Genomic DNA, 1,119,473 nt, shown 5'->3' with positions numbered 1-1,119,473 from the left:
ATCCTGTAGATCTTCCAGCAAGTTTGATCCTCTAAATTCATGCTACTAGTTGGTAGTTTAAAGAATTCATTTAAACCAATGCTACGGGTAAATAAACAGATAAAGGAGATGGATGATTGTTAAAGAAGGTCAACTTGAAGGGAAAACTATTGACAACTCTGAATAGTTTGAATTATATCTGACATATTGAAAACAAGTCCAAGAGCCATCACAGCCACATTGATGAGGAAAGTGAACCGTTTCTGAGGAATGGCAGACAGCTAATATTTTTACCATGAACTAATAATCTACTGTGTTTATATCTTACATTATTATTCATATGGTCTTTCTTTGTCTTTTAACATAGATTGTAATGCTTGGTAATCTGTACCTGTTGTTGTAGATGGGTGCCCAGCACTCCGTGAACATAACTGTTTTTATAAATAGCAGGGAGCAAAGAGAGATTGTACCAAAACATGTGTTGGTAGTACTCAGCTGGCCAGGCAGTATTCTACAGGAAGGAGAAATATTTTGATGAAGAGCCATTGACTGAAATGTTAACTTTGTTTCTGTCTCCATGGAGTGGAGCTTGTTCTGCCAAGTCCTGCAGCACTTTCTAGTTTGGTTTCAGATTTCCAGCATCTGCAGCCTTTATTGATTTTTCCAACTACACTAAACAAACTTCAGATCCTTTCACATCTGCTGGCAGGCCCACCACTTGACTGGAAGTAACTTATCCCTTCATTATTGCTACTGAAAGAGAACTCATCATGTCATACAGGGTACATCTGTCCTTTCAGGACTTCAAAGACTTTCACTCTGGAATCTCTGTAATGCACGAGGAAATCTCTGAAATAATCACATTTCTGTTTTCCATTTGTAAGCTTAGCACAGTATTTTTTTAAAATTTTGTGTCATGATAACTATGTGAATTCCTGTACCATCAGACAAGATTCAGTATGTTATGGTGATGGTTTGTCGGCATTCTGAGAAAATATCAGTACTTGTGGTGTGGGGCATGCTCTTTCTCACAATAAAATCTGAAAGACACCAATTTATAGAGGCATCACATTAACTCTAAAAGTGTGAACTCCTGACATTGCCAGCTGCAACATTTCATTCGTGCAAAGATGCCTCCCATCCCCAAGCACTGCTACAAAGAGAAATCAAATTGTTGTTACTGACTTTACAAGACTTGTTAAATGACTTAATCAACACTGATCATCTGTCGTAAGCAAACTAATTTAATTTTCAATGCAGGACCAATTTTGCTTTGGGCTAACACACTAACCAATAATCCCTGGTATCTGGGGTGCCATCTAAAGTAACAAAGAGAAATTCTTTGCTATCTGGTGATGAACAGTTTCAAACCAAATAAAGCTGAACTGTCGCGATCTACTTAAACCCGAGTTCCCCAGGATTTAAGTATCAGGTTGAACAAACTCAACCAGAAAGGAATTTGTGTGTGTGTGTGTGTGTGTGTATGAGAGAGAGAGAGATATCGGTATTTAAAGCATTAGAAGCTATCCTTCACCCAGAATATATTCAATATATGTGGATAGAAAAGTACAGGAATTGTTGCAATTTATAGCATGCAACACCAACCAGAAAATGTATGAACATTCATGCCCGAGAAACAAACTAGAGAATAAAAATAAACAAGAATGCTGCCATTTCAAATCTAGATCCTCGATCATTGTTCTGCTAGTAGAATGAGGTAATCACTATGGCGTTATTAGAGGTGCAGGAAGAACTGGATTCCAGCCCACATTGTTAATTGCATCCTGTAATATGAATACATTGAACAATGTTTTTTTTCACAGGGAGATGTAATATGCGTTGTCCATACTTAATGGTAAACCCTAAACGGATAACATAAGGGAGTTGTTTGCTTTTCCTTTTGTAGTCAGGCATAGGGTAATAGGATGGTGATCGCAATAGATCAGCAGCTAAGGGAAAGAGAAAGTACCAGTGTTTGATTTGGACTCAATTGTGGTCTAAACATGGAGAGAAAATGAATTTTACTTCTGATGGTTATCAAAAGAACTGGGTGGGGCGTGGGAGGGGGTGGAATCCAAGGATTTTTTTTCTACTCTGCAGCAGTGACCTCAAAGAACTATAAATGCTGCCTGACCTGCTGAGTTCCTCCAACATTTTGTGTGTGTTGAGTACAAACCTTCAGTGTTCTGTTTATCACTTTGTAGGATATATTAAGGACAGAGAGCTTTTCTGAAAGGTATTAATGAGCCTGTTGGGTTTTTACATTACAACAGCTTCATTATACCAACCTTTCACTTAATGGAGTTTTTTGGTTTGTTTTAATTCGAATTTTCAAATTGTCAAGTATTTGTGTTTGAGCTTTCAGCCTTTGGATTATTGCTCTAATTAATTACCCTCACCTGCTGCATTATTGTACTCATTCAATGAGCGTCAATGCATGGTTGAGGACCTATGGTGTGCTATGGTGCTGTAAAACTACTAGAGACAATAAGCAATCAGAACCATGGCTCCAGAATGGTCTGAGAACTTTTTCCTTTTTATAATTTTCTTCTGTGCTGTCTTGTTTACATATAACTGTGCCAGAATCGTAGTTGTCCTTACATCATGATTGTGAATTACAAGCAATACCAATGTCAGGGTATGGTTAAGCACATGAATACTAAAGACAATGCTGAAGAGTTTACAATCACATGTACCCAGAAGTGCGCAGTGAATGATCCGGCTGAGTTTCCACATGCAACCCTGCTGTTGAGAATCAGCCATATTTCTGCATTCCTGCACCAGCCTGGACCTCAACTGCCAGCACTACACTTGGTGCATTTCAGATACCTCCCTCCTCTTTCTTGACCTTTTTGTCTCCACCTCTGGAGACCACTTTTATAAACCTACCTATTCCCATGGTTATCTTAAGAACAGCTCTTCCCACCTTGTCTCCTGTAAAAATGCCATTCCCTTTTCTCAGTTCCTTCTTATAGTAAATAGTTATTTACTATTAAATGCCTGAACACTATTGTATATGGTCTGTCAACTATTTATTCAAGTTCCATTGCCTTCCTCAATTCACCACTCCATTAATAAAATATAGTTGTCCAAGAAGTGGGCAATGATGGCCACACCTGTGGCAATGTAATGCAACTTCCAAGATTGCTTCTGAAAGAGGAATGCTTGGGGGAATGAGATCATTCTCTGTGCAAGTGATCCATCTTGAATGAGGTGAGCGTGGGTACGAGTGGCCCTGTTGTATTTCCAGAGTGAAATAAAATATTATCTGAGAATTGCTAGGGAATGTGAAGTGGCTACTATAAAGTTTAATTCAAAATATCAGATACCAGATTTGAAGTTATTATTGACTGAAGCATCTTTTGTGCTTAACTGCTCTGATGAATTTTGGATAAGTTTGGTGAGGATTTTCCCACTATGTTTGACAATTGTGCTAATTCACTGATGCCTTACAGAAGGAAGGATTTGCTTGAATGGAAGCACAGATTGTACATGGGCTAGTTGGGAATGATGTACATGTATCATATACAGTCCATGTTTGCTAAGTTGTGTGGGTTTGTTATGTAGCCAGATACAAAATCCTTCTACAAGCAGGAGTACTGCTGGACTTGTCCAGTTGCTTGGTTTGGCCACCTCTGAGACTAGGCCTTTTGCATTTCTCTGTTCTTTATGCAGAGGGCCTGACATAAGTGGCTCCAACATAAAACTGAACTCTTCCATTCAATTTGCAGCCAATTGTACGTTGCAATACATAAAAAATTACCATAAGTTACAATAAGAAATATGAAAACTAAATAAGTGCAAAACAAGAGCAAAAGGTGGTGCAGTGTTCATGTCCATTCAGAAATCTGATGGCAGAGAGAAAGACGCTGTTCCTAAAATGTTGAGTCTGTCATTAGGCTCTTGTGCCTCCTCCTTGATGCTAGTAATATGAGGGCATGTTCTGGATGGGGAGGGATGTGACAGTTCAGGCAAGATGTAGAATTAGTACTCAACATGAAAATGCAAACTTTCTCAACCTGTATTTCTTGACATGCAGATGATGTGGCCTCATCTATGGAAAAAAACATGATACAGAAGGCTGTCTAGGAACATAAACTCCCCTCGCCCCACCAAGTCACGTAGGGGCTGCTTGTACTTTTAATTTTTTCCTACTGTCTTCTGCCTCATTCACTTGAGCTGAACTTCTTAGGTGGGCCAAACACAAACTTGCTTAATTTGGTTGGTGTTAGATACTTCTGACTCAATTGCTTCAGTTCAACTTTAGAAGCCACATTTGGTTGAACGAAGGTTAAATGTGTTCCTTTCAAGTGGTGTACAGAGGTAGTGAGCAAAGTTGCTCTGTCCTTCAAAAAATTAGCTATACAATATTGATGCTAAATTTGAATTTCTATACCTGCTTCTCGAGAGTTTCCTTAATTTTGATTAACTTTGCAGCAGCTTTATTTGAGGTTAGTGTATTCTGATGCTGCTCTATTTTATAAAGTTTGCGGATTGAGTAAATTGGAATTGAGGATTATTGCAGGAAACAATGTCATCCCTCTACAGCTTGTTGGATGAACTCATTGCAATCGATTTAGAGTAACCATTGACCATTACCTTCAATATGCCATTCCCTTTTAACAGAAATTGTAATATACTCTGAAAATGAGTCAACTACAACCAAAGTAGGTTTTGTCTTGTTGTTGCAAGTATAGGCAATGCTGCATTTGCTTACTGTTAATCCAAGGTCACTTACTAAATCTTGCCAATAAACAATGCTTACATTGGCTTTTATTCTGACTATTCTTATGTTCAGAAATCTTGCTCAAAAGGTTGGTGTTACCATTCTATATTCCCACTTGAGCACCCACACTCATCAGCCCGCTAACAATGAATATGGAAAGTTTCAGTTCCTTTTCTGTATGTTAATTAAATTGGATCCTTCTTTTCATTGGCAAGCCCTAGATGAGATCTGACAAACGGGAAAGACCATCAATTATATTTAGTGTAGGTCACACTCTCACTTACAGCATTAGAGCTACATTGAAAGCTCGCATGTCTATACATGTATTGACGTGATGTTCTGCTTGAAACACTCAGATGCACTTTTATTTTATGATGGAAGAATTGCCTATCTTTTCATGGTTTAGGTAACTATTATAGAAACGTAGAAACATAGAAAATAAGTAGGCTATTCGGCCCTTCAAGCCTGCACCTCCACGCAGTATGATCATGGCTGATCATCCAACTCAGAACCCTGTACCAGCCTTCCCTCCATACCCCCTGATCCCTTTAGCCACAAGGGCCACATCTAACTCCCTCTTAAATATAGCCAATGAACTGGCCTCAACTGTTTCCTGTGGCAGAGAATTCCACAGATTCACCACTCTCTGTGTGAAGAAGTTTTTCCTAATCTCGGTCCTGAAAGGCTTCCTCTTTATCCTCAAACTAGCTGATGTTGATTGGGATGATACACCATTTGATCTGTAACCAGGGTAAAGATTTAGTAAACACTTATGAAATTTCAGTTCCAAAACTATTTCAAATAATTCCTTTTCAATTTGTGCATTTTACATTTGTTCCAAGAATATAAAGTGAAAACAAGAAGTTTCTTTCACATAACACCCATTGTGAGTTATTATTGCATCTGTTTCCTAATGTGATATATCACAGCAATTTCAACTTACAAGTAGCTCCTCATGACTACCCTGCCATTCAACATGATGGATCTGCTTCAGACTTCATCTCCTCTTCTGTGCTGGTTCCCCACAGCCCTCAATTCCCTGATCCCTGAAACTTGCCTTTTTAAAATACCCCCAGTGATTTAGCATCCTGTCTTCCAAGGTATAGAATTCAAGAGATTCTCCACTTTCTGCAAGAACTTCCTACACACCCCAGTGTTGTATAACCATCCCCTAATCTTGTAATTAATAGTCTTCTATCACAGAAATGGAATCATCAAGGGAAGCTGAATTTACTAACATGTTATTGAGTTATCACATGCACCTTGTTGCTCCTTAGTCTACATCTATTTCACAGTATTTTTCAATAAATAATGCATAATGAGAGCTCGATGTTTGGCCTTTAATGTTGACAGTGGCCTGTTCCTATCCTTCACTAGTTGTAGACCATTGACTTGCATCACATTGTAAAATTATATTTGCTTTGCTTTAATTTCAATTTGAGTTTGTGTAGTGTCTGAACACTTCCTTCAAGATCAGATTATCAAATCATAATCATACTTTGAGAGACTACAGTATGAATACTCACAAATGCACTGGTTATTACCAACACTTTCAACCATTTACTATAATTAATGCTTATGACATAGATATTGCTTTATCCCAGTTTTTCACTGTCTGAATGAAATTCTAAACCACGAATCCCTCCTTTTTTATTGTTATTTAAATTGCCACTGAAGTTGCTTTTGTCAAATACACCGTGTTTCTTAACCTTGGGTCTATATGCCACAATATTTGATCTAAAATGACTAGGCTGCAATGAGTGATATTCTAATAAACCAACTGACTGAACTAGTCTCAGCAATGTCTTGTACTTGGCTCCATAGCCTTGGACATTGTGGACTGGAGCTGAATCAGTCACTTGTGGTAGATGAAACTTAAAGCACATGGTATTGGGGGTAAGGTATTGGTGTGGGTGGAGAATTGGTTAGCAGACAGGAAGCAAAGAGTGGGAATAAACGGGACCTTTTCAGAATGGCAGGCGGTGACTAGTGGGGTACCGCAAGGCTCAGTGCTGGGACCCCAGTTGTTTACAATATATATTAATGACTTGGATGAGGGAATTAAATGCAGCATCTCCAAGTTTGCGGATGACACGAAGCTGGGTGGCAGTGTTAGCAGTGAGGAGGATGCTAAGAGGATGCAGGGTGACTTGGATAGGTTGGGTGAGTGGGCAAACTCATGGCAGATGCAATTTAATGTGGATAAATGTGAAGTTATCCACTTTGGTGGCAAAAATAGGAAAACAGATTATTATCTGAATGGTGGCCGATTAGGAAAAGGGGAGGTGCAACGAGACCTGGGTGTCATTATACACCAGTCATTGAAAGTGGGCATGCAGGTACAGCAGGCGGTGAAAAAGGCGAACGGTATGCTGGCATTTATAGCGAGAGGATTCGAGTACAGGAGCAGGGAGGTACTACTGCAGTTGTACAAGGCCTTGGTGAGACCACACCTGGAGTATTGTGTGCAGTTTTGGTCCCCTAATCTGAGGAAAGACATCCTTGCCATAGAGGGAGTACAAAGAAGGTTCACCAGATTGATTCCTGGGATGGCAGGTCTTTCATATGAAGAAAGACTGGATGAACTGGGCTTGTACTCGTTGGAATTTAGAAGATTGAGGGGGGATCTGATTGAAACGTATAAGATCCTAAAGGGATTGGACAGGCTAGATGCGGGAAGATTGTTCCCGATGTTGGGGAGGTCTAGAACGAGGGGTCACAGTTTGAGGATAGAGGGGAAGCCTTTTAGGACCGAGGTTAGGAAAAACTTCTTCACACAGAGAGTGGTGAATCTGTGGAATTCTCTGCCACAGCAAACTGTTGAGGCCAGTTCATTAGCTATGTTTAAAAGGAAGTTAGATATGGCCCTTGTGGCTACAGGGGTCACGGGGTATGGAGGGAAGGCTGGGTTCTGAGTTGGATGATCAGCCATGATCATAATAAATGGCGGTGCAGGCTCGAAGGGCCGAATGGCCTACTCCTGCACCTATTTTCTATGTTTCTATGTTTCTATGTTTCTATGAAATTCTATTGAATCCTTGGATGCAGTTTCCATTTTTACACCAATTTTACATGCCATTCACAAGTCATGAGAGGTTACAGGTAAACATTACAAAACAATAAAATAGTTTTGATGGAACAAAAGTCCTTCAGTATCCTAAATATAACCACCAAGCCTATCACCAACTTGTAATGCTTTCACAAATGCATTGTCACAGTGTACACATGCAGAAGTATAAATTTACAAGTCAGCACATTTGAAATTATTCATGTATTGAGTTTTCAACTATTGTGTAAACTGAATGATCTCCACTGTCAATGACAATGTTACAACAATGCCGGCAGGTAAGACCAGTGTTAAAATTTACACGGATACAGAGAAAGCAGCATGTTGCATGCTTGAAGATACACTGCAGATCAGTAAATAATCTCAATATCCTGGTGAAATCTAAATCTGCTTGTTCCCTGGTTGATTTGAACAAACTGCCCCAATTACATTTGATGATCTGCAAGGCCATTTTTCCCCAATTCCATTTGTTCAATCTACATGAAGATCAATTGCACTGAATTATTACAGTATCTTCTCCATTCTCCATCACCACCCCACCTGCACCCCAATTGTTTCTTGTCCAGCATGTTGCTATTATTAAGGGTTTATAGACTGGATTCACATGCTATTTCTTAGCTCCTTCCAAATCTGATTCTCACTGCTGTGCTAATCTCATCATTCATTGTGTTACTTCACCTTTACCTTTCTGCCTCTCCTCTACCCTGGAATATTCACTTTGCAGGGCTTCACCAAACACATCTCTATGGCTATACCACCACTTTTATTTATACCGTCTATTTATCTACCACTTATCAGTGCAGTGTTCATTCAGATAAAAGGCATTGATTTTGTTTTCTAATTTCTTCACCTGACCATGTTTGGAGATTTGGAGATGCACTCTTGGGTATCTACACTGTTTCTTTCTGTCATACTCTAGTTTTCAATACCTATATTTGTTTCCCAACATTGATGTTACTCTCTTATTAGCTATAAACCACCCCTGTAGGTTTCTACAGACACCTTTAAGTCAATTCTGTCCATGTCAGAAAATACATAAAAAACACTTATGGCATCAAAAACACGCAAGGTTGATAAGAACATAGAATTACTAAGAGTAGAGAGATGAAATTACTTCTGCCATTCATAGGAACAAACATATTTTTGTTTGCTTTCCTATAAAAGCACACAGACTTTTGAATTTATTAACAATACAGAGATTCTTATGTAGAGTTGTCCAGAAATTGGACATTCATAATCTGTGAATGGCCTATATCTCTATTTACTCCCACCTGAGCTTCCTCCCTAGTTAGAGTTTAAAACCCTCTTGTTATTCAACTTGCCTAGACACAGATTCCAACTCTACTCAGGTGAAGTCCTTACAGAAAGAACACATGCTCCTTTCCTAGTACGGTACTAATAGTCATAGTCATACTTTATTGATCCTGGGGGAAATTGGTTTTCTTTACAGTTGCACCATAAATAATAAATAGTAATAGAACCATAAATAGTTAAATAGTAATATGTAAATTATGCCAGTAAATTATGAAATACGTCCAGGACCAGCCTATCGGCTCAGGGTGTCTGACCCTCCAAGGGAGGAGTTGTAAAGTTTGATGGCCACGGGCAGGAATGACTTCCTATGACGCTCTGTGCTGCATCTCGGAGGAATGAGTCTCTGGCTGAATGTACTCCTGTGCCCACCCAGTACATTATGTAGTGAATGGGAGACATTGACCAAGATGGCATGCAACTTGGACAGTATCCTCTTTTCAGACACCACCGTCAGAGAGTCCAGTTCCATCCCCACAACATCACTGGCCTCACGAATGAACTTGTTGATTCTGTTGGTGTCTGCTACCCTCAGCCTGCTGCCCCAGCACACAACAGCAAATATGATAGCACTGGCCACCCAGACTCGTAGAACAACCTCAGCATCGTCTGGCAGATGTTAAAGGACCTCAGTCTCCTCAGGAAATAGAGACGGCTCTGACCCTTCTTATAGACAGCCTCAGTGTTCTTAGACCAGTCCAGTTTATTGTCAATTCGCATCCCCAGGTATTTGTAATCCTCCACCATGTCCACACTGACCCCCTGGATGGAAACAGGGGTCACCGGTACCTTAGCTCTCCTCAGGTCTATCACCAGCTCCTTAGTCTTTTTCACATTAAGCTGCAGATAATTCTGCTCACACCATGTGACAAAGTTTCCTACCGTAGCCCTGTACTCAGCCTCATCTCTCTTGCTGATGCATCCAACTGTGGCAGGGTCATCCGAAAACTTCTGAAGATGACAAGACTCTGTGCAGTGGTTGAAGTCCGAGGTGTAAATGGTGAAGAGAAAGGGAGACAAGACAGTCCCCTGTGGAGCCCCAGTGCTGCTGATCACTCTGTCTGACACACAGTGTTGCAAGCACACGTACTGTGGTCTGCCAGTCAGGTAATCAAGAATCCATGATACCAGGGAAACATCCACCTGCATCGCTGTCAGCTTCTCCCCCAGCAGAGCAGGGCGGATGGTGTTGAACGCACTGGAGAAGTCAAAAAACATGACACTCACAGTGCTCGCTGGCTTGTCCTGTCCAGGTGGGCGTAGACACAGTTCAGCAGGTAGACGATGGCATCCTCAACTCCTACTCGGGGCTGGTAGGCGAACTGGAGGGGATCTAAGTGTGGCCTGACCATAGGCCGGAGCAGCTCCAGAACAAGACTCTCCAGGGGCTTCATGATGTGGGAGGTCAATGCCACCGGTCTGTAGTCATTGAGGCCGCTGGGGCGCGGCGTCTTCGGCACAGGGACGAGGCAGGACGTCTTCCACAGTACAGGAACTCTCCGGAGCCTCAGGCTCAGGTTGAATACATGGTGAAGTACTCCACATAGCTGAGGGGCACAGGCTTTGAGCACCCTGGTACTGACACCATCCGGTCCTGCAGCCTTGCTTGGGTTGAGACGTTTCAGCTGTCTTCTCACCTATTCAGCCAAGAAGCCCACCGTGGTGGTTTCGTTTGGGGTAGGGGTATAGTTATGAGAGCAGGGTGGGGGACTGTGAGGAGGGGAGAGTGGAATATGTGTTGGTTGGGGGCCGACACCAGATGGCTCATGTGGGGCATGGGCACGGGTCACAATGTCAAATCTGTTAAAGAACAGGTTAAGTTCATTGGCCCTGTCCACACTGCCTTCAGCTCCTCTGTTGCTAGTTTGCCGGAACCCAGTCATGGTCCTCATCCCTAATGTTCTTGGACTAAAACTATTTCTATCACACCAAATACTGAGCCATGCATTCAAGAATGATTTTATTAACACTATGCAAATTACACACAACAAAGTAGTAATCTAGAGATTATTACCTTTTCGGTTTTTTTAAAATGTAGATCCTGGCCTTGACTGGTCATTTTCCACAATATAACCTCTTAGTCAAACCCATGTCACTGGTACCCATGTGGGCTCATACAGGCAGAATTTCAATGTAAGGGTAAAGTAGGAAATGCGAGTTCAAATTAGCCTGGTATCTACAACAAAACAGTAGACAAAGTACTTTACTTTGCAATATGAAACAGAGGAAATTTTGGTTATACTTGATTACAACTCTCAGTAGTGTGTAGGAAATAGATTCTCCATTTATAGGCTCTGAGCAGGGACATCTGGTAGGCATGTGTCCAATAGAAATAACAGTTGAATGATGAATGTGCAGTTTTTGTGATCTCAATCTAAACTAAACTTCAATCGACTGCAGTGGCTGCTTTAGAACAATAAACTTATATTTTTAAGCCTCAGTTACATCAGTGACTTGCTTGTTATGTGGTAAAGATATAAATTTGCAGTTACTGTGTTTCTTTGGTCTTGAAGGAATGACTAGTCTAAACACCGACAATTTGGAGTAATTTTACCTTGTTTTAAACACTACGTCCAAAGCACATTGGCAGCAATGTGTTCAGACAGGTTAAAGTATTGTTGACAGCCTTTGCTGTACACTCAACACTCCTGGTAATGGTTTAGTTCAATAAGCCAGGGAGTAACATTAGTGGGAAAGAAGCAATAATGGTATTTAGAAAAGAGAAAGTGATCGAGACCCAACATTTAATTGAGTGTGTGATGGAGCTGTCTGAAAAGATTGTTTCAGACAAAACACCATTCTTTCACCCAGAGTGATTAAAGGCTTGGGCAGACATAACAAGAGCCAATAGTTCCGTATCTCAAATGAAAAATATTGTGCAGCACCAAGAACAAATCAACAGGAAATTAACTCAAGTTAGAAGTATGCAGCAAGGGGATTTTCAAAGATCTTATAGCACCACCTCTAAAGGAATGGGGCATTTTTTTAGGAGCCTGGTCAACATTTATTAACACCTAATGGTAATCTAGACACTTATTTAATTGCTGTTAATGCAACATTTCCTAAATTGTCACATTGACCATTCTTCATTGGATGTAAAGTGCATAGGGATTAAGGAGAGTAATGGTCTTAACCTCATGAGGGTCATATATAAAGAATAGTGTATTATGCTTTAGTTGTGCAGAGCTTTGATAACTTGCCTGGATGAGTACAATTCCAGCACACAAAAAGCTGAACAGTACAATCCACTTGACAAATAATTCTTCCTCCAGAGACTAAAGATCAGCTCCATTCCCTCCAACACCAGCACGACATGGATGAACTATTTACCATCTACATAATCCAAAGACTTGTTCAGTAGTACTTCCCTGGAACACTTTAACCAATGGTACATCACTGCAGCAGTTCAAAAAAAGGCGATTCGGAAACAATAGCATCATCCATAAATGTCTGATTCCCTTGTGAAACTTGTGGCTGTAGAACCAAACATAGTCAAGGGCAGCAGCTTAGCCTACCTCTTGATTCCAAGGCACATCTCCAGTCAAGTTCCACTGGTCTCCAATGTTTGTTTATAGTTGATTTCACCCAAAGAGCAGCCAATCACATCACACTGTATTTAGTGAGATAAGAGGCTTAAAGTCACCAACTCTCTTTTTCATCCAATACTACATAAACTTCACTGCTCTCTATTTTAAAATGAAAAGTCAGAATAATTATTTATTTACATATAATTACAGATTTAATCATATTGTGGGTCTTCTCATTTTGTTGAAGCACTCTGCAACAGTGCTTCTCTAACCAAAGTCACAAAGGTTGGTCCTTTTCAAAGGCTCAAAGGCTCATTTATTATCAAGGTATACAACTCTGAAATTCTCCTTCTCCAGATAGTCATGAAACCAAGAAAGAAAGAAAGGCAGCTTGATCAACATTATGACTCCCCAGAATTCTCTCTCTCTCCCCTACCTTTTCCTCTTTAGCTTCTTGTTTTATAATCATACTTCGTTCAAGCCCATCATTCCAGCTTTTTAATTTTTTTCCTCTCCAAGTTTACCCTCCATGTCAAACTTGAAACTGGTGACAAATGTCCAGGTGCATGATTCTTGGAGGATGAGATAAGTAAATAGTGACACACCTCTTTGAAATGCTGCTATCTCTCTGGCTTTGAATCTTCTGGCTTTATCACCACTTCAATAATTCTTGTGCTTGGCTCAAGCACAATCAAGATCAGATTCAAAGTCAGACGAAGTGGGAGCAGACCATTGGCTATGTTGACTTTAAGCACTTATTTACACTAATTGTACACCAGTCATTTTATTCTCCCTAAATTCCCTTCAAATCCTCTCAGAATTTGTTACTCGGGGCAATGTACAGTGGCCATTTAATCTAGCAGTCCATACGATTTTGGGACATGGAAACGAACCAAAGTGCCCAGAGGAAACCCATATGGAAATAGGAAGAACATGAAAACTCCACACGGAGAGCAGCTGAGGTCAGGATTGAACTTGGGTCACTGGAGCTGTGAGGCAGGAATCTTCAAATGATCCACTTCAGGTACTCTTGCCTGTCCTGCTCCAGGAATTTTTGTCCTCTTCGCCTGCTTCTTTTGGAGTTTTATTGTACATGGAAACCATATGGTTATCCACAACTTCACTAATTGCATTGTTGTGTTTCAGTCCTTGAATGTGTTGCTACAGTTCACGTGTTGCATTGAATGAAGACTGAAGTCAATAACAGTGGAGGGATCATACACCCCATTGCTCTGCTTCTGTTTCGGTGCACTTTCTGCAGCCTCTGTTTTTAAAATCAGCATTTGTAATGCTTCTCTAGTCTGCTGAAGGTCACTTGAAGAGCCTTAACTTTAGATGATGACACAAAAACAAAATGGCTTTGCATAGAGAAACCTGGTGAACTGTGACTATTTTTTACTTTATGTTTACAGGTACTGTTGAGAGGGGCAGAAAGTTAATTAGGTTACTTATAGGTTGTAAACATGAGATTCTGCAGATGGTGGAAACCTTGGGTGACAGATACAAAGTGCTTGAGGAACTCAGCAAGTCGGGCGGCATCTATGCAGAGGAATAAACAGTCAGGCTATTGTCTCCCACACCATCACTGACCTTATTACCTCTGGAGATCTCCCATCCACTGCCACCAGCCTCATAGTTCTCACACCCCACATCTCCTACCCAATATCCACAAACCCGCTTGTCCAGATAGACCCATTGTTTCAGCTTGTTCCTGTCCCACTGAACTCATATCTGTGTACCTCGACTCTGTCTTAACACCCCCCCCCCCAGTTTAGTCCCTTCCTACCTACATCTGTGACACATCACACGCTCTGGATTTTTCAATGATTTCAGGTCCCCTGGCCCCCATCATCTTATGTTCACTGTGGATGTCCAGTCCCTATACACCTCCATCCGCCACCAGGAAGGCCTCAAAGCTCTCCGTTTCTTTCTGGACACCAGACCTAACCAGCTCCCCTCCACCACCACTCTCCTCCATCTAGTGGAATTTGCCATCACTCTTAATAATTTCTCCTTTGGCTCCTCCCACTTCCTTCAAACAAAAGGTGTAGCCGTGGGCACTCGCATGGGTCCCAGCTACGCCTGCCTTTTTGTCAGCTAGATGGAACAGTCTTTGTTCCAAGCCTACACTGGTGTCCATCCCCCACTTTTCCTATGCTACATTGATGACTGCATTGGTGCTGCTTCCTGCACCCATGCTGTGCTTGTTGACTTCATCAACTTTGCCTTCAACCTGCCCTCAAATTTACCTGGTCCATTTCCAACACCTCCCTCCCCTTTCTCGATCTCACTGACTCTATCTCTGGAGACAGCTTATTTACTGATGTCTATTATAAATCCACGGACTTTCACAGCTATCTGGACAATACCTCTTCCCACTCTGTTACTTGTAAAAATGCCATCCCCTTCTCTCAATTCCTCCGTCTCCACAACGCCTGCTCTCAGGATGAGGCTTTTCATTCTAGAACGAAGGAAGTATCCTCCTTTTTCAAAGAAAGGGGCTTCCCTTCCTCAATCATCAACGCTACCCTCAACCACATCTCTTCTATTTCGTGCACATCTGTTCTTACCCCATCCTCCGACCATGGATAGGGTTCCTCTTGTCCTCAACTACCACCCCACTAGCCTCTGCATCCAGCACAAAATTCTTCGGAACTTCCGCCACCTCTCCCACTTTCTGCTTTCCCCAGAGATCTCTCTGTATGCGACTCCCTTGTCCATTCGTCCCTCCCCACAGACCTCTCTCCTGGCACTTATCCTTGCTAGTGGAACAAGTGCTACACCTTCCCCTACACCTCCTCCCTCACTACCACTTAGGGCCCCAAACAGTCCTTGCAAGTGAGGCAACACGTCACCTAAGAGTCTGTTGGGGTCATATACTGTGTCCAGTGCTCCTGGTGTGGCCTCCTGTATATCCGTGAGACCTGATGTAGACTGGGAGACTGTTTCACTGAGCAGCTACGCTCCGCCCACCAGAAGAAGTGGGAACTCCCAGCGGTCACCCATTTTAATTCCACTTCCCATTCCTATTCCGCTATGTCAATCCATGGCCTCCTCTACTGTTGCGATGAGGCTACACTCAGGTTGGAGGAGCAACACCTTACATTCTGTCTGTGTAGCCTTCAACCTAATGGCATGAACATCGATTTCTCGAACTTCCAGTAATGGTCCCCTCCCCTACCTTTCCTTCTCCATTCCCCGTCTCCTTTTCCCTTTCTCACCTTATCTCCTTGCCTGCCCATCACCTCCTGATGTTCCTCCTCCCCCCTTTCTTTCTCCCATGGCTTTCTGTTCTCTCCTATCAGACTCCCCTTTCTCCAGCCCTGTATCACTTTCATTTATCAACTTCCCAGCTCTTTACTTCACTCCTCCCTCTCCCAGTTTCACCCATCACCTTGTGTTTCTCTGTCCTCTCCCCCCACCTTTTAAATCGTACTCCTCATCTTTTTTTCTGCAGTCCTGCTAAAGAGTCTTGGCTCAAAACATCGACTGTACTTTTTTCCATAGATGTTGCCTAGCCTGCTGAGTTCCTCCAGCATGTTGAGGTTCCTCCAACATTGACTTCTCTAACTTCCGCTAATGCCCCACCTCCCCCTCATACCCCATCCGTTATTTATTTACATACACACATTCTTTCTCTCTCTCTCCTTTTTCTCCCTCTGTCCCTCTCACTATTCCCCTTGCCCATCATCAGGGTTTTTCCTCCCCCTCCCCCTTTTCTTTCTCCCTGGGCCTCCTGTCCCATGATCCTCTCATATCCCTTTTGCCAATCAACTGTCCAGCTCTTGGCTCCATTCCTCCGCCTCCTGTCTTCTCCTATCATTTTGGATCTCCCCCTCCCCCCGCCCCCCACTTTCAAATCTCTTACTAGCTCTTCTTTCAGTTAGTCCTGACGAAGGGTCTCGGCCGGAAACGTCGACTGTACCTCTTCCTATAGATGCTGCCTCGCCAGCTGCGTTCACCAGCAACTTTGATGTGTGTTGCTTGAATTTCCAGCATCTGCAGAATTCCTCATGTTGTGCGTGTTTGCTTTTTATTTTTATTTTTATTTTATTGAGACACAGTGCAGAGTTAGCCCTTCTGGCCCTGCAACCTCTGGTTTAACCCTTGCCTAATCACAGGACAATTTACAATGACCAATTAATGTACCATCAGGAAAGGGAAGATGGAGGGGTGGTGGAGAGCCAACAGGGGCTGGAGTTAAGATCAGGCATGGGACCAGAAGAGTGTAATAGGAGACAAGGGCTCAGGGTAATATGGCAGAGGGAAGGGGACTTGGAGGAGGAAGGGGTTGGGGTGGTGTTAGAGGTAGAGGTGGGTGGGAATGTGTGGTGTGATTGACACAGGGTAAGAGCAGTGGGACTCCACAGCAGGAAAGCAGAGGGTTTTCTTCTCTTATTTCTTGATTTCATCTTGCATTAAGAGTTTTTTTTAAAGAGGGTTTGATAACAGAACTCTTAGAAATTGTCAACAGGATTTACGAAAATCAGCATGGATTTGTGAAAAAGAAGTTGTGACTGGTAAACCTACTGGATGTAACTGAAAGAATAGGTGAATGAGAAGCAGCTGATGTAATGGTTTTGGTTCAGAAAATCTCTGATTAAAGCCTCATCTAAGGGGTTAGCGAGCCAAATTAGAGCACATCAGATTGTAGTTTAATATACTGATTCTTCTTCTTCATGTGCCTTGCATGTTACACTCTTGGGCGATCATGGCTTTCCACATCGAACAATCTCGTGCAGCGTCAATGATATCTTGCACTTAGATCTGTTAGTTCTTTCACAGTGTCCATATATTTTCTTCTTTGCCTTTCTCTTCCGCGTTTCCTCGTAATGTAAGGCATTCTATTTCTCCCTTTCTGATGACATGGCCCAGGAATTTAAGTCTCTTCTCATTTAATGTTCTCATTAAAGATCTTTTTGTATAGGCACGTTGGAGTACTGTCTCATTAGTTACCCTATCTCGATATGATATTTTCAGCATTCTTAATATACTGATATGACTGAAAATTTAGTTGATAAGTATAGAAAACTGCATGTACAAATAAGAGTGGTCATTTTCTGGGTGTTGTGATTGCTCTCTAGCTATTCACCATTGGATAAGGGTGACATTTCTAAAATAGTTGATGTGAAACTGGGTGGGAATGTGAGTGGTGAGGAAGCTGCAGAGACATAATAATAATAACAATAAATACCTTATTGATCCTGAATGGGAAATTCTTTCATTACAGCAACTACTTTTAAAAATACACTTAGCAGTGTGCAGACTTAACTAATAATCAAGTACAGAATAATAATGTAGACAATAATAATTTGCCAATGTGCAATCATTTGAAATGCTGTGCAATAATAATGTATGAAATAATAAAACAGAGACCATTGTACTATGATGTGTGTTCTCCTGTCACACAGAGATGAACTGTTGTAGATGCTTACTGCATTTGGTAGGAAAGATTTTCTGTAACAATCCTTGTGACGGGGAGCTGAATGAGTATTCGAAAGGATGCTCCGCTGCTTATTCAGTAGGTCATGAAGAGGATGTGCCAGATTGTCCAGAATAGATAACAGCTTGTTAAGTGACCTCCTCTTCACTACTAACTCAGAAGAGTCCAGTTTGTAGCCAAGGACAGATCCAGCCTTTTTGATGAGTTTACTTAGGCTTTTTGCATCACCAGCACTGATACTGCTCCCCAACATAAAGCCGCAAAGAAGACTGCACTTGCTACAACAGACTGGGAGAAGATCTCTAGCATTCTGTAACACACAGTTAAAGGATTTCACAGTTGGTTTTCCAGTCAAGTCTGTTGTCGAGGCAATTTCAACGCGAAGAATGACTGTACAAATCTACAATGGATGCAGTTTCACATGAATAAATATGAAGTTCTCAGCGTACTGTTTAAATGATGATAGACTAGAAAAGTCTGCTATTCAAAGATTTTAGGTGAACTTGCACACCATTGAAAGCAAATGTGTGGAATCATCGTCATGTTAGGAAGGTTAAACAGAATGCTTCCCTTCATTTCAGGTTCCCTTCCCTATACTCACCCTCCCCCCACCCCACCAAATTCCTTCATTGAGCATTTTTGCCCCTCACGTTCTCCTGGTTCCATCCACTTCCTGTACACACATTTCCCCCACCAAATCCACTCCCCCTTGTGGTTCCATGGTTCTTTCTGCCCTTTATGTCTCCCCTAACTCCCCATATTATCAGCTGATTTACTTCAACAGATTCCAACACCGGTAGCGCTTGTGTTCCCACTTCCAGCAGCTGTCGCCCATCCCATCCTCAACAATTCCATCCCTCAACTCTTCTGTCCCTCAACCCTTCCGACGCTCAACCACTCCATCCCTCAACCATTCTATCTCTGAACAATTTCATCCCTCAACCAGCTGGCCTCATCTGCCCATTGGTCTTTACTTCTCCTCAGTATACTTATCATCTACTGGACCCTGTCTTACTCCTATCCCTCTCATCTTTATCTTCCCCCTGCACTCTCAGTCCTGATTCAGGGTGTTGATCTGAAATGTTCAGTTCCTTCCCCTCCAAAAGATGCAGCTTGCCCTATTGAATTCCCCCAGCAGGTTGTTTTTTATTGCCTCTTTGCAAGATGTTTTGAGTACAAAAGCAAGAATATGTTACCACAATTATATAGGGGTGTAATAAGGCCAGACCTGGAGCTTTGTGTTCAACTTTGGTTTCCTTACCTAAGAAAAAAATACACTTACAATGGAGGGTGTGCAACAGTGACATACCAGAGTGATTCTTGGGAAGGCAGGTCTGTTGTTGTGGAGAGGTTAGTCTGACTAGGTCTGTAGTCAGTCGAGTTTGGAAAAGTGAAAGGGCATCTCATTGAAATGCACACACTTCTGACAGGGCTTGACAGACTATGATTCCCCTAGCTAGGAGGTCCAGACCGAGGGTCACACTCTTGGGACAAATGGTAAGCCAGTGACAGAGTGCAGGATGACCTTCAATTTACTTTACACAGGAACACATCCAGAGTTATATAGTCAGATACCTGCTTCTCTTTGAGTATCCACCAGTCTAATATTTCATGTGTGACCCAGCTGTCATTCCACATTTTTCTCACAGCTCCATCTAATGTCTATATTCTTCTCAGTAGGGTGCGTGGAGTCCACTCACCCTAGCAGTCAACTATTTACCAAGTTGCCATCTGGGAGATGTGACAAGTCCATCACCACCAAGACTACACGTCATCCCTGTAGTTATCCAGCTTCTCAACAAAACTCACTCAGGTGTAATACCCTAACTGTCCCTGTCCAACGTCCATTAAATGGTCTTTCCTGCTCTCCTTGTTCTGTTGATAATTATTAAGTCTGTTCACATTTATTTAAGTTCGATTATTGACATTTGCACATGTGAACATTCTGCTAATTGTTGATTGCTCATGGCTGTCTGCAGTATTGTCTTGTAAATTGTTGTCTGTTCTGTTTTGTCCTGTGTTTCACATTAGTCACTGAACCACAATTAATTCTGGCATGTTTCACATACTGGCAATAAAATGATTCTGATTTTGAGTAAATACAAAACTTAATTCGAACTATATTTCTGACCATACATTCATGTTGTTTGCTAGCTTTTTCCACTATTTCCAATATGACCAGCTGATTGAGTTAATGCAGTTGGGAAAATAATGAAAATGATCACTATCTCTGAGGACCTAACCTACTATGCTGAGAACAACAGGAATTCTGCAGATGCTGGAAATTCAAGCAACACACATCAAAGTTGCTGGTGAACACAGCAGGCCAGGCAGCATCTGTAGGAAGAGGTGCAGTCGACGTTTCAGGCTGAGACCCTTTGTCAGGACTAACTGAAGGAAGAGTGAGTAAGGGATTTGAAAGTTGGAGGGGGAGGGGGAGATCCAAAATGATAGGAGAGGACAGGAGGGGGAGGGATAGAGCCAAGAGCTGGACAGGTGATAGGCAAAAGGGGATACGAGAGGATCATGGGACAGGAGGTCCGGGAAGAAAGACAAGGTGGGGGGGGACCCAGAGGATGGGCAAGAGGTATATTCAGAGGGACAGAGGGAGAAAAAAGAGAGTGAGAGAAAGAATGTGTGCATAAAAATAAGTAACAGATGGGGTACGAGGGGGAGGTGGCGCCTTAGCGGAAGTTAGAGAAGTCGATGTTCATGCCATCAGGTTGGAGGTTACCCAGACGGAATATAAGGTGTTGTTCCTCCAACCTGAGTGTGGCTTCATCTTTACAGTAGAGGAGGCCGTAGATAGACATGTCAGAATGGGAATGGGATGTGGAATTAAAATGTGTGGCCACTGGGAGATCCTGCTTTCGCTGGTGGACAGAGCGTAGATGTTCAGCAAAGTGGTCTCCCAGTCTGCGTCGGGTCTCGCCAATATATAAAAGGCCACATCGGGAGCACCGGACGCAGTATATCACCCCAGTCGACTCACAGCTGAAGTGTTGCCTCACCGGGCAGGACTGTTTGGGGCCCTGAATGGTGGTAAGGGAGGAAGTGTAAGGGCATGTGTAGCACTTGTTCCGCTTACACGGATAAGTGCCAGGAGGGAGATCAGTGGGGAGGGATGGGGGGGACGAATGGAAAAGAGAGTTGCGTAGGGAGCGATCCCTGCGGAATGCAGAGGGGGGGGAGGGAAAGATGTGCTTAGTGGTGGGATCCCGTTGGAGGTGGCGGAAGTTACGGAGAATAATATGTTGGACCCGGAGGCTGGTGGGGTGGTAGGTGAGGACCAGGGGAACCCTATTCCTAGTGGGGTGGTGGGAGGATGGAGTGAGAGCAGATGTACGTGAAATGGGGGAGATGCGTTTAAGAGCAGAGTTGATAGTGGAGGAAGGGAAGCCCCTTTCTTTAAAAAAGGAAGACATCTCCCTCGTCCTAGAATGAAAAGCCTCATCCTGAGAGCAGATGCGGCGGAGACGGAGGAATTGCGAGAAGGGGGATGGCGTTTTTGCAAGAGACAGGGTGAGAAGAGGAATAGTCCAGATAGCTGTGAGAGTCAGTAGGCTTATAGTAGACATCAGTGGATAAGCTGTCTCCAGAGACAGTGACAGAAAGATCTAGAAAGGGGAGGGAGGTGTCGGAAATGGACCAGGTAAACTTGAGGGCAGGGTGAAAGTTGGAGGCAAAGTTAATAAAGTCAACGAGTTCTGCATGCGTGCAGGAAGCAGTGCCAATGCAGTCGTCGATGTAGCGAAGGAAAAGTGGGGGACAGATACCAGAATAGGCACGGAACATCAAACCCAACAAAAAGGCAGGCATAGCTAGGACCCATACGGGTGCCCATAGCTACACTTTTAGTTTGGAGGAAGTGGAAGGAGCCAAAGGAGAAATTATTAAGAGTAAGGACTAATTCCGCTAGACGGAGCAAAGTGGTGGTAGAGGGGAACTGATTAGGTCTGGAATCCAAAAAGAAGCGTAGAGCTTTGAGACCATCCTGATGGGGGATGGAAGTATATAAGGACTGGACATCCATGGTGAAAATAAAGCGGTGGGGGCCAGGGAGCTTAAAATCATCGAAAAGTTTAAGAGCGTGAGAAGTGTCACGAACATAGGTTGGAAGGGATTGAACAAGGGGCGATAAAACCGTGTCGAGGTATGCAGAAATGAGTTCGGTGGGGCAGGAGCAAGCTGAGACAATAGGTCGGCCAGGACAGGCAGGTTTGTGGATCTTGGGTAGGAGGTCCCAACTTATCTAGACAGCTATAAAGAAGGCAAGACTGTGGCTATATTTCATCAGGAGTTTGAAGAGATTTGCTTTGTCACCTAAGACACTTGAAAACTTCTGCAGATGTACCATGGAGAGCATTCTGACCGGCTTCATTACCGTCTGGTATGGGGGCAGGGGGTGGGGGAACTACTGCACAGGATTGAAGTAAGCTGCAGTAAATTGTAAAATTAGTTAGCTCCATCATGGGTACTAGCCTCTGTAGTATCCAAGACATCTTCAAAGAGTGATGCCTCAGAAAGTTGGTGGTGTTGTGACAAGATGACATGAAAGTTGGTGGTGGTGTGGATGGTGTAGAAGGTTGTTGGAGGTTGCAGAGGAACATTGACAGAATACATTTCTGAGCTGAGAAGTAGTAAATGAACCCAGAAAAATGTGAATGATTAATTTTGGAAGGTTGATTTTAAAGGCAGAATACAGGATTAATAGTAGGATTCTTGGCAGTATGGAGGAACAGAGCGACCTTCTGGTCTCTGTCCATAGATCCCTCAAAGCTGTTGCACACACTAAAGGCATTGTTAAGAAAGTGTATGGAATGTTCATCTTTGTTAGTCAGGGGATTGATTCATAGTCACGAGGTAATGTTGCAGCTCTATAAAACACAACCAACAGGAATTCTGCAGATGCTGGAAATTCACGCAACGCACATCAAAGTTGCTGGTGAACGCAGCAGGCTAGGCAGCATCTCTAGGAAGAGGTAAAGACGACGTTTCAGGCCGAGACCCTTCGTCAGGACCAACTGAAGGAAGAGTTAGTAAGGGATTTGAAAGGGGGAGGGGGAGATTCAAAATGATAGGAGAAGACAGGAGGGGGAGGGATGGAGCCAAGAGCTGGCCCTTTGCCAATCACCTGTCCAGCTCTTGGCTCCAGCCCTCCCCCTCCTGTCTTCTCCTATCATTTTGGATCTCCCCCTCCCCCTCCCACTTTCAAATCCCTTACTAACTCTTCCTTCAGTTGGTCCTGACGAAGGGTCTCGGCCTGAAACGTCGTCTGTACCTCTTCCTAGAGACGCTGCCTGGCCTGCTGTGTTCACCAGCAACTTTGATGTGTGTAGCTCTATAAAACTCTGGTTAGAACCACACTTGGAATATTGTGTTCACTTCTGTTTGCCTCATTTTAGGAAGGCGACTGTTAGAGAGGGCGCAGAGGACATGTTCTGTGTTCTATGTGAGTGCTTGACTAAACTAATCCCTTCTGCCTACAGGATGTTCGATCTCTCCATTCTCTGCACATTAGATTATGAGGACACACAGTCCTCTTTTATTGTCATTTAGTAATGCATGTATTAAGAAATGATACAATATTCCTCTGGTGTGATATCACAGAAACACAGGACAGACCAAGACTGAAAAACTGACAAAACCACATAATTATAACGTATAGTTACAACAGTGCAACAATACCATAACTTGATGAAGAACAGTCCATGGCACAGTAAAACAAGTTCAGAAGTCTCTCAAAAGTCCCACATCTCACGCAGACGGGAGAAGGAAGAAAACTCTCCCTGCCATGCCCAACCACAGTCCGACTCTGAGTCATCCGAAAACTTCGAGCTCTGATCAGCCCTCCGACACCGAGTACCGAGCACCATCTCTATCCGAATGCTTCGACCTCAGCCTTGGTTGCCAGCAGCAGACAAAGCCGGGGATTTTGGGGCCTTCCCTCCGGAGATTCTCGATCACACAGTAACAATGGCAGCGAAACCAGGCATTTCAGAAATTTCTCCAGATGTTCCTCTGCTTCTCACGTCTGTCTTCATCAAATCAGAATTGTCCACGGCCCCTATTTAACAGATATGATATCATTTCACCGGAGAGCTGCGCGCGCTGCATCGTGCTGCCATCTTCTCCTCCCGCCTATAGATGTGCCTATCGAAGAGTTTCCTAAGCACTTCTATTATATTTGTTTCTATTACCATCCCTAGCAGGCCATTCCAGGCACCTACTAATCTGCACAAGATAACTTCCCCTGCAAATCTCCTTTCAGCCTCTCACCTTAAATGCATGGCTTAGTCTTAGTGTTAGACATTTTAATTTTGGGAACAAGATACTGCTGTCTACTCTATCCATGCCTCTCATACACTTAAAAACTTCTATCAGGTCTTCCCTTTTTCTTCGTTGCTCCAAAGGTAACGACAAGTTTGTACAACCTTTCTTTATAGCACATGCTCTCTAATCCAGGCAGCATCGTAATAAAACTGTTCTGCACCCTCTCCAAAGCTTCAGCGTCTTTCCTATTATGGGATGATCAGAAATGAACGTAACACTTCAGAAGTGGCCTAACTAGAGTCTATGAAGCTGGAGCGTAACTTCCTGACTCTTTAACTCATGTTGCAACTAATAAAGACAAGCATTCCATATGCCTTCTTTACCACTCTATTTCCACCTTCAGGGAGCTTAGAATTTAGACCCTAAGATCCGTCTGTATATCAAGATTATTCTGTCATCCAGATCATTAACACATGAAAATTAACAAACCCCTGCGGAATACCACCAGTCACCGGTAGCCAACCAGAAAAGGCCCTGTTTATTTCAACTCTTTGCCTTCTGCCAGTCAGGCTATCTTCCTTTCACACTGGCATTTCTCCTGTAATACGATGGACTCGTATTCACATCAGCCTATTTTATCATGTAACTTCAAGTACCCCAAAGCCTCATCCTTAATAATGTACTCTAAAACCTTACCAACCACTAAATCATGCTAGCTGGTCTATAATTTCCTGTCTTTTGCCTCCCTCATTTCTTAAAGAGTTGAGTGACATTTGAAATTTTCCACTCCTCTGGAACCATGCCAGAACTTAGTGATTCTTGATAGATTATTACTAATGCCGCCACAGTCTCTTCAGCTACCTCTTTCAGAGCCCAGGGATGTAGTCAATCTGGTCCAGGAGACTTACCTACCTTCAAACCTTTTAGCTTCCAATACACTTTCTTAGCAATAGTAATTATACACACTTCTGCCCCAACTCTCAAATTTCTGGCATACTGCTAATGTCTTCCACAGTAAAGACTGATGCAAAATACTTATTAAGTTTGTCTGCCATTTCTTTGTTCCCCATTACAACCTCTCTAGCATCATATCTAGTGGACTGATGTCCTCTCTTGCCTCTCTTTTACACTTCATATTTTTTAAAAAAGGAACTTTTGCTCTCCCCTTTTATATTATTGGCTAGCTTACATTCATATTTCATCCTTTTTCTCCTTGTTTTTTAAGTTGCCTCTCTTGTTTTTTTAAAGTTTCCCTCTAATTCTTAATATATTATACACTCTCTCTTTTGTTTTATGATATCTGCAACTTCCCTTGTCAGTTTTCCTTTAGAGTGCTGCTTCTTCTTTGGGATGAACTGATCCTGGCTGTCCCGAATTACTCCAAGAAACTCCATACATTGCTATTCTGCTGTTATCACTGCTAGTGTCCCCTTTCATTCATCTTTGGCCAGCTCCTCTCTGATGCCTCTGTAGTGACCTTTACTTAATTGTGAATCTGATACATCTGATTTTAATTTCTCCCTCTCAAAGTGCAGGGTGAATTCTATCATATTATGATCACTGCCTCCTAATGGTTCATTTACTTTAAGCACCCTAGTCAAATGAGGCATCCATTATTAAGGATCCTCATCACCCAGGACATGCCCTCTTCTTATTGCTACCTTCAAGAAGGAGGTACAGGAGCCTGAAGACACACACTCAATGACTCAGGAATAGCTTCATTCCCTCTGCCATCAGATTTCTGAATGGACAATGAACCCATGAACACTAGCTCACTACTTTTTTTTTTCTTTTTGCACTATTTATTTAATTTATCTTAAAAAAATATATATATACTTACTGCAATTTACAAAAAAATTCGTGACATATGCCAGTAATATTAACTCTGATTCTGATTCTGGGTCTGGGTCTGGTTCATTGCACAACACCAAATCCAAAACTACCTTTTCTCTTGTGAGCTTGACCACAAGTTGCCCTAAGAAGTCATCTTGTATGCATTCTACAAGTTCCTTCTCTTGAGATCCAGTACCAACTTGATTGTCCCTATCTATCTGCATATTGAAATCCCCTATGACCATCATAACATTGCACTTTTTACATGCCTTTTCTGTCTCCTTTTGTAATCTGTACCCCACATCCTTGCTACTGTTCGGAGCCCTGTATACTGTATAACTCCCATCAGGGTCTTTTTACCCATGTAGTTTCTTAACTCTGCACATAAGGATTCTACATCTTCTCATCCTACATCAGTTCTTTCTAAGGATTCAATTTAATTGTTTATGAATAGAGCCTTGTTCACCTGCCTGACTTTTTGAAAGGATGTGTATCCATAGATGTTCAGCTCTTGGTTATGATCTTCTTTCAGCCACAACTCTAGAATGCCTACAATATCGAACCTGCTAATTTCTAACTGCATTGTGAGCTCATTTACCTTGTTTTGTATATTGCATTTCTTTAAATATAACACCTTTACTATCCATCTTGCCTGAAGTTAAATGCTTATACCTTTCTAAACTTGCTGTCTTATTTTTCTTTCTGGAGACTTCAGTAACCTCTCCTGCACTCTCTTTCCCCTTTACCTTATCTATATTTTTCCTATCTGTGGAACCCAACCCCTAGTACTTAAAATCACATCCATAATCCTAGTTCTGCAATTCACCAGGGCTCTGGTCTCAGCATGGTTCAGGTAGAGCCCATCCCATCGGAACAACTTCCTCCGTCCCCAATGCTGATGCCAAAATCCCATGCATTCAAATCCACTTTTTCCACATCAGTCTTTCAGCCCCACATTTAGCCCTCTGAATTTATTAACCCTGTTTGCAACTTGCATGTGAATCAGGTGGTAACATAGGGATTATTACCATTTTGGTGCTGCTTTTTAATTTAGTTCCTAGCTGTTCATATTCCCTCAGCAGAGCCTCTTTCCTTGTTCTACCTTTGTCATTGGTTACAATAATTGGTCATTGTAAGTGGTCCTGTAATTAGGCTAGGATTAAATCAGTGGATAGCTGGGCAGCACAGCTTGAAGGCTGGAAGGGCCTACTCTATGCTTGTATCTCAATCAATAAATAATTGATGGAAGGGAAGAAGCTGTTCCTAAAATGTTGAGTCTGCACCTTCAGGTTCCTGTCTCTTTCCTGATGATAGTAGTCAGAAGAGGGCATGTCCTGAATAGTGAAGGTCCCAATGATGGGTGCCACCTTCTAGAGACACTGCCTTTTGAAGATGTCCTCGATGGGGGGGAAGCTACTTCCCTTGTTGAAGCTGGCTGAGTCTACAACCCCCAGCAGCTTTTTACGATCCTGTGCATTGGAGCCTCCAAGTCAGGTGGAGAAGCATCCACTCAAAACGTTCTCTGTGGTACACCCGTAGAACTTTGCTAAAGTCTTTGGTGATGTACCAAGTCTCCTCAAACTCCGAATGAAGTATAGCTGCTGACATCCTTCTTCATGACTGCATCAATATGTTGGGCCCAGGATAGATCCTCTGCGATGCTGATGCCCGGGAACTTGAAGCTGCTCACCCTTTCCACTACTAATCCCTCAATGAACACTGGTGTGCATGTTTTCCCTACTTCCCTTTCCTGAAGTTCACAATCACTTCTTTTGTCTTACTGATGTCGAGTGCAAGGTTGTCGTGGTGACAGCACTCAGCCAACTGAGCTATCTTATTCCTGTACACCCTCTCATCACCATCTGAGATTCTGCCAACAACAGTAGTGAATTTATCAATGGTGTTTTAGCTGTGCCTAGAAACACAGTCGTGTGTTTAGAGAGAGTACAGCAGAGTGCTAAGCATCCTTGAGGTGCACCTGTATTGAATGTCAGTGAGGAAAATGTGTTGTTTCCAATCTGCACTGACTGCGGTCTCTCGATGAGGAAGTCAATGTCCCATTTGCAGAGGGTGGTACAGATCCGACTTAGAAGCTTGTTGATGAGTACTGAGGGTAAGATGGTGTTGAATGTTGGGCTTTACTTCATTATCAGCAGCCTGAATAGGTATTGCAGTTGTCTGGGTGGTCCAAGGTCAGGTGGAGAGCCAATGAGATTACATCCACTGTAGACCTGTTGTGGCGATAGGCACACTGCAGCAGGTCCACGTACTTGCTAAGGCAGGAGTTAATTCTAGCCACACCAGCCTCTCAAAGTACTTCATCACGGTCGATGTGGGCACTGAAGCAGATCACCCTGCTCTTCTTAGGCACCAGTATGATTGATGTCCTTTTGAAGCATCGGACACCTCTGACTGCAACAGTGAGAGGCTGAAGATGTCCTTGAACGCTCCAGCTAGGTAAGGTCAAGAGGAACCCTATCCCTGGTAAGGTTGGAGGAGAATGGGGTGAGGGCAAACGTGTGTGGTTGAGGGCAGCCTTGATGGTGGAGGAAAGGAAACCCCTTTCTTTGAAAAAGGAGGACATCTCCTTCATTCTGGAATGAAATGCCTTATCCTGAGAGCAGATGCAGCAGAGACGGAGGAGTTGGGAGAAAGGGGTGATGTTTTTGCAAGTAACAGGGTGGGAAGAGGTATAGACCAGGTAGCTGTGAGAGTCCATGAGTTTATAATAGAAATCAGTAGATAAGCGGTGGAGAAAGGGGAGGGAAGTTCACCTACCACCCCACCAGCCTTCATGTCCATTACATAATTCTCCAGAACTTCTGCCATCTCCAACGGGATCCCACCGCCAAGCACATCTTTTCCTCCTCCCCCACCCCCCCAAATTTTCTGCTTTCCACAGGGATCACTATATGTGCCACTCCCTTGTCCATTCATCCCTTTCCATCAATCTCTCTCCTGGCACTTATCCTTGCAAGCGGAACAAGTGCTACACCTGCCCCTACACAACCTCGCTCACTACCATACAGGGCCCCAAACAGTCCTTCCAGGTGAGGTGGCACTTCACCTTTGAGTCTGTTGACTGTGTCCGGACTCCCGGTGTGGCCTCCTGCATATCGGTGAGACCCGATGTAGATTGGGAGACCACTTCGCGGAGCACCTACACTTCGTCAGCCAGAAGAAGCGTGATCTCCCAATGGCCACTCATTTTAATAATTCCAGCTTCACACCCCCATTCCAATATGTCAATCCATGGCCTCCTCTACTGTCACAATGAAGCCACGCTCAGGTTGGAGAAGCAACACCTTATATTCTATCTGGGAAGCCTCCAACCTGATGCCATGAACGTCAATATCTCGAACTTCCAGTAATGCGTCCTCCCCTTTACCATTCCCCATACCTTTTTCCCTCTCTTACCTTATCTCATGCTCATTGTCTCCCTCTGGTGCTCCTGCCTCCTTTTCTTTCATGGCCTTCAGTCCTCTCCTTTTAGATTCCCCCTTCTCCGGCCCTGTATCTATTTTACCAATCAACTTCCCAGCTCTTTACTTCACCCCTTCCCCCACCCGGTTTCACCTATCACCTTGTGTTTCTCTCTCTCCTCCCCCTCACCTTTTAAATCTACTCCTCATCTTTTTCTCTCCAGTCGTGCTGTAGGGTCTTGGCCCGAAATGTCAGCAGTATTCTTTTCCATAGATGCTGCCTGGCCTGCTGAATTCCACCAGCACTTTGGGTGTGACACTTTCCTTATTTCTAAGTTTTACCCATATAACCTCACTGGACGTTCCCTTAGGGATACAGTAAGTATGGCTGTGCAGTTCTCCATAATCAATACTGTAAATCCCCCTTCTCTCTTACTTCCAGCTTTCATGTGTGTAATGCCCTGGAATTCTGAGCTACCTGTCCTGCCTATCCAACCCACTGAGGTCTTCAAGAAGACAGGGTCAGATGGGTGATGGTGGCCGATCTGAAACTGAGGGGTCAGTGCCTGTGTAGAGCGACTCTGTAGTATAATTACTCAATAATAGGTAAAGTGGGGATGCCGGTTGGTCCACAGTTTGTTGAAAGTAGGACTGAGGAGTTGAGATTGATGAACAAGGTGAGCTCCGATAGGGAATGAGGGAAAAGGGGAACAAGATGATGGAGAGTTATGAATTCAGGGTAAAGGTAAGGGCACATAGCACATTATAGCCAGATTGATTCATTGGACTAGGAGCCCAGATGGAAGTGGGCAACATGTTTGAACTATTATCAAACTATGTGACAAAGAAATCCACAGGCTCCTTTCATTTGTTGTTAGAGTCTGTTTGCAGGGAATGACGAGGGAGAATGAAAGAAACACTATGAAGAGAAGGAGGTATTACCATCACAAAGATCCTGCAACAACACAGAGTGTTGTCAGAGATGAGCACGAATGAGTGGTGCTTTTATTGGTCCAGGCCTGTATGGACATGAATAATTAGACCTATTGTCCAGCATAAAAGTTTAAATCTGCATTAGAGATTGGAGATGGTGGATGACCATGGAATGACTGGCAGGAGCCAGTGAAATGAACAATCCGCTCACTTTTTGATTGATGTGAGAAGGTGCGATGCAACAAAGATCTGGTGATCTGTGGACAGAGGGTGGGGCTGGGCATTTGGTATCAGAGGGTCATGTGCCTATGAGGAACGTAGTAACCTGCCTCAAACTGTGTGGCAAAGAAATCCACAGGTTCCTTCCAGCTGTTGTTAGAGTCTGTTTGTAGGGAATGATGAGGGAGAATTAAAGAAACTGCGGGAAGAGAAGGAGGCGTTACTGTAGCACTTATATCCATAGTGATAAAGAGTTTTGAGATACTGATGTTGAAACACATCAAGTCCTGCCTGAGAGGCGACTTGGTTCCAGTTCAATTTGCCTACCAAGGCAGCAGGTCCACTGCAGATGCCATCTCATTCACTCTTCACTCAACCCTGGAACATGTGGACAGCAAAGATGCATACATCAGGATGCTCTTTGTCAAATACAGCTTGACATTCAATACCATCATCCCCTTAAAACTAATCAGGAAGCTAGAAGATCTTGGCCAGCTACATAAATACTGTGACAAAGTGGAGGTCAGACGCTGGGTATCCTTCAGTGAGTAACTCACCTTGTGGCACCCTGAAATGTTTCCACATTTAAAGGTGCAAGTCGGGAGAGTGAATACTCTCCAATTGTACCGATAAGTACAGCTCCAGCAGCTATCATGAAGCTTGATATCATGGAAGACGATGCAACCAGCTTGCCTGGTACTCCATTCACCCTACTCTGAACATTGAATTTCTTCCACACAGTGGCTGCATGGCATTTCTTACCTGGTCTAATCTGGCATTGTCTCCAAAGAGCAATATGGGAGCATCACCACTGCTCTAAAGTCACACTCCATCATGACTTTGCAGACTTCATCCTTGCTAAATTCAATAACTTCTTGCACATCAACACTGTGAAAATACTTTCACCAGAAGGTCAAAAAGGAACTTTCTCAAGGATAATTATGGGAAGGTATTAAATAAAGATTGCTACCAATCCCCAGAAACTGAAAGATGAATAAACTAAAAACAGAAATGGCCAGCATTAAAGTTTGATCTGAAGGATAAATCCTCCAACTTTATAGTACTGATCAGTGTTGTTCTGATGCATTATCCTCAAGACTCCAGAGTAGGACTTAAAGCCATCATCTCTGATTCTGATGAGTGAGATACTGGATCGAGAACCTGAAGTAGATAAGCCTGTCAATTGTTCTATGTGGCACTTGGCTCTGTGCAAACCAGCTTGAAATGCTTTGTGATATGTTAAGACAGCATAGCCAGCTGGCTGCTTCTCAGCTGTAGCTGTGCTGCTTTGTAAGCTGTTTTGCAGAAGGTGTGTGGATCCAATAGTATGAATCATTCACAGAACAGTCTACAGTAATATCATTCTTTTGTGTATACACAACAGAGCCTGATCAAAAGTCATCCTGAGAATGAGAATGTTGAATGGTGATGTAGTTCCAGACAATTTACTGCCATTTTAACAATATTTACATGCAAAATATAGCCGAGGTACATTGTCCTTCAGAGGTCATTCCTAACTGTTCTTTATGATTTCATGGGATTATTCAAAAGAAAAGAAGGGAAGTTCTCTTTGTGTATCGACCAACATTGATTGAAATTTTAGAATCTAGCTGCGTGAGGTGAAGTCCTTGTTCCAATCTTGCTGGAATTGGACATCCCTGTTCCTTCCCACTGGTACTCCATTCAACCCACTCTAACTATCCAATTTCATAGTGTCACAGTGACTGGAGGTACTCTGAGAGAGCAAAACCAGACCGTGAGTGGTGGGTTTTGGGAGAGTGACTTCTTTAAAGATCAGGGGAGGTGAGCAGGCATGTGACTGACATTTAGGGAGAATGAGGGAGGATGTGATTGAGCATCAGGGAGTCAGGGAAGTGAGACTGAATGAGGTGAGTGCTGGTGGTGAGGATGCGAGGGGATGTAGAGAGGGATATGATGAGGGCAGAGGAGAGAGACATCCTCCAGTTCTTAATGGATCAACGGGAGGATGTCACTGCAACCAGGAAGAACCCAGACCAGGTTTGGATTGGTGCCACGTAGATGCCAGGTTGGTCATGAGCACTGAGGTTTATGGCAGGGACATTGGCTTTTTCCACCTCATTGCTCATCTCTGCTCAGTCCTTGTCACCAAGTCTACCATCGCATGCTTCCTGAATAGTTCCTGCTGTGAGCTAGGCTCGGTTACTGTTTGCCTCCCTCATGCTGGGCTCATTGCCAGAACTTGCTGGCCAACAGCCTACAGGCCTCAGCTGAAATCAAGGCATCCAGTTGACATATCCTGCAGTCTGTGGATCTGCCTAACAGGCACTGCTCCCTCTGAGGAAACTGGCTGGTAAGATGGTGGTCCAAGGTTGTAACAGGAGCAAGCCACTCTGTTTCTTAGTGGATTGGGCTGCCCTTAATAATATATTATTCCTGGTCGTGGTGGATTCATATGTTGAAATCCTGCAAGCTCCATTTGTTTACTTTAGCTAATGTGCCAACACTGGTGAGAAACTAATCACAATCGTACATGGTAATGGCATAAGTAAATTCTCTCCATTGCTTGATTATTTTGAGCAATGGAAACACGGTGTAATTCAGCAATGTTGTGCCACAAACAGACGGCTCTTCCTATCAGTTTATACAAAACACAATGCCTCTGACAATTGGGGTGTTGCTGCTGACAACAGCACTTAAACCAGAAAATGCTGGTTGTACTCATCAGGTAAGGCAGCAACTTTGGAGAAAGAAGCATCAAATAGTTGGAAGCAATTACCCTTCATCAGAAAGGGAACAAGATGCAAATAAATAAATTGGAAGGAGAAAGTGGAGCAGAGAAAGGGCTGTTCTGTGACTCAGTAGGAGGCAGGAAAAGTTCAATGGCAAACCAAGCTTCACATAAGGCAAGAGGAATGGACCTTGTTTTACCTGACCGGTTACACTTCCTGAATGTAAATGGTGAAGTAGACTTGGGCTGCTTGCTGCTTAATATTCTACTGAAGTTCAGAAATTTTCATGAAAATCAAAAATACTGTAGATGCTAGAAAGCTAAAACAAAACAAAATCTGGAAATAGTCTGTATGTTAGACCACATCTTTGGGAAGAGAAACAGAGCTAATGTTTTGGGCTGAAGGCTGTTCATCACATTTATTTCAGATTTCCATTTGAAAAGTTCTTTATGTTGAACATGTACCTGTTCACTTCAGTATTTAAGTCTATTTCTTCCTTTTACATCTCTGGTTGAGTGGGTTAAAATAAGATCATCAGACTTAAATATAGACAAATCCCACCCCTGCTAAGTTAAGAAATTTCATGACACATGCCAGTGATAATCAATCTGATTCTGATATTGAAGTCCTCCTGCCAGCTAGTGTAAAGTTATTGTTATTGACGAATCAAGACAAACAATATTCTGATCAATTAACCTAAAACAGATCTGGACATAAGATGAGGGAATCCATGGCACTGAAAAGATAGGGAGAAGGAGAGGGAGAGAGATATAGAGATATCTTTTGCACATTAGTTGTTTGTGAGCTCCTGTCAGGTGATTACAGTGGACATTATATCTCTCAATCCTTATTTCTTTGTTATAAAGGCCCAAATGGCTACGTTCTATCTTTTTTATTTGACATCAGGTCAAAAGTAAAGCCTCATAGACACCATTGCTTATTTCCTACACCCCTTTGTACCTCCTGGAATTTCTATTATCTAGAGAAAGAGTATAATTGACTGCTGGTGTGATGATAAAACTTTTGGTGGATGGAGTTTTCAATGTTTCCCTCTTTTAGCTACAACATGCAATGAAAAGTCAGCAAGCTCCTCCAACCAATCAGCACTGTTTGGAATATTTGACAAGAGATATATCAATCAGATTTTTTTTCTATCAGGAGGCCATTGTTATATCTGCCCAGCCAAATGCAATGAAACAACATTAAAGTGATGATGAGTTCAGGCAGATTCAGAGTTCTTGACTTTAACTCATTTCAGAATCAAGTTTTTAAAAAAAAAGATGCCCTGTATTAAAGAGTCTTTCCATGAAAATTCATTTTCCAAAATATATATTTTTAATTGATGGCCCTGTATATCCAGCGCTGTCTGTTAGCTGGTCATTTACACAAACATACACACCCACAGACACCACTACACTTTCACATCTACTATACCTCTCCAGATCTCCACCGTGTTCTTTGATACTTTGTGAATCCATGGTCATTGACCCTAGCAGATCTAAACATGCATGCCACAATCGAAATACTCACACCCCCTTAGACTACTGAGGTCACTGGCTATGTAATTGGGTTACAAAAGTATCCCAGATGAGCCCCCAAATGTTGTGAATGTGATTGAGTCACTGGAAAAACTAGAGAAGTTGTGGATACAAAAGTCTTTATTTATCACGACAAATAGACATTCTCTTGGAGACCATCTTGAGTCCCCCAAACTCAAATGTATGTCACTTTTTATATCCTTAAGATCAAAGGTTACAGTAGGTAATTCAACACAATTTCAATAGTTACAATGACATTGTTTACTTCAATACTTTGGGTTGACGGTGCTTCCTTTGAATTGCATGTCTACAGTGGGAGATACCTCTGAGTCTTCAAATACACTTGCCGGGAGAAACTAATTAACATTGATAGTCTTAAAATTTCTGAGGACAGAGAGCCCAACTCCTGATAAATTAGCTATTTGATGTGCTAAGTGGCAGTATCAGACTGCTCTGCAAGTTTCCTTTAACCTGTTCACCATGGTGCAAATTACTTAAATGCATAGTTGCCTGGACTGATGCAGGCCAGTTAACACAACCCCATTGTCCTAACATTTGGCTGATACATATGCAAACTATCGGTCACCATTTTGCAAACCATATCTTAGTGTGTGGGCCAGTCTGTGTTCCACAGACAGTATTGTTTGTTTGCAAAGGTATGCTTTTAACTTCAATTTACTGCTTGCAATTTGCAATAAGAACTAAAGGCTTATTCTTGCTTGTATTAGTATCTGTTATATTCACATAACTCCAGAATACCCCCTAACAATAACTTTACAAAACACTGGTTTGACTGCAGTTTGGAGTATGGGGTGCAGTCCTAGTCCCACACTATAGGAAAGATAAGGTTGCACTGGAATGAGTGCAGAGGCATTCGCCAGAATGTTGCCTGGATTTGAAGATTTTTAAAGATTTATAGGAAGAGATTGGAGAGACCAGCTTGTTTTCCCTGGAATGAAGAAGGCTGAGGGGTGACCTGATAAAAGTATTTATTATACAGGCTTAGATAAGGTAGATATTCAACATCTTTTTCAGTAGGGGTATTAAAATGCTTAAGGTGATTTATAGTAAGCACTGAAGTAAAAGAGATCTTAGCATTAATTTTTTTCACAGAAAGTGGTTAATTTCGGGAACACTGTATCAGGGAAGGTGGCAGAATCATCTTTTGTGTTTGTCTAAATGTTTAGAACACATTGAGACAAACACTTAAATAGACAAGGTACAGAAGAGTATGGGTGGAATGTGAGCAAATGGGAGTGGACAGATGAAAAGCATGAATCTGATGTGCCAAAGGGCCTGTTTCTGTGCTGTACAGGTCTGTGACCCTATGAGGTGATGTGTAGTCCAGGCTAGTATTCTCTGTCATTTTGAAGGATGAGAGGAAATCATGTTAATTTAAACCAGGCCAGGACACACAATGAATGGCAGAGCCAGGGTAGTATTGTAGACCAGAAATTCCTTGGGGTACAAATACATATTTCCCTGAAATTGGTGACACAGTTTGACAGTACATGGCATGTTTGTCTTCATCAGTCAGGCATTGAGTACATGAGTTGAGATGTCATGTTACAATTATGCAAATGTTGTTTAGACCCCTTGTGTGCATTTCTGCTCACCACACTATAGGAAGGATGTGATTAAGCTAGAGAGTGTATAGAAAAGATTTGCAAGGACGTTCCTTGTGAATAGATGAGGACAGATATAAAGTTGAAGATGTACCTGGAGGAGATGTTTATGAGGGACATAGGTAGGGTAAATAGTCACTGTTGTTTTCCCAAGGTGGGGGAGTCTAAGACTAGAAGACATGGATTTAAGGTGTGAGGGGAAAGATTTAAAAGGGATCTAAGGGGCAGGTAGTGGATATGGGAAGAAGCTACCAATAGAAGTTAAAGAGACAGTTTCAATTACAACATTTAAAGACATTAGGAAAGTTTCATAGTGATGCAGGTCAAACACAGGGAAATGAGATCAGTTTAGATGGGCAACTTTGTTGGGTTGAAGGGACTGTACATGGGCTGCATATTCTTTGAAATCTATTTAAGTCTTATTGAAACTTACAAATTTGTTTCATAGCAACACACATAAAATGCTGGAGGAACTCAGCAGGCCAGGCAGCATCTATGGAAAAGAGTAAACAGTCGACATTTCAGGCTGAGACCCTTCATCAGGACTAGAAAAAAAAATGAGAAGTGGGGTGGGGAGGAAGAAGTACTAGGTGATAGGTGAAACCGGGGTGGGGGGCGGGGGGGGGGTGAAGAAAAGAGCTGGAAGTTGATAGGTGAAAGAGATAAAGGGCTGGAGAAAGGGGATTCTGATAGGAGAGGGTAGAAGACCATGGAAAGAAATCCTTGCAAGTGAAATGAGTGCCATACCTGTCACTATACCTCCTCCCTCACTACCATTCAGGGCCCCAAACAGTTGTTCCAAGTGAGGTGACACTTTACCTGTGAGTTTTTTGGGGTCATCTACTGTATTCAGTGCTCCTGATGTGGCCTCCTGTATATCGGTGAGACCCAACTTAGACTGGGAGACTGCTTCACTGAGTACCTATGCCTTGTCCACTAAAAAAAAGTGGGATCTCCTGGTGGCCACCCATTGTAATACCACTTCCTATTTCCTTTCCAGCATGTCAGTCCAGGGCCTACTGAACTGTCATGATGAATCATCAAATGCTCCGACAACACTCAGATTGAAGGAGCAACAGCTTGTATTCCATCTGGGTATCTTACAACCTGATGGCACAAACATCGATTTCTTGAACTTCTGGTATTTGTACACACCCCTTCACCATTCCCAATTCTATCTCTCACCTTATGTCCTTACCTGCCCAACACTTCCCTCTGGTGTTCCTCCCTTTTCCCTATCTTCCATGGCCTTCCACCCTCTCCTATCAGAATCCCCCCTTCTCCAGCCCTTTACCTCTTTCACCTATCAACATCCTAGTTCTTTACTTCACCCCTCCCCTCTCCCGGTTTCACCTATCACCTACCACATCGTACTTCTTCCTTCCCTCTTTCTACTTTCTTGTTGTAACATCTCATCTTTTTTCCAAGTCCTGATCAAAGGTCTGAGCATGAAACATCAACTGTTTACTCTCTTTCATAGATGCTGCCTGGCTGTTGAGTTCCTCCAGCACTATGTGTGCATTTCCAGCATCTGCAGATTTTTTCATTCTCCAGTTTGTTACAGAGTGTGCTAGGGTGAATACAGGAAGGATTTTCCCATGCCTGAGGAGTCTTGACCAGTGCTCATCGATGATAAGGGCCAGTCTATTTAAGGAAGGAGATGAAAAGAAATTCCTTCTGGTAAAAGTGCTAAGTCTTTACAATTCTCTACTCCAGCATCGGTGGAGGCTTTGTCACTGAGTTCATTCAAAATCAAAACAGAGTGATTTCTGGAATATCAGGGAATCCAGATATGTGGCTAAATGTATTTAGCATTAATTTCAAGAGGAATAGAACATAAAAGCAAGGATGTAATGCTGAGTCGTTATAAGGCATTGGTCAGACTGCACTTGGAACATGGTGAGCAGTTTTGTCTAAGAAAGGATGTGCTGGCATTGGAGAGGGTCCAGAGGAGATTCACAAGAATGATACAGAGAATTAAAGGGTTAATTTATGAGGAACATTTGATGATTCTGGGTCTGTACTCACCAGAGTTTAGAAGAATAAGGAGGGAATCTCATTGAAACCTATTGAATATTGAAAGGCCTAGATAGACTGGGATGTGGAGAGGATTTTCCCTATAGTGGGGACTCTAGGACCAGCGAGCACAGCCTCAGAATACAAGGATGTTTCTTTAGAACAGGATGAGGAGGAATTTCTTAAGCCTGAGCATGGTGAAACTGTGTAATTTATTGCCACAGACAGCTGTGGAGACCAAGTCATTGGTGGAGAAGACTCGATGGGCCAAATGGCCTAATTCTGCTCCTATTTCCTATGGTCTTATATGTGGATTGTTAAAAAATAATGGCATTGTGGCAGATCAGCCATGATGAATGAACTGGATAAATCATGGAGCAGGCTCGAAAGGCCTACTCCTGCTCTTACCTCTGATAAATTATTTTGCAAGATATGAATAGAGTCAACCATCATCCACCCTGGGCATAGGAAAATGAGGAATTATAACACTTACAGTCTAGAGCCATCTATTCCATTTGGATTGATTCCAAGAATGCTTTTATCGATAAATCTTATCAGCAAGTCTCCAGAGAAATGAGTCATTCGTTCCTAAAGCAGCAGTACCCACACCCTCTAACGTAATTTGAGATCGCAAGGGAGGGGCAGGGTGTGGAGCAGGGGTCAGAGAGAAGACCACTTCTTTTAAGTGAATGTTGAAAAGTCTTGATAGACTGAATTTGGAGAGGATGTTTCCTATGGTTGGGGAGTCTAAGACCAGAGGACATAGCTTCAGAAGAGTGGGGTGTCCTTTTAGGATGGAGATGAGGTGGGATTTCCTTAGCCAGACAGTGGTGAATCTGTGGAATTTGTTGCCACAGGTTGTCAATGGGTATTTAAAGGTGGAGGCTGATTGGCCAGGGCATGAAGTGATACGGAGAGAAGGTAGGAGATTGGGGCTGAGAGGGAATTGGATCAGCCATGATAAAATGGTGGAGCAGACTCAATAGGCCAAATGGCTTAGTTCTGTTCCCATTTCTTCTAGCCTAATTAATTGAGGATAAATAGTCTAATCTTGATCTTGATATTGCTCCCTCCATGATTCCATTATTCATTCATTCCTCCCCTCTAATCTCCCTCCTGTCACTTATCCCTGCAAGTGGCAGAAGTGCTACACCTGCCCATTCACCTCCTCCCTCACCTCCAGTCAGGGCTCCAAGCGGTCCTTCTAGGTGAGGCAACACTTTAGCTGTGAAGCTTTTAGGGTCGCCTACTGTATCCAGTGCTTTCAGTGCGATCTCCTCTACTTTGTGAGACCCAACATGGATTAGAGGAATGTTTTATCGAGAACCTTCAGTCTATCCGCAAGAAAAACAGGATTTCAAGGGGCCAACAATTTCAAATCCCATCCCCATTCCCATTCAGACATGTCAGTCTACAGCCTCCTCTTCTGTCATGATGAGACCACTCTCGGGTTGGAAGAGCAACACCTTATATTCTGTCTAGGTAGACTCCAACCTGATGGCATAAACATCAACTTCTCCAACTTCTAGTATATTTTTTTACCACTCCCTCTTCCCTCTTCTTCATCTCTCCACTCTGGTCCTCTTCTCCTCACCTCCCTATCAGTTCCCCTAGTGTCCCTCCACCGTCTCTTTCTCCCATGATCCACTCTCCTCTACTATCAGATTCCTTCTTCTCCAGCCCTTTATCATTTCCACTTATTACCTTCCAGCTTCTTACTTCACCACCCCCCCCATCTAACTTCACCTATCACCTTCAAACTTGTCCTCCTTCCCCTCTCCCTGCTTATTCTAGCATCTTCTCTTCCTTCCCAGTCCCAATGAAGGGCCTTGGCCCGAAACACCAACTGTTTATTCATTTCCATAGATGCTGCCTGACCTGCTGATTTCCTCCAGCATTTGGTGTGTGTTGCTCTGGGTTTCTGCCCTTATGGAAGCCTGCTTGTTCCTCGGCAATGATGTCTTCTGCCCGAGGTCTCAATCTATTCAAGATGATTCTGAGCATTACCTTGCTTACATTGGCTGTTCAAACTGATGGTACGGTAATTCTGGCAAAGTTGGAGATTGCCTTTCTTGGGAAGCACAGGGATCAGCGACTGAGTCCAAGATGTTGGCCATTCACCTGTCCGCCAGATCTTATTGCAGATGGTGGTAAGCATGTCTATTGTGGTCTCTGTGAGAAACACCTCCAGCACTAGAGAGAATTCTACCACATCTTCATAGACTTCAAGAAGGCGTTTGACAGAGTCTGGCATGATGCCTTATGAGCCACCATGAAGAAATTCAACATGGGGAAGAAGCTGATACATAAAATCCAGCAGCTTTACGCCAAGGCAACCAGTGCAGTACTCGCTCAGGGCACCATCGGGGAGTGGTTCCATACCTCTGTAGGGGTCCGTCAGGGCTTCCTCCTCTCCCCCACTCTCTTCAACGTCTTCCTGGAATGAATCATGAGTGTTGTCCTTGAAGACTATGTGGGCGCAGTCAGCATCGAAGGGAGGAACATCACAAACCTAAGATTTGCTGACGACATTGATGGACTTGCATGAAAAGAGGACGAACTGGCCAACCTGGTCAGCCATCTTGACAGAGCCTCCACAAAGTTTGTAATGGAAATAAGTGCCGAGAAAACCAAGCTCATGGCAAATGCCAATGGTGCCATCACAACAGATATCTCAGTCCATGGTCATAAACTTGAGACAGTGCAGCAGTTCAAATACCTGGGGGCATTCATCAGTGATGAAGGATCAAGACCAGAAGTCCTGGCAAGAACTGCACAGACAATGACTGCACTATCCAAACTCAAGACAATATGGAGGGACAGCAACATCACCATGAAGTACAAGGTCAGACTCCTGTGTGCATTGGTATTCTGCATCCTCCTGTACGCATGTGAGACATGGACCCTCACAGCAGAGCTACAGAGGGCAATACAGGTATTGAAAATGAGATGCTATTGCAACATCTTGGGCATCTGATACTTGGACCACATCACAAACGAGCAAGTCCGCAAGACCATCCAACACCACATTGGCCCCCATGAAGACCTTCTCACAACGGTGAAGGAAAGAAAGCTGAGATGGTACGGCCACGTAACAAGATCCAGTGGCCTTACAAAGACTGTTCTACAAGGAACTGTGGAGGGGAAAAGAAGGAGAGGTAGACAGAGGAAAAGATGGACGGACAACATTAAACAGGGAAAACATTTGCGGTGACCTAGGCTCTGGCACACAACCGCGACAGATGGAACAGACTGGTGCAAAGCTTGTCATGACGGTGCCCCGACGACTCCACCAGGAGTGAAGGGCGCAAGGCATGGGTTTCCAGCATCTGCAGAACCTCTTGTGTTTATATTCTGATCTTGAAGTGTTTCCTTAAAATAATATCTCACGAAAAACATCTGGCATAAGAGTGATGGCTTAAGTATCGGATACAGCTGAAAAAACATTTTTCAAATATTGTAGAGTGTTTAACATGTGCCAATTATGGAGGTACTATTTTCATCAGTATTTTCAGCATTTAAAAACTCTCAATGTAGTGTTTAAAAGGGCAGATACTGCCTTATATGGTAACACCACAATGAATCCGAAAGATTACTGCAAGGAAATGAATTTCGGGATTGTATATGGTAACGTATACATACCTTGTTAATAAATTTACTTTGAACTTTGATGTTGGAGGCCTGCCACTGGTTGTTGAATAGCCAAATGGAGTGGATCACAACTCCTAAAGTGAGTGCATCAACATCATGTTGATAAAATAACAGAGTCGATATCAAGACTAGGAAAGTGGTTGGAAGTTTCAGAGAGACGTGGAAATCCTGATGGTAGCAACTTTAGAAGATTGACTCAGCCACAGAACAAGTAATGGTATTGGGATTAGCATGGAGTGTTATTTAATGATTGCCACGGACATAATAGGTTGAACGGCATGTTTCTGTGATTCTATGATTCTTGTCTGATTTAGGCAGACACCCAATAAGGACATCTCCAGAGGGGCCTGGGACATGGTGGTAGGAGAGCTGCCAGCAAGCTCTCCAATTGCACACTGTAGGATTCAGTGCCAGAGGAAGTTTTGTGGCTTAATCTGATGTTATTTTGAGATGATTCTTCAGAAAATGATTCTTAATTTAAATGTTCAGCCTGCAGACACATTTTGAGATAGCACATAAATACCAAGGTATTCCTGTACTTGTCCTAATTGAGACACTTGGATTCCCATGAATACATTTGTGATAAGACTTAGTCTCACGTAATCTAAAATTCAAAGTTGAAAGTAAATATATTATCCAAGTATGTATGTATATATCACCATATACTACACTGAGATTCGTTGTCTTGCAGGTATTCACAGTAGGAAAAAGAAATACAATAGACTTGATGAAAAACTAAGAAAGACACAAAGATTGAGAAGCAACCAATGTACCAAAGAAGACTGTGCAAACACAAAAATAATAAATAAATAACTATCTAACTAACTAACTCCAAGAACTTGAGTGGTAGAGTTCTTGAAAGTGAATCCATATGGTTGTGTACAGTGATCAGTTCAGTGTTGAGGTGAGTGAAGTTATTCACACTGGTACAGGAGCTTGATGGTTGAAGGGTAATAACTATTCCTCAACTTGATACGTGGGACCTAAGTCTCCTGTACCTCCTTTCCAATGGCAACAGCGAGCTGAGAGTATGCCTGAACAGTGGGAGTCCTTGATGAGGGGTGCTTCTTTCTTGTGGCAGAGGTCTCTTGTCCATACATCCCTTATTAGTGCAATGAGACTCTACCACACACACTCCTCTCTCACAGGCTAACCTTACCAGGAACCCTAGACTGTCCTTTCAAACTGATCAGGAATCATGCAGGAAACAAAGGTATGTGTGGAGGGTGGGGGCATTGAGCAGGTCAGTCAGGAGGCTGTCATCGATGGATCAGCAGACCCTGTCATGAATGGGGAGAAGGCACTAGTGTTGATGTGCTCCTTCTGTCAACCCACACTTCCTCAGGATGTGGGAGGAAACTGGAGCACACAAAGGAAATCCATATGGTAAGAGGGAGAACATGCAAATGCCACACAAGTAGCAACTGAGGACAGTACTGAACTCAGGTCTCTGGAAGCATGAGGCAGCAGCTCTTATGAGAGGAGACAGATGAACGCTAAGAAAAGGAATCTCAGAGGAAGAAGTTGGAGGTGATGCACATTGCCATTAGTAAATCATGGCTTTGCTGCAGCTCCTGGAATCTACACAGGAAGCTATGTCCCCGCTGATGCACCATCAATCATTCCAAAAGACTGGAAGTAGGATAAATACTGAAAGGCTTTTATTCGCAGTAAAATGTGACTTCCAGGATGCTGAGTGTCTGCCCCTGGACTGAGGAGGAGGAGGAGCAATGACGAAATCGCCTTTATTCAGGGGTCTGTGGGAGGAGCCACAGGGGCAGTCAGCAGAGGGGCGTGTCCAAACAGGTAACCCAGTTACAACATATATATATGGTTTACCACACCCACTGTTGTAAAAAAAAAATGCTTACTACTTATGACGATGATTAGTGCGGCACAGAGAGATCTGTATTTACTGACAAGTACCTTTATTGTTTAAACTAATTAAGTATGTGAATTCATACACTAAATATCTTGTGTGCACACTTGCTGGGTATCCCTGACTCTCCTGAATAGTCAAAGAATAGCGAAGGTATTACCCAGGCACGGGAGTTTACGCTGGCCAGGCGTTCCTCGTTGTCCCGATTCACTCGCCACGTGTTTCACACAGGGTTGCTTACGCTTGTATCTGCGGTGGTTATTCTTCAAAGTTACTGCTGCCAGCACACACGAAGCATCCACTTTTATATCTATTCCTTATCAATTCAAATATTGCATTCCAGTGTCATTGCCACAGGTCATGTGTCTGTCCTTTAAAATCTTGTTATTGGCTCTGCTCCAAGCCAGCATCCATTTATTGCCTTCTTCCCATCAAGTGACAGTTGATAATTTATGGTTCTTTGTTCTCAATTAGCAATGAGTTCAAATCACTTCAGGCAGGCATCAACCCCAACATTCACAAACCAAAGACCATCTCACAAATAACTTCTTATTTGGAAATGATCTCCAGTCCAGCAGATTACCTGAAGAATCATCGTGTCTTCTTTAAAACATTGATCAAGCCCAGCATGTCAAGCTCACAAAATGGAGAATAGAGTGTCTTCACAAAATGGCAGCCTCTATCCCTAAGCATGCAGCAAGAACAAAGACAATTAGTCTGTCTGTTTCCACTGTCCTTGATTCATTTGAATTCACTGATTTGTAGATTGTCATTCTTTCTGGCCAACGTCTTCCAACTTCTGGATGACCCTGTAATTTCAGCCTCTATAGCAGATGTCCAGGCACCCTTCAAGGGGGTGAGTCCGTAAAGGACACCTGGTCCAGATGGTGTACCTGTCCGAGTACTAAAGATCTGTGCAGACCAAGTGGCTGGAGTACTTATGGATGTGTTCAGTTTCTTACTTCTGTGGTGTGATGTTCCCACATGCTCCAAAAAGATACCTATTGCCAAGCAGAGTGTGGTGACTTGCCTCAATAACTACTATCTGGTAGTACTTACATTAACCGTAATGAAGTGCTTTGAGAGGTTGGTTATCGTGCAAATTCCCCTCTGAGAGATGATCTGGATCCACTCTATTGCTCACCATCATAATAGAACACTCTGGCTCTTCACTCTGCTCTGGACCATCTGAACAACAGGAACTCATACATCTTCATCGACTACAGCTCGGTGTTCAGCACAATCATCCCATCCAAACTCCTCATCAACCTTTAAGATCTGGGCCTCTGTACCACACTGTTACTGGATACTGGACTTCTTCATTGACAGACCTCAGGCATTGAGGACTGGAAACAACATCTCCTCCTTGCTTACCTTCAATACAGATGCACCCCAAGGCTGCATACTTAGCCCCCAGCTCTTCTCTCTATATACATCAGATTCAAATTCACCAAGACACTTCTGTTGTTGGTCGAATCATAGATGGTGATGAGTCAGCTTACTGGAATGAGATAGGTCACCTGGTTGAGTTGTGTCACAGAAACAAACTTTCACTCAACATCACTGAAACTGAAGAGCTGATTGTTGACTTCAGGAAGGGGAATGAGGCTGAACATGTCTACATCGTGGGATGGCTGTGGAGAGAGCCAGCATCTTTAAACTCCTGGGAGTTTATATATAGGAAGACCTGTCCTAGGCCCAGCACATAGATGCAATGATAAGGAAAGCACAGCAGCATTATACTTCCTCCAGAGATATTTCGCTTGTCATCGAACACTCTTAACATATTTCATCAAATGTACTGTGGAAAGCACCCTGACCTGCATCTTGAACGTGTGAGAACATAAGAAGTTATAGGAAGTAGTGGACTCTGCCCAATACATCCCTGCTCACCATTGGTAGTATCTAAAGGAGTCACTGCTTCAAGAATGCCGTCTTTTTGCAGCTACCATTGAGCCAGAATCATAGAAGCTTGAAGTCCCACACCACCAGGTTCAAGAACAGCTACTTCCCTTGAACCAACCAGAAAATCCCTATTGATGACTCTACTGCCCTCACAGTGCATTGTATACAAAGTTAGGCAGTGAGTTAAACACCTTCTCAAAAATCACCAAGTTGGAAGTTTTCTTCAGGTTTTTCAATTAGGAAACTTTGTGAAACTATAGAAGGCTAAGTAAAACATGTATTAAATTCAATATGGAATTGTCATGCACCTGAATATACTAATATTATTGATTATTCTCACAATCATCATTAAACAGGGTAACACATGCAACATTTTATAGCTATGCAAGTACTGGAGTGAACTCATGGGGCAACGATAGCTTATGAGCGAAGAACAATAAACATAATACTTGCTTTAAAGTACTTCTACTATATGTTTACCAATATTAAGAAAACTTAAGTCTCACAGATAATTCTGTTTCAAGAGCAAATGAAGAGTGAATGTCTTTCTACCATGTGTGCTCCAAGTTGAAATACAAATTAGCTCACACAGGAAGTGATGTTTATACAAAACGAACTGCATACCAAACAAATAGTGCCTTTAAAGACAGAACTCTCCCTGCCTGACATCCATGATGCCAAACTTAACTAAAAGTCAGATGATAATTTGATTACATTTTTTTTTACTGTCTCAGAAACTAGTCTTGAAATATTATAACTGCAGAGTCTTTAACTGTTCTCCCTTCAAAAATGTCATCCTTGAATACATACTTGTTCATGGTAATGTCTGACAAGCAGACTGGTGACATGGAGCTCACCCAGATGACGATTAGGTAAGATACCTCAAGTGAGTTGTGCTTTCTTAATAGGTACTCCAATTCATAGTAGCCCATCAGAGTCAAAAAAGGGACAGAATTCACTAAGGTAACTTCAGATTGGGAGAGGTTCCTGCTTTTTGATGCATTGCCCATCCTCCTCATACGCTTGTCTTTGAATAACAAGGATTCTAACCTTTGTCCAATTCATTTGCTTTGCACTGAGACATTGTTATAAGTGTGCCAACCACAGCAAGGTCTGTCTTTGGCTACTCCTACAGTCTTATCTTTCATATAGATAGAACTTCCACAAAGTCTGAAATTGCTTTGGCGCCCATTCTCCAGGATATTAGTTTTAAGTACACTGGCAGTGGGCTGATAAGCACCATCAAGGCAGATTTCACCCTCTATGACCCAATCTAGGTCCAGTCGTTCAGTCGTTGGGCATAAGGTGCATTTAGCTGACCATTGCACAGTTCATGTACCTTGTGTGCATAGACGGTGTCTCTGCCAAGCAACGGGAGAATCTCAGCAGAAGAGTCGAGTAGGAGACCTTGTCAGCGATGTCCTTATGATGTGAAAGACCATGTGTGGCTTCAGGAATCGGGGTTTCATCCCTGTTTTTGGGATTGTGGTCATAGTCAATGAGAGTTGGCAGGCTAAGCAAACCTTCCTTCCTATTGACTCCATGACAAATCCTCCGGCTCTGTTTCTGGTAACTTCTGATGTTCCAGCTGTGACGAGAATACACATAAAAATTAAGATGTTTGCTGGCCTGGGTTAGCATCAGTGACATCAGCAAGTGGTCTGCCACCTGCCCTCAGGGGAAGGAGAGATAAGGAACAATGGAGCAGCGTCTGGAGATGTGTAATGAAGGGACGTGGGAGAGAGAGAGCTGTCTGGAGCGGCTCCCCCTTTGAACCCTGAACTGTTTGAAGTGATGGACAGGCGATACCCCAGCAGGGGGATAAAAAGGGACAGGTTCGCTAAGGCGACACACACACGCCACCCGAGGTAACGAGACCCTGGAAGCGATGCGCCTCTCACGAGTGGGTGAGAAGTATCAGACAACGGCCAGGGTGGAAAGGTACGATCAGCGGGAACCCGGTGTGTGTCCGCCCTTGCCTGGGTGCTGGGTTCACTGCAGAGGATCGACTGCATCTGGAGGAGGGGTCACAGTCGGTGACCTCAGGTGACATCACCAAGGACCCGCCCAAAAGTTGCTGGTGAGCAATCTCGCCGGTCTGTGAGTGAAGCCGTTCTGAATGATCAGTTGTTCCTGTTCTATCTCTCTCTTCCCCCACGTTGTCCATCGCCATGGCAACAATTACTGCGAACTGAACTACTAACTGGACTGAACTTTGAGTCACTTTGAAATTTGGTCATTTACCCCTAGACAACGATAGAGCTTGATTGATGCTGTTATCTTAATTCTGTGCACATGTGTGTTTATCATCGCTGAACTGTTGCATTTATTATCCTTTCAATTACTGTGTTGCTTGTTTCTTTAATAAAACTTTCTTAGTTCTAGTACTCCAGACTCCAACTGAGTGATCCATTTCTGCTGGTTTGGCAACCCAGTTACGGGGTACGTAACACAGCACATGCCTTTAGAACATATGGGGAAGTAGCTGATGATGCTCAGCTGCCTCCCCCCCTCACCATGGTCTACTGTGGGTGTGCTGGAACCAGTAGCCCAAGGTGCAGGCCTTGAATTTACAGCCGTACCTGGGTCGAAATCTTCTGAAGCGTCAATAGATTCTTGGCACAGTTACCTGGAGACCACTGGTGCTCGCTGCACTGTGTGTTCATCAGGGTTTTGCAATATATTGTTACTGTTTCTCCAGTTCTTCTTGCTACCCTCCCCAGATTCTCCACCACTCTCTGGATGACCGTCTTGTCCACAGTCAGACTGACCCTGCCTCAGGGCTTCTCTGGCCAGACTCAGCATCTCACTCACACCAGTGTTCAATGGGGATTTACCTGCACAGCCTGGGCAGTGAGGGCTGTGCAGTTGGTTCTGTGGTAGCTTCTGTTGAAAGGTGAGCCACTGATGCAGTTGGTGCACTATTCAGCCCTTCTCTGCCCAAGTTGAGTGACTTTGGGCACTTCCCAATTTGTTCCTTAAATGATGATTCATCGTCTTTTGGGTTTGAATCTGAAACAGAAGATGCAATTTCAGGAGGAAGACTAGGTAAAAAATTGGTGTGAAGCATAGCAGGAAGCTGGTTCTTATCTCTGTCTGTCACATAAGGGGGTGGCTGGGAACGGACCCAAGTGCAAAACACAGACACTGAAGTACTAGGGACAGGACTAGGAAACAGGGTGGGGGCTAGGACATGGACACGAAAATCGGGAACCCAGAACAGGACTGGAAAAGAGAGCTAGGAGCCCAGGCTTGGACTCTGAGCCAGAGACTGGACAAGGACCCAGAACCTGGGTCTTGCCTCTGGCTCGGACCCCAGAACTAGGCAAGGACTTGACTTGGCTGGCAGGCAGGACGAGGCTGGTGTCTTCAGACTTGAGGCGAGGCTTGAGACCAGAGACTTGAGGCGAGGCTTGAGACCAGAGACTGGAGGCGAGGCTTGAGACCAGAGACTGGAGGCTTGGGGTCTTGAAGCTTGACTTGGGGCGAGGCTTGAGGATTGGGGTCTTGAAGCTTTGCTTGGGGCGAGGCTCGAGGCTTGGGGTCTTGAAGCTTGGCTTGGGGCGAGGCTCGAGGCTTAGGGTCTTGAAGCTCCTCCTGGGCAGGGCGCGGTACTCCTGGGCAGGAAGCGGATCTCCACCCGACGGAGACGAGGGACAGGAAGGGACAGAACCAACCGCAGGGTAATGGCAATCTGGCCTGACTTACCCGACGGAGACGAGGGACAGGAAGGGACAGAACCAACCGCAGGGTAATGGCAATCTGGCCTGACTTACCCGACGGAGGCAAGGGACAGGAAGGGACAGAACCCACCGCAGGGTAACGGCAATCTGGCCTGATTTAGCCAACAGAGGCAAAGGACAGGAAGGGACAGGACCCACCGCAGGGTAACAGCAATCTGGCCTGGCTTGCCCGACGGAGGCAAGGGATGGGAAGGGAGCTAGGTTCAGGGTGGCTCCAAGACAAGAGTTCAGGCGAGATGAAGCGAGAGTTACCAGCAAGACAAGGCAAGGCTTCAGGCAATGCAAGGCAAGACAAGAACTTCAGGCGAGGCGAGAGTTACCGGCAAGACAAGGCAAGGCTTCAGGCGAGGAAACAGAAGGCAGGGGATGGGATACAAGGAGTAAGGACAAGAACAATCCGGCAGCCACGCACTGGTCTCTGGAGGTATTTATGCAGCCAGCCCAACGAGAATCAGCTGCCTCAATTAGTGCTCAACAGGAACAGAAACAGGGTAGACAGGAAAACCTGGAGCAAGGGTCGATGGACTGGACCGTGAACCAGAATGCGGACTTCACGGACTGGACCATGACAGTCTGTAGCTTTGATTTCATCCTCTGTTGAGGGCTTGCACCAATTGTCGGTTCTTCAGTCTCCTTCCTTGAGAGATGACCACCCCCGTCTAAGTCAGTTGCTGCTTCCTACACCTTTGCCACTGCAAAGGCAGCCTCAGTTTCATGCTCCTCCTGGAGCACCCTGAATGTAGCCTCTACATAAGCATGTGTGCTTTCTCAATGTTTACATGAGCTTTTTCAATTAGCTTTTCAGCTTCACACCTAGCATATGTTGCTTTCATTTTTGCCGCTTCATCACTGATGTGATCGATTCACCCCATTCTGATTTCCAGAGATCGGCAGTCAACGTTGCTGAGGTCAGAAGCTGGCATTGTACTGTACAGCATTCAGACACGTCTCCAATCTTTTCACTCTACTGCCCTTATAGTGCATTGTGTACAAAGCTAGGCAGGAATTTAAACACTTTCTCAGAAGTCATCTGAGAAAAGTGTGTGAAACTGCAGAAAGTAAAACACGTATTACATTCAATCCAGGATCGTTGCACACCTGAATATACTAATATTATTGACTATTCTCATGGTCATCATTAAACAAGGTAATACACATATACAGCATTCTATAGCTAATTGTGGACTAGAGTGAACTTCAGCTGCAATGATAATTTATTAGCGATGATTGATAAACATAATACTCCCTTCAAAATATATATACTAAATGTTTACCAATATTAAGAAAGCCTAAGGCTCATAAATATTGCCTTTTCAAGGGGAAATAAAGAGTGAGTGGAGATAGAAGTTTTCTACCATGTGTGCTTCAAGTCAAAATCTAAATTAGTCCATGCAGGAAGGTTCGTAAGGTATGACCTGCCCTTGACAAAGCCATGCTGACTATCCCCAATCAGATTATGTCTCTCCAAATGCTCATAAATCCTGTCTCTCAGGATCTTCTCCAACAATTTCCCCACCACTGAAGTAAGATTCCCTGGTCTATAATTTCCTGGGTTATCTCTACTCCCATTCTTGAACAAGGGAACAATGTTTGCAAACTTCCAATCCTCTGGTACTTCTCCCATCGCTATTGATGATGCAAAGATCATCACCAGAGGCTCAGCGATCTCCTCCCTCGTTTCTCACAGTAGCTGGGGTATATCTCGTCCGGTCCTGGCAACTTATCTAACTTAATAGCTTTCAAAACATCTAGCACATCCTCTTTCTGAATGTTTATACACTCAAGCATTTCAGCCCACTGTAAGTCATCCCACAATTGCCAAGACTTTAGAGATGGATTTTCTGATGCATTAAGAGAGAGGCTTGTATGTGGCATGCATAGTCAAAGCACTCAAAAGAGGCTACTATACAAAAGAGACATAACTATAGAATGGGCATTGACCATTTCAATATCATTAGAGACTTAAGCAAAGTATGTGAAAAGTGAAATGCACAATATGTCCCTTAATGGTGCAAAAAGCCAAAGATGTTATTGATGTGGTAAATCCTCCCATGATGCAAATCACTGTTAGTTCAAAGAAAAAGTCTGCAGAAAGTGTCACAGGTAAGGTGACATGGAGAGAGTGTGCAAGGCAGACAAAAAGCACAAGCAAGAGAAAAGTCTCAAACACAAAACTAAGCAAATGCATAAAGTTACCGAATGTAAAGCAAAATCAGACAATACAGAGTCTGACAAAGGTGAACTATCATGCCTAGAATTGCACAGTATAACTGAAACAGATCTCAAATCATCTGGATCACAATATTTGTGTCTGGTGTAAAACTGAAAATGGAGCTGGCTACAGGATCAGCTTTGTCCATAATTCCAGAGGCTGACTACAATAGACTGTTTTCTAAGATATCATTAGAGAAGACCTCAGAAATGCTAAAGATCTACACAGGTGAAAAAGTGTCCCCCAAAGGTAAACTGAAGGTAAATGTGATGTATGGAGGCCAAACACAGCAGTAAGAAGTTTATGTATTGACAACTAGAGAGCCAGCACTTTTCAGTCAATAATGGTTGAGAAAAATTCAAGTAGACTGCCACTCAATCAAAGCTCTCAGTGTGACATCAACAGGCAACTGCAGCCCGAATGGTAGCACTAACCAGAGACTGGCACAGCTGTCTAATGCTAATCAGAGGTGTTTGAGAAAGGAATAGATAAACAGATCAAAGACTTGGCCAAAAGCTGTTTGGGATGCCAAAATATTGAAAATGCACCCCACAGACACTGTTACATTCGTGGGAGTGGCTGTCTTTATCACAGCAAGGAGTATATTGACTTTGCTGGGTTATTCATGGACTCCATGTTCCTGATTGCTGTGGATGCTCATTCAAAGTGGTCAGAAGTCATACCAATGAAGTCAACCACCTCAGCAAAGACTGTCTCTGCTTTGAGGTTAATCTTCCACCAGAAACGGCTTACCAGAACAAATTGTGAGTGACAATGCATCACAATACATGTCAGAAGAATTTTGACTGTTCATGAAGAGAAATGGCATCAGACATTTCAAGTCAGCTCCTCACCACCCAACAATGAAAGGGCTAGCTGAAAGGTTTATCCAAACCTTCAAGGAGTCCATTAAAGCAATGGTCAAGGAGGACATTTCTCTACAGCACAAGGTGGACAGCTTTCTTTTTGTGTATCGGAACTCTGTTCATACGACAACAAATCAAACACCTGCAATGCTGTTCATGAACAGGAATCTCAGATCTCACATAGACCTCCTGAAACCAGACCTATGGAGGGAAGTGCAGAATAAGCAGTTCATCTAGTTGCCAAGTGAAGCAGCAAGGAGCTCTGAGATTGGATTGGAAGTCCTAGCACGTGATTACTGAGAAGACAAGTGGACACCCGGTAGGATAGTTACAAGAACTGAACCATTGATGTACACAGTGTATGTTGGAGATCAAACATGGAGACATCATGTGGACCTGAGACCGGATGCTCAACCAAAGAACACACCTGCATCTAACAAGACGGACACATTACAATCACCAGATTTACCTCCCAGTGATGATGCTACTGACAGCAATGTGACACCAGAAACCAAGAATGATGTTTTAGACAAGACACCTACCAAACCTGATGCCACTCCATTGGTCCAGAGGCGCGATGAGAACATTATTGTAGATAAGACAACTACCAAACCTGATGCCACTCCATTGGTCCAGAGGCGCGATGAGAACATTATTGTAGATAAGACAACTACCAAGCCTGATGCCACTCTATTGGTCCAGAGGCGCGATGAGAACATTATTGTAGATAAGACAACTACCAAACCTGATGCCACTCCATTGGTCCAGAGGCGCGATGAGAACATTATTGTAGATAAGACAACTACCAAGCCTGATGCCACTCCATTGGTCCAGAGGTGCAATGAGAACGCTATCATTGACAAGATACCTGCCAAACCTGATGCCACTCCACAGGTTCAAAGGTGCTATCCTGAAAGAAACAGAGCACCACCCAAAAGACTGAATCTTTAGAACGGTGAAGCTAGTTATGGACTGTTAATTGTGAAAGCATGTTGATTTGGAATATGGGTTTATGAAAGGGCAATTGAATATTTTGTACATAGGTAGTTTTATATTGCGTTAATCTAAAGGGGGAGGAAGTGTAATGTATGGAACTATATCTTTTAGAGCAATGACACCCTCCCAGCACTCTGTATTGATCTGTTGTCTATACATATGCATTGCTCTCTCTCACTGCAATGTAAATACACTAGTTAAAGCCAGCTCCCACATGCATGTTTTTATTTAATTGATATATAGTTGTGCACAGACACAACAGCAATCATACATTTGATTTACTTGGAAAATTCTCTACTTCCAAGTGGAAAGTGTATGAAAACTTCATGAAAACATTATGCATAATATAATGCATAGAATAAAAGCTGAGAGGAGAGAACAATTACTGTATGTATGTAGAGTTTCTGTCACCTCAATGGAACTTTAATTACGTTTTGCTTGAAAGAAGCATTAAAGAAATTACAGTTGGAACACACCAATGAGAAATGATGCATATTGCTATTTCACTGTTAACTGTTGAGAAGAAGCAGTGGGAATCCTGCAGTTGCCATGGCCTTTGCCCATCCTTTCCCACTTCCTTGAGTGAGGCTTTAACTCATTTTATCTTCACCAAATTGCACTGTCTGGCATAACTTATTATACAACCCTCTGTGGCTTTCAGTATTTCAAGGAAGCAGTACATATTCGGTTTCAACCTTAAAAATTTTATGCAGGGGTTAACATTTCTTTTGATGCTGAGCCTGTGTGTATACTACTCTTTGGAGAGATCCAGGAATGAACTGAAACCTGTTCTTGCATAAGGTCAGGGGACATGGATACTTGGATTTCCCCCTTTCATGAGGCCCCTTTTGCTAACATTAATGTCTGTGATGCATGCGTCCTTTGCCAGGTCCTCAATCTAATTTCCCATACCAGAGTGCTGTGAGGTCTTTCATCCAGCATATCGTGGTAGAATGAAAATTCCACTATGATATGCAATTTTAGCATTCTTTTCCAGAGGACTAGAACATAAAAGCAGGATATAATGCTGAGACTTTATAAGATATTGGTCAGACTGCATTTGGACTATTGTTAGCAGTTTTGGGCCACATATCTAAGAAAAGATGTGCTGATATTATAGAGGGTCCTGCATAGGTTTATGAAAATGATCCTGAGAAATGTACGAAGAGTGATGCTGTGGGCCTGTAGTCACTGAAATTTAGAAAAAAAGGGGAAACCAACCTAATATTGAAATGACTAGATAGAGTGGGAGAGTCTGGGACCAGTGGCACGGCTTAGAATAGAAGGACATCCATTTACAATAGAAATGTGGAGGAATTTCTTTTGCCAGAGGGTGGAATTCATTGCCACAGATGGGCACGGAGGCCAAGACATGGTATCTTTAAAGTGTAGGTTGATAGGTTATTGATTAGTAAGGGCATCAAACGATATGGGGAGAATGCAGAAGGATGGGGTTGAAAGGAAAACTAAATCAGCCATGATGGAATGGTGGAGCAGACTCGATGTAAGGGGCAACAGTGTCACATCAAAATCCTGCACACAAGAATCATTTTCTTCAATGGCCAGAATTCTGTTACATAATTCATGAGAGCCACCTTCACTGATTGCTGGGAATTCTCACGTTGCTTCTGACCGCAAACAGTGATCACTAGCCCAAGTGAGTCATTAGTTTATAACGGCTTGGGATAACTGACAGTATGTAAAAGCAAGTTTGCAGATGCTGGAAGTCCAAAGTAACACACACAAAATGCTGGAGGAGCTCAGCAGGTCAGGCAGAATCCATAGAAATTAATACAAGATAGTTGATGTTATGCAAGTTAAACAGACCAGGGCTTTACAGACACGGTGGAGAGCACAGAATCTTCCTGTCCCACATTTCACATGCACCCGTACAGTAGCTGCCATGGTGAAAATTCTTTTGTTCTGACCTATTTAACTCCAGCCGTACAGCAGAATCAAACTCTGCATATGGAGTCCTGACAGAGCTTCCAAACACTACCTTCCACTCACTTTTACCCAGTTTTGCACACTTTTGGGAGACTGGGTGGGTTTTTGCTCTGTATCTTTCTCATGTAGAATGCAACCAATATGTTGCTGTCCCATTCTGTGCTTTTACTTATTGCATCACTACTACATCATAAACTGGGGCACTGAAGGTGCAAGGTTCCTTCACCAACACCTCTCAAAATTCTGAACACACAAGGTCAAAATCCTGGTGAATCTTTCCTAGACTACTGCAGTTGTAGAGGAATCTTCACCACCTTCTCAAAAGCAGTGAGGAAAATGTAATAAACATTTGCCTTGTCAGGAACTTCCACATCCCAGAAATGCATAATAGGTCTGAACAGTTCTGAATGTGAAATGAGGAAGCTATTTTAGTTTATTTCTTTGAACAATTCTCGTTGCATTAATGCTGATGACCAAGCATGGCAGTCAGAACAAAGCTCAGTAAAAACTGAGTTGAGTGCTTCAATCTCATGCAATGTAAAATAAAACCTCAGAATTAAAAGTAATTCAGCAATGATGAGGCTAATTGGGATTGGGATGGCAATGTTTGAATCAGTAAGGGAAAACTGTCTTCAAACCAGATGAAAGATTGGTGCCTGAGAATTACATTTTATCCTTTTCTGGTGTACTAGATGAGTGATGCCTTTATGTTCTGTTCAGTTCCTTGCAACAAATTGTGAGGCTGGCAAACAATATATTTAAGGTTTAGACCCTGAATCCTGAAGTAATCCATGATCCAATGGGCACTGCACACAAAGATCCCATTGAAGTGCTCAGCAGTGGGATGGGTTTTAAACCACAATGAGTCTCCCCTATGACTGCTTCAGAACAGGCGAAACAGAGGGGAGGAGGCATTCCCGCCACACCATCTACTCCGCTGTAAAGTGCATCATGATCAAGTGGCCTGTGATCGCCTCATGCAGTTTTGATATGAATTGTTTGAAAGGGTACAGATGTCGGTGAAGCAGGCAGTGAGGTTTCCATTACCCTGAGCACTAAAAACTGAGGTTGGCTGGTGTTCTAAGCAAGATAATGATGTGGAACATTTAAATGTTATTGCATTGCTGTCCATGCAAAACATCTTCCTTTATTTGTTGATTGAACCCAAATATTCCAATTTATGACAGTAGGGGAAGGAACGTGGGTGGCCTTGTAATGCCATTATGTATGTGACTGATGCTCGGCAGAAACTCATTGAACAATATACACAGAAACAAGTCCTTTGACCCACAATATACGTGCTGAACACAATGTCAAAGTAAACTAAATCTCTCTACCTGCACGTAAACTACATCCTTCCACCCTGCATATTCATGTGTCTAACAGCCTCTTAAATGCCCATATCATATCTGCAGCGAAGTCCATTCAAAAGTACCTCAGCCAATTTAGTGATGAACATGATTTCACCTGGAGATGATCATATATACGAACTTACCTGGGCAACACCTACACAAGAGATTCTGCAAATGCTGGAAATACTGAGCAACAGACACACAATGTTGGAGGAACTCAGCATGTTAGGCAGCGTCAATGGAAAGGAACACACACAAAAAATGCAGGTGGAATGCAGCAGGCCAGGCAGCATCTATAGGAAGAGGTACTGGCCTGCTGCATTCCACCAGAATTTTTTGTATGTGTTGCTTGAATTTCCAGCAACTGCAGATTTCCTCGTGTCAATGGAAAGGAATAGTCTTTTCCAAAAATGCTACCTGATTTGCTGAGTTCCTGCAACATTTTGTCTGTGTTGCTGAGTAACGCAAAATCATTTTGCGATTTACATCTGAAAAATGTGATAATGGAGCTAATTTTGAGGTACAGATTCCTCACCAGTCCTTAACAGAAGAAACTATGTACAGTTTTCCTGATGGTAATATACTCCTTCACCACCATTTTTGTTCTCCCCAAGTTCATCACCCAATTACACCACACAATTGCAAACATTATAATACATTTCAAACCCAATACCATCAATTTATCTGATTATAATCCAACTAAGACAGAACTCCTGAATATCTCCAGGTCAGTCACACTTGCTTCCTGAATATTTCCAGATCAGCCACACTTACTTCCTGAATATCTCCAGGTCAGTCACACTTGCTTCCTGAATATTTCCAGATCAGCCACACTTACTTCCTGAATATCTCCAGGTCAGGCACACTTGCTTCCTGAATATCTCCAGGTCAGGCACAGTTGCTTCCTGAATATCTCCAGGTCAGGAACACTTGCTTCCTGAATATCTCCAGGTCAGGCACACTTGCTTCCTGAATATCTCCATGTCAGGCACACTTGCTTCCTGAATATCTCCAGGTCAGGCACACTTGCTTCCTGAATATCTCCAGGTCAGCCACACTTGTGCCAATTAAGAAGTCTCCATTATTGAAGAATACAAGGTTGTCACCAATGACACTCGCTTATTTCTATGGATGTACAGTGGAGAACATTCTAACTGGTTGCATCACTGGTATTGGGGAGGGGTGGGTGTACTCTGCATAGGAAAAAGCTGCAGAAAGTTGTGAACTCAACCAGCTCCATCATGGGCACTATTCTCCCCAACATCGAGGACACCTTCAAAAGGCGATGCCTCAAAATGGTGGCTTCCATCATTAAGGAACCCCATCATCCAGGATATGCTCTCTTCTCTTTGCTATTATCAAGGAGAGAGTACAGGAGCTTAAAAAGACACATCAGCATTTCAGGAACAGCTTCTTCCTCTCCACCTTCAGATTCCTGAATGGACAATATACTCATAAGTACTACCTCACTATTTCCCTCTAATTTTCATAATTTAAAATTTAAAAATATATACTTATTGTAATTTATAGAGTTTTATTGTTATATATTGCAACGTACAGCTGCTGCAAAACAACAAATTTCATGACATATACCAGCGATATTAAACCTGATTCTGATTCTGACTCATCTGAAAACCAGTGGTTAATCACTCAAAGCTTGATGATCAATATCACAGCATTATCACCTGATCTAAATGTTGCAGTGAACCTACTACGGACTTTTAAAATACAATCGTTCGTAGCACAACAAACAAGGTAATACCACAAGCCTTTGTCTTTTATTGCTTGAAAGAGAACTATAATGTCTAAAATTTCCTATTCAAAGAAAAGGGTGTGTGCCACTAACCAGAAGGCAACAGGTGGTGTCAAATGCAAACAATAAATCTGGACATGCATCAACTGCGAATGGTCAGGCTGCAGGCTGGGCAGAACAACTGAAGGAGGAATTTTGTGACTTCCCTTTTCTACTTCTATTCAGAAAGACTTCACACAGCTACAACATGACAATAAGTTTTTAAAAATTCATTTGAACTTATGGTTGTTCTGTGTAACAGACTTCACATCAGTTGCTCTCCAGAGCTTCCTGAGTGATGAAAGAGATACAAAGGACAAAAGAGACTGGTCACAAAAAAAAATTAGAAGGGAATTGAATATTGAAGTAAGAGGGGCAAAGACACTGTTTGACAAATAATTACCTGGATCCTAAGAGGGGGAATTTGTAGAATGCCTTTTTAGAGCAGTTTGTGGCTGAGCCCACTAGGAGATCAGCTCTTCTAGATTGGGTGTTGTGCAATGAACTGGAATTGGTTAGAGAGCTTCAGCTAAAGAAACCCTTTTGGGGTAAGGCCAGCATAAATAGGAATCCAAAAGTGTTCTAGATATAAATTATAAAACATTGTATATTGTATTGTATTGTTTTATTATTGTCACATTCACTGAGATACTATGAAAACCTTTTATTCTGTGTTCCATTCAGGCAGATCAATTCATACATGGAAGTGTAGGACCCATTCAGGACAAAAAAGGGATGAGAAAAGAATCTGCTAGGAGAGGACAGTGGACCATAGGAGGAGGGGCACCAGAGGGAGGTGATGGGCAGATTAAGGAAAAGAGAAAAGGTAAGAGAGGAGCCAGAATGGGGAAATGAAAAAGGAGAAAAGGGTGGAGGTGGTTACCGGAAGTCAGAGAAATCGATGTTCATGCCATCAGGTCGGGGGCTTCCGAGATGGAATATGAGGTGTCCTCTGACTGCATATAATACATCCCAGAATTTTGAGGAAAGTGTGGAAAGAAATCATGGGGCTTATGGTCATAATCTTTCAATGCCACCCACATACAAGATAGTGCCAGAGCATTGAAAAGTGGCGAATGTTTATCCCTGGTTCAACAAGGAGAGTCAGGATAAGGCCAGCATGCCAGGCACTTTAACCTCACCGGTGGAGTGGGAAAACTTTTAGAAACATTAATTTGAGACGGGATTAACAGTCATAACCACAAGAAATTCTGCAGATGCTGGCTATCCAAAGCAACACACACAAAATGCTGGAGGAACTCAGCAGGTCAGGCACCATCAATGGAAATTTTAAAAATAATTGATGTTTCAGGCTGAGATCCTTCCTCAGGACTTGAAAGGATGGAGGAAGATGCTAGATAAAGGGAAGAAGTTTATCAATAAGAAAATTGCAGAGGTCTTAACTAACAATCAAATCTCAGATAAGAGAACGGCCCTGCAGAAAAATCAGGAACAATGTCCAGCTCAGAGCCTGGTGGAGACACCAATGTCGAGCTCAGATTCTGGTGGAGACACCAATACCAGAGGACTCTGAAGATACAACGGTTGGTAGTGAGGGAGCTGAACCATTGAGAATCATAGGGCCCCAAAGTGTTCTTCCAGGTGACCTGTGAATCTGCTGGCGTCACCCATTGTGTCCAATGACCCAATACAACCTCCTCTACTTTGGTGAGACCCATTGTAAATTGGAGGACTGTTTCTTTGAGCACCTCCACTCCATCTGCCAAAAGCAGAACATCCTGGTGGCCAAATATTTTAATTCTGGTTCCCATTTCCATCATGATATGTTGGATCATGGAGTCCTCTTGTGCCTCGATGAGGCCACACTCAGGCTGGAGGAGCAACACCTTATATTCCATCTCGGTACCCTCCAACGTGACAGCATGAATATCAATTTCTCCTTCCACTAAAAAAAATCCCTCCCCCTCGCCTCCTATTCCCAATTCTGGCCTCTTACTTCTATCACCTGCTTATCACCACCCCAAAGTCCCCTCCTCCTTCCCCTTCTCCTATAGCCCACTCTCTTCTATTAGATCCCTTCCTCTCCAACCCTTTACCTTTCCCATCCACCTGGCTTCACCTGTCACCTTCTAACTAGTCCTCCTTCCCCTCCCCCACCTTTTTATTCTGCATTCTTCCCCCTCCATTTCCAGTCCTGAAGAAGGATCTCAGCCCAAAATGTTGATTATTTATTCATTTACAAGGATGCTGCCTGACCTGTTGAGTTCCTCCAGCATTTTGTGAGGATTAACAGTCACTTTAATTAAGGAAAGCCAGCACTAATTAGGTCAGGGCAAATCATGCTTAACCAGTTTGATGAGAGTTTCTGATGATTAATAGATGTTGTGCACATGGACTTCCAGGAGGCTTACAGAAGTGCCATGTAATAGCTAAGTTGAAGCACATGTCATTAAAAGTTTTTTGATATCAAAGGTATGATATTATCAAATGTACATTTAACATAGGGTCATGATGAATCATTGTATTTCAGACAGGAAGAAGGTGAATCTTGCTATTAGTGTTAATAATGTTAACATTATTAATCATGTTAATAGGATTGGTATTAGGAGCAGAATTAGGCCATTTAGCCCATCAAGTCTGCTCTGCCATTTCATCATTTTTCCTCTCAGTCCCACCCAATCTCCTGCCTTCTTCCCATACCCCTTCATGCCCAGAGTAATCAAGAATCTATCAACCTCTGCCTTAAATATAGCCAATGATGACCACCACAACTGCCTATGGCACCAAAGTTCACAGATTCACCACTCTGTGGCTAAAGAAATTCCTTATCTCCATTCTAAATGGACATCCCTCTGTTCTGAGACTGTCTCCTCTGGTCTTGGACTCCCCCAACACAGGAAGCATCCTCTTCATATCCACGCCAGTGGCCATCATTTTCGTTTTATATACTGATTCATGACAGCAACGGGGTTGTGAGCCACTATTTCTAACTTTGCAGGGGACACAAAATTTGGCAGCATTGTGAGCTGCAGAGGATATTATCAGACTGGTGGAACAAAGGTTCATTCAGAGAAATGAGGGGAATGCATTTTAGTTGGAAAATGAGGAATAAAGGATGCTGTTACAAAGGGAGTGACCCGGGCGCATGGCTACACAATTCATTGAAAGTGATAGGATAGGTTGAGGAAGGTTTAATAAGGTATTCACAGTTCTGGATTATTATCAGTAGAGGCACAGAGTGCAACAACAGGGAAGTTGTCTTGAATTAGTATTAAGCATTATCTTTTCCATTCTGGGAAGGATGTGAAAGTGTTTAATGAAAGTCCAGACAAGATTTGTGAGAATGGATCCTGGGTGACAGACAGCAGCTACAAGGATAGATTTAGAGCGAGTGGGATATTTTTCTCTGGAGAAGACAAAGCCTGTGAGAAGATTTGCGTTAAGTTTATAAAATGTTGAGAGGTCTGGCTAGCATGGAGAATGGGTGACAGTTCCTATTGAGGGAGGGCTCAAGATCTAGAGAACACAGTTATACAGGAGGAAAATTAGTAGTGACATGAGATAAAACATTTTTACACAGCATATGTTGGAATCTGGAGCACACTGCCTGTAGATGTGGCTGAGGCAGATTCTGCTATGTCCTTCAAAGGGGGAAGCTGAATAATATTTGGTGAGGAAGGGTTTTTCGAGGCTGTGGAGGAAGAGCCAAGGGTGAAACTAAAGAGTTGCTTGTAAAAAGATAGCATGGGCACAATAGGCCAAATGGCCTTCTGTGGCCATTTCATTTTCAAACAAAATGTTGTGACTGAAATATATGCAAAGTTGAAGGAACAATTTATATTAGCGGAGTTATACTGTATATTTGATACAAGAATGCAGGTAATGTGTCAGGAATGAGCATCCAATTCTGGTTGTAAACACAAAATAATCTGCAGATGCTGGGGTCAAAGCAACACTCACAATAAGCTGGAGGAACTCAGTAGGTCGGGCAGCATCCGTGGAAAAGATCAGTCGACGTTTTGGGCCGGAACCCTTCGTCAGGTTCCGGCCCGAAACGTCGACCGATCTTTTCCACGGATACTGCCTGACCTGCTGAGTTCCTCCAGCTTGTTGTGAGTGTTGTAATTCTGGTTGTGATGGAACCTACATACTTGTTGAATTTCCTATCACATGCTTAGAACAAAATTCTGCCATAACCCATTTGCTTGTTCAGTGGTTATCCATACTCTGGGAGGCCCCCTGTCCTATTGATAACCTCTGAACTTTGAGAGCAGAAACTGTTTCACTTCAAACCCTGACCTGGAGGTTCCAAATGTGAGTCTGATATCAACATCTTGGACTTTGATTCTAAATATTTCTTGATGTTTTCAATATTAATAGTTTGAAAAGCTTCTCTAGTTTCACTTGATACCTTAATGGGGTATACTTAAGGAAAGCTCAATAAACATGTCAGAGAAGAGACAGAAGAACGTGAAGAGACAGAAGAACGATTAGGTAGGGTTGTAACATTGAACAGGCCTGCTGGGCCAAGCAGCCTACTTTTTCTGGAGTACATTCTATCCATTTCTATGTAAAGTATATAAAATAACCAAGAAAATACAAAGAAATTACAGCATGGCAATTAGCCACTGGGAAAAAAAATTGCAGAGACTGAACACTGGAAATAAAACTGAAAATTCTGTGGCTATCCACATATCAGACAGTATTTGTGGAGAAAGAGTTAAAATTCAGTGCTCCTCATGGAAACAGGCCAACTGGTTGGACCAGTTTTTTCTGTTGCTTATGTGCTACAAAAGAAGTTAGCTTCAAATACATCTACGTTCAGTGTCCCCAAATAGACATTACAACAACATTTCTATTAAAGATGTGATAAGTTTTTGGAATGGGTGGGATGCCTTTCTTCTGTCAACCTTTAGGTGAGGAGGAGTAGGTGTTATCTTTATTGCAGATAGGTAGACTCAAATGTCCTGGCCAGTAGTGCAACAGCAGGTCAAGATGGGCACAGCCATTTGGACAATTGAATTTGAATTACTTAGCAAAATGTAGGATGTCACCAGAATGACAAGAACCATGGGAGCTATAAGATTGTTATTAAAATCGAACTAATTCACTCATGTCTTTCAAGTAAGAGAACCTTTTGTGACTGTTCTGCTCTGCCTGGCATAGGATGGCAAGCCCATCTAATGTGTACAATTTGTATAACCTCCTGAAGAATAACCAGATTGCCACTTCATTGTCAAGGTAAAGAAAGATGAACAAGTTAAAGAGGGTGATTAATAATACCATCCAAGCTCAGTGTCAGCACTCTTACGACACAGTGTTGTGTGCTGAAATCCCATTCTGGAGCACTTCATTGAAGCTGACACTTCCAAATGTAACCAAGAAAATGGAGGCATCATAGTTGAGATTAAATGTGAAATGGAGACCCGAAGTGATTCTCTGAAATCATCTGTGGAACTTGTCCTATTTTCCGGCTACTGAAGTATTTCTTCACCAGCTTCATGGAAGGAGATTAAATGGTTATCATCACAAGAGGTTTGTTGGGAAAAGAATCTGTATTATTGGTGATAGAGTGCTCTATCCAGAGGTCTTAAAATGCATGACTTAATATAAGCCTTTGTTTTTGTTTCTCATGTGATCCTCACATTTATAACCTTACAGAATCAGCATGTGACACTTCAGCTGGCTAGATAAAAAGCCAGTGCTTTCTGATTATCTGGTAATTATTTTGTTTATTACTGATTAGTGGTAGATATTAAGTGAACACAGACATATTCACATTTAGTTCTCGTGCTGTCTTACCACAAGGGAGGAGGCAATTTGCCTATCGTGCAGGCTAGCTCTCAAATTAGCCTATGTATTTCCCTATAATCTATTGGTATTCACATATCCATCCAGTCCCAAGTCTCCTGTTACCCACCTATACTTAGGGAAATTTCCAGCTGTCAATCAGCCTACCTGCACATCTTTGGGATGCTGGGGAAAATTAGAAGACCTAGGGCAAACCCACGTTGACACGGGGAGAATGTCAAACTTCACACCAACAAAACTACAGGTCAGGACTGAACCTGGGTGTCTGGAACTGAGAGACAGCAGTTCATACAACTGTTTAAAACAGTTGCTTCATAACTTCACATAAGGGTGATTAGCCAACACTATTGTTGGGCTTCGTTCCAGTGCTGTTTTTACAACCTGAATGAGAATTATTGTTAAATGCACTCACTGGAATCTTCAGACACTGTGCGGAACATTAAACACATAGCTACTGCAATGCATTAATGAGTGAACAAGCATTTGGAATGCACTCGCTGAAGTGTTCTGTTTCCTATAATACACACAATGGGACTGTAATGTAGGGCTCTGCTCTGGCTGCTGTGCTTTGTGTCTGTGAGCTTCACGGTGATTTGTCCTGCTCATATGATGAACTGAGACCGAGGCTTTGGGCCCACTCCGGATGCTCCAGGGATTCAGATCTAAGGACTCAATTTTATTCAGAATGCTGCTGCTTGCTTCTATTGTTTGCATGATTTGTGTTTTCTCTCTTTCTCTGCACATTGGGGCTTGGTCTTTTTTTTTTAAGTTGGGTTCCTTTGCTTTACGGTTACTGTAAGCATTCAAATTTCATGGTTGTATAATTTATACATACTTTGATAATAAATATACTTTGAATCCCTGACACTGAAGGAATCATTGGGCTTGCCAGGTCATCAGTCTTATGTGCAACTCATTGTGGCTCCTTCTGTGTTTCAATAGTTCAAATTTGTTCACCCAATATGTTTAGAGAGCAGCATTTCTTAGGGGAGAAGACACTGCCATTAGAATTTGGGAGGCTGTGGAACAGATAGTATTTGCATGGGGAATTATTGCAGTATGGGACGTGCATGGGATCAAAATTGCTGGAGCACGGACATCTTCAGTGTGGAGACGGAGGAGAACTCAGAGATCAGGAGGGCTGAAGGGCAGCCAAAAGTGTTGGTAATAGAGCTGCTATCTCACAGCTCCACTGACTTTGGTTGTGCAATTTTCACATTCTCCCTCAAACCTTTCCTCTGGGTGCCCCGATTTCCTCAAATATCCTGCAGATTGATAGGTTAATTTGCTGCTGTAAATTGCCCCAAGCGTGTTGCTGAGCAGGGGAGTCTGGAAGAGGGGAGTGGCGAAGATGCGGAGTTATGGAACGTGGGCAGAATACAATGGGATAAGTGTAAATAAGTTCTTGATAGTCAGCAGGGACTAAGTGGTCTGAAGGGCCTGTCTTTATGCTGAATGACTCTGAGACTTTAAATAAGAAAACGAGGATCAGGATTTAAAGCAAAGTTGCCAGGAATCTGAATTCCCTCTTCTCTGTTTCACTAAACACAGTTTAGGGCAGTGCTCTGTCTAATCCAGTTCCCCTGAAAAGATTGGATAACTGGTCCCGAACCAATAGGAAGCAGTACTGGTGTCATTTCTTCCTAAAACCATGTTTTGAAGCGAAACTCATATAGGTCTGGAGGGGACCACTCCCAACCTACTGAGCTGTCAATACTTACTTCCTCACCCATTGATTGGAGAAGGGCAACACACACAAAATACAAGTTCGGCAACATCTATGGAGGAGAATTAACAGTTGATGTTTCAGGCCTAGATCTTTCACAGGATGGAAAGCAAGGGGGCAAAAGCCAGATTAAGAAGGTGGGCAGAGGGGAAGCAGTTCAGGCTGGCAGATGATGTGAGACCAGCAGAGGGGGATGGTGGGTGGGTGAGAGAGAAAGCTGAAGTAAGAGGCTGGGTTGTGATTGGTGGAAGAAGCTGAAGAAGAAGGAATCTAATGGAATGAATGAAAGGGAAGGAAGAGGGACATCAGAGGGAGGTGATGGGCAGATGAAGAGAAGAGAAGGGTAAGAGGAATCAGAATCAGGTTTATTTTCACTGGCATATACCGTTAACTTAGGAGCAGCAGTACAATGCAACACATGGTAATACAGAAAAATAAATAAGTAAATCAGTTATAGTATGTATGTGTGTGTGTGTACGTATAATATTTAAATTAAAAATAACGCAAGAACATAATTAATAAAAGTGAGGTAGTGTTCATGGGTACAATGTCCATTTAGGAATTGGATGGCAGAGGGGAAGAAACTGTTCCTGAATATCTGAGTGTGTGTCTTCAGGCTTCTGTACCTCCTTCCCGGCAGTAACAATGAGAAGAGGTCACGTCCTGGGTGGTGGGGATCCTTCTGTGATGAGAGTCCTTGACAAGGATGGCTTGGACCCAAATGCTGGCGTATCCAAGGCTAAGATCGAGACACATTCTCAAACAGGATCAAAAAACTGAGCACAAAATAAACGCTAGATGGAATCACCACTGTTGGCTTACTATTGAGCATTGAACCCATGTTCAAGTGTTCCTCAAATACCCAATTTTGGTGCCCAAAATATGATTATCAATTAACGGAAGAATCTTAAGCCCTTAAAGAGCCCGTGCCGGCTATCCGTACTCCAGAGAGTTAGAGTGTTTAAATCACGGAAGCTGGCATGGTTGGGAGAGTCTTGTAACAGGAGCCCCTCCCCTACAGCCGACTCCTGACGGCCCTGGTTGCTCGGAGAGGCGGTGATGGTAAGAGTGGATGAGAGTCAGATACAGGATGTCTATTTCTGGCACCCAGCACTTTTCCTGCGGTCCGAATTCCTCCCAGTCCAATAGGTATTGCCGAACACCTCGAACAGTATGCGAGTCCAGCAGTCTTTTCTCCATGAAGATCTATTCCCCCTCAATAAACCTGGGTGGTGGCAGGGTGGATGGTGATGAGGCTAAGGGGCTGGTGCAGACAGGTTTTAATTTAGAGATGTGGAAGGTGGGGTTGATCTTTAGGGTCTTGGGGAGCTGCAAGGTGTAAGTCACTGAGTTTACTTTCCTTAGGATCTTGAAGGGACTAATGAACTTGGGTGCCAAATTTCTGGATTCTACTCAGAGAGGCAAATCGTGAGTGGACAGCCAGACCTGTTGCCCAGGCTGTAATGTGGGTCCCAGACTTCTCCTTCAGTTCGCCTTGGTCTCCGCTGTCTGGGTAGAAGCCAGCAAAATCTCTTTTACTGCCATTCATTTCTTCTTGCGGCATCAGACAAGATCGTCTGCCACAGGGACCCCAACCTCGGCCTCTTGTCCCGGAAAGAGAGGCGGAGGGTAACCAAATTGGTACTCGGAACGGTGACATCCCATGTGTCAAGTGCTGTAAGGTGTTGTGGCTGACCTCTGCCCACAGCAAATGGTCACATCACCCATCAGGTCTTTCCGAGGCATCTCAGGGTACATACCAAATATTGGTTGGTCCACTCTGTCTGGCCATTGGACTGTGAGTGAAACTCTGAAGAAAGGCTCTTCTGTTGGCCCTATCAGTTTACAGAAAGCCTTCCAGAAATGTGATGAGAATTGTGGACTATGATCCAAGACAGTGTCCAATAGGGAATCCATGGACTCCGAAGACCTGGTCCAGGACAATCTCAGCCAGCTCCGCCACGGAAAGTAGCTTCTCCAATGTAATGAACTTGCAGGCTTTCGAAAACCAATCGACAACCACCATGGTGACTGACTTCCCCTTAGATGACAGGAAACCCATGGCAAAGTCCAAGGAGATGTGTGCTTAAGGTCCTTTTGGAATGGGTAGGGGGTGGAAGTGCCCTTGAGGTCGGGTACGGGCTCCTTGTCCTGGGCACCTACCTCGCATGCCTGCATGTACTGTCGAACTTCTCTCATCATTCCAGGCCACCAGTACCTCCTCTTGACAAACTCAAGGGTCCTGGAAATTCCTGGGTGTGCAGTCATTTGTGACAAATATCCCCATGGCAGTACCTGGGACTGGATGGAACTTTGGATGAACAGCCGATCTGGAAGTCAGTTCTCAGGAATCTCCCAATAGACAATAGGTGCAGGAGTAAGCCATTCAATCCTTTGAGCCCTTCCCCTTGTACTTGGGCCTTGTGAACAAGCGCGTTGATTCCCCAAAGATTGGCACTACCACCCTGGCTTGGGGCAAAATGGTGGTAGGCTACTCTTCTCATTCCGTTTCGTCAAACTGGTGGGACAGGGTATCCAGCTTCTGATTCTTAGATGCTGGTCAATAGGTCAGGATGAAATCAAACCGGTTAAAAAACAAAGACCACCCGACCTGCATGGAATTCAGCCCCTTGGCCTGCTGAATATAGGCCAGGTTCTTGTGGTCAGTGCAAACAATAAAAGTGTTCCAGGCCCGCTCCAGTCAGTGACGCCATTCCTCCAAAGCTAACTTAACCACAAGAAGCTTCCGATTTCCAATGTCATAGTTCCTCTCTGCCAGGGAGAGCCGCCTAGAGAAGAATACGCTCGGGTGCAGTTGACTGTCTGAAGGTGATTGTTGAGATAAAATGGCACCTACTCTGATGTCTGAGGTGTCCGATTCCACAATAAAGAGAAGGCCCAGGTTAGGAGAAACCAAGATGGGAGCTGATGTGAACCACTGTTTAAGCTCTGCAAAAGCAGCCTGTGCCTCAGTAGTCCAGACAAAAGTACCTGTGGACTTCTTAATCAGGGCTGTCTGTGGAGCTGCCACCAAGCTTAAGTTACTGATGAAGAAGATAGTGAACCCCAGGAATTATTGGACCTGTTTGATATTGGATGGTGGTGGCCAGTCTCTGTCTGCCTGGGTCTTGGTAGGGTCCATCTCAAGATTACCATTAGAGGTGATGAAATCCAAAAATGAAACAGTCGTCAACTGAATCTTGAACTTCTCCAATTTGACGTAAAGTCCATGGTCCAGTAGCCTCTTTAGAATGTCCCTGATGTGAGTGATGTGCTCCTCCATGGATTTCGAGAAGATTAGGGTATCATCCAAATAGACCAATGCATACTTATGGACAGTATACTAGAGCACGTCATTGATAACGGCTTGGAAAATGGCTGAGGCGTTCACAAGGCCAAAGGGCATAACCTGGCACTCATAGTGCCCTGTTGGTGTATCAAATGCCATCTTCCTCTCATCTCTGTCCCTGATATGGACCAGATTGTAGGAAATCCAGGGTTCTAATACCCTCACCCTTTGCAGCATCTCAAAAACCGTATTCATAAGAGGAAGGGGGTAGCAATTCTTGGTTGTTATGCAGTTTAATCCTTTGTAATCAATGCACGGCCACAGGCTCCCATCTTTCTTTTGTATGAAGAAGAAACCTGCACCAGCAGGTAAGGTGGAGGGCTGAATGAAGCCTGTGGCAGAAGCTTCCTTCATAAACTTCTCCATGACGCTTCTCTCTGGGCCTGGGAGTGCGTACAATCGAGGACAAGTATGGGGCAGCAGGTCTATGGCACAGTCATAGGGTCGATGTGGTGGAAGAGTCAAGGCCTTTCCCTTGCTGAAGACCTCCTCTAAGTCCTTGTAAACAGAGGGGATTTCAACCAGTTTGGATGTTGCTATCCGCTCTGGACCTTCGTTTGAGGATGAATCCTGATAAGTGGTTATTCGATGGGCTTTAGAGTCCTCTCTCTGAGCTCATAAAGTTCATCCATGGAAACAGTAGGCAAATCCGAGTCCAACTCCCTGTCTGTATCCACGGGCAATGGTAGTGAGGCATTAGAGGGTTCTTGCATCCCCGGGAACAGGCTTCAAGGATCAAATGGAATTGAGAAGTGAGCACAAAACAAATGCTAGATAAAACACTGGTAGGCTTACAATTGAGCACTGAACCTATGTTCTGGTGTTCCTTAAATACTCAATTCTTGGCTCCCAAAACACGGTTATCAATTAACGGGAATGTCCTGAGCCCTTAAAGAGGTTGTGCCAGCTACCTGTACTCCAGAGAGTTAGAGTGTCTAAATCTCAGAAGCTGGCATGGTTTGGGAGTGTCTCATAACACTTTAATGATGGAGTCCACCTTTCTGAGGCACTGATCCTTGGAGATGTCTTTGATACTATGGAGGCTGGTACCCGAGGTAGAGCTGACTAATTTTACAACTTACTGTAGTGTCTTTCAATCCTATGTAGTAGCAACCTCATACCAGACGGTGATGCAGCCTTTTAGAAAACACTCCATGGTACATCTGTAGATGTTTTTGAATGTCTTATGTGACAAACCAAATCTCCTCAAACTCTTAATGAAATATAGCCACTGTCTTGCCTTCTTTATAACTACATCGATTTGTTAGGACCAGGTTAGATCCTCAGAGATATTGACCCCCAGGAATCTGAGATTGCTCACTCTCTCCACTTCCGATCCTACTATGAGGATTGATTCATTTTCCCTCATCCTACCCTTTCTGAAGTCCGTATTCAGCTCTTTGGTCTTATTGACGTTGAGTGCAAGATTGTTGCTGTGACGCCACTCAACTAGTTGGTATATCTCTTTCCTGTACACCCTCTTGTTTCCAGTTGAGATTCTGCCATCAATGGTTGTATCATCAGCAAATTTAGGGATGGTATTTGAGCTCTGCCTAGTCATGGGTATAGACAGAGTAGAGCAGTGGGCTAAGCACACATCCCTGAGGTGCACCAGTAATAATCATTAGCGAGGAGGAGATATTATTGCTAATCCGCACAGATTGTGGTCTTTTGGTTAGAAAGTCAACGATCCAGTTGCAGAGAGAGATACCAAGGCTCAGGTTGCCTAGCTTAACCAGAGGAAAACCAGAATGTGTAACGAGAAAAGAGATAAGGAGGGAGAGGGGATAAATGACCAGAAGTTAGAGAAATTAAGTTCTTGCCAGCAGGTTGGAGGCTACCCAGAAGGAATATGAAGTAGTGCTCCTCTAACCTGGTTTCACCTGTCACCTAACAATTTGTACTCCTTCTCCTCCTGCACTTTATTCTGATGTTTGCTCCCTTCCTTTCCGGTCTTATTGATGTACCCCTCCTGACTTGCTGAGTTCCTCCAGCATTTTGTGTGTGTTGCTCAAGATTTCCAACATCTGCTGAACCTGTTATGTTTACAATTAGAAAAGGTTGCCAGCCTTTAAAGAAGCCGGACAGCAGCAGCACAGATAGGGATCGCAAGGTTCCCTGTGAGACACATTGAAGTACTGGTAAACGATGTGCACGAGGAGGAAAACACATGGTCAACGTACCCATGCTGACAGTAAACAGCAGGACGTCTGTCAAAGTTATCTCAAGTGCACCTTACACATTGTTCTTTAAATCTTACAGACACGCACACACAATCATTCAGCCCTGCTCCTACACTACCCACATCGCTGCACACTACCTCAATGATAGTTACCCCCTCCACACTACCCTTAGATCAAGCCTATAAATGTATAATTAAGATAACATTGATGAGGCAGAAAGGACAGAAGTGGAAAGAAGGCTGAAGGGGTCTTCATGACCACAGCGGCAAGAGGGTCCAGATTGATTCTCCGGGAAGTATCCTCTTGTCTGACCAATTCAAGCTTTTCATGAGTAGTGTCCAGTTGCCTCATCAAGTGGCCTGTTGAGAGTCAAGTGCTCTACAAGTGGGCCTAAATGGAGAATGCAATAGAATGTGGTCCAAATTTTCTTCTGACTGCCAAGTGAGGTGTTTACATTGGGTGGGCTTCAAGCATGCATTGGGTGTTTTAGCCTGATTCTGGTAAAATGTTGGACATAGCAGTGGAAATCACAGCTGGCAGTACACAGTGGAATTTCAAAGTTGGTGCAATTTTGCCCAAATTAAACCAGCTTTCATCAGTCTGGAGCACATACAGTGCTGGAAAAAAACCCCACAAAGCATTATGCAATTCCATTTCTTGACTAATATAAGGTAAGTAGTAGGTTGTGCTCTATATATAGAACAGAAAAGCAGAAAGCTGCTCTTTCCTCAACAGATTGAAACAAAGCTTGCCAGTAAATCTTCCTGTTCCATACACGTCATAATTAAGTAATTTGATCTTAATGTGCCATTTGATACATTGTTGAAAGCCAACGAAAGGCAGAGCTGGTTGTTCTTTTTCATGCAACCCTCCTTGATGTCTGGTGTAGACATTCTGGGAAATATTCCTCTCCACCACAAAGTAAAGTAGGAAGCTTCCTCCCTAACCCCAGGTGAAAATAGAAGGGAAATTGGGTGATCTCTTCCATCATCTTCCTTGCCTTGCACCTGGAAGAAACTCAGGAAAATGGCCCCGCAGAAATTTGGGGGAAGCCCCCTCACATTGGAACAATCTGCGATTAGGATTTTCAACCCCAACTCCAGAAAACCAGGTTGAGTATTATATATGAACATAAAGAGGAGCATCAGGAACTGGTCTTGTTGCTGCTTCTGGCAATGGAAGTTAGTTCAGGAATACCTCCCTTATTGGGAGGGCTTCTATGTCAGGGTGAGGAATGAACTAGTACAAAGGCACTATAACCGATAATTCAATTTTCATTCATGGGCAGCACATCTCCAACTTGGCTTCTTCTATTTTGTGGCTGGAATGAAGTGACAGAGACAAGTGCAGTATTTAATTCAAGTTTAATTGTTGCTCACCATGCATGAATGCCCATGTATACAGCCAAATGAGACAGCAATACTCCAGGGCCGAGGTGCAAAACACAGAATGAACAATCACACAAAGCACAAATAGCACATAAAAGGTAGCAAGCACATGTAAGATATCAGTAAAATACAGCTGTGCAAAAAAAATAGTCCAGATCCTGAGTCTAGTGAATGCTGCAGAAGTCTGAAGTCGATCACAATTTGTTCACTTTGCAGCAGCAGAACAATGCAATACATTATATTTTAATATATATATTATATTTAAAAACTGCAAGTTACATTAAGTGTATATATGTATATTAAATAGTTAAGTAAGTAGTTCAAAAATGGAAGTAAAAAGTAGTCCATTAAGGAGCTGTTCCTGAATCACTGATTGTGTGCCTTCAGGCTTCTGTATCTCCATCTTGATGGTAACAATGAGAAGAGGGCATGAAGCGGGTGGCGGGGGTGTTTAGTGACGGACATCTCCTTTTTGAGACACCGCTTCTTGAAGATGTTTAGGATATTACGGAGGCTAGCACTCATGATGGAGCTGACTAATTTCGCAACTTTTTGCAGCTTACTTCAATCCTGTGCAGTAGCCCCCACCATACCAGACGGTGGTGCAGCCTGTCAGAATGCTCTCCCTTTAGAAATTTTTGAGTGCTTTAGATGACAAACCAAATCTCCTCAAACTCCTAATGAGATATAGCTGCCGTCTTGCCTTCTTTATAGCTGCATTGGTATGTTGGAACCAGGTTAGGACCTCAGAGATATTAACACCAGGAACTTGAAATTGCTCACTCTCTCCACTTCTGATCCCTCTATGAGTACTGGTGTGTGTTCCTTGAACTTACCCTTCCTAAAGTCCACAATCAGCTCTTTGGTCTTTCTGACATTGAGTGCAAGGTTGTTGCTGCGACACCACTCCACCAGGTGGTATATCTCTAGCTCCCAGAAAGTGGTTACACAGGTTGATAGTGATTAGAAGGCAAATGTCTTGCTTGTCTTTATTAGCCGAGGTAGTGAATTCAAAAGTCAGTTAATTTCAGCTTTTTAAAGCTCTAGTTTGGCTGCATCTGGAGTATTGCATACAGTTCTGTTCACCCCATTACAGAGGGCATGTACTAAAATGAGATGTTGGACAAACTTGGGATTTTTTGGAGCAGCAGACACTGAGGGCAAATCTGATGGAGGTTTATAAGGTTATGAGAGGCATAGATAGAGCAGACAGACAATATTTTTTTCTAGAAGGATGAGAACAGGAGATACCTGCGAACACTACCACTTGGAAATATCTTCTCCAGGTCACTCACCATCCTGACTTGGAAACATATCGCCTTTCCTTCATTGTCACTGGTTCAAAATCATGGACTCCCTAACAGCACTGTGGGTGTACCTACACTCAGGGATTGCAGCGGTTCAAGGAGGCAACTTCTCAAGGGCAACTAGGGATGGGCAATAAGTGCTGGCTGAGCTGGCAACACTCACATTGAGTAAATGAATTTTTAAAAATCTGATCAAACTTCTGTTCTCATGGCAAATCAACACAAGGTGGCTGTACTGTTGGATTGAAAGTCAGCTGTTTATTCCAGACAGTGGCTCAAATCCCATTCTTTCCACAAGAACTTGGTTGTGGTGTTCACAGAGGCAAAGAAATAGTGAGCTGGATGTTTTGTTGAATTCCAGTGGATGGAAGGATCTGGACTGATACTCACACAAACAACCTCCTTGCATTGAACATATGTCTGAGGAACAATATTGATGACATCAGTAACAGCTGACTGTTGCGAATTTCAGGCCGGGATTGAGATGTGAGGGGTTAGAGATGAAGGGAGGGAAAGTTATATCTATTTATAGATAGAAAAGAAGTATAAAAGTCTGATGTTTTCTTTCTGTCTTACCGAAGTGTGAGGAAATGATGATTCAGTCAGAAGGAATGCTTGGAAAATACCTTTGCCAGATGTACTGATGGTCTCCATGCTGTTATATTTTGGGCTGCATATTAAATCCACACATCTGTTTGAAATTGTAATTCAAGTAATTCTTCATAGTATTAACATCCCCAACAGATTTAACCTTTACAACTGAACCCTCAGTCTATGTTGATACAAATCTGCATTAGCAATATTTTGATTGATTGTTTGTCTGAGTGTATAGTTTAGAAGAACCTCTGGTGTTTACTTGTTTCACTGTTGAGGCAACTTTGCTCATTTCTCAGAATCTGACAGAGACAGAGTGTCAGGAGGAGCCTTGATGCACAGGAAAGAGATGGAGGTGGGCAGAAAGCAGTAATTTTTCTCACAGTACAGTACTTTGGGGCAACTCTCCTTGGTCAAGATACTGGTTGTTCTGTATTGAAGGGACACCTCCTATTTTCTGTGTTCCAAGGTCATGGGAAATAATGTGATAACAAATGATGCAAAACATGTTGCAGTTTTTATAAGGAGACAATTCAGTGAAAATACCATTCAGCCATATGTATTACAGTTCCAACAGGCACCTTGTTTCTGAGTTGTAACTCCCTGTGAGTCACTCTACTTCAAAACCATTATGTATCCAAAACAATCAGCAGATCAGGCAGCATCTGTGGGGGAGAAACAATCAGCATTTCAGGTCAATGGTCATTTTTCAGATCTTTCCACAGATGCTGCTTAGACATCCTAATATTTTTTGTTTTTGTTTCAGCTTCTCTACATCTTCAGTTTTTTGCTTCACAGATGGACTTTACTTGCCTGATATCTTAGTATTGGCTGGGATTTTGCTAGAGCATACTGCTGTTCCACCTCTCTGCTGAGTTATCAGTTGTGCACCCTATCTGACATATGTGGATTTGCTGAGCTTGCTGAGTGAGGTTGGACCTGGATCCTGTGGCCAGGCCTTGGTCAACTGAAGAGCCTCACACACTGACCTTGTGTGGAGGGGCCACAATAAGCCATACCCAGCTAATAGCAAAGAACACCTCTGGTGGATGCAAAACCACGGCCCCAACATTGTTTAGTGCTTCACTACTGAAAATAATAAACAATTAACCCGCTTTAAAAAAAGATAGCATTATCTAAGACACTTTTTAAAATGTTACAGCAACAAAGTAATTAAAATGAATAACTTACTGCATGAACATAAACCTTCTGACCATTAAATACCATGAAGAGAGGGTGCATCAAGAAAGCAGCAACCATCATTAAGGATTTCCCCACCTGGGACATACCCTCTTCTTGTTACCACCATCAGACAGAAGGTACAGGTGCCTGAAGGTCAACACCTAATGATTTGGGAACAACTTCTTCCCTCCATCATCAGAATTCTGAATGGTTCCGTAAACCCATGAACACTATCTCATTATTCCTATTTTTCCACTATTTATTTGTTTTAGTAATTTATAGTAACTTTACATTTTTGCATTGTACTGTTGATGCTGATTGGGCGGCAGGGTGGAGATGCGTCTCCACCAAAGGAGGTGTAAGGTGCTCCTTCCCTCTGCTAGCCTACAGGTTATCCTCGTACAAGGTGTAGCACCCATTTAGCTCCGATCATGGTCACGTGAAACCATGGGTGCAGGTGGTAGATGGTTGTATGAGCAGCTGGTGCAAAGGTTCCCACAACCTATGGACTCACTTTCAAGGATTCTTCATCTTATGTTCTGGATATATTTATTTATTTATTTATTTTCTTTCTTTCTTTCTTTCTTTCTTTACACATTCTGTTGTCTTCTGCACTCTGGTTGAATTTCCAAGTTAGGTGGTCTTTAAGTGATTCTGTTATAGTTATTATTCTGTAGATTTATTGAGTATACCTGCAAGAAAATGAATCTCAGGGTTGTATATGGTGACATATATGTACTTTGATAACAAATGTACTTCGAACTTTAACATTGAATCTGTGAGAAATTTCAGGATTTTTGACAGTGAGATATGAACATGCAAAGTCCCAAAGCTTTTTGATATTGACCTGAATAAATATTGCTCATTCCATATGGAATTATGGCTATTTTCCTGCCAGTTTGAGGCCATTATATTAAAAATCACACATGACACCTGATAGTTGTAATTTAGTAGTGACAAAATGACTGCTCAAACAGTGTTTTATTACTTGCTCCTGTTCACACATCTGTTTCACAGCTTTCATTAATTAGAATTTATTTTATTAAATTTTAATTGTTGAGAAATATCTAGCATTTTTTATTATTCAAGATACTTTTTCTGAAGTGAAAAGATGAACAGCACTTATCTAAATATAGTTTGAAAGTTGTTAGTTCATTTTCCTGACAGAGAAGTGATTAACATTTTAGTATTTTTAATTGTGCAAAAGATAAATGATATTTTGCAGCAATTCTAAAGCGAGACTCTAGGAGCTCATTATTCACTTGCACGCACAATTTTAACAAAATCTCTTATCTATACAACCAAACAGAAAGGAGGGCTTCTTTCAAAATTAGTTAAGCTCCTAACTATTTAATGTGACGGAAGAGCAAAGTTACTTCATGGATCTCAAAGGCTTGTACCAAATGCGGCATCTTAATTGCTTCACCAACAACTGTTCTGAACACAGTGGAAGCCTGTAAAGACCCAAGATTGTACGCCTGTAGACAGGCTGCAGTCAAGTGGAATGTGAGAGGGGATTCTACAGAATGTCCCAATTCAGTCTGCAGCATGCAAGACAAAAGAAAGCACAACTGCAACTGTTCAAGGCAGCTGACAATCCCAGAGGCACACGAGGATTAGAGACTACAGAAGGTTAGAGCTGTATCAATGAATCTATTCAAAACAAATCGGAACAGTAGTGAATTAGGACAGAGTTGACTTCAGACACTGTCCACAGATCGTGGAAAGACAGAGTTACTGCCAGGTGAATTAGAAGCAGCAGTAGGTAATATTAGTCTGTAGCTTCTGCCACCAACAGTGCTCCTCATTTAATATAATAGTAGAAGCAATTTCAGGTAAAATGGCATCAGCAACAGCTAGAAGTGTCTCAGTCCCTTTCTCCTATGGGAGTTGGTTTCCTACCCTGTATTTATTTTTGCTCTAGAGTTTAACTGGTGTGAGATAGTCCCTGTTCATCTGCTCCAGGTGTGTATGGATGGACAAGGAAGAAGGTGGTGTCCCTGGGTGCTTGAGTACCTTCTCCAGATCCAAAGACCCAGGCTCAATCCTGATTTCTGGTGCTGTCCGTAAGTCCATAAGATATAGGAGCAGAATTAGGCCATTTGGCCCATTGAGTCATCTCCGCCATTTCATCATGGCTGATCCAATTTTCCTCTCAGTCCCATTCTCCTCCCTTCTCCCCGTATCCCTTCATGCCCTGACCAGTCAAGAATCTATAAACCTCTGCCTTAAATATACATAAAGACTTGGACTCCACAGCTGCCCGTGGCAAAAAATTCCACAGACTCCCCAACCTCTGGCTAAAGAAATTCCTCCACAACTCAATTCTAAAAGGGCGCTCCTGTATTCTGAGACTGTGTCCCCTGGTCTTAGACTCTCCCCACATAGGAAACATCCTCTCCCCATCCACTCTATCAAGGCCTTTCACTAGGTTTCAATGAGGCCACCCCTCATTCTTCTGAATTCAAGTGAATCCAGTCCCAGAGCCATCAAATGCCCTTCATATGACAAGCCATTCAATCCTGGGATCATTTTTGTGAACCTCCTTTGAACCTTCCCCAGTTTCAGCATATCCTTTCCAAGACTTATCTTTCTAAGTCTTTCTAAGACTGGGGAAGGTTCAAAGTCCCTAAACTACACACAAGCCTCTAAATAAGGGCTCACCAGTGCTTTATGAAGTTTCAACATTACATCCATGCGCTTATACTCGAGTCCTCTTAAAATGTATGCTAACATTGTATTTGCCTTCCTCACCGCAGACTCAGCCTGCAAATTACTCTTTAGGGAATCCTGCACAAGGACTCCCAAATTCCTTTGCGTCTCAGATTTTAGTATTTTCTCTCCATTTTGAAAATAGTCAACCCTTTCATTTCTTCTAACAAAGTGTATGACCATACACTTCCTGACACTGTATTCCATCTGCCATTTCTTTGTCCATTCTCCTAATCTGTCTAAGTCCTTTTGTAGCCTCCCTACTTTCTCAAAACTGCTTGTCCCTTCCAGCTATCTTCATATTTTCTACAAACTTTGCAACTAAGCCTTCATCCAAATCATTGACATATAACGTAAGAAGAATCGGTCCCAACAGAGACACTTGTGGAACCCCACTAGTCACTGGCAGCCAGTCAGCAAAGGCTCCCCTTATTACCACTGTTTGCTTCCTGCCAATCAGCCACTGCTTTATCCATGCTAGAATCTCTCCTGTAATTCCATGGGCTCATAGCTTGTTAAGCAGCCTCATGTGTGGGACGTGGTCAAAGACCTTTGAAAATCCAAGTACACAACCTCAACTGATTCTCCTTTGTCTATCCTGTTTGTTACTTCTTCAAAGAATTCCAACAGATTTGTCAGGCAAGACTTTTCCTTGAGGAAACCATGCTGACGATGGCCTATTTTATCATGTGCCTCCAAGTACCCTGAGACCTCATCCTGAATAATCTACTTCAACATCTTCCCAACCACTGAAGTCAGACTAACTGGCCTATAGTTTTCTTTCTTCTGCCTCTTTCCCTTTTTGAAGAGTGGAGTGACATTTACAATTTTCTAGTCTTCCAGAACCATTCCAGAATCTAGTGATGCTTGAAAGATCATTGCTAGTGCCTCCACAATCTCTTCAGCCAGTACTTTCAGAACTCTGTAGTGAACACCATCTGGTCCAGGTGACTAAACTACCTTCAGACCTTTCAGTTTCCCAAGACCCTTCTCTCTAGTTAGGGTAACTTCCCACACTTCATGTCCTCTGACACCTGATACTTCCACCGTACTGCTAGTGTACATACCACAGTGACAACTGATGCAAAATACTTACTCAATTCATTCACTATTTTGTTGTCCTCCATTACTACCTCTCCAGCATCGTTTCCCAGCAGTCCAATATCCACTTCACTCTTGCCTCTCTTTTACACTTTATGTATCTGAAGAAACCTTTGGTATCCTCTTTACCATTTTTGGCTAGCTTACTTTTGCATTCCATCTTTACCTTCTTAATGACTTTTTTAGTTGCCTTCTGTTGGTTTTTAAGAGCTTCCCAATCCTCTAAATTCCCCCTAATCTTTGCTCTATTATATGCCCTCTCTTGGCTTTTATGTTGGCTTTGACTTCTCTTGTTAGCCATGGTTTCCTAAGGAATTAGATTATGAGAACACTCAGTCCTCACTTATTGTCATTTAGAAATGCATGCATACATTAAGAAATGATACAATGTTCCTCCAGAGTGGTATCACAGAAAATAAGGACAAACCAAAGACTAACACTGACAGAACTGCATAATTATAACCTATAGTTACAGCAGTACAAAGCAATACCATAATTTGATGAAGAGCAGGTCATGGGAACGGTAAAAAAAGTCTCAAAGTCCCGATCGACTCCCGAGTCCCCAATAGCAGGCGGCAAAAGGGAGAAACTCCCTGCCATAAACCTCCAGGCACCAACAATTGCCGATGCATTGGAAGCACCCGACAACAGCTGACACTGAGTCCATCCATCCTAAAACTTTGAGCCTCTGACCAGCCTCCCGAGCGCCTTCGACCTCGGCCCAGCCGCCAAAACAAGCAAAGCCGAGGATTTGGGGCCTTCTTCCTCTTTGGGATGTATGTATCCTGTGCCTTCCGAATTGCTTCCAGGAATTCCAGCTATTGCTGCTCTGCTGTCATCCCTGCCAGTGTTCTTTTCCAATCAATCCTGGCCAACTCCTCTCTCATGCCTCTAATTCCCTTTACTCCATTGTAATACTTTTGTATGGGTTTGCTCCAGGTGCTCTGGTTTCCTCCAACATTATAATGATGTGCAGGTTAGGAGAATAATTGGAGACTGTAAATTTCTCTCAGGATTCAGCTGAACAGTAAAATCTGAGGGGAATTGATAGGAATGTTGAGAGGATAAAATGTAGGATTAATGTAAATGAGTCAGCAGAAACTGGGTGGGATGTAGAGTCATTTTCCATGAAGCATGTTTCTAGGATTCTATGACTCAAATGATCACTCAGATAGATTAACTCACCAGTGGTGAGTTCTGTGACATATTTCATCAATAACAGCTTGATGATGTCTGCTGTTATCCCAAACAGTTTCAGCTAGTCTTTAGCACAGCAGTTGCTGGGATTAATATCAATTGGAAGTACACGTGTGGACCTATTAAAAAAAATACAACAGCAAATGACTGGGTCTATTACAAACATGCCATTGTATAACAGAGTGACCAGTCAACTGCAGAGTGATTGATAGCTGAGCCTGCCCTGTGAATGTGGCTGTCTGTTTAAAAATTATATGAAACAATTCTTTTATCGAACCAATTATATCTCTAAACCAAGTTAAGGTAGTTTTACAATGTATTCAACTGAAATAAAAGAAAAACTCCTTGAATGAAGGGTTTAATAAGCCAGAAATGAAAGTGAAAGTCAAAGTAAATTTATCGTCAAAGCACGCACATGACACTACTTTGAAATTCGCTTTCTTGCAGGCATTCATAGGAAAACAATGAGCTACAAGAAAATTTATAAAAACTATATATTAACAAAGACTGACAAACTAATGTGCAAAAGAAGACAACTCGTGCAAATAATTCAAAGTTCAAAAGTTCAAAGTAAATTTATCATCAAAGTACATATATATCACCAGATTCATTTTCTTGTGGACATACTCGATAATCCATAATAGTATCAATGAAAGACTGCACCAATGAGTGTTTAACCAGCAAGCAAAAGACAACTAACAGCAAATACAAAAAGAAATAACAATAATAATAAAAACGCAATAAACATCAAGAACATGAGGTAAAGTGTCCTTGAAAGTGAGTCCATAGGTTGTGGGAACATTTCAATAATGGGGCAAATGAAGTTGAGTGAAGTTAAACCCTTTAATTCAAGAGCATGATTGTTGAGGGGTAATAACTGTTCCTGAACTTAGTGGTGTGAGTCTTGAGGCTTCTGTACCTTCTTCCTGATTGCAGCAGAGAGAAGAGAGCATGTTCTGGATAGTGGGAGACCCTGATGTTGGATACTGCTTTCCTGTGACAATGCTTCATGTAGATGTGCTGAATGGTGGGGAGGGCTTTACCCATGATGAACTGGGCTGTATCCACTACTTTTTGTAGGGTTTTCATTCAAGGGCACTAATGTTTCCAAACCAGGCTGTGATGCAGCCAGTCAGTATACTCTCTGCCACACATCTGTGGAAGTTTGTCAAAGTTTTAGATACCATACTGAATCTTCACAAACTCCTAAGGAAGTAGAGACCCTGCGGTGCTTTCTTCATAATTGCACTTACGTGCTGGGCACAGGACAGGTCCTCCAAAATAACATCACCAAGGAATTGAAAGTTGCTGACCCTCTGCACCTCTGATCCTCTGATGTGGACTGGCTCATAGACCTCTGGTTTCCTCCTAATGAAGTCAATAATCAGCTCCTTGGTCTTGCTGATATTGAGTAAGAGGTTGTTGTAATGTCACCACTCAGCCAGATTTTCGATCTTCCTCCTATATGCTCATTCGTCACCACCTTTGATTCGGCCTACGACAGTGATGTCGTCAGCAAACTTGAATATGGCTTGGAGATGTGCTGGGACACACAGCCATAAGTGTAAAGCAAGCAGAGCAGGGGCTAAGCACACAGCCTTGTGGTGCACCAGTGCTGATGGAGGAGATGTTGTTGCCAATCTGAACTGACTGGGGACTGCAACTGAGGAAATTGGGGATTCAAATTGCACAAGGAGGTAGAAGCCAAGGTCTTGAAGCTTATTGATTAGTTTTGAGGGGATGATGGTATTGAATGCTGAGCTGTATTGGATAAAGAGCATCCTGATGTATGTATGTTTAAAATTATAATTTTAAGAAGTAAATAAATAATACTGAGAATGACAGTTGTAGAATACTTGAAAGTGGATCCTCCTACCACCCCACCAGCCTCCACATCCAGCACATAATTCTCTGTAAATTTTGCCATCTGGAGCGGGATCCCACCATCAAGCACACCTTTCCCTCCCCCCCCACTTGCTGTTTACCGCAGGGATCGCTCTCTACGCGATTCCCTTGTCCATTTGTCCCTCCCCAATGATCTCCATCCTGGCACTGATCCTTGCAAGCAGAACAAATACTACACCTGCCCCTACACTTCCACTCGCTATCATTCAGGGCCCCAAACAGCCCTTCCAGGTGAGGTGACACTTCACCTGTGAGTCTGTAGAGGTCATCTACTGTATCTGGTGCTCCTAGTGAGGGCTCGTGTATGTTGGTGAGTCCCAATGCAGACTGGGAGACCGCTTCGCCGAGCACCGACACACCGTCTGCCAGAAAAAGCGGGATCTCCCAGTGGCCACCCAGTTTAATTCCACTTCCCATTCCTGCTCTGACATGTCAGTCCCTGGCCTCTTCTACTGTCATGATGAGGCCACACTCAGGTTAGAGGAGCAACACCTTATATTCTGTCTGTGTATCCTTTAACCTGATGGCATGAACATCGATTTCTCAAACTTCCAGTAATGCCTCCCTCCCCTCTCCTTCACCATTCCCCATTCCCATTTCCCTCTCATCTTATCTCCTTACCTGCCTATCACCTCCCTCCCTGTGGTGCTTCTGGTTTTCTTTCTTCCATGGCCTTCTGTCCTCTCCTATCAGCCCTGTATCTCTTTCACCAATCAACCTCCCAGCTCTTTACTTCATCCCTCCCCCTCCCGGTTTCACCTATCACCTTGTTTTTCTTCCTCCCCTCCCCCGCACTTTCTTAATCTGACTCCTCATCTTTTTTCCCAAACCTGCTGAAAGGTCTCGGCCCAAACCGTCGATTGTACTCTTTTCCATAGTTACTGCCTGGCCTACTGAGTTCCTCCCGCATTTTGCGTGTGTTGCTTGGATTTCCAGCATCTGCAGATTTTCTCTTGTTTGTTATAGGTTGTGGAGTCAGTTCAGTGTTGAGGGGAGTGAAGTTGTCCATTCTGGTCAGGAGCCTGATGGTTGTAGAGTAATTACTATCCCTGAACCTGATGGTGTAGGACCTAAGGCTCCTGTACCTCCTGACCGATGGTAGTAGTGAGAAGAGAGCATCGCCTGGATGATGGGGGTCCTGAATGATGGATGGTGCTTTTTTGTGGTAGCATTCCTTGTAAATTTGCTGAGTAATGGGCAGGGCTTTGCATGTGCTGGACTGGACTGTATCTACTACTTTTTGTAGAACTTTCCACTTCTGTCAAGATACACTCTACTGTGCATCTATAGAAGTTTGTCAAAGTTTTAGATGACATGCCAAACCTATGTAAGCTTCTAAGAAAGTGAAAGTGCTGCCATGTCATCTTAAGTTCCTTCATTCATGTTAAAACAATAACACTGTTACAAAAGTGCAAACCATGATCAACTGATATGAATGATATCGTATGTGTTAACTAGGATGCCGTGCACAATCCTGATTTGATGGAGACAGCTGTGAGAAGCATGGAGGAACACCTGGAGAAACTTCTGAAATGCCCGCTTTGCTGTCGCTGATACTGTGCAATCGAGACTCTCCGGAGGGGAAGGCCCCAGATCCTCGGCTTTGCCTATTGTCTGTTGCCGGGGCCGGTGTTGAAGTGCTCAGCAGAGATGGTGCTCGGTGCTCGGTGTCGGAGAGCTGGTCGGCGGCTCGGAGTTGGACTGTTGTCAGATGCTTCCAGTATGCTGCATCGGCAAGTTTGCGGCGCTGGAGGTTCACCGTCTGCGTGAGATGATGGGACTTTCGAGAGACTTTGAGACTTTTTTACTGTGCCATGGTCTGTTCTTATCAAATTACGGTATTGCTTTGCACTGTTGTAACTATATGTTATAATTATGTGTTTTTTGTCAGTTTTTCAGTCGGTTTGTCATGTGTTTCTGTGAAATCATTCTGAAGAAACATTGTATCATTTCTTAATGCATGCATTACTAAATGACAATAAAAAAAGGACTGCGTGTCCTCATAATCTAAAAAATTGATTCAGAATTTAGACTGCAATTTTCATTAAGGAGCATCTGCACTAGTGTCATTATTAAATTTATCAAAAATGAAAGCAGCATTTCTTCACAGAGAGGACTTAAGGGACTGCACGAGCTGAAATCGAAAGCAGAGATGAAATGGCTGGAGGAACTCCGTGGGTTCAGCAGTGCCTGTGGAGGCAAAGGAATGGCTGATACTTTGGGTCTGGACTGTGATGCAGTATCTCATCCCTCTGCCTTCACAGATGCTGCTCGATCCACTGCAGTTTGTTTCTATCGCTTTAACTTGTGACGCCCTGACTGATCAAGAACCTATCCATCTCCATTTTAAATATACCAAATGACTTGGCCTCTACAGCTGGCAATGGATTCCATGCCCCCGGCTAAAGAAATGCCTCCTCATTTCTGTTTTGAAGATATGTCTGTCTGTTCTAAAGCTGTGCTTTCCGGTGCTATATTCCCCCATGATCAGAACCACCCTCTCCACATCCATTCTATCTAGGCCTTTCAATATTCAACAGGTTTCAATGAGATGCCCCCCACCCAACCCCAACCTCATTCTTCTAAACTCCAGTGAGTAGAGACACAGGGCCATCAATCACTTCTCATACATTAACCCTTTCATTCCTGTGATAATTTTTGTGAACATTCTCTGGACCCTCTCCAATGGCAGCATATCCTTTCTTCTATAAGGGGCCTAAAGGTGCTCACAATACTGCAAGTGCAGTCTGACCAAAGTTTTCCAAAGCCTCGACATTACATCCCAGCTCTTATATTCTTGTCCTCTTGAAATGAATGGTAATTATAGACCAGTGATGGGAAAGCTGTTGGAAAAGATTCTTAGAGATAGGATCTATGGGCATTTAGAGAATCATGGTCTGATGAGGGACAGTCAGCATGGCTTTGTGAAGGGCAGATCGTGTCTAACAAGACTGATAGAGTTCTTTGAGGAGGTGACCAGGCATATAGATGAGGGTAGTGCAGTGGATGTGATCTATATGGATTTTAGTAAGGCATTTGACAAGGTTCCACACGGTAGGCTTATTCAGAAAGTTAGAAGGCATGGGATCCAGGGAAGTTTGGCCGGGTGGATTCAGAATTGGCTTGCCTGCAGAAGCAGAGGGTAGTGGTGGAGGGAGTACATTCATATTGGAGGATTGTGACTAGATTCTGTTCTGGGACCTCTACTTTTCATGATTTTTATTAACGACCTGGATGTCGGGGTAGAAGGGTGGGTTGGCAAGTTTGCAGACGACACAAAGGTTGGTGGTGTTGTAGATAGTGTAGAGGATTGTCAAAGATTGCAGAGAGACATTGATAGGATGCAGGAGTGGGCTGAGAAGTGGCAGATGGAGTTCAATCCGGAGAAGTGTGAGGTGGTACACTTTGGAAGGACAAACTCCAAGGCAGAGTACAAAGTAAATGGCAGGATACTTGGTAGTGTGGAGGAGCAGAGGGATCTCAGGGTACATGTCCACAGATCCCTGAAAGTTGCCTCACAGGTGGATAGGGTAGTTAAGAAAGCTTATGGGGTGTTAGCTTTCATAAGTCGAGGGATAGAGTTTAAGAGTCTCAATTTAATGATGCAGCTCTATAAAACTCTGGTTGGGCCACACTTGGAGCACTGTGTCCAGTTCTGGTCACCTCACTATAGGAAGGATGTGGAAGCATTGGAAAGGGTACAGAGGAGATTTACCAGGATGCTGCCTGGTTTAGAGAGTATGCATTATGACCGGAGATTAAGAGAGCTAGGGCTTTACTCTTTGGAGAGAAGGAGGATGAGAGGAGACATGATAGAGGTGTACAGGATAATAAGAGGAATAGATAGAGTGGATAGCCAGCGCCTCTTCCCCAAGGCACCACTGCTCAATACAAGAGGACATGGCTTTAAAGTAAGGGGTGGGAAGTTCAAGGGGGATATTAGAGGAAGGTTTTTAACTCAGAGAGTGGTTGGTGCGTGGAATGCACTGCCTGAGTCAATGGTGGAGGCAGATACACTGGTGAAGTTTAAGAGACTACTAGAGAGGTATATGGAGGAACTTAAGGTGGGGGCTTATATGGGAGGCAGGGTTTGAGGGTAGGCACAACATTGTGGGCTGAAGGACCTGTACTGTGCTGTACTATTCTATGTTCTATGTAACATTGCATTTGCCTTCCTTACCTTCAATTCAACCTGCAAATTAACCTTTATGGAATCCTCCCAAATCCCTTTGCACCTCTGATTTCTGAATTTGCTCCCCATTTTGAAAATAGTCTATGCTTCATTCCTTCTACCAAAGTGCATGAATATACACTTCCCTACACTATGTTCCATCTGCCACTTCTTTGCCCATTTTCCTAATCTGTCTAAGTCCTTTCGCAGAGTCCTTGCTTCCTCAACACAGCCTGCCCCTCCATCTACCTTTGTATCATCCACAAACCTGGTCACAAAACCATCAATTCCATAATCCAAATCATTGACATGTGATGTGAAAAGAAGCTGTCCCAACATTGACCCCTGCAGAACCAGCAGCCATCCAGAGAAGGCCCCCTTTATTCCCACTCTTTGCCTTCTACCAGTCAACCACTGATTTATCCGTGCTAGAATCTTCCCTGTAATACTGTGGGCTCTTATCTTGTTAGGCAGCCTCATGTGCAGCTCCTTGTCAAAGGCCTTCTGATTCCAAGTAAACAACGTCCACTGATTCTCCTTTGTCTACCCTGCCTGTTATTTCCTCAAACCAACAGATTTTTCAGGCAAGATTTCCCCTAAGTAACCCATGCTGACTTTGGCCTATCTTATCATGTGTCTCATAAACTTGACAGTGGAGGTTTCAGGATGGAAGTGAGATTCTGCAGTTCCCTCAAGCAGAAAGTTGTTGAGGTTTAGGGCAAATGAAAAATTCAGAACTGAAGTAGATTTTTATTATAATGGAAAAGGAACGGAGGAAGAAAAAGGAGGGGAGATATATACCAGCATCAAAGGCAGGTAGAAGTGATCACCTATGTTCTAACATCCTGAGAAAAGAACCATTCTAACAATACACCAATAAAACTAATTTTCTTGCTATCTTTTGAGGATTGCTGACAGTGGAATTATGCTTCAGTGAATAGTTTCTAGTGTGTATAGTTTCTGCTGTGTCAAATGCAATAAATCTACTTTAGTTTCTTGTTTTCAACATTTTGGTTAACATTGTATTTTCCTGCACCACAGCACACAGTAGTGTTTCGCAGATTCAGACCTTGCCTCTTAGCTCTCAGCAATGATATTGCTTTACAGCAATATTTGCGTATATTTTGACTTGCCTTTAATCCAGAATCATACCTTCAACGTCTCCAGTGAAGCAAACGGAAAACAAGATGCTTAGCCAGTTAGAGTGGGTAACAATGCTGCAGCAGAGACAGATTTGGAGACTGTCACTGCAACAGATAAAGGTGGCGGGGTTAGGGCAGAGGATTCTTTGAAAGGGATTCTGACAACACTTCCCAGGACTGAGACGAGTAGTGTTACTTTATGAATTTTTGAAATGCTGAACCGCAATGAGCTGTAGACGGTAGTTGTTGAATACGTGTATTTTGGTCTGAGATTGGTCAATCTTTGGACTCCAGGAAAATAAAAGGAAGTGTGATGGCTTTGAAAGTTGGCTTGAGGTGAACTATCATCCAAGATTCAAGATGCAACCCTGAGATTCATCTTCCCACAGACAGCCACGAAACAAAGAAACTATTGAAACCCATTCAATGAAAAACCTCAAACCCCCAACGTGCAAAACAAATAACAAATTGCACAAAAGGCAAAAAAAATTTGAGTGAAAAACAGAATAAATATAAAACATCAAACCAGAAAGTCGGCGAAATAGTCTGGGAATGTTGAGTTTCAGCTCAGTTCAATTTGATCTAGCACTGTATTGTTTGTTGCCTACAAGCTGCAGAGCCAGTCCTCCCTGATCAAAACTGCACAAGAAACATAAAACGAATCAGCATGATACAGGCCCTTCACCCCCGCAAGGCCATGCCAACCATGGTTCCCACCCAACTCGCCCCAGTTTCCTACGTTCGGCCCATATACCTTTAAGCCTTGCCGCTCTGTGTATCTATCCCAGTGTTTCTTAAGTGACACTATTGTAACTGTCTCAATTACTTTGTCTGGCAGCTTGTTCCATATACTCATCAACCCTGGTGTGAAAAAATTGCTCAATTCCCTTTTAAATATTTCCCCTCTTACCCTAAATCTACGCCCTCTAACTTTGGACTCCCCTACCCGAGGGAAGAGACTGCTACATTATCTATGACCCTCATGATTTTATACACTTTCAAATTTTAGCCCTCATTTTCTTGTGTTCCATAGAATAAAGACCTAGTCCAGCCAACCTTTTCCTATAACTCAGGTCTTCTCGGCCTGGCAATGTTCTTATAATTTATTTTTGATTCTTTCCAGTTTAATCATGTCTTTCCTCTAACAGAGTGACCAAAACTTTGCACAATACTCCAAGAAATTGTAGACAGTACTCTAAGTTGAGCGATGGAATTGACATAGCAAATGGAGTGATGGAGTGGATGTGAGGGGATGGATAGCCCATTCGTACACCTGTTTCACACTTGTGGTTGGAATTGCTAAGCTTAGCTACTTTGTGACACCTGAGCCCCTCATAAGAATTGAACAGAAATTCCTCTGAAATAGCAGCTGATGTAATGTCATCACAGAGTCATTATAAACTTCCCCCATTGTGTAATATCAGCATAAGGCATTTTAAAGGGTTGTGTTAAAAATGAACAAAGTATAATTGATTTTTGGAACAGGAACTTTGACATCCTTTACAATGCATTAGCATTGTATAATCCCTAATAATGAATCGAACACAAATCCACATTCTGTGTGCATTGTCTATAAAAGGGAAGTGTTGTCCAACATAGTGCTGAAGTTTGTTGGTGTGGTTCCATTTCATTAAAGTGGTTCTATTTTAGTCTACTCAGAATTGGCATCAAACTCATCCAAATTCTTTCAGTGAATTCTCCGTCTCAAACAAACTTCTGTCATTCACTTGTACACACCTTGCTCTGACTCTTTTTTACTTTAGAACAGTACTATTTTTGAGCAAAGTTTCACTTACATCTTCTTCATATCTGTTTCTAAATAAAAGGTATTTTCTCACTTTCGTTTACAAAGTTTTTCTCCAACTGATTAATACGAAGAGGCTAGAATTTTAGGTAAGTATTGATATTACAAATGACACAGTAGCTATTCTCCAGTGCTTACAACAAACCTCACAAAGCTTTACCTTAGTATGGTGGCTTTGTCGTGCTGTTGATCCTTTGCTAATTGGCTCAAGACTAGTCTAATTCTTGGTCATCTCTCACTCCAACCAGTAGTGAACACAAAGAATATGTTTCAACAGAACCCGATTCGGATTCGTTTATTTCATTTATCACATGGACATCAAAGCATACAGTGAAATGCATCACTTGCATTAACAGCCAGCACAACCTTACAATGAATGGGGGCAGCCCACAAGTGTCACCACACGTTCTGGTACCAGTAGAGCATGCCCACAATGCTCAACAGAACAATACAGAACACAACAAGCAACTAAACAACAACAGCAAAACCATCCTCATTCCTTCTTCCCATGTACACCCACAGTCATACAAACCCGTGGCAGGCCGTTTTTGGTCTCCAGTGGACTGTGGATTCACAGTCGGGGCTCAACCTTCCCCTGCAGACTCACAAATTGAGGCTTCTACAGATTTCTGGACTTCCGATTGAGTATTGTGCTTCGATCTTCGGTATGGACCCCAGGACTCACCACTGACAAACCCAGACACCAAGCCTCAAATTCTGCAATCGTCGATGATAGGACCCAAACACAAGGCCTCAAACTCCATTCTCACCGATTCGCATACCTGGGGGGTCACTGAAGTCCATGTTTCCTGCCCACATGAAACTCCAATTCGGGAACCCAACAACGACTCGCTGAGCTGGGGGAAGGAGAGGGGTGCCACCAGCCAGCCTGACATCCAATCACACATAACTGGACTCAAACTTGGTACCCTGGACTAGACTCTGGCCTGACCTCTAATTCCCCATATCCCTGTCCCTAAATCCTAACCTGACCCCGAACTCCCCTCTCTGTCCCCAAAACCATCCCTATGAACCTAAAACTATAACAAAGCAGGAAATGAGAACAAAAAATGCTGCAAATATTTAGCAGGCTAGGTAACATCAGAGGGAGAAAGTGATCTTTCAGCAGATCACAGAAAGTGATCCCTACCAGCAAATCAGTCAGTAAGGACCCTCAGGATACAGATTAAATTACTGGACAAGGGATGTATCTAGTGACCTGATTGGTGGAATTATGTAATTTAAAATATAAAACAATGATAATTAGGCACAAAGCAGACAAAAATCTGCCCATTGGAGTGAGTAACCTACTGTGCTTCCCAGCTGTGGTCTCTGTGTCAGCTGGTGCTTCAGACATGACCCTAGTGCGGAGTGAGAGACACTGAAGCAAGTGGATAGATCACAGACTTTAATGTGAATAGAGTTAGAGGGAAAAGAAAATAACAAAGACTAGGCCAAACAAGGCCATTGACTAAAACACTCAAATGGAAAATGAAGTCTACACTGCAGCCGAAAAGAATAGCTAAGAATTAAATGAATATCACTAGTCTGGAGGACGAAATACTGGAAGAATTTAGCATGCCAGACGGCATCCATGGAAAGGCTTGAACAGTAGACATTTCAGGCTAAGACCCTTCAGCTGCTTCACTTGCCAGGAATGCCTGGATCCCTCAAAATAAATAAAAGCATATAGTTTGTATATATATATATATAAATAAAATTCTCCCACTTTCAAATCTCTTACTATCTCCTTTCAGTTACTCCTGACGAAGGGTCTCGGCCCGAACTGTCGACTGTACCTCTTCCTATAGATGCTGCCTGGCCTGCTGCGTTCACCAGCAATTTTTATGTGTGTTACATATAGTTTGTGGCTGATTTTGACAGATAATTGACAGCCACTCAGAGGAATTGCCCTTACTCTTGGCCCATCCACATGCACCCATGTGACTGAAGATCTGGCCTCTGTGTCCCTACCTCAGGACACCCAGAAAACTACAAGGGAAAGTTTGAGCTAAGTTTGACTTCTGTCAAACCTAATAATTAGTTTTAAGTTTTGACACTTCGAGAAATTTAATACACTATATTTGATTAGAGCAATGGAAAAATATATTCTAAAAGACTAGACAAAAACCACTGAAGTCAAAGAATTTAAAAGAATAGGCTAATTTTTTTTCATATTCTTTTTATTTTTACAAACAAAAAAATCAGTACATTTACAAAAACCACGACCTTAACAAAATCTAATTAAATATTGAGCAGCAAAAGAGAGAAAAATATTAAGGCAAAAGTAAACATACACAGCAGAGGTGCACCGCACCAAAAAACCTCAGTCCTCACCCCATGAGAAAGTCCAATACAGGGCCTCATATCCTTTCAAAGATATAACTATATAACCAAATAAAAATTACAGCACGGAAACAGGTCACCTCGGCCCTTCTAGTCCATGCCGAACTCATACTCTCACCTAGTGCCACCAACCTGCACTCAGCCCATAACCCTCCATTCCTTTCCTGTGCGTATATCTATCCAATTTAACTTTAAATGACAACATCGAACCTGCCTCAACTACTTCTGCTGGAAGCTCGTTCCACACAGCCACCACTCTCTGAGTAAAGAAGTTCCCCCTCATGTTACCCCTAAACTTTTGCCCTTTAACTCTCAACTCATGTCCTCTTGTTTGAATCTCCCCCATTCTCAATGGTAAAAGCCTATCCACGTCAACTCTATCAATCCCCCTCATAATTTTAAACACCTCTATCAAGTCCCCCCTCAACCTTCTATGCTCCAAAGAATAAAGACCTAACTTGTTTAACCTTTCTCTGTAACTTAGGAGATGAAACCCAGGCAACATTTTAGTAAACCTCCTCTGTACTCTCTCAATTTTGTTGACATCTTTCCTATAATTCGGTGACCAGAACTGTACACAATACTCCAAATTTGGCCTTACCAATGCCTTATACAATTTCAACATTACATCCCAACGCCTATCTCAATGCTCTGATTAATAAAGGCCAACATACCAAAAGCTTTCTTCACCACCCTATCCACATGAGATTCCACCTTCAGGGAACTATGCACCATTATTCCTAGATCCCTCTGTTCTACAGCATTCTTCAATGCCCTACCATTTACCATGTGTGTCCTATTTTGATTAGTCCTACCAAAATGTAGCACCTCACAGTTTTCAGCATTAAACTCCATCTGCCATCTTTCAGCCCGCTTTTCTAACTGGCCTAAATCTCTCTGCAATCTTTGAAAACCCACTTCATCATCCACAACGCCACCTATCTTAGTATCATCTGCATACTTACTAATCCAATTTACCACCCCATCATCCAGATCATTAATATATATGACAAACAATATTGGACCCAGTACAGATCCCTGAGGCACACCGCTACACGCCGTCCTCCAATCTGACACAAAGTTATCCACCACTACTCTCTGACGTCTCCCATCTAGCCACTGCTGAATCCATTTTACTACTTCGATATTAATGCCTAACGATTGAACCTTCCTAACTAACCTTCCTTGTGGAACCTTGTCAAAGGCCTAACTGAAGTCCATATAGACAATATCCACCACTTGACCCTCGTCAACTTTCTTAGTAACCTCATCAAAAAATTCAATAAGATTTGTCAAACATGACCTTCCACGCACAAATCCATGTTGACTGTTCCTAATCAGACCCTGTCTATCCAGATAATTATATATACCATCTCTAAGAATACATTCCATCAATTTACCCACCACTGACGTCAAACTCACAGGCCAATAATTGCCAGGTTTACTCTTAGAACCCTTTTTAAACAATGGAACCACATGAGCAATACGCCAATCCTCCGGCACCATCCCCGTTTCTAATGACATTTGAAATATTTCTGTCAAAGCCCCTGCTATTTCCACACTAACTTCCCTCAAGGTCCTAGGGAATATCTTGTCCAGACCCGGAGACTTATCCACTTTTATGTTCCTTAAAAGCGCCAGTACTTCCTCTTCTTTAATTGTCATACTTTCCATAACTACCCTTCTTGTTTCCTTTACCTTAAACAATTCAATATCCTTCTCCTTAGTGAATACTGAAGAAAAGAAATTGTTCAAGATCTCCCCCATCTCTTTTAGCTCTGCACATAGCAGTCCACTGTGATTCTCCAAGGGACCAATTTTATCCCTCACTATCCTTTTGTCACTAACATAACTGTAGAAACCCTTTGGATTTATTCTCACCTTACTTGCCAAAGCTGCCTCGTATCTTCTTTTAGCTTTGCTAATTTCTTGCTTAAGATTCTTTTTACATTCTTTATATTCCTTGAGCACCTCATTAACTCCAAGCTGCCTATATTTATTGAAGATCCCTCTCTTTTTCCGAACCAAGTTTCCAATATCCCTTGAAAACCATGGTTCTCTCAAACTTTTAACCTTTCCTTTCAACCTAACAGGAACATAAAGATCCTATACCCTCAAAATTTCACCTTTAAATGACCTCCATTTCTCTATTACATCCTTCCCATAAAACAAATTGTCCCAATCCACTCCTTCTAAATCCTTTCACATCTCCTCAAAGTTAGCCTTTCTCCAATCAAATATCTCAATCCTAGGTCCAGTCCTATCCTTCTCCATAGTTACACTGAAACTAATGGTATTGTGATCACTGGACCCGAAGTGCTCCCCAACACATACCTCCGTCACCTGCCCTATCTCATTCCCTAACAGGAGATCCAACACTGCCCCTTCTCTAGTTGGTACCTCTATGTATTGCTCCAAAAAACTATCTTGCACACATTTGACAAACTCCAAGCCATCCAGCCCTTTTTCAGAATGGGCTTCCCAGTCTATGTGTGGAAAATTAAAATCTCCCACAATCATAACCCTGTGCTTACTACAAATATCTGCTATCTCCTTACAAATTTGCTCCTCCAGTTCTTGGTCCCCATTAGGTGGTTTATAATACACACCTATAAGCGCCACAACACCTTTCCTATTCCTCAATTCCACCCAAATAGCCTCCCTAGATGAGTCCACTAATCTATCCTGCCAGAGCACCGCTGTTATCTAAGATAGTGAGCAGTAAAGATGTCAGGAAAGACAGGCAGCCATTGGGATGAGTTGCAGTGCAATAAAGTTGCAGTGAAATCAAAGCGAAAAGTACCAAATACTGGTCTTAAGGTGTTATACTGAAATGCACGCAGCATAAGGAATAAGGTGGATGATCTTGTCGTACAGCTACAGATTGGCAGGTATGATATTGTGGCCATCACTTAGATGTGGCTAAAGGATGCATGTCTCTGGGAGCTGAACATCCAAGGATACACGGTGTATCGGAAGGATAGGAAGATAGGCAGAGGGGGAGGCATGGCTTTATTGGTAAGAAATGATATTAAATCATTAGAAAGAGGTGATATAGGATTGGAAGGTGTAGAATTTTTATGGGTTGAGCTAAGAAATCGCAGGGGCAAAAGGACCCTGAGGGCAGTTATTTATAGGCCTCCAAACAGCTGCAGTGATGTGGACTACAAATTACAACAGGAAATAGAAAAGGCTTGTCAGAAGGGCAGTGTTATGATAATTGTCAGGGATTTTAACTTGCGAGTGGATTGGGAAAATCAGGTCAGCACTGGATCTCAAGAGAGAGAATTTGTAGAATGTCTGCGAGATGGCTTTTTAGAACAGCTTGTTGTTGAGCCCACTAGGGGATCGGCTGTACTGGATTGTGTATTGTGTAATGAACTGGAGGTGACTAGAGAGATTGAGGTGAAGGAACCCTTAGGAGGCAGTGATCATAACATGATTGAGTTCACTGTGAAATTTGAAAAAGAGAAGCTGAAATCTGATGTGTCGGTATTTCAGTGGAGTAAAATTATAGTGGCATGAGAGAGGAACTGGCCAAAGTTGACTGGAAAGGGACACTGGCAGGAAAGACGGCAGAGCAGCAGTGGCTGGAGTTTATACAAGAAGTGAGGAAGGTGCAAGACAGGTATATTCCAAAAAAGAAGAAATTTTCGAATGGAAAAAGGATGCAACCGTGGTTGACAAGAGAAGTCAAAGCCAAAGTTAAAGCAAAGGAGAGGGCGTACAAGGAAGCAAAAATTAGTGGAAAGACAGAGTATTGGGAGGTTTTTAAAACCTTACAAAAGGAAACTAAGAAGGTCATTAAGAGGGAAAAGATTAACTATGAAAGGAAGCCAGCAAATAATATCAAAGAGGATACTAAAAGCTTTTTCAAGTATATAAAGAGTAAAAGACAGATGAGAGTAGATATAGGACCGATAGAAAATGATGCTGTAGAAATTGTAATGGGAGATAAGGAGATGGCAGAGGAACTGAACGAGTATTTTGCATCAGTCTTCACTGAGGAAGACATCAGCAATATACTGGACACTCAAGGGTGGCAGGGAAGAGAAGTGTGCGCAGTCACAATTACGACAGAGAAAGTACTCAGGAAGCTGAATAGTCTAAAGGTAGATAAATCTCCCAGACCAGATGGAAAGCACCCTTGTGTTCTGAAGGAAGTAGCTGTGGAGATTGCAGAGGCATTAGTGATGATCTTTCAAAAGTCCATAGATTCTGGCATGGTTCCGGAGGACTGGAAGATTGCAAATGTCATTCCGCTATTTAAGAAGTGGGCAAGGAAGCAAAAAGGAAATTATAGACCTGTTAGCTTGACATTGGTGGTTGGGAAGTTGTTGGAGTCGATTGTCAAGGATGAGGTTACAGAATACCTGGAGGCATATGACAAGATAGGCAGAACTCAGCATGGATTCCTTAAAGGAAAATCCTGCTTGACAAACCTATTACAATTTTTTGAGGAAATTACCAGTAGGCTGGACAAGGGAGATGCAGTGGATGTTGTATATTTGGATTTTCAGAAGGCCTTTGACAAGGTGCCACACATGAGGCTACTTAACAAGATAAGAGCCCATGGAATTACGGGAAAGTTACATACGTGGATAGAGCGTTGGCTGATTGGCAGGAAACAGAGAGTGGGAATTAAAGGATCCTATTCTGGTTGGCTGCCGGTTACCAGTGGTGTTCCACAGGGGTCCATGTTGGGGCCACTTCTTTTTACATTGTACATCAACGATTTGGATTATGGAATAGATGGCTTTTGGCTAAGTTTGCTGATGATACGAAGATAGGTGGAGGGGCCAGTAGTGCTGAGGAAATGGAGAATTTGCAGAGAGACTTGGTTAGATTGGAAGAATGGGCAAAGAAGTGGCAAATGAAATACAATGTTGGAAAGTGTATGGTTATGCACTTTGGCAGAAGAAATAAATGGGCAGACTATTATTTAAATGGGGAAAGAATTCAAAGTTCTGAGATGCAACTGGACTTGGGAGTCCTCGTACAGGATACCCTTAAAGTTAACCTCCAGGTTGAGTTGGTAGTGAAGAAGGCGAATGCAATGTTGGCATTCATTTCTTGAGGAATAGAGTATGGGAGCAGGGATGTGATGTTAAGACTCTATAAGGCGCTGGTGAGACCTCACTTGGAGTACTGTGGGCAGTTTTGGTCTCCTTATTTAAGAAAGGATGTGCTGACGTTGGAGAGGGTACAGAGAAGATTCACTAGAATGATTCCGGGAATGAGAGGGTTAACATATGAGGAACGTTTGTCTGCTCTTGGACTGTATTCCTTGGAGTTTAGAAGAATGAGGGGAGACCTCATAGAAACATTTCGAATGTTGAAAGGCATGGACAGAGTGGATGTGGAAAAGTTGTTTCCCACGATGGGGGAGTCTAGTACGAGAGGGCATGACTTAAGGATTGAAGGGCACCCATTCAGAACAGAAATGTGAAGAAATTTTTTTAGCCAGAGGGTGGTGAATCTATGGAATTTGTTGCCACGGACAGCAGGGAGGCCAAATCATTGGGCGTGTTTAAGGCAGAGATTGATAGGTATCTTAGTAGCCAGGGCATCAAAGGTTATGGTGAGAAGGCAGGGGAGTGGGACTAAATGGGAGAATGGATCAGCTCATGATAAAATGGCGGAGCAGACTTGATGAGCCGAATGGCCGACTTCTGCTCCTTTGTCTTATGGTTAGTTATATATTCTCTGACAAGCAATGCGACACCTCCCCCTCTTGCCCCTCCTATTCTATCACACATGAAGCAACGAAATCCTGGAATATTTAGTTGCCAATCACACCCCTCCTGCAACCACGTTTCACTAATAGCTACAACATCATATTTCCAGGTATCAATCCACGCTCTAAGCTCATCCTCCTTTCTTACAATGCTCCTAGCATTAAAATTGATACATTTAAGAAACTCTCCACCTCCCACTCTCTGTTTATCCTTAATGGAGCAAACAACTTTGTTACCTTTTTCTTACTTTTCCCCTACATCTTTGATCTGATTGCTCCTGATCTCTGTCCCCTGTCTATCCTCCCTCACATACCACCTACCTGCCTTCTCCATTTGTGAACCAACCTCCCCTCTCCTAGTCTCCCTAATTTGATTCCATCCCCTCAACCATTCTAGTTTAAAGTCACCTCAGCAGCCCTCGCAAATCTCCCCGCCAGGATATTGGTCCCCCTATGATTCAAGCATAACCCGTCCTTTTTGTACATGTCACGCCTGCGCCAATGATCCAAAAACTTGAATCCCTGCCCCCTGCTCCAATCCCTCAGCCACGCATTTATCCTCCACCTCATTGCATTCCTACTCTCGCTGTTGCATAGCATAGGCAGTAATCCCAAGATTACTACCTTTGTGGTCCTTTTTCTCAACTCCCTTCCTAACTTCTTATATCTTCTTTCAGGACCTCTCCCCTTTTCCAACCTATGTCATTGGTACCTATATGTACCGTGACCTTTGGCTCCTCCCCCTCCCACTTCAGGATCTCTTGGACACAATCAGAAACATCCCGGACCCTGGCACCAGGGAGGCAAACTACCATCCGGGTCTCCGGACTGCGTCCACAGAATCGCCTATCTGACCCCCTAACTATCGGGTCTCCTATTACTACTGCCCTCCTCTTCCGTTCCCTACTCTTCTTAGCTACAGGGCCGGACTCTGTGCCGGAGGCACAGCCAGTGTTGCTTCCCCCAGGTAAGCTGTCCCCCGCCAACAGTACTCAGACAGGAGTACTTATTGTCAAGGGGCACAGCCACAGCCACAGGGGTACTCTCTATTACTTCACAACACGCTGGAGGAACTCAGCAGGTCGGGCAGCATCTGTGGAAACAATGAGTCAACGTTTCGGGCCGGAACCCTTCGTCAGGACTGTAGAGGGAAGGGGCAGAGGCCCTATAAAGAAGGTGGGGGGAGGGTTCAGAGAACTGGGTCAGTTTCCAGAAGAACACAATTGAAAGACAAGACAGTTGGATGATTCTTCCTATTCCCCCTCCTAACCGTGACCCACTTGTCTGCCTCCCGTGGCCCTGGTGTGACCACCTGCCTGTAACACCTCCTTATCAACTCCTCACTCCCCCTGACAAGACAAAGGTCATCGAGCTGCAGCTCCAATTCCCTAATGCAGTCTCTTAGTAGCTGCATCTCGGTGCACCTGGCGCAGATGTGGATGTCCGGGAGGCTGGGAGACTCCACTACCTCCCACATCCGGCTCTGAGAACAACAAGCTGCCTTTGCACTCATACTTCCCCCTCTCCTCAAATAACAACAAAAAATGAATATCAAACCTTCGTCGCCTTTCCCGTTTCTGCCTAAGCCCGTTGAGCCAAAGCCCTTTAAGCCTTCACTCTGCTCCTGGCTCACTCCGCTGCCCACAAATGACCTGCCCGCTGTATAAGGTTGTGTTCCTTTAAAATCTTCCGTGCTTCACTCCCCGACGTCACACGCCTGCGCAGTCCCACCACTCTCAACGCCAATGGAAAAAAAAATGAAAAATTCAAAAAAGGCTTCCTCCGCACTCCCGCTCTAATTCTCAGACCTCCTTCTCCGAATGTCCCCTCTGTCCTCATTACATAGTCTCAGTCTCTCCAAATGTAAAGTATTTGCCAGTTTTCTCAGCCACAGATCGTACATAGGCACAGAGTCCATTTTCCACATTTGCAGGATTAACTTCCTAGCAATCACTATGCCAAACAATGCAGCCTTTTTTTCATACTTATTGGCTGAAGATAGGGAGTTTGTTGCTTCAAGGATGGCTTCCCAAAAGCCTCAGAGAAACAGTGAAGAATACTTTTCCAGTATGCATAAAGCTTACAACATGACCAGAATGAACGTGACAAGTTACTGTTCACAGATTTACATCTATTTCAAACTGGTGAAACATCAAGGTAGAAACTGTGCAACTTTTCTTTGGAATAATGAAGTCTATGTATTGTTTTAACTGTCTAAGTCTGTGTCTGACGTTGACTGAACAATCATGTATACTCATTAAACACCCAGACCTCCTCTGTCAGTTCTGTACCCAATTCATCCACCCATGCCTGTTTAAGACCTGTAGTATTCACCCGAGCTCCATTATGTAGAATCTGATAAAAATAGGATACCGCACTACGAGTAACATTTATTTATTTATTTCCTCCAGGGGCTCATGTTTGTCTAAAACTTCGTAGTTAGGTATATATTTCCTAACATAATCTCGAATTTGTAAATATCTGAAAAAACTAGATGCAGGGATATTGTAAACTGCTTGTAACTGCGCAAATGAGGCAAAGTTTCCATCAATATGTAAGTCACCTACACTACAGATGCCTCTCTGTTTCCAGGTAGGAAAAAACAGTATCATTCAGGCCAGGCAAAAAGGAATGATTGTCACAAATCAGAGTGTTAATATAAGTTTTTGGGGCCTTAATGTGTAGTTGGATCTGCTTCCAAATTCTTATAGTGCTGCCAACCACGAAGCTGTTACTAAAATGTGACTTATTAACTGCAGTGTGGCTATTAAAGAGAGCTGGTGAGGAAGTCTTCTTACAAAGCACCCACTCTATGAGTAACCATGCTGGGCACGAGTCTGAGGTAGAGGGTGGGCCTTTTTTCCACCATGCAAGAATGGATAGGTGGGCAGCCCAGTAATATATTTTAACATCCGGTAGGGCAAAACCACCTGCTTCCTTGGGCTTTGACAAGTGCTTTTTAGTAATTCTAATGGCTTTATAATTCCAAATGAAGGGTATAATAAATGAATCCAATTGCTTAAAATTTGACAGAGGAATAAAACGTGGAATTGACTGGAAAAGATGAAGAAATCATGGCAGTACAATCATCTTGATTGTGTTAACCCTCCCCACCAAAGAAATTGGAAGGGTTTTCCAAAAGTCAATATTGCGTTTAACCTGCTCAACTTTGTTTCGCCAATTCACTTGCAAAAGGTCATCTGGGTTTTTTGTAATAATCACACCAAGATAGGAAAAATGATCATAAGTTATTTTAAAGGGAATGGACTGTAAGTACACTGTATTAACCACTGCAGTGACTGGCATTAGTTCACTCTTATCCCAATTAACAGAATATGCTAATTTTATCCTTTGCTTCCCAAACCCATTGGTCCAAAATACCGATGGCATCAATGGGGTAAAACTGGGGAGTTTCAGCAAGATTGGGGATACTGGCAGAGAGTAGCAACAACCCACAGCATCCTGCACAGTGTCACTCAGTTATACCCAAACTTACTGGGTCTGAGACTCAGTTCCATTGGAATGACTGCTGGTGGATGGTTCACTTCAGAACTGCGAGTGATCACCAGGAATATTCGACACATCCCATTTGGGGTGCTGCTATGATAGGACCATATTTAGTTAATGCTATCAGAGTTTTAATGAGAAAGAAAGCCAGTTGTTTCATTCCCCTCTTCTTCAGGAGAGCACCTATTAAGTTAACACTGAGGAAATTCACGAAAACAAGATCTGATCTTTAAAGAGGTACATAAGCAGGCAGAAAATAGGCCTTATTCAGTGGCGGGGAAGGCAAATGCAATGTTAGCATTCACTTAGAGAGGACTAGAACATAAGGCCAAGGATGTAATTCTGAGGCTTTATAAAGCATCGCACAGAACACTTTGGAATATGGTGAGCAGTTTTGGGCCTCTTATTTTTTTAAATTCAAATTTTTATTATTATTTTACAAAGCAGCACAGCATATCACAGAGCAGATACAGTACAGCATATTCACACAGCCATCCCATGACAGGAAAATAAATAGAACTTAGAAACAGAAAGAAGTTCTAATTTAAGTTTAAATTAACATATAAACAAAATTGATCCCACGTGTCTTGCACTTTTCCCTCACTGTTAATTCTTCCCAACATGTGTTCATATGATGAAATCTTAATCATTTCCTCAGTCCATTCCCTCACAGTGGGACATCTGGGTTTTTTTGCAGTTTTGCAATATAATTCTTGCAACTATGATGAGACCCACCTTTAAAATAGTAAATCTGTCATTGTTTACATTAGGTATCATTGTCCTATCACCCAAGAGACAAAGCCGTGGGTACAAGGGCAGTGTGGAACCCGACCAACTCCCCAACAGATCAAGAACTTTACACCAAAATGGACGAACCATGGAATACTCCCAAATCATGTGAAAATATGTGCCCACCTCATTTTTACATTTCCAGCATAAATTATTATCAACAATCCCCATTTTGTACAGTCTGATTGGTGTCGAATAATGTCTGTGTACTATCCTATACCGAATAAATTTCCCTCTCGTTTCCCTAATATGTCTACCCACATCTGATAAAACATTTGACCACTCATTATCTTCAATATCGCTTCCAAGATCCTTCTGCCATACTGCTTTGAGATTGTCACATGATTCACCCACAGAGTGCTTGAACATTTTATAAAACACTGATGCTTTGTGAACTTCCTGTGGTAATGTAAAGTATTCAGCTGTAGAGTTACTTTGTGGGTCACCGTTCTTAAATATGCTACTAATACAATGTCTTATTTGTAAATACTTCCAAAAATTCCCTTTACCTACAAATTATATTTCCTCTGCAAATCCACATATGACATAAAAATCCCATTCTCATGAAGATCACCTACTGTATTTACATCTTTAATCTTCCATTCTTTCCAGTACACCATTCTTTTCTTTTGGGCCTCTTATTGAAGAAAAGATGTGCTAGCATTGGCAGGGTTCCAGAAGACGCTCATGAGAATGATTTTGGGAATGAAAGGGTTAATGTATGAGAAGTGTTTGATGTCTCTGGGCTTGTACCCACTGGAGTTCAGGAAAATGAGGGAAGATCTCATAGAAACCTATCAAATATTGAAAGGTCTAGATTGAGTGGATGTGGAGAGGATGTTTCCTATAGTGGGTGAGTCTTGGACCAGAGGGCACAGCCTCAGAGTAGAGGGACATCCATTTAGAACAGAGATGAGGAGAAATTTCTTTAGTCAGAGGGTGGTGAATCTGTGGAGGCCAAGACATTAAATATATTTAAAGCAGAGGTTGATAGGTTCTTGATTAATCAAAGGTTATGGAGAGAAGGCAAGAGAATGGGGTTGAGAGGGATAAGGGATTGGCCATGATGGAATGGCAGAGCCAACTCAATGACCTCATTGGCCTAATTCTGCTCCTGTGCCTTATGATCTCATGGTCAGAAAGACACAGAAGGGAGGCATAAAGTTTCATCGCATTTTCAGCAGTCCCTGATAATGATCTGTGGAGTCAATGGGCCAAGATCTGGAAATAAAATGACCTGGAGCTCATTTTACAGATGGCCAGAAAGGCCTCATGCTAAGATACAAATTCTTCTGATTGTATGACCCACAGATAAGGTCAGAGAATTTTGGTGATTCATCCATAAGACATAGGAGCAGAAATAGGCCATTCGACTCATTGAGTCTGTTCACTTCAAAAAGATCTGCTGCATTCTATAGGAAGACTGGTGTCACTGCAGGCAAATAAACTTATTCTCAGGCAGTTTATTGGGATAGAGAATAACTTACTTTGTTGATTTTTAGATGATTGAAGAACAAATGTTGGAACGGCAGATTCTGGCGTAATTGGGGCAGGAGGTTTTGACGAGACAAGAGTGGTGGTGTTCCTTCCTCCAAAGACAGGATTATACTGTGTGGCCTCAATGTTCTCAAGCACCATCGGAGCGCTTCAGTTATGTTCTTCGGATTACCTGGAATCAATTGGGATGTTATATTTCTTCAAGGAAACTTAGACACTTCTTTGAAGCAATTCTCTGTCAGCGTGGTTATCTCTTCCCACAATAGAGAATCAAGCAACCCTACGTTCATTCTGAGACACCAGAACATGCAAAGCAAACTGCTGTTAATTAGAGTCACATTTTATTGTTCCAGTGCAATGTGACCTTTCCTGTAGTAACGTCCAGGAGAAGTTGATAAACCTCAGAGATCTGCACAAGCTTTCAGTTTGTCCAAGATCACCAGGAAACAGCCGACACTGCCCCCTTCTGGTCATCCCACAATTCATTCCACACTGCAACCCTTTGGCATCAGTTGTCTTCAACAACTGTTCATCACAACTGGACTACTCGTTGCAATTTTTTTTGTCTTAACGATCTATGTATTTGCTGCTGTCAATGTATTAAAGTAACATTTAAAGAACCAATATATGGTTATTGCTCATATATTGTTCTTTAAGGTGCAAAATCTCATCAGGGAAAATGGTCCAGTTGTGGCTAACAACAGAAGTTGAAGAAACAATTTTCAAAGGGAAAGGCTTACAGTATTAATGATAAGAGCAATAAACCTAAGGACTAGGAAACTTTCAGAACTGAGCAAAGCAAGATTGTGATATTGATAGGGAAAGGGAAGAAAGAATATACAGCAGGTGCGAAACATATTGCAGACAGGAAAGACCCTTCTATGTATAAATGTATAAAGATTCACAAAAACTTAATGTGGGGTTTCTACAGGCAAAATCATGTTGGGAATTAAGAAAAAAATAATTTTTTGTCTGTCTTCAATGAAGAAGTCACAGGAAATTTTAAGAAATAGTGGAGAACAACTTGTCTGAAGTGAATGAAGAATTTAAAGAAATTAGCACTAGTTTAAAAAAGGTACTAATAAAATTAATGACGATAAATCCTCAGGATCTGATGGTCTGCATTGGAAAGCTTTTGGAGATTGTTGATAATACACCATTGTTGGCAGGATCTCAGGTGTGACGAGAGGGCGTACAGGAGCGAGATATACCAGTGAGTTGAGTGGTGTTCCAGCAACTACCTTGCTCTCAACATTAGTAATAGCAGGGAGTTGATTGTCAACTTCACGAACCAATCCTCATCGAGGGATCAGAAGTGGAGAGACTGATCAATTTCATATTCCTGGGTGTCAATATCTCCGAGGATCTAACCTGGTCGCAACATATTGATGCGGTTATAAAGAAGGCAAGACAGTGACTATATTTCATTTGGAGTTTGAAGAGATTTGGTTTGTCACCTAAAACACTCAAAAACTTCTGAAGATGTACCATGGAGAGCATTCTGACAGACTGCATCACCGTCCGGTATGGGGTGAGCTACTGCACGGGACCGAAGTAAGTTGCAGAAAGTTGTAAAATTAGTTAGCTCTATCATGAGTGGCAGCCTCCATAGCATTCAAGACATCTTCAAGGAGTGGTGCCTCAGGAAGGTGGCATCTATCATTAAGGACCCCCGCCACCCAGAATATGCCCTCTTCTCATTGTTACCATCAGGAAGGAGGTACAGAAGCCTGAAGGCGCACACTCAGCGACACAGGAGCAGCTTCTTCCCCTCCGGCATCCGATTCCTAAATGGACAGTGAACCCATGAACACTACTTAGATTATTATTAGATTAGATTATTAGATTACATTCTCAATACGTTTTTAAATTTCTGCTTTTGCACTACTTATTTTAACTATTCAATATACATATATATAATTACTGTAATTAGTTTCTTTTTCTATATTTATCATGAATTGCATTGTACTACTGCTACAAAGTTAACAAATTCCATGACATATGCTGGTGACATTAAACCTGATTCTGATTCTGATTCATCTTCCAAAATTGGATCGAAACCGAAATGGATGCCAGAGATTAGAACATAGTGAATTGTTGGAATTCTCTATGCTGTAAAAAGTTGTGAGAGAGAAACTGGGTGACAATAGTCCTATTAGATTGACAACAGTGGTACGAAGAATGATAGAACCTCTCATTAAAGAAGTGGTGGCAGGGCTTACAGAAAATGGTAATAGATACAATACATCAAGGTGAAATCCCATTTAACAATCTGCTGGAGATTCTCGAGGCTGTATGAGCAGGGTGGATAAGGAATAACCAGTGGGTGTGATATAGTTGTTCTTCCCAGAGGCCTTTGATAAGATACCGTACAAGAGCTTAGTTACTAAGCTAAATTGGAGCATATGGGTTTGGTTGAAATATAATTGTAATGCCCTGGTTAAGATTTCTGCTGCTATAATGTGAGGTAGTTTATATTAGCAGTTTTCTGTAAAATCAGTGTGCCATGCTGGAAAGTATGCTTTGGCTTCAGCTAAGAAGCCACATTGTCTAATTTAGGAATGCGTGTCAACCAATCAGGATTGTGGGATGTGAGAGAAGGTTCTAAAGAGCTGTGAGGAAGAGTTTTCTGAAGGACGGTGGTCTGGTTTGGGTTTTTTTGGTGGGAGATGTGGAGCAGGGCACAAGAGAAGTTGCTGCAGAATGCCAGAATGCTGAAGAGTCCTTGAGGCAAGGAGTGCTTTGTGCAGATGAATGGCTTCAAGGTGGAAGGGCCAATATTCCTGAGGGACAGCCAGTTCGTTTGCAATGGCCTTTGAGGGGAGTTTGGAATGTGGTCGGTGCTTTCACACAGACTGTGGTTCTAGCACGCAAGTAAGAGATACATCCCCGAACACCCCAGTATGAGCTCCAACGTTATGTGCACATTGGACTGGTTTAATGTAATGTGTCTTTGTAGTTTTCTTTTCTTCTTCTGTAACAATTTGTTAAAGGTGAAAATTTGGTAAATATACTTACTTTATAACTTTATGTTGGTGTATGATCTGTCATTGGTAATCATTTTCCAATGTTCTATAGATTCAGGATCAGTTCCTGCAGATTGGAGGGTGGCTAATGTTGTCCCTCTCTTCAAGAAGGGAGGAAGAGAGAAAACAGGGAATTATAGACCGGTTAGCCTGACGTTGGTGGTGGGAAAGATGCTGGATTATAAAAGATGAAATTACGACACATCTGGATAGTAGTAATGGATTGGTCCGAGTCAGCATGGATTTACGAAGGGGAAATCGTACTTGACTAATCTTATGGAATTTTTTGAGGTTGTAACTATGAAAATGGACAAGAGAGAGCCAGTGGATGAAGTGTACTTGGACTTTCAGAAAGCCTTTGATAAAATCCCACATAGGAGATTAGTGGGCAAAATTAGGGTACATGGTATTGGGGGTCAGGTACTGACATGGATTGAAAATCGGCTAGCTGACAGAAAACAAAGAGTAGCGATTAACGGGTCCCTTTCGGAATGGCAGGCGGTGACCAGTGGGGTACCGCAGGGTTCAGTGCTGGGACCACAGCTGTTTACAATATATCTTAATGATTTAGATGAGGGAATTAAAAGCAACATTAGCAAATTTTCCAATGACACAAAGCTGGGTGGCAGTGTGAAATGTGAGGAGGATGTTATGAAAATGCAGGGTGACTTGGACAGGCTGGGTGAGTGGGCAGATGCAGTTTAATGTGGATAAATGTGAGGTTATCCACTTTGGTGGTAAGAATGGGAAGGCAGATTATTATTTAAATGGAGTCAAGTTAGGAAAAGGGGAAGCACAACGAGATCTAGGTGTTCTTGTACATCAGTCGCTGAAAGCAAGCATGCAGATACAGCAGGCTGTGAGGAAAGCTAATGGCATGCTGGCCTTCATAACAAGGGGAATTGAGTATAAGAGCAAAGAGGTCCTTCTGCAGCTGTACAGGGCCCCGGTGGGACCACACCTGGAGCACTGTGTGGAGTTTTGGTCTCCAAATTTGAGGAAGGACATTTTTACTATTGAGGGAGTGCAGCGTAGGTTCACAAGGTTAATTCCCGGGATGGCGGGACTGTCATTTGTTGAAAGATTGGAGCGACTGGGCTTGTATACTCTGGAATTTAGAAGGCTGAGAGGGGATCTTATTGAAACATATAAGATTATTAAGGGATTGGACATGCTGCAGGCAGGAAGCATGTTCCCGCTGATGGGTGAGTCCAGAACCAGAGGCCACAGTTTAAGAATAAGGGGTAGGCCATTTAGAACGGAGTTGAGGAAAAACTTCTTCACCCAGAGAGTGGTGGATATATGGAATGCTCTGCCCCAGAAGGCTGTGGAGGCCAAGCCTCTGGATGCTTTCAAAAAAGAGATGGATAGAGCTCTTAAAAATAGTGGAATCAAAGGTTATGGGGATAAGGCAGGAACTGGATACTGATAGTGGATGATCAGCCATGATCACAGTGAATGGCGGTGCTGGCTCGAAGGGCCGAATGGCCTACTCCCGCACCTATTGTCTATTGTCTATTTCTGGGCTACCGATAAATGTGTATGGGTAGTTTTACACAACATTCATTCAGATCGAGGTTTCTTTAATCGGGACATCACAACATGCTTGTTTGGTTGAACCCAAAATCATACTGACCCTAGACATATATAGTTTATGACCTTCTCACCGTTGAGTCATCTAGCTGTTAGCTGAGTTAGCTAACAAGCAAGTCTTCTGGTCAAAATGGTGCCTGTGTACAACACTCCTTCAGTCAACATTTTCTGGATAGATCATGAAACCATCTTTTTCACTTATTTTACGTCTTTTACATTTGTTTCTCATCTTGAATATGATTAAAGAACTGATGGAGCCTATGTTTTGCCGTTTGGAGATCATTTGGGTGTTCCAGCACTCTGCAGTCTCCGAGAGGATTCCAGGAGACAGAGACAGCATGCAGGAATCTCATGGTGGGCAGGCTACAGGATGGGGCACAAGCCAATGTTTGGCTCCATTCCATTCCAATTAAAGCGATGAGGGAGATTGAAGCATCGAAATGAGTGTGGAGGGGTGAGCGCTGGCTGCCTGTCTTGAAATCATTCTGTACCAGAGAGGGAAAGGTCTCATCTTAGGCCCAGAGAGTGTTCCCCTGATTTTACTGCATTTTGGATGTGGACTTTGGACTATAGACTCTTTTTTTTCAGTCTTAATTTTTTTTATTTTCTGTGGTTTTTTTTCACCTGATCGTACTGTTTTTTTGTGCGGGGGGGGGCTCAACATACCTGCCTTTTTTCTGTGGGAGGAGGGATTTGGGGGTCAATGTGTGTGCCTGATCTATTTTGTTTGTTTTCTGTGCGGGAAGAGTAATTTGGGGAGTGGATGTACCTGCCTTTTTTGTGTGAGAGGAGGAATTTGAGGTCGATGTACCTGATTTGTTTTGCTCGGTTTTTAAGCAGGATTAAGGATTTGGGGGTTGATATTTGTGCTGCCTTTCTTTCTTGGTTTCATGGCTACCCGGAGAATTGAAAAATTGAAAAATTTCAGTGTTATATACTTTGATAATAAATGAACCTTTGAAGTTTGCATTCGAGCCCCAGTGAGAGGGTTACATAATGAAGAATAGTTTTGAAATAGAAAAAAGCAAGTAGAAATAAACAGTTCATTTTCAGTTTGATTGGCTTTGACTAGTGTTTATTAGTTAATCATTAGACTCATGGGATTCAGTTCTGGGCCTCACCTTCCACAATCTTTCATATCGGTGATTTGGTTGAAGGGGTCAAGTTTAATCTATCTATGTTTGCTCCTCACACAAGGCTGAGTGGCAGGGTGGATTGTGAAGGAGATCCAAACAGGCTGTGGTGAATGGAATATAATGTGGAAATTGTTAGGTTGCTCACTTTGGTGGAAAAACTTGAATAGTGGGAGTATCTGTGAGAGGAGTTCAGGAAGATCTGAGTGTATTCCATTTCCTGTGTCTGACTGTTACATTCATCTTGTACATGTATCACTGAAAGTTCACAGGCAGATGCAGGAAACAATTCAGATGTCTTTTATTTTGCAAGAGGATTTGAGAAAAGAGTAAACCCTTCTAAAATTAAATAGGCACAAGATATTCTGCAGACGTTGGAAATCTAGAACAACCCACACAAAATGCTGAAGGAACTCAGCAGGTCAGGCAGCATCTATGGAGGGGAATAAGTAGTCAACGTTTTGGGCAGAGACCCTTCATCAGGATTAGGGTTACACTGGACCCTGGTGAGACCTTATTTGAAATGTTATGGGCAGATCTGGTCTCTGCCTCGCAAAGGATATTTCAAATAGTGAAAATTCATTGCAGGTTCACCAGACTGACCCCAGGGATAGGGTATGAATGGGGTGGGTGAGGGATTTACAGGGCAGATGTTGGGGTAATATCTTGCAAAGCTGGAATGTCAAGAATCAGTTCACAAACAAGGGAAAATCAGCAGATGCTGGAAATCTGAGCAGCACGCACAAAATGCTGGAGAAAGTCAGCAGGCCAGGCAGCTTCTATAGGAAAAGTACAACCAACATTTCGTCAGGTGTTTCTCTCTCTCCTCCCCCCCATCTTTCAAATCTACTCCTCAGCTTTTTTCTCCAGTCCTGCCGAAGAGTTTCGGCCTGAAACATCAACTGTACTTTTTCCCATAGATGCTGCCTGGCCTGCTGAGTTCCTCCAGCATTTTGTGGGTCAAGAATCAGACACAGTCTTAAAATAAAAGGTTAGCTTTAGATAAGAAAAAGCTTTTTTGAAACGTATGGTTGTAGATCTTTGAGATTCTCTTTCCCAGAGCTTTGTGGATGGTCAGTCACTGAATATATTCTAGTGATTGATAGATCTTGGGCATTCAGGGAATTCAGAGATGGTGTTAGTGCAAGAAACTGTTGCTGAGGGAGAAGAGCTGAGCTAAATAGTAAAGTGGGCACTTGGGGCTGAATGACCAACTTTTTCTCTTATATTTTGTTTTAAAATCTAATAAATAATATTGTTTTCCAGAAAGGAAACATTAAATTATATCCCAGTGTCGTTTACATCTGAGTGCTCACTCCAGTCCCCACTGTTCCCACCTGCCATGAAAATTATCACATGAACATTATGTTATCCTTCCCTTGGGCTACCTGGACAGAGGTAGGGACCCAGAATCAATTTGTCACTGACCATATCTAACTTTAACTCCATGTGGGTGAACATTGGTCATGCTGTGTTACATATCACAGAGCACCAACAGAAGGAAGCTTTGTTAAGCTTCTGAAATGTGGCCTATGGATGGATTGTGTATTTATGTGCATATTTAATAAGCAGTCCTTCCAGCCAATCAGTTGCAAGTTTTAGATAACAGTAACAACAAATATTAAAAATACAATTAATTATTTGAAAATAAAGAAATTCATGACAGTAATTTTTTTTTTCCTTTCAAAACTTTGGAAAATACTAACCATAATAGGATTTGTTGCCTCATCAATATAAGATCAAGCACCCAACGCGGTGAGATCATAAGACCATAAGACATAGAAGCAGAATTAGGTCATTCGCCCCATTGAGTCTGCACTGCCATTTGATTATGGTTGATACATTATCCCTCTCAATCCCATTCTCCTGCCTTCTTCCCGTAACTTTTGACGCCATAACTAATCAAGAACCACAAATTCCACAAATCCAGCAACCTCTGGCTAAAGAAGTTCCTCCTCATCTCCGTTCTAAAAGGACGACCCTCTATTCTGAGGCTGTGTCCTCTGGTCTTAGACTCTCCCACCATCAGAAACATCCTCTCCATATGCAGTCTATCAAGGCCTTTCACCATTCAATAGGTTTCAATGAGGCCACCCCTCATTCTTCTGAATTCCAGTGGATACAAGCCCAGAGCCATCAAAAGCACTTCATATGACAAGCCATTTAATCCTGGAATCATTTTCATGAACCTCCTTTGAAAACTGTCCAGTTTCAGTACATCCTTTCTAAGATAGGTGGCCCAAACCTGCTCCCAAAACCCCAAGTGAGGCCTCATTAGTGCTTTATAAAGTTTCAACATTACAAACTTGCTCTTATGCTCTAGTCCTCTTGAAATAAATGCTAACATTGCATTTGCCTTCCTCACCACAGACTCAACCTGCAAATTAACCTTTAGGGAACCCTGCACAAGGACTCTCTAGTCCCTTTGCTCCTTAGTTTTTTGTATATTCTCTCCATTTAGAAAATAGTCAAACCTTTAATTTCTTCTACCAAAGTGTATGACCATACACTTCCCAACACTGTATTCTATCTGCCATTTCTTTGCCCATTCTCCTAATCTGTCTAAGTCCTTCTGAAGCCTCTCTACCTCCTCAAAACTACCTGCCCCTCCAGCTATCTTCAATAAGCTCCAAGTCATTGGCTCAATACCTCCTTGTGCAATTGGATCTTCAATATCCTCACTTGCTGACCCCAGTCAGTTCAGATTAGCAATGACATTTCCTCCATAATCACATCAGCACAGGTGCATCACAAGCCTGTGTGCTTAGCCACTGCTCTACTCGCTTTATACTTATGACTATGAGGCTAAATGCTATATTAAGTGTGCTGACGACACCACTGTCATTGGCCGAATCAAAGGTGGTTGACGAATCACCATAAAGGAGGGAGATTAAAAATCTGGCATCTCACTCAATGTCAGCAAGACCAAAGAGTTACAGAAAAAGGAAATTGGAGGTCCATGAGCCAGTCCTCATCGGGGGATCAGAGGTGAAGAGAGTCAGCTACTTTAAATTCCTCAGTGTTATCATATCAGAGAGTCTTTCCTGGGTCCAGCATGTAAGTACATTACAAATACGCAGCATGACAGCTTCTCTACTTCCTTAGGTGTTTGCAAAGACTTGACATGTCATCTAAAACTTTGACCAACTTCTGTACATGAGTGGTGGAGAGAATATTTACTGGTTGCATGATGGCCTAGTATGGAAATACCAATGTCCTTGAACAGAAAAATCCAAAAAACAAAGTAATGGGTGCAGCCCAGTCCATCATGGGCAAATCCCTCCCCACCAATGAAAACATCTACATGGAGTGCTGTTGCAAGAAAGTAGCATCCATCATCAAGGACCCCTATCAAGGCACGTTCCCTTCTTACTGCTGCTACCAGGAAAGAGGTACAAGAGCCTCAGGACCCACACCATCAATATCAGGTATAGTTATTTCCCCTCAACCATCAAACTCTTGAACTAGAGGAAATAACTTCACTGGCCTCAACACTAATCTGTTCCCACAACCCATGGACTCACAATCAAGGACTCTTTGTCTCGTGTTCTCGATATTTAATGCTGATGTATTTATTATTTTTTCGTTTTTGGATTCGCAGTTTGTTGTCTTTTGCACGTCAGTTGTTCACCTGTCTTATGTGTGGCTTTCATTGATCCTAGAAACAGAAACATAGAAAACCTACAGCACAATACAGGCCCTTTGGCCCACAAAGTTATGCCAAACATGTCCCTACCTTAGAAGTTACTAGGCTTACCCATAGCCCTCTATTTTTCTAAGCTCCACGTACCTATCCAAAAGTCTCTTAAAAGACCCTATCATATCTGCCTCCACCACTGTTGCCGGCAGCCCATTCCACGCACTCACCACTCTCTGAGTAAAAAACTCCCCCTTGACATCTCCCCTGTACCTACTCCCCAGCACCTTAAACCTGTGTCGTCTTGAGGCAACCACTTCAGCCCTGGGAAAAAGCCTCTGACTACTCACACGATCAATGCCTCTCATCATCTTATACACCTCTATCAGGTCACCTCTGATTCTACGTCACTCCAAGGAAAAAAGGCCGAGTTCACTCAACCTATTCTCATAAGGCATGCTCCCCAATCCAGGCAACATCCTTGTAAATTTCTGCACCCTTTCTATGGTTTCCACATCCTTCCTGTAGTGAGGTGACCAGAACTAAGCACAGTACTCCAAGTGGCGTCTGACCAGGTTCCTATATAGCTGCAACATTACCTATTGTGTTTCTTTGTATTCATAGTGAATGCCAGTAAGAAAATGAATCTCTAGTTGTATATGGTGACATATGTACTTTGATAATAAATTTACTTTAGACTTTTGAATGTCCATATATTCTGAGCATGTGTCCACTCCCACTCATGGACACAGCCACTCCATCCAGGCCTTTCAATATTCAGTAGCTTTCAATGAGTTACCTCCTCTTTCTTCTAATCTCCAGTGAGTACAGGCCCAGAGCCATCAAATGCTCTTTATACATTAATCCTTTCATTCCAAAGATCATTCTTTTGAACCTCCTCCGAACCCTCTGGAACTCCAGCATATTCTTTGTTAGGTATAGATCCAAAACTGTGCATAATACTCTAAATATGGTCAGAACAGTGCCTTATAAAGCCTTAGCATTACTCCTTTGCTTTTATATTCTAGTCCCCTAGAAATGGATGACCACATTGCATTTGGCTTCCTTATTACAGATTCAAACTGTGATTTAACCTTTACGGAATCCTGCCCTAGGATTCCCAAGTCTCTTTGCACCTCCAAGTTCTGAATTTGCTCCATTTAGAAAATGGTCTATATCTTCGTTCATTCTACCTAAGTTCATGACCATACACTTAGAACTACTGTATTCTATTGGCCACTTCTTTGCCCATTCTCTGAACTACCTGCCATTCTACCGCCTTTGTATCATCTGCAAACCTGACCACAAAGCCTGGATCATTGACATAAGCTGTGAGAAAAAGCAGTTCCAACACTGACCTCTGTGAAACACTAGTCCCCAGCAGCCAACCAGAAAAAGCGCCCCCCCCCCACCTTTAGTTCCACACTTTGCTTCCTGCCAGTCAGCCAGTCTTCCGTCTATGCTACTATCCATGGGCTCTTGTTTAGTAGCCTCATGTACAGCATTTTGTCAAAGGCCTCAGGTTAGGAGAATGGGCAAAGAAGTGACAGATGATATACAGTGTAGGGAAATGTTTGTCATGCATTTTGGTAGAGGGAATAAAGGTGCAGACTATTCTTCTAAATGGGGAGAAAATTCTGAAATCAAGGTGCAAGGGGACTTGGGATTCCTCACGCAGGATTCCCTAATCGTTAACTTGCAGTTTGAATTGGCAGCAAGAAAGGCAAGTACAATATTGTCATTCATTTCCAGAGGATTAGAATATAAAAAACAAGGACGTAATGGTGAGGCTTTATGAGGCATCTGTCAGAGCATTTGGAGTATTGTGAGCAGGCGTGTAAGGAAGGGTGTGCTGGCACTGGAGAGAGTCCAGGTGGTTTATGAAGATCATCCCAGGAATGAAAGGGTTAATGTATTAGTGGTGTTTGATGGCTCCGGGCCTGCACTCGCCGGAGTGTAGAAGAATAGCCAAAGATAGGTTCCTGATTAGTAAGACATCAAAGGTTTTGGGGAGATGATGAGAAGGGATAAATAAATCGACCATGATTGAATGGTGGAGCATACTTGATAGCACCAATGGCCTAATTCATTTCCTATATCTTATGGACCATAACTGAAAAAGTAGGATTGCAAATTTTACCAGGATCCCCAGTAATATTTCCTACTCATAATTGATCAGGTGCTGCGGTGAAGAAAAATATCGAGGGCTTTTAAAATAGATTTTTCTCCATTTATTTGCATAACCTTTGTTTTCCAAATTACTAAATGGAGACATTTTCAAGAATCGTCCTGCTGACATAGGTGACTGAAGTCAGGAGATTGAATTCTGAACCTTCCAGGAAAATGAACAGCCAGGCACCAAGGAAAGCTCCCATTTCAAGCACAAAGTCTTGGTTAGAGTTGAGGGACCTAAGTACATTGTCATTTGCCTACTTATTCTGAAATATAATATGACAATTTAGCCCATCAGGTTAATGCTGGTTCCCAGAAGATCAACCCCATCCATCTCATTCACTCTCTTATTTCCCTCTAACCTTGCACTTTACTCTCCCTCATGTGACCAACAATAGTTCTGTTTCCTTTGTTACTTACCTGAATGGAGTAACTTACAGTGGAGATTCACACCAACCTGCATACATTTGGTATGTGGGAGGATAGAGAGTACCTGGAGAAAACCACATGATCACAGGGAAAATGTGCAAACACCGTGCAGGCAGGACTGGAGGGCAGGATCAAATCTGGGTCCCTTGCACGGTGTGGCAGCCTCACTATCTGTTGTGCCACCATGTTATATATAGCTTCAGGCCAGAAAATATTCAAGTCAAAACATTAACTTTGTCTATTCTCTCTTCACAGATGCTGTCTAATCCATCGAGGGCTTCCAGCATTTTGGGTTTTCATTTCAGATTTCTCACGTCTATGGTTTGTATTTTCCTGTTCCACTGTATGCTTGGATTCTAGTCAATAAACGTCCAGGGTTTAGATCATGCATAAATATTCCTCTGTAAGAAATGTCTGTCCAAAAATTGCCACCAAGCCTTGCTGCTCAACCACAAGAGGGCATTCTTCAACATAAAGAGAATTCTACTGAACAAATAACTACTTCAAACCTTGCTAAAACATCAATTTTAATATAAAGAATGAGTCATTGGCTTAATGACATCATACTTACTTCTATTCCCTTTTGTAGATGCATTTCAAACTGTTCCTCCAAAGAGAGAGAGCCTATCAGTAAAAAAAAAGTGACGGCTAGGGAATCAGAAAGCAGGTGTCAGATGAAGAAACACAGAAACTACCAGGAAAAGTCGTAGAGATACATTGAGACCTAAAGAGAGATTTAATGATGGAGATAGTGGCATGAAAATAGACAGGCAGAAGCTGATTGACAGGCACAAAGGTATGCAGGCAGAGAGATAAGCAAACAACAAAGAAGATGAAATGGGGAGTGACGGATGGTGGAGAGAGGGGGAAAAGGGGAGAGAGAGGGTGAGGGGAGAAAGGAGAGAGGTAGGGGAAGGGGAAGAGGGAGGGGGAGAGGGAGAGGGAGGGGGAGAGAGAAGGAGGGGAAGGGGAGAAAGGAGAGAGGTAGGGGAAGGGGAAGAGAGGGGGGAGAGGGAGAGGGAGGGGAAGGGGAAGAGAGGGAGGGAGAGAGAGAGGGAGGGGAGGGGGAGAGGGAGAGAGAAGGAGGGGAAGGGAGAGAGAGGGTGAGGGGAGAAAGGAGAGAGGTAGGGGAAGGGGAAGAGAGGGGGGAGAGGGAGATGGAGGGGAAGGGGAAGAGAGGGAGGGGAGGGGAAGGGGAAGAGAGGGAGGGGGAGGGGAAGGGGAAGGGGAAGAGAGGGAGGGGGGAGTGGGGAGGGGGAGAGTGAGGAGGGGAGAGGGTGGAGGGGGAGAGAGAAAGGGAGGGGAGGCAGGAGAGTGGGAGGGGAGGGACACACATAACCCTAGGTATATATTGACAGTCACAATTGAGACTTTGAGGAAATAACCTTCTTAAGATGGCCATGTGTTCTAATACCGTAAGGGGCTGAGGCAAAGACAGCACAACCTCAATCACATTCGAGTATATATGTCAACCTTAACAATCTTGAAACTTAAAGAACCCTGACAAAGTCGTATTTCACTTCATGGAAAGCAAGGAATTGGGAAATGGAATTATTTGACACAAGTCCAAGTCATGCCTCAGAAATTGGACCCATTCAATGGAACACAGGAGAGGTTTGCTCTAAACAATTTGAAAGTGTTATGGGTACCTACAGTGACTGGTTTTATTTCATTCTCTGATGTAACTAGTGTCGCCTCCATTGACTCCATCTAATTGTCCCGCTACTTTGGGAAAGCAATCAACATTATCAAGGACCCTGTCATTCTCTCTTTTCCTCCTTTCTGTTGGGAAGATGGGACGGAAGCTTGAGAACACGTACCACCAGGCTCAAGTACAGTTTCAAGCCCTTTCTCGTAAGATTCTTGAACGGATAAATCTTGTGCGATAAAGGTGAATTCCTGACCTTTCAATCTACCTCATTGTGGCCTTTGCACCTTATTTGTCTATGTGCACCCATGCCTTCTCTGTAACTGCAATAGAACATTATGTACTGTTATTATTTTCCTTTGATACCACCTCAGCGTAGTTAAATTTGGAATGAAGCTATTACCAATTCAAGGTGCGTGATTTACTTTAATTACTTAATGACAGAAACTGGATTGAATGTTTGCAACTACAGCACTTAAAATAGCTCACAGTAAATTAAGTACATAACATTGAAAGTACTGATGAATCTGTTCACTAAAGTGACCCTGAGGACAAGGTTTTTAATAGGCAAAAACTTTATCTAACACATGTAACCTTAAGATTAAAACGTCCCTGCCAGTAGCCTGTATGAAGATTGTTGAGTCTGAGTACTGTTAGATTCAGTGCACAGATCCCTCGATCTGCAAGCCCAACACCTGATGCCAAATGACGGGGCCTGAAGCCATCTGCAGATTCTTCTGACTCTATTGTCATAGAGACCAAAAGCAAAGGCACAGGAGGGGGAGCAAACCATAGGAACAATTTCCTAAAGCAACACTGTCCCAATTTAACATTTCTTTAGTTTCAGATTTCCGGTCAGAGACACACACGAAAATAGGAGCAAGCGGAGGCCTTTCAGCCACTCGATCCTACCCCACCATTCATGACAGGTCAGTGTTGTTCTCAATTCCTCTTACTTGCAAGTTCCCCGTCACACTCAATTCCTTGAACATTCAAATATATATCTACCTCCAGCATCAACATATTGAATGATCTGGCCTCCATCACCTTTGGATACAGAATTCCAGAGATGAATCACCCTCTGTGAGATTTTTCCATGCCCCTCAGTTTGAAATGACTGGCCTCTTACTTTGTAGCAATATTACATTGTTTGCGACTCTCCCACTGTGAAGCAATCTCAATGTCTACCCTGTTCTGGATCTTGTGCTGTATACTTGATTAAGATTATCCCTCACTCTTCTAAACTCCAAGGATTATAGAGCCAAATGTCTAAGTCTCTCTTGATAAGTCAACCCTCTCATCATCAGGAATTAGCTTGTGTATCTACTTCATGCTGCCTTCAATGCTGATATTATGATGCAGCATTTTGATATGAAGCATTAATTCTTTAGCCCCGCAGATACTATATGACCTGTTGAATTCCTTCAGCAGATCGATGCACAATATTCCAAGCATGGCCTCCTCAAGCTCTGTATAACCGTAACAAACCCTACCTATTTTGAAAGTCCAACCCCTTTGTAATAAAGGCCAACATTTCATTTGCCTTAACTTCGTTTGGACATACCTGTTAACTTTCTGTGGTCCACTAGAGCAGTATGGCTCTTCAAAGACCACGAAACTTCATACGACAGTGTAGTCATATACCACAAAAGCCGACATTTTTGAGAAGCATTTTTGCTTCTTCATCATTCTGAATTTCGATAATTTCTTCTTGCAAGTTCTTTTCCTGTTCCTCTACCTTGCAAAGAAATGGGGCAATTATCCAGATCAGAATTTCCAGGTTGTTCAAATCCTTGATTCAATTCTGAAAATCCTTCTCCAGTGACGGCAGGTGTAAGCAGTACTCTTGCAAATCACTGTCTGTGAAAGGGAGTGCTGTATTTTCCATTCAGGGAAACTGTGAGACCATTCTTCTCCCAGTGTTTTGCTTATATATTTCCAATTTCTGATAAAAGTGGACTCTGCAGTTTTTAACCTGGATTAAGTTGAAATTCTCACCCTACAGTTTCATATTTAGAATGTTCATTTTGTCATACAAATTGGCTAGGTATGCCACATCTCCACGTAGAAGTTCAATCTTGTCTCACAAGCTTCTGTCGACTTTAAGCAAACATTCAATCAGTGTCAAAAAGATCAGAGAAACATTTTAAGCAGCAGCCTTTTGACAGCCAACATACTTCAGTGTAATGCAGCAAGTGTTCAAACGCCTCATCATTATCTTGGCAAAACATTCTGCTATTTAGTGGATGAGCTTTAATTTTGTTGATAGCAAATACTACAAGAGTCATTTTTGAAAAAAACTTGCTGGCTGAGGTTTTATCCTTTTACTAGTTGTATGTATGACAGTATCCACACTTGGCTATCATTTTGAAAATATGAGACCACTATCAAAGTCATTTTTAGCTTTCTTGGCAATGACTCGAGTGTACAATGCTTTTCAAATGGATTAGCAGGATTAGAATTTAAGGCTTCACTGCCTCCAGACTCAGAGATTGTGTCATACACATGTATCCATCATTAATGGGGCAAAATGGGAAATGCCTACTGGATGTTGATGGCAACAAGTTGACACGAATGGAATGATGGTAGTGATGCACAAAGGAATGGCGAGGTGAAGATGAAGACGATCACAACAGAAAAAATTACATTGACAACTATTCAGTTTGGAATCTGAATGTTAGTTGGGGTAGAGCTGGTGTTCAGCAAGCTACCTTTATACTATTCTTGTTAGTGTGATTGACCAATCACCTAAGGTCTTATAATCACCAAAATTGGTTCTTGACTGCACATACAAACCTACGATTGAACACCTCAAGAGGAATCCTCGGGGTTGGCAGGTTCACTGATTGGCTCTATTTACCATTTGGTTCTGTCCAGTGCTGTATCGTTGTGTGACCTGTTTTCCATAGATCTGTAGAGAAAGTTGAGAGGGTGTACTTGACTTAACAACTGTTAAATTGCATGAACTCATTCTGTGCCACAAGTCAAGGAGAACTGTTGGGCACCCTGGTAGTTAATTTATGCACCCCCAATAATGTCTCGTTGGTAAGGTTGGATGAGATTGCCAAATTTCAGACACATTGTGACGAGTGCTCACTGCCTGCAGAGCTATGGTTCTTCCTGTGTTCCAGTGCCGCCTCTGTTGTTTTGGAAGTGCTACTAACCGTCTGTCAGGTCTTGTGCCTCAAAGCTTGGGTGCCACTTACCACCCCCGCCCCCAAGAATCTTGAGCGCCCCCCCCCAACAACTTCTATTTCTCCTAATGACCCCTTCGGACATGTAACCACCCCCGCTGGGAATCACTGCACTAGAACATCTTCATCCCTCTGTTCAAAAGAGTGCAATGGCCAATTTCAAGCCAAAGAGTGATTCAGAGTTAATGACGTTTTGCATATAAGGTGAGGAGGCAGGATCCAATTTGCACACAAGATCCTACTAACAGACATGCCATTAATTAACATATAATATTTCTCTGAGTGATGCCAGACACTGAGAGAATTCCTCTTTCTCAGACAGAGTTGTAGGAACCTTAATGTTAATGTCAGACAGACTAGGCTTCATTTATTTGCAAAGTAAACTCTGATGTTGGATATTAGGCCAAGCAGGAACATCAGCCTCATCTGTAGAGTTGATCGGAAGTAGTAATGTTCTGCCCCGGAGTATCAGCTGATTGGTTGACTAGCCACTTCAATCAATATATACAAAGATTCCTCTCCAGTTAATAGAGAGATAAATGTAGCAAACCTAAACCTACAGTCCTGGATGTGTGGATTGCTGCTAATAGTATGGGGAAATGTGTTAACATTTATTAGGAAAGTCATTTATATCGTCAAGAGCAAAAATGATAAAGCTTAAAGAAATTTGCATTCCAGATATGGCACCCTCTCTGAGAAAGGAACATCTGTGCAGTTTACTTTTGAATAATGAGCTAGAGAACCTTATATGCATCAATAAAATTGTCCTTCATTCTGTTAAATTCCAGAGAATACAGGTTCATCTTTTACAGTTCAGGATAGGAAAGCCCTCTCATCCCAGTATACGCTTTGTTTTTTTAATTACCCGCTGCACCACATGCCAGGACTGTGTTTCGTTCATATAATCATCTAGATCCCTTTGTACTTTACTCATCTATAATCTTTCTAAACCAATCTTTAGATGTATGACCACACTTCCCCACATTGCTCTAAATAAAGTAAGAAAAAATAAACTCCATTTTCCAGGTTTTTGACCATTCAGCTCATCTATATCCTTTTGCAGAGTCCAAATATCCTCATCACCATGTCTTCCCACCTATTTTAGTGTTATCTGTAAATTTGGATGCCTTATACTCTGCCCCTTTACCAAATCATTAATAGTAAATAATAAATAATTGAGAGCCAAGGTCTGATCCTTGTAGCTAGTAGAATACCTCGTCTTTACAGTCTGAAACAGGCTAAATCATTCTAACTCTGTTTTCCATGTGATAACCAGCCTTCCATCCATGTTGACACATTTCCCCATACTATTACAAACGTTTGTAGTTTTTTTTTTCTTGAGCATTCTTCCTTTATATGGCAGCTTATTGAGTGTCTTTGGAAATACAAATATTCAATTCCCTTAAACCAAAGTCTGTGTCTTTGTTATTGCTTTGCTCACGCTTGAGTGCTCGACGGTGCTGCTGATGCTTGCTTTTTTTTGCCAGTGGAGGGAGGGGAGCCTGGGGCGGGGGGGGGGCCTTCGGGGTTCTTACGTTTAACTGTTGTTCATTCCTTGGGGCACTTCTCTGTTTTCATGGATGTTTTGCAAAGAAAAAGCATGTCAGGATGTATATCGTATACATTTGTAAGGGGGTTTCGTCTCTTATGTTACTGTGTAGGCTAATTAAAATGGCTTCTTTGTTATGTTATACTTGGGAATGCTTCGTTACGTTAAACGCTGAGAAAGTCCTTCCCGCTAGCAGTTTGTTGAATCACAGTACTGATAAGAAGATGTTATGAACCAATTGCGATAGTTGTTATGGTTTTGGTGTATTTGAAGATACTGTATGCGCGGGGTTTTGGGGCAGAAGGCCGGAGAGAGGGACAGAGGATGAACCAGGTGCTGTGATGTCCGCTAAAGGGGTCGGACCCCGAGGAGGGCGTTCGGCGAGGAGACGGAGACGGACTCGTGTGGAGTGTCTGGTCGACCACCGTTGTTGGTCCCAGGCGGCCGGTTGAGGTGGTCCGAGGGGTCGCAGGGTGAAGAAGAAGGGTCCCGAGCTCCAATTGTTTGTGCACGAAGAGATTGAACTTTGATAAGTATGGCACCTTTTATTTTCCTTCTATATTTTATCCTCTATTAGTTATATAGTTCCAGTAATATCTATAAACTGTAAATCATTTAATCGTATCTGGTGTATTGTCTGTTATTTGGGCGGGGTGGGGTACATTACACAGCATCCACACAAACTAATTACCCAGTTTGGCAGGGCCGAGGGCCGTTTCCCTAGACGACAGCGAGCCGAGCAACCCTGAGGGTGGCCAGGAGGCTACACATTTCTCTGACATTAAATTGAACCATTGAACCATTCTCCCCTTGAAGATGACTCACTCTGCACATCACTGTTCTTCAAATACAGGGAAATAATCCTTTCCCTGTCTAAGTTGCTAACATCTCTACAAATGTTCCAATCGTTATACTCCAAAAATCCAACATTCTCTTTTACACAAGGGGGCAAAAAATTTAAGTGATTGGAGGTAAGTATAGGGAGGAACGTCAGAGGTAAATTCTTTACACAGAAAGTAGTAGGTGTGTGGAACACCCTGCCAGGTGTGGTGGCAGAGGTAGATACATTAGGGGCATTTAAAAAAACTCTTAGATAGGGACATTGATGACTGGTCAAACACAGGCAAACGAAGCCAAACACCTGCCCGTCCTCCCCTCTTGTCCTTATCAACTTCAACCTTGCTTGACGCCCTAATTAGAGAGAAGCAATGGAGTTGATTGTGGCCTCACGCCTCACCTTCAGGCTTCTAGGCCACACACTTTGCCCCAAACCTCACCAAACTCTCTCGTTGACAAAAAAGTACCAGATCGCTCAGCTGGCCCAAAAACACACCAGCAAAATGTAAATCACAGGTTCCCATTGCACACAGCTTAGGAGTAGTTTCCTGAACTGTCTGCAGGACATCGCTGTGGGTTGCATTGTTTGCTAGCTCCATCTTGACTGTATCCAGAAATTGGGTAGAAGTTTCATGGATGACCTCATTTGTGTGTAGCCAGATGCAAGGCCTTACCAGAGAAAACAGATTCAAGCAAATATTATCTGACTTGGTGTAGCCAGATGCAAGGCCTTACTGAAGAAAACAGATTTAAGCAAACACTGATCATAGTTCAAAGTTCAAGCAAGAACTAAGAGCTCAGAGACAACTAGTATTCACCCTGTCTTGCTTCACCTTCTGGAGCAAGTTGTAATCCCAGCACCTTCACTATCAGTGTATGACCAATTTGGAACGACCATTCAACCACCCATTTCCTAACTATTTTATTTCCTTTTTTTTGTACATTTGTAAGTAGTGTAGACCATATTTGAAAATGAATACTATGAATTATATAAATGAAACATCATGAACATTCTGCATTCTTGGCCGCTGATCTTATCAATGGGTAATTTTAGTTGTTTTAAACAAACAACGTTAGTTTGAAGGTGCCAAACTGTAAATTCAATATTCAAAGTACGTATAATGTCACCATATACTACCCTGAGATTCATTTTATTGTGGGCACTCAGAGTAAATACAAAGAAATACAAAAGATTCAAGGAAGAACTACACATAAAGATGGATAAACAACCAATGTGCAAATATAAAAAGAAAAAAAAAATAAATAGTAATAAATAACACTAAGAACTTTTCTTGCCATACACCACCGATTTGTCAATATGACTTCAAACAATGAACCTCATTTTCAAACTTCAATGGTGCTAAAGTGAGCAACATTTAAAAACTGTAACCTTGTGGTCATTTTATGTCATTAGAATATTTTGAGTAATTTAGGATGGAAGTAGGTTTATAAAGTCCCTGGGGTCTCAGCCTTGGTCACTTGTCCTTCGTCCCACTGCCTGCTGGACTGTCCCATACCAGAGTCCAATCCAGTTCTGCCAACAGTAGGACTGCTGTGTTCACACAAAGTTTTCAGAGGTAAGCAAATCTAACTGGGAATCTTTCAGATCCAATGAAATCCAGGCCTAAGAGGCACTCTCTGAGCACTCCAGATTCACATTATGACCCCAAAGCCAAAAACACACCTCAATGCAGACCAACCCTCCTCATGTAGATGACTCTCTTCAACTCTTGAGATGCTAAAAGCAAAATTGGCAATGTTGTGCAAGTTCCAATCTATTGCAAGCAATACCTTGGGTGTTGTTTCCAACAGTTTTGTATTTCATGTTCTCAGACAAAACACACACTGAACCCTTTACATCACAGGTTAATGTGCCTACATGAAATGACAACAAATTCAAAACGCGGATTAGGAACTAAATTTATTGTCACCAACCATTATGCAGTGGATATTTTACACAAAGTAGCTGCTTTATCCACAATGATGGAATCACAACATTGACATCTGAATCTAGGATTACATGACAAGTTAGTATAATGTCTTCCCTCTTACGGAAAAACCATAAATATCAAAAATATTTGACAAAGTCAGAGTATACCAGCTTAAGGACCTGGCTGTTGCGCTTATAAAACTGGAGACAAAATATGTAAGCCACTCTTTAACCATTTCCTTTTAGTATTTCTAAATTCTTCCTTTGCCTTGTATTTGTATTTACTTTGGCATGTTAATTCCTTGGGTCCTGAGAAATTCCATCTTTTAACTAGTGCATAGGATTCCTGATGTGTTCCTTTGACAAATGTGCGGGGATGTTAAAAGCTCATTTCATGTTGTACTAATAAATCACAAGATTTACTGAAATAATAGTGAATACTAAATACTTTCGAACAACTGCAACTTCCAATTACAATGCATACTAATTTTGCAGTGGATTCTCAATGCAAGACCAAGACCAAATGAATAGCAATCATAAAACAGCCAATTCAGGCACAACCTCCCCCAATGCAGTGAAATGTTAAGATTTATATCAAAGTAAGTTTGTTTTCTGATTGTAAGCAGAAAGCCATTCTTATGAGATAGACAGGTTTTGTCAAGCTCATTCTGCGCGCGGGTGTAGTGATGGAACAGAGACCCGTATTCAGAAATCAAAAACACATCTTTGATGCTGTACAAGATGATGTTTTAATTAAATGCAAGGAGTGGATTTTTGAGAAGGGAGACATTGATAGATTTAAAGAAATTCAAAGCCACCCACAAGGACAGCGTTGTTAACAATATCAGTGAACTTTAAGTTTGGGAAGGAAATTCAAAACATTCAGCTGTTTCATGAAAATGGGGCAAGGGGGGAATTCTCATGGGTGCCAAGGACAGATGATGAAGTGATGTGGGAGGGAAACTAGAGAAAGATCCAAGCTTGGAGGTAAGACATGTGGTATAAGGACAAGAGAGCCAATATTGTAATATTAGTCCAGTAAATTATATGATCTTAATCTTAATGATGCTTTTTGCATTTTATTCAAAGTAGAGGAGAATGGAGGGGGATTAAGTTTGCAAATAGAAAAGTAAACAATCGCTGTTCTATTTTCTAGATGTAGCCAATTGCTTTACGAATGTGTAGAGTAGACAGAAAACAAGCTTGTGTATTTATTACAATTGTAAATTGAACACAAAAAATTTTAAGCAAGAGACAGGATTATGAACACTTCTTCAAAAAAATCAGAGATACAAATAAATAGGCACCATACAATAAAGTAACAACATATTAGCATAAAAGGTATAATTTGATTCTCTAAATTTATGAACTTAGACAATACCAACAGATTCAAACACTATAAATTGCAAATTTATGTAGTAGTCTTGGCCCTTAACTTCGAGTGCTGTATAAGTCTGTATCTTCAGGATTTGCCTGACCGTGGTCTAGCAAATTAGGATCAAGTGGATTCATGAGTTTTTCTGTTGTATTAAAAAAAAAGAGCATTACTTTATGCTAGATTTCTAAAACATATTTTGTAAAAGCACAGGAAAAGGTTCCTGACAATTGAAAAAAGGTGAATCAAAAGGTGCTATTTCTAGTGTGGAAATGGTATTTTTCAACATTTTCAAACATTATCCTTGAAAAAGATATTAAATAAACTCCAGTCTGATATTTAACTGGCCTGAGAACAATTAGCCTCAAACTGACTCAGATTGATACAACCATACATTTAGCATTGAACAAGCTACAATGTAAAAGTAATATAGTAGATTATCTGTGAGATGGTTTGATCTTGCTGTCTGAACAGTCACATTGTCTGAGTTACTGGGTGAGCAGCACTAAAAAGGGAGGGGAGGAGATACACAGAAAGAAATAGAAAGCAAATGCATGCAAATGGGAAAAGGAAGCGAACAGACTATAGGGAAAGGGAAATTTGTATTTATAAAAATAATAACTGTCCCAACACTGACTACACACAATTCTATGTTGAAGAGCAGGTTGATAATCTGAAATGGTTGAGAGTGGTTAAAAAAGGTGATCAGTACCTTCTGCTGGTAGAAAAACAATTTCTGATATTGTCGGCTGCTGATTCTCCGCCAGTGCAGGGTAATTGTCTCCTAATCGATCAAGTTTCTCTGAGTTTGTCTGTCTTTTAGTGACCTGAAAAGGAAAAATTAATAAACCTGTAACAAAAACGCAGCACCCATTTTCAAGCAGAATTTTTCAACACCAGTTCAATAATTCTTGATTAACAAAAGTTAACTTCGTCAAACTGTACACAATGGGCATTTTGTTTGGTGGTCAAACTGACATAATAAAACTGACTAGTTCAGATCCTGGCAGATGAGCTGTTTTATGTCTGATATCACCACACAGCTCCCACAATCTTGGTCAAGCACAACTTGATTTTACACGTCTGTGTCCCGACTTGGCCCAAGATGAGCTTCAGCACTTGCACCCCATTTTCATATCCAGTACACAACTAGAGCTACAGACTATAATCGAGAAAACATCACCACCACTGTTATGCATGTCATGATTTGTTCATGCTTTTTTAAAAAATAGATATCATGTATGTTCGTTATTTTTTTTTCTCCAACGGCTTTCTGAGAGGCGGGACTGCGCAGGCGTGTGACGTCGGGCAGTGCAGCGCGGCAGATTTAAAAGGGCAGACATCCTGCTTCGGATTTGATTCGAAGAAGGAGTCTGAGAGTCTGAGTGGGAGTGCCGAGAAAGAGATTTTTGAAATTTTCGTTATTTTTTTTTCTCCAACGGCTTTCTGAGAGGCGGGACTGCGCAGGCGTGTGACGTCGGGCAGTGCAGCGCGGCAGATTTAAAAGGGCAGACATCCTGCTTCGGATTTGATTCGAAGAAGGAGTCTGAGAGTCTGAGTGGGAGTGCCGAGAAAGAGATTTTTGAAATTTTCGTTATTTTTTTTTCTCCAACGGCTTTCTGAGAGGCGGGACTGCGCAGGCGTGTGACGTCGGGCAGTGCAGCGCGGCAGATTTAAAAGGAACAAAGCCTCATAGAGCGGGCAGCGTAGTTTGCGGGCGGCGGAGTGAGCCGGGAGCAGAGTGAAGACTTAAGGGCTTCGGCTCAACGGGCTTAGGTGGAAGCGGGCGAGGCGAGGAAGGTTTGACATTCATTTTCTGTTGCTATTTGAGGAGAGGGGCATTATGACTGTGAGGGCAGTTTGCTGTTCTCGGTGTCGGATGTGGGAGGCCCTGGAGTCTCCAAGCCTCCCGGACGTCTACATCTGCGCCAAGTGCATCGAGATGCAGCTCCTAAGGGACCGCGTTACGGAACTGGAGCTGCAGCTCGATGACCTTCGTCTGGTCAGGGAGAGCGAGGAGGTGATAGAGAGGAGTGGAAGGCAGGTGGTCACGCCGGGGCCACGGGAGGCAGACAAGTGGGTCACGGTTAGGAGAGGGAAGGGGAAAAGGCAGGTGATGAGGAGTACCCCGGCGGCTGTGCCCCTTAACAACAGGTACTCCTGTTTGAGTACTGTTGGGGGGGACAGCTTACCCGGGGGAAGCGACAGTGGCCCTGCCTCCGGCACAGAGTCTGGCCCTGTAGCTCAGAAGGGTAGGGCAAGGAAGAGGAGGGCAGTTGTGATAGGGGACTCGATAGTAAGGGGGTCAGATAGGCGATTCTGTGGACGCAGTCCAGAGACTCGGATGGTAGTTTGCCTCCCTGGTGCCAGGGTCCGGGATATTTCTGATCGTGTCCAAGATATCCTGAAGTGGGAGGGTGAAGAGCCAGAGGTCCTGGTACATATAGGTACCAATGACATAGGTAGGAAAAGGGATGAGGTCCTGAAAGAAGAATATAGGGAGCTAGGAAGGGAGTTGAGAAAAAGGACCGCAAAGGTAGTAATCTCGGGATTACTGCCTGTGCCACGCGACAGTGAGAGTAGGAATGCGATGAGGTGGAGGATAAATGCGTGGCTGAGGGATTGGAGCAGGGGGCAGGGATTCAAGTTTTTGGATCATTGGGACCTCTTTTGGCGTAGGTGTGACCTGTACAAAAAGGACGGGTTACACTTAAATCCTAGGGGGACCAATATCCTGGCAGGGAGATTAGCGGGGGCTACTGAGGTGACTTTAAACTAGAATGGTTGGGGGGTGGGAATCAAATTAAAGCGGCTAGGTGTGAGGAGGTTAGTTCACAACAGAGGGATGGGAACCAGTGCAGAGAGACAGAGGGGTGTAAAGTGAGCGTAGAAGCAAAAAGTACAAAGGGGAAAAGTAAAAGTGGCAGGCCGACAAATCCAGGGCAAGCATTAAAAAGGGCTAAGAGAGTTGTAAAAGAGCGCCTGAAGGCTTTATGTGTCAATGCAAGGAGCATTCGTAATAAGGTGGATGAATTGAAAGTGCAGATTGTTATTAATGATTATGATATAGTTGGGATCACAGAGACATGGCTCCAGGGTGACCAGGGATGGGAGCTCAACGTTCAGGGATATTCAATATTCAGGAGGGATAGACATGAAGGAAGGGGAGGTGGGGTGGCGTTGCTGGTTAAAAAAGAGATTAACGCAATAGAAAGGAAGGACATAAGCCGGGAAGATGTGGAATCGATATGGGTAGAGCTGCGTAACACTAAGGGGCAGAAGACGCTGCTGGGAGTTGTGTACAGGCCACCTAACAGTAGTAGTGAGGTCGGAGATGGTATTAAACAGGAAATTAGAAATGTGTGCAATAAAGGAACAGCAGTTATAATGGGTGACTTCAATCTACATGTAGACTGGGTGAACCAAATTGGTAAAGGTGCTGAGGAAGAGGATTTCTTGGAATGTATGCGGGATGGTTTTTTGAACCAACATGTCGAGGAACCGACTAGAGAGCAGGCTATTCTGGACTGGGTTTTGAGCAATGAGGAAGGGTTAATTAGTGATCTTGTCGTGAGAGGCCCCTTGGGTAAGAGTGACCATAATATGGTGGAATTCTTCATTAACATGGAGAGTGACGTAGTTAATTCAGAAACAAAGGTTCTGAACTTAAAGAGGGGTAACTTTGAAGGTATGAGACATGAATTAGCTAAGATAGACTGGCAAATGACACTTCAAGGATTGACGGTGGATATGCAATGGCAGGCATTTAAAGGTTGCATGGATGAACTACAACAATTGTTCATCCCAGTTTGGCAAAAGAATAAATCAAGGAAGGTAGTGCACCCGTGGCTGACAAGAGAAATTAGGGATAGTATCAATTCCAAAGAAGTAGCATACAAATTAGCCAGAGAAAGTGGCTCACCTGAGGACTGGGAGAAATTCAGAGTTCAGCAGAGGAGGACAAAGGGCTTAATTAGGAAGGGGAAAAAAGATTATGAGAGAAAACTGGCAGAGAACATAAAAACGGACTGTAAAAGCTTTTATAGATATGTAAAAAGGAAAAGACTGATAAAGACAAATGTAGGTCCCCTGCAAACAGAAACAGGTGAATTGATTATGGGGAGCAAGGACATGGCAGACCAATTGAATAATTACTTTGGTTCTGTCTTCACTAAGGAGGACATAAATAATCTTCCAGAAATAGTAAGGGACAGAGGGTCCAGTGAGATGGAGGAACTGAGCGAAATACATGTTAGTAGGGAAGTGGTGTTAGGTAAATTGAAGGGATTGAAGGCAGATAAATCCCCAGGGCCAGATGGTCTGCATCCCAGAGTGCTTAAGGAAGTGGCCCAAGAAATAGTGGATGCATTAGTGATAATTTTTCAAAACTCGTTAGATTCTGGACTAGTTCCTGAGGATTGGAGGGTGGCTAATGTAACCCCACTTTTTAAAAAAGGAGGGAGAGAGAAACCGGGGAATTATAGGCCGGTTAGCCTAACGTCGGTGGTGGGGAAACTGCTGGAGTCAGTTATCAAGGATGTGATAACAGCACATTTGGAAAGCGGTGAAATGATCGGACAAAGTCAGCATGGATTTGTGGAAGGAAAATCATGTCTGACGAATCTCATAGAATTTTTTGAGGATGTAACTAGTAGAGTGGATAGGGGAGAACCAGTGGATGTGGTATATTTGGATTTTCAAAAGGCTTTTGACAAGGTCCCACACAGGAGATTAGTGTGCAAACTTAAAGCACATGGTATTGGGGGTAAGGTATTGGTGTGGGTGGAGAATTGGTTAGCAGACAGGAAGCAAAGAGTGGGAATAAACGGGACCTTTTCAGAATGGCAGGCGGTGACTAGTGGGGTACCGCAAGGCTCAGTGCTGGGACCCCAGTTGTTTACAATATATATTAATGACTTGGATGAGGGAATTAAATGCAGCATCTCCAAGTTTGCGGATGACACGAAGCTGGGTGGCAGTGTTAGCAGTGAGGAGGATGCTAAGAGGATGCAGGGTGACTTGGATAGGTTGGGTGAGTGGGCAAACTCATGGCAGATGCAATTTAATGTGGATAAATGTGAAGTTATCCACTTTGGTGGCAAAAATAGGAAAACAGATTATTATCTGAATGGTGGCCGATTAGGAAAAGGGGAGGTGCAACGAGACCTGGGTGTCATTATACACCAGTCATTGAAAGTGGGCATGCAGGTACAGCAGGCGGTGAAAAAGGCGAACGGTATGCTGGCATTTATAGCGAGAGGATTCGAGTACAGGAGCAGGGAGGTACTACTGCAGTTGTACAAGGCCTTGGTGAGACCACACCTGGAGTATTGTGTGCAGTTTTGGTCCCCTAATCTGAGGAAAGACATCCTTGCCATAGAGGGAGTACAAAGAAGGTTCACCAGATTGATTCCTGGGATGGCAGGTCTTTCATATGAAGAAAGACTGGATGAACTGGGCTTGTACTCGTTGGAATTTAGAAGATTGAGGGGGGATCTGATTGAAACGTATAAGATCCTAAAGGGATTGGACAGGCTAGATGCGGGAAGATTGTTCCCGATGTTGGGGAGGTCTAGAACGAGGGGTCACAGTTTGAGGATAGAGGGGAAGCCTTTTAGGACCGAGGTTAGGAAAAACTTCTTCACACAGAGAGTGGTGAATCTGTGGAATTCTCTGCCACAGCAAACTGTTGAGGCCAGTTCATTAGCTATGTTTAAAAGGAAGTTAGATATGGCCCTTGTGGCTACAGGGGTCACGGGGTATGGAGGGAAGGCTGGGTTCTGAGTTGGATGATCAGCCATGATCATAATAAATGGCGGTGCAGGCTCGAAGGGCCGAATGGCCTACTCCTGCACCTATTTTCTATGTTTCTATGTTTCTATGTTTCTATGTACAGTTGCAAGAAAAAGTTTGTGAACCGTTTGCAATTACTGGTTTTCTGCATTAATTATACATAAAATGTGGTCTGATATTCATCTAAGTCACAATAATAAACACAATCTGCCTAAACTACTAACGTACGAGGGATTGTACTTCTTGTCCATACTAAGTACAGCATTTAAACAATCACTGTCTAGGTTCAAAAAGTATCCGAACCTCTGGGGTAATACCTTCTACAAAAGCTATTTGGAGTTAGGTGTTCCAATTAATGAGATGAGATTGGAGGTGTGGGTTGTAGAGGTGCCCTGCCCTATATAAAAAAAAGACACACGAAGTCAGGTTACTGACAGAGCCTGCTCTTCTCAAGAAAGATCTGTTTATGTGCACCATGCTTCGATCAAAACAACTTTCAGAGGACCTTTGAAGAATTGTAGAGGTGCATCAAGCTGGAAAAGGCTACAAAAGCATTTTTAAAGACCTGAGTGTTCATCAGTCCACAGTGAGAGAAATTAATTACAAATGGAAGAAATTCAGTAATGTTGCTACTCTCCCTAGGAGTGAGCATCCTGCAAAGATCACACCAACAGCACCACATGCAATGCTAAAGGAGGTGAAAAAGAACCCAAGGCTAACAGCAAAAGACATGCAGAAATCTCTAGAACTTGCTAAAGTCTCTGTTCAAGTGTCCACTATAAGAAAAACACTGAACAAGAATGGTGTTCGTGGAAGGACACAATAGAGAAAACCACCGCTCTCAAAAAAAAATAGCTGAACTTCTCAAGTTTGCAAAAGACCACCTGGATGTTTCACAATGTTCTGTGGACAGATGAGATGAGAGTTGAGTTTTTTGCCAGAAATGCACACCACTATGTGGAAAAAAGGCACTGCACACCAACACCAAAAACCTCATCCCAACTGTGAAGCATGAGGGAAGGAGCATCATGGTTCGGTGCTGCTTTGTTGCCTCAGGGCCTGACCAGTTTGCAATTGTTGAGGAAACAATGAATTCAAAATTGTATCAAGACATTTTACAGGAGAACGTCAGGTCAGCGGTCCGTCACCTGAAGCTTAATAGAAGTTGAACGATGCAACAAGACATTGATCCAAAACACAGGAGTAAATCAACAACAGAATGATTTAAAAAGAAGAAAATCTATGTTTTGGAATAGCCAAGTCAGTGTCCAGACCTTAACCCAATTGAGATGCTGTGGCCTGACCTGAAGAGGGCTGTTCATGCAAGGTATCCCAAAAATATTGATGAACTGAAACAGTTTTGTATGGAGGAATGGTCTAAAATTCCTCTCTGCAATTGTGGAAGTCTGATCAGGAGCTATAGGAAACATTTGGTGCAAGATATTGCTGCTAAAGGAGGTTCTACCAGTTATTAAATACATGGGTTCACATATGTTTCCCAGCCTGGACTGTAAATGATTAAATAATCTTCAATAAAGACATGAAATGTAAAATTGTTTGTGTGTTATTAGTTTAGGCAGATTGAGTTTGTCTATTATTGTGACTTAGATGAAGATCAGACCACACTTTTTGAGTAATTAATGCAGAAAACCAGGTAATTACAAAGGACTCACAAACTTTTTCTTGCAACTGTATGTTTCTTGCACAAAAACAGGTCGAAATACAAAACTTTGATCATGGAGGTCTCAACAAAAATGCTGAGCAAAAACAGTCATTCCTTTTCCTTTACATCAGTAGTTGGAAGGATTAGTAATAGTAGCCACTGGAATGTATGCTCTTCCTATGGGAGATCAGGGAGAGGTTATATGTGCCCATGGCTATGGCTCTAGCTCTAGGAAGTGTGCTCAGAAGCAGCTACTTTCAATCTACCTGGTTGGGGGGAGCATACAGGAGGCAGAAAGTGTCATAGACAGGAGCTTCAGAAAGATGGAACAGCACAGGGTCAGCCGGGCGATAGATGGTGATTACCAGGAAGGGCAGACAAGCAAAGCAGGACTCTTCTTGGGCTATTCTCCTCCCCAAGAGGTTTATAGCTTTGAATATTGTTAGGTGGGTGGAGGGTTGGGGATGGCCTGTCAGAGGAAAGTAGCAGCAGCTAAATCAGTAGCAACATAACTGGCTCTGCTGTACAGCAAAGAAGGACTATGTTTAGACAAGCAGTAGTGAAAAGGGATAGGTGTTTCTGTGGCTATGTGTTAGACTCCAGGATGCCGTGATGCCTCCCAGCTGCCATGTTCAAGAATGTCTTGGAACATTCTGAAAATGGAGTGCAAGCAGGCAGAAGTCATGGTCCATATTGGTACTAATGACACAACCAAAAGGATGTTAGACTATACTTGGTATATTGTGTATAGTTCTGGTCACCACATTACAGGAAGGATGCGGTACAATAAAAGTTGCAGAAGAGATTTGCCAGGATGTTGGCTGTAATGGAGGGCTGTAGTTATAAGGAGAGCTTAGAATAGGTTGGGTTTATTCTCATTGGAATACAAGAATCTGAGTTTTATACTAAGACATACACAAGACATTTTGTCAATCCCAGGGAGTGGTCTCAAACTGGAGGGTACAGGTTTAATGTGAAAGGAGAGAAACTTAAAGCAAATTTGAGGGATAAATTTTTCCACACAGAGGATCGTGATTATCTGAAATGAGCTGTCTAGAGATGGTAGTAGAGGCAGACACAACTGCAATGCTTAAAAGGTATTTGGACAAGTACTTGGATAAGAAATATGTAGAAGGATACAGACCTAATGCAGGAATATTGGATATCATAGATAGGAACCACAGTGGTTATTTACAAATCGGGCAGTAAGGGCTTGTTTCTGTGCTGTACATTTCAATTAACTCTATGATTCTAAGATGAGAGATGTGGTGCTGCAAAGGTGAGTTGGGCAGAAAGTTGAAAAGCAGGATCTCTAGTGTTGCAATTTTTGGCTTAATCTCTGTGCACATTCTAGTGAGACAAAAAAATAAGAAGATAGTACAGATGATATGGCTATAGAGAAGGTGTGGGGGGAGTGGTTCATGTTTTTGTATCACTGGGAACTCTTCTGTGGTCAGGGACCTTTGCAAGGATGGATTGCCCCAGAACTGGAGGGAAACTAATATCCTTGCAGCAAGGTTTGTTAGTGTTACTCAGAGGGTTTAAACGGGTGAAGCAGTAGGGTGGGATCCAGAGTGACAGTCCAGGTGGGAAGTTGACTCATATGTAGAAAATAGAACAGGCTAATCCAGTGAGAAGAGCAGAGGGTCACAACAGGGGAAGGATGAGAGAGTCAATAGGCTTCACTGTGTTTACCTGCAATCAATGGGCCACATAGGTAAAACAGATTAGCTAAGAGATTGGTTAAGGACAGACAGGATTAGCAGCTCAATGATCCGAGCTAACAATGTTTCAGGTGTGGCAAATGAGATTGCAAGAGGGGAGAGGGTGTGGGAGAGCGTTACTGTAAAACTGAGGAAGAATATCTAGGAGGGATTGGCCAATGAGGCTATGGGGATAACATTTAGGAATTGGCATTGAATCATTTTAGGATGTAGGACAGAACTTAAACGAGGGAGAAAGGCGGCAAGAAAGGCCATGGCAAACATGATTATGAATACGATTAAGCATACAAGCATCCAGGGATACATACCAGATGCTAAATGAATACTTAACTGTTTTTACCGGAGAGAAGGTCATGGAGACAGGAAAATTAAGGGAGAGATATATTGATATTCTGGAACATGTCTGGCAGAACACAGAATAGCTGGCAGCGATCTCAGGTGGAGAGGTTAGTGAAAGCAGCATTTAGCTTGCCTTTGTGGGCCAAGGCACGTGTATAAGAGTTGGAAGAGAAGAACGAAGTTACAAGGAAAGATTAAACAAGTTGGGTTTAATCTCACTTGAACATAGAAGGCTGATGGGTGTGAGGTTTATAAAATCTAAGTGGCCTTGATAAGACAGATAGAATCATTTTCCCAAGGCAAATGAGTCTAGATCTGGAGAGCACAGGTGAGAGGAGAGAAATTTAAAGAACTTAGGGGTAAAATTCTCCATACCATGTGCATTGATTGTCTGGAATGAGCTACCAAGGGAGATGGCAGAAGCAGATACAATTACATTTAAAAAGTACTCATATAGGTTCTTAAGATAGGAAAGGCATAGAGAGAGAGAGAGAGAGATCGGATATAAACAATGAGATTAACAAAGATAGGCATCACATTTGGCATAGATGACATGTGCAGGAAATATCCATTACTGTGCTGTATGACCAATACAAATGTAGCAAGTTGTTGAAGAACACTGCATTTGCATTGTCCCTGCTGGACAGGCCCTTAGTAAATGATAATTAGCATTGAGTCATAGGAGATACAGCATATTATTAATAATATAGTCAAAAATGCATTTAGATAAATTGTAGAGATTTTGGAGGTAACAATTTTCACAGCTAGGAGCAATGTAGCTAAAAGCATAATACGGAGTAAATTCCATTAGAAATAAATATATTTAAAATGTCCTATGATTTGAACACTTTTTAGCCAGATTTTAGTCAGCTCAATGGCTTCATCGCCCAGGTATCTTGACTTAGTATGACAGCCTTCTGTAGGATCATGGAATCACTTCTACTTTATAAAGTCAATGATACAGTGTTAGGCAGGTGGCCAAGTGGTTAAGGCGTTCATCTAGTGATCTGAAGAACGCTAGTTCGAGCCTCAGCTGTGCAGTGTGTTTGCGTCCTTGAGCAAGGTACTTAACCACAGATTGCTCCAGGGTCTGTGCGAGGAGTGGTACCCCACACAGACTTCCAATCTGCACCTTGTAAGGCATGAAAATGCCTGACGCAGGTCTCTCATGGTCTGAGCCGACGTTCCCCTCCCTGAGAGCCTTAGAACATTAATGCAAGGTTTTGATGACCACACTTGTAAAGGAATGTGCATCTACTTTAGTTGAAATGTTTTAAAATTTTGTTCACAAATGAAGAATAGCCTCATTGCTCAGCAATGTACATGGAAAAAAGACATGAGAAGTTTTGCACAGAATCTCACTTGCCTATTGATGATAAATATACAGGCATCATCACAATTATAAACAAGATCAAATGTAGAATAGATAACTTGAGCAGGAGCAGGGATAAAGGCATATGTGAAGAGGAGAGAGAGGAGAAATATTAGCCAGCTTGTACTATATTAGTCATTAACTCATGCTGTTAAGATATCTGTATAGATGGCAGATGAGGATATTTCTATGCCTGTGGTGATGCCTCTACAGCTCAAGAAGTCACTGAACCCCCAATGAAAAAGAAGATATGAAAACATTGTACTGGAGATGTTTGTTCTTACAATTAATACTTATACACCAGGGATGAGATTCTAAAAGTCTGAGGGCACAGGATTAAATCTAAGAAACTGAATGAAAAGAAAGCCAATCCTTGTGACAGCTGAGGATCATGTTTGCATTTTTATGTGAAATACAATTACTATACTAGCAAATTTGTATTTAGGAGAGGTTCATTGCAACCTTGGAAGATCATTGTTTTATGTAGATCACATTCTAAACCATATAAATAAAAGCATTACTTTTAAATAGCTCCAAGAAAAAAATGTCATTCCTGAGAAGTGTTTGATTAAATATTCCATGGATTTCATTCCATTCTAGATCAATGTTAAGAGTTCAAATTTGACAGAAATCTAATTTACCTCCAGGTCTTCATTCTTCGTCATTCCCTTTTTTTGTTGAGGACTCTGTTTCCAAAGGGATCGAATTGCCTCATAGCTCCCTTGACTAATGGCATACATTTTCTGGCCAGAAAACTAAAGAGAAAAATGCAATATTTACAACTTCACTAGTTAATGCTGCTTCCCCAAAATTAAAGATTCCAGTGCTAAACATTTAAATGGAATTAGCACAAACCTACATCACCCTTGAATTTGGAATGTTTAAAATAATTTGTTGTTGAAAAAAAACTACAAAATAAAGGTGAAAAAATAAAGGAGCTTCTCAAATGCTTAAAATTAAAGAAAACCGTCCCAGTGTAAATTATGTTAAATAATTATTATTCTAAGATACACAGTGGTGTGCAAAAGTTTGGGCACCCCCGGTCAAAATTTCTGTTACTGTGAATAGCTAAACAAGTAAAAGATGACCTGATTTCCAAAAGGCATAAAATTAAAGATGACAAATTCCTTTAATATGTTAAGCAAGATTACTTTTTTATTTCCATCTTTTACAGTTTCAAAATAACAAAAAAGGAAAAGGGCCCAAAGAAAAAGTCTGGGCACCCTGCATGGTCAGTACTTAGTAACACCCCCTCTGGCAGTATCACAGCTTGTAAATGCTTTCTGTAGCTAGCTAAGAGTCTTTCAATTCTTGCTTGGGGGATTTTTGCCCATTCTTCCTTGCAAAAGGCTTCTAGTTCTGTGAGATTCTTGGGCTGTCTTGCATGCACTGCTCTTTTGAGGTCTATCCACAGATTTTCGATGATGTTTAGGTTGGGGGACTGTGAGGGCCATGGCAAAACCTTCAGCTTGCACCTCTTGAGGTAGTCCATGTGGATTTTGAAATGTGTTTAGGATCATTATCCTGTTGTGGAAGCCATCCTCTTTTCATCTTCAGTATTCTTACAGATGGTGTGATGTCTGCTTCCAGAATTTGCTGGTATTTAACTGAATTCATTCTTTCCTCTACCAGTGAAATGTTCCCCGTGCCACTGGCTGCAACATAAGCCCAAAGCATGATCGATCCACCCCCGTGCTTAACAGTTGGAGAGGCGTTATTTTCATGAAATTCTGCATTCTTTTCTCTCCAAACAAACCTTTGCTCATTACAGCCAAAAAGTTCTATTTTAACTTCATCAGTCCACAGGACTTGCTTCCAAAATGCATCAGGCTTGTTTAGATGTTCCTTTGCAAACTTCTGACACTGAATTTTGTGGTGAGGATGCAGGAAAGGTTTTCTTCTGATGTCTCTTCCATGAAGGTCATATTTGTGCAGGTGTCGCTGCACAGTAGAACAGTGCACCATCACTCCAGAGTCTGCTAAATCTTCCTAAAGGTCTTTTGCAGTCAAAAGGGGGTTTTGATTTGCCTTTCTAGCAATCCTCTGAGCAGTTGGCTCAGAAAGTTTTCTTGGTCTTCCAGACCTCAATTTAACCTCCACCGTTCCTGTTAACTGCCATTTCTTAATGACATTACGAACTGAGGAAATGGCTACCTGAAAACGCTTTGCTATCTTCTTATAGCCTTCTCCTGCTTTGTGGGCATCATTTATTTTAATTTTCAGAGTGCTCAGCAGCTGCTTAGAGGAGCCCAAAGCTGCTGATTGTTGGGACAAGGTTTGAGGAGTCAGGGTATTTATAAAGCTTTGAAATTTGCATCACCTGGCCTTTCATAACGATGATTGTGAACAAGCTAATTAAGGTCTGAGACCCTAGTAAAAGTTATCTGAGAGCTCAAATCTCTTGAGGTGCTCGAACTTTTGCATGGGGCTCCTTTCCCTTTTTTTCCACTCTAAAATTGTACAAAACAAAAATAATACACTAATCTTGCTTAAAACATTGAAAAAACTTTTCATCTTTAACTTTATGACTTTTGGAGATCAGTTCATCTTCTACTCACTTAACTATTCACAGTAACAGAAATTTTAACCTGGGGTGCCCAAACGTTTGCATGCCACTGTATATGATGTCTTTTCACCACAGGGCTTAGCACCTGCATGAATCAGCACTTTTTTTAATTACATAGGTTCAAAAAAATTAGAAAACTTTGAATCAAAATTTCCTCCTCTTCCAGAACATTGACTCTTCTCCCCGGTGTTCTTTGAAATTGAAGTTTCTAAAAGCACATCTGGGATGCTATGGTGGACCATGCATTCAGTTGTTCTAGTTGAAGGAGGATGCAAAGTCTTCAGCTTTGCCTTTTATACTCATGTGCTAGATTTCACCTTTATTCTAATGATCATAGATTCATTTCTGTGTGAACTTTCACTTAGTTTCAATCTGATCCTTTGCTGTGGCATCACTACTGTTTCAATTGTTTCACTTTCACGTAGGCATATGTTGTAGCTTAAGCAAGATAATCCTTATTTTCTGGTATGGTTGTGATGCTCTTGGTATGTTCTTACTGACTCCTCATTGAACAACTTCGTTATCTATTAAAATGCTTGATTCCGAGGTTACTTGGCTAGACTGTGAGGTAATTACACTGGAGCTACTGACACCTCTTGCTTAAGTATACCCAAATGAAACATAGAAACATAGAAAATAGGTGCAGGAGTAGGCCATTCAGCCCTTCGAGCCTGCACTGCCATTCAGTACGATCATGGCTGATCATCCAACTCAGACCTCTGTACCTGCCTTCTCTCTATACCCCGATCCCTTTAGCCACAAGAGTCATATCTAAATCCCTCTTAAATATAGCCAATGAACTGGCCTCAACTGTTTCCTGTGGCAGAGAATTCTACAGATTCACCACTCTCTATGTGAAGAAGTTTTTCCTCATCTCAGTCCTAAAAGGCTTCCCCTTTGTCCTCAAACTGTGACCCCTCGTTCTGGACTTCCCTAACATCGGGAACAATCTTCCTGCATCTAGCCTGTCCAATCCCTTTAGAATTATATATGTTTCAATCAGATCCCCCTCAATCTTCTAAATTCCAGAGAGTACAAGCCTAGTCGATCCAGTCTTTCATCATATGAAAGTCCTGCCATTCCCAGGAATCAATCTGGTGAACCTTCTTTGTACTCCCTCTATGGCAAGAATGTCTTTCTTTAGATTAGGGGACCAAAACTGCACACAATACTCCAGATGTGGTCTCACCAAGGCCTTGTACAACTGTAGTAGTACCTCCCTGCTCCTGTACTCGAATCCTCTTGCTATGAATGCCAGCATACCATTCGCCTTTTTCACCGCCTGCTGTACCTGCATGCCCACTTTCAATGACTGGTGTATAATGACACCCAGGTCTCGTTGCACCTCCCCTTTTCCTAATCGGCCACCATTCAGACAATAATCTGTTTTCCTGTTCTTGCCACCAAAGTGGATAACCTCACATTTATCCACATTAAATTGCATCTGCCATGAATTTGCCCACTCACCTAACCTATCCAAGTCACCCTGCATCCTCTTAGCATCCTCCTCACAGCTAACACTGCCGCCCAGCTTCGTGTCATCTGCAAACTTGGAGATGCTGCATTTAATTCCCTTGTCTAAGTCATTAATATATATTGTAAACAACTGGGGTCCCAGCACTGAGCCTTGCTGTACTCCACTAGTCACTGCCTGCCATTCTGAAAAGGTCCCATTTATTCCCACTCTTTGCTTCCTGTCTGCCAACCAATTCTCTATCCACATCAATACCATACCCCCAATACCGTGTGCTTTAAGTCTGCACACTAATCTCCTGTGTGAGACCTTGTCAAAAGCCTTTTGAAAATCCAAATATACCACATCCACTGGTTCTCCCCTATCCACTCGGATAGCCCAGTAGCTGCCTGTCAGGTTTATTCCTCCCAGTCAGTGATCTTACCACTGAACCGGTCTTGGTGATAGAGATTTGTCACCCAGCTCCAATATACTGAGTCTTCTTCCATCTTCTGTTCCTTCCTGGGGTTAAATACTTAACCTGAACCATTGAACTTTCATGAATAATCTTGTGTTTCATGTCCAGTTTGCCACCCCAAAACTACAGTCTAAGATTCCTCTTGCCAAACTATCAGCTGGTCTTAGCTTTAAACATACAGTGGATTGCTGTTAATTGGGCCATCGGTTAATGAGGGCAACTGCTTATTTGGGACATTATGCCTCGTAACTGGGACAGAAGACTGCTGCCGAACTACCATCAGTTGGGTGCACTTGTGTGCCCATTATACACTACACTGTGCTTACAGCAAACAGCTTTTAAATACCTTCAGTTATGCATGCTTCTGTTATGTTATCTATTTGGGCTGTCAGATGAGAATTTAAGAAGGAGTGACTTTTGATAAGTTTGCTTTTTATTTTGACAAAAAAAATTCAGACCCTTAAGATGCCACAAAAAGATTTGACACTAGCCAATTGCCCAAAATATACTGGCCCTGATGTGTCCCAATTAACCAAAATCCAATGTACTACAGAAAAATTGCACAAAAATCTCATCTCATCTCTTAAGCAATAGTACTATAATTTCGGTGACTACAATGCTAGTTTTTATCGTTCCTCTGAACAAGAGTGACTATTGACTAATTGTCTCTTCATCAGACAAACCTTATCTTGGGATTCGAATCAGGTGAATCTGTGCTGCATTATTGCCAAAGCATATATACTGTTTATTCTTTGACAAAACAGATTGTAAATGTGCACAGTACTCCCACTGAGTGTCAAACTCCAACATATTCTCAGTAAGTTCTGCATTTTTAGTCAAATGCTCTTGAAATGATGGTTAATGTACCATTCTCCCTAAATATTTAGTAGGTTTGCTGTATCCCACTGAGTGTCAAACTCCAACATACTCCCACTGAGTGTCAAACTCCAACATATTCTCAGTAAGTTCTGCATTTTTAGTCAAATGCTCTTGAAATGATGGTTAATGTACCATTCTCCCTAAATATTTAGTAGGTTTGCTGTATCTCATTAAGCAGCTTTTCCTAATGCCTTGATACATCAACAACCCCTAGTTTCCACCCCTTTACAGAAATATCAGTGAATAATTTCATATTTTATCATATCACCTGCCACCTTGTTGTCACCCACTTAACCTATTCCTTTACTGGTTATAACCTTTTGGTACAGTAAACGGGTGCAAGGTTTAGGTCTAACACCAAATCAGTTGTCAACAATAAGTTGTTATAGGAAAACTGTTTCACAACTTGTTATCATTGACTACTCCTTGTCAGAAAAATGAAAACTAGAATTTGCTTTTCATGATGATTTCTGTTTGCTGGACAGATAGCAGGTATAGTGTCCCATACCAGACCGATTGCGAGAAAGTGGTGTGTGCTCACAGCCAATCGATCACACAGTGAATTGATTGGGGCTCCTAGTATGGGAGGCCCTCTCTTATGGGTGGAGAGTTTTGAGTGCCTTCCACACTCAACACTTCCGGAACAACTTCTTCCCTTCTGTCATCAGATTTCTGAATGGTACACATACCCATGAATACTACCTCACTATTTTGCTCTACATTATTTTAATCTATTTCTTATTGTAACTTACAGCAAGTTTTATGTATTGCACAGCACTACTGCCGCAAAACAATGAATTTCGCTACATTTGTCAGTGGTAATAAACCTGATTCTGAAAATGCTTTGTGGAGTAGGGAGGCACGAATTCCATGAGCTGCAACAGGCCATGGGTGAACTGAGATGATACTATGCAGTCTCAGCCTCACCCCACTCCTAAATGTACACGATAATGTGCCTTTTGCCTGCATAACAGGGTACAGTCAGAGAGGGTGATCATAACTGTTACTAGCCTTAATCTAATTTATCTAACTTATTTAATTGTATGAGTTCAAGACCCAGCTTCCAAAATGGAATTAATAAACCTGATGTCTAGCATAGTACCAAAACTATGTTGTTGACTTTCCCGCAAATACCTCCAAGGAAAAAAAATGCTCTAGTGCCACACTCTTCAGCCACCAATTATGAATTACAAAAATTATATTTTGTTGGTTGTGCTTGTCAAAAAGCATTTTAAAAGATTTTTATTTTGAACTACTTTAGGTAGGAAAACATGTAATAGTGAAAAATATTACCTTTACTACGGGTATAGCTTGCTGGGGGTAGCAAATGGCCATTCCCACAGCTGCAAGTCCTACTGGATATACCATTTTCTGAACCCGTGAACCTGTGCAAATTAAAATCCATTAGTGCCATCAGGCCACAAGAAAGTGACTTAAGGCTTATGCAAGTTTTGGGTAAGTTAAACTCAAATTGTAGCATTTTAAAGACTGAGACTGAAAGCAAAGAATCACACTTATTATTAATTATTGGGCAGAAGGGGAAGGTGCTACATCAACTTGAAAACACTTGTTATTCCTATTCGGGTGCACTTTGCTTATTTTATTGTGAATTTAATGTTTGTTTTCTTTGCATTCAAAGTCATCCGTGTGCCCTGAATCACAGCAGTGACTGCAAGTTTTGAAAGACTACGCCCACCTGGACAAGCCAGCGAGCACTGTGAGGGTCATGTTTTTTGACTTCTCCAGTGCGTTCAACACCATCCGCCCTGCTCTGCTGAGGGAGAAGCTGACAGCGATGCAGGTGGATGCTTTCCTGGTGTCATGGATTCTTGATTACCTGACTGGCAGACCACAGTACGTGTGCTTGCAACACTGTGTGTCCGACAGAGTGATCAGCAGTACTGGGGCTCCACAGGGGACTGTCTTGTCTCCCTTTCTCTTCACCATTTACACCTTGGACTTCAACTACTGTCATTTTCAGAAGTTTTCTGATGACTCTGCCATAGCTGGATACATCAGCAAGGGAGATGAGGCTGAGTACAGGGCTACGGTAGGAAACTTTGTCACATGGTGTGAGCAGAATTATCTGCAGCTTAATGTGAAAAAGACTAAGGAGCTGGTGGTAGACCTGAGGAGGGCTAAGGCACCGGTGACCCCTGTTTCCATCCAGGGGGTCAGTGTGGACATGGTGGAGGATTACAAATACCTGGGGATACGAATTGACAATAAACTGGACTGGTCAAAGAACACTGAGGCTGTCTACAAGAAGGGTCAGAGCCGTCTCTATTTCCTGAGGAGACTGAGGTCCTTTAACATCTGTCGGACGATGCTGAGGATGTTCTATGAGTCTGTAGTCGCCAGTGCTATCATGTTTGCTGTTGTGTGCTGGGGCAGCAGGCTGAGGGTAGCTGACACCAGTAGAATCAACAAACTCATTCGTAAGGCCAGTGATGTTGTGGGGATGGAACTGGACTCTCTGACGGTGGTGTTATGAAAAGAGGATGCTGTCCAAGTTGCATGCCATCTTGGACAATGTCGCCCATCCACTACATAATGTACTGGTTGGGCACAGGAGTACATTCAGCCAGAGACTCATTCCACCGAGATGCAACACTGAGCGTCATAGGAAGTCATTCCTGCCTGTGGCCATCAAACTTTACAACTCCTCCCCTGGAGGGTCAGACACCCTGAACCAATAGGCTGGTCGTGGAATTATTTCCCGGCATAATTTACTTATTACTGTTCAATTATTTATGGTTTTATTACTATTTAATTATTTATGGTGCAACTAACGAAAACCAATTTCCCTCGGAATCAATAAAGTATGACTATGACTATGAAATCATTGCATATGCTTTAAAGAGAACAATGAACCCCAATAAGAGTAAGTCATAGCCATAGTTGCATATTTGAGTTCGATCAATAACTTCTTGGACGAAAACAAGACAGACACTAATGTTAGCATTTTGAGCATCTCATTTTTTGGGAGAACTCACACAGCCAAAAATGCAAAATCATTCAAATGTGAAGCAAAATAGATAAAGGTATATTTAGCATGACTTCTTTAAAAAGTGCTTTGAAAGTGGATTGTGTAAGCATTTGGTGAGCCAAAACAGATGCCTTCTTATTTTCACAACACAAACCAGATTATCAGTTATGATTAGGTTCATGTAGTTCAACTGGTACAAATTGTTTTCACGTTATGATGCAAAGTTTCTGATTTTATTACATTGCCCCACACTGTGGGTTGTTTCTCAAGACCAACTCTTTTAAACATTCTCCCTCAAGCATTCAAGTTTCTCCCTCACTGCTCAAAGCATTTGATTTTTAAATACGGAAAGTGATTCACTATGGATCTCTCAGTTTCACCTTTTGCTGATCACAGGCAGAAAATCATCAGACTTTCTAAAACAATAAGTTTGAAGTATTTAATGAATTGTTGAGTCAAACTAATTGATTACTTGTTCTATAAGCTGCCTCATTGGGAAAGTAAACATACTTTATACTGAAACAACATGTAGGAAAGCACTTCCAATAAAAAAGAACAACAGACAGTGATGTGTTACATAACAGTTCTTTCATCCTACACAGGATAAAAAAAGTCATCAAGTATCCTTTTAAATATTTGGCATTAAAAGTTCATAAGACTGGAAACTGATGGGAATATTTTACATAAACTTCGTAAGTAATAACAAAAACAATTATCTCTACAGCTGCAATATGATGAAATCATGTTTATTTCCCCGTTGAACCTCAAAGTGCAGCACTTGGTTCAAAGATTACTGAGAGACCATGTTCACCCTTTAAGAAAGAAAAAATAATTCTTTTGGGTTTTCTGATAATAAAATAGCCTCTGATAGAGGGAACTACAGATTTCAGTCTTTTAGTTACACTGCTCATAGTTAAACCAATGCACTCTTTCAGAATGTACCCTAAATAGATAGACATTATTTAAGGCTTATCATGTCAGGCTATTTTAAACATTGTTACTGTTATTTTACTGTTATATCAGACATGATGACCTTCTATTGTCCTCTGATTCTAAACATTAGTTATGTTTCAGATCAACAATACTGTTCAGCCACATCAAGGCTGATTAATAGTTAAAATATGTTCCAAATCTTGTTTGGAAATTGACTGCTTCTGCTTCGTGAGGGTTCGGTGATCACAAAAAACCAAACTGAAATATGACAAGATGGATCAATACACACACGGATCCTGGAGGACAGCTCATTCGTTATATCTTGAAGGAACTACTGTGATCACTACGCACCTTTTGATGCCAGAATTAGTCCAGCCAACCCGGATACTGTTATCACACTCACTCTTGGAAAGAAACCTTCAGGCGGATTCTTGAGAAAGACATAGGCACCTTCAAGAAATAAACAGATTAATGTTTTCCTACTGTGCCCTTGGAAGGACATTAATACAAAGATCAATAAAATTGCAACATATGTCTAAGAATCCTAACAGGAAACACAGCTATCAGTAATTAATTAATTTATTTTTTATTGAGATCGAGCTTGGAGCAGGCCCTTCTGGCCCTTCAAGCTGCCCTGCTCAGCAATCCCTCAACTTAACCCTAGTGTAATCGCAGCTCAGTTTATAATGACCAATAAACCTATGAACTGGTGTCTCCTCGGAATGTGGGAGGAAACCAGAGCACCGGAAGGAAACCCACACGGTCACAGGGAGAATGTACAAACTCCTTACAGACAGCGGCAGAAATTGAACCTGGGTCGCCCATGCTGTAAAGCGTTATGCTACTGTGCCACCCCAAAGTAATGAGCCAAATTTAATTAATAATTGAAATATCAATAGCAAAACACAGTACGACAAAATTCAGCATGGTGTTTAAAATAAGCAACATCAAATGGATACTAATACCCTGGATTTCAGTCAAGGTTGACTTTGATAAAGATAAAACAAAGAATGTGCATAATCATCAACATAAAATTGTTCATGGGTAAACCCACCAGAGAGGTGAGAGGTGTTAAATAGTTTACTGTGAGATGGAACATTTATATCCATAAGGGAGAAGACCTCCAACTGTCGAAAATACAACCAAAACTAAAGGGCAAGTTCAGTGTTGAAGTAATAGCAAAGGCCAACAATAGGCTGAATGAGTGGAACTTCCAGTATGGCAGAGATACACAACTGCAAAATCCTTCAAAACAGAATATAAGTGGTTATATACAAAGGGAGCAGGATAATAAAATCAAAAAGAAACAGTTTTACATTTACAGCAGGAAAAACAGACTAAAGTAGGTTCAGATATTGCCACTGAGTTTTTTTTTAAAATGGCAGACATGATTTCTTTATATCAGTGCTTACAGAAAAAAAGGTGCTGCATCCTTCACATCGTAAGACAATTCATATTAAATCTAGGATGAGGACTGGCCAAAATTATTGTAAGCTGGATGTTGAAAGCAGTGAAGAAAATTATTGGAGTAACAAATTTTGGTGACATGGTTCCATCTCAGGATGTAGAGGAAAATGGTGAGAAAATTCCACCCTCTCCTATTTAAGGACAGCAAGTTGGAAAGCTGGGGAAAACAGTGACAGAGCAACTTTCAAAATTTAGTTGATCAATGATAGCATTTCTAATAAATCTAAGTGAACTTACTGAGGGAGATGGTTGATGTAGTGAACAGTGGGATGTCCAAGGATCTCACTTATAACCTCCAAAGAATAAAGATATTTAAAAATTGAAGCTTTTAAAAATTGCAGAAGAATTTATATTTTTCTTTTGGAAATTGATTTAGCAGGAGACAGGGAGCAAGGACAATGCAGGATGGAATCCGTTAAGTTCAAAAAGGATCTGCTGGAGGGGCTTCTCGAATGTATATAATTTCCTTGATGAGTCATTAAACCATGTAACCAAGCTCGCCAATGGTAATTAGAGTGATTAATTCTTGGGATGACGGGCAAGTTCAAGTTCAAAGTAAATGTATTATCTAAGTACATATACAGTATTTCATTATATACTAACCCTGAGATTCATTTTTTGCAGGCATTCACAATAAAACAAAGCTACTTGCTCTACTCGTTTTATAGTAACACCTATGAGGCTAAACACAGCTGCAATGCAACATTTAAGTTTGTGGATGACAGCACTGTCTTTGGCCAAATCAAAGGTGGTGACAAGTCAACATATAGGAGGGAGACTGGAAATCTGGCTTAGCGGTACCACAACAACAACTTCTCACTCAGTGTCAGCAAGACCAAGGAGCTGATTATTGACTATGGCAGGAGGAAACCGGAGTCTATAAGCCAGTCCACACTGGGGGATCAGAGGTGCAGAGGATCAGCAACTTTAAGTTCCTCAGTGTTATTATTTCAGAGGTTGTGTCCTGGGATCAACACACAAGTACAATTATGAAGAAAGCATGATACGCTTCTCCCACCCCATCACCGAACTGCTTCCACAATCTACGGACTCACTTTCAAGGACTTGTCATCTCATGTTCTTGACATTTTTTGCTTATTTATTTACAAATGTACTTATTTATTTTCCCTTTCATAGTTTCAGTTTGTTGTCCTTTATGCATTGGTTGTTTGTCCGTTCTGTTGGGTCCGTTCTTTCATTAATTCTATTATGTTTCTTGGATTTATGTGTATGCCCACAAGAAAAGAATCTCAGGGTTGTATATGGTGACATATATGTACTTTGATAATAAATGTATTTTGAACTTGTCTTGCTGAGAATCTCCAAACATTTTATCTCTTATACCAGATTTCTAGCATCTATGTGAGGGAATAAACAATCAATGTTCTGGGCTGAGACCTTCACTCCCTTCAAAGAACCAGAGTTCTTTGGGCACAGAGCTCAGAAAAAAAGCGACGCAACGGACTTATAACAACGTAAATCAGTGAGTTGTTTGTTATGTCTCCCTTTTCGCTGTGAAATAGAGACACCTCTTTTTCCCTTATTAGGGAGAGAGAGAGCCTGTGGTATGTCAAATTACCGGATGAACGAGTAGTCTCTGGGGCACTGCAAGTCTGTGTCTTTATTGATGTTTTGCTGCACGCTTGAGTGCTTGGTGGAGGGTGCCGATGCTTTTTTTGCTGGTGGGGAGGGGGGATCATTGTTTTGCTGCTGCTTATGCGTGGGGGGAGGGAGCTGGGAGAGCTTTGGAGTTCTAACACTTAACTGCCATTCATTCTTTGGGGTACTCCTCTGTTTTTGTGGATGGTTGCGAAGAAAAAGAATTTCAGGATGTATACTGTATACATTTCTCTCACATTAAATGTACCTTTGAAACTTTACAACCATTGTTTTTTGAAACCCCAGCTTATCGCATGACCAATATACCTTGATTAATCACACTTACTTTTGTAACACCCTGATAATAGTTTTACTGCTAATGTTGTAGGGTATTTCATGTAATGGTCTTTCTGTAGAAGCAGTGTTTGAGTTACTGTTAAAGATAAGGGATGCTTAGGAATGTGGGCCATCCAATCAGGACAGTGGAATGGGGAGAAGGTTCCAGAGAAGGCTTGGGGAGTGGCTTTTGTGACTGACAATGGTGTGGGGCTTGGTCTTTGTTTAGTGGGAGATGAAGAGAGAAGATCTGGGGAGAACCGATCATAGGATTCGATCTGGTGGGAAAACACAATTTGATGGAGCCAAGATGCAGAGGTCTACTGAGGATCGGTGAAAATGGTTTTTGGAAGACTTGAGCTCTAACCTGTGCACATTTGACTGTTTAATTATAATGGGTGCTTTTTTTTTTCTTTCTTTTCTTTACTCTTTAGTTAGATTAGATTAGATTATGAGGATACTCAGTTATCGTTTATTGTCATTTAGAAATGCATGCATTAAGAAATGATACAATGTTCCTCCAAAGTGATATCACAAAAAAAAAGGACAAACCAAAGACTAACACTGACAAAACCACATAATTATAACATATAGTTACAGCAGTGCAAAGCAATACCATAATTTGATAAAGAGCAGACCATGGGCACGGTATAAAAAAGTCTCAAAGTTCCGATCGACTCCTAATAGTCCCGATAGCAGACGGCAAAATGGAGAAACTCTCCCTGCCGTAAACCTCCAGGCGCCAACAACTACCGATGCATTGGAAGCACCCGACCACAGCCGACTCTGAGTCCATCTGAAAACTTCGAGCCTCCGACCAGCCCCTCCAATACAGCCTTCCAAGCACCATCCTCTGCCAGGTACTTTGACCTTGCCCCGCCCGCCGAGCAACAAGCAAAGCCAAGGACTCGGGACCTTCTCCTCCGGAGATTCTGGATCACACAGTAGCAGCGGCAGTGAAGCAGGCATTTCAGAAGTTTCAGCAGATGTTCCTCCGTGCTCTCACATCTGTCTACATCAAATCAGGATTGTACACGGCACCCTACCTGACAGATAACAGATATCATTCACCGGAGTGGCCGCTGCACCCTGCATTGCACCGCCATCTTCTCCTCCTCCTTTAATGTTCATAAATATACTACTTTATAATTGTATGCAGTGTTATTTCATGCTACGGGCAATTTCAGAGCACTCAATCACACAGCATTCCCACAAACCGAAGTTTGGCCGGGTGAGACATCTCAATGTCACGGATTTGGTGGGATGAACGTCGTATATACTCTAGATGTATGAAGCCAGAGAAAGTTGGGTTTTCTCGGCGTGGAGGCCCATGTCTGTCAGCGAGGGGCTAATGAGCCATTTCTAGAGATGCCCAGTAAAAAGGGGTTTCACTTTCAACACCATGACCATGGTGCTATAACAGCTTGAAATACATGCACTGGAATTAATGAATATTCCCACAGTTTTCTAATTCAGACTGTAATTCTGCTAAAACAATGCTGTGAAGGAATAATAGTGCTTTATCACTTTCTTATCCCATATTTAGGACAATAACATGAAATAAAGTCATTAATCAGAGATCCAGCGCACCAAGCAGCAAGTATTAACGGAAAGCATGCCTGCCAATAACCTATCTTCTTCGGCAGTCTGTTGGGATTGACGATTCTCTGGTTCCACTCTGCTTTTTTGGGTTCTGAAATGACTGATGAGGCTACTCTGAGAACTGAAGACCATTCTACAGATGAGGCAGGAGGAGACTGACAGGACAGGTGTGTGTATAGTTTGTGTAGTAATGCATCCCCTAATGCACAGCTCAGGCATTGCTGATGCATTAACGTGAAGTTCTCAACATTTGATCTGTATAGTTAGAAGCCTGGGATTGCTAGCCATCAGTGGGGATATCAGATGCTGCACTGCATTGACTTAGAGGAATCATAGGGTGCAAGTCTATTGCTCCCTGCATGTGGAAACACAGGATAGTAAAGAAGACATATTATCTGATTGCTTTCATCAGTTGGTAGAGAATATGACATTGGGGAAGTCATGTTGAAGCTGTATAAAGCTTTGGTCAGGCTACATTTACAATATTGTGTATAGTTCTAGTTGCGTATTACAAGAAAGATGTGGAGGTTTTGGAGAAGGCGCAAAGAAGATTCACCAGGATTAGAGAGTATTAGCTACAAAGACTGTTTTCTCTGAAGCACTGCAAGTTGAGAGCAGACTTGATAATATTATGAAAGGCATAGATGGGATAGACAGTCTAAGTCTTTTCCTCAGGATAGAAATGTCAAATACTAGAGCTCAGAGGTTGAAAGTGAGGGGGGAAATATTCAAGGGGATTTACTTGGCAAGTGTTTTTACAGAGTGGTAGGTGTCTGGAATGCACTGCAACAGGCAGTGATGGAAGCAGATATGACAGTAACGTTTTCAGAAGCATTTAGAGAGGCACATGAACAGGCAGGGAATAGAAGGATATACTGTAGAAGGTTATATGAGTAGTCAGATGTGCAGGTTAAATTTGGCATCATGGCCAGTGTAGACATCATGAGCTAAAGGGCCTGTTCTTGTCGTGTACTGTTCTATGAGCCTTTGCATTCATAAGTAGCAGCTGAGACACATGAACCCCAGAAGGGCCCAGTGCCGATAAATATATTGTGATAAGTTATTCAGAGCAAAGACAACAGTAGGATACTACAAATATTTTATAGAGCTCTGGAAGAAGAGAAACTAAACAAAGCTACTCTTACCTTTGCCAAATGCAATAGAGTTTTCTGCACCATTTTTAACAGCATTATATGCACCCTAGAAAAATACCAATTAAATAAATATTAAAGTTAGTCAACATAATCAAAGAACTTTTCCCTCACATTTAAAACTATATGTACTTTCATAAATAAAATAAAAATCCTGGAGAGTTAAAGAGTGAAAGAAACAAAAGAAAAGAGAAATTTAAAATGACATTGCAATAAATTTAGAGCAAACATATTGTAAACGCAGAATACATAAGCTACAAAAGTAACAGAAAAATTGGCCAAGACAAAGGGACAAAGGCAAATCAGCAAGACTGTTATAAAAACAGTAAGATAAAAAAAGTTTCAAAATAATTACTATCTTTAAAAATTATTTCTGGAAATCTTAGGGAAAAAATGGAATAGGAGGAAGAATTTTCTTCATTAGTCATGGTGGTACTAGGAATACGAGGAAGAGATGCAGCAATCCATCTTCAAACACTTACCTGTAGCCTTCTATGCCTAGGTGATGAAGTGCTCATCCACTTCTTAACCACTCTTCTAGACATTTGTTAAATAGGAAGGGGAATGGGAAATGCAGGGTTGGTTAAATATCTAAATCTAAATCTCTTGCCCCTACTCTAAACATATGTCCTCCAGAATTATTCACCTGGGATAATTCTACACCCAACTTAACTTTATATACTTTAATCATGTCCCCGCTTGACCTCCTGCACTCAAGGACAAACAGACCTAGTCAACCTAGTCTCTCCATTCAACTGAAACATTCTATTCCACACCGCTTCCTAGTGAATCTCTTCTGCACTGTTCTCACATCCTTCCTACATTGTGAACAGAACTGTATCGAGTACTCCAGCTTGGGTCTGACCAAAGTTTTATAATCTCAAGTATAGCCTTTGGCGGACCAAAGGCCTTCATTCCATGTTGTGTAACTCTCTGACTCTGGGAATCTGGGGTGGACAGCTTTGGAAGTTTTTCACCTCTGCGTTAAATTTAGATGAAGTCAGTGAGGCGGTATTTCTGTGTTCCCTGCCTCTCTTCTGTCCTTTTGTTCCTAAAGGGCCCTACAGAAGGAGCACACAACTTTCATGTGACATTTTCCCATGATGTGGAAACAGTGGGGACTGAAGTAAGCACTCAAATGTAAATAATATTTCGACTTCATGTAAAAATGGAAAATGCTGGAAACATCCATCAAGGAAGGCCAAAATCCATGGAAAGAGAAATAGTTGAGTCTGTTAATGTTTCATCAGAAGTGGAATTGAAATTAGGTTGATTTTTAAAGCAGCTGAGAAGGTAGGGAAGGCAAAGATCTAGAGACAACCTGTGACCTAAAGAAGACATGGTGAGTGTAAGCAGTGCGAGTGATCCAGCAACCAACCATCAGCCATGACACGCACTGGTCCTTTAACAATGATAGGATCACCCACAATCCAAAGATTGAAGGTCCAAACTAAATAACAGCTTCTACATCCTCCTCGAGAACCAAAAATGAAGAAGAACTTAACGAGGAAGTTAACATTCTGTTAGAGCAGTTCCATTAACTCCTCAACCATGGCTCTGTCCTTGATTCTTTCAAATCTACTCCCAATATATTTTGCCCAGCCTGCGGCCATTTCTGACCAACAAGTACTCAAAAACATGCCATGCCGAATAAAAAACAAGGACCCAGGAGTAAGTGGCATCATTGCTGAAGCTTCGGAGTCAAATTCAATTTCATTATCCACATCTGTGAAGAGGAAAACCTCAGGAATGCCACCATAATCACCTTCAAGGAGAAATATTCAACTATGGAAACCACAAGGTTACTGCACTGTCTGCCACAGATAAGTCATTACCAGAGTACTCATCAATTGTTTCCTCCCAGTGTTCAAAGCCAAAAGAAGCCATTCCTTGAAATAGGAGCTTGTAATGCATCAACACAGAAGTGTAGTGGACCTGATCTTCACCAGAAAAATGCAGGGAGCAGCACCAAGTATTGAACATGGCCTTTTTTTAAGCCATGTTCAATAGCTGGTACTAGAGGAACTGTGGGTCAGTAGGAAATGGAATGTCCAAAAAAAGGGTCTTAACATGAAACACCACCTGTTCATTTCCCTCCATAGGTGCTGACTGAACTGCTGAATTCCTTCAGCTTTTTATGTGCTGCTGAAGCCCACAAACCACCCCTTTGTTGGTCCTAATCTTTGGAGCTTTGCTCTTTAGTCTCTGCCTCTATTTGGGTGGAAGGACAACTAAGTGATCAGATTTACCGAAATGTGGTCTGGGCATGAAATGGTAGGCATTCCTTAGCTTAGTATACCAGTGGTCTAGTGCCCAGGTGATCCTGTGATATCAGTCTTTGAGAGCCATGTGTGAGCAGCCTTCAGGAGGGTGAACCAATGAAAAGCATTTGGCTCAGGTGGAGTACCTGGCCTTTACTGAGGACCTGTACTGATCAACTGGCTGGAGTGTTCACTGAAATCTTTAACCTCTCACTTCAGTGGTCTGAGGTACCCACCCACTTCAAGCAGACTTCATTTATTCCAGTGTCTAAGAAGAATGTGGTAACCTGCCTCAACGTGGTATCTTCCAGTAGCACTTGCATCCACAGTAATGAAATGCTTTGATAGGTCGGAGATGAAACATGTCAACTCCTGCCTGAGAAGTGGCTTGTATCTGCTTCAATGTGCCTACCGGCACAACTGATCCATAGCAGATGCCATTTCATTGGTTCTTCACTCAACCCTGAAACATTTGGATGCTCTTTATTGACTCCAGCTCAAAATTCAATATTATCTTCCCCTCAAAACTAATCAATAAGCCTCGTCTTCCTATTTGTAACTTGCAAAAGATATCAGGGTCCATGGCAATGACCCTCCATTATATTACTTCCATTTCCATTTTGCTGCACGGATAGTCTGATAATATCCAATTTTATACTGGGAAGTCCAAAGTCACTTCTTTAGAACCCATCCACAAATTCCATTCCCTAACCACTGATTTTATTCCTACTTCTGCTAAAGTTGGAAGCAGAATCAGATGATTGAAGTTTGGGAGTTATTATTTACCAAGGGCAGTTTCCAACTGGAATCTAAATACATACTTTTGGTGCCCTTAAACTTAATAATTTCTAAGTTTTCCTACTTCTCACTCCATCTAAACAACTGCAATTCCAAAGCGCTGTTGCCTCGTACTCACTCACATTATTGTCCAATTTAGCCATTACCCCCATTCTGAGTATGCACTTTAAATTTCAGCCTGGGTTCCTCCCAAATCCTGCCCCTTCTTTCTCCATAATTTACAATTATTCTTCTGATTTCTGCAGCCCTTTAATTTTGGTATCTAGAACATTTACAAAATTAAATCCTTCCACCACTGGAGGGTATGCTTTCAGCTCCATAGGTCCTAGGTCAGAAATTCTCTTCTTGAATTAACCTGTCACTCTTATTTATTTTAGGTTCCAATCAAGAACAAATCCTAGTTGACTAGTGACCAAGCTTTTGGCCATTATCCACATTTTTTCATCCGTCATTTAGACTCAAAGTCTGATTAATTACAATTCAGAAAAGACCTGGAACATTCTTTTAAGTTACAGGTGTTCTAAGAATACATTGTTGTTTCAAATGTTTCATAAAACTAACCCCTCCTATGCTTACTGGCACACCAAATAATATTGTGCAATACAGATCCTGGTCCTTTGATCCATTGCTTATCTGATAACTTTTTGTACTTTCTATCATTTTCAGCTCACTTATGGCCTGGAACATAACATCCTTTACAGGTCACATACAGCATATATCATTGAGGTGTTTCATAAGTTCACCTGCTCTTAAGCATTCTGACATGTTAGTGATGACTGCAATTGCACTAGTCTGTGCTTCATGTTTTCACTGTTCACAATTTTTAAAAAATAATCTGGTTCTATGTGGCTTTCAAATGTGTATGTAACTCCATATCTCACAATTAGAAGTGAAGTTGAATTGAAGGTAGCAAAATCTTCACTCTCATTTGACAAAACAAACATTTTATAGAATCACAGAAAATTAACAGCTCAACAGGTCATTCATTCAGCCCATAATGTTCCTTGGTTAAATGGAACTACCTAGCCTAATATCGCTTTCTAAAAGTAGATTTGTAGCCCAATGGGTCACTGGTTTTCATAATATTCTGTGTACTGCCATTTCAGGCATATGCAAAGATATAGCTTATTTCAGCCTGTTAGATTCTAGATTTGCTTGCTACGTACAAAGCAGAAAGCCACTCGGCCAGTTTAAGCAGTGATAGCGAAGCACGAGCAGTGCACGTATCAGAGTGTTTCAGAGAAGAACAAAGGGTTCTGAAGGGCAGGTGATGGCTGAGAGATCTGTGGCAGTTTTGCAATGAATTGAGCTGAGAGGTTTGATATACTGTCAAACTCCTCAGCTTATCGCTCCATCCCAAAAATGAAAATCAAGTACTGCAAATGCTGGAAATCCGAAATAAAAATAGAAGAATGCTGGAAACACTCAACAAGTCAAGAAGCATCAACAAAAAGAACAAGTACAATTATTCAGGTCAAAGACCATTTACCAGAACTGGGAAAGCAAGAAGACTCACTTGTTGGAAGTTGCAAAGGGGGTGGAAGAGGGATGGACAGGGCAGATATATTGCCTCTGATATTGGTACTAATAAATACAAGCCAAGCTGTTTTGGGGGATAAGCTGAAGATGGAATCACCTAGTTAATGAAAGAGTGGGAGCAATAGGGAGCAAAAACGAGAGAGAATGTGCAGAGGAAATGTCCAGTAGATCAGGCTGTACTAATGGAGGGGGGGAAAGTGAGCCAATTTCACAGCTAGTTAGTAGAACTGACTAGTTCCAAGAGAAACAAAGAGTTACCTGAAGTTAAACATTAGCTTTGTCACATGCACATTGAAACATGTGTTGTTTGTATAAAATCAAATCAGTGAAGATTATGTTGGTGCCTCCAAGTGTCACCATGCTTCTAATGCCAACATAACATGCACACGGCTCACTAATCCTAACTATGTTTTTGGAATGTGAGAGGAAACCTGAGGAAACCCACACAGTCATAGGTTAATGTACAAGCTCCTTAAAGGCAGCAGCAGGAATTGAACCATGAGTGGTGATCGCTGGTGCTATAATTGTGTTACACTAACCGGTATGCTACTGTGCTGCCCTCTACGGTACTGTGTCACCCCATTAAGTCCAGATGCCACAATGTGCCCACATAGAAGATGAATGAGGTACTGTTCATCAGGCTTACACTGGACCTCATTATGACACTGCAGGAAGCACAGAAAGATTGGCCAGAGTGGGAGTGAGATAGCGAATTAAAGTGGCAGGTGACAGGAAGCTCAGGGTCAGCCCCAAAGATTGAATGCAGTGTCTGCAGAAAAGTCACCCAATTTAAGATTGGTATCTCCATTGTCCAGAAGACTGCATTAAAAATGCCAATTAGAGTACAACAGATTAGAAGTGGAAGAAGAGAGTTGCTTCACTTGTTTCTGTCCTTACATGGTAAAAAATTAGTAATAGACAGGTGCTGCATCTCCTGCAGTTGCAAGAATAAGTGCTATCTGGAGACTAGTTAATGGAGTTCAAGGAGTTGTAAGGGGTATGCCTCCTTCAAATTGCAGAAAGGGAAGGGGATGCATCTTGTGAGGGATCTTGTGGAAGCTGGTGGTATGAAGGATGGCCCATTGAATGTCGAGGCTGGTGGGGTGAAAGTGAACAGTGGGAGGAATATATCCATCTCTATCCAGAAAAGGAGGTGAAGTGGTGCAGGAAATAAACCAGATATGTCCAGGGGCTGTGTTATTGTCCAGAGGGCAAGAGGCCAAAGGGAGATGTCCAGGTGAATTGTGAATTCTGAAGATAAAGGTCTGGAGTGAAGACTCCTGGCCAAAGAAAGAGGTAAAGAGGCCAATGTACTGAAGAGTTCCATAGCAGGCCTAAAATTTACTACAATGGGAATGTAGAGGCATGAAGCCGAGGTCTCTTCAGAGTCCTACTTCAATATAAGAGAAAGAGAAAACTGAAAGCAAATTTGTTTATCCAGTCCTGATAAATCTTAAGTGACCAACTTATCACAATGTTAAACCCCAGCATCTTCCAACAAATGATGCTCAGCAGTACCACTGCCTTAAGGATGGGTATTATTTATTGATGCAAACAAACTTTGCCCAGTCAAATAGTTACAATAACAAATTACGCAGCAATCAAATTCAATGAAATGTGAGAGGAAATAATTCAAATTATGTTTCTCGTATTAAGTTTAATTTAACTGTAGTGAAGAGAAGTCAACTGAGATCTTGATGAAAACCAGTAGGGCTGAGCTTGTACCTTTTACAAAGAAGTTGGCCATGGTTGTTGGAGCTCAATTCTTCCATTCTCAGGACATCACTGCAGAAGTTCCTCAGGGCAATTACCTTCAACTACTTCATAAACTTACCTTCCTGCAATAAACAATCTGTTGTAGGAACTCAGTGCGCTAAGCAGTATCTGTAGGGAGTAGAGGGGTGAGGGTGAGAAAGAAGGAAATGTTTGAACTCTGTATCAGAATTGAGTTCCTCCAACAGATTGTTTGCAGCTCCAGATTCCAGCTTCTGTTGGCTCTTGTGACTCCTCAATATAAATAAATAAATAAGTAAAGCAGTTCATGCCTTCAGCCATCAAGAACAAGAACAAGAACAAACCAACATGTGCTGATATTTGGCAGGGACCTGTCATGCCACAAAAGTGCCAAGTAACAACAAGAGAGCAATCAGCTACTGTTAGCAATTATCAGCACTACTATCACAGTGTTCCCACCATCAACATCCTTGGAGTCAGTGGTGACTCCAAAGAATCAAAATCAGTTTTAATATTATCGGCAAATGTGAAATGTGTTGTTTTGCAGCAGCAGTACAGTGTAATACATATTAAATTAGTAAAACAATAGAGCAAAAAAAGTGAGGTAGTGTACATGGGTTCACTATCTATTCAGAAATCTGATAGCAGAGGGGAAGAAGCTGTTCCTACAACATTGAATGTGTATCTTCAGGCTCCTGTACCTCCTCCTTGATGGTAGCAATGAGAAGAGGGCATGTCCTGGGTTATGGAGGTCCTTTATGATGGATGCTACCTTTTCGAGGCATTGCCTTTTGAAAATTTCCTTTATGATGAGGAAGGCTAGTGTTCATGGTAGAACTGGCTGAGTTTACAATTCTCTGCAGCCTTTTCCCGATCCTGTGCAGTGGCCCCTCCACACCAGTTAGAATGCTCCCCACAATACATTTGTGGAAATTTGCTAGTCTTTGGTCATATATCAAATCTCCTCAAATTCCTAATGAAATATAGCCGCTGTTGTGCCTTCTTTGTAACTGCATCAAAGTGTTGGGAAAGATCTTGTGACAGGACAGATCTTCAGAGATGTTGACACCCAGGAACTTGATACTACTTGTCCTTTCTACTGCTGATCCCTCAATGAGGACTGGTGTGTTCCCTCTACTTCCCCACCTGAAGCTAACAATAACGTGCACGGTACCGTAGTAGTTAGCACACCGCTTTACAGTACCAGCAACCTGGCTTCAACTTCCACAGCTGCCTGTCAGGAGTCTGTACGTTCTCCCCACGACCGTGTGGGTTTCCTCCTTCAGTCCAAAGACTAGGGAGAGACAGAGAGACAGACACTTTTGAATAGCCATACTAGTGCAACTGAGCAAGTCAGATGCTGGTTGACCTGTAACCCACCTCCTGATAACTCAAAGCCATCTATAAGGCATAAAAGAGGAGTTTGCTGGACTCCTTACCACTTGCCTGCATAACACTCAATGAGCTTGATAACAAGCAGGACAAAGCAATGTACTTGATTGGGTCCTCTTCCATTATTCTAAATATTCATTAACTCTACCAGCATCAGAGTAGTGTGTCTTACTCATTAAACACACTGTATTTCCATATCTTATAATTTCTGCAAAGGAGATCAAGGGTCATCTACGTGTTACCTTGTCAACAACTGCTAACTACCAGAGTGGATTCGAGTCCAGGTAAGCTTTCTGTAACGTGCCTGGTGTACATACAGTAAGCAATTATAAACATCTGTTTGTCCACTCTATGCCTCTCTCCAGTTCAGTGTTCAAAAGCAGCCAAGAAAGATTAGATAAAATGAGAGTCCATTACCCAGTTCCTTCAAGGGATAAAGCTTTTCATCACTACTCAAAAGAACAAATGAAGAAGGCAAACTTGTTCTGATCCTAAACAAGTCTTTCGACTCATCTCATTTCACAGAAATCAAATGTGTAGCCATGGGCATTTACATGGGCGTTAGCTCCACCTGTTTCTTTGTTGGCTTATGTGGACAGTCACTGTTCGAAGCTATCTTGTTCCACTTCCCAACTCTTTCTCTGCTTCTGCTCTTACTCTACCTCCCTCCAGCCAGAACAGAGATAATGCTCCTCTTGTCCTAACCTTTCACTCTATGAGCCTGCACATCTAAGCACATCATGTTTCTTCATTTCTGCCAGCTGGAACAAGATCTCACTACAAGCCACACTTTTTCTTCCTCACTTATTTTGTTTTCTGCAGTGATCACTCCTTCCATTATTCTCTGGTCCATTCATCCCTCTTCACCCAGCCCTCCCTGACCATTGGCATTTTCATCTGCAGCTGCCATTGGTGAAACAACCGCTGTTACCCCTCACTCACTGCAATGTAGGGATTTAAAAGGCCCTTCCAGATGAGGCAAAGACTCACGTGTACCTCCTCCAAACTCACCTACTGCTTGTGGTGCCCCATATCCAGTCTCCTTTACATCAGCAAGACCAAGTGCACATTAGGTGGCCGATGTGCAAGATACCTGTGGTCTGTCTGAAATGACCATCCCAAGCTCCCATCACATATTATTTCAACTTCCACTTCATTCCCACACTAGCCTCTATACTCTCAGCCTTCTTCACTGCCAGGGTGAGGTCCAATGCAAATTAGAGAAATATGGTCTCATATCTCTCCTGAGTGGTCCACAAGCCAATGGTATGACACTAAGTTTTCCAATTTCAGTGTTGATAGATTTTACATCCTACTAACCACCTGCCAGTTTTTTCCCTGCACTTTTGTAAATATAGCTTGTTAAAGTACTGCCAGATTTTCTGAATTAAGTTCTTTCTGGCAAATCCACAAAAAATAATGACAGCATGCAGCTGGCTCATCCTTATCCTGACCAAATATTTTTGCATAAACACTTGATTAACATGTTAAAAGTTTAGCATATTCATTTGCCTTTGTACTAATTGTATGTGTTAAAAGCAATTATTGACAGCATTCATTTTTTAATTTCACTAATATATTTTAAAATGTTGCTAATAGATTACTTTAACATTTGTCTCCATATAGAACCTATTAAATTGGTGTTAGAGTCCTGCTGATTTTGGCCTATCTCAAAAGAAAGACATTTTGAATCTCATCAATAAAACGTGCACTCAAATTCAGCAGCACAAATGAAATAATTGGTGTGTCATACTGTACCTTGCATTGAGCAGCATATGGTTGAATAGACTGTCTCAGAGCAGAAATTCCCTTTAACAACTGACCTGGCTGTTCGACTACAAACTTGCAGTTTGTTGAAGGTTCATTGTAAACTGAAAGCTTCAAAAGAAAATATTTCATTAAAATTAGCATTTTCTTAAGAATAAGTACTGTAAACATCTTTTACAACAATGATTCTATTTCTGAAACAGGTTAAAGTAGCACATGACTAAAAAAGATACAATTTGGTCTTTTGAGTCTTACAAAGCTGATTTCCAACCATCCACCATGATTGATTTTCTTTGTCAACTTTACCATCACACACTTTACTATACATCTTGAATCTTGTTATTTAAAAGATACGTTCGAAGACTTTTAAAGGTCGAGAATTAAAAGATGTACAGTCTCTTAAAAAAAAGATACCTAATGCCTGAGTGACCAACTTCTTAAGCATCTACTCTGAATAAAGACTCTCCAGTAACTGCAAAATGCAAAATCACTGAAAAATGTTATCCTTCAGTTAAATCACCTTTCTTCTAAATTCTCTAAGTTAGAAGCTTAATCCATTTCCTCTCTTTTCTCTCCACACACCCAGCATCCTAGTGTAGCCCCCCTGGCCACCCTCAGGGTCTCTCGGCTCCCTGTCGTCTAGGGAAACAGCCTCGGCCCCGCCAAACTGGATAATTCGTTTGTGTGGATGCTGTGTGAGGTACCCCACCCCACCCAAATAACAGACAATACACCAGATGCAATTAAATGATATACAGTTTATAGATATTACTGGAACTATATAATTAAAAGAGAATAAAATATAAAAGGAAAATAAAAGGCGCCACACTTATCAAAGTTCAATCTCTTTGTGCACAAAAAAACCGCTGGAGCTCAAGGACCTTCTTCTTCACCCTGCGACCCCCCTCGGACCACCTCGACCGGCCGCCTGGAACCAACAACGGTGGTCGACCAGACGCTCCACACGAATCCGTCTCTGTGCCGAACGTCCCGCTCGGGGTCCGACCCCGTTAGCGGACTCACAGCACCTCGTCCATCCTCTGTCTCGCTCTCCCACCTTCTGCCCCCAAAACCCCCTCGCAAACAGTATCTTCAAATACACCAAAACCATAACAACTATCCCAATTGGTTAATAACGTATTTCTTATCACCCTCTAAACCACAACAAGCTGCTAGCGCAAACTTTCTCAGCGTTTAAGACAACAAAGCCGCATTCCCCCGATTAACATAACAAAGACGCCATTTTAATTAGCCTCTGTAGTAACATAAAAATCGAAACCCCCTTACACTAGGATTTAGTTCAGTGACCTGTTGTTCTTTCCTGCAAGGCAGGTAAACTCTTCTTTAATCACGGACATAAAACTGGACACACTATAGCTTTTATAACTGAATTAATAGTTAAACTCCAATTCTAAATCCTTCATTAACAATAGGCAAACATGTAACTTGCTTTACTTATAGCTTGCCGAGCGTGGAAAATTGGTTAAAGAGTTTAGATTACTGAAGATATTCGAACAGGAGATGATCTTTGAAAAGTTGTGGACTTCATTTTATTTATTTAGAGATACCATACATAATAGTCCCTTCTGGTCCTTCGAGCCACACTGCCGAACAACCCAGATTTAACCCTAACCTAATCATGGGACATTTTACAATCACCAGTTAACCTATGCGGTTTATCAATGGACTGTGGAAGGAAACTGTAGAACCCAGAGACAACACATGCATTCCATGGGGTGGACATACAGAGACTCCTTACAGAGGATGCCAGGATTGGACTCTGAACTCCGATGCCCCGAGCTATATAGAACTGGTGTTTACCCATTTCACTTTACAGCATTTGTGTCATCCTCAAAACTTACTTTACATAGTTTTATATTTCCAAACTTGTTTGATTCATGCAATATTCCTTCATCTGGGCGCCTTAGAAGCCCAAAAAGAAAAGATTCAGACGTGTCAATGAGTTTGACACTTTATTTAAGTCTAATTCTGTGTAATAGGCTAATATGACCGAAAATTTCCTTGGTACGTGGTACCTCAAGAGCAGTAGCAGATTTGTGCCACAGGGTGGTGCAGACACACCAGCATAAGCCAGAGCCTCCGCAACCACATGCATGAATTCAGCTTGGTGAATCTTGCATTTGGTTGTGTACATACATCTACTGATACTTCTGGAATCATCGGGTGTTTCGGGTCTTTCAACATCATACAACCTCCGCCAGATGACCCATCTGGGGCTGATCAGACCCCAGCTTGCGTCCAGATGGCTAGCTACTTATGACTCCATGGCTCCCCTCTTTTGAGCCACAGCCATCTCGAGGCCCTCTCTGCCACATCGGTGGTACTGCAGATGGCTCTCCTCTTCCTCTCTCCCTTGATGCCCAAAATGCTGAAGGCTCTAACTAAGGAACGGGCTACGAATCCTCTACAAACAACCTCCACTGGGAGACACCTCGCTCTCCATCCAGCCTGCTGACAGTTGATGACCAGTCCTGCGTACTTGGAGAGCTTCCTTATGGGTACTGCTTTACATAGCATAAAAAGGGTTTACATGCCATTAAAGCAAGACCTGCAATTCGCAGATATCATTTAGTCAGTGTAAGACCAAACCAAGACACACACACACACACACACACACACAATGCTGGAGGAGCTCAGCAGGCCAGGCAATATCTATGGAAAAGAGTACAGTCAATGCTACGGGGCAAGGCTCTTCAGCGGGACTGAAGAAGAAAAGATGAGGAGTAGATTTTAAAAGGTGGGGGAGGGGAGGGAGAAACACAAGTTGATAGGTGAAACCGGGAGGGGGAGGGATGAAGTAAAGAGCTGGGAAGTTGATTGGTGAAACAGGGCTAGAGAAGGGAGGAGACTGATTGGAGGGAAGAGTAAGGCCATGGAAGAAAAAAAGAGGGGGATGGAGCACCAGACGGAGGAGGGATGGGCAGGCAAGGAAATAAGGTGAGAGAAAATCAGGTTGGAGGCTACCCAGATGGAATACAAGGTGTTGTTCCTCCAACATGATTGTGGCCTCATCGTGACAGTAGAAGAGGCCATGGATTGGCATACTGGTATGGGAAGTGGAATTAAAATGGATGGCCACTGGGAGATCCCGCTTGTTCTGGCGGACAGAGCATAGGTGCGCAATGAAGTGGTCTCCCAATCCACGTCGGGTCTCACCGATATACAGGAGGCCACACCGGGAACACCACACACAATATATGACCCTGACAGACTCACGGGTGAAGTGTCGTCTCACCTGGAAGGACTGCTTGGGGCCCTGAATGGTAGTGAGGGAGAAGGTGTAGGGGCAGATATAGCACTTGTTCTGCTTGCAAGGATAAATGCCAGGAGTGAGATCAGTGGGGAGGGATGAATAGACAAGGGAGTCTCGTAGGAAAGCAGAAAGTGGAGGGCAGGGAAAGATGTGCTTGGTGGTGGAATCCCGAAGCAGATGGCAGAAGCTCTGGAGAATGACGTGCTGGACATGGAAGCTGGTGGGGTGGTAGGTGAGGACAGGAGGAACCCTATCCCTGGTAGGGTGGCAGGAGGATGGGGTAAGAGCAGACACGTGTGAAATGGAAGAGTTGCGGTTGAGGGCAATGTTGATGGTGGAGGAAGGGTACCCCCTTTCTTTGAAGGGGAGCATCTCCTTCATTCTGGAATGAAAAACCTCATCCTGAGAGCAGATGCAGCAGAGACGGAATAATTGAAAGGGATGATGTTTTTATAAGTAATAGGGTGGGAAGAGGTATAGTCCAGGTAACTGTGAAGAGTCTGTGGGTTTATAATAGACATCAGTAGATAAGCTGTCTCCAGAGAATACCCAACAGTTGCTCAGAAAGTGATTGGTTTAAGAGACTGCAACTCATGCTTGTGCTGGCACTTCAGAACAATGCTGATGGAGTGCTGCACCATCAGAAAAGCAGTTTTCAAATCATCTTCATAGAAATAAAGAATTTGTTGCTCTATCCAAAGTTGCACACAAATTTGCTGCTGGATTTGCCCTCAATACAACAGTGACTACTTTCTAGAAAGTGTTACACTGGCAATAAAATTCTTTGATACGAAAGGTGCATTATAAATACCAGAGGTGCTTTGGGGAATTCAGTTTGAATGCTATGACGTTATCCCACATTACTAACAGCTAGGCATCCAATCAAACTTATTCTCGGAGGGAGTTAAAAACGCAAACACGAGGAAATCTGCAGATGCTGGAATTTCAAGCAACACACATAAAAGTTGCTGGTGAACGCAGCAGGCCAGGCAGCATTTCTAGGAAGAGGTACAGTCCTGACGAAGGGTCTCGGCCGAAATGTCGACTGTACCTCTTCCTGGAGATGCTGCCTGGCCAGCTGCGTTCACCAGCAACTTTTATGTGTGTTGCTTATTCTCGGAGGGTATCATTTCCATGGGTTTCACCATTCTCCCCGCATCTGAATCAAAACTTAGAACTCAATCACATTGATCCCTGATGCCAATGAACTGAATAAAGATTTGTCTCCCTTTTACCAGTAAATTAAGATAGGGAATATTTATTTTAATGGAATATTTTTTCAGGTTGCAAGATCTCATTTTAAATTATTCAGGTCCAACGTAACCATGAACTTGCGATACATTCAAAGTTATAAACAAACAAAAAATTTTATTTATTAAAATACTTCCTAAAATCAGATGAAATCCAAAGCAGCAAAATAAAACACCCACACCTGTTCAGGTTTGATGAGATCCTTGTCATATTGATTTTTGCTTGAAGCATATACTCTGAATGACACTAGTCCAAGACATGCTGGAAGAGCTGACAATCTGACAACCTGAGGAGATTTAAAAAAAAATTTAGTCAATATTCTTACCAACTGGAGTCATTATCAACACTCAGAACTAAATTTATCTGTTTGATCTCTGCTTGTATTTACCATGCACCATATTACAAACAATTACAGCTTTGGCTTTGAAAATATTTAATCAACAGACACACTTCTGCCCAATAAAGTTCTTTGCGAAGTACTAATGCTACAACCTAAAATGAAAGAAATGTGAAGTATGTCATTATTGGCATTCAATTTGCTTTTGTTGCAAGTTGAAGGAGAATAATGACGTACTTCATATTTCTATGATTTTAGATTGTAGTCCATGCTTATGTTTGCTTGATGATTTACATCTATGAACAACTGGATTCAAATCAGGAGTATAATGGAATTTGGTCAAGTGCTGTTGCAAAACTAAACTCTAATTTCCTGCACATTTGTGTGCCTAAGAGCCTTCACCACCACCCCAGAGAGCATTCCAGGCACCCCCACTTGGTGTAAAAAAATGGACATATCACCTTAAGTGTATACCTTCTGTTATGAGATATTACAACTTTAGGAAAATGATACTGGCTGTCTACACTATCTTCCTTGACTTCCTAACCGGAAGACCACAATCTGTGCAGATTGGTGTTATTATCTCCTCCTCGCTGACGGTCAAGACTGGTGCACCTCAGGGGTGTGTGCTTAGCCCACTGCTCTACTCTGTCTATACCCATGACTGCATGGCTAGGCATAGCTCAAATACCATCTATAAATTTGCTGACAATACAACCATTGGTGGGTGGTACAATCTCAGATGGAGATGAGAAGATGTACAGGAGCAAGATATGCCAACTTGTGGCGTCGTGTCACAGCAACAAACTTGCACTCAACGTCAGTAAGATGAAAGAGCTGATTGTGGACTTCAGAAAGGGTAAGACGAAGGAACATATACCAATCCTCATAGTGGCATCAGAAGTGGAGAGAGTGAGCAATTTCAAGTTCCTGGGTATCAACATCTCTGAGGACCTAACCTGGTCCCAACATATCGATGCAGTTATAAAGAAGGCAAGACAGCGACTATACTTCACTAGGAGTTTGAAGAAACTTCTACATATGTACCATGGACAGCATTCTGACAGGCTGCATCATTGTCTGGTATGGAGGTGCTACTGCACAGGACTGAAAGAAGCTGCAGAGAGTCGTAAATTTAGTCAACTTCATCGTGGGTACTAGTCTACAAAATACCCAGGACATCTTTAGGGAGCAGTGTCTCAGAAAGGCAGCGTCCATTATTAAGGACCTCCAGCACCCAGGACATGCCCTTTTCTCACTGTTACCATCAGGTAGGAGGTACAGAAGCCTGAAGGCACACAATCAGTGATTCAGGAACAGCTTCTCGCCCTCCGATTCCTAAATGGACATTGAACCCATGAACAGTACCTCACTTTTTAATATATATAATTTCTGATTTTTTGCACGATTTCAATATATGTATACTGCAATTGATTGGTTTGTTTACTATTATTTTTTTCCTCTTCTTCTATATTATGTATTGCATTAAACTGCTACTGCTAAGTTAACAAGTTTCACGACACATGCCACTGATAATAAACCTGATTCTGATTCCATGCCTCTCAGAACCTTAAAACCTCTATCAGAGGATAAGGCAGGAATTGGATACTGATTGTGGATGATCAGCCATGATCACAGTGAATGGCAGTGCTGGCTCGAAGGGCAGAATGGCCTACTCCTGCACCTATTGTCTGTTATCTATTGTCAGCTCTCCCCTTAGCCTCTGGACCTCCAAAGAAAACAACTCAAGTTTGTCCTACTTGTCCTTATAATACACCCCCTCTAATCCAGGCAGCATGCCATTAAAACCTCTTCTGCACCCTCTCCAAACCCTTGACATCCTTCCAATAATGAGGCAGTCAGGATTGAATCAATACTCAAGATATGGCCCAACTTAAGTTTTACAAAGCTGCAACATAACTTCTTGACTTTTGAGCTCAATTCTTTGACTAATAAAGCATATGCCTTCTTTACCACCCTATCAACCTGGGTAGCACACTGCACTATATGCTCAAATTTACTTTTGCAAACATATGGTGTGGTGTGCTGCCATAACTTAATCATGTTACACTGCAGTCCCAACAAGAGACTTGTTTTTAATGACACCCAAACAAATACTGTATATCAAAATTAATGGTCATCAATGAAATTCACAGGTTCCATGTTAAACCATCTCAGCCTTTTGTTAAGGTTCCATTCTCAGGATTTACAATCATATGCATTTGGTTATTTCAGAATTAATAATATTAAATGGTATCAAATATGGTTTCTGTGAGATCAATGTCTTTACTCCTAAGCTAAAGCTATTTATTGCTCTTTAGCACACAGTGCTCTGAATGAGCAACAATTCAAAGTTGCTTCAAGTTGGCAACAAATACATACAGCTTTATTTCATTGTGCATAAACTGAAGTCAATTCTTTCTCGAGCAGAAATCTAAACACCACTATATTAAAAATACAAAAGGAGCACATTTTACACATAATATGCTCTTAAACAGTTACAGACCTTGCATAAAACTATTACACAAGAACCCAACTATTAGTTGGAAAATGTTGCTAAAAATTAAAATTTCTATTCACAGTTCTTATTTCACAGTAAGTCACCTCAAATCAGGCACTTTCATTTGAATAAGCTTAGAAGAGCAAGAACAATCATTAGAAAGGGCAAACTGCCATGAAGGCTGTTGTCCTATTACTTTTGTTACTATGCTGGTAAATGCTATGGCTGGAAGTTTCTTACATAGAGAAACTTTTAGGTGGTCTTCCTATGCACCTGCTGTCCTTGTGATTTTAAGTGGCAGATATTGTGAAGTGTTGTCAAAGAAGCTTTATAGCATGGAATGAATGAAGCACAGAGTACACTGATGATGGAGGGAGAAAAGAGTCAGGCCAGTGGATTGGAAGCTATCAAGCAGGCTACTTTATTTTGATGGTGTTGAGTTTGAGAACTCATACGGGCAATTCTTTCACGCTCTTAAAAGTCTGTTTTGTTTATGATGGAATAGAAGGTGTTTGGTTTACTTCATTTTTCCCCAGCCTTGGATCTACTCTTGTAACCACAGTATTTGGCTGACCCAAATCTATCAATGGTGACCTGACCCTTTTTCTACCACCTTTGTTACACTGGTGACACAATTGTATCAAGAGCAGACATTCATTGTCACTTGCAGCACCATTCAGTTATGAACAGCTTCATTTCTCATGAACTCCAAATATGGAATAAATAGCAACTATCATCACTATGTCCTTATGCCATTGGTGAAGAAGCTGAAGACAACTGGGTTCAAACATTGACCCAAGAAATTCCTGTAGGAATATCCAGGGCAAAGTGAATAAACTTCAATAATCACAACCATCTTCCATTTCAGAACATATAATTTAAATCATCAGAGGATTTTCCCCTTGATACCCAATTATTTTAGTTTTACTATGGCTCCACGATACCCACCACTGGAATCCAGCTCTTTTGACCAAAGCTTTAATGACACCTGGGAAAAGATGCCCCTCTTTCTCAAAATTAAGATCAGACACCTTGTGAAAACCTGGGCTTAAAGAAAATTAGAACAGAGGTGCCTTTTTCAAAAATTAAATTACAGAAAATCACTCAAACCCAGACAGCCTTGAATCCAAGATGCTACTCTGAAAAAAAAAGTCTCAACTTGTTTGACTTTTGTACACATCAGGCTTATCTTGGATAGCATATTGTTATTTATTTCCTATATGGAAGTTAAGATTCTCCTTCCTGGCATTTATCCCTGCAAGCAGGACAATTGCTACACCTGCCCCATATCTCCTCCCTCACCGCAAGTCAGAACCCCAAACAGTCCTCCCAGGTGATGCAACACCTCACCTGCAAGTTTGTTGTGTCATCTACTGTTTCTGGTGCTCCCAGTGTGGCCTCTTCTCCATCAGAGAGACCCAGTGTAGACTAGGGGACTACTTTGTCAAGCACCTTTCTTTCTTCAAGCAGGAATTGCTGGTGGTCACCCATTCTAATTCTATTTCTCATTCCATCATATAACCTCCTCCACTGTCACGATGAGGCCATTCTTAGGTTGGAGGAGCAACACTTCAAACTGCACCCAAGTAGCCTCCAACCTGCAGCGTCAATATTGATATCTCAAACCTCTGATAATTTCTCCCCCATCTCTGTTTTCCACTCCCTATGCGACTTCCCTCTTACTCCTTTTCACCTGCCTAACACCCCCCCCTGCTGTCCCTCCTCCTTTCCTTTCTCCCATGATCCACTTTACTTTCCTATCAAATCTTTCTTCTTGAGCCCTTTACTTTCTCTACGTATCCCCCCCCCCCCCCCCAGCGCTGTATTCCAAAGATTACAGTCCTAAACTTACTGGGAAAAGTTCAAAAGCCAAAGATTCCATTTCAGCCACTTATAACTCTTCCTTATTTTGACATGATTGTGTTTTATGGTGAAATTATTATTCAACTTTAAATTGGAGTGGTTTCTCTTTTAGATCATCAAAATATTGAGTATTTGAATGATTCACAATATAACTCACCATCCACAATTCATTCTACTTGGTTGCAGACTGGACAATAAACATTTTTCTATATGACATAAGATCCAGTAGTAAGTAATCCAAACAGCTGGCACTGGGATGTGGTCTCAGAACAATCAGTACTGTATCTCAAGAAGTACACAGATGTCAACCAAGGTGCTATCTTCCCTGTCAGCAAAGTTTGTTGTCCTCCTACATACAAGACAGGATGATTATTGTCTAAAGATGGAACTGCATTTACAGAAAGACTTGTTCCACTGATTTATTTGAATGTCTGTTTCAGAATTAATCTCCTCAAACATCAATAATATTGAGCTAGAATTTTCTGTCAAAATAATTTCAAGCGTAGAACATTTGTGCATTTATTTGAATTGTATCACAAAAGAAGGCATTACCAAATCCCTCAATTTGTTTTGATATTTGGAATTTGTTATATTTTGGACAATAAATTCACCAGAGAAAGCTACAAGCAGAGAACCCATTTAACAATGTGTTGTATTAGTCATTGTAAACTGTTTTGACACCATACATAGAGTGTGAACTATTCAAACATTTTGAGGTTCAAGAAATGCTAAATCAATTCCTGTTATTTTATCTTTGTTGGCTCAATTTAGTAATTTTTCTGATTATAATTTGAACCTTAATAAGAGTGCATTATTTCCCCTAAATAAGCAGGTTTCTATTTATGGATGCTTACCATTTAAATTGGTTACTGACTCTTTTATATATTTGGGGGTTAAAATCACGAAAAAACATGAAGATTTATTTAAAGCTAATTCTTTACCCTTAATCGACCAGATTAAGCTTTTGTTTACTAAATGGTCACCAATGTCCTTGTCACTGATCGGTCGGATCAATGCTATCAAGATAATTATTTCGCCTAAATTTTATATGTATTTCAATCAGTACCAATTTTTATTCCAACATCTTTTTTTGATAATGTTGATTCAAAAATTTCCTCGTATATATGGCAGAATAAAAACCCTAGGTTAGGTAAAAGGCATTTACAGAAATCTGAAAAAAAAGGGCAGGGGGTAGCGCTCCCGAATTTTAGATTTACTATTGGGCAATTAACATTTGATACTTAAAATTTTGGTTACGGGACTTGGATGTAATTTCAAGCCCACATTGGGTAAATCTTGAATGTAATTCTTTACAAGGGTTTTCACTGGGTTCTATTTTAGGGACTTCACTTCCTTTTATTCGTTTTAAATTGTATAAACAAATGAATAACCCAATAGTTAAACATACTTTACGTACATGGTTCCAACTTCGAAAATTTTTGGGTTTAACCAATTTATTTTAGCAAGTCCTATTATATCTAATTTCTTTTTTCAACCCTCCACTATGGATCAAGCTTATTTAGATTGGAAAATCAAATGTATCGTACGATTTCGTGATTTATTTTTGGATAATTGTTTATGTCCTTTGAACAGTTACCTAGATCTCACTTACCATGAAATACAAGTTTAAAATGGAACTATCATATACTAAAATGACTTTAAAATGGGAACTGAATTAATCCTATTTATGTTAAAAGGTAAAATTACCGACCAATACTTAAGCATACTCCACCTTGGTTTTGACTATCAATGACCACTCCCCACTGCATACACAGCTCCAACATGGAGAGAGTTAGGAGTAACAAGTTTGTGGGAGTGTACATAACAGACAATCTCACCTGGTCCCTCAACACCACTTCTTTGGTTAAGAAAGCACAGAAGCGTCTCCACTTCCTGAGACTGGGACCAGTGAGCGACCACCCACCGCCCAACCAATTTTTACAGGGGCACAATTGAGGGTGTCCTGACCAGTTGCATCACCGTCTGGTACAGGAATTGCAGGGCATCTGACCTCAAGTCCCTACAAAGGATTGTGTGGACTGCTAAAAGGATCATCAGGGTCTCTCATCTATCTAGTAGAGATATTTATCAGGAATGCTGCATATGCAGGGCACTGAGCATTGTCATGATCCTTCCCATCCATCCAGCAATGTCTCTGCTCCACCCCCACCCCCATCAACACAGGAGGCACCACTGCATAAGGATAAGGACTACTCAGATGAGAAACAGCTTCTTCCCCCAGGCCATAAAACTACCAAACTCCCTGCCACCACATACGATTCTCACCATGTTTTCTGTAAAACTTGTCTCATATATGTGCCTTATTATTTGTTAATTTATTTGTGGTAATATAACTGTGTTATGTGCGTGAGTTATATGTACTGCATTGTGCACCTCGGTTGGGAGGAATGTTGTTTTGTTTGGCGGTACACATCTGTACAGCTGAATGACAATCAATTGAACTTGAACTTGTACACAGTTTTTTGAGCATTTATGTGATATCTTGATTCTTCTATGGGACAGTGCTACAAGTAATAATCCATTTAATCCTCATTTAGATGTATCAAATCTCTAAACTAATGAACTTTGCACTTTTGGCACTGTGAGCAGGGTTTGAACGCTTGATATTACAGTTAAATGAAGACTTCCTTACAATTGTGATGGCTTGTTACTTAAATATCGTAAAGTAGGCATGCTACTGTTCCTCCATTCCTTGAGTAATCATCTTGTTTTAAACATGAAGTAAGCTCTATGTTAGAAGTGGAATGACAGTGCGCGCGCGCACGCACACACACACAAACCCTTATACCTTAGTATGAGAAGGTTGTGGGTTCAAGTCTTTTTTGGAAGCTTGAGTGTATGACTTAAATTTTGAAGGAACTCTGCACTGTCCATAGAAAGAGCAAACTAAATTCCCAATTGCCCATTCAATTAGGTATTATTTTAATGAAAACCTCCGTGCATTACCTGATGTTTATCCCTCAAAGAGAAAAAAGTTTAAAAGTAAGACAAATTGCTCCTTACAGACTGGTTTATTCTGCTGTAGATAAACTGGCTGCCATATTTCCTACAGTACTGTGACGATTTAGTTTTAAATGTAGTTTTGTGATTTGAGATGTTCCAAGATTGTGAAATACATTGTAGTGAATTTAAAATCATTATTATGCCTTTCATGCTCTTGGAGAAATGCCTGCATATTTGTATGACACCAATATTCACTTTTGTTTAAACAAAAAGAATTTTTAAAAACCGTTTTGCATTGGCAAACTGCATATTTTAACTCTCCCCAAGACCCTGCATATTTTAACTTCACCCTAACTGGCTGATTATATATCTGTATTAACAAGCAGGTGTACAGGTGTAAGTGGCCACTAAGAATATAAGCACTTTATTCCCCAGCGTGCACAGGACCAGATGGAGAAAATACAGCAGTACATTTCTATACACAAGGTTGTCCATTAACCAAACTCAATGTTAAAACTGAAAGACTATTTTGAATAACTTACACCCAAATACTGCTCAAATAAGATACCATCGACTAAGAGTAATTCTCTGCTCACAGTGTAGTCAAAGCCTTGAAACAATTTTTAATCATAACCATTCCACTTCAAAAAATACCAAGTTTGAAAAGTTGTTAAAAAAAAGTCGATATCATGAATCATTGAAATTATTTCTACCCAACAGAGTAATTGAAAAGTAAACTTTGTTACACTGATAGAGCATTATTGGAGTTGTTCACTGATCAGTAATGCACTGACAGAGTATTATTGGAGTTGCAAGTATAAACGTAATTTTTTTTATGACAGAAACCTACATCAGGTACTGACTTGGCTTAGTTACCATCAAAGAATCTCATTACATTCTGCTCCAGGTCACAATATGTCTCACCTCTGGACTTAAGCCTATTCTTATAACTACAGTGAAACTATTCAACAAAAGGTTCAAGTGTAATGTAAATACATCTGAGCTTTTCCCAACACACATAAAAGTTGCTGGTGAACGCAGAAGGCCTGGCAGCATCTCTAGGAAGAGGTACATTCGACGTTTCGGGCCTCCCCCTCCCATTTTCAAATCTCGTACTAGCTCTTCTTTCAGTTAGTCCTGGCGAAGGGTCTCGGCCCGAAACATCGACTGTATCTCTTCCTAGAGATGCTGCCTGGCCTGCTGCGTTCACCAGCAACTTTTATGTGTGTTGCTTGAAATTCCAGCATCTGCAGATTTCCTCGTGTTTGAGCTTTTCCCAAATTCAATTCAAAGGACTTGGGCTCACCAGCATTTATTGCCCTATCACCAATTACACTGAACATTGTTTACTTAGGAAGGTGCAGCCTATGATTAATGTACCTTGATTAAACTGTTGAAGATCCAGGAGTTTGAGGCAGGAACTTTGAAAAAAGAGTAGATTTCCAAATCACGACAGTACCTGCAGATGATGTTTCTATCTAACCATAAAAGGTGCTGAGTTACAAGTTGTTGCAATTAATCTAAATCATGAAAACGCTGTGGAAAAAGAGCAGAAGTTCACTGCAAATTTACAGCACTACATTCCTCTGGTTAATACTGCTGGGTAATGGTTATATTCCACAGGGCAAACTGTACAGCACTGTCTGTAAAGAGATCTGAAGATGGTGCTACAGACAGTACCTAAACAACTTAATTAGATTTTAGCTCTACTGTGGTCTTCAGTCCATTAATCTCCATTTAAATCACACAGATTTCAATAAGCAAAAGCAAATGTCAAGATGCCTCACTACGATCAGACTGATCAGCTTTGCAATACAAGAAACACAAGGCTAGTCACGCTTTAGCTCATCAGGACATACAGCTACTAACATCACTTGAGTTGCTTTTGAGTTTTTATAACATCCATGAATTTCAGTAACATATACAAGAAAAACTATTAAAGCAGATCTTCACTCACAATTTTTCCTGCAGTCAAACCTCATCAAAAGCATTGTGGAAGCAAGATCTGTGGGTTTGACCTGAGGTTAATTTGCCACTTGGACCTCAATACCTGATTCAAGAGTGTGAAAAGCCAGTAATTTGAGCACACAACAGCACACCAGGCAAATGCAAGGACTATAAGTGATGGGCTAAATCCAACAAGATCTGAATCAAAGTTGGCTTTTATTTTTAACTTCTATGTGTACAACATTGAAATACTGTTTTGAGGAACAAGGAAGTAAGTTTTTCATTTTCTTTTTTAGTTCAGATAATCTGGTACTGCCTACCAGATGACAATCTCAACCACTTTATGCACACTGACTTAATGAACCTGAACTATAAGAAAGGGTTTTATTTAAAGTAATTTATCACAAAGGTTTTACTCACTAAAAATCAATGTTTCTGGCTACTTACTTTAAAACACAAGTCTGTGAAAACTGGTAACATTTAATAATTGTTTTAATCTGGATAACAAGTCAAAACATCCAACGTATTTAAAATGTAAAAACTAACTTCTGTCAGATTATCAACAAAAAATGCTGGTGGAACGCAGCAGGCCAGGCAGCATCCATAGGAAGAAGTACAGTCGATTTTTCGGGTTGAGACCCCTTGTCAAGACTAACGGAAAAAAGAGATAGTAAGAAATTTGAAACTGAGAGGGGGAGGGGGAGACCTGAAATGATAGAAGACAGGAGGGGGAGGGATGAAGCCAAGAGCTGGGAAGTAGATTGGCAAAAGGGATACAAGGCTGGAGAAGGGGGAGTATCATGGGACGGAAGGCCTTGGAAGAAAGAAAGGGGGACGGGAGCAGCAGAGGAAGATGTAGAACAGGCAAGGAGTTATTGTGAGAGGGAAAGAGAGAAAAAATAAATAAATTTAAAAAATTGAAAATAAATAGGGATGGGGTAATGCCCCTCCTCCCCTTCTTACCCCATCCCTAATTTATTATTATTTTTTTTTTTGGGTGGTTCTGTTGGTTAGAAAATTAAATCAAATCCTGAGAAAGAGATAACATAGGAGTTATATACATGCCACCGAAAAGTAGCCAGGATATGGAGTACAGATTACAAGATAAAAAAGGCATGTAATAAGGGCTATGTTACAGTAGTCAAGGGGGATTTCAATATGCAGGTAGATTGGGAAAACCAGGTTAGTACTGGATCCCAAGAGAGGGAGTTTGTATAATTTGCAGAAAGGAGCCCTGAGGAAGCTGTGATCATAATGATAGAATTCACCCTGCAGTTTGAGAGGGATTACAGAGGCACTAGAGAGGAACTGGCCACAGTTGATTGGAAGGGGACACCAGCAGGGATGATGACAGATCAACAATGGTAGGAGTTTCTGGGGGCAATTTTCAGATATATGAAAAGTAAAAGACAGGCAAAAGTACCTAATAAGTATGTATTTTACATCAGGCAGAAATTCAAGAGTGTCAGAAAACAGAAGTGAGTGTAGTTTCTATCACTAAGGAGAAGGTGCTTAGGAAGCTGAAAGGTCTGAAGGTAGATAAGTTACCAAGACCAGATTCTGGAAGAGGTAGCTGAAGAGATTATGGAGACATTAGTAATGATCTGTTAAGAATCACGAGATTCTGGAATGGTTCTGAAGGACTAAGGGAACTGATGACTTTGTGGCCAAGTTTGAGACAATACAAAGATAGGTGGAGAGACAAGTCGTGTTGAGGAAGCAGGATGCTTGCAGAAGGACTTAAGACAGGTAGGGAGAATGGGCAAAGAAGTGGCAGATGGAATATAGTGTAAGGAAGTACACAATTAAGGCGTAGGCAATTTTCTAAATGGGAAGAAAATTTAAAACTCAAAGGTGCGAAGTGGCCTGAGAGTCCATGTGCTGGATCTCCTGAAGGTTAACTTGCATGTTGAGTCGATGGTAAGGAAGGTAACTGTAATGTTAGCATTCATTTCGAAAGGACTAGAATACAAGAGCAAGGATGTTACACTGAGGCTTTCTAAGGCATTGGTCAGACTGCACAGAGTATTGAGAGCAGTTTTAAGCCTCTTATCTAAGACATTATGTGCTGGCATTAGAGAAGATCCAGAGGAGGTTCACGAGAATGATTCTGGAAATGAAAGGATTAGCATATGAGAAGCATTTTATGGCTCTGGACCTATAGTCGAAGGAGTTTAGAAGAATGAGGAGGAATCTCATTGAAACCTATTGAATATTGAAAGGCCTAAATGAAGTGAATGTGGAGAGGGTGTTTTCTATAGTGGGTGAGTCTAGAACCAGAGCACATAGCCTCAGAATAGAAGGATGGCTATTGTTAGTGATTTTTGGGTTTAGGTTATTTGCATTTAGGAAATGGCTTTGGCTACCAGTCTTCTGTTCCTCGGATAATGCATTGCAGATTTAACCTGGAACAATGCATTTCCTAAAAGCTGTGAATCCCAGTCCACAGATGATACTCAAACAACAGGAATTCTGCAGATACTGGTGTCTGTGGGGTGGATGTGAACCAGATGTGAAGCTTGCATGTAGTTTCAAAGAAAGCATTATCTATACTTCGTAAATATGGTGTTCAGCAAATAAATATCGAGCCCCACATTGGGCCAGCAGACCTTTCCACCGAAAGCATCTCCGTATGATGCCTGCTGTAGCTGGTTTTGTCGAATAAAGAAGCTGCTTTGTTTCTACCAGTGATTTCATTCACGCAACAACATTTGGTGTCAGGAGTGGGATACCTTTGTGACCCATCGTGTGGCCAGCGATCTTAGCAGTCTAAGTGGGTATTTTCTAAAATAGCACTTACACTTGGATCTGTTCGGGTCGGTGGTACACGGGAACACGAGGTATCACGATCGCGGAGAGCTGAACTGGTAGATATAAAAGTAGTGTGCGTGCATGTATGTGTGTTTATGTAAGTGAGGAAACTTTGCGTGTTAACTTGGTGAGACAGAGCCATCAGTTGCAAAGGGTGGTTACCGACAGTTCGGGACGCTAGAGTGGGGGCGTGCACACTCGTTCAGGGAGCTCCATTTTAGTGTATACGTTTTGCAAGTGTGATGCAAAGGAGTACAGCAGACATCATGAGTTCAGGTGCTCAAAAGTGGCAGATTGTGGAGTAAATAATTTGCAGTTTTAAGTATGTGCTGTTTAACTGGCGCCAGTCCTTTATATTTTGCGTAGTGTGGGAATTAGTGTGGCAATATCTCAGGGAGAGGTTTTACCCAGATATATCTGCCAGGATGGCACCTATTGAGGTCAGGCAACGTCAGGTTGAGAATCCTGATGATCCAAGCCAGCTCTTGATAATGATTACAAACATTCATAAGCCCTTCTCCCCCCGGGGAGAAACAGAGCATTTTGTCAGAGTTGCCCTCACTTAAAGTCCCCTGTGGGAATTCAGAATCCTGGCGCAAGCTTGTGGAAATGGTTGAAATTCACCAGATGCACCCTAAAGATATACACGTGTTGGTAAAAGCGAAGCGCCCAAGGAATTTGTGGGACAGGGTGGCCTAGTGGGTGTGGGATGGTACCTGGGCAACTACTGGGAACACCAACAATGAAGAAAGATATCGCTCTTTTAAAGGGGAAGTGAGGCAGCGACTGAGGGGAGGTGAGAGTAACTGGGGAGCAATAATGGCAGTGACCCAGAGGGCTGATGAGACGGCCATGGATTATGCAGAATGTAAATATCAATTGTATGAGGAGTATTCCGGGTTAGATAATCCAGGGAGAGACGACCAAGTCTTCCTGAAAATGCTGAAGGAAAGTCTGAGCTCAGCCCACCATGAAGTTTTAGATTTAGGCATAACGTTGGGGTCAACCTACTCTGCGATAGTTTCATGGGCCAGTGAGATAGACTGAAGAAAGTGCAAGAGAAATCGCAAAGTGGCTATAGTGGATGCAGCTGCTGTGATGTCCCAGAGAGTTTGTTTTGTTTGCCGGCGAGCAGGGCACGAAGCAAGGAACTGCTGGAATAGACATGGGAGGGTAAAGGAATTGATAGGCTACAGGTGTGGCCATTTGGGACATGGTCGGAGGCAGTGTCCAAAACAGAGGAAAGAAAAACAGGTGAACGTCACAGCAGACACGCAATCTCTCACCCCATCGGTGCCCAGTCTGACCAATCTGACTGTCAATCGGATCATAGAGCGAGTAAAGACGGCTCCTAGGTCAGAAAAAGACATGGCAGAGGGCCCCACTGCCAGCGCTGGTGACCCACGGATGTACACGACGGCATTGTTAGGGGACGGCAATGCAATATGTTAGTGGACACGGGGACATCGGTATCAATAACAGACCTACCCTTGCCAACAACTGGACAGGCCATTTATAACAGGAGTGTAGGAGGGAAAACGTTGAAAGCAGAAAGAAGTGAGTTGCAAATACTAGAAATCAGGGGAGTGCAGCTTCCAGTGTACTTCTGAGTCTGTCCAGATATCGAGGGCACTATCCTTGGAATAGACATCCTAAGGGAAGCAGGAGTTGTTATAGATTCGGGAAAAGGAGAAATAACACGGACAAGTCAGGGGCAGCGAAGGTGTACAACCAACACCTGCCTAGCATAGTCGCAGCTGCCCCGATCACGAGAGACTGGAGTCAGGATGGAGTCTATGGGTTACTTTGTCAGCAGTTCCCAGCAATGTGGGCTAGGCACATGCAAGATTGTGGTCGAGTACAGATAAACCCAGTTAAAATAGAGGAGGGTCTATATAAACCCCATAAGCAGTACCCAATAAAAACTGACGCACTGACAGCTGTCCAGGGTATAGTGAAGGAACAAAAACACCAGGGGATACACAGAGAGACTGAGGCCACTACTAATTTGCCTGTATGGCCAGTAAAGCCCAGTGGATCATATCCATTAACAACTGGCTATACCGTCCTTAAGACCAAGCCAAGATTGCATCCTATAGTGTCGGGCCCTGCAACAATCCTGAATGGCTTCTCTCCAGAACGTAAAGTTTTTCCAGTCCCTCTGAGAGCAGACATTACTGCGAATAAGGCAGCAGGGGGACAAGAAGCAATTGAAATTGCAAGTGCACAGGAAGAAACGACAGAAGTTTAATAAAATTATATGAAGAGGTGGAGGCAGAAGAGGAGAGCTGGCGAAGAAAGGGAGCAAAGGAGCGACCAGATGGGAGCTGGGCACACGGGGTGGAAAGAGTTGCGGTGGCCCCACCATGTATTAAAGATTAAAGTCTGTCACGAGCCTCGTGGTCCATCAGGCCGGTGCTTATGCTGGTTTCCATGCATGAAGCGACTGAGAGTACGAGACTCCCCCCCAGATAGGACACCAGTCTATTGCAAAGTTAACCCCCAGCATTTTTGCCGGACCAATTTTCAGCTGGGTAGACTGAAGCATTGTGTGGTTAAGTGCCTTGCTCAAGGACACACATGCTGCCCCGGATGAGGCTCGAACCCACAACATTCAGATCGCTAGTCCAATGCCCTAACCACTTGGCCACGCGCCACACCCCACCATGTATAAGGCAGATATTACTGAAAGTTATATCATGGGGTAATTACGGGTTGAGGGGAACCTGGGGCTTACAGGGATAGAATGGCACAGAGAGCGTGACAGAAAACCATGAATAGCATGCTAAAGTGTGATGACGGTACTCTGAAATGAAGGCTGGTTGCTGAAGGGAGATGATTAGTTTAATAGCATAGAATAGAAAAGCTATTGGAAAATAGATGGGGAGGGATTTTTAAGTTAAAGTAGAGACAGCAAATTCCACAACTTCGATGGCATTTCAGACTGCACACGCCATCTGAAGACAGTCACCCCCAGTCTGAATGAGGAGCTGGGCCCTTTCAGCAGCCATGCTAGTGATCGACTAGACAGTTCAGAAGGGGATGCCACCGGTGAGAGGTCCTTGCAGATATTTACATAGGGACCACTCCAACCCCTTCCTGTACATCGATGAGGGGGCCTGTGGATGCTCCTGGAAAGAGAGTTTCAGTGACCAGAGAATGAAGTGGTGAAGAGAAGGATTGCGATTAAGCTGCAATCAGCCTACAGGTAAAGAGCCGACAAGGCACACGAAAGAAGCCGCATTTCTAAAGACTTCTTCAAATTTTTGGAACAACCTGTCTGCTTAACATTTGGTAGGTAGCAATTAGGGAGTGCTAGGGTAGATATCAAGGCACACAAAATTGGGGGGGGGGGGGGAAGTTTTGAGGCAGGGCGTTTTTGCTGCCCTATTTGAGTAGATCCTCCTAAATTGGCCTTTCTTGGTACAAATTTATTTTTGTTCAGGAGGGCCAAGAGGAGGGACTGTTGGAATGATTTTTGGGTTTAGGTTATTTACATTTAGGAAACAGCTTTGGCTACCAGTCTTCTGTTCCTTGATAAAGTATTGTGGATTTAATTTGAAACAATGCATTTCCTAAAAGTTGTGAATCCTAATCCACAGACGATGCTGGCGTCTGTGGGGTGGATGTGAACCAGAAGGTGTGAAGTTTGCATGTAGTTTCAAAGAAAGCATTATCTATACTTTGTAAATATGGATTTGTCCTTTGTGTTTAGCAAATAAATATCGAGCACCATGTTGGGCCAGCAGACCTTTCCACCGAAAGCGTCTCCGTATGATGCCTGCCATACCTTGTTTTGTCAAATAAAGAAGCTGCTTTCTATCTACTCTCTCTGGTGATTTCATTCACGTAACAACAGCCATTTAGAACAGAGTTGAGGAGGAATATCTTTAGCCAGAAAGTGGTCAATCTGTGTGAAATTCACTGCCACGGACCACTGTGGAGACCAAGTCAGTGAGTATATTTAAAGCAGAGACTGTTAAGTTCTTGATTGGTCAGAGGGCCAAGTGGCCTAATTTTACTCCTATATCTTATGGTCTTATAATTACAGCAGTATAGAAAATTACAAAATGTAGATTTTTCAAACAGAGGCACATACATATCCAAGGCAATGGATGTTTCAGCAACAAACAAAAAAGCTAGAGGTACATAGCAAATCAAGTAGCATCTAAAGAGACAAAATGCCCAATTGACATTTTGGTTGAGACCCTTCATTAGGACTGGGAATATCAAAAGGTGAAGGGAAGGTATGGACCAAGAGGTGGTGGGCGATAGGTAGATCCAGGTGAGGGAAAGGAGAAAGTGGAAATGATGGAAGAAGCTGGGAGGTAATTGTAGAAAGTGATGAAGGGATGAAGAAACTAGAATCTAATAAGACAGTGGACCATGAAATAAAGAAAAGGAGGTGATGACAGGATCTAATGGGAGGAATGTATGGATGATGGGCGTATGAAGAAGGCAGAGGAGGGGAAAGAGATGGGATGGGATGATGAGAATCAGTGGGATAAGGGGAAAATAAAGACAGATGGAAATGGTTACCAGAAGAGAGAGAAAGTAATGTTCATGCTGTTATGTTAGATATACCAAGATGGAATATGAAATGCTGTTCCTCAATCTGCATCTAGTCTCAGCCTAGCAGCAAAGGAAGTCATAGACAGTTTGGGAATGGGAAGTGGAATGAAAACAGTAGGCCACTGGGGGATTCCAGCTGATATGGCAGACAGAAGTCGGTCATCAAAGTAATCCCGTCATCTGTGTTGGACCTCATTGAAGGCTGCACCGGGAGCACTGAATGCAATAGATGGCCATGATGGACTCAAATATGAAGAACTGCCTCACCCACAAGGATGGCTTAAGATGTTCCATTTTGATGCTTTGAAAAGTTCACCAGACTTGATAGAAATGGAACTTTGTGCATCATATATTAAAGCTTAAAGCTGACAATTAAGGTCTAAATAAAAGTACTGGAGTAGAATATTTCACATAAGAGAAAGAATAACTAAAGATACATGACTAGAAAGTTAGAATTCAAAGGTGCAAAAAAACCCACGAATCTTGGGCACAGATACAACTTTACATTTCAAAATCAGTCTCAATCCCACAACCACATGAAACTACCCCAAATCTTGCAAGATCACTTACTCAGAGACTCTACTCCCAGATCACTCCTGGTAGGCTTTGAGAGCAGGTGAAGGTGGGATGAAGATTAAAAGTACTTAATATCCGCCTTCATATAAAATATAAAAACCCCCAGAAATACTGGAGAACTTACAGTCCACAGCAATTTTTAAATAAAATAAGGATAGAAAAGTAGAAATTGAAGAGGTCGAAAACTGCTAAACACCAAGGACCTGATGATCTGTACACCAGAACGTAGGAAGAGCCAGCTGGCTACAGCTTGGGTTACAAAATTCTACGGTTTCGAATAGCTCCCGCAGATTGAGGAAGAAGCAAGTATTATCCCCAGTTAATAATGAAGAAGGAAATATTAGGCTGACATTAGTAACGAAAATAGTAGAATCAATTACAAAGCATGTAATACCATGACATTTAGAAATGAATGATCAAATAAGGTCAATGTAGATTTCTGAAAAATCAGGGCAGATTAATTGTTTGCAGTGTTTCTATAATATTTAGTTGAATAAACCTGTGACTGGTGTATTTAGATTTTCAGAAGATCTTCGATAAAGTTCCAACTAAAGATAATTAGAAAAGGAACTGTGGGTAATACAGAAGCATAGATTAAAAAAATAAATTCTTCTCACACGGGCATGCTATCACTAGTGGACTACCACTGGCATGGGTAATTGGGCTCCAAGTATTTAAAAGCTAGATCAATGATTTAGCTGAAGGGACAAATGTAATATTTCCAATTTTTCTGATAGCATGCAACTAAGTGGGAATGTGAGTAACAACAACAAGAGTTCACGGTGTCACAGACAGGCTAAGTGGGAATGTGAGTAACAACAAGAGTTCACGGTGTCATAGACAGGCTAAGTGGGAAAGTGAGTAACAACAACAAGAGTTCACGGTGTCACAGACAGGCTAAGTGGGAATGTGAGTAACAACAACAAGAGTTCACAGTGTCACAGACAGGCTAAGTGGGAATGTGAGTAACAACAACAAGAGTTCACGGTGTCACAGACAAGCTAAGTGCACTCACCTACCATGTTATTGTCAACTCAATGTGGAAAAATGAGTTTACCAGCCACGGAAGAAAAATACGTATTACATATAACCAGAACAGGTATTGCCAGTCTTAAAGCACATTGAGATGGATAAATCCCCTGGGTCCGACTCAGTGCACCCTTGGACCTTGTGGTAAAGTCGGGAAGAGATACATACATCTTTAGCTACATGTGGAGTTCCAGAAAACTGGAAGGTAGCTAATGCAGTACCATAATTTAAGAAAGGCAGCAGAGACAAGCTAGGGGACTACAGACCAGTGAGCTGATAGTAGTGGTGAGAAAGCTACTTAAGGGGATTTTGAAGGACAAGATCTACCAGCATCTTATTAGGGATGGTCAGAACAGCTTTCTGCATTGGAAACTGTCTCAGAAATCAGTCTCTGGAAGAGGTAACCATGAGGATTAATGTGAGCAGGGCAGAGAGCATTATCTATATATTCTGCAGCAAAGCCTTCGATGAAGCCTTGTTTAAAAGGTTAGACCCCTGAAAATGCAGGAGGAACTCAACAGGTCAGACAGCATATACAGAAATGAATAAACAGTCATTTCGGGCCAAGACCTTCATCAAAACTGGAAAGGAATGGGAAAGATGGCAGAATAAAAAGTTGGGAGAGCATAAGGAGGACAAGCTAGAAAGTGATAGGTGAAACCAGGTGGGTGGAAAGCTAAAGAGATAGAGAAAAAGAAGTCTGAGTGGACCATAGGAGAAAATGAAGAAGGAGGGGTGCCGGGGGATGTGATAGGCAGGTGAGAAGAGGTAAGTTGTAGGGGAAAAGAAAAAAAATAAAAAATATAAATTACCAGGAGAAATTGATATTCATGCAATCAGGTTGGAGACAACCTAGACGAAATATGGGGTGTTGCCCCTCCATCCTTACAGCGGCCTCAACGTGGCAGAAGAGGAGACCATGGACTGACATGTCAGAATGGAAATGGGATTAAGAATTTAAATGGTTGGCCTCCAGGAAACTCTGCCTATGGCAGGTAGAGCAGGGGTATCAACAAAACAGTCCTCCAATTTATGCCAGTTCTCACCAATGTAAAGGTGGATACATAATTGGCTTGATTAGTAGGATGAAGAGGATAAAAGTGAAAGGTTGTTGCTCACTGTAGGCATGTATGAACTGCAGGGCCTAGGTTTAAGGTGAAAGAGGAAAGATTTAAAAGAGACTAAAGACGCAACGTCTTCATGCAGAGGTTGGTGTATATATGACACAAGCTGTTAAAGTAAGTGGTTAAGGAGGGTACAATAACAACCTTTAAAAGATATTTAGACAGGTACATGGATAGGAAAGACTTTGAGGGATTTTGACCTAATACGAGCAAATGTGGATCTTGGTTGCCAAAGATGATTTGGGCTAAGGACCTGTTTCTGTGCTGTATTACCTTATAATTCTAAGTATTGAGTATTTTGAAATAGTTGGAGATTGCATGCTAATGTTCAAATTTAACATGGAGGTGCATATGACAATTTGGAACAAAAAAATGCCACATTGGCCTTTAGTGTAAAAACGCATCTTGGCAAAACCCTGCACAGTTTAGGTGTTTAAAGAAAGATATCCTTGTCTCAACAGAAATACATCAACCATTCACCGGTCTAGTTACTGGGAAGGCAGGTCCGTCGCATGAAGTAAGATAGAGACAGCAATGCCTATATTTTTGACAGTTCAGAAAAATGACAAAACTATTAGGTGGACACAAAAGATAAATGCAGCAAGGATCTCTTCCTTGGCTACAGGGTAGAAATAAAGATCATTTTCAAAATAAGGAGCAGTTATTTAAGACTGAATTAAATATAAACTTCATCATGGAGAATGGTATTTGAAATTCTCTACCCTATGGGGCAATGGAGGCCAAGTCAATGATTACAATCAAAGCCAAATTTACAGATTTCAATATAGAAAAATAATTAATACAAATTGAAAAAAATGGTGCAGTTTGAGCGGCCAAATGGCCTACTTCTATTATTTTTCATTTTAGCTCATATATTATTGTCATATGTATCGACTGAAGTGAAAAGCTTTTGTTTACATGTCATCCAGATAGTCACTAAATACATAGAGGTAGTACAGAGAAAACAAAAACAGAATGCAGAATATACTGTTATACAAAAAACTGTGCAAGTAGACAAATAAAACAAGTATTTGCCTTTACAAAAGCTTTTAAAGCCAGTCTAATTGCACTGTGTTTTTTCTCATTAAGTGCTGTTGTGACATTCACACAAATTGATATGTTTAAAAAAGTGGAGACTTTACTTTTATCTATTTTGTGGATATGGTGATAGTCCTTCAAATGCTAAAAGCAATTCTATTATTATCATTACCCTTCCATATAACTTTTTCCAGAGTTTACTCTGCAACTATAAGAATAATATAGTGTTACATACTAAATAAGGGCAATATTAACATCTTACTTTTGTTTAGAAATATTATAAATTTTAAAAAAAGCCCTAAACTTTGGATTACAAAACTAATATTCATTCTTCACTAAGACACTTCTCACAATCCAGCTCTTTGACCAAGTTTAACCTCCCATCCCAGTACCTCCGCCTCCAAAACTGTCAGAGCATTTCTGAGAATCACCTGGGTACATTTCATTGCTAAAAAGGAACAAGTTGTATATACTGAAGATGTGGGGGCTGAAGATCAAACATCAAGAATCTAACAAGTTCAGCTCTTTGCGACCAGAGGCCGGGCGATCGGCCTGCACTCAGCCCAAAGCCGCGCCGTCGGGGACCGAACACACGGTACTCGGTTCAGCGGCAAAGCACCGGGGCCTGGGGCCGCCAACGCCCTCACCCTGCACCGTCTGGAAGGTTCCGGGCCTCTCTCCACCCTCAAGTCAACGCCTGGGCCGAAGCAGCGCCGCTCACCTGAAACGCCATAACGACGAGCTCCGAAGTCCGGGGCCGGAGAGAGCCGAGCGCCAATTGACATGCGCACTGGGCGCCCGGGCTCTGACTGAGACCGTTACCGTGGGGTAGGCGCGGTGTCAGGCCAAGTTCATCGCAATGCGGGCTCCCCAGTGAATTCTATTGATCCCCCTGCTGAGCGGAGACAAGCAAGTCTACGTCCTGTTCTCAGCCTCTCCTTCCGCTAATGTTAAAACGCAACAGGTTCTGCAGATGTTGGAAACGCGCACAAACTGCGGGAGCAACTCAGCTAATCAGGCAGCATCGACCTAGGGGGATGAAGAGTCGACATTTCGAGCCGAAGGGTTTAATCAGGACAGGAAAGGAAGAGGGGCAAAAGCCAGAATAAGATGGGGGAGGGAGGGGAAAGAGTACAAACTGGCAGGTGAAGGCTTGGCTTTATAGGCATTTTGTGTAAAGTCCGTCCTTTCCAGCTCCTCTGTGAATGAAGCTGTAAAAGAGAGAAGGAGGGAGTAATAACCAGAAGTTTAGTAACTTTCGGTAATTACCCTACCCTACCCTTCCCTTCTGCTATTCCCCATTCTGGCTTTCCTTTCACCCTTCCCATTAGCTCCTGCTGCTTCCCATTTTCCCTTCCTTCCATTGTCCACTTTTTAAAATTCCTACTGCAGCCCATCATCTTTCACCTATCACCTCACAGCTTCTTAATTCACTCCCATCCTCTACTCACCTGCCTTCCCTTCACCTATCACCTGCCAGTTTGTACGTTTCCCCTCCCCAGATCACCTCTGCCCCCTTCCTTTTCAGTGCTGATGAAGGGCTTTGGCCGAAATGTTGACTGTTTATTCCCCCACCAAAGATGCTGCCTGATTTGATGTGCTGCTTCTAATGTCATGCCTCCTTATCTAGCGGGTTGCTGCTGGAATGGACCTAATTCACAGGATATTTGGTAAACTGTTGTAATCAATCCTGATTAAGTGTGACCTCTCTCCATTGCTTTGCAGATGTGTGCATTCAGAGACCAACTTTTGAATCAACCACTGAGGTGCTGGGAGAGGATGGATCTTAAATAAACTGCGTAAAAATCCATGGTTCTTCCCCCTCCCCCCCCCACTAATGAACTGCTACTGCACAATGTCACCCCCACTCAGGAAAACACAGATCAGCTGGAAGGGCCTATTCCACCCTGTATCTCTAAATAAATAAATAACAGACAATCCATCCTGAACACTGTCACAGCCAATGTTACCAAGAGCACAGAAGAAACATTTTTATGATGTTTTCAAAACTTTGTTGAAAAGACCCAAAGCCAAGACTATAACTAGACACTCCCGAGTTATGGGGCAGCCCACTCTGCTTCAGAACTTTAAGAAGGGAACAGCAATTTGCCATATGGATCAGTTGAACCTACTCCAGGTATTTCAGATCTGCCCAGAGGATATCAAGTCCAGATGAATCCATTCCAGGTGTGTCCTTAGGGAGTCACTTAACCTTCCAGTGCAGTAGCTCCACTCCAATACTGACCAGATGCAGCCTTTTATCTCAGAAGTGCGGTATGTGGGCTGGGCTGCAGGTGACACTGGAACAGTGTGGGTTCAAGCTCCCCCCCCCAACATACTACTGGCTAATGTCCAGACCATTGAGAACAAAGTTGATGAAATGAGAGCAAGACTGACATAGCAAAGGGAATGAGGATCTGCTGTGAGCTATTTCCCACTGAAACGTAGTCCACCTGCTTCACCTGACTGTGCCATACAAGCTGAGGGCTTCTCAGTGGACCATATGGCAGCTTTGCCAATGACATTAACCAGGCCAGCTTTAAGAGTTTGTTACCAATGTCATCCTGTCCTACCAGAGGCTCAAACACCCTTGAGCATTGCGACACAACCATTGTGGGCATCGCATTAGTGTAGTGGGTATTACAGCTCAGGGCATTACAGATTTCAGAGTTCAATTCGGGTGTCATTCTATAAGGAGTCTCTACAAAGTTCAAGGTATAAAGCTAATTTTATTGTCAAATTATGCATTTACAATACAAGTCTGATATTTGTCTTCTCCAGATAGCCACGAGATACACATGAAAAAGTAAAAGAAACAAAACTTGCAGACCCTAGAATCCATGACCCCTTTCCCCACAGAATAAAACAGCAACAACAACAATCCCAGACCCCCCCAAAAAAAACAGCAACAATAATCCCCACATTCATGGCCCCGTGTCTCATCTTTGTTTTTTTCACAAGTCAGCTTGTGTTCTTGGTCCTTTGTGGGTTCTTGTCTCTGATCTCCACAAGGCAGCTCTCCGGACATGGCATAACACAGGATCCTTCAATGGAGATCTAAACAGTAAATCACAGGAGCCAACAGTTTCTATAACACAAGCAACACAAAAAGAGCAAGCAGAAGATGCTATTACATCTGAGGGCGTTCCAGAGTTCAGAGTTCAATCAATAGACTATAGAACTATTCTGTAAGGAGTCTTTGTGTATTCTCCCCACAGAATCCATGTGTTTTCTATGGGTCCTCAGATTCCCTCCCACAGTCTAAAGATGTACTGGGTAGGTTAAATGGTCATTGCAAAAATTGTTCCGTGATTAGTTTAGGGTTAATCAGGTTTGTTGGGGGTTGCCGTGGTGGCGTGGCTTGAAAGGCCAGAAGGATCTGCTCCACGCAGTATTGTGAAATCAATAAATAAATAGAGAGGCTTAGAGGAAAGAGAAGCAGAATAAAGGGTGTAAAGGTAGGAGGGTAGAATGGCTAAAGCGCGTGTATTTCAATGCAAGAAGCATCAGGAACAAAGGTGAACTGAGAGCTTAGATACATACATGGAATTATGATATAGTGGCTATTACAGAGACTTGGCTGGCACCAGGGCAGGAATGGATTCTCAATATTCCTGGATTTCAGTGCTTTAAAAGGGATAGAGAGGAGGGAAAAGGGGAGGAGGGGTGGCATTACTGGTCAGGGATACTATTACAGCTATAGAAAGGGTGGGTAATGTAGCAGGATCCTCTTTTGAGTCAGTATGGGTGGAAGTCAAGAACAGGAAGGGAGCAGTTGCTCTATTGGGAGTATTCTATAGGCCCCTTGGTAGCAGCAGAGATACCGAGGAGCAGATTGGGAGGCAGATTTTGGAAAGGTGAAAAAATAACAGGGTTGTTATCGTGGGTGACTTTAACTTCCCTAATATTGATTGGCACCAAATTAGTTTCAAGGGTTTAGACAGGGCAGAGATTGTTAAGTGTGTCCAGGACAGATTCCTGTCACAGTATGTTGACAGGCCAACTAGGGGGAATGCCATACTAGATCTGGTATTAGGTAACGAACCGGGTCAGGTCACAGATCTCTCAGTGGTTGAGCATCTGGGGGACAGTGACCACCACTCCCCGGCCTTCAGCATTATCGTGGAAAAGGATAGAATGAGAGAGGACAGGAAAATTTTTAGTTGGGGAAGGGCAAATTATAAGGCTATGAGGCTAGAACTTGCGGGTGTGAATTGGGATGATGTTTTTGCAGGGAAATGTACTATGGACATGTGGTCGATGTTTAGAGATCTCTTGTAGCATGTTAGGAATAAATTTGTCCCGGTGAGGAAGATAAAGAATGGTAGGGTGAAGGAACCATGGGTGACAAGTGAGGTGGAAAATCTAGTCAGGTGGAAGAAGGCAGCATTCATGAGGTTTAGGAAGCAAGGATCAGATAGGTCTATTGAGGAATATATGGTAGCAAGAAAGGAGCTTAAGAAAGGGCTGAGAAAGAGCAGGAAGGGGGCATGAGAAGGCCTTTGCGAGTAGGATAAAGGAAAACCCCAAGGCATTCTTCAATTATGTGAAGAACAAAAGGATGACAGGAGTGAAGGTAGGACCAATTAGAGACAAAGGTGGGAAGATGTGCCTGGACGCTGTGGAAGTGAGCGAGGTCCTCAATGAATACTTCTCTTCGGTATTCACCAATGACAGGGAACTTGATGACGGTGAGGACAATATGAGTGAGGTTGATGTTCTGGAGCATGTTGATATTAAGGGAGAGGAGGTGTTGGAATTGTTAAAATACATTCAGACGGCTAAGTCCCTGGGGCCTGATGGAATATTCCCCAGGCTTCTCCACGAGGCGAGGGAAGAGATTGCTGAGCATCTAGCTAGGATCTGTATGTCCTCGTTGTCCATGGGAATGGTACTGGAGGATTGGAGGGAGGTGAATGTTGTCCCTTTGTTCAAAAAAGGTAGTAGGGATACTCCGCGTAATTATAGACCAGTGAGCCTTACGGCTGTGGTGGGAAAGCTGTTGGAAAGGATTCTTAGACAGAGGATTTATGGGCATTTAGAGAATCGTGGTCTGATCAGGGACAGTCAGCATGGCTTTGTGAAGGGCAGATCGTATCTGACAAGCTTGATAGAGTTCTTTGAGGAGGTGACCAGGCATATAGATGAGGGTAGTGCAGTGGATGTGATCTATATGGATTTTAGTAAGGCATTTGACAAGGTTCCACACGGTAGGCTTATTCAGAAAGTCAGAAGGCATGGGATCCAGGGAAGTTTCGCCATGTGGATTTAGAATTGGCTTGCCTGCAGAAGGCAGAGGGTCATGGTGGAGGGAATACATTCAGATTGGAGGATTGTGACTAGTGATGTCCCACAAAGATCTGTTCTGGGACCTCTACTTTTCGTGATTTTTATTAATGACCTGGATGTGTGGGTAGAAGGGTGGGTTGGCAAGTCTGCAGACGACACAAAGGTTGGTGGTGTTGTAGATAGTGTAGAGGATTGTCAAAGATTGCAGAGAGACATTGATAGGATGCAGGCGTGGGCTGAGAAGTGGCAGATGGAGTTCAACCTGGAGAAGGGTGAGGTGGTACACTTTGGAAGGACAAACTCCAAGGCAGAGTGCAAAGTAAATGGTAGGATACTTAGTAGTGTGAAGGAGCAGAGGGATCTGGAGGTGTATGTCCACAGATCCCTGAAAGTTGCCTCACAGGTAGATAAGGTAGTTAAGAATGCTTAGATTTCATAAGTCGAGGGATAGAGTTTAAGAGTCGCGAGGTAATGATGCAGTTCTATAAAACTCTGGTTAGGCCACACTTGAAGTATTGTGTCCAGTTCTGGTCGCCTCACTATAGGAATGATGTGGAAGCATTGGAAAGGGTACAGAGGAGATTTACCAGGATGCTGCCTGGTTTAGAGAGTATGGATTATGATCAGATATTAAGAGAGCTAGGGCTTTACTCTTTGGAGAGAAGGAGCATGAGAGGAGACATGATAGATATGTACAAGATATTAAGAGGAATAGATGAAGTGGATGGCTAGTGCCTCTTCCCCAGGGCACCACTGCTCAATACAAGGGGACACGACTTTAAGGTAAGGGGTGGGAAGTTCAAGGGGAATATTAGAGGAGGGTTTTTCACTCAGAGAGTGATTGGTGCGTGGAATACACTGCCTGAGTCAGTGGTGGAGGCAGATACACTAGTGAAATTTAAGAAGCTACTCGACAGGTATATGGAGGAATTTAAGGTGGGGGGTTATATCAGAGGCAGGGTTTGAGGGTTGGCACAATAATGTGGGCCGAAGAGCCTGTACTGTGCTGTAATATTCTATGTTCTATGTAAATAACCAACCAGTAAAGATGCCCTTCAAGCTACTCTTTATCCATGTTTTGGGCAAATATCCTGTTGGGTGTGGTCTTTCATTGATTCTATTATGCTTCTTAGAGTTATTGTTTATAACTGCAAGAAAACAAATCTCAGGTCTGTACATGCTGATGTCTATACACTTTGATCATAAGTTTACTTTGAAAACATGCCAAAGGCTGGTTTCCTTCTGCCTGCATACAAACAGAAGCTGAAATGTGAGGATCCAGTACAGAAAGTCTTTCACGGCTGGTCTAAGGAAATGGATGAGCTTATGCTTGACTGCCTTGAGTCAATAGACTGGTCCATGTGTAAGGGGTTTCTGCTTTTATGTTACTGCATAGGCTAATTAAAATTGCTTCTTTGTTATGTTATAATTAGAATGGCTTCTTTGTTATCTTAACTGCTGAGAAAGTTCTCTCGCTAGCAGCTGATTGGGTTATATTATTGATAAGAGAGCGAACAAACCAATTGTGATAGATGTTGTTCTTTCTAGTGTGTCTGTAAGCTATTGTAATGCACAGGTTTTTGGGGAGAAGGCGGACCCGAGCTGGACCCGAGGTCCAGGGTCTTCGGTGAGGAGAGGAGACGTAGACAGACTCGTGTGGAGCGTCTGGTCGACCACCGTGGTTGGTCCCAGGTGGTGGGTCGAGGTGGTCAGAGGGGATCGAATGGGGGAGAGAGAATTGTTACTAGAGCTCCAACTGTTGTGCACGAAGAGATTGAACTTTGATAAGTTTGGCGCCTTTTATTTTCCTTTTATATTTTATCTCTATTAATTATATAGTTCCGGTAATATCTATAAATTGTAAACAATTAATCATATATGGTGTTTCGTCTGTTATTTGGCGGGGTGGGGTACATCACACAGCATCCACACAAACTTAATTACCCAGTTTGGCGGGGCCGAGGACTGCTTTCCCTGGACAGTGAGTTGAGCAAGCCTGAGGCTTACCAGGGGGGCTTCATTTGTTTAAAGACTCAGCAACCAGCTGAGATGAGTACGTCACTACCATCATGGGCTTTATCAGCCAATGTGTTGCGGATTGTGTGCCAAAGAAGACAATCCAGGTGTTCCCAAACCAGAAACCGTGGAAGAACCAGGAGATCCACATCCTGCTGAAGTCCAGCACTGCAGCATTCAAGTCGGATGTCCTTGGCCTTTGCAAGAATTTGAGTTACAACCTCTGTAAGTCTGTCAGGAATGCCAAGAGACAATAGCAGTCCAAAGTTGAATTCAAGACCATCCATCACTTCTGGAAGGGCTTACATGCTACAATAGAACATAGAACAGTACAACACAGTACAGGCCCTTCAGCCCACAATGTTGTGCCAACCCTTAAACCCTACCTCCCGTATAACCCCCTACCTTAAATTCCTCCATATACCTGTCTAGCAGTCTCTTAAATTTCACTAGTGTATCTGCCTCCACCACTGACTCAGGCAGTGCATTCCATGCACCAGCTCTGAGTAAAAAACCTTCCTCTAATATCCCCCTTGAACTTCCCGCACCTTACCTTAAAGCTATGTCCTCTTGTACTGAGCAGTGGTGCCCTGGGGAAGAGGTGCTGGCTGTCCACTCTATCTATTCCTCTTAATACCTTGCATACCTCTGTCATGTCTCCTCTCATCCTCCTTCTCTCCGAAGAGTAAAGCCCTGGCTCCCTTAATCTCTGATCATAATCCATACTCTCTAAACCAGGCAGCATCCTGGTAAATCTCCTCTGTACCCTTTCCAATGCTTCCACATCCTTCCTATAGTGAGGTGACCAGAAATGGATGCAGTACTCCCACGTGTGGCCTAACCAGAGTTTTATAGAGCTGCATCATTACATCGCGACTCTTAAACTCTATCCCTCGACTTATGGAAGCTAACTCCCCATAAGCTTTCTTAACTACCCTATCTACCTGTGAGGCAACTTTCAGAGATCTGTGGACATGTACCCCCAGATCTCTCTGCTCCTCCACACTACCGAGTATCCTTTCATTTACTTCGTACTCTGCCTTGGAGTTTGTCCTTCCAAAGTGTACCACCTCACACTTTTCTGGGTTGAACTCCATCTGCCACTTCTCAGCCCACTTCTGCATCCTATCAATGTCTCTCTGCAATCTTTGACAATCCTCTACACTATCTACAACACCACCAACCTTTGTGCCGTCACAAACTTGCCAACCCACCCTTCTACCCCGACATCCAGGTCGTTAATAAAAATCACGAAAAGTAGAGGTCCCAGAACCGATCCTTGTGGGACACCACTAGTCACAACCCTCCAATCTGAATGTACTCCCTCCACCACAACCCTCTGCCTTCTGCAGGCAAGCCAATTCTGAATCCACCTGGCCAAACTTCCCTAGATCTCATGCCTTCTGACTTTCTGAAGAAGCCTACCGTGTGGAACCTTGTCAAATGCCTTACTAAAATCTATATAGATCACATCCACTGCACTACCCTCATCTATATGCCTGGTCACCTCCTCAAAGAACTCTATCAGGCTTGTTAGACACGATCTGCCCTTCACAAAGCCATGCTGACTGTCCCTGATCAGACTATGATTCTCTAAATGCCCATAGATCCTATCTCTAAGAATCTTTTTCAACAGCTTTCCCACCACAGACGTAAGGCTCACTGGTCTATAATCACCCGGACTATCCCTGTTACCTTTTTTGAACAAGGGGACAACATTCGCTTCCCTCCAATCCTCCGGTACCATCCCCATGGACAACGAGGATATAAAGATCCTAGCCAGAGGCTCAGCAATCTCTTTCCTTGCCTCGTAGAGTAGCTTGGGGAATATTCTGTCAGGCCCCGGGGACTTACCGTCCTAATGTATTTTAATAATTCCAACACCTCCTCTCCCTTAATATCAAAATGCTCCAGAACATCAGCCTCACTCATATTGTCTTCACCGTCATCAAGTTCCCTCTCATTGGTGAATACCGAAGAGAAATACTCATTGAGAACCTCGCTCACTTCCACAGCCTCCAGGCACATCTTCCCACCTTTATCTCTAATCGGTCCTACCTTCACTCCTGTCATCCTTTTGTTCTTCACATAATTGAAGAATGCCTTGGGGTTTTCCTTTCCCGGACTCGCCAAGGCCTTCCCATGCCCCCTTCTTGCTCTTCTCAGCCCCTTCTTAAGCTCCTTTCTTGCTACCATATATTCCTCAATAGACCCATCTGATCCTTGCTTCCTAAACCTCATGTATGCTGCCTTCTTCCACCTGACTAGATTTTCCACCTCACTTTTCACTCATGGTTCCTTCACCCTACCATTCTTTATCTTCCTCACCAGGACAAATTTATCCCTAACATCCTGCAAGAGATCCCTAAACATTGACCACATGTCCATAGTACATTTCCCTGCAAAAACATCATCCCAATTCACACCCGCAAGTTCTATCCTTATAGCCTCATAATTTTCCCTTCCCCAATTAAAAATTTTCCTGTCCTCTCTGATTCTATCCTCTTCCATAATAATGTTAGAGACCAGGGAGTGGTGGTCCCTGTTCCCCAGATGCTCACCTACGGAGAGATCTGTGACCTGACCCGGTTCGCTATCTGATACTAAATCTAGTATGGCATTCACCCAGTCGGCCTGTCAACATATTGTGACAGGAATCCATCCTGAACACACTTAACAAACTCTGCCCCGTCTAAACCATTGGAACTAATCAGGTGCCAATCAATATTAGGGAAGTTAAAGTCACCCATGATAACAACTCTGTTATTTTTGCACCTTTCCAAAAACCGCCTCCCAGTCTGCTCCTCGGTATCTCTAGTGCTACTAGGGGGCCTATAGAATACTCAAAATAGAGTAACTGCTCCCTTCCTGTTCCTGACTTCTACCCATACTGACTGAAAAGAGGATCCTGCTACATTACACACCCTTTCTGTAGCTGTAATAGTATCCTTGACCAGTAACTACAATAGAAATCAGGCAGCATTGCCGACAACAGAGCATCTCTTCCCAATGGGGACCACGGTATAGGTTTCTTCAACGCGGGAGTGGGAGGGGTTGGGTGGTGGGGAGTATACCCCTCAACAATGATGTGGTCAGGTGAACGACTGGAGTGCCACGTGGGTGGCCATAAGTATGGATATGTACAGACTATAAGGGAAAGTATGTAAAGGATGGAAAGTGATTGAGGTTTATTGTATATAATTTCTTTTTGAATAAAGTATATTTTGAAATTAAAAAAATCTCTTCCCAATGAGCTTAGCACAGTCTGAACAGAAGGAGATTGGAATATCACTACACACTCCAACATTCTCCAATGCACCTGAGCCCTCAGTCACCATTGCAGACGTAAAGAATGAACCCATGAAAAGCATCTGGCTTGGATGATGTCCCAGGACATGTGCTTAGATCCTGCACAGATCAGTATCCTGACAGGGATACTCTAAATATCTTTAACCTCTCTTTGATTCAATCTGAGGTTTCCACCACCTTTAAGAAGACCACTAACATCTCAGTACCTAAGCAAAACCAGGTACCAGGTGCTGGAGGATTGGCATATTGCTCATGTAGTTGCATTGTTTAAAAAGGGTTCTAAGAGTAAACGTAGCAATTATCAGCCTGTAAGTTTGACGACAGTGGTGGGTAAATTGATGGAAAGTATTCTTAGAGATGGTATATATAATTATCTGGATAGACAGGGTCTGATTAGGAACAGTCAACATAGATTTGTACATAGAAGGTCATGTTTGACAAATCTTATTGAATTTTTTGAAGAGGTTACTAGGAAAATTGACGAGGGTAAACCAGTGGATGTTGTCTATATGGACTTCAGTAAGGCCTTTGACAAGGTTCCACATGGAAGGTTAGTTAGGAAGTTTCAATCGTTAGGTATTAATATTGAAGTAGTAAAATGGATTCAACAGTGGCTGGATGGGAGATGCCAGAGAGTAGTGGTGGATAACTGTTTGTCAGGTTGGAGGCCGGTGACTAGTGGTGTGCATCAGGGATTTGTACTGGGTCCAGTGTTGTTTGTCATATACATTAATGATCTGGATGATGGGGTGGTAAATTGGATTAGTAAATATGCAGATGATACTATGATAGGTGGCGTTGTGGATAATGAAGTAGCTTTTCAAAGCCTGCAGAGAGATTTAGGCCAGTTAGAAGAGTGGGCTGAAAGATGGCAGATGGAGTTTAATGCTGATAAGTGTGAGGTGCTACATTTTGGTAGGACTAATCAAAATAGAACATACATGGTAAATAGTAGGGTATTGAGGAATGCTGTAGAACAGAGAAATCTAAGAATAATGGTGCATAGTTCCCTGAAGGTGGAATCTCATGTGGATAGAGTGGTGAAGAAAGCTTTTGGTATGTTGGCCTTTATAAATCAGAACATTGAGTATGGGAGTTGGGATGTAATGTTAAAATTGTACAAAGCATTGGTGAGGCCAACTATGGAGTATTGTGTACAGTTCTGATCACCGAATTATAGGAAAGATGTCAACAGAGTACAGAGGAGATTTTCTAGAATGTTACTGGGGTTTCAGTACTTAAGTTACAGAGAAAGGTTGAACAAGTTAGGTCTTTATTCTTTGGAGCATAGAAGGTTGAGGGGGGACTTGATAGAGGTATTTAAAATTATGAGGGGGATAGATAGAGTTGACATGGATAGGATTTTTCCATTGAGAGTGGGGGAGATTCAAACAAGAGGACATGAGTTGAAAGTTAAGGGGTAAAAGTTTAGGGGTAACACGAGGGAGAACTTCTTTACTCAGAGAGTGGTAGCTGTGTGGAACGAGCTTCCAGCAGAAGTGGTAGAGCCAGGTTCGATTTTGTCATCTAAAAAAAAATTGGATAGGTATATGGACAGGAAAGGAATGGAGGGTTAGGGGCTGAGTGCAGGTAGATGGGACTAGGTGAGAGTAAGCGTTCGGCACGGACTAGAAGGGCCGAGATGGCCTGTTTCCGTGCTGTAATTGTTATATGGTTATAGGTAATGTTCCTAAATGACTACTGCCCTGCTGCTTTATCATGCACAATCAGGAAGTGCTTTAAGAGGCTTCAATTAACTCCAGTCTTACAGACAGCCTTGACCCACTGCATTCTGCCTACTGCTGAAACAGATTTACAGCAACTTCCATCTCCCTGGCCCTATACTCATCTCTGGAGCATCTGGACAGTTGTTGTTAAGTGCTAATGAGTTGTTGTCGACTGATGGCAGCCCTATGGATAGTTGCCCTAAATGAGTTTTGATCCTCACTTAGTTACCAAGCAAACTCATCTCCAGTCTCTTGGACCTGGACTTTAATGTCTCCCTACCAACAGACTGCAATCAGTAAGGAAAAGCAGCAACACCTTGCCACAATTAGCCTCAACAGTGATGCCCCATTGTTGTGACTGTGATCGAAGTCACTGACGCCGGTGATATAGAAGGTCTTTATTCAGCACAACAAGCAGGCATCATTCTGGAGATACTCTCAGTAGAGACTCACAATCTCAAAGGTACATCACATTTTTATACCCTTAAGATCAGAGGTAACAATACTATTTCAGTAGTTACAATGATATTGTTTCCTTCAATATTTTGGGTTGACAATGCTTCCTTTAAGTTACACTTCTACAGTGACAGACACCTCGGAATATTCAAATACCTTTGTCACAAAGTAAGTCATACAAATAGTCTAAAAGCTTCTGGGGAAAGAAATCCCAGATACCCAAAATTAATGTTGTCAGGACTATCTCTGAGAACACAACTATGGTAAGTACGCAAAAACTATGGATTACCTGTTCCTGTGACAATGTTTGATATGCTAAGTACAGGAAATGGGATGTTGAAGTTGAGTAAGACAATGGTGAGGCCTAATTTGGAGTTTTGTGTGCAGTTTTGGTCACCTACCTACAGGAAAGATTGAAACAGTGCAGAAAAAATTTGCAAGGATCTTGAGGACCTAAGTTATAAGGAAAGACCGAATAGGTTAGGACTTTATTCCTTGGAACATCAAAGATTGCGGGGAGATTTGATAGAGGTACACAAAATTATGAGGGGTATAGATACAGCAAATGCAAGCAGGCTTTTTCCACTGAGGTTGGGTGGGACTACAACCAAAGGACATGGGTTAGGGGTAAAAGGTGAGATGCTTAAGGGGAACATGAGGGGAAATGTCTTCAGTCAGAGGATCGTGAGAGTGTGGAATGAGCTCCCAGCACAAGTGATGTATGCAAACTTGATTTCAATGTTTTAGAGAAGTTCAGATAGGTACGTGGATGGTAGGGGATGGAGGGCTATGGTCTTGGTGCAGGTCAATGGGAGTAGGCAGTCTTAATGGTTTTGACACAGACGAGATGCGTCAAAGGGCATGTTTCTGTGCTGTTCTTCTCTATGACTCTATCTGTCTGGTCTGACAGCTTGAACTGAGTCATAATGGTGCAAATAACTTTACCTACGCTGCCTGCTTTGATGCAAGCCAATTAACGCAATCCCATTGTCTTAATATTTGGCTCATGCATATGCAAATGTTTCATGATCACCATTTTGCAACCACATCTGTGGACTTTTAACTTCAATTTGCTGCTTGCAATTTACAATAAAAACTGAAGACCAATTGCAACCTTCTTGAACTTATTTACGTTTACAATAAGAACTGAAACCTGGTTCTTGTTTGTATTAATACATGTTATATTCACAAATCTTCAGAATACTCCCTAATATCCTCTTGGCCTCTGGACAGAGATCTATCCCAGGAGGCAAAATTTTAAGGAGGATCTGATTAAGTGAGGAAGCATAAATGGCCTTCACTTTGGATCTCTTCCCTAGTTACTAACCTACCTATCATGTGCCCGTGTGTACCTACATCTAAACTATCTAACATTCCTAATTGGCTATCTACGAGATGGCAATGAGTTGTTCGAGAAATTTGGTCACATCCTCTTCGTCCTTTCAATCTCAGATAGCTAGAACTATCAGTTGTGGCTGTCAGTAATTACTCTGCGAGAAGGGTCACAGCAAGGTGACTTTGCTTCAGGTTCGCATGCAACTGTTCATATTCCATTTCAGGACAGAAGATCGGCAGAATTGATCTTGACAGCCAATCTTTTTGATCGATCTATATGAGTGTTTGGGATCGTCTCTATTTGAATAGTAGCAAGGACCTTGCCCCAATGACACTCCCACCCAGACTGTCCTTTGATCGCTGGCCCAACCACTGAAAGTGCCCATCTCATTTGTGTTCAATCCTGATACAGCTGAGGTGGCTGCCTTCCATCGCTGTGTGCAATTTCTTCTCTCTTTCTTGGTCTGCCTTGCCATTGTGGTTGTGGAACTTGATGTCTCTTGCCTTAACTCAGATCCCTTCCCATCTATTTTCCCCAAAATTTTATTTCTCTAATCTTCTACCTCCAAGAACCAGCCATTGTTACAAAGTAAAGTTACCATCACTTAAACCTTTATTCGCAGTTCACTGACACACGCTGTCTCTGTCTTCGGCATTTGCACTTCCATTCTCTTTCATCTACTTCCATCAGGTGTGGTCAGATGTGACACAGCAGTCTGGTGTTCATCACTTGGACTCTCTGTTATGGGTGGCAACGCACACAACATGCTGGAGGAACTCAGCAGGCCAGGCATAATCTGGGAAAAGAGTACAGTCGACGTTTTGGTCTCTTGTCTGTAAACGGGTAGATTGATTCCTTGTTCTGTCTGTGAGGGCAACAAGAAGGTGAGTCATACGGTTTAGCCTGAGACCAGTATTTCCAGTGGTTGCCTCACTCATACAGGTGTCATTTGACCAGAGAACCACCAGTGGCCCTGTCCAACTGGGAGCAAAACCTGCACTTTCGGGCAGCTCCCTGACCATGACTTGGAGGACTGTAGGAGGACTACCTTCTCTCTTGCTGGCTTTCACTGATCAGCAATATGTTGGGTTGTTTTGCTCAATCCCTCTATGCGTTACCCTGGTTACAGTGGTTCTTCACATCTCCATATAGTCTTACTAAGTTAGTCTAGTAGTTTCTTCCTCCACACTTCCAATTTCTGTCATCCCATGTTCTTCTACCGCTCGCCTCGCTCTATCATCTGCACACTCAATCTCTTTCTGCACTTACTCTCGCCTTTCTGCTGTGTCTTTATTTTAATTGCTGTTACCTCTACTGGCAGCTGCACTGCTTCTAACAGCTCTTCACTGTGTTTTGCCCCTACACTTGGGACCTCCTGGGATGATTCACAATCATTGTCCCATCTCCTACCCCTGCTTGGGCCTGCTATCTTTCTGTGAGCCATACTGTCTGCTCTGTGGACCACACAAGTTTGCTGTTCCTGTCCTGTTCATGTTATTTCTCCTTTTCCTGAATCTATGCTCGTGCCTGCCTTACCGAGTGTGTCTATCCCAGGACTGTATACTCATTGTTTGAGCACACCCACTGCACTCCCTCAATCTCAAGAACCTGAGGCTTACTTCTCTCAGCCCTCCTTGTTTCACTCCCTGCACTGGTAATGTAAGTCTCCTCTCCAGTCATTGACAAGGGTAGATCAGTTATCAATTCTGAAGACCCGCTGTCCACTAACATATTGCTTTGCCGGCTCCCTATAAAACCTTTTTGGTACATCCGTGAGTGACCACCACTGGCAATAGAGGCTGCTGCCGGCCATTTGTCTGAGCTGGATGCTGACTTCACCAGCTCCATTGTATGGCCAACAGTCCGATCAGGCAGAGAGGGTGCTGCAGTGGCTTCGCCTGTTTTGATGAGTGATTCTCACACTTCCCTCACTTTTCAGGCCACTGCCTCTAACCTTAACCTGAGAGGTCACAGCTGTAACATATCATCTCCTTTTGTCATGCACCCTTTGAACCAGTGAGGGGCACCGGTCTCAATGCACCTGCGCGTTATTTATTGGAGTTTAATGGAGTTGTTTCATGACTACTTTTATCATTAAGCTGTCACTGTGTTTTTCATGACTTGTTATGTAAATACAGTTTCCTATGCTTCTCGTACTTAAGTGATTAGTTTCTAATTTTGGCCTGCGCAGATTTCCTGTGTTTTCTGTTCTATTTAAGGTTATTCTGGATCAGCGCTCATTGCTGAGCCCGGATTCAAGTTCAGTGTGAACTACCATTCTGTGTGCTCAAGTCCCACATAAGTGAGCTCTTAGTTTGATTATTCCCTGTGTCATTCTCCAAATAAACCTTCATCGTTAATTTCTACTATTGAGTCCTGAGTTTGTGCTGCACCTGGGTCTGCTCATCTGAAGATCGTTACACCTTTATCATTCTACGTCTATTCTGGCACCTCGTTGCTAGGTGCCCTGGTAGCTGGCTCACAAAGCAAATCCTCAGTGTATTCACAACGGCTACATTCACTTTACGACTTCTCTTCCACCTCCTCTGGTCTATCTCACCAGCCCATGATACTACCATGGGATAGGTCAATCCCACTGCTATGCCCAAATCGAAACCTTCCTGGTGGGCTGAGCTCAGGCCTTCCTTTAACATTTTCACAAAGAATGCATCATCCCTCCCTGGATTGTCCAACGCAGAATACTCCTCATATGCTTGATATTTACATTCTGCATAATCCATGATGGGTTCATCAGCTCTCTGAACCACTGACCACTAATTATCATTCCCCAGTTACTCCCACCTCCCCCCAGTCGCTGCTTCACTTCCCCCTTAGAGAAGTGATATCTCTCCTCATTACTGGCATTCTCAATAGTTGCAATCCCACACTCCCTGGGCCGTACTATCTCACATTTTCCTTGGGCATTTCATATAACCAACACATGTATATCCTTGAAATGCATATGATGAATTTCAATCATTTCCCTGAGCTTGTGCCTGAATTCTGAAATCCCACAAGTGAATTTGCGTGGGGCAGCTCAGACAAAATGCTTTGCTTTGCTCCAGGGGTCAAGGGCTGGCTAGGGCTGTCAGGATTCTGGAGCTGCCATAGTCTGAGGTTTGTCACATATTTATACCCTTAAGTTTAAAGGTAACAGTAGCTGATACAATATAATTTCAACAGTTACAATGACATAATTTCCTCCAATATTTGGGTTAACAATGCCTCCTTTCAATTACATACTGTATCTACAGTGGCAGACTCCTTTGAATGCTCAAACACCTTCGTCACAAAGTAATTCACACAAATAGCCTAAACGCTTCGAGGGGTGGGGGGGTGCTGAAATCCCAAACACTCAAAATTAATGTTGTCGGGGCTGTCTCTGAGTGCACAAAAACTATTGATTGCCTGTACCTGTGACCATATTTGATATGCTAAGTGACAACAACACATCTTGTCTGCCAGCTTGAACTCATTCACAATGGTGCAAGTGGCTTAGCCCATGTTGCTGGTTTGATGCAGACCCAATTACACAGCCTCATTGTCGTAATGTTTGGCTGATGCAGATGCAAATGTCTCATGGTCACCATTTTGCAAACCATATCTCTTAGTCTGTGGGCTTTAAACTTCAACTTATTGCTTTCTATTTATAATAAAAACTGAAGGCTTAATTACAAGCTTTCTGAACTTATTTACATTTACAATAAGAACTAAGCCTGGCTCTTGTTTGGATTAATATCTGCTATCGTCACATAACTCCAGAATACTCTCAAATGCCCCACAAGGCTGTGCCCTCAGCTCCTTGCTTAACTCCATATAAACTGCCCTAACTTCATCTACGAGTTTTCAGGTGATATCTCAAATAATGATGAGTTGGACTACAGGACGGAGGTAGAGAGCCTGTTGATGTGGTGGTCATGACAACAACTTTTCCTTCAATGTCAGCAAAACAAAATAGTTGATAATCAGGAAGAGTGGTGGTGTACATGCTCCTGTTCACATCAACAGTGCTGGGTTTGAGAGGTTCAAGAGCTTCAAGTCCCAAGAGTGAACATCATCAAAGGCCTGTCCTAGTCCAAGTATGTCGATGCCATTGCCATAAAAGCTTACCAGTGAGCATTGTTTCTCAAGGGGTGAAAGAAAGTTGGCATGTCCCCATTGACTCTCACCAATGCACCAATGCATCTTACCTGGATGCATCCCTGCTTGGCATAGCAACTGCTCTGCCGATGACTGCAAGAAACTGCAAAATGCTGGACACAGTTCAGCACATCACAGAAAACAACCCTCCCTCCATGGATTTTGTTTCCACTTCTTGCTGCCTCAGTAAAGTAGCCAGCAAAATCAAAGTCCCCTCCCACCCTGTGCATGCCTGTCCCATTGGGCAGAAGTCTGAAAGCATGTATCACGAGGCTCAAGGACTGCTTTCATCCACTATTATGAGAGTATTGAATGATTCTCTAGTGCAATAAGATGGACTCTTGACCTCACAATCTAGCTCATTATGCTGTTAAAACTTAATGACTATCTGCACCATAGTTTCTCTGCACCTGTAACACTTTATTCTGCACTCTGCTATTGTTTATCTTTGCACTGCCTCAATACACTGTTGTAATGAGTTGACTGTATGAACAGTATGGAAGACAAGAAGTACATGTGACAATAATAAACCAATTTACCAAAATGCTTAACATCAATACCGATCCTTGGGAATCTGACCCATGACTGATTAAAGTAAGCGTGGAGCCTCCAGAAAGAAGCAAGTGAATGCCCAGCAGAGCCAAAGGGAGTGCGTGCTCCCCATACTGTCCATCTTCTGGTTCTACCAAAAACCTCCTGCTCCACCTGCAGATGCTATAAAGTGCCTTCCAGATAGCTCACAGCACTGCACTGGAAGCAGACCATCCACAATTCCAAGTCTGCAGCTTACAAAGAACAAGAGTATGGATAAAGCTGAAAAAAAAGCTAAAATATGCATCAAATTAAAAGGATACCTTTCCAACTAATTCAGGATCTTGCTGTTAATGCATATAATGATTTTGTACCATTGTTGAATGGTGCTGCAACATCAACCTCTCACTCAACATCACAAAGAGCTGATTATTGATCACAGGAGGAAGAAACCAGAGGTTCCTGAGCCAGTCCTCATTAGGAGGATCAGTAGCTTTAAATCCCTTGGCATTATAATTTTTGAGGATTTGTCCTGGGACCAGCATGTAGTTGCCACTACGAAGAAGGCATGGCAGCACCTCTACTTTCCTAGAGGTCTGTGCAGATTCAGCATGTCGTCGAAAACTTTGACAAACTTCCATAGATGCACAATGGAGAGTATCTTGACTAGTTGCATCACAGCCTGGTTTGGAAACACCAATGCCTAAAAACATTAAAGCCCACCAAAAAAATAGATACAGCCCAGTCCATCATTCACCATTGAGCACACCTACATAGAGCGTTGTCACAAGAAAGCAGCATCCAACTCAAGGACCCCCACAATCTTGTCATGCTCTCTTCTCACTGTTGCTGTTAAGAAGGAAGTTCAGGAGCCTTGGGTCCTACAGCTCCAGGTTCAGGAACAGTTATTACCCTTTCAACTTCAGGCTCCTGAATCAGTGTGGGCAACTTCACTCACCTCAACACTGAACTGATTCTTCAACCTATGGACTCACTTTCAAGCACTCTACAATCCATGTTCAGTGTTATTTATTTATAACAAGTTTCTTTTTGTATTTGCGAAGTCTGTCTTCTTTTGCACATTAGTTGTTTGACAGCCTTTGTGTGCAGTTTCTTTATTGATTCTATTGTATTTTGTTCCACTGTGAATGAATCTCAGGATGGTATATGATGACATACTGTGCACATACTTTGATAATAAACTTACTCCGAAATTTGCGTTGCCTGTAATTACCAAGATGCAGCGAGTGTATCAGTTTATACCACACTCCCTCTTTAGGTCAGTCCAGGTAATGACAGGCATAAGAACTCTTCCTACAGATTACTTCACAGTAAGCAGACACAACCAGCACTTCAAGATACATTACTTCAAATAACAACAGGCAACCAGAGATTCTCCACTCATATGTTTGCACTCATCTGTCACATAAATGTGGAAAACCAGTGTGCATTCCATTAACAATGATAACTTGATTGACTCATTCCTCAGAAACTGATTGGAAAGCTGAGCCTACTGGGCCTGAACACCTCCCTCTGAAACTGGATCCTAGACTTCCTGACTGGGAGACCTCAGTCAGTCCGGATTGGTAGCAGCATCTCCAACACCATCACATTGAGCTGTACTCAGTCCACTGCTGTTCACTCTGCTGACCCACGACTGTGCTGCAACACACGGCTCGAATCACATCATCAAGTTCGCCGACGACACGACCGTGGTGTGTCTCATCAGCAGGATCGATGAGTCAGCATACAGAGAGGAGGTGCTGCAGCTAATGGACTGGTATAGAGACAACAACCTGTCTCTGAATGTGAACAAAACAAAAGAGATGGTTGTTGACTTCAGGAGGATACGGAGCGATCACTCTCAGCTGAACATTGATGACTCTTTCGTAGAGACCGTTAAGAGCACCAAATTTCTTGGTGTTCACCTGGCCGAGAATCTCACCTGGTCCCGCAACACCAGGTCCATGGCAAAGCAAGTCCAGCAGCATCTCCACTTTCTGCGAAGGCTGAGAAAAGTCCATCCCCCCCCATTCTCACCACATTCTACAGAGGTTGTATTGAGAGCATCCTGAGCAGCTGCATCACTGCCTCGTTCGGAAATTGTATCATCTCAGATCACAAGACCCTGCAGCGGATAGCGAAGACAATTGAGAAGATCATTGGGGTCTCTCTTCCGCCATTACAGACACTTACATCACACGCTGCATCCGTAAAGCAAACAGCATTATGAAGGACCCCGCGCATCCCTCATATAAACTCTTCTCCCTCCTGCCATCTGGAAAAAGGCACCGAAGCATTCGGGCCCTCACGACCAGACTATGTAACAGTTTCTTCCCCCAAGCCATCAGACTCCTCAATACCCAGAGCCTGAACTGACACCAACCTACTGCCCTCTACTGTGCCTACTGTCTTTATTATTTATTATTATTTATTGTAATGCCTGCACTGCTCTGTGCACTTTATGCAGTCCTGTGTAGGTCTGTAGTCTAGTGTAGTTTTTGTGTTGTTTTACATAGTTCAGTGTAGTTTTTGTACTGTTTCATGTAGCGCCATGGTCTTGAAAAAGTTGTCTTGCTTTTTACTGTGGACTGTACCAGCAGTTATGGTTGAAATGACAATAAAAAGTGACTTGACAGGCCGGCTGGTGGCGCAATGACATCAGTGCCGGATCCGAGAGCGGAGGTTCCCGGGTTCGAAACCAGTCAGGTCCGCTCCCGAGTACGCTTTCCATCCGTGCTGGGTTGAATGTTGAGATTGCAACTCGACCTCGTAAAATAAAGGGAAAAATACTGCGAAATGTCTGTGTGAGGAGTGGCACGTCACACAGTCTCTCTCTCACTCCGTGCCTTGTAAAAGGTAATGAAAAAGAATTCATCACGGACGCACGCAGGCACACGCAGGCACACGCAGGCACACGCAGGCACACGCACAGACTCACACGGACACACACACAGATGCACACGCACAGACTCGCACACACACACACACAGATGCACACGCACAGACTCGCACACACACACACACAGATGCACACGCACAGACACGCACACACACACGCAGATGCACACGCGCAGACTCGCACACACACGCAGATGCACACGCACAGACTCGCACACACACACACAGATGCACACGCACAGACTCGCACGCACACACAGATGCACACGCACAGACTCGCACGCACACACACAGATGCACACGCACAGACTCGCACGCACACACACGCAGATGCACACGCACAGACTCGCACGCACACACACACAGATGCACACGCACAGACTCGCACACACACACAGATGCACACGCACAGACTCACACACACACACACAGATGCACACGCACAGACTCGCACGCACACACACGCAGATGCACACGCACAGACTCGCACACACACACACAGATGCACACGCACAGACTCGCACACACACACACAGATGCACACGCGCAGACTCGCACGCACACACACAGATGCACACGCACAGACTCGCACACGCACACAGATGCACACGCACAGACTCGCACACACACACACAGATGCACACGCACAGACTCACACACACACACACAGATGCACACGCACAGACTCGCACGCACACACACGCAGATGCACACGCACAGACTCGCACACACACACACAGATGCACACGCGCAGACTCGCACGCACACACACAGATGCACAGACACGCACGCACACACACACAGATGCACACGCACAGACACGCACACACACACAGATGCACACGCACAGACTCGCACGCACACACAGATGCACACGCAGACTCGCACACACACACACACACAGATGCACACGCACAGACTCGCACGCACACACAGATGCACACGCACAGACTCGCACACACACACACACAGATGCACACGCACAGACTCGCACACACACACACACAGATGCACACGCACAGACTCGCACGCACACGCAGATGCACACGCACAGACTCACACGCACACTCACACAGATGCACACGCGTAGACTCGCACACACACACACACAGATGCACACGCACAGACTCGCACGCACACACACACAGATGCACACGCACAGACTCGCACACACTCACACACAGATGCACACGCACAGACTCGCACACACACACACAGATGCACACGCACAGACTCACACACACACACACAGATGCACACGCACAGACTCGCACGCACACACACACACACACACACACACAGATGCACACGCACAGACTCGCACACACACACACACAGATGCACACGCGCAGATGCACACGCACACACACACAGATGCACACGCGCAGACTCGCACGCACACACACGCAGATGCACACACGCAGATTCACACGCACAGACTCGTACGCACACACACACGCAGATGCACACGCGCAGACTCGCACGCACACACACAGATGCACACGCACAGACACGCACGCACACACACACAGATGCACACGCACAGACTCGCACGCACACACACACACAGATGCACACGCACAGACACGCACACACACACACACAGATGCACACGCACAGACTCACACACACACACACAGATGCACACGCACAGACTCGCACGCACACACAGATGCACACGCGCAGACTCGCACACACACACACAGATGCACACGCACAGACTCGCACGCACACACACACAGATGCACACGCACAGACTCGCACGCACACACACACAGATGCACACGCACAGACTCGCACACACACACACACAGATGCACACGCGCAGATGCACACGCACACACAGATGCACACGCGCAGACTCGCACACACACACACAGATGCACACGCACAGACTCGCACGCACACACACACAGATGCACACGCACAGACTCGCACGCACACACACACAGATGCACACGCGCAGATGCACACGCACACACACACAGATGCACACGCGCAGACTCGCACGCACACACACGCAGATGCACACACGCAGATTCACACGCACAGACTCGTACGCACACACACACGCAGATGCACACGCGCAGACTCGCACGCACACACACAGATGCACACGCACAGACACGCACGCACACACACACAGATGCACACGCACAGACTCGCACGCACACACAGATGCACACGCACAGACTCGCACACACACACAGATGCACACGCACAGACTCGCACGCACACACAGATGCACACGCACAGACTCGCACGCACACACACACAGATGCACACGCACAGACACGCACACACACACACACAGATGCACACGCACAGACTCGCACACACACACGCAGATGCACACGCACAGACTCGCACACACACACACACAGATGCACACGCACAGACTCACACACACACACACAGATGCACACGCGCAGACTCACACACACACACACACAGATGCACACGCACAGACTCGCACACACACACACACAGATGCACACGCACAGACTCGCACGCACACACAGATGCACACGCACAGACTCACACACACACACACAGATGCACACGCACAGACTCGCACACACACACGCAGATGCACACGCACAGACTCGCACGCACACACACGCAGATGCACACGCACAGACTCGCACACACACACACACAGATGCACACGCGCAGACTCACACACACACACACACAGATGCACACGCACAGACTCGCACACACACACACACAGATGCACACGCACAGACTCGCATGCACACACAGATGCACACGCACAGACTCGCACACACACACACACAGATGCACACGCACAGACTCGCACACACACACAGATGCACACGCACAGACTCGCACACACACACAGATGCACACGCACAGACTCGCACACACACACAGATGCACACGCACAGACTCGCACACACACACACAGATGCACACGCACAGACTCACACACACACACACACAGATGCACACGCACAGACTCGCACACACACACACAGATGCACACGCACAGACTCGCACACACACACACAGATGCACACGCACAGACTCGCACGTACACACACAGATGCACACGCACAGACTCGCACACACACACAGATGCACACGCACAGACTCGCACACACACACACACACAGATGCACACGCACAGACTCGCACACACACACACAGATGCACACGCACAGACTCGCACACACACACACAGATGCACACGCACAGACTCGCACACACACACACACAGATGCACACGCGCAGACTCGCACGCACACACACACAGATGCACACGCACAGACTCGCACACACACACACACACACACACAGATGCACACGCACAGACTCGCACACACACACAGATGCACACGCACAGACTCGCACACACACACAGATGCACACGCACAGACTCGCACACACACACACAGATGCACACGCGCACAGACTCGCACGCACACACACACAGATGCACACGCACAGACTCGCACACACACACACACACAGATGCACACGCACAGACTCGCACACACACACACACACAGATGCACACGCACAGACTCGCACACACACACACAGATGCACACGCACAGACTCGCACACACACACATAGATGCACACGCACAGACTCGCACGCACACACACACAGATGCACACGCGCAGACTCGCACACACACACACAGATGCACACGCACAGACTCGCACACACACACACAGATGCACACGCACAGACTCGCACGCACACACACACAGATGCACACGCAGACTTGCACACACACACACAGATGCACACGCACAGACTCGCACACACACACAGATGCACACGCACAGACTCGCACACACACACAGATGCACACGCGCAGACTCGCACACACACACACAGATACACACAGATGCACACACGCAGACTTGCACGCACACACACAGATGCACACGCACAGACTCGCACACACACACAGATGCACACTCGCAGACTCGCACACACACACACACACACACAGATGCACACGCACAGGCTCGCACACACACACAGTTGCACACACGCAGACTTGCACGCACACACACAGATGCACACGCACAGGCTCACACACACACACAGATGCACACACGCAGACTTGCACGCACACACACACAGATGCACACGCACAGACTCGCACACACACACACACACACACACAGATGCACACGCACAGGCTCGCACACACACACAGATGCACACACGCAGACTTGCACGCACACTTACAGATGCACACGCACAGACTCGCACGCACACACATGCAGATGCACACGCACAGACTCGCACGCACACACATGCAGATGCACACGCGCAGACTCGCACACACACACTCAGATGCACACGCGCAGACTCGCACGCACACACATGCAGATGCACACGCACAGTCTCGCACACACACACATGCAGATGCACACGCACAGACTCGCACACACACACACAGATGCACACGCACAGACTCGCACGCACACACATGCAGATGCACACGCGCAGACTCGCACACACACACACAGATGCACACGCACAGACTCGCACGCACACACACACGCAGATGCACACGCGCAGACTCACACACACACACACACAGATGCACACGCACAGACTCGCACACACACACACAGATGCACACGCACAGACTCGCACGCACACACACACAGATGCACACGCACAGACTCGCACACACACACACAGATGCACACGCACAGACTCGCACACGCACACACATGCAGATGCACACGCACAGACTCGCACACACACACACACTCAGATGCACACGCACAGACTCGCACACACACACGCAGATGCACACGCACAGACTCGCACGCACACACACAGATGCACACGCACAGACTCGCACGCACACACACAGATGCACACGCACAGACTCGCACACACACACACACACAGATGCACACGCACAGACTCACACACACACATACGCAGATGCACACGCACAGACTCGCACGTACACACACAGATGCACACGCACAGACTCGCACGCACACACAGATGCACACGCACAGACTCGCACACACACACATACGCAGATGCACACGCACAGACTCGCACACACACACATACGCAGATGCACACGCGCAGACTCGCACGCACACACACAGATGCACACGCACAGACTCTCACACACACACAGATGCACACGCACAGACTCGCACACACACACACACAGATGCACACGTACAGACTCGCACGTACACACACAGATGCACACGCACAGACTCGCACACACACACACACAGATGCACACGCACAGACTCGCACGCACACACACACAGATGCACACGTACAGACTCGCACGCACACACACAGATGCACACGTACAGACTCGCACGTACACACACAGATGCACACGCACAGACTCGCACACACACACAGATGCACACGCACAGACTCGCACACACACACACACACAGATGCACACGCACAGACTCGCACGCACACACACAGATGCACACGCACAGACTCGCACACACACACACAGACGCACACGCACAGACTCGCACACACACACAGATGCACACGCACAGACTCGCACACACACACAGATGCACACGCACAGACTCGCACGCACACACACACAGATGCACACGCACAGACTCGCACACACACACACACACAGATGTACACGCACAGACTCGCACACACACACACACACAGATGCACACGCACAGACTCGCACACACACACACAGATGCACACGCGCAGACTCGCACGCACACACACACACAGATGCACACGCACAGACTCGCACGCACGCACACACACAGATGCACACGCGCAGACTCGCACACACACACACAGATGCACACGCGCAGACTCGCACGCACACACACGCAGATGCACATGTACAGAGTCGCACACACACACACGCAGATGCACATGTACAGAGTCGCACGCACACACAGATGCACACGCACAGACTCGCACACACACACAGATGCACACGCGCAGACTCGCACGCACACACACACAGATGCACATGTACAGAGTCGCACGCACACACAGATGCACACGCACAGACTCGCACACACACACAGATGCACACGCGCAGACTCGCACGCACACACACACAGATGCACACGCGCAGACTCGCACGCACACACACGCAGATGCACATGTACAGAGTCGCACACACACACACAGATGCACACGCACAGACTCGCACACACACACAGATGCACACGCACAGACTCGCACACACACACACACACAGATGCACATGTACAGAGTCGCACGCACACACAGATGCACACGTACAGACTCGCACGCACACACACACACAGATGCACACGTACAGACTCGCACGCACACACACGCAGATGCACATGTACAGACTCGCACACACACACAGATGCACACGCACAGGCTCGCACACACACACAGATGCACACACGCAGACTTGCACACACACACACACACACAGATGCACATGTACAGAGTCGCACGCACACACAGATGCACACGCACAGACTCGCACACACACACAGATGCACACGCACAGACTCGCACACACACACACACACAGATGCACATGTACAGAGTCGCACGCACACACAGATGCACACGCACAGACTCGCACACACACACACACAGATGCACACGTACAGACTCGCACGCACACACACGCAGATGCACATGTACAGACTCGCACACACACACAGATGCACACGCACAGGCTCGCACACACACACAGATGCACACACGCAGACTTGAACGCACACACACAGATGCACACACGCAGACTCGCACACACACACACAGATGCACACACGCAGACTTGCACGCACACACACAGATGCACACGCACAGACTCGCACACACACACAGATGCACACGCGCAGAGTCGCACACACACACACACACACAGATGCACACGCACAGGCTCGCACACACACACAGATGCACACACGCAGACTTGCACACACACACACAGATGCACACGCACAGACTCGCACACACACACACAGATGCACACGCACAGACTCGGACACACACACAGATGCACACGCACAGACTCGCACACACACACACAGATGCACACGTACAGACTCGCACGCACACACACGCAGATGCACATGTACAGACTCGCACACACACACAGATGCACACGCACAGACTCGCACACACACACAGATGCACACGCGCAGACTCGCACACACACACACACACACACAGATGCACACGCACAGGCTCGCACACACACACAGATGCACACACGCAGACTTGCACACACACACACAGATGCACATGCACAGACTCGCACACACACACACAGATGCACACGCACAGACTCGGACACACACACAGATGCACACGCACAGACTCACACACACACACACAGATGCACACGTACAGACTCGCACGCACACACACGCAGATGCACATGTACAGACTCGCACACACACGCAGATGAACACACGCAGATGCACACGCGCAGACTCGCACACACACACACAGATGCACACGCACAGGCTCGCACACACACACACAGATGCACACACGCAGACTTGCACGCACACACACACACAGATGCACACGCGCAGACTTGCACGCACACACACAGATGCACACGCGCAGACTTGCACGCACACACACACAGATGCACACGCACAGGCTCGCACACACACACAGATGCACACGCACAGGCTCGCACACACACACAGATGCACACACGCAGACTTGCACACACACACACAGATGCACACGCACAGACTCGCACACACACACACAGATGCACACGCACAGACTCGCACGCACACACACACAGATGCACACGCAGAGTTGCACACACACACACAGATGCACACGCACAGACTCGCACACCACACGCACAGACTCGCACACACACACAGATGCACACGCACAGACTCGCACACACACACAGATGCACACGCGCAGACTCGCACACACACACACAGATACACACAGATGCACACACGCAGACTTGCACGCACACACACAGATGCACACGCACAGACTCGCACACACACACAGATGCACACGCGCAGACTCGCACACACACACACACACACACAGATGCACACGCACAGGCTCGCACACACACACAGTTGCACACACGCAGACTTGCACGCACACACACAGATGCACACGCACAGGCTCGCACACACACACAGATGCACACACGCAGACTTGCACGCACACACACACAGATGCACACGCACAGACTCGCACACACACACACACACACACACAGATGCACACGCACAGGCTCGCACACACACACAGATGCACACGCACAGACTCGCACACACACACACACACACACACAGATGCACACGCACAGGCTCGCACACACACACAGATGCACACACGCAGACTTGCACGCACACTTACAGATGCACACGCACAGACTCGCACGCACACACATGCAGATGCACACGCACAGACTCGCACGCACACACATGCAGATGCACACGCGCAGACTCGCACACACATACTCAGATGCACACGCGCAGACTCGCACACACACACATGCAGATGCACACGCACAGTCTCGCACACACACACATGCAGATGCACACGCACAGACTCGCACACACACACACAGATGCACACGCACAGACTCGCACGCACACACATGCAGATGCACACGCGCAGACTCGCACACACACACACAGATGCACACGCACAGACTCGCACGCACACACACACGCAGATGCACACGCACAGACTCGCACACACACACACACAGATGCACACGCACAGACTCGCACACACACACACAGATGCACACGCACAGACTCGCACACACACACACACACAGATGCACACGCACAGACTCGCACACACACACACAGATGCACACGCACAGACTCGCACGCACACACACACGCAGATGCACACGCACAGACTCGCACACACACACACACAGATGCACACGCACAGACTCGCACACGCACACACAGATGCACACGCACAGACTCGCACACACACACACACACAGATGCACACGCACAGACTCGCACACACACACACAGATGCACACGCACAGACTCGCACACGCACACACATGCAGATGCACACGCACAGACTCGCACACACACACACACGCAGATGCACACGCACAGACTCGCACACACACACGCAGATGCAGATGCACACGCACACACACAGATGCACACGCACAGACTCGCACGCACACACACACAGATGCACACGCACAGACTCGCACGCACACACACAGATGCACACGCACAGACTCGCACGCACACACACAGATGCACACGCACAGACTCGCACACACACACACACACAGATGCACACGCACAGACTCGCACACACACACACACACAGATGGACACGCGCAGACTCGCACACACACACACACACAGATGCACACGCACAGACTCGCACTCACACACACACACAGATGGACACGCGCAGACTCGCACACACACACACACACAGATGCACACGCACAGGCTCGCACACACACACACACACAGATGGACACGCACAGACTCGCACACACACACACACACACAGATGCACACGCACAGACTCGCACACACACACACACACAGATGGACACGCGCAGACTCGCACACACACACACACACACACAGATGCACACGCACAGACTCGCACGCACACACATGCAGATGCACATGCACAGACTCGCACGCACACACATGCAGATGCACACGCGCAGACTCGCACACACACACTCAGATGCACACGCGCAGACTCGCACGCACACACATGCAGATGCACACGCACAGACTCGCACACGCACACACAGATGCACACGCACAGACACGCACACACACACACACAGATGCACACGCACAGACTCACACACACACACACAGATGCACACGCACAGACACGCACACACACACACACAGATGCACACGCACAGACTCACACACGCACACACAGATGCACACGCACAGACTCGCACGCACACACATGCAGATGCATACGCACAGACTCGCACGCACACACATGCAGATGCACACGCGCAGACTCGCACACACACACTCAGATGCACACGCGCAGACTCGCACGCACACACATGCAGATGCACACGCACAGACTCGCACACACACACACAGATGCACACGCACAGACTCGCACACGCACACGCAGATGCACACGCACAGACTCGCACACACACACACACAGATGGACACGCGCAGACTCGCACGCACACACACACAGATGCACACGCACAGACTCGCACACACACACACAGATGCACACGCACAGACTCGCACGCACACACAGATGCACACGCACAGACTCGCACGCACACACACACAGATGCACACGCACAGACTCGCACACACACACAGATGCACACGCGCAGACTCGCACACACACACACAGATTCACACGCGCAGACTCACACGCACACACACACACAGATGCACACGCACAGACTCGCACGCACACACACACAGATGCACACGCTCAGACTCACACGCACCCACACACACTGATGCACACGCGCAGACTCACACGCACACACACACACAGATGCACACGCACAGACTCACACGCACACACACACACAGATGCACACGCACAGACTCGCACGCACACACACACAGATGCACACGCACAGACTCGCACACACACACACAGATGCACACGCACAGACTCGCACACGCACACACACACACAGATGCACACGCACAGACTCGCACACGCACACACACACACAGATGCACACGCGCAGACTCGCACGCACACACATGCAGATGCACACGCGCAGACTCGCACGCACACACACAGATGCACACGCACAGACTCGCACGCACACACACAGATGCACACGCACAGACTCGCACACACACACACAGATGCACACGCACAGACTCGCACACGCACACAAGATGCACATGCACAGACTCGCACACACACACACAGAGGCACACGCACAGACTCGCACACACACATGCAGATGCACACGCACAGACTCGCACACACACACAGATGCACACGCGCAGACTCGCACGCACACACATGCAGATGCACACGCGCAGACTCGCACGCACACACACAGATGCACACGCACAGACTCGCACACACACACACAGATGCACACGCACAGACTCGCACGCACACGCAGATGCACACGCACAGACTCACACACACACACACAGATGCACACGTAGAGACTCGCACGCACACGCAGATGCACACGCACAGACTCACACACACACACTCAGATGCACACGCACAGACTCGCACGCACACTCACACAGATGCACACGCACAGACACGCACACACACACAGATGCACACGCACAGACTCGCACACACACACAGATGCACACGCACAGACTCACACACACACACTCAGATGCACACGCACAGACTCGCACGCACACACACACAGATGCACACGCACAGACACGCACACACACACAGATGCACACGCACAGACTCGCACACACACACACAGATGCACACGCACAGACTCACACACACACACACAGATGCACACGCACAGACTCGCACACACACACACACACAGATGCACACGCACAGACTCGCTCGCACACACACACAGATGCACACGCACAGACTCGCACACACACACTCACACAGATGCACACGCGCAGACTCGCACACACACAGATGCACACACGCACACAGATGCACACGCACAGACTCGCACGCACACACACAGATGCACACGCACAGACTCGCACGCACACACACACAGATGCACACGCACAGATGCACACACGCACACAGATGCACACGCACAGACTCGCACGCACACACAGATGCACACGCACAGACTCGCACGCACACACACACAGATGCACACGCACAGACTCGCACACACGCACACACAGATGCACACGCACAGACTCACACACACACACACAGATGCACACGCACAGACTCGCACGCACACACACACAGATGCACACGCACAGACTCGCACACACACACACACACAGATGCACACGCACAGACTCGCACGCACACACACAGATGCACACGCGCAGACTCGCACACACACACAGATGCACACGCACAGACTCGCACACACACACTCACACAGATGCACACGCACAGACACGCACACACACAGATGCACACACGCACACAGATGCACACGCACAGACTCGCACGCACACACACAGATGCACACGCACAGACTCACACACACACACACAGATGCACACGCGCAGACTCGCACACACACACACACACAGATGCACACGCGCAGACTCGCACACACACACACACAGATGCACACGCGCAGACTCGCACGCACACACAGATGCACACGCACAGACTCACACACACACACACAGATGCACACGCACAGACTCGCACACACACACACAGATGCACACGCACAGACTCGCACGCACACACACAGATGCACACGCACAGACACACACACACACACACAGATGCACACGCACAGACACGCACACACACACACAGATGCACACGCACAGACACACACACACACACAGATGCACACACGCAGACTTGCACACACACACACAGATGCACACACACAGACTCGCACGCACACACATGCAGATGCACACGCACAGACTCGCACGCACACACACACGCAGATGCACACGCACAGACTCGCACGCACATGCAGATGCACACGCACAGACTCGCACACACGCACACACACACACACGCACAGCACTCGCACACACGCACACACACACAGATGCACACGCACAGACTCGCACACACACACAGATGCACACGCACAGACTCGCACGCAGATGCAGATGCAGACGCACAGACTCGCACACACGCACACACACACAGATGCACACGCACAGACTCACACACACACACAGATGCACACGCACAGACTCGCACACACACACAGATGCACACGCACAGACTCGCACGCACACACATGCAGATGCACACGCACAGACTCGCACACACACACACAGATGCACACGCACAGACACGCACACACACACACAGATGCACACGCACAGACTCGCACGCACACACAGATGCACACGCACAGACTCGCACGCACACACACACAGATGCACACGCACAGACTCGCACACACATGCAGATGCACACGCACAGACTCGCACACACACACACACAGATGCACACACACAGATGCACACGCACAGACTCGCACACACACACAGATGCACACGCGCAGACTCGCACGCACACACACACAGATGCACACGCACAGACTCGCACACACACACACAGATGCACACGCACAGGGTCGCACGCACACACACGCAGATGCAGACGTACAGATTCGCACGCACACACACGCAGATGCAGACGTACAGACTCGCACACACACACTCAGATGCACACGTACAGACTCGCACACACACACACAGATGCACACGCACAGACTCGCACACACACACAGAAGCACACGCACAGACTCGCACACACACACACAGATGCACACGCACAGACTCGCACACACACACACAGATGCACACGCACAGACTCGCACACACACACACAGATGCACACGCACAGACTCGCACACACACACAGATGCACACGCACAGACTCGCACACACACACGCAGATGCACACGCACAGACTCGCACACACACACACACGCACACACGCACAGACTCGCACACACACACACACAGATGCACACGCACAGACTCGCACACACACACGCAGATGCACACGCACAGACTCGCACGCACACACACAGATGCACACGCACAGACTCGCACGCACACACACAGATGCACACGCACAGACTCACACACACACACACAGATGCACACGCACAGACTCGCACACACACACACACAGATGCACATGCACAAACTCGCACAGACACACACAGATGCACACGCACAGACTCGCACACACACACACACAGATGCATACGCACAGACTCGCACGCACACACATGCAGATGCACACGCACAGGCTCGCACGCACACACACGCAGATGCAGACGTACAGACTCGCACACACACACAGATGCACACGCACAGACTCGCACGCACACACAGATGCACACGCATAGACGCGCACACACACACACACACACAGATGCACCCGCACCGACTCGCACGCACGCACACACAGATGCACACGCATAGACGCGCACACACACACACACACACACAGATGCACACGTACAGGCTCGCACGCACACACATGCAGATGCACACGCACAGGCTCGCACGCACACACACACAGATGCACACGCACAGATTCGCACGCACACACACACAGATGCACACGCGCAGACTCGCACACACACACACACGCAGAGGCACACGCACAGATTCGCACACACACACACACACACACACAGATGCACACGCGCAGACTCGCACGCACACACACGCAGATGCACACGCGCAGACTTGCACGCACACACACGCAGATGCACACGCGCAGACTCGCATGCAGACACACACAGATGCACATGCACAGACTTGCATGCACACACACACAGATGCACACGCGCAGACTCGCACACACACACACACAGATGCACACGCACAGACTCGCACACACACGCAGATGCACACGCGCAGACTCGCATACACACACAGATGCACACGCACAGACTTGCACACACACACACAGATGCACACGCACAGACTCGCACACACACACACACAAATGCACACGCACAGACTTGCACACACACACACAGATGCACACGCACAGACTCGCACACACACACACACTCAGATGCACACGCACAGACTCGCACACACACACACAGATGCACACGCACAGACTCGCACACACACACACACACAGATGCACACGCACAGACTCGCACACACACACACACACACGCAGATGCACACGCGCAGACTCGTACGCACACACACACGCAGATGCACACGCACAGACTCGCATGCACACACACACAGATGCACACGCACAGACTCGCATGCACATACACACAGATGCACACGCACAGACTCGCACGCACACACACACAGATGCACACGCACAGACTCGCACACACACACACACACACACACAGATGCACACGCAGAGACACGCATGCAGACACACGCAGATGCACACACACAGACTCGCACACACACACACAGATGCACACGCAGTGTGTCGCACGCACACACACAGATGCACACACACAGATGCACATGCACAGACTCGCACGCACACACACACACAGATGCACACGCATAGACGCGCACACACACACACACACAGATGCACACGCACACACACAGATGCACACGCACAGACTCGCACGCACACACACACAGATGCACACGCGCAGACTCGCATGCAGACACACACAGATGCACACGCGCAGACTCGCATGCAGACACACACAGATGCACACGCACAGACTCGCACGCACACACACGCAGATGCACACACACAGACTCGCACACACACACACAGATGCACACGCAGTGTGTCGCACGCACACACACGCACACACACACAGATGCACACACACAGACTCACACGCACAGACTCGCACACACACACACGCAGATGCACACACGCAGATGCACACGCGCAGACTCGCACGCACACACACACAGATGCACACGCACAGACTCGCACACACACACACACACACACACACACACACACACAGATGCACACGCACAGACTCGCACGCACACACATGCAGATGCACACGCACAGGCTCGCACGCACACACACACAGATGCACACGCGCAGACTCGCATGCAGACACACACAGATGCACACGCGCAGACTTGCACGCACACACACACAGATACACACGCGCAGACTCGCACGCACACACACACAGATGCACACGCACAGACTCGCACGCACACACACACAGATGCACACGCGCAGACTTGCACGCACACACACACAGATGCACACGCGCAGACTCGCACGCACACACACACAGATGCACACGCACAGACTCGCACGCACACACACACAGATGCACACGCACAGACACGCACGCACACACACACAGATGCACACGCACAGACACGCCACAGAGAAAGTGACTTGCCTTGTCTTGACTACTTTCAAAAATATAAAGAAGTGGTTGACTGTTCTAGGAAGTTTCCCTCTGCATTTGGGGAGAACTTGGCTGCCTATGTAGAATTAGGTACAGGACAGAGAAATCATGCTTGTTTCTGTAAGTTCTTTTATTTAAATAACCACTATTCTCCAGCATATGGGTGAGTAAATAAAAAAAGTAAACTGAGACGGATCTCACATATCTCTCCACCAAATGTTTTACAGATGTACTGTAGTTTAGCTGCCTCTGAATCAGCAAGCTGTTAGTGTAAGTCTCCTCCAGATTTGAAAGTTTGGAACTCTCAGGCAGTTCTCCGGGATGATAATTGTAGGCGTTACTTGATAAATGGGATAGTAGAGTCTTTAGTGGGTAAAATAATTATTCTGCACTCTGCTATTGTTCCAATGAATTTATTTGTATGAACGGCATGCAAGACAAGATTTTCACTGTACCTTGGTACCTGTGACAATAATCAACCAATTTAGCAAATTTACCCGTTACTTTAAAGAACAGGGAGGTACCCTGACATTGCGATCAATGGTTATGTCCCAATCAACATTTCTGAAACTGATTATAACCAGATTTATTATCACTGACTTAGATTTTTGAAATATTTTTGTTATTCTGTTCGCCAGCACCAACATCCATGATCTGTTACTAATTGCTCTTCTGAAGGTGCTGGTGAGTCAGCTTCTTGAAATGCTGGTGTCCTTCTGGTGAAGAGATTTGTACAGGTGCTGCTGAGTAGAAAGTTCTACAGACAATGAATAGATGATGCTATGACTTGAACGGGAAGCTGAAATTGGTCGTGTTCTTATCTGTATACTGGCTTTGCCTTGCAGGTAGAGATTACAGGTTTGGAATATGCTCTTGGAGTAGGCAAGGTGAAAGATTGCTGAGGCAATGAATGTTTCAGGTGATTAATGTGGTACCAGTGAAGTGGATTGTTACATCCTAGAGGCTTTGAGCTTCTTGAACATTTTTGTAGCTATATTTAAAGATCAAAGTGAATTTATAATCAAAAGAACACATATGTCACCATATGCTGCCCTGAGATTCATTTTCTTACATTTACAATAAATACAAAGAAACACAATAGAATCAATGTAAATCACACACAAAATGGACAAATAACTGATGTTCAAAAGACAACAAACTGTCCAAATACAAAAAAAGCAGACAAAATAATAATGATAAATAAATAAGCAATAAATATTGAGAACATGAGACAAAGAGTCCTTGAAAGTGAGTCTATAGGATGTGGGAATAGTTCAGTGTTGGGGTGAATGAAATTGAATAAAGTTACTCCCTGGTTCAAGAGCCTGATGGTTGATGGTTCCTGAACCTGGTGGTGTAGATCTTGGGGCTCCTGATGGCAGCAATGAGAAGTGAGCATCGTCTGGGGTCCTTGATGATGGATGCTGCTTTCTTACAAGAGTGTTCCTTGTAGACATGCTCAGTGGTGTGGATGGCTTTGCAAGTGATGAACTGGTCATAGTCATAGTCATACTTTATTAATCCCGGGGGAAATTGGTATTCGTTGTATGCAGGCTGTGATGCAACCAGTCAGTTTACTTTCCACCACGCATCTATAGATAATCATCCAGTCAAGTTACCAGGCTCCTGACACAAGCTTCGTAGATGATAAAAAGGGTTGAGGTGTCAGAAGGAGATACTCCCGCCACCGCAAATTTAGCTTCCTAGCTGCTGCTGTTGTAGCCATAGTATTTATGTGGCTGGTTGAGATGAGTACAAACTTTCTTTACCATTGACTAGCCTATGTCTGAATAATTTCTAGGACATGTTGTATGTAGCCAGAGGCTGCTCTATTTGCTGAGGAATTAAACCACATTCCATAACTATACTTTGGAAGTACTCAATTGTTTGTTAAGTGCTTTTGGACATCAAAGGTGCTATATAAATGCAACACTAGTTTGTTCAAAACACAATAATCACCCATATACAACCCATTTCATATTCTGATGCACATTTATGAACTTAATAGATAGGAGGATCCTACCCAGGAATTCCTTGTTCCCTATCATGCTTGAGATTACTGCAGCATACTTGTACTTGTGGACTTCCTTCATGCAAAGGCAGGTCATCCCCTTTTTCCAAGTTCTGTGATTTCATATTCTCTTGGTTAGTGTTACCTTATATTTTAAACTCTTTTTTTGTCTTTTACAGCTTCATGTACAATAATGATTGATTTTCTGAGAAATACAGAAAATAACGGACCTTAGACACTTAGTTCACAGCAGATGTAGACTCAAGCTTTGAATTTTACTAAATTCACTTTCCTTTTGAGAATGACTGACTGAGCTATATCATATTATGGTTGCACATGGAGTACAAGGATCCCAGTCAATGACTTGGGGTGAGGTATTGTAGAATATGGCTATGCACCACAAATGATAATGTAGAAGAGAATTCATCTAATAAACTACAATTTGATTAGCAATGCCCATTCTCAATGGGAGCTTTCATCTTGCTAAGCTATAACATCTTGGCTCCAAATAAATTTTTATGCTAATCCTCTGCCACTAGTTGCCAAAAATATAAATGCTGCAAATGGCTGCAATTAGAATTAGAAAATATCAGTCTGGGAATTGAGTTGTTCTGCATACATTCTGCAGGCTTTAAACTGTTACCTAAGAGTCTATGACAACGGAGGGTAGTTACTCTCATTCCTTTTCACAGTCTGCTTCATGGTTTGGGTCGCAGATAGCTGTGTGAAATTGTTGTTCATTACAATACTTATGCAATTTGATCAGAGTGGACAGTAAGGCACTTCCCAAAGGAATTGTTTCAGGAGAATCATTGAGCCAGGAATTGAAGTTAAGGAAGGGAGATGGTCACTCATGGGAAGCTGTTTTTCGTGGAATCATTAATAGATTGCCTATGGAATTATTACTCATGTAATGCTGGTTGAGCTCATAGCAAAAAGAGGTACAGAGTCATTAAAATGATTCTAACTTCAGCTGTTATATTAAGATAGTTGCATTCTCACAACCTTGAACAAAGGCATTCTATCACAGAATAAAGTGTTTCTTATTACTTGCTGAAAATCCTAAGTCAGTTCACAGTGATCACATTTTTGGCTGTTGTAACTGATCCTGCCCTATACAATCTACCTATCGTAGAGCACTACAGCACAGAATCAGGCCCTTCAGCTCATTCAGTCCATGCTGAGCAGCTATTCCGCCTAGTCCCAGGGGCTCACCTCAGAACCATAGCTCTCCATACCCCTCCCATCTATGTACTTTTTCAGCACGCTTCAATCTCTGCGAGCAGATGCTTGTAGGTGAGTCAGCATGAGATTTTAAAAGAGCATGGGGTCTTTCCAGACTTCTTGGTGGGCTTCAATTATAGCGATCTATTAGACACTTGTCAAAGACCAATATAAAAAATGTTATGTGTAAGCAGAGCGGCCATTTTGTGAGTGAGAAAGTGTTCGAGTTAACTACTCTAACACTAGTGTTAGAGTTGGCTAGAGTTAACAGAATAAAGGATAGCCTCACTCAACTTCACTCATTCTAACATGTTTCCACAACCTATGGACTCACTTTCATGGACTCTTCATCTCATGCTCTTGATCATTATTGCTTAATTATTTATTTGTTATTTTGTTTGTTCTTTTTGTATTTACACAGTTTGTTGTCTTATGCATATTAGTCGTTTGTTCATCTTGTTGTGTGCATTTTTCATTGATTCTATTGTGTTTCTTGCTATTTACTATAACTTCCCACATGAAAATTAATCATAGAGTAGTATATGATGACATATATGTATGCACTTTGATAATAAATTTATTTCCAATTTTGAACTTTAAGTGGTTTGTCCAGACTTTGGCTCAAGAGGCTTGTGCGAGAAGGAGTGAAGGATCTACGTAGTTTCTGGTAAGTTTCTATCTTTCTTTGTCTACTAGTACAAAGCTAGTGTAATGAGCATGGGTCTAGGGTCAGTAGTATGGTCTTCATGTGGGAACTCTGCAAGACCCCCAGTCTCTGCACAAGGGTGCATCCAGTTGCAGCTCCTTACAAAGCCTGTTAAGGAACTGAAACTGCAGCTGGATGTCCTTCAGCTCCTATGGGAGAATGAGGAAGTGAGAGATAGGAACTACAGGCAATTAGTCACCCTTCAGTTGCATGAAGGAAATAGATGGGTGACAGTCTGGAGAGGGAAGGAGAATAGGCATCCAATGCAGTATACCCCTGTGGCTGCTGCCCTCAGTAATAAGTACACTGCTTTCGGTACTGTTGGGGGTTAACCAACTGGGGAAAGCCATAGCAATCAATTCTCTGGCACTGCATCTGGCTCTTTGGCTCTGAAGGGGAGGTTGGTCGGGGGGGGGTGGGGGGAGAGGGGAGTGCAGTAGTGATAGGGATTCCATAGTTAGAGGAGCAGACAGGAAATGCTGTGGACTTGAAAGCCACACCTGGGTGATATTATTGCTCCTATGTGCCAGTGTCAGCGACATCTCTATAACATTGAATCAGGTTCGCATGTCTGGCGAGGGAGACAGAAATCATTATTTGCGAACAAGTATATCAATAATTTATTTATAAACAGTAAAAATTCAGCCAAACATTCATGTTTCCCGAGTTACAGAAACTACAAAGCTGAATATTCAACAAACATACAGTACATTCAGCAAATATACTTAGTTAAAATCACGGGCAGAGCATACCTTCCCAATGGTTATATGCACTGCTTGTCCTAAACAAAAGCTCTTCCACATGCTAGTTTATATCTGGGATATTTGAAGCTGGACACCAGGCGGCTAACCAATGGGAAAAGCAGCTGCAGTTTCTAAACTAATCAATCATGACAAAGCGATTTTCGACAATCAGAAAAAATCACGCCACCCCCTCCCCACAGGACAGTCTCAGATTAGGTCTGCAGCATTCTAAAGGGGGAGGGTGAATATCCAGAAGTTGTGGTACATATTGGTACCAATGACATAGGTAGGAAAAGGGATGAGGTCCTGAAGAGAGAATATAGAGAGTTAGATAAAAAAATGAAAAGCAAGACCTCAAGGATGATCAGCTCTGGATTGCTGCCTGTGCAACATGCCAGTGAGGGTAAGAACAGGATATTTAGTAGAAGAATGCATGGCTGAGGAATTGGTGCAGGGGGCATGATTTCAGATTTAGTGTCAAAGAGTCGTAGAAGAGTACAACACAGAAACAGGCCCTTTGGCCCTTCTTGAGCCATTTCTGGATCATCAGGATATCTTCTGGGGAAGGTATGACCTGTACAAAAAGGGCTGTTTACACCTGATCCTGAGGGGGATCAATATCCTTGTGGGCAGGTTTGCTAGAGCAGTTGAGGAGGGTTTAAACTAATTTGGCAGGGTGATGGGAACTGGAGAGATAGGTCAGAGAATAGAGTGGTTGGTATTGAAGTAGATGCAGTGTGAGGTGAGACTGTGAGGAAGGATAGGCAGATGATAGGCAAAATTGGAGTCAGTAGGATGGGTTGAGGAATTTCTTTATACTAAATAGCTGGTTCAACACTTCAACAGTTTGGAAAAGTGAGGGTAAAGTAAAAGGGAAGGAGAATGCAGGAGAGGTACTAAAATCACTAGAATAAATAAAGCGACAAAAAGTTTACAAAGAGATAAGATTTTTTTCTTCTGGTAACATAGAGGCATAATTGAAAAAGGTGAAAAATACAGGACTGAAGGTTTTATATTTGAATGCATGCAGTACATGGAATAAGGATCTTGTAGCACAGTTAGAAATTGACAGGCGTCACTGAGTTGTGGTTGAAAGAAGATCATAGTTGGGAGCATAATATTCAAGGATATGTACTGCATTGAAAAGAGCTTTGAGCAGCTGGCAATTGGAGAGACTGGAACCGTGAGAAGACATAGTTCACTCGGGTTTGCTGAATGAGTAGGAAAGGCAGTTTTGAACCCGCCTAATGGTTCGAGGGATTTAGAGGAACAAACTTGCAGAGATATCACAGACAGTTGCAAGAAACATAAGGTTGTTATAGTAAGTGATTTTAACTTTCCACTTATTGACTAGGAGTCCCATACTGTAGAAGGACTAGATGGGATAGAGCTTGTCAAAAGTGTTCAGGAAAGTTTCCTTAATCAGTATGTAGAAGTCCCAATGAGAGAGTCTGCAATACTTGATCCGCTATAAGGGAATGAGACAGGGCAGGTGACAGAAGTTTGTGTAGGGTGTCACGTGACCGGCAACAATGAATATCAATTGAGTCAGGTTTTATAAAAACAAACAAACATTTATTAAACTCTGCTCAAAAAAAAATAGCGAAATGTATTTAAAAGACTGACTTAACCGCAAGTTAACTGCTATACGGCAACTCTGGAACAGTTCCTAAAAGGGTAAATGTGAAAGCAGTTCTTAACATGGTAAATTCGAACACAGTTCTTAGAATAGTAAATTTGAAAGTCTAAGAGATTTATACAGTCAATTAGGAGAGACTTTCCTGAAGTAAAGAATTCCTCGAAGACATCACGTTACTGTTGATCCCAGCTGGAACCTGCCTTGGCCGCAGGATTCATAATGAAGGAAATAAAACGGTTTAAAGGAACTGAGCTTTTCCTCTGGAGAATAGACAATGCACTATCCTTCCTACTTTAGCAGGGGTTATCACAGTTGTAGGTCACTGTTTCTTGACCAAAGACTCAATAAGGTCGATCCTTTATGAAACTGCTAAACAACACCAACTTTTCTCAATCCTTCGGGTCTTGTACTTTTATAAAGATCTTCACTCTCTGATATTAAACCGCAAAGGCAAAACTAAAACAAAAACCTGGCAGATATTGTTGAAACTGCCAGCACAGAGGTTCTACCTTAAAATAGAAAGTAAAACTCCGGTTTAAAAACAAACTGCGTCATAAGACGAATACGTAACATAATGGAGTATCTAACACAAAACTAAACTGAAAATTAACGGCGCCACACCAGGGGTCTTCCTTATATACCTGTTGAGAACAGGTCATCATGTGACCTCACTGGCGGGAAAATTACATCATGTAACCTCCGCAAGACCATTACATCATGCTCATAAGATACTCAATTACATCGTGGTCATAAGATAGTCACAAGACATCCACGAGGTATGTAACACCTCCCTCCAAAAAAAAATTGGTCTTTTAAGAGCAAAATTTTATCTATTAGCTATTTACAAAAAAAATACAGATGTATAAAATTTACAACTTACACAATATATACAGTATTATCATACAGCATTTTGCAAACTAATATACAGTAGGAGTGTTACAAACATAAAAATACCACTCCATAAAAAATTTACCTTGTACATTTAACATCTAGATAGACAATCAGTGATCACATTATCTTTACCTTTAATATGAGTTATCAAAATATTACACTCCTGTAACATCAAACTTTGTTGCCAAATTGGAGTTTGATTTATTTCCTTAACCATTTTCTTTAACTGAGTCTGGACCTACAATATAACCAAGGTGAGTCACAGTGACATGACCAAATTCACTTTTAGCTAAGTTAATAGTTAAGTTAGCTTTTGAAAGTCTTTCAAATAGTTTCTCCACCACAGTAATATGTGCTTTCCAAGTATTATTTCCTATAACTAAATCATCAATGTAGGCATCTGTATCTTTTACTCCATGAATCACACTATTAATCATCCACTGGAAAGTACCTGGTGCATTCTTCATCCCAAATGGAAGAACATTGTATTCATATAACCCGGATGGGGTTACAAGTGCAGAAATCTCTCTACCTCTATCCGTCAATGGAACACACCAATAACCTTTTAACAAATCAATCTTTGTAAGGAACTTTGCATATACATATAAATAGGTGAGGACGCTTGCGAGGCTTCAGGTGAAAGGTAGTAGGCGAGGCTTCAGCCAAGGGCTACAGAAGGAAGGGAAAGGAAAGGGAACAGTCCAGCAACTGAAGCTGAACCCCGGAGCTGTTTATGTAGCCAGCCCAAAATGAGAATCATGTGCCTCAATTAAGGCACACAACAGGAGAAGGGAAAACCGGAAAACCTAGAACACGGATCGATGGACCGGACCATGAACTGGAATGCGGACTTCACGGACCAGACCATGATACCTATTGGCCTTCATTAGACAAAATATTGAGTTTCGGAGATGGGATGTTATGTTGAAGTTGTATAAGATGTCGGTGAGGCCTAATTTGGAATATTGTGTGCAGTTTTGGTCACCTACCTGCAGAAAAGATATAAATAAGGTTGAAAGAGTACAAAGAAAACTTACAAGGAGGACCAGAGTAATAAGGAAAAGTTGAATAGGCCATGTTTCCTAAAGGGGGAAGTCTTGCATGACAAATCTGTCTTAAATCTTTGAGGAAATAACAGGCAAGGTAGACAAAGGAGAGTCTGTGGAAGTTTTTACTTTTATTTTCAGAAGGCCTTTGACAAGGTGCAGCATATGGTGCTGCAACATATGAGGCAATGGTATTACGGGAAAGATACTGGCATGGATAGAAGATTGGCTGCTTGGCAGGAAGCAGAATGGGAATAAAGGGGCCTCCCCTGGTTTTCTGCATGGAATTGTGTTGGGCCTTTTTTTTTCTTTGATATAAGTCAATGATTTAGATGATAGAATTGATGGCTTTGTGGCCATGCTTGTGGATGATAGAAAGGTAGGTGTAGAGGCAGGAAGTTTTGAGGAAGCAGGCAGTTTGCCAAAGGACTTAAACAGATTAGGAGAACGGGCAAAGAAGAGGCAATGGCATATAATGTATCAAAGTGTAGAATCATTTTTGGAAAAAGAAATAAAGACGTAGAAAATTTTCTAAATGGGGAGCAAATTCAAAAATCAGAGTTGCAAAGGGACTTGGGAATCCTTGTGCAGGATTCCCTAAATGTTAACTTGCAGGCTGAGTCAATGGTAAGGAAGGCAAATGCAATGTTAGCATTCATTTCAAGAGGACTAGAATATAAAAACAAGGATTTAACACTGAGAATTTCCAAGGCTTTGGTCAGACCACACTTGGAGTATCATGAGTAGTTTTGGGGCTCTTATCTAAGAAAGGATGCTCTGGCAGTAGAGAGGGTCCAGAGGAGGTTCATGAGGATGAATCCGAGAATGAAAGTTTTTGATGGCTCTGAACCTATAATCATTAGAGTTTAGAAGACAGGTTGGGGGGGTGGGGAGCCCTGGATAAAGTGGACATGGAAAGGATGTTTTCTATAGGGGAAATCTAGGACCAGAGGGCAAAGCCTCAGAATAGAATGACATCCCTTTAAAAGAGAGATGAGGAGACATTTTTTTAGTGGTGAGTCTGTGGAATTCATTGTGACTGACAGTTGAGAAGGACAAGTCATTGGGTATATTTAAAGTGGAGGTTGATAGGTTCTTGATTTGTAGGGTCATTAAAGGATATGGGGAAAAGGCAGGAGAATGGGGTTGAGAGAGATAAAAGAAATCAGCCATGATGAAATGGCAGAGCGGACTTGATTTGCCGAATAACTTAACTCAGCTCCTCAATCTTATAGCCTCACTTATCCAAACTTCTTCTGAATGTTGTAATCAAACCTGCACCCACCACTTTTGTTGGTAGCTCATTCCACACTCGCACTACTTTCTGAGTGAAGAAGACCCCCCTTGCGCACCCCCTTCCTGGTTCGCCTAAAAAATTTCACCTTTCAACCTTAACCTATGATCTCTAGTTCTTGACTCACCTATCCTCATTGAAAAAGCCTGCTTTCATTTACCCTATTTATACTCCTCATAATCCAGCACATTTCCTTCAAATTTCTCCCCCTCCCCCCCCCCACCCAGGCTCCAGGGAACAAAGTCCCAACCTATTCAACCCTTCCCTATAATTCAGGCATTGTAAATTTTATCTGTACTCTTTCAACCTAATTTATATCTTTCCTCTAGGTAGATGATCAGAAATGCACGCAATACTCCATTTTGGACCTCAGCGAAATCTTATGCAGCTTCAACATAACATCCCAACTTCTGTACTCATTATTCTGATTTACAAAGGCCAATGTACCAAAAGCTCTCTTTAAGACCCTTTCTACCTGTGACACCACTTTCAAGGAATTATAGATCTGTATTCCCAGATCCCTTTGTTCTTCTTATCATATAGCTTCCCTGATGGTTTCTTTGTCCACCTTTTTCCCATCTATCTCAAATCTCATCTTCAACTGCAACATTTACTCCCTTTCTGTGAACACAGTGGTGGGCTGATTCACTGAACACAAAAGGACACAAGACAATAGGAGCAGGAGAAGGCCAGTAAACCCATAAAGCCTTCCCCATTATTTATTGAGTCATTTAGTAATACAGCAGGGAATCAGGCCCGTCAGTTCATCTGGTCCGCGCTGACCACAGCATCCTCCCTGCTTAAAAGACCATAAGACTATAAGGCATAGGAGCAGAATTAGGCCATTTGGCCCATCAAGTTTGCTTCGCCATTCAATCATGCCTGATCCTTTCTTTCCTCCTCCTCAGCCCCACTACCCAGCCTTCTCGCTGTAACCATTAGTGCCATGGCCAATCAAGAACCGATCAATCTCCACCTTTAATACACCCAAAGACCTGGCCTCCACTGCTGCCTGTGGTAATAGATTCCACAAATTCACCACCCACTGGCTAAAGAAATTTCTGTGCATCTCTATTTCAAATGGATGCCCCTCTGTCCTGAGGCTGTGCCCTCTTGTCCTAAATACCTCCATCATGGGAAACATCCTTTCCACATCTACTCTGTCTAGGCCTTTCAACATTCCAAAGGTTTCAATGTGATCCCCCCTCACCCTTTTAAATTCCAGCGAGTACAGACCCAGAGCCATCAGACTTTCCTCATATGATAACCCTTTCGTTCCTGGAATCATCCTTGTGAAATTTCTCTGAACCCTTTCCAATACCAGCACATCTTTTCTTGAATTAGGAGCCCAAAACTCTTCACAATACTCAAGGTGAGGCCTCACCAGTGCCTTATAAATCCTCAGCATAACATCATTGCTCTTATATTCTGGACCTCTTGAAATGAATGCTAACATTGCATTTGCCTTTCCCACCACTGACTCAACCTGCAAGTTAACCTTTAGGGTGTTCTGTACAAGGACTCCTAAGATCTTTTACATCTCAGTTTTTTGGATTTTTCTCTCCGTTTAGAAAATCATCCCAGTTGCCTAATTTCAGTCTATATTCTCAAATCCCTCCCTTCCATTTACCTATCCAATGGTACACGAGTTCAATTTCTTTTTACCTCACATCATTGCATTTGAAAAGCATTGGTGTGCTGTTGCCAGATCTGCATTAAACCCAGGCTTTCCTTTGAGCCTCCCCTACTCAATCCAACTGCCCTGAAGCTACAGCTAGCCTCTCTTCTTCACATGGAGTCTCTGGGTTTATGATTGACAATGCCTGCTTTGATGCTACTAATGAGACAATTGGACCAATTTCCCATTCTTCTGCTAATGGCTTCATTAATTGAACGAAGCACTCCTGCAAGGTCATATCCCTTCTACTGATTTTTTTTCAAACCTATTAAAATATTGCAGTTTTAAATAATTCTGAAGGATCTTAATTTTCATTCTCTTCTTACCTTCAAGTTTTCTGGTCTGCATTTAGAAATTGAAAGCAAATCAAGTAAAAAAAATCCTGTGCTTCTGATTGAGACAGAGATCAAATTTAACGTAGACTTTCGCTACAAAGGTTTGCATTTTCTCTTTAGAGTATAGCTGTACTTTTACAGAAACAGAAATGGCACCTGACATATGCAGTGCATTGTTACCAATCTATGAAATGACAACTGAAATGGACGTGGAATTTATTTTAACAAATTGATAACTGATTCCAAACTTTAAATAGGTGAATGTGATGAAAATGTGCACTCTGCTGTATTTAGTCACATCACTTGGCTGCTTCCCAAAATACAGCAGACAATGCGTGAATGGATGGAGCATAATTTACTCTTCCGTATTGTAGATTTGAGAGCACATTCCCTTAATGCAATATGATAGTTGTTGATTCCTGATAGCCCTGTATATTTACTTAGGGAATGAAACTTTAAAGCTTTGTAGCTCCTGCTGTGGGACAGGTAATACAATATTCCTGCAATGTCAAATTGATCCATTCCGAATCTTAATATAATTGTTCAGTGTCCCAATCCTGTCAACTCTTATTACTTCTTGTACTTAACCCACTACAACTGAGGATATTGCATGAGGTTTACAGTGGAATACAACTTTAACTGTCCTTATATCTGTAGGCACCAGTGAATCCATTTAATGGAAATTCAGATTGGAAATGGCAAGCTGCTAAAACTGGCATGAGTTTCTTTCATCTTTTCGGTGATAAAAATAGCTAAACAGACTGAAATGAGACAAGCGTTAAAATCTATATGATGCAGATGTGGGACAAGTTTTACTTGAATTTGAGTAAAGATATCAAATGTACTAGGGCAATGAAAGATTATTTGGCCTGGGCCTGTAACTATTATTAGGAACAAATCTGCGTATTAATACATGGACATGGTTTTTGATTGCCACACCAATCTCCTTGAATTTTTGTAGTTCCCATTGGGCAAGAAAAGCTCATGTGATATATTGTGCCAGGATTTCTGAAAACCCTTCCAAGAAAGGTTGCTAAATAGGTTGACTAATGAATATTTTAAGTAAAATACACTGAGTGGCAACTTTATTAGGTACACCTATACACATGCTTGTTATTGCAAATATCTAATCAGCCAATCATTTGTCAGCAACTCAATGCATAAAAACAAGACATGGTCAAGAAGTTCAGTTATTGTTCATTCCAAACAGCAGAATAGGAGAAAAAATGTCATCTAAGTGACTTTGACCATGCAGTGAAGTTGGTGCCGGACCGGGTGGTTTGAGTATCACAGAAACTGCTGGTCTTTTGGGAATTTTCACACATAACACTCTTTATAGTTTACAGTGAATGGTGCAAAACAGCTAGTGAGGGTGAAGATGACTTGTTAATGAGAGGTCAGAGGGGAATGGGCAAACTGGTTCAAGCTGCCAGGAAGGTGACAGTAACCAAATAATGACTTATTACAGCAGTGGTATGCAGAAGAGCATCTCTGAACACACAACACGTTGAACCATAAAGTGGATGGGCTACAGCAGTGGAAGATCACAAACATACACTCAATATGTAGATGTACGAAGATGTACAAAGAATTGACGATAAGTGAAGTGAAGTTATTCAACCTAGAATAACATTACTCAGGGCTGTCTTATTGAGTGATACCTTCTGCTTCCAAAGCACATAAGACATTATAGACTGAGATATCGATGGGGTGGTTACACCCAGAGTACAGGCTTCAGACAGTAGACGGGTGACCACCAGGGAAGGTAAGGGGATTATGAAGTCAGTGTAAGCTTCCCTTGTAGCCATTCCCCTCAGGAACAAGTATACCTTTTAGGATACTGCTGGGGAGGGGGGGTGACCCATCAGGGCACAGTAGCAGCAGCCAGGCCCGTGGCACTGTGGCCAGCTCCGAGGCTCAGCTTGTACAGCTCTTCTGCACAGATACTGCTGCTGCCCAGGTTGGGTCCCGGCTGGGCTTGAACTCAGGACCATTTGCCTTGAAGTCCAGTGCTGATGCCACAACACCAGCAGCCAGCCCAGCAGGGAAGGGTAAAGTCAGGCAGTATGATCATTGGAAACTTTTCTTGGGAAGGGGTGACCTGTCCAAGGGGGGTGTGTTGCTCTTGAACTGGAGAGAAACCAATATCCTGCCTGGGAGGTTTTCTAATGCTACTCGGGAGGGTTTAAACTAGCTTTGCAGGGACTGGGAACTTCATCAAAAGTCTCAGGTCTGTAAGTGAAGGATCAGATAGGAAAGTAGATGTCAGGGAAAGATTGATAGGCAAAATCAAAACAACAGGCATGATGGGTCGGATAGTTTGAAGTGTGTGTATTTTAATGCTAGGAGTATTCTGGGTAAGGGTGATGAACTTAAAGCATGGATCAGTACATGGAACTACGATGTTGGAGCCATAACTAAAAATCGGTTGAGAGAGGGGCAATGGATGAGTACTGTCCCAGAGTGTTGATGTTTTAGAAATGATAGAGAAGGAGGTGGGGGGTGGAGTTGCAATACTAAGCAGGGGTAGTATCACAGCTGCCCTCAGAGGAGACAGTCATGGAGGGTTCAGACTCTGACTCCATTCGGGCAGAACTCACGGATAGGAAGGGTGCAATCACACTGATGTGATTATGCAACAGACAACCCCCCCCCCGCCCTCCCGCCAATAGACTCCTGGACATTGAGAACAGATATGTAGTCATATTAATGAAATGTGTAAAAATAATGGGGTTGTTGTCATGGGGGATTTCAACTTCTCTAAAATAAACTGAGACATTCTTAGTGCAAGAGGTTTAGATGGGGCAGAAATTGTTAAGTGTATCTAGGAGGGTTTCTTAAATCAATATGTAGATTGTCCAGTGAAAGGAGGGGCTGTACTGGATCTGGTGTTATGTGTGGCCAGGTGACTGACCTTTCAGTGGGTGTTTGTCCATCGTCGATGTTGATGAAGACCTCAACACCATTGTGATGGTGTTGAGACTAGCGCGTGATTTGAATTTAAGTGAGGGAGAGTTGCGCAGCGTCAGCCTCACTCTCTCTTCCCAATTCCCATCTGGATCCAGTAGAAAGACAGAGTCAAGACGGCTGAAGATGGGACTAGGCGCAGTGGATGACCAGGACATCTTCCATGTGTTATTCTGCTCTACACGTTCCACGACGCTTGCAGAGACTGCCTTCTTGACTGTTAGACCTTCCATTGTTCTCGTCCGCTCAATCCGCTGGAGTCTGTCTTCACATACTGGGATAGACAACTCCCTGTCTCACCGAGGGTTTAAAACCTGTCGGCTACCCTCACCTGGTTTATCCTGCTTGTCGAAGCCGTTGCGTGGGGTGTGGCCACTGTCGCATGCAAACAACTACGGGGAGCCACAGGTGAGAGCTGAGTGCCAGGTGGGGACCAAAGGTGGACCAACTGCCTTGAAAATACACGAGATGTTCCCCCACCAGAGGTGCTACCCCTCCCTGACCCCCCATACACCCCCAAGGAGGGTGAGCAGTTAGGGAACAGGGACTACAAGTCCTAACTTTCAGGATAGCTATAGATAAGGATAGGTATGGTCCTTGCATGAGAGTCTTAAATTGGAGTAGGGCAGATTGCAAGAGTATTAGGCAGGAACCAAGAAGATTCAATTGCAAACACATTTTTCTCTGGCAAGTCCACATCAGACATGTGGAGGGTGTTTAAAGATCAATTGCACAGGGTAAAGGAAAGGTATGTTCCTGTCAGAAGGAAGGATGGGGATGGAAAGATAAGAACCTTGGATGTCCAGAAAGGTGATGAATTTGGTCAAGAAGAAAAAGAAAAAGTATGAAAAGCTTCAGAAGTCAGGATCAAACAGAGCACATGAGGAGTATGAAGAAGCCAGAAAAGAACTAAAGAAGGGGATTGGGAAAGCCATGAGATGTGATTATAAGTTCTTGGCAAGTAGGATTAAGGTGAATCCCAATGCATTCCATAAGACTGTAAAACATAGGGGAAGAATCAGACCATTCAGCCTACTGGGTCCGCTACGCCATTTAATCATGGCTAATCCGTTTTTTCCCTCCTGAGCCCCACTCCCTGATTTCTCCCTGTAACCTTTGATGCCATGTCCAATCAAGAACCTATCAAGCTCTGCCTTAAAAACACCCAATGACCTGGCCTCCACGGCTGCCTGTGGTAACAAATTCCACAAATTCACCACCCTCTGGCTAAAGAAATTTCTCTGCATCTTTGTTTTAAATGGACACATCTCTATCCTGAGGCTGTGCTCTGGTGTCCTAGACCTCCTCACCATTGGAAACATCCTTTCCACATCTACTCTGTCTAGACCTTTCAACATTCAAAAGGTTTCAATGAGATCCCGCGCCCCCCCCCGCCATTCTTCTAAATTCCAGTGAGTACAGACCCAGAGCTATCAAATTTTCCTCCTATAATAGCCCTTTCATTCCTGGAATCATCCTTGTGAACCTCCTCTGAACCTTCTCCAGCACATCTGTTTTTAGACAAGGAGCCCAGAACTATTCACAATATTCATGGTGAAGCCTCACCAGTGCCTTATAAAACCTCAGCATCACATCCCTGCTCTTGTTTTCCAGACCTCTTGAAATGAATGCTAATGAGGCATTTGCCTTCCTCACCACTGACTCTACCTGCAGGTTAACCTTTAGTGTGATCTGCACAAGGACTCCCAAGTCCCTTTGCATTTCAGAATTTTGGATTTTTTCTCCATTCAGAAAATAGTCTGCACATTTATTTCTTCTACCAAAGTGCATGACCATGTATTTTCTAACATTGTATTTCATTTGCATTTTCTTGCCCATTCTCCAAATTTGTCTAAGTCCTTCTGCAGCCTACCTATTTCCTCAATACTACATGCCCCTCCTGCATACAATTGTAATTGCAATCTGCATACCATCTGCAAACTTGGCAACAAAACCATCTATTCCATCATCTGAATCATTTGTACACAGCATAAAAAGAAGCCTTGGACATTCAGCTCCCAAGATCAACCGCTGCAGAACACCACTAGTCACTGGCAGCCAACCAGAAAAGGATCCTTTCATTCCCACTCCCTGCCTCCTACCGATCAGCCAATGCTCTAACCATGTTAGTAACTTTCTTATAGTACCATGGGCCCTTAGCTTGGTAAGCAGCCTCATGTGTGGCACCTTGTCAAATGCCTTCTGAAAGTCCAAATATACAACATCCACTGCATCCCCTTTATCTATCCTACTTGTAATTTCCTCAAAGAATTCCAACAGGTTCATCAGGTGAGACTTTCTCTGAAGAAAACCATGCTGACTTTGTCCTATGTTATCCTGTATTACCAAGTACTCTATCACCTCATCCTTAACAATTGACTCCACCATCTTTCCAACCACGGAAGTCAGGCTAACTGGTCTATAATTTCCTTTCTGCTGCCTTCCTCTTTTCTTAAAGAGTGGAGTGATATTTGCAATTTTCCCGTCCTCTGACACCATGCCAAAGTCCAATGATTTTTGAAAGATCATTACTAATACCTCCACAGTCTCTACAACTACCTCTTTCAGAACCCTAGGGTGCAGTTTATCTGGTCCGGGTGACTTATATCCTTAGGTCTTTCAGCTTTTTGAGCATCTTCACCCTTTTATTAGGAACTGCACTCACTTCTCTTCCCTTGATCCCTTCAGCATCTGGCACACTGCTAGTGTCTTCCACAGTAAAGGCTGATGCAAACTACTCACTTAGTTCATCTGCCACCTTCTTGTCCCCCGTTATTATTTCTCTGGTCTCACTTTTTAGTAATCCTGTGTCCACTCTCATCTCTCTTTTGTTTTTTACATACTTGTAAAAGCTTTTATTATCCACTCTGATATTGTTTGCTAGCTTACCTTCATATTTTATCTTTTCCACCCAATGATTCTTTTAGTTGTTCTCTGTAGGTTTTTAAAAGCTTCCCAATCCTCCATCTTACCACCAATTTTTGCTTTGTGTATGCCTTCTCTTTTGCTTTTACATTAGGTTTGACTTCCCCTGTCAGCCACAGTTGTATTAATTTGTCATTTGAGTGTTCCATTATTTTGGAATACATCTATCTTGCACCTTCCTCATTTTCTCCAGAAACTCACACCATTGCTGCTCTGCTGTCATCCTTACCAGCAGCTCCTTACAATTTACCTTGGCCAACTCCACTCTCATACCTCTGTAATTTCCCTTACTCCACTTAAATACTGCTATGTCAAGTTTTGCTTTCTCGCTATCAAGTTTCAAGTTGAATTCAATCATATTGTGATCACTGCCTCCTAAGGTTCTTTTACCTTAAGCTCCCTAATCACCTCCAGTTCATTACATAACACCCAATCCAGATAAGCTGATCCCCTAGTAGGCTCAATGACAAACTGCTCTAAAAAGCCATTTCATAGGCATTCAACACACTCACACTCTTAAGATCCATTACCAACGTGATTTTCCAAATTGACCTGCATGTTGAAATCTCCGGTGACTATCATAACATGGCCCTTTTGGTATGCCTTTTCTATTTCCCCTTGTAAGCTTTGGTCCACATCCCAGCTGTTGGGAAGCCTGTATATACAGTAACTGCTGTCAGCATCCTTTTACCCTTCCGGTTTCTTAACTCAACCCACAAGGATTCAGCATCTTCCGACCCTGTGTCACATCTTTCCACTGATTTGATGCCATTCTTTACCTGCAGAGTCATGCCACCCCCTCTGCCGACCTACCTATCCCTTCAATACATCGTATAACCTTGGACATTCAGTTTCCAACTAAAACCATCCTTCAGCCATGATATTATATATATTCATCAAGAGCAAGAAGGTAGGGCCACCCAAAGATAAAGAGGGGAGACTTGCTTGGATATGGAGAATGTGATTGAGTTACTTAATGAGTACTTTGCTTCAGTATTTACCGGGGAAAAGGATTTGGAGGACCAGAAGGTCAGTGCTGAGTACTTAAATATGTTAGGGTGATTAGAGGTCAAGGGGAGAAAGTGTCGGGTCCCTTAATGAGTATTAAGGTGGATAAGTCCCCAGAGACAGATAGGATTTACGCCGGTTTATTGAAGGAGGCAAGAGAAGAGATTGCTGGGCCCTTGACCAGCATCTTCGTGTCCTCTCTAGACACAGGCGATGTCCCGGAGGACTGGCAAGTGGCTAATGTTGTACCCTATTTAAGAAGGCAACAAGGGAAATTCCTGAAAACTATAGACCAGTGAGTTTCATGTCAGTTGTCGGGAAATTGCTGGAAAGAAGTTCTCAGTGATAGAAAATATGAGCATTTGGAAACCCATGGTCTAATCAGAGAGCCAGCATGGCTTTGTGCGGGGCAGGTTGTGTCTTACCAATTTGATTGAGTTTTTTGACAAGGTTATGAGAGAGACTGATGAAGGTAGAGCAGTGGATTGTTGTCTACATGGATTTTAGTAAGGTGTTTGACAAAGTCCCTCATGGGGGGCTAATCCAGAAAATTAGGATACATGGGGTCCACAGCGAATTGACTGTTTGGATTCAGGATAGTGGCTTAAAAGGACTTATTTGAGCTGGAGGTCTGTCATTAGTGGTGTTCTGCAGTGATCTGTGCTGGGATCATTTCTGTTTGTGATGTTCATAAATGATGAAAGTGTAGATGGGTAGGTTAGTAAGTTTACAGATGATACCAATATTGGTGGAATTGCGGACAGTGTAGAAGACTGGCAAAGAATGCAGCACGATATAGATCAGTTGTAGATATGGGCAGAGAAATGGCAGATAGAATTTAACCCAGAGAAATGTGAGATGTTCTACCTTGATAGGGTAGGGCAAATGCAAGGAGACAAGACCCTTAACAGTGTTTCTGAGCAGAGAGATCTTGGAGTCCAAGTTCATAGTTCCTTGAAAGTGGCTAGATAAGTCAATAGGGTGGTAAAGGAACTTTATGGAATGCTTGTTTTTATTAGTTGTGGCATTAAGATCAAAAGTCTGGAGGTTATGTTGCAACTTTCTAGAACTCTGGTTAGGCCACATCTGGTGTATTGCATACAGTTCTGGTCACCCCACTGCAGGAAGGATTTTGAGCTTTTGGAGAGGGTTCAGAAGAGGTTTACCAAGATGTTGCTTGGTTTAGAAGGCATGTGCCATCATGAGAGGCTGAGTAGACTTTGGTTGTTTTCTCTGGAGTGCCGGAGGCCGAGGGGAGATCTGATAGAGGTTTATAAGATTATGCGAGGCAGACAGTGAGGATCTGTTTCCCAGGGTAGATGTGTCTAATACCAGACAGTATTCATTGAAGGTGAGGGGGGGTCGGTTCAAAGGGGATACGAGAGGTAAGATTTTACTCTGATAGTGATGGAATGCCTGGAATGCCTTGCCTGTATGGTGGTAGAGGCAAATACTTCAGAGGCTTTTAAGAGACATTTAAATAGGCACATGAATATGAGAAAGATGAAGGGATATGCACATTGTGATGTCACAACCACAGATTCGGCAGTGCAGCAGATACGGCACGTGAATGTGCACGTGTCACCTAATTATTATTTAATTGTGATAGTATTTAACTCCATTCATTCTGTCGTAGTATTTGTTGAGACTTGAACACAGCAGCGCTTCGCTGCCTGCTTGCATTCTGCCTTGCCTGAGAAATTGGACTGTCGAATCAACTGACTCTGAAGACTGGCGGAATTCGTTTTACTCTTAGTTGTTCTTTTCAGCTGCAGTGTAGGCTTCGTTTTCCATTTGAGAATTTTAGTTAACAGCCCTATTTGGCCTAGCATTTATTGTTTTCTTTTCCCTTTAACACTGTTCGCATTAAAGTATGTGAACTATCGACCTGCTTCAGTGTCTCTCTCTCCGCACTTGGGCCATATCTGCACCAGGTGTCATGTGAAGGTAGGAGGGATTAGTTTTTGGAGGTGTTTTGATTTACTTTTTATTCTGTATTCAGAATCACAAATGAACAACTGGCTATGTTTGCAATTGATGGTAAGTTGGGAGAGGATGACCATTAAGGATTGGTGAAACAACGAAGGAAATACAGAAGTATTAGAATAAAGCAAGGATGTGGAACTGGGACAAATGAAACCAGTGCATTCAGATGCAGTGGGCTAACAATTGGAACATAATCAAAAGAGAATCAGGGATTCACAGTGAAATGAGCACATACCACGTTGGGTTTTGTACATCAGCAACCAACAAAAGTACACAGAATGAGAAGGTATGTTGTTAAATTAAGAGAGAACTCATCTGAATGTATTAAACTGAAACTGTACCATGTAACACAAGTAGGGCATTTAGTTCTGGCCACAAAGGTCTGAAGAAAGTATCCAAGGCTTAGCAAAGATGAAACAGATTGCCTTCCAGCTCTGACATGTAAGAAACTTTGTTAGTTCCAAGTCTCTGGTCATGTGCCCAGGAAATTGCATATCAGTGCACACTCAGCTGTTTGGAATCCACCAGGCATATTATGTCTCAAAGAAGTAGGTCAATATGCATGAGAGCCATTTCATTCCAGTTTAGGGAGTAGACAAAATGCTGAGATTGAAGTGTTTATTGTGGATTAAGTTTAAGTGAACGGATAATATCTGGTGAATCATTTTCAATGCAAGTTTTTAGAACAAGGGAGGCTATGCCGTGTGTCAATGCAAGTTATATACCATGTATATTATAGAGTTAAGCAATAATGAATCCTTTGCCTAGATCACTCAAGAGATCTATTTAGTGTTTAATATTCCATTGAAGAGCAAATATATTTTCAAAATTCTTTGTCTCAACTAATTTCATAAGATAAGCAAAACCAAATATTCATAGTTTTGAACTAAGAAGGGCAAAAAAAAAGTGGAAATTTCAAGCATCCTCTTTTTTATGTAAGTTTTACCTGCTGTTAAACAACACTCCAGGGTGTTGATGAGAGAGCTTCAGGGGAAGGGTTAAAAATCACACATCTTTACGCCTCATCTTTATGGCAGTGGAGAGGAAGGCGAGCACGTATCCTGTCTTGGCAAGACAACACACATAATTATAATGCTTTAATCAGGTTCACAATGTAAATTAGGAAGCCTGATTTTGATGTAACAACCGTGGGCTAGTTTTTCCACAAAATATAGATGAGAACAGGACAGTTCTAGAAAATAGCTAGTTTTTATATGGCAGTCCAACCAGCTGGGAGAAGCAGGATGATTTACATAACTACTCAAGAACTCTTCTGCCGATTATGCCTCTCTGCACAGCTAGTCAAGCAAACAACTTATATTACTGTGAAAAGTCTTAGGTGCATGTATATGGTTCGGGTGCCTGAGACATTTCCACAGTACTGTAGTAATTTTACATATTGCACTGTACTGCTGCCGCAAAAAGAAACAAATTTCATGACATATGTGAGTGATGATTAACCTGATTCTGATAAGGGTCTCCATTGTGGACTGAGAGTGGGAAGGGGCCAGGGAGAAGGGAATCATGGCTGGGAAAAGGTAAAGGAGCAGGAAGCAGCAGTGAGACATTCTATAATGATCAATAAACCAATTGTTTGGAATCAAATGACCTTGCCTGGTGTTTCAGGGCTGGGTGTGTCTGCACCTGCACCACTCCCTCCCACCCCTGGCACTCCCTCTCTGCCAGCTGTCCCACACCCCTCCCATGGGGATCCACCCTCACCATTCCCAACATCCTTTGCTCCCACCAGATTTCTGCTCCACATTGACAAAAGCAGTGCTGTGCAAAAGTTTTAGGCAACCTAGCCAAAGTGACTTGCACAGTACTGCATATAATCATTTATTTCACATGCCAGTCCACAAATTATACAATTAAATGCAGTTTCATTACCACAAGAAGTTCTGCAGATGCTGTAAGTTCAAAGCAACAGACACAAACTGCTGAAGGAACTCAGCAGGTCAGGCAGCACCTATGGAGAGGAATAAGTAGTTGACCCTTTGGGCCAAGACTTTTCTTCAGTACTGAAAAGGAAGGGGGAAGACATCAGAATAAAAAGGTGGGTAGAGAAGAAGGAGGATAGCTAGAAGGTGATAGGTGAAGCAACATACACAAAATACTGGAGCAACTCAGCAAGCCAGGCAGCACCTATGGAAAAAGCACATTCGATGTAGGGTCTTGGCTCTCAACGTTGACTGTACTCTTTTCCATAGATGCTGCCTGGCCTGCTGAGTTCATTCAGCATTTTGTGTGTGTTGCTTGGATTTCCAAAATCTGCAGATTTTCTCTTGTAGGTGATAGGTGAAGCCAGGTGGGTGGGAAAGGTAAAGGGCTGGAGAAGAGGGAATCTGATAGGATAGGAGAGTGACGATAGGAGAAAGGGAAGGAAGAGGGGGACAAGGGAGAAGTGATAGGTAGGTAAGAAGAGGTAAAAAGCCAGAATTGGTAATAAAAGAAGAGGGAAGGGAGAAGAGTCATTTTTTTAACCAGAATGAGAAATCAATGTTCATGCCATCAAGTTGGAGGCTACTCACATGGAATATGAGGTGTTGCTCCACCACCCTGAGAGAGGCCACATTGTGGCACAAGAGGAGGCCATGGACCAATATGTCAGAATTGGAATGGGAATTAGATTTTAAATGTTTAGCCACCGGGAACTTCCACTTTTGGTGAATGGAGTGGAGTTGCTTGACAAAGTGGTCCCTAAATCTACGACAGGTCTCACCAATGTAGAGGACCCCACACTGGGAGCACTGGATACAATAGACGACCCCAACAGATTCGCAGGTGAAGTGTTGCCACATCTGGAAGGACTGTTTTGGGCCGTGGATGGAGGTGGAGGAGGAGATGAATGGCCATGTATAGCATGTGGCCACTAGCAGGGGTAAGTGCCGGAAGGGAGATTACTGGGGAGGGATGAATGTGCCAGGAGGAGTTTCATTAACCTGAACAGTGGAAATCTCAAAGCTACTAGATTACTGCATCCAGTAAAATTACCATTAAGTTTTTTTTACAATTTAGATGTAGCTATAGAATAATAATACATCATGACAAAGCCTTGTGCTAGCATGGAAAAATGGTAATATGTTAAAATGTTGTATTTGAAACTCCACTCAACCCCAGCACTCTATGACAACTTAAAATCCTAATAGTAATTTAATGTTAAATAACATATTCTCACTTAATACATCATGTCCAAAGTTAAATAATTAAAAGAGATAGTATTATGTTTCCATGCCAAGACTAGATATGGAAATTATCAGCAATTCTGTTTCTTTGTCTACTCTGTATTAAATGGTTCGATTAGATTTAGAGAAGAAAATATTATCCACAGAGAAGATATCCTATGTAGTTTTTTCCTGATTTTCCTGAGGAATCATTAGGATATATCATTCAAACTAAATATTATAGAGGTAATTGCAGTAAGTTATTTGGATTGTTCAATAAATATTTGATCATGATTACTCAAAGTAAAACAAATCTAATTGTGTCTATCTGTAACAACGTGGACTTGCCAAATTAAAGGCTGGTAAAAGTTCAAGATAATGATCCAGCTGTGGTGCAGTAATAGCAGTTAAACCAATACAGAGTGGGAACTGAATGTAGATCCATTGAGCCTACATACTGTCATTGGATACGGTTCATGGATAAATGGAACTGTGGCTATTTGGTCCAGACTATGTCAGTGATTATGTTCCATATAAGCATCATCTAATGCTATGGCACTTCATTCAATCTGCATACAGTAAGGCCTTCCATTTATTGTGTACTTTATTCTTTTGCTTAAGCCCTCTCCAGGTAAGACATTTCTCCTGAATTACTTGTAAGTTTATATTGTACCAATGTAAGTTATTTTGTATCAATAATCCCTGGTTTTAGAAAGATTGGAATACTTTGACTATTTGAAACACAGGTCCATTGAATCTTGCTGTGTAATTGAAGTTATTTTGAATAATTTAGCTCTATCATGATTATGATTGGCTGTCACACAAGGCAGACAGAAATGAATACAATTTCTTTAGAGGAATAGGATTAAGATAGTCAAAAAGAAGACTGTATCACAGCGAGTTTAATGAAATCAGAAGTTTTACAACTCAATTTTACAACTTTTTAAAAGGACTAATTTTAAATCATGAAGAATAACTGTTCCTTTCAATGATGCACAAACACCTGTTAATAGTTAACCATAGCATTGCAAAAGTAAAATTTTTGTTTTTATTGTTGTACAACTCATACATTGTGTAACATATCATGAGGTATGCACACAGTGGAAAACGTACAATGAAGACCTACAGTTGCCAGAAAATCTACTTATAGTCACAACAAAGTAAAAGAAGTGAGTTAAATGCTTTCAGTAACTGATACGTGTTGTCCATTGATTTCAAATCAAAAACATATTGAATTACATTCTCAATTTTTTCATGGATAAAAAGACTCGATGAGGTCTTCAAACACTTATAAGGAATTCTGTTAACATTAAGTGATGCAAATGATTATTATCACAGTTTCATAATACTCCTTCTCCTCAGCCTACAGTTAATGGTGCAAGTAAAGTGCAAGCAGGAAACACAATTAAATGGCAACACAATAATGTGTTCAGGTAAGTCTTACTATTGTGTCTTTTTTAAAGGTACAATGTGATCTAACAAGTCTTCTGTCTACTTGCATATAATTAGAATAATTACCCTAGGACCCAGAACTAACTTCTGCCAGTTTACCATTACTAACGGTACAAAATTCAGACACTATATTTCACTTTGGATGTATCAGTGGTTCATCCATCAAACTCTGGGTCCAAGTAATAAGTTTTGAGTCAATTTCTTAACAAGCAACTGTATAAAAATTGTGAGCAGGGAGTCATATATAAATATTAATACTTGTATATTTTTAGTCATTTTCATATACAGCTTTTAGCTATAGTTTTAATAAAAGCAGGTTGTTTTCAAAGGGACATCAAAAATTACTCTTATTCATTCAGTGTTACACTAGCAAAACTTTACATACTTTACATACATTCAGCAATTTGTATGTTCAATGCTTACATAAAAACAAATGGTCATCTAAAACTGTGAGTAGATTAAGACATTCCCCTCTGGTTCATCAGAGATTGTTATCAACCACTATTCCCCAGTGTTATTCATTAAGTGCGCTGAGTTCTGTTGTCAGTATAAAACTTTGGAACATGTAGGTGCTGTTGACTAAAAGCTTCATTTTATTTTAGTACAACATATGCATATGTGCATACTAATAATTTTTATGAGTACTATTCTCGACCCTTTCAAATGCAAGGTTGAAAGCACACAGTGTTGGCAAAAAAAACAGAGAAAACTTGGAAGAAACAGAATACAGACGTTACATCATGCACATATTAGGCATCCTGTGACACTATTGTATTATCTGATCTATGTACAAGAATACTGCTGAATATATTATGTACAAATATACAATGTGGATGCTAAACATTTGATAGCTTGGTGAGATGCTGCTGTCTGCTGGGCTGTGTGCTCCTGTTAAAAATCGATTCACACGTGAGTTTCAATGAATGAGTGTGTATGGGTCAAGAGTGGTGCTGGCGATACCAGTTCTGACGCACCATTTTGTGGCTTCATTACAGAACTGTATCCACAAATGTCCAAGAAAAACTCATGATTCAGCCGCTTCCACTCCCTAAATCTTTTGGATGACAGATAGGGATCTTCGAGAATCTGGTTGATTACCGCCAGGTCTCCTTCTTTTGCCTGGGTAAATAAATAGATTCAAGTGAGAAAAGCAAAAGTTCTCAACTTCTCAGAAGACTTGGCTCAATGAACAATAACTCTGAACTTTATTCTTTAATACCTCATGTATAGTTTCCAGTTCGATTGTTTTCCTGCTTCTGTGTATCATTTATTTGCAAATGAATTTGATTTGTATTTTGATTAAGAAAATTTATCTGATAATAGTAGCGACATTTTTTAATGTTTTTACAGGATATATTTCACCATAAGACAGTAACTGTTCCTCCAGAGCATGAAGTTTCAGAACGTAAGAACAGTTTTCCTTTTGTACTTGTTCTTGGGATGACCTTGGAAAAGCAGCAATAAAAATCCTATTCACTCTGGAGGGTATTAAAATCCAATGTTGTAATGAAGGACTGAAGCATGTTCAGAGAGGACTGGAAGATTTCCTTCCCTGACTGGCAATAAAGAACCAGAAGGCATTATAACAATCTCATAGTCTCATTGCGACCTTCACAAGATAGCTTAATCAGTACCAGATTTATAGACACCATTTTCATAAGGGGGAGCATGATCTTAAGCTGCAAACTCACATGCCTTGGATTGTTTGTCCACAGCAATGTCTACCATTGTTTCGTTGAAGATCTGATCTGTCCTGGAGAAGGATCATATTTGCTGTATTCACAATGTTCACAAGATGAAGCATTAGAAAGGAACTGAAACTATATTAAATTTATGTAATGGTGGATCTGGTGGAGTGGTATTGGTGGTTGTTATCCACAAGAAAACTCAAGCCTAGCAAAATACTCAATAGCACACATTTACCCCTGAGATCTCAATAGGAATAGGGACCAAGTCTAAGGTCAGTAAGTCCTTTGTGTTGTTGACATCTGCACATGAAGTGTTAAATTTGTTCACTTTTAATTGGGCACTGATGATCAGAAAGCTTCAGGTATTGATCAATTTAAGTTGATACTTATTGATTACTATCAATATGCAGCTTGTTTATGTTCAGGATTGAAAATTGGCTATATTTGCTTAACTATATCAGAAATATACTGTATATTTTGATGCCTTCTCAGCGTCTAATGGAAATAACAAGTTTTAATTTGAAAAGATTTGCATCAGTCAGGAGAAATTACTAGTCTATCCAGAAAAGATTCTTCATTGGTTTCAGTTACTGAGATGTTGGAGATTTAAATGTTCAAAAAAATGGCTTGGGGAGATTGTCCATGCAGCACATTGCAGAGAACATCGAGGTCTACTAGGTTCAAAGTGTTGGCACGTGGCCAAGAGGTTAAGGTGTCGGTCCAGTGATCTGAAGGTCGCTAGTTCGAGCCTCAGCTGAACTCAGGCAGTGTGTTGTGACCTTGAGCAAGGCACTTAACCACACATTGCTCTGCGACGACACCGGTGCCAAGCTGTATCAGCCCTAGTGCCCTTCCCTTGGACAAAATCTCAAAGGTAATATAGCTAGGTCTGGTTCAGAACCTACAATCTAAACGTCCAGCTTGTTTAAGGAGAATTTTTCAACACACCTTTTACATTACCGTGGTAGCGTCGTGATTTGTGTGATATTATTACAGCTCAGGGTGATGTGGAGTTCAGAGTTCAATTCTGGCAAGGTTCAGTAAGGTGTCTCTGTACGTTCTCGCCATGGAATGTGTGGGTTTTCCTCAGGTGTTCCGGTTCCCCCCCCCCCCCAACGGTCCAAAGACGTATCGAGTAGGTTAATTGGTCATTGTAAATTGTCACGTGATTAGGTAAGGGTTAATTGGGGTTGCTGGGGCAGCATGGCTTGAGGGGCTGGAAGGGCATACTTCATATTATATCACTAAATAAATAAATAAGTCACAAGCCCAACCTTCCTTCCAAGGTTGCTGTAAGGGAAGGAAAGTAAGAAAAAAATCCTGCCCTTTCCAAAGAAAAATATTTGAAGTTGACATTTTCTACAATCCCACTTCAGTCAGAAGAGGTAAGCTTCACATTCATATGTATTAAATGAAGTTTAATATAATGCCTAAATGCATTTTTTGCTGGATCTCTGATTCAGTCTGTTTCATTAATGCTTGAAATGATACCATAAAACATGGCATAGTTGACATTTCTATCAAGAAACAAGCATAAATTTTGGTTTGGAAATGTGTGATATTATGTATAAAGTATTTGCGGATTTAAGCTTTTTTACACCTAGGATTATTTAATGATGAATTCTCACTCCTTGGCAGCCTTAGGCTAACCACATGAAATTTAAACATTGGCAAAAGGATTGTCTATTGTCTTCTTGATATTCGCATTAATAAAGTGATAAAAATCAAAATACTTTCCTTTTGTTTTATTCCATTGAAAAGTGACATTCCCCTTGGTCAAATACAATAATGACCATTTCTGGGTTGTTTCCTATTAGACTAGAAATTCAATTGGGCCTTTGTATTTTCAATGTGACTTCCAAAACTCTGCTGATACCAATCATCCGAACCTCTGATCTCCTAATGATCTTGAACCTCTAACTCTCTGAATCCCTCAAGATGCTTACTTCTACCTCATTGATTCCTCTACATCCTGGCCTCCTGATCTCCTGAATCTTCATGATCCTAACTTATCGACCACTGGTGTTCCTGTCACCTTCTGTCTCTGAACCACAATGGCCATATCACCATTGCTCTGATTTCATGATGTTCTTCACCTTTTGATTTCCCTGATCTTACAATTCTCCTATCCTTTGAAACGTTAATGGTCCCAACTATCTCAGCACCAAGAAGACCTTCCCATCTTCTGAGGATCCTCTGATGATCTAGTTCTCCAAGAGACCTCCATGGACCTTCCAATCCAGTAGCATCCTTCCTCCACAATACCCCAAGACCTCTGACAGAAGCATGCGTCTCCACACACTCTCAGCTTCTCAACTGATCTTCATATCTGACCATTGACTCCCATCATTGTGGAATATTCTCCTCAATTCTCAGCCAGCTGGATCTGCATCCTAATCCCAACTCCTGAATCCAGCCTTCATCCTTATGGAGAATTTCTATCCTGGACTTGATCATGTTGCTGAAACTGCTGTGTTTGGCATCTTACATATCTGGCATTTTTTTCCCTCTTTTTGTTTATTGGAACAAAAAGCAGTACAGCACAGGAACAGACCCTTTAGCCCAAAGTGACGTCAACACGAACAACAGGAATTCTGCAGATGCTGGAAATTCAAGCAACACACATCAAAGTTGCTGGTGAACGCAGCAGGCCAAGCAGCATCTATAGGAAGAGGTGCAGTCGACGTTTCAGGCCGAGACCCTTCGTCAGGACTAACTGAAGGAAGAGTGAGTAAGGGATTTGAAAGCTGGAGGGGGAGGGGGAGATGCAAAATGATAGGAGAAGACAGGAGGGGGAGGGATGGAGCCAAGAGCTGGACAGGTGATAGGCAAAAGGGGATACGAGAGGATCATGGGACAGGAGGTCCGGGAAGAAAGACAAGGTGGGGGGGGACCCAGAGGATGGGCAAGAGGTATATTCAGAGGGACAGAGGGAGAAAAAGGAGAGTGAGAGAAAGAATGTGTGCATAAAAATGAGTAACAGATGGGGTACGAGGGGGAGGTGGGGCCTAGCGGAAGTTAGAGAAGTCAATGTTCATGCCATCAGGTTGGAGGCTACCCAGACGGAATATAAGGTGTTGTTCCTCCAACCTGAGTGTGGCTTCATCTTTACAGTAGAGGAGGCCGTGGATAGACATGTCAGAATGGGAATGGGATGTGGAATTAAAAGGTGTGGCCACTGGGAGATCCTGCTTTCTCTGGCGGACAGAGCGTAGATGTTCAGCAAAGCAGTCTCCCAGTCTGCGTCGGGTCTCACCAATATATAAAAGGCCACATCGGGAGCACCGGACGCAGTATATCACCCCAGTCGACTCACAGGTGAAGTGATGCCTCATCTGGAAGGACTGTTTGGGGCCCTGAATGGTGGTAAGGGAGGAAGTGTAAGGGCATGTTTAGCACTTGTTCCGCTTACACGGATAAGTGCCAGGAGGGAGATCAGTGGGGAGGGATGGGGGGGACGAATGGACAAGGGAGTTGTGTAGGGAGCGATCCCTGCGGAATGCAGAGAGAGTGGGGGAGGGAAAGATGTGCTTAGTGGTGGGATCCCGTTGGAGGTGACGGAAGTTACGGAGAATAATATGTTGGACCCGGAGGCTGGTGGGGTGGTAGGTGAGGACCAGGGGAACCCTATTCCTAGTGGGGTGGAGGGAGGATGGAGTGAGAGCAGATGTACGTGAAATGGGGGAGATGCGTTTAAGAGCAGAGTTGATAGTGGAGGAAGGGAAGCCCCTTTCTTTAAAAAATGAAGACATCTCCCTCGTCCTAGAATGAAAAGCCTCATCCTGAGAGCAGATGCGGCGGAGATGGAGGAATTGAGAGAAGGGGATGGCGTTTTTGCAAGAGACAGGGTGAGAAGAGGAATAGTCCAGATAGCTGTGAGAGTCAGTAGGCTTATAGTAGACATCAGTGGATAAGCTGTCTCCAGAGACAGAGGCAGAAAGATCTAGAAAGGGGAGGGAGGTGTCGGAAATGGACCAGGTAAACTTGACGGCAGGGTGAAAGTTGGAGGCAAAGTTAATAAAGTCAACGAGTTCTGCATGCGTGCAGGAAGCAGCGCCAATGCAGTCGTCGATGTAGCGAAGGAAAAGTGGGGGACAGATACCAGAATAGGCACGGAACATAGATTGTTCCACAAACCCAACAAAAAGGCAGGCATAGCTAGGACCCATACGGGTGCCCATAGCTACACCTTTAGTTTGGAGGAAATGGGAGGAGCAAAAGGAGAAATTATTAAGAGTAAGGACTAATTCCGCTAGACGGAGCAGAGTGGTGGTAGAGGGGAACTGATTAGGTCTGGAATCCAAAAAGAAGCGTAGAGCTTTGAGACCTTCCTGATGGGGGATGGAAGTATATAAGGACTGGACATTCATGGTGAAAATAAAGCGGTGGGGGCCAGGGAACTTAAAATCATCGAAAAGTTTAAGAGCGTGAGAAGTGTCACGAACATAGGTCGGAAGGGATTGAACAAGGGGTGATAAAACAGTGTCGAGGTATGCAGGAACGAGTTCGGTGGGGCAGGAGCAAGCTGAGACAATAGGTCGGCCAGGACAGGCAGGTTTGTGGATCTTGGGTAGGAGGTAGAAACGGGAAGTGCGGGGTGTGGGAACTATAAGGTTGGTAGCAGTGGATGGGAGATCCCCTGAGTGGATAAAGTCGTTGATAGTGTGGGAGACAATGGCCTGGTGCTCCTTAGTGGGGTCACGATCGAGGGGTAAATAAGAGGAGGTATCCGCGAGTTGTCACTGTGCCTCGGCAAGGTAGAGGTCAGTACGCCAGACTACAACAGCACCCCCTTTATCAGCGGGTTTAATAATAATGTTAGGATTAGTGCGGAGGGAGTGGAGAGCAGAGCGTTCCGAAGGAGTGAGGTTGGAATGGAGACAAGCTGCGGTGAAGTCGAGACGGTTGATGTCCCGTCGGCAGTTGGCAATAAAGAGATCCAGAGCAGGCAGAAGACCAGAGCGGGGTGTCCATGAAGAAGAGGAGGGTTGAAGACGGGAGAAGGGGTCATCGGTGGGGGTGGAAGAGTCCTTGCCGAAGAAGTAGGCTCGGAGACGGAGACGGCGGAAGAAAAGTTCCGCATCATGGCGAACACGGAACTCGCTGAGGTGTGGGCGAAGGGGGACAAACGTGAGGCCCTTACTGAGAACAGAGCGTTCTGCCTCCGACAGTTGAAGGTCGGAGGGGATGGTAAAGACCCGGCACGGATGAGAGCTGGGATCAGAGGGGGGAGGGGGGAGGCTGGGGGTGTCAGTGGAGAGGGGAGGGTTGGGGTGAGAGGAAGATGGAGCCTCTGAGTACCCAGGAGCTGACGATGGGATCTGAGGAAGACGGGGCTGCGGAGTGGTGGTGGGGGAAGGGGAGACGGGAGTCACAACAGCAGCACATAAAGACCCGGCCTGGAGTTCAAGGCTGGAGTCGCAGTTGGTGGTTGCGTAATCACTGTGAATGTGTCCATGGTCGTTGTTGGAGTCCGGGTTTTGAATATGTCCTGAGGTGTTGGAGCCGTCGAGACCAACGGCAAGGGCCGCAACCGAAAGTTCATGCCTGCTAGCGTCGGGGCCGGCAGGCTCTGGAGTCCGTAGATGTAAGATCTTGCGATCTTTGCCTAACATGACAAAGTCAAAAAAACGGCGATTGCAGGCGTGGATCCGACGGAGGATGAAATAGCGGGTAGGATGCCAATTGAGCCATATCTCTTTTACCTGTGCACGGGTTGCACAGTAGCGTAGTGGTAGTGGCACAGGAGACCCGGGTTCGTTTCCCACCGCTGTCTGTAACGAGTTTGTATGTTCTCCCCGCGACTGTGTGGGTTTTCTCCGGGTGCTCTGGTTTCCTCCCAAAACGACGTACCGGTTGGTAGGTTAATTGATCATTGTAATTAGGCGAGGGTTAAATCAGGGGCTGTTGGGCAGCATTGCTCGAAGAGCCAGAAGGGCCTGTTCCAAACTGTATCTTATGATCCATATTTATCCTTTTATTGCATTTTCATGTGTCTAACAGCCCTTTAAATGTCACTGTTGCATCTACTCCTACTACTCCCCCACCAGAGCCTGCAGCAAGCCCCTACAGCTCCCTTTGTAAAACTCTCATAATCTTCCCCCTCTCACCGTAAATGTATATTCTCTTAAATGTGCTTGTTCCTTCCTCTATCTACATCTGCCAATAATTTACCTGGTGCTCACCTTCCTCAACCAAAACTATGTTAGCCTCTTCTTCTTAGCCTGCACCCTCTCAGAAAATCCCCGTGGCCCTCTAACTTCTCTGCAACTTAAGCCTTGCCTCTTTTCTAACCTTTCCCACTGTAATGAAGTATCATTGACATAAAACATATCTTCTATAGATTTTACCTGACCTTTAGAGAGTTCAAACTTCTCTGTTCATACTTTCAATGATTTCCAGTTTAAGATGACGCTGGTGAAGCTCAGAGACTACTTGTCGGCAGCAAACAAAACAAGGAAAACTACTAATTACTCTATTAATCACACTTTATCTGGTAAACGGTCACTGCAATCAATTGCTTGTAACTTTCCTTTCAGAGTTGAGCTTTTGAACCGTCTGTATAACCTGGCATTATTGTGGTGTGGACTGAAGTCTCAAAGGTTCAGGATGGCTATGCATGGTGTATACAGGCCAAATTGAGGTGGTGGGGTGGAGGCCGGACAGCGGGGAATGAAGAACGTTTGGTCGTTTCTGGAGCGAATCTGGAGGCGATTCGATGCAGCAGGACAGAGGCGAGGCAGAGCCCAGGGCCAAGAGCAAGGGAAGTCCCGAGGTTTGATTGATTTAAGTACGAGGCCAAATTGGAAAGGTGGGTACAGGCTGAACTGAGTTGGCAAGGCCTAGGCCCAAGAGTGTATAGAAGTGCAGGGCGGGGTCCAAGAGTGAGAAATAGCCTAAGGTTTGGACAATTTAAGCAGTGGGCCAGTTTGAAAAGGTCAGGGTGTCGTGGCCGGAGGCAAGGGATAGAAGGTTCAGCTCACTGCTCAGCAGGGTTTATTTGTCTCTGCGCTGAGCTGAGGCTGTGGCCCACAATTGATGGGCTCCTGAATTGGCAGGCTGCTGGCATTGTGTCTGTGGACTCACTTTCATGAACTTCAGTTCTGAACGCTATTTGCTTACTTTTATTATTTGCACTATTAGATTTTTTTCTGCGCATTGGATGTTTGACGGTTTTCATTTTCTAAAATGGATCCCATTTGGTTTCTTTGTTTGGTGGCTGCCTGTAGCTGGCCGGTGCTATACAGGCATCCACACTGGATGTCCTCCAGTACCTCTGATCCCTCTGATATCCCATCATACAGATGTGATTGTTTCTTTAAACAACCATGTCATCACATCCTTTTTTTAAAAAGGATATTTTATTGGCATTTAATTCCCACTTAATTACGATGCACCTTATTTTTTACCTTCACTGGCTTAAACACCCAAATCAACTGCTTAATCAATCCTTAAACAACATTCTCACAGCATCCAATCTCCGGGCGAGCACTTCACAAATGCAGCTCTCTCACCAGACTCTCACATCCTTTTTTGTTGACATATCTTGTCTTAAAACCCTGTAACCAGCAGGTTCAGCTGCTTTAAGCCATGTTTCCATGAATGCTATGATATTACACTGCTATGTGTTCAACAGTCTCCTTTACTGCTGACATTTCTTCACTATAATCTTCGCATTTTGGTGTAAATCACTGAACACAGCCATACTCCTTTTCTTGTTTGTTATCTAATATTTAACTCTCCTTCTAGTGTTCTACCTTTCATTTCCAGTTCTGTTTGTCTTCCTTACAGAATCTTTGTTCAGCTTCTCTTCCCTGCCAGGCTAATTTAAATCCTCCCCAGTGGTTTAGCAAACCTGCCAGATATTGGTCTGGTCACATAGAGGTACAATCTATCTAGACCGTGCAGGTTCTCCCTCCCTCAGGATTAGTTCCAGTGATGCAGAACCAGTGCTTTCTCCTGTCTGACTTTTCATGTGTCCTTCCACAGCATATTATTGCTTCTGAGTTCACTGGTGCACAGGACTGGGAGTAATCCATACATTATCATCTTTGAGGTCTTGCTTCTTAGTCCTTCCTAAATTCTCAAAATTACCGGTAACGCCCCACATGCCTTTCCCTACTTACAATCGCAACCATGGCCATCCTTCTTCACCAACCCCTTGATAATGGGCACCAAGGAGGCATCATAGCAACCACAGAAACGTCCGCCTGCCCCTCTGACCGTAAAACTCCTCGAGTTGTTGCTCCCATACCTTCCCCCTCAGTCCATGTGCAGAGGAGCCCCTGTGATGCGACAAAATTGAAGTCTGGCTGCACTGCCAGTGGAGTACTTTTCCACGTCACTATTTAGAAATGAATGCTAGTTAGCTAGCAAGAGGGCCTCAGGGATTTCTTGTACTAGCTGCCTGTTTTTAGTTTGTCTGTCAGTTTATCACCAGTCCACCTCTGCCTGCCCTCTCTTCAGCAGCTGGATGATATACCCTGGAATGCACTACCCATAAAAGGCCCAGCCTCTCAGTTGGACCTTAGTGACGTCAGCTGCTGCTCTAGCTTCAAATTCCAGAGATCAGTCCCTCCTACTGAAGATACTTCAGGGACTCTTGGTTATCCTGTGATACATGTTACGGGAACTTTTATGCCAATTTGTAAGGCTTTGCTAACATTTCTTCAGAACTATGTAATCTAAGCGGCAGAATATTCCCCCAGTTCTGTGGGGAAACGTGATTGTACACTTCTATAAATGGGAAAGGGATACAAAGCGATTCACAGGTGAGACCTCTGATTGAGCTGAACTGATCACTTCACACAATGCACCAAGTTAAGGAAAATATTAAGTATCTTATGATTTCATTTCTCAGATCATGCTACTGATTGTCAAAACTTTAACAATTAAAGAATGAAATCTTTCAGAAAATGTCATGAAAACAGTTCTAAAAATATATAAAACTCAATATTTCTTCCATGATAATGTAATGGAAATATTTCTATGTTTCCAAACAAAAATCTGCTGGATAAATAAAATATCTTATTTTTAATCTAACGTTGCTTGCCTTCATGAGTTTTAACGGTTATGATTTGAACAGACACCAGGTGCCTCTGTTGAGCAATGCATTCTGCGCCAGGACTGACACACAGGAGAGCTAGCTATGTGTCTCCTGCTGATACAAGGAGCATCATGATTGAATTAAGTGCAAGTAACCTGAAGAAGGGTTCACGGTGGCTGAAATCCAAGGCATAAAATTCCAAACTTTCACTGAGCTGACTTGCAAAATACTGGAGGCAAGACTAGATGAAGAGGTGTGAAGTTGCAAAAAGATTCAATGTTATGGTTCAACACCAATCCTTCAATTTGCTGTGTTGTGGAGTTCTAAGCTGATATTCTGTTGTCATACTGACCATGGGACTCAGTTGGTAAGTGCAATGATCATGGCTAAAGGTTGCTGTGATGGATATAACTGTGAGGGAAATTATTGGGCTAGCAAAAATTAATGGGCCAAAGACTTGAGTTCAAAACCTTCGCATCAGATACAGAATTTAAATTCAGTTAATCAACTAATCTGGAGTTTTAAAAAGCAGCTCATATCAGTAATGATGACTATTAATTTTCAGATTCTTTTGAAAACTCACTACTGCCTTGCAGGAAGGAAAATAGATTTGCCCTTATTCAGCCTGACACATAAGAAGTAGAATCTGGAGAGGGACTTTTCCCTTCTCTTGCTTCTGCTATTCAATAGGATCAAGGTTAAACTTTTTACCTCATACAGCTTCCTGCACTAACACCACATTCTCTTAATATCTCAAAACCTATTGACTCCTGTCAAAATGAACTCTACTCATCTCTTAGGCAGTGAATTCCAGTCTCCTGCTGAAGGAATTTTAGTGCCATTAATTTTCCTAATGCTCATTTAAAAATACTAATTTATCTGTATTCCTTCTTGAGGCACAAGATAGTCATTCAATGTCCTTGCTACTTTTTAATTCCAATTTCTTGTATCTCAGTCTGTAAGGGACTCATATTAATACTTGATAAATTTTTCCTTTTTATGTAATTAGAGTAATTTTCATATTCTTTTGTTTCTTACTAGTCTACTCCCCTATTCTACTTTTTCTTTCTTTATGAGTACCTTCACTTCCTTTGCTGAATTCTGAAGGCCATTCAATCGGGTTTAGAAAAGATTCAAAACTGAATATCCACAAGGTGAGGTTAGACATTAACAGCAGCAGAACTGTATTCCAGTTGGCCTGATAGAACATTGGTTCAGTGAGGACAGCAAAGTGGGAGAACACCAGATGTACCCGAAAATGAAATCCAAACCTTAAGAAGTTGCTACAAAAGGCTTTATATGTGCTAAACTGCAAATACGGCCAGCAGTGTACAAAGCCATCGCTGCAGCCGGGGAATCAGATTAAGATGCCAGATCCAGTCGTGAAAGCTGGTGGATCATTTAGGGGTCGTAGGGAGGGCGACACTCCAAGGAAAGCCCTGTCCTCAACGTTGTCTGGGTGAATGTGAATATTACAGATGCATTGAGTGCAAGCAACTACCTCATGCAGGTAGAGACCCTACCAGAGTGATGACTTCTCAGCTGTGGCCCCAGCAACACACACGGCCAATACTATTCTGGACAATGCAAACAGCTTCATTTGTACCCAATGAAGCACCCAAGACACTTATTCCATCAACCTGTAGTGCACGGTAGCTCCAGTGTATTCTAGGGCAGCACACACAAAATGCTGGCGGAGCTCAGTAGGTCAGTCAGCGTCTATGGAAATAAACCGACAGTCAATGTTTCCAGCCAAGTCCTTTCTTCAGGACTGGAAAAGATTAAAGAAGATGCCAGTAAAATGGTTGGGGGGAGGGGAATGAAGACTAGCTAGAAGGAGATAATGAAGACAGATGGGAGTAAAAGGTAAAGGGCTGGAGAAGAAGGAATCTGAAAGGAGAGGAGAGTGGATCATAGGAGAAAGGGACAAAGGAGGGGTGGGGAGGGGGAGGTAAAGATGAGTTTAGTGGTAGGATCCCACTGAAGATGGCAGAAGTTGCAGAATATGATGTGTGGTAGATGCGAACGCTCATGGGGTGCTAGGAACTCTATCCCTGTTAAGGTGGTAGGGAGATGAGTTGAGTACAGAAATGGAGGAGATATGGATGAGGGCAGCATCAATGGTGGAGGAAGGGAAAGCCTGTTCTTTAAAGAAGGACATCTCTCATGTCCTGGAAAGGAAAGCCTCATCTTGGGAAAAGATGTGGAGATGACAAAGGAACTGAAAAAAGGGAATTGTATCTTTACAGGAGACAGGCTGGGAAGAGGTATGGTTTAGGTGGTTGTGGGAATCAGTAGGTCTATAAAATATGTTGACAGAGGTCTCCGAAGATGGAGACAGAGAGGTCGAGAAAAGGGAGAATGTGTCAGAGATGGACCAAGTGAATTTAAGGGCAGGGTGGAAATTGATGGTAAAATTGTGAAATTGATGAGCTCATCATGGATGCGTGAAGCAGCGCCAATGCAGTCATCAATATATCGCAGGAAGAGTTGGAGAGCATTGCCAGTGTATTCTATCTATAAAATGCATGCAGTGTTTGCCCTGGAGGGCACCTGCTAAACCGGCAGTATGTACTACCAAGGAGCAGACGGTGGGGGGAACACTACTGGTAATCTCAGTTCCCTCACAAGCAACAAACACTGCCTCCAGCAAGCAAACAGAAAACCCCATCCACGGGGAAAATTGCTTTTACTTGTCAATTACATTGCAGGAATGACAGAAGCCAAGTAACCATCAATGCGTTTGACCTCCTTGATAAAACAAGTTCTTTTGGATTAACTGCTGGGGATTGGTGATGGAGGGATTAGGTATCTGTGGGATAACCAAAAGATGGATTCAAAATGGCTCATGTTGGAAACTTTACAAATGCAAGGGCACAAAAGACCTCAGGGATATACAATAAGCAAATTTATTTCCATTGTTATGTAGTTTTATCGACTTTATTATTCACAATACATGCACCAATCACTTTATTTTATGTTTCAATGACATAATCGATAATCTGTACCTCACTTACATATTCTAATTTTGAAAAAAAAGCAGTCAGTTTTGAATATATCAATTGTCTTCTGGCATCCAATATCATTTGCTGGGGTATGGGGGAAGATTGGGGAAATTGATTTAGATTATGATGTGCTGTGTAAAAATAATCTTTCTGGATTTTGCTCCATAATGACATGGCTTTAATTTTATTATTGTATCCTCTTAGTTTTGATTTTATATGACAGCATCTCTGTATTAGCCGCACCAAGTCCATACAATATTCTATTATGACAATCAGATCAAACCTTATTTGTCTAACTCAAGGAATATGACTTGAAGCATTCTGTGCTCACATTTTCCAAACTTAACATTTTTAAAGGTCTACTTTCATGTTGAATTTGTACTGCACCTTCATGCTAAGAATGAATGCATTTTCTAAACATTCTCCAATAAGGTATTGCCCATGTTTGCATAGCAAACTGATATAGAAAGTGCTCTCATAGTGGGAATTGCATTCGTCAGGTATTCTGAAAAAAAGATTGCCTCTCACCTTGATCGTACTCCTCAGCGCCCTAATATGGTGTAGTTTCTCATTGACAACTGGATCATTACATCTTTTTATAAACGACCTTCGGAATTCTTGTTTGGTCGAGGGGCGTTGCTCTCCAATTGCAGATAAGCTCGCCTGCTCCAAGGATCTGTACAGCTCCTGCAACCCATCTGTAGATCTTCTGGCTTCCGCTGTACTTTCTGCATAGGAGTAATGTAGATTTTGACATCTTAGGATGCACACAAATGAAATTGCAACCAACACAAAACCTGAATTTTTTTGGATGTTTACTAAGGAAAGTGTCCTAGGTATGTTTATTTTCCTTTTGACAGTTTGGACCTATAGAAGACAGATCCTCAACTGAAAAGTTCTCTCCAATGAATCTCCAATCATTTCAGATCATACTTAGTGTGACAAAGGATTCACAGTATAATTGAAATGAGTTAGCCATCATTTGAACAGTTCATAGAAAACACAATTCATTATTCATCAATTTGTAATAAAATTAAGCTCTTTAAAACTGAAATGCACATTTATATTTTATTAGTACAATAATATGAAACATTTAAAAATCTAGTTTGCTAACTTGCTGAATAAATGTGTTGTTTAAACAAGATCTAAGGGGCTAAGCTCAATATTGAAACTAGTTACAAAAAGCAGACTGAATTTACATCTGTCAACAGATTTCTGTTTGCAAAGAGACACAGTGAAAGACATCTATTAAAACTCAATAATCTTGTGACAGCATGGGAAATCATCCAGTGACCAGTACAAGTCAGCATGATGGCTATTATGCTACTCAGGAGCTTCAATTTACAAATTATATGACATAGTTTACAACATATTATCTACTGTACAATGGAGGCAGTCACAAGAGTAACTGATATATATTATATGAAGAAAAAGCAAACAGATGACTCAAGATGTGCCTTTTAAGATTACAATAAAATTAAAACAGGACCAAACATATTTTAACATTTATGAATTGGTCACTGCTCCCTCTTACCTTACAAATTCTCCGTTCTTGAGCTGTTTCCACTGTTTTCAGACATAAGCAATGTAATCTCGTGGGGATTACATTATTTATGTCATGTGACTGCGGCCTTGCTGATCGGCCTGAAACAGGGAACAGGGGATTTTTAAAGTAAGAGGGGGCAACACTCACTCCTTCATTGAGTTGCAGGTTATTAACGGATGATTAATTAAACTGTGACATCTATAAGATACATTATTTGCATGCACTGCTTTAGCTTCTTTAAACAATAATCTGATAATATTTGTTGGTGGGAATTACTGGTTCAAGGCCATTCAGTCAAGTTCTCACACACACAAATGATGCAATGGATAGAAATTCAACACCAGACTTGCCAAATTCAAATGCATGCAAATAAAAGATGCAGTTTAATTTCTTTTTATATCTAAAGTTAGAATGACTGGATTCAAGGGGAAATAAAAATAATGCAAATTGCAGTTGCAATATTCCCGCAATGGCATGAACTAAAAGCACAAATTGTTAATAGAACAAATGCAATGTTTGTGGCCAGAATTTCATTGAGAAAGAGAAAGATTGGGGTAAATTCTGTGAATTAAAGTTGGCACTAAGAAAGCTCGCTGATCTGGAGCGAAGATCAAATGTGCTTGTTTTTTTTATTGCTTCTGATGGTGTTTGAACATTGGAAAGTGAGGAGGTGTGTGAGCTGGGTGCACCAGCCTCCAAAACCTTTCAAGCACAGTGGGTTCTTCTCAGAAGGTAGATACCAGTTTGTCAGCACCCACACTATTGAATAAAGATTTCAGGATACATTCCCATCGATCAAATTAATTTTGCTGCCTGATGGAAATGGCAAAACAGCCAACGTGACTCTAATAATTACAACTGAATTTAGTATTTGTTGGCATTTTCACTTTCTGTTTCTTATTTGGATAATGATTGATAGACAAATTACTAGAAGCGAAAAGCATGAAGGGTCCGTGGGGAGTGGGGAATATGGTATTAAGATAGAACGAGAGGCCATTGAGGCGATAAACCAGGATGTTGCCTTGGATGGGGAGACTAAATTGGCAGGGTTTGTTTTCCATGGACCAGAGAAGGCTGAGGGGAAATCTGGTTAAGGTGTACAAAACTATGATGGTGTAGATAGGGCAGAGAGTTTTCCTTCACCAGAGGAAAATATAATCAGAGGCAGTTGTTTGAGATAAGGAGTAGGGATTTAGAGGGGATCGGAGGAAGAGTTTTTTCATGCAGAGATTTGTTGGAAACTCAAAACCACAGCCAGAAGGTGTTGGAGGGAGAAACTCTCACAACATTTTTGAAGTCTCTAGATGAGTTTGTGAAAATGCTATGGTATAGAAGGTAGGAGGACTAGAAATGGAAAATGGGATTAGTATAAATAGATGTTTGATGGCCAGCATGGTCCCAATGGGCCGAAGGGCCTCTCTCCATGCTGTATGACTCTTGGATCAGCCATATACGGTGCAGCAGGCTCGGAAGGCTGAAACCCTACAAGTGTGGTTAGGCCACACTTGGAGCACTGTGTCCTGTTCTGGTCGCCTCACTATAGGAAGGATGTGGAAGCATTGGAAAGGGTACAGAGGAGATTTACCAGGATGCTGCCTGGTTTAGAGAGTATGCATTATGATCAGAGATTAAGGCAGCTAGGGCTTTACTCTTTGGACAGGAGGAGGATGAGAGGAGACATGATAGGGGTGTACAAGATAATAAGAGGAATAGATAGAGTGGATAGCCAGCGCCTCTTCCCCAGGGCACCACTGCTCAATACAAGAGGACATGGCTTTAAGGTAAGGGGTGGGAAGTTCAAGGGGGATATTAGAGGAAGGTTTTTTACTTAGAGAGTGGTCGGTGCGTAGAATGCACTGCCTGAGTCAGTGGTGGAGGCAGATACACTAGTGAGGTTTAAGAGACTACTAGACAGGTATATGGAGGAATTTAAGGTGGGGGCTTATATGGGAGGCAGGGTTTGAGGGTCGGCACAACATTGTGGGCCGAAGGGCCTGTAATGTGCTGTACTATTCTATGTTCTATGTTCTATGTTCTTATTTTCAGTGCTTCTATGGAACTTTCACCAGGTCCCTGCAGTTACTGTCTTGACATTTACCTCTTTCTGCTTCATGATTGAGCTTGTAACCGACAAAAGAGTTAAATCTCTACTTCATTCAGATGTAGCTCTTCAACTGAGGTGGGTTCTGAGCTGGAACTCAGTGAAGTGACAATGGAATCATTTTAACTCCACCCTGTGTGAAATTGTTGCAATTCAATAATACATCTGCTTTAACAATTCAGAAGTAAATTGGGATGATTAAAAAGAATAAGCATTTGAACTCTTTGTGTCAATTTCCCTTCTGCCAACAGGTTAGATTATACTTGGTCACTTAAAATAGTACTGGAGTCTTTTTATAAATCATCCATTATTTGAAATGTTATCAGCAGGCCTGTTACAAGATTTTAGCCAATGCCACAAGCAAGGAGTTGGATGAGTTAGGAATTTGCAACGCATTTGCGTTTTAACACTGTATGCTAATTTGTGAACCTTACACCAATTAACATTTGGTGCAATGTTATACTGCTAAAGTGGACTGACACTTATTTCAGTTAGTACCCATGAAACCACTGCTCAGGTACTCTTTAATGGATAAAGCATGCACGGCTGTTGTGTTTGAATCTCCAGTTTCTTCTCTTGGATCAACCCCATTTAATTCTGAGAAAACACCTGGCTAGGTGCACGAGCCTTCCAAAGTTTTCATCAAGCACAGTGGGTTTCTTTTCAGAAGGTAGATACCAGTTTGTCAGCACCCACACCATTGAATAATGATCTCGGAATACAATCCCATGATCAAATTAATTTTGTTGGAAATGGCAAAACAGCCAGCATGACCCCAATAATTACAATTGAACTTAGGATCTGCTGGGCTTTTCACTTTCTGCCTTTTATTTGGAAAATGATTGATAGACAAATTACCAGAAGCAAGAGGCATGAAGGGGAATGGGGAATATGGTATTGAGATAGATAGAGAGGCCACAGAGGAGATAGACAACTTCTCTTTTCCTTTACACTTCTGACACTATCAAGTGCAATGAGTAGTTAAGGGAAATGAGGTACAGAATGCGGAGCGTGGTGTAACTGTGTACGCTATTGTGTCAGCAAACTAATCTGTGTCGTGGAATTTGCATTGTGTTTGCTTTCATATTTGTCAGTCTTTAGTCTGAGTGTCTAGCTCAGTGACTGGCCCAAAATAGTGAAGGGATTCCCTGCAATAGATACACAAGGGTTTTGCTTTCACCCCTTGCCTCCCAGTTATGTCCAGATGTGGGATCTGCCTTTGTGGGAAGACAGGGAGAGGAAAACAAAGGCAGGATTACTGTGGGCTCAGTTTTACAACTGGATGAATGAAAACAGACAGAAGATCAATAAACGAGGAGTGATTGATATGTTCGTGGCCTAAGGTAGAAGGAGTCAGTTTTAGAAAATCTAGCACATTTATTTTTTGACATAGTCTCCTCCTTCATTTACACACTTACTCCAGCGGTCGTGGTGCATACGGATCTTGGACTTCCAGAAAGTGTCCACAGCAGGGGTGATTGATAAGATTGTGGCCTAAGGTAGGAGGAGATGAATTGTTAACTTCAGCCTTTGATCTTTGATCACTCAAAGAGTTGAACTGCATGTGCATGTAACAAGAGCTGTATAACTCATCTCCTTCTACCTTAGGAGGGGACTATGTTGAAAAACAAATGTGCTAGGTTTTCTAAAATTGACTCCGTTTGCCTTAGGCCACGAACTTATCAATCACCCCTCGTAGATCTTTGCCCCTTCGACTCATTTGTCCTTTGAGTATCATTGTCTTTTTTCAGTAGAGTTTATAAATTAACACAATTAACTGGGCCAGCAACAAATTGATACTAGTTGACAGATATGTGTCGAGCCTCATTTCAGCAAGTCAATAGAGCATGGGAACAGGTCCATCAACCCAGTGAGCATATGCTGACCAATCAGCAATTAGTTACACCAATCCAACACTAATGGTGCTTTATTCTCCCCACATCCACAGCAACTCCCTCAGATTCTGCCACTCACATATGCACTAGCAGCAACTTTTAAAGTTGACCCAAAAACCTTGAAGCAATTGTGAGCAGGTAGAATGAGCAAACTCCACATAGACAGATTAGGATTGAACTATGGTGACTGGAGCTGTGAGGTAGCAGCTCAATTAACTGTGCATCTGTCATCCTTCGCAGTTCTAGAATGTAGTGATGGGTACTCTCTGATAACAGTTATTTTTCAATTGAGTCACTTAAAAAGTCCTTTAGTGAAACAGTGTGGGATAGTACTTACTGTCCCTGAATGACTTCAGCAAAGAGGCAAGGGTGTTTGTTATAAAACTTCAAAACCTGCTGTGTTATTAGAATGTTGAACCAAAATAGTTGATATGACAAAGAAAAAAATGTTTTAAAATACTGCGAGCTTGAAAGGTAAGAACCATACAAAACTTCGATCTGACCTGTTCAGAAAATGATTCATCAAAAATATTCCAAACTTCTTCTTCATCTTCCAGTAACATTTAATGTCAGTTGGCAGACTAACATGGGGTGTTTATCACCATTTACTGAGCATTATTCAAGCACACCAAATACTTTTCTTTCAGAGAGTCTTCCTCCACCATTCCTTTCACATCTGTGTCACTACAACCTCGCATAGTACTATGAACATTAAAATCTCTTGACTATTACCTAACAAGCTTCCAGTATTCCATTATAGCACTTTAAAAAAGAGGAAAAAAGATTAATAACCCTTCTTTGACCATCAGCAAACAAACTTCTACCATTCCATTGTAAAATAAAAAAAGGAAAAAAGAGACAAAAAAGAAAAAAATGAAAAATCATAAACAAACCTTTTCTGAAGTCCGAATATTATTTACCTCTCCTTGTAAAGCACCATTAATAACTTCTAGAGCTAAGTCTTTTATTTCTAGATGTTTTCTACACCTTTTAATATAAAGTGACGTTCCCATGTTGTGGGAGAGGGGCATGGTCGACAGCCCACCTCAGCATTCCTAATGACCAGCGCTATTTATTGTTTTAAAATATCTTCCTGGGATTATGGCAGGTTGTTCAAGTTCATTTATTGTTACATTTTAGCTTGGGTTACACAGTTATTCTGCAGTGTGTTTGTGGGTCACCCTGACTGTAACTAGGGTGTGTGATTATCACCTCCCTCACTGTATGTAACTGAGTGGGTTCTCTCCCTGGGACATGGTGCCCAGTCAGTTTTTGTGTTTATCGCAATAAAAACGTCAGTTGAGATAAATGAGCCTTCTCGTCTGACATCATGGACTGAACGCTCACCACATTGGTGTCAGGAGTGGGATTGGAAATTGGTGGTGAGGTTGGAGAGCTACCTCGTTGGATGGAGCCCAGGGAATAAGTTGAGGGACCGAGCATGCCCTCCGCACCTTTGTAAAGGCGCTAGTGCCGGAGTGCCTTTGGCAGCATGCTCGCCTGACAGCGCCATCATCGCTGGCCAAGAACGGTTACAGAGACGGAGAGGGCAGAAGCAATTTTAGCCCCCCAAGGTGTTCGAGGGTCCCCTGCATGCTGCCAGCCTGGGCATGTGTCACTGAGGCGGAGAAGGAGCCCATGCAACAGGCCTGATCAGTGCTCTGCTGACCCTGCCGTGGGCCATGGAGCAATCTCTGCTATTGGCGTGGCACAGCAGGCCATGCGACCTGTGACTGCCCCCCCACCAGCGCCACGCCACGTCACAGCCCAGTGCAGTCATCAGGAAATGTCATAGGGGTGGTACTGCTCGAGACCTCCGGCAGAATCCGTCCATTGTCACCTCTCTGGTTGGGCCGTTTGGGTGAAGAGTGAGGCTTATATGAAGATTGCGTGGTCGAGGGCATCAGATGTCAGGTGTTGGAGGACACGGAGTCAACCATCACCATCACCCGTTCTGGTGTTCTCCCCAACATGAACCAGCATCCCCGCCTGGGTGAACAACGACGGCGGCCCAGTTGGCCACAGTCACCGGCGACTGTGCGATGATGCAAGGGACGAGGGGCTGCACATCGCAGTGGGGAGAAACACAATGGAACGTGAGAAGTAGCTAGCTGACATCCGGGAGCCCTGCTTCATTGGCCTGGGCCTGCTGTCCCACTGGGGGGCGGGGGGGGGGCCTGTGTGGATGTGTCGGGGTCGATGGCTGGAGTAGGCAGTGGTCCCTGCCCTAGGTCCAGAGACCAAAGCCCTATACTCTCAGTGGGGAACGCTGGAGATGCGCGGCAGGTTGCTGTTCCGGCGATGGCAGTTGTCTGGCAGTGACAGATATCTCCTGCAGCTGGTGACCCCCCAGGGGCTCCGCGCCACAGTGCTGCGGTCGATGCACGGGCTGATGCGGGTTCACCATTTTGGGTTGCAAAGATGAGGGGCAGTCTGTGCAAACACTTCTATTGGCCTGGGTACAGACAGGATGTGGAGGTGTTTTAGGTGTTTTTAACTTTTTCACACAGAGGGTTGTGGATCTGTGGAATGCTCTGCCTCAGAAGGCAGTGGAGGCCAATTCTCTGGATCCTTTCGAGAAAGAGTTAGATAGAGCTCTTAAAGATAGCGGAGTGAAGGGATATGGGGAGAAGGCAGGAAAAGGATACTGATTGTGGATGATCAGCCATGATCACAGTGAATGGTGGTGCTGGCTCGAAGGGCTAAATGGCCTGCTCCTGCACCTATTGTCTACTGTCTATTGTGTTCATGCACTGCCGCGCTGCATCAGGACCGGCTGGTGCGGTAATGGCCCTTGGCCACCACCGGCCCAGTGAGGCTGACGGAAGAAAGAGCCACTCCGGGTGCCCTGCCTCTTGCGTCACCAAACTGTGCCTCCCAGTGTTTCTCCAGAAACCCCCCTCCCCCCTCCCTACCCCCAGCACCCCAGGCAGCAGCGTTGATCATGATCCGGACTTTTGGACTTTGTAGTGGATTCTCAGGTGGTCGGGGACAGCTGACCCCTCAGGTGGGGCCAGTGTGGTGCTCCACGGGGGGCGGGGGGGGTGCAGAGATATGGTCGGCAGCCCCACCCCAGCATTTCTAATGATCAGCGCTATTTATTATTTTTGTTTTAAAATGCCTTCATGAATTATGGTGGGATGTTCAAGTTCATTTATTGTTATATCTTTGGTTGGGTTTACAGTTATTTATGTGTGTGTTTGTGGGTCACCCTGACTGTAACCGGGAGGTGATGTGTAATAATCACCTTCCCCATCTCTATGTGACTGAGTGGGTTCTCTCCCCAGGTCATAGTGCTCAGTCTGTTTTCATGTTTTTGCAATGAAGATATCAGTTGAGATAAACAAGCTCTTCTCGTCTGTCATCATGGATTGAATGCTCGCCACAATAATTTTAATTTTTTCTGAACTGTTTGTAGTGTACAATTTACCATTTCTGCCATGAAAATAAAAAAAATAGTTTATCAACAATAAGAGAATCCTTTGTTATAAAATCATGCACTTCAATCTATCAGTATTCTGGATATTAATAAGTCCCATTGACCGTCTTCTGTACTTTCTGAAGAGCCTTTTCATATATATGCTCATTTCTACTTGAACATGCTGCAATTCCACACCCTTCTTACATACAGGATGCCCTGCATAAGCAGAATTATGTTCTCCTCTACAATTGCTACATATTGGCCTAACATCTTCTCCATAATTGCCATAATCATGTTCCCCACCATATCAACAACACTGCTTTTTACCCCTACACATAGTCGCTACCTGACTCAACTTCTGGCACTGGAAACATCCCGGGCACTTAGACTTGAACTATATAATTTATATACCCAAAATTAACCCCATCCAGCAACTTTTTTTCCCATGAAATATAAGCGATCTGTGCTTACTCTACCATGAAACTCTTTAAAACATTTAGCATCTACAACTATTTTCCTGACTAAATTATTTTTAACTTGGTCCATGGATACATCTAGTATCTAACACTTATGTAATTACTCCCCAAGACCACTGTTGTTCAATATAATTCCTTGATGTTACTTTCCCTCCTCTTCTAGTTTTTAACCCTACAGTTATCTCACAAACAACAGGAATTCTGCAGATGCTGAAAATTCAAGCAACACACATCAAAGTTGCTGGTGAACGCAGCAGGCCAAGCAGCATCTGTAGGAAGAGGTGCAGTCGACATTTTGGGCCGAGACCCTTCGTCAGGACTAACTGAAGGAAGAGTGAGTAAGAGATTTGAAAGTTGGAGGGGGAGGGGGAGATCCAAAATGATAGGAGAAGACAGGAGGGGAGGGATAGAGTCAAGAGCTGGACAGGTGATAGGCAAAAGGGGATATGAGAGGATCATGGGACAGGAGGTCCGGGAAGAAAGATGGGCGGGGGGGAACCCAGAGGATGGGCAAGAGGTATATTCAGAGGGACAGAGGGAGAAAAAGGAGAGTGAGAGAAAGAATGTGTGCATAAAAATAAGTAACAGATGGGGTACGAGGGGGAGGTGGGGCCTTAGCGGAAGTTAGAGAAGTCGATGTTCATGCCATCAGGTTGGAGGCTACCCAGATGGAATATAAGGTATTGTTCCTCCAACCTGAGTGTGGTTTCATCTTTACAGTAGAGGAGGCCGTGGATAGACATGTCAGAATGGGAGTGGGATGTGGAATTAAAATGTGTGGCCACTGGGAGATCCTGCTTTCTCTGGCGGACAGAGCGTAGATGTTCAGCAAAGCAGTCTCCAAGTCTGCGTCGGGTCTCGCCAATATATAAAAGGCCACATCGGGAGCACTGGACGCAGTATATCACCCCAGTCGACTCACAGGTGAAGTGTTGCCTCACCTGGAAGGACTGTTTGGGGTCCTGAATGGTGGTAAGGGAGGAAGTGTAAGGGCATGTGTAGCACTTGTTCCGCTTACACGGATAAGTGCCAGGAGGGAGATCAGTGGGGAGGGATGGGGGGGACGAATGGACAAGGGAGTTGTGTAGGGAGCGATCCCTGTGGAATACAGAGAGGGGGGGGAGGGAAAGATGTGCTTAGTGGTGGGATTCCGTTGGAGGTGGCGGAAGTTACGGAGAATAATATGTTGGACCCGGAGGCTGGTGGGGTGGTAGGTGAGGACCAGGGGAACGCTATTCCTAGTGGGGTGGCGGGAGGATGGAGTGAGAGCAGATGTACGTGAAATGGGGGAGATGCGTTTAAGAGCAGAGTTGATAGTGGAGGAAGGGAAGCCTCTTTCTTTGAAAAAGGAAGACATCTCCCTCGTCCTAGAATGAAAAGCCTCATCCTGAGAGCAGATGCGGCGGAGACGGAGAAATTGCGAGAAGGGGATGGCGTTTTTGCAAGAGACAGGGTGAGAAGAGGAATAGTCCAGATAGCTGTGAGAGTCAGTAGGCTTATAGTAGACATCAGTGGATAAGCTGTCTCCAGAGACAGAGACAAAAAGATCTAGAAAGGGGAGGGAGGTGTCGGAAATGGACCAGGTAAACTTGAGGGCAGGGTGAAAGTTGGAGGTAAAGTTAATAAAGTCAACGAGTTCTGCATGCGTGCCGGAAGCAGCGCCAATGTAGTCGTCGATGTAGCGAAGGAAAAGTGGGGGACAGATACCAGAATAGGCATGGAACATAGATTGTTCCACAAACCCAACAAAAAGGCAGGCATAGCTAGGACCCATACGGGTGCCCATAGCTACACCTTTAGTTTGGAGGAAGTGGGAGGAGCCAAAGGAGAAATTATTAAGAGTATGGACTAATTCCACTAGATGGAGCAGAATAGTGGTAGAGGGGAACTGATTAGGTCTGGAATCCAAAAAGAAGCGTAGAGCTTTGAAACCTTCCTGATGGGGGATGGAAGTATATAAGGACTTGACATCCATGGTGAAAATAAAGCGGTGGGGGCCAGGGAACTTAAAATCATCGAAAAGTTTAAGAGCGTGAGAAGTGTCACGAACATAGGTCGGAAGGGATTGAACAAGGGATGATAAAACCGTGTCGAGGTATGCAGAAATGAGTTCGGTGGGGCAGGAGCAAGCTGAGACAATAGGTCGGCCAGGACAGGCAGGTTTGTGGATCTGGGGTAGGAGGTAGAAACGGGAAGTGCGGGGTGTAGGAACTATAAGGTTGGTAGCAGTGGATGGGAGATCCCCTGAGCGGATAAAGTCTAGCAGTGGATGGGAGATCCCCTGAGCGGATAAAGATATAGTCTGGCATACTGACCTCTACCTTGCCGAGGCACAGCGACAACTTGCGGATACCTCCTCTGACTCTCACAGCTATCTGGACTATTCCTCTTCTCACCCTGTCTCTTGCAAAAATGCCATTCCCTTCTCGCAATTCCTCCGTCTCTGCCGCATCTGCTCTCAGGATGAGGCTTTTCATTCTAGGACGAGGGAGATGTCTTCCTTTTTCAAAGAAAGGGGCTTCCCTTCCTCCACTATCAACTCTGCTCTTAAACGCATCTCCCCCATTTCACGTACATCTGCTCTCACTCCATCCTCCCGCCACCCCACTAGGAATAGCGTTCCCCTGGTCCTCACCTATCACCCCACCAGCCTCCGGGTCCAACATATTATTCTCCGTAACTTCTGCCACCTCCAACAGGATCCCACCACCAAGCACATCTTTCCGTCCCCCCCCCCTGCATTCCGCAGGGATCGCTCCTTACACAACTCCCTTGTCCATTCATCCCCCCCATCCCTCCCCACTGATCTCCCTCCTGGCACTTATCCGTGTAAGCGGAACAAGTGCTACACATGCCCTTACACTTCCTCCCTTACCACCATTCAGGGCCCCAAACAGTCCTTCCAAATGAGGCAACACTTCACCTGTGAGTCGACTGGGGTGATATACTGCGTCTGGTGCTCCCGATGTGGCTTTTTATATATTGGCGAGACCCGACGCAGACTGGGAGACGGCTTTGCTGAACATCTACGCTCTGTCCGCCAGAGAAAGCAGGATCTCCCAGTGGCCACACATTTTAATTCCACATCCCATTCCCATTCTGACATGTCTATCCACGACCTCCTCTACTGTAAAGATGAAGCCACACTCAGGTTGGAGGAACAACACCTTATATTCCGTCTGGGTAGCCTCCAACCTGATGGCATGAACATCGACTTCTCTAACTTCCGCTAAGGCCCCACCTCCCCCTCGTACCGCATCAGTTACTTATTTTTATGCACACATTCTTTTTCTTACTCTCCTTTTTCTCCCTCTGTCCCTCTGAATATACCTCTTGCCCATCCTCTGGGATCCCTCCCCCCCTTGTCTTTCTTCCCGGACCTCCTGTCCCATGATCCTCTCGTATCCCCTTTTGCCTATCACCTGTCCAGCTCTTGGCTCTATCCCTCCCCCTCCTGTCTTCTCCTACCATTTTGGATCTCCCCCTCCCCCTCCAACTTTCAAATCCCTTACTCACTCTTCCTTCAGTTAGTCCTGACGAAGGGTCTCGGCCTGAAACGTCGACTGCACCTCTTCCTACAGATGCTGCTTGGCCTGCTGCGTTCACCAGCAACTTTGATGTCAGTTATCTCACAATCTTTACAAAGGACCAAGAGTAGCCCATCTTTTAAAGGTCTTGCACCCACAATAGCTCCTAATGCTTTTTTTCAAATCCTTAGTTAATCTAATTGGATTGATATAAGAAACAGGTTCACATTCAAAACTCAGCAATACATTAGAGTCTTCCTTGCTTCTTTTATTTAAATCCTGTTTACTGCCTTCATCACTAGTCAATAAACCTTTACCATCCTCAATTAGCTGCTAATTTTTCTGTTTCCTGGAAACCTGCCATTTACCTTCCTCCAGACAACTCCTACCACTGAATACCTTCTCCAATTTGCTACTTCCGTCTCCTTCATGACTTCCTGACAACTCTACCTCACAATCCTTGACTGAAACCCTCTATCCAGCTCTACACTCTACAAAGACTCCAAACAGTGAGATATCAATCATTTGAGTGAGAGTTCTTTGTATTGAACTCCTGTTTCTGAGGATATTAATATGCTTTGATTGGGGAATGTAAGCTCCAATGCCTGAAAGACTTAGCTTTGTTACCTTTTGTGACATTTCTGTCAGGATATTCAGCTGTCCTTTGAGTTTCAGATATACTCACATAAAGATAATGATGGTGCGCTAATACTGCAATAACGGTGTGAATGCAACACTGTCCAAAGTTGAAGTTCTATCCACCAAATGGAGTGAAGCTCTGAGAGGAGGGATTCTCAATCCAATTTGCTTTGGAGGAGACAGAGCCTTAACATCTAAGCAACATGGTGTAGTTTTGAAAGATTTCGATTGCATGGGTTTCTTCCAGGGTAAAATCTTATTCAAGCCTCATGACCCATTTTCTGTCCTCACCCAACGTAAAAATTCTTCAGGTTCAATGCTAGAATTTTGATGAAGGAATTTAAAAATGAGTAATGTGAGAATCAGCTCATTTGGATATTTAAAGTGCCCATGAAATATGATACTTGCAGCACCTGAACTAAAAACTACTTGATAAACTATGGAGTACAAAATGGATCTTAGAATGCAAAAGAAATCTGGGTGACTTCCTTCCTAAAGTTTTTAGATGTCTTTAGCTCAGAGGTAGAGCTCTCTGTGTCAGAAGATCATAGGGCAAAAACAAATCATCGGGTGGAAATTTGTCTCCAATTATTAGACTGATCACATGCGCGCGCGCACACACACACACACACACACACACACACACACACACACACACACACACACAGTGTGGTTGCTGCATTTCATCATCCACTTCTACATGTCTTACCATAAGCAATTGGAAACAGCGATTTCTTTACTCAAGATTCGAGCATACAGTATAATCTAGGTTTTAAATTGAATTGACTTTATTTCTTACATCCTTCTCATACATAAGAAGTAAAAATCTTTATGTTATGTCTCCATCTAAATCTTCACCCAGTACTGAAGCATTGCAATGCTCTCACTTGGATGAGAGGATTCTTTGGGGATAGCTGGCTGCTTTCCGGCCATGCCATAAAAGGAGGAAAAACAGTGAAGTTACTAGTATTCTAATCCAGGAATACCAAAACCATTCATTTCTCATTCATTCATCTGCGGTTTGCTCGACCTTGCTGCAGACAAAGCAACAGTGAAGGCAAAACCACACAAGATTGAAGATGCTGGAATTTAAAAATAAACTGCTGGAAGAATTCAGGGGTCAAGTAACCTTGCTGTCAAATTCCTCTCTATTATTTAATGCTTCTCCTTTTCTGGATCTATATTCATTTCGGTAGACAATGTGTCATTGATATTTGCTATAAACCTATGGACCTCCACAGCCACCTCTTCTGCACTACCTTGCACCGTTCCTTCTGTAAAGACAGCATCAACTTCTCTCAGTTTCTCTGCCTTCATCTATTCTCAAAATGAGGCTTTTCACTGCAGGATTTCTGAAATGTCATCCTTTTTTTAGGAAATGTGGCTCTCTTTTTCTGATAGCCCTCACACGCCTCTCCTCCATTTCCCACATGTGGGCTCTTACTTTCACTTCCCTTTCCCTGGACAGAATAGAGTTCCTCACTTTTCTCCCCACAAGGCACTGCATCCAGCAAATTACTCTTCACCAGTTCTGCAAATTCAACAGGATTCTTCCATCTGGCAGATCTTCCGCACTCTCCTGCCTTTCTGTTTCCCCAGGAATCACTCTTTCCATGACTCCCTGGTCTAGTCATCCCTCCCAACTCCTTCCCAGTTCCTGACACTTTCCCCTGTAACAGTTGGAAGTGTTACATCAGTCCTTACGCCTCTTCCCTCAACTCCAGCCAGGTACCGAACAGCTATTCCAGTTGAGGTGGAGATTCATACGCACCTCCTCCAATCTTGTCTATTGAAGTTTGAGCTTGTGATGTAGACTCCTATACATCAATGAGACCAAGCATAGACTAGGCAACGCTTTTGTAAGGCACCTGCACCTTGTCTGCAATGGTTTTGTGCTTTAGCAGCATCGTAACTCCTTTCTCATTCCCATACCTGTCCGTCCTTGGCTTTTTCCATTGCCATGGTGATATCAAACACAAACAAGAGAAACAGCACTTTGTACTCCACTTGGGCAGCCTTCAGTCCAATGGTGGGAACTTTCCAGTTTAATGTAACCCTACTTATGTATTCCTTGAGCAACACACACAAAATGCTGGAGGAGCTCAGCAAGTCGAGCAGAATCAACTGAGGGGAATAAACAGTTGATATTTTGGACCGAGATCCTTCAATGCCTGAAATGTTGACCATTTATTCCCTTTCATAGATGCTGCCTGATGTACAGAGTTCCTCCAGCATTTTGTGTGTTTTGCTAAAGATTTCCAGCATCTGCAGAACCTCTTGTGTCCTTATGTCTCTCTTCCTTTTCTTTGTCACCCGCTATCATCTTCCCCTGTCACCTGGCTCCACCTGCCCACACTATCTACCCACCTGCCTTTTTCCTCGGTTCTCCTTTCTATTTCCTCCTGCACCTACCTGCCCATCATCCCTCCATTATCTGGTTCCACCTATCACCTACCATCCCCTACTTCATCCCTCCCGCTTGTTTCCATTTGCTGGTTACCTTCCCTCTACATTGTCCGTCCCTAAACAGTGCCCACCATTTGCCCCCATAGATGATGATTGACCTGCTGAGTTCTTCCAGCAGTTTATTTTTTGCTACGACAGCGACAGATTGGCTATGAAGTATTTTGGGGTACACAAAGAACATGGAATGTGATATCACAATGAAGTAAATCCCAGTCACACAATACTCTCCAGTCACTCTGTCAGTGTGGTGTGCAGAAATGTAGCTGATACTAACCTTGCCTACTTGCACCATTTTGCTTGATACCTGGAATCTCATCATCTTCAGATCTTTCCTCAGCGAGTCCAGGAGGCAGCATGTGCCCTCTGATTCTTGCTTCTCTATTCCTGGGCAGACTTTGGCTTCGCTGTTTGCAAACTCTATTGTGAGAACCTGGTCCCAGCTCACACTCTACCAATGGAAAAGGCCCATCACCGTCATGGTTGTGGTGTCTCTGAACAGGCAACGTTGCCTGTCTTCTCCTCTCGGGTGACATTAGTCCTGTTCTACCAGTTACATACTCTGTTTCGAGAGGGATAGTCTGCAAGAAGTGCAGCCCCGAACTGGTTAAAGGAGTTTCAATCAGATCCTGCCATGACCGTCGCTCTCTGTATGAAGATCTGCAGCCAGATGAATGGGTACTTCCTGATGCATCGTGTCTCGAATCCTCAGCTGATGAGTGTGAGTACGTTGACTCACTCGAGAAGTGACGTCCGTGCTTAGATTCAGGAAAGGGACTTGACGAATTCATCTGTGGAGAGTAACCAGAAGAGTTAGCCAGTACTGAAAGAATAGGTTATCGGCATAAATGTATGCATAGTTCTGTAGGTACAGTATGAGCCGTAAATTGCTATTTGTCATATCCTTCCATTGCAAACTTCTCTTCCTCTTCACCCTATGCGACTTCAGCACTTGTCTAGATCTAGACTCCTGCAGTCCCTGATTTTTTCCTCCCGACTGCATTTGTCCTTAACCAAGTTTTTGTCATACATCCTGAAATATCTTGAATATATCATAGAAACATAGAAACATAGAAAATAGGTGCAGGAGTAGGCCATTCGGCCCTTCGAGCCTGCACCGCCATTTATTATGATCATGGCTGATCATCCAACTCAGAACCCCGCCCCAGCCTTCCCTCCGTACCCCCTGACCCCCGTAGCCACAAGGGCCATATCTAACTCCTTCTTAAACATAGCCAATGAACTGGCCTCAACAGTTTGCTGTGGCAGAGAATTCCACAGATTCACCACTCTCTATGTGAAGAAGTTTTTCCTAATCTCGGTCCTAAAAGGCTTCCCCTCTATCCTCAAACTGTGACCCCTCGTTCTGGACTTCCCCAACATCGGGAACAATCTTCCTGCATCTAGCCTGTCCAATCCCTTTAGGATCTTATACGTTTCAATCAGATCCCCCCTCAATCTTCTAAATTCCAACGAGTACAAGCCCAGTTCATCCAGTCTTTCTTCATATGAAAGTCCTGCCATCCCAGGAATCAATCTGGTGAAACTTCTTTGTACTCCCTCTATGGCAAAGATGTCTTTCCTCAGATTAGGGGACCAAAACTGCACACAATACTCCAGGTGTGGTCTCACCAAGGCCTTGTACAACTGCAGTAGTACCTCCCTGCTCCTGTACTCGAATCCTCTCGCTATAAATGCCAGCATACCATTCGCCTTTTTCACCACCTGCTGTACCTGCATGCCCACTTTCAATGACTGGTGTATAATGAAACCCAGGTCTCGTTGCACCTCCCCTTTTCCTAATCGGCCACCATTCAGATAATAATCTGTTTTCCTATTTTTGCCACCAAAGTGGATAACTTCACATTTATCCACATTAAATTGCATCTGCCATGAGTTTGCCCACTCACCCAACCTATCCAAGTCACCCTGCATCCTCTTAGCATCCTCCTCACAGCTAACACTGCCGCCCAGCTTCGTGTCATCCGCAAACTTGGAGATGCTGCATTTAATTCCCTCATCCAAGTCATTAATATATATTGTAAACAACTGTGGTCCCAGCACTGAGCCTTGCGGTACCCCACTAGTCACCGCCTGCCATTCTGAAAAGGTCCCGTTTATTCCCACTCTTTGCTTCCTGTCTGCTAACCAATTCTCCACCCACACCAATACCTTACCCCCAATACCGTGTGCTTTAAGTTTGCACACTATTCTCCTGTGTGGGACCTTGTCAAAAGCCTTTTGAAAATCCAAATATACCACATCCACTGGTTCTCCCCTATCCACTCTACTAGTTACATCCTCAAAAAATTCTATGAGATTCGTCAGACATGATTTTCCTTTCACAAATCCATGATGACCTTGTCCGATCATTTCTCCGCTTTCCAAATGTGCTGTTATCACATCCTTGATAACTGACTCCAGCAGTTTCCCCACCACCGACGTTAGGCTAACCGGTCTATAATTCCCCGGTTTCTCTCTCCCTCCTTTTTTAATATCGTTTGATAATTATTTCTTTAACCCTTTTTAAGAAATTATACTCTGTGTGAAACTGCTACATAAGTAAAGGGTTTCATTCTTGTTCTGCGCAGCTCAGCTTTATACAGCACGAAAGGCCATTTGGCTCTTTGAACCTGTACGAGCCCTTGGAAAAGAGTTTCCTTCCATATATTTCCTTTTACAGAACGTATCCAAAATCCAGTTAATATTGAATCTGCATCCAGTCCCCTTCCAGTCACTGCATTTCACAGTACTTTCTTTTCCAACTGTCCACACTGAAGTTTGATCACTCAGTTTTCCAAATATGTCAACTTTGGATTCGTTGATACTCTCATGAATGTGAGAAATCTGGAGATTCTAGCCTCACTCCAAGTCTTGTGCATGAATCAGACAGGCACTTCCATGCTGTGCTGATGAACATTATGTGAGCGTATGAGATGTTTGTATGCTTATATCTTAAATACAAATGAGCAGGACAGCTTTGATACTTACTGATGGTGTCCGGGGATAGGTGTCACACACAACTGAAGGGACTTCTGCTTTCACAGCTAGGGAATCATTAACATCCTCTTGGTCACTTTCACTCCAGTAGTCTAATGAGGAATAAAAACACCTTATAACAAATCATCATTCAGGCCCGCAATGGGGGGAATGCACAGCCTTGAGAGATGCAATCTCACAGATTGGGACTTTGCACTGGAGTCAATGAGCAAAGAGGTTGCTGGTGGGAAGTGAGAGAAGAAATTTCTAGGATATTGATGGTGATTAGAGGGTGGCAAATATTGTTTCATTGTTCAAGAAAGGTCAGAGGATAACCATGGGAATTATAGACTTGTGAGTCTTATGTCAGTGGTAAGCAAACAGAGAGGATTCTTAGGGACAGGATTTATGAGCACTCAGAGAAGCATGGTCATATTAGGGACAGAATGCATGGCTTTGAGGGGGCAGGTTTTGTCTTCTGAACCGGATTGTGTTTTTCAAGGAAGTAACAAAGCAAATTGATTGAGATAGAGCAGTGGATGAGGTGTATATGGAATTTAGTAAGGCGTTTGACAAGGTTCTCCATGGTAGGCTCATCCAGAAAGGCAAGAGGCAAGAGGCAAGAGGATCCATGGCTGCATAGATTCGAAACTGGCTTGCCCACAGAACACTGATGGTGTTAGTCGATGGAGCTTATTCAGCTGGAGTCCGTGAGTACTGTTGTTCTGCTGGGATCTGTTCTGGTTTGGTTCCCCTACTTTTTGTGACTTTTATAAATGACTCTGATATGTTAGTAAGTTTCAATATAGCATGAACATTGGAGCTGTTGTAGATATTATAGAGTGCTGTCAAAGATACAATGGGATATAGACAAGGTACTGATTTGGGTGGAGAAGTAGCGGGTGCAGTTCAAACTAGAAAAGTGTCATGTGATACACTTTGGAAGTTCAATTTGAAGGTAGAATAGAAGGATTGGCAGGTTCCTTAGCAGTGTGGAGGAGCAGAGGGATTTTGATGTTCAAGTTCATAGATCCCTCAAAGTTGCCAAGCCAGTTGGTAGAGTAGGGAAGAAGGATGTTAGAGGTACTGAAAGCTTTTCACACAGGGAATGGTAGGTACCTGGAATGCAGCTGCACGGAGTGGTAGTAAAGGTTGATACAATGGAGACATTTAAGAGACACTTAGAGATCACATTGGATGTAAGGAAAATGGAGATTTATGGGTAGTGTAGGATAGAGTTTGATTGATCATGGAGTAGTTTTATACTGGTCAGCACACCATCATGGGCTGAACAGCTCATGCTATGCTGTACTGTTCTGCAACCTATCAACTTTTTTTTACTGACAGAACTTTCACTCCTGTTCCTCCTCTTTTGACTACCTAGGCTGAAAGGTTCATTAAAAATCTAGCCCTTTATATGGAAACTATTGACTCCCCACTATTTGCTCAAGTTGTTATTTGTGATATTATTTCAGGAAACCTATGAAAGATCCTTAACATGATCTCTTCTATTTCTCTCTCAGCAGGTGCTGCCAGACCTGGGAAGTATTTCCAAAATTTTCTGCTTATACAAACGTTTGTACTTTTAGTTACTGTAATTAATTCAGATAGATTTCTGTAGTGAAGAGTGTGTTTGCATTTGGAGGATGCCAGTGTACTGAGAAGCAAACTACGATCCTTGGTTTCTCCATGTGTGTTATCTTGATTCTAATAACATGCCATGCAAGATGTAACACTTTGGTCTGTTTGACGTTAGACCAAACTTTGTATGACTGAAGTTTTGAAAGAAGATGTCCACGATCATAGAGGATTCCTTCTATCTTCACTACCAAGATTTTTCCATAGTTAAGAGTTAACACTGCTTGAGGTAGCACATTGAAAGACTGAAAGGCTGATTTTGTGACTCTACTTGCATCTTGTGCAGATATTTATCTATTCAGGATCGGGCAGTATTCCCAGCTTTTGGCCCATATGAAGTCATTCCAGTTATTTAATGGACATTCATAACTTAACTCAACTTACCTTGTTGTCTAGGCAGAATTATATTTTCACTTTTATGCCATTAGCTATTTTTCTGTAAAAAGTGAAGCAGCATCTAGAAATAAGTATTTAGGTGAAAACCCAAAATCTGGAGCATTTGTTTGGACGTACTAGGGAGAAGGTGCTTGGGAAGCTAAGAAATCTGATGGTAGATACATCAACTTCACCAGATGGACCACACCCGAGGGTTCTGAAAGAGGTAGCTGAAGAGATTGTGGAGGCAGTAGTAATAATCTTTTAAGAATCAATTGATCGTGGCATGGTTCCAGAGGACTGGGAAATTGCAGATGCACCCCACCCTTTGAGAAAGCGGGGTGGGGGGCAGAAGAACAGAAATTATGGGCGAGTTAGCCTGCCCTCTGTGGTTGGGAAGATGTTGGAGTCGATTACTAAGGATGTGGTTTCAGTATACTTGGAGCCACATGATAAAATGGGCCAAAGTCAGCCTGGTTTTCTCAAGGGAAAATCTTGTTTGACAAATCTGTTGGAATTCTTTGAAGAAATAACAAGCAGGATAGATAAAGGAGAATCGGTTGATGTGTACGTGGATTTTCAAAAGGCCTTTACAAGGTGCCACACATGAGGCTGTTTAACAAGTTTTGAACCCATGGTATTACAGGAAAGACACTAGCATGGATAGAGCTCTGGCTGATTGGCAAGAGGCAAAGAATGGGAATAAAGGGAACCTTTTCTGATTGGCTAGTGGTGTGCCCCAGGGGTTGGTGTTGGGGCCAGTTCTTTTCACATTGTATGCCGATGATTTGTCAGAGTTGATGGTTTTGTGGCCAAGTTTTGTGGATGATACAAAGATAGGTGGAGGGCCAGGTAGTGTTGTGGAAGAAGGGAGACTGCAGAAGGACGTAGACAAATGAGGAGAATGGGCAAAGAAGTGGCAGATGGAATACAGTGATGGGAAGTGCATGGTCACGCACTTTAGTAGAAGAAACAAAAGCATAGACTATTTTTTAAACATGGAGAAAATTCAAAAATGAAATGCAAAAGTACAGGGAGTCATTGTGCAGGATTCACTGAAGGTTAACTTGCAGGTTGAGTCGATGCTGAGGAAGGCAAATGCCATGTTAGCATTCATTTCAAGAGGACTTGAATATCAAAACAACGTGTAATGTTGAGGCTTTATAAGGCACTGGTGAAGCCTTTCTTGGACTATTGTGAGCAATTTTGGGCCCTTTATCTAAGAAAGGGTGTGTTGACATTGGACAGGGTTCAAAGGAGGTTCACAAAAATGATTCCGGGTTTGTCATTTGAGGAGCGTTTGACGGCTGTGGGTCTGAACTCGCCGGAATTTAGAAGAATGAGGTGGTAGGCATCTCATTGAAGCCTGTCAAATATTGAAAGACCTAGATAGAGTGGATGTGGAGAAGATGTTTCCCATAGTGAGGGAGTGTAGGACCAGTGCGCATAAACTCAGAGTAGAGGGAAATCCATTTAGAAAGGATATAAAGAGGAATTTCTTTGGCCAGAGGTTGGTGACTCTGTGGAATCATTGCCACAGGTGGCTGCTCAGGCCAGGTCATTGAGTGCATTTAAGGTGGATGTTGATAGATTCTTGATAAGTCAGGATGTGAAAGGTTACAGGGAGAAGGCAGGAGAATGGGGCTAGAGGGAAATTGGTCAGCCATGACAAAATAGCAGATCAGACTTGCTGGGTTGAATGGCCTAATTCTGCTCCAATGCCTTATGGTAATTGCCTAGAAATTCATTGGTCCATTGGTTGGGAGATTGTGAGTGTGTTCTTTTTTCATTTATTCATTCTTTTGGGATTTGAGCAACACTGGAAAAAGTACGGAGCTGTTAATGCATTTTCTGGTAGATATCTTTTTGTAAATATTGGCAGTTTTATTTTCACTATTTTCACTAACTTTTGTAAGTTTGATTTTTGATACACTTAATAAAAACCCTTGCACTATAGTGCTAAGGGACTCCAACCACTTTTTTCTTTGCTTATAACCCACAATCTAACAGTTGTGCTTCCTAAGGATCTTATGTGTTCAAGGAGTGCACATAACTTGCAGGACAGAAAAGGGGTTGGGTCCTGCCAAAGGGTCTTGGCCCAAAACGCCGACTGTACTCTTGTCCATAGATACTGCCTGGTCTGCTGGGCTCCCCCAGCATTTTGTGTGTGTTGCTCAGATTTCCAGCAGCTGGCAGACTTTCCCTTGTTTGTGAAGGGGTTGAGTCTGTCTGTGAGCAAACATTTGGAGTTGGTGGCTAGTAGCCAGTGTGAGAGAAAAGGACAATACACATCCCAACTTGCTATGAAGTAACATACATCAAAGTTGCTGGTGAACGCAGCAGGCCAAGCAGCATCTATAGGAAGAGGCGCAGTCGACGTTTCAGGCCGAGACCCTCGCTATCACAGCCATGTATCCTTTCTTGGAACGTGCCTCCGTCGCCAACTTACTCCAGTTGGCTTTAGGATTCGTTTCCAAGCCTCTCAATTTGGATTCCTCTTCCTATAGATGCTGCTTGGCCTGCTGCGTTCACCAGCAACTTTGATGTATGTTGCTTGAATTTCCAGCATCTGCAGAATTCCTGTTGTTTGCTATGAAGTAAGGCAGCAGGGGAACTTCTGCTGCAGGGGCCTCAGGCTGACTGTCTGTTCATTAAAACTGGCTTCTCTTCATTTTCCTTTCTGACATGACATAAAATGATGGTCAATAGAATGAAAATAAACAAATAAAGAATCTGAGATGTATTCTGCTTCAACAGTATTTTCAAATTGTTATTTCCATATATGTTGCTTATCCTGCTGAGTGTTTCCATTTTTGTCTGTTTTTTATTTAACATTTCCTGCATCTGCCATTTTATGACATTTATTTCCAATGATCATTCTTTCACCCAAAGTAGTTATTTACACACAACATACTGAAGAAAATGGAGTATAGCTTTAATATTGAATTAGCAGACAGTACAGGAGGGAGATTGAAAATTTGGCTGAGTGGTGTAATAACAATAACTTCTCAGTCAATGTCAATAAGACTAGGGAACTGATTGTAGAATTCAGGGGAGGGAAATCAGAGGTCCATGAGCCAGTAGTCATTGGAGGATCAGAGGAGGTCAGTAACTTTAAATTCCTCAATGTCACTATCTCAGAGGACCTGTCCTGGACCCATCATATAAATATAACTGCCAAGAAAGCACAACAGCACTTCTACTTCCTCAGGAGTATGCAGAGACTTAGCATAGCATCAAAAACCTTGGCAAACATCTATAGGTGTGTGGTGGAAAGTGTGCTGACTGGTTGCATTTCGGCCTGGTATGGGAACACCAATGCCTTTGAGTGGAAAATCCTACAAAAGGTAGTGAATCTGGCCCAGTACATCATGGGTAAACCCCCCCCCCCCGCCAACCATTGAGCACATCTACATGAAATGTTGCCGTAGAAAAACAGCATCCATCATCGAAGATCCTCACCACCCAGGTTTTCTTGCAGTTGTCATCAGGTAGAACATACAGGTACCTCAGGACTTGCAACACCAAATTCTAGAACAGTTACTACCCCTCAATCATCAGGCTCTTGAACCAAAGGAGATAACTACACTCATTTACTTCTGGTGTATCCACAACTGATGGTCTCACTTTAAGGACTCTTTATCTTGTTATTTCATGCTCTTTTTATTTGTTGCTATTTATTTATATTTGCATTTGCACAGTTTGCTGTTCATTGATCTTGTTTGTAGTTGTTGATCTATAAATTTGTAAAGTCTGCCCACAGAAAAAGAATCTCAGGGTTGTATGCGGTGACATGTATGTACTCTGATAATGAATTTTATTTTGAACTTTGAACTTATTCTTAGAAATGCTGGGAGATGAAAAGGATCTGAGGGGTAACTTCTTCACTCAGAGTGTGATAGATATGGAATGATCTGCCAGAGGAAATGATTAAAGGGGAAATAGTTACAATATCTCAAAAACAAATGGATAAGTACACGGATGGGAAATGTTGAGATGGATGTAAACCAAACCCTGGCAAATGGGATGAACTTAGGTTGACAGTTTGGTCAACATGGAGAAGTTGGGCTAAATGAACCTGTTTCTATGCTGTGTTACAATATGACTCTGTGTCTCTAAGTCCCAAACAGAATTGTAAAAGAAAATGGAGGTAATTATTTCATTATTTCTCAGACCCTGAACTGCTTGTTTATAGGAACGGGACAATATCCTGGAGCTGGATTTCTGGATGTTTGAGGGGATAGAACTGCAGTATAGTGATGAATTGTCAGCAGAGCAGTTAAGTTACAACACCAAAGCCAGAGCTCTGTTACATTGATTCAGAGCGGCAGTTGGGGGAACATAAATTCATGCCATTAAATATATCTGGAATTAAAGCTCATCTCCTCATCTCATTAATGGTAAGTATGAAACAACCAGAATGTTGTAAAAAAATTCTCACCTGGGTCATTAATAGTCTTCAAAGAAGGAAGTGTGTGCCAGCCTTACTAAGTCCTGCCTATGTGACACTCCAGGCCTAACAATGTACTTAACTATCCTCAGTGCTAGGCAATTAGGGATGGACAATAAATGCTGAAACTGCCAGCAGTATCCTTCAGGAGCCTTACCAAGTCCTGGGAAATGAGCAACAATGACAAAGGGTACTGTACACACAGTCATAATTTAAATTTCGTAGGCCTTTCCATTCAACCAAGTAATCTCTTTCTGGACTTGTTATACCATTGAGATTGTGACTACTTCTCAAATTAAAGACAAGCATTCCAAGGAGAACTAAGGAAGAACTGTCAATATTTTCAATAATTTTTGTTCACCTCTTCAATGGTTGCCTCGATGAACTACAGTGATTATCTCCATGCTGCTTTGTAATATTGTTAATTCAGCACTGCGATTCTATCTACTGATAATCGGCTTTTCATTGAGGGACCAGATGACCTAACCTGTGCAAAACCAGGTGTTGATCTAGTTGGTGAAGCACTTTGCCGAAATGACAGTCCTTCACCTACCAATCGGAATACTGTCATGCTGTTGGGAGCTAAATTTCTATGTTGGTGGGTGGCATCCTCTTTTGGAAATCTAGGGTCTGCCGGGAAGTTTCAGTGCATGTGGTGGCAGGGCTCAGACTGAGAAGTCCCTGGAAATATCAAGGGCACCAGCTCAGTCTAGAATGTGGGGGATAAATGAAGGTGCTGTGGGGTATAAAAGAATTGGTGTGAGTAGGTGGTGTTATGAAAAATGGAGATCATTATAAAATAGAAAAATATTATATACTTTGGGAAGATTTTTGGTAGAGAGAATTAAGACATTACTATTTGTAACTTTTCTATTGGATTGTGTAATTGTGCCCTTTGAAAGTGCCTTGGGTGATTAAAAACCAGCACTGGTCTTTTTTCCCAAATGTCGCCAAATTATTAGCCTGTTCAGCACCTATAAACAGCTTCACCCACTTCGTGTTGGGAGATTTTGTTCACGGTAGGGGAGGAAGAAGGTGGAGTGGGAGTAACCATATCACAGGTTCTGGTATAAATATAAACTTATCTTTCACATAGGTGAGAAAATGCAAACAAGCCCACGCAATGTCAACCTCTTGTGAAAGCCTCAATAAAAAGCTGCATAATGTGGTTTATTGTAGTTGAATGTTTCCACTGATAAATCCAGTTTCAAATGATAAAGCTTCTGTTCGTATTATTTTTATTCAGTAGTATAGAACACCAGTTAAACATTTCTGAACTGCATTATCCGTTAGTTTAATTAATAAAATTGAACTAAAATTTTAGTTCCACTAAAATTGCATAGACTTCATCTATTTAAACGTAAAATTCTTTGATAGGGGAACTTTCATCTGAAAGGTCTTTTGTTGATTACATTCTTTTGTTCTTCTAAAGAAATGTTTAGTGGTGAATATTTTGAAATTGATAGGTAGATATTGATTACTAGAATGGTATGTTCAAACCAGAACATTATCAGCTCCAAAATCATGAAGCAAAAATTGGCTGAGGTACAATATTCCAAGATAATACTCTCTCTCAAGAGTCTATCCTTTAAACCTGGGTTGAGACTTTCAGTTACATTCATTGTGTTATGAATTATGACAACACAATACACTTGCGTTCTAACCTTATGCAGTAAATTACTTACAATGTTTATCTAGCAACTTTGCAGTATGCTCCTTTCAAATGGATAGCCAGATGATCTAGTAAAATTCTATCCAATCAGGCATGAGGAATAATGGGAGTGGTCTAAGCCATGAGATATATTGGAATATCTCCCTTCAACGTTCCGAGAGATGTGCACGTCACCACTTGGTGTCCCTAGACTGCACAATATATTATCACTTCAATTTTAGTCTTACCATGCCTCATGGGAGTTGGGCACTTGGGCAGCAGAGGTTCAAATGTAGACATAGAAACCTCGAACAGTACAGTACTGGACAGACCACTCAGCTCACAATGCTGTGCCAATTTTGGCTAAATATCCTCTTCCTGTGTGTCATCTATATCCCTCTATTCCCTTCATATTCATGTGTTTATCTAAAAACTTCCACTGAATTGCCTGATTCCACAGCTACCCCTTGTAACCCATTCCAGGCACCTATCATTCACTGAGTAAAATAACTTACCATTCAAGTGATATTTAAACTTCTCTATGCTAAACTTAAAAACATGTCCCCTGGTTTCTACCTGACATTTCTAAGCTGGGGAATGATAGGTGGAGGAGGTATAGAACTGACAGAGAAGGAATCCGATAGGAGAGGATAATGGGCCATAGAAGAAAGGGAAGGAGGATGGGAACAATAGACAATAGGTGCAGGAGTAGGCCATTTGGCCCTTCGAGCCAGCACCACCATTCACTGTGATCATGGCTGATCATCCACAATCAGTATCCAGTTCCTGCCTTATTCCCATAACCTTTGATTCCGCTATCTTTAAGAGCTCTATCCATCTCTTTCTTGAAAGCATCCAGAGACTTGGCCTCCACAGCCTTCTGGGGCAGAGCATTCCATACATCCACCACTCTCTGGGTGAAAAAGTTTCCTCAACTCCGTTCTAAATGGCTTACCCCTTATTCTTAAACTGTGGCCTCTGGTTCTAAACTCACCCATCAGCGGGAACATGCTTCCTGCCTCCAGTGTGTTCAATCCCTTAATAATCTTATATGTTTCAATAAGATCCCCTCTCAGCCTTCTAAATTCCAGAGTATACAAGCCCAGTCGCTCCAATCTTTCGACATATGACAGCCCGCCATCCTGGGAATTAATCCCTGGAACCTGAAGGAGGAAGATGGGTAAGTGAAGAGAATAGAAGGGGTGAGAGAGTAACCATACTGGAGAAATTATCAGAAGCTAGAGGAATTGATGTTCATGCCATCTGGTTCGAGACCATCCAGATGGAATGTGAGGTGCTGCTCCACCAACCTGAGTTTGGCCTCGTCACGGCAGTATAGACCGCGGACAGACATGTCAGAATGGGAATGGGGAGTTGAAAAAAATGGATCCCAATGCCACTCTGTGCCTCAGTGCTACTAAGGGGTCAACCAGTCATTAACAGTATACTTTCTCCTTGTATTTGACCACCCAAAGTGCAACCTCACTCCTGCCTGGATTAAACTCCATCTGCTACTTCCCTGCCGTGTCTGTAACTAATCTATATCCAGCTGTATTCTTTGATAATCTTTTACACCGTCTGCAGCTCCAGCAATCTTGGTGTCATCTGCAAACTTGCTAATCCACCCATTTACATTTTCATCCAAATCATTGATATGTCATCACAAACAGAGGTCATTGCAGAATATCATTGGTCATGAGCCTGCAGCCAGAACAACAGACTTCCATTTCTACTCACTGTCTTCGATGGGCAAACAGTTACAAATCCAAACTTGCAATTCCATTGGAATTGCATGTATCTGAATCAACTTACCATTAGGGACTTTATCAAATGCCTTACTAATAGATAATGGCCACTGCCTTGCTGTCATGATGCACATTTGGCACCTCCTCAATTGTTTGTACAGCATAACCTGCTCCATACTAAACCAAGTTGATTGTCCCTAAACAGGCCACGGGTTTCCAAATGTGTCTAACTCCAATCCCTAAGCTCCCTCTCCCATAGCTTCCTTCCCACTGGCTGACCATTTCCTGGATTGTCCTTATTTCCCTCTTGAACAAAAGCACAACATTTGTTACTTTCCAGTCTTCTGGGACATCACCTGTTGCTAGTGAGGCCAAAAATATTCTTGTCAAAGCCCAGCAATCTCCTCACCTGCTTCTTTCAATATTTTGGAAGATATACCATTGGGCTCTGAGGACTTATTCACCTTAATGTTTTTCAAAAGACTGAGCATTAGGTCCTCCATAATCTCAAAATGCCCCAGCGCATTAGCACTATTCTCCTCAGCAAATACCGACATAAAATACTCACTTGTTTTGGCTACAAACACAAATACTCCTTCATTTACCCTTGAGTGAACTTATTTTTAGTTATCCTCTTTATTCTGAATGTAATTTAACTTGCCTTGATATTTTCCTCAATCCTGCTTGTTGAAGACATATTCATGGCTCCTTTGGCCTTCTTTATCTCCTGCTTGAGTACTTCCATGCTATCCTTATATTCTAGCAGGGCCCAGTCTGACTTTAGATTCCTAAACTTTATGTATGCTTCTTTTTATATCTTGATTAAATTCAGGACTGTTGAGTCATCCAAATATCTGATATATATCACGAACTTTACAAGTCCCAGCCTTAACATCTTTGTTCTTACTGCCTACCAGAATATGCCCATCCTAAACTGTGATCAGCTTTTTTAAAACAGCTCTGACATCAGATATGGACTTGTCTGGTAGCACCTGCATCCAATCAAAGCTCCTTAGCTTCTGTCTTATCCTGTTGTAATTTTTCCTACCTTTCCTACAATTTTATCCTAATTCATAACTATCTTCAAACAATATGGATTGTGGTCTCTATTCCTTAAACATTCACTCACTCTTAAGTCAGACACCTAGCTTAGCGCTTTTCCCAAAACTTTCCTCTAATTGGACTCTTCACATACTGTTTCAAGAACTCCTCTTGGGTGCACTGAAGAAATCTTGCTCCAGCTGAGCTTTTGTATTAAGGGATAAATACAATCAATCAATACAGGAGAAGTTAAAGTCCCCCACTTAAGCAACCCCATTGTTTCCGCACTTTTTCATAATCTGTTTACATATCTGTTCCTCCACCTCTCACTGGCTATAGGGGAGCCCATAACATATTCCCATCAGTGCAATTGCAGCTTTCTTATTATTGAGCTCCACCCAATTGTGTCAATGGATAAGCCTTCTAGTATGTCCTCTCTGAGTGTTGCTGTGACATTGTCTCTTATCAATCAACCACTTCTTTTACTCTCTCTCTTTAATGCCCAAAACAATGAAACCCAGGAATGCTGAGCTACCAGTCCTGTCTCTCATGCAGCTAGGTCTCGTAATAACAGCAACATCCATGTACTGATCCAAACTTTAAGTTCACCTCCTTACCCATGATGCTTCCAATGTGAAATAAACACAGTTCAGCCCATCAGTCCTACCATGTCTGTTAGCTTGTCGCTTGCTTTCCTTCCTGTCAGTCTTACCTGTAATATCAACTTGCTTGCCCTCAGCCCTTACCACCTGTTGCCTTGCTTCTGTTAGTTCTCACCTGCCTGCCACTCATTTAAACCCTCCTGAGTAGCATTAGCAAACCTCCTGGAAAAGATATTGGTTCTCCTCCTGTTCAGATGCAAACATAGGAAAAATTTCTTTTCTATAATGCTGAAAGGTAAAAAAACATTTTTCATTTTTATCCCATTGATACAAATTGCTTCATTGTCAGGATACTGATGAAGCAATCCCATATTACTGCTTCTAACTCTGGATTGGCAGCTTGCAGACCCGATGTTCATGAAAGGCAATGTTTCCTCAGCAGTCTGAATGAGCTGCAGAAGTCAATGGTTCCAGCTGGATATAAAGTTCATGGCTCCACAATCTCTAAGAAGGCCTTGGACTGAAAGGGTATTTATGAAAGAATGGAAAAGCTGCAGCCCAGGCTAAATAAAAAGCATATCCTTCTTCATCAAGACTTTGCAAAGCGTCATTTAGAAAAAACTGTAAAGATGTGGAACAAGGTCTTGTGGTCAAATAAGACTAAAGTGCAACTTTATGGCCTCAACGCAAAGTGGTACAGAGGTAGAATCATGCTATGGTGATGTTTTTCAGCAGCGGGGACTGGAAATCTGGTCAGGATTGATGGGAAGATGAATGCTGCTAAATTCAGAGAGATCCTGGGTAAAAACCTGCTAGCCTCTGCCAGAAAGCTTAATCTGGGAGGAAGTTTGTCTTTCAGCAGGACAACGACTCAAAGCACACTGCCACAGCAGTTATGGTTTCAAATGAAGAAAATTGATGTCCTTGAGTGGCCCAGTCAGAGTCCTGACCTTAACCTGATCAAACATATCAGGCAAGACCTCAAGGTTGCTGTCCACCGTTGCTCCCCAACTAACCTGGCACAGCTTGAGCAACCTTGCAAGGAGGAATGGGCAAATACTACTCCATCACGTTGTGCAAAGCCAGTAGATACTTATCCAAAAGGACCACTGGATGCAATAGCTGCAAGAGGTGGTTCAACTAAGTACTGACTAAAGGGATGTGAACACTTTTGAACTACTGTTATTTCAGGTTTTGAATTTTCAGTTTTTCATGCTTTACAATTTTCCATGTTTTTTGGAGCTCTACTGTGGAAAAAAAGGAGCAAGTGATTCACAAATAAAAATTCTCAGTTGAATTGATCAAAATCCTTGGTTGTAATATTTATTTACATGAACAAAGGTTTGGGGGCTGAATATTTCTACAAGGCACCGTACCATCAGAACACTTTTAATAGCCAATCATTCAATGAGCTATTTCTTTCACAATATTGCCCTTTTATCTCACCACTCAATTGTTGTCAGTGATTCTTATTTAAATTTCTTATTTCTATGCTCTACCCTCCAGCTTGTTTTCAGATATTTTCCATTGCAGTGCCAGACTTTGATGTACAGAAAGGCAATAGGTTTCACTTTCTTTGATGATGAAAGCTTATGTATGATAGCCCAATGGCTAAACTTCTGGCCTGGATTTGACAAGGTTCACTGCTTTTGTGCTTTAATGAGTATTGAGGCTAGAGACAGCAGTACTAACCAAAACAGAACTGGAAATGGAAGATGGCTCACTAGCACACAAGTGTTAAGAGAATTCATCTCTGACTTTGAAGTTAAATCTCTCCATTGGCTTCTCTGTAAACAGGGTGCTGAAGAATGCGAGATGCCCTCGCTCTATCAACTTTTCAATAAAAGAGAACTTGGAGTTCTAGAGTTCAAAAGTAACATGAGCAGAACTCCAAATAGGTGCTCAGGCTAAATCACAGTCATGATCAAGAAAAAAAATGATACAGTGAAGAAAGAAAATGGAAAATATCTTATTTTGTTCCTCAAAGAGTCTTGAGAAGAATTGTTGACAGCAAGTGCATTAAATAATGGGATGGTGCTCTGCATTGGGAGCGTGAACCCAGGGGCATGAATTGAGCAATAGCTTAGGCAAGATAGTTGAGATTTAAGGATGACTTGAAGGAGACCTTCTGCTGGTTTGAGGGAATTTGAGGATGGTGAGTACCTCAGTGTACTGCTGGAGAGAGTGGTGGAAGCAGAATCACTAACGGACCAGCACTTGAATCACCTCAGCATTGAAGAATACAGGCCAATGGCAGTGAGATGGGGTGAATATAAGACCGTAAGATGACATGCCATAGGAATAAAATTAGGCCATTTGTCCCAACGAATCTACTCTGCCATTCGATCATGGCTGATCCTTCTTTTCCCCTCCTCAGCTCACTGCCTGGCCGTCTCCCTGTAACCTTTGATGTCATGTCCAATCAAGAACCTATTGATCTCTGCCTTATATACACCCAATGACCTGGCCTCCACAGATGCCTGTGGTAACAAATTCCACAAGTTCACCATCCTCTGGTGAAAGAAATTTTTCTGCATCTCTGCTTTAAATGGACTAACCTCTATCCTGAGTCAGAGCACTCTTGTCCTAGACTCCCCCACCATGGGAAACATCATTTCCACATCTACTCTGTCTCGGCCTTTCAACATTCAAAAGATTTCAATGAGCTCCCCCCCGCCCCCACTATCCATCTAAATTCAAGCAAGCACAAACCCACAGCCATCCAACGTTCCTCATATGATAACCCTTTCATTCCTGGAATCATCCTTGACAACCTCCTCTGAACCCTCTCCAATGCCAGCACATCTTTTCTTAGATAAGAAACCCAAAACATAAAAACATAGAAACATAGAAAACCTACAGCACATTACGGACCCTTCAGGCCACAATGCTGTGCCGAACATGTCCTTAGCTTAGAAATTACCTAGGGTTACCCATAGCCCTCTATTTTTCTAAGCTCCATGTACCTATCCAGGAGCCTCTTAAAAGACCCTATTGTATTCTCCTCCACCACAGTTGCCGGCAGCCCATTCCATGCACATGCCACCCTCTGCGTAAAAAAACTTACCCCGGACATTTCCCCTGTACCTACTTCCAAGCACCTTAAAACTGTGCCTCTCATGCTAGCCTTCTCAGCCCTGGGAAAAAGCCTCTGACTATCCAAATGATCAACGTCTCTCATCATCTTATACACCTCTATCAGGTCACCTCTCATCCTCCGTTGCTTCAAGGAGAAAAGGCTGAGTTCACTCAACCTGTTTTCATAAGGCATGCTCCCCAATCCAGGCAACATCCTTGTAAATCTCCTCTGCACCTTTTCTATAGTTTCCACATCCTTCTTGTAGTGCAGTGACCAGAACTGAGTACAGTACTCCAAGTGGGGTCTGACCAGGGTCCTCTACAGCTGTAACATTTTCTCTCGGCTCTTGAACTCAATGCCTTGGTTGATGAAGGCCAATGCGCCGTATGCCTCCTTAACCACACAGACAACCTGCACAGCAGCTTTGAGTGTCCTATGGACTCGGACCCCAAGATCCCTCTAATCCTCCACACTGCCAAGAGTCTTACCATTAATACTATATTCTGCCATCATACTTGACCTACCAAAATGAGCCACCTCACACTTATCCGAGTTGAACTCCATCTGCCACTTCTCAGCCCAGTTTTGCATCCTATCAATGTCCCACTGTAACCTCTGACAGCCCTCCACACTATCCACAACAGCCCTAACCTTTGTGTCATTAGCACATCTACTAACCCATCCCTCCACTTCTTTATCCAGGTCATTTATGAAAATCATGAGGAGAAGGGGTCCCAGAACAGATCCCTGAGGCACACCACTGGTGACCGACCTCCATGCAGAATATGACCTGTCTACAACCACTCTTTGCCTTCTGTGGGCAAGCCAGTTCTGGATCTACAAAGCAATGTGTCCTTGGATCCCATGCCACCTTACGTTCTCAATAAGAATGGCATGGGGTGCCTTGTCAAATACCTTGCTGAAATCCATATACACTACATCTACTGCTCTACCTTCATCAGTGTGTTTAGTCACATCCTCAAAAAGTTCAATCAGGCTTGTAAGGCACAACCTGCCTTTGACAAAGCCACGTTAACTATTCCTAATCATATTATGCCTCTCCAAATGTTCATAAATCCTGCCTCTCAGATTCTTCTCCATCAACTTACCAACCACTGAAGTAAGGCTCACTAGTCTATAATTTCCTGTGCTATCTCTAATCCCTTTCTTGAATAAAGGAACAACATCTGCAACCCTCCAATCCTCCGGAACCACTCTTGTTCCCATTGATGATGCAAAGATCATTGCCAGAGGCTCAGCAATCTCCTCCCTCGCCTTCCACAGTGGCCTGGAGTCTATCTCGTTTGGTCCCGGTGACCTATTCAACTTGATCCTTTCCAAAAGCTCAAGCTCATCCTCTTTCTTAATGTCTGTATGCTGTTCTCAATACTCAAGGTGAGGTCACACCAGTGAGTTAAAAAGCCTCAGCATCACATCCCTGCTCTTATATTTTAGACCTCTTAAAATGAATGCTAACATTGCATTTGCCTTCCTCACCAGAAACTCAACCTGCAAGTTAAATTTCAAGGTGCTCTGCTCAAGGACTCCCAAGTCCCTTCGCATCTCAGATATCTGGATTTTCTCTCTGTTTAGAAAATAGTCTGCACATTTACTTCTACTGCCAAAGTGCATGGCCATGCATTTTCCAACATTATATTTCATTTGACACTTTCTTGCCCATTCTCCTAATCTGTCTAAATCCTTCTGCATCTTACCTGTTTTCACAACACTACCTGCCCCTCCACCAATCTTTGTATCATCTGCAAACTTGGAAACAAAGCCATCTATTCCATCATCTAAATCACTGATATTCAGCATAAAAAGAAGTGGTCCCAACTCCGACCCCTGTGGAACATCACTAGTCACTGGCAGCCAAGCAGACAAGGATTCTTCTATTTCCACTCGCTGCCTCCTACCAGTTAGCTAATACTCTAACAATGCTAGTAACTTTCTTATGATACCATGGGCTTTTAACTTGGTAAGCTGCCTCATGTGTGGCACCTTGTCTAAGGGCTTCTGAAAATCCAAATATACAACATCCGCCACATCCCTTTTATTTATCCTACTTGTAATTTCCTCAAAGAATTCCAACACGTTCCTCAGGCAAGATTTTCCCTTAAGAAAATCACACTAATTTGTCCTATCTTGTCTTATGTCACCAAGTACTCCATAACCTCATCCTTAACAATCGATTCCAACATCTTCCCAACCACTGAGTTCAGGCTAACTGGTCTACATTTTCTTTTCTGCTGCCTTCCTCCTTTCCTTCAAGAATCATTACTAATGCCTCCACAATCTCTACCGCTACCTCTTTCCGAACCCTAGGGTGCCATTCATCTGGTCTGGGTGACTTATGTACCTTTATGTCTTTCAGCTTTTTGAGCACCTTCTCCCTTGTAATTGTAACTGCCCTCACTTCTCTTCCCTCACACCCTTCAACATCTGGCATACTGCTACTGTCTTCCTCAGTGAGGACGGATAGAAAATACTCATTTAGTTCATCTGCCATCTCATTGTCCCCATTATTATTTCTCCAACCTCATTTTCTAGTTGTCCTAAATCCACTCTCGTTCATTTTTTATATACTTGAAAGAGCTTTTTCTATCCACCTTGATATTGTTTGCTAGCTTGCTTTCATATTTCATATGGTTGGGTGCCCATTGGTTGACATGGATGTAGTGGGAAGAATGTCCTTTTTCCATACTGTATGACTGCGTGACTTTATTGGTGGTGGATAAGAACAGAAAAATATTCCTAACTAACGATAAGGACATTAAGGATATCCACCTATATATAATGGTACATTATATATCTGTTTAATACCATCCTGAAAGGAGTAAAACATACATTCCTTAACGTGCTCCTGAACACACCCTGTTCCAAGCTGGAAACAATTGGGCCTACCTTGTTGCTCGAGGCTATCAGTTCTAACAGTGTCTCCCTCTCCAGCTCCTACTAGAAAGTATTTCTGTAGGGTATGAGATCTTTCTTATAGTTATAAAATCTTCAGCTCACCTTCATCTGCTCTGGTCACCTTATCATCAGGTGCATATCCAATAGCAGCTAGTCCTAGTCGGTTCATCCACCTACAGACACAAGAGCAGGGCAAAGAGATAAAGACAGCTTAGGTGGGCTTGATTACAAATTCAAGACCAAAATTAATCAATCTTTACAATGACAGGATAAGTAATGATTCAGTTATAGTCTTCACAAGCAGGGTACTGAATTTGTGATCCAGTCTGAATCCCATATTTAACTTCAAGTAATTAAATCAAAATTAAATTATTGGATTGATATAACAAAAAAAATCTGGTTCACAACTTTGGGAGGAAATCTGCCACCCTGACCTGGTTTGGCCCAAAGTGACTCTAGATGTGGTTGACTCTTAATCACCTCTTTGGTTCAGATGTAATCAGGGATGGACAATAAATCCAAAATTACTTGTTATGCCAACATCCCATCAGCAAACAAATCAACAAAAGCAGCTTAAACACACAGACTATGTTTAACAGACATCTGAGATGAATTCTAGTGGAAGGTGACCTATATCATATGAGAAATCCTGTTACATTTCTTTAATCACATTTTTCTTTTCAAAATCTGAAATTTTCAGTGTTGATGGCATCATTCTCATCACAGTCTGCTTTCTCTTTTCCATTTTGATATCCATCATTAGAGCTGGTGGGGGCACATTTCATGTCACTGAATTTTATTCCATCTTACCTAAACTAAAAGCACAGAGCTTCAAAATGATTCTCCTGAGCAATGATATCATGAACTTCCTAAGCCATGATCTCATATCCCAATTAAAAAGGTGTGAGCATTTCATGAACTCCATTATCACTGAGATTTATCAGTCACCTCATTTTGACCCATGTCCATCTCACTCTCCAACCCAACATTCTTCCTCACTTCCTACTGCACTAGCATCAATTGAAGTTAGATCTTCCTGTTCTCTCTCTATATATATATCACCTTGTTGATCTGAGGCAAAGCAGTTCCAAAAGTTACTTCTCTATTGGCAGCACTATTACCAAAGCTCCCAGATGACCTGTCCTTATTCCCATCCTGTCCTGTTACAGTCAGAGTCATACAACATGGAAAAAAAGCAGTTCAAGCCCAACTAGTTATGCTTACCAAAATCCCCATCTAAGCTAGTCCTGTTTTCCTGCGTGTCTCATACCTAAGCCTTTCCTATCCATGTACCCGCCCAAGTACCTTTTAAGTGTTGTCAATGTACCTACCTTAACTGCTTTCTCTGGCAGATCATTCCATATACTGACCATTCTTTGGGTGAAAAAGTAGTTCTTCATGTTCCTATTATATCTTTCCTCTCTCACCTTAATCCTATATCTCTTGTTCTTGATTCCCCAACCCTGGGAATCTAGTGCAAATGCCTGTGTGTATTCGGCCTAAAAATGCCCCTCATAATCTTATACAGCTCCATAATGTCACTTCTAATTTCCTATGCTTCAATGAAAACAATCACAACCTGCTCAATCTCTCTCCCTAACTCAGTCCCTTGAGTTCTGGCAATATCCTTGTATATCTGCTATGCATCTTTCCAGCATTTTCCTATAGCAGGACAACAAATGTGGCCTCACCAATGGTTTGTTCTTCTTTGGCAATATGATCCAAACACGAGGGATCAGCTTCCACATTTCTGTCGGTAAAACGTAGCCTTACTCATCTTGACTGCTCCATTGTCGCGGTGACACAGCAAGTAGAGTTCCTGCCTCACAGTGTCAGTGACTGGGTTCAATTGGCACTTCTGTTGCTGTCAGTGTGGAAGTTACACATCTTCCCAGTGACCATGTGGGTTTTGACAGCTGCTTCCGTTTCTTCCCACATTCCAAGGATGTGCACCTTAAGAGGCCACTGTAAGTTGACCTTTATATAGGGAAGCCATAAAATGTGGAGGCAGTTAATGGGAGTGTAGGGAGATTAAAGAAAATGGGATTAGTATGAGTTGGTGGTTTATGTTTGATGTTAAAATAGTGGGCAGAAAGGCCTGCTTCTTTCTTTGACTTCAAATATTATATGATCTACAATTTCTTCCAGTTAAATCTTGGAAGAATGAAGTCATTATCACTGGCTCCCACTACTCTACACTAACCACCAATTCCATTCCCTTCCTTATCCAGTTTTCAGGTTAATTTGAACTGTCCACTGTCCTACTGTTTAACTTCTGTCATACTTTCTTCATAACCTAGGTTTCCATCTTCACTGTAAAATTTTCTGTTTCTGGCCCTGAAGTTGAGACTGAGATCCACACAATTTCCCCAGTTAAAAGTTACACTCCAGCTGTACTGAGCATTAAGTTGGACAGAGAGTTTTTGCAGTGCCTCTATCACAACCATGGACCCTGCCGCGGAGTCCGTGCACCCTCGCAGCCGGGCAGCTGAAAGAAGATGGCAATCATGCAAATGAAAATGCACATTCCAGCCTGTTAGGGCTTTGGGCTTCTTTGTAATTGTATTTAATCCGTTCCTTTCATTTCAGTCTTGATCGAAGCACAATAGCAACGATATTCCCTGCTTACCTTAGTCTACGTTCAGGGAAAGAAGATGAGTAATTTAGATAAGCACTGTTACTGGAGTGGTATTAATTTAGTTCTAGGTTATCGTGGTGACACCATTAGTTTTTAGTTAGTTTGCGAGCTTTTAGTTAGCGACCCTTTTGGCCTAGCGTTTATTATTTTCCTTTGTACTGTACTGTTCTTATTACAACTGAGTGAAGAGTTCATTCTGTGTCTGTGTCTCTCCCTCCGCACTTGGGCCAACACTGAACTCTTATGTCAGCAAGACTTGACCATAAACAGACCAGGCAGAGAGAGAACAGCTGAAAACCGTCGCTGACTTCATTTGTCAGGTAGGGGAGAAGTTAAGGTCAGTGGAGGCTGGGTACAGAAATGGCTCCCACAGTGTGATAACTACTTGCGGAGCGGCAAGCCCAGTCCGAGATGAAATAACAGGTGACAGCGCTTGCAACGATGGTTTGGTAACTCACAACAGAGAGCCGGAGTCAGGTGGCAGCCATTACTGCTCTCACTGCCGCTATTCAGAAGCCCTTTCCTAGGTCAGTCCCACTTCCAGCCCCGGCACCTCCACCATCCTCCTCTAGTGCAGTTTCATCAGCTTCAGCCACTGGTGCCCCGATTCACTTGGAGTTTTCAGGACCCGAACTGAACATTCCTCCGGAAGGCAGGTGCTCTGGTGTCCCTGATGGCTGCAGAAACTTAATTACCCAGTGTGAGCTGAACTTCGAAGCCCAGTCAAGCAAGTTCACTGATGATACGCGTAAACTGGTTCCTGCAATTTCTGCACCAGCCTCCCACAGGGTCGGAGGGAACACCTTGTCAGGTCCCGAGGATTTAACGATTCTAATTTGCCTCAAAACAGCAAAAATCTCTTCCTGTGTAAGCTTATCGGGTCCATAACCTCACTGCTGCATTTCCTCACTTCTATAGACTCCTGAGTCCATCTCCTGAGTAAGTACAGATGCAGAACATGTATTTAATATTTCCCCCATCTCTTTCAGCTCCACACATACATTACCATTCTGATCTTGCAGAGGACTAATTTTTTCCCTTGCTAACCTTTTGCTCTTAGTATACTGTATTTCTAAAAGCCCTTAGGATTTTCCTTTACCTTGTCTGTTAGACGCAGAGGTGGCCAATCTTTTACATTCCATGCGTCAATTTTTTCACTCATAAGTTCAGATGTGCCGCACAACTCTTGTACCCCCATTCAATCCCTGTAAAAATATGTTAATATAGAACTCGTGTGTGAAAAAAATCACTTCTGAACTCGTGCGTGAAAAAATTGATGTATGGAATGTAAAAGGTTGGCCACCCCTGTGTTAGGGCAACCTCATGTCTTCTTTTAGCCCTCCAGATTTCCTTCTTAAGTGTTCTTTTGCATTTTTTATACTCCTCAAGTACCTCATTTGTTCCTGCCTGCCTAAACCTGCTATGTACCTCCTTCTTTTTCCTAACCAGTGCGTCAATATCTCTCAAAAATCAAGGTTCCATAAACCTGTTATCCCTGCCTTTTATTCTGACACAAATGTACAAACTCTGTACCCTTAAAATTTCGCTTTTGAATGCCTCCCACACACCAAGTGCAGCTTCACCAGAAAACAAGCTATCCCAATCCACACATGCCAGATCCTTTCTGGGACCATGAAAATTGGCCTTACTCCAATTGAGAATCTCAACCTGAGGAGCAGACTAACCTGAACCTTGACTGTTCACTCGTTTCCATAGATGCTGCCTGGCTTGCTGAGTTCCTCCAGCATTTTGTGTGTGTTGTTTGCATTTCCAGCATCTGTAGTTTTTCTCTTGTTTCTGAGGACCAGAGACTATTGTTTTCCATAATTACCCTGAAACCAATGGAATTATGACCACTAGATGTAAAGTGTTCACCTACACAATCTTCTGTCACCTGCCCTGTCTCATTCCCTAATAGGAGATCTAGTATTGAACTCTCTCTAGTTGGGACTTCTATGTACTGATTGAGGAAACTTTCCTGAACACATGTGACAAATTCTTTCCCATCCAGCCCTTTTACAGGATGGGATTCCCAGTCAATATGTGGAAAGTTAAAATCACCTACTATCATAACCTTATGTCTCCTGATGTCTACAAATTTGCTCCTCTAAATCCCACGGATTGTTGGGGTGGTCTAAAGTATAATCCCATTAATGTGGTCATACTTTTCGCATTCCTCAGATCTAGCCATAAAGCCTCAGTAGACAAGTTCTCCAGTCAGTCCTGACTGAGCACTGTCATGACATTTTCCCTGACTCTTAATGCCACACCTGCCACTTTCTGGCATGGACAGATCACAAAAACCTCACCTACAATTGTGGCACCAAGAGATTTAACTCCTGTTAAGTCCATTGGGTTCTCTTCTTTACCTGGTTTCATTTCCCCCTCACCTACCATCCTGGCAGGAAGACCAATGCTCTCTCCTGTGGATTTGACATCTCTGAGGACAGTGCCAATCCAGAGGCCATCCTTCCCTACACATGTTTAGCTTCTCTGGTGATTTGAGGAATAGAAGCAGACGTAAAGACTGCCCAAGAGTCAGATCCAGACCCTAGAGCACTGGAGTGGAGTCATTCTTGCTGTCTGGTTCATCACCTGGGCAGTCAACAGAACCTGGAATTTATAAAGAGACGATTCTGGTGGCTGTCTATGTCCCTAGATATCTACATCTTCACCTCTGCCTGTCCCAAATGCCAAACACATGCCCAGAACAAGTCATCACGTCAGTGTCCTCCTGGGCTACTCTGCCTGCTGCCTGGCCTGACGTCTTGGTGGATTTCACCACTGCTCTGCCTCTGTCAGATGGGAACCCTGCCATGCTGGTAGTTGTGGACTGGTTCTCCAAAGCAGCCCACTTCGAGCTCCCAAAGCTCCCGTCAGCTCGTGAAACTACCATCACCATGGTTCAGCACATGTTCCGGCTGCACAGCTTCCCTCAGGACATAGTGTCTGATGAATGACCACAGCTCACGCTCCAATTTTAGAAGGATTTCTGTTCTCTTCTGGGAGCCACAGCCAGCCTGTCATCAGATTTCTACCCCCAATCTAACAGGCAGGCTGAGAGATTGAATCAGGAGCTGGAGACACCCCTGCATTGCCTTGTCTCTTCCTGCCCCACAATATGAAACTTCCAAATGGTTTTGGCAGTGATTGCCCACAAAAACCTCCAATAATCCTCCACTGGCGTGCCCTCTTTGAATGCCAAAAGAAATTCCAGCCATCAGCCTTCCCTGACCAAGAGGTTGACATGGGAGTTGGTCCAACACTGCAAGTGCACATGGAGAGGGCCAGGGCATCTCTGCTGTGCATCCACAGACAATATTCCCAGCAGGATGACTGGCTCTGCCAACAGTTCAGGCCTCCCAAGTCAGAGGAAAAAGTCTGGCTGGTATCTAGAGATCTTCTATTGAGAATAGAGACCTGCAAGTTGGCTCCATGCTCATATAGGCTGTGTCTATCTTCATCCATGAAGATTAAGCCAGTGTTCCATGTTTTCCAGCTCAAGCCAGTGACTTCCTTCCCTCATTGCTCCAGCCTCTACCCCTCCTCCTCCTCCCTGCTTGGTGAATGGGTCCCTTGTCTATTTTGTGCAGTGCATCTTGGCATCTCATCAGGTGTGGGGCAGGGTCCAAAACCCCATGGATTTGGAAGGGTATGACACAGAAAACCATTCTTGGGTACTGGGTCAAGACATCCAAGACAAGTCTCTCATCCGGGACTTTCAACGGGCACAGGTGCCTCGGGACCTGCACCTAGGAAGGGAGACCTTGGCATGACCACAGACCCTGCCACCGAGTCCGGGCGCTTTCGCAGGTGGGCAGCTGAAAGAAGGTGGCAATCAGACACGTGAAAATGCACATTGCAGTCAATCAGGGTTTCTTTGTAACTGTACTTAACTCCTTTCCTTTCGTTTCAGTCTTGACCGAAGCACAGCGAAGACAATTCTCCCTTTTAACCTTAGTCCATGTTCCAGGAAAGAAGATCAGTGATTTAGATAGATGCTGTTAAAGGAGTGATGTTAATTTAGTTCCAGGTTGCTGCTTTCGAGCCACAGTGACAGGGTTCGTTTTTAGTTTGCTTTGCAAATTTTTAGTTAGCAGTCCTGGTGGCCTAGCATTTATTATTTTCCTTTGTACTGTACTGTTCTTGTCAGAAGTGAGTGAAGAGTTCATTCTGTGTCTGTCTCTCTCCCTCTGCACCTGGGCCAACACGGATCTCATGTCACTTTCAGTATTTATCAAGAGCCCTGCAGGGCGTGATTACGTTTATGTGATACATGGAGTGTGTCAGTGGTTGTACCCAGGGAGGCTTATTGTGAGTTAGCAATTTAGGGAACAGTTTGAGTGAGTTAGTACTGTTAGAGGTTCCCTGGCAAAGTAAGAACAGAAAGCAGCCACACTCAAAGACTGCTCGGGATTCCTCAGTATTTATGGGGAGTCCTTTGAGTGTAGAGAGTCAGTGGCGCCTGCGGAAAGCTGGTAGTGCTTTTTCAAGTCTGGCAGAAATTGTTAGGTGTGCATCAATTAGCATCTGTAGTCTGTGGGCTCTGTATGGTCAGTATGCTGTTTAGTTTGTAGAGGTACTTAAAATTTGTTGAGATGCTACAGAGTATGTCTGTATTTGCTGTGAATCTCTGGAGTTACTTGTGGAGGGTCACTAAATGTTGAGAGACTTTGTAGTATGCCCACACTTGAGGGATTCTCTTGCATGTGTCAGTATGTTGAGAGCCTGCACTGTGCTTCAGAGAGCCTCTGGTACTTTTTGGACCATCCAAGAGTGTGTTAGTTTTTGTAAAAAGCCCATGATACTTTCACTACTTAAAGGAGTGCTTGGAGTGTGTTTGTACTTGCAGTGAGTTCCTGGCATGTGTTCGTATTCAAATGGAGTCTCTGGCACGTGTTAGTACATAGGTGTGCCCAGTGCTTGTAGGGAGTTGTAGGGAGTCTCTGTGGTACATCTACAATATACTGTACAGAATCACTAGTGTGTACCATTTCTCTGGGAGAATCCCTTCCGTAGTAAGTGTGGCATATTTGCAGCATGTCAGTGCTTGCAGTGAATGTCTGGTGCTCATCAGTTTTACAAAAGAAAAGTTATGGAATATGTCAGTATGCAGAGGAACGCGTGAGTCAGCATTTGCTGTGTCATTGGAACAAGTCAGTACTTGTAGAGTCTATGAGTGTGTAACTATTGAGAGTGTCTGAAGGGTAACTGTCCTTGTAGAGAGGCACCAGTATATGTCTATATTTGTAGCGAGTGTCTGTTTTGTTTAGGTACTGGGGGAGTGGGGGGGAGACAGGAGGGAGGAAGGAGGAGGGAGGAAAATCCCTGCTATACATCAGTGCTTCTTAAAGAGTTTCTGGTGTGGGTGGATGTACGGAAATGTGTAGAGGAGGAATATTTCCCTTAGATGCCCTTTAAAACTCTTTCATCTGACCTTGAACTTACCTCTTCTTGTTTTTAACACTTCTACCATGGGGAAAAGATTCTATCTACCCTGTATTTCTCATAATTTTATACCAAGTCACCGCTCAGTTCCCTTGCTCTGGGGCCCAGCCTATTCAATCTTGTCCCGTATCTAAAGTTCTCCAATCCAGGCAACATCCTAGTGAATCAACACTGCACTCTCTCCAGTGCAGCTGTACCCTTCCTATAGTGTGGTGACCAGACTGCACACAATATCACAGGTGTGGTCTAACCAGCATTCGTAAAGTTGCAATATTATGTCCCACCTTTTATGTCCTATGCCTCAAATGATAAAGGTTAGCATGTTGTATACCTTCTTCACCATCCCATGCAATAGAGGAGGCTGACAGAGGTCTTTATTGCATCTGAAGTATTTTAGGGAGTGACTAGGAAAGTGTTATTTCTCTAAGTAATAGGGTCAAAAGTTCAAAGAATTAGAGGGAAAATGAAACAAAAAGTTACACCCAGAAGGTTATTTAGGTTTGGAACACCTTACTCGGAAAGACGGCAAAGGGCAAAACTCCACAAAACAAGTAAGTAATTAGTGCATATTGAACAACACACACAAAACACTGGAGGAACTCAGCAAGCCAGGGTGCATCAATGGAGGGAAATAAACAGCTGAGGCTCTTCATCAGGAAAGGAAGAGGGAAGAAGCTGAAATAAAGTGGGAGGAGGGAAAGCAGTACAATTTAGGAGGTGATAGCTGAAATCAGGTAAGGGGGAAGGTAGGTGGGGGGATAAGTGGAAGGTGTAAGGGGCTGAAGGAGAAGGATTCTGCTAGGAAAGGACAATGGACAATGGAAGAAAAGGAAGGAGGAAGGGCCTCAGCGGGAGTTGATGTGCAGGCGAGGAGAGAAGGGGTGAGAGGGTAACCGGAATGGGAATAGATAAAGAGAGCTGGGAGATATTACCAGAAGTTAGAGAAATTGATGTTCATACTATTAGGTCAGAGGCTACCCAGACAGAATATGAAGTGATGGTCTACTTGTTGTAGAAGTGTGCTTGAAGAGCTGGGCACTTGATTCCTTATTTGTAGATAATGAATATTTGTAGAGCATCTGGAGTGCATCATTAAAATTTCATGAGATGATGGTTGTAGAAAGTTCTTGGAGCAGATTGGTGCTTAAAGGTATCCCTGGAGCATGAGAATATTTTTAGTGAAACCTCAAGTTCTTTTGATAGTTGTGGCTGGTGCTCTGGAGAATACCCGTAGTGTGAGGCAAGTACTACTCAGAGTTAAATTTCTGGTGCATCATTAGAGTTGAAGAGAATAACCCCAAATGAGTCCAAGGTATCTGGAATTGAGAGTATTCTGGATATATGAAGATCAGATGGCAGAACCTCACACACTTGTGTTAGATTTCATACAGTACATTCCTGACGTTCATAACTAACTGCACCTGTTATCAGTTTGTTATGAACGTCAGCATTCACTGTTGATAAACATCATGAATCTGTTCCCTCATGTAGGTCACAGCTGGGCAATAAATCCTTAAATCCACACAGCTTATTCTGAAGATAAATGCTATTGAGTGTGTTGACACCTTTGCTGTTCTTATTTCTTTAGGTTCAAGAGTGTACTGGTATAATTTGAATAAACAGTTTTAATATATTGTATGTGTTCTGTAAGGGATGTGATTGGGTATTTACTGAAGAGAGCATAAATTTTAAACTTTCACCATAAACAAGCACATTAAGGCTTGAAATAGTCAGTTGCAGATAGAATGTATTTTTTTAAGAGTTACCCTCATAATTCAAAGCAAATAAAATATTTGATTGCTTTAAAGTTTAACATGAATTAAAAATGAAAGAAGCAATAAATAATTCAGGAAGAAATACATTCTTAAGCATATAGATGAACCATAAAAATCCAAAGCCATTTACTCAAAGCAAGAATGTGGAATTTTATTGCATCACATTAACGAGCTACTTTTTGTGAAGCAAGATAATCTTTTCAATTTCTTACAGAAACAAAAGCCTATTTGTACCAAATTTAAAAACATATACTAGGCAGCCTGCTGTGATCCTCCTCTCAAACCAAATATTCTTCCATGGAGCAGGAATAAAGCATTCCTCAAGACAAATCTCTCATTGTAATGTTTGGCCTCCATCTCTGTAGATAGAATACAGAGACATCAGGTCATATTCATGTCCGACTACACTCGAACCAGATCATATTCTTCACTGCAACACAGGAGCACCATATCACATCAGTGACAGTGCAGCAGGGCCACATCATCTCCATAGCTGAGGAAGAGAGAACCTACATCATTTCTATGATCAATTTCCCCTTCAGGCTCCTTTGTTCCAAAGGAAACAATCCCAGCCTAACTAGTTTTCCCTCATAATTACAATTCTTCAGCACCGACAACATCTTGATAAATTTCCTCTCCAATGCTATCACATCCTTCCTGAACTGTCTCAACCAGAACTCTTGGCGTGGTCCAATTAATGGTTTGTGCAGTTCTTGAATGTTCTCTCTGCCTTGGCCATCAATGCAAGTTTGCTACGTGCCACTTAACTAAATTATGCATCTGCTTCCAAGCTTCCTGAACCTGTGGACAAGAATTCAGATATCCCTCTCTGTTCTTACACATATTGCTGTGATTTGCCTTGCGCTGTTTCTCTTTCCCAAATGCAATACTACACACTTTTACGGACTGAATTCCATTTGACATTTTTGTGCCCAGCTCATCATCCATCGCAATCATTCTGCAACCTACAATTTTCTTCCTTACCATTCGGCACCTTGTTAATTTTGTTATCATTTACAACGTTAAATGCAGTGCAAACATTGATTCCTGAGTCATTTGTAAATGCAAGAAAACTACAATGGCTTCACCAACCTTACAACCACTAAAATTTAAATCTGTTCTTTGCTTCCTCCCACCAAATAAATTCCATACTGAAACTCTTCCATTCCCTTAAATCCCAAGGACTGTCTGAACAATGTGAGTCAAATGAAAGACTACAAATTTATTTACCAATCCTCTTGGCTACTCCTCAGAAGGATAACCTGGTATTGAGAGATCTACAGTTAATAGGACAATCAACATGGACTTAGTAAAGTAATTTGTAGAAAAGGAAACTTTTCAGCATGCTATTTTATGTGATACAAATCCATGAAAATTAAAATATGAATGAAAGGGGGATATTTGTAACTTGAGACTTAAAGATCACAATCTTCTGCCTGGGCTTCCCGGTGTATCGTATCTTCAGCACAATATGTGGAGGTTCTTGGACAGATGCAAATACTGTGTCCTGCACATTGAATGCCACATTTATTTATGATGAGTGTCCCAATGTTACTTGCCAGCTATGATCCAAATCCCAGCATCCCTGCCATAAATGACAGTCCCTACTCTGATCACTAGCAGTGCGGACGCCTGCCCACTGCTTCCCATTCTCTCCCCAAAGAGTATCCTTGAAGTTGGGCTGCTGGACCTCTTTCAAATCTGTGCTACTATGATTTTATAAATGGAATGCCCAATTGTTGAGTAATTAGAAATATTTCTTTTAATGTTTGCACTAGTTTGTCTATTGACAAATCTTTTAATCCAATTACCTACATGTTCAAAGCCAATTGGCTCTGATATTTCCTGAATGAACTAACTTAAATTCAAGACCCAGATTTCTGACTATTTTTAGTCCCCCTCAAATGGCATTCAGAATTTTAAAATACTGTAATCATATTTCCCTTGGATTCCTTACTATTATATTGTGAACTAACTCTGCTTCTACACAGAAAATAAGGTCCAAGGGAACCTGCTGTCTAGTGTTTCCACAACAATATGAGGCAGATCATCCATTGCATAGCTAAACCTAACGGTGGAGTTTACTTGGACCTCCATGTTCCTGGCACTGGAGAGATCTAAAGATGTGGCAGCATCTTCCATCCTTCCAGTCTTTTATCCACATATAAAGTACGTTTGGAATGGCAACCCTGCAAATTGAAGTTCTTTCAAGTCACTATAAAAGCCTAGAAATAACTAGTGAAGGATTTTACATCCCTGAATGTAGTTTCTGATTTCAGCACTATCTTGAATGAGATAGAAATGCAATCCACTGTTCAACAAGCATTAGAAAGTCCACAAATAGGCAAAATTTCATTTGGCACATTGTTAAACCAGAAAAGTAGCTTCGTTGTTTGATAAGAAAAATATCAACTAATATGATGATGGTCAATAAATATGGATAATCAGTAAATATGGATAAGATGTATATCTTGAAACTGATAAGTTAATGGCATAGCTTAACTTATAGTTAACTGATTACTTAATTACAACTGTTTAACTATCAGCATAGTCAACTCACAGCAAGCTAACCTCAAGGTTGTATAACTTATACATTCTTTGGCAATGAAAGTACTTGAAATTGAAATTGAAATTAATAAGCTGTACAGTCATGCTGCTTATTTTTAATAGAAATAATACTGACAAAAATAAACTGCCCAAAATACAAAAATTGACTGCAATTAATTCTAGCGGGGGAAGGTTGATCAGCACAATCACTCCGATTCAGCTGAACTGATGTTTGGACTTGGTGCCAATGCTACAAATTATTGGCTCCATTTTAAACAAATCTGAGTATCATCACTATAGCTCCCTATATGTAAGCGTGGAAGTAATTAGCATTCTCCTTCCTTTAATCACTCTCCAATGCTTCCAGTTTCTTTTCAATGCCTTTTATTCAGAGGATATTACAACACTTTGTTTACTATTCTGAAAATAAATGCAGCCATTAAGCAATTGCTGCCATCTGGGCCAAGGGCATTTTGGATGCAGTTAGGAGTAATACTAATCCATCAATGGCAAATTAGATTTCTTTGTAGCAGGAGTAAGTGATCATTGCGATATAGAATGCACTTATGAATATCAACCAATTTACGAGTGAATGCTTCAAATTCAGCCAGCCAGACTTCAAAAGGTTGTCTCAAGATGGACCTGTTCCAAGTAAAATGTACCCACAGGAGGCAGCTCTCATTTTTTGGCAACATGGACAAGATTTTGATTAAATATTTATATTAAAATGCCTATATTAGGACAAACTCTCAATTGAGTATCTCAGCATGTGTCAGCTCTCCATTTAACACATTAATTTCAACACAGAAATTTTCAACGTAGTTTATAGCCTATTGACATTCAAGATTGTTCAGTGTCATTTCCAGTACACAAATATAAAGGAGATCAAAATAATGGTTACTCCAGATCCGATGCAGCATAAAAAAAATTCACCGTAAGATGAAGAAAACAGTATTTAAAATAAAAACAATTAACACAAATACGTAAGATAAATTATATACATAGATTGATTGTATGTTCATAAAGTGATGCTAGGCACAGGAGTGTTTTATAGACTTAACAACTTAGTTCAAAAAAGCCCGTCAACCCTTTGCCTTAGTATCATGAAGGAAAGAGTGTGGTATGATCACTAAATCCCCTGATATTATTGGCAGTTATTTGCTGGTATCTTTTGATTCTGATTATTTCCTTCCACTGTTAGGTATGAGAGGTGTTGGGGGAATTTGCAAAAACGACGCAGCACCACATTTCTAAAAATATACAAAATAATGTCTGAGATAATATCTTGTCATAGTCAACACCTCATCAAGCAGATGTCATTTCAAGCCAGTGACCACCCTCCCACCCAACCTCAACCTTCCTGACTTCCTTTAGCATTCTTACCTACTTATAGAAACAAGTGAGAAAAAAGACTGTGGGGAGAATTGATCAAAGCACTAGTACACATTCATAAAACATGCACTGCAACCAGGGTCCATTAATAGAATAGAGTTCTTGCCTATGCACAGCCTTTTACATGTATATCAAGATCTTTATCATTCTCAGCATTTTGCTGTTGAAAGCTGTCCAAGCTAGTATCACCAAAAATAACAGATAGCTCTCAGCAAGAGCTATTGGATTACCATAACCGTTGTCTTTTTGCAACTCCTCATTATAATTCATCACTGAGGTAGCCTCTTAAACCATTGAGTCTTACTTTCAGTTCATTCTCCAATCCTTCCTTCACCTTTTATTTCCACTTTTCCCCATTTCTCAGGTACTCTGTCCTCTCAATTTCTCTTTCAACCCTTTAGTATTCTTTGACCTTGCACTTACAGCTACAAAGAGCTGTCTCCATACAACCAGCAACCCGAGTGTCGCACCCGAACGATCATTCCAATCCTTAACACCAAACTTTTATTTTTTTGAAGTTCCTCCCTCACTAACCTGCCAGGCTCTCTGAACTTATGTGGTCTGTAAATTTAGGTATGCTTTGTTGACCCAATTCCCAATTCTCTTTCCAACTCTGGGATAGGTGAGATTGTCAGTTCTCTCTCCTCCAGCACTGCCACTTCTCCTTCAACTCTGTCACAATCACCACTCTCAGAAATGCAAGTGCTTCTCCACAATCTAACATTTCTTTTCTTCACCATATCTACAAAGTTCTTCCGTGTTGAAGAACCCCTTCTCCAAGTCATCCCCTGACTTACGCAGCTCCTTTCTGGAGCTCTTATAGTCAGATTTTTTGTCTCTTCACATATGCATGCTGGAAATCTTGAGCAACACACACAAAATGCTGGAGCAACTCAGCAAGTCAGAGAGCATCTACAGAGAGAAATAAATAGCTAACCTGTGGAGCGATATATACAGTCAACATTTCTAGCCGAGACCCTTAATCAGGACTGGAAAGGAAGGGGGCAGAAATCAGAATAAGAAGGTGGAGGGGAGGAAAAGGAGTATGAGTTGGCAAGAGATGAGTGAAACCAGGTGGAGCGTAAAGCAGGTGGGTGGAGGAAGGAGTTGAAGTGAGAATCTGGGAGGTGGAAGAGATAAACGGCTGAAGAAGAGGAATCAGATAGGAGAGGATAGTTGACCATGGGAAGGAGAAATGGAACCAGAGGGAAGGGATGGGCAAGTGAGTTGAAGAGAAGGGGTGAGAGGGGAACCAGAATGAGAAATAGGAAAAGAGAGGAGGGAGGGTGAGAGATTACTGGAGACTGGAGAAATTGATGTTCATGCCATCAGGTTAGAGGCTACCCGGACAGAATATAAGATGTTGCTCCTCCAACCTGAGTTTGGTCTCATCATGACATTAGAGGAGGCCATGGTCATACACACTAGAATGGGATAGCACAGACATGATGGGTCAAACTGCCTTTTCTATATCTTTCTGTGATCCTCTGATTCACAGCTGATTGCTGTTGATTTGGTATAGAATTAAACTTCAGATATGTGGGTGTGGATGCCTGTTTCCTGAGGCTGAAGGGTTGAAGAATGGAGCTAGAAACCAAAAAAAATAACATCTCCTATGATCTGGGGTGCCTGTATGGAAAAGTGATGGAAATAAATGTGATTGTATCATTCAAAACAAAGTTAGATGAACACTTAGAAGAGAAAAGAATATGTGGATCTAACTGGATATCCATGACAAAGAGCCTGTGCATATATTATTGACCAAATAGCTACTTTCTATAATTTTATAATTTAGTGAAGATCAGCTTATTATTTTTGTCGTGTCAAACATTCTACTGGGTAAAGAGATTTTTGATTATATAAAATTACAGTTTAGATTAACTGAATTAACTGGTTAAAATGCTTTGTATTTAATTATGTATAGTGTTGCTCTTGAACAGCAAAGCTTCTTTAAAAAGATAAATAAGTAAATTATTTACAGAGACTCTCATGTAGAAATATTCTAGGCACAGATAAGGCTTCCGCCTCTTCTTCAATGAAATAAAGCTAATGACACACAGTAAAATTCAATCAGCGGAAATCTGAATACTTGCTCAGAGTAATTATGTGAGCAGAGCAATGATGAGTTTTAGAGATTAATTGCATGCCTGGGAAGTCCAATGTATTCCACTCTTAAGGCCAATATACAGAAAAGATAACGTGTAATTATTTGGTATCATCATCAGCTTGTTTTCTTTCATCTCTGAAGATTAGACCATAGATTAAATAGGAGCAGAATTAGGCCATTCAGCCCATCAAGTCTGCTCTACCATTTGATCTTGGCAGATTTATTATCCTTTGACGACCATACTAATCATGAACCTATCAATCTCCGCCTTAAATATACACAATGATGGCCTCCAGAACTGCCTGTGACAATGAATTCCATGGAATCACCACCTTCTGGCTAGAGAAATTCCTCCTCAACTCTGGTCTACATAGATGTTCTTTTATTCTGAAGCTGTGCCCATTGGTTGTATACTCTCCCCCTCTATCTAGACCTTTCAGTATTCAATAGGTTTGAATGACATCTCCCCCACCCCCCACCTCCATCATTCTTCTAAACTCTAGCAAGTACAGGCCCAGAGCCATCAAAAGCTCCTCATACGTGAACTCTTTCAATCCTGGGACCATTCCCAAGAACCTCCTCTGGACCCTCTCCAATGTTGGCATATCCTTTCTTAGATAAGGGACCCAAAACTGCTCACAATACTCCAAATACGGGCTGACCAATGCGTCCAACATCTTATAAAGGCTCAGCATTAGACCCTCACTTTTATATTCTCGTCCTCTCAAAATGAATACCAACATTGTATTTGCCTTCCTTACCACTGACTCAACCTGCAAGTTAACCATCAGGGTATCCTGCAATAGGATGTCCAAGTACCTTTTCACCTTCAATTTCTGTATTTGCTCCCCATTTAGAAAAATAGTCGACGCCTTTAGCTTAGCACACACTCAGTAATTCAAGAACAGCTTCTTCCTCTCTGCCATCCGATTTCCAAATGGTCATTGAACACGACCTGACTACTACTTTTTTATTTTTCTCTATATTTATCATGTATTGCATTGTACTGCTGCCTTAACGTTCACAAATTTCATGACATATGCCAGTGATATTAAACCTGATTCTGATTCCTTCATTCCTTCTACCAAAGTGCATGACCATAGACTTCCCTCGACTATATTCCATCTGCCATTTCTTTGCCCATTGTCCTAATCTCTCCAAGTCCTTCTGCAGACTCCCAGGTTCCTCAGTGCTACGTGCCTCTCCACCTATCTTCGCATCATCTGCTAACCTTGGCCGCAAAGCCATTAATTCCTTCATCCGTATCACTGATATATAAGGTAAAAAGAAACAGTCCCAACACCAACCCCTGCAGAGCACCACTAGTCACTGGCAGCCAACCAGAAATGGCCCCCTTTATTCCCACTCTACGCCTCCTGTCAGTCAATCTTCTATCCATGCTAGTATCTTAGCTTGTTAAGCAGCATCATGTCCAGCACCTTGTCAAAAGCCTTCTGAAAGTCCAAGTAACATCCACTGAATCTCCTCTGTATATCCTGTCTGTTACTTCCTCAAAGTATTCCAACAGATTTGTCAGACAGGATTTTCCCTTAAGGAAAGCATGCTGACTTCAACCCATTTGATCATGTGCCTCCAAGTCCCCTGAAGCCTCATCCTTAATAATAGACTCTAACAACTTCCCAACTATTGAAGTCAGACTAATTGGCTTTTGCCTATCCTCTCTTCTTAAAGAGTGGAGTGACAACTGCAATCTACCACTCCAGAAACTAGTGATTCTTGAAATATCATTACCAATGTCTCAACAATCTTTTCAGCTACCTCTTTCTGGATCTTGGGATGTTGCCCATATGGTCTAGGTGACTTATCTACCTTCAGACCTTTTAGCTTCCCAAGCACTTCCTCCTTCGTAATAGTGACTGCACTCCTTCTACTATCTGACACTCTCAAATTTCTGGCATACTGCTGATGTCTTCCATAGAGAAGACTGACGCAAACTGCTTATGGAGCTTGTCAGCCATTTTTTGTCCCCATTACTAACACTATGGCATCATTTTCCAGCAGTCCAATATCTACTCTTTCCTCTCTTTTTCTCTTTATATATCTAAAAACAACTTTTGGAATCCTGTTTTATATGATTGGCTAGTTTACCTTCATATTTCATCTTTTTTCTCTTTGTTGCTTTTTAAGTTGCCTTCTGTTGGTTGTTAAAAGCTTCCCAATCCTCTAGCCTACTACTAATTATTGCTATATTGTATGCTCCTCAGAATTAGACACAAATATTTAAAAACAATTGTGAAAATTAAAAGATTGTCCCCCAGAAAACTGCAGGTCCTCATGTAGATGATATTACATGCTTGGGTTTCTGAGATCATTTCATGATTTTCACCTTAACCAACAAAAAACTTCATATTTTTGTTGGGTAGAATTATAACGGATTAAGTTTTTGGTGGACTCCTATAACTTCCAAACTTTAACCATATCAGGATTGCTATAAAACTAGTTAACAAAGACTGACAACTATGACCCTACTTTCAATAATAAAGTTGCTATGAAGCAGACCTACCTTCCAGTATTTCTCCTGAAACCTTCAGGAACACTACCACTACCACCACCACACCTCCTCCTCCACCTCCTCCTTCTCCTCCTCCACCTCCTCCTCCTCCTCCTCCTCCTCCACAACAACAACAACAACTTCATTAAAAGCACAAGTTCCAAAGATATTCCAAGGCAGTCCATAGAATTTTATCAGTTTTATAAGGTCAAGCCACACAAGACAGATTGTGAAATAGTTCATCAATGATTTAATGAGAGACATAAAAGTGGAAAGAGAGGTAAAAAGAGAAATTAACAGGGAACTTCAGGCTAGTTGCCAGAGTCTTGGCAGTTGAAGGCCTGTCCTTTTATTTTACATACTTAATTTCAGGATTTGGAGCACTGAGATATTCAAGAAGGCTACCGGACTGGGAGAGATAATAGAGAAAGGGAGGGGTTTAAGGACAAGGTTGAGAATTTTAAAAACAAGTCTGGATCCTTTTATAAGTTAGTAAGCAAAAAATGAACACAGAGGCAGCAGAGCTTTGGAGGATAACATGCTATCCAGCAGTGCATTGGAATTGACACGGGCACATGGACAGAGGTCTCTGCAGGAAATGAGCAGCGGCAGGAAAAGAGATGGTTAAAGCAGTCATCGTGATGACATAGATACATGCACTGAATCCCACCTTGGGATGCCATGTAACAGTAACTTTGCAAACTCTCTGGTCTAGTCTTGGAAAGATGAGAAATGGAATTGGGACTGAGTGCATCTGGTTTTTCCAGTATTCAATTTGAGATGAGATCTGCTCATCCACAGTTTGATAATGGTCTGACAGCATTGAGATTGGAGAAAGACTATGAGAGTGATGGTGAGGTTACTCTTGGTATACTGTAGAAACAAAACCAGCTTTCCAATGTGAAGATTTCTTGAGTCAGATGACTTGACTAGAAATTCCTTGACAGATACTTGTAATAGGATTATCCTAACAACAGTGAGTTAATTCAATACTCTTGTAATATGCAAGCTAATACCAAGAAAATTGGCCATAAAAGCTGCTGGCTCTTTCAATCCCCAGGCAGGAGTGGAATGCAATATATCTTGTCAATACAGTAGTGTCACCCTAAAGCATCACAACTTTTTGGTTTACTTTTGATTCATTTAGCCACTCCTTTCCCAATAAATTGCCTGCAAGCCATATTTAATGATCTGTAAATATTTAGTCAGTGTATGTAGATCAAAATGAAATGGGACCATGAGGCACTGCATTTTGAGCAGGCTGCAGGCCAGCAGTGGCAGAGAGTTGATACAGACATGTCAGAAGGTCTCTCTAATGGCCACAGTACAGTAAGAGACTTGAAAGAAGAATGAGAGATAAGAATGAATGTGGCCGTAAATATTTTGCTCTGTATGTAGTAAGAAATTGGATTTGTTGATTGGCTGGTGGTAACTGCAGTCAGGTGATTTTTACTTTTGTTCAGGGGCTTGTTTAATGAAAGCCTACCTTGACATTATGCTAGAGATTAATCTAGCAGGGCCCCCCTTCACAGATATTGCTAACTGCTTATGAATAGATACATAGAGTTTAAAATTACAATGCACTCCAGCAATTTTTAAATTATATCCACAGCTGTTTTGCAGTGAAGTTATTTTTCAATTCAGTAAACTGTGCATAGCACCATATGCAGTGCCTATTCAAACCCCCTTGCGGGTTGCAAGCATCTGATATACTTCAGGGATGCTGTTGTGGAAAATTTTACAAGCTGCAAATCGAAGGGTGGGTGATGCACAGTATGGAGAAGTTGATGAGATAACAGATTTGTATAACCAGATATCCTTCCTGTTTCAGCAGCTGTGGAGCACTGGAAATGAGCCGTACAATATCTGCACAGCATCAACTTGTCTGATTCCATGCAATCATTCATCAAGCGCCCTCTGCATCATGTTGCAGGTAAGCCAGAAAGCTGTGAGAAGGAAACCATTGACAAGCCTCACCCCCACACATTGTTTGAATCCAGCAACAACAGAAACAACATTTAGTGGTACTAAGTGACTCTCCGTCACGTGCCAGTTCCAGGGATTTGGAAGGTTTCATTTAGCTGAAAGCTAAGTTATCTAATGAGAACCATAGAACAATGCAGCCCAGAAGGAAAGCATTTGGCTCATGTTGGCTCTTCGGGTAGAGTGATCCAATTGATCTCCCTTCCAAGCTGAGTAGAAACATTTCCTCATGGCTTTTCTGGGTACTTTGCCAGTCACCATAAATCCATGCCCTCTGGTTACCAACCCTTTTGTACTGAAAACAGTTTGCAATTATTTAATGAAGCAAAATAATTCATGATTTTGAGCACTGTATTAACATTCCTCAGTCTTTCCTGGTCTAAAATCAGCAGTCCCAACCTGTTTGGTCTCCTCACTCAACATCCCTCACCTTTCATTAAATCTCATCCAATTATTACTTGTAATTTCTTTTCACATTTTATTATCAAAGTATGTACATGATTCCATATACTGCCCGGAGATTCATTTTTTGCAGGCTTGAAGGATGTGAGTCTCTGATTGTGGTTTGAGATGTAGTTCAAGATGAAACATGAAGCACATGAATCACTGGCTCTATCTGCAAGTAAACACTCAACACATTCGCATCAAATCAAGTGAGGTTATACGTTTTCAGGAAATGGATTTCAATGGCTGTGCTGAAATAGTAGATGATGATTTACTAAGAAATTTGCTTCATGTACTTCTGCAGAGAACAGCAGTAGCTGTTAGCTCATAAGCTTGGTCTTACTGACATTGAGTTGTAACAACAACTTTACACTCAATGTAAGACCAAAGCATTGACTGTGGACTTCAGGAAGGAGAAATTAAGGGAACACACACCAGTCCTCAACCAGCAGTTAGCATTGAGGTCAGTTTCGAGTTCCTGGTTGTCAACGTCTCTGTGGAACTATCCTGGGTCCAACATATTAATGCAATTATGAATAAGGAAAGCCAGTAAGAGTTTGAGGAGAATCAGAATCAGGTTTAATATCACTAGCATATGTCAATGAAATTTGTTGTCATGCAGCAGCGATACAGAGTAAACATATAAAGAAAACTATAAATTACATAAAGAAAAATATATTTATTTCTTAATGTAATTTATAATTACATTATATATGATACTGTGCAAAAGTCTTAGGCACGTATATTACCAGAGTACTGTAGTAATTTTATGTGTTGCACAGTACTGCTGCGCAAAAAAAAAACAAATTTCATGACATATGTGAGTGATGATAAATCTGATACAGATGTGGGTTTGTATTGAGGACTGAGAATGGAATGCGGGCAGGGAGAGGGGATTCATGCTTAGGAAAACGGGAAAGGAGAGGGAAGGGAGTGGGAAGCACCAGAGAGATATTCTGAAATGATCAATAAACCAATCGCTATGAATCAAATGAGCTTGCCTGGTGTCTCATGGCTGGGTGTGTCTACACCTGCACCATCCCCGGTCTCAGCACTCCTTCTCTGCCACCTGTCCCCCAACCCTCCCACAGCTTTCCACCCTCGCCATTCCCAACATCCTCTGCTCCCAGATTTACAAACTCACTCCCTACTCCATGTTGACAAATTCAGTGCTGTGCAAAAGAAGTCTTAGGCATCCTAGATAGATATTTCTACAGGTGTACTTGGAGAGCATCTCCATCTGGTATGGAGGGGCCACTGCACAGGATCGTTAAAATCTGCAGAAAGTTGCAGACTCTGCCAGCTCTATCATGGGCAATAGCCTCCCTAAAGGCTGAATGTCGTTTATGCTTCCTTTGAAAGGGAGAATAAAGCCACAACTATGAGAATCCTCGCAGCATCCACTGATCCTGTGATCTCTGGTTTGGAAGCCAAAATTAGGCTGTCTTTCAAGAGGGTGAACACTCGCAATGTGGCAGGGCCTGATGGAGTATGTGGTAAGGCTCTGAAAACCAGTACCAACCAAATGACATCGTCAATCTCTCTTTGCTATGGTCAGAAGTTCCCACCTGCTTCAGAAGAGCAATAATTATACTAGTGCCCGAGAAGAGCAGTGTGAGCTGCCTTAATGACTATCATCCAGTAGTGCTCACATCTAAGGTGATGAAATGCTTTGAGAGGTTGATTATGATGAGAATCAACTCCTATCTCAGCAAGGACCTGGACCCAATGTAATTTGTCTATTGCCACAATAAGTACATAGCAGAAGCTATCTCAATGGCTTTCCAAGCAGCCTTGGATCACCTGAACAATGCAAACACCTATGTCAGGATTTTGTTTATTGACTATAGCTCAGCATTTAACACCATCATTTCAACAGTCCTGATTGAAAAGCTACTGACTCTAGGCCTCTGTACCTCCCTCTGCAACTGGACCCTCAGCTTGCTAACTGGAAACCCACAATCTGTACACATTGGAAATGACATCTCCTCCTTGCTGAGGATCAACAGTGACGCACCTCAGGGGTGTGTGCTTAGCCCACTGCTCCACTCTCTACATACCCACAATTGTGTGGCTAGGCACAGCTCAAATACCATCTATAAATTTGCTGATGATGCAACCATTGTTGGCAGAATCTCAGCTGGAGATGAGAGAGCGAGTGGTGTCGCAGTAACAACCTTGCACTCACTGTCAGTAAGACTGAAGAGCTGATTGTAGACTTCAGAATGAGGGAACACGAACCAATCCTCATAGAGGGATCAGAAGTGGAGAGAGTGAGCAACATCAAGATCCTGGGTGTCAATATCTCTGAGGACCTAACCCGGACACAACATATTGATGCAACTATAAAGAAGGCAAGACAGCGGTTATATTTCATTCGGAATTTGAGGAGATTTGGTTTGTCAACTAAAACACCAAAAACCTCTACAAATCTACCATGGACAGCATTCTGAGTGGCTGCATCACCTTCTGGTATGGGGTGGGGAGCTGGCTACTGCACAAGACCAACATAAGTTGCAGGAATTTGTAAGATTACAAGTCATGGGTACTAGCCTCTGTAATATCTAAGACGTCTTTAAGGAGCAGTGCCTTGTGAAGGTAGCATCCATCATTAAGGATCCTCACCACCCAGGACATGTCCTCTTCTCATTGTTACCATTGGGAGGGAGGTACAGAAGCCTGAAGGCACACACTCAGCGATTCAGGAATAGCTTCTTCCCCTCTACTATCCAATATTTAAATAGACATTGAATCCACGAACACGACCTCACTACTTTTTTTCTGTTTTTTTTGCAGTACTTATTTTAGCTTAACTATTTAATAAACACACATGCATACACACTTAACATAACTCAGATTTTTTTCTCTATATTTATTTTTCATATATTTCTTTGCATCGCTGATATAAAATTAACAAATTTCATGACATACTATATGCCGGTGATATTAAACCTGATTCTGATTCTGAGCAACTTGCATATTTTGTTTTAAATCTATACTAGGTGTTCATTCACAATGTGTTAATGGAAGCTCAGTGCAAGTTCTATGTGATTTCATCTGTGATATTAATAATAATATCACTATCAGTTACTCTTCATAATCTGCCATTTACATGAAACAAAACTGGCTAAACACATTACTCTCTACGCATGATGTTACTATTCAAAACCTTGAATATTACTTCTCAGAATGGAACTACTTTACCTGTTCATTTCTTCCAAGGAGTCGGTTGCAAAGTAGAAGCTCTTAATTTTTGGATGACAAGCCTTGAAGGCACTTCAGGGAAACAAAATGTTACAGTCACACAACACTGACCAGAAAAGAAGGAAGATTATTACTTTTAGCGAGTAGTTATTAAGCAAAGCACATTGGTTTTGGTGTTAGTTCTTTAGTCCATGCAATATTATAAAATTATTGACTCAGAAATCTCTAGCCTGTTCCATCTACAGTTTTCCCAAATTTCTACTGACATCATTTAGGTGGGAAGTTAAGCAGAATGCCAAACATCCAGGAAATGAAAACATAAAATAAAAACTGCAGATGCAGAAAATGCTGGAAACACCCAGGCAGCATCTGTGGAAGGAGCAACAGTCAATGTCAAGGACCTGAAATGTTGGTTTTGTTTTTCTTTCCACAGATGCTGCCTGACCAACTGAGTATTTCCAAACGTTTTCTGTTTTTGTATCAATTATCATCTTACTCATCGCAAGATCTGCTCTGTGTGTTCAGAAATATATATTTTTTTCACTTTTGTTTGACCTTAATTAAAGAAGGGAATTAAAAGACAGATGTCTGCTCTTTGCAAATTCACAAACAAGCACATAGGTAAGTTACAGTATAACTGCACAAACTAGTTTATTTAATTCTCTGTGTGTTCCTTCATCTATGATTGTATCATAGAATTGTACAGTGCAGGAATGGAGCCTGTCGGCCCACCTCATCCAGATTGATCATGATGTCAATGTACACTAATCCCACTTCCTGCATTAGGTCCATACCTTCCTCTCTGTGTTCATGGGCAAATTCCTTCTCAATGCTAGCTCTGCCATCTCCTATGGCAGCTCAGTCTAGATAATCACCACCCCCTGTGGAAAACTTGCTCCTCAGATCTCTTTTAAATTTCTTCTTTCTCCCCTTAACTAGTGCACTCTAGTTCTAGGGTCCCCTTTCAAGGAATGTATTCTACCTATCCTATCTGTGCCCATCAGAATTTTATAAACCTCTACAAGATTATTTCTTTACCTCCTATGTTTGTGTCAGTACAAACCTAGCCTATTCAATCTCTCTGTATAACTACAAGACTCCATTCTGGGAAACACCCTGGTGAATCTCTTCTGCATTCCCTTTATTGTTACCACATCCTTCCTGTAATGTGGCAACTAGAATACTACAGAATTCTACTTCAATGTGATCTACCCAAAGCTTTTTTTGACAACTGCAACATAGTATTCCCATACTAATACTCAGTGCCTCAGACTATAGAGCCAAACATACCGAATGCCTTCTTCATTATCCTATCCACCTGTGTCACCACTTTCTGCAAGCTTTGGAATTGCACCCTGGCTTTTTCTGTATCAACATTCCTAAGGCCCCCGCCATTTACTCTAAATGTCTTTTTAGAAATATATGAATTCCCAAACTGAACTACCTTACTCTTAGAGAGTCATAGGAAACTACAGCACAATAATGGATTCTGCGGCCATCTAGTCAGTGCTGAACCATTTAAACAGCCTACTCCAAATGACCTGTACTCAGATCATAGCCCTCCATGCCCCTGCCATCCATGTACCTATTCAAGCATTTCTTAAACATTGAAATTAAGCTTGCATGCATCCCTTGCGCTGGCAGCTCATTCTACACTCTCACAATCCTCTGAGTGAAGAAGTTTCCCTTCATGTTCCCCTCAAACTGTTCACCTTTCACCAAAAACTCATGACCTCTGGTTGTTCTCCCACCCAACCTTAGTGGAAAAAGCCTGCTTGCATTTACCCTATCTATGCCCCTCATAATTTTGTATGACTCTATCAAATCTCCTCTCAATCTTCTATACTCCAAAGAATAATGTCCTAACCTATTCAATCTTTCCTTATAACTCTGGTCCTCTGCTAGGGCACCAGCAATTTCTGCAGTTGCCTCCCACAGGATTTATCCATCCTAATTTGTTTCTCTTCCTCTGTAATATCTGTACAGGGCCCATGAAGTTATACTGCTTTGCCTCACTTCTAAAGACACTGTGTCCATCTTCTGAGTAAATACAGATACAAAAAAATTATTGAAGATCTCTCCTATCTCTTTTGGCTCCACATGTAGATTACCAGTTTGATCTCCCAGAGGACCAATTTTGTCTTTGCAATCCTTTGCTCTTAATATATCTGTAGAATTCCTTAGGATTCTCCTTCAATTTGTCTGCTACATCAACCTGATGCCTTCTTTTAGCCCTCCTGGTTTATTTAAGTGTTCTCTTGCATTTCTTATACTCCATAGGCACCTCATTTGTTCCTACCTGCCTATACCTATTGTGCACCTCCTTTTTTTCTTAACCAGGGTCTCAATATCTCTTGAAAACCAAGGTTCCCTACACCTGTTAGCTTTACCTTTTATTCTGATTTGTACATTCAAAACGTTACTTCTGAGAGCCTTCCACTTTCCATACACTTTTGCCAGAAAACAGCCTGTCCCACACCATACTTGCCAGATCCTTTCTAATACCATCAAAATTGGCCTTCAAATTAGAATCTCAACCTGCTGACTGGACGTATCTTTTTATATATTTACTTTGAAACTAATGGCATTGTGATCACTAGATGCAAAGATTTCCCCTACATGAACTTTTGTCACTTGCTCTGTCTCATTCCCTAATAGAAAATCAAGTATTGCACACGCTCTCATTGGGACTTCTATGTACTGATTAAGGAAACTTTCCTGAACACATTTAACAAACTCTATCCTAACTAGTCCTCTTACAGTATAGGGCTCCCAGTAAATATGTGGAAACATAGAAACATACAAACATAGAAAATAGGTGCAGGAGTAGGCCATTCGGCCCTTCGAGCCTGTACCGCCATTTATTATGATCATGGCTGATCATCCAACTCAGAACCCCGCCCCAGCCTTCCCTCCATGCCCCCTGACCCCCGTAGCCACAAGGGCCATATCTAACTCCCTCTTAAATATAGCCAATGAACTGGCCTCAACTGTTTCCTGTGGCAGAGAATTCCACAGATTCACCACTCTCTGTGTGAAGAAGTTTTTCCTAATCTCGGTCCTAAAAGGCTTCCCCTCTATCCTCAAACTGTGACCTGTTATAAACTCACCTGTTATAACAACCTTATGCTTCTGTGATCTCTCTACAAATTTGATCCTCTAAATCCCTCGGATTGTTGGGTGGTCTGTAATATAGCCCCATTAACATGGTCATACCTTTCTTATTTCTCAGTTCCACACATAATGCCTCACTAGATGAGTTCTCCAGTCTGTCCTGACAGAGCAGTGCCATGACATTTTCCCTGAATAGTAACTCCACCCCTCCTCCTTTAATCATTTCTGCTCTGTCACGTCTAAAAGAATGGAACCCCGGATTACTGAGCTGCCAGTCCTGCCCCTCCTGCAACCACGTCTTACTAATGGCTACAATATCATAATTCCAGGTGCTGATTCATCTCCTGAGCTCATCTGCCTTTCTTACGATATTTCTTGCTTTGAGTTATACACAGCTCAGGACCTAGTCACACCATGCTTAACCTTTTGGTTCTTGACTTTGTGTCTCAGGTCTTAACAATATCTGTCTCCACAATCTCTCTGCTCACTGTTCTGGCACTATGATTCCCATCCCCCTGCAAAATGCTGGTGTGCTCCCTCCTGCTTGTGTTAAACAGTATGAACTTCCTATTTCTGGCCTCACTATCACGTGGCACAGGTAGTAACCCTGAGATCACAGCCCTGGAGTTCCTGTACTTTAACTGAACTGCTAACTCTCTGAACACACTTTGCAGAACCTCTTCACTCTTCCTACTTATGTCATTGGTACCTACATGGACCATGGCCTCTGGCAGCTCACCCTCCCACTTAAGAATGCGGAGGATTCAATCGGAGATGTCTCGGACCCTGGCACCTGGTAGGCAGCATACCATCTTAGAATTGTCCACAGAACCTTCTTTCTATTCCCCTGACTAATGAATCTGCTATCACCACAGCTCTTCTCCCCGTCCCCTTCCCTTCTGAGTCAGAAAGCCAGACTCAGTGCCAGAGACCCAACTGCTGTGACTTTCCTCTGCTACTGCTCTAACTGTACAATTATAAAGAAGGAAACAATAAATAAACTGAAAAAAATCCACCTACAGTTTTTTAATCTTCTCTCTCACAAGCCTCTCCTCACTGAAAGCTCGAAGAGCTAAAGCCTCAAATAACCATTGTCCACTCCAACATCTTGGAACCTAAACAGTAATTCAGAGTGGAATTAACTTATCCACAAAGAAGGAAGAACAATAAACTTGTCTGCATTAAATTCCATTTGCCACTGTCCTGGCTAGACTTTTAGCTCATCTATGTTCCAGTGTATCCTTGAGCAATCTTCTTCATTATCTATGACTCCACAAATATTCTGTCATCTGCAAAGTTATTAATCAGACCACCAACATTTTCATCCAAGTCATTTAGATTGATTTTCTCACTGTTAATTTTGGTGTGATATTGCAGGTTTCAGTTTCAAATTGGCCAAAATACAAGCAATTGCCCACAGTCAAGAAATTTTATCTTTAGATGTTTAAAGTTGAGCAAATAATCCCCTTGTTTTACAAATTCTACTTTCAACACTTACTATTTCCGTCTGCATTCAATAGCTCTATCAATCCGAAACTCTGGTAGACTGATAAATCCCTCTGCCTTTTCATCCTGGCAAAACAAGGACACAGAGCCTGTTATGTTGTTCTGATGTTTAAAATAAAGTTCCTGTTTTGATAGAAAATGCGTCAAATTTTGCACCATTTAGGTTTTGCCAAAAATGATAATTAGTGGAAGTTAATTTCTCCACCATGGGCACCCAGTCATTAATGTAGCTAGAACTGATCTAATTAAATCATAAACTGTTTTAATTAATTTATTCTAATTGTGATTTTGTGTGATAAACCTCAAATTGCAGAATTGCGTCAAGTTGACTTTATGTTTGCATTATTTCCTTAGGAGTGACACAATGCTTTGCATCATCCATCAAAAATTATTCACAGAGGTATTTTGAACAATACCCAAAAATTGCCTTTGTTGCTGAATTGTATCGTTAGAGCTTTAATCCTTTCATTTTGGTGTAGTGGTGGCCCCTCATACAACAGCTAACAGATAAATAAAGCCAGTCTTTATTGGCTTTATAGTTGGCTTGTAATTTCCCTTGGTATCAGGGCCAAGAAATGACATCTGCCCAGGGTATGTGGACAAGGGACTTCACCCAGGCCAAGACAGGGTTTTCCCAACTAAATTCACTACATTAAACCTTGTTGAGATTCGACTTAGTTGGTATCAGTTTGTGGAATTAGTAGTTCACACAGTAAGCTCGCGATTCAAATTTCACATAACAATAAGCAGAATCAGGTTGATTATCGTTGTCTTTTATGATGTGAATTTTATTGTTTTGTGGCAGTTCCAAGACATAAAGTTATTTCCCCCTTTTTATTGTTCAGCTTGTTCCCCTTCATTATCAGATTTCTGAATGGTCCGTGAATCCATGAACACTAATTCGTTATTCCTGCCTTTGGCCCTATTTATTTATTTATTTTGTAATCTATAGTGATTTTATGTCTTCCACTGTACTACTGCTGCAAAACAACAAATTTCATGTCATACATAATAATAAACGGATTTCAATGTTGTTCTATTTTTAAAAATATTTGCTTGTGACATTTGAATTGTAAATATTACAATTTCACAAATGAAGGTGAATACTGATCTCTTTGCCCCTGTAGTAGATGCTAAAACCACCTTCTGTCCATTGGTGCAAGCAGGTTATATGATGTGACAGGGTAGTGCTTTTCGTGTATGACATTATTTAACAAGAATATGAAGCATTGTAGTTCTGTTGTGCACATCGTTTTTGAAGGATTAACCTTAACATAAGTATTTTTTTCCCGAAAATCACAGGAGATTCACAAACATGCATATAATTGACGAGAAAAGGCAATTAGTCAAAACTGAAGGCTTTGTGCGAAAGACCATTTTGTAATGACGCATTATTTATTTATGTTTATTCTTGCATTCTGTGGATTTTAACGAGATGTGAACTGCTGAATAAACACTGCTGCCTCTGCCAAGAGAACTGGAGCACTGGGCATTTTGTAGATGCCCTTCCTGATATTGACATGAATGCTGGTTTCAGGAAGTCATTGTGTGTGGAGCTCATGTAAGCAATCGGCTACTTAAGCACAAAATGCTAAATGCTGAGAACAGGATACTGCATTGGTTGTTTACAAACTCTTTCCAGAACTCACTTGATCCATTCTAAAGCAACCCACACAAAGTGCTGGAGGAACTCAGTAGGCCAGTGAGCATCTATGGAAAAGAGTAAACAGTCAACTTTTCAGGCTGAGACCCTTCATCAGGACTTTTTTCATCAACTATATGCAGATTTGTGAAACTCCTATGATTTTTGGAAGTCTGTCCTGAAACATTGACTCTTTTCCATAGCTGCTGCCTGGCCTACTGAGTTCCTCCAGAATTTAGTGTGCGTTGATTTGGATTTCCAACATCTGCAGATTTTCTTGTGTTTTTGATCCATTCTACTTCTGCCCTTTCCAGTCCCTTTCATCTCTTTCACTCTCAGATTCACAACTTCACACATGTAAACGTAAACTTAACACACGTAATCTTAGAGATGGTATATATAATTATCTGGATAGACAGGGTCTGATTAGGAACAGTCAACATGGATTTGTGCGTGGAAGGTCATGTTTGACAAATCTTATTGAATTTTTTGATGAGGTTACTGGGAAAGTTGACGAGGGTAAAGCAGTGGATGTTGTCTATATGGAGTTCAGTAAGGCCTTTGACAAGGTTCCACATGGAAGATTGGTTAGGAAGGTTCAATCGTTAGGCATTAGTATCGAAGTAGTAAAATGGATTCGGCAGTGGCTGGATGGGAGACACCAGAGAGTAGTGGTGGATAACTGTGTGTCAGATTGGAGGACAGTGTCTAGTGGTGTGCCTCAGGGATCTGTACTGGTTCCAATGTTGTTTGGATAGATATATAGACAAGAAAGGAATGGAGGGTTATGGGCTGAGTGCAGGTCGGTGGGACTAGGTGAGAGTAAGAGTTCGGCATGGACTAGAAGGGCCGAGATGGTCTGTTTCTGTGCTGTAATTGTTATATGGTTATATAAATCTTTAGTGTCTCAATGTTACTCTTGCAAATTCTCTTCCTAAAATTCTGCCCATTGTAACACTTCGTATTAAGGAGCCTCCTTTAATAGTTCTCCTTCTAATGCTCAACTGCTTGGAATGTTACTATTGTTAAAGATTCTTTATCACTGTGAGTAATTGTCACAGAGACAGAGTTAACTGGTAATATAAGGGATTGCATTTGCTTCAATGTTCACATTTTTCACAAAATCTGAAATTGCGAACTCATAATGTACTAAAACTGTAAAATATAAATGGCGGTCTGATGATTGTGGTACACATTTTACCTCAATTGTACACCAATTATACTCACCATAAATCAATTTATTAAGTTGGGAATTTTTATCTTATCATTTGAGATGTTGGGACTGGTGGCAAAGTGGTGGTGAGCTGCCTTTTTGAACTGGTAAGGTGTTTCTGGTCAATAGTGCTTTTTAGTAATGAGTTCCAGGAACGAGAATGACTGACAACAAAGGAACACAAAAGTACAAAGCACAAAGTACAAAGTAAATTTAATATCGAAGTATATGTGTATATGTCACCATATATAACCTGAGATTCATTTTCTTGAGGGTACACTCAGCAAATCCAGGAAACATAATAGAACCAATGAAAGACTGTACCCGACAATTCTAGACACGGAGCAATTTCAGGTACAAAAGGATTTGGGAGTCATTGTGCAGGATTCACTAAACGTTGAGTTTGTGGTCAGGAAGACAAATGTCATGTTGGCATTCATTTCAAGAGGACCAGAATATAAAACCAAGGATGTAATGATGAGGGTTCATATGGCATTGGTCAGACCCCGCAACTGGAGTATTGTGAGCAGTTTTGGGGCCCTTATCTAAAATGTCCTGGCATTGGAGAGGTTCACAAGATTGATTCCAGGAATGAAAGAGTAAACATATTAAGAGCTCTGGGAGTGTACTTGCTGAAGTTTAGAAGAAAAAGGGAGATCTCATTGAAACCTATCAAATATTGAAAGGCCCAGATAGGGTGGATATGGAGAGCATGTTTCCTATAGTGGGGGAGTCTAGGAACAGAGGTCACAGCCTCAGAATACAGGGATGGTAATTTAGAACAGAGATAAGGAGGAATTTCGTTCGCCAGAAGCTGGTGAATCTGTGGAATTCATTGCTGTGGTGGTCAAGTCATTGAGTATCTTTAAAGTGGAGGTTGATTGTTCTTGATCAGTCAGGGCATCAAAGGTTATGGGGAGAAGGCAGGAAAATGGGGTTGAGAGGGATAATAAATCACCCATGATGGAATGGCAGAGGAATTGCGATGGGCTGAATAGCTGAATTCTGCTCCTATATTTTATGGTCCTATGGGTTCACCCTCTTGTCCTGAGTTATTAATTAGTCATGTGCAACTAAGAGGTCAATAAATTGCTGAGCACTGTTGAGAACAGAGAATGCATTCAGGAGAAGGCATAAATGAAAGCATTCAGAATTTATTTAGCTTTGGAAGAATTGGGGATAATGGTATGTTGTAAAGCCTCTTTCAGAAAATTAGAGTTCAAAGTACTCAGTACACACGTAACTGGCATTCTATCATTTCCTTTAAGAATTCTGTTGAATAGAATGTTGGGGTAATGAGCTACCCCTGAGTGTTAGATCTATATTCAGCATTTCTATGCTTACTCAGACTCTTTGCATAAAGACCGCTTTCTCCCAGTTCTTTTAAATAAAAAGATCAATGGAAAGAGAATTTTCCCCTTACATTTTGGTTTGTGTACCAGTAGAGAGATGCTTCCTTTAGAATAAACCAGTACTTCTTCCATTTCTGGGTGAAGTATCCTTTTGCATCTTTCTTCTTCCACAGCCAGCCTTCACAATCTCCATGGCCCAAGTCCTTGCAAGAAATTCGCCTCCTGCTGCCACTGGTAAGGGAGCCTGATGGAGGAATCAAATATTAAATTGTATCTGGTAGTAATGCACACAATGATAGCAGATGCATTGAACATTTCTATTCATTCTGGATGCTGTAAAGTGCCATCTAACTTTAGTTGTGATTTTCAATTTGGAATATTATCAGAGCCAAATGTCCAACACAGAATGGTTACAGATGACAACTGGCATCAAATCAGGTTTAGTTCATTCACTTTCATGTGAATTATTCAGACAAAGCACTGGAACTGAGTTTGAATTAGTTTCAAATTTCACTTATGATGTAGTAGAGCTGGGAAAGATGAGGAAATGGAAAATGTTGGGTGAGGATATAATTAATAGTGTAAATGTCAAAGGATTGAAATTACAGGATTGACAAAAGTTAATACATTCCCAGGACATGCTACAGTTTGTGATTTTAAACAAGGAGATAACCTGATTATTTAAACTCATTAATTCATCCATTAAAAGAGCAGGGGAGGAATATCTAACCACATCAGGCACACATCATCAATATCAGAAATAAATGTTTACATTGTGTTAGGCTTGTCGATCTAGTTTGATTGTGATAAATACAGGAATTATTGCAGGGTTTAGGTACCCCTGTTCACCTGCTTGTTCGTGCAAATATCTAATTAGCCAATCATGAGGCAGCAACTCAATGCATTAAAAGCATGCAGGCATGGTCAAGAGGTTCAGTTGTTGTTTAGACCAAACATCAGAATGGGGAAGAAACGTGATCTACGTGACTTTGACCGTGGAATGATTGTTGGTGCCAGACAGAGTGGTTTGATTATCTCAGAAATTGCCTATCTCCTGGGATTTTCACGCACAACAGTCCTTAGAATTTACAGAAAATGGTGCAGGAAACAAAAATCAACCAGTGAGTGGCAGTTCTGTGGGTGAAAATGCCTTGTTAATGAGAGAAGTCAGAGGAGAATGGTCAAGTTGACAGGAAGGTGACAATAATTGAAATGACCATGCATTACAACAGTGTGTGCATCTCTAAATGCACAACATGTCGAACCTTGAAGCGAATCGTGGCAGCAGAAGACCATGAACATACAGAAATACACTCAGGGGCCATGTTTCTCTGGTACCTCCTGAATGACCACTGAATGTATCTTCCTACATCCTTTCAGAAAAGGATTAAAAAGTACACATTCCCAAAATCAACAATTCTCACTTATCTTAAAGGGTTGGTGTCTCAGACTGGAATTCACTAGTTAAAAAATCATTTAAAACAAAAAACATAAAAATACAGGCAGTAACGAAGCATACTCTGCGTCCCATTTCACCTTGTGCTTCATATGCTTTTAACAGTGCATATTTTGATTTAATGCTCATGTCTGTTGCTTTCACATACACCAATAAAGTTTCATTGATTTTTGCAAGGGCTTTTACATTTGCAACACTAAGAAGAATTTTGGCTGAGGCATGTAAGGGAATTCAATATGATAATATTGATTCCCTCCACATGGGAAACTAATTGTTATGAGGGAAACTAATTGTTATGAGCATTTCAATGTTGAGAATATCACAAATCATTAAAGATGATAGACAGAGATATATATATATGCTGGCAACTATGTGAAGAGCATTGGAAAAACATAGTTCAGTCTGTAAGGAAATGTTGCTGACTGGTACATCCCAGGCTGCAGGAATATGTGCTGAAGGACACACTGAGGCTTGGTGCGGCCAACACAAAGGCTTTGTGAGGAAGGCCTGCAGTCTGGGTAAAGTCTTTGTGGCATTAGATATAGAGGGGCTATACACTGTGTAGAAGCCCTTTCAAACATAGGAAGTTTGTAACTTCCTGTGAGACCACTTGAGTAAAAAATAGTGCTACGTATGCAGAATAACACAGTAAATGTACAGACTGAACAATATTACAAATGGCTTTATATTTTGTGTATTTCGGCATGATCTTCCAGGGTTGTTGTGCAGATACATAAAGGTTGTGGGAATCTTGCTTAGTTTCTTTTGAAAACTGTAGTTTGAGGGTTTTTAACAAAATTTGATAGGCAGTTAAACTTCTGCTGTGGAGGAATTAATGACAAGGGGCATCATCTGAAGTGGAGCAAGGGCTTCCAAAAGAACAATTAGGAGCAGTTTATCTTAGAAAGAGTTGCAGTGAGTTGGAAGTTGCTTGATAAAGTCTGGGCTTAGACTTCTCAATTATATTGAACTACTTCCTATAGATAAAATAATTTGAATAAACAACTTACAGTAAGTGCAATGCGATAACTGCGGTTGGCTGAACTTTTGGGTGTTGTTTCTGTAGCCGGGGAATAGGGGAAAGAAAGCACACTCATACTGTCAGGAGCAGTGGATTGAAGCAGCGTGCTTTTGTGCAGTGAAGCTTTCAATCTCTCTCCGTTCTTGTTATTCCATTTGTGCATGACTACAGATACCAAAGCTCAAAGGGATCATTTAATTTGTTCTCATTTCTGAGACTGCACTGTACACAAGTCTTACATAAAAAGTAACAGCAGAAATATTGTTTGAATGTTTATAAGATTACCAAATGCACATTACAGACCATTAACAATTTCAAGAAATGCAGCAAAATGACAGCTAACTCAATAATAGCTTGAAGGATGCAATTCCACAATGTGAAAGATGTCTCTACTTTATAATATAATAGCTTAAACACGAGGAATTCTGCAGACACTAGAAAATCCTAGGCAACACATCAAGAAAGCTGAAGGAAATCAGCAGATCGGGTAACACCTATGAAAGTGAACAAACAGTCAACATTTTGGCCTGTAACGATGACTGTTTATTCATCTCCATAGATGCTGCCTGACTTGCTAGTTCTGCCAGCATTTTGTGCGTGTTGCCTAACATAATAGCTTATAGCTTTTCAGCGAAGGATAGAATTCAAATCATAGAGTAATGTGGAGGGTTAGGAAGTGTGGAGGCCAAAACACCAATATCTGCTGGCTCTTTCTCCAATTGGTCTCCTCCTCTTATTCTTTCCTATAGCCCCTACAACTTATTTTCATTTTCCTGCACAATTCCATTGCTCTTTTGAAAATAGTGGTTTGACAGATTATAGTAGCACATTTTGCTACTTCTTCCTGGCTCTTTGCCAATTAACTTCAGTCTGTGTCTTCTGGGCTTGTAATTTTGAACATCTTTATTCAATAACCCTTCAATTTTCTCTGATTTAATGTGATCAATTCCGGCTTTTCCTTTCTTTTCACTTATAATATGCTCATCTTTACCACCAATCTAATATACTTGAGCACCCTTTTGAAGGTCTTGACATTTATGATACTCCAGTTGAGGTCTAACCAATAACTTTTATCATACCACCATAACTACTGATAAGCTCCACCAAAACATAACCTGGTTCAATACTTTGTGTCTTTATTTACGAAGCTGACTTAAAATAAAACAGTTTATAATTGACTTCTTTGCATGTTTCCTACCTTTTTGTCTCTTCTTGGTTTTTGACCTCAGAGAAGCATAATGAAAAGACTGCAAAAATTAAATGAGACAATTAAAATATTACAGACAATGTGTATCTGCATGTATATAAATATGGTGCTTGAAAAACAAATATTAATCAAGATTGGTAGTTTTTGAAATGAGGTCCTATTAATTCTATTTCACGGATTTAAACTAACAGATCAGATGCACCAATCACAAGTAATGCATTTGCCAATATCACTAGTTTCGGTACTGGCTCTTTGGTGACCAAAGTTGTGAACCACAAGACTTTAAGACATGATTGTAGACTGGAGACATTGTACAAAATTGCCCTGGGATCTTGGAATCCTTCATTAGTCCTAAATGATACACAGCAGCAGGGAATTCGGCATGCAAGTACCATTAGGTTCCAATACTGTTAGTACAAAATCAGTAATAATAATACACCATTTACAAAAGACAATGGAGTCCACATTTTCATAAAATTACAGTGTGTAATTAACCATGATTCTATTTGCAGGAACAGTGTATCGCTACAATTTCCACATTGAAATGATGAATGTGAAAAATCTACCTCTCTTTTCAATCATCCCCACCCTCACCTCCGTTCAGGGCCACAAACAGTCCTTCTAGGTGAGGTAACACTTCACCTAGGGTCATCTATTGTGTTTGGTGCTCCTCTACATTGGTGAGACCCTTCGCAAATTGGAGGACCGCTTCGTCGAGCACATCTGCAACATCTGTCACAAGCAAGACTTCCCGGTGGCCAAACATTTAAATTCCGCTTCTTATTCCCATTCTGATGTGTTGATCCATGATGTCTTCTAGTGCCAATATGAGGCCACCATCAGGGTGATGTAGCAATTCCTTATATTCTGCCTGGGTAGCCTCCAACCTGATGGCATGAATGTCTACCTCTCCTTCTGGTAAAAAAAAATCCCCCCCCCCACCCTTCCTCCATTCCCCATTCTGAGGTGGGTGGACTCGAGTTCGGTGTCTCCGCAAGAAATTTGTGTGTCGTGGGAGACAGAAGATTGAAAGCAGCAAGTTGGCTGCTGGCTGTGTGCCCAGAGACTCGAGTTCTTTGGGCACAGAGCTTGGAAAAAGTGACGCAACAGAGCTTTAACATTGTTGTTTGTTAAGTCTATCCTCTCGCTGTGAAATAGAGACATCTCTTTTTCCGTTATTAGGGAGAGAGGGAGCCTGTGGTATGTCGAATTACCAGGTGAAAGAGTAGTCTTTGAGGTACTGCAAGCCTGTGTCTTTATTGATGCTTGCTGCATGCTTGAGTGCTCGGTGGATGGTGCTGTAGCTTTTTTGCTGTTTGGGGGGGCATTGCTTTGCTGCTGCTGATGCGTGGGAGAGGGGAGCTGGGAGTCTTTAGGGTTCTTACATTTTACTGTCATTCATTCTTTGGGGCACTCTGCTTTTGTGGATGTTTGCAAAGAAAAATAATTTAAATGTACCTTTGGAACCTTTGAAACCTTTACTTCTTTTCACCTGCCTATTTCTTCTCCTGGTCCCATCTTCCTTCCCTTTCTCCTATGGTCCACTCTCCTGTCTCATTAGATTCCTCCTCCTCCAGCCCATGAACCATTCCCACCCACCTGGCTATACCTATCACCCTCCAGCTAGCCTCCTTCCCCTCCCTCCACTTTTTTATTCTGGTGTTTTCCCCCTTACTTTACAGTCCTGAAGAAAGGTATCAGCTACCTGTTCATATCCATGATGCTGCCTGACCCGTTGCACTCCTCCAGCATTTTGTGCATGTTGCTTTGGAGTTCCAAATCTTCTCATGTTTATGACCTCCCGTTGTTACACTGGAACTAAAGGGCCATTTGGTGTCACTGGAGGCTTTCAGGAGTTTTATTTGTTTTGCCAATTGTTGTATCTTTATTCTATTGTTCATTCTTATTTACGAGCCTGTTATCAATATTTCTTGACACGCTCACCTAATACAAAGATATATCATTTGAGTTTCAAAAGCCCCAAATGACCAGCATTTCGATCTTTTGAAACCTCTATTAAATGTGCAAAAATGCTTCCTGATTTCAGCTAACCTAATTTATAGTAGCTCCAGATTTTAATATTCTTTTCCCTTGTTCATGATTTATCACTGTAAGAAATAACTTCCCTCGGCCTGCCTTATTTGGTTATTTTATTATTGTAATTATTAATAACGCTACACATATTTTTCCATGAAATTTCATTTGCAGCCCTTTCCAGCCTGTCAGTATCTTCTTGAAGTGTTTTAATGTTCTCCTATGTTTCCAGCAAGTTGTGAAATTATTCATTGGACTCCAAATGATTAATATTTTTCAAAGAAAACATGATCCTACCATGACAATGAAATGCACTAGATCGGCCCAGTGTAGGACTCTCGATTTGTGATGATATTTTATTTATGCTGCCTTTGAATTCTAACTTTTTTACAAGTGTGTTATAGGCATGGGATTTAAGATTGCCTCTGGAGGTCCGTATACAGAACCTCAGTTGTATTCTCGTCAGAAAGTTCATTCAGGTTAGTTAAGCACTACTTGCTTTTGCTAAACCAGAGCTGGTTTCTTGCACTAACTTGCACTCATACTAGTGACTGCATTTTGTTGCTGCTGGTTTCCTTACCATTAATATTAAGTTGATTGACCTATTGTTGGTCTATTCTTTCTTCTATTCCTTGGCACAGCCCTCAGACTAAGAATTGGAAGATAATGGTGATGAGCAAGAAGGGGGCATGAGAAGGCCTTGGCGAGTAGGGTAAAGGAAAACCCCAAGGCATTCTTCAATTATGTGAACTCCTTTTGCAATTTCCAACCCTATGTTGCTCAATAATTTTACAAGCTACCCATTCAAAACTGCTGTCTCACCAGTAGCTTATCCAATATATTTGCTACCTCCCATTTTACTGCAAGTATGGAGGCATCTTCTTTGATGGTAAAAACAGATGCAAAGCATTCTTCCTGAACGGTGGCTTCTTTGCCGTCATGGAGAACTGAGTCTTTTCTGCACCTCTGCTCTTACTCCTTCTCTCCTGGACAGAATAACTACAGAGTTCCCCTGGTCCTCATCTTCCAGCTCACCAGTTCATTCAAAGAACCATTCTTCACAATCTATTCACACCTCCAACAAGTTCCAACACCAGGAACGTCTTCCCTTCCCTCTCTTATCAGTATTTTCAAAGGTCAGTTTCCTCTTCTGCTTTGTGTGATCGAGGTTTTGAAAACCTTTATCTTGATTTCAGCCTTTGGAAAACCAATACCTGAATTAAATTAAAAGCAATAAACTCTCCAAATGTAGACTGGGATTATAATAGTGTAACCGTAAAGCAATGCATTTAGGATCAATTTCATGATCAGTATGTTATGCAAGGAAGAGCTGCTGAAAGTGAGTTGGAGGAAAACTGAGTGAACAAGGTCAGTGGGGTAATAGTTAGAAAACAACACAGTATTGTTATGTTCAGGTGGAAGGGACAAGGGGAAAACTTCATCTTTTGCCACACTGGAACCAAGAGAGAGGCATGAAGGAAGTCAGCCAGAGACTAGAAAATCTACCGCAACCTATCAAATTGTGATATTTCTGTAATGAAAAATATATATAGCCTTTATTCATCATTTAAGCAAGATGGTATTTTATTAAAAGTATATAAGATAAACATACAGTAATTGCACTGGTCTTTGCATGTAGCCAAAAACAAGTTCATGGTGAACTGCCGAATAATTTTGATGTGTCTAGTTTCCTATAAAACAAGGCTGCTTATTCACTGACACGAGAAATTCTGCAGGCACTGGAAATCCAGAGCAAGAAACACAAAGTGCTGGAGAAGCATTTTGTGTTTCTGTGGAAATGAAGAAGGGTGTCAGCTCGAAACGTCGACTGTTTATTCATTTCCATAGATGCCACCTGACTTGTGGAGTATCTTGAGCATTTTGTGTTTGTTACTAATTCACTGAGACTCCATTAATTCTGCCTCCATTGACCGAGTGTATCCTGTAATTCCAAAAGTGGCCAAAAAGAAACAAGTTCAAATACGTTTGTAGAATATATCAAATAAATTGCTTGCACTTTGACTGCAGGTAATGATTTCTGTTTTGGGTGTCATAGCAATGAATTAGCAGGGAAACAATGGCTCAAAAATTCAACACTATGGTGCTCATTCTTCAGGCCCCGTGGATGTTGATTTGGTTCCAATTTACAAACCAGTGCATCCAGGTACTTGTAGGATAAATCATAGCAGGTGCTATATGTGTAAAGAGATTAGTACATAAATCTAATGTCTGCAGGTAGGAGGGTGAGCAGACAGATCATAATTTTACTCCATGTGCAATGTGCACAGTGCTGATAAACTGGAGTTTAGCTGAGAGCTCATTCTGTACCAGGGCGAGAATCACATCAACAGTATTAATAGGGATCAGCAGTTACTTTCAGGTCAAGTGTTGACCTGATTCCATTTGAGTGTTTCTGTCTGTCTTCAAAGCCCTGGTACAATCCAGTGATCTGTAATGTTGATGTGGATTGACGGGAGAGCCAGGTACCAAAAATCTTTACCTTGGCTTCAAGCTTTTAGCAAACCATTAAGAGGCATTACCCTTAATATACAGCGGGGAGAATGAGCAGAGTGTGGACAGAAGAAATCATTGGGCTGGAAGAAACAGAAAGTGGAGGCTGAAGGATTGTGAGAAAGGCATATTCACATGGGAATATCAGGAAGCAACTTTCGAAGCTGAGCCTCAGTGAGAAGCAGGGTCCCAACATTAATATGGACTGAGATTCCCAGCCATAATTGCCACAACAGAAGAGGAGGAAGAACATCATTACAGTCACCACGGCTGAGAAACGTTATTATGATGAGCTCTCCTGGGCAGACTCTGAAGATGTCTGTATTACCCAACGGCGTGTTATCCACTTCCATTAGAACAGACACAATGTCACAGGCACAAATAGTCCAAAATATCACATTGCCTTTACTATAGACAACTGCAGAGCTTCCTTTGCCTAAACAAACACCTGACGCAAAGTAGTAAATTTATAAATCAAAATCCCAACCAGTTACCCATGCACACTGATGATTTCCTCCATTCAGCCCGTTTACATCTCTACACTGTACTACCTCTGCAGCTGTAACATAGCTGGTGGGAGGTTGCTGACTTTCAGCACTGGCACTCCCCTTTCTTTTTATTTTACAAAAATCTTAGGGATCTGTTGGAGAACGGAAAGCTGGACTGCCAGCTGCCTCGAACACTGTGCCTACAACATCAGCTGGCACAGCAGTAGGTCAAGCTTCCACTGAAGTACTGGGACCTTGGGTTGAATCACCGGCACCTTGAAGTGTAACAGTTAGTGCCACACTTTATCATGCCAGCTGTAAGATTGGTGTTTGGCCCCTGCCACTGTCTCTAAGGAGTTTGTACATTCTCCCCGTGACTGTGTGGGTAGGGTTGCCAACTTTCTCACTCCCAAATAAGGGACAAAAGTAGCAATCAAATACGGGACACTTGTATTTACCCCGAGAAAGACTACCATGACTATGAAGCCTTGCGTGTGCACCTGTGTGCGCATGCGTGATGTGTGCATGCATGTATGTGCTGATTTTTTTTCTACAAATCGTTTCTGGTGACTCTGTTCAGTGAAACTACACTGTACGTACATTATTTCTACTTTATATAGGCTGTGTATTTATCATATCATTCCTGCTTTTACTATATGCTATTGTTATTTTAGGTTTTATGTGTTGTTTGGTATGATTTGGTAGGTTATTTTTTGGGTCTGGGAACGCTCAAGAATTTTTCCCATATAAATTAATGGTAATTGCTTCTGCGCTTTATGCCATTCCGGCATGAGAAGTTTCATAGGAACGCTCTACCTTAGCGGGGGAATATGGCACAAGAGCGGTCCCGTATGGGACAAACCAACTTAGCCCAATAGATGGGATGTCCCGGCTAATACAGGACAGTTAGCAACCCTACGCATGGGTTCTTCCGGGTTTTCTAGTTTCCTCCGTGTTCCAAACAAAAAGATGTATGGCTAGGGTTAGGGAATTGTAGGCATGCAGTGCTGGTTCCAGAACTGTGGCAACACTTGTGGGCTGCCCTGCCTAATCCTCACTGAACTGATTCGATGCAAATGACGTATGTCCCTGCTCAACATCCTGCTGAAGGGTCTCGGCCCAAAATGGCGACTGTACTCTTTTCCATAGTTGCTGTCCTTTCTCAGTGGGCTACCACGTTGGCCAACTCTGAAGGCAGCAAGGATTCAGAATATACTCCAGGCTGTGAAATTCAATGTCTGCTGCTGATTGGATTGATAAAGCCTACACTACCTAGACTGTAAGACAGGGACTGCGAACCATCTCGTTGGATAAGTCTACCTCAGGGGTCCCGAACCTTTTTTGCACTGCGGACTGGTTTAATATTGACAATATTCTTGCGGACCGGCCGACCGGGTGGGGGGGGGGGTAGGGTTGCCAACGAACAAGAGTAGCAGTCAAACGCGTTGTTTACCCAAAAGACTACAATGACCATGAGGCCTTGCGTGGGCACCAATGCACATGCACGTTGTGACCTGCCAATTTCCCTCCCCCCAACCCCCTCCCCCCCGCCCCACAAATCCTTTTTGGTGATTCTGTTCATGGGGGTGGGTGTTAATCACTACCGGAATATAGGTGATAAGTGGGTAATACACAATTTTGTTTCTAAAAGGGTTTATCTAACAAATTTAATATTAAACACACAGCGCATATTTTCCTCACATGGATATAATGATAAGTCAATTATCAGGGGAGCTTGAAGTGTTGAACGAACTTCCAGTAGAAGTGGCAGAAGCAGGTTCGATATTATTATCTGAAGAAAAATTGGATAGGTATATGGACAGGAAAGGAACGGAGGGTTATGGGCTGAGTGCAGGTCGGCGGGACTAGGTGAGAGTAAAGTTCGGCACGGACTAGAAGGGCCGAGATGGCCTGTTTCCGTGCTGTAATTGTTATATGGTTATATAGGTCACTTATAAGTCAATAGCATCATAACATTTTAAGTAATATTTGGATATTAAACACACAGCACATATTTTCCCCGTATGAATATATAAAATCATTGCAACACACCAATATTGCTGAATCAGTGGGAGCCCTGGGCTTGTTTCCCTGCAACAACACCGTCCTATTGAGGAGTGATGGGAGACATCGATACTCGAAGGGGGTTCCTTATGTCCAGTCTAATCCGCAATTTAGTTTTCGTTGCATGCAGTGCAGCAAACTCTGCTTAGCAGAAAAATGTTGGAAATGGAAGCAACGTTTTCAGTGCTTTCGTGGCTATCTCAGGATATTTAGCCTTGACTTTGATCCAAAATGCCGACAGAGATGTTATGTCAAACATACTTTTCAGCCCGTCGTCATTTGCAAGCTCGAGCAGTTGACTGTCTTGCTGCCCTGACACGGATGACGTGCAGGTCATGACCTCGCATGTGTAATGGCTGATCAGTGGCCGTGACAGGGAATGAGGAAAAGTGCAGCTGACCAAATCATATCGCTTGCTCGCGGCCCGGTAGCGGTCCGCGGCCCAGTGGTTGGGGACCGCTGGTCTACCTGACCTTGTCCTCACCTGTCTACCTGTGGCATCTGCCCTTGGCACCAGAGGGAGATGTACCTGTTGTTCACTCCTATGGAGACAACTATTTCATTTTCTGAGGTGACATGTGAGGGCAACTGTGTGGAGATACAACATGCTGAAAGAAGTAGACCAATGACATATCTGGGGATCAAAACTGGGCATCCATAAAGCACTATGGACCACCAGCAGAAGCGGAAATATCTACCAGCACAAAGTGAGATATGTATCTCACTTTATCCTTGCTATCAAGCGGAGAGATCCAGCTCTAGTATAATGAGGAATGCAAATAAGTGAGCTTGGAGCAACCTAATAAGGCAGAGGGGGGAGGGAACGGGGTGGGAAACCTGGTGAAGCTGCCACAACAGCAAAAATAGCATATGTGACAAAAGAACCAGTTATCAGAAGATTGATGCCGATAAGAGGACAATGGGGGAACATGCAAGGTGCTAATAAGAGAGAGACGAGAGAGATTACCAAAGGGAGACACGGTTCCAAGTATTGTCAGAGACCGGTGGCTTTGAACCCTGAACTGTTTGAAGTTTGATGGACAGGCGATACCCCAGCAGGGGGATAAAAAGGGACAGGTTCGCTAAGGCAACATACACACACGACACTATGAGGTAACGAGACCCTGGAAGCGGTGCGCCCCCACAAGTCGGTGGGACTTTTCGAGGTCTGGCGCGCGGGACCAGCCATAGACGAACAGGGTGGAAAGATACGGTCAGGTGGGAACCCGGTGTGTGTGTCCGCCCTTGCCTGAGTGTCGGGTTCACCGCAGAAGAACGATCGTATCTGGAATGGAGGGGCCACAGTCGGTGACCTCAGAGGACATTACAAAGGGCTCGCCCGAAAGCTAACTGCGAGGAATATCGAAGGTCTGTTTGGAATCCATTTTTGAACATTCATTTGCTTTCGCTCTCTTTCTTCTCCCCGACCCAACGGATAGAGCTTGATTGATCCTATTATTCTAGTTCTGTGTACATGTGTGTTTTATCATTGCTGAACTGTTGCATTTATATCCTTTTGATTAGAGTACTGTGTTGCTTATTTCTTTAATAAAACTTTCTTAGTTCCAGTAATCCAGACTCCAACTAAGTGGTCCATTTCTGCTGGTTTGGCAACCCAGTTACGGGGTACGTAACATATAGAACAGACAGAATTAAAGGATCACACAGCCAGTGATCAGATCAAAATGCTGCCACGTTTGTTGCTAATGGTGGTGGACAATTAAACAGCTAATAGAAAGAAACTACAAGATCATTCTTGTTTTCCAAGGCAGTATGTGAATAATGAAGAATAAAGCACTCCAAAACCATCTGTACCTCCACCCAAACTGGTCAACTACATTTACAAAACTAATGCCTATCTGTAAAAGTGGGAAATAGTCCAGGTACAGTATGTGCTGATCACAAGAAGGAAGACATATCCATTTGGGTCAATTACTGCCAGTCTACTCTCAATCTTACAGACCTTACGTACAGGAAGTGTTATAAAAACAGCCTACGTACAGGAAGTGATGCTCATACAAAATGAGGCCAGAACACTTCCCACCTGCCATCCATAGGAGATCAAACTTAACTACTGAAACTAAAGGTCAAATAATCATTCCACTAAGTCTTTGGAAGTGATGCTCATACAAAATAAACTGCACCTATCGAGGCCAGAGCAGTAGCGTTGTGTTTACATAACTGGATTAGTATCTAAAGACCTGGGCCATTCATGGGCGGCTAGTAGGGTTGCTGCCTCACAGGTCCAACAACTTGGGTTCAATCCTGAGCTCTGGGGCTGTCTGCATGGCATCTGGCCTGGATTGATAGGTGACAAGTAACATTTGCACCACACATGCCAGGCAATTATGACATACAGTGTGAGAAAATCTAGTCATCCATTCTTACATTCAATGATATTACCATCACTGAATCGCACTGACCTAGTGTAGCAATATACACAGCGTGGTTATAAGAGTAGGTCAGAAGCTAGGAATCCTGTGATGAGCAGTTCATTTCCTAACTCACCAAATCTCTCTGTTGACCATCTACAAGGCTCAAATCAGCAGTGTAATAGAATACTTTGCACTTGTCTGGAATTCAGTTTCAATAACACGCAGGAAGCTCGGTACTAAGTAAGACAAAACAGTCCATTTGATAGGTACCCTGTTCACTCAATCCAGTACCGAGGCATTTTGTTCAAGATCTCCAGAAGGCACTGCAGCACCTCACCAAGACTGCTTAGATGGCACCTTCCAAACCCACAATGTCTATGGTTTAGAAGGACAAGGACAGGAAAAGGAAGGCCCCATACGGAAGTTGCCCTCCAAATCAGATACTATTCTGACTTGGAAATATATTGCTACTCCTAACCAGTCATTTAGTCAAAATCCTGGAACTCACTCTCTCCCTCCCTGTCAGCATTGTGGGTATACCCTCCCCCCACCCCCACAAAGACTGCAGTAGTTCGCAAAGGAAGCCATCACCACTTCTCAAGGGCAACTAAATGCGGGCTCAGCCTGCAGCACCCACATCCCGTGAAGGAAGCTAAAAACACAATTCGCATGTGAAGGAATGCAACAAAGCTGCTGAGAGCTGTGGATTCAGCCCCGTACATCACAGCTACGTCCCTCCCCACCATCCAAAATATCTACATAATGTGCTGTCTTAAAAGCCAAATGTCTCATCAGAGATCCCCACCATTCAGGCCATTTCATCTTCCCACAGCTACCACCAGGTAGGAGATACTAAAGCTGGAAATCCCACAGCACCACTTTCATGAAAAGTGACTTCCCTTCAACCAACACAACATACACTCTTGTGTTTTACCACACTCTTATTCACTATTTAACTAATAATCAATGTTTGCTTCCAGTTATTTAAAAGTTGAGTTCAAAACCTCCTACTGCAATGATGGTAGTATTTGGTGGTATTTTCAGCTGAGCCATTGCCTGGAATCAGTGGCAAAAATGCTTAACTCTAAGACAACTCATCTACTGTTGGTACAGAGTGCTGAAATGTTTGGGCTTCTACCCCTGTAATTTGTTACAACATCAGCTGTTATATACCTCTTGGAGCTGTGGCTGTGGTAACTCTTGTTAGAAAATAACAAGAAGAGAGTTTGCACAATGTGAACAAGATGATGCCAGGTAATGAGCTACAGACAGCAAAGGAAGCAAAAGAAAACTTTCACGTCAGCACTAGAGCCCATAAACACAAGATTGTCACTAATCACTCCTGCAGGAAATTCAACAGCAACTTCAATTGCAAGCTGGGAGAAGGTCATGCTGTGATTGACAGGAAGCCATGCTGTGATTGACAGGAGGTCATGCTGTGACTGGCAGAAAGCCTTGATGTGGTCAGCGGGAGGTCTTGGCACAGTTAATCAGACGAGGTCTCAGACCTGATCTGTGCATTTAAAACAGAAGACTGCTTCCTTCCTGAAGACAGGGCCAAATTGAAAAGTGATATCGTGAGAAGAAAACGGAACTGGACTCCCCTTTCTTTCGTTACATACCCTGCCATTTTTCGGCAGGGGCTTAAAAAATGAGTCAGTTATCATGTACCATCAAAATGATAAAGAGTGAGTGTTCCTTGAATCTTTCACGTTCATTGGTCTGTTTCTTATGGATATTACACAGATAATGACAAGATTATCAGTTTCAGGAAGAATTTTATTTATGATCACCCTGATCGATGATTTACTTTGTCCCTACCAAGACCCTCATAGAGAACGAAACTAGGTAACTGGTAAGAAACTCGCCACAAGCACAGTGAGCTGTTTACTATTTACTGTTTATTTATGCTGCACCCTACTGTACATGCACTTTGAATTATATTACATTTGATTAACTTATTTGTGGTATAATTTAGTTTTATGGGCTGTATGAAGTCATTTTTGTGGGTGTACCGTGGTCCGGAGGAACATTGTTTCATTTGTTTGTATATATGTGCAGTCAGATGATAATAAACTTGAATCTGAATTGAACTTTAATTTCAACTTGTCTTGAAACGTGGTTAGTCAAAGAGCTACTCTCAAAACACTGGAGAAACTCAGCAGGTTAGGCAGCATCGACCTTTGTTAAGATGTTTGGTAACAAAATAACTTAGGCTTTGTCTTGATTTGTTGAGTTAATAGAAGTGTGGCAATGTACAATTATTGCTACTTGTTTTGTTCATTCAATATATAAACATTCAATTAAATGTATCTCTAATTACACTTTATTATCTAAGCAAGTTCTCATGAAAGGATAACAATTTTTGAAAGGAGACAGGAATGCATGTAGCAAATATTAAGAGGTATTCGAGTGAACTTGACATTGTAAATAAGGAAATGTAGAATTCAGATGATGATCAATGTGCACTGGTTTGCACTTATTGAGTTTGCTACAGTCTGAGTCTAACAACATCGCTATTCATGATACATCATATATCTCATGACAGTTTGTCTATAACTAGCAATTGGATTGCACCTCCTTTTGGTGGATAAAATCATCTTTGTACTTAATTTTATCCCTGCAAAACTTATGAAGTTGTGTAAAATATAAAAGTGAAATGGAGTTTGTGGTTTACAGCCAGAAACAAGTGCTGGAATAGGATGTGAGTTCCCAGTGCGACTCTCACTATGCTGCTGTGCAAAAATCAGGAAGGTCTCATGATCCTTAAAGGCTGGAACCTCTGCTGCTGCTCAGGCCACTGGATGCTTCAGACCAGCAATGTGGACAGTCTGGAAAATACAGACTTTGGTGGAGTCAAATGGACAGAGCTACGATGGCGCTAGAGGGCAGCTTTTTCAAGCTCATCCGCAGAAACAGCTTAATTTCTACCTTTAATGTCTCTCTTTTTCCTTTTCAATGTGGATGGGTCTTACATTGACCTGCACTGCACTCAAACTGCCGTTCCTCACAGTGAAGGTTCTTGCTCCAAGGTTTCACCATCCGGCCGTTTATTGATATCCCAAAGGTGCAGCCTAAAAGACAAGCATGCCCACGCGGCTCCAAGGCTTTGGACGCTGTGGATGAGCTGATTTTATGTTGGTGTCACCAACTGAAGCGTTGCTGGAGAAAATGGGATATCAGGAACAGCGGGACAGCTGCCGCAGGTCTCTGTACTCAGTGAACTGCTCTCTCTCGCTCTTTCTCTTATTGGTGGGGTAGGTTTGCTGCCGAATCTCAAGTCAGAGAACTCAAAAAAAGCAACGTGGCAGACTTTAACACTGTAAATCAATGAGTTGTTTTGTTTTTGTTGGTCTCCCCTCTCATTGTGTGACACCTCTTTGCCCCTTTGTTAAGGCAAGAGAGAGCCTGTGGGCATGTCAAACTGATCCGGTAAACGATTAGTTTTTCCTGTACTGCAGATCATGATCTCTCCTGGGGGCTTTGCTATTGCTTGCTATGTGGGTGGAGGGTGAAAGGTGTTTACTGAAGCAAGTGGGGGAGGGGGAGTGTTGATGCTTCGTTGCTGCTTGTGTGTGGGTGGAGGGGAAGTAAGGGGGCTTTGGGGTTCTAATGTTTTTACTGTCACTCATTCTTTGGACCACTGCTGATTTCATGGATGCCTGTGAGGAGCAAGAATTTCAGGTTGTATATTGTATACATACTCCAATATTAAATGGAACTATTGAACTATTGGAAAATCATTGAGGATAGAGGCTGGGTGGAGAGGGAAACAGGCCCTCCACTTTACTTATAACCATCTATGAGTCCAAATCAATGAGCAGTGAGCTACATGACAAGAAGGGGATCCTGAGTGCTTCAGGGACCAGGAGGCTTGCAAGACTCACCAGAAGAAGAGTCCAATTGGAAGTGCTCATGGTCATTTCCTCCAGGATTAAGACCACCTGCACAATGCGGAAAGAAATATTACTTTCTCGCAAGATATGCACCTCTCTTCCCACCTATAGAAGGGAGATCATGATCAGGAGGTGTCTGAGTTCTTTAAATGAGGTGGCATTTCATCTAGAAATACAGAAATGCTGTTGGAAACCATTATAGTAATTGGGGAAGAATAACTCCATTGTGTGGAAGAGCAAGTTAAGCTGTAGGCATGATGGAGAGATTTTTACACATTTTCTGGACTCCTTTATCTTTTTTTTGGTGTCATACATTGGTGGTGAGGTGTGTCGCAAGCCACTTGACTTGCCTTGGAGTGCAGGATTTTCTAGGTTCCTTCAGAGAAGCAGCTTTCTCTCTTTCTTTTCAGATCTTTTTATTATTTTTTTCCAAAATAAACATGAGTACATCGAAGTAAACAACACTTACAACGTCTCAAGAAAAAAAACATTATATAAAGATTGAAAAAAATTTTGTGATTAAAAAAAACCCTACTAAGCAAGAAAAGTGGGAAAAAAGAAAAATCCCATTAGGTGTTCAACCCCAGAGCTTTGCATCATAAAGAAAGCTTCTAAAGATAAACATCAAACTGCCAGCAAAAAAAAGTACCAGAAATTTACAATTAGATTGTGGAGAATCCATCAATTAACTCAATTAATAATGAAGCAGTTTTCTATCAGTGAGTGTCTTGTATCATAAAGAGCTGTGTTACTCTCTTCTGCTGAGCTGGGAGAAAAGACTATAGATCCTACTGGAAACACAATCTGGTTGCTATCTTCGTATCCTTGACATGTTTTTTAAAACTTTCTGCCTTGTCAAAATAGCACTGAGTTGTAGTCTCCATTGAGATTGTGACTCAGACAGGGATGTGGAGGAGACAGAGATCAGACAGTGTGGATGGATAACAACAGATGCTTGATTCCATGCCAGTAATGTGGACGTGAGCCAAAGGGCATCTGGAGTCTATGCCTTCACTCTATGTTTAAAGACCAGGAATGTGGATGGTTGCCGAAGTATATCCATGGTGTTGGGCTCTCCCGGGTCGGTGGTTCCTGGGATCAGGGGTGAGCAGGAGGCACAAGAAGACATGAGGGTTGGTCAGTCAGCACACCTGGAGTTTGAGCCTGAAGTTTGAGGTTTCGTGATTGGATAGCCTGGTGCTGGTATCAAGAACTGGAGTCCAAAGGTCGATCAGAAGTCTAGAAGCCAAAGCCCAATGGTTGAATCCTAGAGACAAGAGATTAGAAGCCTGTCCTAGGATTGGAGGTTTGTCCATGTGTGGGTGTGAGTGGGAGGGAGCGAGGGAAGGAAGGGGTTTGTGTTGCTGGTGTTTTGTTGTTTGTGAGCATTGTAGGCATGCCTTGTTGGTGCTGGAATGTGTGGTGACATTTGCAGGCTGCCCCCACCACATCCTAGATCTGTTGGTTAACATAAACAACACATTTCAGGATCTGTTTTGATGTACGTGTGATATATAAATCATATCTGAATACGATTATCTTGTTCTTGCTTTGCCTCAAGCTTTGCTTTATGGGCCTTACGCTCATGGGCGGCATGAAACAGCGGATGCCGAAATTTCCACAAATGCTTAGTTCGGATTGAATAAGACAATGTACAGTAAGCTCTTCCGTTGAAGACCTGGGACTTTTCCTCCACCATTCTCGTACATATCCTGTTCTTGGATTGATGCTCTGCAGCTGCCATTGTGGAATATGCTGCAAAGAAGAAGATGATGAGACTTTTGCCCCAGGACCCACCCCTTCTTCTCAAGGTCACCACTTGGTGTTCAGCGATGCAAACTCTAGAGGGCAGAGGGGTCAATATGCTTCGTGGAAACATGGCGCTCACCTTGACAGAATTCTTCTCATGGTCCATGTCAAATTACAGACAGAGGGAGAGAGTGAATTTTTGTTATGGAAAGGTCTGGATTATTGAAAGGAATCCTTTTTGGGGCCCTGAGTTCTATCAATTTCTGTCTGTGCTTGTGATGCCAGAAAAGCAGGCAAATCTTGGTGCCCAGTTCCTCAGTGGGATCAAATCAAATGAAATCACTTTCTCATGAACAGCTTATTTGAAGAGCTCTGGTAGTATTGGACTTCATATTATGAGCCATGGCAGAAAATTGCTGTGATTGCTTGGAAAGATCATGTGGGAAGGAAATTCAGAGCCAATGTGGAATTGATCTCCATGGAGAGAGCAGTGTAGGCACAAGACCATAGCCATAGGCCATGGCAAGAAGACACATATCTCAGTGAAGAAAACCTTGGAGAACTTGAATGCACTGTCCATCTGGGAAATCTAAAGAGAATGTGGTAAAACACTGGGGGTAGGGTTTCTCCCAGGGGCAGTATTTTCATACTGTCCTGAAGCCCACAGCACATGCAGACATAACAGCCAATGCCATGGGAATGCTATAGAAATGCACGGCTGCCATGGAACGTGTACCTTAGCGGCTAAACCTCAGAAAAAGCACCTCACCCTTTACCTGCAACCATCAAGTATCTGAATGGTCCGATGCAGAGCTGCCTGAAGGGATTCAACATTAAGCTTGGGTTCACCCATGATCAAGAGTGACACTTCAGCCGTTACTCAAGTTCACTGCATGCAAAAGCTCTGCATTTCAATACATCTAAATTAGCAATGTGACACCAGAAAAGGTGACAAAGCCCATAAATGCAGAGATGAATGCACCATTTATAACAAAATTATACTGCTACAGAAGATTTCCATTACACAGGATATTTAGCCATAATTTATAAACCAAAGTACTAGGGATAGTAAACTTGCACTTTCAAGTTGCACTGAAGCAAAGACTTTTCACTGATTCAGATCTCACTTTTTGGAAAGCCATGAAAAGGCACAAAACCCAGCTCTTAGAGTCCAGGTAGCGAAAAGCACCAAATGATAATTAACCTCCCAATGTGTAATCACAGTTACTTTTAAAGTGTCAATTATGTCCTTTGAAAAGAGGGTCATAACCATAGAGCACCACAGCACAGAAACAGGCCCTTCGCCCCATCCAGTTCGTCCTGAACTGTTATTCTGCCTCGTCCTATTGACCTGCACCTTCTCCATAGCCCTCAAAATCCCTCCCATCCATGTACTTATCCAAACATCTCTTAATTGTTGAAATCAAACCAGCATCCATCATTTCTGCTGGCAGCTCATTCCATGTTCTCAGCCACCCTTTGAGTGAAGAAGTTCCCACTCACATTCCCTTTAAATATTTATTTATTTAGAGATACAGCATGGAACTGGCCCTTCTGGCCCTTCGAGCTGTGCCACCAACAAACCCAGACTTAACCCTCGCCTAATCACTGGACAATTTACAATGCCCCATTAGCTTACTAACCGGTAAATCTTTAGACTCTGGGAGGAAACTGGAGCACACAGAGGGAACCCACACATTCCATGAGGAGGACGTAGGAACTCCTTGCAGAAGATGCCAGGATTAAACTCCAATCTCTGATGCCCTGAGCTGTAACAGCCTTGCGCTAACTGCCACACTACTGTGACACCCTACGGTATTTCACCTTTCACTCTTAACTTGTGACTTCTAGTTCTAGTCTCAGTGGAAAAATGCTTGCATTTACCCTATCTATAGCTGTCATAATTCTGTATACTTCTATCAAATCTCCTCTCGTTCTCCTACACTCGAGGGAATAACATCCTAACTTTTAGTCAACTTTTCCCTAAAGCTCAGGTCCTCAAGTTCTGACACCATCCTTGCAAATTTTCTCTGTATTCTTTTAATCTTATTGATATCTTTCCTGTAGGTTGGTGACCAGAATTGCACATAATACTCCAAATTTGATCTCAGCAATGTCTGATACAACTTCAACATAACATCCAAAATCCTGTACTCAATATTTTGATTTATGAAAACCAATGTGCCAAAAGTTCTCTCAACAACCCTGTCTACCTAAGAAGCCACTTTCAATGATTATGCATCTGTATTCCCAGATTCCTCTGTTCCATTGCAACCCTCAGTGCCCTACCGACCCGATCACTGTGTAAATCTTACTTGGGTTATCTTCCCAAATTGCAAAACCTCACACTTCTCTACACTAATTCCACCCACCATTCTTCAGCCCTCTTTTCTAGCTGGTCCACATCCTGCTGGAAGTTGTGATAGTTTTACTCAATGCTTGCTATGCCTCGAATCTTGGTGTTATCCGAAAATTTGCTGATCCAGTTTACTGCATTATCATCCAGATCACTGATACAGATGGAAAATAACAACGGACCAAGTTTCAATCCCTGCAGCACACCACTAGTCACAGACCTCCAGTCAGAGAAAGAACCCTCTACTACTGCTCTCTGGGTTCTCCTGCAAAGCCACTGTTGAATCCAGTTTACTACCCCATCCTGATTCCTAAGCAACTAAAACCTTCTTGACCAGCGTCCATTCTGAAATTTCTCAAAAGTCTTCCTAAAGTCCATGTAGACAATGTCCACTGCCTTTCCTTCTTCAACTTTCCTGGTAACCTCCTCAAAAAATTCTATGAACATGATCTACCACACACAAATCCATGTTGACTATCCATGATCAGGCCCTGAGAGAAGGAAATCGGACACTCTCTCAGCTTATCTCCATATCTGCCCATCACCCCCCTCTGGTGCTCCTCCCCTTTCCCTTTCTTCCCTGGCCTTCTGAACTCTCCTATCTGATCCCACCCTCTCCAGGTCTTTACCTCTTTCACCAGTTGACTTCCCAGCTCTTTACTTCACCACCTCCCCCCCCCCCACCTCCCGGTTTCACCTATAACCTACTACCCTGTATTCCTTCCTCCCCTCCCCGCACATTCTGACTCTGACTTCTCATCTTTTATCTCCCGTCCTGATGAAGGGTCTCAGCCCTGAAACATCAATTGTTTACTCTTTGCCATAGATGCTGCCTGGCCTGCTGAGTTCCTCCTGCATCTTGTGTGCGTTGCTTGGATTTCCAGCGTCTGCAGGCTTTCTCTTGTTTGTGATTAGCTATCCTCCGGTTCTCTGGCACCTCGCCCATGAGTAATATTGTTTTAAATACCTTTGTCAGGGCCCCTGCAACTTCTGTACGAGCCTCCCACCTTGTTCCATGACCCCACTACTGTTTTGCCTCAGTTGCATAGACCCTGTGTCCATCTCCTGAGTAAATACATACGCAGAAAGTTCATTTAAGATCTCCCCTATCTCTTTTGGTTCCTGCATATCTGACCATGCAGGCTTTCAGGTGGTCCAGTTTTGTTCCTTACTATCCTTTTGCTCTTAACATATCAGGAGCATCCCATCACCTTGTCTGTCAGAACAAATTCATGCCTTCTTTTAGCCCTCCAGATTTCCTTTTTAAGTGCTCTTTTGCATTTCTTAAATCAGATTTAAAGAATTTAATTAATCTATCAACTTGATGGAATTTTGTTAATATTTTTTGATTTTTTTCCATTTAATGTTTTGATAAAATTTTGTTCAAGTGGCAAAAAAATACTAAAGTGTACTTTGCACTTTTATTATTCTATGAGTGATAAAAACAGACGTTGTGACATGTACAGATATATTTCAATGACTAAAATTTTCATGAATGATATACAGAGAACAGTTTTCATAAGCCTCACCTTCCTCATTGTTGTGGTGCCTTGTCTATCAATGCCAGCACTTGCATACCTGTAGAAAAACAAATATGCCTTTTTAGAGCTTCTGTTCAGGAGAGCGGAAAGCCGGCCTCCTGCAGTTTCAGCTGAAGGAACGATTTGTTACCTTAATTATACCAGAAGGCATCAATGTATTCATATACTTCAAGTTTAGATCACAAAAATGGTAATTGCTGTGGCCCATGTTTTTATCCTTCAAAATAAGATAACCATAATTTGAGAGGGAACTAAATTATCCAAAGGAATTTTAAAGAATACGCTTCCCCTTTGAAAGGTCCAGAAAGAAAACAGAGTGAAACTGCAGGACCGAGTCAAAGAATTGATCAATTTCTTTGGTCATCATCTTGGCAGCTCTCAGCCTCTTCTGAATAAGTGTGTTTTCATCAAGTCTTTTCAATTAGAAAGCTGTGACACTTCCAATTTTGAGCAAAGATCTTAGCTCTAAGTGCCTGACTTCTGTTTCTCCATGGTTGCTCCCTGACATCGTGACAGTTTTCAGTTTCTTCTGTTTTTTTTTATGAACTATTCAGGGAATCCTTTTCTACAGTTGCTGTGGATGTTCAAAGTTAATATCTTTAAAATTGCAAGCTCTCACACTTTTCACACAACTACTATCGAAACCACCGCTTTGCACCCATGACTGTGCTCCTGCTTATGCCACCAACTCCATCATTAAATTTGTAGATGACCCACCACAGTGATTGGGTTGATTACAAATAACAACAAAGCAGCATACAGAAAGAAGGGGCAGAAACTGTCTGAATGGTGCAGTAACCATAATCTTTCAATCAACATAAAAAAACCAAAGAAATGATTATCGATTTCGGAAATCAAGAAGAAAGAACTAACTCCACTGCTGATAAAGAGTGAAGCAGCAGAATGGGTCTCCAAATTTAAGTTCTTTAAGGGCATCACAGAGGAGCTCCCTTGGACCACCGACACCTCCCTGATAGTAGGAAACGCTCAGCAGCATGTATCCTACCTTAGGAATTTAAAGAGAGCAAATCTGCCCCAAAACCTGCTGGCAAACCTTCATCTTGTGTAATTGCGAACATTCTGGTTGTTACAGTATGGCATCAACAAGATCAACCAGAAAGTACTTTGATGAGTGATCAAGAATTCACAGAACATCACTGGGACACAACTACCAGATAGAGAAACCATCCACGACTGCGGGCTTGCAAAATCATAATGGGTTTTACCCACCCCAGTGACCACCTGTTCAATCTCCTACCATCTGGCAGGTGATACAGAACCATCTCTGCACAGACATTCAGACAAAAAAGCAGCTTTTTCCCCAGGGCTGTCCTGCAACTGAACAATGACCCCCTCCCACCCATAGTCCATAGGTACAATGGACAGCCTCTAAGTGCAATACATGGCCATAATTCCTGATGCTACTTTACATTTAAGCGTTGTATTTTATAACACAGACAAGTGCAATACTTGAATGAGGCAGCCACTTTTTCTTGTAATTTTAGAGCAGCTTGTTTCTAATTCAGCTGTAACTCGGATGTCACTCTAAATAACTCCGATGTTAGTTGAAATTTAGTCGTTGTGTTTGTAGTAATTGAATTGCCAGTATGCTGTTTTACACTGAGTGGAGGAGCACTGCTATCTCGTTGTCTTCAGCATTGACAATGAAGTAATTTACTAACTCGCTGGTATAAAATTCTGGCACTAAGACCAATGTGCCAGAAGTTATAAGTTAAGCTTAAATTGTTCTGAACTACGATGAACATTAATGGAAGAATAGAGGTAATAAGTCTCATGAACAAATTATAAGGTTTCAGGGTTGCAAAGCTCCAGTGAGTATGAAACCTCAGGTATGGTTTTTCTCTTACATTCACTTACATAATTAATATGTTGTGTGATAGTTTAATCCCATCTTGTGAGATCTTGGTCGAGGCTTTCACGTGTATTTCAGGGATGGGAGGGTTCTGTAGTGCACATCTGGAACTCATGCGCTGCTCTGACCACACCACTGGACAGTCTTTGCATCGAGACAAGAAGGTAAGGGTGTTGAGAAATCAAGGGCATAATTCCGGGTAACTGGCTTAGATAAAGCCAAATGTGAAAATATTATACAATTGAGAAGCAGTAAAAATAAATGATTTTTAAGTTAGTGGGTACTTGGAATGCAACGCCAAAGGAAATGATAGAAATGGGAAAAAATCATAACTTTCAAAAGGCAATTGGAGAAGTGGGAAATGTTTAGGAGAATATGGACCAAGTGCAGGCGAATGGGGCTAGCTCAAGAAGGCACCATGTATGCTCAAGGGAAAATTTATTTCAAATTTATGGCTAATGTTTTTTTGTGAAATTACACATAAAATTAACATACAGCTGTACTATGATTCAAGATTCAAGATTATTTAACCTCATTGCCTGTATGCAAGTGTAAAGGAACAAAATAATTGTTACTCCAGATCCAATGGAACACAAAACACTACAAAAGATAAAGAACACAGTAATAACAAAAACACAATAAATATAAATACACAAGATGGCTTACATAGCTAGAATGATGATGTGTCCATAAAGTGATGCTAGGTTGTACGTAAGGTTACGTAAGGTGCCAAACAGGAAACAAGTCACAGGAGCAGAACAGGCCATTCATCTCTTCGTGTCTGCTCTGCCATTCCATCATGGCTGATTTATTATCCCTCTCAATCTCATTCTCCTGTCTTCTCCCATAACCCTTGATACCCTGATTAATCAAGAATTTACCAAGCTCTACTTTAAATATGCTCTCTACATGGCCCTCCACAGCTGTCCTTGGCAATGAATTCCACAGATTGACCGCCTTCTTGCTAAAGAAATTGCTCCTCAACCCTGTTCTGAATGGGCATCCCTGTGCTCCAAGACTCACACACTGTAGGAAACATCCTCCCCACATCCACTCCATGTAGGACTTTCGACATTCGATAGTTGTCAATGAGATGCCCCCTCATTCTTCTAAACTCCAGCAAGTAATCAGAATCAGAATCAGGTTTATTATCACCTGCATATGACATGATATTTGTTAACTTAGCAGCAGTAGTTCAATGCAATACATAATCTAGCAGAGAAAAATAATAATAATAAATAAACAAGTAAATCAATTATGTATATTCAATAGATTAAAAATTGTGCAAAAACAGAAATTCTGTATATTAAAAAAAGTGAGGTAATGTCCAGAGATTCAATGTCCATTTAGGAATTGGATGGCAGAGGGGAAGAAGCTGTTCCTGAATCTCTGAGTGTGTGCCTTCAGGCTTCTGTACCTCCTACCTGATGGTAACAGTGAGAAAAGGGTATGTCCTGGATGCTGGAGGTCCTTAATAATGGACGCTGTCTTTCTGAGGCACTGCTCCCTAATGATGTCCTGGGTACTTTGAAGGTAAGTACCCAAGATGGAGCTGCCTAGATTTACAACCTTCTGCAGCTTCTTTCGGTCCTGTGCAGTAGCCGCTCCATACCAGACAGTGATGCAGCCTGTCAGAAAGCTCTCCATGGTACAACTATAGAAGTTTTTGAGTGTATTTGTTGACAGGCCAAATCTCTTCAAACTCCTAATAAAGTATAGCCACTGTCATGTCTTCTTTATAACTACATCGATATGTTTGGACCAGATTAGATCCTCAGAGATCATGACACCCAGGAACTTGAAGCTACTCACTCTCTCCACTTCTGATGAGGATTGGTAGGTGTTTCTTCGTCTTACCCTTCCTGAAGTCCACAATCAGCTCTTTCATCTTACTGACATTGAGTGCCAGATTGTTGCTGCTGCACCACTCCACTAGTTGGCATATCTCACTCCTGTACGTCCCCTCGTCACCACCTGAGATTCTACCAACAATGGCTGTATCGTCAGCAAATTTATAGATTGTACTTGAGTTATGCCTAGCCACACAGTCATGTGTATATAGAGAGGAGAGCAGTGGGCTAAGCTCACACCCCAGAGGTGCCCCAGAGTTGATCGTCAGTAAGGAGGATATGTTATCACCAATCTGCACAGATCATGGTCCTCCAGTAAGGAAGACAAAGATCCAATTGCAGAGGGAGGTATAGGCCCTAGTTCTGCAACATCTCAATTAGGATTGTGGGAATGAAGGTATTAAATGCTGAGCTATATTTGATGAACAGCACCCTGATGTAGGTGTATGTGTTGTCTAGGTGGTCTAAAGCCGTGTGGAGAGCCATTGAGATTGCGTCTACCATTGACCTATTGTGGTGATAGGCAAATTGCAATGGGTCCAGGTCCTTGCTGAGGCAGGAGTTCAGTCTAGTCATAACCAACCTCTCAAAGCATTTCATCACTGTCGATGTGAGTGATGATAGTCATTAAGGCAGCCCACATTCTTCTTCTTAGGCACTGGTATAATTGTTGCCTGTTTGAAGCAAGTGGGAACTTCCACCCGTAGCAGTGAGAAGTTGAAAATGCCCTTGAATACTCCCACTAGTTGGTTGGCACTGGTTTTCAGAGCCATACCAGGTACTCCATCGGGACCTTCCCCCTTGCGAGGGTTCACTCTCTTTAAAGACAGCCTAACATCGGCCTCTGAGACGGAGATCACAGTGTCATTAGGTGCAGCAGGGGTCTTCACAGCTGTAATTGTGTTCTCCCTTTTAAAGTGTGTATAGGAGTAAAAGCACACGACCATCAAATGCTCCGCATACATTAACCCTTTCATTCCTGGAATTATCCTTGTGAACATACTCTGGATTTTCTCCAATACCACTACATCTTTTTTTAGATAATGGGCCCAAAACTACTCATAACAGTCCAAATGCAGTCTGAACAATATCTTATAAAACCTCAGCATTACATTGTGCTCTTATGTTCTAGTTCTCACAAAATGAATGCCAACATTACATTTGCTTTCCTTGCCACCAACTCAACTTGCAGGTTAACTTCTAGGGATTCCCCTTTGTCTACCCTGTCTGTTATTTCCTCAAAGGATTCCAGCAGATTTATCAGGCAAGATTTCCCTCTAAGGAAACCTTGCTGACTTTGGTCTATTTTATCATGTGCCTCCAAGTACCCCGAAACATCATCCTTAATAATGGACTCCAACATCTTCTCAACCACTGAAATCAGGCTGACTGGCTTATAATTTTCTTTCACCCACCTACCTCCCTTCTTAAAGAGTCGAGTGATATTTGCAATTTTCAACTCATCCGGAACCATTCTAGAATCTAGTGATTCTTGAAAGATCATAATTAATGCTTCCACAGTTAGTTCAGCACCTCTTTCCAAATCTTGGGTATTAGTCTATCTGGTCTAGGTGACTTATCTACTTTCAGACTTTCACCTTCCCAAGCACCCTCTCCTTAGTAGTAGAAACTGTACTCACACTCTCAAGTTTCTGGCATACTCTTGTGTCTTCCATAGTGAAAACTGATGCAAAATACTTATCAAGTTTATCCACCATTTCTTTGTCCTCCGTTACTACCTTTCCAGTGGGCCAATATCCACTCTTCCCTGTCTATTACTCTTTACCAATTTGAAAAAAAACTTCTGATATCCTCTTTTATACTATTGTGTAACTTACCTTCACATTTCATCATTTCTCTCCTTATTGCTTTTTTAGTTCCCTTCTGTTGATTTTTAAAAGCTTCCCAATCCTCTAACTTCCCACTAATTTCTGCTATATTGTATGCCATCTCTTTTGTTTTTATGCTGTTTTTTACTTCCCCTGTCAGACATGGTTGCCTCATCCTCCTTTTAAAATACTTCTCCATCTTTGTGATGTTTCTATCCTGTGCCTTCTGAGTTGCCCCCAGAATCTCCAGCCATTGTTGTTCTGCTGTCATCCCTGACGGTGTTCCCTTCCAATCATTTTTGACTAGTTCCTCACTCATGACTCTGTAATTCCCTTTACTCCACTGACTTTGTTTTCTCCCTCTCAAACTGCAGGGTGAATTCTATCATACTATGTTCACTGCCTCCTAAGGATTCCTTTACCTTTAGTTCCTTAACCAAATCTGGTTCTTTACACAGTACCGAATCTAGAATTGCCTTTCCCCTAGTGGGCTCAAAAAAAAACCCCATCTTGTAGGCATTCTAAAAATTCCCTCTCTTGTGATCCAGCACCAACCTAATCTTCCCAATCTACCTGCATATTGAAATCCCTTATGGCTATCGTTCCTTTGTCCTTATTATATGGTTTTTCTATCTGCTATTGTAAATTTATATCTAATATCCTGATGTAACTCCCATCACCATTTTTTACCTTTGCTGTTTCTTAACTCTACTCACAAGGATGCTATATCTTCTGATACTATGTCACCTCTTTACAAGGATTTGATTGAATTTCTTACTAACAGAGCCACCCACCCCCTCTGCCTTCCTGCCTGTCCTTCTGATACAATGTGCATCCTTGGATATTCAGCTCCCAACTATGATCTTCTTTCAGCCACAACCCAGTGATGCCCGCGATGTCATACCTACCAATCTCTAACTGCGCTACAAAGTCATCAAACTTATTCCGCACACTGCTTCCATTCAAATTAACACCTTTGGTCCTGCATTCATCAGCCTTTTTAAGTTTGTCCCCATGTTACACTTCAACTCATCCCTCTGACTGCAATTTTGTCCTATCATTTGCCCATTCTTCCTCACAGTCTCACGAAACAATGCATCGACTTGTATACCAGTTGTCCTATCCTCAGCCCCATCGTTCCATTTCCCATCTCCCTGATAAATTAGTTTAAACCCTCTCCAAGGGCTCTAACCAACCAGCCCACAAAGACATTGGTCCCCCCTTAGGGTCAGGTATAAAATGTTCTTTTTGTACAGGTCATACTTTCCCCAGAAGAGATGCCAATGATCCAGAAATCTGAAACTGTGTCCCTGCACCACTTCCTCCGCCACTCATTCTTCTGGGCTGTCGTCCTATTCCTGCCCTAAGTAGGACATGGTACTGGGAATAATCCAGATATTACTACCTTGGAGGTCCTACTCCAGTCTCTACCCTAACTCCCTCTGCTCACAGTGCAGAGCCCCTTCCTCCTTTCTGCCTATGCTATTGGTGCCATGAGCACCACAACCTCTGGCTACTCACCCTCTCTCTTAAGAACCTTCTGCAACCACTCTGAGACATCCTGGACCCAAGCACTTGGGAGGCAACAGACAATCCTAGCATCTCTTTTGCAGCCACAGGATCTCCTGTCCGTCACCCTAACTATGGCCTGACTGTACCCTTCCCTGTTGAGACTCAGAACTGGCCTGGCTGCTGCTGTTGAGCACTGACAGATCATAACCCCTGGTAGTATCCAAAGGTATAGTATACTTGTTGCTGAGGGGTATGGCCACTGGGGAAATCTGCACTGACAGTTTATTACCATTGTTCTCCAGGTGGTCACCCATCTACTATATGAAGCCTACACTCTGGGCATGACCACTTCAGTAAAATGCCCTGCTGGGTTTCAGCCTCCTGGATGTTCCTGAGTAAATCCAGCTCCAGCTCCAGCTCTTTCACCTTGTCAGTCAGGAGATGAAGCTGGGTACACTTCCTGCAGATATAGTCATCAGGGGGACTGTCAGCTACCCTGAAATTCCACATCTCACAGGAGGAGCCTTCCACTGCAGTACTGTGCAAAGGTCTTGGGCATATATACAGCTAGGGAGCCTAAGACCTTGCACAGTACTGTATTTGTCAACATGGAGCAGACAGCGAGTTTGTAAATCTGGTGGGAGCAAAGGATGTTGGGAATGGTGAGGGTGGAGGACCATGGGAAGTGCAGGGGACAGGTGGCAGAGAAGGGGTGGCCGGGAGGGGGATGGCACGGGTGCAGACACACCCAGCCCTGAGGTAAGGTCATTCGATTCCAAGCAATTGTATTTTTTTGATCATTACAGAATGTCCCTCAGAAACTTCCTGCTCCCTCCCCTCTCCCTTCCCATTTTCCCAGCCATAAATTCCTTCCCCCTGCCTCCTTCCCTGTCTCGGACCATAATGGAGACCCATATCAGAAGCAGGTTTATCACCGCTCACATTTCTCATGGAATTTGCTTTTTTTTTGTGGCAGGAGTACAATGCAATCCATAAAATTATGACAGTACTGTGCAAAAGTTCTAGGCACCCTAGCTATGTATATGTACCTAAAACTTTTGCACAGTACTGTACCTTCCTGCCTACACTGGTTATACCTCTAACTTCCCAAGCTTAAGTTTTAGCCTACTCCTGTTCTCTCCTAAATCTGCTGAGCCAAAACTTGACCATCCTAACACTGGCCCTCTCACACAATGCCTGCTCCATTTTACATCTCACTTCCTTTTATTGCCCCCTGCCAAGTGCCTGAAAGATCACAATGTTTGCAGCCCACCGAAAGGCCACGAGCTCTTTTTAAACCTCACGCAGCCTCACCAATGAACAAAAGTGATAAAGTAGTGGTGGAGTTTGTGGTTGGAGGTGTTGATCAGCCTTACTGCTTGGGGAAAGTAACTGTTTTTGAGTCTGGTGGTCCTGGCTTGGATGCTATGTAGCCTTCTCCCTGATGGGAGTGGGACAATCACTTGACGGGCAGTGTGGGTGGGATCCTTAATGATGTTACTGGCCCATTTCTGGCACCCTTCTGTATGTATGTCCTTGGTGGAGGGTAGGCTGGTCCGGTGATGCATTGGGCAGTTTTGACTATCTGCTGTAGAGCCTTCCTGTCCACTGCAGTGCAGTTACTGTCCCAAGCAGTGATGCAGTTTGTTAGCATGCTCTCCACTGCAAATCGGTAGAATGACGTGAGTATGGATGTACAAAGTTCAGCTCTCTTCAGCCTCCCCAGGAAGTAGAACTTTGATGAACTTTCCTTACTGTGTAAGATGTGTTCTGCGTCACTGAGAGGTTGTGTGAGATGTGCACTCCCAGGAGTCTGAAGCTGCTTGCAGTTTCCACTGCTGTGCCGCGCATGTAAAGGGTGATGCGAGTGGTGGGGGTTCTCCTGAAGGTGACAACCATCTCCTTTGTCTTTAAGGAAGAGGTTGTTCGCCTGGCAGCAGGCCTCAAGTGCTTGCACCCCTCGGTAGGCCATCTCATCATTGTTGGTGCTGAGCCTTATCACTGCCGTGTCATCGGCAAACTTGATAATGCGATTGCTTGGGTGTTTGGCCGTGCAGTCGCATATGAGCAGAGTGTACAGCAGTGGGCTCAGCACACAGTCCTGGGGGGTGGTGGAGGGACCCGTGTTGAGGATGCTAGGGAGGGTGAAGCGGTTGTGCATCCTGTCTGTGGTCTGTTGATTAGGGAGTCCAACACCCAGTTGCACAGTTGTGTATTTAGACCGAGGAGTAGGAGTTTGTTCACCAAGCTCTGGGGGACAGTAGTGCTGAGTGCTGAACTGAAATGCAGAGGCAGCATTCTGACATAAGTGTCCTCGTTTTCTTGGTGTGTCAGAGCCAGGTGCATGGCAGGTGCTGGAGTATAAATGGTCTAGAAGTTGTTTAACATTGGTCACAGAGCAGTTTTGTCAGTTAGCATAGTGGTGAGTGTCCAATGAGGCAGCATTGGGGTATTTGATATGTGCCATTATCAGCTGTTCAAAGCACTCATGATGATTGTTATCAGTGTCACTGGGCAATCGTTTACTTCTGAAGACGTACAGTTCTCTGCAACAGGGATGAACGTGGTGGATTTGAGGCTTGTAGGGGCAGTAGCCTGGATGAGTGAAGTGTTGAACTAAACCTCGATATGGGGAAGAAATGTGCGCTCAGTGACTTTGACTATGTAACGATTGTTGGTACCAGATGGGGTGGTTTGAGTAACTCAGAAACTGCTGATCTCCTGGGATCTTCATGCACAAAAGTCTCTAGAGTTTACAGAGAATGATGTGAAAAACAAAAAAAAAGAACATCCATTGAGTGGTAGTCCTGTAGGCGAGAACGCCTTGTTAATGAGAGAGGTCAGAGAAGAATGGCCAGACTGGTTCAAGCTGACAGGAAGGTAACAGTAACTCAAATAACTATGTATTACAACAGTGGTGTGCAGAAGAACACCTTTGAATGCACAAGATATTGAAGCTTGAAGTGGATGGACTGCAGAAGACCATAAAATACACTTAGTGGCCTCTTTATTAGGTACAGGAAGCCCAGGAAGCACACTGTGTGTACTTCCATCAGCTCCGTATGATAATTATTGTTACAATCTACATCATCTTTGCCCTTGCATCTACACTGCTTTTCCTCTGTAAATAGAACACTATACTCTACATCCTCCTATTCCTAATACCTGAAAGTACTTACGTTTTGAAATTATTTGTATGTATGACTTGAAAAAATAAGTTTTCTCACTATATCTCGGTATATGTGACAATAACAAAACCAATACCATGTTGCCCTTCAGCTTCTGACATCCCAGAGAAAACAATTATCCTCAGAGCTAATACCCTTTAATCCAAGCAGCATCCCCATGAACCTCTTCTGTATCCTCCTCGAAGCTTCCACATCCTTTTTGCTTTTGTGATGTGGCAACTCAAACTGCACACAAAGCTTTGCATGTGGTCCAACCGAACTGTAATACAGCTGCAACATAACTTCTCAGTTTGCATACTCGGCACCCCAACCGCTGACACACCTTCCTTACTACCCTTTCGAACTGAGTTGCCACTTTCAGAGAGATATTGACTATATCACCAGTTCTTCCTGTCGTGTATTACAAATGTGTCCTTTTTAAGTGTAGCTGCTTTCCTGTTGGTATAGAATCAATATTTCATCGCAGAATAAATTGCATCATAGAAGAATTTCCTTATCCCTCAGGGTTTCTGCTTTCTTTGGTTACTGATCCTCTGTCACTTTGCAATTTACTCTGTCATGATAATTTTGAACATTTCAATTAAGCCTCTTCTCTCATTGCAAAAGAAGACATGGTAATTTAAATGAGTGGGTGGGGGAGGAGCAGTACTTTATACAGGAAGCCCAGAGGTTCATGCTTTTTAGCATTAACCACAGTGTGTGAAACTTGTATCTGACAGGTTGCTACGCTTGGTATTAGTAGAGTGAGTGTGGTGAGGGGATGGGGATGGGGAGGGGAGGGATGAGAAGTTTGGTGAGTTAGTTGGAAGAAGGAACTGGAGTCTTTCTATTAGGGGTTTAGGGTGCAGTGAACAGCGGCTGATGTGCATCAGGATAACGTTGGTAGAAGGAGTTCTGCTCCTCCCAGCACAGGAGCCATGCTGAAACGTTACCTCTCCCTGAATTGGTTCTTGCTTCCTTTTAGCTGGTGATTTTTGAAATTAATACTGAACCAGGATACTGCCTGGTTTAGAGGGCATTTGCTATCATGAAAGGCTGGACAAGCTTAGGATGTTTTCTCTGGAGTGGCGGAGGCTGAGGGAGAACTGATCGAGATTTGTAAGCTTATGAGAGTCATAGGTAGAGTAGACAGAGAGTATCTGTTTCTCAGTGTGGAAATGTCTGATACCAGAGGCCATGCATTGAAGGTGAGAGGGGCTGGTTTCAAAGGGGATGTGAGGGGTAAGTTTTTTACTCAGAGAGTGGTGGATGCCTGGAATGTGCTGCCCATTGTGGTGGTAGAGGCAAATACAATAGAGGCTTTTAAGAGATGATTGGATAGGTACATGGATGTGAGGAAAGTGAACGGATATGGACGTTGTGCAGGTAGGAGGGGTTAGTGTTTGGGGGTTTTTGATTTACTTCTTAGGTGGTTCAGCACAGCATTGTGGGCCGAAGGGCTTGCTCCCGCACAGTTCTATTCTATGTTCTCTGTTAAAATAAGTCTGGAGCACTATCCCATATCTATACCTCAGTGAATTAACATCACCAAACAGATTATACCTCAGTGAATTAACAATACCTATATCTATACCCCAGTGAATTAACTATACCTGTATCTAACTGTATCTATACCTTGGTGAATTAACGTCACCAAACAGATTACACCTCAATGAATTAACTATACCTGTATCTAACTATATCTATACCTTGGTGAATTAACATCACCAAACAGATTGTCTGTTTGTGCCAGTTCACTTGTGCAGAACCTTTTAGTATTTACACGACATCAGCAAATACTCTTCCAAATCATGTAATTGCCCACTGAGGTTATGGCAGCTGCACTACACATCACTTATCATTTATAAAGCACCCTTTAAGTTGTCTGAAACACCTCACAAAAACAAAACTGACACCAGACTACAATACAAGAAATCAGCAAATATACAGCCAGGTATGTTTTAAGGAACATCTTATTGAAAAAAGAGAGGTGGAGAAGCAGAAAGGTTTAGGATGGAACTGCAGAGCTTTGGACTTGTTGTGGCAATCCATGGCTGGGCAATCAAATTTGGGGATGAACTTGAATTAGAAGAGTGCAGAATTCTTGGATAATAGGACTAGAGCAATTTCCAGAGGTAGGAAGCATAAGAGATGATGGGAGAGGTTTAAGAGCAAGAATAAAAACTTTAAAATTGAAGCTTTGTCTAACTAGAAACCAATATATAAGAGTAGCAGGTGGAAACTTCAATTGGATGACTCCAAGTTTTCCATGGTTAGGTCAAAGCAGTGCTAACCAGATCAGTGGCACTTGGAATCAAATCAGAATGGCAAGGTTATTTTAAATGATAGAGAATTTAGAAGCACAAGGACTATTGGAGTATTGTGTGCAATTTTTGGTTAGCCTGTTATGGGAAAGATGAGCTGAAAAGACTGCAAAGAAGATTTATGAGAATGTTGCAGGACTAGAGGTCCTGAATTATAGGGGGACACTGGGAAGGTGAAGACTTTATTCATTGGGCTACAGGAGATTGAGCTGTATAAAATCATGACGGCAGAGATAGGATGGATGCATACAGTCTTTTACCCAGAAAATGGAAATGTAAAAAACTAAAGGGTATAGGTTTAAGGTGAGAGGGGAAAGGTTTGAGAAGGACCTTAGGAGAGTCTTTTTCACACAAATGAGGTCAGTAGGTGGAACGAGCTGCCAGAAAAGTGTTTGAGGCAATATGATAACAACAGTTAAAATGCATTTGGACAGGCACATAGAAAGGAAAACTTTTAGAGGGAGATGGGCCAAATGTGGACAGCTGGGATTAGCTTAGATGGGCATTGTGGTTGGCAAGGACAAGTTGGGCTCCAGAGTCTGCTTCCATGGTCTATTACCTCTGAGACTGATAAATCACCTGTGAAAACATTGCATGGGATGTCTGGGCTTCTTTTTCCTGGAGCAAAGGCTGAGAACTGACAGAGGTAGATAAAGAAAAGCAGAAACAAGCTATTCCTCAAAATGTAACTGTCAAAAATAAGTAAATAAACACTTAAGGTGGATGGAAGGTGTTTTGAAGGAGATCTGCGGGGATTTTACCGAGAGAATGGTCGTCACCTAAAGCGTTGTTGACAGTGTAAATTCACTACATTTCAGAGAAATTTAGGCTGACACTCGAATAGATGGAGCATAGAAAGACAGGGCTAATGTAGGCAGTTGGGATTAGGAAAATAGTTGGCATAGGTCTAATGGACTGGAAGGCCTCTTCTAAGCTATACCATTCTGTGAGTTTAAGCAAAGCAACAACTTTTCCATTTTATAGCAGAGGGAAGAACTGATTGGAGAGTTTGGAACAAGAACATAGGAAGCAGAAGCAGAAGGACATTATACAGCCACTAGAGCTGTCCTGATCACCAGTGGGATTATGTCTAATCTGATTTTTGGCTTCAACCTGAGCTCCCTAACCCTTAATTTCTCTACAGTTCAAAATGTTAACCTAGCCTTGAATATGTTCAACAACTCTTTGCAGAAGAAAATTTCACAGATTCACAACAAGTATATGGTCTTTTCTTGCCTCAGTCATATAGGGCTGATTCCTTCCTCAGTATCTCCTGGTTCCCGGTTCTACCACCTGAGGAAACATCATCACAGCATCTTTCCTGCCAAAGTCTCCCAGAAGCTTGAATGTTTCAATGAAACTAAGTCTTAATCTTCAACATTCCCAAGTACAGGTTCATTCTGCTCAGTCTTCCTTCATAAAGCAACTTACAAATCCCAGGTCTCCTCTATTTTTCAAAATGGTGAGGGAAGTGATACTCTGTCTCTGTGCTTTTAATGGTTTACCACCTTATCTAGAGCAGATGCCCTTGACCTCTGTGCTCTGATGGCATATAATCAAATGGTGATGAAGCACAAGTGTACGCATCACAAATTTATTTATTGATTGATTGATTGATTGATTAATTGAGATATAGTGCCGAATAGGCTCTTCCAACCCTTTGAAACATGCCACCCAGCAATCCCCAGATTTAACCCTAGCTTAATCACGGGACAACCTACAGTCACCAACTAACCTACCAATGGGTACATCATTGGACTGAGGGAGGAAACCGGAGCACATGGAGGAAACCCACGCGGTTATGGGGAGAACGTACAAACTCCTTACAGACAGTGGTGGGAATTAAGCCTGGGTGTCTGGTTCTGAAAAAGAATTGTGCTAACCACTATGCTACTATGCCACCTCACTGTACGATTCTGAAGGACTACTTATGTTAGCTGAGTTAACAGCTTTTTCATCTCCTAATCAAAAGTTTGAATACCTAAGATCCATTGATAGCTGAATATTGTACTGAAGGAATACTGCATTTCAGAGTTATCAGCTCTTGTTTTGAACAGAAGTCCTACATCCTGTCTGGTGGTTTAGGTGGATATTTAAAACAAAAATCATTGCTCAAAATCATGAACCTCACTTCATGGTTAAAAAAAATGACAATAGCAGAATTGGACAGTCCTTCCACTGGACTTAATGACTCTCCTTTACAGTATATGTTTTCTGTAGCAAAATGTTAATTGTAAGTGCTACCAGAGAAGTATATCCTTGAGAGGTCACACACGGAAATTGGTCTGAACCAGGTGCATCTTGAGATACGGAGAGAACAACGTAAAGGTTGAAATTGCAAAGATACTGGCTAGAACCTTCTAAACTTCCTTAGGATACAGAATTGGCACCCAAGGACTGTAACCCATTTCAGAAACAACAGATAATTCACTTCCACTCAGACAAATTTGAACCAATAACAGAGAACCAGACAGATATTTTTAAATGAGGAAAGTTTTCTGGACTGACTTTTTAAGACCTTTGATTAGATAACAAAGAAGACAAATAGGGGTAATGAAGATGATCTTGTGGACATTGGGATTTAAAAAGCTGCTTAGCAAAATATCTCATATTAGATCCTGATCAAAGTTTAAAAGTGGCAGAGATAACATTACCAAAGAATAGAAGATATAAATTTGTGGTGGATGATACTGAGCTGACTGGAAGAAAACTCATAATGTTGATTTTAGAACACTGCCTTCCTTGATATGCATTAATGATGTGAGCTTGTGGGTATCGAACAAATTTTGAGATTTGCAGATAACACACAACTTTAAATTACATAACCAATGAGAAAAATAGTATGAGATTTTCTTCTCAGGCAGACCCTCAAGATGATTTGCTTTCATCTAAGATCTGTGGGCTCAGAAAATGCCGGAAATGTTTAGCAGGGTTGGGCAATCTTTTGTGTGAGAGGAACAGAGTTCATCTTCCAGGTCAATCACAACTGGCTACCCAGAGAGGCCTGTGTAGGGCCTGCAGACTCAGTCAAAAGGGCAGAGATGCCTGATGTAGCAGATGGATGCACGTGCCTCGCTCCTTCTGCCATTTTCACTTGGCCTACGGGTGTTTTCTTATCAAAGAGATTAGAGGTTCTCTGTGTCATCCCAAATATACTTTCTCCATTTTGAGCAGTGATGTGTTAGGGTATTGTTGAAGATGTTTCTCTTTTTCCATACATGTTGGGAACTTCTTTCAGCAGTTTCTCTGTCTTCTTGCGGTCTCATGCCATGACAGACCAAGGAGTAGTTGTTGGGTCTAAGAATGGCATGGCCTATCTAATGTCACTGACTTAGTGTAATTAGAGCCTCAAAGCTGGGAATATTGGGGTCAGAGAGAAGCCTGAAGTTAGTTTGCTTATCTTGGCAGTGTGCTTGGAGAATTTTGCTGATACAATGTTGGTGGTGCCTCTCAAGTGCTTTGGATGCCTGCTGTGAGCAGTTTAGATTTCAAAAGGTATAGGATAATGGGTATCACTGCTGCCTGGAGGATCACTGCTGCCTGGCTGCAATAAATTGTGTGCTGTGTTAAAAGTCATTGAGTCATAGGAAAGTACAGCAGAGAAACAGGCCCTTCAGCCCCTCTAGTCTATACCAAACCATTTAAACTGCTCGCTCCCATCGACCTGCCATAACCCTCTATACCCCTACCATTCATGCATCTATCCAAACTTTCCTTCAACATTGAAATTGAGCTCACATGCACCACTTGTGCTGGCTGCTCATTCCTTCTGACCCTCTGAGTGATGAAGTTCTTCCTTACATTCCCTTTAAACTTTTCACATTTCATCCTTAACCCATGACCTCTAGTTGTAGTCCCACCCAACCTCAGTGGAAAAAGCCTGCTTGCATTTACCCTATCTATACCCTTCATAATTTGCATACCACTATCGAATCTCCCCTCAATCTTCTACATTCCAAGGAATAAAGTCCTATCCTATTCAATCATTCCTTATAACTCAGGTCTTCCAGTCCTCACAACATTCTTGTTAATTTTCTCTGTACTCTATCAATCTTATTTACATCTTTCCTGTAGGTAGGTGACCATACAATATTCCAAATTAGGCCTCATCAACATCTTATACAACTTCAACATAACACCCCATCACCTGTACTCAGTACTTTGATTTATGAATGCCAATGTGCCAAAAGCTTTCTCTATGACCCTGTCTACCTAAGAAGTCACTTTCAAAGAATTATGGGCCTGTATTCCCAGGTGCCTTTGTTTTGCAGCACTCCTCAGTGCCCTACTGTTCACTGTTTAACACCTATCCTGATCGGTCCTACCAAAGTGCAATACCTTGCACTTGTCTGCATTAAACTCCATCTGTAATTTTTCAGCCCACTTTTCCAGCTGGTCCAGATCCTGCTGGAAGTTGTGATAGTTTTACTCACTGTTGACTATGCCTCGAATCGTGGTGTTATTTGAAAATTTGCTGATCCAGTTTACTGTATTATCATCCACATTGTTGATATAGATGACAAACAACACTGGACCAAGTTCCAATCTCTGCGGCACTCCAGTAGTCACAGGCCTCCAGGCAGAGAGGCAATCATCTACTACCACTCTCTCGCTTCTCGCACAAAGCCAATGTCTAATCCAATTTACTGCCTCCTCGTCTTGAATGCCGAGCGACTGAATCTTCTTGACCAACCTCCCATGTGGGACCTTGTTAACTGCCATTCTAAAGTCCATGCAGACAAAATCCACTGTCTTCATCAACTTTCCTGGTAACTTCCTCAAAAAACTTTGTAAGATTGGCTAGACACGACCTACCACACACAAAGCCATGCTGATAATCCCTAATCAGTTCCTGTCCATCCAAATACTCATATATCCGGTCCCTTAGAACACCTTCTAATAACTTCCTCACTACTGATGTCAGGCTCATTGGCATATACTTTCCTGGTTTACTATTTAGAGCCTTTCTTAAAAAAGCAGAACAACATTGGCTATCCTCCAGTCCTCTGGTATCTCACCTGTTGCTAAGGATGATTTAAGGATGCTAGGGCCCCGGCAATTTCTGCAGTTGCCTGCCACAGGGTCTGAGGGAACACCTTCTCATGCCTGGGGATTTAACCACCCTAATTTACCCCAAGACAGCGAACACCTCCTCCTCTGTAATCTGTATAGGGTTCATGAAGTTGATGCCACTTTGCCTCACTTCTATAGACTCTGTGTCCATCTCCTGAGTAAATACAGCTGCAAAAAAATTCATTTAACTTCTCCCCCATCTCTTTTGGCTCCATGCATGGATTACCATCTGATCTTCAGGATTACTAATTTTGTACCATGCAATCCATTTGCTCTTAACATGTCTTTAGGATCCCTTAGCATTCTGCTTCACTTTGTCTCCTAGGGCAACACGATGCCTTCTTTTAGCCTTCCATTTCTTATACTCCATAAGTATTTCATTTGTTCCTACCTGCTTATACCAGATATACAGATTTTTTCTCTTAACAATGACCTCGCTATCTCTTGAAAACCAAGGTCCCCTAAACCTGTAATCTTTAGCTTATATTCTGACAGGCAAATACAAGCTTTGTACTCTCAAAATTTCATTTCTGAAGGCTTTCCACTTACCAAGTGCACCTTTTGCCAGAAAACAGCCTGTCCCAATCCAGGGGATCTCCCATCGCACTGACTTTATCCGCTCAGGGGATCTCCCATCCACTGCGACCAACCTTATAGTTCCCACACCCCGCACTTCCCGTTTCTACCTCCTACCCCAGATCCACAAACCTGCCTGTCCTGGCAGACCTATTGTCTCAGCGTGCTCCTGCCCCACCGAACTCGTTTCTGCATACCTCGACACGGTTTTATCCTCCCTTGTTCAATCCCTTCCTACCTATGTTCGTGACACTTCTCACGCTCTTAAACTTTTCAATGATTTTAAGTTCCCTGGCCCCCACCGCTTTATTTTCACCATGGATGTCCAGTCCCTATATACTTCCATTCCCCATCAGGAAGGTCTCAAAGCTCTCCGCTTCTTTTTGGATTCCAGACCCAATCAGTTCTCCTCTACCACCACTCTGCTCCGTCTAGCGGAATTAGTCCTTACTCTTAATAGTTTCTCCTTTGGCTCTTCCCACTTCCTCCAAACTAAAGGTGTAGCTATGGGCACCCGTGTGGGTCCTAGCTATGCCTGCCTTTTTGTTGGATTTGTGGAACAATCTATGTTCCGTGCCTATTCTGGTATCTGTCCCCCACTTTTCCTTTGCTACATCGACGACTGCATTGGCGCTGCTTCCTGCACACATGCTGAGCTCGTTGACTTTATTAACTTTGCCTCCAACTTTCACCCTGCCCTCAAGTTTACCTGGTCCATTTCCGACACAGCCCTCCCCTTTCCAGATCTTCCTGTCTCTGTCTCTGGAGACAGCTTATCCACTGATGTCTACTATAAGCCTATTGACTCTCACAGCTATCTGGACTATTCCTCTTCTCACCCTGTCTCTTGCAAAAACGCCATCCCCTTCTCGCAATTCCTCCGTCTCCGCCGCATCTGCTCTCAGGATGAGGCTTTTCATTCCAGGACGGGGGAGATGTCTTCCTTTTTTAAAGAAAGGGGCTTCCCTTCCTCCACTATCAACTCTGCTCTCAAACGCATCTCCCCCATTTCACGCACATCTGCTCTCACTCCATCCTCCCGCCACCCCACTAGGAATAGGGTTCCCCTGGTCCTCTCCTACCACCCCACCAGCCTCCGGGTCCAACATATTATTCTCCGTAACTTCTGCCACCTCCAACGGGATCCCACCACTAAGCACATCTTTCCCTCCCCCACCTCTCTGCTTTCCGCAGGGATCGCTCCCTACATGACTCCCTTGTCCATTCGTCCCTCCCATCCCTCCCTACTGATCTCCCTCCTGGCACTTATCCGTGTAAGCGGAAGAAGTGCTACACATGCCCTTACACTTCCTCCCTTACTACCATTCAGAGCCCCAGACAGTCCTTCCAGATGAGGCAACACTTCACCTGTGAGTCGGCTGGGGTGAATATACTGCGTCCGGTGCTCCCAATGTGGCCTTCTATATATTGGCGAGACCCGACGCAGACTGGGAGACCGCTTTGCTGAACACCTACGCTCTGTCCGCCAGAGAAAGCAGGATCTCCCAGTGGCCACACATTTTAATTCCATATCCCATTCCCATTCTGACATGTCTATCCACGGCCTCCTCTACTGTAAAGAAGAAGCCACACTCAGGTTGGAGGAACAACACCTTATATTCCGTCTGGGTAGCCTCCAACCTGATGGCATGAACATCGACTTCTCTAACTTCCGCTAATGCCCCACCTCCCCCTCGTACCCCATCCGTTACTTATTTTTATACACACATTCTTTCTCTCTCTCTCCTTTTTCTCCCTCTGTCCCTCTGATTATACCCCTTGCCCATCCTCTGGGTTCCCCCCCCCCAACTTGTCTTCTCCCCGGACCTCCTGTCCCATGATCCTCTCGTATCCCCTTTGCCAATCACCTGTCCAGCTCTTGGCTCTATCCCTCCCCCTCCTGTCTTCTCCTATCATTTTGGATCTCCCCCTCCCCCTCCTCCTCCCACTTTCAAATCTCTTACTAACTCTTCCTTCAGTTAGTCCTGACGAAGGGTCTCGGCCTGAAACGTCGACTGTACCTCTTCCTAGGGATGCTGCCTGGCCTGCTGTGTTCACCAGCAACTTTGATGTGTGTTGCCACACTTGCCAGATCTTTTCTGATACCATTAGAATTGGCCTTTCTCCAATTTCGAATCTCAGTCCATGGACCAGACCTGTCTTTTTCCATATTTACTTTGAGACCAATGGCATTATGATCTCCAGATGCAAAGTGGAACACTACGCAAACTCTGTCACCTGCCTCATTCCCAAACAGCAGATCAAGTATCACACACTCTCATAGAGAATTCTATGTACTGATTAAGGAAACGTTGCTGAACACATTTGACAATCTCTACCCCTTCTAGACCTTTTACTGTATGGGAGTCCCAGTCAATATGTGGAAAGTTAAAATCATTTACTGTAACCACCTCATGCTTCTTGCAACAGTCTGCAATCTCTCTACAAACTTGTTCTTCTAAATCCCACAGACCATTAACCTGGTAATACTTTTCTTATTAATCAGTTCCATCCATAACGCCTCACTAGACAAGTTCTCCAGTCTGTCCTGACTGAGCACTGCCGTGACATTTTCGCTGACTAATAACACCACTCTTCTACCTTTAATCCCTCCCACTCGGTCGCAGCTAAAACAACAGAACATCATAATATTGAGCTGCCATCCCTGCCCCTCCTGCAACCAAGTCTCACTAATGGCTACAGTATCATAATGCAGGTGCTGATCCATGCCCTGAGCTCACCTGCCTTTCTGACGATGCTTCTTGCATTGAAGTATATGCTGCTCAGGGCATTAGTCGCACCATGCTCAACCTTTTGATCCCTAACTATGTCTGAGGTCTTAATAACATCTGTCTCCACAAATTCTCCACTGTCTGTTCTGGCATTCTGGTTTCCACCCCGCCCCCCCGCCCCCTGGAACTCTAGTTTAAACCCCATCCCACCCTGTGCAGTACTAGCAAATCTTCCCACTAGGATATTAGTCCCCTTCCAGTCCAGTTGCAAACCATCTCGTTTGTACAGGTCCCACTTTCCCTGGAAGAGAGCCAAAGATCCTAAAATCTGACATCCTCCCTCCTACACCAACTCCTTAGCCATGTGTCAAACTCTATAATCTTCCTATTTTTGGCCTCACTATCACGTGGCATGGGTAGCAATCCTGAGATCAAAACCCTGGAGATCCAACCCTTTAACTTAGCGTCTAACTCCCTGAACTCACTTTGCAGAACTTTGTCGCTCTTCCTATCTATGTCATTAGTACCTACATGAACCATGACCTCTGGCTGCTCACCCTCCCACTTAAGAATGCTGAGGAATCGATTTGAGATGTCCTGGACCCTGGCACCTGGGAACCAACATACCATCTGGGAATCTCGTTCTCATCCACAGAACCTCCTTTTTGTTCCCATAACTAATGAATCCCTTATTACCACAGCTCGCCTGTTTTCCCCCATTCCCTTCTGAGTCACAGAGACAGACCTAGTGCCAGAGACCTGACTGCTATAACTTTCCACTGCTAGGTCATCCCACCCACAACAGTATACCTGAAGGGGCTAGCCACATGGGTGTCCTGCACTGACTCTCACCCAGTTTCCTGTGTCCTGCACCTTGGGTGTATCTACCTCGCTACATGTCCCACCTATCACCTCCTCAGGCTCTCGCCTGATCTAGAGTTCATCCTGTTCCAGCTCCAGCTTCTTAACATGGATTGTTAGAAGCTGCAGCTGGATTCACTTCTCGCAGGTGTAGTCATCAGGGACTATGGAGGCCTCCTTGCCTTCACACGTCCTGCAAGTGAAGCATTTAACTATCTTGCCTAGCATCCTTACTGTTCTAACTGGGCAAACATATAGAAGGAGAAACAATAAATAAACTGTGGAATAAAAATTTACCTACAGCTTTTCGCTTTCTCTCACTCAAGCCTTGAAGAGCTAAAACCTCAAAATCCCCACCATAACTATCCACTCACCCTATGGCTGCTCTGATATTGGCCACTCTGCTTGTTCCTGCCTTATTTTAATTTGTTCTTACCAATCAATACCAAACTCTGATTGGCCACTGCTGAAAACACCAATCTGCCGTGAGTTGATACCTTTCCTACTCAATCGGTGAACCTGAGTGAGCTACGTCTTCTCACATTTCCAATCTCTAATTGGCTATTGCCCAAAGTCTTGATCTTCAGTCCTTTCCTCAGATGTGCTGGGACAATAGAGGCAGTTGACAATTTTGTCACCTGTCTGTGATTCTCATTGGGACCTTTGGTTTTCTCAAATGTGGCTTACCTCATGGAATTTCATCTCCAGCCCATGCCTGTGACATATAGGTTGATAGCAACCAATGAGTCAATTGCTCAACCAATCTCAATGCAGACCAAAGTCAAACAAGGTTCTGTTATCACTTCAACTGTCTTCTCAATCTTCCTTGCTGCAAATACCACACCTTAGATTCAACAAGCCTCCTGCTAGGGTAGAGCTAGTCTACAGGCTGAAGGGGTTCTAAATCAGAATCAGGTTTATTACCATTGTTTTAAATGGTGTGAATTTTGTTGTTCTGCAGCAGCAGTACAGTGAAAAGATATAAAATTGATAAAATAGGTAAATAGTACAAAAAAAGGAATAATGAGGTAGTGTTCATCAGTTCTGAAATCTGAAGTTGTTTCTGAATCATTGAGTGTACTATTCACTCAATCGAGCAGGAACAAGGATACTGTTCAAATTCTTATCATCTTTACTCCTGAACTAAAGTCATTCCAACCTCAGTCACTGAGGTGAAATATGTGAGTGATGTATATCTGCTTTAGGAGATCAAACTCCAAGTTATGACTGACTTCTTCATAAACCAAGAGTACACAAACAGACTGGTTTATGGGTGGACTCATTGTAGGTGAAATTTAACCCTAAAAAATGTGAATCATTGCTGTTTATGCACATATCTTTGAAACTGGAATCAAGATTATTCAATCATCAAAATCGTTTAATGTCATTCCTGTACACAAGCGTGAACCAGAACCAAGTAATTGTTACTCCGGATCTGATGCGGCACAAAGAAAACACAATAATATAAAACACAACAAATATAAGTACATAAAATAACCTCTATACATAGATTGATTGTACTGTATGTCCATAAAGTGACATTAGGCACAGGAGTGTCTGTACATAAGGTGACTCTGACAGGAGAAGATAAATTAGTGATGGTTGGATGTTTGGAGGGGTGAGTTAGTGGGCGGAGGTGTGAATCAGACTTACTGCTTGGGGAGAGTAACTGTTTTTGATTGTGGTCGTCCTGACGTGGATGCTACGTAGCCTCCTCCCTGATGGGAGTGGGACAAACAGTCCATGAGTAGGGTGCCTGAGCAGTCCGTATGTTCTACAGCAGGGGTTCCCAACCTGGGGTCTACAGATCCCTTGATTAATGGTATTGGTCCATGCCATAAACAGAGTTGGGAACCCCTGTTCCGTGGTATTTGGTAAAGCATATGACATGCTTGCATTTATTCATCGAGGCATTGAGTTCAAAAGTCAGGAAGTTATGTTGCAGCTTTATAAAACTCTAGTTAGGCTGCATCTAGAGTATTGTGTACATTTCTGGTCGCCCCACTATAGGAAGAATGTCGAGGCTTTGGAGAGGGTGCAGGATGTTGCCTGGATTACAGGGCATGCACTCTAATGAGAAATTGGGGAAACTTATGAGGTTGGAGACAGCAGAAGCTGAGGGGAGATCTGATCGAGGTTTATGAGATCATGAGAGGCGTAGACAGACAGTATCTTTTTTCCAGGGTAAAAACGTGCAATACCAGAGGGCATGCGTTTATGGTGAGAGGGGGAAAGTTTAAGGGAGATGTGAGGGGCAAGTTTTTTTTCCACAGAGAGTGGTGGATGTCTGGTATGTGCTGCCTGGGGTGGTGGAGGCAGAAACATTGGAGACTCTTAGTAGATGATTAGGAGGGCACATGAACGTGAGGGAAATGGAGGGATATGGACATTCTGTAGACAGAAGAGATTGGTTTAGTTGGCAATATGATTACTAATTTAATTAATTAGGTACAACATTGTGAGCTGAGTGGCCTGTTCCTGTGCTGTACTATATTGTGTTCTATGTTCTATATGTGACTGAATAAAATGCTTGTGCTTATTTATAAAGTTTACAAAAGACAGGGAACTATGTTAAATCATTATAAAGCACAGGTGCAAAGCAAGCAGCAATTACTTCTCAGTACTGGAAATTGGAAGTAGATGAAGCCTTTTAACAAGGTACAGAAGAGATTTATTAAAATGATTCATGGAAAGAAGACTTTGGTGCATAGGCCAGGAAAATTAGGGTTTTCTCACTTAGAAAACAGATGACCCACAGGTGATTTAATAAGAATCAGGAATGTGTAGATCAAATGAAAGTCTAAAGTAAAAACAGAAAATGCTGGAAACATCCCTGTCACACAGCATCTGTGGAAATATTTTTTTCCCTTTCCACATATGCTCTTTAACCTACTGAGTGTTGCCAGCACTTTTTCAGCATAGATTTAAGGTGCATATGAACCAGTCAAAGAGAGGCAATATTTTACACAGAGTGGGTCAAGATTTAGACTGCAGTGTGGAATATGTTCAAAGTTGGGTGATTCAATGGCAGATTTCAAATGGTAATTGGATAAGCAGTCAAAGGAGAAAAAGTTACAGGGATGTGGGGACATGAGGCGCATCAAATAGCTACAGATGCCAAATGGTCTGAGTGTCTTCTCTTGTGCTGTACTTCCTCTGTTCTGCTATGATTTACCTACAGATTAACTGCTGGGTTTATAGAGCTATTTTGTGAAATTTTGTGCTCACACAAGATGGAAGCAGTTCATGGCATTCCCATGATTAATGATCTGAGATGACGGACTGACACTCAGCTCTGGCTACAGGTAAGCACTGTGTAAGACTACGCTCTGACACAAGAATGGGAATAGTTAAACCTTGCACTGAGATTTTAAATGATCGTGAATTGCAATTTGAATTCATGTAAACGTGGAGGGAAAGTGGATAAACTCGAAGTCACCAAGCCCTTCGGCAAGTGGGAAATATGAGTGTCATATTTGATTCTAATTAATTTTTTTCTGACTGCTTTCCACCCTGAAAAGCCTTTAAATTACACTGGACATTCCTAATTAGAGATCACATACTGTTTGAAGCTTGTGAAGACTCATCACATACATCAATAGGATTTCAAGATTTTTAAGTGTAACTCAGAATCACAGAGTTATGAGATGAAAAGGAAAATATTGGAGACCTTTATGTCATGTTCTGATAAGAAAACTACAATAATATCTGTGCGTAAATATAAATTATTTTTTGCATCAGTGTGTATGGGTTTTCTGTCATTCTGAACTGTACTGAAGGTTTGTAACAATGCAAAATTCAACAGACATGTTTCCTTTCCTGAACATTTTGTGCTTTTGTTTAGGAGGCACTAAGTATTGTTCCCCTCTGGCTCCCCATTCTGACAACTCTTCACAAGGCATTCAGTACCAATGGCTGCAAACGTATGGGGGAACAATTTGAGTGTGACACTGCTTTTGCCTGATGCAGCACTGTCCAATGGGGGTGGTGACCCTGCGCTGCAAATCTTTCCTTCCATAGTGAGGGGATCTAGCTTTAACAGGCTCTGTAAACCTCCTGTGACCAGCGCGTAGCAATGACTCAGGTAGCCAAGGCAGCAGAACTCAAGAGACTAATAATGCATTCAGATTCTGAGTGCATGAATTAATACTCAAAATGATCCTGCAGAGTAATTTGTGCCGCTAGTGTTATATCACCCCACCTCAAAAATATTTATAATCATAAACATTAAAACAGTGTGCTTTTACTTTAGTTAGTAGTTTTACATTAAAGTGTGCTCTCTGCTCATGGAAAAACAGTTCTGTTGCATTTCAGTCAATCAATCACTATTTAAAAAACATAGCAGAAGGGAAAGATTTACCTTTCTGTCTCCCCAACAATAGAATCCCCTGCTCGCTGAAACAACAAAAGATGGAGAGAGAGAGAGAGAGAAAAAAAACAGTGTTAAAGCCTTTACCAGAAATGGAACAATCCCCACTTCCCACCATGAAACATTCACCGAGGCTGGTCTGACATACGGGAAATATGAGGTCATGAAGTTCTGCAAGAATGAGCAATATTTATAGAAGATATGCAAGCTGAAACCTGATAAATACCTGCCTGCCATTTCTGCAGGCTGGCTCTCCGCACAGACATTGTTCCACTAACAGGGGGCTTGAGTTATCTGCTTTTCAGAACTCATGACTACATTTTAAGCTTCAGACTCTGAGCCCTTCAGGTGAAGACACATGGCAGAAGCTGTGGGAGATACAGAAGGAATGAACAGGGCTCAAAAGTGTTCTTTAGTACACACAATTCAATGAGTTGACTGGTTTCCTTGATTGTAATTTCTCCATTTTCTCTACGAAGAGAGGCTGTTCACTCTTTCTTGACAATACTTTGCCCAGAAGATTTCAGAACACTCATGTGGCAGTGAGTTGCCATGAGTCATTTTCACTGTTGGCCTTTTGATATATACTTCTCTGTATCTTAGGTTGGAATCAAGCCACCCAGACATAAAATTCCAAGTTTGCAATGGGAGGTCAATAGAAACAACACCCAATGGGTCTGTACTTAGGCTGGGGAAAAGGGAAGAGCAGAATTTGTGGTGAGGAAAGGTGAAAAGGAAGACACCAACATTTGTGGAGGAAATAGACAAAGGACAGTTTCCATTTGTGGAAGAGACTGAGAGGTGAGGGAAGACAGCAGTAGATGTGGAAAGGGTTGGAAGAAGTGATTTATGTCATTTGTGGAGGAGGTTCAGAGAAGGGAAGACGCTGCCATTTCTGGCGGGGATTGGGAGAAAGTGAGACATCTGCACGGGATCAGGGGGTTGGAAGTTTGACACGTGGTAGAGATGGGTCTGTTTGGGGTGGGCAGAATTTTAGATGGTGATGAGGAGGCATATGGGAGCCAAATAGATCAGCTGGTTGAGTGGTGTCACAACAACAACCTTGTGTTGAATGAAGAGGAGTTTATGGTCTGGAGGGGAAGATCAAGCCTGAGATTATCAGAGTTTAGATTTTTGTTTAGTACAGAGGGCAGAATTAGACTCAGAATCAGAATCAGGTTTAATATCACTGGATATAATGTGAAATTTGTTGTAATGTGGCAGCAGTTCATTGCAATATATAATAAAAAATCTATAAATTACGATAAGAATATATACAAAAATAACTAAGTAGTGCAAAAATTGAGGAAAATACTGAAATTATAATTCAGAGATTATGATGGTAGTTGGGCAGAAGCAGCTCCTGAAATGTTGAGTGTGTATCTTCAGGTTTCTGCTGGTAACAATGAGAAGAGGGTATATCCTGGGAGATGGGGGTCTTTAATGATGTATGCCACCTTTCTGACGTACCACGTTTCGAAGATATCCTGGATGCGAGGGTGGGGGTGGGTATGTCCATTGATGGCACTGGTTGAGTTTACAGCTTCCTGCAGCCTTTTTCAATCCTGTACAGTAGCCTCTACATCAGATGCTGATGCAACCAGTTAGGATGCTCTCCACAGTACATCTATAGAAATTTGTGAATGTCTTTGGTGACGTAACAAGTCTCCGCAAACTCCTAATGAAATAAAGCCACTGTTGTGCCTTCTTTGTAATTGTACCAATATGGTGGGCCCAGGTCTTCAAAAATGTTAACACCCATGAACTTGAAACTACTCACCCGTTCCATTGCTAATCCCTCAGTGAGTGTGTGTTCCCATCACCTCCCCTTCCTGAACTCCACTATCAATTCCTGGGGCTTACTGACATTGAGTGCAACACCACTCAGCCAGCTGATCTATCGCACTCCTGTATATTTCTTCATCACCATCTGAACTTCTTCCAACAATAATTATGTGTCAACAAATTTATAGATAGTGTTTGAGCTGTGCCTAGGCACACAGTCATTGGAGAATTGGAGAGAGTAGAGCAGAATTGGAGAGAGTAGAGCTGTGGGCTAAGCACGCATCCTTCAGGTGTGACAGTGTTGATTGTCTGCAAGGAGGTGTTATTTCTGATCTGCACAGACTGCTCTCCTGATGAGGAAGTCAAGGATCCAGTTGCAGGGGGAGATTCAGAGGCCCAGGTTTTGGGGCATGGTGATTATAACTAAGGGCAATATTGTGTTGATCGCTGAACTGTAGTTGATAAACAGCAGGCTGATGTAGATATCACTATTGTCCAGGTGATCGAAGGCTGAATGGAGAGCCAGTAAAATTGTATTTGCTGTAGACCTATTGTGGTGCTAGGCAAACTGCAGTGAGTCCAGGTCCTTGCTGAGGCAGGAGTTGATTCTATCCACGACCAACCTCTCAAAGCGCTTCATCACATTCAATGTGAGTGCTACTGGGTGCTAGCCATTGAGGCAGATCATCCTGCCCTTCTTGGGCACTGGTGTGACTGTCACTCTTTTGAAGCAGGTGGAAAAGTCCATCTACAGTGTGACAGATTGAAGGTGTCCTTGAACAGTCCTGCCAGTTGGTTGGCACATGTTTTCAGAGTCTTACCAGGTACATCGTCAGGGCCTGATGCATTGTGAGGGTTCACCCCCTTGGAAGATTTTCCGATGCCAGCCTCTGAGACAGAGATCACAGGGTCACCAGATGCACAGGGATAGTTTTGTACTCTCTTTCAAAGTGTGCATAGAAAGGATGTAGGTAAATAATTTAATTATTTATTTACAAGTAAGTTATCGTTTACTTATGTTGTTATTAATTTACTTATCCCAGTCCAACACTGTGCTAAAAGAGCATCTTATCCTGTGAGTGCCTAATGTGATTCACTCCATGTGGGATGATGGGGGAAGTTATGTCAGGTTGCAAGGATGACTCATGCCAGAGGGCATTTGGCAGAAGGGTGGCAGGGTAACATAGTGGTTGGCACAACAGGTGACTCGGGTTCAATTCCTACTGCTGCCTGTGAAGAGTTGATACATTCTCCCTGTAACCGTTTGGGTTACCTTTGGGTGCTCTGGTTCCCTCCCACAGTCTGGGCACATAGCAGTTGGTAGGTGAATTGGTCATTGTAAATTATCCCATGATTAGGCTTTGGTTAAACTGGTCATTGTAGATTGTCCCATGATTAGGCTTTGATTAAACTGGTCACTGTAAATTGTCCCATGATTAGGCTTTGGTTAAACTGGACATTGTAAACTGTCCCATGATTAGGCTTTGGTTAAACTGGACATTGTAAATTGTCCCATGATTAGGCTTTGGTTAAACTGTTCACTGTAAATTGTCCCATGATTCGGGTTTGGTTAAACTGGTCACTGTAAATTGTCCCATGATTAGGCTTTGGTAAAACTGGGGGTAGCTGGGGTGGAGGGCCTATCCCATGCTGTACCCCAATAAATAAACATAAATCAGTTTTCAACGTGAAGTGGAACAATTCAACAATGGTCATGTTTCACTCTGAGAAAAGTAGATTTCTAATTGCATAATGCTGAAATAAAAGAAAGAAATTACACATTTGTATTTCCAGGTAGATATGCTCTTTTTCTGCTCCTGCAAGTATTAACTTCTTGATTAATTTTACCTACGGTATCTCAAGTTCCAGAGCTCTTTATGAAGAAATTGAAGCTATCTAGATAACCTGTTTCTTGGGCAGGGAAACGTCTGTGTTCCGAACTCCCCAAGACGTTTATCTATAGTACTTCATATCCAATCAAGGAATGCCTCTTGAAAAAAGTCCTTAACAAAGTGAAAGAGGAAGGCTAATTAAACTGCCACTGGTCACAGACACAAATTATGCAAGCTCTGAGCTAACAAGATAATTAAAGCTAATACACACAAACATGTATAAACACACATCCTTCATCTAAATGGAAAAACTAGAGAGGCTGCAGTTTTCGTTGGCTGGCTAAATCCTCACTACAATTGGATGACATTTTTTATAAAGGTCATGTGACCTCTAGAGTACACAAGGACCTTTAGTTACAAGGCATGACATTTGTGATTGTCATTTGCAGTGGTCTGAAAATCAGATTGCCAGGGTTCCTTTTCCCACTATTTTTAAAGATGTCATAACCCACTGATTTCAAATCGATTAACCCCTTTGTGGACAATAACTAGCTTTCAAGTGAATACCGAGATTGTACATACTGTAAAGAGATGTACAAAAATATTCAAGGTCAGACAAATGCCATTGAGCTTTGTCAAAACTCATTCAGCTGGAGAATGATATAGATAAATCCCTGATCTTCTTCTAGGTGTCCCTCAGCATCAAGGATGACTTGCATCCGCTCCAGTATTGTGGGAGACAGATGAGGCCATTGGCAGACTATTCCACAGATGGTGCAGGTGGTAGATCACTTGCTGAACGAGTGAATGGTGTGTGAGGGGTGCACCCCTTTCCACTGCTTATGCAGGACTCCCAGTATACAACCTCAAAATTCCTAAATGATCCCTTTCCACGTTGAGTGGTCATGGGCCTGAGGAGTCAATAGGGATGTTAAACCTTTTCAAAGAAGCTTCGAACACACTGTTGAATTGTTTTCTTTGTCAGCCTAGTAATCTCAAGCCATGACAGAGCTGCAGATTGAGTGTCTGTTCAGGAAACTAGAGTTGGGCATGTTATTGACAATTCCAATGAACCATCATTCTCTCGTGGCTATGAGAATGGAGGATCTGTTCTGCAGTATAGTCTTATCTCAACTAACCATCCATTTGAGCATGGTGTATCAGGCTTAAAGGTTAGAATGGTGCTGACTCTGATAAACCACAATCGTATCACATCATTTACTGAGAGTAATCACACATTTTATATTCATACATTGAGACCAAGAACCCAACTTCCTTCTCGGTTACTCATTAGAACTTTGGTGTGGACAACACTACAAAGATTGGGAAAGGTGAATGAAATTACACAAACTATAATGAATAAAGTTCTTAATGTAATTTTAGGAAATAGAGTATTATGAGTTCATGCAACAAGCCATCATAAAGCACCAATTCAAAACTGAGCATTCAACATAATTATTTTCAAAAATGGATAGTTTATTTATAATTTACTTATTAAGCTGACATCTGAGTCCAACATAGTGTTATGAAGAGCGTGTTATTCTACGAGTGCCCAATGTGCTCTAGTGATTCGCTCCATGTGGAACGCCTGAGGAAATTATTTGTGTAAGGATGACTTATGACGGAAGGCAGTTGGCAGAAGGGTAGTACAGTAGCGTAGTGGTCAGCACAATGCTCTACAGTACCAGTGGACCAGGTGCAATTCCCGCCACTATCTGTAAGGAGTTTGTACGTTCTCCCTGTGACCGCGTGGATTTCTTCCAGATGCCAAACAGAAATCATTTCATGTTCTTTATGAGCCCTTGATCTGCTGTGGTTGTTGAGGCCATTAGTTATCTATTCAAGTGTAGTCATGGAATATTGTGTTACAGACAGATCCTCCACATACAAGTGTAGTGATGGAATATTGTATTACACACAGTTCCTCCACATACTTCTCTCATGTTTCTCAATGTCACCATTGCCCACACACACATAAAAATAACCATATCACTTTCTTCCCCAACATGAAACTTGTAAATGTCCCCACATCAAAAGATTAATCTTCTCAGCACTGTGACTTAACCATAAATATTCATCATTCCTGTCTTAATGCATGACACACCAAATGAATCAAACAGAATAAAGGGTTTACAAAGCATTCTTGTTCAAGTACACCAATTTTAATATTATAAAAAATAATCTTGTTTGAGACAATTTCGGTGGTTTATTTTAATTATTGTTTTCATAATTTATCTCGTAATAACACATAATTCCATATAGAATCACAGAAAAGCACAGCAATGAACTTTGGCCCATCTCGTCTGTGCTGAACCACTTAAACTGCCTAATCCCATCAACCTGCTCTGGGACCATAGCCCTCCATACTTCTACCATCCATGTACCTATCTAAACTTCTCCTAAACATTGAAATTGAGCTCACATACACCACTTGTGCTGGTGGCTCATTCCACACTCCCACAACCCTCAGAGTGATGAAGTTTCACCTCATGTTCCCCTTAAACCTTTCATCTTTCATCCTTAACCCATGACCTCTAGTTGTAGACCCATCCAAACTCAGTTGAAAAAGCCTGCTTGTGCTTACCCTATCTATACCACTCATCATTTTGTATACCTCTATCAAATCTCCTCCCAATCTTCTATTTTCCAAGGAATAAAGTCCTAACCTATTTAATCTTTCCTTATAACTCAGGTCCTCCTGACCTGGCAACATCCTTATAAATTCTGCTTTAAGAATACACAATTACAGATAAATAGTACTAATTATGGTAGTGGTGTTGTGATTCACTGAATGTCCATTGGCCAGATTTTCCATTCAGTGTGCAACAGGTTTACACTTACAAGATTTATTTTATGGTCCATGTGGAGAAGGCCAGTGATATACCATTTTGCTACCAAACAATGGTCCTCCCAAATTGAAAAGAATTTGGACTCCATTTTTTTGGAATAAATACAACTCAATATCTTTGTATAAACTTAATCACATATCAGCTATTGAATTTTAATTTAAAGAAACACACATACCGTAGGTCCCATGAATGTAATGATAATGGAATATAGAACAGAATAGTACAGGGAAAGACCCCTTGGCCGACAATGTCCATGCGATGCATACTGTCAAATAAGATAATCCCATATGCCCACATCTGGTCTGTATCCTTTCAAAGCCTGCCTCCTCATGTGACTGAATAAACATTTATTGAACACTGCTCCTACAATATATCTATTTCAACCACTTCTCCTGGTTTCATGTTCCAGGAACCTACCACTCACTGTGAAATAAAAACTTGCCTTCTTTAATCTTTCAGCCTCCTGCCGAAAAGCTATGCCTTCAGGTATTTGACATTTCTACCCCAGGGAAAAAGACTGATTATCTACCCTGCCCTACCTATGTATTTCATAGATTTCTGTACTTTTATCAGGTAACCCTTCAGCTTCTGTCACTCCAGATAAAATAATCCATGCTTCTCCAACCTTCTTTACTCTCTAAAGATGTTTGCCTGTCGGTGCCAACAAATCTCCAGTTTCTGGAGAATTTCTGGATATGTGGCAACTGAGGGAGCAGCTTTTGAAGATACTAGGTTTGGGTTTGTGACAGTTTTGTGTGTGGGGATAACGGGTGTGTGTCTTTTTAATATATATTTGTCAGTTTAGGTGGAGGTCTTGTATGGTTATCATTTCAATGGAGTCCAGTTTATTTGTCAGTTGTGGTGGGGTCCTGGTTAGTTGGCAGTCTCTGAAAGGATGCAGTCCTCCCTGCTGAGAACCTTGTATGTGTATTAATCTTAGCGGAGGCTTCCAGCAGTGTATCAATTGGTTCAGGTGGTGCATCCACACAAGACAAAATGCTGCTATACTGGAGTCTGAAGAGTAAAATATTTCTCCTCCACAGATAGTTAATGCCTTAATATTTCTCATTTCAGATTCATACTTAGTTCTGATCAATAAAAGAAGATTCCTTCACCTGAATAACTTGCATTAAATGGTGCATGAAATTCCCGATGAAATTATATGAAACAGTATATGTTTGTCCAATGCTGTATGACCACAGTTATTTGCAAACTGTAACAAAATTACTATGGGTATCAATGTTGGCCATTATGGGGCTTTGATTACTCTCATGCAATGGGAGGTTGTTTCTCCTACACGACACCCTCGGTGTTATTTAGTAGGATAAGTATACAGAAAGTCTGTACCTCTCCATTTTTCTATATATTTACACTCTGTTCAATGCTGTCACTTTACACACCAGATCGGTAAGTTCTGTAATTTACATTATTAGGCCAAGTGGAAACCTCAAGCCTATTCCACCAATCATATTATGGTTGATCTGTACTTGAAGCACACACTTATCTTGATTATTTGCTATTAAATGATCTTCATATCTTTGCTGAGCAAAACCTTTCAAGTTCAGTGTCACCATTTGCAATTAATCTATCAGCAGCAGCTTTCTAGGGTAAAGAAGTTCAAATTTCTACTCTTCCCATTAAAAAGAGTTTTCCAGAAGAAATCCAAGCAAAAATAAAACTGTACAAATCTGAGCCACAAGTTTGGAAGAGTCTTGGTGTTGATGCTTCATTCAGGATTTACAGATGTCTCCTTGAGTCTTCATCACACCATTTCAATATAACCTTGATCCCAGGTCTGCAGCAAAATCCGACTCCCCTGTTGCTGTATCGGTCAGACGAGGATTCGCATATTGCCAAGAATAGTGTGAATTCCATTCTCCTGCTTGGCTGACTGTTGGTCCCAGCACACCTTTCCTGTGCCAGAAGAATTCACAGAGTCCAATGGGACAGTTGCAACCTGTGCAGACTTCTCAGCTGTGCTGGCGGCAGATGAAACTTGACGCAAGTACAGCAGTCACATGAAAGTGAATGGGAGAAACTGGCGGCTGTGCTCTATGCATGATTTAATTCAGTTGGGTGTGGCTGGTAGAAAGGTGCAGCTGGATCCAACTGTGATCCCCACTTCGAGTGATATCTGCGTGGAGTCTTCATGTTCTCCCTGCTGGGGCGTGGATTTCTTGCAGGTGCTCTGGTTTCTTCCCATACCTCGCTGTGGGAATCAGTGATAGAATCACGGGGGAGTTGATACAAATGTGAGTGTCATCAAATAGGTTAGGGTTGGAACGGTGTAAAAGTGTCTGGTTAAAGGTCAGCACAGACTTGGTGAGCTTGTTCCATGTTGTATCTCTTTGATTTGCACCTGTGAATGCGGGTGAGGCCTCGGTATATTGGTTTGCCTTAAAGGAGGCATCTTTGACTGTGTAGCACTCCAGTGGAGTGCCAGCCTTAATTTCAAGTTCATTGCTCTTGAACGCATGGCTTTCGGAGTGAGAATGCCACTCACTCAGCCACGGTTGACATTTTACCACAATGGCATTGAGGTACAAAGCGAGTGGTTAACGCCAACACTCGACCACCTGGTCTCCTGTTTTAGGACAGGGATGATCTTCCACATGCATGATAGTCAGGACAAAAATCAGTCTGTATTCATTCAACTGAAATGACACAATGAGATGAAATGCAGAGGGGAGAGCAACTGGGGTATCTGTAGAGGGTTGATCTTCTTGGCCTCCTTGATCTTCACTCCTCCTTTTGAGGAAAATAGAAGATATGTGCAAATTCCGGAGGCAAATTGAAATGCTGCAATATTTCTTGTTAATGTATTTTTAAAGGCATTTTAATTTTTTATTCCGTTTCCACAGAAGTTAAATATATAACTGAGGGTTGAGAGAATGAAATGTTCTGTAGCCAAAGTGGGCAGTTAATCAATTTCCCAGTTCTGCCTAGCTGTGAATGTCTCACCTGACAACTCACTCTAGGTGCACACATTATATATTTTTAATTTGTCTCCATTGTCAGATACCAGAGAAATGTCAGGATCTAATACCTTACACAGATGAGTGGCAGAGTGCAACACTCAAAATGCACAAACTTTAGAAAATAATGGCTGTTCTGGTAAATGTAGGGAAAAATCTCTCTGCATAAAATTAAATGGATGAAAATAATTTAGTCCAGTAATCATTGTGCTTAGATTTCTGACGTGCTTGGACTCTACTGAAAGATGAGTCCTGGGGAATACTTAATCAAGACATTTATTCTCATCCATTAATAAAATTGGATTCCTGACAGAAGAAACCAACCCCTTCTGACATACGCGATTTTCTGTTTTTGCTGAATTTCCATTCATATGTAAGACCATAAAACATAGGAGCAGAATTAGGCCACTCAGTCCATCAAGTCTGCTCCGCCATTCCATCATGGTTGATCCCAGATTGGGAATTGTTTATGTCAGGCCACCCACAGCCAGGAACAGAAATTAACACATACTTTGAATGGAGTTTATGACACTACAGATCGATTTCCTTCATATGTCAGTGTTAAACTTCAGGTACTTCCCACAAAAGTAGTTTAATTAAAGAAAATAGAATCAGTTCTTTTGTAATTCATGCCTTTTCACATCGTTTTTTTAAATAGTTAAGTTTCACAGGTGTTGCTAGGGAAGTCCCTTTATTTACAGCTGTAATATCCTCACCTCATAAAGATGGATTTAAAGATGAAACAAAACAAAAGCAGTACACAGCACTTGTGAGAGAAAATAGGATCATTTTCTTGTTTTCTGAAGTAACTCATTGATACTGCTCCATCAGTACTACCACCACCATCAAAAGTGTTATGGCTGACAGTCCTTACAGGCAGTTTGTTAAAGCAATGGTAATTGGAAATACTAAATGCCAGATGTTATTTATTTCAGAAGTATATAAACTGTTCATTAAGAATATACAGCAGAAAGTAAAATTTATGGGGCTTCACTTTGTTGCAGAGCCCTTCTCAAAGTGGTTGTCGAAAGCCCCCTTCCTCATACAACTCCTTTTCTCCCCACTTCTCAAAGGAGGGATCACTCCCAACTGCAGGAGTCTGGATACTGTTCTCTAATCAGCTGCTCCTGTTCAATCGGCAGCAGGAGTAGAGCTTTACAAAGTTTACCTTTTCTAAGGCTCTAGGTTCTTAAGCAGACCTTGAAATTCTGGCCAATGATGACCTGATAGATCTAACAGAAGAAATTAGGCAAGAGAGCAAAGTTCCTAAGATTTTTAATTTTCCAGCATAGTTGTCATGCATTGGTGTTTTTTCCCCAAACCCCGCCTCATTCTATTAAAAATATTTATTGCAGTTTTGCTGAAGCTGTGTTATTCAGCAGTGCAATTTTGACATTAGAGTTCCGGCCTCTGTATGACACACACAGGCCACCATGACAACCTGTGCAAAAAGATTGGTGCAAAAAAAAACAAAGAGACAGGAGAGATGAGGGGTCCCACTCTCAAGTCATTGATGAAATCTAGAGAGGTCTTCCAGGAGAAGATCCAAGACTGGTTGGGAGGAAAGAACACGGGGACTCAGTTATGAGTGACACTCCCTGAGTATGAAGCAGAGCAGGAAAACATTGTATGACCCGATCCAAAATGCTGATTTAAACCCTCTACATCTTACGCTTGCTGCTGACGTGTTATCATTAACACTACACTATAATCTCTTATATAAAGCTTTCCCTGACAGCCTGATACTGATACTCTGTACCGTACTTTCCCCCACTCTCCCCAATTACACACAATCATTTTGCAACCATCTTTTGGGTTCATTTCAATGGTTTGATTCCTTATTTTACAGGCCAACATCACACAGAATCACCATGGCCAAATAAAGATCGCATTTTTGTTGTCGAACTATGAACCCTGAGTCTGCCCTGTGAGTCAGCAGCAGGCCAGTGTTAGAAGGGCAGAATACTTCTCAGTGGAAACACACAGATGCTTCTTTGCAGCCCAAAGCAAGCTGACAGTTTCCTCCTGGGAGGTGTTTGTCAAGATTGCCAGATGTCGAGATGCTATTGTGACAGTATGTGGGCCACAGCGTGCACCCTCTTACCTACCCAGTCTTATGTGAGAACCAGTGGCACTGCGAGGATTCAATGCCTTGTCCTCAGCATGTCATGGTATCAGGATACAGAGCTTGGACTGTTAAATCCACTTTGGAAAGCTGGCACTGTAATACACACTAGGGTTTATAATATTACTATTGAAACAGGAAGTTTCATTTATATTAATTTGCTGTATTTTCACTTACTTCTATTTAATCTTTTATGCTGAACAGAGAAAACACTTTTGTTTAAAATTTCCCTTCTAACTGCGAAAAGAATGATGGAATTGTTCAATGGAGAGGGATAAATTCATTATGCAATTTTTTAATATTGCAATGAAACACCAGATTAATTCTTCTCAACATGAAGTTGGATGGTAACTTATTGAACCAAATACCCAGTCATTTTCCTACATCATAATTAGTGCTGTTATCAACTATCTGGGCTGAACAGACTGACCATTGTCAAAACTGGGTACAATTGTCTCCCACTGTAAGAGGTGCAGAAAATTATCTATGCTGCCTTATTGGAAATATAAACATTTATAATGAAACCTTTGGGCTCTGACTCTGATTATGAAACATAGTCCATCAGGAATTGTCTCCAACTAAAACTCAGTGCCTGGATCTCAAAGCTGACTCATGGATCAACCTCAAAGTTGACTTATTACTAAAGAAGCAGGAGTCGCTCTACTTGTCATACACTAAATGGAGCAAGACACGTACCATCACATCTCATACCACATTTGAACAGTCCTTTATTATTGCTACAATATGGCTACAGAGTTCTGAAGATCAGAATCAATTGGTCAATGAGACATCAGACTGGCTTCAATTCCAATAATCTCCCATCCTTATAGTTGTCTCATTACACAAAGCTCAAAAGGGCCCCCTTTGGAGACACTGAACAAGTCAGGTGGCATCTATGTAAATAGAAACAGCTCTTCACAACCCAGTTTCTGAGGCTGAGTCAGCCTATGACAGCTTGAATCCAGAGGAAACTGGCAATGTTGCAGATCCTAGTGCTTAAAGGGAAAACAGAGCAGTCACCAGTCTCAGGCTAAAGTACCAACAACCTCAGCAATGCTATGGTGAGCAGTAAACTATAAGATACAAGCAACTGGTTTGGCTAGTGAGCAAGTTAGTGATCTTGAGCTCAATGGTTAAAACAGAGCAGACACTAGGAGGAGTCTGTTCCCGAGGACACAAAAGCTACAGTTCTCTGTCACAACTGCTTTGGTAAACCTTAGTTTCCATTAGTACCAGTCCACAGAGAAATAGAGTTGCCCACTGAATCTGTGGGAGAATTGTCCTTAGCTGTGAGATATTCAATACTATTTCACCCAGAGTCTCTATGGGCATCCCTGTAGTGCATTTGGTCCAATTCTATTTCTTCCAGTAACACGAGACTTGCACCCAGTGGCATCTGCTGCAAGTACAGTAATTGTCAGGTCCCAACATGCAGTGTAACACAATGGGAACATTGGTGGTGAGTGAAATGAAAAACCAAAAGCAGCTTGCCCTGAGAGTTCCCTGAAGCAATAGCATAATGAGAGAATTCAGATGCCTTTCTAAGTATTGCCAATGCAGAGTGAACAGTATTAGAAACCATGATGACCCATTTCAGAACAACAGGAATGAATTTCAGCAGAAGAACTTCAGACAACACCAACTACTCACATGCATGGGGATTCTATTATAGAATGGTGAGTTTCTTTTGGTAGCAGGGTAAAGTACATTAAGTTGGAATTCAGAAAATTAGTTTCTTCGCTGAAAAGCAGAGACATGACAGCTTTAGCAAAAGACAAAGTTCTGACAGAGTCTGCAAACCAAGAAAGAAAAGAGCAGAGATGCAACATTTTTTGTGGGAACAAGCGTGACAATCCATATCACTGCTTGGGTCACTTGTATGAAACATTTTTACTTTAGCCAGACAACCAAAATCTGATGATCTACTCCCCATTGTCCAGACGTCCTGATGGCCTAGCATCTAGCACACTGGGTGCCTTTCACCGCACCCTTTTAAACCTGCCAGGGCTCCGTCTTCTGACATCTCTTTGAATTCCAGGATGCCATTTCCCATATTAATCTCACTAGGACTACTCTGGCATGTTGCCCTTAAACTCATTGGGTTCTATGGAAAATTTATTACTTATTTGGTAACATCTTGAAAAGGATTGAATTAAAAGTGTCAGCATATTAAAGCTAATAGTCTGAAAATCTGCCAGTTCACCACCATTAAAGTCCCAAGATTATTAGATATCAGAGTATTGATATATTGTATACTGATATCAGTATATTGATATATACTGTATTGATTCCTATTGTCTAATTTCTAAAATCACATATACTAGAAAATACTAGCAATCTATTTTGGATTTAAAATTGAAAACACTCAATGGCATCCGAAAAAAATTCCTTTTACAATCCAGAGAAATATTATTTGTGATCTATGTCTTTGCTTGAAATTCTTATTGACCAATTATTATTTATACTGGACTCAACAGCAGTATATATCCGTATATTAACAATAACTATTAATACTGAGTGCATTGTCTATTAATAATAATAGATATTATTAATAATGTCCCACCCTACCCAAACCATCTCCTGTGTTTATCTTTAATTTGTACTGTGATGTTCATTATTTGACACTCTGTCCACAGAGGTCTTGTCCGGATCAAGCAACTGAAACTCCAAGAATTTTACACCACCCATCTCTGTTAGCTCTACACACCACCCTGTCAAGATCAACTTACATTTTCTACATTCCAGATATAGTCCTTTGGGGTTACATGTAGTTTGACAAGGACAAAGGGAACTGTAGTGTACTTCAGTAATATTTGAGTAATATTGCAAATATATTGATTGATTAAGCATTCTTTGTTTGTTTATGGAATTCATTATGGGCTACATGTAAGAAGTACGTGAATGCCATACTTTATTATGTCACCAAGCTATATGTGAGCACCTCACTTAAAAAAGGGAAGATAAAAACAAAGTAGACCAGTATCTCAGCTCTTGTATTTTTTCTTTTGATTAGTTTCTGGAGTTACAAAACATAACAGTGGTGACAAGGGCATTTTGATATGAACCCAAGACGATTACCTACCTTTTGAAGCACAGCATGCTTTTCTTCAGAAGGGGAAGGGGACATGCGAGTTTTCAAAAAGGTAGAAAACAGATGAAAATAACAAGCAACAAGTATGGCCATGGGTTCATAAACAGTGAGAACCAGGTGAGAATAATAATATATAAACAAACTTGCAGAAATGACTGGCTACATCAGAACAGACAACAGGACAATATACACTGAACAAATTGAGCAATAATTTGAAGCTAATTAAGTAGCTGATGTAAAACGAGTGCCAGTGTTGCTAAGTGCAATGGGCGCAAAGGCATACAGTTTGCATCAGAGTTTATCTGCTTTAACCAAACCAACCAAAATGAGCTTTGCTGATATCATGCAAGCAATGCAGGAACATTTAGAACTGAAACCATTGTTGATTGCAGAACACATAAATAGAATCAGGAGGAAGGGGAGTGAACCGAAGAAGTTGTCTGAGCATTGTCAGTTCAGTAATGGGTTTAATAATTCACTGAGAGATTGTTTAGTTTGTGGAATCTTGCAAGAAAGAATTCCTAACTGAAGTACAACACAAATTTAAAAGAGCAGTTGAAATTGCTGTACCAATAGAAACAGCAGCCAGAGACAGAACTGAGTTGTAGTCAGGAATGAAAGTAAGCATGAACAAAATTGCAATGTCTAAACAGAAACCTGCCTGGCTGAACAAATTATATTACTGTTGTAGCAGGGCTCACAGACACTAGACCAAAGCAGGCTCAAAGATGAAACTTGCAGAAAAGGCAACAAAGTAGGACAGTGGTCCCCAACCTCCGGGCTGCAGACCAACACCAGGTCGCAAAGCATGCAGGGGTGCAGCAGTAGGTGATTGCCACAATCGCTTCTGATCTGGGCCGACATTTACTTGCTGGGCGGCACCTAATTAATTAGCTTGTTTATTTTGGCTTTTTTCTTAAAGATGTGCTGGGTGCCTCCTGGCTACCATTGCACCCCTGCTTGCTTTGTGACCTGGTATCAGTCTGCAGCCCGGAGGTTGGGGACCACTGAAGTAGGATACATACAAAGACCATGTTGGACAGACAAAAATAAATGGACTGCACTGGGAAGACATAAAGATAAGAAGACAAGTTTCAGTTTCAAAAAGGGTCAGCTTTAAAATCATCTGCATGCCGTTGATGAAAAATCTGATAATGATGAGAGTGACACAGAACTGTGTATCATTGAGATTTACAATGTGAAAACTAACAAGTTGAACTTGACCTTGACGGAGGTTGCCTTATGAGGGGATTGAGAGTTCTTGTACTATCCAAGCTGAGAGCTAAAGTATCGGAGGAGCTAAAGGCAGGTCATCTGGGTGTGGTCAGAATGAAATCATTGGCTCGAAGCTTTGTCTGGGTGGCCTGGAATAGATTAGCAGATTAGGCAGCTTGTTTGGGATGCCAACGTATCCAGTTGATGCCAAGAGCAGTGCCTCTTCATATGTGGAAATGGCTTGCATAGCCCTGGCAAGAGGATTCATGTGGATTTTGCCAGACCATTCATGGACACAAATGTCCTGGTAGTATTGGATGCAGCTACATAGTAGACAGAAATGTTCCCAACAGCCTCACACACTATTAATGTGTTGAGAAGCCTCTTCACAAGGACTGGTGTTCCAGAACACTTAGTCAGTGACAATGGATCACAGTTTGTTGTGGAACAGTTTCAGTCACTCCTAAAAATGAATGGAATAAGCACCATACCACCCAGCTACAATGGTTTGGTGGAAAAGTTTGTCCAAGGTCTAAAGAATGCACTGTGAGCAATGTCAGAATCAAAAGCTCGCCTATTTCCTCTTAGAACATTCAGAAAATTGGAATGATCCAAGTCGCTCCTCAGGTGGGAGTCGATATGCTTCATCGCCAAGCTCTGAAAGCACTTCATCACAGTGCTACTGGATGATTGTGGCTGAGGCAGGTACAATAATATAATGTGATAAGCACTTGGGTTGGTACATGGAGGGGTAGACCTTGAAGGATAGGGCCCAAATGTAGGAAATGGGGACTAGTTGAGCTGTAGGCCCTGTATCCATGCTGTATTGCTGTTTGACTATGACCATGGGAGAATGGCAAGGTACACGATAACCACATCGGGAGCAGGTCCTGATAAAAACGATTAAATGGCAGTCAATAAACTTTTAAGTCAGGGGAAAGTTCGGAAGGAAATGGTAGTTTTGATACTCATTCTAAAGTGAATACCACTTATCAGCTTCTCAAAGGCTTTTAGGGATAGGTAGTAAATCCTTGCTTTGCCAACAACACCTATTCATCTAATGATGAATCATGCAAAGAAAGCTACAAATGAAACTTTAAGCATGATGGATAAAGGGAAATCTAAATGATGTAATGGAATTAATACAGGGAAGAAAAAATGTGCAAATAAAATACTCAGAATAGCATGCAATCTGTATGTTCTTTACAAAAGCAGAATATATAGAGAAAAAATCAAATGCGTTACAGACATAAATTCAGCTTGATGGTCAGTGCTGAGACACAGCTACTCAATCAGGTGTGGAAATAAAAGATTCAAGGGGAGATGAGCAAAGGAAATTGGTAGAGAGAAAGGAGGATCCTCAATCAAAATGAAATGAGTGATGAAGAAAACTGAGGCCTAAGCAATTGAGGAGACTTCAGGGTAGAATTAAGGAACATTAAATATCAGTTTTGAGTAGGAAGTGTACACAGGTTCTCAAATAACAGCTGTAAGATAGCATAATGCATAAATGCAAAAATAGGCAAATATGCTGAATGTTTTGGATGTGCAAATAAACTATTGTAAGATAGATCATACATTTATGTTGGATGTACGGGATAGTTTTCTGGAATTACATGTTCAGCACAGCTTTGTGGGCCGAAGGGCCTGTATTGTGTTGTAGGTTTTCTATGTTTCTATGTCCCATAACTAGCAAGGGAGGTGGCACATTGTATTTAGAAGTGAGTAACCGACACATTTAGCTAATAGTGATCATGAGATGACTGAATCCCATCTGTTATTTGAAGGAGAGGAACACAAAGATTGTAATGAAGTAGACATTGCCCACAATAAAATTATCGAATCTGAGAATGCCTAATCCCATTGTAGATCAATAAATTTACTGTGGTGCTGCAGTAGTCTATAGTTAGAAGGGACGTGAACTTTAATTCTGTGGACAACTAAGGAAGCAAGGTAAGGGCTAAGGTCAAAGATAAGGATTCAAAGAACAGAATAAGATGATAAAATAGCGAGAGTTACAAAAGAAATGCACAAAAATAATCTTTTTAAGGATACTATTAATAAAAAGAAATATAACATTACATTCCCAGCGAAAAACAATGATGGATGGAAATTACAGACAGGTAACAGGATTACTATAAATGTACTAGGGAGAGGACATACATGGTGAGTGATTACTTAACATGAATATTTTAGTAGAAGAGGTCAGTAGCATCTTAGACATCATGAAAAAATGGAAAATTGAGCTTTCCAAAGTTAACATACAAATTAACTGAACAAAATTATTATGGCATCTTCAAAAAACAAATCACCAATATCGTAGCTTTCCACCACAGGATTTTAAGGGTAGGATGTGAAAATAATTGAGTGTTCTAATAATAACTCTCTTTAACTTAGGAACTATGCTTATAGTTTTGAAAATTCCATTTATAAGTGCATTAGTTGAAGTTAAGAGTGGGAAGCCAGGCTATTATGGATAATTAGGCTCACATCTGTAGCTGAGCTATTATCTGAATCTGAGATCAATATCTGTTACCAGAATTGATACAGAAAGTAATGACTTTCAAAATTTTCATTTGATCAGAGAAAAGCAGAATTAATTGACTTGATAAGAGAAACCATGGATGAGGCTTTCAGCTATACCTGAATTCAGCAAGTTATTAAGATGGCTAGACAATAGGAGTCAGAAAGTGGCGATAATGGACAAGTAGTTAAATAAGCGGAATGTGACCAGAGATTCTTCAGAATGTGTTGGAACCTCATATTCAGCAAATTTATGAATGACTTTGTTGATGGGACTCAAAGCCAAGTGCCTAATTTTTTTGTTGGCATAAAGACATGTGCCATTGTAAGCAATGAACTGCTGGAGGACATCATTGAGTCAGGCAGCTTCTGTGAAGGGAGATGGACAGTTCATGTTTTGGTCAAGTTCCTCATCTGGACTAAAAGAGTAGAGCAGAGATAACAAATATAAAGAGGTGAGGGGGTAAAGTAGGGCAAGATCTGGCGAGAGAGAGAGAAGAGAGAGTGGAGAGGACAGAGGAGAGAGAAAGAGAGAGAGAGAGAGAGAGAGAGGAGAGAGAGGGAGAGAGGAGAGAGAGAGAATCATTCTAAAATTAGTTCATCCCTTGCACTTCCCTCAGAAGCTTTTAAAGCCTTGCCTTCCATAATCCAATTTCTCTGATTTCCGATTTAAAATTTAGCACCAACTGGAAATTGCCCAGAGCTGACATAGAATTGACAGATACCAAAACCAACTGTCCTCTTAGATTCAAATTAAACTCTGCCTGCCTCTTCTGAGGTCTGTCAACACTGAAATCATATTGCTTGCCAGTCCCAGTGCATCCTGAGGGATAGAACAAGCTTTGTAAACTAACATATCAATGGTGGATGTTGCTGATGATAATGAACCCAGCAATAAAGTGGAGAGGGTTAGGGTAGAGGAAAGTGTCAGTGGAGGTTCATAGGAAATGCGGAGAAAGAGTCACTGAGTGGGAAAGAGAGCAGAACACTGGCTTTAGGAGGAGAGGGGATTGGGGAGGAAGCCAAAATATTGTGTGGAAGAGGACTCACAGGAGGAGGAATGTAGTTTCGGGTAAAGGAACAGTATATGAACTGGGCAGGAGTGGTGGAGGATTGGCAACTGATCCCCTGAGAGCTCGGGTTGTGTATCAAATCTATATTGTTCTATAAACAAATGAGAAAGAGTGTGTCCGACAGAGTGATCAGCAGCACTGGGGCTCCACAGGGGACAGTCTTGTCTCCCTTTCTCTTCAGCATTTACACCTCGGACTTCACCTACTGCACAGAGTCTTGTCATCTTCAGAAGTTTTCTGATGACTCTGGCATAGTTGGATGCATCAGCAAGGGAGATGAGGCTGAGTACAGGGCTACAGTAGGAAACTTTGTCACATGGTGTGAGCAGAATTATCTGCAGCTTAATGTGAAAAAGACTAAGGAGCTGGTGGTAGACCTGAGGAGAGCTAAGGTACCGGTGACCCCTGTTTCCATCCAGGGGGTCAGTGTGGACATGGTGGAGGATTACAAATACCTGGGGATACGAACTGACAATAAACTAGACTGGTCAAAGAACACTGAGGTTGTCTACAAGAAGGTTCAGAGCCGTCTCTATTTCCTGAGGAGACTGAGGTCCTTTAACATCTGTCGGACGATGCTGAGGATGTTCTATGAGTCTGTAGTCGCCAGTGCTATCATGTTTGCTGTTGTGTGCTGGGGCAGCAGGCTGAGGGTAGCAGACACCAACAGAATCAAACTCATTCGTAAGGCCAGTGATGTTGTGGGGATGGAACTGGACTCTCTGACGGTGGTGTCTGAAAAGAGGATGCTGTCCAAGTTGCATGCCATCTTGGTCAATGTCTCCCATCCACTACATAATGTACTGTTGGGCACAGGAGTACGTTCAGCCAGAGAACGTCATAGGAAGTCATTCCTGCCTGTGGCCATCAAACTTTACAACTCCTCCCTTGGAGAGTCAGACACCCTGAGCCAATAGGCTGGTCCTGGACTTATTTCCTGGCATAATTTACATATTACTATTTAATTATTTATGGTTTTATTACTATTTAATTATTTATGGTGCAACTGTAACGAAAACCAATTTCCCTCAGGATCAATAAAGTATGACTATGACTATGACTATGAGAAAATCTGCAGATGCTGGAAATCTGAGCAACACACAAAATGCTGGAGGAACTCAGCAGGCCAGGCAGTGTCTATGGCTTCCTGCCAAAGAGTCTCGGCCTGAAACATCAACTGTACTTTTGTCCGTAGATGCTGCCTGGCCTGCTGAGTTTGTCCAGCATTTTGTGTGTGTTGTTTATATTGTTCTATAAATATAGAATATATTCTTCTATATATTAGTTGCACACACCAGAGTAACAGCCATGTATCACACAACAGCAATTTTCCTCAGAATTATCTGAGAGAACTGTTGCATGAGACCATTGAGATTTAAAAAAAAGTGTTCATGGGTTTTCGACATTATTTCAGTGGTCCAATCAAATCGGGAGAGGAGGAGGCAATTTACAGGTCAACGAGTGGGATTTTAAGAAGGTACGTTCACAGGCTTTTAGTATTTTCCAGCGACCCAATCAAACAGTGATTCATTTACAAGAGAAAATAAAAATAAAGTAGGGACAAATGAAGCAGCCATTTTTGGAGTGGCCATTGTGTGAGTGGACAAGTGTTAGAGGGGGGAAGCTTTGGCTCAACAGGCTTGAACAAGTTTGGACAAGGTATCTGGTAAATTGCTTTTTCTTCATTCTTCATTCTTTATCTGTTAGCACATAGTTAGAGCAGTGAGGATGACTCCAGGGGCTGGGCTGTGTTCTTTGTGGGAATTCTGGGAAACCTCCACCATCCCAGATAACCACATCTGCGCCAGGTGCACCGAACTGCAGCTCCTCAGAGAATGTGTTAAGGAACTGGAACTGCAGCTCAGTGACCTTTGGCTCATACAGGACACTACGGTGATAGGTTGGAGATAAAGGGCGTCACCATTAAGTGCAGGAGACAGGTACCTGAGTGACTGTCAGGATAGGGATAGGGAAAGGAAATGGGCAGTCAGTGCTGAGATTCCCTATGACTACTCCCCTCAATAATATACATACTGTTGAGGGGGTCAAACTGCGGGTGGGAGGGGGGAGGTGGTAGCGGAAACTCTAGCACTGAGTAGCTCAGCAGGGACGTTGGGGGAAGAGGACGACTGTTGTACTAGGGGATTCCACAGTTAGAGGAGTACACACAAGATTTTGTGGATGCGATAGAGAGACCTGGATGGTTGTTGCCTCCCAGGTACCAGGGTCAGGGACATCTCAGACTGGGTTCACAGTATTCTAAAGAGTGAGGGTGAGCAGCCAGAAATCTTGGTACATATAGGCACCAATGATACTTGTATGAAAGGCAAGGAGGCCCTAAAGAGAGAATTCAGGAGTTAGATAGAAAGCTGAAAAGCAGGACCTCCAGGGTAGTAATCTCTAGTTTGCTGCCTGTGCCATGTGCCACTAAGGGGAAGAACAGGACGATTTGGCTGGTGAATATATGGCTAAGGAAAAGGTACAGGTGACAGGGGTTCATATTTCAGGATCATTCGAATCTCTTCTGGGGAAGGTATGACCTGTACAAACTGTATGCAGAATAAGATAGACGATCTTGCAGCACAGTTAGAGATTGGCAGGTATGATGTTGTGGGCATCACTGAGTCATGGCTGAAAGAAGATTGTGGCTGGGAGCTTAACATCTAGGTATGCACATTATATCGAAGGGGCAGACAGGTAGGCAAAGGGGCTGGGTGGATGTTGTGTGCTTGGATTTTCACAAGGCCTTTGACCAGATGCTGCACATGAGGCTGCTTAATAAAAGCTCATGATATTCCAGGAAAGATACTAGCAGGGCTGGAGTATTGGCTGATTGGCAGGAGGCAAAGAGTGAGAATAAAAAGAGCCTTTTCTGATTGGCTGCCAGTGACTAGTGGTGTTCAGCGGGCTTTGGTGTTGGGACTGTTTTCTTTACCGTTATATGCCAATAATTTGGATGGCAGTATTTATTGCTTTGTGGCCATGTTGCGGATGATACGAAGATGGTGGAGGGGCAGGTAGTGTCGAGCAGTGGATATGGAGAGGATATTTCCTATCGTGGGGTGTCTAGGACCAGAGGGCACAATCACAGAATAGAGGGACATCCATTTAGAATGGTGTTGAGGAGGAATTTATTAGCCAGAGGGTGATGAATCTATGGAATACATTGCTACAGGCCAGGTATTTAAGGCGGAAATTGATAGATTCTTGATAAGTTAGGGCATGAAAGGTTATGGAAAGAAGGCAGAAGAATAAGTTTAGAGGGAAATGGATCAGCCATGATCAAATGGTGAAGCAGATTTGATGGGCCAAATGGCCAATTTCTGCTCCTATATCTTATGGTCTTATGATCGCCACCCTGTGACCCTCATTGGCCATCGTCAGGATGAAGTCTGTCAGCAAAGCCCCTGCTTTGCAGCATTCTACTCTCTGTGTAAAGGGAGCACTGAGGTAAGGTTTCACACAATGTAGATGTTTGCACAATTTATGGCAGTGACATGTTGGCTTCTTTGGGAAAGGTTTAGGATTGGAGGAAACCATGGAGGGACAGCAGAGTAAAACAAAGAAAGCACTTAATGGAGCCACTCGGTAGTTTAGCAGCACCTGTTTAACAGAAGATAGAGTTAACATTCTGGAGGCCAAAACAATCTGCTGGAAGAACACAGTGGGCCAGGCAGCATCTGTGAGTGAAGACCCTGTATAACGATGCTGCTCCACCCACCGCATTCTTCCAGCAGTTCGATTTTTCCTCATATTTCAGCATCTGCAGTCACTTATGTCTCCAGTTAACATTTCATCTCTGGCTTTTGTCATCAGTTTTCAAATAATAACTTTTTCCACGCATACTGTCTGACTGCTCAGTGTCTCCAGCTCTCTTCTTGACTTTATTTGAGCATTCAGACTTCTTTTGATTTTCGTATACTGAGTGGAGCCATTTTGCGCAACATGATCAAATTAACTCTTAACATAATCTTTCTACATTGAAAATCATTATGTTTGAAATGGGTCACATCATCTGTTAACATCAACAAGGGAAACAGTCATATGTTTGCATTGACGTAGTAAGAATAACAGTCACAAACTTCTAAGCGAATACAAATTAGAAACAATGAACATACAAGTAAATCACCTGCATGCCTAAGCAGATCTAAATTTAAGACATTTAACCAATAATCACTGTCTTAATCTTGCTCCAATTCGCTTTGACTGTAGGTCTCTGATTTAAGTGAAGTAGATAAATATTTATGCATGATGCCATCTTCAAACAAGAAACATAGTCAATAGTCAGTGATTACAATTAAGATTGTTTGAAGAAAACCCTGCCCAGTTACCATCAGCATATAACCAGTAGCACCAGAGGACCCGGCGCACTAGACCACTGTTATACTAAGATAAGGAATACCTACTGCTCCACTCCCAGACTGTTGGTAAATCAGATCACTTGGCTGTCCTTCTCTGACCTGCACACAGGCAGAGGCTAAGGCGCAAAGTTCCAGAGATTAGGAACACAAAGACATGGTCGCAGGAGGCGGAGGAGCGGCGACAGGAGAGCTTTGAGTCGGTGATCTGGGTTGTGCTCAAATACTCATCTTTGGATCTGAATGAACACACCATGGTTGTCACAGACTTTATTAAAATGGTTTTAGATAAATTCATCCCCACAAAATCATTCAGAGTCTTCTCCAACCAGAAGGCCTAGATGAACCATAAGATCCACAACCTGCTGAGGGCCAGATCAGTGGCATTCAAGTCTGGTGACCAGGAAAGTTACAAGAAGTCCAGGTACAATCTGCAGAAACCCATTTCATGGGTGAAGTAACATTTCTGGACTAAACTTGAAGCAACAAAGTATGCTCAACAGTTGTGATAGGGCTTGAATACCATCACCTCTTAAAAAGTTAAATCAAGCGACATAGGAGACAGCAGGGCTTCAATGCTGACTATGCTTGCTTTGACCGTCTAAGCATGGATAAATCATCACAAACTCCCACAGCCCCTGATGATCCGGTGATTTCAGCCTCTGAGGCTGATGTGCCAGCAGCCTTCAGGAGGATGAACCTACAAAGAGCATCCAGACCGGACTTGGTACCTGTCCATGAACTAAAAAGCTGTGCTGATCAACTTGCTAGAGTGTTCACTGAGATCTTTAACCTCTCACTTCGGCAGTTGGAGGTACTCACCTGCTTCAAGCAGGTTTCAATTATACCAGTGCAGAAGAAGAACGTGGTGACCTGCCTCAAAGACTATCGTCCAGTAGCACTTACATCCCGAGTGACGAATTATTTTTCGAGGTTGATGATGAAACATATCAGCTCCGGTCTGAGGATCTGCTCCAATTTGCCTACCAGACCAAGAGGTCCACAGCAGATGCTACCTCACTGTCTCTTCACTCAAACCTCGAACATCTAGACAGCAAAAATTCATATGTCAGGATGCTCTTTATCGACAACAGCTCAGCTTTCAGTACCATTATCCCTTAAATTCTAATCAATAAGCTTGAAGTCCTTAGTCTCAGTACCTCCTTGTGCAACTGGGTCTTGGATTTCCTCACTTGCAGACCCCAGACAGTTGAGAAAGGCAACAGCATTTCCTCCACAATCTCCATCAGCACAGGTGCACCACAGAGCTGTGTGCTTAGCCCCCCGCTCTACTCACTGAACACTTACGACTGTGTGAATAAGCACAGCTCCAATGCCATATTAAGTTTGCTGATGACATCAGTATCGTTGGCTGTATCAAAGGTGGTGGTGGATCAGCATAGAAACAGAGAACATAGAAAACTTACAGCACAATACAGGCCCTTCAGCACACAATGCTGTGCCAAACATGTACTTACTTTAGAAATTACCTCGGGTTACCCATAGCCCTCTATTTTTCTAAGCTCCATGTACCTGTCCAGGAGTCTCTGAAAAGACCCTATTGTATCTGCCTCCACCCGTCACCAACAGCCCATTCCACGCACTCACCACTCTCTGAGTAAAAAACTTACCCCTGACATCTCATCTGTACCTACTTCCAAGTACCTTAAAACTGTGCCCTCTGGTGTTAGCCATTTCAGCCCTGGGGAAAAGCTTCTGACCATCCACATGATCAATGCCTCTCATCATCTTACACATCTCTGTCCGGTCACCTCTCATTCTCCGTCACTCCAAGGAGAAAAGGCCGAGTTCACTCAACCTATTCTCATAAGGCATTCTCCCAAATCCAGGCAACATTCTTGTAATTCTCCTCTGCACCCTTTCTATAGTTTGCACATCCTTCCTGTAGTGAGGTGACCAGAACTGTGCACAGTACTCCCAGTGGGGTCTGACCAGGGTTCTATATAGCTATAACATTACATCTCAACTCTTAAGCTCAATCCCACGGTTGATGAAGACCAATACACCGTATGCCTTCTTAACCACATAGTCAACCTGTGCAGCAGCTTTGAGTGTCCTATGGACTTGGACCCCAAGATCCCTCTGATCTTCCACACTGTCAAGAGCCTTACCATTAATACTATACTCTGCCACCACATTTGACCTACCAAAATGAACCACCTCACACTTATCTGGGTTGAACTCCATCTGCCATTTCTCAGCCCAGTTTTGCATCCTATCAATGTCCCGTTGTAACCTCTGACAGCTCTCAACACTATCCACAACACCCCCAACCTTTGTGTCATCAGCAAACTTACTAACCCATCCCTCCACTTCTTCATCCAGGTCATTTATAAAAATACAAAGAGAAGGGGTCCCAGAACAAATCCCTGAGGCACACCACTGGTGAATGGCCTCCATGCAGAATATGATCCGTCTCCAACCACTCTTTGCCTTCTGTGGGCAAGTCATTTCTGGATCCACAAAGCAAGATCCCCTTGGATCCCATGCCTCCTTACTTTCTCAATAAGCCTTACATGGGGTACCTTATCAAATGCCTTGCTAAAATCCATGTACACTACACCTACTGCTCTTCCTTCATTGATGTGTTTAGTCACATCCTCAAAAAGTTCAATCAGGTTTGTAAGGCATGACCTGCCTTTGACAAAGCCATGCTGACTATTCCTAATCATATCATGTCTCTCCAAGTGTTCATAAATCCTGCTTCTCAGAATCTTCTCCATCAACTTACCAACCACTGAAGTAAGACTCACTGGTCTATAATTTCCTGGGCTATCTCTACTCCCTTTTTTGAATAAGGGATCAACATCTGCAACCCTCCAGTCCTCCGGAACCTCTCCCATCCCCATTGAAGATGCAAAAATCATTGCTGGAGGCTCAGCAATCTTCTCCCTCACTTCCCACAGTAGCCTGGGGGATATCTCGTCTGGTCCCGGTGACTTATCCAAAAGTTTCAGCACATCCTCTTTCTTAATGTCTACATGCTCAAGCTTTTCAGTCCACTGTGAGTCATCCCCAAAACTGCCAAGATCATTTTCTGCAGTGAATACTGAAGCAAAGTATTCATTAAGTACCTCCGCTACTTCCTCCGGTTCCATACACACTTTTCCACTGTCAGACTTGATTGGTCCTATTCTCTCATGTGTTATCCTCTTGCTCTTCACATACTTGTAGAATGCCTTGCGGTTCTCCTTAATCCTGCTCATCAAGGCCTTCTCATGGCCCCTTCTGGCTCTCCTAATTTGATTCTTAAGCTCCCTCCTACTAGCCTTATAATTTTCTAGATCTCTATCATTACCTAGTTTTTTGGACGTTTGGTAAGCTTTTCTCTTCTTATTGACTAGATTTTCAACAGCCTTTGTACACCACGGTTCCTGTACCCTACCATCCTTTCTCTGTCTCATTGGAATGTACCTATGCAGAACACCACGCAAATATCCCTGAACATTTGCCACATTTTTGCCGTACATTTCCCTGAGAACACCTGTTCCCAATTTATGCTTCCAAGTTGCTGCCTGATAGCTTCATATTTCCCCTTACTCCAGTTAAACGCTTCCCTAACTTGTCTGTTCCTATCCCTGTCTAATTCTATAGTAAAGGAGATAGAATTGTGATCACTGTCACCAAAATGCTCTCCCACTGAGAGACCTGACACATGACCAAGTTCATTTTCCAATACCAGATCAAGTACAACCTCTTCTCTTGTAGGCTTATCTACCTACTGCGTCAGGAAACCTTCCTGAACACACCTAACAAACTCCACCCCATCTAAAGCTCTTGCTCTAGGGAGATGCTAATCAATATTGGAGAAATTAAAATCGCCTACCACCACAATCCTGTTATTGCATTAGAGTTATAGACTATAGCACAGAAATATTACACCTTTCCAGAATCTGCCTCCCTATCTGCTCCTCGATGTCCCTGTTACTATTGGGTGGTCTATAAAAAACACCCAGTAGAGTTATTGACCCCTTCCTCTTTCTAAGTTTAACCCACAGAGACTCAATAGACAATCCTTCCATGACTTCTTCCTTTTCTGCAGCCGTGACACTATCTCTGATCAGCAGTGCCACACCCCCACCTCTTTTGCCTCCCTCCCTGTCTTTTCTGAAACATCTGAAGCTTGGCACTGTAAGTAGCCATTCCTGCCCCTGAGCCATTGAAGTCTCTGGAATGGCCATAGCAAGTACTGATCCACACTCTAAGCTCATCCACTTTGTTCATGATACTTCTTGCATTAAAAAGTCACATCTCAAACCATCAGTCTCAGCGCATCCCTTCTCTATCACCTGCCTATCCTCCCTTTCGCACTGTCTCCAAGTTATCTCTATCTGTGAGCCAACTGCCTCTTCCTCCGTCTCTTCTGTTTGGTTCCCACCCCCAAGGGATTCTAGTTTAAACTCTCCCCAATAGCCTTAGCAATCCTCCCTGCCAGGATGTTGGTCCCCCTGAGATTCAAGTGCAACCTGTTCTTTTTGTATAGGTCACGCCTGCCCCAAAAGAGGTCCCAGTGATCCAGAAATCTGAATCCCTGCCCCCTGCTCCAATCCCACCTTTGAGGTCTTGCTTTGCAGCCTCTTTCCTAACTCCCAGCAGTCTGTTTCCAGGACCTCTTCCCTTTTCCTACCTATGTCGTTGGTACCAATATGTAGCACGACCTCTGGCTGTTCTCCTTCCCACTTCAGGATATCATGGACACGATCAGAAACGTCCCGGACCCTGACACCTGGGAGGCAAACTGCGTGTTTCTTTCCTGCATCCACAGAATTGCCTGTCTGACCCTCTAACTCTATAGAGTCCCCTATCACTGCTGCCCTCCTCTTCCTTTCCCTACCCTTCTGAGCCACAGGGCCAGACTCTGTGCCAGAGGCGCGGCCACTGTTGCTTCCCCGAGGTAGGCTGTCCTCCCAACAGTACTCAAACAGGAGTAGTTATTGTTCAGGGGGACAGCCACTGGGGTACTCTCTAGTATCTGACTCCTGCCCTTTCCTCTCCTATTTGTTACCCACTTCTCAGTCTCCCTAGGCCCCAGTGTGACTACTTGGCTATAGCTCCCCTCTATCACCTCCTCACGTTCCCTGACCAGGCGAAGGTCATCGAACCGCATCTCCAGTTCCCTCACCCGGTCCCTAAGGAACTGCAGCTCGACGCACCTGGTGCAGATGTGGCTATCTGGGAAGCTGGGAGTCTCACGGACATCCCACATCTGACACCCAGTACAGAACACCAGCCTCACAGACATACTTCCTATTCCTATTCTTCACATGTAACTTACATCTCTTTGATCCATTATTGCTAAAGCCCCATTGAGCCAAAGCCCTCCTACTCTGACTCCCTCTACTCTGTCACCCACTCTATAAAGCTCTCCTCCTTTTGAACTCTTCCCACTGGTCTAACTTGCTGATGTCCATGCGCCTATGCAGTTGTGCCTCAAGCATATAGGAGGGAGACTGAAAATCTTTAAATACCTCAGTGTTATTATTTTGGAGGACCTGTTCTGGGCCCAGCACAAAAGTGCAATTATGAAAAAAACACGGCAGTGCCTCGATTTCTTTAAGAGTTTGCAAGGATGAGCATGGCATCAAAAGCTTTGACAGATTTCTGTAGATGTGTCATGGAGAGTACATTGATTGGCTGCATTACTGCTTGGTATGAAAACAACAATGCCTTTGAATGGGAAATCCTATGAAATGTAGTGGATACCGCCCAGACTATCACGAGTAAAGCTCTCCCCACCATTGAGCACATCTACACGAAGCAGTACACGAAAGCAGCGTCCATCATCAGGGATGCCCACCATTCAGAACACACCTTCTCGCTGCAACGATCAGGAGGAAGGTACAGGAACCTCAGGATTACATCGCCAGGTTCAGGAACAGTTATTACCCTTCAAGCATCTGGCTCTTGAACCAAAGGGGACAACTTTACTCATCTTCACTTCATCATTGAAAGTTTCCCACAACCTATGGACTCACGTTCAAGGACTCTTCATCTAATGCTCTCCATATTTATTACATATTTATTTATTTTTTTAATATTTCTTTCTGTTTGTATTTGCACAGTTTGTTGTCTGTTTTACACTGGTTGTACGCCCAAGTTGGTTCATTCTTTCATTGATTCTATTATGGTTATTATTCTATTATAGATTTACAGAGTATGCCCACAAGGAAATTAATTTCAGGTATATGTACTTTGATAAAAATTAACTCAGAACTTTGAACTTTAAAATATCTTTTGCATTTTTTTTGTTTCTTATACTTTAATGTGCAGTACCTTCATTCTGAACACCAAGAAAATGAATTATATAAAGCCCATTGTCAGGTATAGTGCAATGCCACAATTTTCACAATAGTATACTCATTTGTGATGGATTCCAAATGGCACACAGTGTTCCTATCATCAGGCAAACACGTTCAACAAGAACATAGAAAAGTCCTCCAAAGTGCTTCTGTATTTTACCACATTGATGACGAGATGTCACAGTTTGTTACAGGTACCCCGCAGTTTTTTTAAAGGGATTTAAAGAGAAACATTTGCTTCATGCTGGGCACTTGTCACTCGATGCCAGACATCTCCGATCTGAAGTAAAAAATTAATACCAAGCCTCAGTGTTTCTGACCCCGAAATTTACGTACTAAATATAATACAATTGTCCAGAATTTTTGATTCATGAATACCTCCCCAATAGGAATATCTCAACAGTTTCATTATTGTAAGGGGCAGGAAAATCACTGTGTATATCCCAAGAAAAAAATGAATGAAAGAAAGAATTTACAATGATATCGTGCCCTTTCACAACCACATTGTGCTAGGAAGGCAATTAAGTACTTTTAAAATGGAATCACTATTGTCACCAATTTGCACACACCAAGGTCATACAAAGAACAGATAAATAAATGATTCGATGATTTGTGTTCAGTTACACTGGTGGAAGGATAATTATCGGGTGAGACACTGGGGAGAGCTACCATACACTTCTTTGAAAGAAATTACTGAGTTCATCAGAAAGGGTGAGTGGTGCTTCAGTTTAAGAACTCATTCAAAAATCTTAATGACTAAGAGTCCACCTATCCTTCAGTAACTTAATGGCATGTCAGCATAACTTGGTGCTTAAATCATTGGAATGGTCTTTTGATTGGAGAGGGTCCAGAGGAGGTTCACAAGGATGATTCCAGGAACGAAAGGGTTATCATACGAGGAACGTTTGATGGCTCTGGGTCTGTACTCGCTGGAGTTCAGGAGTGGGGATCTCATTGAAACCTTTTAAATGTTGAAAGGCCTAGACAGAGTAGATGTGGAAAGGATGTTTCCCATGGTGGGAGAGTCTAGGACAAGGGGGGCACAGTCTCAGGATAGACGGGCACCTTTTCAAAATAGAGATACGGAAAAATGTCTTTAGCCAAAGGGTGGTGAATTTGTGGAATTTGTTGCCAATGCAGCTGTGAAGGCCAGGTTGTTGGGTGTATTTAAGGCAGAGATTGATAGGTTCTTGATTGGACACTGCATCAAAGGTTATGGGGAGAAGACCAGGAACTGAGGTTGAGGAGGAGAAAAAAAGATCAGCCATGATTGATTGGTGGAGTAAACTCAATGGGCCAGATGGCCTAATTCTGCTCCTATGTCTTATAGTTTTATGGTCTTGACTCAAAGGCCCTGGGGCTATCACTGGGCTCAGACTGATATCTTATAGCTATGCCAGGGAAGTGAAACCAATGTTCAGAGGATGTGCCAGAGACACAATTGCATTCTCACACACGTGTTCCCATCAGTATAATATACTTAAATTAATGAAATGCTTATGTGCTATGTTTAGACCTTAGAAATCTTCATTCCTCTTTCAGGAAATTGCATTATTTTAATAACTAAGTTTGAATTCCCATAAACACTAGAAACAGTCAGTGTCATGCTTGTGGCCTGTATTTCTCAACAAGCTCTCTGCCAGCCCTAAAGCCCTGTCAGTATTGAAGGGTTAAACACCACTCACTGTCTGTAAAGTGGTCTCTGGTTCTAAAATTCAAATCCAGGTCTCAATCGAAACCTTGCAGTGCAACTTCACCTGATGTTCTTTTGCTAGTTGGATTAATTAATAAACATCCTGGTGTGCAACTGCAACATATAAAATCTTCAGTTATCTTGCAATGAGCGGGGAGATACATTCTATAGAAAATTGTTGAGCATTCGTAGTTTAAATAATCAGTCTGGTTTCTATTTATTTGGAGATACATATTTTATGCAATTTGTTTGAACTTTAACATAGTTAAATATAATTCTGTCTATTCCACTCAATGTTTATTGACATCTAAATCTGCTACCTTGAGGTTTACCTTGATTGACTCCATGTGGTGAATGTGTAATTCTGTTGTTAACTCTGGAAGACTGGGGCACAGGAGCCTACAACCATTTATTTAAAGTAATTCACTGGCATAAATTTGTTTTGCCCTTTTCAGCCCTGCAGGGTATTTACTAGGGGTGATTGATAAGTTCATGGCCTAAGGTAGAAGTAGTCAATTTTAGAAAACCTAGCACATTTACTTTTCCTACATTTACACACTTAGTCCAGCAGTCGTGGAGCATACGGATCCCTTCTTTGTAGAAGTCGGCGTCTTGAACCTGCAGAAGTAGTCCACAGCAGGGGTGATTGATAAGTTTGTGGCCTAAGGTAGAAGGAGATGAGTTATTAACTTCAAACTGTCTGCATTTTCACTCAAAGAGTTGAACTGCATGTGCATGTAACGAGAGCTGTATAACTCATCTCCTTCTAACTTAGGCCATGAACTTATCAGTCACCCCTGTTGTGGACCACGTGGAGGTCCAAGACGCTCTTGTTGCATGCATGTGCAGTTCAACTCTTTGAGTGATAATGCAGAAAGTTTGAAGTTAATAAATCATCTCCTTCTACCTTTGGCCACAAACTTATCAATCACCCCTGCTGTGGACCACTTCTACAAAGAAGGGATCCTCATGCTCCATGGCCGCTGGACTAACTATGTACGTGTAGGAGGGGACTATGTTGAAAAATAAATATGCTAGGTTTTCTAAAATTGACTCCTTCTACCTTAGGCCATGAACTTACCAATCACCCCTAGTACATGCATTTTATAGCTTTCCTAACAAAGACGCTGCACAGAACATGAAAATGCTGATGTGCTAAAAAACAAAGGGCTCCAATGAAAAGCATGAAGTGGAGTTTGTAAATAGAAAACAGAGAAGGGCCCAGATGCAAGGAGACATGTAGAAAGAACTGGCACTCAAAGGACCCTTGCCCAGATGCAACAAAGCTGCATGTTTGGCAGTCAGAGGGAGCCACCGGAAATACCCCACAGAGTGCAAGAGCGAGGAATAAAATATCACACATTAACAAGTTAATAATCTCAGATCATCTGACTGGACTTTTCAGTACCTGCTGGCAATTCACACCAACTCTAACTCAATGTTAAGCTTTCTGAAGCCCTATACGTACAGTATATTTGTTTCAAATGGAACTTCCAGTTAAGAGCCTTTACAATTTAATGTCATCAGACAATTTGCACACATAACCAATGTAAGAACAAAGAATGAACAAAAATTAGAAGAAGTACAAAGAAGTCTTGGTCATTTTATACTATGTATGGCCACAAGATCTTCTGGAGTCTGTGTACTCCTTTGTCATTTGGCATGTGCAGCTTAAGGCTAGACCTCTGCCTACCCAAAGGAATGATCTGTATTAGAGAAGAGTCAAAATTGCCCAAGATTAACTTTGAAAAAGCACCTAGTTTACTTCTCAAACAACAGGAATTCTGCAGATGCTGGAAATTCAAGCAACATACATAAAAGTTGCTGGTGAACGCAGCAGGCCAGGCAGCATCTCTAGGAAGAGGTGCAGTCGACGTTTCAGGCCGAGACCCTTCGTCAGGACTTCTCACTTATTCTTGAAGACCACAGTCAAATTAAACTACCAGACCTTCACATATTCAGCACAAATGCCATGTTGTTCTCATTTTTACTTACTATCATCACTCACACAGAAACATATTGCACAACAAAGTCACACTATCTTCTGCAGCAATAATTCTTTATTCTCACTGATCAAATGGACACTGTGTATGATTTCAGAATTCTCATTTTCATGTCGACATCTGTTGGATTAGAACGTAAAATTGTTATTTTTCATGTAGTCTAACTTTTCCTTTGGTTGTTTGTATTTTTATACAATCAATTATATATGTGTAAATATTCAGCGAAGTTTTCAGTACAGCTGATTTCATATTTTTCTAGAAGTTTCTCTGCAGCATGTGTTATGTCACTGAATCTAGTTAATTCATCAACTTTTCTTATCACTGAGATGTCTCATTTATTTTATAGATGTCTCATTTCTTGTATAGATGTCTTGTTTATTGTACAGATGTCTTGTTTATTGTATAGATATCTTATTTATTGTATAGATGTCTAATTTATTGTATAGGTATGGTCCCATAGCTGCTCCAACCCAGCTTTGAGACCATACCTATATCTGGGAGAGAGACTCAGAGTCCACATTTACCACTATGACAGGTACATAATTGATAGATAAGCGTATTGGTTTATACTACAGTTAATCCTATGGCTGGTTTAGTAGAAGGGGCGGCCAAACAGTCAGGTTTGACCTGTGTCAGCAGTCCAGACTTCGTGCTGAGGTTGGCTGGAGATGAATTTGTATCTATCTAACTCCCTGGTGCCCCAGTGCCAAGATTTAACAGCTATCTTGATTGTTACCAAGTAGATGTGTCAAGCCCTGGAAAGACATTGGTGGCATTGTGACAGGATGCTTTAGAATACAGTTCATCTCTTTGACATGCTTTCTTCCATCTTCCACCACTTAAAGCTTCAGAGACTATTTTGAATGCTTCATAATCAATTCTCCTTTCAATTCAATTTGTCTTTCTAATTAGCTGGAACTCTGTAATAGGCTCCTCTCTGTTAGAACTACTATGAATGTTTGTATTATAGTTCCCTTTGATGTTTTCCCTTTTTTTCAGTTCTTTTCAACTGAACTTAGCCTTCCTGTAAACCAAATAATAATATTTGGCATCACATCATCACTGGGAATTGAAAATTCTCCAAAACAAAAAATTAAACATATTTATAACAATATATGTCTCAAAAAGTAAAAAAAAGTACACTTTAAAGTCTGAAATAATGGCAAATAGCTAAAAATTTCTTCATCTTTTTAAAATCCCATCACCATGGAGGTTCCCTCAGTTCTATTCAGAGCACAGTGTGAGAAACTGAGCTCATTACGAAATAGTGTATAAAATAAGCATTGTGCTTCATTTCCCCTTCAATATTGCACTGCAATGTTCATTTAAAACTTAGGTCTCCTATTACTGGAGTGGTATGGGTGTGGTACTAATGGGTTACAACCGATGTCATAGATGCATTCACAGATTAATAGTCTAAGAACACCCATGAAGATCATCCAGATGTCTTATTTTCAGGAGATTCAGATTTAAATGAACATAAGTAAATTTTTTATTTGATTTCAGTTGCAGCCTCAATGTTCTACAAATCAATATTTCTGTGAGTTTAACAAGTGGCCATGATCATCATGTAGCTCAGAACTTGAGCAAACATAGTTAAAAATGACAAAACATATTCTGTTCATTGTATGGTTTTTGGCAATCGATTGAACGTTTACTGTTGCCCTTAGAAGTTAGCAGAAAGCCATCTTCTTCAACTATTGATCACAATTTGAATTCCAGGTTTTGGATATACCCAGCAAGGCCGATGTTTAATGCTCACACCCAATTGCCTTTGAGAAGGTGGTGAGTTGCCTTCTTGAAGCATTGCAATCTTTTTGGTGAAGGTGCTTCCACAGTGTTATTTCCTGGGGAGTGCTGGGACAGAGACAGAGGGATGATGAAGGAATGTGAATATATTTCCAGGTGAGTACTTTGTGAGACTGGGGGAGAACTTGCACTCATAAGCCCTTTCAGCAGCTGTGTTTCTGGATGGCAGAGACTGCGGGTTTGAGAGGCGTTGCTGGAGAAGACCAAGCAAGAAACTGCAGCGAATTTTGTAAATTGTCTATCAGAGTTTCAGGTGATGGGACCATCCAGAAGCCTGGCTGTACCACTATGGCTTATTTCTTCATCTTCTAAAGAGACAGTGCAGCAATTTTACAAACTATGACTTGGAATACAAAAAAGAGCAATGCTTTCAGCTGTTCCTATTTTCTCTGTTACCAAAATGATGAGCCCCTCAACTGAGTGCACTGCACTCCAAGAATCAGAGGCTTCTCCTTGTCCGCAATTCCCACCTCACTGGCATTCCTATTCAGGTGGAGGATGAGCCTCCACCTGCAGTGCCACCTACAGGTGCATCCTTCCCTCTCCTCTCTGTCAGCATTCCAAATATCCATTCTCTCTGGTTTGCCCGAGTTCAACCAATCTTCTCCACCAATACCTATTCCCCATTCACTGGTGCCTACACATGCCTTTGCAGGGGATGTATCAATTGCCTATATATCTTGTCATTATATCTAGGGCCCAAGCTCTTTTTCCATGGAAGACAATCATAGGCGGGAGGAGAAGATGGCGGCATGATGCAGCGCGCACGGCCTCTCTGGTGATGATATCTGTTATCTGTCAGGTAGGATACCGTGCACAATTCTGATCTGATGGAGGCAGACATGACAGCACGGAGGAACATCTGGTGAAAGTTCTGAAATGCCTGTTTCGCTGCTGCCACTACTGTGTGATCTGAAATTTCCGGGGGAGAAGGCCCCGAATCCTCAGCTTTGCCTGTTGCTTGGCGGCCGGGGCCGGGGTCAAAGTGTTCGGCAGAGATGGTGCTCGGTGCTCGGTGTCGGAGGACTGGACGGAGGCTCGAAGTTTTTGGACGGACTCAGAATCGGACTGTGGTCGGGTGCTTCCAGGATGCTGCATCAGTAAGTTTGGGGCGCTGGAGGTTCATGGCAGGGAGAGTTTTTCTTCCTTCTACCATCTGCATGAGATGATGGGCTATCGGGACTTTGAGACTTTTTTTTACCGTGCCCATGGTCTGCTTTTATCAGATTACGGTATTGCTTTGCACTGTTATAACTATATGTTATAATTATGTGGTTTTTGTCAGTTTTAGTCTTGATTTGCGTTGCGTTTCTGTGATATCATACTGGAGGAATATTGTATCATTTTTTAACGCATTCATTTCTAAATGACAATAAACGAGGACTGAGTGTCCTCATAATCTAATCTAATCTAATTTACCTGTTTCTCTTTCAAGTAAGTGTGCTGAATTTTTCCCTCCACACTGGGGAGTCCAAGAGTAGCTCTGCAGAATATCTTCAATTAGTCTGGAAGCTTCAGGTTGTCAGTCATTTTAATTCTGCTCCACTGACCACTGTGTCCTTGCTCTCTTACTGCTCTATCAAAGCTTGAAGGACAGCATGTCATCTTCTGACCACACAATTTACAGCCTGTTATAAACCATACTCTCAATTTAACCATTTCAAGTACATTCCTGAGATTTATTTTTCCAAATTTTCAGCATTCCTTCCAATTCTTTTGGTAATTTCAGTTAATTGTTATTCATGTTTTTTACTTTCTTCTCCATCCCATCCAATCACAGAGCTTCCTTTTTCTTCTCTCCTTCTCTTCTACCTTATTCTACACTTAAATAATCAGTATAATTCGATCTATTACCAGTCCTAATGAAAAGTAACTGGCCTGAGGCATTAGAATGTAAGGACATGACAAACAGAAGCAGGAGGCCACTCAGCCCATCTCTGTCACTTTGTATTCAATAAGATCATGGCTGAAATCTTATTTCAGTGCCACTTGCCTGCATTCATCCCAGATACCTTGACAGTTTCAATTTGTAACAGATTGCAATGAAGAACGGCAGAGTTAATTATACTGCTGGTTTGTCCTTCTTGACACAGTGCAGTGCTGTTCTAATGATCTGGGTGTGATAAACTGCTGTGACAGTTAGCCTGGACAACTAGTCATTATCAGCAGGTGCATCTTGTCTGTGAAAATCCTCAGTTTCATTCAATAATCAATCTCTCATCTTAGCAAACAGAATGAAAATGGAGCAGTCCTTCACAAGGAAGGGGCAAAGTACACTAAGGATTTATAATGAAAAAAGGCTTGTATCTTTACTTTAACATCAAGTCCTAGCAGCTCTACTGCTACAAATTAAAGCTTATGTTTTTTTTGTCAACTTTTCCTTCCACTGACTGCTCATTTTATTTTTCATTTTAATCTCTGTTCTCATCCAAACTGTTATATTCTTTGAGAATGGAGCAGTTTTATGCTTCACATTCGATGTGAGTCACCCAGAAATTGTATTTCAAACAGCCTAAGGTTTGATAACAAACAGAGCTCTTATAAGATCTCAACACCAGAATTTCAATTCAACATTACTGTCAAGAAGCTGGGTGGCAGACTGCTGTTACTTTTTTCAGCATCGTGTGATTGAAGATCTATTAAATCTGTCTGCCACCATTATTTGGTTGAATCATGGCAGTGGGCAAATCCAGTTTAACTCTTCCTGTGATCCTGATGATCTTGACCTCTTTGCCTCATCAGGGAGACATGATGATCTCATTGCCTAATGCCTTGTTAGATCATGTTACCCACCTTGAGCACTCTGCAGGACAATGGGGTCTGAATCCTGCCACACTGACCTCAGAGATAACCAGAGAACTCCAACACAACCAGAGGAAACCAGGGTGCTGAAGGCTCAGATACATGCCAATGCTATTGCCCTCAATTTCTCAGCTGTTCTGCACAAATTCCTTATATTTCCCAGGGTTTTTTATGTGCTTTGAATTCACATTTTGATCATTATTCAAAGATTTGATGTCTTTGAATCATGATGACTTAAAACTGTATAAATCAGCTCAGCCTTTGACAGAAGGTAAAGGTTCATCTCACTTTATATTCATGACGGTGAGATTAAGTACAGCTCCAATTGTGTAGTTTCTGTTCTACTGTGAATGCCTGCAAGAAAATGATTATCGAGATAGTATTTGCTGACATATACGTACTTTGATAATAAATTTACTTTGAGCTTAAAAACCTTGAATTCTGCCATTTTTCATTACATCTGGTGACTCAGCACATCAGTGCCCAAGCCCCACATGTCCATGGGACCTTGGTCAGACTTCCTTATCTGGATCTGTGGAGCATGGGGCTGGCATGCATTATCTGTGAGGTTTGGCCTAAACTCCTTTCAATGCCACCAGGCTTTGGTCTGGTAGCAATGAAACCATTGTTACAGTTCAGAGCTTTCTCAGCATTTTCAGTTGTTCTCTAGCAAAAAGAAACTCATCACTCAGACATTTTCTAATCCATACATGTGGTACCAATTAAAACTAACAATTAACTCTTCAGTTAGATTTTATGGTTGGAATGGCTGTGCATGTCTTCCTACACACTTTAAAAGATGGTTTATAATATTGTATTTTAACTAAGTGATTCAGTGACAAGAAGGTTGACTATATTGGACCAGTGATTAATAATTAATGCAAAAATGATAAAATGATGAAGAAAGCACAATGTTATAAGAGATTAAAATACACTCTTCTGCACAGATTATTTATGCATGTAGTTTATTTATATTCATCAAATAGTCCTTTGTACCTTCTTGGTTTGATGGCTGTGTAAAATACGCAGTGGAAAATTCCTGCTCACTTTACAACCCCCAATTGTAAATTAGAGTGAATTGGAGATTGGGGTGATTTGGTAGCATAGTGGTTATTGCAATAGCTTTGCAGTGCCAGCGTCAAAGATTGGGATTCAGTTCTGCTGCTTCTGTTAGGAGTTAGTATGTTCTACCCGTAACCAAGTGGGGTTTCCTCCAGGTGATCCGTTTCCTCTCTCATTCCAAAACAGCCATATAGGTTAGTGTCAGTAAGTTCTGGCCATGTTATGTTGGTGCTGGAAGCATTTCACTACATGTTTCAAGGTATATCTGATAAAGAAAGCTAATGTTAATATTTATCGTTATCATTGTGAACAGTTTGGACAGATTTTTTCTCCAGTCCTGCTTAAGGGTTCCGGCCCGAAACATCAACTATACTGTTTTCCATAGATGCTGCCTGGCCTGCTGAGTTCCTCCAGCAGTTAGTGTGTGTGGCTCGGATTTCCAGCATCTGCAGGTTCTCTGTTGTTTGGACAGGTTTCCTCATCCTTAAAGAAGTTACTATTTCATGCACAGCTCTTATTGACCACATTCGCTGCCTTACCCCAACAATGCAGTCATGAAAAAGAGACAAAATATCCACGAGGCATCATCAAACTGTTATCAAACCTCAGTCAAAGATTGGTACGATACAGAACTGCATTCAAGGGCACTTATTCCAGTTCCCTGAGATTTAGATCAGTACTGCTCAGGAACAGGCCCTTTGGCGCACAATGTCATGCCGAACCAAATAGACAAGTCACCAAATGGTCAACTAAACTCATGCCCTCTACTTACACAATATCCATATGCTTCCATTTTCCTCACATTCATGTGCCTATTTAAATGTATTTTAACAGTTTCTAATCTATATGCTTCTACCACCACCCCAAGCAGTGCATACCACTCTCTGTGCAAAAAACTTGCCCCTCACATCACCTTTGAGCTTCCCTCTCTCATCTTAAATGCACGTCCACTGATATGAGACGTTTCAACCCTGGAAGAAAGATACTGTCTGTCTACTCTGTCTATGCCTTTCATAATCTTATAAATCTCAGTCAGTTATTTCTGCAATTACCACAGGAAGACATCACCAAAATTCTTATTTTGTTTCCTACGTCCAAACAATGATTCACTTTGACGAAATGTTGACCAGCTATTAAACTAATTTTGCTCTGCTTATTTTTTGAGTCCTGCACTTACACAAAGATTGGTTAGATTTAATTAAAACTGGGGGGGGGGAGGGGGTGTTGGTCAATCATAGAGTCCCAGAAGCATGCAACACAGAAACAGACACTTTAACCCAACCCATTAATGCTGGCCAAAGTACCTATGGAAGCTGATCCCATTTACCTGCAAATGGTCTATATCTCCTTAACTTTTCCTACCCATATAGCCATCCAAATGACTGTTAAACCCTCTTCTACAGCTTCCTCCGGCAGCTCATTCCATCCACCCACTACCTTCTGTGTGAAAGACTTGTCCCTTTGACTTCCTTTAAATCTTTCTACTCTCACTGTAAACCTCTGCACTCTACGTAGTGATTGGTAGGTGAGGAGAAGAGAAGAGGTAAGAGGAGAGCCAGAATGGAGAATGGAAAAAGTGAAAATTGCATGAAAACACTTAAAGATTGTAAAAGGTCAGGAGCAGTGGATCCCGAGGTTGTGGGTGGACAAATCATTGGAAATGGTGGGGCAGGTTGATAAAAAGGTTAATAAGGTATGCACAATGTGGGGCTTTATCACCAGAGGCACAGAGTATTAAAGCTGAGAAATCATGTTGAACCTTTATAAAACACTTGTCCAGCTTTACCCAGAGTACTGTGTTCATTTCTGGTCAATTAATTATTGGAAGGATATGTCAGCATTAGTGAGGTTCCAGAAGAGATTTTTGGGAATGGTTCCTGGCTTGAGGGACTACAGTTATGAGGGAGATTGCAGAGTTTGGGTTGTTTTCTTTACAGAAGAGGAGGCTGAAGAGGGCATATAAGTCCATGAGGGTCTGGAGAGACTGTCTAACAAGAGGTTGTTACGATTGGGGAGCTGAATACAGGAGGTCAAAATATAAAGGGGAAGAGAATAAAAAGTGACATGGGGAAAATACTTTTCATACATTAGGATCTGGAGTGCACTGCCTGCACATGAGGTGAAAGCAGATTGAACTGAGACCTTAACATGATTAACAACATGTGAGGAAATATTTACAAAGTTACAGGGAAGAGAGCAGGGGATGAAACTGGTACAGAGCTAACATGAATATGATGAGCTGAGTGGTTTCTTTTGGTACATAAACATTCTATCAATCTAGAAGGTTAAAAGCATTTAACCCTCCAAATCTCTTTTCTAGTGAGACTTGCATAATTTGCACATTGATTCCACCCCTACACCCCACGTTATTTGGCGTGTTTTATTCTGTATTTGGCATGTGTATCATTCCCCAGCAAAGATGTTCTTTACAGGAATTTACTGTACTGTAACATCTAAGTGCACTTATATTCTGCAAAAATGTCATTGTTTGCCCAAACATTTAAAAACATTAAAGTACGATTAATCATCAATTCAACATTAATAATTTCCTTAAGACTTCCCTGTGAAAATTGGCAATAACTTAGGATGGAATGTGTAAAACAAGAGAAAATCTGTGGATGCTGGAAATTCAAGCAACACACACACAAACAATGGAGGAACTTGAGCTTGGCACATGTAAAATCTCTTAGCATGGGAATGAGAGATCTCACTGTGGAGATCTCACCTCATCAGTAATGTACAGAGTATTAAAGCTCGGAAGACTGAAAAGGTGGGAGGGCATGACACCTTGTTTGACTGCAGTTGGTGGATAGAAACAATGCACAAAACCCAGCAACTTGATGACAAACATCACAAACACAGAACATTAAACACTGACTTTGCCAATGACATGAAAATGGGAAGAATATCGACCTTCATGCTTTATGTGCTTCATGATTTATTTTTTCCAATTAAAACTTTCCCACCAGTCGTCAGGCTTGTTGCTGAGTAAGTCACTTGTCCTCTTATAAATTTTGGTTAACTTTACAGCTTTCTTGTATGGCGAGTTATTGATCACACTTGCAAGATATTTGAATTCTTATTTTCTCCATACAACCCTTCTCAGCATTTAATCGTACAATAGTTTAACAGAAGAGGAGGATCTGAGTTCAAGGGGCAGAAATTTACTTCACAAGAAAGCACGTGCCAAGTTAGTGCTGAAGAGTGGACTTACATGTGTTTGTGCAGAAATCATTGCAGAATGATTTTCATCGGCACACCATTCCAGACTGTGTGTGTTGGGCAGCAGGTGGTGGTCTCAATTCTTTGCACAGTTGTGCATATTAGAGAGAGCATATTAGGAATTACTTTCTGCACAATTCATGTTCATGAAATTGCACTAATACCAGTAATTCCTCAAGTGACAGTGCTCAACTACGACAACTGCTGAAAATGACTGGAGATTTTAGGCTGAACCGTTTGAAACAGTGATGAGCCATGCATCTGACGCCGATTTTGTGGTGATGGCTAACCAGTGGGGGAACTGACTTGTTGCAGGACCATCTACTCAATAAAGCAAAAACAATCATAAAACAAAACTGCTTGGGGCATTTAGCATATCTTGTTAAAAACACATAGGATTACACTAACAAAGCACCACAGTGCCTCTGCTTCCTCAGAAAGCTGAGGAAATTTGTTATGTCCCCATCGACCCTCATCAAGCTTTACAGATGCAGCATGGAGAGCATCCCATCCGGATGCATCTCAGCTCGGTATGGCAACTGCTCTGCACAAGATCATATGAAACTACAGAGAGTTGCCCATCATGAGAAACAGTCTCCCTTCCATTGTCTCTGTCTACACTTCATGTAGCCTCGGCCAAGTAGGCAACATAATTAATGACCTCTCCCTCCCTGGACATTCTCTCTTCATCTCCTTCCAACAAGCAGAAGATACAAAGCTTGAAAACACTCATAAGCAGGCTCAAGGACACATCTATCCCATTGTTATAAGACCCTTGAATGCAGGGATTCCCAACCTTTTTTATGCCATGGACCAATACCAGTAATTAAGGTGTCTGTGGGACCCAGGTTGGGAACCCCTGCCTGAATGGATCTCTTATAGGTTAAAGCTGACCTCACGATCTACTTTGTCATGGTCTTTACACCTTACTGTTGATCTGCACTCCACTTTCCCTGCAACTGTAACTTTAGCAGAATATCCAGCATTTTGTTATTCTCCTTCTCTTTGTACTACCTCAATGTACTTACGTTTTGAAATGATCTCTATGGATGCCATACAGAACATACTAAACCAATTATCAATTAAAGCAGTATGCCCTGGGATTTAATTTCTACCCCTGTGCCCTCTTGGGCTTCTCCAGAAAAATGAGAAGACTCACATGGATGTGATGCAGCTCGACGAGGATATGTAAAGATGGAGAGTGACCATTGCTCAGACAAAGCTCATTTCACAAAGTCAGAGGAAATAAATACGATCTGCCCTCTGTCCATTTTAATTGCCATTATTTTTCCTTCTGGACACTTCGAATTGCAAACATTGTATTTAAAATCAGGCTTTCTATTTGAATCCTCAACTTACTGCTTGTGTCTTTGTGTTCATAGCGAGTGTTGAAAGTGAAGAGCTGAGAGACTGTCTGCTTTCCAGTTCAGTCATTCACCCACATCAACACCAATAAAAACAGCCACACTTCCTCCCCATCTGCACTGCTTCATCCACCCACCAACATCCATCAATCACCTGCTCAAAGGAGATCATCTCACGTCACTCCCAGGCATCGTGTTTAATATATCTGGGTTTAGTGACTTCTCTGTGAACTAGTCTGGGTAGAAACATTTCTAAACAAGGTCTCAGGAGTGTTAGATCATACAGCAAGGGGAGAATTGGATAATGAAGAACGGAGTGCAAAGTAATAAGTGCAGGGGAGGAGCAGGAATAATGCAGAGTAGTGTTCGTTTATTCCAACACATGAGAATTAAGTAATAAAGGTGGGAGTGTGTTTAGTAGAAATGATCTTTGAGTAACAGGACTGAAAACGTCAAAAATGTCTCAAGGAAAAGGAGTATTTTGCCTGGAAAGTGATTTTTAACAGGGCGGGAAGTGTCGTTGGTGAGACTGGAATACGAGAAAGGACAGTAAACAAAAAAGAACATGATTTCACATTGAGCTGTACATTTGTATCAGAGATAAACCTGAACTTATTCAGCCTCAAAAACTACTGCTGTAAGAAAGCCCCAGAATGGATTTCAGGAGTACTCCACCTTTCATTGTTGCCATTCATCTGGCAGGGTACAGGTGGGTGGTTCCAATGCACAACATCATTCACATTCTATCTCTGCTTATGTTGTACAGCCGGCAGGTGGTATGTCTGTGTATCATGGGCTAAAAATGACACTATTATTCCCACAGGTCTCGTGACTTCCATCTTATCCTGAACTTTACAGATTTCCCGGCCTCACCATCTCTCCTGATCCCCAGTCTCACCGTTCCTCCCAACCTCCAATCTCTTCCCAGCTGCTTTGCTCATCAGTCTTCAAGGCCATCCCAGTCCTTTGATCTCCAGCCTTACCCTGGTGAAAACGTGCTGAAGTCTGGTTCCCAGTATGTGGCCACTGGGGGCCCATCATTGGGAGATCGATGCCAGAAGTACATGGAAGAAATTGCCCACTCCTGTGACTGGCAGGCTCAGGCAGCCTGTCCACCATCTGGGCCCGTTACTGTGCTTCTCTCCTCACTGAAGCTTCAACTCCTCAGACCCTGCTCCGTTTCTGCTCTGAGTGTGCATTTCTTCAATAATCTAAGCATCTGACTATGTGACATCTGGTCCACTCATTAATCCAGAATATGAGTCATGGGTCCAGGGACCATGGCCCAGAGGTGTAACTGGGGTGTGTGGCTGGAGCCACAGACACTTTACACTTACTTTATGCTTTATACTTTATTGTCGCCAAACAATTGGTACTAGAATGTACAATCATCACAGCGATATTTGATTCTGCGCTTCCCACTCCCTGGATTACAAATATTAAATATTAAAAATAGTTAAAATTAGTAAGTATTAAAAATTTAAATTATAAATCATAAATAGAAAATAGGAAAATGGGAAGTAAGGTAGTGCAAAAAAACCGAGAGGCAGGTCCGGATATTTGGAGGGTACGGCCCAGATCCGGGTCAGGATCTGTTCAGCGGTCTTATCACAGTTGGAAAGAAGCTGTTCCCTAATCTGGCCATACGAGTCTTCAAGCTCCTGAACATTCTCCTGGAGGGAAGAGGGACGAAAAGTGTGTTGGCTGGGTGGGTCGTGTCCTTGATTATCCTGGCAGCACTGCTCCGACAGCATGCGGTGTAAAGTGAGTCCACAGACGGAAGATTGGTTTGTGTGATGTGCTGCGCCGTGTTCACGATCTTCTGCAGCTTCTTTCGGTCTTGGACAGGACAACTTCCATACCAGGTTGTGATGCACACAAGAAGAATGCTTTCTACAGTGCATCTATAAAAATTAGTGAAGGTTTTAGGGAACGGGCCAAATTTCTTTAGTTTTCTCAGGAAGTAAAGGTGCTGGTGGGCCTTCTTGACAGTGAACTCTGCTTGGTTGGACCAAGTCAGGTCATTGGTCATATTGACCCTGAGGAACTTAAAGCTTTTGACCTGTTCCACTTGCACACCACTGATGTAAATATATGGAATGTGACTGAGACTGGGGTCTGGACTGTGGAACAAGGGGTTGTGGCCTGAGCCAGCAATATAGCACGTCTTGCAGCTGGAGCCATGGTCTGGAGTGCTTGTATATTTCCAACCCCCTTTTACTGGAACATTTATTATATTGCTATAATACTAAAAAGTGACATAAAAGTGTGTTTAAGTTATTAACAGGAATAATATGCAATAATCTCGAAAACTTGCTCCCAGTCCCAGTCATTCCCTCTTGTCTTCCCTCCTGCCAGATGATGTCAGGAAATGTAGAGGAGGCTAGACCCAAAAGCAGAGCAGCAGGGATGACTTAGCGGTGAGCAAAAACTTCAATAACCAACTGCAAAATAACAGGCTGTGAGGAAGCCACAAAACAAGCAAGGACAGGCACTAAACTCACAGGCAACTAAGTAACTGAAGGCTGGGAGCAACTGGTTGAGGCTGCCTGGCTCGCGGTGAATGAGAGCAGGGTTTAAATAGGCTGCAGGTAATGAGTTAAAAACTAGTGTCAGGTGACTCCTGTTAGCTGGGTGGAAGGAAAGTGTGAGGTGCCTGCCATACAGGCCTGACAGAAGATACAAGAGCCCAAAGAACATTAACCATCGGACTCAAGGGCATCTTCTATCCTATTGTTATCAAACTCTTGAATGAACCTCTTATATGCAGTAGATGAACTCTTGAAATCTGATCTCTCTATTTACACTGTCTACTGCACTGTATTTTTCGACTTCCTCTACATTTTCTCTGTAGCTGTGACATTATTTTCTGCTTTATTTTTTACTACCTCATTTTGCTTATGTAGTGCATGGTCTGTAAGGGTGTTTGGCGTGCAAGACAATAGCTCTTCACTGTTTCTTGGTATGTGTGACAATAATAAACCAATGCCATTAACCCAGTGCCACCAACGTTCGAGCGTGCCAGATTGTTAGAACTTTACTTGATATGTCTCTTCCATTTCAGAATTTTCTTCATATTGCTATTGAACAATCTCATTTCAGTAATCATACCAGGTTCTCTCAGACCATTCAATGCTAACTTCAGCAGCTATTTATCCAGCTGCCTCATTTCCAATCCCAATAAACAGGAGCTGGTTAGTCATTGCTGGGGAATTGCTGCTCAGTTAATCTGCAGCTTCTGTACCTGAGGCCCTGCTCATCAATCTACTTCAGCAGTCTGGTGAGATTGCACTGGCAGATTTATTACAGTAAGGCTAAAAATAGATACAGCTGGTGAACCATTCTGATGTCTTATGTGCTAGTCTTTGCATATTTCAGGAGAGTAGCAAAAGCTAGAATGCATATCACAGAATCAGCACTGTTTGATGTAAATTATTCAGATAATTCATTCTGACTTTTACTTCCAAGCTGTTTTTTATTAAAAAACTAGCAGTCTGATCCTTCAAAAAGCTATAGTAGGACTGACAGAAAAAAATCCTGCTTTTTGATTGCAGAGATAATTAACTGTTTTACAAAACAGTCCAAGTTACTTTTGAACTTGCATTCACAACCTGTAGACAATACAGGACTATTAATTTATTAATAAACAATGTTATTGGAAATATCTAAACCAATTGCTTTGAAGATATTTTCAATTATTTGATGATCTGATGTAACTAATATTTAAAAATACATCTTCATGTCTCATTCACATGTAATCTGTAACTGCTTTTAAAGCCGTTAAAGGCTCACTTTAAAAAAAACAAGAGGAAATTGTAGTGTGGAACCTCTGCTTTGTTGGTTGGGAGGGGGAGAGGAGTTGTGTCAGGAAGGATGGAGGTGGGGATGCTGGAGACTGAGGACTCTTTTGGACACTTTGACAGACTGTGAGGCTGCAATTATGAAAGATCAGTGGTCAGAGCTGAGTTCTGGACAACTGTGGGCTTAGGGCCAGTTGGGATGGAGATTGGAATGCTGTTGAGGGAACTGGTACAATGAGTGTAGGGAGCAGGTGCTGCCTGAGGAATGAAAGGAAAGGGATACCTGAAACCGGTGTCAATCAAAGGCCATGCTGGAACACCCCAATTGTTCCAGGAGTGGACTAAGTTTCTCAAAATGTCTTCAAAAGGAGCCTTACATGGGAACAGATGTCTTCACAATCAGCCCAACATGAAATTCACATCAGAAGCACAGCTAGTCATCAAGTTTTTTTTGATCATTAAGTTTTATTTTACCATTTTTTTTCTAAAGCATCTTTCTTTCTTGGGACTGCTAAAAATTGATGTAAAGTGATCATTTAGTGCTTCATCCATGCCCTTTGCCTCCAAAAGTAAATTTCATTTTGGCACGATTCTCCTCTTTAGACCCTGTTCATAACCTTCCTTTCTGCTTGTTATTAGCCTCACATTCTCTCTTTGCCTTCTTAGATTGCTTTTTACTTCCCAGCTGAATCTTCCACATTTATTCCAGTTCTGACTGAGTTAATAACCCATGTTGGTCTCTTTTATTACCTATCCCTTTTGTCACCCAAAAACTTTACATTCCTTCTCGTTGTTCTCATGAAAATGTTCTTGGGCTGCAACCAGTACCTTACTGCTTTAAAGGCATCTCATTATTTTGCCAACAAAGTGACAATGTAATTTAGCCAGGCTACAAGGGCTTATATCATGGTTCATCCCAAGCAGCTGTATAACAGAGGACTCCCTGACCTGTGGGCTGTTCCCAAGGACCTACAGAGATGCAGACATCAAGTGCTGCTGGAAGATCATCAACTCAATGAAAGCTGCCCTTTGGTCTGCCCAAAGCTTGCTGCTCTCCCATCACATTGAGCTGTTAGTAGAGGAGTGCTGTCAACTGGCACACTCCAGGCGGCAGGAGTGCACGCCGAAGCTTGGTGCGGCCACCATAAGGGCTTGGTGGAGAAGGACCACTGTGGATAGTAAGGGCCAGGATGGCCAAGGAAACCCAGGGGGCCACATGAGTGACAAATATGCTACTGGTTTTAAACAATGTAATTTAACACATTGTCTACGAATGTAAGAATGTAAAGACATTGCACTGCTTATTCTTGTAAATATTTTTATTATTAATAAAGTTAATTTTGGCTAATAAAAGAAAATTATCCAGGCCACATCTTTTCCTATTGAAATTGCCCTTTCTCCAATTTCCTTGGAATGGTCTAAATTCATTCCCAAGGTTATTTTCTATATCTTATGATGTTATGGTTGCTTTTTCCAATGGATATTTGCTCCATAGCATCACAGGATTGTACAGCAGAGGAGCAAGGCCTTCAACGCATTCCCATCCATGCTAACTGTGATGCCTATCTACACCCAGTGGTCATTTGATGAGGTAGACCCATACACCTACTCATTCATGCAAATATCTAATGAGCCCATCATGTGGCAGCAACTCAAAATGCATAAAAGCATGTAGACAAGGTGAAGAAGTTCAGCTGATATTCAGAACCAACAGCAGAATGGGGAAGAGATGTGATCTCAGTAACTTTGAGCATGAAATGATTGCTGGTGCCAGATGGGGTGGTTTGAGTACCTCAGAAACTGCTGATCCCCTGGGATTTTCACACACAGCAGTTTCTAGAGTTTAAAGAGAACGCTGTGAGAAATAAAAAAAAACATCCAGCGAGTGGCAATTCTGTGGATGAAAATGCCTTGTTAGTGAGAGAGGTCAGGGGAGAATGGCCAGCCTGGTTCAAGCTGACAGGAAAGCTTCAATAACTCAAATATCCATGCATTACAACAGTGGTGTGAAGACGAGCATCTCTGAAGGCACAACACATCGAACCTTGAAGTGGATGGGCTACAGCAGCAGAAGCCATGAACATACAGTCAGTGGACACTTTATTAGGTAGAGGAGGGACCAGATAAAGCGGCAACTGATTATATGCTAGCCCCATTTGCCCATGTTCAGCCCATGATCCTCTAGTACCTGCTCAAAAGACTTTTAAATATTGAAATTGTATTTGTCTCTACCACCTCTTCTGGCAGCTCATTTGTACAACCACTATCTTCTGATTGAAAAAACTGGCCCTCCAGATTTCCCTTTAACTTCTCCCCTCTCACCTTAAATTTGTGCTTTCTAGTTTTAGACTCCTCCATTCTTGTATAAAGACTCTCACTATCTATCCTATCTTTCATAACTGTAAACACCTATGAGTTCATCTGTCAGCCTCCTGCAACCCTTTGAGAACAATCTTAGCCTATCCAATTTCTCCTTGTAATTGATCTGCGTTCATTTCCCCCCACTGTCTGTAAAAAGCTTGTATGTTCCCCCTGTGACCACGTGGGTTTCCTCCAGTTCCTCCCACAGCCCAAAGATGGTAGATTAGTTGGTCATTGTAAATTGATCCATGATTAGGCTAGGGTTAAACTGGGGGACTGCTGGGCAGTGTGGCTCAAAGGGCAGGAAGGCCCTACTCCACAGTGTATTTCAGTAAATAAATAACTGATGTACTTCAATACAGGCAACATTCACTTGGATCATTTCCAGAACCAAATCCAACAATGCTTTTTTCCTTGTTGGGCCAGAAAATTATTGATCAATAAAATCCCCCTGCACACAACAGAAACCCCTCATCTATCTTGCCCCTCTTATTATAATCATTTCATTGTATATTTGGATAGTTGAAGTCCAACTTAGGGTGGTCGATGGAAAGTGGGGAGAATACAATGAGATTAGTGTAGCATTGCTATAAATAGATGCTCTATGTTTGGTGTGGATTCAATGTGCCAGTGGTCCTCGTTCTGTGTGACACCTCCAATCTGACTTCTCTATTTTGTTTGCACGTGTCTGCAATTTCATTGTAAATTTGCTTCTCAATATCTCTCCCAGTACTTGACAGCCTCGAGGTAAATCCAGTTCTGATGAGGAGTAACTGACCAGAAACATAAACTGTTTCTCTTCCCCCAAATGTTGCCTGAACTACTGATCATCCAGCATCTTTCATTTCTTATTTTCTGATTTCCAGCATCTGCAGTTCTTATTAGATTTCCATGCAACATTAAGCCCAATAAACTTGTACATTCATTGTTCATACCACTATTTCAAGCTCACTATTCTGATGTGGAATTTACAGTGAGGAGCAATACTTCAGCAGAGGAGCAGAAGCAATAAGAGAATGACACGTGGTGCCTCAGCTCTGCTTTGATTCGGTAATTTTGTGGCTATATTTTGTGCCTCATGTCCAATTTGTTGACTCATGGCTTTTCATTTTTTTTTAATCTCGGTCTTGAATATACTCAACAACTCTATCCATAAGCCTCTGAGATAGAAAAATCCAAAGATTACATTCTATTGCATAAAAAATTCTTCTCATTTCAGTCCTAAAAATAACATTTTCTCTTCTAAGTATCACAGTGAGCTTCACAGCTGAATTTATGAGAATGCGCTCAAGCTTGTTTCAGATCAGAAATTCATTCATCATTTGGAACCATTTATATTTTCACTATTGAGAAACGGAATATTGTCCAACTTTTTGCAGCTATGAAGTACTTTCATTTCCTTCAGAAGGTTTGCATAATTGGGCAGAATTTTTGACCGATCTTTGCATGCTCATTTTGTTTCATGGATGCCACATGCAACCTGGCATAAATAAAACAAAAACTGCCAGTGGATCAGAAATAAAACAATGATGATTGAAAGCTAAAGGGAATAACTGGAGAAATACTAAATTAGCTTTGGCCAAACTCCCACCATTGGCCAGTTCCCACCAAACCAACTATGATAGAACCGAGGATGAGCCAACAGGTTTACAAGTGGATGATGTCAAATGTAATATGAACGTCAGGAAGAACAAGCCAATGATTGGGTACAACTGCAGACGGTGCAAAGAGTTAGGTTGTACCACAGAGGCAAAATTCATAAGTGTGAAGAGTGAATGTGCTGTACTTAAATACGCGTAGTATTGGAATAAGGTGAACGAAATTGTGGCGCAGTTAGAGATTGGTTGGTGTGACGTTGTGGGCATCATTGAGTCATGGCTGAAAGAAGGTCATAGTTGAGAATTTAATATCGAAGGATATACTTTGTATTGAAAGGACAGGCAGAAGGGCATAGGTGGTGGTGTGGTTCTGTTGGTAAGACATGCAGTTACATCTTTAGAAAGAGGTGACATAGGGTCAGAGAATGTTGAATCTTTGTGGGTGGTTTAAGAAACTGCAAGGGTAAAAAACCATTATGGGAATCATATATAGGCCTCCAAATAGTAGCCAAGATGTGGGGTTGAGATTGTAAAGGAAGCTAGAAAGGGCATGTAAAGAGGGCAATGTCATAATTGAAATGGGGGACTTCAATATGCAAGGGGTTTGGGAAAATCAGGTTTGGTGTTGGATTGCAAGAGAGGGAATTTGTTGAATGCCTATGAGATGGCTTTTTAGAGCAGCTTGTGCTCGAGCCCACTCAGGGATAGGCTACCTTAAATTGTGCGTTGTATAATAACCCTGATCTTATGAGAAAGCTTAACATAAAGGAACCCTCAGGAGACAGTGATCATAATATGATTGAATTCATACTGCAATTTGAGAGGGAGGAGCATAACTCACATGTATCAATATTGCAATGGAATAAAGGGAATTACAGAGACATGAGGGAAGAGCTTGCCCAGGAGGATTAGAGGGGGATCCTGGAGGAATGTCAGCAGAACAGGTGTTGCTGAAGTTTCTGGAATAGTTCACAAGGTGCAGGAGAGATATGCTAAATAGAAGAAGTTCTCAAGTGGCAGGGCTAGTCAACCATAGTTGACAAGGGAAGTTAAGGATTGCATAAAAGCCAAGGAAAGGGCATATAATGTGGCAAAAGTGAGTGGGAAGTTGGATGATTGGGAAGCTTTTAAAAGTCAACAAAAGGCAACTAAAAAGCTATAAGAAGGGAAAAGATGAAATATGGGGGCAAACTAGTATATAATATAAAGCAGGATACTAAAAGTTTTTTCAGTTATATAAAGAATAAAAGGGAGGTGAGAGATGATATTAGACTACTGGAAAATGATACTGGTGAGGTAGTAATGGGGGATGAAGGAATAGCAGATGAACTTAATAAGTACTTAGTTTCTGTCTTTACTGTGGAAGACACTAACTGTATGCCAGAGGTCCATGAATGTCAGAGAGCCGAAGTGAGTGCCATTGCTATTACAAGGGAAAAAGTGCAAGGCTAACTGAAAGGTCACCTGGACCAGATGAACTACATACTAGAGTCCTGAGAGAGGTTGTTGAAGCGATAATGGATGCATTGGTCATGATCTTTCAAGAATCACTTGATTCTGGCATGGTCCCGGAGGAGTGGAAAATTGCAAATGCCACTCCACTCTTTAAGAAGGGAAGAAGGCAAAAGAAAGGAAATTATAGGCTAGTTAGCTGATCCTCAGTGGTTGGGAAGGTGTTGGAGTCCATTATTAAGGATGAGGTTTCGGGGTACTTGGAAACTAATGCTAAAATAAGTCAAAATTAGCATGGTTTCTTGCTGGACAAATCTGCTGGAATTCTTCAAAGAGGTAAGAACCAGGGTGGACAAAGGATAGGCATTTGTGACGAGAATACACATAAAATTAAGATGTTTGCTGGCCTGGGTTAGCATCAGTGACATCAGCAAGTGGTCTGCCACCTGCCCTCAGGGGAAGGAGAGATAAGGAACAATGGTGCAGCGTCTGGAGATGTGTAATGAAGGGACGGGGGAGAGAGAGCTGTCTGGAGCGGCTCCCCCCTTTGAACCTTGAACTGTTTGAAGTGATGGACAGGCGATACCCCAGCAGGGGGATAAAAAGGGACAGGTTCGCTAAGACAGACACACACGCCACCCGAGGTAACGAGACCCTGGAAGCGGTACGCTTCTCACGAGTCGGTGGGAAGTACCAGACAACGGCCAGGGTGGAAAGGTACGATCAACGGGAACCCGGTGTGTGTCCGCCCTTGCCTGGGTGCCGGGTTCACTGCAGAGGATCGACCGCATCTGGAGGAGGGGTCACAGTCGGTGACCTCAGGTGACATCACCAAGGACCCGCCCAAAAGCTGCTTGTGAGCCATCTCGCCGGTCTGTGAGTGAAGCCGTGTCTGAATGATCAGTTGTTCCTGTTCTCTCTCTCTCTCCCCCCACGTTGTCCATCGCCATGGCAACGATTACTGCGAACTGAACTACTAAACTGGACTGAACTTTGAGTCACTTTGAAATTTGGTCATTTACCCCTAGACAACGATAGAGCTTGATTGATGCTGTTATCTTAATTCTGTGCACATGTGTGTTTATCATTGCTGAACTGTTGCATTTATTATCCTTTCGATTACTGTGTTGCTTGTTTCTTTAATAAAACTTTCTTAGTTCTAGTAATCCAGACTCCAACTGAGTGATCCATTTCTGCTGGTTTGGCAACCCAGTTACGGGGTACATAACATAAGTGGGGTTCTCGTCCGCGATTTTGAACGCTAAATTTGGGACGGAGTAAATTGATTGGGTTAAAATTCCCGAAAGAAAGAAAAGACAAACAGCAGAAGTGGAGGCTGAGGAATTTATAAAGGCGCCGACCTTGGAGGCATTAGAGGATGCCAGGAAATCGGAATTGGTAGCTGTGGCCAAATGGTTGAATCTTGCTAAGGTGAAGTCGATAATGAGGAGAGAGGAGATACACAGAGCTATTGTAGAGCACTATGTATCTAAAGGTGTGTTTCCCCAAGGTGAGCTGGGGGTGGTGTCTATTGAAAAACCTGCTGGAGACGCGGTACAGGTACAGCTTGAAAAACTGAGACTCGAGCACGAGTTCCGGGTACGGCAGTTAGAACACGAAGAGAAAGAGAGGGACAGACAGATGGAGAGAGAAGAGAGAGAGAGGGACAGACAGTTGGAGAGAGAGGAGAAACAGAGGGAAAGGGAATTTGAGCTGGAGAAGTTAAAGATAAGGGCCGAGCAGGGGCTCGTGCCGAACCAAGGTGGAGGGTTCCGGGCGACCCAGGAGGTTAGGCTGGTTCCCCCATTTGACGATACCGACGTGGATCGGTACTTCCTCCACTTTGAAAAAGTGGCTATAAGTCAGGACTGGCCGAGGGATAAGTGGGTTGTTTTACTTCAGAGTGTACTGAAAGGGAAGGCCCAAGAAGCTTACTCCGCTTTGTCCTCGGAAAATGCCCAGAGGTATGAGGTGGTGAAAGAGGCCATCCTCAGGATTTATGAGTTGGTCCCGGAGGCATACCGGCAGAGGTTCCGGAATGCGAGGAAACAGTGGGTCCACTGTTAACTGTGCACGTATTTGGAGTTTGCCCGTGAGATGCAGACATATTGTGAGCGTTGGTGCGCCTCGAAGGGGGTAGAGGGGGATTATGACAGACTGCTGCAGCTGATTCTGATTGAGCAGTTTAAAGGTTGTGTCCCTGAGGGTATGAGACCCTACCTCGATGAGAAAGAGGCAGCCACGTTAGCCGCAACTGCTAAGTTAGCGGATGAGTACGCGTTGACGCATAAAATGAAGTTTGCCCCGAGTAAAGGCTACCAGAAGGGTAGTCAGGACGGCGGGGAGAGTCCGCCGGAAAAGTCAGAAAGTAAGCTGGGGACTAGTGAAAAGGATAAGGTAGACTGGGAGCAGTCTGGTAGGAAGTCTCCTGGGGTCGTCTGTTATAATTGTGGGAAAGTTGGACACTTTGCGTCCAGGTGCTTTGCCCCAAGGAAGGAATCGGGGAAAGGAAAAGCGGAAATTTTGAATGGCTATATTGAGCTGTTAAGCGAACCGCTAGGGAAGGACAGGTCTGAAAAAGTCCAGGAAGGGCGCGAGAGGTTTATCTCGGCCGGACTGGTGTCAGTGAAGGAGAGGTTAAAACCAGTTCCAGTGCGGATCTGGAGAGACACGGGAGCGTGTCAGTCACTAATACTGAAGAGTGTATTAGAGTTTAGCTCAGAGACCCAGACTGGGGAGGTAGAGGTCAAAGGTGTTGGGGAAGGGACAGAGTCAGTCCCTTTGCACCAGATACACTTACAGAGCAACCTGGTCTCTGGACTAGTCACGATCGGGGTGAGGTCCGAATTACCGATGAAAGACGTGGAAGTCTTGCTCGGTAATGACATCGCCGGAGGAATCGTGTTCCCAGTCGTGAGATTGACAGGTCAGCCTGCCAGCATTGAGGCCCCGCCCATGGACTTACAGGTACATCACGGGCCCGCGATCGTGAATTTAGCGGAAATGTTTCTGCCAACCTTGTATGAGACAAGGGGTAGTGAGGGAGCTGAGACGGACGTAGCAGTAGCCAGGAAAGAATTTGTGCAGACGCAGGAGCGAGACGAGGGGCTGATGGTTTTGGCAGAGACCGCTCTCTCTGACACAGCCTTGACAAGGGAACTAGTAGGCTATTGTGCGGAGGAGGAAGTGCTAAAAGGGAAATCAAGTACAGTATCCGCAGGTGAGGAGTGGGGGGTGGTGCAAAAGAGTTATGGGGATGAGGTTTTTAACATGGCCCACGAGGTGCCCCCCGGTGGACATTTTGCGGTGCTGGAGGAAACAGTTGGTGGAATCATGAAAGAGATTTACCGGCTGCCCAGGGGGAAGAATGTTATTGATCATGACCGACGGGAACTGAGACGGTCACCGGCTTTTGATATGCTAACAAACCTAGTCGGTGTTAGCGTGGAAATCAATGAAGCTAGGGGCCCCCTGATAAGAGAAAAAAAACATTTTGAAAAGATTAGGATGGGATCGATCAGATGGGAGAAGGCTATTTTTTTGGCCAGGTCTACTGATAAGGTCTCTCCCTTAATCCCCGAACAAAGCGAATCTTTAGAAGAAGTAATTAAACGACTCGTACCCGTGTGTTTGATTGTTCCGAGGAAATGCAAAGAACTGGGACGTTGGGTGATGTCTGTTACAATAGGGCAGCCTAGTAAAGAACACTCATATATAATGAGTAATTCAGTGACTAAAGGGCTGATGAACACAGAAGTGTGTATTGGCAATTTAATACGGCTGTCTGAAGCCAGCTTGATAGTGAACCTTGAAAAAAATGAATTCGGCCACACGAGGGTCACTTACCTGGGAATTGTGGTGACACAGGGGCAGCTGGCAGCGATGCAAGCTACAGTGCAGGCTATCGCTGACCTCTCAACCCCGACAGACAAGAGGGCCCTCAGAAGGCTCTTGGAGATGGTGGGGTACTGCAGGAAGTTTTGCAATAACTCTGCGGTCAATACCCGTCCCCCTCCTACTAAGCCCTTGCGAGAGAAAACTGAGTCGGAATGGGATGACCCTTGTTATTGTGGTCCGGGACAAAACCAAATGAGAGGTTACCTTGGTCGCAATTCATCAGTGTTTTTGGCCACTATGAAGTTTGCTGAGTTGGAGCCTGGTCTAAGGGATTATTAATAACACGTGTAAAAAGAACAGAAAATGTGATGACTGTCTGTCAAGGTGTTGACAGCTTCAAACTCGCTGTGTTAGCCAGATAGCTGATAAAGATGTATATTTGTGTATGTATCAAATAATGTATTCATGTTTGTAATTTTTACCTCCCGGTAAAAATCCTTAAAAGGGGGGAAGTGTGACGAGAATACACATAAAATTAAGATGTTTGCTGGCCTGGGTTAGCATCAGTGACATCAGCAAGTGGTCTGCCACCTGCCCTCAGGGGAAGGAGAGATAAGGAACAATGGAGCAGCGTCTGGAGATGTGTAATGAAGGGACGGGGGAGAGAGAGCTGTCTGGAGCGGCTCCCCCCTTTGAACCTTGAACTGTTTGAAGTGATGGACAGGCGATACCCCAGCAGGGGGATAAAAAGGGACAGGTTCGCTAAGGCGACACACACGCCACCCGAGGTAACGAGACCCTGGAAGCGGTACGCTTCTCACGAGTCGGTGGGAAGTACCAGACAACGGCCAGGGTGGAAAGGTACGATCAGCGGGAACCCGGTGTGTGTCCGCCCTTGCCTGGGTGCCGGGTTCACTGCAGAGGATCGACCGCATCTGGAGGAGGGGTCACAGTTGGTGACCTCAGGTGACATCACCAAGGACCCGCCCAAAAGCTGCTTGTGAGCCATCTCGCCGGTCTGTGAGTGAAGCCGTGTCTGAATGATCAGTTGTTCCTGTTCCCTCTCTCTCTTCCCCCACGTTGTCCATCGCCATGGCAACGATTACTGCGAACTGAACTACTAAACTGGACTGAACTTTGAGTCACTTTGAAATTTGGTCATTTACCCCTAGACAATGATAGAGCTTGATTGATGCTGTTATCTTAATTCTGTGCACATGTGTGTTTATCATCGCTGAACTGTTGCATTTATTATCCTTTTGATTACTGTGTTGCTTGTTTCTTTAATAAAACTTTCTTAGTTTTAGTAATCCAGACTCCAACTGAGTGATCCATTTCTGCTGGTTTGGCAACCCAGTTACGGGGTACGTAACACATTCACTTGGATTTTCAGAAGGTATTTGATAATGTGCTTCACATGAGGCTACTTAAAAGATAAATTCCTATGGTGTTACAGGAAATATATTGGCATGGATAAAGGAATGGCTGAAAGGCAGGAGACAGTGAGTGTGGAGGGGACCTTTTCTGATCGGCTGCCAGTGACTAGCGGTGTTCCTCAGGGGTCAGTATTGGGACTGCTACTTTTCACATTGTTTGTCAATGATTTGGATTATGGAATTGATGGCTTTGTGGCAAAGTTTGTGGATGACACAAAGATAGGTGGAGGGGTAGGTAATGCTGAAGAAGCAATGTGATTGCAGCAGGACTTAGACAAATTGGGAGAATGGGCAAAAAAGCGGCAGATGGAATACAGTGTTGGGAAATTTATGATAATGCATTTTGGTAAAAGGAACAATAGGGCAGACTATTATCTAAATGGAAGAAGGATCAAACATCAGAGGTGCAAAGGGACTTAAGAGTCCTTGTGCAAGACTCCCAGAAGGTTAATTCACAGGTTGAGTAAACATAGAAACATAGAAACATAGAAAATAGGTGCAGGAGTAGGCCATTCGGCCCTTCGAGCCTGCACCGCCATTTATTATGATCATGGCTGATCATCCAACTCAGAACCCAGCCTTCCCTCCATACCCCCTGACCCCTGTAGCCACAAGGGCCATATCTAACTTCCTTTTAAACATAGCTAATGAACTGGCCTCAACAGTTTGCTGTGGCAGAGAATTCCACAGATTCACCACTCTCTGTGTGAAGAAGTTTTTCCTAACCTCGGTCCTAAAAGGCTTCCCCTCTATCCTCAAACTGTGACCCCTCGTTCTAGACCTCCCCAACATCGGGAACAATCTTCCTGCATCTAGCCTGTCCAATCCCTTTAGGATCTTATACGTTTCAATCAGATCCCCCCTCAATCTTCTAAATTCCAACGAGTACAAGCCCAGTTCATCCAGTCTTTCTTCATATGAAAGACCTGCCATCCCAGGAATCAATCTGGTGAACCTTCTTTGTACTCCCTCTATGGCAAAGATGTCTTTCCTCAGATTAGGGGACCAAAACTGCACACAATACTCCAGGTGTGGTCTCACCAAGGCCTTGTACAACTGCAGTAGTACCTCCCTGCTCCTGTACTCGAATCCTCTCGCTATAAATGCCAGCATACCGTTCGCCTTTTTCACCGCCTGCTGTACCTGCATGCCCACTTTCAATGACTGGTGTATAATGACACCCAGGTCTCGTTGCACCTCCCCTTTTCCTAATCGGCCACCATTCAGATAATAATCTGTTTTCCTATTTTTGCCACCAAAGTGGATAACTTCACATTTATCCACATTAAATTGCATCTGCCATGAGTTTGCCCACTCACCCAACCTATCCAAGTCACCCTGCATCCTCTTAGCATCCTCCTCACTGCTAACACTGCCACCCAGCTTCGTGTCATCCGCAAACTTGGAGATGCTGCATTTAATTCCCTCATCCAAGTCATTAATATATATTGTAAACAACTGGGGTCCCAGCACTGAGCCTTGCGGTACCCCACTAGTCACCGCCTGCCATTCTGAAAAGGTCCCGTTTATTCCCACTCTTTGCTTCCTGTCTGCTAACCAATTCTCCACCCACACCAATACCTTACCCCCAAGAAGACAAATGCAATGTGACATTTATTTCAAGGGGAGTAGACTATAAAAACAAGGAGATAATGTTGAAGCTATATAAGACACTAGTCAGGCCGCACTTGGAGTATTGTCAACAATTTTGGACCCCATATCTCAGAAAGGATGTATTGACATTGGAGAGAGTCGAGAGGAGGATCACAGGGATGATTCTGGGAATGAAGGGGGTTAACATATGAGGAGTGTTTGGCCACTTTGGGACTGTACTCACTGGAATTTGGAAGAATGTGTGGGGATCTCATTGGAACCTACCAAATGTTGAAAGGACTAGATAAGGTGGACATCTGTGGTTGCGGCCAATTCCGTGGGTATATTTAAAGTGGAAGTTGATAGGTTCCTCATTGGCCAGGGTATCAGGTGTATGGGGTTGAATGGGATCTGGGATCAGCCATGAAGAAATGGTGGAGCGGACTTAATGGGTTGAATGGACTAATTCTGCTCCTATGTCTCGTGGTCCAACTGTCCATATACAGTACTGTAGAACAGCTGACCTTATGGTCTAACACACATCAACTCACTTCATTCAGAGGCTTTGTATTCCAGTTTTCAATATTGTATTTCCTCATTCTCCTCAGTGCCACCACGCTTTCTTATGTTCCTTGAGGCAATCAACCAACTGGACTTCGCGAGACTCAATTTGCCTATATTTTTATTTATTTTTACTCGCACAGACTTTATAACAAAAAGACATCAGCTGTATCAGAACTGTTGAGTTCTTGTATAACTTTATCCATTTATAACATTAATGCAATGTTTCTTTCTCAGCAGACACTGCATGATCCGTTGAAAATTTTCAGTATCCTCCTTTTGTTTCAGGTTTCAGAAACAACTCTGACCTGCATTTCACATTTGTACACATCCATTTATCTGCTTTTGCTTCCTCTAACTGCTCTCATTAACCAGATGAAACTATAAACAATGAGAATCACTTTGTCAACCTTGGCCATCCCCCTGTGACAGACATCCATCTGTCCTTCTTCCACTGTCTGTGCAATTTAAACCAACTTGACTTCTTTTACATTCTGAGCTCTCAGGAATGGTCTTTAATCTATAACGTTAACTTTCTTTTTTCTTTTTTTCTTTTTATGGATACTAACAAATCTGGTGAGTGTTCCAGCATTTTCTGGTTTAATTTTAGCAATTACTCAGCATGCAATATTATGAAGTGTAATCATATATATATATATAAAACGCACATTTCTAGACTCAGAAGTGTTCTGATAAAGAGTTACAGTTGAAAGCATTTATTTATTTTGGAGACAAAGAGCTCAGTGCTTCATTTCTTCTCAAGAATCAATCATTTTGAACAGCACAAAATGAGTCATATTTCTACAGTGGCGACAAACCAGTGGCACGCTGGACCGCAAAAGATAATGGTCTGGAAACTGAGATGTATAACGTTTTTGTTCACAATAGAACACCAATAAAAATTGGTTGCTTCCAGAGAGGAACATGATTGCAACAATTTCTGGATGGAATTATGTCTCTCCAGAAAACTCAGCTCAGCTTCTGGTTATGAAGAATATTTGGAGCAATGATGCAGTTTTGAGGTTGGGTGGCTATGAAATATGTAACACTGTGTTGCCTGCTATACATATAGAACATAATACAGCAACAAGCCTTTCAGCCCACAATGTCTGTGCCGACTGTAATGTCAAATTAAATGAATCCCTTCTGCCTGCAAATGGCCTTTTCCTTTCTCTTCCCATCTAGTTCATTTGCCTCTCTAAATTCCTCTTAAATGTTGCTATCCAGCACCAAAAGCAGTTCAGAGCTCAGGACCCACTCAGCAGGAATGACTTTGGGTTCATCCAATAGCAGTGACTCCATACCAACCAGTGGCTCAGCAATAACCCTCTGATTTTTGCCAGCTCTCCAAATCCCCAACCACCCAACCACCCGGATTTATCTCAGCCTCTGGCCCAATCCAAAATCAACCCTAGACACACCAACCAAATCTTCAGTTCAACCCCCCACTCCTGACTGATCTCTGGACTCAGTCTCTAACTCTGGGTCATTCATCTTCTCCTTCCGGTGACACTCAGGCCTGGCTGGACTTAACTGAGATACTCATTTACAATCATAATGAGATATAGCATGGGAACAGACCTTTCAGCGCAACAGGCACCTTTGCTCGTGTTTGGCCCATATCCCTCCAGACCTTTCTTCGCCAGAGTATCTTTGAAAGATTGCAATGTACTTGCTTAACCACTCGCTCTAGCAGCTCACTCCATATACTGACCATTGTCTGGGTGAAAAAGTTGTCGCTCAGGTTCCTATTTAATCTCTTCTCTCTCATCTTAAGGTTGTTATAGCCAGGGGTGGTAATGGGGACAAGCTCTCACTACTTATTAAATGCTTCCAATGGCGTACACCTCAAATAACCTCTGACAGCCAAGTCCAGCTCCTGGCCTTCACGTGTGGCTTAGCTACTAAGACTGGCAGAACTGTTTCTACGGACAGGAGAAAGGGGCAAAGGCAGGTCATTGTTGCCTTAAAACTAGTCACTTCAAGCAGATGGGCTTGTCTCCACAGATGGCAGCTCATCTAGGAAAAGGAAAACTCTGATCTCAAACCTCCGCTGCCTTGCGACTATACCCACTCAAGGGGAAGGCTTCGGGAGTAAACCCTGAGGGAAACATCGGGAGCTGGAATTCCTCAGGCAGTCTTAAGTTGAGTTCAGTGCTGACTGGTGACTCCTGTGACACTGCTGGTACCAAACTGTATTGGTCTCTGCCGTTCCTTTGGTTTATCAGATGCTTGGAGAGGGGAAGCTTGCTATATAAGCAACAGTTTGCTCTCCATATTGTACTGCCCAGGCTTTCTAGACAGCTGGAATGCAACATCCATAGTCGCCCCTGACTGATGGAGACCTCACTCACTCTCACCTTAAACCTATTCCCTCTACTGCTTGATTACCCAATGCTAGGAAATAGATGCCATGGTGTAGCAGTTCAGGGCATTCCGAAGCTTGGAGTTCAATTCCAGCACTGTCCTGTACATCCTCCCTGTGGAATGCACGGGCTTTCCGGAGGCTATTTGGGTCATTGCGTCTCTGCTGGTTTCCAATAAAGCAATCCCATCGGCCTCAAAGTCAAAGTAAAATATATTATTGAAGTATGCTTATATTACCAAATGCTACCTTGAAATTCATTCTCCTTACAGAAAAATAAAGAAATACAATAGAATTTATGAAAATCTATACATTAGTAAAGATCGACAAACAACAAATGTGCAAAAGAAGAATAACTGCAAAAAATAATACTGAGAACATGAGTTGTTGTGTCCTTGGAAGTGAGTCTGTAGTTGTATGATCAGTTCTGAGTTGTGGTACGTGAAGTTATTTACAACGGTTCAGGAGCCTGATGGTTATGGATGCTGCTTTCTTGTGTCAATGCTCCTTGTAAATATGCTCAAGAATGGGGAGGGCTTTTCCTGTGATGGACTGGACTGTATCTACCAGCTTCTGTAGACTTTTCCATTCCTGGGCATTGGTGTTTCAATATCCAGCTGAGATGCAACTAGTTAGGATACTCTCCACTGTGCATCTATGAAAATTATCAAAATTCATTCCCTATAGTGTCTTGCAAATTATTCCCTCCCCATTTGGCACTTATCTACAATGAACTTACGGCATACTTTTGGGACTCAGGAGGAAACTGAAGCACCCAATGGAGACCCCACCACGTGACTGTAGAATGTGCACATACCACACAGGCAGCACCCAAGTTCAGGACTGAGTCCCAGTCCTTGGAGATGTGACGCAATAACTCTGATGGTTGTATCATACCACACTTTCACATGCTGTCCCACTATGTAGTGCCTAACATCCCATCAGGCATGCCCAATGCCCCAAGCACTGGATGGTACAGAATCAGGGCACCAAAAGTTCTGGTAGCAGCTTGATATTGATCCTTCAATGTATTAATAGATTTCCAACCCAAATCAAATCAGGTTTAATTATCACTCAAGCCAAACATAAATACAGCTGAATGAGACAGCGTCCCTCTGGGGCCAAGGTGCAAAATCTTCACAATTAGCAAGCAAACATTCAAAAAAATGAGAAACAAATTCAAAGAAGTGTATTTACTCAAAAAACATATAAAAGCAGACAGACAGACACACACACACACACACACACACACACATTCCAAGACTCACGCAGTGTACAGACTCACGCAATCCAGCCTGTAGTTCCACTAACTGAACACGTGAGGGCAGCACCATGGGAAGAGGCCAGGCCCCACCCGAGCTCAACCACGCTGTAGTGCTTTCACGTCTCTCACCTGGTCTGCAGCAGAAGGCAAGCCCAAGGCTGAGGCCTGGTTCTCACTACAACCGAGGCTACACAGCTTCCATGTCAGCTGTCCTTCCACCAGACAAGGGTAACAGGCAACTTACATTATCACTGTCCAACAGTTCTGTAATTGCAAGTGAAATATCTGAGACAATCTCCCACTGCACCAACTCCGATGCTTCCGAGTAGTGGGCAGCAATACAGTCCGCAGCCAGGTCAGCTCCCCTGAACCCAAACCGGCTCCTCCAATATCCCGGTGAGGTCCTCTGATATCCCAACCGGCTACTCCGACATCCCGATGGTCCCTTCGACACCTCAGCCGACACCAGCTGCTCTGATCAATGAGCAGCTTGCTGATGGAGTAGTCCTGCAGTACCCAATGTTCTCGCAGTAGAATTGTCCTTGGATAGTAAAAAACAAATTTCATAAAGAGAAAAGCACGTCTGGTTGGCCCCCGAGAGGCCGCTGCACCGCCATCTTACTAGATGTTCCAAATAACAGAAGAATTTCATCTTCAAAGCTTTCAGAAAAATACCAATGATTCTGGATGAGGTCATACAGTCATACAACACAGAAAACACAGACCTTTTGCTCTGCTGACCATTAACCATTCAATTACACCGATCCTACACTATCCTCTCCAGAAGCTTGTCAACTCTCCCAAGGTTTTATTACTTACTTACATTCTAAAGACAACTTTTACCAGCCAGCTGACTGACTAAGCCACATGTGGGAGGAGACTGGAGTACCAATGAAAGCACACACGGGCACAAATTCTGCACATAGAGGACTGGTGGTCAGAGTTGAGCTGGAGTCTCTGAAGCTGTGAAGCCACAGCTCTACTGGCTGTACCACTGTGTTGTCCCCACACACAAACAAAACACTGTAGATGCATACATCCCAACTTCTTCCTGAAACTCATCACAAAAACTTCATAATTCAGAAGGGAACAAACAAATCACAGCAGCAGGACAGAATGCTTCTTCAAACTTTCATCAGTCACACTAGAACACTCAGTAGAACTGGCTTTGGTGGTCTCTTTAAAGAGCTAATCCATTTCAATAATATTACCTACAAATACTTACGATGATATTTTGGTTAGGGTTCAGCCAAACAAAAAAGTTGGTATCATGAAGTATATCCTTGCCCTATACATCCCGGGTGCCAGGGTCAGGGATGTCTCAGAGTGGGTCTAAAGGGAGAGAGTGAGCAGCCAGAAGTCTTGGTGTATATTGGCACCAATGACAAAGGCCTGAAAGGTGAGGAGGTCCTGAAGAGAGATTTTACAGTGTTGGGTAGAAAGCCGAGAAACAGGACCTCCAGGGTAGTAATCTCTGCATTGCTGCCTGTGCCATGTGCCATTGAGGGATGTTTTGGCAGATGAAGGTGTGGTTGAGGAACTGGTGCAGGGGGCAAGGGTTCAGGTTCACAGATCATTGGGATCCCTTCTGGTGAAGGTATGACCTGTACAAAACAGATGGGTTACACCTGAACTTGGTGGGAGGGAGCAATATCCTTGTGGGCAGGTTTACTAGAGCTGTAAGGGAGGGTTTATACTAATTTTGCAGGAGGATGGGAATCAGAGTGATAGTGCTGAAGATTAGGTAATTGGTTTGCAAACAGAGCCAATGTGTAGTGAGACTCGTAACAAGGACAGGCTGACGATAGGACAAAATTGCAGTCAGCAGGATGAGTTGCAACGTAGAAGGCGGACAAAATCAAAAAGGGTGAATACAGGACTGAAGGTGTTATATTTGAATGCGTGCAGTGTACGGAATAAGATCGATGAACTTGCAGCACAGTTACAGATTGGCATGTATGATGTTGTGGGCATCAGTGTATCGTGGCTGAAAGATTATAGTTGGGAGCTTACAGTCCAAGGATACACATTGTATTGAAAGGACAGGCAGGAAGGCAGAGGGGTTGTCATGGGTCTTTTGGTAAAAAATGAAATCAAATTATTAGAAGGAGGTGACATAAGGTCAGAAGGTGCTGAATCATTCTTGGTAGAGCTGAAGAACTGCAAGGGTAAAAAGACCCTGATGGGAGTTATGTACAGACCCCCAAACAGTAGTCAAGATGTGATCCTGTGATCTACAAATTATAACGGGAGATAGAAAATGCATGCCAAAAGGGCAATGGTATGATATTCATCAATGATTTCAATATGCAGGTAGATTGGGAAAATCAAGTTGGTACTGGATCCCAAGGGGGGAAATTCTAGAATGCCTATGAGGTGGCTTTTTAGAGCATATTGTGTTTCAGTCCACTAGGGGATCAGTTATTCTGTATTGGGAGTTGTGCAATGAACTGGAATTGTTGAGAGTTTAAGGCAAAAGAACCCTTAGGGGCCAGTGATCATAATATGATAGCATTCACTCTGAAATTTGAGAATGAGAAGCTAAAGTCAGATGCATCAGTATTACAGTGGAGTAAAAGCAATTTCAGAGGCAGGAGAGAGGAGTTGTCCAAAATTGATTGGAGGGGAACACTAGCAGGGATGACGGCAGAACAGCAATGCCTGGAGTTTCAGGGAGCAATTAGAAAGGCACAGGATATGTACATCCTCTAAAGGAAGGATGACACAACCATAGCTAACAAGAGAATTCAAAGCCAACATAAAAGCCAAAGAGAGGCCATATAATAGACCAAAAATTAATGGGAAGTTAAGAGGATTGGGAAACTTTCAGATACCAAAAGAAGGCAATTAAAAAAGAAATAAAGAGGGAATATGAAGGTAAGCTAGCCAGTAATATAAAAAAGGATACCAAAAGTTTCTTTGGGTACATAAAGTGCAAAAGAGGGGCGAGAGTAGATATTGGACCGCTGGAAAGGTAGTAATGAGGGATAATGAAATAGCAGACAGACTGAATAAGTATTCTTCATCATTTTTTACTGTAGAAGACACTAGCAATATGCCGGGAGTTTGAGTGTCACAGTGCAGAAGTATGTGAAGCTGCCATTACTTGAAATAAGGTTCTTGGGAAAATGAAAAATCTGAAGGTAGGTAAGTCAACTGGATCAGATGGTGTACACCCCAGAGTTAATTTTCAGATTGAGTCGATGATAAGGAAGGCAAATGTGATGTTAGCATTAATTTCATGAGGACTAGGATATAAAGACAAAGATGTAATATTGAGTTTTTATGAAGCATCGGTAAGGCCTCACTTGGAGTATTATGAGCAGTTTTCGGCCCTTTATCTAAGAAGGGCTGTGCTGACATTGGGAGGGTTCAAATGAATTTCACAAAAATGATTCTGGGATTGAAAAGCTTGTCATATGAGGTGTGTTTGATGGCTCTGGGCCTCTACTCACTGGAACTCAGAAGAATGAGGGGTGACCTCATTGAAACCTATTGAATATTGAAAGGTGTCAATGGAGTGGATGTGGAGAGGATGTTTCCTAATGTTTCCTATGGCGGGAGAGTCTAAGACCAAAAGGCACAGCCTCAGCATTGAGGAGCGTCCTTTTAGAATGGAAATGAGGAGGAACTCTTAGCCAGAGAGTGGTAAATCTGTGGAATTCGTTGGGGATATTTAAGGCAGAGGTTAATAGATTCTTGATTATTCCAGGCATGAAGGGATACAGGGAGAAGGCAGGATATCAGGGCTGAGAGAGAAAATGGATCAGCCATACTGAAATTTTGGAGCAGACTCGATGAGCCAAATGGCCAAATTTTTTCTTATCTCTTAGGGCCTTGTGATCTTATAACACCAGTAAACCTCAACTGAACATCAATGAGATTTTCTATAGTTTTGGTTACTTGATTGGTTAAATTGTTTAGATTAGATTAGATTTTAGATTAAATTCAATTTTATTGTCATTATGCCGAGTACAGATACAAAGCCAATGAAATGCAATTAGTGTCTGGCCAGAAGTGCAAAAGAATAGTATTAATTACAAAATAACTGCGAATAAAAAGTAAGTGCTACAGCACACAAATATAAGAGTACTGAGACAGTACAATATGGGTGCAATACTGCTTAGCGCTGTGATGTGAGGTTCAGCAGGGTCACAGCCTCAGGGAAGAAGCTCTTCCTGAGCCTGCTAGTGTGGGAGCAGAGGCTCCGGTAGCACCTACTGGATGGGAGGAGAGTAAAAAGTCCATGGTTAGGGTGAGATGCATCCTTGATAATGCTTTTCGCCCTGCCCAGGCAGCATTTATGGTAGATGTTCTCAATGGTGGGCAATTGGGTGCTGATAATCCGCTGGATAGTTCTCACCACACACTAGAATGCTTTGCGGTCCGATACGGGACAATTGCCATACCACACTGAGATACAGTGGGTGAGTATGCTCTCAATGGTACAGCGGTAAAAGTCCGTCAGTATCCTGGGACGGAGGTGAGCTTTCTTGATGCTGTTGCGCTTTTTTGATCAGGATGGAGGAGTTCAGGGACCAGGTGAGATCATCGGAAATGTGGACACCAAGGAATTTGAAGCTTGATACACGCTCCACTACAGCTCCGTTGATGTAGATGAGGACATGAGTGTGGCTCCTAGCAGCCTGAAGTCCACAATAATCTCCTTGGTCTGCTGGGTGTTAAGGGCCAGGTTATTATCGGCACACCACTGTTCGGTTTACCTAGTGTCTGAAATTTGTGTGTAATCAAATAAGACTGATAAAGGAGGTTAGGACTTCTGTTGCTTGCATCTACCTAGGAAGGTGTTGTGGTGGTGCAAACAAACTGAAACAATAGGGAAAAATATGCATGATATTAGAGTATACAACTTTCATTCCCTAAATAAAACAACAGGCATGTCGTGTTTGATAATCAGAAAATGGCCAATTTAGTTCCTTGGAGAGGAAAAAAAGATAAACGATTGCTGCTAACTTTGTGGAAAAGGTCCCTCAAATGGATCATTAATTTCAAAGGACTCATGCCAATTTATCCTGGAATACTGCATTATGGAATTGCAGAAAGGCTCTGTGATTGGCTTCACCCGGTGACTGTGAGAGCGGCTCTGTGATTGGCTTCACCCGGTGACTGTGAGAGCGGCTCTGTGATTGGCTTCACCCGGTGACTGTGAGAGCGGCTCTGTGATTGGCTTCACCCGGTGACTGTGAGAGCGGCTCTGTGATTGGCTTCACCCGGTGACTGTGAGAGCGGCTCTGTGATTGGCTTCACCCGGTGACTGTGAGAGCGGCTCTGTGATTGGCTTCACCTGGTGACTGTGAGAGCGGCTCTGTGATTGACTTCACCTGCTGGCTATGAGAACAGCTCTGTGATTGGCTTCACCTGGTGACTATGAGAGCGGCTCTGTGATTGGCTTCACCTGGTGACTATGAGAGCGGCTCTGTGATTGGCTTCACCTGGTGACTATGAGAGCGGCTCTGTGATTGGCTTCACCTGGTGACTATGAGAGCGGCTCTGTGATTGGCTTCACCTGGTGACTATGAGAGCGGCTCTGTGATTGGCTTCACCTGGTGACTATGAGAGCGGCTCTGTGATTGGCTTCACCTGGTGACTATGAGAGCGGCTCTGTGATTGGCTTCACCTGGTGACTATGAGAGCGGCTCTGTGATTGGCTTCACCTGGTGACTATGAGAGCGGCTCTGTGATTGGCTTCACCTGGTGACTATGAGAGCGGCTCTGTGATTGGCTTTCATAATCTTGACAAATTTATAATGGTTACAGGATGGGCACACAGTTGATGTAGGCCAAGGCATAATATTGATTTCACTGCTTAACAGAGAGGATGGGCACAATCAAGACTCATCATCCACACCCTCCCACCCCCAATTCGCTTTATAAACAGAAACATTTGGAGAAGATAGGGGAGACCAGAAAAAGATTCCAGAGGAAATAGAGACAGGGTGGAAGACTACGGATGGATCTATTCTCTAAAGGAGGCCATTGTAGAGATCAGTAATCACAAGTACTGGGGCAGAAGTATTTGCACAGTCATTCAGATCCTGAACAGAGTGTCAGTCTTAGTCTAATCAACATTTATTGCTTATTACTTCAGTAAAACAGGTTAAAGTACTGAGCATTTTCCAGAAGAATGTTCCATTGGAAGGCATGCCTACCTTTGAATCAATTATGCTTCTTACACATCAGTAGGTAGAAAGTGAAGATAAAAACTAAGTGAATGTCTCTGTAGAAAATCAACTCACACTTTGCTTTGTGCTTCAGAAACTGGGAATATTAACATCATTATCAGTGGGAGCATAGATATGAATTTGAAATCAAAATTCTTTTCTTGCACTGTTGAAACATAGAATCTACTGTATATTGACTAATTTTGCGCAGCTAATCCTTTCCATTCATAAAAACCCATAGTTGTAGTCACTGAAAGATGCCTGCATATGGTGTTCAAAATTCAGATCAAGGTTATATCGAGCAGCAAAAAGAGTTTTATCCATCAGCAAAGAGCAATGAGGAAAGATGATCAGCTGATTGAACCTATTTATCCAGAAGCCATATGGTTGGCTTACTCAACATTCTGTCCTTTATGCTGTGAAATTTCTTCCTGATCTTGATCATTATTTAGCAACTCCCCAAACATCAATTTAAATCAGAAATAAATGGACTCCATATGTGAAATCGCATAGTCTCGACAGGATCAGAAATATTCTCTTTCAGATCACATTGCGTCTGTCTGCCTAATCTTATTTTTTATTAAATTTATCTTCAATACAGTTACTCTCACTTGGTTCACTTTTCTTTGAAATAATTCAGAGGCTGAATATTCTTGTAGTCTATCTTCAATTTTGAGAGCAACACATAAAAGGCTGGAGAAACTCTGCTGGTCAGGCAGAATCTATGGAGGGGAATAAACAATTGATTTTTTTAGGCTGAGATCCTTCATCAGGACTGAAAAGGAAGGAGGAAAGAAGGCAGAATAAGAAAGAGTATAAGCTGGCAGTGGGTAGGTGAAACCAGGTGAAGGGGGAGGTGGCTGGGTAGGGGAGGGCAGATGAAGTAAGAAGCTGGGAGGTGATAAGTGGAAGAGGTAAAAGGCTGAAGAGGAAGGACCCAGATAGGAGAGGACAGTAGTCCATGGGAGAAAGGGAAAGAGGAGAGGAAGCAGAGAAAAGTGAGGAGAAGAGAAGGGGCGAGAGGGAGCCAGAAATTAAAATAGAAAAAGAGAAGGGGAAAGGGGGAGAAATTATTGGAAGTTAGAGAGATTTATGTTCATGCCATCAGGTTGGAGGCTAGCCAGACAGAACGTGATGTATTGTTCCTCCAACTTGAGTGTTGTCTCTTCATGGTAGTAGAAAAGGCCATGGACGGACATGTTGGAATGGGAGTGGAAGTCAAAATGAAAAGGGTGACGATTGGGAAATCCCATCCTTTGTGTCGGACATTGTGAAAGTGCTTGACAAAGCGGTTCCCCTCATTTATCTCTGGTCTAAATGATGTAGAGCAGGTCTCATTGGGTCACTCAGGATACAATAGATGATCCCAACAGACTTGTCCCGTTTTCAGGAATAAGTACCTGGAGGGGGATTAGTGGGGAGCGATTTGTGGACAAGGGAGTCATGAGGAGAGTGGTCCTTGAAGAAAGCAGAGAGTGGAAGAGAAGTGAAAAATGTGCTTAGTGGTAAGAGCCCATTGTAGATGGTGGAAGTTATGGAGAATGTTCTGCTGGATACGGAGATATGTGGGGTTGTAGATAAGGACAAGGGGAACCCTATCCCTGTTATGGCAGTGGAAAGATGGGGTGAGGACAGACATGCAAAAAATGGAGGAGATATGGGTCAGGGTAATGAAAGAGAAACCCCATTCTTTGAAGAAGGAGGACATCTTGGAATGGAAAGCCTCATCCTGAAAACAGATGTGACAGAGACAGAGAAAATGAACAATAGCATTTTTACAAGTGACAAGGCAGGAAAAGTTATAGTTAAGATAGCTGTGAGTCAATAGGTTTATTTAAGATATCAGCAGATAGTCTGCTTCCAGAGAGACAAAGAGAGTCCGAGAAAGAGGAGTGAAGTGTCAGAGATGGACCAAGTAAATTTGAGGGCAGGGTGGAAGTTGCAGGAAAAGTTACTGTACTTGATGAGCTCAGCATGGGTGCGGGAAGCAGCACCACTGCAATTGTCGATGTAGAAAGAGTTGCGGAGAGTTACCAGTATAGGCTTGGAACGTGAACTGCTGGGGTCCCTGTGAATGCCCATGACTACATTTTGAGTGTGGAGAAAGTGGAAGGAGCCAGAAATTATTGAGGGTGAGGACCAGTTGTAACACTGTGCAAAAGTCTGAAGGCACACATATATAACCAGTGTGCTTAAGACATTTGTGCAGGATTTTATTTGTCAATGCAGAGCGGAGGGAGAGTCTGTAAATCTGGTGGGAGCAAAGGAATTGGGAATGGTGAGGGGAGACCCACAGGAGGGGTGTGGGACAGGTGGCAGAGAAGGAGTGCTAGTGGTGGGAGTGGTGCAAGGCGGACACACCCAGCCCTGACACACCAGGCAAGGTCTTTTTATTCCAAACAATCGGTTTATTGATCATTACAGAATGCCTCTCTGGTGCTTTCCAGCTCCCTCCTGTCTCCCTTCCCCTTTTCCCAACCTTGCTGCTTGCCACTTGTGAGGTTTGCTCGTCTCTGCCTTGAACTGAGGCCGTTGCTTGCAATCAACGGGCTCCTGGATCGACAACCGTGACTGGCTTCGTGGCTGTGGACTCATCTACGTCACCTTCTGTTCTGAATAAATGATCTAGCCCAAAAAGAGTTTATTTGTTCAATTCTGAATGCTGTTTGCTTACTTTTATTGTTTGCATGATTTGTGTTTTTTCTGCACTTTGAGTGTTTGCCTTCATTTTTTAACGGGTTCTATGGGTTTGAACAACCATGGTTTCCCTCTCCTTGCCCCTTCCCACTCTCAGTCCACAATAGAGACCCATATCAGAATCAAGTTTATCATCACTCACATATGTCATGAAATTCGTTCCATTTTACAGCAGCCCTACAGTGCAATACATAAAATTATTGTAGTACTGTGTAAAAGTCTTAGGCAACCTGGCTATATATACGGGCCTAAGGTTTTTGGACAGCACTGTGTGCCAGATGGAGGAAGGTGTGGTGGAGGGGAACTGTAAGGGTTGTGTTCTGGGAGGAAACAGAGAGCTTTCAGGCATTCTTAATGGGTTGTTTGGTTGATTAGTTGCCACTTTGAGCTGGTCATTAACACAGAGCTTACAATTCTATGAGCTGACTTTCAATGAAGTGCAACTTTCAATCAAATAACTTTGGCGATATTTTACAACTAAAGTTCTGTGGTCCACTCAGAACTGCTGCTTTTGAACTGAGTAATGAGGTGGGAGTTTGGGACACCCAAAGGAAGCAGAAGGACCTGACTTTACACTTGGCTGATTGATGGTGCCCAAGACATCAATGATCCAGGTTAATCTGTTGCAAGCCCAGCGAGACCACTCATTGAATCTTCATGGAAAAAATAGCCATGGAGACAAGGGAAAGTAAAGGGTATTTTCCCAAAATTTTCCCAATTTTTAATTCCACTGCTTTAATAGTCTGTAATTGTTTAGTTACTCAATGTTTTAAATTACTGTTTTTTATCTTCAATAACTTTTCATTAGAGTCAGTCATTGACAGGTCTGTCGCCTGTGGGGATGAGGATGTGGAGATGAGTACAATTGCTCACTAGATATAGGGTCTGACATCCTCCTCAGGTGTTGGTCCCACACAATGTGAACTCTCCTGAAGAAATGCCTTCCGTGCCATTCTATACCACACAAAGTTATGCCAGATATTAGCTGTTCCTGCACATTCTCCATTTCGTTGCTTTCCCCTGCCATCTGGTCATACTGCGGCAATCCGTTCTGCCATCCAGCTGTGAAGAAGTCTTCAGTGGTGGGTCGTCTCTTTAGGCAGGAATCATCCCCCTTTACATTGGGAATCTGGGGTGGAAATTGTTGTGCAGGGCAGTGACTGCAAAAGGCTTTTAAGTTGGTTCCTGGACCCTTAAGCCATCTGCCATTTCTGTGACCTGGAAGAATCCATGTTCCATGTAAATAGAGGTAATCCTAGCGTTACAGTAGCTGAGTAACAGAAATTTGCCCCAACAGTATTTACAAATCAGTACCAAAAATGGAGATATGGAATAACAATTTACTTTCATGAAACTCTTATGAAAGTAAACAAATAAATAAACACATTTCTTTAAAACTCACATTTCTTGATGCATGCAAATTACATTATAGAAAAATTGGGATATGAACCGTTTTCTTGCAAGGCAAACCTCTCCGTAAGATGGGGGTTGTCTCTATAGTAAGTTTGAGAGGTTGCAGCCCCTCTTTGTTTGCTTGAGGTGGCTGTTTCCGAAGGTTTAGCTGCACTTCAGTTCCAGGCTCCTGATCTTTGCACACCTGGTGTAGGTGGGTGATCCGGTCAGGGGAGTTTGTTTTCCGTCTGACCCTGTCAAGATGGCCATGTACTGGTGCAGGCAATAGGCAGTCATAGATTCTACTCGAGCTGCCTGTCTGTTCCTCTTCCCTGGATATGTTCATGAAGATAGGCATAAGGTGACAAGTGGGTCTTTGGAGGTCTGCCGGGAACAGGCAGTACCCACCATTCCTAGAAGGCTTTCAAAAGCAAGAGTGCATCCTGCACAAGGGTGGTTGTGCGCTAATTTAAATTTTAATCTTGCATGTACTCTGGTGAAAATGATATACATACTGTGAATATGTACGTTTGAAGAAATGGGCATGGCTGGGTTGGCTCTCAGAGGATTGTGTCAGCAGTGCCCTTCAGTTTCACTATCGAGAGATCTGCACTCTCCTGACCCTCATTAATCATCTGGGAATGGGGTTTCTCAGAGAAGATTTCCACCAGCAGATCCATTCCAGCTGAAAGAAGGCTTCAAGGGGAAGTTACTGGCAAGTTCAGCCACTGCAATAGGCAGGAAAAAATATGGCCAATGTTGTGTTTGGTAAACCACCCACAGCAGTTGTTCAGCTCGATCTAACCTGCAGCCATAAGACGTTAAGTCCTTTACAATTATTTATAAATACTGTTGTTTGCTCAGGCTTTTTAAAGGCATATTTGAACCACCGACATTGTGGTGAAATTACATGTTTGCTAAGTGAAATATGTACAGTTTTGTGATTGATAATCTGCAAGTACAAATTGAACTTAAAGCAAAATAGTGCAGATATTGGGAACCTGGAACTAAACAGACAAAACCATATCTGTGAATAAAGAAACATAGGGAATGTTTCAGATCCATAATATTTTATCAGAGTTCTGATATCAATTAGAATTAAATATAATTAGATACAAAAAAGAAAGAAAACTGTGTATCTTTCAAAAATGTTGAAAGCATATAAAGAAATAAAAACTTAATCTATTCACCAGATCTAATAATTTATTCTATATAATTTACATTACCCAAAGATTCCCTGTGTCTAAAGTTGGAAAAATTCAAAAGAACATTAGAATTAAAAACAAAAGTGGGCCATTTTACTTTCTTGCCTGTTCTACCATTCACGATGGTCATATGTGATCTTTTATCTCAGCATCACTCCCCCGCCTTAACCAATATTCTATGCTTCAGGAAGGGTAAAATGAACAAACACATACCAATCCTCATTGAGGGATCAGAGGTGGAGAGAGTGAGCAGTTTCAAGCTCCATGTTGTCAATATCTTTGAGGACCTAACCTGGTCCCAACATTTTTTTGCAGCTATAAAGAAGGCAAGACAGTGACTATACTTCATTAGAAGTTTGAAGAGATTTGTTATGTCAACAAAACACTCATAAACTTCTATAGGTATACTATGGAGAGCATTCTGACAGGCTACATCACTGTCTGGTTTGGGGGGAGGGGGGCGGGGGCTACTACACAGGACCGAAAGAAGCTGCAGAGGGTCGTAAATATAGTCGGCTCCATCTTGGGTACTAGCCTATAAAATACCCAGGACACCTTCAAGGAGCATTGTCTCAGAAAGGCAGAGTCCATTATTAAGGACCTCCAGCACCCAGGGCATGCCCTTTTCTCACTGTTACCATTAGGTAGGAGGTACAGAAGCCTGAAGGCACACACTCAGTGATTCAGGAACAGCTTCTTCCCCTCTGCCATCCGATTCTTAAATGGACATTGAACCTGTGAACACTACCTTACTTTTTTAATATATATTATTTCTGTTCTTGCACAATTTTTAATCTATTCAATAAACATATACTGTAATTGATTTATTTATTTAGCTTCTATATTATCATGTATTGCATTGAACTGCTGCTGCTAGGTTAACAAATTTCATGACACATGCTGGTGATTCTGATTCTGATTTCTGATTGCCTAAAAATCTATCCATTTTCTGATCTGAATATACCTCATGACTGAATCTTCATACACCTTTTGGGTAGAAAATCTCAAAGGTTTACTATGCTCTGGCTGTGCAACTTTCTTTCCATTTCTGTCCTGAATGGCTGACACTTTATAGTGAATCTGTGACCCTTGGTTCTTGCCACCCCAGCCAGGAGCAACATCATTGTTGCCTTTAGCCTGTCAATCCATGTAAAAGTGTTGTTTGTTTCTGAAATCACCTCTCATTCTTCTAAACTCTGGAGGGCATACTAGGTAAAAGCAGCTGCAAGAAGCACTCAGCTCATCTCTAGTTGATCCAACTGGAAATCTTTAAAAATAACTCGCACGTCTGAAGTCTCTGCTAATTTTAGAGACAATTTTATGGAGTTTCTTTTTGATGTCAATTCTGAGCCTCGTGTTAGGGAAAGCCTATAAAGTATAATTCAGCAGAATTCCTCACACCAGTTTTTTGACAATTGTCAAAATCTTGTCATTAGGTAAGCTGCTTTTCCTTTCATGTTCAAGATGTACACATAGATGAACACAGCCGCTGAGCAACTTAATTCCCTGTTCATTGTTGCCAGCAGGAGTCTGTTAGCACAATTCTTTCCGTGGCTTCCTCAATTCAAATTGAAATGCTCTTTCTAAAATATTTATCCATATTGCAGACATTAAATCTCAGGGTAGCATATGGTGAAACATATATACTTTGGTAATAAAATGACTTTGACTTTAAAACTTTAAATTCAGCAGCAAAGAGCTCACCAGTCAGGTGCACAACATTGATTCTTAAAGGATATATTAATTACAGTAGTATATTTTGCTATTGTGAAGACATAATGGACAGACACTTTAGTATCCTCTTTGTTACTTGTGGTCTTCCTGTTTGTTTCTGAATCAAATGGCTGAATTAATTCACAAACTGAATTCTGCACTTTGAACCACAGTCCAATGAATATTTAACTGCAGGCAAGTGATCAATGGTGTTATACAGAGGATTTTAGCAGGAAATTGTATGCTTGAACTACTTACTTAAACTCAAGAAAATTTATATATGCAAATAAATTAATATTAAACAGTTGGTGCCGAGTTTTCCTTTGATTCCTCCTGGTTTCAGTCTTGTTAGCATTCTTGATACTGTTGGAGACATCTTCTTTACTACTGACTGAGGGGCCTGGTGGACCTGAGAGGACTTGTTTTGCAATGTGTGAACAGAACGCATCGGGATAACCTACTTTGCCGAGCCGTATACTTGAGACAGAGCTTGATCTTGAGCATGATTTGGGCACTATAACCTACCACAGCCAGACTGCTGCCAGATCCCTTAACTGTTGCTGTATCTGATATGCTTAGCACTCTTTTCCATTTTAAGTGGAACATGTCGCATTTAATGGCAGACAGAATAAAAGCCCTCAAAACAAGGAACCATTTAAATTTTTCTTCTTTATCAGGAAACACACTGATGTGAAGCAAAGCCTTGTCATTATGATCACAAACAAGAGAAAATCTGAAGATGCTGGAAGTGACACACACAAAATGCTGGAGGAACTCAGCAGGTCAGGCAGCATCGATGGAAACGAGAAAACAGTCGACATTTCAGGCTGAGACCCTCATCAGAACGAGAAAAAAATTAAAAGCCCAATTAAGAAGATGGGGGGAGGGGAGGAAGAAGTTGAGGGTGGTAGATGAATAGGTGAAACTAGGAGAGGAGAGGGGTTGAAGTAAAGAGCTGGGAAGTTGATTGATGGAAGAGATAAAGGGCTGGAGAAGGGAGAATCTGATAGGAGAGGGAAGAAGATCCTGGAAAAAAGGGAAGGTGAGAAGCACCAGTGGGAGGTGATGGGCAGGTAAGGTGATAAGGTGAGAGAGGAAAATGGGAATGGAGAATGGTGGGGGGGGGGCGCAATTACTGGAAATTCAAGAAATTGATGTTCATGCATCAGGTTGGAGGCTACCCAAATGGAATATAACGTATTGCTCCTCCAACCTGAGTGTGGCCTCATTCCCGCAGTAGAGGCTGGCCATCAAGAGATCCCTCTTTTAATGGCGGACAGAGCGGAGGTGCTCAGTGAAGTGGTCTCCCAATCTACATCGGGTCTCAATAAAATACAGGAGGCCAAAAGGGGAGCACCGGATACAGTAGATGACCTTAACAGACTCACAGGTGAAGTGTCACCTCACCTGGAAGGACTGTTTGGGGCCCTGAATGGTAGTAAGGGAGGAGGCTTAGGGGCTTCTGTTCGAGGGGTAGGTAAGAGGAGGTATCTGAGAGTTGTCACCTGGCCTCAGCAAGGTAGAGGTCAGTCTGCCAGACTACAACATCACCCCCCTTATCTGAGGGTTTATCCTGTTCGAGGGGTAAGTAGAAGGAAGTGGATCAGCTACCTGGACTATCTTCTCGATCCCACTGTTTCTATCTCAGGAGACAGTTTATCCACTGATATCATTTATAACCCACTGACTCCCACAGCTACCTGGACTATATCCCTTCTCACCCTATCACTGGCAAAAATGTTATCCCCTTGTCTCAGTTCCTCCACCTCTGCCGCATCTGCTCTCAGGACGAGGATTTTCATTCCAGAACTAATGAGGTGTACTCCTTCTTCAAAGAGAGGGGCTTCTCTTCATCCACCATCAATGCTGCCCTCACCCACATCTCTTCCATTGATAGGTTAATTGGTCATTATAAGTCCTGTGATTAGGCGAGGATTCGGGGGGTTGCTGGGTGATGTGGCTGAAAGGGCCGGAAGGGCCTATTCCAGATTAAATTGGAGTTTGCTGAGTGATACAGCTGAAAGGGCCGGGAGGGCCTATTCCAGATTAAATCGGGGTTTGGTGGGTGATGTGGCTGAAAGGGCCGGAAGGGCCTAGTCCAGATTAAATCGGGGGTTGCTGGGTGATGCGGCTCAAAGCGCCAGGAGGGCCTATTCCAGATTAAATCAGGAGTTGCTAGGTGATGTAGCTCAAAGGGCTGAAAAGGCCTGCTCCATGCTGTGTGTTAATAAATCAATAAAAGTGGGATCTCCCAGTGACCAGCCATTTCAATTCTACTTCCCATTCCCATTCTGACATGTCCATCCATGCCCTCCTCTACTGCCGTGATGAGGCCACACTCAGGTTGGAGGAGCAACACATTATATACTGTCTGGGCGGTCTCCAACCTGATAGCATGAACATTGATTTATCAAGCTTCCAGTAACTGTCCAAGCCCTCCTCTCCTTCACCATTCCCCGTTCTTATTTCCCTTTCACATCTTCTCTTCCTATCTGCTCATCACTTCCGTCTGGTGCTCTTCCCCTTTCCCTTTCTTCATGGTCTTCTGTCCTTTCCAATCAGATTCACCCTTCTCCAGTCCTTTATCTCTTTTGCCAGTAAACTTCCCAGCTCTTTGCTTCACCCATCTCCCTTCTCCCAGTTTCACCTATCATCTGCCACCTTGTACCTCTTCCTCCCCTCCTCCAACCTTCTTATTCTGACTTCTCATCTTCCTTTCCAGTGCTGACGAAGGGTCTCAGCCTGAAACGTCGACTGTTTACTGTTTTCCATAGATGCTGCCTGGCCTGCTGAGTTCCTCCAGCATTTTGTGTGTGTTACTTGTCATTGTGAGTTCCTGTTTCTCAGCTTGCTAATTTATAAAACCAACAAACCTTTGCAAGCACAATATATTCTCAATGGATCTAGTGAGACATGAAGAAGAGAATACCAGCAATTACACGCAAATTACCAAGAATATTTTGTTTTTAGCATCTGTTTTCAGTGAACAATGAAAAAGAATGTGTCTATTATGTTCAGCATTAACAGTACAAATCACTTCAAATTTAACCACCGTTCCTTGGAGCCTACTACAGAGACACTTAAATTGTTCCTATCAACACAGATTTCCCATGGTTTTTCTAATCTTTTCTGCATTACACAAATAAAGTCAAAGTTGGCAACTAATTCAAGTCAATGGATTATGTCCTGTAAGTTTTCACAAAAATCGGCTAATCAGGCATCAAGATTGAACTTTGCATCAAGGCAAAGGAAGGAAGCCAATTAAATCTGGTATACTGTATGAAAAGCAGACTTCTCTAAACCTAAGATAGTTGATAAGTTCTTACTCATTTTACTAAGAATAAAATTTGTGCAATGTTTTGATCAATAAAACAAATTCACTCACAGTGCTAACAAAGCATTCTAATCATGAAATGCGCCATTCACTGGTGAGTACAGCCCCTCTGGAAGTGAACTGACCGTATTCCATAGCAGCAAGACTGGATGGATTTAGCTGATAATTGGCTACAGGTCATAACCCAAAAGTCAGCAGCCTATCTCCCTGCAATCACTGTGCCACCTGTGCAGTTCCTCCTGCATTTTGTACATTTAATCCTACACTGCTGCCAGGCAATCACCAGCTTCCTTTGATAGTATTCTTATCACTGACTCTTCGACTATCAATATCCTAACAAGGAACTCCCTGGAACACTCCTGGCTATTCAATCAAGTCAGAGATCGGGTATTCTAAACTGAGGGTGTCCTATCTCCTTAAAGCCTCTTCACCAAGGCACAACACAGGAGTACTTTCCACTTTCCAGGATGGGTGTAGCCACAAGAGCACTTGGCACTTTCCAGGACAAAGCAACCTGTTGGACTGCTTGTGTCCGCTTGCAATTCACTATCAAGAACACAAGGAGATTGAAGCAGGAGTGAGTCACTCAGTCCCAGTGGCCTGCCCTGACATTCAACATCATCACGGTTGGTCCAGAAACAATCGACTGGAAGAACTCAGTGGGCACAGCTGCATCAGTGTGTGGGGGGTGGGGGGGATTAGCAATGTTTCAGGTCAAAGCCTGCACCAGGACTGAGAATGGAGAGGGAAATGTCCAGTACAATGGTGAGAGGAGAAGTGTCGAGGTGGGGGTCTGAGGTAATTGGTGGACTGAGGAGAGGTGAAAGATAATGGTTATGTTGTGGCTGGTGTGGGAGGGATGTGGGTTAAAGCTGTGGGACGGTGACAGGTGGATGAAAAATGGAGGCAGGTTAAGAGAAAAGAATGAGAGGCAAATGGAGTGAGGTGAGAGGAGGCAAGTGTGAAAGTTGCAGACTGCTGTTGGAGGGTGAAACCTTGATTATGCAGCACCCTCCACTAGTGGTGCATCCTGGACCCAGGACGCAGTACCTATAAGATGAACTGCGGCACCTTACCTGGACTTCTTCAGCAGTGGTAAAGGTCACAGCCTGTACTGTGTGTCAGGATAAAGGTGCAAAGGAACATCATCATCCCTTAATTCACCACACCATTGCAAATACCTTCGTTATCACGAGACCAAAATCTAGGATCAAATATCATTGTTTGACTGCAGAAAGTTAAGAAAAATTTAGTCCCCTCTCCAAGGCAGTTAGGGTCGCAGCTAGGAATGGTGATAAGATGCCTGTACCTATATTAACAAATTAAATGATAAAAAGTGAGACTAAAGAAAGACAGGTTCTGATAATTCAATGAAGCAGGAGGTGGAATAATAACACAATCTGGTCTGTCCCGTCAATTAGGTCCAGGTTCAGGATGGATCTGATTTCTGCTTCCTGTAGGGAGATGTCAAATGGCTCCGAGAATACCCTTTGGACTTGTTAATATTACGTGAATGATTCTTGATTGTCAAGGGATTCCCAGACTGACAAAATAAGATATTTATCTAGAGATTGGCAGCAATAAATAAAACAAAACAGAAAGCCCTGAGTTCTTTTTCTATGTGCTAACACTCCAGGCAATAGATTAACAAGATGAGCCTCAGCATATTGGTACAGCTGGAGGATGTGAAATGCACAGTTCATATGTTCAGTGGGTGTGAATAATTCCATTATTTTGGCACTGTAGAATTGCTACCTGGTGACCTATTAATCTACAGATCACTTTGGGCTGTTGACTAAATTAAATTCAAGCACAGGATTCTTCCTCATTCTTCCTTCTTCGTCTCAGATCTTCTGTGCAGGAAGGAAACACGAGCTAAGTAACATGGTGTCATGACAATGCTCTTTCCATAAGACCATAAGACATAGGAGCAGAATAAGGCCATCTGGTCCATCGAGTCTGCTCCATCATTCAATCATGGCTGATCCTATTTTTTTCTCCTCCTCAACTCCAGCTCCCAGCCTTTTCCCCTTAACTTTTGATGCCACATCCAATCAAGAACCTATCACTTTCTGCCTTAAATACACCCAGCAACCTGGCCTCCACAGCTGCATGTGGCAACAAATTCACCACCCTTTGGCTAAAGAAATTTCTCCGCATTTCTGTTTTGAAAGGGCGCTCCTCTATGCCCTCTTGTCCTAGACTCTCCCACCATGGGAAACATCCATTCCACATCTACTCTGTCTAGGCCGTTCAATATTTGAAAGGTTTCAATGAGATCTGCCTCCCCATCCTTCTGAAGCAAAACTAAAGAGCTGGCCACTGCCTTCAGGAGGTGGCGGGGGGGGGGGGTGGTGGGGGATGATTGTGCATGCTCCAGCCTACATAAACAGCATTTAAGTTGAGAGGTTTGAGAGATTCTAGTTCTGAGGAGTGAACATCATCAATAGCCTGTCCTGGCCCAACCACAAAGACTAAAGCTCAGCACTGCCTCTACTTCCAAGAAACCCGGCATGTCCCTGCTCACGCTGACTGATTTTTATTGATGCACCATGCGTTCTATCTGGATGCAAAATGGCTAAGTGTGGAAGCGGAGCTTGACTGTCATCACCAGCAGAGAGCTGTAGACACAGCTCAGCACATCCTCTCCTCGATGGACTCAGTCTATACTTCCTGCTGCCTCAGTAAAGCAGCCAGCGTAATCAAAGACCCCTACCACACCAGACGTTCACTCTTTTCCTCTGGCATTCAGCAGAAGATATATAGCCTGAAAACACGTACTGCCATTCTCAAGGAGAGCCCCTACCCTGCTGTAAAAAGACCATTAAATGGTTTCCCAACAGGATAAGATGAACTCCCGATCTCACAATCAACCTCGTTAGGATCTTGCAATTTATTGTTTATCTGCACTGCACTTTCACTGTGGCTGTTACACATTATTCTATTATTGCTTTACCTTGTTCTTTAGGGTTTCTTTGTTTTGTGGCTGCCTGTAAGAAGACGAATCTCAAGATTGTACGTAGTACACATACTTTGATAATAAATGTACTTTGAATCTTTGAAATAGAAACATAGAAACATAGAAAATAGGTGCAGGAGTAGGCCATTCGGCCCTTCGAGCCTGGACCGCCATTTATTATGATCATGGCTGATCATCCAACTCAGAACCCCGCCCCAGCCTTCCCTCCATACCCTCTGATCCCCGTAGCCACAAGGGCCATATCTAACTCCCTCTTAAATATAGCCAATGAACTGGCCTCAACTGTTTCCTGTGGCAGAGAATTCCACAGATTCACCACTCTCTGTGTGAAGAAGTTTTTCCTAATCTCGGTCCTAAAAGGCTTCCCCTCTATCCTCATATGATGGACAGTGTTGTGGATGGTGAGGATCTTGTCCAAAATGCAGCAGGATGTAGATTAAACAGAAAGTTAGATGGAGCTTTGGTAGATAGAATTTAATCGCTGACAATTGTAAGCTGATATATTTTGGAAAGTCCAGTGGGGTAGGACATATAGTTATTGGTAGCATGCCAAGGTTGATTAACAGAGAGACTTTGAGGTTCGTATCCAGAGTTGGAACATGGCGACATGGTAGAAGGAGAGATAAAGAAGGCACATGCTATTTATTATATTTATAAGTCAGGGCACAGAATATACAAGTTGGGATGTTCTGTTGCAACTTTAGAACATTGAACATAGACAATACTGTACAGGATGTTGTGTTGAACTAATTAAGCTTGTAATTAAACTACTCTCTTGTGCCTACATAATGTCCCTATTGGTTATAGGGAGAAGGTAGGAGAATGGGGTTGAGAGGGATAATAAATCAGCTATGATTGAATGATGGAGCAAACCTAAAGGGCTGAGTGGCCTAATTCTGCTCCTATATGTTAAGGTTGAATGGTCTTAAATCCGTCCATTCTTTGCACATACATGTGCCTATCTAACAGTCTCTTAAAATGCCTCTTTTGTATTTCCCTCCACTATCACCTCTGGCAGCACATTCCTGGCAGCCAGCACCCTCTGTGTAAAAAAACTTGCCTCACACGTTCTTTAAACTTACTCCTTCTCACCTAACATGCATGCTCTCCGGTATTAGGCATTTCAACCTTGTGGAAATGATACCGGCTGTCCACTTTGTGCCTCCCATAATCCTGTAAACTTCTATCAGATCTCCCCTCAGCTTCTGCCACTCTAGAGAAAACAGCCCGAGTTTAACATAGAAACATAGAAACATAGAAAATAGGTGCAGGAGTAGGCCATTCGGCCCTTCGAACCTGCACTGCCATTTATTATGATCATGGCTGATCATCCAACTCAAAACCCCGCCCCAGCCTTCCCTCCATACCCCCTGACCCCCGTAGCCACAAGGGCCATATCTAACTCCCTCTTAAACATAGCCAATGAACCGGCCTCAACAGTTTGCTGTGGCAGAGAATTCCACAGATTCACCACTCTCTGTGTGAAGAAGTTTTTCCTAATCTCGGTCCTAAGAGGCTTCCCCTCTATCCTCAAACTGTGACGCCTCGTTCTGGAGTTTGTCTAACCTCACCTCATAGCACACGCCCTCTAATCCAGGCAGCATCTTGGTAAACTTCTGCACCTTCCCCAAAGCCTCCACATCCTTCCTATAATGGGCAACCAGAACTGAGTGCAATACTCCTGAAACACACATCAAAGTTGCTGGTGAATTCCTGTTGTTTGCAATACTCCTGATGCCACCTAACAGAGGTATCAAACACTGCAACATAACTTCCCAACTTTTGACTTCAACGTCTCAACAAATAAATGTAAACATGTCATATCAACCTGTGCAGTCACTCTTGGGGAGATAAGATCTGGACCTCAGTTCCCTCTTTACATTAACTGTCAATGGTCTTTCCATTAATAGTATTGTCTCGATTTCCTAAAGTGCAACTCCTCGTACTTGGCCAAATTAAACTCCATCTACCATTTTTCTTCCCACATTTGGAACCGATCTATTTCCCACTGTATCCTTTTGGCAAATAAGCTTCTACATTATCCAGTCATTGTATTATCTACAAACTCATTTTACCGTGAAACCCATTGATGGATTTGAATACAGCTGAAGGCTAATCCCATTTGCCTCAAACATGGCTTCCCATTGGAGACCTACAAACTTGGAGCAGTTGTTGCTCTTCAATAGAGCCCAGTGCTTGTCTACAGGCGGCCACATGGCTGCATGCTGGGGAGAAGTATCCCTCGACACTGTCATGTGTGCTGGTAGCAAGTGAGTTCTTACAGTGATAAATATCACATAAAGACAGAAAATGCTGGGAATACACGTAAGATCAAGCAATAGTCACAGAGAAAGAATTAATGATTCAGGTCTGAGACGTAGAACATAGAAAGGTACATCACAGGAACAGGCCCTTTGAGAAATGTGCCAATCACGGTGTCAAATAAAGTACACCCATCTGCTTGTACATGGTCTATATCCTTCCGTTCTCTGGCTGATCATGTGTCTCTCTAAATGCTGCTTTTATGTCTGTTTCCACCACTTCCTCTGGCAGAGTGTTCCTGGCAACTACCACAGTGTAAATAAAAAAAACGTGTCTTGTACATCTCCTATGAACTTTTCTCTCACAGCATATACCTGTGCTCTCTACTGTTCGACAATTCCACACTGGGGAATTGATTCTGACAATCTACCCTGACTATGCCTCCCATAACTTCACATACTTCCATCTGGTTGCCCCCTCAGCCCCCAGCACAGCAGAGAAAACAACCCAAGTTTGTCCAATCTTGCTTATAGCTAATATTCTCCAATTCAGACAACAGCCCAGTGAATCTCTATTGTACCCTCTCCAAAACCTCCACACCCTTTTGTAATGCAAGGATCAGAACTGAACACAAAATTCCTTGTGTAGCTTAACCAAAAGGTTTATGCGGCTGCAACATGACTTCCCAACTTTATACCCAATAACCCCACCAATAAAGGCAAGCATGCTGTATACCGACTTTACCACCCCTTCTGCTTGTGTTGCCACTTTCAGGAGCTAAAACTTAAACCTCAAAATCCTGTATATCAATTCTCCGAACAGTCCTACCATTCACTGTAATACTTCCTGACACTTCACAAAATCAATCCAGGTTAAACTCCGATGGCCATTTTTCTGACCCTTCATCAGAACTGGGAACTCATTTCACAGAAGCTGCCTGATCTACAAAGTATTTCCAGCATTTTCATTATTTTTTTAAATTTTAGTTTCCAGCATCTTCAGCTTCTTCTTTTCTAATTGAATCTGACAACTGCCTTGGTGGAATTTGAACTCAAGTACCCAGACTGGAGTTCCGGTAGTTTAATGACTGGTTTGGCACTAATCATGCTTCAGCTTGATAGAAGTTGACATTTCTTCAATTTAGAACCTTTAATCCAGATCTAAGTCATCTATTTTTCACAACTACATATGTATCCAGCTGGATTCTGACCCAAAACTCTCTCCCAGGGCAAACTTTTTCACTTGCCAGGTTCACTTCCAGGAATTAAATCCAGCATTAGCCTTTCTTCTGTTTACTGTATTTGGCAGTGATTAAAAGAGCTGTCTTGATTAAATTTCAAGACGTCTGCTCTCTGGATATCCTTTACTCTGTTAAGGTTAATGCTGGAGTTCCATCCTATTATTGCCTTGCACTCCATACATTTCAGTTGTCTGTATACTATATTGGTTCCTTAAGATTGTCATAGCTGGAGGTGGTAATGGGGTCAAGCTCCCACTGCCTTTTAAATGCTCCCAATGGCGTGCACCTCAAATAGCCTCTGACAACCAAGTCCACTTCCTGGCCTTCACATGTGGCTTAGCTACTAAGCCTGGTGGAAGTGTTTCCAGTGACAGGAGAAGGGGCAGAGGCTGGTTACTGATGCCTTAAAACCAGATGCTTTGGGCAGATGAGGCTTGTTAGCTATGGTTGGCAGCTCATCTAGGAAAAGGTCTGATCTCAAACCTCCAGTTTCTTGCAGCAAGCACACTCATGGGGAAGGCTTCAGAAGTAAACTCCGAGGCAAAACTCTGGAGTTGGAGTCCCTAAGACAACCTACATTGAGTTCAATGCTGACTGGCAACTCCTGCGACGCTGCTGGTACCAAGATGTATCTGTCTCTGCCTTTCCTTTGGGTCCATCAGATGTGTGCAGAGGGGGAGCTTGCAACATAGGCAACAGCTTGCTCTCCATATCGTACTGCCCAGATTTGCGTATCTAGACAGCTAGGGTACAATATCCATGGTCAACTCTGATCAACGGAGACCTCATACTGTATATATTTGCTCCAATTCTGTTCCTTAGTTCACTAACATGACTTCATAGAGTCAAGGAGTAATTCAGCACAGAAATAGCCCCTTGGAACAATCTAGTCCAAGTGTAAGGGGTTTCTTCTTTTATGTTACTGCGAAGGCTAACAAAATGGCTTCTTTGTTATGTTATACATAATTAAAATGGCTTTTCTGTAATAATAACTGCGATGTAAGGAGTTCTCTCTCTCTCTCTGCTTGTTTGGGTTATATTATTGATAAGAGAGAGAATGAACCAATTGGGATAGATGTTATTCTTTCTTGCGTGTCTGTAAGCTATTGTTTTTTGTAGGCATTGAGGCGCGATGGGGACAGAGAGAGGAGACGTGATACTGTAAGCTAGGCGGTGGGATGGACCCCGCGTGGGAGTCTGAGGCCCAGGGTCTTCAGTGAGGAGAGGAGATGAAGACAGACTCATGTGGAGCGTTTGGTTGACCACCATGGTCGGTCCCAGGCAGTTGGAGTGGATCGAATGGTGGAAAGAATACTGCATTAAATGAGCTCCAACTGTTGTGCATGAAGTGGTTGAACTTTGATAAGTTTGGCGCTTTTTATTTTCCTTTTATATTTTATCTCTATTAATTACATAGTTCCAGTAAGATCTATAAAGTGTAATAATTTAATTTGTATATAGTGTACTGTCTGTTATTTGGCGGGGTGGGGTACATCACACAGCATCCACACAAACGCGATTACCCAGTTTGGTGGGGCTGAAGGCTGCTCCCCCAGACGAAAGCGAGCTGAGCGAGCCTAAGGCTTACCAAGGGGCTACACATGTTAGTCCAGTATTTTTGCCTAGTCAAATTTAACTTCACCCAGATCATAGTCCTCCATATCTTTTTAATCCATGGACAGTATCAATCCAAACTTCTCTTAAATGTTGCAATTGAACTTGCATCAACCATTTCTGCTGGTTCTAAGTAAAGTTATTATCAATGTACAAGTATGTCACCATATACAAACCCCAGATTTGTTTCCATGTGGGTATACACAGTAAGTCCAATAACCATAACAGAATCAATGAAAGACCACACCCAAAAGGCCGGACAAACAACCAATAAGCAAAAGACAATAGAGAAAATAATAATGATAAATAAACAAGCAATAAATATTGAGAATCTCAGGGCTGTATATGTACTTCAATAATGAATTTACTTCGAACTTTGAGCATGAGGTGAAGACTCCCTGAAAGTGAGATTCTGATCTCACCCAACTTAGGGGGAAAAGCCTGCATGCTTTAACCTGATCTATACCCCTCATAATTTTGAATACTTCTGTAAGATCTCTCCTTATTCTCCTGCACTCCAAGGAATAAAGTCCTATGCTATTCAACTTATCACTGTAACTGAGGCCCTCAGCATCCGTGTAAACTTTCTCTGCATTCTTTCAATCTTATTGATAGCTTTCCTGCAGGTAGGTGACCAGAACTGCACAAAATACTCTAAATTTGGCCTCAAAACTTGTCTTATACAACTTCAACATAATTTTCCAACTCCTCTAATTGATTTATGAAAGCCAATGTGCAAAATGCTCTCCTTATGACCCCATCTACCCGTGATTCCACTTTGAAGGAAATATGGACCTGTATCCCCAGGTCATCTCGTGCCCTACCATTCACTGTGCAAGTCTCAGCCCAGTTCATCCTCCCAAAGGGAGGCAAACTAGGGCAAGGCTTGACTGCATTAAAATCCATCTGTCATTCTTCAGCCTACTTTTCCAGATGATCCAAATCACTGTGCAAGCTTTGGTAGCCTTCCTCACTGTCCAATATGTCCTCAATTTTAGTGTCATCCACAAATTTACTGATCTAGTTCATCACATTACCAATAGACCAGGAATCAGTTGTTGATTGCCTGAGCATATCTTCTCTCAATATTTCAATATCTTTACCTCAACCAATGTGTGGGCACGTGGCCAAGTGGTTAAGGCATTGGACTAGCACCTTAAGGTTGTGAGTTCGAGCCCCACCCGAGGGAATGTGTTGTGTCCTTGAACAACTCACTTAATCACACATTGCTCTGCGACAACATTGGTGCCAAGCTGTATGGGTCCTAATGCCCTTCCCTTGGACAACACTGGTGTCGTGGAGAGGGGAGACTTGCAGCATAGGCAACTGCCGGTCTTCTATACAACCTTGCCCAGGCCTGTTGCCTGGAGACTGAAGACTTTCCAGGAGCAGATCCATGGTCTCACAAGACTAATGGATGCCTTTTACCTCAACCAACATTGCTGCAACCCTTTATTATATTACCTGTCTCTCTGTCTCATATGATAACGCTGAAATCAGTACCGTGGAAAACGTCAACTTTCAGTGATTTATACTCAGACTAAACTTTAATGGAATTTAATTTATCGGCACAGCTTTAAGCAATATTATGGCAATGGCCACAATATTATGCAGTCATACTTTTATCGGTGTTTTTATTTCCTTGTTTTCTAATAGAAACCACTGAACACGTTGGACTGTTTTGTTTCTGTTAGTTTCCACTGGCTTCCAAAGTCATACCTCTGCCTCCCATACTTGATTATTAATCAACTATCTTCCTCAGACAATATTGTGACAGTGTCAGTTCTATTTCTCTTATAATCGAGTTTAAAACTTCCCCGAAGGCACCAGCAGACCCCGTAAGGACAGTGGTGCCAGCTCTGCTGGGATGACTGCCCATATTACCCATGTACTCTCTTCCCCCAGAGCTAGTCCCAATATCCTGGGGACCTGAGGTAATCCTCCAACAACATCTCTTCAACGTGCATTCATTTTTATTTTCTTCTTACTTGCCTGCCCACGGGGGCTTGACAATATCTAATTTGGAGGTGGAAATCAGAGGTTCTGCCATATCCTGAAGAATAGCTAAAGAGTTTTTTGTCCCATGCTCTTATAACATGAATAATACCAGTATTAATCTAATTGACCTTTTAGCTATTATCTTATTAATTGTGGCTTACAAGTTATTTATCATTAAAACTGTGATAGACAGTGGATCGAGTATCCCAGAGTTAATACAGTTGATCATGTAGATGCGGATTTTGATAAGGTGTTTGAAAAGATACCATAAGTTACAGTAGATATCAGTAGATTAAAGTTATGGGACTCAAGGAACAATAGTGGCTTGGTTACAAAATTGGATTAGAGAAAGGAAATAAGGATAGAGGTGAGTCGGCATATTTGAAACTGAGGAACAAATCCAGTTGTCTTCCCCAAGGGTCAATTTTGCACCCATTACTCTTCCTACTATAAATTAATGATATGGAAAGATATACAGAGCGTAATTTCAATGTTTGTTGAGGATACAAAGGTCTCAAAGATAATCAACAGCAAGAGGCCAGAAGCATGACACAGTGATGCATTTAGTACAGCTGTTGCCTCACATTTCCAAAGACCCATGTCCAATGCTGATCAATGGCATTGTTGTGTGGAGTTTGCACCTTCTCCCTGTGGCTGTGTAGGTTTCTTTTGGGTGGTCACCTTCCTCCCACATCCCAAAACCATGCCGGCTGGCCAATGTGAAGTTTCTTTGGTGTTCAGGTACGTAAAAGAATCTCGGGAGTGAGTTGTGGAGAAGATAGGTTACAGAGAATATTAATGGAGGAATGGAATTGCTCTATGAACCAGCATGGATGCAATAAACTGAATGGGGTCTTTCTACGCTGTAAGTATATGTATCAGGACATGAGATGCTTGAGAAACAGACAGACACACGCAATTCAAGACTAAAGGAGAGGAGTAGTTTACTTCAGTGGGCAGAAAGTGTGGATGGATATAAACAGGCCCAAGGAAGTGACAAAACAAGTTGAGAAATCGGACCATGAAGTATCCAGATTCTTTCTGTTCATAATTAGAAACACAGCAGTACAACCAAAGAAGTTATGCTAAATCTTTATAAAACACTGTGGTACTCCAGCTGGAATATTTTGTTCACTTCCTGGGATCACCACCTTTGGAATAATGTCAAGGACTAAGTGATTGATGAGAACAAGAACAGGATGAGAGAGTGCAGTTCTGTGGAGGCATTGGGGAAACTGAAGTTGTTCTCTGTATTTATTGGTTAGGGCACTGAGTACAAGAGTTTGGCCATCATATTGCAGCTGTACAAGACATTGGTGAGACCGTATTTGGACTACAGTGTGTAGGTTTGGTCCCCATACTATGGAAAAGATGCTAAGCTAGAGAGGGTGTAGAAAAGATTCACAAGGATCTTGTTGAAACGAGATAGGCTTGAGTTATTAGGAGTGACTGGATAGGCTGGAACTCCTTTCCCCAGTGTGAAAGAGGTGGGGTAGGGGGAGAAACTTAAAATGATAAAATCACGAGGGATATAGGTGAGGAGGATGGTCACAGTTCTTTTCTCAATACAGAACGAACTGGAACTAGAGGGAGTAGGGTTAATGTGAGAGGGGAAGGATGAAGGGGGACCTGTGGAGCAGGTATTTCATGCAGATGACACTGGGTACATGGAATAAGTTGCCAGAGAGTAGGGGTGGGTACAATTGCGTGATATTGGGATAGGAAAGGCTCTGAGGGATATGGGCCAAATGCAGACAATGCCGACTTGCTCAGGAATGCACCTTGGTCAGTAAGGACAAGTTGGGCTGAAGCGCCACATTTAGTGGTACACAACTCTATGACTTTCTGCAACACCCAAAATGCTGGAGCAACTCAGTAGGTCAGGCAGCATCTATGGAGGGGAAAGTAACATGAGGATGCTTTCCTTCTTTCTGTGGTAAGTTGGTACGAACTGGAATTGCCTGGCTGAAGAGGCACTGGAAGCATATTCAACTTTAATTTGCAAAGTTAATCGAATAAACAAATGAAAAGTAAAAACATATAATATTATACTCAAAGAGTCTTCTTCTGCAATGTGTTAATACATTAACCTTCATGGCTTTAGAATGTGTTAGAGAGTTTTAAAATCAGTGCTTTTTGAGGTCACTGTTGTAGGAAAACACAGCAGCCAACCTAAAAATAGCAATATTCCAAAAATAGCACTGAGGAGGATGATCAGCATTAGCTGTTGTTTCAGAGTAAGATATTGAACTATGAATTAAAAAGGTGCAGAGTACAGTGATAAGTCAGTGGTTCTAAAATCTGACAGATATTATACAAAACAGAAGCTGGCAAGAAATAGATTGTAAATAACAGCATGTCAGCAAAAATGAAATTTCCCCGTAGACTGACAGTGACAGCAACAAACTCTCAAGCTTTTCTTAGAGGTATTCCATGAATACCTGACAGTATTCATCCCCCACAACTACTTTCACACTTTACTGTCTCAGCATCTAAATTTAAAATATATTGAAGTAGGATTTTTTGAGCTAATCTACAAAACATTATGCATCATGTCAAATGAAAAAAGATTCCAAAACCTGTCAACAATTTACTAAAAATTAAAAACAAAAATTGAGAGGCTGACAAAATATTCATTCCTTTTGTAATTACTACACTAACTTTCCTCAGGTGCAATATACTTTGACACCATAAGTCACTATAAGTGAGCTGCAGAAGTCAGTGACTTCAATTGGGGGTGAAGTTGCTAGCTCCACAATCTCTAAGGCCTTACACAAAAAGGTTATTTATGGAAGAGTGACAAGAAAGAAGACCCGGCTAAAAAAAAACATATCTTTGCCTGTAAAGACTTTGCAAAGTGTCAGGTAGAAGATACTGTAACAATATGGAAGATGGTCTTGTGGTCGGATGAGACTAAAGTGGATCATTTTGGCCTCAACATTAAACAACATGTGTGGTGTAAATCTAATAGTGTGCATCAGCCAGATAACACCATCCTGACAGTAAAGTATGGTGGACGTAGTATCATGCTATGGTGATGCTTTTCAGCAGCAGGGAGTGGAAGTCTGGTCAAGCTTGATGGGAAGATGAATGCTGCTAAATCCAGAGAGATCCTGGATAAAAACCTGCCAGAAAGCTTAAACTGGGGAAAAAGTTTATCTTTCAGCAGGACAACGACCCAAAGCACACTGCCAGAGCAACCATGGAGTGGCATCAAATGAAGAAAATTGATGTCCTTGAGTGGCCCAGTCAGAGTCTCAATCTTAACGATCGAACATCTCTGGCAAGACCTCAAGATTGCTATCCACCACTACTCCCAACTAACCAGGCACAGCTTGAACAATTTTGCAAGGAGGAATGGTAAAACCTTACTCCATCACATCAAAGCTAATAGAGGTTTATTCAAAAAGACTGCAGGCTGTAATAGCTGTGAGAAGTGGTTCAACTAAGCACTGAGCAAAGATGGATGAATACTTTTAACCTGCTGACATTTCAAGTTCTGAATTTTTAGTTTTTCATGCTTTACAATTTTCTCTGTTTTTTGGGCTTTGCTGTGAAAAAAGGAGCAAGCAATTCACAAATAAAAATCTCAGTTAAATTGATCAAAATCCGTGGTTGTAATACTCATTTATGTGAACAAAGGTTTGGGGGCTGAATACATTTCCAAGGCTCTGTATATACATTCTGACATCTCAGACGTCTCCCAAATTAGCAATGCATCACCCAAACTCCTTCTGTCTCTGAATTTCATGGTTTCCTTTTCACTTATAAGCAAATATATTGTTCTTCCCTGTTTAGTCTTTTAAAGAACCCTTTCGGACCATGGAATACAGTTGAAATATTAATGTCATATGACAAATCAATGTATAACAATTGGCAGTATTGGTTAAAACAATTATTTGTTTTCAAAAACACTATTGCTAGCAGTTACGTGAACACATGCTCTTCACAATCATAATCCCAAGCTACCTTTTCTTAGTTTGCTAGACAAATGGGCTTCACAGCTAAGTTCTTGGTAGGTCATTGACTACAATAATTCTGCAGCTGTTGATTCTGGGGTAAATTACAAAGCACTACATTCTTTTTAAATCAGTTAAAACATATAACCATGACCTGGAGAAGAGAGATTTCCGACAGAGGTGTTAGCAGAGTTTTGCAAAAATGTTAAATGCCACAAATCAGCCACATGTGCACAACAAAGTATATCTTGACAGCTCAAATAATATTTGCTCTAAAAAACAATTGAGACTATTGTGTAGCCAATTAAATTACTGAATGACTATTAAAAACTCAAGTTAAGATGCACCTAATACCAGCAACGCTTGCTATGTAACGGATGGCTATTACGAAGAGACAATAAGGATTTATACACAGTTTATGCAGAAAGGGAAGCTAAGGCAGTGCTTAGTTTTCCTTTGGGAATTTTTTAAGGGGACCAACAACATAAAATTGCCTCTGATAGGAATAATATCTGCCTTTTCTGTTTTAAATTACTTCCATTGGTATTAAACAAAACAGTTTAACTACCTTTTCAAGCCATTTCTGTCTAAGCTATTCTTCCCGATGAATAGGGTTATTCCATTCCTGAATGATTGCATATAAATTACAACTAGAACTGTGGAGTGCATTTTAAAATGCATGGAACATGAACCCTTTGCTAAGCTTAATATCAAAACGTAACATTTTAAATTTGTGTCCAAGAAACAAAGTGGAAAATAAAACCAACAATTTGACTTTAGAACTTACATGGTAGAGAGGCACCGTGTTGCTTTCAGGCAGTGGAAAGTTCAAGATCTCCTGGGGAGTGGGCTCGAGTCTCACTGGGGCTGTCAGTACAGAGGGACTAATAGGGTAGCTGGGACTACCTGGGTTCTTCCTTCTCCTTGATCTCCTGCCTGTGTCTCTCTTGCTGTCCCTCTGTGTCATAGGCTCCTCTTGAATGATCAGAACCTTATCATCACTCAGGTATTGTAGAAGTGAATCCTCTGGGTCAAATGAGGAAAGAACCAGAAAGTAGTGAGTTCATTTGCAAATGCATCAAAACACACAAGCTTGAAAAAATACGTTAAAGAATCACTTCCTTTAAAAATTCAGGCAACCACAAGGCAGCATCATTACAGCCCACAGCCATATGATCGAAACCATGTTCGGATACACCCAATCGAAACTACTAACTGTTCCATTACACCAAAAGCTTATTTTGTAGGTACTGGTAAAGTTACCATAAAAAGACATTGTGCAGTTTTATTTTCTGTCATATTGTGCATGAAAAAAAACAAAATATGGTTTAGGCTAGTTAGAATCTGTTTTGTAACTACTTGCTTCTGTAATAGCATATAGCACCTACGCATTTGGCAGTGATCTATTTTCTCAGAAGTTTGTGAAGATTAGGCATGACATCTAAAAACCTGACAAACTTCTATAGAAGTGTCTTGGAGAACACATTTACAAGGAGTGTTGACATTTACAAGGAGTGTTGTTGCAGGAAATCCTCAGGGACCCCCACCACCCAGGTCATGCTCCCTTCTCACTGCTACCAAGAGGAAGGAGGTACAGAAGCTTCAGGACTCACACCACCAGGTTCAGGAGCAGTTATTACCCCTCAACCATCAGGCTCTTGAACCAAAGGAGAAACTTCACTCAACTTCACCTGCCTCATCACTGAAATGTTCCCACGATCTATGGTCTCACTCTCAAGTACTCTTCATCTCATGTTCTCAACATTTATTGCTTATTTATTTACTTATTATTTATTTATTTTTGTATTTGCAAGTTTTGTTATCTTTTGCACACTGGTTGAACGCCCATTAAGTTCGTTGATTTTGTTATGGTTATTTTTCTATTATGGATTTACTGCGTGAGCCTGCAGAAAGGTGAATCTCAGGATTGACAATGTGTACTTTGATAATAAATTTACTTTGAACTTCGACATTTACTTTATTTTAGGCACTACGCTAACAGTCATGTGAATATTTTTCATGTTCAATTATAATAAGAAAATCCTAAATAATGACATAAACTGTGCTTGTTTAGATTTATAATGTATAACAAAAGGTGACAATGCTGGATAAGCTCAGCAGGTCAGTCAGCACCTGTGGAAAGAGGAAGTTAATGCCTCAGGTCCAGCACCCATTCCAATGAAGTATTACTGAACCTGAAATGGCCAGCATTTCCTATTTTTATTTCGGATTTCCAGCATTAGCATTATCTTTTCAATTTTTTGTGCTTGTTACAGATTTACAAATTAATTTTCACCCTTTGAGACTTTTTAGTGCAGACTGAATCAAGAAGGGAGTACAAACTGTGGTTTATTTAAGAATGCTCCTCACCTTTCAAAGGAAAGTGTTCCTGTTACACCGCATAATTTTACCTCCTGCATACAGATGGTTGAGCCTGAGGTTGAAATCATACAACGACAAGGCCGCCAACCACCGATGGCCTGTAGCTTCCAGTTTCGCCGACGGCAGGATATAAGTAAGTGGGTTGTTGTCTGTCTTCACCTCAAACTTGGCCCCGTAGAGATAATCACTCAGCTTATCCACCACCGCCCATTTCAATGCCAGGAATTCCAACTTGTGGGTGGTATAGTTCCTCTCGGAGGGCGACAAACTCCGGCTGACAAACACTGCAGGTCTCAACCCGGCACCCTGATCTTGATACAAGACGGCCCCTAATCCCTTTCGGCTGGCATCGGTGTGTAGTACATAGGGTAACTGGGGGTCCGCAAAAGCCAGCACCGGTGCCTGGGTCAGTAACTCTTTCAGTGATTTAAAAGCCTCCTCACATTTTGCATCCCACCTCTGTCTGAAGGGCTCCGACGGGTTGAGATAGTCTCCAGTCTCCCGTCCCCTTTTACTTTTCTGCCCCGGGGGGTAACCATGTAGAAGCTGGTTCAAGGGATGACTCACTTTGGCGTAGCCCTTCATGAATCTCTGATAATAGCCACAGAACCCAAGAATGAGTGCAGAGCGCTCACAGTCTGGGGCCTTGGCCACGTAGTCACCGCTTCTATCTTAGTCGGGTCTGTATCTACTCCATCGCATCAGATTATGTGCCCAACATAGCTAACAGATATCTTGCAGAACTGGCATTTGTCCAGGGAGAGTTTTAACCCAAACATGCTCCCACAGAGAACTCCTTACTCAGCAGTTAACAGTAAGAGAAACCATTTTATCTTAACACTTCAGAGAAGCCATTTTGTAATAGGCAATTAACAGGTAACAGTCCATCTAATATTACTGAGAACACTACACAAGGATTGGCAGTGTCAACTAAATCTGTGATGTTGGCCCTATACATTTCTCAGTCTTCCTTACTGCAGTGTTGTCCCTCATCTCCAAAAGACTTCAAGAGAGAATGGAACTAGTCATCAGAGCTAAGGGAGAACTGTTCAACCTGTAATGATCACACTCCAGAACCAAATTCACTTAAACCTCTCTAGTTGTGTTGTTGTATACAGATTTTGCTAACATTTGCATACAATCACAGGCCAACCTGCAGGCCATCAGTAATACTTTCATCAAAGCATACAAAAAGGTGGCCTTGCACTCAACATCCACAAGACAAAGGAGCTCTACCACCTTACTCCTGCTGCATCAAGTATAATGGTTCATAATGACCCTGTAAAAAGACTATCATCATCCAAGTGTTGGAGCAAACCCTGCTGAAGGTAGTTATCATTGAGGAGATTCAACATTTCTTTCAATGCACAAGTACAGTCTTTGGTTGATTAAGGAAAAGGATATTCGAGATGAAGACCTCAAACCTGGTGCTAAACTTAATGATTCATTGGGCAATAGTCATCACTGCCCTTCAATAGGTGTGTGAGACTAGGTCTATGTAGGCATCTCATGGCATTGGAAAATAGCAGGAACATGTCTTTGCTGGAAGCCGGTATAAGCAATGTCAATATCCTCATCCAATCCAAAATACTCAGCACTGAGTACTATCATCCATGTGCCTATCTAAGAATTTCTTAAATGGCCTCAACCACCACCCCTGTCAGGCATTCTGCGCGCCCACCACTCTCTGTGTAAGCAATATTATCTCTGACACTCTCCTATACTTTCATCCAATCACATTAAAATTATGCCCTTTCGTATTGGCCATTTCTGCTTAATAAAGCTGCAACATCAACTTGTATCTCTTGACCTCAATCCCTTGAATAATGAAGGCAAATACACTTCCTTAACAGCCCTTTCAACTTTTTCAAGTTGTAACCCGTATCGACCACAATGTACTTAACATTTCCTCATAAACCATCCCATATTTCAGGAAGCAATCAGGTGAACCTTCTCTCCATTGTCTCTAGTGTAGGTACAGTGAATTTTGGTTAATTGCATCATCGGTTAATCGGGCAGCCGCTTATTTGGGACAATTCTTAAAGAACAAAAGCAAGTTGAGAAAATTGCTGGCATTCCCTTCATTTATTTGGGAAAATCTGCTACTTAAGCGCCACAGGAGACACCGAGCAGGTTCTAACTAGCACCATGCTTAGGGTGAACGATTTTTAAATAGTGTGTATTTGTGTCCAAAAAGCAATAACTTTTGTCACTGATAGTTGGCAAAAGATAATCAACTAGACAATACTGAACTGTTTTTCTCACTGCAGTTTCAAGCATTCAGCCTTGGAGATGCCAGAAATGGCCAGGAGTGAAAATGAAACTATTTCACTACTTCAACAAGTTAGGACCTATGAAGAATTTGAAGTTATAGACAATTCTCTTGAATGTTACAATGAAATCTACAATTTGGAGGGTGAAATCTTTGATAGCATTGCATGAACACAGTCCTTTATCTGCACCAGGTGTCTATGCCTGTACTATGACACAAGCTTTCACAATAGTCCAAATAGTACAGGCATATTGATGGTAGATGACAGATGAATTCCTCTCTCGATTACTATCGGAAAGATACTGTAGATGCTGGACGTGTGTAAGATGTTCCTACAGAATGGCTACAAGGTAAAGAAAATAAATCAGGCCCTTAAAAAGGCTGATGTCAAAACCAGGAAAACAGGAAATCTAACAACCCGTCACTACCACTTATCTTCCCTATATTTCAAAGGTTCAAAGGTTCAATTTAATGTCAGAGAAAGTATACAATATTAGATTAGATTAGATTCAACTTTATTGTCATTGGGCTGAGTACAGATACAAAGCCAATGAAATGCATTTAGCATCTGATCAGAAATGCAAAGAATAGTGTTATTTACAAAATAACTGCGAATAAAAAAAGTGCTACAGCACACAAATATGAAAGGACTGAGACAGTACAATATGGATGCAATACTGCTTAGTGTTGTGATGAGAGGTTCAGCAGTGTCACAGCCTCAGGGAAGAAGCTCTTCCTGTGCCTGCTGGTGCGGGAGCGGAGGCTCCTGTAGTGCACACCAGATGGGAGGAGAGTAAAAAGTCCATGGGTCAGGTGAGATGCATCCCTAATAATGCTTTTCGCCCTGTCCAGGCAGCGTTTGGTGAGCAATTGGGTGCCGATAATATGCTGGGCAGTTTTCATATGCTTTTTCTTTGCAAAGCATCCACGAAAACAGAGAAGTGTCCCAAAGAATGAACGATAGTTAAACGTGAGAACCCCAAAGTCCCCCCCAGCTCCCCCCTCCTGTGCGTAAGCGGCGGCGAGCAACAATCCCCCCTCCCCCCACCGGCAAAACAAAAAGTTTCCACAGTTTCTGGAAGGATCACCAGGATCCACAAACCCATAAGGAAGCTCAAATCACAGCTTATGTGGGTCAAAGACGACCTGGGCTCGGGTCAAAAATGACCTGGGCTCGGGTGAGCTGGCACTTAAAGGATTCCTTGTGAATGTGGAGCCGCAGATATCAGCCAGACAGGACACACAGTGGAAACCTGTATCAGGCAGCACAGGAGGTGTACCTGTCTGGGGCACCCAGAGAAATCGGCGGTAGCAGAGCACTGCATTCACAGTGGCCATTGTATTGACTTCAATGATACAAAACTACTGTGCTGCGTCAATGGCTTTTGGGACTGCCTGGTAAAGGAAGCCGTTGAAATAAAGCTAGACAAAAAAGAATTTTAACAAAGACAAAGGAAAAACTGGAATTTGATTGTAAACAAGGAGGGAGAGCAGAAACCTGACTGGATGAGGACCAACCAATCAGGAGGGACAAACTACGGGCTAGACATGGCCAGGCATCATCCCTGAAGAAGATGGCAGAGTTCGTCATTGAAAAGTCAGTTATAATTGATAGCTGTAGCCGACTGGAAACCTGAGAAGAGTTTATTCGTAAACTTACCATATTAGAACACCACACATTTTGCTGGCTCCTTCCATCTAGTTAATCTTCTCAGGCAAGGTTCTGGATAGATACAGACAGACGTCATTCTCCCTCCCTCAAACATAAGCAAGAAATGTTCCACAGAATTTATTATCTCCATTTTCCAATGCAGGGACGCTGGTCTCTGCGGGGGATTGCTGTGACTGTGCAACGGATGCTCCAGGTGTACCTGCAAGAGTGTTTGCAAGAGTTCAGGAGGAGCTGGATAGGCTGGTGATCAGCTGTGCCTGCAGGAGAAATGCTCTTTTCATGAGAGAGCCACGAGGATTCTCTTGGACAACACTCCTGTCGGAAAGTTACCAAGGAAATCATGGCCAAAGGGACCAGTACTTCATCAAAACCTGCACTGCAGACAAAAGCATGAGCACACTCTGTCTACTCCAGTGGAGAGATGGAAGAACAGTAGCATAGTGGTGAGCACAGCGCTCCACAGTACAGGTGACCCGCGTTCAATTCCCACCACTGCCTATAAGGAGTTTGTACATTCTCCTCGTGATCGCATGGGTTTCCTTCAGCAGCTCCGGTTTCCTCCCACAGTCCAAAGTCGTACCGGTTGGCAGTTTCATTGGTCTCCTTAAATTGTCCCATGAATAGGCTCAGATTAAATCAGAGGTTGCTGGGCAGTGTGTCTTGAGGGGCCGGAGAGGCCTGGTCTGCACTGTATCTCCATAAAACGAAATAAGTAATACTGAGACTTGCAAAATTAGAGTGACTTTCACAGAGAGAGTATGAAGGCATCTAAGGCATATATGAAGGTATGAAGTTTATATGTAAGGTCTCAGATTTTAAGAAGTCACTAATCTCAGTGAGGACAAGCAGCAGTCGGAACACTAGTCCTTTAAATAGGAGGGTTCAAAGAAATGCTTTCCCCCCGAGAGAGAAAGAACTGCTAATCTTCCAGACCACTAAAGCTAAAGATCACCTTGAAGACGGGTGCATGTTGCTTGAGGCTGGAAGACAATGGTGAGAAGGTGTCTCAGTGAAAAATGAGGAAATAAAATTCCTGAGCACGGGTTAAGTCAATTTTATGTTTTGTGAAGTGATACATTTCTCGTTACTTGTTCTACAGTTTGGCAGCACCAACAGACCACAAGAGTTGGCTCCCAACTGCATATGAACTAGGCAAGTTCGTATTTTAACTCCATGCACACATATATTTGTGCACAAATATACATTCATTTATAGAATTTAATGAAAAAAAACCTCATTAGTGAGGCAGTATATAAATCGGTTCCGGTATCACAACATTTTCACAAAATGCGGTAATTACTCAGATATTTTATTGCGTCTGAGGCTCATTTTGCAAACGAACCACAATTGTGTCATAACGTGAAAGGTCAAAGCAGCACCCTCAGCAGGTATATTAGTTTCCTGTATAATGACAGAAAGTCAGTGAGATGTCTGAGATATATTTAGACTTGAATCTTGCCAATGCTACCGGTAGATTTTTGCTGAACTCACGAGAGGGAAAGTTTTGCTCCGCAACATAGTTTTGGAATAAGTATTCCTAGGTCACAGCCAAAGCGGTAAGGCATTATGTTAATCTCTCCCTCTAACATACTCTGGACTTTTCAGTGATAATATATCTGAGCTTACATGACCCTGGCCCAGCACCTTTGCCACTGCAAGATTTGGAATATTTTTCCTTTCACCTCCTCCCTTCCCACTAATGTTCCCTCTAATTTGTAATGACCAGTGTGTACAAAAATCTTATGCTGTGCAATTTTTTGCCCAGTGACAACAACGTGCGTGAATTATTTCTTCAATAAAAACAGTATAAATAAGACCGTTCTAAAATCTGTAGATGAATCATTGCAAACTCCTCATTGTCAACACCGTCTGCATCAGAAACCGGAAAAGGTAATGTGATTGTGTACGATCGTGAAATATACTTAACATGCCAACAAGATGGAAGGTGACAAACTTTTGTGTGCGGTTTAAATCCCTTTGTGCGCTAGTAGCTAAATATGTGTATGCGGGCGTGTGCGCGCACACACACACACACACATCTTAGAGGGAACTTTGCCTCCCATCCAGGGTCTCAAACAGTCTTTTCAGGTGAAGCAGCATATCACTTGCACTTCTTGCTATGTAGTAATTCCATTCTGGGTTAAGTGTCCTTGTTTTCTAGTAGTGTCAGGGCAAAGTGCATGACAGGTGCTATGGCCCCTGTTGTAGAGTGGTTCTGTCAGTAAGCATATTGGTGAGTGTCTAATGTGGTACAAATGGAGCTTTTCATATGTGTCCTTATCAGCTGTTCAAAGCAGTTCATGATAATTGACATCAGTGCCATGGGGTGGTGGTCATTTAGTTCTGAAGGTGCAGAGTTCTTTGGTACAGGGATGATGGTGGCTGACTTTGAGTAGGTGGGGACAGCAGCCTGGATGAGTGAAGTATTGGAGATGTCCGTGAAGACGTCAGTGAGCTGGGGTGCAAACTCATTGCTTGTGGACCTTCTTCCATTTGCTATATTGAACATGATGTGATTCCTGCTCTAACCATTTCTTATTTAGCCATATGTTTTTTGGAATTGGATTTCCCAATCCTACCTCAGAAATAGACCAGTATGGACCACCTCTTCCCCTACCATGGACTTGCTTTTTTTTTGCACTAATGTCTTGTTTGGCACTGTATTTTTTCTTCATGGTATGGTGTATTTTATGTTCTGTATTGTATCTGTACCTGTACCTGACCGTACTTGTGCCCAAGACAATAAACTCTACTTGACAAAGCAGTCTGATACAATGGGAGGTCTTTGGCACTGAATGGGAATCTCCGTTTATTATTTCTGATTTTCAGGAACTTTTCACAAGCACCATGTGTGAATAATTAGGTGCTACAGAGGCAATATTGAGAGCTTTTCCTTCATCTAACTGTGATTATGTAAGAAGAGTGTGCACCAGCTGAAATTGCCCTGTCCTCATTCCAGTAATGCTTGCAGCTTTCAATGGGAAAGTGAGTGATGACTCCAGCTATTACTGGTCCGCTGTGCAGCTTGGGAACATTTTAACATCAGGCTCAGCACCTTGTTTTTCTAACAATCACTTCAACAGCTTGATTTAAGAGATGGCCATCTCAGGAGATGCCTTATCCAGTGACTACAAAGTGCTCAACTAAAATTAATAAGAGAGGCAGAGTGCCCAGGGTGCAAATTGCCAGGAATGATTCCCCAAGGACACAGTTAGTAGAGAAGTTAGTGGCACAGTTAGTAGAGAAATTGTCTCAGAGCTCCAGTGATCTGAAATAAAATCTAACCAGCAGTGATGTTTGTGTGGAGCTTCACATCCTCCTTGTGATGGTATGGGCATCCTCCAGTTGCTCAGTTCCCTCCTCCTCGCTTTGCCACTCCATTGAAGGAAACTGAAGACCTTGGCCCTTTGCCTACTGTTCTCTCTAGGTGCAGGAGGTCCAAGGCCACCACCTCTGAAACCTGTTCAGAAGGCTTCACCTCAAGAATGCTCAAATGTTGTAGTAGTTTGCACTGCTGACTGATATGAATTCTCAATAGCAAACCTGTCATTTATTCTTTACCTTTAATCAAAGATATTTTTCCCCTGCTGATCAGACATGGTTTCTGTTCAGACCCAGGTGAAGTATCACTTCACATATTACTACATACATATGAAGGAATTACATAAGAAATGCATCAAGTGGTTGATGTACAGTGACCATTTTATCTCCTGTGAGTTCTGCATTTACTAGTCAAATGCTAATTTTGCATGATTCATCATACAAGGCACATTTTCAAATTAACAATGCATTATTGCTACAATTTATGATGTGGTGTATGGAAACTTACACCCTTTGAAAGAATTTCCAGGGCATGGACTTCCAGACCAAGTTGACCTGGATGAGAGACAAGACGGGGACCTGTCCGGTGGGCCAGATCTCCATCCATATACTTGCAGATGTCACCACAGTAATGGGCTGAATCTCAAATAACAATGAGTTTGAGTACAAGAAGGAGAAAAGAGCTTCGGAATATAGTGTCATGACAATAGCTTTTCCTTCAATGTCAGCAAGACAAAAGAGCTGGTCATTGACTTCAGGAAACATGCAGTACACATGCTCCTGTTTACATCAGTGCTATTGAGATTGAGGTTGTTGAGAGCTACAGGTTCATCACCAGTAGCCTGTCATAGTCCAACCATGTAAATGCCAGGGCCAAGAAAGTACACCAGTACCTGCTTCCTCAGAAGATAAAGACATTTGTCATGTCCCCATCAACCCTCACCTATTTTTATTGATGTACCACAAGAACTATCCTATCCAGATGCTTCACTCCTTGGGTGGCAGCTGAGGACACTGCTTAGCACACAACAGAAATCAGCCTGACTCCCGACTATGGACTCTGCCTGCGTTTCTCACTGCCTCGGCAAAGTAAGCAACAGCCAGACTGAACATACCCTCTTCAGGCAGAAGTTGAAAACGTACTGTACCACCAGACTGAAGGCAGATTCTATCACACTGTCATAAGACTATTGAGTGGACATGGTGTATGTGATAAGATGGGCTCTTTTACTCACTATCTATTATTATGGCCTTGCATCCTATTGCCTGCCTGTGCTGTAAGCGTAACACCGCTGTATACTCTATTCACTTACTGCCTTTTTCGATGTGCTGATGTGAGGAAAGAGTCTGTATGGGCAACATGTAAACAGAGCTTTTTTACAGTACCAATAATAAACCAATTTAGGAGAATCCACATCACTCTTTCAGAGTACCGTCAGCAACATTCATCTCCCATCAACCACCACAACAAATACCAGGTTCATCGATCTGTGAGATTGCTGTGTGTGCATACTAGCTGTGTCGACTAAGGCACCACAGTAGCGTAGAGGTTAGCGACTGCCCAGGGTGTCGGAGGTCTGGCGCCCTCTGTCTGTAATATCTTTCCGTGAAGCGTGTGGATTTCCTCTGGGTGCTCCGGTTTCCTCCCACAGCTTAGTACCGCTTAGTAGGTTCACAAACACGAGGAAATCTGCAGATGCTAGAAATCCAAAGTAACACACACAAAATGCTGGAGGAACCCTGTAAGTTAGGCAACATCTCTGGGAAAGAGTAAACAGTCGATGTTTTGGGCCGAGACCCTTCATCAGGACCGGAAAGATAGGGAAGAAGTCAGAGTAAGAAGGAGGGGGAGGAGGGGAGGAAGAAGGAAAAGGTGGCAGATGGTAGGTGAAACCAAGAGAGGGCAAGGGCATTGAAATAAAGAGCAGGGAAGCTGATTGGTGAAAGAGATACAGGGCTGGAGAAGGGGGAATCTTACAGGAGAGGACAGAAGACCATGGTAGAAAGGAAAAGGTGGAGGAGCACCAGAGGGAGATGTTGGGCAGGTAAGGAGATAAGGTGAGAGATGGAAGAGAATAGAGAATGGTGAAGAGGGGGCATTACAGAAGTTTGAGAAATTGACCTTCATGCCATCAGATTGGAGGCTACCCTGATGGAATAAAAGACGTTTCTCCTCCAATGTGAGTGTGGCCTCATTGCAACAGTAGAGGAGGCCATGGATTGACATATCGGAATGGGAATGGGAAGTGGAATTGAAGTGGGTGGCCACTGGGAGATCCTGCTTTTTGTGGCGGATGGAGTGAAGGTACTTGACGAAGCGGTCTCCTAATCTACATTGGGTCTTCCCAATACACAGGAGGCCGCAGTCAGAGCACAGGATACAATAGATAACCCTAGTAGACTCACAGCTGAAGTGTCGCCTCACCTGGAAGGACTGTTTGGGGGCCTGAATGGTAGTGAGGGAGGAGTGTAGGGGAGGTGTAGCACTTGTCCCACTTGCAAGGTTAGGTACTAGGAGGGGATCAGTGGGGAGGGATGAATGGACAAGGGAGTTGTATGGTCCCTGTGGAAAGTGGAAAGTGGGGAAAGAGGGAAAGATGTGCTTGGTAGTGGGATCCCTTTGGAAATGGCCGAAATTATGGAGAATCACCTGCTGGACGCGGAGCTCAGTGCGTGGTAGGTGAGGACAAGAAGAACATGATCCCTGGTGTGGCAATGGGAGGATGGGTGAGGGTAGATGTGCGTGAAATGGAATCTCTTTCACCAATCAACTTCACAGCTCTTTACTTCATCCCCTCCCCTTCTCCCCTATCACCTGTCACCTTGTAATTTTTCCTCCTTTTCCCCACCCTCTTATTCTGACTTTGTCCTTTCTTTTCCAGTCCTAGTGAAGGGCCTCAGCCCAAAACATTGGCTGTTTACTCTTTTCCATTGATCCTGCTTGACCTGCTGATTTCCTCCACAATTTGTGTGCATTGCCACTTAGGAGGTTAATTGGCCATTGTAAATAATCCTGTGATGAGGCGAGGGTTAAATCAGTGGGTCGCTGGGAGGTGTGGCTTGTTGCGCCAGAATGGCCTGATCCACACTGTTTCTTGAAATAAGAGAAAAATTATTGCAGTGCTGAAATATGTGTTGGATAACTTTAAGAACTGGTTTGTATTATGGGGTATGACTGATGCATAATTGTACGCAGTCACTGCAGCTCATTTGAGAGTTACTTGCTCACTGGAGGGTCAGCTGCTGCACCTCTGCCTCAGACTGAACAGCTTTGCAGAAACCCACAGCTCCTATAGTAAACAATAAGCAATCTGAGTTCAGTGCTTTTAGGAGGTTTGCAGTGAGAAAGCTTCTGATTTAGTGCAGGTCTTAACTTCATCAATCAACTAATGCCCAGAGAATGTAATTAAGAATGGACCACAGTGCACAGCTGATGCAGCAAGAGTAGAATGGAAAGCAAACTGATATAAATGGAAAGGTTGCACACAGAATCCTGTTCAGCAGACAATGTAGCTTCATGAAAAAAACAATAGTCTGAAGATTGGTACTCCAAGTGAATGACTAAAATGACGTCATGCAGTCACATCACATCACAGCATCGTATGAATTCTTGCATTCAAGGTTATCTAGAATAACACTGAAATTTTGGTTACTATTTAGCCTTATTGACCCAGGCCAGCATTTATGCAGCAACTTTGCCTCCTCGCATCGCACTTCACGAGTCAGCATTCCTCCTTCCCCTATAGATTATCTAGTCAAATGCATCCATGCTAATATCCTCGCCATGAAAGGTTAATCTTTGAACCATATTTTGAATAAAAAAAACTTCTTCCTGAACTTCCTCTTGTAGTTCTCAGTGATAATCTTTTTTTCAGAATTCTCTATTTATAGCCAATAGTTTAGTCTCCTCCACAAGTGGAAACAATGCATCTGCTCTGCCAGTTCTATATTTAGAATCAAATCAGATTAAGTCTGCGCTAACCCCTGAGAACTTTGACTACATTCAATGCTGCATTGGTACCAGAGCTAATTGAATTATGCTGTGAGGTGCTTATATATAGCTGCTGTTGTGACATGAGATCTCAGCAGTGCGGTTCCATGCATCTGGCATTAGAAGGTAGCACTATCAAAGTGCATTGAGAGGAACAGGTGATACTCTCTCTTCATGCTGAAAGCTGCCATCCTGTTGTGAATACTCCAGCCAACATCTGTTTGAGTGATTGTTAATGCTAACATGTTGTTACTGCAATTTAATTATGAAACACAATTACAAAGAATCATCTACATTGCAAAGTTTTTCATTTTATTATGTTCAAATTTATGTTGTGGGCCTTACCTTCAGCTAATCTCTGGGCTTGTTGGTTATCTGCCCTTGCATCATGCTTTTCCCTCATGAGGCCCTGGGCAGAGTTCAGCACAGGAACAGGCCATTCCGTGTGCAATGGAAAATATCCAGAGACTTATCAACTTAACCTGCCTATATATTTATTCCTCTCTGGGAAGCATCAGGCGACAAACTTGCCGTGTCTTTGGCATTTGTCTGTTTTTGACAAGGCTGAGTTGCTAGCTTGACGATTCCATCCATGCTGGGACCACTTGCTTCAAAGTCCGGTGTGCATGCCACTACACCACTGGCCGACTTTCTTCTGCTAAAGAGCTTGTTTAAAATTATTTTGATCTAATGTTATACTGTGAAGTAAAACACACAGTGCACCTCCCACAGTATTTTACAATTGAATTGAATTGAACTGACTTTATTACTTACATCCTTCATAAACGAGGAGTAAAAATCTTTACGTCATGTCTCTGTCTAATGTGCAATGTGCAATTTATGGTAATTTATAATGAATATTATGTGCAACAGGATAGTCAATGTAACATAGAAATACATTTGTGTCGGTGTGAGTTAATCAGTCTGGTGGCCTGGTGGAAGAAGTTGTCCCAGAGCCTGTTGGTCTTGGCTTTTATGCTGCGGTACTGCTTTTTGGATGGTAGCAGCTGGAACAGTTTGAAGTTGGGATGACTTGGGTCCCCAATGATCCTTCGGGCCCTTTTTCCACACCTGTCTTTGTAAATGTCCTGAATAGTGGGAAGTTCACAACTACAGATGCGCTGGGCTGTCTGCAGAGTCCTGCGATTGACTGTTCCCATACCAAACAGTGATGCTGTCAGTCAGGATGCTCTCAAGTAGAAAGTAGATGCCCCTGTAGAAAGTTCTTAGAATTTGGGGGCCCATACCAAACTTCTTCAACTGTCTGAGGTGAAAGAGGTGCTGTTGTACCTTTTTCACCACACGTCTGGCATGTACAGACCATGTGAAATCCTTGGTGATGTGTATGCCGAGGAACTTAAAGCTGTTCACCCTCTCAACCCTAGATCCATTGATGTCAATAGGGGTTAGCCTGTCTCCATTCCTCCTGTAGTCCACAACCAGCTCCTTTGTTTTTGTGATATTGAGGGGGAGGTTGTTTTCTTGACACCACTGTGTCAGGGTGATGACTTCTTCTCTGTTTGCTGCCTCATTATTATTTGAGGCTAGGCCAATCAGTGTAGAATCATCAGTAAATTTAATTAGCAGATTAGAGCTGTGGGTGGCGACACAGGTATGGGCATACAGAGAGTAAAGGAGGGGGCTTAGGACACAGCCCTGAGGGGCACCTGTGTTGAGGGTCAAAGGGGCAGAGGTGAGCGAGCCCACTCCTACCGCCGTCAGCGATCTGACAGGAAATCCAGGATCAGCTACACAAGGCAGGGTGAAGGCCGAGGTCTCTGAGCTTCTTGTCAAGCCTGAAAGGAATTATACTGTTGAATGCTGAACTGTAGTCCAAGAACAGCATTCTCACATAAGCATCCTTCTACTCCAGATGTGTAAGGGCAGTGTGTAGAGCTGTGGCTTTTATGTTATCTGTCGATTGGCTGTGTCGGTAGGTGAATTGTAGGGGATCCAGTGTGGGTGTAGCATGCTGCAGATGCAGTCCTTAACCAGCCTTGCAAAGCATTTGCTTATTATTGAGGTGAGTGCGACAGGACGCCAGCCATTCAGACATGTTACCTTGGTCTTTTTATGTACAGGAACAATGGTGGATGTTTTGAAGCAGGAGGACACTCTACACTGGGAGAGGGAGAGATTAAAAATGTCTGTAAACACATCTGCCAGTTATGCCGAGCACATCCTGAGTACTCGCTCTGTGATGCCGTTGGGTCCCACAGCCTTGCGACTGTCCGCTTATTGGAAACACCTGCATACTTCGGCCTCAGAGATGACCAAGCTGTAGGTTGCTTCAGCTGTAGGTCTTCTCAGGGGCTCAGTGTTGGCCACATCAAATCGAGCATAAAAATGATTTAGCTCATCTGGGAGAGAGGCAGCAATGTTGGAAACTTCACTGCATTTAACATTGAAGTCTGCGATGGTGTGAAGGCTTTGCCATAAGCTGCATGTGTTGTTGGTGGAGAGTTGAGTGTGGATCTTGTCCCTGTATTGTTTCACTGCCTTGGTGACTTTGCGCAGATTGTTGCTGCATTTCTTGAGCTCTTGCTGATTACCAGCAGTGTAAGCTCTGTCTCACACAGTAAGTGCTGCTCGTTTGGAACTGTTGATCCAGGGTTTCTGATTTGGGAAGACCCTGACCATTTTCTAGGGGACAACATCCTCGATGCACTTCTGGATTTTGTGACCCCATTCATGAACTTGGAGACATCCTCATCATGGAAGACATTCAAGTTGACATCAACAAAGCCGTCTTGTAGCATGAAGACCAATTGACGGTTGGACAGTTGAATATGTCTATATTCTGTTATGGGCAGTTTTGAAAATATTATCTTATTTATTATTTTTTCAAGATCTGATTATCATAGGTAAGACCAGCATTTATCACGTATCCTTAAGTTTTTTTGGTGATGTGATGTGAGCGAGGAGTTTGATGAAGCCAGTGCAGTAGACATGGTCAATATGGACCATGCCTATGGACTTCAGTAAGATTCTATGTGGTAGGCTGCTCGAGAAGGTTAGATGGCATGGAGTCCAGGAAGAGCTTGTTAACTGGATACAGAGTTGGCTTGATAATAGAAAGGAGAGGGTGATGGAGGAAGGTTGTTTCTTAGACTGGAGCCCCATGACTAGTGCAATGTCTTGGGCTTAGTGTTGAGCCCATTGTTGCTTGTCATCCATATCAACGATTGGATGAGAATGTACAGTAATTACGTAGAAGCCACTGAAATCATTGATAATGTGCACAGCGAAGAAGGTTACGAAAGTTACAGAAGACCTTGAACAGATGAGTAAATGGGCTGAGGAATGGCAAATAGATTTAAATTCAGATCAGTGTTGCATTTTGAAAAGTCAAATCAAATCGGGACTTTCACAGTTAACATTAGGGCCCTTGGCAACACAGACACGATACCGGATGAACTCAACAAGTCAGGCAGTGCCTATGGAGAGGAATAAAGTGTTGATGTTTCAGGCTGAGAGCCTTCATCAGTATTAGAGTTCCTCCAGCATTTTGTGCTTTGCTCTGGATTACAGCATCTACATAATATCACACATTCACGTGGGGCCCTGCAAGTGTTGTAGAACAAAGGGATCTGGTTCAGGTACAGGGTTTCCTAAAAATGAAATCACAGGGAGTTGAAGAAAACTTTTGGCACACTGGCCTTCATCAGTCAGGGAACAGGGTATAGACATTGGGGGCATATGGTGTCACCACATTTAGAGCATTGTGTTCAGTTTCGGGAACCCCGCTGAGGAAAGTTATTTATTTAACTATACAGTGTGGAATAAGCCCTTCTGGTCCTATAAGCCATGCTGCCGCATCAAACTCTGACAAACCTGCTTAATCCTAACCTAATCATGGAACAACTTACAATGACCAATTAACCTGCCTGGTACATCTTTGGACTGTGGGAGGAACCGGGAGAAACCGGAGAAAACCCATGCATTTCATGGGCTTCCAGAGACTGCTTACAGAATGGTGCTGGAATTAAACTCTGAACTCAGGAACGCCCCGACCTGTAATAGCATCACGCTAACTGCTATGTCACCGAGGCAATGTTACTGAACTGGGAAGAGCGCAGAAAGTATTTATAAGGATGTTGCCAGGACTTAGAGGAATGAGTTGTAGGGAGATGTTAGACAGGCTTGGACTTTTTCCCTGGAGCTTAGGGGACTGAGAGGTAATTTCACAGAAAGGTGATTTTAAAGAGCATGAGGAGCCTACAGAGGGTGAATGCCCTCAATCGTTTTCCCAGGATTCGGGAATCAAGAACTAGAGGGAAAAGAGTTAAGGGGAGAGGGGAAAGATTTAAGAGGAACATGGGGTGTAACATTTTTTCACCAAAATGTGGTAAGTATATGCAATGAGCTGCAAGAGGAAGTAGTTGAGGTACAATAACACCTCCTATGTAGAGCACAACAGCACAGGAGCAGGCCCTCCACACCGGTGACCCTCCCCCCCATCCATATACTTATCCAAACTTAATATTAAAATCGAACCTACGTCCACCAATTCCACTGGGAGCTCGCTCCGCACACTCACCACCTGCTGAGTGAAGAAGTTCCCCTTCATGTTCTCCTTCAATATTTCATTTTTCACCCTGAACCTGTGAGCTCTAACCCCACATGCACAGTCACAGGCCCTGCTGTGAGAGGAGGAGAGCAGAGCACGGGGCCAGCAACACTATCCTGGGAAAAAAACAGACCTACAGAAATGCCAGCAGAAGCTCCAAAGACCTCATCCCTGGGAGAGGAAAGCCTTTCAACTGGAAGATAGATGAAGTCCTGTGGTGAAAGTCACAAGTCCATGGAAGCCATGGAGCCAGCCAACCTTAAGGGAGGCTGGTGAAAGTACGCTTGATGATGCAACCTTGAAGCTGTCATGAAGAAGAGATGTTACACCTGGGTCACCTTGAAAGACTGGTCCGTGACAGAGGACTCTGGCGAGCTACTATTGGCGGCTTTCAATCTCTGTGGAAAAAGCTCGCTATATCCCTCATAATTTTGTATACAGTACCTCTGTCAAATCTTCCCTCATCCCCCCATGCTTCAGGGAATAAAGACCTAACCTATTGAACCTTTCTCTATGACTCAGGTCTCAAGTCTTGGCAACACCCACGTAAATATTCTCTGCACTCAGCCATCTGCTATTCTTCCACCCAGATCCCACTGCAAGCTTTGATAGCCTTCCTTGCTGTCCACAATGCCCCCAATCTTGGTGTCATCTGCAAATTTGCTGATCCAGTTTGTTGATATAGATGACAACCAACAATAGACGTAGCACTGATCCACGCGCACAGCACCGGTCTCAGGCCTCCAGTCAGAGAGGAAACTATCTACTACAGTGTTTCCCTATCTTTTTTAACCCAATGCCCCTCCTAGAGCACCTTCATACTTGCCAATGCCCCTCTTAGGCACAATATACTTTCCATGGTCTCCCGTAGTGTTAAAAACATGTCTACCATATGCTAACATGAGAAATATAATTCTACTCTAAATTTTTATTTGTCTTTAAACCTAGCTTACACAATACCTGTGCACTGTACAGCAGCTTCAATCTCAATGTGATTCTTGAGCTTGATGGCTTTTAGCAAGAGTTGAAATATCTGATTCAAGTTGAGAAAGTGAAAGCCTTAAGTCCCCACATGTAACAGTGTCCAAAAGGTTTCTGTTTTTTGTGAATATGTGGTTCACTGTGCTGTAACCACTTTCAACAAAGTACGAGGATGAAAATGCAATGAAGAGAAGTTTGGCTCTTCTCCAAAGACCAGGAAATGTCATATGACAGTGTTGCCACATACCACAAAAGTTGACATTTTTGAAAACATCTTTCCTTCTTCATCATTCTGAATGTTGATAATTTCTTCTTACAATCTCTCTTCCTGTTCCTCCACCTTGCAAAGAAATGGGTTAATTACACAATCTGGAATTTCCAGATTATTTAAATCACTGAATCGATTCTGAAAATCCTTCTTCAGTGACTGAAGGTGTAAGCAGTACCCTTACAAATCACCGTCTGTGAAAGAGAGTACCACACTTTCCATGCAAGGAAACTGTGGAAACATTCTTCTCCAATATTTTGCTTATATTTTTCCTATTTTCCTATCAAAATGGACACTGCACTTTTTGCCTGGATTAAATTAAAATTCTCACCCTGCAGTTTCATATTTAGAATGCTCATTTTGTCGTACATGCCTTCCAAATGAAGTTCAATCTTGTTTTCTAAGCTCTTGTTGACTTTGATCAAAAATTCAACCACAGTGTCAAAAACATCAAAGAAACATTTTAAGCAGCAGCCTTTAGACAGCCAATGCACTTCAGTGTGAAGAAGCAAACATTTAAACTCTTCCTCGTTATGTTGGCATAACTGGCAAAATACTCTGTTATTTAATGGATGAGCTTTAATTTTGTTGATAGCAGTTATTACAAGAGTTCTGCTTGAAAAAGGTTGCTGGCTGAGGTTTTTGGCTGTGAGATGTTGATGATGAATTACACAATGGATTACAAACAGACTTGGAATTTCTTTTTACATAAATGCCACTAAGCTAGCATGGCGAACTGTTGTATATGGTGCTCCATCTGTTGCACAAGAAATTGTGTTCCTAATCAGAATATATTTTATCCTCAATATATATTTTGAGCTCATTGTAGGTTGATTCTCTATTTATACTTGTTTTTAACTTTTTACAAAAGAGAATCTCTTCATAAAATCTTCCATTTTTGATAAACCATATATATGCCATTAGCAATGTTGCATTGTCTCACACAGTTGACTCATCCAGCTGTATCTCAAGTTCTGCTTTTTGTAGTTCTGTGCATAGTTAATATTCAATGTCTTCACTCATTTTGTCAATATGATGAGATACAGAGTTATTACTCAGAGGAATTGATTTTTAAAACTATTATCCATTTTGGGAATAATGGTGAGAACTTCTTTTACAGCAGGCATTATTAATCTTTCTCCAGTTGTATGAGATTTTCTACACTTTGCTATCATTTTGGAAATGTTATAAGAAGCAATGAGACCACTATCAAATTCATTTTTAGCTTTCTTGGCAAATGACCTGAGTGTGTAAAGCTCTTCAAATGCTTCTTTCATCTTTTGGAACTGAGTAATATCATAAGTAGCCTTTCCAGGGTGTCTTTTACGGAAGTGTTCCTGCAATCTTGATGGTTTCATGGCTGCATTAGACAGTACAGTATTACAAATAAGACACATGGGGCATTGCTGATCTGATAGGAATGGAATAAAACCATACTCCAGGTATGTAACATTGTATTGATGCACTTTCTTTAGTTTCTGTTTAGCAGGATTAGAATTCAAGGCTTCACCACCTTCAGACTCATAGAGATCGTGCCATATGTATTTATCCATCATTAATGAGGCTAAATTAAAATTGAAAATTAACACAATTTGGGAATGCCTGTTGGATGTTGATGATGGCAGAGAGTTGACTCAGGTGGAACGATGGTTGTGGCATGCAAAGAAACAGTGAGGCGAAGATGAAGGTGATCACACAGCGAAAATTACATTAACAAGTATTCCAACTGGATTCTGAATGTTAGTCAGTATCGGTAAGCTACCTTTATGCTATTATAGAAACATAGAAACATAGAAAATAGGTGCAGGAGTAGGCCATTCGGCCCTTCGAGCCTGCACCGCCATTTATTATGATCATGGCTGATCATCCAACTCAGAACCCTGCCCCAGCCTTCCCTCCATACCCCCTGACCCCTGTAGCCACAAGGGCCATATCTAACTCCCTCTTAAACATAGCCAATGAACTGGCCTCAACAGTTTGCTGTGGCAGAGAATTCCACAGATTCACCACTCTCTGTGTGAAAAAGTTTTTCCTAATCTCGGTCCTAAAAGGCTTCCCCTCTATCCTCAAACTGTGACCCCTCGTTCTGGACTTCCCCAACATCGGGAACAATCTTCCTGCATCTAGCCTGTCCAATCCCTTTAGGATCTTATACGTTTCAATCAGATCCCCCCTCAATCATCCAAATTCCAACGAGTACAAGCCCAGTTCATCCAGTCTTTCTTCATATGAAAGTCCTGCCATCCCAGGAATCAATCTGGTGAACCTTCTTTGTACTCCCTCTATGGCAAAGATGTCTTTCCTCAGATTAGGGGACCAAAACTGCACACAATACTCCAGGTGTGGTCTCACCAAGGCCTTGTACAACTGCAGTAGTACCTCCCTGCTCCTGTACTCGAATCCTCTCGCTATAAATGCCAGCATACCATTCGCCTTTTTCACCGCCTGCTGTACCTGCATGCCCACTTTCAATGACTGGTGTATAATGACACCCAGGTCTCGTTGCACCTCCCCTTTTCCTAATCGGCCACCATTCAGATAATAATCTGTTTTCCTATTTTTGCCACCAAAGTGGATAACTTCACATTTATCCACATTAAATTGCATCTGCCATGAGTTTGCCCACTCACCCAACCTATCCAAGTCACCCTGCATCCTCTTAGCATCCTCCTCACTGCTAACACTGCCACCCAGCTTCGTGTCATCCGCAAACTTGGAGATGCCGCATTTAATTCCCTCATCCAAGTCATTAATATATATTGTAAACAACTGGGGTCCCAGCACTGAGCCTTGCGGTACCCCACTAGTCACCGCCTGCCATTCTGAAAAGGTCCCGTTTATTCCCACTCTTTGCTTCCTGTCTGCTAACCAATTCTCCACCCACACCAATACCTTACCCCCAATACCGTGTGCTTTAAGTTTGCACACTAATCTCCTGTGTGGGACCTTGTCAAAAGCCTTTTGAAAATCCAAATATACCACATCCACTGGTTCTCCCCTATCCACTCTACTAGTTACATCCTCAAAAAATTCTGTGAGATTCGTCAGACATGATTTTCCTTTCACAAATCCATGCTGACTTTGTCCGATCATTTCACCGCTTTCCAAATGTGCTGTTATCACATCCTTGATAACTGACTCCAGCAGTTTCCCCACCACCGACATTAGGCTAACCGGTCTATAATTCCCCGGTTTCTCTCTCCCTCCTTTTTTAAAAAGTGGGGTTACTTTAGCCACCCTCCAATCCTCAGGAACTAGTCCAGGATCTAACGAGTTTTGAAAAATTATCACTAATGCATCCACTATTTCTTGGGCTACTTCCTTAAGCACTCTAGGATGCAGACCATCTGGCCCTGGGGATTTATCTGCCTTCAATCCCTTCAATTTACCTAACACCACTTCCCTACTAACATGTATTTCACTCAGTTCCTCCATCTCACTGGATCCTCTGTCCACTACTATTTCTGGAAGATAATCTGGAAGATTATTTATGTCCTCCATGACTGACCAATCACATAAGGTTTCATAATCCCCCAAAATGGTTCTTGACTGCACATACAAACACAAGGTTACTTTGAACACCTCAGGAGGAATCCTTGGGGTTGGCAGGTTCACTGATTGGCTCTATTTACCTTATGGTTCCGGCCAGCGTTGTATCATTGCGCGGCCTATTTTCCATAGATCTGTAGAGAAAGTTAAGAGGGTGTACTTGACTTACCAAGTGTTAAGTTGCATGAACTCGTTCCATGCCATGAGTCCAGAGGAACTGTTGGGCACCTTGGTTACTAGTTTATGCATCCTCAATAACGTCTGTTTGGTTGGTAAGGTCGGATGAGATTTTGAGTTTCAAACACATTGTGACGAGTGTTCACCGCCTGCAGAGCTATGGTTCTTCCTGTGTTCCAGTGCCTCCTCTTTTGTTTTGGAAGTGCCTGCTCTACTAATCGTCGGTCGGGTCTCATGCCTCAAGTTAGGGTGCCACTTACCGCCAACAAGAATCTTGAATGCCCCAATTACTTCTATTTCCCCTAATTCCCCCTGTTGGGAATTAATGATTTACTATCTACTACCACTCTCTGGCTTCTCCCGTGAAGTCAATGTCAAATCCTTTTTACTACCTTATCCTTTTAAAGGACGTTTGGACATATACATGGATAGAAAAGGACAAGAAGGTTATGGGCCAAATGCTGTCAGATGAGGCCAGCTCGGATGGGCGTCTTAATTAGAATGGACCAATTGGGCTGAACAGTCTGTTTTGGTGCTGTGTGACTCCATTGTCCTAGTGTTAATCATCACAAAGGGTGTTTTGCATCCTAGTACTTTCATTCAACATTGGAATAAGAGATATTTATAGAGCAGCATTATTTTGAAGCAGATAAAAATTCCAGCTGATATTTTCTCCTCAAAAAGACTCAAAAATTGATTATCTAAACATGATCACCCTATTGTATGGTAGGGCTGCTGTGCTGAGAAGTGGCACCACAGTTTCCTTCGCCATAACGGAGGTCAAGCTTGAAAAATATTTTGAAGGCTGGGGATATATTCCACAATCTGTTATGATTTGAGGCCACATATAAAACAAATTCTCTCTTTCTTTCCTTTGATTTATGTTTCAAACACTCGCAAATGCAAACCAAGTAGGGTGATCAATTTTGTTCTGAGTTGAAATGTTAACTGTTTCTTTTCCCAAACGTATTATCTGACCTGCTGAGTGCTTCCAGCATTTTCTACTTTTGTTTCAGATTTGCAGCATCTGCAATTTAAAAAAAAAATTCAATTATGATGACTATCCTGTTACATTTGTGAATTTGGGTAAGTATCACAGTCTCGTAGATGTTTATATTCCTGTTTATCCAGTAAAATCATTTTTTAAAATAAGGAATTCCTCCTTATCTCTGTTCTAAATGGTCATCTCTCTATTCTGTTACTGTGTCCTCAGGTCCTAGGCTCACTCACTATAAGAAACATCCTCTCCACATCCAGTCTATCTAAGCCTTTCAATATTTGATATGTTTTGATGAAATCTCCCCTCGTTTGTCTAAACTCCAATGAGTACAGGTCCAGAGCCATCAAATACTCCTCATATGTTAAAACTCACATTCCCAGAATTATTCTCATGAATCTCCTCTGGACCCTCTCCAATGCCAGCACATCTTTTCTTAGACAAGGCATCCAAAGCTGCTCAAAGCCCAAAGCCCTATAAAGCCTCAGCATTACATCCTTGCTCTTATATTCTCATCCTCCTGAAATGAATGCTTAAATTACACTAGCCATCCTTACCACCGACACTCCTACACCCCTTTGCAAAATTTGTTTTTGAATTTTCTCCCTGTTGAAAAATAGCCTTCCTCTTTATTCCTTCTACCAAAGTGCATGACCATACACTTTCTGACACTGTATTCCACCTGCCACTTCTTTGCCCATTCTCCAATCTGTATAGAACATAGAACATAGAATAGTACAGCACATTACAGGCCCTTTGGCCCACAATGTTGTGCAGACCCTCAAACCCTGCCTCCCATATAATCCCCCACCTTAAATTCCTCCATATATCTGTCTAGTAGTTTCTTAAATTTCACTAGTGTATCTGCCTCCACCACTGACTCAGGCAGTGCATTCCACGCACCAACCACTCTCTGAGTAAAAAACCTTCCTCTAATATCCCCCTTGAACTTCCCACCCCTTACCTTAAAGCTATGTCCTCTTGTATTGAGTAGTGGTGCCCTAGGGAAGAGGCGCTGGTTATCCACTCTATTTATTCCTCTTATTATCTTGTACACCTCTATCATGTCTCCTCTCATCTTCCTTTTCTCCAAAGAGTAAAGCCCTAGCTCCCTTAATCTCTGATCATAATGCATACTCTCTAAACCAGGCAGCATCCTGGTAAATCTCCTCTGTACCCTTTCCAATGCTTCCACATCCTTCCTATAGTGAGGCGACCAGAACTGGACACAATAATCCAAGTATGGCCTAACCAGAGTTTTATAGAGCTGCATCATCATTACACTGCGACTCTTAAACTCTATCCCTCGATTTATGAAAGCTAACACCCCATAAGCTTTCTTAACTACCCTATCTACCTGTGAGGCAACTTTCAGGGATCTGTGGACATGTACCCCGAGATCCCTCTGCTCCTCTACACTACCAAGTATCCTGCCATTTACTTTGTACTCTGCCTTGGATTTTGTCCTTCCAAAGTGTACCACCTCACACTTCTCCAGATTGAACTCCATCTGCCACTTCTCAGCCCATGCCTGCATCCTATCAATGTCTCTCTGCAATCTTTGACAATCCTCTACACTATCTACAACACCACCAACCTTTGTGTCGTCTGCAGACTTGCCAACCCACCCTTCTACCCACACATCCAGGTCATTAATAAAAATCACGAAAACTAGAGGTCCCAGAACAGATCTTTGTGGGACATCACTAGTCACAATCCTCCAATCTGAATGTATTCCCTCCACCATGACCCTCTGCCTTCTGCAGGCAAGCCAATTCTAAATCCACCTGGCCAAACTTCCCTGGATCCCATGCCTTCTGACTTTCTGAATAAGCCTACCGTGTGGTACCTTGTCAAATGCCTTACTAAAATCCATATAGATCACATCCACTACACTACCCTCCTCTATATGCCTGGTCACCTCCTCAAAGAACTCTATCACGCTTGTTAGACATGATCTGCCCTTCATAAAGCCATGCTGACTGTCCCTGATCAGACCATGATTCTCGAAATGCCCATAGATCTTATCTCTAAGAATCTTTTCCAACAACTTTCCCACCACAGTCGTAATGCTCACTTGTCTATAATTACCCGGACTATCCCTACTACCTTTTTTGAACAAGGGGCCAACATTCGCTTCCCTCCAATCCTCCGGTACCATTCCCGTGGACAACGAGGATGTTAATATCCCAGCCAGATATTTACAGGAAATATCTGGAGCAGCCTGGGGAATATTCCATCAGGCCCTGGGAACTTATCTGTCCTAATGTATTTTAACAACTCCAATACATCCTCTCCCTTAATATCAACATGCTCCAGAAAATCAACCTCACTCATATTGTCCTCACCATCATCAAATTCACTCTCATTGGTGAATACTGAAGAGAAGTATTCACTGAGGACCTCGCTCACTTCCACAGCCTCCAGGCACATCTTCCCACCTTTGTCTCGAATCGATCCTACATTCACTCCTGTCATCCTTTTGTTCTTCACATAATTGAAGAATGCCTTGGGGTTTTCCTTTACCCTACTCACCAAGGCCTTCTCATAGAAACATAGAAACATAGAAAATAGGTGCAGGAGTAGGCCATTCGGCCCTTCGAGCCTGCACCGCCATTTATTATGATCATGGCTGATCATCCAACTCAGAACCCAGCCTTCCCTCCATACCCCCTGACCCCTGTAGCCACAAGGGCCATATCTAACTTCCTTTTAAACATAGCTAATGAACTGGCCTCAACAGTTTGCTCATGTCCCCTTCTTGCTCTTCTCAGCCCCTTCTTAAGCTCCTTTCTTGCTTCCCTATGTTCCTCAATAGACCCATCAGATTCTTGCTTCCTAAACCTCATGTACGCTGCCTCCTTCCACCTGACTAGATTTTCCACCTCACTTGTCACCCATGGTTCCTTCACCCTACCATTCTTTATCTTCCTCACCAGGACAAATTTATCCCTAACATCCTGCAAGGGATCTCTAAACATCGACCACATGTCCATAGTATATTTCCCTGCAAAAACATCATCCCAATTCACACTTGCAAGTTCTAGCCTTATAGCCTCATAATTTGCCCTTCCCCAATTAAAAATTTTCCTGTCCTCTCTGATTCTATCCTTTTCCATGATAATGCTAAAGGCCAGGGAGCGGTAGTCACTGTCCACCAGATGCTCACCCACTGAGAGATCTGTGACCTGACCTAATTCATTACCTAGTACTAGATCTAGTATGGCATTCCCCCTAGTCAGTCTGTCCACATGCTGTGACAGGAATCCGTCCTGGACACACTTAACAAACTCTGCCCCATCTAAGCCCTTGGAACTAATCAGGTGCCAATCAATCAAGTATAAATCCTTCTGCAGACTCCCTGCTTCCTCAACACTACCTACCACTCCACCTGTCTTCATATCATCCACAAACTTGGCCACAAAGTCATCAATTCCATCATCCAAATTGATGACCCATAATGTGAAAAGAAGGGGCCCCATTACTGACCCTGTGGAACATCACTGGTTTCCAGCAGCAAACCAGAATAATCCCCATTTTTTCCCCAGTCTTTGCCTCCTGCCAGTCAGCCAATCTGCTATTGATGGTAGTCAATTTCCTGTAATACCTCCCGGGTATGAGGATAAACTACATCAGGCTGTGGAGCATTTGCTTTGGGTAATGGGTTACCATTAACCACAGCTACCTCCAGGTCACCCTTAGGCAAGGTGTAGCACCTGTTAGCCTTCCTACTTGGGTTACAGTGAAGCCACGGAATGCAGGTGGTGGATGAAGCAGAAGGCAAGTTGTGAGTAACACAATCAATGGTTCCTGCTTCTCAGATGCTGAGCAGTAGATCCTTTTAATAGGACAATGGTCAGGGTCACCCATCTTGTAAAGACATTGCATCAGAAGCAAGCAAGGGGAAGCTACTTGTATTTTATCCCTCGTACAACCATGGTTAGCGGAAAGATGAACTAGAAAAACTCATACTGTCTGGAAAGATCGAAGGGAGCAAACCTAGGGGAAGACCTCGGCTTATGTACAGCAAAAGCCTAGCCAGGTGGCTACACATCGAGGAAATGGAAGTCATCCAAAGAACGAGGCTTAGATTATATGGAAAACCATGTCTGCATCCGATATGGTACCTAGACAGTTAGATAGACCATAGCCTCTCATCTTGTTTTGCAGCCTCATGTGTGGCATATTGTCAATGGCTTTCTGAAAATCCAAGTGAACAACATCCACTGACTCTCCTTCATCTATCCTCCCTGTTATCTCCTCAAAGAATTCCAACAGATTTGTCAAGCAGGATTTCCCGTTAAGGAAACGATGCTGACTTTGGCCTATTTTATCATGTGCCTCCAAGTACCCCAAAACTTCATCTTTAGTAATAGACTCCGACACCTTTCCAACTACAGAAGTCTGGCTAAAAGTCATCTATAATTTCCTTTCTTCTGTTTCCATTTCTTCTCAAGCACCTTCTCATTACTCGTAGCAACTACACTCACTTCTGCCCCTGACACACTCGAATTTCTGGCACACTACCAGTGTCTTCCACAGTGAAGATTGACACAAAATAATACGATTGCCTGGCATTTCCTTGTCCTCCATTATTCCTCCAGCACCATTTTCAGTGGTCCAATATCCACACTCGCCTCTCTTTTACTATTTATATATCAGAAAAAAATTTGATATCCTCTTTTATATAATTGTTATGTTTTGGAAATCCAGATAGTAATAGAAAGAAAAACCCATGAGCCTGGGAAAACGTGTCTACTTTGTTTTACTTTAGCGAGACACACACATATGACATGGTGGTGTAATGACATATGCCATTTACATACTTTTACATATTACCCATAATGAATTATGTAGGAAAGCTGAATCAAACAATATATTTAATCAAATATTAAACACACAACACTCTTCCCTGCTTAGCTATAAATTCCAAATCAATACAGAATGCATCTCAATTACAGTCTATACTGTATATATTATACTATATAATGCAACTACTATACAGACATCCACGGCATAGCAATTATTAAATGGCTTAAAGATTTAATTACTGTGGAGGATTTCCTACTCCTGTGGAATAACGCCTCTCCTCACGAGGGTTGGTGGTGAGGTTACTCTGCTTGGCAAATGAGACTTGTGGCTGTGAAACCAAGTTCAAAGTTCAAAATTCAAACGTTCAAGGTAAAATTTATTATCTGAGTATGGACATGTCACCACATACAACCTTGAGATTCTCTTTCTGTGGGCAGACAGCAAAGATCTATAGAAAAGTAACTGTAAACAATGGACAATAAAAAGTGCAAATGTAGTTATAAGTAAATAGCAATAAATAATAAGTGTGAAATAACAAGATAAAAGAGACCTTAAATTAGTGTAGTTATACTCTTTTTTTTCCAAGAGCCTCATGGTTGAGGAGTGGTAACTTTTCTTGAACCTGGTGGTGCGAGTCCTGAGGCTCCTGTATCTTCTACCTGATGGCAGCAGTGAGAAAAGAGCATGGCCTGGGTGGTGAGGATCTTTGATGATGGATGCTGCTTTCCTATGGCCACATTTCATGTAGATGTGCTCAATGGTTGTGAGGGCTTTACCTGTGATGTACTGGGCCAAATCTTTTGTAGTATTTTCTGCTCAAAGCCATTGTTGTTCCCATACCAGGCCATACTGCAACCAGTCAGCACACTTTCCACCACACATCTATAAAAGTTTGCCAAGGTTTTTCATGACATACCAAATCCACGCAGCCTCCTGAGGAAGTAGAGGCACTGCCATGTTTTCTTTGCAATAATGTTTATATGATGGGTCCAGGACAGGTCCGCTGAGATAGTGACACCAGGAATTTAAAGTTACCGACCCTCTCTATCTTTGATCCTCTGATGATTACTGCCACATGGACCTCCAGTTTCCCTCTCCTGAAGTCTACAATCAGTTCCTTAGTCTTATTGACATTGACTAAGGAGTTGTTGTTATTACACTACTTGGCCAAATTTTCAGTCTCCCTCCTGATTCATTGCCCCCTTTGATACAGTTCACAACAGTGGTGTCATCAACAAACTCAGGTCCTGGGGCCTCCTCCATTATGTTTATAGGAGTTGAATCTGGGACTGCAGGAAGTGATTCTAACAGCAGTGGACATCTTTCTTTTCTAACAATTGACCCTACTATCCTCAGTGAGTTGTCTCTAGATGACATCAGACGTAATTACCACTCTATAGGAGAGTGGTCCAGTTCTGTCCTTCATCTTTCTGAGTATCCACTTTTATCACCTCTGTGGGCACGTGCCAGGACTGCTTGTCCAGGAGTGAAACATCAAGCCTCCTTGTTTGAGGAGCCCTCAATTTCTCTCAGCTGTTTGTCCTGTATCCTCTTTCTCAGCTTGGGTTTGTGGAGATCCAAGTGTGAATGAACGGGACAACACAGGAACAGCATAGTTGGTGATTTGTTGGTTGTGAAGTGTGCCGCATTATTTTATGCAAGGTAGAGATTGGTGAGCTTCTGATTCAGTGTTAGTGTATTGTGTTCTGCTGACATTGCTCACAGTGCATTCTTTAGACACTGGACAAACCTTTCTGCCAAGCAATTTGTAGCTGGGTGGAACAGTGTAGATGTGATCTGCCTTATTCCATTCATTTTCAGGAATGACTGAAACTGTTCCACAACAAACAGTATTCCATTGTCACTGGGTGTTCTGGAACACCAGTCGCTTCTCAACACATCAAAAGTGAGCGAGGCTGTAGTGGAGGCTATTGGGAACACTTCTGGTCACTTTGTAGCTGCATCCGCTAATACCAAGAAATTTGTGCCCATGAATGGTCTGGCAAAATCAACACGATTTGGGCAATGAAGACTATTCAAGGATAGAGAGGCACTCCTCTCAGCATCTTTTGGACGTGTTAGCACCCCAAACGGTGCGTAGCAAGTTTCTCAATTGGCTGATCTAACCCAGGCCACGAGACAACTCTTCAAGCCAAAGCTTTCATTTTGACCGCACCTTGATGACCGGCATTTAGCTCCCTCAACACTTTAAGTCTCAATCTCCACATGAGGCAAATCTCATCAAGGGCAAGTTCATCCCAGCATGGATAAAAATAGGGGTCGGGGTGGGGGGGACCGGAATTGCTCCTGCACGTTGCAGCTATTTTGATTTGCCATGTAGACCTGAGATAGTGTCGGTTCTTTTCTGTTTTCCCTTTGGGTCATGTCTGCTGTAATAGAGAGAATTTTTATTTTGTGCCAGAGAGAATATGTCAAGAGGAGTGTCTTTCTTTGTAAATTTTTCATGTATTTCCTTTAACAAGGGTAATCAGGAGAATCCATCTGCATTTCCATGGTTAATTGTTCTCTTGAATTTGATCATATCATTGTGTCCTCCAAGAAGCAGACCCCGTCTCTGCATTCGTGCTGCTGTTGTCAGTGGAACACACTTCTGTGGATTGAAAATGGTCAGTAATGAGGGTAAACTCTCTCCTGTACAAGCACTGGTTCAACCATTTAGCACCCCAAACAAGACTCAAGGCCTCTCTGTCAATCTGTGCATAACCTTTTTGCAGCATTAAGGGAACATGATACAAAATCTATGGGGTGTTGACTTCCACACGTGTGACATAACTGCACCTATACCATAAGGCAAGCTTCACTGGATGATGTGTATCATAATGTGTGTGTATTGTGTTTGACATCACCTCACACTGCTTTGTCCATTACCATTTCTTCCCGAGCTGTAGTCATAAGTTCAAGGGGTGGAGCACAGTAGCCAGGTTTGGCAGGAACCTGTTATAGTAATTGAAAAAAAGGATGCATCCTTTAGTCTTGGGCATGCCCTACTGCTTGAATTTTCTCAGCACACTTATGTAATGCTTGTACGTCAACAATAGAGTTCACACTTGTTGCATCATGCTCTGAGCTTAGCCTTCTAATGTTTTTAACACTATCTTGAGATTTTTGAGATGCTCCTTGTCATATTCACTGGTAACAGTGATACCAACCAGGTAACACTGAATACCTGGACAGCATTGTGGTAGCTGCTCCATAACTTTCTGCCAGAGTGCAGTTGCAGATGTTACTCCAAAAATAAGCCTAATATACCAATAAAGCCCTTTGTGAGTATTGATGGTGAGAAGCAGCTCAGAGTCTGAGTCAGGTTGAACAACACTGTCACATCATGAAGTTTGTAATGGATCCATCACTTTGTACTGTTCTTCCATCTCCATCTGTAAGTAGGTGTTTCACTCCAGAAAGGTTTGCAAAGATATCATCTAACCTGAGCAGAGGGCACTGATCTACTTTCCGTCCTGGGTTGATCATGACCTTAAGATCACTACAGATCTTGACAGTCACATTTTTCTTGGTTACTGGAACCATTAGTGTTGCCCATGGGCACCATTCAACCTTGGAAACAATTCCTTCAGCCTCCATGTGATCTAGCTCACTGGCTGCTTTATCACGGATGGTATGAAGAATCAGGCGGGCGTGCAAATAATGGATGGATCTCCAGTCAATATGTAGTTGCCTCAGGCAGTCATGACCTTCCATGATGCTGGCCCTCCTGTTTTCACTACGTACAAGCCCAATGTGGTTTGGTGGTTATTGTATTTCACTGTAACAAATGTCATTCCCAGAGGAGTTATCTTTCTCCAGTATAAGTTCTAAGTTGTATATTTGCAGACTTCAGTTCAGTATCTTTGAAATGCCATTCAAACTCATTTTGTGGAATGGCTGAAACAGCCGAGCCAGTGTCCTAAAACTGGGCTTGTACTCGTTGGAATTTAGAAGATTGAGGGGGGATCTGATTGAAACGTATAAGATCCTAAAGGGATTGGACAGGCTAGATGCAGGAAGATTGTTCCCGATGTTGGGGAAGTCCAGAACGAGGGGTCACAGTTTGAGGATAGAGGGGAAGCCTTTTAGGACCGAGATTAGGAAAAACTTCTTCACACAGAGAGTGGTGAATCTGTGGAATTCTCTGCCACAGCAAACTGTTGAGGCCAGTTCATTGGCTATGTTTAAGAGGGAGTTAGATATGGCCCTTGTGGCTACAGGGGTCAGGGGGTATGGAGGGAAGGCTGGGGCGGGGTTCTGAGTTGGATGATCAGCCATGATCATAATAAATGGCGGTGCAGGCTCGAAGGGCCGAATGGCCTACTCCTGCACCTATTTTCTATGTTTCTATGTTTCTAATCCATTTTAATTAATTTGCCATTCACTTCTAGTTTAAGCTACATTGCTTGTCTATTACTAGTTTTCACACTGTAAATCATAAGGCTACGCATTCCTGTGTCAGTCTCATCATTAACAAATTTTTCACCAACAGCATGCAGATCAGTGTTTTTTTTAAAAACTGCAAATGTCACAACCACGGATTCGGCAGCGCAGCAGATTCAGCAATTGCGCTCATGAATATGCACGTGTCAACTAATTATTATTTTACTGTGATAGTACTTAACTCCATTCATTCTGGCCCAGTATTTGTCGAGACTTGGACACAGCAACGCTTCACTGCCTGCTTGCATGCTGCCTTGCCTGAGAAATTGGACTGTTGAGTCAACTGACCCTGAAGACTAGCAGTATTCATGTTATTCTTAGTTGTTCTTTTCAGCCGCAGTGTAGACTTCATTTTCCATTTGAGAGTTTTAGTTAACAGCCCTGTTGGCCTAGCATTTATTGTTTTCTTTTCCCTTTAACGCTGATCGCATTAAAGTCTGTGAACTACTGACCTGCTTCAGTGTCTCTCGCTCCACACTTGGGCCATATCCAAACCTGGTGACAGCAAGTCTTGACCATACAAAGATGGACCCAGCAGAGAGAGAGTAGCTGATCTTGGTCATGAGATTCATTGGTCAGAGTGATTCGTCGAGGCAACAATGTTCCGTTGGCATTCCTATGTATAAACTGTTGTTTCTGTCTCCAGCGTGACAGGAGGATCTTGTCAAGTAATGGACCCAACAAAGTTTGAAAAGTGACATTTTGAAATTGGTGGCTTGAGGAGAAGGTGCCTTTATTCTGAGTGCATGTCCTGACTCTACATTCCTGGAGACCCGAGTCCACATTCCAAACTTCTCTAATCTACATAGAGTTTCTCCAGTATCCATTCCAAGCTTTAAGTCACAAGTACCCAGGTTCCCAGCTTTGTGGTCCCGTGACTCAGGTCTGCATAACAAATGAGCGCTTCATGCAAGGTTATCAATTGATTCAACTCAATGGTGTAAATTCTGGAAGGGCCCCACTCCAAAAGCTGATTGCTGGCTGGGGTGTGCAAATACACAAGTAAAGTAACCCTATCAAAAGTATTTTTAACCTCTTGATGAAAAGATTGGGGAAAATTGAACTTCATGTAGCAAATTAAACAGATCTACAGAGAACCAGCTAGCTTAGTGATGGAAGAAACCTGTCTATGCTGTCTTGATCTGTAAAATTGAGAGTATATCCTAATTGCCTCTGGAAAAAATTATGAAAGATAAAACACTGTGAATAAGATTTGAAAAGGTTCCTTCTCTAGATTTCAGGTTTCAAGTTTCATGTTGTCAAAGATTCCCAAGGACTTTTCTCTATGTTCCCAAGGTTTTAATTTTTCCGATTGTTTCCAAGGCTTATTCAATGTGTTTATGGTTTCTCAATGTCCTCCCCATCTCGAGGACTTTCAAGCCTCCCTCTCGGCCCTGCTGAGGTTTCTTGATCTCACTTGAGATTCCCTGGTCTCTCGGTCTGTTGGGGTTTCCAAGTCCCTCAGTCTCTCTGGATCCTCAAGTCTCCCTGCCTCTTGAGTTCCCCATGCCTCACTCTCGAGTTCCCCGGATCTCCAGTTTTCAGGTCTTCCTGGGCCATCAGGTGCCAGCTATAGGGAGCGGGTCCTGTAGTGACTTCTTCAGGCCTGTGCAGGGCATCAGAGAGCTTTTGGGCTCTGAAGTTTATCGAGCACCTGAATTAAGAGTTATTAATGGTTTTAGAGTTTCTTGTGTTTTTCTCAAGCGACTCGCTCTTGGTAATGCAGTTTCCTGGGGCTTTCTGTTTAAGTTTAAGTTTATTTTTATAAATTCAGATTCTGTGTTAGTTTTATTCTTGAAGCAGATGCCGGATTAGCTCCAATCAGAGGATGATTTTGAGAATGATTTGTCTCACGGTGTCACTTGGCCAAGCTACCTTTGTCTAAGCTCTTGTTTCTGTCTCTACATGGAAGTATTTGGCTCTGATATTGGCAGTGCACACCATGACACTTTTCTACCGGCATCACTGAAGGCCATCTTGGACAAGTCCCTCATCCAGGTCTGTGGTGCCTCAGGGGCTGCGCCTAGAGAGGGGGGGCCCTGTCACAACCACAGATTCGGCAGCGCAGCAGATTTGGGTATGGCCCCAGTGCAGAGTGAGAGACACAGAAGCAGGTCGATAGTTCACAGACTTTAATGCGAACAGTGTTAAAGGGAAAAGAAAACAATAAACTCTAGGCCAAGCAGGGCCATTAACCAAAACATGCAAATGGAAAGCAAAGCCTACACTGCGGCTGAAAAGAACAACTAAGAATAACACAAATACTGCTAGTCTACAGAGTCAGTTGACTCGACAGTCCAATTTCTCGGGCAAGGCAGAATGCAAGCAGGCAGCAAAGCATTCCTATGTTCAAGACTTGACAAATACTACTCCGGAATGAATGCAGCTAAACACCATCACAATGGAATAATAATTAGCTGACACGTGCATATTCACGAGCTCAATTGTTGAATTCGCTGCGCTGCCAAATCCGTGGTTGTGACAGCATTTTGATTTTTTAGCTTTTCCTCTTTCCAGTGCAGTCTATTTATCTTTGTCTGCCTGACATGCTCTTTGTATGCGTCCTACTTCATTGAATATTCTGAAAGTTTTTCCCTTAAACCTGCATTTCTCTGGTGTATGTGAACCTCTGCCACAACAGTAAAACAATTTATTTGGCCAGGCAGGTTTTGGTTTAGATATTCCAGTTTTGTTCACGCTCACTTTCATTTCTGATTCCAACTCAATTGTGTCTCTGGCTGCTGTTTCCATTGATCCAGCAATTTTAAGTTCTCTTTTAAATGTGAATTGTACTTCAGTTAGGAGCAGTTTTTGAATACTTTCTTGCAAAATTCCACAAACTAAATGATCTCTCAGTGCATCATTAAGCCAATCGTTCCACTGAAAATACTCAGACAATTTCTTGCATTCAGTCACATACACTGAAATGGACTTCCCTTCCTTTCAATTCTGTTTATCACACTTAAAGTGTTCTGCAATCAACAATGGTTTAAATTCTACATATTTCTGCATTATATTCATGAGATCAGCAAAGTTCATTTTGGGTCGTTTGATCAGAGCAGTTAAACTTCAAAGCAAACTGTATGCGTGTCAAACTATCGCACTCAGCAAAACTGGCACACTTTCTTGTTGGCTATTTCATTTGCTTCAATATACTGATCAATTCATTCAGCATACATCACTCAGTTATCTGTTGTCCAATCAAATGCATTTATCTTTGCGATGTAGCCAGCCATTTTTGCTTTTTTAATTTTTTTATTATTATTAGAACATAGGACATAGAAAACCTACAGGACAATACAGACCCTTAGGCCCACAAAGTTGTGCCAAACATGTTCTTACCTTAGAACTACCTAAGCTTACCCATAACACTCTATTTTTCTAAGCTCCATGTACCTTTGCAGGAGCCTCTTAAAAGACCTTATTGTTTCTTTCTGTACCACCGCTGCTGGCAGCCCATTCCACATACTCACCACTCTCTGCGTAAAAAACTTACCCCTGACATCTCCTCTGTGCCTACTTCCAAGCACCTAAAAACTATGTCCTCTTGTGCTAGCCATTTCAGCCCTGGGAAAAAGCCTCTGACTATCCACACGATCAATGCCTCTCATTATCTTGTACACCTCTATCAGGTCAGCTCTCATCCTCCATTGCTCCAAGGAGAAAAGGCTGAGTTCACTCAACCTATTCTCATAAGGCATGCTCCCCAATCCAGGCAACATCCTTGTAAATCTCCTCTGCACCCTTTCTATGGTTTCCACATCCTTCCTGTAGTGAGGTGACCAGAATTGAGCACAGTACTCTAAGTGGGGTCTGAGCAGGGTTCTATATAGCTGCAACATTACCTCTCAGCTCTTAAACTCAATCCCATGGTTGATGAAGGTCAATGCACCATATGCTTTAACCACACAGTCAACCTGCGCAGCAACTTTGAGCTTCCTATGGACTCGGACCCCAAGATCCCTCTGATCTTCCACACTGCCAAGAGCTAATGGTATATTCTGTCATCATATTTGACCTACCAAAATGAACCACCTCACACTTATCTGGGTTAAACTCCATCTGCCACTTCTCAGCCCAGTTTTGCATCCTATCAATGTCCCGTTGTAACCTCTGACAGCCCTCCACACTATCCACAACACCCCCAACCTTTGTGTCATCAGCAAATTTACTAACCCATGCCTCCACTTCCTCATCCAGGTCATTTATAAAAATCACCAAGAGTAGGGGTCCCAGAACAGATCCCTGAGACACACCACTGGTCACCGACCTCCATGCAGAATGTGATACATCAACAACCACTCTTTGCCTTCTGTGGGCAAGCCAGTTCTGGATCCACAAAACAATGTCCCCTTGGATCCCATGTCTCTTTACTTTCTCAATAAGTCTTGCATGGGGTACCTTCTCAAATGCCCTGCTGCAATCCATTATTACTCACTACTTACTGTTTATGAACCTCTGAATTTTCTCTGCTTTCTGGCTTTTTTTTAACTTGACTGTCCTTCTCTCCTTGCAAAGAAACATATGCTGCATTTGTTTTTATCTCAACCATTTTGCAGCACTTCAACTGGTAGGTAGTCATCTCAGCTTCATTTTAAAACTTCCTAATCACCATTGTTAATTTTCTTAATCCCAGAAATGAATTGAAAGAAAAACACTAGAACCCAGGAATACATATCAGGTGGGATGGCTCAAAATAGTTCAACAGATTTATCCGATACAAGTGGTATAAGGAGCACCCTACAACACATACAACACAACAGCACTGCAGGATAGTTTTATGCACTTCCTTTGCAAGGGAGAAGTGTGGCAGCAGGTGCAAGCTGATAAATACACACTGGACCAGATTGCTCCACACAATACTGTCTCACAGGTGGTGTCTGGGTGACACAAACTGAGTAACACGCACAAAGTGCTGGAGTAACTCAGCAGGTCAGGCAGCATCTAAAGAAAGGAAAAACGAGTCAATGTTTCATGCTGAGATGCTTCATCAAGTTTGGTGAAACTGATGAACCAAACTTGATGAAGAGCTTTGGCCTGAATGTCGGCTCTTCGTTCCACTCCAAAGATGTTGCCTGTACCTCCAGCATTTTCTGTGTGCTATTCTGGATTTCCAGCATCTTTTGTGTTTATAAACTGAGGTCCTGACATGGGAAATCCCTGGCAGCCTCCTGAGAGCTCATATTGTTCGAAATCTTTTCCACTGCTTCTTAAAGATTGTAAGTAACCTTTACAAAAAGTTTGAAACACAATCAGAATTGTTTATGGAAATAACACATTCACTGCAAGCATATGTAACTTACAGTTTACATATAAGTATTGATTAATTAAAAACAGAAATAATGATTACAAAAAGTAAAAAACTGACCCAGTGTACTCTTCTCATGAATTGCTGACCCTGTCTAAGTGAATGGGCTCTCAAGGAAGACACTAGTTATGAAACTGAGGTGATAGATGTGTAGTTTATCAAGCCCCTTGTTTCTTTAACTTCCAGCAAGGTCTATCCCACACTCTGGTCAGAATGCACTGACCCACACATTGCAGCGAAACAGCAGTTCTTTGCAGAACCCGCCCACTAATTGTGAAAGGAAACATATGAACATGCTGTTGCCTAGTTGTGATTGTGTAGATCATTAAAAGAAACTAAAACTGGTTGTTTTGCTGGAAAATATTACATTTAGAGTTATGTCATGAGTCAAACATTGACCAAGGACTACTAGAACCTTTGAAAGTTTCTATGGAGAAGATCAATCAAAATAGGACTGAAACACTACTTATGGTGGTCAACAGGGGAGCTACCACAAACAAAAGCTGATGAAAAGTTTTTCTAAAATAAAACTTAATTAAAGGAAAATACAGCAAAGCCCAGCTCCTCTGTATCATGAACCAAATTTGCATTAATCATCTTGCAAAAGGAAAGAAAATCACCAGCTATAGTTCAGGAACAAATCAAAAACAATCAGGTATTGCTTCTGCCAAGAACTTTTATTGGCATCACTATTGAAGGGTTCTCAACCTGAAATGTCAACTTTATTTCTCTTTCCACAGATGCTGTCTCATCTGCTGAGTGGTTCTAGTTTTTTTTTGTTTCAGATTTCCAGCAACTGCAGTTTTATTGAGTCATTGTAATGTGCATCCTTCTCCACTTTCCAGCCCCTTTGTGAACTCTGATACATGTTGGAACACATGGCTAGGTAGGGTTAATTTGCGCCTGATGAGTAGGAAGCTATTCTTTATTGCTACTTATTGATTAGATCAGGCTGTTTCTGGCAAGGCAACTTTTATTGCCTATCCATAACTGCTCTTGAGATGATTCAAGTGAACCATTGCAGCTTATGAGAAAATGGCCAATGTGGCACAACTGATGATGGCATGCTGATCGCTTGACTGCATTTAAAGGCCATTCAGGTGGGATAGGTCTGGAGGCACGTTATGGCTCGGTAAAGCAAAGATTACAGATTTCTTCTCCTGAAGGACATTCATGAATAAGTACATTCTACAACACTCTAGTAGTTTCTATGGTATCGCCCCATACACCGTACTCCCCTACCCCTGCCTTTCGCAACAGAAGCATTCATCTTCTCTTGGCTGAGGTATGGATTTCAGCACTTTGTAAGTGGAGGTAGACACAGCAGACTGTGTGGGCTGAAGGGAAAGAGGACACATAAAAACAGAGTTGGCGCAGCAGCAGACTGGAAGTGTCATGAGGACTGGGAAAAACCCCTAAGGCAGAATGAGGACACAACAAACTATTGGGTGTTGGCGGTAAGAGTCAAACTGGCTGGGCGGTGGGTTCATGGAAGTCAGAGTAGGTTACAAAATGGGCTGCCAAGTATTGACTGAACTGATGTGGACGATGCTAGGAAAGAGGCAGCAGAGAGAGATGGACTGAGTCTTGAAGAGCAGAAGGCAAAACCCGACTTGAGAATTCAGTGGACAAAAATCATTCCTGGGAATAAACCTGGGATATTCCCAAACACAAGTGAGCGAGTGAGCTGGGCGGATGAACAGAGTTAAGGAAAATGAACTAGCGTGTTTAAGCTTATAAAAACAATCAGATTGAAAGGAAGGATAGGCCAATCTGATGGGAAGGGGCATCAGAAAATATTATATCCAGAGCATGGGGAAACATGCTCAAAAACTTGTATAGCCTCTTACTACAGTGGTTAATAATTAGTGGGCAGATATACGATCACTTAGCAGCATTCTGACTATGCAACTATCACTAGCTCTGATAGACAGTATTTATTAATGTTTTGGCTTGTCGCTACTATAAGTCACAACAGTGGATATAATCACTTCTGCTCCCTCATTTATATATATTGTGCTCCTTGGATTCCCCTAACCAACTGCGTCTGTTGACATGGATAAAAGTCTCAAGTTCCTGCAACCAGCCAAATAAGTAATTGAAAGCAATTTGATTTTCAGTTCATTTTAGTGCACAATAGCAAGAAGAGGGTGACTCTGTGCTACAGCATCTTTATGTCAAATATTGGTTTAAATGGATGGAAAATCCTGGGTTATGTATGAATCTGCAAATCCTTGAAGTGACCTTGCTGTCAGCTCAAGAAAGAAAATATTAGAAATAAAAGTTTATGAATTACAATTGAAAACTTAGTCAGCAAAGTAATTTGATTTAAATACAAAAGAACTTGATTTTTATTTATTCCCTAGTATTCAATGCATTTGCCCAACCATGTTAAATGGATTCCTGCATTTTCTAAAACCTTCGGAAGTAGATGATTGCTACAGAATATTTCTACTGATGTCATTTAATGTAGTTCCTGGTGTAGTATCCTTCCTAATAATTGACAGTGCTATTTAAACTATTTTCTAAATTCCAGACTGATTTGTAAACCCCAGCCTGGCCTTGCATGTAAACTAAATCCTCAACTCAACTTCTCTGATTGTAACACTTCCTAAGATTTTGCTTGTGAGTATAAGTAGTATTCAGATATATAAAAACCATTAAAGAAATGGCACAAGCATGCCCTAAACTTGAAAGATGTAGTATTTTCTCTTCCTTTATACTGATTTGAATGATACAGCAGCAGGTACTTGTGAATGTAAGGAGGGATTGTCAGAAATGTGTTGAAGGGACAAGAATTCAGAAATTATTTCGTGTTAGGGAAAAAGCATTAAATTACAGTGTGGTCCAAATTGAATTTAAGTGTGGGCATATATTTTCCCTTCCCTGAGGTAAACGGTCCAGGACACTGTGCATTATAGAATCAATGAACTCCATACCGAGAGAGCCTTTTCTTGTTTAATTTGTACAGAAATGAAGAAATGTTGGAGACAAGAGGTAAGCAAGGGTTAAGAGTGGAGGGAATAGGATCTCAACGATCTGACTCAGCCAAGATTTACCTTGCAAAATTGGAAAAGTCGGCAGCACATTGTTTACAGGTGCTAAATTGCCTCCAAAGTAGTGTGCATATTTGTGAGATGTATTATGCCAGAGAACATATTCCTGGCATCAATTGTACAACTAACACCATTTGGAAGTGTGAAGAACAGCATTAATCAGTGTGCAATGCTGATTCAAAGCCATCTTTCATTGTAGAGCTCAGTGCTCCAGCTTGTGTCCTCTACAGCACCCTACACATTCAGCAGTAGCAGGAGCATTACTGCACCTCAAAGGGATTTGAATTCTTTCTTCACTCAGTTTGTTTGCTGTGGTCCTGATTTTACTAGTGTTTGGCACTTTGGATTCTTCGAAGTTGCTTAAGTCTACTCAGAGTTGTATGGCAGGCACTGAAGTATCTTGATTGATGTTGTTTTTAGCACAAGCCACTTGTTCTCAGATATGCCAGCAATAATATATGTAAATCTCTTTCATGGTATGACTGAGAAAATCAGAGACAGCAGAGCAGATAAGCAACTGGCAGAAGGAAAAGGAGAAGAAACATTCCCAGTGGCAAGCCATACCTGTCCAAGACATAAGGCTACAAGACATAGGAGCAGAATTAGGCCATTCAGTCCATTGAGTTTTCTCCATCATTCCATCATGGCTGATTTATTATCATTCTCAACCCCACTTTCCTTACCCCATAATCTTGAAGTGCATAGTAATTAAGAACAACCAGATGTGCCAATGAATTTCAGAGATTCAACGCCATCTGGCTAAAGAAGTTCCTCCTCACCTCTTTTCTAAAGAGACATTCAGAGAATAACTCTCTGATCTGAATCCAAGCAATGAAATGTAGGAGACATCTACACTTCCATAAAGATGTTCTCTCAGAAAATTCCTGCACCCAGTGATGAATGACCCAGTGGCGCAGCTGGTGGAGCTGCTGTCCAACAGCTCCAGAGTCCTGTATGTTTTATAATTCCTAAGTATAAAACTAATCCAAAGAAAAACATGGAGCCAGGGATAACTTGTCCTTAGTTCATTTTTATTTTTAATGAAGAGCGCACTTATGACACAGTGACGTAAAAACATATGCCATTCACATACTTCATACATATAACCTATATTGCATTATGTAAACAACTGTGGTGGTTATAGGAGTTGACTCTGGGACTGCAGGAAGTGGCTCTGACAGCTTTGGACACCTTTTTCTCTAACAATTGACTCTGCTCTCCTCAATTGCTCGAGAGCTTTTTCAGTGTTAGTATAGTGTGTTCTTTTGACTCTGGATAAACCGGGGGACTTCCGGTAGCGCTCATGGAGTGAAGTCGCGTTCTTGACTCGCTCCATTACCTCTGAGTTTTTTTTTTCTCTATGGTCAGCTATACTTTAATTAACCATTAAGGCATCAACTCTTACAATACTTTGAATTAAACTGAATTCTCCGACAACTGGATGATACTTAGATCTGCTATGTCTAAGAACGGGAAAAACGGCAAGGATGGTAAACCTCCGGTTAAACCGAAAGGTACGGATCTCCCCCCGACTGAATCACCGGTGACTTTGAAAGCTATATCGGAGTTAATTCAGAGGGAAATTTCAACCTCTGTTAGGGAGATGATTCGTACGGAAATTGCAGACTCTGTTAAAGACTCTGGATAAACCTTTCCCCCTTAGCCATTTGTAGTTGGATGGTACAGTGCAGATGTAATATGTCTTATTCCATTCATTTTCAGGAATGACTGAAATTGTTCTGCAACAAACTATGGTCCATTGTCACTGATGAAGTGTTCTGGAACATCAGTTCTTGAGAAGAAGCTTCTCAGCACATCAACCTTACTGGAAGCTATTGGGAACTCTTCTGGCCACGTTGTAGCCGTATCCATTATGGCCAAACATTTATGCCAATCAATGGTCTGATGAAATCCACAAGAATCCTTTGCCAGGGCAATGCAGGCCATTCCCAGGGATGGAGACACACTGCTCTTGGCATCTTCTGGACATGCTGGCATCCTGAACTGTTATTAGCAAGCTACCTGATTTGCTGATCTATCCCTGGCCACCAGACAAAGCTTTGAGCCAACGCTTTCATTTCGATCACACCTAGATGATCGGCATGTAGCTCCTCCGACACTTTAGCTCTCAGCTTGGATAGTACAACAACTCTCAATCCCCTCATAAAACAAGCTCTGTCAAGAGCAAGTTCATCCTGGTTCTGGTAAAAATGGGGGACTGGGATTTCAGCTGCACATTCCAGTCATGTTAGATTGTCATTTAGACCTGAGACAGGGTGGGGTCGTTTCTGATCATTTCAGCTGTATTTGGGGGACTTTTGATTTACATTGGAGGAGTGTCCTCTTTTGTAAATTTTTCAGGTATTTCTTTTTCTAAGGGTGAACTGGACTATCTATCAGTATTTTCATGGCTGGTTGCCCTCTTGAATTTGATCTTATAATCGTGTTCTCCAAGAAACAGAGCCCACCTCTGCTATTGTGTTGCTGCTGTTAGTGGAATACTCCTCTGAGCATTGAAAATGGCCACTAGTTGTTGATGATCAGTAATGAGGGAAATCTCTGGCCCATACAGGTACTGGTTGAAATGTCTTACACCCCACACCAGACTCAAAGCCTCTCTCTCAGGGAACGTGATGGTGTGTTCACTTCCTTCATATGTGAGAGGACTGCACCTATACCATAAGGCGAGGTGTCACAGACAAGCTTCACTAGATGATGTGGATCACAATCTGTGAGTACAGTGTCTGAAGTCACCATTTCCTTTGTCCTTTGAAAAGCCACCTCACACTGCTTTGTCCATTGCCATTTCTTCCTGAGCTGTAATCTTGTGTTCAAAGGGTGGAGCACAGTAGCCAGGTTTGGCAGGAGCCTGTTATAATAATTGACAAGTCCTAAAAAGGACCACAACTATGACACATCTTTTGGCCTTGGGGTGTCCACCACTGGGGAGGGAAGAAGCTAAGAGCTGGAAAGTTGATTGGCAAAAGGGATACAGAGTTGGAGAAGGGGGAGGATCATGGGATGGGAGGCCTAGGGAGAAAGAAAGGGGAAAGGGAGCCCAGAGGAAGATGGAGAGCAGGCAAGGAGTGATTGTGAGAAGGCTAGAGAGAGAAGAAAAAAAAAGAGGGGAGAATAAAAATAAATAAGGGATGGGATAAGAAGGGAAGGAGGAGCATTAATGGAAGTTAGAATTCCGCTATCCCTTTTGCCTTTTACTCTGTATCCCTTTTGCCAATCAACTTTCCAGCTCTTAGCTTCTTCCCTCCCCCTTCTGTCTTCTCCTATCATTTTGGATATCTCTCTCCCCCTCCCACTTTCAAATCTCTTACTATTTCTTCTTTCAGGTAGTCCTGACAAAGGGTCTTGGCCCAAAAACATTGACTGTACCTCTTCCTACAGATGCTGCCTGGCCTGCTGAGTTCACCAGCATTTTTTATGTGTGTTGCTTGAATTTCCAGCATCTGCAGATTTCCTCGTGTGAGCCATTGTCTAATTCCATTTTAATTAATTTTCTGTTCACTTCTGGTATAGTAATATTGCTTGTATCTTGTTAGTTTTCACAATGTAAATCACAAGACTATCCAGTCCTCTGTCACTCTCTGCATGATCAAATTTTTCATCAACAGCATGCAGATTAGGGCTCGTTTTGAAACTGTAACTGGACTTCTTATTTTCCTCTCTTCCCTGTGCTGTCCATTTATTTTTGTCTGCCCAACATGCTCTTTGTGCGTGTCCTACTTTGTTGCATTTTCTGCAAGTTTCGCCTTTTACCTGCATTGATCTGGTGTAATAGATCTTTGACCAGAAGTTTGGAGAGGAGGGGACTTCAATCAGGTCCATCGCCCGAGGATAAAAGGCAAGAGTGGTTCGCGGCAGCATGGTAAAGTTTTGACTAGCGGCCAGTATGCGTTGGGGATTAATTAGTAAGGAAAAATTAAAGGAAGACGGGGCAGATGCAGCAGCCACCGTCTGAGTGGACATAGTTGGAATGGTGATCTTAAGGCTTTAGCTCTTTGAGGCTTCGTGACACTCAGAGAAAGCAAAAGAAAGAAAAACTCAAGTTTTTTCCTTTTCTTCTTTATATCTGTTCAGCTAGATAGAGGTGACAGGCAGGATAGTGCAGTGCTCCTCTTGTGGGATGTGGGAAGGCAGCGAGACCTCGGTGCCCCTGACCACTACAACTGCGAGAAGTACATCCAACTGCAGCTTCTAACAAGCCACGTTAAGGCGTTGGAACTGGAACTGGATGAACTCCGGATCATTTGGGAGGTTGAAGGGGTGATAGATAGGCCATATAGAGAGGTAGTTACACCCAAGATGCAGAACATGGGAAACTGGGTGACAGTCAGGAAGGAGAAAGGGGTTAAGGAGCCAGTGCAGAATACCCCAGTGGCCATCCCCCTCAACAACAGGGATTTCAATTTGGATACTGTTGGGGGCAAGGGGGATGCCCTAACAGAGGAAAGTCACAGTGGTCAGGTCTCTGGCACTGAGTCTGCCTCTGTGACTCAGAAGGGAAGAGGGAGGAAGAGGCACGCTGTAGTGATGGGGGATTCTTTAGCTAGGAGAATGGACTGGAGGTACCGTGGGCAAGAATGAGATTCCCGGTTAGTATGCTACCTCCTGGATGCCAGGGTCCAGGATATCTCGGATCGAGTCCTCAGCTTTCTTAAGTGGGAGGGTGAACAGCCAGAAGTCGTGGTCCATGTAGGTACCAGTGACATGGGTAGGGCAAGTGGCAAGGTTCTGAATAGGGAGTTCAGGGAGTTAGGTGCTTAGTTAAAGGACAGGACTTCCAAGGTTGTGATCAGGATTGCTACTCGTGCCACGTACCAGTGAGCCCTGAACGAGGAAGATTATACAGTTAATACGTGGCTAAGAAGTTGGTGTAGGAGGGAGGGCACAAGATTTTTGGATCATTGGGCTCTCTTATAAGGAATTTGGAACTGGTACAGAAGGGACGATTTGCACCTGATCTGGAGAGGGACTAATATCCTAGCCGAAAGATTTTTTAATGCTGCATGTTGGGGTTTAAACTAGAGTTGCAGGGGGATGGGAACCAGAGTGCCAGAACAGTTAGTGCAGAGGTTGTGGAGACAGATGTCGGTAAAGTCATGAATCAAAAGGTTGAGCATGGTGCGACAAAATCAATAAGTGTGAACACAGGACTGAAGGTGTTATATTTCAGTCTGCACAGTATTCAGAAGAAGGTAGATAAGCTTGCAAATGGCAGGTATGATGTTGTAGGCATCACAGAATCATGTCTGAAAGATTAGAGCTGGGAGCTTAATGTCCAAGGATACATTTTGTATCGAAAGGATAGGCAGGAAGGCAAAGGGGGCGGCATTGCTCTGTTGGTAAAAAATGAAATCAAATCGTTAGAAAGAGGTGACATAGAGTCAGAAGGTGTTGAATCATTGTGAATAGAATCATTGTGGAAAGTAAGCTAGCCAATAATATTAAAGAGGATGCCAAAGGTTTCTTCAGATACATAAAGTGTAAAAGAGAGACAAGAGTGGATTTTGGACCACTGGAAAATTATGCTGAAGTGGTAGTAATGGGGGTACAATGAACTAGCAGACAAACTGAAGAATGACTTTGCATCAGTCTTCACTGTGGAAGACACTAGCAGCATGGTGGAAGTTCCAGGTGTCAGGGAGCATGACGTGTGGAGTTACCATAACAAGGGAGAAGGTTTTTGGGAAACTGAAAGGCCTGCAGGTAGGTAAGTCACCTGGACCAGATGGCATGCATCCTAGAGTTCTGAAAGAGGTGGCTAAAGAGATCGTGAAGGGATTAGTAATGATCCTATAAGAATCACTAGATTCTGGAATGGTTCCAGAAGACTATAAAATTGCAAATGTCACTCTACTCTTCAAGAAGGGAGAGAGGCAGAGGAAAGGAAATTATAGGCCAGTTAGTCTGACCTCAGTGGTTTGGAAGATGTTGGACTTGATTTGTTAAGGATGCAGTCTCAGGGTACTTGGAGGTACATGATAAAATAATGTAGTCAGCATGGTTTCTTCAAGTGAAAATCTTGGCTGAAAAATCTGTTGGAATTCTTTGAAGAAATACCAAGTGGGATAGACAAAGGAGAAATGGTTGATGTTGTGTACTTGAAGTTTCAGAAGTCCTTTGACAAGGTGCCACACATGAGGCTGCTTAACAAGCTATGAGCCCATTGTATTACAGGGAAAGTTCTAGCATGGATAAAGCAGTGGCTGATTGGCAGGAGACAAAGAGTGGGAATAAAGGGAGCCTTTTCTGGCTGGCTGCCGGTGACTAGTGGTGTTCCACAGGGGTCTGTGTTGCGACTGATTCTTTTTGTGTTAAATGTCAATGATTTGGATGATGGAATTGATGGCTTTGCTGCAAAGTTTGCAGACGATATGAAGGTAGGTGGCGGGGCAGGTACTGTTGAGGAAGTAGAGCGGCTACAGAAGGACTCTGACAGATTAGGAGAATAGACAAGGAAATGACTGATGGAATACAGTGTCAGGAAGTGTATGGTCATATACTTAGAAGAAATGAAGGGGTTAACTGTTCTCTAAAGGGAAAGAAAATGCAAAAAACAGGTGCAAAGGGACTTGGAAGTCCTTGTGCAGGATTCCCTAAATGTTAATTTGCAGGTTGAGTCTGTGGTGAGGAAGGCAAATACAATGTCAGCATTAATTTCAAGGGGATTAGAATATAAAAGCAAGGATGTAATGTTGACACTTTATAAAGCACTGGTGAGGCCTCACTTGGAGTATTGTGCGCAGGTTTGAGCCCATTATCTTAAAGGAATGTGGTGAAACTGAGGAGGATTCAAAGGAGATTCATGATTCCAGAATTGAATGGCTTGTCAAATGAAAAGTGTCTAATGGCTTTGCTCCTGTATTCAATGAGAGGTGACCTCATTGAAACCTATTGAATGGTGAAAAGCCTTGATAGAGAGGATGTGGAAAGGATGTTTCCTATGGTGGGACAGTCTTAGACCAGAGGACACAGCCTCAGAATAGAGGGGTATCTTTTGAGAATGGCGATGAGGATAAATTTCTTTAGCCAGAGGATGTTGAATCCAAAGAATTTTTTTGCCACAGGCAGCTGTGGAGTTGACATCCTTATGTATATTTAAGGCAGGGGTTGATAGGTTCTTGATTGATCAGGGCATGAATGAATATGGGAAGAAGGCAGGAGATTGGGTTTGAGAGGAAAATTGGATCAGACATAATGAAATGGTGGAGAAACTTCGATGGGCCAAATGTCCTAATTCTGCTCTTATATCTTATGGTCTTATGTGAGCCCCTGCCACAATGGTGACACAATCTGTTTGTTCAGGCCGGTTTCTGTTTAGACATTGCAATTTTGTTTATGCTAGCTTTCATTCCTGACTACAACTCAGTTGTGGCTCTTTCCATTGATATAGCTTTTACAACTGCACTTTTAAATGTGAGTGGTCCTTCAGTTAAGAGCTGTTTTTGATTGATTTCTTGTAAAATTCCAAAAGCTAATTGATTTCTTACTGCATCATTAAGCCAATCATTGAACTAACAATGCTCAGACAATCTCTTCCATTTAGCTATGTACACTGAAATAGATTCCCCTTCCTTTTGATTCCACTTATGAAAGTTAAAATGTTCTGCAAACAACAATGACTTTGGTTCTAAAAGTTCCTGTATTACTTCTATAATACCAGCAAAGCTCATTTTGGTTGGTTTGGTTGGGGCAGTCAGTAAACTGTATGCTTTTCCACCTATTACACTCACAAAACAGCACTTGCTTTACATTGGCTATTTCATTTGCTTCAAAATACTGCTCAATTTGCTCAGTATACATCAACCAATTATCTTTTGTGCAATCGAATACGTCTTTCTGATGTAGTCAGACTTCTGCTTTTTTAAATTTATCCTTATTATCACCCAGCACTCATTGTATATGAACCTGTGAATGTCATCCATTGTCTGCTTTTTTTTTAACTTGACCGTCTCTCTCTTTCTCCAAAGAAATCATGTGCTGCGCTTTTTTAAAAATCTCGAACATCTCGCTGTGCTTCAACAGGTAGATATTTGTCTCAGGTTTGTTTCAGAACTTACTCGTTGCCACTGTTATATTTTGTAAACCCAAAACACAAAATTTATCGAAAGAAAAACATGGAACTGGGGATAACTTGTCCTTAGTTCAACTCACTTTCAGGAAGATGTGCATTTATGATGTGGTGACGTAATGAAGTATGCCATTCATGTATTTTTACCTATAACCCATTATTAATTATGTGAACAACAAAGAATGCTTAATCAAATAATATATTTACCATATTCTCAAATATTACCGAAATATGAAATATATAACAATACTAACCTCTGGTGGAGTTTATATAACCTCCTACTGACCATCCAATTCAACCTTAATTGTCATTTAACCGTAGATGAATGCTCATGAATACAGCCAAATGGAATTGCATTACTATGGGGTCAAGGTGCAAAGACATATTACCAGCAGTCACACATAGTAAGCCATGTAGGTTTCCTGCAATTGAACTGGTTTCTCCATGCATCCCAAAGATATGGATTCATAGAATCATCAACAAACCAGTCCTTGTGTCCACCAAGTTTGCAGCAATCATTGAGCCCCTATTTACATGAATGCTGCTCTATTCTCTCCCCATCCCCAATAGCTTTCTCCCGCTTCCACCATCACCTTCACACTGGGTGAGATTTCCAGTAGCCTGTTAACCCACCATTTCACATGCATTTTAAATGTGGGTAGAAATTAGAACACCTGGAACAAACATATATGGTTAGAGAGAGAATTGTCCAAATATTTTATGTTCTCTTCTACCTAAGCTTGCTTCAGCTGTGCAATGCATCTATCAGTTGCATAAGTTATTGAGAACTATAGTGCAAGAACATGCAAACTCCACACAGGCAGCACAAGAGGTCAGAGTTGAACCTAGTCACTGGAGCTGTGAGACAGCAGCTCTACTAATTGTACCACTATACCACCCTTTGTGGATTAGCGATTAGTACTGCCACAAGTATGTAGGTTAGTGTTAGAAAGTGGGGTAAATATTGGGAACGTGGGAAGAATAAAAATGGAATTAGCGTTAGAGTTTGCATAAATGGATATTTAATTTTTGGCACTGAGTCAATGGACCAAAAGGCTTGTCTCTAAGCTGAAAAAGCTATTGCCCCTATAACAGGAAAAGAATGCACTGGCATGATTGTCTGAGCTGTCAATATGTATGCCTTGGGCACTTTCTCGGATATATGTGGAGTTAATCTGTAACATTTCAGTTTTCCACACAGTCTCACACTGGCACTTGGTATTCAAAATCAGCAGACTACTTTTCACTCTGCTGTTGCATAGAGCCCCAAGCTAGGAGAGCATTCAGCCTTGCTGGGGTGGCAGGTTTCCCTAAGACAAAGTTGTCAGCAACTGCAGGCACATTCATTCTCAGCTACTTCATTCAGAGAACAGACAAGAGTACAGCACAGGAGCAAGTCCTTCAGTGTACAATGTGCTGAACTAGTTCATCTAGTAATTAAATACTTAAATAAACTAATTGCTTCAATTTACGTAATGTCCATACCCGTCCGTTTTCTACATATTCCACCACCTCTCATAGTCTAAAGTTCTGTTGCCTTTCCATTCTTGTCCTTCCTTCTTACTGGAACATAACTGCCTTGCACTGGGTTCTGAATGAGGAGAAGGAAGTGAGTGGGATGAGACAACCTGAACAGCTTCTTTCTGATTGGATTTGTTCATGTGACTTGATCTGGCATCTCTGCCTGTCTTTCCATTGTGCATTCTTATTAGTCTCCTGCTTTCCTGTTAATTTCATATCTATTTATGTTAAAGTGGTCACTAAATTGTCCTGTCTGTCATTTTCAATTGTCTACATAATTTTTGCTTTATTTCTCTTTAGATTACTTCAAATCTTTGCTGATTGCTCAGCCAATCATCAGTTGATCAAAGTTATAGTTGTGGTAACTTGCAGCATAGCTCTCAATAAAATAATTTAGCAAAGATTACCAGTGACTTCATCAGTTTCCCAAGGGTTTTAAAAAAACGTTTTATTCTAAATAGCTGAATATTTCCCAGAGAAGAGGCAGATCAAGTATTCAACCGAATTCTGGAGATATTGATCATGGGTCAGATGCTGAAGCCGTAAGTGACACAAGAAGTTGGAACAGACCAAGCTAATCACAGCTTGAATTAGGACAAAAGGCATGGATCTGTATAAACTAAATTAGAAGTTTAACTGAAGACCTAAAGGAAACACAGGACTACTAAAGGTAATAGAATAATCACTGAGGATGTGAATTTTCAAGGTAAGACTCTATCTAGACGGTTTGAAAATAAAGGATTTGCAGCAGCTTCACAGAATTGCTTCAAGGAAAAGGTGATAGTTCATGGATGCTCGTGAAACTGAAGGCAGTGAATTATCTCATCTCCCAAGTGGATAAACACATTTAAAATAAGATGATGAAGTATGGGGAAAAGGCAGAGAGAAATGTGAGGATAAAATGACTCTTCTAGAGACATGGCAGAGGTGGAGCAACAGCTGACTGGGGTATTGTGTGGTACAGTTCTGTTTTCATAGAAAGATGAAGCGAAGAAGGGAAGTGAACATAAAAAGACGAGTCTCAAAGATCAGTAGATCAGATAAACATCCTCAAGACCTGACTCTAATCTAAACACAAAAGAAAGGAATTGAAAATGCTGCTGGGTAAAATGTCAAGAAAATGAAAATTGAAAACAACTGACAGAAAAAACACAAACCTTTGAAATAAAACAACAGGCATGAATGCAAAAGGAAACGGAGGGAAAGGAGCATGTGTGGGATAGGTTACAGTCTTAATTAAAGAGATGACACTCAAGTGTCAGATTTCCTGCAATCATGTGAAGCAAAGCACATCACAATCAGAAGCAAACACTTAACTAAAAAACACCCAAAGGAGCAGTTGAGAGAAAGAAATGAATGAAAACTCAATGAGCTGCTACCATCCGGAAAACGGTACCACAGCATAAAAGTCAGGACCAACAGACTCCAGGACAGCTTCTTCCACAAGGCCATCAGACTGATTAATTCATGTTGATACAATTGTACTTCTATGTTACATTGACTGTCCTGTTGCACATACTATTTATTATAAATTACTGTAAATTGGTCATTGGATATTTAGATGGAGACATAACGTAAAGATTTTTACTCCTCATGTATATGAAGGATGTAAGTAATAAAGTCAATTCAATTCAATTAAGGATCAAGAATAACACAAGAGTAATTTCTTCCCTTCCCCACCTTCTTAAATTGGCTTCTTTCTCATTCATTTCCATGGGATGAAGGAAATGAGGTGGCAGATATTCTAGCAAAGCAAGATAAGGATATAATTGTAGTGGCCTCATTGCAAAAAAAAGGTGGAGAAAGCCATAATAAGACAATCTATTTGATCACTGTGGCAACAAAATTGTGATTGTGAAAAGGATGGCATTTATATAAAATTCAAAGGGTAGTGGGAACTCAGCTGAGAGATGGGTATAAAAGGAGTAAAGACGTCATACATTTACATATTGGACATACAAGGTTGAAAAATTCCTTGTTTAGAATCAAAATGACCGATACTGGCATTTGCAGGGAGTGCACTTGTTAAGAAACTGTGCAGCATAGATTGTTTGAATGTAGTTCCTATGAAGTACAAAGGAAACATCTAATTGCTAAATTGAGATCTTTGGGACAGACACAGTTCAACATGGAGTGCCTGTTAGGATATCACTGCCATCATATTATTTATAAGTGTACATTTGACTTTCTGAAAAGCATTAGACATTGATATTATTTGTTTGTGTGTGTGTGTGTGGGGGGGTGGAATTTGGTATACTTCCTGTCTCTTTGATCCATTCTGTCAGTCATTAAGTGGCGATAATACACCTTACGTTAGACTATCAACCGACATCAAATTTCACAAGAATAAGTCCTGATGCAGGATCTCAGCCTAAAATGTTGACTCTTTACTCCTCCCCATAGATGCTGATGGACCTGCTGGATTCCTCCAGCATTTTGTGTGGGCTACTTTGTTTTCAGCATCTGCAGAGTTTCTTGTGTTTGTAGCTTACCCATCAATGTTTTGATTTATAGCCCATTAACATGAATGGATTGCACTTGGGAAAAATGATCAGTCAAATTAAAGCAGTTACTGCATTATGGTGACACAAGAGATTGAAGATGCCAGAAATCTGAAGCAACATACCAAACACTGGCAGAACTCAGCAGGTTAGGCAGCATCTATGGAGGGAAATGGAAAATTGACATTTAAAGCTGAGACTCTTCATAGGACTAGTATTATTGCTTTAGACTTAATTTCAAACCTAATTTATTATTATTTTATTTTCTATTGTCAAATATAGAAATGAAATGAATTGCTGTTAGAAGTTCTATACATATATCTGATGACTTTCTATTCATTTAAATTTTATTGATTTTCTATTGTTATTAAAGCTGGAGACTTGGACAGATTTGCTAAAATGACTTTTCAATCATTGTGACCCATACAGAATGCAGTAGGTATTTTGCCCTTACTCAAGAGTTTTCCCACTTTCTCAAGCTTGACAGACAGATAACTCCAGTCCCAGCGTATCAGTAGTTGAAGATGGTTTTATTCGTTACCAATGTGTTACAGTGCGCAAGGAGCCGGTTTAAAAAGACAGTACTTCTCAACGTTCTAACGAAAGGCAGACTCATACACTGATCAAAACTTCCTTGACTTCCAACACATTGTTTCTAACAAATAAAATGCACAAATAATATAGAACAATATAAAATGACCGACCTGATGATGAAAAGTCATTGCTTAACAAAGTAATAATGAGTAATCAATAATAGCTGTGAACTTACAATTAAGCAATGTGATCTAGTAATTAGAAATAGAATAACAATCCATATCAGGAAAGACATAGATAGATAGATAGATAGATAGATACTTTATTGATCACAAAGGAAATTACTGTGTCACATTTGCATTACAAGTGCACAGGTATACAAGTATATAAACAAATAAACAAATGAAAAGAAATTCCCTTCAAGTTCCTTGAACTTCTGTCCGACTGACTAGTCACAATTAAATTAAATTAGTTTTATTCTGCTCTGATCAGTTACTTATAAGGTGCATACTTCAGATCCAGCTATCTGGATATTGTTGCAGTCACCACTGTGATCAGTGCGCTTTGCTTTAGAGATCACTGTATTTCCTTCTGACTAAAAAATAAACTCATTGGAAGCTTTTCCACTGAGGAAGAGGTAAGTGATTTCAGTGTTATCATTTTCTAATTACAAATGTTTGCATATGAATGGAAAATAGCAATGTTAATGATACACTAATTTCTAATGTTACAGGATCGTGTCAATGACTTGAGAATTTTTACTACTTTTCAGGTTGCTGTAGTATTGGTCATCACAATATAAGAAGGATGAAGTAAAGTTAGAGGGGGTGCTGAAAATATTCACAAAGATGTCTGGATTGCAAAATATTCACAAGGATGTAGGATGCAAAACTGGGCTGAGAAGTGGTAGATGGAGTTCAATCCAGGTAGGTGTGAAGTGGTTCATTTTGGTAGGTCAAATATAATGGCAGAATATAGTATTAATGGTAAGACTCTTGGCAGTGTGGAGGATCAGAGGGATCTTGGGGTCCGAGTCCATTAGACACTCAAAGCTGCTTCGCAGATCAACTCTGTAGTTAAGAAGTCATACGGTGCGTTGGCCTTCATCAATCGTGGGATTGAGTTTAGGAGCCGAGAGGTAATTTTGCAGCTGTATAGGACCCTGATCAGACCCCACTTGGAGTACTGTGCTCATTTCTGGTTGCCTCACTACAGGAAGGATGTGTTAAGCATAGAAAGGGTGCAGAGGAGATTTACAAGGATGTTGCCTGGATTGGGGAGCATGCCTTATGGGAATAGGTTGTGGGAACTCAGCCTTTTCTCCTTGGAGCGATGGAGGATGAGCGGTGACCTGATAGAGGTGTACAAGATAATGACAGTCATTGATCGTGTGGATAGTCAGAGGCTTTTTCCCAGGGTTGAGATGGCTAGCACGAGAGGGCACAGTTTTAAGGTGCTTGGAAATAGGTACAGAGGAGATGTCAAGGGTAAGTTTTTTACACAGAGAGTGGTGAGTATGTGGAATGGGCTGCCAGCGATAGTGGTGGAGGCGGATATGATAGTCTTTTAAGAGACTCCTGGATAGGTACATAGAGCTTAGAAAAATAGAGGGTTATGGGTAACCCTAGATAATTTCTAAGGACATGTTCGGCACAGCGTTGTGGGCTGAAGGGCCTGTAATGTGCTGCATGTTTTCTGTGATTGGAGAGCTTGAGTTATCAGGAGCAATTCTATTTTCCCTGGAGTGAAGGAGGCTGAGAGGTGACATGATGGAGACCATAACACCATAACTGGAATTAATTTCAGCCATAACCAATTTCCCAAAAGACTTTATTACAGTAGATGTGAATGCTACTAGGTGCCAGAGTTTGAGTACTCATCTTGAACACCAAAATAATTGCAGCCCTGCTGAAGCAGGTGGGAACCTCAGACCAGCAGGGAGAGTTGAAGATGTTTTTGAATACTCCAGCAAATTGGTTGGTGCAAATTTTCAGTAGATGGCCAGATGTATTTTGCTAACCATTTGCTTATTGTACTAAAATAAAAGCACTTTCAAAATTGTCAATAAAATACAAAGTTGAATACTGTAGACATGAAATTATTCACTAAACCTGTATGGTCCCATCTGCATTCAGCTTCAACTTTTCTCACTGCTGTCAAACATATATATTATTTTAAATAACATCATGTAATTTAGTGAATCTTTGCTCACAGGCATATTCAGAACCTACAGATTTAAAGAGAGCGATTAGCACTCAATATTCCCCGCAATGATATTACCTCCAGGGCAACAACTAAGTTTCAATGTGCTCTGATGCAGCTGCTCAATTTACGTATATAAATTTGTTAAAGAATTCTGGATGAACTCAACCAACATTAAAGAGCGAAGATTTGTTCCACTTAATTTGTTGAAATGCATGAGTTGTCACGTTGTCCAGAAAGGCATCAGTATTTGCAAACAAAGTAGCTTTTGAAATGCATTTTCCTAATCATTTTGATTTTATACTAAAATAAAATAATAATATCCTGGCGATAGCAAGTCGGCTCGCATTTGCAGAAAGAGAAAAACAAGTTAACATTTCTGGTCAATTGGATTTCATTCAGGTTATGTGATAAGGAATTTGTGTACTATCTAGATTAGAAGCAAAGGAACAGAAAGAATCAGAATATCCAGAAATAGATATGAAAATAAATGTATTAGGCTATGTGCTTTTAGACAAATTAACTTAGAGACTATTAATAGATTTTAACCATTGAATAATGGTTTGCATGTACTTTCCAAATACAAGAAAATCCGCAGATGCTGGAAATCTAGAGCAATACACATAAAATGCTGAAGGAACAGCAGGCCAGGCAGCATCTATGGAGAAGATTAAACATTCAACGTTTTGGGTTATCAGGACTGGTGAAGGTTCTCTCCCTTCCATAGATGCTGCCTAGCCTGCTGAGTTCCTCCAGCATTTTGTGTGTGTTGTGTGTACTTTATCTTGTGATGAATTTAATTAATATTTATTAAGCAACTAAATTGTGATGATAAGTAAGAGAATGCGAATTCAGAATAACTAATATTTTTGCAACGGTAGGGACAAGAAGAGCTTTTTTCTTCTTTTAAAAGGTTAAATGAAATGGAAAAGGCAGCCAGTTATGACCAATGAGAGGAAGCTATTGCTGGAGCTCCTTTCAAAAGATGCTGAATGAGGATCTGAGATAAAATATGATGAACGTTAGGATAATTTTTAAGTAGTTCATAGAAGAAGAAGTCACTCTCAGGTTAGAGGAGCAACACCTCATATTTTGTTTGGTTAGCCTCCAACCTGATGGCATGAACATTGATTTCTCTAACTTTTGCCAATTTCTTCTCCTCCCCCTCCCCATCCCTCTTCTTCCATTCCTCACTCTGGCTCCTTTTACCTCTTCTTTTCTCCTTATCTGCCTATCACCTCCCCTGGTGTTCCTCCTCCTTCGCTTTCTCCTATGGTCCACTCTCCTCTCCTATCAGATTCCTTCTTCTTCAGCCTCTTTACCTTTTCCACCTATTCCCTCTGAGCTTCTCATTTCATCCTCCCTCACCACTTGGCTTCACCTATCACCACCTAGTTTGTCCTCCTTCCCCTCCCTTCCCCCACCTTATTCTGGCTTCTTCCGCCTTCCTTTCCAGTCCTGCTGAAGTGCTTTGGCCTGAAATTTCCTCCAGTAATTTAAATGTGTTATTTTGCATTTCCTACATTTCTTATTTTAATAAAAAAAAGAATATGGATTTCAGTTAATCTGTTTGAATTCCTTAATAGGAGTTAATTATTTTGGCTTTGGGGAATGATTTTAAATTACTCAAACTGCTTACAGCTACCTTTTAAATTTGAGTTAAATATATGACTTGGTAGTTTGGTTTACATGGCCACTGGAGGTAAAGCACCTGAAGTGGGTAACTGTGCTGTTTCCACTGACCAGTTCCTTGAATCAAATTTTCAGAACTGTTTTCATTTATATTTAATGCTACCTAGTGGTCAGAAACGAGAATAGGAGTCATGATTGGCACAAGGGGGAGAAAAAAATTACTCAACCTATTCTAAATTTCCCTTCAGATTGGGAATGGTGCTGGAAGTAAATATACAGGAGGGTTGCATGATGAAAAATGCAAATACCTAATGCTATTGTTAAAGTTTTCATTTATACATTGTTCAGTCTTAATTGCCCCAATGAAACTGTGGCAACTTAACTAAACTAGCCCATAAGGCAAGGGACTTCTACAATGCTGTTAGGTCAGGAGCTTGAGGAATCTGATTTGACAATGATCGAGGAACAATAAAGGAGACTTGCATGAAAATTCAAGTTCATAGATTTCCATTACCCCCTCTGTCTTTGTCCTTGTGGTAAACATTATAGGTTTAGGAGGGGCTTATTAAAGATGCCTTGGTGGGTTGCTTCGGTGCAACGTTTATAAAGCAAATATTGTAACTGCTCTGTGCTGTTGGGTAGTAAGGAGCAACTATTCAATGTGATCGAGTAAATAGGTAGATCAGGTGTATCAAAAGTTACAGGTGGTCTTGGTCATCGGTTAAGTTGGTTGAGGAATGGCAAATAGTTTTAAGTTCAGATTTGTGTGAGGTGTTACATTTAAGGAAGTCAAACCAGAGTAGGGCATACTATAAATGCTGGGGCCCTGGAGAGTACTCTGAAACAAAGGGATCTAAGAGTGCAGGTACATAATTCATTGAAAGTGGCACCACAGGTAGACAGGATGGTGAGTTAATAGCTGAATTATTAACAGGAGACTGGCCAGCCTTCAATGTCTTCAATTTCATTTGTAAAGCATACTTCAAATGAACAACTGTGATTTATTACTTTGCGGTTTGCTTTCTATTGTGGCTAATTTCAAGGTAAATATTATACCTTTGCCCTTCTTGGTACAGAACAATGCTTGATGGAGTCTATCTCATATTGGTTCAGAGGATATTGAACTTACTGACAGCCCAGTGGAATTTTGAAAAACACAGTCACATAATTGGCACTTCGCTCATGTCACTCAAACATTCTAATTTGTGCTCTATGATATGGGTTTCTTAAGTTCGCAAAGTACTACAGATCTGTTTGAGAAATGCTTAGATAATTCTGGAGTGATTGAGGATAGTGTATTGTACAGGCAACAGTTTAAAAGGTTTTGTAAAGACAATCAGTTTGGCCATGAAACTACTTCATGAGAAAACCTGCAAATGCTGGAAATCCAGAGCAACACACACAAAATGCTGGAGAAACTCAGCAGATCAGGCAGCATCCATGAAAGAGAGTACAGTCAACGTTTTGTGCCAAGGCCCTCAGCGTCATATGGTATTTTATGTGTGTTAATTCAGGGTCTCAGGCCAAAATGTCAACTGTTTACTCTTTTCCATGGATGCTGCCTGATCTACTGAGTTCCTCCAGCATTTTGTGTGTTACTTCAATCTTCAATTGTTGCCTGCTCTGCCATTCGATAAAGCCATGGCTGATATTTTACCTCAGCACCACTGACTCAAAGTTCCTCAAATCACTGAATACCTAAATATCTATTGATCTATCTTAAATTTGCTCAACAGTGGATATTCCACAATCTACTATATGTAGAGATCTCCAAAAATTCATTACTCTTTCTGTTGTTCCATCTAGTTCTGGGCCGTACAAGCCACACATAGAAAACTGATCAATGTTATAGAAGTCATGCAACTAAACCAGTAACGTAAGTCCAGAGTCAGAGTCCATGTCTACTCCTCAACAAAGCAGCGGGCAGTATCTAGAAAGAGTCAGCTTGCACTGCTTTCTTTAGTGCCATTGCTGGTTTGCTTGCCTATAGCTACTGCTGAGACCCAAAGCCAGACAATAGAAAAAAGATGGAACTTGAAATACTCCTTTATTCGGTAAATCCACTCAACTACAAAATCTCAAATTCAAAGCACCTTCCTCTTGAAGATGTTTATCTGCAGGATTGATTTGGATTGGAACAACTTTTTCACACTGGTGATCAGTCCTTCTTATCTACTTTCTTGTTGTGATGTTGCTTATGGCTGAACTGGTGCTGGTGGTTAGTTCAGTCAGGGTAAATTGAATGTTTCATGGAGGAGATGAAGGCCCAACTCTGTGTTTGTACTTCTGCCTGATGAACTTCCTGTACCTTTGGCTGACCAAGATGAAATTGTTTCAGAACTTTTGGTCGAAGTCTTTGTGGAAGTACTATTCTGTCTCCAAGCATTAGGCAGGAGTCCACTGTTGAGAGTGATGTATGGCATTGGTGAGAGGATACGAAATCTTTCTCAGTCTTGACTGGCTATCCATCAATGAGGTATCTGGAGATACTGAAGAAGAAGATCTGTAATTGTTTCTGCTCTTGTCGATCATCACCATTAGACCTTCAACAGTGTCCAATACAACCTGATGGACTTCAGAATCCATTAAAATTGTATCCACAACCATCTTCATTTTCAGTTACAAGCTGATTCATAAGTCTGGAGAGGGCATCCACCTGACCAAATTCCTGGATTGATATGTACTTGATTTTGAAATTGTAGGCTAGTAACTTCACTGTTCCCCTTTGTAGAGTGTTAGCTGTATACACTGGGATGCCCTTTTTAGATCTGAAGATGGACAACAGTGGCTTGTAGCCAGTAAAGAGAGTAAAGCATCTGCCATTAAACATCTTGTGGAATTTCTTCACAGCAAAAAATTATTCTCAATGTTTCCTTTTTGATTTGTCTATTCTGGTCAGGGATGTGGCTGCATGCATGACAGCTTTCTTAGAATCATCAGGGAAGATATGGGATAGATGTAGGATGTTGAGCAGGGCATTGAGTGTTTCCCTCAGCTGGTGCATTCCTGGGAGAAATGCTGAATAATGACTGATGATGCCCAAAAATTATTGTAAAGTGCTGACATCTAATGGTAGAGGCATCTTTAAGATAGCAGTGATGTTTTCCGCATCTGGGCGACGACTGTGCTCATCTATGATGAATCCCAGGCACTTGATTGAAGACATCAGGAGGCTGTGTATTTCTGCCCAGACTTGCAATCTAATGTCGTGTAGTTTGTGGTCCAGGCATTGGCATAGTTCTGCTTGACCCAAGCCTGTCACAATGATGTCATCATTGATGTCGTCAACACTGTCAATACCACTCAGCATGCCATTCATAAGCTATTGTAAAATTGAAAGGCAGACAGAGAATGGTAGACAATCCCATATGTGTTGTAATGGTGAGAAGCTCCTGTGAAATTTTCAGCCACTTCTAGCTGAAAGCGATCACTATTCAGTTTTACAATCGATAATGGATACAGGAGTGTCTCCAGAGCCGCATTGAGACCAGTTGAGAAGCCTGCACATAACCTCACTGTACCATTGGCTTTCTGGCTAATGACTATTGGAGCTGCCCAGTGTGAGCAGCTGACTGCTTTGATCACATTAGCTTGCTGAAGACAATCTGGCTCCTGCTTTACACTTGGTAAGGATGCGCATGGGAGCGGTTTTTTGGGACGGAAAATTGGCTTTGCGTCTGGATGGAGATGGAGTCTGCTTTCAATTTGGTGCAACAAGCTAAACGTTCTTGAAACACTGCTGCATAGCACTGTTCCAGTTATTTTATGGTCACACATAATGGTTGTACGGCATGAATTGAATGGCCTATGTCTTTGTATAGACCTCATCCAGAGGGATGCTCCAGAGATCAAACTCTTCCATCCAGTCAAAGACAAGGACACTCAGATCTGGATAGTCTGTTAATTGACCCATAGCATTGACTTGGTTCCATCCTATGCACTGCAGGCGGAATGATGAGTTGATTTCACTGATGGAAACCCAAGTGCCTGCCATATGCATTTGGAGATAATGGTGATGTCTAATGCCTGTTGAGCTGTAGTTTAGCCAACTGATTGTTGATAAATATGTTTACGTACCTTCCCCTGGAGGTGAAGTCAACTTTCAACGTGACCATTAAATTCTTTGTAAATTTAGATGGCTTTTGAAGCTCCTTGCCCTTGTGTGTCATTGGCCTAGAAAACTATGAAGGACGGCAAAAGACTTCTTTGCAATCACGGCATTGGCATTTGGTGCAAATGTGTTTCTTGTATTGCCATTTTCCTGTGTAATGCCACACACCTCAGTTCCAAACAAGCTGTGTTTGTCCACTTGGAGACCTGCTTAGTGTTGATGCATGGACCATTGGAAACTGCATTGATATGGTTCTGTTTAACAAGTCAGGTTGATCCAACACCGATGTTCTTGAGTGACAGCTTGTAAAGTCATATCGGGTTCTTGCTCCAGTGTGGCCAGGCAGAAAAAAATGGACACAATACTTCAAATATGACCCCACTAACATATTGCACAACTAAAGTAAAATCTCCCGTCTGCTATACTCAATACACTGACTAATGAAAACAAGTGTCAAAAGCCTTCTTCACCATACTGTCTATCTCTACAATACTCCCCATGGCCCTACCATTCATTGTGATTCTCTGACCCTGATTTGACATTCCAAAACGCAGTACCTTGTACTTACCCAAATTAAACTTCATTTGCCATCCTTCAGCTCATTTACTTAGCTGGTCAAGATCCCCCTATAAGTTTTGGTAACCTTCCATGATACCACCTATTTGAGCATCACCTACGAATATATTAACCATGTCTTATAGAGTCTTATCCAAGTCATTAACATAGATGACAAATGACCATGGGCTTAACACTGACCCATGAGGCACACTACTAGTCACTGGCCTCCAGTCCAAGAAACAAATTTCCACCATCATCCTTTCTTTCCTATCATCAAGCCAATTGTGTTTCTGATTAGGCACAGATATTGGGAGTAATAGAGTTCTGCTTAAGATCAAGCATGCAAAAGCAAATCAATATTAACAATGCAATGCATCTACCTTACAATCACATGATTTGCAAACTACAAACCTAAATTATCATTATCAATCAAAGTTTGAAGTTAACAATGAAATTATATTCTAGCCTTTTTGGATATTATTGGTTGAGTAAGGAGAAAATCCACTGTAATATTGTTATTCTGTAGCAGAGTCAAAGAACATGGCAGTACAGAAAAAGGCTCTTCAGCCCATCTAGTCTATACCAAACCATTAATCTGCCTAGTCTCATTGACAGGCACTCGGACCATAGCCATTCATAACCCTCCCTTCCACATACCTATCCAAAGTGTGCTGACTGGCTGCATTACGGCCTGGTAGGGGAGCACCAATGTCTTTGAACAGAAAATCCTAGTGGATTCGGCCCAGTACACCACGAGTAAAACCCTCCCAACCATTGAGCACATCTACATGAAACGTTGCCATAGAAAAGCAGCATCCATCATCAAAGATCCTCACCACCCAGGCCATGTTCTTTTCTCACTGCTGCCAACAGGTAGAAGGTACAGGAGCCTCAGGACTTGCACCAGCAGGTTTAAGAACATTTACTACCCCTCAACCATCAGGCTCTTGAACAATAGTGGATAACTACTCTCATTTAAGGTCTCTTTCATCTTGTTATTTCACACTCATTATTTATCGCTATTTATTTATATATGCAGTTGCAGTTTGTTGTCCATTGATCCTGTTTACAGTTACTGTTCTATAAATTTGCTAATTCTGCCCGCAGAAAAAGAATCTCAGCATTGTATGTGGTGTCAAGTATGCACTCTGATAATAAATTTTACTTTAAACTTTGAACTTTTGAACTTTGATTTCTCTTGAATGTTGAAATCCACTCCACATCCATCACTTGTGCTCTTAGCTCATTCCACATTCTCACCCCCCTGAGTGAAGAAATTTCCCATTTTGTTCCCCTTAAATATTTCACATTTCATCCTAAACCTGTCACCTCTAGTTCCAATTTCAGTGGAAAAAGTCTGCTTGCATTTACCCTATCTATTCCCCTCATAAATTTACGTTCCTCTATCAAATCTGCCCTCAATCTTCTATGTTCTTGGGACAAAGTCCTAACCTTTACAATCTTTCCGTATAATTCAGACCCTCAAGACCCAGCAACATCCTTGTAAATTTTCTCTGCACTCTTTCAATTTTATTAAGGTGACAAAAGCAGCACACAATATTCCAAATTAGGCCTCACCAACATCTCATACTTCAACATAGCATCCTAACTCCTGTACTCAATACATTGGTTTATGAAGGCCAATGTCCAAAGGCTTTCTTTGAGACCCTATTTGCCTGTGATGCCACTTTTAATAAATTATGCACCTGTATTTCCAGATTCCCTTGTTCTACTTCTCTCCTCAGTGCCCAACTGTTTACTGTGTAAGACTGACCCTAACAAAGAGCATCACCTCACATTTGTCTGCATTAAATTCCATCTGCCATCTTTCAGCCAATTTCACCAGCAGGTCCAAATCCCACTGCAAGCTTCTCTAGTCTTCCTTGCTGTCCACTACACCCTGAATTCTGGTGTCACCTACAAATGAACCAGTCAACCACATTATCATCCAGATTGCCGCTAAAGATGACAAACAACAACGGACACAGCACTGATCTCTGTGGCACTCCACCAGTCACAGGCATCCAGTTCAAAAGGCAACCATCTACCACCATCTCTATGGTTCTTCTGCAAAGCCAATATCTAATCCAGTTTACTACTCCATCTGGAATGCCAAGTGACTGAACCTTCTTGACCAACCTCTCATGTGGGACCTTGCCAAATGCCTTGCTGAAGTCCATGTAGACAATATCCGCAGTCTTGCCTTCATCTGCTTTCCTGGTAATTTCTTCGAAAAACTCTATAACATTGGTTAGACACGACTTACCACACACAAAGCCATGTTGATTATCCCTAACCAGTCCAAATACTTACAAATCCTGTCCTTTCAAATACCTTCTAATTACTTTCCCACTACTGATGTCAGGGTCATTGGCTTAAAATTTTCTGACTTATTTTTAGACTGTTTCTTAAAGGAAGGAACAACATTGGCTATCCTCTAATCCTCTGGCACCTCACCTGTCACTAAGGATGATTTAAATATCTGTGCTAGGGCCCCAGCAATTTCTGCACTTGCCTCCCACAGGATCTGAGCGAACACCTTGTCAGGCCCTGGGGATTTATCAACTTAATTTGCCACAAGACAGCAAACTGTAAGATGGTCCATGACCTCATTGCTGCGTGGCCTCACATCTATAGTCTGTCTCCCGAGTATACACAGATGCAAAAAAATCCTTTTAAGGTTTCCCCTGTCTCTTTCAGCTCCAAGCATAGATTACCACTCTAATCTTCCAGAGGACCAATTTTGTTCCTTTGCTATCCTTTTGCTCTTAATATATCTGTAAAAGCCCTAAGGATTCTCCTTCACCTCGTCTGCTACAGCAACTTCATCTCTTTTTTTAGCCCTCCTGATTTCCTTCTTAAGTGTTCTCTTGCATTTCTCATACTCCTCAAGTACCTTATTTGATCCTGCCTGCCTAAATCTGCCATGCATCTTCTTTTTTTTACTTAACCAGGGCCTCAGTATCTCTCGAAAACCACAATAGCAGTTTGTAAGTTGATACTCAGCTAACTTTTTGTCCTTGAGGTGTATTGACATTCAACAACAGCTATTTCATTAACCTGGAAGTATATGGAACAAACAAGGAAAACAATTTGAGAAGAGCAGAGTTGTTAATGGCAGAAAATATGACAACTAATCAAATAAAACGATTTTGCCCAGCTTCGGTCATAGAGGTGGAAATTTATAATACAAGTTGCCTCAACTTCATGATTAAGGATTAAGGATTATGAACAGTGAGCCAAAAGCTGAAATCAAACTAAGTAATCAAGCTCGAAACAAGAATGTCAGAAGGGAAAGGAAGATTCAGGGAAGACACAGAAATTAAATTAAATGACAAAATAAGCAATTGAGAAATTTAAAAAGCTTTGTTAATGTCTGCTCCTTAAGAAGCTATCGAAAACAAAAACAACTTACATTATTGTAGTGCCTTATATATAAAAAAAGGAAGAACATTTTGTAATTATCTATAAATGCACTTTAAACCAACCATAAAATGCATACTACTGTATGTGAAAACTAAGGGATAACTCAAAGTGTGCAACTAAATTATGCAACTTCAATGCTTCTCTGTTGCTGTAAGAAAGGTTTGTTATTTTCAGACCTCCAACTGTGATGTATGTTACATTAAGTATTTTCTTACAGAAAATGGCACTTCGAACATCTGCTTCCCATTCTAGTCATACAAGATGTGTGTTCACACCTGAAAATCTTCATCGTAAATCGTGAACTACTCTGCACAATCTTGAGCTGCCAAGCCCTTCAAGTAATAGCCATTGAGGACACTGGCACTTTCAGTTGTTAGAAGGCTATCATCAATAATTTGGATTATCTTCCAGGCCTGTCCGAATTAGCAAATCTTTTGAAAATAGTGCAGTAAAGAATGATGGAACTTTAACCTATTTAGCACTTCTACACCCTCAGGACACTTGTGTAGTTAATACTTTGGTAATATTTAAGTAATATTGCAAATGTATTGTTTGCTTAAGCATTCTTGTTTGTTTACATAATTCATTACGGAATGTATGTAACAGTACGTGAATGCCAGACGTCATTACACCATCACATCTTTATCGCACACCTCACTAAAGTAAGGACACATTATCCCCAGCTCCGTGTTTTTATTTTAATTTCTTTTATGTTTTGGAGTTACAAAACATAATAACATTCTAGAACACTTTAGCCAGACAAGTACTTTTGAGTAGTCATTGAGAAATGGTGCTCTAAGTCTGCTTCAGCCTCACTTGGGCAAGTGAGTGAGCAAACTCAGGACACAGGCTTGCAGTTCCTAAAATACATTCCTGGGCATGTGATGTGCAAAATCAAAGAGTCAAATAGTACACAGTATTACTTGCACACTGTTGATCTGTTTGGGCCACTAGTACAGAAGCAATCCTTAACTAGAGAGTTAAAAGCTGTTTCTGTGTATGTTATAGGTGATCTAGCCAACATAAGCTGTGGGTGGAGTGCTGAGGCATTGACATTATGACAGTTAAGTCCTAGTTTAGCCAATTCTTTGTGAAACAGAACTATTTCTGAATGTCTGCCCATTGCAACTCCCTTACAAAAACATGAGAAAATATAATAGATTTCTTCATCTTGTGGATTTCAAAATATTAAATTATTTAAAATATTGCATTTTACTTCCTGTTTTGCTGTCTGTGGTAATCCTGAAATATGAATGGCAAAGAAAGAAACAGTTTGTGCTCTTCCCCAGCAACTTCCTGTTGGTTGCTTGAGACTCCAATGATGCACCTCCAATTCAAAGTCTCTATTTCTGAAGTTGCTTCTTCCTTTGATGCCTTTCCCCAGCAGCTTCATCAACACTTCCAAAAAGTAGAAAAATCTTGGCCCTACTTTAAAGTGGCAAAGCAATAGATGTATGCATAGATTATTTCCCACAAATACCTAGTAATCTCTCTGACAGTGCATTAAAAGTTTGCTTACTGACAGCCATCAACATAAAATTATCCCAGCCTTAGTTGTTGCTTAAGTTCCTAGGGAGGGCTTTGGGTTCAGAGAGGGGTGTTGGGAGTCAAGTTAGGGTTTAGGGACAAGGATGTGGGGGAACTAGAGGTAAGATTAGGGTTTAGGGACATGGATGTAAAGGAGTTACAGGTCAGGCCTCATCTCCATGATTGAAGTCCAGTGACACGGATGGTGATGAAGAACATCTGCAGTCTAGCCCTCCGCTCCGCACTGGAGGACAACAATGTGGGCATCGCTGTTCCGCTTCACACTTGGCCAGTGATGTGGATGGGTTATGAAGGACATCCGTGGATGTTGTACTGTTCCAGGTTGGCGGTTCCCAGGATTGATTGTCCATGGGAGCAGGAAACGTGAGAAGGCCTGAGGGTTGGTGAGTCGGCACGCCCAGAGTTCGAGCCTGGAGTTTGGGGTCCCATCATCAGCTAGTCTGGGGATTTATATTGAAGATCAAAGCCTGAAGGTTATTTGGAAGTCCTGTGGCTGAAGTCTGGAGAATGGAGGCCAGTCCTGGAGTTGAAAGACTGTCTGTGCATATGGGTGGGTGGGGGTGGGGAATGGGAAGAAGGGGGTTTATTTTGCTGCTGTTGTTTTTTCTGTTGCTTGTCATGTTCTGTGTTGTTCTGCCGAGCATTGTGGGCATGCTGTGTTGTTGCCAGAATGTGTGACAACACCTGAGGGCTGCCCCCAGCACATCCTTAAGCAAATGCAAACTGCATATTTCATTGTATGTTATCACTTACAGGTAATAAATAAATCTAAATATCCAACATAGGACACTAGACCTTTTAACTAATTCACCTACTCCAATCCCACTTCCCTCTCATTCCACAATTTGCTCCAGTTTATATGCTGCGAATGTCATCTGGAGGCAATCCACTGCATTCCCCACTCTTAGCCCTTCCTTCTTTCCAACAGCTCAGAACCATAACTTGCACAGGCGTTGGCAAATATACAAGAAGTGGCAGTCACTGAAAATCAGCAACTCAGACACTGGAGCTGAACGCAAGTGAAGTACAATTTTACCAGTGCCCATGCTGTTCCCTGCCAGCACACCGCCATTCATACTGAGAAAATGAGGCCTGAAATCAGACCTTCTTGGTCAGGGGCGCTTGAGGTTATCCAACAGATCCTTTTTCATTTCCTTCACCGTAAGTCAGCACCCTTCCACCATCTGCTGGAATAGCAGAGTGTAGGAGAGCATTGAGGCACATGGGGGGTGGGGGGGGGTGTTGCCAGTTGGTTGATGCTTGTGTGGCATTTGGCTTGGATTGTTGACGTTTTCTACCATTGTGCAGGTTAGTCAGCTAGTGGCAAAGGCTGAACCCACATAAAAGGCTGAACCACTGGGGTTGCCCACTTAAAGCAAGAGCTAGTAGAGAACCAGTGTCTCTCACGAGCCATAGTTTTGATACTTACAGTGTCCCAAATACAAAGCTTAAACTGGACTGGAATATCATTGGAGCTCTCAGAATAATAATATCAACATTGTTTCATTAAAGGTAAAACTTATTTGACAAACCTAATTTTTTTTTGTGGATATTGTTAGCTGGGTAGAGAGGAGGAGATGAAAAGAAAGAGTAGATCTGGATGTTTGGAGGACATTTAATATTGTGTAGTTAAATACAATATTGCTCATATGATTGGGGCTAAGTATTGATAGATGATTCACAGAATATAAAGAGAATTCATTGATAAGAGACGGAGAACATTGGGTGAGTAGAGACATAATATGGAATGTGATGGAAATTCTTTGAGAAAAACATCCATATCATTGATCATTGTGGTGCACTCACAGAGTGAACAAAAAGAAAAGATATCTAGTAACTATGAAGCATTTACTCCAGGTAAGGCAGAAATAGTGGATGACTTTGGAGGAGAACAATTTAGAATATAGAAATATAAGCAATTGGAATATAGAGATCAAATATATAATAATGTTTGTGAACTTACAATGTACTACTACCATCAAAGTCAAGAGTTACCAGTCACACTTCAAGAGCTTTCTGTTATGATTGAAACTGTAGACCTAACTTAGCAACACACACACAAAATGCTGGAGGAACTCAGCAAGCCAAGCGGCATCTACGGAAAAGAATACAGTTGACGCTTTGGGCTGAGACCCTTCATGAGTTCTGATGAAGTGTCTTGGCCCGAAATGCCCACTGTACTTTTTTCCATAGATGCTGCCTGGCCTGCTGCGTTCCTCCAGTATTTTGTGTGTGTTGCTTGGATTTCCAACATCTGCAGATTTTCTCTTGTTTGCGTAAGAACAAACTTAGATTTACTTCCCACTTTTTACATCCGAAATATTTTGCAATCAGTGAAATGTTTTGAAGTACAATTAGCATGAGAAATTTCTGACGTGAACGATATCAGCTTCAACATATGTGAAAGAGAGCTCAGAACGTCAGCTGAATATTCAGGATCTAGAGTCATTGAGAGGAGCTGCCCTTTGCCAATAGCACAACCATAAACAGGAATTATTCACATCAACATGTTTGTCTCATCACAGCACACTGAATGAATGACCTAAAGTCAATGGAAAGGAGGATCCACTGTTAAGTTATAAGCATGACAAGTTTTATAACCTCACTGAAATCAAATGGCATTCTGTGTTTCAACTTTAAGAAGAAGAATAAAGGGTGGCTGACAACGTTAGAGAAGAGGAACATTTTCAGGATGCCATTTTACCATTGCATTGTGATTCATCAGGCTTACTCAGGTGGAGATGAAGTAAGGAAAGGATGTGTCATGGAGCATGGGTAGCATACTTTCCTCAACCTCCACCAGAAGGTCTCCTTCTTTACTGCCGAGTCACCTTGCCGATCTGTCTCACTTACCAATGTAAAATGGGTGGCAGTACTGTACATGCAGGAATAATTTGTGTGAATTGCCGTCGTGAAAAGTCTCTGTATCAATTTTAATCTTTAACAGAATGTGCAGAGCTGGATCAGATGAAATCATGAAGTTATTTCCAAGGGAGTTACAATATGGAAAGGCTGAATGTGAGTGGCAAATATCTCAGAATAGAGCAAGATGATTCCTGGGTGTGGCTAAATGATATTGCAGATTGTTTCTCTCACACAGTGGTGTCCATGACTGTGTTTGACCAGCTTGGCAATTAACACTTTTCCAGGGGTCATGTACAGTGACTATAAAATGTATTCATCACCACTACCACAACCGCACCCCCCGCCGGAAGTTTTCATGTTTTGTTGTTTTACAACATTGAATCTCAGTGGATTTAATTTGGCTTTTTTTGACACTGATCAACAGAAAAAGACTCTTTTGTGTCAAAGTAAAAACAGATCTCTACAAAGTGATCTGAATTAATTACAAATATAGACTACAAAATAACTTTTCCCCGGATGCTGAGCAGTCTGGATGGAAGGTGTAGACTGTCCCAGTAGAGGTCGGCTGCAGAGGACTTGTGGCTACTTCCATAGTCAGATTGCTGAAGGGATTGGGAGTCCAAGGCCAGGGCCAGCAGCAAGCTACGAAAGAACAATCAGAGGCAGACAATCAAAGCGGCCACTGGGTATGGATGAAGAGGAGTGACGGCAGCTGGGCCCTAAAATGACCTATGGGATGCCACGTCACACTGTTGGGCCCTTTGGAGATGTAGTGGGCTTAAACTGACAAAACATCTAAGGGGGGGGGGTCCACCTGATGACCCCTGGGAAGCATCTGCCACCCACCATATCCCACCTCAAGATCTCTATGCTATGACCTGAGTTACCTTATCAAAGGAATTGAAACATATCGTCCTATGAGCTTGAAGAATTACAAATATAAACCACAAAATAATTGATTTCATTGGTATTCACTACCTTCAAGACAGTACTTAATAGATGCCCCTTTGGTAGCAATTACAGCCTTGAGTCTGTGTGGATAGACCATATCAGCTTTGCACATCTGGACACTGCAATGTACTGTATCCCCATTCTCCTTTACAATACTACTCAAGCTCTGTCAGATTGCATGGGGATCATGAGGGAACAGCACTTTTCAAGTCCAGCCACACATTCACAATTGGATTGAAGTCAGGACTCTAACTTGGCCATTCCAGGACATTAACTTTGTTGTTTTTAAGCCATTCCTGTGTAGCTTTGGCTTTATGCTTGGGTCATTGTCTTGTTGGAAAACAAATCTACTCCCAAGTTACAGTTCTCTTGCAGACCGTAACAGGTTTTTTTTATCCAGGATTTCCCTGTATCTTGTTGTATTCATTGTACCCTCTACCTTCACAAGCCTTCCAAGGCCTACAGCATGCTTCACGGTAGAGCTGATGTGTTTTTGATGATGTGTGGTGTTTGGCTTACACCAAAAATAGAGTTTAGTCTGATGGCCAAAAAGCTCAATTTTGGTTTTATCAAACCATAGAACATTTTTCCAGCTGACTTCAGAGTCTCCCACATAGCTTCTGGCCAAGATTTCATGTGAGTTTTTTCAACAGTGGCTTTCTCTTTGCCACTCTCCCATTAAGTTGCAACTAGTGAAGCATCGGGAAAACACTTGTATGCGCAGTCTTTCCCATCTCAGCTACTGAAGCTTGTAACTCCTCCAGAATTGTCATAGGTCTCTTGGTGGCCTCTCTCGCTAGTCCCCTTCTTGTACGATCACTCATTTTTTGAGGACGGCCTACTTTAGGCAGATTTACAGCTCTGCCATATTGCCATATTCTTTCCATTTCTTGATGATTGACTTAACTGTACTCCAAGGGATATTCAGTGTCTTGGGAATTTTCTTGTATCCATCTCCTGACTTGTGCTTTTCAATAACCTTTTTGCAGAATTGCTTGGAGTGTTCTTTTGCCTTCATGGTGTAGTTTTTGCCAGCATACTGACTCACCAGCAGTTGGACCTTCTAGATACAGGTGTATTTTTACTACTATCAGTTGAAACACCTATCTTCATCTAACTAATTATGTGACTTCTAAAACCAATTGGCTACACCAGTGATGATTTGGTGTGTCATATGAAAGGGGGTGAATACTTATGCAATCAATTATTTTGTGTTTTATATTTGTAATTAGTGGAGATCACTTTATAGAGATCTGTTTTCACTTTGACACAAAATAATTTTTTTATGTTGATCAGTGCCAAGAAAAGCCAAATTAAATCCACTGTGATTCAATGTTGTAAAACAATAAAACATGAAAACTTCCAAGAGGATGAATACTTTTTAGAGGCACTGTATATATTATTTTTGACCCCCCCCCCACCCCCGTGAGACTGCATGGCTAGCTTACGTGAAGGTGGGTGTGGGGAATGAAGGATTTGGAAATAGGTCTCAATGTGCCTAAATTGCACCAGTTTATATGCAAGAGGTTTAATAAGGAGGCTGGATTTTAACTTGTGTGCGATTTGGAAAATTCGTCTGTTTGGGCCTTTTCCAAACCTCCCACCATACATCACTAAGAGTCATTCTTAATATAATCACGTTACAATGATTAACATCTGGGATAGATTCAGCCAAGAAGGAGTCTTGAATTAAGTTAGTTGAGTACAGAACTCCATATACAATATAATCAAAACATTTACAGTCCTTTTCTGTCATGTTAGTCCATGGTCTCCTTTACTGTTGCGATGAGGCCATACTCAGTTTGGAGGATCAACACCTTATATTCTGTCTGGGTAGCCTCCAACCTGGTGGCATGAACATCAATTTCTCAAACTTCTGGTAATCCCCCCCATCCCTCTCCCTCACCATTCCCATTTCTCGTTCTCACATTATCGCCTTTCCTGCCCATCACCTCTCTCTGGTGCTCCTCCCCCTTTTCTTTCTTCCATGGCCTTCTGTCCTCTCTTATCAGATTTCCTTTCTCCAGCCCTGTATCTGTTTCACCAATCAACGTTCCAGCTTACTTCACCCCTCCTCACTGCCAGTTTCACCAATTATCTTGCGTTTTTCCTCCCCTCCCCCAACTTTCTTACTCTAACTCCTCATCTTTTTTTCTCCAGTTCTGCAGCAGGGTCTCGGCCTGAAACGTCATCTCTGCCCTTTTCCATAGATGCTGCCTGGCCTGCTGAGTTCCTCCAGCATTTTGTGTGTATTGCTACAAAACTTTGGGAATTCTTTTTCTTATTTTGCTTTCCCCATAAAACCTTCGATGTTATATAGAAGTCCCAGAAGAACAGATGGATCTCAAAGATCAACCACAGAGAAATATAGCAATTCATAATAAAAGCAAACTGTTACAAGATACATAAGTTACCATGAGCTGGTGTTTTCTCTCTTCTCCGCAGACCAGTTGCTCTTCCTCTCTCATACTCAGAACTCATGGCCAGGCCCTCTCCTTCCATTAGTGTGTAATATTTTCCACTCTCATGGTCCAGAAAGTAACTGGAAGTTTCGGAGCCTTTAATTCCAGCTTTTGCCATCCCATACTTGCCAAAATCGTCACAAGGCACTATCCCCAATTCATCCCTTAAAGAAAAGGGAAAAGAGGTCAAAAACCAACAAGAAGCCAAAGCAAGTTTAACAGCCATCATTTGCCCTGTCGGTTGGTATAAAGAGTGTAAAGCTTAGAATCGGAATCAGGTTCATTATTACTGTGCTATAGGACAGGACATTTGTTGTTTTGCACCAGCAACTGATAACAAAGACAAAAATGACTATAAATTACAAAATAAATAAGAAGTGCAAAAAAAAAGAATAATGAGGTAGTGTTCGTGGGTTTGTGGGCTGTTCAGAAATTGATGATGGAGTGGAAGAAGGAGGCTGTGAGTGTGGCTCTTCAGGCTCCTGTACCTCCTCGCTGATGGTAGTAACAGAAGAGGGCATGTCCCTGATGGTGAGGGTCCTTAATGATGAGTCCATAACATGGAGTTCTTGCAACACCTCTTCTTGAAGATGTCCTTGAAGTTGAGGTTGGTTTTGCTCATGATGGAGATGGCATAATCTACAACCCTCTGCAGCCTCTTGTGATCTTCTGCACTGGAGGTTCCATATCAGGCTGTGATACAACCAGTGAGAAAGCTTTCCACTATACATTTATAGAAATGTCTAAGAGTCTTTGGTGATGCACCAAATCTCCTTAAACTCTTAATGAAGTAGAGCCTTTGTTGTGCCTTATTTGTGAATGCATCAATGTGTTGGGGCAGTAGAGATCCTCCAAGATATTGGTGAGAGGAGAACAACTTCATGGGAACATGAGGGGGAAATTTTTCACCCAGCGGGTTGTCAGTGGAAAGGCACTTGGACAACTACAGTACATTGATAAGAAAGGTTTAGAGGGATATGGGCCAAACACAGGCAAATAAAATTGGGAATTGTGGTCAGCATGGAACAGTTGTGCTGAAGAGCCAGTTTCTGTGCTGTAGGACTCTATGGGTTTAAAAAATTGTCCTGGCTTATAAACTTTTCAGCAGTGTTTGTGATCACCATACGTTGAAAACTGTTATAAATAATGCTCAATGACAAGGCAATCTGAAGACACACAGAAACACCAGATAAAACAATATGTTATACACAATAATCTTCCCCAGAAGGGCATTTCCCTAAAACACAATGGTAACTATCGATGTTAAAATTTTCAGAAATAGTTCATTTGAAATAGTTAAAAGTTAGATTTTCAATGAGAGTAATGATTGGTTATTGCTTAAAATAGAGCAGAAATTCCCCTCTCTAAGGACTCACCTGGGACTGTACATTCCTGAAAGAGGAGATAGAATGAAGACATCATGAAGTGTGGAACTGTCATACTTTGATGACATGCCGATGGTGCTAGTTGGTGTTGTGGAGCTGCTTGTAGGACTCGTTGGAATAACTGGCTGTTAAAGATGAAAGTGAAGCATGATTAGCACTCGAGGTAAATTCATCACATCAGCAAATTAACCCTGAGTATCCTAGTATATTAATAATACACATGTTACAAAAATTCACACCTATTTTAGTGTTAATGGTCAAGGAAGCAATGCAGGAAAGTTGAGATATGCAAAAAACTCTTTTGTTCTTCTTCAGAATGTGACTTTGGATCACTTATAATTACCTCTGTGTGGTAAGGTGACCATGGAGTTACTTGAAACACAGCACATCTTCAGTGCTGCACTGAGTATTCAACCCAGAATGTGCACTCAAGTCACTGTGAGCCATGAGAATTTGACGTAGCACATCCAAATGACGCAGATTACACTTTAACATGTAATGGTGGCATCATGACATTCCAGCATTCATGTAGATTTGAATTCTGCTGAGAAATATTGGCATAGCCCATGTGAAGAGAATTTCTGAGTGAAAGTGGATGTTTTGAAGTCGTGGTCAGCAATATACTTATTGTTAGTGCAATGACACTCCAACAACCAGGATTTTCATGGTGTAGAGTCCTGAACATCTCTGCCAAAATTAAATCTGGTACGGGTACTGTTTCCACATTCATTTTTTTTTTGGAGGGGGAAATCAGAAATGACTGCAAGTGATGAAGAGACATATTACTGAGTTTAGTTTTCAAATTGTTTGAGTTCTTGGAAGAAATTTAACAATTGTTTGAAGATGTGAAGGAGAGTTAATAGAGGGCAACGTGTTGGTGTAGTGTATTTAGATTAACAGAAGAAAATCTGTAGGTGCTATAAATCTAAAGCAGCACACAGAAAATACTGGAGAACTCAGCAGGTCAGGCAACATCTATAGAAATGAATAAATAGTTAACGTTTCAGGTCAAGACCCTTCTTCAGGAGTGAAAAGGAAGGGGCAAGACAGCAGAATAAAAAGGGAGGAGGGGAAGGAGGATAGCTAGAAGGTGATAGGTGAAGTCAGATGAGTGGGAAAGGTAATGGGCTGAAGAGGAAGGGATCTGATAGGAGAGGAGAGTGGACCATAGGAGAAAGGGAAGGAGGAGGGGACCCAGGGGGATGTGATAGTAGGTGAGAACAGGTAAGAAGCCTAAGTGGGGAATAGAAGATGAGGGGAGGGGGAGGGAATTTTTTTACCTGAAGGAGGAATCAATATTCATGCCATTTGGATGGAAACTACATAGACGGAATATAAGGTGTTACTCCTCTACCCTGAGTCCACAGACTGTCATGTTGGAATGAGTATGGGAATCGGAATTAAAATGTTAGCCACCGGGAAATTCTGCATTTGGCCTCCTTCCTCTCCTCCATTCAGAGTTCCAAACAGTCCTTTCAGGTGAGGCTACACTTCATCTGTGAATCTGCTGGGGTTGTCTATTGCATCCGGTGCTTTGGATGTGGCCTTCTCGACGTTGGTGAGACCCATTGTAAATTAGGGGACCACTTCGCTGAGCACCTCATCCCAATCGGCCACAAGCGGAACTTCTCAGTGGCCAAACATTTTAAAGAGCATAAAGTAATCAGCGATAATACTGCAGCAAAAGACCATAAGACCATAGATATAGGTGTAGAACAGGCCATTTGGCCCATCGAGTCAGCTCCTTCATTCCATAATGATTGATTTATTATCCCTCTCAACCCCATTCTCCTGCCTTCCCCCCATAACCTTTGACACTCCTATTAATAAAGAACCTATCAAGGTTTGCTTTAAGTTTTCCCAAAGACTTGGCCTCCACAACCTTTTGTGGCAATCATTCCACTTATTCACTACCCCCTGTTTCAAGAAATTCCTCTTCAACTTTGTTCTTAATGAAGACGGCAGAAGCTCTGTTCTGAAGCTGTGCCTTCTGGGCCTAGACTACACCACTATAGGAAACATCCTCTCCACATCCACTCTATCTAGGCCTTTCAAAATTAGACAGGTTTCAATGAGATCTCCCACATTTTTTTCAGCTCCAGTGAGTACAGAGTCAGAGCCATTAAATGCTCATTATGTTAAACTTTCATTCTGGAATCATTCTTGTGAATCTCCTCTGGGTCCTTTCCAATTCCAGCACATCTTTTCTAAGTTATGGGGCCCAAAACTCCTCACAGTACTCCATGTCCAGTCTGACAAATACCTTATAAACCCTCAGCACTATATCTAGTCCTCACAAAATGATTGCAAACTTTGCATTTGCCTTCCTCACCACCGAGTCCATCTGCCAATTAGCCTTGGGAATTCTGCACGAGGACTCAAAGTCAATTTGCACTACTAATTTTTGAATTTTCTACCCATTTAGAAAATAGTCCATGCCTTTATTCCTTCTACCAAAGTGCATAACCATACACTACCCATATTTATTCCATCTGCCATTTCTTTGCATATTCTCCCAATCTAAGTCTTCTGCAGACTCCCTGTTTCTTCAACACTGCCAGCTCCTAACTTTATCTTCATATCGTCTGCAAACTTTACCACAAAGCCATCCAAATCATTGACATATAATGTGAAAAGAAGCAGTCCTAACACTGACCTCTGCAGACCATATTTAGTGATAGGCAGGCAACAAGAAAAGACACCTTTTATTCCAACTCTTTGCCTCCAGTCAGTCAGCTAGTTTTCTATCCATTCTAGTATCTTTTCTCTAATAGCATGAGATCCTACCTTGTTAAGAAGCCTCATGTATGACTCTCCTTTGTCTGTCCTGCTTGTTACTTCCTCAAAGAATTCCAACAGGTTTGTCAGGCAATACTTCCCCTTAAGGAAACCTTGCTGATATTGGCCGATTTGATCATATCTCTCCAAGTACCCAGAAACCTCATCCTTAATAATAGACTCCAACATCTTCCCAACTACTAAAGTCAGGCTAACTGACCTATAATTTCCTTTGTTCTGCCTCTCTCCCTTCTTAAAGAGTGGAGTAATATTTGCAGTTTTCTAGTCCTCCAGAACCATTCCAGAATGTAGTGATTCTTGAAAAATCATTACTAATGCCTCCACAGTCCCTTCAGCTACTTTTTTTCAGAACCCAGGGGTGTATTCCATCTGATCCAGGTGACTTATCTACCTTCAGACCTTTCAGCTTCCCAAGCACCTTCTCTTTAATAACAGTTAATACACACCTTTCTGCCCCTAGCATTGTCAAATTTTTGGCATTCTGCCAGTGTCTTTCACAGTGAAGACTGACACAAAATACTTATTAAGTTTGTTCACCATTTCTTTGTCCCCATTACTACCTATTCAGCATCATCGTCCAGAAATCCAATATCCACTTTTGCCTCTCTAGTCCTCTTTATATATGTGAAAAAAAACCTTATTGTATCCTCTTTTATATTATTGGCTATCTTACCTTGGTGTCAAAATGGTTGTCTAGTGAGGTAGTGTAGTGGGTAGAGCTTGTCACTCTCACTTTCAGCTTCCACTGCAGGCTAGCAATCTTGTAAAAAGGAGAGCTGAATATGTATGTCTCTCCCTGCCAGTACATAGCCTCTCCAACAGCAAGCCTCATGTAGTGCTTCCTCACTAGTGACACATGGAAACTGAGCTCCTTTCGGACTCAGGCTGAACTATGGAAGATGGGGAGGAGGCCTGGCGTAGCACCTAGGCCCACTGGCATTTGGACATGCCCTGGTGCTCGGGAACCAGATCCCCAGCTCCGAGTAAATAGCCCCACTGTCTTGTGAGCAGCCTTGGGAGAGACGAAAGCTACGGAAGTAAACCTAGACAGCATATCTGGAGAGGAGCCCCAAAGGCGGCTGGATGTCATTGAACATCCTTCTGGCAGCTCCTGCAGCCAAGCTGGTGCCAAGTGTATTGCTTAATAAGCTTTCCTTTGGATTACACTGGTGAGACCGAGAAGGGGATTTTGTCAACTGGGCATCTCAGGTTCTCCATACCTTCTGCCCGGGCTTGTGACGATGATCATCATCACCCATTGTCCTTCAAGACAGTTGGATGCCAACTAACCTATCTTACCTTCATATTTCATCTTTTCTCTCCTTATGGCTTTTTAGTTGCCTTCTGCTGGTTTTTAGAAGCTTCCCAATCTTCTAACTTCCATTTAAGTTTTGCAATATTGCATGTCTTCTCTTTTTCTTTTGTGCTGTCTTTGCCTTTCCTTGTCAGCCACAGCTGCCTTATTCTCCCTTCAGAATACTTCTTCATCATTGGTATCAATCCTGCACCTTCTGTCTTGCCCCCAGAAACTCCAGCCATTGCTATTCTGCTGTCATCCTTTATAGTGTTCCCTTCCAATCAACTTTGACCAGCTCCTTTCTCATGCCTCAGTAATTCCTTTTACTCCACTGTAATACTAATATATCTGACTTTAGTTTTGCCCTCGCAGGCTGCAGGATGAATTCTATCATATTGAATTCAGCATGGTGTGGAAACACCAACACCAATATGGAAAAGCCTACAAAAAGTAGTGGATACAGCCCATTAAAGCCTTCCCTACCACTGAGCACATCTACATGGAGCGCTTTCACAGGAAAGTAAAATCCATCATCAAGGACTCCCACCACGCAGGCCGTGCTCTCTTCTCGCTGCTGTCATCAGGAAGAAGGTACAAGAGCCTCAGGACCTACACCACCAGGTTCAGGAATAGTTATTAGCCTTCAACCATCAGGCCCTTGAACCAGAGGAGATAACTTCACTCAACTTCATTGCCTCATCACTGACTTGTTCCCATTGAACTGAACCCACTTTCAAGGATTCTTCATCTCATCTTCTCAAATTTATTTCTTATTTAATCATTATTATTAATATTAATATTATTATTTCTCTTTCTTTTTGTATTTGCACAGCCTTTTTTGCACATTGGTTGTTGTTCGTGCTGTTGGTTGTGATCTTTCATTGATTCTATTGTGTTTCTTGTACATCGTGACATACATATACTTTGATAATAAATTTACTTTGAACTTTGAACATCGAATGATTATGACTACTACATCCTAAGGGTCCCTTTACCTTAAGCTTCCTAATCAAATCTGGTTCATTTTGCAACACCCAGTCCAGAACTACCTTTCCCCTAGTGTGCTCAGCCACAAGCTGCTCTAAGAAGCCATCTGATCGGTATTCTACTAATTCCCTCTCTTTGGATCCAGCACCAAACTGATTCTCCCATCTAACTGCATATCGAAATCCCCCATGACTATCATAACATTACCCTTTTTTTCATGCCTTTCTATCTCCTGTTGTAATCCACATCCTGGGTTTTTTGTTGTCAAAATAGGCATAACTATAGTAAAAGGTGGTTTACAGTGCATATTTCAAATGCAAGAGGCTTGACAAGAGGGGAGGATGAACTGAGGGCATAGGTTAACTCCAGGAACTGGGATTCAATAGCCGTTACATAAACATGGCTGAAGGAAGAGCAGGATTGACAATTCAGTGCTCCAGGATACAAAGATTGCAAAGGTAACAGAGGTGGAGGTAAGAGAGATGGGGGTGTCCTTGATGAGAGAGGACATAACAATGTTCCTGAGAGATGATACTCCTTGGGGAATCAGTGAGGTCATATGGGTAGAACTTAGAAATAGAGAGGGGATGGTCATTTTGATGGGTCTGTAGTCTCGCCTCCTCCTCCTGAAAAAGTCAATGTTGTAAACCTAATAGGGTAATATTTGTGAGAGATTTGCTACTATGGACTGCGCCTTCCATAGTGTGAAAATCTTGGAAGGAGTGGAATCTGTCCAGGAAAGCATTCTTCATCAATATATAACCTACCAGAGAAGTTGCGCACTGAGTCCCTCGGGGGGATGAACTAGGCAAGTGGTAGAACTATCTGATGGTGAGCTCTTTGGGTCCAGTGACCATAATTCTTCAAGTTTAAAATAACTTGTAGAAGTATATGATTGGTTCATAGGTTAAAGTCCTGAATGAGGGTGGAGCAAATTTTGGAGGTATTAGATAGGATTGTGCAGTAGTTGACTGGGTGAGATTATTTTTAGGGAATAGAGCATCTGCCACATGGGGGACCTTTAAATGTAAGATGTCAAGAATTCAGGGTATATTAATAGACAGGATATATTAATATTTGGAGTGACAGGGTCTGATTCAGAACAGCAAGCATGTCTTTGTGGGGGAGAAGTCATGTCTGACATTAGCTTCCAAGATTTAGATGCTCTGACGCTGGAGTATAGATATCTGGTGTGGTCCCTTTAAGGGTTCATACTGTCCAACTAATTGGCAATCATGTTTTGGACAACAAGAATCAAGAATTTAAATAGCACCTGAACGGAGCCTCAGTGCTCAATCATAAGCCCTACTAGAGATATTGTCGCACGTTTTCTTGGTGCTCAGTTCTCATTCCAGCTTTAAACCGTGTCTCGATCCTTGCCTCAGATACCCCAGCATTTGGGTCCTGACTATCCTCATCAAGGAGGAAACGATGAGTCGCCGTTTCAGGCCGGAACCCTTCGTCAGGACTGAAGAAATAAGGAGGGGGAAGCATTTGAAGAATGCTTGTAGTTTCAGTTGAAAAACCAGTAATTTGAAAGACAAAGGGGTGGGGGAGGGGAAGCAGGGACACCATAGGTAGGAAAACAATGGGTAGTAGAAGAAGGAGGTGGAGTTCTTCCAGCGAGCTGTGAGTGTTGCTTCGATCCCAGCGTCTGCAAATTATTTTGTGTTTGTTATCCTCATCAAGTTCCCTCATCACAGTATGATTCAGCCAAACATGAATCCAGTGGGGTATCAGAGTTTTTCATCTGCTGTAGCCAGTTATGTTGAGAGGATTTCCAGTCAGAGCCTGGAGATACATGACCTGCAGGTTGCCATGTGTCAAGTGGATCACTTTCAAGAGAAGGAAGCCAGAGTCATTTGAGTGAGCCTGTCAGTCGCTGTGCAGAGCCTGAACATTTTCCAACCCCAGAGAGATTCGACAGTGACCTGGGTTCTTGCCGCGGCATTGTCACCCAGTGCTCATTAGTGTTTGAACTCCTGGCGTCCCGACTCCCTTCGGAGAGCAGAAAGGTGGCCTTCATTATCTCTCTTCTGACTGGAAGAGCCCTGGCCTGGGCTACTGTGCATTGGGAATGAAGGTTGGAGATTTGCTTGGTTTCAGAGAAATTCATGGTGCAGTAAGGAGGGTGTTCCATCACCCCACTAGAGCAAGCCGAGCTTCGGACCATCTGATGAAGATACGACAGGGCAGACGGTCAGTGGCTGACTACGCTATCAAGTTTCAACCTTAGCTCAAGAGAGTGGTTGGAATAGGGAGACCTTGGCCACTCTACACTGCCACAGACTCCGAGACGAACAGAAGGATGCTTTCACCTTGGGAGAGCTAGCAGAGGACTTAGCAGTTTTAATTGACTTGTCCGTTCATCTCGATAATTGTCTGGCAGAGCAATAGGGGGACTACATCAAGAGGTCGAAGAGGGTTAGCCTGAGTTTCATAGTTCCACTCCCCAACCTCAGGCCATGACCAGCCCATCCTCTGTTCAGGGTCCTTTCAAGCCCATGTAAATTGGCTGCACTAGACTCTTCACCAATGGGACGTCCTGGTGTCAGAGTCAAGACTACTGCTATTACTGCAGGAAGACAGGTCACCTGCGAAACAAATGCCCGAAGCTGTGGCTGTTGGAAGAACAGCAAAAGACTGTCCTATAGTGGGAGGACTGCAATGGCAGCAGCCACCCCGTCCATCCCTGTGGATTCAGGCATTACGCTGAAGGTGGAGATCACCTGAGATAAGAACCTGAGGCAGGTGAGAGCATTTGTGAACTCTGGGGCAGAGGGTAATTTTCTGGACTTAGGAACAGTCTGCTAACTTGACATACTGCTGCGAGAGTTGAACTAGTCTTTTTCTATGTTTCTATGTTTCTAGTCTCTGCCATCCATTGTCTTGGAGGGCCACCCGCTAGATCCACCAATAGACTGTGGCTTTGTAGATGAGATATAAAATCACATTGAAGACATTAGTTTCTACACTATTGACTCACCACTCATACTCCTGATTCTTGGGTACCCTTGGCTGTCCCAGCATAACCCATCCATGGACTGGAGGGAGGGGAGTATCATTGCTTGGTCCAGTTATTATAAGAGCGGATGTTTGCCAGCGTGGTCTTCCGATCACCAAGCTCTCCCTAAACCAACAATCAACAAGGGGCTGTCTTCAGTCTGATGTAACTAACTAAGAAATCCACAGGCTCTTTTGTCTGGACTACCAAAGTGGAGGTTGTTTTTGCAGAGTTTAAACAGTGGCTCTCACCTGCTCCAATCTCGGTTTTTTCTAACCCGGACCTTCTCTTCATTGTGGAGGTGGTTACCTCAGACATCACAGTACATGCTGCCTTGTCTCTACGATAACCTCAGGACAGTAAACTGCTCCCTTGTGCATTCTTCTCAAGGCGGCTATCCCCGACGGAGAATAACTATGACATCGGGTGTCGGAAGCTTCTTATGGTTAAGTTAGCTTTAGAGAAATGGTGTCATTGTCTTGAAGGGGGCCAAGAACCCTTTTATTATTTGGACTGACCACAAGAACCTGGCTTGTATTCAGGAGGCCAAGAGACTGATTTCCAGACAGGCCAGGTGGTCTCTATTCTTTAACTGCTTTAATTTCATGCTGACCTATCAATTGGGGTCAAAAAAACATAAACTAGATGCCTTGTCCCAACAGTTTGACAAACCAGAATGAGAGGAGCAGCTGAACACCGTTTTGCCCCAAGCCAAGCTGGTAGTGCCAATTTACTGGGGGATCAATGCTCTTGTTTGCTTAGGCCCAAGCACATGGAGAGAGTGCTAAGAATGGTTCTCCAGGTTGGCTGATAACCCCAAGTTCTGTCTGGGCTCAGGCACTCCACTGAGGACATTCATCAAGAATAACAGCTGACCCACGGATTGCCAGGGCCCTCGAGTTTGTCAAGAGAAGGTATTGGTGACCCAGAATGATGAAAAACATTCGGTAGTATGTGCAGGTATGCTAGGTGTGTGCCCAGAACACGGAGCCCTGCACCAACCTCAAAGGCTCTTCCACCCCCTAACTGTACTGGAAAGACTATGGGCACACATCTCCATGGACTTTGTCATGGGTCTCCCACCACCCAAGGGGAAGGCTGTCATATTGGTAATTATCGATTGGTTTTCGAAGGCCTGCAAGTTCATTGTCTTGGATAAGCTACCATCTGCAGCTGAGATGGCCGAAATAGTCCTGGATCAGGTCTTCAGGATCCATGGATTCACTGTGGACTTTGTCACGGATCATGGTCCAGAATTCACATCAAACTTCTGGAGGGTGTTCTGTAAGCTGATTGGAGCAACAGCAAGCATTTCCTCTGGGTTTCGCCCACAGTCCAATGGCCAGACAGAGTGGCCCAACCAAGATTTGGAACAATCCCTAAGATGGCTGGCCTTAGAAAGTCGTGAAGAGTGATGTGGCCATTTGACGTGGGCAGAGGTTGCCCACAACACACTACAGCATTTTGGTGCATGGGATGACACCATTAGAGCACCAATTTGGTTATCCTCCACCGCTCTGTCCAGAACGGGACGCTGGGGTTGGGGTTTCTGCGGTCAAAGATCTCGTCCAATGCCACAAGCAGAAATGGATCAGGGCAAGAGAGATTTTGTTGTCCTCTACGCGAAAGGTGGAAACAAGGCTAACCGAAGGAGAATTCAGGGACCCACTTTGCAGCCCGGGCTAGAAGTCTGGCTGTCCAGCTGGACTCTAGAAAGTTGGTGCCCAAGTTCATTGGACCCATCAAAGCCCGAAAGAAAGTAAATCCCGTGGCTTAGAGCTTGCAGTTCCCCAAGACCCTGAGGATCAATTCCACCTTCCACATCGCTAAATTAAAACCTGTCTGCACTAGACCCTTAGCCTCACCACCACTGGCCCTGCTGCTGCTTAGGTTTATTGATGGGGAACATCAAAAAAAACTCTTGGATCCAGTTCTCATCCACAACTACCATCACTGTCTCTCCAAGCAGCCAGGGCCATCAGGAGCTGGCCATAAGGGAGGGGGTCCTGTTACGAGATGCACCCAATTGTGCCATCTTCTGGGGTTTAGATGCTCTGACTCTCCAGAGTATGGGTAATGGGTGCAGTCCCTTTAAGGGTTGAGAACCGTCCCACCAATTGGCAATCATTTTTTGGGTGCCAAGAATTGAATATTTAAAGAGCACCTGAATGGAGCCTCAGTGTTCAATTGGAAGCCTAACTAGAGATATTGTCTAGTGTTTTGTTGGTGCTCAGTTCTCGTTTCAGCTTTATACCATGTCTCGATCCTTGTCTTGGATTTGGGTCCGAAACATCCTTGTCAAGGTCTCATCACATTAGCAAAGCCATTGAAAAGATTCTTCATCATAGGCTGCTCTGCAAAGTTAACTCGCAAGGGATCCAGTAGGAGATAGAAGATTCAATTTATAATTGGCCCAGTGCTAGGAAGCAGAGGGTGAAGTTAGAGAATTGTTGCTCAGAATGGAGGTCTACACAGAAGTCAGAGTTGGGACCTTTGTTTTTTGTAACTTATATAAATGATTTTGATGTGAATGTAGAAGGCATGGTTATTAAGTTTGTAGATGATACCAGAATAGGAGGTGTTATAGATAGTGCACAAGGTTGTCTCAAAAAAAAGATTACAAAGGTGTCTCGATCAACTCAGTATGTAGACTGAGGGTTTCAATCCAGTACTACAGCTAGGGAGATCAAATCAAAGTAGTACTTATAGAGCAAATGGCAGGACTCTGGGGAGTGTGATAGGTGATGTAACAGAGGGTCCAAGGAGTGCAAGGGCATATTTCACTGAAAGTGCCATTGCAGGTACATAGGATAGGGCACTGTGTACAGGAGTTGGGAAGTTATGATGCAGTTACATAAGACATTGGTGAGGCTGTACTTGGAGTGTTGTGTACAGTTTTGATCGCTGTTATAAGAAGGATATTATTAAACTAGAAAGAGTGCAGAAAAGATCTATCAAGGATGTTTGCAGGACGAAGAAACCTGAGTTACACGGAGAATGGAACATTACTCCCTGGAAGGCAGGAGATTGAGGGATGACCTGATAAGGGTATTTAAGATCATGAGGGGCACAGACAGGGTAAAATCACAAACCTTTTGTCAGGAAGGAGGGCTGAAAACAAAAGGGCATAGGGTGAAGGTCAATGGTGAGTGGGTTAAAAGGGATATCAGGGGCAGCTTCTTTATGCAAAGGATGCTGCGTATTTGGAATGAGCTGCCAGAAATCGTGGTTGAAGTGAGCACATGAGCAACACTGAAAAGCCATTGAGAAAGGCATTGGATAGGTGGGCTTTGGAGAGTTAGGGGCCAAATGCAGGCAGATAGGACGAGGTTGCTACGCAACACAGGCAGCATGGAGAGTCAGGCTGAAGGGCCTGTTTGCATATTCTATGACTACGACTCCAAATAAGGAGAAGATAAGTTCAGATTTGATCTCAGGCAAAAGCTATCTCTTGACACCATTTTCTGGTCATTAATTTTTTGATATGTGTCTGGCAAGTGTTTTTTAAATTGTGTGGGATACAGCCACATATACCAACGTCTCACCTTTGTGGATTGCTAAGGCATACATGTCGTGGCTGTTTGAAACACTGCTTTGCAATTGATGGAAATAGTAGGTGGATTGATGAGAGCTGTTTTGTCTTCAGTTAAAAAGAGCACCCTGTCACCTCAAGCAGCAAAATATACAGCTCTTCTTGTATGTCCTGCATAGTCTTCCTCTTTTCTTGCATATTTCCCTTTTCCCAGTGAGGTTCTATTTCCTCCCTAGCTTGAGTCTCTTACAATTCCAGCCCTCACCATTGTGTAATACTGAATGTCTGTCATGGGAACAACTCTATCTAACTTTAGCCTATCCAAATCTAGTCATTTTACTGTACAATTTCACAAAATCTCTTATTTAACTTCTTTGTTGGATGGAAAACAATCCAAGATCCTTCAATCTAACACTGCACCTGAAATCCCTCATTGTTGGAACCACTCTTGTGAATATTTTCTACATTCTCTCTACATGCTCCCTAAATTGCAGTGACCAGTAATGGAAACAGTATTCCAGTTGTGGTCCAACCAGTCGTTTACAAAAGCTGACCGTGCTTTCCCTGTTCTTGTACTCCATGCCTCGTGGTATAAAACCTACGATCTCAAATGAGTAATTCATTACTCTGTCAACATCTCCCACCCACCTACCGTTTCCAATGACTTACACAGATCTCTCTGTTGCTGCATACTTCAGATCTGTAGCAACTGGTTTGCACTTCACATTCGTCTTGTCTGAATTAAATCTTACATTTGTCTACCTATTCTTTCATTATCCTCTGCAGTATTTACTTCCTATCCTAGTTTTATATGAATTGTATTTTTTGTAAATTTACCTTGTACCCTGATTCCAATTCAATCATATCTTTCCAATAAATGCTGTGGTCCCAACGCTGACTACTGGGGAACATCACCCTCTACTATCATCCGTTATGGAAAACCTAACCACTATTCTTTGCTTTCTGACCTTAAGCAAACTTTTTATGTATACTGCCACTGACGCTTTGCTAACATTTACTAACAAGTCTCAATTCTGCTATCTGGCCTTTTACATGACTTCTGAAAACCTACAAACGTAATATTCAAAGCACTCTCTCACTAGACTTCCAACTTCTGTTAGATCCTTTTGATCAGACCTCTCTTGGATCTGACAGGATGGATTTCTCCGAATGTGTCATCATCAGCTATGTTTTAAATAGATCTCTCAGCTTCTTCTTCACATAGCTATCTAGAACTGCAGGGACAAATCTCCAGAAGGTCAACAATCATTCAGTATCAATTACAGCCACTAAAATAGAGGGCAAGATCAGCTTACCAAAGAATGACCTTGTGATTCACTAAAGGATTGCAAAAGAAATTTGTTACATTAGTTTGTCTAGAAAGGAAATACTACCATTGATCTGTAGCTTAAATGAGAGATTGAAATCTTGTCTATAAATAGATTTCACGGCACAAGCCTTGTAATTAGTTACCATGGTTTTCTTAATAAATCATTTGCCCATCTGTGTTATAGCTGAACTAGTCAATATTTTTATTGGACACATCTGTCATGCTGACAGACTTTCAGTCTGATGGCGTCTGATTGTATTTCAAGAGAACACAACTTACCTGTAGCGCTAAAGGTTTCCACCTCACGTTCTTCAGCAGTGCAGGAGCAGAGGTGAGTGTGTTCTGTGGTCGCTTTTTCAAAGTCAAAATGACTCCACTGGGATCTTCTCTGAGTGCATTGACAAGATTCTTTAGCTGCCATCCCACCTGTGACCAAGTACCAGAGAGAGAAAGATAAATTAAATCTTTCCGCAAGCTAAAATTTAAATGAATGGAATTTGAAGAAACAAATAAAATGACACAGTAAATGCATTCTGTATTTAAATAAATTTAAGTATTCAAACAGAAGAACCCGAGAAATAGGATTAGGTTTATGTGCCTTGTATAACCACTCAATTTGAACATAGATTGATACATCATGTAAACAAGCCTTTTGGTCCAAGGTGCCCATGCCAATCAAGCTACGTAGCTAAGCACGTTCCACTTGCCTGCATTTGGCCCCTATCTCTTTAAACATTGCAGATGTACATACCTTGATCAGTAAATCTGCAGATGGCATAAAATTAGGAGGTGTTGTGAACAAAGGTTATAGTGGATTACAGGCGGAATCTAAAGACAGTTAGGGAAGTGGGCTGAGGAGTGGCAAATGGATTTCAATACAGTAAAGGTGTGAGGTGACGCATTTTGGAAAGTCAAATCAGCATTGAATTTATACTATGAATGTTGAGTTGTAACTGGGAGATGCAATGGTTGATTTGTTTTTTCACCAGGGTGAAGATTTCTATTTTTTTCCAAGGATAGGACTGCTGAGTTATCAATACAACCAGCAGCAGAAAGAGAGGGGCTAAGGAAAAGACCGTCTTCGTTAAGGATGCAGACAGAAGTTGGAGAAGGGCTTGAGCCAGGGAAACCTATCCTACTAAGTGTTGATGAAGCAATGCTCTATCTAAATCCGTCAGAGGCACAATCCAAGCAGATGCTATGATTCCTTGAAGCATTGATGACAGATGGTAACTTCTTTGACTAGAGCTCCTACCAAGCCCTGAGTGCTTGGGCTGCTCTGCCTGTAGAGGTGAAACCAAGTTCTTAACTTCCAGATCTTTCAAGTGGTGGAAAATGACAAATGGCTTACATTGCTGATATACAAGTTTTCTGATCAAGGGAATGGTATTAACCTCATCCTCAAGTTGACAACATCAGCTAGCATGGATACTCAAGGCTCCAGAGTGGAAAGCTGCTATCTTATATAACATTTTATTCTGATGAGTGTACTGGGACTGCATGATTCTGAGGTGCAGCAGATGAACAATTGTTATGATTTGTAACTCCAAAACATTAAGCTAATTCAAAAAAAGACATGGGACTGGGAATGTAAGTCTAATTTTGTGTTTTTTACTTTAAGCGAGGCATATCACATAGTCACGTCATGATATTTGCAATTCAATTACTTTTACATATAACCAGTAATAAATTATTTAAATGAACAAAAATGCATCATCAAACAATATATTTACAACATTACTAAAATGTTACTGAAATATTGAATACACAACAACAATGGTCTCAGCCATTCCAGGCCAAGAGGCTATGGTTGTGATAGATTACCTGTACTGGTTAAAGCTCACAGTTTCACTTAACTGCTCTTTCCATGTCACTTTTTTTCAACATCTCCCTGCATTCTGTATACTTAACCTAGATTTTGATTGCCTTCTGCATTTGCCGGTTTTGGTATTGTCACATGTGCCAAGATACAGTGAAAAGCTCGTCTTGATAGAGATCAAACCATTATACAGTGCATTGAACTAGAACAAAGTAAGACACCAGAAATGCAGAATGAGGTGTAACGTCTACAGAGGATGTGCAGTGCAGGTAAACAATAAACTGCATGATCATTATGAAGTAGATTGGAAGGTCACGAGTCCAGCTTCTTGTACAAGCAGTCTGTTCAGGAGTGTGAAGGCAGCAGGACCAAAAATGCCCTTAAGCCTGGTGGTAAGTGCTTTTGAGCTTTTGTACTTTCGGCCCGTTGGGAGACAGGAGAAGAGCGAAAGCCCAGGGTGGGTGAGATCTTTGACTATGTGAGCAGCTTCAATGAGATAGTAAGAAGTGTAGACAGATCCATGGTGGGGGTGGGGGAAAGGCTAGTTTCTGTGATGTGCTGAGCTGTGTCCACAACTCTCTGCAGTTTCTTACGGTCATATGCAGTTTCTTGTGGTCACACACAGAGCAGTTGCCCACCAAGCCATTATGCATCCAGATAAAACGCTTTCTATGGTGCATCTTTAAAAATTGGTAAGGGTCAACAGGGACATGCCAAGTTTCTGTAGACTGCTGAGGAGGAAGTGACATTGGTGAGCTTTCTTGGCCACGACTATCAACAGGGTTAGATCAGGTCAGGCTGCTGGTGATATTCACTCTCAAAGGTCAGCACTGTTGATGTGGACAGAAGCACGTGTGCCACTCCCCTTCCTGAAGTCAATGACAACTCCTTTTGTTTTTTTGACATTGACTGAAAGGTTGTTGCCATGACACCCTGTCACCAAGCTCTCTATCTCCTTCCTGTAGTCTGACTCATCATTATTTGAGCTATGGCCGCTATGGTCATATCATCTGCAAACTTGTAGATTGAGTTGGAGCAGAATCTGACCACACAGTCATGAGTGTCCAGGAATGAGAGTCAGAGGTCCGAGGGGACAACCATGTGGATATGGGTGCTCAGAGTATTCATAACAGAGGTGTTACTGCCTATCCTTACTGATTACAGCCATAGAGACATGGCGAAGTACAGTACAGAAACAGGCCCTTTGGCCCATCTAGTCCATGCCAAAACCATTTAAGCTGCCTACTTCCAATGACCTGTCCCGGGACCATAGCCATCCATATCCCTACTAACCATGTACCTACTTAAACTTCTCTCAAACATTGAAATCAAGCTAGCATAGACCACTTGAGTTAGCAGCTCATTCCACAATACCACGACCCTTTGAGTGAAGAAACTTCCTTTCATGTTCCCCTTAAATTTCTCATCTTTCACCCTTAAGCCATGACCTCTGGTTGTGGTCCCACCCAACCTCAGTGGAAAAAGCCTGCTTGCATTTACCCTATTTATACCCCTCATATTTTTGTATACCTCTATCAAATCTCCTCTCAATCTTCTATGTTCTAAAGAATACAACCCTAACCTATTCAAATTTTTCTCATAATTCAGGTCCTCCAGACCTGGCAACATCTTTGTAAAATTTCTCTGCACTTTTTCAACCTTGTTTACATCTTTCCTGTAGGTAAGTGACCAGAACTGCTCACAATACTCCAAATTAGGTTTCACCAATGTCTTATACAACTTCAACATAATATCCCACCTTCTGTACTCAATATATTGATCTATGAAGTCCAATGTGCCAAAAGCTTTCTTACCAACCCTATCTACCTATGATGCCACTTTTAATGAATTATGTACCTGTATTCTTAGATTCCTTTGTTCTACTACACTCCTCAGTGCCATACAGTTCACTGTGTAAGACCTACCCTGGTTGGTCCTACTGAAGTGCAAACCTCGCTTGTCTGCATTAAATTCCACCCGTCATTTTTCAGCCCATTTTTCCAGCTGATGCAGATCCCTCTGCCAGCCATGATACCCTTCCTCATTGTCCACTACATCCCCAATCTTGCTGATCCAGTTGACCAGATTATTATCCAGATCATTGATACAGAAGACAAACAACAAGAACTCGACACTGATCCCTGTGGCACACCACTATTCACAGGCCTCCAGTCAGAGGGGCAACCCTCTACTACCACTCTCTGGGTTCTCTCACAAATCTAATGTCTAACCCAATTTACTACCTCATCCTGATTGCCAAGTGACTGAACCTTCTTGACTGGCCTCCCCTGCACGACCTTGGCAAATGCTTTACTAAAGTCCGTGTAGACAACATCTACTGACTTGCCTTCATCCACTTTCCTGGTAACTTCCTCGAAAACTCTATAACATTGTTTAGACATGACCTACCATACACAAAGCCATGGAGACTATCATTAATCAGTCCACATCTATCCAAATACTTATATATCTAGTCCCTTAAATACATTCCAATAACTTTCCCACAGCTGATGTCAGACTCACCAGCTTATAACTTCTGGTTTCTGTTGAGAACCTTTTTTAAACAGTGGAACAACACTGGCTATCCTCCAGTTCTCTGGTACCTCTCCTGCCAATAAGGATGTTTTAAATATCTCTGCTAGGGACACTTCAATTTCTGTACTTGCCTCCAGCAGGATTTGAGGGAGCGCCTTGTCAGGCCCTAGGGGTTTATCCACTCTGATTTGCCTCAGGATGCAAGGAATGCACTTAAGATTTCCCCCATTTGTGTTGGCTCCACACATGGATTACCATTCTGGTCTTCCAGAAGACCAATTTTGTCCCTTGCAATTCTTTTGCTCTTAACATATCTGTAGAATCCCTTAGGATTAACCTTCACCTTGTCTGCCAAAACAACTTCATGCCTTCTTTCAGCCTTCCTGGTTTCTTGAAGTGTTTTCTTGCACTTCTTATACTCCATAAGCACTTTGCTTGTTCCTACTTGCCTATACCTGCTATGTATCTCCTTTTTCTCTTAACCGAGGCTTCAATATCTCTTGAAAACCAATGTTCCCTACACTTGTTATCTTTACCTTTTATTCTGACAGGCACATACAAGCTCTGTTCTCTCAAAATTTAGTTTTGAAGGTCTTCCACTTCCCAAGTACACCTTTCTCCCAGTCCACACTTGTCAGATAGTTTTTGATGCCAACAGATCACTGTCTGTTGGCCAGAAAGTCACAGATCCAGTTGCTGAAGGAGGCATTGATTCCCAGGTCCAGAATATGGTAATGTGTTTGTTTGGAACTGTATTATTGAAGGTGGAACTGTAGTCAATAAACAATAGTCTGATGTAAGTGTCTTTCCAGATGCTGCAGAGATGAGCACAGGGCCAGTGAGATGGTGTCTGCTGTAAAGCTAATTTGGCCACAGTGGAAATGCGGTGGGTCAAGGTTGTCTGGAAGGCTGGAGCTGATGTATGTCATGATCAGCCTCTTGAAGCACTTCATGATGGTAGATGTCAGAGCTACTGGGCAGTAGTTATTGAGGCACATTATCTTGTTTTTCTTCGTTACCGGGATGACAGTGGTAGGAGGAAACCACAACATGAAACAGGGAGCAGTTAAGAATGCCTGCAAATATCCCTGTCAGAAGATTGCATTTGCTAAATGTATCTTGAGTGTCACTTATTTTCTGCACTTTGATTCTACTTTACATTCGATTGTACTTTCCATTGAGTTTTTTGTAGTTTTTATTTTTTTTTGTTCAGCCTTTGCCCCCCAGGGATCACTAGATTTGGATTCTGACCTTCAGTTGGAATGCACCTTCTGTTCCTGAGGTATCTGCAGCTCTGAGGCCATTAAAGAAAATTTTAAGCACTGACTTAAAAGTTGGAGAGCCAATTATGTTCCATAAGGGAATTTCACAGGTCAGGCAGATGAATTATAAAGGTTTTGTAGAATTCAGGTACAGCAGATGGAGAACTACTGCAATGTAGTCATCAATATACAGAACATAGAATAGTCCCGTTAGACAGGCCACTTGGCCCATCACTGAGATGATCTTGATGCCAATTTATACTAAATTCTCTCCTTCAGTGTATTATCCATATCCCTCCATTCATGTGTCTATCTAAAAGCTTTGAAATGCCACTAGGTAGCCCCTCATGTCACCTTAAAACTTCTCCCCACTCCAGGGTCTGGCCTCTGGTGTTTGATATTTCTACCCTGAGGAAAAGATTCTGAATATGTACCTTATCCATGCCTCTAATAATTAAATAAAACTCTATCAGATCTCTCCTTAGCCTCCAACACCATCGGGAGAGCAATGCAAATTTGTCCAGCTTTTTAATTATAGCTCATACTCCTTAATCCAGATAGTATTTTGGTAAACCATTTCTGCATCCTCCCCTTATTCTTCTTATAATGCGGCAACTAGAACTTCATGCAATACTCCCAGTGTGATCTGACTTAATATATTATATAGCTCCAGTACACTTCCTTCCTCTTATACTCAACACCTCTAATGGAGGATGAAGGCAAGTATTCTATATGCAGGCAAAACCAGGAAGGGTCTGGGCCAAAACGTCAACTGGTTATCCCCCTCCATAGTACTGCCCAACTTACTGAGTTCCTCCAGAGTTTTGTATACATTGGTCAAGATTTCCAGTATCTACAAAATTTCTTGTGTTTAATTATTCTACACACATCCTTTACTATTATTCATTTGCATAACCACTTACAGTGAACTATGGATCTGGATGCCAAGATCTCACTGCACCTCACTGCTGCTAAGAAATCTACTATTATCTGTATTCTAACGTAAACAACAGGAATTCTGCAGATGCTGGAAATTCAAGCAACATACATCAAAGTTGCTGGTGAACGCAGCAGGCAAAGCAGCATCTATAGGAAGAGGCGCAGTCGACATTTCAGGCCGAGACCCTTCGTCAGGACTCACTGAAGGAAGAGTGAGTAAGGGATTTGAAAGCTGGAGGGGGAGGGGGAGATGCAAAATGATAGGAGAAGACAGGAGGGGGAGGGATAGAACCGAGAGCTGGACAGGTGATAGGCAAAAGGGGATACGAGAGGATCATGGGACAGGAGGCCTAGGGAGAAAGACGGGGGGGGGTGACCCAGAGGATGGGCAAGAGGTATATTCAGAGGGACAGAGGGAGAAAAAGGAGAGTGAGAGAAAGAATGTGTGCATAAAAAGGAGTAACAGCTGGGGTACGAGGGGGAGGTGGGGCCTAGCGGAAGTTAGAGAAGTCGATGTTCATGTCATCAGGTTGGAGGCTACCCAGACGGAATATAAGGTGTTGTTCATCCCCTTCTCGCAATTCCTCCGTCTCCGCCGCATCTGCTCTCAGGATGAGGCTTTTCATTCTAGGGAGATGTCTTCATTTTTTAAAGAAAGGGGCTTCCCTTCCTCCACTATCAACTCTGCTCTTAAACGCATCTCCTCCATTTCACGTACATCTGCTCTCACTCCATCCTCCCACCACCCCACTAGGAATAGGGTTCCCCTGGTCCTCACCTACCACCCCACCAGCCTCCGGGTCCAACATATTATTCTCCGTAACTTCCGCCACCTCCAACGGGATCCCACTACTAAGCACATCTTTCCCTCCCCCCCTCTCTCTGCATTCCGCAGGGATTGCTCCCTACACAACTCCCTTGTCCATTCGTCCCCCCCATCCCTCCCCACTGATCTCCCTCCTGGCACTTATCCGTGTAAGCGGAACAAGTGCTACACATGCCCTTACACTTCCTCCTTTACCACCATTCAGGGCCCCAAACAGTCCTTCCAGGTGAGGCATCACATCACCTGTGAGTCAACTGGGGTGATATACTGCGTCCGGTGCTCCCGATGTGGCCTTTTATATATTGGTGAGACCCGACGCAGACTGGGAGACCGCTTTGCTGAACATCTACACTCTGTCCGCCAGAGAAAGCAGGATCTCCCAGTGGCCACACATTTTAATTCCACATCCCATTCCCATTCTGACATGTCTATCCACGGCCTCCTCTACTGTAAAGATGAAGCCACACTCAGGTTGGAGGAACAACACCTTATATTCCGTCTGGGTAGCCTCCAACCTGATGACATGAACATCGACTTCTCTAACTTCCGCTAGGCCCCACCTCCCCCTCGTACCCCAGCTGTTACTCCTTTTTATGCACACATTCTTTCTCTCACTCTCCTTTTTCTCCCTCTGTCCCTCTGAATATACCTCTTGCCCATCCTCTGGGTCACACCCCCCCCCGTCTTTCTCCCTAGGCCTCCTGTCCCATGATCCTCTCGTATCCCCTTTTGCCTATCACCTGTCCAGCTCTCGGCTCTATCCCTCCCCCTCCTGTCTTCTCCTATCATTTTGCATCTCCCCCTCCCCCTCCAGCTTTCAAATCCCTTACTCACTCTTCCTTCAGTTAGTCCTGACGAAGGGTCTCGGCCTGAAACGTCGACTGCGCCTCTTCCTATAGATGCTGCTTGGCCTGCTGCGTTCACCAGCAACTTTGATGTATGTTATTATCTGTATTCTTTCTCCTTTCATTCGACCTCTCCAAGTGCTCACATCACACTTACCCAGAATAAACTTCACATGTCACTTATCTGCCCAAGTCTGTAACTGATCCATATACTGCTATATTCTTTGATAGTTCTTTGTGGTGTCCAGAACTCTGCCACAAGTGGTGTCATCTGTAAACTTGCGACTTCAACCATCTACATTGTCATCCAAATTATAGAATATAGAACAAAGAAATCTACAGCACATTACAGGCCCTTCAGCTCACAATGTTATGCCAACCAGATAACCTGCTCTAGAAACTGCCTAGAAATACCCTACTGCATAGCTCTCTACTTTTCTAAACTCCATGTACCTTTCTAAGAGTCTCTTAAAAGACCCCATTGTATCCGCCTCCACCACCGTTGCCGGCAGCCCATTCCACGCATCCACAACTCTTACCCCTGACATCTCCTCTGTACCTACTTCTAAGCACCTTAAAACTATGCCCCCTCATGTTAGCCATTTCAGCCCGGGGAAAAAGCCTCTGGCTATCCACACGATCAATGCCTTTCATCATCTTATATACCCCTATCAGGTCACCTCTCATCCTCCGTCACTCCAAGGAGAAAACGCCAAGTTCACTCAACCTTTTCTCATAAGGCATGCTCTACAATCCAGGCAACATCCTTGTAAATCTCCTCTGCACCCTTTCTATAGTATCCACATCCTTCCCGTAGTGAGGCGACCAGAACTGAACAGATTACTCTAAGTGAGGTCTGACCAATGTCTTATATAACTGTAACATTATCTCACGACTCTTGAACTCAATCCCATGGTTGATGAATGTCATACACCATATGCCGTCTTAACAACATTGTCAACTTGCACAGCAGCTTTGAGTGTCCTATCGACACAGACCCCAAGGTCTCTCGGATCCTCCACACCGCCAAGAGTCTTTTCATTGATATTCTGCCATCATATTTGACCTACCCAAATGAACCACCTCACATTTATCTGGGTTGAGTTCCATCTGCCACTTCTCAGCCCAGTTTGGCATCCTATCGATGTCCCACTGTAACCTCTGACAATCCTTTAGACTATCCTCAACACCCCAAACCTTTGTGTCATCAGTGAACACACTAACCCACCCTTCCACTTTCCAGGTCATTCATAAAGCTCACAAAGAGGAGGGGTCCCAGAACAGATCCCTACTGAACAACACTGGCTACTGAACTCCATGCAGAGTACGAACCATCTACAATCTTCTGTGGGCAAGCCAATTCTGGATCCACAAATCAAGGTCTCCTTAGATTCAATGCCTACTTACTTTCTGAATGAGCCTTGCATAGGAAGCCTTATAAATGCCTTACTGAAATCCATATACACTGCATCCACTGCTCTACCTTCATCAATGTGTTTTGTTACATCTTCAAAGAATTCAATCAGGTTCGTAAGGCATGACCTGCCCATAACAAAGCATGCTGGCTATCCCTAATCAGAATATGTTTCTCCAAGTGTCGATAAATCCTGCCTCTCAGGATCTTCTCCAACAACTTGCACACCACTGAAGTAAGACTCACTGGTCTACAATTTCTTGGGTTATCTCTACTCCCTTTCTTGAACAAGAGAGCAACATTTGCAAACCTCCAATCCTCCAGTCCTTCTCCTGTCCCTATTGATGATGCAAAGATCATTGCCAGGGGCTCAGCAATCTCCACCCTCACTTTCCACAGTAGCCTGGTGTATATCTCATCCAGTCCCAGCGACTTATCAAACTTCGAAAGCTCCAGCACATCTTCTTTCTTAATGGCAATATACTGAAGCGTTTCAGTCCACGGTAAGTCATCCCATAACTGCCAAGCTCTTTTCTCCTGGTGAATACTGAAGAAAACTATTCATTAAGTACCTCTGCTACCTCCTCCGACTCCATGCACATGTTTCCACTATCACACCTGATTGGTCCTATTCTCACACAGCTCATCCTCTTGCTCTTCACATACTTGTAGAATGCCTTGGGGTTTTCCTTAATCCTGCTCACCAAGGCCTTCCCATGGCCCCTTCTAGCTCTCCTAATTTCATTCTTGAGCTCCTTCCTAGCAACCTTGTAAATTTCTAGTACCTTGAACCTTTCTTGAACCTTTTGTAAGCTTTTCTTTTCTTCCTAGATCTTCTACATCCTTTGTACACCATGATTCTTTTATCCATTCCCTGCTTCGATGGTACATATCTATGCAGAATGCCATGCAAATGTTCCCTGAACATTTGCCACATTTCTGCCGTGCATTTCCCCGAGAACATCTGCTCCCAAATTCTTGCCTAATAGCATGATATTTCCCCCTACCATACTTAAATGTTTTCCCAAATTGTCTGCTCCAATCCATCTCCAGTGTTATGGTAAAGGAGATAATGTTGTGCTCACTACCTCCAAAATGCTCTCCCACTGAGAGATCTGACATTTGACCAGGTTCATTTCCTAATACCAGATCAAGTACAGCCTTTCCTCTAGTTGGCTTTTCTACATATTGCGTCAGGAAACCTTCTCGAACACACCTAATAAACTCCACCCCATCTAAACCCCTTGCTCTAAGGAGATATTAGGAATGTTAAAATATCTCATCACAACAACCCTATTATTTTTGCACTGTTCTAGATTCTGCCTCCCTATCTGCTCCTCAGTGTCTCTATTACTATTGGGGTGTCTATAAAAACACCCAGTAGAGTTATTGTCCCAATCCTGTTTCTGACTTCCACCCACACTGACTCAATAGATAATCCCTCCATGACTTCCTCCTTTTCTGCACCTGTGACACTATCCCTGATTAGCAGTGACACTCACCCACCTCTTTTGCCTCCCTCCCTGCCCTTTTAGAAACATCTAAAGCCTGGCACACTCAACAGCCATTCCTGCCCCTGAGACATCCAAGTCTCTGTATTGGCCACAACATCATAATTCCATGTATTGATCCACGCTCTATGTTCATCCACCTTGATTATGATACTCCTTGCATTAAAATAGACACCTCAGGCTGAGTGTATCATCTATCATCTGTCTATCATCTGCCTATCCTTCGTCAAACTCCCTACAAGCTGTCTCTACCAACCGCCTCATCTTCTGCCTCTTCACTTCGGTTCCCAACCCCCTGCAAATCTAGTTTAAATCTTTCCCGATAGCATTAGCAAACCTCCCCAGCAGGATATTGATCACTGGTCATTGATCATTAATAAAGAAATTGCCTGGATAAAGAAATTCTGCCACTATAGAAAACATCCTCTCCGCAGCTACTCTATCTAAGCTTTGATCAACTTCAATGAGATCCCCCACATTCTGCTAAACTCCAGTGAGTACACGCTCAGAGTTATCAAATGCTCCTCATAGGTTAACCCTTTCATTACTGGGATAATTCTCAAGAACCTCTTCTGGACCCTCTCCAATTCCAGCACATCCTTTCTTAGATTTGGGGCCCAAAACTGCTCACAATACTCAAAGTGCGGTCTGACTGGTGTCAGATTGTGATGCAACTTGTTCAAATTTTCTCCATGGTACATCTGTACAAATTTGCAAGCATTATTGGTGACATACCAAGTCTCCTCAAACTCTTGACAAAATATAGCTGCTGCCATGATTCCTCTGTAATTGCATCAATATGTTGAGCCCAGGATGAATCTACAGAGATATTGATAGCCAGGAACTTGATAACTGCTCAACCTTTCCACTGCTGATTCCTCGATGAGGACCGGTGTGTGTTCCTTTGACTTCCTCTTCCTGAAGGCCACAAACAATGACTTGGTCTTACTGATGTTGAATGCAAGGTTGTTGCTGTGACACCAATCAACCAGATGATCCACCTTTCTCCTCTGTACCTCCTCGCACCGTCGGAAATTCTGCCAACGATATTTGTTTCATCAGCAAACTTATAGATGCCGTATGTGCTGATGGAGTATGAGATTCACACAGTTGTGGGTGTAGAGAGGGTAGAGCAGTGGGCTAAGCACGCATCCTTGAAGAGTGCCATTGTTGATTGCCAGCGAGGAGGAGATATTATTTCTGTTCCGTACTGACTGTGGTCTCCTGGTGAGGAAGTCAAGGATTCAGTTGAAGAGGGAGATACAGAGGCCCATATGTTGTAGTTTGTTGATTAGAACTGAGGGTATGATAGTGTTAAACAGTGAGCTGTAATCAATAAACAGCAGTCAGACATAGGTATTGCAAACGGTCCAGGTCCTGACTTAGACAGGAGTTGATTCTGACCATGATCAACTTCTCAAAGAACTTCAGTACAGCAGATGTGAGTGCAACTGGGCAATAGTCATTAAGGCAGCTCACCCTTCTCTTCTTGGTCACAAGTATGACTGTCTCCCATTGAAAGTAGGTGGGAACCCTCGACTACAGCAGTGAATGATTGAAGATGTCCTGAACACTCTGACAAGTTTGTTGGCACAAGTTTTCAGATCCCTACCAGGTACACTATCAGTGCCTGATGCTTTGCAAGGGGTCACCCTCTCAAAAGCTGTTCTGATGTTGGCCTTTGAGACAGAAATCACAGGGTCACCAGTTGCTGCAGGGATTTGCACAGATGTAGCTTTATTCTCCCTTTCAAAGTGTGTCCAGAATGTGTTGAGCTTATTTGGGAGTGAAGCATTACAGCCATTCATGATGTTAGATTTCGGCTTGTACTAAGTAATGGCCTACAACCCCTAACAGAGCTGATGTGCATCCGATTCCTGCCTTTAATCTCAATCAGAATTTTTTTTCTCACTCTTAAAGCAGCCTTCTGTAGGTCATACCTAGACTTCTTGTATAGGTCTGGATCACAAGCCTTGAATGTCACAGATCTAGCCCTCAGCAGGCTACAAATCTTCTGGTTCATCCACAGATTTTTGTTTGGGTATATCCGGTATGTTCTTGAAGGCACAAACTCATCCACACAGTTGGAAGATCACTACTAATACTGCTGCAATCTCTTCAGCTACCTCTTTCAGACACCTAGGTCTAGATGACTTATCTACCTTCAAGCCTTTCAGCTCCCAAGCAACTTCTTATTAGTAATGACAACTACACTGACTTCTGCCCACTGACATTGTCAATTTTCTGGCATACTGCTGGTGCTTTCCACAGTGAAGACTGTCACAAAATATCTATTAAGTTTGTCCGCCATTTCTTTGTCCCCCATTAATAGTAGTGGGATCATATGAGTTGAGTAAGATGTAAATTTAGATTGGCATGATGGTCACTATGAATACAATGGGCTTACTGTTCTATGACTATTCAAAATGGAGATTCATGACAACATTGGAGACCTTGAATCCATTTCACAAGAGCACACAAAGGCCATGTGTAAATGGTGGTAGGCACATGCCACCTTCCAAACCACCTGCTCATCTGCACATGAAACATCTCAATCACATCTGTGACAGAGTTTGCAGAACCCACACTGATGTCAGCATCCACCTGAGAACCTACAGGACTGGAACTAAGCAAGCCGCCCTTGATCCAGGGAACATCCTAAGGAGAAAAATACAAGAGCAGAAGTCTGACTCTGTGATCCAACACTCAGTGGGGGCAGCTACAAAACCATGAAGAATATTCCTGAAAATTAGCAGCCAGCCCTCTGCAGTTTTCTCAAAAACAATTGGTAGAATTCAGCATCCCTCAGGGGAATGCCAGATGGGAGTGACTGTAGGTGGCTAATGTTCCAATGCCTGGTTGATAGTTAGATGACATAGATATAAGGTGAACGGGAAAACAACCAGCTGCTACACTGAGAAAATCCTTCTCACACAACAAGCAAGAGTTGCAATGTATTGTCTTAAAAACTGATGTCTATTGACTCAATGAGAGCTTCAAAATGCAATTGCCAACATCTTAAAGGAGAAAATGGGGAAAGGAACATGGGGAAATTGCAAGTTAGATGAATTAACTGGATTAGAATGAGCTGGAATTTAATAGGCTAAATAGAATCTCTTTCTGGTTTGAAACACACTCAAGTTAAAATCTATTCATCCATAATTTCATAACAGTTCCCTCTTCACCCATTTGACTTTAATGCAGTTGAAACTAACTCACTGAGGTAACAGTATAACTGGAGGACACAAGTACAAGTGAAGGAATAACTAAATTCAGAATTAATATGTGGAGATAATGTTTCAGTGAGATGAAGTGCAATGAGAGAAACAGGTGGTCAAATAATAATTATTTAAATGTTTATTATTATTACATTAATGATTATATCATTATTTTATTAATAATTATTATTAAAAAATTAAGAAAATAACATACCCAAAAAATTGTCACCACTTAGGTTCTTGCTTAATTTCTGGCTCTTACTTTTGTCCTGTTATATCACTGGTATTTGTTTGTTTATTGAGATGCAGTGCTGAATGAGCCCTTTGGCTCTTTGAGCTGTGTCACCCAGCAGTCCCCCGATTTAATCCTAGTCTAATCATGGGACAATTTACAATGACCAATTAACCTACCAGCCGGAATGTCTTTAGACCGTGGGAGGAAACCCACGTGGTAACGAGGAGGGCGTACAATGCAGTGAGAATTGAACCCGGGTCACCTGTGCTGTAAAGTGTTTCCCTAACCACGATAGTACCATGCTGCCTCTAGGCCAACAGTGAAGGTCCTCTGTCTCTGTCGGTCCACACAGATATAGAAGGATTTTTCATTGCTGTTTCTGTTACAATTATCTTTGTCCAGTCAGGAGTTGTTAGCCCTGAGCTGAAACCACAAACCTGGAGGACCAGAGGACTGCTCTTGGTCTGGTCTCTAACCTTTAACCTGCTTGGCATGGGTGACCCTACCAAGAGCCAAAGCACAAGGCCCTGACTCCAGCCAACATAGCTCACCGGGGTCACTGAGGCACGTAAGCCTCCAAACCCTAAGACAAGCTTGGATGAATTTCAGGCTCTGCTGTGAACTATTTTTTATCTGGAGACATGCAGAATCATTGAAGGTGAATTGAGTAGGAATAAAACAATTCTGAAGCTTCCATATAAACTGATCTTCCTTTTTAAGCATCTTGTACTTCAGTGGAACTGAACTGTATAAGGAACATCTGTCCCTCTTCACATCAGAAAAAAATATCAGTTACAAATAAAACATGCATCTTCACTGAAGTTTTAGCTACTTACCACCGTTTGGTGGTTGACTTGAATTACTTCATCCCCTGCGTGAATCTTCTTGCACTGGTCTGCAGGAGACTATGCAGAGAAAGGAATAACATTAGAGAAATAAGAGTAACATTAACTAAAAATACATTATGGATGTTCTCCTTATTAAAAAAATGAAAAATAAGCATGAAACTTTGAAGCACAATTGATTACAGAAATGAGATTTCACAATATTCTGAATTGCCAGTCTTTGAATTAGGTAATGAGTAAGAAAAACACAGATCTAAATCAGAGTTTTTGTATAATGTTTTATATATGGTTAAAAAGCTGCAATGTGGTTTTGGAAAAGTACATTTTCATGTCTTCAGGCCCCATTACATAATGTGACATAATTAGCATATTATTACCCTGAATCTTCAAAATTTACAATTCCCAATGCATAACTACAAATGATCGCTTTGAAAGAGAGAATAAAACTACAGCGATGAGGATCCTTACAGCATCTGGTGACCCTGTCTGATATCAAAAGGGTGAACCCTCACAAGGAGACGGGCCCCAATAGAGGACCTGATAGGGCTCTGAAAACCTGTGCCAACCAACTGGTGGAGGTGTTCAAAGACATTTTCAATCTCTCATTGCTACAGTCGGAAGTTTCTTTCTGATTCAAAAGGGGAAACAATTATACCACTACACTAGAAGAGCAGCATGAGCCGTCTTTAATTCAGTAGAATCCGGTAGCATTCGTATCTACGGTGATGAAGTGTTCTAAGAGGTTGGTTATGCCTAGAATCAACTCCTGCTTCAGCAAGGAGCTGGACCCACTGCAATTTGCCTGTCACCACAATAAGTCTATGGTGGATGCAATCTCACTGAATCTCCACACAGCCTTGGATCTCCTGGACAATACAAATACCTCGGTCAAGATGCTGTTCATTGACTACAGCTCAGCGCTTAACTCCATCATTCCTACAATACTGATAGGAAAGCTCCAGAATATGGGCCTCTGTACCTCCCTTGCAATTGGATCCTTGACCTCCTAACCAGAAGACCTCAATCTGTGTGGACTAGACATTGTTGACAATCAACACTGGTGCACCTCAGGGATGAGTGCTTAGCCCACTGCTCTACTCTTTCTACACCCATGACTGTGTGGCAAAGCATAGCTCAAACAGTATTTATAAATTTGGCGATGCAACCATTGTTGGCAGAAACTTAGATTGAGATGAGAGGGTGTGCAGGAGTGAGATTTACCAGCTAATTGAGTGGTGTTGCAGCAAAAACCTTTAGCACTCAGTCACAATCAAAGAACTGATTGTGACTTCAGAAAGGGTAAGATGAGGAGAACATATGCCAGTCCTCAATGAAGGATCATAAGTGGAGAAAACAAGGAATTTCAAGTTCCTGGGTGTCAATACCTCTGAGGCTAACCTGGACACATACCTCTGAAGCTAACCTGGACACATACCTCTGAGGCTAACCTGGACACATATCTCTGAGGCTAACCTGGACACATACCTCTGAGGCTAACCTGGACACATACCTCTGAAGCTAACCTGGACACATACCTCTGAGGCTAACCTGGACACATATCTCTGAGGCTAACCTGGACACATACCTCTGAGGCTAACCTGGACACATACCTCTGAGGCTAACCTGGACACATATCTCTGAGGCTAACCTGGACACATACCTCTGAGGCTAACCTGGACACATACCTCTGAGGCTAACCTGGACACATACCTCTGAAGCTAACCTGGACACATATCTCTGAGGCTAACCTGGACACATACCTCTGAGGCTAACCTGGACACATACCTCTGAAGCTAACCTGGACACATATCTCTGAGGCTAACCTGGACACATACCTCTGAGGCTAACCTGGACACATACCTCTGAGGCTAACCTGGACACATATCTCTGAGGCTAACCTGGACACATATCTCTGAGGCTAACCTGGACACATACCTCTGAGGCTAACCTGGACACATACCTCTGAGGCTAACCTGGACACATACCTCTGAAGCTAACCTGGACACATATCTCTGAGGCTAACCTGGACACATACCTCTGAGGCTAACCTGGACACATACCTCTGAAGCTAACCTGGACACATATCTCTGAGGCTAACCTGGACACATATCTCTGAGGCTAACCTGGACACATACCTCTGAGGCTAACCTGGACACATACCTCTGAAGCTAACCTGGACACATATCTCTGAGGCTAACCTGGACACATACCTCTGAGGCTAACCTGGACACATACCTCTGAGGCTAACCTGGACACATACCTCTGAGGCTAACCTGGACACATACCTCTGAAGCTAACCTGGACACATATCTCTGAGGCTAACCTGGACACATACCTCTGAGGCTAACCTGGACACATACCTCTGAAGCTAACCTGGACACATATCTCTGAGGCTAACCTGGACACATACCTCTGAGGCTAACCTGGACACATACCTCTGAGGCTAACCTGGACACATATCTCTGAGGCTAACCTGGACACATATCTCTGAGGCTAACCTGGACACATACCTCTGAGGCTAACCTGGACACATACCTCTGAAGCTAACCTGGACACATATCTCTGAGGCTAACCTGGACACATACCTCTGAGGCTAACCTGGACACATACCTCTGAAGCTAACCTGGACACATATCTCTGAGGCTAACCTGGACACATACCTCTGAAGCTAACCTGGACACATACCTCTGAGGCTAACCTGGACACATACCTCTGAGGCTAACCTGGACACAACATATTGATGCAGCTGTAAAGAAGGCAGGACAGCAGCTATATTTCATTAGGAGTTTGAGGATGTGTGTGTGTGTATATATATATATACTGTAATTCACAGTTTTCTTTTTTCTCTCTATTACCATATATTGCATTGTACTGCTACCGCAATTTAACAACATATGTCAGTGATATTTATTCTGATTCTGAAAATAAATAATTTGCCAAGTTCTGCTTCCAACAAGGAGAATGGCATGATGGGTTTGTGGGTCACAGGAATGGCCCTGCTTTTAAAATTGTACAGCTCAATTGTATTTGGACAAGAAAGATTCAGAGGCCACATCTATGGAAAAAGTACAGTTGATGTTTTGGGCCGAGACCCTTCGGCAAGACTGAAGAAAAAGGCTGAGGAGTAGAGTTAAAAGGTGGGGGTGGGGGGGGGGGGGTGGAGAGAAACACCAGGTGATAGGTGAAACTTGGGGGGGGAGGGGTGAAGCACAAAGCCAGAAAGTTGATTGGTGAAAGAGACAAGGCCATGGAAGAAAGAAGAAAGGGGAGGAGCACCAGAGGGAGGTGATGGGTGGGCAAAGAGATAACATGAAAGAGGGACAAGGGGATGGGAAATTGTTGGGGGGGGGTGGTGGAGGCATTACTGGAAGATTAAGAAATTGGTGTTCATGCCATCAGGTTAGAGGCTACCCAAACAGAATATATGGTGCTGTTCCTCCAACTTAGGTGTGGCTTTATCCTGACAGTGGAGGAGGCCATAGATAGACATATCAGAATGGGAATGAGAAGTGGAATTAAAATGTGTGACCACTGGGAGATCCCGCTTGTTTTGACAGATGGAACGTAAACGCTTGGTGAAGCAGTCTCCCAATCTACATCAGGTCTCACCGATATATAAGAAGCCACACTGGGAGCACTTCAGCTTTTTTCTCTCCAGTCCTGCCGAAGGGTTTCAGCCTGAACCATAGATGCTGATTTCCATAGATGCTGCCTGGTCTGCTGAGTTCCACTGTACAATGATACAAGTGGATCCACAAAGTTATGTACATCTATGGAAACTCTATTGTGCTGGTGACAGTTTACGAATACAAAATGTTCTCGTTACACACACTACTGAGATCATTGATGGATCACTGTATAAAATTAACATAGAGGTGATTCTCACACTACAGCACTTCAGAATTCACAAATCACTTCCCAAATATTTGCGATATGAAAGAAAATTTACTTTCATGTAAGTTATGTGAAATAAGTAACTAAATACTTTTTTTAAAACTCACTTTTATTGCCTCATGCAGACCTTACACAGAATCAAATTATCTGTAAAAACAAACCAGTTTATTGCCCGGGAATGGCCTGTACCTGTCTAAATGACACTTAAATGTTGTAATTTAACTGGCCTGTACCATCTCATTTGACATCCCACCATCCTCTGTGTGAAAAACCTGCCCCTCAGATCCTCTAAATATTTCCTCTCTCACCTTAAACCTACACCTACTAGTTTTAGACGCTCCTACACTTGGAAATAGATTATAAACATTCACCTTATCTATGCTTCTCATGACTTTATAAACTTTCAGGAGATCATTTCTCAGCCTATTTCACTCAGGGAAATAAGTTCCAGCCTATCTAGTCTCTCCTTATAACTCAAGCTCTCCAGTCCAGGTAACATCTTTTTTGTACATTCTCCAACTGAGTCACATTTTAAACCAGGCCAAATGATAGAATGTGAAACCACATGATTTCAATATCAGTTCTAGACTTATGGATTAGGAAGCAAAGAGGTTTTATAATGTATTAAAAATAATAATTCATTTAAATGCCCTGGAAAGGTAGGGACGTTTAAAAACTTTTAAAATTTGAAAGAATCCCTACTAGCACATGACAACCCAGTGAATGAGTCCCCTGCTCTTTCTCAAAGCTCTGTAGCTTTCCCAAATCAAGCAGACCTCCACTTCCTGTTTACAGCAGGGCCTGCTTATCACCCTGTTAGGTTGCAATGAAGTAACTTAAAACAGATCTCCTGCTGTCCACTCCGGTGTTTTAGTCAGGTACCTCAAATAAGTGTGCTATGGCTAACAACCTACCAGCTAATGATACTCATCCTTACAACTTTTATTGCGGCATATCAGAATTTTGAACACCTTTATGAAATCCCAGCTCAAAGTTTACCACTACATAAATGCAGCTTTAAAATACCATTCTCATCCCTAAACTTCTTGCAGGAAATTGCAGAGTTTGCTGAAGCTGTTGGTGTCTAAAATTGTTTAGGTATCAACAGATCAATGGGCATTTTACATGGCTCCTTGAACAAATGTAGCCTCCAATGATCAGCAGCACAGTGGTGTAACTAGTAGAGCTGATTTCTCACAGCTCCAGTGACTCAGGTTCAACCCTGACTTCTGGTACTTCCCACTTGCAGTTCTTATGTTCTCACTGCGGCTGTCTGTGTTTCCCTGTGCGCTCTGCTTTCCAGTGTCATTGCAAAGATTAGGATAACCTTTGGATAAATGGCTTCAGAAAATTGCCCCCAGTGTCAAACGAAGTTATAGGATCTGGGAAGAGTTGCTAGAAAATTTCAGAGAAAGTGGGGAAAGTGGGAATGTATTCAGCAAATTTGCAAATAATTGATGATCCCTTTGAACAGGGCTTGTCCCTGTCTGCCCTGACTTGCAGGAATGGTTTCATATTGTGTGATAATTTCAAATAGGTGAATCTTTTCATTGGACAAGAGTTGGCTGTATATTGCATGGGGCAGGTGTCACTCTTGAAGCATCTTGCATGTGTTAGAAAACAGGAACAAAACAATCAAAAGTCATATTATTAAGTATTTACATTGTAATTTCCTGCTTGATCGGATGAAAAGATTTTGGTATGGGAATTCAGTAACAAAGCATTTAGACATGATGAAATTTTCAAAGCATCTCCTGTTCTTGTGGAATTTCATTGTCTGTGAAGCACCACTTGGACATCAATGGGAATATACATCATAACTGAATCATATTAAAATATATACACTGGGATGTCAAATATATGCACTGTGCTGTGTGGACACAGCCTGGTGCTCATGAACCAGATCTCCAGATATGGGTAAATAGCCCCACTGCCTTGTGGGGCCTCAGGAGAGTCGAAGGCTACGGGTGTGAACCAAGGCAGAAAATCCAGAGTGGAGCCACCCTGGTGGCTGGCATCACTGAATATCCTTCCGGCAGCTGAGCTGGTGCTAAACATATTGCTCTGCTTTCCTTTGGACTGCACTGGTGAGGCTGAGAGGGGGATCTTGGTGACCGGGGATCCCAGGACCTCCATATCTTCTGCCCAGGCTTGTGCCCTGGAGAGGTCAGACCAGTACTGCTCTCCATTGTCTTTGAGACAGACGGATGCCATCATCATCATCCTGTTGTCAAATTATTCAACTTTCAAATTTAAAGTTAATAAAACCATACTTGATCTTTGTCAACATTTTATCCCTGTGTTTTCTGATGCATTTTAGACCCTAAGCTGAAGGCACAAAATTGGCTGCTCAGAGGTATTCATTTTATGCACCTCATGTCTACTTCATGGCCATCCCAAAATGTCTGTTTTCTATAGTTTTTGTGTTGTAGCTGGAGTGAATTAACAATAACTCTTCAACAGTTTAATGACTAATTGCCTGTTTCAGTGGGGTAGTTTCTGAGTGTAGCCATCTGCTTGACAAAAGCAACAACTACTGGGCGTCATGAAACATGCAGTTAATGAGCAGTTTGCTCTCAATCTGTCAAACTGAGAGACCAGCAAAAAGTATCTTTCATTTATAAAGTGAAGGCAGTGAACGGTGAATCTAGAAATGAAGCAAACAGAAAAAGAGGGACAAATGATGGCTAACTAAAAACCACGAACAGAAAAAAGAAAAAGGTCAGAAAAGTACAACGATGACAGCTGAAATTCTAAAATATAACCAGAATATTCTGGGAATACTCAACAGCTCAAGCAGAAACTCAAGAGAAAGAAATACAATGAAATCATAATTCTGATGAAAGGCCACTGACCTAAAGATTGGGGCTGCATAGAGGCATAGCACGAAAGGGTGTTATACACAGTGCCAGACAGGCATGTTCAAACCTCACCACAGGTGCTGTTTACGCGGAGTTTGCACATTTTCTGTGTGACCACAGTTGGTCATTTTGCAAATAGAAACACAGAAACATATAATATAGGTGCAGAAGTAGGCCATTCGGCCCTTCGAGCCTGCACCGCCATTTATTATGATCATGGCTAATCATCCAACTCAGAACCCCGCCCCAGCCTTCCCTCCATGCCCCCTGATCCCCGTAGCCACAAGGGCCATATCTAACTCCCTCTTAAACATAGCCAATGAACTGGCCTCAACAGTTTCCTGTGGCAGAGAATTCCACAGATGCACCACTCTCTGTGTGAAGAAGTTTTTCCTAATCTCTGTCCTCAAAGGCTTCCCCCTTATTCTCAAACTGTGACCCCTCGTTCTGGACTTCCCCAACATCGGGAACAATCTTCCTGCATCTAGCCTGTCCAATCCCTTTAGGATTTTATACATTTCAATCAGATCCCCCCTCAATCTTCTAAATTCCAACGAGTACAAGCCCAGTTCATCCAGTCTTTCTTCATATGAAAGTCCTGCCATCCCAGGAATCAATCTGGTGAACCTTCTTTGTACTCCCTCTATGGCAAGGATGTCTTTCCTCAGATTAGGGGACCAAAACTGCACACAATACTCCAGATGTGGTCTCACCAAGGCCTTGTACAACTGCAGTAGTACCTCCCTGTTCCTGTACTTGAATCCTCTCGCTATAAATGCCAGCATATCATTCGCCTTTTTCACCGCCTGCTGTACCTGCATGCCTACTTTCAATGACTGGTGTATAATGACACCCAGGTCTCGTTGCACCTCCCCTTTTCCTAATCGGCCACCATTCAGATAATAATCTGTTTTCCTATTTTTGCCACCAAAGTGGATAACTTCACATTTATCCACATTAAATTGCATCTGCCATGAATTTGCCCACTCACCCAACCTATCCAAGTCACTCTGCATCCTCTTAGCATCCTCCTCACAGCTAACACTGCCACCCAGCTTCGTGTCATCCGCAAACTTGGAGATGCTGCATTTAATTCCCTCATCCAAATCATTAATATATATTGTAAACAACTGGGGTCCCAGCACTGAGCCTTGCGGTACCCCACTAGTCACCGCCTGCCATTCTGAAAAGGTCCCGTTTATTCCCACTCTTTGCTTCCTGTCGGCTAACCAATTCTCCATCCACATCAATACCTTATCCCCAATACCGTGTGCTTTAAGTCTGCACACTAATCTCCTGTGTGGGACCTTGTCAAAAGCCTTTTGAAAATCCAAATATACCACATCCACTGGTTCTCCCCTATCCACTCTACTAGTTACATCCTCAAAAAATTCTATGAGATTCGTCAGACATGATTTTCTTTTCACAAATCCATGCTGACTTTGTCCGATGATTTCACCGCTTTCCAAATGTGCTGTTATCACATCTTTGATAACTAACTCCAGCAGTTTTCCCACCACCGACGTTAGGCTAACCGGTCTATAATTCCCCGGTTTCTCTCTCCCTCCTTTTTTAAAAAGTGGGGTTACATTAGCCACCCTCCAATCCTCAGGAACTAGTCCAGAATCCAACGAGTTTTGAAAAATTATCACTAATGCATCCACTATTTCTTGGGCTACTTCCTTAAGCACTCTAGGATGCAGACCATCTGGCCCTGGGGATTTATCTGCCTTCAATCCCTTCAATTTACCTAACACCACTTCCCTACTAACATGTATTTCGCTCAGTTCCTCCATCTCACTGGACCCTCTGTCCCCTACTATTTCTGGAAGATTATTTATGTCCACCTTAGTGAAGACAGAACCAAAGTAACTGTTCAATTGGTCTGCCATGTCCTTGCTCCCCATAATCAATTCACCTGTTTCTGTCTGCAGGGGACCTACATTTGTCTTTACCAGTTTTTTCCTTTTTACATATCTATAAAAGCTTTTACAGTCTGTTTTTATGTTCCCTGCCAGTGTTCTCTCATAATCTTTTTTCCCCTTCCTAATTAAGCCCTTTGTCCTCCTCTGCTGAACTCTGAATTTCTTCCAGTCCTCACGTGAGCCACTTTCTCTGGCTAATTTGTATGCTTCTTCTTTGGAATTGATACTATCCCTAATTTCTCTTGTCAGCCACGGGTGCACTACCTTTCTTGATTTATTCTTTTGCCAAACTGGGATGAACAATTGTTGTAGTTCATCCATGCAACCTTTAAATGCTTGCCATTGCATATCCACCGTCAATCCTTTAAGTGTCTTTTGCCAGTCTATCTTAGCTAATTCACGGCTAGTTGAAAATTGCCCCTAGTGTGACACTGAGTGGAACCAGGAGAATGTAGAAAAGAATGTAGGGCAACTAAAAATTCGGATCAATATATGGTCAGTGTAAGTGGGCGGTTGATGGTTGAGACAAGCTTGGTGGATCTGCTCACATGCTGTGTCTCACTATGACTCCCTTGTCGACTCCTTTCTCAGCAGCTGCTGTCGAACTGCTGGACAATGTTAGCATCATCACTTTCATTCTCATAGAAATGGCTGATGTCAAAGGGCAAGACACAAAAATATTTTCAGTGGATTGTTGTAGTACAATTATTTGGAGAGGATATTGACAGAGAAGGAATAAATCATCTGGGGACTGAGACAGCAAATGGGATTAAATTAGACTCCCCTCACATAGTGAATCACAGATATAGATTAACTGGACCAAATGGCCTGTTCATGATCCGGAATATTAAATGGTTCTAGGATTAGTTTTGCGTGAATGGGAGTGAACTGTAGGGAGTACCAGCTGACTGTGACTCAGTGGTGCCCACGTATAGTGGTGGCACCACAGTTAAATTACCAAGCTCATAATTCAGAGACCCGAGTTAAAATCCCATCCAAGTAGATACAAAATTTAAATTCAATAAATAACCTGGAATTTAGAAAGTTAGTCATGGGTGATGATGACCAAAAACATATACAAAATTTTTATCAAACCATATCTGGTTTACCAATGTCCTTGAGGGAGAAATTCAACCATCATTACCTGGTTTATCGTCTATGTGACTCCAAACTTCCTCACCAACCCAGATGTATTCCTTGGACTCACCACCCTGCTCCTTGAATTGCAAGCTTCCTCACCTCCTTGTTTCTACCACCTTTGAACTTACCTGGCTCCCAGACTGAGTCAGAGAATCCTTCCAGGTGTCCCACTCATCGCTCTTTCATACTCAGTGGTCCAGTCAGACAGATACATTTCAATAGTGCTTAGGTCACTGGAAGTGGAGAGCATCCATCAAGGGATCTGATTTCCAGGCTTGTGGAATATTGGATGGTCAAGAATTTAGAACAAGCTATTCCTCTTATCGACCCACTGTCCAACCAGGGTCGGAGGGAAGTACTGGCAGTACTTACTTGTGTAATCAAGGCACTGTAACACCCACCTCACTTTGTTTTATTTGCAAAAACCTACAGGGTCATCTACTATATCCAGTGCTCCTAAAGTGTCTTCCTTTACATCCTTTACCTGTCATAAATTGGGGGACTGCTTTGTCAGCACCTTCACTCCATCTGCAAAAGGCCAATGATTTTGACTCTAATCCCCATTCCCATTCTGACATAACAGTCCACTATGATAGGGCCACTCTCAGGTTGAAAGAGCAATACCTCATATATTGTCTAGATCAGCTCCAATATGATGCCATGAACATTGATTTTTCAAACTTCCAGTAATCTCTTCCAATTCCCTTTCCATCTTCTTAAATTGCCCACTCAACCCCCCTCCCCACCTTTTCTCTTCTCTTCACCTGCCAATCACCTCCCTCTGATGCCTCTCATCCTTTCCTTTCTCACATGATCCACTCTCCTCTCCAATAACACTCTTTCTTCTCCAGCCCTTTAACTTTTCAGCCTATCATCTCTTAGCTTCTTACTTCATCCCTTTCCCCCACCCACTTGGCTTCACCTATCGCCTTCATCTTGTACTCCTCCCCCCACCCACCCTCTTATTCTGGATTCCTTTCCAGTTTTGATGAAGGGTCTCGGCCTGAAAAGTCGACTGTTTATTCATTTTTGTAGATGCGGCCTGATCTGACGAGTTCCTCCAGCGTTTTATGTGTGCTGCTCTGGATTTCTCTCCTGTTTATGAACTGACATATTTTCCCATGTTAAGGTTCAGCTGAGAGAATTGCTAATGACTTCACTAACACTCCTGCGTCTCAGGACAGACATAATTGCGCACAAACTCTTCATACACCACTTTGCAATTGAAATTGCACTCCACAGATGTCATTATGAATCAACATTTGTACTCATTATCTCTTTTCATCATTATGCCTTTCTCTAAAGCAGAATTTGCCTTTGTCTTTTTAAGAACTGTTCATTTACATCAAATGATTTTTTAAAAATTCAGCATATGAAAAAAGTCTGAGATAAAAGCAGAAAATGTAAGTTAACATTTCAGATTGAAGTCCTTTCAAAGCATTAACTTGATTTCTCTTTCTACAGATACTGCTTGACGTTGAATGTTTCGAGCAATTTTCACTTTTTTATTAATTTCAAGCTTAATAACTTTTGATGGGAGAAAGTTTGGATGAAGGGTCTCGACCTGAAGTGTCGACGGTTTATTTCTCTCCAGCGATGCTACCTGACTTGATCAGTTCCTCCAATTTTTTTGTGTGGTGCTTAAATTCCCAAGTCATCTTTTCCAAACTTCTCAAAACTCCCTTGAACCTTGAAGTATATAGCAGCATTTGCTTATATTATTAGCTTCTACCGTCACTTTAAAATGACTCAGGAAGTTAGTCATACAAAGACAGCAAAGGAATATACAATAAATCGCAGTGTTGACCGATAGGGAGTAACAGAATGACTTTAGAGTGTGTTCTCCTGGATTTATGAGATTCAAAGTTCGAAGTAAATTTTATTATCCAAGTACATATTTGTCACCATATACAACCCTGTGATTCATTTTCCTGTGGGCATACTCAGCAGATCTATAGAATAGTGCAGAAGACAGGAAATGCAAATATAAATAAATGCAAATGCAAATATAAATAATAACCATAAAAACAAGAATATGAGATAATGAGATCCTTGGTTGTGGGGTCATCTCAGTGATGGGGCAAAAGAATCTGATTATTCAAGAGTCTGATTGTTGAGGGGTAGTAACTATTCTTGAACTTGAGGGTGCCAGTCCTGAGGCTTTTGTACTTTCTACTGATGGCAGCAGTGAGAAGAGAGTATAAACTGGGTGGTGAGGATCTCTGATGATGGATGCTGCTATCATACATCAGGGCTTTATGTAGACATGCTCAATTGTTGGGAGGGCTTTACCCCTGATATGCTGGGCTGAATCCACTATTTTTGTGGGGTTTTTCATTCAGAGGCATTACTGTTTCCATACCAGACCATGATACAGCGAGTCAATACACTCTCCACCACAAATCCATATAAGTTTGTCAATGTTTTAGATGTCATGCCAAATCTCTGCAGACTGCTAAGGAAGTAGAGGTGCTGCTGTTCTTTCTTCGCAATTGCACTTACGTGCTGGGTCCAGGACAGGTCCTCGGAAATAGTAGCACCAGGAATTTAAAGTTTCTAAACTTCTCCACCTCTGATCCTCTGATGAGGACTGGCTCATGGACCTCTGGTTGTCCTCTCTGGAAGTCTACAATCAGTTGCTTGGTCTTGTTGACATTGAGTGAGAGGCTGTTGTTATTACACCACTCAGACAAATTTTCAGTCTCTCTCCTATATGCTGATTCATCACCTCCTTTGATTTGGCCTCTGACAGTGGTGTCATCAGCAAAATTATGGTGCTGATGGTGCAACACAAGTAGATAGATGGTTAAAACAAGTCATGGCAGGATTTTCTTCATTAGCTGAGGCAAAGAAAACAAGGGTGGAGAGATGCTTTGTATGTCTACAACACACAAGTTATTCCATTCCTTACTATTCTGGGCACTGCAGTAGGAAAGCTGTAATCATACAGTGGTGTAGAAATTTACAGAACTTAACTGTAAAACTGAAAAAAGTCAACAATAAGGAAACACTGAACAAGCTAGGATTATTTGCTTTGGAACAGAGGAGGATGAAAGAAGAATTATCTTGGAAGTAGAACATTGCGAGAAAATTGGTGTAAATAAGAGAGGGTCAAAAACTACAGGGAAATGATCTAAAGTAATTGGTAGGTTTAGAAGGAAATCAGGCGTTCCTCCCAGGAGTTTGGAAACAACTGACAGAAGCCGTGTACAGGTTAAAAAAAAAGTCCCATTTAAAATATGCCTGGATATTTGCCTGGACTACCTATAGAGTGACAGGGCTGTGGATCAAGGGCTGAAAGTAGGTTACGTCAGCAAAGATCAGCCAAAAGGCCTTCTTAGAATTACTCACGGCTTTGATGTTGCCTTGTCAGAATTCATTTAGGGAGTCAGTTGTAAATGCCCTTTTAAAATATTCAAGTCAATACAAATGAAACATACATGAAGTGTACATCTGATACACATACATTTTAACATTAAAGCCTATGTTATTCTTAAAATCAGTTGGTCACGTTAGTTTCTAAATGTTCACCAACGAAGTCATTCAGCTGCTGACCTCATTACAGCCTTGCACAATGTTCAGCACTATTTCTGACTGTTCAGGTATTGAAACAGTCCACTTCCAAATGCAGTAAGACTTGGACAATCTCCAGGCCTGGGCTGACAAGTGGTAAGTAACATTCAAGCTACATGTGCCAAATAAAAACAATATCCAACATGAGAAAGAACTGCTATAATCCCTAACATACTCTCACTTCCCTGACTGAGGGCAGCTTCAGCAACATACAGGACATAGCCACCCCCTCTAGGAATACAGTACTCATTCACTCTACCACCAATACACAGTAGGAGCTGTTTAACAGCCCACTGGACAGGCTTGAGTGATATTCCATCCATGACTGCTCATTCACTCTATCACTGACACACAGTAGTAGCAGTTTCTACCACATACAGGATGCAATGTCATCAAGATTTGCTACCCTCCCAACACCTCCCACACCCATGACCTCCCCCAATAACTACATTGTGGTTACAACTGCATCTGGTAGACTCAGTAGTCCAAAATAACAGCTCACTAACACCTTTGTAAGGGGCCTGACTCCTTCTCCAATATTGAAGACACCAGTGTGGACTAGGATGCTGTGAGCAGATCTTTAAAAGGCCAAAAGATGCCAAGAGAAGAGAATTCAGAATAAGGTTAAAGTGAATCAGATGGTTCTAGATCAATTTGAGTTCATCAAACTATACGGCAACCTGCCAAGAATGGGGGAGTTGAGGAGAATGGGATCTTGCCTTTATCAGGGTTTACTGGTAAAGTTATCAGGATAAAACTATTACGTTTTGTATGTCCAAGACATAAGACTAATGAAAAAAAACATAGGAGCTAGGGACAACTCTTGCATGCTTAGTTTTACTTTAATGAGGTGTGCAAATATGACATGGGAGCATAATGATGTGTGCCATTCACATACAGTGCTTCTACAAATAACCCGTAATGAATTATGTAAACAAACAAGAATAGTTAATCAAAAATATATTTACAATATTACTCAAGTATTACTGAATTATTAAATATTTAACTCTTCTCACCACTTAGCTATAAACTCTAACTCAATGTAAAATGCATCTCAGCTATATAGACAGCATACTACATAATGCAACTTCTATGTGGACATCCACAGCATAGTAAATTTTAAATTGTCCCGTTCAGGCATAGATATTTAATCATTGTGGATGATTTTAAACTCTGGTGGGATAATGTCTTTCCTGATGGCATGAGAGGGAGAGGGTCACTCTGTTTGGCAGGAGAGACTTGTGGCTGTGAAACAATTTCAGATTCTGGGGCCTCCTCCCTGGTTGCTGTAGGAGTTGACTCTGAGATGCAGGAGGTGGTTCTGACAGCTCTGAACACCTTTCTTCTGGATATATTGGCATCCCGAACAGAGTATGGCAAGTTGCTCAATTGGCAAATCTACCCCAGACCACTAGACAAAGTCTTGAGCCATCAATTACATTTTGAACACATCTAGATGACCAGCATGTGGCTTCTCCAACACTGAGTTCTCCACTAAAAACAATTCTCAATCCTCACTTAAGGCAACCTCCTTCAAGGGCAAATAATCTCAGCTGCTGGTAAAATTGGGATTAGGATTTCTCTTGCATGTTCCAGCCATTTGGGGTAGCCATGTACATCTGAGTCAGTGTGAAGTCCTTCCTGGTTTCCCTTTGGATCATCTCTGCTGTAACAGGGAGACTTTTGCTTCAGGGAGAATACGCCAATGGTAGTGTTCGCTTTTGTAAAATTTTCCAGGTATTTTCTTTCCCAATGACAATCCATCCACATTTCCATAATTAGTTGCCGGCCTGGATTCAATCTTGCAATTGCGTCCTCCAAGAAACAGAGCCCATCTCTGCATTTGTGCTACTGCTGTTAGTGGAACACCCTTCTGTGGATTGAAAATGGACACCAGTGGTTGATGATCAGTAATGAGGGTAAACTCTCTCCCATACAGGTACTGGTTGAAAAGTTTTGCACCTTAAAGCAGACTCAGGGCCTCTCTGTCAATCTGTGCATGCTTTTTCTCCGCAGCAGTAAGGGAACATGATGCATAAGCCATGGGACGTTCACTTTGATCACTCATAACACGTGACCTGATTGTTCCATAAGGCAAGACGTCACAGGCAAGCTTCACTGGATGATGTGGATCATAATGTGTGAGTACAGTGTCTTGCTTTGTCTTTTGGAAAGCACCTCACACTGCTTTGTCCATTGTTATTTCTTCCCAAGGCGTAGTGCTCAGATCAAGCAGTGGACTACAGTGGCCAGATTTGGTAGGAACCTGTTATAGTAACTGACAAATCCTAGAAAGGTCAGTAACTGGGACACATCTTTTGTCCTTGGGACATCCACCACTGTTTGAATTTTCTCAGCACTCTTGTGTAATTCTTGCGTTCCAATGGTGTGAACACAGTAAGTGATGCTTGGTTTAAAGAATTCACATTTGTTGCCTTGTGCTCTGAGCCCATAACCTTCTAATCTTTTTAATACAGTGCTGAGATTTCAGAGATGTTCCTTGTCATCCTCACCAGTAACAACATTGTCATCCAGGTAACACTGAGTGCCTGGGCTGCCCTGCAGCGCCTGGTCCGTAATTTTATGCCTGAATTCAGGTGCGGATGCGACTCCAAAAATAGCCAAATTATACTGATAAAGCCCTTTGGGAGTTCTTATGGTGAGAATCACTTAGGGCTCTTCTTCCATCTCCAGCTGTAGGTAAGTCTCAGTTAAGTTCACTTTGCTGAAGTGTTTCCGTCCAGAAATGTTTGCAAAGGTATTATCTATTCTCGGAAGAGGGTATTGATCCACTTTCAGTACTGGGTTGATGGTGACCCTAAAATCACCACAGATCCTGACAGAACAATCTTTTATGGCTACTGTGGATTACTGGGAATGCCCATGGGATCCAGTTAACCTTAAAGTTCTTTCAGCCTCCCTGAGATCTGGCTCACTGGCTAATTTTTTATGGATGGTATAGGGAACCATATGGGCTTTGTAAAATTTGGGTGTAGCATCTTGATTTAACACTATTTTACTGTTGATATGTTTGAGCTATCTAACGCCATCCTTGAACTTAATCCAGTAACATTCATAATTTGATATCAGTTGAATTTACAGGGGATGTGGAATACAAATGGTGGATGGATCTCCAATCAAGTTGCAGTTGTCTCAGCCAATCACTACCCCACAATGCTGGCCTACCTGTTTTACCACAATGTGGCTTGATGGTTGTTGTACCTCACTGTTAAGAAGGTCATTTCCACTGGAGTTATCTTTTCTCCAGTATAAGTTCTGGCTTCTATTCAGCAGCTTTGAAATGTTGTTCAAACTCATTTTGACCTAAACAGTGAGTCAGTGTCCAATTCCATTTTAATTAGTTTGCCCTTCAATTCTGGTGTAAGCTGTATTGCTTGTCTCTGATTAGCTTTCACATGGTAAATCTCAAGGATACCCAGTGCTGCGTCACTGTAATCAGTATCATATTTTTCATCAACAGCATGCAGATTAGTGCTCTTTTTGAAATTGTAACTTGACTGCTTATCTTTCTCTCATCCCTGTGCAGTCCATTTATTTTTGTATGCCCGACGTGCTTTTATATTTGTCCTACATTGTTGCATTTTCTGCGTTTTTTCCCTTTAAACTTGAATTGGTCTGGAGTATATGAGCCCCTGCCACATTTTGTTTTGTGGAAGTCCTTCGGATTTGAAGAAGACAGGCTGTTATGCAGGGGGCTCTGTAGTCCCAGTCTGGAAGCTCAGAGTCTAGCACGATGGGGGCACTGGAAGTCCGTTGTTGTAATAATTGTGGCTGCTGTTCTGTGATGCCACTCATGGTTTTCCATCAGTTTTTGGCAGCGCCTGTCTTCAAAACTGGTGTAGGCTTCATAGCATAGGGCTCGCCAGCGGGTTCTGTCAGCAGCCGCAGCTTCTAGTTCCCTCGGCTGGATGTCACAGTGGCGTAGGGTTTCCTTCACAGCGTCTTTGTAGCGCTGGCGTGGACGACCTTGAGGTCTCTTTATGGTCTCCAGTTCACCATAAAGCATGGTTCTCCATTCTGATGACATGTCCCACCCACTGCATCTGGACTCTGATGACCAGGGACTCAATGCTGGTGGACTTCGCGCGATCCAAGACCTCCAGGTTGGAGACACGGTCTTGCCAATGAATGCCAAGGATGGAGCGGAGGGCGCACATGTGAAATATCTCCAGTTGTTTGATGTGTGGTCGGTACAGAGCCCACGTCTCACATCCATATAGGAGAGAAGGGATGACCACAGCTCTGTAGACTTTCAGCTTTGTGGAGATGCGGACGTTGTGTCGATTGAGCACTCTGGTACACAGCCTACCCAGAGCCCGGCTGGCCTTGCTGACCCTGAAGTCATTTCCTGTGACCAAAGATCCATCGTTCGAGATGACGCTTGCCAAGTATTTGAAGCTGTTTACATTTGTCAGCTGGGTGTTGTCAACAGTGATTTTTTGGTTCTATGGGGTTGGTGTTTGGCATGGGCTGATGAAGTACTTCAGTCTTGTTCAGGTTGATACTCAGGCCAAAGGGCGTAGCAGCACCTGAGAATTTGTTCAGCATCAACTGTAGACCTCTGTCTTTGTGCACCAGGAGTGCACAGTCATCAGCAGAGAGGGTTTCTTGAATGACTGTATGGAGGCACTTCGTCCTTGTGTTCAAGTGGCAAAGGTCAAAGAGAGAGCCGTCCAATTGGTACCTGATGTACACTCCCTCCTTCAGACCTTGGACAGCAAGTTTTTACCTTTAAACTTGAATTGGTCTGGAGTATTTGAGCCCCTGCCACAACAGTAAAATAATTTGCCTGGCCAGGCAGGTTTCTGTTTAGATGTTTGTCCACGCTTACTTTCATTTCTGACTGCAACTCAATTGTGTCTCTGGCTGCTGTTTCCATTGACACAGTGATTTCAACTGTTCTTTTAAATGTGAGTTATGCTTCAGTTAGGAGGCATTTTGAATGCCTTCTGGTAAGATTCCACAATCTAAACAATCTTACAGTGCATTATTAAGGCCATCATTGAACTGACTATGCTCAGACAATCCCTTCAATTCAGCAACATAAGCTGAAATGAACTCCCTTTCCTTATGATTCCGCTTATGAAACCCAAAGCATTCTGTAATCAACAATGATTTCAGTTACAAATGTTCCTCTATTACTTTCACAATATCAACAAAGCTCATTCCAGCTGGTTTGATTGGAGCAGTCAAACTTCTAAGCAAACTGTATGCTATCCCACTGACATGTATTACACTCAGTAAAACTGGAAGTTGATTTTCATTGTCCATTTCAGTTGCTTCAAACTACTGCTCAATTTGTTCAGTATACATCACCCAGTTATCTGTTGTGCAATTGAATGCATCTATCTTTCCGATATAGCCAGCCATTTTTGCTTTTTTATTATTTATGATGATGATCATTACCTGGTTACTCACCTATGTTTTCTCTAAGCTGTGCGTGTGTGCATGCGCACACACGTTTTTCAACCTGCGCACAAAGGAAATTAATGTGCGCACAAAAGGTTAGCTACCTAAAATACAATTATGCTTATTGAAAATAAGCTTTTCGCTAAATGTTTCTGTTAACTAGTTAGATGGATTTTCAAATACTACAATGCACGACACTAATTTACATCACCTCACCTTTCCTGTTCCGGTTTGTACAGCTGCATCACGGCGTCAGGCGTCTTTGGTGGACAGTGTTCATGTCATAAAGTTTACGAAGCTCTGTTTCAAATCCTGTAGATAGCTTACTAAGTATTTTTTTGAAAAAAATATTGATTCGCTATGTCGAATTCAAAAGAAATGAAGGGCATGAAGCGCAAAAGAACTTTACAGGTTTTAAGTGATGTCTTTGATGAACATCACTTTGAAGTAGCTTTACAGGTTTTAAGTGATGTTTTTGATGAACTGGCTGCACTGTGCAAGATTCTACAAAAGAGTGGCCTGACACTGATTGATTCACTTCATTTTGCGTGAGGTAAAATTAACAAGATAAGAAAGCAGTATCTGGGAGACAATGTTTCATGGAGTGACAAAGTTAAAGTTTTGCTAAGCCAAGAATGTGAAGAAAACGTCACACAAGTTCGCTGTTGATTTTATAAATCATCTTTGTGTTCATTTAGAAGAAAGTTTTCCTGAAGATGAGGTGCAAGAATAGTCAGCTTTTGATTTCTCCACATTTGCAGATTGTGACTTCACCTTTGGCGATGAACAAATTAACGCCTTATGTCTAAAATATCATGATTTTCTAGCTGAATTGTTACAGTTTTATGATTTCAAATTTTCCGTGCAAGAAAAAATTAAATCCATCTGCCTAGTTGGAGAGCAGCCTCAGAATGCAGCTGTGAGTGGGCTAATAAGTTAAACCAGTTCTTCAATAGGTTTGACAATTTCCCTCCTGTTTACATCCCCCTCAGCACACCAGGCCAGGTGAAAAGGCACCCTATGCTCCCTCAGGACCAGTGCTTCCCCTCCTCCCTCCTCCTCCCCTCAAATTCATCTCCAGAAATTCTCTGAAGACTCAGCAATAACTGAGGACAGGAGGATGAATACAGGGCCCTGGCGGAGGACTTTGTCAAATGATGCAAGCTGAATTATCTGCAGCTCAACCTGAATAAGACAAACGAGATGGTAATGGACTTTAGGAAGACTAAGCCTGCATTGCTCCCTGTTACTACTGATGGTGAGGACAAGGATGTGGTGATGACCTGCACGTACCTGGGGGTGCACCTGAATCACAAACTTGAGTGGAGCACCAACACAGAGGCTGTGTTCAAGAAGGGCCAGAGTTGCTTCTAATTCCTGAGGAGACTGAGGACCTTTGGAGTTTGCAGGCATCTCCTTCACATGTTCTACCAGTCTGTTGTCCCCAGTGCAATCTTCTATGCAGTGGTGTGCTGGGGCAATGGCATCAACACGGGTGATGCCAACAGGATCAATAAACTGATTAGAAGAGCTGGCTCTGTTATAGGAGTCAAACCGGACACACTGGAGGTTGTGGTAGAACAAAGGACCCTACGGCAAATCCTGGCAATTGTGGACAAAGTTTTTCGCTCTCTGCATGCTACCTTGGCTGAACAGAGGAGCACTTTCAGTAATAGACTAAGACAACTGTGCTGCTCGAAAGAGCGCTGTATGAGGTCATTCTTACCCTCGGCCATTAGGCTCTATAATGAGTTAACCTATAGCCGGGGAAGTGACAACCCCCTCCTGCTAGACTGTGGTAACTTATTTTATATTCTTTCTACTTCTCTTCTAAAATTTATATCTGTGCACTTGCAGTGCTACTGTGACATGGTAATTTCCTTAGGGATCAATAAAGTATCTGTCTATCTATCTATCTTTATCCTTCAACATTTCTCCATAGACACTCAGTATGAGTAATGGTTGATGGGTTAGAATGAGCCATCAGTTTCTTCTGTGATCTGAAACAGACTTGACAATTCACATTTATCACCATACAAGAAAAGTATAGATCAGTGACATTAAAGTCAGTTGTGGTCTGGAAGCTGTAGAATAAAATCTGCTAGGCTGTCCACTTCTGAGTGCTATCTACGTAACATAAATGTTATGTTAGTTATTCCTCTCAGATGGATTAGTCAAATGGCTGCAGGTTATGGATTCCTTGAGCTAAGTATGTTCTAAAACAGACAAGCTAATAACATCCTTTAGAATTGTGCCTTCAGCAGAGGTGAGAAAATGTGAATATGTGTTGGCTTTAATGTCCACACAGAATACTTTCTTCTGTATTCTGTAACCTTCAATATCCTCAGCATTTTCAAATTCCCCTGAACCACTTGTTAGCTATATTTCTGAAACAGCTAAACATAAGGAGGGATTACTGGCTGTTTGCTCTGCCTATCTAGATGCTGCGAGATCAAATATTATGGAATGTTTGTTAACATTTATGTATTTGGTGCCTGTATTTTGTTGATGAAATGATGGAAGTTTGCTTTTCACCTGAGGTAAACACTCAGGTTAACTTTCTGGTGCTAATGATGACTTCTTCAATTGAGAGAAATACCCTCTTGGTTGTACTGTGACAGGAAGCATTTTAAACATGCTTATGTAAATGTCTGCATATATAGAATTATTTGCAAATTAAATTATAACCACATAATTGTTGTAGCACACTAACACGTTGTAAAACGTAGAATACTGTTGCATATATTTCACTTTTCCTGTTTCTATTTTTAGCTGATGATGTATGAATGATATACCAGATGGTCCAAACAATCTAATACAGTGAGTTCTCCTTGGAGAGCAAAAATAAAGCAAATTCAAAATCCAGGCTAATTCAGGGGAAGGAAATTCCGAAAAAATATCTTCTGATTCTTTCAGTCAATCAAAATATGAAAGTGAATTTGCATGAATCTTGGTTAAAACATATTCTTTTAGATTAAATTACTATCTGGCTGTCTGCATGAACGTTTCTTCTGGCTAAGGTGTCAAGTACCTGAGGGGGTTACAGTACTAAAATAAATAATAGATCACTGAGGAGAACATTCTTCAGCAAATGATTGGTGATAAAACTTCATCACTAACTTCATTAAAAATAAAGGATTTTTGGATTATTTAAAAAATAACAGAATATAAGGGTTGTGCAAAAATTGGAGTAGAAGTAGAGGATCTGCCACAAACACTTTGGATTGAGGAGTAAACTCAAAGGGTCAGATGACAGGACCCTGTTCCTATTTCTTATACACCTGGGCCAGACACACCTAGAAAACTAGGACACTTATGTCAGAATGCTGTTTCTGGATTTCAGTATGGCTTTCCACACTATTATCCACAGATCTTGGTGGACAAACTTCTACTCCCTGGTCTAAATCCACCAGATGCAACTGGATGTTGGACTTCCTAACCAGCAGATCTCAGACAGTAAATAGTAAGGATGTCCAATTGCTCCTTCCTCCCATCATTGGCAACGTGGGTGCCCTCTGCCTGACACCGCCCCCCCCCCCAAGGGCTGTGTACTGAGCCCATTGCTGTACACTCTGCTCACACATGACTGTATGGACAAAAAAACTGAATAATCATAAGACCACAAGACAAAGGAGCAGTCGGCCATTCAGCCCATCGAGTCTGCTCCGCCATTTTATCATGAGCTGATCCATTCTTCCATTTAGTCCCACTCCCCCGACTTCTCACCATAACCTTTGATGCCCAGGCTACCTAGATACCTATCAATCTCTGCTTTAAATACACCCAATGACTTGGCCTCCACTGCTGCCCGTGGCAACAAATTCCATAGATTCACCACCCTCTGACTAAAAAAATTTCTTCGCATTTCTGTTCTGAATGGGCGCCCTTCAATCCTTAAGTCATGCCCCCTCGTACTAGACTCCCCCATCATGGGAAACAACTTTGCCACATCCACTCTGTCCATGCCTTTCAACATTCAAAATGTTTCTATGAGTTCTCCACTCATTCTTCTAAACTCCAAGGAATACAGTCCAAGAGCGGACAAACGTTCCCCATATGTTAACCCTCTCATTCCCGGAATCATTCCAGTGAATCTTCTCTGTCATGTCATCAATGAAATCATCAATTTCACTGATGACATGACAGCAGTGGGATTCATCACCAACAGGAATGAGATGGCTTACAGAGAGGAAGTGAAAGAGCTCGAGGCCTGGTGCCAGGAAAATAACCTCTTCCTTAATGTTAACAAGGCAAAAGAGATGGTTATTGACATCAGGAGACCTTGCACCACCCAGAATTATCTATACCTCACCCCCACAGCACTGGGAAGTGAGAGCAGTTTGAAACTCCAACACAGTCCAGAAAGCTCACCAATGCCTCTACTTTCAGACGGGGCCAAAGAGAATTGGGCTTTAATCCCAGCACAGCTATCTTCGATTCATCTATCCTGTTATGGTGTATATAGTTAAGTAGCTTTAATGTTGATTTGTTAACATACTTCCTTACTTCTGACCCTTTTGCAGCTGCACTCCCATCTTTATAAGTTCTTCTCCTTACTATCCCACCTTACTGAAGGTTACCTGTTTTACCGCTCTATACTATTTTCTTGTCTTTCCATTTTAACTTTCTAACTTTCTCCCCCACTTATATAAAATTTAAATCTCTAGTTATTCATTTGCCAGAATTTGTGGCCCCTTTTAACTCTTGAACTTCAGATCTCATAATCTACCTTGTAGTGACCCTTGCACTTTATTTCCCAGCCTGCACTGTATTTTCTGAAATTACAACACTATTTTCTGCATCGTATTTTCTTTTCACTTCCTCAGTGTAATTATGTCTGGCATGATCTCTGTGGATGACGCATGAAACAAAAGCTTTTGATATATCTCAATACATGTGACAATAGTAATATAACAAACCAAACCTAAACTCAAGTTATACTTAATCAGCAATGGTGGACAGGACATATCATTTGAATTCTCAACATTTTCCACTCAAAATAGATACTCTTTTCCAAGTGCCAACAAGCCAAATGGTTGCTCTATATCATGGAGATACTGCAAAGGAAATAGTGCTAAAAGAGCTGGGCAAAAACTGATCTTCAGTCTTTATCTTTGACGGTTCATTATCTGCAATTTCATGAAAGATACAAGGAGTTGTAGAAGTAAACATTGCTCAGAAAAATAAGATCTGCCATCACAAGATGAAAAAATGGTTCCGTGTGTGAAAAAGATGATATAGTAGTGTTTGAAAATGTTGTATGAATGGATGAGACTAACAGAAAGCATGTGTATCAAAGGTAGAGTTCTTTACTAAATATGACATCGAGGACTATTAAGAAGAGGTAAGAGTAAGATGGTATGTATTATTGTACATGAGAAATTCAGTTATCTGTGTTAGCAAAAATAAATGAAACAAAATTATTTTATTAAGCTTACCTAACAAAAGCAATTTGTCATTGTATAAGCCATATTGCTGGTCTCTTGTTAATTTTCACATTGTAAATCTCAAGGCTACTCAGTCCCATAGCACCTTCATTATTATCAGATTTTTCATCAACAGCATGCAGATTAGGGCTCTTTTTGAAATTGAACTTGACTTTTTCTCTTTCTTTCTTCCTTGTGTGGTCTATTTGCTTTTGTCTGCCTGACATGTTACATTTTATGCAAGTTTTGCCTTTAAACCTGCATTGGTCTAGTGTATGTGAGCCCCCGCCATAATAGAAACACAAATGGCCAGTTTCTGTTTAGATGTTGCAATTTCGTTCACGTTCACTTTCATTATTGACTGCAACTCAATTGCTATTTCCACTGATGCAGTGATATCAACTGACCTTTTAAATGAGAGTTGTGCTTCAGTTAAGAACAGTTTTTGAATGATTTCTTGTAGGATTCCACAAACTGAACAATCTCTCAGTGCATTATTCAGCCCATCAGTGAACTGAAAATACTCTTCAATTCAACCACCTATACTGAAATGAACTGCCATTTCTTTTGATTTTACTTATGAAACATGATGCATTCTGCAAGCAACATTAGCTTCAGTTCTAAAAGTTCCTGCATTACTTTCATGATATCAGCAAAGCTCATTCCAGCGAGCTTGGTTGGTGCAGTCAGCCATCTAAGCAAACTATTTGCCTTTCCCCCTATTACACTCAGTAAAACTGCACTCACTTGGGATTGGTGATCTCATTTGCTTCAAGATATTGCTTAGTTATCTCAGTATAAATCAGCCAGTCAACACTTATGCAAATCAACATGTCTATCTTTCTGATGTAGACAGACATTTCTGCATTTTTAAATTCCACTTATAGAAACATAGAAAATAGGTGCAGGAGTAGGCCATTCGGCCCTTCGAGCCTGCACCGCCATTTATTATGATCATGGCTGATCATCCAACTCAGAACCCCGCCCCAGCCTTCCCTCCATACCCCCTGACCCCCGTAGCCACAAGGGCCATATCTAACTCCCTCTTAAATATAGCCAATGAACTGGCCTCAACAGTTTCCTGTGGCAGAGAATTCCACAGATTCACCACTCTCTGTGTGAAGAAGTTTTTCCAAATCTCGGTCCTAAAAGGCTTCCCCTCTATCCTCAAACTGTGGCCCCTCGTTCTGGACTTCCCCAACATCGGGAACAATCTTCCTGCATCTAGCCTGTCCAATCCCTTTAGGATCTTATACGTTTCAATCAGATCCCCCCTCAATCTTCTAAATTCCAATGAGTACAAGCCCAGTTCATCCAGTCTTTCTTCATATGAAAGTCCTGCCATCCCAGGAATCAATCTGGTGAACCTTCTTTGTACTCCCTCTATGGCAAAGATGTCTTTCCTCAGATTAGGGGACCAAAACTGCACACAATACTCCAGGTGTGGTCTCACCAATGCCTTGTACAACTGCAGTAGTACCTCCCTGCTCCTGTACTCGAATCCTCTCGCTATAAATGCCAGCATACCATTCGCCTTTTTCACCGCCTGCTGTACCTGTATGCCCACTTTCAATGACTGGTGTATAATGACACCCAGGTCTCGTTGCACCTCCCCTTTTCCTAATCGGCCACCATTCAGATAATAATCTGTTTTCCTGTTTTTGCCACCAAAGTGGATAACTTCACATTTATCCACATTAAATTGCTTCTGCCATGAATTTGCCCACTCACCCAACCTATCCAAGTCACCCTGCATCCTCTTAGCATCCTCCTCACAGCTAACACTGCCACCCAGCTTCGTGTCATCCACAAACTTGGAGATGCTGCATTTAATTCCCTCATCCAAGTCATTAATATATATTGTAAACAACTGGGGTCCCAGCATTGAGCCTTGCGGTACCCCACTAGTCACTGCCTGCCATACTGAAAAGGTCCCGTTTATTCCCACTCTTTGCTTCCTGTCTGCCAACCAATTCTCTATCCACATCAATACCTTACCCCCAATACCGTGTGCTTTAAGTTTGCACACTAATCTCCTGTGTGGGACCTTGTCAAAAGCCTTTTGAAAAGGCTTATGAAACCTAAAGCAATCAACAATGGTTTCAGTTCTAAATGTTCCTGCATTGCTTTCATGATATTGGCAAAGCTCTTTTTGGTTGGTTTGGTTAGAGCAGTCAAACTTCCAAGCAAACTGTTTGCCACAGCAGCCAGTCATCTTTTGTGTAAACATGGCTATTTTTCCAATGTAGACAGACATTTCTGCATTCTTACAATTTATATATGATTATCACCCAGTACTCAATGTTTATGATCCCACGAATTTTGTCCATTTTCTGCACTTTTTAAAAACTCACTACATTTCAGCAGCTATTGAGTGCGGGTCTTCAGGCTTTGCACTGATGGCAGTAATGAAGGTATCATGCCCTTGATGATGAAGTTCCTCAATGATGAATGGCACCTTCTAGAGGCCCCAGCTCTTAAAGATGACCTCTCTGGTGAGGAGGGTTGTCCCAAATGATGGGGCGGGCTGAGTCAATAACCCTTGCAGCTTCTTGCAATTGAGAATTGATTCCTGACTGTGATACAACCAGTCAGGATGCTCTTCAACCATACATCAATGGAAATTTGTAAGAGTCTTTAGTAACCTACCAAATCTCCTCAAACTCATAACAAAGTGGTGCCTTCTGCATCGATATGTTGGGCCCAGGATAGACCCTCTGAGATACTGTCACCTAGCAATGTGAAGCTGCACACTACTTTCACCACTGATTTCACAATGAGGACTGGTTTGTGTTCTCCCAACTTCCCCTTACTCAAGGCCACGGTCATTTCCTTGGTCCTGCTGATATTAGTGCAACATCAGTCAACCAGCTAATCTACCTCAGTCCTGCATGTCTCTTCAGTCCCATCTGAGATTCTCTCAAACACAATGGTATTATTGGTGCTGTTACGTCACTACCCACATCACTACTTTTTAAGCATGTTTATTTTTGCACTACTTATTTAATTTGTGTGTGTATATATATATATTTACTATAGTTCATGCTTTTTTTCTGTTATGCATAGCACTGTACTGCTGTGGCAAAGTCAATAAGTTTCACAATATTTGCTGATAATATTAAACTTTATTCTGATTCTGGTTTACAGATGGTGATGATGCCACTATTGTTAGTAGAATGAATGTAAAGAGAGTAAAGCACTCATCTTGAGGAGCATCTGTGTTGAAAGTTAGCGATGAGGAGATGCTATTAACAATCTCCACTGACTAGGATCTCCCATTAAGGAAGTCAAAGATCAGTTGCAGAGGGAGGTATAGAGAACCAGGTTTTGAAACTTTGCTATTAGTATCAAGGGGAATAATGCTGTGAGCGCCAAGACGTCATAGATAAACAATAGCCTGATATATGCTGTGTGGTTCTCTGAGTGTTACAAAACAGATGGCGAGCCAATGCGAATGCATTTGTGTAGACCGCTTGAGGTGGTAGGCAAACTGCAGCAGCTCCAGGTCTTTGCTAAGGCTAGGGTTAACTCCAGCCATAACCAATCTCCCAAAAGACTTTATTACAGTAGATGCGAATGCTACTGGGTGTCAGAGTTTGAGGCAGCTCACCCCGCTCTTCTTGAAGACCAAAATAATTGCAGCCCATTTGAAGCAGGTCGGAACCTCAGACAAGCAGGGAGAAGTTGAAGATGTTTTTGAATACTCCAGCAGGTTGGTTGGTGCAAGTCTTCAGTAGATGGCCAGATGTATTTTCCTAGCCATTTGGTTTTGTACTAAAATAAAAGCATAATATGCTGGAGACAGTAAGTCAGCTAGTATTTGCAGAAAGAGAAAACCAAAGTAACACACACAAAATACTGGAGGAACTCAGTAGGTCAGGCAGCATCAACGTAAATGAATAAACAGTTGACGTTTCAGGCCAAGACCCTTCTTCAGAAACCAAGATAATGTTTCTAGTCAATTGGATTCCATTTGGATTATGTGATAAGGAATTTGTGTGTTATCTGGATTACTTCAGGGTGAAAGAGAGAATCAGAATGTCCAATGATAGAAATGAAAATAAATTTATTAGGCTGTGTGCTTTTAGACAAATGAACATAGAGACTACTGTCACGTACCCCGTGACGGGTTAAAGAACCAGCAGAAATGGAAAACACTTTGGAGTCTGATACCGCTATTAATTAATGGTATTTATTAGTAACTATGCAATACAGAAATATAAATGCAGATATATCAAACAGGTTAGCAATGATTACATATATAAGTGTGAAACTATAAAAAACAAGTTTCTTCAACCCTAGGGGTAAATGGATACAGTCTTACAGTGATGAGTAAAGTTCAGTTCAGTTCGTGGTATTGAGTTGAGTAGTGATGGAGAGAGAGAGGTGTTTAATTCTTCAGGTGAGCTGATGCTGTCGATCTTCCCGTCGTCCTCTGAAACTTCCAAATTAGCCAAACTTGACCAACTTAAAAGCACCATCTTCGAGTGATAGTCTACCAACCCAGGCGAGGGTTGGATACACCAGTAGACTCCACAGGGTCGCTCTTTCACGCACTAATAATCACAGATCGATACCTTGTAATCAATCCACAGTCCCACAGTCATGGGCAACTGACCAGAATAGTGGTAACTTCACCACACCCTAGTGCGTCTGCGTGTCCTATGAAACAAGCGATTATGCTGGCTTAAATACTGTTGTGCTGAACACCAGCTGTCCATCAAGTAGCTCCTCCCTTCTCTCTCTGTGAGAACTTAGAAGCTACCAGTGGCCTTGCAGAAGTGTAAACATGCTGCAGAGAAACCATAACACCATCTCCAAGCAATCTTCGCCTCTCTCTCTTAATAACAAGGTGTCTGTGTTGGACACCTCTGCCTGCCTCTCTCTCTCTCTCTCTCTCTCTCTCTCTCTTCTTTCGAAAAGCACAGTTCATAGGGATAATTCAGGATCCCGTCACACTACTAATAGATTTTTTTTACCACCGAATAAGGGCTCGCGTGCACTTTATCATGTGGTGAATTTAATTAATATTTATTAAGCAAATGAATTGCAGTGACAAATAAGGGAATACAAATTCAGAATATTTAATATTTTTGGAAGTTTTGAGATTTTTTCTTTTGAAAGGTTAATTGAAATGTAAAAGGCAGCCAGTTATGATCAGTCAGAGCTAGCTATCACTGGAGCTCCTTTCAAAAGATGCTGAATGATGTTCTGAGATAAAATATGATGAAACTTGGAATGATTTTTAAGTTCAGAGAGCTAAGTGGTTCATAAGGGAAGAAAACACTTTCAGGTTGGAGGAGCAACACCTTGTATTCTATCTGGTTAGTCTCCAACCTGACAGCTTTATTAACTTTAAGGTAATTTATAATTATTATAACAAAGTTCTTAAAGGTTTAATTATTACAGAATAGTTAGCAAAGCAGAGAAATAGTAAATAAGATTACAGTTTGGACAGCAGACATGATTGCATTTGGATATGGAATCAGTTCACTTCAAACTCATGTTTAAATAATATTAATTCAAAATTTGCACCCAGTAAACCATTCCACTGCCAGATATAAAAAGCAAACTGAATAGTAGATTGTATAATTTCCTTATGACTACGTAACCATCAGTGTTCTTGTCTTTATATTTTTAATCAGCTTTTTTCCCTCTTGATCTGAAAGAACACATCAAAGACTTTCTCTCAAATGTCTCCCAGTATAATAAATTGAAAGACCAGAAAATGCTGTTTCATGTGGGTGATATTTTTATGCACAACACAAATGATGTGCCAAGGGATTTTATAGCATGGTTGGCTATGCATGCAACACACGTCTGCATTGATACCACAGTGGTCAAGCCTGGTGAATAATGTCACTTGTCCTATTTTCAGCAGCAGTAAAGGGCTTTACTGCAATTATAGCCTTTACTTGGAGAGTGATAGTCAGTGCCTGCATTTCTTAAGGTGTCCAAGACTTACCTGTGCTGACTTCTTTCCTGGTCACAAGTCTGCCTTTCCACAAGAAATATCTTTCTCTGAGAATATTGGGAGCAAAGAGGGCCTGATTGCATATTTCCAATAGCATATAGTCCAATGGTGTCTATTTCTTCAATCAAATCAAATCAGGTTTCATTATCATTGACGCCATAAACAGATACAGTTGAACGAGACAGTGTTCCTCTGGGTCAAGGTGCAAAACATTCAAAATAGTGAGCAAACATTCAAAAATAACGAGTAACATAATTCAAAATAGTGAGCAAAGAAGCATATTCATGCAAAAACAAAAATATATATAGTCCAAGACGATAATGTCCAGCAATCGATGGTACAGTCTCCCGGCAGTGCACAGACACACTCAATCCAGCTTGTAATTCCACCGCTCGAACTTGGGAGGGCAGCACTGAAGGGCGAGGCCATGCCCCAGCCAAGCTCAACCATGCTGTAGCGCTTCCACATCTCTTACCTGGTCTGCAGCAGCAAGCAAACCCGAGGCTGAGGCCTAGCTCTCACTACAACTGAGACTACACAGCTCCCAGGTCAGCCGTCCTTCCACCAGACAGGGATAACAGGCCTGCAGCAGTTTGCATTATCACTGTCCAACAGAACCTTGCGATCGCAAGTGAATTATCCAAAACACTCTACCATGGTTATACTGCACCAACTCTGATGCTTAGAAGTAGCAGGCAGCAACATGGTCTGCAGCCAGGTCAACTCCCCTGAACCCAAACCAGATCCTCTAACATCCCAACGGGCTGTCTGAACCCAAACCAGATCCTCGGATGTCCCGCTGGGCTCTGCGAACCCAAACCAGCTCCTCTGACACATCAGTGGGCTCTTCTGTACCCAAACCAACTCCTTCGATGTCCCGCTGGGCTCTCTGAACCCAAACCAGCTCCTCCGATATCCTAATGGGATGTCTGAACCCAAACCAGTTCCTCGGATGTCCCGACGTGCTCTCCGAACCCAAACCAGCTCCTTTAACATCCCAACGGGCTCCCTGAATCCAAACCAGCTCCTCCGACATTCCAACGGGCTCCCTGAATCCAAACCAGCTCCTCCGACATCCCAATGGGCTGTCTGAACCCAAACCAGACCCTCGGATATCCCGACGTGCTCTCTGAACCCAAACCAGTTCCTCTAACATCCCAACGGGCTCCCTGAATCCAAACCAGCTCCTCCGACATCCCAATGGGCTGTCTGAACCCAAACCAGATCCTCGGATATCCCGACGTGCTCTCTGAACCCAAACCAGCTCCTCTAACATCTCAACGGGCTCCCTGAATCCAAACCAGCTCCTCTGACATCCCAATGGGCTGTCTGAACCCAAACCAGTTCCTTGGATGTCCCGACGTGCTCTCGGAACCCAAACCAGCTCCTCTAACATCCCAACGGGCTCCCTGAATCAAAACCAGATCCTTGGATGTCCCGCTGGGCTCTCTGAACCCAAACCAGCTCCTCCGATATCCCAATGAGCTCTCCGAACCCAAACCAGCTCCTATGACATCCTAACGGGCTGTCTGAACCCAAACCAGCTCCTCGGATATCCCAACAGGCTCTCCGAATCCAAACCAGCTCCTCTGACACATCAGTGGGCTCTTCTGTACCCAAACCAGATCCTCCGACATCCTGATGGGCTCTCTGAACCCAAACCAGCTCCTCTGGCACATCAGTGGGCTCTTCTGTACCCAAACCAATTCCTCCGATATCCCGACCGGCTCCTTCATCATCCCTACAAGCTCCTCCACACCTAAACCGGCTCCTCCGACAAATCAGTGGGCTCTTCCAGAACCCAAACTGGCTCCTCTGACATCCTGACTAGCTCCTCTAGTATCCCGACAGGCTCCTCTGTATCCAGACCAGCTCCTCCGACACATCAGCGAGCTCTTCCGTAACTAAACCGATATCCCAACTGGCTCATCCAATATACCAACAGCCTTCACCGACTTCCTAACCGGCTCCTCTGATATCCCGACCATTCTTCCAACACCTCGGACGACCCCTTTGACAACTTGGCCGACCTCTTCGTCGCCTCAGCTGGTTCCTTCCCCAACATCCTGGCCAGCCCCTTTAACACTTTGGCCAGCTCCACTTCCGACACCAGTCCAGCCACTCTGATCAACGAGCAGCTCACTGATGGAGTAGCCCTGCAGTACCCGATCTTCTTGGAGAAGAATTGCTTGTGGATCATAAAAAACAAAATTTTACAAAGAAACAAACACCTTTGGTTGGCCCCCGCTGCATCCGCACATGCCATAATTTTACCATAAGTAATTTCATACCCTGATTTACTCAGCTCCAGGGCAAGTCTACTGCAAAGTGTCTCCACTGATTGTAGTAGTGCAACCATTAGAACTATTGCTTTGAGGGCTCCTTCCATGAAAGGAGATCACATGGGTAAGTTTGTACTTGACACATATTGTCAGTTTAACATATACAAGGTCCAGGATTCACAACACATTACAATTTGAGCAAGTTAATACATTTTCCCTTGCTTCCTCAGTTTGTTAAATTTTCCAACCTCACCGTGGAAAGTATCAGAGCAGCCCGGGGCAATTCAATCTACTGAATTGGTGTTGGAACATCTACCTTCAATTATTCAGCTCTTCCTAAATGCAAGGTTAGGATTAATCTTGTAGTCTCCAATGGAATCAGTAGAGTGTACATTTATTTTAAATTGGAAATAAACACATTTGTACTTCCTGGGATTAAATAAATCAGTTTAATCTAGTCTTGGTAAAGAATTTTGATTTGATTTGGATCAAGGTTAATCAAATAAATCAACCATCAGCAAATTCCCTTGGCTGTTACAGTTGTAAGCACAACCCAAAAATAAATTCAGTTGCTGACCTCACCTGATGGCTATGTGAATCTCTGCAGAATGCAACACATCTACAGGGAAATCTAACTGGCACCGAAGCTTCTCAGATGAATTACAAAGCAGCTGGTCATAAATATGGTGTTGCTTAATAACTGTTCTGTTATTTAAAGGGGGACTCAATATTTCTTAACTGAGTGTAATCTAATGGTTTAGAAGGCAGGTCCTACCATTACCTTTTTTCTAGACATGTGGATTCTGTGGTACCTATTGAGGCCAACATGGGTATTGCAAATTCTTCAGCCGATGGGGCCGGAGGTAGATAAAAGAATGAACATATGGATAGTTTGTAATCTCTCATGCTCCTCCAACCACTTAAGAGGGTTTATTTACTCCCAATACATGGACCTGAAGTTCTCAAAACCATCGTGAGGATTCCTCCACCAGGAGCCTTCATGGAACAATGGCTCCCAGGAATTACTGGCCATATTGTATTTTGTCACACAAGTTTTAGTTACATCCTTTTGAAACCTTTTCTCTGTCTATCTAAAAACAACCTCACATGACAGAGCTTGGAACAAAGCACCCGCTTTGGAAGTCTGGTGTTGGACATGTCAGCTACATAGCTTGCCCAATATAGATAACTAAGAGAAATTAGGCTTTGAGTGCTGGGTTTGTCAGTTTGGAGATCACACTGAAATTGGCTGACTTGTCATTCCAGGTAATTAGGTGGATCCTGCAGATATCAGATATTTTTCCAGTTCCTACCATTACATTTCTGATTTGGAAGCCAGGTCCACTCAGAAACAAGGCACAAATTAAGAAGGAAAAGAGTAGATACACACACAATGCTATGATTAGGAAAGCCTACCATTCTATCCCTGGACTGCATTACAGGAAATCTGATCATCTGGCTGTCCTCCTCCTACCTGCATATGGAGCACAGTCAATAGAGGTGGTTGTGGGAGGCAGAGGAGTGGCTATGGGATTATTTCACTTGGGTGGCCTGGGACATGTTCAAGGACTCAGAGGATCTGAATGAATACGCCACAATTGATGCAATCCAGACACTTGTGGGGGAGTGTGCCCCCACAAAATATTTCAGCGTCTTCCCCATCCAGAAGCCTGAGATGAACCAAGGGATCTGCAGTCTGCTGAGGGCCAGATATGTGGTGTTCAGGTCTTGCAACCAAGGAAAGTACAAGAGGTACAGGTACGACCTTCCGAAAGCCAACTGGCATGCAAAGTGGAAAACCTGGACCAAACTTAAATCACAGAAGAATGCTCGATAGCTCTGGCAGGGTTTAAATGCTATCATCTCTAACAGAGTAAAATTAAGCAAGCCAAGAAAGATGGTTTCACTCAGAGATCAGCTCAATATCTTTCATGCTTGTTTTGACCGACAGACAATGAAGGCACCTTCACAAACTACCAAAGCCCCTAATGATCCTGTGATTTCAATCTCAGAGGCCGACGTATTTTTCTTGGTCACAAGACCTGAACACCACAGGTAAAGTCCTCTCCACCATCTACAAGGACAGTTGTTACAGGAAAGCAGCATCCATAACCAATGACCTTACCATCCGGGCCGTGCTCTCTTCTCACTGCTGTCATCAGCAAAGAATTACAGGAGCCTTAGCTCCAACATCACCAGATTCTGAAACAGTTTTTACCCCTGAACCATTGCATTTTTTTTCTTCCTTTGGGATTGAGAATAGCCTTGTTTCCACTCTGCATTTATGGGTTCTGAGGTGACTGATGAGGGCAATGTAGGAATTATAGAAAGCATCCTGGCAAAAGTGTCCTCCATCAGATTTCCTGATGAAGAGTGTAGGACTGAGACATTAACTGTTTATTCCTCTCCATAGATGCCGCCTGACCTGCTGAGTTCCTCCAGCATTTGCATGTGTTATTCTGGATTTTCAACACTTGCAGAATCTTCTGCACATAAGAATTGTAGACTCTTCCACAGGTGGCCAGAAATGAAAAGGAAGCTTATGGAATGCCATGCTATTTAACCAAATTCCTGTGTGTTCACAATGCATGGACTGATAGTCTATTCATCCCCATAATATTCCTGATTAAAATCATGGAAAGAGATGGACTCCTAAAAAGGGTGAACTTAAATAGTGTAGACAATACATGAGACAGGTAGTTTGGAAGCAGTTACAGAGGGGAAAAATAACATTTTCTAAGTGGGAGGTGTTTAAAAGTGAGATAGTTAAAGTTCTGAGTAAGCATGCCCCTGTAAGGGCAAAAAACAAAAATGGTTTATATAGTTAACCTTGGTTAGCAAAGATTTGAAGATTTGAGCAAAGAATGAAGCATATGTCAGGTATGGGAAATTGGTATCAAATGAGTTACTTAACATAAGAGAGAACTTAAGAAAGAAATTAGGAAGGTAAAAGACAGCCATGGAATTATCTTGGCATGTAGGATTAACGAGAATCCGAAAACATTTTACAAGTATTTTTGGAAGTAAGAAGCCAGCTAAGAAAAGAATAGTTCTCCCAAAGAGATAATCTATGTGCAGTCAGGGGATATGAGCAAAACCCTGTGTGAATACTTCTCATTGGTATTCACCAGAGAGAAGCACATGGGGACTGAAGAATTAAGAATGGCTTAAGGGCTGTGTTGTGTTCTTTGTATGAGATGTGGGAATTCTGCAAAACCTCCAGCATTACAAATAACCACATCTGCACCAGGTACACCGAGCTGTGGCTCCTCAGAGAACATGTTAAGGAACTGGAGCTGCAGCTGAATGACCTTCGGCTCATATAGGAGACTGAGGAAGTGATAGACAGGAGTTACAGGGAGGTAGTCACCCCTAGATTTCAGGAGGCAGGTAACTGGGTGACTGTCAGGAGAAGAAAGGGAAATGGGCAGCCAGTACAGAGTACACTCACAGTCATACCCCTCAGTAATAAGTATATCGTTTTGGATACTGTTGAAGGGCCGAACCTATTGGGAGGAGCAGGAGTGTTAGGAGATTCCATATTTAGAAAAATAGAGATGAGATTCTGTGGATGTGGTAGAGACACCCAGATGGTATGTTGCCTCCCAGATGCCAGAGTCAGCAATGTCCATGGCATTCTAAAGGGGGAGGGCGAACAGCCAGAAGTCTTGGTATATATTGGCACCAATGACAAAGGTCGGAAAGGTGAGGAGGTCCTGAAGAGAGATTTTAAGGAGCTAGGTGAAAAGCTGAAAAGTAGTTCACACACCAGTGAGCATAAGAACAAGAGCATTTGACAGCTCAATGTGTGGCTGAGGGACCAGTGCAGGGGGTAGGGGTTCAAATTTCTGGATCAATGGAACCTCTTCTGGGGAAGGTATGACTTGTGCAAAAGGGATGGGTTACACCTGAACCTGAAGGTGACAAATATCCTCGTGGTTAGCTTTGCTAGAGCTGCTCGGTAGGGTTTAAACTACAGTGCCTATAAAAAGTATTCACCCTCCTTGGAAGTTTTCATGTTTTATTGTTTTACAACATTAAATCACAGTAGATTTAATTTGGCTTTTTTGACACTGATCAACAGAAAAAGACTCTTCCTTGTCAAATTGGAAACATATATCTACAAAGTGATCTAAATTAATTACAAATATAAAACACAAAATAATTGATTGCGTAAGCACTCACCCCTTCAAGTCAGTATTTAGTAGATGCACCTTTGGCAGCAATTACAGCCATGAGTCTGTGTGGATAGGTCTCTATCAGCTTTGCACATCTGGACACTGCAATGTTTCTCCATTCTTCTTTACAAAACTGCTCAAGCTCTATCAGATTGCATGGGGATCGTGAGGGAACAGCCTTTTTCAAGTCCAGCCACAAATTCTCAATTGGATTGAGGTCTGGACTCTGACTTGGCCACTCCTGGACATTAACTTTGTTGTTTTTAAGCCTTTCCTGTGTAGCTTTGGTTTTTTGCTTGGGATCATTTATGCTGGAAAACAGATCTTCTCCCAAGTCGCAGTTCTTTTGCAGACTGCGTCAGGTTTTCCTCCAGGATTTCCCTGTATTTTGGTGCATTCATTTTATCCTCTACCTTCACAAGCCTTCCAGGGCCTGCTGCAGTGAAGCATTCCCACAGCATGATACAGCTACCACCATACCTCATGGGAGGGATGGTGTGTTTTTGATGATGTGTGGTGTTTGGCTTATGTCAAACAGAGCGTTTAGTCTGATAGCCAAAAAGCTCGATTTTGGTTTCATCAGACCGTAGAACCTTCATCCAGCTGACTTCAGAATCTCCCTCATGCCTTCTGACAAACGCTAACTGAGATTTCACTTGAGTTTTTTTCAACAATGGCTTTCTCTTTGTCACTCTCCCGTAAAGCTGCAACGGGTGAAGCACCCGGACAACAATTGTCGTATGTGCAGTGTCTCCCATCTCAGTGACTGAAGCTTGAAGCTCCTCCAGGGTTGTCATATGTCTCTTGGTGGCCTCCCTCACTAGTCCCCTTCTTGCACAGTCACTCAGTATTTGCGGACTGCCTGCTCTAAGCAGATTTACAGCTGTGCCATATTCTTACCATTTCTTGATGATTGACTTAACTACTCCGAGGGATATTCAGTGACTTGGAAATTTTCTTGTATCCATCGCCTGACTTGTGCTTTTCAATAACTCTTTTGCGGTGTTGCTTGGTGTGTTCTTCTATCTTCATGGTGCAGTTTTTTACCGGGATACTGACTCACCAGCAGTTGGACTTTCCAGATACAGGTGTATTGTACTACAGTCAATTGAAACACCTTGATTGCACACAGGTCTCCAAAAACAGATCTCCATTTAACTAATTGCATGACTTCTAAAAGCAATCTGCTGCACCAGTGATGATTTGGTGCATCATATTAAAGGTGGGAGGGGTGAATACTTTGGCAGGGGTATGGGAAACAAAGTGACAGGACTGAGGATGGGGTAGTTGGTTTACAAACAGAGGCAGTGTGTAGAGACAGGCTGATGTAGAGCAAAACTGTAGTCAACGGGATGAGTTACAATGTACTAAGGGGACAAACTCAAAAAAGGGTGATGAACACAGGACTGAAGATGTTATATTTGAATGAACACAGTATACAGCATAAGATAGATGAGCTGGTAACACAGTTACAGAATAACATGTATGTCATATCACTGAATTACAGCTGTAAGAAGATTATAACTGAGAGCTTAACATCCAAGTTTACACATTGCATCAAAAGGACAGGCCGGTAGGCAAATGGGGTGGTGTGGCTTTGTTGGTAAAATTAAAATCAAGTACTTATGAGCAGGTACATAGAATCCCAAGCTGTGGAATCCTAAGAAACTGCGAGGGTAAAAAGTCCCTGATGGGAGTTACTGTATATACAGACTTCCAAATAGTAGCCAGGATGTGGTCTACAAATTACAATGGGAGATAGAGGATGCATGTCAAAAGGACAGCGTTATGATAGTCATGGAAGATTTCAATATGCAGGTCGATTGGGAAGATCAGGTTGGTGTTGGAGCTCAAGAGGGGAAATTTGTAGAAAGTCTACAAAGCTTGTTGTGATTGATGTCACTAGGAGATCAATTGTTCTGGATTGGGTGTTGTGCAATGAACCACAATTGTTTAGGGAGCTTAAGGTAAGGTAACCCTTTGGAGGCAATGACCATAATATAATAGATTTTGAGAGGTGGAAACTAAAGTAAGATGCATCAGTATTACAGCAGAGTAAAGGGAATTCCAGAAACATGCAGGCTAAAATTGATCAGAAGCTGATACTATTAGGGATGACAGCAGAGCAGTAATGAATGGAGTTTCTGGGAGCAATTCGGAGGGCGCAGGATAGATACTGTACTTCCCAGAGAAGTAGTATTCTAAAGGCAGGATAGCACAGCTGTGGCTGACAAGGGAAATTAAAGCCAACACAAAAGCCGAAGTGAAGGCATATAATAGAGCAAAATTTCGTGGCAAGTTAGAGGATTGGGAAGGTTTAAAAACCAACCAAAGGAAACTATTGCAAACGAGAAAATCTACAGATGCCGCAAATCTGAGCAACATGCACAAAATGCTGGAGGAACCCAGCAGGCCAGGCAGCATCTGTGGAAAAAGCACAGTTGGCATTTTGAGCCAAAATCCTTTGGCAGGACTGGAGAAAAAAAGCTGAGGAGTAGATTTGAAAGGTGGGGGGAGGAGAGAGAGAAGCACAAGGCGGTGGGTGAAACTTGGAGTGGGAGGGATGAAGCAAAGAGCTGGGAAGGTGATTGGTGAAAGAGACGGAAGGCCATGGAAGAAAGAAAAAAGGGCGGGGAGGAGCACCAGAGGGAGGCAATGGGCGGGCAAGGAGATAACATGAGAGACGGACAAGGGGATGGGAAATGATGAAGGTGGGGGGAAGCATTACTGGAAGTCTGAGAAACTAATGTTAACACAATCAGTTTGGAGGCTACCCAAATGGAAAATAAGGTGTTGTTCCTCCAACTTAAGTGTGACCTTATCCTGACAGTTCTTCCAGGTGAGACGACACTTTACCTGTGAGTCCGCTGAGGGTCACATATTGTGTTCAGTGCTTCCAGTGTGGCCTCTTCTGTATCAGTGAGACCAGATGTAGATTGAGAGACCACTTCACCAAGCACCTATGCTCCATCCACCAGAACAAGCAGGATCTCCCAGTGGCCACCCATTTTAATTCCATTTCCCATTCCCATTCCCATATGTCCATCCATGGCCTCCTCCACTGTTGGGATAAGGCCAAACTTAGGTTGAAGGAACAACACCTTATATTCCATCTGGGTAGCCGCCAACCTGATGGCATGAACATCGATCTCTCAAACTTCAAGCAATGCCTCCACACTCCCTTCACCATTTCCCATCCCCTTGTCCCTTTCTCATGTTATCTCCTTGCCCGCCCATTGCCTCCCTCTTGTGCTCCTCCCTGCCCTTTTTTCTTTCTTCCATGACCTTCTGTCTCTTTCACCAATCACATTCCCAGCTCTTTACTTCATCTCTCCCCCTCCAAGTTTCACCTATGGCCTGCCGTTTCTCTCTATCCTCCCCCCACCTTTCAAATCTACTCCTCAGCAATTTTTCCTCCAGTCCTGCCAAAGGGTTTCGGCCCAGATTGTCGACTGTACTTTTCCCATAGATGCTGCCTGGCCTGCTGTGTTCCTCCAGCATTTTGTGTGTGTTAGAAGGAAACTATTAAGGAAGGAAAAGAAGGATTACGCAGGCAAGCTAGTTCACAATATTAAAGAGCATATCAAAAGTTTCTTCAGATATATAAAGAGAAAAAGACAGGTGAGAGTAGGTATCAGGCCACTGGAAAATGATGCTGGAGAAGCAGCAATGGGGGACAAGGAAATGGCGGATGAACTGAATATTTTGCATCATTCTTCACTGTGGGAGACAGTAGCAGTATGGTGGAAGTTCAAAAGGGTCAGGGGCAGAAGTGAGTGAAGTTGCCATTGCCTGTGAGAAGGTGCTTGGAAAGCTGAAAGGTCTGAAGGTAGATAAATCACCTAAACCAGATGGTCCAGGGTTCTGAAAGAGGTGGCTGAAGAGATTATGGAGGCATTAGGAAAGATCTTTCAAGAATCAACAGATTCTGTCATGGTTCCGGAGGACTGGAAATTGCAAATGTCACCTCATTTTTCAAGAAAGGAGCGAGGCAGAAGAAAGTAATTTATAGGACAGTTAGTCTGACCTCAGTATTTAGAAAGATATTGGAATCGACTGTTAAGGATGTGGTTTGCGGGTACTTGGGAAGCACATGATTAAATAGGCCAAAGCCAGTATGGTTTTCTTCAGGGAAAAAAATCTTACCTGACAAATCTGTTGAAATTCTTTGAGGAAATAGCAAGCTGGATAGACAAAGTAGAATCTGTGGGTGTTGTGTACTTGGCTTTCCAAAAAAGCCTTTGACAAAGTGCCAGACATGAGGCTGCTTAACAAGTTACGAGCCCATGGCATTACAAGAAAGATACTAGCATGGATAAGGCATTGGTTGATTGGCAAGAGGCAAAGGGAAGGAATAAACGGTGCCTATTCTGGTTGCCTGCTAATGATTAGTGGTGTTCCACAGAGGTCTGTGTTGGGACCACTTCTTTTTTACAAGATGTGTCAATCATTTGGATGATGGAATTGATGTCTATGTGGTCAAGTTATAGACTCTGTCTATAATTCTCACCGCCTCACTGAAGCCGCCAGCATAGTCAAAGTCCCATCCACCCTGGGCATCCTCTCTTCTCCCCTCTCCCGTTGGATGGAAGATACAAAAGCCTGAAAGCACGTACCGCCAGGTTGAAAGACAGTTTCTATCCTGCTATCATCAGACTCTTGAATGGACTGCTTGTGCAATAAGATGGACTCTTGATCTTGCAATCTACCTCATTATGATATCATTTACCTGCATTGCACATTCTCTGTAGATGTTAGTACTCTGTATAAGTACATGTTCAGTACAGTATTGTGGGCTGAAGGGCCTGCATTGTGCTGTAGGTTTTCTATGTTTCTATGTCTATATTACACTTTATTCTGCATTGCTATTGTTTTACCTTGTTCTAGTTCAATGCATTGTGTAATGGTTTGATCTCTATCAAGACAAGCTTTTCATTGTATCTTGGTACATGTGACAATACCAAAACCAGTAAATGCAGAATGCAGTCAAAATCTAGGTTAAGTATACAGAATGCATGGAAATGTTGAAAAAAAAGTGATATGGAAAGAGCAGTTAAGTGAAACTATGGGCTTTAACCAGTACAGGTACTCTATCACCATCTGTAGCCTCTTGGCTTGGAATAGCTGAGACCATTGCTGTTGTGTATTTAATATTTCAGTAGTATTTGAGTAATGTTGTAAATATACTGTTTGATTAAGCATTCTTGCTTGTTTGTTTAAATAATTCATTATGAGTTATATGTAAAAACAAGTGAATTGCATATATCATCACATTACCATGCGCACGCCTCGCTTCATTCCCAGTCTCGTGGTCTTTCTTTTAATTAGTTTAATATTTTGAAGTTACAAGACTTAATAGTGGTGACGAAGTATTTTTAAAATGAACCTGAGACTATTGAAGCAGAGCGAGACATTCATGTTAAAAGAAAAGAGCAGTGAGCCATTTGAGTTAGAAAATGGCAGAAAACGGATTAACTCAGGATTTCATAAATGGTGAGTTCTGAGTGATGATAGTCATAAAAAAAGCAGAAATGACTGGCTTCATTGAAAAGATAGTCACCTTTGACTACATAACAGATAACTGGATTTTACATACTGAACAGATTGAGCAGTATTTAAAGCAAATGGAATAGTCAATGAGAAACAAATGCCCATTTTGCTGAGTGTATTAGGTTTAAAGGCATACAGTTTTCTTCAATGTTTAACTGCTCAAACCAACCAAGTCAAAATGAGCTTTGCTGCTGCAGTGAAAATAATGTAGGAACATCTAGAACCAAAACCATTGCTGATTTCAGAATGTTTTAGGCTTCCTAAGTCGAAAGGAAGGAGCTTTCATTTCAGCATACATGGCTGAATGGAAGAGGTTGTCTGAGCATTGTCAGTTTAGTGGGCTTAATGATACGCTGAGAGATAACTTAGTCTATGGAGTTGTACAACAAAGCATCCAAAAACAGCTCCTACCTGAAGCACAACTTACACTTACAGGAGAATTTGAAATAGCTGTATCAATGGAAACTGCAGACAGAGATGCAGTTGAATTGCAGTCAAGAATGAAAGTGACCATGAACAAATATTGCATCTAAGCAGAACCCAGCCTGGCTGAGCAAATTATGTTATCGTTGTGACAGTGTCAGAACCACTTCCTTCAGTCTCAGAGTCAACTCCTGCAATCAACACAAAGGAAGCCCCAGAATCTGAGATTGTTTTACAGCCACAAGTCTCACTAGTGATATCCCTTGTCAGGAAAGATGTTATCCCACAAGAGTAAGAAATCCTCCTCAGCGATTAAATATTTCAGCCTAAATGGGACAATTTAAACTTTTCTATGTTGTAGATGTCCATAGATTTCTTATAAGGTATACTGTGTATATGGTTGATATTCTGTATTGAGTTGGAGTTTATAGCTAAACAGGGAGGAGTGTTGCGAATTTAACATTTCAGTAATATTGTAAATATATTATTTGATTAAGTATTCTTGATTGTTTAAATAATTCACTACGTTATATGTAAAAATAAGTGAATTTCAAACATCATAATGCTACTATGTGATATGCGTGTGGCTCACTTAAAGTAAACTCAAAGTTAAACCATGTTTTGGACTCCCGTGTCTTCCTTTGAGTTAGTGCAATGTTTTGGAGTTACAGAACATAACACATGTCTGCACATTCCGACCTGATGCAACCTCACACTCTAAAACAACAGTATGGATGTATTTAATCTCCTGGCCCTTCCCTGAACTCAACAAATCCAGGGTCTGCTCTCCGCCGAACTGAATCAAGGAGCAGACGCTCCTTACTTTTGGCCCCTCAGCTTTAGCCATCTGTTTATTGGAAAGGGATTGTCAACCAGCGCTCATCAGGCAAGTGAATGCAAGCGCACATTAGTTTCATTAATATTTTAAATTACATAAACATGAACTGAAGTGAATATATTTTTCCATCTGCATTATTTTGATTTATTTAAATGTTTTTTTTCAACTACTTTTAAGTAAGTCTCATTGGAAACAGTGGAGAAGAATGTTTGCCAAGGCTGACTATTAGTCAATTTATTTATTTGTTCTAATTTATTTACAGCAATTTGAAGAATATTTACTTGAATGTATGTTTCAATTTTTTAAATAAATGACTTATTTAAAAAATAAATATATCTGAAATATTCGCCATGTCCCTGTTGATTAGAAATACAAACATTGTTCACAAAACAATTCAAAGTACTTGACAACAATAAACTTTCAAATGGCCATCGGGCTATCCCAGAAAAGAGCTTCACAATCTGCCAGCTGAGGCCCAGTTGCCACTGTAGCCCAAAGGGATAATATCGGAGTGCCTTCAAAGGTAGGTGTTACCATGAGAAACATGCAGAGGGTGAGTGCATGTGGCAGACTGGATCAAATACTGGCAATACTTTTTCCTCATTATCTGTTGAAGGTTGAAAGCCTCTAGTCTGGCACCCTTGGGACCTGACTGGAACTAGATAACAGAAATTGCCCTGAAAACTTGCTCTGAGGCTAATAGCATATTCACTTTACACACTGGTAAAAGAGCCTCCAGCTCTGAAGCAGCAGATACAAGTATCAGCAGGAAAGATTACCTTGACAGTTTCCAATACGAGGAGACATACAGGACCGAGATAGATCAGTTGGTTGAGTAGTCTCACAACAACCTCTCACTCAACATCAGTAAGATCAAGGAATTGACTCGGGACTTCAGAAAGTGGAAATTGGGACAACACAGAACAATGCTCATGGTGTAGGATGGGTGAGCAGCTTGAAGTTATTTGGTGTCAACATCTCAGAGGACAAGTCCTGGGCCCAACACGTTGATGAAATTATGAAAAAGGCATAGTGGTGACTCTACTTCATTAGGAGTTTGAGAATATTTTCTATGTCACCAAAGACTTGAAAATGTCCACAGATGAATAGCAGAGAGCACCACAGACTGGTAGGGAACATCCAGTGCACAGGACCACAAGAGGCTGTAGAGGCTTGTGAACTTAGTCAGTTCCATCACAGCACAACCTTGTCAAGAACATCTTCAAGAGGTGGTGACTGAAGAAGTCAGCACCATCATTAAGGATCCTCACCATCTGAGATATGCCATCAGGAAGGAGGTACAGGAGCATGAAGACCCACACATTGATTCAGGACCACTTCTTCCCCTCTCATCAGATTTCTCAATGGTCCATGAACCCATGAACACCATCTCATTATTCTTCTTTATTTTGCACTATTTATTTTTTTAATTTCATGCCTTGGCTCTATTATGCTGCTCCAAAACAACAACTTTCACATCAACTAAGATGTAGCTAATAAATCTGATTGTGATTCTTAGGTGACATTCAACTTTGAATGGACAGTCTGAACATTGCCTTCGGTACACTAATTCAGTTTTCTATAAACATTTTGTCTCTAGTCAATACTTTTCACATAAGTTCATTAAATTCACATAATAAGAGGAATTTTTAATTCCATATTTCACATTTTGCTATTAAAGAAACTATTTGCTAACGTAAATTATTAATACAGCAATCCTGATGGGTGCTCTGGAAACTAATAGCACCAGATTCAAAACATGTCAGACTACAGGAGTTGTCAAACCTGAGTGTTTCAACCAACAATTCCATGTGAAAAGACAGATTTAACTTCTCTTCTGAAAGATGCTACATCTGATGATGCAGCCGTCTCATTGTACTGGATATTTACACTCAGCGTTCCGAAGTGAATATTGAGACCATGGCTTTGTATAACTGAATCCCAAATTAGAATGCTTGAATTGAAATGTCATGCTCAATATACCTATCCTAAAGAGAATACAGAATTTAAAACTAAATAAAGTCCATACCACATAGCACACGTATTCTGTGGAAAATAAAGCACTAAATAAAAAATGACATATTAAATAGATTTAAGTTAACAAAATAGAGCATAGTGCTCAAAATAGAATACCTGCTGCTGAAATTTTAATGTGGAGTTCAAAATAGAATCCAAAACTTGAAATAGAATGTAGTGGTTTAAATAAAATATATCACTTAAATTAGAACGTAAGATGTGGAAATAGAATGTAAGAACCGGAATAGGATTAAGGGCTCAATTTGAAAATAAGTGGCAATAGCAGAACTCAGTGTTCAACAGAAAGTAAATACTGCTTTCTATTTGGAGCACCACATCTTTTTCTTTCATTTCAGGCATTAATTTCTATTTTGTGTTCTCCATTTCAGTTTTAGTATCATGTTTTATTTAGTGCATTCACTTTAATGAGGGCAAAGTATTTTATTTTGCACACCACATTCTGCTTCAGGTAATACATTACGGTATTCCGGGATGGGGGGTGGGGAGGTGGGTGGAGGCCAGATCGGCAGCCCCCCGCCCCACCCACCCGCCCTAGCATTCCTAATGGCCAGTGTTATTTGTTGTTCTTGTATTAAAATGCTTTCCGAGGATTATGGTGGGGTGTTCAAGTTCATTTATTGTTACATTCTAGCTCAGGTTATACAATTGTTTGCTTGTGTGTTTGTGGGGGTCACCCCGACAGTAACCGGGGTGTGTAATAATCACCTCCCCCATCTGTATGTGACTGAGTGGGTTCTCTCCCCGGGTCGTAATTTCTAGTCTGTTTTTGTGTTTATCCACAACGAAAACGGCTGTTGAGTTAAACAAGCTTCCTCACCTGTCATCATGGATTGAATGCTTGTCGCAATATGTTATTTTTATCATAAGAGACGTATTGAATATTTGGGTTTGTAAATATACAAAAATATAAACCTGGATATTTATTCTAATTTCTACCATGAAAGCTGAATGCAAAGTACCTGGAAATCTTATGTCTTTTTTCCAAATTCATTCTTGAAGAGGCCAATATTCACTTGAACCTCTCTCTTCATTTTTATAAACAGAAAGAAATTCTTATTATCTGCTTTTGAATTTCTCATATGTTTGCCTTCAAAATTTACTTTGTTTCACTTATAATTTTTGTTTATCATTTTGAATTTATCCCAGTTTTCTGGTTTACTGCACTGCATATTTCCCCTTTCACTCAATACAGGCAACACTTACGGTCATTTACAGAATTCACAAATCACTCCCCAAAATACTGAGATACAAAATACAATTTGCACTTGCAGAGTTTATATGAAAAAGTAACTAAATAAATTCAATTTTTTCCAACTTGCATTTGTTGATACCTGCACAGATGGCACAGCTACATATTACAGAAAACTGCAATTTAGACCGTTTTCTAGCAATACTTTAATATACAATCCTCTGCACCCTTTTAAACTCCTTTGGTTAACCCATGTTGGTTCCTCCTTCCATTATAATCATTCCCCTTGCTGTGATACGTTTTTGCTGAGTATCATGAATTAGCTCCTTAAAAGATTGCCACTGCTTGCTTGCTGTCCTTCCCACTAATCTCTCAGCCTAGTTTACTTCAGCCAACTCTGTCCTCATTTTGTTGCAATTCCCTTCAATAAGTGAGATATAATTGGATCCAACCCAACTCGCTCACACTGAATAGAAAATTTTGTCATGCTATGATTACTAACTTCAAAGGGGTCCTTCACTTCAACATGAGAACTAAACCTGCCTTGTTACTCATTACCAGATCCAAGAAATCCTGTAATGCAGGTCATTAACTTGTTCTCATACCTACTCTTTCCGATTTGATTAATCTTCACCAGAATTAAATTATTTTATAATCATAATGCTGCTCTTTTCACACATCCCATCATTGGTTGATTTTTTATACAACTTGTTATAATCTGGAGATAGACACTGATCCTGCTCGTATTTTTATCCTCGTTTTTTCCCTTTATCCAAGTTGATACAAAATCTTCTTCCCTAAGCATTCTATAGACATAGACCGACAGCAAGAGGATGATTAGGGAGAGGACAGGACCTCTGAAGAATAAAGAAGGGGATATGCACTTGGATGCAGCAGATTTAGATCAGGTCTTAAATGAGTACCCTCCATCAGCATTTACCAAGGAGAAGTACAGGGAGATAAATCCAGAGTGCTAATTTCAAGATAAAGAAGGGGGTTGTGTTGCGTCTTTCAAAGAACATTAAGGATTTATCCCCAAGAGATGAGATTGTTGGAGCCTTGGCTAATATGTTCAGGTCCTCTCTAGCCACAGGAGAGGTTCTGGAGGACTTGCAGGTAGCGAATGTTGTTCCATTTTTCAAGAAGTGAAATTCGGATAATTCTGAAAGCGGTAGACTGGTGAGTCTCACGTCAGTGGCAGGAAAGTTACTGGAGATGATTCTTAGAGATAGGATTTATAAGCAATATCCTAATTTGGGACAGTCAGCATGGTTTTGTGTGGGGCAAATCATGTATTGCTAGTCTGATTAACCTTTTCTGGGAAGTGATGAAGACAGAATTGTGAATGTAGTCTCCATGGATAATTTGCGGCTTATCTGACTGGTCCTGTTGGAATTTTGTATGTTTTTGAAGGATTGGCTCACCATTCTTCTATAACTAGGGAATATAGTTCTAACTATAGTGCGAATTGCAAATGTCACTCCACTCTTTAAGAAAAGAGGAAGGCAGTAGAAAGGAAATTATAGACCAATTAGCAACCTCAGTGGTTGGGAAGATGTTAGCGTTAATTGTTAAGGATGAGGTGATGAAGTATTTGGTGACACTGGACAAGATAGTACAAAGTCAGCATGGTTTCCTTCAGTGAAAAATCCTGCCTGATGAACCTGTTGAACTTCTTTGAGGAGATTACACGTAGGATAGATAAAGGGGATGTAGTGGATGTTGTACATTTGGACTTTCAGAAGGCCTGTGACAAAGTGTCACACATGAGGCTGCTTACCAAGTTAAGAGCCCATGGTATTACAGGAAAGTTACTAACATGGTCAGAGCATTGGCTGGTTGGTAGGAGGCAGCGAGTGGGAATAATCCTTTTCTTGTTGGCTGCCAGTGACTAGTGGTGTTCTGTAGGGGTTGGGGTTGGGACCACTTCTTTTTATGCTGTATATAAATGATTTAGATGACTGTTTAGGTGACTGTTGCCAAGTTTGCAGATGATATGAAGATTGGTGGAAGAGAAGATAGAGTTGAGGAAACACGTAGGATACAGAAGGACTTAGACAGATTAGGAGAATGGGCAATTTTGCAAGGAAGAATGGGCAAATCTTGCTCCATCACATTGTGCAAAGCTAATAGAGACTTGCCCAAAAAGGCTACTGGCTGTAATAGCTGCAGAAGGTGGTTCAACTAAGGACTGAGCAAAGGGGATGAATACTTTTGAACTGCTGATGTTCTAGTTTTTCAATTGTTAGTTTTACATGCTTTACAATTTTCCTTATTTTTTGGGCTCCACTGTGAAAAAAGCAGCATGAGGTTCATAAATAGAAATTCTCAGTTAAATTGATCAAAATCCATGGTTGTAATACTCATTTGTGAACAAAGGGTTGGAGGGTGACTACCTTTACAAGGCACCATACAGGTTACCTTAATGCTTTCTACTGTTATTTCTTCCATAATGGAATTTAGTGTTTTCCAACGAATCACATTAGAGTTACCGGTCTCTTAGTCATAATTTCTTCCTATCCACCTGTTTAAAAACAGTGGTTGCATTTTTCCATTATCTAGGAAAGGATCTGAATCCCCTTCCGGTCATTCATTTCCATGGATGCTGCCTGACCTGCCAAGTTCCTCCAGCATTTTGTGTGTGTTGCTCTGGATTTGCAGCATCTGCAGAATCTCTTGTGTTTATTCTTTAGATACTATCCATCCACTGTCAACCCATTCAGAAAAATTCCTCAATCTATCGTAGCCCATTTACGCCTCAAGATTGAAGATTCAGCTTGGTGTTAAACATTCCTTAGAATATGATGATTCTGCTAAACATGTCTATAAAAAATGAGCCAAACTTAGATACTGAAAATGCTAACTCTCCAGCTGACTAGGTCTCCGAACAGCTGCTTAATTCTCTGCTTAACCCACTGCAAGGCTTTCACATCCATTTTCAAGCGTGCTGCCCAGAATGCTTAAAGAGCCATGACAACCTCTTTCCATGATTTGTATGTATCTCTTTGGTTCCTATAATGCTGAGAAAGTGAATGATAATTTAAAATTGTTTCATCTTGTAAAGCCTTGTGAAACAGCTATGTAATTACTCAAGAAAACCTTTACTAGCTTCCCAAAGCAATTAGGAGTGAGCAATAAATTTTGCCTTTCTTGTGACTTGTGATCGCTTCCTGACCAGGGTCAACGCGCATATTGCGATGACTGCGATGAATCATGCATCTAGTAAACCATACATTGCCCTCCAAAAGGTAGAAGTTCAGAACATATTTTGATAAGGTTACTCTCATTCTTCTAATCTCCAATGAATAAAGGTCTGAATTGTTCAATGGTTTCTGTAAGACAAATCCTTCTTCCCAGGAATCAACCAGTGAAACTTCTCAGTGCAAGTATATATCTTTCTAAATATAGAAACCAACACTTTATACAGTGTTTTTATGGTTTTACACTGTAGCAGACATCTTCTGCCTCACTCACCCCTACCAGATGCTGTCTAGCCCATTGCGTTCCTTCAGTAGCTTTTTATTTTGCTCCAAATTCCAGCATCTGCAGTCCCTTGTGTCTCCAGACTCATTGGGATGTTGCCAGGACTGTAAAATCATAGCTGAGCAAAGACTGAAGAAGCTGGATTTGCTTTCTTTGGAGCAGTAAAGGCTGGAGGGAAGTTCAACACAGGTTTATAAGATATGAGTGGTCTCTATGGAATAAATAGGAATGTGAGATGAAAATGGAGGTGGGCCAGTGACACTGTTAAAAGGATTAGAGAAAAGTGGAAAAAATTATTTCATCCACAGCGTGATGAGAGCCTAGAGTTCACAGACTCAGAGACAGAAACCCTCTTCACATTTTAATGCATACTTGGGCCAATTATAGAAGGAGCGATTAGGCTGAGTAGCTCTTTTTATGCATTGCATAGATGTTCAGGGTGAAAGTGCCTCTCTCTGTGTTGTTAATCATCTATAATTAAATTAAAGATGGACAACATTTGAATTCAAGAAAGATAATAGTCAGCATCAATTTGACCAGGAGACATGCGAGCAAAATCAGGCCAATCAGCCCATCATGTTTGCTCCACCATTTCACCATGGCTGATTTATTATACCTCTCCACCCCATTCTCCTGCCTTCTCTCTGTAACCTTAGACATTCTTCCTAATAAAGAATTTCTCAACCTTTGCTTTAACTATACTAAATAGTTAGTCTCCACAGCTGTCTGTGGCAATGAAATCGACAGATTCACCGCCTTCTGGCTAAAGAAATTCCTCCTCATCTCTGTTCAGAATGTACATCCCTATACTCTGAGGCTGCGCACATTCCTTTGTTGATATGGGGCCCAAAACTGCTCGCAATACTCTGAATATAGTCTGACCAATACCTTATAAAGCCTCAGCATTACATCTTTGCTTTTATATGCTAGTCCTCTTGAAATGAAAGCTAACATTGCATTTGCCTTCCTTACTAACAACTCAACCTTCAAGTTAACGTTTAGGGTATCCTGCTCTATGACTCCCAGGTCCCTATGCAACTCAGATATCTGAATTTGTTCTTCCTTTGGAAAATAATCTACGCCTTTATTCCGTCTACCAAAGTGCATCCCTATACTGAATTCTATCTGCCACTTCTTTGCCCATTCTCCTAAACTGCTCAAATCCTTCTGCAGACTCCCTGCTTTCTCAACACAACCTGCTCCTCGATCTATCTTTGTATCATCTGCAAGCATGGCCACAGAGCCATCAATTTTATCAACCAAATCATTGACATATAATTTGAAAGCAACCGGTCCAAACACAGATCTATTTGGAACATCACTAGTCACTGGCAGCCAAGCAGAAAAGACCCCCTTTATCCCCACTCATTGCCTCCTGCCAGTCAGCCAATCTTCTATCTATGCTAATACCTTTCCTGTAATACCATGGGCTCTTATCTTGTTTAGCAGTCTCATATGTGGCACCTTGTCAAAAGCCTCTGAAAATCCAAGTAAGCAACATCCACTAACTCTCCTTTGTCTCTCCAAGTATTATTTTCTGAAAGAATTCCAACAGATATGTCAGGCAACAGTTTCCTCTTTTAAGGAAACCATGCTGACTTTAGCCTACTTCATCATGTGCTTCCAAGTACCCTGAAACCTCATTTTTGATAATTATCTCCATTATCTTCCCAACCACTGAAGTCAGGCTAACCAGCCTATAATTTTCCATCAGCTTCAGGGGAACATAGGGATTCAGATGCAACACTGAGTTCATAGCTGGATTGTGGAATATACGGCTTGGTCACAGGACTGATTTTTCAAAAAAGTTACCAATTAGACTGAGTACAGCCTTGGCAGTCAAAGTGAAGAATAATCCAAAGAGCTTTTACAGGTATATTAAGAGCAAAAGGATTGTAAGGGATAAAATTGGTCCTCTTGAAGATCAGAGTGGTCGGCTATGTGCGGAGGCAAAGGAAATGGGGGAGATCTTAAATAGGTTTTTTGCATCTCTATTTACTAAGGAAATTGGCATGAAGTCTATGGAATTAAGGGTAACAAGTAGTGAGATCATGGAAACTGTACAGATTGAAAAGGAGGAGGTGCTTGCTGTCTTGAGGAAAATTAAAGTGGATAAATCCCCGGGACCTGACAAGGTGTTCCCTCGGACCTTGAAGGAGACTAATGTTGAAATCGCAGGGGCCCAGGCAGAAATATTTAAAATGTCGCTGTCTACAGGTGAGGTGCCGGAGGATTGGAGAGTGGCTCATGTTCCATTGTTTGAAAAAGGATCAAAAAGCAATCCAGGAAATTATAGGCCGGTAAGTTTAACGTCGGTAATAGGTAAGTTATTGGAGGGAGTACTAAGAGACAGAATCTACAAACATTTGGATAGACAGGGACTTATCAGGGAGAGTCAACATGGCTTTGTGCGTGGTAGGTCATGTTTGACCAATCTATTGGAGTTTTTCGAGGAGGTTACCAGGAAAGTGGATGAAGGGAAGGCAGTGGATATTGTCTACATGAACTTCAGTAAGGCCTTTGACAAGGTCCCGCATGGGAGGTTAGTTAGGAAAATTCAGTCGCTAGGTATACATGGAGAGGTGGTAAATTGGATTAGACATTGGCTCAATGGAAGAAGCCAAAGAGTGGTCTCAGAGAATTGCTTCTCCGAGTGGAGGCCTGTGACTAGTGGTGTGCCACAGGGATCAGTGCTGGGTCCATTGTTATTTGTCATCTATATCAATGATCTAGATGATAATGTGGTAAATTGGATCAGCAAATTTGCTGATGATACAAAGATTGGAGGTGTAGTAGACAGTGAGGAAGGTTTTCAGAGCCTGCAGAGGGTCTTGGACCAGCTGGAAAAATGGGCTGAAAAATGGCAGATGGAGTTTAATACAGACAAGTGTGAGATATTGCACGTTGGAAGGACAAACCAAGGTAGAAGATACAGGGTTAATGGTAAGGCACTGAAGAGTGCAGTAGAACAGAGGGATCTGGGAATACAGATACAAAATTCCCTAAAAGTGGCGTCACAGGTAGATAGGGTCGTAAAGAGAGCTTTTGGTACATTGGCCTTTATTAATCAAAGTATTGAGTATAAGAGCTGGAATGTTATGATGAGGTTGTATAAGGCATTGGTGAGGCCGAATCTGGAGTATTGTGTTCAGTTTTGGTCACCGAATTACAGGAAGGATATAAATAAGGTTGAAAGAGTGCAGAGAAGGTTTACAAGGATGTTGCCGGGACTTGAGAAACTCAGTTACAGAGAAAGGTTGAATAGGTTAGGACTTTATTTCCTGGAGCGTAAAAGAATGAGGGGAGATTTGATAGAGGTATATAAAATTATGATGAGTATAGATAGAGTGAATGCAAGCAGGCTTTTCCCACTGAGGCAAGGGGAGAAAAAACCAGAGGACATGGGTTAAGGGTGAGGGGGGAAAAGTTTAAAGGGAATATTGGGGGGGCTTCTTCACACAGAGAGTGGAGGGAGTATGGAATAAGCTGCCAGATGAGGTGGTAAATGCGGGTTCTTTTTTAACATTTAAGAATAAATTGGACAGATACATGGATGGGAGGTGTATGGAGTGATATGGTCCGTGTGCAGGTCAGTGGGACTAGGCAGAAAATGGTTCGGCATAGCCAAGAAAGGCCAAAAGGCCTGTTTCTGTGCTGTAGTTTTTCTATGGTTCTATGGTTTCTACAGATTCAAGTAGTCACCAATTGGATACAGTGCAGACATTCTCCGGATTAGAATTAGAAGAACTATCAATGAGATTGAGAACAAAATGCAACTGGATTTATGGTAATCCATAATTGTGTTCAGATTGTGGATAAAAAGCAGAATAGATTGTAATCCCATTTAAGGTAAGAATCCTCGAGTTCATACAGCAGTGGATACAAGAAAGATCCAAAGCAGATTTAGAAAAGCCATCGAAACAACAATCAAATTTAAGATAGCTCAAAGGCGCATATTAAACAAATTCAGGACATCAGTTAGCTTCTCAGTAAATCTTTAATTTGGGTAAAGAGATGCAATTAGTTTCTGAACTAATCCTCTCAGGCTTAGGGCACAAAATAGTAGGAAATGTATAAAGCCAGAGAGCATAGGTTTAGGGGAAGAAATAATAGCTTTGGAGGGAATCTGAGGTAAAACATTTTCACCCAGAGGCTGGTTGGAATCTGGAATCCACTGCTTGAGTGCAGTGGTGGAGTCAGACTGTGACAATATGGAATAATGATCTTGGCAAGCACTTAAATCAACAGTGCACAAAAGGCTATGAAGTCAATACTAATGAATGGAGTTAGCAGAGATTCTTGATGGTTGATATGGACAGGATACGTCAAATGAACTGTTTCTGTGCAGAGTGACATTGTGAAAATAGATTTCTTCTTTGCAATGAAGACTTATCCCATGTTTTCTATGTGTTTTATTCATTTTATGTGTTTCTATGTGTCATTACTTGACCTTTCTATTAAAGTAATTTACAATCCAAATTATGCTCATCTTGACATTATGCAAAAGGCACCAAAATTCACTTTGACTATTGGGACACTAGTTTGGGCCTAAAACTACCCACATTCAGTCTGACATCTTGACTTAACTTCACCAATATTGGTAACCTTGACTAAATTGCAAGACACCCTAAAATCTCACAAAGACAAAACAAAGCCTACTCTGAAAGAAACATAGTGCTCAGCCCTCATTGCCATAAATAGAAGCAAAGCATTTACTAGACAGAATCAGTTATGCACAGATTTGGGGACTGGCACAATTGCTTCAGGTAATTCACTAATCATGTTCAGTAAATAACTAAATTCAAGCTGGGTATCAATCAGATTCTGGATAGTCACAGAGAGAATTCAAGACATACATCAATCTTATTCTAAATAGACAACAATGAAATTCAGATAGCAGCACTTTTTACACACAATATCAACAACAATTACATTTAGTAGGTGCAATTGAGATTCAAGTCAGGCACCAACAGGATTCATGAAGGACATGGGTGGGCTTGAGGAAAGACAGAGTGGATTCACTCCAATCAGCAAAGAGATGTCTGGCAAATAATTCTCAGGCTTAAGGTGAATATCAAACTGATCCAGGTAATATACCAATCAGATTTAGGTGAAGAGTGAATTGGGATTCAACACAAACAGTAATTAAGGATAGGAGACATCTTCAGGATCAGGCAGAAGACAGTGTAATCTTTCTGAGCAGATGTCACACAACACTGCCATTGTGAGCACGAGCCAGTGTTAGACTGGGGAGCTGAGGGTTTGGCTCAAGGAGGCCTGAAACATTGTTGAAGATCCCTTTCACCCATCTCACAATCTCTTTGACCTATTACAGGAAGGAGGTATAGGAGCATCAGGACTATCACCCATTCCACGATCTCTTTGATCCATTATAGGAAGGAGGTACAGGAGCATCAGGACTAGGACAGCCAGAATGGGTAATGGCTTCTTCTCCCCAGGACGTGAGACTAATGAATACCCTGCCATCACCAAGATCTTGTCACTAGGACAACAAACTGTTTACTGTTTATTGTTTACCTCTGTTACGCATTATATGCATTTTTAAAATTCTATTTTATTAACTTATTTGTGGTAATATTTTGTTTTATGTGCAGTGTGTGATATATACATTGTGGGTGCACTGTGTAATGTTTTTTTGTTTGGTTTTATATATGTACAGTTAGATGACAATAAACTTGAACATAAAGAGGCTTGAGCAAGACAAAGCAGAGGCTGAGGTAAGCTTCTGGTAAGTTTCTTTCTTTCTTATTTATTGCACAGTTAGACATTCGGGGTGTGGTATGGTTCTCTTGTGGGACGTGGGAAGACAGAGAGACCTCCAGTAGATCTGAGGACTACACCTGCAAGAGGTGCAGCTTCTTACAGACACCATTAAGGACCTGCAGCTGGATGAACTCCAGATCATTTGGGAATCTGAGGAAAATCGGGAGGTAGTTACACCAAGGGTGCTGGTCGCAGGTAGCAGGGTGACCGACATGAGAGGGAAAGCAGACAGACAGTTTGTGCAGGTTACCCCTGTGACTCTTCCCATCAAAAGAAGGTGAAAAGAAGGCATCAAGTTGCTCTGGCTGACAAGGTGAAGGAGAATTCCAAAGGCTTTTATGGCTATATTAAGACCAAACGGATAGCAAGGGGCAAAATTAGTCCACTTGAAAATCAGTGTGGTCACCTGTGCACAGAGATGAAAGAAGTGGATGAGAACTTAAATAGATTTTTTGCATATGTATTTTCTCGAGAGACGGACACAGAGTCAATAGAACTGAGGGAAATCAGTAGTGAGGTGATGCACCATATTCAAATTACAAAAGAGGAGGTGACTATCGGGAGCAGGAAAGGAAATGGGCAGCCAGTGTAGAGCACCCCTGTGGCTGTTCCCCTCTCAATAATAAGTATACCACTTTGGATGTTGTTGGGGGACCACCTGTGGTGGCTGGGTCTCTGGCACTGTGGCACGGAAGGGAAGGGGAGAGAAGTGGACTGCCGTAGTGATAGGGGATTTCATAGCCAGAGGAGTAGACACGAGATTCTGTGGACGCGATACAGGCACCAGGATGGTATGTTGCCAAGCAGGTGCCAGGGTCACAGATGTCTCAGATCGAGTCCACGGCATTGTAAAGGCGTAAGGTGAGCAGCCAGAAGTCTTCGTACATTTTGGCACCAATTGCGTAGGTAAGAAAAAGGAAGAGGTCCTGAAGAGAGAATTTGGGCACTAGGTAGAAAGCTGAAAAGCAGGGTCTCTAAAGTAGCAATGTCTGGATTGCAGCCTGGGCCATTTGTCAGAGAGTTGATAGGGCTGAGGATGGGGCAGTTGCTGTACGAGCAGAGGCAGCGTGTAATGAAATTGTCAGGAAGGACAGGCAGATGATAGGGAGTTAGTGGGATGAGTTGCAGAGTAATGGGACAAAATAGTACAGGGTGACAACTACAGGACTGAAGGTGTTATATTTGAATGCACACAGTATACAGAATAGGGTAGATGAACTTGTAGTGCAGTTAGAGATTGGCAGGTATGATGCTGTGGGCATGATGGAGTTGTGCCTGAAAGAAGATTATAGTTGGGAGATTAACATCCAGATATACACATTATATCGAAAGGTCGGGCAGGTAGAACAGTAGGCAGAATGTGGGCTACAAATTGTAATGGGAGGTGGTTAAAAACAAAGCATGGCAAAAGGCAATTATACAATAGTCATGGGGGATTTCAATATGCAGGTAGATAGGGAAAATCAGTTGGGTGCTGATTTTGGAGAGAGAATTTGTAGAATGCCTATGTGATGACTTTTCAGAGCAGCTTGTGATTGAGCCCACTAGGGGAAAGGCGATTTTGGACTGGGTGATGTCTGATCAACCAGATTTGATCAGGGAGTTGAAGGTAAAGGAACCATGAGAAGGCAATAATCATAACATGTTAGAACTCTCCCTGCAATTTGAAAGGGAGAAGCTAAAGTCAAATGTATCGGTATTATAGTGGAGTAAAGAGAATTACAAAAGCATGAGAGAGGAGATGGCCAAAGTTAATTGGAAGGGGGCAAAAACAGGGATGATGGCAGAGTAGTAATGGCTGGGGATTCTGGGAGCAATTCAGGAGGTGTGGGAAGAAGAAGGATCCAAGGAAGAGGATGTATTCTAGAGGTAGGATGACACAACCATTGCTGACCAGGGAAGTCAAAGCTAACATGAAAGCAAAAGAGAGGACATATAATAGAGCAAACAGTTGGGGGATGTTAGAGAACTGGCAAGCTTTTAAAATTCCAACAAAAGGTAAATAAAAAAGCCAGAAGGAAGGGAAAGATGAAATATGAAGGTCATGTGGAAGTTTGGTTGATCACCGAGTTTGACAAAATGTTTGCAGACGTTTCGGTTCCAATCAAGAAGCCATCATCAGTGAACAGTTGAGGGTCAAGCTCATCAATAATATCAAAGAGGATACCAAAAGGTTTTTTTCAGATATATAAAGAGTAAAAGAGAGCTGAAAGTTGATATTAGAGCACTGGAAAATTATACTGGAGAGGTAGTAATGGGGACAAGGAAATGGTGGATGAACTGGGTAAGTACTTTGCATCATTCTTCACAGGAAAAGACAGGAGGGGGAGGGAAGAAGCTAAGAGCTGGAAAGTTGATTGGCAAAAAGGATACAGAGTTGGAGAAAGGGGAGGATCATGGGACAGGAGACCTAGGGAGAAAGAAAGGGGAAAGGGAGCCCAGAGGAAGATGGAGAGCAGACAGGGAGTGATTGTGAGAAGAACAGAGAGAGAAGGAAAAAAAAGGGGGGGAATAAAATAAATAAGGGATAGTGAAAGAAGGGGAGGAGAGACATTAATGGAAGTTAGAATTCTGTTATCCCTTTTGCCTTTTACTCTGTATCCCTTTTGCCAATCAACTTTCCAGCTCTTAGCTTCTTCCCTTCCCCTCCTGTCTTTTCCTATCATTTCGGATCTCGCCCTCCCCCTCCCACTTTCAAATCTCTTAATATCTCTTCTTTCAGTTAGTCCTGATGAAGGGTCTCGGCCCAAAATGTCGACTGTACTTCTTCCTATAGATGCTGCCTGGCCTGCTGCGTTCACCGGCATTTTGTGTGTGTTGAAGATAACTGGCGGGGCAGGTAGTGCTGAGGAAGCAGGGAGTCTGCAGAAGGACTTGGACAGACTAGGAGAATAGGTAAAGAAGTGGCAGATGGAGTACAGTGTCAGGAAGTGCACGGTCATGCACTTTGGTAGAAGAATAGAAAGCAAAGACTATTTTCCAAATGGGCAGAAAATCCAAAAATCCGAAGTACAAAGCGACTTCGGATTCCTTGTGCAGGATTCCCTAAATGTTAACTTGCAGACTGAGTCGGTGGTGAGGAAGACAAATGCCATGTTAGAATGAATTTTCAGAGGACTAGAATATAAAAACATGCTGAGGCTCTATAAGACACTAGTGAGGCCTCAGATGGAGTATTCTGAGCAGTTTGGGGCCTCTTATCTTAGGAAGGATGGGTGGAAATTGGACAGGGTTCAATGGAAGTTCACAAAAATGATTCCTGGAATGAAAGGCTTATCATATGAGGAGTGCTTTATGGTTCTGGACTTGTATTCACTGGAATTTAGATGAATGGAGGGGGGGGGAATCTAATTGAAACCTATCAAACATTGAAAACGTAGACAGAGTGGATGTGGAGAGAATGTTTTGCAAAGTTAGGAAATCTACCACCAGAGGTACAACCTCAGAATAGTGGGATGCCCATTTAGAATGGACGGAGGGAATTTCTTTAGCCAGGGGTGATGAATCTGTGAAATTCTTTGCTACAGGCAGCTGTGGAGGCCTGGAAATTGGATGTATTGAAGATGGAGGTTAATAGTTTCTTTATAAGTTAGGGTGTGAAAGATTACAGACAGAAGGCAGGAGAATGGGGTTGGGAGAGACATGGATTAGTCATGATCAAATGGAGTAGACTCGATGGGCTGAAAAGCCTTATTCTACTCCTACATTTTATAATCTTATGATCTGGATGGTCAGGACATTCCCTCTAATTTGTACTTACAGCTGTGTGAACCAAACATTACTCTGAGCAGGAAATTTTACATGGCCTAAATACTGTGCAGCAGTTTTAATGCTTTTTTAATAGAGGGTGTTGGTGTTTAGCAGGCTGACAGTTTATTAATAATGAGTTTCCATTCTGTGTTTATTGTTACAATCTGTAACAGTGTTGTAACTTGCAACACTGACAATGTAAATATGCTGAAGCTCTAAAATATTTCAAAATAAAGGTTGTGGTATGTTTATTATTTAGAATATTTATAATATTCATTAACACATAATTAATTACAGGGTATTTCACAACTACATTAACATAGATTGTAAAATTATATTAGCATAATTTAAAAATTATATTAACATTATATAAAAGAAAATTCCAGCTGTGCAGCAACAAAGGCTATTGTGTGGGAGCATTTCAGTTACTGCATGCAACTTAGAGGGGACAGCAGTATTGGGTCCGTTGTTGTTTGTCATCTATATTAATAATTTGGAAAATAATAGATAAAATGAATCAGCAAATTTACAGATAACACCAAGAATAGTGAAGAATGAAGAAAGCTATCAAAGGATGCAGTGGGATCTGGTCCAGCTTGAAAAATGGACTGAAAAATGGCAGTTGGAATTTAATACGGACAGGTGTGAGGTGTTGCACTTTAGGAAGACAAGTTAGGGTTGGTTAAACACACTGATCAGTAGAGAACTGAGGAGTGTGGTAGAGCAAAAGGATTTAGGATTAGAGATCTATAATTTCTTGAAAGTAGCGTTACAATTAGATAGAGTCGTAAGAGAGCTGTGAAACATTGAATTGAGTACAGGAGATTGGATGATGTGATGCAGTTGTATAACAGGTTGGTGAGGCCAAACCCAGAGTACTGTGTACAGTTTTGGTCACCTACCTACAGCAAAGTTGTCAATAAAATTGAAAGAAGCAGAGTAAATTTACAAGGCTGTTGCCAGGACTTGAGGACCTGAGTTATTTGGAAACGATGACGAGGTCAGGACTTTCTTTTCCCCTTGGAATGCAGGAGAAGGTGGAGAGATTTGATGGAGGTGTACAAAATTATGAGGGGTATAAATAGGTTAAATGCAAGCAGTCTTTTTCGACTGAGGTTGAGTGAGACCAGAACTAGAGGTCATAGGTTAAAGGTTAAAGGTGAAAGACTTACAAGAACTGAGGGGGAATTTCTTCACTCAGAGGGTGATGCAAGTGTGGAATGAGCTTCCAGTGGAAATAATGGGTGTGGGTTTGATTGTAGCCTTTAAGCGAGGTTTGGATAAATAAAAGGATGGAAGAGTTATGGGGGCTATATTCCAGGTGTGGGTTGACAGGACTAGGCAGAGTGACAGGCTGGAATGCACTAGCTGGCCTTTTTCTGTGCTATGGTACTCTATTACTCAAAAGCTCTATGAGAAATCCATAAGTAAGAACTATTTTGTTCTCCTTTATGCTTCCGTACTGAAAAGGACATTTAACAATCTTGAACAATCTTGAAGAGAAACTAAAGTGAAAAGTGAGTATTTGGCTGAGCAATGCTGTATCAAAGCTGAAGTGGCCAGATAGAATGAATCTGTAGATTTAATCTGAATACCATTATTGTTTATTATTTAATAAAATACTTGACAGATTTAATGTGAAACCGGAAAAGAAAAATGCAAGGAGAGGCATCTTTAAGGATTAACTTCCAACCCAAACAAAAAATAAATAACTCTTACAAAAAAGATGTGAAGGCATAGAAATCATGAGATCATTGAATCATTATGCAGAAATAATTATATGTAAGTGGAACAATGGAGTGACTAAAGAAAATATTGCAGAAGAGGTAACAAGGCACTATAATAAGCATCTGATAAAAGGTAAACTGACAATGGGATGGAAGAAACAGCATAATATTCATAATTTATTCCAATTATAACATGAAAAGTGAAGCAAAGTGCTTTTCTGTTTTTATTCAGATATTGATCCTTGAGGAGAATATCCAGTGGAAATAAGGGAGAATTATATATTTTTTTGCAGCCAGTTAATATGGCATGTAGGTTTACAGCAGAAAAATGTCTGCTCTAATTAGCATTACTTTTCTGTTCCCATATACACTGAAGTCAAGAAGCAAGAAAATTACCAAACATTCTGCTTCTTAACGCTTCCTTCACAAATAGATGTTATGTCGTGGAAGAGGATTATTCTAGCTGTGTTTTGATCCCCTTCTTCACATTAACCTTTATTAAGCAACAAACAATCCTTCTAGCAGTATTTGTTTTAATACTGTCTTGTGATTGATACATGATCATTGCTCTTAAATACAGCATCTCTTTTTTATTTAATTATTGTTTAAGTGCAATAAATAATAATTTAGATATCTTGGCAAGAATATAAACCTCAACTGTTTTTAATTATTCAGGTATGCTTTCCATTCCCAATTTAAATAGCAATGAATTGTAATAGATGAGAATGTTTCAATTTTTTAGTTTCTCAGCAATTTTGTTCGGTTTTACATAATAGTATTTGGTGGGGGGGGTGGTAAGAGTGACAGGTAACAACTCATTCTAATCAACTTGCCAGACTCATCCTTTAGACCACCTGTTTTACTTCACTCATAACCAAAAGTATTCTGCTATGTTTTAGCTAGTAAACTTTTAGCATATTTTAGAAAGACAAGTTACCAAAAATGATCCTGATGAAGATGCATTGCCTTCATTATGTTGACTAGGACATTACAATACTACATTTAGTTGCCAAAATTCAAAGCATTTACCCCAGCATTTCTAGATCAACCTGATAAAACTAAAGCCTCAATTGTTATGACATATATAAGTAGAAGACCTAAAAGTACAAGTCAACCTGACCAGATGAACTTCACCCTGGGGTTCTGAAAGAGATAGCGTTAGAGATTGTGGCAGCATTGGAAATGATCTTTCAAAAGTCATTGGACTCTGGCTTGGTGCCAGAGGACTGGAAAATTGCAAATGTCACTCCACTCTTTAAGAAAGGAGGAAAGCAGCAGAAAGGAAATTATAGACCAGTTAGCCTGACCTCAGTGGTTGGGAAGATGTTAGAGTTAATTGTTAAGGATGAGGTGATGGAGTACTTGGTGATACAGGACAAGATAGGACAAAGTCAGCATGGTTTCCTTAAAGGAAAATCCTACCTGATGATCCTGTTGGAATTCTTTGAGGAGATTACAAGTAGGATAGATAAAGGGGATGCAGTGGATGTTGTATATTTGGACTTTCAGAAGGCCTGTGACAAAGTGTCACACATGAGGCTGCTTACCAAGTTAAGAGCTTGTGGTATTACAGGAAGGTTACTAAGATGGTTAGAGCATCGGCTGATTGGAAGAAGGCAATGAGTGGGAATAAAAGTATCCTTGTCTGGTTGGCTGCCAATAAATAGTGGTGTTCTGCAGGGGTCGGTGTTGGGACCACTTCTTTTTATGCTGTATATAAATGATTTAGATGATGGAATAGATGACTTTGTTACAAGTTTACAGATGATATGAAGATTGTTGAAGGGGCAGTGTTCCACTGAGGCAAGGGGACAAAAAAAACCAGAGGACATGGGTTAAGGGTGAGGAGGGAAAAGTTTAAAGGGAACATTGGGGGGGCTTCTTCACACAGAGAGTGGTGGGAGTATGGAATGAGCTGCCAGACGAGGTGTAAATGCGGGTTCTTTTTTAACACTTAAGAATAAATTGGACAGATACATGGATGGGAGGTGTATGGAGGGATATGGTCCGTGTGCAGGTCAGTGGGACTAGGCAGAAAATAGTTCAGCACAGCCAAGAAGGGACAAAAGGCCTGTTTCTGTGCTGTAGTTTTTCTATGGTTTCTATGGTTTTCTATAGTGTTGAGGAAACAGGTAGGATGCAGAAAGACTTAGACAGATTAGGAGACTATTTTCTAAGTGGGGAGAAAATTCCAAAAATCTGAGATGCAAAGAGACTTGGGAGACCTTGTGCAGAACACCCAAAGGTTAACTTGCAGGTTGAGTCAGTGGTGAGGAAGGCAAATGCAATGTTAGTATTTGGTCTAGAATGTAAGATCAGGGAGATGATGCTGAGAATTTATAAGGCACTGATGAGGCCTCACCTTGAGTATTGTGTACAATTTCGGGCCCTTCATCTTAGAAGAGATGTGCTGGCATTGAAGAGGGTCCAGAGGAGGTTCCTATGGTGGAAGAGTCTAGGACAGGAGGGCACAGCCTCAAGTTAGAGGGGCGTCCATTCAAGTAAGAGATGTGGAGAAATTTCTTTACCAAGAGGGTGGTGAATTTGTGGAATTTGTTGCCATGTGCAGCTGTGGAGGCCAGGTCGTTGGGTGTATTTCAGGCAGAGATTAATAGGTTCTTGATTGGACATGGCATCAAAGGTTATGGGGAGGAGGTCAGGAAATGGGGTTCAGGAGGAGAAAGAAAGTATCAGCCATGATTAAATGGTAGAGCAGACTCGATGTGCCAAATGGCGTAATTCTGCTCCTATGTTTTACGGTCTTATATCAAAAGAAACTTAATGTGCTGTCCCTAGATGCAGAGAGCATGAATCCAAACATGATTCCAATTCATTATTTTGTTTATCAAAATAAAGTGTGGGGAGAGAGCATGGGGATTTGCAAATCTTATTTAATTAAGCTCAGCAAGGAACAGAATGGGTAAATAAAGAAAGGACATTTTACAATGTTTATACTACTTTATTGGGGATTTGACGAAATACATCATAGACCTGTTCACAAAACGAAGTTCAGGAGACTAATCAGATCATGGAGATGTAGATAGAGAATTGGAAGCAGGACAAAAAGGTGAGAGTTGTGAATCATTGGAGAAAATTTTATTATTTTGAATACTACATTTCACAAAGACATTTGAAAACCGAGAATAATAGAAGATGTTGAAGAGTTTTTTCATGTTTCAAAGAAAAACTTGTAAATCTTAAAGAAAATTTTGAAAGATGGTGCAGTTAAGTTTTGTGGATGTGGATTGGAGGGTACTTTATTTGAGCTTGATTTCAATGATTCAACTTCGGGCATAGCAAGGTGTAATACTCCAGTGTCTTGACGGATATTAGTTTCTAGGTCACCAGAGATTGTTCAATTTGATAGTATTGTGCAAAGCACTTGCCATTATTTTATTGATATTTGAGAGGAAGCTGACAGAGATGGAAAATGGCTGGAATTGATCTGTCCTGCTGTATGAGCTTTTTGTAGCTCTTGAGAAAATAAGACTATAAGACATTGGAGTAGAATTAGGCCACTGGGCCTCTCAAATCTTCTCTGCTATTTCATCCTAGCTGATTTATTTTTCCCTCTCAAACCTGTTCTCCTGCCTTCCCCTGTAATGTTCATCCTCTGTTTTGAATATACCCAATGGCTTGACCTCCACAGCCATCTGTGGCAATGAATTCCACAGATTCACCACCCTCTGATTAAAGAGATTCCTCCTCAGCTTTGTTCCAGAGGGATGTTATTTGATTCTGAGGTAGAGTCTCCCACTAATGGAAATATCCTTTCCACATCCCCTCTGTCTAGGCCTTTCAATATTCAATGAGATTCCCCCCTCGTCCTACTAAACTCCAGCGAGTACAGGCCCAGAGCCATCATAAGCTCTTGATACGTTAACTCCTTCATCTGAGGGATCATTCTCAGAAACCTCCTGTGGACCATCTCCAATGCCAGCACATTCTTCCTTAGATATAGGACCCAAAACCACTCACAGTACTCCAAATATGGTCTGACCAACACCTCAGCAAAACATACAGCTTTTATATTACAGTCTTCAGGAAATACGTAAATGCTAACGTTGTATTTGCCCTCCTTACTACCAGCTCAACCTGCAAGTTAACCTTTTGGGAATCCTGCACTAGGACTCCTTATTCCCTTTGTACCTCTGGTTTCTGAATTCTCTCTCCTTTCAGAAAATAGACGATGCCTTTATTCCTTCTACCAAACTGCATAACCCTGTACTGCATTCCATCTGCCACCTTGTCCATTTTCCCAACTTGTTGAAGTCCTTCTGCAGGCCTGCAGCTTCATCAACAAGACCTGCACCTAAACTATCATGGTATCTTCTGTAAACCTGATCACAAAGCTGTCAATTCTGTCTTCCAGATCGTTAACATATAATGTGAAAATTTGCAGATCCAACACCAACTCCTGCAAAAACCACGTCACCAGCTGCCAGCCAGAGAAGGACCCCTTTTATTCCCATTCTTTGTCTTCTGTCAATTTTTTCCCATGCACATATCTTTCCTGTAATACCATGGACTCCTACCTTGTTTAGTTTTCTCAACACAACCTGCACCTCACCCGTCTTTGTATCTTCTGTAAACCTGGCCACAAAGCCATTAATTCCATCATCATGAGCACCTTGTCAAAGACCTTCTAAAAATCTAAGTAAACAACATCCACTTGTCTATCCTGCCTGTTACTTCCTCAAAGAATTCCAACAGGCTTGTCAGTCAAGATCTCCCCTTAAGGAAACCACGCTGATACATTGGCTTATGTTATTATGCACTTTCAAGTACTCCAAAACCTCATCCTTAATAATGGACTGTAAATTCTTACCCACCAGAGTCAGAATAGTCAACTTTTCCCTCCCTCCCTGAAAGAATGGAGAGACATTTGCCAATTTTCAGACCACTGAAGCAATTCCTGAGTCTAATGACTCTTGAAAATTCACTACTAATGCCATCACAGTCCCTTCAACTACCTTCTTTCAGAACCTTTGGACGTAGTTTGTTTGGTCCGGGTGATTTTCCAAGCATGTTCTCTTCCACCCACCTCCGCCGACTTTCTCAAATCTCTGTACATTGCAGCAGTCATTCACAGTGAAGATGACACAAAATGCTCATTCATTTCATCATTCATTTTATTGCTCTCCATTACAACTTCTGCAGTATCATTTCTCAGCAGGTTGATGTCCTCTCCGCTCTTTTACTCTTTATATATCTTTGGTATCCTTTTTTATATTGTTGGCCAGTTTACCTTTATATCTTTTCTCCTTTCGTCGTCTGACACAGATATCCTTTTCAATGAGGACTGAATGAAAATGTGAAAGACATGTTTAAAATAGGTTGAAGTAGGATGAATGAAGTGAAAAATTATATAAATCTGCAAGAAGGGTAACCTGAGGACATAGATTTAAGTGACTAGCAGAAGAATGAGAGATGACATGAGGAGAAATTTTTATGTATTAAATGATTAAGAAATGTAATGCAGTGTTTGAAAGGGTTGGTGGATTTTCATGAAACTCACCCGTCTGCCACACCAGCGTACCAATAAGCCAATTAAGAAAGGACAAATGTACATTTTCTTGACAGCTTCAACACCAGCATACTGATTTCAAACCTTGTTTAACTATAGTGCTTCCAGACGTGTTTGAAGCTAATTAGAAGCACAAGTATAACAAAGGTATTTATTGTTGAGAATTCCACGGACAGCATACAGCAAAGTTTGAAGATTAAACTTGAATTCACTGAGATTCCAGGTCAATTCAAGTGTGTTTGTAAACCTCCATTTCATATTCAAAAGAGCATAGTGCAGTCATGAGAAACCCGGCCATGTGGGAAATATTTCAGGTTAAGGAACAATGTTTATTTAAACCAAACCAAACAAAAGCTGGCAACAAACCCGAACTGATGGAAATTGAAGTTTTAAGTTACTAGGTGCAAATATCACCAACAATTTAGAAACATAGAAACATAGAAAATAGGTGCAGGAGTAGGCCATTCGGCCCTTCGAGCCTGCACCGCCATTTATTATGATCATGGCTGATCGTCCAACTCAGAACCCCGCCCCAGCCTTCCCTCCATACCCCCTGATCCCCGTAGCCACAAGGGCCATATCTAACTCCCTCTTAAATATAGCCAATGAACTGGCCTCAACAGTTTCCTGTGGCAGAGAATTCCACAGATTCACCACTCTCTGTGTGAAGAAGTTTTTCCTAATCTCGGTCCTAAAAGGCTTCCCCTCTATCCTCAAACTGTGACCCCTCGTTCTGGGCTTCCCCAACATTGGGAACAATCTTCCTGCATCTAGCCTGTCCAATCCCTTTAGGATCTTATACGTTTCAATCAGATCCCCCCTCAATCTTCTAAATTCCAACGAGTACAAGCCCAGTTCATCCAGTCTTTCTTCATATGAAAGTCCTGCCATCCCAGGAATCAATCTGGTGAACCTTCTTTGTACTCCCTCTATGGCAAAGATGTCTTTCCTCAGATTAGGGGACCAAAACTGCACACAATACTCCAGGTGTGGTCTCACCAAGGCCTTGTACAACTGCAGTAGTACCTCCCTGCTCCTGTACTCGAACCCTCTCGTTATAAATGCTAGCATACCATTCGCCTTTTTCACCGCCTGCTGTACCTGCATGCCCACTTTCAATGACTGGTGTATAATGACACCCAGGTCTCGTTGCACCTCCCCTTTTCCTAATCGGCCACCATTCAGATAATAATCTGTTTTCCTATTTTTGCTACCAAAGTGGATAACTTCACATTTATCCACATTAAATTGCATCTGCCATGAATTTGCCCACTCACCCAACCTATCCAAGTCACCCTGCATCCTCTTAGCATCCTCCTCACAGCTAACACTGCCGCCCAGCTTCGTGTCATCCGCAAACTTGGAGATGCTGCATTTAATTCCCTCATCCAAGTCATTAATATATATTGTAAACAACTGGGGTCCCAGCACTGAGCCTTTGTCCTTGTTTGGCCACATGTACACTATTGTCATGAAAGACTACCCGTGCCTCTACTTCCTCAGAAGTCTGAGAAAATTTGGCATGTCCTGATAATTTTTACCGGTTTTAATAAGTGCACCATATCTAGATGTGTCACAGCTTGGTAGAGCAATTGCTCTGCCCAATACCACAAGAAATCACAGAGGGCTGTCAACACAGCTTAGTCCATCAGACAAACTAGCCTCCCTTCCATTGACTCTGTCCACACTCATCAGTGCCTTGAGAAAGCAGCCAAAATAATCAAGGCTCCTCCTTCCCCAGTCATTCTCTCTTCTTCAGTCTCCAATTGGGCAAAAAATACAAGTTTGCGATCACATGCAAAGTTGCAAGAAAAAATTTGTGAACCCTTTGCAATTACCTGGTTTCCTGCATTAATTACTTATAAAATATGGTCTGATCTTCATTTAAGTCACAGCAACAGACAAACACACTCTACCTAAACTAATAACACATAAACAATTGCACTTTTTATGCCTTTATTGAACACATTGTTCAATCATTCACAGTCTAGTCTGCAGAAAGTGAACCCTTTTATTTAATAACTAGTAGAACCTCCTTTAGCAGCAATAACCTCCAGCAAATGTTTCCTGTAGCTGCTGATCAGATTTGCACAACAGTGAGGAGAAATTTTAGACCATTCCTCCATACAAAACTGTTTCAGTTCAGCAATACTTCTGGGATACCTTGCATGAGCAGCCCTCTTCACGTCATGCCACAGCATCTCAATTGGGTTAAGTTGGGACTCTGACTTGGTCATTCCAAAACATGAATGTTCTTTTTAAACCGTTCTGTTGTTGATTTACTCTTGTGTTTTGGATCATTGTCTTGTTGTATCATCCAAATTCTATTAAGCTTCAGGTGATGGACTGCTACCCTGACATTCTCCTGTCAAATATCTTGATACAATTCTGAATTAATTGTTCCCTCAATGATTCCAAGGCAGCAAAGCAAGCCCAAACCATGATGCTCCTTCCACCGTGCTTCACTGTTGGATGTTTGGTGTGCAGTGCCCTCCAAACATAGCGGTGTGCATTTCTGCCAAAGAGTTAAACTTTTGTCTCATTGTCCACAGAACATCGTCCCAGAAACATTCTGGAACATCCAAGTGGTCTTTTGCAAACTTGAGTTGTGCACCAATGTTTCTTTTTGGAGAGCAGTAGTTTCCTCTGTTGTGTCTTTCCACGAACACCATTCTTGTTCAGTGTTTTTCTTATAGTGGACACATGAACAGAGACTTCAGCAAATTCTAAACATTTCTGCAGGTCTTTTGCTGTTACACCTTGGGTTGCTCATCACCTCTTTCAGCATTGTATGCTGTGCTCTTGGTATGATCTTTGCAGGATGCCCACTCTTAGGGAGAGCAGCAACAATATTGAATTTCCTCCATTTGTAGACAATTTCTCTTACTGTGGACTGATGAACACTCAGGTCTTTAGAAATGCTTTTGTAGCCTTTTCCAGCTTCGTGAATCTCTACAATTCTTCTGATGTCCTCTGAAAGATGTTTTGATCGAAGCATGGTGCACATAAGTAGATCTTTCTTGAGAAGAGCAGGCTCTGTCGGTAATCTAACTTTGTGTGTCTTTTTTATAGGGCAGGGAACCTCTACAACCCACACCTCCAATCTCATCTCATTGATTAGAACATCTGACTCCAAACAGCTTTTGTAGAGTACTCCAGAGGTTCTCATAATTTTTTGAACCTAGATTGTTTAAATGGTGCACTCGATATTGATGAGAAGTATAATAGTTTGTGTATTATTTGTTTAAGCATATCGTGTTTGTCTATTATTGTAACTTAGATGAAGATCAGACCACATTTTATGAGTAATTAATGCAGAAAACGAGGTAACTGCAAAGGGTTCACAAATTTTTTCTTGCAACTATACCACCAAACTCAAGGACAGTTTCTACCTCACTAATATCAGACTTTTGAATGGATCTCGTATATGCTAAAAGATGATCTTTTGATCTCTCTATCTGTCATCTCCCTGGCCTTACACTCACCTCTGCAGCATCTGGATAATAAAGACTACAATAATTGGCCACAGCTCTGCCCGTAAAAAAGCAAACTCTTGTCCTAATTCTTTGAGCTGGGACCTAACACCTCCCTCTGCAACTGGATCCTCGGTTTTCTGACCAATAGACTACAAACAGAACAGAACAGATAGGCAGCAACACCTCCGCTATGATTATTCCCAACACTGGTGCCTCACAAGGCTGCATTATCAGCTCCTACTTTATTTCCTACACTCACGACAGTGAGGTCAGAGTCTGCTCTAACTCCACCAACAAGTTTTCAGGTGACACCACTGTAGTGGGCCTAATCTCGATTAACCATGAAGCTGAGTATGCGAATGAAACAGGGAAATTAGCATCATAGTGTCATGACAACAATCTTTCCCTCAAGGTCACCAAAACAAAAGAACTGTCCATAGACTTCAGGAAGCAGAGCAGTGCACTCAGCCACTTTTGCAGCAATGGTACTGAGGCTAAGAGGTCGAGAGCTTCAAGTTCCAAGGAGTAAACATCACCAATATCAGTGCTGGTCCCACCATATACAGTATATGACATTGCCAAGAAAGTGTCATGAAACCTTCAGACCAGCGAGGGGCGCCAGGTAGCAGCAGGTCTCAATACGCCTGAAAGTCATTTACTGGGAGTTTATTAGAGTTCTTTAATAACCTCTTTTATCATTAAGCTGTCACTGCATAGGATTTCCTTATGCTTCTTGTTCTTAAATGATTAGTTTCTGATTCCAACCCGCACAGATTTCTTGTGTTTTATATTCTATTTAAGGTTATTCTGGACCAGCACTCATCACTGAGCCTGGATTCGAATTCTGTGTGAACTAGTGTTCTGTGTGATCAAGTCCCGAGTAAGTGAGCTCTTAGTTTTGATTATTCCCTGTGTTATTCTCTTTATAAATCCTCATCGTTAATTTTTATTATCAAATCCTGAGTTTACTCCACACCTGGCTCTGCTCGTCTGAAGATCATTACAGAAAGTGCACTAGAGCCTCTTGTCTAGAGAAAGTTGGCATATCCCACCGATCCTCACCAAATTTTATAGATGCACCATATAGAAATTTTATCTGAATGTATCAAGGCTTGGTATGATAACTGCTCTGCGCAAGATAGCCAGAAACTACAGAGAGTGGTGGACGTTGCTGAACACATCACAAAATTAGCCTTCCATCCCTGGATGTTGTCTATACTTCACACTGCCTCCCCAAATACAGCTCATCAAAAAGGCTGGATTCGTCCTTGGCTACAACCTGGACTCTTTTGAGTTAGTGGTGTAGAGGAGATCACTAAACAAACTGTTATCCATTATGGACAATCTGGCACATCCTCTCCATGACCTACTGAATAAGTACCGGAGCACCTTTTCGAACAGATTCATTTAGCTCCCCGTCACAAGGATTGTTATAGAAAATTTTTCCTACCAAATGCAGTAAGCATGTACAACAGTTCATCTGTGTGTGACAGGAAAACACACATCATAGTACAATAGTCTCTGTTTTATTATTTCGTGCATTATTATTGCACATTGGTACATTATTGTGTATATTATTATTCTGTACTTTATTATTAAGTCTGCACACTGCTCAGTGTATTTTTAAATGCTGCTGCTGTAACGAAAGAATTTCTCACTCAGGATCAATAAAGTATTTATTATTATTATTATTATTATTATTATTATTACGGCATCCAATATAATCAAAGACCCTTCCCATCCTGGATATGCTCTCTTCTTCCCAGTCTCATTTGGCATGAGATACTAAAGCCTGAAAGCATGTAGGCAAGTTCAAGGACAGCATCTGTTCTGCTGTTATACGTCTACTCAATTGACTTCTTCCGCGATAAGATGGACTCCTGACTCCATCTCATTGTCTGCCTGCAGTTCACTTCCTGTGTAACTGTAACACTGTATTCTGCATTCTGTTATTGCTGTTTCCTTGTACTACCTCAATGTACGGATGTAGTCAAATGACCTGTATGGATAGCTTTTTCGCTGTACAGTACTGTGCAAAAGTTTTAGGCACATATACATAGTTAACGCATCTAAGACTTTTGCAAAGTACTGTATTTGTCAACATGGAGAGAAGAGTGATTTTGTAAATCTGGCGGGAGCAAAGGATATCATGAATGGCAAGGTTGGAGTGCTGTGGGATAAGTGGCAGAGAAAATGGGCCAGGGGTAGGGGTGAGTGGTGCAGGTGTAGACACACCCAGCCCTAAGACACCAGGCAAGGTCATTCGATTTCAAACAATTAGTTTATTGATCACTACAGAATGTCTGTCTGGTGTATCCCACTCCCTTCCCTTTTTCACAATCATGATTCCCCTCTCCCTGCCTCCTTCCCAGTCTGAGTCTACAATAGAGACCCATATCAGAATCAGGTTTATTATCACTCACATATGTCATGAAATTTGTATTTTTATTGCTTGGGGTGGGTGTGTGTGTGTGTGTGTGTGTGTGTGTGTGTGTGTGTGTGTGTGTGTGTGTGTTCCTCTCTCGTTCTCTGCACAGTGGTTTTTTGTCTTTTTCTATTGGGTTATTCAGGTCTCCTGCTTTATGGCTGCCTGTAAGCAGAACAAATTTCAGGGTGTATAATTTATATATTCTCTGGTAATAAAAGTGCTTTGAACCTTTGAAAAGTCTAACTATAGGTACGTGCCTAATACATTTGCATAGTCTTATATTGTACCTCAGTACATGTAAGAACAATACTCCAAAAATAATAATAAACTACAACCAGCTCATGCACATTTTGGAAAGTGTCCACAATTTTTTCAAATTTGTGGATTGATACTGAATTTGATCACATGTGGTAAATGATAGCAGGTGTACTATATTCATTGACTTCAATAAGAATGAGAAGATGAAGCAAGAATCAGCTATTGACTGCCAAACAGCTCTGAAGTTCAGTAAGAAAGTGACTGATTCTGTCCAGTTCTGTCCTTGTGCACCTCTGATAGTCCCAGTATCCAAAAATTAAATATGTCAGTTTTGAATGCAACTTAAAAGTGTATTGAAATGAACCTCTGTTTCACTGTGAAAGAGGAATTCACTTCAGCACACAACATTTTTAGCATAGTATGTTATTTTCTCTACAAAGTGGAGAGCAAATGTAGATTGGATGACCGTTTTGCAGAACACCTTAGGTCAGTCAACAAGCAAGTAAGCAAGTTCCCAAGCCTGCCAGTTTCACTTTAATTCCTTCTCCCTCACTTCACTGTCCCAACAAAATTCAATGTAAATTCAAGGAACAGCACCTCAGATTCTCACTGGGTATTTTTCAGCTTTCAGGTTCAGCAATGAGCTCAACAATTTCACATAAATGGCATCCATCTCATCATGTTCATTCAAGATTTCTAGAATTTCGGTCAAATCACTCTGGTTCTTTAAGATAATTATTTTGCATTTTTAGCCCTCCTCAGCATTTGCTACCTTGATCTGAAACTCTTCTTTCTCATTTCACCTCTCCTCACTTCAGATTCACACTCCTCTCATTTAGCTCTCAATATATTAAAACCTGATGTCTTTAAATTGTCGGATGATTGGCCAATGATCCGAAATATAATTCCATTTCTTTCTCCACAGATACTGCCTGACTTCCTGAGGATTTTCGGCATACTAACGGTACACCAACATTTATCAGCTCAAAACTGTTTAAAATGTATTTTGTGTTTTTTTAAACTACTTTTTCCAAACATATTAAGTAGCCTTATGTTTGTTCACACTGTACAACACATGCCACCTCACTGTTGGCTCTTCTGTTCCTGCAACTTCCTCACAGTTTCCTTTCAGATGTAGCTTCACCAAATTTAATTTCTTTAAAAACTCCATGTTTACACTTACTGCAAGTTGTAATAGTTGAGATTTCAGTATTAACCCTGTAACACACAACTTGGAACTGCTTGTCAACCTAAAAAAAGGTGATTATTAATATGCTTCCTATTTTATGTCCTTAAATCAAACCTCTGCCTATGTTAAATGTTACTCCCACACATAAACCCTGAATTTATGTCTTCTTCTTCTTGGGTCCTTATCTGCCAGTGGAGCATAGGCAATTGATGACCCCCCACCCCATCTCCATCATCCTCTGTCCTGAGCCAGCTTCTCGAGGATGGACCAGGAGTGCCCCAGTCATCTAACTTTGGGCTCCACGTCTCTCCTCCATGTGTTGCTTGGACGTCCCTTTTCCCTCTTTCCTTCAGGATTTCATTTTAATGCCTGCCTGGTGACATTGTTGGTTGGCTTCCTCAAGCTGTGGCCAATTCACCTCCAGTTCTATTTGCATATTCATATCTCTGTGGATTCCTGGCTGGTGTTTTCCCACAGTGTCTGGTTGGTTACTTTGTCAGTCTATCTAATATTTAGGGTTCTTCTCAGGCATGGTCGACGGTCTTCTTTGTCGTTCTCCAGGTTTCACAGCCATATGGGAGCACTTTTTTTTAGATTATGAGGACACGCAGTCCTCTTTTATTGTCATTTAGTAATGCATGCATTAAAAAATGAGAAATGATACAATATTCCGCTGGTGTGATATCACAGAAACACAGGGCAGACCAAGACTGAAAAACTGACAAAAACCACATAATTATAACATATAGTTACAACAGTGCAACAATACCATAACTTGATGAAGAACAGGCCATGGCATAGTAAAAAAGTTCAAAGTCTCTCGAAAGTCCCACATCTCACGCAGACGGGAGAAGGAAGAAAACTCTCCCTGCTATGCCCGACCACAGTCCGACTCCGAGTCGTTGGAAAACTTCGAGCCTTTGAGCCTCCGACCAGCCCTCCGACACCGAGCACTGAGCACCATCTCTGTCGAGCGCTTCGACCCCAGCCCCAGCCATCAGCAGTGGGCAAAGCCGAGGATTTTGGGGCCTTCCCTCCGGAGATTCTCGATCGCACAACAGCGAACCGGGCATTTCAGAAGTTTCTCCAGATGTTCCTCCGTGCTTCTCACGGCTGTCTTCATCAAATCAGAATTGTGCACAGTACCCTACTTAACAAATACGATATAATTTCACTGGAGAGCTGCGCGCGCTGCGTTGCACCGCCATCTTCTCCTCCCTTCATTTGAGTTGAGGATTCTGATTTTGTTTTTACTTTATATGTCCACACTTTCTTCAAGACGCCTGAATTTATTTAACAACATTTATTTGGCACTTTTTGAAAATCCAGATGCACCATGTTAACAGGATTACTCTAAATCCAAGTTGCTAAAACTCTGATATTTCAAACAAATGTTCCCCCATAAACTACTGTAATTTGTCCTTGCATAATGGCAGAATGATTTTCCAGTGGTCTATTACCAACTGCTTAACCCCAGTGTTTTGCTGGCTACCATTATCAGGCCAATTGTTCCTTCTTTCCTAAATAGTATCATTATGTTTGCTATGGTTTATTGTTTAGGAATGTTCCAGAATCAGGGGAAATTTAAGACATCATCACCTCCTAAGAGCCATCTCTCTTAAAAACCTAGATTCAGCAGTCAGGTTCAGAGAATTACACTTTCACTTTGCTGACAGTAATCCTTGTTATTAGGCTCTTGCTTCCTCCTTATTTCTGCTATATATTTGCAGTGAAGGCAAATACAAAATATTTATTTAATTCCATTTAATGAGACTACATTTCACCTCTTTACCTCTTTTTTACTACATGCAACTAAAGATGCTATAACAGAAGAACATAGGAGCAGGAGTCATTCCCCTGTCCCCTTAGTCCTGCCCTGTCATTCAATATGGTCACAGCTACTCTCCCCCAAGCCTCAACTCTTCGGAACCAGTTCCCCATACCTCTTCCTTAAATATCCCAATGATCCAGCCTCTGCAGCTCTCTGGGACATTGAATCGCAGAGATACATCACCTTCAAGAAAAAGTTCCAATACCCCTCAGTTTTCAAACACAGGGCTCTTACCATCAAACTCAATATATAAGTTTGCTGATGACACAACAATTGTAGGCCGTATCTCGGGGAATGATGAGTTTGAGTACAGAGAGGAAATTAAGAACCTGGTGGCATGGTGCGAAGACAATAACCTATCCCTCAACGTCAGCAAGACGAAGGAATTGGTTGTTGACTTCAGAAGGAGTAGTGGACTGCACGACCCAATTTACATTGGTGGTGCGCAAGTGGAACAGGTCAAAAGCTTTAAGTTCCTCGGGATCAATATCACAAATGACCTGACTTGGTCCAACCAAGCAGAGTTCACTGCCAAGAAGGCCCATCAGCGCCTTTACTTCCTGAGAAAACTAAAGAAATTTGGCCTGTCCCCTAAAACCCTCTCCCATTTTTATAGATGCACCGTAGAAAGCATTCTTCTAGGGTGCATCACAACCTGGTATGAAAGTTGTCCTGTCCAAGACCGAAAGAAGCTGCAGAAGATCGTGAACACGGCGCAGCACATCACACAAACCAATCTTCCGTCCGTGGACTCACTTTACACTGCACGCTGTTGGAGCAGTGCTGCCAGGATAATCAAGGACACAACCCACCCAGCCAACACACTTTTTGTCCCTCTTCCCTCCGGGAGAAGGTTCAGGAGCTTGAAGACTCATACGGCCAGATTTGGTAACAGCTTGTTTTCAACTGTGATAAGACTGCTGAATGGATCCTGACACGGATCTGGGCCGTACCCTCCAAATATCCGGACCTGCCTCTCGGTTTTTTTGCACTACCTTACTTCCCATTTTTCTATTTTCTATTTATGATTTATAATTTACATTTTTAATATTTACTAATTTTAACTATTTTTAATATTTAATATTTGTACTCCAGGGAGTGTGAAGCGCAGAATCAAATATCACTGTGATGATTGTACATTCTAGTACCAATTGTTCGGCAACAAGAAAGTATAAAGTATAAAGTACCTTGGAACAATGTTCCTTCATTTAAGACTCTCTCAGTGGTGGAAACATTCATAAAAGGCAGAGCCAAAACTGGTAGACTCAGAGTCATAGAACACTACAGCAAAGAAACAGGATCTTTGACCCATCTAGTCTACAACAAACTATTAAACTGTCTAGTCCCATCAACCAGAACCTGGAATATAGCCCTCCACACACCTCCCATCCACATACCTATCCAAATTATTCTTAAATGTTGAAATTGAACCTGTATCCACCACATCCATTGGCGACTTGTTCCACACTCTCACCACCCTCTGTGTGAAGAAGATCCCCCTCATGTTCTCCTTCAACATTTCACCTTTCACCCTTAACCCATGACCTCTAGTTTTAGTCTCACTCAACCTCAGTGGAAAACGTCTGTTTGTATTTATCCCTCTATACCACTCATAATTTTTTATACCTGCATCAAATCTCCTTTCATTCTTCTACACTCCAGGGGATAAAGTCCTAACCTGTTCAACCTTTTCCTATAACATGCCCTCAAGTCCTGACAACATCCTTGTAAATTTTCTTTGCATTCTTCCAATCTCATTGACATCTTTCCTGTAGGTAGGTTGCCACAACTTCACACTAAACTCCAAATTAGGCTTCAACAACATCTTATACAACTTCAACATAAAATCCCAACTCCTGTACTTAATACTTGGATTTACAAAAGTGAATATGCCAAAAGCTTTCTTTACAGCCCCATTTGCCTGTGACACCATTTTCAAGGAATTATGGTTCTGTATTCCCAGATCCCTCTATTCTACCCACTCTTCAGTGCCCTACTACTCACTGTGCAAGTCCTACCCTGGTTTGTCTTCCCAAAGTACAACAGCTCACTCCTGTCTGCATTGAATTCCATCTGCCATTTTTCATCCCATTTTTCCATCTGGTCCAGATCCTGCTGCATGCTTTCCTCACTGTCCACTACACCCAGATCTTGATTTAATCTGCAAAAGTGCTGATCCAGTTAACCACATTATCAATCAGATCATTGATATAGATGACAAACAACAATAGACCCAGCACTGATCCCTGAAGCACATGCCTCCACTTAGAGAGGCAACCATCCACTATCACTCTCTGTCTTCTCTTGTGAAGCCAATGTCCAATCCAATTTACTACCTCAACTTGAATGCCATCTTGAAATCTAAGCTTACTACCTCATCTTGAATGCCAACCACAATTTCACAATTTCAGTTGTAGCTTAGTGGGTAGCGCAATCTTTCTTGGATCAGAAGGCTGAAAGTTTCAAGGCACAAACACAAATATCTGGGCTGATGTTCCAATACTGCACTGAGACACTGATTTCACATGGGACATTGAACCCAAGTATATATGCTCTCTCTTTACAAATTTCCTTTGCATCGTTAAAGGAAGAGCAAACAAGTTATTTACCCGTCACACATCATTAGTAAAGCAAACAATCTGGCCATTATTGTGGCATTTGTGTTACTTAGTCAGTAAGTGAGTCTTCAGGAGACAGTGCTGAAGAAAGCAGCATCCTTCATGAAGGATCCCCACCAGATGCCCTATACTCAAAACTACCGTCAGCGAGGAGGTACAGAGGCAGAAGACCCATAATCAACCGTTTAGGAACAGCTTCTTCCCCTCCGTTACTAAGTTTAAGAACACTCCACGAACACTACCTCATTGCAAAACATACAAAATGCTGGAGGAACTCAGCAGGCCAGGCAGCATTTATAGAAAAAAGTACAGTCGACATTTCAGGCCGCTACCTCATTATTCCTTTTTTCTGCATTATTTGGTTATTTTGTAATCTACAGTATTTTTATGTTTTTGCATTGTACTGCTGCTGAACAATGAATTTCATGTCATATAAGTCTGTGATGATAAACCTGATTCAGATTTAGCTACATATCCAACAGCTGCAGATAATGGTAAATATTTCCCCTTAATCCAAAATAAATTATGAAATGGGAATAATGTGAGCCCAGGTTTTTCCATAGGATCTCTACATAAAGAAGAGGAAAATCTCCAAATTTATCTCAAGTTTTTCAATATGTCACTGATATTGCCCACATTATGACTGAAATGGAAATGTTTATTGATAATTGCACATTGCTCAGTTCAATTTTCTATTCTGTGACTAGTGCAGCAAGATTTAGACTATATTCCAGCAGGAGTTAATGAGCTAAATATGAAATTCTGAGAATACTTAGGTAGCATGTGAGAAGAAAGAAAGAGAGTTCACGTTTCAGATTGATGACTCTTCATCAGAACTCTGAAAGAGTGGAAGGGGTGAACAGTTTTTAGTTCCTGTGTCAGCACTCAGAGGATCCATCCTGGCCTTAGCACAGGGATGCATTAAAGTGAAGAAGGCACATCTGTATCTCTACTTTCTCAGAAGTCTGAGGAGATTCTGCATTCATTGAAGACGACGACAAACCTCCACAGATGAATTGTGAAAGCATCCTGACTGACTGCATCATGCCTGGCATGGGAATTCCAAGGCTCAGAATGCAAGGGGCTACAGAGACCAGTAGAGTCAGCCATTTCCAACATGGGCACAACCCTCCCAACCACTGAAGACATCTACAAGTGGCAAAGTATCAGGCTGGCAATACCCGTCATTAAGGACCCATACTATCTGGGCCATGCTCGGTTCTCATTGCTGCTACTAGGCAAGATGTACAGGAGCCTGCACACCCACACCTCAATGTTCAGCAACACTGCCGTCAGGTTCCTGAACCAACTTCAAAAATACTACCTCAGTCTTACTTCTCTTCTCTCAGTTTTAACTGAAGCCATTATCTTTATTTTTGCTATTTTTTCATGTCAGTTACATATATATAATTTATGTTTATTTAAGTTAATGTAATTTATGTTTGTAATGTACTGTGCTGCTGCAAAAAACTAGTTTTTGAGGCATTTCTATCCTGGGTTTGCATGCCCATGACAATAAACACTAAGTTAGAAACTAACCTACACTATTCAACTTATTTTGAAGCTGTCTGCCACGCCGAGTTAACCCAGCATTTTCTGCTTCTATCTCAGATTTACAGCATCTGTAGTTTTGTTTTTGCTCTTCCATGAGCTGATATGTAGGAAGCTTTCTGTCATACAAGTTTTAGACAATGATCATCTCTGACGGTCTAACCACCTCTTCTTGTCATTCAACGGCATTGCCATTGCAGAATTGTTTATCACCTGGAGTGGGTCAGGCAGGATTTACAGAGGGAAATGGACAGTTCAAGTTTCAGGTCACGACCTCTCATCAGTCCAGGTGAAGGGTCTCAACCTGAAACATTAACTGCCCATATCCTCCAGCACATTATGTGTTAGTCCCAATTTTAAGTATCTCCAATCTCTTGTGTCTCTAGAATCCTTTATTATCTCCATTCTGTAGTCACTATACTTGACATGGCCTTTAAATACAGTTACTACAACAACAGAGTGTTGTACTCGGTACTCTGTGATGAGTGATGGCCCAAAGCTTGTACTGCTAAGGAACAAGTCAGGAGTACCCATAAACATTACTTCACATTCTAGCTGAGTACAGCTGAAGGATGTGTGCTTAGCCCACAGCTCTACTTTCTCTACATCCATGACTGTGTGGCCAGGCACAGCTCAAATGCCACCTATAAATTTGTCAATGACATCACTGCTGCTGGCAGAATCCTAGATGGCTACAAGGAGGCATTAGGAATGAGATAGATTGGCTGGTTGAGTAGTGTTGCAACAAAACCTTTCATTCAATATCACCAAGACTAAGGAACTGATTGAGGACTTGTTCAGGAAAACACCGGTCTTCACTGAGGGGTCTGCAGTTGAAAGGGCAAGCAGCTTTGGTTTCTGAGTGCCAACATTTCAGAGGATCTATCCTGGGCCCAACACATCAATGCAATCACAAAGAAGGCACACCAGTGGCTTGACTTCATTAGGCGTACAGATGTATGGTGGAGTGTATTCTAACTAGGAGCATCACAGCCTGGTATGGAGGTTCCAATGCACAAAACGCAACGAGGCTGGAGTGTGTTATAGACTCTGCCTGTTCCATCCTGAGCACAACTCTCCTCACTACGAAGAGCATCTCCAAGAGATGGTGCCTCAAGAAGGAGACATCATTAAAGACCTTTATCATCCTGGTACAACCATTGGGGAGGAGACACAGGAGCCTGAAGATCCACACTCTATGTCGTAAGAACAGCTTCTTCCCCTTCACTATCAGATTTATAAACACTACACCACTATTCCTCTTTTGTACCATTTATTCTGTAACTTATGGTAATATTTTTGTCTTTGCACTGTACTGCAACAAAGTTTACAACATATGCCAATGATAATATACTTGACAACCAATGCTAGTCCTCCCTACTTCCCATGAAGGGATAAAAAGCTTACCCCTGCTATCATTCCTAGCTGTCTGTTCTAGAAACTGATGGTCCTTTTGTGTCACGAAGCTCCTCCTGTTAACTTTGATAAATTATTTGAATCTTGCCTTAACACAACATTGAAGGTTTAGTTTATCTTCTGTCTTTCATATTGCATCACCCGTGCCTCTGACAAGAGTTGCTGATGAGAATGGCTTGGACCGAAATTCTGGAGTATCCAAGGCTGGGATCAAGACATGGTCTCAAACGGAAATGAGAAACTGAGCACAAAACAGCACTAGATGAAATCACTGGTAGGCTTACAATTGAGCACTGAACCTATGTTCAGGTGTTTCTTAAATACCTAAATACCTCTTGGCACCCAAAACATGATATGAATTAACAGGAACATCAGAAGCCTTTAATGAGGCTGTGCCAGCTATCTGTATTCCAGAGAGTTAGAGCATTTAAATCTCAGAAGCTGATAGGGTTGGAAGCTTCCCATAACAGGAGCCCCTCCCCTACAGCCGACTCCTGACAGCCCTGGTTGCTCGGAGAGGCGGTGATGGTAATTGTGGATGAGAGTGTAATCAAACTGGTTCTCGGAACAGTGACATCCCATGTGTCAAGTACTCTAAGGTGTTGTGGGTGACCTCTGTCCACAGCAAATGGTCACACCATCCGTCAGGTCTTTCCGAGGCATCTCAGGGTACATAGTAAATCTTGGTTGGTCCACTCTGTATGGCCGTTGGACTGTGGGTGAAACTCTGAGGAAAAGCTTGCTGTTGTCCCTATCAGTTTACAGAAAGACTTCCAGAAATGTGACGAGAATTGTGGACCACGATCCAAGGCAGTGTCCACCGGGAATCCACAGACTCCGAAGACCTGGTCCAGGACAATCCCATCCGCCTCTGCCATGGAAGCAAACACCTTTTCTTCAGTCCAAATCCCTCCCAGTCCACTAGGTACTGCCAAACACCTCAAACAGTATGCGAGTCCAACAGTCTTTTCTCTGTGAAGACCTGGGTGGTGGCAGGGCGGATGGAGCTGGGGAAACATCTTCTGCCACAGGGACCTCAACCTCGGCTTCTTGTTCTGGAAAGAGAGGCAGAGGGTAACCAAACTGATTCACCGAACAGTGACATCCCATGTGTCAAGTACTCTAAGGTGTTATGAGTGACCTCTACCCACAGCAAATGGTCACACCATCCGTCAGGTCTTTCCGAGGCATCTCAGGGTACATAGTAAATCTTGGTTGGTCCACTCTGTCTGGCCGTTGGACTGTGGGTGAAACTCTGCGGAAAAGCTTGCTGTTGTCCCTATCAGTTTACAGAAAGACTTCCGGAAATGTGACGAGAATTGTGGACCACGATCCAAGGCAGTGTCCACCGGGAATCCACGGACTCCGAAGACCTGGTCCAGGACGATTTCATCCGCCTCTGCCATGGAAGGTAGCTTCGTTTTTCTAAAGGCTTGGAAAATGGCTGGGGCATTCGCAAGGCTGAAAGGCATACACTGGCACTCATGGTGCCCTGCCAGTGTATTGAATGCCGTCTTTCACTCATCTCTGTCCCTGATACAGACTAGATTGTAGGAACTCTGGATGTCTAATGTTGTAAATACCCTCGCCCTTTGAAACATCTTGAAAGCTGTATTCATAAGAGGAAGGGGGTAGCGGTTCTCGGTTGTCATGAAGTTCAATCCTTTATAATCAATACATGGCCGCAGGCTCCCATCTTTCTTTTGTATGAAGAAGAAACCTGCACCGGTGGGTGAGGTGGAGGGCTGAATGAAGCCTGTGGCAGGAGCTTCCTTCATATACTTCTCCGTGGCACTTCCCTCTGGGCCTGAGTGTGCGTACAAACAAGTCTGCAGAGGACAAGTACTGGGTAACAAGTCTATGGCACAGTCATAGGGTCAATGTGGTGGAAGAATTGAGGCCTTTCCCTTGCCGAAGACTTCCTCCACTCCAATAGCATTCCAACCACTCTCCTGAGCCAAGGTCCGAAATCCGTTTGCGTAATTGGCTGCTGACCATCCCTCCCTGTCGAATCTTTATCAGGCAGTCTGAGGCCCAGCTGGCTCTGGTGGGGTGATAAAACATCTTCCCCATGATGGCCATAAACTCCTCTGAATCTATGCAGAACTCTGACCGATGTTCTCAATGCACGGTGGCCCAGGCCAGGGCTCTTGCATTCAGGAGGGATATAATGAAGGCCGCTTTTCCACGTTGCAAAGGGAATCAGGAGGCTGAAGTTCAAATACTAATGAGCAGTGAATGAGGAAACTGCTTCCAGAGCCCAGGTTCTCGTCGAATCTCTCCAGGGTTGGAAGATGTACTGGCTCAAGAGCAGGACCGACTGGTTCTCCCAAGTGACTAATGGTTCCACCTTGCAAAAGTTGACCAATGGCTACCTGGAGGTGGTGAATCTCCAGGCTCTGACTGTAAATATATTTGCTGTGGCTGGTATAATGAATGAAACACTCTGATACCCTGCTGGATCCATATTGAGGCTCAGATGTACTGTGATGATGAGGATGGCTTGGACCGAAATGCTGGAGTATCCAAGGCAGGGATTGAGACACAGTCTCAACCGGGATCAAGAAACTGAGCACAAAACAAATGCTAAATGGAATCACTGGTAGGCTTACTGAACCTATGTTCGTGTGTTCCTTAAATACTCAATTCCTGGCACCCAAAACATGATTATCAATTAACAGGAATGTCCTAAGCCCTTACTGAGGTTGTGCCAGCTTGGTTAGTTGGTTAGCAGACAGGAAGCAAAGAGTGGGAATAAACGGGACCTTTTCAGAATGGCAGGCAGTGACTAGTGGGGTACTGCAAGGCTCAGTGCTGGGACCCCAGTTGTTTACAATATATATTAATGACTTAGATGAGGAAATTAAATGCAGCATCTCCAAGTTTGCAGATGACACGAAGCTGGGCGGCAGTGTTAGCTGTGAGGAGGATGCTAAGGAGATGCAGAGTGACTTGGATAGGTTAGGTGAGTGGGCAAATTCATGGCAGATGCAATTTAATGTGGATAAATGTGAAGTTATCCACTTTGGTGGCAAAAATAGGAAAACAGATTATTATCTGAATGGTGGCCGATTAGGAAAAGGGGAGGTGCAACGAGACCTGGGTGTCATTATACACCAGTCATTGAAAGTGGGCATGCAGGTACAGCAGGCGGTGAAAAAGGCGAATGGTATGCTGGCACTTATAGCAAGAGGATTCGAGTACAGGAGCAGGGAGGTACTACTGCAGTTGTACAAGGCCTTGGTGAGACCACACCTGGAGTATTGTGTGCAGTTTTGGTCCCCTAATCTGAGGAAAGACATCCTTGCCATAGAGGGAGTACAAAGAAGGTTCACCAGATTGATTCCTGGGATGGCAGGACTTTCATATGAAGAAAGACTGGATGAACTGGGCTTGTACTCGTTGGAATTTAGAAGATTGAGGGGGGATCTGATTGAAACGTATAAAATCCTAAAGGGATTGGACAGGCTAGATGCAGGAAGATTGTTCCCGATGTTGGGGAAGTCCAGAACGAGGGGTCACAGTCTGAGGATAAAGGCGAAGCCTTTTAGGACTGAGATTAGGAAAAACTTCTTCACACAGAGAGTGGTGAATCTGTGGAATTCTCTGCCACAGGAAACAGTTGAGGCCAGTTCATTGGCTATATTTAAGAGGGAGTTAGATATGGCCCTTGTGGCTAGGGGGATCAGGGGGTATGGAGGGAAGGCTGGTGCAGGGTTCTGAGTTGGATGATCAGCCATGATCATAATAAATGGCAGTGCAGGCTCGAAGGGCCGAAAGGCCTACTCCTGCACCTATTTTCTATGTTTCTATGTTTCTAAGTTTACCCGTACTCCAGAGAGTTAGAGTGTTTAAATCTTGGAAGCTGGAGTGATTAGAAGCGTCTCGTAACAGTGTCAGCTTCCAGGTTAGCCAGCTTCTTTCAAACTTAGAACATAGAACAGGAACAGGAACAGGAACAGGCCGTTCAGCACAATGCTGTGCCAAACCAGCTGAAAAGCAAATCAAAAACACCCAAACACTAATCCCTCCTACCTACATCATGTCCATATCTCTCCATCATCCTTACATCCATGTACCTATCCAATCACCTCTTAAAAGCCCCTACTGTATTTGCCTTTACCAGCACACGAGGCAGTGCATTCCAGGCATCTATCACTCTCCGAGTAAAAATCCCCTCTCACCTTCAATTCATGCCCTCTGGTATTGGACATTTCTACCCTAGGAAACAGATACTCTCTGCCCTCTATCTATGCTTCTCATAATCTTGTAAACAGCTATCCAGTCTCCCTCAGCCTCTGCCACTCCAGAGAAAACAACCCAAGTTTGTCCAGCACATGCCCTCCAAATCAGGCAGCATCCTGGTGAACCTCTTCTGCACCCTCTCCGAAGCCTCATCATCCTTCCTGTAGTGAGGCAACCAGAACTGTACACCATACTCCAGACGTGGCCTAACCAAAGTTTTATAAGGTTGCAACATAACCTCCTGACCTTTGAACTCAATGCCTCAACTAATAAAAGCAAGCATTCCATAAACCTTCTTAACCACCTTATCAACCTGTGCAGCCACTTTCATGGAGCTATGAACTTGGATCCCAAGGTCTCTCTGCTCAGCAACACTGTTAATGCTCTTGCCCTTGACAGTGTACTGACTCCTTGCATTTGTCCTACTGAGGTGCAACACCTCACATTTATCTGAGCTAAACTCCATCTGCCATTTCTCAGCCCATATCTACAACTGATCTATACTGTGCTGTTTTTCTTTGCCGGTCTTCTATACTATCCAACTCCTCCAATCTTGGTATAATCTGCAAATCTATCAACCCACCCATCTACGTTTTCACCCAGGTCATTTATATACATCACAAACAGCGGAGATCCCAGCACAAATATCTGCGGAACTCCACTAATGACAGTCCTCCGGCAGAATAATCCCCTTTGACCATTACCATCAGTCTTCTATGTGCAATCCATACAGATAATTCGCCACAGACCTTATGCATCTTAATCTTCTGGATTAGCCTCTCACGAAGGACTTTGTCAAACACCATACTAAAATCCATGCAGACAACATCCACTGCCCTACCCTTGTCAATCTCTCTTGTCATAAAACTCAATCAAGTTGGTAAGACATGACTTGCTTCGCACAAAACCATGCTGGCTCTCCCTAATGAAGTCATGGATTTCCAAATGCTTATATATACTGTTTCTAAAAATTTTCTCCTCCAATTTCTCTGCAACTGATTTGAGACTCACTGGTCTATAGTTCCTAGGATTTTTCCTTATTCCCTTCTTAAATATCAGTACAACATAAGCCACTTGCCAGTCCGCTGGGACCTTGCCTGTGGCTAGACAGGACACAAAGATACTGGTCAAAGGCCCAGCATTCTCATCTCTTGCCTGCATCAATAAACTAGGTAAATCCCATCAGGCCCTGGGGGACTTTGCCACCTTAATACTCCATAGCCGGTCCAATACTTCCACCTCCTTGACCTTTAATCACCCTAACATATTTATACACTCAGGACTAATCACCTGGTTCTCCATATCCTTTTCCCAGGTAAATACTGAAACAATGTACTCATCGAGTACCTCACTCGCATGCTCCACATCCAAGCAAATGTTCCCCCCTTTATCCTGAAGTGGTCCTGCCCTCTTTCAAATTATCCTCTTGCTCTTGATGTATGTCTCGAATGCCTTGGGATTCACCGTAATCCTACTTGCCAAGGACTTTTCATGGTCTCTCCCAGCTTTCCTAATTTACTTCTTTTGTTCTTTTCTGGCTTCTTCATACTCTTCATGTGCTCTGCTTGATCCTGACTTCTAAAGCTTTTCATACTTTTCCTTTTTCTTCCTGACTAAATTCATCACCTTTCTGGATATCCAAGGTTCTCTTATCTTTCCATCCCTGACCTTCCTTCCAACCAGAACATACAGTACCTTTCCTTTACTCTATGCAATTGATCTTTAAATACCCTCCCAATGTATGATGTGGACTTGCCAGAGAAAAGGTGTTCCCAGTTAATGCTTCTTAGTTCCTGCCTAATGGCCTCGTAATTTGCCCTATTCCAATTCAAACCTCTCCCACAAGGACCATACCTATCTTTATCTATAGCTATCCTGAAAGTTAAGGAGTTGTGATCACTGTTTCCTAACTGTTCACCCACTGAAAGGTCAGTCACCTGGCAAGGCTCATTACCCAACACCAGATCCAGTATGGCCCCTCCTCTCTTTGGATCGTCCACATATTGATTTAAGAAACCTTCCTGGGTACATTTAACATATTCTGCACCTTCTAGGTCCCAGTTTATTTTTGGGAAGTTGAAATCTCCCTTGACAACGGCCCTATTATTTTTACACATGCCCTTTCTCTGATTGCATATCTGCTCCTCAATGGCTATTCAGTCCCATCCCAACAGTGTGATTGCACCCTTCCTATTCCTGATTCCACCCAAACAGACTCAGCGTCTGACCCCTCCATTACGTCTACTCTGAGTGCAGCTGAGACATTGTCCCTGATTAGTAGTGCAACTTCACCCCCTCCCCCCGCATCTTTACCTCCTCCTCTATCTTTCATAAAACATCAAAACCTGGTACATTAATCACCATTCTTGCCCCTCTCTCAACCAAGTTTCAGTAATGGCTGCAACAGTGTAGTTCCACGTACTGATCCATGCTCTAAGTTCATCACCTTTACCCATAATACTCCTAGCATTGAAATATACACACTCCAAACTACCGACCCATCTTACCTGTTATTTCAATTTTGTCTTTCGATACCTTGCCTGATCTGATCTGATCTTTCCCTTACTGACCTGTGCCTCTGGTTCCCAGGCCCCTGCAGATCTAGTTTAAGCTCTCTTAAGTAACATCAGCAAACTGCCTGAACAGGTTATCGGTTTTTCTCCAGTTCAGGTGCAATCCGTTCCCCTTGTTCAGGTCACCCCTTTCCCAGGAAAGATTCCAATGATCCAAGAACTTGAAACCCTGTCCCCTGCACTGTCTCCTCAGTCACGCATTCATCCGTGTGATCATCGCATTCCTTCCTGCACTAGCCCGTGGCACAGGGAGTAATTTGGAGATTACAACCTTGGAGGTCCTTCTTTTCATCTTCTTTCCTAACTCTATATAGTCACTGCATTGGGCTCCTTCCCCTTTTCTGCCTATGTCATTGATGCCAATATGCACCATGACTTCAGATTTTTCCCCACCCCGCCTCCAAGAATATCCTGTAGCCACTCCAATATATCATGGGCCCTAGCACCTGGGCAGCAACACACCACCCCAGTGTCTCCTTCTCTTTTGTTGCCACAGAATCTCCTTTCTGTCCTCCTAATTATCAAGTTCCGTATAACGACCGCACTGCCTGACTTTACCCTTCCCCGTTGAGCCTCATAGCCAGACTCAGTGCTACCAGCTTGGATACTGCAGCCATGATCTGCTCAGTCATTCCCTCCCACCAAAGGATTGTCCAAAGAGGTATACTTATTGCTGAGGGGAATGGACTACTTACCTCTCCTGGTGGTCACCCACCTACTGTCCGAACCCTGTACTCAAGGTGTGACCACCTCTTCAAAAGTCTCATCTATAACATCTTCATATATCTTCTATAATACCTCCTGAATGATCCTGAGTACATCCAACTCCAGTTCCAACTCTTTGACCTCGTCAGTCAGGCGCTGAAGTTGGGTGCACTTCCTGCAGATGTAGTCAACAGGAAGACTGTCAGGTATCCAAATTCCCACATCTGTCAGGAGGAACATTCTGTCCTGACTACTTTACAATAAAAATGAAAAAGGCTTACCTTTTCTTAACTGTGCCTTCACCTGTTTACGCCGAAGCCTGTTAAACCAAAGACTTTATCTTCTATCCCTGGCACACTCCTACAATGGCTGCTCCGCTTGAGTCTACCTTCCTTTCATTTGCAGCTGAGTTTAAATAAACCTAGATGTCCTTATCTCAGATTTTTGAAGCTGGAGTGTTTTCTTACAGCTAAAATGTGCAATATTTCCATGGTTCAGTCATTGTCTTTATATTATATTGAACATAAGGTGACAATTGTGAACTTTGTTCCAAACTTCTCATGCTAATTCAAAGTTTTAAATGCTAGTCCTAAAGTTTACAAAGTTTGTATGTTTTTTCAAAAGATCTTGGTGAGATTATTATACTGTATATTGGTGAGCTTTGTGAACATTGGAGATGAACCACTGTTTCATTTGGTGAGCAGTGGGGATCAGTTTTTTAAAAATTCATCTGACTATATTTTCCACCATTTGAAAAGGGACAATTCTCAATAGAAACCATAGAAACTACAGCACAGAAACAGGCCCTTTGGCCCTTCTTGGCTGTGCCGAATCATTTTCTGTCTCGTCCCACTGACCTGCACACGGACCATATCCCTCCATACACCTCCCATCCATGTATCTGTCCAATTTATTCTTAAATGTTAAAAAAGAACCCGCATTTGCCACCTCATCTGGCAGCTCATTCCATACTCCCACTACTCTCTGTGTGAAGAAGCCCCCACTAATGTTCCCTTTAAACTTTTCTCCCCTCACCCTTAACCCATGTCCTCTGTTTTTTTTCTCCCCTTGCCTCAGTGGAAAAAGCCTGCTTGCATTCACTCTATCTATACCCATCATAATTTTATATACCTCTATCAAATCTCCCCTCATTCTTCTACGCTCCGGGGAAAAAGTCCTAACCTATTCAACCTTTCTCTGTAACTGAGTTTCTCAAGTCCCGGCAACATCCTTGTAAACCTTCTCTGCACTCTTTCAACCTTATTTATATCCTTCCTGTAATTTGGTGACCAAAACTGAACACAATACTCCAGATTCGGCCTCACCAATGCCTTATACAACCTCATTATAACATTCCAGCTCTTATACCCAATACTTCGATTAATAAAGGCCAATGTACCAAAAGCTCTCTTTACGACCCTATCTACCTGTGACGACACTTTTAGGGAATTTTGTATCTGTATTCCCAGATTCCTCTGTTCCACTGCACTCCTCAGTACCTTACCATTAACCCTGTATGTTCTATGTTGGTTTGTCCTTCCAACGTGCAATACCTCACACTTGTCAGTATTAAACTCCATCTGCCATTTTTCAGCCCATTTTTCCAGCTGGTCCAAGTCCCTCTGCAGGCTCTGAAAACCTTCCTCACTGTCTACTACACCTCCAATCTTTGTATCATCAGCAAACTTGCTGATCCAATTTACCACATTATCATCTAGATCATTGATATAGATGACAAATAACAATGGACCCAGCACTGATCCCTGTGGCACACCACTAGTCAGAGGCCTCCACTCAGAGAAGCAATTCTCTATCACCACTCTCTGGCTTCTTCCATCGAGCCAATGTCTAATCCAATTTACCACCTCTCCATGTATACTTAGCGACTGAATTTTCCTAACTAACCTCCCATGCGGGACCTTGTCAAAGGCCTTACTGAAGTCCATATAGACAATATCCACTGCCTTCCCTTCATCCACTTTCCTGGTAACCTCCTCAAAAAACTCCAACAGATTGGTCAAACATGACCTACCACGCACAAAGCCATGTTGACTCTCCCTAATAAGCCCCTGTCTATCCAAATGTTTGTAGATTCTGCCCTTAGTACTCCCTCCAATAACTTACCTACTACTGACATTAAACTCACCGGCCTATAATTTCCCAGATTACTTTTCCATCCTTTTTTAAACAACGGAACAACATGAGCCACTCTCCAATCCTCCGGCACTTCACCCGTAGACAGCGACATTTTAAATATTTCTGCCAGGGCACCCGCAATTTCAACACTAGTCTCCTTCAAGGTCCGAGGGAACACTCTGTCAGGTCCCGGGGATTTATCCACTTTAATTTTCCTCAAGACAGCAAGCACCTCCTCCTTTTCAATCTGTACAGTTTGCATGGTCTCACTACTTGATTTCCTCAATTCCATAGATTTCATGCCAGCTTCCTTAGTAAATACAGACGCAAAAAACCTATTTAAGATCTCCCCCATTTCCTTTGGTTCCTCACAAAGCCGACCACTCTGATCTTCAAGAGGACCAATTTTATCCCTTACAATCCTTTTGCTCTTAATATACTTGTAAAAGCTCTTTGGATTATCCTTCACTTTGACTGCCAAGGCAACCTCATGTCTTCTTTTTGCCCTCCTGATTTCTTTCTTACGTATTTTCTTGCACTTCTTATACTCCTCAAGCACCTGATTTACCCCCTGTTTCCTATACATTTCATACAACTCCCTCTTCTTCTTTATCAGAGTTGCAATATCCCTTGAGAACCAAGGTTCCTTATTCCTATTCAATTTGCCTTTAATCCTGACAGGAACATACAAACTCTGCACTCTCAAAATTTCCCCTTTGAAGGCTTCCCACCTACCAATCACATCTTTGCCAGAGAATAACCTGTCCCAATCCACGCTTTTTAGATCCTTTCTCATTTCTTCAAATTTGGCCTTCTTCCAGTTCAGAACCTCAACCCTAGGACCAGATCTATCTTTGTCCATGATCAAATTGAAACTAATGGTGTTATGATCACTGGAACCAAAGTTCTCCCCTACATAGACTTCCGTCACTTGCCCTAATTTGTTTCCTAACAGGAGATCCAACATTGCATCCCCTCTAGTTGGTCCCTCTATATACTGATTTAGAAAACTTTCCTGAACACATTTTACGAACTCTAAACCATCTAGACCCCTAACAGTATGGGAGTCCCAATCAATCTGGTATTGAGAATACATATGTGCAGGTGGTTCTGTTATAATGTGTTTTCATAACATGAATTGGATATAATTTGATTGCAGAATTACATGGGCTGAATTGGTTATTACACAATTTTGATTGGGAACTAGTCTTGCAGTAATCAGTTACGGGCTGCCTGTTACAGTGCATGAGGTGAAGGTCCTAAGGTCAAAGTCCATTTATCATCAAAGTATTCGACTGCTTACTGGCAGCCACAATACAACCCATTAAAAAGAAAACTGTTAAACACCCAACACACAAAGAGAAAACAAATTGTGCAGCCCATAGAAGTAACAAATTGCTTCAAAACTGAAGTTTTACAAAAGACACAACGCTACTCATCACTGTTCTGGAGCACAGTTCATCGCAGAGATGAGTAAACGTTGTGAGACCACAGACATGAAGCCAGTCATCACTAAACCCAGAGCAGGTCACAGACTCACTGAAGTGCGGAGCTGAGTAAACGTCGTGGACTAGCGAGCGGAACCAACCCATCCCTCCCCTCCCCGACCTTTTCAATCTGGCCTGGTGTTCAAATCATTTGAACATCAGCTTGTCCCTTGTTCACATACTGCTCTGGGGCCAGGACCCTGCCGGCACAATTTGGCCTGTGCCCAACTTTTCCAATTCGGTCCCATCCTTAAATCGATTAGACATCAGGATTGCCCTCTCTTCCGCTTCCACTTGCCTCTGCCGTGCATCCCCTTTGCCTTCACCTCTGCTTCCTCCTCCTGCCTCCACTCACCTAGCCTCGCCTCTGCATGCCTCTCCTATTAATAAGTGGTTTTCTTTGTTTTGTATTCTGCTGGACATCACCAGTGCTATCTTAAACCAAACAGTTACTTTGGAAATTATTAAATCAAAAAGTAATTAATCTTGGAGACATAAACAATTTCCAAGTCATCTCCCAGCGGTAGTCAGACATTCAGACACCGTTGTGTACTAAGGATACAGGCTGCAAGTTTTATCAAGGGAGACCATTGAAAAGTTACTCTGGAAATTGACAAGCTATTGTATCTATTGGTATGATTGCAACAACAGCTTTCTATAGAATGGCAAACAGTAACAAAATAAACTCCTAGCAATTAAAATCAACCTTTATTTTGAAAATCCTTCAGGAAAAGTGACTTAGTTATTACAAGTCAGAAACTCCCCAGCTTCTAACCACTTTTCCCAATGACAGAATTATTTTATAGTGCAATTTTCTACAATATAAGGCTTCTTAGGGACACAACTATTGAGCTATTACGGAACTACCTACAGTATATTCTGAAACAAAGGAGAGGATGGGATTAGGGATGGGCTTTGGCATCAAGTCGCTTTACTGTGCTGTCGATTTGTGTTCAGCATGCTAAATGAAGCTTTTGGAGAAAAATATGCATATCTAATGAGAAGCTAATATCAGAAAAGCTGACAAGAAATTTAAAAGTAAATCATCTGAACTGACAGCTTCCGAACCAGTAATTTGTCATATGGTGTCACAATGCTGTTGTGTGGAGAGCAGGGCTGGAGGGGGTGGGGGTGGGGAACAGAGTTGTTGATTGGAATGTGAATGAATAAAGGTTGGGTAGCACCACTCCAAAAATGGGCAGTGAACGCTGATGTTCAGTGCTTGGTTAAAAGATGGTCAACTCAGTGGGTGGAAGGGCTTGTTTTCATTCTGTAACATTCTATGACTCCATATAAGCAACAGCTGCAGAAAATTGTACAATTTGCTCAAAGGTTTGAGGTAAATATCATTTCAAAATGAACATCTGTCATGACTTCAGAAATTAGTTTGGGTTTCTCACATCACACATTCCATAAACTGGTCTTCAGCAAAACTATAATTATTAAATGCTGTGTTTATTTTGGCATTCAGTAGGTTGGGGTTAAAACTTACATTTTCCGTTGTTCCTGTAATAACATGGAGGCCATCATAGGTTGACTTGATGTACATGCCCTACAAGAAGATCAGATGCAAAATCAATGAGACAAGTTGTTTGTTACAGCCAATTTTGTCCAACAATCCTATCCATTTATATCAGGTATGAACCAAGCATCAACTAACTACCACCTGAGGAATTCCAAAATCAAAAACCCACAACTCTGGAATAAAAAAAACATGAAGTATGCACTTTGTGTCAATAACCTTAGCTTGTCAGAAATTGAGTTACAAATTGAAACATCAGAAATAACTGCATTAAACAACATGTTCTGTTGATCCAACCATATTTCCTTCAATGCTGACCCTCAGTACATAGATTTTGGTTAGTTGATCCATTGGTTAATCAGGGTAGCTGCTTATTTGGGGCAACTCTTAAAGAACAAAAACAAATCAGGAAAATAACTGGGATTCCTTTCATTTATTTGGAATGCTTTGTCACTTACATCATAACCACGGATTCGACAGCACAGCATATACAGCAATTGCGCTTGTGAATATGCACATATCAGCTAATTATTATTTCATTGTGATGGTATTTAACTCCATTCCTTTCGGCAGAGCGCTTGTCGAGACTTGAGCAAAGCACAGCAACGTTTCGCTGACTGCTTGCATTCGGCCTTGCCTGCGATATTGGACTATTGAGTATAATAAGTATTATGAACTAATTTGTTACTAAGCTTGTCTTTTTTTATATACTTTTTATACCTTTTAAACTCCAGCTAATAGGGGCAGCCGCTTAGTTGGACCACAATATACTGGTCCCGATGTGTCCCAATAAACCAGAATCCATTGTAATCCTCTCAGACAGCATTTCTCCAAAGCTCTCCACCAATACTTTCAGACTCCCCCAGCTTCCACAATGCTGCAAGACCCAATCCCACTAACGGAGTGAAACCAGACCCCTTTGCATCTCCAGAAGCATCAGACAAAGTCTGACTGCAACCCCACCCACACTTTGCTCAGCAGCAACCAACTCTCCAGAGCAGGTAGACAGCAGCCTTCCTGTTGCATGTCATCCTACCACCAAAGATGTCAAGCATCACAGTACTGCTGGACACCTTTCATCACACTACAGAACAGGACTCCATGCATTTCTCTTCAATTGTTAGTGGTTATTTCAATGCAAAACAACGTAGACGACAATACTTACTACTTCTTCATTTTATTTTTGCACTATTTATTTAACTATTTTTTATATATATACACACACACTTACTGTAATTCATAGTTTTTTTTCTGTGATAATGTGTTGCATTGTGCTGCTGCCACAAAGTTAACAAATTTCATGACATATGCTGGTGATATTAAACCTGAACAACAGGAATTCTGCAGATGCCGGAAATTCAAGCAACACACATCAAAGTTGCTGGTGAACGCAGCAGGCCAAGCAGCATTTGTAGGAAGAGGTGCAGTCGACGTTTCAGGCCGAGACCCTTCGTCAGGACTAACTGAAGGAAGAGTGAGTAAGGGATTTGAAAGTTGGAGGGGGAGGGGGAGATCCAAAATGATAGGAGAAGACAGGAGGGGGAGGGATAGAGCCGAGAGCTGGACAGGTGATAGGCAAAAGGGGATACGAGAGGATCATGGGACAGGAGGTCCGGGAAGAAAGACGGGGGGAGGGGACCCAGAGGATGGGCAAGAGGTATATTCAGAGGGACAGAGGGAGAAAAAGGAGAGTGAGAGAAAGAATGTGTGCATAAAAATGAGTAACAGATGGGGTACGAGGGGGAGGTGGGGCCTAGCGGAAGTTAGAGAAGTCAATGTTCATGCCATCAGGTTGGAGGCTACCCAGACGGAATATAAGGTGTTGTTCCTCCAACCTGAGTGTGGCTTCATCTTTACAGTAGAGGAGGCCATGGATAGACATGTCAGAATGGGAATGGGATGTGAAATTAAAACGTGTGGCCACTGGGAGATCCTGCTTTCTCTGGCGGACAGAGCGTAGATGTTCAGCAAAGCGGTCTCCCAGTCTGCGTCGGGTCTCTCCAATATATAAAAGGTATGGAGGAATAGAGTTCCCCTGGTCCTCACCTACCACCCCACCAGCCTCCGGGTCCAACATATTATTCTCCGTAACTTCCGCCACCTCCAACGGGATCCCACCACTAAGCACATCTTTCCCTCTCCCCCTCTCTCTGCATTCCGCAGGGATCGCTCCCTACACAACTCCCTTGTCCATTCGTCTCCCCCATCCCTCCCCACTGATCTCCCTCCTGGCACTTATCCGTGTAAGCGGAACAAGTGCTACACTTGTCCTTACACTTCCTCCCTTACCACCATTCAGGGCCCCAAGCAGTCCTTCCAGGTGAGGCAACACTTCACCTGTGAGTCGACTGGGGTGATATACTGCATCCGGTGCACCCGATGTGGCCTTTTATATATTGGCGAGACCCGACGCAGACTGGGAGACGGCTTTGCTGAACATCTACGCTCTGTCCGCCAGAGAAAGCAGGATCTCCCAGTGGCCACACATTTTAACTCCACATCCCATTCCCATTCTGACATGTCTATCCACGGCCTCCTCTACTGTAAAGATGAAGCCACGCTCAGGTTGGAGGAACAACACCTTATATTCCGTCTGGGTAGCCTCCAACCTGATGGCATGAACATCGAGTTCTCTCACTTCTGCTAGGCCCCACCTCCCCCTCGTACCCCATCTGTTACTTATTTTTATGCACACATTCTTTCTCTCACTCTCCTTTTTCTCCCTCTGTCCCTCTGAATATACCTCTTGCCCATCCTCTGGGTCCCCCCGCCCCTTGTCTTTCTTCCCGGATCTCCTGTCCCATGATCCTCTTGTATCCCCTTTTGCCAATCACCTGTCCAGCTCTCAGCTCTATCCCTCCCCCTCCTGTCTTCTCCTATCATTTTGGATCTCCCCCTCCCCCTCCAACTTTCAAATCCCTTACTCACTCTTCCTTCAGTTAGTCCTGACGAAGGGTCTCGGCCTGAAACGTCGACTGTACCTCTTTCTAGAGATGCTGCTTGGCCTGCTGCATTCACCAGCAACTTTGATGTGTGTTGCCTGATATTAAACCTGAATCTGATTCTGAGTGAAAATGGCAGGGATCTGAGCTCATCTCTGCCTGAGCTGCTGAGCTCTCTGCTGGGCAACAAATCCTGCCAGAGAGAGTAAGGCACTGAGAATGAGAGAAGCAGTGGTGATGGGGCATGGGAGTGAAGAGAGGGGAACAGTGAGAGGAGTAATGGATTCTTTGGCACATGTTTTCTCTGAATATAACAAGGGTGAGTTGATTCAAAATGCATTTGAAACCTTATTAACACATTTACAGTGGTCTTCACTTGAGAATATGTAGAAAATAGAAAAAAAGTCTCCATACATTTAGAAGTGGGACAACATGATGCAGTTTGACTGCAGGCCAACACATTACCCTTTCATGCTTTGTTTATATCGGAGAAACAGCGGAAATGCATACTAATTTATAATTCCAGATATACAGACTTGAATTACTAATAGCTGGTCTTTTTCTAGAAGGTGCTCAACTTCCTGAATGTTACCAAGACCTTCTGCACCACCATAGTCAATTTGAGAGAATGATTTCAGTATTGTAATGTCTATTGTTCCACACAAAGTATCACAATACCCATAGAAGCTAGAAGAAAAAAGGCTTTCTTTAACCATCTGTGAGTAGTGTACTTATTTTTTGACTTTGTATAATTGCTTAGCTTCACATTAAAAACTACCTGGGGTTTTGGTAGATCTTGGTTAATCCATTATAAATATCACCGATGAGTACAACTGCTTCAGACAGATGAAGTAATCACACATTTAGGGAGGATAGGGAGGATAGGGAGGGTTTAAACTAATTTGGCAAGGGAATAGGAACCGGAGTGACAGGGCTGAGCAAGGGGAAAACAGAAATAAATCAAAGGTAGCGTGCAACAGAGATTACAGAAAGGACAGGCAGGAGATGAGGCTTAATCACAGCCAGTGGCATGAGATACAGAGCAATACAGGCGCGGTACAGTTAAAACAGGAAGCAACAAATACTGGGCTGAAAGCTTTATATTTGAATGCAAGCAACTTAAGAAATAAAATGGACGATCTTGAGATTCAGCTACAGATTGGCAAGTATGACATTGTGGCCATCTCTGAAACTTGGCTAAAGGATGGTTGCCATTGGGAGCTGAACGTCCAAGGATATACACAGTGTATCAGAAAGATAGGTTAGTAGGCAGAGGGGGTGGTGTGGCCCTGTGTATAAGAAATAATATTAAATCATTAGAAAGGGATGACATAGGATCGGAAGGTGTAGAGTCTCTATGGGTTGAGTTAAGAAATGGCAAGGGTAAAAGGACCCTAATGGCAGCTGTATACAGGCCTCCAAACAGCAGCCGGAATGTGGATTACAAATTACAGCAGACGATAGTAAAGGTGTGTCAGAAGGGCAATGTCATGATAATCATTGTAGATTTTAACATGAAAGTGGGTTGGGAAAACCAGGCCAGTACTGGGCCTCAAGGGAGAGAATTTGTAGAATGTCTGTGAGATGGCTTTTTAGAACAGCTTGTTGTTGAGCCCACTAGGGGATCGGCTGTGCTGGATTGGGTGTTGTGCAATGATCCGAAGGTGATAAGAGAGTTTAGGGTTGAGGAACCCTTAGGGAACAGTGATCACAACATGATCAAGTTCACTTTGAAATTTGAGAAGGAGAAACTAAATTCCAATGTGTTGGTATTTCAGTGGAATAAAACAAATAACAATGGCATGAGAGGGGAACTGGAAAGGGACACTAACAGGAAGGACAGCAGAGCAGCACTGGCTGGTGTTTTTCTGTGAAACATGAGGGAAGTGCAAGATAAATATATTTCAAATAAGAAGAAATTTTCGAAAGGAAGGACGCTACCGTGGCTGACAAGTGATGTCAGACCCAAAGTAAAAGCAAAAGAGAGGGCATACAAGGAAGCCAAAGCTAGTGGGAAGATAAAGGATCGGGGAGCTTTGAGAAACTTTCAGAAGGAAACTAAGAAGGTCATTAGGAAGGAAAAGATGAATTATGAAAGGAAGCTGGCGACAAATATCAAAAAGATACTAAAATTTTTTTAAGTATATAAAGGGCAAAAGAGATTTGAGGGTAGATAACGGACCAATAGGAAATGACACTGGAGATATTGTAGTGAGATTCACAGAGATGGCAAAGAAACCTAATGCATATTTTGCATAGGTCTTCTTTGAGGAAATTACAAGCAGGGTAGACAAAGGAGATGTAGTAGATGTGGTGTACTTGGATTTTCTGAGACCTTTGACAAGGTGCTGCACATGAGGCTGTTTAGCAAGATAAGAGCCCATGGAATTACAGGGGAGTTACTAGCATGGGCGGAGCATTGGCTGATTGGCAGAAAACAGAGCATGAGAATATAGGGATCCTATTCTGGCTGGCTGCCGGTTGACAGTGGAGTTCCACAGGGGTCAGTGTTGGAACTGCTGCTCTTTACGATGTATATCAATGATTTGGACTATGGGGTTAATAGATTTGTGGATAAATTTATTCATGATACAAAGATAGCTGGAAGAGCAGGTGGTGTTGAGGAAACAGAGAGCCTGCAGAGAGACATAGATAGTTTAAGGGAATGGGCAAAGAAGAGGCAAATGAAATACAATGTTGGAAATGTATGGTCATGCACTTTAGTGGAAGAAAAAAACTGGCAGACTATTACTTAGATGGGGAGAGAATTTAAAATGTAGAGATAGAAACATAGAAACATAGAAAATAGGTGCAGGAGTAGGCCATTCGGCCCTTCGAGCCTGCACCGCCATTTATTATGATCATGGCTGATCATCCAACTCAGAACCCAGCCTTCCCTCCATACCCCCTGACCCCTGTAGCCACAAGGGCCATATCTAACTTCCTTTTAAACATAGCTAATGAACTGGCCTCAACAGTTTGCTGTGGCAGAGAATTCCACAGATTCACCACTCTCTGTGTGAAGAAGTTTTTCCTAATCTCGGTCCTAAAAGGCTTCCCCTCTATCCTCAAACTGTGACCCCTCGTTCTGGACCTCCCCAACATCGGGAACAATCTTCCCGCATCTAGCCTGTCCAATCCCTTTAGGATCTTATACGTTTCAATCAGATCCCCCCTCAATCTTCTAAATTCCAACGAGTACAAGCCCAGTTCATCCAGTCTTTCTTCATATGAAAGACCTGCCATCCCAGGAATCAATCTGGTGAACCATCTTTGTACTCCCTCTATGGCAAAGATGTCTTTCCTCAGATTAGGGGACCAAAACTGCACACAATACTCCAGGTGTGGTCTCACCAAGGCCTTGTACAACTGCAGTAGTACCTCCCTGCTCCTGTACTCGAATCCTCTCGCTATAAATGCCAGCATACCATTCGCCTTTTTCACCGCCTGCTGTACCTGCATGCCCACTTTCAATGACTGGTGTATAATGACACCCAGGTCTCGTTGCACCTCCCCTTTTCCTAATCGGCCACCATTCAGATAATAATCTGTTTTCCTGTTTTTGCCACCAAAGTGGATAACTTCACATTTATCCACATTAAATTGCATCTGCCATGAGTTTGCCCACTCACCCAACCTATCCAAGTCACCCTGCATCCTCTTAGCATACTCCTCACTGCTAACACTGCCACCCAGCTTCGTGTCATCCGCAAACTTGGAGATGCTGCATTTAATTCCCTCATCCAAGTCATTAATATATATTGTAAACAACTGGGGTCCCAGCACTGAGCCTTGCGGTACCCCACTAGTCACCGCCTGCCATTCTGAAAAGGTCCCGTTTATTCCCACTCTTTGCTTCCTGTCTGCTAACCAATTCTCCACCCACACCAATACCTTACCCCCAATACCGTGTGCTTTAAGTTTGCACACTAATCTGCCTTGAGAGTCCTTTGTGCAGGATACCCTAAAGGTTAACCTCCAGGTTGAGTGGTGGTGAAGAAGGCAAATGCAATGCTGGCATTCATTTCTAGAGGTATAGAATATAAGAGCAGGGATCATCTTATAGAAACATTCAGAATATTAAAAGGCCTGAGCAGATTAGATATGGCAAAGTTATTTCCCATGGTGAGGAGGTCTAAGACAAGTGGGCACGACTTCAGAATTGAAGGACAGCGATTTAGAACAGAGATTTGGAAAAATTACTTTAGTCAGAGGGTGGTAAATCTGTGGAATTTGTTGCTATGAGTGGCTGTGGAGGCCAAGTCATTGGGTGTATTTAAGGCAGAGATAGACAGGTCCTTGACTAGCCAAGGCATCAAAGGGTATGGGGTGAAAATTGAATGGCAGAGGAGACTTGATGGGCTGAATGGCCTACTTCTGCTCCTATACCTTATGGTCTTATGGTCTTATTGCTTTGGGTCTCATTCATTACAATTATCACTAAATAGCGGGGAAAATTATTTTCAGTCTTGCAGACAATATGATCTTATCATGAGATGATCAATCTTTACTCTGGAATATAGTGCACTCCGAATGATCTCTTGATCTCTGGCCAGTTTTCCCCTTTTGCACTTTGCAATTTATCTAAATTTGCTGTTCCCAACACCCCTGACCTCAGTGACTCATTTGTGTTGTCAGAGCCTTCTATTTAAATTCCCTCATGGCCCCTGACATCCAGCTCCTTGACTCCTGTTCATCCACAAATCACCCCCCTTCTAATGTATACTGCATCCCAGGTATCATTCCCTCTCCTAATGTTCCAGCACTGTCTGACTCTTTTGGCCAGGATTTTGGTGACCTCTTTCTATATACTCCTTTTTTTGCACGGGTAGTTATAAATTACTTCATATGGGTGCTTGATGGGCTGAAGAGTGGAAGCCTACAAAGTACGTTCATTTTTTTTTTCTAAGGGCGTAACGTAAAAGGAAAATGCTGCCACTGTGTAACCCCCATGCCTTTTCTGCCATGGAAGTTTTATTGCATGCAATTTCTACAAAACCTTTCCTCTGCCAACAATTGTCAATGCTGTCGGGAAATAAGAGCACTCACACAACACCCTTCTTTCTCATCCACTTTTGCCTGTCCAAAAACCTTTCTTCATTCATGTATAGCAAGAAAACAGGCCCTTCAGCCTCCTAAGACTGTGCCAACCATAAGACATCTAGTTTTACTTTAATTTGGCTCACACTCTCATCAACTTCCCTCTTTCCCACACTAGGAATTTATAGTTAACCATCAAATCCCATGTCCTTTTCGACATGGGAGGAAACTGAAGCACCCAGAGGAAACCTACATGGTCACAGGGAGAATGTACGCACAGACAAGACCCAAGGTTCTGGGTTCTGGGTCTTTGGTACTGTTGGACTGTAGGTCAACCACATGAACCTCTGTACACAGGAGGTCAACTTTTCAGCAGAAGCCACAGAAATCACATAAAATCAAGTAGGAAGTAGTTGTATGAAGAAAGAGGTTTGGATGGGGTATTACGAAAGTGCCAAGGAAGTTGTCTGTCAATAAAAAAAATCAGGAGAGAAAATGACAATTGCCAATTATAAAATAATTTATAATAAACTCTCCCTCTTTCATACAGCTGCTTGGACTTTAGTCAGAATTATTGGTAAGCAGCCAGCTTACCAGTTATTACAATCTCTTAGTTTTTAATCAGATTCTTGGCTGTGTGCAAAGGCAGTCAGTTGTGGGCTAATACTTGTCTTGACAAACACAAGACTCTTCTTTGAATAATCCTGCTAGCTCCCTAAACTCTCCAGGGTAAGGCTAAAACAAAGAGTATGTTGAATTGAGGTTTTACACACCCATGTTTCCATCTGTTTAATGTCACATTCTTTTCCAGATAAATTAAGAACACAAAGGCATTAGCAATAATACCTTTCTTAACTGAGAAGTCAAACTATTTTTTCTCACACTCATATTGATAATAGACTAGAAGATTGAATTTCAATTCTCAAACAGCATTAAAGTAAACCACTGTAAACAGAAATGTACTGCAAATGATCACGTACAGTTCATAATGATACAGAAGAATTGTCTCCTTACCAAACCCTCACTGGGCATTATGTTCGTCAGGTGGACAACTTCAAGATGTGCAGACTGAGACACCAAGGAGTCAGAAGAAAGTGAGATGATGTGATCACAGATCCCTGATAATGTTTTACACTGTAAACATTCAAAGAACCCAAGACAAGTGTTAGTGAAGTAAAAGTGAACTTCTTCCTTATCACTTGCACTTTTTGTTTTTATTAAAGTTACCACATGAGGACAGTTAATAATCACATACTTGGCTCTGGAAATCTTGAAGGAAGATGACATGGAAATCTATTCACAGTCATAGAGTTAAACAAAGAATACAGTATCTATAGTGTACTGTACACTGCTTCTAAATTTTATCTATTGATTTCAATGTTAATTAATTGCTTTATAATAGCCCTATAATTTCCACTATCTGAAATTTGGACAAGAGAACTTCAGTCCTTCAGTTAAGAACAAAAATATCGACTCTTAATTCCTGTCCATAGATGCTGCCTAACCTGCAGCATTGTGTGTTTATTACCCTGGAATTCCAGCATCCACAAAATCTCTTGTTGAAGAGAATTTCACCATCATTCTGAGAACATTCTCACTTTTGAGTTAAAGAGATAGTAGCTTCAAGTCATAGTCTCGGAGCTGTTAGAAGTTTATGACAAGTGCTATATAAATGTGACTGCAACCTATATAAATGTGAGCCTTCCTAGACCAGAGGAATGTTTCTGGTGTTCACCCAAATGCTATGGAAGTATTTTGTTCCTGGCCAAGGAAGCTGGACAACTTGTGCTCCCTCTGCCTTTTTTCCCCTGGTGCTGTTCATCTGAATCAGTTTATTTCAGAGTGAAACCTAATTGCACTATTCCAGAAATTTTGCCAGATTCTTCCAATTGAGATTCATTCTGACATATTTGAAACAATTCTGGCATCAGGTGCACAAGAAAGGATGTCATACAGTGTACAACCTTCCATTTTTTCCAGCGGTCCAATGGAATTGACAGAGGAGGCTCCACACAGGTAAGGGCGAGTGATTTAAAAGGTAGCATTCCTGGGCTTTCAGCTTTTTCCGGTGGCCTAATCAAATCAACCGAGAACGCTCCATGCAGGTAGGGATGACCGATTTAAAATTAGCGTGTGCAGGCTTTCAGCATTTTCAGGCAACTCAATCAAATTGTGGCTCATTAGCAAGGGCAAATAAACAAAACATAGGGACAAGTGGAGCGGCCATTGTTGGAGAGGACCTGTGTAAGAATGGGGAGGCTTTGGCTCAGCAGGCTTGGGCAAGGTAAGTTTCTGGTAAGGTTCTACTTCATTCTTTGTCTGTTGATGCATAGTTAGTGCAGTGAGAATGTTTCCAGGAGTTCTGCTGCGTTCTCTGTGTGAGATGAGGGAACTCTCGGAGACCTCCAGACTCCTGAATAAGTACATCTGTACAAAGTGCATTGAGCTGCAGCTCCTTAGACAACGAATTGAGGCTGCAGCTCAATGATTTTCAGCTGATATGGGAAAATGAGGAGGTGATAGATAGGAGTTACAGGGAGGTAGTCACCCCTAGGTTGCAGGAGGCAGGAGGCAGGTACCTGTATCACTGTCAGGCAAGGAAAAGGAAATGGGCAGCCAGTGCAGAGTCATTCCTCTCAATTATAAGGAAACCATTTTGGATAATATTGAGGGGAAAGGCCTACAGGAGGGAGCCACAGCTTATAGGTGAGAGCTTAACATCCAAGAATACGATTTGTATCTAAAGGACAGACATAGGAGAGGGGTGGCATGGTTCTGTTGGTAAAATATGAAATCAAATCCTTAGTAAAAGGTGCTCATGGATCAGAAGATGTAGAATCTTTCTGGGTAGAGCTAAGAAACTGAAAGGGCAAAAAGACCCTGCTGGTGTTATATACAGACCTCCGAATAGTAGCCAGAATGTGGGCTACAAATTACAATGGGACATAGAAAAGCCATGTCAAAAGGGCAACATTACCATAGTCATGAGGAATTTCAATATGCAGATAGATTGGGAAAATCAGGTTAATGCTGTTTCCCAAGTGAGAGAAATTGTAGAATGCCTATGAGACGGCTTTTTAGAGCAGCTTGTGGTTGAGCCCACTCGCGGAAAGGCAATTCTGGATTTTGTATTGTGTATGAACCAGTTTTGATTAGGGAGCTTAAGTAAAGGAACCCTTAGGAGACATTGATCATAATATATATAGAACTCGTTCAGCAATTTGTGAGGGGGAAGCAAAAGACAGATGTATCAGTATTACAATGGAGTTAAGGGAATTATAGAGGCAGAGGAGAGGAGATGGCCAAAGTTGATTGGAAGAGGACCCTTGCAGGGATGACGGCAGAGCAGCAATGGTTGGAATTTCTGGCAGCAACTTGGAAGATGCAGGACAGATACATCCCAAAGTAGAAGTATTCTAAAGGCAGGATGATGTGACTGTGGCTGACAAGGGAAGTCAATGCAAACATAAGAGCAAAAAAGAAGGCTTATAATAAGGCAAAAAAAATCAGTAGGATGTTAGAGAATTAGGAAGCTTTTAAAAACCAGCAGAGGGCAACTGAAAAAGCCATAAGGAGGGAAAAGAGGAAATATGCAGGTAAGCTGGCCAATAATATCAAAGAAAATACTAAAAATTTATTCGGGTATATAAAAAGTAAAGGAGAGGTGAGAGTGAAGATCGGTCCACTGGAAAATCATGCTGCAGAGGTAGTAATGGGGAACAAGGAAATGGTTGATGAACTGAATAAATATTTTGCATCAGCCTTCATTGTAGAAGACGTGAAAGGTACGCTGGAAGTTTGAGAGTGTAAGGGGGGCCGAACTGAGTATAATTGCTTTTATAGGGCAAAGGTTCTGAATGAACATAAGTCACCTGGACCAGATGGTGTACACTCCAGGGTTCTGAAAGAGGTAGCTGAAAGGATTGTGGAAGCATTAGTAAGGATCTTTCAAGAATTTCTAGTTTCTGGAACAGTTCAGAATGACTGGAAAATTGCACATGTTACTCCAATCTTTAAGACGTGAGGGAAGCTGAAGAAAGGAAATTATGGGCCAGTTAGTCATTGATTGGGAAGATGTTGCAGTCCATTATTAAGGATGAGATTGGGGTACTTGGAAGCACATGATAAAATAGGCTAACGTCTGCATGGTTTCCACAAGGGAAAAACTTGCCTCGCAAATCCGTTGGAATTCTTGGAGAAAATAACAGGCAGGATAGTCAAAGGAGAGGCAGTAGATGTTATTTACTTGTTTGACAATATGTCACACATCAGGATGGTTAACAAGATAAGAGCCCCTGGAATTACAGGAAAGACACTAACATGGATTGAAGATTGGCTGATTGGTAGGAAGCAAAGAGTGGGAAAAAGGGGAGCCTTTTCTGGTTAGATGCCAGTGACTAATAGTGTTCCGCAAGGGTTGGTGTTCTTTTCCTTTGCTTCTTTTTACGTTATATGTCAATGATTTGGATGACAGAATGGATGGCTTTGTGGCCAAGTTTGCAGAAGATATGAAGATGCTTCCCTCTGGTGGCCCACTTCCTTCACTTTCTCCCATGGTCCACTGTCCTTTCCGATCAGATTCCATCTTCTTTAGTCCTTTACCTCTTCCATCTGTCACCTCCCAACTTCTTATTTCATTCCTGCTGCTCCCCCATCTACCTTTCCTAACCTGGATTTTCTTATCACCTGCCAGATTGTACTCCTTCCTGTTACCCTTCCCACCCCCCGTCTTCTTATTCTGGCTTTTTCCTCTCTTGTTTCCGGTCCTGATGAAGCCTAACAGCTTGAAGTGTCTACCATTTATTTCTCCCCATAGATGATTCCGAACATGCTGAGTTATTATTCGTCCAAGGAATTATTTCATTGGAAATAATTATCCCCACATCCCTTTTGAAATACCACTATTATTTTGACAGACTACGGTTACAACAGCATACAATTCTCTTTGCATAGCTCAAAACATTTGAAGCCTGCCAAAAAAGGAAGGCCAATTTAACACTGTTTTATGTTTCCTTTTTAAATGAAACCAGAACACACACATAGACAGCAGTGAATTCTCAAAAACATTACAAATAAATCATCAGGTACTTTGCTTGTCAAGAACCCATCAATAAAATTTTTTTAAAGAGCATGGAAATTCAGTTTGACGATGAACGATCTTGAAAGGTGAAGCTGGCACATTTTTCACTGTCAAACAAAATTTTATTACCCTTTGTGGCCTAGCCTAATCTAGCCTGCTTGGAAACTTCAGTTAAGGAAACTATTATATACATCATAAGCCGGGAAGATGTGGAATCGATATGGGTAGAGCTGCGTAACACCAAGGGGCAGAAGACGCTGGTGGGAGTTGTGTACAGGCCACCTAACAGTAGTAGTGAGGTCAGAGATGGTATTAAACAGGAAATTAGAAATGTGTGCAATAAAGGAACAGCAGTTATAATGAGTGACTTCAATCTACATGTAGACTGGGTGAACCAAATTGGTAAAGGTGCTGAGGAAGAGGATTTCTTGGAATGTATGCGGGATGGTTCTTTGAACCAACATGTCGAGGAACCAACTAGAGAGCAGGCTATTCTGGACTGGGTTTTGAGCAATGAGGAAGGGTTAATTAGCGATCTTGTCGTGAGAGGCCCCTTGGGTAAGAGTGACCATAATATGGTGGAATTCTTCATTAAGATGGAGAGTGACATAGTTAATTCAGAAACAAAGGTTCTGAACTTAAAGAGGGGTAACTTTGAAGGTATGAGACGTGAATTAGCTAAGATAGACTGGCAAATGACACTTAAAGGATTGACGGTGGATATGCAATGGCAAGCATTTAAAGGTTGCATGGATGAACTACAACAATTGTTCATCCCAGTTTGGCAAAAGAATAAATCAAGGAAGGTAGTGCACCCGTGGCTGACAAGAGAAATTAGGGATAGTATCAATTCCAAAGAAGAAGCATACAAATTAGCCAGAGAAAGTGGCTCACCTGAGGACTGGGAGAAATTCAGAGTTCAGCAGAGGAGGACAAAGGGCTTAATTAGGAAGGGGAAAAAAGATTATGAGAGAACACTGGTAGGGAACATAAAAACGGACTGTAAAAGCTTTTATAGATATGTAAAAAGGAAAAGACTGGTAAAGACAAATGTAGGTCCCCTACAGACAGAAACAGGTGAATTGATTATGGGGAGCAAGGACATGGCAGACCAATTGAATAATTACTTTGGTTCTGTCTTCACTAAGGAGGACATAAATAATCTTCCAGAAATAGTAAGGGATAGAGGGTCCAGTGAGATGGAGGAACTGAGGGAAATACATGTTAGTAGGGAAGTGGTGTTAGGTAAATTGAAGGGATTGAAGGCAGATAAATCCCCAGGACCAGATGGTCTGCATCCTAGAGTGCTTAAGGAAGTAGCCCAAGAAATAGTGGATGCATTAGTGATAATTTTTCAAAACTCGTTAGATTCTGGACTAGTTCCTGAGGATTGGAGGGTGGCTAATGTAACCCCACTTTTTAAAAAAGGAGGGAGAGAGAAACCGGGGAATTATAGACCGGTTAGCCTAACGTCAGTGGTGGGGAAACTGCTGGAGTCAGTTATCAAGGATGTGATAACAGCACATTTGGAAAGCGGTGAAATCATCGAACAAAGTCAGCATGAATTTGTGAAAGGAAAATCATGTCTGACGAATCTCATAGAATTTTTTGAGGATGTAACTAGTAGAGTGGATAGGGGAGAACCAGTGGATGTGGTATATTTGGATTTTCAAAAGGCTTTTGACAAGGTCCCACACAGGAGATTAGTGTGCAAACTTAAAGCACACGGTATTGGGGGTAAGGTATTGGTGTGGGTGGAGAATTGGTTAGCAGACAGGAAGCAAAGAGTGGGAATAAACGGAAACTTTTCAGAATGGCAGGCGGTGACTAGTGGGGTACCGCAAGGCTCAGTGCTGGGACCCCAGTTGTTTACAATATATATTAATGACTTGGATGAGGGAATTAAATGCAGCATCTCCAAGTTTGCGGATGACACGAAGCTGGGTGGCAGTGTTAGCAGTGAGGAGGATGCTAAGAGGATGCAGGGTGACTTGGGTAGGTTGGGTGAGTGGGCAAATTCATGGCAGATGCAATTTAATGCGGATAAATGTGAAGTTATCCACTTTGGTGGCAAAAATAGGAAAACAGACTATTATCTGAATGGTGGCCGATCAGGAAAAGGGGAGGTGCATCGAGACCTGGGTGTCATTATACACCAGTCATTGAAAGTGGGCATGCAGGTACAGCAGGCGGTGAAAAAGGCGAACGGTATGCTGGCATTTATAGCGAGAGGATTCGAGTACAGGAGCAGGGAGGTACTACTGCAGTTGTACAAGGCCTTGGTGAGACCACACCTGGAGTATTGTGTGCAGTTTTGGTCCCCTAATCTGAGGAAAGACATCTTTGCCATAGAGGGAGTACAAAGAAGGTTCACCAGATTGATTCCTGGGATGGCAGGACTTTTATATGAAGAAAGACTGGATGAATTGGGCTTGTACTCGTTGGAATTTAGAAGATTGAGGGGGGATCTGATTGAAACGTATAAGATCCTAAAGGGATTGGACAGGCTAGATGCAGGAAGATTGTTCCCGATGTTGGGGAAGTCCAGAACGAGGGGTCACAGTTTGAGGATAGAGGGGAAGCCTTTTAGGACCGAGATTAGGAAAAACTTCTTCACACAGAGAGTGGTGAATCTGTGGAATTCTCTGCCACAGGAAACTGTTGAGGCCAGGTCATTGGCTATATTTAAGAGGGAGTTAGATATGGCCCTTGTGGCTACGGGGATCAGGGGGTATGGAGGGAAGGCTGGGGCGGGGTTCTGAGTTGGATGATCAGCCATGATCATAATAAATGGCGGTGCAGGCTCGAAGGGCCGAATGGCCTACTCCTGCGCCTATTTTCTATGTTTCTATGTTTCTATCATAATCCTGGCATATGCCTTGGTCAAGGCTGAAAGACTTTGGGGAGGATGAGGTTGAATTACATGTTCCAAATTCCTCATCTAAACTATTCTTGCTGCTCCTGTACTTGTGTAGCTGGTCCAGATAAGTTTCAGATCACTGATGACCACTTTCCCACGTTTTCCACGTATTGGGTTCCGGTGGGCTTTGATCTAGATGGCAGACTCTTAGTGGCATTACACTTTATGTTGAAAATGCCGAAGTATATAATCTGTTGGAGTACTTGTCCAATGTCCTTAGCATTTGGACCTGCAACAATGATTTTATGGTATATATCCTATCTGATTGTGGTTCCTTAAGCATAATACTAATATAAAATAAAAACTAAGCGTTGCTAGCAGGGTCACACAGCAGCTGCATGGAGATTTACATTGATGCTTCAGACAGAAGTTCATTGACTAGACCACCGATGAAATTATCTTTGCCATCTCATACCATCTTCTTGCAGCCACCATTGCCCAGAAGCCTGAAGTTTCACACCACCAAATTCACAAACAGTTACTTCCCTTCAACTATTTTGTTGTTGGACTAATCTTCAAAACCCTAATCTCTACTTCAGTGTAGCAAACACAATAGCCATTCGGATCACTTTGTACTGCAGTGGTGGTTGTCTTCTCTTTTGTTCTACTTGTGTTCTTGTCAATATTGTGTTTCTGCTTTCCATGTGAACGTTGTGCATCTGGTATGATATGCCTTTAATGCTGCTGCAAGCTTTTCATTCCCACTGTGAATATGTGTATTTGTGTTAAGACAATGACTTTGTCACTGCTCGATACAACATTTCCAAGTAAAAACAAAATGCAGGGGATGCCTAGAGGGTCAGATACCATCTGTGGATGGAGAAACTGAGTTAATGTTTCAACCTTCATCAGAACTGGGAAAGAAAGCAAAACTAGTTAACGTCTTCTTTTTTGTCTCCATTTTCTCTCTTTCCTAGTTGTGACAAAGGGCTTTCGACCAAAACTGTCAGTTGTTTTTCTCTCACTACACACACTGCCTGACCTTCTGAGTGTTCACAGCATTCTCTATTTTTATTTCACATTTCCGATATCTCCAATTTTTTTTCTAACTGTGCTAAATATAAACAATAAATAGCAATGTTGAGTACAGAATTTTCAAACTGCAGTATCAGAATATGCAATCTGGTCTAAAGTGACACCTTTCCTTCCCATGAAATATTCCAACCGCACGCAATTTATCCTAAAACTTACTGTAAGAATAAACCTGCATTGTCATTATTTATGTAACTTGTCTTGCAGGTTGACTGGATTCTATATTCATTCACTGAATGTAGACATGGCTGATGAGGCCAGTATTATTTCCTGTCGCTTTTTGCCCAGAAGTGAGTTGCTTTCCCCTCAATGCTGTTGGTCTTCAAATATTGTTGGATCTTTGCTCCTGCAGACAGGTGGAAGATTCCCATCTGAATCTGACTCATAGCTTGCACTCAATGGAAAGGCCCCAGAAACCCGCCATTTATTCATATGCAACACACATAAAAGTTGCTGGTGAACGCAGCAGGCCAGGCAGCATCTCTAGGAAGAGGTGCAGTCGATGTTTCAGGCCGAGACCCTTCGAAGTTAGTCCTGACGAAGGGTCTCGGCCTGAAACGTCGACTGCACCTCTTCCCAGAGATGCTGCCTGGCCTGCTGCGTTCACCAGCAACTTTTATGTGTGTTGCTTGAATTTCCAGCATCTGCAGAATTCCTGTTGTTTGCGTTTATTCATATGCTACAGGATGCCCTGCCTCTAACTTGTTCTTGCAGCCACTTTATAGAAGCACTCCACTCTAGATTCGAGAATGGAGATACGTGTTGAAGGCTTAGGGATAGGTCCTTGACCCACAAGAGTTAAATTGGACTGGGGTGCAGATCAGCAATGGTCTGGTTTATTGGAGGTATAAGGCTGAGGGGCCAAATGGCCTACTACTGTACTCATGCTGCTGTTGTGATTAGGAAGTGGAACAAATTTGCTTAATCAGATATGAAATAAAATAAAACAAATTTTGAACGATAAGCATGAGATAGCAAAATGAATATAATTTTAAAGAACTCACCACATGTAAAATCTTATTTTCAGTTTCATAAACTGTGGAATCCTACAGGAGTGGAGAGAAAAAAAAAGTTAGTTAACTTATTCTATTGGGCTAAACATAGTGCTTCTTAGCCCTTCACTTTACCTGGCTGGGCGTCAGTGACACCTTCATCCATTGGTCCAACGTTTCTCAGATCATTATTTTAGTGTAGCTGTTACCCATTAAAAATATATAAATTTATTTCACTTTGAAAGAATGCAGAAGGCAAAGCGAGAGATTTCAACTGCCTATATAAAGCTTTCACATGAAAGGACTCTGAGATCTATGATTGGCATCTGAACAAATCAAAAATTATCTCAATTCTAAAAGGCAGAGTTCATCTGAAAAATCAAAATTCAGTGAGTTAGTAGGAGAGAAATTTGTCCCTGATCACTAATGATAATTGAGCCATTTAGTAGCAGCAGCAAATAAAAGACCATTTCGAAAATTCCCTTAACAATCAAGGATGAGTGCAGCTTTGTTGAATAACTGTGGTCATAGAGTTGTAATACTCTCTCATTTGGTTATCACCATATCTGATGAGGATTTTCACAGCTTTGTATAAAAAACAGGTGCTATGTTTGCTCTATGAGCTACTCCAACATGCTCAGAGTACTGAGAAGACTGAATGAATGAGATTTTAAAACTGATTTTTTCAAAACTTTTTCCCAGTTCTTATAGTAGAAGTGACTGGATGATGGAATTGAGGGTTTTATGGCCAAGTTTACAGATGATAACAAAGATAGCTGGGGAGCAGGTTGTGTTGAGGAACCAGGATCTTCAGAGGATCTTGCACAGATTAGGAGAATGGGCAAAGACATAGAATACAGTGTAGGGAAGCGAATTTTGGTAGAAGAAATAAAGATGCAGACTATTTTCTAAACTGAGAGTGAATTCTGAAATCAGAGACGCAAAGCGGTTTGGGAGTGCTCGTGCAAGATTCCCTGAAGGTTAACTTGCAAGATGAGTTGGTAGTAGGGAAGGCAAATGCAATATTAGCATTCATTTCAAGCAATAACATAGTGCTGAGACATTTATTAGACTGTATTTGAAGTATTGCAAGCAGTTTGGAACCCCATACCTAAGAAAGAAATTGCGTCATTGGAAAAGATCCTGAAGAGGTTTAAGAAAAAGATCCCTGGAATGAAAAGGCTTAATGTTTGAGAAGTGCTTGGTGGCTCTGGACCTGTATTCACTGGAATTTAGAAGAATGGATGAGGGTGAGGAGTCTCATTAAAACCTACCAAATATTGAAAAGTGAAGAGTGAGTGGGCTTGTAGAGGATGTTTCAGTTATTGGGGGGAGTCTAGGATCAGAGGGCACAGCATTTGAATAGAAGGATATCCCTTTAGAACAGAGATGAACAAGAATTTCTTTCGCTAGAGGATGGTGAATGTATGGAATTCATCACCACAGATGGCTGTGGAGGCCAAGTCATTGGGTATATTTAAAGCAGAGGTTGATCGGTTCTTGAATAGCAATGAGTAAGGGTGTCCATGGTTCCGGGGAGGAGGTAGCTGAATGGAGTTAAGAGGAAAATTAAATCAGCCATAATCAAATGGCAGAGCAGACTTGATGAGCCAATTGGCCCAAATTCTGCTCCTCTGTGTTATAGCCTTAAATATTTTATGAATTTATGCAGGCTAAGGAGTTCCTCAATTTATTTGTCATTGAGTCCAAAGGTAAATTTGAATCTAATTCTTGCCTGCTGTATCCACTATATATGGTCCAATATATAAGATAGATCTTTTGCTTTAATTCCTACAGTAAGTGTATCAATAAATATTAATTAACTAAATGCATGTCTCAGTTCCATATATTTTTAAACATTTTCAATAAATCGTAATAAGACCAGCGCTGTATCTTGCAGTGCATTTGGATTTGATAAAATATCACATGGAAGATTATTCCAAAAGGAGCAATATTGACATAAGATAATACTGCTTGTTACAATGGAGAGAGGATTGGCTACCTGACACAAATGGAGAATAGATGATGTAACGGTATTGTACTGAGAGTGTTGATAATGGAAAGGTACAAGCAAAAGTAAGTTGTCAGGAGGACATAAACATTTCCAAAATAACTTCAACAAGTGAATGAAAAATAACCATGGCAGATGGAGTAAAGTTTAGAGAAATGTGAGTGTTTCACTTTGGTAGGAAGAATTGAAAAGCCAAATATTACTGATATGCTTTGAGATTAACAAGTCCAGGTGTTCAGAGAAACCTTGATACCCTTGTAAAATTGAGCAGAGGAGTAAAGCAGAAGTGGAATCAGGTTTATTATCAGTGGCATGTGTTGTGAAACTTGTTAACTTAGCAGTAGCAGTTCAATGCAATAGATGATATAGAAGGAAAAATCAATCAGTCAATCAATTACAGTATACAAATATTGAATAGCAATGAGGAAGGCAAAAGTGTGTTGCTATTGGCTTTAAGTAAGGAGGTTATCCACGAACTGTGCAGGCTTTCCTGAGGCCACATCTTGAGCTCAGTGTCAATTTTTGGTATCCTAATTAAAAGAACAATTTACTTGCATTGAGAAGGTGTGAAGAAATTTGACTGGGTCTGAAAGGGTTATTGTATGATGACTGCTTAAGCAGATTGAGCTGATTGCCTCTGGAATTCAGAAGAATAAGGGGTGATTTTAATTGAAATGTATATAATTCTAATTAGGGTGCACAGTCTCAGGATAAAGGGCACACATTTCAGAATCAGAAACAGGTATATTATCAACGACATACATATGTGGTGAATGTTTTTATTTTGTAGTAACAGTGCAAGATGTAAGAATATTTTAAAATGATGATAAGAAACAGAATAAATAAGTATTGCCAAACAGGAACCGTGAGGCGATGTTCACGGGTTCATGGACTGTTCAGAAATCTGATGGTGGAGGAGAAGAAGCTGTTTCTAAAATGTTGAATATTTGTCTTCAGGATCCTGTGCCTCTTCCCTGATGGTAGTAGGGAGAAGTGGCCATGTCCCAGATTGTGAGGGTCCTTAATGAAGAATGCTGCTTTTTGTAACACTGCCTTTTGAAGATGTCTTCGATTATGAGAAGGCTTGTGCCCGTGATGGACCTGGCTGAGATTACAGCACCTCTGGATCCTGTGCATTGGAGTCTCTATAGAAGGCAATGATGTAACTGCTCAGAATACATCTGTAGAAATTTGCTAGAATCTTTGTGACATACCAGGTCTCCTCAAGCTCTGAATGAAGTATAGTTGCTGGTGTGCCTTCTTTGTAATTACATCAATACGTTGGGCCCAGGATAGATCCTCTGAGATGTCAATGGCTAGGAATTTGAAGTTGCTCGCCCTTTCCACTGCCAACTGATGTGTGTTCTCCTTCCTTAAGTCACAATCAAAACTTTGATCTTGCTGATGTTGTTACACCACTCAACTAGCCAATCTATCTTGTTCCCGTACACCTCCTCATCACCATCCGAGATTTTGCCAACAACAGTTGTGTCATCAGTGAATTTACAAATGCCACACAGGTGTGTGTGAAGAGAGACTAGAACAGTGGGCTAAGCTCACATCCTTGAGGTGTGCCTGTGGAGACTGTCAGCAAGGAGGAGATATTATTATTGATCCACACTGACTGTGATCTCCTGATAAGGAAGTCAGGGATCCAGTTGCAGAGGGAGGTACAGAAGCTCAGGTTTTGAAGCTTGTTGATTAGTAGTGAAGGGATGATGGTGTTGAATATGCCAAGTTGTAATCAATAAACTGCAGCGTGATGTAAGTGTTGCTGTTGTCCTGCTGGTCTAAGGCCAAGTGGAGAGTCTGTGAGATTGCATCCACTGTTGACCTGTTGTGACAGAAGGCAAATTGCAGTGGGTCCAGCTCCATGCTCAGGCAGGAACTACTTCTAGTCATGATCAACCTTTCAAAGTGCTTAATCACAATAGATGAGAGTGCTACTGGGTGATAGACTCTGAGGCAACCCACCCTACTCTCTTTAGGTGCTGGTATGATTGATGCCATTTTGAAGCAGGTGGGAACCTCCAAAGCAGCAGAATGAGGTTGAAAATGTCCTTGAACACTCCAGCAACAACATAGGCTTTCAGTGTCTAACCACGTACACGGATGACTTGTGAGGGTTTACCCTCTTGAAGGATGTTACATCTGATCTGATATGAGGAAGTGATGAAAAACTTCTCCCAAAAAGTTGTGAATCTTTAGAGTTCTCTCCCCTGATGAGCTGCAGAGGCTGCATCATTAAATATGTACAAAGCTAAGAGAGATACAGGATATTTTTAGACTTTTGAGAAATCAAGCGAATGGGGCAAAGCAGAAGAGTGGAGTTCAGACCAGGCACAATCTTATCGCGCACCAGACAAGTTTCAAATCACTATATTGCTTACTCACGCTCAAGTCTAATTGAAGTTCTGTCAAAACATTGTTATGGAACTCAATTCAGGAGGCAAAATGAGATTGGTTGGCTTTGTCATTATTGAGTGTATTAAGAAGCAGCCCTTGTAAAGTTATAATTAATGGTTAACAGAGGGAAATCCCTCCACTGACTGAAGCCATATCCAGCAGAAAATGTCCCAAGGAAGGTCAAACAGCTCAAATTCAGAGCAATTGCAGTCACAGATTTTAATCATTAGAAATTGTGAACAACTGATTTAAAAAGTGATCGGAACTGTTCTGCAGAGATGGACATTGGACAGACAGTTGCTTGTCGAGTTTAAGTGCCAAATTTAAAAAGCGAGTGGGGCCAGATGGGACTTTCTGTAGAGATAAAGATTGCTTGGGTTAAAGGCACTTGACAAGAATAGAAGGGTTTAAGTGGAGTGGCCATTGTGGGAGCAGCCATTACTGGAGTGGGACAGGATTAGAGTGGGGAACAGAGGTTTTCACTCAATAGGAGAGACAGAGGTTGAGGTTTCTGTCAGGTTTATATTTCTTTGTCTATCAGTGCCCAGCTAGAGTAGTGAGAATGGATCCCAGGTCAGTGACATGCTCCTCATGCAAGGAGTGAGAATGGATCCCAGGCCAGTGACATGCTTCTCATGTAAGTAGTGAGAATGGATTCCAGGTCAGCGACGTGCTCCTCGTGCAAGGAGTGAGAATGGATCCCAGGTCAGTGGTGTGCTACTTGTGGAAGATGTAGGAGATCTTGGAGATCTTCAGTCTGTCTGATTGCTACATCTATGAGAAGAGCATCTGGGTGCAGCTCCTTACAGACTGGGTTAGGTGACGGAGCTGGCGCTGGATGACATTTAGTTCATTTGGGAGAATGTGAAGGTGATAGACAGGAGCTACAGGAAAGTAGTCATGATAAATTTGCAGGAGGCAGGTAGCTGGGTGACTGTCAGGAGAGCGAAAGATATTGCAGAGTAACCCTGTGGCCATTCCACTCAATAATAAGTGGAATGTTTGGGGGATGACTATCAGGGGAAAGTTGCAGCGACCAGCTTTCTGGCACTGCGTCTGGCTCTGTGGCTTAGTAGCAAAAGTGGTAGAATAGGAGATTCAACAGTTTGGGATGGGGTGGGGGAACAGGAGACTTTGTGGACATGAAAGAGTCTTCAGGATGGTATGTTGCCTCCCAGTTGCCAGCGTCAGGGTCGTCTCAGATTGAGTCCACAGCATTCTTAAGGGAGAGGCCAAAAGTCATGGTACATATTTGCCAATGACAAAAGTAGGAAAAGGGATGAGGTCCTGAGAGAAAATATAGGTAGGAAGCTGAAAAGCAGATCTTTAAGGGAGATAATCTCTGGATTGCTGACTATGCCAAGCGCCAGTGAGGGTAAGAATAGAATGACTTGGCAGCTGAAGAAAAGTGTAGGTAGCAGAGTTCAGATATCTGGATCATTGGGATCTCCTCTGGGGAAGGTATGACCTGTACAAAAGGGCTAGGTTACACCTGAACTTGGGGGTACTAATATTCTTGCGGGCAGGTTTGATAGAGTGGTTTGTGAGGGTTTAAATTAGTTTGCAGGGAAATGGGAAACAAAATGATAGGTCAGAGGATAAGGCAGTTGATGTAAAGGTAATGCAGCATGTAGAGAGTTTGTGAGGCAGCAAAGGGAATGGAAAGGGCGTGCAGTAATTGCAGTTAGCTGGATTAGTTGAAATATTGTTGCGGAGAACGGGTGAACCCAAACGCAGGACACTGACATGGAGGTAGAGTAATCTAAAGCCTGTTTTTTTAATGATTACAGGGAAGGCCAGGGAGCGAGGATTAGGCAGAGGAAAGCCAAGGAGTGAGCGAGGCTTGACCGGGGATCGAACGCAGATCGCTACGGTGAGAACGCGGCGTTTAACCACTGAGCCAATGGAGAGTGTAGGTGAGTGGTGGAACGAGGCAGAGCAGGGTGCGAGCGTGGCTTGAGGAGAACAGCAGGCGGGAGGATGACGGGAAGACAGGCGGCATGCAATGCTTCTGTTGACACGGAGAGACAGAATTAACCCAGGAAAACAACAGCGCAGAAACAAAACTTAGAATACACAACTCTAAGCGGCCCAGAGACAGGGTTAACACAGGCAAACAGCGCAGAAACAAAACTTAGAATACACAATTCTAAGCTGCTTAGAACATGAACAACAACACTGGCTGAAGCAGCGATCTGGCCATGAGTGGATGCAAAGCCGGGATATTTGTGCTGCAGGTTTAGATGAGAATCAGGTTTGTCGCAATCAAGGCGCCTGGGAGAACATGGGGAAAAGGGAATTAGGAGAATATGAGGAATTAACGGTCGGGATCGTGACTAATATGTGTATTTTAATGTGAGAAGTATCAGGAACAAAGGTGATAAACTTAGAGCATGGATCAGTACGTGGAACTACAATGTTGAGGCCATTACAGAGACTTGGTCATCACAAGGGCAGGAATGTCTGCTGGATGTTCCGGGGCTTAGATGTTTCAAAATGGACAGGGAGGGAGGTAAAAGAGGTGGGGGAGTGGCACTGCTAATCAGAAGTAGTCTCCTAATTGCAGAAAGGAAGGATTGTCTACTGAATCAGTGTAGGTGGAAGTCAGAAACAAGAAAGAATTAATCACTCTACTGGGAGTATTCTATAGACTACCACAATACCTCACTAGCAACACAGACCCTGAGCTGCAGATTGGGAGGCAGATTTTTAAAAGATGTAAAAATTACAGGGTAGTTGTCATGGGTGACTTCAACTTCCCTAATATTGATTGACACTGCCTTAGCACAAAAGGTTTAGATGGGCCAGAAATTGTGAGATGTCTCCAGGAGGGATTCCTGACACAATGTGTAGACAGGCCCACTGCAGGAAAGGCCATACTGGATGGGGTACGAGGCAATGAACCTGGTCAGGAGACATATCTCTCAGTGGGTGAACATTTTAGATACAGTGACCGCAAGTCCCTGACCACCACCATAGGACAGGATTAGGAGCAGGCGGTATGGCGAAATATTTGACTGGGGAGGGTAAGTTATGGTGCTATGAGGTGGGAACTTGGATGTATGAATTAAGAACAAATGTACTCAGGGAAATGCACATTAGATATGTCGAAGTTGTTGAGGGAGAATGTACATGGGGTTCTGAGTAGATTTGTCCCACTGAAGCAAGGAACGGTGAAGGAACCTTAGCTGCCAAGAGATGCAGATCATCTAGTCAAAGAAAGAAGCAGGAAAAAAGAAAGGTTTAGTAAGCCAGATCATACAGGGTTCTGTATAATTACAGAGTAGCTAGGGAGGAGTTTAAGAATGGACTTAGGAGAGCATGAAAGGGACATGAGAAGGCCTTGGCGAGTAGGATTAAGCAAAACCCCAAGGCATTCTACAGATACTTGAAGAACAGATGGAAGTCTATAGTGAGGGTATGACCAATCAGGAGAAAAGAGGAAACCTGTATCTGGAATGGGAGGAGGCGGGGGAGGCCTTTAAAATGAATACTTCGCTTCAGTATTCACCAGTGTGAGGGACCTTGACAAATGTAAAGTCAGCATAGGACAGGCTAATATGCTGAAACATATTGACATTAAGAGAGAAGATGTGCTGGAACTTTGGAAAATCATTAGGATAGACAACAGCCAGGCAAGGTATATCCAGGTTACTGCAGGAAGTGAGGGAAGAGATTATTGCACCTTGGCGATGTTCTTTGCATCCCCACTGGTCACGAGTAGTACCAATTAGAGGGTGGCAAACGTTATTCCTTTTTTCAAGAAAGGTAGTAAGGAAAATCCTGGAATATGGATAACCTTGGTATAACCCACTGAGGCTACATCAGTGGTGGACAAGCTATTGGAGACGATTCTGAGTGACAGGATTTATGAGAATTTGGAGAAGCATAAACTGATTAGGGATATTCCATCAAAGTTGCTGGTGAACGCAGCAGGCCAGGCTGCATCTCTAGGAAGAGGTACAGTCGACGTTTCAGGCCGAGACCCTTCGTCAGGACTAACTGAAGGAAGAGTTAATAAGAGATTTGAAAGGGGGAGGGGGAGGGGGAGATTCAAAATGATAGGAGAAGACAGGAGGGGGAGGGATGGAGCCAAGAGCTGGACAGGTGATTGGCAAAGGGGATATGAGAGGATCATGGGACAGGAGGCTCAGGGAGAAAGACAAGTGGGGGGGGGAACCCAGAGGATGGGCAAGGGGTATAATCAGAGGGACAGAGGGAGAAAAAGGAGAGTGAGAGAAAGAACGTGTGTGTAAAAATAAATAACGGATGGGGTACGAGGGGGAGGTGGGGCATTAGCGGAAGTTAGAGAAGTCAATGTTCATGCCATCAGGTTGGAGGCTACCCAGATGGAATATAAGGTGTTGTTCCTCCAACCTGAGTGTGGCTTCATCTCTACAGTAGAGGAGGTCGTGGATAGACATGTCAGAATGGGAATGGGATGTGGAATTAAAATGTGTGGCCACTGGGAGATCCTGCTTTCTCCGGCGGACAGAGCGTAGGTGTTCAGCAAAGCGGTCTCCCAGTCTGCGTCGGAACTCGCCAATATATAGAAGGCCACATCGGGAGCACCTGACGCAGTATATCACCCCAGCCGACTCTCAGGTGAAGTGTCGCCTCACCTGGAAGGACTGTCTGGGGCCCTGAATGGTGGTAAGGGAGGAAGTGTAAGGGCATGTGTAGCACTTGTTCTGCTTACAAGGATAAGTGCCAGGAGGGAGATCAGTGGGGAGGGATGGGAGGGACGAATGGACAAGGGAGTCGCGTATCGAACGATCCCTGTGGAAAGCAGGGGGCGGGGAGGGAAAGATGTGCTTAGTGGTGGGATCCCGTTGGAGGTGGCGGAAGTTACAGAGAATAACATGTTGGACCTGGAGGCTGGTGGAGTGGTAGGTGAGGACCAGGGGAACCCTATTCCTAGTGGGTGGCAGGAGGATGGCGTGAGAGCAGATGTGCGTGAAATGGGGGAGATACGTTTGAGAGCAGAGTTGATGGTGGAGGAAGGGAAGCCCCTTTCTTTAAAAAAGGAGGACATCTCCCTCGTCCTGGAATGAAAAGCCTCATCCTGAGAGCAGATACGGTGGAGATGGAGGAATTGCGAGAAGGGGATGGCATTTTTGCAAGAGACAGGGTGAGAAGAGGAATAGTCCAGATAGCTGTGAGAGTCAGTAGGCTTATAGTAGACATCAGTGGATAAGCTGTCTCCAGAGATAGAGACAGAAAGATCTAGAAAGGGGAGGGAGGTGTCAGAAATGGACCAGATAAACTTGAGGGCAGGGTGAAAGTTGGAGGCAAAGTTAATAAAGTCAACGAGCTCAGCATGCGTGCAGGAAGCAGTGCCAATGCAGTCGTCGATGTAGCGAAGGAAAAGTCGGGGACAGATACCAGAATAGGTACGGAACATTGATTGTTCCACAAAGCCAACAAAAAGGCAGGCATAGCTAGGACCCATACGGGTGCCCATAGCTACACCTTTAGTTTGGAGGAAGTGGGAGGAGCCAAAGGAGAAATTATTAAGAGTAAGGACTAATTCCGCTAGACGGAGAAGAGTGGTGGTAGAGGGGAACTGATTAGGTCTGGAATCCAAAAAGAAACGGAGAGCTTTGCGACCTTCCTGATGGGGGATGGAAGTATATAGGGACTGGACATCCATGGTGAAAATAAAGCGGTGGGGGCCAAGGAAGTTAAAATCATCGAAAAGTTTAAGAGCATGAGAAGTGTCATGAACATAGGTAGGAAGGGATTGAACAATGATTGATAAAACCGTGTCGAGGTATGCAGAAACGAGTTCGGTGGGGCAGGAGCAAGCTGAGACAATAGGTCTGCCAGGACAGGCAGGTTTGTGGATCTGGGGTAGGAGGTAGAAACGGGAAGTGCGAGGTGTGGGAACTATAAGGTTGGTAGCAGTGGATGGGAGATCTCCTGAGTGGATAAAGTCGGTGATGGTGTGGGAGACAATGGCCTGGTGCTCCTTAGTGGGGTCACGATTGAGGGGTTACTAAGAGGAGGTATCCGCGAGTTGTTGCTGTGCCTCAGCAAGGTAGAGGTCAGTACGCCAGACTACAACAGCACCCCCCTTATCGGCGGGTTTAATAGTAAGGTTAGGATTAGTACGGAGGGAGTGGAGAGCAGAGCGTTCGGAAGGAGTGAGGTTGGAATGGGAACAAGATGCGGCATTCACCAGCAACTTTGATGTGTGTTGCTTGAACTTCCAGCATCTGCAGAATTCCTGTTGTTAGGAATATTCCACATGGATTCGTGAGGGGCAAGTCATGAGTTGTGATCCTGATTGAATTCTTTGAGCTAGTCAGAAAACATACTGATGAAGGCAGAGCAATGGATGTGGTGCATATGGACTTTAGAAAGGCATTTCACAAGGATCTCATGGCAGGAATCATTCAGAAAGTCAGGAAGCCTGGGTTCCAGAGAAATCTGCCAACATGGATTCAGAATTGGCTTGCCCAGAGACAGCAGAGGGTGGTAGCAGATAGAGGTAGGTGACCAGTGGTGTTCTGCAGGGATCTGATCTGGCAACCTTGTTCTTTGTGATTTTCGTAAATGCTTTGGAAGTGGAAGAGTGGGTTATTAAGTTTGCAAATGATATGAAGGCTGGTGTTGTTTTCGATAGTGTAGAAGTTCCCCTAACATTCCAATGAGACATTGCTAGGATGGAGAGATGGGCTGAGAACTGACAGATAAAGTTCAGTATGGAAACGTGTGAAGTGATTCACATTGGAAGGTTGGATTTGAAGGCAGAATACTGAAATAATGGCAGGATTCTTAGCAGTGTTGAGGAACAGAGGGCCTTGGATGCACATCCACAGATCCCTCAAAATTGCCGCACATGTTGATAAGGACTTTTAAGAAAGCATATGATATGTTGGCCTTCATTAATTGAGGGATTGAATTCAAAAGCCACAACATAATTTTGCAGCTCTGTAAAATTTTGGTTAGACCACACTTGGAATATTGGGTTCAGTTCTGGTCACCTCATTATAGGAAAGATGTAGGAGCTTTAGAGAAGGTGCAGAGGAGATTTACTAGGATACTGCCTGGATTAGAGAGTGTATCTTATGAGGATAGGGTGAGAGAGCTATGTCTTTTCTCTTTGAAGCAAAATAGGATGAGAGGTGATGTGATAGAGCTGCACAGGATGAAAAGAAGCACATCTGCAGATCAGATAGATAGCCAGAGACTTGTCCCCAGGGTGGACATGTCTAGCATGAGGGTGCATAACTTTAAGGTGATTGGAGGAAAGTATAGGGGGAATGTGAGAGGTGAGCTTTTTTAAGCACGGAGAGGTGGGTGCATGGAACACCTTGTCAGGGTCGGTGATAGAGCCTGATGCAACAGGGACATTTAAGGGACTCTTGAATGGCACATGGATAAAAGAAAAATGAAGAGCTATGTGGGAGGGAATAGTTAGTTTGATCTCAGAGTCGCTTGAAGGGCTGGCACAACTCTGCGGGCCAATGGGCCTGTACTGTATGTGTTCTATGTTCCAAATGCTATCTTTGTCATGAATGAATAGAACTAAAGATGCAAGCCAGAAACATGATTCATTTGATAAAGTGTCACATGAAAGCAGTATCTATCATCTCAGATCCCCAGAGACTGGGAAGGTACAGGACTCTCAGGATCCACACCACCAGGTTCAGGAACAGTTATTACCCCCAAACCACTCAGCTGTTGAACCATCAGGGATAACTTCACTCACCCAATCAATGCACTGTTCCCATAACCCATGAACTCATTTCGAGGACTCATCTCATGTTTTCAATATCTATTGCTTATTTATTTGTTATTATTATTATTTTTGTATTTGCACAGTTTGATGTCTTTTGCACATTGGCTGGGGCGGTCTTACATTGATTCTATTGCGCTTCTTGCAACTAGTGTACATGCCTGCAAGAAAATGAATCTCAGAGTTGTATACAGGATGACATATATGTACTTTGATAATAAATTTACTTTGAACTGCACATTTTCAATGTGTTTGATCATTGCATTTTGTCATGTTCAAATCTGCCAGAAATTCATTTTAGTTGTTTTGCAATGAATAATTGAGATCAGTAATCTTGTGTGACATCAGGACAAACGATCATTGGTTATTTACAGAGAAACATTTAAAAACTGAAAATATTTTATACTATAATTTAGCCCACTGTACAAGAAGCATATGTACATGCATTTCTATTTTTGGTCAGATTTACTGGATTGGTGCATTTTAAATTATTTATTCACAAAGAGATACTTGATAACAGCTTTGTTAAGAAAAGCAAAGTAGCAGTTTAAAACTTCGACAGAAAAGGAAAAAAATCAACATATTATTAGCAAGTAGGTCAAACAAAAAAAATCATACTGTTATTTCATCCAAGAGTTTAATCAAATGCATTACAATATTCTTTGTTTTTATGCAAATAAAATCCAGCAGTCTGAGGATGACTGATAAAAGGACAGATATGGGCCTGGAAATCAAAATGCACTATTAAAGGTATGTTATGTGTTCACTGAACATCATTTCAGACATTAACCCACTGTTGCAAAGCTCTCTTGCACCCAGGGTTTTACGTGCTACTGAACTGGTATTACATACTTACCTTCAAAAATTGCAGTCTGGCTTTTTGACTAGATCTGGGATGGCAGGAGAAAGAGAGCTAAAGGTCAGGGATCCAATCTGGGGTGGTGGAGTGGTTGGGATTGGAAAGGGTGTCACTTTAGCAAGGACTCGGTGGAGATTAGGAGGTGGCATGCAATATCTCTGAGGACTCAGCCTAACAAGCGCCCAGGTGTTGCTGGAATAATACAAAGTGATGTAGTAAAAATCACAATTAGCTTTTATTTTTGGATAAGCACATTTATAATCTTGCTGTGCTGAAGTTAACAATAGAACGCAATGACATCTCTTAGTGATTATGTTTAAACACCAGTCAGCTGTTACCAGAACAATGAAAAATATGAGAACCTCCAGTGCTTTCTACTTCTAAAGACAAATATTGGCCAATTTACTCAAATATTGCTCCTGCATATAACAGAAAGAAATAAATTAGATATTATTTACTTGTAGAGAATTGATGGTAAAGTGGAATGACATATATCAACATACACCAGGACAAATCCAGTAAAATCTGGTCTAATGACTTGACATGACTTATCCCACCTTAACTTATCTTGGCCAGTTGAGGAAAGTTAAAGAACCAACAAAGGTCCCACAGGGTACTTGAGGAGTATAAGAAATGCAAGAGAACACTTACGAAGGAAGTCAGGAGGACTAAAAGAAGACATGATGAAAGAGAACCCCAAGGGCTTTAACAGATACAGGATATTAAGAGGGAAAGGATGACAAAGGAAAATTGGTTCTCTTGAAGATCGGTGTGGTCACCTACAGTATGCATGAAGCTAAAAGAGACAGGGGAGATCTTAATCTTTTTTTGCCTCTGTATTTACTCAGGAGATGGAAACAAAGTCTATAGAGGTGAAGCAAAACAGCAGTGAGGTCATGGACCCTATACAGATTACAGAGGAGGAGGTGTTTCAGACAAATTTGGGTGGATAAATCCTCAGGGCCTGACAAGGCATTCCCTTAGACCTTGCGGGAGACTAGTGCAGAAATTGCAGTGACAACACTAACTGAAGGAAGAGTGAGTAAGGGATTTGAAAATTGGAGGGGGAGGGGGATATCCAAAATGATAGGAGAAGACAGGAGGGGGAGGGATAGAGCCGAGAGCTGGACAGGTGATAGGCAAAAGGGGATACGAGAGGATCATGGGACAGGAGGTCCGGGAAGAAAGACGGGGGGGGTGACCCAGAGGATGGGCAAGATGTATATTCAGAGGGACAGAGGGAGAAAAAGGAGAGTGAGAGAAAGAATGTGTGCATAAAAATGAGTAACAGATGGGGTACGAGGGGGAGGTGGGGCCTTAGCGGAAGTTAGAGAAGTCGATGTTCATGCCATCAGGTTGGAGGTTACCCAGACGGAATATAAGGTGTTGTTCCTCCAACCTGAGTGTGGCTTCATCTTTACAGTAGAGGAGGCCGTGGATAGACATGTCAGAATGGGAATGGGATGTGGAATTAAAATGTGTGGCCACTGGGAGATCCTGCTTTCTCTGGCGGACAGAGCGTAGATGTTCAGCAAAGCGGTCTCCCAGTCTGCGTCGGGTCTCGCCAATATATAGAAGGCCACATCGGGAGCACCGGACGCAGTATATCACCCCAGTCGACTCACAGATGAAGTGATGCCTCACCTGGAAGGACTGTTTGGGGCCCTGAATGGTGGTAAGGGAGGAAGTGTAAGGGCATGTGTAGCACTTGTTCCGCTTACACGGATACACATGCCCTTACACTTCCTCCCTTACCACCATTCAGGGCTACACATGCCCTTACACTTCCTCTCTCACCACCATTCAGGGCCCCAAACAGTCCTTCCAGGTGAGGCATCACTTCACCTGTGAGTCGACTGGGGTGATATACTGCGTCCGGTGCTCCCGATGTGGCCTTCTATATATTGCCGAGACCCGACGCAGACTGGGAGACCGCTTTGCTGAACATCTACGCTCTGTCCGCCAGAGAAAGCAGGATCTCCCAGTGGCCACACATTTTAATTCCACATCCCATTCCCATTCTGACATGTCTATCCACGGCCTCCTCTACTGTAAAGATGAAGCCACAGTCAGGTTGGAGGAACAACACCTTATATTCCGTCTGGGTAGCCTCCAACCTGATGACATGAACATCGACTTCTCTAACTTCCGCTAAGGCCCCACCTCCCCCTCGTACCCCATCTGTTACTTATTTTCATGCACAAATTCTTTCTCTCACTCTCCTTTTTCTCCCTCTGTCCCTCTGAATATACCTCTTGCCCATCCTCTGGGTCACCCCCCCCTGTCTTTCTTCCCGGACCTCCTGTCCCATGATCCTCTCGTATCTCCTTTTGCCAATCACCTGTCCAGCTCTCGGCTCTATCCCTCCCCTTCCTGTCTTCTCCTATCATTTTGCATCTCCCCCTCCCCCTCCAACTTTCAAATCCCTTACTCACTCTTCCTTCAGTTAGTCCTGACGAAGGGTCTCGGCCTGAAACGTCGACTGCACCTCTTCCTATAGATGCTGCCTGGCCTGCTGCGTTCACCAGCAACTTTGATGTATGTTGCTTGAATTTCCAGCATCTGCAGAATTCCTGTTGTTTAGTGACAACACTGGTGTATTTAAGTTTTCAGTAATGATTGAGTAATATTAATATTGTTTGATTAAGCATTCTTTGTTGGTTTACATAATTCATTAAAGGTTATATGTAAGAAGTACATGAATAGCATACGTTGTTATGCCACCACATTTAGGGCCTCACTAAAGAGAAAAGTAGGCACATTATTTCTGGCTCCCTGTTTTTCTCTAAATTAGTTTCTGGAATTACAAAACATAACAGTGGCATTGAGGAAACGTTATAATAAATCTGAGTTGACCCCCTGCCTGTTGAATTTTTAAAAAGCACAGCGTACTCATATGTTGCTTCAGATGGTGAGAGAGATGGTCTAGTTAAAAAAAAAGGCAGAAAATGGATGAAGTTCATGGGTTCATAAACAGAGAGTACTGGGTGATAATAATAACAATTTTTTTAAAAAGCGGAAATGGCTGGCCATATCAGAAAGATAGATTCGATTGTGTTCAATTGCACAACAGGTAACTGGATGATGTATACTGAATGAACTTAGCAGTATTTTGAAGAAAATGAAATGGCCAATGAAAAGTAAGTGCCTGTGTTACTGTGTGAATTTGGTGGAAAAGAATACAGTTTATTTAGACTGGTGACAACTTAATACAGTTTGCTTAGATTGGTGACAACCTGATTGGAGATCGACCCACCATTTCCATGCAACATCCCCTGCAATGGAGTCAACAGAAAGTGAATTAAGAAAGGGACTGGGTAATGCCACAGTAATGTTCAAGGAATAAATATATATTCAAACATATCAAGGGAAAAAGACTCCTAAATGGAAATGCCACGTCTAAGTTTACAAAGCCCTTCTGCTTCCTTACACCATCCATGATAAAGCAGCCAGTGAGTTAGGTCACATGGAAGCTGAAGGAATTCCTGCAAAGATTGAGTGGAGTCCATGGGCAACACCAGTGTTCCCAGCAGCCAGGGAGGATAAGTCTGTCAGGATATGTGGTGATTTTAGCGTCACCATCAACACAGTATTGAAAGTAGATCAATACCCTCTGCCCAGGATAGAGAATATCTTTGCAAACCATTTTGGAGAGAAATACATCAGCAAAATGGATTTAGCTGAGACCTATGTACAGATGGAGATGGAAGAAGAGTCCAAAGTGTCTCTCACTATAACTACTCATAAAGGGTTTCATCGCTATAACAGGCTTATTCTTGGAGCAGCATCTGTAGCTGCACTCGGCAGAAAGGTATGGACCAGGTGATGCAAGACTGCCCAGGCACTTAGTGTCACCTGGATGACATCATTGTTACCGGTAAGGATGACAATGAACACCTCCAAAATCTCAAGACAGTATTAAAAAGATTAGAAAATTATGGGCTCAGAGCACAACACAACAAGTGTGAATTTTTTAAACCAAGCATCACTTACTGTGGTCACACCATTGATGCACAAGAATTACACCAGTGTGCTGAGAAAATTCAAGCAGTGGTGGTTGCCACAAGGCCATGCAGTTGTGGCCCTTTTTAGGATTTGTCAATTACTATAACAGTTTCCTGCCAAACCTAGCTACTGTGCTTCATCTGCACCATAACACTCAGCTACAAATGGCTTGGTGGAAAGGCTTGTCCAGTGTCTAAAGAATGCACTGTGAGCAATGTCAGCAGAACACACTGCACTGACACCGAATCAGAAGCTCACTAATTTTCTCCTTGCATATCACATTTCAGCACACTCTACAACCAACAACTCACCAGCTATGCTGTTCCCGAGTCATTCTTTGCACTCACACTCACACACGGACCTCCTCAAACCCAATCTCAGAAAGAGTATACAAGACAAACAGCTGAGACAAACTGAGACTCCTCAAACAAGGAGGTTCAATGTTTCACTCCTGGACAAGCAGTCCTGACAAGGGACCACAGAGGTCAACAAAAGGGTTTACTGGGAAAGACTAAAGGCTGATTTATACTTCTGCGTCAAATGGACGCTGTAACCTATGCAAGTGGCCTACGCACGTTGTGAGCATTTATACTTGTGCGTTGGTGTGTCTGTGTCGCTCTGCAATTCCGGCATGTGGCGCATGCGCACACACCTACCCGTGCAAGGCTTCATGATCATGGTAGTCTTTCTCCGGGTAGACAAGTTTAAAGCGAGTATCTTTTTTTGTAAAAGCGAAGTGTGTCCTCCATAATTTCGGAGGTCTGTAAAGCTTTATGGAAAGCATTGCAGCCAGAGTTCCTTCCCTGCCCTTCAGTCGCCCAATGGGAAACTATTGCAGCGCAGGAGGAAATGCGATGCTACCAAGCGGACCAATCACAGTTGTTGCGGTCTGCATTGCCGCGATGTGTAGTTACACTTTGGGAGAGGTGCGCGTCAGGCTATGGCGTAGGGATCCGCGTAGGCTCTGTGTAGGGTTCGCGGTAATACTGTACCTAGGGCGTCAATTTGACACAGAAGTATAAATCAGCCTTATGAACACAACTGGGCCACTCTCTTACACCAGGAGTCCCCACCCTTTTTTGCACCGCGGACCTGTTTAATATTGACAATATTCTTGCGGACTGGCCGACCGGGGGGACGGGGGGGTGTTCAAGTAGGATTAAACTCACCTCAACATGTCTTTTACGGTTAGGGTTGCCAACTTTCTCACTCCCAAATGAGGAACAAAAGTAGCAGTCAAATCCCAGGACACTTTACCCCAGGAAAGACTACCATGACCATGAAGCCTTGCGTGAGCACATGTGTGCGCATGCGCATACATGCCGAATTTTCCCCCACAAATCGGTTTTGCCTTCATCTTCCCGACTACACTGTACACACATTATTTCTACTTTATATAGGCTGTGTATTTATTATATCATTCCTGCTTTTACTGTATGTTAGTGTTCGTTATTTTCGGTTTTATGTGTTATTTGGTATGATTTGGTAAGTTATTTTTTGGGTCCGAGAACGCTCAAAATTTTTCCCATATAAATGAATGGTAATTGCTTCTTCGCTTCACACCATTTCGGCACGAAAGGTTTCATAGGAACGCTCTACCTTAGCGGGGGAAATACGGGATAAGGGCAGTCCTGTACGGGACAAACCAATTTAGCCCAATATACTGGATGTCCCGGCAAATACGGGACAGTTGGCAACCCTATGTTCAAGTTCAACAGTGCGTGACAGGGAATGAGGAAAGGTGCAGCTGACTCATATTGTTTCCTCGCGGCCCGGTAGCACATGCTCTGCGGCCCGGTGGTTATGGACCGCTGTCTTACACAGTGGAGACTGCATCTGATACCATCTGTCAACAACACATCGACCAGCTGAGGAGAGCAGAGTCAATTGTTAGAGAGGACGTGCCCAGAGCTGTCAGAACCACTTGCTGCAGTCCCACTGTCAAATCCTACAACCGCCACAGAGGAAGCCTCTGAACATGACATTGTTTCACAGCCTCAAATCTCACCTGCCAAGCAAAAAATAGTAAATTTTTAATATTTACTATCGATTTGTACTCCAGGGAGTGCAAAGTGCAGAATCAAATATCACTATGATGATTGTACATTCTAGTATCAATTATTTGGCGACAATAAAGTATAAAGTACATGAGATAGTTTCACAGCCTCAAATCTCACCTGCCAAGCAGTGGCCCTGCCTGGTCAGGAAAGACATTATCCCACAAGAGTAAGAATTCTACACAGTGATTAAACCTCTCGGCCTGAATGGGACAATTTAAAGTTTACTATGCATGGATGTCTACATAGTAGATGTATTATATCATATACTGTGTACATCTATATAAGATGATGAGGGAGCAATGTGTCATATATCTGAGTTGAGATGCATTCTATGTAGAGTTGGAACTTGTAGCTAAGCAAGGATGAGTGTAGTGTATTCAATATTTCAGGAATGTTTGAGTAATTTGTTTAATTCATTATGGGTTAGATGTAAAAGAGCATGAATGGCAGAGGTCATTACATCACCACATCATATGTAAGCACCTCACGAAAGAAAATGAAACTAAGTAGACACATTATCCCTAGCTGTTGTCTTTTTCTTTCATTTAGTTTCTGGAGTTACAAAACATAACACCTATCAGAGATATTTAAAACTCCCTTTGCGATGGGTGAGGTGCCGAAGAATTGGAGCATACCCAGTGTCTTTTATGCATAGTTTGACAGGGAGAATAAAACTACCACTATAATAATCCCTCCAGCACAAGGTGACCCTGTGATCTCAGTCTCAGAGGCTGATGTCAGATTGTCTTTAAGAGGGTGAACACTTGCCAGGTGATAGGCCCCGATGGAGTACCTGGTAAGGCTCTGAAAACCTGTGCCAACCAACTGGCAGGAGTGTTCAAAGACATTTTCAATCTCTCATTGCTACAGTCGGAAGTTCCCACCTGCTTCAAAAGGGGAACAATTATACCAGTGCCCAAGAAGAGCAGGGTGAGCTGCCTTAATGACGATTGTCCAGCAGCACTCACATCCACAGTAATGACGCAAACACGAGGAAATCTGCAGATGCTGGAATTTCCAGCTCCACAGTAATGAGGTGTTTTGAGAGGTTGGTTATGGCTAGAATTAACTCTTATCTCAGCAAGGACCTGGGCTCACTGCATTTTGACTATCATCACAATAAGTCTACGGTGGATGTGATCTCATTTGCTCTTCACATGACCTTGGATCACCTGGACAATACAAATACCTGTGTCAGGATGCTGTTTATTGACTACAGCTCAACATTTAACACCATCATTCCTGCAGTTCTGATCGAAAAGCTACAGACCCTCGGCCTCAGCACTTCCCTCTGCGACTGGATCCTCAGCTTCCTAACTGGAAGACCACAGTCTGTGCAGATTGGAAATAACATCTCCAACTCACTGACAATCAACACTGGCACACCTCAGGGATGTGTGCTTAGCCCACTGTTCTACTCCCTCTCTCTCTACACCCACGGCTGTGTGGCTATGCACAGCTCAAATGCCATCTATGAATTTGCTGATGATACAACTATTGTTGGCAGAATTTCAGATGATGACGAGAAGGGATACAGGAGTGAGATATATCAGCTGGTTGAGTCGAGTCGTAGCAACAACCTTGCACTCAATACCAGTAAGACCAAAGATCTGCTTCTGGACTTCAGAAATGGTGAGACAAGGGCACACACACACACACCAGTCCTCATCAAGGGATCAGAAGTGGAAACAGTGAGCAATTTCAAGTTATTGAGTGTCAATATCTCTGAGGATCTATCCTGGGCCCAAAATATTGATGTAGCTACAAAGAAAGCATGACAGTGGCTATATTTCATTAGGAGTTTGAGGAGATTTGTTCTGTCACCAAAGACACTTGCAAATCTCTACAGACATACCATGGAGAGCATTCTAACTGGCTGTATCACCATTTGGGATGGGGGGGGCGCGTGGAGATGGGGGGTTACACTGCCCAGGATCAAAATAAACTGTAGAAAGTTGTGAACTCAGTCAGCTCCATCATGGGCACCAGCCTCTCCAGCATCCAGGACATCGTAGAAGAGTGATGCCTCAAAAAGGCGCTGTGCATCGTTAAGGACCCCCTTCGCCCAGGACATGCCTTCTTCTCATTGCTGCCATCAGGGAGGAGATACAGGAGCCTGAAGGCACACACTCAACATTCAGGAACAGCTTCTTCTCAACCATTAGATTTCTGAACGGACTTGGAACCCATGAATACTATCTCACTATTTTTTTATTTGCACTACTTATTTAATTTAACTTTCTTAATATACGTATACTTAATGTAATCTACATTTTTTATTATAATGTATTCCAATGTACCGCTGCTGCAAATCTCATGACATATGTGCTGGGGATATTAAACCTGAATCTGAAAATCAACACTGCTTTGGTAGGTCGTCTAACCAATCTTACTGAGTTTTTTAAGAAAGTTACCAGGAAACTTGATGAAGGCAAGGCAGTGGATGCTGTCGACATGGACTTTAGCAAGGCCTTTGGTAAGGTCCTGAATGGGGTGTTAATCGAGGAAGTTCAGTCGCTTGGCATTTGGATGAGGTAGTACGTTGGATCAGAATTGGCGTTGTGGGAGAAGCCAGAGAGTGGTAGTGGTCTGGAGGCCTGTGACAAGTGGTGTGTGGCAGAATTTGGTGCTGGGTCCATTACTTGTTATCTATATCAATAACCCCTTAACAATAAGTACTCCTCTTTGAATACTGTTGGGGGAGACAACCTACCTGGGGGAAGCAACAGTGGTCACGCCTCTGGCACAGAGTCTGGCCCTGTGGCTCAGAAGGGGAGGGAAAGGAAGAGGATGGCAGCAGTGATAGGGGACTCCATAGTTAGGGGGTCAGACAGGCGATTCTGTGGACACAGGAAAGAAAAATGGATGATAGCTTGCCTCCCAGGTGTCAGGGCCCGCAATATCCTGAAGTGGGAAGGTAAACAGCCAGAGGTCATGGTACATATTGGTACCAACGACATAGGTAGGAAAAGGGAGGAGGTGCTGAAAACGGATTACTGGGAGTTAGAAAGAAGCTAAGAAGCAGGACACAAGGGTAATAATCTTGGGATTACTGCCTGTGCCACATGACAGTGAGTATAGGAATAGAGTGAGGTGGAGGATAAATGCGTGGCTGAGGGATTAGAGCAGGGGGCAGGGATTCAGATTTCTGGATCATTGGGACATCTTTTGGGGCAGGTGTGACCCATACAATAAGGATGGGTTGCACTTGAATCTGAGGGGGACTAATATCCTGGCAAGGAGGTTTGCTGAGGCTAATGGGGAGAGTGTAAACTAGAACTACTGGGAGGTGAGAAATGAACTGCAGAGACAGAGGAAGGAGTGGTTGACTCACAAATCAAGAAAGCTTGTAGACAGTGTGAGAGGGAGGAGAGGCAGGTGGTAGAGAAGGGTTACGCTCAGACTGATGGTTTGAAATGTGTCTATTTTAATGCAAGGAGTATCATGAACAAAGTGGATGAACTTAGAGTGTGGATCAGTACTTGGAGCTACAATGTCGTGGCCATTCCAGAGACTTCAATGGCTCAGGGGCAGGAATGGCTACTTAGAGTGCCAGGCTTTAGATGTTTCAGAAAGGACAGGGAGGGAGGCAAAAGAGGTGGGGGTGTGGCACTGTTGATCAGAGATAGTGTCAGGGCTGCAGAAAAGGAGGAAGTCATGGAGGGATTGTCCACGGAGTCTCTGTGGGTGGAAGTTAGGAACAGGAAGTGGTCAATAACTCTACAGGGTGTTTTTTATAGACCACCCAATAGTAACAGGGACATCAAGGAGCAGATAGTGAGATGGATTCTGGAATGGTGCAATAATAATGGGGTTGCTGAGATGGGAGATCTTAATTTCCCCAATATTGATTGGCATCTCCCTTGAGCAAGGGGATTAGATGGGGTGAAGTTTGTTAGGTATGTTCAGGAAGGTTTCCTGACACAATATGTAGAGAAGCCTACTGAAGGAGAGACTATACTTGATCTGGTATTGGGAAATGAACCTGGTCAGGTGTCAGGTCTCTCAGTGGGAGAGCATTTTGGAGATAGTGATCACAATTCTATCTCCTTTACCATAGCATTAGAGAGGGTTAGGAACAGAGAAGTTAAGGAAGTGTTTAATTGGAGTAAGGGGAAATATGAAGTTATCAGGCAGGAACTTGGAAACATAAATTGGAAGCAGATGTTCTCAGGGAAAGGTATGGCAGAAACGTGGCAAATATTCTGGCATTCTACATAGGTACTTTCCAAAGAGACAGGGAAAGGATGGTAGGGTACATGAACCATGATGTACAAAGGCTGTTGATAATCTAGTCAAGAAGAAAAGAAAAGCTTACAAAAGGTTCAAAAAACTAGGCAATGATAGAGATCTAGCAAATTATAAGGCTAGCAGGAAGGAGATTAAGAATGAAATTAGGAAAGCCAGAAGGGGCCATGAGAAGGCCTTGGTGAGCAGGATCAAGGACAAACCCAAGGCATTCTACAAGTATGTGAATAGCCAAAGGATAATTGACAGTAGAAAAGTGTGTATGGAACCGGAAGAGGTAGCGGAGGTACTTAGTATTCACTACAGAAAAGAACATTGGCGATTGTAGGAATGACTTACAGCAGACTGAAAATCTTGAGCATGTAGATATTAGGAAAGAAGATGTGCTGGAGCTTTCGGAACGTATCAAGTTAGATAAGTCTCCAGAACCATACAAGATGTACCCCTGTCTATTGTGGAGGCAATGGAGAAGATTGCTAAGCCTCTGGCACTGATCTTTCCATCATCAATGGGGATGGGAGAGGTTCCAGAGGATTGGGGGGTGGCAGATGTTGTTCCCTTATTCAAGAAAAGGAGTAGAGATAGCCCAGGAAATTACAGACCAGTGAGTCTTACTTCAATGGTTGGTAAGTTGATGGTGAAGATCCTGAAAGGCAGGATTTATGAACTTTTGGAGAGGCATAATATGATTAGAAATAGTCAGAATGGCTTTTTCAAAGATAACTCATTCCTTACGAGCTTGATGGAATTTCTTGAGGATGTGACTAAACACATCGATGAAGGTAGAGCAGTAGATGTAGTGTATATGGATTTCAGCAAGGCATTTCATAAGGTACCGCAGGCAAGGCTCATTGAGAAAGTAACGAGGCATGGGATCCAAGGGGGCATTGCTTTGTGGATCCAGAACTGATTTGCCCACAGAAGGCAAAGAGTGGTTATAGGTGGGTCATATTCTACATGGAGGTCGGTGACCAGTGGTGTGCCTCAGGGATCTGTTCTGGGATCCTTACTTTTCGTGATTTTTATAAATGACCTGGTTGAGAAAATTGAGGGATGTGTTAGTAAATTTGCTGATGGCACAAAGGTTGGGGGTGTTTTGGATAGTGTGGAGGGCTGTCAAAAGTTACAGCAGGATACTAATAAGATACAAAACTGGGCTGGAAGTGCCAGATGGAGTTCAACCCAGATAGGTGTGAGTTGTTTCGTTTTGGTAGGTCAAATATGATGGCAGAATATAGTATTAATGGTAAGACTCTTGGCAGTGTGGAGGATTAGTGGGATCTTGGGGTCCGAGTCCATAGGACACTCAAAGCTGCTGCGCAGGTTGACTGCGTGGTTAAGAAGGCATACAGTGCATTGGCCTTCATCAACCGTGAGATTGAATTCAAGAACAGAGACACGAGGAATTCTGCAGATACTGGAAATTCAAGCAACACACATCAAAGTTGCTAGTGAACGCAACAGGTCAGGCAGCATCTCTAGGAAGAGGTACAGTCAAAGTTTCAGGCCGAGACCCTTCGTCAGGACTAACTGAAGGAAGAGCTGGTAAGAGCTTTAAAAGTGGTGGAGGGGAGGGGGAAGATCCAAAATGATAGGAGAAGACAGGAGGGGGAGGGATGGAGCCAAGAGCTGGGCAGTTGATTGGCAAAAGGGATATGAGAGGATCATGGGACAGGAGGCCCAGGGAGAAGGAAAAGGGAGAGGGGGGAAAAACCCAGAGGATGGGCAAGGGGTATAGTGAGAGGGACAGAGGGAGAAAAAGGAGAGAGAGAGAGAAAGAATGTGTGTATATAAATAACGGATGGGGTACGGGGGGGGGGGGGCATTAGCAGAAGTTAGAGAAGTCAATGTTCATGCCATCAGGTTGGAGGCTACCCAGACGGAATATAAGGTGTTGTTCCTCCAACCTGAGTGTGGCTTCATTTTTACAGTAGAGGAGGCTGTGGATAGACATGTCAGAATGGGAATGGGATGTGGAATTAAAATGTGTGGCCCCCAGCAGGTGCTGTTTGACTCACTAAGTCCCTCCAGCAGTTTGTTGGTTTAGCTTTCAGCAGACCCGTGTATGTCCATTACCCTAGGCCTGGTTATGAAGGATCAGAGAAGTGGATTCACCAGCACTGCACTGCAGCAGACAGAAAGGCTCTTCAATGGGACCACAGCATATACACAGAAAGGTGCTAGAGAAGGACCAGTAATATCATGCAGGATCCCATTCACTCTGCTCATGGATTGTTTGTCCCCCTCCCATCAGGGAGGATAGCATCAGTAGCAGGACTACCAGACCCAAACGGTTACTTTCCCCAAGCAGCAAGGCTGGTTAACATCTCCACCCACCAACCCATCCCTCCACAGCCCCTACCACCACTACTTTATCATTTCCTGTCAGTCGCCTTACGTACAGGCACTCCTGTGCCCAGTGTCACTTTATGGACATACAATCAATCTGTGTATATATTACGTATTTATATTTATTGTGTGTGTGTTTTTAATCATGGTGTTTTTTATCTTCTTGTATTTTTTGTGCTATATTATCTCATTCTAACTTACACATGTATACTGGGAAACAATCCTGAAACACTCTTGAAACATAATAGTGGGGAATGTCATCAGGCCCCGTTTGCCCCATAGGACTCCATGTGTCAGCAGATTAGAATATCCCAGACCTACTGCTGCTCCTTTTATCACCAGGCCTTTGTTTTGTGGGAGCAACTGAACGTTATCAGCCATTGCAGAGTTTTGTACCTGTTTTGAGCCACAATGTTAAAATGACTTTCCTTGAAATGGAGAGATGTAGTTTTTAATTTCACTGCAATTCTTGTTTGATGCTATTTTTTTTGAAGTGGCTGTCAAACGGAGGGCACTATGCAGAATGTCATAGCAGATAATGGAAACCAAATTAAACAGAATATGCTGGAAATACTCAGCAGATCAGGCTGCTTCAGCAGAGAGATAAAGAGAACATTAAAAAAAAGTGTTTTGATTTGAACTTCTTGGGGACTAAACAAAAAAGTATGTAAAATCGGTCAAAATAATGAGTAAAAATGAAACTTAAGAAATGCTAGAGTGAGAATAACAGGGAAGAATGGGCTGGAAGAAAAAGAGAAGCTGCATGTACGGATGTGAGAGATCAAAAATAAACTTATGTACAAATGCATTTTGCATATTCATTTCAATATCTTGTAAAGCAAATCATAAACACAAGAGATTCTGCAGAAGCTGGAAATCTTGAAACAAGTAGCAATGTCCAGGGAGCTGATGTAAACCAATTGAAGGGAAACAGGATAATTCTACCAATGTTTTTGGTGTCAATGAGGTGAAGCAACAGAACTAGTTGGTCTATATCTATTTGAGACTTCTTGGAGGTGTAGGAGGCCTAAAGTAGGGGTTCTTAACCAGAAGATCTGTGGATAGATTCCAGGAGGGTCTGTGAAGGTGTATGCGAAATATGTATAACTTTATTTTCATTAACCTCTAACTAATATTCATATTTCCTTCAGTCATGAAAATAGGTAACAAACCACAATAGTATTAGCAGTACTTGTGACTTTGTCACTAATAGAAATAACAGATATTTTCTGATCACATTACAGTTATTACAAATATTTCAAAATATCATTTACAGCATGCTCATCATGATTTTGAAATTACTGTATCTATTAGAGCCACCGCTAGATTGAATGTAATTGCAGTCTTTCTGTCTGCAGACACTCATGCCACATAGCTGGTCAATGATTGGGCAGCCCTGCACCTAAGAGTTGTTCTGTCACCAAACGATGAAGTCACATGTTCTCACATGGGTGACTCAGACATCTACGTTACTCTCCATTACTGTATCCCCAACTACTATTGCTTGTTAATCAATGTGTAGAAGGAGGTGAGTCATTTTTATTGTTTGTTAAAGTTTTGCAAAACTAGACAATCTAAATGAGAACTCTTAATGCTCTGTAAGACCATGCAGCTCCATGTGCAACAATAGCCGAAATCCAGGAAAGTCCTGACGCCTGAGTTACTGCTATAATACTTGTATCTACCCGAGTATCTGAAAGCCATTAAAATCGTTAAAACTTTGGATAAAGTGTAAAATCTCCCTTATTTTACTTACTTGGCATATATATTTCTTGAATATCTTACACTTTGCTTAATTAGCATACAGATTACTTATTTCTTTGCAGATTTATCAAAGAAATTACTTAAAAACCATACTAAAATATTGATCTTCAAAGAATGTCAATTGAATTAAATATTAGTTTTAGTTTCATTTATTTATTTTTTTGCAGTCCTAATTGAAGTTGGAATGTGGAAGAAAAGGAGTATGATGCAAACTATGCATTATATGGTTTCACTTGCAGTAATGGATACGGTGGGACATAAAAGCCATAGTGTTCTTTGTGTAGAAAAATTCTTCGAACAGAAGTATGAAACCAGCAGAGCTGAAAGAGCACCTCAGGTCTGTCCATCCTGAAAATGCAAGTAAAGATGCAGGGTTTTTTTTCCCATGCTAACAAAGTTCAATTCAAAAAAGTTGGGATACTTTCAAAACTTGGATTTGCCATCTTATGAACACAATTTCTTGAATCATCCTATAAAGTTGCTTACTGAACCGCCAAGCAAAAGAAGCCCCACACTATTGGACTTTAATAAAGCCATATGCACTGGAAATGGTCAAGCTGGTTTGTGGACAGGAACAGAGGAAATAACTGGAAGCGGGTCCCTTATCAAATAACGTGTCACATGCTAGAATAGTTGATATTTCTTTTAACATTTAGAGGCAGAAAGTCTCTAATTTGTAAATAACGAACAAAGTGAGTTTTGGGTGATCTACAGTTAGCTGACATTTGCTCAAACAAAAGAAGACTTCCTCCAACAAACAAGTCCTGGAAGCATTTAATACCCAATCTATCCCATTCTTTAAAAACTGAATCAGTCATCAAAAGTTTATTTCCTATAAGTTTCTATATTTAGATGTAATTTTTAATTTGAAACCTTTTTATAATGGTTCAGTATCCAATATTTATGGTATGTTGCTAGGAATGAGAAATGTTCCTATAGCCAAAATTAAAAATCTTTGGGAACAAGATTTACCGACTTCAATCTCTGAGGAAACTTGGAATGAAATTTTTAAATTGGTTAACACTTCATCGTTATGTGCCCGTCATTCCCTTTTACAATTTAAAGTGGTGCATAGAGCTCACATGTCGAAAGATAAGCTATCTCATTTTTATTCAGATATATCTCCTTTCTGTGATAGATGTAATAATGGAGAAGCTTCATTAATTCACATGTTTTGGACATGTACGAGCTTTGAAAGATACTGGAATGAAGTATTCCAAACTTTCTCGGTACTTTTCAAGGTAAATTTTAAGCCTAACCCTTTGACCACATTATTTGGTATTGTTGGAGGAAAATACTTTATTTTGGAGACATTTGATTTGCATATTTTGGCTTTTAACTCTCTTACAGCTAGGAGGGCGCTCTTGCTTAAATGGACGGATGCTGTTCCGCCTACTCACGCTCAATGGTTACGTGATGTTATGTCATGCTTAAATTTAGACAAGATCTGTTGTTCAGTTTTTGAATCTAGCCAAGACTTTTATACATTGTTGGGACCATTTGTGAGTTATTTTCAGAACCTTTGATTTGTTGTAAAAGTACAGATGGTGGCTAATAATATATTTTATTTTATGATAAAGGTTTTATTTTCCCTTTTTTCTTGCTTTTCCGAACAGCTCTGACTTTGGTAGTGGGTTTAGATTTTTTTTCTGTATAAAAAAATTATTATATTTCAATATTATGAATTAATTTAATTTTTATGAATACAGGGTTTTGTGATTGTAATTGTATTTTAAAAAAATGTATTTGCTATTTTTTTTTCTTTTGACTTATAATCTTGTACTCTGTATTCTTCTATGCAGAAAAAAATAAAAATATTGAAAGAGAACATTTCGAGGCAAACCATTGCAGAATTGACAGCCTCAAAATTCCCATTCAGTATGTCACTGGATGAAACTACAGACATCTCTCAATGTTGTTAGCTCCTTGTTTTTGTTTGTTATACCTATGCTAGCACCATCAATGAAAACATAGAAAATAGGTGCAGGAGTAGGCCTTTCGGCCTTTCGAGCCTGCACCGCCATTTATTATGATCATGGCTGATCATCCAACTCAGAACCCCGCCCCAGCCTTCCCTACATACCCCCTGATCCCCGTAGCCACAAGGGCCATATCTAACTCCCTCTTAAATATAGCCAATGAACTGGGCTCAACTGTTTCCTGTGGCAGAGAATTCCACAGATTCACCACTCTCTGTGTGAAGAAGTTTTTCCTAATCTCGGTCCTAAAAGGCTTCCCCTTTATCCTCAAACTGTGACCCCTTGTTCTGGACTTCCCCAACATCGGGAACAATCTTCCTGCATCTAGCCTGTCCAATCCTTTTAGGATTTTCTACGTTTCAATCAGATTCCCCCTCAATCTTCTAAATTCCAACGAGTACAAGCCCAGTTCATCCAGTCTTTCTTCATATGAAAGTCCTGCCATCCCAGGAATCAATCTGGTGAACCTTCTTTGTACTCCCTCTATGGCAAAGATGTCTTTCCTCAGATTAGGGGACCAAAACTGCACACAATACTCCAGGTGTGGTCTCACCAAGGCCTTGTACAACTGCAGTAGTACCTCCCTGCTCCTGTACTCGAATCCTCTCGCTATAAATGCCAGCATACCATTCGCCTTTTTCACCGCCTGCTGTACCTGCATGCCCACTTTCAATGACTGGTGTATAATGACACCCAGGTCTCGTTGCACCTCCCCTTTTCCTAATCGGTCACCATTCAGATAATAATCTGTTTTCCTATTTTTGCCACCAAAGTGGATAACTTCACATTTATCCACATTAAATTGCATCTGCCATGAATTTGCCCACTCACCCAACCTATCCAAGTCACTCTGCATCCTCTTAGCATCCTCCTCACAGCTAACACTGCCACCCAGCTTCGTGTCATCCGCAAACTTGGAGATGCTGCATTTAATTCCCTCATCCAAGTCATTAATATATATTGTAAACAACTGGGGTCCCAGCACTGAGCCTTGCGGTACCCCACTAGTCACCACCTGCCATTCTGAAAAGGTCCCGTTTATTCCCACTCTTTGCTTCCTGTCTGCTAACCAATTCTCCATCCACATCAATACCTTACCCCCAATACCGTGTGCTTTAAGTTTGCACACTAATCTCCTGTGTGGGACCTTGTCAAAAGCCTTTTGAAAATCCAAATATACCACATCCACTGGTTCTCCCCTATCCACTCTACTAGTTACATCCTCAAAAAATTCTACGAGATTCGTCAGACATGATTTTCCTTTCACAAATTCATGCTGACTTTGTCCGATCATTTCACCGCTTTCCAAATGTGCTGTTATCACATCCTTGATAACTGACTCCAGCAGTTTCCCCACCACCGACGTTAGGCTAACCGGTCTATAATTCCCCGGTTTCTCTCTCCCTCCTTTTTTATAAAGTGGGGTTACATTAGTCACCCTCCAATCCTCAGGAACCAGTCCAGAATCTAATGAGTTTTGAAAAATTATCACTAATGCATCCACTATTTCTTGGGCTACTTCCTTAAGCACTCTAGGATGCAGACCATCTGGCCCTGGGGATTTATCTGCCTTCAATCCCTTCAATTTACCCAACACCACTTCCCTACTAACATGTATTTTGCTCAGTTCCTTCATCTCACTGGACCCTCTGTCTCCTACTATTTCTGGAAGATTATTTATGTCCTCCTTAGTGAAGACAGAACCAAAGTAATTATTCAATTGGTCTGCCATGTCCTTGCTCCCCATAATCAATTCACCTGTTTCTGTCTGTAGGGGACCTACATTTGTCTTTACCAGTCTTTTCCTTTTTACATATCTATAAAAGCTTTTACAGTCAGTTTTTATGTTCCCTGCCAGTTTTCTCTCATAATCTTTTTTCCCCTTCCTAATTAAGCCCTTTGTCCTCCTCTGCTGAACTCTGAATTTCTCCCAGTCCTCAGGTGAGCCACTTTCTCTGGCTAATTTGTACGCTTCTTCTTTGGAATTGATACTATCTCTAATTTCTCTTGTCAGCCACGGGTGCACTACCTTCCTTGATTTATTCTTTTACCAAACTGGGTAGTTGTAATTACAACCAATTGTAACTACAACCAATTGTTGTAGTTCATCCATGCAACCTTTAAATGCTTGCCGTTGAATATCCACCATCAATCCTTTAAGTGTCATTTGCCAGTCTATCTTAGCTAATTCACGTCTCATACCTTCAAAGTTATTATTTTGAAGAATTATTATTTTGCAAGTCCCTTTTAGAAACTACAAAGGCCATCAATGCTTTGGAAATGGTAAAAAGTTTTTTTGCCAAACAGAACTCTGACTGGAAAGAAAAACTTCATACTCTTTGCACAGAGTTGGAGCTCCTGAGATGCCTGGTAATATATCTGGTTTTGCTAACTCAATGAGAAAGGAAGCTCCTCACATTGTCGGCACCAATTGTTTTTACACAGATATGCACTGGCAACAACAACTCTTCGAGCAACCCTGAAAGAAGTTTTTGTCAATAGCCATGAAAGTCAACTTTGTTAGAAGCAGGTCTCTGAATAATTGCACTTTTAAAAGACCTTGTTGAGAAATGAGTGCAGAATCTGAAGGGCTTCTCACCACAATGAAGTTCACTGGCTTGTAAGAGGACAAGTCTTGTTTGAACTAAGAACAGAATTCTCACTTTTTCTGAAAGAAAAAGAAAGCCTACTCTTGGAAATTTGAAAAAAAGGGTTGTATTCATGGGTTGGCTTACTTAGCAGATATTTTTTGACCTTTTGTATGAAATAAGTCTTAAATTCAAGGTCCTGAAGTCATCATTATCAATGATAATGAAAAATTACAAGCTGATGACATGGAAGAAGAGAGTAGAGACCAACATCTTTGCAAACTTCCAAATGCAGGAGTAAGTAGAAGATGGAGTAGAGATATAAAATTCTCCATCAGCCTCTTTGAAGAGAAACATCTGCAAACACCTGGAAACACTTCAGAACTCTTTCAAAAGTTACTTCCATCCTGATTGCATTAGGGTTGAATCATGGATCCACAATCCTTTTCTTCCTGATAATAACTGTATTGAAGATGTTGATCTAGCCAAATATGAACTCATTGATCTTAGGACAAAAAATTTACTAAAATTGGAGTTTAACTCAAAAAGCCTTGGAGAATTCTGGTGTTCCTTAACAGAAGCCTATCCTCACTGGAAGTGAAGTGAGTTATGGAAGCTTTAATTCCATTTGCAACAACTTATCTTTGCGACTCGGGATTTCCAACACTTGTAACCATGAAAACAAAAAATCAACACATTCAGAATGCTGGATGAACTCAGCAGGCCAGACAGCATCTATAGAAGAAAGTATAGTCAATGTTTCCGGCCGAAACTTTGAGTGCACCTTTTTCCATAGATGCTGTCTGGCCTGCTGAGTTCATCCAGCATTCTGTGTGCGTTGCTTGGATTTCCAGCATTTGCAGATTTTCTCTTGTTTGTGAAACAAAAAATCAAAATCGAATGGATGTCCAACATGACATGTGCGCTGCTTTGTCAAAGACCGTCTCACAGTTTAATATTCATATTCAAACTAAGCAATGACAGCTTTCACACTGATACGTCTTTCAAAAATAAAACTTAATTTTACCTTGCCTATGTTTTACATGCATAGTCTTGTTATTTAATGCATTAATAAAAAAGCACATATATAACTTCATCACAAATTTGTTCTTTTTAATATTTTGATAACTGTATTTCAATATAATTGGGTTCTTTTATAATCCAATGAATTTTATTTTATTTATTTAAACACATTATTCTGAGAAAGGGTCCATTGGCCTCACCAGACTGACAAAGGGGTCCATAGGCTCACCAGACTGACAAAGGGGTGCATAGGCTCACCAGACTGACAAAGGGGTCCACAGGCTCACCAGACTGACAAAGGGGTCCATAGGCTCACCAGACGGACAAAGGGGTCCATAGGCTTCACCAGACTGACAAAGGGGTCCATAGGCTCACCAGACGGACAAAGGGGTCCATAGGCTTCACCAGACTGACAAAGGGGTCCATAGGCTCACCAGACTGACAAAGGGGTCCACAGGCTCACCAGTCTGACAAAGGGGTCCATAGGTTCACCAGACTGACAAAGGGGTCCACAGGCTCACCAGTCTGACAAAGGGGTCCATAGGCTTCACCAGACTGACAAAGGGGTGCATAGGCCTCACCAGACTGACAAAGGGGTCCACAGGCTCACCAGACTGACAAAGGGGTCCATAGGCTCACCAGACTGACAAAGGGGTCCATAGGCTTCACCAGACTGACAAAGGGGTCCACAAGCTCACCAGACTGACAAAGGGGTCCATAGGCTTCACCAGACTGACAAAGGGGTGCATAGGCTCACCAGACTGACAAAGGGGTCCACAGGCTCATCAGACTGACAAAGGGGTCCATAGGCTCACCAGACTGAGAAAGGGGTCCATCGGCTCACCAGACTGACAAAGGGGTCCACAGGCTCATCAGACTGACAAAGGGGTCCATAGGCTCACCAGACTGAGAAAGGGGTCCATAGGCTCACCAGACTGACAAAGGGGTCCATGGGCTCACCAGATTGACAAAGGGGTCCATAGGCTTCACCAGACTGACAAAGGGGTCCATCGGCTCACCAGACTGACAAAGGGATCCATGGCATAAAAAAGGTTAAGAACTCTTGGTCTAAAGGATAGAAACAAGTTAATCGATTGTAGTATAAGGGCCATGATCCTGCATTCTGCTTGAAATGCTGTTGAGCCCCAGATAAAGTGGCACATTGAGGGGTAATTAGAATATAGAAGAGTACAGCACAGGAACAGCCTTTTGTCCCAACATGACTGCACCGACTATGATGTCAATCTATTTAATTCTATTTGACTGCATATGGTCTGTATCTCTCTATTCTCTGCCTATTCATCTGTCTGTCTAAACACCTCTAAAACTTAGTTATTGTGTCTGCTTTTACTACATCCCCAGTAGCGCATTTCATGCAGTTACTATTTTCCCTATGAAAAGCTTAAATTCCACATCTCTGAGCATCTGCACCCCCGCCCCCCACCTTAGACATATGTCCTGGGAAAACGACTCTGACTATCTACCCTATTTATCCCTCTCATAATTTTATTCATGTCTATCAGGTCATCCTTCACCTCTGACACTCCACAGCAAACTATCTAAGTTTGTCCAATCTCACCTTGCAGCTGATACTCTTCAATACAGGCAATATCCTATCGAATCTCTTTTGCGTTTTCTTCAAAGCCTTCACATCCTTGTAGTAATGCGGTAACCCAAACTGCACACAATATTCCAAATCTGGCTTAACCAAAATTTTATATAGCTACCATCTTTTATACTCACCACCTTGACCAATGAAGGAAAATACTTTACTGCACTATTCACTTGTGTGCCACTATTTTGCCCTCTTATTTTTTACTACAATTTTAAAAGTGATATTTAAAAACTATTAAAAATTCCTCAGATCTCTACACAGCTAAGACAGTGATTTAATGAGTGTCCTTACTATATAACTGGAGGCACAGCCACAGATGCAATCGAGCCTCTGGAATCACGAATTCTTTCGCTAGCAACACCAGACCTCCACGTGTGCAGCTGATAAACTGATGGACGGTAGTGATTCTGGACGGAGATCAAAGTCATCAGGATTCCAATTTTATCCATGAGACTAACTAGCCAGGCTTACGAGCAAGATATTGGGCAGCGCTGTAGCATTGTGGTTAGCACAACACTTTACAGTGCAAGTGATCCATGTTCAATTCCCACCGCTGCCTGTAAGGAGTTTGTATGTTCTCCCTGCGACCATGTGGGTTTCCTCCAGGTGCTCTGCTTTCCTCCCACACTCCAAAACCATACTGGTTGGTGGGTTAATTGGTCATTGTAAACTGTGCTGTGGTTAGGATGGGGTTAAATCGAGAGCCAGAAGGGCCTGTTCCACACTGTATCTCAATAAATAAATAAATACAATAATCACTCATTTGGTTATTGTACATTGTAGAAGTTCAGACTGCAGGTAGAAAATTATTGCTCAAAGTTCATTCATCCTGAGGAATTGGTGCTATGTTACTTTGTTTAGTTGTCTTCCTTGAAGGTAATGTTCTGAGAGCAGGGTGACAGCTTAGAGACAAGAGGCCTTATCTTATTTTCACTTGCTAAAGTCAGCGTGAAATTAGTTCTTTTATAATGTAAAGCCTAGCAGAAAGAATAACACGGATTATGCCGAGCAGTCCATATTGCAATTTATTTTCAAAACAAGTGAAACTGATTTTCTTCTCAGTAGTGTATGCATTAGAAACTGAATTGGGCCACTTAACGTGGTGCTGTTTGTGGACCCATAGAGTTGGTCAGAGAGAGGGCACACAAAGATGGGGAATGGATTTTGCAGGTCGATTGGGTAATTGGGGCGGGATTGACAGGAGAGATAATATCAAAGTGCACGTGGAGAACAGTAGGAATCTCTGAGAAAACCACTTGAGGAAAATCTTCTTGGAGACTAATGGACATTTCAGACTTCCACTGACCAACCAATTGGGCTTCCTTTAACCAACACATTGATTTAACAATATCAGTCCCCCAGTTATGGTTTATAACTGCTGAGTTCCTCCAGCACTTTGTGAATGTTGCTTTGGATTTCCAACACCTACAGAATTTCTTGTGTTTATGGTTTATAACTATGTGTGACAACAATTTTTGTCTGGTGTTTAACACATAGCACATCCATCTGTTGTTTACATGAAGGTACTGATGGTGCCCTGCTATTGCACTAAGTACTCAACTGCAATTAGCAATGATTTTTTGTCAAAATGTCATCACTTAGCACAATTTCTCTTTTTTTCTCTCTCTTCCCAATCTGAATTCTTCTACATAAAGGTCCTTGTCACAAAACTATTCATTGCATGATAAAAATTTACATAAGAACCACTTAAATGTGGATTATGTGAGGAACTGATGATTCACATTTGTAGTATCGCAACCAAAATGCTGGAGGAACTCAACAGTCTGCAAGCATCTATGGAGCGTTCGTTCTGGGACCCTTCATCAGGATTGAAAAGGAAGGGACAGTAGTCAATGGCTTCTGACTGTGGTTTCCCTCCATAGATGCTGCCTCGCCCCCTGAGTTCCTCCAGTACTTCGTCTGTGTTTCTCATCTGCAGAATCTCTTGATTCATATTTGTACCGTGATGGATCCTGCTCTGAAGTCAGCCTCTAATCAGTGGGTTGAAATGCACCAAGAGACCAGAAGTCAAATGAGTCCAGCATTTGAAACAGAAATGTATCCTGTAATCTTAGCTTCCATGTTTCACATCTCCAGACATTCTAGCAATAGGGTCCTCCCCTATACATTTCTGATCCCTTTTCTCCTCTTTGACCTTCTTAACCAAAGATGAGCCATGAGCTGATTGATCTGCCATATTGGGCACAATGCACCATTCCTCTACTACCTTGGGCCCTTCATTCACGAGTACTGCAATCTGCTGCAGACCTGCCTAAACACCTGAAGCATCTCTTTAGATTGTTTGCTTGATGCCACAGCTTGTGACTTTGTGGTTCTTCTCATTACTTTTTTAAAGGCAGAAAATAATGTGGTATTCAAAGAAGGACTGTCTGAGATATACATCAGAGGAGACTGATAAACAAATCTATGAGATCCTGATCTATGACAGCAGAATGACAGTCAGATCTGTTACGACATAACAGTCCATGAGGTCCTGACATTCCATATCCTAAACATCATGCTGAGGAGAGGAAATGAGTAGTCTGTGTAGTTTGTTTAGAACCAGGGAGAAATTTGGGGTCATATTATTTTGGTAATCGTTTAATTTCATTGAACTTTGCTTAATTTTGTTAGCTTTAGTTTCATTAGTTTTATCACACCTAGATTGTTCATTTTTCTACTTTCTTAATAAAGGATCCAATACATTTCTTCAACTTTGAACATTATTTTTCTTGGATTCTGTGTAAGGTGCGTCAACTAAGATTAACCCACCCTCCGCTTTGTCTAGTCTCTAAGCATTGTTGGTTTGTTCGAGTAGCTGCAACATTGTTGCCAACAAAAATATTTTGATAGTTATACCAAATGAACATCAGCATCCAAACATGTCGGCAAAATTTGAAGCAACTCAGCCAGGAGCAGCTTGTGGCAAATAACGACCTTTTGTTGCATCATGCTGAGTGTTCGGGTTTGGAACACAGTTTGGGATGGTCATTGCTGACCGCATACTCTATAGTGTGGCGTTTGCTTCAGAGTTTGTTGCTTGGTTCTGTTGAGATGCTTTGGTTTGGTTTGCACACTTGGAAAACAACATGAGTCAAGCTGAAAGCAGTGACCTTGAAGTCAGGACTAAAAGAGAAACTAAACTTTCTGAGGAAGCTTTGGCGAGTAGAATTGACTGTGTTTGAAAGGAATAAAATAAAATTGTTAAGAAGATTAAAGAATTAATACCATTAATTAGGAGCTTTATGCGAGAATAGGAAAAGGTCTCGCAAATACAGCTTCATTTGGAAGATTTGAAAAATCTTTCTAAAGCTGTTGCTAAGCAACATAACGTGTTGTTGTCTTTAATGCACATCTCACAGCAAGGAAAACAAACTGAAAGCTTTGCAAATATTGAGACTCATTAATAGAATCATAGCAAAGACTGGACAATGGCTGAAACAAACATGTGACATTGAAGGTCAAATTGCTGAAGCAAATGAAAACATTTATCAAATTACAGGGCATGGTTTGAATCTGTATAAAGCTGATGATTTACAGGGTGACATAAACCCTGACAACAGTGTGTCTAATGTGGATACAGCAGGTTCCATTGTTAGCAAAGTGTCCCATGTGTTTGATACATCCTTGGTGCATATTAAAATGAAGGCTGATTTAGCCGGGGTGACAGACATTGAAGAACAAGCATATGTTGGAAGAACAAGAGAAGCAGATATGAAGAAAGAAGGAGCAGGAGGAAACTGCAGTCAGGATGGCCAAAGCAAAAGTACTGAAGGCTTCAAGTGTTATGAGTGCTAAAGGTGCTCCAGCAGGACAGTTCTATGGTGTGAATTCCTATGCTGACATGGCACAGGGAGAATCCAGCATACTTGATATCAATGTGGATACATTTGCTCTTCAAACAACATGAATTCTGCAGATGCTGGAAATTCAAGCAACACACATCAAAGTTGCTGGTGAACGCAGCAGGCCAGGCAGCATCTCTAGGAAGAGGTACAGTCGACGTTTCAGGCTGAGACCCTTCGTCAAGACCCTTCATCCTGACGAAGGGTCTCAGCCTGAAACGTCGATTGTACCTCTTCCTAGAGATGCTGCCTGGCCTGCTGCTTTCACCAGCAACTTTGATGTGTGACATTTGCTCCTCAAGTGTCTATGATCCACAACATTGGACCCCAAGGAGTAGTTCAGGGTGTTCACTCTCAGTCTGCACAGAGAAGGCACTCTGAGCCTATGCCACATCCAATAGCACGGGTGCTTCTGAGGATATTAATTTGGAGTATGGTGACACTTGTGTTTCAGATGATAAAAGTCTAAATAGTGCATTGGAGGCCATAATGACACAAAAGCAAATAGCAAACTATAACAAGCACATCTACAGGCCAAAGCTTTAGTATGGGACTATTTTGGTGACAGGCAAAAAATTGCAGTGGCCGACATGGAAAGTGCTCTTTCTTGGCCGCATTTTAAATCTGAAGACGTGAATGCTCTTCAAGACTACAGTCTTTTTCTTAGAGGCTGTTGTAATGCCATGGAAGAAGTGCAGTACAGGTGTGAGCTGGGCATGCCTGATAATATGTTGATTGTCGTAAAGAAATTGCTTAGGAATAAATTGAGAACGGTGGTCTGTAAACTGCAAGAAAGGCACAAATGTAGGATTACTTTCACTGACATTGATTTTACAGAAAGGCAAGTAAAGGATGCTCCACACAGTGTTCGGGAATATACAGGATGCAACATCGCTGGCAATAAGCAAAGGTGCAAATAAAACAAAGACACAATTTTGTTCTAAGGCTAAAGGAAGCAGCTTTGCCACTAATGTGGCCACTGTGAGAAGTAAAGCGAAAGCTGAGCCTGGAACTAATGGAAGGGAATGGTCTCGTCAGTCAAAAGGGTTTGTCTGTAGTACCAGAAGAACAAAGAGCAAAATACATGAAGTATTCACATTTGGTTCAAGATATTCTCTCAGTGGAGAAAATACTAGGTGTGCAATGGTGCATTTGGTCTCATAAGTTCAAGCTTAAGATCACAATCCAAAATAGATCAGTTACCAGAAGAGGGATTCACAGTTGGTTCCATCTATGACCCTTTAGGAATCTTGAGTCCAGTGGTGTTACCTGATAAGAAGAACCTACAAGACCAATGCAAGAAAGGGCTTGGATGGGATGATGCTATACCCACATCAGTTTGCTTGTGACTGGACAAGTTGGCTGGAAGAACTTTGCCGATTGCAAGACTTCAGGACAGCTACTGTAGAGCTTGAAACCTTTAGATGTTGGTGGACAGTTACACCATTTTACAGAAGCGAGTGAAGACGTCTACAGAATAGTGAACTACCTATTGTTGCATAACACGTGATTTCAGTCTATCAGCACCGGACTGATAGTACTTCTGTGCTGAAGAATATTAAGAATTAAACTTCCAGGCTTCCAATCTTCATCGCGAACAAAGTTTCTGAAATTCTTAAGATTTCGCAAGTATCTCCATGGAGGTATGTAAATACTTCAAGCAACCCATGAGATGGGGCCTCTAGAGGGCTGAAGATGAAGGCTTTTCTGAAGAATAGGACTTGGGTGTCAGAACCTCAGTATCTTGCTTTAATGAGTGCCATGCTGGTTGAAGAGGAGTTGGACACAATAACACGTATTATCCATCACTTCTCATCTTGGACCCGTTTGAGAAAGACAGTGCCTGGATTCTTAGATTTAAGAATCCACTCTTATTTCCTAGTCGGAAGAGAAAGCAATTGAATATTGTTTACTTTCAGTCTGACTTGGATGAAGAACAAGGTATTCTTTGGAGAGACAGATGGAAAAAACTGGGGTCAGGTTCACCAAGATTGTCTCTCAGTGGAGGAACATTGGAAATGGTCAAGCATAAGGTGCAATTTCTTCCCAGGAGATATCATGCTTATAATTGATATCATTTTACCTTGCAACTGATGGGTCATAGGAAGAATCAATTAAGTTTTTCCAGACAGAAAAGGATTTGTCTGACATGTGCATGTCAAGACCTAGAGTAGCAGTTTGGATTAGCCTTAATACCATGATCTATCTTTTACAGGAGGCAGAGGTTTGAAGAGCTACAGCTCTAAGCTTCATGGTTCTACATTGACAGGCACCTTAAAGCACTGAGACATGACATAAATGCTACCTCTGGAAATCTTCTAAATCTTTGGGCAGGGCAATCAAATCAATGGCACTATCTTCATCCAAGTCAATAGTTCCAATACAATTAACTCCAATAGGTGAGCAATACTTGTTTGCATCCACAACAAAGATATTCTGAGCTCTGTAACAGCCAACAGAGAAAATAATTTAAGGACACTCTCTTGAAAAACTGAATCATTCCAAAATGACTCCTGGGAATTCCAGGTCGATGACCACCTCCCAACGGTCAAGCAACTCCTGACTCATCTGTGACAGTCTGCAGTTACACCTGGGTTTCATCGGCCATCTCATAACCAGAGAAATGAAGTGGAAACAAGAAATAAGATTTTACTTTGACAGGACAAGTTTTAAATACGCATCAGTAAAACTATTTATAAATTCAGCAATGACACCACGGTTGTTGGCAGAATCTTAGGGAGTGAAAAGGAGGTGCACAGAAGTGAGACACAGGGCTGGTTGAGTGGTGTTGTAACAACAACCTCAGGAACACCATCAGAAAGACCAAGGAATTAATTGTGGATTTCGGGAAGGGGAAATTGGGAGAACACATGTCAGTCCTTATCAAGGTGTCGGTCCGCAGTGGAAAGTGTGAGCAGCTTCAAGACCCTGTCTGTCATCAATTCAGAAGTCAACACATTGATGCATCATGCGGAAGGCATACCAGCAGTTGTACTTTGTTAGAAGTTTGAAGAGATTTGATATGTCACCAAATGATGCACAGTGGCAAACATTCTGATCAGTTGCATTAGAGGCTCCAATGTGCAGGATTGAAGGAACGTTCATTATAAACTTAACTGTCTTAAACCCTCCCCACCATCAAGGACACCTTCAAGAAGTGTGCCTCAGAAAAGCAGCATTAATAATCTTCACCATCTAGGACATGCTTTCTTCTCATTATTTCCATCAGAAAGGCGATAAAGGAGCCTAAAGACTGACACTGGGCATTTTAGAAACAGCTTCTTCCTCTTCACCATCAGATTTCTGAATGGTTTATGAACCTATAAATACTACCACATTATTCCCCCTTTTCACTATAAGACCAAAATACCATAAGATTTAAGATATAGTTACTAGAACTAGGGGACATAGCCTCAAGATTAGGGGGAATAGATTTAGGATAGAGATGCTTTCCTAGAGACTGGTGAATCTGTGAATTCTCTGCCCAATGAAGCAGTGGAGGCTACCTCAGTAAATATATTTAAGATAAAGTTGGATAGATTTTTGCATAGCAGGGGAATTAGGGGTTAAGGGGGAAAGGCAGGTAGGTGAAGATGAGTCCATGGCCAGATCAGCCATGATCTTATTGAATAGCGGGGCAGGCTCAATGGGCCAGGTGGCCGACTCCTGCTCCTATTTCTTATGTTCTTATGTTGTTATGAGCAGAATTAGGCCATTTGGCTCATCGGTCTTCTCTGCCTTGACTGATCTAATTTCCCCCTCAGCCCCAACCTCCCGCTATCTCCCCGTATCTCTTCATGCCCTGAGCAATCAAGAATCCATCAACCTCTGCCTTAAATATACATAAAGACTTGGTCTCCACAGCTGCCTGTGGCAAAGAATTCCACAGATTCATTACTCTCTGACTAAAGAAATTCCTTCTCATCTCCATTCTAAAAGGGCGCCCCTCTATTCTGAGCTGTGTCCTCTAGTCTTAGACACTCCCACCACAAGAAACATCCTCTCCACATCCACTCTATAAGGCCTTTCACCATTTGATAGGTTTCAATGTCAACTCTCAGTCTTCTGAATTCTAGTGAATACAGGGTCAGAACCATCAAATGCTCTTCATATGACAAGCCATTCAATCCTGGAATCATTTTTTGTGAATGTCCCTTGAACCCTCTCTGGTTTCAGCACATCTTTTCTAAGATAAGAGGCCCAAGCCTGCAGATTATTCTCCAAGTACGGCAGAAAACTAAAGTGGTCTAGCCATATAAACACCATGGCTACCACAGCAGGTCAAAGGCTAGGTATCCTGCAGTGTGTAACTCACCTCCTGACTCCCCAAAGCCTGTCCACCATCTACAAGGCTCAGGTCAGGAGTGCAATGGAATACTCTCCACTCGTCTGGATCAGTGCAGCTCCATCAACACTCAAGAAAATTGACACCATCCAGTAAAAGGCAGCCCACCTGATTGGTACCCCTTCCACAAGCATCCAATCCCCCTACCATCGATGAACAGTTCACCAGTGTGTACTATCTACAAGATGCTCTGTAACAATACACCAAAGTTCCTAAGGTAGCACCTTCCAGAACCACAACCGTTACCATCTAGAAGAACGAGAACAGCAGATACCTGGGAACACCACCACTTGGAAATCCCCCTTCAAATCACTCAGCATCCTGACTTGGAAACATATCGCTGTTCGTTCATTGCCGCTGGGTCAAAATCATGGAATTCCCTCCCTAACAGCACTGTGGGTGTACCTACACCTCATGGACTGCAGTGGTTCAAGAAGGCAGCTCATCATCACCTTCTCAAGGGCAACTAGGGATAGGCAATAAATGCAGGCTTAGCTGGTGATGCCCACACCCCATAAATGAATAAGAAAATTGAAGCCTCATCAGTGCTTCATAAAGTCCCAACATTAATCCTTACTTTTATATTCTTGTCCTCTTTAAATGAATGCTAACATTGTATTTGCCTTCCTCACCACAGACTCAAGCTGAAAATTAATCTTTAGGAAATCCTGCTCAAGGACTCCCAAGTCCTTTTGCATCTCAGTTTTTTGTATTTTCTCTCCACTTAGAAAATAATCATTACTTTCATTTCTTCAACCAAAGTACAAACGTAGTTGATCAAACACTTCCTGACACTGTATTCCATCTACCATTTCTTTGCCCATTCTTCTAATCTAAGTCCTTCTGTAGCCTCTCTACTCCCTCAAAGCTATCTGCCCCTCCAGTTATCTTTGTATTATCTGCAAACTTTGCAACAAAGCCATCAATTCCATCATCCAAATCATTGACATGTAATGTAAAAAGAATTGGTCCCAACACAGACCCCTGTGGAACACCACAAGCCACTGGCAACTAGCCAGAAAAGGCTCCTTTTCTTCCCACTCTTTATCTCCTGCCAGTCAGCCACTGCTTTATCCATGCTAGAATCTTTCTTGCAATACCATGAGTTCATAGCTTGTTAAGCAGCCTCGTGTATGGCACTTTGTCAAATGCCTTCTGAAAATCTGAGCATACAACATCAACTGGTTCTCCTTTGTCTATCCTTTGTTTGCTAGTTCTTCAAAGAATTCCAAGAGATTTGTCAGGCAAGATGTTGAGGGAACCATGATGACTATGACCTATTTTATCATGTGCCTCCAAGTACTCTGAGAGCTCATCCTTAATAATCGACTCTAACATCTTCCCAACCACCGATGTCAGATTAATTGGCCTATTGTTTCCTTTCTTCTGCCTCTCTCCCTTCTTGAAGAGTGGAGTGACACTTGCAATTTTCTAGTCTTCCGAAACCATTCCAGAATCTAGTGATTCTGAAAGTTCATTACTAACACCTCCATGATCTCCTTGGCCACCTCTTTCAGAACTCTGGCATGTACACCATCTGGTCCAGGTGACATTTTAGATTCCCAAGAACCTTCCCTCTAGTAATGGTAACTTCACACACTTCATGACCCCTGACATCTGGAATTTCCACAATATTGCTGGAGTCTACCACAGTGAAGACAGATGCATAATATTTATTCAGTTCATCTGCTATTTTGTTGTCCCCCATTACTCTTTCTCCAGCATCATTTTCCAATGGTCTGATATCCACATGTATGCCTCTCTTTTATGTTTATGTATCTGAACAAACTTTTGATATCTTCTTTAATATTATTGGCAAGCTTACTTTCGTATTCAAACTTTACCTTCTTAATGACTTTTTAGTTGCCTTCTGTTGGTTTTTAAAAGCTTCCCAATCCTCTATCTTCCCACTAATTTTTGCTCTATGCCCTCTCTTTGGCTTTTATGTTGTCTTTGGCTTCTCTTGTTAACCATGGTTGTGTCATCTTTCTTTTAGAATACTTGTCCATCTATCTATTTATTTATTATAGCTTACAGTAAATTCTATGTATTGCAACTGTACTGTTGCCACAAAGCAACAAATTTTAAGACATGTATCAGTGATTTTGATTCTGAAATGCTGCTAAAGCTTGCCTCCACTTCTCTGGTCCATTTTCAGAACCCACGAAACAAATACTCATTAAGTTAAACATGGAGTCTGATTAAAAAGTAGCCTTCTTTATGATATAGGGAGACATCTGGAATCTGTAATGAATGACATGATATCAGAAGGACTTGGAAAGATTAGTGGGATTAAGCAGAGTCAGCATGGATTTATAAAAGGAAAATCAAGTTTAATTAATCTAGGGAATTCTTTGAGTCTGTAACTAATAGCAAAAAGAAGGGAGAACCAGTGGATCTACTGCATGTGGGTTTTTAAAAGGCTCTGATGATGTCCCTCACTGGAGGCTGGTCAACACGCTTGGAACATAGAGTGTTGGGGAGAGAATATATCAATGTCGAATGCAAATTGGTAATGCTATCAAAGAAAGGGTGGGAATAAAGGAACACTGTCAGGTTGGCTGGGCTACCACAGGGATCAATTGCTGTGCCGCTGTTGCTCTCAGTCCCCATTAACCATCTATAGATATATTTCCTGATTTGTCTTGAGCCGAAACTAGGAGGGATTGTGAGTATGCTAGAGGATGTAGAGAGGCTTCCGTGATCAGCTGAATGAGTGAGCAAGAAGATGCCGGGGAAATATAATGTGGAGAGATGTAAAGTTGTCCACTTTGGAGCAGGAAAGAATGTTTACTTCTTAATGGTGAAAGATCAGATAATCCAAAGTGATCTAGGCGTCCTTGTACAAAAATCACTGAAGATCAAGGTGAATGAAAATGCAAATGGTATGTTGGCCTTTATGATGAGAGGTGAGGGGTAAAGGGCACTTACTGCAGTTACACCGGACTTTGAGTAGACCAACCCATGGAGTATGATGTACAGTTTCGGTCTCCTTCACTAACAAAGAATGTACTTTCTCTAGAGGGATTAAAGAAAAGATTCACTTGACTAGTTTTAGTGATGATGGACTGAGCAGACAAAGCAGGCTTCTATTGAATTTGAAAGCATGAAACATTCAGTATGTTTAGAGGCTGGATGCAGGAAAGCTATTTCCCCTGGTTAAGAAGACGAGCAGCAGGGGGGTGACAGTCTCTGAATAAGAGGTAGCCTATTTGCCAGCGAGACGAGGAAAAATGTCACCACACAGTTGGTGGCAAATCTTTGGAATTCTCTCTCTCAGGGGCCTATGGAGGATCAGTATAGATATTAAGAATTATGGAGATAGTGCGGGAAATGGCACTGAGCTGGAGACTGTCTCTAGTCCTGATAAATGACAGTGCCGGCTCAAAGGCTGAATGTCTCATTTCTTCTCTTATTTCCTGTGCTCCAACTTTTTTTACAATGTTATTTGTACCTGGAGCTGCAAGAGACTGCAGTTGCTGGAATATGGAGCTAAACATCAACTGCTAGAGGAACTTAGCAAGTCAGGAAACATCTGTGGAGCGGAAATAAGTAGTTGATGCTTCCAATCAAGACCCTTCATCTTGTCCTGATGAAAGTTCTTGAACAAAATGTTGACTCTCTATTTCCCTACACAGCCACTGTCTGACCTGCTGAGTTCCTCCAGTAGTTTTTTTTGCTGTTATTTGTGCCTATAAGATTCTTCCCAATGTCCAAATGCTGTTCCATTAAACACAGAAATTGGAGCTGGGTGGTGTCCTATCACTGAAACAATACACTCCTGGGGATTAATATTGTCATACTTATCAGCTGTGGAGAATACAGGAGGTCCTTGCTCTCCTTTGGCTGTGGCCACCCCTCAACCTAATCTACTCAAAATTGTTAACAACAGGAATTCTGCAGATGCTGGAAATTCAAGCAACACACATCAAAGTTGCTGGTGAACGCAGCAGGCCAAGCAGCATCTATAGGAAGAGGTGCAGTCGACGTTTCAGGCCGAGACCCTTCGTCAGGACTAACTGAAGGAAGAGTGAGTAAGGGATTTGAAAGTTGAAGGGGGAGGGGGAGATCCAAAATGATAGGAGAAGACAGAAGGGGGAGGGATAGAGCCAAGAGCTGGACAGGTGATAGGCAAAAGGAGATATGAGAGGATCATGGGACAGGAGGTCCGGGAAGAAAGACAAGGGGGGGGGAGCCAGAGGATGGGCAAGAGGTATATTCAGAGGGACAGAGGGAGAAAAAGGAGAGTGAGAGAAAGAATGTGTGCATAAAAATGAGTAACAGATGGGGTACGAGGAGGAGGTGGGGCCTTAGCGGAAGTTAGAGAAGTCGATGTTCATGCCATCAGGTTGGAGGCTACCCAGACGGAATATAAGGTGTTGTTCCTCCAACCTGAGTGTGGCTTCATCTTTACAGTAGAGGAGGCTGTGGATAGACATGTCAGAATGGGAATGGGATGTGGAATTAAAATGTGTGGCCACTGGGAGATCCTGCTTTCTCTGGTGGACAGAGTTTTAAGAATAAGTTGGCTGGATACGTGGATGGGAGCAGTCTGGAGGGTTATGGACTAAGAGCAGGTCAATGAGACTAGAAGGGATGAATGGCCTGTTTTCTGTGCTGCAGTGTTCTCTGGTTCTATGGTTCTATGGGAGTACACAGAAGATCGAAAGCAGTAATCCTGGCTGCCAGCTGTGTGCCCAGAGATCCGAGTTCTTTGGGCACAGAGCTCGGAAAAAGCGACACGACAGACTTTTAACACCATAAATCTGTGAGTTGTTTTGTTATGTCTCCCCTCTCACTGTTAAACAGGGACACCTCTTTTTCCCTTATTAGGGAGAGAGCTTTTAATACTGTATGTCGAATATTGGGTGAATGAGTAGTCTTTGGGGTACTGCAAGTCTGTGTCTTTATTGATGCTTTGCTGCATGCTTGAGTGCTCAGTGGGGGGTGCTGATTGGGGAGGGGAGGTCATTGCTTTGTTGCTGTTTATGCGTGGGAGTGGGAAGCTGGGCTAAAGAAATTTTTCCTCAGCTCTGTTCTAAATGGACATACCTCAATTCTGAAGCTGTGACCTCTGGTCCTAGACTCCCCAACTATAGGGAAAAGCCTCTCCACATTCACTTTATCTAGACATTTCAATATTCATTAGATTGCAGTGAGATTTGTCCCTCACCCCACCTTATTCCAAGCTCCAGCAAGTACAGACCGCCAGCTACCAAGTACTTCTCATATGTTAACCCTTTCATTCCAGGGATTATTCTTGTGAACTTCTGTGAACCCCTTCAACGCCAGCACATCTTTTCTGAGATAAGGGATCCAAAACAGCTCACAATATTCCAAGTGCGGTCTTATAAAACCTCAGCATTACATCTTGTTCTCTTGAAATGAATACTAACATTGCACTTGCCTTCTTTACCACTAACTCAACCTGCAAGTTAACCTTGAGGGAACGCTGCACGAGGATTCCCAAGTCCCTCTGCACCTCTGATTTTTGATTCTTTTCACGGTTTTGAAAATGGTCCTCACCTTTATTCCCTCTGCATATATTCCAACTGCCTCTTCATTGCCCATTCCTCCAATCTGTCCCAGTCCTTCTTGAAGCACCCTCTTCCACAACCCTACCTGTTCCTCCATCTATCTTCATATCATCTGCAAACTTGGCCACAAAGCCATCAATTTCTTCACCCATATCATTGACATACAGGCCCTGCAGAACCACACTCATCACTGTCAGCCAAACAGAAAAGGCCCCCTTTATTCTGACTCTTGGCCTCCTGTCGTCTATCCATGCAAGTTCCTTTCCTGGAATACTATGGGCTCTTATCTTGCTAAGCAGCTTCATGAGCAGCACCTTGTCAAAGACTTTCTGAAAATCCAAGAAAACAACATCCACTACCTCACTTTTGTCTATTTTGCCTGTTATTCCCTCAAGGAATTCCAGCAGACTTGTCAGGCATGATTTCCCCTTCAGAAAACCACTTGGACTTTGGTCTATTTTACCATATGCCTCCAAGCACCCTAAAACCTCATCCTTAATAATAGATTCCAACATTTTCCAACCACTGAAGTCAGGCTAACTGGCCTATCATTTATTTTCTTCAGCCTCCCTCTCTCCTTAAAGAGTTGAATGACATTTATAATGTTCCAGTCCTGCAGAACCATTCCAGAATCTAATGATTCTTGAAAGATGATTGTGAATGCCTGCACAATCTTTTCAGTTACTTCTTTCAGAACCCTGGGGTGTAGTCCATCTGGTCCTTGTGACTTAACTATCTTCAGGCTTTTCAGTTTCCCAGACACCTTCTCCCTAGTAAGTATAATGACACTCACTTCTGTCCCCTGACACTAACATTTCTGGGATTCTGCTAGTGTCTTCCACAGTGAGGACTGGCACAAAATACTTATTAAGTTTGTTAGGCATTTCATTGTCCCCCATCACCACCTCTCCAACATAGTTTTCTAGCAGTCCAATATCCACTCTCACTCTCTTTTACTCTTTATATACCTGAAAAAATTATTTGTGATCTCTTATATTATTGGTTAACTTACCTTCATATTTCATCTTTTCTCTATGTTCTTTTAAAGGTCAAATTTAAAAGTTTACGGTAAATTTATTATTGATGTACATATATGTTACCAAACACAACACTGAAATTCATATTCTTGCTGTCATGCTTAATAAACCCAATAACTAAAAAAAATCAACTACTGAAATACTGCACCCAACAGGCCAAACAGCCAGTATACACAAGACAAACAACTGTGCAAATACGAAAGTTAAAAATAGAAATAATAATAATAAATAAGCAATAAATATCAAGATCACAAGATGAAGACTGCCTGAAAGTAAGACCATAAGTTCAGTGATTTGCCAAGTGAAGTTCAGTGAAGTTTTCCCTTCTGTTTCAAGAAGGGCTAATAACTTCACTGAGGAGTAATAGTTATTCCTAAACCTAGTGTTGTGAGTTCTGAGACTCTTGTGCCTTCTTCCTGGTGGCAGCAGTGAGAAAAGAGTATAAACTGGGTTGTCGGGGGTCCTAGATTATGGATGCTGCCTTCTGTTGGATTTTAAAAGCTTCCCAACCCTTTATATTCCCACTAATTTCTACTCTATGAAATTCATTCTCTTTTGCTTTTCTTCTGTTTTTGACTTTCCCTCATAGTCACAGTTGACTGTTCCTCTTCATCTTTGGAATGCATCTTTCCTGCACCTTCTGAAATTACCCCATAAACACCAGCCATTGCTGTTCTGTCATCATCCCTGCTAGTGTCCTCTTCCTATCAACTTTGGCCAGCGGCTCTCTCATGCCTTTGTAATTCCTTTGCCTCAGTAATACTGATATATTTGATTTCATCTTCTGCTTCTCAAACTGCAGTGTGAATTCTATCATATTATAATCACTGTCTCCTGAGGGTTCCTTTACCTTAAGCTTCCTTATCAAATCTGGGTCATTACATAACACCCAATCCAGAATTGTCATTCTCCAAATGGGCTTAACTATAAGCTACTCTAAAATGCCATATTGTAAGGATTTTACAAATTCCCTCTCTTGGGATCCAGCACCAATTGGATTTTCCCAATCAACTGGCATATTGAAATCCCCCATGATAATCACAACATTGCCCTTCTTACATGCCTTTTCTATCTCCCATTGTAATTTGTACCCAATTCCTGGTTACTATTCAGAGTCCTCCCATCATAGTCTTTTTACCCTTGCAGTTTCTTAACTCTACCAACTAGGATTCTTCATTTTCTGATCCTATATCTCCTCCTTCCAAGGGTTTATCACATTTTTTGCCACTCTACCGCCTTGGCCTACCTGCCTGTCCCTTCGATACAATGTGTACCCTTGGACGTTAAGCTCCCAACAATGATCTTCTTTCAGTCATGATTCAGAGATACCCATAATATCATACCTGCCAATTTATCTGTGTGATAAGATTATCCACCTTATTCTGTATACTGCATGCATTCAAATATAACACTTTCAAAAGTGAATTCATCACCCTCTTTGAATTTGCCCTGCTGTTACACATGATTTCATCCTACTAACTGCAACTTTGCCCTATCATCTGCCTGTCCTTCCTCACAGTCTCACTACACACTGCATCTAGTTGGATACCAACTGCCTCATCCTCAGCCCTATCATTCTGGTTTCCATCCCCATGCCAAATTATTTTAAATCCTGACCAACAGCTCTAGCAAACCTGTCCACAAGGATATTGGGTTCCCTTTGATTCAGTTGTAACCAGCCCATCTTTTTTTACAGGTCATACATTCCCCAGAAGAGATCCCAATGGTTCAGAAATCTGAATCACTGTCCCCCTGCACCAATTCCTCTAAAACACATTCATCTGCCAAATCATCATATTCTTTCCCTCACTGGCATGTGGACAGGCAGAGATTAGTACCTTGGAGTTCCTTCTTTTCAGCATTCTGCCTAACACCTTATATTCTTCAGGACCTCCTCCCTTTTCCTACCTATGTCGCTGGTACCAATATGCTCCAAAATTCTGACTGTTCCCCCTCCCCTTCAGAATGCTGTGGACCTATTCCGAGGGATCCCTGACACTAGCACCCTGGGAGGCAACATACCATCCGGATGTCTCCATAGAATCAGCATTCTGCTCCTCGAATTATGGGATCTCCTATCACCACTGCACTCTTCTTCTACCCCCCCCCCCCCCATTTTCCCTTCTGAGCCACAGAGTCAGATTCAGGGTGCCAAAGAACTGCAAGTTGCAGCTTCCCCGAGCAGGTCTCATCCTCCCCCAGCCCCCAACAGTATGCAAAGCAGAATACTTGTTATTAAGGGAATGGCCACAGGGGTACTCTGCGCTGTCTGTGTACTCACTTCCCCTCTCCTGCAACTTAGGAGTGACTGCCTGCCTATAACTCAGTGATCCCAGTGGGTGCAGTTACGTGTCCTACAGGGGCGTTATGGGAAATAGAAGTCATCAGGGGGGCATTCAAGGTTCTTGGGGTGGGAGTGGTAAGCAGCATCCTAACTTGAAACATGAGGCCGGACCGATCGTGTCAACTCACTGCCATCGTCAACATCCGATAGGCATTCCCAGATGGTGTTAATTTTTTCATTTTAATTTACCCTGTTAATGAATGGCTAAAGACATACAGCATGATCACTATGAGTCTGAAGTTGGTGAAGCTTTGAATTATAATCCTGCTAAGAAACAGAAACTACAGAAAGTGCATCAATACTACGATACATACCTGGCGTATGGGTTTATTTTTGTTCCCACCAGATAAACATCATCCTTTGTGTCTTATTTGTAATACTGTACTGTCTAATGAAGCCATGAAACCATCAAGATTGCAGGAACACTTCCGTAAAAGACACCTTGAGAAGGCTACTTATGGTATTACTCAGTTCCTAAAGATGAAAGAAGCATTTGAAAAGTGTTCCATACTCGAGTCATTTGCCAAGAAAGCTAAAATTAACTTTGCTGGTCTCATTGCTTCTTATAACATTACCAAAATGATTGCAAAGTGTGGAAATCTCATACAACTGGTGAGAGATTAATAATGTCTGCTGTATCACTGTTCTCAAAATGGATACCAGTATTTTAAAATCAATTCCTCTGAGTAATAACTCTGTAGCTCGTCATATTGATGAAATGAGTGAACACATTGAGTATCAACTATACACATAGCTACAAAAAACTGAATTTGGGATACAACTGGATGAGTCAACTGGCTAATGAGGCATTGCTAATAGCATATGTACAGTTTATTAAAAATGGAAAGTTTATGAAGAGGTTCTCTTTTGAAAAAAGTTAAAAACTAATATCAAAGGAGAATCAATCTACGACAAGCTCAAAATGTAGATTGAGGATAAAGGTATTCCGATTAGGAACATAATTGCTTGTACAACAGATGGAGCACCATGTATGACAGGTCGCCATGCTGGTTTAGTGGCATTTATGAAAAAGGAAATTCCAAGTCTGTTTGCAATCTATTGTGTAATTTATCATCAACATCTCACAGCCAGAAACATCCGCCAGCAACGTTTTTCAAGCATAACTCTTGTAATAACTGCTATCAACAAAATTAAAATTCATCCATTAAATAGCAGAGTATTTCGCCAATTATGCCAACATAACGATGAAGAGTTTGAAAGCTTGCTTCTTCGTATTGAAGTGCATTGGCTGTCAAAAGGCTGCTGCTTAAAATGTTTAGTTGATCTTTCTGACACTGTGGATAAATTTTTGCTCAAAGTCAACAAGAGCTTTGGAAACAAGATTGAACTTCTATGTGGAGATCTGGCATACCTAGCCAATCTGTATGACAAAATGAACATTTTAAATATGAACATGCAGGGTGAGAATTGAAATTTAATCCAGGTTTAAAAAGTCTAGTGTTCACTTTTATCATAAAATTGGAAATATATAAGCAAAACATTGGGAGAAGAAAGTTCTCACAGGTTCCCCACATCGAAAATACGGCACTCACTTTCACAGATATTGATTTGCAAGAATACTGCTTAGATCTGCAGTCACTGAAGAAGAATTTTCAGAATTGAATCAAGGATTTGAACAATCTGGAAATTCTGGACTGGGTAATTAACCCATTTCTTTGTAAGGTAGAGGAACAGGAAGAGAGCTTGCAAGAAGAAATTAGCAAAATTCAGAATGATGAAGAAGCAAAGGTGCCTTTCAAAAATGTCAGTATTTGTAGGATATGGCTACACTGTCATATGAAGTTTCCTGGTCTCTTCATTGCACTTCCATCCCCCTACCTAGTTGAAAGAGGCTTCAGTGCGGCGAACCACATACTCTCAAAAAACAGAAACCACTTGGATATTGTTACAAGTGGGGACTTAAGGTTTTTGTAGGATATGGCTACACTGTCATATGAAGTTTCCTGGTCTCTTTATTGCACTTCCATCCCCCTACCTAGTTGAAAGAGGCTTCAGTGCGGCGAACCACATACTCTCAAAAAACAGAAACCGCTTGGATATTGTTACAAGTGGGGACTTAAGACTTTCACAACTTGAACCAAATTGTCATGGTCCTGAGCATTAATTCTTCATTCTCCTAATTCCCTTTTCCCCGTGTTCTCCTGGTCTCCTTGATTGCAGCACCTGATTCTCATCTAAACCTGCAGCATAAAAACCCCGGCTTTGCATCCACTGGTTTCCAGACCGTTGCTTCAGCAGTGTGGTAATTCACATTCCCGGTCGCTTAGAATGGTGTATTCTAAGTCTTACTTCAGTACCGAGGTTTACCTGTATAACTCTGTCTCTCCGTGTCAAGATAAGTATTGTCTGCCGTTTGTCTTTCCATTTGCCGCTCTGTGTCAAGATAAGGATTGCCTGCCGTTATCCTTTCCGTTCAACGCTCCGTTTCAAGGTAAGTGTTGCCTGCCGCCTGTCGCCTGTTTGCCGTTCAGCTCCAGCAACGTCCTGTGTCAAGAAAAGTTTTGCCTGCCTCCTGCTCTTCCATTCATCCGCACTGTTTGCCTGTGTTAACTGTCTCTCAACCACTTAGAATTGTGTATTCTAAGTTCTGTTGCCGTGCTGTTTGCCTGTGTTAACCCTGTCTCTCGACCGCTTAGAATTGTGTATTCTAAGTTCTGTTTCCGCGCTGTTTGCTTGCGTTAACTCTGTCTCTTTGTGTTAACAGGAGCATGGTATGCTGCCCGCCGTTCTCCCCCTGCCATGCTCATCCCCTTGTCCGCATCCCTGCTCTGCCTCGTCCCGCTGTCTGCCTACACACTCCACTGGCTCAGTGATTAAACGCCGCGTTTTCACTGTAGCGACCCAGGTTCGCTCCCCGTTCCAGCCTCGCTCACTCCTCGGCTTTCCTCTGCCTAGTCCTTGCTCCCTGGCCTTCCCTGCAACCATTAATAAACACTCTTCTGATTACACTACCTCCGTGTCAGTGTCCTGCGTTTGGGTTTACCCGTTCTCGTTGCAACACAGATATTTCAACTCTTGCTCAAACCCATCAAGCTCAAGGATCACATTGATATTGAAGCTGCTGTACAGCCCACAGGTACTATGTAAGCTAGGTTTAAAGACAAATAAAAATATAAATTTGAATATTTTTTCTCATGTTAGCATATGATGGACATGTTTTACACCATGGGGGTGGTGGAAAGTATATCTGTGTCTAAGAGGGGTGTTGGCAAATGGGAAGGTGCTTTAGGAGGGGCGTTGGCAAGTATTAAAGTACTTGGGAAGAAAATCCTACAAAAAGTAAGGGATTCGGCCCAGTTCATCAAGTGTAAAACTCACCAACTGTTGAGCACATCTACATGAAATGTTGCCGTAGTAAAGCAACATCCATCATCAAAATCCTCACCACCCAGGCCATGCTCTTTTCTCACTGGCCTCTGGACTCACACCACCAAGTTCAAGAAAAGTTACCACCCCTCAACCATCAGGCTCTTGAACAAAAGGAGATAACTACACTCATTTCAGTCTCTTTTATCTTGTTATTTCATCCTCGTTATTTAGCTACCTATTAGTTATTTAGTTGCAGTTTACAGTTCTTGATGTTTCCAGTCGAATGCAACACAAATCAATTTACTAACCAAAGTTAAGCTCTGTTTTTTTAAAGAATTTTTAAAAATGTAATAAACCTACAATTCATCTCAAAATATTTCATCTCTGATATTAGTTTCATTTTGGAATAATTTACATTATTTATGAGATCTGGGTGGGTATTTCATTCTATATGCAGTTAAACCCAGAAGGTAAATAACAGTTTGTTCATTCCATCTGTTTAAAAGTGAGTTTAAACAAATGTATGAAGCAGCCCAATGTAAAAAAACTAGTATGTGAAGGTAATAAATAAACTGCAAGGATGGTTGTCAGATCCAAAATCACACCTAAAACACTCTGACTACTTCCGTTCCACCAGATGGAATAAGGACTGTTTTGTTTCTTGACTCATGACAGTAAGAGCAGATTAATGTACTCTCCAAAATTCCTACCATCTCCCCTCGTCACAGAGTCACAGAGCGCATCTACTGAACTTCCTGATGGCCCAGTAGCAGCTGACGGTCAACAAAGCAGTCCCATGGAGGTGGGATCTTAAACCAGGTGCCTCTACCTCGTCTAAATCCTGTAGCTATTTCTCCAGCTTCAAAACCCAACAGACTAATAATACAAGCAACACATAAAAAATACTGCTGTGTTCCACCAGCATTTTTTATGTGTGTTGCTTGAAATTCCAGCATCTGCAGATGTCCTCATGTTTGCAAAACTAATAATACCAAACCCTCCACTTGATCACCGACATTGTCAACTACAACCTGGAAAATGACTCGAGTCAAGATGTCCCAAGTTTACCTTTTATCAAAACCAGGGATTGCCTGAAGCCAGAGAGGATGAGGTCATCTGCTCCATAGGTGGAACATGAGAAACAAATGAAATGTGGCCATGCAAGTCACACCATTGTCCTCAGACTGATCTGTTCTGAGAGATCAATTTCTGATGACATCACAGCTATTCACACTGGCTTACCTGAAGGTGCTGAAAGTGTTGCTAACTTTTTTTTTCGATTATGAGAACACTCAGTCCTCTTTTATTGTCATTTAGAAATGCATACATGCATTAAGAAATGATACAATGTTTCTCTGGAGTGATATCACAGAAAACAGGACATATCAAAGACTGACACTGACAGAACCACATAATTATAACATATAGTTACAGTAGTGCAAAGCAATACCATAATTTGATGAAGAACAAACCATGGGCACAGTAAATAAAGTCACAAAAGTCCCCGAGTCGATCAACTCCTGAGTCCCCGACAGCAGGCGGCAAAAGGGAGAAACTCCCTGCCATAAACTTCCTGGCACCGTCAACTTGCCGATGCCTTGGAAGCAGCTGACCACAGCCAACACTGAGTCCATCAGTCCGAAAACTTCGAGCTTCTGACCAGCCTCTCCGATACAGCCTCCCATGCCTCCGACTTTGACATGTAATCCTGACTACATGCCTGGATGTATTCCTAATCCCATCAGAAATAATCCTGCACACTGAAGAAATATGCACAAAGTGCTGGAGGAACTCAGCAAGTCAGACAGCATCTATTGAGCAGAATAGCACTGACGTTTCAAGCTGAGACCCTTCATCAGGTCTTGGCACAAATTCTGACTGTTTATTCCCCTCCATAAATGCTGCCTGCTGAGCTGAGTTCCTCTAGAGACTTGTGTGTGTTGCTCAAGGTTTCCAGCATCTGCAGAATCTCCTGTGTTTGTGGCTGAAGCATCATTTCTGACCAGAGTAGCTGAGTGCAGGAGTAATATCACAAGATTTTAATAACAAGGAACATAGAAATAAGACTTTGCCTATATATCATCCAACAAGCTTCCTGTAAGTGAATTTCAGTACAGAGCTTGTTTGTCCATGGTTGTTTCATTATGCAGACGTGAAAGGGAAGTTGGCTGTAGTGGAGCGGCCATTTTGCAGTGGCATGACCGTGCTTCAGGAGTACATGTGGTGGCTGAGTGCAGTGTTAAGGCTCTGCTTCAGGAGGCTTCGGTGAGAGGAGGCTGAGTAAGTAAGTGCAGGTGAGTTTTCCCTTAGAATATTGCTCCTATTTGAATAACTAGGATATCAGTTAGGGCAGTGATATGCTCCTTCTGTAGGGTGTGTGGGATCAGGGAGACTGAAATTGTCCTTGATGACTTCGCCTGTAGGAAGTGTGCCTAGTGGCAGCTCCTGACTGACCGTGTGAAGGGGCTGGAGCTGGACCTGGGTGTACGTAGGATTGTCTGGGATGCTAAGACCATCATCGTTAAGAGTTTTAGTGAGGTGGTCACACCTAAGGTACAGACTGCTGATTGTTGAGTGACTGCCAGAAGTAAGGGCAGCAGACAGATAGCATGGGCTCTCCCTCTCAGCAACAAGTATACCCCTTCGGATGCAGATGGGGGAAGTTGACCTGTCAGGGCACAGTAACAGCAGCCAGGCCAGTGGCAGTGTGCCCAGCTCTGAGGCTCAGCAGGGAAGGGTAAAGTCAGGTAGAGGAATAGTGATAGGAGACACCGTAGTTAGGGGAACAGACAGGAGGTACTGTCGCCCTGAAAGAAATGCAAGGATAGTGTGTTGTCTCTTAGCTGTCAGGGTCAACCATGTATCAGAGCAGCTGCAGGATGTTCTCAGGCAGCAAGGTGAGCAGCCAGAGGTTGTGGTGGACATTTAGTACCAATGAAATGAATTGAATTGAATTGACTTTATTGCTTACATCCTTCATATACATGAGGAATCAAAATCTTTACGTTACATCTCCGTCTAAGTGTGCAATGTGCAATTTATAGTCATTTATAATAAATATTATGTACAACAATATAACATAGAAATACAGTCGTGTCAGCATGAATTAATCAGTCTGATGGAAGAAGCTGTCCCGGAGCCTGTTGGTCCTGGCTTTTACGCTGCCGTACTGTTTCTCGGATGGTAGTAGCTGGAAACGTCTGTGGTTGGGTTGACTCGGGTCCCCAGTGATCCTACAGGCCTTTTTTCCATACCTGTCTTTGCAAAGTTCACATCTAGAGATGCACTGGGCTGTCTGCACCACTCTTTGCAGAGTGCTGCGATTGAGGGAAGTAGGTTTCCCATACCAGACATTGGCAGAAAGGAGGAAGAGGTCCTGCACAGTGAGGACAGATGTTAGGAATGAGGCTGGATTACTCCTGGTGCAGATGCTAGGCAGGGCAGGAATAGAAAGATAGAAAGATGAATGTGTGGCTGAGGAAATGGTACAAGGGATAGGTTTCAAGTTTCTTGGATCACTGGAACATCTTCTGGCCAGTGCTGACCATTTGCACCTTATTTGAATGGGAATGAATATCCTGGCTGGTAGATTTGCTAAGTGCAGTTTGGAAGTGTTTAAACTAGTTTGGCTGGGGGATGGGAACCAGAGCAGCAGATTAAAAAGTGGAAGGATTGAAAGGAAGATAATTAGAGATAAGAAGAGGCATGAGTAAGGTAGTAAACACAATGGGACAGAAGGTTTGAGTCTGAGTATGTTAATATTAGCAGGATTAACATGTGCTCAATATCCACTTCTCATTGCTGCCACATGACCACAGGAGGAGGTACAGGAGCCTGAAGGCACACACACTTAGTGATCAGCAACAGCTTCTTCCCCCTCTATCCGATTTCTGAATGGACATTGAACCCATAAATACTACCTCACTACTTTTTCTGGTACAACTTATTGAATTTAACTATTTAATATAGCTGTTAATTACAGTAATATATGTACTTACTGTAATTCACAGTATTTATTGTGTATTGTAATTTACAGCTGCCACATGACAAGACATTTCATGATACCTTTGCTTTCATCTTTGGTAGCAGCTCTATTTCCATCCTTAGTACCTCTTTTTTCCCTTTTCAGGGTTCTTTTGAAGACCCTGACCTGGCATTACACACTGATTTTGGTTCTTTGCGGGAATGGGACCCGCTCTCAGGGTCTCACGACCAGCTGCTTCTCGACATGCCAAGGACACGGCCTGGAAGACTAGCTCACCTTCAGGGTGCCGGATTTTCATGGCTCTGGAGGCGGGCAGATTCAAGATCCGTGCCACTGCCTAATGTGACGTGGGAGTACACGGAAGATCAAAAGCAGCAAGCTGGGTGCTGACTGTGTGCCCAGAGACCCGTATTCTTTGGGCACAGAGCTCGGAAAAGGCGACGCAACAGACTTCTAACACCATAAATGGGCCAGTTGTTTGGTATGTCTCCCCACTCACTGTGAAACGGGGACACCTCTTTTTCCCTTATTAGGGAGAAAGAGAACCTGTGGTATGTTGAAGTACTGGGTGAACAAGTAGTCTTTGGGGTACTGCAAGTCAGTGTCTTTATTGATGCTTTGCTGCACGCTTGAGTGCTCAGTGGAGGGAGATGCCTTTTTACTGGTGGGGGAGGAGGCGTCACTTTGCTGCTTCTTCTGCGTGGGGGGAGCTGGGGGGGCTTTGGGGTTCTAACATATAACTGTCATTCATTCTTTGGGGCATTCCTCTGTTTTTGTGGATGTTTGCAAAGAAAAAGAATTTCAGGATGTATATTATATACATTTCTCTGACATTAAATGTATCGATTGAAACCTATTGAAAACATATGCTGGTAATATTAAACCTGACTGATTCTGTTTCAGGGTAAGGGTGATCAATTTAGTTCCATCAACTGATCCATGCTCTGTGAAATGGCGGTCATAATAGAGGCTAGTTTGAGAGCGGGACAGAAATGGATGTTTAATGTTAATTATAACTATTAATCGGTGAGTCTCATGTCAGGAGTAAGGAAGTCACTGTGCAGAATTTTTAGTGATAGGATATGAGAATTCAGAAGACCATAGCCTTTTTAGGGACAGCCAGCATGACATTGTGTGAAACAAGTTGCGTCTTACAAACTTAATTGAGTTTTTCAAGGAGGAGACAAAAGTGACTGATGAAGACAGAGCTGTGGATGTTATCCACGTAGATTTTAGTAAAGCATTTGACAAGGTCCCTTGTGGGAGGTTCATCCAGAAGATTAGGATTCAGGGGATCCAAGGTGAATTGGCTGTGTGGATTCAGTATTGGCTTGGCAAAGGTATAGCACAATATAGATCAATTGTAGATATGGGCAGAGAAATGGCAGATGGAGTTTAACCCAGCCAAATCAGAATCAGGTTTATTATCACTGGCATATGTTGTGGGATTTGTTAACTAAACAGCAGCAGCACAATGCAATACATGATAATATAGAAAGAAAATAATATAATAAATAAGTAAATCAATTACAGTAAGTATATACATATAGAATAAATTAAAAAACTGCAAAAACAGAAATAATATATATCTAAGTGAGGTAGTGTTCATGGGTTCAGTACCTGTTTCGGAACTGGATAGCGGAGGGGAAGAAGCTGTTCCTGAATCACTGAGTGTGTGCCTTCAGGCTTCTGTACCTCCTTTCAGACTTTAGCAATGAGAAAGGGGCATGCCCTGGGTGATGGAAGTCTTTAATAATGAACGCTGCCTTTCTGAGGCACCGCCCCTTGAAAATGTCTTGGGTACTAGGGAGGCTAGTACCCAAGATGGAGCTGACTAATTTTATGACATTCTGTAGTGCTTTTAGTACTGTTCAGTACCACCCTCCCTCCCCCCCCTCCACAATACCAGACAGTGATGGAGCCTGTTAGAATGCTCCCCATGATGCATCTATAGAGCTTTTTGAATGTTTTAGTTGACGAAGCAAATCTCTTCGAACTAATGAAGTATACTCACTGTCTTGCCTTATTTGTAGCTGCATCGATATGTTGGGACCAAGTTAGATCCTTGGAACTCTTGATACCCAGGAACTTGAAATTGCTCACTGTCTCCACTTCTGATCCCTCTATGAGGATTGATACATTTTCCCCTGTTTTACCCTTCCTGAAGTGCACAGTCAGCGCTTTCTTCTCACTGACGTTGAGTGCAAGGTTGTTGCTGGAACACCACCCAACTAGCTGGTATAGCTCGCTCCTGTACGCCCCCTCATCTCCATCTGAGATTCTGCCAACAATGGTTGTATTATCAGCAAATTTATAGATGGTATTTGTGTTACACCTGGCAACACAGTCATGGGTTTAGAGAGAATAGAGCAGTGGGCTAAACACACATCCCTGAAGTGTGCCGGTGTTGATTATCAGTGAGAAGCAGATATTATCACCAATCTACACGGATCATGGTCTTCCAGTTAGGAAGTTGAGGGTCCGATTGCAGAGGGAGGTACAGAGTTACAAGTTCTGTGGCTTATTGATCAGGACATGGGAATGATGGTATTAAAAACTGAGTTATAGTCAATGAACAGCATCCTGACATAGGTGTATTATCCAGGTGATCGAAGGCTGTGTGAAGAGCCATTGAGCTTGCATCTGCCATAGACCTATTGTGGCGATAGACAAACTGCAGTGTGTCCACGTCTTTGCTGAGGCAGAAGTTCATTCTAACCATGACCAACCTCTCAAAGCATTTCATCACCATAGATGTGAGTGCTACTGGGTGATAGTCATTAAGACAGCTCACACCACACTTCTTGGGCACTGGTATAATTGTTGGCTTTTTGAAGCAGGTGGGAACTTCTGGCCGTAGCAGTGAGAGGTTGAAAATGTCCTTGAATACTCCTGCCAGTTGGTTGGCACAAGTTTTCAGAGCCTTACCAGGTACTCTATTGGGGCCTGCCACCTTGCAAGAGTTCACCCTGCTTAAAGACAGCCTGACATCGGCCTCCAAGACAGAGATCCCAGGGTCACTGGGATCTTCACAGCTGTAGTTATATTCTCCCTTTCACAGCGGGCATAGAAGGCATTGAGCTCATCTGGTAGTGAGGATTGGATCACAGCTATTGGGTTTTGCTTTGTAGTAAGTAATTGTTAGAGTGAGATTTTTGGGTAGAAGATTCGTTTACGCTTAAGTGACTTTGGCCACCAGACTTCTATTTGACAAAGTACTGTGGATTGAGTTCACAACAATGTGCTTCCTAAGAAGGTGTAAATACCAGATGCTTCTGGCGCCGTAGTTTGACCAGATGCTGTAGTTTCGAAGACAGTATTATTTATACTTTATAAATATTAATTGTCTTCTATGTTAGCACGTAAAATGCCAAATAAATGTATTGTGGATTTAACTTGCATTCCTAAAGGCTGTGAATACCAACCCAGACATGTTGGTGTCAGAAGGAAAGGCTGAAGTCAGAAGGTGTGATGTTTGTATGTAGCTTCAAAAGAAAGCATTGTCTATGCATTTGTCTATAACTTTTTAAGTAGCGATTGCATTTGTGTTTAGCAAATAAATATGGAGCCCACATTGGGCTAGCAGACCTTTCTACCGAAAGCGTCTCCGTCCGTACGATGCCTGCTGTACCTTGTTGTGTGGAATAAAGAAGCTGCTTTGTATCTACCAGTGACTCTGTCTCTCCAGTGATTTCATCCACACCACAACAGTAATGTCCTGTAAACCCTGCCAGAGTTGTCATGCATCCAGTGTTGCCTCTAACCTCGCTCAGAACTATCTGTTCACCCTCTGCAAGTTATACCTGGTTTTCTTGTACAGACTTGGGTCGCCGGCCTTGAATGCTACAGATCTAGCCCTCAACAGATGACGTACCTCCTGGTTCATCCAAGGCTTTTGGTTTGGGAATGTACAGTAAGTCTTCGTAGGCACACACTCATCCACACAGGTTTTAATGAAGTCAGTAACATTTGCAGCATGTTCATCTAGATTCAAAGATGAATCCCTGAATACAGTCCAGTCCACTGATTCAAAGCAGTCCTGTAGATGTTCCTGTGCTTCCCTTCTCCATATATTCGTGGTCCTCACTACTGGCACTGCAGTCTTCAGTCTCCGCCTATACTCAGGGAGTAGAAGTACAGCCAGGTGATCAGACTTTCCAAAGTGAGGGCTTGGAATTGCACAGTGAGCATTCTTGATGGTGGGGTAAAATTCCCCAAAATGATGGTGAAGGCATCAGGGTAATCAGGGTATGCTGTTTTGAGCATGTTGATCCCATTGCTCAGATCATCTGGAGCCTGTTTGACATTGGCCTGAGGTGAATGATAGCTGAAATCTCTCACTGCAGGTAAAACGTCTGGTGAGCAGAAATGGGACATCACTGATACATTTGTCCACCACAAGGAGTTGATCATGAGGCATACACCTCCACCTCTGCTTTTGAGAGCCTCAGCAGCTAAATGTAAAATGTTGCACTTTGGGAGATCAAGCATAAGGGGAGAGTACACTGTTAATGGCAGGACCCTAATAGTGTTAAAGTACAGAAGGATCTTGGGGTACAAGTCTATATCTTCCTGAAAGTGACTATTCAGGTTGATAATGTGGTAAAGAAGACACATAACATACTTGTCTTTATTAGTCAAGAAAATGGGTTCAAGAATTGGGAGGTTATATTGCAGCTTCATAGAACTCTAGTTGGGCAGTATCTAGAGTATTGAATTTTGCTTGCTCCATCATGCAGAAGATGTTGAGGCTTTAGATACAGCATAGAAGAGGTTTACCATGATGCTGCTTGGAATAGAGAACATGTGCTATCAGGAGGGGTTGGGCAAATTTGGGTTGCTTTCTCTGGAGCAGGAGAGATTTGATAGAAGTTTACACAATTATAAAGCTAGTAGTTGGGTGCTACCTTATTCCTCATGGTGAAATTTCTAATACCAGAAGATGTGGCTGCCTGAAATGGTGATGGAGGCAAACATGATAGATGCCTTCAAAAGACTCCTAGGCTGGTACAAGAATGTACAGGAAATGTAATGATATGAACTTTGTGTATTAATTTTTTGAATACTAATTAGGGTTCAGCATATTCAGCAAAGCAGTCTCCCGATGTGGCCTTTTATAGATATACTGCGTCCGGTGCTCCCGATGTGGCCTTTTATATATTGGTGAGACCCGACGCAGACTGGAAGACCGCTTTGCTGAACATCTACGCTCTGTCCGCCAGAGAAAGCAGGATCTCCCAGTGGCCACACATTTTAATTCCACATCCCATTCCCATTCTGACATGTCTATCCACGGCCTCCTCTACTGTAAAGATGAAGCCACACTCAGGTTGGAGGAACAACACCTTATATTCCGTCTGGGTAGCCTCCAACCTGATGGCATGAACATCGACTTCTCTAACTTCCGCTAAGGCCCCACCTCCCCCTCATACCCCATCTGTTACTCATTTTTATGCACACATTCTTTCTCTCACTCTCCTTTTTCTCCCTCTGTCCCTCTGAATATACCTCTTGCCCATCATCTGGGTCACCCCCCCCCTTGTCTTTCTTCCCGGACCTCCTGTCCCATGATCCTCTCATATCCCCTTTTGCCTATCACCTGTCCAGCTCTCGGCTCTATCCCTCCCCCTCCTGTCTTCTCCTATCATTTTGCATCTCCCCCTCCCCCTCCAGCTTTCAAATCCCTTACTCACTCTTCCTTCAGTTAGTCCTGACGAAGGGTCTCGGCCTGAAACGTCGACTGCACCTCTTCCTATAGATGTTGTTTGGCCTGCTGCGTTCACCAGCAACTTTGATGTATGTTATTTGAAATTCAATTTCTTTCTGGGGCAATGGCCAATAATCATGAACAGGATTCCAAGTGACATCAATTGATTTCTGATGTGTCATAGAGTCATAGGGAAGTACAGCACAGAAACAGGCCCTTCAGCCCATCTAATCAATGTCAAAACCATTTAAACTACCTAATCCCATCAACCTGCATCAGGACCATAGCCCTCCACATCCATATACCGATCCAAACTTCTCTTAGACGTTGAAATTGAGCTCGCATGCACTACTTGTGCTGGCAGTTCGTCTACACTCTCACGAGTCTCAACGTGAAGAAGTTTCCCCTCATGTTTCTCTTAACCTTTTCACCTTTCACCTTTAACCCATGACCTCGAGTTGTAGACCCACCCAAACTCAGTGGTAAAGTCCTGTTTGCATTTATCCTGTCTGTATCCCTCATAATTTTATATACCTCTATCAAATCTCCTCTCAATCTTCTATGTCCCAAGGATTTAATATTTTATAATTGTGATATAATATTTGATGTCCTAATCAAAAAAAACTACATATCAGTAAATTGACATCCTTGATTTATGTAGCCTCTGGACAATCAACTATCAAATCACGAACACATTTAAAGTTAAGTAATTACACATGTTATATTACTGAAAACAAAGAAATGTCTCAGTTAGTAATAAAGGGATAAAGGGCATTGTGCCTTAATATGATCCTGGGGATAAAGTGTTTACCACTTACTTGTTGTACAATGGTTGTTAGTTCCAGGCACAGCTGAACAATGTTGTTTTTCAGAAGTGAATATTCTGTCACACTAACAAATGGTGACCTAAAACATAGCAAATAATAATGAATTCCAATTGGACAGTCTTTCTTCCATGTAACTACATTTAGCAAATTACAGATACATCTATTGTATAGTTTATATAACACATATTATATAAATAATTTTCAATTATTATCATAATTCATGGAATCAGAAAACTTATGGCAAGGAGCTGTTCCACTCTGCCTACTAATATGATCCACCCACTCTGGCCGGGGGATCCTCTGAAAAGAAATCAATGCACCTCATATTTTGCGCTTTCCTCTGCTTTGACCAGCTATTTGGCAGCCACTTCGAAATGTTCCTGGAATCAGCTTTAATCACCTTTTCAGGCAGATAACCCCTGATCCTAATAACTGTGAGTACAAATATCACACCCCATAATCGCCAGAGTTTTGGGAAATGATTTTAAATTTATACCTTTGAATAACAAATTTTGCATAACAAATCTGTTTTCTAAGGAGCATCCAGCCAATTTTTCAGGCATTTCCCTAAGAAGTGAATCACCCTCTCTGGTTGCATTGTGGTAAATATCTTCTGAACCCTTGGGTCAAGACATCAAGCTGACGTTCTCAGTCAATTGAATGTACTTAAGACAAATGCAATAACCTCTGTATTAAAACAGGACCTCTTACTCATCTGACTAGGTGTGATGGAGGATAGATGATTAGAAATATTTAAGTGGAGGTAGGAAGATAGATGGATTGAGACCTATGGGCAACTGGTACAAAGGAAGAGTTGAGACCTGGCGTCATGAACATATTGTCAGCAAGAGAGGCTTAAAAGGCCAGGCAACCTATTCCAGTTATTAATTCTCTGTACATTTGTCAATATTGAAATAGCCCTTAGAGATTTCAAAGCAACCAGTTTGGCAACAGGAATTGACCATGAAAGCTCTCAAACTTGCAGAAGGTCACTTGTCCAAGTCATATGAGGAAAGTGGTCAATCGGGCAGTAAGGCAGACATAAACACAAAAGGAAAATAGTTTCCTTTTGGGCTGTAAGCTACCACAGGCAGTAAATCTTATAATCATGTTGCACCCTCATCGAGCTCAAGACAGCTGGATTAAAGTAACTCCTCTCCCCCGAATGGACTGGCTTATTCTGGACTGGTTCCAGAGGACTGGAAAATTTCAAATGTCACTCCACTCTTTAAGAAGGGAGGGAGAGAGGCAAACGTTACGAGATTCTGGACCCGTTAGCCTGACTTCAATGGTTGGTAAGATATCGGAGTCCATTATTAAGGATCATGTTTCAGGCTACTTGGTAAAATATGATAACAGAGGTCTAAATCAATTAGGGGAAATCTTGCTTGACAAATCTCTTGAAATTCTTGGAGGAAATAACAGATAGGATAGTCAAAAGAGAGTCAATGGATGTTGTATACTTGGATTTTCAGAAGGCCTTTGACGAAGTGCCACACATGAGGCTGCTGAACAAGATAGGAGCCCATGGTATTACAGGAAAGATACTTGCACGGATAGAAAATTGACTAACTGGCAGGAGGCAATGAACTGAAATAAAGAAAACCTTTTCTGGTTGACTAATGGTGACTAGTGGTGTTCTGCAGGGGTTGGTTTTGGGATCGCCTCTTTTCACTTTATACATCAATGACTTGGATGAGCAAATTGATGGCTTTGTGGCCAATTTTATTGCTGACAGGTGGAGGGGCAGTTAGTGTTGAGGAAGCAGGAAGTCTGCAGAAGGACTTAGATAAATTAGGAGATGGGCAAAGAAGTGGTAGAAAGAATATCATGAAGGGAAGAGTATGGTCATGAACTTTGATAGAAGGAATAAAGACATAGTCTATTTTCTAAATGGGAAGGAAATTCAGAAATCAGAGGTGAAAAGGGACTTGTGAGTCCCCATGGAGGGTTCCCTGAAGGTTAACTTGCAGGTTGAGTTGGTGGTAAGGGAGGCGAATGCAACATTATCATTAATTTCAAGAGCACTAGAATATAAAAGCAAGGATGTAATGCCAAGGCTTTATAAGGTATTGGTCAGAATGCACCTGGAGTGTTGAGAGCAGATTTGGGTCCCTTATCTAAGAAGAGATGTGTTGGCATTGGAGAGGATCCAGAGGAAGTTTCCGAGAATGATCCCAGGAATGAAAAGGTTAACGTATGAGAAGTGTTTGATGGCTCTGGGTCTGTATTCACTGGAATTTAGAAGAATGAGGGGATCTCACTGAAACCTATCAAAAATCCCAGATAGAGTGGATATGGAGAGGATGTTTCCTGTACCAGGGCAGTCTAGGACCAGAGGGCATAGCTTCAGAATACAAGATCATCCTTTTAGAACAGGGTTGAGGAGGAATTTCTTTCGCCAGAGGGTGATGAATCTGTGGAAATCATTGCCACAGCTGGCTGTGGAGGCCAAGTCATTGGGTATATTTAAAGCAGAGATTGCTAGGTTCTTGATTATTAAGAGCGTCAAAGCTTATGGAGAGAAGTCATGAAAATAGGGTTGAGAGGGATAAGAAATGAGCTATGAGGGAATGGCGGAGCAGACTTGATGGGATGAATGGCCTAATTCTTCTCCTATTGTCTTATGGTCTTATTTTAATTGTTTGACTTTCCTAAATCAACAAAAAATTGCATTTTTATGTTCTCTACTGCATCATAATGGTCAAGGAATTGGTTCCAAACTATAAACGGAGATTTTAAGAAACTTAGATCAAGAGGGTGGCTTTGGGAAAGTTTTTAAAAATAGAGAGATAAAAGATAGTGGGATTAAAATGGATATCACCTTTCAGGAAGTGAATTGCTGATCCTCACAGCATTTTAAGTGATTTTTTTCCCTCCCTGGTCCTTCAATCAAATAACTTAAATCTAAGCTCTCTGTGAACAGAAACTGGTTTGTCCCAGGAGTTCTGCCTACTGTGCGATCTTTAAGTTTAACTTCTCTCAGTTTCTTTCATTTGAAATAACCCAGCCTAACAAAACTCAAATGCTCCAGCTCTGGGAACATTTTTGTAAAGTTTATCTACACTGTCAGATCCTTCCCATAAGGAGATGACCAGAATGTATGTGGCACTTTCATTGCAGGCCAAGTGGTGTGCAAAGCATTTCAAGCTCAGCATCTCTGCTTCTACATTCCCTGCCTTAACCGACCAAGGCACGATTTCTCCTGCTACTTATAAAGGTAAGTGGGTATATGCACCAACAGCTTCCCCAACAACCCAAAGTGACCCTAAACTTCAGTGACCTGTCATTTGTAGTGTTTTCCATTGCCTAGCTCTGCCATCCCAAATCCGCTATCACAAATTTGGGCAGGAGAAAAATTCCCTCTTGCACCATTTTGCCCGTTCAGTCATTCCAATATTATCTTCTTGTGGCCAATAAATTTTTTCAATAGTGCAAACTAATTCATTTCTGGAAAATTCTGAACATGACTCTTATATTTGTCCAAATCATTGACATTGCTACAAGAAGTAATACAGCCAGCACGGCAGTTGCAAAACAACATAGCACATGGATTTCCAGTCATTAAAGTTCCCAATGGTCATTAACATTAAATTTCTCCCACTGAAGGAATTTTAGATCTAACATTTCATGTCTTTGAATCCCTTTGAAGTCAGGACTTTGGTACAAATTACTCAGTGTAATTTCTGCCTCTGATGAACAAGAAGAAAATTCCCCAAAATTCCCCTTGCCTTGAGAGGCTGGAGACATAGACCAGATGGTTTCAGAGATACTACCATATAATTTAATTGTACAATTATTAAAGTCCACCCAATTAAACAACGGAGTCGTGGACAACCATTTCACAGGTTGCTGAAAGGGATAAGCTGAATAGGTTACTGTGGTTTTGGCTACATAGAAGGTAATATGTGACTTTGGTATTCTGCAAGGTGGAATCCTGACTGATGGAATTCACATGCAAGAAAGATTAGCCCAAATGGAAAGCCTCAATGTCTTCCAAGATTCATAGGAAAAGGGAGGTTGGATCTGGGACAAGTATTTGAGTGATTCACTTTTCAAACAATGGGTCAGACATTTAATGACAATTGTTGAGACAGAATATTAACAGCAGCATACCTATCTAGCCAGGCCAATAAGCTCTTGGCAGCACCAATGAGGTCAACCACAGAGGTAAGGAAGTCATTTGGCAGCCTTCTGGAGGTCCTGCCATCATAATGGCCACTCCTTCGTCTACCTGTTATAAAATTCTGTAAATTTTTGGCTGATGAATTCAACTTGTGGGAAAGCGTTCTGAGGTTTTCTGTCTCTAAGCCATAGTTCTGTAAAAGAAAAAAACATGTATATTAATTATCCCCTAATCATATAATTCTTGGTAAAGTATACCCAAAAAGTAGGTCAGATCTAGAAAGGAAGAAGGATAGGAAACTGACTCACAAACCCAACACTTCTCAAAGCCTTCTTCAGCCATAGGTGGACTTTATATGTAAGGGAACTGTTGTATTCTAAGGAAATGCTGTAGTCACTAACAGAAATGAAATGAGCACATACACTGATTTAGTAATATTGATTGAAAAATAAATGTTGGCTATCACACAAGGGTACTATCCTGCTCTTGTTCCACTAATACCATGAGGTTGTTTATGCCCACTTGACAGGATGGGCAGGACCTTGGATTAATATTTTATCCAAATTCCATTGGAGCTTTATGTTTGAAATTAAGCAGAGCCTGAAATCCACTGTTGCCTGGCTACAACACATAACAGATGTTTGCAAAAAATGAGTTTACACTATGGTAATTATCAGTTTATTCTTTTTAATTAAGGGATTAAGATTGGCTGCTAAAAGACAAGAATCCAGTGCTTTGAACATAGTCGACTATTTTGCAGTTTTGTGTGATAAACTGCTTGCCTTGCCAACTGATGTCCTTTTCCTGTAAAGTGAATAAGAAAAACTTTCATGATATTAATACGGTCCTCAAATGCACACATTTCTGGTTAATTGAGGTAGCAAACAATCGATATTTCTGCACTCACTTTCCAATGTGACTTAATTTTTTATTTGTTTTGCTGGAAAGATCCCAATGCTACCAAACTCCCACAAAGCCAAGCTATAGAATATATTGCAACTCCAAAAAACACATTACTTGAAACATACAATTGGTGGGCAACATTTGGAACAAAATTTGGGATCCAAGAAGCTCTGAGAATCAAATATAAAGGGTTTCAAATTCAGACATGTGGACATTTACTCTGCTGTTTGTCACTCTAATACATCAAAGGATTGTCAGACTGTTTCCATTACATGGATTGACGTCTCCATTAAAGACATTAGAGAGGAAATCATTCTATAACCTACTAAATGTACATTCATTAAATGGGAATGTTAATGCTGGTCCTTAAACTAACAACATGTTTTTAGTCTAATTGATCTTGGCTTTGACAGTCGAATAATACTTCTGTATTCAATGTTTTCTGTTTAACTAAACCTATTGATGTTTGCAGCAACTAAAGGGAAGGTCATCGCAAGCCCATAGGTCTGGTCCTTTGATATAGCATTGCAAATATATCCCGCCACTTCTGCTTCAAATATTACTGCAGTGATTTCTGTCTCAGCCATTCTTTTTTACAAACCTTTCCCTGTTCCTTAAAATTCAAAATCCGAGGTGCAAGGGGACTTTGGAGTCATCCTAGAGGATTGGCTAAAGGTTGTGAGGAAGCCCAATGCAATGTTAGCATTCATTTTGAGAAGACTAGTATATAAAAACAAGGATGTAATGCTGAGGCTTTATAGGACACTGGTGAGGCCTCACTTGGAGTATTGTGAGCAGTTTTGGGTTCCTTATCAGAGAAAGCATGTGCTGACTTTGGAGAAGGTTCAAAACAGGTTCACAAAAATTATTTTGGGAATGAAAGGCTTATCATATGAGGGGCATTTGATGGCTCTGGGCCTGTACTCACTGGAAGCCAGAAGAGTCGGGGGCAGGGGGGATCTCATTGAAACCTATTGAATGTTGAAAGGTCTAGACAGAGTGGATATTAAGAGAATGTTTCCTCAAGTGGCAGAGTCTAGGACCAGACAGCACAACCTCAGAATAGAGGGATTTCCATTTAGAACAGAAAGGATGAGTGTGGAAACTATGGAGCTCGTTGCCTCAGGCAGCTGTGGAGGCCAGATCATTGGGTCTATTTAAAGCAGAGGTTGATTGGTTCTCTACAAGTCAGGGTGTGAAAGGTTATGGGGAGAAGGCAGGAGAATGGGCTGGAGAGAGAAGTGGATCAGCCTTGATGAAATGGAGCAGACTCAATGGGCCAAAAGTGGCCTAATTCCATTGCTATGAATTATGGCCTTATGGCCTTGACTTACAATGTTGAAGTTATTCCTCCAAAGAGGGCCATTCCACCTAATAATACTTTTCACTGTGTTTTCTGGGCTGTTTATAAGCTCAAGATGCAATGACATAAATCATAACAAAATAGATTGTCACTGCTGAACTTGCATCTGCATCTCCATGGTGGTGACAATGATAGTTGCTCATTGATTCTGAGTCTCTTTGTGTTCACCAAATCAACAAAGTGCAACTTCAGATCAGCAGAACATCCCCGGCGGCTTCACACAAGTGTAATCACACTGAAAAACTGAGACCATGGCATGTGGCCAAAAAACTGGCCAAGAAGATAACTTTTACGTTGTGTCCCATAAGATGAGAGGGAAGTGAAGAGTTGGAAAGTATAAGCAGAAAGCCCAATGCTTACGATCTGGACAAAAAAAACCAGAGTAGTAAGTTACAACAGTCTGAAAGTCTTGCTAATTTTTAATCTATCGGTTTAAAGGCTTTGTTTTATTTCATATCAGATGCTCAAGTCACATTAATGTGTGTATACTGGGTTTATTGTATAATAGACTGGAGATTTTTTAAGAAAATGAAAGCAGCATTCTTCTAAATGGGAATGGCCTTCCATTCTAACCTAGTGCAAATTGAAACCAGGAATACTTTATTTACAGAGAGATTATAAATACTAGCATTGGATTATTTTGATTTAGTTCAAACATAAAGTCAACCAGGGATTAAAAGTTTTTCTTAATTTACAAAATAACACAACAGATTCACAAATGGGCTTTTAAGAGAGGCAGCTTGGCATCTATTCCCTTTCAATCTACAGGACTTGTACCAAATTCCACCAAACACAATGGACCAAAGATACCCTTACGTTACATATGGAATAATAAATAATGCCATGCCAATATTGTTACAGTTTCAAAACCATTTACTGCATGGGGTTGTGATACCAAAATAGTGTAAAACATTGCCAACTTCTTGTGAGAAATTAGTACAATAATTGCTATTTCTCAATAATTATTATTGTATTAATTTCTCACAAATAATTGGCAATGTATTATAACAGAAGGTAAAATGAAGTCAATGCCTTAATATGGGGACATCCAAAATCTGTTTGCCAGTACGTGGGGAAATCTTTAGCAAGTTAAGAAATCTTGCAAACTCAGTGTAGTTTCTTAACGACCTGAAGGGAACACTGAGAATAGCTGAGGGCATTGTGATGTTGATTCTCTATTGCTCTCTCCCTACTCTGAGAACTATTTCTCACTGACATTATCTTCCTACACAAATTGGATAAAGGAGTATTGGGGGAACATAGAATTGAGATATTGAGATTGAAAATTAGCTTGGACAGTATTAAATAACACAGCAGGCTTGAAGGGCCCATCGTCTATTCCTACTCCATTTTTATATGTTTCTAATAAACAAGCTTAAGAATATTTCCCATCTTGTGAAAATTGGCAATGGGGTGGGAAACTAGAGACAGTGCCTTTGCTCTCAGATCCAGAAAATTTAAAGTATTCACAAATCCACAATGTATTTTCTTTATGGCTGAACATGTCTGCCCTGTGGTAAAAAAAATTCATTGGGTATTTCTTTGCTTTACTCACACCATAGACAGCATAGCCAGCTAAGCAATTATTCAGATTTACTTCCAATCTGGAACAGTGGGTTGACATCTGAGCTAGCTGGACTGAGTAACCTTATATTTTTTTGTTATGCACAATTATTAAATCGTACACAATAAAAATATAACAAAATTGTGATGAGTGCACAGAGATAATTGTGACAATTGCAGAGAGCTAGTGATGAGATAAAACATCTTACAAACAGTAATCACATGCAGCTATCATTTAATTCTGATGTTGAAGGGTAAGTTCTAGTGAAAAGTTGTCAACAGGAAACATGGACTGTTTCTATTTTTTCTCCACAGATGCTACATGACCTGCTGAGTGCCGGTGGCCAAACATTTTAACTTCCATTCCCATTCCCATTCTGACCTGTGCCAAGATGAGGTCACCCTCAAGGTAGAGGAGCAACACTTTATATTCTGTCTGGGTAGCCTCCAACCTGATGGTATGGATATCGATTTCACCTTTTGATGAACAAATCCCCCCTCCTCTTTTCCCCACTCTGACCTATCACTTTTCACCTGCCTATTACTCCCCTCCTCCTTCCCTCTCTCCTATGGTCCACTCTCTTGTCCTATAGGTACTTTCTTCTCCAGTCCCTAACCTTTCACATCCACCTGGCTTCACCAATCACCTTCCAGCTAGACTCCTTCCACTCCCTCCACCTTTTTATTCTGGCATCTTCCCCCTTCCTTCTCAGTCCTGCTCTCAGCCTGAAACATCAACTGTTTACGCTTTTCCACAGCTGCTGTCTGACCTTCTGAGATCCTCCAGCATCTTGTGTGTGTTGCTTTGGATTTCCAGCATCTGCAGATCTTATCATGTTTGAGATTTTCCTATTTTTATGTCAAATTTCCTCCTTTCTCTTTTACCCAAAACACCTGATGAATAAATACCATTTAGCAAAATAAATTAATGATTATGACATTCTTCATTTTGTTTATGATTTTAATTCATGGCAAAGGAATGTCAAACTTTTTCTTAGTCATGAATGGGGCAAATGGTAAACATGTTAAGATAACTACACTGGAGAAGCTTGTTTAATGCATTTTGATTATACTTTGATCTAATACTCCCTTAAGGATGATCAAAGCTTCTTTGACTACTTTGCATTAATATCTTCTAGCTTTTTTTTCTCAATGATATCAATCCACTCCCTCCTGAATACATAAATTAAGTTGAATCAATGATTTTCCTTAACTCTGCCATTTTGACACATTTTAGTGGAAATCTGTTTTTCTACTCAATAAGTCTGCTCAAATCTCATGAATATTTACTCTAAGATCATTGTATGATTCCTTCTTTCTTTTTCAGATATGTAAAGTGATAGCTCTTTAATCAGGACAATCCATAACGACAACACAGTGACTCCAGATGCCCAAGTATCTTGTTTCTGTTGATCAGCTGGTCAGTGAATTTCAGTAATCACAAACTATTTGCATCAATGGAAATTGTTGAGCTGCAGTGAGCCGCTATGTTTGCCTTTCACCTAACTGCAAAGAGTGTACTTGCATCAATCTCCTCAACAAAGTCCCCCTACACGGTCAGCATCAAACCTTCTGAATGCAAATGACATTCTGCAGAAAAGTTCAACAAGTGCAACCCACAGACATACTGAAAGTTTTGTTTTGAAAAATTCTAGCAGTTTCAGACAGGTTCTGACATAGTCATGCAACAAGGGACAGGACAGATAATCTCCTGAGTATAAAAGAATGAGATGTGATCATCTAAAAACATCCCAAATGTTTCATCATCATCATCAGGTGCCATGCCCAGTTTGAGCTTTGACTACCATGGTCCACACACTCCAGTTTCGGGTCAAGTGGATCAATTCATTGGTATTCATTTCCAGTTCTCTGGTTGCTGTCTCTATCATCATTTGTCTTTGCCTTCCTTTTGCTTTCTTCCCTTCAATCTTTCCCAAAATATCATGCATTCTAACTTCTCTTTCCTAATCACATGTCTAATGAAGTTACGTTGCTTTTTTGTGATCTCATGCATTATTTCTCTTTTTGTGCTTGCTCTGTTCATGACATCCTCGTTAGATATTCATTTCGTCCATGATGTTCTTTGCATCCTCTTCAAAAACCACATCTCTGCTGCTTCAATTTGTTTCCTCATGTTACTAGATATTGTCCAACATTCTGATCCATATAACATAACTGGATAGACATAACATTTCAGTACTCTGAGGTGGGTTGTCATGCCTAGTTTAGTGTTGGTCAGTATACTCTTCATTCTTGTAAAGGTGTCTTTTGCCATCCCTATTCTTCTTTTGATGTCCATGTCGCCCCTGCCATCTGATGTCACCCAGCTTCCTAAGTAGCAAAAGTTCTGTACTTGTTTTATGTCATCCCTGTTTATTTTCAGCCTGCAGATAGGATTCTCCTTCTTTTTAGATATCACCATTCATTCTGTCTTTTTGCGATTGATGGATAGACCCATTTTTGCACTTTCTTCAACAACTATATCAATTAAGTTTTGTAGTTCTTCCTCAGTACTTGTAATTAACACAGTGTCATCCGCATATCTGAAATTATTGATGTTTTCGCTGCCAACTTTGATTCCCAAGATGTCTCTTATTTTTTGCAATATTGTTTCACTGTACACATTAAACAAATCAGGGGAGAAAACACACCCTTGTCTAATGCCTCTCTTGACTTTTGTAAACTTACTCACTTCTCCATCTATTCTTACAGCGGCAGTTTGTTCCCAGGACAGATTTCTGATTAGGCGGAGGTCTAAACCCAAATGTTTACATGGCTCAACAGAGTAGATGCTTCCTTTGCCTGGGATATCCAAATTAGTTAGCAGTTGATGATTCAACTGTGCTTAATCATCAAAGAAGGACAATTAATTAAGCGTAGTCCTTTGTTTATAAGGAAAAACATAATAAATAGCATAGCTTCTAAGATCAGAACTGATCACTTCCCATGGCTTTTACCAATGTAAATGAGAGACTCTCAAGTAAAGCTAAGCACTAGATTTCTGCACAGATGATCACTGGCCTCAGGACAATTGTGTACTGCTGGAAAACAAATATTTCATCACCTCGGCTGCAAAATCTACCCCCTGGATATTGCTAAATCCATCAGGCTTTTAATTTTCAAATGCAGGAAAAGGCTGCAGGGGGAAGCAAAAATCCAGGGTATTTTCCTTTTTCATTCAATTATGCATTGAAATGTTAACTGCTTAATAGTTTACTAATGTTTTAAATAGTTTGATCTTTCATTCAAAGTACTTAATTTTGTTTTTGAGTACTTTTTCAATACTGTGTCAGGTACATACACATATCTTAGAACATAGAACAGTACAACACAAGAACAGGCCCTTTGTCCGACAATGTTGTGCTGAACCAGTTAAAAAACAAATCAAAAACACCCTAACACTATCCCTAACACTATCCCTCCCACCTACACCATCCATATCCCTCCATCTTCCCGACATTCATCTAAACATCTCTTAAAAGCCTCTAATGTATTTGACTCTACAACCATACTTTGAGAACAGCAAGTCTGGAGGAGTACTTAACAGGCTCTTAATTCTTGGAGTTGGGCTTGCTTGAAGAGATCCAGTCCTGTGCAGGGCTTGCTGATCATTTGAGGGTCTGCCTTCTGGAAAACCGATCAGGGGCCTGAATTACAGAAGAACAGGCTTGACATGCAGCTGGCCACTGAAATGGGCTTGTCAATTGGAGCAATATCCAAACCATAGAAGGTGAGGCTGACTTCAATGTGAATGGCAGGAAAGATAAAAAAAGCATAAAACTAACAAAAAAGCACAACATAAGGCAAAAATAGCAAAGATCTCAGCATCTGATAGAACTGAGAAGCAAAAGGGGAGGAGCTAAAGTTGGCACCGGGAGTGACTACTTGGTGTTCATCTGTGAAACAGTTTAAATTCTTCTCTTTACTGTCTCTTTTTTCCTTTTCATGGTGGCTGGGGTCCTGTCAGAGGCTGTGATCTGCAGCTGCGCTCAAACTGTGGCTCTTCACGATGGTGGGTTCTGGCTCTCGGAGCTGGAAGCGGCCGAAGGCTTTTCAGTATCTCCAGGAAGCAGACAGGAAGATGTGCACCTTCAGGGTGCAGCCTTGTGCAGTCCTGTGAATGACCCGATTCCTTACTGCTGTGTTGTCGACTGAAGTGTCGCCGAAGATCAGAACATCGAGATCTCTGCGCTCGAGTGATCTCTCTCTCTTTCTCTCCCTCTCTCTCTTGCTGCCTGATTCTCGAGTCAAGGGAGCTCAGATAAGTGACGCTGCAGATTGTACATCGAACCAGCAAGCTGCTGGGCTGCCCTCTGTCTGTCGCAGGAGTGAAACCTCACTCTCGCTCATTACTGAGGGAGGGAGCCCTCGGATGTCAAAGTGTTGAAACGAGTGGTGGTTTCTGATGGGCTCTGGGGCTTTGCTGTTACTTGCATGGTGGGTGGGGGGGAACTGCTGGAATAAGTGGGGCAAGGGGGAGGGGAGGGATGATATTTTGCTGCTGCTTGTGTGTGGGAAGGGGAGGGGGGCTTTGGAGTTCTACATTTTTCTGTCACTTTTTTTGGGATATTCTGTTTTGTGGATGTCTGCAAAGAGTAAGAGTTTCAGGTTATATACTGCCTACATTCTCTGATATTCATTGGAACCACTGAACCATTGAACTACAAAAAAAAGGAAAGCAGAGTTCTTAAATAAATATCAGTAAGTGAAGACGAGAAAATGATAACCAGTGAATGATGTCACCACATGTACTAGAGGAGGATAGCTCAATGGGTATTCAGATAAAACTGATACTGCATCAGAGATCAGACCTCCTGAAAATTCAAATCAGCAACACCATGAAAATACAAAGCCAAAATGACATTAAAACTTGATGAATCTGTGTTAAGTTCCTTTTTAAGGTTTTAAAGGATGCATAAGACATTGGCAAGGCCTACTTTGTAATACTGTAGTTCTGGTCAGATGGAAAGATGTCAATAAGACTGAAAAAGAAAACTTGCAAGGATGTTACAGTGACTTGAGTACCTGAGTTATGGGGAAAAAATGAATAGGTTATCATAGGCGTATCATAGGTGTATCACAGGTGACTGAGGGGAGATTTGATAGAGGCATACAAAATAATGGGGGGTATAGATCAGGTAAATGCAAGCATTTCTCCACTGATGTTGGGTTAGATTACAACTAGAGATTGTAGATTAAGGGTGAAAGGTGAAATATTTTAGGGGAACCTGAGGGGGAACTTTTTCACTGAGAGGGTGGTGTGACCGTAGAGTGAGTTGCCAGCGGAAGTGGTGGATGTGGGGTCGATTTCAACAGTTAAAAGAAATTTGCATAATTACATAGAAGGGAAAGCCATGAAGGGCTATGGACTAGATGCAGGTCGATTGGATGAGGCAGAATAACAGTTTGGTATGGACTAGATGAACCAAAGTGCCTGTTTATGTGCTGTAGTGATCTATCTCTCCATAAAAGGACACTGCAGGATTCTCAAATCTGTTACGGTTTTTATACAGCAGCCAATCGTAAGTAATTTCAGTACTTATGAAAGGTGAGAGAGGGAGATTTGGATATTGTAAACCAATTAGCTTTACACCCGTTGGTGGTTAACTATGAGAATTCATAAATCAGGATAGAATGAGTGAACACGAAAAATTACAGCTGATTAGAGAGCAGTAATGAGGCCTCCTTAGGTTCCCATATATATAATGACATAGAAATCCACATGCACAACTCGGTCAGTGACGGAGAGATAGGCAGGATCGCTTAACCCGTACTGTTTGGATGGAAGGAGACATTAATAGCTTAAGCAAATGGGCAAGCTATTAAACATTTAGCATCATTCTGAATCAGCCGTCCATTCTGAATCGATTATATAAAACAAACAGAAGGAGATAATGAGGCATAAAAATCCAAAGGCATACTAAAAATATCAAGATAAGTGCAGAAAATATCCAAAAATAAATTGAAGGGAACAAGTTTTCATCCATAAAAGCCATTATGGTTGTAGTTAAGCTATTGTACGTCCATACAAAATCCTGGTCAAAGTAAACTAAAGTAAATTTATTTATTATCAAAGTACAGAAATGTCACCATATACTATCTTGAGATTCATTCTATTGTGGGCATTCACAGTAGAACACAGAAATACAATAGAGTCAATGTATTACTTGCAGTCCTTGTAAGTCCATAAGATGTGTAACCAGTTCAGAGTTGAGATGAGTGAAGTTGTCCATGCTAGTTCAGAAGTCTAAGGTTTGAAAGGTAGTCACTGTTGCTGAGCCTGGTGGTGTGGGACCCAAGGCTCCTGTTCCTCCTCCTTGATGGCACCAGTGAGAAAGAGCATGGCCTGGACTGGGGAGGGTCCTTGACGATGGACACTGCTTTCTTGTGGCAGCACTTGTGTGGATGTGCTCAGTGGTGGGGAGAGCTTGACTTTGCCTGCGATGGACTTGACTGTGTCCAACACCTTTTGTAGGCTTTTCTGTGAATAGGCATTGGTGTTTACATACCAGCAGTGATGCAACCAGTAAGAGTTCTCTCTACTGTGCATCCATAGAGGCTTTCCAAAGTATTAGATGACATGTCAAGTCTGTGCCAACTTTTAAGGAAGTAAAGGTGCTGTCGTTTCATCTTTATGATAGCACTTATGAAGATGGTCGTTATCTTTATGATGGCACTTATGAACTGATCCAAAGACAGATCCTCTGATCTGATAGCACCAATGAATTTAAAGTTACTGACCCTCTTCACCTCCAGTCCCCTATTGATGACTGGCTCATGGACCTCCGGTTTCTTCTTCCTGTAGTCAATAATTATCTCTTTGGTTTTGCAGTCATTGAGTGAGAGGTTGTTGTTGTGGCACCATGCAAGCAAATTTTCAAACTCACTCTGAGATGTTAGTTCCACACCACCTTTGATTCAGACAACATTAACAAACTTATATATGGCTTTGGAGCTATACCTGGCTACATGCTCATAGATATAAAGCAAGTAGAACAGGGGCTAAGAACACAGACTTGTGGTGCACCTGTGCTGAAGGAGATTGTGGAGGAGTTGTTGCCAATCCATACTGACTGGATACTGATGTACTGTTGGAACTTCTGCCCTAGATTTCACTGATACAGGCCCATTTCCCAGAATTGCCAGCTGCAGTCACCCCAAGCCTAGACTTTTCAGGTTAAATAAGTGGAATGAAACATCACAGATACCAGCTGTAAGACATAACAAGGCCTAACAGGGCATGTAACGGAATCCCAACCCACTACAACTTTCCTGAAAAGAATTACTAATACTCTTTATGTATTAGTCAAATCTATCAAAGGCAGAAACATTTAAAGTTATTAAAAATAAAATATATCATGTAAAATAAATAACTATTATTTAAAAATTTAAAACTAAATTAGCTAAAATAAATAAAACCATCTTTTAAAAAAGAGCCTTTCTATTATTCTTCCTTACAAGTCTGTAATCTCCATTGAGGTTAAACCAGACCACTCCACAGGATCCAAGGGATAATTCCCCAGGGCCAGGATAACACATATGCTCATCAAGCTGGATTTTCACCACTGGATGATGCAGAACTATTGAAGTTCTAGACTGGTTTACTCTGTGTACACAGAAATCCAGGACTTGTTGAAATGTAAATGCCAGCAATTCCATTAGAACTATCAGCATTTAACAGTAATTCCAGACAATGGCTTTGCAAGAGTATCACAAACACGAAGCAAAAGTACACCGGGATTCCCAACTTCATCTGAATTTATGGGGTGATTTGACTGATTTTGTTTTAAAATATCAAGGAGGATTAACAGTATCGATAGGGAGGAAGTGCTTTCAGATATTTGTGGCATATTCGAAAAATGAAACAAGATTGGAATTCTCCACGAACTAGTTGATGCTTTGGCCCTCTGAACAGTATTGATAATCAAATTATTTGGTCATTATTAAATTACTATTTCTATATCAGGCCTATTATTAACAAAAGGTACCAGGAAATGTGAAACCAAGGCTAATTCACAGATCCATTATATTCCCAGTTAATGGTCAGTTGGGGTGCAGGACAAAATGGATCTTAGAAGGTCTCTGAGTTACAAAAAGGTTCTGTCCTGGGAACTGTCCATAAACTGATTTCTCTGTAAATCATAAATATCCTTTTTCCATAGCTGTTCATATTTTATTGTTCTGCATAATCTGCTATAATTCTTTAATTTCATTGAAAAATCTCCCTAATACTCCCCATAATTAAACTAAAGGAATAAATACTTTATCCAGTCATTAATGAATCACATGAAGCATTATTATCGCTAACTTTAAAAATGCTTTAAAAGCTTATAAGAGAGTTTGTACCCTGAGGTTTGATTTAAAATTGTTTATAATTAACTAATAAGATTCTATTATTTGAAAGATAAAACCCACTGATTCTAACTATTTTAGGGGAGATCTACATTGACAACCCATTGCTTTGCAGGACTGCTTATGTGGAACTTGCTTTACTTTAACAATAGGTAAGTTTTTACTATAAGTAAGCCAGCCATATCAAAGAGGCCTAAATCCAATCTGCTGCAAACTGCCAAATCATGGGAGATGAGAGGTGATGTCGGGGGAGGAGGGAAGCTGCAGTTCCCAGAGGTGGTGCAAACCACACTTCGACCAGACATTGTGCTGTGGTCCACTGAAGACAAGAAAATCATCCTGGTGGAGCTCACAGTAGCACGGGAGGAGGTTTTACAAGAGGAAGGCCCTGAAGTACCAGTCCTTAGTCCAGGAGTGCAGGGACAAAGGATGGCAGACGTGGCACTCGCCCATGGAGATCGGCTGTAGAGGGTTCCTGGCAACATCAGCATGGAGGTTGCTGTCTGCGCTGGGCCTTGATGGAAAGAGCAAGAACCAAGCAGCTTGCAGGATGGGGGAGGAATCAGAAAGAGCCTCTTGCTGGATATGGAACAGGCGAGAGGAGCTGAGCTGGAAATCAGGAGCAGATGGGCAGTGACTTGGCCACCACTGCTGACCCACCGGCTGTAGTGGTTAAGGGTCGAAACACTCTATGAAGGTTGGGCACCACCTGACAACATCTGCTCCTTGCCAAAGGCTACGGTTACCTCATCAGGAAACCATAGAGAGCACCTTGGTGTGTAATGCAAGCAAATATTTAATTGCAGATGTTACTCTGCTATTTAAGAAGGATGGGAGGCAGCAGAAAGGAAGCTATAGACCAGTTAGCCTGAAATCAGTGGTTGGGAAGTTGTCGGAAACAACTGATAGGGATGAGATTACAGAATATCTGAAGGCAAATGACAAGATAGGCCAAAGCCAGCACAGTTTCCTGAAAGGAAAATCCTGCCTGACTAACCTACTGCAATTTTTTTCAGGAAAAATTACAAGCAAGGTAGACAAAGGAGATGTAATAGATGTGGTGTACTTGGTATTTAAGCAGGCCTTTGACAAGGTGCCACACATGAGGCTGCTTAGCAAGATAAGAGCCCATGGAATTACAGTGAAGTTCCTAGCGTGGGTGGAACATTGGCTAGTCATCAGAAGACAGAGAGTGGGAGTAAAGGGATCCTATTCTGGCTGGCTGCTGGTTACCAGTGGAGTTCAACAGGGGTTGGTGTTGGGACTGCAGCTTTTTAAGATGTATGTCAATGATTTGGACTATGGGATTAATGGATTTGTGGCTAAATTTGCCCATGATACAAAGATAGATGGAGGAGCAGGTAGTGTTGAGGAAACAGAGAACCTGAGAGAGACTTGGATAATTTAGGGGGATGGGCAAAGAAGTGACAAATGAAATACAATGTTGGAAAGTGTATGGTCATGCACTTTGGTGGAAGAAATAAACGAGCAGACTATATATTTAGATGGGGAGAGAATTCAAAATGCAGAGATGCAAAGGGACTTGGGAGTCCTTATGCAGAATACCCTAAAGGTTAACTTCCAGGTTGAGTCAGTGGTGAAGAAGGTGAATGCAATGCTGGCATTCATTTCTAGAGGTATAGAATATAAGAGCAGGGATGTGATGTTGAGGCTCTATAAGGCACTCGTGAAACCACACTTGGAGTATTGTGTGCAGTTTTGGGCTCCTTATTTTAGAAAGGATATACTGACATCAGAGAGGGTTCAGAGAATATTTACAAAAATGATTCCAGAATGAAAGGGTTACCGTATGAGAAACGTCTGGCAGCTCTTGAGCTGTATTCCCCAGAGTTCAAGAGAATGAGAGGGGATCTCATAGAAACATTCCAAATGTTAAAAGGTCTGTATAGCTTAGATATGGCAAAGTTATTTCCCATGGTAGGGGATTCTAGGACAAGAGAGCACGACTTCAGAATTGATGGGCATCCATTTAGAACTGAGATGCAGAGAAATTACTTTAGTCAGAGGGTGGGAAATCTGTGAAATTTATTACCATGAGTGGCTGTGGAGACCAAGTCATTGGGTGCATTTAAGGCAGAGATAGATAGGTTCTTGGTTAGCCATGGCAACAAGGGGTATGGGGAGAAGGCAGGGGAGTGAGGATGACTGGAGGAATTGGATCGGCCATGATTGAATGATGGAGCAGACTAGATGGGCCAAATAGCCTACTTCTTCTCCTATATCTTATGGTCTTATGGTCAAATGAATAAAAACCTTTTTTCCTCTTCCACCTATCACCCCGAGCTTCTCACATTATTTCTACTCCCTACCTGGCTATCTTCCCCCACTTACCTGGATTTATCTCATGCTCTTCTACCTTCCCTACCCTTATATTTGGGCCTTTTCCCTCTTTCTTTCCAGTCTTGATGAAGCATCTTGGCCCAAAGCATTGACTGCTCATTTCCCTCCATAGATGCTGCTGATCTGCTGAGTTGCTCCAGTATTTTGTGTGTATTGCTCTGATAACTACATAATGATGTTTTTAGATGTATAAGTGAACACAGATTAATTAATGACGTAGCTTCTGTTCAGCAAGATATGATATTACTTGCTTAAATGAGAGAAATTATGAATTGCGACTTGTATGTTTGCCAGCGTACTTTAATTTAATTAATTTTTAGCCTTTATCAGTCCTTCAGACTCAATAGTACTCTGGATATTCATCCAAATGACACCACCACATTGATTTCAGAACAATCATTCCTTGACACATTCCGTTAATTACTAAAACAATACAAATTTATGCACTGCTTTCATTCCACTACTAATCCAATATTCAACATTAAGTTGCTTTATTTTGTGACCATCTGTCCAAAAAAAAGCAGAATTACCTTTTAAAAATTTTCTATCGACTGGATATATCATAATTTATGTTTCTGTAGACACCTGTGGATAAGTGGGAGAACCTTTTTCCACATCTTTGCCTGTGGAAATTTCCAGCAGCAGTTTATACACTTCAGTCTTCTGGGGCACCACCGAGAAAGGTGACTTGTGTGTGCAGCATCAATGGACACTATCAAATACTCCCGCATTAGTTTGCTACAACTGATATCCACAATGACATCTGAGGTCTGTTCAGTTTTTAGTGACAAGTAGTGAGGACCAAGAACGTATGGACAAGCAAAACCCTAATGCAGGAGTGCTTACAGTATGGCTTTGAACTGATGGACTGGACTGCATTCAGGAAGTTGTCTTCAATGCTGAATGAGTATGCCACAGCTGACGTGGACATCAATAAAACAGTGTGGATGCATGGTGTGCCTACGAGAACTTACTGTGCACATACAAATCAAGATCTGTGGATGAACTAGGAGGTTCATAGACTTCTGAGTGCTAGATCTGTGGTTTTCAAGTATGGTGACCCAGGTCTGTATAAAAAGACCAGGCATGACTTGTGGAGGGCTATTACAAGAGCTAAGGAACAAATCCAGGGGAGGTTAGAGGCAACATCAACTCTGGCGGGATTTGCTACAAAGCAAAACCCAACATTATGAATAGCACTGATGCTTCAGTCCCAGACAAGCTCAATGCCTTTTATGCTCATTTTGAAAGGGAGTGTATAAAGGTCCCTGCAACACCTGGTGACCTTGTGATCTCTGTTTCAGAAGCCACTGTCAGGCCGTGCTTCAAGAGGACGAACCCTCATAAGGCGACAGGCCCTGATGGAGTACCTGGTAAAGCTGTGAAAACCTGTGCCAACCAACTGGCAGGTGTGTTCAAAGACATTTTCAGTCTCTCACTGCTACAGTCAGAAGTTCCCAACTGTCTCAAAAGAGCAACAATTATACCAGTGCCCAAGAAAAGCAGGGTGAGCTGCCTTAACGGCTATTGTCCGGTAGCACTCACTACTATGGTGATGAAGTGCTGTAAAGGCTGGTTATAGATAGAATCAACTCCTGCCTCAGCAAGGCCTGGACCCATTCTCTAGGTGGTCCTTCGGATTTGAAGAAAACAGGCTGTTATGCAGGGGGCTCTGCAGTCCCAGTCTGGAAGCTCAGAGTCTAGCACGATGGGGGCACTGGAAGTCCATTGTTGTAATAATTGTGGCTGCTGTTCTGTGATGCCTCTCATGGTTTTCCATCAGTTTTTGGCAGCGCCTGTCTTCAAACTGGTGTAGGCTTCATAACACAGGGCTCGCCAGCGGGTTCTGTCAGCAGCCGCAGCTTCTAGTTCCCTCGGCTGGATGTCACAGTGGCGTAGGGTTTCCTTCACAGCGTCTTTGTAGCGCTGGCGTGGACGACCTTGAGGTCTCTTTCCAGTCTCCAGTTCACCATAGAGCATGGTTCTCCATTCTGATGACATGTCCCACCCACTGCATCTGGACTCTGATGACCAGGGACTCAATGCTGGTGGACTTCGCGCGATCCAAGACGTCCAGGTTGGAGACACGGTCTTGCCAACGAATGCCAAGGATGGAGCGGAGGGCGCGCATGTGAAATTTCTCCAGTTGTTTGATGTGTGGTCGGTACAGAGTCCACGTCTCACATCCATATAGGAGAGAAGGGATGACCACAGCTCTGTAGACTTTCAGCTTTGTGGAGATGCGGACGTTGTGTCGATTGAGCACTCTGGTACACAGCCTACCCAGAGCCCGGCTGGCCTTGCTGATCCTGAAGTCAACTTCTTTGTCCAAAGACCCATCGCTCGAGATGACGCTACACTAGTTTTTGAAGCTATTTACATTTTTCAGCTGGGTGTCATCAACAGTGATTTTTGGTTCAGTGGGGTTGGTGTTTGGCACGGGCAGGTGAAGTACTTCCATCAGGCCAAAGGGTGTAGCAGCGTCTGAGAATTTGTTCAGCATCAACTGTAGATCACTGTCTTTGTGCACCAGGAGTGCACAGCCATCAGCAGAGAGGGTTTCTTGAATGGCTGTATGGAGGCACTTCATCCATGCGTTCAAGTGGCGAAGGTCAAAGAGAGAGCCGTCCAATCGGTACCTGATGTACACTCCCTCCTTCAGACCTTGGACAGCATGTGACAACATGCAAGTGTAGAACAGGTTGAACAGGACTGGGGCTGGTACACAGCCCTGCTTCACCCCATTGGAAATGGCAAAAGCAGACGACTTATCATCACTGCAATTTGCTTGTCACCACAGTAGGTCTACAATGATCTCACTGGCTCTCCACGTGTCCTTGGATCAAGTGGATAATACAAAATACCTATGAGAGTCTGCTATTTAAGGAGCAAAAAGGTTTTGTCCATCATTAAGGACCCCCATCATCCAGGACATTCCTTCTCTTTGCTACCATCAGGAAGGGTGTCCAGAGGCCTGAAGGCACATACTTAATGATTCAGGAACAGCTTCTTCCCCTCTACCATCCGAATTCTGAATGGACATTGAACCATGAACATTATCTGACTACTTTTTTATTTCTATTTTTGCACTACTTATTTAATTTAACAATTTAATATTTATATACCTACTATAATTCACAGTTTTTCTCTCTCCCTATGATAATGTATCGCATTGTAGTACTGCCGCATAGTTAACAAATTTCATGACATATGCCGGTGATATGAATTCTGATTCTGATGATGTAGAGAAAGGTATTTAGCCCACTGAGCCTGCACCAGGCCCTTGGAGGATTCCCACTGGTTCCATTCTCTCTGTAGTTTTCTCGCACGTTTCTCAATCACTCCCCTACTCCCCAGTTCTCCTGCCACCCACCTGCACTAGGAGCAAGCGATAGTGGCCAGTTAACCTACCCACACATCTTTGGAGCAACACACATCAAAGTTGCTGGTGAACGCAGCAGGCCAGGCAGCGTCTCTAGGAAGAGGTACAGTCGACGTTTCAGGCCGAGACACTTCAAATCTCTTACTAACTCTTCCTTCAGTTAGTCCTGACGAAGGGTCTCGGCCTGAAACGTCGACTGTACCTCTTCCTAGAGATGCTGCCTGGCCTGCTGCGTTCACCAGCAACTTTGATGTGTGTTGCTTGAATTTCCAGCATCTGCAGAATTCCTATTGTTTGCGTTGTAACACATCTTTGGGTTGGGGAAGAAGCCCCAGAAACCAGGGAAACACGTTCAGTCACTGGGAGATTGTGCAAACATCACACAAATAGCAGCTTAAAGTCAGGATTGGATTGAGCTCCTGGACTTTGCAGCAGAATGTGCAACAATCTCAATTTCCCAATACTATATTTAAGATTAGAGTCATATAATAATACATTACAGAAAGGGACCTCATTGGCACACTGAGTCCTTTTGGGTGATCAAGTACCCATTTAAATTAATCCTACCCTAACCTCGTGATATTTTCCTCAAATTTCCACCCAGATTCTTGCACCTACCTGCACACTGTTACCTAATAACCTAACCATCTCCTCCCCCCCCCATCACCCACCAACGCGTGGGAAGAAACGAGAACAGCTATGGGAAACCCGCATAGTCACAGGGAGAGCATGAAAACTACACAGAGATAAAAGCGTTTAATAATGTAGACAAACAGAAATATATTTCTGTGGCAGAGAATTCAGGAAAAGGAGAAAGAACCTTAAAATTGGAGATAAGTGATTCAGGAGTGGATTAAAAAATAGTAATAGGGATAATCCTGGGAATTGTAGACCTGTGAGTTTTTCATCAGTGTTTGGAAAAACTATTGAAGAGGATTCTTAGAGACGGGATTTACGAGCATTTGGACAACCATAGGGATAACCAACATAGTTTTGTGAGGGACAGGTGGAGCCTCATGAGCTTGATTAAATTTTTTAAATTTTTTGAGGAAGTGAAAAAGCAAGTTGATAGAGGCAGAGCAGTGGATGAGGTGTGTATGGATTTTAGTAAGGCATTTGACAAGGTTCCCCATGATAGCCTCATTCAGAAAATCAGGAGGCATAGGATCCACAAAAACATGGCTGCATGGATTCAGAATTGGCATGCCCGCAGAAAGCAAAATGTTTGTAGTTGATGGAGCATATTCTGCCCAGAGGTCAGTGACCAGTAGTGTTCTGCAGGGATCTGTTTTGGGACTGCTGCTCTTTGTGAGATTTTATAAATAACTTGGGTGAGAAAGTGGAAGGGTGGGTTAGTAAGTTTGCAGATGACACGAAGCTTGTTGGTGTTGTGTATGCTGTTACAGTGGGACATTGACAAAGTGCAGAGTGCAGAGTACAGTGGTTGTTGTGAGTTACAGTGAGACATTGAGAGAGTGCAGAGATGGACTGAGAAGTGGGAGATAGAGCTCAATCTGGAAAAAAGTGAAATGATTCACATTGAACGTGAAGGCAGAATACAGGAATAATCCCAGGATTATTAACAGTGTGGAGGAACAGAGGGATCCTGGAGTCCATGAACATAGATCCCTCAAAGGTTGGCACAGAAGCTGATAGAATGGTTAAGAAGGTAACTTCATTAGTTGGGGGATTGAGTTCTTTAGCTGCAAGGTACTGTTGCAGCTCTATAAAGCTGGTTAGATCACACTTGGAGTATTATGTTCAGTTCTGGTCACCTTGTTATAGCATGGATGAGGAAACTTTAGAGAGAGGATACAGAGTAGGTTTACCAGGCTGCTACCTGGATTACAGAATATATCTTCTGGAGATAGGCTGAGTGAGCTAAGGCTTTCCTCTTTGGAAAGAAAAAGGATGGGAGGTGACTTGATAAGGGTGTACAAGATGATAAGAGACATAGATGGAGTGGAAAGCTGGAGACTTTTTTCCAGAGAGGGAATAGCTAATATGAGGGGGCATAACTTTAAGGTGATTAGAGGAAAGTATCGGGGGGATGACAGAGGTGGGGTTTTACACAGGGAACGTTAGATGCACGTCACCAGCTGTCAGGTGTGGTAGTAGAGACATTTAAGACACTCTGACATAGTCACATTGATGAAAGAAATACAGAGTGCTTTGTGTGAGGGAACAGTTCAATTGATCTTGGAGTATTTTAAAGGGCTGGCACAACATAATGGGCCAAAGGATTTATACTGCCCTGTTCTGTTCTATGTTCACACAAAACAGCGATGAATATCCGAAAGTCACACACCATAGCAAATCAACTGAAGTAAATGTGGGTCCTGATGAGACATTGACTGTCTATTCCCCTCTATAGATACTGCCTGACTTGCTGAGTTCCTACAGTATTCTCTCTGTGTATTGATCTGGCATTTTCTGTTTTTATTCATGTTTCCAGCAAATGTTTATTCTTTCACTTTCATTCAAAATACATAAAGTACGGAGATAATTTCATGAAGAAAATGCTATGTTTGCCCATGGAGCCTATCATGACCTAAATAAGAAAGGCCTAGCCTCAAAAGCCATGTTTTTCTGCTCACTTTTTAACTTCCTTTTTGCATAGATCTGGGAGTTCTGAATGTTTAAATTTCTTTTATTTTCCTTCCCTGGCTCTTCATTTCAGTACTGTCAAACTTCCCTCTGATCTCTGAGACCTCCTTTGATCAAATGAGTGTGCAATCTCGCTCTTTGGAGCTCCCACTGATGACTCACTCACACATTTTCTTCATTATCTTTTCAGAGTCATTGAGCATTTCTCTGCTAAATTTCAGATCCGAAATAGTTGGTGCCCATCAGTGATAAAAGCAACACTTTATAAGGTGCCGGAGTTAAAGGATGTTGATTTACAGAACAAGCCAAATCATGGGGACAATTAAAGAAAAACAATGAGGAAAAGAGAGACTTTAAAACAATTAAATTAGAGTATATGGAAAAAGTCTGTGCCATATGCTTTATGAAATGAATGCAACACCATACCAACAGCTGGTAGAGTGAACTTTGGGCATTAAAATGAGCTCATTAAAGTTTTAAACTTGTGAGCCCAACAGTTATCAGGTAACTTCTTATGAAGAGATGGGGCTAAACACCATTGGCAATACACAATTTCCTGGAAGAAATCAGCAGGTCAAGCAGCCACAGAGAAGACAGAACTTGCTGATGTTTCACAGTGAAACCCTGCATCAGTACTGAGAGGTGACAAAACCATTTGCAGGGGGGTGGGAACTGAAGTGAAGAGGCAGAGGATGGGGTGGTTGGCGCACAAGTAGAGACAGCTTGTAGGGAGTTTGACGAAGGATTGGCAGATGACAGAGCAAATAAACACTCAGCCTGATGGTTTGAGATGTATCTATTTTAATGCATAAAGCTGATGAACTTAGAGCATGGATCAGTACTTGGAGCTATGATGTTGTAGCCATTACAGAGACTTGGATGTCTCAGGGGCAGGAATGGCTGCTCAGTGTGCCAGGCTTCAGATGTTTCATAAAGGACAGGAAGGGAGGCAAAAGAGGTGGGAGAGTGGCACTGTTAATCAGGGATAGTGTCACAGCTGCAGAAAAGGAGGAAGTCATGGAGGGATTGTCTACTGAGTCATTGTGGGTGGAAATCAGAAACAGGATGGGGGCAATAACTCTACTAGGTGTTTTTAATAGACCCCCCATCACCGCCAAATAGTAACAGAGACATCGAGGAGCAGATATGGAGGCAGATTCTGGAATGGTGCAATAATAATAGGGTTGTAGTGATGGGTAATTTTAACTTACTTCATATTAACTGGCATCTCCTTAGAGTGAGGGGTTCAGATGGGGTGGAGTTTGTTAGGTGTGTTCAGGAAGGTTTCTTGACACAATATGTAGATAAGCCTACAAGAGGAGAGACTGGACTTGATCTGGTATTGGGAAATGAACCTGGTCAGATATCAGATATCTCGGTGCGAGAATATTTTGGAGGTAGTGATCACAACTCTATCTCCTTTACGGTAGTGCTGGAAAGGGATAGGATCAGGCAATTTGGGAAAACATTTAATTGAGGTGGGGGGAAATATGATGCTATTAGGCAGGAACTTGGGAACATAAATTAGGAGCAGATGTTCTCAGGGAAATGCATGGTAGAAATGTGACAAATGTTCAGGGAATATTTGCATAGCGTTCTTCATAGGTATGTTCCATTGAGGTAGGGAAAGGATAGCAGGCTAAAAGAACCACGGTGTACAAAGGATGTAGAAAATCTAGTTAAAAAGAAAAGAGAAGCTTATGAAAGGTTTAAGAAACTAGGTACTGTTAGAGCTCTAGAAAACTACAAGGGGGCCAGAAGGGAGCTCAAGAATGAAATTAGGAGCGCTAGAAGGGGCCATGGGAAGGCCATGGTGAGCAGGATTAAGTAAAACCCCAAAGTATTCTACAAGTACGTGAACAGCAAGAGGATGAGTCGTGTGAGAATAGGACCAATCGGGTGTGATAGTAGAAATGTGTGCATGGAGCTGAAAGAGTAAGTGCAGGTACTTAACGAATACCTTGCTTCAGTATTCACCAGTGAAAAGGACCTTGGCAATTTTGGGAATGACTTACAGTGGACTGAAATGCTTGAGTGTATAGGCATTAAGAAAGAAGCTGTGCTGGAGCTTTTCAAAGGTATTAAGTTAGATAAGTCGTTGTGACCAAACAAGATATACCCTAGGCTACTGTGGAAAGTGAGGGAGGAGATTGCTGAGCCTCTGGCGATGATCTTTGCATTATCAATAGGGACGGGAGAAGTACCAGAGGATTAAAGGAGGCAAACACTGTTCCCTTGTTCAAGAAAGGAAGTAGAAATAACCCAGGAAATTATAGACCAGTGAGTCTTACTTCAGTGGTGGGAAAGTTGTTGGAAAAGATTCTAAGAGGCAGGATTTATGAGCATTTGGAGAGACATAATGAGTGAATTCTTTGAGGATGTAATAAAACACATTGATGAAGGTAAAGCTATGGATGTAGTGTATATGGATATCAGTAAGGCATTTGATAAGCTTTCCCATGCAAGGCTCATTCAGAAAGTAAAGAGGCATGGGATCCAAGGAGACCTTGCTTTGTGGATCCAGAATTGACATCCACAGAAAGCAACGGGTGGTTAGCGACTGTTCATATTCTGCATGGAGTATGGTGACCAGTGGTGTTCCACGGGGATTTGTTCTGGGACCCGTCCTCTTTGTGACTTTTATAAATGACCTGGATGCAAAAGTAGAAGGTGGGCTAGTAAGTTTGCTGATGACACAAAAGTAGGGGGTGTTGTGGATAGTCTGGAGTGTTGTCAAAGGTTACAGCGTGACATCGATAGGATGCAGAATTGGGCTGAAAAGTAGCAGATGGACTTCAATCCAGATAAATGTGAAGTGGTTTATTTCAGTAGGTGAAATTTGAAAACAGAATGTAATATTGATGGTAAGACTCTTGGCAGTGTGGTGGATCAGCGATGTCTTGGAGTCCATGTCCATAGGACACACAAAGCTGCTGTGTAGGTTGACAGTGTTGTTAAGAAGGTGTATGGTGTGTTGGCCTTCATCAACTGTGGGACTGAGTTCAAGAACAATGAGGTAATGATACAGCATATAAGACCCCACTTGGAGTACTGTGTTCAGTTCTGGTCACCTCACTACAGGAAGGATGTGGAAACTATAGAAAGTGTGCAGAGGAGATTTACAAGGATGTTGCCTGGATTGGGGACCGTGGCTTATGAGAATAGGTTGAGTAAACTTGGCCTTTTAGGAGGATGAGAGGTGACCTGATAGAGGTGTATAAGATGATGAGAGGCATTAGTTGTGTGGCCGGCCGGAGGCTTTTTCCCAGGTCTGAAATGGCTAACACAAGGGGACATAGCTTTAAGGAGCTTGGAAGTAGTACAGGAGGAATATCAGAGTTAAGCTTTACACACAGAGAGTGGTGGGTACGTGGAATACACTGCCAGCGATGGTGGTAAAGGCAGATCCAACAGAGTCTTCTATGAGATTCTTAGATAGGTACATGGTGCTTAGAAAAATAGAGGGCTACGTGGTAGGGGAATTCTAGGCAGTTTCTAGAGTAGGTTATATGGTCAGCACAATATTGTGGGCTGAAGGGCCTGTAATGTGCTGTAGATTTCTACATTTCTGTTTCTATGTTTCATTATAGTGAGGAGAAGGGAAGTGGTAAGAAAATATAATTGGTGGACCACGGAACAGTGTACGATAATAGGCAAGTATTGCCAGGTAGGGAGTAAGCAGGGGTAGAGCTGGATGACTTTAGCTGGTGAATAATAAGTAATATTAGAGAGATGAAAAAGTAAATAAAAACAGGTTTCCCCTACCCTCAACACCCCCACCTCTTCAACCTCTCATCTGGTTCCAACAGTTATTCACCTCTTCCTTCTACCCTAATTCTCTCATCTCTCACCTCCCTTTCTTATTAGAATCCAGCCTTGATGTTCTTGCTTATCTTCCTGCAGAATCTGCTTCACATCTTCACACTATCCTCTCCTGAGCTTGTTCCATATGTTGTTTTCTCTCTTTCTTCTCTCTTTCCGCTTCCATTTATTAGTCCACTAGCTCAGAATTCAAAGTTTAAAGTTCAGAGTAAATTTATTATTGAAATACATATATGTCACCATATACAACTCTGAGATACATTTTCTTGCAGGCATACACAATAAATCCATAATAGAATTAATGGAAGACAATGCCAACTTGGGTGTTCAACAAGTGTGCAAAACATACAAACTGTGCTAACATAAAAAGAAAAATATAATAATGAATAAATAATAAATAAATAAATAAATACGCATTAAATATTGTGAAAATAAGATGAAGAGTCCTTGAAAATGAGTCCATAGTTTGTGGGAACATTTTAATGATGGGGTTAGTGAAGCTGAGTGAAGGTAGCACCTTAGGTTCAAAAGACTGATGGTTGATGGGTATTAACTATTCCTGAACCTGGTCCTCCACTGAGGACTGGCTCATGGAGTCCTGGTCTCCTTCTCCTGAAGTCAATAATTAACTCCTTGGTCTTGCTGACAATAAGTAAGAGGTTTTGCCTTGGCACCACTCAGCTCCCTCCTGCATGCTGATTGGTCACCAACTTTGATTCAGCCAACAACAGTGTGTCGTCAACAAACCTGAATATTTAGCACTGAAGATGTGCTTAGCCTCACAGTCATAAGAGTACAGTGAGCAGAGCCTTGTGGTGCATTTGAGCTGATGGAGACCGTGGAGGAGAAATTGTTGTCAATCCGAACTGACTGGGGTCTGCAAGTGAGGAAATTGAGGATCCAATTGCTCAAGGAGGTTTTGAGGCCAATGAAATGCTATCTGTTGTGGACCTGTTGTGATGGTAGGCAAACTGGAGCAGATCCAAGCAACATACATCAAAGTTGCTGGTGAACGCAGCAGGCCAGGCAGCATCTATAGGAAGAAGCGCAATCGACGTTTCAGGCCGAGACCCTTTGTCAGGACTAACTGAAGGAAGAGTGAGTAAGGGATTTGAAAGCTGGAGGGGGAGGGGGAGATGCAAAATGATAGGAGAAGACAGGAGGGGGAGGGATGGAGCTGAGAGCTGGACAGGTGATAGGCAGAAGGGGATACGAGAGGATCATGGGACAGGAGGTCCGGGAAGAAAGACGGGGGGGGGGGGTGACCCAGAGGATGGGCAAGAGGTATATTCAGAGGGACAGAGGGAGAAAAAGGAGAGTGAGAGAAAGAATGTGTGCATTAAAAAGAGTAACAGATGGGGTACGAGGGGGAGGTGGGGCCTAGCGGAAGTTAGAGAAGTTCCAAGTTGCTCCTCAGGCAAGGGTTGATATGTTTTATCACCAATCTCTCAAAACACTTCATCACTGTGGATGTAAGTGCTACTGGATGATAGTCATTGAGGTAGGTCACCATGTTCTTCTTGCACACCGGTATAATTAATGCCTGCTTGAAGCAGGTTAGTACCTGAAACTGCTGAAGCGAGAGGTTAAAAATCTCAGTGAACACTCTAGCCAGTTGATCACCTAGATTTTTTAAATTAGCCAGGTACCCCTTCTCGGCCGGCTGTATTTCATGGGTTCACCCTTCTGAAGGCTGCTCTCAATTTGGCTTCAGAGACTGAAATCACAGGACCATCGGGGGTTGTGGGAGTTTGTGATAGCTCCGCCATGTTTTGACAGTCAAAGCGAGCATAGAAGGCACTGAGCTCATCCAGAAGTGAAGCCTGGTTGTCATTTTTGTTCCTTGATTTAGCTTTATAAGAGATTATAGTAATCAAGCCCTGCCACAACTGTCAAGCATCCTTCATTGATTCAAGTTTACTCAGAATTGCCACTTTACCCATGAGATGGCCTTCTGGAGATCATACCTTAGCTCTTATAACTTTCTTGTTCACCACACTTGAATGCCTCTGATCTGGCCTTGAGCAGACTGTAAATTTCATGGTTCAGCCAGGGCTTCTGGTTGGGGAAGTCTCTGAATGATTTTGTGGAGATGCACTCATCTACAACTGTTTTAATAAAGTCTGTGACAACCATGGTGTATTCATTCACATCCACAGCTGAGTCCTTGAACATGGCTCAGTCTACTGTCTTGAAGCAATCCGCTAGCCACTCCTTTGCCTCCCATGACTACTTCTTTGTTGTCCTAATCTCTGGAGCTTTGCTCTTTAGCCTCTGCCTGTATGCAGGTTGGAGAAGAACAACAAAGTGATCCAATTTACTGAAATGTGGCCTGGGACTGGAACAGTAGACATTCCTTGTCTTAGTATAACAGTGGTCTAGTGTTGGGACCTCTGCCGTTACAGGTTATATGCTGATGGTAATTGGGTTGGGTTTTCTTCAAACAAGTCAGATTGAAGTCCCTGACTATGATTTGAAATGTGTTGGAATGAATTGTTTCATTTGGAGATGGCATCATACTGTATCTCAAGCATTTGATTATAGTCAGACACCAGTGGCATTAAATTATGGTCAGGATTATGGAGGAGAACTCTTTAGATAAATAAAATAGAACACATTTGACCATTAGGTGCTCAGGGTCAGAGGAATACAAATTTGACAAAGCCATCACATCGGAGCAACAATGAGAGTTTATCATGAAACACACTAAATCTACCTTTTACCTTTTCCAAATCAGCAGTTAAATCCATCTGGTATATGAAGAATTCATCCAGTTTGATCATTGTATCTGGTGTGCCAGTCTCGCTCATAGAACACAACAATCCCTCATTTCCCTCCAATACAGCAATCATGCTCTCATGTCCTCATGAACTCAACGGAGTTGTCTAGAGAGGCTTCAGAGTATTCGGATTTGTTGGAGGTGTTCAGCAAGAGAAGAGTCACTACGCTCCCCCCACATAGGGACTACGATTGTGCCATCAACTTACTACCTGTTATATGACCTGCCTGGGGAAGTCTCAATGCCTTGTCCTCCAAGCTATGGAGGAGTACATTAAGGTGGATTTGACACCTTGTGTTATCCAACCATCTACTTCGCCTGCCAGGGTGGTGTTCTTTTTTGTATCCAAGGAGGACTGCAGACTGAGACCATGTATGAATTACAGAGGTCTAAATAGAATTACTATTAAGAACTGATTCCTCTTCCTCTAATGAACATGGAATTGGAACTATTACAAGGAGCCACTGTCTTCACTAAGCTAGAACTTCAGAGTCACAACAGCCAGATCTGGATCCAAGAGAGAGATGAATGGCAGAGGGTCTTCAACACTCCCACCAGACATTAGTGGTACCTGGTGATACCATTCGGTTTAGTTAACACTCCAGCAGTGTTTCAGAACTTCATCAACGATGCACTCCAGGAGATGCTTAACAACTTTGTCTTTGTTTATTTGGACAATATTCTTATTTTTTCTTGGTCACTTCAGGAACATGTCCACCATCTACAGAGTGTTCTTCAACACTTTATAGAGGACCAACTTCTTGTTAAACTTGAAAAGTGTGAATTTCACATCTCCGAAGTTTCTTTTCTGTTTTTTTTTATTTCCAGTGGGGATTTACAAACGGACCGTGAGAAGACCCAGGCAGTATGAAATTGGTCACAACTTACATCAGTCAAACAGCTCCAACATGTTTTAGGGTTTGCCAATTTCTATCAGCACTTCATTTGCAATTCCAGGGCAACCAACCTCACTAAAATATCTACCGGGCCTTTCCATTGGACTCACAAAACAGAAGCTGCTTTCTGCGATCTCAAGAACAGATTTACCATGACACCTCTACTTGTTTCCCCAATCCGGACCTATTTTTTGTAGTGGCGGTTGATGCCTCAAACATCAGAGTTGGAGCTGTGCTATCTCATTGAACCACCTCAGACCAGAAGCTATACCCATGTACATTTTCCAGATGTCTCTCTCCTGTTCAGGTGAACTATGATATCAGCAATAGGGAGTTGCTTACCATCAAGTTGTCACTTGAATAATGGAGGCATTGGCTGGAGGGAGCCAAACACCCCATTTCAGTTTGGACCAATCATAAAAACCTATCTTATATTCAGGATGCCAAGAGACTGAACTCTTCACTGGTCATTGTTCTTCAATAGGGTCAGTTTTTTTCATTTCATACAACCAGAATCTTTTTCTAGGCAGTTTGAAATGCCAGGTAAGGAGAAAGTCCCAGAGATTATTCTCCCCAATCCAAATCTGGTGACTCCCATTAGATGGGGGAATCATTCTATGGCGAGGAGAGTCAGGAAGAACACATGGCCGATCCCAGCAATGGGTCACCTGGTTGTATTGCCAATTGCGTAGAGTGTGAAATCGGCAATCGCCTCTGACCTGGGCCGACATTTACGTGCCGGGCGGAACCTAATTAATTGGCTTGTTTAGTTTGGCTTTTTTCTTAAAAATGTGCTGGGTGTGTCCCGGCTACCATTGCACCCCTGCATGTTTCGCGGCCCAGTATCGGTCCATGGCCCTGAGGTTGGGAACCACTGGTGTAAGAGACTCTATGTTCTAGCACCCATTCAGCTACGAAGCTTTCTTTTGCTCATCCACATCGTTCGCCATACAATACAGTTCAACCCTCTCAATATACAACTCACAGCATTCATTAGCACCATTAAATTTGTCAACTTTCCTGACCGAAGCTACCGCCACAATATTTTCACTTTAACCTTGCTAGCTGCGTGTCTTTCACTGTTACTCACGCATCCTTTTGTTAGCATCCGTCATGGCTTACTCCATACTGATTAACTCTTCCCCCCACTGTTTCACCCCCTAATTGTCAGTGCAGTTTGTGATATTTTCTGACATTCAGGTTTGTACTTGTTGCCAATTTGTTGTGTCTGTGCACAACTACAAACCACTTAATAAAGGCATGCACGTTGGAACTGGCTTTAACTGGTTTATTCACATTGCAGAAAGAGACAGCAAACGATGCGCATGCGTAGACAGATCATTACGCATGCGTAGACAACAGATCAAATCGCATGTGCAGACAACAGTCCATACGTAGTGCTAAGGGGAGTCATTGCTCTGAAAGAAATAGTTCCATATATTACTGTTTACAGGACTAAACTACTCATTTTAAACAGCAATAACATTTTGTAAAACATTAAGAATTTGGTGACAATATCTGTTTGTATACTTAACCATCAGTACAAAAGGACTTGGTTCAACAAAATAGTTGAAATGCCTAAGGCAGCAGAATCAAATAAAGAACAAGAACACACACAATGTCAGATGTAGCTGGTGGTTCCAAGACACCCATCAGTATTCAGCTGCTCCTTCACGTCTGTCCCAGAGAGATACAGATACTATGGTAAGTGAACAAGGACAGACATCTAAGTATCTGTCACTCTGCTCCATCACAGAACTCCTCATGGAGATTCACTGAAACCTTAAATATTTCCTCTGCAATCTACAACTATTGTAGGATCACTGCCTTCATATATCTGAATGGGGATTCCCAGCTTGGAGATCAGAAGGGAAATGGTAAGTTAATCAGATTTCTTATTAATTTAAATACATTTTCTCTGTATTCTAATTTGTCTTTACTTTTTTCTCATAAATCATTTACTTCTATTTCAATAAATTTAAATTTTCTGATCACCACCTCCAAGCCTCATCACCAGTTTGGTCATGTTGAAAGTGGATGCAGAAATACGGGCAGAACTGTGGAGCATTGGCTGTGCACAGCTTGTTTCAGCCCAGTCTTTTTACCAGAGGTAGCTCTAAACTTCCTAGGATCAGCCATCACTGTGAGCAAACTTCTAAAGTCTAAAACTGTTATCCATTTGTGGGAATGTGCTGAGCACAAGATTTGATCAAACATATAAGTGGATATTGTGCTATTAATAAGCACATTGCAATTTTGAGCAGAATGAGGTATTGAGGCCAAGGTCTTGAAGCTTATTGATTAGTTATGAGGGGATGATGGTATTGAATGTTGAGCAGTAATCGATAAAGAACATCCTGATTTATGCACCTTTGCTGTAAATGGATTGAAATGTCCTTTGAGGTTCTCTGAAGGCTTTTAGGGGCTTTAGTGATGTATTACGTCTTACCTTCCTTATATATATATATAAAGAACCTGTTGAAATCCAAATGGAGGAATGGCTGGCCTTTGAAATACTCTGCCTATTGTTCTGATACATTTTTACAGGGCAGATAATATTGGTATTGAGTCCGACAAATCAATAAAATTAATGCTAGATTATTGCTGAAAGGAAGGTTTTATAACTAACCATGAAGGGTCTCAGGATGGGCCATGAAAGGAGAAACATCAACCAAATCTGGTCAAGTAAGCTAAGTCTAGTCCAGAGACCTCTAGCTACTTCTTTTGTCAGTTTGGTTTAAACATCAAACTCTTCATCTTCATTCAATATTAAAAAAAGGCTAAGTATTGAGTTGGGCACAAAAAATATGTATCAAAAGAAATCCCAGAAATTCTAATATGCAGTCTATTATCTACCAAGAAGTATCTTCAATTTTTTTTCAAAAATCTGAACGTGTGCTCTTTTTTTTCAGAACTGTTTTGCTCATGGTGGTTTCAAACTTTCAGGCTTGGAGATGCCAGAAATGGCCATGGGTGAAAATGATAATGATTTCACTATTTCAACTATTAAGAATTTGAAGATATCAACAATCATCTTAAATGTTACAATGAAAATGAAGATTTGGAAGAATTAATTGTCAAAAGCATGGTATGAAGGTAGACCATTAACTGCATTAGGTGTTTGTACTGATTTTGTTTATTTACAGTGAATCAAAAGAATATGGCCACAAACACTGGTTGAATTCCTCCACTGATAACGATTTGGAATCAATAATGTGTTTTACAGTACCGTCGTATTGCTAGTGGTCTAATTTGTTCTGTATTTTATTTAAAAACATAACTTGTTACTCAGTTAAACAGTAGTTTGCCTTTTTTTTTACCTTTTTAGCTGTTACCATCTGTTTTGGTTAATTGGGACAGCCGCTTAATTGGGCCAAAATGTACTGGTCCCGATGTGTCCCATTTAACCAGAATACACTGTACTGTATATGCACAAATGTTGCTGGACTGTATGGAGTACTTTTAAGTGCAATGCATTTTGATGCCTCTTAGGCAAACTTTTTATATGCATTTGGGCCTCACGAACACATTAAAGCTTGCTTGTCTTACGCAAATGACAGAGAACAACATACAAAGGTGCTCTCAGGTCAGGAAGCATCGATGGGTTAAGACCCTTCAATATTGACTGTCTATTTCCCTACACAGGTGCTGCCTGACTCGCTAAGGTCCTCCAGTACTTTTGTGTGATCTTCAATCTGCAATAACTTATGTCTCCAAAAGGCTGAGAACTGCTTCAACATTACTTAAATGGAGCAAAGGAGTGGGTCAGCACTCACTTGTCTGGGAAGTTCATTATCTCACAAGTAGAATTTTTTTTTAAGTGACTGATACCACCTTTGCTCCCTGCAAATGTTATATTCTACCACTAAGATTTTGTTCTTCTATATCTTCCTCTAAAATGTGAAACCATTTGTATTCTCCAAATTTTCCCTGTTCTTGTGTAAGATTATCAATCTAAAACAATTGCTTTGCTCTTGACAGAATGCTACCCAACCACCAAAAACTTCCACTGTTCCTTTTATTTTATTTCAGAATTCCACAGCCTGCTTTCTCACGTGATCTATAATAGTTCCAATCAACATCTATAGCGAGGGAAATATTGCACAGAAATCCTTCTGAACATTCAGGAATCACAGCGTTGTACCAACCTGGAGTTACACCACATATGGTATCAAGCTCAACTAGTGTGAGATGGTACAGAGTGGTTGCACAATTCCTGTTTCAATTTGTGCCAGAAATTGTCCTTCATTCTTTTTCAATACACGTGTAGTGCCTGTGCCCTGTTGAGTCCCCTACAAAATATTGTGATGCCTCTCTCAAAATCAAGTACTAAAGCACGACCTATGTTGTTCCTTATATTCTGCTACTTAATGATATGAACACTGAATTCTCCAACTTCAAGACCTGAAGGTCGCCAGTGTGATCCAGTGACTGGATAGAACCCTCATGAAAAGGATCTGCAAGAAGAAGGCTAAAATTGTCTCCTCCAGGAATATGAACTATCACATAATGAAGCATATTCTGGATGAAATTTCATGGCCTCCCACATTAAGGCAGATACACTGTAGAACAATGGACACAACTCAGATGAGGTCTGGGCTTGGGATGCTTTTAAGACAAATTGATGCAGATACATGGCAAGATCATCAGTACTATATCAGGCCATGTTTACCAACTGCAGAACGTAACAAGGAGTACAAAGAAGACCATCTCACAAGAATTTCTATATTGCCAGAAAACCATGACCTCTTCTTTAGAGGTAATGCACACTTACTAGTTGGGGGACAGCTGAAAATCTTGTCACAGAGAGCCTTCCCATCTAACAGACCACAACTGTGTCAGAACACATGCTAGAGAGATAGGATATTTCCTCTGATGATGCTAGAGGAGACTTGATTGTTGAATGATAGGTCTGTCAAGATGTTATGTGATTAGTGTCTGGGACAACCTTCTCAGTTGAGACAGAATGCACCAGTGTTCATGAGGAGGACTGTCTCGGGTCAACAGAGATGGTTGTGCCTTTACTGAATCTGAAATCATTAAAAAGGCCAATTCCATGTGCTCCATCCAAAAGTAGATTGGAACAACTTTAACAGGAAGCTTAACCATTTTACAGTGCAGTTCAGAAAGCTCAGGATCTGAAGTACAACAACATGTTTTCTCCTCTAAAAGGACACTAATAAAACAAATGGCATTTTTTGACAATCTTGTGGGTTTACTAATCCCTGTACTGGTGCTAACTTTTTCATGAGTTACAGATCTCTACCATGATCTGGGTGAAAAGATTGCTCTTCAACTCTCCACTAATCCTTCTACTTAAAATCTATGCTCCCAAGTAATTAACCTCCCCATCAAAGAAAATAGTTCCTTCCCTACCAGTTTATACACCTTAATTAAATTTCCCCTGTTCAATCTCAATCCCAAAGTAAAGAACTCCCTCCTAGCCGATCTTACATCATTATTAATATTATATATTAATCTACTCTAGACCTTCTCCTGTGCAATCACACCCCTCCCATCATCTGATGACCAAAATGATAGTGTGATCTTCTCAATAAGAACTAATCAGCTTTTTATGAAGTTTAAGCACCATCCCTGTTCTTACATTCTGTGCATCAGCCTGTATAGGAATACATCCAATACTTTCTAATTTTCTTTTTAAATACTCTGCCACTTTCAAGGACCTGTGGACATCTTCTCCAAAATTAATCATTTCCACCACAGTTCTCAGTATTCTACTATTTATCATGCATTCCCTTTCTTCTTTCACTTCTCAAAGTACATTTCAGCATAATTTCCTGAATTAGATTTTATTTTGTATTTTTTTGCAAATTTAATCAGTCCACTAATATCTCTCCAGAGCTTATTATTTGCATCTTCTTTCTCTCCCTGGCTATTGCACAGGGTACATACAACTCATTTTCTATATTCATACACTGGCTAGATACTAAAAAGTCTCTGAAAAAGGAAGACATCTCCTTTGTTCTGGAATGGAATGCCTCATTCTGAGAGCAGATGCGGTCGAGATGGAGGAATTGGGAGTAGGAGGTGGTGTTTTTATAAGTAACGGGGTGGGAAGAGATATAGTCCAGGTAGGTGTGAGAGTCTATGGGTTTATAATAGACATGAGTAGATAAGTTGTCTTCAGAGAGAGAGACAGAGAGATTGAGAAAGGGGAGGGAGGTGTTGGAAATGGACCAGGTAAATTTGAGATTAGGGTGGAAGTTGGAAGCAAAGTTGATGAAGTCGATAAGCTCTGCTGGGTGCAGAAAGCAGCACCAATGCAATTGTCAATATAGTGTTGGAAAAGTGAGGGGGGGCACTACAACAGGTGGGCTAAAGCAGGAGAGAGTAGCCGGTGGCCTCATACCCCGATGAGATAAGCACATGCCCATCCTAGCATATGAAGTCAGCTCCAGAGTGGATGAGATCTACAGTGAGATTCTACAGCCATGAAGGTGGTTCTATAATGTAGTGTGGAGAACAAAGGGAATGACTAGGCACAGAGAGGTCATGGTCGAAGTAATCCTCAGTTTGTGAAGACTACTTCGTACCGCTGGACCCAGAATTCTGAGATTGAGAGTATGGAACTGCCACAGTGCATCGGCTTTCCCACTTTAAAAACTATTCCGTACAAATATCCTGTCAATGTTGGATACAAGGACAACCAAAATTCCTTTCAGCAGTGTCCTGGGCCCATCTACTATCAGCTGCCTCATTAATAACTATACTTGCATTACAGGTCACAAATGGGGATGTTTGCTGCTGGGTGCAAATTGTCAAATTCCATTCTTAACACTTCAACAAACCAGGCAGCCCATGCCTTCACAGAGCGAAACCTAGACAGCAATCAACCAGGGTCTAGTAATTCACAAGTAACACTTGCACTACAGAAGTGCCAGACAATTACAATTGTCTATATGAGAGACCATGTTATTCAATCGTACTACCGTTAAAGGGTTTCCCACCATCAATATCCTGGATACACCACTGACAAAAACTGTTAGGACAGCCAGAGAAACATCATAACTATAAAAACAGCTTGGAATTTAGATACCCTGGGTCATATCTTCCCATGAGATAGCTTCAACACCCTCAAGAAACTTGACACGATTCAAGTCATTGGACAGACTGCTTCACTTGCCAACCCAGTTATTCAAGCCCAAAATGCAGTGGCTGCATTGCTACTTATAAAATGCACTGCAGAGTAATCCAACAGCACCTCCCAAACATGCAACTTCTAAGAACAAACTTAGAAGGTATAGATGAACACCACCACCTGCAGGTTCTGCTCCAAACTACACACCCTCCTGAAATATATTACCAGTCCTTCATCACTGGGTCAAGATACTGGAATGCCCTCTCAAACACTGCAGTATCTTCACCAAATGGACTACCATGGTTCGAAAAGGCAGCTCACTATCAGTTTCTCGAAGCCAATTAGTGACAGACGATAAATGCTGGCTTGGTCTGCAATAAACTATACTCAAAAAGATTCTGCAGCATGGAGAAACTTGCAATTGTAGCAAGTTTGCAGAAGCCAGCATGAAACAGAAGTTAACTCTCATAGAGGGTGACAAAGTGGAGCAATGAACAGAAAACTGTGCATTGTAACAAATAATCCCTTTAACCTGGAAAGACCTTCAAACATAACAGGTAGTTGCTATGATCAACTTGGCATTTATGAGCAAATGACTCATGAACAAGAGACTTCAAAGTTCAAAGTTAATGTATTATCTAAGTACATATATGTCACCATATGCAACGCTGAGATTCACTTTCTTGTGGGCATACTCAATAAATCCATAATAGAATAATTACTATTAAAGGATCAATGAATGCCTACAACAACTTGGACACTCAACCAGTGTGCAAAAGACAACAAATACAAAACAGTGCAAATACAAACAGAAAGAAATAATTAAATAAATAAGCAATAAATATCGAGAACATGAGACGGAGAGTCCTTGAAAGTGAGCCCATAGGTTGTGGGAACATTCCAATGATGGGGCAAATGAAGTTCAGTGAAGTTATCTCCTTTGCTTCAAAAGCTTGTTGACTGAGGATACTAACTGTTCCTGAACCTGCTGGTGTAAGTCCTGAGACTCCAGTACCTTCTTCCTGATGGCAAACAACAAGAAGTGAACGTGGCCTGGGCTGTGGGGATCATGATGATGGATTTGCTTTCCTGTGAAAATACTTCATGTAGATGTGCTCAGTGGTGAGGAGGGTTTAACCCGGGCCACATTCACTACTTTTTGTAGGATTTTTTATTCAAGGGCATTGGTGTCTCCATACCAGACTGTGATGCAACCAGTCAATATACTCCTCACCACACAGCCATAGAAGTTTGTCAAAGTTTCTGATGTCATGCTGAATCTTCACAAATTCCTGAGGAAGTAGAGGTCCTGCTGTGCTTTCTTTGTAATTGCACTTGCCCCGGACAGAACCGCTAAAATAATAACACCAATAACTTTAACATTGCTAACCCTTTCCTCCTCTGATCCCCGAAAAAGACTAGCTCATGAACCTCTGGTTTCCTCCTCCTGAAGTCAATAATCAGCTCCTTGGTCTTGCTGACATTGAGTGAGAGGTTGTTGTTGTGGCACCATTCAACCAGATTTTCAATCTCCCTCCTATATGCTGATTCATCACCACCTTTGATTCAGCCTACAGCAGTGGTGTCATCAACAAACTTGAATATGGCATTGGAGCTGTGCTTAGCCACACAGTCATAAGTGCAAAGTGAGTAGAGCAGGGGGCTAAGCACACAGCCTTGTGGTGCACCTGTGCTGGTGGAGATCGTGGAGCAGATATTGTTATCACTTGAGGTCGGCAAATGATGTAACTTCACCTGAACACCTTGTCTGGGTACCATCCGCTGCTAAGAGCTCATCTGAAACTTGTCATTTCATCTTAGCCATTGCTGCTGCTCTGCAAGTCCCCTGTTAACTCTCCCACCCATGCTGTCACACACATCCTCATGACCTGAAGGAATTGCTTTGCATAGGAGCCTTAATTTACTTGCCTTGGAGCATCTTGAAGACAAATCAAAACACTTGTTTTAAAGGACTAGATTCCTGTATAATTGTAGAAATTTCCAAATAAATTAATAGCTTATTAGAAGAGGACACTCCATGGAAATACCTGAGCTCAAAGATGGCAAAACCCAGCATTACAACAGCTCCAGGACCCAAACTATTCCAGTAGTTACAAAGTAACACCTAGAGCATAATATAAAAAGTAATTGTAGAAATGCTTTGTTCAGAAACATTAGCTAATCCGAACCAACAAATCAGATAATTCTCAGCCAGTCAAAGACATTACTCAAAGTTGCTGGTGAACGCAGCAGGCCAGGCTGCATCTCTAGGAAGAGGTACAGTCGACGTTTCGGGCCAAGACCCTTCGTTAGTCCTGATGCTTGAATTTCCAGCATCTGCAGAATTCTTCGTATTTACAAAGACATTACTGTTGCTTTCCTGTCTCCAATGTGATAGGTTTTATCATTTATTGCCAGCAGTTTTAAACCCTCTCTTTTCCAGTTAACATATTTTGAAAAAGTATGGATTTGCGTATTAAAAAAAGAGTTGCTTCCATATTGTTAAGTTATACCATGGCAGGACACATTCAGTGCATTGTTCCCTGACAGTAGTGACAGGATTAAAAAAAAAGTCAAGTCTCTGCTTTTTACCACTTTCTTTTTCTTCTTCTTTCTCCTTCCTCCTTCCTTCCTGGAAGAATGTGAATAACTTGCTTCTCTTCAGCTGAACAGGTTCTGAAGTGCCTAATGAGGCCTATGTGGGAACTGCAGACTCTTCTACAGATCACAGCTGATAGGTGATCCTCATAGCTGCAGGCCACAAGTTGAGAAGAATTTTCTTCACATGTTTCACATGTTTCTTCACCACCTTCAGCATTCTGGACACAAGTTCCTTCATCAGTGGAGATGTGGCACTTCTATGAATCCTTCTCTCTGTCTCCTTGTAATCTCATCCAATAAGAGAGCTTGTAACTGTCAGTTTCAGTAGTCAGGTATGCCAGCAGTGTGGTTTGCCCAATGTATGTATCCAACTTCCCATATCTTAGCATAGGCAGGCCTCAGTGATGAAATTTATTACGACTTTCAATGTGTCATAATAGTCTTTAGTCAATTAAAGAAAAGGCTGTTTGAAGATCAAAGCCTCTGATCTGTTATAGAACTTGTAGTCTATCAGGTAGCACAGATGCATGCCCTACTACATAACTCTGAGATCAGGCACATCAAAGCCCTAGAAAATAGCAGCAAGGCTATCTCTGCAAAATACTCCTAAATCACAGGTGAACCAATGTCAACATGCTCTCCCAGGCCAATATCTCCAACATGGACTTAAAATTCAATGAAAAACTGCAGATGTTGGAAAACTGAAATAAAAAATTGAAAATGCTAAGAAAAACTCAGCAGTCAGGCAGTATTTGTAGTAGGAGAAGCTATTCTCACAAAGGATTTTCAGGCCTGAAACATTAACTCGGTTAATGGGGGGCGGGCAGGGAGGATATAAACTTCAGAAGGTCCACACCTACACTTCTGTAGTTGAAACCCTCTCATGTTGATATGAAATACCGTATATAAACAGGCAGGTTCTTCAGGCACACGGATGGTATTTCCAATCATTACTTCGCTGAAGGACACTTTCTAATGGTTTTGAACTGAACTGCTTTTGACTGCAGCCCTTTCCAAAGGCACGTAAGTGCAAACACAAATGGAACTTGTATTTCTGACCGTATTGTGAGTATTATAAATGTGTGGATTTTCAAAAACTACAACAGAGGTCAGAAAAGACAAAGTTAAACAAATCTCCCTCTCTCTATTACCTATTTACAGAGCCCTGAGTTCATTTGTGGCATTAACCATTTGCCTGTATATATGGGCCTATAATTGTCCCGTTCTATAGCCATCTGACCCTATTTGAGCAGGTAGAGATATCTACCAATCTTTCTGAGATATAACTATATCCCATCTAGTTTTGAAAATATTGAGTGTAGTCCTTCAGCTAACATTTAATCAATTTATAAAACAACAATATTTCTGTTGGTTGCAATGCAAGGCATTGCCTCACATACTGAGACAACAGTAACTAAAAACTTAGTGTTTTTAGTATTAGATTAAAGCCTCATGGTAATCTTACCAGAAAAACATAGAAACATAGAAAATAGGTGCAGGAGTAGGCCATTCGGCCCTTTGAGCCTGCACCGCCATTTATTATGATCATGGCTGATCATCCAACTCAGAACCCCGCCCCAGCCTTCCCTCCATATCCCCTGACCCCCGTAGCCACAAGGGCCATATCTAACTCCCTCTTAAATATAGCCAATGAACTGGCCTCAACAGTTTCCTGTGGCAGAGAATTCCACAGATTCACCACTCTCTGTGTGAAGAAGTTTTTCCTAATCTCGGCCCTAAAAGGCTTCCCCTCTATCCTCAAACAGTGGCCCCTCGTTCTGGACTTCCCCAACATCAGGAACAATCTTCCTGCATCTAGCCTGTCCAATCCCTTTAGGATCTTATACGTTTCAATCAGATTCCCCCTCAATCTTCTAAATTCCAACGAGTACAAGCCCAGTTCATCCAGTCTTTCTTCATATGAAAGTCCTGCCATCCCAGGAATCAATCTGGTGAACCTTCTTTGTACTCCCTCTGTGGCAAATATGTCTTTCCTCAGATTAGGGGACCAAAACTGCACACAATACTCCAGGTGTGGTCTCACCAAGGCCTTGTACAACTGCAGTAGTACCTCCCTGCTCCTGTACTCGAATCCTCTTGCTATAAATGCCAGCATACCATTCGCCTTTTTCACCACCTGCTGTACCTGCATGCCCACTTTCAATGACTGGTGTATAATGACACCCAGGTCTCGTTGCACCTCCCCTTTTCCTAATCGGCCACCATTCAGATAATAATCTGTTTTCCTATTTTTGCCACCAAAGTGGATAACTTCACATTTATCCACATTAAATTGCATCTGCCATGAGTTTGCCCACTCACCCAACCTATCCAAGTCACCCTGCATCCTCTTAGCATCCTCCTCACTGCTAACACTGCCACCCAGCTTCGTGTCATCCGCAAACTTGGAGATGCTGCATTTAATTCCCTCATCCAAGTCATTAATATATATTGTAAACAACTGGGGTCCCAGCACTGAGCCTTGCGGTACCCCACTAGTCACCGCCTGCCATTCTGAAAAGGTCCCGTTTATTCCCACTCTTTGCTTCCTGTCTGCTAACCAATTCTCCACCCACACCAATACCTTACCCCCAATACCGTGTGTTTTAAGTTTGCACACTAATCTCCTGTGTGGGACCTTGTCAAAAGCCTTTTGAAAATCCAAATATACCACATCCACTGGTTCTCCCCTATCCACTCTACTAGTTACATCCTCAAAAAATTCTATGAGATTCGTCAGACATGATTTTCCTTTCACAAATCCATGCTGACTTTGTCCGATCATTTCACCGCTTTCCAAATGTGCTGTTATCACATCCTTGATAACTGACTCCAGCAGTTTCCCCACCATCGATGATAGGCTAACCGGTCTATAATTCCCCGGTTTCTCTCTCCCTCCTTTTTTAAAAAGTGGGGTAACATTAGCCACCCTCCAATCCTCAGGAACTAGTCCAGAATCTAACGAGTTTTGAAAAATTATCACTAATGCATCCACTATTTCTTGGGCTACTTCCTTAAGCACTCTAGGATGCAGACCATCTGGCCCTGGGGATTTATCTGCCTTCAATCCCTTCAATTTACCTAACACCACTTCCCTACTAACATGTATTTCGCTCAGTTCCTCCATCTCACTGGACCCTCTGTCCCTTACTATTTCTGGAAGATTATTTATGTCCTCCTTAGTGAAGACAGAACCAAAGTAATTATTCAATTGGTCTGCCATGTCCTTGCTCCCCATAATCAATTCACCTGTTTCTGTCTGCAGGGGACCTACATTTGTCTTTACCAGACTTTTCCTTTTTACATATCTATAAAAGCTTTTACAGTCCGTTTTTATGTTCCCTGCTATTGTTCTCTCATAATCTTTTTTCCCTTTCCTAATTAAGCCCTTTGTCCTCCTCTGCTGAACTCTGAATTTCTCCCAGTCCTCAGGTGAGCCACTTTCTCTGGCTAATTTGTATGCTTCTTCTTTGGAATTGATACTACCCCTAATTTCTCTTGTCAGCCACGGGTGCACTACCTTCCTTGATTTATTCTTTTGCCAAACTGGGATGAACAATTGTTGTAGTTCATCCATGCAACCTTTAAATGCTTGCCATTGCATATCCACCGTCAATCCTTTAAGTGTCATTTGCCAGCCTATCTTAGCTAATTCACGTCTCATACCTTCAAAGTTACCCCTCTTTAAGTTCAGAACCTTTGTTTCTGAATTAACTATGTCACTCTCCATCTTAATGAAGAATTCCACCATATTATGGTCACTCTTACCCAAGGGGCCTCTCATGACAAGATCGCTAATTAACACAAGGCATTAAGGAGTAACTAAGCCTGCAAAAATTTCAATGTGTAGTTTTGAGTAACACATGCAAAATGCTGGAGAAACTCAGCAAGGCAAGCAGCATCTATTTTTTTGATTTACTTTTTAGTTGGTTCAGTACAACCTTGCGGGCCGAAGCGCCTGTCCTGTGCTGTGTGTGCTATGGAAAAGAATAAAGAGTCCACATTTTGGGCTGAGACCCTTCACTTGGATTGTGTCAAAAATGAAATATGTGGTACTTTATATTTTACTTCAATTCTAATTTTGGAACAACGTATCTTAGAGGAAAAGTTGGAAAGCATTCTTTCATGTATAACTCTGAGGAATTTTTAAGTAAAATACAATATGCATCACATAGTAGAGTGACAGATTATCATTATAGGTGAGTGTCATTATTTAACAGTTGAATTCCCAACAAAGGAAAAATACTGGGGTAGTAATGAATAATTACAGTTAAGCATTGATATTTTGATATTATAATTCCTATTAGAAGTATTCATATAGAAATGTTTAATGGAGGTATAGCTCAAACAAAAGAATCTTATTCTTGGGCACACTTTCCTTAAATTTCCTCTGTTCAGTTTAACAAAGAAGAATGCCTATTGTTGTAATTGAACAATACAGCTACAAAACTCCTGTGATTCCCTTAAAAATGTTCTTATTTTTTTCTACCTGTCATAACTTCCTGCTCAGTATGAGACAATTAATAAAATTACATAAAAATTATTTCAATAAAACACTTATATCCATGCAACATGTTCTTTAATGTGCTTTAAAATGTATTCATTAAAATTCTACTAACAAGCGTTATGTTTTTTTCAGGTCTAGGCCTCAGTTACAACACTGAACTGAATCTGTTTGTAATATCTAAGCTTGCGCAGTAAACCTAATTATCCAGGATTCATTCAGTATCAAATATCGACTATTGTGAAGAATAGTTCACATTTCAGCTTTTGCTAATTTACAGCTGAGGAAATTAGAATTTCTGGACTGTAAAGGGAAAAAACAGCAGTTAGATATCCACAAAAATTGCAATAACTAGAATTATTTTCCCTATTCTAGAAAGATCTGTTTTATTGAATAAAAGAGTGGATGAGCAAATGATGAATGAGGTAAAGCAGGAAAATGAGATATATGACAATTCAGATTAACACTACAAGTGAAAATCAGGCTGAACACACATTTCACGATGAACATAAGATTGATACTGGAGAGATTTTAAAAGTGGATAAAGCACCACACCCAGATTGCATACCTTCAAAATCGTTGAAAGAAAGAAGGGTTAAAATTTGAGAGGCACTTGTCATAACCTCTATATTTCCTTTGACACCAAAGGTGAAGGAATGCATTTTCACAGATGTTACAGCCTTGTCAAATGAAGATATAAAAATAAACTCTACAATTGCAGGTCAGTTAATTTATCCTCAGATAGTTGATAGATATATTCATGTGAAAATTAGTCATATGGAAATAACTAGATTATTTAAAGAAAGCCATGAATTTGCTAAAGCAAATCATGCTTATGAAACTTGAATCAGATATACAGAGAGTTGAAATATGGGCTTTCAAAAGATGTCTAATGAAGTCTACCAAATATAACTTTCAAACAAAAATAGAATCCTTGAAATAAATATTTTATGGCAGTATTAATAAAACATTGGCTTAGGGACAGGCAAAAGTGTTCAAACTGAAGTTCGAGATCAAATTTATTGCTATCTGACTGGACATATATACAACCAAATAAAATATTGTTCCTCTGGACCACGGTGCACTCACAACACATATATGACACACAGCACATAAAACAAAGTATTACCACGAATAAGTTAATGAGGTATAATTCAAAGTGCATGTAGTGTCCTGCACAGGTAAGCAATCAGCAGTAAACAGTAAACAGCTAGCTCTCATAGCGATAAGACCTCAGTGGTGGCAGAGTATTCATTAGTTTCACAGCCTGAGGGAAGAAGCTGTTAGCCAGTCTGGCAGTCCTAGTCCTGATGCTCCTGCACCTCCTTCCTGATGGTAGTGGGTCAAAGAGATTGTGGGATGGATGGTGGTCGTCGTCGTGGCTATCCCTCGAGGTCGAGGATGATGGTCTTCATTCTGTTGATCTATTTATGGGCTCTCAAGTGGCTTATGAGTCCAATCTTGGCTTTGAAAGTTCTTCCACATTCAGGACAGGTAGTTCCAGATGGCAGATCGGATTGGTTGTTGCTGCCTCTCTTTCCATTTTCTTCTCTTTTCTTCTAATTCTGCACATCTGTTGGCTTTGAAAGTTTCTGTTCCTTCTCAGATGATGGCTTGCCAGAGTTTCCTGTCCTTGGCATTGGCTTCCCAATTATTGATGTCGATGTTACATTTCTTCATTTTGGCTTTTAAGACATCTTTGAATCTCTTCTGTTGTCCGCCTCTTTTACATTTGCCTTCTTTAAGCTGAGTGTAGAAGATTTGTTTCGGCAGACGTTCGTCTTTCATCCGAACAACATGACCGCTCCATCTTAGTTGATTCTTGATGACGTAGGCTTCAATGTTTGTTGTTTTTGCTTCATTTAGTACACTGACGTTGGTTCTTCTGTCTTCCCAGCTGATATTTATGATGTTTCGAAGACAGCATTGATGGGACTTTTCAAGTGCCCTTAGATGTCGTCGGTATGTTGTCCAGGTTTCTGATGGATACAGGAGCGTTGGGATTACCACTGCTTTGTACACTAACATTTTGGTGTCTGTTCGGATGTCACGATCATGAAAGACTCTTGTTTGGAGATGTCCAAAAGCTGGTCCAGCGCATTAAAGACAATGTTGGATCTCGTCATTAAGGTCGACTTTGCAGGAGAGGTGACTTCCAAGATATGGAAAGTGGTCCACGTTTTCCAGGGTTGTTTTGCCAAGTTGAAATGATGGTTCTATCCGATTTGTCTCAATTGGTGACGGTTGGTAGATGATCTGAGTCTTCTTGGAATTGATGGTAAGTCCAAGTTTCGTGTATGCACGGTTGAAGGCAGTCAGAATCTGTTGTAGGTGGTTTTCTGAAAGAGCTGCAACATTGTTGTCATCTGCATATTGGAACTCGATGAGGGAACTCATGGATGTCTTCATTTTGGATTTGAGATGGGCAAGATTGAAAAGTCTGCCATCTGTTCTGCAGACAATTTCAATTCCTGGGGTAGGTCATCCTTGATAATGTGGATGATAGTCGCAATGAAGATGGTGAACAAAGTTGGGACAATCACGCATCCCTGTTTTAACTTGAAAAGACTCACCGTTACTGTTGCTGACCATGACTGTGGCAAGCATGCCATCATGGAGGAGTCTCAGGATTTGAATGTACTTTTCAGGGCATCCATAGGTGGATAGGACATCCCATAGGAGTTCCCTTGATACCGAGTCAAAGGCTTTGGTGAGGTCAATGAATGCCATGTACGAAGGTTGAAGTTGTTCACAACATTTTTCTTGTAGTTGTCGCATTGTGAAGATCATGTGGATTGCTCCACGTGATGGTCTAAAACCGGCTTGTGTCTCCGGAAGGATCTTCTGAGCTAAAAGCTTGAGCTGGTTGTTCATGATGCGGGTGAGGATCTTTCCTGCTGTTGCTAACAGGGAAATTCCATGATAATTGCCACATTTGGATCGATCGCCTTTCCTGGATAGTAGGGATCCTCAACAGTGCTTTGGACCCTTCATATAAGACACTCCTGATAAATGTCACATAAAGGGGGTTGGGGGGGGGTGCGTAGGGAGACCCTGGTGATCTTCTCAGAGGTTTTTACTGTCCTCTGTAGGTCTTGCAGTCTGATGCTATGCAGCCTCAGTACCACACAATGATGCAGCCAGACAGAACACTCTCAGTGGTGCTCTTGTGGAAGGTCATTACAGTGGGGGTGGGGAGTCTTGCATGTCTCAAAAGTGCAAACGCTGCTGTGCCTTCTTGACTAATGAGGAGATGTTGTGGGTTCAGGTTAAATCACCAGTCATGTACACACCAAGGAACTTTGTGCTCTTCACTCTCACAGCAGAGCCATTGATCTGCAATGGAGAGTGGTTGACTTGTGCCTTCCTGAAGACCACAATCACCTTTTTTGCATTGTCCACATTGAGGCTCAGGGTGCTGTTCTCACAGCATTTGTCAAGCCTCCCTACCTCCTCTCTGTATACCGACTCATCATTGTTGCTGATGAGCCCACCCACTGTTGTATCATCCGTGAATCTGATGATGCAGTTTGATGTGGATCTGGTAGTGCAGTCATGAGTCATCAGTGTGAACAGCTGCACTAGGGGAAGGTTTTCAGTGTTTCCCCAAGTCAGCGTGCATTAAGGGCACCATTTCAAAATGTGTAGTTCATTAAATCTTAAAGTTTGGAAATCAGCCTGGGGAGGCACAGTAGTGTAGTGGTTAGCACAATGCTTTACAGTACCAGCAACCTGGGTTCAATTCCTACCGCTGTCTGTAAGGAGTTTGTACGTTCTCCCCATGATCACGTAGGTTTCCTCCGGGTTCTCCGAGTTCTTCCCTCAGTTCAAAGATGTACCAGTTGGTAGGTTAATTGGGCATTGAAATTGTCATATGATTAGGCTAGGGTTGCTGGGCGATGCAGCTTGAAGGGCCTATTCCCGCTTTAGCTCAATAAATAAATAAATAGATAAATAGATAGATAAAGAAAGAAAGAAAGCTTGGCTTCGAAAAGATAAGGTAGACTGGAGAATGAACAAACATGTGGAAGATGAAATTTATCATAAAGCAGTGGGAAATGTTGGTGTGTTTCTATAACAGATGCGGGAACAAAGACCCGGTTGTACATGTAAACACATCTCTGAAGATTTGAGTATGTTGAGAAAACCATTTGAAGAAGTATACGGTTAATGGAAGTTATTTGAAGAAGCAAGGATGAGTTAATCACAACCAGAAAACTCAGTTAAATTCTGGGTAACAGAGGAATATGAAGGCTCGAGAGAAGACGAAGAAGAAATTTAGAAGAATGGTTGCAGGATTTGAAGAAATTTAATGACATTGATAGACTGGAAAAGTTAGGATTGTACTTCTCAGAGCAGACACAGTTGAAAGGAGATTTGACAGATGCATTCAAACTATGAAGAATCAAGACTGAATAAAAGAGAAAACTGATTTCACTAGCAGAATGGTCAAGGACCAGAGGTCATTACTGAAGTGATCTAATAGAATGATAGTAGCAGATTTTTAATCATTGCCTTCAAAATTAAATTGGCTATGTATGTTTGGGAGTTAAAACCAATTGTCATGAGCCCTTCTGGTCTCTGCAGTTTGCTGTACAGCATTTGGCTTCTGGGTTTCTCAAGCACCTTTTTTAACTAATTGTTGTCTTAACTAGAGTTGTTAAGCTCTTGTGCTTTCTGTTTAATCTTGTCAAGGTAATTGTGACTGGTACAGGTAACTATTTAAAGCAGACCCACAATTAGCGCATATCATGGGGTCCTTGTGTGTGTGCGTGCGTTTTGAGAGTGATTCATCGCTCAGTGTCGCTCGGTCAAGCCACCGATGTCTAGTTGGAATACTGAAGAAGAAACTCTTCTTTCTGTCGCAATATGGGAGTTTGTTGTTCCTCTGCACCTGGGTTCAGTCATTTGTCAGCTCACACTGTGACACTAGTCATAGAGTTCCAAGGAAAGAATTGGGATTGGCAATGTTGCTCGTGTGTGAGTTTGAGGGACTGAACGGACTGTTTCGAAACTGCTCACATTTCCCAATACAATAGATTTAAGCATAGGCTCTTCGAAAAGCATACGAAGGTAGGAAGATCTGCTTAAGAAATAAAACATAGGATGAAGATAATAACACAAGCTGCATAGTCATCTGGCCTCTAACCATCCTGAAAATACAAACTGAATGATGAGAGTTAGGAGTTATATGGAGGGCTATTGTTCAACTGAGTAATTTCCTTGGGTGCCACCATGGGTGCCCTGGTATCTTCATACATGTGTTTAGTGTTTTCCTTTGATCAATAAACCAGACTTCATTTAACACAAAGGAAGAGACTGTTGGGTTACTCAGATCCAGGCTGGTTCATTACTCAAATAATCCACTGTCAGCCCAAATCCTGCATATCCTTCTGCTTCAAATATTCAATCACTCTTCCCTTAAAAGATTACATGGCTCCTTCCTCACATTCTCGATAAATCTTGATAACCCTTGGATTAAATTATTAATCCCTTCTCTGTTTATATACATACAATCTTAAAGTGATATTCCCCTGCAACTACTATGCAGCAGATTGAATAACCATTTTCTAAATCATCCAATCAAAACTCTGTGTAGTGCACTGAATTCCTTCTTACACTTCTCTGCTTCGACAGATTTAATCCAAACATCTCTTAACATAACAGTAGCATTGTTAATTATATCTGTCTTCAAGGTAATTTTCAAGAAATGGATTTCAAACGGTACACATACTTAATAACCATAATCTCATTTAAATTCCCCATTTTGTCTGTACCTTTGCATGCTATATCCCCATTTATAAATGAGCTGGTGTTGTATGCCAAATTCTGCATAAGCATTGCAGGTGTAATTCTGTATAGTATGCCCAAAATATAGCATAGCTATGAATCTAAAACTAACAGAGGTAGGGAGCCAGTTTAAATTAATTTATTTCTAAATGGATCAACCCTGTGATTACTCGAAAAAGGTACCGGAGCCATCGGAAATGGTGGAAGATTCAGAGAATTCCCTAAGGTTGCACCAATGAACCTTCATAATATGCTCAGTGGCTTACTTTGAGATACACTGACTTAAAAAAAAACATATTATGTTATCAGCTCTGCATGAATAATACACAAGTGAATATCCTAGAAACAATATCAGTTCCAGATATATTTCACTGTCCACCTTTCCAAATCAGATAGTCACCATCTCATGACCTTCTTCACCGTCAAGTCATCATGAGGACTTTTTTATCAGTCTAAAGTGGTTTGTATCTATTAAGAACTTCTGACAATTTGACTTTATTGATGAGTTCAGTATGACAAAGTCCAAAAAGCAAAATCTAGCTTCATTACCGTCCTACTCACTACCATTAGAGTTATGGCCATTCTCTATAAGGACTGCAGTGAATCTTTAATACAAATGATCTAATCAAACATTTTGAAATCTAATTTTGAAATAAATATTCAAAAATCTTTTATATTAATTTTCATTCATTGTCTGGTATGTTTCTTTATTTCTGTTGTCTGCCACACACTGATCCAGGCTCCAGTTTCTGTTGTGACGAGAATACACATAAAATTAAGATGTTTGCTGGCCTGGGTTAGCATCAGTGGCATCAGCAGTTGGTCTGCCACCTATCCTCAGGGGAAGGAGAGATAAGGAACAATGAAGCAGCATCTGGAGATGTGTAATGAAGGGACGGGAGAGAGAGCTGTCTGGAGCGGCTCCCCCTTTGAACCCTGAACTGTTTGAAGTGATGGACAGGCGATACCCCAACAGGGGTATAAAAAGGGACAGGTTCGCTAAGGCAGGACACACACACGACACCCGAGGTAACGAGACCCTGGAAGCGGTGCGCCTCTCACGAGTCGGTGGGAAGTACCGGACCTTAAACGCACAGGGTGGAAAGGTACGATCAGCGGGAACCCGGTGTGTGTCCGCCCTTGCTTGGGTGCCGGGTTCACTGCAGAGGATCGACCGCATCTGGAGGAGGGGTCACAGTCGGTGACCTCAGGTGACATCACAAAGGACCCGCCCGAAAGCTGCTTGTGAGAAATATCGCCGGTCTGTGAGTGGAAGCCGTTCTGAATGATCAGTCGTTCCCGTTCTCTCTCTCTCCCTCCCCCCACGCTGTCCATCGCCAGGGCAACGATTACTGCGAACTGAACTAAATTGGACTGAACTTTGTGTCACTGAAATTGGTCATTTACCCCTAGACAACGATAGAGCTTGATTGATGCTGTTAACTTAATTCTGTGCACATGTGTGTTTATCATTGCTGAACTGTTGCATTTATTATCCTTTCAATTACTGTGTTGCTTGTTTCTTTAATAAAACTTTCTTAGTTCTAGTAATCCAGACTCCAACTGAGTGATCCATTTCTGCTGATTTGGCAACCCAGTTACGGGGTAGGTAACACTGTCTTTGAGCATCTGAGGCAATTTAGAGAAGTTGCTGTATAATAAATGACCATCTCCACCCACCTTCTTTGAACCTGCTTCACTTAATCCATTCAGCCATACCAGCACTCGCATGAGTGTCCAATAAAACACTGGGGTATTATTAATAATACTGTAAATACTAATATTTTGCCCAGTTTTGGGAAAAAGATCACTTTTTTGCTTTGACCTCACTTACTATTAATGAAGATGCTGTGAAACCGTTTACGCTGTTAAAACTCTGATGATTGTTCCAGACATCTGCAGTCTATATGGGAAATCAGAGATTTTCACATCTCTACTCTGCTTCCATCCCCAAGCACACATTTCCCTCCCTTCACCATTTGTATTTCTGAAGGAAATTTGAGGAAATTTTGGTTTGTTTCTTGATCTTCTGCTATATCCATTTCATTTTCAAAACCACCTTCCTATCTGAATAAAGGAGAGGCAGCACCTGCTCTTTTACCTTTCCTCCTTCACTATTCAGGACCTTAACATACTATTTCACTGAATGTACTAACAGAGTCAGCAGCTTTGAATGGGTCTCTTTCCATGCTTCCTCCATAAATGGAGACAAGAAAGAACAGATGGACTTTTGAATTCACTTGCATTACATTTCATGATTGTGTACTTCTATCAATTTAATATACTGCATTCATGCTTCATGGTGTAGTCTTCTTTATATTGAATGAATAAAAGGGAACTACATTATTCACAATCAACAAGGCTGAACATTGTGATAATGAGCATTTTCAGTTTATCTGTTTGCATTTATACTTCGTTATTTCAAATGGGTGCTCAGACGCTGATATTTTCCTTTCTATTCTTTATATTCCCAACACTATCCACTTCTGGCTTTCACTATCATCTCCACCCTTTAACACGCCCTGCACCTATGGTCCATGGTCCAATGTCCTCTCCTGTCTTTCTCCAGCTTTTTCAGAACTTTGCTCTTCCACCCTTCATCTGCTAGCTTCTCACATCATCCCTCTTCTCCAACACCCACCTCCCCATCTTGCTTCTCTCACTTGGATTTACCATTTCACCTTCTAGCACACATTGTGCCTACACCCACCCTTTTATTCTGGCTTCTGCTTTCTCTCTTTCCAGTCCTAGTAAAGGGTCTCAGCCCGAAACATCAACTGTTCATCTCCCCCCATAGATGCTGCCGTACTTGCAGGGTTCCTCCAGCTTTTCTTGTGTGTAGCTCCATTCCTGCATCTGCAGCCGTTCTTGTTTCGCCATTTTGTTGATCTACTGTGAATTTTGCATTATACCATAATACAGACTTCCCTATTGTTCTCTTCTTCTGCATTCTAGAACATGCTTACTACTTGTTTATTTTCCCAGTTCTGATTTATCTGTTTTCTTTTCTCTGAAAACATTCTCTGTTTTCTTTTCTACGGATGCCACCTTCCCATTTGTAATGTCACAAGCATGTCATTCCTTTTGGAGGAGAATGGTCAACCCCAAATACTGAATAATGTCTAGGGAAATGCTATAATCTCAATGCTTTAGGAAGCATATCAGTCAGAGACCCTACTCTTAAACAGGTAGTATTAGCACAGTGAATTTATAACTTTAGGACATTGATCCATAGAATTTGAATCCCATTATTAAATTAATCTGGAATTAAAGCTAGTTTGAGATATGGAAAATGAAAACCTACAAAAAAACAATACAGATGCTGGAAATCTAAGATAAAAACAAACATGCTGAAAACACTCAAGAGGCCAGGCAGAAGCTTTGAGGAAAATACTGTTTAAAAACTTACACCCTTTGTCAAGATGGGAGAAGTGAGTGTTTTCAGTAGCAGAGCAAGTGGAAGAGGGGGAGGATAGAATAAAAGAAATATCTTTGATAGGTTGAGACCAAATGCATTCATGTAGTTGTTAGAAACTTCTTTGTCTGCGTTATGTGTTGTTTACAGCAAGGTGTAGGACATGTAGAGCAGGCTAGACTATACAAATAGAAAATGAAAAACTGAGCCGAATCATTCACAACCATAGCTACTAACACCATTACAATCTTACAGGCTCCCACAGTGATCATGACCAAACTTGTTTCCACCCTGTCTCCCATCTTTTCACCCGATTCCATCATCTCTATTATATCTGCTCTGCTGTGGAGGCATTCCGCGCAGGAATGAATTCATTCTTCTGGAATTGTAGCTTCCTCTCTGCCATAGTGGGCTGAGATCTTAATTATATTTCAGCTCTCAACCTATCTTCTCCCAGACAACACAATTTTGAACTCAGTCTCTTTTTCAAACTGGTCCATTAGAATTCAGACCACACTGGAAATTATGCATTTTGTTGGTTACATGGTCAGCAGAGCATTGTGGGCCCGAGGGCCATAATGTGCTGTAGATTTCTATGTTTCATAACTACTATTAATAGTATGAATTCCAGATTTATTTAATTCCTTTAACTGAAACTCTGTGGCTGAATTGGGTATTGGGATGGTCAACAATACTGCTGTCCGCACGGCTGTGCTCCCTGCAGTACTCAGCAGAGTTTGGTGGTCTGCTCCACGTTGCAGAATTTTCATGACAAATGTGCACATGTCACCGTCAGTGCCAGTCACATCACTCTGGTAACAATAATGTCACACAACATGCCTATACTTCCTTGCAGTAAACCAGAATCTGAAAGGAAAATCTGGTGAAATCAGGGTACTGCCATGAACCTTAGGACTCTGTCAAAGCCCCTCACAAGGAATATAAATCAATAATCATTTGTTTCAGAGACCAGCATAGCAACACAGCTGATACCTTTTAAAGGAAAAGTTATCTTGGTTTCTCTTTATACCTAAACACATTTTTGAACAGAAATATATAACTGATCATCTTTTACTTTGATATACAAAGTACTGAATTTTAATTTAGCTGTAAATATAATATTTTTGAATATCTTCAATAATCAGACATTGTCTAAAAGCTGCTTTTATAATTCCAATAAGAATTATATATGGCACAATATAGGAATAAAGAGGATGAAAGACCATACGAAAACAAAGGTTTCCTGGGAGATACAGCAGAATTATTATTGCACATCAATCATTTTTGATACACTTCCATTCGAGAGTCTGAAATTTCTTTTTCTTATGATGTAATGATACTAATAATATAGTAAGTAGGCCAGTGGTTCTCAATGTGGGCCATATGGACCCCCCACCCTGTCCCCGGAGGGCTATGCCAGATTTTGCAGGGACCATAAGTAAGAGCCAAGAAACTATGGGCCACAGGAGTTTCTGAATGGACCATGATAAGTTTAAAGGTTTTAATTAAATATTACTAAAATACCTAAATAAAAAGAAACAATTATATGCAATTTATATAATTTAATTGGAACCCTGAATGAAATGAATGGGAAAATATGCTAGATGATGTAAATGAGGCAGCCTATGTGTGTGCATGTTTGACGGGAGGTGATGTTATCTCTGCTCCTGATTGACCATGCACAAATCACCATTCACACCCTGCAGGGCAGCCTGCTGAACCCTGCTGTACATCCACGCCCAAATCACAAACTGTTCACTAGGCCAGCTGTCCGCTGCAAGCCATGCAGGTGAATGATTGATTCTTCCTGTAGTTTCTGTTGTAATTTCTAACATTATGAATCAGAGTGCATACGAAACTATTCAAGCCACCCTCTTGAGCGACTCGTCAGTATCAAGGCGCATTGATGAAATGTCATATGATTAGATTAGATTATGAGGACACTCAGTCCTCGTTTATTGTCATTTAGAAATGCATGCATTAAAAAATGATACAATGTTCCTCCGGTATGATATCACAGAAACACGAGACAGACCAAGACTAAAACTGACAATACCACATAATTATAACATACAGTTACAACAGTGCAAAGCAATACCATAATTTGATAAAGAGCAGACCATGGGCACGGTAAAAAAAAGTCTCAAAGTCCCGATAGCCCCATGATCTCATGCAGACGGTAGAAGGAAGAAAAACTCTTCCTGCCATGAACCTCCAGCACCGCAAACTTGCCGATGCAGCACCCTGGAAGCACCCAACCACAGCCGACTCTGAGTCCATCCGAAAACTTCGAGCCTCTGACCAGCCCTCTGACACTCAGCACCCAGCACCATCTCTGCTGAGCGCTTCGAACCTGGCCCCGGCCGCCAAGCAACAGGCAAAGCCAAGGATTCAAGGCCTTCCCGTCCGGAGATTCTGGATTGCACAGTAGTAGCGGCAGCGAAACAGGCATTTCAAAAGTTTCACCAGATGTTCCTCCGTGCTTCTCACGTCCGTCTCATCAAATCAGGATTGTGCACGGCATCCTACTTAACAAATAACAGATATACATTCCCGAGTGGCCGCTGTGTCGCCATCTTCTCTTCTTGATGTGACCAGTTACACAACTGCAAGTTAAGAAGTTTGCTCTGCAAATCGATGACAGTACATTACATGATTATGAAGCCCTTCTGATGACATCTGTTAAGTTTTTGAATGATGATCAGGTCAGTAAGGAAATGCGTTTTGCCCGGAAGCTTAAGATGGACATAAGGTGAAACTCTTTTTCTTGGAAAACAATATTCTACTGGAAAGTATAATGAGATGTGTAACTGATGATGCTGCTTCGATGGTAGGAAGACATGCAGGATTCATTGCTCATTTTAAAAATGCTGTGCCTGATGTATTTTGCATACTCTGAGTCATCCACTATTAGAATTTGGTTGCAAAAAAAAATTGGGAGAAAATTTGCACAACACCCTTGCTGCTGTAGTAATGTCTATTAACTTCATCAAAACAATGCACTTCAAGTTTGCCTTTTTCAACAGCTTTGTGAGGAAACTAAAGAAGATTTTGAAGGCCACTAATGCACACAGAGGTCTGATGATTATCAAAAGGTAATTGCCTTCATCGCTTTGTTGTACTTTGAGATAGTTTTTGTAGCACTTCAAAATGATTAGCAGCTTGGAGAACAAATTGTCACTGCTAAGTCTGACATAATTTGCTTGTCAAATATAGTTTAAAAATTAAATTTATTAAACAGTTACAAGGAAAAAACTATCTCATATTGTGCAAAGAGGCTAACACCACTCTCCTTGAAAAACTTGAACTTCTCAGCAGCAATATTGAATATTACGTGTTTATGCAATTTCATTCACAGGCCACTCTTGAAACAGAATTGCAAGATGATGATCTTGATCATTTGGAACAACTGCACACTGATATGGTGCTTCAGTTCAGAAATCTGCAGGAGATGCATATTCCAGATTGGGTGGTGGATCCATTTGGGGTATCAATGATGTTGGCACTGCTGTGCAAGAATGCCTTATTGATGCAGTATAATATAACAGCTCAAGCAAAATTCAAACACAGAAAGCAAAATATTTTGGATAACTAGTGGTACTCAAAATAAGTTTCCACAGGTCTGAGAGAAAGCAAAGTTGTTTTTAAACTGGATTCCCCACCTCTTATCTCGTTGACTGTGATTTTAGTCAAGCTCCTACCTATCAAGAGCTCATAACCATTTTGACATTCTGAAAAGAGGCAATCTTTGATTATCTTTAACCAAGTTGGAAGCAGATATTCCACTATGGATCCTCAACATCTGGAATATATCCTCTTCTCATCATTGTTTAGGGGAGGATCTGACTCAGAAGCAGCTTCTTCCCTTCCATCAACAAACTTTTGAGTAGTCCATAACACATTCCCATTATTTCTTTTCTTTACACTATTGACTTTTGGAATTTATAGTGATTTCATATCTGCACATCTGTAGAGGTTAGTCGAAGTTTTAGATGTCATTGCAAATCTTCACAAACTTCTAAGGAAGTAAAGATGCTGCCGTGCTTTCTTTCTAATTCCACTTACGTGCTGGGCCCAGGACAGATCCTCTGAAATAATAACACCTAGGAATATAAAGTTGCTGATCCTCTCCCCCTCTGATCCCCCAATGAGGACTGGCTCATGGACTTCTGGTTTCCTCCCCCTGAAGTCAATAATCAGCTCCTTGGCCTTGCTAACATGAAGTGAGAGGTTGTTTTTATGGCAAAACTCAGCCAACTTTTCAATCTCCTTCTATCTGCTGATTGGGCACCACCTTTGACTTGGCCAGTGACAGTGGTGTCATCAACAAACTTAAACATGGCTTTGGAGCTGTGCTTAGCTTCATTCATAATTATGACACGGGTAGAGTGCAGGAGCCTTGTGGTGCCCCCTTGCTGATGGAGGTTATGGAGGAATGTTTGTTGCCAATCCAAGTTGTCTAGGCTCCACAAGAGGGGAAATTGAGGATCCGATTGTACAAGAAGGCATTGAGGGCAAGGTATTGAAACTTAATTATTAGTTTTAAGGATATGATAGCATTGAATGTTGAGCTGTAATCAATAAAGAGCATCCTGATGTATGTATATTTGCTGTCCAGATGTTCCAGGGTTGAATGAAGAGCCAATGGAATGGCATCTGCTGTGGACTGTTGCTCCAGTAGATAAATTGGAGTGGATCAAAGTTGCTTTACAGGCAGAAGCTGACATGTTTCATCATTAACCTCTCAAAGCACTTCATCAAAGTGCATGTAAGCGCTTTTGAATGATAGTCATTGTGGCAGGTTTCCACATTATTATTAGGCACCGGTATAATTGAAGCCTGCTTGAAGCAAGTGGGTTCCTCAGACTGCCAAAGCCAGAGGTTAAAGATATCAGTGAACACTCCAGCCAGTTGATCACCACAGATATTTAGTACGCAAACAGGTACTCCATCTAGGTCAGATGCTTTCCGTGGTCACAACCTCCTGAAGGTGTCATGGTCCAGTCCGTGAAGTCCGCATTCCGGTTCACAGTCCGGTCCATTGACCCTTCCTCCAGGTTTTCCTGTCTACTCTGTTTCTGTTCCTCTTCAGCACTAATTGAGCCAGCTGATTCTCGTTGGGCAACACACATCAAAGTTGCTGGTGAACACAGCAGGCCAGGCAGCATCTCTAGGAAGAGGTACAGTCGACGCTTCAGGCCGAGACCCTTAGTCAAGACTTCGCCAGTCCTGAAATTTGGTCTGGAATTGCCGCTTCTCCCATGTGATGCCATTCAGAGACCGTACCTGGACCTCTTCTATCTTATCTGCTCACCAGAACTGAATGCTATTGATCTGGGCCTCAGCAGATTCCTGCTCCACAGAACTGATTCTGCAGCCTCAGGCCTGTACCTCATTAACTCTTGATATCTGTTACAATTCTGGGCTGCTGTGAAACTCGGCAAGTTTCCAGAGGAAAAATGTCATGCAAGCTTAGACAACTAAAAAGTTCCAATGTAGTGCTCAGGGATTGAACAGATTCTGCATGCACTGCAAAGTAAGCCAAGATCTTGACTGCAAGTTGATTAGTTCATAAGTGTAGAAATGAGTCAGGCCCTGTAAGGTTTAATTTACTTGCTAGTTAAAAGTCGGTTCTGCCATGCAGTTCATTGATTGGCCCATTCAAGGGATGCAGCAGCTCTTTCCCATTGGCTACCTCATGCGCCATGGCACCAGTTTCCACTTCCAGATGCCTCAGGGGTGTAATAGCATGTGCGAGAAAAATGAGCTCTCCCTTTGGTCTCCAGGGGCTCACCTTCACACTGAGGTTGCAACCAGAGCTGAGGAACCATTTGGAAAATACACTGCATATATAGGAGGGCCCACGTGCACACTTAACCAAGTATCTATTTGTTGAATGTTTAGTTTTGTAGTTGTGTAACTTGGGGAGACTTAACAAAGTACCAGTTTAGTTTGAAGTGTTACTGAATGTTTAGTATTGTGGCTTTATTCCACTATTGCCCCCTGCCCTGGTTTGCAGACTACTCAACCTCAGTGAGTCACCATGAGTAGAACTTGTATCTTATTTAGATGGAGTAGTAATACCTGAAAATGTGGTTGCAACTGTCAGATTGAGTAGAGATGCCTCCCTCATTGTCTTGGTGCTGAAAAGCTGGGGCCTGAACAGCACGACTCTTGATAAACTGAAACAGAAATATGTAGCTAGACATAATTAAAACCTCAACAAGTACATTAAAAAAAACTTCTGATGCAAAATATCTGTAAATATAAGGTTATGATGGTGAGATGGTCACCATTTATGACATTTGTGAAACAGAAGACTAAACTGTTAAGGAAGTGAGATGCAGGTTGATGAATTAGATATGAGTACACATCCATGTTCATGTGTTCACAGATTTTAGCAGTGGTCATTTCACTAATGATCAGTACTGTCTCCTACAAGCTGTGCTGAACCTATAGGCATAGATGTGACCCCATCAAGAATGTTACTACCATCAGGGACTGGGAAATGAATCAGTAAATCTTCTCGCAAAATGCAATCGTGTCGTTATGTGCTATGTATATTCTGTAAGTATGGGTTTATGTGGGGCTCAGATCAAAATGTGTGAGAATGTGGTGGTGAGAAAGGGACTGATGTGTTTGATGAGTGGAGTATGTAATGAGGACAGAGGATGGTCAGTAATCCATTTTTGACAGTTTGGAAAAATGGACTGGTTGGCACATGCCAGAAGAGTTTGGGCATGTGTAGAAATCTGATGCTACATTTGTTGGGAATGAGAATGGTTGAAGTCTTCACTGATCTTCATCACAGTCAGTGGCCACTTCTCAAGATACACCTGTACACTACTCATCAATACAAATATCTAAGCAGACAAACATGTGGCAGCATATCGATGCATAAAAGCATGCAGTCCTGGCCAAGAAGTTCAGTTGATGTTCAGACCAAACATCAGAATGGCGAAGAAATGTGACTTAACTGGCTTTGATAATGGAATGATTGTTGGTACCAGACGGACTGGTTCTCATGGGATTTCATGCATAACAGTCATAGAAAAGTACAGCTAGTTCATGCCAAACTATTCAAACTACCTACTCCCATCTACCTGCACTCTATGTACCTATCCACACTTCTCTTAAACATTGAAATCAAGCATGCATGCATCACCTCAGGTTCCCCTTAAACTTTTCACCTTTCACCCTTAACTCATGACCTCTGGTTATAGTCCTTCTTTGCTATGCACTACAACCTCAAATTTGGTGTTGTACACAAATTTGCTGATCCAGTTAACCACATAATCATCCAGACCATTGATACAGATGACAAACAACAATGGACATAGCACAGACCTTTTCAGTAGTCCACTAGTCACAGGCCTCCGGGCAGAGAGGCAACCATCTACTACCTCTCTTTGGCTTCTCCTTCACTTGTCTGCTAAGGCAGCCTCATGTCTTCCTTTAGCCCTTCTGATTTCTTTCTTAGGTGCTCTCTTGCGTTTCTTACACCCCATAAGCATCTCATTTGTTCTTACCTGCCTATATCTGCAATGCATCTCCTTTTTTTACTTATCTAGGGCCTCAATCTCTTGAAAACCAAGGTTCCCTATGTCTGTTATCTTTACCTGTTATTCTGACATGCACATAGAAGCTTTGTACTCTCAAAATTTCCCTTTTGAAGGCCTCTTACTTACCAAGTACACTTTTGCTAGAAAACAGCCTGTCCCAATCCACTCCTGCAAGATCCTTTCTGAAACCATCAAAACTGGCTCAGCACACAACCTTGAAGTGTGCCGTTGTTGAGTGTCAGTGAGGAGGAGATGTTATTTCTATCTGCACTGACTATGGTCACCTGATGAGGCAGTCAACAATCTGGTTGCAGAGGCCCAGGTTTTGAAGTTTGTTGATTAGTACTGAGCGTATAATGGTGTTGAATGCTGACCTATAATCAATAAACAACAGCCTGATGTAAGTATCGCTGTTGTCAAGGTGGTCCAAGGCCAAGTGGAGAGCCAGTGAGATCGGATATGCACAAATGTAGTAAAAAGCATATTTAGCAACATTTGAACACTATGGCTGTGACATTGAAGAAACACAGTTTTTATCTTTGACCTGTACCAGATAAAATAGGCATGGCTTAATTGCATCGTGGTTCTGGTGTGCTCCAGCTTCTCAACCAGGCCACATTGTCATTCAATAATTAACGCTGAAGCAGTCAATACCGCAAGATTAAAGCGTATATCACTGTGTGTCATTACTTTATTTGTCTTTCTCTCACTGTTGCGCTCTCTCTCTCTCTAAATAATAACTGGCTTTATCTTAATAAATCAAGCAGGCTGCACACTCCCGGGGGCAGTTCTTTACTCTCACGTTACTCCAATTTTAGACTATCTGTCACGCTGACATGGTGCCGATCTTTATTTGCAATCATAATTTCAACCACTCAAATCAAACCCTAGCCCAATGTCATAAACCTCATGTCAAAAAAACTAAGTAGTAAGTAGCCAATATTGGGAACAATTACTCTGACCTCCAAAGGCATCTAGAAAGTTCTCATTATTCCCTGCTCAGCCTCAATGTTCCATTTCCAAATGCAAATCATCTCTTTTGCAACATGTTCACGTCAGAATCAGAATCAGCTTTAAAATCACTGGCATATGTTGTGAAATTTGTTGTCTTTGTGGCAGCAGTACAAATTAGAGAGAAAACTGAATTACAGTAAATACATACATTTAAATAGTTAAATTAAATCAGTGCAAAATTTAAAATTGAATGAAGTAGTGTCTAAGTGTTCATTGTCCATTTAGAAATCCAATGACAGAGGGGTAAGAAGGTGTTCCTGAATAATTGGGTGTGTGCCGTCAAGCTCCTGTACCTCCACGCTGAAGGTAGCGTTGAGAACAGGGATGACCTGAGTGATGGGGGGCCCTTGATGGTGGACACCACCTTCCCTTTGAGATTCAGGAATCCACGTTGCATTTCTAGAAGGTAATGCCTCTCTGGGAAAAGACACAGATTCAGAAATGTAAATACAAGCCACTGATACTGGAAATCCAAATAAAATACAGAATGTGCTAGAAATATTCAGCAAGTTTGGCAGCATGTATGGAAATTGAAACAAGTATTTTCAGAAATTTTAGACATGAACCAAAGAAGCATGCACAAAATAGTTCAGCTCAGTTGACCTGTGCCAGGTTATGGGAAAAGAATTTTCCTGGATTTCTAGCAAGATTATTGCCAAAATGTGAATTTACGCAGCAATACTTTACTACTGATGAGCTCTTACAGTGCTGGTTCTCAGTGGGAGCCATTGTTACAAATACTGGCACTCAATTTAATTAACTTTAACTGGAAGCAGTAGATGGAATTCATTCTTGACACATAGAGGGGCATTATGGCACCTTTGGAAGATGGGAGGTAAAATTATTGAACTGCTCAAGTTCTCCAATGTCCAGCCTACAAAGGAAAGCTGAAAATCTCACATGCAACAGTGGAGATATCTGGCAAACTGGAAAATATGTCACTGTCAATTTTCTGCAGTAGACTACTCAACTGCAGCTCAGTTAAGCACATCTCATTTGACTTACAATTGGATGGGCTTTCTACCTCTCATTTCTCTCTGAGAGCTTTGCTCACACTGTTTTGTAGCATACTGTATAGCTCTGTTCAAAAATAGCAGCATAATGTAATTTTGAAATATTGAGCTAAATGATAAAATTATAAAAAAGGAAAAAAACGATCAATGTTACGCCCATGAGTTATGAATTTTGAAGAGGTTAAAAAGAACAGAGCTGTAATGTAAGCAAGTCTGTTGAATTGTTGATATGGTCTGATGCATAGAATAATAATTTGGCTTTTGCCGATGAAACACATATTTTGCAATCTGAAAAGTAAGCCTGTTAAACTTGATTTGTTTAGTTGAGCAGAGAATGAGAACTGCACATCTGTTCGCTCGAAGAAAAAGATTTATACCAGCTTGCTTTCATCAGCTTGGGCAAAGTCTGTAAAACAGCTTGCTACTCAGTTGGGGATCAACTGAAAAATCTTGGTGAAGTCTGGACTTCAGAACTCAAATTTATAGCTACATGATTAAAAGAAACAGAATAAATAGATAATGTGCTTATGTACAAGGATTTTTTATTTAAAGGTATCAATATTTAGACAAGGACACAGGAAATTTATTGATCAGTCTTTGGCTGATGTTTCACGGTGACTCTGTGGCTAAGAATAAAAGCAAACAGAAAACCTACAGAAATTTGTAGACCTCAGTCCAGTAACTGCTTGCTTCCACCTAATTTAGTGATGAAATACTACAGATCATCAAGCAATGAAGTTAAAGCCAAATGACACATAATTCAGATTCTTGGATCATTGGGATCTCTTCTGGGGGAAGTATGACCTGTTCAAAATGGACAGATTACACCTGAACCCGAAGGGGACCAATATTCTGGCGGGAAGATTTAATAGAGCTGTTAGGGAGGGTTGAAGCTGATTTGGTAGGGGGATGGGAACCGGAATGATAGAGCAGAGGAAGGGGAAAACAGAAATAAATCTAAGATAGTGAGCAGTAAAGATGTCGGGAAAGACAGGCAGGTGACGGTGCAAATTTGTAGCCATTGGGATGAGTTGCAGTGCAATAAAGTTGCAGTGAAATCAAAGCGATATGTACCAAATACTAGTCTTAAGGTGTTATACTTAAATGCACACAGCATAAGGAATAAGGTGGATGATCTTGTTGTACAGCTACAGATTGGCAGGTATGATATTGTGGCCATCACTGAGACCTGGCTAAAGGATGCATGTCTATGGGAGCTGAACGTCCAAGGATACATGGTGTATCGGAAGGATAGGAAGGTAGGCAGAGGGGGAGGCATGGCTTTATTGGTAAGAAATGATATTAAATCATTAGAAAGAGGTGATATAGGATCGGAAGGTGCAGAATCTTTGTGGGTTGAGCGAAGAAATTGCAGGGGTAAAAGGACCCTGATGGCAGTTATTTATAGGCCTCCAAACAGCTGCAGTGATGTGGACTACAAATCACATCTGGAAATAGAAAAGGCTTGTCAGAAGGGCAGTGTTATGATAATTGTGGGGGATTTTAACATGCGAGTGGATTGGGAAAATCAGGTCAGCACTGGATCTCAAGAGAGAGAATTTGTAGAATGTCTGCGAGATGGCTTTTTAGAACAGCTTGTTGTTGAGCCCACTAGGGGATCTGCTGTACTGGATTGGGTATTGTGTAATGAACTGGAAGTGATTAGAGAGATTGAGGTGAAGGAATCCTTAGGAGGCAGTGATCATAACATGACTGAGTTCACTGTGAAATTTGAAAAAGAGAAGCCGAAATCTGATGTGTTGGTATTTCAGTGGAGTAAAGGAAATTACAGTGGCATGAGAGAGGAACTGGCCAAAGTTGACTGGAAAGGGACACTGGCGGGAAAGACAGCAGAGCAGGTGGAGTTTATGCGAGAAGTGAGGAAGGTGCAAGACAAGTATATTCCAAAAAAGAAGAAATTTTCGAATGGGAAAAGGATGCAACCATGGCTGACAAGAGAAGTCAAAGCCAAAGTTAAAGCAAAGGAGAGAGCACACAAGGAAGCAAAAATTAGTGGGAAGACAGAGGATTGAGAAGTTTTTAAAAGCTTACAAAAGGAAACTAAGAAGGTCATTAAAAGGGAAAAGATTAACTACGAAAGGAAGCTGGCAAATAATATCAAAGAGGATACTAAAAGCTTTTTCAAGTATATAAAGAGTAAAAGACAGGTGAGAGCAGATATAGGACCGATAGAAAATGATGCTGGAGAAATTGTAATGGGAGATATGGAGATGGCGGAGGAACTGAACGAGTATTTTGCAACAGTCTTCACTGAGGAAGGCATCAGCAGTATATCAGACACTCAAGGGTGGCAGGGAAGAGAAGTGTGCGCAGTCTCAATTACGACAGAGAAAGTACTCAGGAAGCTGAATAGCCTAAAGGTAGATAAATCTCCTGGACCAGATGGAATGCACCCTCGTGTTCTGAAGGAAGTAGCTGTGGAGATTGCCGAGGCATTAGTGATGATCTTTCAAAAGTCGATAGATTCTGGCATGGTTCTGGAGGACTGAAAGATTGAAAATATCACTCCGTTATTCAAGAAGGGGGCAAGGAAGCAAAAAGGAGATTATAGACCATTTAGCTTGACATCGGTGGTTGGGAAGTTGTTGGAGTCGATTGTCAAAGATGAAGTTACAGAGTACCTGGAGGCATATGACAAGATAAGCAGAACTCAGCACGGATTCCTTAAAGGAAAATCCTGCCTGACAAACCTATTACAATTTTTTGAGGAAATTACAAGTAGGCTAGACAAGGGAGATGCAGTGGATGTTGTATATTTGGATTTTCAGAAGGCCTTTGACAAGGTGCCACACATGAGGCTACTTAACAAGATAAGAGCCCATGGAATTACAGGAAAGTTACATACGTGGATAGAGTGTTGGCTGATTGGCAGGAAACAGAGAGTGGGAATAAAGGGATCCTATTCTGGTTGGCTGCCTGTTACCAGTGGTGTTCCACAGGGGTCCGTGTTGGGGCTGCTTCTTTTTACATTGTACATCAACGATTTGGATTATGGAATAGATGGCTTTGTGGCTAAGTTTGCTGATGATACGAAGATAGGTGGAGGGGCCGGTAGTGCTGAGGAAACGGAGAGTCTGCAGAGAGACTTGGATAGATTGGCAAAGAAGTGGTAAACGAAATGCAATGTTGGAAAGTGTATGGTTACAAACTTTGGCAGAAGAAATAAACAGGCAGACTATTATTTAAATGGGGAGAGAATTCAAAGTTCTGCAATGCAACGGGACTTGGGAGTCCTCGTACAGGATACCCTCAAGGTTAACCTCCAGATTGAGTCGGTGGTGAAGAAGGCGAATGCAATGTTGGCATTCATTTCTTGAGGAATAGAGTATAGGAGCAGGGATGTGATGTTGAGACTCTATAAGGCGCTGGTGAGACCTATCTTGGAGTACTGTGGGCAGTTTTGGTCTCCTTATTTAAGAAAGTATGTGCTGACGTTGGAGAGGGTACAGAGAAGATTCACTAGAATGGTTCCGGGAATGAGAGAGTTAACATATGAGGTATGTTTGTCCGCTCTTGGACTGTATTCCTTGGAGTTTAGAAGAATGAGGGGAGACCTCATAGAAACATTTCAAATGTTGAAAGGCATGGACAGAGTGGCTGTGGCAAAATTGTTTCCCATGATGGGGGAGTCTAGTACGAGAGGGCATGACTTAAGGATTGAAGGGCGCTCATTCAGAACAGAGATGCGAAGAAATTTTTTTAGCCAGAGGGTGGTGAATCTATGGAATTTGTTGCCACGGGTGGCAGTGGAGGCCAAGTCATTGGGTGTATTTAAGGCAGAGATTGATAGGTATCTGGGTAGCCAGAGCACCAAAGGTTATGGTGAGAAGGCGGGGGAGTGGGACTAAATGGGAGAATGGATCAACTCATGATGGGGTGGTGGAGCCGACTCGATGGGCCAAATGGCCGACTTGTGCTCCTTTGTCTTATGGTCTTATAATTAATTAAACAGATTTACACAATTCCAAGCAAAACAAAATTCAAGACAGCACAATGTGCCTGATCTGAATCCACTTGTACCTTCACAAATGACTCTCCAAAGAGATAACTATAAGTTCTATCTGGGCGGTGTAGAACTAATTATCACTGAAAGAAAAAGAACAGATAGGTAAGTTATTTTGTCAAGGAAGCAACCAGTGAAAAGTCACGAAATGGGAAGAAGCAATGGTCTAGCCCGGTTTAATCCATATTGCCACCAAGTACTTCATCCATAGCTCAGATACACCAATTACCTTACAGAAATATCATCTGTTAACATCCTGAAACACATTACAAAGGCACCTCTACTTACTTAGAAGTTTGTGACTTCCTGTTGGCGGTGGATAGAATAACAGCATTTTACAGCCGCCCCTAGTTTACTTTACTTTTCTTACTTTCCAACCTGATTTGACACTCTGCTAAAGGTAAAAAAGAAGATTCTTTTACATCTTTGGATTCTATTATTGAATTGATGCAAAAGCACAGTAAGGAAGCGTCCGAGGAATTTCAGCGATTCAGAAAGGAATCCTCCGAAGAGTTTCAACAACTTGGCTCTGAAATTAAACAGTTAAGTACAAAACTGGATTCTACTCAGGAAACCTTAACTGAGCACGATAAACGAATAAAAGAGAATGAAGAAATCTGTCGATTCTGGATGAGAAAATGGATGACCTGCAAAAGCGTTACGAAGAACAATCCAAGGTTAACAACAAACTAAGACAGTAGATTACTGATTTAGAAAACAGAAGTAGAAGGAATAGCGTACGAATTCTTGGTCTTGAAGAGTTAACTGAAGGCGATCGTCCTATGGAATTTTTTACAAACTTTCTGGTTCAGTTATTTCCTGATATTTTAAAATCAACACCAATGATTGACCGAGTGCACAGTATACCTGGGAACAGAATGTTTGCAAGCAAATCTCATTCAGTGGTAGTCGCTTTTCATGAGTTTCAAACAAAGGACTATATAATTCATGAATCTCGTCGGAAAGGTATGATTGATTTTAATGGAAAAAAGATTAGAATCGCTGAAGATTTCTCAGCAGAGATTATGAGGGAACGTGCTAAGTTTAAAAGCATCATGTCAGAGTTCTACAAAAATGATTTTAAACCTTCTCTACGGTATTCGGCAAAGCTCAGAATTACACTGCAGGATAGATCGCAAAAATGGTTCCTTTCGAGTCTCCAGGCTCAGGAATATTTAGAGTCAGTAAAGTGATTGCTTATTATTTGTTACATGAATAACTGTTTATTTCACCTTCGCTAAACTTTGTACTTAACTCTTTCTTTTTGAACTTTTTAAGGATTTATTTTGAGAATATGACTTTAATGTGCTATTACTTTGTCTGCTAAGTTTAAAAGTGTCTTGTTAGAGCTGTTTAACAAAAACTTACATGAATAATTGTGTATTTTGCCTCTGGTGAATGTTGTAGTCAATTTTCTTTTAGAACTTCTTAAGGTTTTACTTTGAGATTAAGATTTTAATGAGCCAATATTCTGTGTGTCCATGTTATTTTATATTATACTTACTATCTAGAGTTTTTTTTGATACCAGAATTAACTGTCTCCTTATTATCTGTTGTTTTGACTAGGTTGGAATACTCTAACCTTGTAATTTACTTGGAGCTAAGCCAGTGGGATTTTTTGGGGGATGTCATTATTAGTTGTAGGCGTGGACTTTCTTTGGTTGACTTTCTCTCTTTGGGAAGGGGAGGGTGTTTTTTTTCTTGGAAGCTGTTTGGGATTTTTAGTCAAACCTGTTGTTTGGTTTTCTTATCTCATAGGTCATTGTTTAGTTTTATTAATCTTCTTAAGGATTACCATTTTAACTTTTTTTAAATAATAATAAAATAGATTATAATATTAAATTATTTAGTCTTAACATGAAAAGATTAAATCATCTTTTGAAACGAAATAAGATTTTTGCCTATATTAAAAAATTAAAGGTCCCAATTATTTTTTTACCAGAATCACACATATGTTATTCTGATAACTCACGCCTTTTTAGCCGATGGAGAGAATCCCACTTTCATTCAAGTTTTCAGACCAAAGCTGGAGGTGTTTCGATTTTTATAGAAAATGCAGTTCCCTTTGTTCAACACAAGGTTGTTTCTGATACTAATGGATGATTTGTTATAGCATCAGGGAAATTGGAGAATAAATTGTTGGTATTTGCTAATGTTTATGCCCCAAATATAGACGATCCAGGATTCTTTGAGCGATTTTTTTTTGTTTTTGCCTGATCTGAATTTGTACTCATTGGTGATGGCAGGAGACTTTAACTGCTGGTTAGATCCAGTTTTAGATTGGGCTTTTTCTAAATGAGCGACACTTAATAAATCAGTTTCGTTTATCCATTCCTTTTTGACGAAATGTGGTATTGTTGATATATGGTATTTCTTACATCCAGCAGATAGAGAATACTCGTTTTCTCTCATGTTCATCATATGTATTCCAGAATTGACTATTTTTTTATTGATAACCAAATGATTCCATTAGTTTGATCTTGTGAATATAAAGAGATTGCTATCTCTGACCATGCTCCTGTGCTTTTATCTATAAACCTTCCTGGCTTTCCTCAGACAAACAGATTCTGGCATTTTAATTTAACTTTGTTATCTGACAAGGATGTCTTAATGTCTTGAAAAGGCAAATCACTCTTTTATTTTAAGAGAATACAGTGGAGGAGACTTCCAGCCTTGTCATATGGAATGCGTTTAAAGCATATATTAGAGGATAAATCATTTCTTATACTGCAAGTGTTAAGAAAAAAGCTAATAAAGAGAGAATTAATTTAGCCAATCAGCTGAAACAATTAGATGAAGAATATGCTTTGACTTCAGATCCTGTTTTATATAAAAGATGGGTTGAAATTAAAACTAAATATGATTTTTTTATTAACATACCCTATTGAAACTCAACTCCTAAAGGATAAAAGTCAATTTTATATTCATGGAGATAAAATAGGTAAATTATTGGCTAACCAAATTAAAACTTCTAGTGCTAAATGACAGATTAAAGAAATTTATAAAGCTAACGGCATTAGGACAACTGATGATTTTGAAATAAATGATACTTTTGGAGAATTTTATTCCAAACTTTATAGTTCTGATATTCTTAAAGATAACACTGTAATGGATAATTTTTTAGACCAAATAAATATCCCTATGCTTTTTGTTGATAACCCAAAACAGTTGGATCAATGTATTTCTCACAAAGAAATACCTGAGGCTGTACGTTCACTGCATTCAGGAAAAGTTCCAGGTCCTGGTGAATTTTCTGGAGAATTTTATAAGGCTTTTTCTTCTTTGCTTATACCTAATTTATGTTCAGTTTTTTCAGATTCTTTTAAGTCAGGTAGGTTGCCGTAATCTTTTTACAAATCTTCTATTTCGCTTATCCTTAAAAAAAAATAAGAACCCAACTGAATGTTCTTCATATAGACCAATTTCCTTACTTAATGTTGATGCTAAAATTCTATCTAAAATTCTGGCCCATCGGATGGAAAATATCTTACCATCTATCATTTCTGACGATCAGTCTGGTTTTATTAAAAATTGATATTCTCATTTTAATACTCGTTGATTATTAAATGTTATTTATTCTCCTTCTAAGGAGATATTGGAATGTGTGATATCATTAGATGCTGAGAAGGCTTTTGATTGGGTTGAATGGCATTATTTATTTAAAATCTTTAAAAAATTTAATTTTGGGTCCAACTTTATTCAATGGATTAAATTACTGTATTTATCCCCTTTTGCTCGGGTTCTTACTAATTCTCACAATTCTAAACTATTTAAACTTCAACGTGGAACCAGATATGGTTGCCGTTTGAGTCCTTTGCTTTTTGACCTGGCTTTAGAACCTTTAGCTATTACTTTTCAAGAATCTAATGATATCACTGGTATTTTACGGAAGGGTACTATCCACAAAGTTTCACTTTATGCGGTTGATTTATTGCTTTACATTTCTAATGTTGAAACTTCATTACCTTCTGTGCTTTCTTTACTCTCTTGTTTTAGTCAGTTTTCTGGATATAAACTGAACCTACACAAGAGTGAACTTTTTCCTTTGAATAATTTGCCATTAACAAATATTAACCTTCCTTTTAAAGTTGTAAGAAACCAATTCATTTCTTTGGGTGTAACAATTACTAAGAATTATAAATACTTATATTAAAAAATTTTCTTTCTTTGTTAAATTATATAAAAAGAACATTATCAAATTGGACACCACATTTGTTAGCATTGATTGGTCGAATTAATTCTATTAAAATGAATGTTTTACCTATATTTATATATCTCTTTCAGGCATTACCCATTTTTATTCCTCAATCCTTTTTTGACTCTCTGGACTCTATTTTATCCTCCTACATATGGAAAAATAAATGTCCTCGATTGAATAAAATCCATCTCCAGAAAGTTAAAAAGAATGGAGGTTTAGCTTTACCAAATTTTAGGTTTTATTACTGGGCAGCTAATATACGGAATCTCATGTTTTGGTTATACTATATTAATCACGAGGGCTGTCCCAGGTGGGTTTCTTTAGAAGATAACTCAGTTAATAAATTGTCTATTATCTCCCTTTTGGGATCTTCACTTCCTTTATCCTTAAGTAAGATAACTGAAAATGTGGTAGTCAAACATACTTTGAGGATTTGGATACAATTTAGAAAACACTTTGGTTTATTGAGCTTCTCCCTTTCTAGTCCCATTTTTTAAAATTATTTTTTAAGCCTTCTATGACTGATGTAGTTTTTAAACAATGGGAAAGATTGGGCATTACATGATTCCAGGATCTGTTTGTGGGAGGAAGTCTTTCTTCATTTGAACAATTGTCAATTAAATATAGTTTACCAAAAAACCATTTTTTTTCGGTACTTACAAATTAGAGATTTTCTGTGATCTCAATTGTATACATTTCCTAATAGTCCAGATAAGAACATATTAGATGAAGTTCTTAATATGAAATCATTCTATAATGGTTCAATGTCCAATATTTATAATATGTTGTTGGGAATGAGAAATGATTCTTTAGACAAAATTAAAAATTTTTGGGAACAAGATTTACAGACCTCAATTTCTGAAGAGAATGAGATTTTTAAATTGGTTAATACTTCATCGTTATGTGCTCGTCATTCCCTTCTACAATTTAAAGTGGTTCATAAGGCTTAGATGACCAAGGATAAGTTATCTCGTTTTTATATGGCTATATCTCCCTACTGTGATAGGTGTAACAATGGAGAAGCTTCATTTATTCATATGTTTTGGACGTGCCCAAGTCTTGGAAAATATTGGAAGGAAGTATTCCAAACCTTTTCTGTGCTCCTTAAAGTAAATTTTAAGCCTAATCCTTTGACTGCCATATTTGGTATTGTTTGAAGGAAAGATATCATTTTGAAGACATATGATCTGCACATTCTGGCTTTTATCTCTCTTATGGCTAGGAGGGCACTTTTGTTTAAATGGAAGGATGCTGTTCTGTCTAATCATGCTCAGTGGTTACGGGATGTTATGGCATGCCTACATTTAGAAAAGATTTGTCGTTCAATTTCTGAATCTAACCAAGATTTTCAAAATCTGTGGGTGCCGTTTTTAAATTATTTTCATAATCTTCAACTTCTTGTTAAAGTACAGAAGTTGGTTAATAGCATATTTTATTATCTGATAAGTTTTTTTTCTTTTTTTCCCAAACAGCTTTGACTTTGGTAGTGGGTGTAGATCTTTTTTTAATAAAATTTTTTATATTCTAATACACAAATTATAATCAATATGAATATAGAGTAAGGAGTTCATTAATGTGATTCAATATACTGTATCTGGTATTTTTTTGTTTTATAATGTGTATTCTCTTGGACTCTGTATTCTTCTATATAGAAATCAATAAAAAAAATTGGAAAAAGAAAGAAAAAAGAAGTTTGTGAAGATCCAGTATGTCATTTAAAATTTTGATAAACTTCTGTAGATATGCAGTGGAGAGTATACTGAATGGTTGCATCATGGCCTTTGAAGGGAAAAACCTAAAAAGGTAGAGGATACCTCACAAGTAAAGCATTTCCCACCATTGAGCACATTTGGAAGGTGCATTGTCACAGGAAAGCAACATCCGTCATCAATCTCACCCAACCTCAGTGGAAAAAGCCTGCTTGCATTTGCACTAATTATACCCCGTATAAATTTGTATATCTCTCTCAAATTTCCCCTCAACCTTCTATGTTCTAGGGAATAAAGTTCTAACCTATTCAATCCTTCCTCATAATTCAGGTCCTCCAGTTCCGCAAGATCTTTGTAAATTTTCTGTGTACTCTTCCAATCTTATTTAAATCTTTCCTGCAGGTTGGCGAACAAAACTGCACACAATACTCCAAATTAGGCCTCACCAACATCTAAAACAACTTCAACACAACAACCTAACTCCTGTACTCAATACTTTGATCTATGAAGACTAATTTACCAAAAGCTTTCTTTATGGCCCTATCAAGCTGTGATGCCACCTTCTATGAATTATGGACCAGTATTCCCAGATCCTTTTGTTCTACTCCTCTGTGTCCTATTGCTCACTTTGTAAGACCTACCCTGGTTGGTCCTACCAAAGTGCAACACCTTATACTTGTCTGCATTAAATTTCACCTGCCACTTTTCAGCCTATTTTTCCAGCTGGTCCAAATCCTACTGCAAGCTTTGATTGTCTTCCTCACCATTCAACCCCAATCTTGGTAGTCACGGGCCGCAGTCAAAGAGCCAACCCATCTACTAACACTCTCTGGCTTGTCCCACAAAGCCAAAGTCTAATCCAATTTACCACCTCATCTTGAATGCCAAGTGACTGAACATTCTTAACCAACCTCCCATACAGGACCCAATCAAATGCCTTGCTGAAACCAGTGCAAACAACACCCATTGGCTTGTGTTCATCAACATTCCTGGTAACTTCCTCAAAAAAAAAACTCTATAAGATTGGTTAGACATAACCTACCACACACAAAGCCATGCTGACTATCCCTAATCAGTGCCTTGGTATCCAAATACTCATATATCTGGTCCTTTAGAATACCATCCAATAACTTTCCACTACTGATGTCAGGCTCAATAGCTTATAATTTCCTCATTTATTCTTAAGAGCCTTTCTTAAACAGCAGAACAACATTGGCTATCTTCCAATCCTCCCAGTTACCAAGCATAACTTTGCCAGAAACCAGCCAGTCCCAATCCACACTTGTCAGATCCTTTCTGATACCATCAAAATTGGCCTTTCTCCAATTTACAATCTCAATCCACGGACCAGACCTATCCTTTTCCATAATTACCTTGAAACTAATGATCACTAGATACAAAATGTTTCCCTACACAAATTTCTGTCACCTGCTTTATCTCATTCCCTAATAGGAGATCAAGTATTGCACACTCTCTTGTTGGGACTTCTTCTATGTACTGATTAAGGAATCTTTTCTGAACATATTTGACAAACTCTATCCTATTTAGTCCTTTTACAGTATTCGAGTCCCAGTCAATGTGTGGAAAGTTAAAATCACCTACGATCACAACAATCTGCGAACCTGCTACAAATGTTTCCTCTGTTGGGTGGTCTATAATATAACCCCCTTAAAGGTCGTATCTCTCTTATTCCTCAATTCCACCCAGAATGCCTCACTAGATGAGTTCTTCAGTCTGTCCTGACTGAGCACTGGCATGACATTTTCCTTGACTAGTAACACCACCCCTCCTCCTTTAATTCTTCCTGCTCTTTCATGTCTAAGACAATGGAACCCCAGAATATTGAGCTGCCAGTCCTCCCCCCTCCTAAAACCAAGTCTCACTAATGTCTACAATATCAAAATTCCAGGTGTTGATCCATGCCCTGAGCTCATCTGGCTTGGTTGTGAGCCCAATGATCCAAACATCTGAAACCCTCCCCCCTACGCCAACTCCTTGGTCATGTGTTAAACTGTATGATCTTCCCATTCTGATCTCACTTGTGCTTGTCATGGGTAACAATCCTGAGATCACAATCCTGGAGGTCCTGTCTTTTATCTTAGCATCAAATTTCCTGAATTCACCTTGCAGGAGCTCATCCCTCTTCCTACTTATGTCCTTGGTGCCTGTATGGATGACTACCACTGGCTGGTCTCCCTCCCATTTAAGAATGCTGAGGACTTGATCCGAGATGTCCTGGACCTTGGCACCTTCTATCTGGGAATCTCATTCTCATCCACAGAACATTCTTTCTTTTCCCCTAACTAATGAATCCCCCACCACCACAGCTCGCCTGTTTTCCCCCATTCCCTTTTGAGTCCCAGAGCCAGACGTAGAGCCAGAAACTTGACTGCTGTGATTTTCTTTTGCTAGGCCATTCTCTCACCTTTCCCCAACAGCATCCAAAGTAATATAACTGTTGTTAAATGGGATGGCCACAGGGATACTCTGCATTGGCTATTTAACCCCTTTCCCATCCTGACTGTCACCCACCTTCCTGTGTCCTGCACCTTGGGTGTATCTACCTCTCTGTATGTCCTGTATATCACCCTGTCACCCTCCCAAATGATCCAGAGTTTATCCAGTCTCAGCTCCAACGCCTTAACATGGAGTGTTAGACAATGCAGCTGGATGCACTTTTTGTAGCTAAAGTCATCAGGAACATTGGCGGTCTCCTTGCCTTCCCACATCCCGCAAAGGCAGTATTCAATTATCCTGACTGGCATCCCTACTGCTCCTACTGTACAATTATAAAGAAGAAGACAATAAATAAACTGAAAAAAAACTACCTACAGCTTTTCACCTTCTCTCACTCAAGCCTCTCCTAGCTGAAGCCTTAAGATCTAAAGCCCCTAATCCCCATTCTAACACTTTCCACTCCAACAATGGCCACTCAGCTTGCCCCTGCCTTATTTTTATTGCCCTTGCTGATGAATACCAATCTGTAAATGGCCGCTGTTCACAGAAACTCTCACGCTGCTGCTTTTGAATGCACACTCGCTGACCTGTGTGAGTCACCTCTTCTCTCGCTCCCGATCTCTGATTGGCTGCTGTTCAAACATCACTGCACATTTGCGATGCTTAGCATATAGGATACAAACAGAAGAATGTTATTCCTCGTGCAACACTAGCATGGGAAGTTTTCGTTGAAAGTGATCAGATTCTTCTGCTACAGAGATACAACATGGCAACATTTGGAATCGGGCTTTCATAATAATTTATTTGCTGCAGCTGACTTTACACCTTTGCAGTGTGCTATACAATAGTTCGGAGCATACCTCGGAGTGTAGGGTCAACTTTACACTATATTTAACTATGAGTGAGGTGCATTGATTGGTATTAGGGGGAATGGTGATATTTACAACTGAGGCCCTTCGAAAGTTTTCACAGAGGGTGGTGGATTTGGTGATTATTTGGAATTCTCCTGAGACCATTGTGGAGGTTAAAATACATTTTTAAAAGATCAGGGAACTACAAAGAAGAAAAGTTGAGGTAGTTCATGTTTGAAAGGTGAGATGCTCTTATCAGCTTCCATTTGATGTGTTTTTTATCCTGAATGCTGAATAAGCTGGAGCAACAAGTCAGCCATGAAGATGCCCTCCCCGGCCAAAGTGCTTGTAATAAGATGAGTAGGTGTTCATGCTCATATTCCTGAGGAGGACCAAAGAGTTAGAGCTCTAATTCCAGTTTTTCACAAGGCTAATGTTTGCTAGGTCAGTTGTGACAGACACCAGTCATCAGCTCCATGCAGAATTACATTCAAAGGCCCATGCTTAGACTCTTCAGCCTGCAAAGATCAAGCTTACTGTTGACTTGAACTTCATAATCTCTAGATCATTCCAGGTATATGTAGCTGTCCTATGTCTCTACCACAGTTTGACGCACATTGCAGCACTACAGCAGTCACTTTCATGAAACGAGACCAGCATCCAGTAAAAGATATAACAAACTTGCACTAATCCCCCGGTGGCAAACCAGTTCCAGGAAAGAACTAACAATCCTCAAAAGACTGGAAACTAAAAAAACTTCAGTGAAGAGGTCAATTCCTTGATATTTAGGAGGATTATTTGGATTAAGTAGTGTTCATTTAATTTTGTGAAAGGCAAGTTGAAGACAGCTTTATTAGCATTTTCATAGAATCAGTAAAACTGGTTAATTGATTTCATTAAAGATCCTGAACAGAAAGAGCCACATTTAAAGCTTTACACTTAGAAATGGACTACCACCTACACATTTGATTATATTGCTGCAATTAACAACAGAGGGTCATTCTCAACTCAGTCAGTGCGAAATCAGAAGCTAGCAAAGCCTGCTATTTGTATCAAGATGTAACAGCAAGTAGTTAAGAATTTCTTCACAGCATGCGAAACTAAGTGTGGGTTGTGTACTCCACACTGCCACATCAATGTTAGTAAATCACACAATGAGTAGTCACAACTGTTCTAAATAAACCAAGCTGCTGATGCCTCATTCCTCACCAGTACAAAGAACGGAAACCACTGGACTCCCTGAGATAACTTTTTGTCTCCTCTCCAACTACAGGGTGGTCTTGAGGAATTGACAATTCTCACATTGTAATAGATGTGTCAGTAGCAATGACACTGCCAGTAAGGAAGCCTAGATGTTGAAAATAATGTTTGCATCTTCCTGTGTTTTATCACATATCAATGTTTCACAATGCTCATCAAAAAGATAGCTTGTGTTATTTACTGGGAAGACAATGATTGTGAACTCATTAAAGAATAAGGGGTTACCTCTTCCACTCATGGAAACCGCATTAATGATCTATAGATATTGTGGTTGGTCATATTGCTTTTATAATGCCTTTATTCCCAGAAATATCTATCTTTGCTCTTTCAATATGACTTCCCAGAAATATACCAATAAATATTCAGGTCGTCAGGAAATCACTGCAGTCAGAGTGGAGAATATTGAACTGTAGGAAGAAATAATGGTGGTTCAGCTAAAGTCACAATGCTAAGGGCTTTAGCTGAAAAAAAACACAATTTCTGTTGACCCCATCAACAGATTTACATCTGTGTGGAAATGTAATTAAAGAACCAGCCTGCAAAAGCAGATATTGCTCAGAATAGGAACCAAAATATCTAAATTAAACTAATTCCTTTTATCTACACAATATCCATATCCCTTCTTATTATAATGTCATTGCTATCTTGAGACCGGTCTCCTCACAGCCCAACCAGACCCCTGTCTGAATGCAGAGATGTGTACCCTGCTAAAAGTCTGGGACACTGCCTTCAACTTTAGAGACAGCAGAGCTCTCAGGGCAGCCAATAGAAACCTCATCTTAGGCATCAAGAGGGAAAAAACTTACACTCATAAAAATTCAGCAACACCTGTCCGATAGCAGTCCCCATTATATGTTGCTGGGTGTGAAGGGGATTACAGACTATGCAAGGAAAAAGAATGTCGACTGCACCAGTGACGCCTCCTTCCCTGACATTCTAAACAACTTTATGCATGCTTCGAAGGACGTAACACAATGCCGGCCTTGAAACCTACCCCCTCTCAGGTGAGCAGCCACTATCTGTAACAGCAGTAGACATGGGAAAGACTCTGCAGAAAGTCAACCTCCATAAGTTAGCTGGGTTAGACAACATCCCAGCCCGAATATCAGGGAGTGTGCACACCAGACGTCATGGACATATTCAACAGTTCAGTCATCCACACTGCTGTCCACATGCTTCAAATCTGCCAACATCGTCCCTGCACCAAAGAACGCCACACTTTCAGAACTAAATGACTACCACCCAATGGCACTGACACCAATCATCATAAAGTGCTTTGAAAGGCTAGTAATCACACATATCAAAAGCTCCATTCCTGCCACATTGGAAATATACCAATCTGTAAGAAAGTATAACCGCTCTATAACAGATGCCATAGCATCTGTGATACACTTGGCCCTGACACACCAAGAAAACGAGGACACTTATGTCAGGATGCTGTTTCTGGATTTCGGTTAGGCATTGTCTAACAGTCCATGGTGAGCACACTCCTACTCCTCAGTCTAAATACACCACTGTGCAACTGGGTGCTGAACTTCCTAACAACTGACCCCAGATAGTCTGGATGCACAACTGCTCCTCCCTCCCCATCATCCTCAACACCGGTGCCACCCAGAGCTGTGTGCTGGGCCCATCGCTGTACACTCTACTCACAGGTAACTGCACAGCCAAACACCCAAGTAATCACATTGTCAAGTTCGCTGATAACATGACAGTGGTGGGGCTCATCACCAACAACAAAGTGTCAGCCTAAGCGGAGGAGATGGAAGACGCTGCCAGGCACACAACCTCTTCCTCAGCGTCAAAGAGTCAAAGGAGATGGTTATTGGCTTCAGGAGAGCTCACACCACTCACACACCCTTTTACACTGGCAGCACAGCAGTGGAAACTGCAAGCTTTTTCTAACCCCTGGGAGTGTATATCTCATGCGATCGCTCATGTTCCCAGAACACATTCAACGCAATCATGAAAGTTCAGCAAAGCCTCTACTTTCTGAGGAGGCCGAAGAGAGCTGGACTATGCACACCAATACTCACAACCTTCTACAAATGCGCAATAGAGAGCATCCTGACATGCTGCATCACTGTATCATACATAAACTGCATTGTGGCAGACAGGAAGGTTCTACAACAGTTAATCAAAACTGACAAACCATCACCAGTATCAATCTACCTGCCATCAAGGACAAATATAGGAGGAGGAGGAGGAGGAGAAGATGGCAGAGCGACGCAGCGTGCGCGGCCACTCCGGTGAATGATATCTGTAATCTGTCAAGTAGAGTACCACGCACAATTCTGATTTGATGGAGACGGACGTGAGAGTACAGAGGAACATCTGGAAAACTGCTGAAATGCCCGCTTCGCTGCCGCTGCTACTGTGTGGTAACCGGAATCTCTGGAGCAGAAGGCCCCGAATCCTCGACTTTGCTTGTTTCAGCAGCCAGGGCGAGGTCGAAGGTGCTCAGCAGAGGATGGGGCTTGGGAGGCAGTATCGGAGGGGCTGGTCGGAGGCTCGACGTTTTCGGATGACAGACCCAGTGTCGGCTATTGTCAGGTGCTTCCAATGCATCGGCAGTTGTCGATGCCTGAAGGTTTATGGCAGGGAGTTTCTCCCTTTTGCCGCCTGCTATCGGGGACTCAGGAGTCGATCGGGGTTTTGAGACTTTTTATTACTGTGCCCATGGTTTGCTCTTCAACAAATTATTGTATTGCTTTGCACTGCTGTAACTATATGTTATAATTATGTGGTTCTGTCAGTGTTAGTCTTTGGTTTGTCCTGTTTTTCTGTGATATCACTCTGGAGGAATATTGTATCATTTCTTAATGCATGCATGCATTTCTAAATGACAGTAAACGAGGACTGATTGTTCCCATAATCTAATTTAATCTAATCTAATATACAGAAAGTTTCTGAAATGGTTGTACCAGAGCCTGATATGGAAACACCAATGCCCTTGCATGGAAAAGCTTAGAAAAACTAGTGACTACAGACCAGTCCATCATGGGTAAAGCCCTCCCTACCATTGAGCACATCTACATGGAGCACTGTTGTAGGAAAGCAGCGTCCATCATCAGGAATGCCCACCATCCAGGAAATGCTCTCTTCTTGCTGCTGTCATCAGGTAGAAGGTACAGTAGCTTCAGGACCTGCACCTCCAGGTTCAGGAACAGTTAGTATCCCTCAGCCATCAGGCTCTTGAACCAGAGGGGATAACTTCACTCAACTTCACTTGGCCTATCACTGACCCATTCCCACTGAACTGAACTCACTTTCAAGGATTCTTCATCTCATCTTCTTGATACTTGCTGCTTTTTTACTTATTATTAGTAGTGTTTCTTTTATTTATTCTTTTTGTATTTTCACAAAGTGTTGTTTTTTTCTGCACATTACCTGTTGCCCTTCCTGTTGGATGTGGCCTTTCATTGATTCGATTGTGTTTTATGCATTTATTGTGATTGCTCATAAGAAAATGGACCTCAGGGTTGTGAATGGTGACATATTATGTACTTTGATAATAAATTTATTTTGAACTTTGAATTGGAAAAGGGCTAGCAACATCATGAAGGATCCCACTCATACTGTTTATCCCTCTCCCATCAGTGAAGAGGCTACGTAACATCTGTGGCAGGATCAACAGACTCAAATCCAGTTACTTTCCCCAAGCAGTATGGGTGATCAACACCTCCACCCGCTAACCCACGCCGCCAAGACCCCCACCACCACTACTTTATCAACTCCTGTCAGTCACCTTATGTACAAACACTCCTGTGCCTGGCATCACTTTATGGACATACAATCAATCTAGGTATATAAGCCATTTTATGTATTTATATTTATTGTTTTTTTTATTAAATTCTTTATCTTACCGTGTTTTGTTTTTGTGCAGCATCGGATCTGGAGTAACAATTATTTTGTTCTCATTTACACTTGTGTACTGGAAATTACATTAAACAATCTTGAAATTACCCTGCAGTTTCAGAGGTCGAAACTAAACTCAGACATATCAGTATTACAGTAGAGTAGAGGCAATTTCAGAAATATCAGAGGGAGCTGGCCAAAGTTATTTGGAAGGGGACGCCAGTAGGAATGACGTCAGAACAGCAATGGCTGGAGGTTCTGGGAGCAATTCAGAAGGTGCAGGATGGATGCATCCTGAAGAAATATTCTAAAGGGAAGATGAAGCAGCCATGGCTGACAAGGGAAACAAAGACAGCAGAAAAGCAAAAGAGAGAGCATATAATATAGCAAAAATGAGTGGGAAGTTAGAGGTTTGGGAGGCTTTTAATAACCAACAGGAGGCAACTAAAAAGTAATAAGGAGAGAAAAGATGAAATATGAAGGTAAGCTAACCACTAATATAAAAAAAGATATTACAGTATAAGTATTTTAGATATGTTTTGAGTAGCTAGTGGTGAGAGTGGATATCGGACCTCTGGAAAATTATGTTGAAGAGGTAATAATGGGGTACAGAGCAATGGCGGACAAACTTAATAAGTATTTTACATCACTCCCCTGCGGTATGCCAAAATTTTGAGTGTTGGGGCAGAAGTGGGTGTAGTTGCTATAACTAGAATAAGGTCCTTGGGAAACTGAAGGGCTGAAGGTAGATAGGTCACCATCTAGACCAGATGGACAACACCTCAGGGTTCTGAAGGAGGTAGCTGAAGAGATCGTGATGGCACTAGTAATGATCTTTTATCACTAGATTCTGGAATGGTTTTGGAAGAGTGGAAAATTGCAAATATTACTGCACTCTTTAAGAAGTGGAGGAAGCAAAAGAAAGGAAATTATAGGCCAGTTCACCTGAATTCTTGCCGGCTGGTGGTGCAGTGGCATCAGCACCGGACTTTGGAGTGAAGGCTCCCGAATTCGAACCCAGCCGGATCCCCAGGCACGTTTTTCATCCGTGCTGGGTTGAGTGTCACACTAGCAACTCGATCTCATAAAAAATAAATTGCCTGCTACAGAAACATCAACAGCAAAAAAAGTTGATGGCCTATGCTCTCTCGTGAGTTTAAAAGGCAATTTCCTTTTCCTTTTTTCACCTGAATTCAGTAGTAGGGAAGATGTCAGAGTCCATTATTAAGGATGAAGTTTCAGGATACTTGGAGGCACATGTTCAAACAGGCCAAAGTCAGCATGTTTCCTTAAGGAGAAATCTTGCCTGACAAATTCATTGGCATTCTTTGAAGGAATGACAGGCTGGAGAGGCAAAGGAGAGTCAGTGGATGTTGTTCATTTGGATTTTCAGAAGGCCTTTGACAAGGCTCTAAACAAAATCCTTAGTGGCTACTAAACAAGAAAAGAGCCCATGGTATTACAGGAAAGATACTTGCATGGATAGAAGATTGTCTGACTGTTAGGAAGTGAAGAGTGGGAATAAAGGGGACTTATTCTGGTTAGCTGCTGGTGACAAGTGGTATTCTTCAGGGGACAGTGTTGGGACTATTTCTTTTCACATTATATTTCAATGACTTGATTGAAGGAATTGATGGCTTTGTGGCCAAGTTTTTGGATGATGCAAGGATAGCTAGAGGGACAGGTAGTGTTGAGGAAGCAGGGAATCTACAGAAGGACTTGGACAGAGGGGAATGAGCAATGAAATGGCAAATAAAATATAGTATACGGAAGTGTATAGTCATGCATTTGGTAGAAAAGAATAAAGATGTAGACTATTTTCTAAATGGAGAGAAAATTCAGAACTCAATGGTGCAAAGGGACTTGGGAGTCCGCATGCAGAATTCCTTAAAAATTAATTGAAGTTTGAATCGGTGGTAAGGAAGGCAAACACGTTTCAAGAGGACTAGAATATAAAAGCAAGGATGTGATGCTGAGGCTTTATGGGGCATTGATCAGCCTGAATCACTTTGGGCACCTTATCTAAAAAGATATGTGCTGACATCGAAGAGGGCCCAGAGGAGGTGCAGGAGAATGATTCTGGGTATGAAGAGCATTTGATGGCTCTGGGCCTGTGTTGGCTGAGTTTAGAAGAACGAGGGGGAAGGGATCACACTGAAACCAACCAAACATTGAACATTGAATATGGAGTGGACGTGGAAATGATTTTTCCTCTACTGAGTGTGTCTAGGACCAGAGGGTACAGCGTCAGAACAGAACGACATCCATTTAGAACAGAGATGAGGAGGAATTTCTTTGACCAGAGGTTGCTGAATCTGTGGAATTCATTGCCATAGACAGCTGTGAAGGCCAAGTCATTGGGTATATTTAAAGCAGAGATTTGCAGGTTCTCTATTAATCAGGATATCAATGGTTACTGGGAAAAGAAGGAGAATGAGACAAGAGAGGGATAATAAATCACTCAGATGGAATTGTGGACCAGACTCAATGTGCCAAATGTCCTATTTCTGCTCCTATATCTGTGGTCTTTACATATTCATATACCTTTTAAATAGCCCCTCTTGAAAGCCTCTGTCATATTTGCCTCCACCAGCACCCTTAGCAGCATACTCCTAGCACTCACTATACTTTCCCTTTCTCACATTTAATGCATGTCCTCTAGTATTGGACATTTCAATCCTGGGAAAAAGATTCAAGCTTCATTTATTATCAACCTTCAGATTTGCTTGCACATAGGTAGCCACAAAGCAAGAACCCTGAAAGAACCCCATTAAAAGAAAAAAAAAGAATTAAAAAATAAAAGATCAACATTCAATGCGCAATAGAAGAAGAAAAAACACAAGTCATACAAACAATTGACATAAACAACAGCATTCCAAACCAAAACTGATTCCTCAGATCCGAACCCCAGAGCAGCCAGGAGTAGGCCCAAGCCTCGCTTATTGGTTCATCATAGTAGCCGCACGGAGCACTGCAGTCGGGGCAATCTTCAGAGCCTCAACGCCATGGAGATGAACATCACGAGATCGAGCGAAATCGGCCCTCGGCTTGATCGACACCCTCTCTTTTCAGTCTCTCTGGGATGACGTTTAAATTGACCCAAGAACAGAAAACGAAAAGTTCTGTATCCTGGAGAGCGGAATGAAGATCGTGGAGAGAGGAGTGAAGATCACGGACAGCGTGCGAAATCTGCTCTCGCATCCGATCTGGGCTGGCGTTTACATTGTCTAAACGGCGAATTGTACCTCGCACTAATCTCGGGTACCGGGCCTAGGCCACGCTGCCCAGCGACTCACAGCAGGCCCTGATTTCATCGCCCAGTCCAGAGCCGCTCTCAAGCTCTTCAGATCAGCTCGGTGTCCAGAGCAATCCAGCCTCGCCCCTGGGCCAGTTGAACGAGCATCAGATCTTCTCTGCCTGGATCTAAACTTATTCTTTCAGTGCCTAAAGCAATCCAACCTCGCCCCTGGGCCGGTTGAACGAGCATCGGAACTTTTCTGTTCGGGCCCCGGCTTCTTTCGGCACCCTCAGCAGTCCAACCTCTTCCCGTGCCAGCTCTACGAACATCAGAACTCCATCTGCAACAAACCATCTCAGCTCATCCTCTGAACTCGCCTCGCCATCGCTTGCCCCTTCACTGTTTGCGTAGATAATTTAACATAATTTACCAGAGAAAAGGTATTTTTAGTGATTTTTTTAGTCAGATTCCTTACCTTTTTGACTTACAGAAGCTGTCGTACATGTTCGGTTGGTAGCGCCATTTTAACCGGATACTAGATGTCTTCTCTATATATGCCTCTTATAATGTTACAAAACTCTATCAAGTCTCCTCTCTGCCTCTGCCCCTCCAGAGAAAATAACCCCATGCACAGAACAAAGAACATTAGCGTTTCAAGTTCCGGGTTGCCAACATCCCTGAGACCTAACCTGGTCCCATTATATTGATGCAGTTATAAAGAAAGCAAGACAGCGACTATATTTTATTAAGAGTTTGAAGAGATTTGGTCTGTCAACAAATACACTCAAAAACTTCTATAGTTGTACCGTGGAGAGCATTCTGACAGGCTGCATTACTGTACATAGCTTTTCAGACTATGCAACTGTGCTGACATTTTAACCTATTCCAGGATCAATCTAACCTTTCTTTCCCACAGAGTTCTCCATTTTCCTTTATCCTACCATTGGTGAACCATTTCGAATACCTTACTAAAATTCATATTCACCACGTCAAGCACTCTACCTTCATCAATTGGTTTGTCACGTCCTCTAAGAATTCAATCAGACTTGTGAGGCACGACCCACCCCTCACAAAGCCATGCTGACGATCCCTCATCAGACTGCTTCTCCAAATGCTCGTAAATCCTGTCTCTAAGAATACCTGACTTCTCCGCTGTGAAAATCAATATAGAGTGAGAGAATATCGCAATTTGTGAAAGAGAGTGCAAGATACAGTAAGTGAAGGTATTAGAGTGGATGATAGAAAGTGAGTGTTCATGTGATTGTGGAACTGCTCTAGATTCAGGTTGGTAAGTTGCAAGATAGAATTTGACAACAACATTGAGAGTGTCCCTGACATTCAATGGCTTTGCCATCACTGAATATCCCACTATTAATACTCAGGGAGAAACTGAAGTGAAGCACCCATTCACACAAAAAGTTTGAAACTGGCTTCACAGACAGTGCTAGAAACACTCCAACAAAATGGTTGATCTAAGTGTCTGAAGTGCCAGAGTTGAAGGATGTTTTTTCGCTATTCATGCTTGCTTCTGGTAGATGGTGTCAACTTTGATAAGATACCTCAGGTTAAACTCCCTCTGCAGATTGATATTATCAAACATCGCAATGAGACGGATGGGAAAAGTACAACTGTACATGCAAAACTGCTGGCCCAAGATGATAATATTTACACAAAAGAGCAAATCATGGGCTTGGAAATCTGCAACTACCCCTAACTCCCCAAAGTCGTAGCTACCATCTACAAAGCTCAAGTCAGGAATGAGAAGGGATACTCTCCACATGTCTGGAAGAGTACAGCTTCAACAACACTCAGGAAGCTCAACACCATGGGTGTGACCCACCCAAGTAAAAGGTGCTGGCTGTTGCTCGGTGAGCAGGCATTTTGAGGGCAGTGATCATAACTGTCCGACAATTAGCTTGGGCAAGGATAGGAGCAGATGGTATGAGAAAGTATTTAATGGGGAAGAGGGAATTATGATGCTATTAGGCAGGAACTTAGGAGTGTAAATTGAAAGCAGATGCTCTCAATGGATTGATGGAGGGGCAGGTAGTGTTGAAAAAGCAGGAAGAATGCAAGAGGACTTAGACAGATTAGGAGAATGGGCAAGAAAACAGAAAAATTAAATACAATGTTGGAAAATGCATGGTCATGCACTTTGGTAGTAGGAATAAATGTGCGGATTATTTTCTAAACAGGGAGGAAATTCAGGAATCTGAGATGCAGAGGGGATTTGGGAGTCCTTGTGCAGAACACACTGAAGGTTAACTTGCAGGTTGCGTCAGTGGTGAGGAAGTCAAATGTCATGTTAGCATTCATTTCAAGAGGTGTAGAATACAAGAGCAAGGGTATGATGCTGAAGCTTTATGAGGTACTGGTGAGGCCTCACCTAGAGTATTGTGAACAGTTTAGGGCCTATCATCTTAGAAAAGATGTGCTGGCATTGGAGAGGGTCCAGAGGAGGTTCACAAGGATGATTCCGGGAATAAAAGGGCTATCATGTGAGGAACGCTTGATGGCTTTGGGTCTGTACTCATGGAATTCAGAAGGATGAGGAGGGGGATCTCTTTGAAACCTTTCAAATGTTGAAAGGCCTAGACAATGTAGATGTGGAAAAGATGTTTCCCATGGTGGGAGAGTCTAGGACAAGAGGGCACAGCCTCAGGATAGAGGGGCGCCCTTTCAAAACAGAGATGTGGAGAAATTTCTTTAGCCAAAGGGTGGTGAATGTGTTGCCATATGCAGTTGAGGAGGCCAGGTTGTTGGGTGTATTTAAGGCAGAGATTGATAGGTTCTTGATTGGACATGGCATCAAAGGTTATGGGAAGAAGGCCGGGATCTGGGGTTGGGGAGGAGATAGGAAAAAGGAATCAGCCATGATTGAATGGTGGAGCAGACTTGATGGGCCAGATGGCCTAATTCTGCTCCAATGTCTTACAGTCTTATGTTGTTTAGGGACCAATTGCATGGGGTTCTGGATAGTTTTGTCCGATTGAGGCTGGAAAAAGATGGCAAGATGAAGGAACAATAATTGACAAAAGAGGTGGAACATTTAGTAAAGAAGAAGAGGGAAGCATACTTAAGGTTTATGAAGCAAAGATTAGACAGGGCTCTGGGGAGATCCAAGCTGTTCAGGAAAGAGTTTTAAGAAAAGAGTTTGGAAAGCTAGCAGGGGACATGAGAAGAATGTGTTTGACCCTGTCTGACCCACTGCTGTCCAGCAAAAGGTTCAGGACATTAAAAGCCAGAACAAATAGACTGGGGAACAGCTTCTATCCCAGAACTGTGACCTCCATCACATCACTCCCACAGAACAATGACTGAAACTGTGAGCACACACATGCAGACACGAGGACTTTGTGCATTACTGTGATATTCTGGTGCTGCTGCAACTTATTTTCTGCTACTTATCTATTTAATACTGTTTTTCTATTGCTGTCTTGTTTTTATCTACCACTTTATTTAATTGCCTGAGAGGAAGCCAAACAGAGTTTTATTGTACCTATGTATAATGACAAAAAAGATCATTCAATTCAATTCAATTCAATTCGAGGCTTTGGTGAACAGGACCTTGGCTTTAAGGAAAACCATGAGGCATATTACACATACATGAAGAACAGAAGGAAGACTAGAGTGAGGGCACGGCCAATCAGAGATAGAAGAGGAAACGTACCTGGAGTCGAAGGGGGCAGGAGAGGGTTTTAATGAATATTCTGCTTCAGTATTCACTAGAATGACAAGTCAGCACAGAACAGGCCACTGTGCTGGAACATGTCAAGGTTAAGAAAGAGGATAATTAGAACTTTGGAAAAGCATTGGGATAGACTTAAGACCTTATGACCGTAAGATACAGGAACAGAAGTAGTCCATTCGGGCCATCGAGTCTGCTCCACCATTCAATCATGGGTTGATCCAATTTTTCCAGTCTTCACCCCATACGCTTTGATGCCCTGGCTAATCAAGAACCTATCTATCTCTGCCTTAAATACACCCAATGACTTGGCCTCCGCAACCGCTCATGGCAACAAATTCCACAAATTAACCACCCTCTGACTAAAGTAATTTCTCTGCATCTCAGTTTTAAATGGATGTCCTTCAGCCCTGAAGTCATGCCCTCTTGTTCTAGAATGCCCTACCATGGGAAATAACTTTGCCATATCTAATCTGTTCAGGCCTTTTAACATTCTGAATGTTTCTATGAGATACCCCCCCTCATTTTCCTGAACTCCAGGGAATACAGCCCAAGAGCTACCTGACATTCCTCATACAGTAACCCTTTCATTCCTGGAATCATTCTTGTGAATCTTCTCTGAACCCTCTCCAATATCAGTATATCCTTTCTAAAATAAGGAACCCAGAACTGCACACAATACTCCAAGTGTGGTCTCACGAGTGCCTTATAGAGTTTCAACATCACATTCCTGCTCTTAAATTCTTAACCTTTAGAAAGGAATGCCGAAATTGCATTTGCCGTCTTTACCACTGACTCAATCTGGGGGTTAAACTTTAGGGTATCTTGCACAAGGACTCCCAAGTTTCTTTGCATCTCTGCATTTTGAATTCTCTCCCCATCTAAATAATAGTCTGCTGGTTTACTTCTTCCACCAAAGTGCATGACCATACACTTTACAACATCGTATTTCATTTGCCACTTCTTTGCCCATGTCCCTAAACTACACAAGTCTCTCTGCAGGCTCTCTGTTTTCCTCAACACAACCTGCTCCTCCACCTATCTTTGTATCATTGGCAAATTTAGCCACATTAATACATAATCCAAATCATTGACATACATCATAAAAAGCAGCAGTCCCAACACCGATCCCTGTGGAACTCCACTGGTAACCGGCAGCCAGCTAGAATAGGATCCCTTTATTCTCACTCCCTGTTTTCTGCCAACCAGCCAATGCTCCACCCGTGCTAGTTACTTCCTTGTAATTCCATGGGCTCTTGTCTTACTAAGCAGCCTCATGTGCGGCACCTTGTCAAAGGCCTTCTGAAAATCCAAGTGCACCACTTCTACTGCACCTCCCTTGTCTATCCTGCTAGTAATTTCCTCAAAGAATTGCGGTAGGTTTGTCAGGCAGGATTTTCCTTTCAGGAAACCATGCTGACTTTGGCCTATCTTCTCACTTGTTACCGGGCTGGAAACGAGATACCCAGGTTACTATGGGAAGCAAGTGATGAAATTGCTGCTTTGTAGAAAATGATCTTTGCATCTTAATTGGCCTCAGGAATAGTATCAGAAGATCGGAGGATAGTAAATTGTATTTCTTCATTCAAGGAAAATAATAGGGACAATCATGGGAATTATAGACTACCAAGCCTTATGTCAGTAGTGGGCAAACTACTGGAGAGGATTCTGCGAGACAGTATGGACGAACATTTAGAGAAACATTGTCTGATTAGGGATTGTCAACATGGCTTTGTGAGGGGCAGGACATACTTCGGGAGCCTGAATGATGGTAGAGTAGTAGATGTGGTAGATATGGATTTGATATGTGATATATATGGATTCAGAATTGGGGCTTGCCCACATAAGGTAGTAGATGGAGTGTCCATGACTCGCGGTGCTTCACAAGGATCTATGCTGGGAACTTTGCTCTGTGTGATTTTTGTAAATGACTTAGATGAGGAAGTGGAAGGGTGGATTAGTAAGTTTGCAGATGTCACAAAGGTTGGTGGTGTTGTGAAGAGTGTAGAAGGCTGATGAAGGTTAAACTGGGACATTGGCAGGATGCAGAGCAGAGCTGAGAAGCATTAGTAGAGTACATTCTGGAAAAGTGTGAAGTGATACACTTTGGAAGGTCAAACTCAAAGGCAGAGTACAAGGTTAATGGCAGGACTCTTAGCAGTGAGGATGAATGGAGGGATCTTGAGGTCTAAGTCCACAGATTCCTCAAAATTACCACACAAGTTGATAGAGTGGTTAAGAAGGTCAGTAGTATGCTGGTCTTCATTAGTCAGGGGATTGAGTTCAAGAACTGTGAGGTAAAAACCTGGTTAGACCACAGTCTGGTTACCTTATTACAGTATAGGAAGGATGTGGAATATCTAGAGTGGCTGCAAAGGAGTTCCTTGTAAGACATGTTCTCTAACTAACTGGGCAAATCAGGGCTTTTCTCTTTGGAGTGAAGGATGATGAGAGGTGATTTGATAGAGGTGTATAGGAGGGTAAGAGTCATAGATAGATTGGAGAGCCAGCTTCTTTTTCCCACAGTGGCAATGGCTAATATTTAAAGGACATATTAGGATTAGAGGGATGTCAGAGGAGAGTTTTTATTTTTATGAAGAGTGCATGGATTCTCCAGCCAGGGGTGGTTGTAGAGGCAGATACAATAGGGGCATTTAAGAAAATCTTAGACAGCCACATGGATGAAAGAAAAATGGAGAGTCATATGGGAGGGAAGGATTAGATTTATCTTTGAGTAGGTTAAAAGATCAGCACAACATCCATCAGCACAACATGCTGAAGCACCCATACTTGTCATGGTCCGGTCCGTGAAGTCCATATTCCGGTTCACGGTCCGGTCCATCGACCCTTGCTCCAGGTTTTCCTATTTACCCTGTTTCTGTTCTTGTTAAGCTCTAATTGAGGCAGCTGATGCTCATTGGGGCTGGCTGCATAAATACCTTCAGAGACCAGGGCATAGCTGCTGGATTGTTCTTGTCCTTACTCCTTGTATCTCTTCCCCTGTCTTCTGTTTCCTCGCCTGAAGCCCTGCCTTGTCTTGCCAGTAACTCTAGCCTCGCCTGAAGTTCTCGTCTTGCCTTGCTTTGCCAGAAGCCTTGCCTTGTCTTGCCGATCACTCTCGCCTCATCTCGCCTGCAGTCTTGACCTGGAGTCACCCTGTACCCTGCTCCCTTCCTGTCCCTTGCCTCTGCCCAGGTAAGCCAGGCCATCTTGCCGTTACCTGGGGTTGACTCTGTCCCTTCCTGTCCCTTGCCTCCGTCGGGTAAGCCAGGCCGTCTCGCCATTACCTGCGGTTGGTTCTGTCCCTTCCTGTCCCATGCCTCCGTCGGGTGGTGATCCGCGCCTGCTCAGGAGTACCACGCCCTGCCCAGGTGAACCGCGCCCTGCCCAGGAGGAGCCTGCCTAGCCTCAAGCCTGAAGACTCCAGCCTCCTGCCTAGCCTCAAGCCTGAAGACTCCAGTCTTCTGCCTCCTGCCAAGCCTCGCCTTAAGTCTTTAAGACTCCAGCCTTGTCCTGCCTGCCTGCCAAGCCTTGTCCTTGCCTAGTTCTGGGGTCCGAGCCAGAGGCAAGACCCAGGTCCTTGGTCCTTGTCCAGTCTCTGGCTCGGAGTCCAAGCCCGGCTCCTAGCTCTCTTGTCCAGTCCTGTTCCAGGTTCCTGGTTTTCCTGTCCATGTTCTTGCCATCGCCCTGTATCCTAGTCCTATCCCTAGTACTTCAGTGTCTGTGTCTTGCACTTGGGTCCATTCCCAGCCACCTCCATATGACAATACTGTGCTTCCTATCGTCTGTTCTGTGTTCATATGGCATACCATTTTGATAGGCAGCCCTTCCACAATCATGTACTTACCAATCATTGTAGCAGTACCATCCCCAATTCGCTGTAATGGGAGGTCTGACCTATCTACAAGATGCACTGCAGCAACTCACCAGAACTCTTCACACAGCATCTTCCAAACCTGTAGAGGTGTGGTGGTACACATGGTGCTGTTAGTGAGGGGAACTCCCACATTAACAGCTTTGTGGCTACACCCACACTTTAAGGTCAGCAACAATTCAGGAAGTCTGCTCACCACCACCTTCACAAGGGCAATTACAAGTGTGCAATTAAACACTGGCATGGCCTGCAATGCCCACACCCCTTGAATGAACAAAAAATGTCAGAGAATTCACATTGACAAACTGAGTTTGAGCTGTTGCTCTCCTCAATGCTGACAGAGGATACGTTTGAAATTCTGAGACATATGTGTTTATCAAAGTGGACTGTAGTTTATATTGTTTCAGTTTCTCAGCATTTTCTTTTTTGTTGCTGGTTGACAGGTGAGGGAGGGGTTGGGTGTCAAGACCATATGACAGAAGAGCAGAATTAGGCCATTTAGCCCATTGAGTCTGCTCCGTCATTCCATTATGGATGACTCCATACATCTGCCTTCTTGCCATATCCTTTGATGCCCTGAGTGATCAGAAAATGATCAACATCCGTCTTAAATATACCCACGGACTTGGCCTCCACCACAGTCTGTGGCAGAGCATTCCACAGATTCACTACTCTCTGGCTAAAAAAATTCCTCTTACCTCTGTTCGAAAAGGTCACCTCTCAATTTTGAGGCTGTGCCCTCTAGTTCTGGATACACCCACTATAGGAAACATCCTCTCCACACCCACCCTAACTAGTCCTTTCAACATTCAGTAGGCTCAATGAGATCTCCCCACATTCTTCTAAATTCCAACGTGCACAGACCCAAAGCTGCCAAACTCCTTCATTCCTGAAATCATCTTTTGAACCTCCTCTGAACTCTCTCTAACGACAATACATCCCTTCTGAGATAATGCGGCCCAAAACTGTTAGCAATACTCCAAGTGTGGCCTGACTGGTGTCTTATAAAGGCTCTGTATTATCTCCCTGTTTTTATATTCTATTCTCCTTGAAATAAATGCCAACATTGCATTTTCCTTCTTTACTACAGACTCAACCTGTAAATTAACCTTCAAGGAGTCTTGCACAAGGACTTCTAAGTCCCTCTGCATCTCTGATGTTTGAACTTTCTCCCCATTTAGATAATAGTCTGCACTATTGTTCCTTTTACCAAAATGCATTATCATACATTTCCCAACACTATATTCCATCTGTTACTTTTTTGCCCATTTTTCCAACTTGTCTAAGTCCTACTGCAATCGCATTGCTTCCTCAGCACTACCTACTCCTCCACCTTGCTTCATATCATCTGCAAACTTTGCCACAAAGCCACCAATTCCATTATCCAAGTCATTGACAAGCAATGTGAAAAGTAGTGGTCCCAATACTGACCCCTGAGGAACTCCACTAGTCACTGGCAGCCAACCAGAAAAGGCTCCCTTTATTCCCACTCGCTGCTTCCTGACTGTCAACCATTCCTCTATCCATGCCAGTATCTTTCCTGTAATGTCATAGGATTTTATCTTGTTAAGAAGGCTCATGTGTGGCACTCATCAAATGCCTTCCGAAAATCCAAGTAAATGACAGCACTGCCTCTCCTTAATCCACCCTGTTTGTTACTTCATTGAAGAACTCTAACATATTTGTTAGGCAAGTTTTCCCTTTACAAACACCATGCTGACTTTGACTTATTTTATCATTAATCAACAAGTACCCCAAAACCTCGTCTTTTAAAATAAGAGACCAACACTTTCCCAACCACTGAGGTTAGGATAACTGGCCTATAATTTCCTTTTTTTTTTGCCTTCCTCCCTTTTTAAAGTGGAGTGACACTTGAAAATTTCCAGTCCTCCAGGACCATGCCAGAATTAAGTTATTCTTGAAAGATTCTGACCAATGCATCTGATATCTCTTGAGCAACGCTCTCAGGATTCCAGGGTGTAATCCATCTTGTCCAGGTGACTTATTCATCTTAAGACGTTTGAGTTCGCCTCACACTTTTTCCTTTGTAATAGTAATGACATTCACTCCTGCTATCTGATATTCACGGACCTCTGGCACACCGTTGTTGTCTTCCACAGTAAAGAATGAAGCAAAGTACTTGTTTAGTTCATCTGCCATTTCTTTGTCTCCCATTACTACCTCACTAGCATCATTTTCCAGTGGTCTAATATCAACTCTCACCTCCTTTTTACTCCTTCTATAACTGAAAAAGCTTTTAGTGCTCTGCATTATATATTATTGGCTAGTTTGTCCTCGTATTTCATCTTTTCCCTTTTTTTAGCTTTTTAGTTGCCTTTTGTTGGATTTTAAAAGCTTCCCAATCATCCAATTTCCCACTCACTTTTGCTACCTTATATGCCCTTTCCTTGGCTCTTAGGCAGTTCTTAACTTCCCTTGTCAGCCATCGCTGCCTACCCCTACCATTTGAGAACTACTTCTTCTGTGGGACATATCTATCCTGCACCTTGTGAACTACTCCCAGAAACTTCAGCCATCTCTGCTCTGCCGTCATCCCTGCCAGTGTCCTCCTCCAATCCACCTGGGCAAGCTCCTCTCTCATGCCTCTGTAATTCCCTTCATTCTATTTCGATACTGATACATGTGACTTATGCTTCTCCCTCTCAAACTGCAGTATGAATTCAATCATATTATGATCTCCGCCTACTAAGGGTTCCTTTGCATTGAGCTCCCTAATAAGATCTGAGTTATTATACAACACCCAATCTAAGATAGCCTTTCCCCGAGTACGCTCAAGCAAAAGCTGCTCAAAAAATCCATCTCATAGTCAATCAACAAATTCCTTCTCATGCAATCCAACACCAACCCGATGTTCCAAATCCCCTTGCAGATTGAAGTCCCACATTACAGTTGTGTCATTACCCTGATTACGTCCACCTTATTCTGAATGCGCATTCAAATATAGCACCTTCTGTCCTACATTCTACATCCTTTTGAATTTTGTACAATTTAACTCTTTGCTCTGTCTAAATTTGTACCCAATTTTACTTGTAGTTTATTTATAGCTTGATTTTATTGTCGCTGTTTTTTCATGTGGGAGGAGCTTGGGATTTGGGGTTTGCTGCCATGTCCAGGTGGGCAACCTGTTAGTTTTTGTGTGAGGGAGAGGTTGGATGGTCTAGGGTTTGCAAGGTCTGTTTCTTGTTTGTTCTTATTTTACGCGTGGGAGGGGGCCTCATTGACTTCCATGGTTTTGCTCTATTTCACGGCTATCGAGAGAAGTCGAATCACAGAGTTGTATTCTCTGTACATATTTTGAGGTAGATCAAGGAATTTTGTCAAACATTGTTTCTTTGTCTCCAGTTAAAATACTGACATCATTTAAGTGAGAGAATAAGTGGAAGCAGAAATAAGATCAAAGATCATGGTTTATCTTTTACCTCATCAGCACTCATCCTTTCATTTATTTAATATTCAAGAAAAATGTCGATTTCTGTCTTGGATTTGGTTTATTCTACCGAATGGAAGGGGGAGAAGAGGGAATGTCTGTTATGGGTGGGGCCTTTGATTACACTGGCTGCTTTACAGAAGCAACAAGAAGTCCATGGAGGAGAGGCTGTTTTCTCTGATGTGTTCAGCTATGTCTCTGCAACTTCCTGTGGTCAAAGACAGAGCAGTTGCCATACCTAGCTGTAGTGCATCCAGATAAGATGTTTTCTGTGGTGTATCAGTAAAAATTGGTAAAGATTGATGGGGACCTCCCAAATTTCTTTAGCCTCCTGAGGAAGTAGAGCTGTTGATGAACAAACTCCTTCCTGTACTCCATCTCATCGCCGAGTTGAGTGCATTGGAGGCAATCATGGCAGGTTGTAACATACCAATAATACCTTTCTCATCAAAACACGTATCAAATGCATTAACCTCATTTGGAAAGGGATATGCTGTGGTCAGTGATACTGCTTAACTTTAATTTTTTTGCCTGTTATAACACGTAAGTCCTGTCACAACTGACATCTGATCTGGGACTCAATTTTGAACTGTGATTGTCTCTTGGTATCTCTGAAAGCTTTACATAGGTAGTATTTTGACTTCGTGTAAAAACTCAGGGTCATCTGATTTGAATGCAGCGGTATGAGACTTCAGAAGGGAATGGATCTTCTCATTCATCCATGGCTTCCAGTTTGGGAACACCCGTGCAGTCCTCTTTGTTACAGGGTCCTCAACACACTACTAATAAGTAATGTGATGATAGTGGCATGCTCATCTAAGCTGGCAGCTGAGTCTTTAAACATGAACTAGTCTATGGAATGGAATGGTGCAATGTATTCAGAATGAAGTCTTGCCAGTCTTCTGTTTAATTTCAGTAAGTTGAGAGAAGCATGAAACATCTAAAAGCAGTGTTCCTGGGTCTGGGAAGACAGCCCCACCTTCAGCTGATTTGATTTTCTGCCCTAATGTCTTTCCTGGAATCAGAGGACTGCTTTGTGCCTTGTTCTTTTCATTCAATCCACAGAAACAGGAAGATCTGTGTTGCTTCCCTTTCAAAACAACACAATCCAGGCACCTCCAGCAGTGCTGTGGTTTGCTGGATAAATGTACTTAAAGACTGGAGCTTTGTTATCAATGGGTTCACAAAAGGGTTTGCAGCTGCCCAGTTCTGCAGCACTAATGATCGCTCATCCTGCAGTGATAAGGGCAACGAGACATTGTCAGAAAAGATACATTTTTTCATATGGATTAAAACTGAATGGCTATAATTTATAATCAGACCGACAGAGCGAACAGAGCATACTCATGCAGGTGAGAAAAAAATTCTAGGGTAAAATGTCATAATTACAAGAGATAGGCTAATGAAACCAGAGGGTCTTCCTTAATCAAACATTATTCAAAGATCTAAGCATGTATTCACAGATATGTGCTAATTCTCTAAAATAAGACCATTATCATCAAAATTTTTTGACTTCATATTTCTGATTGAGTCAATTCAATCACAGGTACGAGATTATGATTGATGATTAGCGTGGCAAAAAAACACTGAATTAGAAAACTCACATGGCAAAACAATGGATTCCGGTTAATTGGGCCATCAGTTAATTGGGGCAGCCACTTATTTGGGGCAACTCAAAAAAAAGCTTTTACTGACTGTGAAAGCTTTTATAGATATGTAAAAAGGAAAAGACTGGTAAAGACAAATGTAGGTCCCCTACAGACAGAAACAGGTGAATTGATTATGGGGAGCAAGGACATGGCAGACTAACTGAATAATTACTTTGCTTCTGTCTTCACTAAGGAGGACATAAATAATCTTCCAGAAATAGTAGGGGACAGAAGGTCCAGTGAGATGGAGGAACTGAGCGAAATACATGTTAGTAGGGAAGTGGTGTTGGGTAAATTGAAGGGATTAAAGGCAGATAAATCCCCAGGGCCAGATGGTCTGCAAAAGGAAGTGCTTAAGGAAGTAGCCCAAGAAATAGTGGATGCATTAGTGATAATTTTTCAAAACTCTTTAGATTCTGGACTAGTTCCTAGGGATTGGAGGATGGCTAATGTAACCCCACTTTTTAAAAAAAGGAGAGAGAGAGAAACCGGGGAATTATAGACCGGTTAGCCTAACGTCGGTGGTGGGGCAACTGCTGGAGTCAGTTATCAAAGATGTGATAACAGCACATTTGGAAAGCGGTGAAATCATCGGACAAAGTCAGCATGGATTTGTGAAAGGAAAATCATGTCTGACGAATCTCATAGAATTTTTTGAGGATGTAACTAGTAGAGTGGATAGGGGAGAACCAGTGGATGTGGTATATTTGGATTTTCAAAAGGCTTTTGATAAGGTCCCACACAGGAGACTAGTGTGCAAACTTAAAGCACACGGTATTGGGGGTAAGGTATTGATGTGGATAGAGAATTGGTTAGCAGACAGGAAGCAAAGAGTGGGAATAAACGGGACATTTTCAGAATGGCAGGCAGTGTCTAGTGGGGTACCACAAGGCTCAGTGCTGGGACCCCAGTTGTTTACAATATATATTAATGACTTGGATGAGGGAATTAAATGCAGCATCTCCAAGTTTGCGGATGACACGAAGCTGGGCGGCAGTGTTAGCTGTGAGGAGGATGCTAAGAGGATGCAGGGTGACTTTAGGTTGGGTGAGTGGGCAAATTCATGGCAGATGCAATTTAATGTGGATAAATGTGAAGTTATCCACTTTGGTGGCAAAAACAGGAAAACAGATTATTATCTGAATGGTGGCCGATTAGGAAAAGGGGAGGTGCAACGAGACCTGGGTGTCATTATACACCAGTCATTGAAAGTGGGCATGCAGGTACAGCAGGCGGTGAAAAAGGCGAATGGTATGCTGGCATTTATAAGCGAGAGGATTCGAGTACAGGAGCAGGGAGGTACTACTGCAGTTGTACAAGGCCTTGGTGAGACCACACCTGGAGTATTGTTTGCAGTTTTGGTCCCCTAATCTGAGGAAAGACATCCTTGCCATAGAGGGAGTACAAAGAAGGTTCACCAGATTGATTCCTGGGATGGCAGGACTTTCATATGAAGAAAGACTGGATGAACTGAGCTTGTACTCGTTGGAATTTAGAAGATTGAGGGGGGGATCTGATTGAAACATATAAAATCCTAAAGGGATTGGACAGGCTAGATGCAGGAAGATTGTTCCCGATGTTGGGGAAGTCCAGAACGAGGGGCCACAGTTTGAGGATAAAGGGGAAGCCTTTTAGGACCGAGATTAGGAAAAACTTCTTCACACAGAGAGTGGTGAATCTGTGGAATTCTCTGCCACAGGAAACAGTTGAGGCCAGTTCATTGGCTATATTTAAGAGGGAGTCAGATATGGCCCTTGTGGCTACGGGGGTCAGGGGGTATGGAGGGAAGGCTGGGACGGGGTTCTGAGTTGGATGATCAGCCATGATCATAATAAATGGCGGTGCAGGCTCGAAGGGCCGAATGGCCTACTCCTGTACCTATTTTCTATGTTTCTATGTTTCTATGTAACTCTTTAAGCACAAAGACAAATCAAGAAAATAGCCAGGTTTCCCTTTGTTTATTTGGGACACAGTGCTGCTTAATTTGGACAGAAGACTGTTGCCGAACATTTTCTGAGTAGCGTCAGCCACAGAAACTGCCAGTAGTGAAAATATGATTTTACTACTTCAATAAGATAGAAACTAGGAAGAATTTGAAGATATCGGCAATAATCTAGAACGTTAGAATTAAAGTGAAGATTTGGATGATGCAATTACCGAAAGCACTGTTTAAAGACAGTCCACTATCTGCACTAGATGTCTGCGATGATTTTGTACATTTACAGTCAATCAAAAGAACATGTCAGCATACACTGAATGAATTCTTCATATTCATTAGGAACTAATACACAGTTTTATAGTTCTGTAGTAAGTTTTGGTAGTGTTCTAATGTATTCTGCATTTTATTTAAACACATCATTTGTTACTAAGTTAAAAGATATTTTGTCTTTTTTAATACCTTTTGAACTATTTCCATGAAACCGGCTAATTGGGACAGCCACTTAATTGGGCCAAAATATATTGGTCAAGATGTGTCCCAATTAACCAGAATACAATTAACCACTGTATTAAAATATGATTAGAATACAACATATCAAGACTGGACTAAAGAGGTACCAGAATTTTGCACACAGCAATGTTTCACAGCTATAATAATCATAATAGAAATAAACATAGGTCATTCCACCCCAGAGCCTGTTCTGCCATTCAGTTTTATCAGAATGGATCCCTGTCTCAACTTACTTTGCTTACATTTGTTCCAAGTCTTTGATTACTTTTGCAAACAAAAGCTTCAATATTGAAAATTACAAGTAATTTAGCACCTGTGAGGGGAAATATTCAATATTACCACAACCCTCCATACTGAAAAGAGCCTTCTTACTTCATGTTTGAAAAGCCTATACTAGTTCCAAGATAACAACAGGAATTCTGCAGATGCTGGAAATTCAAGCAACACACATCAAAGTTGCTGGTGAACGCAGCAGGCCAAGCAGCATCTGTAGGAAGAGGTGCAGTCGACGTTTCAGGCCGAGACCCTTCGTCAGGACTCGGCCTGAAACGTTGACTGCACCTCTTCCTACGGATGCTGCTTGGCCTGCTGCGTTCACCAGCAACTTTGATGTGTGTTACTAGTTCCAAGATTGTGTCTTTTTGCTGCATTCTCCCAACGTAAGTAGCCTTATGCACCTATCTTATTGACTATTTTAAAGACATTGATTAGATCACCATTCAGCCTTCTTAACCCAGGCAGACATACTCAAGTTTATGTCACATAATCATAACTTAAACTTGTTAAGCAAAGCTTAAAAATCTGAAAGATTGCTTGAAGGATATGGGGATCTCATCCTGCTGAAGGTGAATGAAAAATATCAGGAAGTGTGCCTCCAAATGCAAGCATTTTAAGAATAAACATTGTGAAAAGAATAGTATTTCTCTTATTTATTATAGGTTTCATTTTGAAATTCAAATGATCTCTCTTGTTTTACCTCACAGAAACACTGTTCATATTTGGATTATTCCCCTTATCCTTCTGTCGAAAAAAATTTTTAATTCCATCTGGTTGGAAATGACGGAGTTCCAGAAATACGTTGCTGTGGCAACATTTGTGTTTGCTCTCTCAGCAGCTACACAACAAGAATGCAACAAGAGTGCCAAGAGCTTACATAATAGCTCGATAGGGCTGCGGTGATAATAACAGAGTTTCCTTATGCTGGTTAATGGTCTGAAGCTAATTGCCAGCAGCATAGGTACTCTTAAAGCTTGCCTAACAGTTGGAGAATTGAGCTCACAACAAAATAAAATAAAGCCTTGCATATGCTTTAGTGAAACCACTGTACAGTTTGGAAACACAATACTTCCAGGGAAACACAATCAGGGCTCATTCCTGTGAGATCCCTTATGTAAGGCAGGACACTGCAGACTTCCCTGAATCAGCTGTGGCTCATTGTCCTCATTGTAAAGTCTCCACAGTCCCTGTTGCTCTTGATCTGTTTTACTCAGTGAACCAGCTCAACTTGATTGTATTCCTCTGAAAGCTTTCATTTTAAAGGCAAGCGCAGCTGAGGAGATTGGATCACATTATTTTTCTGGGATGTGAGCAGTGGTGGCAAGGACAATAGATATTTTCTTATATTACAAAAGGAGGTCAATCAGCCCATCTAGTCAATGCCAGCTCTCAGAGTTAGCCCAACAATTATGATTTGCTTGTAAGCTTGTAGCAGCCAAAGAGACACCTAACACTCTGGGAGGACCTTCTGCTAGCTAGGAAGAGACGTTGGGAACACAGAACAAAGAAACAGCAAAGTAACACTTTGTAAGTGACACACAGCCAATATTAATTGAGAACATAGTGGTGATATCTTGAAATCTCTGTGAACTATCCATTGTATCTGTGAGCTATCCACAGGATACAACAAGCAAATGGTGAGGTTTTTGGGAACTGTTATCCTATGGAAAGTATGATTGATATTTTACAACTAACACAAAGAAACATTCTGATGATTAAGAACCAAATGATTGAAATAATTGTGGGATGGAACCAGCTAGAATTTGAAGAAGTTAAACAATATACAGTAAATTCATATAGATTGGAATCACAGCTGTGTAAATGGCAAAAAAAGAAGGTAAATGAAAAGTTGTATAATAAGGTGCCTTATGAGATGATCAGCGGCAGTGAGTCAGCACTGAAGAGGGCCTTGAGTCAGGGATTTAGAGGAGAACTTACCAAACTAAACCACTGGTCAGGTTCGTCAGTGACTTATTATTTGACCAGCGTGTTTCTGGGATGTGAGTGGTGACTGGAGCATCTGTGGGAAATTCACATAGTTATAGGGAGAATGTTCAAACTCCACACTGGCAGCTCCCAAGGTCAGCATCAAACCTAGGCCTCTAGCTGTGAGGCAGCAACTATACTAATGAATAAACAGTTGATGTTTCATCAGGACTGGAAAGAAAGGGGGAAGATACCAGAATAAGAAGGTGAGGGAAGGGGAAGGAAAACAGGCTCGAAGATGGTAGGTAAAGTTCAAAGGAAATGTATTATCAAAGTACATACATATCACCATATACAATGCCAAGATTCATTTCCTTGCTCGCATACTCAATAAATCCATAAAAGAATAATAACTATAATAGAATCGATGAAAGACCATATCTGCTTGGGCATTCAGCCAGTGTGCAAAAACCACAAACTGTGCAAATAAAAAAAGAAAGAAAAAATAATAAATAAATGAATGAATGAATAATAAATAAATAAATAATAAACAAACAAACAAGCAAGCAAGCAAGCAATAAATATCAAGAACATGAGATGAAGAGACCTTGAAAATGAATCTGTAGGTTGCAGGAATAGTTCAGTGATGGGGCAGGTGAAGTTCAGTGAAGTTATCTGCTTTGTCTCAAGAGCCCGATGGTTGAGGGGTAACAACGTGGCTGGAAAGCAAGGGTCCGACTGGTCGAAGTAGATTGCTGAGGATTTATAGCCACATCAACATCAAGGCTACTCCGGGAGTTGGGAGTGCGAGGGAAGACACACCGACAAGCAGTCAAAGACCTCTCCAGAGCTGCTGGAAAGCGTAGTCAGTGGCTGTGGATGAAGAGGAAGGATTCCATCTGGGCCCCCTAGTGAGTGAAAGGCATCTAGGGGGTGAGCCCGGGATACTGGGATTCACTGCTGAACCCTCCGGAGGTGTCGTGGGCCTATCAGTGAAACACTGAGGAGAGAGGGTGCCCACTTGGTAAGCCAGAAGATGCCACCACTCACTTGGCCACCCCACAGAGTCTGGGCAGCACATCTCAGGAGTGCAAATAAGGGATGTTAACATCTTGTCCTACATAACATACCTGAAACCAGGTGGGTGGGGGAGGGAGATGAAGTAAGAAGCTGGAAGGTGATAGGCGAAGGTAAAGGACTGAAGAAGAAGAAATCTGATGGGAAACGAAGAAAGGGAAGGAAGAGGGGCACCAGCAGGAGGTAATAGGCAGGTGAGGAGAGAGGTAAGAGGCTTAAGTAGGAAATTGAAGAAGAGGGATGGGGGAGGGATGAAAAATGACCAGAATTGGAGTAATCAAGGAGGGTGATTATTGGGAACACTGATTATGTCCTCCTTCAGAAAAATGGGGTTTCCCTTCCTCCACCATTGATGACGACCTCATCTGTATCTCCTCCAGTTCCCAGCCATCCATGCTCAGTCCATCTTACCACCATCTTAACATGGATAGATGGTGGGATGATGGGCTGAGCATCTAACACATTATCCTCAGCAACTTTCACCATTCAATGGGACCCTACCACAAAACACATCTTTAGCTCCGCCCCCCCAAACTCCTCTTTCCACAGGGATCTCCTGTGATTTCCTTTACCGTTGTCCGTTTAACCCTGATCACTAATCTCCCTCCAGGCATTAACATTAATTTCTCCAACTTCACTCAGATTCCTTCTTCTCCAGCTCTTTACCTTTTTTCACCTATCACCTCCCAGCTTCTTACTTCATCCTGCTTCCCCACTCACCTGCTTCATCTGTCACCTTCTAGCTTGTCCTCCCACCATCACCTACTTATTCTGGCATCTTCCCCCTTCCTCCTCAGTCCCGAAAGAGGGTCTCAGCCCAAATCGTCAATTGCTCATTCATTTCCAAAGATTCTGCCTGACCTGCTGACTTCTTCCAGCATCTTTTGTGTATTGCTCTCGATTTCCAGCATTTGCAGAATCTCTCCTGTTTAGTCATAGTCATAGTCATAGTCATACTTTATTGATCCTGGGGGAAATTGGTTTTCGTTACATTTGCACCATAAATAATAAATAGTAATAAAACCATAAATAGTTAAGTAGTAATATGTAAATTATGCCAGGAAATAAGTCCAGGACCAGCCTATTAGCTCAGGGTGTCTGACCCTCCAAGGGAGGAGTTGTAAAGTTTGATGGCCACAGGCAGGAATGACTTCCTATGACGCTGTGCTGCATTTCAGTGGAATGAGTCTCTGGCTGAATGTACTCCTGTGCCCAACCAGTACATTACGTAGTGGATGGGAGACGTTGTCCAAGATGGCATGCAACTTGGACAGCATCCTCTTTTCAGACACCACCATCAGAGAGTCCAGTTCCATCCCCACAACATCACTGGCCTTACAAATAAGTTTGTTGATTCTGCTGGTGTCTGCTACCCTCAGCCTGCTGCCCCAGCACACAACAGCAAACATGACAGCACTGGCCACCATGGACTCGTAGAACATCCTCAGCATCGTCCGGCAGATGTTAAAGGACCTCAGTCTCCTCAGGAAATAGAGACCCTTCTTGTCGACAGCCTCAGTGTTCTTTGACCAGTCCAGTTTATTGTCAATTCATATTCCCAGGTATTTGTAATCCTCCACCATGTCCACACTGACCCCCTGGATGGAAACAGGGGTCACCGGTACCTTAGCTCTCCTCAGGTCTACCACCAGCTCTTTAGTCTTTTTCACATTAAGCTGCAGATAATTCTGCTCACACCATGTGACAAGTTTCCTACCGTAGCCCTGTACTCAGCCTCATCTCCCTTGCTGATGCATCCAACTATGGCAGAGTCATCAGAAAACTTCTGAAGATGACAAGACTCTGGGCAGTAGTTGAAGTCCGAGGTGTAAATGGTGAAGAGAAGTGAGCATCTGTACAAGTTGTGTCATTGTACTACCCTTGAGGAAGTAATAATAAGTCATGCTGTTAAACCTCTGCAGTTCTCTTTGTATAGTTAGGTAGAAAGTCCAATCAACAACGAAGGATTGGCAACTTCTTTGCAATTCAAGACAATGTATTAACAGATAGTGGTATTCCTATGCTCCTGTTGTCGTCTCTCCTTGATGGTGAAGATTGTGGATTTGGGAGGTTATGTCACAGCAACTGAGTTAAGCAACCACGTGGATTTTGTAACAGCCATGGAATGTGATTGGAGGAAAGAATTAATGTTAACAGTGATAGATAGTGTGGATTGGAGGTTGATTTATCCTGAATGGTGTTAATATTTTTAAGTGTTGTTGAAGCTGCTAGCACCTTGTAAACTTAAGCATATTACATTTTACTCCTCGATTATGCAGATTATAATGTTTTATTTGCTTGGCAGAACCAAAGAATTGGGGTGACTGACACAATATTAAAACATCATGGCATCAACCGAAAAAGCAGAGCCTTATACTGCATGCTGTTGTTGATTTTAAAAAACTAAACTAATTTACCAGTTGGACATTCCATGGAAGTTGTGGGACCTGAAGAGCAATGTGGAGAAGTGTGGATACAGTCAAGGACGTGTCACACTTGGGGATAGCTTCCTCTCTCTGTGTTCTTGAACCCTGCTTCTGGCCTAAGGTAAAATTATGAATAGTTACATCAAAGCAATTTTTAGAGTCATGTTTATATAGCAACTCAGACAGACCCTTTCACCCATCAATTTCATGCTGGCTGTCTGCACGAAGAATTCTTCATGCAGCAAATGCCTGATCCAGTTTACTTAGCCCTAGCTAATGCACCCGTGAAGGACGATAGGAAGCTTGCTAAAATAGCTGATAGTCTACACCAGCTGGGCAGCAATGCATCTTTCTTCCTTCTTTGTCTAACTCAATAAGTCTGGTCAGCAAGGCTCCCAACCTAAGGATTCTGCAGCTGTGAAATAGATGACACCAGGCCTGTGTTTTTACCATGTGGCAACTGCTTTAGAGCTTTGACAGTGCCGGCACACTAGGACATCATCTGTGAACACCAGGGGATTAGGCGACCAGGGTCCTCTATTGTTCATTATGGGCACTCTTTCAGGGTGACACTTCCTGTGTGATACGGGTGCCCAGGGGATTAGGCGACCAGGGTCCTCTATTGTTCATTATGGGCACTCTTTCAGGGTGACACTTCCTGTGTGATACGGGTGCTCAAGTGAGTGTGCTGCCAGCATCACTTATTGATGAGAAGGCAAAGAAGATAAAATCTCACTGGAACCCACCAACAGCAGCAGAATCCAGACTTATGGGACACGATAGGTGATGTTCTGCTTCAGCAGGCAACGTTACATACAGGACTTTGTCCTGGCTAAATTGGCTGACCTCTGCTTGGTGCAAATATCCTGTGTACCAAACAACACTTAGTTGATCTTCAGAACTGCTGGTTTGTGGATGTTAAGGACCTTGGGTCATTACCCTGCTCCCCCAGTAAGTTCTCCACAATGACTCTGTCAAGCGCATGCACCACCACATGTGAGTTTACTCAATGGCCAGGCAAATTCCCAGACCTCACCAACCCCACATTCTCCAGGACAGTCATATAACTTGGGGTTGAGCATCATGTTCCCACAAATGGCCCAGCAGTCCATGCTGGACGCTTAGACTGGACCCAGTAAAGCTGACAACCGCAAAGGCTGAGTTTGCCAACTTGAGAGGACTCGAAATTGTACACTGGCCGACTAGCCCCTGGGCTTCACCTCTCCAAATGGTCTCTAACCCGATGGTGGCTGCCACCCACATGATGATTATCAATGCCTTAACGAGGCCACCTCCTCCGGATTGTTACCCATTCCCATGCATTCAAGACTTTTTGTCATGTTTAGCCGGAAAGTTAATTTTTTCCAAAGTTGACCTAGTTAGGGGCTACCATTAGGTCCCTGTGTGCTTGGAGGACAGTCCCAAAACAGTCGTGATAACTCCATTTGGCCTTTTGAGTTTCTGCGCATGCTGTTTGGACTGAAACATGCAGCATTTTTCCAATGGCTGATGAACTCTATATTAAAATATTTGGATTTTCTTTTTGATTACCTGGATGACATACTTGTCACCAATGTGTCCAAATTCAAATATGTGTCTCATCTTCGCACACTTTTCCAGCGTCTACTAACCCTGCTAAGTGCCAGTTTTGGTTGTCAACCATGGACTTTCTCAACCATCGCATCTCCGCAGAAAGAGCAAAACCCCTTCCATAAGAGGTAGCCGCTTGCTTTCTTCAGCCGATGGCTCCGTCTCCCCAAGAGGAAGTTTGGCACATTTGACCGTAAGCTTCTCAGGCTCTATCTGGCTGCCTACCAATTTTATTTTCTTCTCGAGGGTTGCCATTTCACAGTGACCGTTGATCACAAACACCTCGTGCATACGATGCCCAAAATATCAGACCCTCAGTCTGCACATCAGCAATGCCACCAGCACTACATATCCAAGTTCACAACATATTTACAACATATCAAGGGGAAAAATAATGTCGTGACTGACTGTCTCTCATGGCCAGCTATCAAGACCGTACACATAAGGGTTGGATATGCCAGCATGGCAGCTGACCAAGTTACTGACCCAGACATTCAGACATACCAAACAGTGGTTACGAGCCTACAGTTGGCTGACACTAAGTTCGGGGAAGCTGTGGTTTCTCTCTCCACGAGCAATTGAGCAATTAAAGATTGAGTTCGAGAGGCCAGAGACCCATAAGACATAGGGGCAGAATTAGGCCGTTTGGCCCATCGAGTCTGCTCTGCCATTCCATTCAGGCTGCTTTTAAGATTCAAGATTGCTTACTGTCTTTTTCTGCACATAATTGCTCCACAATTTATTATCCCTCCCGACCCCATTCTCCTGCATTCTCCCGCATTCTCCCAGTAACATCTGACTGATCAAGAATCTATCAATCTCTGCTTTAAATAATCTCAATGACTTGGCCTCCATATCTGTCTGTGGCAATGAATTCCAGATTCACCACCTTCTAGCTAAAGAAATTCCTTCTCATCTCTGTTTTAAATGGACACCCCTCTATTCTGAGGCTGCACCCTTTGGTCTTAAACTCACCCACTATTGTAAATATCCTCTCCACACCCATTCTAACTAGGCCTTTCAAATTTGATAGTTTCCATGAGATCTTCCTTCATTAAAACATAGAACATAGAAATATTACTGCAGCATATTACTGGCCCCTCGGCCCACAATGTTGTGCAGACCATGTAACCTACCCTAGAAACTGCCTAGAATTTCCCTACTGCACAGCCCTCTATTTCTCTAAGCTCCATGTACCTATCTAAGAGTCTGTTAAAAGACCCTAATGAATTCGCCTCCACCACCATCGCTGGCAGTACATTCCACACACCCACTACTCTCTGTGTGAAAAACTTACTTCTGACATCCCCCTTGTACATACTTCCAAGCACCTTAAAACTATGTTCCTTCATGTTAGCCATTTCAGCCCTGGGAAAAGCCTCTAGTTAGCCACACAATCAATGCCTCTCATCATCTTATACACCTCTATCAGGTCATCTCTCACCCTCCATTGCTCCAAGGAGAAAATGCTGTTCACTCAATCTATTCTCATAAGGCATGCTCTCCAATCCAAGTAACATCCTTGAAAATCTCCTCTGCACTCTCTCTATAGTTTCCACATCCTTCCTGTAGTGAGGTGACCAGAACTGAGCACAGTACTCCAAGTGGAGTCTAACTAAGGTCTTTTGTAGCTGTAATATTACCTCATGGCTCTTGAACTCAATCCCACAGTTGATGAAGGTCAACATACCATATGCCTTCTTAACAACATTGTCAACCTGCGCAGCAACTTTTAGAGTGTCCTATGGACACAGACGGCAAGATCTCTCGGATCCTCCACACTGCCAAGAGTCTTACCATTAATATTATATTCTGTCTTCAAACTTGACCTACGAAAACGAACCACTTCATACTTATCTGGGTTGAACTCCATCTGCCACTTCTCAGCCCATTTCTGCATCCTATCAATTTCCCAATGTAACCTCTGACAGCCCTCCAGACTATCCACAACACCCCCAAGCTTTGTGTCATCAGCAAATTTACTAACCCATCCCTCCAGTTCCTCATCCAGGTCATTTATAAAAATCATAAAGAGGAGGGGTCCCAGAACAGAGTCCTGCGGAACACCACTGGTCACCAATCTCCATGCAGAATACAAACCATCTACAACGACCTTTTGCCTTCTGTGGGCAAGCCAATTCTGGATCTCCAAAGCGAAGTTTGCTTGGATCTCACGCCTCCTTACTTTCAGAATGAGCCTTGCATGGACAACCTTATCAAATGCCTTACTGAAGTCCATATATATGAAATCCATCCATTGCTTTAACTGCATCAATGTGTTTTGTTACATCCTGAAAATCTTCAATCAGGCTCGTAAGGCACGGCATGCCCTTGACAAAGCCATGCTGACTATACCTAATCAGATTATGCCTCTCCAAATCCTCATAAACCCTACCTCTCAGGATCTTCTCCAACAACTTGCCCACTACTGAAGTAAGACTCTCTGGTTTATAATTTCCTGGGATATCTCTACTCCTTTCTTGAACAATGAAAGAACATTTGCAACCCTCCAATCCTCTGGTACTTCTCCCGCCCCTATTGATGATGAAAAGATTATTGCCAGAGGCTCAATATTCTCCTCCCTTTCTACCCACAGTAGTTTAGGGTATATCTTGTCTGACCTGGCGACCTATCTAACTTAATGCTTTTCAAAAGTTTCAGCACATCCTCTTTCTTAGTGTCTCTGCACTCAAGTGTTTCAGTCTACTGTAAGTCATCCCTGCAATTGTCAAGGTCCTTTTCCCTGGTGAATACTAAAGCAAAATATTCATTAAGTACCTCTGCTATCTCCTATGACTCCATGCACATGTTTCCACTATCGCACCTGATTTGTCCTATTCTCACATGGCTCATTCTCTTGCTCTTCACATACTTGTAGAATGCCTTGGGGTTTTCCTCAATCCTGCTCACCAAGGCCTTCTCATGGGCCCTTCTAGCTCTCTTAATTTTATTCTTGAGCTCCTTCCTAGCCCCCTTGTAATTTTCTAGAGCTCTAACAGTACCTAGTTTCTTGAACCTTTTGTAGCCTCTTCTTTTCATAACTGGATTTTCTACATCCTTTGTACAGCATGGTTCTTTTACCCTACCATTCTTTCCCTGCCTCAGTGGAACATACCTATGCAGAACTCCTTGCAAATTTTCCCTGAGATAGAGTTGTGACCACTACCTCCAAAATGCTCACCTGACCAGGTTCATTTTCCAATACCAGATCAGGTACAGCCTCTCCTCTAGTTGGCTTATCTGCATATTGTGTCCGGAAACCTTCCTGAACACACCTAACAACTCCACCCCATCCAAACTCCTTGATCTAAGGAGTTGCCAGCCAATATTAGGAAAGTTAAAATCACCCATCACAACAACCCTATTGTTATTGCACTGTTCCAGAATCTGCCTCTCTATCTGCTCCTCAATGTTTTTGTTACTGTTGGGGAGTCTATAAAAAAAAACAGTCGAGTTATTGCCCCCTTCCTGTTTCTGACTTCCACCCACACTGACTCAGTAGATAATCCCTCCATGACTTTCTCCTTTTCTGCAGCTGTGACACTATCCCTGACAAGCAATGCCACATCCCCCTCCTCTTTTGCCTCCCTCTGTCCTTTTTTAAAACATCTAAAGCCTGGAACAATCAGCAGCCATTCCTACCCCTGAGACATCCAAGCCTCTGGAATGGCCACAATGTCACAGTTCCATGCATTGACACATGCTCTTAGTTCATCTGCCTTCTTTATGATACTTCTTGCATTAAAATAGACACATCTCAAACTGTCTGGCTGAGTGTATATTTGCTCTATCATCTGCCTATCCTTCCTCACAAACTCTCTGCTACCTGTGCTCCAACCACCCCATCCTCTGCCTGTTCACTTCGGTCCCCCGCTCCGCAAATCCAGTTTAAACCCTCCCCAACACACATCAAAGTTGCTGGTGAACGCAGCAGGCCAGGCAGCATCTGTAGGAAGAGGTACAGTCGACGTTTCAGGCCGAGACCCTTCATCAGGACTAACTGAAGGAAGAGTGAGTAAGGGATTTGAAAGTTGGAGGGGGAGGGGGAGATTCAAAATGATAGGAGAAGACAGGAGGGGGAGGGATAGAGCCAAGAGCTGGACAGGTGATTGGCAAAAGGGGATACGAGAGGATCATGGGACAGGAGGTCCGGGAAGAAAGACAAGGGGGGGGGGAACGAAGGGTCTTGGCCTGAAGCGTCGACTGCATCTCTTCCTACAGATGCTGCCTGGCCTGCTGCGTTCACCAGCAACTTTGATGTGTGTTGCTTAAACCCTCCCCAATAGCATTAGCAAACCTCCCTCCCAGTATATCGGTTAGCGTCCAGTTCAGGTGCAACCTGTCCCACTTGTACAGGTCACCCCTTTCTCCAGAAAACGTTCCAATGATCCAAGAACTTCAAACCCTGCCCCCTGCACCATCTCCTCAGCCACTCGTTCATCTGCACTATCTTCCTGTTCTGGCCTTCCCTAGCTCATTGCGCTGGGAGTAATCCGGAGATTACCACCTTAGAGATCCTGCTCTTCAGTCTCTTTCCTAACTCCCTGAACTTACTGTGAAGGACCTCTACCCCTCTCCTGCTATTTCATTGGTACCAAAATGTACCACAATCTCTGGTTGCTTGCCCTCCCCTTCAAGAATATTCTGCAACCACTTGGAGACATTTTGGACCCTGGCACCCAGAAGGTAACACACTATCCTGGTTTCTCTTTTGCTGCCACAGAATCTACCTGTCCCCTTATCTATTGAGTCCCCTATGGCTATTGCTCCGCCTGACTTCACCCTACCCTTCTGAGGCTTGGAGCCGACCATAGTGCTATTGGTCTGGCTGCTGCTGCCTTGTCCAGATAGGTCACCCCTCCGCAGTATCGAAAGGGGTATTGCTGAGAGGAATGGCCACAGGGGGACTCTGCACTGACTTCTTTCTCCCCTTACCTCTCTCGATGGTCACCCGCCTACTCGCTGAATTCTGCATTCTGGGTGTAACCACCTGCTCAAAAGTCTTAACTATCAGTTGCTCTTCCTTCTGGATGATCCTTAGTTTATTCAGCTCCAGCTCCTTAATACGGTCTTTCAGGAGCTGGAGTTGGCCCCACAAGGCCATCGGTTTCATTAATTCCCATATCCTATAGGAGAGGCATTCCAGTGCCATATCTGCCATTCTGTCTGCACTGTACTACGGGCAAACAAGACCAAACCAGCAATAACAAAGGAAAAACCTACCCTTCTTACTTGTTTCTTTGATCTCAGCCTCTTCTTGTTGAGGCCTCTTGAGTCAAAGCCTCTAAGTTCTCACTTGGACTCTAGCCCCCTCTCCGATGATGGCTGCTCTACTAGACCCCATCTCTCTTCTGTGGTTTAAAAAATAATAAACCCTCATGCAAGGAGAAAGAACTCACTGTGTATATTTGTTCTCTGCCAGCTTTCCATTGCCGCCAATGCCTCTGATGCTTCCCACATCTGTGCACTGGCTACTGTTCATTAGAAAAAACCCACACAAGGAGAAGGAACTCACTGAGCTTGGTGGTGCTCTGCCTGCCTTCCGCTGCCGCCAATGCCCCTGATGCTTCCTGCACCTACGCTAGCTACTGTTTTTAAGTAAGACCCCCATGTCAGAAGAAAGAAATCATTCTTCTAAACTCCAGTGAGTACAGGTCCAGAGCCATCAAACGCTCATCACACGTTAAACCTTTCATTCCAGCAAACATTCTCGTGAACTTCCACGGGACCTTCTCCAATGCCAACACATCTTTTCTTGGATAAGGGGTCCAAAACTGATCACAATATCAGTCTGACCAGTGCCTTATACCTAATACATCACAATTACATCCATGCTCTTATATTCTAGTTCTCTTGAAATGAGTGCTAACATTGTAATTGCCTTCCTTACCACCAACTCTACCTGGAAGAAAATCTTTAGGGAATCCTACACAAGGACTCCCAAGTCCTTTGCACCTCTGATTTTTGAATTTTAGAGAATAGTCTATGTCTTTATTCTATATACCATACACTTCCCTACACTATATTCCATCTGTGACAATTGCCCATTCTCCCAATCTGTCTGTCATTCTGCAGACTTCCTGCTTCCATAATACTACTGCCCCTCCACCTATCTTTGTATCATCTGCAAACTTAGTCACAAGCCATCAATTTCGTCATCCAAATTGTAGACATATAATGTGAAAAGACGCGGTTCCAATACTGACCCTTGCGAAACACCACTAGTCACCAGCAGCCAACCAGAATAGGCCCCCTCTATTCCGTCTCTTCTCCTCCTGCCAGTCTGCCAATCTTCTATCCATGCTAGTATCTTCCCTGTAATACCATGGATTCTTATCTTGTTAAGCAGCCTCATGTGCAGCTCCTTGTTAAAGACCCTCTGAAAATTCAAGTAAACAACATCCACTGATTTTTCTTTGTCTATCCTGCCTGTTATTTCCTCAAAGGATTCCAACAGATTTGTCAGGCAAGATTTCCACTTAATGAAACTATGCTGACTTTGGTAGATTTTATCAAGTGCCTGCATGTACCCCAGAACATCATCCTTAATAATGGACTCCGACTTATTCCCAGCCACTGAAGTCAGGCTAACTGATCTATAATTGCCTTTCTTCTGCCTCTCTCCCTTCTTAAAGAGTTTGCCATTTTCCATCCATAGAACATAGAACATAGAAACCTACAGCTCATTACAGGCCCTTTGGCCCACAATGTTGTGCTGACCATGTAACCTACGCTAGAAGCTGCATAGAATTTCCCTACCACATAGCCCTCTATACAGAGGGAATATTCCAGAAGCATTTCTCCTCCATAAACATTCCGGAATCTAGTGATTCTTGAAAAATCATTACTAATGACCCACAATCTCTTTAGATACCACTTTCAGAACCCTGGGCTATAGTCCATCTAGTCCAGGTCTCTTATCTTCCTGCAGACCTTTGAGCTTCCCATCATCTAGTAGGGCTGAGATGGCCTGTTTCTGTGCTGTAATTGTTATATGGTTATATCTTCTTAGTAATAGCAACTACACTCACTGCTGCACATTAATACTCCCAAATTTCTGGCACTCTGCTATTGTCTTCCACAGTGAAAACTGATGCAAATTTACTTATTAAGTTCACCTGCCATTTCTTTGTCCCCAATTACTCCCTCTCCAGCATCATTTTTCAGCAGTCCTATACCCACTCTCACCTCTCTTTTACTCTTTATATACAAAAGACTTTTGGTATCCTCTTTTATATTATTGGCTAGCTTGCCTTTACATTCCATCTTTTCTTTCCCTATGGCCTTTTAGTTGTCTTCTTTTGGTTTTTGAAAGCTTCCCAATCTTCTAACTTCCCACTAATTTTTGCTATATTATATGCCCTCTCTTTTGCTTTTATGCTGTCTTTAACTTCCCTTGTCGGACACAGTTGCCTCATCCTTCCTCTAGAATACCTCTTCTTCTTTGAGATGTATCTATCCTGTCCCTTCTGAAGGAGTAAGGAGTACAGGACTGAAAAAGGTCAGAGAAATGACGGGCCAAGGCCTGGGTGGAATTTTCAAATGATCGTAATAAAAAGGCATAGTGGCACAATTCTAAGGTCATTGCTTCACAGTGCAAGCGACCTCGATTCAATGACCTCCAGTGATGTCTGTGTGGAGTTTGCATGTTCTCCCTTCGACTGCCTTGGTCTACTCCAGGTGCTTAGTTTCCTTCCATGTCCCACAGATGTGCGATTGGTAGGTAATTGACCATTATGAGTTGGCCCTGCTGAGTGGTGGAATTCAGAGTGAATTGATGGGAATGGGGGTAGAATCAAAAGTATGATTAATATGTGATTAGTGTAAGAGGGTGGTTGATGGTCAGTGTGAACTCAGTAAGCCAAAGGGCTTTTTTCCAACCTGTATCTCTCCATGGATCTCATGAGTTGAATAATAAATGTTGCTTTACTCAGATCCAAAGTCAAGTGAGCACAGGGCCAATGGAGCAGACACCTTCATCAGAAGGTATTAACAGATGGCCAGAAGAAAGGATTCAAGGATGCACTCAAAGCTTCCTTGAAGAAGAAACATAGCCATTAATTCCTGGGAACCTTGGGTCCATGACCAGTCCATGTAAAGATGGAGTATTAGGGATGGGATAGAGAATGTTGATGCTGTGTATTCAGAGCACAAAGAAACGTTGCATAACCCTGCATACCCACCTGCCCACCCCATCAATTAGTTCCTCCCCCATTTGTGGAGAACTATTAGCTACTTCAGAAACTACAAAAATAGGAGTGGAAGCAAGTCAAGCTCCATTCCAAAGGACTATCCAAGGAGAAGAAAAGAAACAGAAATGGACAAGACTTTGTGAGAATAAATAACCATGTTGGTGAAGGATAGAAAATAAAAGACTCATTAGTACACTGAAGTAGTCAAATCCATTGGCAACAAAAGCATGCAGTTCTCAGCTTTCATTCCACCCTGCATAGTGAACGAAAAAGTATGAATATCAGGGTCATCCACAACATACAATGCTCCAACAAACTCTGAACCAATCGCTAATTCGTCATTATCTTTTTTATTAGATTAGTTAAACTTCAGTAGTCACATGTACATTGAAACATACAATGAAATTCGTTACTTACATCAATGACCAACACAGTCCAAGGGTGTGTTGGTTGAGTCTGCCAATGTTGTCATGTTTGCAGTGTCAACATAGCATGCCCTTATTAACCCTAACCTTTGGAATGTGGGAGGAAACCAGAGCAACCAGAGGAAACCTACTCAGTCACGAGAGAACATAGAAACTCCTTACTGAATGCAGATGCTGTAAAACCTTACACGTACCACTGCACTACCATGTAACCCAATATTGTCCACAGGGATTTCCATGCTCATATTGGTTGCTTCAGTAACTTCATTAAAGTAATAATCACCTCTCAGAGTGTTATATTAGTTGTGAAGTGATCTAGGACTTTAAGGTTGGGCAACACACAAAGTGCTAGAGGAACTCAGCAAGTCAGGCAGCAGCTATGGAAATGAATAAACATACAACATTTTGAGCCAAGATGGTTGAGGTTGGGGAAGGTGCTTCATTTTCACGTGTTTTATTTGATATAGAATAAGATTTCAAGAAATGAAGCACAAAGGTACGTTATCCTTCAACTAATAGAAAACTAAGTGAATACTGTGAAATTTTAAAGCAAATAACTTTTATCTTCCACTACTACAAAGAGGCAATACAGATCTAGAATATTGTGGCACAGTGGCACAGCTAGAAGAGACACTGTCTTACAATGCAAGAGCTCAATCCTAAATCCACTGTTGGCCGAAAGGTCCTACCAGAGGGTCTCGGCCGGAAATGTCGACCGTACTTCTTTCCGTAGACGCTGCCTGGCCTGCTGAGTTCCTCCAGCACTTTGTCTGTGTTGCTTGGATTTCCAGCATCTGCAGATTTTCTCTTGTTTGTGATTGGAACTCCACAGTTGGCTGTGAGTTTGCACATTCTCCCTGTGACTGCACCGGTTTCCTCCAGGAGCTCTAGTTTTCTCCCACATCCAAAAGATGCGCTGGTTGGTAAGTTAATTTGCTGGTATGTAAGTGAGTGATAGAATCTGAAGAGAGTTAATGAGAATGGGCAGTCAAAACTGACAAACACATCTCTGGCACTAGCCTACCCACCATCAAGGACATACATACAGAATGGTGCTGGAAGAGGGCCAGTAACATCATGAAAGATCCCACCCACCCTGTTCATGGACAGTTTGTCCCGCTCCCATCAGGGAGGAGGCTACGTGGCAACCACAGCAGGACTACCAGACTCGAAAACAGTTACTTTCCCCAAGCAATAGGACTGATCAGCACCACCACCCACTCCTTTATTATTTCCCATTAGTCACCTTATGTACAGCCTAAGCTGTATGTCACTTTATGGACATACAATCAATCTATTATATAAACTATCGTATATATTTATATTTATTATGTATTTTTGTTATTATTATGACCTTTAACGTTTGTGGGTTTTTTTGCTGCATCAGATCTGGAGTAACAACTGTTTCATTCTCTTTTACACTTGTGTACAGAAAATGACAATAAACAATCTTGATTCTATTCACTTAAGTCTAGAAGAATGAGAGATGATCTCATTGAGATGTACAAAAGATTCTAACAGGGATTGATAGCGCTGATCCTAAGAGGCTGTCATTCAATATATTCACAGATGATATGATTAGAATTTGTGGCACAGAGGAAATTAGGGGTTGTGGGAACTGGGTGGGAATGTGGACGAGGCACAAATTCAATCATTGAGTAAACAGCACAAAGCAAGCCTAAGATCCAAATAGTCCAGGCCAACCATGCTGCCAGTTGCCCACATTCAGCCTATAGCTCTCTGAGCTGTTCTCCTCTAGGTCTCTATCGAAATGATTCTTAAATGTTTCAACTGTACCCATCTTGTGTACTTCTTTTGGCAGTTTATTCCAAGTAATTACTACCCTCTGCGTCAAGAAGCTACCCTTCAGGTCTCTCCTCTTACCTTGTATCTCTACCTGTGCCCTCTAGTTTTGGCGTCTAGATAGCCAATCTATCTTATTTACACCCCTCGTGATTTTTTTGAATTCTTATAAAGTCACCTCTCATTCTCCTTCCCTCCAGGGAATAAAGATACAGTTTTATAAATCCCTATAAGGTCACCTCTCATTCTTCTACCCTCCAGGGAATAAAGGTACAGTTTTATAAATTCCTATAAGGACACCTCTCATTCTTCTACCCTCCAGGGAATAAAGATACAGTTTTATAAATTCCTATAAGGTCATCTCTCATTCTCCTACCCTCCAGGGAATAAAGGTACAGTTTTATAAATCCCTATAAGGTCATCTCTCATTCTTCTACCCTCCAGGGAATAAAGGTACAGTTTTATAAATTCCTATAAGGTCACCTCTCATTCTCCTACCCTCCAGGGAATAAAGATACAGTTTTATAAATTCCTATAAGGTCATCTCTCATTCTTCTACCCGCCAGGGAATAAAGATACAGTTTTATAAATTCCTATAAGGTCACCTCTCATTCTCCTACCCGCCAGGGAATAAAGGTACAGTTTTATAAATTCCTATAAGGTCACCTCTCATTCTCCTACCCTCCAGGGAATAAAGATACAGTTTTATAAATTCCTATGAGGACACCTCTCATTCTCCTACCCGCCAGGGAATAAAGATACAGTGTGGACAACCTAAACCTATAATTCAGTCCAGGCAGCATCCTCATAAATCTATTCCGCACCCACTACAGGCTAACAATGTCCTGTAATATGGTGAGGAAAACTGTATGAACAATACTCCATGGACAATACTCCATGGAATCTCACCAACAACTTACTGTATATAACTACAACATAATGTCCTTACTCCTAAACTCGATGGCCTGACTGATGAAGGTCAGCTTGTGAAACACCTTTTTCACCACCTTGTCTATTTGGTGGCCACTTACAGTGAACTGTGCACTGACATACCCGAGTACTTCAGTCAGTGCCCTAACATTCACTGTATAGTTCCTACCCTGATTTGACTGTCCAAAATGCATAACCTCATACTTTAAGTTGAAATCCATCTGCCATTCCTCACCTACCTCTCTAATTGATCAATATATATTTGCAGTTCAACAAGAACATGCTGATCGTAGTAGAATTGGTTCAGCCTTTCAGTAAAACTTATACAAAATTCAGTGCTGCACTTTGGAAAACTTTTACTGAAGGGCTAAACCTACTCTACTTGCTCCTGGGGGATGAAAAACAGATAAGGGAAGTATATTCTGTCTCACTATGGTGTTTGTGTGACTTCCCCTTTGGAGCAGTAAGAAGCAAATAATTTTGCACTAACCAACTTCGCACTAAAATGGACAGTATTTTGTTTGTTCTAATTGTGTTCTTTCTTGTAAAATGGGTGGATAACTTTTGTTTAATCTATATATTTCTTGTGAAACATGCTTATCGGATGCTATGAGCCTGTGATGCTGCTACGAGTAGGTTTCTCATTGCACCTGTACATAGTGGTACTCGTGCATATGACAATGAACTCAACTTAGGTTTTGGTATGCTGTCAACCAGAAAATCTTGATTGTGGTCCTAGAGGGCCTCTGTGGTCCCCAAGCACATAGAACATGCTTCCTGCAGGCTCTGCTCTTCACTTGTCTGTCTGGGTGCCTCTGCATCCTTGAACAGAACCCTACCACAAACACTACAGCATCCAATCATCCAGCTAGAACACTCCCAGTAGCCAGACGGTGCAAGCATACTTGTACAGTATGTTTCTCTAGGAGATGATGAAAATTGTTAAAAAACTTAAGGTGCTGGAAATATGAAATAAAAGCAAACAATGCTAGAATCACTTGGCAAATCAGTTGTGCCAGTAGATTTATTGCCTTATATAAATGACTCCAGTATTGGTGAATAACAAAATGGGAGCTGATGTGCATCAGCGAGTGAATAGGTTTCAGGAAATGAAGAGGAGAAAGAGATGATTGTGCTTGGCCGTTGAAGTGGGGGATTAGTAACAGCATAATGATGAGTAGAAGAAAGAGTTAATCTTCGCATGAGTGAAAACAGTGATGGTACATACTCATTTTTAATTAATTAGCTGTTATGTCTTGCTGATGAGCAGTGAAAACAAGCAAGAAGATAGATCAGAAGGTAGGGCTGAATGAAAGGACAGCATAACACCCAATAAAATGCACACAACAGTAAGTAATGTGAACACAGCTTGTGTAAGAAACCTTGCTTCTATGGCAAATGCAGTAGAGACCACTAGGTCACCTTTGGGAAGAATATAGAAGTGGAGACATCACTCCCTTCTTAATACAATGTATTGCTTTTCCCCAGCACAGGAGCCTTGGGACCATGATACAAATAGGGGCTACCACACGCAGGGTGATCATACAGGGCCAGAACTGATCATCAGACTCATCGCTACCTGATTTGCTCAGTGCTGCCAAGAAAATATTGTGTACTGTGTTTCTGATTATGCATAAGAATGTAATCCTCTGTACAATCAGGGTGAAGCTGCAGACTGCCTTCACCCACTAGAAAATAAAAGATCAATCTGCTTGATCTGAAGAACAGTCAGTGTGAGTGATTCCTTATACCATGACAGATGTGGATCTGAAAAGACTAAGTGGCCTCCTCATGTTTGGTGGTAATTTAAGAAAGTGTTAACTAATTTTTAAGCCACTGTCTTTAATTATGGATTCCAGAATAATAATAATTAGACTTTTTTCTAAGTAAAACTATATTCTAATGCTGCTGTTCATTGTGCTTTACAATGTTGAACATTGAATTATTTTTATACAGGCAAACACCACAAAATTGCTCACAAATCAGAATCAGAATCAGAATCAGGTTTATTATCACCGGCATGTGACGTGAAGTTTGTTAACCGCAGGAGTTCAATGCAATACATAATCTAGCGGAGAGAAAAAAAATAATAAACAGGTAAATCAATTACATATATTGAATAGATTTTTTTTAAAGTGCAAAAACAAATACTGTATTTTTTATGACTTAAATTTTATTGAATTCTTTTACAATTTTTTCCCCGAACCCCTGAGTCAGTGTTGAAATTATGTAAATAATAACTTACAAAACATAAAATTATTCATAAAATAAAAAACAAACATGGCAGAAATAAGTATCAATATAATAATCATGTGTGTCTATTTAGATCTCTAATAACATAAAAGACTGCCTTTCAGCAATGTGCTTCACCACACATTCACCACTATTCCCTCCCCCCCAAGGGAACCTTTTATATTTGCCCCATTTTTGTGTATAGCTGTCCAATCTATCAAACTGTTTGTAAGACATGCAATTTCTGTGGCCCACTCCTGAAATAATGATACGCCCAAGTTCCTGCAACTTCTGAGTATAATTTGTCTTCCTACCATTATATTTGTCTGGATCCAATTTTGAAAGTGTTTATCCCCAAGTAACCCAAGTGTGTCTCCCAAGACAAAAATTCTGGGGCAGAAAGGGAGTTGAATACCTGAAACTTCACCAATATACTTATGTATCGTAATCCAAAATTCTTGAATTCTGGGACAGGACCAGAGCGCATGTACTAAGTCCCCTTTACCCGCCTCTCAGCGCCAACATTCAGGGGTATTTTTCAACCCTAATCTATGTAACCTTGCTGGAGTCCAAAAAAAACAGTGTGGGATCTTAAACTGAATAAAGCGCACCCTCAGGTCTCTTTACATTGATTTGACATTTTTGCAAATTTTGTTCCACTCCTTTGTCTCAAAAGTCACACTCAGGTCTTTTTCCCATGCACTTTTAAGACCCAACAGAAATTTGTCCCTGGAGATTTCTGTTAAAGCTGAATAATAAGTTGAGGCTTCGAGACCTTTACCATATGCAGCCAGTACAGTAGACAGTATCGTAGCAACTTGTGGGGGTTGCTGTGTAGAACCAAAAGTTGTATGTAGCAAATGATGCAGTTGAACATATCTCCAAAATTGTGACCTAGAGATATCGTACAGTTGGGTTAATTCTTTTCAAATCTTTTTATTGTATATATAGGAAAAATAACATGAGTACATCGAAGTAACAACACTTACAATGCCTCAAAAAAAAACCCATCATCTTAAAGATTGAAAACAAAATTTTGTGATAACAAAAAAAACCTACTGAGCAGAAAAGTGAGGAAAAAAAAGAGAACCCGTTAGGTGTACAACCCCGGAGCCATGCGTCATACAAAAAGCTTCTAAAAATAAACATCAAACTGCCAGCAAGAAAAGAAAATATACTAAAAAAATTTGCAATTAGATCGTGGAAAAATTATATCAATTAACTCAAATGATAATAACGAGCAAATGAGCCCCATCTTTTCTCAAAATCAAATAAAGGTTCAAAGGTTCGACTTTTAATTTTCTCCAAACTAAGACACAGCATCACTTGAGAGAACTGTTGTGACAAAGTGGGAGCTGATGTATCCTTCCACTTCAACAAAATGGCCCTCCTAGCTATCAATGTAACAAATACAATAACATGTTGGTCAGACACAGAAATACCATGAATATTTTGAGGAACTATTCCAAAAAGCACAGTTAATTTATTAGGTTGTAAATTAATTTTAAGTGCTTTAGAAATTGTTGGGAAAACCGACTTCCAGAACTGTTCCAATATAGAACAAGACCAAAACATATGTGTCAGTGTAGCTATCTCAGTTTTACATCTATCACAATGACTATCAACATTAGGAAAGATTTTAGAAGGTCTCTCCTTTGTCAAATGATAACGATGTACAATTTTAAATTGAATCAATATTATCAGGATGAAGATACCTCCACAAATCAATCAACCCAAAATCAATCAAAAAGGAATTAATAAATGACGTGGATCAATTTGGAAGTCGCTGATTGGTTGAGCTCTTATCAATCATAGGATTGAAACAACAATTAAAATCCCCACCCATTATGAGCATCTATTAATTTAAGTCAGGCAGTAAAGCAAATACCTTTTTAAAAAAAAGAAGGATCATCTAAGTTAGGACCGTACAAATTAAGCAAAACAACTTTTCTGTTACAGATTGTTCCTTTAACAATTAAAAATCTACCATTAGAATCTGATTCAATATCCTCTTGAATAAATATATTAGGTTTAATGAAAATAGACACACCTTTTGTTTTACTCTGAGAAGTAGAGTGGAATTGCAAACCATTCCACCACTTAAAAAATCTATTTTGATCTCCCGCCCTGATATGTGTCTCTTGAGCAAAAATTATATCAGGTTGGAATCGGTTAATAATTTTAAAAGTCTTCTTTCGTTTAATATGATGATTCCAACCATGTACATTCCAACTTATTATATTAATCCATTTGAACAGCATACTATAATTTCATTCTACTTTATACATGCACAAAGCACATACCAATACAGGATGATCAAAGATGGCGGTGATGAAGAATACAACCAAATAAAAAACACGCACACTCTGGAACCACCCAATGGGAAAAAACTCCTAACTCTAAACCCAACCACCCACACCCGGAAACCCAAAAAAGGCAAGCGATCTACGATAGAATTCAAAGCTGCTGACTGTTCTGTCTGTGTTTTCTTTCCCTCCCCGCAGTTAGTAAAAAAGTAGAGTGACCTTGTGAAAAAGGCAATAAAGTCTCAGCAAGAAAAGGTATTTACATTCCATTGACTGATAAACAAGAAAGAACCAAAGTAATGTTATCTCTCAGAGAGAAAAACCAGCGCCGTGTTTAAGTTTAATATTAATTCCCTAAAAAAGATTTAAATTCAATTATAGAATGTTATAATAAAACAGAAAAACATATCTAAAAAGCCCTATTAGTAGGAAAAAACACCAATTAGCTACCAAGTATTAAATTAAAGGAACAAATCGCCTTATCTTCTTCCCTCAGTCATAAAATGTCCAGAGATCATTTGAGCAGAGATACTTAAACCATAAATCTTTCCAAAGGAAAACCAATAATATGCAATAAAGAACAACTCTCCGTGTTCTTTAATTAGTCTCTCGATGAAATCTACAAGTGACCTTCATAAATCTTCTTTCCAAAATGCGAATAATATACAAATAGCCAAACAGCCTTTCAGATGGATCATTCAACAGCGGCGTCAGTGCCAGCGGCAGGCAAAGCCTGAACAAAGTCCAGTGCAGCTTTTGGATCAAAAAAAGTACGAGGAGGAGAATTAGCAGGGAAAATTTTAATTCTTGTCGGATACCTCAAAGACGGAAAAAGATTCTTATCATATGCTTGTTTCGTTACCAGGGCAAATTTTAATCTTTGTTCCATTATCTCTCTTGGATAATCTTCGTAGAAGCGGAGCTCAGATTCCATAAATCTAAAAACTCCCTGTTTTCTTGCCTGTTGCATTATTTGATCTTTAATTTTAAAATGATGAAAGCAAACCAGAACTGATCTTGGTTTACTGGAATCCTTCAATTTCGAGATAAACGCCGTGTGCCCTTTCTCTAGCAGGCAGCTTTGATGGAATGGTAGGAAATAAAGTGTGGAAAAGCTTACCAAAGTAAGCCATTAGATCTCCATCTTCAGCTCCTTCTTGCAGCCCAGCAATTCGTATATTCCTTCGTCAAGACCTAGTTTCCAGGTCTATATCTTATTTTGATATCTTTCCAAATGAGTTGTAGCTTCAGACAACTTTTGCTTAGTTATCTTCAATTCCTCTTCGTGTGAAATAACTTGAGTTTCCAGGTCTTTAAGTTTTCCCAGAAATGACTTCATTTCATTACTATTCTTTTCCAGTTGGTCTTTAATTGATCCATTCTGATCCTTAATTGAATTCTGTGTCCGAATGATATCTTCAGCCTACGATGGCATTTCATCAGATCTTTCCTTTTGCACCTTTCCTTTCCCATCACCTTTATCACTAGGTTCAGGTAAATTCTTCCCACTTCTTGTAGACTTAGACATATTGATCGCCCTCAAGGATCAACAAGTAAAAATTTTAAATTCAAATTTTAAACTAGGGGGAAAGAAAGAAAACTAAGAGCAACAGAAAAATACTCTTACTCCATTGGCAGACAGGGGCGGTCCTCCAGTTGGGTTAATTCATTAAAAGATTTTAAACTGTCACCATTATAAAGTTCTCCCAATTTAATTATACCTTTCCCTTGCCATTCTCTCCAGAAGAAAGAGAACTTATCAATACACAATTTTGGATTCATCCAGATGCTCGAGACTTCATTCAAATATGGATTAAATTTAAATAATCTGGCTAGTTTATTCAAAAACAAATACATGTGCGATATAATTGGGTGAGACCTTGCCTCAGGAGGTAACTTGATAGACAAACATTGTAATGGAGGGATGGGAGGAAGAGCAGAACACTCAATACGATACCAAGGAGGCGCTCTCTCCGGAGGGAGAGACCAGTGTGCTAAACGCTTAAGAGTAAAGGCGTAGTAATAGTATATTAACTTTGGTAAACCTTTCAACTGGCAATTGTAATTTGTTAACTTTAAGCGTGGGCGTTTACCATTCCAAATAAAAGCCTTAATTATTTTATCAAATTGCTTAAAATATGTTAATGGGATTTGCACTGGATCGATTGGAACAGATAATTAACCTTTGGAATGCTATTCATCTTCAAGGCATTTACTTTTCCCAACATTGACAAATACAATGATGACCATCTGTCTACGTTACATGAAATTCTCTGCAATAATGGATCAAAATTTACCTTTGCTAAATCCTTCAGTTGAGGGGGAAAATTAATACCTAAATATTGTATACCCTTCTTTGGCCAGTGAAATTGGCTTAGGTAAAAAGCAGATGCAGGGCAATATGCAGACAATGGTAGTGTTTCCGATTTTGTCCAATTAACCTTATAATCTAAGAATCTAGAGTAAGACTTTATAATGTTAAAAAGACATGACACCGATCGACTAGGGTCTGACACAAATAATAAAATATCATCCACATAAAGTATCAGTCCATGAACCTGCCCTCCCACAGATATCCCTATAAAGTTCTTATTCTCTCTGATAGCTGCTGCCAGGGGCTCCCAAGCTAGGCAGAACAACATTAGATAAAGTGGGGAACCCCATCGGGTACCCCTTTTAAGAGAAAAGTAAGGTGAAATGTAACCACTAGTTTGAACCGCTGCTTCAGGGATATTATATAATGGTCTAATCCATTTTAAAAAGATGGGTCCAAATCAAAAAAATTGAAGAATCTTAAATAGATAGCCCCATTCCACTCAATCAAATGCTTTTTCAGCATCAAGTGAGATAGCTGCTATAGGTGACTGATTATCAGCCACAGATCACATATTATTCACAAGACACATTATGTTATCAGATGAGCTGCGGCCCCTGATAAATCCCACCTGGTCACTATGTATCAACCGTGTTATTACCGTGTCTAAATGCTTTGCAATTATCTTTGATAAAATTTTCACATTTATTGGGATTAGGGAAATTGGTCTATAATTCTTACATTCACATGGGTCTTTACCCTCTTTCAGCATCAATGTAATTAGCGCTTGTGATAAAGTAGGAGGTAAATTACCCTGCTCTATAGACTCATTGTACATATTCAGCAGTAGTGGAGCTAGCTTCTCCGCGTAGCATTTTAAAAATTCTGCTGTAAATCCATCCATCTCTGGCCGTGTGCTCAGAGTCTGTGCAGGGCAGTTGGCCAGGGTCTTCACAGACATTTTTAATCTGTCCCTGGCCCAGGCAGCTGTCCCCACAAGCTTCAAGATCGCCATCATCATGCCAGTGCTGAAGCATTCCACTGCCACAGGGCCTGAATGACTTCCGTCCAGTTGCACTCAACCCCATCATTGCAAAGAGAGACTAATTCTATCACATCCGAAATCCTGTCTGCCCACTACCCTGGACCCCTATCAATTTGCCTATTGCACCAACAGGTCAACAGAGGACACCATCTCCATGGCACTTCACTCCACCCTGACCCACCTGGACAGCCCCAACTCTTACGTCAGAATGCTGTTCATTGACTTTAGCTCGGCATTCAATACTGTGATTCCCTCCAAGCTGATCGTCAAACTTCACCAGCTTGGTATCAGCTCATCCCTCATCAATTCGACCTTGGACTTTCTGACTTACAGACCCCAATCAGTTAAGTTAGACAACCTCTCCTCTCCACTCTCAACCTGAACACCAGCGTGCCTCAAGGCTGTGTGCTGAGCCCTCTTCTGTACTCCCTTTTCACCTATGACTGTGTTCCTGTACATGGTTCTAAGTCCATAATCAAGTTCGCAGATGACACCACAGTGGTTGGCCTGATCAGAGGGGATGACGAGACGGCCTACAGGGACGAGTTCCAGCACTTGGCCATGTGGTGTGCTGACAACAACCTGCCCTTAACACCCAGAAGACTAATGAGATCATTGTGGACTTCAGGCATGCTAGGAGCCACACTCACATCCCCATCTACATCAACGGAGCTGTAGTAGAGCGTGTATCAAGCTTCAAATTCCTTGGTGTCCACATTTCCGAGGATCTTGCCTGGTCCCTGAACTCTTCCATTCTGATCAAAAAGGTGCAACAGCGCCTTTATTTCCTGCAGAGCATCAAGAAAGCTCACCTCTGTCCCAGGATACTGACGGACTTTTACCGCTGTACCATTGAGAGCATACTTACTAACTGCATCTCAGTGTGGTATGACAATTGTCCCATATCGGACGCAAAGCACTCCAGCGTGTGGTGAAAACTGCCCAGCGGATTATTGGCACCCAATTGTCCACCATTAAGAACATCTACCATAAATACTGTCTGGGCAGGGCGAAAAGCATTATCAAGGATGCATCTCACCTTAACCATGGACTTTTTACTCTCCTCCTATCTGGTAGGTGCTACAGGAGCCTCCGCTCCCGCACCAGCAGGCACAGGAAGAGCTTCTTCCCTGAGGCTGTGACCCTGCTGAACCTCACATCACAGCACTAAGCAGTATTGCACTCATATTGGACTGTCTCAGTACTTTTATATTTGTGCGCTGTAGCACATACTTTTTATTCACAGTTATTTTGTAAATAACACTATTCTTTGCATTTCTGGTTAGACGCTAACTGCATTTCTTTGGCTTTGTATCTGTACTCGGCACAATGACAATAAAGTTGAATCTAATCTAATCTAAAATCTGGGCCAGGAGCTTTCCCAGTACGTAAGGTCTTAATCACTGATATAATTTCTTCCAATGTTATAACGGAATCAAGATATTGTTGTTGTTCTTTTGTCAACTTTGGTAACCCTAATGGCCTATTAGGTATCAATTTCTTCCTCAGTAGAGTTGGAGGTTGATGTATATAGCTCTTTATACAACTCTTGGAATGCATCATTACTGTCTTTAGGTGTAGTCAAAGTATCACCTGTTGCTGATGTAATAGCTGGGATATTAGATATTGATTCTCTCTGTTTTATACACCTAGCCAGAAGCTTGCCAGCTTTCTCTCCCGATTGAAATTACCTTTGTCTTGCCCTGAAAAGCTAAAATTCTACTTTCTGGGATGATATTAGATTGTATTGATATTCCAGCCGTGTTAGTTCTCTCAAATCTTTGGATGACATCCGCTGCTTCAATTTTGTCTCAATCTCTTTGATTTTATTTTCTAAGTTTGTAATTTTCTGATTATTCTGTTTTTTATATAAGAAGTATGTTGAATAGTATATCCCTTCAAAACTGACTTTAGGACTTTCCAGGTAGTCCCTGCCGAGGAGGCTGTAGGTGTATTTATCTCTAAATACTCCTTAATTTGTTGTCTCATCATCATCATCAGGTGCCATGCCCAGTTTGAGCTTTGACTGCCATGGTCCACACACTCCTGTTTCGGGTCAAGTGAATCAATTTATTGGTATTCATTTCCAGTTCTCTGGCTGCTGTCTCCATCATCATTTGTCTTTGCCTTCCTTTTGCTTTCTTCCCTTCAATCTTTCCCATAATTACCGTGCATTCTAACTCCTCTTTCCAAATCACATGTTGTATCATAGCTTGCCGAAATATTGAATCTTGTAACAAGGATGAATTAATCTCCATCTATGTGACTGCATTCTCTTATACTGAGGTATTATCTCTAGACAAACCCAAGCATGATCTGATATTATAATATTACCAATTGCACATTGAGACACAGACTGAATAAGTGACTTTGATATAAGGAAGAAATCAATCCTTGTGTATATTTTAAGAACTGCAGAAAAAGATGTGTAATCCCTCCCACTGGAATTGATAAGGCACCAAACATCCACAAGCCCGAGGGCTTTTTACACATTTTCTGCACCATCACAGTGAGTTTTGAGGTTCTATATGACAACATCTTATTACGGTCGATGAGAGGATCCATTACCAAATTAAAATTTCCCCCAAGTATGATATCATAAGCTCCAACAGAATGTAACTTTCCTTCAAGATCAACAAAAAATCCTGCATCTTCTATATTAGGTGCATATATGTTTGCTAAAATAATATGTTGCTTCTGTACTTCTGCCAAGATAATAAGAATTCTCCCTGCTTCATCTTTGATCTGTTTCTCACATCTAAACTGCAGCCGCCTATTGATAAGTGTTATCATGCCCCTGCTCTTAGTTGACCCTGCACTGTAAAAAACATGATTTGTAAAACCCCCCAGTAGCTTTACTGATTCCTCTGCTGACAAACGTGTTTCCTGTAGAAATACCACATCCTATTTTTGTCTCTTAAGCTTATTCATTACTTTTCTCCTTTTTATAGGATTCCCCAGACCGTTAACATTCCATGTAGTGAAACATATTTTATCTGAATTAAGAGAAGTCATAGTTAGGACAAACAAACAAATACACTACAATATTTTGACACTGATTCATAAACCGCCATTTAAACTGAAAAGTAACAAAATAGCGCCTAAAACTCTCCTGAGCGCAACAGTGGCCACAGAAAACGGCCGAACATCCCTTCCACAAAGGATTCTGGTCCATGAAACGCCCAGAACAGTTTTAACTGCTCAGAAACAATGCCGGTGCAATTTCACAGTCAACGTAGCACACTTAACAGTACGTCAGCCCTAGTGAGATTAAGGTAGCTTCAGTACAATACAATCCAGCAAGATTTAAAAAAATAACAAACACAACCCAACTCACATCTTTCTCAATTTAACAAGCGTAGTTAAACTGCCCCATCTCTTTAATAAATTTTCTTGCTTTACATGAACACTCAAAAAACTTGAAATCGCCCTTAGTCTCTATTCTTAGCTTGGCTGGGTAAAGCAGCGCAAAGCTCACATTCCGCCCCCGAAGCATCTTCTTACATTCTTTAAACTTTTCTCATTTTACTTGCATGGGTCTGGAGAAGTCCGGGAAGATCATAACATGATTGTTGTCCCAGGAAAACTTGCCCTAGACCCTCGGGCTCGCAGCACAAAATCTCGATCCTTTGACCTGAGGAACCTTGCGAGGATAGGCCGAGGCCTATCTTCGGTACTGGGTCTAGGGCCCAGCGTTCTGTGTGTGTGTTCTATTTCAAGCTTTTCCTCCCGATCGCCGACAAGCTCCGAGACCAGTTTATCCATGAACGCGATGATATCCCTCCGGAATGCCGATGAGTCAGAGATTGTTGCACCAATTGCATAGAAACATAGAAACATAGAAAATAGGTGCAGGAGTAGGCCATTTGGCCCTTCGAGCCTGCACCGCCAATTATTATGATCATGGCTGATCATTCAACTCAGAACCCCGCCCCAGCCTTCCCTCCATACCCCCGATCCCCGTAGCCACAAGGTCCATATCTAACTCCCTCTTAAATATAGCCAATGAACTGGCCTCAACTGTTTCCTGTGGCAGAGAATTCCACAGATTCACCACTCTCTGTGTGAAGAAGTTTTTCCTAATCTCGGTCCTAAAACTTTATCCTCAAACTGTGACCCCTTGTTCTGGACTTCCCCAACATCGGGAACAATCTTCCTGCATCTAGCCTGTCCAATCCCTTTACGATTTTATACATTTCAATCAGATCCCCCTTCAATCTGCTAAATTCCAACGAGTACAAGCCCAGTTCATCCAGTCTTTCTTCATATGATAGTCCTGCCATCCCAGGAATCAATCTGGTGAACCTTCTTTGTACTCCCTCTATGGCAAGGATGTCTTTCCTCAGATTAGGGGACCAAAACTGCACACAATACTCCAGGTGTGGTCTCACCAAGGCCTTGTACAACTGCAGTAGTACTTCCCTGCTCCTGTACTCGAATCCTCTCGCTATAAATGCCAGCATACCATTCGCCTTTTTCACCGCCTGCTGTACCTGCATGCCCACTTTCAATGACTGGTGTATAATGACACCCAGGTCTCGTTGCACCTCCCCTTTTCCTAATCGGCCACCATTCAGATAATAATCTGTTTTCCTATTTTTGCCACCAAAGTGGATAACTTCACATTTATCCACATTAAATTGCATCTGCCATGAATTTGCCCATTCACCCAACCTATCCAAGTCACTCTGCATCCTCTTAGCATCCTCCTCACAGCTAACACTGCCACCCAGCTTCGTGTCATCCGCAAACTTGGAGATGCTGCATTTAATTCCCTCATCCAAGTCATTAATATATATTGTAAACAACTGGGGTCCCAGCACTGAGCCTTGCGGTACCCCACTAGTCACCACCTGCCATTCTGAAAAGGTCCCGTTTATTCCCACTCTTTGCTTCCTGTCTGCTAACTAATTCTCCATCCACATCAATACTTTATCCCCAATACCGTGTGCTTTAAGTTTGCACACTAATCTCCTGTGTGGGACCTTGTCAAAAGCCTTTTGAAAATCCAAATATACCACATCCACTGGTTCTCCCCTATCCACTCTACTAGTTACATCCCCAAAAAATTCTATGGGATTCGTCAGACATGATTTTCCTTTCACAAATCCATGCTGACTTTGTCCGATGATTTCACCGCTTTCCAAATGTGCTGTTATCACATCCTTGATAACTGACTCCAGCAGTTTCCCCACCATCGACGATAGGCTAACCGGTCTATAATTCCCCGGTTTCTCTCTCCCTCCTTTTTTAAAAAGTGGGGTTACATTAGCCACCCTCCAATCCTCAGGAACTAGTCCAGAATCTAACGAGTTTTGAAAAGTTATCACTAATGCATCCACTATTTCTTGGGCTACTTCCTTAAGCACTCTAGGATGCAGACCATCTGGCCCTGGGGATTTATCTGCCTTCAATCCCTTCAATTTACCTAACACCACTTCCCTACTAACACGTATTTCGCTCAGTTCCTCCATCTCACTGGACCTTCTGTCCCCTAATATTTCTGGAAGATTATTTATGTTCTCCTTAGTGAAGACAGAACCAAAGTAATTATTCAATTGGTCCGCCATGTCCTTGCTCCCCATAATCAATTCACCTGTTTCTGTCTGTAGGGGACCTACATTTGTCTTTACCAGTCTTTTCCTTTTTACATATCTATAAAAGCTTTTACAGTCAGTTTTTGTGTTCCCTGCCAGTTTTCTCTCATAATCTTTTTTCCCCTGCCTAATGAAGCCCTTTGTCCTCCTCTGCTGAATTTCTCCCAGTCCTCAGGTGAGCCACTTTCTCTGGCTAATTTGTATGCTTCTTCAGTTCTCCATGTCCTCCAGTTTATCTGTTAGCTGGTCAATATCCGCTTTGGTAGCCAATGAGTTGACTTCTCGTTCCCTATCTGCCGCTTCTACATAGTCAACAAGATTCTTGACACCTGCAAGCCTGGTTATCAACGATGACAGCTTTGACTCCACTAACGATATAGATCGGCGTATATCTTCGAGGCCTACCAGGTCGACTGAGATTTTTTCAAAGCCGCATATATGTCAGCCAAGTCATGACTTGCCTCATGTTGGTCTCTCTCAGACGATGGTCCTCCACCATTTTGATCAGGGACCGTCTGCCCGGAGCACTGCGACCTCAAATGCCTCTTAATAACTCCAGAAGCCTTCGTTTTAAGTTATTTTGGCATCTTACACGGACAGTAACACTTTAGAGCTGCAACAGTGATAAAATAGACTGTGAAAGTGAATTCTAAAATGATAATTATATACCATCAGCGCGGAGCACCGTTCTAAGCGGCCATCTCTGTCATTGCGTCTTGTGACTCCCAGAAATACTGCATATTAAAAAAAAGTGAGGTAGTGTCCAAAGATTCAATGTCCATTTAGGAATCGGATGGCAGAGGGGAAGAAGCTGTTCCTGAATCGCTGAGAGTGTGCCTTCAGGCTGTTGTACTGGCTTCAGGAAGGAGGTAAGATGAGCTGAAGTTTGATGAAGATGTTTCATGTGGTGTCATTCTAGGCTGGAGAACAAGCTGGATTGGAAGGAGAGCACTAGTGAACAGAACAAAGTGTATACCTTCTTCACAGCAGTCCTGACCAGGCTTGGTTCTAAGAGAACACAGCTCTTCATAGTCTTGACCAAACAGCAACAAGACCTGAAAATCCAACACATCTCAAGAGCGTTTTAAATTGCCTTTAGTGGAGTTAAGTCAATTGCAAACATTTTCTTTTTCTTTAAAGAAATCCAATTGTTTTTAACTTCCAGTTGTAGGTGGACAGCAAATAGATTCAGGATTGTTTGTCATTTCCAGTACACAAGTATAAAGGAGAAAAAAAAAATTGTTACTCCAAATCCAATGCAGAAAAAAAACAACAGGGAGGGAGGTGTCATGGGTACAGAAAACGCTATCTGTCCTTGTGTAGTCAGTAATGGCCTTGAAGCCCAGCTACACACATCAGGGATCGTTATCAGACAGGTGCTCCTGAAGTTTTTTGTGTGTAGGATGACCTTTCTCCATTGATGCCTAAGACGGGATTTCTCCTGGCAGCTCTGAGAAGTTTTCTGTTACCAGTGTTGAAGACAGTGTCCCGGCCCTTCAGTAGGGAGCACAACTCTACATTCAGGCAGGGGTTCTGGTTGGGCCATGAGATGACCATTCCTGAGGTACCAATGTAGCCAGTGACAGATGGGGCATATTCTGTAGGAATATTGTCTGAATTTCCCTGGTCAATGCAAGGGATCACTTGATCCTGTCATTCAAAGTTCAAAATGAATTTTATTATCAAAGTACATACGTGTATGTCACCATATACAACCCTGAATGATAGATCAACGAGAATGCAGAAGATAATAAATGCAAATATAAATAAACAGCAACAAAAGACAAGAAAATGAGATAAAGAGTCCTTGAAGTGAGATCATTAGTTGTAGGAACAACTCAATGATGGTCTGTGATAGCAACTTTCTATGACAAAGAGCCAATAAATTAAACAAAAATGCTAGAATATATTTCCCAAATTTAATAAAGAATAGAATTACATACAGCAATTTTGCAGTAGATTTGCTTTCCTCTAGTTTTCATTTCAGACTGAATGTAGCTTGGTTACATAGCTGTCTGAATTGCTTGGTACAGAGAATGAAAGTAACGAAATATCCTAATTGTTTTCCAGTGAACGATATATTTTTTGTAAAAATAAAACATGGAATCTGGTTGCATATGGGAAGAAAGACAAACCAACAGTTAAAACAAGATCACTTATCTGAACACGCGTGACAACTAGGGCCCCAGTGGGTGATACTGCAGACATCACCTGGTGAGTCAAATGCCAAAACATCTGGATTTCCGAATGGTCAGGTATATATACCCCCCCAAGAGGCCAATACATCCCTTCATACCAAACAATATTTTCACTTCAACCATCTTCAGCTACATCAATATCAACACGTCTAATGTATTCCCAGACTGAATGCAGCTGAAAGCCCATCTTACATCTGGACAGCTATTCAGTTCCAACCGCTCATATTACGACTGCATCGATATAGCAATAACCATGATTGATTCCTTTTATTCTTTCTGAATATCAGATGGAATCTAACCCATCATGTTCTTCCTTCTGAATGTGGCCCCTTGTGCAGAATCAGGCCTCATCTCTATATCACCCATAATTCTAAACATTTCAAAGGAAGTACAGGAAACAGAAGTAGTTGAGATTAATGGGAAAATTGGAACCAGGACCCTGGTAAGTCAGGGGGAATGTGAGAACCTGAGCCCTCGCCAGTGATTAGAGAATGCAGGAACGCAGGCCTCAGTGAGGAGATGGAAATCACAGGAAGCAAGGCTGTGGCGAATGGAAGAGTGGGTAGGAGCCGACAGCCTGTACATAGATATTGGTGAGCCACAGGGTGAACTATCTGAATTTCCAAAATGATCAAGTAAAATACTATCAGAGTTTTACTGCATTTTGAGTTCCACCAATCCAATTCTGACACCTTCTCAGGGATAAAATCATGGAAAACCATGTGAGGTTCAGCTTTGACATTCTGCTTAGTGGCCACATTGACAAATTGCAATGAAACTTCACGAACAATACTTCAGGAATTCAGGAACACATAAAATGAGAATACATCCCTCTGTAAGTCTACTGTAGCTGTCAGATATGAAATGACTTTGAGCTATGAACTTAATTTCCATTTTGGTTCCATAATATATCTTTTAAGTTGGCAGTAATACTCAAAAAAAAGCCTTGAGAACAAATGGAAAAATGAAAATTGAAAAGCAAACTAAAGTTTCAGTGTCCTTCCACTGGAACTCATTGGGTGGTTTCTTTTTCATCCTTTGGAGGCTGTTACAAGTAATAAAAGAAAGATTTATTGCATGATTAATGGTATGATAAGCTGCCATTCTTAGATGTATTAACACTAGCCAATCTAATACGATGGGAGAGATCTTGTTTATGAATCATATAATGAAGAATGTTACCCATAATATCTGAAAGGGAGTATGTCATTGAATTTCAGTCCAAAATTCATAACTATACCTTTTATCTTTCACCAAAAATGTCTGGAATAAGATTCAAACGTTGACAAAAATACTATTACAAAGCCAGAATCTTATTCTAATATTTGAGGCAGAAAAATGTGCTTTACTTTTTATATATGGTGCTTTTAAATTTCAATAAACTTAATTTTCATTCCAAGTGACATCCATGTAGATGTTGCTCTCCCTTCAAGTTGTATAATTCAAAGCCTCATTTTGTTTTGAATAAAACAACCCAAACAGCAAGAGTTCACACAAGACTGCCTTTCAGAATCTAAGGTAAAATAGGAATAGTTGTTTATTTCAATTAAAGAACTGGGTGCTGATATTAAGTGTAAAGTGATCCATTCCAAAGTGTTGACATATCTGAACCCAATGAGCACAGCAATTCTTAAACTTAACAGTCTCAACAATGAGCACCCGCAGAGCAGAAGAAAACTGTCATTTTAAGTGTATCCATAAAAATGAGATTGAGCTTTATGGCAGAAAATATGTGAAAAAGTCCCAATTGAGAGCTCCAGCCTTTGATAAAGAGGGTCAACTGTGCTGTAATCTCCATTGGCTACAAAGTCACCCTCATGCAATTCAGAATGTTTGTGTTTCTAATACGTAACAACGTAAGATCAATAGTGTGAAAAAGATGATTTAAAAGGCGAGACATAATAATCATACCTTCCATCTGTCAGAACACAGTTTCAAGGCAGCATATCTATCATTTCATCTACCAATTAACTTATTTTCTGGAAATTGTGGACTTGATAAACTGTAGTAGGGTGGACCGCACATAATAATAAGTTGGAGCACATGAATGAGGTCGAGAGCCGAGTGGAATAATATTGCGACAACAACCTTTTACTCAATGTCAGCAAAGCAAAAGAGCTTATCATTGACTTCATGAAGCATGGCAGTGCACGTCCTTCTGTTTACATCAATGCTACTGAGGTGGAAATGGCTGAGAGCTTTGAGCTCTTAGAAGTAAACATCACCAATAGCTTGATGCATGGCCAAGAAAATGCATCAGTACCTCTCCTTCCTTATGAGGCTAAAGGAATTGGACTTGACCCTAATGACACCCACTATTTTTTATAGATGTGCCCTATACGGATGCTTCACAGTTTGGTACAGCAAATACTTGGCCCAGGTCTGCAAGAATCTGCAGAGTTGTGGACACAGTTCAGTCTATCGCAAAAACCAACCTACCCTCCATGGACTTGTCTATACTTCTCGCTGACTTAGTAAAGCAGCCAACAAAATCAAAGACCTTTCCCCACCACAGACATTCTTCTTCTGACCCCTCTCATCGGGCAGAAGTGACAAAAGCACATACCATGTGGCTCAAGAACAGTCTCTATCCCACTGTTATAAACTAATCAATGGATTTCTTGTATGATAAGAGGGGCTCTTGACCTCACAATCTACCCTGCCATGGCCTTGCACCTCATAGTTGGCCTGCACTGCACTTTTTCTATAAATATAACTGAAATCTACTGGATACTATTTAAGGCAGAGATTGATAAGTTCTTGACTGATAGGGGAAGGTTAAGGGTTACGGGGAAAAGACGGAACAATTAGGTTGAAAAATATCATCCGTGATTGAATGCTGGAGTGGACTTGATAGCCTGCTTGTGTTCCTATATCTTATTTATTTTATTTATGGAGATACAGCGTGAAGTAGGCCTTTCTGGCCTTCGAGCCACGCTGTCCAGCAACCCCCCAATTTCATCTGAGCCTAATCACGGGACAACTTACAATGGTGAATTAACCTACCAAGCGGTATGTCTTTGGACTGTGGGAGGAAACCAGAGCACCCGGAGCAAACGCAGATGGTCACAGGGAGAACATACAAACTCCTTACAGGTAGTGCTGGGAATTGAACCTGGATCTCCCGTACTGTAAAGCATTGTGCTAACCACTCTGCCACCAAACCATATTCTGTACTCTGCACTCTACATTCTGTTATTGTTTATCATTTGTACTAGTTTAATGTACCAACGTGATGAAATAATCCGGATAGGTGGCTTGCAAAACAATGGTTTTCACTCAACCTCTGCACATGTGACAAGAATAAATCATTTTCCCAATGCCAACAAATCATTTTTTCTTGCATGAAATAGTGAATTTTTATCTTGAATTAACAGTATTTGTGAAGTCCAAGAACCTGCAACTACAAACTTCAGTATTATCCCCCCTGCTCCAAATTTCCCACTTTACCCCAAAAGCATTATGTGGGCTCCAATAATTGAATCATAATTATCTCCCTTGTCATACACAGGGCATAAAACTACAGGAGACAGGGCCTAGGCATTGGGTTGAAAATTTGTCTTCATGGGTATGCGTGGAATCTGCAATCCAGTAATATCTGGGCCAAACAGTTCCTCCAGAATTTGGTTCCACTGCAATCAATTGAACAGAATTTCTGAAACAAGGTAGAACATGCTTACAGTACCATATTACACATTTAGTTTATGTTAAACACATTTCTACAGTTAGAGTCACTCCTGGATATCGCAAGTGGCAAAATAAAATCATAACCTATAAATTAAATTCTAAAGGACATATTCTTTTACATTGGATGAATGAAGTGCAAAATCAATCATGAAATACGACTGGCACTTCCTAATGCAGTAAGTGCACACTCGGGCTTTGAGTAACGTGTTGTCTGACACAGAAAGGTCATTGGTTATGTAAAGTGGCACCAGTAAATGTGAGCTGCACGTAAAAGCTGCCGCAACAACACTGAACACAATATCCAATAACACACTCAGGTAAGAGGAACAAAAGTAATTGGATCCCTTCTGCATTCCTTAAAGGGAAAAAACATCTGTGTCATTATTAGGTCTCTGCCACGGAAAATATTAATGTATTGAGCTTTGACAGACAGACTCTGAAGATCCTTCTGTATTTTTTGATAATTGCATGTTCCAGGTTAGAAGGACAGAGATGCTCCAGCAGCTCTGTGCTCATCCAGGCACAGCATCACAGAACAGAAATGCTTACTCACAAGGCTGTCAGCAATCTTCTCAAGCTGCCTTTTTCCTTCCAGCAGAAGGTCCCATTGAGTACTTCCACTTTAAGCACATAAGTCATTGTAGGGTCATTGTGTAAGTCATTAAATTCTTGCAGTTAACATGCCTGGCCATGCTGTAGAGCTGTGAACAACACCCTTATCCACATGAAGGCTTGCATGTGATTGCAAGCAAATCATTTCCCTATGGGTCTGCATAGAAATATTCTGCCATCCTGTGCAGTACCATTTACCGCACAATTGCATGCACAGGTTCACTTTTAAATACACTATGTTAATTTTCCATATATGCCACTCCTGGATGACGAAAGGCTGGTTCAGAACAACATTCGTCCATAAAGAACTTCAGTAAGATGGTGGCTCATGTGAACAAAGAGGCTCTCGGGGACCAACTAAAGGTGTTTTTTCCCTTTGTAAAATTTGCTTTTTATGATGCAGACTCAATTGTACTCCAAGAACATTGGGTACTGCAGGGCTACTCCATCTGTTTGCTGATCGTTGATCAGAGCAGCTGGACTGGAGTAAGTAGCAGAGCCAGTGAGGTATCGAGGGGCCGGGGTGTTGGACAAGGAGCTGGTGAGGTGCAGAGGGGCCGGCGTGTTGGACAAGGAGCCAGTGAGTTGTCGAAGGGGCCGGGGTGTTGGACAAGGAGCCGGTGAAGTGTCGAAGGGGCAGGGGTGTTGGACAAGGAGCTGGTGAGGTGTCGAGGGGCCAGGGTGTTGGACAAGGAGCCAGTGAGGTGTAAAAGGGACCGGCCGGGGTGTTGGACAAGGAGCCGGTGAGGTGTCCAAGGGGCCGGAGTGTTGGACAAGGAGCTGGTGAGGTGTCGAGGGGCCGGGGTGTTGGACAAGGAGCCGGTGAGGTGTAAAAGGGACCGGCAGGGGTGTTGGACAAGGATCCGGTGAGGTGTTGAAGGGGCCGGGGTGTTGGACGAAGAGCCGGTGAGGTGTCAAAGGGGCAGGGGTGTTGGACAAGTAGCCGGTGAGGTGACGAGGGGCCGGGGTGTCGGACAAGGAGCAGGTGAGGTGTAAAAGGGACCGGCCGGGATGTTGGACAAGGAGCCGGTGAGGTGTCGAAGGGGCAGGGGTGTTGGACAAGGAGCCGGTGAGATGTCGAAGGGGCAGGGGTGTTGGACAAGGAGCCGGTGAGGTGTCGAGGGGCCGGGGTGTTGGACAAGGAGCCGGTGAAGTGTCGAAGGGGCAGGGGTGTTGGACAAGGAGCTGGTGAGGTGTCGAAGGGTCAGGGGTGTTGGATAAGGAGCCGGTGAGGTGTCGAAGGGGCCGGGGTGTTGGACAAGGAGCCGGTGAGGTGTTGAGGGACCGGGGTGTTGGACAAGGAGCCGGTGAGGTATCGAAGGGGCAGGGGAGTTGGACAAGGAGCCGGTGAGATGTTGAGGGACCGGGGTGTTGGACAAGGAGCCGGTGAGGTGTCGAAGGGGCCGGGGTGTTGGACAAGGAGCTGGTGAGGTGTCGAAGGGGCCGGGGTGTTGGACAAGGAGCCGGTGAGGTGTAAAAGGGACCGGCAGGGGTGTTGGACAAGGAGCCGGTGAGGTGTAAAAGGGACCGGCCGGGGTGTTGGACAAGGAGCCGGTGAGGTGTCAAAGGGGCCGGGGTGTTGGACAAGGAGCCGGTGAGGTGTCGAAGGGGCCGGGGTGTTGGACAAGGAGCAGGTGAGGTGTAAAAGGGACCGGCCGGGGTGTTGGACAAGGAGCCGGTGAGGTGTCGAAGGGGCCGGGGTGTTGGACAAGGAGCCGGTGAGGTGTCGAAGGGGCAGGGGTGTTGGACAAGGAGCCGGTGAGGTGTCGAAGGGGCCGGGGTGTTGGACAAGGAGCCGGTGAGGTGTCGAAGGGGCAGGGGTGTTGGACAAGGAGCCGGTGAGGTGTCGAAGGGGCCGGGGTGTTGGACAAGGAGCTGGTGAGGTGTCGAAGGGGCCGGGGTGTTGGACAAGGAGCCGGTGAGGTGTAAAAGGGACCGGCAGGGGTGTTGGACAAGGAGCCGGTGAGGTGTCGAAGGGACCGGCCGGGGTGTTGGACAAGGAGCCGGTGAGGTGTCGAAGGGGCAGGGGTGTTGGACAAGGAGCCGGTGAGGTGTCGAGGGGCCGGGGTGTTGGACAAGGAGCAGGTGAGGTGTAAAAGGGACCGGCCGGGGTGTTGGACAAGGAGCCGGTGAGGTGTCGAAGGGGCCGGGGTGTTGGACAAGGAGCCGGTGAGGTGTCGAAGGGGCCGGGGTGTTGGACAAGGAGCCGGTGAGGTGTCGAGGGGCCGGGGTGTTGGACAAGGAGCCGGTGAAGTGTCGAAGGGGCAGGGGTGTTGGACAAGGAGCCGGTGAGGTGTCGAAGGGGCCGGGGTGTTGGACAAGGAGCTGGTGAGGTGTCGAAGGGGCCGGGGTGTTGGACAAGGAGCCGGTGAGGTGTCGAAGGGGCAGGGGTGTTGGACAAGGAGCCGGTGAGATGTTGAGGGACCGGCCGGGGTGTTGGACAAGGAGCCGGTGAGGTGTCGAAGGGGCCGGGGTGTTGGACAAGGAGCCGGTGAGGTGTCGAAGGGGCCGGGGTGTTGGACAAGGAGCCGGTGAGGTGTCGAAGGGGCCGGGGTGTTGGACAAGGAGCCGGTGAGGTGTCGAAGGGGCAGGGGTGTTGGACAAGGAGCCAGGGAGGTGCCGGTGAGGTGTAAGGGGCCGGGGTGTTGGACAAGGAGCCGGTGAGGTGTCGAAGGGGCAGGGGTGTTGGACAAGGAGCCGGTGAGGTGTCGAGGGGCCGGGGTGTTGGACAAGGAGCCGGTGAGGTGTAAAAGGGGCGGGGTGTTGGACAAGGAGCCGTGAAGTGTCGAAGGGCAGGGGTGTTGGACAAGGAGCCGGTGAGGTGTCGAAGGGGCAGGGGTGTTGGACAAGGAGCCGGTGAGGTGTCGAAGGGGCCGGGGTGTTGGACAAGGAGCCGGTGAGGTGTCGAAGGGGCCGGGGTGTTGGACAAGGAGCCGGTGAAGTGTCGAAGGGTCAGGGGTGTTGGACAAGGAGCCGGTGAGGTGTCGAAGGGGCCGGGGTGTTGGACAAGGAGCCGGTGAGGTGTTGAGGGACCGGGGTGTTGGACAAGGAGCCGGTGAGGTGTCGAAGGGGCAGGGGTGTTGGACAAGGAGCCGGTGAGATGTTGAGGGACCGGGGTGTTGGACAAGGAGCCGGTGAGGTGTCGAAGGGGCCGGGGTGTTGGACAAGGAGCTGGTGAGGTGTCGAAGGGGCCGGGGTGTTGGACAAGGAGCCGGTGAGGTGTCGAAGGGGCAGGGGTGTTGGACAAGGAGCCGGTGAGGTGTAAAAGGGACCAGCCGGGGTGTTGGACAAGGAGCCGGTGAGGTGTCCAAGGGGCCGGAGTGTTGGACAAGGAGCCGGTGAGGTGTCGAGGGGCCGGGGTGTTGGACAAGGAGCAGGTGAGGTGTAAAAGGGACCGGCCGGGGTGTTGGACAAGGAGCCGGTGAGGTGTCGAAGGGGCAGGGGTGTTGGACAAGGAGCCGGTGAGGTGTAAAAGGGACCGGCCGGGGTGTTGGACAAGGAGCTGGTGAGGTGTCGAAGGGGCCGGGGTGTTGGACAAGGAGCCGGTGAGGTGTCGAGGGGCCGGGGTGTTGGACAAGGAGCCGGTGAGGTGTAAAAGGGACCGGCCGGGGTGTTGGACAAGGAGCCGGTGAGGTGTCGAAGGGGCAGGGGTGTTGGACAAGGAGCCGGTGAGGTGTCGAGGGGCCGGGGTGTTGGACAAGGAGCCGGTGAAGTGTCGAAGGGGCAGGGGTGTTGGACAAGGAGCCGGTGAAGTGTCGAAGGGTCAGGGGTGTTGGACAAGGAGCCGGTGAGGTGTCGAAGGGGCCGGGGTGTTGGACAAGGAGCCGGTGAGGTGTCGAAGGGGCAGGGGTGTTGGACAAGGAGCCGGTGAGGTGTCGAAGGGGCAGGGGTGTTGGACAAGGAGCCGGTGAGATGTTGAGGGACCGGGGTGTTGGACAAGGAGCCGGTGAGGTGTCGAAGGGGCCGGGGTGTTGGACAAGGAGCCGGTGAGATGTTGAGGGACCGGGGTGTTGGACAAGGAGCCGGTGAGGTGTCGAAGGGGCAGGGGTGTTGGACAAGGAGCCGGTGAGGTGTAAAAGGGACCGGCCGGGGTGTTGGACAAGGAGCCGGTGAGGTGTCGAAGGGGCCGGGGTGTTGGACAAGGAGCCGGTGAGGTGTCCAAGGGGCCGGAGTGTTGGACAAGGAGCCGGTGAGGTGTCGAGGGGCCGGGGTGTTGGACAAGGAGCAGGTGAGGTGTAAAAGGGACCGGCCGGGGTGTTGGACAAGGAGCCGGTGAGGTGTCGAAGGGGCAGGGGTGTTGGACAAGGAGCCAGTGAGATGTCGAGGGGCCGGGGTGTTGGACAAGGAGCCAGTGAGGTGTCGAAGGGGCAGGGATGTTGGACAAGGAGCCGGTGAGATGTTGAGGGACCGGGGTGTTGGACAAGGAGCCGGTGAGGTGTCGAGGGGCCGGGGTGTTGGACAAGGAGCCGGTGAGGTGTCGAAGGGGCCGGGGTGTTGGACAAGGAGCCGGTGAGGTGTCGAAGGGGCAGGGGTGTTGGACAAGGAGCCGGTGAGGTGTCGAAGGGGCCGGGGTGTTGGACAAGGAGCCGGTGAGGTGTTGAGGGACCGGGGTGTTGGACAAGGAGCCGGTGAGGTGTCGAAGGGGCAGGGGTGTTGGACAAGGAGCCAGTGAGATGTTGAGGGACCGGGGTGTTGGACAAGGAGCCGGTGAGGTGTCGAAGGGGCCGGGGTGTTGGACAAGGAGCTGGTGAGGTGTCGAAGGGGCCGGGGTGTTGGACAAGGAGCCGGTGAGGTGTCGAAGGGGCAGGGGTGTTGGACAAGGAGCCGGTGAGGTGTAAAAGGGACCGGCCGGGGTGTTGGACAAGGAGCCGGTGAGGTGTCCAAGGGGCCGGAGTGTTGGACAAGGAGCCGGTGAGGTGTCGAGGGGCCGGGGTGTTGGACAAGGAGCAGGTGAGGTGTAAAAGGGACCGGCCGGGGTGTTGGACAAGGAGCCGGTGAGGTGTCGAAGGGGCAGGGGTGTTGGACAAGGAGCCAGTGAGATGTCGAGGGGCCGGGGTGTTGGACAAGGAGCCGGTGAGGTGTCGAAGGGGCAGGGATGTTGGACAAGGAGCCGGTGAGGTGTCGAAGGGGCAGGGGTGTTGGACAAGGAGCCGGTGAGGTGTCGAAGGGGCAGGGGTGTTGGACAAGGAGCCGGTGAGGTGTCGAAGGGGCCGGGGTGTTGGACAAGGAACCGGTGAGGTGTCAAAGGGGCAGGGGTGTTGGACAAGGAGCCGGTGAGGTGTCGAAGGGCTGGGGTGTTGGACAAGGAGCCGGTGAGGTGTCGAGGGGCCAGTGTATTGGACATGGAGCCAGTGAGGTGTCAAAGGGACCTGCCGGGGTGTTGGACAAGGAGCCGGTGAGGTGTCGAAGGGGCAGGGGTGTTGGACAAGGAGCCGGTGAGGTGTCGAAGGGGCCGGGGTGTTGGACAAGGAGCCGGTGAGGTGTCGAAGGGGCCGGGGTGTTGGACAAGGAGCCGGTGAGGTGTCGAAGGGGCAGGGGTGTTGGACAAGGAGCCGGTGAGGTGTTGAGGGACCGGGGTGTTGGACAAGGAGCCGGTGAGGTGTCGAAGGGGCCGGGGTGTTGGACAAGGAGCCGGTGAGGTGTTGAAGGGGGCGGGGTGTTGGACAAGGAGCCGGTGAGGTGTCGAAGGGGCAGGGGTGTTGGACAAGGAGCCGGTGAGGTGTCGAAGGGGCAGGGGTGTTGGACAAGGAGCCGGTGAGGTGTCGAAGGGGCCGGGGTGTTGGACAAGGAGCCGGTGAGGTGTCGAGGGGCCGGGGTGTTGGACAAGGAGCCGGTGAGGTGTTGAGGGACCGGGGTGTTGGACCAGGAGCTGGTGAGGTGTTGAGGGACCGGGGTGTTGGACAAGGAGCCGGTGAGGTGTTGAAGGGGGCGGGGTGTTGGACAAGGAGCCGGTGAGGTGTCAAAGGGGCAGGGGTGTTGGACAAGGAGCCGGTGAGGTGTCGAAGGGGCAGGGGTGTTGGACAAGGAGCCGGTGAGGTGTCGAAGGGGCAGGGGTGTTGGACAAGGAGCCGGTGAGGTGTCGAAGGGGCAGGGGTGTTGGACAAGGAGCCGGTGAGGTGTCGAAGGGGCCGGGGTGTTGCACAAGGAGCCGGTGAGGTGTCGAAGGGGCAGGGGTGTTGGACAAGGAGCCGGTGAGGTGTCGAAGGGTCAGGGGTGTTGGACAAGGAGCCGGTGAGGTCTCGAAGGGGCCGGGGTGTTGGACAAGGAGCCGCTGAGGTGTTGAGGGACCGGGGTGTTGGACAAGGAGCCGGTGAGGTGTCGAAGGGGCAGGGGTGTTGGACAAGGAGCCGGTGAGGTGTCGAAGGGGCCGGGGTGTTGGACAAGGAGCCGGTGAGGTGTCGAAGGGGCAGGGGTGTTGGACAAGGAGCCGGTGAGATGTTGAGGGACCGGGGTGTTGGACAAGGAGCCGGTGAGGTGTCGAAGGGGCCGGGGTGTTGGACAAGGAGCCGGTGAGGTGTTGAGGGACCGGGGTGTTGGACAAGGAGCCGGTGAGGTGTCGAAGGGGCCGGGGTGTTGGACAAGGAGCTGGTGAGGTGTCGAAGGGGCCGGGGTGTTGGACAAGGAGCCGGTGAGGTGTCGAGGGGCCAGTGTATTGGACATGGAGCCAGTGAGGTGTCAAAGGGACCTGCCGGGGTGTTGGACAAGGAGCCGGTGAGGTGTCGAAGGGGCAGGGGTGTTGGACAAGGAGCCGGTGAGGTGTCGAAGGGGCAGGGATGTTGGACAAGGAGCCAGTGAGGTGTTGAGGGACCGGGGTGTTGGACAAGGAGCCGGTGAGGTGTCGAGGGGCCGGGGTGTTGGACAAGGAGCCGGTGAAGTGTCGAAGGGGCAGGGATGTTGGACAAGGAGCTGGTGAGGTGTTGAGGGACCGGGGTGTTGGACCAGGAGCTGGTGAGGTGTTGAGGGACCGGGGTGTTGGACAAGGAGCCGGTGAGGTGTCGAGGGGCCAGTGTATTGGACATGGAGCCAGTGAGGTGTCAAAGGGACCTGCCGGGGTGTTGGACAAGGAGCCGGTGAGGTGTCGAAGGGGCAGGGGTGTTGGACAAGGAGCCGGTGAGGTGTTGAAGGGGGCGGGGTGTTGGACAAGGAACCGGTGAGGTGTCAAAGGGGCAGGGGTGTTGGACAAGGAGCCAGTGAGATGTTGAAGGGGGCGGGGTGTTGGACAAGGAGCCGGTGAGGTGTCAAAGGGGCAGTGGTGTTGGACAAGGAGCCGGTGAGGTGTCGAAGGGGCAGTGGTGTTGGACAAGGAGCCGGTGAAGTGTCGAAGGGACCGGGGTGTTGGACAAGGAGCCGGTGAGGTGTCGAAGGGGCAGGGGTGTTGGACAAGGAGCCGGTGAGGTGTCGAAGGGGCAGGGGTGTTGCACAAGGAGCCAGTGAGGTGTTGAGGGACCGGGGTGTTGGACAAGGAGCCGGTGAGGTGTCGAAGGGTCGGGGGTGTTGGACAAGGAGCCGGTGAGGTGTCGAGGGGCCGGCCAGGGTGTCACTCAAGGTCTTGAACAATGTATGTTTTTTCTTCCGAGTGAACATGCTTCTTTGCTCGTTAATTTAAATTATGTTACTTACTATTTTGAATATTTTGCACCCTTGGCCCCAGAGTAACACTGTCTCGTTCAGCTGTACTATGTATGGTTTGAATGATCATTAACCTTGATTTGATTTTTGAAGAAATATATATGTACACACATACACACTGTGAGCCTGTTCTTATACCCACCCATTGTCAAATAGGATAACATTAGGTTACTGGGTGGTGAATGAATTCCACAGTGAAACCACATTTCGGAAGCAGAGTACAATGTCAGCTTCTACTGTTCATGTGTGTCTTGTACAATCAGCAATGAATTTGTACTCTGCATCAAAGACAAAATGCAGCATGTTGTGTGACATTATGCCAAGCTAAATGGGCAGTATTGAGAGACTGTGGTGTATTAGAAACTGTAGTTATTATGTGGTATTTACCTCGCTTTACAATTCCCATCAAGTCAAAGGGCAATATTAGTTCAAAGAGGAGCGTAGAAGATCACGCAAGGAGTAGTACCAGGTTAACAACCTTAAAAAACAGCAATACAGGACTTCATGAATGTGAACAACAAAACTAACATGAGCAATCGGGTCAGATAAATACACACTGAAGAGTGGGCAAAAATTCAACAGTTAAAGCTTTCAGAGAACATTTCCTTCCTCAATGATAACAAGAATTTTAACACAAAAACTGTTTTGTTCTGTAAATCCAAAACATTAAACTAATTCAAAGGAAATGAGAGATCCAGGAATGTGAGTCTAACTTTGTGTTTTACATTAAGCGAGGTGTACATTTATCACATGGTAGTGTCATGCAACTCACGTATTTTTACATATTACCACAATGAGTATATAAATAAAAAAGAGTGCTTAATCAAACAATATACTCACAATATTCCTCAAATATTACTGAAATATTAAATATAAAATTCTTCTCCCTGCCTAGCTATAAACAGCAACTTAATAGAGAATGCATCTCAACTATAATCACAGCATACTGTATAATACAACTACTATACAAGGGGTGATTGATAAGTTCGTGGCCTAAGATAGACCGAGTCAATTTTAGAAAACCTGGCACATTTATTTTTTCCTACATTTACACGCTTAGTCTAGCTGTCGTCGAGCATACAGATCCCTTCTTTGTAGAAGTCGGTGCCTTGGACCTCTTTAAGTGAAAATGCAGAAAGTTTGAAGTTAATAACTCATCTCCTTCTACTGCAGGCCACAAACTTATCAATCACCCCTGTTGTGGACCACTTCGACAAAGAAGGGATCCATATGTTCTACGACTGCTGGACTAAGTGTGTACGTGTAGGAGGGGACTATGTTGAAAAATAAATGTGCTAGGTTTTCTAAAATTGACTCCTTCTACCTAAGGCCACAAACTTATCAATCACCCCTCGAATAGACATCCACGGCATAGCAAATTATAAATTGTCCCATTCAGGGCTAAAGATTTAATGGCTGTGAAGAATTTCTTACTCTTGTGGGATAATGTTTTTCCTGACAAGGGGAATCACTCTATTTGGCAGGTGAGATTTGTGGCTGTGAAACAATCTCAGGTTCCGGGGCCTCCACTGTAGTGGCGGTAGGAGTTGACTATGAGACTGCAGGAAGTGGCTCTGACAGTGATAACCACCTTTCTTCTTAAACAATTGACTCTGCCCTCATCAACTGATCGATCTGTCATTTCCGGATGATATCAGACTCAATCTCCACTGTGAAGGAGAATGGTCCCTTTCTGTCCTTAATCATTCTAAGTACACATTTTTGATCACCGCTGTAACCCCTCACCAGAAGCAAAACACTGAACCTCCTTGTATGAGGACCCTCAACTTGTCTCAGCTGTTGTCCGGCATACTCCTTCTCAGGTTGGGTGTTTGGAGATCCAAACGTGAGTACAACAGCAGAGCCGGTGGGTTGTTGGTTGTGGAGTATGTTGCATTACGATATGGAAGGAAGGAGTTGGTGAGCTTCTGGTCCAGTGTTAGTGTACTGTGTTCTGCTGGCATTGCTCAGAGTGCACTCTTTCCACCAAGGCATTTGTAGCTGGCTGGTACAGTCCAGATGTGTCTTATTCCATTCATTTTTAGGAATGACTGAAATTGTTCCCCACAAACTGTGGTCCATTGTCACTGACCAAATGTTTTGGAACACTAGTTTTTGCAAAGAAGCTTCTCAATACATCAACAGTGTTTGAGGCTATTGGGAACATTTCTGGCCACTGTCTTGATTCCCAAGAAATCAGTGCCCAGGAACGATCTGGCAAAATCCATATGAATCCTCTGCAAGGAAAATGCAGGCCATTCCGAGGAATCTAGAGGTGCTGTTCTTAGCATCTTCTGGACATGTTGGCATCCTGAACAGTGCATAGCAAGCTGCTCAATCTTCTGATCTGTACCAGGCTACCAGACAAAGTTTTGAGCCAAGTCTTTCATTTCAATTTCACTAGATGACTAGCCTGTAGCTCCTCCAAGACTTTAGCTCTCAGCTTGGATGGTGCAATAACTCTCAATCCTCACATAAGGCACCCTCTGTCAAGGGCAAGTTCATCTCAGTGCTTAAAAAATGAGGGAACTGTAGTTTCTGCTCTACATTCCAGCCATTCCAGTGTGTGGTCTTTTCTTGTTTCCCTTTGGATCATTTCTGCTGTAATAGGGAGACTTTTAATCTGTATTAGGGAAAATGTGTCAAGGGGAGTGTCTTTTTTTGAAAATTTTTCCAGTATTTCCTTTCCCACGGGTAAACGGGACAATCCAGCAGCATTCCCATGATGAGCCATCCTCTTGAATTCCATCTTATAATGGTGTCCTCTAAGAAACAGAACCCACCGCTGCAATCATGCTACTGCTGTGAGTGGAACAACCTTCTATAGCTTGAAAATGGGCACTGGTGGTTTATAATCAGTAATGAAGATAAACTCTCTTTGGTTTACACCCCAAAGCAAACTCATGACCTGTCTGTCAATCTGCACATAATTTTTCCCTGCAGCGCTAAGGAAATATGATGCAAGGGCTAAGGCACATCCATCACTCATATCGTGTGATGTGGCTGCACCTGTACTATAAGGTGAGGCATCACGGGCAAGCTTCACTGGAGGATGTGGGTCATAGTGTGTGAGTACAGTGTCACCATTCCCTTTACGTTTGTGAAAGCCGCCTCACACTGCCCTGTCCATTGCCATTTCTTCCCGATCTGTAGTAAAAGTTCAAGGGGTGGAGCACAATAGCAGGTTTGTCAGGAACCTGTTATAGACATTGACCAAAGCTAAAAAGTAATGCAAATGTAACATGTCCTTTGGCCTTGGGGCATCCACCACTGCTTGAATTTTCTCAGCACACTTGTGTAATTCTTATGCATCAATGGTGTGACCACAGTAAGTGATGCTTGGTTTAAACAGTTTGCTGTGCCATGTTCTGCACCCATAATCTTCTAATCATTTTAACACTGTTTTGAGGTTTTGGCGATGTTCTTTGCCATCCTTACTGGTAACAATAATGCCATCAAAGTAACACTGAGTGCCTGGGCAACCTTGCAGCACCTGGTCTATGGCGTTCTGCCAGACTGCAGGTGCAGATGCCACTCCAAAAATAAGCCTACTCTAGTGATAAAACCCTTTGTGAGTGTTTATGGTGAGAAACACTTTGGACTCTTCTTCCATCTCCACCTGTAGGTAAGTCTCATCTAAGTCCACTTTGCTGAAGTGTTTCCCTCCAGAAAGGTTTGCAAAGATATCCTCTGTCCTGGGAAGATGGTATTGATCTACTGTGATATACCGTGTGGATGGTGACCTTAAAATCACCACAGATCCTGACAGGTTACTGGGATTACTGGCATTGCCCATGAAATAAAATCCTTCAGCCTCCATGCAACCCTAGTTTACTGGCTACTTTATCACCAATGGTATAAGGAACAGACGAGCTTTGCAAAATGGGTGCAGCATTTTCATTTAACACAATTTTACCCTTGATATATTTGAGTTTTCCAATGCCATCCTGGAACACTGCTGTGGCACCATCTAGTGCCTTTCTTAATTTGCTTTCAGATGGCTTAATTGCAGGGGATGTGACATGCAAATTGTGGATGGATCTCCAATCAAATTGAAGTTGTCTCAACCAATCACATCTCCCTAATGCTTGTCCTCTTGATTTTACCACTTACAAACCCAATGTGGCTTCTGCTTGTTGTATTTCACTGTTACAAATGTCATTCCCACAAGAGTTATCTTTCCTCCAGTATAAGTTCTTAGTTAGATATCTACAGGCTTCAGTTTAGTATCTTTGAAATTACTCTCAAACTGTTGTGGAATGACTGAAGCAGCTGACCCAGTGCTTAATTCCATTTTAAGTAATTTTCCGTTCACTTCTGGTGTAAGCCATGTTGCTGGCCTCCTGTCAGCTTTCACATTGTAAATCTCAATGCTACACCATCCGGTGTCACGAACATCATTATCAGATTTTCCATCCATAGCATGTAGACTAGTGCAACACACATCAAAGTTGCTGGTGAATGCAGCAGGCCAGGCAGCATCTCTAGGAAGAGGTACAGTCGACGTTTCAGGCCGAGACCCTTCGTCAGGACTAACTGAAGGAAGAGTTAGTAAGAGATTTGAAACTGGGAGTGGGAGGGGGATATCCAAAATGAGAGGAGAAGACAGGAGGGGAAGGGATGGAGCCAAGAGCTGGACAGGTGATTGGCAAAAGGGATATGAGAGGATCATGGGACAGGAGGTCCGGGGAGAAAGACAAGGGTGGGGGGGAACCCAGAGGATGGGCAAAGGGTATAGTGAGAGGGACAGAGGGAGAAAAAGGAGAGTAAGAGAAAGAATGTGTGTATAAAAATAAATAACGGATGGGGTACGAGGGGGAGGTAGGGCATTAGCAGAAGTTAAAGAAGTCGATGTTCATGCCGTCAGGTTGGAGGCTACCCAGACGGAATACAAGGTGTTGTTCCTCCAACCTGAGTGTGGCTCCATCTTTACAGTAAAGGAGGCCGTGGATAGACATGTCAGAATGGGAATGGGATGTGGAATTAAAATGTGTGGCCACTGGGAGATCCTGCTTTCTCTGGCGGATAGAACGTAGGTGTTCAGCAAAGTGGTCTCCCAGTCTGCGTCGGGTCTCCCCAATATATAGAAGGCCACATCGAGAGCACCGGTCGCAGTATATCACCCCAGCCGACTCACAGGTGAAGTGTCGCCTCGCCTGGAAGGACTGTCTGGGGCCCTGAATGGTGGTAAGGGAGGAAGTGTAAGGGCACGTGTAGCACTTGTTCCGCTTACAAGGATAAGTGCCAGGAGGGAGATCAGTGGGGAGGGAGGGGGGGGACGAATGGACAAGGGAGTAGTGTAGAGAACGATCCCTGCAGAAAGCAGAGAGGGGGGAAGGGAAAGATGTGCTTAGTGGTGGAATCCCGTTGGAGGTGGTGGAAGTTACGGAAAATAATGTGTTGGACCCGGAGGCTGGTGAGGTGGTAGGTGAGGACCAGGGGAACCCTATTCCTAGTGGGGTGGCGGGAGGATGGAGTGAGAGCAGATGTACGTGAAATGGGGGAGATGCGTTTGAGAGCAGAGTTGATAGTGGAGGAAGGGAAGCCCCTTTCTTTAAAAAAGGAGGACATCTCCTTCGTCCTGGAATGAAAAGCCTCATCCTGAGAGCAGATGTGGTGGAGACGGAGGAATTGCGAGAAGGGGATGGCATTTTTGCAAGAGACAGGGTGAGAAGAGGAATAGTCCAGATAGCTGTGAGAGTAAGTAGGCTTATAGTAGATATCAGTGGATAAGCTGTCTCCAGAGACAGAGACAGAAAGATATAAAAAGGGGACGGAGGTGTTGGAAATGGACCAGGTAAACTTCAGGGCAGGGTGAAAGTTGGAGGCAAAGTTAATAAAGTCAACGAGCTCAGCATGCGTGCAGGAAGCAGCGCCAATGCAGTCGTCGATGTAGCGAAGGAAAAGTGGGGGACAGATACCAGAATAGGCACGGAACATAGATTGTTCCACAAACCCAACAAAAAGGCAGGCATAGCTAGGACCCATACTGGTGCCCATAGCTACACCTTTAGTTTGGAGGAAGTGGGAGGAGCCAAAGGAGACATTATTAAGAGTACGGACTAATTCCGCTAGACAGAGCAGAGTGGTGGTAGAGAGGAACTGATTAGGTCTGGAATCCAAAAAGAAGCGTAGAGCTTTGAGACCATCCTGATGGGGGATGGAAGTATATAAGGACTGGACATCCATGGTGGAAATAAAGCGGTGGGGGCCAGGGAACTTAAAATCATCGAAAAGTTTAAGAGCGTGAGAAGTGTCATGAACATAGGTAGGAAGGGATTGAACAAGGGGGGATAAAACCGTGTCGAAGTATGCAGAAACGAGTTCAGTGGGGCAGGAGCAAGCTGAGACAATAGGTCTGCCAGGACAGGCAGGTTTGTGGATCTTGGGTAGGAGGTAGAAACGGGAAGTGCGGGGTGTGGGAACTATAAGGTTGGTAGCAGTGGGTGGGAGATCCCCTGAGGGGATAAAGTCAGTGATGGTGTGGGAGACAATGGCCTGGTGCTCCTTAGTGGGGTCATGATCGAGGGGTAAATAAGAGGAGGTATCCGCGAGTTGTCGCTGTGTCTCGGCAAGGTAGAGGTCAGTACGCCAGACTACCCTTTGCCAATCAGCTGTCCAGCTCTTGGCTCCATCCCTCCCCCTCCTGTCTTCTCCTATCATTTTGGATCTCCCCCTCTCCCTCCCATTTTCAAATCTCTTACTAACTCTTCCTTCAGTTGGTCCTGACGAAGGGTCTCGGCCTGAAACGTCGACTGCACCTCTTCCTACAGATGCTGCCTGGCCTGCTGCGTTCACCAGCAACTTTGATGTGTGTTGATTGAATTTCCAGCATCTGCAGAATTCCTGTTGTTTGCATGTAGATTAGTGCTGTTTTTGAAAATGCAACTTGACTTTTTATCATTTTCTCCTCTGTGAAGTTTATTTTTGTCTGCCCGACATGCTCCTTGTATGTGTCCTACTTTGTTACATTTTTTGGTGCAAGTTTTGCCTTTAAACCTGCCACAACAGTAAATCATTTTGCTGAACCAGGGGCCAGTTTCTGTTTAGATGCTGCAATTTTTTTCATGCTCACTTCCATTTCAGACTGCAACTCAATTGCATCTCTATCTGCGATTTCCATTAAAACAGCCATTTCCACTGTTTTTTTAATGTAAGTTTTGCTTCATTTAGGAGTTGTTTTTGAAATATTTCTTTTAAGATTTCACAAACTAAGTGATCTCTCAGTGTATCACGAAGCCCATCACTGAAATGACAATGCCCAGACAATCGCTTCAATTCAGTCACTTACACTGAAATGGATTCCCTTTCCTTTTGATTCCACTTATGAAACATAAAGTGTTCTGCAGTCAACAATGGTTTCAGTTCTCAATGTTCCTACATTACATTCACAATATCAGCAAAGCTAATTTCTTCTGGTTTGGTTGGAGCAGTCAAACTTCAAAGCAAGTCGCATGCCTTTAAACCCAATGCACTCAGCAAAATTGGTACTTGTTTCTCATTGGCTGTTTCATTTGGTTGAAAATAAATGTTCAGTTAGTTCAGTTTACATGAGCCAATTACCCGTTGAGCAATCAAACATGTCTATCTTTCCAATGTAACTGGCCATTTCTGATTTTTTGTGATTATTATCACCTGGTGCTAACTATTTATGAACCCTGAATTCTTCAATTTTCTCCCATTTTTGTAACTTAACAGTCTCTCATTGCGCTTTCTTTTAACTCACCTATTTCACTGCGCTTCAACAGGTTGATAGCCATCTCAGATTCATTTTAAAAACTTCTCACCGCCATTGTTAAAACTTTGCACTAATTCAAAGGAAAACAAGAGAGCAGGGAATGGGAATCCAACTTCATCTTTTACTTTCACTGAGTCATGCATGTTTCACGTTGTAGCGTCATGACAGTTTCAGTTCATTTATTTTTACATATAATCATAATGAATTATATAAACAACAATGAATACTTAATCAAAAAATATATTTACAATATTACTGAAATATTACATACTTAACAAAAACAAAATCATATTCAATCACCAACAAGGTGATGCTGCTAGCACTATCAAATTCATCTCCCAATAAACTGCCTATGAATACACATTTGGATCTATCCTGGACCATTTGGCTTCCGGTCTCATCACACTTAGTAGTTTCAGCAAATGAGGAACCTTGTGCCTGCATGCAGCAAGACCCAGACAACAACCGGATGGATGCTGATAAATACCATGCATGCCACAAAAGGGTCTGGCTAGTCCACCTCCAACAGGAGAGATCTAACTTCTCACTCTTAATTTCAATAGCACTACCATCGCTGTGTTACCCACAGTCAATATCCTGGTGGTCACAATTCACCAGAAACTCAACTGAGTCACCCACATAAAAACTGGCTGCAAGAGCAGTTTGGAGGCTAGTGACCTGCAGTGAGTGATTCACCTCCTGGTACTCAAGTGAGATTGTGAGGACTGGGAGAAATTCAGAGTTCAGCAGAGGAGGACAAAGGGATTAATTAGGAAGGGGAAAAAAGATTATGAGAGAAAACTGGCAGGGAACATAAAAACTGACTGTCAAAGCTTTTATAGATAGGTGAAAAGAAAAAGATTGGTTAAGACAAATGTAGGTCCCCTACAGACAGAAACAGGTGAATTGATTATGGGGAGCAAGGACATGGCAGACCAATTGAATAACTACTTTGGTTCTGTCTTCACTAAGGAGGACATAAATAATCTTCTGGAAATAGTAGGGGACAGAGGGTCCAGTGAGATGGAGGAACTGAGGGAAATACATGTTAGTAGGGAAGCGGTGTTAGGTAAATTGAAGGGATTAAAGGCAGATAAATCCCCAGGGCCAGATGGTCTGCATCCCAGAGTGCTTAAGGAAGTAGCCCAAGAAATAGTGGATGCATTAGCGATAATTGTTCAATACTCTTTAGATTCTGGACTAGTTCCTGAGGATTGGAGGGTGGCTAATGTAACCCCACTTTTTAAAAAAGGAGGGAGAGAGAAACCGGGGAATTATAGACCGGTTAGCCTAACATCGGTGGTGGGGAAACTGCTGGAGTCAGTTATCAAAGATGTGGTAACAGCACATTTGGAAAGCAGTGAAATCATCGAACAAAGTCAGCATGGATTTGTGAAAGGAAAATCATGTCTGACGAATGTCATAGAAATTTTTGAGGATGTAACTAGTAGAGTGGATAGGGGAGAACCGCTGGATGTGGTATATTTGGATTTTCAAAAGGCTTTTGACAAGGTCCCACACAGAAGATTAGTGTGCAAACTTAAAGCACACGGTATTGATGTGGATAGAGAATTGGTTGGCAGACAGGAAGCAAAGAGTAGGAATAAACGGGACCTTTTCAGTATGGCAGGCAGTGACTAGTGGGGTACCGCAAGACTCAGTACTGGGACCCCAGTTGTTTACAATATATATTAATGACTTGGATGAGGGAATTAAATGCAGCATCTCCAAGTTTGCGGATGACACGAAGCTGGGTGGCAGTGTTAGCAGTGAGGAGGATGCTAAGAGGATGCAGGGTGTCTTGGATAGGTTAGGTGAGTGGGCAAATTCATGGCAGATGCAATTTAATGTGGATAAATGTGAAGTTATCCACTTTTGTGGCAAAAACAGGAAAACAGATTATTATCTGAATGGTGGCCGATTAGGAAAAGGGGAGGTGCAACAAGACCTGGGTGTCATTATACACCAGTCATTGAAAGTGGGCATGCAGGTACAGCAGGCGGTGAAAAAGGCGAATGGTATGCTGGCATTTATAGCGAGAGGATTCGAGTACAGGAGCAGGGAGGTACTACTGCAGTTGTACAAGGCCTTGGTGAGACCACACCTGGAGTATTGTGTGCAGTTTTGGTCCCCTAATCTGAGGAAAGACATCCTTGCCATAGAGGGAGTACAAAGAAGGTTCACCAGATTGATTCCTGGGATGGCAGGACTTCCATATGAAGAAAAACTGGATGAACTGGGCTTGTACTCGTTGAAATTTAGAAGATTGAGGGGGGATCTGATTGAAACGTATAAGATCCTAAAGGGATTGGACAGGCTAGATGCAGGAAGATTGTTCCCGATGTTGGGGAAGGGGCCACAGTTTGAGGATAGAGGGGAAGCCTTTTAGGACTGAGATTAGGAAAAACTTCTTCACACAGAGAGTGGTGAATCTGTGGAATTCTCTGCCACAGGAAACAGTTGAGGCCAGTTCATTGGCTATATTTAAGAGGGAGTTACATATGGCCCTTGTGGCTAAAGGGATCAGCGGGTATGGAGGGAAGGCTGGTACAGGGTTCTGGGTTGGATGATCGGCCATGATCGTACTGAATGGCGGTGCAGTCTCGGGGCCGAATGGCCTACTCCTGCACCTATTTTCTATGTTTATGTTTCTATCTGCAAAGTACAATCTCTTGACTTTCCTGGATGAGTGCAAATCCAACTCCAGAGAAGCTTCACAGTATCCAGGTCAAAACATCTTTTTGTCTTGTGTTCCTTCTGCTACCATAAGCATTCATTACCTCCTCCACGGCCACAGTGCAGACTGCCTACTACATCACTGCAGTTATTTGCCCATCCTACCCTGAGAGGACCTCACAATTATTTTACATATGCTTCCAGGAAGGGAATGACAGTAGGCACATGCAAGTACCACTAGCTGCAAGTTCCCTTCTTACTCTCACACAATCCTAATTTGTACTTGTACTACAAATCCTTCATTGTCCCTGGATTTAAAGGGCTGGGACTTCCCACTCAACAGCATTATGGAGGACCTTCATCTGAAGGACCTCAGAATTCCAGAAGATGGCTCATTACCACCTTCTCAAGCATGTTAGAGATGGACAACAAATCCTAGCCTTGGCAGTAATATCTGGGTCCTTAAAAAGAGTATATCTGGAACAGGGTTTCCTATGGCTCGGGACCACTGTTCCCTCTAAACTGAAATGCTCCTGCGCACAAAGCCTTTGTTGCTGCACAGCTGGAATGTTCTTTTATGTAATGTTAATATGAAATAATATAAAATTTTCAGGCTGTGTAAAAATTGTTTTTTACAGCTGCAATTCTCAGATCATGTAAAAATTTCCTGCTCAGAGCAATGGTTGATCCACACAGCTGTTAAAATAATTAGAGGGAATGTTGCTGACAACTTACCCCCAATCCTTCCAAAACCTTTCTTCTTCCTAAAATGCAAAACTTGGAAATGTGATGAAATACACTCACTCAGCTCATCTGAATGAGTAAAGTTCCAACAACACTCAAGAGGTTCAACATCATTCAAAAAAGGCCTCCTACTGACTAGCATTCCATTTACCAGCAGCAGGAATAGGCCAGGCAGCTGTCAAACATAACTGATAGATATGATTCCAAACTCAATGCACATTCTCATCTGCCCACAACAATCTTTCATCCCTCTAATTCACTCTGCCTTCATAATATTTAAGTGCTAGTATTGTAGGGGATTCCAGTGACTCGTGACCCACTGACAGGAAACAATTTCACCCCATCTCGTAAACAGTGACCTCTAGTTCTTTGTAGATTCACTCAGAGGGGAAGTATTCTTTTCACATCCATTCTTTCAAGATCTTTCAGCATCTTATATAATTCAATCAAGTTTTCTTTCACACTTCCTAACCCTGACAGATGCAAAAAAAAAATAGATTACTGGAAGAATTCAGGGTTCATGGACTATTTGTGGAGACAGAAAGTGTAAGTCAATGTTTCATGTTGATATCCTGCAACAGGACCAGGAAGGAAGAGGGAAGGTAACAGTATCAAGGCTGTAGGTGAAACATGGAACCAGATAGAGAGGGGAAGATGGGCAGATGGAACCAACTGGGGAAGCCCTGTAAGAACTTTGTAAGTTTTAATGTGATCTTCTCTCATTTCTCAAAACACTAGAGAAAACAGTTTTAGTCCATATAATCTGTCCTCATGCAGCAAACTTGATAGTACTAGAACCAGTCCAATAAATCTTCTACATAGCAAATATGTCCTGTTTTAAAAGGGAGACTGAACCTCTGCACAATGCTAGACATAATCTTGCTCATTACTTGCTGTACCTATATACTAGCAAATCCCTCTGAGTCTCAGAACTGCAAACTCTCAACATTTAACATATATTTATTTGTTTTTCACTGTCAAAATGGACAATTCACATTTTCTAACTTTTCACTCCATTTACTGGATCTTTGTCCACTCTCTGAAACATTTACTGTACATCCCTCCTTATGTCCTCTCCACAATTTACCTTCCTACATCCTTGGCTATCACTAAATTTAGCAATCACACCTTCAGTCCCTTATCAAAGTTCTGTATGAATTAGAAGAATCTGAGGTTTGATCACCAATCTTTGCAGCACGCCATTCCGAACATTTTGGCAGCCAGAAAAGGGTCTATTTATTTTTTTCTCCTTTTTCTGTCAGCCTGTCAAACTTCTGCCTACTTCAATATGTTACATCCTATCCATGAGTTTTCATATTCTACAATTATCTTTGACGCAGTGTTATAGTGAGTATTTTTAGAAATCCATCGGTAGTGTACCTATTGGTCCCCTTTTATCAACAGCACATATCACTTCTTCAAAGAACTCCAATAAATTGATCAAAAATATTTCCCTTTCATATAACTTTGCCTGATTAACATGTATTATTCTCAATATCTTTCTACAGCATCTTTAATAATCTCTTTTAGCATTTTCCATTGACAATTGTTAAAGCAAGTCTAGAGTTTCCTCTTCTCTCTCTACCCCACCTATTGATATTTTTTCATCTAATTGTACCATACCCAAACCCAGAAAAAGATACAAAATTAAAACCAATGTATTATGTAGAACTGGGGAATAAGAAAGGGATGACCATGTTAATGGTTTTATGTTATAGACCTCTCTCAGTAGTGGTATTTAAGGGGAGCAAACCTGTACAGGGATTGCAATCAGCTGCAAGAAAAATAAAGTTGTGATAGTAGGTGATTTTTAACTTTCTACATACTAATTGGGACTCCCATTCTGTAAAAGGACTGAAAGGGATAGTTTATCAAAGGTGCTGAAGAAAAATTTCTTAATCGATATGTAGAGGTCCAAACCAGAGAGGGTGTGATACTAGATTAATTCTTGGGGAAGGAGACAGGGCAGATGTCAAAAGTGTGTGTAGGGTAGTGATCATGATTCCATTAATTTTAAAGTAATTCTGGATAAGGATGTGATTGGTCCTCGGGGTGAGATTCTAAATCGGAGAAAGGCCATTCTTGACGGCAGCAGGAGAGTTATAAACACAAAATACTCTGCAGATGCTGGGTTCAAAGCAACACTCACAACACGCTGGAGGAACTCAGCAGGTCGGGCAGCATCCGTGGAAATGATCAGTCAATGTTTCGGGCCGGAACCCTTCGTCAGGATTGGAGAGTTATGGCAGGAGTGGATTGGGATAGGCTGTTTTCCAGCAACAACCTATGCTTGGTAAGTGGACCTTCTTGACTGAGAATACAGATTTCATACATGCCTGATAGAATAAAAAAGAAAGGCTAACAGATTTAGGGAACCTTGGTTTTCAAGGGATATTAAGGTCCTGGTTAAGAAGAAGGAGATGCATAGCAGGTATAGGCAGTTGGGATCGAATGAGGCAGTTGAGGAGTATAGGAAATGCAAGAGAATACTTAAGAGAGAAATCAGCGGGGCTAAAAGAGGAAATGAGGTTGCTCTGGCAGACAAGGTATAAGAGAATTCCAAGGACTTCTATAGATATATTAAGGACAAAAAGGATAGCAAGGGACTGAATTGTTCCACTTTAAGATCAATGTGGCCATCTGTGCTTGGAGCTAAAAGAGATGGGAGAGATCTGAAATGAAGTTTTTCCATCTGTACTGGTTTATAGAACTGAGGCAAAAGAATAACAAAATCATGGACCATATTCAGATTACAGATGAGGAGGTGCATGTTGTCTTGTGGTAAATTAGGGGGGATAAATTTCCAAGGCCTAACAAGGTGGCACATCAGGCCTTATGACAGGCTAATACAGAAACTGCAAGGGCCTTGGCAAAATTATTTTAAAGAGCATGGTAGCCCAGTGGTTAACACAACACTCTATAGCACAGGGAACCAGGGTTCAACTCCTGACGCTGCCTGTTTGTATGTTCTCCCTATGAATACGTGAGTTTACTCTAGGTGCTCCAGTTTCCTCCCACAGTCCAAAGACATACCGGTTGGTGGGTTAATTAGTCATTGTAAAGCATCCCATGATTAGGCTAGGATTAAATTGTATTGCTGGGTTGCATGGCTTGATCAGTCAGAAGGGCTGATATATCAATATATATCAATATTGACACTGTATATCAATAAAAAAAATGTGGTTAGCTATATATGAGGTGCCAGGATAGCAGGTATTGTTTCAGTGTTCAATAAGCTGCAAAATTACAGGTCAGTGAGCCTGAGGGAAAACTATTGGAAGGTATTCTAAGGATAAGATATATGTAAGTATTTGGGTAGACATGCCTGAATAGGGACAGTCAACATGGGTTTATGCATAGTAAATTATGTCTAACCAATCTTATAGAGTTTTTAGGAGATTAGCAAGCAGGTTTACGAAGGAAAGCTGGTAGGTATTGTCTACGTAGACTTCAGCAAGGCTTTTGACAAAGTTCTGCATGTGAGGCTGGTCCAGAAATTAAATTTGATTCAGCGCTGGCTTAGCAGGACAAGCCAAAGAGTGGTGGTAGGTGGCTGTTTCTCTGACTGGAGACCTGGTTCTCAGGAATTAGTGCAGGGTCTGTAGTCGTTTATCATCTAAATTAATGATTTCAATGATAGTGTGGTAAACTTGATCAGCAAATTTGAGAATGACACCAAGATTAAAGACGCAGTGGACAGCAAGGAAGGCTGTCAAAGTTTGCAGTATGATCTGCAGCAGCTGGAAAATTGGGGGAAGAAATGGCACATAGAATTTAATACAGACAAGTATGAGGTGTTGCACTTCGACAGGAAAAACAAAGCAAGGACATACACAATGAATGGTAGGGTGCAGATGTGTGTGGTAGAACAAACAGATACAGGAATACAGATGCAGAATTCCTTAACAGTGTTTCCACAGGTAGACCATAAGACATAGAAGCAGATTTAGGCCACTTGGCCCATTGAGTCTGCTCCACGATTCATCATGAATGATTTATAATCCCTCTCAGCCCTATTCTTCTGCCTTCTCCTCATATCCTTTGATACCATCGCTATTCAAGTATATATCAATCTCCACTTTAAATATACCCAATGACTTGGCCTCCAGAGCCATTTATAGCAACTGGCTAAAGAAATTCCTTCTCATCTCTATTCTAAAGGGAGGTCATTATACTCTGAAGCTGTGCCCTTTAGTGCTAGACTCTCCCACTACTGAAAATATCTTCTCCATGTCTACTCTATCGAGACCTTTCAACAGTTGATAGCTTTCAGTAGATGCCCCATCATCCTTTGGTGTGGAGAGACCACTTCGCAGGATCACAAGAAGCTGCAGAAAGTTACAATCTCAGCCAGCTCCATCATGGGCATTAGTCTCCGTAGTATTGAGGATAGCTTCAAAAAGGCAGTATCTATCACTAAGGACACTCATCACTCAGGATGCCCCCTTTTCAATGCTACCACCAAGGAGGAGGTACAGGAAGCTGAAAACATACGACATTTCAGGAACAGCTTCTTCACCTACTCCAACAGGTTTCTGAACTGGACTGTGGACACTACCTCTCTATGTTTTACTCCTTTCTGCGCTACTTATTTCATATATATTTCTTATTGTTATTTAAAGATTTTATTATTATATATTGCTGTCACAAAACAACAACTTTCATGGCATATGCCAGTGATAGCAAATCTGATGCTGATTTTTCTAAACTCCAGCTAGTACAGGCACAGAGCCATCAAACGCTCCTCATATGTTAACCCTTTTATTTCCCAGCATCATTTCATGAACCTCCACCAAAGCCAGCACATTCCTTTCATAGTTAAACAGCCCAAAACTGCTCACAATACTCCACATGTAGTCTGACCAATCCTTATAAAGCCACAGGTAGATTAGATAGTAAAAGAGTTTTAGGTACATTAGCCTTGAGTACAAGAGTTTGAAATGTTATGTTAAAATTGTATTAGATGTTTGTGAGACCATTTTTGTTTGCAATTCAACTACAGGAAAGATATCAATAAGCTTGAAACAGTGCATAGGAAATTGATAAGGATGTTACTGGGACTTGAGGGCCTGAGATATAGGGAAAGGATAAATGTGTTGGGAATTTATTCCTAGAGCTTTGGGAGGTATAAGTAGGGTAAATAGATGCAAGCTTTCTCTCTAGAGGTTGGGTGAGAGTAGAATTAGATGGTGTAGGTTCGGAATGAAAGGTGAAATGTTTAAGGGAACCTGAGGGGGAACTACTTCCCTCAGAGAAATTCAGTTGCAACATTGAAGAGAAGTTTGGACCAGGTGTGGGTTGATTGGACTGGGCAGGAAAGCAGTTTAGCATGGACTAGATGGGTCAAAAGGCCTGTTTCTCTGCGGCAGTGCTCTATGACTCTATAAACTATCTCACTATCTGTTCTTTTTAGATGAGAAGATGAGGCGATTTCCCAGGTGATTTTTCTGATTTCCTCCTTCCCAATTCCCAATTTACAGAATGCTGGAGGAACTCAGCAGGTCAGGCAGCATCAATGGAAATGAATAAACAGTCGATGTGTCAGACTGAGACCCTTCATCAGGACTGGACAGGAAGGGGGAAGATGCCAGAATAAGAAGTTGTGGAGAGGGATAGAAGTACAAGCTAGAAGAGATGTGGCCTCCTCTATAATTCCCCTTAACTAAGAAAAGAATGTGCTGGCTTTGGTGAAGGCACAGAGTCAGGCCCTGTAGCTCAGAAGGGTAGGGAAAGGAAGAGGAGGGCAGTAGTAATAGGGAACTCGATAGTTAGAGGGTCAGATAGGCAATTCTGTGGATGCAGTCCGGAGACCCGGATGGTAGTTTGCCTCGCTGGTGCCAGGGTCTGGGATGTTTCTGATCGCGTCCAAGATATCCTGAAATGGGAGGGAGAGGAGCCAGAGGTCGTGGTACATATAGGTACCAATGACATAGGTAGGAAAAGGGGAGAGGTCCTGAAAGGAGAATATAGGGAGTTAGCAAGGAAGTTGAGAAAAAGGACTGCAAAGGTAGTAATCTTGGGATTACTGCCTGTGCTACGCGACAGTGAGAGTAGGAATGCAATGAAGTGGAGGATAAATGCGTGGCTGAGGGATTGGAGCAGGAGGCAGGGATTCAATTTTTGGATCATTGGGACCTTTTTTGGCGCAGGTGTGACCTGTACAAAAAGGACGGGTTACACTTGAATCCTACGGGGACCAATATCCTGGCGGAGAGATTTCTGAGTGCTACTGAGGTGACTTTAAACTAGAATGGTTGGGGGGTAGGAATCAAATTGAAGAGACTCGGAGAGAGGAGGTTAGTTCACAAATAGAGAAAGCAGGTAGACAGTGTGTGAGGGAGGATAGGCAGGGGACAGAGATCGGGAGCACTCAGACCGAAGATGTAGGGGACAAGGAAGAAAAAGTTGTTTGCACTATTAAGGATAAACAGAGAGTGGGAGGTGGAGAGTTTCTTAAATGCATCTATTTTAATGCTAGGAGCATTGTAAGAAAGGTGGATGAGCTTAGAGCATGGATTGATACCTGGAAATATGATGTTGTAGTGAAACGTGGTTGCAGGAGGGGTGTGATTGGCAACTAAATATTCTTGGATTTCATTGCTTCAGGTGTGATAGAATCGGAGGGGCAAGAGGGGGAGGTGTTGCGTTGCTTGTCAGAGAAAATATAACAGTGGTACTCTGGCGGGATAGATTAGCGGACTCGTCCAGGGAGGCTATTTGGGTGGAATTGAGGAATAGGAAAGGTGTAGTTTCGCTTATAGGGGTGTATTATAGACCACCTAATGGGGACCGAGAACTAGAGGAGCAAATTTGTAAGGAGATAGCAGATATTTGTAGTAAGCACAAGGTTGTGATTGTGGGAGATCTTAATTTTCCACACATAGACTGGGAAGCCCATTCTGTAAGAGGGCTGGATGGTTTGGATTCTGTCAAATGTGTACAAGGTAGTTTTTTGCAGCAATACATAGAGGTACCAACTAGAGAAGGGGCAGTGTTGGATCTCCTGTTAGGGAATGAGATAGGACAGGTGACAGAGGTATGTGTTTGGGAGCACTTCGGGTCCAGTGATCACAATACCATTAGTTTAAGATTAGTTAAGGGTAAATGGTAGGGCATTGAAGAATGCTGTAGAACAGAGGGATCTAGGAATAATGGTGCATAGTTCCCTGAAGGTGGAATCTCATGTGGATAGGGTGGTGAAGAAAGCTTTTGGTATGCTGGTATTTATTAATCTGAGCGTTGAGTATAGGAGTTGGGATGTAATGTTCAAATAGTATAAGGCATTGATAAGGCCAAATTTGGAGCATTGTGCACAGTTCTGGTCACCGAACTATAGGAAAGATGTCAATAAAATTGAGAGATTACAGAGGAGATTTACTAAAGTGTTGCCTGGGTTTCATCTCCGAAGTTACAGAGAAAGGTTGAACAAGTTAGGTCTTTTTTTTTTGGAGCGTAGAAGGTTGAGGGGGGACTTGACAGAGGTGTATAAAATTACGAAGGGGATTGATAGAGTTGACGTGGATAGGCTTTTTCCATTGAGAATGGGGGAGATTCAAACAAGAGGACATGAGTTGAGAGTTAAAGGGCAAAAGTTTAGGGGTAACATGAGGGGGAACTTCTTTACTCAGAGAGTGGTAGCTGTGTGGAACGAGCTTCCAGCAGAAGTGGTTGAGGCAGGTTCGATGTTGTTGATTAAAGTTAAATTGGATAGATATATGGACAGGAAAGGAATGGAGGGTTATCGGCCGAGTGCAGGTTGGTGGGTCTAGGTGAGAGTAAGAGTTCGGCACGGACTAGAAGGGCCGAGATGGCCTGTTTCCGTGCTGTCATTGTTATATGGTTATATGGTTATAATGGTGAAACCCGACGTAGATTGGAGGACTGCTTTACCAAGCACCTTCACTTCATCCATAAAAAATAGGATTTCCCAGTGGCCAACCATTTTAATTCCAATTCCCAATCCTAATCTGACATGTTGGTCAATGGCCTCTTCTTCTGCCACAATGAGGCCGCTCTCTGGTTGGAGGAGCAACACCTTATATTCCTTCCAGGTAACCTGCAAACTGATGGCATGAACATCAATTTCTTCAGCTTCCAGTAACTTTCGCCTTCCTCCTTCCCTCTTGTTCAATTTTCCACTCTTGCTCTCCTCTTACCTCTTCTCTTCTTCTTACCAGCCTATCATCTCCCCCGGTACCTCTCCTCCTTCCCTGTCTCGCGTGGTCCACTATCCTCTCTGATCAGATTCCTTCTTCTCTAGTCCTTTACCTTTCCCACCTATCACCTCCCAGCTTCTTACGTCATCACTCCTCCCCCACCCACCTAGCTTCGCCTCTCATTTTCTAGCTTGCACTCCTTTTCCTGTACACCCACCCCACACCACCACCCCTGTCATCTTATTCTGGCATCTGCCCCCCGCCTTTCTTTTCCAGTCTTGATGAAGGGTCACAGCCCGAAACATCGACTCTTTATTCATTTCCATAGATGCTGCCTTACTTGCTGAATTCTTCCAGCATTCTGTTTATGCTGCTCTGGATTTCCAGCATCGACAGAATCTCTTATATTCTCAGTTTGCAGAGATCTTACTTGTTATAATTCATCAGCTATCTCCTGCTTTTCCTTTGCTTTAATTGTTATTGATGGATAACCACAATACCCCTGTGAATTTCAACCCAGGAGATTTAAAAAAGAACTGGGCATTCAATCTCCTGTTAGTACACAACTGGTATTGAAGCCTGGTAAAATATAAAGGCATCTTGATCAGCACTATGAAACTCATGAATCCCTGTATGCAGGCACTAGCAAATTACATGTTGTGCAAATAGAATCACCTCTGATCAGAGAGTAGTTATTGTTTTATATATTCTAAGGTGCCCAGTAACTGCAAGGAAGCAGAACTGGCAATAAAATCACAATGCACTTCCTTCCCTTTCCCTCAATGAAGTAATGAACTGTTCATGGCTCAGTAAATAATCCCACATTGAACTGACTCATCTTGCTGAGGTCCCCAGAAGAGCTTGGAAGTTCAAAGTCAAGATCAAATTTAAGCTCAATTTTAAGTTTAATTGACATTCAACCACACATTAATACAGCGAAACGAAACAAGCCCCCTCCGGAGCCAAAGTGCAAAACACAAAACCAACAGTCACACACAGCACATATCTGAGATGTAAAGGGACTTGAGAGTCCTCGTACAGAACACCCTAAAGGTTAACTTGCAGGTAGAATCAGTGGTGAGGAAGGCAAAAACCATGTTAGCATTCATACAAGAGCAAGGATGTGATGCTGTGGCTTTAGAAGGCACTGGTGAGGCCTCACCTTGAGTATTGTGAGCAGTTTTGGGCTCCTCATCTAAGAAAAGATGTGCTGGCATTGGAGAGAGTTCAGAGGAGGCTCACGAGGATGATTCCAGAAATGAAAGAGTTATCATACGAGGAATCTTTGATAGCACTGGGTCTGTAGTCACAGGAATTTAGAAGGATGAGGGGGATCTCACTGAAACCTATCAAATGTTGAAAGGCCTAGACAGAAGATGTGGAAAGGATGTTTCCCATGGTGGGGGAATCTAGAACAAGAGGGCACAGCCTCAGGCATCCATTTAAAACAGATGCAGAGAAATTTATTCAGCCAGATGGTGGTGAATTTGTGGAATTTATTACCACAGGCAGTTGTGAAGGCTAGGCCGTTGGGAGTATTTAAGGCAGAGATCGATAAGTTCTTGATTGGACATGGCATCAAAGGATATGGGGAGAAGGCCAGGGAATGGGGTTGAAAGACAAAAGGATCAGCCATGATTGAATGGTGAAGCTGATTCGATGGGCCAGATGGCCTAATTCTGCTCCTATGTTTTATGGTCTTATATAATTATGATAGCAGAAAACAAACAGCTACAAAAAATAGTAATAATATAGCCCAAGTTCCTGAATGTCTTCTACAAAGCAAACACTGGGGGGCAGCACCAACAGCAAGGCTCAGTCCCAACCCAGCACAGAATCCAGCAGCACACAGCCAGCTCCAGCACAGAATCCAGCAGCACACAGCCAACTCCAACACAGAATCCAGCAGCACACAGCCAGCTCCAGCACAGAATCCAGCAGCACACAGCCAACTCCAACACAGAATCCAGCAGCACACAGCCAGCTCCAGCACAGAATCCAGCAGCACACAGCCAACTCCAACACAGAATCCAGCAGCACACAGCCAACTCCAACACAGAATCCAGCAGCATACAGCCAGCTCCAGCACAGAATCCAGCAGCACGCAGCCAGCTCCAGCACAGAATCCAGCAGCACACAGCCAACTCCAACACAGAATCCAGCAGCACACAGCCAACTCCAACACAGAATCCAGCACAGAATCGAGCAGCACGCAGCCAGCTCCAACACAGAATCCAGCAGCACACAGCCAACTCCAACACAGAATCCAGCAGCACACAGCCAACTCCAACACAGAATCCAGCAGCACACAGCCAGCTCCAGCACAGAATCCAGCAGCACACAGCCAGCTCCAGCACAGAATCCAGCAGCACACAGCCAACTCCAACACAGAATCCAGCAGCACACAGCCAGCTCCAGCACAGAATCCAGCAGCACACAGCCAACTCCAACACAGAATCCAGCAGCACACAGCCAACTCCAACACAGAATCCAGCAGCATACAGCCAGCTCCAGCACAGAATCCAGCAGCACGCAGCCAGCTCCAGCACAGAATCCAGCAGCACACAGCCAACTCCAACACAGAATCCAGCAGCACACAGCCAACTCCAACACAGAATCCAGCACAGAATCGAGCAGCACGCAGCCAGCTCCAACACAGAATCCAGCAGCACACAGCCAACTCCAACACAGAATCCAGCAGCACACAGCCAACTCCAAGACAGAATCCAGCAGCATACAGCCAGCTCCAGCACAGAATCCAGCACAGAATCGAGCAGCACGCAGCCAGCTCCAACACAGAATCCAGCAGCACGCAGCCAGCTCCAGCACAGAATCCAGCAGCACGCAGCCAGCTCCAGCACAGAATCCAGCAGCACGCAGCCAGCTCCAGCACAGAATCCAGCAGCATACAGCCAGCTCCAGCACAGAATCCAGCACAGAATCCAGCAGCACGCAACCAGCTCCAACACAGAATCCAGCAGCACGCAGCCAGCTCCAACACAGAATCCAGCAGCACGCAGCCAGCTCCAGCACAGAATCCAGCAGCACGCAGCCAGCTCCAGCACAGAATCCAGCAGCACACAGCCAGCTCCAGCACACAGCCAGCTCCAGTGTTTCCTTCCCTGATTGCTGCCACAGGCGGCCCCAGGGCATGGGGGCCTGGTCCACGCAACAAACAAGGCCATGCAGCTCCCCAGCCATCGGACTCACAATACCAATGTCCAACAGGGTCTTGTGATCACAGTAAGGTCTGTTTGTGGGACCGCGCACCTCCTCTAATGCCTTCTTCCCCGGGTGGTTGAAACAGGCTGCAACGTGGTGCACAAGTCCAGCTCCACCACTACTGAGCTGCTGACCGATGGGGCAGATCTACAGTACTTGATATTCTTAATATCCAGCAATAGTAAAAAAGATGTGAAGTGTGAACAAATCCTCTTTGTAATTGTAACCGCTGTGACTCAGCGCACCAACACTTTTCTTCCATCATTGTGGAAGGAGCCAAAAGCAAGAAGCACTGTAGCCATAAATACACGTATTTCTCAGTATAGATAGATAGACACATACTTTGTTGATCCCAAAGAAAATGAGTGTCACAGCAGCACGGCAGCACTACAAGTGCAAATAGACAAATATTAGAAGAGAAACAAGAAAGAATAAAAAATAAGTTACCACAAACAGTCTAACAGGAGGGTATTATCACTTAGAACCTAACGGCCGAGGGTAGGGATGACTTCATATAACACTTTGGAGCAGCGCAGTAGTCATAGTCTATTTCTAAAAGTGTTCCTCTGTTCAGCCAAGATGGCATTCAGAGGGTGAGAAACATTGTCCAGAATTGCCAGAAATTTCTGTAGGGTCCTTTGTTCTACCACAGCCTCCGGTGTGTCCAGTTTGACTCCTATAACAAGCCAGCCTTTCTAATCAGTTCATTGAGACTGTTGGCGTCACCCATGTTGATACTATTGCTCCAGCACACCACCACATAGGAGATTGTACTGGCGATAAGAACATGTGAAGGAGAGGCCTGCATACTCCAAAGGACCGCAGTCTCCTCAGGAAGTAGAGGTGACTCTGGCCCTTCTTGTACACAGCCTCAGTGTTGGTGCTCCACTCAAGACCGTCATCCAGGTGCACTCCCAGGTACGTGTAGATCCTCACCACATCCACATCCATGTCCTCACCATCAATAGTAACAGGGAGTATAGTCCCTGTCCTTGTAGATCCTCACTGCAAAAGGTGCCACTGTTACCTATTTAAAAACAAGGTACATTTCATGCAAGCAAGCTTGAGAGCCCACATGGTGTAAAAACTCTCTGTGTCCTTGTTCCCTTTATCCTTTATTTTTTCATTCTGTGCAGATAAGTACCTGTTGATTAACTGAGAGATATGCTGACTTAGTTTACACACAGCGTAAACTGCTAAATCGGTGAAATTGGTATTCAAATACAGACATCCATCAATTTCACAGAGGGCATAAATTCATTTAACTTAGTCCTGTCCCCCATTAAGTATCCACCCAGCACTAGTTCAGCCTAAATTCTTTCAATGGCCCTGCAGCTCCAGGATTCTATTTCACATTAAACCCTGCATGGCCTACCCTCTGCATGTCAACCAATTGTCATTGAGCAGCTCTGGTTCAGACTTTGTCATGTCCAAAGTAAACTTATTAACAAAGTACTACCTTGGGATTAATTTTCTTGCAGGAATTTGTAGAGAAAAAAAGAAATACAATTGAACTTATGATAAACTATACATAAACAGACAAAGACTGACAACCAACCAATGCGTAAAAGAAGATAAACAGAGCAAATAGAATGCTGAGAACAGGAGTTGTAAAGAGTCCTTAAATGTGAGTCCATAGGTCATAGAATCAGTTCAGAGTGGTGATGATTGAAGTTATCCACACTAGTTCAGGAGCCTGGTGGTTGCGGGGTAATAACAGTTCCTAAACCTGGTGAAGTGGGGCCTAAGGTTTCTGTACCTCCTGCCTGAAGGTAGAAACAATAAGAAGGCATGGACTGGATGGCCTGGGCCTAGATAGTCTGGGCCTGGGTGGTTTTGGCTGGGTGGTTATGGCCGGGATGGTCTGGGCCTGGATGCTGTGGGCTGGGATGCTATGGGCCTGGGGTGCTCTGGGTCTGGATGGTTTGGGATCTGATGAAGTGGTGAGGCTCTGATGGTTCAACATTATGATGAGGAAATTCAATTCAATTCAAGTTTAATGGTCATTCAGCCGTACATGAATACTGTACCCATGAATACAGCCAAACGAGACTGCGTTGCTCCGGAGCCAAGGTGCAAAACATAGTACTAACAGTCACACACAGCACAAAGCACACACAGCATATACAATACTGCAAGCACATAAAGTTATGAGATATAGCCACACAAAAAAATAGTCCAGACCCGAAGTATGCAGTCAACCACAACACAGCTTGACCTCTGCCGAGTGGACATTGGTGGGGGTGGGGGGGGGGGCGTGCGGTACAGCACCAACTCCAGTCTGGACGCCATGCCACACCACCCCCTGTGGAGCTCAGTGGCTCAAACGCCGCCCTTCTGGCAGCTGTAAACGGGCAGCACATCAGCTTGAGGCCTCAATGACCTGAGGCCACGAGGCTCCCCTGCCATCCACCCTGCTCTCTGCCAATAGATCAGTGAATCAAATTTGCAGCTACCTCTGGGAATTTTCACAGGATCAATAGAAATGTACAGCACAAAGAATAGGTGCTTTCAGCCCATCTTCTTCATGCTGTCCGCCACGTCTATCTACACTAACTGTATTTACCCATACCCCTTTAGTAACTACCTGTAGCTGGATGTACAGCACCCGCCAGCAGCTCGATAGAGATAACACTGTCCTTTGTTTGAAAACCTGCAGATCTCCTTTAGTGTTCTCCCCTCTCACATTCAACCTGCGTCTTCTGGACTAGACTCACCTTCTCTGGAAAAAAGATTCTGGCTAACTATCCAACCTGTGCCCCGAGAATTTTCTAACCTCTTCTGGATTATCCTCCAGCTTCATACATTCTACTGAGAATAAACTCAGTCATCCAATCTCTCTTTATAACTCCAACCCTCTATTCCAGGAAACATCATGATGGGCTGGATCAATTTAAAGACTCAGGCTAACTGTCTCCCTACGACACAGAAAAAAATTCTGTGAAGCTTTTGAGAAGGTGAAACCAATTTGCTACCCAGATCCAAACTTCAGTCATATATTCTGTCGCATTATGACTAGTATCTTCATACAGTCGGGTCAGCCATCATTCGGAGAAGGTAGTCTGAGAATCGAAGCAGGAGTGCGGCGGGAGCCATTTTGATTTTTTCTTCTTATCATCAGAGATAAGAGAGGCGGGACTGCGCAGGCGCGTGACGTCTGGCAGTGAAGAGCAGAAGATTTAAAAGGAACACAGCCTTCTACAGCGGGCAGCTGAGTGAGCCAGGAACAGAGTAAAGGCTTAAGGGCTTTAGCTCAACAGGCTTAGGTAGAAACAGGTGCGGCAAAGTAGGTTTGGTTTTCAATTTTTCTTGTTATTTGAGGAAAGGGGGAAGTATGAGTGTGAGGGCAGCTTGTTGTTTTTGGTGTCGGATGTGGGAGGTCCAGGAGTCTCCCAGCCTCCCAGACGTCCACATCTGCACCAGGTGCGCCGAGGTGCAACTCCTAAGGGACCATGTTAGGGAACTGGAGCTGCAGCTTGACGACCTTCATCTGATCAGGGAGAGTGAGGAGATGATACAGAAGAGTTACAGGCGGGTGGTCACACCGGGGCCATGGGAGGCAGGCGTGGGTCATGGTTAGGAGGAGAAGGGGAATTGTCAGGTACTAGAGAGTACTCCAATGGCTGTGCCCCCTGACAATAAGTACTCCTGTTTGAGTACTGTTGGGGGGGGACAGCTTACCTGGGGGAAGCAACAGAGGCCGTGCCTCCAGCACAGAGTCCGGCCCTGTAGCTCAAAAGGGTAGGGCAAGGAAGAGGAGGACAGTAGTAATAAGTGACTCTATAGTTAGGAGGTCCGGAGACCCGGATGGTAGTTTGCCTCCCTGATGCCAGGGTCCAGCATGTTTCTGATTGTGTCCAAGATATCCTGAAGTGGGAGGGTGAGGAGCCAGAGGTCGTGGTACATATAAGTACCAATGACATAGGTAGGAAAAGGGAAGAGGTCCTGAAAGGAGAATACAGTATAGGGAGTTAGGAAGGGAGTTGAGAAGAAGGACCATAAAGGTAGTAATCTTGGGATTACTGCCTGTGCCACGCGAAAGTGAGAGTAGGAATGGAAGAAGATGGAGGATAAATGCGTGGCTGAGGGATTGGAGCAGGGGGCAGGGATTCAAGTTTCTGGATCATTGGGACCTCTTTTGGCGCAGGTGTGACCTGTACAAAAAGGACAGGTTGCACTTGAATCCTAGGGGGACCAATAGCCTGGCGGGGAGGTTTGCGAAGGCTACTGGGGAGACTTTAAACTAGAATGGTTGGGGGGTGGGAATCAAATTGAAGAGACTAGGAGAGGAGAGGTTAGTTCACAAATAGAGAAAGCTAGTAGACAGTGTGCGAGGGAGGATTGGCAGGGGACAGAGAATGGGAGCACTCAGACCGAAAGTGTAGGGGAGAAGGAAGAAAAAGATAATAAAGTTGTTTGCACCATTAGGGATAAACAGAGAGTAAGAGGTGGAGAATTTCTTAAATGCATCTATTGTAAGATAGTAAGAAAGGTGGATGAGCTTAGATCATGGATTGATACCTGGAAATATGATGTTGTAGCTATTAGTAAAATCATGGTTACAGGAGGGGTGTGATTGGCAACTAAATATTCTTGGATTTCATTGCTTCAGGTGTGATAGAATTGGAGGGGAAAGAGGGGGAGGTGTTGCATTGCTTGTCAGAGAAAATATTACAGCGGTGTTTTGGCCGGATAGATTAGAGAACTCGTCCAGGGAGGCTATTTGGGTGGAATTGAGAAATGGGAAAGGTGTAGTAATGCTTATAGGGGTGTATGCAAGATAGTTTTTGCAGCAATACATAGAGGTACCCACTAGAGAAGGGGCAGTGTTGGATCTCCTGTTAGGGAATGAGATAGGGCAGGTGACGGAGGTATGTGTTGGGGAGCACTTCGGGTCCAGTGATCACAATGCCATTAGTTTCAATATAATTATGGAGAAGGATAGGACTGGACCCAGGGTTGAGATTTTCATCTATGAAATCTATCTTCATCTATGTGAACTTCAGTAAGGCCTTTGACAAGGTTCCACACGGAAGATTAATTAGGAAGGTTCAATCATTAGGTATTAATATTGAAGTAGTAAAATGGATTCAGCCGTGACTGGATGGGAGATGCCAGAGAGTGGTGGTGGATAACTGTTTGTCAGATTGGAGGCCAGTGCCTAGTGGTGTGCCTCAGGGATCTGTACTGGGCCCAATGTTGGTTGTCATATATATTAATGATCTGGAGGAGGGGGTGGTAAAATGGATTAGTAAGTATGCAGCTGATATTAAGATAGGTGGAGTTGTAGATAATGAAGTAGGTTTTCAAAGCTTGCAGAGGGATTTAGGCCAGTTAGAAGAATGGGCTGAAAGATGGCAGATGGAGTTTAATGCTGATAAATGTGAGGTGCTACATTTTGGTAGGACTAATCAAAATAGGACATACATGGTAAATGGTAGGGCATTGAAGAATGCTGTAGAACAGAGGGATCTAGGAATAAGGTGCATAGTTCCCTGAAGGTGGAATGTCATGTGGATAGGGTGGTGAAGAAAGCTTTTGGTATGCTGGCCTTTATAAATCATAGCATTGAGTATAGGAGTTGGGATGTAATGTTGAAATTGTACAAGGCATTGGTAAGGCCAAATTTGGAGTATTGTGTACAGCTCTGGTCACTGAATTATAGGAAAGATGTCAACAAAATTGAGAGAGTACAGAGAAGGTTTACTAGAATGTTACCTGAGTTTCATCTCCTAAGTTATAGACAAAGGTTGAACAATTGGGTCTTTATTCATTAGAAGGTTGAGTGGGGACTTGATAGAGTTATTTCAAATTATGAGGGGATAGATAGAGTGGACATGGATAGGCTTTTTCCATTGAGAGTGGGGGAGATTCAAACAAAAGGACATGAGTTGAGAGTTAAAGGGCAAAAGTTTAGGGGTAACATGAGGGGGAACTTCTTTACTCAGAGAGTGGTATCTGTATGGAATGACTTCCAGCATAAGTGGTTGAGGCAGGTTCGATGTTGTTGTTTAAAGCTAATTTGGACAGCTATATGGACAGGAAAGGAATGGAGGGTTATGGGCTGAGTGCAAGTCGATGGGACTAGGTGAGAGTAAGCGTTCGGCATGGACTAGAAGGGCTGAGATGGCCTGTTTCCATGCTGTAATTATTATATGGTTATATGGTTATATGGTTATATTATCAGAAAAAAAAAACAATGTTCCGAGATAACTTCAAACCACTTGCAATTGCTGGGGAGATTTCCCAAAGTATAGCACAAGAAATAAGACCATAAGACGTAAGAGCAGAATTAGGTCGTTCTGCCCTTCGAGTCTGTTCCGCCATTGCATCATCATCACGGCTGATCCTAGATCCCATTCAACCCCATACACCTGCCCTCTCACAATACCCTTTGATGCCCCAACCAATCAGGAATCTATCAAATTCTGCTTTAAATACACCCACGGACTTAGCCTGAACTGCAGTTAGTGGCAGAGCATTCTACAGACTCACTACTCTTTGGCTAAAAAAAATCCTCTTTGCCTTTTTTCTAAAAGGCTGCCCCTCAATTTTGGTGATGTGCCCTTCAGTTCTGGATACCCCAACCAAAGAAAGCATCCTCTCCTCATCCACCTTATCTAGTTCTTTCAACATTCAGTAGGTTTCAATGAGACCCCCCCCCCCCCGATATTCTTCTGAATTCCAGTGAGTAAAGGCCCAAAGCCGTCAAACGCTCCTCATTCCTGGAATCATCATCATGAACCTGCTCTGGACTCTGTCCAATAACCTTACATCCTTTCTGAGATAAGGCGTCCAAAACTGTTGTCAATACACCAAGTGTGACCTTACTAGTGTCTTATAAAGCTTCAGCGTTATCTCCTTGTTTTTATATTCTATACCCCTTGAAATAAATGCCAACATTGCAGTTGCCTTCTTTACCACTGACTCAACCTGTGAATTAGCCTTCTGGAAGTCTTGCACCAGGACCCCTAAGCACCACTGATGTTTGAATTTTCTCCCCATTTAGATAATAGTCTGCACTATTGTTCCTTTTACCAAAATGCTACTTTTTTGCCCATTCTTCCAATTTGTCTGTCCTGCTGCAATCGCATTGCTTCCTCAGCACTACCTACCCTTCCACCTATCTTTGTATCATCTGCAAGCTTTGCCACAAAGTCATCAATTCCACTACCCAAATCATTGACAAACAATGTGAGAAGTAGCAATCCTAATACTGACCCCTGAGGAACAGCACTAGTCACTTGCAGCCAACCAGAAAAGGCCCCCTTTATTCCCATTTGCTACTCCTGACTATCAGCTGTTCTTCTATTCCTGCCAGTATCTTTCCTGTAACGTGATAGGATTTTATCTTTTTAAGCAGGCTCATGTGCGGTGCCTTATCAAATGCCTTCTAAAAATCCAAGTAAATGACATCCACTGCATCTCTTTTGTCCACACTGCTTATTACTTCCTCAAAGAATTCAAACAGATTTGTCAGGCAAGGCTTCACAGAAATCATGCTGACTTTGACTTACTTTATCATTAACTTCCAAGTACCCCAAAACCTTGTCCTTAATAATGGCCTCCAACACTTTCCCAGCCACTGAGGTTAGGTTAACAGCCCTATAATTTCCTCTCTTTTCACTTCCTTCCTTCTTATCGAGTGGGTTGACATTTGCAGTTTTCTAGTCCTCCAGGACCATGCCGGGATCAAGTGATTCTTGTAAGATTATTGACCAATACATCCGTGAACTCTTCAGCAACCTCTCTCAGGACTCTGGGATGTAGTCCATCTGGTCCAGGTGACTTATCCACCTTAAGACCTAGTTTACCTAGGATGTTTTCCTTTGTAATAGCAATGACACTCACTCCTGCTCCCTGACACTCATTGACCACTGGCATACAGCTAGTGTCTTCCACAGTAAAGACTGAAGTACTTGTTAAGTTCATCTGCACTTTCTTTGTCCCCCATTGCTACCTCACCAGCATCATTTTCTAGTCATCCAATATCAACTCTCACCTCCCTTTTCTTCTTTATATAACTGAAAATACTTCTAGTATCTGCCTCATATTATTGGCTAGTTTGCCCTTATATTTCATCTTTTCCTTTCTTATAACTTTTTAGGTTCCTTTTGCTGTATTTTAAAAGCTTCCCAATCATCCAACTTCCCACTCACTTTTGCCATCTTATATGCCCTTTCCTTGGCTTTTATACAGTTCTTAACGTCCCTTGTCAGCCACGGTTGCCTAGCCCTGCCATTTGAGAACAACTTCTTCAGTGAGACATGTCTATCCTGTGCCTTGTGAACTATTCCCAGAAACTTCAGACACTTCTGTTCTGCCATCATCCCTGTCAGTATCCCCTCCAACCCACCTGGGCAAGCTCCTCTCTGTAATTCCCTTTATTTCATTGCAAAACTGACACATCTGACTTATGCTTCTCTCTCTCAAACTGCAGTCTGAATTCAATCATATTATGATCACTGTCTCCTAAGGGTTCCTTTACCTTAAGCTGTCTAATAAAATCTGGGTTATTTCACAACATCCACTCCAAGAAAGCCTTTCCGTGAGTATGCTCAGGCAAAAGCTGCTCTAAAAGCCATCACGAGGAAATCCGCAGATGCTGGAATTTTAAGCAACACACGTAAAAGTTGCTGGTGAACACAGCAGGCCAGGCAGCATCTCTAGGAAAAGGTACAGTCGATGTTTCAGGCCGAGACCCTTCGTCAGGACTAACTGAAAGAAGAGTTAGTAAGAGATTTGAAAGTGGAAGGGGGAGGGGGAGATCCGAAATGATAGGAGAAGACAGGAGGGGGAGTGATGGAGCCAAGAGCTGGACGGTTGATTGGCAAAAGAGATATGAGAGAATCATGGGACAGGAGGCCTAGGGAGAAAGAAAAGGGGGAGGGGAAAGCCCAGAAGATGGGCAAGGGGTATAGTGAGAGGGACAGAGGGAGAAAAAGGAGAGAGAGAAAAAGAATGTGTGTATAGAAATAAATAAATAATGGATGGAGTACGAGGGGGAGGTGGGGCATTAGCGGAAGTTTGAGAAGTCAATGTTCATGACATCAGGTTGGAGGCTACCCAGACGGAATATAAGGTGTTGTTCCTCCAACCTGAGTGTGGCTTCATCTTTACAGTAGAGGAGGCTGTGGATAGACATATCAGAATGGGAATGGGATGTGGAATTAAAATGTGTGGCCACTGGGAGATCCTGCTAAAAGCCATCTCGCAGGCATTCAACAAATTCACTCTCTTGCAATCTGACACCAACCTGATTTTCCCAATCCCCTTGTTTATTGAAATCCCCCATTACAATTGTGACATTACCCTTATTGCATGCCCTTTCCAGCAGTTTCTTAACTCCACCCACAAAGATTCAACATTCTCTGACCGTTTATTACCTCTTCCTAAAGATGTAATTCCATCTCTTACCAACCAAGCCTCACCACTGCCTATGCCTTCCTGCCTGTCCTTTTGATACAAAGCATATCCTTTAATGTTAAACTCCCAACTATGACCTTCTTTCAGCCACAACTCAGTGATGCCCACAACATCATACCAACCAATCCTTAATTGCACCAAGAGTTTGTCCACCCTATTCCAAATGCTATGTGCACATAAATACAGCACCTTCAGTCTTGAGTTCTTCCATTCGTTGCTCTTATGAATTTTGCCTCTGTGGTACAACTAAATCCTTTGCTCTGTCTGTAGTTGTACCCAATCATTGACTTGTCTTTCCTTACAATCATATTACATATTACATCAACTGCTTGTAAACCTGCTGGCTCATCCTCAGCTCTATTATATTGGTTCCCATCCCATCATATTAGTTTAAACCACTCCCAACAGCTCTAGCATACCTGCCCACAAGGATATTGGTCTGCCTCAGATTCAAGTGCAAACCAGTCCCTTTAGTAGAGGTCACACCTGCCCAGAAGAGGTCCCAATAACCCAGAAATCTGAATTCCTGCCCCTTGCTCCAGGTCTTCAGCCAGGCATTTATCCACCACCCCATTCTATTCCCTGCACAGGTAACAATCCTGAGGTTACTACCCTTGAGGTCCTGCTTCTCAGCTTCCTTCCTAACACCCTATATTCTGTTTTCAGGACCTCCTCCCTTTTTCTCCCTATGTCGTTAGTAGAGAAATGGAGGTCAGTATTGTTAAGGAGTATTGGCCTTAAATTAACCACCAATACAACCAAGGCCCAGCTCTCAAACTACTTCCAAATGTAACCTAGAAGAATTAATTAGTTCTGAAATTACAACAATATCTGCATAAGTAATAGCACTCTTTGTAAAGGGAGCAGGCTACCAGCTTATAAGAGAGGTGAGGCTCGGAAACTGATGTGTACAAATGCACATACAATAGGGCTACCTTAATTAACCAGAAGAGCAGCATCTATCAGTATTAAACAGGAAACGATGAAGACCAAGGCATTACACAATATTGAATGTGAAGATGTTTTGTATTAGTGCGACAAATTAAAGAAGTCCCATATCTTCAACCCAGAAATAAGATCATGGGAGATTACAAACCGTCTATTTGCCATTTAGCAATTCAAACATGGCGATCATGTGTTGTGTTAATCAACATTTGGGGTGCTTTTGTATCTAGACAGCCATCCTTCACAAGACAGTTCTAAAAGAAGGTACTTTGAATGCCTGGTTTTCTTTAGACCTTAGAGTTAGCACAACACTTTACACTACAGCAACTGTAAGACAGGGGTTCAATTCCAACGTAAGAAGGTTCTCCCCACAATTATGTGAGTTTCCACCAAAGACGTACAGGTTATGGTTAGTAAGTTGTGGGCCTGCTATGCTGGTACTGGAAGGATTGTGGGCTGCCCCCAGCAAATCCCCAATGCAAGCAGTACATTAAGAAAGGAGGAAAGCAGCAGAAGGGAAATTATAGACCAGTTAGCCTGACCTCAGTGGTTGGGAAGATGTTGGAGTCAATTGTTAAGGATGAGGTTATGGAGTACTTGGTGACACAGGACAAGATAGGACAAAGTCAGCATGGTTTCCTTAAGGGAAAGTCTTGCCTGACAAACTTGTTGGAATTCTTTGAGGAGATTAAAAATGGGATAGATAAAGGGGATGCAGTGGATGTTGCATATTTAGACTTTCAGAAGGCCTTTGACAAGGTGCCATACATAAGGCTGCTTACCAAGTTAGGAGCCCATGGTATTACAGGAAAGTTGCTAGCATGGTTAGAGCAATGTTTGATTGGTGGGAGGCAGCGAGTGGGAATAAAAGGATCCTTGTCTGGTTGGCTGCCAGTGACTACTGGGTTGTTGTTGGGACCGCTTCTTTTTAATGCTGTATATCAATGATTTAGATAATGGAATAGATGGCTTTCTTGCCAAGTTTGCAGATGATACGACGATTGGTGGAGGGCAGGTAGTGTTGAGGAAATAGGTAGGCTGCAGAATGACTTAGACAGATAGGGAGAATGGGCAAGAAAGTGGCAAATGAAATACAATGTTGGAAAATGCATGGTCATGCACTTTGGTAGAAGAAATAAATATGCAGACTATTTTCTAAATGGGGAGAGAATCCTAAAATGTCTGAGATGGAAAGGGACTTGGGAGTCCTTGTGCAGAACACCCTAAAGGTTAATTTGCATGTTGAGTCAGTGGTGAGGAAGGCAACTGCAATGTTCGCATTCATTTCAAGAGGTCTAGAATGAAAGAGCAGGGATGTGATGCTGAGGCACTGGTGAGGCCTCACCTTAAGGATTGTGAACGGTTCTGAGCTTCTCGTCTAAGAAAAGATGTGCTGGCATTGGAGAAAGTTCAGAGGAAACTCACAAGGATGATTCTGGGAGTGAAAGAATTATCATATGAGGAACGTTTGATAGCTCTGGATTTGTACTCACTGGAATTCAGAAGGACAAGGGGGATCTCATTGAATCCTTTTAAATGTTGAAAGGTGTGGACAGAGTAGATGTGGAAAGGATGCTTCCCATGGTGGGGGCGTCTAGGACTCCCTCAGTATAGAGGGGCACCCATTTAAAACAGAGATGCACAGAGAGGGTGGTGAGTTTGTGGAATTTGTTACCACAGGCAACTGTAGAGGTCTGGTTGTTAGGGGTATGTAAGGCTGAGCTTGATGGGTTCTTGATTGGACATGGCATCAAGGGTTGCGGGGAGAAGGCCAGTGAATGGGGTTAAGGAGGGCAAAAAATGATTAGCCATGATTGAATGGCGGTGCAGACTGGATAGGTCAAATGGCCTTATTCTGCTTCTACATCTTATGGTCTTATGGCCTTATTTCATTGTTTTGAGGTTTTGATGTACATGTAACAAATAAAGCTTCACCTTTAAGAAGCTTTGCCATAAACAACTGGTCTCAAAAAAGCTGCTTGGTTTGTCACTTAAAATATGCTTCTTCTGTAAATGTATAGTTCTATGGAGACACAAGAGACTGCAGCCACTGGAATCTGGAGTATCAGATAGTGGTCAGGCACGATAGCAATAACATAAGGAGCAGGAGTTGGCCATTCACCCCCTCAAGTTACTTTCCCTATTCAACTGATTCTTGGTTGATCTATCTTAACTCCATTTTCATAACTTCGATCTACATCTTTAAGCACTGCCTTAATGTAAATTTGTTCTTTTGGTTTTCGTAAACTGACTTCCTGCAGATATTATATATTTCTAAAATCACTTACACTTACTCTTTAATGTAAAGTACATTTCAAGCTGTGCTGAGATTCTGGTATATGTTTCTATCATTGTGAAAATGCCTGTTCTCTCAGCTCCTGATCTACACCCACTCCAGCTCCCCATCACACTGTTTCTTTACCCTTCTCCACCCACTGCATCTGCCCATTACCACACACTGCGTTCCCTCACCCAGTGTTCCCCCTGCCCTCAATACTTCCATCACTCGATTCCATGCTTCAACTTCCTTTCCCATCAGATTGCAGTCTTTTTTTATCCTCCATTTTCACCTGCCAGCTTCTGCTGCCGTTTCCATTCCTCCCTTCCCTATCTGCCTGTCTGCCCTCCTCACCTGGATCCACGTATTTATGTTACCTTTATTTAGAGATACCGCGCGGAACAAGTTCTTCTGGCCCACTGAGATGTGTCGCCCGGCAACACACTGATTTAACCGCAGCCTAATCACAGGACAATTTACAATGACCAATTAACCTACCAACCGGTACGCCTTTGGACTGTGGGAGGAAACCCAGGTGTACACAGGAAGAATGTACAAACCTTCTTACAGTGGACACCAAAATTGAACTCCAAATTCTGAGTTGCAATAGCATCATATTAACCATTACATGACTGTGGTGCCCTATCTCTTGCCAGCTCTTGCTCTATCTATTCTCCTTACATATATATTGGCTATCTCGCCTCTAACATTCAGTCCAAATGAAGCATCAACTGTCCATTTTTCTCCACAGTTGCTGTCTGAACCGCTCAGTTCCTCTAATATCTTGTTTGTTGCTATAATTCTATGAAGCTATTTACTCATACTCAATACAGTGGATTCCAGTTCATTGGGACACTTGGGGACCAGTACATTTGGCTCAATTAAGTGGCTGCTCCAATTAGCCAAAGTTTCATGGAAACAGTTAATAAGGTATAAAAAAGACAAACTGCCATGTAATTGAGTAACAAATTATGATGTAAATGAAATACAGAACAAATCAGAACACTATCAATACTACTATAGTACTATAAAACTTGTATTCGTTCCTAATTGTTATTGACTGAGAAGTTCCTGCAGTATATGCTGCCATGCTCTTTGATTGTCTGCAAATGAACAAAATCAGCACAGACAACTAGAGTAGATAGGACTGCCTTCATAAAACACGATCAACAAACCAAATCTTCATTTTCATTGTAGCATCAAGTGATTGTCGCTATCCAAATTTTTCGTAGTTCCTAACTTGTTGAAGTAGTGAAATCTTTTTATTTTCATTCCCAGCCATTTCTGGCACCTCCGAGCCTGAATTTCTGAAGCCAGAATGTTGAAGTAAAGTATGTATTGTGTGACAAAAGACCAAGTTATCAGAAGATTGATGCTGATAAGAGAGACAAAGAGAGAAACATTCCAAATGTTAATGAGAGATGAGAGAGATTAACGAAAAGAGACACAGTTCCAAGTATTGTCAGACCGGTTGCTTTGAACCTGAACTGTTTGAAGTTTGATGGACAGGCGATACCCCAGCAGGGGGATAAAAGGAACAGGTTCGCTAAGGCAAGACACACCACGAGATCACCAGGTAACGAGACCCTGGAAGTGCGGTGTGCCCCCCCACAAGTCGGTGGGAGTTTTTGGAGATCTGGTCGCAGGACCGACCGTAGACGCACAGGGTGAGAAGGTACGATCGGTGGGAACCTGGTGTGTGTGTCCGCCCTTGCCTGGGTGCCGGGTTCACCGCAGAAGAACGTTGGTATCTGGAACGGAGGGGTCACAGTCGGTGACCTCAGAAGACATTAAAAAAGGGCTCGCCCGAAAGCTAACTGCGAGGAATATCAAAGGTCTGTTTGAATCCGATTTGAATATCATCATTCGCTCTCTCTCTCTCTCTCTCTCTCTCTCTCTCTCTCTCTCTCTCTCCCTCCAACGGCACAACAGCGATTACTGCAAACTGTATTCAGCTGAACTGAACTCTGCGTCACTTGAGACTGATCATTTACCCCTAGACTGCGATAGAGCTTGATTGATTCCTATTATCCTAATTCTGTGTACATGCGTGTTTTATCATTGCTAACCTGTTGCATTTATATCCTTACTATTAGAATACTGTGTTACTTATTTCTTTAATAAAAACTTTCTTAGTTCCAGTAATCCAGACTCCAACTAAGTGGTCCATTTCTGCTAGTTTGGCAACCCAGTTACGGGGTACGTAACAATTCTAACTACTGAAACTCTATAATAGCTCTATGTACATTGATTTTCATGAGGTTTTTCACCTGGTCTCCCATGCAACTTTATGTGGAATTAAGACCTGTTGTATCTCTGAATGGTTCTTTTAAAGTCACAACAAGTATGACAGTATCAGGACTATGAAGCATCAGGCCTAGAACTTACAGACTAGGTAACAGATTCTTCCCCCAGGCTGTGAGACTAATGAATACCCTGCCAACACCAAGGTCTCATCACTAGGACAGCGAGCTGTTTACTGTACCATTCACTGTTTACCTGTACTGCGTATTACATGCATTTTGAACTATACTTTATTAACTTACTTGTAGTGATATTTTGTTTTATGTACTGTGTGTGATTTATATATACAGTATGTGTGTATATATAATATATATATGTCTATTTATATATAAGAACAGAAAAGCATAAGAAATAAAAGCAGAAGTCGGCCATCTGGCCCATCGAGCCTGCTCCACCATTCAATAAGATCATGGCTGATCTGGCCATGGACTCATCTCCACCTACCTGCCTTTCCCCATAACCTTAATTTCCTTACTATGCAAAAAATCTATCCAACCTTGTCTTTAATATATTTACTGAGGTAGCCTCCACTGCTTCACTGGGCAGAGAATTCTACAGATTCACTATTGTTTAGGAAAAGCAGTTCCTCCTCATCTCCATCCTAAACTTACTCCCCTGAATCCTGAGGCTATGTCCCCTTGTTCTAGTCTCACCTACCAGTAGAAACAACTTTCCTGCCTCTATCTTATCTATCCCGCTCATAATTTTATATGTTTCTATAATATCTCCACTTCTTCTTCTGAATTCCAGCAAGTACAGTTCCAGGTGACTCAATCTCTCCTCATAGTCTCTGGAATCAACCTGGTGAACATCCTCTGCACCACCTCCAATGCCAGTATATCCTTCTTCAAGTAAGGAGACCAGAACAGCACACAGTACTCCAGATGTGGCCTCACCAGTACCCTGCACAGTTGCAGCATAACCTCCCTGCTCTTAGATTCAATTCCTCTAGCAATGAAGGGCAAATTTCCAATTGCCTTCTTGATAGCATGCTGCATCTGCAAACCAATCTTTTGCAATTCATGCACAAGCACTCCCAAGTCCTTCTGCACAGCAGCATGTTACAAACTTTTCCCATTTAAATAATAATCTGATCTTCTATTTTTCCTTCTAAAGTGGATGACCACGCATTTACTAACATTGTACTCCATCTGGCAGATCCTTGCCCCTTCACTTAACCTATCTATATCTCTTTACGGACTCTCTGTATCCTCTGCACAATTTGCTTTTCCACTCAAATTAGTTTCATCAGCAAACTTAGATACAATACACAGACCCCTTCCAGATCATTAATGTATATTGTGAACAGTTGCAGGCCCAGCAACAACCCCTGCTGCACACCGCTCGCCACTGATTGCCAACCAGAGTAACACTCATGTATCCCAACTCTTTGCTTTCTATTGTTTAACCAATCCTCTATACATCAGTTCTGTAACCCAACTCCAAGAAGTTGGCACTCCTCCACCAGACTCCGTGATGATATAGGACCGTAGAGCGGTCTGAGCGACTGTAGGGAGACCTCTCAGGAAGATGGGGTTCTGTGTCCATGCTAGGGCCCTCCTCAAAAATAACCAAGCCCCACTGATGTAAACTCTGACCCTAAACTCTGAGTCAGAAGATTATTGATTTGGAAAACAGAAGTAGGAGAAACAACTTACGAATCTTGGGACTTAAAGAGCAAACAAAAGGAGATAATCTAAAGAATTCTTTGCAAACCTTTTGATGGAATTATTCCCTGATATTATAAAGTCTCTGCCTTTGATTGATAGTGCTCACAGATTGCCCATCTGCAGATTGACTTCAAAATCAAAACCAAGATCAGTCATTATATGTTTTCGTGAATTTCAGATAAAGGACCGTCTGATTCGTGATGCTCATGGAAAAGGTACGATTGACGACCAAGGTCAGAAGATGCGTATTGTTGAAGATTTTTCATCAGAAGTTATGGCGAAGCTATACAGCCAAACTTTTAAGCCTTCTCTTCGTTTTCCAGCTTGACTGAGAATCACAATGGAAGATGGATCATTTAAATGGTCTTCTACAAAGGAGCAGGTGCAAGAATTTTTAGATTCAAAAAATGACTGTATACATATATTAAATAGATTAAAAATCCTGCAAAAACAGAAATACTATATATAAAAAATGACTGTTTAATATTTTTCAGTATGAATAATTGCCCTTTCTGTTTGATAAACCTGTCTAAGCTTGTTTTTTTTTACTGTATGTTATTTAGTCTTGGTTGGAACAGTAAATAACCTTGAATTCTTTGGAGCAGTTCCAACAGGCTTTCTAATGGGATGTTTTCAATAGGAGTAGATAGTGGTTGTTCTTTGACCGATTTTCTCTCCTTGGGAGGAGGGAGTGGGATGCGGAGTTCTTTTCTCTTGAAGCTGATTTGGGAATCTAGTCAATTCTATTGCTTAGCTAATATATCTCAAGGTATATTATTTGGGTTTAATATACATTTCTCTGATTGCTACTTTAACGTTTCATACAAATACTTTTAAAATGGATCAAGGTATTAATTTACTTAGTTTTGACATGAAAGGGTTAAATCACCCCATGAAAAGAAATAAGATTTTATATATTAAAAAACTTAAGGTACCAATGGTTTTTCTTCAAGAAACCCATGTACGTAAGTGTGACAATTCACGCCTTTTTAATCGATGGAGAAGATTTCATTTCCATTCCTTGTTTCAGGCCAAAGCCAGAGAAGTTTCAATCCTTATAGATAATAAAGTTCTCTTTGTTCAACATAAAGTAATTTCTGATACTAATGGACTAATAAACTAATGGTATTTGCCAATGTGTATGCTCCGAATACAGGTTTCTTTGAGCTTTTTTTTTATTTTTGCCAGATTTATGTCTGTACTCATTGGTGGTGGGTGGAGACTTTAATTGTTGCTTAGATCCAGCTGTAGATCGTTCATCTTCTAAACTAATGATACCAAATAAATCAGCTGTGTTTATTAAATCTTTTTTAATGAAATGTGGTATTGTTAATGCTTGGCCTTCTTTTCATCCAGTAGACAAGGAATATTCGTTTTCCTCTAATGTCCAACTTACATATTCCAGGATTGATTTTTTTTTATTGATAGCCAAATGATTCCATCAGTTCGATCCTGTGAATATAAAGAGGTTGCTGTCTCAGATCACGCTCCTGTACTCCTATCTTTAAATCTCCCTGGTCTTCTTCAAACAAATAGGTTTTGGCGATTTAATTTAACTTTGTTATCTGATAAAGATTTTTTTAAAGTTCATGGAGATACAAATTACTCTTTTTTTTTGAAGAGAATACGTTAGAGGAGACTTCTAGTTTTATCAGATGGGATGCCTTTAAGGTGTATATTAGAGGACAAATTATTTCTTATATTGCAAGTATTAAGAAAAAAGCTAATAAAGAGAAGTGATTTAGCTAATCAGCAGAAACAATTAGACCAAGAGTATGCCTTGGCTCCAGAAATTGCCTTATATAAAAGACATGTTGAAACTAAAACTAAATATGATCTCCTTTTAATCTATCCAATTGAAACCCAACTCCTAAAAGATAAAAGTCAATTTTATATTCATGGAGATAAACCAGATAAATTATTGGCTGATCAAATTAAAACATTTATAGCAAAACAGCAGATTAAAGAAATATGCAAAGCTAATGATGATAGGACAACTGATTATTTAGAAATAAATGATACTTTTAGAGAATTTCATTCTAAACTCTATAGTTCTGAATCTTCTAAGGATAACACTGTAATGAACAATTTTTTAGACCAGCTAAACATTCCTACAATTTCTGCCAACAACAGAAAGCTGTTGGAACAACTTATTTCTTTTGAGGAAATTGTTGAGGCTGTGCGCTCATTATATTTGAGGGAAGCTTCGGGTCCAGATGGATTTTCTGGAGAGTTTTACAAGATCTTTTCCTCACTGCTCATACTTCATTTATATTCAGTTTTTTCTGATTCATTCAAATGGGGCAGACTCCCTCAATCTTATTATGAGGCTTCCATTTCACTTATCCTTAAAAAGAATAAGGATCCAACTGAATGCTCTTCTTATAAACAAATTTCTTTACTTAATGTTGATACTAAGATCCTATCTAAATTTTTGGCCCATAGGATTGAAAATATTTTACCATCTGTCATTTCCGATAACCAAATTGGATTTATCAAAAATCTATATTCTTACTTTAATATTCGTTGGTGATTAAATGTCATTTATTCTCCTTCTAACATGATATCGGCATGTGTGGTATCCCTAGATGCTGAGAAAGCTTTCAATAAAGTTGAATGGAATTATTTATTTAAAATTTTAGAAAATTTCAATTTTGGACCCGTTTTCAATCAATGGACTTAATTACTTTATTTATCTCCTTCCGCTAGGGTTATCACTAATTCTCATAATTCCAAACCATTTAAGCTTCAATGTGGCACTAGACAAGGCCGCTCCGTTGAGCCCTTTGCTTTTTGATCTGGCCTTAGAACCTTTAGCCATTGCCTTTGGAGAATCTAATGATATCACCGGTATTTTAAGGAGAGACACTATTCACAAAGTCTCGCTGTACACTGATGATCTGCTGCTATTTATTTCTAATGTTGAGACTTCGTTACCCCATGCGCTTTCTTTACTCTCCTGTCTTAGCCAGTTCTCAGGTTCTAAATTAAACCTACATAAAAGTGAACTTTTCCCTTTGAATAATTTGATACTGTAAGGGGTTTCTTCTTTTATGTTACTGCTAAGGCTAATAAAATGGCTTCTTTGTTATGCTATAATAAAAATGGCTTTTCTGTAATAATAACTGCAATGTAAGGAGTTCTCTCTCTCCCTGCTTGTTTGGGTTATATTATTGATAAGGAGAAGAACAAACCAATGAGTGTCCATGTTATTCTTTCTGCGGGCGATATTCTGTCTCATATGGCTGGGAACCGTGTGGTTTGGCGGGTTTTTCGGGAGGACAACTGAAGATGAAGGACGTGCTGGTCACGCTTTGGTCGACACCGTGGTTGGACCCGAGCGGCGAGTCGAGGGGGTTGGAGGAGATCACATGGTGGAAAGAGAACCCCGTTAATTGAGCTCCAACGGTTGTGCACGAAGTGGTTGAACTCTGATAAGTTTGGCACCTTTTACTTTCCCTTTTATATTGTATCTCTATTAATTACATAGTTCCAGTAAGATTTATAAAGTGTAATCTGTAAATCGTACATTGTGTGCTGTCTGATATTTGATGTGTGAGTTTGTACCAGGTGGCATTACACAGCAACTACGCAACCTTGAGACACTGTTTGGCGGGCAGATGGGGTTTCCCCTAGATAAACACAAGCCAATAGCCCCGAGCGTTACGATACCAACAAATTCGAACCTTCCTTTTAAAATTGTAAGAAACCAATTTACCTACTTAGGTGTAACAATTACTAAAAAGCCATAAGCATCTATTTAAAGAAAATTCTCTTACCCTATTGACTCATATAAAAAGGATGCTATCAAATTGGTCGCCTCTTTCGTTATTGCCCAGCACCCACCCCTGCGGCACACCGTTTGCCACTGATCGCCAACCAGAGTAACACCCATGTATCCCAACTCTCTGCTTTCTATTGTTTAACCAATCCTCTATACATGTTAATACATCACCCCCAATTCAATGTATCCTTATCTTAAGGTTAAGTCTTTTATATGGCATCTTATCAAACACCTTCTGGAAATCCATACGAGGGGTGATTGATAAGTTTGTGGCCTAAGGTAGAAGGAGATGATTTATTAACTTCAAACTTTCTGCATTTTCACTCAAAGAGTTGAACTGCACGTGCATGTAACGAGAGCTGTATAACTCATCTCCTTCTACCTTAGGCCACAAACTTATCAATCAACCCTCATATATATGAACTTGAACTCCAACTTGAACGTGACAATATTTACAGCTGTAAGAACATAATGGTTTATTTAATTCAATAAAAACAATTATCCCAACAATAGAAACATATACAGTATCTGGATCTCAGCACAGCTTGACCCGCACTTTACAACAGAGGATTAAGTTAAAATCTGCTGAAGAAGTTTACAAAAGCATAAGAGCAATTTTTTTTCTTTACTTAAGTCAGGACATCAAAGATTTGGATTAAAGCTATGAAAATGGAGATTCAGCTGAATGGGGAAAATAACTTGGGGGGTGAATGGCCAACTCCTGCTTCTAATGTTACTACTTCTGTGCACTACAAGTATCCTGACTCTTTTGTTTAAGGATAAAAGTCTTTTTTTTAAGAATTAAGTACAGGACAGTAAAATGTAGCTAATTTAAAATGAACTACAGCGGGAAGCCGTTTGAAGTCAAAATGAATATTATAACAGAACATTGTAAGTCAGAATAAATTGTTAAAAAATAGATAAAACATCTTCTGATACTGAATCAGTATGTGCTCAGTTGTACAAAAATATGAGTGTTTTTTTCACTTTTGGATCCATTTATTCGAAGCAACAATACAAGTCAAAAGCCTCTCTTTAGTGTCCATTAAACACATGCACAATGGGAGGATCAGAAAACCTTTGATCAGTTGTCAGTGGATAAGGCATATTCTTGTTCAAGAGTGTGGAAGCAAGGGTCAAGTTTACACCGGGTAAATTGATGGGTTGCCGTATGTAATTAAATATCAAGGTTATAAAGATGACATAAGTCAACTTTTCAGGAATATGCAAGTATCTGAAATGAAGTAGGAAATATTTATTTCAAGTCATGAAAATTGAAGATTTATAGCCCATCAAAATGCTGATTCTATTAAGTAGTTTAGTGGCTTATTCTACTAGCTTATCTTTGTTTTCAAAGTTCATTATTTTTAAATGTACAATTAGTTTCACCTAGGTATCTTTTCTACCTCCTCCTTAAGGCACGGTACATACTATATAGTGTGTCCATCTGCATTTTATGTTACTAGGGATCCTGCCAGATACAAACAAAATTTCATGTGCATTAAGTCAGAAGTGGACATTCCGCAGATATCATCATTGATTCTTATACAAGATAACAATGGAGAACAAATTTTTTCCGAAACTGTTGCTTCCTCAGAAATATTTTTAGTTTATGATAGACCGCTTGAAGCTGAACACAAATATAATTTCAGACTCTTTGTATCACTTAGGAATTTGGAGAAACAAACTATTAACTTTTATTGACTATAATGTGTTTATTTGCATAACATTGCTGACATTTTGCAAAAGTTCAACTGAGTTAAAAATATTTTGTTGATGATTTTCATTTGTTCTTAGTGCCTGAGGCTTATTGCTTAAGTGTCTAATAATAATCAGCCAGCATTGATGGATTCCTGTTTTTCAATGACTGCAATGTCCTGGTGAAACCTTTCACCATGCTCATCACTGACAGCATCAAGATTTGCAGGAATGAAGTCTAAATGGGAATACAGAAAATGAATCTTTAGTGACATGTTGCACATCATGGTTTTGTATGTTTGAAGCATGTTGTTAACTAGCTGCATGTAGTTTGGTGCTCTGTAGTGACCAAGAAAATTTTCAACGACATCCTTGAATACATGCCATGCGATTTTCTCCAGTCGCACAAAAAGCTCTTCAAATTCCCTGTCATTGATGACCTGTTTGATTTGTGGACAAACAAAAATGCCTTCCTTAATCTTGGCATGGGAAACGCCTGTCTCAAATATAGAAATCCTTCACGGAATTTTATAGCCTTTCTAAAATCTCTCATGCCATGGAGTATTCACTCTGCCTAAGTGTACCCAAGGATTCCTGGACAAGATAGAAAACTTTTCAACTCACATTGTGGGAAATATTTTAATTGACTTGAATTATGGATTGAAATAACAAATATAGGTGATTTTTAAAAAAATGGTACATGATAGGAAATTTCATGGTGATTTTCATGATCAGCAGTCCAAAGTCCGTAAGATACAGCTAAAAGAATTCAGGAATCAAAATCCATGTTGTCCAGTGTAATCAGTAACTAAAAACTGTAATCAAGCATTATAGAATGCTAATATATCGCAAATGAACAATTACAGTTTTCAAGACATAAATGAAGCTATTAAAATGGACAGAGGATACAACTGTTTTTCAAGGTTGTGGGTCTACTTCCAGGGTCTAGAGCAGTCTGAATGACAAGAAAAAATCTGTAACCTAGAAACTGCAGTGCACATAACAATTAGTACTTAAATAACTGCAGTTTATGTATAGCCAAAGGCAGATGTTATGCAATCACTCGATGTACTGAGTGCCACGATTCACAAACAAGAAATAGCCTACCCCAAACACGAAACAGTCTCCAGATACTGGAAGTCCAAGTAACACACAGAAAATGTTGGAGAAACTCAGCAGGCCAGGCAGCAAATATGGAAAGGAGTACAGTCAACGTTTCGGGCCGAGATCCTTCATTAGGCCAACCCTGATGCCTTTCAAATCAATGCTGGGGCTTACTTACAAACTCTACTCAATCATCATCAATATATCATCTGCAGCACCAAGGGTCCCAATACCACTCGAACACTTTTATACTACTTTAAGGAATGCCTACTATTCCATCACTTTGGGAAGCTCACTTTGGGAAAGCTGTCCTCCTCCTACCTGCATACTGCATGGCTCCAGAGGTAAGGACAACACAGGGTGGTCACGGAAGGCAGAGGACTGGCTATGGGATTACTTCGAGTCGGTAGACTGGACCACGTTCAAGAACTTATTGGAGGATCTGAATGATAATACCACAGTATTCACAGACTTTACAAAAACAGTCTGAGTATGTCCCCCACAAAATCATTTAGACTCTTCCCTAACTCAAGGCCCAGGATGAACCAAGAGATCCGCAAACTGCTGAGGGTCAGATCAGTGGTGTTCAGGTCTGGCAATCAAGAGGAATATAAGAGGTTCAGGTATGACCTCCAGAAGCTGTGCACATGCGCAGTGGTAATTCCAGATCAAACTTGAATCAAAGAAGGACGTCCAGCAACTGCGGCAGGGCCTGAACGTTATCATCTCTTACTAAGTAAAACCAAACGAGATATGTGACAACAAGGTTACAAACCCAGGTGTGCTCAATGTCTTTTATGCTCACTTTGACTGACAAACATGGATGGTCAAAGCGAACATAACGCTGTGATTTCAATTGCAGTCACTGAGTCTGACATGAGAACATCATTCAGCAGGGCGAACCTATGAAAGCATCTGGTTTAGATGGGGTACCTGGGTCAGCATTAGAACATTAGAAAGCTTTTGACAAGAACAGATCTTTCAGCCCAACAAAGCTTGCCATAAAACCCTTTTTTGTTGCTTTTGATTTCTAGATCAATTAAAATTAGCTCAGAAATAAAATTCACATCTTGTTCATTCGGAAGGAGGATATTTCCGATACATTGCAGACACATTGAATATTTCCGATACATTAAGCAAAGACATACTTCTTGATGTTAGTCTGAAATCTCCCCTTAACCAGTCTCCATCTACAGCCCCATGTCCTTGATGAAGGATTAATTTTGAAGTAGCAGCTGACATCAACCTTACTTACACCCTTAATGATTTTGAACACTTCCATCTTGTCCCCTCTCATTCTGCATCTACTTAGACTATAAAGATTTAATTCTTTCAACCTTTCTTCATAGCTCATACCCTGCAGACCTGGAATGAGTCTCATCACCCTTCCCTGAACTCTCTCCAGTGCCTTCACATCCCTAACACAATATGGAGACCAAAATGGTACATAGTACCCGAGGTGTGGCCTCACAAGTGCACATTATACAGCTTAAGGAGAATGTCTCTAGACTTGAACTCCACTGAGTGCATTATATAGCCCAACATTCTATTAGGCTTCCTAATCGCTTCTGTGCATTGTCTGGAATCCTTGTCATACGGTACACTTTTCTATCTCAAGATCCCCATTGCATATTTATATCAAATATTTCTACTTCCTATATGTAATATTTTACATTTACTTACATTAAATTCCATCTGCCATTTATCTGCCCTCATCTGGATTTTATCTAGATCTAACTGTATTAATTCTGCTGCCTGAATGTTATCAGCCCATTCCCCCTAATTTTGTGTCATCTGCAAACTCAACTCATTTACTTGCTATGTGCTTATCCAAATCATTAGTGTAAATTAAAACCGATTCTTTCAGAGCCCCACTTTTAACATCATCTAGGTGTGGAAATGATCCTCTCACCGTAACTTGTTGTTTTCTGTTTTTGAGCCAATTCTGCACCGATTCACACACCTTACCCTGAATCACTACCTCCTGTAATTGATTAATAACCTCTCGTGGGGTACCTTGTCAAAAGCCTTTCAATAAGCCCAAGTAAATGATATCATCTACTCTATTGTTGCCTCTTCATAGAATTCCAGCAAATTAATAAAACCTGATTTCCCCTTTCTGAACCTATGCTGGCTTTCTGCTTACATGCCTCTTCTTATCATCTACTTTTCCATCTCATTCTTTATTATTGTTTCCATTATCTTCCCTATGATATATGTTAAACTTACTGGTCTACCGTTACCAGAGCCAGTTTGGTCACCCTTCTGATGTACTGGGACGTTAGCCCATTCCCAGTCCCTATGGATTTCACCAGTCTTCACTGACTTTTGAAAAGCACGTGTATATATAATCACAGACCTCTTTAAGTACGCTTGGATATATGTTGTCTGGCCCTGGAGATTTATTAACTTTCAGCCTTTTCAGCTGAAGCAGGACCTCACTTTCTAAGATCTCTAAGTCTTATTTTTCTCTACACTTGAAGACATGTACTATTCAACTGGCTGGAGTGTTCACTGACCTCTTGCTTTGGCAGTCTGAGGTACCCACCTGCATCAAGCAGGTTTCTATTACACCGGTACACAAGAAGAAGATGGTAACCTGCCTTGATGACTATGGTCCAGTAGCACTTACATCCACTGTGATGAGGAGCTATAAGAGGTTGGTATGAAGTATATCAACTCCTGCCTGAGGAGTGGCCTGGATCACTCCAGTTTGCCTCCCATCACAACAGATCAACAGCAGGTGACATTTCACTGAACCCGGGGATATCTGGACAGCATAGATGCATACATCAAGATGCTCTTCCTTGACTACAGCTCTGCACTCAATACTATAATCCCCTCAATCCTAATCAATAAGCTCCAAGACCTAGGCCTGAATAAATTCCTTGAGAGGATCCTTGATTTTCTCACTTGCAGCCCCCGGTCAGTTTGGACTGGTGACAACAGCTCCTCCACAATCACCATCAGCACCGGTGCACCACAAGACTGTGTGCTTAGCCTCTGCTCTACTCTTATTGTACTTACGATTGTGAGGCTAGGTACAACTCCAATGCCACACTTAAGTTTGCTGATGACACCACTGTCGTTGGCAAATCAAGGTGATGACAACTCAGCATATAGGAGGGAGAATGAAAATCTGTCTGAATGGTGCCACAATAACAATGTCAGCAAAAGCAAAGAGCTGATTATTGACTACAGGAGGAGGAAACCAGAAGTCCACAAGCCAGTCCTCATCAGGGGATCAATGGTGGAGAGGGTCAGCAACTTTAAATTCCTTAGCAAGATCATTTCAGAGGATCTGTCCTCAGTCCAGCACGTAAGTGCCATTACAAAGAGGGCACTGCAGCACCTTTACTTTATTAGAAGTTTCCGAAGATTCAGCATATCATCTGAAACTTTGTCAAACTTCTATAGATGCACGTTGGAGAGTTTACTGACTGGTTGCATCACGGCTTGGTATGGAAACATCAATGCCATTGAATGGAAAAGACTGCAAAATGTAATGGATACGGCCCAGTCCATCACAGGTACAGCCCTCCCGATCACTGAGCACATTTACAAAGAGCATCCTCACTGGAAAGCAGCATCCAACATCTAGGACTGCCACCATCCAGTCATTTGCTCTCTTTACACTGCTGGCATCAGGAAGGAGGTACAGAAATTTCAAGACCTACATGACCAGGTTCAGGAATAGTAGTTACCCCTCAGCCACCAGGCTCTTGAACCAAAGGGTATAATGTCACTCACTCCAACCCTAAACTGATTCCACAACCTATGAACTCACTTTTAAGGACTTTACAACTCATGTTCTCGATATTTATTGCTTATTTATACTTATAATTATTATTACTACTACTTTATTTTTTCTTTTTTATATATGAGCAGTTTGGTTTTTTTTACACATTAGTTGTGCATATTTGTTATGCATTTTCATTGATCCTATTGTGTTTCTTTGTATTTAATGTGAATGCCCACAAGAAAATGAACCGCAGGGTTGTATATGGTGACGTGTATGTACTTTGATAATAAATTTACTTTGAAATTTGAACCTTATGCAAACTCCCCATACCACTTATATCAGAATGAAACAGTTATATGTGGCTACAACATCCAAGCAGGCAGAAGGCCCAAGCGAACATTTTAAGGTAAAATAGGTCTTACACACACAAATGCCGGCAAAGACCTTCCAATATGGCTATCTCCAGTGGCAAGTTAATGTCAGAGACATGAATTTTGCATTCCATGCAGAATAAAGAATTACAGTTATAGAGAAAGCACAGTGCATGCAGTGCGGGCTGACAATAAGGTGCACGGCCATATTGCACCATCTTATTGTTCTGTCAATAGGCAGAAGCTGTCCATGAGACTGCTATTATGTGCTTTTAGGTTTTGTATCTTCTGCCTAATGGAAGGGGGGAGAACAGTGAATGTCCAGGGTGGGAGGGGCCTTTCAGTAAGCTAGCACCACCTGTGCACAATCAAAAATCAAGATACTAACACTATCATTTTTTTTTACAATTGAGCACATATTGTATCAGCAATTACCTATAGCAGAAGCTGCTTTAGAAGATGAATGTGCAAGACTTTGAAATTAATAAAGAAACAAGGAATGTTGAAGTATTTTTCTCTGAAGTATGTCAGGGAGTTAATTTCAGGAGAAAGTCAAAAGAAGACCAAGGCTATACACACAATACCAGGTAGATGTGAACTCCAAGTGTTCAACATTTTGGAATGAGACAATATTATCATTATTATCAGTTGGTAATCGCGTTGGTCTAGGTTCACAGCAACAGCTGCAATAAAAAAAGTTTCTTTCATCAACTGAGATTTAAAGTGACTAGTATTCTCCTACCCTTGGATAATAATATATGAACAAATAATTAAATTATAGACCAATAAAAATGGTCAGAAATAGTTGAGAAACTGAGATCTTTCAGTAACATTTCACAAATAATTCCAGTAGTTGGTAGGAAAATGTACGTCACCTGTTCTGAATCTTGGTAAAGATGCTTTCTCCACTATCCTTGCCTGCAATTATGGGACAGGAGACCATTTGGTTCATTTAGTTTATGCTGGATAAACCCCAAAAGCAATAAACTTCCTACTGAACCCAATGGTGATTGTTAAATGCCAGATATGATACATCGTTACAAATTAGTTCTGCTTCTGCTAGTTGGGCCTGGAAACCAATGTTGTGGGTGGTTTTGCAATGGAGTAATGGGATATTTCACCTTAACTTTGACCACAAAGCTGTGAAGTTTCACTTGAATAGGAAGCAAATTGGTTTCTTGCTTCTTTTCATCTTTGTCAGGAATCTTATAGGTTTAGGGTGAAAGGTGAAATGTTTATGGGAACCGAAGGGAAAACTCCTCCATTCAGAGGGTGGTGTAAATGTGGAATGAGCTTCCAGAAAAGGTAGTGGATACAAGTTCAGTTGCAACATTGGAGAGAAGTTTGGACAGGTACATGCATGAGACGAATATGGATGGTTGTGGTCCAGGTGTGGGTTGATTGGACTGGGCAGAAAAGCAGTTTAGCATGGACTAGGTGGGTCAAAAGGCTTGTTTCTCTGCTGCAGTGCTCTATGATTCTCTAAACTATCTCTCTGGCTGTTTTTTTTAATATGGTAAGATGAGATTTCTGTGGTCATTTCTCAGGTGATTTTATAGAACATAGAATAGTACAGCACAGTACAGGCCCTTCGGCCCACAATGTTGTGCTGACCCTCAACCCCTGCCTCCCATATAAGCCCCCACCTTAGATTCCTCCATATATCTGTCTAGTAGTCTCTTAAACTTCACTAGTATATCTGCCTCCACCACTGACTCAGGCAGTGCATTCCAGGCACCAACCACTCTCTGAGTAAAAAACCTTCCTCTAATATCCCCCTTGAACTTCCCACCCCTTACCTTAAAGCCATGTCCTCTTGTATTGAGCAGTGGTGCCCTGGGGAAGAGGCGCTGGCTATCCACTCTATCTATTCCTCTTATTATCTTGTACACCTCTATCATGTCTCCTCTCATCCTCCTTCTCTCCAAATAGTAAAGCCCTAGCTCCCTTAATCTCTGATCATAATGCATACATTCTAAACCAGGCAGCATCCTGGTAAATCTCCTGGTAAATTTCCAGATTTCCTCCTTCCCAATTCCCAATTTACAGAATGCTGCAGGAACTCAGCAGGTCAGGCAGCATCAGTGGAAGTCAACTTTCTAGCTTCATCAGGACTTTACAGGAAGAGGGAAGATACCAGAATAAGAAGTTGGGGAGAGGAAAAGGAGTGCAAGCTGGAAGAGACGTGGATTCCTCTACACTGGTGAGACGCAAAGTAGATTGGTTGGCCACACATTTTAATTCCACATCCCATTCCCATTCTGACGTGTCTATCCATGGCCTCCTCTACTGTAAAGATGAAGCCACACTCAGGTTGGAGGAACAATACCTTATATTCCGTCTGGGTAGCTTCCAACCTGATGGCATGAACATTGACCTCTCTAACTTCTGCTAATGCCCCACCTCCCCCTCGTACTCCATCCGTTATTTATTTTTATACACACATTCTTTCTCTCACTCTCCTTTTTCTCCCTCTGTCCCTCTGACTATACCCCTTGCCCATCCTCTGGTTCCCCCCCCCCTTGTCTTTCTTCCCGGACCTCCTGTCCCATGATCCTCTCATATCCCCTTTGCCAATCACCTGTCCAGCTCTCGGCTCCATCCCTCCCCCTCCTGTCTTCTCCTATCATTTTGGATCTCCCCCTCCCCCTCCAATTTTCAAATCCCTTACTCACTCTTCCTTCAGTTAGTCCTGACGAAGGGTCTCGGCCTGAAACGTTGACTGCCCCTCTTCTTACAGATGCTGCCTGGCCTGCTGCGCTCACCAGCAACTTTGATGTCTGTTGCTTAGATTTCCAGCATCTGCACTATTCCTGTTGCTTGGGGGATCACTTTGTTGAGAACCCTCACTCCATCCGCAAAAAACAGGATTTACCAATGGCCAATGATTTAATTGCCAATCTCCATTCTCATTCTGACATGTCACTCCGTGGCCTCCTCTTCTGCTACAATGAGGCCACTCTCAGGGCTGGGGAACTTCAACCTGACGGCATGAACCTAGATTTCTCCAACTTCTGGTCATTTTCCCTTTCTTCCTTCCCTCTTCTTCAATTCCTCATTCTGGCCTGTTACCTCTTCTCTGCTCTTCACCTGCCTATCATCTCCCCCTGGTTCCCCTCCTCCTTCTCTTTCTTCCATGGTCCACTCTCCTCTCCTATTGGATTCCTTCTTCTCCAGCTCCACCTATCAATTCCCAGCTTCTTACTTCATTCTTTCCTCCCCCACCCTTTTAGCATCACCTATCACCTTCTAGCTAGTTCTTCTCTCTCTCCATCCACCTTTGTATTCTGGTATCTTCCCCCTTCCTTTCCATTCCTGAAGGGTCTCAGCCCAAAACGTCAACTGTATTCATTTCCATAGATGCTGCCTGACCTGCTGAGTTCCTCCAGCAATTTTTGTGTGTTACTCTGGATTGCCATCATCTGCAGAATCTCTCGTGATTAAGAGTGTAAAGCTGTTTTGAAATTTTGTTTAAATTATATTCAAATGAAATCTGCATAACTGTGTAAATACATCAACAATATTTTGAGATAATGGTATATTAATATAATGTGGCTGGGTCTATCCATGCTATATTCCATGGGTCATAATGTTTATAATTTTCAAACAACTGGTTTTTCTATTCAAGGAACAATACAACTCCCAAACTTAACTCACTCCCAATTTCCTAAATGTTCTTTTATTTTTTTCCCTTGTCTTTCCCTTCTTGCCTCTTTTTTAATTCATCCTCTTCTTCCCTATACTCCTTATTTGCACGTGACATCATTTCTTTCTCACTCACCCCATCCTCTTGCCTGCCTTTTCTTTTGGTCTTTTATTTATCCCTTTGTTTTCATTGGTCAAACACATGAAGCTCATTAACATCACTGAATTATCATCAGCTTCACATTCTGCCATCCAGCCCCATGGTGCCACTCCTGCCTATTGTGGATATTGTGTTCCTCTGCCTCAAACAGTTTCTAAAGGTACAATTCCACCAAACGTACAAATTCATAACTTCACTTCAAGCCCATAGAAAGGAAAAATAAAAGCTAAAACGAGAGATGATTTCAACTGAAGATAAACTGATTTAAGGTTCAAGCAGAGGAAGATAATCTTAGTTTTAGGATGTATGTGAGGATGAATAACAAAATAAAAAAAGCATCCTGAATATTTTTTATGTAATAAGAAGGAGTAAATCTGGGTCCTTGGAGCCCAAGGCAGAAAACATTCAAAGAATAACAGAACAAATAACTAACTACACCTGTCTTTATATTAGAAAATATAATAAGTATGCCAGAAATAGTGGTATATAAAGGATCCAATAAGGAAGAGCTACTTAGGAGTAATTAAGATTAATAAAATGACAGAACTGGATAAATTGAAGGGCCCAACAGGCACGTTGATTAGAACAATAGTGCTTCCAAACGACAAAATGCTGGAAGTGGTGGAGACCGAGATGGAGGATTGGGAAGGGAATCTACTCCATGCAAAGATGATTAAAGTGTCTTGGGCAGGTAAGAAAATAAAAAAAAGTTAATGAAAGATATTCACTTTAGAAGCACAAAATGGAAGTGATACTACAGCTGTATAAAGCCCTGATTAGGCCACTCTGGAGTACTGTGTGTAGTTCTGAACCCCATAACTTGAGAGCTATAACTTAAGAGATAAGTTTAGAGATAAACTCCAGTAATCTGGTTCAGAATTTCTGATGGTTTGGCATCTGGCTCAGTTTTAGTCTGGTTTGTGAACTGGGTGGCCAGAAGGGGGAGGAGCACCAGAGGGAGGCAATGGGCAGTCCTGCCACAGGAGGTCGGCCCGAAACGTCGATGATACTTTTTTCCCATAGATGCTGCCTGGCCTGCTGAGTTCCTCCAGCATTTTGTGCGTGTTGCCCAGAGTGCAAGTAACGTTTTCGATTGGATTATTGGCCAGGGTCTGTATTATGGGTGGTTATGTGGATGGTGTGAGTCATGAACTTGGATTCAGATTCTGGGATGCATTCATATTTCAGCTAGTTTTAGTTACATTTTTTATCATCCAGACCTTGGAATATCATGTAGTGTAGATTTATCAAAATGACTATATGACAAAATGAGATTCAAGAAATTGAATTTGGAATGTTCAGGGATGATCTCATAAAAGTTTATATGATGATAAGGGAAATGGTAGGGAAAAACTAATTATTTCTGATGGTTAGGGAGTCCAGATACAAGAGATATGCCCTTCAGGACTTTAAAAAGCAATGTTAGGAAACACTTCCAAAATTCAATAGTTCTAGCATTAATTTTCATTACGAGACTGACAGGTTTTTGACAAGCAATGATAATAAGGAATATGGGGCAAAAGATGGTTGAATAAAGTTAGATTACAAGTTGGCACTGATGAACGTAATTCAATTGCTGTCACGGCTCTGATAAAAACACACCAGGATTTCCTGAGAGGCAGAGTTAAGTAGGTACACGTTACAAAGATCCAGTGGACTCCATTACCATAAATGCAGGGATTTGAATGTGAAAGTAATAATCTTCCAAAATTCTGTATGGTTCTGGAATGGTCGTAGTGACTGGAAGGAAACAAATGTAACATAGCTCTTCATAAAAGAAGAAAGGAAAATGGTGAATATCAGATAAGTTACTCTTAAAATTGTGACAAAATTACTGGTATCCAGAATTAGGATGTTATAATATGATGCTTAAAAATCTTCATTAGGCATCCGTTAGTCTTGCGAGACCATGGATCTGCGCCTGGAAAGTCTTCACTCTCCAGGGCACAGGCCTGGGCAGGGTTGTATGGAAGACCAGCAGTTGCCCATGCTGCAAGTCTCCCCTATCCACAACACCGATGTTGTCCAAGGGAAGGGCATTAGAACCCATACAGCTTGGCACTGGTGTCGCCACAGAGCAATGTGTGGTTAAGTGCCTTGCTCAAGGACACAACACGTTCCCTCGGCTGGGGCTTGAACTCACAACCATCGGGTCGCTAGTCCAATGCCTTAACCACTTGGCCACGTGCCCACAAGAATAAAATCTTATACTAACACACAAAATGCGCAATCTCGGGACATTCTGATGCATGTTGTGAGGTATGAACTGTAGATGGGAGCTGTAATGTGAAAAACACAGCAATCCAATATTTTTTATAAAGATGCTGTATCACCATGATCAAAAATATGATAATGATCAATGAAGATATTTCCTTATAGCGTTATGTGAGGGAGAATTTTTCTCCTCACACTGTAGTGAACTTGCCTGTCTTGAAATAAAGACAGACATCTTTTGCATCTGCCTGAAACTTCGACCCACCAACCTTTGACCCAGCTGAACCTTTGCCAGAAAGGTAGGAGTGTAAACATTGGACAGATGAGAGTGCAGAATAACAAGAGTGAGAGGGGGAGGAGAAGAGAAATAAAACATTGTTTTCACCTGGAAATCCCTTGACAGACAGCTGATTAGGCCTAGAAAGTTGTCTGCACATTGGCAAAATAAAACAGCATTATGACGTTGAAAATCATGTCAAAATGGAGAAAAGTGATTTTGCACTTTTTTTTGGTACCTTATTACCAGTTGCTACTGAGTGATGCCTCGGCAGCTGTACCACTATTAGGAGCATAGTGAAGACCGCAACAGGACTGCTGAAAATGTCCTTTTCCAGCACACTGGTGCCACTCTGAAACCTTCACCAGCCATTGTTGTGATACACAATGCCCTACTTTATTTGGCCATGTGAGCTCAACCACCACACGCTGATATGGAGCAAGGAGAGGACGAGCACCCAAGACACCAGGAGTATCAGTGTGACAAGCCCCTTTGGCAGAACAAGGAGGATCTAGACCAAGAGGAAAATGGAGAAAAATCCATTTAGTCCAGATATTCAACACAGGTGGCCTATGCCAGACTTCCCAATGAAGGGAGGATTCTGAACATGTCATGAAGCATTTGATCTGGATACACTTATCATGTATTCCTTCCTACATATTTGTTCTCAGTCCACTACCACACTTGCAGGTTCATTTAACACACTTTCTTTCTTACAACAAGTCTTTAGTCAATGCAATGCAATCACTGTCTGCCACCTTTCACTGTCACCTTCAGGTATCTTTCGTTGACTTCCAGAAAGTATCTTGGCTTTAAATGAACAGTTCTTCAGATGCACACCATTCACAGGTGCTCATCGAATGGCCCACAGACACCTGCCATCAACAGATTAATGAATGTATATCAGCAGAACATCTCCAAGGTCCAAGTATCAAAGTCTATGGGATCAAAAGGTTGTTTAATAATCTCTATTAGATTCAATAAAATGCTTGAACAGGCAGCTTCAAGTGGTCATTGCTTCAGATGATCAGGACATATGCTCACTCCGTTGTCTCATGATCTCATTGAAATTCTTGCCAAATATCCAAGAAATCAGCTGATTTGCCATTTTAATCCATTTAATCAAAGACTTAATTTTAATATTCCCTGGCCCTTGCGTACTGTGGCATAATCAGCATTTTATGTAATATTTCATATGTCTGGGAATAGAGTTTGAATATTCATACAGTTTTGATGCTCATGTTAAATACACTTGCCTTGATTTATATGCCTGTAAAGAAATAAATAGAGTACAGAGACAGGTCCTTCAGTCTGCACTGACCATCAAGCATTCATTTACACTAAACCTTCATCAATCTCACTTCTTTATTCTCTGTACATCCTCCATAACTCCTTCCAGTTCCTACCACATACCTATGTACTAGGGACAACTTACACTTACCAATTAAACTCCTCACCTTTGCAATGTGGGAAGAACTCAGAGCACCTGAGGTAAGCCATGCACTCACAAGAAAAAGGTGACACCTCCTCACAGAAAGTTTCAAGGTCAGGATTGGTGGAGGGGTGCGGCAGCAGCGCCACATCTGCTGCCACTGTGTTGCCCATAGTTGTTACTATAACTTTCACAACATGATAACATCTGCATAAGATGCTGTAATGGGTTATGAAGGGATTACTGACTTGTGCACTTGCTTCAAAGATGGAATGCAAAACCCTATTGTCCAAGCATGCCTGAGCGATACAGGCTTATCAATGCCTGGGCAATGTATTAAAACCACGTTCTATTGATATGATGATTATGAAGACACGTAGTCCTCTTTTATTGTCATTTAGTAATGCATGCATTATGAAATGATACATTATCTCCTGTGGTGTGATATCAAAAAACACAGGACAAACCAAGACTGAAAAAACTGACAAAACCACATAATTATAACATATAGTGACAAACAATAAAACAATACCATAACTTGATGAAGAAGTCCATGAGCACAGTAAAGTTCAAAGTTTCTCAAATGTCCCACATCTCATGCAGACGGGAGAAGGAAGAAAAACTCTCCCTGCTATGCCGACCACAATCCGACTCTGAGTCATCCGAAAACTTCGAGCTCTGATCAGCTCTCCGACACCGAGTACTGAGCGCCATCTCTGTCCAAACGATTGGACCTCCTTTTCGGTCGCCAAAAGCAGGCACGGCCGGGGATTTTGAGGCCTATCCTCCGAAAGATTCCCGACCACACAGTAACGACAGCAGCAGATGGGCATTTCAGAAATTTCTCCAGATGTTCCTCTGTGCTTTCACAGAGACTATTAATTCAGAGTGATTAGAGCTGCAACCAACTACAGCTCCTGCCTGACAAGGTTAAGGAAGTGGAGCTGGAGCTGGAGGCACTCAGGATCATCCAGGTGGCTGAAAGCCGCACGGGTGAGACTTTTACTGAGGGGGCCATGGCCAGAGTGCAGGTTTCAGAGAGTAGATGGGTGACCACCAGGAGGAGTAAGGGAGCAAGCAGATCCTGTGCCCATTCCCCTCGGCAACAACAGTGGTGCTGCTGGGTGGGAGTGACCTGTCAGGGCACAGCAGCAGCAGCCAGGCCGGTGGCACTGTGGCTGGCTCTGAGGCTCAACAGGGATGGGTAGAGTCAGGCAGAGCGATAGGGACAGGAGACTCGATAGTTAGGAGGGTGGACAGGAGATTCTGTGGCCACAGAAGAGACACCAGGATGGTGTATTGTCTGGCAGGTGATAGGGTCTTGGATGTCTCAGAGTGCCTGCAGAAGGTTCTCAAGAAGGAAGATGAGGAGACAGAGGTTGTGGTGCACATTGGCACCAATGACATAAGTAGAAAGAAGGAAGAGATACTGCATAGTGAGTGTAGGGAGTTAGGGAAGATGCTGAAGAGCAGGGTCTCCACAAGGTATTAATCTCTGGATTACTCCCAGAACCACATGCCAGTCAGGGCAGGAATCAGATGATAGTACAGACAAATGAGTAGTTGAGGAACTGGTGTGGGGGACAGGGTTTCAGATTTCTAAGCCATTGGTATCTCTTCTGGGGAAGGTTTGACCTGTACAAAAAGGAAGGGTTATACCTGAACCTGAATTGGATCAATATACTTATGGGTAAGTTTACTAGAGCTGTTGGAGAGGGTTTAAACTAATTTATCAGGGGCTGGGAACTGGAGTGATCGAGATGAGGATGGGGCAGTTGGTATACAATTCAATGCTTCGTATCGTGAGACTGTGAGGAAGGACAGGCAGATGATAGGACAGAGTTACAGTCAGTGGGATGAGTTGAAGGGTAGCAAGGGGACAAATTGAAAAGGGTGACGAATACAGGGCTGAAGCTGTTATATTTGAATGCACACTGTATACGGAATAAGGTAGATGATCTTGTAGTTCAGTCAGAGATTTGCAGGTATAACATGGGCATCACTGAATCGTGGCTGAAAGATCATAGTTGGGAGTCTGACACCTAGAGATACACACTTTATTGAAAGAACTGATAGATAGGCAGAGGGGTGTGGTGGTTCTGTTGGTAAAAAAAAATCACATTCTTATAAAGAGTTGACATAGTATCGGAAGATGTATAATCCTTGTGCATAGAGTTAAGAAACTGCAAGGGTAAAAAGACCCTGGTGGGAGTTTTATACAGGCCTCTGAATAGGTGCCAGAATGTGTGCTATAAATTACAATGGGAGATAGAAAAGGCATGTAAAATGGAAAGTCATGGGGGATTTCAGTATCCAGGTAGACTGGGAAAAATAGGTTGGTGTTGGATCCCAAGAGAGGAATCAAAGAATATCTACCAGATAACTTTTTAGAGCAGCTTATGGTTGAGCCCACTGGTGGAATTGCAGTTCTGGATTGGGTATTGTGTAATGAACCAGATTTGATTAGGAGCTTAAGGTAAATGAACCCTTAGGAGAGGTGAGCATAATATGATAGAATTCACCCTGCAGTATTAGAGTGAGAAGATAAAATCAGATGTATCAGTAATACAGTGGATTAAAGGGAATTACAGAGGCATCAAAGAGGAGCTGGCCAACGCTATTTAGAAGGGACACTATCAGGGATGATGGTAGAACAGCAATGGCTGGAGTTTCTGGGGCAATCCTGAAGGCACAGAATAGATACATCCCAAAGATGAAGAAGTATTCCAAAGGGTGTATGAGGCAACTATGTCTGACAAGGGAAGTCAAAGACAGCATAAAAGCAAAGGAGAGGGCATATAATATAGCAAAAATTAATGAGAAGTTAGAGAATTGAGAAGCTTTTTAAAACTAGCAGCAGGCAACTAAAAAGCAATAATGAGAGAAAAGATGAAATATGAAGGTAAGCTAGCTCATCATCATAGCTTGTCACACCAGACACTTGAGTGTTGTTTGTTTGATGTTGAGCAGGTCAGTGTCAGCTAAATCAGGTGAGAGTGGGCAGTTGCGCAGAATGTGTTCAATGTTCTGAACCCTTTCGCCACCCTCACAGGATTCACTGGTCTTTAAACCCCACTTCACCATATTGTCTCCTGTCCTACAAACTCCCGTTCTCGCTCTGTTGAGAGTGCACCACTTCCGTCTGTCAAGCAGTGCCCCGTCTGGCAACATTTCTGCGGGGTCTTACACTGTATTGTTTAGTGGGGTTCAGTGTAGGAACTACCACACGGAACATCCCCCCCAAATATACAGGATTGACCTCTGGCAACAAACTAGCTCATAATATGAAAGAGGAAACAAAAGTGTTTTCAGATATATAGAGTAAAAGCGGGACAAGAGTGGATATCAGACCACTGGAAAATGATGCTGGAGACATTGTAATGGAGGATAAAGAAATGGCAGACAAAATTAGTAAGCATTTTGTATCAGCCTTCACTGTAGAAGACACTAGCAGTATGCTAGAAATTGAAGAGTGTCAGGGCAGAAGAAAGTGTAGTTGGTAATACTAAGGAGAAGGTGCTGGAAAGCTGAAGGGACTGAAGTAAAGAAGTCACCTGGACCAGGTAACTACACCTCAGCATTCTGAAAAAGGTAGCTGAAGAGACTGTGAAGGTACCAGTAATGATGTTTCAAGAATCTCTGGATTCCGGATTGGTTCCAGAGTACTGGAAATTGCAAATATCACCCTACATTTTAAGAAGGGAGGGAGGCAAAAGACAAGAAGTTATAGGCCAGTTAGCCTGACTTCAGTGGTTGGGAAGACATTGGAGTTCATTATTAAGGATGGTTTCAGGGAACTTGGAGGCACATGATAAAGTAGGCCAAAGTCAGCATGGTTTCAGGGGGAATCTTGCCTGACAAATTCTTTGAGGAAATAACAGGCAGGATAGACAAAGGAGAGTCAGTGGATATTGTTCACTTGGATTTTCAGAAGGCCTCTAACAAGCAGCCGCACATGAGGCTGCTGAACAAGATAAGAGCTCATGATGTTACAGGAAAGATACCAGCATGGATAGGAGATTGGCCAGCTGGCAAGAGGCAAAGACTGGGAATAAAGGGAGGCCATTCTGGTTGAGTTGTCAGGAACGAGTGGTGTTCTACAGGGGTCAGCATTGGGACCTCTTTTTTTCATGTTATATGTCAATGATCTGGATGAGGGAATTGATGGATTTGTGGTCCTTTCCGAAGATGGTACAAATTTACCTGGGACAGGTAGTTTTGTGGAAGCAGGAAGGCTGCAGAAGGACTTAGACAGATTAGGAGAAGGGGCAAAGAAGTGGCAGATGAAATATAATGTAGGGAAGTGTATGGTCATGCACTTTGGTAGAAGGGAAAAAGGTGTAGACTTTTTTCAAAAAGGAGAGAAAATTTAAAGAATCAGTGCTGCAAAGGGATTTGGAGTCCTTGTGCAGGATTCCCAAAAGGTTAACTTGCAGGTTGAGTTGGTGGTAAGGAAAGCAAATGCAATGTTAGCATTCACTATGAGAGGGCCAGAATATAAAAGCAAAGATGTGGCGCTGAGGCTTTATAGGGCATTGGTCAGACAGCACTTGGAGCATTGTGAGCAGTTATGGGCCCCTTATCTCAGAAAAGATGTGCTGGTACTGGAGAGTCCAGAGGAAGTTCACGAGAGTTATTCCACAAATGAAAGGGTTAACATATGGGAAGCATTTGAGGGCTCTGGGCCTATACTCACTGGAGTTTCGAAGAATGAGGGGAAATCGCATTGAAACCTTTTGAATGTTGAAAGGCCTCTACAGAATGGATATGGAGAGGATGTTTCCTATAGTGAATTAGTCTAGGACTGGAGGGTGCAGCCTCAGAATAGAGCGATGTCCATCTAGAACAGCAACAACCTTGTGAGATATGGTATTCTTTGAGTCATTGGTCTGCAGTGCAGAGAATGTTGTTCCTAGCAAAGACCTTCCTAAATATTTCTGTAATGTCACCTGCAGGTGTCCCAAGAGATCTGTGTGGTCCCCTGTGCACAACACCTCCTCTTGTACACCCTGTCAAAAATCCATTGTTAAAGAAGCATAGTCTCCAATAGCTGGGAGACTGCTTGTAGTTTTGTTCAAATTTCCCTTAAGGGTTGGTTGACAATCTGCAACTATGTGTCCAAGTGCTGGCAGCAGTCAGAAACTCAACTAGAGCTTCCTCACAATGCCCACTGTTTCTGAAGTAACATGGTGTTATACTATGAATGCAGATACTATTGTTTTCTAAATGATACAGTCAAATTTTACAATCTTTTCAAGAATTTAAAATAGCCTGGGGAAGACATGAAACACTTCAGTGCCAAAAAAGTTGATGAATTTCTACATTTGAATTGTGGAAAAAAAAATCTAATGAATTAATGAACTAACTAAATTATCAACAAAAGAAAAATGAGACTTAGAAATGTTTTGTTTTGTCTTCAGTGATGTAATTGATGCTTTGAGAAAAACATCAAAAAGTCATTCCAAAAGGCTTGACGTTGACCTCATCAGTGCAAAACAAAAATTATAATGACCATTTAACAATAAACAGCTCACTGTGTGATGATGACAGGCAATTAAAACCTGTAATTCAAGCAAATGCTTATGCTGACATCATACACCCTCTATGAGTGTGAAAAAAAGCTATGACTCCCAGGTATTGTTTTAAACTCACTGCCAGATATTCTTCAAATCTTGAACTATATTCAAGTTTAAGAGTGATGGGCTCATCACCAGTGTTGATGAGATGGTCTACAGAGAGGAGGTAGAAGAGCTCAAGGCCTGGTGCTAGGCAAAAAACCTCTTCCTCAATGCCAACAAGACAAAGGAGATGTCCTTTGCACCACACACACACACACACACACACACACACACACACACACACGCACACACCCCTCTTCACATCGGCAGCACAGCAGTAGAAACTGTGCAACACACATGACAGTTGCTGGTGAACACAGCAGGCCAGGCAGCGTCTCTAGGAAGAGGTACCGTCGACGTTTCGGGCCGAGACCCTTCGTCAGGACTAACTAAAAAAAGAGCTAGTAAGAGATTTGAAAGTGGGAGGGGGAGGGGGAGATCCAAAATGATAGGAGAAGACAGGAGGGGGAGGGATGGAGCCGAGAGCTGGGCAGGTGATAGGCAAAAGGGGATACGAGAGGATCATGCGACAGGAGGCTCGGGGAGAAAGAAAAGGGGGAGGGGGAAGCCCAGAAGATGGGCAAGGGGTATAGTGAGAGGGACAGAGGGAGAAAAAGGAGAGAGAAAGAGAATGTGTGTATATAAATAAATAAATAACAGCTGGGGTGCGAGGGGGAGGTGGGGAATCAGTCGAAGTTTGAGAAGTCAATGTTCATGCCACCAGGTTGGAGGCTACCCAGACGGAATATAAGGTGTTTTTCCTCCAACCTGAGTGTGGCATCATCTCTACAGTAGAGGAGGCCGTGGATAGACATGTCAGAATGGGAATGGGATGTGGAATTAAAATATGTGGCCACTGGGAGATCCTGCTTTCTCTGACGGACAGAGCGTAGGTGTTCAGCAAAATGATCTCCCAGTCTGCGTCGGGTCTCGCCAATATATAGAAGGCCGCATCGGGAGCACCGGACGCAGTATATCACCCCAGCTGACTAACAGGTGAGGTGTTGCCTCACCTGGAAGGACTGTCTGGGGCCCTGAATGGTAGTGAGGGAGGAAGTGTAAGGGCAAGTGTAGCACTTGTTCCACATACAAGGATAAGTGCCAGGAGGGAGGTTGGTGGGGATGGATGGGGGGGAGACGACTGGACAAGGGAGTCGCGTAGGGAGCGATCCCTGCGGAAAGCAGGGCAGGGGAGGGAAAGATGTGCTTAGTGGTGGGATCCTGTTGGAGGTGGCGGGAGTTACAGAGAATTATATGTTGGACCCAGAGGCTGGTGGGGTGGTAGGTGAGGACAAGGGGAACCCTATTCCTAGTGGGGTGGCGGGAGGATAGGGTGAGAGCAGAAGTGCGTGAAATGGGAGAGATGCGTTTCAGAGCAGAGTTGATGGTGGAGGAAGGGAAGCCCCTTTCTTTAAAAAAGGAAGACATCTCCTTTGTCCTGGAATGAAAAGCTTCATCCTGAGAGCAGATGCGGTGGAGACGGAGGAATTGCGAGAAGGGGATGGCATTTTTGCAAGAGACAGGGTGAGAAGAGGAATAGTCCAGATAGCTGTGAGAGTCAGTAGGCTTATAGTAAACATATAGTAGACATGATCCTAGAGTGCATCCTCTACAGTCACTAAAGCTCACTAACACCTCTACTTTCCGATGAGGCTGAGAAGAACTGGCCCATGCACACGAATACTCAGAACCTTCTACAGATGCACAGTTGAAATCATCCTAACATGCTGCATCACTGTGTGATATGGAAATTGCACTGTGGTGGATAGAGGGCTCTGTAATGGGTAATTAGCACTGTCCAGCACAACACCGGCACCAACCTACCTGCCATCAAGAACATTGTGTATACCCAGAAAGGTGCAGGAAAAGAGCCAGCAGTATCATGAATGGTCCCACTCATCCTGCATACTGAATGTTTGTCCACAGCATCTGCACCAGGACAATGAGACTCAAAAACAGTTTCATCCCCCAAGCCTTCAGGCTGATCAACAGATTAACCCACACAACTATGACCCTACCACCACTACATACACATCACCTAGTGTCATGTTACATACGTGCAATCAGTCTGTGTATATAACAGTTACTTGTACATTGTGGTTATAGGATTGCTTTCATATTTACATTTATTGTGATTTTTAATGTGTTCTTTAAGGTTATTTTCTGTGTTTTTTGAGCTGTATTGGATCTGGAGTAACAAATCATTTTGTTCCCATTTATACTTGTGTACTGAAAAATGACAATAAACAACCCTGAACTTTGAAACTTGAATCAGAGTATGTATACTGTATATTACCATCTACAGATTCAATGTCTTACACTCATTCACAGTAAAACGGAAGAATACAGTGGGATCAATGAAAGACTACACACAAAGACTGACAAACAACCAAGCAAAAGATAAATGGCAAATTAATTAATCAATCTATCAATCAACCAGATAAAGAAAGAAGGAAATAGGCAGGCAGATGGATAGAAATATAAATAGATGGATAGATGGATGAATAAATAAATAAATAAATAAATAAATAAAAATTGGGAAATTGGGTTGTAGAATCCTTAAAAGTGAGTTCACAGGTTGTGGAATCGGTTGAGAGTATGTGAGTGAAGTTATCCACAGTGCTTCAGGAGCCTGACCCTGTGCATCCTGAGGCTCCTGTACCTCCGTCCCAATGACAGCAACAGGAAGAGTACGTGGCCTGGATGTGGGGGTCTTTGATGATGGATGCTGCTTTCTTGCGGCAGTGCTCCTAGTGGGTGTGTTCAGTGGGGTAGGGCTTTGCGTGTGATGGACTGAGCTGTGTCCAACACTTTATATTATCATTGTTTATGAGTTGTATTCATGATCCATGCTCCTGTTAAAGTAGCATTTGTACTTCTGTACACACTCGGAGTTGAGGATGGTGAAGAGAGATTTCAGGCATGCATTCCTCATGACTTTGCACAGTAAGTTATTCTTTTGTCTCCCCTTCAAGTATAAGCTTCAGTGCAATCCCTCCCCTGCCTGGTATATCCTTCACGGCAATGCCTATTAGTTCCAAGTTCGGCAGATTCATGTACTAAACCCAAACCTATTTCATGCATCATTACACTTGGCAAGCAAAGGAGTTTTTCATCCATCTCTCAGCACTAGATTTGGACTCATAATTGAAAGGCTAATAGCTAATATGCTGCATCATCCAAATCCTCAAACTATTCCAAAGTTGGCACATTCAGAAAATAAGTAATGTGACACAAAAAGAAGGGTAAGTAAAATATACAGCATATTATAAGTTTAAGAGAAATGACTGACACTATACTAATATTATTTTCATATTTTCTGACAAAATATTAATAATAACAGCTCATGTCACTGTATTAGACAAGACTATAAAAAGGACAGTTTCAAAGAAAGCAATACCAAATTTAAATAATGCACACTCTCCATAGGATTAAAATTGTTTCCATTGATGTTATTATGAGAACAGTTTCAATGGCCCATACTTTATTTTTAATTCCAGGTATTCTTATTGAAGTTAGAGGGCATAAATATAATAGGAAAAAGGAATCTACAGAGGGGTTCTATCAACAAAGCCAGTTAAAATCTAACTGCATGCAATCATAAGATTCTATATCTAATGTGTTAATAAACCCATCTCCATTTACTCAGTTTCAAATTCTCATTGAACACAAACAGCAGAATTTCTGAATTGCAATCTCTTAAAATGCATGGGCGATTTACGTATTTATGACATTGTATTCCAATGTCACACTTACAAAATATTCCAACTAGAGGCACTAACATAAGACATGAAGACAATTTACTACTTTCCCAGGGGAATTGAGGACATGCTAGAATATACAATAATATAAAAATGCTATTATTATACTTTTTCTACAACTAGTTATTTTTTCTAGATATGTTGATGGTTAAGTTGGGAGACAAGAAATACAGAGGAAATTATTGCTGTGGAATTTACATTCAAATTACTTTAAAATTAAATCTACAATTTCTATAAAAGCAAGTTCTCTTGATAGCAACACACATCAAAGTTGCTGGTGAACGCAGCAGGCCAGGCAGCATCTATAGGAAGAGGCGCAGTCAACGTTTCAGGCCGAGACTTGATAGCTATGACTATGAAATATCCTGAATGTTATGTAAAAAATTACTAGTTCACAGATGGAGAGGAAATGTGCTGTCCTTGCTCTATCTGTTTATTGATGACTCCAAATCTGCAGATTTCCAAACTTGTCCCTTCAGTGCGTCTAAAATGATTGAGTGAAACTCTCACATACAGTGCTGGGTTGAAACAGAACTGGGTATTTCAAAATGGACAGACTATCAAACTGCACCAAACTCTTCCCAGATATGATCTTGCAAAGTCCTCCTTACAAAGATGCAGAGACCAGTTACATACGTAGGTGTATTGTTCCACAGGTTAATCAACCAACAACCAACTGATGATACTCACAAAATCAAACTTTAGAAACAATGTGCAGACTTCTCCATCAAAATACCAGAAAATCCTGTTTTCTTCAGTAGATAGCCCACTAGCAGCAATTATTATCAGCTCTGCGAGACTTCAATATTGACTGCAGACCTCATGGTGAAATAAAGGCAAAGAAATTTTCTAATTGCTACATAGTGATTCAGCAAGTGAGGGAGGAGAATAATTGTTAATCAGGAAATGATTGATCATCTTCATGTTGAATTCTCGGGTGATGAAGCACTGAAGGAAGCAAGGGCACTTATTCTGTTAGGGTGGGGACGCCTCAATGTCTATCATCTAGAAATCACCTACTACCATGGACACAAACATCATCCATTATTGTCGGGATGAAGGAAGAGATTTCAAAGGGACGTGCACCACTGGATGAAATGTGATACAGGCAGAGGAATTGGGAACTGGATAGGAGGCAGAATAGAGGATATGATAAGCAAGATAGCTGTGGGTACCTCACTACCTTAGTGAACACATCTCATCTATTTTCCACACCTCTGTTCCCTGTCCTCATCTTCCACTCCACCAGCCTGTGCACTCAATGGGCCAGCCATTGCAATTTCTGCCAGCACCAACAAGATTCCACAACTAGACATATCCTTGTTTCCCTTTCCCTTTCAGTCTCCAGCATTTCAAAGGGATTACTCATCACCGGTCTGCTTTTAAATCACCATCAACCATACCCTGTATCATGGTATTTTCCCACGTAACTACCAGAGGTACAACACCTGTTCCTTCACTTCTAACCTTCCCGCTTCCAAACATCTGATGTCTTTCTCGATGAAGTAGTGACTCATTGGCACAACTTCAAATCTTTCAGCATTCATAATGTGGTCTCTGCTACCTAGAGAAACCAAACACAGACTGAATTCACAAACAATGTGTTTAGTCAGCAGGGATTCCCTAATTCCTTAATTCCCTATCACTTTCCCACTCTGACCTATCTGTCCATGGCCTCCTGCACTGTTGTAATCAAAGACCAACACATGGTTGATGAAAACACCTCATCTTCAGCTGGGACATGTTTTATCCTCCTCCTGTTTTAGGTAACTGACTCTTTCCATTTGTGATTTTGGCTCAACGTTTTCTCTCTCTATTGGAATAGCTTCATCCATAGGCATGTCCCACAGCCTTGTTGATCAGAAATACATTGTATAATCTGATTCTAACTGCCAGATGAACTAATCTTCATTTCAATGTATCAGAGATATTCCCTCTGTTCTACCCATCCTCCTCCTCCTCATCCTCCTCTACCATTGAAAGTTAGCTTTATTTTCTCTCTTAGGAGCAAAGACCAATAACATTAACTCTGTTGTTCATTTCATGGATAATGTCTGATGTGCTTAATGTTTGAAATTTTCTATTTTAATTTCAGATATCCAGCATGTTCTGTTTTATAACTCCAGAAACTAATCAAACGAAAAAACACAGGAACTGGGAAATGGGTCTATTTGGGTTTACTTTCCTTTTCTTTTACTGAAGCACTTAAATATGATGGTGGTGTAATGACATATGCCATTCATGTACGTCTTACATATAACCCATAGTGAATTACGTAAGGAAACAAGGCGTGCTTAATCAAATAATATATTTATAATATTAATGAAATATTAAATACACTACACTCCTCCCTGCTCAGCTATAAACTCGAACTCAATATAGAATGGATCTCAACTCAAATATGTAACATAGTGCTCTCTAGTCATCTCTATATACGTATATACATACACAGTATAATATATAATACACCTGCTATTTAGACAGCAAAGAGTAATATGTGCTGCACATATTTCTTAAACCCAAATGTCTTACTGCCCTCCTGAAGTAAACATACTGCTTCTGCATGTAGGTAGTCGTCTTGGGTTCATTTTAAAACTTCCTCATTGCCACTATTACGTTTTGTAACTCCGGGAAGAAAAAATATGGGAGCTGGTAAATTGGTCTGCTTAGGTTTACTTCTGTTTTCTTTTAGTGATGCACTCATATGATGTGGTGGCATAATAATGTATGCTATTCACGTGCTTCTAACATGTGGCCCATAATGAAAACAAAGACTGCTTAATCAAACAATATATTTACAATATTACTGAAATACACTACCAGGCATCTTCCATATTTTCATTTATCATTGAAGACGCAACTTTCCACAACAGGACTGGTGGAAGTAAACAGTCTGCATCCCCCGAAGACAAAGTCTCATCTTCACACCAACCTCCTTTGTGTTTTATGCAACCGTACAAACAGCTGTACACAGCTTATATAAAGGTTAATAAACTGATTCCTGGAATAAGGATCAGATAGACTTGGCTTGTATCCACCAGAGTTTAGAAGAATGAAAGGCAATTTGATTGAAACATGTAATATCCTGAGGGATCTTGATGGGAAGGGTATTTTCTCATGTCAGAGAATCTAAAGTTCTCAAAGTCCAAAGTAAATTTATTATCAAAGTACTTATAAGTCACCATATACAACCCTGAGATTCATTTTCTTGCAGGAATACTCAACAAATCAATAGAATAATAACCATAACAGAATCAATGAAAGACTACGCAAATTTGGGTGATCAATGAGTGTGCAAAAGACAAACTGTGCAAATAAAAATGAATAACAATAAATAAATAAGCAATAATTATCAAGAACATGAGATGAAGAGTCTTTGAAAGTGAGATCAAAGTTCAAAGTAAATTTTAGTATCAAAGTACATAAATGTCACCATGTGAACCCTGAGATTCATTTTCTTGTGGTCGTACTTAATAAGTCTATAGAATAGTGAATATAACAGAATCATGAAAGTACTCCCAACCAGGGCGTTCAACCAGAATGCAAAAGACAACAAACTGAAAATACACAAAGAAGAAATAATAATACTAAATAAATAATCATTAAATATCAAGAACAAGAGATAAAGAAAATTAGTTGATTGGTTGTGGGAACATTTCAGTGAAGGGGCGAGTGAAATTGAGTGAAGTTATCCCCTTTGGTTCAAGAGTCTGGTGGCTGAGGGATAGCAACTGTTCCTGAACCTGGTGGTATGAATCCTGAGGGTCCTGTACCTTCTTCCTGATGGCAGCAGTGAGAAGACAGCATGGCCTGGGTAGCGGCGGTCCCTGATGATGAATGCTGCTTTCCTGTGACAGCATTTCATGTAGATGTGCTCAGTGGCTGGGAGGGATTTTGTAGGATTTTCTGTTCAAGGGCATTGCTATTTCCATACAAAGCTGTGGTGCAGCCAGTCAATTCACTCTCCACTAAGCATCTATAGAGGTTTTTCAAAGTTTTAGAAGTCATGCCGAATCTCCACAAACTCCAAATTAGAGGCACTGCTGCCCGTCCTTCGTAGGTGCACTTACATGCTGGGCCCAGAACCCATCCTCCAAAATAATAACATTGAGGAATTTGTAGTTGCTAACCCTCACCTCTGGTTTGCTGGCATTGAGTAAGAGTTTGTTGTTATGACACTACTCAGCCAGGTTTTCAATCTCCCTCCTATATGTTGAATCAAAACCACCTTTGATTTGGTCTATGACAGTGGTGACATCAGCAAACTTGAATATGGCATTGGAGCTGTGCTTAGCCACACAGTCATCAGTGTAAAGCGAGCAGAGCAGAGGCTAAGCCACAGTCTGCTGATGCACCTGTGCTGATGGAAATCACTGAGGAGATGTTGTTGCCAATCTGAACTAACTAGGGTCTGCAAGTGAGGAGAATCAGAATCCAATTGCACAGGCAGGAATTGAGGCCAAGGTCTTGGAGCTCATTGATTGGCTTTGAGAGGATGATGGTATTGAATGCCAGGCTGTAGTCGATAAAGTGCATCCTGATGTATGCATTTTTGCTGTACAGATGTTGCAGGATTGAATGACAAGCCAATGAGATGGCATCTGCCATGGGCATGTTGCTCCAGTAGGCAAACTGAAGTGGATCTAAGTCACTGTCGGGCAGGAGTTAATGTGTTTCATTACCAACTTCTCAAAACGCCTCATCACTGTGGACGGAAGTGGTACTGGGCAATAGACTTTAAGGCAAGTCAACACATTCTTCTGGGGCATTGGTGTAACAGAAGCAGGTGGGTAACATGCACTGTTGAAGTGAGAGGCTAAAGATCTGAGTGAACACCGCAGCCAGATGATCAGCACAGATCTTTAGTACCTGGCCAGGTACCCCATTTGTGCCAGGTGCTTTTTGTGCAGTCATCCTCCTGAAGGCTGCACACATGTTGGCTTCAAGGACTGAAATCATAGGATCCTCAGGGGATGTGGGAGTCTGTGATGATTTCTCCATGCTTTGACGGTCAAAGAAATCATAGGAAGCATTGAGCTCATCTGGAATCGAAGCCCTGCTGTCTCCTATGACACTTGATCTAACTTTATAAGTGGAGATAGTATTCAAGCCTGCCATAACTGTTGAGTATCTTTCTTTGATTTGAGTTTGGTCCGGGATTGCCACTTCGCCCATTAGACGACTTTCCAGAGATTGTACCCGGTCATTAGACTTGAGTGCCTCTCATCTAGCTCTCAGCGGATTTTGGATCTCATGGTTCCTCCAGGGCTTCCAGTTGGAGAAGACTGAATCATTTTCACTTGTGTTTGACTGTTTGAAACCGACAAGGAAATGCCTGATCCAGCGAAATCCGCTCCCAAGAAGGGCGCCAAAAAAGCTTTCTCCAAACCTGTGAGTAAGTCTGGCAAGAAGCGCAAGAGGTCGAGGAAGGAGACTTACGCCATCTACATTTACAAAGTGATGAAGCAGGTTCACCCCGACACCGGCATCTCCTCCAAGGCTATGAGCATCATGACTTCATTCGTGAACAATATTTTCGAGCGTATCGCGGGTGAGGCTTCCCGTCTGGCCCATTACAACAAGATGTCCACCATCAGCTCCTGGGAGATCCAGACCGTAAAATCTGTGATGTATCCATTCAGATCCTCTGATGAGTCCTTGAACACGGCCTAGTCCGCCACCTCAAAGCAATCCCATAGCCGCTCCCCCGCCTCCCGTGACCACCTCCTTTTTGTCCTAATCTCTGGAGCCTTGCTCTTTAGCCTCAGTCTGTCTGCAGGTTGAAGAAGAACATCAAAGTGATCCGATTTACCAAAATGCGGTCTGAGCATGGAACGGTAGGCATTCCTTATCTTAGTATAACAGGGTCTAGTGTGTTGAGACCTCTGGTGCTACAGATTATATGCAGATGGTAACTGGGCAGGGCTTTCTTCAAACAAGACTGGTTGACGTCTCCAACTTTGATTTGAAATGCATCGGGATGGACTCTTGTGGACTGTTGTGTTGTCCGTTGGTTGAGGGAACATTTTAATGATGGGGCAAGTGAAGTTGAGTGAAGTTATTCCCTTTGGTTCAAGAGCCTGAACAGTTCCTGAACCTGGTGATGTGATTCCTGTGATGCAGCCAGTCAATATACTCTCCACTATATATCTACAGGTTTGTCAAAATTTTAGATGTCACGGTGAATCTCTGTAAACTCCTAAGGAAGTAACAGTGCTGCCTTGCTTTCTACAAAATGGCACTTATGTGCAAAAATATGGGTACTTAAGACAAAGATAGGTAACTTTAAGACACTCACCCTCAAAGGGCAAAGTTGCTGGATATTTTAAAAGCAGGGTTAGATAAACATTTGAGAAGCAATTGGTTGAAAGATTTCTGCATGTTGACCGAAATGGATAGCTAAGGTTAGGACCAGGTCACCAACTTGTTAATAACAGGAGAGGCTTGAAAATGTGAGAGGCCTCATAATGAGTATGTCGATATACTCGTTAAAATTATACTAAATGAGATGGACTCAGAAAAGATCTGTCAGGCCTAACCCTAGGATCTATGAGACATTGCGGACTAGCAGCAAGAGTAGAAATGTATAGAATTACAATCTGTAACCACTTGGTCTAACAGATCCAGCTTTCTTTCACTCTCTCCCTCTAACATTACTATCATGGCAATAAGCAGTGGAACAGATCAAAGCTCTACAGTCCTTCAGCCATGTTGGGCAATTGGATGATTGCTCAGAGAATGGGAGAAGGAAGCATAAAGAACAATCCATCCACAACAGTGACTGGGCATAGCGTGCAAGTGTGAAATATATCACTATAGGCATCACTAAGCTCAGCTAGTAGATGAGTAGACATCCTCATTAACTTCCTCCCAAGATCTGCAATCCCACAAACCTCCTATTCAGTCAATTCAGTTCATTCCATCTGATATCAGGAAGGAACTAAGGGCAGCAAAGACTCGGGAACCAGACAACATTTCAGCGGTTTAACCATAAACTTGCACTCTATAACTAGTTACACCACTGGACGAGATGTTGCAATACTTTTACAACCCTGGCATCTATCTCTCCCCTCCTACCCCTCCTCACAGTCCCCCACCCTGCTCTCATGACTATACCCCTTCCCCACACGAAACCACCACGGTGGGCTTCACAGCTGAACAGGTGAGAAGACAGTTGAAACGTCTCAACCCAAGCAAGGCTGCAGGCGGATGGTGTCAGTACCAGGGTGCTCAAAGCCTGTGCCCCTCAGCTATGTGGAGTACTTCACCATGTATTCAACCTGAGCTTGAGTCTCCAGAGGGATCCTGTACTGTGGAAGACATCCTGCCTCGTCCCTGTGCCGAAGACGCCACGCCCTAGCGGCCTCAATGACTACAGACCGGTGGCATTGACCTCCCACATCATGAAGCCCCTGGAGAGACTTGTTCTGGAGCTGCTCCAGCCTATGGTTAGGCCACACTTAGATCTCCTCCAGTTCGCCTACCAGCCCCGACTAGGAGTTGAGGATGCCATCGTCTACCTGCTGAACCGTGTCTACGTCCACCTGGACAAGCCAGTGAGCACTGTGAGGGTCATGTTTTTTGACTTCTCCAGTGCGTTCAACACCATCCGCCCTGCTCTGCTGGGGGAGAAGCTGACAGAGATGCAGGTGGATGCTTTCCTGGTATCATGGATTCTTGATTACCTGACTGGCAGACCACAGTACGTGTGCTTGCAACACTGTGTGTCTGACAGAGTGATCAGCAGCACTGGGGCTCCACAGGGGACTGTCTTGTCTCCCTTTCTCTTCACCATTTACACCTCGGACTTCAACTACTGCACAGAGTCTTGCCATATTCAGAAGTTTTCAGATGACTCTGCCATAGTTGGATGCATCAGCAAGGGAGATGAGGCTGAGTACAGGGCTATGGTAGGAAACTTTGTCACGTGGTGTGAGCAGAATTATCTGCAGCTTAATGTGAAAAAGACTAAGGAGCTGGTGGTGGACCTGAGGAGGGCTATGGCACCGGTGACCCCTGTTTCCATCCAGGGGGTCAGTGTCGACATGGTGGAGGATTACAAATACCTGGGGATGCGAATTGACAATAAACTGGACTGGTCAAAGAACACGGAGGCTGTTTACAAGAAGGGTCAGAGCCGTCTCTATTTCCTGAGGAGACTGAGGTCCTTTAACTTCTGTCAGACAATGCTGAGGATATTCTACGAGTCTGTGGTGGCCAGTGCTATCATGTTTGCTGTTGTGAGCTGGGGCAGCAGGCTGAGGGTAGCAGACACCAACAGAATCAACAAACTCATTCGTAAGGCCAGTGATGTTGTGGGGACGGAACTGGACTCTCTGATGGTGGTGTCCGAAAAGAGGATGCTGTCTAAGTTGCATGCCATCTTGGACAATGTCTCCCATCCACTACATAATGTACTGGGTGGGCACAGGAGTACATTCAGCCAGAGACTCATTCCACCGAGATGCAACGCAGAGCGTCATAGGAAGTCATTCCTGCCTGTGGCCATCAAACTTTACAACTCCTCCCTTGGAGGGTCAGACACCCTGAGCCAATAGGCTGGTCCTGGACTTATTTCCTGGCATTTACATATTACTATTTAATTATTTATGGTTTTATATTGCTTTATTTATACTCTATTCTTGGTTGGTGCAACTGTAACGAAAACCAATTTCCCTCAGGATCAATAAAGTATGACTATGACTATCTGAGAATGTACAAGTTTCCAATGCATTTCCTTAGAAAAATCAGGACATTTGGCTGAAGATCTCATCACAGTGTCAGCTCAAAACAAGAAAGAACCTAACCACCTACTCTTGGTATTCAATGCTGTTACAATCCATCAGCATTCTCTGGATCTAGCTCACCAAATGTTCAGCTGCACATAAACAATTGGGTATCAGAGCAAGATAAAGCCATTGGCTGGATATGTAAGGATAATTGACTCACCACTTGACACCAAATGCCTTCCTATCACACACAAGGTACTGCTCAGAGGTGATAGAATACTCCCCTCTTGCTTGGATGAATGCAGCAGCAAAATCACTCAAGATGCTTGAAGCCATCCAGGACAGAATGGAACATTATTCACCAACCTAAACATTCCTTTATGCTTCCTTCCACGGTTTTCGGTCGGGCGCCAGACGCTTGGAGAGTTTCGGCGGGGGGCAGGCTCCTGGTGCTTGGCAGTGGGCCGTGGTCGAGTGGTCAGTGACTTGGGCCTGCTCCCCCACCAGACTTAATCTGGTGAGGAGGGTGTGAAGACACCCAGCAGGCCTAAAAAAAAGACCTGACAAAGGGCGGATGAGCTCCTTCTGAGCCAACAGCCATCTTCCGTGGAAGAGATTAAAGCCTCACCAGGTACTTATGAATTGTATGCTATGCACCTAGTTAGAAGAGACATGATGAACTTGGGCGCTGCACTGTGTGCCTGGACCTGCCCAAGGCCTCCGCCTAAGGAAGAGCCGAGCTCGAAGAAGTGGCCACAGCTGGAGGCCGACACGGCCTCGGGCTCAAGTTCGGCGGGGACAGCGGCGGGCGGTGCCAAGGCGGCCAGCAAGAACAAACTGGAGGACAGGCTGTACTCGGTGCTGTCGCAAGATCGAAGAAGATGGAGGTGCATAGCTGCCACCCCCGGATTGGGGACGGCAACCACTGACTGACTGGACTGAAACATTAATTCACACCACCACAGACATATAATAGCTGCACTGTGTACTGCCTTCAAAATGCTCTGTAGTTACTTGTCTGGAATATCCAAGACTTCAACAACAAAGAAGAACAAAGGCAACTGGCGGAAGAGGATTGGAATTTCACTACCCACTCCAACAGCCTCTAATACACCTGAACCCAAAGTCACTGTTGTGAATGTAAAATCAGTCTTTCAGAGTATACATCTATGGAAAGCATCTGACTCAGAGAGTGTCCCTGGCCGCGCCCTTAGATCCCACACATATCATTTGGAGGGTTATTTACAGACATTTTTAGCATTGCTTTGTTTCAATCTGAGGTTCACATCCGCTTTAAGAAGATCATAATCATCCCAGTGCCTAAAAATTAAGATACTGTCCTTTGATAAAGCAGCCAGCATAAGACCATGCCCAGCTGGACACTCCCCCCGCCCACTGAAGATACATAAACCTGAAAACATGTCCCACATCTTCTTTCCTGAAACTATATACTGTTGGACAGTTCTCTAGTGTGATAAGATGGACACTTGACCTCACAATCTACCTTGTCAAAGACTTGGATCTTCTTGTTTGCCTGCACTGAACCTTGTCTGTAAATGTAACACATTATTCTGCACTTGGTTATTGATTTACCTTGTACTATCTCAATGCACTGTGTAATGGACTGACTGCATGAACGATACGCAAGACAAGTTTATCACTACATCTTGGCACACACAACAATAATAAACCAGTTTACTAATTTACCAAGAACACCACCATCTTCACATCCCCTTTGAAATCACACACCATTTCAACCTGGAACTATGTCATCACTGTTCCTTTACTGGTACTGGAGTTCTGCAAGTCTGAAAGAGAACCATCACTGTAAGAACTGCAGTGGTTCAATGATGAAACTCAGCACTACTTCCTCAAGGACAATAAACAATGTATACCACCCATGTCCAAGCCCTGAAAAATGATTTTGTTAAATTGATGCAATATATTAATTAAACCCCAGTAATGTAGAAGGTTGCCAAGTACTCTTGCACCAGGTTCAAGTTCAGAAAACCAAAGATGCACTAACAATTTAGAGAGAGCTGCTTTGACTGGGGACTGACGAAAGCATCAGATTGACCAGAAAGACAGCCAGCAGGGGAAAATTGAAGGAAAGTTTGAATAGTTATTCAAAGGAGGAGAAGTAGTTTCAATCTCATCTCCACTCTTTTTTTCATTTTCCTGATAAATATTGTATAGGTCTTACATGCAATTGGTAGCTTACATGATTAAAGCGAACTATATTTATGCAAACTAGTGTTACTCACAGTGGGAATGAAGTTAATGGTGTAAGATTAAATCAAAAATAATTACAATTGAGTAGCTGTTTAACATGTTTACATGTTCCTCTATATACAGAGGTACATGCTTCTCTTACAAAGATATTAACTGATTTGAAACAGGCATGTTAAAGTTCACACCTCATATAATCTAAATAATCAACAGAAGGCCAGGTTTGAGCAATGCACCTCCAAAAGTACCTATCGCAGTCCTCCCGTGACGGTGCACGAGGTACCTATTGCAGCGCTCACGTGACGGTGCACGAGGTACATATCGCAGCGCTCCCGTGACGGTGCACGAGGTAGCTCCCGTGACGGTGCATGAGGTACATATCGCAGCGCTCCCGTGACGGTGCACGAGGTACATATCGCAGCGCTCCCGTGACGGTGCACGAGGTAGCTCCCGTGACGGTGCATGAGGTACATATCGCAGCGCTCCCGTGACGGTGCACGAGGGACCTATCGCAGCGCTCCCGTGACGGTGCACGAGGTACATATCGCAGCGCTCCCGTGACGGTGCACGAGGGACCTATCGCAGCGCTCCCGTGACGGTGCACGAGGCACCTATCGCAGCGCTCCCGTGACGGTGCACGAGGGACCTATCGCAGCGCTCCCGTGACGGTGCACGAGGGACCTATCGCAGCGCTCCCGTGACGGTGCACGAGGGACCTACCGCAGCGCTCCCGTGACGGTGCACGAGGCACCTACCGCAGCGCTCCCGTGACGGTGCACGAGGGACCTATCGCAGCGCTCCCGTGACGGTGCACGAGGCACCTACCGCAGCGCTCCCGTGACGGTGCACGAGGGACCTATCACAGCGCTCCCGTGACGGTGCACGAGGTAATACATAGTGCAAACAGTAAAAATCCAGAGAAAAACAGAACAAATTGTTCCATATTGGAAAACAAATTCTGAGGAAGGAACATTTGAAGAATGATAAACATGAAAAAATCTGCAAATGCTGGAAAGCCAAAGCAACACAAACAAAATGCTTGGGGAAATCAGCTGGTCAGACAGCATGTATAGAAGTGAATAAAATTAACAAAGCTTTTGCAGACAGGAGGAACAATCGAAATCAGAAACATACAAGTCTGCAACAAGAACATTTTGTTTCAAGTCACTTTCATCTGCAGTTCATTCTTTCTCATATCTTAAGAATGATAATTTAACAACCACAACAGTCAGCTCAATTAATCTATTAAACTAAAACAACCAGAAGACCAGTGTTGGATGCAAATCTGGTTTAGTATTGTCACATGTATTGAGGTACAGTGAAAAACTTTGTTTGCATGCCATCCATACAGATCATTTCATCACATCAGTACATTAAGGTAGCACAAAGGTTAAAGTAATTAACAGAATTAATAACAAAACGTTACAGATACAGAGAAAGTGCCGTACAGGCAGATGGGTAGACTGTGAGGTGAAAAATCCCATTTTATCCATACAAGAGGACTATTCAATAGTTTTATAACAGTAGGAGATAACCTGTCCTTGAGCCTGGAGGTACGTGCCTACAGGCTTTTGCATCTTCAGCAGGCAGAGAAGAGAGAATATCTGGAATGGAGGTGTCTTGGGTTATGTTGGCTGCTTTTTCAAGGTAGAGAGAAATATTGAGTCCGCAGAGGGAATGCTAGTTTTAATGAAATGTGAGCTGTTTCCACAACTCTCTGCAGAATCCTATGTTCTAAGGCAAAGAAATTGCCCTACCAAGCCATGACACATCTGAACAGGATGCTTTTTGTGGTGCATCAATAAAAAATGAATAGTCAATGGGGACTTTAAATTTCTTTAGCTTTCTGAGGAAGTAGAGATGCTGGTCCATTTTCTTGGTATGGGTTTCCATGTGCTCGGGCCAGGACAGGCTATTGCTGATGTTCACAGCTAGGAACTTGAAAAGCTCAACCCTCTCACCCTCAGCACCATTAATGTAGACAGGAGCATGTGCACCACCCCATTTCTGAAGTCAATGACCAGCTCTTTTGTTTTGATAACCTTGAGGGAAAGGTTATTGTCATGACACCATGTCACTAAACACTTCTACCTCATTCCTGTACACCAGTTCATTGTTTTATCTGAGATTCAGCCCACTACAATGATGTCATTTGCAAACTTGTATAGGGAGTCAGAGAAGAGGCAGTCCACGTAGCTGCGAGTGTAAAGGGAATAGAGTAGGGGCTGAGGATGCAGCCCTGTGGAGTATCAATGTTGAGGATAATCCTAGTGGAGGTGTTGCTTCCTGCCCTTACTGATTGTGTACTATTGGTCAGGAAGTCGAGGCTCAAATTGCAAAAGGTGTTGAATCCCAGGTGCAGGAGTTTGGAGATGAGTTTGTTTCAAATTATGGTACTGCAGTCAGAGACGTTTTCATATATACTGGCCTGGTGTAGGTTTAGTTGAGAGCATATGTTTTTTTTAACTTAAAGCTAAATATAATGACTATTTTATGTTAAAATATGCATTGGCCACTTCTGGTTAACTTAATGCGTGTCTGAGTTTTGCAATTATTTGGATTATCTTACGTTTTGGAGTTTGAGGCAACACTTCTGCTGCTCATCCTTCTCAGCTCCAGCAGATCAGTAAGGCAGTAATTCAATGGGCAGGTGTGTTTGCAATGATAATTACAGCCAATTATGCCTTTGGGCTAATTTTATCCAATAAATGTGCAAACTACTTACTAAAAAGTTACAGATATGCATATGGCACATTGGTTTTATTAGAAAAAAATCATAAATTGAAGATTGCTGTATCTCGTTTTCAGCTTTAAAGAAAGAACATAATCAGAATGACATTAATGAAAGATCCTTCTGTTGAACACTGAGGTGAATTGGCAAATTGGTACTTGCAAAACATCTTCATTTAAAATAAGCCTAATGTACCTTCATAAATATGCTGCTTTGAATACAGTGCCATTATGTACATGTAACGTGGGTTTTCAGAGCGTGGGCCCAAATGTTGATGATCATCAAAGAATTCTCTCATATGCTATGATAATCTTGAGCAGAGATTATCATTGATTAATAAATTAGTAACAATAATTATGGACTTTTATAAGAAAAAAGCACGAGTCCTATTGCTTATTTATGTTTATTCGTTGAAATAAATATGAAATATGAAAGAAAACCTGTTCAAAATTTGTATTTACTATTTTAAAATCACATCTAAATAGTATTGTTATTGCACGTCATATAAGATACAAAATATGAATGTGGAATTTTGGTGTGTATTCATAGAAGATTAAGGAAAGGAAAATAAATACATTTTACTCTCAGTGCGACTGTTGTTGCTGCACAAACAATGACAAATATTTTCGATCTGACTTGTATTTGGTTGTTTTGAGGGATATGCACATAGCACTAGTTTCATCAGTAAGTCTACTCCTATAATTACTGTCACTCTGCTGGAGGGATTACTCTATAGTAGTAACTACTGTTATTCCAGTAATTAAGTATGACCATCACTGAAAGCAATGACTCACATGAATATGTCGATGAAAATATTCCAACTGCAAGATTTTTCAGACAGTTGAAAGTTTCAGAAATGGCATTTTAGAGTTCCAAAACCTCAGTGATTGGATTTGTATTCTTCGATCCAGCACTAATTGATCTTTTTCAATATTCTCCAGTTTAGCCCTTCAGTCGACGATTTTTTTCCTTCAAATTGAGGGGCTTTGTAAATTAATTGATTGCATTTCAAAGTTACCCAAATCAATCCACTACAACCTTGACAAATCAGTGTGTTACACTGTCTGCATTCTTAATGAATTTTGCAATTTCTTCAAATGACCTGAACTTGGTGAATCTTAAAGAAAATTGTTCAGTCGTCGAACCAATGATGCTCAAAATTTGCACTGGAAGGCTCCGAATCCTGGTTGGCTTTTCCAGAAATTTCAATATCTGTCATGTGTTTTTTTTAGGTCTGGAAATATTTTAAAGTTCAACTTACACCATCATGTTTAACTCCTCTCTGTTTGATTTCAAAGGATTTTATATTATCAACATAGCATTGTTTTTTCCAGATCGCTATAATTTAATATTCAAGTCAGTTAAATGAGAGAAATCTGTAAAAAAAAACCATCAATCTACAAATCCACACAATGTCATACAATTCTTGACAAGAAAATGTTTCATTTGTCAAAAACAGATGGATTTCATCCAAACACTCAGCAAATGATTTAAGGACAGAACCTCTACTAAGCCAACAAACATAGTTGTACGTAAGTAATCCTGTGCACACTGAATTCACGTCACTCAGTAAATGATGCAATTGTCTTTTTATAAAGCATGTCCAGAACTAAAATTAATAATCTTGTTACAATTTTCATCACTCCAAACTCTTTAAGGCCCACTTTTGCACAGAAAACCTCCTCATGGACTATACAATGAAAACCAGTCTCTAGTTGTCCAACATATTTTGCAGATTGGCAAAACCTGCCTGGATACTAATCCTGCCGGCACACCATCAGTTGTCACAAAAATCATTGCCCTGCAGACCAAACAGTTCTTTCACTGCTGTGAAACATATTTCAAACCCTGTTGTATGATCATTGAACATTACCAAGTTAACCAGTCCCTGGCATATTTCATCACCCGTATGAAATCGAGCAATAACGGCTAAGTTAGTTGATTATGTCACGTTAGTGCTCTCTTCAAGGCAAATGGAAAGAGACTTACATTAATGAATATCTTTTGTTAGTTGTTCTGTTATGTTTGTTCCCATCAGCAATATTTTATCTTTTATTATGTTTCTGCTCACTGCCAAGTCTTTAACACAATGAATTTTTTGTTAGTTTTCTGGAAATTCATCAAAAAGGAAAAGAGTAAACTCGAGACATGATTCTTTAACAGATTCCCATCCCTGAGTGGTTTTCCATGTTGAGTAATAATCTTTGAAACCTCAAAACTAGCAACTAAGCTGGTGCTATGTGAAATAAACATTATGAAAATATTTGACATTTTTGCTGTTGATTACCAAGTACTCCAGGTGTGTGTGGGCTTCAGAATGCATCACCCAACATCACGCTTAGCTGGCACCAAGCCAGCGCAAGAAGTTTCCTTTGAAAGTATCTCACTGTTCTCAGGTTGCTTCATTTGGCAGTAAAGATGTTCATCCATCTTTTTTTTATTATGGGTGGGGTTTAAAAAGTCGAGGGGCATGGCAACAAAACTTTTGCACGTGCCATCTTGAGCGTGGGTGCCATAGGTTCAGCACTCATGTAGGATATTATGGGGTGAAGAAACTGGTCAGGCTGAACTTCCATGTAAACAGAGGACCCACTTTAGCAGCACCAGTCTGATCGAAGCTGGGTGGGAGAGCAGTTAAAGTAAGGTGAAACATAAATCCCATCACATAACTGACTGCTTTCCAATCATGTCTCAAAATAAGCCTGGTCTTATTTGTTTCCCAGTGAAGCAGACTTTTTCGGAATTGGATTGCGGGGGAAAAAGACAATTCAGAAGTTTCACTCCAGCTTTCCTACTGGAAATCCTGGACCTCCTTTGAGCCTGGTGCCCCATTTCCTGATCTGTCCAATCCCACCCATTTATCACTGCCAAATGACTCCCTACTTCATCAGCTCCAGCTCTTTGTATCCTTGAAAAAAGATGTTGCTGCTTATAAACCCTTCCAATCTGACCAGAAGATTTTTTTCCCCAAGTGCCTTTCAGGGACCTTTCATATGGGACCCTGCTGTTGTCTCCTTCTCTCGGATGTCCAATCCTGCACTCTAGTCAAATAGCCAATGTGGCCAGCTGTCAGGCTGGATCTTCCAGAGCTTTATTTCATTGATGGAGTTTGATAAAGATCAACAAGACCTCTTAATTAGCAAATATTATTTTCATCTATGCAAGAGAAAAAAATCAAGGCAAAAATATCACCAAGGTTCCTGATAGTATGTGGCATTTCTCTTGTGGATTTATCTTCAGTTAGGGAGAAAATGAGTTATCATTCCAGGTTTGAGTTCAAATGCTAATTCAGAAACTAAAGCTGACATAGTCAAGAAACTGAAAGCTTGTACATTTCCATGATTTTCAAAATTTAAAAGCATTGAGTGTTGGCACGCCCTCAGAAAATTACACCTACTCAGTGTTGGGCTTTTTTGTTTTAAACCAAGAAGTAATATGCTACAATGAAGGGACTCTCGAAAAATAATTAAATACAAGTTAATTGTATTTTGAGCAACTATTGAATGCTGCGCCCCAAAGCCCACAGCAATTTTCCCTGCCAATATTTAATATAAAATGCAGACAAAACAAAATGTGGAGCTGGAACTTACCAATGCACAGAGTAGATCAACTGCTTCCAAGATAAGTTCCTGATGGCCAATCCGCGTGACACCTAACTCCTCAAGTTCCTGATGTGTAATATGTAAAAGCTGCTCTCCATTGATCTTTTCCCTCTCAAAGTTTTTTATATATTGTTGGAGACAGTCATCAAGCCCTACATACAAAATTAAAACAAAAGGATTTTAAGTACAACAATTAAATCATTATTCACATATCTCTCCCTAACATTGTAATTTTCTTTTTAATTATATAGCCATTTCCTTTCTGGAAATTATTATTGAATCTGCTTTCACTACCTTTTCAGCCAGTGCATTTCAAACCAGAATGCTATTAAAGCTTTAACGCAGTTGCAGAACATGAAATTGATCCCCTCGATTATTACAGTCAACTCCTGGCCCACACAAAGTTCTGAAGGTGTATAAATAAAGATCATAAACTTTCTTACATGGAGATATGATTAACTGTTGAGATAGATATAGGCACATAATAGAGTATTTCCAAAAGTGGGTTTGGCTGGATTATTCGTATTCATAAGTTTGTTGTACAGAAAAACAATTCCTTTGCATTGATTTATTATCTCAGTTGCCACAGCATGGTACAAAGTTCAAAGTTCAAAGTACATATATGTCACCATATACTAACCTGAGATTCATTATCTTGTGGGCATTCACAGTAAATACCAAGAAACACAATAGAATCAATAAAAAACTGCACACAGCAAAGAACCAAAGTGCATAAGACAATAAATGATGCAAATACAAAAAAGAGAACAGACCCCCCACCAAAAAAATTGAGAATCATGAGTTGCAGAGATCTTGATGGGATGAGTGAAGTTACTCACTCTGACTGAAGCACCAGATGGTTGAGGGGTTAATTCATCATCACGTTTGAACCGGCCAACAACAATGGTGTTGTTAGCAAATTTAAATATGGTATTATAGATGTACTTAGCCTCACAATCATAAGTATAAAGCGAGTAGAGCAGGAAGCTAAGCACACAAGCTTGTGGTGCACCCGTGCTGACAGTGATTGTGCAGGGGATGTTGTTACCAATCTGAACTTACCGGCTCTGGAAGTGAGGGAATTGAGGATACAGTTGCACAAGAAGGTATTAAGGCCTTGGTCTGGACCTTATTGATTACTTTTGAGAGGATGATAGTGTAGTCAATGAAGAGCATCCTGATGTATGTATCTTTGCTGTCCAGATGTTTCAGGGTCGAGAGAAGACCCAATGAAATGGCATCTGTTGTGGACCAGTTGTGATGGTAGACAAACTAGAGCAGATCCAAGTCACTCCTCAGGCAAGAGTTGGTATGCTTCATCACCAATTTCTCAAAACACTTCATCACAGTAAGTGCAACTGGATGTTCGTCACTGAGGCAGGTTACCACATTCTTCTTGGGCACCGGTATAATTAAAACCCTGCTTGAAGCAGTTTGGTACCTCAGACTCCCAAAGTGAGAGGTTAAAGATCTCAGTGAACACTCCAGCACAGGTCTTTAGTACTTGGCCAGGTGCACAGTCTGAGCAAGGTGCTTTCCATTGTGACAAGAATACGCATAGATGTTAGCTGTCCTGTGTGATCAGCAGTTGGTCTGCCACCTGTCTTCGGGAGAGAGAGAGAGATAAGGAAGACAATGGAGCAGCATTTGGGAGATGTGTAATGAAGGGACGGGAGAGAGAGCTGTCTGGAGCGGCTCCCCCTTTGAACCCTGAACTGTTTGAAGTGTGATGGACAGGCGATACCCCAGCAGAGGGATAAAAAGGGACCGGTTCGCTAAGGCAGGACACACACGACACCCCGAGGTAACAAGACCCTGGAAGCGGTGCGCCTCTCACAAGTCAGCGGAAAGCTCTTCGACGGCTGATCGTGGGATCAGCCTTAGACGCACGCACAGGGTGGAAAGGTACGATCAGCGGGAACCCGGTGTGTGTCCGCCTTTGCTTGGGTGCCGGGTTCACTGCAGAGGATCGACCGCATCTGGAGGAGGGGTCACAGTCGGTGACCTCAGGTGACATCACAAAGGACCCACCTGAAAGCTGCTTGTGAGCAATATCGCAGGTCTGCGTGTGGAAGCCATTTTGAATGATCAGTCGTTCCTGTTCTCTCTCTCCCTCTCCCCACATTGTCCATCGCCATGGCAACGATTACTGCGAACTGAACTAAATTGAACTGGACATTGTGTCACTTTGAAATTGGTCATTTACCCCTAGACAACGATAGAGCTTGATTGATCCTGTTATCTTAATTCTGTGCACGTGTGTTTATCATTGCTGAACTGTTGCATTTATTATCCTTTCGATTACCGTGTTGCTTGTTTCTTTAATAAAACTTTCTTAGTTCTAGTAATCCAGACTCCAACTGAGTGCTCCATTTCTGCTGGTTTGGCAACCCAGTTACGGGGTACGTAACACCATGGATTCACACTCCTGAAGTATGCTCTCACATCGGCCTCAGAGACCGAAATCACAAGCTGGTCAGGGGCTGTGGGAGTTTCTGAAGGTGCCCCCGAGTTCTGTTAATCAAAGTGAGCATAAAAGGCATTGAGCTCGTCTGGGAGTGAAACCTCGTTGTCAGATATATCGCTTGGTTTAACTTAGTAAGGGGTGATAGTATTCAAGTCCTGCCACTGCTGTCAAGCATCCTTCTGTGATTCAAGTTCGGTCTGAAGTTGCCACTTCACATGTGTACTGGCTTTATGAAGGCTATATATTTTACTTGGTCACCAGACCTGAACACCACTGATCTAACCCTCAGCAGATTGTGGATCTTTTCGTTCATATGGGTAAACTGGTTGGGTAAAATTCTGAATGATCTTGGGGGACACACTCGTCCACAAGTGGCTTTTTAAAGTCCCTGACAACCGTGGCATATTCATTCAGATCCTCTGATGAACCCTTGAACATAGCCTCACTACAGGAAGGATGTAGAAGCCATAGAAAGGGTGCAGAGGAGGTTTACAAGGATGTTGCCTGGATTGGGGAGCATGCCTTATGAGAATAGGTTGAGTGAACTCGGCCCTTTCTCCTTGGAGCGACGGAGGATGAGAAGTAACCTGATAGAGGTGTATAAGATGATGAGAGGCATTGATCGTGTGGATAGTCAGAGGCTTTTTCCCAGGGCTGAAATGGTTGCCACAAGAGGGCACAGTTTTAAGGTGCTTGGAAGCAGGTACAGAGGAGACGTCAGGGATACGTTTTTTATTCAGAGAGTGGTGAGTGCGTGGAATGGGCTGCCGGCAACAGGGCTGGAGGCAGATACGACAGGGTCTTTTAAGAGACTTTTGGATAGGTACATGGAGCTTAGAAAAATAGAGGGCTATGGGTAAGCCTAGTAATTTCTAAGGTAGGGACATGTTCAGCACAACTTTGTGGGCCAAAGGGCCTGTATTGTGCTGTAGGTTTTCTATGTTTCTATGTTTCTGTAGCCCAGTCTACTCACTCGAAGCAATACTGCAGCTGTTCCTCTGTATTGGGTAACCACTTCTTTGTTGTCCTTACCTCTGGAGCCTTGCTCTTTAGTCACTGTCTATATGCAGGTAAGAGGAGAACAGCCAGATGATCAGATTTTTTTGGAATGTAATCCAGGGTGGGAATGGTCGGTGTTCCTAATTGTAGTGTAACAGTGGTCGAGTGCGTTCAAGTTCAAGTTTAATTATCATTCAGCCTTAAACGTATCCTCCGGGGCCAAGGTGCAAAAACATTGTCAACAGTCACACATAGCACAAGGTACATACAATGCTTATAAAAAGTTTTCACCTGCCTCCCCACCACTTGGAATTCTTCGTGTTTTATTGAATTGAATCACAGTGAATTTAATTTAGCTTTTTCTGACACTGATCAACAGGAAAAGACTCTTTCATGTCAAAGTGAGAACAGCTCGCTACAAAGTGATCTAAATTAATTACAAATATAAAACACAAAATAATTGATTGCAGAAGTATTCACCCCCTTCAAGTCAGTATTTAGTAGATGCACCTTTGGCAGCAATTACAGCCTTGAGTCTGTGTGGATAGGTCTCTATCAGCTTTGCACGTCTGGACACTACAATTTGCCCCCATTCTTCAAAGGTTCAAAGGTCAAGTTTAATGTCAGAGAAATGTATACAATATACATCCTGAAATGCTTTTTCTTTGCAAAACACCCACAAAAACAGAGAAGTGCCCCAGAGAATGAACGACAGTTAAACGTGAGAACCCCAAAGTCCTCCCAGTTTCCCTCCGCGCCTGAACTGCGGTGAGCAACAATCCCCCCTCCCCCCACCGCCACCGTCAAAACAAAAGCAAGCATCACCGAGCCGAAGTGTGTGCCAAAAGAGAGCAAAGAAACAGACCTTGCATTTACCCCAAAAGCTTCGCATTTCATCCAAATTTGACAACCCATGGGTTCTCTCTCTCCCTGACAAGGGAGAGGGAGCTGTCCCCCATTTTCACAGCAAGCAGGAGACGTAACAACAACCCGCTGGTTTACGGTCTTAAAAGTCCATTTCATCACTTTTTTTGAGCTCTGTGTCCGAAGATCACAAAGACCTGGGATCTTCGGACCCACAGCAAAAGATTTTCCGGCCTCCCCGACGACACACGAGTCTCCAGCCGTGACACTGACCCTTGATCCGCCCGTCTCCACAGCCCTGAGGTCTTAGGCTTCCGAACTTGATTGAGATTCTCAGGTCAAACCCTTTGAATGTCGAGAAGCGGCATGTCCAGCCTGTCTTCCACTGAGTGAACACTGGGGGGGGGGGGGGAACCGCACCAACAGGAGGGGGCCAGCATGGACACCGCACTGCACTGCCTCTGATGTCTCCCCTCCTGGACTGCTGCAACAGGCTGGCCCATGGAATGAGGCACATTCCTCACCGCAACCAAGGTCTCGCAGTTCCCCTCTGTCGGTCTCACCAATAAAGCAGTGAACCGGACCTGCAGTATTTATATTACCAATGTCCAGTAATATAAAAGAGGATATCAAAAGTCTTTTTCAGATATATAAAAGAGTAAATGAGAGACAGAAGTGGACATCAAACTGCTGGGGAGGTAGTAATGGGGGACAAAGAAATGATGGACAAACTTATGGACACAGTGGAAGACATCAGCAGTGTCAGGGGCAGAAGTGAGTATTGCTGCCTTACTAAGGAGAAGGTGCTTGGGAAGCTGAAAGGTCTGAAGGTACTGTAGATAAGGTACCTGGACCAGATGGACTACACCCAGAGTTTTGAAAGTGGTAGCTGAAAACATTATGGAGGCAATAGTAGTGATCTTTCATGAATCACTGGAATGGTTCCAGAGGACTGAAAAATTGAAAATATTCCTCAACTCTTTAAGGGAGGGAAGCAAAAGGCAAGAAATTATAGGTCAGTTAGCCTGACTGCAATGGGTGGGAAGATGTTCTACTATTAAGGATGAAGTATTGGCATACAAGGAGACACGTGATAAAATGGGCTGAAGTCAGCGTGGTTTTTCTTAGGCAAAATCGTCCCTCACAAATCTATTGGAATTCATTGAAAGAATGACAGGCAGGAGAGACAACGGAGAGTCAGTGAATGGTTTATATTTGGATTTTCAGAAGGCCTTTGACAAGGTGCCACGCATGAGACTGCTAAACAAGCTAAGTGCCATGGTATTACATGAAAGATACTGCACGGATAGAAGCTCAGCTGACTGGCAGGAGGCAAACAGTGGGAATAAACAGGGTCTTTTCTGGTTAGCTGCCAGTGACTAGAGGTGTTCTGCATCTTGACTATTTTTCCACACTGCAGGATAGTATTCAGATTTCTTTCTGCAACCAAAAGTCTTGATATGAATTTTTGAACTCAGTTTCAGCTCAAAGGCGTTTTGTAGTGAGGTCAATTCTTCCTCCATCGCTTCCCGTTAATCCCTCATTATAAGTGTTCAAGAATGGAATAATTACCCAATCTGGAATTTGGATTGAGAGAAGATCCTGAAATCTCTCTGACATGTCTTTATGCAGCTCACCCAGGTGGGCTCAGTATACCTGAAGATCATCATCTGATATTCTTTTTTTCTCTTTCTCTTCAATCGCTTCAATTATTTGGTGTGCAGACTTGAGCAAAACTGTACTGAGAACCTCCCTTACTGGTGGCAGAACCCATTCCTCTCCAGTTGTAATGGGCTTCCCAGACTGAGCAGTGAGCCACATGAATGTTGTATGAAGCAACAGCACCGTTTTGTTGTGAAGTGTTTTCCATTTCTGAATCATATTAGCTAACACTGCACTACAATGGTGAATGGCAAAAATGCACAGGTTGGGCCCAGAAATAACATGATTTTGTCAGTTCAGATTTCTCATGATGTGCCAAATACAGAAGCATTATATTGCATTTCAACAACCATAAGACACTTCAAGCAAGGTCTAAGTTTTAGTTGTCAGCTGCTGTAAGAGGACAGATTTGAACTTGTAAAGGAGCTTCCACAACCTCAGGTTACTCCAAAGTGTTACTTATCCCTTGCAATAACAATTGCCTCTCTATTTAACACTGGAGTTCTCACCACGGTCATTGCAACATCTTCAGAATCAGATTAAAAGTGAAATCACAATCATACTTTCCAAGGGGCAACCTAATTAAATGCTCGAAGAACTTATTGCACTTTAAAGTAGCACTGAACCAGGAGGATGTCCTGTAACTCCTTGCCAGCCTGAGGCCAGTAGGGACAGCCAAAGTGCTCTCTCCTCCTCTCAGAACCTGCAAAGCTCCCAGGCCTCATCCCAATGAGCAACCTGAAATTACTTCTGGGATCGCAGGACACACTAGGATGTTGATCTAAGAGAATGAGGGGCTAGCAAGAGATGAGGTGATTACATAATCAGTGTAATCAATTCCGAGGCACTGAGGATCAAATACTTATTATACTGTAAGTAATTAAATTAAGCCTGAAATCCCTCAGCTGCCCTATTTGCTACCGAGTGCACCCCACCGGCCCTTTATCTTTATAGGCCCATTTTGGTAGCCGCTGACGCAGATTAGTTTCTAAATGGGGAGCAAATTCAGATTCGCAAGCAGATTTGGGAGTCATTGTGCAGGATTCCCTGATGGTTAACTTGCAGGTTGAGACAGTGTTAAGGAAGGCAAATGCAATGTTGGCATTCATTTTTTGAGAGCATGAGAATATAAAAGCAAGGAAGGATGTAACGCTGAGGCTTTCTAAGGCATTGGTCAGACCGCACTTGGAGTATTGTGAGCAGTTTAGGACTCTTTATCTGACAAAGGATGTGCTGGCGTTGGAGGGGGTCCAGAGGAGGTTCACGAGAATGATCCTGGAAATCAAATGCTTTGAGGAGCATTTGTTAGCTCTGGACCCATATTCTCTGGCATTTAGAAGGAGGAGGAGATCTCATTAAAACCTATCAAATATTGATAGGCCTAGATAGAGTGGATTTGGAGAGAATGTTTCCCGTAGTGGAGGAGTCTAGGACCAGATGGCACAGCCTCAGAACAGAAGAAACATCCCTTTAGAACATAGGTGAGAAGAAATTTCTTTAGCCAGAGGGTGGTGAATTTATGGCAATTGTTGTCACAGATGGCTGTGGAGGCCAGTTCATTGGGTATATTTAAAACTTGGGTGGTGAGGTAGAGATATGTCTCCGCCAAAGGAGGTGTAAGGCACTCCTTCCATCCGCTAGCTTGCAGGCCAATTCATTGGGCAAGGTGGAGCACCTGCTTATCCGCCCCAGTCAGCCTCACGTGAAGCCATGGGAGCAGCTGGTGCACATCATAAATCCTGGTTATGCAACCACCGATGCCAGGCAGATAATCTCTGAAGAGTATTGATATTGGCTGTGATCATCCATCTTGTAAAGATATTACGCAGAGCGCAAACTATTTTTGCAGAAAATTTGTGAAAAACAATCATGGTCATGGAAAGACCATGATTGCCCAAGTCATACGACATGACACATAATAAACAAATGATATTTCAAATGGAGATTGATAGGTTCTTGATTAGTAAGGGCATCAAGGGTTATGAGGAGAAGGCAGGAGAATGGGGTTGAGAGGGTTAATAAATCAGCCACAATGGAATGGCTGAGCAACTTAGATGGGCTCAATTTCCTAATTCTGCTCCTATGCCCTATGTCTTATTGCCACAATGTTGTGTCAAACTAAATAAATCAGTAAACAAATGCCTAATGAAACTAATCTCTTAGCCTCCATTCACTTCACACTAATGTACCTATCAAAGAGTGTCATACTTGCTTCCGCTACTACTACATTCCAACTGAGGAATGTGGTGTCAGCCAATCAGGATGGTAGAATTGGGAGAGGGTTCTAGAGAACGCAGGGCAGAGAGATCTTTGGTTGGTGGGAGTTGGGAGAAGACAGGAGGGAAGATGGCTGAGGATGCCGTCCCTGTTACACAAGGTGCTTTGTGCAGATGAATGACTTCAAGGAGGAAGGACCAATACTCCCATGAAGAGTTCATTTGTTCAAGATGGATTTCGAGCGACCCTCGGAAGGAGCAGTGTGTACGTCAAAAACAACAGCTTTTAGAAGATTTGAACTCCACCGTGCACATGTGACTGTTTAAGTATAATGGGCCATTGTTTTTTTTCTTTCTTTCCTTTAATAATTAATTGCTAAAATTTACATTCTTAAATATACTTCTTTATAACTGTAGGCAGTGTACGATCTGTTATTTCTTGCCAATGAGTAATTGCTGGGGGGCAGTAAATCACACGGCATTCACACAAATCGGGGTTTGGGTGGGTGAAACGTCCCAAACTCACGGATTTGGCGGGACCAAAATCATATTCACCATAGATCTATGAAGCCTGAGCAAGGTGGGTTTCTTAGTGTGGAGTTCAGTGGCTGGTTAGCAAAGAGCTAACGAGCCAAATTTCCAGAGATGCTCAGGAAAAAGGGGTTTCATATCTATGCCCGCATAATCTTATAATCCATCAGATCTGTCATTAGTTTCAGGGGAAATCCTTGAGGAAGAGAAGTGCCTAATTGCTCTCTCTCAAATCTATTATCTTATCAAAGTTCTAAGTAAATTCTTCATCAAAGTACATATACGTCACCATATATAACCCTATGATTCATTTTCTTGTAAATCAACAATAGAATAATAACCATAATAGAATTAATGAAAGACTTTACCAACTTGGGCTTTCAACCAATGTGCAAAAGACAACAAACTGTGCAAATATAAAAAGAAAGAAATAATAATAAATAAATAAGCAATAAATATCAAGAACACGAGATGTAGAATCCTTAGAAGTGAGTCCAGAAGTTGTGGGAATATTTCAATAATGGGGCAAGTGAAGCTGAGTGAAGTTATCCCCTTCGGTTCAAGACCTGATGGTTGAGGGGTGACAATTGTTCCTGAACCTGCTGGTGTGAGTATTGCGGTTCCTGTACCTTCTTCCTGAGGGCAGCAGGAGGAAGGGAGCATATCATGGTTAGTGGGAGCCCTTGATGGTGGATGCTGTTTTCCTGCGACTGCTTTTCATGTAGATGTGCTTGATGGCGGGGAGGCTTCACCCATGATGGACTGGGCCATATTCATCATTTCTTGTAGAATTTTTGGTTCAAAGGCATTGGTGTTTCCATTCTGGGCTGTCATGGAGACTGTCAATATACTCTCCACTACACATCTATAGAAGTTTGTCAAAATTTTAGATGTCATGCTGAATCCACAAACTCCTGAGGAAGTACAGGTGCTGTCCCTCTCCACCTCTGATCCTCCAATAAGGACTGGCTCATGGACCTCTGGTTTGCACCTCCTGAAGCCAATAATCAGCTCCTTGGTCTTGCTGACATTGAATAGGAGATTGTTGTTGTGGTGCCACATAGCCAGATTTTCAATCTCCCTCCTATATACTGATTTATCACCACATTTGATATGGCATTGGAGATGTACTTAACCACACAGTCATAAGTGTAAAGTGAGTAGAGCAGGGGACTAAGGCACAGCCTTGTCATGCACCTGTGCTGGTAGAGAATGGAGATGGTGTTGCTATCCAAACTGACTGGACCCTGCAAGTGAGGAAATCCAGAATCTAATTGCATAAGGAAGCGTTGATGCCAAGGTTCAAAAGTTCACTTCTTATCAAAATATGTATCCATATACAAATCTGAGCTTCACCTTCTCCAGGTAGCCACAAAACAAAGAAAGAACACAAAAGTCATTCAGAGAGAAACAAAAAACTGCATCCCAAACATCAACCTCCAAATCCCCTGCCCCACACAAAATGCAAAAGAGCATTAACCCCTAAACACTAAACGCCCTCCCCTCGCACAACAAAGCGGAAAAGGAATGAGTGAAAAAACACAGAATATAAAATCATAAGTCTGAAGAAGTCCACAGTCCATAAACACAACAGTCCAATCCATAAACGCAGAACCACGATAACATCTTCTGACCTCACCGAGATTCATCGAAAGAAAGGGCAGAGGCCTACCCACCTGTCACAGTGAGCCACACGGGAATGGGATGCTCACAGTCAAGGCAAGCCTTCCACATTAGCTTCAATGTCTCAATCTTCCTCAATGCTGTACTCGGCAACTAATGGACACTTTAATCAGCAAAATGGGGTCAAACATTTACTTGCAGCCCATCTCCAAGTTTCTTCACATCAAGGCCATCCGAGTACGCGCTCACTTTCTGGAATCTTGTTGGAGCCAGCAAAGCACTGGATAACTCAGTCGATTTCTGAACTGTAAACAGCAAGCTCTAACAGTTCCAGAAACACAATTAAGATGAAAAATAGATGTAAAAGAAGTAAAATAGATATTTTTGTGAGTTATCTGGAAGATGTCGACCAAGGGAGTGTTGTACATTGCCACTTTCTTGACCAGAAAGCCTTGAAGCTTATTGATAGGTTTTGAGGGGATGATGGTATTGAATGGAGAGTGGTACTCAATGAAGAGCGTCCTGACGTATGCATCTTTGTTGTCCTGATGTTCCAGGGTTGAGTGAAGAGCCAATGAGATGGTATCTGCTGTGGACCTCTTGATCTGGTAGACAAACTACATTGGTTCTTAGACAGGATTTGATATGTTTCATCACCAACATCTCGAAACACTTCATCAATGTGGATGTAAATGTTACTGTACAATAGTTATTCAGACAGGTTACTATGTTCTTCTCAGGCAGCGGAATAATTAAAGCCTGTTTAAAGCACGTGGGTACCTCAGACTACCAAAGTGAGAGGTTAAAGATCTCAATGAATACTCCAGTTAGTTGTTCAATACAGGACTTCAATACTTAGCCGGGTACCCCGCCTGAGCCAGATACTTTTCATGGGTTCACCCACCTGACGGCTGCTCACACAGTGGCTTCAGAGACTGAAATCACAGGGTCATCAGGGAGAGTTCATGATGGTTCCTCCATACTTTGATGGTCAAAGTGAGCACAGAAGGAACTGAGCTCATCAGGAAGCTAAGCCACATCACCTATTTCACCTGATTTAACTTTATATGATGTGACAGTATTCAAGCCCTGCCACAACTGTCGAGCATCCTTCGCTGATTCAAGTTCAATCCAGAACTACCACTTTGCCTGTGAGATGATTTTCCAGAGCTCATGCTGACAGTTATACTCCTTGGAATAAAATTTCAACTAATCAATCAGTGTTCCATAAGTCTAACGCTTTCCTTCTCTTTGATAAGTACATGGTCAATATTTGTATCATCTCCAATATTAAAGTTTAAATTGTGAATCTATTTTACAGAAAGTAAAGAACAAAGTAATGTACCTCTGAAACATCACCGATAACCGCTTTCCTTTCACATAAACACTCAATACTACTGCCCTGTTCATTCTACTACAGATTCAAATTCTGATCAAATTTGCCACTCTCCAATGCAACCCTCAGCCTTTAGTAGACTTTTGATCAGCCTGCCATGCAGGTCTTTGGAAGGACCACTTCCTGATTGCAAGCATTGGCGTTGTCATCAAATACAAAAGTTTCCTATTTTAATCCAGTAGTTAACCATTGTATGCTAAGACTACCTAAGACCTCTTAAATCTATAACTATTATTTGTTGCTTCTCATTAATTCACAATGTTGATTTCGAAGTGGAGTCCTTCACAAAGGCAAATATTACCAAGAACCAGGAAATGAGACTAGATAATTATTGATTTGTAGACAAAAGGTAGTCCCTCTGGTGGAAATCAAATTATAGAAATAAAAACAGAATGAGAGGACTGACAGGTTATTGGAGGATGGAAAGTTTCTTCAAGGATGTTTAAGGATGTCAGTGTAGACAGGATCATTATGGTGAATACTAACGGTTCCAAATGAACAAGAAACAAGGTTTACTTGTGTGAATGGCAGCAAGTTCAGGACATAGATGTCTAACATGGAAACCAAGCTCGCTGAAAGATTATGAACTTTCTGTCGCCAGTCCTGCCCAAGGATCTCGGACCGAAATGTCAACTGCACTTTTTCCACAGCTTGTTCCTGGTCTACTGAGTTCCTCCAGCACTTTTTGTCTGTTGAAGGATTATGAATGCTGATTATATCAGTTCCTCTGCCACAAGACCCATTGAGTCCAAGGGCTACACCTCACCCCCCTGTACCTGTTTAGACGCATTGAGTCCAATGTCAGCACTCCATCTCCCTGTACCTTTTTAGACCCATAGAATCCAATGTCAGTACCTCACCTCCCTGTACCTGTTTGGACCCAGAGTCCAATGTCTACACTTCATCTACGTGTATCTGGTTGGTCCTAGAGTCCAATGTATATACTCCATCTCCCTGTACCTGTTGGGTCCCAGAGTCCAATGTGTACACTTCATCTCCCTGTACCTGTTTGGACCCAGAGTCCAATGTCTACACTTTATCTCCCTGAACCTGTTTGGACCTATAGAGTCCAATGTCTACACTTAATCTCCCTGTACCTGTTTAGACCCAGAGTCCAATGGCTACACTTCACCTCCCTGTACCTGTTTGGACCCAGAGTCCAATGTCTACACTTCATCTACATGTATCTGGTTGGTCCCAGAGTCCAATGTATATACTCCATCTCCCTGTACCTGTTGGGTCCCAGAGTCCAATGTGTACACTTCATCTCCCTGTACCTGTTTGGACCCAGAGTCCAATGTCTACACTTTATCTCCCTGAACCTGTTTGGACCTATAGAGTCCAATGTCTACACTTAATCTCCCTGTACCTGTTTAGACCCAGAGTCCAATGTCTACACTTAATCTCCCTGTACCTGTTTAGACTCAGAGTCCAACGGCTACACTTCATCTCCCTGTACCTGTTTGGACCCAGAGTCCAATGTCTACACTTAATCTCCCTGTACCTGTTTAGACCCAGAGTCCAATGGCTACACTTCATCTCCCTGTACCTGTTTAGACCCAGAGTCCAATGGGTACACTTCATCTCCCTGTACCTGTTTAGACCCACAGAGTCCAATGTGTACACTTCATCTCCCTGTACCTGTTTAGACCCAGAGTCCAATGTCCACACTTCATCTCCCTGTACATCTTTAGACCCAGAGTCCAATGTCTACACTTCATCTACGTGTATCTGGTTGGTCCCAGAGTCCAATGTATATACTCCATCTCCCTGTACCTGTTGGGTCCCAGAGTCCAATGGGTACACTTCATCTTCCTGTACCTGTTTGGACCCAGAGTCCAAAGTCTACACTTCATCTCCCTGTACCTGTTTAGACCCACAGAGCCCAATGGCTACACTTCATTTCCCTGTACCTGTTTAGACCCAGAGTCCAATGGCTACACTTCATCTTCCTGTACCTGTTTAGACCCAGAGTCCAATGTGAGCACTTCCTCTCCCTGTACCTGCTTAGACCCATTGAGTCAATGGCAGCTCCTCATCTCCCTGTACCTGTTTGGACTCAGAGTCCAATGGGCACACTTCATCTCCCTGTACCTGTTTAGACCCAGGGTCCAATGTCCACACTTCATCTCCCTGTACATGTTTAGACCCAGAGTCCAATGTCTACACTTCATCTCCCTGTACCTGTTTGGACCCAGAGTCCAATGTCTACACTTCATCTACGTGTATCTGGTTGGTCCCAGAGTCCAATGTATATACTCCATCTCCCTGTACCTGTTGGGTCCCAGAGTCCAATGTGTACACTTCATCTCCCTGTACCTGTTTGGACCCAGAGTCCAATGTCTACACTTTATCTCCCTGTACCTGTTTGGACCTATAGAGTCGAATATATATACTCCATCTCCCTGTACCTGTTGGGTCCCAGAGTCCAATGGGTACACTTCATCTCCCTGTACCTGTTTGGACCCACAGAATCCAATGTCTACACCTCACCACCCTGTACCTGTTTAGACCCACAGAGTCCAATGGGTACACTTCATCTCCCTGTACCTGTTTAGACCCAGAGTCCAATGGGTACACTTCATCTCCCTGTACCTGTTTAGACCCACAGAGTCCAATGTGTACACTTCATCTCCCTGTACCTGTTTAGACCCAGAGTCCAATGTCCACACTTCATCTCCCTGTACATGTTTAGACCCAGAGTCCAATGTCTACACTTCATCTACGTGTATCTGGTTGGTCCCAGAGTCCAATGTATATACTCCATCTCCCTGTACCTGTTGGGTCCCAGAGTCCAATGGGTACACTTCATCTTCCTGTACCTGTTTGGACCCAGAGTCCAAAGTCTACACGTCATCTCCCTGTACCTGTTTAGACCCACAGAGCCCAATGGCTACACTTCATCTCCCTGTACCTGTTTAGACCCATAGTCCAATGGCTACACTTCATCTTCCTGTACCTGTTTAGACCCAGAGTCCAATGTGAGCACTTCCTCTCCCTGTACCTGCTTAGACCCATTGAGTCAATGGCAGCTCCTCATCTCCCTGTACCTGTTTGGACTCAGAGTCCAATGGGCACACTTCATCTCCCTGTACCTGTTTAGACCCAGAGTCCAATGTCCACACTTCATCTCCCTGTACATGTTTAGACCCAGAGTCCAATGTCTACACTTCATCTCCCTGTACCTGTTTGGACCCAGAGTCCAATGTCTACACTTCATCTACGTGTATCTGGTTGGTCCCAGAGTCCAATGTATATACTCCATCTCCCTGTACCTGTTGGGTCCCAGAGTCCAATGTGTACACTTCATCTCCCTGTACCTGTTTGGACCCAGAGTCCAATGTCTACACTTTATCTCCCTGTACCTGTTTGGACCTATAGAGTCGAATATATATACTCCATCTCCCTGTACCTGTTGGGTCCCAGAGTCCAATGGGTACACTTCATCTCCCTGTACCTGTTTGGACCCACAGAATCCAATGTCTACACCTCACCACCCTGTACCTGTTTAGACCCACAGAGTCCAATGGCTACACTTCATCTCCCTGTACCTGTTTAGACCCAGAGTCCAATGGGTACACTTCATCTCCCTGTACCTGTTTAGACCCACAGAGTCCAATGTGTACACTTCATCTCCCTGTACCTGTTTGGACCCAGAGTCCAATGTCTACACTATATCTCCCTGTACCTGTTTGGACCTATAGAGTTCAATGTATATACTCCATCTCCCTGTACCTGTTGGGTCCCAGAGTCCAATGGGTACACTTCATCTTCCTGTACCTGTTTGGACCCAGAGTCCAAAGTCTACACTTCATCTCCCTGTACCTGTTTAGACCCACAGAGCCCAATGGCTACACTTCATCTCCCTGTACCTGTTTAGACCCAGAGTCCAATGGCTACACTTCATCTTCCTGTACCTGTTTAGACCCAGAGTCCAATGTGAGCACTTCCTCTCCCTGTACCTGTTTGGACCCATTGAGTCAATGGCAGCTCCTCATCTCCCTGTACATGTTTGGACCCAGAATCCAACGGGTACACTTCATCTCATTGACTTCAAAGGGCACTATAGATAATAAAACATTGGATATGGGTAATACCGTGTGAAGTAAATTGTTTTCTCAAAAGAAAATTAATTTTGTTTAATTTCTTAATATTAATACTATTATTAATGTAGTAAATTTGTATTAAGTACATTAATAGTAATTAATAAATGCTATTTAGGTGTTTGGAATTGTATTTTTTGTTCTTTGAAGTAATTGTTTCATAAGTATTATTTATTTAATTTTAAATAATGTTAATACTTTGAAAATTCACAGACCCCAGCATTTTAAACCCCTCACAAATTTGACACTTACCAAATCTGGGTGTGAGCCTTTGCCAGAGTTACTGTCAACAAATTTTGGTTATAATAGTTAAAAGTCAAAAAGTCTCAATTTATCAGATAAGATCCATTTATTAGTTGGACCTAAAGGGGCAACCACAAATTATTGCTATCTGCTGCTTTATTAGCCCAGCTGTGATTAATTAAAATGTACATATGATCACACTGCTAACATGCATTTGTCTTTCCTAAGGTAGCAAAAATCTTTGCACTTCTTAAGAGGAAAAGTCCCACTGCTCTCAGTAACTCTGGCTAGGTAGAACAACAATAATTTGAAACTTTTCAAACAAATAAATTCTACAGCTCATTTTCAAACCATAAGATAAAGAAAATCAAAATTGACACCTTGATATCATGAACCAATTTTGTCTGCCACTCAGTTATATAATCCTGCCGATGTGTGAAAGGAAATTCAGTCTACGTTATCCTACTGGAAAGTATAAGATCTTGGGAGAGTGAACCCTTTAAATGTGATGCCTCTGATATGGTATACATTTTGTTTGTGGAATTAAAGCCCATGAACTATGAACAGATGAAAATTCACTAAATTTTGCAGACTGAAAGGAGAAATAGAGGTGTTTCTTGGGATTACTTATAAGGTAGTGAGTGCAAGTGCTGAGGATGTTTTGTCTGGAAGTCTGTCACTCCAACTTTCAAAGTCAATTCCTCCCTACACTAAAAAGTGGTCATCCTCCGTTGATCCACTTCCTTTCCAACTATACCCAGCTACGCTTTTTTCCTTGTTGGGTTGGAAAAATTTAGACGAAGTATATACTCCAATCCATAGATTAGCAATTCAATTCCTCTTCTTTCTGCTCTTAACACAAACGTCAATATTGGTGTCGTTAAAATCTTCCTTTTGCAACAGTCTACACTTTTTACACCTCCCATAATTTATTTTTAAATCATTACATTAATTGTTGGATGATGAAATATGCTAAGTAAATAACTCCATGGTAGTTTCTCAGTTCAAACCTGGAAGGATTTTACCTGTGAATGCTCAAGAGTATTCTCCTTTAGAAAACTGAGAAAAACATTCTTACTCTAAAGCTCTGAGTTCATAAATCAAACAAAAAAGAAAGAGAATTGAATACAATTTACAACACATGAATAGGTTACTTAATCCAAAGTACTTTGTCTAAAGTGGTGTTTATATGAATCTCATGAATATATAACTCTTCCCACCCAAATGCTTTATTTGCTATGAAGTATATTTCTTTCACCAACATGAACTTTTCTAGCTTCACTTTAAATGTATCAATGCTATTTCCTTCAACATAGGACCTAGGGTATAGAATGGTACAACTGGAACAGTCCCGCTAACCCATGATGTCTGTGCCAGCCACAGTAGCAAATCAAACTAATCCCATCTGCCTGGAAATGGTCCATATCCCTCCATTCCCTACATGTTCATGTACCTGTCCTAAAGCCTCTATTGTATCTGTTTCCACCTCTATCCTTGGTAGCTTGTTCCAAGCACCAACTGAAAAAAAATTGTCTCACACATTTCCTTTCAACTTCCCCTGCTCAGCTTAGATGCATGTATTTAACGTTTCTGCCCTGGGAAAAAGATACTGGTAATCTACCCTATCTATGCTTTTCATAGTTTTATAAATTACTCTCAGGTCTCCCCCTCAGCATCATGGCACTCCAGAGAAACAACCCAAGTTCGTCCAACTTCTCATACCCTCTAATACAGAGGCATCCCATAAAACTTCTCAAACATGAGGAAATCTGCAGATGCTGGAAATTCAAGCAACACACACAAAATGCTGGTGAACGCAGCAGGCCAGGCAGCATCTATAGGAAGAGGTACAGTCAACGTTTCTGGCCAAGATCCTTCGTCAGGACTAACTGAAAGAAGAAACAGTAAGAGGTTTGAAAGTGGGAGGGGGAGGGGGAGATCCAAAATGATAGGAGAAGACAGGAGAGGGTGGGATGAAGCCAAGAACTGGAAAGTTGATTGGCAAAAGGGATACAAGGCTGGAGAAGGGAGAGGATCATGGAACGGGAGGCGTAGGGAGAAAGAAGGGGGGAGGGGAGTGCCAGAAGAAGGTATAGTGAGAGGGGCAGAGGGAGAAAAAAGAGAGAAAGAAACGGGGAAATAAATAAATAAATAAATAAATAAATAAATAAATAAATAAATAGATAGATAGATAGATAAATAAGGGATGAGGTAAGAAGGGGAGGGGGGCACTAACAGAAGTTAGAGAAGTCAATATTCATGCCATCAGGTTGGAGGCTACCCAGACGGATTATAAGGTGTTGTTCCTCCAACCTGAGTGTGGCTTCATCTTGACAGTAGAGGAGGCCGTGGATAGACATATCAGAATGGGAATGGGACGTGGAATTAAAATGTGTGGCCACTGGGAGATCCTGCTTTCTCTGGCAGACAGAGCAGACATAAAACTTCTTCTGCATCCTCCACAAAGCCTCCACATCATTGTCTAATGAGATGAACAGAGATGCATACAATTTTCCAAATGTCACCTATACAACTGCAAAATCACTTCCTGATATGTATAACTCAACGTACAGATCGATGAAGGCAAACATACCATGTGACTTCTTTATCATCCTCTTTGTGTTGCTACTTTCAGGGAGCTATGGGCCTTTACCTCAACATCCCTCTGTACAGTAATGTTGTTAAGGTCCTGCCATTAACATTTCCCTTACATTTGACCTCACAAAGTGCAACACCTCATGCTCGGATTAAGCTCCAGTTGCCATATCATCACACAACTTCTCCAGGATACGTCTGGAAGACGCTGGGGTGCAGCCCTGTGTTTGACCGATTCCAGGCCAGTGCTGCCAGCTGAGGTGTTGCAGGAGAAGGATCTCTCTCTCTCTCTCTCTCTGTCTCTCTCTCTCTCTCTCTCTCTCTCTCTCTCTCTCTGTCTCTCTCTCTCTCTGTCTCTCTCTCTCTGTCTCTCTCTCTCTCTCCCTCTCTCTCTCTCTCTCTCTCTGTCTCTCACTCTCTCTCAATGGTGGGGAGAGTTTGCTGCTGATTCGTGAGTCAGAGAACCTCAGAATAAAAAGTGATGCAGCAGATCCTAACAACATAACAGCGACTGTTTGTTGGTCTCAGCTTTTGCTGTGAAATGAGTGACACCTCTCTGTCCCTTGTTAGTGGGAGAGAGCCTGTGGCATGTCGAACTGTTGGATAAACAATAGCTTTTGTTGAGTACAGATCATGGTCTCTCTTTGTGGGCTTTGCTGTTGCTAGGTGAGTGGTGGGTGCTGATCATTTCTGCTGAAATGCATGGGGGGAAGTTGATGTTTTGCTGCTGCTTGTGTTGGGGGTGAGGGGGAACTTTGGGGTTCTAATTATTTTCCATCATTCATTTGAGTTCACTTCTGTTTTTCGTGGATGTCTGCAAAGAGTAAGAATTTTAGGTTGTATACATTCTCTGATATTAAAATGGAATCATTTGAACTCAGACATTCACTAACAATGTGGCTTCTATTCTGTCTGGGCTCCTCCTAGCCCGAGACAGGGCTCTCCCACTGCAGCAACAATTCATTCAGGAACTGCAGTTCTTCATAATTTAAAAGATATGTCTCTTCAAAACTGACTGAAAATGATTGAACCTGCCGTGCTATGAACCTGTAACATGCAAGAAATCAATACAGTATGCTGCACCAAATTGGACACAGTTATAATTAATAAATTTACTAGTTAATTTTTTTAAGTGCATTCATTTTTCAGCCTCGGGCACTGCTGTCAAGACTGGCTTTTAATTGTCCTTGTGTGTACGATGGAAGATTTCAGGACGCTGCTTTGATTAGAGCATATAAGGTATAAGAAGAGATTGTAAAATTATGAGAATATAACTTTTTTTATATTTATAAAATTATAATAATAAAGTATACTCATAAGGTGACAATTATAAAGTTATGAGAGGCATAGATAGGGTAGACAGCCAGTAGCTTTTTTCCCAGGATGGGAATGTCAAATACTAGAGGACGTGCATTTAAGATGAGTGGGAAAGGTTTAAAGGAGATGAGTGAGTCTATTTTGTTTCCAAGAGAGCAGTCAGTGTCTGGAACAGGCTGAACAGGCACGAGGGTCGTGCTGGAAGCAGATAAAATAGAGGTGATAAAGAGACTTTTCGATTGACACAGAAATATGCAGGGATGTGGATCGCTTGTAGGCAAAATTAATTTAGTTTGATACGGCATTGGGTTTGGCACAATAATCGCAGATGAAGGTACCTGATCAATGTTCTATAACGAATATTTTAAAAAACTATTTTATAATATTTTGTAATCATAATCTACAGGAAGCATTCAACAAGTCAGGCTGCATATGTGGAAAGATGAACAGTTAAAAGTTGGAAAGACTTTCTGGTGAATGTCTGTATTTTGTTCGTATATGAAATACAGACAACTATCCATGTCCATTTAGCCTAACATAGGCTGGAGGAAAAGGGAATGAAGTTAATAATGTGGTCACTAACTGTCAATGAAGTGGCAATGTCCCACGGTGAGGCAATGGAACGGAAGATCAACAAGTATGTGAAGAAGTGGCTTGGAGTTCCGAGCAGCCTCACCAATGTTGCAATCCACAGTAGCCAGACAAAGCTTACCAGCCCAGTGCAATCCCTTTTTGAAGAGGTCAAGGTTGCCAAGGTAAGATCATTCTTGATGCTTCGAGACTCAAAAGACCCTGTCATCAAGAACACCCAGCCAGATGTGAGATCAGGCAGGAAGTGGTCAGCCCGTGTAGTAGTTGATGAGGCAGAGTCCAGATTGAAGCACAAGGAGACAGTTGGGGCTATCCAGCTAGGCCGCCAGGGACTTGGATGGACAACCCACAAGTGGTGGTCATCTTCTACAGTTAAGGAGCGCCGTGAGCTTGTAACACAAGAAATACGAGAGGTAGAAGAGAAGAGGTTAGCTAAAACAGCTGGCCTGGCCAAACAAGGGGCTTGGACCTGGTGGGAAAGTGTTGAACAACGACATCTATCTTGGAATGTCCTGTGGCAGATGGAACCGCTCCACATTTCTTTTCTATGCATAGCAGCGTACGACTTGCTCCCAACACCTACCAACCTCAGCACCTGGTATGAAGATAAGACAGACAGGTGTACTGCTTGTGACGAGAAGGGAACACTTCAACATATCTTGAGTGCATGCAGAGTCAATCTTTCCAGCGGCAGGTACACTTGGAGACATAACAACGTTCTCAATGTTGTAACAGAAGCGGTTGAGCAGAGAGTACTGCAGCACAACTTATCTCATGCCCCATGCTGCACAGAACATCGCATATCATTTGTGAAAGAAGGCTCCAAGTCAAGGGTGTACAGCACAGGCTCACGATCAAGCATATTTTCTTCAGCCAATGATTGGTGTGTCAAGGCAGACCTGGACGGGAAAGGCAGTTTCTCGGAGCAAATAGCTTTCACCATATTGTGTCCAGATATAATCATATGGTCTGACACCAGTAGAGAAATGGTCATTGGTGAATTCACAGTCCCCTGGGATTAACCAAGTATGCAGAGTTGAGATCAGAGTGCAGCGACAGAGGGTGGAAGGTCTCATGCTATCCATTCGAAGTAGGCTGCCGTGGGTTTATTGCATTCACTCTCCATAAGTGGCTACGTGACCTTGGCTTCACTAGAAGAAAGATCAAGTCAACCAGCAGGGCTGTAGCTGAGGCAGCAGAGAAAGGATCAGCATGGGTGTGGACCAAGTACGTCCAGAGGGGCAGAGAGTCAGACAGTGTATACATATCTTGCAAACCCTTCAGTAGTTGCATAGACACCTGAAGAGCAGACTATCTGTTGGATGGAAGTGACCAATAAATCTGATAGAGGCAGATGCCAAGTTTTTAAGCTCACCAGTGGGAGGTGGTGCTTTAGCACTGCAGGCCCACCACCTTGGGGGAGTCTTGGTTATAAGCAGGCCGAAACTCCTGAAGACAGAACAGGCATATAGTACAGCACAGTACAGTCCCTTTGGCCCACAATGTTGTGCCGACCCTCAAACCCTGCCTCCCATATAAGCCCCCACCTTAAATTCCTCCATATACCTGTCTAGTAGTCTCTTAAACTTCACTAGTGTATCTGCCTCCACCACTGACTCAGGCAGTGCATTCCACGCACCAACCACTCCCTGAGTAAAAAACCTTCCTCTAATATCCCTCTTGAACTTCCCACCCCTTACCTTAAAGGCATGTCCTCTTGTATTGAGCAGTGGTGCCCCGGGGAAGAGGCGCTGGCTATCCACTCTATCTATTCCTCTTATTATCTTGTATACCTCTATCATGTCTCCTCTCATCCTCCTTCTCTCCAAAGAGTAAAGCTCTAGTTCCCTTAATCTCTGATCATAATCCATACTCTCTAAACCAGGCAGCATCCTGATAAATCTCCTCTGTACCCTTTCCAATGCTTCCACATCCTTCCTATAGTGAGGTGACCAGAACTGGGCACAGTACTCCAAGTGTGGCCTAACCAGAGTTTTATAGAGCTGCACCATTACATCGCGACTCTTAAACTCTATCCCTCGATTTATGAAAGCTAACACCCCATAAGCTTTCTAAACTACCCTATCCACCTGTGAGGCAACTTTCAGGGATCTGTGGACATGTACCCCGAGATCCCTCTGCTCCTCCACACTACCAAGTATCCTGCCATTTACTTTGTACTCTGCCTTGGAGTTTGTCCTTCCAAAGTGTACCACCTCACACTTGTCTGGGTTGAACTCCATCTGCCACTTCTCAGCCCACTTCTGCATCCTATCAATGTCTCTCTGCAATCTTTGACAATCCTCTACACTATCTACAACACCACCAACCTTTGTGTCGTCTGCAAACTTGCCAACCCACCCTTCAGCCCCCACATCCAGGTTGTTAATAAAAATCACGAAAAGTAGAGGTCCCAGAACAGATCCTTGTGGGACACCACTAGTCACAATCCTCCAATCTGAATGTGCTCCCTCCACCATGCCCCTCTTCCTTCTGCAGGCAAGCCAATTCTGAATCCATCTGGCCAAACTTCCCTGATCTCATACCTTCTGACTTTCTGAATAAGCCTACCGTGTGGAACCTTGTCAAATGCCTTACTAAAATCCATATAGATCACATCCACTGCACTACCCTCATCTATATGCCTGGTCACCTCCTCAAAGAACTCTATCAGACTTGCTAGACACAATCTACCCTTCACAAAGCCATGCTGACTGTCCCTGATCAGACCATGATTCTCTAAATGCCCATAGATCCTATCTCTAAGAATCTTTTCCAACAGCTTTCCCACCACAGACTGGTCTCACTGGTCTATAATTACCCGGACTATCCCTACTACTTTTTTTGAACAAGGGGACGACATTCACCTCCCTCCAATCCTCCGGTACCATTCCCATGGACAACGAGGACATAAAGATCCTAGCCAGAGGCCCAGCAATCTCTTCCCTCACCTCGTGGAGCAGCCTGGGGAATATTCCATCAGGCCCCGGGGACTTATCCGTCCAAATGTATTTCACCAACTCCAACACCTCCTCTCCCTTAATATCAACATGCTCCAGAACATCTACCTCACTCATATTGTCCTCACCATCATCAAGTTCCCTCTCATTGGGGAATACTGAAGAGAAGTATTCATTGAGGACCTCACTCACTTCCACAGCCTCCAGGCATATCTTCCCACCTTTATCTCTAATCGGTCCTACCTTCACTCCTGTCATCCTTTTTTTCTTCACATAATTGAAGAATGCCTTGGGGTTTTCCTTTACCCTACTCGCCAAGGCCTTCTCATGCCCTCTTCTTGCTCTTCTCAGCCCCTTCTTAAGCTCCTTTCTTGCTTCCCTATATTCCTCAATAGACCCATCTGATCCTTGCTTCCTAAACCTCATGTATGCTGCCTTCTTCCACCTGACTAGATTTTCCACCTCACTTGTCACTCATGGTTCCTTCACCCTACCATTCTTTATCTTCCTCACCGGGACAAATTTATCCCTTACATCCCGCAAGAGATCTCTAAACATCGACCACATGTCCATAGTACATTTCCCTGCAAAAACATCATCCCAATTCACACCCACAAGTTCTAGTCTTATAGCCTGATAATTTGCCCTTCCCCAATTAAGAATTTTCCTGTCCTCTCTGATTCTATCCTTTTCCATGATAATGCTAAAGGCCAGGGAGCGGTGGTCACTGTCCCCCAGATGCTCACGCACTGAGAGATCTGAGACCTGACCTGGTTCATTACCTAGTACTAGATCTAGTGTGGCATTCCCCCTGGTCGGCCTGTCCACATACTGTGACAGGAATCCGTCCTGGACACACTTATCTTAGTCCACGTGTATTTTTTAACTCTTCAGTAACTTCTCAGTAAGAATGATTACATTGGTGACCTCCCAAATGCTGCAGTAAGCAGAAATTGTGACATATGACAAGGTCAACAGCAAAAGCCGAAATAATTCCAAGGTTGGAAGTTAAGAGTGATCAGGCCCAATTCTCCACAGGCAATGTAGTCCAGGGACAGATGTGTTAGCCCTTTTAATAGCCTGGTTTCCTTCTTTATTCAAACTGCTAAGGTTGAAAATCACACCTTGGATAAATTCTGCAGGCTGCTGTTATCACTAACTTCATCATGTAGTTAATCTTGTTCATGAACAACCATTATGGAAGGATTTTTATAAATGAAAAAGTGTAAAGGAAGAGAGAAACATCACTGAAGAATGGCAGGGGGGGGGATCTTTCCAAAGGGCCCCAGGAAACATAGAACCAAATGCTTTGTTCTTCTCAAGGATGAGCTGATGTTTCTGCAGCACAGCATCTTTTCTCAGGGTTGTGTGAACTGATGTCCAACACATTACCTGCATTTTAAATCATGAGGTGACTAGGGCTCAGTATATCTCTGAACAAAGGCAAAGTAATTGATCACAGGCAATTGGCAGCTGATATTATTTGTGGACATATAGACCAGTTTAATTTTTAACAATTAAATGTGTGATTAAACCTGAAAATGCATAACAAGAAGAGCATGTAAGTGTTGATGCATATTTCCAAGGCTTTAAAAAACAGAGATTTTGTATCTTTCAAGTATGGATTCCCTCCTCCCCACACAGGATGCCAGTCCCTGTTTTTCCCTCTGATTGAAAGAATGCTTCACCAGCTGACAGCTTACAATACAAAGCCCGTGTGACTACCTGTTTTCAAATGCCTGGAATATCCTTGAATGTTCAGCTGTTTTAGAAGTGTTTGCTAGTCTTTTTAGTTTAATTCTCTAGTACATGCAGGAAAATTCTGACTGAAAATATTAGACAGGTCAGCTCATGAAAAATATAGCATTGCATACACAAGAATGAGAAATATTTGCCTCCCAGTATGCATCAAGGGCAAAACAAACTAATTGCCCAGCTCCAACTAGTAAACTACTCACATAAATGCTGTCTATAGCACCTGTCAACTAGAAACTGTCCTATTTACCGAGAATATTTCACCATAAAATAAGCATTAAATTATGAATCTACACAGGTGAATTTTTTGTTTATTTAGTAGCAGCCAAACCTGCAAAGCTGTCTTGGACATTATTGCTGCTGAGGTGTTATTTAGCACAAGCTTCAGGATTTCAAATTCTTGGCATGAATTCTATCTGCTGTCAGTGTTAGCATTCCTTGTAAAAAGGCAATTTTGGCAGCAGAAATACATCAAAGGGTGAAGCTGGTAATAAACCAATCCAGTGGGGCAAGATTCCCAACAATCAAAAGGACCATATGAAAAGCAATTGTAGTGTAGCCGCAAGGTTTTGTAGAAAATACTATAACTGAAAGTTTCTTGAACAGGTTTAAAATGGTATGTTCTAAATGCAATTAGTTGTTATGTGCATCAATTTCTTAATGGTTGTCCATGAACAGAATAAACTACGTGACTTCATTAATTCTGAAAATGATTTGACCAAACGTTGAGTAACTGTTCATATCCTTAATTTCTGACCTGGACTTGGAAATAAACAAGTAACTTTGGCTTTTATTTTACAGATTTACATTGTATTAGGTTATAGGTTGCAATGTTAAAAATGTCATAGTATGTGCTGAGTGGACACAACTTGTGCCAAATTGGTTCCAGTGTTATCCCAGTGTGTGGGGGGTTCTACGCCCGTCATTGAATCAGCACCTGAGCTCTAGTGCTGCTGAACACAGGGCAAAGGTAAGGAGAGTAGACAGAAAGTGATGTCATGTTTTAATACAAATTCTGAGATGAGCAACAATGGCAGTTGCAAGGGCAATGGCCCGGCAGCAGAGATGAGATCATGAATGCTGTGCTCAAAAGACCGATGTAAAATGGAATGAAAAGAACAGTAGAGTGGTGCAATAGGTCAGTCTTAAACAGTGGACAATAGAGCCTACGAACACCTGCTTGCAGACCCAAAATGAAGAATGTATGCTTCAGTTTGTCTGAAAACTGCAATGCTTTCATCGGCATCCCTTATTAATGAGACTCCTATTTTCTGATAATTTTCTCTATGACTCTCCCATCTCTTCTTTGGTACGTTCCAGCCCTCTGCAAAGATCCCGGAGGTGATAGAGAGATACAGCAGGAAAACAGACCTTCGACCCATTGAGTCTGCACTGACCATCAGCCATGTTTATGCTAATCCAACATTAATCTCACTTTTTATTCTCTCCCCATCTTCATCATCTTCATTCAATTAACAGTGGAAGCAACTGATAGTCATGATTTAACCCAGCAATGCACATGTCTTTAGGAGGAAACAGCTGTCATAAGGAAAACATGCAAACTCCACACAGATATCACCCCAGATCAGGAATGCTCTGGCACTGTGAAGCATCATTTCTACTAACCATACCACTGTGCCACACAGCCCCACCACTATAAGGCATGGTTTTACCTGAAGGGTGTTACATACCGATGGATTCTTCCTGGTGTTGCTGGCAATACTCCTATACTGCATCATATTCATATGGAAATGTGTTAATTCAGTAACTGAATATAATATTACTTAATCAATAGGAATTCTTGCTTGATGCAGTGATTTAGTATGTAAGCCTACTGAAGCACCAATGTTTCAATAAGTATTCACTTGTTTAGTGCATAATTTGGGATGCTTTAAATAAAAATTGCCAAGAATGAAAAATTACCTAGGCACTAGATGTTAAGGGTACAAAATTATTTCCTATGATTCAGTTTTTAATATATGCAAGACTCTCTTTCCACTACTCATTCAATAGAGGAGAGAGCCAATTAGTTAAATCAGAGGTTTTATTGCCAACACAGTGTCCAAAAAATTAATTAGATGTGGAGTACAGCAAAGAATCAACTTACTCAGTAATTATTATAGAGCAGCAACATCTCCTGGTAAATGCTGGGTGAGTTCTCCAGAGGGAAGGTGGTTACAGATAAATTGTATACGTAAAATCAACCCCAGTAACTCACAGCAGTGGAGATGCTGAGCTTCATTATACATCCGTTCACTGGTTGATTTTTTAGGATCTGGCCATCATGAGCAAAGCCAGCATTTATTGTTCATGCCTTAAGAAGGTTGTGATAAGCCATTTCCTTGAACTACTGCTGTCTGTCTGCTGAAGGTACTCTCTGAATGCTATTGAGTAGCTAGTTCCAGAATTTATAACCAGGGACAACGAAGAAACAGGAATATTTCCAAGCCAAGACAGAACATAGACTGAAAGGAACCTGCCAGTGTAGTGTATTTAGATTTCCAAAAGGTGTTGACAAGCTGCCAGTTAAGAGGTTTGCGTATTATTTAAATGTCCATGGTATTGGAAGAAACATGGTAAAATGCATTGAAAATTGGCTGCCTTACTGAAAACAGGGAATTGGAATGAATGGGTTCTTTTCAGACTGGGAGGAGGCAAGTAATGGAGTACTGTGGAGATCAACTACTGTTCACTATTTACACTTACAACCTGGTGGAAGAAACACTACATAAGGTTCCCAAATTTGCGGCAATACAAAAATAAGTGGAATGGTATGTTATGATAAGGATACCATGATTCTGTCATGGGATATGAATCGATTGAATGAGTGGAATAAAACTGGCAAACAGAGTTTAATGTGGGGAAGAGCGAGGTCAGTAAGACAGGTCAAAAGGTGGAGAGAGACTGCATTTTAGTGAAATACAGAGAGGTCTAGGTGTAAAAACACATACATTTTTAAATTCCTAGCAGACAGATCCAACAGATAGTTAAGGGGGTGTGCAATGTTTTGGTCTTTGCTGCAAAGGGGTTGGAGGTTAAAAACAGGGAGGTTTTGTTGCAGTCGTAGAGGGTGCTAGTGAGGCCGCATCTGCAATATTATGTACCGATTTGGTCCCTCTCACCTTGAAAAGATACAATAACATTGGAGGTAACACAAAGGAAATCCACCATTCTAATTAATGGGATGAGAGGGCTGCCCCTGGTGATACTAAATAGCTTGGGCTGATATTCCTTGGAGTTCAGAAGAATAAGGAGTGATTGGAGTGATCTTATTTATACATATAAGATCCGAAAGGGGCTTGACGGAGTAGGGGACATAATTAAAAGACAAGGGGCCAGTCATTTAAAGCTGAGGTTCATATACAAGCCTCCAGGCAGATAAACATACTGTTGTTTGGTATAAATGAAACGTGAGTGCTCTTGTATTTACTCATCCAATAGCAGTTTTAAAATCTTTCCTATCTAGCCTTCACTTAAAGTCTTTGCCATGTGATTCATAGATGACATCAGCTAAACACAACATATACATACCATTTATTTCATAAACAGTAAAAATCGTATTAAACCATTTTATGTGGTTCTTCCACAATGGGGCTTTCCCACGTGCTTTTATTCTTCATACAGGTAAAAAAGCTATGTTCATCAGATTAGCCAAAGGTGAACAAGTTCACAATACTTCCTTGTTCAGTTTTTCAGTTGAACCATATATATCAGTAGCAAAGAAGACTCAGATACACAGAGTACTGAATGGAAACAATATAAATTCCTCTATTTTCATTTCATTCTTTATCATTTATCAATTAAATTATTAATCGGGGCCACAATAACATTTTGCCATGTAGTACTTCAAAAATAACTAACAGAATAATTAGTTTGAAGTGCAGCTGTAATATGAACTAATCCAAGGGGCATATTCATACCACTGTAGAGAGCTATATTGTACTTCGAAGCTGGAGATATTATTATCAAAGATTATACGTACATGATCACATAACAAAGGAGGGTTGAAGGAAAATCTAAACCCAGAGAGATTTTAAATACAACAGAAAACTACACTAAGGGGTTTACTTTTTCTTGCAATCCTTTACGTATAATGCTTTTAATTATCTTAAACTGTTCCAGGTAGTGAATTTGCATACAAGATTGGAGAAAAGTCCTTAGAGACCATATCGTTAGAGACTGAGCATCACGGAAGGAAATGGATGTTGTTTTACGTTCGTTGCTATATATTTTTTGTGTCACACATTGGTGAGAATAACTGCATCAAATCTGAAGCACCTGAGTATGTTAAAAAGACTCCAGGAAAGCAATGCGCATAGGTTTTATCCTAAAAAACTACCCACAACAGGATAAGGTATTGCAGAATGATTTCTTGCAGTCTGGCAGAAATTTTCCTCTTAAGTAGGTCACACTCACGTATCAATGTAATAAGGAGACAACTGTCATTACCCTTGAGGTTCCACCTCCTTCATTCCTGTTAAATACCACTTTCTACCAGATAAGTAAATGATGATGATCAATTGTCATGAAATGGCTTTCTTCACCACATGAAGTCTGAAACTATAGCTCCATTACTGGTCTTATCCATGCTAGATAAATCTATTGGTGAGTGGAGGTACTTTCTTGTAATGAATATTTTTCATGGCAATAATGCTTCATCACAAGTCTCACACTATCAGGACACAATTGGCTAAACACTATTTCATTTCGTGAACAAAAAAAGCAGTAAATTCAATTTCAGTTATTAAGTATTGAGCTCATCTGGAAAAGTGTTCATGCTGTACACTGATTCAAAAACATTGCCCTAGAAGTTTCCTATAACAAATAAAAACTAAGTTCTGTTTTTTTTTATGAAAAGGAGAATAATTGAAACTGACATAACAACAAAATGAGAGACAGAAACAAAAAGGAAAGGCTATGAAGATCGCAAATACAAAAATAACCAATGCAAAGGATTAACGACATTGTACCTAGGTTTCTGGTGGATCCATTTCTGATTCTACCTTTCCCTTGCACAATATTTTCATTCTAGTTTAGGGGTTAGGATGGTGACAAGCCGACAACCCTTGCAGAACTACCTTGAACATACTTCCATCCCATGTTAATACGTACATAAGCTCCATGCAATTTCTGCAAACAATTGCATTTCTTTCCAAAATGCCATTCTTCTGCTTAATCGTGGTTTCCCCTCCACCAAATCTGACAAAGCTTTCAACCACACGTCTATTTCTCATACTCTTACTTCCTCTCCTCCCACCCAAACAACAATATGGCTATTTTCCAATCCACCAGACTTCACATTCAATAGATTATTGTCATTTTTGACTCTTCCAGTGCCATGCTCCAACCAGACAGATTTTCCCTAGCCTTCATCATCCTCTCTCACTCCACAGCACGACTACTTTCTCCTAATCTTCAGTCTATCATAGACCTTCCTTTTTGTTCTCTTTGTCACTCTCTCTTTCCTGCACAATTTAAACCTTCTTTCATTTTGAACAACATCGAGTTTTGATAGATGGTCTGTTTCCCTCAGTACAGCTGCTGGAAAATGTGTGAATATTTCTGTCATTTTTTTGTTCCTCTTTCAGATTTCCAGCATCTGCAATAACTTAACTTTGCATTAAAGTACCCATTCAGAGTATACTTTGTGCTCTTACCACTCCCAGTACTTTTTCTTAATTTGCTCAAAATGGAACAATGCTGATGGGGCACACAAAGCCAGAAGATGGTAATTGTGGGAAGCTCCTTTCCCTGGTTTCGATCAGAATCTGAAATCAATCTTGAGGACTCCTTCCCAGCTGTTTGCAGTTCTGCTGCCACCTCAGTCAGATCTGTCCATTTGGCAGCATAGTCTGCAGCCAGGAATTGTGGTGAAGGAGTATGAGCTGCTTTGGGAAGGCGATAAGCTTGTCTCATTCCCAGCTCAAGTTTGCCATGGACGGTCCCCAGCTCAGGTTCAAAAGGAAAAAGGTGGGGCTGAGGCGAGCAACCCCATCCTGTAAAAAAAAACCTGGTTCTACAGAAGCTCCAAAGACCTCACCCCTGGGAGAGGAAGGACACACCAAGAAGATGGTCTACACCTGGGGACAGGTTGAAAGACTAGCCCCAGGACAGAGGACTCCTTCGAGCAGCATTCAGCGGCCTATGCCCGAGTATGGGTGATGGCCTTAAGTAAGCAAATTCCTAGCTCAGCTTTGAACTTCAACATCAGATTAGACATCTGATTTGTGTGGGAAGGGCCTTAGCATTTTGATTGGGCTGGGATGAACGCTGCTGGTCCTGAGTCAAATCCAAGTGCTTCATCACATCATATCATCTTTTAAATTTGAATCAATCAATTCTTGCTCTGAATTTACAACTACAGACTTGTGAAGGGCAAAAGATATCATTCCCTTCAGGACACTCTAATAACTTCATCATTAATAGCTCATTATTCATTTCAGATTAATAAATTAACTGGATTTAAAATCCCCAACTTCCTTGGTGGGATTTAAACTCCAGACTGTTGGATTAGTCCAAACTTCTGAATTGCCTGCCTAGTAATTTCACTGTTACACTTTAATAAAGTCAGAGCCATTGTTTAATACAGAGAATCCCATCTAAAGTTGAACATTGAGCATACAACATTACCACACAGTACAAGTCTATGAAGTCATGCCCACCTTTCACCCTAGAGAGGGTTTAAACCTGTTTGACCCAGGGATGGGAACCAGATCACCAGGTCAGAAAATGTAGGGATCAGAACCAGGTTTAATATGTTGTGAAATTTGTTGATTTACAGCAGCAGTACACTGCAATACAGAATAATGTAGTGGTCAATACAGAGACTTGGTTGAGACAGGGGCAGGAATGGACGCTTCATGTCCCAGGGTTTCGATGTTTTAGAAAAGATAGGGAGGGAAGTAAAAGCATGTGGGGAGAGGGAGGGAGGGAAAAGTTGCACTGCTAATCAGGAACAATATCACAGCTGCACGTGGAGGGAACACAGTGGAAGGCACATCCACTGCGACTACATGGATAGAACTCAATAATAGGAAAGATGAAATCACTCCGATGGAATTGCACTACAGACCCCCAAGAATCAATTCTTCTCTCCCAACTGGCTCTTTCTTCTCTGAAAGATGTCGATTAACTCTAAGCTCTGCTTCATGTCTCTTTCTATTTCTTCCCAAGGTGTGTTCTTGATTTCTCCTTGTTCCTTTTCCACTTCGGACAGTCATTGGCCAGGGAGTCTCATGGTTCAGTGGTGATGCTGAACACTTTTAAGAGGCCTGAACCCTTTCCTCTGTTCACCTGGTAATCTGTTCCCAAGTCAAAATTCAGAACAGAGTACCTGTTGCGCATGTCTGGGTATTGATATATTTCCGATCAATAAAACCATGCGAGAGTAAAGAGCTGGAAAGAGGACACTGTCATTGGTATCAAAGTGACCACTAACTATTGACATTTTGCTGTAAGGAGTTTTAATAGGGTAGACAAAATAGTTTTCCTGTTATTTGTTGGGCATCCTAAACACGAGCTATAAATATTAGATCATCAAAAATTAATTCAATAAGGAAACTTGAAAAACCCAGAGAGAGATTCCATGTGGAACTTGCTAACACATGAAATATTTCAGTCACTTAGATACCAAAAGATGAAGCTTAAGGGGGCAAGGAGAAACAAAAGTGGGATATATTGATTATATGGTACATGGTTATACCTATTAACAGATACTTATTAAGTAGATATATGTTTACAAGAAGCATGCATGGCTGGAGCATGTAAGTAGACCATTTAAACCAATTGTGCCATCTCAGTGTTTAAATGGTAAATTCTAAGTAACTTTAGAAAGAGTACTAAATAGCCCAGGGTCTTGTTCTGAATCAGCCATTTCAAGGTTTATTTTAAAACATAATAAGATAGTGATGGGGTTGCAAGAAAGGCTCTTTGGAGGAGCCTTGTGTGACTGCACAGATAGCATACTTGCTACACAGAGTAGATGGTACATGGTGACAATGGGAAAAATCAACCCAGAGGATGGTATCAAACAGAAAGGTGATTGAATGTGGAAAGAAAGTATTAAAGAATCTTTTAAGTTAAGAGCCACTGAGCTTTTGAGTTTTTAAGCCCTCAAGTTTGTCACCACTTGAATTCTGCTACAAAATATCATAAGTGGTTCACCAGAGTGCCCTGAGATTGATCTAGGTGCACTTATACCAATAAAAAGCAGAGCTGATCGGGAAGAGAACTAATGAACCTTGATGATGCAAGTGGTTGTGGCTGCTAGAACCTGGAGCGAAAACAAACTGCTGATAACTCAGCAGGTCAAGCAGAGTTTGTGAAGGATGCAAAGGGATGGTCCATGCAGGATCTTGACCTAAAACAACAATCATCCTTTTCCCTCCGCAGATGTGGCTTGACACACTGAGTTCTCCCAGTAGTTTATATTTTGTTTCAATATATACGATTGTCCTGTGGATTATGGTTATAAACAGTCTCATTACCAGATTGGCCACTTAATAGCAGCTCAAAGAAAATAGTAAGTGTCTCTGAAAAAGCATTGAAACAAACTTTTAAAACGGTATAGTCAAGGGCACCAATTGACTAGGGTAACTCATGATCTTTCGAACAGCACTGAAAATACTGAAGGTGGATGTATGGATCAGGCAGTCACCAATTCTGCAAGGCAACAGCAACTTTCTAAGCTCATTCTAAGCAAATCAAATGTTCCCAAATTCTGAACTGCACCTTCAGAACCCCTTAGTAAATCTATTCACAAATCAGCTATGGCTAAGATCTTTAAAACGCTTCCTAAAAGAATATCCTTGGTGCCATATGCATCTGCAGCAATAAATTGATGACCAGATACTCAAAAGAAACAGAAATTGGCAACAAAATCCATGTGGTTTGCAAACTGAAGTCAAGGCTGTGACAAGATGAAAATCAGTGCACTGGGCGTAGCCTAGAGGAAACCTAATAAAAACAACTCATATAAATGATCTACCAATTTGCCAACATGAAGTCCTAAAACAAAGCAGGAATAATCACAAACATGAGAAAATGTGCAGAAGCAGGAATCCAAGTAACACACACAAAATGCTGGAAGAATGCAGCAGGCTAGGCAGCATCTATGGAAAGGACTGGTGAAGGGTCTCAGCCCAAAACATCAACTGTTTACTCTTTTCCGTAGATGCTGCCTGGTCTGCTGAGTTCCTCCAGCATTTTGTGTAAGAATGATCATATTTGCTGTGATAATTGCATTTTTCATTTTCAAAAGCCATGTTACAAAGGGAAATTAATTGCATTAAAATAAAATGACTAAATTCAAACAACAATTCAATAAGACTGATGCATTAAAAATGCAGTAAAAAAGAGGAAACTGGGTCTTCAGTTTTGTTTAGCTTTGCACCATTAATTATGTTTGCCTAATACACACACTGGAGTTCTTTGCCCTTGCCACTAAATCAATCGATTTGGCTGAAGAAAAATATAGATTTGTTTAAGTTAAATGTCCGCAACAAAATCATTGGTGAAAATATAAATATCCTTCTAATACATATGGTGTTAAACTATTATGTTAACAATGGAATAAACAACTACTTTATGATATTGCAATAATAGACAGCCTTTTGACTGAAATGATGTAAAGATATTTCACAATGGACATTTAAAAAGTTACTTCAATATATCAAAGGGAAGCAGATGAAAAGAAGTTCCCACATGTGGAAATTAAACACAAATCAACTTAGCTCACGGTACATAGAACATAGAACAGTACAACACAGTACAGGCCCTTCAGCCCACAATGTTGTGCTGACCCTCAAACCCTGCCTCCCAAAAACCCCCTACTTTAAATTCCTACATATACCTGTCCAGTAGTCTCTTAAATTTCACTAGTGTATCTGCCTCCACCACTGACTCAGGCAGTGCATTCCACGCACCAACCACTCTCTGAGTAAAAAACCTTCTTCTAATATCCCCCTTGAACTTCCCACCCCTTACCTTAAAGCCATGTCCTCTTGTATTGAGCAGTGGTGCCCTGGGGAAGAGGCGCTGGCTATCCACTCTATCTATTCCTCTTAATATCTTGTACACCTCTATCATGTCTCCTCTCATCCTCCTTCTCTCCAGAGAGTAAAGCCCTAGCTCCCTTAATCTCTGATCATAATCCATACTCTCTAAACCAGGCAGCATCCTGGTAAATCTCCTCTGTACCCTTTCCAATGCTTCCACATCCTTCCTATAGTAAGGTGACCGGAAACGGACATGGTACTCCAAGTGTGGCCTAACCAGAGTTTTATAGATCTGCATCATTACATCGCGACTCTTAAACTCTATCCCTCGACTTATGAAAGCTAACACCCCATAAGCTTTCTTAACTACCCTATCTACCTGTGAGGCAACTTTCAGGGATCTGTGGACATGTACCCCCAGATCCCTCTGCTCCTCCACACTTCCAAGTATCCTGCTATTTACTTTGTACTCTGCCTTGGAGTTTGTCCTTCCAAAGTGTACCACCTCACACTTGTCTGGGTTGAACTCCATCTGCCACTTCTCAGCCCACTTCTGCATCCTATCAATGTCTCTCTGCAATCTTTGACAATCCTCTACACTATCCACAACACCACCAACCTTTGCGTCGTCTGCAAACTTGCCAACCCACCCTTCTACCCCCTCATCCAGGTCGTTAATAAAAATCACAAAAAGTCGAGGTCCCAGAACCAATCCTTGTGGGAGACCACTAGTCACAACCCTCCAATCCGACCATGACCACGACCCTCTGCCTTCTGCAGGCAAGCCAATTCTGAATCCACCTGGTCAAACTTCCCTGGATCCCATGCCTTCTGACTTTTTGAATAAGCCTACCGTGCGGAACCTTGTCAAATGCCCTACTAAAATCCATGTAGATCACATCCGCTGCACTACCCTCATCTATATGCCTGGTCACCTCCTCAAAGAACTCTATCAGGCTTGTTAGACACGATCTGCCCTTCACAAAACCATGCTGACTGTCCCTGATCAGACCATGATTCTCCAAATGCCCAGAGATCCTATCTCTAAGAATCTTTTCCAACAGCTTTCCAACCACAGACGTAAGGCTCACTGGTCTATAATTACTCGGACTATCCCTGCTACCTTTTTTGAACAAGGGGACAACATTCGCCTCCCTCCAATCCTCCGGTACCATTCCCATGGACAACGAGGACATAAAGATCCTAGCCAGAGTCTCAGCAATCTCTTCCCTCACCTCGGGGAGCAGCCTGGGGAATATTCCATCAGGCCCTGGGGACATATCTGTCCAAATGTATTTTAACAACTCCAACACCTCCTCTCCCTTATATCAACATGCTCCAGAACATCAACCTCACTCATATTGTCCTCACCATCATCAAGTTCCCTCTCATTGGTGAATACCAAAGAGAAGTATTCATTGAGGCCCTTGCTCACTTCCACAGCCTCCAGGCACATCTTCCCACCTTTATTTCTAATCAGTCCCATCTTCACTCCTGTCATCCTTTTTTTTCTTCACATAATTGAAGAATGCCTTGGGATTTTCCTTTACCCTACTCACCAAGGCCTTCTCATGCCCCCTTCTTGCTCTTCTCAGCCCCTTCTTAAGCTTCTTTCTTGCTACCATATATTCCTCAATAGACCCATCTGATCCTTGCTTCCTGAACCTCATGTATGCTGCCTTCTTCCACCTGACTAGATTTTCCACCTCACTTGTCACTCATGGTTCCTTCACCCTACCATTCTTTATCTTCCTCACCGGGACAAATTTATCCCTAACATCCTGCAAGAGATCCCTAAACATCGACCACATGTCCATAGTACATTTCCCTGCAAAAACATCATCCCAATTCACACCTGCATGTTCTAGCCTTATAGCCTCATAATTTGCCCTTCCACAATTAAAAATTTTCCTGTCCTCTCTGATTCTATCCTTTTCCATGATAATGCTAAAGGCCAGGGAGCGGTGGTTACTGTCCCCCAGATGCTCACCCACTGAGAGATCTGTGACCTGACCCAGTTCGTTACCTAATACTAGATCTAGTATGGCATACTATACCATACTAGATCTAGTGTGGTGAGTCTGTGGAATTCTCTGCCGCAGGAAACAGTTGAGGCCAGTTCATTGGCTATATTTAAGAGGGAGTTAGATATGGCCCTTGTGGCTACGGGGATCAGGGGGTATGGAGGGAAGGCTGGGGCAGGGTTCTGAGTTGGATGATCAGTCATGATCATAATAAATGGCGGTGCAGGCTCGAAGGGCCGAATGGCCTACTCCTGCACCTATTTTCTATGTTTCTATGTTTCTATTACCCCTAGTCGGCCTGTCCACATACTGTGACAGGAATCCGTCCTGGACACACTTAACAAACTCTGCCCCTGTAACAAACTGTACATCGATTGGAACACATATTCCAACTGGATGTTCTACTTTTCTACTTTTTCTACTTTCATATAATCTACTTCTCAGAAGAATACAACGATTTTAATATGAGAGCTGCAACTGGGAGAGCATTGGAAGAAAATCTTTCCTAGACAATCAGACAATATTTAGGAAGCATGTGATAATAACCTGGAGATAACCACATTGAGTGACAGTTTCCAGATCAGCAAAGTACTGGGATTGCAGGAAAATAAGAAAGGTTTTCCCCACTGTTTCGTATATGTTAAAATCATATGTAACAATTTCAAAGAAGAAAACTCCAGTCCTGATGAGTGGTCTTGGCCCAAAACATTGACTGTTTATTCCCCTCCAATGATGCTGCCTGACTTGCTGAGTTCCAGCAACACACACAAAATGCTGGTGGAAGGCAGCAGGTCAGGCAGCATCTATAGGAAGAGGTACAGTCGAAGTTTTGGGCCAGGACCCTTCATCAGGCCTAACTGAAAGAAGAGCTAGTAAGAGATTTGAAAGTGGGAGGGGAGGGGGAGATCCAAAATGATAGGAGAAGACAGGAGGGGGAGGGATGGAGCCAAGAGCTGGACAGGTGATAGGCAAAAGGGATATGAGAGGATCATGGGACAGGAGGTCCGGGAAGAAAGACAAGCGGGGGGAAGCCAGAGGATATGCAAGGGGTATAGTCAGAGGGATAGAGGGAGAAAAAAGAGAGTGAGAGAAAAAGAATGTGTGTATATAAATAAATAATGGATGGGGTACGAGGGGGAGGTGGGGCATTAGCGGAAGTTAGAGAAGTCAATGTTCATGCCATCAGGTTGGAGGCTACCCAGACGGAATATAAGGTGTTGTTCCTCCAACCTGAGTGTGGCTTCATCTTTACAGTAGAGGAGGCCGTGGATAGACATGTCAGAATGGGAATGGGATGTGGAATTAAAATGTGTGGCCACTGGGAGATCCTGCTTTCTCTGGCGGACAGAGCGTAGATGTTCAGCAAAGCGGTCTCCCAGTCTGCGTCGGGTCTCACCAATATATACAAACGTAGAAGATCACACCGGGATATCACCCCAGCTGACTCACAAGTGAAGTGTTGCCTCACCTGGAAGGACTGTCTGGGTCCCTGAGTGATGGTGAGGGAGGAAGTGTAAGGGCATCTGTAACACTTGTTCCGCTTACAAGGATAAGTGCCGGGAGGGAGATCGGTGGGAAGGGATGGGGGGACGAATGGACAAGGGAGTTGCATAGGGAGCGATCCCTGTAGAAAGCAGAAAGCGGGGGGGAAAGGAAAGATGTGCTTGGTGGTGGGATCCTGTTGGAGATGGTGGAAGTTACAGAGAATTCTATGTTGGATCCGGAGGCTGGTGGGGTGGTAGGTGAGGACAAGGGGAGCCCTATTCCTAGTGGGGTGGTGGGACGATGGGGTGAGAGCAGATGTGCGTGAAATGGGAGAAATGTGTTTGAGAGCAGAGTTGATGGTGGAGGAAGGGAAGCCTCTTTCTTTAAAAAAGGAAGACATCTCTTTCGTCCTGGAATGAAAAGCCTCATCCTGAGAGCAGATGCGGCGGAGACGGAGGAATTGCGAGAAGGGGATGGCATTTTTGCAAGAGACAGGGTGGGAAGAAGAATACTCCAGGTAGCTGTGAGAGTCTGTAGGCTTATAGTAGACATCAGTAGATAAGCTGTCTCCAGAGATAGAGACAGAAAGATGAAGAAAGGGGAGGGAGGTGTCAGAAATGGACCAGGTAAACTTGAGGGCAGGGTGAAAGTTGGAGGCAAAGTTAATGAAGTCAATGAGCTCAGCATGTGTGCAGCAAACAGCGCCAATGCAGTCGTCGATGTAGTGAAGGAGAAGAGAGGGACAGATACCAGTATAGGCTTGGAACATGGCTTGTTCCACAAAGCCAACGAAAAGGGAGGCATACCTGGGACCCATACGGTTGCCCATGGCTACACCTTTAATTTGGAGGAAGTGGGCGGAGCCAAAAGAGAAATTGTTAAGAGTAAGGACTAATTCCGCTAGACGGAAAGAGTGGTGGTTGAGGGGAACTGGTTAGGTCTGGAATCCGAAAAGAAGTGGAGAGCTTTGAGACCATCCTGGTGGGGGATGGAGGTATATAGAGACTGAACATCCATGGTGAAAATAAAGAGGTGGGAGCCAGGGAACTTAAAATCATTGAAAAGATTCAGAGTGTGAGAAGTGTCACAAACATAGGTGGGAAGGGATTGAACAAGAGGGGGGATAAAACAATGTCAAGATATGCAGAAATAAGTTCGGTGGGGCAGGAGCAAACTGAGACAATGGGTCTACCTGGGCAGGCAGGTTTGTGGATCTTGGGTAGGAGGTAGAAACGGGAACACATGCTGAGCTCGTTGACTTCATTAACTTTGCCTCCAACTTTCACCTTGCCCTCAAGTTTACCTGGTCCATTTCCGACACCTCCCTCCCCTTTCTAGATCTTTTTGTCTCTGACGAAGGGTCTCGGCCTGAAACGTCGACTGCACCTCTTCCTAGAGATGCTGCCTGGCCTGCTGCGTTCACCAACAACTTTTATGTGTATTACTTCACCTGTGAGTTGACTGGGGTGATATACCACGTCCAGTGCTCCTGGTGCGGCCTTCTATATATTGTCGAGACCCGACACAGGCTGGATGACCATTTCGCTGAACACCTATGCTCTGTCCACCAGAGAAAGCAAGATCTCCCAATGGCCACACATTTTAATTCCACGTCCCATTCCCATTCCAATATGTCTATCCATGGCCTCCTCTACTGTCAAGATGAAGCCAGACTCAGGTTGGAGAAACAACACCTTATATTCCGTCTGGGTAGCCTCCAACCTAATGGGATAAACATTGACTTCTCTAACTTCCGTTAATGCCCCACCTCCCCTTCACACCCACATCACTCTCGCTACTTCTCCAGGCCAGACCATCATTGGCTTCGACTGGGTGAACCACACAGTCCCTCATCTAAATTTGGTATCCAGCCCAATGCAGCCACGGACTTCCTCAAAAGCAGCTCGAAACACTGGGTGCACGGACAATGTTCCCAAAAAGCTCCCCCAGCCTGCTCCTTGCAGGCCCCCATGAGCCTCCTCACAAGAAGGGTGTTGGTTCCCACCAGAATTGAAACACCACCCTTCTCAGCGAGGTCCAGACAAACCAGCACCAATGTATCAAAGACATCAGACACTCCCACATTGGCCTCCAAGAACTCCAACTTCACTGACAAATAACCGGCGTATGGATAGTCACTAGCACTAAGCCCCTAGACCCCCAGACCTCCAATGCCCTGAATTGGGTCAATGGTAAATGCTTCTGATACCGGTTGTAAAACGAACGGTGCAACAACATGACCTACAACGCGGTTTTGAGTATGGCTTTAGCATAAGTGCCCTCTATCCATAGCAACACACTAGATCATGGTCCCAGTAAGCCTTCAGGAATAGCGTCTTTCGCTTTTGGGGGGTTCCTTGGTATATTGCTGGAAATGTGTTCCCGGATGAGCCCCCACAATTGTAACTCTTGGTTCAGCTAGTGGCTTAATCTACGGGAAGACAGCCCTCGGCCCAGCCAAATTTAAGAAATCTTGTTTGGGTGAATGCTGTGCAATGTGTCCCCTGTTACAAATCAGTACCACGAAATAACAAACAGTACACAATATGTGATTAAATGATTGAGCTTTATAATTCTTAATTTGACTATATGGTTAGTAAAGAAACAAAACAAAGAAAAGGGCCCATTCTCATGAAACAGACTAATGCACAACTTTGGAGCTCACGGTTCAGTCCACTGGTTTCCTGTCAACCTCCTCTGAGCGTAGCCGACCCTCGGACCCTCATTCCAGTCCACTCCATCCGGCGGTCTACCAACTCTCTCTATTCGTGTCTTCTCTCCTTATCTCTCCCCGGCAAAAGACCGCAAAATTCCTTCTCCCAGACCCACAAGAAAGAACAGCATCCCCCTGAATGGATAGCCCCACATTCCAAAGCCCTGTTATCTCTAGTCATAACCCAAACATCACTGCTACAGAGAAACTATTGCCTCAGCAATGAAACCTTACAGTGCACTACACTCAGAAAAATATCACCAAAAATATACAAGGCATACCAAATTCAATGGAAGGATTAGTGGGGTAGCATTGAAAAGTAACTCATCCCCTCAGCATGCTCCTGGGATCATTAGGGTGAGACGTTCAACCAACGCCAAAAAACTATAAGCATTCAAGGAACAGGAAGAGTATTAGGTCATCCAGTCTGAGGAATCTACTTCACCATTCAAATCAATTATGGCTGATCTACTTTCTCATCCACTTTCCCACTCTATCCCTACATTCTCTAATTCACTTAGAGTCCAAAATCATCTTTAAAGTTCAACCTAAAATACAGTTGACAAGGTAAATGATGCAATAAAAACTCAGTATAGATTATGATACTCTAGTACACACACCATTTCAACCAGATATAAAACGAGTTGATATGTACAGTAAGCCTCACACCTTCGGCTCATCTACTTCCTATTGATACATTACAAGCTTGCAATTTGATTTTTACAGAATTAATTATATCAGCCTTAGCATCTTCCAAACTTGGTTGTAATATGTCATAAAATGGTCTACTTTGGTCAGTTTAAACAATGATTTCTGTCTGGTCATATTTGAGTATGCTTAACTCATGTGAGTCAGCATAATGGTAAATGAAGCACATCTATTCAAAATTCTCCCTTTTGCACCAATCACTGAAGCCTTCTGTACTACTGTTAGTGTGTCCTGATTTTTATTCTTACAATTGCTTCACCTTTAACTAAATATTTACACTGTTCTTTTGCAAGGCCCCAAGTGCATTTCACAGTACACACTACATGAAAGATCAGATTTATTCTGAAACAATACAGCACCCATAAAATCCTGAAGTTCATTTCCATTAGAGTAAAATCAAGCATGGTCCTGCCAAGAACATATTAGAGTAAAACCCACTAAAATAAAATGGAACTCCAGTATTAAGATGAAAACTGAATTGATTGTAGAAGTGTCCATGTTATGTCTGAGCACAACTACATATATATTAAAGTGAAAGCATGCACACAGAAGGTGGCTTTAATTGATGTGTTTACATTGCAATGACAGAGAGAGAACAATGTGCATGCATAGACAACAGCTCATACACAGACAACAGATCAATACGTAGTGCTAAGTGAGGGGGGGGTCATTGCTCAAAAATAAATAGATTCATACATTTACACTTCCTCCCCTTTTAGATGAATGCAACATAAAACTGTATGTACAAAATTTTCCATTTCCCTTTCATAAACCCACATTCCAAATAAACATGCTTTCACAATAACAGTCCATAACTAGCCTCACAGTTCTGAAGGTTCAGTTTTTTGGGTGGTGCTCTGTTTCTTTCAGGGTAACGCCTCTGAACTTGTGGCGTGGCACTAGGCTTAGTAGGTGTCTTATCTACAGTAATGTTCTCATCACAGCTCTGGACCTGTGGAGTGACGTCAGGTTTGATAGATGTCTTGTCTAAGACAACGTTCTCGGTTTCCAGTGTCACATTACTGTCAGTGACATCATCACTGAGCAGTAAGTCTGGTGACTGTAATGCGTCCGTCTTGTTGGATGTAGTCGATTCAGGTGTGTTCTTCGGTTCAGCATCCAGTATCTGGTCCACCTGATGTCTCCATGTCTGATCTCCAACACCTACATCAATGCTTCAGTTCTTGTAGCTATCCTACCGGGTGTCCACTTGGCTTCTCAATATTCATGTACTAGGACTCCCAGTTCAATCTCGAAGCTCCTTGCTGCTTCACTTGGAAACTGGCTGAACTGTTTATTCTGCACTTCTCTCTGGAGGTCTAGTTTCAGGAGGTCTACGCGAGATCTCAGATTCCTGCTCATGAACAGCATTTCAGGTGCTAGATTTGTCATTGTATGAACAGAGTTCTGAAACACAAAAATGAAATTGTCCTCCTTGTGCTGCAGAGAAATGTCCTCCTTGTCAATCACGTTAATAGACACATTAAAGACCTGGATAAACCTTTCAGCTGACGCATTTGTTGCTGAGTTGTGAGGAGTTAACTTCAATGTCTGATGCCATTTTTCTTCATGAACAGCTGGAATTCTTCTGATGTGTATTGGGTCCATTGTCACTCACAATTTGTTCTGGTAAGCTATTTCTGCGAAGATAGTCCTCAGAGGGAGACAGCCTTTGCTGAGGTGGTTGACCTCCTGCCACTTTGAATGAGCATCCACGGCAATCAGAAACATGGAGACTGTGAGTGGCCCAGAAAAGTCAACATGTACTCTTTGCCATGGTGAAGACGGCCACTCCCACGGGTGTAACATTGCCTGTGGGGATGCATTTTGAACTTTTTGGCATTCCAAACAGCTTTCCGCCAAGTCTTCAATCTGTTTATCTGTTCTCAGCCACCACATGTAGCTCCAGGTGATCTCCTCATCTTGACTGTATCCAGGTGTCCTTCACAGAGATTTTCTAACAGTCTGATGTGCAGTTTAGAAGGAACCACATCACGAGATCCACACATCAGCGTCCTTTGACAGTTGCTCTCGTCTCACTGAGAACTCTGGAAACAGGATTACCATGAACTGGCCATCCTTGGATCCTGATTTCATAGACTTTTGACAATGTCGGGTCATTCCTTGTTTTCCTCCGTATTTTGGAATTTTGGTCCACCAATGCTATGTGGAAGACTTATGCTGGGTCACAGTATGAAGACTTCTCTTCTTCAGTTACCAATAGTGGAAGGCGTGACAAGCCATCAGCATTGCTGTGTTGTTTGATACCCTCGTATGATACCCTCTTATGTCATAAGAGTGGGCTCCTAGGAATAGAGCCCAGTGTTGGAACTGAGTAGCAGTCCTCACTGGAATTCCCTTCCTGGGGTTGAAAATGGACAGCCGGGGCTGGTGATCTGTCAGTACCGTAAACCTTTGTCCTTAGAGGTAGTAGTGGAACTTCTTTATTCCCCATACTAGACTAAAGGCCTCTCGGTCAATCTGTGCAGTTGCATTCTGTGCTTGTCAGTGATCTTGAAGCAAATGCAATCAAGCATTCAGATCCATCTTTCATTATGTGTGACAAAATGCCATAAGGAGATGTATCGCACGCCAGTCTGATGGGCAGGGATGGGTCATAACGGGTGAGCAGTTCATCAGATGTTGTTAGTCGCTTTGTTTCCTTGAATGCTTTTTCACATCTTTCTGACCATCCCCACTTTGCTCCTGTCTGTAGCAGTGCGTTCAATGGGTGCAGCACTGTAGCAATGTTTGGGAGAAACCGGTGGTAGTAGTTTACAGGCCCAAGTATGACCTGAGTTGTGACATATTTTCCGGTCTGGGTGCCTGGAGCACTGCTTCAGTCTTCTCTTGTGACTTATGTAAGCCATGCTTCGCATTGGCATGTCCACAATATAAGATTTCATTCTTGAAAAACTCACATTTCTCTTTCGGCGCACTGACCATATCCAATTAGCCTGGTAAGCAGATTACCAAGAGTCTGGAGGTGGTCTTCATCATTTTTGTCAAACATAATGATGTCATCAAGGTAACATTGTGCTCCTGGAATATCTTGGAGCATTTGGTCCATTGCTCTTTGCCAAATTGTTGGAGCTGATGCGATGCCAAAGATTAGTCAATTTCACTGGAACAGTCCCTTGTGAGTGTTGATTGTGAAGAACTTCATATTTCACTCTCCCATCACCATTTGAGATAGGCTTGTGACAAGTCAATCATTGAAAACCTCTCCCTGCCTGCCAAAGATGCAAAAATGTCTTCTATTCGTGGCAGTGGATACCGCACAGTATGTAGCACCAGGTTGTATCACCTTGAAATCCTCACATATGCAAATGGCTCTGGCCTTCCCTTTCTTGATCATCGGGACAATGGACATGGCCCTATCTCTCCACTCAACCTTGGAGAGAATTCCAGACACCTCCAAGCTCTGAAGTTCAGCATCCATTTTAAAACGTAGTGTGTAAAGTACTGGAAGCGCTTTAGGTGTTCAGCGAAACGGTCACCCAGTCTGTGTCGGGTCTCACCAATATAAAGAAGGCCACATCAGGAGCATCGGATGCAGTATATCACCCCAGCCGACTCAGGTGAAGCCGACTCACACATGCCCTTACACTTCCTCCCTTACCATCATCGAGGGCCCCAGAGAGCCCTTCCAGGTGAGGCGACACTTCACCTGTGAGTTGGCTGGGGTGATATATTGCATCCGGTGCTCCCGATGTGGCCTTCTGTATATTGGCGAGATCCAACGCAGACTGGGAGATCGTTCCGCTGAACCCTGCGCTGTCCGCCAGAGAAAGCAGGATCTCCCAATGGCCACACATTTTAATTCCACATTCCGTTCCCATTCTGATATGTCTATCCATGGCCTCCTCTACTGTATAGATGAAGCCACATTCAGGTTGGAGGAACAATACCTTATATTCCATCTGGGTAGCCTCCAACCTGATGGCATGAACACTGACCTCTCAAACGTCCACTAATGCCCCACCTCCCCCTTGTACCCCATCCATTATTTATTTCTATACGCACATTCTTTTTCTCTCTCTCTCCTTTTTCTTCCTCTGTCCCTCTGACTATACCCCTTGCCTATCCTCTGGGTTTTTCTCCCTCCCCCTTGTCTTTCTCCCTGGGCCTCCTGTCCCATGATCCTCTCATATCCCCTTTGCCAATCACCTGTCCAGCTCTTGGCTCCATCCCTCCCCCTCCTGTCTTCTCCTATCATTTTGGCTCTCCCCCTCCCCCTCCCACTTTCAAATCTCTTACTATCTCTTCTTTCAGTTAGTCCTGACGAAGGGTCTCGGCCCAAACCATCGACTGTACCTCTTCCTAGAGATGCTGCCTGGCCTGCTGCGTTCACCTGTAACTTTGATGTGTGTTGTCTATATTGCCTGATTCTGTTTTACATTCAGTAACTTTATGCATTTGCTTAGTTTTGTGTTCGAGACTTTTCACTTGGTTGTACCTTTTGTCTCCCTTGCACATTCTCTCAATGTGACCTTATCTGCGACAATTTCTGCAGACATTTTCTTTGAATCAACAGTCATTTGCATCATGGGAGAATTTGCCACATTGATAACATTTTTGGTTTTTTTGGACAGTTCAGGGACACGTTTGTATGCTTTGACTATGCATGCCACAAACAAGCCTGTCCCTTAATACATCAGAAAGTCCATCTCTAAAGTCACAGTACAGGGAAAGTTTGCGCAGTTCTGCAATGTATTCAAAAAGGCTTTCACCTTTTGACTGGTTCCTTTTGTAAAATCTAAATCGCTTAGCTATTACCAGCAGTTTAGGGCTCAAGAGATTGTGTAAAATTGTAACAATTTCTTGGAATGACTTTCTTGCTGGCTTTGCAGGGGTTACAAAGTTGCATAAGAGACTATATGTTCTTGCACCCATTAAGCTAAAGAGTGTAGGGGCTTTTACTCCTCCACATTGTTCGCATTACAATGCAGTTCACCCTCTCGATATACAGCTCCCAGCCTTCATTAGCAATATCAAATTTGTCAACTTTCCTGACACCACTTTATTTTCACTTTAAATTCAACGCATCTTTCTCTGTTACCTGCATTGTACTCATACAATTATTAGCGTCTGTGACAGCCTTTTCACGCTGCTTAACACTTGCTGTTTTGTCCCGGAACTGTCAGTGCAGTTGGTGATGTTCAGCTTTGTCAGGTTTGTACTCATTGCCAATTTGTTTTGTCTGTGCACAACTACATAAAAGCATGCATGCAGAAGATAGCTTTAACTGGTGTATTCACCTTGCAACAAAAGAGAGAGAGAAAGATAGTCAGGGAGAGAGAGAGAGAGAGAGCGTGATGCGCATGCATAGACAACAACACGTGCACAGACAACAGATTAATACGTAGTGCTGAGTGGGGGGGGGGAGATCATTGCTCTAAAGGAAATAGATCCATACATTACAGTCCATTCACTCTGTCTTTATTAACAGCTTCACAGACATCAGAGAACAATATAAAACATGGTAATGGATGGCTCAATTTCCCTGTCTAACTGAGAATAGTTCTGATATTTTCACACAGTTACAGTCAGCCACTATTTATCCAACTGTTCTCTGAGTCTGGACACATCATGAAGTGCAGTAAGAGAGGCCTGTTGTAGTAATGGTAGAGGAGAGTGCTCATGAAAATCCCACAATGGCTGGGTCCACTCACTTCGTAGGAGGGCGTGGCTGCATGGGACTGCGTTGGGAATACTAATCACATGTTTTAAAATAAGTTTTTTAATGTTTGGAGATCTTTGTCGGTTAGCAAAGACAAAAAGCTTTAAACTGGATGATGGTTTGGATCATTCCAGACAAACACAAGCTTCGTAAGTAACTCAACAGTGAACATGGGCAGAGAACTGCTTCATTCATTCTGTTCCATAATCTGTCCTGAGGAGTAGGTTACACATGTGCAGCTATCTAAACAAATAACTGAATGAATACGGCAATGATTGATTCAAGGCTTTGGGCTGAGTTAAAGGAATGTTCTTCTATGAGGTTCCACAAAGTTTCAACCAATTCTTCTGCACCTACATTCAGGAGTTAACCAAATAACAACGATCAAAAGGAAAATCATATATGAATGATATTTTTGCAAGCAGTTAGTTCCTTGGCAAGAAGTAAATATCAGGGTCCATGTGCATCATCATCAGAATGAATGCTATCAATCTGACTATAATTTAATCTAAAAATGAATTGTACTTTTTTAAGAACTCAATTTTAGTAATATAATCATCTTTGTCTGCCAGAGGAAAGGGTAACTGTGAATATCATATCATGATTAAAAAAGGAAGATGGTTGTTTAAGTTTGGTAGTGCCAAAATTATTTGAATCAATTCTGAGAAACAGTATGAACCTTAATCTAGAAAAATACAGTTTCATCAAGAAATGTCAGTGTAGATTTGCTAACAGGCAACAAAATACAACGACTAATTGGATTCAAAGCTGACTCTGTCGCTGAAAGCAAAGGATAATTGATCACGGATATTTTGTGACTTAAAAGTTGTTACCACTGGGACTCCATGGGACTCCCCAGTACTCAGTCCTTTGCATTTTGTAAACTTTATTTAAAAATTAATTTTATCTACCTGAGCCATATCATGTATCATGATTAGGTCGTTATATATTGCTCATGGTGATGAACCACTTTCTTGAACATCTACTGTCCTGCTGCTGAAGATATTCCCAGTAACTGTAATGGAAGGATTTTGATCAAGAAATCAGGAATGATCAGTGATATATTCTCAGGTCACCATGGTGACTGACATGGACAAAAACCTGCAGGAGGTGGAATTGGTAAACCTGGTTTGGCAGGTGATGTCAGAGCAACCTGGGCAAGTAACTGCAGTGCAATATATTGATGGTATGCATTGTAGGTCTGGTGAAGCACTTGTGGGAGGAAAGAATGTTTTGGGTAGCAGATGGGGTGTCAGTCAAGTGGGTTGCTTTGTCCTGTATTCTGTCAAGGCTCTCAAGAGTTGCCTGCATTGCACTCATCCGGGCATCATACTCCTGATTTGTGCCTTGTAGTGCGGTATCAGAGTGTGAGTCACACACTGCAGTTACCCAGCCCTCCAACCTGATCTTATCGTCTTGATATTAAAGAGGCAGATCCAACTGAGTTTCAGCCAGCCTCGGGATATTGGCAGAAGATTCTTAGCAATGGCTACTGGCTACTGTATGTCATTTATGTACGGGACAGATTGCTGGACTCTTTCTGATTGGAGATAACCTAGCATTCTGTAGTGAGGTTACCTGTCACGTATTAATTCATACCTGAATGTTCTCTAGGTCATGTTGCAATTTTGCGATGTTGCAAAAGGATTGAAAATTGTTCAACCATTGGGGAATATCCTCTCTTCTGTGCCTACCAATAGAAGAGACATCATTGATGAAGGGGCAGAAAACAGTTTGGACATTGTCCCAAGAATTTCTGAAGTAATATCCTAGATCTGGGATGATTGATTTACCAAAACAGTAACCACAATCATTCTCTTTTTGTGCAAAATATGGTTCCAAACTCTACAGACCTCTCCTTTGATGCCCGTATTTTTGGAGTACAGGTCTTTGAGAACACTGTTGAGATGTTTCTTGTCCCATGGCTTTTGCTGATTAATTTGGACTTACATCTAGGTAGTATGATAAAGGTAATATAAACATTGGCAAAGAGATTGACAAGAAAGAAGAAAGCTTTCAACTAAAGGAGAATACAGATAGTCTGATCAGTTAGGCAAATGCATTTTAATTCAAAAAATCTGAGGTCATGCACTGGGGATGTGCAACACAGGAAAGGATTGCAGAATTAATAGAAAAATATTGAGAAATGCAGATGAAGAGAAGAACCTCAAGAGCGTTTGAACACAAATTTAGGAGAGGTACATAAAGGCTAATAACTTGGACCTTTACAAGAATACAACTTTATGTCCTTTCACATATTAATGTGACATATGGATCCTTTCCTTTATGAGCCAAGCACAGTATATACTGTAAAATCAGGGAGATTGTGCAAGCATTGTACACACTACTAGTTGGGACACAACTTGAATACTGTGTATACTTCTGTTAGCACGTCACACTGGACAGTGTATGAAGGAGATTTACAAAGAGATTGCTCAGATTGAAAAATTGCAGCAATGCCGGGTTTGCTTTGGAAATTATGATGCTGAAGTAAAGTGCATGAAGTTATAAAGGGTGTATTTCAGTTAGGGCAGAGCAGAGAGGACAAGGTGAGGAGTCAAAACAGAGGCAGATATTTAAAATAATTCACAGAGAGTAGAGAGGAGATAAACAATGTTCTCACCTAAAGATTCCCAAGCTCCCAGCATATAAGGGATTTAGAAAAGCTCATCACATTTTATAAGTGTGTGGATGTATACTTGAGGCAATGAGCCAAGTGCAGTGATTTTACGTTGTTCCTTTAAAAACCATAAATATGATGGGCTGAATAACCTCCTTTCGTGGCATGAATTGTTCTGATTCTGTGGGTGTCAAGTGCCACATTCCAAACCCATCTAATATAAAGGATTCAAAAGCTAACGTTGGCACAAATGATGAGACGGGATTAATGTCACCGCAGACTTCAGACTTGTAAAATATTTTTCCATCAATCTAATACTGGAATATACCTGCTGTACATTGAAAAGGTTTCTAAAACGCACCGGCTTAGTAAACAGAACTTCAGCAAAAGAAGCTCTCTGCAATCAATGTATTTCACCAAGATTCCAAAACTCAGAAATAAAAATGAAAAGATAAGAGATGTATTTCAAAACACCTTTTGGCATCTTTTGTGCTTTTATGAAGCAGCAAATAATTTTCTCAATTGGTACATTAACTAAATTGCCACTGGTAACATTTCACATGGAGAAGGAAAACTCTGATCTCAAACCTTCGCTGCCTTGCGGCTATACCCACTCATGGGGAAGGGAAAACTCAGGATCTGCAGTCCCTAAGGCAGTCCTACATTGAGTTCAATGCTGACTGGCAACTCCTGCCACGCTGCTGGTACCAAACTGTATCAGTCTCTGCCTTTCCTTTGGGTTCATCAGATGCACGGAGAGGGGGAGCTTGCTACATGGGCAACAGCTTGCTCTCCATATCGCACTGGCCAGGATTATGTATCTAGACAGCTAAGATCCAATACCCACGGTCAACTCTGACGGACGGAGGCCCTCACCTCCTCACATCATTTCACGTAAGTCTTTGGGCGGCGTGCTAGTTGTTAATTAGAAAATGCGGGGAGTTCACTGCCATTATGATTATCACTGTATACATCCTTTTTGAGGAGACTGAGCTGCACAACTTTCCACAGAAGAACTATTGAGAGTCTCCTGTCTGTGTGGTACAGAAGACATGGAACCACAAGACCCTACAGGGGACGGTAAAAACCACCGAAAGGATCACTGGGATTTCCCAACCCCCTATTTGTGACTTTTACCAGGAGCCTTGCATACGAAGTGCTTAAAGCTTTGTTGAAGATCCCTACCACCTATCCCACAATCTCTTTGACCTAATACCATCGGGAAGGAGGTACAGGAGTATCAGGACTAGGACTGACAGACTGGGTAACAGCTTCTTCCCTCAGGCTGTGAGTCTAATGAATACCCTGCCACCACCGGGGTCTTGTCACTAGGACAGCGAGCTGGATACTGCTTACCTGTGCTGCATACTTCACATGCATTTTGAATTATATTTTATTAACTTATTTGTGGTAATGCTTTGCTTTATGTGCTGTGTGTGATATATGTATTGTGGGTGTACAGTGATCCTGAGAAACATTGTTGTGTACATATACTGTATGTTCAAAGTTCAAAGTAAATTTATTACCAGAGTACCTATTTGTCACTATATACAACCCTGAGATTCATTTCACTTTATACTTCACTGTTGCCAACCAATTGATACTAGAATGTACAATCATCTCAGCGATATTTTGTGGCCATACTCAATAAATCCATAATAGAATAATAACCATTATAAAATCAGTGAAAGATCACATCATCTGGGTGATCAACCAGTGTGCAAAAGACAACAAACTGTGCAAACACAGAAATAAATAAATAATAATAATAATAAATAAATAACATGAACATCAGTTGAAAAGTTCTTGAAAGTGAGTCCATAGGTTGTGGGAACATTTCAATGATGTGGCAAGTGAAGTTGAGTGGAGTTATCTTTTGGTTACTCATTGGTTCAAGAGCCTGATGGTTGAGGAGTAATAAATGTTCCTGAACCTGCTGGTGTAAGTCCTGAGGCTCCTGTACCTTCTTCCTCTTGGCAGCAACGAAAAGAGACCATGACCTGGGTGGTGGAATTTCTTGATGATGCACGCTGCTTTCCTGCTGAAACACTTCATGTAGACGTGCTCAATGGTGGGGAGGGCTTTTCCCCGTGACTGACTGGACCATATCCACTACTTTTTGTAGGATTTTCTGTTCAAGGGCATTGGTGTTTCCATACAAAGCTGTGTTGCAGCCAGTCTCCAATACATATCTATAGAAGTTTGCCAGTGTTTTAGATATCATGCTGAATATTTTCAAACTCCTAAGGAAGTAGAGCCACTGCCATGCTTTCTTAATAATTGCACTTATGTGTTGGGCCGAGGGAGGAGATGAATCCTTCTGAAGATCATGAAATCTGTAGAGGTACATTCATCTCCTCCATCACCTCCATTCAGGGCCCCAAACAGTCCATCCAGATAAGCCAACACTTCATCTGTGAATCTGTAAGGGTCATCTACTGTATCCAGTCCTCCCGATGCGACCTCCTCTGCATTGGTGAGACCTGACATAGACTGGGGGATCACCTTGTTGAGCGCCTTCTCTTCATCCGCAAAAAGCAGGACTTCCTGGTCGCCAACCATTTTAATTGCAATCCTCATTCCATATGAATCAGAAGGTTACAGGTTCAGGTCTAAACTGAGACTACCTGATTGTGTCTGCAGAAGGGCAATCTGTGGGTGTTGCAGTGACTGAAGTTTGGAGAAAAGCATGGACTGAAAGTGAGGCAGACAGAAACGCAGCTTACTTAGCATGTCCTGCGAGTTTTAATAACTTCCTGCCATTAGATGTCCAAATAGGCAGAATGGAATTTTTCATAAATTAAAATATTTATGTTCTATGTTCTCAGAGACCAAAATCATTTTCCAGAATCGATTATGTAGTAAGTACAATAAAACTGATTACAAATTGCATATAGTATAAACTGAAATAGGATAATTCCACATTCTGCTTGGTAGTGCAGCTGAACTTAGTTAACCAAACATGCAAAGACCAGAGTGCTTGCATGCTGACCAACGGAACCATAGAACCGTAGAAATGTCGAACGTAGAGACGTGCCCTGCTTCGTCGATGCCCACCATTATGCCGAGCCCACCTACCCTAATCCCATTTCCCAGCATTAGTCCCATATCTCACCTTTCCTCCAAGTACAGGAACTTTCTAGATTATAGATGACCTGACATATGGAAATCTGACTTCAAGTAAATTTTCCCATATGTTTTAAATTACTTTGCAAGATAGGAAAGTTAGTTTTAGAAATGCAAGCTAACTTGCAGAAGTACCGTGCAGATGAATACCACAAATTTCTAGCACATGGAGGGAAATATTGCCCTCATACACATTTAGTTACATTGTTACAGTGGCAATGTGCGGGTTCTAGCCATATTTGAGATGAAACTCACAATATAATAATCACCCTTAAGTGTATTACAATTATGATTGAAAATCGACAAAGTGGGCAGGAGTGCTGGACCTCCTCATAAGAATAAACTGATTAACTTAGAGAAGAAAATGAAAGAATTAAGAAACATGAAGGAGGCCAAAGAATTTCTTCCATCCCACGATGTTGTTCTCACTACCACAACAGTGAATGTGATTCTGAAGGATCGGATGTATAAAGGAACACATGAATGGTTTGTCAGCTTTTAAATCAACTGTGATAACAAAGCAATGATCAGGTGCTATGTGTGAGATTGGAAAGTTACTTTAATCGTTGAAGATAAAATTCAACGGTGCATACTGCTCAGTCCAATGGTGATACAAGCTAACACTAAGTCTTTTCAAAGGCTTGAAAGGGAAGCTTGCAAATCCTAACACCAAATTTGTGAATGGTCATGGTTGCTCTAATTGAGTTAAGGCCTGTGCTTATTTTGTGATCATGAAAGTGTGTGGCAAGTTGCCAGTGCTGGTGGTTATAGAGCACAGCAAATCCTTACATTAAAAAGATGCAACTTCTCTGCAAAAAAAAGTGACAGACAGAGCATATCTTCCCAAAGAGGAAAAGACCATGCAGGATGTGACAAATACATTTTCTTGAGGCAGACGCAGCCGGAGATTATAGACCGAAACCACTGCTTGCTTGTGCATTATTCAGAAAACTCCTGAGCATTTCGAAGTATCATAGGCCAAACATTCCAGTTCATTTCTATGCATAAGTGAAGGTTTGGTTCACGTAATCAATTTTCAAGGATTGGTTCATCACAGAGTCCTGGGCATCCCCATCCTAAATCCTGCTTCTGATTGATGTTGCTCCTACCATTTCCACACATTTTATAGATCTTCATACAAATACAAAAGTAGGAATTCCCCACCATTCACAACTTCACAACATCCAACTTGCCTAAGCAAAGACCTGAACTCACTGGAATTTGCCTATCACCACAATAGGTCCACAGCAGATGCAATCTCACTAGCTTTCCGCTCAGCTCTGAATTAGCTGATAATAAAAATACATATGTCAGGCTGATGTTTATTGATTACAGCTCAGAGTTCAACACCATCATACCCTCAGTACTAATCAACAAACTCCAAAGCCCAGGCCTCTGTAACTGGATCCTCGACTTCCTCTCTGGGATACCACAATCTGTGTGGATCGCTAGCAACATCTCCTCCTTGCTGGCAATCAACAGTGGCACACCTCAAGGATGCATGCTTACCCACTGCTCTACGCTCTCTACACCCATGACTGTGTGGCTATGCACAGCTCAAATGCCATTTATAAATTTGGTGGTGACACAACTATTGTTGGCAGGATTTTAGATGGTAGTGAAGAAGCGTAAAGGGGTGAGATAGATCAGCTGGTTGAGTGGTGGTGCAACAACATTGCACTCAACATCAGTAAGACCAAAGAAGTGATTGTGGACGTCAGGAAGGGGAAACTGAAGGAACACACACCAGTCCTCACCGAGGGATCGCGAGTGGAAAGGGCGAGCAGTTTCAAGTTTCTGGGTGTCAACATCTCTGAAGATTTATCCTGGGCCCAACATATTGAAGCAACTACAATGAAGGCACAGCAGAGGCTATATTTCATTCGAAGTCTGAGGAGACTTGCTATGTCACCAAAGACACCCACAAATTTCTACAGAAAAACCATGGAAAGTATTCGAACTGGTTGCATCAATATCGATGGAGGGGCCACTGCACAGGTTCAGTAAAAGTTGTCATCTCGGCCAGCTCCATCATGGACACTAGGCTCCCCAGCATCGAGGACATCTTCAAAATGTGATGTTCCAAAAAAATAGATCATTAAGAGCCCCCATCACCAAGGGCAAGCTCTCTTCTCAATGTTGCCATCAAGCATGAGGCACAGGAGCCTGAAGACACACACTCAGCATTTCAGGAGCACCTTCTGAACCTTCACCATCAGATTTCTAAATAGACAATGAATCCATGAATGCTACTTCATTATTTTTTCCTCTATTTTTGCACTACTTATTTAATTTATTTTTTATTTGAATTACTTACTCTAATATATACAGTACTATGCAAAAGTCTTAGGCACATATATAAATAGCTAGGGTGCCAAAGTCTTTTGCACAGTACTCTAATTTTCAACATGGAGTGGAGAGTAAGTCTGTAAATCTGACAGGAGCAAAGGATGTTGGGAATGTCTAGGGTGGAGCGTCATGGGAGGAGTGTGGGATAGGTGGCAGAAAATGAGTGCCAGGGGTGGGGGCTGGTATTGTGCAGGTGTTTCTTATCTTCAACACTGTCTCTTTCAGCTCCTCTCACCCCAACTTGTAGCCACAGGAACCAACATGGGTCCTCGCTATGTCTGCCTTTTTTTGTCAGCTACATAGAACAGTCCATATTCCAAGTCTACACTGGTAACGTCTCCCAACTCTTTCTATGCCTTATTGACAACTACATTGGCATTGTTTTCTGTACCCATGCTAAATTCGTCAATTTCAACAACTTTACCTCCAACTTCTACCCTGTCCTCAAATTTATTGCTCCATCTCTGACACTTTTCTCCCCTTTCTCTAACTCTCTGCCTCTATCTCTGGTAACAGACTATCCACTAAACTTACTGACTGTCACAACTATCTTGACTATAACTCTTCTCACCCTATCACTTGTAAAAATGCAATTCCCTTTTTTCAGTTTCTCCGCATCTGTCCTCAGGATGAGTATTTCCATTCTAGAATGTCACAGATGGCCTCTATTCCACCACAATCAATGTTGTCCTCACCTGCAACTCCAGTATTCCCCCACACAACTCTCCTCCCAGTGCCATAACTCGGACAGAGTTCCCCTTGTCCTTGCCTACCACCACACGAGTCCCTATATCTGGCACATCATTCTCTGTAACTGCCACCATCTACAACAGGATCCTACCACTAAACGCATCTTTCCCTCTTCCCACTCTCTGCTTTCAGCAGCAATTGCTTTCTACATGACTCCCTTGTCCACTTGTCCCTTCTCCCTGATCTCCCTCCTGGCACTTATCTTTGTCAGCAGGACAAATGCCCCACCTTCCTTTACACCTCCTCCTTCATCACCATTCAGGGGCCCTAATGGTCTTTCCAGGTGATGTGACACTTCACATGCGAGTCTGTTGTGGTCATTGACTGTATCCTGCACTCCTGGTGCAGCCTCCTCTACATCACTGAGATGCGATGTACATGTAGACTTCATCGAGCACCTTTACTCCATCACCACAAAAGGTGGGATTTCCCAGTGGCCACCCATTTCAATGCAACTTCCCACTTCCGTTCTGACATGATGGCCCATGGCTTCCTCTACTGCCGTGATGAGACCACACTCACTTCATATTCTACCTGGGTAGCTTCCAGCCTCTTGGCATGAACACATTAATTTTTCTAACTTTGGTAATTTCTCCCCCTTCTCTCTTTTTCCATTCCCCATTCTGGCTCCCCTGTTATGCCTTCTATTCTACTCCCCTGTCTATCACCTCCTCCCTCCCTTTCTCCCATGGTCCACTGTCATCTCCTATCAGATTTTTTCTTCTTCAGCCTTTTACCTCTTACACCTATCATCTCCCAGCTTCTTAATTCATTCCCGCTCCCCCACCCTCCCACCTTCCCCCTCATCTGGTTTCACCTATCACTTGCCAGCTTGTACTTCTTCCCCTCCCCCCCCCACCTACTGATGTTGAATTCTTCTCCTTTCCTCTTCAATCCTAATGAATGGTCTCCACCTGAAATGTCAGTTGTTTAGTCTTCTCCTTTGATGCTGCCTTAACTGCTCAGCACATTGGTTGCGTTGCTCAAGATTTCCAGCATCTTTAGAAACTCTCGTGTTTAAAAACATTTAAACTTTTCACCAAGGCTACCCTTCACAAATACATGCAATATTAAAGCATAATCAGTTAAGGGCAGAATTAGTTTTAATTATAAATTTATTAGTACTATTGCTGAACAGAATATTACAATAACATTGAAAATAAACATCAAAATGTGTTGTTGACCCAAAATGTTCACTTGTTTCTCTTTGCAATGAGGGTGACTAACATCCTGCATTTTTTCAGCATTTTCCCTTTTTGTTACAATTTACTTTGCTACATTATGGCATTCCATTGGAAGTATCATAACAATTGGAAAATTGCTGAAATTAAAGCAATCTATTTTGTAGAAAATGTAAAAAGAAACATTCTCAAAGCACTGAACTATTTATAATTTATCCATAAAATGCCTTATAGAATCCAAGAGGTACATGAACAATGAGCTAAATACCGATACTACTAATGATGTGAATTTTACGAAAATGCTTATCAACACATTTTGGTTGAAAAAGGTTTATCTGGGCAAAAAAAAAAGACCATTGGAGCAGAATTGGGTCATTTGGCACATTGAGTTTGTTCTCCCATTCCATCATGACTGACTTATCATCCCTCTCAAACCTGTTAACCCTTGACATCCTTACTAACCAAGAACCTATCAATCTTTGCTTTAAATATACCCAATGAATTAGCCTCCAAAGTTGTCACTGGCCAAGAATTCCACAGATTTGCCACCATCTCACTAAAGAAATATCTCATCATTTCTGTCCTAAAGGGATGTCTTCTATTCTGAGGTTGTGCCCTCTGTGCCCTCCCTCATTATATGAAATATTCCCACACCCACTCTATTTAGGCCTTCCAATATTCGAGAGATTTCAATAAGATCCCACCCCATTTTTCTAAACTCCAGCGAGTATAGGCCTACAGCCATCAAATGCTCATCATACATTAAGCTTTTCATTCCTAGGATCATTCTCGTGAACCTCCTCCAATGTCAGCACATCCTTCCTTAGATAAGGGACCTGAAACAGCTCACAATATTCCAAGTGCAGTCTGACCATTACCTTATAAAGCCTCAGCATTACATCCTTGCTTTTATATTCTAATCCATTCAAAATAAATGCTGTTGTTGCATTTGCTTTCCTTACCAGCAGCTCAACCTGTAATTTAACCTTTAGGGAGTCCTGCATGAGAATGCCCAAGTCCCTTTGCATCTATAATTTCAGAATTTTCTATCAATTTGGAGAATAGTCTATGCCTTTATTTCTTCCACCAAAGTGCATGACCACATACTTCCCTTCACTGTATTCTATCTGCCACTTCTTTCCCCATTCTCCTAATTAATTTTATTCCTTCTGGAGACTCCCTGTTTCCTTAACACTACCTGCCCCTCTACCTATCTTTGTATTGGCTGTAAATTTTGCCACGAAGCTAACAATTCCATCATCCAAATCACTGGCATCTAATATGAAAAGTGGTTCCAACACTGACCAGAAAAGGCCCTCTTTATTCCCACTCTTTTCCTCCTGCCAGTCAGCCAATCTTCTATCTATGCGGGTATCTTTCCTGTAATACCATGGGCTCTTGTTCAACAGCTTCATGTGTGGCACCTTGTCAAAGGCCTTCTGAAAATCCAAGTAAAAAGCATCGACTGACTCTCCTTTGTCTATCCTACTTGTTATTACCTCAAAGAATTCCGATAGATTAGTCAGGCAAGATTTCCCCTTAGGGAAACCTTGGCTTAAAAAGATAATGTATCGAACAATTGGAAATAATTCTTCTAATATCAAAGCTTTCCCCCACCTCTTTTATGAAGTTACCTTCAATTATAACAGTGTTTTGCCCAGTTAAACATTTTAAAGCTAATAAGAATGTAGCAAAATAACAAACTTAATGAACACATGTACTTTCTTGGGTGAAATGTACCCTGATTTTGTCACAGCTTTAATGCATTCCATAAATGAGCAGAATGTAATGATTGGTTCAAATACCCATTATCTTGTTAAATTAACCAAGCCAGTTTGCATTTAGTCAGAGGAAAATGAAAAGCGTTTTAGCAACAAATAAACACAACAATATCATCCAATCAAATTAATCAATGAGCTTTCAAACCTGGTGAGCTGGAACCAATGAGCATCAAACGAGCAAATCTAATCACTCAGAGAATTTCTTTACTTGTTTGCATATTCACAACAATAATTATGACATATCTGCTATTCGAGGACAAAAGATAGGTCATTCATAAACATGAAGATTTCCCTTCTGTCCTCCATTTGGGACCCACACTCAGTGATTCATAAACACCTTCCCCCCCCCCCTCCGCCCACCATCAGATTTCAGAACAGTCAATAAGCCTATAAACACAGCCTCATCATTCTTTCTTATGCACTATTTATTCAATCACATAATAATATCTTATATAATAATTTTATGCCATTGCACTGTACTGCTGTCATAAAATAACAAATTTCATGTCATTTACAGTAAGTCAATGATTCTGCTAATCTGATTCTGAGAGTCTCAATTGCAAATTAATATGTTCCATTGGATCTTGGGTACACATGACTGGAACTGAAGAGGGAAATGTATTTAAAGACTTAGCTGGAAAGACTGTACAACTGGGATCCCCATCCTTTTTTGCACTGCAGACCAGTTAAATATTGACAATATTCCTGCAGACCGGCCGATCCGGGGCGGTGAGGGGGGAGCGGTAGAGTTGCCAACGGACAACAGTAGCAGTCAAATACGTTGAGTTTACCCAGAGAAAGACTACAATGACCATGAAGCCTTGCGCGGGCACCAGTGCGCATGCGTGTACATGCCGATTTTTTTCCCCTACAAATTGTTTTTGGCGATTCTGTTCGGGGGGGGTGGGGTGTTAATCACGACCAGAATATAGGTGATAAGTAGCTAATACACTCAATTTCCTTTCTAAAAGGGTTTATCTAACGAATTTAATATTAAACACACCGCATATTTTCCTCACTTGAATATAGTGATAAGTCAATTATCAGGGAGGGACAGGGGAGCTTGAAGTAAGTGTTGAACGAACTTCAGTAGAAGTGGCAGAAGCAGGTTCGATATTATCATTTAAAGAAAAATTGGATAGGTATATGGACAGGAAAGGAATGGAGGGTTATGGGCTGAGTGCAGGTCGGTGGGACTAGGTGAGAGTAGTGTTCGGCACGGACTAGAAGGGCAGAGATGGCCTGTTTCCGTGCTGTAATTGTTATATGGTTATATAAGTCAATAACATCATAACATTTTAAGTAACATTTGGATATTAAACACACAGCACATATTTTCCCCGTATGAACATATAAAATCATTGCCACACACCAATATTGCTGAATCAGTGGGAGCCCTGGACTTGTTTCCCTGCAACAACACGGTCCTATCGAGGGGTGATGGGAGACAACGATACTCGAAGGGGGTTCCTTACGACCAGTCTGTTCCGCAATTTAGTTTTCGTTGCATTCATTGCAGAAAACTCAGCTTAGCAGAAAAATGTTGGAAATGGAAGCAACGTTTTCAGAGCTTTCGTGGCTATCTCAGGATATTTAGTCTTAACTTTGATCCAGAATGCCAGCAGAGATGTCATGTCAAACATACTTTTCAGCCCGCTGTCATTTGCAAGCTCAAGGAGTTGATCTCCTTCCCGCGCTGACATGGATGACGCACGGGTAATGACCTCTCATGCATAATGGTTCAACAGTGCGTGACAGGGAATGAGGAAAGGTTTCCTAGCGGCCCAGTAGCACATGCTTTGCGGCCCGGTACCAGTCCGCGGCCCGGTGGTTGGGGACCACTGCTGTATAACACACCCAGATTTTAAGAGGACACAAAACTAGATGGGAATGTGAGGAGAACCCAAAAAGTCTTCAGTGGGGAAACAGTGACAGAAGTATAATCTACAAAAAATGTTAAGTTATTAATTTAGTCAATGGAATAGAAAAACTGAATTTTTTAAATGGTGATAAAACGAGTGTTGATTTACAGAGATATCTTTGTGTTTCTTGAGAAATTGAAGATAGAAAGTTAAGACAGCAAGCAATAAGAAATAGGAATCTTACATTGACCTTTTGCAGTGAGAAATTGGTGTATTGGTTGAGATTTGAAGAGACCATTCAATACGTGGAGTATAGATTAACCATCTTCAATGCAAACTTTAGTTGATTTTCCACAGATGCGGCTCAACTAGCTGATCTTTTCCAGCAGAAAAGTCAAGTGCAAAAGAGTAAAAGATTACAGTACTGTACAAGATTTCAAAAGCACAATGAGTGTAAGAGCACTTTATTTGAATGCCCGTAGTATTCAAAGCAAGGTCAGTGAACTTGTGGCACAGATCAGTACAAGGGGATATGATTTAGTGGCCATTACAGAAACGTGGTTGCAGGGTGGAGAGGATTGGGAATTAAATATCCAATGACATCAGGTAATACAGAAGGATAGGCAGGAAGGTAAGGGAGGTGGGGTAGTGCTCTTAGTTATAGATGAAATCAGGGCGATAGTGAAGGACGATATAAGATCTAAGGAGCAGAATGTTGAATCCATCTGGGTAGAAATTAGGAATACTAAAGGGAAAAAAATCACTGGTGGGAGTTGTCTATCAGCCACCGAATAATAACATTACAATGGCACAGGCAATAAACAGAGAAATATCTGAGGCATGTAAGAATGGAACAGCAGTTATCATGGGGGAATTTAACTTGCACATAATCAAGTTGGTCAAGGCAGTCTTGCAGAGGACTTCATAGAATGCATCAGCAATGGCTTTCTTGAACAGCATTTTACTGAACCTACAAGGGAACGTGCTATCTTAGATTTGGTCCTGTGCAATGAGACAGGTAAAATTAGTGATCTTGCAGTTAGGGATCCTCTTGGAAAGAGTGATCACAGTATGACTAAGTTTCTCATACAAATGGAGGGTGCAATAGTTCAATCTAAAACCAGTGTATTATGCCTAAACAATGGAGACTACAATGGGATGAGGGAGGATTTGGCTAGTGTAGACTGGGAACACAGGCAATATGGTGGGACAGTTGAGGAACAGAGGAAGATTTTCAAAGAGATTTTTCACGGTGCTCAACAAAAGATTATTCCAGTTAAAAGCAAAGACAGTAAGGATGGAGAGGTGGAGAGGGCCAGCCTTGGATAACTAAGGAAATAAAATAAGGCATCAAACTAAAAGCTCATGCATACAAAATCACCAAGAGTAGTGGGAAACTGGAAGATTGGGAATTCTTCAAAAAGCAACAATAACCACTAAGCAAGAAATAAAGAAAAGGAAGATAGATTATGAAAATAAAATAGCATAAAAAATAAAAATGAATAGTAAAAGTTTTTATAATTATATAAAGCAGAAAAGGGTGTCTAAAGTGAAATTAGGCACCTTGGAGGATGAGAAGGGGGAATTAATATTGGGTAATGAGGAAATGGCCGCGTGTTGGTCTTCACAGTGGAGGACAAGTCTAACATGCCAGAGAGAGATTTTATGGATATGATGGGAGGTGAGGAACTCAATACAGTAGCTATCACTGAAGAGGTGGTGCTGAGCAAACCTTTGAGCCTGAAGATAGACAAGTCCCCTGGTCCTGATGGAATGCATCCCAGTGTTACTGAAAGAAATGGCAGAAGTTATAGTGGAGGCTTTGGGGATGAGTTCTCTGGACTCTGGGTAGGTCCCAGCAGATTGGAAGATGGTGAATGTCATACCACTGTTCAAAAAACGGATGTAGGCAAAAGACCAGTTAGTTTAACATCTGTAGTTGGGAAAATGCTCGAAGCTATCATTAAAGAAGAAATAGTGAGGCATCTGGAAAGAAATGGATCCATCAGCATGGATTCAGCAAAGGTAGGTCCTGTTTGACAAACCTACTGGTGGAGTTCTGTGAGGATATAACAAGCGTAGTGGGTAGAGGGGAACAGATGGACGTTATTTACTTGGATTTCCAGAAGGCGCTCGATAAGGTGCCACATAAAAGACTTATCCATAAGATAAGGGTGCATAGAATTGAGGGTGATGTATTAGCATGGATACAGGATTGGTTAACTAATAGAAAGCAGACAGTTGGGATATGAGGGTGTTGCTCTGGCTGGAAATCAGTGGTGAGCGGTGTGCCACAGGGGTCAGTACTGGGCCTGCAACTGATCACAATATACATTAACAATCTGGAAAGTGGGACTGAGTGTAGTGTATCTAAGTTTGCTGATGATGTTAAATTGAGTGGAAAATCAAATTGTGCAGAAGACATGAAGAGTCTGCAGAGAGATATAGATTGGTTAAGTGAGTTTTAAGGGTCTGGCAGATGGAGTACAATGTTGGTAAATGCCAGGTCATCCACTTTGGAAGGGAAAATGAAAGAGCAGGTTATTATCTAAATGATAAAAAATTGCAGCATGCTGCAGTGCAGAGGGACTTGGGAGTGTTTGTGCATGAATCACAAAAGTTTGGTTTGCAAGTGCAGCAGGCCATCAAGAAGGCAAATGGGATGTTGGCCTTCATTGCTAGAGGGATTGAATTTCAGAGCAGGGAGGAACTCTACAGGGTACTGGTGAGACAGCATCTGGAATACTGGATGCTGTTCTGGTCTCTTTACTTGAGGAAGGATATACTGGCTTTGGAAGTGGTGCAGAGGAGATTCACCAGGTTGATTCCAGAAATGATGGGGTTAGACAATGAGGAGAGATTGAGTCACCTGGGACTGTACTCGCTGGAATTCAGAAAAATGAGAGGAGATCTTATAGAAACATATAATATTATGAAAGGGATAAATAAGATAGAGGCAGGAAAGTTGTTTCCATTGGTAGGTGAGACTAGAACTAGGGGACATAGCCTCAAGATTCGGGGGAGTAGATTTAGATGGAGATGAGGAGGACCTGCTTTTCCCAGATAGTGGTGATTCTGTGGAATTCTCTGCCCAGTGAAGCAGTGGAGGCTACCTTAGTAAATATATCTAAGACAAGGTTGGATAGATTTTTGCATAGTAGAGGAATTAAGCATGATGGGGAAAAGGCAGATAGGTGGAGATGAGTCCATGGCCAGATCAGCCATGATACTATTGAATGGTGGAGGAGGCTCGATGGGCCAGATGGCCTACTCTTGCTCCTATTTCTAATGTTCTTATGTTCATTTTTGTTTTTGTTTCAGATTCCAGAATCTGCAATTCTGTTTGTTTTCCATCACTGTGTGCAGTTTTGACCTCCATATTCATGGAATTATGAGATCATGCACAATTATTCTCTAGATTGATTCCTCGGATGAGAGTGCTTTCTGGCGGATAGATCAATTAAGGTTGGCCTACTTTTACAGGAACTGATAAGAAGGCAAGGTGATTTAATTAGCATTTATTAGATTATGGGGTTTTGACAGGGAAGATGATGACAGTCTTAGTAATTTTTATCTAGATGAAGAGTCTTTGAATCATGAAGCAACACACATAAAGTGCTGAAGGAACTCAGCAGGTCAGGCAACATCTATGGAAATGAATAAACAGTTGACATTTCAGGCTGAGACCCTTCTTCAAGATGGAAAGGAAGGGGGCAGATGCCAGAAAAAGAAGATGGGTGGAGGGGAAAGAGGACAAGCTAGAAGGCGATTGGTGAAGCCAGGTGGGTGGGGAAGAGGGGCTGAAGGCAGAAGCTGGGGGGGGTGGTGATAAGTGGAAAGCATGAACGGCTGGAGAAAAAGGAATTTGATAAGAGAGAAGAGTGTTCATGGGAGAAAAGGAAGGAGGATGGAAACCTGGGAGAGGTGATAGGCAGGTGAGGAAAAGAGGTAGGGAGCCAGAGAGAGGAAATGAAGAAGAGGGAAGGGGAAAAAATTACCAGAAGTCAGAGAAATCGATGTTCATGCCATCAGGTTGGAAGATGCCTAGACAGAACATAAGGTGCTGTTCCTCCAGCCTAAGAGTGGCCTCATCGTGGCAGAGTAGGAGGCCATGGACCACCATGCTTGAACAGAAATGGGTTTGACCACCACGAAATTCTGCTTTTTGCAATGGAGCTGAGATGCTCAACAAAGCAGTCCCCCTAACTGCTTTGAGTCACGCCAGTGTAGAAGAGGCCGTGTTGGGAGCAATGGATACAGTCGATGACCCCAACAGATTTGCAGGTGAAACGGTGTCTCACCTGGATGGTGTATTTGGGACCCTGAATGGAGGTGAGGGAGGAGGTGAATAGGCTGGTCTGACACCTCTGCAACTTGCAGGGCTAAGTGGGAAGGGCTGAATGGACAAGGGAATCATGGATAGAGTGATCCCAGTGGAAAGTGGTGAGCTCAAAAGTAAAAATATTATCAAAGTACACATATGTCGCCATATACAACACTAGGATTTATATTATTGCAGGCATACTCAATAAATCCACCATAGAATAATAACCATAATAGAATCAATGAAAGACTGCACTAACGTGGGTGGTCACCCAGAGTGCAAAAGACAACAAACTGTGCAAATACAAAAGAAAGAATCAGAATCAGGGTTCAATATCACCGGCACATGTCATGGAATTTATCAACTTCGCAGCAGCAATACAATGCAATTCATGATTATATAGAAAATAAATAAATGATTACAGTAAGTATATATATGTGAATATTAAATAGTTAAATTAAAATTAGTGCAAAAACAGAAATAATTTTTAAAAAGTGAGGTCGTGATCATGGGTTCAAAGTCCATTTAAGAATCAGATGACAGAGGGGAAGAAGCTGTTCCTGAATCATTGAGTGTGTGTCTTCAGGCTTCTGTACCTCCTACCTGATGGTAACAATGAGAAGAGAGCATGTCCTGGGTGATGGGGGTTCTTAATAATGGACGCCGCCTTTCTGAGGAAAAGGTGGCACAGAAGGTAGTGGTCAAAATGGAGCTGACTAACTTTACAACTTTCTGTAGCTTCTTTCAATCCTGTGCAGTAGCCCTCCTCCCTTCTCCCAAACCAGACAGTGATGTAGACCGTCAGAATGCTCTCCATGTTATACCTGTAGAAGTTTTTGAGTGTTTTAGGTGACAAACCAAATCTCTTCAAACTCCTAATAAACATAGCCATTGTCTTGACTTCTTTATTGCCTTCTCAGCATAGAAATGTTGGGACCAGATTAGATCCTCGTAGATCTTGACAAACAAGGACTTCAAATTGCTCACTCTCTCCACTTCTGATCCCTCTATCAGGATTGGTTTGTGTTCGCTAGCAGGTCTAGGTCCTTGCTAGGCAGGAGTTGATTCTAGCCATGACCAACCTCTCAGAGCATTTCATCACAATAGATGTGAGTGCTACTGTATGAAAGTCGTTAAGGCATCTCACTTCTTGGCCACTGGTATAATTGTTACCTTTTTGAAATAGGTGGGAATTTCTGACTGTAGCAGTGAGAGGTTGAAAATGTCCTTGAATATTCTGCCAGTTGGTTGGCACAAATTTTCAGAACCTTTTCAGCTACTAGATCAGGGCCTGCTGCCTTGCGAGAGTTCACCCTCCTGAAAGACAGCCTGACATCAGCCTCTGAAACAGAGGTCACAAGGTCACTGGGTGCAACAGGTATCTTCACAGCTGTAGTTATATTCTCCCTTTCAAAGTGGGCATAAAAGGCATTGAACTTGAGAAATAATAATAATAAATTAATAAACAATACATATTGAGAACATGAGATGAAGAGTCCTTGAAAGTGAGTCCGCAGGTTGTGGGCACATTTCAGTGATGGGCAATTGAAGTTGAGTGAAGTTATCCCCTCTGGTTCAAGAGCCTGATGGCTGAGGGGTAATGACTGTTCCTGAGCCTAGTGGTGTGAGCCCTGAAACTCCTGTACCTTCTTCCTGATGGTAGCTGCAAAAAGAGAGCATGACATGGGTGATGGGGTCCCCAATGATGGATAATGTTTTGCTGTGACAATGCTCCATATAGATGTGCTCAATGGTGGAGAGGGCTTTACCGTGATGGACAGAGCCGCATCACTACTCTTTGAAGGATTTAACATTCAGATGTATTGTTATCTCTATATCAGCCTGTGATGCAGGCAGTCAATATACTCTCCACTACACATCTATAAAAGTTCATCAGAGCCGATTCTTTGCAGACTCCTCAGGAAGTAGAGGCATTGCTTTCTTCGCAACTGCACTTACATGCTGGGCCCAGGACAGTTCCTCTGAAATAGTAACACTGAAGAATTTAAAGTTTCTGACCCTGCACACCTCTGATCCTCTGATGAGGACTGGCTCATGGGCCTCTGGTTTCCATCTCCTGAAGTCAATATTCAGCCCCTTAGACTTGCAAACAGTGAGCAAGAGGTTCTTGTTGTGGCACCATTCAGCCAGATGTTCAATCTCCCCCCTATATTCAGCCAACGGCAGGGCTGTTTTCAGCAAACTTGAATATGCCATTGGAGCTGTGCTTAACCACACAGTCATAAGTGTAAAGTGTGTGAAGCAGGGGACTAAGTTCACAGTCTTGTAGTGCATCTGTGCTCTTGGAGACTGTGGAGGAGATTGTTGCTGATCCAAACTGACAAGGCTCTGCAAATGAGGAAACCGAGGAACCAATTGCACAGGGAGGTAATGAGACCAAGGTCATGAAGCTTATTGATTAGATTTGAGTGGATGTTGTTATTGAATTCCAAACTACTGTCCAGATGTTCCAGGATTGAGTGAAGAGCAAATGAGATGGACCTGTTGCACTGATAGGCAAATTGGAGTGGATCCAAGTCACTTCTCAGGCAGGAGTTGATGTATTTCAGCACCAACCTCTCAAAACACTTCATCACTAGGAATGTAAGGGCTATAGGACAATCTTCATTGAGACAGGTTACCACGATCTTCTTAAGCACCAGGACAAGTGAAGGCTGTTTGAAGCAGGAGGGTACCTCAGACATCAAAAGCGAAGGGTTAAAGATCTCATGAAGTCTCCAGCCGGTCTCTGGTATTTGGCCAAGTACCCCATCCAGGCCGACTGAGGGGAAGGGGTAAAGAAGTTGAGGAGAATGATGTGTTGGATGTGGAAATAGGTGAGGATACGAGGAACTCTATCCCCTTAAGGCGATGGGAAGATGGGGTGAGAGTGGATGTCCGGGAAATGGTGAAGATACTGGTGAGGGTAGCATCAATGGTGGAGGAAGGGAAACCCCATACTTTGAAGAAAGAGGATAGCTCTGATATCCTGGAAAAGGATACCTCATCTTGGGAACGGATGCAGTGGAGATGAAGGAACTGAGAAAAGGGAATGGCATTCATACAGGAGACAAGGTTGAGGGTGAGGACCAGTTCTTCCAAAGGAAGGACGGTGGTGGTGGTGGTGGACAGGAACTTATTGGGTCTGCTGTCAAGAAAGAATTGGAGAGCTTTAAGATCTTTTTGATGAGGGACAGAAGTGTATAGGGACCGAACATTCATTGTGAAAATGAGACGATCAGGGCCAGGGAATTGAATGTTGTTGAGGAGATCGAGAGCATGTGAAGTGTTGGGGATGAAGGTGGGAAGGGACTGAACCAAGGGGATAGTTCAGTGGGGCAGTGACAGGCTGTAGTAATGGGCCTACCAGGATAGCTAGGATTGTGGATCCTGTGCTGGAGGTAGAAATGACCAGTACAGCGTGAGGAAACTATGAGGTTGTGGCTGTGACTGTGGATGGGAGATCTCCAAGGCTGGTGAGACAATACCCTGATGGTCCTGAGTGGGCTCCTTCTCAGGGGTAAGTTAGAAGGGGTGTCTGAGAGTTGCTGCCTGGCCTAAGCAAGGTAGAGGTCGATGTACATGATGGCATAGAGCAATACACCATGAATACAGGCCCTTCAGCACACTGTCTGAGCTCACTGTGGTACCTACCAAGATAGTCCTAATTTCCTACTTTCAGCCCTTATCCCTGTAAGCCTTGCCCTTCCATGTACCTATCCAAGTGCTTCTCAAATAATACTATTGTAGTTGCCTTAACCACTTTTTTTGGCAGCTCACTCCAGATACTCACCACCCTCTGCACGAAGAAGTTGCCCCTTAAGTCCCTTTTAAATCTTTCTCTTTGCACCCTAAATCTGTGCCTCATAGCTTTAGACTCTCCCACCCTCGGGAAAAGATTTTTACCTTCCCTGCATCCAGTGCCTCTCAAAATTTTAAACATTTCTGTTACCCCTCAATCTATCATTTCCAAGAAGTAAAGACCTCGCCAGGGCAACCTCTCCCTCTAACTCAGGCCCCCTTGCACAGGCAGCAACCTCATAAACCTTTTCTGCACCTTTTCCAACTTGCCCATGTCTCTTCTGATGAAAACTGTACACAGTGCTCCAAAAGCAATCTCAATAAAGGCTTCTACATGTCTCAGTTACCATACTCAGTGCCCTGACTGATGAAAGCCAGCGTGCTTAATGCCCTTTTCATCACCCTGTCTACCTGCAACACCACTTTCAAACAACTATGCACTTGCACTCCTCCGTCCTTCTGATTCATATTACCTAGTGCCCTTCCATTCATAGTAAAAGTCTTATTCTGCTTTGACTTTGCAAAATGCATCAGCTCATGCTTAACTGTATTGAAATCCACTTACACTTCCTCAGTCCACTTCCTAAAGGATCAAGATCCCCTTGCAATCAATGATAACCTTTATCACTACTAACAACATCTCCAAGTTTTGTGTCATCTGAAACCTAGTGATCAAGCCTAGTGCATTTGCATCCAATTCATTTACATAAGTAACACTGACCCCTGTGACACACCACTAGACATTGGCTTCCATTCCGAAAAAAGAACCTTCAAGCACCATCCTCTGCTTCCTACCTCTGGTCTACCGAATTTTGAATCCACCTCACTAGCTCTCCCTGAATTCCATGGGAGTTGATCTTCCAGACCAGCCTACCATGCAGGACTTTGTCAAAGACTTTGGCGAAGTCCACATAGACAAAATCCAGCACCTGATTCTCGTCTACTCATTTAGCTGACTCTTCAAAAAAACTCTAAAAGGTTTATCAAGCATAACTTTCCATTCACAAACCTATGCTGACTCCTGCGAATATGCAAATACTTGTAGTTCCTGTCCCTCAGAATTCCTTGCAGTAACTTCCCCACAACTGGTGTCTGGCTGACCAGCCTATAGCTCCCTGGCTTGCCCAGAGAAATATATTTATACAGAGGATTGCAAATCTTTGGAATTCTCTTCCTCAGAGAGGTATGAATGATTTCTTGCTGAGACTGCTTTCTGTGATGTATAAAGATGTTTCAAGAAACTGGGGATTGAGCAGGAAGGTGGATTTGAAGCAAAGGATTACCCATGAGATTACTGAATGGCACAGCAGATTTGAAGGCTGTATTGTTTCCTTTGCTTCTGTTTACTATAATTTTTTGCCCTTGTAAATACTCAGCCCCAAATGAAGTGAATTCCAGTCTATTAAGAGAAGCAAGAGAGGAAATAGCAAAGGCTGTTTTTCAAATTCTCTCCAGCTCCATATAAAAAAAGAGAAAAACTGCAGACAATGCTAATTTATTTAAAAGGAAATGATACTCCTAAGTATTTAAAGGGGAATTAATCCTGCCTTGGTAATTAGTAAATGAATGGAAACATTTCCACGGGCATTGCTAAAGTTGATTAGAAGTCCATCAATAATTATCAGTCAGCATGGATTTGCTGTGTTAAATTGACTGAATTTGTTTGAGAGAGTAACAAAGAGGTTAAAGATGGCAAGGTGCAAAGATGGTAAAGATCCACTTGAGTTTTGTCAAAGATTTTGGCGAAGTCCTGGTTGGAATAATGGACTGGAAGGTAAAAGACAACATAATCCCATCAAAAGTAGCATATTAGACGCAAAATTGGCAGTGATAAGAAGCAAAATGTAATAGTTAATGTGGTTTGTGACTGGAAGTTTATTTCTATTTGGACTCCATGAGTTTGAATATTATTATAGCACAGAAAAGACTAAGTGAACATTTAATTAAGTTGCATAAAATTTTACGGATCACATCTAGCGGAGGGGAATGGCTGATGACCATTTTCTTCCAATTTAGACCACTGCATTTAGTCGTTACAATGTGATCTCTTACGTGTTGAGGAAAACAGACATAGACCAGGTGTCACTTCAAAATACACTTCCAGTCAGAGCCCAGTGGTGACCCTGAGCTTCCAAACGCCTGTTGCTTTCATCTTCCATTTCAGTTTGATCTCTCTTCTGAAGAAGTTAATGTACACTTACAATACAGCACATCATCTTCGAACTAGACACACAACTGAATTCAGCACTTTCACATACGCAGCCATTCCTGCCTTTTATCTCACGTGCCAGCGTTCGGTATCCTTCTTTCTTCCCTTCTGGGATTTCTGTTTCAAACAACTCTTCCCAATTACAAAATTGGAAGACTGCACATGCAAAAAATGGAAATAGAAAATGCTGTTAATACTCAGTAGGTCAGGCATGTCTGTGAGGAGCTCTGGCTCTCTTCCAAGACTTGCTGCCTGGCCTGCAGAGTATTTACAGAATCTCCTGTTTTCATTTTAAATACACTTGACCATTGACTTTCAGTTGCCTCCACCAACACATGCTGTTCAATCTTTCTCCATCTTTATGCTATTACAGATCTTCCCTTCTACTACAATGGAATAGCATAGGATATATAGCTCATAAACAGGCCATTTTGTCCAAACAGTGCTTCCTAACAGTGAGGATCTACAAAAGCCTCCTTATCTATCAGCATAACATTCCATTACCTTCTATCCCTGCAGTTTCCCCTTAAACATTGTTTGATTCTGCAACTCCCTATGGTCAAATGTTCTACCTTCACTCCATTCTTTGGGTAAAGAACCTTCTTCGGAACTCCCTATGAGATTTTCTTAATGACTACCCATCAGTGTTGGCCTCTGACAGAAAGCTTTGTAATCACATCACAGTTTAGGCTTCTTTTCTTAAAAGATAAGAAGAGCAGCCTATTCATTCTTTCCCAATATAGACCTGCTCACAATTATACCAACTGTGTAAATGTTCTCTAAAACCCTCTCTTGTGTCTTTATATCCTTTTTAGTAATATGGTAAATACAGTTGTATTTTGGTCTCTAATTTTGGTCCAACCAAAGTTTAATAATGATCTTATTTTAATGAGTATCTAATGTTTCATTTCTAACTCCCTATGAATACATGTCTGGGCTTGGGTTGTTTTTGTCATGAGTGTGACACAACTTTGGGTGTTAACTGTGTGACGAGAATACACATAAATTAAGATGTTAGCTGGCCTGGGCTGGCACCAGTGGGATCAGCAGTTAGTCTGCCACCTGTCTTTAGGAGAAAGAGAGATAAGGAAAACAATGGAGCAGCATTTGGAGATGTTAATGAAGGGACGGGATAGAGTAACGGAAGGAGAGCTGTCAAGATCGGCTCCCCCTTTGAACCCTGAACTGTTTGAAGTGATGGACAGGCGATACCCCAGCAGGGGGATAAAAAGGGACAGGTTCGCTAAGGCAAGACACACACGACACCCTGAGGTAACGAGACCCTGGAAGCGGTGCGTCTCTCACAAGTCGGTAGGAAGTTTTGGATGGCTGGTCGCAGGATCAAGCCATAGACGCTCAGGGTGGAAAGGCACGATCGGTGGGAACCTGGTGTGTGTCCACCCTTGCCTGGGTGCCGGGTTCACCGCAGAGAAACGATCGTATCTGGAAACGGAGGGGGTCACGGTCAGTGACCTCAGATGACATCACAAAGGGCTCGCACGAAAGCTGACTGCGAAGGTCTGTGTGGAAGCCGTTTGAATATTCATTCGTTTTTGCACTCTCTCTCCTTCCCTCCACTGTCCATCTCCCACTGCAGCGATTACTGCGAACTGAACTAAATTGAACTGAACTTTGCATCACTTTGAAACTGGTCATTTACCCCTAGACAACGATAGAGCTTGATTGATCCTGTTATCGTAATTCTGTGTACATGTGTGTTTATCATTGCTGAACTGTTGCATTTATTATCCTTTTGATTAGAGTACTGTGTTGCTTGTTTCTTTAATAAAACTTTCTTAGTTCTAGTAATCCAGACTCCAAATGAGTGATCCATTTCTGCTGGTTTGGCAACCCAATTACGGGGTACGTAACAACTGGAGTACTTGGTTCTGCTACCACACCTAGATTCACACCTTCCAGGTAACAAGTGTCCTCCTGTTATATTTTATATCCTTTCTGGGTAGTCTCTAACCTGATAGTATGAACATTGATTTCTCTAGCTTCCAGTAATTTCCCCCTGCCCCTTCCCTTTTCTTCCATTCCCCACTCACCTCTTCTCTTCTCCTCACCTTCTCCTGGCACCCCTCCTCCTTCACTTTTTCCCTTTCCCTTTCCCATCAGATTCCTTGTTCTTCAGCACTTTACCTTTTCCTCCTATCACCTCCCAACTTCACATTTCATTTCCCTGCCCACCGACCTGGCTTCAACCATCATCTTCTTTCCCTCCCTCCCCACCCCCCACCCTTCTTACTCCGGCCTCTTCCCCCTTTCTCTCCAGACCTGTAAAAGGGTCTTGGCTCCCAATGTCAACTGTTCGTTCCTTTTCAACTTGACCTGCTGAGTTTCTCCAACATCTTACGTGTGCTTCTCTGGATTTCCAGCATCTGCAGAATCTCTTGTGCTTAGTAACAAGTGTCCCCTCTCTTCTTGTTATCAAAATCTACTATCTCACACTTATCTGCATTTCACCACCTTTGCCAATTATTTCCCCTGTTCTGCCAGGTTATTCATGCCTTCCTGTAATTTGTTCCCATCCTCCTCAGTGGTGAGCATCAGTAAGAATCCCATCGCCAGATTGATGTTATAAATCATATTATAAAATATGCTTTTAAAGTCTCAATCTATATTGTAAATTGTGAATAGCAATGCTCTCAGCACTCATGTTTATGGAACAAAACCATTCTCCTTCTTCCCTGAGAGTAACTGCCGTTATTTCCATTCACTGTTTTTCTTTTGCCTTGAAACCAGCTAGAAATCCTTTCTACTATTTGAAACCTAAATCCAGATTATCTGACCTTCCTCATTAGTCTGTTATGGGATATCTTACTTGAGAACTTTCAGAAGCTGAGTATAGTTACTTCTACAAGATTATCAATGAAACTGTCTTCTCAAAGGTTGCTCTGGCAAGATTTTCTCTTTTGAAATCCATGCTGACTATACAGTTTTATAGTTTTCATCTCTATAAATCCTTAATGACCTTAATAGGGTGAATTATTATGATTCTCACCACTGAAGTTTAGCATTAATTTCCAGGAGATGGTCTGTTATTAAGTACATATATATGTTAGCTCTCAGCCATTTGTCTACCTTTTCCCAATGAGTTATTAGATAATGCATGGCAATGCCTTTGCTGACGTTCTTTGACATTTGTGGGTGTTATCAATCTGGACCCAGGACTTTTATCTATATTTTACTTTGATTAACTTTATTAATAGATTCACTTTCTCTATTTTTAATACATGCATTTTATTACTCATTACATCATCTGATGTTTTGTACATTTATTCTATCAGAAAATTAAATACTGAAGGAAGATGATGATTTAATATTTCTTCCACCTCCTGTCATTAATTGTCTATCCCTAATGGGCCTAATCACATCCCAATTATCCTTTCTTTTATTAATGTTTCTGTAAAATATTTTTTCTATTTTATTTTACATCCATATCAATGAATATCAATTTCACAGTCTTCTCTGCTTTCCAATTTTTTTTGTTTTTTCACTGAATCCCCCTTGTGCTTTTCATTAACATACACTTCTGGGGTCTATGGCTTATTCAGTAATCGAGCCTCATGAGCATTTGGTATTTTTCTTTCTTGTATTTCAGTGAAATTTATGTATTATAGGAAATCACTTTTTCTTGTATTATGATGAACACTACTTTAAATGTTCCCATTGTTGTTCTATATCAATATTAATCAATATTGTCTATTTTACCTGCCCAAATCCTAGTCACAGTCCCTCAAAATTAGCTTCTCTCTCAATGTTATTTTGCTTCACAAGGAACACAATTCTCTCTACCTCTTCTCCACTTTCTCTACATCTTAAAACTTAATCTCTGGGTTTTCCATCAACCTGAAATGCTCATCCTATTTCTCCCTCCTTGTCAGATTTCCAACAGCTTCAGTATCTTGTATTTTGATTAATGGGGAGGAAGGGCATTTCTGTCTTGAATGAATGGTTAAGAAATATGAGAAACACACACACACCATGCTGGAGGAACTCAGCAGGCCAGGCAGCATCTAGGGAAAAGAGTACAGTCAGCGTTTTGGGCCAAGAGCCTTCGGCATGATTGACCTACCGAAGGGTCTCAGCCCGAAATATCGACAGTGTTCTTTTCCGTAGCTGCTGCCTGGCCTGCTGCATTCCTCCAGCATTTTGTGTGTATTGCTTGGACTTTCCAGACTTTTGTTTGTTTGTGATAAGAAAACACAAGAATGAATTTATTTAAAGTAATTCATAAAAGGCAAATTGATGAGCAACCCTCAAGATTTCCAGCATCCGCAGAACCTATTGTGCTCAGGTAAACTGATCTTCTATTTCCACTCAGAGACTAGTGAAGATCTGGAACTTAATGTCTGATTGAAAAGGCAGAGGGGCTCATCGGGCTCCTTTTCTCATTGCCATGCTTACCAGAGCTAAATGAGGCCTGGAGAGCTTCTACAGTCGAAACAACACTCTCGGCAGCCCTCCAGTTATGACTCTTTCTAACAGTGTTACAAATTAACTTTGGGAAGTAGAAGAAGTAAAACAGTATTTTTCTGTGATTATGTAAATAACTAGGAAAAGCAAAAGCTTGAGAGAAGCCAAAAATGAACAAAAGGACTACTTGCAGCTTTAAACAAACAATTCAAAGTTAAGGTTGTAGAGAGAGCAAAATTTAATTAAATTGTTGTGAAAGTTAGAAGTAATTCTTTTCCTTTAAATCCAACATGCACTTTTCTCAGTACGTGTAATGAATTTCACTGAGGTTATAATGGATATCGAAACCACAGAACTGCAATCTTTCTGCGGATCATTTGTATAAATTAAATCTCATTATTTATCAAAGAATTGTTTGCAAATATTTTATACTGACACATTCTTAACAGTACAGTGCTTTTTCATAACCCATTGTTGTGACTATTAAAGAGAATCTTCAATACAATGGTCTGTATTCACTGAATTCATACAAAGGTTATGGGGGTTGATTTCTGGAATTCTATGCTTTTTGTTAAAACTGTAAGTAATTGCTTTGATAACTCCAATGAATAATAATTTTGTCTGCCTTTGTCTTAATTGTAACCATTAGAGGCCGGTGTACACAAAAACTATTTTTCATCTGAAACTGATTATTTGCCTTTATACAAAAATGTATTGAAACCATATCCATTAATTATACATTAACTTCTCTTATTACTGCTCCAGAAAGGCTAAAATTGGAAGGGAGAGGATGGTTGTGGTTGGGAGGAGAAATGAAGGATGATTTGAAGGTAGTGTCAAGGAACAGTGTGTCACGGTCCCGACCGTTAATTCTGCATTTTCTCCTAATTCCCTTTGATTGTGCCATGGTTACGACTGTTAGTTCCCCATTTTCTCCTAATTCCCTTCGATGGCAACACACCTGGTTTTCATCAAGACCTGCAGCATTAGAACCCCGGCTTTGCAACCACTAGTTGCCAGATCATTGGTTTTGCCAGTGTGGTAATTAACGTATCCTGGCCCCTTAGGATTGGGTGTTCTAAGCTTTGCTTCAGTACCGAGATTTACCTGTGAAACTCAGTCGCTCCGTGTCAAGATAAGTATTCTAAGTTTTACTTCAGCACTGAGGTTTACCTGTGTAACTCCGACCCTCCGTGCTAAGAAGTTTTGTCTACCGCTTTCCTTTCTATGCTCTGTGTCAAGATAAGTTCTGCCTGCCTCCTGCTTTCCTGCTCTCCCTCCTGTTTACCGTTTCAACGCTCACGCCCGCATCTGCATCCTATCTCTAGCTCCGGGCCTGTGTCCTGCGTTTGGGTTTGCCCCATTTCATTGCAGCAGAACAATCTGGCCACCATGGACCCAGTGGACATGAATGCTCTTCAGCAAGCCCTCGCCAGCCAGGGTTCCCTACTGGGACAGCACAACCAACTCCTCCGGGAGGTCATGGAGAGCCTCCGTTCCCTGTCTGCTCACGTCAAACAGATCGGTGACCAGGTGGACCATGTCTCCACTCATTTCACTCAACCCACTCCTGGAACCCAGTCTAACCAGCCCAGACAGCCTGTAGCGGCAACCCCCCTACGAGTCAGCAACACCGCTGCCCAGAGAGCCTCAGGTAACTGAGCCAGAGCACTGCGCTGGAGATTCGGGGAAGTGCTGGACCTTCCTCCTTCAGTGCTCCTTGGTATTCGAACAGCAGTCGTCCACGTACTCCACGGATAAGTCAAAGATTGCTTATATCCTGGGGTTGTTGTGGGGAAGTGCCTTAGTGTGGGCCACGGCAGTTTGGGATAATCAACCGGATATCTGCTCTGCTTTCGCCACCTTTATCGCGGAAATGAGAAAGATCTTTGACCACCCCGTCCGTGGTAAAGACGCTGCCAAGCGTCTACTCACTGTCCACCAGGGCTCCCGCGGTGTTGCGGAATATTCTGTGGAGTTCCGGCAGGGTGGAATGATGAGTCACCCCAGGGGATTTTTCGGAATGGAGTCAGTGACCTGGTGAAGGATGAGCTGGCGGCAGGAGATGACACCGACAGCCTGGATTCCCTGATCTCCCAGGCCACCAGGTTGGACAATTGCCTTCGAGAACGCCATAGAGAGAGAACTGGTCACCCACCACCTTTGGCCACTTCTCGACATTCATTACTGCCTCCCGCCAGAACAAACCTCTCTCCTCCTTCTGCACCCCGAGTAGCTCCCAGCCCGGCCGTTTCCACCGCCCTGGGAGAGGAACCCATGAATCTGGGACGGAACCGCCTTTCTCCCGCTGAACAACTCTGGACAATGAGAGCAGGTGAGTGTCTATATTGCGGCCAGTCCGGCACTTCCTTGCCATGTGCCCCCTTCGGCCAAAAGTGAGGACTCCACCAGTAGTGGGGGGGACCCTGGTGAGCCAGACAACATTCCCTTCCGTCCCCCGACCCCGGATGCAGCTTCAAGCCACTCTGTGTTACAACCAACAGTCCCTGCCCCTGTTGGCACTGGTGGACTCCGGCGCTGAGGGAAACTTTTTGGATGAAAACTTAGCCTTCCAAGCTGGAATTCCTCGTGAGCCTTTGTGTACCCCCCCCCCCCCACTACCACCGGAAGCCCGGGCGCTAGACGGTAGACTACTGGCCCGGGTCACACATTGCATAGAACCCCTGTCTCTCCTTCTCTCCGGAAACCATCGGGAACAGGTACGATTCAATTTAATTTCCTCTCCTCAAGCCCCTGTAGTTCTTGGTTACCCATGGTTAAGCCGTCATAACCCCCACATCGACTGGCCCACTGGGAAGACAGTCAGCTGGAGTTCATTCTGCCATTCCTCTGCCTGCAATCAGCCCTTCCCCCAGTGGAGGTCACTGCGACCTTGTCCGCCTCTGAGCCTCCTGACTTGTCCAAGGCTCCCGCAGAGTATCACGATCTGGGGGAAGTGTTTAGCAAGCAACGGGCCCTTTCCCTGCCTCCACATCGCCCTTACGATTGCGCAATTGATCTTCTCCCCAGAGCCTCGCTACCCACTAGTCGACTGTACAACCTGTCCCGACCAGAAGGGGAAGCTATGGAGACGTATCTAAATGACTCCCTCGCGGCTGGCATTATCCGACCCTCATCTTCCCCTGTAGGTGCAGGTTTCTTCTTTGTGGGGAAGAAAGAAAGCTCACTGCTCCCCTGCATTGACTACTGTGGCCTGAATAGCATCACCATAAAGAATAAGTATCCCCCGCCCCTTATCAGCTCTGCTTTCGAACCCCTTCACAGAGCCACAGTTTTCTCTAAATTGGACTTGCGGAATGCCTATCACCTGGTCAGGATAAGGGAGGGAGATGAATGGAAAACAGCTTTTAACACCCCCCTCGGTCATTTCGAGTATCCGGTCATGCCATATGGTATCACCAATGCCCCCGCCGTCTTCCAAGCCCTGGTAAACAACGTCCTTAGGGACTTTATTAACCATTTCAGTTTCGTTTATTTGGACGGCATCCTAATCTTCTCCAGTAGTCTTCAGGAACACACCCATCATGTCCATCAGGTTCTTCAGAGGCTTTTGGAAAACAAGTTATTCGTAAGGCAGAGAAGTGCGAGTTCCATGCCCATTCTGTCAGTTTCCTGGGGTACATCATTGAGAGCAGGCAGGTGAGGGCGGATCCCAAAAAGATCCGGGCAGTGGCGGAGTGGCCAAAACCAACGACGCTAAAACAACTCCATCGATTTCTGGGGTTCGCCAACTTCTACCGTCGCTTCATTAGGGATTGCAGCCCCCCTTACTCAGCTCACCTCTCTTGCGACCCCCTTCCACTGGACCCCCAAAGCGGACTCAGTCTTCTCGGAGCTGAAGAGGCGTTTCACCTCTGCTCCCATCCTGGTCCAACCTGACCCCTCTCGCCAATTCATTGTGGAAGTCGACGTCTCCGACTCTGGGGTGGGAGCGGTCCTCTCCCAACGCTCCAGCCCAGACTAAAAGCTCCATCCCTGTGCCTTCTTCTCTCACCGTCTATCCCCCGCCAAACGGAACTACGATGTTGGGAACCGGGAGTTGTTGGCTGTCAAACTCGCCTTGGAGGAGCGGAGGCACCGGCTGGAGGGAGCAGAACATCCATTCATCGTCTGGATGGACCATAAGAACCTGGCATACATCCAAACCGTTAAACGCTTTAATTCCCGCCAAGCCCGTTGGCGCTGTATTTTAGCCATTTCAATTTCACCCTCACCTACCGTCCTGGTTCCAAGAACGGGAAGCCAGATGCGCTCCCTCGTCAATACATCTCCGAGGAGGGCCTTCCCAACCCCAAGACCATCCTTCCACCATTCTGTATTGCGGCTGCCCTCACCTGGTAGATCAAATCCGGTTAAAGAGGCCCAACGGACTCAACCTGAACCAAGCGATGGACCCCCCCAATCATTTCTTCGTGCCTGGCTCTGTCCAGTCTCAGGCTCTCCAGTGGGGGCACACTTCCCGGTTCATCTGCCATCCTGGAATCGATCGAACTCTGTCCCTTCTGAGGAGTCATTTCTGGTGGCCCACCATGGATGCTGACACTTGCTCCTTCGTCTCTGCCTGTTCCGTGTGTGCCCGAGGAAAAGCCTCCCATCGGCCACCTGCGGGTCTGCTTCATCCCCTACCTGTCCCTGGCCGCCCTTAGATCCTCGTAGCTCTTGATTTCGTCACTGGTCTACCCCTTTCACATGGTAGCACAGCTGTACTCACTGTGGTGGACTGTTTCTCCAAAGCCGTGCACTCCATAGCCCTTCCCAAGCTCCCTACAGCCCGTGAAACAGCCAGCCTCCTTGTCCATCACGTCTTCCGCCTTCATGGAATTCCCTCTGATATCGTTTCTGACCAGGGCCCCAATCCATCTCTCAAATCTGGAAATCCTTCTGTCAGCCCTTGGAGCCTCAGTAAGTCTGTCTTGCGGTCTCCATCCACAGACTAACGGTCAAACGGAGCAAGCAAACCAGGATCTGGAAGCTACACTGCACTGCATATCCGCCAACAACTCGTCATCTTGGAGCACCCATCTCACTTGGGTGGAGTACACCAACAATTCCCTGGTCAGCACCGCCGCCGGAATGTCTCCCTTCGAATGCTCCCCCGGCTATCAACCCCCTCTGTTTCCTGCCCACGAAGATGACATCACTGTGCCTTCAGTTCAGGCCCATCTCTGCCGGTGCCACAAGTTCTGGAAGGATGCACGCTCGGCCCTGCTACACTCCGCTGACCGCAACCAGAGGATTGTCGATCGCCATCGAATTCCAGCACCCAACTATCAGCCTGGTCAGAAGGTATGGCTCTCTTCAAAAGATATCCCCCTCAAGAATGAACCCAAGAAACTCACCCCTCATTACCTGGGACCATTCGAAATCGAGAGCCTCAACAACCCCTTGGTGATCAAACTCAAACTACCCAGATCCATGCACATTCATCCCACGTTCCACGTCTCCCAACTGAAACCTGTGTCTGTCAGCCCTTTGTGCCCTCCTGCTGAACCTCCTCCACCCGCCCGGATCATCGACGATCACCCAGCGTACACCGTCCGGCGAATACTGGATGTGTGCCGCCGAGGCAGGGGTCTCCAGTACCTGGTCGACTGGGAGGGATACGATCGTGAGGAGCGCACCTGGATTCCCCGCTTCTTCATCTTAGACCCTTCCCTCATCTGAGATTTCCATCGAGACATCCGGACAAGCCTGGTGGTTCGCATGGAGGCTCCCGTTGAGGAGAGGCTACTGTCACGGTCCCGACCGTTAGTTCCCTATTTTCTCCTAATTTCCCTAGATAGCGACACACCTGGTTTTCATCAAGACCTGAAGCATAAGAACCCTGGCTTTGCAACCACTAGTTGCCAGATCACTGGTTTTGCCAGTGTGGTAATTAACGTTTCCTGGCCGCTTAGGATTGGGTGTTCTAAGTTTTGCTTCAGTACCAAGATTTACCTGTGAAACTCAGTCTCTCCGTGTCAAGATAAGTATCCTAAGTTTTACTTCAACACTGAGGTTTACCTGTGTAACGCCGTCTCTACATGCTGGGAAAGTTTTGTCTGACGCTTTCCTTTCTACGCTCTGTGTCAAGATAAGTTCTGCCTGCCTCCTTGCCTCCTGCTTTCCTGCACTCCCTCCTGTTTGCCATTCAACGCTCTTGCCCGTGCCTACATCTTAACTCAATCTCCGTGCCTGTGTCCTGAATTTGGGTTCGCCTCGTTCGTTGCAACACAACGATAGTCAAAAAGGCAGCAAGTAAGACGAGTGAATAAAAGGTTTTCTTTAATTTGTTCATTTTCTGGGCATCACTGGCAAGGCCAGTATTATCTATCCTCAAAGGCCCTGAAAAACTATTGATAAGCTATACTCTTAACGTGCTGTGTTCCTTTTGGTAAAGGTGCTCCCATAATGCTGTTAGATCGGGAGCTTCATGTCTTAGACAAGGCAACAATAAAAGTTCCAGGTCAAAGTGGTGAGCAACGTGAAAGATGGTGCTGTTTCCATAGATCTGTTGCTGTTGTTATTCTTAGTGATAGAGACTGACATTTGGGAGATGCCCGAGAAGAATAATCACTCTGCCCTTTGTAGATGGTACACAGCCTTGAGGACAGAAGGGATAATATTTATGGTGTCAGTAAGATCAGTGAAATGGACTAGATAGTGTTCAGCTTCTTGTTGTTGTAGATTCACTCATCCAGGGAAGTGCAGAATATGGTGACCTGTGTCCTATGGATGGTGGAGAGGTTTTGGGGCGTCAAGAGTCAAATCCACTGGCCTGCTCTGTAACTATGCTGTTAATGTAGTTGATCCAGTTGTGTTTCTTATCAATGTGGACCACTGCCCACCCCCACACACAGTCCCGGGATGTTGATGGCGAAGTGTTGAATGATGATAATGCTACTGATTGCCAAAGTTGGGAGTTTAGACTCTCTTGCTAGGATTTCAAGGTGCAAATGTTACTTGCTATTTCTTAGACAATGGTGGAATTGTGCAAGCGCTTTAATAGCAGGATCATGCAGAGCGAAAATTAATCACAAATTAAATCCAGCCTGTACCAAGTATAACAATGACAAAGGAATTAAGAAGAAGAGTAAGTCTTGGAATTATCAAAGCAAAAGGCTCTGATAGACCTACTTTGTGCATTGAAACAGGTTCGAGTCCTCACTGGGACTCAACACCCTTCTCTATAACTGAATCTTGGTAGAAAGACCCCAGTTAGTCTGAGTTAGCAGCAACATATTAAGCTCTATCAGACTGAGCACTGGTGCCACCTCCACTCCCGCCCAGCACTGTGTGCTCAGCCACTGCTGACTCACGAGTGCACTGCCAGATCCAGCTCAGACTGCATCATCAGCTTCACTGAGGATACAGCAGTGGATGCCCTCATCAGCAACAATGATGAATCAGCAAACAAAGAGGAGATAGAGAGGCTTGTCAAATGGTGTGAGAACAACCACCTGAGCCCCAGTGCAGACAAGACAAAAGACATGATTGTGGACTTCAGGAAGACGCAGGTCGACATCTATCCTTTGCAGATCAATGGCTCTGCTGTGGAGAGAGTGAAGAGCACAAAGTTCCTTGGTGTGTACATGACTGGTGATTTAACCTGAACCCACAACATCTCCTCATTAGTCAAGAAGGCACAGCAGTATCTGCACTTTCTGAGAAGACTAAGGAATCCATGTTCTAACCCCTTTCTACAGCAGCACAATTGAGAGTGTCCTCTCTTGCTGCATCTGGAAGCTGCAAGGCATTGGACAACAAGACCCTACACAGGACAGTAGGTATCACTGAGAGAACCACCAGGATTTCCCTGCCTTCTATTCGTGCCATTTACCAGCAGCCTTGTTTACAAATGGCCTGAAGCTTTGTTGATGATTCCTACCAGTCATCCCACAATCTCTTTGACCCACTATCATCAGGAAGGAGGTACAGGAGCATCAGGACTGGGGCTGCCGGGGAAATGAAACTAAGAGGTTGACTTGTACCTAAATAATGACAAGCATTTCAAGAAGTATTTCACGACTGTCACCAGCAACACATACAAAATGCTGGAGGAGCTCAGCAGGTCAGGCAGCATCCATGGAAATGCACAAACAGTGGACATTTCGGGCCAAGACCCTTCTTCTGCACATATCTTCATGAATAAATCTCCATAAAAACGATCCATTTGTGGCTAAATGGTGAACTTAAAAATAACATCAAATTGAAAGAATGTCAAGAAACGGAGTAGACTGAGGATTGGTGAATCTGAGAAAACAGTAATCACTGAACACAAAATTAATAAAAAAGATCAGAATGTTCAGTAAATTAACAGGAAATTGTTAAAAATGTTTAAGATTGTTTCTACACCTCTGTGCAAAGCAGGGGTCCCCAACTTTTTTCTTAATACCATACAGCCCGACAGTTAACCAAGGGGTCTGTGGATCCCAGGTGGGGCCCCTAGTTTAAAGGAATAGAAACGTAAAAATAATCGTTTGTCCCATAAATGTGACTGGAGAAATTAAACTAAGGAATAAAAAACTACCAGAGGCTCTAAACATCATAGCTGAATTCATTACAGAAGACACAATAAATGTGACAGAAATGGAGTGGAACAAAGTAATTAACACACCAAAGAGGAAAAAAACTGGAGAAATTAAAAGAACAAAACTCAAATATTTCCTGCTGATCTTCTAAAAGGTTCTAAATGAGGTAACCACCAAGGTAATGGATGCATTAATAGCAACCTAGCAAAACTGCTTGAATTCTGGAACAAACTTGGAAGGAAGAAAGATGACAAATTTAACAGCAGACCTTAAGAAAGATAGCAGAGGCACAATAAGACTGCTTTCAGGTTGGTAGACTGGGCCCTTAATATTTCACAATTTACATCAATAACAGGTGGAAGAGTGAAACACATTCAAGATTTTTGAGATACAAAACTAGATGGGAGAGTAACATGTGCAAAGGATGCAAAGAGACTGTAGAGGGTTATCGGCAGTTAAGCAAGGGGACAAGAAACTAACAAGTGGGAATGTGCGATGAAGTGGGAATGCTTTAGCAGGAAGAGTAAAAAACAGATTTTTTTTAAAAACCATGACAGACTTGTAAAGAGGTATAGAAGTAAACCTAAGAACATAAGAAAATGAAATAAAATAAGGCCGTTCCTTGTCCAGCCCCTCCCCAACCTTTTGCCCCCCCCCCCACACACACACACACACACACACACACACGCCTGCTCTACCATTCAGCCAAATCATGGCTGACCATTTTCTTGTGCATTAAATTTTTGTACTATTCTCATTTTCCATGATTTGTTCAACATTCAAAAACTTGCCGGTGTATTTTAAATACACTCATTATCTGAACCTCCACTGTACTTGCCAGCAAAAATTCCAGAGATACGCCACTCTTTGAACAAAGACATTCTTTACACCTCACTCCCTGAATTTTGAAACTGTGTTCCTCGATACCCCAGCCACAGGAAGCATCACCTCTACGGCTGTCATGTCAAACCAATTTTGTTTTTTTAGTGAGATAATCTCCTGCTCTTCTCAACCGAAGAGAGTACTAGACTATTGAATGGATGCTGAATGGGGGAGGGGGGGCTTCTCCCTCCCCCACCCCATTCAGGACATGGATAAAAAAGGCTGCACGCACAATGCCTCTGGCGTTGTTAAAGACCCCTCCCATCCCTCCCATCCCTCCCACAATCTCCAGACAGAACCAGAACTGTCAGTCTGGGTAACTGCTTCTTCCCCCAGACAGTTCGACTTCTCAATACCCTGGTGCCACCCAGCACACATGTACAGCCTATCTGAATGCCCTGATACCTCCCCCAACCCCCCATTCTCCAACTCAGAGGCACACTCTCATCCTGCACTTTTCATCTTTTATTGCTGCTGTTTCACATATTTATACTACTGCTTGTATCATTATAATAGTTGTTCAAGTTTATTGTCCTTTGACTGAACGTATTTATAACCAAATGAAGGCACGATCCCCTGGACCACAGTGCACCCAAAAAACATATATCACTCACAACACATACACAAAATATTACTATAAATAAGTTAATAAAATATAGTTAAGATGCATGCAGTGTGCAGCACAGGTAAACAGTAAACAGTAAACAGCTCACTGTTGTAGTGACGAGATCTTGGTGCTGGCAGGGTTTTCATTAGTCTCACAGCCTGAGGGAAGAAGCTGTTACCAAATGTGGTGGTCCTAGTCCTGGATGCTTCTGTACTTCCTACTGGATGGTAGTAAGTCAAAGAGATTGTGGGATGGGAGTAGGGATCCTCAACAATACTTTGCGCCCTTCCTCTATAATGCTCCCCGTAAATGTCACAAGCAAAGATAAGAGAGACCCACTGATCCTCTTGGCAGTTCTCACTATCCTCTGTAGGGTCTTGTCATCCGATCTTTTGCAGCTTCCGTACCACACAATGCTGCTGGCAGACAGCACCCTCTCAGTGCTCCTGTAGAAAGTTGTCAGAATAGGTGCAGGAGCCTTGCATGCTTCAATCTTCTCAGAAAGTGTAGACGCTGATGTGCCTTCTTGATTAGTGAGGAGGTGTTGTGGCTTCAGGTTAGATTGGCCATTATACGCACCCTGAGGAACTTTGTGCTCTTTGCACAACAGAGCCACTGAAGTGCAATGGGGAGTGGTTAACCTACACCTTCCCGAATCCACAATCATCTGTTTTGTCTTGTCCACTTTGAGACTCAGGATATTGTTCTCGCACCATTTGAAAAGCCTCCCTCTGGATACTGACTCACCATTGTTGCTGATGAGGCCACCCACTGTAGTATCATCAGCAAACTCAACCTGGATCTGGCAGTAATAACATACTGTCTTACACAAACATGTACCTCACACTTTATATCAACCTGTCCACCTTCAGGCCATGTCACTCAGGGATTTGTGCTGATATTATTTTCTGACTATATGTGTTGGATTGTATCTATATGTGCTGTGTGGGACTATATGTACTGAGTTTTGTACCTTGGCCCCAGGGGAATGATGTTTCATTTAGCTGTGCACAGGTGTACGGTTGAATTACAGAAAACTTGAATGTGAACTTGAGTTGTGTTTAATCTCTCCTCCAGGGGCAATCTCACCCCCATCCCGCCCTTGCCATCCTAAGGATCATCCTGGTAAACTTTTGCTGCACCTCCTCTATAACAGGTGTATCCTTCTAGCTCAAAACCCCAGTACTGCAAAAATTAGGAAAGTAAAGTTACTGTTGGCCTTCACATTGGGTGCAGTAGAAGTCAAACTGAGATTGTCCAGAGCTTTGATGAGACAACATTTGGAATACCTTGTCTAGTTTTGTATCCATCCTCGGAATGATAAACTTGCTTTGGAGCTATCCTGTCACCTCCCAGCTTCTCACTTCAACCCCACCCCCCCTTTCCCCCACCTACCCACCTTGCCCTTCACCTGGTTTCAACTATCACCTGCCACCTTGTACTCCTTCCTCTCCACCACCCTCTTATTCTGGCTTCTTCCCTCTTCCTCTCTAGTCCAAAATGTCAACTGTTTATTCCCCTCCATAGATACTGCCTGACTCGCTGAGTTCCTCCAGCATTTTGTGTGTGTTCCTCTGGATTTCTAGTATCTGCAGAATTTATGGTGTTTATAGATTCCCTGAATTGGGTCTCTTGGTAAGAGGGGCACCTAGTTTTAGAATAAGTGACCAGCTTTTAAAGGACTGAAATGAGTAATATCTTCCTTCAGAGATTGTAAGTCCTTCAAATTTTCCACCACCGATTGTTATGGGTGCTCTGTTGTCAAGTATATTTAAAGCAGAGACTGATACATTGTAAAAAAGAAAGAGAATCAGGGGAAGCTGGGATCAACAGGAGTCAAGGCATGGATTTGACCTAAGTTTATTGAATGGTGGTATGAGTTTCTATAACCTACTCCTGAATCTAATTTTCATGTTCCTACATTCAACATTTTCTTCGATGACATTGTACTCAGTGATCCTCAGCTACATATACTTATTTTATTTCGAGCATCAGGGATGGTTTTTGGTTGTCCAAATGTTGTGAGGCAAAAACACCATTAGGAACTTCCCTCTAGGAAGTAGCTGTTGATACAATAGTTCATTTGAAGTGCATTTAAACAAAAAACTCAAAATAAAACTGTAGGAAAATTGATTCTATTGTGAGTATTGTGCCTTGATCCTCCTTGTTAATGCTTTCATTTCTGTTTTCAAGTAACCCAATAAAAGTCAAAGATCTTCAACTGGCCATTCTCTTTTATTGGTTAAATGATAAAGTGATAAGAAAAATGAATTATCACAACTTAATTGGCTCAATGCAGAACTCCGGCACAGTGGCTTGAATATACTGTATATCACCAAGAAATCTTTGATCATGTTACAACTCCTGCCTTCCAACTGGCCCAAAGTAACATCTTGCTGTGCACTGGATAGCTTCAATGCCTTAAAGTAAATGGCAGCAATAAAATGTAATTAACTATTTAAAACAACAATGAAAATAGGAAGTTGTATGAAACCAAGTTCATGAAAAATAATCGGAACTAACTCAGGAGAATATCTAATTTCTCATAATCCTGTATTATTAACTTCTGTCTGACAAATATTTCATTTTGCCCATTATATCTGTCAAAAGAAATTCTGTATTTAGGAAATGTTTAGTGTCACGAGAGACAGTAATTTAATGCCTTATCAAATGTAACTTACTGATATAAATGTAATTTTTGGAGCAGCCATTTTGAGAGGGGCTGCTGTCGTGTCAAAGTGTGGGATTTAGTGAATACTCGGCTTTGGCGAGGAGAACAAGCAAGGGAGCTAAGATACGGTGAGGTAAAGGTAAGCTCTTATTTCTTTTTTGCCTCTTTTTTTCCCTTAAAGCCTTTTAATCGTGGCAGGCGAGCTCAGACCTGCGTCATGCTCATGCTGCACAATGTGGGAACTCAGGGAGGTTGCCAGAATCCCTGAAGGTTATGTGTGAAGGAAATGTGTCCAGCTGCAGCTCCTCACAAGCCTCATGACAGACCTGGAGCTGTGCGTGGATTTACTTTGGAGCATCCGCAAAGCTGAGAATGGTGTGGATAACGTGTTTTAGTGAATTGGTCACGCTGCAGTTTAAGGGCCCAGGGAAAGACAGGGTTACGAGTGACCAACAGGCAGAGCAGTAGCAGGAAGGTTGTGCAGGAGACCTCTGTGGTCATCTATCTCCAAAACAGATATACCACTTTGGGTACTGTTGGGGAAGGTGGCTCATCAGGAGAAGGCGATAGGAGCCAAGATCATGGAAACTAGAGTGGTTCTAGCACACAGGAGCGCAGGATAATGAGTGGCAATGCTACCATGCTTTGGGATTCCACGGTTAAGGGAATAAACAGGAGCTCCGTGGCCACGAACGGGATACCCTGTTGATGGTTTGTCACCCAGTTGCAACCAACAGCAATGCCTCAGAGTGGCTGCTGGGCATTCTGGAAGGAGACGGTGAACAGCAAGTTGTCATGGTGGATGTAGGTGCCAACGATATAGGAAATTAGTAAGATGAATTCCTACAAGCTGGATTTAGGGTGTAGGAGATAAATTAAAAGATAGGTCCTCAAAGGTAATAATCTCAGGATTGTTACATGCTACGGGCTAGCAGAATAGTTAGGATGAATATGTTGCTTGAGCAGTGGTTCAGGAGGGAGGGTTTCAGATTCCTGAGGCACTGGAACCAGGTCTGGGGGAGGTGGAACCAGTGAAAACCACATGGTCTGCACTTGGGCAGGACCAAGATCAATGTCCTGGAGGAATCGTTTTCCAGTGCTATTGGGGAGGATTTAAACTAATATGGCAGGAGTGGGGGAGAATCCAGGCAGAACAGAGCGAAGCAATACAAACACAGAAAGCAAAAGGCAGAAAAGGGAAAGGTTGGAGTGGAGTACAGGAAGCCAAATGCATGGACACAAAAGTTACTAGATTCTAAAAAGGCAATGAGAGCAAGGGCACTTTATCTGAATGCCCGAGGTATCCTGAAAAAAGGTTGGTGAACTTGTGGCACAAATCAGTACTAAGGGCTATAATTAAATGGCCATAACAGAAATGGGGTTGCAGAGTGGAGATGATTAAGAATTAATTATCTGTTATCAAGTAATAAGGAAGGATTGGCAGGAAGGTAAGAGAGATGGGATAAAGCTCTTAATTAAGATTGCTGCATGTAAGTATGGAATGGCAGTTGTCATGGGGGACTTTAACTTGCACATAGACTGAGCTAATCAAGTTGGTCAAGGCAGGCTTGAACTGACCATAGGTCCTTGGGAGATGACAAGGGGGAATTAATATTGGTAACGTGGAAATGGCTGACAACTTAAACAGCCATTATGTGTCAGTCTTCACAGTGCAGGACGTGTCTAACATGCCAAAGAGAGATGTTATGGATGTGATGGGAGGTGAGGAATACACTATAATCATTGTCATTGAAGAGGTAGTGATGAAAAAACTATTGGACCTAAAGGTAATCAAGTCTCCTGGTGGGATGCATCTCCGGGTATTGAAAGAAACAGCAGAAATTATAGCAGCACACATCAAAGTTGCTGGTGAACGCAGCAGAAATTATAGCAGACGCATTTGTGATAATTTACCAAAATTCTCTGGACTCTGAAGAGTTCCTAACAAATTGGAAGACAGCAAATGTCACACCACTGTTTAAAAAGGCCAGTTTGTTTAACATTTGATGCCACAAAAATGCTTGAAGCTATCATTAAGGAAGAAATAGTGAGCTATCTGTATATAAATGGTTCCATCAGGCAGACAAAGCATGGGTTTATGAAGGAGTAGGTCCTGTGGACAAACTTACTGGAATACTTTAAGGATATAGTGAGTGCATTGGAAAGAGGGGAACAGGTTGATATTGTATACTCCAGAAGGCGTTTGATAAGTAGCCATATTAAAGACTTATTCATAAGAATACATGGGGTATTGTATTAGCATGCATAGAGGACTGGTTATCCAATACAAGGCAGAGGGTTGGGATAATTGGGTGTTTCCTGGTTGGCAGTCAATGGAGAGTGGAGTGCCACGGTGATCAGTGCTGGGCTTGCAACTGTTCACGATATACATGAACAATTTGAAAGAGTGTAGCATACCTAAGTTTACTGATGTGGAAAACTGAGTGGAAAAACAAATTATGCAGAAGATGTAGAGGGTTGGCAGAGAGATATAGATGGGTTGAGTGAGTGGACAAGGGCCTAGCAGATGGAATACACTGTTGGTAAGTGCAAGGTCATGCACTTTGAAAGAAAAAAATAGATCCGATTATTATTTTATAGATGAAGACCAAAAGACCATAAGACCAAAAGACATAGGAGCAGAATTAGGCCATTCAGCCCATCAAGTCTACTCTGCCATTCCATCATGGTTGTCCCCAGATTCCACTCAACCTGTCTTCTCGTCATATTCTTTGATGCCCTGACTGATCAGGGAATGGTCAACTTCCACCTTAAATATACCCATGGACTTGGCCTCCACTGCAGTCTGTGGCAGCATTCCACAGATTCATTGCTCATTGACCAAAAAAATTCCTCCTTACCTCTGTTCTAAAAGGTCACCTCTCAATTTTGAGGCTGTGCCCTCTGGTTTAGTATACCCCCATCATAGGAAACATCCTCTCCACATTCACCTTATCTAGCCCTTTCAACATTCGGTAGGTTTCAATGAGATCCCCACGCATTCTTCTAAATTCCGGTGAATACAGGCCCAAAGCTGCCAAAAGCTCCTCATATGGTAATTTGTTCAGTCCTGGAATTGTCCTAGTGAACTTCCTCTAAACTCTCTCCAATGGCAACACATCCTTTCTGAGATACGGGGCCCTAAACTGTTCACAATACTCCAAAGTGTGGCCTGACTAACGTCTTATAAAGCCTCAACAATATCTTCTTGCTTTTATATATCCCCTTAAAATAAATGCCAACATTGCATTTGCCTTCTTTACTGCAGACTCAACCTATAAATTAACTATTTGGGAGTTTTGCAGAAGGAGGACTAAGTCCTTCTACACCTCTGATGTTCGAACCTTCTCCCCATTTAAATAATAGTCTGCACTATTGTTCCTTTTATCAAAATGCATGATCATACATTACCAGCACTGTATTCTATCTGCCACATTTTTGCCCGTTCTTCCAATCTGTCTAAGTCGCATTGCTTCCTCAGCACTACTTACTCACCGCCGCTCATCCTTGCATCATCTGCAAACTTTGACACAAAACCATCAATTCCGTTATCGAAATAATTGACAAACAATGTGAAAAGCAGTGGTCCCAATACTGACCCCTGAGGAATAACACTAGTCACTGGCAGCCAACCAGAAAGGCCCCCTTTATTCTCACTCGTTGCCTCCTGCCTGTCAGCCATTCTGCTACCTATGCCAGTTTCTTTCCTGTAACGCTATAGGATTTTATCTTGTTAAGCAGCCTCATGTGTGGATGCTTATCAAATGCCTTCTGAAAATCCAATTAAAGACATCCACTGCCTCTCCTTTGTCCATTCTGCTTATTACTTCCTTGAAGAACTCTAACAGCTTTGTCAGGCAAGATTTCCCGTTACAGAAACCATGCTGACTTTGACTTATTTTATCATTGGTCTCTAACTACCCCGAAATCTCATCCTTAATAATAGAAACATTCCCAACTACTGAGGTTAGGCTAACTAGCCTATAATTTTCTTTCTTTTGCCTTTCTCCCTTCTTACAGAGTGGAGTGACATTTGCAATCTTCCAGTCCTCTGGAACCATGCCAGAATCAAGTGATTCGAGAAAGATCACGACCAATGCATCCATTATTTCTTCAGCAACCTCTCTGAGGACTCTGGGATGTAGGCCAAATGTCATATCCACCTTAGGGCCTTTCAGTTTGCCCAGCACTTTTTCCTTTGCATATCAATGGCATTCACTGTTGCTCCCTGACACTCATAGACCTCTGGCATGCTGTTAATATCCTCCACAGGGAAGACAGATGCAAAATACCCATCAAGTTCATCTGCCATTTCTTTGCTCCCATTACTACCTCACCAGCATCATTTTCCAGTGGTCCAATATCAACTCTCACCTCTCCTTTTACTCTTTCTTAAACAGAAAAACTTTTAGTATCCTGCTTTATTTATTTGCTAGTTTGCCTCCACATTTAATTTTTTCCCTTCTTACAGCTTTTTTAGTTCCCTTTTGTTGGATTTTAAAAGCTTCCCAATCACCCAACTTCCCACTCACTTTTCCTAACTTATAGGCCCTTTCCTTGGCTTTTATGCAGTCCTTAATTCCCTTTATCAGTCACGACTGCCTACCACTGCCATTTCAGAACTTCTTCCTCTGTAGGACATATCTATCCTGCACTTGTGAACTATTCCCAGCAACTTCAGCCATCTCTGCTCTGCCATCATCCCCGCCAGTATCCTTCTCCAATCCACCTGGGCAAGTTCCTCTCTTATGCCTCTGTAATTCCCTCAATTCCATTGTGATACTGATACATGTGACTTATGCTTCTCCCTCTCAAAGTGCAGTATGAATTCATTCATATTATGATCACTGTCTCCTAAGGGTTCCTTTACATTAAGCTCCCTGATAAGACCTGGTTCATTACACAAAATCTAATCTAATATAGCCTTTCCCTTAGTAGGCTCCAACACAAATGGCTCTAAAAAGCCATCCCACAGGCATTCAACAAATTCCCTCTTTTGCAATCTGACACCAACCTGATTGTCCTAAACCCCTTGCATGGTAGACTTTTTCCATTGAGAGTGGGGAAGATTTAAACAAGAGGGCATGGGTTGAGAATTAGAGGACAAAAGTTTAGGGGTAACATGAGGGGGAACTTCTTTACTCAGAGAGTGGTAGCTGTGTGGAACGAGCTTCCAGCAGAAGTGGTTGAGGCAGGTTCAATGTTGTCGTTTAAAGTTAAATTGGATAGCTATATGGACAGGAAAGGAATGGAGGGTTATGGGCTGAGTGCAGGTCAGTGGGAATAGGATAGGGTAAGAGTTCGGCACAGACTAGAAGGGATGAGATGGCCTGTTTCCGTGCTGTAATTGTTATATGGTTAAATGGTTATATGGTTAAAGTCCCACATTACAATTGTGTCATTACCCTTATTACATGCCTTTTTTAGCTCTCTTTGGAATCTCAGCCTTACATCTTGGCTTCTGTTAAGAGGCCTATATATTATTCCCACAATGTTTTTTTTTACCTTTGCAGTTTCTTAACTCCACCCACAAAGATTCAACATTTTCTGATCCTTCTAAAGATGTAATTCCATCTCTTACCAACAGAACCACACCACCGTCTATGCCTTCCTGCCTGTCCTTTTGATAAAAGTATATCCTTTTATGTTAAGCTCCTAACTATGACCTCCTTTCAGCCATGACTCAGTGATGCCCACAACATCATACTGACCAATCTCTAATTGCACCACAAGTTTGTCCACCTTATTCCGAATGTTATGCACATTTAAATACAGCGCCTTCAGTCATGCATTCTTCACCCTTCTAAATTTTGCCTCTGTGTTAAAAATGCAGTATGCTGTTGTGCAGAGGGACTTGGGAGTACTTGTGTATAGAATGCAGAAGGTTGTTTTGTAGGTGTAAGAGGTTATCAGTAAGGCAAATAAAATATTACCGTTAATTGGTAGAAGGATTGAATTTAAGAGCAAAGAGATTATGCAGGGTATTGGTGAGGCTACAGCTGGAATATTGACTATAGTTCTGGTCTCCATACTTGAGGAAAGAACTTTGGAGGTGGTGCAGAGGAGGTTCACCAAGTTGTTCTGGAGATGAAGGAGTCAGTCTATGAGGAGAGATTGAGTAGTCTGACACAGTACTCATTGGAATTCAGAAAGAGAGGGAAATCTTATAGAAACATAAAATTATGAAAGGGGTAGATGAGATAGAGGCAAGAAAGCTGTTTCTACTGGTATGTGAGACTAGAACCTGGGAACATTGCCTCAGGATTCAGCGGAATACATTTAGAATGGAGATAAGGAGAAACTGCTTTTCCCAAAGAGTAGTGAAACCATGCAATTCTCTGCCCAGGAAAGCAGTAGAGGCCACCTCATTAAATAAATCTAAGACATACATAAGATTTTTGCATAGCAGGGGAATTAAAGGTTATGGGAGAAAGCAGTAGTTGAAGCTGAGTCCACAGCCTTCAATCGTATTAAATGGTTCAGAAAGCTCAATGGGCCAAATGGACCGCTCTCTATAGTGCTCCTGCTTCTTATGTGCTAATACTTCTTTCTGGTTCAAAGATTATGTCACATTCATATCACACGTGATGGGTGAATGTAAACAAAAGGTTGCATCACTATACATGGTATATTCAGAAAAGTTTGAAAGGACCAAATATCAACAGTTGAAATCTCACTGGACTCATTTACTAGGTTCCTGTTACAGCTATCTCTGTGTGCTGAATGACGACAGTTCCACGATTCAGGGCAAAGTCGTCACTTGATTGACATTCCTCCACCCCCACAGGTAGAATATCTACTACCTCATGCGGGAGCCACAAATTACACAGCAGCAAATTGGCAAGGTTTTTCCAAGGCTTATCCCAAACCGAAAAGCCCCGCTACCAGGACAGACCAATTTGCAGCGTGTGCAAATTCCATTCCAAATGCCCACCTTAGCCTCACTTAGAAATATATTGCTATTCTTTCAAAATACCTTTTCCGGGATGCTTTGCGATGGGCAACAAATGTTGGCTTTGACACCTACATACACACGCTTCTTAGTACTCTCTCTCTCTCCCTCTCTCTCTCTCTCTCTCTCTACACTTCTCCCTCTCTCCCCTTCTCCCTCTCCCTCGCTCCCTCCTTCCCTCTCTCCTTCCCTCTCTCCCTCTCTCTCTCCCCCTCTTTCTCTCTACACCTCTCCCTCTCTCCCCTTCTCCCTCTCCCTCGCTCCCTCCTTCCTTCTCTCCCCTCTCTCTCTCTCTATCTATCTACACCTCTCCCTCTCCCCCTTCTCCCTCTCCCTCTTTCCCTCTCTCTCCCTCTCTCTCTCTCTCTCTATCTACACCTCTCCCTCTCTCCCCTTCTCCCTCTCCCTCGCTCCCTCCTTCCTTCCTTCCCTCTCTCTCTCCCTTTCCCTCTCTCTCCCCTTCTCTCTCTCTCCCTCTCTCTCTCTGTCTCGTTTAATGTCTTATTTCCCATCGAAAAACACACAACACCCACATACATATAAGCAATACATCGTGTGAATTATAATCATCTAGAAGTTTATCGGTCTACCTCAACAAAATACTGAAATTAACAAATTGAAAACTATGGTAAAGAAAAAGAAGTGGGTTGACTTTCAAATAGATTTAAAACAAAGCCTTTAAAGGAAGACTGCTCTCAAATCCCAAGAAATTCATTTTTGATTAAATGAAATGTGTCGTGAATGTGCGCATTTGTTACAAACAATAATAATAACTGGCTGAAGGTTTTTTTTTGGAGTGAAAGATTAAGTCGTATTAAATGTGCTAGTATTCGTTGTAAGATTCAATGCGTCTGTCGAAAACCTGAAATAAGTGAAATAAGTCTTTCCTTCCTACAGGTGTTGAGTTCTGCATTCGGTCTCGCTAATCAGCAGCAGAATACACTGTCGTGGCCGGAAAGAGGTGGGCTGTGACTCGTGCCCATATTGAAACGGCACATGTGATGTTAACACACTGGACATCCCCACACGGCGAAAAAAAAAGGCAGAGCTGTTGTGATATGCTTGTCCTTGCACGTTCAGTCCTCCTACAGGTAGCAGCCCAGAATTTTTCTCAAAAGACTTCGATCACCGATAGCGACAGGTCGTGATGGGGCGGGGGAAGAAAGCAAGCCTCGAGTGTGAGACGAATGTTAACAGGACTGCAGACCCTGAGGGACAGATCGGTTTGGCTCTGTTCCAACCCACTGGAGTCGCGGAATCATTTCATGGCGAGGACACACCGAGGAGGAAAGGACTAAACGGTTATTTCCGCAGCACGGCTACTTGCTATACCGATCTAATTGGCTCCCCTTCCTCTCGGGGCTGAGTATTGTTTGAAAAGATGCCTTTTTTTTTGGTGTATTGCCTACATACAACATGTACGCGGGTCTAAGTGCCAAAAAGAATACAGAGCTATCACCCATGGAAACCACAATACAATCAAATCCAGATTAGATGTTATCTTTGAAGTGTAAATCACTTTACGAATGCATTTTACATTGAAAAGGTGTGTATTGTGGCACAGTACCCTTTTGTCATTACATTCTGACAATGTCCGGTTACCAAAGAATGGGTCACCATTGCGACTTAAATATTGGGTCCACCCTGTGTCGTTGAATGATCGTCAATGCGACTAATTAAGATTTGCCAATAGCCTGTTAACAGAGCAATAGTAACTGACACTGTCCAAATAAAGAGGCCCGTTGTTGGGGAAGCCAAAACTGAAGAGTAGATGCCGACATAAGCATTCTTCACAGAGAGAAAACGAAGGGAGGACAATTACAAGAACGGGGGTGCAGTCAGAAAGACGCCATTAACTATAGATAATAAAGAAGAATATCTCCATGCTTATTACACTAAATCCATCTCAATATCAGTTAAAAATCGGCCCTGCAAAGATCAGAGCACACCCTGGATAACCTTCCTTATGTGTTGCACGCAATTGTGTGTGTATTGCGTTGGAATATGCAAAGATCTGGGTGGCTGCGTAGATATCAGCGTAAGGAGTCTACCTAAGACTTCGTGCTTCCTTAAGTTCCCATAACCAGCGCAGTCCTATTCTTGGGCTGCACTTCCTGAGCCAAAGGAGAATCCCCGTTTTCGTCTCCAAACGTGGATGAATACTGCGTGAATCACCAGCCGCGTTACATAAAAAATCAACCTGAACATGAATGGGAAGCACCGCCTGGAAAGGAGCGATTCGTTGTTCTTCGGTGATTAGCTCCACATGAAGTAGAGTTATGGTTTTCTATTACAGAGAGTTAAATGGCATATGTGGAAGAATAAATTAAAGTTGGGACGCGATGGGCAGATGGAAGAGTAATTCACCACCTATGGCCGTGCCTACAAAGCTGCCATGATGGTTGGCAGGCTTTGGAAATCGTTTCTGAATGGACATTATGCAAATAATATTTTAAAAGTGTCACGGATGAGTGAGCTGTTATGCTGGGATCACTCATATTTTCAATGCGGTAGAGGCTGTCTGACTAGTTTGTGAAGGTTTGTGTGTTCCGTTTCGGGCATTCAGTGAGTCGGACGGCTATTGATTAGGAAGCTGACGGATCACCAGCGCTTCTCTGTATTTAAGATTTTTTTAGATAGTGCTTTATGCTAATGATGCATCAGTCACAGCAGACGTTTGGATGCTGTTCAATTTTCAGACAGAATGAAAACACGAATTCCCGCCAGTGGTACCTCAGAGCACCGACTTCCCAACACCTCACACTCGAGCTGCTGAATGTTCCCATTTGGTCCTCACGCATGATAGAATTAGCTTTTTGTCTACGGGTCAGACTGGGGCTAGTTCTGCTACTGACTAACTAATAAATGCGAACCGACAACTCCAAGCCGGAGATTTCTCAAAACAACGAAGTAAATGTGTACAAATTGTGCGCCAGCTTGTTTTATGGAGGCTCCCTACACATACGTCTGTAGCTGCCTGCAGCATCAAGTGCATCTGCCTTCCTCCAATCCTGAGATAAATATTGCAGTTGATCACTCTGCTCAGAGGTGGCATTCTCCCGATTTGACAATAGCTGCATTGGCCTGATGTGAATACAGTACATGTTTAACGGCAGGAGGGTGAAGTGGCGAGGAAGGGGGAGGGATGCAACGCGAACGCAGAATACATGTCAATGTAATTCAGAGTCGGGAAAAATAACGAAAGACATGGGTATCAAAGGCGGAGATCCCGCGTTTTAGAAGCAGCAAATCACTCGCATCTTGTGAAGCTGTACCGCATCCAATCCGCACCGTATCGCAGGATTACACATCAGTAAAGCCTACTCGACAAGAACTGGCTCCGCTGAAACACCCCTCGGATTCTTAGGGCTCAAGTTATCTCCAAGAAACGTGATTATAAAACGACACGAGGAGGCTGGGTGGGGGGGGAATCCTCAATTCACACTCACAATTTGGGCGATTGTACTGGTAAGGTTCCAATAGTGTACAGTGGGTTAGTAAGCTAGTACCAGTTGTTTTTTACTATGTACTTTTGCTAGACGAGATTGCGTTTTCCCTCCTCTCTCCACAGGCTGTAAATGCAAAGGAAAATTAACAGAGGCAAAAGCTGTCGCTAATTTCTAATCAATCGTAAATGTACAAAACATAAGTACCTTTCATCCAGTCCACCACTTGCTTCGGCGTCCACTTGCTGATGGGTTCCATAACCAAAGCCATAGGTGCCCAATTTTTGTGGTACCGCACACCAGGCAGGCAGACAGGAGGACAGAGAGGGCGGCAGATTATTTCAAAGCATGTCCGAAGCAAAGAGAAAGCTGGATCTCATCGTATACTCCAGATGTGTGTGCATGTGTGTGTATGTGTGTGTGTGTGTGTGTGTGTGTGTGTGTGTGTGTGGGTGTGTTTGGAGGAAGGGAAGAGGAGGAGGAGGGGCTTTTGTTGAAGGTCTGAGAGAGCCCCGTGGTTCCAACCGCACTGATCCGTCGAGATGTTCGCGGCAGCTTCGCCGAGCGCTGGCTGCAGTAACCTCAGCCACGGTGCGCCGGAAATAGCGCAATATGCAAAGTCCGGACTTGTCACTTTCCACTCACATCCTGCTCTTCCCAAACTATCTTCTGGTCTGTGGCGGAGAACTGGCGGGCAGACAGTGGCTTACAAGCTCACGACACCGTCCTTGAATTATCACAAAGGAGGGAGCGCTAACCAGAGTTCCAGCGCTCACATGGACTGTACCTGGGACTTAAACTCGCGACTTTCAAACGGAAGTGTATGTTGTTAGCTAGCTTTCTGCAGCGACAGGTCTCCTAAATCAGACCTGTTGGCAACTCATTTCAGGGCACGAGGATGTTGAATTTCTAGCTCTTCCGTCTCGGAATACTACGGATTTCCACATCCCAGGCCAGAAATGGACAACCGCTATTGACATTAAGATACCAAGCGGAGATTTCCACGTTCGTGCCAGCCCTTCTTGCACCCTTGCCTTTTCTGGTTTGTTTGCTAGACTGAGAGAATGCTTAATCTTAGTCCGTAATCTTCCAAGACTGGCGGTTTTAAACTGAGGGTTTCACTGTCCTGTTTATTCATTCTCGCCGCCCAGTAAGGGTTGTCGGTGACATCCGAGGAATTGGATGCTAGACAGACAAAAATCCATAAAATAATCGAGTGACGGTGATCTCAATTAAAATTGGGAAATGATGAATGATACCAGCGACTTCTCAGCATCAGTAAAGAGAACAAAAAATGAATGTTGAATACTTGAAAGCATCTATACGGAAAATATTTGAAAAATAAATAAATTTCCACAGGTTGGAAATTTCCAAGCCAATGACTTACTTCAAGCTTGGCACAGATACCCTGTCCAAGGTGCTCACTCGTGGCTCTGCTTAATACGCATCTTTCTTGATACATTGATTCTAATGGATTCCATTGTCGTTATATATAATTTCTTCCGTAAAAGCAGAGCGTCAAGCAACTGATTTCAAAACCCCCGTAAATTAACTTTAGTGTGCGGAAATTTGTATTATTTTTTCTTACTTCCGTGAACGAGATGGGTCACTGTGCGTGGGGATGACCGATAAAATGCATGAATGCTCCGAAATTATGGTAATGTAACTTCACAATAGTATTTGGAAAGTTAATTCACGTACTATAAATCTAAGAAATTATTGTTCATGGGTAATCTATATCATGTGCGTTAGTGAGGTCCATATGTACAGTTGCCTGTCAATGCAATATAAATTATCTGAATTAAATGCGACCAATTCAAAGTAACAATTCATATCTGAAATTACGTTGGCCTAAGAAATATTTCTGCAACATTATGTCAACTCAACTTTACAAAACGCGTTAGCTTTCCTCTTTTTGACACTCTTGTTCCCAGTTAACAAAATGTTTTCAACTTTCTTCTTGATATGATCAGGCACCTGCTTTCAGTGTGTGTACCTCATTCGTGTGTGTCTGTGTTCTGCTAGACTCTGATTAGTTACAACAGGCAAGGGGATATCAGCGAACCGACGTCAAGAATAATCTAATTAGACTAATTCTTCACTTTTCAATTAATTTTTCATAAGCAACGATTGCATCCGCTTCCTGCGATCTTATGTTAGTTTCCTATCATAAATTCTTCTATGAAATAAAATTTTCACGTCGTTCCTGGCCCTTTCGCCAATAACGTTAAAACTGTCCATCTATCAACTTCTCTACCAATGGCGGCTTCCTTATTAATTTTGTCGCAATTTTTTAGGATTTAAAACGTGTGTTGTCTTGTAAGAAAATAAAATAAGCCAGGCTTCTTCAGTTCCTTTCCCCTGGAATCTTTCCGTAAATAGTTTCTGAACTCACTACAGTCACTTGCTGGGGCGCAACACTCCAGTATTTTATCAAGTTCCAATATTTCTTCCTTGCTTTTCAATTCTGCTTCACAGCTAAAGCTCAGGGTTGTAAAACACAAGCGATTCCACAGATACTGGAAATCTTAAGCAACACACACAAAATGCTAGAGGAAGTCAGGCAGCATCAATCGAGAACAATAAACATTCTACGTTTCGGGGCGAGATCTTTCATCATGATCTGTCTTTTAGTCAGCTACGTGGAACGGTCCATGTTCCAATCCTACACAGATAACTCTCCCCAACTTTTCTACACTGTATTGGCTCTGCTTGACGCACACATACTGAACTCGTCAAATTCATCAAATTTGCCTCCATCTTCCACCCTGCCCTCAAACTTACTTGGCCCATCCCTGACGCTTCTCTCCCCTGTCTCGACCTCTCTCTCTCCATCTCTGAAAGCAGGCTATCATCTATCTTTTGTAAACACACTGACCCTGACGGCTATCTCTTCCCACCCTGTCACTTGTAAAATTGCTATTCCATTTTCCCAGTTCTTTTGTCTTTCCAGCATCTGTTCTCTTGATGAGACTGTTCATTCTAGAATATTTGAAATATCTCTTTTTTCAAAGAATGGCCATCGATGCTGCCCTCACCCACATCTCCTCCATTTTCCACAAATCTATGGTCACCCCATCCTCCCACCACCATAACAGGGATAGGGTTCTCCTTGTCCTTACCGCCCACCCGACAATCCTCCCTATCCCTCACACCATTCTCCATAACGTCCGGCGTCTACCACTAATCCCATCTTTTAACACCCCAGACCCACCATTCTCCACTTTCTCTACCTATCCTCCCGTGTCCACTCGATTCTCCCCACTGATCTCCCTCCTAGCATTTATCCCTGCAAGCGGGACAAGTGCTACACCTCCTCCTGCCTCACCATTCCGGGCCCCAAACAGTCCTTCCTGGTGAAGCAACACGTTACCTGTGTGTCCTTTGGAGTCATCTCCTCATTCGGAGCTCAAAGTGCGGCTTCCTCTACATTGGTGAGAGCCGAGATAGATTGGGGAAAACTGTATCACCGAGCGCTTGCCAGAAAAGGCAGGATTTCCTGACGGCCACCCATTTCAACTAGACTTCCCATTTCCATTGTGACACGTCTGCTCATGGCCTCCTCTACTCTGTGATGAAGTCACACTCAGGATGGATATTCCATCTGGGTACCCACCCACCTGATGGCATAAACATGGATTCTCGTAACTTCTGGTTATTTCTCCCTCCCTCCTCTGTTTTCATTCCTCATTCTGGTTCCCCTCATCCCTTTTCCTCTCCTGCCCATTACCTTCTCCTTCCATATTCCACTGACCTCCCTTATCAGATTCCTTCTTTTCAGTTCTTTACCTATTCCACCTATCACCTCCCTGCTTCTTCCTTCATCCTCCTCTCCCACCCTCACCCCTCACCTGCTTTCACCTGCAGCTTGTGCACCTTCCCTCCCCCCACCTTCTTATTCTGCCTTCTGCCTCCTTCCTTTCCAGTCCTAATGAAGAGTCTGAGCCAGGTGTCGACAATTTATTCCTCTCTGTAGATGGTACCTGACTTGTTGAGTTCTTTCAGCATTTTGTGTGTGTTTCCTTATTGTTTCCTTTTGCCTTTTCAACCTTACCTGACATCTTCAGGAAATAGTTCATATTACCTTTCAAAATGTTTCCTTTAAATTACATTATCTCTCTTAATTCTTCAAAGAAAATGTAATATTTTACACTTGTGGTATTAAATTTTATCATGCAGGTGTCCACTCATTCTTCCTGCATGTATATATCCTCCTGGATCGTTTTACTCTTTTGTTTACAACACTTCTCTGTTTTGTATCTGCAGATTATGAAAATGTACCTCGTAGCCCAAAGACAAAACAATTAATAAAATTTATTTTAAAAAGCGATCATGAAGGTACTGTATTTAAATGCACGTAGTATTTAGAATAAGGTGGCTGAACTTGTGGTGCAACTAGAGATTAGTTGGTATGACGTTGTGGGCAGCACTGAGTCGTGGCTGTAAGAAAGTCAAAGCTGGGAGCTTAACATCAAAGGATATACTTTGTATGGAAAGGTCAGGCAAGAAGGCATAATCAGTACCCTGGCTCTGTCGGTAAGAGTTGGAATTACATCTTTAGAAAGAGGTCATGATGGGTCAGAGAACGTCAAAACTTTGTGGGTGGAATTGAGAGACTGCAAGGGCAAAAAAAAACATTATGGGAATCAAGTGTAGACCTCCAAATAGTTGCCAAGATGTGGGGCTGAGATTGCAAAGGGAGCTGGAAAGGGCATGTAATAAGGGTTACAATTGTAATGGGGGACTTTAATATGCAAGGGGATTGGGAAAATTAGGTTGGTGTCAAAAAGGGAATTTGCCGAATGCCTACAGGATGGCTTTTTAGAGCAGCTCGTGCTTGAGGCTACTTAGGGAAAAGCTACCTTAGATTGGGTGTTGTATAATAATCAAGATTTCATTACGGAGCTTAAGGTAGAAGAACCCTGAGGAGCTTGCTCAGGGTGGATTGGAAGGGAATACTGGACGGGATGACGGAAGAGCAGAAATAGCTGAAGTTTCTGGGAAAAGGAAATAGTAGGATAGACATGTCTCACAGAAATAGTTCTTAAATGCCAGGGCTAGGCAACCATGGCTGACAAGGGAAGTCAGGGACTGCATAAAAGCCAAGGAAAAGGGCATATATATTAGCAGAAGTGAGCGGGCTTAATTGGGGAGGTTTTAAAATCCAACAAAAGGCTAGTAAAAAAACCAGAACAAGGGAAACGATGAAATATGAGGGAGAACTAGCCAATAATATAAAGCAGGATACTAAAAGGTTTTTTCCAATTATAGAAAGAGTAAAAGGGAGGTAAGAGTTGATAAATGACACTGGTGAAGTAGTAATTGGGGACAAAGAAATAGTGGATGAAATTAATAAGTACTTTGCAACAGTCTTCACTGTAGAAGACAGTGGTAGTGTGCTAGAGGTCTGTGAGTGTCAGAGAGCAGCAGTGAGTAACATTCTATTACAATGGAAAAAGTGCCAGGCAAACTGAAAGGTCTTAAGGTGGATAAGTCACCTGGACCAGGTGGACTACATCCCAGAGTCCTGACAGAGGTTGCTGAAGACATAGCAAATGCATTGGTTATGATCTTTCAAGAATCACTTGACTCTGGCATAGTTCCGGAGGACTGGAAGATTCCAAATGTCACTCCACTCTTTAGGAAGGGAGGAAGACAAAAGAAACAAAATTATAGGCCAGTTAGCCTGACTTCAGTGGCTGGGAAAGTGTTGGAGTCTATTATTAAGGATAAGGTTTCAGGGTAGTTGGAGGCTTATGATAAAATATGTTAAAGTCAGCAGGGTTTCTGTAAAGGAAATCTTGTCTGACAAATCTGTTAGAGTTCTTCAAGGAAGTAACAAGCAGGGTGGACAAAGGAGAGGCAGTGGATGTTATTAACATGGATTTTCAGAAGACGTTTGATAAGGTGACACATATAAGGCTGCTTAACAAGATAAGATCCTACAAGAAAGATACTGGCATGAATTGAGGAATGGCTGACTGGTAGGAGGCAGCGAGTGGGAATAAAGGGGGCCTTTTTTGGTTGGCTGCCAGCAACTAGTGGCTTTCCTCAGGGATCAGTATTGGGACCACTACTTTTCACATTGTTTGGCAATGATTTGGATTATGGAATTGATGGCTTTGTGGCAAAGTTTGCGGATGATACAAAGAAAGGTGGAGGGGTAGGTAGTGCTGAGGAAGCAATGTGATTACAGAGGGACTTAGACAAATTGGAAGAATGGCCAAAAAAGTGGCAGATGGAAAACAGTGTTGGGAAATGTGTGATAATGCATTTTGGTAAAAGGAACAATACTGCAAACTATTATCTAAATGGGGAGAAAATTAAAACATCTTCATGCAAGACTCTCAGGAGGTCAATTTAAAGGTTGAATTAGTGGTAAAGAAGGCGAATGACATGTTGGCATTCATTTCAAGGGGAATAAAATATAAAAACAAGGAGATAATGCTGAGGCTTTATAAGACACAAGACAGGCCCCACTTTGAGTACTGTCAACAGTTTTGGTTCCCATAGCTCAGAAGAGATATGTTGTCATTGGAGAGTGTCCAGAGGTAGTTCACAAGGATGATTCTGGGAACAAAAGGGTTAACATGTAAGGAGTGTTTGGCAGCTTTGGGCCTGTACTCACTGGAACTTAGAAGAATGCTGGGGAATCTCATTGTGACATATCGAATGTTGAAAGGCTAGATAACGTGGATGTGGAGGGGATGTTTCCTATGGTGGGGTATCCAGAACCAGAAAGCACAGCCTCAGAATTGAGGGGTGACCCTTTAGAACAGAGGTAAGGAGGAATTTTTTTCAGCCAGACAGTGTGAATCTGCGGAATGCTCTGCCACAGACTGTGGTGGAGGCCAAGTCTGTGCGCATATTGAAGGCGGAAGTTGATAGTTTCTTGATCAGTCAGGGCATCAAAGGTTATGGCAAGAAGGCAGGAGTACGAGGTTGAGTGGGATCCAGAATGGTGGAACAGACTCAATGGGCTGAATGTCCTAATTCTGTTCTTATGTCCTCTGGTCTTATGGTCCTTGAATCAACCATCGAGAAATACTACTGGAAATCACAATTCACTATTATTCTCTGTGTCCAAGCCCCTTTTATTATTTAGGCTTCAACTGCTTCTGACAAGTGTATGGCAGTTTTATAAAAGGCTATCTGTAAATCCATATCCATATGAATAGCATTGTCCACAGGTAAAACCTCACCACATGCCACTTGGCTTGAACAAATCCATTCCGTTTTTTCCCTTTAGTAATCACTTCTTGTCAAGATGACTACTAATTCTGTCTTGTATCAGTTTATTACTGATAAATGCTCCTCCACCATAACTTTAAAGCTTACTTTTTTTTCTTGCATTTAACTTGTATTTAGCACACTGCAACTGTGTTTTCTGCCGTTATTACTTATGCAGTATTGTCCATTAAACTTTACCTCAACATTCGCATCTAAAAATATACTTTAGTCATAAAATACAACTGTACACACAGTCACCGTTGCAGACATCAGATCAGTCTTCTCGAAAGAGAACTCACAGAAAGTGTCAGGCCCAGATAGAGTCCTTAGCCATGTCCTTTTATCCTATGCAGATCAACTGATGAGAGCATTTGCAGATATTTTTAGCTTCTCCTTACTTCGGTCTAAAGAACGTAAATCTGTACCTTGGGTACAAATTTACTAATTTAACATTTCTTTATTTTCATTCACTACACCTAACAGATAATTTATTTATTTATGCGAGGGCAGGTTGGCACTGATTTCATTCCCAGCTGTTCAGCTGATGAGAAGTTTGAGAGATTCAGTTTTACACAGTGCCCAGATCTTCAATGTTCAGTGGCAGGATAGTTGGAATTTTTTTTCTCTCCAGGCAGCCTTTGCAGTGCCACAGAATCCTGTACCGTGGAACATGCCCATCTGCAACATTCAGTTGTGGACTGATCTGTGTATCGGAAGACAAGCAAGTTTCAGAGAGACTAAAGTGTGTTTGACATTTATTTCAGTGTGTGTCCTTTAGAATAGCTCAAACAACTCAGAGTCCTGTCTCATATGGCTGCTTAGGATGAACTTTTCAAAGATCTCTGCATCCCCTTTCAGGCATTCTTTGCAAACACACATTCCAGGGGATAGATAATCTATTTCACTGCAAAATCCTCTCATTGGAAACAAGCAGAGACATTGAGATGTCAGTTGTACAAATAATTGAAGATCTTTCTCAGCAAGGTCTTGGTTCTCGTTTGAATGTTCTGATAAAGAGGCATTCTGCCGAATGACTTTGAGAGCTATCTCACAGGATCCACCGTTTACTTTTCATGCAGAGTCTCAAGGATATTCTGTGCAGACCACTGCCTTATTGATTCCTGGGTATCAGTTAACGGCACAATCTAACAGAATAGAACTTACCAAGGTAACCTTTTGCAATACCGGGAACAGGGAACATCTCAGCCCTTTGTGACACTTGGTGTTTGCAAATGCAAATTCAGATTTATTTATCACATGTGCATGTTAACATACAATGAAAAGTGTCATTTATGTTAACAGCCAAGTATATGCTGGGGGCAGCCCACAAGTGTCGCCATACATTCCGGCGCCAACAATGCTCAGCAGAACAACACAGAACACAACAAGCAACAAAACAACAGCAAAATAAGCCCCTTTACTCCCTCCCCACTCCCTCAACCCACTCATACACACAGTTCTCCAAATCTACGATAGGCTTCCAGTCTCCAGGCTTCGACCAGTGGGCTTCGTTTTCCGAACTTCCAGTTGACCTCCGGACTGGCTGATGATGGGACCCTGAACTCCGGGCTTGAACTCAAGGTGCACCGACTCACCAGCCCCTGGGCCACCCCGTGTTTCTGGTTCACATTGGCACCCGATCTTGTGAACTAACGAGCTGGGACAGCACTCCTTTAACACCTGTCCAATTCGCTAGCCTTTCAGCACAGAGCTAAGGCCCAGACTGCACATCACTGTCCCCAAACCCTAACCTACCTCCCCTTTCTGTCCCCAAAACCATCCCTATGAACTTAAACAACAACTGTCTGAGCCACAATCTCGACAGAGTCCGCAGCTTGGCAGCACTTTCACATACACCCAGGGTCTACAGACTCATACAGTAGTTGCTACTAGGATGAGAGCCATACTGAGTATAGTTCCCCTGCTCCTTTTCTTTGGAGATTTATCTGTTTTGAATCCCCAGATGAAATGGAAGACAATTCAAGTGACTCAACATATTGGCAGATTTACTTTGCATGAGACACTTTGCACCTGAATCTATGTCCCTGTGATTCTGCTGAAAGCTTTTCATTGTACCTGTGTCTCACTACACTTGTGCATATGAAAATGAATTTGACTTGACTTGACCAGGTTCTTTCCATAATCAGCAAGGAAAACTATTCCCATTTCCACCCAGATTATGTGCTGCATCCAGTTTTCATTCGCCTGAACCACGTTCTCAGCGTCTTCAGGTAGTCAGGTCTGAGAATGAAGGACACAAAAGTTCAACCAGGTCAGTTGTCAAAAGACATGGCCTTGATTTTGCTGCAAGTGTGACAGGCTTCTGAGGCCAGTTTGTTGACAAGATGACAATACGATATACAGGTTTCCCCCACCATCCAAAGGAAAAGCGTTCCTATGGAATGATTCGTAAGCCAAAATGTCGTAAAGCAAAGAAGCAATTACCATTTATTTATATGGGAAAATTTTGTGAGCGTTCGCAGACCCAGAAATAACCTACCAAATCATGCCAAATGACACATAAAACCTAAAATAACAGTAATATATAGTAAAAGCAGGAATGATATGATAAATACACAGCCTATATAAAGTAGAAATACTTCTCTACAACGATTGCCTGCATAGATCTCCGTAGCAAAAATCTCACGCAAGCGCTATTGGCATAAACGCGCTCTCCAGTAACCTTTAAACTATGAAGCTGCCAAATCTACCAAATAACACGTAAAAATACATAGCTTATATAAAGTAGAAATAATGTATGTACAGTGTAGTATCACTTACCAGAATTGGTTCAGCGCCAAGCATACTGATGATGGTGTGTTAGGCTGAGTCATCGCAGGTTGGGTGGTACAGTGGCCCCCACCCTCCCGGCCACCAAGCGATGTACTGCCATGAAGCACGCAGGAATGCAGCGGTAGCTGGGAGGCACACAGCACATCTTTAAGAAAAAAGCCGAAATAAACATGCTAATTAATTAGGTGCTGCCCGGCATGTAATTATCAGCCCAGATCAGTGCCGATTTCTGATTGCATCGTTTCTGATCTGGGCCAATAATTACGTGCTAGGCGGCACCTAATTAATTAGCATGTTTATTCCGGTTTTTTTCTTAAAAATGTGCTGTGTTCCTCCCAGCTACCACTGCATTCTCCGCGAATCAGTACAGTATTTGTCCGGGGCTTGGGGTTTGGGGTGGTGGGACACGGGGGTGTCATCTCATCATCAATCAGGGCAGGCAGCTCACCTTCTCCTATGACTGTCCGCCTCGATGTCGAAGGTCGAGGTTCGTTGTCTGTTGTGGCTGTTGTGGAGGGCTTGCTTGATTGCTGAGCCTCGCGCATTTTTCTATCATACATTTGTTTGTAAGCAGTCAAACCATCCTGCAAATATCCCCTAAACCTACGTACCCTTTCAAAATTAAAGTTGTACTTTATCATTGCAGCGAAAATCTCACGTAGTTGCTTCACATTCATTCCGCTACTGCATTCGGTTTCAATTGTTATCCTTTCCTCTTCCAATTGCATCAGATCTTCATCTATCAGTTCTTGGTCATGGGATGCCAAAACCTCTTCAACATCATCTTCGTCAGCTTCCACAAGCCAAACTCACCTTGTCCTTGCTTCCTTCACCACGATCGAAACGCTTAAATAGTCTAGTTTTACACTAAGTGTAACACCCCTACTCTTTCAGGCTTTTCCGACACCTTAGAACTCATCTTGCTAACGGCTGCTCAATGCAACTTGTTAAAGCAATGCCGTTCCGAATCCAGGGGAGAGTGGCTGCTCAGGGCAAACGCTGCCTTTTATCACGTGCTGATTTTTTCGCACGGTGATTTTTTTATTGCGTGCTGCCTTTCTTCGTAACAGTGAAAACACCTTCTGAAAGCGAAAGCAGGATACTAATGTAGGTCTTTCATAACAGTGATGTTTCGTAAAGCGAACGTTCAAAAAGCGGGGGACACCTGTATTAACATCCAACAAAGTTTGAAAAGAATATATTTTACACAATAGGATATTGGACTTTCTAAAGTCCTGTTTTATTCTAAAATCTATCATTAATGGAAAGGCAACATTGAGGAAAATACATTGAAGTTATTTTTTGTGATGGAATGAATAATTATTGTAGCAGGTGTGTTTGAGTGTCCCATAATATGGGAATCAGACTTTAATGTTACATCCTGATATCACTGTTCTGTGCTGGTTTCTTAACAAACAATTAGAATCTTAGGATCACGGAAATATATGACAGAAAACAAGGCCCAGATCTCATTGGGTCAAAAAGGGATCCATCAATTTCCCTCTAGTTGTCCTACCAATTAGTCTGAGGTGATCTATCAAGAGAAAAAGGTCACTTCTGAATAGACCCCTGATAATTAATTCTCTCCCCCTTCTCCTTTATTCCAAAGAAAACTTCAGCCTATTCAATCTTTCCTCATAGCTATACTTCTCCAAGTCTGTAAACATCCTTGTGCGTCTCCTCAGCACTCTGTCTATTGCTGTCACAATCATCCTGTCATGCTATTTAAATTGTATACATATCTGATTAGCATTTATGTAGTTTTAGCAGTAATCTTCTTGCTTTAGTGATCTATGTGTTGACAAATAAGTACAAATATCCAATTTTCTTTTTCACAACTTCATTTGCTATCTTTAGGGACCTGTGAAGATGAACAAATAAACATATGTTTTTCTGTATTAGTTCAGATTTCTCTCCACACTGAAAAGACAATTTGACCCATCAAGTCTGTGGCACCTCTTTCACCCAATGTCAAACCGTTTACGTCCTAATATTTATTGTTTATTTTCTTGCGCTCCCAAAGCGTATTTTGTGCTCACCTAATCACTCCATTGGTACCTTATTGTAACCAAGAACTTCCTTTCTCACTTTCAAATGCAATAGCAATTTTGGTATCATTGACAAAATGTTCCATGTGGTCCTTACAATAGATCATTGTTACCTGTCCATACTTTTCATGGGAGTCCATTGATTTGTTTACTGTGGGCGTCACATGACCCCAGATTCATTTTACTGAGGGTCCACAGTTTCATTTCTATGTGCATTACCTTATGATGTATGCTGACAGTATAAAAGAAATGTGGACATTTTGTTAAGAAGGGAGTGAAGGAAAGAAATAGAGAATGAAGACTGCGTTTTGAGCTATCCAGGAACAGCTCATGATTGAGAAGGGTAAAGTCTAATGCTTACCCATACCCAAAGGATTGGGTTAATTAGCGGCACACTGTGCATTGTGGAGACGTGTCTGTCCTTCGCATGATCCATAGGTGTGGATTTCGTGACAGTCACTTTGTGAATTCGCTCTTTGTGGACTTCGGAACAGTATTCCTCGGCTGGGATCTTCGGTAACCATTTCTTCATTCGCTAGCCGCGGAATCTTTGGAATTCGTTGTGATCACCTTGTCGCTGCACTGTGAATCCACAAATCTCTCCTTTCACCTATTTCATGAATTACTGGGACTCTCTGAATTGCCACTTTGATACTGTGCCTGAGTAAGATTTGTTAAGAACAGGTTCTATGTTTGATTGTAAGGGAGCTATAGACGCATAACACCGTTAACTTCTGTTTAAGAAAGCACTTTATTTAATTTTCTATATTTTTGAGTAGATGTAAATAAATATAGTGGTTTTAATATTAAACCTGACTCATTTTGTCATCTCTTGCTGCTGGTACGTCGCGAAGTCATAAAAAACTGGGGTCTCGACCACGAAATGAACAAATTTGAAGCTTATTGATTGATTGATTATCGATCTCATTGGCTACGATGCTTTTGATTGACTTGTGTGGGGAAACCAGCAGCATTTCTGGCATCGCCAGACCCTAAGGCATTAGGGGATGCCAGAAAGGATCACTTGTTGGCCATTGCTAAAAACCTAAAACTTACTGAGGTGAAACGGTCTAGGAAAAAGGTTCAGATTCAAAAGGTTATAGCTGAGCACGACATAGATAAGGAGGAATTTGAGGAGGAGGTATTAGAGAGGCTTCCTGAAAGTAAACTTGAGACCCAGTTACGAATGGAACAAATGAAGTTAGAGAGATTTAAGTTAGAGGCTGAGGAAAGAGAAAGAGACAAACAAAGGCAGTTTGAGATAGAGATGGGGAGGGTAAGGCTTGAGAGGCAAACTTCTGGCTCTAGGGAGCTGGTTGTACCAATTGTGGCCAGACAGGAGGTTAAACTGGTCCCTGTGTTTGTTGAGGCTGAGGTTGATAAATACTTCTAGCATTTTGAGAAAGTTGCTCAGAGTCTAAAATGGCCAAAAGAAAGTTGGCCTGTCTTGTTACAGAGTGTATTTAAGGGTAAGTCTCAGCAGGCTTATTCTGCCCTATCAATTGAAGATGCAGCTGAGTATGAGATTGTAAAACAGGCTGTGCTTAAAGCCTATGAACTGGTTCCAGAAGCCTATAGGCAAAGGTTTAGAAATTTGAAGAAGTCTGTGAACCAGACTCATGTGGAATTTGCTTATGAGAAATCTGTGTGTTTTGAAAGATGGTGCACATCTAAATACATGGGTGGTGATTTCAACAAACTGAAAAAGTTAATTTTAATTGAAAAATTTAAAAGAGGTGTGTCCCTAATGACATAAAGGCATATTTAGATGAAAAGGATGCTGTCACTTTGCAGGAGTCTGCTAGATTAGCAGATGAGTTTGCTTTAACCCACAAATTTAAGTTTACCCCGAGTAAGACCTTCCAAAAGAGTAGCGTAGATAGTCAGGGTAAACCAGAACTTAAATCTGGGACTAATGACAAAAGTAAGGATGAGGGGAAGCAAGTGATGGAGAAATATTCTGGTCTTACTTGTCACTATTGTAGGAAACCTGGTCATGTTATGGCTAACTGTTTCCTTCTGAAAAAGAAGAAGGAAAAGGAGGCAGTTCCAGATGCCTGTGTTCAAAAGGTTGAAACACCTGTGAACCCACGGGGGTCTGAAGCTCTGTCAAAAGCTAAAATGTCTGGTCAGGTTAGGAAAGAATTCATTTTACACCAGATGGGTTTGTTTCTCTAAAGGAAGGGTCAACCCTGGTACCAGTGAAAATTCTTTGAGATACTGGGGTTTCGTAGTCACTTATGTTAGACAGTGTTCTAAAGTTTGGTGATGAGACTGCCATTGGTGAGGTAAATCTTATTTGAGGTATTGGGTGCGATGCTGTTTCTATACCTCTGCACAAGGTAATTTTGAAGTCAGAGTTAGTTTCAGGACTTGTTAAAATAGGACTATGACCCAGTTTACCGGTGGAAGGTACTTCTTTGTTGTTAGGGAATGACCTAGCAGGTGGTAAAGTTGTTCCTGAAGTGCAGCTGACAACTAAGCCAATTAATGATGATGCAAAGATAGACCCTAACGTGTACCCCTCGTGGGCAGTAACTCGAGCTAGGGGCAAGAAACTTGCCAATGCAGATGGCCTTCTGCAGCAGGATTCAGCTAGTCACGATAGCCCAAAGAGGGAATCAGATTTTGATGACTTGACAGGGACTTTTCTGCCTTCATTGTTTCACCAGGATCCAGGTATTAAATCTGATAATAAAGATTTATCTCTGTCTAGGAAGGAGCTTATAGCAGAGCAGAGCAGAGACCCTGAGATTGAAGCTTTAAGAGAAAAATCTCTCCAGGTGAGGAGATTAATAAAGTGCCAGTAGGGTTTTATTTCAAAGATGGAGTGTTACTGAGGAAGTGGAGACCACCTGATGTTCCTGCAAGTGATGAATAGGCAATTGTTCCTAAAGCCTATAGGAATGAGATTTTAACTTTGGCCCATAGTGAACTATGGGTGGCCATCTAGGTGTGAAGAAAACTGTGAACAAAGTTTTAAAACAACTCTTCTGGCCTATTTTGAGGAAAGATGTTGCAATATTTTGTAGGACTTGTCACACTTGTCGGGTTGCGGGTAAACCTAATGAGGTCACCTCAGCGGCCCCACTGCAGCCTGTTCCTACATTTGGTGAAACCTTTTCTAAAGTTATTGTGGATATTGTTGGCCCATTGCCAACGACTAAAACTGGTCATCAATATTTACTGACCATCATGTGTACAGTATCTAGATTTCCAGAGGCAATACCTCTCAGAAATATAAAAGCCAAAACTGTGTTGAAGGCTCTCGTAACACACATAAAAGTTGCTGGGAGAATGCAGCAGGCCAGGCAGCATCTCTAGGAAGAGGTACAGTCGACGTTTCTGGCCAAGATCCTTCATCAGGAAGGCTCTCATAAAGTTTTTTACTTTATTTGGTTTGCCTAAAGAAATTCAGTCTGATCAAGGGAGTAATTTTATATCAGGATTATTCCAGCAGGTAGTTTACAAACTGGGAGCCAAACAGATTATGTCATCTGCGTATCATTCAGAATCCCAAGGGGCTTTAGGGAGATTCCATTCTACCCTCAAAGCCATGATTAGGAAATTCTGTATTGAAAAGAGAAGGATTGGGATGAGGGAGTTCATTTGCTTTTATTTGCAGTAAGGGAGTCAGTACAAGAGTCCCTAGGCTTTAGTCCCTTTGAACTTGTGTTTGTTTACCAGGTCCAAGGACTTTTGGCATTGTTAAGGAACAACGGGTTAACAATGACCTGCATATTATTTTGCTAGATTATGTTTTGAAGTTTAAGGACAAATTGCAAAGGGCTTGCAATGTAGCAAAGGAAAATTTAAAATCAGCCCAGGAAAGAATGAAAACTTGGTATGATAAACAAGCCAGAATGAGGTCATTCAAGCTGGGAGATAAAGTGCTTGTTTTGTTTCCTGTACAAAGAAACCCTCTACAAGCTAAGTTTCATGGTCCCTATGAAATTGTGGCTAAAGTTAATAATGTGGACCATGTAGTCAAAACACCAGATAGATGAAGGCCAACGCAGATTTGTCATGTAAGTATGCTTAAGCTGTATCATGAAAAATAAACTGCAGCTGTGGTGGTTGCTGTAAACAAAGATAGATGTGAGCTCTCTGGAATTTTATTAGCTGATCCATCTGAGACCTATTTTAAACCAAACATTATTTCAGCCAGATTGACAAATTCAGCTATTTTGAAAAATATTGATGAGAAACTGGCTCATTTACAGCCACAGCAGTGGCAGCAGATGAAGCAGTTAATTATGAAATTTAAGGATTTATTTCCTGATATCCCAAAAAGAACCACAGTGGCCTTACATGATGTAGATGGGGGTAATAACAAACTTATAAAACAACATCCATATCGTATGAATATTGAAAAATGTAACTTGCTGAACAAGAAATTGAGTATATGTTAGAAAGTGATATTATTAGACCTTCTCCTTTGGATTGGAGTTCACCTTGTGTCATGGTACCTAAACCAGATGGTAGCACAAGATGCTGCACTGATTACGGAAAGGTAAATGTTATAACAAAAACCGATGCTTATCCAATCCCTAGAGTGGATGATTGTGCAGACAAGGTTGGAAAAGCGAAGTTTCTTACAAAGATTGATCTGTTAAAATGATATTGATGTGTTCCATTAACGGATAGAGGTAGAGAAATTTCTGCCTTTGTGACGCCTTCTGGGTTGAATGAATACAATGTTCTGCCATTTGGAATTAAAAATGCTCCAGGAACATTCCAGAGAATGAGTAATTCTGTAATTCAAGGCTTGGAACACACAGATGCCTATAGTGGTGATTTAGTCATGGGGAATGACACCTGGGAAGCCCATATCTCTGCAGTGGAAAAGCTGTTTGAAAGGCTCTCAAAATCAACCTTACAATTAACCTAGCTAATAGTGATTTTGGCCATGCCACTGTGACCTATCTTGGTTATGTTGTAGGTCAAGGCAGGTTAGCTCCTGTTCAGGCAAAAGTTCAGGCAATTTCTGATGTTCCCATTCCAACAGGGAAAAGGGCTCTTAGAAGATTTCTGGGAATGGCCGGATATTAGATCATGAGAACGCTCAGTCCTCATTTATTGTCATTTCAAAATGCATGCATTAAAAATGATACAATGTTCCTCCAGTATGATATCACAGAAACACAAGACAGACCAAGACTAAAACTGACAAAACCCACATAATTATAACATATAGTTACAACAGTGCAAAGCAATACTGTAATTTGATAAGCGTAGACCATGGGCATGGTAAAAAAAAGTCTCAAAGTCCCGATTGCCCCAACATCTCACGCAGACGGTCGAAGGAAGAAACTCTCCCTGCCATGAGCTTCCAACGCCGCAAACTTGCTGATACAGCATCCTGGAAGCACCCGACCACAGTCTGACTCTGAGTCCGTCCGAAAACTTCGAGCCTCCGACCAGCCCTCCGACACCGAACACCGAGCATCATCTCTGCCGAGCACTTCAACCTCGTCCCAGCTGCCAAGCAACAGGCAAAGCCAAGGATTCGGGTCCTTCCCCTCCGGAGATTTTGGATCACACAGTAGTGGTGGCAGCGAAGCAGGCATTTCAGAAGTTTCACCAGATGTTCCTCCGTGCTCTCACGTCTGGCTCCATCAAATCAGAATTGTGCATGGCATCCTACTTGACAGATTACAGATATTCATCACCGGAGAGGCCACGCGCGCTGCGTTGCGCCACCATCCTCCCCTCAACTGTAAGAACTTTGCTGATATTGTTCTCCCAATTGACTAACCTCCTGAAGAAGGATGAAAAGTTTGTTTGGACAGAGCCTTGTCAGGAGGCCTTTGATAAATTGAAAGCTATCTTATGTCACCAACCTGTGATCAGGTTACTTGATTTTGCCAAGCCATTCTCCACAGCCGTGGATGCCAGTGATGAAGCTGCAGGAGCAGTGTTACTACAAAGGGATGATTATGATGATGTTGACTATCCTGCGGCTTACTTTTCAAAGAAATTCAATGAGCATCAAAGAAATTATTCCACCATATAGAAGGAATTATTTTCACTTATTTTGGCTTTGCAGCATTTTGATATGTATGTTTGCACAGCTCAGAAACCACTTGTGGTTTACAGGTGTCCCCCACTTTTCGAATGTTCACTTCACAAAACCTCACTGTTATGGAAGACCTACATTAGTAACCTGTTTTCGCTAACAGAAGGTGTTTTCACTGTTACGAAAAAAGGCAGTGTGTGAAAAAAGGCAGCACGCACCCTGAGCAGCCAAGCTCCTACCCTGGAACTGCATTCAAGCCGGCATTGCTTAAACACGTGCCTGTGAGCAGCCGTTAGCAAGATGAGTTCTACAGTATTGGAAAAGCCTAAAAGAGCTCGTAAGGGTGTTACACTTAGTGTAAAACTGTTCATAATTAAGCGTTTTGAGATAGAAGAAAATGACCTGCCTGCCGTGATGGAAACAGACGACGATGAGATGACACTCCAGTGTCCCACCACCCCAACCCCCGGGCCACGGACTGATACATTGCCGCGGAGAATGCAGCGGTAGCCGGGATGCACCCAGCACATCTTTAAGAAAAAAGCCGAAATAAGCAAGCTAATTAATCAGGTGCTGCCCGGCACGTAAACGTCAGCCCAGATCAGATTGCTGATTGTGTTATTTTTTGAGTCTGTGAACGCTCACAGATTTTCCCCATATAAATAAGTGATAATTGCTTCTTCACTTTATGACATTCTGGCTTACGAACCATTTCATAGGAATGCTCTACCTTTGGATGGCGGGGGAAACCTGTATACAGATCATAATCCATTGGTGTTCTTGAGTAAGCTGAAAAACAAAAATAGAAGGTTGCTGAATTGGAGTTTGATTTTGCAAGAGTATGATCTCATGATAGCTCACATTAAAGGCAAAGATAATGTAATTGCCGATTGTCCTTCCAGATGTTAAACTTGCAATGTAATTTAAATAATGGGGTGGAATTTAATATTTGTATATGCTCCTGCAATATGTTGTATTAGTTTGTAGTATGCTGTATGATAACCATATTTGTATTCTTCCACATATTGTAGATCGTAGTTAAAATTTTGCTCTTGCAGATCAAAATTTTCTCTTCTTGGGGAAGAAGTTACGTGTCCACAGTTTCATTTTCCTAGGAGTCCGTAGTTTTGTTTACTGTGGGCGTCACGTGTCCCCAGATTAGTTTTACTGAGGGTCCACAGTTTCATCTCTATGAGCGTTACCTAAAGACGTATGCTGACAGTATAAAAGAAATGTGGACATATTGTTGAGAATGAAGTCAAAGGAAAGAGAGAGAGAGAGTGAAGATTGCAGGCTTCGAGCTATCCGGGAACAGCTCACGATCAAGGAGGGTAAAGTCTAATGCTTACCCAAACCCAAAGGATTAGGTTAATCAGCGGCACATTGTGCATTGTGGAGAAGTGTCCGTCCTTCGTATGATTCATGAGTGTGGATTTCATGACAGTCACTTTGTGAAATCACTCTTCATGGACTTCGGAACAGTATTCCTCGGTTGGGATCTTTGGTAACCGTTTCTTCATTCGCTAGCCATAGAATCTTTGGAATTCGTTGCTATCACTTCGTTGCTGCACTGTGAATCCACAAGTTTCTCCTCTCACCTATTTCGTGAATTACTGGGATTCTCCGAACTGCCACTTTAATACTGTGCCTGAGTAAGATTTGTTAAGAACAGGTTCTAAGTTTGACTGTAAGGGAGCTATAGACACATAACACCATTAACTTCTGTTTAAGAAAGCACTTTATTTAATTTTCTATATTTTTGAGTAGATGTAAATAAATATAGTGGTTTTAATATTATACCCGACTCATTTTGTCATCTCTTGCTGCTGGTACGTTATGAAGTCGTAACATCATTAAAATACACCACAGAAGTGAACACACACTAATGAGTCCGGCAGAACCATGTTGCATAGAGCTCTTAGGTCACAAAACCTCCCAATTACCATCACTATTTGCTTTTACCTGAGCCATTTTCTCCAACCTATAGAAAAAATAGAGAAAACAGAAATAACTGAGACTTAGCTTTAAAGGAGTTTCTACTAAACCAAAGGAATGATTTGTCTAATTAGTAATGAACCTGGGCAAGAACTTGCAATAAAGATATTATCACCTTGGCAATAACATAGTGGACATGGTTGAACACTCTCCTCTTCATGAAAATAGCATCTGTTTCATTGTAAGCAACATATGTGTAATAAGAAAATGCGTCAGAAAAACTAAAAGTCTTCTCTCAGTTTTTTTAGGTTTCCATAACAGTAAACTATGTGAAAAGCTAATATGAACTAAATGTTCTGAACGTATTAGTCATAATGTTGAGGCTATAGGCTTTTCTACTGAATCACCACATATAATCACTATCATTAAAGGAACATTTAAAGTCATAGAGTCACGACAGCTCAGAAACAGGCCTCTTGACCTATTTAGTCCATGCCAAACTGTCATTCTGCCTAGTCCTATCAATGAGCACCTGGACCATTGGCCTGCATAAACCTCCCATCCATGTACTTTTTCAAACTTCTCTTAGATGTTGAAATCGAACCTACATCTACCACTTCTGCAGACAGCTCATTCCACACTCTCACCACGGAGCGAAGAAGTTCTCTCTCAGGTACCCTTCACCTTTTAATCTTAACCTATAACCTCTAGTTCTGGTCTCACACAAATTCAGTGGGAAAAGCCTGCTTGCATTTATCCTATTTGTACCTTATAATTTTATGTACCTTTATCAAATATCCCCTCATTCTCATACATTCCAGGGAATAAAATCTTAACCTATTTAATCATTTCTTGTCACTCAGGTCCTCAAGTCCCAGCAACATCCATATAAATTTTCTCTATACTGTACTCTTTCAATCCTATTGCTATTTTTCCTGCAGGTAATTCTCTAAATTAGGCCTCACCAATGTCTTATACAACTTCAACGTAATATCCTTACTCCTGTACACACTACATTAATTTATGAAGGTAAATGTGCCAAAAGCTTTCTTTATGACCCTTTCTACCTGTGATGCCACTTTCAAGGAATTATGGATCAGTCTTCCCAGATCCCTCCGTTCTATCACACACCTGAGTGCCCAACCATTCCTCATGTAAGTCCTACCCTGGTTTGCCCTCTCAAAGTGTAACACCTCACACTTGTCCACATTAAAATCCATCTGCCACTCTTCAGGCCAGTTCCAGCAGGTTGCGATCCTGCTGCAAGCTCCTAGAAGACAGCGGCGCAGCTAATGTAGATGAACTGAACACACTGATGAGGGAGAGGGAGAAGTGGAGAGTCCGTCATCATGCCCCTAGGCCTGAGTCGACGTAGTAGTAGTAGTAGTGCAAGCTTTGATAGTCTTCCTTGCTGTCCACTATGTCCCCAAGCTTGGTGTCACCTGCAAATTTGTTGATTCAGTTCACCACATTATCATCCGGATCATTGACATAGTTAACAAACAATGGACCCAGCACTGAGCGCTGTGGCACACCACTAGTCACAGGCCTCCAGTTAGAGAGGTAACCATCTACTACCACTTCCTGGCTTCTCCCGCAAAGCCAATGTTGAATCCAATTTACTACCACATCCTGAATGCCAAGCAACTGAACTTTCTAAGCGAGTCTTTCATGCAGGGCTTTGTCAAAGGCCTTGCTAAAGTCCATGTAGACAACATTACTGCCTTTCCTTCATCAACTTTCCTGGCTGCTAAAAGTTTTAAACTCTGCCAGCTCCATCGTGGGCACTAGCCTCCTCAGCATCCAGAACACCTTCAAAAGGCAATGCATCTGAAAGGTGGCATTCATCATTAAGGACCCTAAGGCATTCATCACCCAGTACATGCCTTCTTCTTATTGCTACCATCAAGGATGAGGTACAGAGGCCTGAAGGCATACACTCAACATTTCAGGAACATCTTCATCCTTCTGCTATCATATTTCTGAATGGGCAATAAACCCAGGAACACTATCTCAGCATTTTCCCTCTCTTTTTTATCTATGCTTTTGCAATTTATAGTTTTTATTATTATGTATTACAATGTACAGCTGTCACAAAACAACATATTTCACAACATATGCCAGTGATATTAAACTCTGTAAGATTGAGTAGAAATGACTTACCATGCACAAAGTCATGTTCACTATCTCTAGACCCTGTCTATCCAAATATTTATATATCTGGTCCCTTAGAATATCTTCAAATGATTTACCCATTACTGACATCAGACTCACTAACCTATCATTTCCTGATTTATTCTTAGGGCCTTTCTTGAACAACGGAATAACATTAGCTATCCTTCAATCCTTCAGCACCTCAGCCATGGCTAAGTTTTAAATACTATTTGCTTGAGAGCCTGCAGTTTCGGCATTCGACTCCCAAAAGGCCTGAGGGAACACCTTGTCATGCTGTGGGGATTATCCATGCTAATTTGCCTCAAGACAGCAACTACTTCCTCCTCTGTAATCTGAATATAGTCCATGAACAATCTGTTTTGCCTCAGTTCAATAGACTCTGTGTTCATCTCCCGAGCAAATACAGACGCAAAACAAAAATCATTTATGTAAGATCTCCCGCATCTTTTTCAGCTCAATGCATTGATGATCACACTGATCTCCAAAAGGACCAATTTTGTTCCTTGCTATCCTTTTGCTTTTAATATATCTGTAGAAGTCCTTGGGATTCTCCTTCACCTTGTCTGTCAGAACAAACTCATACTTTCCTCAGCCTTCCTGATTTCCATCTTATGTTCTCTTGCGTTTCGTATGCTCCTCAAGTATCTCATTTGTTCTTGCTGCCTATGTCTTCTATGCACCTCCTTCTTATCCTTATCCAGGGTCACAATATCTCATTAAACCAAGGTTACCTAAACCTGTTATCTTTGCCTTCTATTCTGAAAGGAATATGCAAACTCTGTACTCTCAAAATCTCACTTTTGAAGGCCTCCACTTTCCAACCATCCCTTTGCCAGAAAACAATTCTATTTTGAAACAATTCAGTATATGATTAATTTATTGTTGACCATCATATCTGAAGTGTACAAGATGTTTCCGTATGTATCTGAGAATATAACCTATAATCTCATATAGATACACAACAAGTAGAGGAAACCTGTTTGGAATGGTTAACTACCATAAAAAGAACCTGAGGCAGAATTGTAATCATAACTACGTGGAAAACATGGGCTAGGGGGTGGAATTCAAGCATACATGTATTTTTAGGAATTAATTAATTTTGTAAAATAATTGTTATTGGTGGAGATTTATAATTAAATGAGTGACATTTTGATAATTAAGTAAATTCGTGGCTTTAAAAGAAACTGAGCTAATTTAATAATTAAGTACCTTGCTGAATCAATTTTTAATTTACAGTTCCTAAGCTTTTTCATGATTTTATGCACTCATCAATTTGAGAGTGGATCATACAGGGAATGAAACCTTTAACCTTTTCAGCATCTCCTAACAGAAATCTTAACCTTTTTAGCATTCAATAATGGAACTAATTGTGTTTTCAGGATTGGTTATCATCAAGTGCTCACTGGTTCAAAGTTCAAAGTAGCTTTATTATCATAGTGCATATATGGCACCGATCCAATCCTGAGATTAATTTTCTTCTGGACAGACACAGTAAATCCAAGAAGCATAATAGAATCAATGAAAGACCGCACCCAAAAGGACGGACAAACAGTCAATGTGTTAAAGGCAACAAATTGCAAGTACAAAAGATAAATAAACAAACAAACAAATAAATATACAATCAATAAATATCAAAAATATGAAATGAGAAGTCCTTGCAAGTGAGTCCATAGGTTGTGGGAACAGTTCAGTGATGGGGCGAGTGAAGTTAATGGTTCAAGAGCCTGATGGATGAGGGGTAATAACTTCTTCCTGATGGCAGCAGTGAGAACAGAGCATGGGCTGGGTGGTGGGGTCCCTGATGATGGATGCTGCTTTCCTACAATAGCGATTCATGCAGATGCGCTCAATGGTGGGGTGAGCTTTATCCATGATAGACTGGGCCATAACCACTACTTTTTGTACGATTTTCTATTCATGGTCATTGGTGTTTTTCATACCAGGTTATACAAGTGCAACAATTTCCTATTTCCTACACTGAATAACATTATCAGGGTATCACAGCTGGATCCAAGAAATGCAGTACACATTGACAAATCTGTAAAAACATGTGGATGTCAAGACACTGGTATTTCCCTTTCTTGCAACTGTTTTTACCCTCAATTGAAAAAAACTGCTCAGGAAAAAGCAAAAGGCATCGGTTAATAGATGTTTTAATTACCCTTATTATCTGTATATAGTTCCTCTAAGAAACTATTTTTATGATTCGTGTTATGCTAACCTACAAATTTAGTCACTAAGTTCAAGAATAAATGTACCAGATCTAAATTAATGAGTAGTCCCTTCATTTACTAATTTTTTAACTTGATCAGTGTTCTTCTGAACCTCTGAATCTCATCCAAGAGAAACAAGGAATATTGAAAAAGCCTGTCCACGGCTTTGGACATTATGCAAAATGGAGCATAATGCAGCCTCAACCTTAAGCAGGTAGTATCAGATAATGTGGCAAATGCAGTACACACAAGATGAAGTGTGTTCCCTCACAGCACATGTGGGGCCGCCAACAAACTGTGCAGGCTTCCGTAATGAGAATAGTAAATAGTATAACTACTCAGCAGGTGAGGCAGAACTTGTGAAGACAATATAAAAAAACTGTATAACAAATTAATATCATTCATTTCTCACACAATATGATCACCTTCTGGGAACAGTCATCATAAAGAGGCATGGAGTAGCAGTGAGGCACATCAAGGAAGGAAGAATAAATGCAAAATTCTTTTCTCATTAATAATACTGTAATACAATGTTGAAAACATCCAGCATTTCTGTGTACTCATTTGAGATATCATATATCTGATGTAAAAGAAAGATGAAGATAAAATTAAAACAAAAATTTCTCTTAAATGCTAAAATCAAACTTACATCTACTACCTCTGCTGGCAGCTCGTTTCACAGTCTCACCACCCTCTGAGTGACAACGTTTCCCCCTCATATTTTCCTCAAGATTTCACCTTTCACTCTTAACCATTAACCTTTAGTTCTAGCCTTACCCAACATCAGTGGAAAAAGTCTGCTTGCTTTTACCCAGTCTATACCCATCATAATTTTGTATAACTCTATCAAATCACCCCTTATTTTATATGCCCCTAGGAACAAAGTTCTAACCTATTTAAACTTTCCCTATAACTCATATCCTCAAGTCCTTGTAAACTTTCTCTGTGCTCTTTCAATCTTATTTACATCTTTCCTGTTGGTGGGTGACCAGAACTGCACACAGTACTCCAAATTAGGCCTCACCAACATCTTATATAACTTCAACATAACATCCTACCTCCTGTACTCACTACTTTAATTTATGAAGATCAATGTGCCAAAAGCTTTCTTTATGACCCTATCCACCTGTGATGCCACTTTCAAGGAATTGTGGATCAGTATTCCCAGATCCATCTGTTCTATCACACACCTGAGTGCCCAACCGTTCATCATGTAAGCCCTCCCAAAGTGTAACGCCCCACATTTGCCTGCATTAAAATTCATATATAATTTTTCAGTTCATTTTACAGCTGGTCTAGATCCCACCGTGAGCTGGATTGTCTTCCTTACTGTCCACTACACCCCGATCTTGGTGTCATCTGCAAATTTACAAATCCAGTTTACCGCATTACCATCCAGGTTGTTGATATAGACGGAGCAATATAGACCCAACACCAATCCCTCCTTAACACCATTGCACAAGTCTCTCATCAGAGAGGCAACAATCTACTACCACTCTCTGGCTTCGTGAAGCCAATGTATAATCCAATGTACTTTCTCATCCTGATTGCCAAGCGTCTGAACATTCTTGACAAACCTGCCATGTGGGACATTGTCAAAGGCCTTGCTAAAGTCTATGTAAACAACATTACTGCTTTTCCTATATCAACTTTTCTGATAACCTCCTCGAAAAACTCTGTAAAATTGGTTAGACATGACTTGCCATGCACAAAGCCATATTCATTACCTCTAGGCCCTGTCTATCCAAATATTTATATATCTAGTCCCTGAGAATATTTTCCAATAATTTACTTACTACTGACATCAGGCTCACTGGCCTATAATTTCCTCACTTATTCTTAGCACCTTTCTTGAACAACAAAGCAATATTAGCTATCCTACAATCCTCTGGCACCTCACCCATGGCTAAGTTTTATATATGTCTGCTAGAGACCCTGCAACTTCTGCATCAACATCCAACAAGACCCAAAGGAACACCTTGTCAGGCCCTGGGGATTTATCCACTCTAGTTTGCCTCAAGACAGCAAGCACCTCTTCTCTAACCTGCATATGGTCTATGACCAAGTTGTTTTGCCTCAGTTCTCTAGACTCTCTGTTCATCTCCTGAGTAAAAACAGATCTAATTCAAGAAATCAATTTAAGATCTCCCCAATCTCTTTTGGCTTTGCATAGATGTCCACTCTGAGCTTTCAGACGACAAATTTGTCCCTTACCATCCTTTTGCATTTGGTATATCTGTAGATGTTCGTTGGATTCTGCTTTACCCTGCCAGAACAACCTCGTGACTCTTTCAGCCTTCCTGATTTTCCTCATGTGCTCTCTTCTATTTCTTATGCTCCTCAAGCACCTCATTTGTTCCTTGCTGCCTGCACCTTCTATGCGTCTCCTTCTTTTTCTTAACCAGGTCCTCAATATCTCTCAAAAACCAAGGTTCCCTAACCATGTTTTCTGGCACACCTTTGCCCCAGTCAACACCTGCCAGATCTTTTCAGATACCATCTAAATTGGCCTTTCTCCAATTTAGAATCTTAACTGAGAACAGAACTGATCAATCTCCATAATTATCTTGAAATCAATGGCATTATGATCATTAGATCTAAAGTGTTCTCATACAGACACTTCTGTCATCTGCCCTACCTCTGTAGTTGGGAATTCTAAATATTGATTAAGGAAACTTTCCTGAACACATTTGACAAGCTCTATCCAAACCAGCCCTTTTCCAGTATCGGGGTCCCAATCAATATGTGGAAAGATGAAATCAACTTCTATCATTACCATATGTTTCCTGCAACTGTCTGTGATCTTTCTACAAATTTGCTTCTCTAAATCCCATGGACTATTGAGCATTCTACAATATAATCTAATCAATGAGGCCATCCCTCTCTTATTCCTCATTTCCACCCATATGGCTTCAGTTGATGAGCTCTCCAGTCTGTCCTATAAGAGCATTGCTGTGACATATTCCCTGACTAGTAATGCTACCCCTCCTTCCTTAATCCCACCTGCTCTATCACGTCTAAAACAAAGCAAACCCAGAATACTGAACTGCCAGTCCTGCCCCTCTTGCAAACCAAGTCTTAGTAATGGCTACAAAATCATTACTGACGGAATAAGCTCATGTATAACTCAGAGCATTATTCCCACCATGCCCAACTTTTCAACTTCTGTCTTTGTATGTGGGCTTAACGTCTTTTCCCACAACCACTGCCCTGGCACTCAGGTTCCCATCCTCCTACAACTCTAGTTTAAAACCTCCTCCCCCCCCCCACCCACCCCGCGCAGCATGAGCAAACCTTCCCACAGGGATATTAGTCCCCCTTCAGTTCAGGTCCATACAGTCATATCTATGTAGGTCCTACCTTCCCTGGAAAAGAGCCTAATGATCTAGAAATCTGAAGCTCCCCCTCCTGCAGCATCTTCCTAGCCATGTGTTAACCGCA

General features: G+C 42.5%; 2 protein-coding genes across 4 annotated transcripts; both read right to left on the bottom strand.

Annotated features, from left to right (window-relative positions):
- Positions 1 to 124,951: 124,951 nt before the first annotated feature.
- LOC134352889 (MICOS complex subunit MIC27-like) lies at positions 124,952 to 188,950 on the bottom strand. Of its 3 annotated transcripts, XM_063060469.1 has the most exons (10): positions 188,741 to 188,950; positions 172,116 to 172,307; positions 167,440 to 167,544; positions 162,725 to 162,844; positions 153,237 to 153,291; positions 147,439 to 147,537; positions 144,459 to 144,550; positions 138,431 to 138,544; positions 127,611 to 127,725; positions 124,952 to 127,043 (listed from the first exon to the last, which is right to left on the bottom strand). In XM_063060469.1, exons 2-10 carry the CDS (start codon positions 172,116 to 172,118, stop codon positions 126,955 to 126,957), a joined length of 792 nt encoding a protein of 263 aa, XP_062916539.1. In that variant the 5' UTR covers positions 172,119 to 172,307; positions 188,741 to 188,950; the 3' UTR covers positions 124,952 to 126,954. The 3 variants fall into 3 exon arrangements, with proteins under 3 accessions (XP_062916539.1, XP_062916538.1, XP_062916537.1); XM_063060468.1 differs by lacking the exon at positions 172,116 to 172,307 and having other exon boundaries at positions 188,741 to 188,949; XM_063060467.1 differs by lacking the exons at positions 172,116 to 172,307; positions 188,741 to 188,950 and adding an exon at positions 188,451 to 188,480.
- A 61,329-nt stretch (positions 188,951 to 250,279) lies between these two features.
- On the bottom strand, positions 250,280 to 1,091,986 carry si:ch211-26b3.4 (connector enhancer of kinase suppressor of ras 2). The gene is made up of 23 exons (XM_063060466.1): positions 1,091,827 to 1,091,986; positions 992,164 to 992,327; positions 763,916 to 764,118; positions 759,791 to 759,878; positions 694,204 to 694,245; positions 685,182 to 685,301; positions 676,156 to 676,215; positions 581,751 to 581,819; positions 566,590 to 566,736; positions 553,353 to 553,486; positions 551,929 to 552,140; positions 478,565 to 478,803; positions 382,825 to 382,859; positions 356,656 to 356,704; positions 337,645 to 337,693; positions 334,041 to 334,213; positions 329,755 to 329,828; positions 325,143 to 325,214; positions 301,195 to 301,265; positions 283,611 to 283,711; positions 280,897 to 281,410; positions 265,080 to 265,279; positions 250,280 to 251,931 (listed from the first exon to the last, which is right to left on the bottom strand). The coding sequence occupies exons 1-23, from the start codon at positions 1,091,888 to 1,091,890 to the stop codon at positions 251,716 to 251,718; spliced, it is 3,096 nt and encodes a 1,031-aa protein (XP_062916536.1). The 5' UTR covers positions 1,091,891 to 1,091,986; the 3' UTR covers positions 250,280 to 251,715.
- Between the last annotated feature and the right edge of the window lie 27,487 nt (positions 1,091,987 to 1,119,473).

Source organism: Mobula hypostoma, chromosome 10 (genome assembly GCF_963921235.1).
Source record: "Mobula hypostoma chromosome 10, sMobHyp1.1, whole genome shotgun sequence".
In the NCBI taxonomy this organism is placed as follows: Eukaryota; Metazoa; Chordata; class Chondrichthyes; order Myliobatiformes; family Myliobatidae; genus Mobula; species Mobula hypostoma.
The sequence above is the reverse complement of the archived record's forward strand: the minus strand, read 5'-3'. Positions and strand labels throughout refer to the sequence as shown.

Bases quoted from the DNA above. Each gene is read 5' to 3' on its own strand.
- LOC134352889 (XM_063060467.1), bottom strand. The intron at 162,845-167,439 runs GTGTGGGTGTTT...TTTCTTTTGAAG, and splicing joins ATCTCATCAAACCTGAACAG to CTTTCAGTTTACAATGAACC. The intron at 144,551-147,438 runs GTGCGTAGTGAT...TAATTTGCACAG, and splicing joins ACTAATTCTGGCATCAAAAG to GTTCACGGGTTCAGAAAATG.
- si:ch211-26b3.4 (XM_063060466.1), bottom strand. From the start codon at position 1,091,890: ATGGCTTTGGTTATGGAACCCATCAGCAAGTGGACGCCGAAGCAAGTG. The intron at 694,246-759,790 runs GTAAGTGGTAAA...CCACTCCTGTAG, and splicing joins TAACAACCATTGTACAACAA to GATTCCACAGTTTATGAAAC. The intron at 251,932-265,079 runs GTGAGAGGCAAT...TTATTTACCCAG, and splicing joins CGCTGAGGAGTACGATCAAG to GCAAAAGAAGGAGACCTGGC.